At 41.4% G+C, this 1,153,433-nt stretch overlaps 7 protein-coding genes and 3 pseudogenes across 19 annotated transcripts in view; 6 read left to right on the top strand and 4 right to left on the bottom strand.

The window, feature by feature from the left end:
• Positions 1–131,782, bottom strand: part of Immp2l (inner mitochondrial membrane peptidase subunit 2) — an 854,797-nt gene extending 723,015 nt beyond the window's left edge. Inside the window, exons 1-4 of one of the 4 annotated variants that reach the window (XM_036206171.1) lie at positions 131,728–131,782; positions 131,241–131,313; positions 85,524–85,660; positions 54,495–54,598 (exon numbers count right to left, since the gene is read on the bottom strand). In XM_036206171.1, coding sequence (XP_036062064.1) covers positions 54,495–54,598; positions 85,524–85,658 — 239 coding nt within the window. In that variant the 5' untranslated portion in view covers positions 85,659–85,660; positions 131,241–131,313; positions 131,728–131,782. Of the gene's footprint in view, positions 1–54,494; positions 54,599–85,523; positions 85,661–131,236; positions 131,314–131,410; positions 131,527–131,727 lie in introns of those variants that run through there. The other 3 variants (XM_036206173.1, XM_036206174.1, XM_036206172.1) reach the window with 3 other exon arrangements.
• A 143,307-nt stretch (positions 131,783–275,089) lies between these two features.
• Positions 275,090–284,292, bottom strand: LOC118595650 (annotated as a pseudogene).
• Positions 284,293–285,680: 1,388 nt separating this feature from the next.
• LOC118595648 lies at positions 285,681–289,668 on the top strand (annotated as a pseudogene).
• A 42,025-nt stretch (positions 289,669–331,693) lies between these two features.
• On the bottom strand, positions 331,694–737,762 carry Dock4 (dedicator of cytokinesis 4). 4 transcript variants are annotated; one of them, XM_036206392.1, is made up of 53 exons: positions 737,383–737,762; positions 559,551–559,634; positions 557,195–557,235; positions 554,831–554,886; positions 549,872–549,968; positions 544,490–544,638; positions 539,491–539,575; positions 531,860–532,011; positions 520,575–520,656; positions 519,987–520,047; positions 516,950–517,082; positions 512,975–513,063; positions 496,495–496,620; positions 488,175–488,299; positions 487,019–487,181; positions 482,027–482,133; positions 470,929–471,085; positions 465,580–465,677; positions 465,400–465,483; positions 465,118–465,218; positions 463,598–463,679; positions 462,171–462,341; positions 455,597–455,789; positions 444,974–445,101; positions 442,742–442,876; positions 433,851–433,949; positions 421,620–421,714; positions 408,378–408,453; positions 406,223–406,323; positions 405,795–405,853; positions 394,841–394,989; positions 393,083–393,168; positions 388,814–388,840; positions 388,574–388,669; positions 387,696–387,756; positions 382,197–382,290; positions 374,303–374,451; positions 371,031–371,117; positions 369,129–369,233; positions 364,239–364,380; positions 362,812–362,978; positions 358,989–359,075; positions 350,665–350,841; positions 349,797–349,880; positions 346,990–347,109; positions 346,537–346,658; positions 346,097–346,217; positions 344,547–344,628; positions 344,270–344,379; positions 342,362–342,434; positions 340,482–340,595; positions 337,694–337,755; positions 331,694–334,309 (listed from the first exon to the last, which is right to left on the bottom strand). In XM_036206392.1, exons 1-53 carry the CDS (start codon positions 737,417–737,419, stop codon positions 333,848–333,850), a joined length of 5,943 nt encoding a protein of 1,980 aa, XP_036062285.1. In that variant the 5' UTR covers positions 737,420–737,762; the 3' UTR covers positions 331,694–333,847. The 4 variants fall into 4 exon arrangements, with proteins under 4 accessions (XP_036062285.1, XP_036062287.1, XP_036062288.1 ...); XM_036206394.1 differs by having other exon boundaries at positions 346,151–346,217; XM_036206395.1 differs by lacking the exon at positions 340,482–340,595.
• Positions 737,763–737,922: 160 nt separating this feature from the next.
• Positions 737,923–863,996, top strand: Znf277 (zinc finger protein 277). The gene is made up of 12 exons (XM_036206409.1): positions 737,923–738,110; positions 813,442–813,643; positions 819,564–819,652; positions 820,324–820,406; positions 843,686–843,777; positions 849,329–849,439; positions 850,145–850,277; positions 857,044–857,111; positions 859,057–859,153; positions 860,950–860,992; positions 862,272–862,446; positions 863,704–863,996. Exons 1-12 carry the CDS (start codon positions 738,020–738,022, stop codon positions 863,888–863,890), a joined length of 1,371 nt encoding a protein of 456 aa, XP_036062302.1. The 5' UTR covers positions 737,923–738,019; the 3' UTR covers positions 863,891–863,996.
• Positions 863,997–926,819: 62,823 nt separating this feature from the next.
• On the bottom strand, positions 926,820–927,267 carry LOC118595646 (annotated as a pseudogene).
• A 26,301-nt stretch (positions 927,268–953,568) lies between these two features.
• Positions 953,569–973,298, top strand: Ifrd1 (interferon related developmental regulator 1). Of its 3 annotated transcripts, none has more exons than XM_036206076.1 (12): positions 953,569–953,912; positions 959,212–959,316; positions 959,453–959,537; positions 960,552–960,676; positions 962,374–962,531; positions 963,219–963,269; positions 963,357–963,535; positions 964,068–964,176; positions 969,454–969,588; positions 972,045–972,173; positions 972,484–972,579; positions 972,968–973,298. In XM_036206076.1, the coding sequence occupies exons 1-12, from the start codon at positions 953,825–953,827 to the stop codon at positions 973,055–973,057; spliced, it is 1,350 nt and encodes a 449-aa protein (XP_036061969.1). In that variant the 5' UTR covers positions 953,569–953,824; the 3' UTR covers positions 973,058–973,298. The 3 variants fall into 3 exon arrangements, with proteins under 3 accessions (XP_036061969.1, XP_036061967.1, XP_036061970.1); XM_036206074.1 differs by having other exon boundaries at positions 953,575–953,912; positions 959,426–959,537; XM_036206077.1 differs by lacking the exon at positions 953,569–953,912 and adding an exon at positions 954,165–956,156 and having other exon boundaries at positions 959,426–959,537.
• Positions 973,299–984,631: 11,333 nt separating this feature from the next.
• Lsmem1 (leucine rich single-pass membrane protein 1) lies at positions 984,632–990,726 on the top strand. The gene is made up of 3 exons (XM_036205746.1): positions 984,632–984,758; positions 986,435–986,563; positions 990,596–990,726. Exons 1-3 carry the CDS (start codon positions 984,632–984,634, stop codon positions 990,724–990,726), a joined length of 387 nt encoding a protein of 128 aa, XP_036061639.1.
• Positions 990,727–1,045,724: 54,998 nt separating this feature from the next.
• Positions 1,045,725–1,126,384, top strand: Scin (scinderin). 2 transcript variants are annotated; one of them, XM_036206232.1, is made up of 16 exons: positions 1,045,725–1,045,923; positions 1,051,842–1,051,996; positions 1,059,422–1,059,583; positions 1,079,051–1,079,200; positions 1,098,968–1,099,060; positions 1,101,113–1,101,245; positions 1,101,765–1,101,853; positions 1,102,787–1,103,002; positions 1,104,908–1,105,029; positions 1,105,456–1,105,546; positions 1,108,796–1,108,966; positions 1,110,241–1,110,418; positions 1,110,654–1,110,775; positions 1,122,433–1,122,510; positions 1,125,526–1,125,586; positions 1,126,086–1,126,384. In XM_036206232.1, the coding sequence occupies exons 1-16, from the start codon at positions 1,045,725–1,045,727 to the stop codon at positions 1,126,211–1,126,213; spliced, it is 2,148 nt and encodes a 715-aa protein (XP_036062125.1). In that variant the 3' UTR covers positions 1,126,214–1,126,384. The 2 variants fall into 2 exon arrangements, with proteins under 2 accessions (XP_036062125.1, XP_036062126.1); XM_036206233.1 differs by lacking the exons at positions 1,110,241–1,110,418; positions 1,110,654–1,110,775.
• A 13,436-nt stretch (positions 1,126,385–1,139,820) lies between these two features.
• Positions 1,139,821–1,143,286, top strand: Arl4a (ADP ribosylation factor like GTPase 4A). Of its 4 annotated transcripts, none has more exons than XM_036206650.1 (2): positions 1,139,821–1,139,997; positions 1,140,997–1,143,286. In XM_036206650.1, the coding sequence occupies exon 2, from the start codon at positions 1,141,080–1,141,082 to the stop codon at positions 1,141,680–1,141,682; it is 603 nt and encodes a 200-aa protein (XP_036062543.1). In that variant the 5' UTR covers positions 1,139,821–1,139,997; positions 1,140,997–1,141,079; the 3' UTR covers positions 1,141,683–1,143,286. The 4 variants fall into 4 exon arrangements, with proteins under 4 accessions (XP_036062543.1, XP_036062541.1, XP_036062544.1 ...); XM_036206648.1 differs by having other exon boundaries at positions 1,140,994–1,143,286; XM_036206651.1 differs by lacking the exon at positions 1,139,821–1,139,997 and adding an exon at positions 1,140,432–1,140,556.
• The last annotated feature ends 10,147 nt before the right edge of the window (positions 1,143,287–1,153,433 follow it).

Below are 1,153,433 nucleotides of genomic sequence, written 5' to 3'. Positions count from 1 at the left end.
TAGGTCCCCCTAGGTAGCATATAATTATAAATAATCCTCATACTTCAGCATGTGTGGTGTGTGTGCATTCTCCAACACAGTGCATGTTGTGCCAACATACAGACAGAAAGATTAAGTTATCTAAATGGTATCTTAACTCTTCAGAAAACTTCAACTGCTTTTACTGGTATTTTTTTAAGACTCTGTGTAACATTAAATACTCTCAATGCCTCTATGTAAAGAATCTTTGAAAACTCTAAAAATAAAAACATATACTTGCTTCAAGATGTTTATGTAAATTCAACATTCAGAATTAAGAGTGATTACATTCATTACAATGAATTTAATCAGAAAAAAATAAAAATGTTGAACTTCTGAAGGATTGCCATTTCCATCCCGTACCATACTAGAGAAACGAGCAAAATATACACAGGCTTTTCAAATCCAAGACAAAAGGCAGGGAAGCCTGGTGGTTAGGAGAAGCTAACAAATCTATCGGTCCTCATGAATGCCTGTATTTCATCCTGAGTTTATGAAAGGATATGAAAAGAAATAAGGAAGGGGGTAAGGAAGGAAGGAATTTCATGGACTAAATAAGCTAAGAAGCAAACAAATGTAGGCCATAGAGTACAAAGGATAATTGTGACACAATGGAAATATATAATTATAAGAAAATTATGATATGTGAAATGTCCCAATAACATTTAGAAGCCCATTATGATGGGTTATTGTTATATATTGCAAACCCTGGAACAACATACAAAAAAAGGAAGTATACCCAGTAATGGATATTAAATATATTCAATTACAGTTGGTTCCTCATATCTATAGGTTCCAAATCCATAAATTCAAATCCCATAAACTGAAAATGTTTTTAAATATTTGAACTGAATACATTTGGACTATTTCCCTTGTAATTATCACATAAATAACACAGCACAGCAAGTCCTTACATGATATTAGCCATTGCACGTACTCTGGGAGAGGTTCAAGTACATAGGATGAAAAAGTAGACTTCATTCACAGTAGCAAGTTCCAGCACTTGACAAGGGTGAAAGGATTTTGCAGGCCTAATTAGGGTTATAAGGTTCCAGACTTTGAGTTTGTTATAACTGAAATTTCTCTTGGCTAATTAAGTGATTTTTCCTTCTTACAGGAGAGATTTTACCTAAGTGTCCTGAATGTAGAACTTGGTGACAACCAAGCAGGAACCTGAGGGTAGACACTCTAGAGAGTGAGTCATGTCTGCACAAGAGATGACGTGAAAATGGAGACAGCCGAAAAAATTGGAGAGTGCCAATAACTTGATTTTTAAAAGTTCATCTGGAGCCAAGTATGGTTGAGCACACCTACACTCCCTCACCCAGCTGGTGAAGGTCCAGACCCTTCTGGGCGACAGAGTGAAACCACATGAGGTGGTGAGAGTCAAGAGGACAGGTAATGATGGTATGCTGAATCTGAGTTCCATAGATGGAAGCACAGGTTGGTGGTCATTGCAGGTATGGTTAAAAACTGCAGTCAGCCCCAGCATTGGACTGCCCTCTGGAATCACTGTCTTTCCGTTGTGCTAACTCACCTGCAGACATATGAACAAGGACAACTAGAGCTAAGTATCTAGTGAGTTCTGAGAAACAAAGTTTGAACTATACGCTGCTGAGAGCTAATCTTGGAATCCAGCCGAGGAACGTGAACTAGTACAAGCAGATGAAGCCTTTGGAATCACAAGTCTGTACTTACTAGGACCATAGTTGAAAATGTATATTCAACTACAGGTGCACCATAATATTGTTTCAGGTTTCCCTTTTTTTTTTTATGTAGAACTTCTCAGAACCCAGTGTTTATAGATCATAAATCTGAATCAATTTCACCAGTGCTAAGGATGCCTGTGTGAAGGTGTGTCTTTCACATCTTTCAGTCATCAATAATTAAAACAAAATTTTATCCACTTACGTACAAGAAAGACTACCATTCAAGTAAGTCTCTGTGTAGAAAGTTTTCTTACAAATCACTGATACATGTAGAAGTATCCAAGCACTAGACATCCCATAGATGGGGATAGCAGCTTGAAACTGTCATCAGCACCTTTAATATACAATTTCTAAATACTGTGATGACCTTATAATCACACACTGAAGTTTAACAGCAGTTGTGAGCCCACTTTTCACTCTCAATACACATTAATGCTTAATTTTGACCTTGCGATGCTTTCTTAAACAAGACTCCTCCTAAAATGGTCTAAGTTTCAAGGCTCCAAGTCTGTGATCGTTTTTCTCAGGTTGGCAAATTGTGCCTTGGTTAAAATATATGTGTATTAATTAGTCACCTTTGCATTTTCATGTCTTCGCACTATGCACGCACTGAATGTGGGAGCATAAAAGGATTGATGTGAGACACAAGCCTTCCGCTTCCTCTGGACGAACCTGGGACCTTTGCAGCTTCCAGCGCCCAGAAGCCCTGTCTCACCAACAGTAACACAAACGTCGCTCTGGTAACTGGATCACACCAAGAGCCTTCTCTGCTTTGTACTACTGACACCAGTGAAGCTCTTAATAGAGTTACAGTGATGGTTATTCAGACCGTGAAGGCTTTCCCTGCAATACAAATATTGAGCAAAGTGCTGGCTTGACGATGCCAATTTATTTGAGAAAATAGACCAAAAATTCTGTCATCTAGTTACATTATAGAGAATGTTCTAAATGATATCAACCTTTGTAAAACCACCTTTCTGGGTTATAAAAATTCACAGACAACATAAATATAAAAAAAATACAGTAGCTAAATGTCACTTATATAAATATTCTCTGAGTTACCTGTTATTTATATTTCATTTCATACCCTTTACACTTCATTAAACCACACTTCAGTAACGTAATTTCTCATTATTGTATTGCAGGAATATTCCTAGCCTGAAATTACATCAAATAAATTGTAAATCAAATTTATGAAAGCCATAGGTAGAAATCAAATGAAGTGCCTAATTTCACATAAATGGCTGAAACTTCCAATGGATTACATTTATTTAATTGCCTAGGCACACTTCTGAAATGCTTTCCCTTGCTGCCTCCTGTAGCCGTAGAAGAATGTTATCCGGATACATGAGCAACACACTGGCAGTCAAGGAAAAAGTCAACTAATGCAAAATTAAATTACACCAAATGAATTAAAGATCCAAATTTTAGACCTAGGATATGCATATTCCATTTCTTTGATTATGTCCTAATGCAGTTACTAAAGACAAAGATGAACAGGAAAATAGTTCTGTATTTTATGGGAGCGAAGCTATCTTCCGACCTTCATTCGAAAACCACTGTAGGATTCACGGGAGAGAAAATGGAACAGTGTCAGCGGATGGCCACTGTCCAACAGGTACGAGATTTCCAAGGAGGAAAATGAAAGGCTTTGTAAATAACGATTATGGTTGCACAACAAGCAATGTAACTAACTGCAGAGTTAGAGACTTAGAGATGGTCTGAATGGTACCATGGTCTGCGGCTGGGTTGGACTGTTTTATTGTTGTTGGTGGTGGTACTGATGACTGAACTCAGGCGCCATTCACACTAGGCAAGCTGTCCTAGAATAACCACATTTGTATATTTACATTTATTCTTTCTGGAATTTGGCTCCCTTCATAAATAATGGAAATCTAATACTTATAGCCCTTCAAAAATCACAGCTAATAAAATGCAGAGAAGAAACAATCTTTCCAGATACATGGCTCATGCATACTTTTCTCTACTACTTTGCAAATTGAGAAAAAAACATAAAAATTCCCAAAACTCATGGGCCAGGAGCAGCTATTATAGAACAAATTTAAAATGGTCTACAGGATTTGAAGGACAAGTGAATGTTTTGTGGGGGTTGGTGGGGGGCGCACAGGACAGGGTGCCTTACTTAGGGTTTCTCTTGCTGTGAAGAGACATCATGACCATAGAAACTCTTACAAAGGAAAAACATTTAATTGGGGTAGCTTACATTTTCAGAGGTTTAGTCCATTATCATTTTGGTGCAACATGGGCAGAAGTCATGTTGGAGAAGGAGCTGAGAATTGTACATTTTCACCAACAGGAAACAGAAAATGGTCTGAGACACGGGCATGGCCTGAGCATCTATAAGACCTCAAAGCCCATGTCCACAATGACACACTTCCTCCACCAAGGCCATACCTATTCCAACAAATCCACTCCCTATGACCTTATGAGGGCCAATTACATTCAAACTACCATACAGGGTCTCACTCTGTAGGCTTGGCTGGCCATGAACTTACCATGTAATATGGGCTAGTCTTGAAATTATAGCAATCCTAATGCCTCACCTTCCTGAGTTTTGGGAATATAGGCATGAGCTACTACATCCAGAACAAGTGAAAGATTTTTCAGAGTAAAGGATAGTTAACTGTACTCATAACTACACAGGGAATGACCTCTGATAGGTTAGGACAGTGGAAAACAATTAGTCCAGGCACTTCAGTTTAGATATGAATCAATAGATTAATATTTAGTTAACATTGAGTAATCTGTTATATGAGATACACCAGTGTATCCTGCTTTACACAACTCCTTTTCATATTCTATGGTACATATTTAAATTTTTCCACTATATAGATTCAGTGTGTGTGTGTGTGTGTGTGTGTGTGTGTGTGTGTGTGTGTGTGTGTTCCAAGAAATGATGTCTGTGCCACAGCATGCTGGTAGAGGTCAGAGAATCTTTTCCTTGCACAATGTGGGTTGCAAGGATGGAACTTAGGTCATCATAGTGGGCATCAAACTGCTGAGCCATCTTGCCAGCTCTAAGATGCTCATATGTAAAAGCAAGTACTGACTCAGTAGAAGCTAATGTTCAGACACCACACAGTATAAGTAGAACCTGAATTGCCATGCATCACAGGATTCCTAGTCTTTAGCACATGTTACAAAGAAGATATACACCTATTCTACCTGGCAGGGAGGAGAGGAACAAGGAGAGAACAGCACATGAAGGACAATGGCTGGTGGGTACTGAAGACTATTACACCATCTCCTAGCACTCCACTGCAGTGTACAGAGAAACCAGGCCAGAGATTTCAGGAGCTAATATAATAAGTTGCAAGGGACAGTGAATACTATACCCTAGGCAAGATGTCAGATGAGGAGGATCTATTTCTCTACCATGTAAAATATAAAACATAAATCTTACATGATGCATCACAAGGCCTGAGTGCCATGTGGGATTCACTGTATCTACATACCTGGGTCCAATAACCATGTATTCATGACATTTACCTACAGCATTAAAATCTCTGAATGCATGGTAATTTTATACATTCCAAAACATTTTTCTTATTTGCATTGGTTAGAATTACTTACATACTTTCAGTAGTTCATACAAAGTCATTTAAAAATAAATATTTGACAATTCTAGCAATAAAGCAAAACATCAGAAACAATCACCCTATTTTGAGTTTGTGACCTCTGAAAATTTTGTATTTATTTGGATGACAGATTTTAGTGACTTTTGCTAACAAATAGGCAAAATTTTTTAGCAAGTGTCTTCCAGGTTTATATATTCTAATGCCATTAAAGGCAATTACTGGGCTTAATGGAACACTAGCGACATGTGACACCCCTCCAAACCCATGTAAGGGTTATTTCATGAAGTCCTTTTGACTTTCGTTCAGCAGTTGCACTCCTGGGTCTCCTGATGGTCACTTCAGCTGTTTATCTGATGCACTAACCATGGGCAGGCAATAATGCGGGCAGAGAACTGCCTCCCAGGCATGATGCCCTTGGGTCAAACCCTACCACCACAAAAACAAACAACTACACTAATCCTCTGCCTTTCTGTTTTTCGCTTAAACATTTCCACACTGATTCCTTTAAAATGACATGGCAAAGTACAGCTAGAGAAAAAAAAAATCAAAACAGTGATGTCACACGGGCCATGGAGGCAGCAGCCATTCAGGAAAGAGATGGGACAATACTCCTGAGGTAATAGCATTGTTCCATAACAAGACAGAGAGAGGTTCACAGAGTGCAAGGCACATCTACCATATCTGGAAAATGATAAATTAAGATTTTTGCATACCACCGTATAAAAATGATGTCTAGAAAACACCTGTGAGACATTATTGGACTCTAGTTAATAACATACACAATTCAGGCAATCAGGGTGAAGCCCCTCACGCCTACTTTATCATATAATATAAGGAAATACAAGGCTCAGATGGAGTGATCACACATAAAATTTAAAAGTGTTTGGTCAAGTATAACTGATATTTACTGTGAAATTCTTTCAATTCTGTACTTACTATCTTTGATAATAAATTATATTTTCAAATTTTAAAAGACATTTCCTAAAAGGAGTTATAAGAAACTCCTTTAACTTTGAAGTTACCCACTGAAGTAACCCTAATACTTTTAATCATAACTGTGGCTACACCTTACTTGAATATTCCAAGTATTTAGAAATATTGATCAAAGTAGTTAAAAATTGTTAAAATCTTATAAATTAATTATGCCCTGTCTCAAAAAAACAAAAAAAGTAATTATGTATATAATTTACTTATCTACCCTTTCATTCCAGGAAAACTTGTCAAAACCTTTCTATGTAACAGATGTCTGTAACTGCTACAGAAAAAGAAATAACTGTAGCACTGTGATATATACATTAAGTGCCAGAGAAAACTGCCAGGCAAAGCTGCAGTGATAAGTTTCTCTGGTCCACCAAGCCCCACGGTCCTGCAGCCACTTATAATCCCTCAGAGGCTAGATATTATTTACAAGCTGTACGGCCTCTGGCAGCCTTCTTGCTAACTAGCTCTTCCATCTTAAATTAACCCATTCCTATTAATCTATGATTTCCCACAACCCATTTCTATTAATCTATGTTTTGCCACGTAGCTGTGGTGTTACCAGTCTGCTGGCATCTTGTTGCTCCCTGGGCAGCGAGCAGCTGTGCGTCTCCCTCATCCCACCCTTCTTCTCTCTGTCTCTCTACTTGGATTTCTGGCCTGGCTGTAAGTTTTCTTGCCATAGGCCAAAACAGCTTTATTTACCAACCAATGGGAACAGCATATATTCACAGCATATTGAAAGACATCCCACAGCACAAAGCGCTTTCTGGACAAGAAAGAGTGGGTAAGACTTGGCCAACTGAGATAAAGAGGACAGAAAGTAAATAGTAAATTGTGGGCATCCTGTAAGTAAGTCTGTGGTGTGTAAACCTGAATTCCTGGCTAAGAAAGCAGCATGTTTCTATGGTGGTTAATTTACAGATATAAATTCAGGTTCATCAGAAATCTCTTTTTGTTATACTACATATTACTAGAAAATTCTGCCATAATTTTATCATCACTATAATAGAAACATCTCTACTAGCTGCAGAAACATGGGTACATGTAAATAAATAAAAACATATCTTGCTTGATGTTATTACTTCTTGAGGTTTGTTTTCATTTTGTACTGTTTTGCCCAATGTACTTTGAGAAAGTTTACTGCAAAGTCTTAACAACTTAAGAGGGAATCCTCAGGCACTCCAAGGTCACCTAGGCTAGCCAGTAAACTAAAATGCAGTCTCACATGGCACCTTAGCTCAGTAGAAAAAACATCAAAGAATTGTCAAAATTATTTGACTAAGTTCTTAGACCTTTCAAATGTTTTATATCTCTTTTTTAAGAGTGTGGGTGGTCCATTGCCTTGGAATAGTTTTTCTTTCTAAACACCTTAAACTTTTAGTGTGTGTGAGTTCATGGAAACATAACTTTCTTATTATGTGTGTTGGTTTAAATGGAATGTAATTATTAGGCATATGAATACTTGGTTTCCAATTGACAGTATTGTTTGTGAGATGTAGGAGGTGTGGTCTTGTTACAGGTATATTACTGGAGGCAGACTTTGAGGGTGTAAAGACTTGTGACATTTTGTGTTAGTTCTCTCTGCTAACAGTGTCCACAGTTCAAAATGTGAGCCCTCAGCTTCCTGTTCCAGCCTCCATGCCTGCTGCTCAATGCCACACTTCTCCACTACGATCCTCCTAATGTTCTGGAAGCATAGCCCAAACAAACTCCTCCTTCTCTAAGCTGCCTTGGCTGTGCTGTTTTCTCACACAGCTATAGAAAAGTAGGAGTATTGCTAAGCATTCCTTCCTCTTCCTGTACAGGCTACATGAGACTAAACAAAGACAAACAGCACTCAGTGTTTGGCATTTAATAAAAACTGTAATGATGATCTAAATAGGTGCCACACACGTATCCATGCGATCACACAGAGGTGCTTTTGGTCTGGGCTGAGAGCAGAGGTAAGAGAGCTCATCTCAGCTTTTGAAAGTATTCGTGAAGTCCTATTTCTCAGTTCCATTGTATTACGGATCACTTAGGTGACCAGATAGTTTACCATGACCTTCTTTTCAAATCCAAGTGTCCTTCTTCACTGTTCATCTCGACTGCCGCTCTTCCCCATGTTCACTAGCAAATTCCTCAGAACCCTTCCGTCGTTTCTCTATCAGGAGCTAGGAGAGGAATATCGCTGGACCTTCAACTCAAAAAACCCTTTGAAAACAATACCCAGTGATTGTGTTGGGTCAGAGGTTCATACTCAAAAAGGTTTTAAATTTATTTCAAACCATTTCTGCTGGTAATTTCACATAATCCCCAAATTGAATGAGATATTTTGTTCTTAAAGACATGGGGATGGCAGAGAGGTAGGAGAAGTAATATTCAGATACTTCTCAAGACTGGTAATATATTAAAAACATAAATAATACTCAAATATCTGACCAAAAAGTAACTGAAGATTTCCAGCAGGGGGGGAAAAAAGCCATACAAGTGTATGATGGTTTGAAAGAAAATAGCCTCCAAAGGGAGTGGCACTATTAGGAGGTGTGGCCTTGTTGGAGGAAATGTGTCACTGTGAGGTTAGGCTTTGGATCTCTTTTGCTCAAGCTTCCCTCAATGTGACACCGAGACCACTTCCTATTGCCTGAAAGATGTAGGACTCTCAGCTCCTTCTCCAGCACCACATGCCACCATGTCCCACCAAGATGATAATGGACTGAACTTCTGAACTATAAGTGAGCTATCCAATTCAATGTTTTCTTTATAAGATGTCATGGTCATGGTGTCTCTTTACAGCAATAGATGTCCAAACTAAGACATGATGTCAGGACACAGTCCAAAAATGGAGTCATGCAAGAACATTTTTAAGTGCTTGTGAGAAAGCTCCAAGAAAACAAGACACAACTCTTATGACCTCAGTTTCTTCAGAAACAACAATTGTTCTTGGAATGTGTTTTGGTGCTTCTCCCAGGTGTGTGGATAGGAGTGAGTGTACTTCCGCTGTCAATATTCCTACAGAAAAGCCTGCTTTTCCCACATGCAGTTTGTCCTTGCGATTGACTGTAGACAGCTTGAACTCATGAAAATTTCCCTCAGGTGACCTTCCTTAACCTTCAGGGTATAAACTGTCTGCCACTCTGAATAATGTTGGCTACTATATGAGAGTTTGTTTCAGTCCACCTCATTCTTAGGCCTCGCTCTCCCAGGTTCACACCACCACCGAGAATGGTAAACAGTACAACACTGGGGCTGGAGAGGGACCCCAGATCTGTTCCCAGCCCCCACATCCAGCAGCTGACACTCTCCTGTAACTCCAGTTCCTGACACCTTTTATTGGACTGGCCTCGACAGGCAGGCATGCACACACACAGCATACATGCACACAGACACTCACACATACACATGAATAAAATTTTGTTTAAAAGATAGAGACCACCTGATTTCATTTCTCAGTGCACATGACTGGTACTGCTTCGCAGAAAACTTTATTGCTGTATGAAGATACAAAGAAGTGAGAAATCGAAGCTGACGTCGACATGCCATTAAGTCATTCTACTGAATAAATTACAAGCAGGAAGGAGCACTGCTGCCTAGTGCTGGCAAGGTCTGTATATTCAGGATATCTGATACATGCTATTCACTGTTACCACCTTATGAATCCCCATGCTGTGCGGGCATCACACAAAATGTTAACCATTGTTGTTAATTATAAATGGAGCCCCACATCTCAAAATAAGTAAAAACAAGGAGCTCTTCGTGTGTGTGCTAAGAGCAAATACGGAGCATAGGGCTCAGTTTCCTAATTACCTAGCATAGCACTGGCATGTCTTGCCAGGAAACATGTTACATGTTGGATATAGACACATATCTTGTTTTAAAGAGATGCTAATGGCATCTATTTAAAAATCTGAGTGCTGTTAATACTGACATTAGCCTTTTGGTCTTCATGGCATGCTCTTCTTCAAAGGCAGTCTGTACAGCAGCAAGGCACACCTACATACCACACAGGCTCAGTCCTATAGCATACTGTGCATCTGACCCTTCATGACACCTTTGTTTATTTGTTGACAATATTCTAAAAGAGTAATTTTCTTTATTGTTCCCTTATCTCGTATATCAATCATGGAGAAAATGATAGGGCAATTAGAACCTTATTTCACAAGTGAGTCATTCTGCCTTACTTGTCAGAAACAAAGTAGATTTTCTGTCTCATATCTGATAAGGACAGAGGCCATAGAAAATGAATACTGAAAATGTCAAAAGAAATAGAGGTTTCTATAGTAATTTAAAAAAAAAAAACTGAAAGACAAAGAAAAAACAATTTGATATAAAAAATATGAATGACTAAAAATACCTGGGTGAATATCTACAGTCCTAAAACACCTCTATAAGATGTTTATTATGTAAAATAAATCTGTCACTAAGAAAAGAAATGAGAAACTTCTGGTAAAAGGAATACAATTTGCATTTAAATTTTTATTTATTTATTTATTTTAGTATTTTGATAGAGTACCTCTCTAAAGAGATAGCCGTTTACCTAACAATTTTATTTTCACCCCAGAAAATCTCTTTCTGTCTTCCTGAGAATCAGTATTGGTTTAGAAGTAGAATAGTGTAAAAAGTACAAAGAAAGACATTGCAAGCTGCAAACCAAGCAATATGACTATCCACTCTGTCAAATCTGTAAATGCTTTAAAATACATTATTATACATCCACACACAAACACACACATGTGCGCACACACACACAATCTTAAGCATATAGGGATAGATGGATAAATGCATGTCTTTATGCACACATTGCAGGTGAATGAGTACATGCTTGAAAATTAACGGATGAATACTATATTTTCAGGAAGCATACAATCTTTTTTATTTCCTCCTTGAGCTTTATGGGAGGAATACATGAATCCCAAAGGACTCCAGGGAAATGAATGCATGTTAACACAACTGAAAACATGTTGTATGGGCTGAGAAGAGGCTGTACGTGTGAGCAGGCAGACGTTCGTTCATGTACTCATTTCCGAAGAGGTGATAAACACCTAGCTATCATCTAACTAGGGAAAGGGAGGCCAACAACTATAGAGTGTCTTTCAAGTGTTTTCCATGCTCAATTCCCATGGTGAAGGAATAATAGCTTCTAAAAGCAGGAGAGCCACGCTAATAATGTCAAGAAGGTATACAATCAACCTGAACTCAGGATACTGGATTCACCACAAAGCTTTTAGCTCCACCCTAAACAAGTTCAGAATCCCACTGTGTGACTAGATTCATGCAATCTTGATATGAAATTAATAACCCGAGTGGGCATTGCCAGGTCTCCAAGTTTACGTTTAATAACACTGCAATCAGAGACACCAAGAGTTCTCAAGTAACTGTGGTGTTACCTTCTGATTTTATCTTATAAATCATAAAATCTTGTTTGAGGCCCTGATTTTAATTAGGGGGGGCAATAATTGAGTAATACAGAAAATAAGAATATTGGGAATTAATAATATGGTAAGGAAAAGCACTTATTACTTCTCCAATATGTCCCCTGGATTGGCGTCTACAAATCACGGGGATGAAATTTAAAATAACGAAGACTACAATGTTATTCTTTCTTTCTTTCTGATAAGGGGAAATAAAAGTACAATTTATAAACTTTTCTTAATATTTATTTACTTATGTATTTATTTACGGGCGTTTTATCTGCATGTATTTCTTCGTAGCATAGCCCGATTTAATTAACACAGGAAATCTTAAAATAAGATGCAGAAACCTAGAACGGCCTCTCTACTAAAGAGCACACACAACAGGATCCTCTTCTCTGGGCATCTGAGACAATGAACTGACTCCTGAAGAACCCATCGCCGGTCTTTCTCCTGTCCTCAGAAAAGCACGGCCTGGGAGAAGAGCAGGAGGCTGGTCTAGATTGGCAGCAACCTGACCCAGCAAGCTTCCCACTTTCAGGCTGGGAACTGCCCAGCACTTGCAAACAAGCAGCGGGGGGGCCAGTCAAGGCACCTGATGTGAGCAGCAGGATCATACCTGCCCACCACGAAATAAAGGCAATGAAAGCTGGCTGGAAAAAAAAAAAAAAAGCATCATCCCTGATTTCATATTTATGAAAGAATGAAAGAGCATCCTTCCACAATATGAAAAGAATTAAGTGAAGGGTTTAAAGATTCACACCTCATTGAACTCCAACCCAGCTGCAACTGTCGGCGTTTCTTAAATTGAGACTCCAACTGCTAAATGTTGCTTTCAAAAGGTGATGGAATTTCACAGATGATACCTTCCTGGGGATCCCTCGGAGCTTTTCACAAGCATTTATCATGGTGGCAAAATAATTTCATGAGCTTCTTTATTGTACACATCAGTTTGCACTTTGAGGAAGGCAGATTCAAAAAACAAAAAAACAAAAAACAAAAACAATACAGAGCAGAAGGGTGAACACAGGACCCGAATCAAAAAGGCTTAGGTCAAAGCTGAAACAAAGTACAAAGCTGTGCACACCTGGGCGACAATGGTGACAGTGCCCTTGCTGCTCAGGGGCCACCTCCATGAACATGCAAAAGATAAGCAGGTGCACTATCTGGGGAAGACACTGCATTTCTTGCCCATCTAATTTCACCTTATTATAAATTATAAAGTCTTATTTGAAGCCCTAATTTTAATTGGGAGGAGCAAAATAATTGAGTAATAGGAAAAATGAGAATATTGGGAATTAACAATAAGGTAAGGAAAAGCACTTAATATTTCTTCTACTTCTGCAATATGTTCCCTGGATAAGCTAAATGGTTTACATCCACAATTCACAGAGAAATAAAAGTGTAATTTATAAACTTTTCTTAATATTTATTTACTCATATGTATGGGTGTCTCATTTGCATGTACATCAGCATACCACATGTGTGTGTGCCTGGTGCCAAGGGGGGCCAGAAGAAGGAATTAGACTGTGAGCCTCCATGTGGGTACTGGATATCAAACCCGGATCCTCTGGAAGAACAGCCAAATGCTCTTTACCACTGAGCTATCTTTACAGTCCTAATTTATAAACTCTTATGAAAAGAAACTATATCATCAAACATGCCCTCTCCCCCCACCCCCACTTCTCTTTTCAAAGTCTGGGCTTATACAAATCTGTAATTCTCAGGCTGCGTTTGGTTACTAACTTAAAAAGAAGCAAACTAATTGCTTGTAAAATTATTCTCTACACAAAACTTATGCACTTTGCCACACACTTCACTCTTCAGCCAAACTTATACCATAGACAAAGGGTTTCCTACACATTAAAAATTATAGTTACTTTTTAAATAACTTGCTATTTCCTTTTTGCACAAACAACGTGTGGTGGTTTGAACAGGTAGGGCCTCCATAGTCTCATGCTTGGCCCATAGGAAGTGGCACTATGAGGAGGTATGTCCTTGTTGGAGTAGGTGTGGCCTCGTTGGAGGAAATGTGTCACTGTGGAGGCAGGCTTTGTGGTCTCATATATGCTCAAGCTACACTGAGTATGGCAGTTCATTTCCAGTTGCCTGCAGATCAAGATGTAGAACTCCCAGCTTCTTCTCCAGCACCATGTCTACCTGCATGCCGCCATGCTTTCCATCATGATGACAATGGACTAAACCTCTGAAATTGTAAGCCAGCCCCAGTTAAATGTTTCCCTTTATAAGGGTTTTTGTGGTCATGGTGTCTCTGCACAGCAAGAGAAACCCTGACTGAGACACCAGGGGTCTGAGGTGGACTAGCCACAGCGGTCGGCAGTCTCTGCCCTCATTTGCAAACATGACCTGTTTATAGCAGGCCTGACAATCCTCCAGAGAACAGAAGCTCCAGCTTTGTTCCCTTGGAAGTCTAATTTAACATAAATCATCTCCTCTGCATGTGACTGTTCTATTCACAGAAAGCTGTGTTACAAGACATGCTAATGGAAGGTAAAACCTCTCTCTTGGACTGCCATTTCCTATCCAACAAAGCTGAACGTCAAGCAGGGGTACTAAGGCCAAAGCACGGAACTTCAGATGAATCATTCTCCTTCTAGGAAGACTGGTAAAAAAAAAAAAAAAAAAAAAAAACCAACCTGTCAGCTGAACAGCAGTCCCCCTTTCCCTTCCAACCCTACATACACCCTTAGAATAGAAATAGCAGCCCCTCTATCTCCCTAGGTATCTGCAATTTAAACACACCGGCCTCCAGAGATATGTACTGGATTCAACAAACATTAATTCTCTACTCTGGGCCAGACACTAAGACAACAAGCAGAAGTCAGAAGTATTCCCTACTCCCAGAGGAACTGCTGGCTCAGGAGTCTATCACTTGCCAAAGGAAGAGAAGGGATACAAAGCAAGCGGCAGCAGGCAGTGGGATTGGCCCTCCTGTTCCTAGACCAGGAACAGAGGAAGTTCGGCATTCCCACACCGTAGCTCAGTATCGCTGCATCGGCTAGCAGTGTACCCCCACCCTGAATCCTAACACCTGGCTAATTGTCCACCCCTGCACTGGATCACCAATGCCCTCCCTCTGCTTTCCCTTCCTCTTGTTCTGCTGCAGCTCACGAATGACTTGTTTCAGGCACTTTCTCCCCCTCCATGAAGGTTCTCACATCTCAAAAATGCCCACCCACTCCTGATGGCTCATGGAAGAAAGCTCAGGAATACTGGAAACTGAAGGTGATAACGCAGTGTGAAACCCTGGTGCCCTGCAGGTAATGGACTCTCAACTATTTTTCACAGAACCATCAGAATCAATGCCTGTTAAGTGTACCAGGCCCAGCAAGGGGATTCCTTCCTAGGAGCCACCTGACCATGTTCCACGCATCTGCAACCACAATCTTGGTGTATTTCTCTACAGACAATCATAGCCAACATTATTATCTGATGTCCAAAACTGGTTTCAGTCACTGAGGGTAGCTTAGAGATAGGATTCCAGCCACTTCATCATTTGCAGTTGACTGATTCTCTGGACTTTCTACTATTGGATTTACTTCTTCTGTGACCCTCTGCTCCCAATATAAACTTTCATCAGTGCTGGGATATTGCAGAGAATAACCCTGAAACCACCCATCAGATCAAGAGTGGCTACAAGGTATATGTCTAACCTTCAGTAATGGTCCCTGCTAATGAGAGGACATGTTCCCTGAAAAATCTGTGTGGTGCTATCTCAAATGCTCACCAGCTACCAACACAAATTCAATCTGGTAGAAACTAAGGCTGGCGGCAGCTTAAAAAGCATGTACTTTCTGTAACAAACATAAATACTAGCATAAGTTCCCAAGGATCCCAAGGTCCTTGAGATCACAGGTAGACAGGATTGTAACTTCAGAGTTCCCATATAGTCAGCTCATGCTGTACAAGTTAAATCAAGTGAACTAAAAATCAGAGCAATCCGGCTCAGACATCAGCATAATTATCACATACACAAAACCGAACAAAATCCCCTGTGTTGAAAGGGATCGGGGTGATTGTGGGCCTCAGAACCTTCCAGAAACCCTGGGTTTCATGTGTGCTTTAGCTATACTGAGGAGTCATACATATGTACATATGTAAATACATACATTCACTTTTCACATATAGCACAAACCTCTTAAATCAGTTAGTGAAGTATGCATAAGAGACAGTTTGGTTTTATTTCTTTCAAGACACCGTTTAAGTGTTCTTATCCACTCTCTTGACTTTAAAGAAAAGAAAATTGGAGCCCATAGAGGAGATTCTTGTGGGCCCTAGCAATGGACTGGAAACAAAATGTCTGGAAACTGTCTGGCATTGGATGCCCCACCTGATTTTCAGCTAGATTAAAATGCTTTCAGACTACCGTGGCTTTGAGCATACTTTTAGGTCAATCCAGGGAGGGAAAGACCCTCAGTAGGTGAGGTCAAACCATGACCTCTCTGATTCAGAAGGAGCTGAGTTCCCAAGACACCTGGCAAGCATGCTGGTCCGAGTACGGCCAGGTACACAGAGCACAAATATGTCTCAAGTCTTCTTGAACAGATCTCAACAGAGAACACATTAGTGTTCTGTTTTATATTCTCTCCCAGTCCAAGCTTCATGGAACAGAATGCTGCTCAAAATATCCCAGGGAAATATAGGTTTACACATATTCTGACACAACCTAGAAAAGGTTAAAGTTACTAAAATGTCAAGTTACTATGCTCCACTAAACTACATATGGCTACTCCCATTCTTATGCCTTTTTATTATTGTTTTTAGAGTTTTGGTTTTGGTTTTGTTTTGTTTTGTTTTTCAAGACAGGGTTTCTCTGTGAAACAGTCCTGGCTGTCCTGGAACTTGCTTTGCAGACTAGGCTGGCCTTGAACTCACTGAGATTCACCTGTCTCTGCCTTCCAAGTGCTGGAATTAAAGGTGTGTGCTACCACTGCCTGCTCTGCCTTCTATTTTTCAATGTAGATATCAATGTAAATATTCTGAGAGTGTGTTTAATTGTTTCTATTCAGCCACAATGAAAAGAGGTGTGTGTGTGGCGGGGGTAGGGGGAGGGGGGTGGGGTGTTGGGGCTGGTATCTGGTTTCTCTGGAGTGTAAAGAGGAGAAAACTCCACTGCATTGTAGATAGGAAAGCAGAACTGTAAGAATGCAGTGTGTGCACATTTTGTCGTATCACTTTTTAAAAGACAAAGAAGTTTCAATGGGTGTTTAATTGATACTCTCTTCGCTTCAGAGAAATATAATTGCTACTGTCATTAATATTTTAAATTTATGCTTTTGCTTATTAATTATAGCATACATTCCCTTATGTTTTAAAATATTCTGTTGATATACATTATGCTGAAGCTCAGCTAATGCACTCTAAGTATGTACATGTATGTGGTTATGTGTTTTTAAACACACAAATGCACATGATCAGAAAGATGGGACAGCAGATCATCTACTTGGATTATCTTAAAAGTAGCAAGTTACCTTGCTAGTCCTATAAAATATTCTATTGCATACTATTAGGAAGATGGGATATTACTTACTGTCTGTTGTTTTCAATGAGATGACAACAGTTTCCACCTCTAAGGGTCTAACTATGACAAAACAAACACTGAACACTTGGGAGTCATTAGGATAGTGTCTGGCATTGCTGTGTCTCTGAGTAGTGCTAACTTTTAAAATCTTTTTTTAAGGTTGTTTTGTTTTTTTGTTTTTTGTTTTTTCTGTTTTGTTTTGTTTTGAGACAGGGTCTCTCTATTATGTAGCTCTGGCTGTCCTGAAACTTGCTACGTAGTATATAGACCATGCTTGCCTGGAACTCACAGAGATCCACCTGCCTTTGCCTCCAGGAGTGCTGGAATTAAAGGCAAGCACCACCAAACCCAGCTTTAAATCAGTTTTAATTTGCCCTTTTTTGTTAAATTGCCTATAACTCCAGCTCCAAGGGATCTGATGCTCTCTTTGGGTCTCCATTGGTACATACAGCATACACTCACACTGACACACATGCACACATAAATAAAAATAAATCTTAAAAATAAAGGAAATCCTGGCTGGTGAGGTGGCTCAGAGGTTAAGAGCACTGGCTGCTCTTCCAGAGGTCCTGAGTTCAATTCCCAGCAACCACATGGTGGCTCACAGCCATCTGTAATGAGATCTGGCACCCTCCTCTGGCCTGCAGGCAATATGCAGGAGGAATATTATATAGATAATAAATAAATAAATCTTTTAAAAAAATTAAAAAATTAAAAATAATGAAGGAAATCTTTCAATCATTATCCAACAAGGGCCACAAACTGTCATTACACAATCCATCACTGAGATGTTATAAAGACAAATGTCCAATTATGGATTAGTCAGTACAGAAACATTTTGTATGCACACGGCATGAGTAGCGTAAGTAGGAAATGAATACAGTGAAGTATTATAAAGCAGGCATAAGCAGACTGCAAGACAAGACATACAAGTCTAGATAACGGAAGCCAATGGTGTCTTCACACAGATTTAAGTAGCTCTAGCTGTGAAAGGGCAGGGTTACTGGGAGAACTACCTTCAGAGGACCCTGTTAGCACTCAGTGACACCTGGAACACTTTCATCTTACCTGTTGATGGCAACCTTTATATATAAATCAAGATTTAGGTCTTTAAAGTTCCTATAAGCACCCACCAGTAAAACATACCTAACTATACAGACAGATCAGGTTTAGTGAGATAATCTATATTACAGTCTGAATATTTGAAATTGAAAGTCAGGAGCTATTATTTTACAAGCTGTCAAGATGTGCACACTTTTGCCAAAGTAGCTATGTTTATATAGTCTTTTGAAAAATAGATAAAACGTAGAATTCCCAAAGCAAGACAGGGTTATGTAAAATTGCCATAAAATTCCTAAGGAGAATATGACCCAAATGCAGCCAAAATCCTTGGTAAGTAAAATTTATTTCCAATCTATCTTCTCTGGCTAGGAACACTAATAACTTGCTGCCTAGTTTCCGACAACATGCTTTATTGTTTTCCATTGCTGGACAGAGAAGGACAAGAAAGGAATATCACAGGAAAAAGTGTCTGAATTTTATTTCAGTCTTGAAAAAGCATGTCTGCGCACTTCCTATTCCTCTGCCGGGATCTCTCTCAGCAAAACCAACTTCAGGTTCTCCAAAACTTTAAGAGAAAAGAAAGAAACCTAAACAGGAAGTTGCTGTGATGCTCCAACCCAACACCCCATCTTTGCCACATTTTACACAGCAATCCCTCCCCAGGTCCTGAGCAACATCATGACCCCTCACACACATGTACCAGCACTTACCTCCTCCTCATATTACGGAACTTACATATCTAAGTAGTATCTGTTTCTTCTTGCTAGAAGTAAGCTTCAAGCAAGCTTACAAGAACTAGAACACATGGTAGATGCTCAGTAGCCCACTGGATGATCAGCTCCTACTTTCCTGTCCCAATTTCCCCTACCAAGGTAGCACTATCTAAATAACTTCTCCAGTCTTACTTCATTTGCATGAGCTTCTTCTCTGCTCTGTGTTATCAATATGAATAAGAGTCCATTGCTATAACATCAAAGATGACATAAAGCAGTTCCCTGTGGGATGACTCATCCCTAACAGGCTTGAGGGCCAGCTGGCCCAAACCAGTAAAAGGATAATTTCTGAGAGCCAACCTGGGTCTGTCTAAGGGCCATAGCAACAGTAGCTGAAACATTATGTAGAGATGACCTGAACCAATGAGAGGCAGCCATGTCACACCATCAGGCCTTCTCCCGGGGTGGGGTGGAGGGTCTATAAGGCTTGCCTCTTCCTGAATAACTGAGCTTGTTGTTTCGACAATCTCCTGAAGTCTGTGTCATTGATTCTGCGCCTACTTGGCCCCGCCCCCAAAGGAAACAACAGCACAGGACCCTGATACAGTACCCCTCCCCAATCTGAGTTTCATTCCCAAGGTTTCACTTACCTACAGTCAACTGAGGAGCACACAGGAAACTACTCATTCAAATTCCACAAAAACTGAAATCATGTACCATTCTTAGGAATCATCTTGTCCTGGGTAGCTGCAGTGGCTGGTGTAGCCACACTGCATATGTGACCTTCCTGTCCAGGGCACCCATGCTGCCTGTTATACACTTGAAAACCACCTAGTCCATCAGGACAAATGTCACAGTGTCACACAGCTACGTGTGGGCCCAAACTACACAAGAGTGCTAACACTGGCATTTCATATTTGCCAAAAGGAAGCCATGAGGTGCTCTTTTTAATGAAGCTTCTCTTTGTGAAATAATGAAAGGAAAGGTGCACACTAGCTTTGCTGATGCACCTCAGCATATAAACTGTCCAGGTACAGCACTTGGCAAACACCTAGCTACAACGGGAGAAGCATTCACTCAGAGTTCTGTTCTATCCTGAGTTTCAACACTACTGGGTGTCTTCAAACATAACCTCAGAGATAATGGGGCCCACCATATGCACCATCCATCCAGCATTTACTAAAGTATTAATGGTGTATTACTCTTAGCTAGATTTCTTTTAATTGAATTGAAATTTTTAAAGTTTTCATAAAAGATTTATATTGTACATCAACTATGTCCACCATGCTTCCCACCTCACTCTCATCCCTCCTCCTCCTCCATGTTCCCACCTCACTCTCATCCCTCCTCCATGTTCCCACCTCACTCTCATCCCTCCTCCTCCTCCATGTTCCCACCTCACTCTCATCCCTCCTCCTCCATGTTCCCACCTCACTCTCATCCCTCCTCCATGTTCCCACCTCACTCTCATCCCTCCTCCTCCTCCATGTTCCCACCTCACTCTCATCCCTCCTCCTCCATGTTCCCACCTCACTCTCATCCCTCCTCCTCCTCCATGTTCCCACCTCACTCTCATCCCTCCTCCTCCTCCTCCATGTTCCCACCTCACTCTCATCCCTCCTCCTCCATGTTCCCACCTCACTCTCATCCCTCCTCCTCCATGTTCCCACCTCACTCTCATCCCTCCTCCTCCTCCATGTTCCCACCTCACTCTCATCCCTCCTCCTCCATGTTCCCACCTCACTCTCATCCCTCCTCCTCCTCCTCCATTTCATCCCTCCTCCTCCCATTAGTCCCCCTTATTCCTTAAGCAGCTTCACTTTGTCTGTATGTCATATATACATGCATGGCTTTATCCATCTATATGTTAATCTTCTTTTATGGCCACAAAAATCTCAACACAACCCTTTGTACAGTGTGTTTCTTCTCCCACTGTACCACATCTACGCAGTCTCCTGACATGGACACCGGTCCTATCAGTTTAGTACGTGAGTTCATCGGAGGCTGTCTCTCCTTTCCTACAGATTATCATGTCTGATTTTCCTGATCAACAAGATCCCATGCTACCTCCAACAAAGCATGCTAGAAACAGAACACATAAACATTTATGAATCTACTAAAGTGTGCTAGCCATGTATTTAAGTGCATAGCCAGAACTTCATACATTTGTGTATTTCACACATCACCAAACCTTGTGAGACAGTTTCATAACAGTGAATTGAAACTGCATAAACACTGGTGATTTGAATCATAAAATTCTCAAGTGACATTTTATTCTCAGCTATCTAAAGAAAAAGTGAGTTTCTGTTTTCAAATAGATAAAGCACAGAAATAAGAAAATTAATATTCATTTAGTCTCAATTTTAATGTTTTGTTTTTAATAATTTCATAATTTCATTACTAAAAACTTCAAACAAATGACACCAACACACACCAAAATTAATCAGACCCCAAACCTATACAACTAAATGTACTTCTACACAGTTTAATAGACATTTGGATCAGAAGCTATGCAGCCTGACACTAAATTTTACAATTAATTATTGAATATATTTTAACTGGTAGATATCTTATTTTAGTACCATTTCTAGGGTCGTGATGGCTTAGCTTTATGTCAGCTTGACACAAGCTAAAGTCATCTGAGAGGAGGAAACCTCAATTAAGAAAATGCCTCCATAAGATAGAGCTGTAGGCAACCCTGGAAGGCACTTTCTTAATCAGTGACTGATTGGAGAGGGCCTAGACCATTGTGGGTGGTGTCATCTCTGAGCAGTACTGGGTTCTATAAGAAAGCAAGCAGAGATAACCATGAGGAGTGAACCAGTATGAACCAGTAAGCAGCACCCCTTTATGACCTCTGCATCAGCTCCTGCCTCCAGGTTCCTACTGTGTTTGAGTTCCTGTCCAACTTCCTTCATTGATGACCAGTGATGTGGAAGTATAAGCCAAATAAACCCTTTCCCACCAAGTTGCTTTAGTCATGGTGTTTTATCACAGCAACAATAACCCTGACTAAGACAAGGGCTGTATGATTTTTACTTTTCTGTACCCCTTTATGGAAGATCAATCCTCATATACAAAGTTCACATTGGACAAGAGTAATCTAATAGCTCTTCCAGTAATTAGCTACTACTTTGATCACAAGGCTGTGGCCACAGCTGATTTTAGATATCATCACATGAAACACAAGCTCCAGAGTCATTACTAGTCTTTCCTCACTCCTCTCCTGCCTCCGCCTTTTTAATATTTATTCCCTAACAATAATGACCAGCTCCTTGACCGCCATCTCCCCATTCACTCCTCTTCCCTCTGGTGACTTGCATCCTACCTTGCACACCTTGAGATGAACTGATTCAGTGCACATATGAAAGAGATGCAGGGCATTTCCCTCTGTGCCCCATTTGTTTCTTCACCACACTTCATCTACTCATCTGTGAACAGACACTTCACCCAATCCACCACGACTACTGAGAACAGTGCAGACGTCTCTTCAAACTACTGATTCCATGATTTTATATAGACCTAACAATGAGACTGGTAAATCATATGCCAGTTCCTTTTATTTAAATAGACTACACACTCTCTTCAGTAATGGCATTCTAAATTCCCATTCCCACTGACCTAAATTCATATGGAATTGCAAGTATTATCAAATACTCAAAGCAATTTAGAGCAAAGTGAACGAAATTGGAAACATCAAACTACCTCAAATGAATCACAAAGCTACCATATCCAAACTGTATGGTGCTGGTACAATGACAAACTGACTAATGGAAGAATATGGAGCCCAAATATAATTTATACAATTGATTTCCACAAAGGTGCCAAGCCCACACTGAAAAAAAGGACAAGTCTTCTACATGCAGAAAAAAGGAAACACATCCTTCCCTCTCACTGTCCAAACTCAAAACAAACCAAAGATTTCAATAAAAGGCCTCAAAGCACTAAAGTCCTAGTTTAAAAAATAATAATAATAATAATAATAATAATAATAAAAAACTGGGGAAAAGGCTTCGAATTCAGTTTATTTTCCACTTTCCCATAACCATATTAAAAGGGACATGTTTCACTCTCAGCTAATTAAAGGAAGCATAAAGGGTGCTAAATTCAAGGACCTGTATTCAAATATACTTAACACCATAAAGAGGTCTGTTATTTATGTTGATTGATACTTCAGGGACCAGTTGAGATGGCTCAGTGGGTAAAGACACTTGACTCCAAGCCTTAAGACCTGAATTCAATCCTGGGACCTCTATCACAGAAAGTGAGAACTGACTACCACAGATGCTCTCTGACCTCTACACACATGCCATCCACACAAATAGATTATACAGATGATGAGGGAGTGAGGGAGGGAGGGAGGGAAGGAAGGAAGGAAGGAAGGAAGGAAGGAAGGAAGGAAGGAAAGGAGCGAGGAGGGTGGGAGGGAGGGAGGAAGGAAAGGAGGGAGGGAGGAAGGAAAGGAGGGAGGGAGGAAGGAAAGGAGGGAGGGAGGAAGGAAAGGAGGGAGGGAGGAAGGAAGGAAGCAAGGAAATTTTTTCAATTAGTACTATTAGGCTATGAATTAGTTCTTCCCTGGACATCCTAAAACTCACTCTGTAGATCAGGCTGGACTCATACACCTGCCTGCCTCGGCATCCTCAGTGCTGGGGTTAAAAGAACATCTCACCGAGCTTGGCTTTAAGGGCAACTCTTAAGATAAATCACTTAGTTAGTTTCAATTTTCTAAAGTATGTGATCAATAAATGTTTCTGGGCTCTTGATTTTTCATTTCCTACAAAACTCATAATCCGGGTTTAATTTAATTTACTAGCCATGTGTGGCTCATAACAATAACACTCTAGAATAGCTAAGTGGAGGCAGGTGAGACAGCTTAGTGGGTAAAGGGTGCTTGCTGTGAAAGTTTGGCAACCTGAGTTTGCTCCCTGAACTCACAGAAAAGTGCAAGGAGAGAAGCCACCCTGCAAAGCTGTCCTCTGACATCCACAAGAGTACAGGGCACACAATCCAGACACACACACACACACACACACACACACACACACACACACACACACACACACAGCTAATTGGAACGATAAGAAAGGAGGCAAGAGGGTCTGTCCGAATGAAATCCTTCTGATAAAATGTAAATAAAGTTTGTTCAAAGTCTGTTGACAAATCTAAACTCTAAGATTTGTCAGAAAAAAATGTGAAAAAATAAAATCTATAAGAACACTTGATATATTTACTTAAAGAGGATTTGAACACCTTGCCCTAACTGCTTCAACCTGGCAGATTATGGGACTCCACAGGGATGGAACCTCTCACCATCTTTCAGCTACTTTACAAGTCTTCATTTGTAAGACATATAAAAACAACAGCCAACCATACAGAAATACAAAGGAATTCCACCTAGTGGAATGGAGTAGATATTGCTTTACTAATTGGCCTGCATCTGTTGCAAGTGCATTACAACATGCATGACTGTATTCATTTCCGTGTGCTCACAATACAACTCTGAAGAGATCATGCCATCTTAGCAGTCCCTTGTGAACTAATGAGCTAACTACAGCCTTTGAAACTAGTTCATTTTACATTTGAATAAAGGCCAAGATTAACCTTTCTTTGTAACTTCCCCTTCACGAAAAATAATTGAAAATGACTTCTGAAATAACGGTCACCTTTCATGAACACATTTTCTAAAACTCCCACGGTGTGATGCCATCCCATTTCAATTACTCAAAGTAAAATATGTTTCATGCGTCAATGAAGCCAAAGGGTTATCACTGTGCTGGACTTCCTGTGTTTATATTCACCAGAAAACCTAAAGCAGAAAAACAAACAAACAAACAACCCAGCCAATCAAATAGTAACACCATGTTTCCTTATCACTTACATTTCTTGAGCCTTTTGTGTATCATCATCACATATCCCACTGGTCTCTTATACCAGTATATACACTGGTAGAAACATATCTTTTAGATATATGCAACTTTTTTGTTTGTTTGTTTGTTTGTTTTGAGACAGAGTTTCTCTGTGTAGCTTTGCGCCTTTCCTGAAACTCACTCTGTAGCCCAGGCTGTAGCCCAGGCTGGCCTTGAACTCATAAAGACCCGCCTGCCTCTGCCTCCCGAGTGGTGGGATTAAAGGCGTGTGCCACCAAAGCCCGGCTAACATGCAACTTATACCAGTTGTTAAACCACAGGACTTAGCAATTACTGTTGTTCCTAAAATGCACATAACTCAAAATGTTGACTTTATAACTGTTGTTGGTTGGTTTTTGTTTTTGTTTTTGTTTTTTGGCTCTTCTTTGGGGGGCCCACCACCCAGCTCCCAAATAAATCACACATGGAGCTTATTCCTAATTATGAATGCCCAGCCTTATTTTGGCTTGTTGCTCGCCAGCTTTCCTTAACTTATCTCATCTACCTTTCACCTCTGGGCTTTTCCGGTTTTCTTACTTCTGAAAATCTTACTTTTACTCTCACGCTGTGGCCTGCTGTGTAGCTGAGTGGCTGGGTAGCCAGTCCCTGGAGTCCTCCTCCTTCTCTCGCTCTTTCCTTTTTCTCCTCCCAGATTTCTCCTTCTATGTGTTCTCTCTGTCTGCCAGCCACGCCTCTCCTTTCTCCTGCCTTGCTATTGGCCATTCAGCACTTTATTAGACCATCAGGTGTTTTAGACAGGCACAGTAACACAGCTTCACAGAGTCAAACAAATGCAATGTAAACAAAAGTAACACCTTAAAATAACATTCTACAACATACAACATATAATTATATGTATGCATGCAAAACAGTAACAAACTACAGCACACCCAGCGCCTGAGGCCTGGAGGTCCATTTCAGCAGCTCAGCAAGTACTTGAGGCCATGTAAAGCCCAGGATACAATCCTCAGAGCCAAATAATTTAGAAATTAAAGAGGTATTCTATTTCTAATTAGAGACTCGTTGAAAAAGAACAATCTGTAATCTTAACAAGGCGACACTGTTATAAATGACAAAAATATACATGACTACAATGTCAATTTGCTTACAGTCAGAAACTGATCACTGGCCATCATCATTTCCATACACACTGGAGCCAGGATTCACACTGTAGACTGATAGGAAGTGGTCAGTCTTAAAACAGAACACTAAAATTTTAGTGAAGCTAAATAATCCTTCAAGACAGCAAACAACAACTGAACCCAGGCTATCTGATCTGTTCTCTACAGGAGTAGTAATGGTAACTTAGTCTCTCAGGCAAGAAAGACTGCCCAGTATAATAGTGCTGCCTTAAAGGACAATTAATACCTGAGAATCCAGCACCTCGCAGGTCATGCGGGGTCACAGCTCCTGGGGTGCTGGCTCTCCTTTCCTCTTCTCAATTCTAGATTCTTTAGAACAACAGTCTCAGCCAGGCTCCCACGGAGCCTTTTGCCTTCAGAATTCAAAGGACACAGAAGTCTCTTTTTGGGGACTAGAGACCTTTCAAATTAAACAACCAATATTCTAAAAATCTTATCAGTACAGAAATTACACTTAATGCTAAATAGTAATTCTTAATTCGGGGGCCTTTCATAATATGCTGCATAAGTTTCATTGTTTAGCGCTGATCTCTTCAACACTACCGAGCATACAGTGGCGTCAGCAAATGCTGGTGAATTAGAACCTGACTCTCATGCTTGCTGGACTCTCTCAAGTGGCCTAAGAGGTGTAAGCAAAGTAACAGTCGTTATGTTTATAATATACATGAAGAAACTGAACCTGCAGTCTTTAGGGCTTTGTCAAAAGTCACATCGTTAATACAATTGTCAAAACTGAGTCCCACATCTATGACTCTAAGTCATAACAATCCTTACAGGGGACACCTATGACCACGCTCCTCTATCCCTGTCTCTTCCTAACCTACCAAGTGGTATCTGTCCTGGACACTGTGCTTGCTGAGTTGCTGAAACCATATCAACAGTGAGTGAGTTGTTGAAAGGAAGGTAACATCCACATTTGAGCAAGTAGGTAAGATTCAACACGGCAGAAATGACTGAAAACGTCGGAGAGCCAGCTTCTAGTGGGAGCAGGAAATTTAATCTTCCTCTCTCTCAAACCCCTCACTTGTAAAAGCAGCGTAAGTATACCTGATCTCTAAGGTTTGTTTGGGGGTTCTGTTGTTGATGTTCTGCATTATTAACCCAATGTTCTCAAAAGTTAGCAGTCATCAGTCAGATCGCCCACTAAATTTTGCTGCTTAATTATTTTCATAATGTATTGAAATAAAAAGAAGAAACCGTAGATAGAAACACGAGCCTCTACATTACAGAGTCAACCAGGCTCTGTACTAGAGAAGTGCATTAGAGAGTGCAAGTGTACCCCAGCGGCAGTCTCACGAGTGTGCTGGCTCTACCAGTTTCACGCCTCAAGGCTGTGAGGATAACAGGATCTGTGCGGACACACTTCCTCCACAGTCCCTGCAGGGAGTGCAGGCAGGCACTGGCCTGTTGCACTGGCCTGTAACATACTTCTTTTGTATACAGCCGAACCACACTGTTCTCATTACAAATGCCCTAGTTCTCTCCACAGAGTTACCGTGAAATCTCCCAATGTCACTAATTTGTCCCTTAAAGCAAACATATAAACTACTGTGTGACACGTAAGAAATGGTCACCAGGTCCTTTCCTTGCTTCGAGACACAGAACATAAATCACTGAGTTTCTAAAAGGAACCATACAGCCTACATATTTTTTTCCAAGAGATTTAAACATGAATTTTCCACTTTACCCTGCCTGCAAAGCATTTAAACTGCTTATCATTTTTCAATCTCCAAGATATGAATTAGTCAATAAGTAAATAAATGAAATTAGTCTTCTGACTCCTTAGCATACATCCTTTCTTTATAAAAACAAACACTTTGTATTCAATTCTATTGAATACACAAATTATTTCCACTTACTTTTCAATAATCAAAATCTGCCCACTTTTACATGTAGGTGTTATGTGTGTATTTGAACACATGCATGTGCCATGGTGCACATGTGGAGGCCAGAGAACAGCTTACAGAAGCCCATTCTCTCCTTCCACCATGTTCCAGGGTTCCAGAGATGAAACTCAGGATATCAGACTTGGTGACAAGTACCTGCAGGCCCGGTGTTTAAGATTATTAGTGTTCCTCCAGTAATAACTGTGCCAAGCTTTCTATTTTCAACTCAATATGATGGTATCCTAAATCATAAAGGAAACTATGCTAAATTAGCGATAAAACTATCCTCCACTCTCTTATTCTTTGCTTCTCTGCTCTATTTCCCCTCAAAGAAACAATTTGCTCAGCAATTTTCCCAAACAGCAACTATTCCTGGTACTTCCAGCCTTTCAGAACTGAAAATCTTCAATTTCCTCCAAATCTCCTTGTATATCAATGTATATTTGGGGGGCATCTAATTCCCCCACATTATTCTAACTTATCTGGAATCTTTATCATTTTATAGTCGTTAGGCCAGAATTATGCTTCCTATTTTACATCATTTAACGGATGAGTTTGTGTTATTCTTTTTGTTGTTGTTTTTTTGTTTTTGTTTTTGTTTTCTGTTTTTTGAGACAGGGTTTCTCTGTGTAGCTTTGCTCTATAGACCAGGCTGGCCTCAAACTCACAAAGATCTGCTTGCCTCTGCCTCCTGAGTGCTGGGATTAAAGGCGTGTGCCACCACCGCCCAGCAATAATTTATTTATTTTTATTTTATGTGCATTGGTGTTCTGCCTGTATGCATGTCTGTGTGAGGGTGTCAGATCTTGTAGTTACAGACAGCTGTTAACTGCCATGTGGGTACTGGGAACTGAACTCAGGACCTCTGGAAGAGCAGTCGGTGCTCTTAGCCGCTGAGCCATCGCTCCAGTCCCGAGTTCGTTATTCTACAAGTAACTAGAGTAAAGACTATTTCTCTACTGGACGGTGGTTTCTGATGTTTACCATACGAAAACAGCACTCATTACACACACTTTTTTCATAGTTAACTAATGTGTCCATAAATGGAATTATGAACTAAACGTCTGCATTGCTAAGGGTCCTGATTATAGCTGACAAGGTAGCTCCCCAAACAGCGCTGTCACAACGCTGGCCCCGTGGCACAGGATCTTGTTTCACCACTGTTCTCGATGCTGGTGAGCCACTGAGTGCTCACTTCATCAAGCAGCTGACCTAACCCACCCGTTGAAGCTGTGAAACACTCCTTCACACACCTTGTCATCGCTTGACGTGACCCCCCTCCCCCTTAACAGTAATGTACTGTTGCAATGTGAACAGGAGGCTAAGCCGACATCGAAATCCTTGTGTCATGTCCCTTTCCTGTCACAGCATCCAAAACGAGCAGGAAGCATGGCTAATGTTGTTATGTACGTTCATCAATTTCTTACCCTAAAATGTCTCTTTGGTTTAGTATATCCTTTTTAACTGAGCAGGAAAAAAAATCACAAGGATATCGTGTAAAAGGAACACAGGACATGTCCAGGTCTTGTTTGGGCAACCACTTGCTGAGATTTCATGGGTATAGTGTCCGCATCATTTCTAGGAAGCACAGTCTCACACAGACTTCCTGGTCCCCTGGCTCTTATTCCTGCTTCCTCTTCAGTGATGTGCCTTGAGCTTTATGTCACGGGTTGTGTTCAGATGTATCAGTTAGGACTGGGCACCACGCAGTCTCCTGTTCTCTGTAGTTTGATTGTTTGTGGTTTTCTACATGATCCCCATCTGTGGCAAAGACAAGTTTCTTTGATGAGGGGTAAAAGCCTCACTTCTCTGTGGCTCTAACAATAAACAAATAAAGAATTATAGGCAACTAAAGAAGGCTACTTCTCTAGAGAAGAGCCCTTCCAATTGGGTATCCAGTACCAAGTGGTCAGCCCTGAAGTCATGTACCTTCAAGTATACAAGTAACATGAGTTCTAGGACAACCAGGGCTACACAGAGAAACCCGGTCTCAAAAAAGGAAAAAAACAAAGTAACATTATATGAACTGAGCAGGTTATGTTTATATATTCAGAAAAATAATATAGATATGGTTATTAATTTGAAAATAAGGACGAGGATGAGGGAAGAAAAGGAAGGGGAAATGATATAATTTAATTTTAAAAAATAAAAAATTACTTTAAAAAGATTTGAACAAAAGGTTTTTTTTAAAAGAAAACACATGTACATATAAACACACACAAACCAATTTTTTAATTCAATAAAGAAACATGAAGCAAGTTTAAAGACAATTAAGTAATACTTTAAAAACTAAGGGGGAAAAGCAGTATTTTTTGATTACTGTTATGTTTCTATTAAAAAATAAAAGTAATTGTGCGATATTTAAAAATAAGTATTTTTCCCTCTCTTTAAATGGTAAGAGAAGAAAAATTAAGTGTGATCATTTGAAAATTTTCAATGAGGAAACACCTTTCAAAAACCTTTCGTTGATATCATTTCTCCTTGTCCATAAGCCCCATGCTTTATCATAAACATCAGAGTCAGGTAGCATGATATACAAAATTTTATATTCTTTAGTTTATCAAAATTCAATCTTATTGTCCTTTTTTCCATTATAAAACTAATTAATGGCTAACTAACATAGAAAATACAGAATATATAGAGATGATAAAGGGGGAAGAAAACCCCACCATAACTCATGTAAACCGCACATATAAATACATACATAGGAAAGGAGAAAGAAGAGGGAGTGAGGGGGAAGGGGGGCTGAGGCGGGGAAGCAAGCACACCACAGAGTAGGGTCCGATACTGACGACAGTGAGTTTTAAAGGCTGTTTTACATTTATGTATGTTTTAAAACACATGTATTTTACACAATTTAGTTTTCAAATAAACATCAAAATGCATAATTTTTATGTGCAAAGATAAATCTCAAAATAAAATGCATGTTATTTGATTTGCTCTCAGGCCTGATACTTCAGGCTGAGGCTGGCTCTGGCACTGGTCAAGGTCCTGTTCTCCCCTCTCCCCGGCTGCTCACGCTCCTGTACACCCTTTTAGAAAAGCCCCAGAAAGACAGTGTGTGGCCAAGTGTGCCACCACCTTCTTAGGCTGCATAAACCCAACAGAGTTACTTCACCTCTCCTCAGCTTTAGAAGATTTATAGCCAAAGACAAAGAGCTGAGGGGAGCTGTATTTACTAAATGTCTGTACTGCTGATACAGCTGTATTTACTATATGTACATAATTCTATGAGCAAATATTAATTAACAAATCAGAAATGCTATATCCCACAAACTGCAGAACTTAGAGATGAGACTAGTATCTCTGTGTAAAGAACAACAATATGGCTCACCAGGTAAGGGCTCTTGCTACCAAGCCTAATGACATGAATTCAAGCACCAGAACTCACATGGGAGAAGAAGAGAACAGGCTTCCTTCCATACATTGTCTCCAGACCTCTACATGTATGATATGACACAAGCTCTCTCTCTCTCTCTCCTCTCTCTCTCATGCATACACACACACACACACACACACACACACACACACACACACACCAAATGTTTAAAAATGGAGGAAGTATATAACAACAACAGAAGGTTCTAGCTAAACAAGGTGGCTATAAACCCAGAACTTTGGTAATGGAGTCAGGAGGGTGGCAAGTTCAAACCCAGACTGGATTACATAGTGAGACCCTGTCACAAAACAACAACAAAAGCTGTAGAAGCCTTTGGATTTTATTAGCATGAAACGGGACAGACTGACAGGCAAATTAAACTGTGGAGCACAGGAGCCCAGAGAGGAGGTGTTTGTGCCCATCCCACTCTTGCTCTTTGGAGTTACCGCTGGGAATATCTCTAGGTCCTTCCATTTCCTCTCTGTATAATAATAAGCCTTACCTCACAGGGTAATTGGGAAGATTAACCTAGGTAATATATGTAAAGTGGTTGGAACAATCCCAGACACACACTAAGCCTCCAAACTTTCCATTCTAAGATGTATACACATCTCAGAAACATATACAGCTCTACAATAGAAGACATTCATTTTTAAAGGGATAGTTTGCTGTAGTTAAATGTTTTTTTTTAACTTTTTCTGCTACTTTACTGATTTGTTGCTCATATTTAAGCACAATAAATGTTCAATGACATCTGATGCCTACACAAAGAACAATATGAGAGTTCACAATGGAGTCACAGAGACAGTAAGTCTACTAACCATGATGATTGGCCACTACCTTGTTTTCTTTCTGAGATCAGGGCAAATATTACTTATGCAAAATTATTTCTGTGAATAGTTTACTCACTGCTATGACTTATATTTCTCATTCCAATTAAGCAATTATATTTTAAACACTCAACAAGTAAAAGCAAGAATCATCTTCTCAGCATAGTTAGTACTTTTTAAAGTCTCCAAGAAGTAACAAACTCCAAATAATACTTATCCTCCTCCACTTTGATGGTGTCCAATGGAAGTCTGCTTACAGCTAAAGTACATGATAACAGCAGGATATGGCAGGGAGAAAAGCACTGCATTGTAAAGAACTAGGTAGGCTTGCACCAGGCAAAGTGGTGGTACATGCCCAGCATCCTCTCCTTGGAGGAGGCAGGAAAAGCAGTTCAAGGTCACCCCTACCTCACCTACATATATTCTGGGTTTGAGGCCAGCTGGGACTACATGAAATAGAGAAACAGAGAGAGAGCTAGCCAGATTCAGAAAGACAAAAGTACATGTTTTCTCTTATATGTAAAATTTAGATTTAAATATATAAATGTGATCATATGTAATAAATTTTATATAATATATGATTTCATATATATATATATATATATATATATATATATATATATGAAAATAAAGAGGGAAAGATGAAAGGGAAGGAAAGGCAGCCCAAAAAACAGAAATGGGAAAACCAGACAGGTTGATGGTATACATGGGTCATGAGCAGAAGAGGAAACAGAAAGCATGGGGGTGGAGAAAATGGGGGCTTGTTTGGGGAAGAATAAAAACAATGTACAGTGATACATATGGATGAAAATGACAAAAACCCATTTCTCCATCTATTAAATAAAGTATTTTTGAAAAAGGGTATCCTATCCAGTTGAAATGTGACATGGGTCCAGAGAATCAAGAGAGGAGAAAGTTAAAATAGTAAGAAACCGGTGGCAAAGTAAGTCTTGCTCCCCTCAGCAAGAGCTCCTACAGGGATGACTCTCTTTGCTTCCATCAGGGGATCTACTGTCTTCCTATTAAAGTCGGTTGAGCTGCACAGCTTAACCAAGCTGGTTCTCTATCTTAGCTTCAACGTATAGAAAGCATATCTTTAAGTACCAAGTACACCATTCATTGTTAGCGGAGGTTATCAACTCTGCCTTTCCAGGAACTAAAACTTCCGTACAAGAAATCCTTGCAGAAAAACAAGAGCTGCTTGCTAACCTAGTTACAGGTGTCATGTGAGCACTCCATTTAAACTATGTAGATGGAATTCTGCAGGCCGTGCTAACTACACTTGATACCTACTTCCCTCCAGGACCCATCAAGGAACCTAAAATCATACCATTGCAAATATTTTAGCTCGTATGGGCTTTTACAGAGGAGAGGAATATTAAAGAGGTGTTTGGAGTTAAAAATGTGACACTAAACTAGGATTTCAATGCAATGCAAGAAGAGGACAGAAACCCCAAGCAGGATTTGGATAAGGAATGAGGCTAAATGAAAGAACCATCAGTGTGGTACCTAAACCACAGTGCCACAATAAAGTGAAAAGACATGTTGTAGAACAAGCCCTCTAAGGCTACTAGGATGCAGATAGCAACAAAACTCCAGGAGTTAAAGGCAAAGCCTCTGACTTTGATTTCTGATTCAACATGATCATGGCAAGAATTGAGATCATAACCAGACAAGCACAGCCCCGGTGTGAGCGAGTGTGCTAGGGAGAGTTGGAGAAACCCACAGAGTTTCAGCAGACAAGTACATCAAGCAGACAGTGGGAAAATACAGACATGGGGGCTTGGGGGAAAGTCTAGAAGGTCAAGGTTACAGGCAAAGGCAAAAGTGACAGGTAAGAACTAGGCCCGCAGAGCAGGCAGAGCACGCGTGGAGCAGGGGCAAAGAAAATATAAACGAGAAACACTTCCAACATGAATTTCTGCTAAAGCAGCACAGTGCGTCATATCAGAGCCACTAGACTTATCAATAAGAAGGCCTGGGAATTATTCCAAGGAATGGCAGAGAAAATTAAAGACTGAAGAATGTGGATCTCACCAGGCAGGAGGCGTGAACAACTTCAGGAACTGAGAAGAACTCACAGACCACTCTTACCAGATGTTTAGAAATAAACATAAATTGAGTTTTAAATCAGGACACAAATTGCTGTGTTCCTAGACAGGAACAAGAGAGAAACCAAAGGTACCTCTGAAAATCTCTAAATCTGACTTGGTGGCATAGATACAAGGACACCAGAACTCTAGCCTCAAATCCAAATCAGGAACCCAAAGCCCCTTGAGGGACAGACCACTGCAGCATCCCAGCTGCTCTGTATGGGATCCACGGAAGATCCTAGGACTCAGCATTTCAAAGAAGAAATGTTTAGGAGTATGAGTATTTTAAAAATAAACTACATGTATAATGACTTTGGATATATTGTTTTAAACAAAGTTAGGTTTTGTTTCATTTTTACTTTATTGGTTTTTACTTTGTTAGTATAAATTATCTTGTGGATCTAGACAATTCACAACTACATAGATGGCTGGCTTTATAATAGGAAATAAATAGTGGACTGTAAGAAAAATTGTATCCAAAGAGTTCATCAGAGGCAGCCCTTATCTATCACATTAAAGGAGATGATTATGAGAAGGTCACCCAGGCAATTTAGTGATTTTATTATTTAATAATCTAATGTCTTACCTGGTCAAGCAGCTCACTCTGGTCACCTAGCTGGTGAGAAACAAACTGAAAACCAGAACATAGTCTATGGATTTTCCACCTGACTCTACCTCCAGAAAAGTCAGGAAAAAAAATAATAAGTTTCATCCTTAAAATCTAATATTATTTCATATCATATACAGCTTGGTCTGTGTCACATTTAATAAATTGACTTGCAAAAAGCATAACCCAAAACATCTTTAAATTAACTCAATTAACATAGTTCTTTTGTTTACCAATCTGCAACTAAACTCTGAGTGTTTTAAGGTATAGGAGCTCACAATTATTTTTTTTACTCGTGTGTGTGTGTGTGTGTGTGTGTGTGTGTGTGTGTGTGTGTGTGTGTGTGTGTGTGTTCTGAATTTTATTTCAACCCAACCCAATTCTACAATAACTTTAAAGATAATAATTATCCATACAAGCATTTACCTTTTTAAAAGGGAGTCATGGTAGCTTCCTGCCTGCTAACTAGCTTCCACAGTACTAGAAGGTACTATGTAAGATACTGGTAGAAAAATGTCAACTTTCTTACCCAGCTGTGAACACTGTGAACCACAGTAACAATGGTGTGGGATGGGAATGTGCCCACCATTATTACCATTGCACAAATGTTATCTGAGTATCAAACTGCTTTCTCATTGGTACAACACAGAAGCTAACAATTGATCAAAGTACATAGAATAACTTTGTGGCATGTGTAAGGATTCTGTCCTTAATTATGTCATCAGCCTGGGATGGCGGCCCAGCCTAAAAAGCAGGTGGCCGGCTGTGTGTCTCCTTTTTCTCTTTCCACTCTCTTCCCCCTGTGCAGTTTCTCTGTTTCTCTGGTCCTTTCTCTCTCACTCCCCACCCCCCCCCCCCTCTCCCCCTCTCTCCCCCTCTCTCCCAATAAAGCTCTAGAAAGGTAACCATGGCTCGTGACTTTCCTCCAGCACTCTCCTCCATCGGCATTGCCAGCCACGAGCGCTGCTGCCTTAACCAACATTTGGTGCCAAGATTCAGATAGACCTCTGAGGACCTGATGACTGCTGCCACTTGCCGCAGCCGCCGCCGCCCCACCCAACGAGACTACGCGTGTGTCCGTCGCCTCCGCTGGATCCCTATACAGCTACCCTGCTACCGTCATGATTCTTCACAGTGAGTCTGCCATTCTCAAGGCTGTAGTCTGAGCTATATTCTTTGTGACAGACACCCCTGGGGTTGTCCTCGAGCTGTGCTACCAACAGCAGGCACATTTTCGCTCTTGACGCTCAATGTTGTCTCAGGTCTACCAGGTGGACCAACTGCATCTCAGTCTCAGCCCTTCCCACCCCTTGAAGAAGAGGATGGTGAACTTGAGCTGATTCTTAGATCTCTCCACTCTCGGGGATGCCCAAGATTGGAGTCTGGTCCCAGTTTGTTATTTTAATTTTTTATTTTTCTCTCAGCTGCAGCCATGAGACAAAGGGGCGAATACCACCCACTTACATTGGCAGGAACTTCTGCTAGCAAATGGACAAAAGCCATAGAAAAAAGGGGCAGGTACCGGTAAATCAGCCGCATAACAGTCATGGTACCAGTAAATCTGGCTGCATAACACAGTCACGGGAACTTCTGCCAGAGAACAGGCAAATAAAGTTACTTTATCTCCAAGCTTTCTGCTAAAGCTCTAAACCCTTCTCCCTCCCCACTTCTGCATCTGCCTTGTACAATCTTTTCTGTCTGACTTCCACCGGCAGTGGGCGTGCTCAAATGGGCAGGCATGGGCAGTTTCTAAGACTCTCGCCCTAACTCACCTTAACTCCACCCACTCATTATCAAACTGCCTTGGGAGACACAGACAGGTCTGGTAGCAGCTAAGATCCATAAAAATAAGTTTCCAGTAGTCAGGATGGCTCCTAAGCCAAAAAATCAGCTTATAGCCTCAGACAAGTCTTCCAAAAGGATCCGTTTATAGTCTGCCTACTGGCAGATCTTCCAAAAACTGTCCTTAAGCCACCAATCATCAGGGGGGGAAAAAATCCAGGACATGGAGTAAAATCCATCTCTTGTTCCCCAGACCTCCCCAACTAAAACTTAAGCATTAGGAAGGTTTAGAATACCCAATTTGGCCGGCGGTGGTGGCACATGCCTTTAATCCCAGTACTTGGGAGGCAGAGGCAGGCGGATCTTTGTGAGTTCGAGGCCAGCCTGGGCTACTAAGTAAGTTCCAGGAAAGGCACAAAACTACACAGAGAAACCCTGTCTAGAAAAACGGAAAAAAAAAAAAAAGAATACCCAATATGCTATACCCAATAGCATATTGTGGTCAACACAAATTGGACTCAGTGAATTATGTAAAAAGGAGGGAGACCAGGAATTTGGAATGGGTGGAGAGGTTGGGAGTAGATTTGGGAGAAGTTGGCAGAGGAGTGGAGATGAATATGATCAAAACACATTGGCTGAAATTCTCAAGAAAAATAAAATATTAAGTAATAATAGTCATCTGAAAGTGATAATGAATTTGACTTTTGAATAAGGAGCATGAAATAATGAAAAATAATGCCAAAAAAGTAATACTGATGAATATAATAATCAAAGTACATAGTTTACATGTACCCAAGTGGCTAAGGAAACCTACTATCTTATTTTATTTTATTATTTTATTTATTTTTATTTTATTTTATTTTATTTTATTTTAGAAACTTAAGAGAATGGGCCAATGAAACCCCATATATTCATCTCCTACATGGCAAGGGCAAACAATGCCCATTTTGGATTAGTCTATACATTAAACCATTGCGCGCGCGCGCGCACACACATACACACACACACACACACACACACACACACACACAAATTGTGACTACTTTATCTGGAAAAATTCAAAGATTTACTCATCTTCTGTTACCATCTGCCTTTTGACAGTAACAACTAATACCTAACTGTAGCTTGGAGAGCTTCTCTCCAGGTGCCACCAAGCCCCCACAGTCCCACAACACATGTATAAAATAATCACTCAGATGCTTATATTACTTATAAACTGTATGGCCTTGTCAGGCTTCTTGGTATCTAGTTCTTATATCTTAAATTAATCCATTTCTGTTAGTCTGTAAGTTGCCACGTACCAGTACCTTACATCTTCCTTGTCAAGGCGGCGACTGGTAGTGTCTCTCCACCCAGCCTTCCACTTCCCACAATTCTCCTCCCCCTTGTCCCACCTACCCTATCCTTCCTGCCTGGCTACTGGCCAATAAGCACTTTATTTATTTTAAGCAATCAGAGCAACATATTTGACATACAGAACACCCCACAGCACTTAATAATGCTCATTAGATTGATATTCATGAAAAGATAAAATTTACAAAGTTAAAAGTAAAGCTACAATATATAAAATACTGTATTTCTAATTCTGGCAAGATTTAAAGTCCTACCCTACCCAAAGAAGCTTTGAAAGTCTCACTGGAATATTATGATGTACATCAACCACAGATCAGGACCACTCATAACAATAAGCAACTGAAATTTCTATCTACTGTAACTGACTAAAAATCTACTTATGCTTTCCACTTAAAAGAGTACAACTAGATGGGTGGTGGTGGTGGTGTATGCCTTTAATTCCAGCACTTGGAAGGCAGAGGCAGTGACAGGCAGATCTTTATGAGTTCAAGGCCAGTCTGATCTACAGATTAAATTCCAGGAGAGTCAAGGCTACACAGAGAAACCCTATCTCAAAACCAAAAAACAACAACAACAAAGCAAACAAAAAAAGCATAACTACCTAAAACACAAACAAGTAAATGAGGAAGTCAGGTATGGTGGTGCAACTTTCAGGAGGCTGTGACAAGAGTATCCCAGATTTCAATTCATGGCCATTCTGGGCTAGAGAGAGAGACACAGTCTCAAAAATAAATTAAGCAATCCATTAATAATAAATGAGTAACTAAGTTCTTTTCTTGCTAACTTCCCATATTAAGTTGAAAAAAAAAAAAAAAACACTATCTTAGCTTGTACAAACCAAAGTCTGTGAGGTAGATTAATAAGCTAATCATGAGAGTTATTTCTTTTCTAGAGCTACTGTTCCCAAGTACAGTGCTGATAAAATGAATAAAGGTTTTCTGATCAGATATCTTCATTTCTCTCTGCATATTGGTATTCCAAAATGGCAGTATTAATAGCAAAAAGAGTAATGCTGCTTTACACTTCTCAGGTATCTGTCACCATACCTACATCTTCACATGGATAAGAGGTTGGGCAGTTAGCGAATGGAGCCAGACACGTGTAGGGTGATCACTTTTCAAAGGGTTTGATCTGTTTTCCTTTGCCTTGCTCTCTGTAGTCCTTCACATCATTTGAGGGAATGTGTTTACCTATTCCAAAATCACTGCCCTCTGGTACTCTGGGCAGCCTATCCCCTACCCATTAGTACTTCCCTGAAATATAGTCAGGTAAGTCTTAGAGCTGAGTTTCACTCGGGGCTTGGGGTGTGTTTTCTCTTTCCCTACCTGGATTTGTCCTTCACAGCTTACCACAGAGCAGATGCTCAGCACTGTGTCCATACAGAATAAGGTGGCAGGAAGCTAAAGACAACTACTGTTCATGCTGTGCTGGCTGAGGGAGACATGGTGTTGACACATCAGCCTATTTCACGCTAAGGGCAACTGACAGTTAATGGTGATTAAACACACACACATGAATGGCAGATTCAATACCAATGTTCTAGGACATAGTTACCAAAAGTAACATTTGATGGGCCTTTAACTTGGTATAAAGCCTATAATTTGTTAGAAAGGGTTATTATTAATTCTGCATCACAAAGGGACAAAACTGAATTCAAACACAGTATTTCATTTTTACTACCAGTGAAAAATCTGACTGTGTTTGGATTTCTCTGGTACAAGCTTAGGACAAAAAGCTTAGATATCTGTCCAAGACCTACCAAACCATTCACCACTTTGTCTATGTGACTGTTCACTCTTGCCACAAGTTTGCACACTTGCCTTTTCTCTGTCTGTCTTGCTTCTTCTCTGGTGAAGTATGGATTATCCCTCTTTCAAATCCAGTTTCAACTCACACCTGCTTTCCTTTCAGCTCCTCTACTTCCAGTAACTCACTTATTGCAGTATTACACCAATAGTTTTTCAGCTAAGTTCATGTGTCAGGCTCTGCTCCACCTTGACTACATAACACACATGATTAGAGACAAGGCCGGGCACTCAGCTGACACCTGACATTACGCACTTTACACCATTAACCAGGTTGGCTTGAAGAGGTGGGAAGCTGGAGCATACTTCTGAGACAGAGGGCTTGACTAGCACTGGGGGAAGGCTATCTGTAGTGATTGCACATTATTAATCTGCATCATATAACTATTACCTTCATAGCTGATTTTAAATTAACCGGATCCAACTGTCTGTGGAATTGGGAAATGGTGCACGACACACTCTTTAGAGCCAGCCCTAGACACTGCAGCATGGCACTGCAGCATGTGGTGGATATATTGTGCACCCCAATAAACTTATCTGGGGGTCAGAGAACAGAACAGCCACTATATTAAACATAGGTTTAGGCAGTGGTAGCACACGCCTTTAATCCTAGCATTCAGGAGGCAGAGATCCATCTAGATCTCTGTTAAGTCAAGGCCACACTGAGAATAGAGCCAGGTGTGGTGGCACAGGCCTTTAATCCCAGCACTTGAGGTCCCTTGTCTTGCTTGGGAAAGACACACTCCTTTAATCCCAGGAAGTGATGGTAGGAAGCAGAAAGGTATATAAGGCATGAGGACCAGGAACTAGAGACTCTTTAAGCTTTTATATTTTAGCAGCAGTTCAGCTGAGATCCATTCTGATGAGGACTCAGAGGCTTTCAGTTCGAGGAAACAATATCAGCTGAGGAATGGGTGAAGTGAGGTTAGCTGTGGCTTGTTCTGTTTCTCTGATCTTTCAGCACTCACCCCAATACCTGGCTCCAGGTTTGTTTTTATTTAATAAGCACTTCTAACAATTCGTGCTACATCTCACCTAGTGAACATCAGACTTCTCTACTCACATGCCCACAGGCCACATCTGTGGCAAGGTTTTAAAAAAATGTCTATTTTAAATTTTATCTTATTCAACATACTCTAGCAGAATAGGAAGTTCCATGAACAGATACACTATGTCCATTTTCTTTACTGTTGTTAAGACAGTGGCCGATTGTGCACAAAACAAGCACATGGAAAATATTTGCTAGAATAACTGTCAGTATTTTTAAACACAATAAACCATTATACTGTATTATATATAGTATAATATATAAACTGGGATAGAACATAAAATAAATTTAACTTGTGTCTGTGACAACTTAAAATAATCAATGTAGAAAAAAAATATTTTCAAGTTAAAAGATACTATGGAAGTTAGCAGACACAATCCTTTTATTTCACTAACAATGACAGTTGGGGCTGGGATATAGTTCAGCCCTATAGTGCTTATGTAGTGTGAGCAAGGCCCTGGGTTCAACTCCCAGTACCAAAAAAAGAAAATTGATCTGCAGATGTTAACTGACAAGGTAATTAGCACATAAGCAAGTGAGCCTAGCACCTGATCTCTTGGCACCTGGTCCGATCATTCTGACTGCATAATGATGACTACCCCTTGAGTTATTACCTATTTGTCAATCTGGGCAGAGCTGCGAACATTCTGAAAAGGACTTTCACGTTTCCTTAGATGTTAATGTACAACACTGAACTGAGTTTGCTATAATGTGTAACAAAAGACAAGTAAAGCTAATTATAAGAATATCAGTGACAGAGGAAAGGTTACAATTAGAGGAACTATTTCTTTAGATATAAGATGACCTTTTCCTTAACACAGCATTATAAGCTAAGCCTACGTTCTTACTCACAACATCTTTAAATCTGGAATCATCTCTGAATTCAATTATTGTGATACTTTTCTTTCTAACTCGTCATTAGGACAGAGGTCATATAAAATAGTATCTGATATTGATTCTGGAAACAATTTCCAAAACCTTTCATAATACAAAGTTCATAGGAACATAAGGTTCAAACTGCAAAAAATAGCCAAAAATCTGTTGGCATGATTTTAGTATTGGAATAACCATATATATGTGGATTATTCAAATAACTACAGGGAAGAATGGAACCTTTCTTTGGTCACACTGTTTTAACCTAAGTGTTTTTAATTATGACATGTAGAGGAGCTCCAGTCTCCTAGTTCGAATCCTTAAGGACCCATCAAGCTGACAGCCCTGAGCAGTGATGCTACACCCAAACAGGACAGGAAAATGAACTCCCATTTAGGAGCTGATTGGCAGCAAAGGAATCCTAGGCAATTCTTTTCCTCCATTTCAGTGTTAGTTGCCAGTTTAAACTACAAGATGACAAATTATGCCAGAGAATGAGACCTCAAAAGCAAGAAACATCACCTTGCCCATTTCTAGAGCAAAAGTGAATATTCAGAGAGAATTTCAGGAGGGCGAGTTCATTAGCCAATGTTCCACTAACACCTAAGGCAAGTTTTCTGACTTTGTTCCAATAGGATCTTATTATTTCCTAATTATCCATATTGCTTTTCTCTTTTTTGTTAAACTGAAGTTCACCCAAGCAGTTTAACCTTCCATTTAGAAGCATTAAAACCCCTTCTCCTTTGCTGATAAGTGGCCTCTTTCTTTATTAACTGATTTCTCTCCTTGATTTATTACAAACCTTTGGCTGAATTTGGATCCATTCTGTGAAGAAGAGTCCTTCCCTTCCTTCACTCAGTTAGCATGCTATCACTGCAGCCACAGCTTCCCTAGCATTCCATTCTGACGGCTCTTTAAAGATCCTCTCCTAGAATAATGAATTTCTAATAAACCTGGAATGTTCTAATGATTCTTATTTAACTATATGGTGAGATGTATAGGAGACAGACTAGCCACACTAAATTGTTTCCTACTGAATGGTTGTGACTTTTCAGCCTGCCGAGTACACAAATCTTTGCCATACAACTTATGACCTCTAAAAGCACAGAAAGCTGAATTATAATTAGCATATCCATAGCCAAACCTAACCGAGCCAGCTTCTCCATCAGCAATTTTAACATCCATATGTGTTTTAATAAAGTGAAATGTACAGCTGTGCCATCCGTAAATACTAATGCAGCCTCTGAATATGAGTAAATCTGTCACTACATTATGCAAAAGAGAACAGTCCAGAATGCGGGTCACTGAAGCCTCTCATTAATGGAAATAAACATTTCTTAAAGGGATATTTCTCCACTTTGGAAGAGATATTTTCTCCTGAGCTCCAAAGCTCCTGTAACTTTGGTGTCTCTTGCTCTAAACCCTCCCTGTTTCTTATCAGCCACAGGCACATTTTCTAGCAACTGTCACCTCCACACAGCAAACACAAAGCTTTTTCCTAGAACAAGAAAACGAGAGGGTAACTACCGACCTTGGATCACATGAGTCTACGTGGAAAAGTAGATTTAAGATTCCCTCCACATTCGCAAGGTGTGACCCTTGGAACAAAGTGTGTACGGCGGCACCTCTCTTTTGTAAGAACAGGTGGACAGTGCGTTTGCTGGTGGGAAATGCCTCTCAAGTTGACAAGAAAGATAGTAATAACTATAAAACAGAAAAACCATAAAAACTCTGATGGTGTGGTCCCTAATGGGCCAACCACAAGCTAATGGGTGGCCCCATACCCATGAGTGTGTAGGCAGCACAAAACGGATTCTACGGTTTGGTTTGGTTTTTTAAAAAGGGACAGAGTTGGAAAGGGGTGCGAGCTAGAAAAATCCTCCCCACCATCCTTGAGTCTTAATGCTCTAAGGTTATCATCCTGAAATTCCTAACACTTGGACTTGCTTTGTAAATGAAGTCCAAAGGGACAACCCGGCCAGCACTGAGGGCTTCCTTGTCACTTTGAAGGATATTTCTAATATATTCAAACTTTGTTTGAAAGACTTTTTTTATTTTATTACTTTCAAGCAGCCATAAATTCTTGCCTGCCTTCTATGAGGTAAACCATCTGGTATTTTGTTTGCTTGTTTCAGTAATATATGCCACTTTTACCTTTTGAGATAGTTTTCTATTCAGTCATGTGACTAACATATACCATAAAAATGTGGTGTTAATAACTGTATCCTAGTGAAAATTTCTGTAATCTGTGAGTCGGATGTGTCTTTAGTTTTTTTACTCTATTCCTGTATTGCTGTTTCCACCCTCCTCTCCTCTTTCTGTGGGACTCCAACCAGGTGGAGGTCAGCTTTTTGACTATCATAGTAGCTAATGCACTCACTGTGCGTCCTTTCCTTCACCACTCCACACACCATACACACTTCCTAGTACACATCCCACCAGGTCTCGCCTCACGTGGCTCTAACCTTCTACCAAACCATTGTTCTAAAAGCCTTTGCAATGGTTTCCATGTGTAGAATCCTTCAATTCTCTTATAATAAAAGTATTCATTCTTTCATCATTTTAAATGTATTGATCATAATTATATGATAGCCCACATCTGACCACTACACAATATGGACTGCTAGAGACAGTCATCTACGTCCCTTATTCTTTGCTTCAGGTTTGTTTTTGTTTTTTCTGGGTCCTGCTCTGATATACAATATATTAAATGCCAGGTATTGCACTGAAAAAAAAAAAACTATATAAAAAACGCTGCATAACATTTGCTTTTTCTGGTAATGACAATTAAAGGCATATCACCTTAAAATTCATCAGAGATTGTATTTTAATTTTTTTATACTAGAGCTTTATTGGGAGAGAGAGAGGGTGAGAGAGAGAGAGGGAGAGAGAGGACAGAGAAGGAGAGAGAGAGAGGACAGACAGAAGGAGAGAGAGAGGACAGATGGAAGGAGAGAGAGAGGACAGGTGGAAGGAGAGAGAGAGAGGACAGACAGAAGGAGAGAGAGAGGACAGATGGAAGGAGAGAGAGTGGAAAAGGAAAAAAGTGTATTTTAATTTTTATAACTTAAAAGTCTCTTTAGTTTTCACTAACTGCTAAAATTCAACCAAAAATTTGGCTTATTTTGTCTGCTACCTCCAACTTCCTTTCTGAACTCCAATTTATGATTTTTCAGCATAATAAAACTGTCAAAAAATTGTTCCCAGAAACCAACCCAGTCACATAACCTTCAACCTACAATCTGTCCTGCCTATGGAATGTGCTTGGGTAAGGGTGGTCTAGAGATTAAGGAAATGGCCAACCAATGACTGGTCTAGCCTAAAACCCATGCCAGGAGAGTAAGTCCACTCCTAACACACTACCTAGAGTGCCAGGTCCCACAGGCTAGATGACCCAGAGACCTAGGAGAGAACCAAAAAAGCCAGAGGGGAAAAAATGTCAATGTAATGATCCCTAATGATATTCTGCTCTACTCATAGATTGGTGCCTAGCCCAGCTGTCTTCAGAGAGGCTTCACCCAGCAACTGATGGAAACAGATACAAACCCACAGCCAAGCATTAGTGGGAGCTTGGGGAATCCTGCAGAAGAGGGGGAGAAAGGATTGTACGAGCCAGAGGGGTCAAGGACACCACAAGAAAACCCAAAAAATCAACTAACCTGGATTCACAGGGGCTCACAGAGACTGAACCAACACCCTGGGAGCCTGCATGGGACTGACCTAGGCCCTCTGCATAGATGTTACAGTTGTGTAGCTTGGTCTTCTTGTGGGACTCCTCACAGTGGGAACCGGGGCTGTCTTGGACTCTTTTACTGGCTTTTGGGACCCAAGTCCTTATCCTGGGTCATCTTTTCCCAGCCTTAATAAATGGGAGGTGCTCAGTCTTACTGTAACTTGATATGCCATGCTTTGTTGATCTCCATGGGAGACCTGCTCTTTCTTGAACAGAAACTGAGGAGGAGTGGATTGGGGGATGAGAACAGAGGGGGACAGGGAAGAGAGACTGGGAGGAGAGGAGGGAGGAAAAACTGCAAATGGGATGGAAAATGAATAAATAAATTTTTAAAAACTGTTGCCAGCATCTAACTACTTTGGCTGTCACTCTTAGCTTGATAGCCTAAGATGTTTACCAACTGAGGGGACCAACGGGAAATGACCAAATATGGGGCTCACTTCAACAAGCGTTTCCTTCACTCTTGGATCTTTACCCAGGCTTTGTGAATATTCAAATGTTTTTTAAAAAGCCTACAAGGCAGTTTCTCGTTTTTCTAAAAATGGACTTAGTTTGAAATATACTAGTATCATAAGCCAGAAGTGGGAATCAGTTCTTTCCTGATCTTAGTGGCCTACCTTTAGCTATGGCTACATATCCTGCTAGTGACTTCCAAAGTACACAGGATAAGTTTGCATGCCTACACCACAGTTTATTTGGATTCTGCTATATTTTCTGCTTGATACATATACTTCTTACTGTTTGAAAACCATAATTAATTCTGTTCCTATACTTAAACTAATTCAAAATACTACTCCCCAGATTCAGGAAAGATGGCTGAGTGGTTAAGAACACTTGCTACTCTAAAGAGGACCTGAATTCAGTCCCCAGCACCAACACCAGGCAACTCACAGTCTCCTGTAACTCCATAATGTGTCTTGCACATAGCCTTTGTTTTCCTTTTTAAATCAAGTAACAATATTCTTGTAAACTGTACTACTGTGCCATGCAAACAGAAACAGTTATAAGGATGCAGTATCTCCTAGAATGCTGCCCATACAACTTCCTTTTGTGACAACTTCTATCCATCTCTCCTAAGCATAGTATTTATAAAGTGGGATGAACAAAGGTATGGATAGCTCCTATAGTTATGTTACCATAAAAATCTCCATAATTCAAAATTGAAATTTATGATCATTGAAGCATTTTGAAGCTATAATTTGTCTCTGAACTAAGAAAATGTTTTATTGCATAATTAACTGTACAAGCATTGTGTAGGCAGTTTATCCTGCTCAAGGAAACAAATTGCTATTAAGGTTTGCTTTACAGACAGCAATTCTGTATGCACATGAACAGTTTTTTTAAAAAATCAGTTAAATCTATGCCAAATAACAGCAACAATGCTGCACCTCACTTTATTTTTCCATAAAATTATCATTTGCAAATACACTTAGTAATGAAAATAAATGACTATGGGTAATGTAAAATGCCATGAACTGAATCTCTTCAAAATCAAGTGAGATACTGGATTCCATTCCACAGCATTTTACTGTCAATTACCAATAAAAAGCTAGAAACTTGGGCCCTTCACCCTAATAGTCCTGCTCTGCAAGCTGTAGCCTTTCAGTGTGGGCAAAATTACCTTCAAACTCAAAAAAAAAAAAAAAAAATTCAGAACGAGCACCAACAGGTAGACCAATAAGTATATGAAGTTATATTTTCCAAGCTCTACCAACAACTGGCTTTTAATACAATTATAGGTCATTAGTTAGGCCTATCATTGCTCTGGGCATTTGTTTAAAAGTATGACTTTCCTTTTTTAGCAAGCTCCAATTAATTTCCCTTGGTAGGTCAAGGGACCTTTAAAGATTTACAAGAACTTAAGACATAAGAAAATGAAAACCTATCTTTTTTTTCCTTCCCCTACAGGCTCTACTCTATGTCACTTGTTTCTCCGGCTCAGATCTCCGTAAAACTGCTCATAGGAACTGCAGGAAATGTCATCACCACCTTGGCCATCTGTCAGAAAGTGGCAATGTTTAACACGTCACAAGCCAGCTGTTGCAGTTATTTCCACAAATTTCCTCTGAGCTCATAATAAAGAGACTACATTTTAAGAATCATCATATAGGAATTTTGCTTCAGAAATAGGAATAAAGAAAGATATGTATACACACCAGTGACTTTGCCAAGAATTGGTAAGTTTCTCAGCTCCACCATTACAACACATACACAGAGGCATCATAATGCTTAAATATGATACTTAAGTGGACGGCTTTGGTGCAGCACACTGCCAACCATTGGCCTGCTACTTACTTACTCTGTCTTTAAACAAACAACTTATGCCCTGTAGACCTCGGTGTTCTTGTCTACAAACTGGATATAATACTATCACCCTCTTGTGTTTTTTTTTAACAAGGACTGTTATAGTTTGAATGTGAAACAGCTCCTCTCAAGCTTGTTTTGGAACACCTGGCTGTTGTTTGGGGAAACTTCACTTTTGACACCTAGAAGGGAAGTGTGTATTGGTGGAAGTATTAAGGCCACCCACGTAGTTAAAAGGGAGGTTTATTTTGTGGGGTAACTTACAAGTTAGGGGATAGGTTACAGGGTCTGGGAAAGGTATAGTGCAATCCTTGTGTTCCCTAGAGAACTCTGCCCGGTCTACCTCCAGCATCCAGGATCCAGCAACCAAGAGAGCCAGCACATCCGGGTCTCAGGTCTTAAGAGCTCCTGTCTTGGCCCCTCCTCATAGGTGTGACAGTTACCAGAAGCCTCAGTGAGGGTAATACTTCCAGGTCAAAGCTGGAACAGCTACCCGCTACATCTCCCCATTTTGTCTAAATAAGAAAGTCCCAACCTAATACAAAACTATATACAATAGGAATGATTATCAAATATTGTCCAGGAGGAATAGGGGATAATGACCTAAACAAGATGGAACTACAACCAATGCGAACAATGTCAAACAAGAGACACATACTAAAATCCAGAGAAGTCTGGAGCATGAGTAGATGGCATGTTACAAAGATCATTCCAAAAGGTGTCCTATCCTAAAGAACCTAAATCTAATACTTAATATGTTCTAGCTAAGACAGAAGATTGTAACTGTAACTGTTGAGTCTTCCATCCCATCAAAGAACTGAGAAGGAGAGACAGATCCTGAGGTTTACAGACCAGCCTTATCTCTAGTCTGTTTTCTGCTTCCTGATCCACACAAATCAGAGATGAGAACGCTCATACTCCCTGATCCCAAGTTCTAGCTGTCAATTTTCCCTTCTGTAAGGTATCTTCACAAATCTGGAGCCAAATTAAATCCTTCCTCCCTAAGGCTGCTTCTTCAGGCCTTCATCACAGCAATGAGAAATAAAACTAATGCAATAAAATGAAGACAGAATGCTTAATTCAATGACTGAAAATAATAAGCAGACAAAACTAAAATGATATGGCTTATGATTGGACCTGATCACGCCAACATTTTCCCCAAGGCCTGAGGTTTACCTATTGTGGCACCAGCCTTTGCTATACAGCATTAACCTTCCTAGCTTCCACCTCAGACTTAAGGTACCATATGAAGTTGCCTGAGACATACTCCAGGGAAAAACATTACCTTGTATGGCAAAGGTTTAAACGTGGCTTTGTCCAAACAGAGATAGAATGAATATCAGAGGAAATTTAAAATTCTCGACATTTAAAAAGAAAAATAAACAAATGGGATGAAAAATACATTGACTTGGCAAGAAGTATCCAAACTGTTATTATTTACACAAATGGCAGCAGTCCCACTGAACATTCCATGCTACAAGGACCTAGATATCAAACAGTACAGGTCCGTATCATGTGAAACCAGAGTCAAATCTCACTTTGTTCTTCATTTTCCATATGCTTACTCTGAATTACATAATGCTAAAAGCAACTACCTTTAGATAGTGGTATGAGAACAAAACGAAAGTCAAAGCACTTAGCACAATGTCTAGAGAGATAAGAAGACTGATGGTAGCATGTGAGAAGTCCCTCACACCAACCTTCTACTACAGTACTTTACACCAACATCTGTGTAGTAGTTGGAATGCAATTGGCCCCCATAAGCTCATAGGGACTGGCACTATTAGGAGGTGTGGCATTGTTGGAGGAAGTGTGTCACTGTGGAGGTAGACTTTGAGTTTTCCGATGCTCAAGCTACACCCAGTGTCTCAGACCACTTCCTATTGACTGCAGGTCAAGATGTAGGACTCTCAGCTCCTTCGGCAACACCATGTCTGCTTGCATGCCATCATATTGCTCCATAATGATAATGGACTAAAACTCTGAAAATGTAAGCCACCCCCTTTTTTTTTCTTTCTAAGAGTTGCCGTGGTCATGATGTCTCTTCACAGCAATAGAAAACCCAATCTGAAACCCAGCCCTTCTTCCTTCCTGTCTACCTCTGCTACACCCTTCAGCCGTTTCCCCAAACTGCATAGCTCCCACACCTTGTTTCCTAGCAATGTAGATTTAGCTTATTTCTAGAAGCTATGGACCCCTTTAGTCACTATCCAAGCTTATAGGACCAAAAATATCAAAAGGACTTATTTAAAAAACTGATCCTCTAATCAGTCAGTTCCCCTCCTTTTAACCTCTCCCACTGGCCATGCTGCCTTCTCTGTCTGAGTCTCCATGTCACTCAGCTGTCACTGCTGTGGCTTCCTCAGTAACTCCCATCCCCATTCAAAAGCAGAATGGCCTTGAAAATTCTAATGGTAAAGCATTATTCCCAAAAAATAACTAGTCAAAGCTGTTAAGTTCATAAAAGACAAAAGTCACCAAAGAACTGTCACAGACTAGAGAAGAGCAAAGAGAAATGAAAAATAAAATGAAATACAAGATACTTTGGCCCAGGGAAATCTAAAAGATTATTAGTTAAAAGGCTGGTGAATGGCTAAGGTATATAGTTAAAAATATTAATATTATTCCCTACTGTGAGATTTTATATGAATGGAGAGGTGGGAGAGAACTCTCTGTACTATTTCACAAGCTTTCTTTAGGTCTAATGTTATTTCAGAATAAAAACACTTAAACATAAATGTGTTTATTCAAGATGTATTGCAAAGCATCTCTATCCCATTGGACTTGCCAGGCACTATATTCATCCTGAGAAACTGTGAGTCTTATGTTAAGCCTGTTGCAGTAAGGCCACCACACAGGTTAATAAAAAGTCAATTCCAAGGTATAGAAAATCCACCTTAAGCACTACTATTAGACTGCAAATCCATTAAGAGAGTACAGTGCCACCTACACACATTCAGTAATTCTGAGGACTTAATGACAGCAAGTGATACTGTGCCTAGCCTTTCACGGGACTGAGTAAATATTCCTCTTGAATTAGCATAACTGAATAATATGCTTAAACAATAACTCCACTAGGACCAACTATTCGAAAAGAAAAAGACAGGAAAAGACAAAGAGGTGTAAGGAGACATATTCCAGTGCATACCTCCTCCCTCCTCAGACCTGCCTTTGAATCTTTAAGAAGCTTGGTCAACAAGCTCTCAATAAAACCTCATGCAATAGAAGGCAGTCTGTTCTACTAAATCATTTATCTCTGTGATATGAATTGGCTCTCACACATGGGAAATGGAGAAAGTATTTCATTCTGATGCAGACGGTACATTTATTCACATGTGATTTGTATGCCCACATCATTAAAGTTTTCCTCATTAATAACAGCAACAGAAGGCCAAGTACAAGCAAGCTCAGGAGTCAAGGTCATACAATTGACCCTTCTCTGAGAAGCAGTTATCACAGAGGTAACATTGTTCTTTGTACACACACACACACACACACACACACACACACACACACGAATACTCGAATACTATTGGTACATTTTGTACAAAATTTACCAACTTTCTCTACCTGCAACTTGTAATAGTTAACATCTTCCATACTGTGCCCTTTCCTTTATTATCTACATGCAGTCTACACCTTTACCTTTTGGCCTTTAGGCATCAACCCACATTCACTGTACTGTATTTATTAGAAATTCTACATCTTTTAAGTTGCACTATAAGAATTGTTATTGTTCTCACTAAATTTCAAGCTATATAAATGCTGCCAGTTTAAGCATGAGTTGGCAGCTAACTATTTTCCAGGGCCTGACAGAGGGTGAAGTTGGTAGAGTGCCCACCACACAAGCATGAAGGTCTGAGTTCAATCTCCAGTGAAGGCATAAAAACTGAGCATGGTGACGAATGTACCAGATCCCAGGACTGCAGACATGGAGGCACAAGGATCACTGAGGCTTGCTAGGCAGCCCCTGGCCACTGAAACATAGATCCCCAGATTCAGTGAAAGTCGATGTCTCAAAACTAAGGTGAATGAAGAAAGATGGCTCAGCAATTAAGAACACTAACTGCTCTTGCAAAGGCCCCGAGGGCTGTCCCCAGCACTCACATGCTGGTTCATAACTATCTACAATTCCAGTTCCAGGAGTTCTGATGAACTGCACACAGTAAACATACATACATAAAAGCAGAACACTTACACATATAAAACAATAATAGTTTTTTAAATATTTGGTAATAGAAAAAAATTAAGGAAGACAACCAACATTGACCTCTGGCTTTCACATACATGGGCACACATATGCATACAATCACATCCATACACAAATGAACATGTACACACATATCCATACAGACAAAACAAATCTCCAGAAATGCAAATGTAGTATAGTTACAATGTTATACTCCACACATTCTGAATACATGAAAGACTATCTCATGATTTTTTAAAATAAAATATACTTCTTTATCATCAGATTATTTCTGTAATCTATTAACAACAATTTATAAGTAAAATGACAAAGTACATTTTATATTCCTTTTAAAATAAACAGGTAAATATTCATTTCCAAATTTATTACACATTTCTTGAAAAGAGAGCAAGTTCTGATGTTAAAAACCATAGTGGTGCTTTTTGTAAGGAAGTAAATATTCAATGTGCTTGGCATCGTTTAAACATATAGGTGAAAGTTTATCACACCAACATCAACCTTTTCAAATGAAGCAGTCTATAAATTGTACAAAAATATAAGGACATATGTGTAGAAAGCACTTTGCTCATGAAACAAGACCGAAAAATGTCATAATATAGCTTTTAAAATACAACCTCAAGCTAAAGAATTGACTATCAAACTCAGTTTCTTTCTCAAACACAGACAACAGCATTGCTTAATAATTATTTGTTGTTCAATAACGTAATTCCAACACTAAGCATTCTTTTACGTAAACAAGGCCTGCCAGTGACGAAGCTTATGAAATGAAGTTATGTCGTTTCTACATAACAAAGATACAGCACATAACTGACTCATTAAAAATGCACTTCACCAGCTTGGCGTGGTGGCACACGCCTTTAATCTAGAACTTGGGAGGCCAAGGCAGGTGGATCTCAGTGAGTTCGAGGCCAGCCTGGTCTACAAGCGAGTTCCAGGACAGCCAGGGCTTGTCTCAAAAAAGAAACAAAAAAAGTACTTCACCTGCAGTAGCTATTATTTAACAATCCCAATTTGAATATAAATGTTCATTTAAATTAATTTGTATAATAAATATCAATCATTATAGCAATTACCTAAAAGAGCTGTGTTTTCCTTTAGAAATAAATCATGATATGTCAGAGTATTTTTATGGACTCACAACCCTGAATTTCAAGGAGCCATCTCATGGTTTTCAATTACCTATTCAAATTTGCCTGCTTAGAGATAGTCAGTATGTTTTCCTAGGGGGAGAAAAACGCACAGCTGTCCACTTGTTACGTGACTTCTTTCTTTTGGGGTGGGTATCCTCTTCATCAAGAACTAAGTGAGAATGTAAACTTGTCAGACCAAAGGCAAAAGAACCATGTGTACATGATAGGCTTATTTCAGGTGGTCAGGCTTATCAGGAGGGAGCAAAACCAGTGTGCTGAATGACAAAGTAAAAGTACACTCCAAAATGCAGACTAACATTAAAGAAAATACTTGAAACCTCAGATGCATTTCAATCCCACCCCTGGCTGCCTGCCATCAACTTCCACTCAAATGTATTTCATTATCAATTTACCAGACATAGGGAATGTGTTTTCAAATGAACCCTGTTAAGAGCAGCCTTGAAGGAGACACATTTACAGAATATCTATGTCCAGCAGCAAAATTATCTACAGGTAAAGGTGAGCAAGTTGATACTGGATTATTCTACCTATTAACATTATCATGCGACATGAAAAATCACCTTCTAGCTCATGGAAAAGGAGTAACTGGGAAATAGAAAGCTTCTCACTCAATAGTAGGTTTTACTGTCACGAAAATATGCAACAATAATCCTCCTACATCAATTGCTGCTTCATGCACTGACTTCCATAACAGGGCATCATATTAGAACAGTTTTTATAAACAGTTGCAGCCAGAATAAATTAAGCAAGGTCTGCTGCAGGCTGTTAGGTGTGGATTTATTTTTTAAGACAAACAAAAGTTTAGAATCTGAACCACTCAAGTACATGCAGAGTGTACACTGTGTCACTGAGTCGGTTATGTACATTTTGACATTCCTTTTTTATAACACTTGGGATACAATTTGTATTCCCACCCAGTCACAATATTTTACAGAGAAACAGCGCCATCTTTTGATGCAAACAAAAGCCAATAATACTAGTTTTTCAAATTTTTTTTTCCAGGTAATTTCACAACATACACAAATGCCATTGAATTTCACATCATAATTATCATTTACTAAGAATGTTTTCTTTCCAAAAGTAGTAAAACAAAGCACAAAACTTTGCTTACCAAGATGCAAAATTGTAAAATATTGCAAAATAATATCAAAAGCATATTTTCTGGTCAGTATTTCATTACACAAAATTTACTAATTACGTCATTCAACTGATATATATCAAATAAAAAAAACCTTTCTAGCATTGCTATATGTCAATATGGATTATATTTAAGATGCACTCATTAATTTCATAAGTGCCCGAATGTTATCAGCAGTGACTTATAAGTTGAATCCAGATAAACACAAATACAAATACAGTGAGTTTCTGAATTACTCACACCAACGACACGATGTCACCACGCTGTACTTCAAAATTCCTCACTTTCCAGTGGTTCAAAAGCACCACATCTGAAGACTGGCTTCCCCCGGGATTCAAGGAAGGCTACAAAATAAAAAGAGATACATCTATCACCTGTAATTTTTTGCAGTCTTTATGTTACAGTGTACTTCATAGCTTGAGCAGAATTCAATTTTTAAAAAATCCGACTATTGTACCTTTCAAACTAATTGCAATTCTGAAGTAAGAACAAATGAGTTTTCAGACAGGCTAACTAGGATTTTTCTGAAAAGAAACAGAACAAATACATAAATAATAAATTACTAATACTTATTTCTACCTAGGAGGTACAAAAAAGTTTTATAAAGAGTGAAAACACATACAAAGAGGGACAAGTTCCCCAGGATAATATTCTGGTGGTACCTACGCCCACATCATCATTCCCTGTGGAAAAAGAGGAAATAATCTAATGTCAACCAGTGAGACACCTATCTGAAGAACCACCAAGAGTAGAAGAGACAAAGATGGAAAAATCACTAAAATACATATTTCCACCCTTCCCATCCCTCTTCATCCAAGAGCACGTACCCAAGGTCCTGGTCTCGGTCTGAGGTGAGTAAACGGCCTTCCTCCTAGAATTCAGACAACACTGGCTGTGCCAGAGGTTGGATGAAGCAGTGACGGAGAAGCACTCAGTTCACCTAGCCACAAAAGTTTCACCCATGAGCTATGCTATTTGGATGGGGCAACAACACAGTCAAAGGCTAACAAGTCCAAGATGGAATCGGGGGGAACAAAGAATGAGGGTGGTAGAGTGTTTCTGACAGAAAATGTGAACTAACAGGAGAAGCGGCAGCTGCTGTGATGCCAGAAAGGGTTCCCAGGAGCTGAGGCTGTTGGTTTCTCTGCAAGGCTGATGATGCCAGCCAGAGGAAACACACCCGAGACATGGGCAAGGGCACACAGGAAGGGCCAGGCAGCGGTGCCCAGAAACAACAGTGACAAACTCTTTAAGGCTCCTTGGAATCGAGGGCTGTGGAGATGGCTCCTGGGTTAAGTACTTGCTACATATGCCAAAGGACCAGAATTCGGAACCCCAACATGCACATGAAAGACACAATTACATCTACTGTAACCCCAGCTCCTGGGAGATAAAGCAGTAGACCCCTGGGACTCACTGGCCAGCCACCTCTGCCAATTCAGTGAGCTCCAGGTTCGCTGAGAGATCCAGCCTCAGAAAACTGAGGTAGATAAAGAGCCATCCATGGGAGTGTGGTTGACCTAGTAGGGGCCACATTCTGAAAGAAGACTCTCCCTCTTTAACAGCTATCAATTGCCAATGATTCCTCAGCTAGGGATGGGACTTAATGCCCATCTGCCCTCTCCATGGAATGTTTGTTGTCTGGCTTTACTTTGAGCAGGTATGTGAACAGCCCAAACTAGACTTGATAGATAGTTTTTTTAAAGGACACAAATTGAGTGGGTGGAGAGGAAGGGATGGATCTAGAAGACGTCGCCGTAGGGGTCGCTATAATAAAAATACATTCTCTAAAACTGTAGGAGGCACCGCTTGGAGAAAGCATTGGAGGAACCAGAACTGTTAAACATGCAGACCTATCTTCTTCAAGGGAAGGAAAGGATGCCTTTTCACCCAGCAGACCAGAGTGCACGTTCTCTAACAACCTGGTGATCTTTTTGCTATTCAGTGGAACCACCATTCATCTGAAATCCCCTAAACCCTGAGCATTGTTTAGGCCCTAATCCTGAACTTTGTCTCTCAGTGAATAGGACTCCTCCTTAGGAAAGAGCCCCAGGTACCTTGCATCTTCCACCAACAGAACCTATTCTTACACTGATTACAAATCCTTCCTCCTGAGGCGTTTGCCCTGAGCACTGCTGATCAGTCAACAGAACTCATTCTTAAGGTTGAAGGTCACAGGTGCTTTGCTCTAGAGCAGTGTTTTGCAAGGGAGTTTAAGATGAGCCATCCCTAAAGCTTTGTTGTGGTAACAGTCACATGGAGACATTTTTACAGTCTTACTGTGTTTACTGTGTGAGAAAAATAAACCACAAGGTCAGACTCGGAAAGTTTTTGACCCAGCACTGCTAAAGTGGTGCTGACCCAAGTTTCATCCTTCACCTCATGCCAAATGTTTCCCTGTCAGCCTTGAGGCTTTCAGGGCCCCAGGACACAACATTTTCAAAAACCTAATTTTAGAAGTCAGAGGAAAAGTTTAGAAAATAAAATAAAATGGCAATTTAAATAAATGGCCAGGTGCAGTGACACACAAGTTTAATTACAGCATTTGAAAGGCAACCAACATGGATCTCTGTATTTAAAGCTGATCTATATAATGAGTTCAGGTCAGCAAGGTTTTTAAAAAAAAAAAAAAAGTGGTGGAGAATAATTGAGGAAGATACCAGCGTCCATCTCTGGTCTCCATACACACACACACACACACACACACACACACACACACACACACACACGCATGCATGCCGTAAGCATATACAAATACCACACAGATGCAAAAAAATATAAAACAGATTCCTAAAATTGCTACTAGGTTTCCTTTAAAGTGTGTGTGGGCAAAGATATAGTAATTTTATACAGAGATTTTAGCATAATTTTATTTTTAACTCTCCAGGTTTGTGTAGAGGGAAGAAACCACACTTTATCACCACTGGCAACTTTAAACACTTCCAGCTGAGTCGATCCCAATCACTTGTATGTGAGTAACTAACTCCTAACCACCCTCCTTAGGTTTGAATTCCTTGCTAGCCACCTCACTTGACTATGTGACACCAAGTCACAAGGTGACTAAAACAGAACTTGTCATCTCTACCAAACACAATGTTTTCTTCCTTATGTTCTTCTGAACCATTTATTGCTTCTACAGTCAATCAGCTTGTGAGTTTGGTGATTTCTTTATTTCTAATCACCAAGCTACATGGTGCTTCTCTTTTGTCTCCTCTTAATGGTTTTCACATATGATACATCTTCACATTTCAATCACAGTCACCATTTAACTCATAAAACAACTACACTAACCAGTATCTCACCTTCAACCCCAAAGGATTCCATTGCTTTCCAGCTATGTGATTGTGAGCAAGTTACTCAACAACTTCATCATGCCTTCCTATACTAGTAAAATGATGGCGATTAATAACTAGTCCCTAATTAATAAGCAATGGTGATCAGTACCTGCTAAGCATTCACCATGCATTGTTCTCTGAGACAGCCAGTCATTCTGATGAGCTTTAAAAAGACTCTCATCTAGTGAGATCACGCTCTTCTTTCCTTCATTCTCACTATGCAGCCCTGGCTGGCCTGGAACTCAAGATCTGCCTGCCTCTGCCTCTGCCTCTGCCTCTGCCTCTGCCTCTGCCCCTCTGCCCCTCCTCTGCCCCTCCTCTGCCCCTCCTCTGCCCCTCCTCTGCCTCTCCTCTGCCTCTCCTCTGCCTCTCCTCTGCCTCTCCTCTGCCTCTCCTCTGCCTCTCCTCTGCCTCTCCGCCTCTCCTCTGCCTCTCCGCCTCTCCTCTGCCTCTCCGCCTCTCCTCTGCCTCTCTGCCTCTCCTCTGCCCCTCTGCCCCTCTGCCCCTCTGCCCCTCTGCCCCTCTGCCCCTCTGCCCCTCTGCCCCTCTGCCCCTCTGCCTCTCTGCCTCTGCCTCTGCCTCTGCCTCTGCCTCTGCCTCCTTGGTATGTAGGAATTAAAGGTGTGCATCACCATGCTGAGATGATTCTTTAAAGTGTTTGTATCAGATCCTGGCCCATAGTTATCATCTCAATAACCTCTATTATTGATATTCTACATGACAATCTTAATTATGGGTTTGTATGTATGCTTTTCCCAGTTCCCTCTTTGCTCTAACCCCTAAACAAGAACAGAGTTTACACAGTAGGAAAAATCTCCAGAGCCTGACTTGAACACAGAGATAAGGAAAAGAGCACTTGTCCTTCCAATAGGTTAAGAGTTCAGAGCTGGGGAGAAGCTTCAGGGGTAAAGTCCTGGCTCTGTGAAGCCCAGCGTTCAGATCTCCATAATGCATGGAAAGCAGGGTGGGTGTGGCTCCCACCTGCAATTCTGCAGTTCAAAACCAGAGGAAGGGGAGCTCTGAGGCCAACAGCCTAGCTAGAAGAGCAGGAATCAGTGAGCTCTGGGTTCAGGGAGAGACCTTGCCTACATACAGGAACATCACTGATACATTCAGCAACAGATACCACCTATGTGCTGTGAGAGCTGAACAAAGACTCAAGTCACTTTCTCCTCCTCCATGATGAATCCAAAGTGCATCATACTACGACACTCAGCACACTAACGATGACATAATTTTTGTTGTCCTTGTTGGTCTTTGCAAATAAACAGCATTGTCTTTTATTGTAAGCCCCTAATTAAATTTAAACTCCAAAACTAGCAACATTTTTTTGAGCTCCAAGTATATGGTGGTTTGAATAAGGATGATCCCCCATATGTTCACAGATTTGAATGCTTGATCACCAGGCAATGGCACTATTTGAAAGGATTAGGAGGTGTGGCCTTGTTGGAAGAAGTATGTCACTGGGAGTGGGCTTTGATGTTTCAGATGCCCAAGCCAGGCTCAATGGCCCTCCCTCTCTCTTCCCGCTCCTTCTCTAGCACCATGTCTGCTGTATGCCACCATGCTTCCCACCATGATGACAATGAACTAAACCTCTAAACTGTAAGTCAGCCCCAAATAAATGCTTTCCTTTACACCAGTTGTGGTGGTCATGGGTCTCCTCACAGCAATAGAACACCAAGAAAAAAAAACGCTTATTTCCAACTAGTAGCTGAACATCTCCCCCACCACATCCTCCTCCTACTGAAAACCTTTATCAGCCTCCCTCTTCCTTTACTTCAGTACAAAATTCAAGGTCTACTGATTTCTATAGTCCCTCATACCCTTAATAGTTCTCACACAACACCATAGATGAGGCCATTTTTCACAACTAGAAGGGGTTGTATAACATCTATTGCGGCTTGAAATGTTTTGCCCTCTCCAACTATCCTGCCACTCTAGATGATTCACATATGGCTAACGGTAAAGAACTTGGATGCCACAAAACCATTTCCCAGGCCTTCTTTCCAAATGCTGCTGCCCTTATTCCCATCCTCAGTAACAAGTAAGCAAATATCCCAAGATGTCCTTGACACCCTTTAAGGATCTCTATCATAGGATATTTAAACATATAGCACAAGTGTTCCTTTATCTTTTTTCCAAAGAGCCTACAAACATCCTGAAACAGATTTTTTTTTTCCTTCTCTATTCTTGGGGAGTTTGAGCATGATTAGTAATTTTAGTAAAAAGAACTAATAATTAGTGAAATTCCCATAGTCTCCCTAAATTAATATGCCCAAAGCAAGATCATATGCCACCCCTCCAGCCCCCAAATATACTTCTCTTTCCTCTCTCTGGTTAACAGTAATCCATTTATGTTATTCCCACACATTGCAAGATCCTTCTAACCCTCTCTTTGAGAGCCCATTATCGGACTTCCATTCCGCCCAGAATCCCTTTTCTCATCTGTAAAATTCTACATACCTTTGAAAGGCTAACGTGGGGTCAGTCACTCCTGCATGATGGGGGAAGAAGGCAACAACAAAACCTAAGAAATTACACCCTGGTGTTCTAAGGCTTGGGGACATTTAAATCCTCCTTTCCCTTACATAACTGCTCATCTTCCCAATTTCTCTGAGCTTAATTGTTAGAAACAAAAAGTAGGGCAGTGTAAACAACAAATACATGTAGAGGACAAAGAAAATCCCACAAGACAGTGACGATTCAATCTCTCACAATGTAAGAATGGACTCTACAGCTACCACCAGGAAAACGTTGCTTGAGTTCATAAACGAAGCCATGGAACTCTCTCTTACTATCCCTCTCCTCCTCAAGGTTAAATTAATTATTCCCCAATCTGTACTCCCATAGCAATTTAGGTAAACTTCAACGATAGCATTTAATAGTTATCTTCATACAGATATGATTGTCTGACTCGGGTACAAGTTTTTCATATCTTACCAACCTCCTATACTTAATCTTAAAAGAGTAATGAAGAAATATTATAACTATAATAGACAGTTTAAAAGATTAAGAGACTTCAAACATAGTTAAGCAAGATGGTTCCCAAACAATGCCCATTATGTACACAACAATGTATATATCTCTTTCACTGGAAGTATTTTAGATGCCTGAGTAAGAAATTTCTTGTGTCTTATCAAGTTGGACACTATCATCGTTGGGAATAAAGTTCAACATGCTTTGCTATTACCCACAATAGAATAATGGCAACCATAACAGAATAAAGTAACCATACTGTTCATTTAGGAACCGAAGTAACACTTATAAAAACAGATCAAGAGGATACCATTAAGAATTCCTTTCCTGAATTGAAAAATTGTTCCTATTGTGTTAAAAACCATAAAGTTCATTATACTCAAATGAAAAAAAAATATATTACTTAGGAAAGGCTTTCTGACTTCTCAAAATCTACTTTTAAAAATAATAATTCACTAACTTCAAAATGAAGATTTTACATGGGAAGTTAAGAATATCTAAATTGGTTGACACTATTTTACAAAAATTAGTAAACCATGTTATTACTTAGAAATTTGACATTTGCTTTCCTTATGGGAATGGCACTGTGTGCTTCAGACAGAACAAGCAATCATTCCTAATCAAAAAAGTTATAAAAAGAAAATCTAAATTAAGTCATAAACTTTGATTATTTGATTTGACAAGGCAATCTACATTTTCTTGTCATATTGATAACATTTTAAATCCTATATTTCTAAAAACTATCGCAAAATTATGAACAATTTCAAATAAAGTTTTTAAAGCAAAACAAAGCAACAAAAAACTTCAAGGATTATGGGTGTGTCTATCCATATCTCATATGTATGTCTACAACATTCCTGCCAGCACTGGAGAGTCCTGGGAATCAGGGCAAAGGTAACGGTAATCACTAGGTTTACTACAGAAGGACCCCAGGACCTGCTCTGTCTATCTTCTCTTCATAAACCTGCTTTCTCACTTTATCCCACTGTCCTACCCTGAACACTAAGGTTAAAGACCACACTTGGTGTGGCAAAGAGCATATAGTTCAGTCAAAGAGCACATGCCTGACACGTTCCAGACCCTGAGGTCAGTATCTAATATCACCAGTAGGCCATGCACTAAACAGAGAAAGCTGTTTTTTGAACTGTTGGCTCCATTTCCATACTAGCCATATCCAGTAAATTATTCAACTGTTTTCAGCCTCATTTCTTCATATAAAAAATGAAGGATGCATGAGAAAGAGGCAATCCACAAAACCTTCTTAACACAGCACATGATACAGTGTAGTAGCCAATAGGTCACGTGATAATGGGGCTGAACAGAATAAGGCAAATCGAGTACCATATTCCACAAGAGTCAAGACAAAACTAAGCCTTACATATCACTTTGCACATTTTTATGTTAAAGACTAAATTCAAAGTCTTATGGCAGATAATTTTAAAATTCATTTCTAAATTGTTGGTGGATGTCTCTTCACTTTGTTTAAGCAGGAAAATGTCAGCATCCTTTTATTTGGAGCCTTATTTGTTCAATTTGGAATTAATCTAAGCATGTTTAAGATGCACAAAGTGATAAATATGTACAAAAATGTCCGCAGGCTCAGGAAGATGGACCAGCAGCTAAAGGGTTTGCAGCACCAACTAGAGGAGCAGAGTGATGCTCGGAACAACGTTCAGGTTGAATGTTCTGAGCCCCTGTGATTCTACCCTCTGAAGGTACGGGGAGGGAACAACTGGAGCAAGACAGTCAGGAAGACCAGCCTTATCCCAGGACTGAGTTCACCTGAGAGGTCCTGCCTCAAGAAATCAGTCAGACAGAAGAGCGACTAAAGAAGATTCCCAACATCAAGCGCTCTCTCGCTCTCGCTCTCTCTCTCTCTCTCTCTCTCTCTCTCTCTCTCTCTCTCTCACACACACACACACACACACACACACACACACACATACACACACATACACACATACATACACACATACACACATGCAAAAAATAAGAAGTAAGAAAGTATGAATAGCTAATAACTCATTAGTCAAGAAGTATTCTAAACTTAGGTTTTTAAGTTTTCATTTTTTTAAATTTTACACACACAAAAGTATATACACCAATACTCTAATGTATGGTTGGCAGTGGGTATGGTGGTATACGCTTGTCATCAGGAAGCTAGCATATACAGAATCTTATTTTTTTTAAGAAAGTATAATACAGTAATTAGAATTTCATGCTTATCTCTGATCAAAAACTATGTTGAAGGATATTTACTCCTTCAACAAATAAATATTATTGGTAAAGTAACTTGAATCCTCAGCTTGTGTCCAAGTTTAAGTCATGACTACTTTGAGTAAATATGTTTGTTTAATGAAAATAAAATTCCCCTATGGAATTTAAGTCATGATAGATTTCTTGCCTTGTAATAAGCTATTCATCAACAACTGATTCAAGTCTACCTTTTTATAATCTATTTTACTTACCTTTTGATATTAAAAAAACAATTCCAGGCTATAATCCATTGCCTGCTGTCTACCAACAAAGCCTGGCTGCAACTTCCTTGACATAGAAGCTATTAACGTACCCCCACACCAGCTGTTTATACTCTACAAGGCTTAAATATAAGGTTTTGTACATTTAAAGGAGACAGTTTCTAATAGCATATATGGAACCAATAGCAGTCCTTGGTCATTCTTGGAGAATCGTGATTTCAAGTAGATTATCAGGTAAAAAATACAGCAATACAACAATGAAGGAACTAAAACACTACTATTTGCTCAAAACTTTTAAGGTTGCAATATTAACCAGGAAGTATGAAGTACAACTATATTAAAATATTGGCAGCTCCAAGGTAAGACAGTGAGCACACATGTACATGTATGACTGGTCAAACAGCTCTGTAGGGGAAGCCACTTGCTTTGAGGCCTAGTGACCTAAGTCAGACCCAGAAAGCCACAGTGAAAGAAGTGACTGACTCCCAAAGTTGTCCTCTGACCTCTACATGAATGCTATGGCACATGCACACCAATATGTACATGCACACATACATATGTACACACAATAATAATAAGTAAAATTTAAAATAAATACCAAAAAATAATATAACCAGGCCAGGTGGTGATGGCACACACCTTTATTCCCAGCATTTTGGAGGCAGGGGCAGACAGATCTCTGTGAGTTCCAGGCCAGCCTGGTCTACAGAAGAGGTTTCAGGACATCCAGGGCTACACAGAGAAACCCTTAAAAAAACAAAACAAACAAAGAAACAAGAACAAAACAAATAAAGCAAAAGAATAACACAAGCAAGGAGCTGAAAAACTTCAGGAATGAAAACTGAAACACAAAAGAGAGAAGTTTAAAATGACACTAGAAGATAGAAATAAATGTCTCCTGTGCACACAGAGTGGCAGGATTAACACTGTGAAAATGTCCACATTACCAAAAGTAACCCACAAATTCAGTACAGTTCCCACCAAAAGCCCAATGATGTTTTCCCCCCAGATGGAAAGAAGAAGTAAACAACCAACCAAACAAACCTCAAACAGTCAAGGTAATTCTAGTCAGAAAGAGTAATGATTTCGGAATCATACCTCATTTCAATATGTACTATCCATCCGCAGTAACAAGCAGTGTGGCACACACACACACACACACACACACACACACACACACACACACACACACTCACACCTCAATAAAACAGAACAGAGAACACAGAAAGAAACTCACAGAGCTATAAATACCTCACTTTGGGCAAAGGTACTGTGAACACAGGATAGCAAAAAGGAACTTTGAGAGACTAAAAAGATGTCTCAGCCTTTCTTGCAGAGAACAAGAGGTCAGTCCCCAGATCCCAATGTCTAACTACAGCTCCAGGGGACCTAAGCCTCCCACTGTGTACCCACATACACATACACCCACATACAGAGAGAGACACATAGAATTTAAACAAAATAACTATTTTTAAACAAAGGGATTTTTTAATGAATAATGTTGAGAGAAGTGACAGCCATAAGTGGAAGACAGAAACTAGAACCCTAACTCTCACTCTGGGCAAAAATGAGTTCAAAACTGATCAAGATCTTAATGTAAAACCTGTAACGTTAGCTGCTACATGTAACATACACTTCAAGATTGAGTGATAGGCAATTGACGTTCCAAATGGGACTCTCGCAGTTCAGAAAATAATAGCAAGAATTGACAAAGGGGACTGCATAAAATTAAAAAGCTCTGTACAGCAAGTGAAATAATTACCAGTAAAAAGAGATGGCTTACAAAAAAACTTTTCCCAGCTCTTTTATTACAACAGATTAATATTCAGAACACAGAAATGATTCTAAAAAGTAAACACAAAAGTAATAAATAATCTATTCAATAAATGGGCAAACAAACTGAATGTTCTTCAAATGAAGAACAATGGCCAATAAATAAACAAACATATAAATAAGTAAATAATAACATCTTCCTCCATCACAGAAATGCTTATCAAAACTATAATTATATTTTTCTTATTCCAGTCAAACAGTTATTTTCAAATAACAATGGTGAGGATGAAGGGATAAAGGAAACTTTATATACTTAGTTGGAATGTAAATTGGTCCAGCTACTATGAAAAGTAGCAAGGAAGTAACACACACACACACACACACACACACACACACACACACACACCCCTATATGACCCAGTCCTACCAGTCCTGGCTATATACCTGAGGGAATCATAGTCATCATACAGACATGCCTACACATTCTCATTAGTCACAGCACTAATCAGGACAGTCAAAATAAGTAATCAGCCTAATGCCCATTAATAGATGAACAGATAAAGAAAATTGAGCATTATATAACAATCAGGAAGATTGAAATCATTTGCAGGGATGAGAATGGAGAGTATTATATTTGGTGAAAGAATTGAGGAAAATATTGCAAGCTTTCTCTCTTAGGTGGTCATCTTCTAAAAGAGATACTATTTGGTATTTAGAAAGAGGAAGCTGGTGGAGGCAGGGGACTGCAAGAGAGGTACCAGAGTGGTGTGAAAGAGAATGTATCACAGGCTCACACATTTGAACTCTTGCTCACCAGCTGCAGGCGATGTTTTGGGAGGCGTAGGCAGAACGGACTTGGCGGCAGAAGTTATCACTGGGTAGGTCTTTAAGATTAAATGCCTCACACAACTTGCAGTTCATTCACGCTCTCTTCATGTTTCCATTAAAGCTATGTATGTGTAGCTTCCTGTCCCTGCCACCGTGCCTGCCACTTGCTGCCATGCCTCCCCACCATGATGGACTCTCCCCTCTGGAACCCTCGGCCCAAACAAACTGTTCCTTCTGTAAGTTTCCTTGGTCAGGGTGTTTTATCACATCAATAAGGGGGATAATATGGTTAAAGTACATGGTACATACATAGGGTGTCACAAAGCAATCTACTGTCTTTAAAAGTAATGTGTGGTAATAAAAACGTTACATGTATGTTCTGTTTATATGATCATTTTGTTTGGATGCAGCCTTTGTAAAAAAGTTGGACAAAATTTAGAATATGGAAAAATCCCCTTGTTTTTCAGAGGTCTCTATCATTCGCATGCCTCTTAGAGTTCTCAGATCCATCTGACTGGAAATACATAATAAAATGAGCTATAAATTTACCCAGATCTTAACAAAACTTGAAAAAAATCAAGCATTCTTCTCACATAAAACACACTTATGACTAATACCCCTTAACACTTGACCACCTACAGTGACCAGCCATCTAATTCAAAATCAGATTCAGGGTCGGAGAGATGACTCAGTAGTCAGGAGAACTTACTGCTCTTGCAAAGGACATGGGTTAGGTTCACAGTGTCCACATGAGGTAGCTCACAACTACCTATAATTCCAGTTCCCAAAGATCTGGTACCCTTTCCAGCCTCTGTGGGCCTTGCACGCAGGTGGTACATCCACACAAACAGCAAGTAAAACATCCATACACGTAAAAAAAAAAAAATTGTTTTTCAAATACATTCAAACATTTTATGTTATGGCTCTTAGCCCAGCAAAATGATAAAAAAATAAAAATAAACTTGAAGTCACACATACATTCCACTGAAATACAAAAAGGAAGAAATCCAAGTAACAATCACAAGGAATGTATACTTATTAAGTGCTGGCTCTTCACACATCCTCAAGCTTCTGAAAGCCAACACCAATGAAGCATCTGGTGGGAAGACAAGCTCCTGCCCAAGTCCTTCATGCCTGACTCGTCACTCCCCACTGAGCAGACAGGCCTCCCGACCTCTCCCTGCTCCCGCACAAGGTGAATGGGCTACAGAAAACCTGCTGCCTTTGTGGAGTCTGGGAAACAACACAAATCAATTCAGGCAGTCTTTCACTCACTCCCATTCAGTCACCTGAGAAAACAAGCCATTGCAGGCGTTTCCAGGTACTGTGCTCAGGAAATGATTCAAATGTATATCTAATATCATTTTGATCAGAAAGAGGCCTAAGAGTCTCTTATAAAAATACATTTGTTGTCTGCTAGGTTTAATGATACCTGTCTTTAAGCCCAACACTCAGAAGGAGGAGGCAAGCAGATCTCTGTGGTTTCAAGTCCAGTCTGGTCTACAAGGTGAGTTCTAGGCCAGTTAGGGCTACATAATGATATTCCGTCTCAGGTGGAGGGTCAGAGAACTTTGTTAATATCACTTTCACTTATTAACTTATTCACCTGTGGTTCCTCAAGATTCTCCACTAAAAACCAGAGTGTTGATATGGTGGGACCAGTAAGATTGGCCCCTATTAGGCTCTCATAGATTTGAATACTTAGTCACCATGGAATGGCACCATGGAAAGGATTAGGAGGTGTGGCCTTGTTGGAGGAAGTGTGCCCCTGGGGGTGGGCTTTGAGGTTCCAAAAAGCCATTCCAAACCCAGAGTCTTTCTCTCTCTTCCTTCTATCTGTGGATATGGATGTAGACCTCTCTGTGTGCTGTCATGCTCCCTGACATCTTGATGATGGACTAAACCTCAGAAACTATAAGCAAGCCCCAACTGTAAGAGTCCTTTATAAGAGTTGGCATGGTCATGGTGTCTCTTAACAGCAAGAGAACACTGACTAAGACAGATGATTTTCCTCCTTAAAATAGTGCATGAAATCTCATTCACATTAAAGTAACTAATTTTTAATCATTATTTCTTGATTTTACTTTTAATAGGATTGGAGGGACATCAGGATGGCTCAATGCATAAGGGCACCTTTTGCCAACCTGATGCCAACCTGACAAGCTGAGTATGATCACTGGCATCTACATGGTGGAAGGAGGGAACCAATGCTGGCAAGTTCTCCTCTGACCTCCACATGACTATATAGCATGAGTGCAAGCGTGCACACACAGACGTACACGCATGCATATACACCAATAAATAAATGTAAAAAAATTATTTTAAAAGAAAATACTGGAATCTAGTAAATACATATAGTAAAGGTAAACCTATTTCGCATTACTTTAATTTAGAAAAATACTGAGTTGTTAATTTTTCCTTCTCCTGATCTTAATTGTATATTCTATTATAGAGAGAAAAAAGAATTTTTGCAAACTATATGAAAAGTGATCTGCTAAAATGTGTGTAAAGCCTAATCTTATCCTTAGACCTAGGAATGTCATATTTAGCAAGTTGTCCCCAGAAATGCATCAAAGGGTTCATCATACATTCTTTATTAGAGTCTATCCCAACTTCAGTAGTGTAGTACACATTACTACAAGGAATTCATCCCAAGTCCCTCAGAGACGCTGGAACTTTGGATAATACCAAACTACATCTCTCTACACACACATTAAGATCTTCCCTACACATGCATCTCTATGACAGCCTGATTTATAAACCAGGCACAATGAAGGTTAACCATAATAAAAACAGAACAATTATAATAACAGAATGTAATAAAAGTTATATGAAGGCTGTATCTCATAATGTGTCAGTGACTACACTTTCCCTTTTTGCCATGATGATATGAAATGGAACAAGCCTATGTGACAAAAAAATGAGGTAAGTAGCAAGAGGAAGCATTACACAGTAGCATTAGGCCTCTGTTAATATTGTAGCGATAGACCAGAGGAAGGAGAATGGAGACAGACATGCTGCTGCCTGCCAGCTGATTAAACTATAATTTAACAATGATTAAATTATGTGGCATATGGATACAAAAAAACTAATTAGCAATCACATTGCAGAAAAGTAGAGTATTCAGCAAATAAAAAGTAAAACTGTGATTAAAAAAGCAAATTGGTATGATCCAACTTAGAAAAAAGGAGGATGGGGACCTGAGGGGAGGGTAGAAGAGAAAGGAAAGGTACGGCAAAACGTGTGGCAGTGGAGAGAGCAAAGGGGCAGAGAGAGGACTGTGCAGACAAGTGAAAACTTGACAACAGTTCAGAAAGGCAAGTTCTGAAATCTGAAGCATCAGCCTCAATCTGTTCCTGTGTCTCCATCTGTAAAATGATACCTTTATCACAGAGCTGAAGATAGTAAGCTAAATATATAAATTACCACCATATTGAAGTGGCTAGAATACTGTTGCCAATCAGTGCTTTTAACTATTACTAAGTAGAATAACAAATCAAAAGAGCTATTTCTGGAGGGTAGACTTTTGGAGTGTATGTTTTTTCTACATTTCTGAGTTTTCGCAAATCCATATACAATTATTTATGACAAACAAGCAATGAGTTGTTTTTAAGGGGTGAACCAATGGATTTTATATTCTTGTCTTATATACTTCTAGAGTTTATCTGCTGTGGAATAGCCCTTCTGTAAACGGTGAAAATGTTTTGCTCTCATTGTTACTAAAAAACTGATTGACTGATAGCCAACCAGGATTGTCAGGACAGAGAGAATGCTGGGAAGAAGGGGCAGAGTCTGGGGAGTCACAAGCCGGACGTGGAAGAAGCCACGTGGGAAGTTCACAGATGAGGTAAACAAGCCTCAGGGCAGCACACAGATGAATAGAAACGGGTTAATTTAGTTGTAAGAGCTGGCTGGAGACAAGCCTAAGCTACTGAACGAGCATTTATAATTAATAAGTCTCTGGGTGGTTATTTGGGAGTGGCTTTCCTTTTTAACAATCTTTTACTGTTTAGATATCTCCTTGATACTCATCCCTGCAACTTGAATGCAAGAATTCAACTAAGGCCTGGTACATGGTTTAATAACTATAAAACTCTATGTATGGGGCTGGAGAAATGGCTCAGTGGTTAAGAAAAGTCAGCACCCAGCTCAGGCAGCTCAAAACTGCCTGTAACTCCAGTTCCAAGGAAAGCTAATGCCTCTACTCTCCTTGGGCAGTTGCACTCACATGCACATAACCCCAACATACAAATATATATAATTTAAAAATAATTTTAAAAATCCATTAGTTATTTAAATACATGTGTGTTATTTCATAGTTAAAATCACAGAATCCAAGGTAAATATTCTGGTTTATAGTTCAACTTGTGACAAGTAATAGATTATGTGAAATTAGTGAAATGTAAAATTTATATAAATAAATACTTTACACATTAACAAGATATATAATATTTTGTGTGTAATAAAATCCAAACACAACAAAAGACTTCTTCTTCCATGGAAAATTCTTCTTGCCAAGAAGAAACTACTTTCTCTACCACTCATACTCCTTCATAAAATGTAAGTGTTCACAGTAAGATGTGCGGTAACAAAAAAGGAATGATTTTAAATAATAAGGTTTTAGAAAGGCCTTTTTTTTAATGTGCATGGGTATTTTGCCAGCATGTGTTATCTGTGCACCATGTGCATGCCTGGTGCTTGTTGTGAAAGCCGGAAGGAGTCGAACTGCCTGGAAGTAGAATTATAGATGTTGAGAGGTGACACGTGGATACTGGGAATCAAACCCCGGCCTTCTGGAAGAGCAACTGGTGCTCTTACGCACTGAGCCGTCTATCTCACCAGCCCCTGGAAAGGCTCTCTAGATGACTCTGCCAGAAGTCAACCACTACAAAATGGCCAGTTCCCCAATGTGTACAATGGCGTGACAATCTATTCATAAGGTTACCTGTAAGTGGTAGACATTTCATAGCTTTCTAGAAACTTTGTGTCCCTATGGTACCAAAGCAAAAATAAAGAAAATGAAAGTGTGGGTCAAAAAAAGAAAGAAATATGTAAGAGAAGGCAACAGATTTTTAAACCCTTTACTTCCTTTTGTTGAATTTGATGCTGCATTATATAAATGTAACATTTTTAAATCTAGCATTCAATAGAAATTTTGGTTTGTGGTTCCCTAACTGCACAGAGCCAACCTATCAGAACTAAGAGGTTCAACTGTGCTGGAAACAAACTGCTTATTAAAATAAATTGTTAAGCACTGCGTCAGATGAAAAAGCACAAAAGAACTACAGGCCTTGTATTACTCATCTAATGGCTACAAAACAAAGCACTCCAAAACACAAAAGGAAAATCATTGGCCCACGACTCTGCAATCTCATCTGTGCTGGCCTGGCTGGGTGACTCAGATGGCTGCAGGAGAACCCATTGGCTAGTCTACCTGCTTAAAGGAGATCAATTGGCCAAGCCAAGAAAAAGTGTGGCAGAGACTACACAGAGATTGGGTACCAAGGAAAAGGGATGGATGGCAACCTAACAATCTACAACACTCTGCTCTCTGTCCCTGATGAATCATAGCCCTCACATACAACAGTCCCAAAGAACCCCCAAGTCTCAGTCTTTGACAGAAGAGCAAATAAACACCAGGGTAAAGTAAATGTGATGATTCCTGGGTATGGCTTGGGTTCCATTAATCTAGAAACTGAGACTTGTGACATAAAAACACAAATGGCTTCAAAGGCAATGCAAGAAACAGAGAAGTCATTTGTTCACAAAATCCAGCACTATACAAACATAGGCCTTCTATCCAAAGAATGTTCCATTAGGGCCTTTTCCTCTTTGCCTGGATGACTGTCCATGGTATGTGCCTGGGCTTTTGGCTAGGAGACCAGATTCTTTTTAAAAAGAAATGCTCTGTCACAGTATGTTGGACACTCATAGGCCCCTTTTTAAACTGATTGTTCCTTTTAATGAAAGTTAATTTAAAACCCTTAAAACTTTCATAGATTTCCTATTAACTGCGTTTTGTATCAATCATCCAAAACTATATCAATAATTTTTCAAAACAGACTTATCTCTCTTTTGGAAGGGCTGGGAATTGGTGGCCCAAATGTCTTAGAAGTCTTAGACTCTCTCGTATCAAATGAAAAGAATTTACGTAGTACCACTCCACTCCTTTGGAGACCTTGAAGCATGTAATAGTTTGGAAGTTCTTTCTACCCCAAACCTCTTCTTACTCTGAGACACTTTCGCCTGCTTAGAACATAGAAATCAACCACAGTTTAATTTCCTAATCCATAAAGTCTTGGGCACCCTGTGTTTCCTTTCATTTGTAATTCCCTTAATTCCATTTCTCCCTTTGCATACTTTAGGCAAAAATGCAGAAAAATAACCGACAGTTTCAACTCTCTTCCCAGAAGCCTTCTCTGGGATATGTAAGTTTGTTAGGTGTACACATCTTCTTTTTCAAAGTTCCTGAAGATGACAATGTAAGTTGTTTGCATAACATGAACAAGGGGAATCTGCCTTCCAGTCTCTAATAACAGCTCCTTCCACGCCTTCCTGGATTCCATTAATAGTTACCTGCCATTTGACAAACTCTTCCCAAAATTCTTTCATTTCTCCAACCCCCAAAAGGCACAGAGCCCCAGAACTGATGCTGCTTGTCTGAGGATTTACTTGTAACAGCACCTCACTAGTAAGCGCAGGACTTTGCTCAGTGATCTATTGCTTTAGAGCAGATCACTGTCAAATGGTGTCCGAAAAGGACAGCTAAGGTCAGTGTCGGCAATTCTGCATCTGGGGTCCCACTTAGTGGGAAGATCCTATACAGGCATTTCTTGAGGTCACCCATTTGGATGTGATCATCTGAGGGCAAATACAGGTGGAGAACCCAAACTGGCCTCATGGAAACATCAGGCTCCAACTGAGGCTTGCTGGCCAGGATCTCAACAATGCTCCACTGCCTCCTTCAGCAAGGCAGCCTGAGTTCTTACATGTTTCCCATTCAGAATACTCAGTAACCAGGCATCTATTTAGTAATCTCTGCTGATGTCTCATCAGTCAAAGCAAGTCACTCATCAGTAAAAAATGGTGGGGGTTGGAGGGAGAAGCACTATACTAATCAATGAGATCTGCCACTGCTATTAAAATCAACATGTCTCCCATGCTGAGGGAATGGTTCAAGCACTCAGTGACATTTGTGGTCATGCTTCCTGCTCATCATCAACTATTATAGAAACAACTGGGAATACAGCTCAGTGGTAGAACGTTTGTCTGGCATATGTGAAGCCCTAGGGTCATTCCCAGCGCCACCAGAAAAGGAAAGGAGTTACAGAAAAGACAGCCTACTTTCTAAACAAAGAAAAAAATATTTGCTGTCAAAAATAAAAGATAGCTGTTAAAAAACTATGATATAAAGTGTAAAGTGTTTTCTTTTAAAAGAAAGTGAAAACGAAAAGCAGGACAGAAGAAATAAAGTGAACAGAAAGCGAAAAACAAAACAGAAGGAAAAAAAATGAAGTTCTTAAACTAGTGAGAAAAATTTCAGAGGATATATTTATAAACTGGCATGAGTATATGAAAGATTAAAACACACTAAAAACTGGCACAAATATGTACTAAACAAGAGAATGGCGTGGGGGACGGAGAAACAGCTCACTGGTTCAGAGCAGCTGTTGCTCATGCAGAGGACTCAAGTTCGGTTCCCAGCAGCCACACAGTGGCTCTTAACCATCAGTCCAGTTCCAGGTGGTTCGGTGCCCTCTTCTGCTGCAAATACATACACAGAAAATATAATAAACAAATCGAAAAATACTGTTTTAAAGAGAAAGGAGGTCAAAATTGACATATCCTTGTAGGTCCAAGAGTAAGAAGCCAAATGTTAACAACGATACTTAGAACCTGTCATATAAAGGCAATTAGTGAGTCTAGCAAAGCGCTAACAATTTGCATTCACCCAAACTTGGAACTCTCCATAAGGAAACAATTCTCAAATGCTAAGATTTACAAAAATAGTCACAATACATATCCCAAACTACTCAGAAAATGATTCTAATTTCACAGGTCTGGGATGGGGCTCATGAATCATAATTAATAAATATGTCAGGTAACGTTAACAGAAAAAGGCCCAAGGACAACATTGACTACCAAAGGAATTGTTTAAATCAAGAACAGATGATGGGCATCCAGATCCTTCACATTGTCTAAATCCCTGTGACAAGTCCACACTTAAAATTGTATAATCAAAGGCAAACATAATCCACTCCCGTACTTCCAGCTCAATTGGAGCTACTTCTTCCTGTCAGGCCCCCCTCCAGCCATAAAGCAGCATTTTTCAACTACAGGTCATGCCCAGTGAGTGAGTCACAGAAACCATTTAGTGGGTTGCAAACGCACCTGAAAATAGCAGAGGGCACTGCACATAATGACGATAATTATCTTCTAAGGATCGTTCCATAAAGCTTTTGTTTCAGTTGCGCATAGGTGTGTACAGCACAAAAAGATGTAACTTAGTATGAGTCATGGGCAAAAAGGGCTGAACACTTCTGCCATAAAAACATGACAAGTTCATCGTGGAGCAAAAAAAGTTTTCAGAATAGTGAAGAAACACCCTCAAAGTCTAAGAAAAAAAAATGATTAATGAATATTTAGCACATTTCTGTAGTTTAATTATTCAAGCACTTTAATGCTTCAAAGAACACATTTAATATGCATTTATTCAGTATCCCTGTGAATGGGTAGATGAGAAGAAAATAGTCTCTTTCTTTGAGAAGCTTATAAAGTACGGTTAGTAATAATCTATGAGATAACTAGAGGGTAACAGAAAAGAATTTCTAATCATGGGGGAAAGACAGATAACTGGAAGTTGGGGTTAATTTAAAGAGGACCGTGACAAAAAGCAAGAAGGTACTGAGTCCTGTTATAGAGTCAAATTCAGTTAACTACTTTTGGAGAGAACCCCAAAATCTCAGTGGCTACCACAGCAATGAGTTGATTCCCTAGTCATGCAGAAGCATATGTATCTAGTAGCCCCTATGGCCACAGTCTCTGAGTGTGCTTGCCTGCTGTGCCATATATTCAAACAGATATTTAGACTAAAATCACCCCACTTAGAATTTCTCTAGTGCGTGTCAGTGTGAACACTATAAGCATTCCATAGAAACTCTATTTTGGATCCCGAATGTTGATCTTTTCCTGAACTAGTGATCCGTGGTACGACACTTCCTACAAACTGGGAGGTTGCCAGCAGCTGCAGTTCTAATCACCAAATGGATCACAAGGGCGAGGAGAAGGTGTCTGCAGGTTTTCTCATGCAGGAAAGTCCCATCAGGACTACTGCACCACAGACAGCAAAAGCTAAGCCCAAAGCATGCCTCTGATCTGCAGGCTCAGCCAAAGCTATTTATTCCCTCTTCTGCCAGGCCAGTAGAGTTTAAGATAGTTCCCTGAGCCATAATCACTCTGAGGCCCGCTACCAGGCCTTCCAGGCAACTGGAGACCACTTCTCCAAAACTATGCAGATTAGCTGGTCCTAACCTGTTCACCTGCTCTTGCTGGTCTTTCCATAGGAGCACATAGCTTTGATGCCTTCCCCTTGTTCCTGTCTTCTGCCTTCTGACCCTCTGACCTCTGGAAGGGTGTCCTTCCACTGAGGCTCTAGGAGCGGGCCTTGCCCCTTGCCTCCAGATATGTCAGCACAACCCTTTTTGGTCACAACTACCCATTTAGTTCCTAACAGAATACAAACATTTGTAGCCATCCGGAAAACTAAAAGAGCACCAGGCAGCAGAATGTCACAAGGTTTTCACAGGCCTGAGCCTGATTCCCAGTCAATTTTCATTGGCCAGAGTTCAGTCATATGATGGCTATGGGTTCTCTACTAAGGCACATCCATTTTTATTATGTCTGATACGAGACAGTCATACAGGACTGCTAGGGAAGGTAGAAGTATTTATAGCCTTAGGCCAAAACAGAGTATTGATACTCACTAGAGCTCTCTCTAGAATAAAAAAATGCCCAGACATCATGTAATAAAGAAATACAGGAAGAATGCAGGTGGGAAGCTGACAGACTTGGAGCCTGAGGACCTGGGAAATAAAACCACGGTGACATCCTGGGTTTTGTTGCTGTTGTTATTTACTCATATGTAAGATGACGCAGTGGAGAAGCTTGTGTCCAGAGTCTATGCCCTATTAAAGGACCAGAAAAAGAATGACAAGCAGAACCAATGTCATTTGGATAGTCATCACCTAATCCAGTGAAACTAAGCCCATTCCAGCTCTATAGGGTCCACAGAGCTCAGCAATGAGGCAGGCCAAGCTGGTCCTTCAGGAAGCCCCATACAGCAGGGAGGCAGGATAAGGAGACAAGACAACTAGTCAGCAGACCACTTTCTGAGAGGGAGAGACTGTCCACAAGGGCACACTTGGTACTTGTTAGTTCCTTAAAGAGTGAGCATTAATATGCCATTCTATTACCAGCACAGAAGAACTAAGTGTGAAAGGGACATTACTTATACAACCTACCAAAATGTTTAATAACGTGAGCAATAGCAATGGTTGTGTGTGTGTGTGTGTGTGTGTGTGTGTGTGTGTGTGTGTATACATATGCACACAAACATATATACACATACAAATAACAAAAGAGTAAAGGCTGTATGTCTGAGTAGAGCGCATGGCAGTTTCTCCACTACAATTGTGTGGACATCTTTAATCACTCCAATAGTTTTTTCAAGATAGGAGAGTTTCAATCCTTCTGCCTTATCTTCCCTAGTATTGCAACTATAACCTTGTACCGTCATACTCAGTTTAGTTCAGTTTTCTAAAAGCATAATAACCTTTGTGTTAAGAAGCCATAAACCCAGCTGCACAACACAGAAGCATTGTTATTCTCTCGTGGGAAAAAGTGAGGGGGAAAATCCGCAAAGGAACATTACAGAGTTATCATTAGCCAACTGCTCCAGGATCACACGTCTGTTGCTATAAATACAAACTCTTTGAATTCTCTGTTAATGACAGGTTACAGAACTACAAAAAAAAATCTCTGTAACATCCTAAGATAAAACCTTCAGGTGAGATTTCTGTGCCAAAGGTAATTTGGGAAGAAAGCACACAAGCCAACCCCATAAAATATTTGAACATTAAATCCTGGCTTCCTTGGCTATCAGCTTCAGCTGACCTGGGGGAGGGGATGTCAGAACCCAGAGGAGTGGAGTTTGCACAAAAGGAACTGTGCCAAGTGTTTCCCAGCATCTCAGAAGTGCAAACTCAGCAGGAAGTCTAAAGCCCAAACTCCACCAGAAACGCTGGCGTGTAAATCACAGTGTATCTCATTCCTTCAGAGTCAGTATCCAGCCTCTCCGAATATCAGATTCACGGTTATTAATACAACCACAATGATTACTGAGTCTTAGCAAGTCCTCTGTATGTTTAAAATTTTTTAAGTAGGAATTTGAGAGAAAGAAAGGTCCTCTTTGCTTGCTTTTCTGACAGCACGTTCAATTTTCACTCAGCAGGAAATAGGCTAATGACTAGAGAGCTAGGTGGGAGCCGAAGGGGTTCACTACAAGGTGGTTTCTTGAGGTTGTACACAGGTAGCTAAAAGTCAAGACAATTTCAAACCAATGAACAGGTATTATTGATGAATAAAGACCTAGGTGCTGAGTAAACTCTATTTTCCCTCACACTGCCTAATTTTGAAATCTGGTTTGCAGATACGTCTCCATGAAGTCGGACTTGGAAAAATGGCAGAATGCAATGATAATTCCAAGTGTTTTCGCCTCTGGCAATGCAAAACAGGGAAAAGGGAATGGTTGCTACTTAAAAATTATGTGGCAATTGCAGCAAAAATAAGATGACACTACTCAAAAAGACTTCTCTCCCTTACTTTGCAAAGCCTTAACTCTTCAGTTGAAATGTGGAAAGCACACACCTTCTACCAGAGTCAGTGACCCTGCTGCAGGCATTCTTACCAAAACAATCTCAAACTTTGGTGTGAGGTCATTAAACTATTCCTAGGACACCCTTTTGCTCTAAAAGCCTTGGCAAGTCATTGAAGTTCTAATCTGAATAATTGCATTCCACCTACATAAATTCCCTCTGTAGTTTCAACTGTATGCAATATCAGTCTTCATTTTCTGAATTAAATTAATGTTGTGTAATATGGTGCTTCTGTAAGGAAAAAAAAAATGCATCTACTTTCATAGGTAACCTTTCAACAAGCCGTAGAAGTGATTCATGTGCACTACAGGGAATAACAGGTCAGCATGAATAATCATTAACCAGTCATTTGTGCCCACAATCATTATGTGCTGAGCATTGCAACGTCTCATCCAAATGACTGTATCTACAGAGCTATATTTTTAAAAAAATGTCATAAGCCGAATGCTGTGTCAATTGAACTAATCATTGTTTCATTAAATTTTTTAGTTTCATATATGACTTTCACCTAACCAGACTCTCTCCATTTGATAATCCTTATCCTTCTATTCATTTGGTTAAAGTTGCGAATTAATACCAGAAAACCTATGTTAAGAAAATAACTACCGGGGAGTGTTTTAAAAGTAAATAATTATTTTCCCAAGATAAACTCCTAAAAACAAGTTTCCCCACTACACTGCAGCCAATAAATGTTTGTGAAAGATATAAAGAGTTTTTATACCAAAATTTACTTCTCAGGGTGAATATCTGGTACTGCCATAACACTATCCCAGAAAGCCAAAAAGTAAGAATACAAGTCTCTTTAATTAGATTTCATGTTACAGCCTTTGGGTTTTCTTAAATAATGTATCTACAAGTTACAAAGTGACTTTAAGACCAGCCACACTAAGGTAGCAATACAATTGGTCTTGAGGTATCTGAAAACTAAAGATATTTAAAACACATCAGCTACTTCAGCTTCCATTCTTTTAAAATTTGTCGGCCTTGGTCTATATTAAAAAAAAAAATAAAAAAGAGGATCATTTCTTGGTAAGCACAAAGGAAAATAACTTTTTAAGTGACTTCTAAGACCAATCATGTATACCCATGGAGTGCCAGTGGCTACAGAAGATACAGAAATCGCCATCACAATTTTCCCTTCTCCCTTGGCTTCCCTGAAAGGGAGAAATCTGTGTCTCCTCATTGACTTTGGGCTTGGCAATGTGACTGGCTTTCAACAATACAAGCTGGTGGGTAGGGAGACGGATCAACAGTTAAGAGCACTTGTGGTGGATATATCGTGCACCCCAATAAACTTATCTGGGGGTCAGAGAACAGAACAGCCACAATATGAAACATAGAGGTTAGGCAGTGGCACACACACACACACACACACACACACACACACACACACACACACACCTTTAATCCTAGCATTGCAGAGACAGAGATCGGTCTGGATCTCTGTGAGTTCAAAGCCACACTGGAAACAGCTAGGCGTGGTTAACAAGAGCCTTTAATCCCAGGAAGTGATGGCAAAAAGCACAAAGGTATTTAAGGGGTGAGGACCAGCAACTAGGTTGGTTAAGCTTTTAGGCTTTTGAGCAGCAGTTCAGCTGAGATCTATCTGGATGAGGACTCAGAAGCTTCCAGTCTGAGGAAACAGGATCAGCTGAGGAACTAGCAAGGTGAGGTTGGCTGTGGCTTGTTCTGCTTCTCTGATCTTCCAGCGGTCACCTCAATACCTGGCTCCAGGTTTGTTTTTATTAATAAGAACTCTTAAGGCTCATGCTACAAGCGCTGGCTGATCTTCCTGAGGATCCAGCATTATTTCCAAACACCCATATGGTGGCTCACAACTGTCTGTAACTCCAGTTCCAGGGCATCCCTAGTCCTCTTCTGGCTCCTGTGAGCACAAGGCATGCATTCAGTATATATATATATGAAGTAGAATATGGATAAACAAATCAAAGTACTATGGCTTTTAAGGTTTCTAAGTTATTTCTTCTCTATCCCTTCATGTCTTGCTAGCAACCATAAGAAGAGCAGACAGCAAGTACACCATGGAGCAGAAGAACCAAACCCACACCCTATAGTGACTACCGTTAACTCGGAGACCCATGAGTGAGAGTCAAGGATGTTAGGTAAGTCAATGACATCTTGACACTAAAATATAGGAGCCAAAAATAAAATGGCTTAGGCCAGCATCCCATTATACTTCTCTGTTTCTGTGATAAAAAAACCTATGACCAGAAGCGACGTGAGTGGTAAAGGACTTACTTTACCTTATACTTCTTAATCATACTCCATCAAGGAGGGAAACTGGGGCAGGAACTAAAGCAGAGAACACAGAGGGAGACTGCTTACTAACTTACTCAACCTGCTTTCTTATACAACACAGAACCACATGTCCAGGGTGGTGCTATGAACAGTAGGCTGGGGCCTTCGGCATCAATCATTAATCAAGAAAACGCCCCCACAGACTTGCCCACAGGCCAATCTGCTGGAGGCATTTTCTCAGTTGTGGTTGCCTCTTCCCAGATGACTGTAGCACACATTGAGCTGACTAAAAGATGGCTCAGCAGGTAAAGCATTTGCTTCCAAGCCTCACAGCCTGACTTTGAGCCCAAGGACACCCATGGTGAAAGGAGAGAGCCAACTCTACTAAATTGTCCTTGGGCCTCTACAAGTACACTGTAGCACATATGCCCCTACACACACATGTGTGTGGTGGTATTGTGTTTCCCAAAATATTGTACACCCTAATAAACTTATCTGGAGTCAGAAAACAGAACAGCCACAATATTAAACATAGAAGTTGGGCAGTGGTAGCACACACCTTTAATCCTAGCATTTCAGAGGCAGAGATCTACCTGGATCTCTGTGTGTTCAAGGATACAGCCAAGCACGGTGACTCACGCCTTTAATCCCAGAAAGTGAGCCTTTAATCTCAGGGAGTGATGGCAGAAAGCAGAAAGGTACATAAGGCGTGAAGACCAGAAACTAGAAGCATTTAGCTAGTTAAGCTTTTAGGCTTTGAGCAGCACAGTTCAGCTGAGATTCATTCGGATGAGGTCAGAGAGACTTCCAGTCTGAGGAAACAGGATAAGCTGAGGAACTGGTGAGGTGAGGTGGCTGTGGCTTGTTCTGCGTCTCTGATCTTCCAGCATTCACCCCAATACCTGGCTCTGGGTTTGATTTTATTAATAAGACCATTTAAGATTCCTGCTACATATATGCATACACAGACACACACACAAATAAATAAAATAAATAAAAATAAGTAAATAAAAGGGCTTATGGTATGATTTTCAGGTACCTCTCAGATCCAAATTAAAATTTCCAAACTGATATGCTAAATCCAACAACTTTTAATGTAATTTCTGGATACAGTAAATAGTAACAAAGTATGTATCTGACAGATGGACACCTTCTACAGTAGCTGCATCTATCATGCTGTGTTAGTAAGTCTTGAACTTCTGCTATTAAAGTAAAAGCAACTCAAAGGCAGTCTGTGTCCCACTCATTATCACACATAGTATCTATTACAGTGCTCTGTACTTAAAAGCTATTTGACAAATGACTACATTCCAATACCATTACCAGTGCTTTTCAATATTGTCTCTATCCAAAAATACTTCCTGAGACAAAATTAATCATATATTTGAAAATATAGAAATGATTAAATGTTATAACTCTCACTTTTATATATAATGTCATTAGATATCACTAAATCATACTTAAAGAATTTCAGAGCATAAATTAAAATAATGAAACTTGGAGATTAATTAATAAGCCCTCTTCAAAACAAAACAACAAAGTACCTGTCTTATTTAGGGTATCTATTGCTGTGAAGAGGCAATATGACCGTGGTAACTCTTATAAAAGAATGCATTTAATTGGGGCTGGCTTACACTTTAGAAGTTCAGTCCATTCTCATCATGGCAGGAAAAATGGAGGCATGCAGGCAGACATGGTCCTGGACAGACAGCTGAGAGTTCTTCATCCAAATCCTCAGGCAGCAGGAAGTGAGACACTGGCACTGGCTTGAGCATCTGAGACCTCAAAGCCCACCCCAGTGACACACTTCCTACTCCAACAAGGCCACGCCTCCCAACAGTGCCACTGTGCAGGGGCCTGTGGGGGCCATTTTCATTCAGACCACCACAGCGCCTTATACCTGATTTCTGAAAGCAGTGATATCCACCATATGAATTCCAAATGACATGAATTTGTCAATGAACATCGCAACGCAGAATCAGTGCTTAGGTGAGCCTCCTCAGAACCGATGCACACAAACACGCAGCAGAGATGTGTCTGCGTCAAGGGAGGTCGCATTGAGACTCACCCGTCCTCGAGGGTAGCACATTTCTGTACTGAGTCTCTGTCACAGATCCTCTGCCCTGACCCATGCTCATGGCCCTACATCTCTAATTTCCTCCGTCATTCCCTCTCACCCAGATGACCCTCACATCTCTGTCATTTGTTTTCTTCTTCCTGTGTTTTTCTTTCCTGCCTCTTATTTCTCTGCCCTCCTTTCATAGTTTCCAGTCTTAGCACAAGAACACCTCACCACCAATCCAGAGTGCCCTTCTTCAGGGACCCAACCAAAGCCGTGGACCACAAAGAGCTGCAGACCTCAACCAAAACATTCCAGCGTGTTTCCTGTAGGAGGTGCTGAGACATCTAGAGATCCCCACCCCCAGAGAAAAGTAAAGGCACAAAAAAGTAAAGTTTATTCCCATCTCGACAAATCTGCTGAACTCCAGGGTCTAGACCTGCCCAGTCCCTCACAGCTGTGTCTAACAATGTCTTCAAACACAGTAAAGAGTTTCTATATAGTCAACAAATTTATTCAATGTAAATTTCTGCTCTTAAACAATTTTAGGTTTGACTCGGTGATATCTAATGTACCTGTAAATTAAATTATCTGTTAACTGGAGTTAGTCCAGAATTCAGAAGCTATAAGGACAGACGCATTTCTCCTGTCTTTCCAGGTCATCCATTCTAACTTCATCTGAAAACAGCATCCTGCCCACTAGGAAATGTCACCTGTACTTCACTCTCACAAATAATGTGACTTAAATAGGGGCTCTGACCAGTCGTGGTGGTACATGTCTTTAATATCAGCATCTGGGACACAAAGGCAGGCATGAGCGACATAGTGAGTTCCAGGCTAGCCAGGGCTACAGAGGTTCTGTCCATAAATAAATAAAAATAAAAAATAAAATACACACACACACACACACACACACACACACACACACACACAATTAAACTCTCACAGACCACTCAGTCTAGCCAAGGTGAGACTGTATACTTACCCAAAGCTAGATCAATCATAACGCTCACCCTGGTGGCCCAAGTTGGCGTATGTATATGTAAGAGCATTTGTTAGAACCTGAGTCAGTCACAGTCTCCCCTTGCCCCCAGCTTTTTCTAGCTGAAATTTCAAAGAAGAGTGATGTTTCTCAGGTGGTGACAGATGGAGCATTTTAAAGCCTGAGAGGGCCAGCACCCCACGTGTCCTGCCAGGGATGGTAGAAAAAGTTAGAGTGAACGAGCTAAGCAAAGATGTAGCCAGAAGCAGAACACAGCATCAGAGAGAAGGCTGAGCACGCGGCTCTGCTTGCCACTGGTCCCGGTTCTCCATGACAGCTGCCCAGCTGCTGCTCCTAGTGTGGCTGCATACTCCACCTTCCCATGCATTTGCAGACCTAGGAAAATTCCAGCTATGTTCCTAGAACCTGTAAGCAAGGGGATAAACTTGACTTGCTATGAGTAGAGCTGGGAATAATGCAGGAACTACTTACGCACCTGCAGACTCAAGTGTACCTATGTAAGGCTAAGAACAGTCACAGTCACGTGACTTAACACTTTCTCCCTTGTCTTCCTCTCTAGGAATAAACTTTCTTCTCCACAAACACTCAACGTCTTGTGAGCAAGAATCATACCTCATATATTGTAATGCATGCCTTTGGCACTCCCCACCATAGTCATGACTACATCTTTTCAGTAGGAACATGTTGAGCTAAAAGTTGAAGATTAGGATACTGTGATTGCCGCATAATTCTCTGAAATATCATTAGATCCAAAGTAAAGAGGTCTTGTATTCTAAAATAAAATAAAATAAAATAAAAAATTCCTTTCTGTAGACAGTGGTAATTGTGTAGCAAAAGAGTACTAAGGACACTGGAGAAAATCATTATTAATCTGATTTTACTAAAAGATCCTAGGGCTCCAAAAAGGATTTGGTTGGCTGTGGAGAAGCCAGCGTTAATCTGAAATGATAAATCTGACTCAAAAGCTCTACAAAGCAAATCTACCTTTCCTCCTGAGGATTAACTATAATGCAAAGCTGCTAGGAATTGAAAACTGAAGAGATAAAAAAAAAAAAAAAAAAAGACCAAGCCTTCTTAAATGTTTTAAACTGTATTTATAAACAAAGACATACACCTATAAATCATAGTCTTTGTATGTTGCTGTATGCCTTAAAATATTTCTTTCATCAAATTAATAGCCAAGTTTATACTGGACTGGTGTCCTGCTGTGGGAGGAACCAGAAATGCATGGTTTGAGGTCAAGACCATCTGACCAAGAGGAGGGCCTAAGGATCCCTGAGAGGCAAATGTAAATACAACCTAGCTTGAATATTAGCTTCCCACAGAGGCCATGACCTATGAGCCTGCTGATTTTCCTTATTTCACTGACTTCTGCACTTAGGAAGGGGTCTGTTTTTTAACACCATAATTATGATGAAGTACATTCATCCTTATTCCTTAAAACTAGAGTTTTAACTAGCTCCAAGTAAAACAAAAGGAAAAAACTAACTGGGTTACTCTGCATGGTTATAATCTCTTCAAAGTCTATATATTTACTTTATATATTTATTAAACAGAGTATTTGGCACAATGCATGACCTTAATACATGCTGATGAAAACCAAGAAAATCCTGTTACAAAATGCTCAGCTACATAAAACTTCCCATGAAGTAAGCTTCTAAACACCAGTTCCTCGATAAAACCTTCTGAGTTATTCCACAAAATTATCTGTACACAATTTTTGGAAGTCTCCACTCCAAAGTGCTTCCACTATAAACTGCGTTTTAATATTTTTAATCAATTTGGGCTAACAAGATGACTCAGCAGATAAAAATGTTTGCTGAGCTAGCCTGGCTCCAAGAATTCAATCCCTGGAACACAGACAAACTCATCCTCCATAAAATTATCTTCTGACCTCTACATATGCACTACAGCTCTGTCGCTATAGCATGCACATACCTGAACACACACACACAATAACAGTAGTTAATATAAATTTTTTAATGTAATTTTAATCAACAGCTCTCTTAAGTAGCATACTAGGATGCCTGGAATCAGTTACATGGACAGACTTTCCCACAAACTGAAACTATACATTAACGGAGTCACTGAATCTAACCTAAACAAGTCCTGCAACTGTACTATAATTTAATTTTGTTGTTGTTGTTGTTGTTCTTGTTGTTGTTTTGCAAGACAGAATTTCTCTGTGTAGCCCTGACTGTCCTGAAATTCTCAGTCTAGACCAGACTGGCCTCAAACTCGCAGAGATCTACCTGCCTCTGCCTGGGATTAAAGGTGTGAGCCACTACTGCCTGGCTAACTTAGTCTTAAAGAGATGTTTAAACATAGCCACAGTCACAGAAAATGATGCCAATTAGTAAATATTCTTTAAATCTCTATTTGTAAATCACAGAAAAACCGAAGTACACAGACCCAGAGACCTCCTTGGCTGTTAACTCTATTCACCTTGACTCTGATTACAATAGTCGTAGCCTTGTAAGGCAAGTTGGCAAGGAGAAAGTTTAGTTTCAGCAGGTTTGCAGCCCTCTCAGGCTCCAGCCCAGAGACACAGGGAGGGCTCCATTTCCAGTGCCTGGGAAAGACTGAAACAGGCTGTGCAGAATAAAGCCGAGTTCGTGTTCACCTGCATCGACGATCCTTCCACTCTAGCCACGCAGGCAACCCGGTCCAAGAAAGTGACTGCCACAGGCACGGCCACAAAAAAGCCTTTACACAGGGCCTTGAAGTATCTCCTCAGCCAGCCTTGTGACTGCGCCATGCCTAGGGATACAAAGACAACAGGTAGAAAATTAGCCGAAACAAAACTGGTAAAGCCATCAAAACCACGGAACTGGCTGTACTCCCGGGACTAGGTGACAGAGCATATACTTAGCATCCACAAGGCCCTAGGTTGGATCCTCAACAGCGCAAAAAAAAAAAAAAAAAAGAAAGAAAACTTAGAGAAGAGCAACCCTGTTCTGTTTCCTAGCACACTTCAGATCCACACCTAAAACTATTAGGTGAGTCTGCCTTGGGTCCCAAAGGGAAATGCATGAACTTGGGTTATGTCTTTTCAGCTTGTCTATTTGGAAATGTCAGTGAAAAAGTTAGGAAATCAACCTTTCCAAAAGTAAATCCTTTCTGCTGCTCTAACAGTAAAGAAACACAATCTTATTTCCGTAACAGAAGTGCAGAGAGACGTGTTTACCCAGCTAAAAGGCATTTCTGAGCCTCTCTTATTGGTCTGACCATGTGACTAGGTACGGTCAATGCCATCTGCGAGTATTTCAAATTCCCAGAGTGTACCCTCGAAAGCAGTATACCTTGCTCTCTCCTCACATTCTGAACATAAAGGCAACACCGTCCCTACCAGGCAATGTTTCTGTTCTCTATCCCCCTGATATATTACACCCTTTCCTACACCTTTAACCAAGCACACCCCTATGATAGTCCATGTACTAAGAATAACTGGTTCACATCATGTTGCAGTGGTGATTTTCTGTCAAAAACAAGATGTCAGACCCAGCAAAGCCAGGCCGGTTCAAACCGACTTGGCTACCTACTACCTTTCTAGCTAGCTGTCCCTTCACCTTTCTACTGTCATGCTCTAATTATGATACATTTCCAGAGCACATGACAATTTACAATTTTCACGACATCCTGGGAACCGCCAAACAAGGTCAGGTGGAAAGGGAACAGAACTCCCAGAGTGGAACCCTCCTGGAGAAGGTATAAACATTCTGCCCCCTTCATGAACATCTAACCCCTCACTTCTTTCACTGCTAGGACTCAGAGGTGGGAAATAGATCCCAGAATCTGACCTCCAGATCCTGCTATTCACTGGGCACTGGAAAAAAATAAAATAAAATAAATCCCATCTCTTCACTGCAGTGGGTAGCCATTCCAGCTTTGATCTGGAAGTTTCAACCCCCATTGAGGCTTTGGTAACTGTCATGCCTACAAGGTGGGGCTGAGAGAGGACGCTGAACACCCGGGTTCCAGATGCATGGGCTCTCTTAGTTCCTGGACCCTGGACGCTGGAGGTAGACTGAGCAGAGCTCTCCAGAGAACACCGCCGGACTGCAACATACCTTTCCCAGACCCTGCAACCTATCCCTTCATTGTAAGTTACCCCACAAAATAAACCTCCCTTTTAACTACGTGGAGTGGCCTTAATGATTTCACCAACACTTCCCTTAACCTGTGTGGTTCCTGGCTCAGCTTAAGACCTGAAGAAGCAAGATTTGGCTCTGCAAAAGTTGGTTAGTAGTAGAAACACAAACAGCCATCTCAAGCTATAAACGAAAACGGTCAGACTGCCGGGTACCAGAATAAAGAGGCCTAAGCCCCAACACCACGGAGGCAGCTCAATGTCTTGCACCGTTTCACCCATGAAATACGCCACTTTCTATCATTTTAAAACTGGGAAACGAGTCCTATTACAACAAGGAAGTCTATGATAGATCGGGTGGGAATTACTGCATGAGAATTCAATTCACAGACATACATCCCCTGGCCTATAATCATGTGATGAACAGATTTTCTAGGGTTCAGGAGATTCCCCACTACCACCTCAGACAATGAAAAAGCATAGTGAAGGACCTAGAGATGCCATCCTGCTAGGCCAAATGGAACCAGTCGTGCAAATAAAGAATGCCCCTGCATAGAAAAGATAAATCACATGGCTCACTATTGCATTTACATGAGCTCCAGAGACAACTCACCACCAGAAGGCACGGGCAAAGGAAGAAGATGGCAGCGTCACAGAGAACTCTTGAATTCTTTTCTTTTTAACAGAATCGTGAGGCTCCTTCAACCCTAAACCTACAAATCAGCTTGTTTCCCAGAAAAGTTAAAGTTTCTTCTCCTCCTGAGAGTGAGTCCAGAAGGGATGAGAAATGTAATTAGTCCAAGTGTCTGCAAGAAAAGGCACAGGCCAAGACTTAATTTTGGCTTTTCCTTCTTTTATTTATTTTTTTTTTTAAGCTGCCAAAAGCCACACACACGGCAAGGCTATGACAATATTCATGTCATAGAAATGGCAAGAAGCAAACACTAGTGAGAACCTAGAAGTGTCCTGGTATATGTGTAAACTGTACCCCAAAGTGAGAACCCTGGGAATGAATGTCCTGGTGTATGTATAAACTGTACCCCACAGTGAGAACCCTGAGAGTGTCCTGGTGTATGTATAAACTGTACCCCACAGTGAGAACCCTGAGAGTGTCCTGGTGTGTGTATAAACTGTACCCCACAGTGAGAACCCTGGGAATGTACTGGTGTATGTATAAACTGTACCCCACAGTGAGAACCCTGAGAGTGTCCTGGTGTATGTATAAACTGTACCCTACAGTGAGAACCCTGGGAATGTACTGGTGTATGTATAAACTGTACCCCACAGTGAGAACCCTGAGAGTGTCCTGGTGTATGTGTAAACTGTACCCCACAGTGAGAACCCTGAGAGTGTCCTGGTGTATGTATAAACTGTACCCCACAGTGAGAACCCTGAGAGTGTCCTGGTGTATGTGTAAACTGTACCCCACAGTGAGAACCCTGAGAGTGTCCTGGTGTGTATATAAACCATACCCCACAGTGAGAACCCTGGGGATGTCTGGTGTGTGTATAAACTGTACCCCACAGGACCATGTTTTAGGTGACTGGGGCTGTCTGGAGGAGGCTATAGAGAAAGAAGTCACTCTGTCAGCTGTCTCATGCCTGTCCTCTCTCTCCACTCTGCTTCCTCTGCCCCATGTCAAGAGCTGCTCCACCTATCAACCCACAATGAAACTGGAATCAGAACAAACTTTTCAGCCCTTGAGCTGTTTAATGTCAGGTATCGGCCATGACACTAACATGAGAACAAAAAAGGACCTGAGGAATTCTTGATGACAAAAAAGATGGAAAAAGGTGAAATTAGTATTTAAGGGGTAAACGGGGACAAGAAAGGATAATGGGTGAAACGCATTATACACACACATCAAAATGTCTTGATGAAGCCCAATATCACATATTAATTAGTGTATACTAATAAAGAACATTTATAAACCATAAGAGTGACAGTCAAATTCTTTCCAGATACTTATTTCTCAGGACTTTCTTTAGTAAACTATATAAAGGAAAACTTGAAGATTTTATTTTTAAATTAATTGTATATTGAGAGAAGAGGGTGTGCACATACACGCAATGCCTATGAAACCAGAGGCATCCAAACCACTGAAGCTGGAGTTAGAGGTGGGAGTGAGCCACCTGCTATGAGTGCTGGGAACTGAACTCAGGTCCTCTGCAGGAGAAGTGGGTGCTCTTCCAGTGAGCCATCTCTCTCCAGTCCCTGAACCATGTAATTGATCCACGAACTTGGGGCAAGAAAGAGGAGCTTGTGAATAAAGAACGATAAAAACTGATGTACTTATGGGTCTGCCTGTTAAGTCTAGGAGATTGCCTCATTTCATCTTGAAGGAATTGTTCCCTTGTGAGATTACTAGAGACACGTGTGGGTTGACAGCCCATTGTTTTTTAGAATGTAACAGCCTGCATGTATGTATATGCTGGAGAGCTCTGCTGCTTAAGGTTGCAGTCACCATGTCGGGACAGTTCTCTGAGCTTGGTACCAATGGAGGACTCCCTTCCCCCAGCAGGGCTTCCTGTTCTCCGTCTGACCTTATGTGGAAGTGCTCCCAAAGTCTAGATGCCTGACTTATCTTAAGCAGGGCTTTGACATGGTTCCCCACAAATGCTCCGCTGCTGTCCATGTGGCGACTAGGTGTCATGCTCCAGCTGTACGGTAGGACCATGCTGCCAAATGCAAATTAGGTGATGCCCCAGCTGCCTTCCCCATCCTATACATTCCCTTCACCCTGAAATAAAGCTGGCTGTCTCTCATGAAGTTTGCAGGCAAATGGATGGATCTAGAAAAAAATCATCCTGAGTGAGGTAACCCAGATTCAGAAGGACAAACATGGTATGTATTCACTCATAGGAGGATACTAGATGTAAAACAAAGATGACTAGACTGCTACACAACTCCAGGGAGCCTACCTAGAAAACAGGACCCTAAGAAAGATACAGGGATCACCCAATGACAGAGAAATGGATGAGATCTTCATGAACAACCTGGATGACAGTGGGAGTAATGAAGGGCAAGGTTCGAGGGAAAGAGAGCTTAGGGGAGCAGGAGATCCCAGCTGGATCAAGAACAGAAAGGGAGAACGAGGAATAACAGACCATGATAAATGAAGACCACATGAGAACAGGAAGAAGCAAAGTGCTAGAGAGGCCCCCAGAAATCCACAATGATACATCCTCTGTAGACTACTGGCAATGGTCGAGAGAAAGCCCAAACTGACCTAGTCTGGTGACAAGATGGCCAAACACCCTAACTGTTGTGCTGGAACTCTCATCCAATAACTGATGGAAGTGGATGCAGAGATCCTCAGCCAGGCCCCAGGTGGAGCTCCAGGAGTCCACTTGGCGAGAAAGAGGAGGTATTGTATGAGCGAGAATTGTTGAGACCAAGATTGGAAAAAGCACAGGGACAAATAGCCAAACTAATGGAAACACATGAACTATGAACCAATAGCTGAGGAGCCCCCAACTGGATCAGGCCCTCGGGATAAGTGAGACAGTTGATTAGCTTGAACTGTTTGGGAGGCACCCAGGCAGTGGGACCTGGACCTGTCCTTAGTGCATGAGCTGGCTGTTTGGAACCTGGGGCTTACTCAGGGACACTTTGCTCAGCCTGGGAGGAGGGGACTGGACCTGCCTGGTCTGAATCTACCAGGTTGAGCTGAATCCCCAGGGGAGTCTTTGCCCTGGAGGAGATGGAGATGGGGGTGGGTTGGGGGGAAGGCAGGGGGGAGCGGGAGGGGGGTAGGACAGGGGAATCCATGGCTGATATGTAAAATTAAAGTAAATTATTAAATAAACAAACAAACAAACAAATAAATAAATAAATAAATAAAAATAGGGGGGAAAAAACAGGAAAAAAAAAAAAAAAGGCTGAGCTGTCTCACTGAGTCTCACTCCCAAGAAGCTATTCCCATTGTATTCATGGCTGTCTGAACCCTGCTTACAGCTTCTGCATCCTCCTCCCTCTTGGACCAGTGGCCAATGGACCAGGAGGAAAAGGGAGACCCCATATGTATATGTACCACTTGTGTGCCTGCTACTTAAGAAGGTCAGAAGAAAGCACTGAATCCCCAGAAATTGGAGCTATAGATAGTTGTGAGCCACCATGTGAGTGCTGGGAACCACACCCTGGTCCTCGCAAAGAGCAGTGAGTGTTCTAAACTGCTGGGCCATTTCTCCAGCCCCTTTAATTTTTGTTGTGGTTGTTTTTTGGTTTTTCTCTTTTTTTAAGACAGGGCTTCACTGTGTAGCACATAGCTAGCCTGGAATTCACTATGTAGACCAGGCTAGTCTAGTCACAGAGATCTACCTGCCTCTGCCCCCCAAGTGCTGGAAGACAGCCTTGGCATATTTATTAAACTGGTAACTTCAGATGCAACAGATGACTTTTCCTCAACTTTAGATTTCATTACCTCCATCTCTCTGAAAACACTTCTAGCTGAAGCTGCTTTCAGATCTTTACTGTCTTTAAAGGCTTTTACATGATTTTCACTGTGTGTTAGTCGGTCTCCTATTATTGTGAAAGAATATTCCCAAAGAAGTTTTAAGGAAGAAGGGCTGTCTTTGGCTCATTGTGCTGCTCACAGGACTGCCACGATCCTCTGCACAATAAAGTCAGAGCAAGAATTGTTCATCTAAGGGTTATCCAGAGCATGTGGCAGGCAAGACAACCCGATGGCCTCCAAATGCCACTTCTAGCCAAAGAGGAAGGAAAAAAAATAGATGCCACCTTGTGAACAAAGTGAGAGGTCAGTGTTTTCAGAGGCTCAGAAGGAAGGCTCAGTGCAGCCCTACCGTGTCTGATTTACATATACCTCATGATGATAAAATACTGATAAAAGACTGCAGCTCTGGCGGAAGGAACCACACACAGATGAAGAAAAGAACACTGCATTTCCATGGTAGGGCCTGCATGGCTTTGGGATTGACCTGATTGGGGAGCAACAAAAAGGACAGACCCACAGACACAGACATCCAGAAAAGCTGGGTCTGGACGGGTCACGCACATTGATGCAGACACATGAGCAGCCGCCCAGAACTCAGCAATAATTTTATACAACTGAATCTGAAAGCGGCTGGTTTATTGTCTACAGCAAAAAGGGGAGGCGGGTTTAATTAATTAACCTTTGCTGGTAGGAGTTCTCTATGGGGGAGCAGTCTCAGAAAGTAAACATCTGGGGAGAGAAAGCTCTGGTTGACACTTTCTGCACACTGTCAGCATCTGCCCAAGGACCAAGGGAAGGCCTTGCCTTCTCCCAGAGACTGACCCAGGAAGCCTTTGTCATTCCCAGGAGTCTGAAGCTCTGGGGTCCTGTACAAGGCAGTGTGCACGTCATCTGCTCTCCATACCCCCCCCCTTTTTTTTTCTTAAATGCTCCCATGCAGCTTGACTTCTAGTCCACTGGAAGCTCTGTGTAATCTACAGAACCCAACAGAAAGCTGCAGAAATGAGACACGGGACCTCTGGCCAGCACTACTCAGGTCATCACACTCAAAAACAAGGAAAACTGGAAAGTAGTAAGGTCCTCCGTCTGCCGTGTGCCTCTCTCAGGACTGCTTGAAAGAGCTGGACCCTGAAGTCTGGGTATAATTCTTCAGAGCCCTGGCAAATATTAGCAACAGTGGTTCCCCACACCACTTGAGAGGGCAATTCTCTCCATTCCCATAATAAATGACGTTAGTGTGTTGTTAAGTTTGCAAAGGATAATGTAACTGACTGCCAGTCCCTTCATAACCTAAGAGACAATATTTTGGAGGCTGGACTCCTCATGGATCTGATCTGGCAGAGCCTGCCCTTTTGTGAGGAAAAGCCTTGGATCTATGGAGTCACAAGTAAGATCCTGCAAACCAGAATAGGAAGGCATTCGGGTCACTTGGGCAATTCATCCATCTATCTACAATCTTCCCATTTCTTCCAAAGCAGCCAAACCCACTGCCCCTTCCTCTGGAAACCAAGGACATGTCCCCAAAACAGAGTCTAAATCCCAGTGAAGCTGCAATGTTCTCACCCCACCTCCAAGACTCCTCAAAATCTGTCCCAAAGCACCAACATATACTCCTAGCTCTAGATTCTGCCTGTCCCATGGTTCACACCTGAGGCATAGAATACACTCCCTTACCTTTACCTCATCACTTCTCATGGGAGCATTCCTTCACTTGACCGATGTCAATAGTCAAGTTCCCTATGCTGGTGCCACTTGTCATGACCTGCACTGCTTAGGGACTGACCTCACTGGGGGCACAGAGAATGAAGAAATGACAGACATGTGTTTAGAAGAGCTGGGGTCCAGCAGGCAATACACTGTAAAGGAGACACACCATCAGCAGCAACCAGAAACTCAGGCACTGGGGTCACTGGCATGGCCATGCTCAGGTCAACAACACATTCACTCCGAACTCCATCCATTCCTATACATTCCAAATCAAAATTTTAAAGTTCTATAGCATTGACAGTTAGGCAAAAATTATCATTCATTACCTTATCTATATGCATTGCCAGAGAATCATTCCAATAACATCTCTAGATTTTTGTTCATATTTTAAATGCTGAAAACTACAAAATTAATGCGTACCTACTACCAGCTTCCTCTCAAAATACATACTTTAAACAACAACAATATAGCACTAAAATAACACCACATAAAAAGGAAAATTGTTTTTCAGCTACCTCATTCCACTAGCAATGGATATAAGTGACGGAAATTCAAAGCTTTGCTCCTGAGAAAATTATTGCTTAAGAAGTAAGCACACCTGGTTCATTGCTGAAGTACTTAAACTGAGAATAATTTTAAATCAGCTTTCAGATTTAGGTGAAACTGTATTTACAGCTAGTATAGAGTACCTGTAAGTGAAGGCTTCTTGGTGATGCTGACCTCAGCCACAGAAGCACCCACCCTATCAATTCCTCCTCTGTAACAATTTGTTATGGTTTGATAATGCATAAATTCATCTAAAACAATTCTTGAGTCTACTTATATTTTGGCCTGTACAAAGTCACCATTCACTCGTCCATAGCAACAGGGGTAATAGATAGCTGTCGAGTCACCCCATAATAAACACTATAAAAGTTATGTGGAAAGTCTGATGGAAAGAGGGGAGCAATAAGCACCTTATATACAACCTAACTTATAATCTGATCATAGTCATAAGTCAACAGGAGGGAAGAAATATCCAAATAACAATATCAGACATATAATAGGAGGGATACAGAAATATCTGCCATTCAGTTCCCAAATCATTCAACACACACACACACACACACACACACACACACACACACACACACATCATATATACTGGTTACCACATTTGCATAAGAAAGATGACTAAAGACTGACTTTATGTGAACCAATGAAAGAGACAGAGTAAGAAAAAATAGACTATCTCCCAAAGAGCTCGAGAGCTTCGGGAACACACAAAGGAAGTAGAAGGTACAGGGGAAGGGCAGGCTATGCCAAAAAGGAAGCCGGGCTCAGCTGCTTGGTCCCCAGGGAAGTGAAGCAGAAAGTAAACCAGGTGTGAGCCAGGCAGTCCTTCCCTCAGAATAAACCTACACCCAGCCCAGCCTTAAATCCAGCTAGGGTTCTGGTAAAGCAGTCCTCTAACAGAGGGGAGAGTGGCGGAAAGAAACCCCACTCTGTCACTCCAGATGGCTGGGAGAGCAGCAACAGAGACTCCATGGTTAATAACTGGGCTACTCCGGGGACCTCGTGTAAGGGAGTATTTCGGGTCAAGAGGCCTCAGTTTAACCCAGCCACGGCTGAGGGAAGGTCCAGAAAGGCAACTGTGGAGAGCAAGAAGGCTGGACACCGACGCACCAAATGATGCAGGCTGCATGAGGCTCACTCAGATCAATCAGGGAAGTTCACAGAGAAAGGTCCTACCCTGAGAAGCCAGTGGCAGACCTCATCAACTGAGAACTCCCCAGGAGTGCAAAGCTGTCTTCCTCTCCTCATAAAGCCACCAGGATTCAATCATGGGTGACAGGTGACAAATGACACTATTGAAACTTACCCTCACCACCAAACACCAACAGTGTACCCACTTACACTCACAACAGGCACCGTCTGACTTTGGAAGCCTAAACCATGTTCAGACAATAACGTGCAGTGACCTGTGGTACAGTGACCTAGGAAAGAGCTCACTGACACCGTGTGTTAGCACACACAAGGTCCTGGCTTAACTACACAGCACTACAGGCAAAATGTTTTTGCTAACATACATAAATCAATAAAACAGATACTTTGTAATCTTTGGAACTTAAACCTCAGTCTCAGTTCCATACCTGTTTTGTCTGACATAGCATTTTTCACTTGAAAATTCTCAAATTGTATAAAAGTGTCATGAAAAAATGAGCAGTTAAGAAAAACAGCCAAAAATTAAAAAGAAATATGATAAAGTTAGCTATAAAACATGCTGCATTCTAGCAAAGAGACTCAATAAAGGTAAACCTTGGGAGGCTGACTAAATCGTCCTTTATCTTGACTTAACATTGTGTCTTTAATACGGAAAATTCTAAGTCTTTACAGTTAAACTGACATGTGTCTAGATACTAAGACAGTGACATACTCAATTTAAGTCAGAGGTGTTTAAAGCCAACTGTTTTCAAAGTCACACTTCAAAATAACGGGCAAAGAAAGAAAATACTGCCAGGAAGCAACTAGAATGTAGAAATGCACAAAGGCTTCCTGAGTCGGGGCTAAGGGCAGCCTCAACTTGGCCACACAGCTCCCCAACGCCAGTGAAAGTGCAAGTCCCACCCTGCCTAGGTGGGTCTAGAGGCCTGCAGGCCCTGCCCTGCCTGTGTTTGTGGAAGCAGCCTCAGCAAAGGACACGGAAGTGCTGGTGTTCAGACCATGGCTCACTTGTAACAGGGAACATGTCTTATGATGTGAACACTTGCCTAGCAAGCAGGAGGCCCAGCATCTCTCCCTCAACAAAACAAGAAACAAAAATGAAGACAGATCATGACTTCAGACAAATCATCTCACTGATCCAACTGTCTTTACTGATGAAAATCCATGGGATTTGAGGAGATTAAAAGCATTCATGCCAGGTGTGGTGGTGCACGCCTTTAATCCCAGCACTCCAGAAGCAGAGGATCTCTGTTTGAGGCTAACCTGGTCTAGGTAGCAAGTTCTGGGACAGCCAAGGCTACATAGAGAGATAAAGAAGGGGGGGGGGGGTAACTATTCATATCCATTTTAAGTAAAAACACCACACGCATTAACTAATAGTCTCTTTTCCAAGGTCCGGGAAAAATCTATCAACCAGCTGAGAATCTGTTCTTAAGGTCGGTGAATCAATCTACGCACGCAAAGTTCTTCGGTCCATTCGCTTTAATTCTCCCCTTGGTCTCTTGCTTTACAGTTATATAGATCCCCAAAAATCACAATCCTCCCCTCCACCCAGGACCCCCAGCCTGAAATTCCTCAGGCAGTGATTGTCCGCTTTCAGGATCAAATGGAGGGGTGATAAGAATCACAAAGAGGGGCAATAGTTGTTAATTACCATTTGCAACCCAGAGGGGAAGTGACTAATGAATCAACTAAAGGCTAAATTCGAGTAATATCTAAGAAGAGGAATCTTACGTGCACAACTATAATCTTAAATGTGTTTGGTGGAAAATGTTAAAGATCTAAATATTCCTAGAAGTGGTTAGGTAAGGAGTTAGAGGTCTAAAGTTGGTAAGGCAGTAAGAAGGGAGGGTCCGAGCTAAACTGTATAAAGCTATTACTTAATGTCCACCTGACCTAGGCGGTGTCCCCTTGTGGAATTTACCTTAAGGCAGGAGACTTTCATGTGGGCTGTTATCATTGTTAGTCCTCGGAAGTTGGGCACCCACCTGGGCCGTGTTTCCTGTAGTCCTTGAAAGTGGCTAAGGGAGATATCTGATTCCAGAGAAAGCCTTTCCTGAGACTGTTCTCCAAATTCCTGGAATGTGTATGTCCAGAGAGTGATCAGTCCACACTGTTAGCCCTTCTTAGGGAAAAGTCAATTGGGAAAACACTTGATTTTTGTAACAGAAGACAGCTAATATATAACAAGCCAAGAAACACCAAAAACTCCTTGGGATTTGGCTTCCTCTGGAGGAATTCCCTGATTCTTCCAGGTAGTGACTTTGCCATAACCAGCTGAGTTCTTATGATATATTCCTGCGGCCTGCAGCAACGCATAAACGTGGAAGTCAGAGTGATCGTTATAAAATTTTTACAACTCTTCTATACCTTTAACTCTTTCATTGAAATGTTAGAAATAACAAAAATAAATTACATCTGGTAAATCTTTTGGACAAGAAAACATATTTATTAAAAAAAATTGAGGTAGTGAGAACAGTGGATGGCAGGCCTTTTAGAAACCATATAAAACAAAATCTCCAAGACTTCACTAGGTCTTCTGAGAACTGGCTCAAACTAGTCTTATCCTGTGATTCCCTATAAATATCATTTGACATGTTTATAACAAAAGCTCCAACTGCAATTTCACCAACTAGAATGTTATAGATTCTGAAAAAAAAATTTTATCTTAAAAATTAATAGGGCTGTGGGTAGCTTTTTAGAGAATGAAAAAATCTGATTAAATGATAACCATTAGCAAAGAGAAGCTTGGTAAACTTTAAATTTCAATAACCCACAAATTTGAATTTCAATCATGTGCTATCTTTTTCTAATTTCATATGGAAAGCACAACCACGGTCACTAGCAGAAGTGAACGTCAATGTGGATTTTAACCCAACAATGTGGCAACCTAGTACAGTGAGTGGGACCAGCCAGGTATTCACCCACAGGCCAAAAACAGCAACTGGAGGGTTTTGAACTAACTCCATTATAAATAGATTTATTCACAAAGATAGATAGATAGATAGATAGATAGATAGATAGATAGATAGATATCGATATAGATATAGTTTTTTTTTTTCCTGATACAGGGTTTCTCTGTGTAGCTTTGCACCTTTCCTGGATCTCACTCTGTAGACCAGGTTGGCCTCGAACTCACAGAGATCTGCCTGCCTCTGCCTCCCAGGTGCTGGGATTAAAGGCGTGCGACACCGCCACCCGGCTATATTTTTTAATCAGTAGAGAATATCACTTTAGATGGTTAGGAATACTTACAAATAACCTAAGAAAATATTGCATTATTTATAATTTGGGTGATATGTAAAATGGGCTTTGTGAAAATAAAATAAAGTTTATAATGGAAAAACTCCCTCATCCTAATTAAACACACACACACACACTAAGAAAGAAGGCTAGCAAGACAGCTCAGTGGACAGAAGAGCTAGCTGCCAACCTGATGACCTGAGTTCAATCCCCAGGAGCCCACACACGGAAGGAGAGAATACACTCCCTACAAATTGTACTGACCTATCTCCTGTGCTATGGTACATGGCCCTCCACACACACAAATAAATGGGTGGAGAAAATGTAATTTTTAAAATGAAAGAAGTGAGAGGGGAAATAAGATAATAGTCAGAACCTAGAGGTTAGACGCAGAATAACAAGATCAGGCAGGAGCGCAATGGGAACACAGCAGGAGAAAGGGAGACACAAGGGCTAGAAATGACACCTCTGAAGGGAGCTTTTCTCCTTTCCTGCCTGGCTTGCCATGTGAGGGCCACGCTCTGACACTCCTTCTCACTCAGGCCTCTTGGACATTTGTCACTGTCCAACTTAGTAGTTGTCCGAGGGGCTCATTAGGGCTCAGCAGTGAGGACAGCCTTTCTTTCGTGTTTGTGTTTTGCTTTGTTTTTTAAGGTTGTGTCTCTTGGGCTGGGGACATGGCAAGTAAAATCTTGCCATACAAAGAGCAAGGCCAGAGTTGAGATCCAAAGACCCCATGTGGAAGCCCAGTGGGCCTGGCAGCCTTGGCATGATCTCAAAGGGCAGGAGGCAGGAAAGGGCTCTCTGGAGCAAACTGCTTCCCCAGATTGGCGGGGACAACGAGCCCTGGGCTCATCAAACGACCCTACACGAGGTAAATAGAAAACAAGTACGACATCCTCTGTCAACCATGGGCCTACACACCAGGTACACACATGTCCAACTGCCCACCCACCTGTGCATACACAAGTGAGCACATGGCCACCACACACACAAAACATGGTTCCAGGTTCTCGTGATAATCCTGTACCCACCTCTACTCTTGATGCTTCTAAAATGTTGCTTGCTTTATGGACTAAAACTGCCTCCAGAGAATATAATGTGTCATTCGAGTTCTTAGAAGAGATGAGATGAGGTTTGGTCAGGGTTTTTGAGTGGGGTAGGAAGGTTTCTCAGATCCCAGACCACAGACACACATGAGAAGAAGTGGTCCCCCCCCCCCAAAAAAAAAAGAGGGACTGAAAAAATGTCATGAAATCAGCAAAGTTATGCAGCCCAAGGACTGACAGGACTCTTCATAAAATGAGGAATATGAAAGTTAGAAACACAAACTCCTGCAGCAGGGAAGGCCATTAGGGCTCTGATTAGTCTGTCAAAAACAAAACCTATCCAAAACATAGTCGGAAGATTTGGAAAGGTGCCCACAGCCCATCTATGGCAGCTGCAGGTCTGTGGGGAGCTCAGCCAGCAGTGGCCAGGCTCAGTACTGGATAAGGATGCAAGCCAGAGAAAAAGATTTATGCAATTTAAGGCAAAAGCAAAACAATAACAATAATAATAATAAAAACAAAAACCCTCCTTTGTTGTATGACTGCGATGGCTGTGAACTTAAAAGCATGAGTGCTGAATGCTCGCACCTGTGGACACCTGTGAAGACAAGACAAAGGCCAAGGTGGAAATGTAAGTCAAATAAACAGGTAAACAAATACAGCCAAGAGACCACAGTACAAAGACACTCATGCAGTGAAGCCTAGAAATCCAGGCAGATGGAACACAGCACTACCCAGACTCCAGTGTCTGCTGCACAGAAAGGCCAAGGATTATGAGCCTCTGATGGTACCGGGGCATATGGGGCTGGGACGCTAGTGAGACTACTCCCCGCATGAATGCTGAGCCTCTGATGGGTACCGGGCATATGAGGCTGGGACGCTCCCCACATGAATGCCTTCTGATTGTTTCATACTTGCTCATACAGTAGAGGATGCTGTTCAAGATACCTGAGAAACTGTTTTCAAAACCTGTGAAATTCTAAACATGCAATGCCCTTAAGTTATTATATCTATGTATCTGTCCATCAAAATACTCAGAATTACTTGTGAAAGCATCAAACAGTTTAAAACGAATTTTAAGAATGCTTTAAAGAGCATCCACGATGAAACACAACCATCCCAACTATGTAATACCAAAAAGTCTGAGATAGAGACAATGTATCACCAGATTATCAATATTATTTTCCATACAGTTTTTTAGATACTTGACCACTGAGATACAATGTGTTTTCAAAACAGTAGAGTATAACAAGATGAGGCAGTCTACCAGCGTGATGAGATTTTTAATATAAGGGGCTGGAGTATAGGGGCTGGAGAGATGGCTCAGCTTCTAAGAGCACTGGCTGTTCTTTCAGAGGACCGAGGTTCAATTCCCAGCACCCACATGGTGGCTCATAAACATCTTAACTCCAGTTCCAGGGAATCTGATGTCTACTTCTTGTCTCCATGGGTACCAGGCAAGCACATGCAGGCAAAACACTAATACACATTGTGGTGATAGTTTGTTCCCCAATATATCATGCACCCTAATAAATTTATCTGGAGTCAGAGAACAGAACAGCCACTAGACAGACATAGAGGCCAGAAAATGGTGGCACTCACATCTTTAATCCTAGCATTCCAGAGGCAGAAATCCACCTGGACCTCTGTGAGTTCAAGGCCACACTGGAAACAGCCAGGCGTGGTAACAAGAGCCTTTAATCCCAGGGAGTGATGGCAGAAAGCAGAAAGGTATATAAGGCCTGAAGACCAGAAACTAGAAGCTTTTGAGCAACAGCTCAGCAGAGATTCATTCTGGATGAGGACTCAGAGGCTTCCAGTTTTAGGAAATGAGATCAGCTAAGGAATTGGCAAGGTGAGGTGGCTGTGGCCTGTTCTGCTTCTCTGGTCTTCCAACACTCACCCCAATAACTAGGCTTGGGTTTATTTTTATTAACAAGACTCTTTAAGATTCATGCTACATCAATAATTTTTTAAAGTCACTATTATAAAACTTGTGATTAATACAGTATGTGTATGTGAGAGAGACAGAGAGAAAGAGAGAGGGAGAGAGAGACAGAGAGACAAACAGACAGAAGCTGTGGTGGTTTTTGAATGTCTGAGTTCTTTAACAGGTAACTTATTCAAAAGGTGAAACCTAATACCCATCCCCTTAACAGTGAATTAGACTTAGCTGCCTTCTTCTAGGAAAAAAATGCAAATGCACTGTGCATTCTGACACTAGTCATGCGAAGGATCGCTTCTTCCAGGCACTCCTGCTTTTGGCTCATTCCTCATGTGCAAGCCTATTACAGGCCATCTTCCTTTGAAGAGGAACTGAGACCTCCCTCCATCCACCAACAGCCAGCACCTACTAAGCAACCACGTTGTGAGAGCAGCCATGTCCCAGGCAGGCCTGAGGACTATGATGGCTTGGCCCACCGCTTCAAGCTTAAGAGAGATCCTGCCCCAGACCTGCAGAGCCCAGCTGCTCTCAGATTTCTGACCCACAGAAACTATAGGAGGTAATAAACACTCTACCAGTACTTTGGGGCAACTTGTTTTGGCAGGTTTAACTAGTACAGAACAAATCTAGAAAAAAAAAATAGTTAACAAATGATTAATGACAGTTTGGAGGGACAGGGATCAAAAGTAGGTATTTAAGTCTACATATGAACATCAATTCCAGATAACTGAAAAATTAATAAATAAAAATATTAAGCAATCACTTTAAGGGTAAAACGAGTCCTTTCTGAACATTTTACAAAAACTGGAAAACATAAAAAGAAAAACTTTAAAACATGAGCTGGGGCTACAGTTCTGTGGTATTCTTGTTTAGCATGGGCAAGGCACAGGGTTCAGTTCTCAGCACCACAAAAAATACTTTTTAAACACAACAAGAAGATTAAAAGGCAACTGGCATAAGATATTGTAACACATGGTCATAAAAAGATGTCTCAGTGAGTAAAGTGTTTGATCATGCCAGCATGAGGACCTGAGTTCAATCCTCAACACCAGTGTAGAAGAAACAAGGTCTCATGGCCCACTTGAAACCTACCACTGTGTAACCTGAGACAGGCAGATTCCTGGGGCTTATTGACAAGCCAGCCTAGCCTAATTGGTGAGTTCCAGGTCAATGAGTGAACCTGTCTCAAAAACCAATATGGACAGTTTGTAATCATAAGTATGTGTAGGGTATGTGTGAGCATATGCACACGCCTGTAAAAGCTAGCAGAATCAGATGCCCCTGGAGCTTCAGTTACAAGCAGTTGTGGGCCACCCGCATGGGTTCTGGGAATTGAACTAGGTCTTCAAGGACAGTATGTGTGTGCTCTTATCCAGTGAGTTGTCTCCCCAGCCTGAAACCGCAGCACAGATTAATAACACAAGTCAACATCTTTAAATTACACACTTCTTCTAAAGAGTAAGTAAAGGACTAAATGCAGATATTGACCTTCTGTTATTAATATATGACTCATGTGAATCATTACTCTGCCAACTGTGGCATTTGTGGGAACCCCCCCCCAACTAAAGAGAGACATATATAAAAAACATTCCACTGAGACAAAAATAGGAAGTTGGTAAAAATAAAAAGATTTTGAACTGTGCTAATAATAAAATAAGGACAAATAAAAACAAAGTCTCACCTTTTATAGCCTAACCTACTAACAAAAAAATAAGAGAATGTCACTACTCAGTAAAGGGGACTAGACTCCCAGGCCTACCTAGTACTGTAACAGGGTACAACCGTTACTGAACAAAACATGACAATTTATGCTAAAATCTTACAAGAACAAAACTTCTGCTCAGAACTCACATTGAGAAATTTTAGAGGTGCAAAAATAAGATCAAAGATTTTTAACACACTATTATTTACAACACTAAAAACCTTAAAGTTTAGATATCCAACAATATGACAAAGAAGTCATGGTGTGCATGCAGTAAATCATGCCAAAAGATGTTGTATTAAAATGTTCAACATGCTGTTTTGAAAATGAGTTGGAACTATGCATGCCTACTGTGGAGGTGTGAACAAAAATGGTCCCCATAGGCTCCTAGGTAGTGGCACTATTCGAAGGTGTGGCCTTGTTGGAGTAGGTGTGGTCTTTTTGGAGGAAGTGTGTCACTGGGTTTTCAGGTTTCAAAAAGCACACTCCAAGCGCAGAATCTCTCTCTTCCTGCTGCCTGCAGATATGGATGTAGAACTCTCAGCTGCTTCTCCAGCCTGTGTGCCACCAGGCTTCCTGACGTGGGTGATAATTAACTAAACCTATGAACTGTAAGCTGGCCCCAATTAAAGGGTTTCCTTTATAAGAATTTCTGTGGTCACTGTGTCTCTTCACAGCAATAAAATCTTAACTAACACCTCTATGAACCCATTTATGTGAAATTTTAGACACACTCATCATCAAAAACGTTCCTGAGGGGTTAGAGAGATGGCTCAGTAGTTAAGAACATTTGCTACACATTCAGAAGACCAAGTTTAGTTCCCAGAGGGCAGCTCACAAACCACCTATAACTCCAGCTCTGGGAGATCAGACATCTTCTGGCCAACGAGTTCCCACATATGTGACAAACACACACACACACACACACACCCACACACACACACACACACACACACACATCAAGAGAATCTTTTTAAAAGATAATCAATGAAGACAATGACTCACATTAACAGTATAATTTTCAGGCAAAGAATTTTACCTTCTATTTTTCTATGTTACTTGGATTTCTAATAATGGGTATATAAATATTTTACATACTAAAGCAAAATTAACATTACATTTTTTTGTTACAACAGATATTACTTTCATGCAAACTCACTCATATTCAAGAAAACAATGTTGGTGTAACATGGAAATCAAGTTGGTTTCAATACAGTCTCCCAGCACATGAAGGTTTGAATACCATCCAGGACAGGCTTCCTCACATTACAGGGAATGTCTCTTTTAGTGACTCCAGGATTTTCTACTATTCACCTACTGAGACAGCTGACAAATGCAAATGAAGAAAGGCAAAGACTCAGCCCTGTCCTCAAAATAAAGTAAAACTGATACAGCAACAGCCTGGGATAGATTTTTTTTTTTAGATGTACAGTGTATTTTTCATAATTTTTAATTCTGTCTGTCTGTCTCACGTGTGTGTGTGTGTGTGTGTGTGTGTGTGTGTGTGTGTGTGCATTCGCACAAGCATCTATCAAATCCCCGTGGAGCTACAGTTAGAGGTGATTGTGAGTTGTCCTCTGGGGGTGCTGGGAACTCAATTCAGGTCCTTTGCAAGAGCCTACCAAGGCAGTGAGTGCCCTTAACCACTGAGCTATCTCTCCAACCTCAATCTGGAGCTGATTTCTGAGTTGAATGAAATTGGTCTGTATTAAAAGCAGATGACTTTACAACCTATAACTCAATACAACCAGGGTTTAATACCAAGACCTAGGTGACGTTAAGGATAAATATCTATAGAACAGGGTAGTCTTTTGCTTAGTTTTTCCTATTTTAACCTGTTTTGTTAGGTCTGTTTATAGAAATTCTACCAATTTCTAATTATCTGTCCAAGCTCTATTTTCCTTATGAGCCCTATAATTTGAACAATATGATTTTCAAGGACTGGGGATTTTCAGGAATTCACATAAGGCATTAGTAGTAGATATTCTTTTATTGTTCTGAGTAAAGATAATGGAAAGAAAGATTTCTAGGGGAGAGAGACCAGAGACAAAAGAGACTTTCACATCATTTAGCTTCACTGAGAAATTATAGTAAAAACTACCAAATGCAGGGCAAAACATTCTCACTAATATTAGTTCACACCACACAGTTCAGTATCCACAATGCATATATAAGAAATGCCAATTTACACACTTCAATCCTAATCAAGTAAGAGAATAAACAGCCAGCAACTGTGGAAGTAAAGGACTAATCCAATTGAGTTTGGATTACAGTACCAGATAGGATTCCAGAGAAGAGAAATGCACACAATGAAGAAAATCATTCTGAAAATCTTTTACATACACTGCAGTGTAGAAGTATCAGTTGGGAGCCAGAGTGCTCACTGTGAATAAAAAGGACATGGGGAAGTCAAAGAAGCATGGTGGGGGGGAGGGGATATCTCAGACACAGCCCCTGGGCTTTACTACCTATCCTCAATAGCCACTGAATGTAGCAGAGGGACATGAAGGAATAACATGAGCCTTGAATATCACAGTCTGCAGCCAACAAAAGGGTGTCCCAAGAAAAAGACGGAAACACCTGAAACAAGCCCAGGCTCCTGCTTGAAGGTGTTCCCGCTGGACAAGCACAGCAAAATCTGGTGACCTACTGCAGTGCATCAGCACAGACAACTGAGATTGAATTACCTTAATTTCGGGGCTTGCCACTATTGAAGACAGGGATGAGCAGCTTCAAATGGTAAACTAGATAATATTAGTTTAATTTAAGTAATCTGTGGTCAAAAATGTATTCTAAGCCATGTTGGGAAGAAGGCTTTCAAAGGGAAAAGGGAGGGATGATAGAGGATAATAAGGGGTGGTAAATAGCCAAAATTCCTCATATGTATGTGTGAAATGTCAGAAATTATTAAAAATATAACCTAAGTAAAATGACACTGAAAACATACAGAGATCTCACCTTTGTGATCATGCTCACATAAAGATCCCTTTGTAGTTTCAAAAAAAAAAAAAAAACCTCTTCAATTCATAAATCGTGCTTCTACACTAATTTCTAAAGAGTAACGGCAGAGCTGAGTTAGTTTTTAATTGCTCTGCACCTCTCCATATCCAACTGGAATGAACTGAAGACCAGTAATAAAACAGAAAGCCCACAGATTTGAAGACGGTATGAAAAAAACGTACATTGTCATACTGGAAAAGTCGGGGAACCTGGTTAGAAGATGAGTCAACCTGCCTCCCATCCCTCAGCACCTGCTTCTTTCACATCAATAAACATCTATGGGTACCTGACAGATACCAGTCATCACACCATGCTGGAAGAATGGACGCATGTCTGGCTATCCATACAGACACACAACTGTAGGCACAGTGCCTCTGAAACATTCCAGCCTCGTGATTAGGTAGGAGGGCCATAAAAATAAAATGAAGAACAAATGTATAAAGAAGACTGTCGATCAAATACCTCGGAAAGCGAACTCCACCTATTCTGGGCTCTTCTATATCCTTTGACCCTCACAGAATGACGAAATCATCCGAACAGCTGTCAACATGCTAGTGAGCCACAGTGGCCTCCTGAAAAGACACAAATCCTGCAGACTACCTCCTGACTTCGATTCTTCAACTCCCTGTTCCTATAGAATGAAGACCACCTGATCGGGCTACCAGTGATCAGATCTGGTCGCATCTGTCTGCTCTTTCAGGACCACACTGTCCACCCAACAAGATGTTTTCTTCATCTTGGCTCTTCTGCATCCTGCAAGTCAGCTCAGATGGCCGTGGACCCAGCACTCACTCCAGTCTGATTCTGAAGTCTGAGTTAGATGCCCTCCTCTGTGCTCCTGCAAAAGCCTGTAACTCCTCCAGCATGGTATTTATCACATCTTATTTCCTCATCTTCATCTTCCATCAACTACACACTCTGTGAGAGCAAAGACTCCATTCACTGTGATACTTCAGTTCCTTGTCCTTAAATGTCTGATGGTAACTACATTCTGTTGAAGGAATGAAATACTTCCTACACGGCCAGGCAGTGTGGTACACGCCTTTAATCCCAGCACTGGGGAGGCAGAGGCAGGTGGGTCTCTGAGTTCAAGGTTTACCTGGTCTACAGAATGAGTTGTTAGACAGCCAGGGCTACACGGAGAAACTCTGTCTTGGAAAAAAAAAGAAAAGAAATACTTCCTACAATTATTTTACTACTACTTTTTTAATTACTTTATTATGCTGACTTCATAATTTCTTGTTGCTATAAACTATCAAATATCATATTTTGAATGTGATAGCCTTATATATACATCATGGAAAAAAGCGTTGCCCAAGTAGGTACTTAGTTGAATTTTCTTTAATGATGGAGGTTTTTGTTTTTGTATTTGGGGTTTCATTTTGTTTGGGCTTTGGCTTGGGTATCCTCTTGAGATAAGATCACGTTATGTAGCTTACTTGGGTTTCCTGTAACAGTTTTTTCTTAATGTTTTCTTTTACTTTGGTTCTATTTTTTAAAGTATTTTTATGCTTGTGTGTATATGGTTTCTGCTGTCTGCCTTTGTGAATATGTGTAACTATGGGGGGGGGTGCCCACAGAGGCCAGAGGAGGGGCAGGAGTTACAGGCAGCTGAGTTCCTCTCCTGCACCCCGACACAGGTTCCGGGAACAGGACTCGGGTCCTCCACTAGCGCCGGAAGCTCTCTTACTAGAACCGGAAGCTCTCCTACCTAACCTCAGAGGCATCTCTCTAAGCTCTGGTTTGGGTTTTAATTCCTTGGTTGATTTTGTTTTTAGAAGGGGTTCCACTATGTGGCCCAGGCTAGCCTTAAACTCACTAGTAACCCTAGCTGGTCTCAAATTCACAAAGATCCTCCTGCCATGGCCTCCTGCAAGCTGGGATAAAGGGAACGCACCACCACACCTGGGAAGAAAAGGTAATGATTTTTAACCCGAACTCTGAGGTACCCAAAGAGTCCCTGACATGCAAGGCTGAAGCGAACAGGCACAACATGGTAGATACAGCCAGGAGCCCACTGCCAGCCTTCAACACAGCTACTCTGCTTTTATCTGTCAGCTTCTTTATTTTTAGAGAATGGAATCCTAAGAAAGATTTTCTTTGTGAGAAATTCAATATATAAGACTAGGAAAGGGAAAAAAGGAAGTTAAAGTCCCTGCCTTCAAAGAATCGGGGTGGATGGAGGTTTGTAAGTGTAATTCAAGTACTAATGTCTTCCATATTTCTTCATTACACTAAATTCATCTCTGTCAGGTTTATGGGTCTGTATTTGTGATAAAACGAGAAATACCATTAGGATGTAGAAATAGCCCAGCAGAGGGAAAAGAACTTAGGTTCTGAGGAACGTATTTATGCTCTGATGCAGCTATTTCTAAATGTACTTATCTTACTATACTTAATGGCATTGTTTATATACAAATCTTCAAGTTAATGAGTCATAATATATAACGCCAAAATAATCTAATTGGGCAACCGAACAGCCCACTGTAAATGCCAGCTGCAAACTGTTTTATATATTGCAGACAAATAGCCCATCTCACTTAGTAAAAAGATCACCTTACATGGAAAAAGGTCCACCAAACTCACATCCACTGGGAAGTTTCGGCTACTTGGCAATCAAGAAACACCAAGGGAACAGGCAAGTGAAACCAGGAGTGCTTCATCATTCAACCCTCAGGAAACCATGGGGGAATCAGTGTGCTGGGGAGAACTGAAGAATAATAACAGGGATGGAATCCCCACCCACAGCAGCCTTTGCCACCCTGTGCACAGCAGTGTTGGGGAATGGAAGTCATGTAAACACCTGCAAGCAAGCTGGAGCTCTACAATGGAACAGTTAGGTGGGTCTGAAACCTCTGGAGCTGAACACACATAATTATGAGATCTGCTGAGCTGGGGAGCCACCAACCTAATTTTCTCATCTCTTCTGGGAAATCTCCTGAGGCTTCTCACAGGCACTGCCCTCTTCCTTCCCTGGCTCCCCTGGCACTCTCTAACTATACCTGTGTCTGACAAACAGCAAGGTCAATTGTCATTTTATAGGGATACCCACTCCCTCATACCCCTGCAACTCACTCCATTGTCTACATCCTAACGTTCTTAGGATTTTCCTAAGCACTTTCAAGCTCTAAAATTTATAAAATATAAATGTATCTTGACTGCTTATTTAATTGTAGACAAGATTTTTATTACTACCCATTTACAGTATCGATAAAAAGCCAGCTTGGTATGATTGTGCTGTAAATGGCAGACATTCCTTTCAATGACAGCCTGGAGAATATGGAAGAAAGTGAATGAACAGATTATGTCACAATGCAAGTCAACAACCTGTCTGATAACTGTAAGGCTTGCATGTGTCACTTCTAAAGAAGCACTCCTAGGTTGCGCCTTTTCCTTCTTCACACACTCAGCACAGAATTAGAAGTAAAAAGACTTAGATAAGTCTCAGCTATGCCAAGGAGTAGGCAATTAACCTTATCTTGCTCAGATGTAACCCCCGCCAGGTAAGAAGAGCCCTCCCTCAGGACTAAGTCACCTCTTACTATGTCTCAGATTCATCACTTCTGATGTCTGCTGCAAGGATGTTCCATACATCCATACTTCTAATAATGATACTGCTACATTTTTTGGTCTGATTTTTACTTATTACCCATAATGATTTAGTAAAAACACACACATCAAGTGTCTGACTGGATACTGTGGGAGCGAGGAAACCTCCACTCCCTGTCAGTCAGTCTCCAGCCCCTCACCACCACCACATGCCTCCATGTCATCGAGGAAAGTGAAAAAGACAGTCAACTCTGTGAACACAAATGTTCAAGTGTGCTCAAGTGGGAGAGCATTAACACAGAAATCTAACCATAGCATCAGTTAACAGAGGAATGTACTTTGGGTTGTCTGTGGACTTGGGAAGTGCAGAAGGCCCTAGCCATGCTGTCCTTCCTTTTCATCTTCCCAATGACCTTCTAGAATTTGAAATTTCCGTCTGAAACAAAAGAAGGCCAAAAGACATGTGCACTCCAAAGCACTGTGCCCTTTTGCAATTTCCCTTTTCCGTTTATTACCTGGATCTTTAAGCACTCAAGCAGGAGCCTGAAAGACTCAACAATATGTACAAAATATAAAATTATAAGTGCCAGAAAATCAACGTGACCTTTCAAGTACCACATTTCCTGTAATCATTTAGTTAATACTGGAAAAACATCTTACAGTGTTCAAAGCATAATCTTCATGTACAATATTTTCAGCAAATATAAAAGTAAATACAGAGCAAAGCACTTGAAAATCAACCCTCCTTTTGAATTCAAACTGCAATTAAGTTTAAACTACTTCTGCTTCTGCAGTACTTCACCTACTAAACATTCAAAACTACATTAATATGCTCTACTTTTCAAATACAATGTCAAATACCCTGTCATCTACTGCAACTGGCGGGTCCTACTTAAATTGATGTTCAACTTGGTCACATTAATTTGAGAACAAAAATAAATATTGTTAGCCTAGGCATATTACCTGGTGATAGAGTACTTGCTTGCCTAGCCTGCAGGAAACAAAAAACAAAAAACATAACAACAACAACAACAACAACAACAACAACACACACACACACACACACACACACACACACACACACACACCAGATAAACAAAATAACCATTTTGGTGTATGTTGAGCCAAGTGCTGACTTACCCTCTCTGGAATTAAGACCACTCCTAATCTCAAGGCACTAGTCCTAAACAGCAAATTCTCTAAGCAGTCAGACCTTCAGTCAAAAACACTCCGAACATGTGCTCATGAGAAGGCTCAGCAGAGAAGTGCACTTCTCACCAAGCCTGATACCCAAAACTGACATGGCAGGATGAGAAACCACTGAGTTGTCCTCTGAGCTCTGTAAGCAAGTCATAACACACAGGGCGCACACAGAAATAAATAAATGTAAATGTTTAAAAATACTCCAAACAATAATAAAAAGTTAAGTTGTCAATGATGTTACCATGAAGTTAAATTTTTATGAACGTGTGTCCTATTTTTCTTTCTACTGCCGTGATGAAACATTGATGAAAACCATCTTGGAGAGGGAAGAATTTATTTGGTTTACATGTCCTGAACACTGAGGGAATGTGGTGCAGAAATTCAAGCAGAAGAGGCAGAAACCAAGGAGGGATGCTGCTCCTTGCTTGCTCTCAATGGCTTGCTCAACCTGCCCTGGACCACTTGGTGACATTCTACACAGTGGGCTAGGCCCAACAACATCAATCATTAATCAAGAAAATGCTCCATAGACATGCTTTATTTTCATATCTAAATCATACATTTCTAAATAACTTCATATCTAAATCATACATCTAAATCATCATAAATGCAGAAAGTGCTAATAGATGTCAAATGTTGGCCAAGACTGATTCCACTCCAAATAAACCAACACTTCTAAGCTTTCTGTTGCATAAACAGATAGCAATACTTGAGAATGTAGCTTTCTTTCCCCTTTGACTGCATTAAGTATTTCTAATAGATGCTGATTAGCCATGAACAAAGCAAGATTTATCAGACTATCCCTTCGTGGTGGTTTAAACGAAAATGCCCCCAGAGGAAGTGGCACTATTAGGAGGTGTGGCTTTGTTGGAGTAGGTGTGGCCTTGGTGGAGGAAGCTGTCACTGTAGAGGCAGGCTTTGAGGTTTCATATATGCACTAACCACACCCAGTGTCTCAGACCACTTCCTGTTGCCTGCAAGATATAAAACTCTCAGCTACCTCTCCAGCACCATGTCTGCCTATACACTGACATGTCCCACCATGATGAAAATGGACTGGAACTGAACTGTAAGCCACCCCAATTTGTCATTCTCCTTTATAAGAGCTGCTGTGGTCAAGGTGTCTCTTCACAGCAACAGAAACCCTAACTAAGACAACCTTTCCCAGCAGGAGACAAAAATTGAACAACACAAATTAATTCAGAATCCTTCCCCCCACCCTCCGCCATCCTACCTCCCTCCCTAAGTGGGAAGCATATTTTACAATATTAAGAGAAAACCAAACAAATAGCTATGAGTACTGGGAATTCTGTCCACAAACACTAACAAGTTCTCAGGGTGGTCATCCTCATGAGTGAGAGATAATCTCACTCACTAACAATTAGTAACTGCCCTAGTTTGGTTTCTGTTAATGTGATTAAGACTATGAGCCAAAAAGCAACTTGAAAAGGAAAATGTTAATTTGATTTCTGTATGTCAGGTCACAGTCCACAGAGAGAAACCAAAGCAAGACCCTGAAGGCAGGAACCGAAGAAGCCATGAGGTGAACTGTAGAAATATTTTGGGTTGTTTTTGTTTGTTTGTTTTGCTTTGAGACAGGATCTCCAAGTTGGCCTGGAACTTGATGTGTAAACCAGGCTGACTAAATTTATATATGTTATGGATACTAATCTTATCAGACATGTAAACCTGGGTTCTTTTATAATTTATTTCCCTACACCCCAATTTTCTCAAAATTGGCTATATGTAGCACAGATATCCATTTGGAGTTGAATGTTTCCCTCTATTTTTTTTTTAAATAAATGTTATGCTTTGGGTCTGAAATTGCCTCCCAAGGACTATGATGCTAAAAGCATGGCTCATTGGCTGTACAAGCATGAGAGCCTAAAACCAGAACCCACAGAAAAGGAAGTTGATGCAAGTGAGTAACAGTACTGGGGGTTAGAGGCAGAGGGTCCCCAGCTGTGAGCCAGGGCTGCCAAGGAAAAGAGCCACCAGCTCAGAAGACATCCTGTTCAAAAAAAAAAAAAAAAAAAAAAATCAGGTGGAGTGACAGAGTTAACCTCTGTCCTCCAGAGGTACAGACACCAGAAAGCTCACCCACACGATGCACACCCACACATTTTAAACAAATTATCACAGAATATGGTGCCATTCAGGAAAACTGCAACCTTTAAAGGATGGGCACCAGTTGGAGGAAGTAGGTCACTGTAAGTATGCTTTTCTGTGGGGTGGATGGGTTGGTTGGTTGGTTGGTTGATTGGTTGGAAACAGGTCTCATCATGTAACCCTGGTTGTCCTAGAACTCTCTATGTAGACCAGGCTACCCTTAAACTCAAAGATCCACCTGCCTCTGCCTCTGCCTCTACCTCTGCCTTCTGCCTCCTGCCTCCTGCCTCCTGCCTCCTGCCTCCTGCCTCTGCCTCTCCTGCCGCCTGCCATCTGCCGCCTGCCGCCTCCACCTCTGCCTCCCAAGTGCTGAGATCAAAGTTGTGCACCACTACTTCGGGCTCTGTTTTACCTCCTACCAAGTATCACATAAGCATCCTCCTCTACCATGTGGCTCCCACTTACACAACATTCTGCCTCACCTCAGTCCTAAAAGCAATTCATTCCGAACTAAAACCTCTAAAATTGTGAGCCCAGACCTTTCATCATTTTAAAGTTTTCTCTGGTTATTCTGCTATATTGAAGAAAGACGAACACAGAGAGAAATTCGTAATATCGAGATGCGCAATGGAAATGAAACTCTTCATCCTATCCTTCTTCTCTTGTTAACAAGTTTTTGGTCCCACAGATGTTTTCCATGTTCTTACAATTCCCTTAAGAATGACAGGTGTGGTAGCACATGCCTTTAATCCTAGTACTCAGGAGGCCGAGGCAAGTGGCTCTCTAAGGGCAAGGCCGGTCTAAAGAGCAACTTCCAGGACAGCCAGGGCTACACAGAGAAACCCTGTCTCAAAAAACCAAAAGAACAAAAGAAAGAAACAATGAATGAAAGAAAAAGAAATATCTTAGACATATACAGGAAAATACTCTTAATTTAGTCTTCTCCAAAATAGTAACCTGGTATCCATTATGTACATTATCTTTTTTTTTTTACTTAAAAAAAAAAAATCTAATCCTTCATTTAACAATTATTGTGTATGCCACTGTATCTACTATAGCTTATTGACCAACTTTGCTAAACATGGAGATGTTTCCAATTGATATTAAGACTAATAGGGGGTTGGGGATTTAGCTCAGTGATAGAGCACTTGCCTAGCAAGCACAAGGCCCTGGGTTCGATCCTCAGCTCAAAAAAAAAAAAGACTAATAGGACAGAAAAGGTGACTCAGCAGTTAAGAGCACTGGGTGTTCTTACAGAAAACCCCGGTTTGGTTCCCAGCACCCTCATGGTGGCTCACAACCATATGCAACTCTAGTTCCAAAGGATTTGCTGCCCTTATCTGGCCCACACCCACACTGCATGCATGTGGTGCACAGACAAGCATGCTGGCAAACACATATACACATCAAATAAAATTAAATAAGAACACCCATATATATATATATATATATATATATATATATATATATATATATATAAAATTTCATATAAATGGAAGATATTTAGGATATATTCTAGTACAGGACCAAACAGTACATGTGTTTTGTTGTCTTAATTTTTCAACTAAGAAAATAACACAAATCCACATGCGTCATTAGCAATGATGGCATAGCCTATATTCCTAAACCCCTGAAAAAATACTATATATTCTAGAAATCTGTTTCTTTGCAAATTAGCTTTCCAAAAGTAGTCTAACTGACATTGTAGTTTGAAGTTCTCTTATTTTAAGCTGTTATATTTGTCCCACCTTCAAACAATTTCCTATATAATCATCGGGGTTTTTCTCCTAGTGACTTGTTACTTTCATATGGTAATAAAACTGGGCTTTCTTATTCTCTCAATGCAGCATCTTTATACAGTAAGGTTTTAATTTCCTTTACTGGTTTCTGAACACCTATCACTTTCTAACCCAGTCACCACAGTGACATGAATCCCTACTTTGCTAGTAGTTTCTTAAATGGTACACTTTCATCAACCCCTCCATGTTCCACCTGATGCTTTACACTTTTCAGATTAATCATCCTAAAATACTATTGGCCACATGGGTCTCTAGTCAAAAATTCTCCAAAAGTCCTTCAATTACTCCTTCCCTAGTGCTTATAGTCTCCTAAGGCTACATTATTTACCAGCAACTGGCTGACATTTACATTATCTCCATGTCTCAAAACTTCTCAACACAAACAGAAAGCTTACTCCCTGATCAGGCACTCCCCTGTATCTTTGTTCAAACAATTTTGAATGTTTCTTCTTTTTTCCAAAAGTTAAGCTAAGTTGATATCTCTGCCATCTTCCCCGTGGCTCAAGATCACCCTTGATTCAACAAGACCTAGTGAGGCCATACAACATCCTAGTTATAAAATTAAATGCATACAAACATATTCTATGCTACAGGAGCACATGGCAAGAAGAATGGATAGACATGTCTAAACTCGTAGACTGTATATGAAAATTGAGACGTTTTGACTCCAGTTTAAAAAATGAAACAAAGACCAGAGTAAACAAGACTACGTTGCCTTTAAGTTAGTCTGGCTGAAATACAGAGTATAGACACTAAAGTGAGAGGAGAAAAGGTCAGAAGTCAAGACAGGGAGGGGGAGGAGGCCAGTCTGCCCAATGGAAGCAGCAGAACCACAGCCAGCAGGGGGTGAGCTGGTTGGAAGGATTCAGGAACGTCAATGACCACAGTCCTAAGCTTAAGCAGCACACTAATGTCCAGACTTCAAACCCAATCATAGATCACATCTGTTCTTGCCTATCTAACAAGTCATTTTAAACCACTACAGAAAAAGGTGTTGCACACTGGCAGAAGAGAGCAATGTCTTTTTCTACTTCTTTAGCTCAGGGCATGAAATGGTAAGTTTCCATTCAACTTAATATTTTTATTTTTTTTATTCATTTTATGTGTATGAGTGTTTTGTCTGCATGTATGTCTGTGTACCACATGCATGTCTGGTGGCCATAGAGGCCAGGAAATGGCACTGGATCGATCCCCTGGGACTGGAGTTAGAGATGGTTATGACCACCATGTGGGTGCCGACATTTGAACCCGGATCCTCTGGGAAAGCAGCCAGTGCTCTTAACTGCCAAGTCACCTCTCAAGACCTCCATTCAACTTTAAACAAACAGATTGACTTAAAGACTACTAACAATATAAAAATCATAGCTGACTCTCATTTTTTTATTCTTGTAAAATCCAAGATGAGCCAGAGACAGAGGCAGGTGGATCTCTATGAGTCTGAGGTCAGCCTGGTTTGCACATCAAGTTCTTGGCCAGCCAGAGCTAAACAGACTGTAAAAACAAACGAACGAACGAACAAAAATCCAAGATGATATATAAGCCTTCAGCTGGCATCATTTAATTAACAATTTTACTCTGACTTCCCCATTTCATGTAAAAGAATCAGATCCCTTTTTATACTATCTTAAGTTCTGGTATTAAACATCCATGAAGCGTTCATAAAATATTAGCATCACTGTTTTTCTTCAAACTTAGCCAGAGAACCCAACTGCAGGGATGGAATATTATTTCTTTCAGCTCCTACTTCCTTCTCTACAGTGATTTTCTGGCTGCTACAAAGGAAAATGTATCAAAGAAATGTGTCCAAAAAGTGGAAAGTTGCTCAACCATGTGCTTCTCTAGACACTCATCAAATTGACTTCTCCCCATCCTCGGCATGATGCCACCTAACACCTTTAGAAGTTGTTTGCATTCTTTCTTGTGTGCTGGTGACACTTCCTCCTGGATTGCCAATACCTAGCCTAAGGGGTAGCAATGAAGCATTATGACACCTTCCACCACAGGCAGTTCCGTCATACCCTCTTTGAACCTGTGCTGTATTTTCAAAGTAATAGAAACAAAACTTCAAATTACTAGACTTGCACAAGCTGAGAGTCAATATAATGAAAATGCCGATGGGATTGACAACAGATGGGACTTACATTAGCTGGAACTGCTGCGCCTTCTCAGACGGAAAGAATAAAGTTTTGTCTAACGTCATACATGCTGTCACTGACCAGCCTAAACATCTGAAGGCAGAGGAACATTTGGATTGAAACTACAACTGTACTTCCTGTTTCCTGCCCGCGGATCTGAACTTCCCAGGGTCGCTTTTCCCCGTCCCCAGAACCTCTCACTTGACTGCCTGCTGATTTTGACTTCATGGAGCCTGGTCATAAGGACTTTGGGAGCCAGCTTTTCCTTCCATAAACAGAAAATGATGTGTCTCTGAGTCCATACAGAATGCAGCAATATATTTCATGTTCTTGAAAGGACAGCTAACATCTCAAGCTGACAAGCAGGTAATAAATATGATTAGGAGCCAAGCACACAGGCAAACATCCCAAAGCCTTTCACAAGGAGACACAAGCAGGTTTAATCAGTGAGACATACCCAAGAATAAATACATTCATTTTTCTTCTCACGTACAGTCAAATATATCCATCTTTGGGGGCATTTTTTTTTTTATCAGTTATCTATAAAACTAAAGAAAATTTTTATTTATTTATTTTTAAAGGATGTATTTATTCTATGTGTATGGGTCTTTTGTCTACATATGTCTGCACACCGGAAAAAGGAATCGTATCCCATGGGACTACAGTTATAGATATTTTTGAGCCACCATGTGGATTCTGGAAATTTAACTCAGGACCTCTGGAAGAGCAGCCAGTGCTCTTAACCTCTGAGCCATCTCTCCAGCACCAAGAAAATATTTCTAAAGTTAACTTAAAATAACCAACTATGACTCATTAACCAAATAACTCTGCACATTATTCTTTAAAGATCTATTTTCATTTTATATATATGAACGTTCTGCCTAGATGTATATATGTGCACCATGTACATTCCTGGTGCCCACGGCGGCCAGAAGAGGGCATCAGCACCCTGGAAATGGACTGAGAGCTGGAAGGCACCGTGCAGATGCTGGATACAGGTCCTCTGCTCTGCACTCGACCACTGAGCCATCTCTCTGGCCCCAACTCCTCAGATTTCCTTATAAAGAATTAAAACCCGACAAAGAGTTCCAGTGGTTCTTTATCATAATCTCTAATGTGTGTGCCATCTCCATGTTCCCAAACGGAAAGAGAAGTTCAGAGAGAAACAGTGACGTGTTCATGTTTGCACTGCATATGGCAGAGCCTGAGGAAATTTTATTACCCAATCCACATTCTGGGTCCCGAGCACTACAATAAAAATAATAACAAAAGTATATTTAATGTCTGTCTTTAAGTTTTATTTTAAAATTTTATTTAAAGAATGTTTACAGTATTAACATCAGACAGTCATATATATCAGAGACCTCCTAATAACCCACAGTACTGTTGAGATACAGGACTTCTCTTACACAAGAGGAATAGACTGATTAAGAAGAAAACATTTGGGCCAGCAAGATGGCTCATTGAGTAAAGGTACTTTCTGCTACCTGATGAGTTCAGTTTGAGTCCTATGACCCACACACAGTACAAGGAAAAAATTGATTCCTGCAAATTATTCTTTCTCTTCCACATATCAATGCATGGTACACATACAATGTGTAAAATAATGCCAAAACTAGATAAAATAAAGATATAAACCTCTGGGTGGCCTAAAAATCAGAAGAGAATTTAATATATGATGAGGTCTCCTCCTTCAGTGAGATCACCAAAGGTTGTATTTAAATTTCAGTCAGTTAAAAATTTGAGTGGGTAAGATGGGTAATGCATGTGTACATGAGGGTGCCCACAGATACTCACAAACACAAACAAAATGAATGTTTTAAAAGTTTTACATTGTAAGGTGCTTCAACTTGCCCTGATAGAACAACAATGCTAAATTATTTTTTAAAAAATTAAATAATCATTCACTGTTTGAATTTGACAGTAATCAAACTCTTATTAAAGCATCTGTTTAAACAAATATGCTCCTTAGAAAACATCAAGATGTTCCATAAACAATCTGCCGCACCAAAAAGTCAAGTGAACAGGCTGCCCATTGCAGGATTCCTACTCTGATGTTCTTGAAAGTGAAAAACTAAAGACTCTCAAATGACCAGATGTTTTAGGGCACAGGGTGTTATGGCGACATACAAATGTTATTGGTCTAAGCCCACAGAATGCATCCCACCATAAGAGCATCTTAAACAATGTAGTCTGAGTGATACTAAAGTATAATTGGGTTCATCAGCTGTCCCCCCACACTACTCCGGGGGGCTTATTAATAGTGGAGTAGGCTGGGTACATGGAAGAGAGGGAAAATTCTGCACATTCTATTAATTTATCTGTGACCTAAGACAATTCTGAAAAAAATAAAATGTTTCTTTAAAAAAAACTAAAGCATGAACTGGAAAGATGGCTCAGCAGTTAAGAATATTTCTCACTCTCATAAAAGACCATCGTTCAGTTCCCAGTACCTATTATCGTGGCTCACAACCATCCATAACTCCAAGGGTTCCAGGCATGCACATGGTACAAAGACATACATGTAGGCAAAATACCCATAAACAGAAAATAACATAATTTTATTTTTAAAAGCAACAATGGCACTCTTTTTCTTTTAACTTATTTTTCCTTCTCTGGCCCTCTACTACCATTTGGCAAAAGATGGACAACCTGGCCACCTATTCTACCCTTCAGGGGAACCCCTCTGTGTTCCTTCATGCCTAAGCGGTGCCTCTAGGCTTCTCACCCTCCAAAGACAGGGAAGAGGCTGAGCATAGAGATGCTGAAGACAGATTGGATATGGCTAAGGAAGAAAAGGATTCCTAGGGCAGGAAATCAAGAAAATCTGCCAGAGTAAAGCAGAGAAAGAATCCCAAATAGCTGTGAATTTGTTTGTTGCTGCACAAGGTAGAAAAATCCCAGAGTAAAATTATAAACACTTCCATCTTTGGAAAGACATCTTTGCTGTACACAGTGACAAACCGCATTTCAAGGGTGACTGTCTTTACAATGTGTCCTCAAGCTACAAAGCAAAACTATTTTTCCAAAGGTGACCATAACTGTTACATTTTTCAAAAGAAAGATATTTGTGTCAAAATGCCACTACAAAGACCTATTTCAGAAAGAAATTGGGAGAAAATTGCAAAAATTAAAATTTTTATGATTTATTCCATAGAAGAAAGTTGTAAATTTTTAGCATCTGGTTATTCTGTGTTGAAAACATCAAGCTATGCCATGATTTCAGTATGAGCACAGAAGCAGAGAATCTCAAAGTCATATAAGAATGACTGTTGGGGGACATGGGTTTGCTAGTTGACTGTTGGGGTACATGGGTTTGCTTGTTGACTGTACAAGTACATGGGTTTGCTTGTTTGTTTACTTGCTTTGATTAGTGAGGAGGTTAGGCTATGCAGTCTAAAGCTCTGAGTTACTCAAGAGAGGTAAAGGCTCCATTGGCAATTCAGGGACCTATGAAAGACAAGCTTGACGATAAATCTGGCTGAAGCCACCACCACTGTGGCAATATGAATGTAATCAGCCCCCATAAGCTCATAGGGAGCAGAACTATTAGGAAGTGTGGCTCTGTTGGCATAGGTATGGCCTTGTTGGAAGAAGTCACTATAGGACAGGCTTTGAGGTTTCCTATGCTCATGATACCACCCAGTGTCTGAGTTCACTTCCTGTTGCCTTCTGATCAAGATGTAGCTGGCACCATGTCTATCTGCAAGCCGCCATACTTCCAGACACCATGCTTCCCACCATGATCATAATGGACTAAACTTCAGAACTGTGAGCTGCCACTTCAATTAAATAGTTTCCTCTGTAAGAATTGCCTTGGTCATGGTGTGTCTTCACAGCAACAGAAACCATAACTAAGGCAACCACCATCACCTCCAGCCGAGCAAAATACCTTTCTCTTTATCTGAAATTTCAGTGGAGTTGCATAGAGCAGCATTATACAGTTGTTCAGTGAATATTGCTTAGACATAAAAGAAGTCCAAAGCACTAGGTTAAACACTGAGAGAGAGTAAGATGTCTCCCCACTTTAAGGAGTCTCCAGTCTATGGAACTGGAGATGTGGCTCAGATGGAAGAATGTTTGCCTCAAAGCCTGAATCCCTAGCACCATAGAAGCCCAACAATGGAGAGGTAGAGGTATGAGGAATGAAAGAAGATTCAAGGTCACCAGATCTATAAGAAATCTTGTCTGTAAATTTAGTTTTTGAGAAATGTTTTTGGTCTAAAAACAAACATAATCTTTAAAGAGAGAGAGAGAGAGAGAATGCTAAATGGGAGGCACAAAAAGTAAGACACCAAGAGTCTTCAAGGAGATATACTGTATAGGATAAAATTTAGGTTAAAACTCAGGTGACCGGGCTGGAGAGATGGCTCAGTGGTTAAGAGAACCGACTGCTCTTCCAAAGGTCCTGAGTTCAATTCCCAGCACCTACATGGTGGCTCACAACCACCTGTAATGAGATCTGGCGCCCTCTTCTGGCTTGCAGGGATACACGCAGGCAGAATACTGTATACATAATAAATAAATAAATCTTAAAAAAAAAAAAAAAACTCGGGTAACCAACAGGTCCCCGCTACCACCACTGCTGTCACTTCCGGTTTTCTCCAATTCAATATATTATTTTACACCCAACAGACAAGAAAAAAATTGCTTAAAAACATTTTGTTCTTAATTTATCATTAAAGGGAGGGATTGCTTGACAATAAACTAATATAGAAGATAATGATAGGATATAAAATAATTGGAGGAGGAGAAGCAGAGATTGGAAGAGGAGCAAGAGGAGGCAGAAGAAGGGGAAGAAAGGAAAAGCCAACCAGGCTTTGTGTTTAACATGACACAAAGCAAAATAATGTAACTTCCATTCTGCCTATAACTTAGTGGTCCAAGGGAAGAGTATCACTCTGTCACATTTACATGCTATTTTTAATGACTCACAAAGGACTCTCATGTAAATTCTTACCTGAGCCTAAATGCAATCCTATGCCAGGTTAAGGCTGTTAACCTCTTAGACGGCCAAACCCCACAAAATGATCTCCAACAAGCCTTGTCTCATTCCCATGTGTAGTTTCCCTTTCATGCTGAAGCACAGCTAGTCTATGAGGCCAACAGAATATCTAAAAATGAAGAATCAACAATAAAAAGAACTACCCTTTCCATGATGGTATCCTGGCTTTTGCTCTAGAGGAAGCTGGTTCCCATGATATGAGGTCAACTCCATGGAACTTGCCAAAACTAACTGGACAGCCATATGAGCCCATATGACCAGGTCACCCTGGAATTGACTATTTTAGGCTCAGCCATGCTCCAATAATTTTAGCTCCAGCTGGTATCTGACAGCAATTCCAAGAGACACTGAGAGAGAGCCCCCTCAATTAGTGACTTACAACTATGACAAAAACATGACTACTGTTTCCAGTTAAGTTTCTTATATGTTATAAAGCAATAGAAAACAAATGCATCACCTAAAGAAGAATCAAACTGCAACTAAGCTAGACTCTCCTTCCCTACTAACAAGCTTTCACAGGACCAGAAGGTGCTATGCGGGATGCTAGGAAAGACAGCACATCAATGGCCTTTCCCAGCCACGAGCCTATGAAGTACAATATCAACCTACAGGTAAGATCAGTGCAGTAGTGGCACAATTTGTAGTGGGGGTAAACAACCATTCTTGGACTAGCCCTGAAGCCCAATCCACAGGGGGCACTATCTGCCTAATACTATAAATCTGGTCCAAAACCCAAGGCTGGAGAGGTCACAGGCCTGGAGGGAAACTCACTATTGTTGCTTAGTTAAATTGAGATGGGACCAAACTATTTCCTAAATACTTATATTTATACCCATATACATATTCTGCTCTCACTTTTTTTGTTTGTTTGTTTGCTTTTTTCAAGACAGGGTTTCTCTGTGTAGCCCTGACTGTCCTGGAACTCACTCTGTAGAACAGATTGGCATCAAACTGAGATGCATCTACCTCTGCTGTGGAATAATTCTCTTATACACTGTAAAGACTTGTCACTCGAATTGGTTTAATAAAATAATGACAGGCTGGAAGTGCAGGTGGTGTGTCCAAACTAAGAATGCTGGGAAGGAGAAGGATGAAGTCAGGAGTCATCAGCCAGATGCAGAGGAAGCAAGATGAGAATGCCATATTGAGAAAAGGTACCAAGCCACGTGATTAAACATACATAAGAATAATGGGTTAATTTAGTGTAAGAGCTAGTCAGCAATAAACCTGAGCTACTGGCTGAGCATTTATAAGTAATATTAAGCCTTGGTGTCAATTATTTAAGTAGCAGCTGCTGGGTATCTGGGAACAGACAGGCAGGAGAGAAACTTCTGCCTACATGACTTTGATTCCCAAGTGCTACTTGGATGCCCCACACCTAGCTGCTACTCTCATCCTTGATCAGAGAAGCATTTCTTTGCAGTAGACTGTGTTAAAATCAGTAAAAATATAAGTGTAAGAAAGGGACATGTAGGGAAGAGGAGGGGATGGCAGGAGTGGGAGTCAGTCTAATAAAAACTGATAGCTTAATGTAGCGAATGCTTAGTATGGAATAGTCATAAATGAAGAGGATACATTCACCACCAATGTCTACATGAAAGATACATGATGTCTGGTATTTGTGTAGGCTAATTTATGACAACTCTATACAAACTGCAGTCATCAGCGAAGAGGAAACCCTGATTGAGAAAATGCCTTCATAAGATCAGGCTGTGGACATGCCTATTAAAGCATTTTCTTAGTGACTGATGGGAGAGGGTCCAGCTCATTGTGGGTGGTACCATTGCTGGCTAGTAGTCCTGGGTTCTATAAAGCAGACTAAGCAAGCCATGTGGAGCAAGCCAGTAAGCAACACCCCTCCATGGCCTCTGCATCGGCTCCTACCTCCATGATCCTGCCCTGTTGAGTTCATGTCCTGACTTCATCAATGATGAACAGTGTTATATAAGCTAAATAAACCCTTTAATCCCAGGGTTTTTTCATCATGGTGTTTGATCACAACAATAGCAACCCTAACTAATACAGTATTTAAGGTAGATTTCTTAAAATGTTCTTAATGAGCAAATTACGGAGTTCAAATAACACAAGACATAAAATTTTGATTACTACTTTTGACTTGTTATAATGAATGGATAAATAATATTCAAACTAAAAAAGAAAAAGAAAACTAAAGCATCCCATTTTTACATATGCTCAGGAAGTCCAACTTCCTGTCATGGAGGTACAAGCAGAGGATGAGAAGGAAGAAGGGAAGGGGAAAAAGGAGGAAGAGAGGAGGAGGAGGAAGAGTGAAGAAGGAGACAGAAGAGGAGGAGGAGACAGAAGATGAAGAATCAGGTGTTCTCTCTAAACCAGGAAAGAAGGCAAACAAAAACACAAGCTGGTTTGCATTCACAAGAAAGCATGATGCCCAGAATGCATGCAGGCTACTGTGATTCAGCCCTAGCTCTCTATGGGCTCCCTCCTCTTGGCATAACACTGGCTTAATCTTGACAGGTAGTGCAGCCAGCATCCTTACAAGATGGTAATTTCATCTCTTTGGTTGCATACCCTGAGGAAGGGCTGCTGGTTTCAAATTCCTTCTATTTTTAATTTCTTTAGAACCTCATGTTGTTTCAAAGATGGCTGTCCAGTGCTCCCCTGTTTCCACACATTGGCCAACACTGTTATCTAACATATGTGAACATATAGAAACAACCTAAGCATTTGCTAACATGGAAATGGATAAAGGAAGTGTGGTATAAATATACAATGAAATATTATATTATTCTGTGTTTTTTTTAGAAGAGAAGGAGAGAGAGGGATACTAAATAGAATACACCTATAACCCCAGCACTTGTGAGGCTGAGGCAAAAGGATCAAGACTTTAAAGCTTAGGCTACATAGCAAGACCCTTTCTCAAAAACAGAAAATGAAACTCCTGTCATTTGCCATAATATGGTTGAATCTGGGTTAAGTGAAATAAGACAGAAACAGAAAAGAATTATTCCTTAATGCATGATCTCATTTACATGTGGAATCATCAAAATCCAGAGAGACACAAAGCAATGTTAACAGAGGAGCAGGACACAAATGGGGAAGTGATGTCAAAAAATAAAATGCAGCAAATAACTAACATAAACAAGTCTAGACATCCAATGTTCAACCTAAGCACCATCAGTTTCCCAGTGATATGCCCACAAGCCCTTTAACCACAATACTCTAAAAGTGTAACTCTTCATTCATTCCTCTTCTCTTCCCTCTCTAACCACAACCTAGGGAGCATTCTGTATCACATGCCCTCTCCCCTTCCTTCTACATTCAATCCCAAATGCTAGGCAATTCTCCTGCTTCCCGGGTATTTTTATAAACATTCTCACTTCTCTAGCCAGACTACTATCTCCCACTGGCCCAGTCTTCTCAATCCCCAGCCTCCACCTCCTAGCACCCTGCTTTCACAGCGACCTTTTGTGGACTTCACAGTTCTTTGGTGACTCGAGTAGATGTGGACACAAAACCTGAAATTAACTAGTCTCATCTGTCTTCACATCTGCCCTTGTCCTTCATTTGCTACCATGGCTGACCAACACAGAGCTCCCAGGCCATTCGATGACCACATAACCACTCATGCTGTTGCTTCTGGTAATGAATGCTCTCTGTTCCCATCAGGCTGCCTCAGCTTCTTTCCTTTGAGGCGGGAGGGGAAAGGGAGAGCTATCTGTTTGAGACAAGGTCTCTCTACATAGTCTTAACTGTGCTGGAACTCATTCTATAGACCAGGCTGGCCTCAAACTCAGAGATATACCTGCCTCTGCCTCCAGAGTGCTGGGATTAAAGGTATGTACCACCACACCAGACTTGTTTCAGCTTTCAAGTCTGGGCCCAAAGACAACCATTCCTGAAACCACTCCTTGTCATTCTAGTCAGGGACACAGAGCTCTTGTTGGGTCCCTCTGGACATGTCCAAGCTCTGTTATATAACAAACAGCATACTGTCTAAACTGTACAGAGACACCCAGAGTCTTACTGTCCTATAGGCTCCTTGGATAAAGCGTCTATTCTCATCTTTCCATTAGCAGCACTAATTTGACATGTACAGCATGTAACTAAAGGAGAGAAGCAGGGGGAGGCTTAAATGATAATAGGTCAACAGGTTGTAAGAAAATCAATTGAACTTAACACATAAAAGCCTACGTACAAGCAGCTATTTCTAATTCCATTTAATTATAAAGAAATAGAAAAATATGGTTATTCAAATATTACCAATGTAACAAAAAAAACTTATTATTTAAATAAACAGGAAATAAAGATCTAAGAATTCCCAATATGGCTGGGCATGGTGGTGCATGCCTTTTATCCCAGCACTTAGGAGGAAGAGGCAGGTAGATCTCTGTGAGTTCAAGGCCAGTGTGGTCTACAGAATGAGTTCCATGATAGCTAGATCTACATAGTGAGACATCCCCCCCCCCAAAAAAAGGTCCCAATAAAACCAATCGCAAAAGAGGCTAGCAAAAACATGGCTCTTCTGTGACTCCCACCCACCTCCTAAAAAACAAACCATCTCATTAAGCCGTGCCCTTGGACTGAACTAAAGACTGGTTCCTTCTCTATCAGCTCTCCATTGCGCCCCTCTGTCGATATTCTGCGTACCCTTTCTCAGCTCCCGCTACCAAACCCAGATCTATGGGAAGCTCCTCTTACTGGAACTGCAAGTCCCGGCTCTCAGGTGAGTCTGGATGTAAGCAGGGAGAGCACTCAAGACCGGGAAGAAAAAGAAGCTCCTATTGACCAACAACCTATTTTCTAGCAGTCACTGTACTTTACAATCACAGAATCTCACAGCAACCGTGAGTAACACCCCATCTTTCAGATGAGGAACTGTCCCCAAGATCACACAGCCCACTCTCAAATCCAAAAGGACAGGCCTCCAGCATTTATCAATGACCCTCAACATCCATGTAAAAAAGGAAGTTTCAGCCACGCTGAATTATCAGAATACAATCTTCTGCAATACTACTGTGCATTTCAGTTAGACCAGCCTTTTAAATGGGGATTACAACCCCAGAGTTATATATATATATATATATATATATATATATATATATATAGAGAGAGAGAGAGAGAGAGAGAGAGAGAGAGAGCTGAGGAATAAAACACCATGGGTCAGGACAGCTCACAGAAAAAAATAAAAACAAATGCAAAACCTTAGTAGCAATAAAAGGTTTCTGAGTGCCTAATGACCAAAGGTTAATTCAGAATCTGAAGTTTCTTGAAGTGCCGGCCAATGCTGTGTCATGAGACTCCACTTTGCACCGAATGTGGGTTCACACTATGTAACATAGAATGCTGATGAACACCTCAGCTTACATTTGAAACGACTGTAAATTATAAACTTCAGTGGTTTTCCTGTACATGCAAAGGGTTCTGCTCTTACAGAAACATAACAGCTTTTTTTTTGTTGTTGGGTTTTTGTTGTTGTTGTTGTTGTTGTTGTTTCTCAAGACAGGGTTTCTCTGTGTAGCCCTAGCCCTGACTATCTTAGAACTCGCTCCATGAGACCAGGCTATCCTCCATGCCCAGCTCTAGAACAGTTGATTTCAAAAATTACTGTTTGAGTTGCTGACTTGAATTCCATCCAAAGTAATTAAACTTAAAGAAAATATTGGCTTGGGGTTGGAATAGAATGTCCAACAGTTTCTGAGGTGGTCCTAAGCACATTTCTGTCATTTTTTTACTACATATTTATATGAAGCAACATTCTTGGAACTGAAGATTATAACATCAGAATATATACCCTCTGTGAAAAATGCTGAAGATGTTCTAAGTCCTGAAGTATCTGGTCTCCAGGCAGGATTTAATTCTGTATGCAAATAAATGAGAACACCTATTTCATTACCATGCAAATTTCTCCTCTGTAATAAATGGTGAAGGCATTCATATATCAAACAACTATTTTTAAATGAATTGCTTCATGACTTATTGTAAGCACATGTTTGATTTATATACCTACTTTACATACCCTACATGCCATGAGTTGTTTAAAAATGTGTTAGACAAAAGGGAATGTAAGTGGAAAAGTTTAAAACCTCTGGAAGTACACAACATTTCTAATAGCATGTGATAGTTTAAAAGGCTTTAAAAGTACTGTAACCTGGAAAACCAAAGGCCACTGGTTCTTCTTTTTCTGTAAGTTCATTTGTTAACATGAAAGAAAACAGACCTGAAAACGGACTTTTTAACTCAGAAGCTAGACGTAGGTGGATTCCTGAGTTCCAGGCCAGCCTGATCTACAGAGCAAGTTCCAGGACAGCCAGGGAAACCTAAGAAACCCTGTCTCAAAAAAGAAAGTTGGGGTGGGGGAGGAAAATCACTTTTAAAAATATATCAGGTTCCTTTTTTAAATTAAAAAAAAAAAAAAAGATCTTATTTAGACAAGGCTAGCCTAGAACTCAAAATTAGCCCACCCGTGCCTCCTTAGTGCTGAGGTTCATGTCCAGACATGAACCAGGACACTCAGCTCAACAGGTTCAAGACTGAGGTTTTGCTTTTAAGACAATTTTCCTTCTACAAAAACTTAGTGTAAAAACTTGCCAAGAATAGGAACTACTTCCCCTTGTTAGGTTGTAAGAACACCTGTGGAAAATGTGCTTCTATGACCAGGTGCTGTCATTTGAATAAAACATCACACTGGGCCTGGAGACCAGTGCTCATAATAGAAATACCACAGACTGCAGCTGATGCGCCTATAATCTACTGACAGAGTGTACTCCTCAGCAAAGCGAAACCAGATGTCTGGTGTGAAGTCAGATGTCTGTGGACTTGTCCTTCTCAGCTACAAACACAGTATTAGATACACTAAATGCACAGCTTAGCTGTATATCAGACCCATAACTTGGCAAAATCATGACAGTTTGGACAAGAAGCATCAGCATTTTTATTATAATGCTTTAAACCAAAGATATTTCTGAAATAGAAATCCTAACTTAGAGCACTCAGATAAATGTGGTAGCCTACCTGTCTCGCTTTGGGAATGGTGTCAGAGCTCTGTTACACACATGATAGAAACCCTTTCTCTTGTTCTCAAGCTGACACTCCTTAGGCAGGACTGTGGAGTGAGCTGATAAAGGAAAATCAAGCCACACGGGGGTTTTTGTTTCAGAAGCTCTGGGATCGGGTGCGGGAGACACATGTCACCTGCATTATGAAAATGCATAAATCAAGGAGACCTAGCAGTTATGGGAAAACGGTTCTAGGCTGCCTGGCTCTGTGCAAAGGAAGGTCGTAAGCAAATGATAGGTAGGGCTGGAAAGTTGGCTCAGCAGTTAAGAGGACCTGGGTTCAGTTCCCAAGGTTGCAGCTCACATCTGTCTATAATTCCAGTTCCAGGTGATCCAAAACCTGCATAAGACACACATGCAGGCAAAACACCAATGCACACAAAGTAAAAATAAATTAATAAAGAAAAAAAAAGAGAAAATGTTGGACGATCAGATGGAGAAACGGGACAGTGAGCACATGCATGCCAGGTACTGCTCTGTCCAGTCTTCATTTTTAGGTCTGCGTTGTTTTATCTAGATAGCATCAAATCCAGCAGCACAAAAGCTGTAACCAGTCCCAAGTGACAGAGCAAAGAAAACAAAGACTAGGATTCAAGGCTGCATCGAAGATTACAGAAACTATGCCAGACATGGTGGCACACTCCTGGAATCCCAGCACTGAAACAGGAAGATTTCCAGTTCAAGGCCAGCCTGAGATGCACAGTGAGACAGTGTGGAGGATGGGCGGAGGCTGTGTGGGAGAGTAACTGGCTGAGCAGGGGCAGGGCCTGGGTTTGACTTCCATCACCTCAGAAAAACAAAAGATTATATAATGGATGACTCTTCTACATGAGGATTTTAGAGAGCGCCTGGACTAGTGGCAAACAGCCAAAAGAATAGGAGAAAAGGGAAAATGCAGTTTCACCAAGTAATGGTAACATATATATGATATGTACATGACATTGTATATGGTTAACACAGATAAATGCCTCAGCTGTATGCCTAATTAACATGTAGCTGTGAACTTAATACATGGTACAAAACCTTGAAAAGGTAAATACCAAAATATTAAAAAAAAATCTGAGGTAGATTTATATTAGACTCCAGTTTTTCTTTCATACTCCTATAAGAGTTAACCTTAAGTAACTTAATTTTGACCTTAACCTATTCTCAGGCCAATAAAGAAATGGGTTAAATGTACAGAACCCCATGGCAGGTGTGTTCAGTATTACTCTCTTAAGTACATCACCCTTAGCTGTCTCCCTGTTTCTAAAATCCTTCTTAGAGAACAACTCAAAGCCTTACACTCATCCAGTCACTGTGCCTGAACAATGCGTCCACTGCCCCAGAAAATGACTAGAACACTAGGCATTATGGAAAACAAATCTCCATGGCTCGTCACCCCTGAAAATTTACTTCTGACTCTACCGAGAAATGGAACAATATAGCACGTTTCCCACACAATACTGCAGAGCTGTAAGCCACTAAGATGGCCTCAGAGGGAAGTTCTTGCACATTTACACATAATTATTCAAAACTTCCACAGAAACCTGAGAAAGGCCCAGCCCCCAAAAAGGCCATCTCCCACAGTCTCATTCTCCACATCCTGTTTTGTTTATGGGATTTCATTTGTTTTATCTTTGAGACCAGGTCTGTGTGTCCCTGGCTGGCCTGGAAGTACCTATATAAACCAGGCTGTCTCTGTTAGGACCAGAGATGAGAGCCATCCCCACCAGCTCTGCAGATCCCATTTCAATCAGCGTTCATTCAACACAGGGTGAAAGGACATCAGAAGTAGAGCCCCTCATTAAGAAACAACCATGTCCTAGTTTTTCATGAATGGTGTGAGCCTCCACAACTTAACAAGGAAGCCAGGTTCATATGTGGCCTGTGCCAGGATGGCCTCTGAGGGTGAGTCCAGCTTTCTTAAGTATACACACATGTAGTTTACTATCCTTGCTTATAGCTAACCTGCATTTTAGGTAAATGTTACCAGTGACATATATAATCCTGGGGGGTTCCAACCTGAGAGAAGCTATGTCACCACACAGAGACTAGAGAAGCAGTGTACTGGAGAAAGAATTGAGATCTCAGGGAAGAACCACCGGAAAGAGATGACTGAAAATCTCGGCAAACTTCCTAGGACTTCAACATAACTTTTCAGAAAAGCATAGACTGCTTGAGGACAGATTCTTTCTTCTATAATTCTGAAAGGTCACAGAAGAATTCCAAGTATATGAAATTGCTATTGTCTTTATGGGGTCCTGTGTGCTTCTTCCTCCAGGTGGTAGGTTTTAAAATGTAAAGATTCCTTGAGGGGTAATTACCAAGCTCGATTACCTAACACCCTACTGGTGAATGCTACCTCAAGACAATGTGCCAGGTTAAAGAGGTTCTGAAAGGAAGTGAGTTTTCTGTCAGGTGACTTAAAAAGCTGTTTAAACTTCCAGCAGACTATTCAGACTTCAGAAACCTAAAGGAAGGCTTGGGCTTGGGGCCAGTGACCTTTGAAGGTGGGTCTCCAGTTTCTGATAACAAGTGGAATTTGGACCCAGGTTCTCAGGGGCAGAGTTTCCCCTCTCGAAGAATAGTCTTGGCTCCTTCCGCCCCTAAGCGATACTTACTTACCCTTTCTCCCGCTCTTCCTCGGTGAGAAGGGGTAAGTGGTAATATTGTACCCTCGCCCAATTTGGCCAAAATCCTAAAAGTAAAAACGACAGAGACAGGTCCTTTAAAATCCTGTGACTCGAGCCTGAGCAGCTCCCACCAGCTGCCCACTACTCCAGGAACAGCGCTACCTCCCGGCCGCTCTGCGGGCACCCCTGACCAGCGAGGAGAGGTCGTCTACTTGCCCCGATCGGGGCTCGGGTTCCCTAACTGAGAGAGACAGAAGGACAGACGGAGAGGACAGCCGCGCGGCCTCGCTGGAACACGCGCACGCACGCATGCTCGCCAGGGTCGCACGAGTAGCGGCCGAGCGGCTCCCCGCCTCCCAGCAACGCCCCCTGTCCGAGGCCGACCCTGGGATAAGAGACCCCGCCCGGAACACCGAGGGTCTGCCCAAGCCCACCCGCACGCCTCGCCGCCCCGACCCGGCACCCCATTCCCCGCGCACCCGCTGCGCAGCTCAGCCCAGGGGAAGTCCCTGCGGCTCGCCCCGCCCACCCCGCGCGGCTCGCCCCGCCCACCCCGCGCGGCTCGCCCCGCCCACCCCGCGCGGTCCGCCCCGCCCACCTCCGCGGCTCGCCCCCGTCTAGGCGGCAGCGGGAGGCTCCGCCCCTTACGGAAATCCCGCCCCCGGATCGCGGCTCTGTTGACCCGGAGCCCGGAGTTGGTTTACAACAGATGGGCGGCTGTGGTGAGCCCGCAGGCTGGCGGTTACTGGTGGTATTAGGAGCTTGAAGTCTAAGCCCGGCGTCGTGTTCATGGCTAAAAGGGCAAGAAAAAGCAGCAAACCACCGGAAACTCCCATTTTGCTTCCTCTAGCAAGCCAAAAGAGAAATCCAGAACAATTTTTTTTTTACAGAAACTAAGGGTTTTTATTTTATAATTAAGCTTTTGCAGGCTAATTGTACAAAATCTTAACTGTGTTATACAACCTACAAAAACAGTGTAACAGAAAACTAAGCAGACAACAACATTGGTTCTCTTTTTTTTTTTTACTCCAGCCCAATTGTACCTTTCTCTTCTAGCTTTATGCTTCTAGATGAACTATTATTCTCCTTTTATCATTTTATCATTCTTGCCATGCTTTGCTAGGCAAGCGCTCTACCTCTGAGCTAAATCCCCACCCCCTAACTATCATTCTTAAGTGCCCTGACACTCAGCATTCAAAATTAATTCTAAAGATGGGAGAATGTAAGAGACTTAAATGGAGCCAGGCGGAGGTCGCACATGTCTCTAATTCCAGCACTCAGGAGGCAGAGGAAGGCAGGTCTCTTGAGTTCGAGGCCAGCCTGATTTACAGGGAGAGTTCCAGGACAGCCAGGGCTACAGGGAGAAAGCTGGTCTGGAAAAACCAAAAAGAGAGAGAGAGTCGTCAATAGGCTGACTGAGAATTACAGAAGTCTACCAAAGAGAACAAGGTTACTGTGATAGGATGTGGGTGCAGTTATTCTTAACAGTAGCTTAAATAATTTCTGCAAGGTCGGTTTGATCCAGCTTCATGACTTAATTTAGAGAGCATATCTTGGGGGCCACTTCTGATGACAGGGCCTATTGACAAATTGGATTAGGCCCTAGTAGTAGAGAAACTCCAAATTAAACAAAAGGTTGGTCCAGTGAGGACCCTATGGGATGGGGTGGAATTAACATAGATAAACAAAGACAGGGGAGGGGCTTATTGTACTGGAAAATAAGTCTACAAAAAGAGTGGCTAAGTGGCTTTGTCACTAAGATTCATCGAAGATATTTAAGAAGTCAAAGTAACCGAAAAAGCTTATATCCCCTATTTTTCCCAAATGTAAGTCATTCTGGAAATGGCAAAAATCTCAAGTCAGAGCCAAGAGTACTTTTAGGACATTGATACTATTCTGTATGATACTGTATTATATGTCATTATATATTTGTTAGACCCACAGATGTACAACAAAACTAGTGAGCACTAATCTCTGACTTTGATGATAATGATATGACAAGGTACATTCATCAATTTTAACCAGTATGCTTTCAGGATGTTAATAGGAAGGTTGTACATGCATGGAGGTGACCTAGAATATGGGGATTCTGTCCATTCTGTTCAGTTTTGCTCTCTACCTAAAACTTCTTTTTAAAAATAAAATTTTATTTTTAAAAAGGAATTAAGATAAAGTCTCTGAACATCTTTTATTCTTCAAAGTCATTACATTTAAAGCTCAAATATTTGACATCAGTGCCACCAGAGGAAACTGAATCATACATTCCTAACTAAGATAGAAATTTACATTATGGTTACACATCATATTTAATATTCAACAGGCTAAACTGAATCAAAGTGAGCCATAAGTAATTAGGCTTATATAAAATGTGGGTGGAAGAGGGGTAAAGAAGTTTCAGCTGCTTAGGGTACAGTGGGAATGAGGCCAGGAAATGGAGACTCAGGGATGGTCCTGAGACCAGAAGATCTGGACTTATTGTCCATGTGCCACAAAGGGTTAGGGTTAGGATAGGGTTCACTTTGTGCTACATTTTGCTGACCAGAACAGACCATGAAGTAAACGTCCTGATGGTACAACACCTGTATGGTGATATTTTATTTGTACTGAAATGTGATTTTATTTGTATGTTAATAAATAAAGTTGCCTGGGGGTCAGAGCTAATAGCAAGCCATAACAGAAGCTGAGTGGTAGTGGTACATGTCTTTAATCCCAGCACTTGGGAGGCAGAGCTAGGCAGATCTCTGTGTGTTCAAGGATACAGCCAGCATAGAGACACAGCTTTTAATCTCAATACCAACCATAGAAGACCTGGAGGTCTGTACAGACAGGCAGTGACAAGGAGGTCATGTGCTTAGGTTTACAACCAATGAGAAGGCAGAACAGAAAGTCAATAAAAGGACAGACACACAGGAAGTAGGCCTCTTGCTGAGGGGAAGGACAGCAGCAACAGTGAAGGGTAAGAAAGGGTTTTTAGCTCTTAGCTATTGCTCTGACCTCTTGGCTTTTAACCAGGCATTTGGCTCTGTGTTTCTTATTTTAAAAGGACTGTTACATCTACAGACCTGAGTAAATCCAAAAAGGCTCAAGGACAGATTTTCAAAAACTAGTAGAGCAAGAAGACATCTACTTGTATGGATTAAATATATCACAGTAACAGAGCCATAGTGGTATATGCCTTTAATCCCAGCACCAGAGAGGCAGAGGTGCTGTGGATATCGCTCTGTGTAAATAAAGTTCTGATTGGCCAGTGGCCAGGCAGGAACTATAGGTGGGACAAGAAAGAAGAGAATTCTGGGAAGTAGAAGGCTGGAGAGAGACACCGCCAGCCACTGCCATGAAAAGCAACATGTAAAGACACTGGTAAGCCACAAGCCATGTGGCAAAGTATAGACTAACAGAAATGGGTTAATTTAAGATAGAAAAAGTAGATAAGAAGAAGCCTGCCACAGCCATACAGTTTCTAAACAATGTAAGTTTCTGTGTGCTTTCTTGGTTGGGTCTGAGTGACTGTGGGACTGGCGGGTAAGACAGATTTGTCCACACAGAGGTAGGTGGATCTCTGAATTCAAGGCTAATATGCTACCAAGCAAGTTCTGGGAATCCAGGAATACACAGAGAAACCCTGTCTTTTAAAAAAAAAAGTAAAGAAGTCTAAAAAGTGCCTGAAGTCAATGATGAAAGTTACCATCAAATCATGGTATGAAATAGATTTTTTTTCCCAAAGAGAACTGATTTCCAATGCTTAGAGAAGATGCTTTATCAAAGGTAAGGCTAATATCATTAAGTAATGAAAATTCACTTTCTGGGAATGAAGAACTCTTAGTCAAAATTAAGTGAATGCAGGAGAAAAACCTACTGCACATTACAGACCAAAGAAGAATTGTTTAAAAACATTAGTATGACCAGGATAGCCAGAACTACAAACATGACACAGAGAAATCCTGTCTCAAATTTGAGACCCACAAGTTTTTAAACAAAATGACAAAGACTCAGGAAGATGACGGGTCAACTTCTAAATTGATTGGCCAACTTTGTGTCTGTCTACCTCAAGAAGGTAAATAGTACACAAAGTGAATGACAAATAAGACAGAACAATAGCCACCACATTTCCAGAACTGGGCTCAGTGAGTTTTCTGTAATTGCTGACCCAAGATGAAACTCCCTAGGACAGGGAACAATTGGCCATGGTTTAAAAAGAGGAGCATTGTATTACCCTGAACTGGCTTCAGATAAAAATCACTTTAGACTGCATTCTCCGTTGATCAGCTTTGTGTTTACATACCCAACAGCAAAAGTCAAACTGTTGGCAAGCCTGCGAAGTCTCAAAGACGAAGTTAAACTAGAATATTAGTTCTCAACCTTCCTAATGCTGTTGCCCTTTAATGCAGCTCCTCATGTTGTGGTGACCCCAGAGCACAAAATTATTTCCATTGCTACTTCATAACTCTAATTTTGCTACTGTTATGAATCATAATGTAAATATCTGTGTTTTCCAATGGCCTCAGATGACCCCTGAGAAATGGTCATTCAATCCCTCAAGGGGTTTTGACCCACAGATTGAGAACCACTACACAAGAGACAGAAGAAAAGAAACGAACTACGAAAACTGAAAACCGTTGTGTATTAGTGACTCTCCTTCCTTCTGTGATCAAACACCCGGCAGAGGCTACCGAAGAAGGGAGGGTTTGTTCTCACCCACAGTTAGAGGGAATCATTCACCATGGAGGGGATGGCATGGAAGCAGGACAGGAAGTAGGTGGCCACATTGTGTCTCCAGCCCATGGAATGACCCCAGCCACGTTCCAAATGGTTCTTTCCAGTTAAGCCCTTCTGGAAACAACCACATACACACACCCCAAGGTGTAATTCCCTAGTGATTCTAAAATCTATCAAGTTGACAATGAATTACAGATTTGGAATTTATGAATGATATCAAGCAATATGACAGAAGAAAATGAACACAAAGCTTGCTACAAATCATTTTCAAAGGAAAGTGATGACCCCGTGGCTTGTATCTACTTTACTGCCAAGGGGTAGTTACCTTTAAATCAATTTGTATTTTATTTGTATCCATGCCTGTACCATATAAATTATTTGAGGAATAAGGTACCAAGAAAAGCACTGGCATTAAGCTGTATATTCACTGAGTATTCATCACAGACCACTTCCATGATGTGCCTGAGGACTTGGATGATGTCCTCTTGAATGTTTTCTATAAGACTCTTCAGCAACATAAACTGCTTAAGGTCTCCAGGAAGAAGTTTGCCCATCAAATTCTGGACACAATCAAGGAGATTGCCAATAAGACATACCATGTTCACTTTTGGAAAGAAATTGGCACCAACATCTAGTTTGGTATAAAGAAAGACAGCTTGTAAATAGAGTTCCAATCTCCAAATCATTCAGCTAGAATTAGAAGTCTAGAGCAAAGTGGAGAAAAAATGATAGGAAAATGATGTCTACTTCATGGCTTAGCTCAGAAGACAAGAGGCCAAATCTCTGCTTGTTGAGTAGCTTCTGGAACGGGCTTTGCCTCACAAAGATCAAGCTTTTTCTGAGCTTGATATGAAAGGTTCTAGAGCATTGCAGAAGAAGGAGTGAAGTGTGAAGAAAGTGGAAAAAACCAAGGGAAGTCAGGAAGACACTGAGAAGTAATTTGAGCCACTGCTCAGGTGGATGAGAGATAAGGCCCTTAAACTGAGGACAAGTCTGAAAGGGCTGTGAGGTATCCCTGTGCTATTGTGGCCAACATGGGGGATGGTCTAACAACATGGACAGAACACAAAAGAAAAATACACCAAACAGTCCAGGACATCTGTACAAATTATTTTGCCAAGCCAGAGAAAGCATTTGAAATTAATTCCACACACATTCACTAATCAGAGACATGCTTCTACAAATTCAGGAAAATGAAAATGGTGTAACAGCCTTACATCATACTGGAGTTTTGTTTGAAATGTCAACCATTCAGCCAGGTTATCTTCTATCACACACCAAAGCAAATGGGAATAGAACAGAAGGAATAACGTAAACACTGAGCCTGAAGAACTGAAAGAGGAACTGGAAGATGCTGAAGACAGAGCCCACAGCAAAAGACTTTAGTCACCATGAAGAAATGATGGACTAGGCAGTGGTGGTGCACTCCTTTAATCCCAGCACTCAAGGGGCAGAGGTAGGCAGAACTCTGTGAGTTCAAGGCCAGCCTGGTCTACAGAGTGAGTTCCAGGACAGCCAAGTCTGTTTACACAGAGAAACCCTGTCTTGGAAAAAAAAAAGCGGGGAGGGGGGGATGATGATCATGAATCACCATGAAAAGATAATGAGCATGTAGACAAAAAAAGAACAACAAAGAAAACCACAGCAGCAAAAGATTAATTGTGAATCACACTCTGAACTTGGATCCTGTGTAGAGAGGAAGTGTGAAATTGTTAAGTCATTTCTTTTGTGAGAAACTTGTTTTGGATTTTTAGCACTCCAGCCTCCTTCACCCTGAATTGTCAAATATTGGAGTTGCCGATCAGGAGGCAAGTTAAGTTTTCAGTTGAAAATTGTTTTAGTATTCACCGTATATGTAAACTTGTACCATTTAACCATTCTTAGTATAAAATCTTTTGGGTTCTATAGATCTGAAAAGAATTAACCCCCAAGTACAGTAAACTTACATGCATATCTAAATATACATATATATGATGGACTGCTAAACGGTCTTATTAATAAAAAAAATCTGGAGCCAGATATTGGAGTGAAAAGCTGAAAGCAGAAAAATCAAAAAGCAGAAAGAAGCCAGCCACATTCTTACCACTTAGAGATCCTCCACCAAAGAGACCTACTTCCTGTATACCCATGCCTATATGCCTTTCTGTTCTGCCATCTCATTTCCTCTCTATGCCCAGCTACATCATTTCCTCTTCCTGTCCAGTTCTGTCACTTCCTGTCTGTCTGTACAGACCTTCAGACATTTATGGTTAACTAGTGTTGGAATTAAAGTTATGTACCACCACGCCTGGCTCTGTTCCTAGTGTGGCCTTGAACTCACAGAGATCCAGATGGATCCCTGCCTCCCGAGTGATAGGATTAAAAGTGTGTGTCACCATTGCCTGACTTCTATGTTTAATATAGTGGCTGGCTTTTTCTTCTGATCCTCAAACTTCATTGGGGGACACAGTTAAAATATCACCACATGTGTGTACACACACAATGCACATTCTTATCTATACATATTGGCCAATGGTAAGCAAATACTGCAAAATAATATAGAATAACTATTCTCAAATGTTTTGTTCTCAAAATCTTTTTTTTAATTAACAATGTTTATTCCTTGACACTCATATATATGTAATGCACTCTGGTTGCTCCCCTCCCCCTATTTTACCTCTTCTTATATTTGCTAGTGTTTGTTTTGTGTAGTGTCTCACAGTTTTACTAGGGCCATTTTGGAACAGACCTTCAGAGACTGGTAGGCTCACCAGCCACTATTCAGTTGAATACTGTGCATCTCTGTCTCCAGGAATGTGTTATAGGATCTGTTGGTGGCCAATAGGTGAGAAGTAGTAGGGTCCTCCAAGGCCCCTCCCCTTTCATAGCAGACAGACTTAGCAATGTCCAATTTACACGGGCCCCAGCAGGCACAGCTACTGTGAGGTCACGATTGTTATGTCCATGCCAGGCTTTGAAGAGGGCATTTGCAGCCCTCCTCTCTATCTTCTGGCTCTTAGAGTCTTTCTGCCTCCTCTTCTGCAATGATCTCTGCCTTAAGTGTGTAGTGTGTATGTTTGTTTAGGGCTCATCCCTCAACTGCCCTCAATTTGCTTCTTGCACAGCCATGTGTCTCTATATTCACCTTCATTCGCTCCAAGGAAATGCTTCCTGGTTTAAGGCTGACAGTAGCCTTTGTCTTTGGGTAATTCTAGTCCTGGGTTATCTGACTCTCTCTACTGACCTCTATGGGCACTGCTCTCATGAACAGTGAAACACACTCACACACACACAGTGTCAAACAATGCCAATCTGACAGGCAAAATGTAATACCTATGTCATTATTGCACCAATGGGCCCAGTTTCAAATGGACTGCCAGACATGGGTGCTCTTCTCCAAAAGCAGTATGTACTCTTAACCACTGAGCCAGCCGCCATAAAAACACTGATGCCTTTACCTCTCCTGCCAACCCCCAACAGCCAGCATATCACACTCTGACGCTGAGAGCTAGTCAATAGGGAGGGATTTTCCTGCTGTTACCAAGTTGATTTCTCTAATATCTTGGGACGTGTGTGTGTGTGTGTGTGTGTGTGTGTGTGTGTGTGTGTGTGTGTGTGTGTCTGTCTGTCTGTCTGTCTGTCTGTCTGCCTGTCTCTATCTCTATCTCTGTCTTTGTCTCTCTGTCTCTATCACACACATACACACACAACACCCCCCACCCCCAAATCTTTGTTAGGAGAGAAGGTGAAGGCATCCGTGGTCTTCTCAGTTACTCTTAGCTCCTCAGACCTCCATTGAGAATTTATCCAAATACCATTTTTGCATTTCATTTTTTGAATGTCTTGGGAAAACACACAATGGTTTGCTAACATCTGAGATTATAGTCATTCACCAACTCCAAGATACAGCGGAAACTTACAGGCTCAAATCCAATCACATTTCTAAAGTTTCTCAGAGCTTTTACTATAGCAGCTCTGAGGAAACTGATATGCTTGTGTGAACCAACATGAAAACAAGATTTTAATTTATATTCTTTATTTCAAAATTTGAAGTTTTCTAATTTGAATTATATTATCTGAAAAAAAAAATGAAATATTGGTATATAGTCATCAACCAAACTTTAGACAACATCAATGGTCTGCATTTTCATAAATATATAAAAGTGAGCTTAAAATTAAATCAGGGGCTGGAAAGATGGCTCAGCAGTTAAGAGTACTGGTTGCTCTTCCAGAGGTCTTGAGTGCCCAGCCATCTGTAATGAGATCTAGTGCCCTCTTCTGGCATAAAGGCATACATGCAATTAGAACACTTCTGTAAAATAAATACATAAGGGGGAGGGAACAGGAAAGAGGAAGGAGGGGAAACTGCCATATGTAAAATAAATTAAAAATTAATTAATAAAAAATTAAAATCAGAAATTAGAGTTTTGTTTATTACCCAAATTAACTTTTTCTAATGTTACTAATGTTTCTAACATTACTCTGGAAAAAATAGATAAACTTTTGTTATACTATAAATAACATCTTATAAACCATCCATTTGGATTTTTCTTTTAATGCTAGTTTCAAATAATAGAAGCCAGGGCTGAGAAAAGGAACATCTCATTTCAAGTTCTGACACACGATGTACACAATGTAAGCTGGGGACATCATATCACAAACACAGGCTCTGTTCACAAGAGTAAGTGTAAAGAACACAGAAACTTAGTTCCTTCAGCCAAAAATACAAAATTTAAACATTTTTAAAAAGTTAATGAATGGAGTTATTTGAAACCAAATATAGTAAAATTCATTGAAAAATGATGCTCCAAAGAGGAAAGGCAGAACTGGATGGAGGGAGAGGAATAGGGTGTGGAGGAAGGAGAAAGGAAGGATTGATTACTGAGTACAAACTCCTGCAAGCTTTGGTTGGAGCCTAAGAGCTGGAATTTATATTGGCTTGCCTTTCTCAATGGACTTGAATTTCTAGAGACCAAATAGTTGTTCAGGGAAAGTTGTTCTTATAGAGTATGGAGGGGGGCAGAGAAGCTCCCTAGTAAGGCCTTAATTGAGGTCAGAAAGTCTGAGCTTGCTTTGCCAAGCACGGCTGTATATTAGGATGATTTGGTCAAAGGTGTGGTTACCAGGTGTTTTGAAGGGTCTACACTTGTTGGTACCTTATACCACAACCTTGAAAGGGGGAGGTCTTTTGCCCCTCCCCTTGCTGATCTATAAAAATCCCCTCATGAATAAATTTGGGGCTGCTAGGCATTGACCCTGGGCCCTCCTGAAGCTATCCTGTGTCTTTTTTTCTATACCTATATTTCTATCATTTCTCAATTCCTCACTCCCCTCTTCAAGGGACCCTTCGATAGGTTAGGGCTGGGCCCCAACAATAGTGAATATAAAAGGAATAATACAACCAGGAAGCCATCGTCTAGCAATCTGCATGTAACATAATAACGGCTTAGGAAACTATCATGAAAGTGTAAAAGTATCAGGTGAATGATTGACGAGGGGCTTTATATGCAGTCATCAGTCACAGTCTAAGCACTGGGACAAGTGGGATTCCAGATTGTCTTTCCTGATCTAATGTCATATGAAGTATCCCAAACACCAGTAGAGTATTCTTGCCAAAACAAAAAGGAGAATGAAAGCAGAATCTAATTAAGACTTAAAACTGACTTCCCATGCCAGGCTTACGGGAAACAATGAGGCTAGAGGACCAAGTGGCATAACCTTTCAAGGAGAAAATGAATCCAGCTAGAACACGGGGCAGGACCAGAGGCCTGAGCTCCTCAATGCAGAATGTTAATACCAGGACAAGATGGAGGAAGCAGTCAGTAGAGGCTTCTCATTCAAACCTGAGCTCAAGCACCACAACTTAGAAAGACATAGGTGACAGTCGTGGATATTTGACTATGGACAGTGTTAGACTGTGCCCAAGATTACGGAAATTTTATTAGCTGTAAAAATGGCTTTTCGGGTTGGGGATTTAGCTCAGCAGTAGAGCACTTACCTAGCAAGCGCAAGGCCCTGGGTTTGATCCTCAGCTCAAAAAAAATGGCTTTTCTCACATATATATATATATATATATATATATATATATATATATATGTATATGTATATGTATATATATGTACATGTATATATATATAAAGTCTATCATTTTTGGAGAAAAATTCTGAAATATATTGAGGTTAAAGGACATATTCTCTAGTATTTCTTGAAAATTCTTCAAGGGAAAGAAATAAAAGGAAAGAGAAGAAAAGGGACAATGTGTCAAGAATGTAACAGTGAATAATTATGATGCAGGAAATCTTTGTCCTTTCCCTGAATTTGTATGTTAGAAATGTTTAATGAACATTACCAAACAAATGTCTGTTTTATCCCACATTTCCTAGAAAATAGAGCCTGAGACAGGTGTTCAGGCTAGATGTTTATTACAGGGAGAGTCATCTCATCTCAGGAAACAATAATGTGGAGGAAAGGAAGAGAGGAACTAATCAGTAAAAGAGAAACATGATGTATGCTACCAGAGTGGATCCTGCCTTCTTCCCGAGTCCCACTTGTCAATATTCGCCCATAAAGAAAGACAACATGGAGAAAAACACAGGGAGCAGCTGGGTAGGAAGAGAGTCTCACAAAATGACTGAGATATATTGATTTATTTGTTTTGGTTTTTTGAGACAAGGTTTCTCAGTGTAGCTCTGGCTGTCCTGGAGCTCACTCTGTAGACAAGGCTGACCTTGAACTTACAGAGATCTGCTTGCCTCTGCCTCCTGAGTGACGGGATTAAAAGTGTGAGCAACCACTGCCCTACTAAAGGGATTTATTAATTTTTACCATGTCATATTTTAATATGCTCTGTATTTTTGAGATTGTATAAAGTCACCATTTCCCTCTTCCCTGTCCACCCTCCAAGCCCTCCCACATACCCCTCCTGATCCTCGCTCTCTTTCAAGTTCATGGCCTCATTTTCTTTAATTGTTGTTGTTGTTGTTGTTGTTGTGTGTGTGTATATGCAACTTGCTCAGACCCGATACTCTTTCTTGTATGTATATGTTTTCAGGGCTGACCATTTGTAATTAGCTAAGTAGTTGGTGTGCTCTTCCCTGGGGAAGACTATTTTTCCCACTCTCAGCACTTCTTAGTTATATATCATATTTTAATCAGTCAGTGACTTCCAGACTTAGTGAAAACATCTATTCATTTATTCATTTAATCTCCTTTGACTGGAGTAATCACTATGCTTGATCATGATTTCCTCTAGAATAATTTATGCACAGTCACTACACTATATCTGTGTATGTATTAAAATATACCACATACCATAAATATGCACAATTAGTATGTTAATTAAAAATTACAAACAATAGGCATTGGATATAGCTCAGGTGATTATTGACTTTCACCAACCTGTGCAGATCTTGTCTGCTGGATCTGGGATCTGAGGACCTGAAAGAATGGGGCAGACTACAGTCTAATGCTGTGGACAACCTTATTTCAGTTTCAGTGTGCTTTTATACAATAATGTAACAGGGAAAACAATGATCCAAGGAAGGCTGTTTGAGTTCAGAAAAGCATGTAAATAACAAAAAAAAAAAAAACAATAACAAATAAACAAAGCAAAAATCCAGGTGATGATGGCACATATCCTTAATCCCAACACTTGAGAAGCAGAGGAGGCAGATCTCTGTGAGTTTGAGGCCAGTTTGTGGTCAACAAAGCTAGTTCCAGGACTTCCAGGACTGTTAGACAGAGAAATTCTGTCTCAAACAAACAAACAAAAACAAAAAACGAAGAGAGAGAGACGGAGACAGAGAAAAACAAGTAAATAAATGTCAGTAATCACATACTAAATATTAGCATAGAAGCCCTTTCTCAGAGCTTTCTTAGGATAGACCATTTTAGACATAATTGCCTGCCACAAACTATAGACTATATCTGAGAAAGCATGAGAGCAAGGCAGAGGGCAATATCCAGGTTCAGGGTACACTGACCAGATTGGGTTCTGTGATGGTTTGAAAGAAAATGCCCCCCAAAGGAAGTGGCACCATTAGGAGCTGTGGCTTTGTTGGAGTGAGTGTGGCCCTGTTAGAGGAAGTGTGTCACTCTGAGGGCAGGCTTTGAGGTTTCCTATGCTCAGCCTACTGCCCAGTGTCTCAGACCACTTCCTGTTGCCTTCTGATCAAGATGTACCAGCACCATGTCTGCCTGCATGCCGACCTGCTCCCCATCATGATGATGATGGGCTGAACCTCTGCACTGTAATCGAGCCACCTCAGTTAAGTGTTTGCTTTATAAGAGTTGCTGTGGTCACGGTGTCTTTTTACAGCAAAAGAAACCCTAACTGAGTCAGGTTCTATAGCTATGTCCTAACATCCAACATGAATAAACATGTCTAATAAATTGAATATAAATCTCTGTCACAGAAGGCACAAAATCATCTGAAGAGAAGTAAAAAGAAGGAAAAGGAAATATAAGCATTTTGTGTTAAAACTCAGAAAAGTGAGCAAGCTCAGCAGAAAAGATCTGCAAAACACTTCATGGAGGGAGGGGCTTCCGGGATATGGAAGTACATAATGTCATTTAATATTACTGGAATAACTGTTCCTCTCATCTCCTCAGCATGCCTTCAGGCAAGTCGGTTTTCCTAAGGGTGGTTTGTCAGCTGGGAGCCTGATAGGCCGGTCTGGATTAACGTTTAGGGAAGGAGACAATAGTATGCAATGTTCTAGTTTGGGGGCAGATCAGAGTGTGTCCATCCAGGTCCTAAAGTAGAATTCAGATCCCATTATATGAGAATCTTTACCAAAAAGAAAAATCCAGAAAAAAACATCAAATTAATTTCTTAGATTCTGCATTGTCAAATTCTTCAAAGAGGGCTATTAATCAATCTACACAAGACCAAATGGGAACTGGGGAGGGAAGTGTGAATACACAAATTTTTTTCATTCATCTGCCAAAAATTGTATGTAAGAGTGAATTGTGTGTCAGGCAACAGTGGCACACACCTTTAATCCCAGCACTCAGGAGGCAGAGCCAAGTGGATCTCTGCAAGTTTGAGGCCTGCCTGGTCTACTGAGTGAGAGCCAAGACAGGCACCAAAACTACACAGAGAAACCCTGTCTTAAAAAAAAAAAAAGAGAGTGAATTGTGTAACTAATGACATTTTGGATTTTGTATGTTCAAATGTTTGCTAACAGTCTAAAGAAAATATTTTCCTAAGCTTATACACACATGATCAGTGTTAGCAAGTGTACTGGCTATTCTTGGTTGTCAACTAGACTATATCTGGAATGAACTACAATCGAGAACTGGAGGGCACACCTGTGAGAGGTTTTCTGTTTGGTTTGAAGTGGGTGAATCCACTTCTTGTCCTGACATTTGAGGTAGGAAGACACATACCTTTAATCCAGATCTTGAGGTAGGAAGGCTCACCTTTAATTTGGGACATGTTTTGTGGTGACAGCCTATATAAGGACATGGAAGAAGGAAGCTTTTGCTCTTTGCCTGCTTGCGCTCACCTTGCTAGCACATCCACTCCTTCACTGTCATTGGAACTAACTTCTTAGGATTCCAGCACATACTGAAGACCAGTGGTGTCACTCACCCTTGTGGAGTAAGCAGCTACTAGATTCTTGGACCTTCCAACAACTAGCCATTGTTGGATTGGTTGGATTGCAGCCTATAAGTTGTTCCAATAAATTCTACATATAGGGACTATATAATATATTATATATATTATGGAATATATATTTTTCATAAGTTCTGTGACTCTAGAAAACCCTGACTAATATGGTGATATTTTAGAATTGACAAAGAAAATATAACTAAGGATAATAAGCACATAAAAGGTAAACCTAAACCACAACAGCTAACACTTCATATATACCAAGAGGACTATTAATGTTTTTAAAAGAAAAATAATAACTGTTGATGAGGATGTAGAGGAATTGGAACCATTGTGAAATGATGTAAAGCAATATAATGGTCACTCAATGTATTAAAGACAGGATTAAGTACATCATCCAGCAATGCCATTTTTTAGGTACATAACAAAAAAACTGTAACACAAATGATCCTACAGATACCTGCACACCAACATTTCACAGCTCTCCTCCCCATCTGCCTCCTCTTACATTCTTTCTGTCTCTCTCTTCTGTCAAGTGAACCATGGATGGAGGGCAGTTGATACAGTTGATATAGATGACTCACCTACAGCCTTGCATTCAGTGTGTGTGTGTGTGTGTGTGTGTGTGTGTGTATGTGTATGTATGTGTGTGTGTGTGTGTACATATACTTCATAATCAAAATTTTCACCCCTGAAACTCCATCTTTTTTAAACCAGGATGGCTTCAAACTCACAGAGAGCCAGCCACTCATCTTTGCCTCCTGAAAACTGGACTAAAGGGATGCGTCCTCCACACCTTGCTCCATCTGACTTAAATAGTTTGAATATTTTTCTTCCTTCTTGGATGATTTTTGAATCACACAGAATAAAATACAGTCTCTTACTCAAGGCAGTTCTTAAAGTTTATCAAGACAGCTATCCGATTCTCATCCAAGCCCTCTCTCCTCTAAATGGAACATTAGCACTCTGTTTAAGCACAACCCATGATTCCTTTGTGTTACTGCGTCTAGAATGACCAAGTAAAGTTGGACATACAAGCTAGAAAGGACTTGACTAACGCTTAATCATTGTATTAATTGCATTGTTCTTGCTCTGAAAAACACTCGGTAACAACAAATTAAGGAAGGGTTTACTCTGGCTCAGTTTGAGGTTATAGTGAACTATGGTGGAGGAGGCATGGGGACAGCTGGTCACAATCTACCGAGAGTTAGAAAACTGAGACAGATGAATTTGGATGTTTAACTCATTTTCTTATTTTTATTCAGTCTAAGACCCCCCTGCCCTATAGTCAGGGCAGTGTTCCCACTTCAGTTAGCTAATGCCCAAATGTTTGTTCTCTAAGTAATTCTGGGTCATGTCAACTTAGCAATGTTAGTTATTAATAATAGTTTTTAAGAGTCTATTGACAAAACATTACTAGACAAATTAGTTCCAGCATTCACATTTTATACTGTATTTAATTGTCTAAAAGATATCTTCAGAATAAGATAAAAATAAGATAATATGTCTTTAGGTAAAAAATATAGGAATTACCAAATCATATGTTTGTTTGTTTGATTTGGGAGTTTGGTATTACTTGTTTTTCAGCAATTATGAGAGACTATAATAACAAGTGGTGAACACTTTTTTTTGGAGCTGAGGATCAAACCCTTTTTTGGGGGGGGATGTGAACACTTTTTTGATGATTAAGGTTACACTAAATATTTGAGAAGTCTTTCTGTAAAGATACAATGCTAAATGCAATAACATGTAACTCTCCAAGTTTCAACAAGGATGGGCAGGAGGCCAACGTTCTACTGCCTCACATAAAGAAGGCATTCTGATCTCCCACAGAGGTGTATTGGCTCACCAGGAAGCAGCTGATTTAGTTCTTGCTCTGATCACCCCCCACTGCTGTCCCTGCAAAGAGACAGAAAAGTAGGTGGATTGCAATACTCATTCCCAGTGTGTTTTAATTCCTCTCTGTCTTGGTTACAGCTCTATTGCTGTGAAGAGACACCATGACCAAAGCAATTCTTATAAAAGAAAACATTTAATTAGAGGGTTGCTTACACTTTCGGAGAGTTGGTCTATTATCATCTTGGCAGGATTCATGGAGACAGGCAGGCAGACACTGGAGCAGTAGCTGAGAGCTTCCTCCTGATCCACAGGCCAGGAGAAAGAGACTGCGCTTGGCATGGGTTTTTAAAACCTCAAAGACCACTCTTAGTGACATACTTCCTCCACAAGGCCATACCTTTTAATCCATTTAATTCTTTCAAGTAATTGCACTCAAATATAGGAGCCTATGGGGGCCATTCTTATTCACTCTCTTACCTTCCTATCTGAGCCAGGGTCAAGGGAACCCAGTGGGAGCCTAGTCTCCACTCCCACCAGCCATCAACAAGCTTACAAGGATACTGTCCTAGCTCACTTCTCTGTTGCTGTGATAAACAGCATGGCTAAAAGCAGCTCAGGGAGGAAAGGGTTCATCTTCCATCTCCAGGTTGTAATATATCACTGAGGAAAGTCAGGGCAAGAGATCAATGCAGTCACCAGAGGCAGGAACAAAAGCAGACATGGAGGATGCTGGTTATTGACTCACTCTCTATGATTTGTTCAACTTGCTTTCTTATATAACTCAGGAGCACCTTCGCGGGTGGCATCTCCTATGGTGAGCCAGGGCCTTCCATGTGATTCATTGGTCCAGACCTATCCTGTAGACATGCCAACTGGCCAATCTGATGGAGAAGTTCCAAACAGTTGTGCCAAACTGACAATCAAGATTAACCATTGCAGGCATGCTACTCAAGTCTAGACAGCTTCTACTTACCTGCATCCCTGAGTTGGCAGGACTCACTAAGTTGTTGGGCCTCTATGTCTACTGAGCATAGTGAGACAGAATGAGGTGGTATGAACCAGGTCAGTTGGCACCCAGAGTCACTATTACCTCCCTCTCCTGATATCAAGGAGGCTCAGCAGAGAGCTGAGAGCTGAACTCCATCCCAATACTGCTACAACCAAATGCCATAAAGCAATTGTCTCCCTCTCTCTCTTTGGCCATTACTTCAATTCTAGAAGTGTTGATGTGAAACAAGGGTGCTTCCATTCACTGTTGGCTCTTTGCCACTTTATTTATACCCTTATGAAATAACAGAGAATTCCTGACTTGTTATATCAACTACAAAAGGCAAAATTGTAATCAATCAACAGTATTTTTAATCATGCCATGTATCAAAGATAGAGGTCACTCACATGTGTGACAGTGAAGTAGAGCAACTATGCTTGCCCTTTGATGAGTCTTACTTTAGGAGTTTCCAAATGTTTGATAGTCAGTGTGAATAATGTCTAATCATGAGTACAAACAAAGGGCCTCTACTAAAATCTCTTGTGCTGGGGCTATGGTAGCCTGGTATAGAGCATTTGGCATGTGTCTAGTTTTGGGAATTTCTCCCTCCAGTCCCCCAACTCTTCCCAAAAATCCTATGGTTGGTCTTTCTCTTTTAGGAATTCTGAATCCTTTTTTTTTTATTATTAATTTTCAGTGTATATAGTCACTGTACATAGCATTGTGTTACACAAAGCAATTTTCAGAGAAGCATATTTTGTAACTGAGCATATCCCCATAACCCCATAGTCTCCTACCCTCCTCTTTCTCACCCACATTTGAACCTTGAATCCTGGCCTGATTTATTTTGGGAGGATGGGTAGAATCATGCCATGTATCCCAAGCTGGCCTAGAACTTGTGATCTTCCTGCCCTAGTCCTCTTATCCCTAAAGGCTGAGCTCATATACCTGAATCACCATGTCCAGCTTTGATCTGGTGTTTTAGATTCTGTCAACTATTTTGAAGGGGAGACAGCAGGAAAGTGTCTTGAGATTATGATCCAAAATCATTCTACAGCACTTCTGTTTCTGAATTGTGAATCTTTCCTATCTTTTGAGGAGTGTGGCAGTTTGAAAGAAAATGGCCCACAAAGGAAATGGAACTATTAGGAGTTGTGGCCTTGTTGGAGCAAGTGTGTCACTGTGGAGGTGGGCTTTGAGGTCTTCTTTGCTCAAGCTACACCCAGTGAAACAGACCACTTCCTGTTGCCCAAGGTCAAGATGGAGAACTCTCAGCTCCTTCACCAGCACCATGTCTACCTGTGTACTACTATACCATACCATGCCATGATGATAATGGACTAAACCTCAGAAGTATAAGCCAGCCACAATTAAATGTTTTTCTTTATAAGAGTTGCCATGATCACGGTGTTTCTTCACAGCCATATCAACCAAACCCTAAACAAAACATTCACAATATGGAAACCCTGACTTCTTGGGCGACAGTGTGGTACAGACCATTGTTTATGTGTGCAGGCTCATAATGCAGTGAGTTAATAAACTTGGAAAAGCTTGGTTTCTTCCTTTGTAGATAGTGATAGTATCTGCCTTGTAGTCAGCATAGTCTGCCATATAGTAAGTCTTCAGCAACTTAAAAATACCATTATTATTTTACTTGTTGCTCAGGAACAATGAAGATCACACATGTCACATGAGCACAGTCCAGATGATATCTGCTAGTCCCCAACTAATATGCACAGTTGAGGAAAAATAAATACTGGTTTAAGCCACTGAGTTTTGGAGTGGTTTGTTATATAGCAATAGCTGACCAATGCATCATGGTTCCTCTCAGTTCTAACATTCTTTATGAGTAAAAAGAGAAATAAAAAGGAATGAAACATGACAGGTGCTGGGTATGGAAAAGAAAGTTTATTATAGATATGTGGGGGAACATAGCCAGAGGCAAAGGCATCTGGAGTATATAAGGAAGAGCCTCTGGGGGAAGGGCAGTCCTGGACTGGAGAGTTCAGGACAGAGGTCAGAGCATGCCAGCCATACCCCATAACAGGTAGGGACTGGGAGATGGTGCTGGGAGAACCTGGCAGCCAAGTCTGCTTTGATACATTAAATAGGCACCTTAGCCATTTGTCCCAGGTTTTAAAATCAATATGCCAGGCCTTTTGTTGATATTAAATAAATGATAAGGGCCGACATAATCTTGTATAAATACTTCTGACATTGGACATCATTGTTGGGGAGTCAAAAACCTAGAATGTTGGCTAAGTATGGGAAGATCAAGCTGTTTCGCTTGTTGTCCAGGCTCTGCAGGACCATCTGGGCTAGGGACATGCAGACAGCAGTCGCAGTCCCTCACGGATTGGATATCTGCTGGAACAGATATATATTAGGGACTTCTATAAAGTTAAGGAGTGTAGGCAATTTTCTTTCCTTAGGGATAGATTTAAAACTTTTATGCCCATGGTCCTGATAGTTGGAGGAGGGAGACCCAAGACCAGGGAAAGGGGGAGAGATAGTTCACCCTCAGAAATAGACAGGTGGGGAACAGGCTGTTGATTGTCAGTGCTTATCTGGAGTCTGTTTGACCCAGGAAGAGATGGATCTAAAGTTGTTGAGGTTTTTTGTTGTTGTTGTTTTTAAGTTTACAAAAATGTTTTAGGCTAGGCAGTGGTGGCTCATGCCTTTAATCCCAGCACTTGGGAGGCAGAGCCAGGCGGATCTCTGTGAGTTTGAGGCCAGCCTGGGCTACCAAGTGAGTCCCAGGAAAGGTGCAAAGCTACACAGAGAAACCCTGTCTCAAAACAAACAAACAAACAAACAAAAAGTTTTAGATTTCTTAGCATTACCACTATTTTTAATCTTCACTAAAATCCACATTGCAGAAAAGGCAATAGACTCATGCCTTTGAGTCATAATAAAAGCTCAAGGACTCCAAAATGATTTTGGTTAAAAGGTAATTCAGTCTATGGGATCTCTACAGAATAGGACGCCCTTGCCCTCTCTGTTACCTAAAGAATGACCTATTATAGTTATTGTCTTAAAAGACTGTTACTTTACTATACCTCTACAAGAAAAGGATAGAGAAAAAATTGCCTTCACAAAACCTACTTATACTAATTCTCAGTTGGTCAAGAGATATCAATGGAAGGTTTTCCCATGCAATATTAAATAGCCCCACCCTGTGTCAATATTTCTAATATTTGGAAATAATGTGTGCCAATAGTTGGAAATAATTTGTGTACAATTTCCACAATCTATAATTTACCATTATATGGATGATATCTTATTAGCAGATTCAAAGATAGATACTTTAGAAAGCATGTTCAAAGAAGTAAAGAAAGTTTGCCTTGCTAGAGATTACAAATTATTCCTGAAAAATACAAAGGGGAGATTCCATTAATTACTTAGGATATAAGATAGATGTACAAAAAATTAGACCCCAAAAGATACAAATCACGAGAGATTGGTTGCAAACTCTCAATGACTTTCAAAGAGTTACATTCCAAAGTTACATTGAAACATTTTCAACTTACAGACCACTATTAGGAATCCTAGAGATGAACTAGTACATTTGTCCAGAAGGGGCAAGGACTTAAATAGTCCAAGAGAATTATCAGCTGAAGCTTAGAAGGAAGTGGTTTTTGTAGAAAAGAAATATGAGAGGCACATGTGGATCATGTGAATCCAGAACTTAATTGCATTCTGGTCATATTACCCTTTAGGCTATCTCCTGCAGGGATTTTGTTGCAGAGGGAAGATATTATATTAGAATCAATATTTCCACCACATAAACTGAATAAGAAATTAAAGACATATGTGGAAAAGATTTCTGATTAGATTTTAAAAGGAAAATTAAGACTTTGTCAATTGACAGGAATGGATCCAACAGAAATTGTAGTACCTTTAACTAATGAGGAAATCTGCTCTTTATGGAAAGATATCTAATATTGACAAAGTGCTTGCAGTGATTTTTTAGGAGATATTAACAACTGTTATCCCAAAAGCACGAGAGTAGAATTTATAAAGTGAACTGAATGAGTTCTTCCTCACATTGTACGAAAAAAACAATCTCCCGAGTCCGCACATTCTATACTGATGCAAATAAATCAGGAAAGGCAGGATATTAATCAGGAGATTTATGTAAAGTGGTTTAAGGCTCTTACAATTCTGTACAAAAGTCAGAATTGTATGTCATTCTTATGGTACTAATGAACTTCACATTACCTTTCAATATGCAAGAAAGAGTTGTTTTAAATATTGAAACTGCTGAATTTAATCCTGACAATACAGAATTAACTTCACTCCATACAATTACAGGAAATCATCAGAAATAGGGAACATCCTATATATATATAACACACATCAGATCCCATACGGGTCTGCCAAGTCCTCTAGCACAAGGTAATGATGAGATTGATCAGTTATTAATAGGAAATGTGCTGGAGGCCTCAGAATTTCATAGGAAGCACCATGGAAATAGAACTTTTCTATCACTTGGCAACAAGCCAAGGAAATTGTAAAAGGATGTCCTATTTGTTCCTTTCATAATCAAACTCCATTAGCTGCAGAAAGTAATCCTACAGGCAAACAAAGAAATAAAATTTGGCAATGGGTGTGTTTCATTTTGAAGAATTTGGAAAATTAAAATATGTACATCATACCATTGATACCGACTCAGGATTTCAAGGGGCAACTGCTTTGAGTTCTGAAAAGACTGATTCTGTAATTACACATCTATTAGAAGTTATGGTCATCATGGGAACACTTGTACAAATTAAAACTACAAATGATCCAGCATATGTCTCAAATAAAATGAAACAGTTTTTTTGCTTATTACAATATAAAGCATATTAAAGGTATACCATACAATGCTACAGGGCAGGCAGTTATAGAAAGAGCTAATCAAACTTTAAAAGACATGCTAAATAAACAAAAATGGGTAATAATGATGCTTAGATATAGATTACTGCTGTGGATATCACTCTGTGTAAATAAAGTTCTGATTGGCCAGTGGCCAGGCAGGAAGTATAGGTGGGACAAGAGAGAAGAAGATTCTGGGAAGTAGAAGGCTGGAGAGAGACACTGCCAGCCGCCGCCATGAGAAGCAACATGGTAAGCCACAAGCCATGTGGCAAAGTATAGATAAGCAGAAATGGGTTAATTTAAGATAAAAAAGCAGATAACAAGAAGCCTGCCATGGCCATACAGTTTGTAAACAATGTAAGTTTCTGTGTGCTTTCTTGGTTGGGTCTAAGCGACTGTGGGACTGGCGGGTAAGAGAGATTTGTCCTGACTGGGCCACGCAGGAAAACTCTAACTACAAATGGTGCCCCAACGTGTTGGCAAGAATTTCCACCTAAAACCTGAGAACAAAGATTCTAAAACAGAGCTAAAAAGAACTTCCTAGTTGTCTCTCTCAAGTTAGCGGCAGCCTGCCAGTTTGAGCTACTGTGGCGGGTTTCTGGCGTGTGCGTCTGACCTGCAGTGTGGTGGGAATGAGGAATCTATAAGCGACACTTTACTCTGCTGTGTGATGGATTTAGCCTTTGCTATTTAAAAAAAAAAAAAAAAAAAAGGTTTCTTGTCTATGCGCTGCTTTAATAGAACTGCTTCTGATAGTTGATGGTACACATGGCTCCAGACACAGAGTTGGTGGTAAACTGAACCACCGCCATGTTGGGAAGCTGAGGTGGGAGGAGCCAGCAGCCACAGCAGTGTTTCAATCTTACAAAGATGAATATTACACAGAGAATCTGGTTTATGTTGTCTTTGGGATTTTTAACTACAGAAAAAGATTTGATCATAAAAGCTGTTGAGTTAAACAAATACGTAAATTTTAAAGGTACCTTGACTTCAAAATTTGGATACAAGGATATGTTGCTTTGGAAAAGAGTCTCTGCTTTTGTTTCCACAGAAAGCCAGAGGCTGTGGATTTGTTCCAGATTAAGATACATCAGGTTTGATCAGTCAAGACCACCTGAAAGGTCTCCAATGACACCATGGCCCTGATGATCCGACATCCAGAATGGTTTCAAGGCAACTGGCTCAGAGGTTCACCTTAATGGACTACTCCATAATCCTAAAATTTTCTTTGTGTTCCCATAAGATACAGCGCCCCCCTCCAGCAGGAAGTAGTAAGAGAAACTATGCCCACATTCCCAAAATTATCAAGCTGGATTTGGAGATGGAATTGGCTCACTCCTTCTCTAAACCCAGACATATTGCTTAAAAAAAGGTTAAGAGCTTCTTGTGTCCCAAATCAGAAGAGCCCTCTGGTGTGGGACAGAGAAAAACCACTATTTTATTTAAAACAGGTTGATTATAAATGCAATCTTTTTCTAAAGATAAAAAGGGGATATGATATAGATATGATAGGATGACAGGGTAGATTAGGGAACTTACTTCTAAAGAACAACAACTCATTTAAAATGTTTTACATTGGTATAGATTTTAGTCTATTGATGCAAACTTAAAGTTAATTTTGTTATACTGTGTGTATATTTCTACTCGTGTTTAAGGTATTATGTTTGTATAGCTCATTTTAAATTGTAGTGAATAATTAAAAATAGATTAATAATTAATCATCTAGGATAATCATACTTGTAGCCATGTTAGTTAAGTCTTCTAGGTATACACAGAGATATTTCAGATAGATAGGTAATCTTCAAATACTTCAAAGACCTTCAGAATATGGCATTTAAAATATTTTTAAAATTTAGCCTTTCTGGACAATGAGACATGTCTGCACCTGGCAGCACCAATTTACTTCAGAGAGAAAAATGGGCATTGAAGACACTTCATATCTTATCTTCACCTTGGCAAAAATAGCCATTTGGGCAAGAAACTGTTCTTGCCTGGACTGCTCGATCAACTGGACATGCAGGACCCATAGAAAGGTGACCACTGAACTTTGCTTGACAAAATGGTCCTTCAGGTTCCTGCTTCGCAGAGAAAACTGCCAGACATTCTACAGGACACTGAGAAAAGTGACCAAGAGACTCTAGCCCTGTGGGCTGAAGACAAATGCCCCAACTTTACAAAGGAACATTAGGTGACTGTCCAAGCTGCCAGCTGTCTCTGTCTACCCTGCAAGACTCCCGAAAGTTGTTTGCATCCTTCTCCCGGTTCTCAGGTTATATTATATCCTTCTGAGGTCTTTGATGTGGTTGAAGACTAGATAGTTATAATTTCCTCAGTTATGATAAAAGATGAGTTAGATATAAAACCTTGGACTCACAAATATAAGATAGATAGAATACCTTCTTTCATATTGTAACTATAATTCTTGCTTGATAATTGTTTTGTTATATGTAATTGTACTATGTAAAAGTTAAAACCTTCCTTAAAAAAAAAGAAAAGGGGAAGTGCTGTGGATATCGCTCTGTGTAAATAAAGTTCTAATTGGCCAGTGGCCAGGCAGGAAGTATAGGTGGGACAAGAGAGAAGAGGATTCTGGGAAGTAGAAGGCTGGAGAGAGACACTGCCAGCCGCCGCCATGAGAAGCAACATGGTAAGCCACAAGCCATGTGGCAAAGTATAGATAAGCAGAAATGGGTTAATTTAAGATAAAAAAGCAGATAACAAGAAGCCTGCCACAGCCATACAGTTTGTAAGCAATGTAAGTTTCTGTGTGCTTTCTTGGTTGGGTCTAAGCGACTGTGGGACTGGCGGGTAAGAGAGATTTGTCCTGACTGGGCCAGGCAGGAAAACTCTAACTACAGATTACATAGTGCTTTATTGACCTTGAAATTTCTTAATGCTAATGAGAAAGGAACAACAGCTATGGAGAAACATGGGATAACAGAAAAAACTCCTGAGCTAAATCAACCGACACTTCAAAGATGTGTTGACCTCCGAATGAAAACCAGGATATGTGCTATGTTGGGGAAGGGGTTTTGCTTTTGTTTCTACAGGAGAAGAAAAGCTATGGATACCAACAAAATTAATAAAAATTCAATTCGAGCAGGAGAAACCACTTGATGAGAAGTGATAGCTCATCCACTAATGTGACAATTCTACAAGGCATAAGAAAAACTCAGCAAACAAGGGTTGGGGCAGGGTTTTGTTTTTGTCTTTACAGGAAAATAAAAATACCTATCATCAAGAAGTCAAAAGATCTTGGATACCTAGATGTCTAAGGCAGAAAGGAAGGCTATGTAGAAAAAATTTACAAGCAAAAATATAGAACCTATTGGTATCAATATACTCTACAGGGTAATGTCTCACTGCCTAACATCAATATCTCTTTACCTCCAGGAAAGTTATGGTTCAACTCAATCATAAATCAAGCTGGCTTTAGAGTTGGGATGTGCATGCTCTAGTTCTCTAAACCAAAGCATATTGCTAAAAGAAAAAATTTAGAGACCCTGTCTTATATAAGAACAGTCAACTGGTATGGGACAGAAGAAAGCCAATAATCTGGGGACTATTTTTGTCAAGATTCTATATTCCCAATGCTTATTCTTGATTTCTTAGAACCCTTCTTTACATATCATATCATCTTAAAATACAAACTTTGCATTTTGGTATTAATAATGTTCAAGTTTTCCACAGTGAAAAAATAAATCTTTCCAATAACAATCTCTAAAGTCTCCAGAAGGAAGGTGGGGCTCCACAATGACTCTACCCAGTCCATAATGATGCCATTGGGCTGATAAATACCAGTGAATGATCACCTTTAGACTGCTAACTTTTCAGGACAGTTCCGAGATGAAATAGTCCCTCATATTACACTTCTAGACAGAACTTCAGATAAACATTACTCTGAGACTGGCTACTAATGTTATAGCTAGTCCTTATGAGACCTAATCATTATTTCATCGTTCTTACAGGATCCCACAGAGATACCATCACCCCCTAGACAGCAGGAAACGATTTTAAGAAAACAATGTCTCCTCTCCCAAAAGGTTTTGTTTTCTTGGGGTTATGGATAATTGTCATCTGTTAGGGGTTAGTTTTAAATTGTAATAGGGTTGAAAGTGGAACAATAAAGTTTAGACTCAGGATTCTCTTTTGGAAAAGAAAAAAGGGAATAGGATAAATAGATAGGAAAGGATAATAAGGTAGATTATTATATCTACTTGGGAACTAAATTAGTAACTATCAGCTTCAGATAATTTGTATTAGTATGAATTCTTGTATATTGAGACAAATGTAAAATTATTTTTCAATTTCTGCTTGAGATAATTTGTATATTGATACAAATACAAAGCTATATTTATCATATTGTACATATGTTCCTACTCCTGTTTGAAATATTTTGTATATTGATAAAATGTAAAATTATATTTGTTATACTGTATGTATGTTCTACTTCTGTTTAGGATATTTTTTATATTGATACATATTAAGGATATTGTTGCCATATTGCACTATACATTTCTACTTCTGATTAAGGTATTTTGTATATTGTCACCAATTAGAGGTCATTGCCCTTATACTGTACATCTGTTTACAGATTGTTTACTCATATAATATGAAGCCTTAGTCTTTAAGTTATTTAGGTTGATCAGATTTACAGGTAAATAGTCACCCATACTTGTCATATCTACAGTCATGTTTGTTAGGTTTTCTCGATATACAGAAATATATATTGGATGGATAAGTAATTTTCAAACACTAGATAGACCTAGAGGATATGGCATTTAAATCTTCTAATAACTTAGAATTCTGCTGATGAGAGACATGATTGCTCCTGGTAGCATCAGCTCCCGAGAGGATGTTGGGCATTGAGGACACTCTGTATGGAGTTTGTCTTCTTCTTGGCAAAAATAAAAATAGCCTACTGGGCGAAGAACTGCTGACAGTAAGCACACTGTCCAATCTGGATGAGCAGGACTAAGGATAAGTGACTGCTGAAACTTGCCAAGACAGGGTAAGATGGTCTTTTGAAATTCCTGCTTCTGAAAATGGTCTGTCAGATATTCTAGGCCTATAGACAAAAAAAATCAATGCCCTAACATTGCAGAAAAACTTTGGGTGACTGTCCAGGTTGCCAGCTATCTCTGTCATTTCTTGCAATTTTTGCTCTCTTGCACTTCTGGTTTACTCAGCACTCTTATTTTCCTTCTAGGTCTTTGATGGGGTTGAAGACTAGATAATTATAGTTATAATCTTCTCATATCCTAATTGAGAACCTATTAGCTACTGGACTTAGATTCCTCATGATAGGCTAGGTATTGGAGTAATCTCTGTAATTTGCCATTTACCTATAGTCTGGACATTTCTGGACATTTAGCATGTGTTTCTTACTTGATGTTATTCTTGTTGGTTGAATTTCCACTTTTGTTGATGTTATTAACTTTTCCTTCTCCTGGACAATACTTGATAATCATTCTTATTGTATATAGTTTTGCATTAGGGTTAGAACTTTCTTATTTAGACAAAAAACCTTGGGGTACCACCCTCTAGGGCATGGCATCTTGGCTATCTTAAGACCTGAGAAGCAAGTACATGGGCCCCCTTTTCTATCTCATGTTCTTGGATGGTAGAGACTGACTCAGGTTGTGAGAAGCAATGTGGGACCGGCTCTTAGCTTTCTAGGATCTATAATGGATTTGCCTTATCCTGTGTTAGTGAGTTGTTCTCCTCAATATAATTCCTTAATAAATAGCTCCTCTATCAGTAATCTGTGGACTTTCTGCAATATTCCCAGGTCAATGGTTGGGAATATCACAATGCAGGAAATTCAGACCCTGCTCATTGCGACTATGGACAGGATGCTAGAAAAACTAACTGAGGGGATAGACAACTTGGCTGGGATCAATACAATGTCAGTCAAAATTATTTTCAGCCTGATAATTCATATTTTATCTTTAAAATGGTTTGATAACTATGCCAAGTGTGAGAAATTGATTGATAAGATGATAACCTTAGGAAAGTCTGCTACTGATGATATATAAACTATAGAAAAATTTACTATCCAAAAAATACAAGCCTTAGAAAAGGCTATTACTGATAATATGCAAGCCTTACAAATAATTACTAAGAAGAATAATATAATTTTGACTGACAAGATAAAGGCTTTAGAAATATTTACTGACAAAGAGAGTAAAAAGGTGATTGGTAATATGCAAACCTTAGAAAGTTGTACTATTCAAAATATATAAGCCTTAGAAAACATCACTACTGATAAATTACAAGCCTTAGAAAATTTTATTAAAACAGATAATAAAAGCATTCAAACACAGGCAGAAGAATTCAGAGGAGAGCCAACCTCACTTACATTATGAAATTATAGAGGAGTGGCCCAAGGTTATTTAAAAAACAACAACAATCTTAATTTATCCAATTACCATTCAAGAAAGACCAGCAGATGGCAGGTATCTCCAAGGCAGAAGTTAAATGGGATTCTATAGAAATGTTAGATTTAAGATTTGAGGAAACAGCCAGGCGTTGGTGGCACATACCTTTAACCCCAGCAGCCGGGAGGCAGAGCCAGGTGGATCTCTGTGAGTTCAAGGCCAGCCTGGGCTACCAAGTGAGTTCTAGGAAAGGCACACAGCTACACAGAGAAACCCTGTCTTGAAAAACAAAACAGAACAAAAACAAACAAAAAAAGATTTGAGGAAGCAATAGTCTCAATGGCATGCTTTCACCTTTTGTGAGTCAGATGTTGAATTCATGGTCCCCTTGAAAATAATTTACTCCAAAAGACTGGAAAGATTCAGTTACAGCACTATTGGAATATGGTCCTCAGTGATAGTGGCACAGTTGGTTGAGAGAAGAAGCTAATGGGCCCTCAAACAGCAAAATAAAGTTAGAGGTTATCAGATTTCCATAGATCAAATCCTTGGTGAGGGCCATTTTGCTGATGTGGAAAGTCAGGCTACATTTGATGATCATACCTTGTCCCTATGCCATAGAGCAGCCTTGAATGCTTGGGTATCAGAATTTTCCCAGGGGCCTGCCCTGAATAGATTACTCCCAGAGTTGTGGGGAAGATACTATAGTCGGCATCAGGGGGGTATCTGAGGGAAAGAAATCTATGTACACTATCCTCTTTCATCCATCCATTTTAGTTCTCTAAGACAAAATTCTATGTACCCAGCTTCAGTTTTGTTATGATACTCAGTTCCTCTCTGTCCCTTCTTTTCCTGTCCTCTCATAGCCCTAACTAAGTTCTTCTGCTATCAGTATCATCTTCATCCTCCATTTCCCCATCCATACTCATTTCTTCCTTTCCTCCTCTCCTGACCTGAACCAATCCATACTATCTACAAAAGCTCTGCCTTATTCCTTCTTCTCTGGTCATGTGACTCTGCCACTAACCCAGAGTCAGGAAAACTGTCTCAGACTTTACTACACCTGGTTATGCAAAAAAACAAAAAAAAACAAAAACAAAAAAACAAACAAAACAAAACAAAACAAAAAAACAAAAAACAAAAACAAAACAAAACAAAAACCTTTAGTTCTGAGTCAATCACTCTGGGATCTCATTTCACCTGTCAGAAGAAGGAGGATCTGAGCTTGATTGGCACCTAGGAGACAGGCACTTGGCTTAGGAGATAAGGAGAGGTGTCTCTAAAAGGCTGTTTTACCTTAAATCAGAGAGAGGCCTTAGGTGCTTACCAGGCAGTCCAGCCAGGTTACTTGTCCTTGGATGCTTTTTTTTTGGGGGGGGGGGGAACTGGCCCTATCCTTGGATGTAGCTAAAGGGGAAATTTGCAGAATGTAGATATCCAATTCAAATGATAAAAAGGGAGCAGGGAGCCTGGAGGCAGAAAGCCTTGCCTATGTGACCTTATCCATATATGCCCAAAGAATGGTCCATATATACTGTTCTTGGGGAAATTATGAATACAACAAATTCATAGTAAGAAACAGCTGAATAGTAAAAGCTCAATAACACCAAATATTCCCTGATATATGGCATCCCTTTAGAATGATTCCTTGATCTTCCTAGGTATAACTTTATTATATACAGCTGAATCTCAATTACATATCGAGGCTTGCAGCACTTAGGACAAGATTCAAAAATCAGAAAGAGGACTGTGCCATTTACTAAAGTTATATAAGGCCCAAAAGAAGCCTTCACTGAATTTTGCAAAGATTGACTTCAGCTGTAAATAGAACAATATCAAATCCAGAAGATAGATGAATATTAATTGAGTCTTTGGCTTTTGAAAATGCTAATTCATAATGCAAAATGGTAATTGAGCCTTTCAAGATAAGACCAGCACCCATAGAGGAATGGATCTAACACATAATCAATATTGAATCTCATAAGCATGGTGATGCTTGGATAAGAGAGTTGATTTCCAAAGAATTGAAGAAAAATCAAAATGTCAAATGTTTTAATTGTGGTAAACAAGGCCAACTAAAAAGGAATTGTAGGCAGGGTGTTCCTAGAAACAATGCTTTTTATAAAGATAATCTGAACAGAAGGCCCCAATCTTAAGGATTATGCAGAAGATGCAGCAAAGGCTGCCATTGGACCAATGAAGGCAGATCAACAAGGGATAGACAAGGTAACCCTTACCATTGGGTGGCCTCTCACAGGCCCCCATGTCAAATTCGATTCAGTCATTCCCTGTCACCATGGAGGGAACTCCTCCACAGAGCAATCAAAGAACCTAATACTTATTGTAAAAAAACAATAGTACTCTGGATGATAGGATGATTTTAGAAGACAAAACAAATTTTTCAGGAAGAGCCATACAACAAATATTTTGGCAACTTCAGCAAATGATCAAAGACCAATGTTAACAACACAGATAAATGGCATCAAAGTTGAGGGTCTCCTAGACACAGGGACAGATGAAACTATAGCTGTGCCAAAATCTAGGCATCCAAATTGGCCTCTTCAGAAGGTAAATGTTCAGATTCTAGGTATTTGAATTTTATCTCAAATGAAACAAAGTACAAGATGGGTCAAATCTATAGAGCTTGAAAGAGAGAAAGGAAAATTAAAACCATATGTGTTCGACATAGCAATAATCTTATGGGAATTTGATTTATTACAACAGTGGAAAACACAGATCAATATTCTTCCAATCAGAAACAGACCATAAAATAGATACTACTTCAGAGAAAAATATCAAAAGGTATTATCAAGAGTGATCACAGACTGTTCAAGTTATACATAAACAGGATCCAACAGTTGGTGATCTCTCAAAGGTACCAGCAGCCCTGCCTATAAAATGGCTAACTGATAATCCTGTCTGGGTAAAACAATGGCCTTTGACATCAGAAAAATTACAGGCATTAGAACAGCTGGCACAGGAGCAGCTAAATGCTCAACATATTGAAGAATCAACCAGTCCCTGGAATTCTCCTATATTTTTCATTAAAAAGAAATCTGGAGAATGGAGAATGTTAACAGGTTTGAGAGCCATAAATAAATTCATCTGATGGGCCTTCTATTACCTGGAATTTCCCTGCCCTGACTATTACCTAAAGGATGGTCTATTGTAGTGATTAACTTAAAGAACTATTTCGTTGCTATACCTTTACAAGAACAGGATAGAGAAAATTTTGCCTTCGTGGTGCCTACTTATAATTCTCAGCCCATTAAGAGGTATCAGTGAAAAGTTTTATCTAAAAGGATGTTAGACAGCCCCACCCTGCGCCAATATTTTGTACAACAGTCATTAGAAATAATTCATAAACAATTTCCTCAATAGATAATTTATCATTATATGGATGATATATTACTAGCTCATCTAAATATAGACAACTTAGAAGAATGTTTGAGGAAGTAAAGAAAATATTACCTTCCTAGGGATTACAAATTACTCCTGAAAGAAAATGAAGAGAAGATTCTATTAACTATCTAGGATATAAAATTGGTTTACAAAAAATTTAATCACAAAAGGTACAAATTGGGGGAGATCAATTGCAGACTCTTAATGTCTTTCAAAAATTACTGGGAGACATTAACTGACTATGGCCCATAATTGGATTAACAACTCAAGAACTAAGTAATTTATTTCAAATCTTAGAAGATAACAAGGACTTAAATAGTCCACAAAGAATAGCTGAAGCCGAAAAAGAATGGGCTCTAGTAGAAAAAGAAATTACAGGATGCTCATGTGGATTGCTTGGATCTAGAGCTTGATTGTATCCTAGGTATTCGACCTTCTACCCATTCTCCTACTCGAATCCTTTTTTTAGACATGGTTTCTCTGTGTAGCTTTAAAGCCTATCCTGGATCTGGCTCTATAGGCCAGGCTGGCCTCAAACTCTTAGAGATCCACCTGCCTCTGTATCCCGAGTGCTGGGATTAAAGGCATACGCCACCACTGTCTGGCTCCTACTGGAGTTCTTATGCAGAGAGAAGATAACATTCTGGAACAGATATTTTTGCCACAGAGTGGAAAAAAATTAAATACCTATGTGGAAAAGTTTTCAGAATTGATTTAAAAAGGAAAATTGAAACTTCATCAATTGACAGGAATGGACCCAACAGAATTTGTAGTGCCTTTTACTAATGCTAAAATTTCCTTGTTATGGACAGAAAATGAACACTGGCAAAGAGTCTGAAGTAATTTTTTTTTTTTGAGAGATTAGCAACAAATATCCCAAAAGCAAGAGACTTCAATTGATAAATAAAACCAATTGTGTCCTTATTCACATTGTACAGGGAACACCAATATCTGGAGCCTCTACATTCTGTACTGATGCAAATAAATCAGGAAGGCAGGTAATAGAACAGGAAATTTAAGTGGCTCAAAGCCCTTATGATTCTGTTCAAAAGTCAGAATTATATGCTATGTTTTCATTGTATTAATGGACTTTACAGAAACTTTTAATATAATCACTGACTCTCAATATGCAGAAAGAGTTGTTTTACATATTGAAACCACTGAACTTATCCCTGATGATTCAGAATTAACATTGTTATTTAACCAATTATAGGAAATGGTAAGAAATAGGAATCATCCCATATGTATAAAACACATATCAGATCCTATGTGGGTCTGCCAGACCCTCTGGCACAAGGTAATGTTTAAATTGATCAGTTATTAGTAGGAAATGTGCTGGAATCCACAGAACTTCATAAGAAACACCATATTAATAGCAAAGGTTTGGAAAAGGAATTTTTTATCCCAAGGAAATTATAAGGAAATGTCCTACTTGTTCTTTGTTTAACCACACTCCACTACCTGCAGGGATTAACCCAAAGGGTATTCAAAGAAATGAAATTTGGCAAATGGATGTATTTCATTTTGCAGAGTTTGAAAAATTAAAATATGTACATCATACCATAGATTCCTATTCAGGATTGGAATAGACAACTGCTTTGAATTCTGAAAAGGCTGATTCTGTAATTACACATCTATTAGAAGCTATGGTCATCATGGGAATACTTGTACATATTAAGACTGACAATGTTCCAGCATATGTCTCTAGTAAAATGAAGCAATTTCCCAGTTTTTTTGCATATTATAACATAAAGCATATTACGGTTATATGACACAATCCCACAGGTCAATAGAAAGAGATAATTGCACTTTAAGAGAAATGCTCAATAAACACAAAGGAGTAATAATGACCCCTAGAGATAGATTGCATAATGCTTTATTGACTTTAAATTTTCTAGATGCTAATGAAAAGGTAACAACAGCTGCAGAGAGACATTGGATAACAGAAAAAAGCACTGAATTAAACTAGCCAGTACATTTTAAAGATGTGTTGACCTTAGAATGGAAGCCAGAATATATGTTATGTTGGAGAAGGGGTTTTGCTTTTGTTTCTACAGAAGAAAAGCTATGGATATCATCAAAATTAATAAAGCTTCGATTTGAACAGGAGAGCCCTCTTGATGAGAAGAGGTGATAGTTCATTAACCAATATGGTGATTCAACCTGTTAAAAGGAAGAACTCACCAAATTAAAGTCTGTTTTTGTCTTTTCAGGAAAATAAAAACATCCATCTTGAGGAATTTAAAGATATTTGGACAGCTGGGCAGTGGTGGCGCATGCCTTTAATCCCAGCACTCAGGAGGCAGATCTCTGTGAGTTCGAGGCCAGCCTGGTCTCCAAAGTGAGAAACCCTGTCTCGAAAAACAAAAAAACAAAACAAAACAAAATAAAGACCTTCGGACAAATAAGCATCTAACGAAGAAGGAAGAACTATCCAGAGAATAAGTTTACCACGTAAAGGAGTGATCTGACCTAATGGTATATGTACTTTCAACAGGACAAAATTTCATAAACCTTTCAAAATGTTTGTTTCTGCTGGTCTCTGTTGTCATATTAAACAAGTGGTCTTTATGTAGTCCTGACTCAATTAAAAAACCAAAGCTGGCTTTGGATTTAGTGGATGGTTCTCACCTTCTCTAAACCTAAGCATGTTATTGTAGATGTATCCTGCTTGTTAAATAAGAAACACAGAGCCAGTTGAAGAGTTAAAAACCACGAGGTCAGAGCCAAAGCAGAAAACCTTACCCTTCACTGCTTCTGCGGTTCCTCCTCTCCGCAAGAGACCTACTTCTGTGCGTCCTGTCTATTTAAAGACTTTCTGTTCTCCTCCCTCATTGGTTGTAACCCAGCCACATGACCTCCTCGTCACTGCCTGTTTGTACAGACCTCCAGGTCTTCTATGGTTGGTATTGAAATTAAAGGCGTGTGTCTGCTATGCTGGCTGTGTCCTTGAACACACAGAGATCCGCCTAGCTCTGCCTCCCAAGTGCTGGGATTAAGGGCGTGCCCCACTACTGCTTGGCTTCTGCTCTGGCTTGCTCTGACCTCAAGGCAACTTTATTGACATACAAATAAAATCACATTTCAATACAAATAAAATATCACTATATTTCCCCTTTTCTATTTTAATAAAAAGAAAAAAAGGAAAAAGTTATAACTAATATAAGAAAAACTATATACAAAAGTACAATAACTATATATACCATATATACAAACAATAAATACCTAAACAATGTCTAGTCCATTTGTAATTGACAAATTCAGAGAAAATAATTCCATTATCTATCCTATTTTGGTAAGTCCAGAATGTACCTGATTCACTTTTTATCCTAACTTATATAGCTAACGGAACTGTCTTATAACGTCTTTCAAATTTATACACTTACAGCTCTTAGTGAGTTTTTCTGAAATCCTTAACAAAGATAATTATAACTATAACTAACTGATCTTCAACTCCCTCAGAGACCCAAGAAGGAAATAATACTACCTAATAAAAAATAAAAACAAGAAGTACATGCAAGCAGCTTCAAAAAAAAATGTGAGTTGACAGAAACAGCCAGCTACCTGGACAGTCACCTGAGGTTTCTCCACAGTGTTGGGGCATCATCTTCAGCCTACAGGCTTAGCGTTTCTGACAGACTCTTTTGTGAACTAAGATGTATACAAGGTCAACAGTTTGACCTCACATTTGGTGAGAGCAGTCCATGTACCAGAAACACCTGAATTCCATTAGTGTCATGTCATGATTCAGGATTTTAAATTCTGGAAATTATTGATGTCTTTTCAATTCAGCTGTCCATTTTTCTTGGCTGTGTATATGTGGCTTCATCTTGGCATCCTGTTCTTCTCCACATCTCTCTATTAAACGCCAGTTCTACTATTGAGAGAGGTGAGCTTAGTTATTCCTCAAGAATAACTGTTTCATCTGCTGTTCCATTGCACATCAGAAGCCATTGGCCCACTCCCTGTTCAGCTGCCTTCAAAGAAAAGGACATGGTACCTTTTACAGATTGCAAAGGTCATTCACTTCAGGGATGGTGCCATATTGTCCTGGCTTCAGAAGATGCATTTTGTTAAAGCCACAACCACACTTGTTTTGGCAAGAATTGGTAGTCCTTGGTTTCATGTCCTGTCTGTCCTGTTTGTCAGCAGTTGATTCAAGGATACTTTGTTGTCCAGTGGCTGACTTTTGCAACAATGAAAGTTAGTTCCATATGCAGTTTCTTCAATGCCCATATTTTCTCTGAAGTAGATTGGTACTGCCAGGAGCCATCATGTCTCATAGTCATAGCAAAAAAGAAAAATTCTTAAGTTATTAAAACATTTTAAATGCCATACTCTGTAGATCTCTGAAGGGTTTGAAGATGACCTGTCTATCTAAAATATATCTGTTTGATCTTGACAACACACCTAATATGACTACAAGTTCAATTGTAATGTCTAACCACTAATTTTCATTTCTATATATCCTAATAGTTGGTAATACTAACATTCAAGGATTAGCAAATTACAATTACATTGTTAAATGAATGGTATAAATACAATATCTCGAACAAGATTAGAAATACGTATATGGTATATTCTAACAATCTCAATCTCAATAATAATAATTTGTATACAATATAAAACAATCCAATTGAATGTAAAATATTTAAAACTAGTAATTGTCTTTTTTTTTTTTTTTTTTTAACAAGCACCTTTTGCCTAGCCCTTTACCTAACCCTTAACAACAACTTGTAACCAACCCTCCTAAACAATGAAAACTATCCCAGACCCAATACCCATAAAAAGACCAAAAAACCACCCACCCCACACCACCCCTTTGGGAATGTGGGCGTCGAATTCTTAAAATTGCTTCCTGCTGGGTATGGGCGAAGTTATCTTTATTCTGAAAAGAAAAATTTTGGGTTAATTGACAAATTCTAGGAAAGATAACTATATTCTTTGTTATCCATAATGCCAAAGTTCAGGGTTTATCTCAAGTCCTTGTTCAAGCAGTCTTTGAAACTGGATCATCTCAGCTAGCCATCTCAGAATTGCTCTAAGCACTTTGTAGTCCAAAGCTGATCTGTAGATGATGTTTGTCAGCTTAGTGATATTATTTTCCACGTGGAATTGTCGTTGTGGGGCCCCATCTTCTTCCTGGAGATTTCATTTGATGTTAGGCCTGGCCGTGATTTCCTGCAGAAAACTGAAAAGAGACTCGAACACAAAGACATGTATAGGCAGCTAATCGAAGCCTTTTCTCTAAATTAATTAGTACTCATATGACCATTATTATCTCAACAAAGTTTAAAATATATATATATATATATATATATATATATATATATATATATATATATATATATATATCTTGTGAATTCTGATATAAAATTCATACTTTAAGAAAAGTTTAAAGAATCAGAATAGAGTCAAAGAATTGAGATTAGTAATAGAATAGTCCCTTAATTAATTTGGTTTTTCTCCTGTCCCATGTCAGAAGATGGCTCTTTCTTCTGGTATGATACAGGGAGTTTTCATTTTCTTTTTAACAACATGCTTGAGTTTAAAGGAGGAGAGAGCCATTCTCCAACTCCAAAATCAGCTTGAAGCTTTAATTGAACTGGGACTACAAGAAGACTAAGAGTATTAATTTTTTAGAGAAGAGCAGAAACAAACATTTAGAAAGATTTATGAAATTTTGTAGATGATATACCAATAGGCCATTTTACTCTTTTTCCTGGGACAGATGATTTGTCCTTTTTCTTCAGTTGTCTCATTTGTCCAGTGTTCTTCAGATTCCTTAGCCTTCATTCTCCTAAAAGACAAAAACAAAAACCCTTCCCCAAGACTAATTTTGGGGAGGTCCCCTTTTGGCAAGTTACATCTGATTAAATGAAAAGGCATGTATTAATGGTATAAGTGAGTTTAAACTGGATGGTCATGTTGGTTGATGAACTATCACCTCTTCTAATTAAGAGGTCTCTCTTGTTCAAATCGAAACTTTATCAGTTTTGATGGTACCCACAGCTTATCTTCTCCTGCAGAAACAAAAGCAAAACCTCGTCCCCAATGTAACACATGCCCTGGTTTCCATTCTGAGGTCAGTACATCCTTGAAGTATATAGGCTGATTTAATTCTGTTGTTTTTTCTATTAACCAATGTCTCTCTGCAGCTGTTGTTCCTTTCTCATTAGCATTGAGAAAATTCAAAGTTAATAGAGCATTGTGCAGTCTATTTCTGGGGATTTTTGTTACCCCTTTTTGTTTATTTATCATGTCCTTTAGAGTTCTGTTGGATCTTTCTATAACTGCTTGGCCTGTAGGATTATGTGGTATACCTGTAATATGCTTTATATTATAATAAGCAAAAAACTGTTTCATTTTAATAGAGACATATGCTGGAGCATTGTCAGTTTTAATTTGTGCAGGTATACCCATGATGGCCATAACTTCTAGCAAATGAGTGATTACAGAATCAGCTTTTTCAGAACTCAAAGCAGTTGCCCATTGAAATCCTGAATAAGTATCAATAGTATGGTGTACATATTTCAATTTTCCAAATTCTGCAAAGTGAAACACATCCATCTGCCAGATTTCATTCCTCTGAGTACCCTTTGGGTTACATCCTGCTGGTAATGGTGTCTGATTGTAGAAGGAACAAGTAGGACATTTCTTTACAATTTCCTTGGCTTGTTGCCAGGTTATGGAAAAATCCTTTTTTAAACCTTTACTATTGACATGATGTTTCTTATGAAATTCTGAGGCCTCCAGCACATTTCCTATCAATAATTTATCAATCTCATCATTACCTTGTGCTAGAGGGCCTGGCAGACCTGTATGGGATCGGATGTGAGTTATATATAAAGGATGACTCCTTTCCCTGATTGTATCTTGTAATTGAATAAATAGTGAAGTTAATTCTGAAGCATCAGGGATAAATTCTGCAGTCTCAATATGTAATACCACTCTTTCAGCATACTGAGAGTCAGTAACTAACTATATTGAGAGGCTCTGAAAAATCCATTAATACCAACAGAATAGCATACAATTCTGATTTTTGAACTGAATTATAAGGACTTTGAACCACTTTACTTAAATTTTCTGATTTGTAACCTGCCTTTCCTTGCTTGTTGGCATCTGTATAAAATGTCCGAACTCCAGATATGGGTTTTTCACGTACAATTCGAGGCAAGATCCAATCAGCTCTCTTTATAAGATCAATTCTATTGCTTTTAGGATATTTGCTGTTAATTTCTCCCAAAAACTTACTGCAAGCTCTTTGCCAAGGTTCACTTTCTGTCCATAATTTTTCAATGTCCTCTTTAGTTAAAGGTACAACAATTTCTGCTGGGTCTATTCCTGCTAATTGACGAAGTCTCAATTTTCCTTTCAAAATTAAGTCAGAGATTTTTTCCACATAAGTTTTTAATTTTTTATTTGGTTTATTTGGTAAAAATATCCATTCTAATATAATATCTTCTCTCTGCATTAATATTCCTGTAGGAGAATGCCTAGAAGGTAAAATAACCAAAATGCAATCCAGCTTTGGATCAATACGATCTACATGTCCTTCATGTACTTTTTTTTCTACCAAGGCCAATTCTTTCTCAGCTTCAGGTGATAATTCTCTTGGACTATTTAAGTCCTTGTCACCTTCTAAGGTTTTGAACAAATTATTCAGTTCATCATTTTTTACCCCAACAATACTTCGTAGATGAGAAATGTCCCCAAATAATCTTTGAAAGTCATTAAGAGTCTGTAGGCGATCTCTCCTAATTTGTACCTTTTGAGGTCTAATTTTTTGTAGCTCTATTTTATATCCTAAATAATTAATAGAATCTCCTCTTTGTATCTTTTCAGGAGCAATTTGTAATCCCCAGCCAGGCAATATTTTCTTTACTTCTTCAAACATTCTTTCTAAAGTATCTGCACTTGAGTCAGCTAGTAAAATATCATCCATATAATGATAAATTATAGATTTAGGAAATTTTTTACGTATCACTTCTAAGGGCTGTTGTACAAAATATTGGCACAGGGTTGGACTATTCAACATTCCCTGTGGGAGGACTCTCCATTGAAATCTTCTAACCGGTTGAGAATTATTGTAAGTAGGCACTGTGAAAGCAAATCTTTCTCTGTCTTTTTCTTGTAGGGGTATTGAAAAGAAACAGTCTTTTAAATCAATAACTATGAGAGGCCATCCTTTAGGTAACAGAGTAGGCAAAGGAATTCCAGATTGTAGAGAGCCCATTGGCTGAATTACTTTGTTAATTGCTCTAAGGTCTGTTACCATTCTCCATTTACCAGATTTCTTTTTAATAACAAATACAGGAGAATTCCATGGGCTAGTAGATTCTTCAATATGCTGAGCATTTAACTGTTCTTCTACCAGCTCTTCTAAAGCCTGGAGTTTCTCTGTTGTTAAAGGCCATTGATGAACCCATACAGGCTTGTCTGTTAACCATTTTAAAGGTAGAGCTGTTGGTGCCTTTGGAAGATCATCAGTTTTTCTGCCCTGTTCTCGTATAATATGGATGGCTGGTGACCAGTCATTAGAATACCTTCTAATATTTCTCTCAGAAACATGTGCTAGTTTATTATTTATTTCTGAGGTTGGAGGGATGTTAATCTGAGTATTCCATTGTTGTAACAGGTCTCGACCCCACAGGTTCATAGCTATGTTAGCCACATATGGTTTTAATCTGCCTCTCTGTCCTTCTGGGCCTATACATTCGAGCCATCTTGCACTCTGTTTAACTTGAGATAATGTTCCAATTCCTAACAGTTGAACATTTACCTCCTGAAGAGGCCAAGATGGATGCCAAAATTCTGGTGCAATTATGGTAACATCAGCACCTGTGTCTACCAGACCAGACAACAAAACACCATTTATTTTTATTGTTAATTGTGGTCTTTGTTCATTTATAGAAGTTTGCCAAAAAATTTTCTTTATGGTCTCTCCTGAATTTTCTGTTCTCTCTGTCTCAGTTGTTCCATTACTCTGAGTAGCCTGGTTTATTCCAATAGGCATTTGGTCATTTAACTGCTCTGAGTAGGGGCCTCCTCTACGATTGCAGGAAAAGTCTGAACTGGATTCACTGTAGGGGCCTGCCTGAGGCCCCTCTGGGAGTTTCCCAAAGACTGAGGCAAAGTATTACCTTGTCTGTCCCTTGTTGATCTACATTCATTGGTCCAATGTCTTCCCTTACCACACCTTCTACATACTCCTGAAGGAAGGGGCATTCTGTTGCCATTGTTCCTTGAAGAAACATTGTTTCTAGAAGTGCCCTGTTTACAGTCCCTTTTCAAATGTCCTTGCTTTCCACATCCAAAACATCTAACATTCCTCAAACCTCTTGAAATTGCTTCTCCTACCCACATATTATCATGATCATGAGCCTCACCATTAACCGTGTCCCTAATCCAATCTTCCAGGGGTGCAGATCTCGCCTTTAACGGCCTGATTATTCTCTTGCATGCTTCATTTGCATTCTCAAAAGCCAAAGATTCAATTATTATCTGGCTAGCTTCTGAATTTGGGACCATTCTCTTTACTGCTGAAGTCAATCTTTGTAAGAAATCTGTGAAAGATTCTTTTGGGCCCTGTATAACCTTTGTAAATGACTCAGTTTTCTTCCCTGGTTCCTCAACTCTGTCCCATGCATTCATGGCTGCCATTCGACATAGAATTAGAGTTTGCATATCATATAAACATTGTGTTTGTACTGCAGCATATTGGCCTTCTCCAACAAGCTGATCCTGGAAGATTTGTATACCTCTATCACTACATTGTTTTGCTATGGTTTTAGCTTCCTGTTTGAACCACATTTGCCACTGGAGCTGCTGTCCGGGTTCTAGAACCGCCTGTGCCAGCTCCCGCCAGTCCTGTGGTATAATTCTATTATAAGTCGACCAGGAGTTTAACATTTGTTTTACATATGGAGAATGCATGCCATAAGATACTATTGCCTCCTTAAACCTTCGTAAGTCTAACATTTCAACTGGAGTCCAAATATTTTGTGTAGTCATTTGACCAGGCTGCTGTTGTATGGTTACCGGATAAATTAAGGGTGATTGTGTGAAAATAGGCTTTCTTTCTGTAACCTTATAATCCAATCCTGAAACAACTTCACTGTTAATTTCTTCTGTCTGAATCTGAATTTCTCTATAATTCATTTTAACAGGTTTAACAAGTTTTTCTAAAATTTTTATCCTGGCACTTAAATTGACTGTCTTTTTAAATTGTAAAATAAGGATAAGAAGAATAATAATGTACATAATTCGATCAACATTAATCTTCTCATATAGTTGTTCCATTACCATACTGCCTAAAATTTCAAACAAAGCCCAATTTTCTTCCAATGTACACATAAAACCCATTTTTTTTTAATGTGGAAAAAAAATCTCTTTTAAATAGTTTCCTTTAAAATATCTGATATAAATGACTTACCAATTCTGCGCAGAACAGTAGAAATCCGAGGGAATTTCCAAACAGCTACCTAGCGTCCGAGGTGGGAATCCAGAGAGAGAGAGAGAAAGCAAGAAAGCGTAGCCACGTTCTGGCTAAAATCTTGAATCCAGCCGCTTCAATGTTCCGGTCTGAGCGGAGTCGAGCCTGGGCTCTGGCTTCCTTAAGCTCCGACCGACCACGTGCGCTGGCGTTTCAGCCAAAAGCAGCCTATCTGCAGTTGCGTGTAGCTACTGCAATTAGCGGTAGCTCCCGCAGGCCTGAGTTGTTTGTAGCACCGGCTTTTTAAGCAAGTAACTCCAGCTGTGGCGCCTGAGTCCTAAGCTGAGCTAGGCCTGGGTTAGACCGGGGCTAAGCCGGAGCTAGGGAGGCAGGCCCGCCCAGGCGGGAAGCCGGACCCACTGCCAAGGCAAGCGGTTTTTTAATGAATTCTTGCCACGTTGGGCGCCAATTGTAGATGTATCCTGCTTGTTAAATAAGAAACACAGAGCCAGTTGAAGAGTTAAAAACCACGAGGTCAGAGCCAAAGCAGAAAACCTTACCCTTCACTGCTTCTGCGGTTCCTCCTCTCCGCAAGAGACCTACTTCTGTGCGTCCTGTCTATTTAAAGACTTTCTGTTCTCCTCCCTCATTGGTTGTAACCCAGCCACATGACCTCCTCGTCACTGCCTGTTTGTACAGACCTCCAGGTCTTCTATGGTTGGTATTGAAATTAAAGGCGTGTGTCTGCTATGCTGGCTGTGTCCTTGAACACACAGAGATCCGCCTAGCTCTGCCTCCCAAGTGCTGGGATTAAGGGCGTGCCCCACTACTGCTTGGCTTCTGCTCTGGCTTGCTCTGACCTCAAGGCAACTTTATTGACATACAAATAAAATCACATTTCAATACAAATAAAATATCACTATATGTTGTTAAAAGAAAATTCAGTTTCTGTCTCATATCAGAAGAGCCATCTGGTATGAGACAGAAGAAAAGCAAAATCCAGGGAATATTATATTGTCACTAATTTCATTCCCTGTAACACAAATTGCTAAACAGTCTTATTAATAAAACAAAAACAAAAACAAAAACAGAGCCAGATATTGGGGTAAAAGCTGAAAGATCAGAGAGGCAGAACAGCAAGCCACTAGTTCTTAGCCCTATGAAATCCTCAGCCTCAAGAGAGCTACTTCCTGTTTCCTCACACTATATATATATATATATATCATGTGCCCTGCCATGTTACTTCCTGGGATCAAAAGCATGTATCCTTCCCAAGCAAAGACATGAGTTCTCAAATGCTCGAATTAAAGGCATGTGCCACCACACCTGGCTGTATTCCCAATGTGGCCTTGATGGATCTCTGCCTCCCGAATGCTAAGATTAAAAGCATGTGCTACCACTGCCTGTCCTCTGTGTCTACTTTGGTGACTGGCTCTGTCCTCTGATCCCCAGATAAGTTTTTTAGGGTACACAATATATCAACACAATTCCCCTTGAATTTACTGTGACTCTTTGGGAAAAAAATTAGGTGTAAGTATTTTCTCAAAATTTATATTTTCTGTTTTGCTATTGATGATATTATAAGTACTAACCAATTCTAACCTTAGCCCCCATGTAGCTTCCTATATGTGATTTAAGGATTGAGTTTAAATAGATATTTAGGAATTAAGCCTGAATATCCTGGATGTATTTGCTGTGGATATCACTCTGTATAAATAAAATACTGATTGGCCAATAGCCAGGCAGGAAGTATAGGTGGGACAAGAGAGAAGAGAATTCTCGGAGGTGGAAGGCTGGGGATGACAGAGCTGTCAGCCACCACCATGACAAGCAAGATGTAAGGTACAGGTAAGCCACAAGCCACGTGGCAAGTTATAGATTAATAGAATGGGTTAATTTAAGATAGAAGAAGTAGATAACAAGAAGCATGCCAAGGCCATACAGTTTATAAATAATATAAGCGTCAGAGTGATTATTTTATACGTGGGTTGTGGGACTGTTTGGTGGCACCTGGAGAGAAGCTTTTCAGCTACAAATGGTGCCCAACAGCTCGAATTTCCACCTTAAAACTGAGAATATTTAACAACCAATTCAAAATGGAGCTAATAACAACTTCCTAGTTGTCTCCCTTAAGTTGGGGGGTTCCTGAGGTGTGCGTTTGACCAGCCATGTGTCAGAAATGAGGCACCTGCAAGCAGCACATTGGGCTGCGTGGTGGATTTAGCCTTTGCTAGTACAAAAAAAAAAAAAAAAAAAAGAGGTTTCTGGGCTACACACTGCTTTGATAAAACCATAGAACCACTGTTTCTAAGAGTTGATGGTGGCTCCCAGAGCTGGCGGTAAACATACCACCACCATGTTGGGAAGCTGAGGTGGGCGGAGCCAGCAGCCAAAGCTGCTATTTTAGCCCTAGTAATGCTGCAGTTTAAAACAATAGATTCACAGTAAAACAGACTCAGATGAAACTAGACTTTAAATGCTTTACAATGTGTGTAAAAATGTACGTAGGCATGGAAGAGAGAAAAGAAGAAATACATACAGTTATATAAACAAATAGATAGTTTTTAAAAATAAAGTCTTTAAAGAGACAGTAAAGGTAATATAAAAAATAAGCCACACAAAGATGGATATTACACAGAGAATCTGGATTGTGTTGTCTTTGGGATTTTTAACTAAAGAGAGATATTTGATTATAAACCAATATGTATATTGTAAAGATACCTTAACTTCAAAATTTGGATCTAAGGATATGTTGCTTTGAAAAGGAGGCTCTGCTTTTGTTTCCACAGAAAGCCAGAGGCTATAGATTTGTTCCAAATTAAAATACATCAGGTTTGACCAGCCAAGACCCCCTGAAAGGTCTCCAATGACACCATGGCTCAGATGATCCAATATCCAGAATGGTTTCAAGGCAACTGGCTCAAAAGATATACCCTCACGGACTACTCCATAATCCTAAAATTTTCTTTATGCCCCCATAAGATACAGTGCCCCCCTCCAGCAGGAAGTAGTAAGAGAAACTATGCCCAAATTCCCAAATATATCAAGCTGTCTTTGGAGATGGAATTGGCTCACTCCTTCTCTAAACCCAGGCATATTGATTAAAAAAAAAAAAAAAAAAAAAAAAAAAGAAAAGGATAAGAGATTCTTGTGTCCCAAATCAGAAGAGCCTCTGGTGTGGGACAGAAAAAAATCAATATTTTTATTTAAATCAGGTTGATTATAAATGTGATCTCTTTCTAAAGAAAAAAGGGGGTATGATATGGATATAATAGGATGAAAGGGTAGATTAATGAACTTACTTTTTTAAAGAGCAACAACTTGTTTAAAATGTTTTACATTGGTATAGATTTTAGTTTATTGATACAAACTTAAAGTTAATTTTGTTATATTGTGTGTATATTTCTACTCTGTTTAGGGTATTATGTTTGTACATCTCATTTAATATTGTAATGGATAATTAAAAAATAGATTAATAATTAGTCATCTATGATAATCCTACTTGTAGCCATGTTAGTTAAGTCTTCTAGGTATACGTAGATATATTTCAGATAGATAGGTAATCTTCAAATACTTCAAAGACCTACAGAATATGGCATTTAAAATATTTTTAAAAAATTTAGACTTTCTGGACAGTGAGACATGTCTGCTCCTGGCAGCACCAATTTACTTCAGAGAGGAGGATGGGCATTGAACACACTCTGTATAGAGTTTATCTTCACCTTGGCAAAAATAGCCATTTGGGCAAGAATCTGTTCCTGCCTGGACTGCTTGATCAACTGTACATGCAGGACCCATAGGAAGGTGACCACTGAACTTTGCTTGGCAAAATGGTCCTTCAGGTACCTGCTTTGCAGAGGAAACTGTCAGACATTCTACAGGACAGAGAGAGAAATGACTGAGAGACTCTAGCCCTGTGCCCCAACTTTACAAAGGAACATTGGATGAATGTCCAGGCTGCCAGCTGTCTCTGTCTATTGTCACAAGACTCCTGAAAGTTGCTTGCGTCTATCTCCCATTTCTCAGGTAATATTATATCCTTCTGAGGTCTTTGATATAGTTGAAGCTAGATAGTTATAGTTTTCCTTAGTTATGATAAAAGATAAGTTAGAAATAAAACCTTAGACTCACAAATATAAGATAGATACGATATCTTCTTTAATTTTGTCAAATAGACTAGTTATTATAAATAGACTAGATATTATAACTGTGATTCTTGCTTGATAATTGTTTTGTTATCTGTAATTTTACTATGTGAAAGTTAACCTTACTTTAGAAAAAAAAAAAGAAAAGGGGAAGTGCTATGGATATTGCTCTGTATAAATAAAATACTGATTGGCCAGTTGCCAGGCAGGAAGTATAGGTGGGACAAGTAGAGAAGAGAATTCTGGGAAGTAGAAGGCAGAGGAGAGAGACCTGCCAGCGGCCACCAGGACAAGGAAGATGTAAGGTACCAGTAAGCCACAGGCCACATGGCAAAGTATAGATTAATGAAAATGAGTGGACAATGACAGGCCTGAGCTAATGGCCAAGCAGTTTAAATAATATAGGTGTCTGTGTGTTTATTTTATAAGTGGGCTGTTGGACTAACAGAGGCTTGGTGGCACCTGGAAAGAAAAGCTCTCCAGCTACATGTATTCAATAGATCATGATCCTTTAACCTCCCTAAAATTTACAGCGTATGTCATTTAATGTGTTTAAGTTTTCTACAATGAATGATAAACTTCCCTAACAGCAATCTCTGAAGTCTTCTAAAAGATGGTGAGCTCCCACAATGATGATTCTACCTGGATTGTTGATTCAGGGATCTCATTCAGAACAGAAAAAGTAAACAAATCAGGGAGCTCCCTAGTGATACTTACTCAGAACAGGAGATGCAAGTAGAGCAGGTAGAGGAGAAACAGCTAGAGGGGTGTGTCTTAGTAATAGAGTTGCCCACATGGTGGGTGCCCCAAAAGGGCCTAGCATGGAGAGAGGACGCTTACTGAGTAGGTGAGGAGAGACGGATGGTTCATAAGGTGGAGGGAAGAAGTGCCTGAAGAGGTACACTCTAGAATCAAATTCAGTGCATGACAAAAGCTAGCAGAATCAAATCATTCATGCATATCTTAGAAGAGTCAGAGGTGCAGCTTATTCCTGAGCAACTGAGTTCCTTGGGGGTGGAACTTATTTACATCACTAGGCACCAGATGAATGAAAAAAGAAATAAAAAAGAAAGGAACATAACTGTTCCCAGGTATGGTGGAGGAGAAGGATTATTACAGGTATGTGGGGGAGCATAGCCAGGGGCAGAGACATCTGGCAGAGTTCAGAGTGAACCTGACCAGACTGAGCTAGGTCATGTGGGGAGTAAGGAGAGAAAAGGGCCAGGTACAGCAGCCAAGAGGGCAAAGCTACAGAAAGGGCAGACAACCAAAATGTCCTGATTATACAGGGAAGAGCCTCTGTGGGGAGGGCAGCCCAGCCCCTGGGGTGGAGAGTTGAGAGTAGAAAGCAGGGTATGCCAGCCATACCCAGACATAGGTGGAGACTGAGAGATTCTGGGAGAACCTGGAGGCCAGGTCTGCTTTGAGATGTTAAATAGGCTCCTGGGTTTGAAGTTTAACACTTTAGTTCCATGATGTATACTGAACCTGTTGCTTCTCTTGTTTGGAATCACAGGTTCTTCTCGACTGTGAAATAGAAAGTAAAACATATCCATTCTCATCACTGCTGCTTGGCTGAGTGTTCATTTACCACACAGATGCTGTCTTAAGTCAAGCATGATTATCGATCGTCTTTCTCATTATTTTATAGTTCTTTTACAGTTCACAGGCTGTTTCAGAAGGATAGATATTGTCTTGCTTATTATCAGAAAGAAAAAGAAAAAACAAAACAAGACAATATAGAGTACACTGCAAGGAGTTTTCAATTAACTTAAAAAGAACTGCTTGATGTTTTTACATGTCACTGAAACAAATAGTCTTAAGAATTTAAACATTAACTCCTAATGCGTTATTCCGTGCCGTCATAATGGAAGTTGGGTAGAAACTTTATGGAATCATAGTTGTCTTCAAGAGTCTAGGAATCTTTGGTCTATTTAAAATCTTACTTCATCTTGGTTACTCATGCTTTAGGAGCTTTATATTGGCATACCACATGCTATTTATTTTGTGGTTTCTTTTTTGGGAATAATGGCTAGGGATGGAACTGAGAGCAAGTCAAATGCTGAGCTAGTGCTTTATGATGAGGTACATGCGCGCGCGCGCGCGCGCGTGTGTGTGTGCGTGTGTGTGTGTGTGTGTGTGTGTGTGTGTGTGTGTGTGTGTGTGTGTGTGTGTGTGTGTGTGTGTGTGTTTCTCAGCATGATGATGCTGTATGTGTGTGGGTGCCCACAGAGGAAAGAAGAAGGTGTTGGATTCCCTGGAGCTGGAGCTACATACAGAAATTGTGAGCTGCCCGATGTGGAGCTGACAACCAACCGTGGGTCCTAGACCAGCGAGTGCCCTTAGCTGACCATCTCTCCATCCCCTACTTTGAATTTTTTTAATCTGTGTTATAAACAAGTAAAATCTGAATAATTCCTGTTTATCTAGGGTTAATTATCTAAATTTTGCTTTAGCTTTATGGTTTTTTTTAATCTGAAAGATTATCTCCTCTACAGAAATAGAACAGAGCAATGAAAAAAGACAAACCTCAGTCACTCAATTTCTTTCTGTGTTATGAAAATCCTCAATCAACATATCCTAAATTTTAAATCCCCTATGAGTTTTATTGGGAGGTCATTCCTTGGTATGATGTTATCATAGTAGCATATGTTTAGGACATATTTAAAACTTTAAATTAGTAGTAAAATTGAGTTGAGTAGCTGACATTTTCTAAGAACTAGGATACCTAACTAAATTCCGCTTTCTCTTTTTCTAAATTGATTTTTAAATTTAACAGGCAGCCATGGCTGTCCTGGAACTCACTCTGTAGAAAAGCTTGGCCTTGAATTCATAGAGATCCACCTGCCTGTACCTCCTGAGTGCTAGGATTAAAGGTATACACCATCACTGCTATCTTCATAAATTATTAATCCACATTCTGGTATGGTGGTGGATACCACTCATCCCATCACTTGGAATGCAGAAGGAGGAGGATGTCTGTGAGTTCAAGTCCAACCTGGTTTACATTGTGAGTTCCAGAACAGCTAGAACTACATAGTGAGACCTTGTCTCAAAAAAACCAAAATAAGTAAGTAAATTATTAGTTCACAAATTAAAATTAATCTTAGAGACAAAATAATAAGCCAACAATGATTGGTGAAATACATAGCTATTTCTGATACTTATTATATAATACATCAGTACATTAATTATGCTAATTATTATTAGATACAAACAATTCTGAAATAAATCACCTATACTGCCTTAGGAAAGATGTTACATAGTAGTGCCAACACAGTAATTGAGATATCTGACATCTTGGTCTTCCTATTTGTTGGAGTGGACTAGTGAAAACCAGAGTTCTACATGGGTCTGACCTACTGTAGCTGATGGGAATGTAAGTTCCTAATTGGAAACTTAAAAGACTCTGGTATAGTTAAGAAAAACAACTATTGGCAAAACTTAAGACTGCTTAGATAATGAATGAGAAGTGTTGAGGAATTGATTTGGATGAAAACATTAGCAATAATCAAAAGAAGCCATATCTAGGACAGCCAAATTCAGACTGCAGAAAGATCCAGTTAGGATTAGGTTGCTGTCTGTAATGGACACCTGTCAATCTTTACACATAACTTATTTTTGCATAGGTTAGTCCTGATTACTTTATAACTGACAAAGAATCCTTAACTGTGCTTCAGATTTCATTATTTTGTCTTTCATAAATGCCCTGTGTACCTCATTGAGAAAATACAATGTGAAAATTAGAAAGAGCCATGAACTCTTTTTTTAATCTTCTATTTTTAAGTATTTTTATTCTTTGAAAGTTTCATACATATAAAATTATATATATTTATCATATTCATCTACTACTCCCTCCCTTCTCTCATAGTCTCTCTAGTTGCCTCCTACTTTATGTCATTTTAAAATTGTTATCAATAAACCCTAAGTCTAATTAGTGCTACCCATATTCACATGGGTGTATGACCAACCACAGGGCATGGACACCCTACCAACAGCAATATCCCTAAATAAAAGTGACTCTTCTTCCTTTAGCAGACATCAACTGCCAGGAGTTCTGTCAGGGACCAAGATGTCAGGAACCAAACATGAACCATGGAAAGTACTAGCTAGGCCAGAGAACAAGTCATAAGGCCACCGCCCCATCCCAGAGCAGTAACACCCATTTACTAACCAGAGGCCCCCAAAGATAAGAAGACATTCCACAGTCAGGTACCATGACAACTGAATGCAAAGAGCATTCCATGGTCAGATAGCCTAGCAACAGAATAAATAGCCCCTGACCAGTGACCTTAGCCGACATCTCACAGTTGCACGATCTGTCTCACATGTCTTGCACCCTTTTTCCCCTTCCCTCCTTCCTGCTCCCTCCTCTCCTGTGCGATATAAGCCTTGCTGAGGAAAATAAAATCTGCAGCTTGATCAGAATCCTGTCTTGCTGTTGTCTTTTGTGTCCCCTGTTTCTTTCATTCGCTCCCACAGGTGGGTCGCCCCTGTTGAAACCCTGCTGGCCGGGGCAGAGTTCCTCTGATAGAGGTGGAACATTGGGAGCCTGTCCTTCATCCAAACTGGAATTTTGACTGTTTGAACTTGGGCAGGTTTTGCACATATTGTCACAGCTACTGTGAACCAAATTCAGGACATGTTATGATTTTACTATGGAGTGCTACTCACAAGTGCATGCATTCACTCTTTGGTTCCCCAGATGGTGGTGCTAGTTTGGTATGGGTGGAGGTGGGGTCTAACTGGAAAAAATGAGCCATTGGGGTTATGTCTTTGAAGGTTATACCTGGTTCACAGTTGTAGTGGTCTCCTTTCTTCTTGTTCCTCCTCCTCATCTTCGTCCTCCTCATTCCAGTCCATGTAACCATCATGAAATAGTCAAGAAGTGGATAGCAGCAGAGCAATGAGGACTAAATCTGGCATCAAATCCCACAAATTTAACCTCCTTCTTTGGAGTCATCATTTACTCATGATATCACCTAAAACAGACATTGATACGGGTTTTCTGAGAGCAGCTGAGTCTGTATTTGTGGTGAGCTTAACTCAGGGTGCTAAGATCCTCCTGGACAATCGATAGCCAGCCACACCACCCTAAGCTAATGGTTTCCAAGTTCTTTGTCTCATGCCTAAGAAGAAAAAGACAACATGATAAATAAATAAGCAGAGAAAACACAGATTTGTTGAGGAAAAGTAAGAAAAAGTCTCCGAGAGTAAGAGAAGCTCCAGGAGAGGAATATCGCCATGATGTCTTGATCTGGTTGGTTTTTGTGGATCTCATGGCAGGAACTGGATAGAAGTAGAGGTAGTCTTTATTGAAATTAGTTAACTTTCTTGTTATCTCTTCTACTTTATTTACTGTGACCATCTCACCAATATGAGGAAATAGAGAAATAATAATTACACTCATTCACATTACTATAGAAACTGATGTTCAATTTTTCCTTTCTCCCTAACCCCCTTTTTTATGGTCTTAGTCTAATTATTTTCTCAATAATATTTGAACACAAGCCAGTCAAGACTCCACATGTGTTACCCACGTTCCCTTGTCCTAATCAGAAAGTTACTAACCCATTTAGGAGTGGTTAAGAAGTGGAGGCAGCCGTGAGTGAGTCAAGTCTTGAGTAAATGTGTATTTTGACATGGGAATGGCCATCTTGAGGACCCATGGGAAATTGGCAAAGCCGTTACCCAGTTGAGCCAGACTCAAGAGAAAGGGTGAAACTCTCCTCTAGAGTCCAAATGGAGTGTTTGTGAACAATTGATGGGAACCAGCAAATATGCTTCCTCTTCCCAGATGGCCACAGCCTGAGACTGCTGTCTGCAGAGACCTCCTACCACGACCAGCTAACCCCCTTCCTGTGCTGTCCTTAGTGAATACTCTGAGGGGCCAGGTTGCTAGGAGTGCTCATAGAACCCCACCCAAACTCAACTTCACGGTATATTGTCTGTGTCTGTCCTTTCTCAATCCTTCCTGGCCCTAGCCAGGGTACAGGGACCCATACTGTGAGGGCCACACGCTACATGACTAGCTCATGATCCACCGTGGGCTGTCCTTAATGCCTAAGGGGAACTATCTGCTCTGTCAGTATTATGTGTGTGCTTTCTTTACTCTGTGGTTTATCTTTTTCCCTTTATCATGTAACTCTCATTGGACTGGTCCTCACTATGCAGGTCCATTGACCTCAGAATTCATGAGAGTTTCACTTAGCTATCAGGAACTATAGACACATACAACTGACATTGTTAATTTTGTTAATCTGTCATTTGTTATAATAGCCTCAGCCATGAACCTGGTATTAATCCCACAGATTCTAGGAGAAAGATCACCGACCCAAACCACCATGGCCAAATTAATTAAAGCAAGCAATTAATTAGAGAAAATTTTTTAAAAAGTTCATGTACAAGGGCTGTCTCTCCCTAAAGTTGAGGTTCCAGAAATCATGTTCAATGTGACATGGTAAGATACGGGCTTTTTAGAGCTCAGAATACAGAGTTTCAAGATGGGGGATTTGGCAGGCAAAGGCAGGGTTACAGAAGCACGACAAGCTGGTCATAACAACCTCCTGAAACAAAGACATGGTTGCAATAACAAGGTAGTCATAACAAGGCAGTATAACAAGATGGTCAAAGCAATAAAGGTTCATAATGACCTTCTGAAACAAAGGCACAATTGCCATTTCCTGCAACAGGCAGAACAGAATCATTTGTAGTTAAGGTTACAGGTAGAGGACAGCCCAACTCTTGAGAAACAGATGTAATCATAGACAGGAATTAATCTAGTTTGTCTTTACTATAAAACATCTTTCAATCCTAAAACGGAGTCAGGCTGTGTTATCACTGGTATGTGTAAGGAAAAATTACTTCTCATAACAGCCAAAAAGTAGAAACAACTTATATGTATGAGGGACCAAGATTTCAGGAACCAAATGTGAACCATGGAAAAGTACTAGCTAGGCCAGAGAACAAGTCATAAGACCATTGCCTTTCCCCAGAGCAGTAACACCTGTTTACTAACTGGAGGCTCCCAAAGATAAGACATTTCACAGTCAGGTGCCATGACAACCGAATGTTAAGAGCATTCCATGGTCAGGTAGCCTAGCAACAAAACAAATGGCCCCTGACCAGTGACCTTAGCCAACATCTTGCAGTTGCACGACCTGCACGTCTCCCACATTCTGCACCCCTTCCACGTCTCTTCCCCTTCCCTCCTTCCTGCCCCCTCCCCTCCTATGCTATATAAGCCTTGCAGAGGAAAGTAAAAATTGCAGCTTGATCAGAATCTTGTCTTGCTGTGGTCTCTCATGTCCCCTGTCTCTTTCATTCGCTCCCACAGGTGGATCGCCCCTGTTGAAACCCTGCTGGCCAGGGCATATGTATAGCAACAACAACAACAAAAAAAACAAAATAGATTAAACAAAATGTGGGGTGTGTGTGTGTGTGTGTGTGTGTGTGTGTGTGTGTGTGTACAGTGAGAATACTATTATTAATGAGAATGGAGAAAAGTCAGGCAGTTTGGAGACATGTACTTTGTTTCTTTCCTCTGGCCAGAAGTAAGACATGTCCTTGGCCCTGTCCTGGCTGGAGGCTAGAAGAGAGGCTCAGGTTCCTGATTATCTTTCTTCTCCTTTTTACATGACTCAAATGAGCACCATTGCCTGTGAGTACAAGCCTACAGGAGGATGTGATAGAAACTGAATACCTCATGGGTCGACCAATTAGCCTGACTGGTCCCACCCCCTCATACTTCAACTTAAAAGCACCATATTCACCCCCTCATGAGGATCCTTGGTCATAGCATGTCTCTGGGGCCCACTCCTGCTGTTCAGTAGCATCACTCACTGTGTTTCTGTTAATGTCCCACCTATGAACCTAGAATAATTTCTTGTATAAAAACTCACACACCCCATGGTTCAGGAAATTCATCCTTCAGATTCACAAGAAACAAGAACCTGGAGCCACTAATTCAGTGGAAGGTTTGCGTGACCAATAGCATCTTACATCCTAACTGCCCAGTTACTGGGAAGAGAAAACTTCCATGATTCTCAAGGACCTCCTACTATGGACTTGCTTTATTCACAATCCTTTGAAAATAATGTAATTCTTCTGAGTGTGGTGGCACATGCCTTTAATCTCAGAACTGGGGAAGCAGAGGCAAGTGGGTTTCTGTGAGTTCCAGGTCAGCTGAGGCTACATTATGAGACCCTGCCTTTAAAATAAATAAATATCTGGGTGATAGTGGTGCACTCCTTTAATCCCAGCACTCGGGAGGCAGAGCCAGGCAGATCTCTATGAGTTTGAGGCCAGCCTGGTCTACCAAGTGAGTTCCAGGAAAGGCGCAAAGCTACACTGAGAAACCCTGTCTCGGAAAGGAAAAAAAAAAAACAAAAACAATAAATAACAGTTCTTAGTCTGGGTTGGGGAGATGTCTCAGCACTTAGGAGCACTTGCTCTTGCAGAGGACCCAGGGTCAATTACCAACACACATATGGTGGCTCACAGACATCCATAGCCCTAGCTCTAGGAGGTCCAATAGGCATGCACACTGTGTGCATACATGTAGGCAAGTAAGACTTTTATATATGTAAATGTAAAATGAATAAATCTAAAAATAAGTTTAAAAAATAAAATCATACAATTCTGACATATGCTACCAAAGAAAAGAGCCTTTAAAAACAGTATGCAAAATGGAATAAGGCAGAAAAAAATAACTATCATATGTTTCTACTTATACAAGATACACCAAACCCCCAAGTTCATAGAGCCCCAAAAAGAAAAGGCTTCAAGGGGAGTTACTGTGAAGGCAACACAGACCCCATCTTAGGGTAGGGCTACCATCTTAGACCACCTGCTGTCCTCAGTTCCAGGAAGAACCTTAGGACTGTGCCATGACAACTCAAACAGATACAGAGCAGTATCCTCCTGCAAACATTCTGTCTGTGGTTTATGGCCCTTGAAGATTATCTAGATAATCCAGCTGAATAGTCCAGATAATCCTGCTCAGCAAGTTGTGGTTCCCTGCCAGCCAAAAAGTCTAACCCTATGGTTTCAAATGCGGTTTCCCTGCCCAAAGTCTAGACCAATAGTTTCAAAAGATCACCTTGCCCCATAGCCCTTCTACCCAATTCCAAATTGCCAAAGTATGCAATTTCCAGCTTGCAGTTTTTCCCTCTAAAAACTCTCTCTCTACACCTGGGATTGTGGCCACCACCACATTTCCCTTCATCTGCCTGGCAGTGGCCCAGGTTGAACCTAACAATAAAAGGACCCTTGGTTTCTCAAAATGGGTACAACATACTGAGTGAACCCAGTGGTTTTGTTTTGGTAATGAAAAGCTCTAGGAGTGGAAAAAGAATATTGTTCAACCATATGAATGTATGGGATGTCTTAACACTTACACAATTCAAAATGTCGCATGTATTTTACTACAATTTTAAAATCTCATTGGTTGGGAATCAAATAGAATGTGAAATTCTTTCTCAGATATAGATAATTCAAGTTGGCTCTCATCTTAAAATGCTCTCAGCTGTCAGTTTTGGCGCACGCTTTTGATCCCAGCACTTGGGAGGCAGAGGTAGGTGGATCTCTGTAAATTTGGGACCAACCTGGCCTACAGAGCTAGTCCCAGGACAGCCAGGGCTACACAAAGAAACCCTGTCTAAAAATCCAAAGCAAATAAATAATGAAATAAAATTCTCTCATTAGATCAATTAATTAATCACATTTTTGAAAATTTTCCTACTGAACTCAAAAGCAAGCAAGGCAGAAAATTCAAAATAATAAGGCAACTTTCCCCAAATCCTTCATTTAGTCCTTTCTAATGCAAGATAAAAGGAAAATTATTTAATTTTTATATGATTTTATTTTCTTTTGTTGGGAAGAAGTTGTTAAAGGTGTGCTAGGGGAAAGAAATTCTTCCTCATTACAAGTAAATGCATGTTTTATCTTTGAACAAAGATAAATAGATTTAAAAAAAAAAAAAACTGTGGGTTTTCATGGTTTTTAATATGCTAATGTGCATTTTGGATCTCCACAACAGGATTTAGTAAGTGACATTCCTAAGCTCATTTGATGAAGAATTCTTTGTTCTCCTGGAGCCCAATTAATTAACATCTGCCTTTGTACTGTGCCCACATAAGTTGTGCTTCAGACCTGCAAGCTATGTGGGGGTTCTCTTTACACAGGCTAAGCATACTATGTAAGCTGTAATTACGGTTTATTTTATCACAGACTGTTCTAGAATACGTACATGACTTCTTAAACATTTTTAAAATTTAAAGTAATGTAGATTAAACAAATAAGGACAAAAGAAGCAATTTTGAAAGTAGTTTGTTTTCCCCCCTCAATTTACAGTTGCTGTTTTTTAACCATAAGGAAGAGTCAGTAGAGGGCATTTTAAAAATATTTATTTATTTGCTATGCATACAGTCTTCTGCCTGCACTCCAGAAGAGGGCATCAGATCTCATTACAGATGGTTGTGAGCCATCGTGGGTTGCTAGGAATTGAACTCAGGACCTCTGGAAGAGGAGTCAGTGCTCTTAACCTCTGAGCCATATCTCCAGCCCCAATTTTCAGTTCTTTATTTTCTTAGATAGCATTTAATATTCTGGAACAAAACACTTGTCAATGGAGATAATTCAGAAAACTGTGATGTTGACCTTGTGATACACAATGGCTAAACACTCTTTTCTAAATTTTTTGTTGTTGTTGTTTTGTTTTGCTTTTGTTTTTTGAGACAAGGTTTCTCTGTGTAGCTTTGTGCCTTTCCAGGAACTCACTCTGTAGCCCAGGCTGGGCTCGAACTCACAGAGACCTGTCTGGCTCTGGCTTGTGAGTGCTGGGATTAAAGGTGTGCACCACCACCACCCGGCTAAACACTCTTTTCTTTTTCTTTCGTTTTTTTTCTGCTTTTTTTTTTTTCTTTTGTTGTTTTTTGAGATAGGGTTTCTTTGTGTTGCCCTGGCATTCCTGGAACTCCCTCAGGAGACTTGGCTGGCCTCGCCTCTGCTAGGCTCTCTTGTTTTCTTGATAAAAGAGTTCTTATCAAATTGTATCCAATCAGTACTTTTAAAGACCACGATATTTTTTTGTCTTTGAGTAATGTCTGGTTGCTCAAGAAATTCCTTTTCCCAAGGTCGGACATTTAGACAAAAGCTATCACTCCCTTGGGGGCTTGAAGGAAGTTCCTATTTGCATTAAAAAAAAAAAACAAAAAAACGAGGGGGGTCATTCTCCCTATCTCTGGCAAGAGGAGCCGCACCCTAACTCCCCAGCCCCTTTCTCCCACATCTTTCCCTTGTTTTCCCAGTGGCAGCTGTGGCAGTGTGGAATAACCTTTTCCCTTTCACCCACAGAGTGGCAATTTTGGTTTCTTTACTGTGCCCATTTTCATTCAGGTAACTGTGCTTTGTTTCCACCCCGGCTGACTTTCTTTCTTTACCCCTTTTCCTTTCCCTAACACTGTTAAGAAACAGAAACTCCCAGGCCCAAGTTACCTCCCTCCCTTAGCCAGCCTTCAGGCTGAGGCCACAGGTACATCATACCACAAGCACCTTGAAGCTGATTGTTATTGCTCTCTCTCTCTCTCTCTCTCTAATGCACATGAGTGTTTTGGCTAAATGTGTATCTGTGCCACATGTGTGCCTGGTGACTGTGGAAGCTGGAAGAGGGTGTCAGATACCCTGGAATGAAGTTACAGATGGTTTAAACCACCACCTGATTGTTAGGAATACTACGTGGGCCTCCTGGATGAGAAGCCAGTGCTCTTAACAGCTGAGCCATTTTCCCAATCCTATTACGTAATTTTTTGGGTTTTTGTTTGTTTGTTTGGTTTGGTTTGGTTTTGGGTTTTTTTTTTTGAGACAGAGTTTCTCTGTGTAGCTTTGCGCCTTCTTCACAATTAAGTACAAGAACAATCCAGAGCACAAATTTAATACTGGTATAAGTTTTTTTCATCAGGAAAACAATATTCATATGTGTAAAATATCAAGAATAAAATGCATTTGAATATTTCAATGTCCTATACACATATATATGCATATATTTTAGTCAGCTTTTTTTCTTTATATGAAAGTTCAAGGTTAATGTTAAGTTTTAAACCCAGGACAAATGGCTGAGGTACCTATTTAACATATCAAAGCAGACCTGACCTCCAGGTTCTCCCAGCACCCCACAGTCTCTGCCTGTTACAGCTTATGGCTGGCATGCCCCGCCCTCTACCCCAAACTCTCCACCCCGGGGCTGGGCTGCCCTCCCTCAGATAATCCAGACATTTTGGTTGCCTGCCCTTTTTGCACCTTTACCCTCTTGGCTGCTGAATCTTAACCCCCTTTCCCCACAGCTCAGTGTGGTCAGGTCCACTCGGGACTCTCCCAGATGTCTCTACCTCTGGCTATGCTCCCCCAAGCATCCGCAGCAAACCTTCTCCTCTGCCACACGTGGGAGCAGTCATGTCCTTCCCTTTCTTTCTTTGTTTCTTTTTTCCCATTCCATTAATACCCCTGGGAACTTGCAAAGCCTTCCTGGAAGAGGTCACAAGGGGTCAAGCTTCTTGGAGATAAACAGGATTACCACAAAATTTCAGACTGATCAGACATGCTGAGATGGGAAAGTACAGATGGGCTTCGAAGACATTCTATATGGAATTGACCTTCTTGTTGGCAAAAACAGACATTTGGGTAAGAAACTGTTCTTGCCCGGACTGCTTGATCGACTGGACATGCAGGACCTGTAGGAAGGTGGCCACTGAACTTTGCTTGGCAAAATGGTCCTTCAGGTTCCTGCTTTGCAGAGGAAACTGCCAGACATTCTACAGGACACTGAGAAAAGTGACTGGGAGACTCTGGGCCTGTGGGCTGAAGACAAATGCCCCAACTTTACAAAGGAACATTAGGTGACTGTCCAGGCTGCCAGCTGTCTCTGTCTACTCTCACAAGACTATCGAAAGTTGCTTGCGTCCGTCTCCCGGTTCTCAGGTAATATTATATCCTTCTGAGGACTCTGATGTGGTTGAAGACTAGATAGTTATAATTTCCTCAGTTATGATAAAAGATAAGCTAAATATAAAACCTTAGACTCACAAATATAGGATAGATAGGATATCTTCTTTAATATTGTAACTGTAATTCTTGCTTGATAATTGTTTTGTTATATGTAATTTTACTATGTGAAAGTTAAAACTTTCCTAAAAAAAAAAAAAAAAAAGAAAAGAAAAGAAAAGAGGAAGTGCTGTGGATATCACTCTATATAAATAAAATGTTGATTGGCCAGTAGCCAGACAGGAAGTATAGGCAGGACAAGCAGAGAAGAGAATTCTGGGAAGTAGAAGCCTGAGGTAGAGAGACGCTGCCAGCCGCCATAATGAGAAGCAGATGTTAAGATACTGGTAAGCCACGAGCCACGTGCCAACTTACAGATTAATAGAAATGAGTTGATTTAAGATACAAGAATAGTTAGCAAGAAGCCTGTCATTGCCATACAGTTTATAAGTAATATAAGTCTCTGTGTGTTTACTTGGTTGGGTCGGAGTGGCTGTTTGACTGGCAGATGAGAGAGATTTTTCCTGACTGTGGGCCAGGCAGGACTGGAGAAAACTCCAGCTACATTCATCCTTCTTCTGTTTATGAAAGTCATTCTTCAAGTTTTGAGCCAAAGGACACTACAGTACTAGCTTGGGGTAGCTGCGGCCCTTGATTTGCCTGGCACCTTAGCTGTGCAAAGCATGCGTACCTGCATGTAGGAAACCTCCACCATACCCAAGAACTCTCTTTTCTCCCATTTCATAATTTTGTGGTGCAAAGTATAGAATACATGAGGGACATAAAAATAAATGAGACCAGAAAAAATAAATCGAGGCCAGCTCATTAGTACTAACAAGTTTAGATTTTCTTCTTGAAGTAATTGGGAACCGAGGAGAGCTGTTGAGCAGAGGGCATGAACTGTGTTTCAGAACAATTACTCTGGTGGGCCCATGGGGAATAGATGAGGCCAGAATGAAGCAGGGAGGCTAATTAGAATGTTTTAATTGTCTAGTGAGAAATGATGGATACTTGATCGAACAGAACAGAAGCCATAAATAGGAAATGCTTTTCAAAAAAGGAAAAGGTAACTGAACTTGGTGAGTGGATCGATCAGAGAAGCATTTGGATGTATGAAGGAGAATTTCTGCTGAAAGGGCCTTAACAGACAGATGCTCAGGGCTCCTGTCTGTTCAAAGCTTACCTTTACCAGCCACAATATTTCTCGGTTCTCTGGGCTTTTCTCTCTTACAGGTGAATGACCTCCTCCAGAGCCTGTTTTAGATATGATTGGCCAGAACTGGGTCACATGGCAGTCCTTTACAGCAGTAGAGGCTGATAAAGAGGGCACAAGAAGTGTCTCTAAGATGTGCAAGCATAGGGGAATGTTGAGAATCCATTTGGATTGGGTTATGCACACCTCCCTTTTATAATATGCATTTGGCAGCTTAACACCTTTACCTGCAGGTTCTATGAACTCTTTATCAAATAATGTACCTAGAGACCTCAGAACCCCCTCAAACACCCACCTGCTGCTACATGTACTGTACTCCTAACTTTGAGTAATGTAGATGTCTCCATCCTTAGTAACAATGAAAGACAGACAGTTTCTACTCAAGGGTACCTGGGTATGAAGAATAGAAGTGTTGAACAGGCCTAAACTGGTTTGGGTTACAGTAGGACAAAACTATATCCTCAATCAAACTTTTAGAGAGATTTGCCTATATGGTAATGTATAATTGGACATGCGTATGAACAAAATCAAATGCACTATGGGAAAGGATATGCACAGTAGAAAAAATTACATGATATAATCTATTCATTAAAATTGAGAATTTCCTATGTTACACTTCAAATTTCTCTTTCTCTCAAACACCATAAAAAGAAGCCCCAAATAATTATTGAAGCCCTTGAGCATTCCCAGTTGTGTGGCTCACTGACAGCCCCCAAATAAAGCTACCTTATTACCTTTGCAAATCTGTGTGAGCCCTTATCTTCAGTTCTTTGGAACTGAACCTAGAGACACCTAGCCCCGACTCTAATGATCGGTAACATTTCCCTTACCTTAGACTCACCATGGCCCACAGCTCCGGAGACGATTCACATTGTCCTGGGAAAACAATTATTATCAAGTAATACATAGACACTGGCCATTCAGTGGGTAATCAATAGAGCTTGCTGCAGTAACTAATTGGATAATGATTGCAATGGATTGAAGATCATTCTTCCAAACCTCCTGTCCATTAAATGAGGAAGGGAAGTGTTTGTTCACTATTGAGAAGAGCTGAGATAAATTTCAGGTAATCAACTTCTTTATTAATTCTGGTCACTCAGAGCTGGGGAAGCCAGAATGGGAGATCCAACAGCAACTCAAAGAAGAAAGGAAGTTTCTTACATTTATAGATGTTAGAGGTGAAAAGTCTCCGAGTTTAGACAGGAGAGGTCTCTGAGTTTAGAGTGGAGGGCTCTCTGAGTTTACAGTATTAGGGGAGGGAATAGGTAAGATATAAGGCCTTAATGTACAAAGCTAATTCTATTATCCGGTCTTACCATGGTGCTGGTACATGCTAGGAGTTAAGAAACTTAGAGAAGATGCTATATAAGATATAGGGTGTGGCTGATCCCTTCTAGTGGGTCAGCCTCTGTGATCTAAAACTGGATATCCAGACTATTAAAACAGGTTCCAGGCTGGGGCAATGGCTCCAGGAGTAAAGTGTTCATCAAATAAGAATGGAGACTTGGGTTTGGGTCCCCAACACACAGGTGAAAGCTGGGTACTGCTGTGGATATCGCTCTGTGTAAATAAAGTTCTGATTGGCCAGTGGCCAGGCAGGAAGTATAGGCGGGACAAGAGAGAAGAGAATTCTGGGAAGTAGAAGGCTGGGGGGAGACACCGCCAGCCGCCACCAGGAGAAGCAACATGTAAAGACACTGGTAAGCCACAAGCCATGTGGCAAATTATAGACTAACAGAAATGGGTTAATTTAAGATAGAAGAAGCAGATAACAAGAAGCCTGCCAGAGCCATACAGTTTCTAAACAATGTAAGTTTCTGTGTGCTTTCTTGGTTGGGTCTGAGCGACTGTGGGACTGGCGGGTGAGAGAGATTTGTCCTGACTGGGCCAGGCAGGAAAACTCCAACTACAGGGTACAATGGCACATCTGTAACCAAAGCATTGTGGGGAGGGAAGGCTGACCCAGGCTGATCCTAGGGACTTTCTGGATAGCAAGTTTAGATAAAACTGTGAGCTCCAGGTTCATTGAGAGACCCTGTCTAAAAGAGAAAAAAAAGCATGTGGTGGAGAATGATAAAAAGAAGACACTTATCATTGACCTCTGGCCTCACATGTGCATCCACAGGCAAGTGCTCCTACACACTTGTACATGATCCCCACCCCCACTATAACAATGTCCATCAGTACCTTGGTGGAAGAACTGAGGTCAACAGCAAATTGGAAATATTCTGACATACCGATAGTCAAGTGCATTGTTGTGGACAACAGTGCTGTGGTAAAAAACGTTATCTGCAGACATTTTAAAAACAAACACATTTCCATCTAAATAGATGTCTCCTGTTTGTGTCTTGTTTTGCATGCTGTTGGTAAACCCAGGACCTTGTACATTCTAAACGCAGGCTCTACCTCAGAGGTACACTCTCTAGCCCTACTGCCTGTTTTTGCCAAGAAAGATTTGACGGGGGGCACAATTAAGTTTCAGCTTGTTTCATTGGCAAGTAGTGTCCCCTTTGAAGTGGAACAAATGGATTCAGTTCATGTATTAGAAAAGGAAAACTGTATCTAGATAAATTAGGATTATGATTGTTGTCAGGTACGAAGTATCAGAGCCTGAGCTGTGACATCTTCAATAAGCTACATTTGGCCACCCTCCTTAATAAGCCAATAAATACACCAGTTATACTGAAATGCAGATTGATTCACTGTGACCACAGCAGATTGGAAAGAGGAACAAAGAGATCTACAATCCCTCCAACTCCATGTTCAGTGCCCTAACCTAAGCGTAATGTGAAAGAGAAGGCAAGAGAGATGCACAGATCAGCAGCTCCATTCGTGCTGTGGCCCCACTCGTATTGCCTACCTCCAGGGTCTCCTGCAAGATGGTCTGACAAGTTATCAGTGCCGTGGCAAAGTCCTTCACTCTTTTTTACTGAGAAACAAGTTCCCCTTCTGGCTTGTACCAAGCTTCAGCTTTTTGTTATCCCAACATGAAATTCTTAGGGGGAAATTCTAATTCTTGAGGTGTCTTGTTTTGATAGTCCAGGTTGTCATAGGAAGGATGCAAGTGTCTCTTTTGACAGCCTCATTCTTTCCAGACATGCAGGCTACAGGATGAAGTCATACTGAATTAGAATGAATCCTAACCCAAGGAGTGTCCTTACAAGTGTCAAACATGAACAAACCCAGAACTAGTTTGCTGTGGGATGTCTTTCTATATGCTGTGAATATGTGTGGCTCCCATTGGATAATAAATAAAGCTGTTTTGGGCTATAGCAAGAAAGCTTACAGCCAGGTGGGAAATCCAAGCAGAGATATACAGAGAAGAAGGGAGGAGTCAGGAGAGATGGCAGCCCACTGCCAAAGGAGCAACAAGATGCCAGCAGACTGGTAACACCACAGCCTTGTGGCAACATATAGATTGATAGGAATGGGTTAATTTAAGATGAAAGAGCTAGCTAACAAAAAGCTTGAGCCATAGGCCATATTGTTTGTAATTAATATAAATGCTAAGTGATTACTTTATAAGCAGCTGTAGGTCAGATGGGATCGAGAAACTGGCTACAGTAGAGAATGAGTTGGTGGGATTGGTTCATCTGAACTTTCTAACTGGCCCTAGTCAAAGGTAGCTTCCTACCTTCCAACACAGACTGGGATTATAGGGCCTCATTCTCAGATGTCAGCTGAAACAAATAAGAGTATTCTTTTAACAGTTGTTCACTCTCAAGACAGAAAAGGAGATGGAAGTCATCATGATACCTGGAGTTGCTGAGACTCAGCTGTTCTCTCAGTCTTTTAACAAGGGTGGAGGAGAGGGAAGAGGGCATAATTCATCTGTGCTGAAAGTCCCCTGGTGTCTTTATAGACTAAGTGTGAAGCCTAGCTCTGAAAAAAGCTCAGAGAAGCCCAGTTGGAGTTTGGGTAAGGAAAATGTCTTTGCTGTAATAGACAGACATAGAGTTAAAAGGCCATGTACACATGGAGGTAGAGATTGAGGATGCTTTACCACAAACCAAAGAATTAGCTAAAAACCCAAGGAAGGAGCCTCCCGTGGGAATGGGAATGAACGTGGCTCTTCTAATGCTGATTTCTCTTTTTCTTTTTTCACTACATTTTTATTCACTGTGTGTTTGTACGTGTGCACACAAGCTCTCAAGTATCATGCACATGGAAATCAAAGGACAATTTGTAGGAGTGAGTTTTCTCCTTCTACCAGTTGGGTTTGGAGGATTGAACTCAGCTCACCAGGCTTGGCATAGGCACTTTTACCCCAGAGGGCCATCTCACTGGCCTGTGATTTCCTTTACTTTTTCTTTTTCCAAGCTGGTGTGGTGGGAGAGAGCAATTAACATATGAACGAAGCCACTTGCCAGAGGAAGGCTGGCAACCCCTACCACCAGAGGTAGATGCCTCATCTGAGAAGGTCAATGCTACATAAATGACCTTAAAAGGTCAAGATGCTGCCCCCTACTTCTGCCCCCCCCCAACACACAGTGGCTCTTCAGAGGCAGCCCTGTCCCAGTTCTCTGGCCCATTACCATTCAGCTGCAGTACTCTTGATGTTATTACACCTTCCCATGATATTGAAACAATGGGTTGAATGTGTTGACTGTGTGTGAGACATGAGGTTGGGGTGCTGAGCAAAAATGAGAATAAAGAATTTAGAATTGAGAAATGGAAGGAAGAGTAAAGACATCAAAGGGAGGGGGAGGCAGATTTCATCAATAACTAATAACAGAGTTTAATTATAGGTTTAGTTGACCAGTTCAACACATTCATTTCCTTTACAAAACTGAGGTTCTATTCCCATTTGGAAACAATAGAAGAAAAGTTAACATCATTGAGGGCTAATGAAGTTAGTCTACAAGGGCCAATGAATGTCCAGAGACTAAGTTAGAAAAGAGTCATTAGCAGCACTTTGATTTCCCATTTGCCTCAGTAGCAAATTTAGTAACACTTTCTAAACTGCACTGTGGATTACTGTCTCTATTAGTGTTTGTTTTTAATAAGAAAACAATAAGCCCAAAGTACAGTGTTGCTGTTTTCTTGGTGCCCCTAATATAATTTTTTCATATTGGTCTCACATTTATCCCACTGCATTATCATTATCCTTTGGTCTCCCCCTCCAAATTGTGAGGTCCTTAATGTTATTTTCATATCAACCATCTAGCATGACAGTCAGCAGTTAATTAATTTATATGACAGTTGTCTGATGCATTGCAGTAACAATAGTGGTTAAGAGCACAGACTCTAGTGCTAGGATACCTTGGAGAAATCCCAGTTATACTTTCTATGAGCTTTGTGGCCATAGGCAAATTGGTAAACCTGTCTGTGACCATGACTCTGTTCCCTTATTATAATGTAGAATATAATAATCCTCTTGCCTCATTCAAGTCAGAATAATATTATGAGTGGCTAAGACAACAAACATCTATTTCTCATAGCTCTGAAGACCTTAAAGTGTCCAAGGTCATGCTGGCCACAGAGTCAGTGTTATCCAGCTTTAGAGGCAACCTCCTTCTTGCTACATCTTTGCATACAGGGATTTTTGTCTCTCTGGTGCCTCCTGTTTACAACTAATCTCACTCATGTGGATTCCACCCTCAAAACACACGCCTTTAGTCCCAGTACTCATGAGACAGAAGCAGGTAGATCTCTGTAATTTCAAGGTCTTCCTGGTCTTCATAATGAGTTCCTAAACAGCCAGGACTATAGAAAGACTCTGTCTCAAACAAACAAACAAACAAACAAACAAAACAAAAAACCTTGTCTGTGGCAAATGAATCATATCAGGGCAAGAGACCTGTCCATTGAGTTCTCTTTCACCTCATGCTCTATACAGCTGTGGGAAAATGCTTTTGTGCACTGGTTTAATAAAACACTGATTGGCCAGTAGCCAGGCAGGAAGTATAGGTGGGATAAGCAGACAAGGAGAATTCTGGGAAGAGGAAGGCTGAGTCAGGAGATGCCAGCCCACTGTCTAGGGAGCAGCATGTAATGGCACACAGGTGAAGCCACAGAAAATGTGGTGACATACAGATTAACAGAAATGGACTGAGTTTAAGTGTAGATGTAATCAGTTGGAAGCCTAAGTTAATGGCTGAGCAATTTTAATTAATATAAGCCTCTGTGTGTTTACTTGGGTCTGAGTGGCTGCAGACCATGTAGGACACAGGAAAACTTCAGCTACTATATACACTAGAGACTAGTAACAAACTAGTAAAAGGAATAAGTTGATGAGTGATCTATTTTACTTCTTAAAGTTCAGCTGAAGTCTTTCTCATGTACCTACCATTGAAATTTCTAGTTCAAAGTTAAAGAAAGCTAAGACATAGTAACAATAGATTTTTCAGGCAAACGCAGGAAATAATGGGTCCCTGTCATTCCTGGGGCTAAATCCTCAAGCATAAGCTAATACCTCTGCTCCTGGGGCCTTCTGTTTCTATGGTATGGAGGGAGCAATTCTAACTGCACACCTTCTGTTCTGACTTTGATTTCCTGTATTTCCTGCTTTTGAGGGCAACTGTGACATGGGAATAACTAATAGTAATATGTCCTTAGGGAAAGATGGATCCACTCATCATGGGACAAGGTTATCTCAGATGAATTTTTCTTGTGTACAGTTCATGTCACTGAAGAGTCAATGTTGAAGACTTGACTATTTTGAAATCAATCTCTGTATTGGGATACTACAAAGCTTTATGGAGTTTCATAGCATTGCATTTCAAACTAGGGCTGGAGACATGGCTCAGTGCTTAAAAGTATGCACTGCTGTTACTGAGGATCTGAGTTTGACTCTTAGACCCTCAGCAGGCAGTTCAAAACTGCCTGTAACTCTAGTTCCAAGAGGTCCAATATCTTCTGGACTCCTCGGGCACATGCACCCACACTTATACACACAATGAAAACAAATCTTGTGAGAAAAGTTTCAAAACTAAAATGAAAACCTCTGTGTTTAGCATAAACACAACATCTACCCTGCTTTTCTCCTATCATCCTTCTGTGTATTTGCCCAAAAGGGACAGGATCCCAGGAAAAGTACGTATCCATCTTAATCATTTCTAACTTGTCATCTGTGACAGTTCGCAGAGCTGCAGTCAGAAAGGATGGGATCACTTTTCTATTTCCTTAAGGTCACCAAGGACAGACAAGCTCAGGACATCCTGTATTTGTCAGAACCAGAAAGGATGGCTGGTGCGGGAGCGGTGACAGATCTGCTCCAGGCTCAGCTCATTTGACTGAAGAATGTGTGTCCCCTTCTGACATTTATCAAAAGAAATTCGATTTCATAAAAAGAAGGATGTCAAATAATGGTCCATTGCTTACACTCATTCTGCTACTGGGAAAAGGGCTGATGGGGGGCAAAAAAGGCGAATGGGGAGATGGCAGAGAAACTATGCTGGTGAGAAACAAGGTGGAAGGTCAGGGTGCTGTACAGAGGCTTGAATACCTTCAGGATTAAATCACCTGGTTTTGGAGACTCATTCGAGTGGTCTATCCTTTGGAACACCCGTTTCCACGGTCTCCAGATGCAAGGAATGACAGAGTGGGCTTTTCGCTGTCACTGGGCTGCACTTTGACTGTATCAGGGAGGAAAGCTAACGGAACCTGGCCAACCCCCAAAGCACCAGGAACAGTGGCATGTACCCTGCGGGCCAGCAATCAATAGTTCTTACAGTGATGATGAGATTTTTTTCCTCTGGCAGAAAAGGGCATTCTGGGTCAGAAAAGTAAACAAATAAAAGCAAAGTTATAAAAGAAGCATTAGAGAAAAAGAAGTCAGATCAAATCAAAGGAGGAATTCTAAAAAGGAACAATAAGGAGGCCAACAAAATGCTGTGGCAAGTGACGATGCTTGACCAGACTCCATGAAAACACGGGGGGATTAAGTAACAAATTAAATCCCTTTCTTGGTGAGGGGTTTCTGCAGGACATCAGCAATTAGGCTGCCTTCTAGAAAGGACAGGAAACCTGGTTAACAGATCCACAAAACCAGGGTAGGTAAGATAGGTTTAACCCTGGGAGGTGAGATGCCAACTGTTACGCAAATCGACTTTTCCCAGAATGCTGGATAATTTCAATCAAGAACTGGAATATGTTTTGATTTTTTCCCATGATGTTCTCAGGCCTTGCCACCTCCACCCCTGCCCCCCACCCCCCACCCTCCACCCCCCACCCCCCACCCGGGTTTGGCAGTAAGAGCCAGAGAAGGTTCTTCTTATGGAAATGCTATCCATGTTTATATTCCGGTCAGTGTCTGCTGAGGAAGTCTGGAGATGCTACCCAAAATATGGCCAGAAACACGATTTGCTTCATTGCTACAGTCTTCAAGTGTCTAGAAGTGTTTATAGTAAGGGGGACTGACTGGCAGCGTGTGGGACCGAAGAGGTGTGCAGGAAATACCTACAACAGGGTTGGCATTTGACCCCTACTGAATCCTGTAGTCTACAATTCAAAACAAGCTCATTTAAGAATAGGGACTCTGAAGAACCTGCTAAAAGGCAGATTTCTGTGAGTTACAGGCCAACTGAGGCTGTATTGTGAGACTCTGTCTCAAAAAACCCCAAACGATGACAACAAATCTGCTAATATTAGTTAGAAAAAAAATGAAAAATACCCAGTGCATTTCCCCACAAGGACTGCACTGTGTTCAAAGCTAGGAAACCAGGAATTCAACAAAAGTCTTATTAAATTCAGCACCCAAGCTTCTGCTTACTCTGAGCTTTTCAAATTCAAGGTCCTAAAAATTTATGCAGACTATTCAGACATTTGTGTTATCCAGGTCTGGCATTGTGAGAGCTAAAGTTATGTTTTAAGTTTAACTACTGTGCCTAAGAGAGCCATAAAACAAAAATACCTCTAAAATGTAAACCCCTTGCCCAAGGACAGATAGTTACTGAAATGCTGAAGGCTATTGTTCATGTAAGGTAACAAGCCACATGTTTTTGCTCCTGTAAACAGGTGGGAGGTCCGCAGGCAGGAAATGCATCAGGATGTATGCTTGCCCCTGATTGGATGTAGGCAGGAGGTTCATATGCTTGCTCCTGATTGGACCTAACGGGAAATACATATTCTTATGGATTTGTCCTTAAAACCTTCTGCAAAATATGGCTCACCATTTTTCTGGGCAAACTCCAGAATGGCCCTGGCCAGAGCCCATCACCTTGGCCAGTATTTAATTAAAGCTTGCTTCAAATTTGGCTTCAAACTGTGGGAGTGGTCTTATTCTCAACCAGTGGAATTAGCAGCATCTTTTCCTGTGTAAATCCGACAGTCCCATTCCCTTGTGAAGTCTCTCTGCCCCAGGGAGATGCTAAGAACTGCCTTCTCATCAGTTGTCTGGGTGGCATTCTTGAGTCATCTTCACAACTAGTCAAACTTTGAAGATTAGCACTGGGCTGCCCAGAAACATTTGCATGAATTCTTTTGAATACAGTTTGCTGAATAAATAGAGAAAAAGAGACAAAACAGACTAATACACAAGTTTTTAACACTTGAAATGAGATGAGAGCCAGATGGGAAGTTGAACTTCATACTTCACAGACTCCTCTCACAAGTTCTGAACTCTGCTGCTAAGCACAAAAGCAGACACAATGCAGACAAATGGGCTTGGGCATGGGCCGTCAAAGGATCCTTTATAGGAGATATCAACCTTCAGCATTCAGGTCACAATGTGTGCACCCTGATTCATTTCCTTTTTCTTTTCTTTTTATCCATTCCTTTCCAAAGTCTGAGCACTACTCCAGTGCAGCAAAGCCGTGGCTGAGGCCGACATGCAAAGACTGCAAGGGAACGTAACATCAGATAGAAGTCTCCTCTAAGTCACTAGTGAGATACATACTGGGAAGCGTGGATGACAGGAATCTGGTCCCCACTCGCTGCCTGAATGAGGTTTCTCAAATGGAGGTTTGATCACAGAACTCTCTAGCTTAAAATGTTTCTCGAAGTTCTAAAGCACAGTTCTACACTTGTGACAATGGGCTCATCTGCGCTCGACCCTGCTCTCTTCATCTTCTTTATTTGTGTTAGTATAAAACAATGGGTTTCATTGTGACAATTCAAATACACATGTGACAGATTTTGATCATATTTGTCCAGTTACCATCACCGTTTCCTCCGGTCCCCATCTTCCCTAGGATCCCTTTCTCACATTTTTAAAAAAAGATTTTAGATGTGTGAGAGAAAATATATGACATTTGGGGTTTTTGTTTGTTTGTTTGTTTGTTTAATGGGATTAATCTATGGAGTCTATTTAATGATCAAAGGAATTTATTTGGGGGTAAACTCACAACCATAGGAGATTTATTGTAGTGTCCACGAAAGCTGAGCTGTGTCCCATGCTGAATGGCTTGGTCCATGATTTCAGCATCCAAGACCATGAGGTAGCCAAGAGAGAGGGTCTTAAGGGTCCTGGTGGCCATGTCCCAGGGCAGGTACCTCAAGGTCATAGGCAGGAGTAACAGCTACAGCTGCCTCGCTAGGGGCAGTGCTTCAGGGAGTGGCACAAACAGCTACCCACCACATTTGTTTGGTTGGTTTGGTTTGGGTTTTTTGCATCTGGCTTATTTCAGTTAACAATGATTTCCATCTGAATGTGGGTGACAGTGGTGTGGCTTGGGCAGTATGTGGGCCCACCAGCAGTGGGACCAGGATTTATCCCTGGTGCATGAGCTGGCTTTTTGGAGCCCATTCCCTAAGGAGTGATACCTTGCTCAGCCTTGATACAGGGGGGAGGGGCTTGGTCCTGCCTCAACTTGATATGCCAGACTTTGTTGACACCCCATGGGAGGCCTTACCCTCTCTGAGGAGTAGATGGGGTGGGGGATGGGTTTGGAAGGAGGAGGAGGGGAAGGAGGGAGAACTGTGATTGGTTTGTAAAATGGGGGAAAAAAACCTACACTATTAATTAAATAAATAAAAAAAAAAACAACAATGATTTCCACTTGCAGTCTTTTCCTGCAATGGCATAATTTCATTCTTTTCTTTTCATTTTAACTTATTCTTCTCTCATATATTACATCCCAACCTCAGTTTCCATTCCCCCCTTTCCTCCCAGTCCCTCCCTCCTTGACCTTCCCTCTTGCCCAAATTCACTCTTCCTCCATTTCCTTTCAGAAAAGAGCAGCCCTGCCAGGGGTAACAACCAAACATGGCGTGTCAGGCTGCAATAAGAGAACGGGCACCTCCCATCATATTAAGGCTGGACAAGGTAACTCAGTAGGAGGAAAACAGTGCCCAAAGCAGGCAACAGAGTCAAAGACAGCCCCGCTCCCACTGTTAGGAGACCCACAAGAAGACCAAGCTACACAACATAACATATACGCAGAGGGCCTAAGTCAGACCCATTCAGACTCCCTGGTTGTTGATTCAGTCTTTGGAAGTCTCTATGAGCCCATGTTAGTTGAAATGACCCCCAATTCCAATCGTCTCTCTCAGTACTCTCTCCTTCCATCCTCCCCCCACCTGATTCCTTCTGCTCCCATCCTCGTGTGACCCCAGACAACTTGAGATATCTATTCTATTTCCCCTGAAGGCCAGGGAGATTCATACATCCCCCCTTGAGCCTTCCTTCTTACTTAGCCTCTCTGAGTCTGTGGATTGGAGCATGATTATCCTTAACAGCTGATATCCATGGTCACTATGGCTGAATAGTACTCTGACACACACACACACACACACACACACACACACACACACACACACCCCACATTTTATTTATCCATTCATCTGCTGATTGTGACTAGGAGTATGATAAACATGTGCATGCAAGTGTCTCTATTCTACAAGGACTTTGACTCCCTCCCAGTACGTGTGCAGTACTGGCATTGTCCCATCAGACAATAAATAGGTCCCCTTGCCGGGAACTTCCATGCTGGTTTCCACGGTGGTAGACTAGTCAGCTTTCCCATCAGTGCTATACCCCTCCTTATCTCTTGCCATCGCTTCTCATGTTGTATGACCCAACCACAGAGAAGACTTGATATTTCCAAAATAATACCCCTTCCCTCATCTTTCAACCCATCTGTTGACTGCTCAGTGCCTGAAATACTTTCTAGAAGCATCCCTGTCCTTGCTAGCAATCAAGTGTGGTGATATTTTATGTGTCCCCCAATAAAGTTTATCCGAGGCTCAGAGGAAAAAGCCAGTCACTATAGTAAATGTAGAAGTCAGGCAATGGTAGCACATACCTTTAATCCTATCATTTGGGAGGCAGGCATCTGTCTGGCTCTCTGTAAGTTCAAGGCCACACTGGGAACAGAGCCAGGCATGGTGGCACAAGCCTTAAATTCCAACACTAGTTAACCAGAGAGGTCTGGAGGTCTGTACAGACAGACAGGAAGTGACAGAGCTGGGCAGGAAGAGGAAGTGATGTAGCTGGACAAAGAGAGCAAATGAGATAGCAGAATAGAAAGGCTTATAGGCGTGGGTAAACAGGAAGTAGGTCTTTTTGGAAGCTGAGGGTCAGTGAGGTGAGGTTGGCTTATGGCTTTTCCTATTCCTCTGATCTCTCAGGTTTTAACCCCAATATCTGGCTCTAGGGTTTTTATTTAATAAGACCATTTAGCAATTCGTCTACAATCAAGGGCTGAAGTTGGGTGTTTTATGTGACTTCATCTTCCACATCAAGGCTGTAAGGCACTTTCTGCATACCTGCATTCTCCCTGGTATCTATGAGTGATTACTGCTCAGGGTAAGTAGAAAATTCTTAAAAGTTAAAACTGCATTTACTTAAAGCATAGTTCCTGACATGTTGAAAATATTCCATGTGTGATTGCTAAGTGAATCAGTTAATTATTGAAAGAATGGATTCAAATGGCCTTTGGTCCCTTCCACTGTTTCTATAACTTCAGTTGCCCCTTAGCTATTGAGTCCCCCCCACAAAGATACACTCTAAGGTCCAGAAAGATGGCTCAGTAGCTAAGAGCATTTGCTGCTCTTGCAGAGGTTCAGTTCCCAGCATCCACATGGCAGCTTATAGCCAGGTGTTGTTCCAGTTCCAGGGGGTCTGACATCATCTTTATCCTCTATGGGCAACCAGGCATATACATTGTACATGTATATATATGTAAACAAAACACTCATATACATAAAAAGCCAAAAACAGATATTTTAAAAACCAAATACACATGCACACACACATATATACTGTACTTTATTGTTTGACCATTGCATGCATTTATATAATGAATTTTAGCTGTTTTTATCTCCATTACCTTCTCTTATTCCCTTTCTCTCCAGTTAGAACTCTTCTTCTTGGCAAGTCTTCCTCTTCCTTTTGGCGTGATCCACTGAGTTTAATTAGAGTGTCTTGCCTTAGCAGGGGTGGGAAGTTATTTACCGGAGCAAGGGCAACTTACCAGTTACTAAAGAAAATGACATCCATCCGACTGTTAATTGCCAATAGTTCCCCAGGAAGTGGGATGGGCTTCACAGGCTTCCTAAATCTGTGGTGAAGTGTTGATGGGCCAGTCTTCAGCCAGTCTTGTGCATTTAACTACATACAGCAGTACTGAGGTTTTTGTTGTTTTTTTGTACAGGGTCTCTCTTCACAGGCCTGGCTGTCCTAGAACTCACTAGTCTGTATACATAGACTAGGCTAGTTTGAACTCACAGATATCTGCCTGCCTCTGCCTCCCACGGGATTAAAGCTGTGTGCCACCAGGCCTGCTTGCACTGAGTTCTTGAGTGCACTGGGCAATTAGATTTTGGTCTTTCATAACCTTTGCACCTTGTGTATGCTGATATGAATCAGGCTCCTAATTCTGCTCTTTGAAAGGGACCTACTCTCAGTTTCTATACTTGGCCCCCATAAGGCCATTTTAGTAAGAATTTTGTTAAGTCAGTTTAGCAACAATCCAACGCTTTATAACTGATCATCCTCAATAGCTCTTCAAATTCCTTTCCTCTGGCCTCACAGACCCAGTCACCCTGGTCTGCCTTCAGAGAGCTCTTCTAGTGGGTCTTAAAAGCGTGCCCTAATCTTCCTGTTTCCTCTAACTAATTTTCCCTTCTCTGAACCCCACTCTGAGCACTGGGTATAACTCCCATCTTTCCTTGTATTTGGGATAGAATTACGTTCCATGTTGAGGTCTTTTTCCCCTCGATGGTAATAGCTTCTCAACAAAAACTGCTGTTTGTGCTTTCGCTACTGTCTGCCTCTGGTATTTGACGACAAGAAACATGCAGTCTCTTATCTAGCAGACTGAACTGACTTCTCACCCCCTGTGGAAAACATCACTTTGCAGTTCAGTTCCTTTTTTAATGGAGAAAGGTGTGCCTTTTTTACTTTTCTGTTAATACCATTATATGAATGAATAAATTAAACACTTGGACACAAGATCACTTTTAGTTTTCATGAGAGTCGTGTTTTATCCACTTCATGTACCAGAGGTCCCATGAAAATACCCAACAGATTCACTGAGCAGAGCCAGGCAACCTTCAGTGACAGACAGTGCATTGCATTGGCAATTTGAATGCAAGGGAATTTTTTATTAGTTCACAGAATCAAAGCCAAAGTGTCCACTAAACTTGGACTCTTTATTTTCTTCATTCTGACTACACACACACACACACACACACACACACACACACACACACACACACCATTCTAATTTCATGTTTTGTTTTGTTTTGGATTCTGGTTCATTTACAGCTAAAACGTTTTTCCTTGTTGGAAAACAGTGATTTGTAATTTGGTTTTACAACCCAATTATTTGATGACTACTGTCAATGAACTAATAGTTTACAGAGCCTTCTGCCAGGTGAGAAATGATGGAGAATCTTGTACACCAGTCTTTAAATTTGTCTTATTTTCCATTTTGAGCTTTTGTGAAAACCGATTTAGAAGTGTTTAAGAATCAGGTTCAGGAGGAGATGGCTCAGTGGATAAAGTCCTCACACACAAGCGGGAGGACCAGAAGCCACACACGAGTGTGAGGACTGGAATTCACATCCCTGGTGCCAACATAAAAGCCAGGCAAGCACGGTGGCCTTTCTGTCATGCCACGGTCTGAAAAGCAGACACCCGGATTCTGCCCAGAGAAACCACTTGCTAGACTAGCTGACTCAGCAAGCCCTGGGTCTAGTGAGAGACCCTTCTTCAGCAAATGGAGTGGAGAATGATTGAGGGAGATGCCACACATCATCTCCTGCTTCCACATACATGTGTACACATATGTACCCATATACATGCATGTACTTACACCACACATAGTCAAATAAATAAATGAAAAACTTGGCAAGAACCAAGGCTGGTCCTGGTGGTACACGTCTGTGATCTCAGAACTCAGGAAGCAAAGAGGACTTTGAATTCAAGACTGGCCTGGGCTGCTAGTGAGACCCGTCTCAAACTAAAAATGATCAAAATCATAGAATTCAGTTAAAATTTTAGCAAATAAGAAACATTTAATAGTATTGGAATTTAGAATCCTTGGCTATTGGTTTTAAACTTGAAAAGTTTTGAGGAAGCTTATTGACACCCTATGCATAACTGTCTCTAAAGGGTTGTATTGCATAATGAAAACACATTTAAATAAAACAAGGGTCTGAATCAAGCAATCATTTTAGAAAATAAAATAAAACCTTGAATTGGTACTCAGTTGATTTAATTAATGGGCATTTATTATCTAAACAGTATAGAAATACTGATTACTAATCTTCCTTAATTAAAAAAAAAAAAAAAAACAAAAACCTCATGTATATAAGTGTTTTGCCTGTGAGAATGTATGTGCACCATCTGATTTGTTGTCTCTGGAGCTGGAGTTCCAGATGGTTGTGAGTTGCCATGTGGGTGCTTGGAACTAAACCCAGGTCCTCTGCAAGAGCAGCATGTGTTCTTAACCACTGAGCCACCCCTCCAGCCTTCCTGGTCACTTAGCTTCATACTACATCAGACTCTTACGCCCTCAATTTTACGAGGCACTTTGGGTCTGCAATGAATATGCTCATTTCTGCCTCTTTGAGAAGGGCGGATGAATGATGTGGCAGCTGAGGAAAGCTGTGCTATGTGTCTTTACCAGTTCTCCTAGTACACTGCAAAATGCCGAGGACTGACAGGGCACAATTACGCACACTGCAGTTTTCTCTGTGAAATGCAAGTTAGCTTAAAAGTTATAATGAACATGGTGCTTATACTATATTTAGGAGCCACAGTTTCAGAGAAATACAGCTGTGTATTTCTATTTTTTGAGGAAAATTGGAAATAATTTTGGTCTCCAAATCCCTTTGTGCTCTTCAAGTATACCGAGACCTGAAGGACTAGAACCGCCGTTGAGATTTCCCAGAGGCACCTACGAAGTTAGAGCTGGTCTTCCTCTTGTGAGAAGAAAGCTGCTAGACAGGGTTTGTTGGATGTGCTACTGTTGAAGAGATGGAGAGGAGTTGCCAAGTCAGAAGAGGTGCCTAGTCTTCTCTAGGTGGGGTGTGTTTGAGAGACTGAAGTCTCTGCCGGAAGTTCTCCCTTGCCCATGATCATTCCTAGTGATCCAGTGTAGCTCTGCTCTGGCTGATATCAGACAGTAGTATCCTGTCCTCAGTTAGGAGTTCAGTCATTTTGTATCACTTATTGAGATAGAATTCACACACCATGCCAGGAAACTTAGCCATTTAAGGTATACAATCAGTGGTTCTTGTTCCTTAATTTAAAAATTTAGCTTCATTTGTTTTATGTGTATGAGTGTTTTGCCTGCATATGTGTCTGTGTACCGATAGTATGCCTAGTGCATGTGGAGGTGAAAAGAGGGCGTGGGATCCCCTGGGAGTGGAGTGGGTGATGGGAACAAACCTCGGCAATAACAAGTGTTCTTAACCACTGAGCCATCTTGCTGGCCCTCAAGTATGGGTCACAGGACACTCACACTGAGAGACAGCTATCACTCACTGCCTTCAATTTGGGGGGCATACTCATCATCTGATAATGAAATACTGTATCCATTAGAAATCACTCAAGTCAGATTTGCCAACATTCCATCTCCTCTAAATGGAATGTTGGCATTTGTGATCTTTTGTTACTGACTTCTCTTCCTAAGCATATAACATTTGGGGCTTCCATGGTGTACTACATATCAGTACTTCATTCTTTGTTATTGTCAATCATTACTCAGTTGTATGCAAAGAACATATTTTATTTCTTTATCAGTTAATTTATTTTGTTTTCTCCTTTTAGCTACTATGGATACTGCTGTGATATAAATTTATTTACAAATTTCCTATTTTTTTTTTTTTTTTTGAGCTGAGGATCGAACCCAGGGCCTTGTGCTTGCTAGGCAAGCGCTCTACCACTGAGCTAAATCCCCAACCCCCAAATTTCCTATTTTTATTTATTTATTTTGGTTTTTCGAGACAGGGTTTCTCTGTGTAACAGCACTGGCTGTCTTGGAATTTACTCTGTAGACCAGCCTGGCTTTGAACTCACAGAGATCTGCCTGCTTCTGCCTCTGCCTCCTGAGTGCTGGGATTAAAGAGATGTGCCACCACTGCCCAGCCTGTTTAACAAGTTTTCATGAGTATTTTTTTCATTTCTCTTAGGTATATCCTAAGAAACAAAATTGCTAGGTCATATGGTAAATTTCTGCTTAATATTTTCATAGCAATCCTACATTTCAATGCGGACTACTTACCCAAGTGGCTGCACTGGTTTTGTATTCTCATCATCAGAGTGTGATGTTTTCAATTGCTCCATGCTTTTTTGATTATAAATCATCCTAACTAATGATGTTAAATATTTTTCAGTGTGTCTATTGACTGTTTCTGTATCTTTTTTGAATAACTTTTATGCAAACTCAATGACTACTTTTTTTTTACAAAGTTATATGTTACCTTTATAATTAGATTGTAAGATTTTTATATATTCTAGACACAAATTAATCAGATGTAGGAATTACAAATATTTTCCCCATTCTATTTTATTGTGTGTCTTTTTCTTTGTGTGTGAGCATACTGCATCAGAAACACAGATGAACACTTTGTGGTTTTCCATAATGTCAGAACTTACTGACAAAAAATGCACAAGAGGTGATGGTTTTATTAGCAGCATTTCCTTACTAAGCAATTCCACTTTCTTTGATAGTCTTAGCCAGTGTAGACACAGGTTCTTTTTTGTCTAATCATAGTTACTAATATTAATACTCAAATGACACACTACACATCAGAAGCACATCTGTCTAAACATGTAGAGATCTAGGTTATAGAATGGCCGCCAAGGGTTCAGGAGGGTCAGCAGTGACCAACATCAGGGACCAAACCAAGCTGAAGTCCCTGGGCTAGTTAGAAAATCTCAGCATGTCAGTTCCTTGACAAACAAACCAAGAGGTCAGATGACAAATTGGTGGCACTGTCAGTGTCACAGTGTTGTGTGCTCCTCTTTATGTGGTCCAGAGGAGAGAGAGATGCACTCTTTCCTCGGTCTGATGTGTCCAGTAAGTTCTGGGGCCAGGTTTTCCTAAGCTTATTTTAACACATCCATGCCCTCCTCCACAGTCCTGATCTACTTTGACAGGTTTATAGAGCAGCCGACTTTCTACTTTCAGAGACTGTTCATCAACCCGCCCTGTCTTTTCCAGGATGTCCTTCATGCATCCACCTGAATGTGGCCATCCGCCATCCCCAAAATGGAATCTCTCAGGGCAAGGCATAGACCGAAAAACAACTGGTTATACAGTGTGGAGTATTTATAGTAACGACAAAGCCTGGTATCTTTTTTCCCTGTCTGTCTGTCCATCTGTCTGTTTTGAGACAGGACCTCCTAGCTCAGGCTGGCCTCAAACTGGATCAGGAGCCACAGCTGCCTGTGAACCCCTGATTGTCTTTGCTCCACTTCCCAGGCCCGCACCACATATTTATTTGTTTTGTTTTGTTTCATTTTCTTTATCTTTTCTCTTATTTCTTTCTTTATTTTTTTCAAGACAGGGTGTGTCTGTTTAGCCCTGGCTGTCTGGAACTTACCCAGTAGACCAGGTTGGCCTTGAACTCAGAGATCTGCCTCTCTCTGTCTCCTGAATGCTGGGACTAAAGGTATGCACCACCATTTCCAGCCCCACTTTCTTTAAAGTTTTAAAAAGTTATTATTATCGTGTGTGTGTGTGTGTGTGTGTGTGTGTGTGTGTGTGTGTGTGTGAGAGAGAGAGAGAGAGAGAGAGAGAGAGAGAGAGAGAGAGAGGGGGTGGGAGTCAGAGGGGTATCAGATCACCTAGAGCCAGATTTACAGGCAGTTATGAGCTGCCAGATGTGGGTGGTGCTGGGAACTGAACTGCATTGGAATGGCTGGGTCCTTTATGAGAACAGCACGTGCTTTTTTAACCACTGAGCCAACACTGCAGCCCCTTGTTCTCATTTTCTTGATAGTGTCTTCTGAAGCACATTGTGATAAAGAGTATCTTTTTAGTTTTATCGGTTTTTCGAGACAGGGTTTCCCTGTATTTCCTTGGCTGTCCTGGAACACATGCTGTAGATCAGGCTGGCTTGGAACTCACAGATCTGCCTACCTCTGCCTCCCAAGTGCTGGGTGTTGTATTTTAGAAAGGGCGCATAGTGGCCTTGGTGGGTGGAGCCAAGAGGCACAGTGGAAAGTCACTCACACCACGAAGACAGCACCCATGTAGAAAGTTTTTATTAAAGGGAGGAAGGGAAGGGGGGGGGGGGGGGGGGGGCAGGAGGAGGGAGGTGGAGAGAGAAGAGGTGTGCATGCCCTAGTGGTGAGAGAGAAGGGGAGGAGTTTCCCCTCAAAGAGGACTTTAGGTAAGATGACTTTGTCAGGGCGCTGGGCGGGACCCCAAGGGGAGTCTGAATGCTAACACTGGGATTAAAGGCACCACCACGAAGAGCAGATTCTCTTTAAGTTTTCTTTGGTTACTTGTGTTTTGAGCTTCATACCCGAGCAAGCTTGGCCTCACCCAAGCTCACAAAGATTCACTGCTCACTTTTGTCATGAGACTTGTTAACTGTTAACTTCTATATTCAAGACTTCTTTCACCCATTTTTTGTTTGTTTGTTCGTTTTTCGAGACAGGGTTTCTCTGTGTAGTTTTGCGCCTTTCCTGGATCTAACTCTGTAGTTTATGCTGGCCTCAAACTCACAGAGATCCGCCTGCCTCTGCCTCCCAAGTGCTGGGATTAAAGGCATGCACCACCGCCCGGCCATCATCTATTTTTTGACTGGTTATTTTAATATGGTCTGAGGAAGGCGTCCAATTTTATTCTCTTACATGTGGTTCTATAGTTGCTATATTTGAGAATAATGTTCATTTTATCAAATATGACCACATCTTTGTGAAGTTTTAAACTTCATACATCTAATGCTTACAAAATCCCGTTGGGTAAACTGGTCTGGTACCTGGATTATAGGATTTCTAGATTTTCAGATTAGTATGGAAGGTCATTTCCTGGCAGACTCAAAATCTTAGAATATTTAGGGAACTTAGAAAAGAAAAATATTACCCACGTTTACAGGAATTGGAGGTGAATATGGTAATAAGTTTCTTCTTTGGTTGCCTAGCCTTGAAATAACAAATCAAACTTCAAAGATCCATTTTAGTATACTTCATAAAACCCTCCAACAATGCAGATTTCAGAAACATTATATGGAAAATGAATATTCTTCATTTACAATATCCTTTGTAAATAATCATGATAAATCTGTTAATATTAATTTTATTTGATGATCATGAATAATCTTGATTATAAAAAGGGGAGACCCCTAAAAATTACAAAGAAAATATGTTTCAATGGATAGTTACACACTGCATACAGAACCTCTGTATTACAAGATTTCGTAGCTACAGGGACAGTTAGACATGCACATCCTGTCTTGTCTGGTTGATTTCAATTTAGTTACTTTCTCACTTATAGAAATGAAACATTTTTGTATCATGTTAAAAATTCCATCCCTGAGGCTAGACAATGGCTCAGAGGTTACTTGTGCTTGCTGTTTCTGGTGAGGACTTGAGTTCAGTTTTCAGCACTTATGTGGGGCAACACACAACTGTCAGTTCAGTTCCAAAGCATCTGATCCCTTCTTCTGATCTACATGGGCATGCACGCACACATGCAATGAAAACACATCTTTTATAAAGAAATCTATGCCTAGCTGGACAGTGGTGGCCCGTGCCTTTAATCCCAGCACTCAGGAGGCACAGGCAGGCAGATCTCTGTGAGTTCAAGGACAGCCTGGTCTACAGAGCTTCAGGATAGCCAGGGCTACACAGAGAAACCCTATCTCAAAAACCAACAAAATAACAAAAGAAAAGAAAAGAGTAAGAAAGAAGAAGTACATTCCTTTGCCCAAATTTTACATTTGGAATATAAAATATGCTGAAAACTGAACCTTCTTTTCCATCTAGAGGGAAGTCATGTTTTACTCCCGCCCCTAAACATTCTCCGACACACTGGAGACCACATTAGATGAGAAAGACTTGAAAGTCCACAGGTTTTAGATGTGCTTCCTTTGACTATCTTAAGACTACAGGACAGTCTCAGAGGTTGCCTGGTCCAAAGTGACAGGAGCAGGAGTCAGGACCGAAATAAAGTGACCTAAAGACAACAGACAGAACTGCACCCCTCCCCCCCCAGCAAATAAAGGGTTAATCTTTGATAGCTTCAGATTCCGAAATTTAAGACACAAACAAGGGTGATTTTTTTTTCTTATCTGTCCAGCACAAGCCAGAAGGCAGGCACACCCCTGCTTGATTTAGATACAGGTATCCTTTAACTGCATAGTTTTTCTTCTAGACATTCATTGAGTTGTACATTTGGAAAATGCAGGCTTCAAGATATTTATTTTCAGAATTTCTATAGCAGAAATCTTGAGGGCATCCTAAATTTACCAACAGTATAAGGCTTTTTCACAATAGTATATATAAATGATTCATTTAAAAAAAGTCTTTGTTTACATACTTATACATGCACACATACCTATGTAGTCACTATATATTCATACATACCTACACACACACACACACACACATGTGGGTATATATGTATATAGGTGGAGAGGTGAAAATATGGAAGTCTTCTACTCCAGATTTTTATCTTTCATTGTTATGCTAATTCTGTAACATACAAAATATATTAGTAGAATTAATTATATCCATAAGAGAATCCAGCATTCCTAACTTGATACAGTATCTTTCCAGATATTATACTAGACCAGTATTGTGTGGATGAACTCTTGCTTTCAATGCACAAAGGCAGCTGGTCAATGGAGGTAGGAAATGTGGAACAGCATCTCATTTGACCCATGCAAGATAGAAAGTTTTCTTTATTTATTAATCACTAAAAAGATTTTTTTTAATGAATTTTTGCTAGAGAGATGGTTCAGGGGTTAAGAACACTGGCTATACTTACAGAGGACCAGGGTTTGACTTCCACACACACATAATGGTTCACAGCTGTCTGTAACTACAGTTTTAGAGGATCCAATGTCATCGTCTGGCATCTGTGGGTATTACATATATGTGGCACAGACATAAATGCAAGGTAAAACACCCATATACCTAAGATGATATATATTATATCCTATATAGTATCATATAAAATTAAATATATATTAAAAATTAAATAATACATTTATATAATATATAGGATTATATGTATATAATTTATTTTAAAAGACTCTCTATGGATGGACAATATTAAGACAAGGATTTAATAACACACACACACACACACACACACACACACACACACACACAAAATGTTAATTATACCACTTGTCTAACTAGCTAGCTAAAGGAAATCTTTGGGTAAATAACAGCGAGACAATGGGTGTGTAGGTGTGCATTTATAGATTATTTTGTTTTCTGTTTCACCCTTTGCTCAGTAGCATTGCTATATGTTAATAGCACAGTATCTAAAAAAAAAAAAAAGAAATCAATAAACCAATCTCTAACAATGGTTATAAAAATATAGTAGTTATATGTAGCTAGAGTTTTCCTGGTCCTGCCTGGCCCACAGTCAGGACAAATCTCTCTCACCTGCCAGTCCTGCAGCCGCTCAGACCCAACTAAGTAAACATGCAGAGACTTATATTGTTTACAAACTGTATGGCTGTGGCAGGCTTCTTGTTATCTAGTTCTTCTATCTTAAATTAACCCATTTCTATAAATCTATACCTTGCCACATGGCTCATGGCTTACCAGTACCTTACATGTTGGTACTCATGGTGGCAGCTGGCAGCATCTCTCTGACTTAGCCTTCCTGTTCCCAGAATTCTCTTCTCTGTTTGTCCCACCTATACTTCCTGCCTGGCTACTGGCCAATCAGCATATTTATTCAGAGCGATATCCACAGCAGTTATAAATAAATATAAAGAGGTGAAAGATCCCTGCAATTAAAATTCTAAAACCTTAATGAAAGACATTAAGAAGATGTAAACATATTTTTTTGAGGTGGAATTTTGGGTCTTGCTATGCTGCCCAGCTGGCCTCAAGCTTCTGGGCTCAGGTCATGTTCCTGTCTTAGCCTTCCAAGTAGCTAAGATTACAGGTGTATGTCACTACTACTACATATTTCTTTAGAAGCGACTAGATATATCTTTTGATTAAGTATTGACTGAGCAGCTACTAGATGGTGAACTAATGCTAAACACATTAATGCAGAGTACATAAATTATCACTTACATCTTAGTCACTCTATTTTATTCCTGTGAAGAGACACCATGACCCAGGCAATGCTTATAAAAGAAAGCATTTAACTGGGACTGGCTTACAGTTTCAGAGGTTTAGTTCATTATCATCATGGCAGAGAAGCATGGCAGCAGGGATGGCAGGCATGGTGCTGGAGAAGTAGAGAGCTACATCCTACCTCTGTAGGCAGAGAGAGACTGGGCCTGGCACAGGCTTTTGAAACCTCAAAGCCTACCTCCAGTGGCATATTTCCCCCAACAAAGCCACACCTCCTCATCCTTCTAATCCTGCCGAACAGTTCCACTTGCCCATGACTCAGCATTCAAATGTATGAGGCAGCAGGGTCCACTCTTATTTAAACCACCCCAATTTGTAAGTGAATAGAACTCAAGTAGAATTTATAATTCAAATGGAATTTGTGTAGTTTATCAATTAATATATTATTGTGGAGTTAAGTGATTTCAAATGACATGCACTTTCATTTTGAAAACAGAATAATTTGCAGCAGAGGTTTTGGTAGATGTACAACATAATATTTTTAAAACTTTGATCTCAATCTACCCTACCCCTGGCTTAGTGCACTAAAATTGATTCTGTCAGTCATGCTTCCAAGCAAGCCAGTGAGGTAATGACTGCCCAGGTCTAAGCAAGGGGGGGGTAGTCTATAGCACTGAGAAAGTGGCTGACGGCAACTCACCCAGGGGGTCAGCCAGTATGCAGACTGATAGCTTAGAGAACATTTTCATAAAACTTTCAGGATTTAAAATCTATACTTTGGAGACTTTTATATATTCAAAATAATCCCACAGAAACAAAATGTGTAAATCCATATTCACATCCATGTAAACCTGTTCAGGCTGATATAGCTGAAATCCCATATGCTGTGACTGAAGCAGGAAAATACCCCCCCCCTCCTATTTTTCTGAGTCATGTTTGTCAGGTGGCACCTTCTTCGGTGGTGAATTCCCTCAGGTCTTCTTAAATTTAAGATTTTTAAAATTATTTGTACGTGTGTGAGTGTGGGAGGTAGATAGATGTGCATGGGTACATGTGGAGGTCAGAGACCTCAGATCCCCCTGGAGCTGGAGTTATATGCTGTTGTGAGCCCCACAACATGGGTTCAAGGAACATAACAAGCTGAGCCATCTCTCCAGCCCAATGTCTGTTTTGTGAAGACACCAATCTCTTTCCTAAGGGCTCCACCCTCATGACCTCCTCAAAGTCCCACCTCCTCACACCCTCACATAAAATGGGCTTGGGATTTTAGCATCTAAATTTTGAGGCAGATGCAAATATTTGGTTCCTAATGAAATCTCTCATAGAAACATAACAGTTATTGAGTCTGAAATTAACTTGCTGTTTAATACACATCATTTCCAGCAGCTTTCCATTTAGCCAGTGGAAATATACTACCGATCAAACAACATCAACAAAAACAAAAACAAAAATGCACAAGGAGTTTGTTCTAACTTCCCATGGCAGTGGTGCTCAGCTTTGTCCTGTAAACTGCTTAGAGTTAGATCCAGCACATAAACTCAACCTGTGGATATAAGCCAGAGACTGGGAACACTGGAATGGATCACTAAAGGCTATTGGAGATTCTGCCTCCCAGGGCTTCCTCAACAAATATTTATCTGCCTGGAGTGAATCACTGATGCAGACATCCTTGAGGCCAGGGTAATAATAGTTGGTACTTTGTAAATGAATCCTTTCTGAGAAAATATTTTCCCATCTTCTTCGTTGATCATAACATCTAAATAGTTAAATGCCACCCCTGCTGACATCCTACTTGTCTGCTCCCCTCCCTTTTAGAGAAACTGCTTTCTGAATAATTTCTCTTGTACATGCATTTTAAAGGTGTGTAATTAACCGGTAACAGGTTGTTAGGTAGCTGATGAGGTGTGAACCAGCCTCTAATTTGTTTTCTTTATTTACAACTTGCCTTGCACTTGAAGATGACAGTGTGGTGTTTTTCATTCCCTGCTTCCTTCACCAGATTAAAAAGTGATTTGTGAAGCCATTTTTAATCCCTCAAATTCCATTAAAAAGGAATATCCAGGGGAGTCTTAATCAAGACATAATAGGCTCTAAGATGTGATCCCACACCAGCACTTCTACTGTGGTCCTATTTCAGCTGTTTGCCTCCAGTTAATTGAACTCAGCCCCAACAATGACCTGCAGCTTCTGAAATAACCTCCATGTTGGTACCAGCTTTGTTGCAAATGTTTACAGCTAATGTACTTTATTGCTTTAGAATTTATCATATAATCCAAAGCATAATTAATTATAAAATTATTGTTATTTTATTATTAGTAAAACGGCATGCCTTACCTTCTATTTAATAAATTAAAAATAATCAGTTGGAGAAGAAATTAAAATAGTTATGATGGAATGAGAATTTCTACTCCTCCCCCTTCCCCTCCAAAACCCCACAAGGCTAGAATTCTGAAGATGTCACCGAAACAAAAATGGCTATATGTAGATTCTATATACAACCAGGAGAAGGAACTGGGAACCAAGGAACATTTTGAATTATTGGATGAGTTTGAAATGACAAATGAAAATAGAAACTGTCCCTGCATTTTAAAAACCTATAACTAAAAGTTAAGCTACAGGATATGTAAAAATGTTGTGTTCAGAACTTCCCACAACCCTAGTATAGACAGCTACCATGCAGCAAAGCTCAGTGTTAGTGACATTTGATTTCCAATTTATCAAAGGCTATACATCCATCTACAACTACATAGGAGCTGGGATAGTTAACTTTTGTTTAACTTTAGGTGTCTGTGGGTCTGTGGTCTTTGTCTGTGTGTATGTATGTGCACCACATGTGTGTTTGTACCCTCAGAAATCAGAAGAGGGCATTGGATCCCCTGGAACTGAGGTTACAGATGGCTGTGTGCTTCCATTTAGCAGCTGGAAATTGAGCCCGGGTCCCCTACAGGAGTATCAAGTCCCATAACTGCAGAGCCATCTCTCCAGCCCCCAGGATACTATTTTGGGGGTATAGATACATTTCTCTCTCTCTCTCTTTCTCTCTTTTGGTTTTTCGAGACAGGGTTTCTCTGTAGCTTTGGAGCCTGTCCTGGACTAGCTCTGTAGACCAGGCTGGCCTCAAACTCACAGAGATCCACCTGCCTCTGCCTCCCGAGTGCTGGGATTACAGGCATGTGCCACCACCGCCCGGCACATTTTTCTCTATGAGCATGTTTAATGACACTATTCCTGGGTGGCTGTGAACAAACATCTGCCCACCCCAGAAAGGGAACCAATGACAGTCCAAAGTAAGGATACCACCAAAGTCTTTCTTGATGAACCACTGAGTTGATTAAGTTAATTTATAGGAAGTGTAGGTAAGGTGTTACTCACTGGATCAGAGACAGCTCAGGCAGCTGGATCACCAAGAGTTCATGCCAGCATGGGTGATGGCTTATGAAATCTGGAACCCTGGACTGCACTTCATGACTTATAGGCAGCTCCCTGGGTCTGAGCTTCTTCCATGTAGCTCAGCTTACTGAGAATGTCTCTTAGCAGACCTCATTACTTATATAAGCTTGGTGAGTGAGGGGGCCTAGTACATTTGGTCAATTTCAGGGAGTTCCTGAAACTTCTGAGTTGCTTACTTCCTGAATCTTAAGGAGCCTCTCTTTAGAACATTCTGAGTCTTAATGAGATTTCCTCAGAGATGGAACATTTTATCTCCAAGGAAATTGCTATCCAATAGAGCATTAGAACTAGAAATTGTGATCATTTTTGTGTGATAATAACAACAGTGCCTACTGAGTTCTTCACACAAATTATGCATTGTTTTAGGTCCTTTGTTTTGTTAGCTTGGAGAATTTTCACAGTGAGTTTATGAACAGTATTATTAGGCTTCTTATTTTATAGACAAAGCCAATGATGCTTCGTTTCACAGTTAAAAGTAACTTGCCCAAAATTACCCACTGCTGCAGAAACTAAAAACAAAATTGCCTGCCAGCAGAAAATGTCTCCTCCAGATAGGAGGTAAAGAAAATAGTTTTATTATTGAATACCCACTAAGCCAGAATGTAGGCAACCTACCAAGCATTTCCAAAGACAGAAAGAAACCTTATCCTTTTATAGATGAATTTCTAAACAGTCTTATTAAATAAAAAACACAGAGCCAAATACAGGGGTGAAAAGCCATAGAGATCAGAGAAATAGGAATAGCCACCAGATAACCTTAGCTCACCACGAGAACCCAGCTTCTTCCTGTCTAACCTGCGCCTTTATTGCCTTGCTGTTCTGCCTTCTCATTGGCTGTTAGCCCAGCTACCTCACTTCCTTGTCACTGTCTGGCTGTACAGACCTCCAGTCTCTGTGGTTGGTACTGGGATTAAAGGTGTGTGTCACCACGCTTGGCTGTGTCCTTGAACACACAGAGACTCTGCCTGCCATGTGATCGGATTAAGGGCGTGTGCTACCACTGCCTGACTTTTGTTTATGGCTGGCTATGTCCTCTGATCTCCAGACAAACTTTATTTATTAACATACATAAAAATATCACCACATCCTTTTATATAAGCAAGCAGATAAAGCACATTACAGATAGGTTTTCAAGATGAATAATTGTAGTCTTCAAGTAAAAGGACTTAATAGCAATACTTGTCACACACAGGGTTCATCCTAACTTCATGTGGTAATACAGTGATAGTTTACTGGCTTTATTCAAAGGCTGAAACCTCTCATCTTTATAAGAAGTAGTTTTAGTTCTTGGTGCAAGATGCTGACCAAAGCGATGTCCAGACCTTCCAACAGAAACTTCCAGATAGACTTCCTACTTCAGGTCAATGGCTCCCAGGCATCTAGAGGCAGGCATTCCTGGGCCTTAAAGCTGACAAAGGTTTGTCTAGTTTCCAAAAAGATTTACATACATTTTAAAGAAAGAGAACTTCTTAACTATCAAAAGTTTTCTAAGGAAAAGGCCTGGAGGGAAATTCTCTGCCTTATCTTTAACAGGGAGGATTAGATAAAATAGGCCTTTTGTTTTTATTTTAATGTACCTCTTCTTTTACTTTTGTTGTTCTAGGTTGAACGTTGGAATCAAAAGCCATGCGGATGCTCTACCATTAGATGCCAGAACTCCTTTTGTGGTTTTGTTAATTTTGTTAACATACCAACTATGCTTTAAGGAAATAAGGAAACAGTTCATTTTGAGTCAAATATGATGATCTGAGACATCATGACTGATTCAAGTTACCCTGAATTATCATTCACATCTCACTCTGCAGGATGACATGAGTCAATGTGTTTAAGAAATACCCTGGTTAGGTGGAACAGGGAAATCCCTTCTATAGAGTTTGTTTACAGCAGTTTCAGCTTGGGAGTTGATGGAGACTAGATTTGCCATTGCAGCAATTTCATCTAAAAGTCATCAGGACGTTAAGTGAGCTGTGCAGACTGGGAGTAATGACTGTTAAAGGTTAGGACTAAAGAAGTGACTCAGAGCTGCCTATGACTCAGAGCATTTGCTGCTCTTCCAAGGGACTTGAGTCCCCAGCATTCACATCAGGTGACTCACAGCTGCCTATAACTCCAGCTCAGGGCATCCAGTGCCTTTACAGGTACATGCATCTCACACACACACACACACACACACACACACACACACACACACACACACACACGATCTTCTGAAAAATTAGGAAGAGGGCTGTTCATTTACAATACTCTTCACAAGCAGGTGTTTTATTCTGCCTTATCTAGCACTCCGCAGTGTCCTTAATACACAGCAGATTCTTCAGAGGACTTCATTTACAATTTGTGTATGCTTTTCCAATAGTTAATCAATGGAACAATTAGGATTTAAGTCCAGATAGTGTTTTTTAAATTTTTTTAATAAAAAAATCATATAGCATACTTCCTCTGGAAAGAATCTTACCTGGCTTAGCAAAAGGAGATGAGCTGAAGGAGTTCATAAAGTCGACAAATATTCACTGACTATACAATGTACCAAATATCTTCTAGGCTTTAATGATACAATTATGACAAAAGCAGAGCATCTAGGTTGATAGCCCTGTGCTGGCTGTTGGCCTCTGGATCGCCCCATGGGAACCCACCCTGTGTCCTGATTTAAAGTCCCCTTTAAAAAGAAAATCCCTTCTCCCCCTCCCTCTCTCTTTCTCTCTGCACCCATGAGGTGTGCACCCTTTCTCTCTCTCTCTCTCCTTTCTCCTTCCCTCCATTCCCTCTCCCTCCCCTGCCCCCCAAAAAACGAACTCTCCACGTGTATCAGGATTTTCCCAGGGGCCTGCCCTGAGAAGATTCCTCCCAGGGTCCTGGGGAAGATGCTACAGCTGGTGTGGGTGGGGGTATCTGAGGGAAAAGAATCTAAGTACACTGGGCTTTTTTTGTCCGTCCACTTTATTTTTCTAAGACAAAATTCTATCTACCCAGCTTCCATTCTGTTCTCATACTCAGTTCCTCTCTGACAGAAAAAGAAGGGCAGATCAGTAGTAGGTCTGAGAAGCTTATACTCTTTGCTGTTAAGGCCTAGTAGTATGTGAACACACAAAAAATACATAGCAGAAGACAGCTGATATATTAAAAACCGAATGACATCAAATATTCCTTGATATCTGAACTTTTTCTGGAAGAATGCCTTGGCCCTTCCAGGCATAACTTTATCATCTACAGCTGAATCTCTGTTCCATATTCTTGTGGTCCATGGAACATGTGGGCATGTGTCTGCATGGCGTGAGTAACTTTCCACCACGTCTGCATGGCATGTCTCCCTCACCCACTGGGGCACCCTGGCCCAACCTGCTAAGGCCTCCCCCATGCCATGTCATTACACTGACAAAACAAAATTTCAAATTTATCAAAATGTAGATTGAGAGCAATGAAGAGCATGGGATATTTTGAGAAGATATTGCAGAGAGAATCTGAGTTAGTTTATGTGGTCTTCAAGACTACTTAGATTAAAAATGGGAGTTCTGCTGGACAGGCCTTGAGGGGCTGGAGAGATGGCATAGAGGACCTAAGTTTGGTTTGCAGTACTTACATCAGGCAACTCACTAACACTTATAACCAGTTCTGGGGTCACTGTGTAACGCCTCTGGATTCCAAGGGCACTAGCATTCACAAATACCTACTTACACACAGACACACACACAGAGACTCACATGTTGTTATTGGTATTTTACTCTTTTGGGGGGGGCCTGCCACCCAGCTCCCAAATAAATCACACATGAAGGTTTATTCTTAATTATGAATGCCTGGCTTTAGCTTGGTTTAGTTTCTAGCCAGCTTTTCTTAACTTATCCCATCTCCCTTTTGCCTCTGTTCTCTTACTTCTGTACATCTTACTCTTACTCCATGGCTTGCTGTGTAGCTGGGTGGCTGACCCCTGATTCCCTCCTCCTTCTCTGGCTCCTAGATCCCCCCTCTCCCAGATTTCTTCTTCTATGTATTCTCTCTGTCTGCCAGCCCCACCTCTCCTTTCTCCTGCCTTGCTACTGGCTGTTCAGGTCATTATTAGACCATCAGGTGTTTTAGACAAGCACAGTAACACAGCTTCATGGAGTTAAACAAATGCAACATAAACGAAAGTAACACACCTTAAAATAATATTCTATAACACTGATAGACACAGGCTCATACACATACACACACCAAGACTCACCCACAGCACAGACACACACACACACACACACACACACACACACACACACACACACACACACACGCTATTAAAAAGTTATAATGAGTTTTAGTCTACTTAAAGAGATTGGAGCAATGAGGTAAGAAGGTATGCATGTCGCAGTCTTGGATAACTTTCCATTGACACCTGTACAGATTTAATACATTTCATTGTCATTTAGCTGCTGAGAATCTAAAGGGACAGCAGAGAACCATTTGTGGTCCTGTAAAAACAGGTGATTCTTTTCCATAAAAATGCAAATAAATTTTATCTGAGAGAATCAAAATTGATTGCTACCTTTTAGAAAAATCAATTCTAAAATACTAGATTGTACTGGCTTATAGAATATTAACTGGCTGGGTGGTGGGGGCATGCGCCTTTAATCCCAGTACTTGGGAGGCAGAGCCAGGCCTATCTCAGGGAGTTCCAGGAAAGGCGCAAAGCTACACAGAGAAACCCTGTCTCCAAAAACCAAAAAACAACGACAACAACAACAAAAAGATTAACTGGTATACTTCTATTTCATTCTGTCATTTTTAACAACTTTTATGTTTTTCATTTTTTCAACTTGTTTTAATGTTTTAGTGCCTTAATAATTAATGAATGAATTAGAGGGAATACTTTATGTTTCAATTTATATTTGGTAAAAGTCACAAATAGACCTTCTAGCCACTAGCTGGACGCCTACAGGGGCACACTCCTACAATTAAGAGAAAGGCCACCCCATTTGAGGGACTATTAATATATGGTCAAATTGGTTTGCTATTGGTTACATTTTTGTTGTTGTTGTCCCAAGACAGGGTTCTATGTGTAGTTTTGGTACCTGTCCTGGATCTCACTCTGTAGCCCAGGCTGGCCTCAAACTCACAGAGATCTACCTGGCTCTGCCTCCCGAGTGCTGGGATTAAAGGCGTGAGCCGCCACCACTACCTGGCTGGTCATGTTTGTTTTAGCTTCAACACGACTTGTGAGAAACAAGCTAAGTGCACGGAGTAAGTTGCTCTGACATTCTTCTTAGGCTTCATAAGCACACTTTGCTGAAGGCTCTGCCAGTGACATCAGCCTCCACGTGGCCTGTGATTATGAACTCAAACTGAGCATGCTCAGGAATACATCTACTCCTACATGTGCGGATGAATCTTTCCTAAAATGGATATTTACAAACTCTCCACTTAAATTTCTTTGTCTTTTGCTTGGAACACTACTTTGGTAACTATATTTTTTCTTCCCTTGCTCTAAATAATAAGCCTCTCCCCATCCATTTCCTGGTTTTGCACTCTTAAAGAGATGAAATAATTTCATTAAGTTATATGACTCCTTTGGAAACCCTAGCTTAGGAAGTGTGCCGTAAACTATGGCATCAACTATGCAGGCTAGGGCTCTCTTGCTCTGACAATAATACAAAGCACACCCACGAACATGTTTCCATTACCCTCATGTATACAGTTGTCACGTGAGATAACCATCAGTCCTTCAAATTCTCACTCCAAAATCTGTCTCAAAGAAGTTTTCTTAAACTTATTTTAAGCTTAATTCAAATTTTAAAAATATTTATTTATTTACTGTGTATACAGTGTTCTGCCTACATATCCGCCTGTACTGCAGGCCGGAAGAGGGCATCAAAACACATCGTAGATGGTCATGAGCCAAAGTATGGTTGCTGAGAACTGAACTCAGGACCTCTGGAAGAGCAGTCGGTGCTCTTAACCACTGAGTCATCTCTCCAGCCCCAGAAATTTAAAATTTAACAAGATTTAAGGGAAAGAAACAAGCCAAAAAGAAATTAAAAAAAAAAAAAAAAACTATCTTTTGAAACCCATAAAGTAAGCACAGAGAAAGAGTTTTAAATTTACAGTCAAATTTTTAGGTAGCTTTGAAAATATTAGTTTATCTCACTCAGAGCCCTTATTTCCTCTTCCTCTGGAGTAGGAACCAGGATGCTTCCCCTGACTTAAAATTTACTCTGAAGCAGTGCCTTATGTGACCTGCTCTCCACTCTCCTCATTCTGCTGTTCCAGAGTCTCATGAGTTTGTGAGTCACACTGCACTCTTATTTATTCCCACCGGTGTTGAAACAAAATAAGGCAAACTCTGAAAGAATACAGATAGCCCAGCCCAACTCCTCCAGTGCTAATATGTTGATATTTGAAAGCAAAGTTGTCTCCATTTGTTGGTTAATGTTGCTTGGTAAACTGTGTTCTTTTCTAGAAAACATTTGGGTGTTTGGCTGTTATAAAACATTGCAACTTCAGTTAAATCACAATGAAGTTCAGAAATGGAAGAACCAAAGTAAGATAAAATATGTAATTATTATCTTAATTCCTGAAAGGATGTTCCAGGGACAGTGGAAACTCTCTCATCCTATATCCCTTCCTTATTTTTCAATGACATAAATTGACCATTCTTCTCATCCGATCAGAAAAGAGAGGAATTGGTCTTCCCCCTAGATCTTTAAATCATTACCAGCGGCAACTCTTCCTAAGCTCCTCCCCTCCTGGGACTGGTATATGACCTTCTGCCATGGCGCTCAACTGACACTAGGAAATCTAAAGGAAAATCTGCCCCATTGCATGTGACCAGAGCCTGAAGTCAGTAATGCAAATGCACCCAAGGCATGGTCACAGAACTTGTCATGGTCACTGCACCCAAGGCATGGTCACAAAACTTGTCATGGTTACTGCAATTGCACATACGGGTTAATCAAAGGATCTGACTTCCTCTTCCTCAACAACTTTGAGTTCACAGAAGTACTGAGACAACTACCCCAGAGCAGTTCTCCCTCCCCAGGCCCTCTGTGCTTCTCCCCAGTGTGTATGCTTTCGCTTTCTCAAACACTTTCTCCTCCAAATAAAATTTACTTGTATATCCATCTAAATGCTTTTATTGACAAGAACACAGATCAAAGGGCCTGAACTTCTCAGTAGACAGCCCTAGGGATACCTCCAAGCAACTTTTATATAAAGATGCTGACTTTTTTTTTTTTTTTTAAATAAACAACAAAGTTATTTCTTACAGTTCATAGAAACCTCTCTTTCCATTGTGGCCTTATACGGTAGGAGGGCTACAGGATCCTCGTGGGCATCTTTTATAAAGGTACTAAACCTCTTGCTGCAGGATTTGTCCTCAGGAACTCATCTTTAAAAGGCCCTGTGTCTCCTAATTCCATTCCCTTGTGTGCAATAGGGTTGGGGACGAGGGGACAAACATTAAATTCTCAACAACTGTGAATGATCTTCAATGAATAAAGAAACAAACATTACAGGACTAGCAGAAAAATAATGAGTAAGAATGCTAAAATATTTGACTAATTAGCAGTGCTTAACCTTAGCAGCTCCTTTAGCAGAGATCAGAATGTTAAATACTGTATTAATTAACGTGATATAGATTCAGAGGTTGGGATGTAGCTCGCTGGTGGAGCGTTTGCCTACCATATGCAAAGTATTGGGTTTGATCCCCAATTCCTCAATACTGATTTCTCCCCCAAATTAAGTTTAATATGATCTCTGCAGTTTAAAGTTCTTCACATAATTTCCTGCATTGCTATGCATGTGGATCAATTTTTAATTGAGTTAGCCTATGTTTTTGTTGTTGTTTGGTTTTTCAAGACAGGAATTCTTTGTGTAACAATCCTAGCTGTCCTGGAACTCACTCTGTAGACCAGGCTGCCCTCGAACTCAGAGATCCACCTGTCTCTGCCTCACGAGTGCTGGGATTAAAGGTGTGCTTCACCACCACCTGGCAAGGTAGGCTGTCTTTAGAGCTTCATTTTTTTACCCATTGTCCAGGCTAATTTAGTTGAGGCAAGGACACATGCAGAGGAGAGCAAAAGACCAGTTAATAGAAATGGCATCACCTCCTTGGCCTTCCCCCCATCTCCTCCTAGGACAGCAATGAAATTGGCTAAGCACAGCTGGATGCAATGGTGCATACCTTTAATCCCTGAGGCTTTGGTGTTGCTCACGCCTTTAATCCCAGCATTCCGGAGGCAGAGACAAGGCAGATCTCTGAGTTTGAGACCAACCTGGTCAACAGAGTGAGATCCAGGACATCCAGGGCTACACAGGGAACCCTTATTTCAGCTAAGCTCTGTACATACCCAGACATAAACTCCTTAGGCAACAAAGTGCATAAACTGATCTTCAGGAATAGCTTCTAGAATCCACTAGTGGCTGTTTTGAAACTGAATCTTCAAGAGTGAATATGTGCTAAGTATGTGTTTGTTCTCTTCTACCAACCTTTTTCTTCTTTTCCTTCCCTTCTTTCCTTTTCTTCCCTTTCCTTCCCTTCCCTTTCCTTTTCTTCCTTCCTTCCTTCCTTCCTTCCTTCCTTCCTTCCTTCCTTCCTTCCTTCCTTTCTTCCTCCTTTATTCCCCCCCCCCCAGACATAGTTTCTTTGTATATGCCTGGCTAACTTACTTGGAACTCACTCTTTAGATCAGGCTAGCTTCAAACTCATAGATCCACCTGTTTTTGCCTCCTGAGTGCTGGGATTAAAGGTATGCACCACAATAGTCCTGGCAAAAATTCACTACCTTTTTTGTTTGGTTGGTTTTGGTTTTTGAGACATGGTCTCTGCAGTCTTGGTTATCCTAGAACTTGCTTTGAAGACCAGACTGGCCTTGAACTCACAGATTTTCTTGCCTCTGCCTCCCAAGTGCTGGGATTAAAGGCATGTACCATCATGCCTGGCTTCCTACCAAACTTTTTATTTCACAAATTCTAACTCTTCCCTGACAAATGATAGTTCCCTCCTGTACCCTAAAGAAACAAACACCATTCATGAAGAGGCGTGATGACATTCTCTCTGTGCAAAAGAACCCTAAAATGTACCCTTCTAACCATCCACAGAGGGCAGATCCTGCCTTCTCCATTCCTGAAAATCCCTTGATGAGACTGTCTCCAGCTTTTATTTCACCCTGTCTTCCTGATGGTTGGTCCATAACAAAAAGCCTTTTCTTCTTGTAAAAACCTAGTGAGGACTATAGAACCAGCAGCAATGTGCACCTGGCAGTAAGTTCCTGCTCAGTGTCAGCATGCAAAAGACTGGGGGAAAAGATGTTGGCTAGAACTTCCCAAAGGACACCTCTATGGTAGAATTAGGAAAGAAAAATCTACTTCTGTATTAGTTAGGGTTTCTGTTGCTGTGAAGAGACATTATGACCATGGCAACTCTTTAAAACAAAACAAAACAAAACAAAACAAAACAAAACAAAACAAAACATTTAACTGTGGTGGCTCTCTTACAGTTCAGGAGTTTAGTCTATTATCATCATGGCAGGACATGGCAGTGTATAGGCGGACATGGTACTGGAAAGATGCTACATGTTAATAGGCAGGCAACAGGAAGTAGGCTGAAACTTGGAGCAGCTTGAGCAAAGGAGACCTCGAAGCCCATCCCCACAGTGGCACACTTCCTCCAACAGGGTCACACCTACTCCAACAAAGCCACACCTCCTAATAGGGCCTCTCCCTTTGCTGTGGGATGTCTTTCTGTATGCTGTGAAAATGTGTTGCTACTATTGGTTAATAAAGAAGCTGCTCTGGTCTATAGTAAGACAGGATAAGAGCCAGGCAGGAAATCCAAGGGAGATACAAGGAGAAGAGGGAGAAGTCAGAGTAGATGCCAGCCTACTGCCCAAAGAGCATCATGTCAACAGACTTGTAACACCACAGCCACGTGGTGATACATAGATTAATAGGAATGGGTTAATTTAAGATGAAAGAACTAGCTAACAAGAAGCCTGAGCCATAGACTAAAAAGTTTGTAATTGATATAAGCCTCTGTGTGTTTACTTAGGACCAAGAGGCTGTGGGACACAGGAAACCTTCCAGATATATTCCTTTGGGGATCATTTCCTTTCAAACCACCACATTCCACTCTTTGGCTCCCAAAAGTTTGTAGCCATATTATAATGCAAAAATGCTTTCAGTACAACTTCAAAAGTCCCCATAATAGTCTCAAAATTATTTAAAAGTCTAAAGGTCAAAGTCTCTTCTGAGATTCATGAAATCTCTTAACTGTAATCCCCCTATAAAAATAAAAATAATCATCTTTGTTTTACATCTAGTATCCTCCTATGAGTGAGTACATACCCTGTTTGTCCTTTTGAGTCTGGGTTATCTCACTCAGGATGATTTTTTTTTTCTAGATCTATCCATTTGCCTGCAAACCTCATAATGTCATTGATTTTCTCTGCTGAGTAGTACTCCATTGTGTATATGTACCACATTTTCTTTATCCATTCTTCAGTCGAAGGGCATCTAGCTTGTTTCCAGGTTCTGGCTATTACAAACAATGCTGATATGAACATAGCTGAGCAAATGCCCTTGTGGTATGATCAAGCATTCCTTGGGTATATGCCCAAGAGTGCTAATAGCTGGGTCTTGGGGGGAGATGGATTCCCAATTTTCTATGGAAGCACTATATTGATTTCTAAAGTGGCTGTACAAGCTTGCATTGCCACCAACAGTGGAGGAGAGTTTCCCTTGCTCCACATCCTCTCCAGCATAAACTGTCTTTTGTGTTTTTGATCTTAGCCATTCTGACAGGTGTAAGGTGGTATCTCAGAGTCGTTTTGATTTGCATTTCCCGGATAATTAGGGATGTTGAGCAGTTCCTTAAGATGTAAAACAAAGATGACTAGATTGCTACTCACAACTCCAGGGAGGCTACCTAGAAAACAGGACCCTAAGAAAGACACAGGGATCGCCCAATGACAGAGAAATGGATGAGAGCTACATGAACAACCTGGACATGAGTGGGGGTAATGAAGGGAAAGAGCTTAGGGGAGCAGGAGATCCCAGCAGAATCAAGAACAGAAAGGGAGAACAAGGAATAACAGACCATGATAAATGAAGACTACATGAGAACAGGAAGAAGCAAAATGTTAGAGAGGCCCCAGAAATCCACAATGACACCTCCACTGTAGACTACTGGCAATGGTCGAGAGAAAGCCCAAACTGACCTAGTCTGGTGATCAGATGGCCAAACACCCTAACTGTCATGCTAGAACTTTCATCCAAAAACTGATAGAAGTGGATGCAGAGATCCTCGGCCAGGCCCCAGATGAAGCTCCAGGAGTCCAATTGGCAAGAAAGGGGAGGGATTGTAAGAGTGTGAATTGTTGAGGCCAAGATTGGAAAAGGCACAGGGACAAATAGCCAAACTAATGGAAGCAATTGAATTATGAACCAAAAGCTGTGGAGCCCCCAACTGGATAAGTCAGGCCTTCTGGATAAGTGAGACAATTGAATAGCTTGAACTATTTGGGAGACACCCAGGCAGTGGGACCTGGACCTGTCCTTAGTGCATGAGCTGGCTGTTTGGAACCTGGGGCTTATGTGGGGACACTTTGCTCAGCCTGGCAGGAGGGGACTGGACTTGCCTGTACTGAATCTACCAGGTTGAGCTGAATCCCCAGGGGAGTCCTGGCCCTGGAGGAGATGGGAATGGGGGAGAGGGGCTGGGAGGAAGGCAGGGGTGGGGGCAGGAGTGAGGAGGACAGGGGAACCCATGGCTGATATGTAAAATTGAAACACAATTAAAAAAATTAAATATATTAAAAAAATAAAATTTGAAATAAAAAATAAATAAAAAATAAAAAAACAGATTTATATACTTCCAACATATAATGGCACAAGATATGCATTACCAGTCCAAAATGTAGGGAAGGGAGCATAGTGAGGAAATTCTGGACTAAAGCAAAACTGAAAACCAGCTGGGCAAAAATCCAAACTCTACATTTCCATATCTGATGTCAAAATGCTCTTCAAGTCTCCAATTCCTTTCAGCTTTGTTGACTGCAGCACACTTCTTTCTTTTGGGCTTGCTCCTTGTCAGCAGCTTTCCTTGGTATCACATACCCTGGCATCTCCAACATCTCGGGGGCTTCAAGGCAATCCAGGCTTCAACTTCACAGTGTCACAAAATGGCCTCTCTACAAGGCCTCCATTCAGGGACACTCCAGACACATGCCTGGCCTCTTTTGCTGTCTTTAGGTGCAGAGGCAGCTTCCATAACCACTTTCTTCTATCCTTAACTCTAGAGCCACATGGCTGAAGCTGTCAAGTTCTGCTACTTACTGAGACTGAAACATGGCCCCCTTGTTCAACTATATCTTTACCAGCTTTCTGTTTTGGTTGGTTAGCCCAGGCTGGCCTCAAACTTAGAGACTCAGCAACCTCTGCCTTCCAAGTGCTGGGATTAAAGGCATGCACCACCACACTGGGCTCTAAGCTTTTCTTTAATTCTTTTTCACAAGTTTGAAATTTAGCTGGCGGGGGGCGGGGGGAATCTTGCCCTGAAGCCACCACTCCCTTTGTTCCATTTCTTAATCTGTTTACCTCCTTGAACACAGTACTTAACTCCATTCCACTTTAACTCCATTCTTCTTCTCCTCAAATTTTATATTTTCTTACTCCTTTTCATTATAATTCTTCATTAGAGCTACCGCAAATAAACACATGACAGAGTCTATACTAGGCTGTTTTGAAATTTCCTCTATCAATGGAATTAATCCAAATCACTTTAGCCTTAAGTAGACTCTTCATCACATTCTTCATCAAAATATCACAAGAATGATATCTAGGCAACATATTAAAATTCTTCTCCTCTGAAACCTCTTGAGGTAGCTCCCCACAGTCATCAGATCACACTCAGTATCACTATCTTCCATGTTCCTACTAGTATGGCCCATTAAACAGTGCTTAAAGCATTCCACTGCTTTCCAAAGCACCACAGTCCATATTACTCCAAATAAAATTATGATCTGGACTATTACAGCAGTACTCTAATCCCACTACCAACTTCTGTCTTAAGATTTCTATTGCTGTGAAGAGATACCATGACTATGGCAACTCCTATAAAGAAAAACATTTAATTGTGGTGGCTTACTAACAGTTCAGAGGTTCAGTCTATTATCATTATGGTGGGACTTGGCTGCATGCAGGCAGACATGGTGCTGGAGAGGTAACTACTACATATTGATATACAGGCAACAGGAAATAGACTGAACACTCAGAATAGCTTGAGCAAATAAGACCTTAAAGCCATACTACTGCCTCTGGGATAATGCTTTTGTACACAGGTTTAATAAAATGCTGATTGGCCAGTTGCCAGGCAGGAAGTATAGGCGGGATAAGCAGACAAGGAGAATTCTGGGTAGAGGATGGCTAAGTCAGGAGTCACCAGCCAGACACAGAGGAAGCAAGATGACAAGGCAGAACTGAAAAAGGTACCAAGTCATGTGACTAAACATAGATAAGAATTATGGGTTGATTTAAGTGTAAGAACTAGTTAATAATAAGCCTGAGTTAATGGCCATACAGTTATAACTAATATAAGCCTCTATGTGCTTACTTGGGGGACGTGAGTGGGAGAGATTTGTCCTGATGGCTGGCCAAGACACAGGAAAACTTCCAGCTACATACTATCATTATGTCAGCCCCATTTCTGTGGCATCTTGGCTATGGGTCAAGGAAACTTTTTTTCTTTAAGGAATCTAGACAATTGTATGGCTATATCCATAGCCAATGTGGGAATTCATAGATCTGGGTTTATGTGAGAAAGTGGACATTTGACTATGTTTTCTTCCTTCCCTCCCCTCCAACCCCATGTCTATGCTGGGATTGCTAAGCATGCACTGTGCCACTGCAGTCCCAGCCTGCCTCTCACTGCTTGGAAAGAGTTCTGCAAAGTGTTGCATAAGGTGTCCTAATTCTTAGCTTCGAAAGCTCATTTTCAAAGATGATCTTGCTTCTTTTAAACAATCTGAAATCATATTGTACATAAGAAAATGCATTGATTAATCAACAAAATTACCCCATTAATTTCATGAAGCCATAGGGAGGGCCTTGTTTCCACTTTCCACCTTAGTCCTCCTCCACATGGACCCAGTGTTCACTCTGCTCATTAACTGTCAGGAGGAGCAAGGGGTGGGATCCCAGTCTACTGCCCCTGTGCCCATTCCCATAGAGAAATATTATATGCAGCGTGTGCGTGTGTGTTTGTGTGTGTGTGTGTGTGTGTGTGTGTGTGTGTGTGTATGATGACAATTTCTAAAACTCTTATCTCTCTAATCTAGTAATGCTTTACTGGGAAAGGAATCCCACTCTGAAGAGTCTCTAATCTAGTGTTGCAAAGATAGTTCAGTTAGTATAATGCTTGCCACACAAGTATGAGGACCTAAGAATTCATGTGAAAAGCTAGGTGTGGTAATCCCAGTGCTGTGGAAACAGGGACATGTAGGTCTCTGAGCTTGAAGGCCAGGCAGCCCAGGCTCAGACCAGTAGAAATCCTGAGTCAAAAAGCAAGGTGAATGGCTCCTGAGGAAGTTGACCTCTGGTCTCCACATGTATGGATACACACATGCATTTCACAGACACACAATCACACATACAGCCACACATACATACTTAAGCCCATACAAACATGCACATACAAACATACACACACACACACACACACACACACACACACACACACACACGGACAGACAGACAGACAGACAGACAGACACATACACGGACAGACACACACAGCTCTTTTAATCTATAAAAACAAAACTTCAGAGCTGGTGATATTAAACTAGAGGGTGTGTGGAGTTTGGCAAGAATGGATATAAAGGGCTGAAAGATAGGATATTGTTCTGAGGCATTAACCTGGGTAGTTCATCAAAACAAAGTGTGTGATGAGCACACGAATCTAGAGAAGAAGCAGTTGGAGAGAAGAAACTCAGAGCACTCAAGATAAGCTTTGTTCATTTTTCTCTTTTAAGCAGAGCCAAGTATATTCTGAGCCTGAAAGGCAGGTTCAGTGAGCATAGGTAAAACCCTCACCTCACTTTGACAGGATGGCCACAGTCTCTTCCACAGTGCTGAGCTGGAGAGAAGGCTCCAGGTGAAAGGGCTTGCTCTGCACACACGAGTCTGGATTTCCTGTCCCCATGTAGAAGTCAGGCATGGCAGGGTGTGCCTGTAACCTGTTTTAGGGAAGAGAAGGAGAGAGAGGCGAGCATCCTGAGGACTGGCTGGCAGCCATTTCTAGCCTAAACAACAAGCTTAGATTCACTGGGAGATGTTGTTTCAAAAACCAAAAGATAAAACTATTACAGAGAGTAATAGAGGAAAAGATGCAAACTGACCTTTGGCCCCCACATGTGTGCGCACACACACACACACACATACACATACACACACACACACACACACACACACACACACACACACACAATCTGTGAGAGTGCCATTTTCTCATTGTTATGTACTTTTGATTCATTTTATTCATTTTGTTAACAAAGTCCCCTCCCCTCCCAATTTTACTCTTCCAGAAAATCTTTTCTATCCTTATGGCTCTCTGATACCGTCCTCACGTGCACTTTTGAAAACTCTGTTGTGGTCTGCATGGGTTTTCAACAACTGGACAGACTACCAGGACAAGAAATACATGGACTAAGTTCAGCTAACGACGTGCGTGGTCGATGCACTGAGAGCACTTATGGTGCATTAATGCCTGCAGAATATTTTATCAAAACAGCCACCTGCTTTTCACCAAGTGCCAGAGAAGAAAGAGAAAGGAAAGATGGAGGCATTAGAAATATGATGGTGTGCTCTGCTCCTGTCATTTATCTCAGGCAGCTGAAGACCAACTCCAATTCATCTTCTCCCAGGCAAGCATGTTTGTAAATTGCCTCCGAATGATTCTGGACTATCAGGAAGGCTGGTCTCCCTGGACCGCTGGTGGCAGCTAGCACAGCTCTCATTTGTAATGTCATGTTGGTTTCCTATCATTTAATATGTCAGCCAAAGGGAGAATGACTAGAAAACAGGGCTGCCAGCCGTGTGCGATCACATCTTGCCTCAAATGAGGGATTTTGTAAAGGGAAATGATTACCATGAAGTGCCTGATTAGGAATGAGAGGTATGCATTTATCACCAAGAGCTCTTCCTGTGTGTTTGGGTAACATCTGTTCTGTTTTGATTTCTGGGTCTGTGTTTTTGTGGGGTTTTTATGTTTCTTGACTTTTATTGTTGTTATTTTGTTTTTATTTTTGTTTCTTGTTTTTTGAGAGAAAGAATATGAAGCTGGGTAGATGGGGAGGATGTGGGAGGAGCCAAAGGGGGAAAACATTATCAAAGTATATTATATGAAAAACTGTTTAATTAAAAATGTCTGCTAGCCATGTCTTCGAGATGTCCCACTCCATACTATTCTGGTTGTGCACTTGCAGATTTAAAGGAAGTATAGTCAAAACATTTTAATGATTTCAGAGAAAATTTAAATTCTATTCCCTGTGTAGTTTAGAAAAAAAAAAAATCTGTTCTCTGCAAGACCTTCCACACTCTACCAAGAGAGTTCAGGAAGGAAGAACACAGCTTCCATTCACTCTTCAGCAGACAGGAGGCCGTTCACTTATTTTGTTGTCCAATATAAAAAATGTATAAGCCAGGCCAAAAATATCAATGTAAAACACCTTCCATTCTAAATTATTTATATCTTCATATTAATTAAGAATATATTCCAAGACATAAAATCTTACTAGAGGATATAATAAATCTCCATTACTCAAGTCCTTTATTCTATTGTTATTTTAGCTTTATTTGTTGGCAGGTACCTAAATTTGAAGAAAGTTTAAGATTTTTTAAAAAGATTTGTTTATTATATTATTATTTTTATTTTTTTATGACAGGGTTTCTCCACGTAGCCTTGGCTGTCCTGGAACTCACTCTGTAGACCAGGCTGACCTTGAACTCACAGAGATCCACCTGCCTCTGCCTTCCAAGTACTGGGAAGGATTAAAAGTGTCCACTTCCACTCCTGGCCAGACTTGTTGATTTGTTTTTATTTTGTGTGTATGGGGGTGTTTTGTCTGCATATACATACATGTGCACATGTATGTGTATCACATGCATACCTAGTACCTGAAGGGGCAAAAGAAGATGTCTGATACCCTGGAACTGGAGTTAGGGATGGTTGCAAGTTGCCCCCGATGTGAACAATGAAAGCCATACTTAGGTCCTCTGCAAGAGTAGCCAGTGCTGGTAATCTCTGAGTCACCTCTCCAGCCCCTTTTCTTTTCTTTTAATTTTTTAGCTGTATTTTATATGTATGCGTGCTTTGCCTGCAGCTTTGCCTGTCTGTGCGCCACGTGCATACCTGGTTTTCATGGAGGCTAAGAGAGGGGGTAAGACTCGCTAGAACTGGAGTTACAGATGGGTGTGAGGCACCATACAGGTGCTGGGAACCAGACTTGGTTCTTCTGCAAGAGCAGCCAGTGCTCTTAACCACCGAGCCATCTCTCCATCTTCAAGTTTAAGATGTTTAAACAAATGGGTTCAGGACATAGCTCAGTGGTAGAGTGCTTGCTGCCTATGTGAGATCCTAGGTTTGATTCACCAACGTGTGTGTGTTAGTTATTTAGCGGCGCTCTTACCCTGTGAGGAACACGTCCCGAACACGACAAATCCACACAAAGAGCTGTTTATTAATATAGGGTAGAGGATAGAGACGTGACAGGCCTGTGTGATGCACACACGTGAGTGAGGAGAGGAGAGAAGAGGGGGAGAGGAGAGAAGAGAAGAGGAGACCTGTGCAAAATGGCGCCGACTTTTTAAAGAGTGAGCCGCGCATGTGTACAGGACCACATGTGGCTACTCCACGCATGTGTGTAGATTACATGGCCGCGCACTTTACACAACAATGTAAAGCCATGGAGTCCTAGTCACGTGAGATGTTCTGACCTGGAAATGGCTATTTTGAACCGGAAATAACTAGGCAGTCCGCCGGGAAAGCTCAACTGTGTGGACATGTTGTGATTTCCTATCAGTGTGTGTGTGTGTGTGTGTGTGTGTGTGTGTGTGTGTGTGTGTGTGAGTGAGAGAGAGAGAGAGAGAGAGAGAGAGAGAGAGAGAGAGAGAGGGAATTAACTTATTTAAAACACATAGATAAGGCAATACAATTTCTCTTCTCTAGCATGGTATTAAGTACTTCTTGCTAAGAGAAAGCTATTTTTAAAAGATCATCTTTTTCTTTTTCTTCTTCTTGCCTTTGTTGGTTAGTTTGTTTGTTCTGAGACGGAGTCTCACTATGTAGCTCTGGCTGTCCTGGATTTCACTGTGTAGACCAGGCTGGCCTTAAACTCACAGAGAGCCTCCTGTCCCCGCCTCCTGAGTGCTGGGTTCAAAGTGGTGCCCCACTATAGGCAGCTACATCATCTTTTTAGACAGGCTTTCATAGAGCCCTAGAACAGAGGTTAGTGGCATTTCAGAGAATAAAAGGGAACACTGACATTCAGGACTAGAAATGTAAAACTTTTTCAAGAAAGCACTCACCAGTGACCAAGCTATGGTGTTCTAGTTCAGCCAAAGCCTTCCAATGAGAAGGCAGTAGACTGCTCTTTTCAGAAGGGTGTGGCTTTCTTCTAGGACCATCTGATATGCTCTATCAAATTACTTTGTTTAAAAAAAACCAAAGTAGAACTCAGATAATGTTCCCCTGAACAACCCTTCAGCAGCACAGCTTTGTGTCAGGCTTTATTCATAGGGAAAAGAGTGACGGAAATATTGCAGTTTGGGGGTTTACTTGGATGAAGCGGGTGGAGTTAAGAGCTCCCCAGGAGAGAACAGTAGTTGCCACTTTCAATTAATTAAGTAGGCTGGGCATCATGATAGAACTGAGCAACTCTGAGGTATATTCACAACTCAGACTTAGACTTTTAGGCAGGAGGTTGAGGAGATCAGTGATAAAGCTTGAGTTCAGGATGATTGCCTTTGTCAGGGCTAGCCCCCCAGCTCAACAAGAGAGCCCCAGGAAGCAATGGGACTGAATGACCCAGCAGGCGCTCCATTGAGAAGCTGACCCGCCTCCCTTCCATCTCCAGAAACTTTCTGTTACTGGGGGAAGTGTTTACCGAGGTCAGTGAGACTCTCCACAATGAAGAAAAGGCAAGAAGATCTTATTCATCATAGTGCTTTCATCTCTAGACTTTAAACTTAAAAACACTTTTTTTCTTTAGGGGGAGACTGAGTTTTGAATATAAAATAATGTTTTTGAATGTACACTTTACTTTTTACAAAATCACCTCTTTGCTACCAACTTTAAACAAGTCAGAAGATAAGCCTGACATTTCCATAGTAGCTAAAAGTTTAGATTAAGGCAACAAGCATCTTGTTCCAATATAATTCAACTAGCAGTGTTTTCAGAGATCCAGCTTATCAGATGGGTTCAAATCCCTGGAAGGGTTATCGTTTCCTGAGTGAACCAAGCTCCCCACCCCACATGGGAGAGGCTGGCTTGAGAGAAGTGTGGAGCCCACAGTGAGTCCAGCTTGCAGCTTGATTCCATCTTGACTTAAGGTCAGAGAGTTCAAGCTTGTCTTTGCTCCTTAACGCTGAATTACCAGATGTTTGGCCAAAGGCATGGTTGCTAGATGTTTTGAGAATTAAGGAGGTGTTTACGCTTGTTTGTTCCTTGAACCATGATAAGGAAGTCTTTTCCACCTTGCTTTGGGTATAAAAAGGCTATGAGAAATAAATTCCGGGCTGCTGCAGTATTCACTGAGAGCCCTCCTGATTCTGTCTTCTATTTTCCTTTTCAATCCTCACTCCCCTATTCAGGTACTGTTTGACAGGTCACAGGTCGGCCGGTTCCCACAGGGAAGGCACCAATAGGGTGGATCCCAGGTTTCTGTGGTTTAAGGTGGAGAGCCTCCCAAAAGGGTTTGCCCAGTCTCTCCTTCCTCTGTCCTGTCTGTGGAATGCTATAGAGGATGAATGAGGTTAAATATGGCCGGCTTTTGCATTTTTCCCTGGGGGCTCCACAATGTTGTCTGAAGGACTTGGAGCTGGCTGATCTAGGGGACAAGGAGCAACAACTAATTAATGCTGTTGCATGGGTCTCAGGGTGTCAGCTTTCCTGCAGTTTTGCAGCATGCAGGGAGCACTATCTCTGCTACTGTGTTTTTTGTTTTCCTTTTGACCACAGACTTAGGCAATAACAGCAAACCTTACCATGAACTGGTTCCGCAGGTAAAGGTGCTTGCCACCAAGACTGGGGACCCAAGTTTGATCTCCAGAATATATAAGTTGTCCTCTGACCTCCCCCCATACAAACAGTAAATAATAAAATAGTAAAACAAATAAAACATTTAAATGTAGAAATATTTTAAACCCTCTCAGACAGAAACTGGTAAATATAATCCACATCATAAAGTCAAAAGTCAACTACAGATTCTTATAATTCTTACATGTCCTACTTTATATACATATAAAATAGCACATCTTGAAAAGTTTAAAGAAAACCACACTATTTTAAATCAAATGATGTTCTGCCATTGATTTAGTTTTTAATGTAATCTGTGCACGTGCAGCACTATACCCTGACATGCCCTGACTTCAAAATATCGAATATCTACATAATCACCAGAAAGATAAGACCTCGTGATAAAATACCAGCATCGAGAAATGAAATGTGTTTGGAATGTCATTGTCATATTGGATGAAAAAGTGACTATTAAGGAGAAATAGAAAAGGGCATAGAATGTTTCAAGAAACCTAAGTAAACAGTTTTGGTAGTGTGCATTCTCTTGTCCCCCTTTTTAAGTGATTGGTTTCTCTCAAGGAATCTTTACACTAAAACTTGAATTGACTAACCATCCCAATTAAAAACATGTAACTGTGAGTAATGAGGAGTAGAAGTGGGAGGAGACAGGAGATGAGTAGGATTAAAATACATTGCATATGTACATGAAAGTCTCAAAAAAATTAATGAAAACATCATGTTAAAAACAAAGCAAACTCCATGATAGCTGGCCCTAATTGAGAGAGCCCTGAGATTAATAGAGCTTACTTCTAAGCGTGCCTGTGGGGTCTTTTCCAGAGAGGATCAACAAGAGGTGTGAGAGGCAATCTGAATGTGGCAGCATCACCATCCCACGGGCTATGGGTCCAGGTGGAAGAGGCCAAGGGGGCAGCCCACTGGCATAGGTTACCGTCCCTGCCTCCCAGCTTCCATTAAGAGCAGTTCCAACTCTTCCCGGATGCCCTTCCCTCAAAGGCCCAGAAACAACAGAGCTAGTCAATCATAGCCTACAGCCTCCAAAACGCCGGACCCTTCCTTTCTTTAAACGACGTCTTTTGGGTGTTTCTTATTGCGATGAAAAACTAACACAGTCTCCACCACCTACAGACCATGTTCTTGCTCTATGCTGAGATCCTGGAAGATTATCCAAATTAATCCTATGATGTCATACTGTCATCCCAACACTGTCATCCTTGCTGCTACAGAGCACCAGACATGTGGACATCAGGGCTACTTCTCATGGTCTGTTGTTCAGATCATTTATACAGAGAATTGTCTGAGACCCTTGTTAAAAATTCATGTTCTAGTGCCCCTAACAGATAGGCATTCTAATGCATAGGCTTGAGATAGGAACTTGGGATTTACTTTTTAAAATTTGTAGGTATGAGCCAGCTATGATGATATATGTGTATAAATGTCAGGATAAACCTCATTATTTTATACACTAAAATCAATAAAAAGACATGCCCCTTTCCCATACATGCAAAGTGCTTCAGGTGATTCTGGTGTACAAAGAAGTCTGAAAAATATTTGTGGGTGTTCATTTCTAACATACATTTTATACCTGGTTTCAAGTAGAAATAAAATGGCCCATGAATCCATTCTTGGCATAGAAATGGAAATGTGCAATAGGCAATTCAAGCAAAACAGAAAGAAGTAAAAGCCAACCACCTTGCCACACACTCCATTACCAGTACACACTGGTGTGCACACACACATAAAAACTTTCTGGTCCCTGAATGGCTGCTGTTACATTCCCTGCTGTCCCTCAAAGAATGTCAGCATTTATATGCCTATACTTGGTTCTTTTCACAGAAAACACATACTACTGTGCTCTTCCTTTTAAACAAAAATATAATTCTAGATCTCTCTACATGGGCAATATAAGGTTCTATCTTGTTCTTTCATACGGTGTGCAGTAATTCATTAAAGGTATGCTCTAAGGCTTATTTACTACCTTCAACTGTTTACCATCAACAGTTTATAATAACAATAAACAGGAGTGCCGTGGGCATTCTCGTGTGTCTGTTGTGGCTATGCTTCCTCTTTCAGAGCCCAAGTCAGGTATTCCAATTACTCAGGTAGAGATATGTACACTTTTCTGACAGCCAGAGTTCTCTCTTAATTGATTTCTATGACAATGGAAAGGGAAATCTGCAGTAAGGATGGTTGGCATGCAAGAGCTCATTACTATATCCTTTGAACTAAGCATAGAAACACAAAGCCTATCACTTACAGACTTAGACAGAGATAAACAAAACCCGATAAAGTAAATAAAACAAGGCAGAACTAATTTAGTAAGAGTGTAGGAAAGCAGAATTAGAAAATATGAACCCCAAATGTCACTGATTAGCACCTTAGCAGGTGAGGAGACTGGATGGGACAGTGAATGGAGTACAATGATGATTTCACACATATCGAAGTTCCTTGCTATAGGGTGGATTCAGTCACTCATTTACTAACTGTTGCTAGGTATTGAATGGGTCAGATTAGAGGATCTAAGGAAGACGAAGTTTTTACCCTTACTGAGCTTATTGTCCATGGACCTATAGGCATAAAATAATCTATTTCTTTTAAAAAATAAACATGGCAAAATGCTATTCCTGAAAACCTCTGGGGTGTTTTAATGAAAAGGTATCCAGGACAGAAGGGCATGCACCAAATCACTAAGGAACAGAAAACGCTGTGGGTGAGAGGCCAGTGTAAGAGCAGGTGCCCACTCTGTGCAGGGCCCTGGGTTTGGTCCCTGGCCCCACAGCAAGTTAAGTCGCACAGGATTTGGATATAACTAGTGAGGCCTAACCAGATCAGCCCTTCCTTGTTCATTTTCAAAGAAAGAAAGCAATGCTGGACATACTACTTCAGTAAAAAAAATGCAAAGTGGGAACAAGAGGAAATGGGATTCTCAGGAGATGATGCTAGAAACCAGGATGCAGGGCCACATCCTCAGAGGCTGTCCTGGAAGCAGTCTGGAGAAGCCCAGAGGGTTTTTGTCTGTCTGTCTGTTTTTGTTTTTCGAGACAAGGTTTCTCGGTGTAGCTTTGCACCTTTCCTGGAACTCACTCTGTACCCCAGGCTGGCCTCAAACTCACAGAGCTCCGCCTGCCTCTGTCTCCCAAGTGCTGAGATTAAAGGCATGCGCCACCACTGTCCGACAAAGCCCACGGTTTTGAATGGGAATATAAGCATTTCGGATTCGAACTTGGAAAACATCCTGAGTTATGTGGCTCTGCTGCACAGTAGGATGACTACAGCTAGCTATGTACATTGTATGCTTCAGACAGCTAGAAGAGATGGTATTCGGAATATTCTCAGAACACAACTGGTAATATTTAAGTTGAAAGGTGTACTAATTACCTTCATTTGGTCCTTACTCATGTACATGTGTATTGAAAGATCAGTTGTACCCCATAAATATGTTCTAGCATTTTGTGTCAATAATTTTTTTTAAATCTTCTCAGTAGGTAGGTAGAGTGTTTGCTTTGTATAGACAAGGCCCTGGGTTCAATCCACCGCACCTCCCTACTTACCCTCCCACTTTGTGAAGTTGAGTGGGGTCATCCCAGATGGCAAGACCCTAGGGAACCACAGCAACTGTGGTCCTAGATGAAAGGATCTCCAGAGGTAGAAGGCCAGGTCCTAGCAATTGATTCTGAAGAAGAAAGGCGGGGCCGGGGTGTGGGACTGATGCTGGTATCAGAATGACTGACAGGGGCAATTGGAGAAGGGCTATTTCCAGACTCTCTTTTTAATATTCCCTACCACCATATCAATACATGCTTTGGGGGTGGGCCAGGGCTGAGGAATGAATCTGGAACTTTGAATATACTGAGCACACACTCCACCACTAAGCTGCATCCCCAGCTGCCCCCCAATATTATTATTTTCACACACACACACACACACACACACACACACACACAGAGAGAGAGAGAGAGAGACAGACAGACAGACAGACAGAGAGGAGGGAAGGGGAAATAGAATATGAATTATAGCATTCACTTGGCTATTTTGAAAAACATTGTAAGTATAACTAACCCCTTTCCCTATATAATTTAAAACTGAAATGCTATGGCTCAGTACTAAAATAAAATACAAATAATAGGAAAAAAATTGAGCTGAGTGTGGAAACACATGCCTAAATTCAGAACTCTGATAGTGGAGTCATCAGGGTCAGGAGTTTAGGTCATCCTTGATCACATAGGGAATTCAAGGTTAGCTTGGGGTGCATAAGACCTTGTCTCAAAAACAGACAAGCAAACAAATAAATAGGAAAACTAAGGATAAAATTTCTATATCCAACATGAATGCTTAGGCATGACTACATAATGAAGCAATCAGATGCTTCTGCCTAAATGGAAATCTTTGCTAGTGTCTCAATGACACATGTAGGCAGCACACTGCCAGAAGGTAAGGCCACATTTTGAAAGAGAGTTCTGCTTGGCTGCAGTACCAGTGAAGACTCCATATTAACTATGTCAGCTTAGCTTTTTCTAAAAAAAAAAAAAAAAAAAAATTAATATACTTATGTATTTATTTATTTATTTGTGTGTGTGTGTGTGTGTGTGTGTGTGTGTGTACATGTGTCACAGTGCTGGTGTGGAGGTCAGAGTGCCTTTGCAAGGTTCCATACACTTCTTTCATTATCTGGGTCCCAAGGATCAAACTGAGGTCATCCGGCTTGGTGGCAAGCACCTTTACCTGCTGAGTTGTCTTGCTAGCTTTTAGCTTGACTTTTTTAATCAAGGAACAGAGTTTTGGAAGACAGACTAAAGGGAAAAGGGGAGGAGCTCACAAGACAATGGACATAGAGAAAGGAAAGGCAGCTAGAGTGACCTTGGTTTTTGACTGTGGCTGATCGGAGCTGGTGTGGGAAGCTGGAGTAGTGTGCTCCGGCTGGTGTGGGTCATCCTGAAACTTTACCAGAGTTTGGAGGTAATTATCCCAGAGAAACATTAGCTCCCCTTGGATTTTATTCCCATTAGTCATTATGAGCAATCTTGTTTTCCTATAAACATTGGCAGGATCACTTTTAGACTGGCCAGGTCCAAATTATCTAAAATTCCAAAGCAATGACAAAAAACGTAATAAGATTTTATAAAGTTGCATTGAAAAGAACTTTAAGGTAATGAATAGATATAAAAATAGGATTCTAAAAATTTACTTTCATGTAATGCTGGGGTTGAAACAATCAGATGCATCATTTAAATCACAGATTTTCTTCCTTCTTAAATTACAAAAATATATTATCTAATAATATTTAGCAGTCAGAGGTTTGCTAATCATCATTGCTGTAAGAGAAGTGATCTATTTAAGTAATATTCTTCAAATAAAACTTCCTCTCCCTCTGTCTCTTCCTCTCTATTTTACCCCAAAGTGTCCCCTTAGGTTTTCAAAGCCATATCCACCAACTCTTCAATTGTCCATTTGGCTAAAGAGCCAACTCCCAGGAATCAGAACCAGAAGAGCATACATTACTTCCACACATTCAGAATCTCATAAATGTCTGAGATGAAGTTGATGGTTGCTAGGCTGCCGCTGAATTCCCTTTCATCCTATGCCATTATATTATAATTTGGGCATGTAGGGTTGTTGACATTTTCCCCCTCTTTTTATTCCTAGGGGAAACACTTCGATAACTGAACTGTGGTGTTTAACGGCACCAGTTCTAAGGCAACGACTCTCAGGTAATTCATGCCATTTCTTTTCATATCGTCAAACAAAAGCATGGATAGGATTCCCAGGCCAGCCATACCACTGACAAAGTTAAAAAGAATGAAAATGACTGAGGCCTGAAAGCTGCTTTCTTTGATCCCAATGTGACTTAACTTCAAGACACCTGGAGGAGAGGGCACCACACTAAATCAATTCAACTGGTAGGCATCTACACCAGGTAAGGCAAGAGTCAACACAGAAGCATTGTAGCACTGTGTTCTTCAGCCTAAGATTATCCTGAAAGCTCCATCTTGCCATGATAACAACTCTGACCATGGGTATCAGGAGTAAGGATCTGAAACCCACAGACTGCAGGTAAATGATAGACTATAGCCCAGAGGCCACATCCAGCCAGACCTGTTCTGTAAATAAGTTACACTGGAACAGAGTCAGGGCTCACCATTCTGTGTTATTTATTAGTGATTTCACCCTATAGTGAATTGAGAAGGTATAACACAGACCATGAGAAAAGCCAAAATACTGCTTGGCCTTTTAGAGTAAGTAATTGCTCACTCTTGTTCTAGAATATTATGTTGGGAAGCCCCATCTAGTCTCAGAAGATGAGAATATGTCCCTCTGAGTTTATGTCTGTCCAATACCTGGAGAAGAAGAACAGCATGGTGGAAAAGATGTGAGAGAGAAGATTCTGCATAAAACAGCCGCCTAACACTCTTCCCAAGCCTTGGGAGGGCATAGAGTAAGCAGCAGCTCAGAAGCTGGTACCAAGGATGAAGGAAATGATGTCAGAGAGAAGAGATGGTGTACTCACATACACATATCACACCATACATGAACACACACACACACACACACACACACACACACACACCCTAAACATATAATAAATTAAGGAGGCAGGAGAGATGGACCCGAGGAGTTTGGTTCCCAGCACCCATGCATGACCGGCAACTTACAACCTCCTGTAACTCCAGTTCCAGGTGCATCTGATGCATCTGGTCTCTAGGGGTACCCCCACACAAATATGCATACCTATTGTCTTAGTTACTGTTCTATTGTTGTGAAGAGACACTATGACCAAGACAATTCTTACAAAAGAAAGCATTTAACTGGGGGGCTTGCTCATAGTTTCAGACAGTCCATTATCATCACGGCAGGAGACAGACATGGCTCCGGAGCAGTAGCTGTGAGCTTTACATCCTGATCTATAAGCAGCAGGCAAGAAAACAGGCTCTGGGCCTGGCATGGGCTTTTGAAACCTCAAAGCCCACTCCCAGTGCCATACCTCCTCCAGCAGGGCCACACCTCCTCCAGCAGGGCCACACTTCCTAATCCTTCCAGAGTAGTAGTTCTCAACCTTCCTAATGTTTGCGACCCTTTAATACAGCTCCTTATGTTGTAGTGACCCCCAACTATAAAAGTATTTTTCGTTGCTTCTTGATAACTGTACTTTTGCTACTGTTATGAATCTTAATGTAAACGTGTTTTCTGATGGTCTTAGGCGACCCCTCTGAAAGGCTGTTCCACCCCCCAAAGGGATCGTGACTCACAGGTTGAGAACCACTGTTTCAAACAGTTCACCAACTGGGGACTAGACATTCTACTATGTAAGCCTATTGGGGCCAGTCTCAAATGGCCAAACCAACACACACACACACACACACACACACACACCACACACACCACACACACCCCACACACAGATCTACACACAAATAATGACATAAATCTTTAAAATTAATACATTTTTAAAATTTTTAAGGAATAAACTATGACTAGGGATGATTTAAAAAGCTTTAAGAATCAAAGATAAATTCAAGAAACTTCTTTTTCTATTGTGTCAATTGATTCCTATACATTGGGAATATAGAAAATATTTGAAGAAAACTCTTTTTTTAAACATAATTTCTTTATTGATTCTTGGGGAATTTCACATCATGCGCTCTAATTCCACTCACCTTCCAGCCCTCCCCCATACCCTCCCCTCACGCCTGCAGCACCCCCCCCAACTCAAAGAAATTTTTTTTAAAGTCAAACCAAAACAAAATAAAGCAAACAAACAAAAATAAGAACAAAATAAAACCCAAAAAATTCCTCCATCTTTCCTGCCTCTCCAACACCTCTTCATTCATCCTGGTGGCAATGGGAATGGTGCGTCACACAGTACACCCCTTTGTCCAACCGGCTTTACTAGGTTCGTTGCAATGAGTCATTGGTTTGGTTCAAGACCTCTGGTTTCTGGTACACCATCCTCACTAGATCCTCCTCTGGGATATCCCGAGGCTGCCCTGAGTCATGAAGACAGGCTACTGGGGCCCTGCCTACCTCAGGCAATGGGGCAGAGCCAGTTCCACTACAGCCATGCCATCAGGGTCAATTCTCCCTTGCTTGTGGTGAGGGGTGGGGCCCTCTCTCCTGAGGGTCCAGCTCTCTTGTACAGTGTCCAGTGAGAGGAAGGGCCATCTTTTCCAGGGCCAGCGAAGGGTGGGGCCGGCTCAGCATGGCCCTGTGATTTCATTATGCATGGTTCCCATGGCCCCCTGAGGTGACACGGGACCCAGACATCAGCACAGACCCAAGCTGCAGCTGGACCACAGACCCAGACATGGCCCTTGGCAGCAGCTGGGTCTGGATTTCACCATTGCTCCAGGTGGCGGTGAAGAACACTCAGATTGGCATGGTCCCAGCCACAATGTGGTCCTCAGATACAAACATGGCCCTAAACCTCGTGCATCCCACTCAGATCTGTATGGTCCTGGCTGTAGCATGGCCCTCGGACACCAACACGGACTCAGGTGGCTGACCTGACCCTGGGCATCCACATGGCCCTCGATGGCAATGGGAACCATGGAAATCAACCCAGATCCTAGCTGCTATAGGGCCACAGACCCAGACATGATCCTTGGCAGCAGCCCGATGGCCCTGAGTGGTAGCACAGGCCACCCAGATATGTACAGCCCCAGCTGCAGCATGGCCTCCAGATTCCAACAAGGCCACACAGGTTGTGGCCCAGACCTCAGGCCTCAGCGTGGGCCCTGGTTGCTACTTGGGCCACTGACTTCAACATAGACCCTGACTGTGGTAGGACCACGGACGCAGACCTGGTCCTCAGCAGCAGCCTGGGTCTGGATGATGAAGGAAAACTCTTTTATGAATTTATTAAAGTTCAGGAAGCAAGACATTGATCCCATGTTTGGTTGATGTCCCTGGGAGGCTTTCTCTTTTTTGAGGGGAGGGGGAGGCAAGTTGGATTTGTGGGAGAGGGGAGCGGGGAAACAGCGGTCAAGATGTAATATATGAGAAAAAAATTTTTTTAAAAAAGTCACCTTCCTTGAGAAAGAGCTTCATGTCTGCATTTTCCACATGCATAAACACTCATTCGCTCACACTCCTCCTATCATGCAGAGCTTCCGTTCTGGGAATAATGATACTTTTTTGGATGCAGATCCTGGAGTCAGACCATTTTTATCTAGTAGTCAGCAGTAATGTCTTTCAAGTGAGATTAAATGCAGCACTTGAACACAGGTGAAGAGAATATTTTTACTATTCCCTGGCTGCTAAGGGCATATTTCTACCTTACAGACTCAGGATAGAACCTTGTTAAAAAAGGAGGGGGGGAGGCAACTCCAAAATGTCTAAAAATTCTGAGAATATGGCATTAGAAATACTTTGATTGGCTAAATTTAAAAATCTGAAATTATGAGAAGACATAAATGGCGAACAAATTAACAAATAAGGTCTGTGAGTGGTGGAGTGGTCACCAGGATCCTTGAAAATGAAAAGCCAGTCAAGTGAGCCTGGCTTCCTTCCTTGCCGCACTCATGAAGGAGAAGCAATAAGTGCAATCTATCCAGACTTCAGGACACATCTGCTAGCATTTTTCATGACATTTCTTCTCCGTGGGTGGGAACACCCAGCCTGGATCATGGCGCTGTCAAGTGGCTGAGAGGTGGCAATCAAAGAGCAGCTATCAGTGACTTCTGGTCATCCTGGGGACATTCATCAAGTGGTGTCCATCCAGAAGGGCTGGTTATGGACCGGAGTTCTCCAAAGGGTGATGGAAGTGAGAGCAAGTTCAATGAATTTGCTGATAACACCAATCTGAGCAGCTGCGTACACCTGGCATGGCAGGAGTGGCTTTCAATGACCTTGACTAAGCTGGGCGGGTAGTGAGAGACATTCTCGGAGCCAGGATGCCCCGCCAAGACACAGTGGGCAGACTTTATAGGAAGGGAGGCTTAGGTATGTTGCAGCCAAATTCAGCAGTGTTTTATCTTCAACATTTTCTGAAGCACTATAATTAATTAACAGCCCTCCATGATGCCAAGTGGTTTGCAGCTACTTTATTATACTAGTTTATGGATTTGCTAAATGGAGACTCAAAGATCTGTCTCACAACATTCTGAAATTCAAATAACCTTGGAAAGTATTTGATAGATACAAGTGTTGAGCATCTGAAGCCCCCTCCTCTCTGTTTGCCCGCCCTTGTGGACTGAGAAACGAAAGTCCTGATAATGATGCAGAAATTCAAACGGAAGGAAAAAACAAAAATTCTCTAGAAAGGGAAAATATTGGCCGTAAGCCTTCAAACCCCTTCTGATGAATCACACATTAGTTCTTAATTAATATTTCAGCCATCAATTAGGAGGCTGCTGAAAGGATGCTTCCAAATTACACCAGTGGCTATAATTTTAAGAAATCCACCTTCAGCAATTATAGAAGGCAGAGAATGCCTTCTGCTTTCATTTGTTGATCCTACAGAGGATGAACCTCCTGTGGTGGCTGCTCAGTAGCTGCCGGTCTTATTTGCCTTGTGAGTTTTCAGAAGCAATGAATGTAATTCCTTACACTTCAGGGTAAGTGTTCCGGATCCCTTTGTGGGTAAGGCATTCCTCTGGGAACTATGGAGTGAGCAGCCGGGCACAACACCTGGAACACAGACTGGCTCTGAAATCCCCCTCTGAGTCTAGACTGGGCAAGTCAGGAGAGGTCCTAAGTTGGATCCTCTTGGTAACCGAAGCTGACAGATCCTGAAACTTGGGGCAGTGGGCTGTCTGGCTGAGTAATGAGAAGTCCAGCTGGTGTCCTTGCACAATCTCTTTCAAAAGTCGATGAAAGTATGTCCTGAAAGGCAGATTCCCTGGTGAACAAAGATGAGGTGGAAATGTTTCTTCTCCAAATTCCTTAAATCCAACTGCAGTAAACAAAGACCCAGAGTGTGGAATACCTCTTCCCTCACTCACACTCAGCCCATTGCTTTGTTTGTGTTGTTGTTGATAGTAATTGGTGCTGGTTACAGAGACTGAACACACAGAGAGAGGGGTGGAGGTCCACGTCCAGCTTTTCAAGGTACAGGTTGTGTGACCACGTAGTTGCCAGTGCCTGCTGATGACATAAGATGTAATCCACAAGACCCCAAGCTGCACATGTACAGGATTTTAACAGTTGTTGTTTTATTATTTTTTATTTTTGAGACTGGTCTCACTGGAATTCACTGTCTAGGTCAGGCTGGTCTCAAACTCACAGAGATCTGCCCGCCTCTGCCTCTAAGGGCTCACCGTATGATGCCTGGCCACAGCTCATTGTGACTTGGATAATAAGTGACTTGGATAGGGGTTTACCTAGTGTCTTCGTTAGGACTTCTAACGCTGTGAAGAGACACCATGACTCTGGCAGCTCTTATAAAGGAAACCATTTAACTGAGGTGGTGGCTGACAGTTTCAGAGGTTCAGTCTATTGTCATCAAGGCAAGGAGCATGGCGGTGTGCAGGCAGACATAGTGCTGGTTGCATCTTGATAAGAAGGCCACAGGAAGAGGACTGACACTGGGCATAGCTTGAATATAGGAGACTGTAGCTAGAGTTTTCCTGCCTGGCCCACAGTCAGGACAAATCTCTCTCACCCGCCAGGCCCATAGATGCTCAGACCCAACCAAGTAAACACACAGAAACTTACATTGTTTACAAACTGTATGGCCGTGGCAGGCTTCTTGTTATCTACTTCTTCTATCTTAAATTAACCCATTTCTGTTAGTCTATACTTTGCCACATGGCTTGTGGCTTACCAGTACCTTATGTCTTTTCTGTCATGGCAGTGGCTGGCAGCGTCTCCTCCCGCAGCTTCCCACTTCCCAGAATTCTCTTCTCTCTTGTCCTGCCTATACTTCCTGCATGGCCACTTGGCCAAACAGCATTTTATTTATATAGAGCGATATCCACAGCAGGAGACCTGAAAGCCCATGCCCACAGTGACACACTTCCTCCAACAAGGTCACACCTCCTAACAGTGCCATTCCCTTTGGGGGCCATTTTCTTTCTAACCATCATACCTCGCATGCAAGAGGCCTTGAGTTTGATTCACAGCATTACCCAAACAGAATAAAAGAAGACAGGAAAGAAACAGACTACACACACACACACACACACACACACACACACACACACACACCCCTTCAGAATAGACTAAAGGAGCCTATGGAAGCTTGAAATAAATTATATAATATAAAGCTTCTGCTCAAAATGCTATTTTATTTCCATCTAGTCCAGATGAAAATCTTGTCCTTGCCCTGACCCTCAAGGCCCTCTGTGGTCTAGCCTGTGAGCTTCTCTGGCCCTACACACCTACGCTCTGCTCTCTTACTTTCCCCTAACCTCCAACAATTACCCTCAGAGACCCCATCCTCATGACAGTCACTTCACAGTAAGTCTCCCCACAAGTGACACTGTAAGCACTGTGTATGAAATTGCATAAACCCACCTCATCTTATCATTCTGCATCCAAAGAAAGGCGATCGCTTTGAGTCAACTCGGCACAAGTTACCCTTTGATTAGGATATTTTGGGGGACGGTGATCTATTTTATTTGCTGCTTTATCCTCAGTGGTTTGTACAAAAGAATTTAAAAAAATTTTTTTTTAAAAAAATAATAATGGGAGTTCAGCAGAAAGTAGTATTGGGAACTTGCCAGAAACAGGGTAGCTTATTTTATTTTATTTCAGGGTCCTGTGTCTCCCACACTGGTCTTGAATTCATTATGTAGCTATAGCCAAGGATGACCTTGAAGTGATCTCTCCAACCCACCAAGTGCTAAGAATACAGACCAGGGCTGCACAACTGTGCCTGATTTACTCAGTGCTGGAGTTCCAGCACAGACCTCCCTTCAGACGAGGTAAGCACTCTCCCAATTAGTCACATCCTCATCCTTCAAAAAATAGGTGTTGCTTGAGAACTCTCCATTGCATGTGCTAAAGGCTGCAAACTTTGCTTCAGTAGATTGAGCTGCAATTAGAATTACTTGAAGTACTTTAAAAATCAGCCTACAGAGGGCTGGAGAGATTGTTCAGCATTGAAGAACTCTGGCTGCTCTTCCAGAGAACCCAGAGCACCCACATAGAGGCTCATAACTGTCTGTAATTCTAATTTGGGGGAATCTGACACCCTCTTCTGGCCTCTACAGCACCTGGCATGTACATGGTGCAGACATGCATGAGAATATTCCAGAAAAATATATGACATTAAATGGGAATTATTGGTGAATAGTCCTACCCAACCCCTGAACCTAGGCATCTTATGCACATTAGCACATTATCTATTACTGTGCCACATCCCCAGGTTCTTCACCATGAGTTTTGGCTGTTGTGGTTTGAATAGGAATGACCTCCATAGACTCATAGATTTCAATGGTTGGTCACCAGGGAGTGGCATTATTAGGAAGTTGGCCTTGTTGGAGGAAGTGTGTCACTGGGAGTGTTCAGAAAATGAAGACATACCCAGTGTCTCCTTTCTGCCTGGTACCTCAGAACAGGAAATAGAATTCTTAGCTACTCTCCAGCACCATGTCTACCTGAATGCCGCCATGCTTCCCACCATGTTGACAATGGACTAAACCTCTGATCTGTAAGCAAACCTAGTGAAATGTTTTCTTTTATAAGAGTTGCCATGATCATGGTGTCCCTTCCCAGCAATGGAAACCCTAAGACAGCTGTTATTTCTAGAATATAAAAATAGCTGCAGTGATTTATTAGTTTAGAGGAAGTATATACCAAGTATATAACCAAGAGGAAGTATATATATGGAGATTTACTTTATGAAATGGATTGTCATGGTTATAGAGGCTATAGAGACCCACAGAGGTTTCCTAGTGAGAACTCACTCAGGGTCCGAGCTTGCTTTACCCAGCAGGGCTGTGTAAGGAAATGATTTGGTCATGGGCATGATTACCAGGTGTTTGGAAGGGTCTACACTTGGCTGTGCAGTGTGCCTTGATCTAGCAAGGGGGAGGTCTTTTGCCTGCCCCTTGGCATTGTTATAAAAAGCCCTTTTGAAGAGGCAGAAGAGGCTGTTGGGTGTTGACCCAGGCCCTCCTGAAGCTATCCTGTGTTTCTGTCTGTCTCCTCTCTGTTATCTTTCTATCTAAAAGTTTCTTATTCCTCTCTCCCCATAGGAACCCTTTAAATAGTGGAAGCTGGCCTCCCACAAGAGGCACGATGGTACAGTGTAGTTTGATGGGCTATGGGGTTCAAGGAAGAGGTATAGTCTATTTTCCTAAGATCTTCAACTGATTAGATAAGATTCTCCCACATCATGTATAGTAGCCAAGCTACTCAAAGTTCACTAATTTAAATCTCCTGCAAAATGCATCTTTACAGAAATAACAAGAACAGTGTTTGACCAAATGTCTGGTCACTAAGGCTCAGACAAGTTGACACATAAAATTAGCTGTCACATGAAGCCCCCCCCCTCTCTCCATATATATATAAATTTTCCTGTGTTATTTCTTTATTTACTTTAGGAGCCCTGAGATGAGAGGTTGCAGGAAAGGTGGTGACTGATAAATGAGTGACTTGTTTTATATAATAAGGCCATAGGGACATGATGAATGACAGTCAAAATTACTCTGACCATTAAAGGATTTTGTTCTGTTGGAGAAACAATGCTGAATACCTCAGCCAGTTAAGTAAAATAATTTGTATCTATTTGCATGCTTTAAAATATTGTCCTGATTACGAAAGGTCTTGTAACACGAACACTTCTCTCTCTCTCTTTCATATTTATTTATTTTTGTTTTATATGTATGGGTGTTTTACCTGCATGTATTTATGTGCACTATTTGTGTGTCTAGTGCTGTTGGAGGCCAGGAGAGGGCACTGGATTCACTGGAACTGGGGTGACAAATGGTTAAGAAAGAACTACCACGTGGGTGCTCTGAACCAAACCCAGGTTTTCTGCAAGTACTCTTAACCTCTCAGACATCTCTCCTATTATCAACATTTCTGATGGAGGAGATCTAAAAAATATGGGCTCTGATTGGTAAGCACAAAGAACATCAATGCTGTACATGGCTTTTCTGAACTTAGAGAAATGTATGAAACTATAAGCATTAGGCAATATCTCAAGGCTCATAAAAAGGTCCACAAAGAGGCTTGCAATCCCAGAACTGGTCAAGACAAGCTATGTAGAACTGGAAATTACTATAAAATAATGTTAATTCTTACAGCAAGAAGTACACAATATATATGGGGTGTGTGCTTGTGTGTATGTGTCTGGTGAGCAGAAATTGATATGTATGGTATGTATACATTGTAAGCATTTGCTTTCTATCTTATCAAAAGCACCAAGCTCTGTGCTGTATAGTATTTTGTAGGTCATTGTTAATCCCACTGGCCGAGAATAAGACTATTACCACAATTTAAAGCCAAATTTGAAGCAAGCTTTTATTAAATACTGACCAGGTGGGTGGTCTCTGGCCAAGTCCATCTCCAGGTTTCCAGAAAATGGCCCCAGGCATGATTTACAGCTTGAGTATTTCCCATCAGATCCAATCAGGGACAAGTAAACATCCTGACATGCCTCCAGCCTACATCCAATCAGAGCAAGTGTAACATCCTGATGTATTTCTTGCCTGTGAACCTCCCGCCCACATGTAATCAAGCACATCCAGTGCAGTTGGGGTCAAACAAACTTGTTGAGGGGAGTGCAAACATGTGGCTTATTATGTCCCATAAACAATAGCCTCCAGCATTTTAGGAACTATCTGTCCTCAGGCAAGAGGCTTACAGATCAGAGGCAGTTTTGTTTCATGGATCTCTAAGGCATAGTAATTAAATCTTAAAATGTAACTTTGGCTCTCACATCATATCTAAAAGACGTTGCATTGTGGGATAAGACGTATCACCATTTAATGTGTCAGCATAGATTTGGAAGTCCATAAAGGCCTGATAATAAATGTTACAACTAGTATACCTAATGCCACGACCTGCATTTTCCCAGCACTTGGGACCATGTTCAACAAAGCTTCTCTTTTATCAAGGAATAAAAAGAGTAACCTTTTAATCGATTTGATACTGAATATTCTCTTTCTAGCATCGCTTCAGAAAGAATTATCAAAATAGAAGGTTAGGAAAACACCAGCAAGAACAAAGTTAGCCCATCAGAACAACACTTGCAGCTCTAATCTTACATTTCTGCTTTTTCCTCAGATCCCTGATGCATTATAATTCACATGTGAACTGAGGTCATCCTGCCCTTTCAGACTAAAATAAAGCTGGAATCCGTCCCCGTCATCTCTCCTGTGGGAAGCATAATGCTCTATGCTTTCACAGAATTCTTAGAGCTCACGTTCCTGTGGACAAATGTGTTCAAGGTTCCTGCTTCTAACAGCCTCCTGATTCATTTCGTCTGACCCTCTGTAATAGCCAGAACAGAACCAACTGGATGGATGGATGGATGGATGGATGGATGGATGGATGGGCAGACAGACAGACAAATGAGAGGGCACTGACTCACAGTTGTGGAGATTGAAAAGCTCCCTCCTATACCACATGCAAGCTGTAGTACTTGGGATACCATTAAGAGCGGCTTAGGTCAAATCTGGTCGCCTTAGAAACAGGTCCTGAGGCAGCACCATCTGAGGAAAAAGGCCTGAGAGCCCAGATCTCTGCATTTCCTGTGTATCTCAGGCAATGACTGTGCCTGCTCCCATGGGGCCAGCACTGGGGATCTCCTTACTCAGTCCACTCATTCAAGTGTTAATCCCTCCCAGAAACACCCTGGGAGACGTACCTAGAATGCCTGCTTCCCCTGCTAATGTGGGTGTCTCTTAGTCCAGTCAAAGTGACACCTGAAATGAACCACCACAACTCAGATTCTCCCTTCCGTTCTCTGCTTTGCTGAGCACTGCCCCAGATGTTAACTGTCGTCTCTTTCATTTTTGAGAAAATACACAGATAAGGAATTGGGGTGTGTAGTAGATTTCTATTGAAGACCAAAGGAAGCAGAATGGTTAGAGCATAGCAAATGGACAACTTCTAAACACATGTATGAGTGTAGCGCCGTGTGTGTGTGTGTGTGTGTGTGTGTGTGTGTGTGTGTGTGTGTGTGTGTGTGTGGATCTGGCTCTGGTCACTTGTCCTGGCTTCATTTCCCTTGGTATCCTCCACCTGTGCCTTCCCTCCCCTTCTCCACCTCATTGCCACATTTCTGTTATTTCTCTTCGAGATGGTCCAGTCTCATTGCAGGTAACACCCTCAGGGCCCCATCTTCACTCAAAAAAGGATCTGTCAAAGTGTGTCTAAGTCAGTGGTAAGGCTGCAGCTTTTAAAATAGATTTCTTACCTGGTACCTGAAAAGGTGACATTGGGAGTCCTGATTCCTACTCACTCTGTGCTTCTGTCACCCTCTTCTCAATGCAGATCTTCATGGGCCAAACTACGGAAAAAAAACTACCCAAACTTCCCACAGTACTTTGTAATTTCATCTTTTTCTGGACTCTCCGAGCATTTTCTTCTAAAGAGTGAACGTCTTCTTTAAAATCCTGCCATGAAATTCTTATCCCTCCAGGAGATTGCTGTGTAAACTTTGTGTAATAAGAAGCAATTAAAATGTCTGTGTAGATTTATAGATAGACTTTTATTTCCAAAAATATTACTGCTTCTATGGTGAAAAGTTCTCTGCTTGTGATATTGAAATTAGTCTATATCTAGGAAACTAGAAAGCCAAGTCTGTATCATATTAGAAAGTGGCAGAGACGCTAAAGTATGGAAGAAAGATGCTTGAATGTGAGCACCTCTCCCTAGATCAGGACTATTTGGATACTTTCATCTGCAACCACTAACAATTAGTTGTGGGTACATCCAAAAACCTTCATTTAATAAGTATCTCAAAATAGCCCCTTTTCTTTGGAATAGAAAGCACATTTTAGGAAATAACTTGGTGGAACATTTTATCCAGATGGAGCTATCAGTTTTCAGAGATTTCATTTCCTTTATTTTAAGGGGTGGGGGGGGGGATCCCTTTTAAGGGTTTACTGCATACTATCATTAAAATATGCACCCTCTGAGGTAGCCATCTTTCCCTCTATTGCACTTATGAGAATACTGAGGCTTAAAGAAATTGACTCACTCATCCATGATCAAAAGGTGCTGTTGGCACACTCAAGTTTGTGAGATAGGACCCTGGCAAGAAGTGCTTGGCACATCACAACCCGGCAGCTGGGAGAGCTTAATGAAGGGGTGTTTCTTTATTAAGATGAGGGCAGGATTAGCAGCATCAGCAAGGGGCAGGAAAGCACACAGGGCTAAGAACAGTGGCAGCCATATCCCCTAAAGACCTTGAGGACGAAGGGAGGAGGAACACTCACTGGACCAGGAAGACCTGTACTCATGGAAGGAGCCATATGTACAGAGGCTGGAGTTTTGGGTAGAGGAGAGAAGGTGCTGCCAACCTACTGCCCAAGGGAGCAGAGAGTGACAGAATAAATTGTTTGAGCAATTTGTCTTATTGTCTGATTTCCTACAAATACCTCCCATTGACACAACCCTGAAGGCAATGGACAGAAAACTTGGTTGACAGTCTAAAAATATGAGTCTCCTTGGGCAAAGGATGGGCTAGGCAAGATGAAAGAGGGTCTATAGAAGATGTCAGGACTGTTCAGCACTCCAGGTATTTTTGCAGAGCCTGAGTCCTTGAGCATCATAACCTGCCTTACAGGTAAACTGATGCTTCCCAGAAGAGGGCTTCCTCTGTATAAATATGATGGAAGGGGTAGGAGAGCAGAAGTTAGCAATGTCACACACCAGCAATTATGTAAAATGGCTGACACAGAGTCTAAGCCCCCTTCCCTCTGGATTGTTTACCACAAGCCTTCCAAAAACTGACATGGACTCTTATGCTGTAACATGGAGTCAAAGTATACAACCCTAAAGCAAAGGGGCTTCCCTTAGACTGTGCATCATTTAGAATGGTAGAATCTAAACAATGACAGCTGGTAAGCAAGACAAGTGTCAGCAACCCATTGTTTGTTTTCTGGTAAAACAGAAACACTAGGAGAGCACAATGTGATATTTATGGAGTCTGGTTTCATAGATGACCTCCCAAGGTCGTGAGAGGTGAATGACAACCCCAGCAGATGCTTAGATCTTAACTGATGGGATCCACAGAGATGCTACCTTGAATGGCTGAACAGATTTTGCTGACACCGTTAAGATTTTATTTACTTTTTTTTTTTTGTTTACATAGTTATGTATTTGTTTGTTTTTGAGATAAGGTCTATCATTGACCTAGAACCTACCAAGTAGGCTAAACTATCTGGACAGTAAGCCTCAGGAATCTGTTACTCCTACAGGTACAAGGAGGAAGACCACTGACCTAAATCATCATAGCTAAATTAATTAAAACAAGGCTTTTATTCATGTACATAGGCTGAGTCCCCCTAAGGTAGGGTTCAAGGGGTCAGCATTGGACATGAGGAAGACAAGGTTTTTATAGTTCAGGGGTAGGGCTTTCCAAATAGCAGATTTGGTGGCCAATATAGGTGAGATTACAGAAGCAGAACATAAGCATAAATTGGTCATAACAACCTTTTGAAAGAAAGACATGATTGAAAGGTGATCATAACAACAGGTAGTCATAATAACCTTTTGAAACAAAGGCATGGTTGCCATTTCCTGGAACAGGCAGAGTAGAATCATTTGTAGGTAAGGTTATAGGTGGAGCATAGTGTGGTTGATATATTGTGTACCCCAATAAACTTATCTGGGGGTCAGAGAACAGAATAGCCACTATATTAAACATAGGTTTAGGCGGTGGTTGCACATGCCTTTAATCCTAGCATTTAGGAGGCAGAGATCCATTTGGATCTCTGTGAGTTCAAGGTCACACTGGAAACAGCCAGGCCTGGTGACACACACACCTTTAATACCAAGAAGTGATGGCAGGAAGCAGAAAGGTATATAAGGCCTGAGGACCAGGAACTAGAGTCTGTTAAGCTTTTAAGCTTTTGAGCAGCACATCAGCTGAGATCCATTCAGATGAGGACACAGGAGGTTTCCAGTTTGAGGAAACAAGATCAGCTGAGGAACTGGCGAGGTGAGGTTAGCTGTGGTTTATTCTGCTTCTCTGACCTTTCAGAATTCACCCCAATACCTGGCTCCAGTTATTTCATTTATAAGACCATTTAGCAATTCGTCCTGGGTTTGTTTTTATTAATAAGACCTTCTAACAATTTGTGCTACAGCATAGCCCAATCATTGTGAACAGATTTAATTATAAACAGGAATGAACCTAGTTTGTCTTTATTATAAGAGAGCTTTCAAACCCAAGATGGAGGCAGGCTGGTTCATCAGGATCCACATGCCTCTGCCTCTGCCTCTACCTGGGCTCTAGGGATCAAACTCAGGTCCTTATGCTTATGTGGCAAGGATTAATTCACCAGGCTATCTCCAAAGACTTACTTGAAAATGTCTTTAAAAGGAGGAAACTATTAGCCCCAGAAAACCAGAAAAAAAGATATGATAGAGTGTGGTTGTAATCTCAGAACACTGTGAGCTCAAGACCAGTATGTTACATCACGAGTTCCAGGCCAGTCTGAGGTACATAGTCCTCCAAACTCCAAAACAAAAACCAGAGACTAGGCGTAATGAATGGGATGCATGTGTCTGATAATGGTTCAGAGAGAGAGAGGAGGGGGGTCATCAGGTAGAAGGTGAGGACACTCCACACTAGACCCCTCAAAAAGGAATGTACCCCCAATTTTAACCAGTGGCACCCATGTCAGGCTTGTGATCTACATAGCTGTAGAATAGATCTTTGTGCTGTAAACTGTTTGGCATAGACCACATGACTATTGCTGCTTTACGAAGTTTCAGCGTTTTGACATTGCAGTTCACAATTCTCCAGCACATTTTTACTTTCATTTTTAATGATTCTCACTATGTGCTATGGAAGTTCCCTTATGCTTTTTCCTCTGAGAAATTTGTGTGGGCTTCAGTGGAGGATGAGGAAGTATACAATGGCTGCCTCTTTAAACAAAATAATTATTTGGAAAAACTCCCCACTGTGTTACAACTCAGAAGAAAAAGGGGTCCTGGTACTCAGAAGTCAAGGCATACCTGTAAGTGTTACATCTCTGAAGGGAAAGGTATCCTGGCAGTTGGAAACCAAGGAATACCTACAGCTCTGAAGGGAAAGGTATCCTAACAGAGGTGTTACAGCTCTGTTCAGGTGGGGACAGTTTCTATAGCAAAATGTTACAGCCCTGCTCCAGGAATGGTTTCCCTACTTCAAGTGTAGCAACTTTGCTGCAGCAGGGAGGATTTCCCCTGGGAGGTTGTTACAGCTCTGCTCTGCTCTGCTCAGGAGAAATCTTACAGCTCTGCTCAGCTTTCCCAGAGTGTAACAATTCTGCTCCTGCAAGGGGAAGTTTCCCCAGCCAAAGTGTTAGAGTTCTGCTCTGCTCCAGCTCCATTCCATTCCACTCTGGGGAGAGCCATTACAGCCCTGCCCTGCTCCAGCTAAAGAAAGTCATTATGTGATTTATTGGGAGAGAGAAATCTGAGAGAGTGGCTGCCTCTGTCAGGGTGAAAAAAGGCAAACCCAAAGTATATAGTACTTATATAGGGTTTCTTAGGGATAGAGTTTTCTTTTCTTCTTCTTCTTTTTTTTTTTTTTTTTTTTTTTGGTTTTTTGAGACAGGGTTTCTCTGTGTAGTTTTGCTCCTTTCCTGGAACTCACTCTGTAGACCAGGCTGGCCTCAAACTCACAGAGATCTGCCTGGCTCTGCCTCCTGAGTTCTGGGATTAAAGGCGTGTGCTACCACCACCACCACCACCACCACCCAGCCTTGGCAGGGGCAGAGCTTTCCAGGGTGAAGATTTTCAGGCTGGGGATTGTAAGATCTCAATTCCTGAGCTTGGGACAAGCTCAGAGATTGGTTGAATTTTGTGCTCAGGGATTGGTTGGTTTTTATGTCTGTCAGAGATTGGTTGGTTTTCATACCTGTCAGGGATTGGCTGGTTTTCAAGACCTGGGTTGATTAGGGGCAGGGTGTATTTCCTTGGCTCTGGTCTCAGGACCAGGGTATGTTGCTGAAATTATTAAAGCCATTCCACGTAGTTCAAAGGGAGGTTTATTTTGTGGGATAATTTACAAATGAAGGGATAGGTTGCAGAGTCTGGGAAAGGGATGGCACAGTCCGGCAGTATTCTCTGGAGAACTCTGCTTGGTCCACCTCTAGTGCCCAGGGTCCAGGAACCAAGAGAGCCCGTGCATCTGGAACTCGGTCTTCAGCATCCTCTGTCAGCCCTGCCTTGTAGACATGACCATTACCGAAGCCTCAATGGGAGTTGGAACTTCCAGGCCAAGGCTGGAATGGCTACCCACTACACAGCAGAGCTACAGTACTGGACTAGGCCCTCTGCATAAGCGAGACAGTTTTGCAGCTTGATCTTTCACTGGCCCCTTTTACCCTACACCTACCATCGTGGAAACATATAGATTGATAACTCTGTCTACTCTCATACAAGTTAACAAGCTGCTAGAAAATTTAGATACATAATGTATGCTTGATAAATAAGGTGTATTTGATAATCAAGATTTATAAATTCCTAAGGTCTTCACAGGTTTGCAGTAATATTTGTCTAACTTTATCTTTGCTCATTTTAAACTTTAGCTATTTGGATAAACGAAGCCATACAAAAGCCAGATATTCTATAATGAACTGTCTGGTCCCCCAAGAAAGTAAGTCCTTTTCCCAAGGTCAGGCATTTAAACAAAAGCCACCATTTCCTCAAGGGCTTGAAGAAAGTTCCTGCTTGCTACAAAGGGAGTCATTCTCCTTATCTCTGGCAAGAGTAACTTGTGGTCCTTTCATTAACATATGATTGTGATGCAATTAATTTGTCAGGGTCAAAGCTAGCTTCCTCAGTCCCTGCTCACAAGCCCCACCCCTGCTCTTAGGCCCCCTTCCTCCCATTATCATATAATCCTTTGTTCAATTATAGAGTGTAGCCCTTTTCTTCAATAAAGCAGCAACAATCCTGATTCACCCTCAGATCCTGTCGGTCTCTTCCTTCCCCTCACCAAATCCACATATCCTCTTTGGGACCTGAACCCTGCTGGAGCTGGTCTCAACTGCTCGACTTGCGGTAGTTTGTTGGTAGTTTGTTGGTTGTGGCATTGACAGAAAACTAGTACAAGGTTGGTCATCTCTTTGCTTCAAGGTAACAATTTCTCCATCTATAGATTTCTGGGTCTAAATTACTGACATTAAAGAGCTCAACAGGTCTCAGAGTCTCTAAGTCTTGGGACTCTGGAGGTTCTAGGGAGAAGCTGTCTTTATTAACTTTAATGGGGCTACTTTAGTGTAGATTGGTGCCTCACACTACTGTTTTTGTTTGTTTATTATCTTTGACTCATCCCTATAAAGTTCTGCTTTGGGCAGTAATGTGACAGGGAAAAACAGTACAGAGGTTCCTCCATCTTGTAATCTTGCTGAGGCTATTTCAGGTTTAACTAAAATTTGATCTCCTTGATGGAGAATCCCATTGGAAATTACCCAGTCTATTCTAGGGACCCAAGATCAAGATGCCCCAACTAACTTATCTTGGCCTCTGTAAACTGCCTGCTTGTGCAAACCTCCCTCTCCAGCTAATTGCTTATCTTAGCTTCTGTTAAACTGCCTACTTGTGCAAACCATCCTCTCCAACTGACTACTTATCTTAGTTCCAGTTAAACTGCTTGCTTATGCAAGGGTCCTCCCGGAAGCTGCTAAGAGAAATGCCAGGATGTGGTTTCTGCCTTCAAAAACCTGTGCTCTGGACACTTGGTGTTAGTTACTCTTAGGTCCAAAGACCCAAGTGTCATCCAAGCTGGCTGGAATAGACTTTCTGCGTCTGAGTGGTCATCTCTGGTGAGCTCCCCTTAACAGTAATTAAACAGTAGCCCTTGAAACCTGGTCCTAGGAATAGTAGACTAACTCCCAGCCATGTATAAGTAGAAGAATCAAAACTTAAAAACAAAAAACAACAATAAAAACCTAGAACACATACACACACACCCCTTACAAATCATCTTCAATCCAACCATGGAGATATCACTGTTTAGCCATCCCCAAAACCCCTGACATTTCCTTTTTAAAGACAAACTCTCTAGTCCATACTGGCATCGAACTTGCTTTGTATCCAAGGATGACCTTGAACTTTAGTTCATTCTACCCCCTCTCCTGAGTGCTGGGATTAGAGGTATTCACCACTATGGCCCATTTCGAGGGATTGAACCTAGGACTGCATGGATCCCAAGGAAGCATGCTACCAAATGAGCCACATCCAAAGCCGCTTCCTCCCTCTTTTGAAATGGCGTCTCAATCTGTAGACAAGGTTGACTTTGAACTCACTGTGTTCCTCCTGCCTCAGCCTCCTGAATGTTGAGATTATAGGCATGAACCATTCATTACTCCTGGCTTCAGTATACATTTCTACACCCGTATGATTGTTCTAGTTGTGAACTTTCAGATGTATGGGATTTTCGATCAATTAGGATTCACCAGGAGGTTATAAAATGTTGCTGGTCCTTAAACCCCAAATACAGCTTGGAGCAGCAACAAGTGATGGGTAACCTGAGTAGGTTATTTAAGCCTTAGTCTCCTGTACCTGAAGAAGGCAGATAATTACCGTGAAGGGAGTGTAGGGAGACATAAGTCATCCATGCATTTGCATAAATTCCCCTTTCATAGTGCATATGCAAAGCAGCCCTCACCCCTGAGGGTGTTGCAGAGTAATGGCCACAGAAGGGCATTTCGGTGCATCGGTGCATCGGCAACTGCAGACTCTTCAAAGCACAATTTCCCCCACAGAAGAAAGCTCATTTCCAGATCCTCTCCTGTGCCACCTGCGGAGGATGGGACTCTGGCTTTGTAGTAAGCTTCCTTTGTTATTTTGCTTCAGAAATGATTTCTGAGTTTGAAGTCTCAGGGTTTAGATGAGAAGAATTTTGGAGTTAGTTAAGGGATGACTACGTGAGAATGCCTGCTTCCTATCGTACATAGTCGCCACCTGCTGGGTGGCTGATTAGACAAAGGCCTTGGAAAGAGGCCTAGAGAACCAGCCACCTGGGGTGGGGATTTGGCTTCACCACATTCACATCTATTTATTTCTTATTTGTAGGGACTTTCCTGAGGTAGGAGAGGGAAGTGTGTCACCCTGCTGGAGGAACAGAGCAAGGAAAGCTGTAGGTGACTGCTGATTTTCTCTAAAGGTTGGGAAATTTGTATGTCATTTCTCTTGGAAATTGAAGACTCAAAGCTAATGCTTAAGGCCAGTGTTTTAGCTCTATTGGCCTAAGAATAGCCTTTGTTGTTAACCACCACAGACAGACAGGTCAGCCCCTGCTAATTTTCTCACACTCTTGTCATAGACACTTCTTGATTTAATTTGATGTCGAATGCCACAAAACCTTGACATTTTAAAACTTTAATTACTACCAAAGCTCTGTTTCATTTAAAGCCAGGCATATCAATTAGGCTGCAAGCCTCAGAATTCTTGAAGTGGTTGAGAGAAGGCACAACAGCTCTCTTTCTTCCAAGGAGCTGGAGGGAAGTGACTCCAGGTTGGTGGAGAGCTTGGTGCAGGCCTTCAAGCTCCTTTCTACCCTTCCGCTCCACCTCCTTTACACAGTAGCTTTCCAAGTGCTCTGGGTGTCGCTTCCTCACACAACCAAGTCCCCTCTGTATGACTTCCCCTTCTTAGAGAAAGGAAACTACTTCCCAGATGGTCCCAGCAGAGATGCCTCTTTCTAAATCTTTTGCCAAGAACCGTGTCCCCAAGCTAACCTCAGGGGAAGAAGCTGGAATGACCTTGTTGAGTTGACTGCTCCAGGCTGAGTTCCAGTTGTCTAGAGCATCTCATCCTCAGCATCAAAGCCATAGAATCAGGGTGCCACTCAGAGGACTGCAAAGAGAAAGGCTGTTGTGTAAACAGGCAATGACCTGCATCACAGGATAAGACATATTTCAAGCATTAGACAAGCATAGGGTATCGACAAGTAGATTACAGAGGTCGGTGATCCTGACTCTAGATGGGGCTCAGTGACCTCTGTTTTTCCTGTTTTCTTCCCCTGTCAGCTTCCCTACCCTCTCTTTATTTCTCTTTCTCTTTGCAGTGCCAAAGACCGAAAGGGTCCTGCACACTTTAGGGAAGAGCTGCACCACTGAGCTAGAGTGTACATTGTAACAGCTCCTACAATGAGTGAGAATGGATGAATTTGCTAACCTCAGTTTGAGATACTGCTAGAAGGATATGGCAATAGGGATTTCTGAGAAAAATAACTTTTAAATTCTTCTGGCAATCCATTGATAATTATCAGCATTGGGCTGGAGATATAGCTCAATAGTAGAGTATTGGCTGAGCATGTACAAGGCCTTGTGTGAAATCCCCAGCAGGTGCGCATACACACACACACAAAACACACACACACACACACACACACACACCATTCTTTTAAAAATTATTTTAGCCGGGCGGTGGTGGCGCACACCTGTAATCCCAGCACTTGGGAGGCAGAGCCAGGCGGATCTCTGTGAGTTCGAGGCCAGCCTGGGCTACCAAGTGAGTTCCAGGAAAGGAGCAAAGCTACACAGAGAAACCCTGTCTAGAAAAACCAAAATAAATAAATAAATAAATAAAAATTATTTTAATATTTTATATGTATGTATGCTTTGCCTGCATGTATATATGCACCACATATGTGATTGGTGCCCACAGAGGCCAGAAGAGGGCATTAGATCCCCTGGAACTGGGGTTAAAAAAAGTTATGAGCTGCCATAAGGGTGCTGGGACTTGAACTTGGATCCTCTGGAAGAGCAGGCAGTGTTCTAAGCCACTTAGCCATTTCTCCAGCCCAAGTACCACTCTTACCAAGTGGATATTACAGCTGATAGACATATGTACGTCTACTATAAATAAATATTCGTAAGAAAACCAGAGGAAGACTGCCTAAACATGGTTGTCAGAGTCACATTCAAATGCACTTATAACTCCTTACAAAGGTCAGGCAGGCATTTGTCTAGTGTTCTGGCTTCCATGTTTGGATCCAGTGTCCCTCATTTAGTACCCATGTGAGTCTGGACTCCTTAAATGCCAGTCTCATTAGGTACAGTACAGATAATAAAACAATCAGAATAACGCCTGCCTCAGAGGTAGCCAGAAGGACATGAGATGATGTGCGAGGGTGGGGGGTTAGGGGGGTGGCCAGATGATCTTTTCATCTCTCCAACACTAGATCTTTCCATGGTTGTCTACAGTCTCATATTTAGGTCTCTGAAGTATTGATTCCACAGAGAGAAATGTATGTGAAACGATGCTACACATTTCCTTATTTCTTAGCAGTCTTTCTCAAAGAGCAATTGCCCTGTCAATCAAGACACTATTGCTTGGTGTTGGGGTCTAGGAACACTTCTTGATTTAAATTACTAGATTTCTGGGATGGGGAGATGACGTAAGTGTGTGTGAATGTGTGTGTGTGTGAGTGTGTATGTGTGTGTGTGTGTGTGTGTGTGTGCTGCTGAGAATTAGATCAGGGTCTTTGTACATGTTAAGCATGTAATATATCATTTAGCTACATTCCAAACCAGTGTTATAAGTACAAAATGCATTACATATGTATCAGTTTGCTTCTCTGATGTGAGATAAAATGCTGACCAAAACCAACTTAAGGTAGGAAAGGGTTTATTTAATCTTATAAATCCCAGGATATAATCCTTTCTTAGGGGAAGAGTTCAAGGCAGGATTAGAAGCAAAGACCATGAAGGAATGTTTTCTTATATGGCCCAAACCCAAGTCCACAAGGATGGCACCTCCCACAGTGGGCCAGTCCCTTGAACACCAATCAGCAGTCAGATGCCACCTCAGACTTGCTCACAGAACTCTAATGGAGGCAGTTCCTCAGCTGAGCATCCTTTCCTAGGTGCTCCTAGTTTGTGTCAAGTGAACAACAACAACAACAACAACACAGTGTGTGTGTGTGTGTGTGTGTGTGTGTGTGTGTGCGCGTGCAAATGCTCATGCAGATGCTCATACAGGTGTATGTGTCTAATTGGTAATTGAATTCAGCCTTTATAAATGTTAGGCAAACACTTTCTCACTGAGTTACAGCAAGGTTTCTATGCAAGATATTTATCCTTGTAGATATCATCTTAATTTCTATATGCAATTAAATTAATTATGATAAAATCTATCAAAACATGATTGCTTTTATTGAACAGTTTGATGTGGGAAATTGTAGTCAATGTGAATATAGTGCGTTCAGGAAAAACTAAAGGCCACTGTATATTCAGGTAACCCTTCCCATTGTTAACTTGCTAGTTCAAGGTATGACTTTGAAAACTGAATGTGGTTGTTAGATTAGCCAGACTGACTGGCCGTTGCTATAAAGTTGTTGTTAGTTATTTATTTAGCGCTCTTACCCTGCAAGGAACACGTCCCGAACACGACAAATCCACAGAAGAGTTTTTATTAAAGAGGATAGAGGATAGAGGTGACAGACCTGTGTGAAGCTCACACGTGAGTGAGGAGACGAGAGAGAGAAGAGAAGAGAGGAGAGGAGAGGAGAAGAGAAGAGAAGAGAAGAGAAGAGAAGAGAAGAGAAGAGAAGAGAAGAGAAGAGAAGAGAAGAGAAAAGACAAGAGAGACCTGTGCAAAATGGCGCCGGCTTTTTAAAGAGTGAGCTGTGCATGCGTACAGGACCGCATGTGGCTACTCCACGCATGCTTGTAGATTACATGGCCGTGCGCTTTACACAACCATGTAAAGCCACAGAGTCCTAGTCATGCGAGATGTTCTGACCTGGAAATGGCTATTTTGAACCAGAAATAATTAGGTGGTCTGCCGGGAAAGCCCAACTGTGTGGGCATGTTGTGATTTCCTATCAGTTTTAATTTCATTCACAAATGGAAAAGGCACCTATAGAATAATTAGTAGAAGGGAGCTTCAAATGTTTTAATGTGAATTTCTTCAGGAAGGAGCTAAATATGTTGAGACTTTGAGTTCTAAACCAGTGCTACGTAATACCTTTCTACAATGATCAACAAATCCTATATTCTTGCTTTTTTTCTATTATTAGTTAATAAATATGCATGGCAAACAGGCACTCGAAATGTGACTAGGATGACTCAGAAACTGAAATTTTAGTTTATTTTAGTATAAGGAGCCACGTGTACTTAATTGCTCCATGCTGGGTAGTAATATTCTCATCCACAGAGTTTTTTAGCAGATGGACAAAATGTATAGCAGCCGATTTCCAGAGCTTTACATTTTAAAAAATGAATTATTCAACTATCTCTTTATGTTATTTTTTGAGACAGAATTTCTTTGTGTTGCTTTGGAGCCTTTCCTGGATCTCGCTCTGTAGACCAGGCTGGCCTCGAACTCACAGAGATCCAGATCTGCCTGCCTCTGCCTCCAGAGTACTGGGATTAAAGGCGTGCGCCACCACCACCCAGCTCTCCAACCATTCCCTTATTCCTTTTTTCTCCAATTTCCTCCTTTGAGTCCATCCCACAGTCAGTGGACTGTTAGCTCCTGGCTCCCAACCCTCTCTGCTCTAGTGATGAAAAAGTAGCCTCTCACAGACATTAGAGAGAGAGTCCATAGCCCCGATGTGAATTTTGTCTGCAAGAGAAAACAAAAGGGGGCACTGCAAAACAAGAGACCTCCTGGATTTGTCCCCCAGTGACTTAACATGTGCAGTGCTTCTTAAGACAGCAAATCTATTGAGCCTGTGCCAAGCGAAGGAGGAACACAGAGAGGGATAAACTGACCCTTGTAATAAGGCTGCAGGGGTGGGTGGAGAGGGTAAGACTTGCAAGCGGGGAGGGGGAGGCGGGTAACATGGAAAGAGTGAGTGACATCTAAGCTGGCACCTCAAAGTCTAGGGGCAAGAAGAGGAAGAGAACTGGGGAGAGATGGCAGGTTTGTGCTAGGAAGACATGAGTCTGCCACTTGAAAGCCTTTTACAGGGATTATTTTGAGCTAAAGGCAACTGAGAAGCAAATACCAGAATGGTTTCCTGCTCGCTCCTCATTCCAGAAGCAGAGCCAAAGACAGCTTCAGGCCTTGTTTACACAGAAGCTGCCCAGGGGAACATCTACAGACCAGTCCACTTCTCCACCTTTCCACAAGCTGCAATCCTGTTCTTTCCTGTGTCTTTAAAACTGTGCTGTCCCTCCCTGAGACTTTTGGAGAGTTACACATCCTGAGCATCCCCTAGCATGTATGACGAACACATTTCCACACGCTTCTGTTTGTGTCTCTTGTATTAATCTGTCTTCGTCATAGGGATCTGTCCTGGCCATACATGTGAAGAATAAAGAGAAAATTACTTTTCCTCCCCTGAAGTACCAAAGTCCCCGTGGCAAGAAAGAATTTTTTTGTCAGTGGACTGCACACAGTGTAGCTGGAGAACATGGCTGGAGGAAAAGCTGGGGTGGGATCAAGCTGCAGGGTGAGCTCCTGAGCACCTGTTAGGTAACAGACCAAGGGGTCCCACCAGACCAGACTTACTCTGAGAATGTAGACCATATCAACAGACAGGAGCCAAAACAGTGTGAAGTCAAAATAGTGGTCCCTGCTGGAATCCACAGAGGGAAATTTTACTTACCCCCAAATACTATAAAAACAAATTAAAATTCCCTCCAAGTGGGATTTTTAAAGTGATCATTAAATGAATGAGAAAAATGTAACCTTCAGTCCTTAACCCGGCTGATAGCTGCTGCTGGTCAACTGCACAGACCCTCTGGAAAGCAGTTAGTAAGTTTATATCACATGCTCTCAAAGATGCTTACATTGACTGGTTTATTTCTGGATTCACATTTTAAAGAAATAATACAAAACATGAAAAAGAATGTATGTCTGAAGTTGTTCATTCCAATATTAATATATTTGTTATATTGTGAAATAATTAAACTGAGAGCTAGGACTTCTAAGTATCATGAAGAAATATTTATGATGCTCATTGTATTTGCAACCATATGAAGATCCGTTAATCATGGGGAAAATCAGACAAATTCAATTTGATGGATATTTTTAACACAACTGCATGAAATCTCCAAAGTATCAAGGTAAAGAAACCCGAAGGATCGATTCACATTGGAGTGACGTCATCACGAGCTCCAATGTGTGATCATTGATTGTATCCCTGACTGGAAGAGATGCTATGAAGGACATTGTTGAGATAGTTGAGTAAACTAGTATGGTCTTTAGATTAGATAACAGATTTGTATTGATGGTGAACTTCTTGCATCTAATCATGCTGTGCTTGTTTCTAAGTAATACATTGAGATGTTTATAAAAAACGAAATGCGAACAATGAAACCCACTGTCAAGAAAGCAAAGTTGTTTAATGAGATGAAAAAAGAATGGAAATGACAAGACATATACACTCATCTTGCAACTTCACAAACACCCATAATGATGGGGTTAAGTACTACCATTACCAAGGCAATGAGGGTTTGTAGTATGGGGTTCATAACAATTTCCCCTTTTGCCCAATTTTCTGACAGTAGTTATATTTATTATTTATTGTGATGTTTTAAATCATTTCTGTTGGACATGTTTAGTATGGAAGTATCATCTAAATGAGCTGCCCATTAATCATTACTTGAACTTTCTATCAGCACCACAGGAGAGTAAGATGGTACCAGTCTACATAAATGACCATGATGGAATTACTCAAACTATAAGTGGACAAGATAAGAATGAAGCAGATTTAGTTCATCGAACTTATCTAACTGAATGGCTCTTTACCTCTAGTAAACCTACTTTAACTGTATTAATCATTATTGGTGTATGGTGTCTGATAGTGTGTGGATGCAGGTGTATGTGTGCTCTACTATATGTGTGCAGGTCAGAGAATAGCTTTTGGGAGTTAATTCTCTCCTTCCACCATAGGACCTGGGGATTGGACACTGGTTTTTGGGCCCACATGGTGAGCATTTACTCACGGAGACCTCTTGCCAGCCCTAGGGAACCTATTTGAGGTGTTTTTGTTTTTCTTGGGCAGATTTTGTTCAGGTAACCATTTGAGGCCTGAGCATTCGACAGTCACTTATTTCCAGCACTTAGACCAAATGCAGGTCTGCAATAGTTGGTCCCTGCCAACAAGAGGAGCTTCTCCCACAAAGCGGCGGTCTGCTTCACAAAACAGCAGCTTCCCCACCAGGCCGGTGATGTCACCAGTGGCTTTTAACCGGGTTTACTGTTACAAATTCCCTGTCCTTCAGTGGGCTGCAAATGCAATCATGGAGCAGCTGGTTACTCCCAAACAACCCTGCCACTACTGCACAAGTGGGCACATCATGTCTCCATGCTAAAGGGGACTGTTGGTGAGAATTCTCCCTGGCCGTGTGCATAGCATCTTCTGGCACCACTGAAAGCTAGCCAACAGGAAGGAAGGAAGCTTCCAGCCCAGTCCCAGTTTGATTTCTCAATGTGCCGCAACCAAACTCTAGGGTATCTTCAGCAACAGGGTCTTACCATCCAACAGCAGAGACAATTTCCCATCTTGTCTCAGGGGCTCACAGGGACATAGCTGATCTCAGGCACTGGGGTTCTCATTTAAAAACCTATGCCTTCTGGGAGTGGATTTATTACCTGTGCAAGGTACTACTGTCCAAAGTACTTCTTTTTAATTTTTAGAGTTTTCATGCATGTATGGGTTGTATGTCGAACATTGTGCTGGCTAGTTTATTGTCATCTTGACACAAGCTGGAGCCATTTGGGAAGAGGGAATTTAATTGAGAAAATATTTCCAGGGATTGGACTGCAAGCAAGTCTTGCATTTTCTTAATTAGTGATTGATATGGGAAGCTCCAGCCTATTGTGGGTGAGACCATCTCTGGGCTAGTGGTTCTAGATGCTATAAGAAAGCAGCTGAGCAAGCCACTAGGAGCAAACCAGTAAGCAGCACTCCTCCATGATCTCTGCATCAGCTCCTGCCTCCAGGTTCCTGCCTTAAGTTCCTACTCTGACTTCCCTGGAAGATGGACTAAAAGGGATTGGCTGAAATAAACCTTTTCCCCACAAATTTCTTTTGGTCTGGATGTTTATCACAGCAGTAGATACTCTAACTAAGACTAATATATTTCCCTTCATGTCTCCTTAACCAGCCCTTTCCTTCTTCTCTCTCCCCAACAACATGCCTCAACCTGTACATTGGCCATGTGGGTACAAAGCAGATAAGGTCCAACCAGCCTTGTTAGCTGATGGGCTGTTCATCTTCAGAAAGCCTATTTTAAAGGTGGTTTTTAAAAATTCCAGTGTGATTAGTAGAAGCAAGTGGAAGTTTTTCTAGGTAACCCATGTGGTTAAATTGGACATTCTTAAGGGCTTCCATCTGAAAACAGATTAGGGACGTATGTGCATAATAAATCAAAGGGCATTTAGATTTAAAATACAGATTATTTGAGGTTGGGGTGTTGCTCATTAGCAGAGAACTTGACTAGTAAGCATGGGGCTCCTGTGTTTGCTCCCAGAACTGAAATACATACATCAATTACTTATAGGTACTACAATGTTACATGCTTCTCATGCCTGTTAATTGTGAGGCTGAGGCAGGAGGAGCGCTTGGAGCCTAGAAATTGGAGACCAGTTTGTCTCTTAAACAAAATGTTCACTACTTAATAGTTTTAAAGATGTTCTTCTGCTCACCTTTTAAAAAGATGGATATATTTTTAGGTAAAGTAGTATGTCCCCTTTAGAATATTTGTTACCTGTATGTATTTCCTGCTGTATTATTGCTTTACATCACATTGTATTTTCTTTCCTTTTTGGTTTCTCTGTGTAGTCTTGACTTGCCTTGAACTCAGAGATATGCCTACCTTTGCCTCCCAAGTACTGGAATTAAAGGTGTGTACTACCACCACCCGGCACATTGTATTTTCTTAAGCAAATGTAATTATAAGGAAGCTTTAAATCACTAATACAAATTGAAGAACATTAGCCATGAATAAAAGATATGGCATAAATAAATACAAGTGAAGACTAAGCTTATCTTTAAATTCTAGCTGCTAAAATTGGCCTCCTCATTCTTTATTAAAAGGAGATATTGTCAAGTTCCAGGAAGATGGCTAAGACCTACAACAAACAGAGATATTTATCTTGGTATAATCAGAAGGATTCAAAGGGAACAAGAACAAAGTAAAGTAGTTTTTTCATTGTGATTCAATATGTACTTAGTGTAGTTTCTGTGGCACTGTCTAAAGATATCAGGATATCAAGCCTGGCTGACGCACAACTTTACCCCTTCCCAAACAATTAATATTGTGCCTCTTCCTCTCTTAAATCCATGCTGAAAAATCTGTCTCTTCAAAAGATTTAGCTAGGGGGTAGGAATGAAAAATGAAATGTCTTCCTTTGCTAAATGCTAACCTAGGTTCCATCTGTGGGGAATTCCCAGCTGGCCTATTTTATAATATTTCTGCAAGCTATTTTTACAGATTTCTTGATCCACTGGCCTATATATCTGCACATATAAATATATATTAGGCTTCTGCTCCTTGAAACTAGATTCATTGATTCCCCTCTGCAATTTTTCACCTTGGCCTCTCAGGGCCAAGCCTGCAATATCATCATGGAATGTGGCATCTGGAATGAGATAGGTACTAGAGCCAAGGACAATACTCCTGCAGAACACCCATTGGCCTTGAGTATGAAAACAGGCTTAGCCGGTCCCTCCCCATTTCTGGCAAATGTTTCAAGCCAGCAATCAGCTCCTTATTACATGACAAAGATAGGTATCATTGATGGGATACGGGCAATGAGAGCATCTTCTGGGCAGTGTGAGCATCTTCTGGGTTTGGGCTGAGGACCTGACTTAGAATCGATGGCCCCATAGACATTATTTGGCCAGGAAGGCTGACTTTGACTCCAGAGAAGTTACACAGTTCCCCACCCCTGGGGGGCTATGGGTGAATATCACCCAGGGATACTTAACATTCCCACAAGCACCTCATTCCCAAAGACATTTACTATTTACTTATTTGTTTTAAGGTGTCTGTATCTACCTGTTTCCCAGGATGGCTTTGAACTGACTTCAAGTGATTCCTTTGTGTAAACCTTATGAAGAATTTGCACCAAAGTTTAATGCTCAACTGCATCAACATTCCTCAAATGGTTATGGGGTACAGTCATAGTTGAGAACCAAGAAATCATACATAGTACCCCGACTTGAGCTTTATGGGCAGGGCTAGAGTTCTAAACACAATATTAATTGCAAGCATCAGTGGCCCAAACTGTATTGGGGGCTTGGGCACATTGGCTCTCCCGTCAGAACGCTGTAAGGCAGTCTGTGCTGCTGACCCATAAATGGAATAAGTTATAGGCTAGTGCTTGAAAGAAGATTACTTTTAAAAAAATTCCTCACAAATTTTTAGCTGGCTTAACAGAACATGTGTTTATTTGTTAAACATCTTGATCTCTCTGGTTTATCTGCTAAACATCTTGATTTCCCTGGCCCATATCTACAGGGCTGTTTCCCTCTCTTCATTCCTCCATTTCCCTGTGCTCTTTAAGCCGAAGTGTTATTTCTACATCTAAAAGGTAGGATATGGTCCATGTGTGTGTAGAAGTGAGCACCTCTCCAATTCTTCCATCCATGATCATTTCTCATTTTCAAGTGCCTTAGCTACACAGAACTTAATGCTGTTGCTAAAGCAATATTTATGTAGAGGTTAGACAGAACACTGAATTCAAATGGATGTCAAAATGTTATTGTAATAAAACTCACATCAGTTATTCAGAGTTAAACTTAAAAATGCCTTTGCATTCTCTGTAAGAGAGCAAGTAAATTCACAGGAGAAGTCACCCCACCTCCCTTAAAGCGAGCAGAGGCATCCTGGTGTCATTTGCAATTCTGGCAGAATCAACTCACCCTCTCCTCCCACAGGTTAAAGCTCTGAGTGCGGACTCTGAGTGACAGGAACAAATGTTCTTCCAACCGCCGTCACAGCATGCAGACGACTCCTGGCAAGAAAGCTGGCCTTCTCCCTTGCTGGGGTATTGCAGAGTTTAATTAATGTTTGCAAAACTCTTGAAGGACCTGCTATGGAAATCAGTATGTAATTACAAAAGATCACCGAGAATGAAAACGGTAGTAATAATTTCTGGGAGAAAAAGCGGGATGCAATTGGTGAACCTTAGGATTTACCTTGAATAGTATATCGGGCTTTGGGAGTGCTGGAGGAAAAAGGGGTTATCTTAAGCAGAACAATCTAGAAATTCAAGGTATTATAAAGTTTCATGGCTCAGTTTAATTTTGTTTAAATTCATACTAATGGTGCCGACTGGCTGCCTGCACTAAAGCCAATTGTTACAGAGATTAAAATCTGTTATTTGCTATCTATCCCCTGAAAGAGCTTCAGGGTATTAGAAGCCTTATTTTTCTATGAAGTTCAACCAGAAAATACATCCGGGCCACAGTATGGTAAGTGGATTTACTTGGGGTCTTTCTTCCTCCACAGAGCTTTTGGGTGCCTTGGCGGAGAAGCACATTTCCTTTGTTGGGTGATTTCTTGAGAAACTTCAGCAATATCGGTTATGTTTTGCATTTTATTAGTTTTTATGTTTTTCTGAAGCAAGAACATCTGAACTGAGCTTGTTTATCTGATAGCATAATTTTATAACCATGTAATTTGTCGGCATATTTCTCCCTAGTACATCTTTTGGTACAATGTTAAACATATTCATCTCATCTCAGGGCTAATGGATTCAAATTATTATTCTAAGTAATTCACTGAAGCCATTGTTTTCGTATTCTGACTCTAGTTAACCTTAGCAGTTACTATGTGGCTCTAGGCTTCAACACCCAGGAGTTGAGCAATTCAACTATGAACAGAGCTTGCTGCTTCTCCTACAGGCCTAACCTACAGGCCTTTCTACCTCCCATACATACATACATACACACATACATACATGGGAAAATTAGATGGAATACTATTAAAGAAGATGACATAACCTCAGACTTCCATACTTGTACCTATAAACACATGCTCCATACACAAACATGTAAATACACCACACACATGCATACATACACATACCTTACGTACACATATGCACACATCTGGCCTCTGGGAAGCAGTGGGCTAGATCCCTCCAGTGAGGGTCTATCTGGAAAGAGAGAAGGGAAAGATTGACTTCTCTCAATTCTATGGCTGTTTTTGAGGAGAAACATTCAGTTTCTCTCACCCACCTGGAGGAAGATGAATTCTGGTTTCTATAGCATACTTTAGGTGAGTGCTGTGTGTTAAATACATGATTTATTTACATATACATATACATATACATATACATATATATATATACATACACACACACACACACACACACACACACACACACATATATATATATATATATATATATATATATATATATATATAAATACATAAGTCATGAACACAGCCCTTTATTAGGAAGGGTCATGTGCTACACTGCATGCGTGTTGTACTTGTATATGACTGCCAGCATCACGTAGACAGAAGCGCATGGATAATGTGGTGGTTTGGATGAAAATGGCCCCCATAGGCTCATAGGGAGTGGTATTATTTGGATAGGGAGTGGTATTATTTGGTAAGATTAGGACTTGAGGCCTTTTTGGAGTAGGTGTGGCCTTGTTAGAGGAAACATGTTTCTGGGGGAGGGCTTTGAGGTTTCAAATGCTCAAGCCAGGCCCAGTGGCTCACTCTCTTCCTGCTGCCTATGAAAGGGAAAAATCGGTAGCCCTCTTGAGAGATACTACCCCCACCCCTTCAAAGATATTTACATGACCAGCAGTTTTAGAGCTGACTGGAGATTAAACTGGTGTGAAGATAAGGCTGAAACAATAAATCTATGTATCCTGGACTTGGTAAAACAGGATATAGGGAGTAATGGACTCAACTGACCAGAAATTGAACTTATGGGAAAATAGGACTGGAACAATAAATCTGAATGTATATATGCTGGGTTCAACAAAAGCAGGACATATGAAGTAAAAAAAAATTATGTCTCTATAGATACTGCATCCTCTTAGCCATTAGTAACCTCATGCTTATAGTTCAGCCAGTAACTTTAAAGAACTACCTCACCCCTGGCCCCCTTGTCCAATCCTGAGATATGTAACCCTCTGCACATAAACTTTTCCTACATAAACCCCTTGAAGTGAGTGCTCGGGGCCATCCTCCTCCACCCACTGTGTTGAGTGTTGGACACAGACCAAGCCCAGGCTTGCTTTGCTATTCATAAACCCCTGTGTGCTTGCATCAGATATCACTCTGTGGTGGTCTTGCTCGAGACTAGGGGTGGGGGGAGTCTTGTGACATGGTCACAATACCTGCTGATCCAGATCTTGGCTACCTCTCTAGCACCAAGGCTGCCTGCATGCTGCTATGCTTCCCACCATGACAATAATGGACTGAACCTCTGATCTGTAAGCCCTAATTAAATGTTTTCCTTTGTAAGAGCTGCTGTGGTCATGGTGTCTCTCCACAGCTATAGAAACCCTAACTAAGACAACGCCTCACACTGGCAAAGTGGTAGCAGCTACATCACTAGGTGTCAGGAATCTTTCTGCTCTGTTAAGTCTTGTCCAGGGGCCCATCACTTGCCAATGATGTTAGTGGCTCAAGACTGTACAGTTTTCCCTGAGCCTCTGTGTCATTTTTAAAGGCTTCCATTTCACATAAAACTTTGAATGAAAAAACATGCTATGTTTTTCTATACTAATCTATCTTATATTCTAGGAATATTCCACTAGGACCATTGAAATGGGTGAAGAGGAATATGTGATTTTCCCCCACAACATTGTTTATAACTTCTTCCCCATGTACTTACCTTAAAAGAGGGACTGCCCTGCTCGATTCTGAGCTGCATGATGTGTAGTAGGCAAGTAGTTAGCAAATATTAGCTGAAAAGAAACTCCTGCTTGGTAATGGTTATAGATTTAGAGTGGACCATCTATGGGAGGACCCACCTCTGTGCTGTTTCCATGGAAATCCACATTGCTGCTATTCCAATTTGATTGATAGGACTTACCCTTTACAGATAGGAAGCACTAATTAAATATCAAAGGGACTAAATTGTGAAGAGTGAATTGTTTCTTAATTAAAGGGATTGAGCAATTGAATGGACAAATTAAGTGGTCTGGTAATTGTTGAGAATGATCATGCTGAATCCTCTGAATCCTTACACTCTTGTTTCCCCGTCTTGCTCCTTGCCTGGGCTCTGGAATGAGAAGACACCTGCATTTTCTTTCACCCTTCACTATTTACCGTCCTCCTTCCTGTTTTCACTTTACAGTCCAGGTCTTCCCCTGCTTTCACCTCACACAATATTTTTAATAACTTTTGCCATTATGTATGTCTCACTACTATCCCATCTACATTGTATTTTATTTCGTTAATGTACACAAAACACAAAATTTATATTACTATTCTTAGGTTGGGATTGATCAAGAGTATATGGAAACAAAAGAAAGAACAAACTGGCCTCTCTAGAAATAGATAGCCCTTTAATCAGAACAGTGAGGGATACCAGAATCTTTGAGGGAACAGAGATTGCATGGACATGGCCCAGGGGGCTTGGGAGGGCAGAAGAAGGAAGAGTCCATGTGCAGGTCAGTTCTCCCACAGTCTCAAAGTGGTACCTATCAATCTGTTGGTTTGCTGCTCTTATCAGAGGTTTTCCGGTTCCTGACAGTCCACAGGTGTCACCAGTCACTTCAGCTCCTGTCTGAAGTTTCTCATTCCACCAGAGGCATTTACGCCATTAACCCTTCAATTACCTAAACCAATCTCCAGTATCTGTCATGACCCAAAGTTCACTTTAAAAATAAAGAAGACGTTCTGGGTCTCTAAGCTGCTTTATCTGTGCAGAGCAGAAGTCTTGGGCCCTGGCTGCCTCCAACTATCCCTCCTGTTAGATCACAGATATGTGCCTTTAAGACATCTCTAATAAACCAAATCTCACAGCCTGAGGAAATCAAGCCGTATCCCTACCCTTACGCCCACCCTTTCTCCTTGCAGCTCTCTCCTTGGGATACAGACTAAGAAGCTGTTCTGTGCTATGGCTTTTACAGATCCTAATTTAAGCTACTACCCAGTATCTGGCTCCTCCATTTTCCTTGCCACTAGACTATTTCAGACTAAATCACATGGTGTATTATTTACTGTTCTATTGCTATGAAGAGAAAACATAACCAAGGAAGCTTATGAAAGAAAGCATTTAGCTTAGAGTTTCAAAGGGGGTGTCCATGATCATCATGGCAGGGAACATGGCAGCAGACAGGTAGGCATAGGGCTGGAGCAGTAGCTGAGAGCTGTAGCCTGATTTGTAGGCACAGAGAGGGAGAGTAAGAGAGAAACAATGGGCTTTTGAAACCTCCAAGCCCACCACCAATGACATACTTCCTCCAACAACACCACAGCTCCTGATCCTTCTGATCCTACCAGCTCCTCTCCCTGGTGAGGAGGCATTCAAATGTACGAGCCTGTGGGGGGCCATCCTAAAATTTAAACCGCCACCCAAAGGAAGCATCTCTCTCTCTCTCTCTCTCTCTCTCTCTCTCTCTCTCTCTCTCTCTCTCTCTCTTTTTTAAGGTCTTAGGTTGTTTTTTTTTTAACATCCTTTCTAATGGCCTTCCACCTCCAGGCCCTTTCTCCTAGTAAAGCATCCCCCATTCTCTTGGTGACCACCTTTGGTGAGTTGAAAGTCTCTGTCCCATTGAAGGAGGTGCTGATATGTGTCAGGGTGAAAACTAGGAATTGTCACTGCACTTTGTGTTGTCTTTCAAAACTTGGTAACTTTTTTTGAGACAAATCTTGTTTTGTAGCCCAGGCTGGCCGAGTACTCATTATGTATGTAGACCATGCTGGCCTCGAACTTGCAGCGGTTCTCTTACCTCTGTCTTGTGAGCGCGTGGATTTCAGGCATGTGTGTCACCAGGCTAGGCTTCTTTGGTGTTGTTTTGTCCTGTTTTGCCCTAGGATGACTGGGTTGTTACTTTGTCGGTCACTTTGTCAAACGGGAGTTCACAGTTTTTCACTTACCTGCAGCAAGTAATGTTTTTCTATCTTATTTTTCAGCTCTTCTTCTAGTCACCTACAAGCTCTTGCGTCTCCAGCTGCCTCTAAAAGTCACGTGACCGGGATCTGGACCCAACAGAGAGCAGTCGCCTCTTTCTAAGTATTTTACATGCTCTGTCTCCATTAATCTTCGTAACAACCTTGAGAAACAGTTACTACAATCCCTATCTGGTGGATGTAAAATCTTGGATATTATAGCCATGGAGACTCCGTCACCCCGTCACTCATCCCTACTCAGCACTGCCTCTGGGAGCCTGCTGGAATTTTCTCAGTAGTTTGCATCATGGCTCAGTATCAGGGCAGCTTTGCTTTGAAATTCCTATTTGCTGCCCATCCTGTGAAAAAAAAAAATCACATTAGCTGTGCCCAGGCTTCGTTTTCAGTGTTGGCTCACTAAGGCCATTTCACTGGAGACGGCAGATAGGTTTCATCTGCAGCCAGTGCCAAACAGTAAGCAGCCGCTGCATGGAGCTCAGCACTGGAGGATGCTCAGGGACCTGGCAGGAGAGGGTGATTAATTAGAAATGGCTCCCCTGGGCCCTGGAGCAGGAAGTCTTTCCCTTGCCTGATGCGAGCTTTTCTGGAATCACTTATTTTCCAGTCAGCATTCACATGCCCTGGATTGCCCCTTTTTATTCATGGCTTTGGTTTTAGGGTTTTGGGGGGGGGGGAAATTTAGGGGTCATATTATTTTTTTGGCTAGCCAGGCTTTAAATTTTGAATCCAGTTGTGTGAACATGGTGGACACCTTGATTTCCCTTGTTTATGAAATCCAGAATTATCCATACACCCAAGGTACAGTCACATAAACTAATGCAAGATTGCACACACACACACCTCCACACACAAATACTAGTAGGGCTATATGACTTAAATTATTAGATCTTATAATCTATTAAAAAACAAATTTTATAAACATATAATAACATTTCATCATTTTTGTGCCTATAATTGCTAATTTCAAAAATTTCTGCCTCTTACCAGTTTCTATCAACTGCACAACCCATTTTTAGTTTGGTAAAATTCCCAAGTTTGAAGGATTAAAAACCACAACAAATAAAAGCAACAACAAAACCCGACTCAGATTGTTTGCTCAATAATCTCATTGTTTAACTCATGGGCTACAGTTTAATAGGAGTGATTTTCGGATGGACCCATGGCTTTTAAATTTTTCTTCCTTCATAAAATAAAGGCTCCAGGTATAGTTTACAGAGGATATAAACTGCTATGAGAAAATCTTATTTTTCTAGTAGCCTACAAAGAAAACATTGGAAATTCTCCCTGAAATGAAATTTTAAAAAGATAAGTACTAGTTATATTTGCTTTTTTAAAAAGTGAAAATATGTAATAGTAAAATTACAATTAAAATTCTTAACAGCAGGTTTTTTTTTTTCCCAACTCCAGAGTCTTAAATGCAATTTAAGAGAAGAAAGTTTTGTGACCTTTTTCATCCACAGGAGGCACTTAGATCTAGAATATTCCATGCTTATAATTTGCATACTGACTCTTGGTTAGAAAAAAAAAAGTGGATTCTGGCAATCAAAATTTATCTGGTCCAAATTATAGACAGTGCTCTGAGAGTTTTGCTTTGCTCAAGAACCTCACATGAGAGAGCGCAAGTCACATGGCAGCCTCAAGAGAATCATCATTTTAATTGCATTGATCTTACTTCATAAGGTTAAATACAATTGTTCCCCAAGTAATAGATCATTTTTATTGAGGTTAATGTTGAGTCAAGACGTAATTTCAGCAGCTTCTTAAAGGTATGTGATCTGTTTCCCTAGCCACAGGATGACACTTATTGTTCACTTGAAATTCCAAACCACTGTCTTACTCTACTTATTATAGTCAAATAGACTTTAAATAAACATTGTGATTCAGATATGTGCTATTTAAGTAAAGAAAGTTTGGAAGGCTACCATTTCTCAATATGGCAAGTTGATAATGAGAAATTGTGTGGGCCTCACACTTTCTGATACCGTTCTCATTGAGAGTTGAACTCTAACTTTTTCCTCAACTGTGAGCAGGTTTTGAAAGCTTTGACACCAGAGCTCAGCAGAAGTGACACAAAATGGCCTCTGACACTAGGACATGAGAGACACACAACCTGCTTGCTGGGATGTTTGTTCTCAGAGGCTGGAGCTACCAGGCAGAAGCTCCGCCCAATAGAGGTCTCCATGCTGGAAAGACCCACTGCAGATACTCCCAGTCAAGACCAGCTCCCAAACAGCCCACAGAGAAAGGTAGTTATAAATACCTTTTATTGTGAAGTATGTCTTCAATCCCAGCGCTTTAGAAGTAGAAGCAGATGGAGCTCTGTAAATTCAAGATCTGCCTGGTCTACATGGGGAGTTCCAGGACAGCCAGGGCTACACAATGAGACCTTGTCTCAAAAACAAACAAACAAACAAATAAACAAACAGACAAACAAGGAACCAGCTAAGGCCATGTGACCAGTTGCAGAATTGAAGATTGTAACTGACATGAGCTTCCCATCCTATAATAAATCTAATCAGTTCTATTCTTTTAGAGAACCTTGACTAATATAACCCCTTACCTATAACTATGGCAAAATCCAAATAATGAGTTAATAAGTGCAGCTAGAATGTGAAGCATTTGGAACACTGAAATCCTATGTGTGGGACTGAAATCAATGCTTTCTGTTGCACAGAAATGTTATTATCTGTAATAAATTTGAAGATGTGGCTACTAACATTTAGCAGTCATGGGACTGAAGAGATGTCTCAGTGGTTAACAACACTTGCTGCTTTTTGCAGTGGATCTGGGTTTGGTTCCTAGCACCCACGTGGTGCCTCATAACCATATGGAACTTTAGTTCCAAGAGATCCAACACCCTCTCTGGCTTCTGAGGGAATTTCTCTCTTGTGGTTCTCTAAATACAAGCAAACAAAGTACACACACACACACACACACACACACACACACACACACACACACCACGGTTACAGGGTGACATTTATTGTAAAAGCACGTGGGGTTAGACTGGGGCCAGTTGGCATAGGTTCTGTACAGGCAGAGTCATAGGCCACTGAGCTGTCTTTGACATCTGTCTCTCACTGACCTTGCTGAAGTTCTTGCTGTCCCACCACTATCCTCAGCAGCCAGGCCCTTCTCCTCACAACAGGTCTCTCCCAAGCCGCATTGCCTTCTACCTTGTTCTCCATGGCCGCCAGCACAGTCTGCCTGCCCATCTCCTTTCGCTCCTGGTGCTCTCTCAGCTGCTGCCCAGAGGCCGGGGGAAGCACCTGGAAATATACATGCCAACAGGAGGCATGAAGAGCCAGGTTCTGGGGCTGCCTTATCAGCATCTGCATGAGGTACCACTTCATTGCCTATGCATCATCCCTATCTGCATAGTATCTAGGCTCCACTTCACTGATCTGAAAGTTGAGGATGTGGGAATAGAGATGCGGGGCAGCCCAGTTATTCTTCTCTTGTAGGGAGACATAGTTGGCCGTGAAGATCTCTATCACGGCTCGAGAAGCCTGGTCCATCAGCTTCTGAACCAGGCCAAGGCACAGGTGGAATGCTTCACAGCCAGAGAGGTGATATGGCCATGGGGTACATTGTCTAGATCTTCTGTTTTGGCCAGATCTTCCCATTCTCACCCTCAGCTACGTAAGAGAGCTGGCGTCAGGAGAGGCTGTGATAGAAACGGTGCTTCATCTGGTAGTTCTGGGGTAGGCAGAGCAGGTTACGGTGCTGGTCCTCTGATGTACACAGCGGTTAGTGAACGGGTGCCTGCTCTCAGCTGCTGCTTGGGAGCAGGACAGGAATGATAGGGATGTACATATATTTTTAAAAGGATTTATCAACATAAGAACTAAATACAGCTGATAAAATCTTTCACAGTTGCCACCTATGTACAAAGAATTTGGAAAACAGAATGCTTATTGCACCATTGTGAATGGAAGAAAATTCAAGGTTGGTCAAGAGGAAAGTAGGTAAACTTGGTATTTTCTTCAATGGAATGCTATTCAGTACTTACGTGAAGACACTGCATGCATTATGATACCATGTATCAGATCAATATCGAAGAGAAGGGACTGAGCAAATGAACAAGTTGTAGCTACAAGGTAATGTCATTTCTTTAAAAAATTCAAACAGAAAATAGTGCTATGACTTCTTTACAGATATATTCATATGTTGCAAAGAGTAGAAAATATTCAAGGATGTGACGAGTGTAAAATTCAGCACGGTGGTGACTTTTGGAGGGTAATGTGTCAGAGAGGGGAATACAGGTCATTACACTACAAACTTTGTTTTATTCCTTATAAAAATATCTGATACTAGGGTCTGAAAAAGCTGGATAGTCAGTATGTGATATTTGTTGTTTAGTCTATATATTTTCTGCAGATTGAAAGATTTCATAACAAAATGGAAAACTGGTTTGAGGCAATATTCTACCTTTGTTATTACAAAAAAAAAAATCTGACCTCTAACAATTGTATACTTCTAATATGTAAGGGTTTCCCTTTTCCTCTAGGATTGCACAGCAGTGCAAACATCAATAGATACATCATGGTTATGAAATACTGATAACGGGAGTAGCAGGTCTCCCACACAACAGGTCTCCCCTTTTCTGTTTGTGAAAGCAAAGGTCCAAATGGTTTTCATTTATTCATCAAACCCTTAGAGACTGCCTACTGAGACAGCTACTGTGATAAATAAGACATGGCCCTGACTTTAGGTACCTGACTGACCAGCATCATGCTTATATAGACAATGATTACACACCTGTGACCAATGCTCATGGAGGCTTGTGCAAGGCTCTTGGGGAATGGAGAGTCGAGTAATCCAGCCACAGGGAGAGGACAGATTATCTGGAAGGCTTTGAGGAAAAATTCGCATGAGTCCTGAGCAATAAGCAAGAGAGAGAGGCAGGCAGGGAGGTGTCAGTGCAGCCTGATACAAGGTCCTGAAAGAAAGAAGAGCAGCTGAGGCTTCTTGGAGACTGGGGTCAGGACCCCAAGACTCTAGACAGATGGAAATGAAGAATTCAGGCTCAGATCTCACATGGATAACATGTAACCCCCAGGAGCTTGGACACTACACAGAGAGCTTAGGAAGGGCCAGTGAACGATCCATTAGGAAGGAGTGGAGTAGTAACAATTTTTGAGCATTTTCCAAGAAATCTTCATGTGTAGATGGTCTACTCAAATAGCAGAAGAGATCTCTTCAGTCAACCTGATCTGATGAAAACCTACTTCTGCCCTAAGTGAATATTTCAGCAGGTTTACAGCCTCCTTGGTCACTCTGAAATGATAAAACTTCTGTTTGTCATGAAATCCTAAAACTCCAGATCTAAAAGCTCTTCTCCATTTCCTAATTTAAACAACCTGTAGAGGAGGAGGGGAGGGTTTTCTCAGCCACTTCTTTCTCAATCACTAGGACCATGTTGAACCCTTCCAAGGGTATAAAGGAGTTAGCTGAAGTGAAGTCTTACTTGAATGATGCAGTCAGGGTGTGAAGCTAGGATTCCTCCCACACAGCAGGAGTCCAGAGCCGGCCAGATATCTGTGTGTAGTCCTCTAAGATCCTACACTAAGGCTGGAAGGTGACCTTTCTCCTGTCATACATAGTGCCTTCCAGTCAGTTGCTCACTTCTCCCATTAGGAAAGGTCACAGCCCCAGGTTGTTGCTGGGGTCTACTGCACATTTAATGGTCCTCCTGGCGGAGTCTCAGTTTGGATGAGCCAGGCGATCTGACTTCAGTACTAATTTGAGTCCACTGGGAACAAAGACCTTTACCCACTAGAATTGGAAGCACAGTGAGGATCTCCCTACTGCCTCTCACTCAGATCAGACACAATCTCTTATCTTTAAACTCAGACATGAGTCATCCTGAGTCATTTCCACATTCTCTGGGTTCCAGAGAACAGTTGCCAAGCTATTTGAAATCCCTTGAGCTCCTGGTATTCTGCCTGCAGTGAGAAGTACTCCACCCCAGTCTGGTGGCGGTAAACGCTCCCACAAACACATCAGCACAGCACAGCAGACCCAAAGCCCTCTCTATGCCCTTCCTGGTTCACTCATTTCTTCTTTATCCTCTGGGAAGATGGTGGGTCAGTGCTGACAAAACTAGTTCTACATTTTTCTCAGCTTGACGTACTCACATGAATAGTCTGAAAAGGGAAATGTTAAACTATGGACCTCAGGGCAAATCTGGCCTACCACCTGTTTGGGTAAATAAAATGGTACTGAGTAAGGAAACAGTCATTCATTTACATATTACTGTGGCTCCTTTGAAGCTACAGTGGCTAGTTGCAACAGAGACAGTATGGCCTGCATGCCTAAATACTAATCATCTGGTTTTTTATAGAAAAAGGTTCCTGGCCCCTGTTTCAGAAATGTATTGCTCAATATGATGGCAACTGACAATATGTGTATTTAAATTTAAATTAAGTTAAAAATGTAGTTTTTTCCAGCTGTGGTAGTTGAATGGAAAAATTAAAAAAGGTGGCCATGACTGCTCCTAGGTATGGCAGAGGAAGAGGTTTACTGTAGATGTGACGAGAGCACAGCCAGAGGCAGGGACATCTGGGAGAGTCCAGAGTGGACATGACCCTGAGCTGGGCCATGTGAGGAGAACGGGAAGGGAAGATGGGAGAGTCAGGAGACCAGGAGAACAGGAGGTCAGGAGGGAAAGGGTAAAAAAGGGCCCATAGCCAGTAGCCAAAACATCCGGATTATCTAGGGAAAAGCCACAGCAGAAGGATGTTCCAGCCCCTGGGCTAGAGAGTTCAGGGTAGAGGATAGGTATGCCAGCCACGCCCTTGTAACAGGTGGATGCTGGGAGAATCTGTCGGCCAGGCCCATTTTGATACGTTAAATAGGCACCTCAGTTTACCTTAGTCCTGGGTTTGAGACCTAACAGTGGTCATCCCTGCAATACCAGCAATGAAGAGACAGGAGCAGAGGCAAAGGCAGGATCATGGAATAGATGAGTTCATCAGGCTGAAGAGATGGAGTGCTTACTGCTCTTGCAGAGAACCAGAGGTCAGTTCTCAGCACCCATGCCAGGGGACCATCCATAACTCCACCTCCAGTGGACCTGATGGCCTCTGCCAGCATCTGCACAAACCCACACACAGATCCACCATATACACATAATTAAAAATACAAGAAATTTTTGTTTTGTTTTGTTTTTTAAGTATCAGGTCAGCATGGGCTACATAGCAAGATACTTGCTCAATAACCTAAACACAAACACAAATAAAACACAAATGTAGTACCTGAGTGCTGTGGGATAATGCTTTTGTACACTGGTTTTTCTGTTTGGTGTTGCTTAAGATGGGGCTATTTGAGCTTATTTAGATGCTAGAGGGAGAGTTAGCAGAGCTGGGTGGGATGATTCTGTAACAAATGAGGATTGATGATGTAGCAAACTGAAAAGAAATGAAGGGTTGAGAGTACAGATTCTGATGGAAGGAGAGACACGTTTTCCCAATGAGACAGGGGGAGCCAGACAGTGCACAGTGGGAAATGTAGGAGGATGGGGCAGACATTTAATGACGTTCTTATCTGCTGGTTTTTAGTTGCCTGTCATATATAAGGGAAGGTCATCAATAACCACGGTCTTAAAGAGTTCTAAGAAATACTCTTCTTTGTGTGAGTGGTAGATTCTTTAATACTATATCCTTTGAGATTAACATTTTTTATTATCAATCATGAAAGCACAAAAGAGTATATAAATCATTTTGGCATGATCCTGAAATTCATTACCCAGGTTGTTTCTCTCCAAGAGATTTGCTTCTCTCCTTTGGATGACTATTTGAATTACTATTATTATTACTGCTCATGTTAGATATAGCGGACTCAGCTGAGAAAGGTTCAGCTGGCAATTGTCACCTGCAGGTTGGATCTTCGCCGGGAGTCTCGTCATTTCATCATTGTTTCTCACAAATGATTTCATTGCCATCAGATAACTTAATGATCTGTCCCCACTAGAGACTTTTAGAAAAATTGGCTCTGTCTTGCTCCAAACCTTTACCACCAAGTGAGATGGAGAAGTTAAAAGTTACAGGTTTGCTAATATAAAAGATAATACAATTATGACCTAAAATATACTGTGGTACCGGTCTTAAAGTGGAGGCAAAACCACAGCCTGGCCTCTCCTAGCCTGACGCCAGCTGTCACTGCCATCTCAAGGAGAAGGGGATGACCCAAAGGAACCAGATCAGTTGAGGAAGTGGTTTATCGGTGAACTGAGCTTCAAAACCGCAGAGGATAGCTTAAGAGAACATTTTGAGAAATGGGGCACACCTGAAGAGTGTGTGGTAATGAGAGAGTGCTAAGCAAACTGTGCCAGGGGCTTTGCTTTTGCGACCTACCCTTGTGTTAAAGAGGTGGGTGCTGCAATGCATGCTGGGCCACACAAGGTTGATGGGTGTGTGGTGGAACCAAAGAGAGCTGTTTCTGGAGAGAGTCCTATAAGGTATGGTGCCCATTTAACAGTAAAGAAAATTTTTGTTGGTAGTATTAAAGAAAATACAGAAGAATATAATCTGAGAGACTACTTCAAAAAATATAGCATGATAGAAGTTATGATAGGCAGAGTGGAAAAAAAGCGAGGGTTTGCTTTTGTAACTGTTGATGATCATGACACAGTTGATAACATTGTTGTTCAGGAATACCACACTATTAACGGGCATAACTGTTAAGTTAGAAGGACCCTTTCTAAACAAGAGATGCAGTCTGCTGGATCACAGCGAGGTTGCGGAGGTGGACCTGGCAACTTTATGGGTGATGGAGGAAACTTTGGAGGTGGTAGAGACAATGTTGGTCATGGTGGAGATTCTGGTGGAAGAGCAGGCTATGGAGGTGGAGGTGGTGGCAGCAGAGGTAGAGGTGGAGGTAGTGATGGTGGATATAATGGATTTGGAGGGGGCAGTGGTAACTATGATGGTGGACCTGGCTACAGTAGCAGAGGAGGCTGTGGTGGTGGTGGACAGGGGTGTGGAAACCAAGATGGTGGATACAGTGGTGAAAGAGGAGGATTGGGTGGTTACAATGGAGGGGTGGAGGTAACTATGGTGGTGGTGGGAAGTATAATAATTTTGGAAATTATAGTGGACAACGGCAACCAAATGTATGGGCCCATGAAGAGGGGCTGTATAGGTGGAGGAAGCTCAGGCAGCCCCTGTGGTGGTGGCTGTGGATCTGGTGGTAGGAATGGCAGACGTGGCAACAGAAGGTTTGAAAAGGAGCAGAAAAGGGCTACAGTTCCTGGCAGGAGAAGGAGGAGTTCTCAGGGAAGTTCCCGTTACCCTGAGACAGTCGGTGCAAATGCATCAGAGGAGCTGGGACAATCTGCTGGAGAAGGAACGATGACCCGTGGTCAGGAAAGCCACTGCAGCCGGGACAGGAAGCCCTTCCTCTGAGGACTTTCACAGCCAGCCTGCAAAGGTGCAGCCACTGGTTGCAGCCACGGGTGTCACTTAGATGCACACTCCTGAGGCCCCTCGTCTGCTGCAGCCTTTTCCTTTTCTTCTCATTACATCAGGTATTCTGCCCTGTAAGTTGTGGTAGTGGTACCAGGAATAAAAACTTAAGGAAGTTTTAACATTTCATGATTGTCATAGTTCAGTTTTTCTATATTTAGCAAAGGAACTTTAACAAAATATAGTTTTGAAGGTAATTCCTTGTGAGTTAACAAGTAAAGATGATCATTGTTAATTTCTATTTCGTGTGAATTTTGCTAAAGTTATCTGTAAGGAAATACCTACTGACCTGCAATTTAAGGGGAATCTATTCTCCCCATTTCCAAAACCATTATGAATGGGTGCTGACATGTGGAGAGAATAGATATTTGTATGTTTTCAATGTGTGTTTTAGATAATCAGGAGTGGGTAAAAATTAGCATATTTGTGAATTTAATAGCATTAAGATTACCTTCAAATAATCTCAAAAGTTACACACACACCACACACACACACACACACACACACACACACACACACACACACATTGTGGTAAAGTAATAGTCAAAATAAACAAATGGAATTTCAAACAGATGGTTCTGAAGACCTGCATCCATTGCCAGAAGAATGAATGCCTTTTATGCTTTACAACAAGTCAGAAGGTACTTAGCTGTGGTACTGGATACAAAATTTATAAAACTATTCAACACAGCAAGGTGTTGGTGGAGAGAGACAGTTCAATGGAATAGAACTGATCATGGAAATTAATCTATTTAAATATGAGACTGTGATATCATAGTCTTCTCTTATCCCTGGAGAATGTGTCCTAAATGATAGATGGTAACAACCCATTGCATATCATGTTTTCTTCTACTAACTCATACTTACGATAAAGTTCAATTTTTAAGCTAGACTCAGTAAGATATTAACAGTGATAACTGATAATATGAACAGATGTGGTAGCACATGCCTATAACCCAGCACTCAGGAGGCTGAGGTAGGAGAATGGCCATGAGTTCAAGAGTTTGGGCTATGTAGCAAGTACTGCACTGTTCAGGGCTACATGAGATCTTGTTGCAAACAATGCTAAACTCAAATTATTAACAAACTAGAACAATTATAATAGCTATAACAAAAGATGTTTAACTATGGTCTGTCAAAAGAACAGTATTGCATAGCACTCACTTCCCTTCTTGGAATAATGTCCATGTAATGAAAGGAAGTGAGGTGACTGGAGTGGACACTATGACAGCATTTGACTACTACATCGGAGCTACTTAAACACCAGCACCACAATGTGATCTGGCTCCTAAGTGAGAGTCAGGCTAGTTATCTAGGTAGGTATGCTAGACAGGGGGAAGAGTTACTTTTTGAGCAGATGGGTTAGGACAGCAAACTACTTAGAATCACACATAATGTAAAATTGTTCCTTTTGGAGGCTTTCCATTTAATATTTTTAACCACAGTTGACTGGGTAAATGAAGCCCCATAAAGCAACACCATGGATAAGGAAAACTATTGTCTCTGACTGAACTGATGCTACACATGAACAAGCAATGGAAGGAGTCTTCAGGGGCTGGACAAATTGCTTCATCAGGAAAGTATTTGTGAAACTCAAGTTTGGACCTCCAGAACCCATATAAATGCCAGGAGGACACGACAGCCACCTGCAATCCTAGTGATCAGAAGTAAAAACAGAAGTTAGGGGCTAGTTGGCTAAGCTAGACTAACTGAAGAGTTCAGGTTCAAATGAGAGACCCTGTCTCAACAAATAGGAAAGGAGCTGTAGCAGGCTTTTTTCTTTTGGGCCACCAACCAGCTCCCAAATCATGACATGGAGACTTCTTTTTGGTTATGAATGCCTGACCTAGCTTAGACTTGTTTCTGGCTCACTCACTTAAATTAACCTGTTTCTCTTTCCTACCTTTTGCCTCAGGGCTTTTTACCTTTCTTACTTTCTGTCTGTCTGTCTTACTTTCCTGCTGTCTCTATGTCTGGCTGCCTGGTGGTTGCCTGGCTTCTGGTCCCAGGTGTGCCTCTCTTTCTTCTTGCTCTCTTCTGTCCTCTTCTTCTTGTTCTTCTCGAGCCTAGATTTCTCCTCCTATTTATTCTTCCTGCCAGCCCCACCTACTCCTCTCCTGCCTAGCTATTGGCCGTTCAGCTTTTTATTAGACCAATCAGGTGCCTTAGGCAGGCAATATGAAACAAATGCAGCATGTCATTACATAATTTAGAAATGCAGCATAAACAAATGTAACACATCTTTACATAGTTAAATATTCCACAATAAGTAACCAAGGAAGATATTTGATGTCAACCTATGTCTCCACAGGCATGTGTGCATGCACGAGTGAACACACACACACACACACACACACACACCAAAAAGGAGAGAAAAAAAAAGAAGAAAGGAGTCTTCAATGAATGAGACCATTGGATAGAACATGGAATGATATCTCACCTCAACCACATATAAAAATCCAGATGAATCAAATATTCCACCATCTGTGGGAGGCCAGCTCCCACCTTTTAAAAGGGTTCCTATGAGGAGAAGAAAGGGATAAGAAACTTTTAGATAGGAAGATAGTGAAGAGGAGAAAGACAAAAACACAGGATAGCTTCAGGAGGACCTGGATCAAAACCCAACAGTTCCTTCTGCCTCTTCAAAAGGGCTTTTTATAACAATGCCAAGGGGCAGGCAAAAGACCTCCCCCTTGCTAGATCAAAGCACACCGCACAGCTGTGTGTAGACCCTTCCGAACACCTGGTAACCACGCCTGTGGTCCAATCATCATCCCCTTATGCAGCCCTGCTGGGTAAAGCAAACTCAGATTCTTGGACCCTGAGTGAGTTCTCACTAGGAAACATCTGTGGGTCTCTACAGCTCCCCCTTCTTAATATATTAAAGGGTCCCTCAGGTCCCTCAGATAGACTATGCCTGCCTTAACCATGAAAGGGGGGTTGAATTGTTTTGAACACTATAAAGGGGAAGCTCTGCACCCAAGATTGAGGAAGATTTCCTAAAACAAACAAAATAAAACAAATCTCCCTGTGAACCATTATGAAAAAGTGTCAGATTTGACTACACCAAAATGAAAAACATAATTATCAAAAGCATCCTAAAGAGACTGGAAAACACAAGTTACAAACTACAAGAAATATGTACTACATTAATGTGACAAGTTAATATCTAAAATATGTAAATTAATGTTATAATCAATAAGAAAAAATTTTTCAACTCAATAGAAAAAAAGGCTTAGAGGCATCTCACAGGGAAGATATAAGAACAACCAATAACCAAACAAAATGATGCTTAGCCTCATTAGTAATGAAGAAAAAACAAATTAATATCACAGTAAGGTACCATTTTATTCCCATTAGATTGAAAAAACCAATTAGTCTTACTGTTAAGCGCAGTAAGAATGTGGAACTACAGACTTTTACCCTCTGCTGACGAGCATACATACTGGTAAAATGACAGTGGAAAACAAATTTATGGTTTTCAGCAAAGATGAATACCTGCAGATTCCCTGACTCTCTAGATACATGTATCCGAGAAATGTGTAGAGTTGTGTGGAAGAGACAGGTACAAGAATCTTCACGACAAATTTTAAGGGCACACAATAGAGGCAACACCAGATACATCCTGTCAAGGATATGGATAAATAATGCCATGTCAAGGAATAACTATAGTAACATTCAGGATTATGATCAATATTTAAAACAGTGTGGAGTGAAAAAGATAAGCTGGAGGAAATGATAACGAGTATGACTCGCCGGGCAGTGGTGGCGCACGCCTTTAATCCCAGCACTTGGGAGGCAGAGGCAGGTGGATCTCTGTGAGTTCGAGGCTAGCCTGGTCTACTGAGAGACATCCAGGAAAGGCACAAAACTACACAGAGAAACCCTGTCTCAAAAAAACAAAAAAAAAAAAAAAAAAAAGAAGAGCATGACTCTATTTATGTAATTTATAATACTATATAATATCATTATATATGTTAGGCCAATGATGAAAGCAAAATTGTGATCACCAGAGTTGATGTAGTCAGCAAGTGACACACAGTTGGCACAAAGGCTTTAGAAATGTCCTGTTTTTTAGCATGGTTAATGAGGATTCCAGTGTACAATTATTTGTTTATTTTGATTATTACATAATGGTACACATACATGCCATAGACATGTCAGTAGATGTATTTTAGAGTCTAAAATATAAGTAAGCAAAAAGTATGCTTGTACATGTAGGTTATAGCCCACAATTCTAAAAAGTCCAACTTTGTGGTATTTGTCTTTTCTGTGGCTGGATTCTTTGTTAGCCACAATGTCTTCGAGGTCCACTCACATTGCGCTGTATGACAGAAGTTCCTTCCTTCCTATAGCTGAACTCTAAACTTACCACACAGTAACCCCTGTTTGACATAAAACATTAAAATAGAAGTAATATATATTAGTCAGACAGTGGTAGCACATGCCTTTAAACCCAGCACTCGGGAGGCAGAGACAGGTGGATCTCTGTGAGTTCCAGGCCAGTCTGGTCTACAGATCTAGTTCCAGGACAGCAAGAGCTATTCAAAAGATCCTATCTCAAACTACCTCCCCCCCACAAAAAAAAAAAATCTATCAATGCAATTGCTGAGCGATATTTCACCATATACACACTGTGTGCCACATGAGTGATATTTCACCATATATACACCGGGTGCCACGTGAGCAATATTTCACCATATACACACTGTGTGCCACATGAGCAATATTTCACCATATACACACTGTGTGCCATGTGACTCCATTTATATGATGCAATTGGAGTTAAACTTAATTGAAACAGGAAGCAGAACAGCTGGAAAGGGGAGATGCTGTTCAGTGAGGTAAGAGTTTCAGCCATGAGAGATGAAGATTTTTAGACAATTGTGGGACAGCACTGTGCTTAACAACAATGATAATGCTGTACCATGCATACCAAAGTTTGTTGAGAGGGTAGATTTTAGATTGTTTTCACATCATAAAAGCAAATAGTTAATAAAATCAGTTTACAAAAAAATGGGTTAGGGAGGCCAATGAGATGACTCAGTGCGCAACGGCACTTGCTGCCAAGTTTAAGGACCTGAGTTTGACCTCTGGGTTCTACATGGTGGAGGAAGACAACTTCTTGAAAGTTGCCCTTTGACCTTCACATGCATGCCATGGCACATGTGCCCACTTATGTGCACACACAATAAATAAATGCAATTTGAAAAAAGCTTTAAAGAAAAACAGTAAGGGCATTATAACTAAATATGTCTAGAGCTCTAATCCCTGCAAATGATGCCCTTTCTCTAAATATGCTCAGGGGGTGGGGGGGGTGTATGAGCACATTGTGGCAGAGAATGGTGGCTGGAGCCTACTTCAGGTAGTGAGGACTCCTGGGTCAGCACATATAGGATGTTAGAGGAAATGTTCAGCCTGAAGAAATCAGGTGAGGCCCTCCTCAAATAAGTGAAGAACTATCTCTAGGATGGGAGGGCAAGGTACCAAGGATGCCAATGGCTCCCCGAAAGTGTCCCAAGGGCCTTAGAGAAAGAATTCCATGTCCCATGGGGGAAAGTGGTCATCTGGTAGGATCACTTGAGAAAGCCCTTCCAGTCCTGAGACACCCTGTCTCCATGACAGCCCATCAGTTACAATGACAAATCCTCCTACCTTAAGCCCTGGAATGCCAAGAAGACACCTTCCACCTCACTCTCTGCTCTGTGAGAGATATTTGCTCTGACTTAGAGCTAAGGAAAAGGTTTTTACCTTCTTAGAATGCAGTGAAAGTCAGCCTGGTACCCTGGTATGCTGGCTCTCTGGCCTCTGCAACTCTAGCTGGAAAAATGAGGCTCCTATCTGTGTGAGTCAGAGAAATCTGCTTCACACCAGTGTCAGAAACAAAACAGCAATGGCATTTATCTCAGGCTTTCACACAGCCATGTCACAAGATTAAGGGCTCTCAGCAGAGTCAATAGTGGGAAAATGATTGGTTGCTTGCAACTGCTTTCTCACCTCTTTGTCGCTGAATCTTTTTGTATTTTTATGATCTTCATATGTATGCACACATGAACATGAGGATGCCAGAGAACAACATCAGTATCCTCCTCAATGGCTTTCCATTTTCTTTAAAAAATGTAGCATTGATTGGGATGGGGGCACTGTGCACCCTTGTCACAGTGAGCATGTGAAGGTCAGAGAATGACTTACCAGTCAGCTCTCTCCTTCTATTGTGTAGATTCCAGGGATTGAATTTGGGTTAGCAGCCTTGGCTGTAAGCACCCTTTCCCTGCTGACAGTCTGTATGCTGTCTCCACACTATTAATTTATTATTATTTTATTATTATTAGTATTAGTAGTAGTAGTAGTAGTAGTAGTAGTAGTAGTAGTATTTTGAGACAGAGTTTCTCTTTGTAGCTGTCCTGGAACTCAGTCTGTGTATTAAGCTGACCTTGAACTCACAGCCATCTGCCTTCTGAGTGCTGGGATTAAAGCCATGAGCCACCACCACCACCACCACCACCACATTATTTCTTGGGCTAGGGTCTCTTGATAAATCTGGAGTTTACTAATTGGCTAGACTAGCTGGTCAGCAATCCCCAGCAAATCCTCCTGTCTCCACTGGGATCATACATGTGCCACTGAGCCCCATCTATCACATGTATGCTGAGGTTCTAAATTCACGTCACTATGCTTGCATAACAATCACTTTATGAACTGAGCTGTCTCCCCAGCTTTTAATTTTTTTTTTTTTTTTAGATTTCTTTATTTTATGCACATGAGTGTTTTGCTCTCCTGTATGTTTGTGCACAGCCTGCCTGCCTGCCTGGTGCCTGCCTGCCTGCCTGGTGCCTGCCTGGTGCCTGTCTGGTGCCTGCCTGGTTCCTGCCTGCCTGCCTGTCTGGTGCCTGCCTGGTGCCTGCCTGCCTGGTGCCTGTGGACATTGGTAGACAGTGTTGGAGCCCCTGGAATCACAACTGGACAGACACTTGTGAGGCACCGTGTGGTGCGTGAATTGACCTGGGTCCTCTGCAAGAGCAACAAGTGCTCTAAACCACTGAGCCACCTCTCTGGCCCCATTAAAATGTGTAGCTCAGGCTGGCCTCCAATGCATGACTCCCCTGCCTCCGCCTCCTCAGAGTCTCCTACTGCTGTGCACCACCACAACCAGCCCTTTCTTATGTTCCCAAGGAGTCTGTGGCTTCATTCTTTTCTTAGCAGATGAACTGTCCTTCTTTCCTCCCTCCCTCCTTCCCTCCCTCCTTCCCTCCCTCCCTCCCTCCCTCCTTCCCTCCCTTCCTCCTTCCCTCCCATCCTTCCTTTCTTTCCTTCTAACTTTTCCACATGCAGTGCTATCTTATGTGTGGAAAGTCTTAATTGGCTGAGTCTGGATCAGGGGTCCATGCCTTGGCTGGTGGTCAAAGTGTGAAGTCATGTTTGTGTAGACACTAGAGGAATGGAGCAGCAAAAGAACTGGGCTATAAATGTAACTGAAGAAACACAGAGCCAAATGCAGAGTTAAAAGCCCAAAAGGTCAGAGCAATAGCTAAGAGATGAGACTTTCTTACCCTTGATTGCCACTGCTATTCTTCCCCTCAGAAAGAGACCTACTTCCTGTGTGTCTGTCTTTTTATTGACTTTCTGTTCTGCCTTCTCATTGGTTGTAAACCCAACCACATGACCTCCTTGTCACTGCCTGTCTATACAGACCTCTAGGTCTCTGTGATTGATATTGAGATTAAAGGTGTGTGTCTCCATGCTAGCTGTATCCTTGAACACACAGAGATCTGCCTGTCATGTAATCTGGATTAAAGGTGTATGCCACCACCACCTGGCTTCTGCTATGGCTTGCTATTAGCTCTGATCCTCAGGCAACTTTATTTATTAACATACAAATAAAATCACACTTCAGTACAAACAAAATATCACCATACTTGGCAAAGACCCTTAATGTTGTCAACCAAATCTTTAATTCAAAGCATTGTAAGAGGGCCAAACACTGTGATACTTGGAGCACATAGCTTGGAGACATGACGTTAATGTAGCCGCGTGTCATCTCTCTCGTTTCTAAGCCTCAGGAGGTTTTTTTTGTTTGTTTTTGTTGTTTTTTTTTTTATGTGATCTAAAATTTGTACCTTTACTCCTTTGATGTTTTTGTGAAAGATAATAGTTTAAAGAACTCTATAGATCTTGAAATGTATTAGTTGCAGCTGTACTTGAGTAAGCCAGTGATCACAAGCACAGATTGCTGGAGCCTGCCTTACCTGTGTAGATCTGTTTAGTTCCTGGTGTCTTGTTAAGGTTACTATTGATGTGAGAAAACACCACAACCAAAAGCAAGATGGGGAGGAAAGGGTTTATGTGACTTATACTTGCACATCAGTATTCGTCATTGAAGTCAAGACAAGAACTCAAACAGGACAGGAACCTGGAGACAGGAGTAGATGCAGAGGCCATGGAGAGGTGCTTCTTACTGGCTTGCTCATCATCCTGCTTTCTTACAGAACACAGGACCATCAGCCCAGAGATGGTACCACTCATAATAGGCTGGGCCCTCCCATATCAATCACTAATTCAAATGCCCTACAGCCTTGCCTACAGCCCTATCTTATGGGGGTATTTTCTCAATTGATGTTCCCATCTCTCAAATTACTATGGCCTGCATCAAGTTGACATAAAACTAGCCAGCACACTGGGCACTATAGACATGCAGCCTGCCTTCTCACTAACCAAGCCTTAGTACAAGAAATGACTTATTTTCAGTTCTGAATCTCTAAAACTTGGGTTTTTTTTAGCCACTTTTCTTTGCTCTTTTGTAAAGAGTAACATCAATGGGCACAGTGGAAGTTCAGCTGTATGTTAGGTATGGCCAAATATACTTGGGCTGCCCTTTTGGGCTCTCTCATTCTCATCGGCTACCAGCTGACCAGCCAGCGATCACATCAGCACATTGTTTTGCTTTTTCAGCTGCTGGAATGACAAGATTGGGCAGCAGTGTACTCATAAGTCATGTCTAATTTACCTGTTATTCTATAGGTCCACAGAGATGGAATGGTTAATTCAGCTGAGTCAGACATAGTCCCTGATCACCTCCTTAGGAAGTGCAGCTCAGCTTATACAATGTACACTAGCTTGTTATTGAAGATGGAGGCCCACATGTTGCCTACTAGGCCTTCAACCCAACAAAAACACTAAAAAAAAGCCAGGCAGGTCACATAACTTTTTTTTTGTAGGTACTATCACCACTGTTGATTGATTGATTGATTGATTGATTGATTCATTCATTCATTCAGTTAGTTATTCATTTCTATGCGTTTTTCACATCATGTTTTTTAATCCCATACACTCCTCATCCCTTCTCCCATCTGCCCTCTGCCCCTGCAACCCTCCCCTGAATAAAACAAAATGCAAGACAAAAAAGGGGAAGAAAATGAAAGAGAAAAATTTTTTAAAGGGAAGGAATTAAAAATCTCATCATGTAAGCTGCAGTGCGACCCCACAATTCATGCCGTACACCCTTTCGGCACATATCTTAAACCCCGGCATTTGAGAGGCAGAGCCAGGCACTGTGAGTTCAAGGCCATCCCAGTGTACACAGTGAGTTCCAGGCCAGCCAGAATTACAAGGTGACTCTCTCTCTTAAAAAAGGTAAAAGCTGAGTAAATTAAAATCAAGATGATAGTAGACATAACTTCCTGGCACAGCATAGTTTTGTAACTTTTTCCTTGTATGTGTAATTTTTAGTGTGATAAAACAAGCGACATTTTCCTAGCTAGTTTAAGCATATATTAATATATATGTTAATTGTATTAATATTGTCTATATTTGGATTAGCCAAGTTCAGTGGCACATTTACATGGTTTTATATATTATATATATTAATTGTATTAATATAGTCTATATTTGGGTTAACCAAGTTCAGCGGCACATTTACATGGTTATATATATATATATATTATATGTTAATTGTATTAATATAGTCTATATTTGGGTTAACCAAGTTCAGCGGCACATTTACATGGTAATATATATATAATATATTAACTGTATTAATATAGTTTATATTTGGATTAACCAAGTTCAGTGGCACATTTACACAGTTATATAGATGCCACCACTATTTGCCTCCAGGGATTTATCACCTCAAATGCTGTTCTCAATCTATAAGCACACATTTAGAACTACTTTTGTATCACCATTGTTAGAAATGAGGTATATTCCTTATGAGTTTCCCTGAAAATTTGCAATTCCTCTTTCATGCCATGAAAAGAAAGGGACAATGGGGGAGATTTTCAGAATGGCAGTATTTCCAGGAATATCACAATAAAATTTTACAGCTAAACTAAACTAAACATAGTACTCCCTCGGCGTTTGTCAAGACTCTTCCCAAGGACTCTGCCTGCTCACAAAATCAAATCTGTGGGAATGTTTGCACAGATGCCTGGCTTCCTTGTGGGTCACATTTCCCACACAGTTTAACTTTCATTAAAGTTTTACTTTTACTGTTGTGGTTAATGCAGGAACATGTTTTTAGCACCGTGGGTTTTGAGTGTGATGTGAGTTTGGTGTGGTGTTGGCCTGCAAACTCTGCCATGTGTGCCAAAATAAACCTTTCCTGTTTGTTCGTGAGTTGCCTTGGGTATTATTTTGTGATAGGAAGCTAAAATAGGAGTTGTAGCAAATCTTACCTCAAGGCCATACAGAGAGGATAAGTGATCAAAAGTTATATAATGGTACTTGGCACAGAGTAACTGTCAAATAAATGTTAGATTTCAACTAATTGCAGTTATAAAGAACAAAAAGATGTTGAACTGATATCTGCGTTTCTCATTGTGGACTCTCATATTAGAGAAGCAACAGGAAGCCAGTAGAATTCAAGTGGCCTGACAAGGCTCTAATTTATATCTCAGATTTCTAAGGTCACTATTAGTAAGTTGACATTACGATTTTTCAATTCAGTAATGTGAGATCTGTGAGAATTACATTTCTCTTCTAATCATTATCACTATGAGAAATAAAGAAGAGAGGACAGAGAGAGGAATGAAAATAAAAAGACAATATTCATCCAAGCTGTAATATTAATCTGTGCTTACTTAGCTGAGTCACTGAGGCATTTCAAATTGTTCCTACACAGTGATCAGAAAAATAAGTTTTGAGAGCAACAAGAATTGTTTAACATGTTACCTCTTTGAAGTCTTATCTAGAAAACCTTAGGTAAACTTTGATGTTTTACTTAAGCATCTTCCTCTTCTTAGGCAAGGCTTCTCTGGGAATATCCAGACCATCCCAATAGGTTCAAAGTGGTCCCAAGGCTGAGAGATTGGTTTCATGAGAAAATATAATCTTGAGAGCTCTAAGGTCTAAGTTGATTTCATATGACAAAGCCAATTACAGGCAGAGCTGCTCTCTGCTTCTGAGCCCTGTTTTTAAACTAGCATCATTCCATATCATCTCTCTTGGGAACGAAATCCTTTGCTTCTTGGGTAAGTAAAATGCTTTCTTGACTTCAAAGGGATTTTTTCCTATCTTAGAAATGGGCACTTATTTCTAAATGTTTCCCTTACATTATCTGTCTTTCTCTGTTCTCCTTAATTCCTTCACATCTAAAAATTCTGCATAGGTGTAAAAAAATTAGTGGATAGGTGTAACTTCAATGCTGGAATGCATTAATCCCCCCTCCCCTGCTTAGACTCACGCGACTAAGACATTTAAGAAAAGTTGATTGTTGTGCTTCTGAAATTATTTTATAATGTATTGATATGAACTAAAAAAAAACATCAGGAGATGTGTTACATAACAATGTCTAGTTTAAGGCATTAGCAGGATGAACACACGGATTCTGTTTTTGCTCTATTACCTCACTAGTGTGCCTTTTAAATGCATGTATGAGGCATGTGGAAAGGTAGAGAAGATGAATCAAAGAGCTTCAGCCATTATCTGGTATCTCTAAAAAATGAACTGTAGCCAGTTGGTGCTTCCAACCTGTTCCGAAGCTGGACCAGCTTTACTCACTCCTCGAAAGAAGGAGCAGGAACCAGGCTTGTCTCTTGGTAACTCAAAACTAACTTCACTCGGTGGATGCAGGCAAATTGATATGTCAGAAGATCCCTCAGTAAAGGTCAAGGAAATGCCCAAACTAGATTTGGTCTCAAAGGGCAAACTGGAACTCCAGAGTCATTTGTTTCTATCAGTTTGCTCTACTGAAAATACACAGGCCACACAGATGGCCGGCCATAGCTCTTATCTTAGTGAGGCTTTCTATTGCTGTGATAAAACACCATGACCAAAAGCAACCTGGAAAGGAAAGAGTTGTTTTCATGTTGCACTTTTCGGGTAATCATCTATTGCTGTGGGAAGTCATGGCAGGAACCTGGAGTCAGGAACAGAAGCAGGGGCTGTGGAGGAGCATTGATTACTGGCTTTCTCTGGCTTGCTCAGTTTATTTTCTTATACACCCCACAATCACCTAACAAGAAGTGACACTACCCCATAGTGGGGTGGGCTGGCTCTTCCTACATCAATTATTAATCAAAAAAAAAAAAAAAAAAAAGCCCCACAGACCCATCTTATAGAGGCATTTTCTCAGTTGAGGCTTCCTGCTGTCAAATGACTCTAGCTCGTGTCAAGCTGACAAAAATAAATTAAATGAATGAATAAGTTAAAAAAAAAAAAAAAACACCCGAAAAACAAAACCAAGAACGACTTCCTATTTGAGGTCATGTCTGCTTCTACAATCAACCCAGCAAATTCACTCAGTGTTTCCCTTTGCTGTCAGTCATGATCCCATTCTAGCTGGCAAAGCAATGCTAGGCTCAGTTATGTGAGCCATATTTTTGAAGTTTGTTGAGATTATGGGATCAGAGCCAGGATTTTGGAAGCAGTGGCCAGAACAGACCTATTGATGATGATCAATTATGACCAGGTGGGCTTCCTGACAGCTGATTTTCTCCTGACAATGTATGTAAAAAGCTTTAATTAGATAAATAGAGCCAACAGGCTAACCTCCCATCTGTCCTCATTTCTCTTCCTGGGGTGAGCAGTTCATTCACTGCACATGAAATGCCAGCCCTCAGCAGGGCCAGGCCTGCTGTTGTAGATCCTGCAGAGAATGTCCACTTCACTAGTCAGTCCAGCCAGTGGTGGGGGCCCATTGGCAGCCCGCTGTAGCTCTAGCTCTATGACTTAAAATCAGTTTTCAAAGGCCAGTTGGTAAGGACCTAACAATTCTATTCTTACTTGAAAGGGAGAAAGGAGCTTCCTTTCTCCCTTGTCCAGTCAGTAATAACATCCTGTCATGGAGTTCAGAGGCCAGAAGTTCTTGCTTTGCTAGGATGGTTGGTGACAACTCTTGGGCCACGGTGTGGGGCTGTGTGCCTGACTCAGGTGCCCTCCAGGACGAGGGTAGAGTGGACTCGTGGCAACTGGCCCACTGATGTGTCTGTACTCCTGATCCTCAGGGACTGCCCTTAGCCAAATGAAGCTTCCTCAGTAGAGGTCACATTACCCCTGCTCCTTTTCCACCAGCAGCTGCTAACCAACCACTGCTCTTTGCATGGTAAAAAGACCTACCCCTCATCCAAAGGGAAATCCCTGGAAAGAACACCCCCCCCCCCCCCCGCAGGCTCTATGTGGGATTAACTGGGGCTTCTCCAGCAAGAAATTCTCAGTCTGGCTTCTCTGTCCCCTTGCTTCCTTCCCCACTCACAGTCTGTTCCTGAGGTCCTCAGTCAATAAATGGCACATAAACCGCTTTCTCAAAATGATTTTCTGGATAGGAGAGCTGTAATAGTCAGCCCTGTCACAAGAGCTTAACTGTAAACAAATGTTGGACCTCACCCCGTCTGATTCACATTTCCACGGTAAGAGATATGTACAATATAGTGAATGAGGGCTATGTCTTGCCTGTGGTTGTCATTCTCTTCCTACCTACATTTATTCTATTAGATACACACGAAACACAGCCAGTCAAGGATTTCATGTGCTAATTGACCTTAGGATGCTTCCTATTCACATCTTGGTGAAGACTCTGTCCCAGTTCTGGCTAGCTGTCGGGGAGCCCACAGAGGTTTCCTAGTGCGATCTGAGCTTGCTTTACCAGCAGGGCTGCATAAAAGGATGACTGGACCACAGGCCCAAGTATCAGTTGTTTGGAAGGGTCTACACTTGGATGTATCTAGCAGGGAGAGGTCTTTTAGCCTCGCCCCTTGGCATTGTTACAAAAAGCCCTTTGGAATACAGTTCCGGGTCATTGGGTATTGACTCAGGTTCTCCCGAGGCTGTCCTGTGTTTCTGTCTTTCCTCTCGTCATCGTCTAGGTATCTCTTTCTATCTAAATATTCCCCACTCCCCCCTGCTCAAGAGTACCCTGGTCATAAAAGTGGGGCTGGTCTCCTACAGCTAGTCTTGACACAAACTACAGTTACTTGAAAGGAAGAACCTCAATTGAGAAAGATCTGGCTATAAGGCATTTTCTTAATTAATGATTGATTGGGAGGGCCCACTCTCTTGAAGGTGGTGCCATCCCTGGGCTGGTGGTCCTGGGTTCTATAAGAAAGCAGGTTGAGCAAGCCTTGGGGAGCAAACCAGTAACCAGCATCCCTCCATGGCATCTGTGTCAGGTTCTTGCCTATTTGAGTTCCTGTCCTGACTTCCTTCAGTGATGAACAGCAATATGGAAGTGTAAGCCAAATAAACCCTTTTCTCTCCAAGTTGCTTTTTGGTCATGGTGTTTCATTACAGCCATAGAAATTCTAGCTAAAACAGCCCCCAACCATATTATCCAGAATGGAGGCATTCCTCAGATGACAATGTGAGGCTGTGTCTGTGGCCAGCAGAGTAACAATTCTTGCTAGGCAAGAAGGTAGCTTGGTTCCACATGACTTAGCCACTATTGGTTCAAACTTTGGGAGTCTGACACTGAGTAGTTTATTTCAGGCATATTTAAGCACAGCCCAATTTGGTGAAAACTTTCCTGGTGATAATTAACTCAGTCCCATGTGCACAAAAGCTTTGAAACTCTTTGCAAAGTAAATGTGACATCTTTCATAAAGATGTGTTCTATAGATTGACTACATGTGACATCTTCTATAAAAGTAAGTTTTATAAATTGAAAAGCTCACAATAAGGGTCTCAAAGGAGGATCTGGTATGGTTTTGGCCACACAGATATGGCAAGATCACTAGGCTATTAACCATGTCCATTCCTAACCTTCTGGATGGGTAATAGCTTATACATCTCTCTGTATGAAGGGATAACCCTGTGTGTTTAACATTTCTGGTTCTTCTAGTGCTTATCTGTGAGCACAAGGACCTCTGTGCCTCCTATAATAACAGAAACTAGATTCTGAATAATATAATTATAAAAATATCAGCTGCACATAACATAAAATTTTGTGTCTAACTTAAAAGAGTATTTCAGGTAAAATCCTCTGGACTAGGTGACAAAGACTCAATGTCAAGTCAAATGTGCATATCTGATTTGCTGTCACTCTTAAATGTGTGTTTGGTCTGCATGGTGGGAGATGAGTTAGATCAATCTGAATTTTGAAGGGAAGAGAGGGAGAGAGAGAGAGAGAGAGAGAGAGAGAGAGAGAGAGAGAGAGAGAGAGAGAACTCTTGAAAATAGCCTCTCATGTATATGTAAGAATATGACAAGTGACAAGTATCTGCTTTGATTTATCCTCTTTTGCCTGCAATTGCTTACCATTTTTTTCCAGCACAAAAATCCATCAGGAGGTCTTTGCAAGCAGGATCTAATTTTACTGACAAAACTAGCTCTGGTTCTCTAGTGGATAGTGCACATGTAGGTACTGTGGACTGAATCTGATAGAGCCTTTTCCATATACATAGGCTAACACAAAGGTTCTGTGGCGGGTAGTTGGCCCTGCTCCATGACATATGTAACATCCCTCTCTTGTCCTAAGGTCACTGCTATAGTAAGGGAGAAAGGCTGCAATTCAGGGAATGCCTTTATATGAAGTGCCCCAGAGTTGTCATACATTACTCATAACCACACACCATTGGCCTGTGTCTAGTCACATGACTATTTCTAATTTAAAAAGAGGCTGGAAGATGTAGACTTCACAATGAATCCAACTAAACTCAAGGAAGAGTGAAAGGAATGGAGGCCAATGGTTTAGCCCCCTCTGCTCAGTCAGGGTCAGCTGATGTGGAAAACATCACCAGCTTTTTTCACGATTAACAAGCCACCATTTCAATGATGTACAAATGATGTTCACTGAACAAGCATTATTTTTGTGTCCATTCCTTACATATAAAACAAGCATCAAACATTCAGGTCAAGAGTATGAAAATTACCAGGGTGTATAATCCAAATTTTTGTATTTAGAGGTCTGTGACTTAGAGTAAATGACTTAACCTTGTTTATTAAGTTGATTAGGATGAAAGTGGTTGGAATGGTATATATGTTAAAATGATTACTTTGTATATGTGTGTGGAACCACTAAGGGTAAATTTGTTGTCACCATACAGCAAGGGACAGACATCAGGTAGCAGTGCTGGGTGCAGAGATCTACTGGTACCAAATGAGAACTTGGAGGAAGCTTTTGCTTTTACTTATAAAATGTTGAAGACACTGTTGACGAGGAAAAAATTCTGATATTTGTTAACATAATAAAAAAATGTGTGTTCAACAGTAGTGTTGTGTTCAGAACTGTCTCCATAAGGGCATGAGATCAGATCTGAAGACATTAAAAACCATCAGGGATGTTCAACCAAACAGAAGAGTAAGGGGACAAGAGAATGGAAAATAAAGAGGAGACATGAAGACCGAGGGTGTTATATTGGCAACGAGAGAAGACAGGCCAGGCGGTCAGACATTGTGCCCTCAATGTACCTTAGATGTGGAAGCTATGACACAAGCTATTTCCTCCTCCTCCTCCTGATTCGTTTTTATGCATAATCTTTTGCATCTTTGTCTCAGGCCAAGGCTTCCTTGTGAGTGGTAGGTGTTCCAACTGGTCTCATCTTGTTCCTGTCCTGACTCCCCAGGGCAACCTGCTGGGAGCTCCCTACTGATCCCAGCTGCAATGCTGGCACCCTGCTTTCTTTGGAAATATTTCACAGACTCAGCTGGATCAGTCACCTGAACCTCCATTGGTCCACTGACACCCACTCCCCAGCTTCCCTTCCCTACTTATGTGGATCCTTTAAGTGAAGGCACAGTAAAACCACTGAACTAGAGCATCCTGAGGGTAGAAAGAAAGTTTATTGGGATATCTACTGTCTTCTAGAGTCAGGGGAGAGAGAACAGCAGAACACCAGGAAAAGCCCTGCCAGTTTTGGGGGACAGGTAGTGGTTGGATGGGGGTGGCATGTACAAGTCAGAGTAGCATGGGAGTTAAGAGTAGTGGGCCAAAGCTGCCTGGAAACTAGTGTGGGAACTTTGATCTGTCACAGGCTTATTTTAGTTCATCGGAAACTAGACACTATTGTCAAAGGTAGTATGTTGTCATTTAGGACATTTTCAGTGGCACTGCCAGTTTGGGGGCCACTTTGTGCCTAACAGACCCCAACCTTCTCACCCAGAGTTCACAACATGGATAAACTATGTTTTAGCACAGAGATGCCTGTAAGAAGGGAATTTCTGCCATTCTTCATCCTGATGACACCGTTACAGCTAATCAATCACTCTGCAGCAGGGCTAACTTAATGGGAGGTTTCAGTTCTACTTGTCTGTTCTCATTGCAAAAAACCTGTATGGGGTTGGGGATTCAGCTCAGTGGTAGAGCACTTGCCTAGCAAGCACAAGGCCCTGGGTTGGATCCTCAGCTCCAAAAAAGATAAAAGAAAATGCAAAAAACCTGTCACTTCTGAGCCATAAATGCTTGGATGCCTTAATGATAATTCTAGTTACCTGGGCTTTGTAATGTGACCTTTTAACAGTGCTACCAAAATCCCTGAGGACCAGTGGGCTCTCTTTCATAAGTTTTAAAAGTGAACTCAGCAAGGGTATTTATGAGGGTATAACAGGCTTGTGATAATTGTTGAATGACAGGCTATTGAGTCACAGAAGCTGGGAACCTATAGGCAAGAATAACAACAATGTTTCTTTCTTTTCACACCGTCTTCTGAGCAGCTTGGAGGAGTGTGGCCTGGCTGTAATTGATAAGGAAACGGGGAGGTTAATCCCCACCTCTGCCATCTTGTTGATGAGCACTAGACTAATAGTCATGAGTTACGTGGGAAAAAAAAAAATCTCAGCACGGAAGCTAGCTCTAAATGTGACATCAACAACCTGGGCGCCACTCATGGTAGAAATATAAATGGGGATTAATGTACGCACGCAGACTTCATGGCTTCTGTGGCCACCTCTGCTGCTCAGCACTCACCACGCCTGATGAGCTCCATGCTCTGGTTTTCTCCCACAGGTCTGGTTTGATGGCATTTTCAAGGTTGTGAGACTAAGCTTCTCTAGCTTTTTTTTTTTTTTAATCTAGAGAGAGGAAAGAGGCATTTTCATCCTCTCATTATAGTATTTAATGAGACATCAATACTTTTTCCCTTGCTATAAGTGAAGTGCTGGTTATTCTGTGGAAAGGTGCTGGAGTGTGTAGAAAGGATAAATGAGATGGTGGCCAGGAAATGAATAACTAGATAAATAAACAGAGGGGCAATTAAGGAGGAAAGGTCTCTGAGGTTTTCCCTCAATGGCTTGAATCAATGACTGCTTATCTCATTGATGGTCAGTTCTCTGGTGATAGAAATAATAGAAGATTTAGCTACTTTCTGTTGCTCAGGGAGTTTATCAAAGTGACTTGCAATCCAAGACTCATAGGGTGAAATCTACTGAGGAATCAAAGGAAAGCCTTCTCTAGTAGGCTTGGGGTCTGCAGAAGGCTACTAGGCAGCAGGGGCAGTGAGCAAACCAGGAGACTCTACCTCACCTCTTTTTCTGATTTTCTCTAGATTCTAACCTCACAGATAAATAAGACAGTAGTGTATTTAGTGGCAAAAAGTGTACTTTTTCAAATAATAATAATAGAGCTAAAATGATACTGTCGAGGTGAAGGCGTGAAAGGCCACTGTGGAAATGGACAGTGCAGCACATATTGTGGTCACTTACTGCCTGTGCTTCGATGCCTGCCTTCATCACCAGTGAACCTCAGCCCTTCCCTTCCACAGTACTCTCAAGTGGTCATCACCCGAAACTGCTCTAACACGCTCATGTGCAATAGCCCACCCTTGGCCCTCAGTTCCTCCTTCTGGTTCTCACTCCTTCTTCATGCCCCTGGTTTATTTAAGCCTTCAGCCTTCTGCCATTCTTCCATCTCAGAGTGCACCACGGATTTTAACCAAGATGTTGACCACCTTCATCTGCCTTCCATGACCGATAAGCACTTCTTAGAGAAGTCACAGCATGACCAATTGGAGCCATTAAAAATTCATAATCTTCACTCTCAGCTGCTCTCTGGACCTTCCAGAAGTCTTATATGTGCTTAGAAATTATGAGTTCTAATACATTTGACGCAAACTTCACACCTCTCCTACGACCTCCTTCCCTAGCTCACTGTCAGCTCACTCAGCAGATCATTCTCCTGCCACACGAATAACAGAAGGCCTCTAGGAGTGGCTTGCTTACACCCCCTCCATATCTCTAAGAGATTCTGCAGGACTCAGCACTGAGTCCCCCAAAGGAAGAAGCATATGGCTTTCCTTTTTCAAGAACAAACCAGATCCTGTCCCCTGAACCTGTTCTCACCTCTAGGAGCATTTTTCATCCCCTTCACAAGCCAACTTGTGTCTCCCAGACACATCTTATTATTCTAGAGCCTGCTTGTCTGTAGCTGGAGAGCTTCTCTCCAGGTGCCACCAAGCCCCACAGTCTCACAACCCACATATAAAATAATCACTCAGACATTTATATTACTTATAAACTGTATGGCCGTGGCAGGCTTCTTGTTATCTACTTCTTCTATCTTAAGTTAACCCATTTTTATTAATCTATACTTTGCCACTTGGCTTGTAGCTTACCGGTACATCTTGCTTGTCATGGCAATGGCTGGCAGCATCTCTCTGCCTCAGCCTTCCACCTCCCAGGATTCTCTTCTCTCTTGTCCCGCCTATACTTCCTGCCTGGCCACTGACCAAACAGCATTTTATTTATACAGAGTGATATCCACAGCACTTGTCAGACTCTAAATACTACTCATTTCCAGGGATGGAATGGGATGTTTCTTCCCTATTTTGTCATTTCTGATTGTTCCTCAAATCTTGGATAAAAGACGTTACCATCTCCATGATGCCTTTTCTGGCCCACATCACCCTATTACACCTCACTTTAGGTTCACAGTCTTAGCATTATCACAGTATCCTCTGTAGGATTTTCTAATTCTTATTATTTATTCACCTGCTTAGTATTTATTTCTTTATACAAATTAATATAGACAAATTGAAACTCCAGAGAGAATGCCAATTGTAGATGTAACCATCTTATTAAAATAGAAACACAGAGCCAAATGTAGAGTTGAGAGCCAAAGAGGTCAGGGATATTCTGTATGTGAAATGTGTTGCTCTGATTGGTTAATTAAAAAAAAAAAACTGATTGGCCAGTAGCCAGGCAGGAAGTATAGGTGAGATAAGCAGAGAAGAGAATTCTGGGAAGTGGAAGGCTGAGGCAGAGAGACTCTGCCAGCCACCACCATGACAAGCGAGATGTAAGATACTGGTAAGCCATGAGCCACATGGCAAAGTATAGATTAATAAAAATGGGTTAATTTAAGATAAAAAAGTAGATACCAAGAAGCCTGCCACGGCCATACAATTTGTAAGCAATATAAGTCTCTGTGTGTTTACTTGGTTGGGTCTGAGCAGCTGTGGGACTGGCAGGTGAGAGAGATTTGTCCTGACTGTGGGCCAGGCAGGACCCAAAAAAACTCCAGCTACAGTCAACCTGTAATATTCTTTCTTTCTTTTTTTCTTTCTTTCTTTTTTTCTTGAGACAGGGTTTCTCTGTGTAGCTTTGTGCCTTTCCTGGTACTCACTTGGTAACCCAGGCTGGCTTTGAAATCACAGAGATCTGCTTGCTTCTGCCTCCCAAGTGCTGGGATTAAAGGTGTGTGCCACCTCTGCCCAGCTCCTGTAATATTCTTATACTGGTTTAATCATTACTATCTTTTGGCATATTCTAATATATATTTTTAAGAATGTATATATAAATAATTTTGTTAATGTGTTTATATTGCTGTTTTATACCATAAAATATTTCAAAGTGTTGTCTTTCCACATTTACAAATATGCTGAAACAGAAAAATTTTAATAATTATTGAGTATCATATTGTACAGATATTTTGTAAAAACTATTCCTGACTGTTAATCAGTTAAGATGTTTCAATTTCTTTTATGATCAATGTTACAATGATTATTCATAGATATCTGTGCACATTTCTTATAAAGACAATTTATTACAATATATTCGTAGCCATATTGCTGGGTTGAGGAGAATGCTAGATAGTGCTTGGTAGATATTTTGCCCAAGGCCTCACTCTACTAGTGTTTGTAGCCTTTGAAAGAACAGATTGGAGAATTAGCTGCTTTCGTGGTGAGCCCTCAGCATACTCATAACGTTTAGTGTTTCTCTGTTCAGTATTACTCACAGGGCATCCAGCTGGGCTGCAGCAGCCAGTGGGCGTTCTTAGAAGTTCCTAGAGAGCCAAAGGTCATTCCAGCCCCTCTTGTAAATGCCTGCTGCTCTTGCCCAGCCCCCACTTCTCATGCTCTCAGTTCCTCTGAGCACTATGCTCCTAGTATTTGAGGCACCCTGACTTGAACAAATTTTCTGAATGACCCGTAGTACCTGTGAACTTTAAAGACTCTTGGGCTTTTTCTATAAACGCCAATGATAGGAATATGGGAGAAAAAGAAATTGGCGTCTGGCAGACATTACCAACTCACCAGGGTTGCTCAAGTATTTTTGACTTGAATTCTGCAGCAATCAAGCACTCAAAGTTCAAGAGGAACTCCAGGCTTTCAGCCTAAAACGCCTAGAATCACATTGACCGAGATAGGAGTGGAGGACTAAAACTGGGTGGACACTTACCAAGTAATGGGCATTGCTAAGAGTCGGGAACTGTATCCTGCTAAACACCGGAGACCACAGCAATCACTACTCTTTTCTGTAAAAGTTCTTTCTTTTTAAATGACTGTTTCTTTCAGCTTTTGAGATTATGATATAATTATATCATTTCCCCCTTCCCTTCCTCCAAACATGGCTCCTTTCTCTCTCTCAAATTCATGGCCCCCTTTTCTGTACTAATTATGAACTGTGTAAGTACAACCTGCGCAGCTGTATAAGGTTACATGTATGTATGTTTTCAGGAATGACTATGTGGTATTGGACAAGCGATTCGTGTACCTTTCTTCCTTAGTTGCCTGTAGTTCCCAATACTATTATGTCACCAATAGTAACAGATGCCGGGGACCTCACCACACTCCGCATCATTCAGAGTTAGATTTCTTCCTCTCTGTTTCCCAGCTGTGGAGTTTTCCTGAAGCCTACAATGGAAAAGGCCAGAGAAAGTCACAGGGGAGTTCCAGTTGCACCAGTAAAGATGTTACTGGGGGCTCCCCCCAGTATTTTACCAAGAGTTGAAAAGCAGAGGACATTGTAGCATCCAAGAAAGACAACAAAGAGAAGATTCTCCCAGGTAAGGACCATCCCACACTGAAGACGATATACATGTCCACATTATTCTTATTTTTCTCATCTCAAGAAGAATGTGTTGGAAGCTAATGGGAAATACTGACACACCACACAGGTGCCCCTCCCCCACAGCCGGAAGCACTCTCTTTCTGCTCTGTTGTCCTGCCACAAGCCTCTCTCTTCCCTCGCCAAGTGCTTAGCCTCCCGTGCCTATCATCACCCACCCACCCCAAGCCCCTGTCCTTTTCATTGGACTCCGAGGGACATCATGGCCCAATAGCTCGTTTTCTGACCACTTCTCTTTTAAACACCAGTTCTTGGTGCTTCAGTGAGGAAAAAGGGGAAATGGGAAGAACTGGCCACCTTGTCACTTCTGCAAATACCTGAGGAGATTGTCAAATGGACCCCAGGTCTGGCCATTACTGGTGCTTGTCAAATCCATTCCTCCTTTTCCCCAAAAGGGATTTCCTGCTTTTCAAAAACCCTTTGACTTGTCTGTGCCTTGGCCTTTTTGTCTTTGCATTTCTGTTTCAACTTTAAGAAATATAATGAAAGAAATGTCACTGTGAGATTATATACTCAAAGAACATGATGCTTGGTCCATGTTGGCAAACTGTTTCAAAATGATTGTCCTGCTTTAGTGCCAGGAGCGCGATCAAAGACTGCGGCTTTCACTGTGTCTGTCTACAATTCTCTGCTGTCATCTTACACGGTTAGCTACTGTGATAAACAACAAATGTGTGAATCTTGGTTGTCAACCGCCTGGATTTGGAATCAACTGACTGTTAGGTACACCCGCCAGAGGTTTTCTTGATCGGTTTAATGGAAGAAGGGAAGGCCCTCCCTAAGTGTGGCCATACCTTTGAGTAGCAGCTCCAGCAAAAGGAAGTCCACGAAAGCCAACCTTTTGCCTTTGTGTTGGCCCTCACACCACACTGGTGTGTTATCTGCCTGGGTGGCACCTTGCTGCTGCTGCCACCTCCACCACCGTCCTACACTGGCTCTAGAACCCACCTCTTCAGTCTTCAGGACGAATTGAGGAGGGTGGTTCTCCAGGAATCTTCCAGGTCTTCAGCCCAGGCCAGTGCATTGGGAAGTTTCTGGGGCCACACAGACTGAATTGTGCACGCCAGTCTAATAAATCTCCTTTTACTATACATTCCTTCTATCAGCCCTTTTCCTCTGGAGATACCTAATAAAGAATGTTGCTTCACTGGTGTTTTGTTTTTCTCTGAATAAAATAACTATTTTTCCATGTAAATTTATGACCCGTCTTTTTTTAAACTTTCTGCTTATTTATCTAGTGACATTTTCTCCCTTTCTTTCCAAAATTTCTCAGATTCATAGTATCCTAATTATTTTTAGATCAACTTTGGTGCATTTTACAAATAAAGACATTGACATCATCGTATTGAGACAGTATCGAGGGCATAGAAACTTAATTAGGGATACAGGAAGGGAGAGGAACATTCACTCTGGAGTCTATGTGAAGTCTGACTACTGAGAAGAATTCAGAATTCCAGCACAATTGACAATCGCTCTAAAGGTTGCAGAAATAGAGTCAATCTGCTTTCTTATATAGTTTATGATATAATAAAAAAGGCCCAGGCTTAAAGCCTGAACACATATACAACCTTGGGGAGAGCCTTATTCCTGAGAATTTCAAACAGGACTGTTAACTTTATTTACAATAAAGATAGCCCACACTGGGTGATGGTGGTACACGCTTGTAATCCCAGCACTCGGGAGGCAGAGGCAGGTGTATCTCTGTGAGTTCGAGGCCAGCATGGTCTACAAAGCGAGTTCCAGGACAGCCTCCAAAACTACAGAGAAACCCTGTCTCAAAAAACCAAAAAAAAAAAAAAAAAGATAGCCCACTTTCCTTTCATTCTGAGATCTCCACTTTAGCCTTCTCATTGTAATTCTGCCAGGTACGCTCAGGAGCCACTGTCATTTCATTTTGGTTTCTTGCCAATCCTTTGATGATAATAGCTTCAAACTCAACCCAAATCCTCTATATGGCTGTTGTAGAGACAATGAAATGTGCTCTTTGGTGCTCTTCTTTCCTTCTGTGAGCACCTCTCTCATTACCTCCCTTCCATCCCTTGCTCTGTCCCCTCTGTGTACACTTGCTTGAGCACCCATGTAGAGTCCAGAGTGCTGTGGATATTGCTCTGTATAAATAAAATGCTGATTGGCCAGTAGCCAGGCAGGAAGTATAGGCGGGACAAGAGAGAAGAGAATTCTGGAAACAGGAAGGCTGAGTCAGAGAAACGCTGCCAGCCACTGCCATGAAATGCGAGATGTAAGGTACTAATAAGCCACGAGCCATGTGACAACTTACAGACTAATTTAACTGGGTTAATTTAAGATATAAGAACTAGATAACAAGAAGCCTGCTGCAGCCATACAGTTTGTAAGAAATATGAGTCTCTGTGTGCTTACTTGGTTGGGTCTAAGCAACTGTGGGACTGGCAGGTGAGAGAGATTTGTCCTGACCGTGGGCCAGGCAGGACTGGAGAAAACTCCAACTACACCGAAAGTAGACTTTGAATATCTTCCTTTATCACACTCCACTTTATTTTTTTGAGACAAGGTCTCTCATTGAAACAGAAGCTTGCCATTTTGACTAGACTGACTGGCACGTTTTGGGGATCCACCTGTTTTTGCATCCACCCCACCCTGACCCAGTACTTAGGTTAAAGGCACATGATGTCACACCTGGCTTTCTACAATGTGTGCTATGGATATGAACTCAGGTGTGGTGATATTTTATTTGTGTCCCCTAAAAAAATTTGAAAGACATCATAAGGTAGTTTTCTGTTGGAAATGCAATATAGGATAGAAAGTGAATTAGGTACATTTTGGACTCACCAAAATAGGATAGATAAAGGAATATTTTCACTGAATTTGTCAAATGCAAATGGACTAGACATTGTTGATGTATTTAATGCTTGTATATATAGTATATAGTTATTGTACTTATTGTATATAGTTTTTCTTAATTAGTTATAACTTTTTCAGTATTTTTTATTAGACAAAAAAAGGGGAAATGTGGTGATATTTTATCTGTGTCCCAAATAAAATTTATCTGAGGATCAGAGGAAAAAGCCAGCCACTATATTAAATATAGAAGTCAGAAATGGTAGCACACACCTTTAATTGTGTCACTTGGGAGGCAGAGATCTCTCTGGATTTCTGTGAGTTCAAGGCCATACGGGGAACAGAGCCAGGCATGGTGGCACATGCCTTAAATTCCATTACTAGTTAACCATAGAGGTCTGGAGGTCTGTACAGACAGACAGGAAGAAACAGAGCTGGGCAGGAAGAGTAAGTGATGTAGCTGGATGCAGAGAGCAAATGATAGAACAGAACAGAAAGGTATATAGGCATGGGTATACAGGAAGCAGATCTTTTTGGAGACTGAGGTGTCAGTGAGGTAAAGTTAGCTTTTGGCTTTTCCTATTTCTTTGGTCTCTCAGATTATCACCCTATATCTGACTCCGGGTTTTTATTTAATAAGACCTTTAAGATTTGTGTTACACTCAAGTATTCATGCTTTGCCTCAAGCACATTACTATGGGAGTCCACAGGGGTTTCCTAGTGAGATCTGAGCTTGCTTTATCCAGCATGATTGCATAAGGGGATCGACTGGCCATGGGCATGGTTACCAGGTGTTTGGAAGGGTCTGCACTTGGCTGTGCCAGGGGCCAGGCCTTTGGCTCTGCCCCTTGACAGTCCTATAAAAAGCCCTTTAGAAGAGACAGAGGGGCCAGTGGATTAGGACCTAGACCAGCCCGAGGCTATCCTGTATTTCTGTCTCTCTGTCTGTCTCTCCCCTCTATATTTCTATCTAAATCTCTTATCCCTCACTCCTCAAGAGTACCCTGGGGAAAAAATGGGGGCAGGTCCCCCACAAATGGTACCCAAACAAGGACCTGGGGACTTGGCAAAAGGAGAGAGGGGGCATCACAGGTGTAAGGCTTGCCAATAAGGAATTGATAAAGGCAAAAGCCAGGCAGTGGTGGCACATGCCTTTTATCCCAGCACTGGGGAGGCAGAGGAAGGTGAATCTCCGTGAGTTTGAGGCCAGCCTGAATTCCAGAAAACGTGCAAAGCTACACAGAGAAAACCTGTCTCAAAAACAAAACAAAACAAAACAAAACAAAACAAAACAAGGAAAGAAAGAAAGAGAGAGAGAGAAAAGGAATGGATAAAGGCAATGGAATTTTATTCTTGGGAGTTGTTAGGTGGTGGAATGCCAAAGTTGGAAAGTGAGGCCTCGGCGTATATTTCTATCTAGGTTTCTTTCTTTTTCTCTCTCTTAACTTCTATCTATAGGAATATAGTGTAGGAAGAAATTTAGAGTAAGGGAGAACGTATAAATAATTGGTTAGGAATGTAGTTTAAGAAAAAATTAGATAAACAACAAAACAGAGGAACTATGTCCTTGATTTCCAACTGTGGGGCTATGAACACAAAATCCTGGGGATCTATCCAAGGTAAGAAAAAATAGGCAGAAAAAGATTCCCATGGAAGCTTTTGGCCTGTAGAAAGCTTAAAATGAAACCCTGAGAGAGGAAAGATTTTTCCCTGAGGCAGAGTCAGGAGAGACAAAACCCTCTGCTCCACCAGCAGTGCCTGAGAACACTTTTACAACATCATTCAAACAGGGTCTTTTTTCTCTTGACCAGGAAGTCAAAGTTTAGAGAACAGAATTGGGAAAGACTTAGTAAAATCTCTCTCTAAAAAACTAAAAGATTTTCAGACTTTCCTTTCTTAGATTTTTTTCTCTTTTTGTAAGAACAAAAATTTAACTTACCTGGAAATAACATCTCTCAGTATGGGAAAAATCACCTGTGATTGCTCTAAGAAAAAAAAACAAAAAACCTCTAGGAATATGGCAAACTTCTCTCGGCTAGACTTGTCTCCCCTTCAAGTCAGTATTTTTAAAAAGCAGCTAGAGGCAGAACATTTGCAGCGGTGCAGAGGAGGCATGGCTGTTGCAGAATACTTGGTTGAGCCAGACTGCAGGAGGAGAGCATGGGTCCTGGTCTGCAGCAGTGGCATCAGGGACTCTGCATCTTGGGGGAGGGGACAAGGAGGGACAAAAGAGATCTATCTATTGGAGAGAAAATCTTTCTGAAGAAGTTGTTGTTTCAAGAACTTTCATTTTCTTTAACTAACCTGGTAAGGAGGAAGAGCAAGCCCCAAGGGGTTTCTGCTTCTGGCACCAAAATGCCCATCTGAATGAATGAGAGCAAGTAGGCATAATCCAGGGACAATGTGAGGTGAAGGAAATACATCAATCAATGCCAGCTCAAGGAGAATGGAAATCTCTCATGATAAAGGAGCAAAAACTTAACTTAAAAACCTCCCATGAAAACAAACCATGTAAAGGCATCCTGGGAAGTGTAGTTTGAAAAGCAGCTTGGGAAATGTAGTAATAGCATGATGCTATAGAGAAAGGCAGTCTGGGAAATGCAGGTTTTTTTTTTTTTTTTTCAGTTCAAAATGGAAGTATTGCCCAGAAACTCTGTTTTTTCAGTTTCAAATACAATTTCTATTCCAAGCAATGTTAGAAACCCAAATCTTACCCCCTGAAAACTAAGAACATGTGAACAGCTTGCCTCTAAAGAATAAAGAGCTGATACCATTTATCAACAAGCTACTTTGAAATCTTTTAGAAAACAAGGGAAAATGGTCCTTACACTGAGAAATTGCTTCTGATGTGAAAAAAACTTACAGGATAGAGTTGTGCTTAAGGTACAAGAGAGAAACATTGGCATCATTCAAAGAACTCATAGTAATCTTAAAAAAGCAGCTTTGAAAAATTAAGAAGGGGGAAAATAGTCACCAAATGAAGCTTGCTGGCCACCCACAGGAGTCTCCTATCAAAGCTGACCATGAACTCCAAACTTAGAAATAAAGCAGTGTTGGAGTTCACTTAGAATTTTTACTATGGTAACTTATGATTTGTGTACTCTCTATCTTGTTGAAAGAAAATAAGTTAGTTCTTTTAAGAGATTCTTTTTAGTGTAAGTTAGTTCTGTTAAAGGTAGTTTTGTTAAGAGATTCTTTCTAGATGTCTATAAAAACAGTTTCCTTATGAATAAAAGTTTGTAAAATATTCCTATAGATTTTACTTTTGAATATAAGTTCGTAAGAAGTATAAGTAAGTATATGTTGAACATGAGTTTGTGAAAAGTGTAATGTTGAATTTAAGTCTAAATGTTTAATGTAAGTGTAAATATGTATAGTGATAATAGTTCAGTTAAGAGATCTCTTCTAGATGTTTGCTAAGGTTTATAAAGTAGTCCTGTAGAATGTGAGTTTGTAAAAAGTCACACTAGTGGTAAATATGTATAGTAATATTCATGCTAGAATCATGTTTTTTTTTTTTTTTTTTTTTTGGTTTGTTTGTTTTTTTTGTTTTTGGAGACAGGGTTTTTCTGTGTAGCTTTGCACCTTTCCTGGAACCCACAGGCTCTGCCTCCCAATTGCTGGGATTAAAGGCGTGTGCCACCACCGCCCGGCTAGAATCATGTTGATATTAAGTTTGCTGCAATTTATTTGAAGCAATTTGCATCAAGAGTTTGATTTTTAAAAGCACTTGGTACCGCTAAGACTGTTACAAACATCTTAAGACCCATTCAAAAAAGAACATTCCATCTTGGTCAGCCTCTACTCCTTTCCTGGGGTGTGTGGCAGTCTATTGATTTCTGGGTTGTTCAAACTACTTGCAAGCTCCCAAGTCAGAGTTGAGTTAAGCTCTGTACCCCCTCCTGCCAGACGCTGGTGGTCAGAGACAGGCAACTTTCTTCTTGATAGCTTCCAACCTAAGCCAGAGTATGCTTGATGGAAAGCATATCTCCATGACAGTAATGGAAGAATAATCAAGGAAGATGACCTAAGATAGACCCAGTCTATCTGAGGGACCTGAGGTGCTCTTTAAAAAATTAACACGAGGGACCTGTGGGAGCCCATAGAGGTTTCCTAGTGCGATCAGAGATCACTTTACCCAGCATGGCTGCATAAGGGAATGGATTGACCATATGTGTGGTTATCAGGTGTTTGGAAGGGTCTGCACTTGGCAGTGCTAGGGGGAGTTCTTTGGCTCCACCCCTTGGCATTCTTATAAAAAGCCCTTTAGAAGAGACAGGAGGGGCTGGTAGATTATGATCTAGGCCCTCCCGAGGCTATCCTGTGTTTTTATCTGTCTCTCTCTCCCTTCTATATTTCTATCTAAATCTCTTATACTTCACTCTTCAAAAGTACCATAGCTCTAAAATATCTTTAAATGAAAAAAAGTTTACTTATATGTGTATGATCATTTTGCCTACATGTGCATAAGGGTACTTCGTGCATGCCTAGTGCCAAAGAAGGTAGAAGAGGGTGCTGGATCCCCTGGGCTGGAATTACAGGGGTTTGTAAGCCACCATGTGGATGCTGGGATGTGAATCCCAGTCTCTGCAAGAGGAGCAAGTGCTCTTAACTGCTGAGTTATTCAACCCCAAAATGTCTCCAATAAAAAACCCTAACCCTGCTTGGTAGTGGGTCACTCTGAAATTCCTTTCTTCTTAGAAGCCACCAATCCCAGTTTGGCTTTAGTGGGGGTTCTTCAAAGATTAGGGGAACTCCTTTGGCTGCTGTAGGTCCCAGACAAGCCGGGGACTGAACCTAGGGCCTCATGCATGCTAGGTGAGTACACTGAACTGTACAATGACCCCAGCCCCTTCAATTTTTTTTTCTTTTTAACAAGGAGAAAGAGGAATTAACTTTTTGAAAAAAAGATTTCCTTTTTATTTATGTGAATGTGTGTCTCTGTGTGTACATGTGCCTGTGCAGGTGCCCATGGAGGCTAGAAAGGGGTGTTGGCTCCTTTGAAGCTAGAGTTACAGGTATTTGTGAGACATTTGATGCCTGGGATCTGATCTGTAGACCACTGGTGGAATAAGGCCTCTTAACTATGAGTCATCTTTCCAGCCCCCTTCATATTTCTTTCTTAGATGCTGTTAGTTACCATGCACTTATTAATTATTTTCCTCTCTTGGAGAAAAATGACCTGGCACTGTAAACAGTTGTTCTGAAACACAGCAAGACCAGTGTGTGCTTTTATCAGAGTGAGAAAATTCATATTGTTGACATAAACAGAACTCACAAACTTATAATACCCGTGGAGGCATTGTAGAGCTCTCTAAAAGTGGTTTCTTGGTGCTGCCTGTAAAGAACAAGCCAGCCTGTTTGCTAAGCCATCACAAAGCACTTCCTGGGATTAAAATTGGCTGCATCCACTTTGTACCACATTGGCTGCAACACAGGTTTCTTTTGGATGACGAAACTCCTCTCTGCCCCTCCTCTTACCTGCCACTCACATTCTCTCCAGTAAGACTTGGTTGTAGATTCTGTCTGTTCTTCTCAGAAAGGTTGAGATCTAGATTTGCCAGTATATAGCGGAAGAAAAAGTAAGTAGAGTGGTAAACCCAGTTATGTGGGACCTGGCGGCCACACCATTAAAAATGTGCAGTTTCTTAAAATATATCGGTCACTTATACATATAATTCTATAAAGCCTGTAAGAAAAACAGGAGTCTCTCACACCTTACCCCCACCCCTACCACTTGTATTACCTAGGAGGCAATTTTTTTCTTTTTTTTCTTTTTGTCCATTAAAAATGTGTGCATGTGCATGTTATGTCTCTTTGTGTGTTTGTGTGTGTTATGTCTCTCTGTGTGTATGTGTACATGAGTGCAGGTGTCTGCAGAGGTCAGAGGTATCAATCTTCCTGAAGATGAAGTTACAGGTGGCTGTAAATTATCTGTTGTGGGTGTTAGGAACTTCTGCATGGGCAGTATGAATTCAACTGCTAAGTCATCTCTACATCAGCAATTATTTTCAATCAAGCTTCTCCCTCCCCCCCTCCCCCCTCCCTCCCTCCCCCCTCCCCCCTCCCCCCTCCCTCCCTCCCTCCCTCCTTCCCTCCCTCCCCCCCTCCCTCCCTCCCCTCCCCCTTCCCCCCCTCCCCCCCTCCCACCCTCCCTCCCTCCTTCCTCTTCTTCATAGGAAAATGCAGTCTTTGAATGAGGAACATGGCTATCCCTCTGGTTGTGAATTGCAGGGCAATGCTGGTCATGAACTACTGAGTCAGTTTAGGGGCTCACTCCTAGGATAAGCCAATTAAATTGAGAGAAAAAATCCTAAGTAAAAGAAGGCAATGAGAAAGTTAGTCCTGTCATAGAGTCCCTGGTGTGGAGGCAAGCTCAAGGGCAAAAGGCTTTCATGGAGAGGAAAAGAAGATACAGAAAGACGATGGCCCCTGCAAGGCCAGGCTCTTTTCTTTTTCTAGGGTCTAGAACATGGCTATGAATGTCTACCTCCAGTGCATTTTAACTAAAGAGTAAGGGCAAAGGCCAATGGATGATCTGGGATTTCTGAATCCAAAGATACAGCAGTGGATATCTCAACTAGTTAAGTGAGGCCTCTCTTTAGAATCTAGAATGCTGGATGAAAGAGAGGTGGGGTTAGAAGATCAGGGAAGAGTAGCTCTGCCAAGGGCATGAGAATCCCCTCAAAGCTGCCCTGTTTCAAAGTCCAGTGGTTTGTGGGTACAGTACTTCATAATTGTCTAGTGGATTCTGCATGAACAGAGGGACCGCAGAGTCTTCCCAGAAATCCCTTCTGTGGAATAAACTATTTCTCAAAATGTCATCCTAAGTTTTAAGTCTATTACTTTTCATCTTCCCTGTCACTTCCTTTTATCAGGCTATCATTTTCTTTAGCACAAGATTCTGTAATAGACTTAATCGATTTATTAACACTTCTCAAAGTTTAGGAAATAACAGCAATTTTTTCTTCCTACATATTAGCAAAAACACCCCTAGAAGCAGTATATCATATTAACATTTAATCTTTAAGAAAAGAAACAAGAATATACAGATGGTAGGAGGACAGGCTCACTAGCATGGGGAAAAGGCACTGCTTGGTAGTGATATGAGAATATTCAGGTGACTTTGAGAACAGAACCTTTCTCTTCTTGGGGAGCCAGAGCTCTTGTCTTAGTTAGGATTACTGTTGCTGTGATGAAACACCATGATCAAAAGCAAACTGGGGAGAAAAGGGTTTATTTCAGTCACACAGTTCCATGTAACAGTTCATCATCAAAGGTAGTGAGAACAGAAACTTAAGCAGGGCAAGAATATGGAGGCAGAAGCTGTTGCAGAAGCCATGAAAGAGTGCTGCTTACTGGCTTATTCCTCATGGCTTGCTCAGCCTGCTTTCCTATAGAGCCCAGGACCACCATCCCAGAGACAGAACCACCCACAATGGGATGGGGCCTTTCCCACCAATCACTAATTTAAAAATGTGCTATAGTTAGAACTCAACAAGGCATTTTTCTCAACTGAGGTTCCTTCCTTTCAGATAACACTAGCTTGTGCCAAGCTGATATAAAACTAGCTAGCATAGTTCTGAAAAACTTAATAGCCACCAAAGCCACCCAGAAGTTGTGGCTTTCAGGGTCTTATCTCAAAAAGTCAAAGAACGAAATTCACAGACCACAGAAGGTGAGTTTTAGAAAGAAGTTTACTATGAATTCATAGACGGGAGCTTAAGATGGGGAGAGAGGAAGAGAAAGGGAGAGAAAGAAATAGTGAGCACAGAGATCCTGTATGGATGGGATATCCCAGAAAATAGCATGCTATTGAGCTGCTAGTCCAGGGCCTTTTTAAAGAATGTATGGCAAAACTGGGGTGAGGGGTAGAAGGGGATGAGCAGGTCCAGTTGACTAACACAGTGTCCAGGTCCTCTTCTCAGCTTCAGCCAGGAGCACACAGTTTTTAGGACAAGTCAGAAGGCAGGAACTAGAACTCCCATTGGCATCTCAGACCTCCAGTCAGTACATTCTGGGCATGGCTTTGGGGTTCCTATTCTTCTTGACCAGTTTCTGCCTCCTGTTCTCACCAATGTGATTGAAGAGCTGACTTACAGCAGGACATCATATGACACTTTGTATACTCCCTAAACTGGCTGGATCTCATCATGCCTCGAACACCTTGACATATTCACCTGGTAAATCCCTTATATGGATTGAAAAGGGAAATATTCCAGGAATATCCCCAGCCATTCCTAGACTTTCCTGTGTCTATCTGGACCTCTGATATGCCATAAACCTTAACTCCTGAATATTCCTGACATCTGCTAAGTTTGCTCATGGAGAGTTATCTAAAATCCCAATGATATGACTCTTGAGAAGCGTGTACCCACTCCTTGTGTGTATCTGGTTTTTCCTTAATAAATTCCAACTTTGCTTCCTACTGCCTTGTCCTGCAGTCTAACTCAAGATCCTAATTGCAAATGAATAGAGGTCTCCATGGACAACTTCTCAGGCTATTTGTAAGCAGCATGGGCTTTATCTCCCATTGCTAGTGACAGCGGTACTAAAATGGGTACAATACTTTGGGGAATGAATTTATCAGCATTCACATATAGGACACCACAATACGCCACCCTAAAATATTTTGAAGCCCTTTGAAGACCAGAATATAACATTCCACTGTGTTGGCATAAGGCTTATTTTGAAAAACAGCAAATATTGAAAAATATCTGAAAACAGTAAAGTTATATTTTTGTAAGAGAAATTTATATTTCTAAAGGAAATTTCCAGTTGTAAGGGTATCTCCATGTCAGTTCCAGGAAGGTCTATGTCACAAACAACTCTTACCACTGGAAGGCAAAGAATTCAATCTGCTAAGGATTCCATGTTTGCTTTTTATTTTTGGCTGTACTGGGGGGAAACCCAAGGCTTCATGAACTCTATGCAAACTCTCTACCATTGAGTTCTGTTCTGTAGCCCCTTGTTCTTGTTTAATGTACTTTTTTGGTTATCTCACCTCTCCTCCGCCCCTTTTTTATGTTTACTTGAAGATTTTTTTTGGTTTTAGTTTTGGTTTTTTGATACAGGGTTTCTCTGTGTAGTTTTGGTGCCTGTCCTGGATCTTGCTCTGTAGACCAGGCTGGCCTTGAACTCACAGAGATCCAAGTGGCTCTGCCTCCCAAGTACTGGGATTAAAGACATGTGCCACCATTGCCCAGCACTTGAAGATACTTAAGGCTGATGTCTAAACCATTTCTTGAGATCTGTGAGAAGCCAGGTCTCACCTTTTCAAGGGTTCCTATGAGGAGGAGAGAGGGATAAGAAACTTTTAGATAGAAAGACAGCGGAGAGGAGACAGATGGAAACACAGGATAGCGTTGGGAAGATCTGGATCAAAATCCACCAGCCCCATCTATCTCTTCAAAAGAGCTTTTTATAACAATGCCAAGGGGTAGGCCTAAAAACCTCCTGCTTGCTAGACCAAAGTATACTGCACAGCCAAGTACAGACCCTTCCAAATACCTGGTAACCATGCCCATGGTCCAGTTATCCCCCTTATGCAGCCCTGCTGGATAAAGCAAGCTCAGATTCTCAGACCCTGAATAAGTTCTCACTAGGAAACCTTGGTAAGTCACTACAGTTCCCTCTTCTTAATATAATAAAGGGCCTGTAAGATCCCTCAGACTGTGCCTGCCTTAGGTCATTCTTCTTACCTAGTCAACCTTACCCATCCTTGAGATACACATTCCATCAAGCATACTCTGTCTTAGGTTAGAAGCTAGCAAGAAGAACATTGCCAATACCTGACTGCCAGCCTCTGGCAGGGGGAAGTACAGAGCTTAACTTAGCTCGGACTCAGGTCCCTACAAAGAGCTTGCAAGTAGTTGGAACAACCCCAGCAATCCCTAGGGCTGCCACACAACCCAATAAAGGAGTAGAAGATGAGATAGAATGTCTTTTTTGAATAGGTCTAAGATATCTATAACAGCCTTAGCTGTGCCAAGCCCTTTTTTAAATCAATAAACTCTTGATGCAAATGCATCAAACAAATCAATAAACCCCTGATGAAACTGCATCAAACTTAAAGACTCCCATAGCTTCACCAAACTATGGTTCATTAATATCAAGAGATTAACATAATTCTAGTATGAATATTACTATACATATTTATAATTCTTACATTCAAAAGAAAACTCCCTATATGACTACTTTACAAACTTTAGCAAACATCTAAAAGAGATCTCTTAACAGAACTATTTACATTTTCTTTTCAAAGGGTACATGAATTGTGAGTCACCATAGTGAAAATTGTAGGTGAACTCAAAACTGCTTCATTTTTGAAGTTTGCAAAAGCTCAGAAAAGTCAGTTCTAATAACAGTCTTATAGTTCCTCTAAAAGTTTGAAACCAGAGCCTAATTCGTCAGCAGTCTTTGTATCTAGCTCCCTTGACCTCTGGATTCAGTTAGTACCATTGTTAGGGGGCTGCAACCCTTGGGAAGACACTGTTCCCCCTGAGCCACCTTTCCCACAGGTCTTCCTAGCCATTCCAGAACTGGTGCGCCCAGCAGTGGACAGGCGATGGCCAAGGGCCAGTCCTTTTATCCAAATTCATTGCAGTTTACCTGAATGCAACCATTCAAACATTGCTGAAACTTCACTCCTAGCTAGCTACAGCAGCATTTTATGACAGTCTTTCCCCAGGAACCTTGTCTGAGAAAAAAGGTAGTTGCCATTGTAACTGAGCTGCTACAGAGCTCCTTTCAGAAAACTTCCTGCTTAGCCAGCAAACAGAAACTGCATGACTTTGGCTGCTGACTCCATTTAGCTTTTTTACTGCCCCAGTCTGTCTATACCTCCTATATCTGGGCCTGCCCACCTAGAGACTCCAGCATCCTGAAGCCCTGAGAGCTCTCTCATGCCTGGTGCTGCATGACTGAATGCTGCCCCTCTGCTATAAGCTATGGTGTCATCAGAGTTGATATTCCTCTGTGCAACACACTGAACCAAGCACTCAGCAACCCAAGCTTCATTTGGTGACCAAGGGTATAATTTCCTCCTCTTAATTTTTGAAGTTGCATCTTAAGACTGCCATGAGCTCTTTCACTGATGCCTTGTCCTTGGTAGACTATTATCAACACAATGTCTCTCCCTCTTTTGCAGCTCAGACACAACCCAGGTTCCTTATTTGCCCTTAAACTTTTTCCACACCCAAAGCAACTTCCGGTGTACCTAGAGCTCTCCCTTGCCATGAGCCCTAACTTCTAAAGGGTTTCAAAGTGGCCTGACAAGCGGCATTAGCATTTTAATTGCCTCCTGAGAGGCAAGCTTTGCAGTCCCAGGGAGGTAAGGCTTCTAAGCTTTCTAACAAAGCTTTTGGAAAGAGCAGACTTTGAGGTTTTGGGCTGGACCAGCAGCAAGCCATTTTCACAGTCTATATTCATACTGAAAATCAAGACCAAGTGAGCTTTTGCCCTTGTGCTCCACAGGAGGTTTCTGTCCTCCCCAAGTTCATTTTAGGACACCTGTGCCACCTGTGTTTGACAGGTGTTCCACCCAGTTAAACTCCCTACCTGCACTGTCTGATGAGAATCCCTGAAGCAAGAGCCTTTTCAGAGAGATCTCCTCCCAACTGATCCCCTTTGTCCCTGCTTGTACCCTCTCCCAAGATGCAGCCTCCCTGATGCCACCACCACAGTCCTCTGCTAGCCGCTTCTTTAATTCTGGCTTGAAAGGGAAACACAGGATTATTGGTGAGGGTTTATCATGTTCCAGGAGGCTTTTGTGCCAGGGCAATTATGGGCAGCTTTTCCATATTGATAGGTGACACCCCCCCCCCCCGTGAGTCTAATTCTGCCAATGCAGAAGGAAGAGGACCCTGAGAAGGAGAGACCTGAATAGCTTCCAATTGTTGAGAAAGAGAAATTACTAATCAAGCCCTTTAGTTCCTTATTTGTCTTATCTCAAGTCTTCTGTTCCTTAAACTCAGCTTCATGGCCAAGAAGGAACTGAACCTGAAACAATGTTGTAAAAGCGTTCTCATCTAGCAGCAGTTCCAGCAGAACGGAAGGTTTTGCTCTGTCCATGTCCACCTCAGGGAAGATTCCCCTCTACCACTCAGGGCTTAGATCTAAACTGTCCCAAATTAATGCTCACAGGCCAAAAGCTTCCTTAGGGATCTTTTCCAGCTCATATTCCTCATAATATTTTTGCATTTTGGCTCTGATTCTCTCCCAGGAGTCTGCATCCAGAGTCCCATAGTTGGAGAACCAAGGACACAGTTCCTCTATGAACTCCAAGAACCTCAGTACTTGTTATGGTTCTACCTTAACTCCCTATTTTCAAGCTTTCTACAAGTGAATATTCAAACATCTGCTTACTAATTCCCTGCCCCATAGGGGCTTTTCTTTCTCAGACTGCTACATCCTCAGTGGCTGCTTGTTCCTGGATGCTGTTTTCAGTTCTGACACTAGGGAAATTCTACTTTTACCTTAAGTTTCTTCCTACACAACATTCCTATACCTAAACCCTATATTTTTTTCCTAATTTAATAGAAATTAAGAAAGAGAGAAACCTAGACAGAGAGAGCTACTTGCTGCAGTCTAATTTGTCTACATTCAGTTTTTTGCTCCCAAAGAATAAAATACCACTGCCTAACCTTTTCATAATTCATAACCAGACATTTCCAATTGCTTCCACAGGGTTTCCCTACTCTCACTTACTTCCTCTTCACCTAAGTAAGTCCCTAGTTCCGGCACCATCTGTGGGAGGCCAGCTCCCACCTTTTAAGGAGGAGAGAGGAAAAGGAACTTTTTGATAGAAAGAGAGTGTAGAGGAGACAGACAGAAACACAGGATAGTTTCAGGAGGTTCTGGATCAAAATCCACTAGCCCCTTCTGTCCCTTCAAAAGGGCTTTTTATAAAAATGCCAAGGGGTGGGGTAAAAGACCTCCCCCTTGCTACATCAACGTATACCGGACAGCCAAGTGCAGATCCTTCCAAACACCTGGTAACCATGCCCATGGTTCAATCATCTCCTTATGCAGCCCTGCTGGGTAAAGCAAGCTCAGATTCTCAGACCCCGAGTAAGTTCTCACTAGGAAACCTCTATGGGTCTTTATAGAGATCACTCATTTTTCCCTGGATAGCTACCATGTGAAGATGAGGGATATATGTAAGTAGCCTTCAGTTTGTTGCTCATTAAACTATCTTTTCTTGTGGCAGTTATTATTGTCTAAGCAATTCCTCTGCAAAGCTTGTTAAGACCCAGGAGGTCTGTTATGACTAAATAATCTTAAAAGTAGACGTTCCTTAATATGGGAAATTCTAAAGGGAGGCTCAAGACCCAAAGTAAACAACTCAGGACTCAGGATGTTCCTGAAACTCACCAGATGCACAAGGTCCCTCCTTCCCCAAGGTTATATAAGCAGTAAGGTCTTCTGAGGAGGCACAAAACAGCTGAGTTGTCTAAAAAGGTCTAGAAATTTTTAGGCTGTTTATAAATCATGCAGTGAAGTCTAGGGCTATAACTTTCCTGAGTTATGAGCATGTTGGTATGGGCTTTTGGTAATGCGATATTGCCTTGTTATTCCTGTTCCTCTAAATGACCCCTTACCCATAAGGAACCCCATTAACTCACTGGTTTACCAAGCTAGATTTTGGTGGTGTCCTTACTGGTTCACTATCAGGGGTGAGCAAGTGTTTGTTCCTGTCTCCTCAGGAATAGTGTCACATAATAGTCCCTGCTGAGAACCATGTAGAGTACAGGAAACATTATGCTTTCCTCTTTTACAGAAGAAAATTACATACAAAATCCAGGCTTCCTTTGCCCTTGTGTTCGAGTCAGAAAACCACTGTGTGTGTGTGTGTGTGTGTGTGTGTGTGTGTGTGTGTGTGTGTGTAATTTACTATTATGAAATAGTGCAAAACATGGGGCATGCTCTGTGTAAGAAAAGTGTTTCAGTGGTGTTATTTGTAGAGCCAAATATTAGAAACAAAATATGGTCTGTTAATAGAGAAATGGCTACATAAGTAGAATATATTCTTTGCCCTACACATGCATGATACAATATAAAAAATAAATCCTATTAACATTGAATAAAAAATAAGGGTGTACTTTGAGGTCTACTGTGATTATAACCATGCTTAAAATATCTGTTCAAAAAAGAAAGCATCAATCCCGTAGCTTATACCTCACAAACATGACTTCACATTCCTTGTTCACTAGCATTAGTCTACTCTCCCAGGAATTTCTTGTCCAGAAATATAACTATTATTCATAAAAGGAACATTTCAACAGACCTATAAACTCAACAGAAAGCACCAGCTCAAAGTTTAAGAGTCTTTGAAACTCTTTGCTCAGAATGGACCACAGTAGCTTCGCCGGGAAGTTCTACATTAATTTTTGTTTCCCACACTCTTTGCCTTTCTGCAAGGCTTGTTCCTAACTTTTTGTTGTCTGAGTTTTTGAGATAGAGCTTGTGGAACCTGGGCTGGCCTGGAACTTATTATGTAGCCCAGGCTGGCATCAAACTTTCAGCAATCAAGTAGTTTAAGATGTCAACTGCTAAATTCTTTTTAGATTTACAGGAGCCAGAATGGTTCACCTCCGTAACTCCCCCTACCCTTGAGGCTTTAGTTCAATTCACCAACTAACAAAATGTAAATTCACATTAGGGCTAACTTGCAGAAAAGTAGCATTTCTGTAAAAATAGAACTGTAGGAACCAATCCCAGGATGCGTCCACTGAAATGTCCCAGAGAAGGTAGAGTCCCGCTGTGGAAGGGCCCTTTAGCACACACTCCTCCCCGCTGCCCCACCATTTCTTCTCACCTCTTGAGCTCTCTGTGTTTTTTACCTTCCTAAGATAGAGCTCTGAGATCAACAGTCTGCTACTCTCTTTAGATGCTAGCCCTTGACTAAACCCAATTCTTCCTTACCAATCGTCGCCACCACACTGGAACTCAGGTTGTGAACAGTGCTGACCTAATTTTACCGACAAACTCCCAGGTTTGCTGTACACCAATCCGGAACCTGGCTAAGTGTGATCTTTAGTTATTCTTTATCAAGGCCTTCAACAAAACTCCAGAATGCAAATGAAACTGTGTTCCTGCTCCCCTGAGAATTGTCAAGATAGGACTCACCTCTTTGGGACAGTGAGCAGTAAACATGGTCCTGCATCAGTCTGGGGAGCAAGTTCTCCACAGTGTACAGCAAACTGTGTCCTTTATGTAAACCCCACTTACCATCTTATGCTTATGCATAATTGGGTGTGCATGATTAAAATGAGATACATTAGGGAAGGGAATGGTTATTTAACTTAATCTGTCAATAAAAACAGAACTCCCTCACCACACCCATTTTCTTTAACTCCATAAAAGGAAGCTCCAAACAATAATTGGGGCCCTTGAGTAACCTCAAGGTACTTATGGCTTGTTCATGTGGCTTGTTATCATACTTTACTTTGATAAAGTTTCCTTGCTACTTTTGCAAATTTTTCTGAGACTATTTTAACCTTTTGAGTAAGAGGCCAAGAATTTGGGAATACCCAGCCTAGAGTTGAACCATTGGTTAAAAAAATAAAACAAACAAAAAACAAAAAAAAACCTCTCTATTGTTTTCTTATAGAATTAAGGCATGTTTCAGTACTCATACATTTTGATATAAACCACTCAGTAATGTGTAAAGATAAAATGAGACAGTGCAACTTGTTATTCTCATTGTTGTCTTCTGTGGAACAATCAATAACAAACCAGAGAGAAACCTACTTAGGCAGGAATCTGAGCTATTCATATTGTAATTATGCACAGAGAGTTGAAATACTTGCAGGCTTAATTATAATGAAGATGCCTATAAGATCTTGTTAATATTGAGAAGTACTTGGGATACTGACAATGGCCTTCAAATGGGTTTTGATGTTTAACAGAAGAGCAGTTTATCATTAACTTACACAAATGTAAACCTATCACAGTATGGATGCATCTTGTAAAGTTAAAAGACAGATTACAGTTGACAGAAATTTTGCAGTCAGGGGATTTTCAGTGATCATTTTGTCAAAGGCAGAACAAAGAGGTGACCTGCAGACAGAACATGGCACAGCTGGCGAAGGCACATTCAACCGTTGCCTTGTCCACCTGGCAGTTAACTGGTTTGTGTCAAGTTTTCTAAGCAGACCAACTTTGATAGCTTGATTTGCTAACTTGGCTCTGGTTAAACTAGTTCGTGTCCAGCTGCCCAGGTAAATGTTATCTTCTCCACAGGATGGCAACTGACACCATTAACTTTTTAACTTTTGTTCTCTATGGCAGAAATGATCTGTGTCCAGAGTCAAAGAGCAATAGAAATAGGGTCTATCTACAAAGAAGACTACAGGTCTCATGATGATAGGAGTGAGGGATTTATGCAGCTGCCATTCTAAGTAAAGCCACACTGAGGGTTGGAATGAAGGCAGAAACATTAAGATTAATCTGATAACTTTATTTAATATTTACCATTCAGCAGCAATCAACATGAACATCTGAACTAACAGAATCTCTTGAAATGTTCTGCTATATAGCTGCTTTAGAAATACACTCACATGATAAAGTCAACTATTCACTGCCAAAAAAAAAAGGCTTCAAGAGCAAATAACACTGATTTATTCTGTGCCCAAGCACTAGTCAAGAAATCTACTAAATTACACAGGAAAAGGAAATCAAAGAGGCTTTGTTATCTTATGCATGTCATCTTACTTAAGGGAAAGATTTTACTTGTTTAAAACAACAGAAACACGGAGTTTCCTACATACATGTATATGTGTATGTATATGCAGATTTTAGGATGTGATTACAAACACAAAGTGTTATTATCAAATGCAAACGCCAGTTCAAGAAATTTCTAACTGCAAAACCTGCAAGATACAAAGCTAAAATTCTTGTTCCTTTTCTCAATTATGAATACTTTCACTAAACATAAATATTTTTACATATATTAATTTTCTGACATTCAAAATTGTAAAGTCAATATGGCAGAATTATTGTTAAAAGCATATATGTACAAATATTTTCCATACATAAAGTATTTGGCATAATTATAACAATCATACTGCATCCACAACTGTTTGCTTTTATTTTTACTTTTTTTTTTTACACATAATGGTATCTCTTATTAAAATTAACCAGTTATGTACAAAAATACTTGAACATTTATTATAGAAAACCTCTATAACCAGCCTCAACAGCATATACCTGCTGAATGGTTTCATTAAGAGAATATAAAAAAGTGGTCACTGCCTTTCAGGTAAGCTAGCAACAAAAACAAACACAGCTAAACTAAGATGAGCTTCCCAACAAAAGAGGGAAATATCTAACAGCATGATTTAAAATACAGTTCATATCTATTATCAATCGAGTGTTATAAACAGTCAGTAAAAGAAAAAAACAAAGATAAAACATACATTATTACATACAAGGTGCTTGCTCACACTCCTACACCTGCCGCATCAGCGTGTCTACTCTATTTCCAGCTAAGATGCTACTTTGTCATATCCATGCTAGAATGGTCCACAATCCTCCACTTCCAACAAAAGGACTGTGGGATGAGCTGAGAAGCTAAACTATCCTGGTAAGAATGGAGAGTTGGACGAATCCTTTATTTTATGCAGGATTGAACGTTAATGCCCTCACCTTCTCCAAGTCCTTTTAGCATTCAATCATGTTAATATATTTTCACAAAGGTTTTTGTCTTCCTTTACACTATTGATTTAATACTGTCTTGTATTGATTCCCAAATCCTTGTTAATGGGACACAGTAATTTGCGTCTATTTAATCCTTGAACATCTGCTCTTCATCACTGACACGTTTTATATAGGAAATCATCAAGTAAGGAAGCACAAAATTCAAGTAAACACTTCTCCTTGGGTCTTTTGCTTAATCTAGCTGATTGGAACTCTGAAAGCAATTTGCACCTTGAAAAGTAATACAGTAGATAGCATGGTGTCAGGGCACTTAAAGATTTAGCAACCGATTCACAAAACAGAGTTAAAGAATGTAGACAGCTGTCAGAAGTCAAAACAACTTCCCGTCCCAATTCTTGCAACCCTGAAGTATCTCATCCAACCGGCCTGCTTTTACCCTTTAATTCTGAGGATGTGCCCTCAACATCCTGTTCAAGGGGAGAGCCAAACCCATCACCTTAATTACTAGAGTCTCTTAAGGAAGGGCTGTTGTGTTAGGATGTGCAGACACGATCAGCTTTCTCAGAGCATCAAGTATTCAGAAAAAACGTATACAACATCATCACGCATGGTATTGCTTGACAATGTTGTATTGGTTTTAAGATTAAACTACATTTAAAAAAAGTGAACATAAGAAGGTACAAAAGGAGTCTTTTTCACGACTTACCACTTTCAAATGAGAAACATTTTAATGAGACTCAGCCATACTTCATGTAACATCTGGCGTTTTAGATCAGTAACTTTTAATATTGTGCAACATTATATTAATAAGCAAATTTAATTCCATTCATTTAAAGAAAGGTCTGAGTAAGATATTAAAGTGCCTACACTAAATGTCTTCTCATCGGACTTTGTAAACGGCAAAGAATTCATCGCGGGTACATAGAAAAGTGATTTAGAGCTGAGACACCTTGCGGGGCAGGGGCCTGGGCCTTGGGCCGGGCTCAGTCCTTCGGGTCCCATTCTCCAGGTGGCTGGATCGAGCAGCCAAGGGCTTGGGGGGCAGGGCGGGTGGCTCGGAGGTGACAGGGATGGAGAGGCTGTGAGGTAGCGGGACAGGGCGCCGCAGAGTCCGCTCGTAGACGCTGTAGGGGGGCGGGGTTTTGCTCTCCTTGCGTACTGGCTCCTCCGACCCGCTGAAGCTGGGCATGGGCATGGGCACGGGCATGGGCATGGGTACAGGCCCTGGCACCGACTGTTCATTTGCCTGGTTTTCAAAGCCTGAGGTTTCCGACGTGCTACACCGGCTAAGTGACGAGATCCCACTGCTGTAGCTGCCCGACAAGACCGGGGAGTTTGAGCTCAGTCCTGGGGAGCTGTACTCCACTGGAGATGGGGTGAAGGACTGTACCGAGCCCTGCTCCCACCAGAGGCGGGGGAATGTGAGAAGAGACAGCTGTTAGAGATGCTTCCCCAAACCCGTCTGATGAAGCCCTAGCCTCCAGTGCCCACTGGCTGGCTATACTTGGAGACTAAAGGAAGCGACCATGACCCTAATCCAACTTGACTGACCAGTTTCTTTATATAGACCTTGGATTTTCAGGGAAATCTGTAATCCAGGCACACAGAGCAAAGACCACGTGAACCCACAGAGAGCAAGTGCCCATCAGCAAGCCCTGAAGAGGAGACGTAGACAAACGAAACCAACACCTCTCGCCTCCAGAACCCAGGGAAAACATATCATCTACACCACGCAGCCTGTGGTAGTTTATGATAGTCTAAACTAGGAAATGCCAGATTTAAATTTAAGTCTCACCCAGTTCATCTCACTGCCTGCTAGATAGATAAGAAGAGGCTGAGAATAATTGGCAAGAGGATTTGAAGGTGTACATCAGTCTTGTCTGAACCAGGGGGAAAAGAGCTTTGAGGGCGTGGCTTGCCCATGTGTCATGACAGCCAGTCAGGGTACTTGAGGCCAGGGGACTGGGGCATTTTGAGTCTTCTGTGAGGTCCCAGACACGGGAGCAAAAGCCGCAAACCGGTAGCATTTGGACTTTTGCCTGAGATATTAGTTGTTTCATCTGCCATGTTCTTAAAAAGCCCAATTTAGTTGCTAATTTTTAAAAATAGGACATTTTCCACATAAAGCTGAGATTTATGGCATTTCATAAGGAACTAGACATCTGCCGCAACATCCCACTTTTTCTTGTGGAGATAGGATGAAGCTGAGGAGGGTTGTTTCCTTCAGGTGGGGGTACGGGTACTGAACATACTGTAGCCTATTCCTTCACATGGCGACCCAGCCAGCCTCCTTCATCTAGTGTTAGCTCTCTGGCCATATTAGCATCTGAGCCTCCTCACCTCCCTCTCCCCATGTCCTAAGGACTTGTAAAGAATCCTAGTGAGTAGGTCCTACTGGGAAATGCTGGCTGTGACATACTCTTTGGATATTTAAGCCCTATTAACATGTTAAAAAACAAAACCTCAATACATTGTTTAGCCAGTGTTTTCTAAACATATGTGATAACAGATCTTTCTTTTTCTTACTTACCACCTAAAGTCTTTAATGATCTATAGAACACATTTTGCTATCCTAGGCTAACTTAACCTTGGTGTGTGTGTGTGTGTAAAAGACTATCTATGGATATGTGTGTGTGTGTGTGTGTGTGAGAGAGAGAGAGAATCTATGGGTGTGTGTGTGTGTGTGTGTGTGTGTGTGTGTGTGTGTGTGTGTGTGTGTATGCAGGTGGATATGGAAGTCAGAGGTCGCTGGGTGTTGTTCCTCAGGAGTCATCCACCTTGTTTTCCTAAGACAGTGTTTCTCCCTGGCCTGAAACTTGTCAAGCAGGCGAGGCTGGTGGCCAGGGAGCACTAAGGATCCTGACTCCATCTCCCGGCACTGGGACAGGCAGTGCACACCACCACAGCTGCTTTCTACATCAGTGCTACTCAGGTCCTCGTGCTTTCAAGGCAAGCGCTTTACTGACCGAGTTACTTCTCCAGCCCCAGCCTCTCTTTTAAAAAGAAATATGCAGTAGGCACAACTCCTTCCATTGAATAGGAGCATTAATATATATAATTAAGCCTGGTGAATTATGAGATCCAAATTCACCGGTATTTTTTCCAAAAAGAGATCTCAAATTCAAAATAAGACAGGTAAGTTCAGTCATCTGTAAAGGGTCAATCCTAATGCTTTGGGGGTGGGGAACCACCCTAAATTCTATCAGATAAGATGTTTAAGTTCATTTTAGTCATAAAAAAGCTTGAAACTTGGGAGTAGTGTGCCCTCTAAAGTAACCTGGGAGTTACAGCACAATGATCTCCCTCTCCCTCTCCCTCTTATGTTCTTCAAGCTCCATTTAAAAAGACATGTTTGCGAGGACTGCCTCTGGCCAGTAGGACTACATCCAGATGCGTCCTAGGACAGGACAGACCAGCTTGCTAACTGGAGCTATTTAACAGGTGTGTGAGCATTTTGTAGCAAGGCTTCCTGTTTCCTTAAGAATTTAATCTCTCCATTCCTTATTGTCTTATTTGTACTCTATAAAGTGACTTGAAGAACACAGACGGTAATTCCATCACAATGTGTGGGAGTGCTTTGAGGATTTATAGACACAAAGACATGGAAGAGCCACGCCGCTTTCCCTCCCTCACATCAGGGTGATGACAAGTGGTGGCTTCCAAAGCAAACGCTGTCACGGGGACTTCATGATAACAGCCACACTGCAGAGCAACAGCAAAACCAGAAAATAATTTGTACTTCCCAGAAAACTTTCACATCACGAATTTTGGCAACAAAAATCAAGCCATATTTCCTAGAATTTTTCTCCCTTTTTTGGTGGTATTTCTCTGTTTCCAGCAGTGACTGTCTTGAGCAGCATGGATGCCCGGGGTCATAACCTGTCCTAAAGTGTGGAGACTAATTTGTCTTTTCATCTCAGCAGCACTGTCTTATCAGCACAAGGGACACAGGTGTGGAAAAACCACCCATTCAACACTCACTCCACACTCTTGTTTGCTTCTGGGGTTGTGTTCTGAACACTACTCTTCTCTGTGTGCTGAGAGCCTTGTGGCCAGTCCACCTGAATCTGCATAGAGGCTAAATATTATTTGTCTTCAAGAGGGATGTGTATGCTTGGAGGTGTTAAACACCCTGTATTTATATACCATCTGACCCTTAAAGCTTCTGGTTTGTTCTCCACAACTTTTTTTTTTCTTTCCATTTTTTACCATCATGTATTTCATGTTCAAGTATGAGTTTGTAATGTGAGTCATTTTTAGTGCAAAGTGTTAAGAGGACAAGTTGAATTTGGCTTTGCCAAAATGGATGAGGCTCATGATAAAACCCAGAAAGTTACAGAAGAGAACTTAGTAGACCTCGATTACTGGTGTTGTTCAACCTAATTGTATACACATATGTGTTTGATGTGTTTCTAATCAAAAGTCTAAGTCAAAATATCCTAGGGGTTTCTTTTCTTTTCAACAGATTTGCAGACTATGGTTTGTTAAGTTCTAATTGCCACTATTTGGAGAACTAAACTGCTACTATTACTACTAATAATAAAAAATAAAACAAATCATTGAAAACAACAGCAACAACCACCAAAGAGGACTGCATTCTTGGGCGAAGCTCTCTAAGGGGAAGAACAGGCTGCCCTCTTGTCCATTTTCCTTCCTTTCTGAGATAGATCCTTGTCTTGAATGTAGGGATGAAAGCACCTTTTGATGTACTTGGGGTAAGATTTCAAGGAAAAAGGAACCAGGGCTAATCTTTGGACCCAGTCTAAGGACAGGCTTGTACCTTCAAAGGAGACCGTCCAGCAGGTGATGGGGATACTGATGTTGTGTGTCTTGCTGGTGAAGCTGTAGATGGAGAGAGAATATTTTAATTAAGAAAAACCAGAGAGCTTCACATGCCCTCTGTAAGTACAAACCCAGGCAGATGAGTTAGTGTATCAGGATCTCCTCAGCAAGGGAAGAGGAAAACTTGAGAGGAGAAACCACGTGATGCCTGTCTAGAATAGATTCCTCACAGAGGATGGTGCCACTAAGACACAGGCCAGTTAGTAAAAAGCTACGCATGCACACACGATGCGCTGACTAGAATGGTATGGCCCCACACTGCTTCATTGGCCTTTCCTTTTCCTTGTTTGCTGACAAGGTTTTATGTAATCCAAGCTAGTTTTGAACTCCATATGTATCTGTGGATAACACTGAACTCCTTATTCTCTTGACTCTACCTCCTGAGTGCTTAGGTTATGGGTTTGTGCTACCACACTTGGCTCTAATATCCTTCTTATGTCCCCCAAGTCCAGATGCTTTTCATCATTCAATCTCTTTATCTCATAAAATGCTTCTGGTATGAGGTGCCAGGAGTCCTTGGGAGATGGGTGCTGTCTTTGACCTGAGCAGCAATGGGAATATTAAGGCTACCCAGGCAGCCTAGAACAGGCCCATAGAGATACTCAGAAAGCCTTCTTTCACCCCACCTCCCAACATTCCCAATGCAGACGGAAAGCGTGTCCATGTCAACACAAAAAGTGAGCAGCTTTCCATTGTTCCTCTAACATCTGTCTGGAGGCCTTTCCTCGGTCCCCTGACTTTCAGGTCTCACCATCACGGCAAAGAAGAGGGACCCCTGCTTCTCCTGGGTTCCCACGTCTGATATCTGGGTCCCAGCATGGGAGGCCGTGCTGCTCTATGTGTTCTTTTGGACCAGCTCTTGCTCTCTAGAGTGTAGCTGCACAGCACAAAAACAGCTTGCCGACAGTCAATAGGGTGAGGGTACACAGCGACTTTGGCAAGTGTGAGCTGTGGTCCTCTGTGATTACCTGCCACTCTTCCAGCCATCACACTGAGCTTGGGAACTCATAACAACCTACAGAAAAGCTGCAAGAAAGAACGACAGACAGTTGCCCAGCCCCACAACACGGACCACAGACGATGACATCGGGACAGACCATGAAAGCAATCAGTACAGAAGGGAGAGCAGCCCTGCCAATCAATCTACTTGGAAGGAGAAGGGTCATCGGGTTGTACTGGGTCCATTATCACACTGCAGGGTTGGGTAGCCTCAGCCCTGCATGCCAGCTCCTAACATCAGTGCTGGTTCTCCAGTCCCACGTGTTGTGAGTGCCGAGTAGGAAGAAAATCATGTATGTACAGAGAAACCAGCCCTGGTGTGGGCTCCACATCTGCCGCTACTGTAGCAGAGGTCAGGGCCTCCTGTTGTTTTTGACTCAGTCTGAGACAATAGCACAGTCCTGGCACTTGTTGCTCATTCTCAGAGCTACATGCCTAAAAAAGATCCGTCAGCACCACAGTTGTCGAATTGGAACTGTCCCAGGAGCCCAGATAGCATTGATAATATTCATTCCTTAGTAAGAACTATCAATCTTATTGTTCCTTAAAAATGCCTTTCGAGTTCCCATATTCAGGGGGGTACAGCCAGGCCTTTAAACTAGAGACTGCCTGAATGTACGAGTGTCACCAATGAAATACAAATGATTTGGCTAATGAGTCCTCATTCCCACAGTCAGACTGATACACTAATACAGATGATTAATAAAATCTAAGTTATTCCTCGTTCTGTGGAAGCCTCTCATGTGCCTTCCAGAAACTGTCTAAAGGATGAGCAGCTACAATATAGCAAGTGAAACATGAATGCCCAGTCTAGAAAAATCCGTCAAGGAAACAGCATCATACTCCCTTCGGTTTTTAGGCCAGCTATGCCTGTAAAGCTCCAGCAGACCCAGGCAAGTGCCGACAAGATCTGGTTACTGGAAAAAGCTGTCAGTTAGGAGTGGGAGGTCTCTCTTCAAACTGCCTCCCATGGAGGTCACCAAGCCAGTGGTGTGTTCAGACGGAAAGCTGGCCTTTTCCCACTAGAAACTCCGAAGAGTTAGCTCTGCCTCTGTTTCTCCTGAGACCCAGGGCCAGGCTGGAAGTTCTCCAACCATTTTCAGCACTCAGATGCTAGTGAGTAGGAGACTCCCAGGAATGGCTTGGTAAAATGCTGGCTCAGCCTCATGTCAGGAACATAATCTTCGGGCTCAGAAGACCTCAGGTTGGCTTGAGGATGGACTTCATGAACCACAGCTCCAAGAGATGCAGGTTCACGCATCAGCCCTTTGAGTCATACCACCGCTGGATACAAAGCTCTCCGAGCAGCAGACAACTTAGAATGTCAGAAGCCACCCAAAGCCACTGTGAGGTGGTTCTTATTTGGGTCAGCTGACACACTGATGTCATTGTTGAAGATTCAAGAAAGCAGTTGCATTAGCAGAGACTGGTGCAAGCAAGGTTCAAAGGGAGTGTGAGTGGCCCACAAGCAAGGAGGGTTGTGTGTGGTAATGGCGAAGAGGGCATGCTCAAAGCCTACCTGAGGGGCTTATTAGGAACGGACCTTGTCAGACTGTGTGGCGGAAGTGCAGGGAATGGAGGCGAGCACTAGAAGTGAGAATTGTTGCTAGCAGGAGTTTTACCTCAGAAACCACATGCCTTCCTTTCTCTGAGGCATTCAGGACAAGCTGAAATACTCATCATACTTATTTTATGAAAGTGATTGTTCAAACGCTTCAGATACCCACCAGTCTGTGTGGGCCTTGGAGGGACAGGGGGAGAAATAAGTCTCCCACCGTCCGACAGGGTCTTGGCTTCCTTCCCACTGTCCAGGCTCCAGCTGCTAGGGGTGGGATTCACAGCTGGAAGGGAATAACAAAGCTAAAAACACAAGATCCAGCTTTGCCTTTCAAATGTTTGAGATTTTAGGAGAAAGTCAGAATTATCCAGAATGAATATATATATATATATATCAACTGGATTTCAAAAAACCCACAAAACCTTAAGCCCCAAACAAGTAGGAGACTTCCTGATTACTAAACCTCTCTAACTGGTTACCTAACAGAGTTGACATTTAACTGGGTGACAGTGTGTCTCTTTATTTCCCTCAAGCTGTCAAACAGGGCTACAATTCTCTCTGCCAGAGAGTATCAACCTGCTGAGAATTACAGATGACTTTAGATGCTGAAAAACAGATGGAAAATGGAGTCATCAGTCTATTTGTAGAGGTTTCTGGACAAGCGGCATCTAGAGGAGGCAGGGAGGCAAATGGCACTCTCATATTTCAGCTGTGTGGCACAAATGCCAAAGACTGGTCTGAGGGTGCCACACCATCTCTCTGCCCAGTGCCACTCAGAAAGGACTCTTCCCAAATCAAGAGATTACACTAAATAATTCCTGAGAAAAGAACTCGGGCTGCTGATACCATCGTTCTGATTCTGCAATCCATCTGCTCCATGCATCAAGATGTAGGGATACGGAGATCCCTGCTAGGAAGCAGGCAGGACACACAGGGTTATGAACAGACAGACACTCTGCAGTGAAGTTTCTAATAGTCAACTAGCGTTCCGGCTTGCTTCCTGGGCAGACACTGCCATCTGCTGAAGCCAGTGAGGATTGCCACAGTTTATGCCTCCAAATTACTGCTTTGATTTAATGGGGGTAGAGTTATTTTAAATGTAATTTTTTCTCTATTCTTTTTATATTTGCTCTGTGGTTTTCTTTAGTAAAGTGGGCAAAAATAACAGCACATTCCTAGTTTCTCCTGGTAAAGATCAATGCTCGATTTAAAACATTAAAGTTAATTCCATACTTTAAAATAATTTTGGCTAGGTCCTCACTAATTTTCATCTCCCTTTGGGAAGTTTTAATGTTAATGTATCAGTGTAGCAAAATGGTAATAGAGCCTAGTTCTTAATGGGGGGCAATTAAAGTGCACTTTCCTGGGACATTTCATTAGCGAGTTTGACTCATTGGCCCGGGAGACTGCTATTTTTGAGCCTGACCCTGAGATAGGCAAATGGGTGATTTACTACAAATCCCCACATCCACTGTTTCAGGGGTGACATTCAATCTGCCCTTCTTCTTCTTCTGCATGTTGCTAATTGGCTACTTACCACTATGTATGCATTTGGTTATTTGTGTCTGTGTGACCTTGAGGCAGGGTACACTCCATTATGCACTGGATTGCAAGGCTTACACAGTATTTAATTGTACAAGAACCTATCTGAGTCACTACAAACAACAGATGAGCTGCCTGAATGAGCTCTGTAAAGGAGACAATGGATGGGGACTGTGGAACCAATCTGAGGAGAAGCTACTTTGATTATGTGAACTGGTGGCCTAATTGGCAACTCTGCTTCAAGAAGAGTAGGGCTTTGTCTGGGCTCACTGAACAACAGAAAGTCACTACACAAAGGGGTTCCCAAATTGCTCAGATTCTGCCCTTAACAGTTGATGGGGAGTGGATCACGAATAAATCTTTCCCTAATTCCCTAAAGAGCACATTCATCCTGATCACTAGTGATAGGGGCCCTCCCTGCCACACGGCACATGAAAGACTAGAGAAAATGAGGACACAACAAACCCTGACACATTCTAGGACCCCGGGGGGTTGGATGGTACCCACCTTTCTCAGGTGCAGAAAGATTGGGGTCACTGCGTGGCAAGGCCCCATCTCCAATATGATTAAACAGCGTTCTCTGAAAAGGGAGAAGATTCATGTTTATGATGTCATATGCTGAGACATGATGCCTTTTAGAAAATGATATGGTTATCTCCTTATGAAACTTTTTGCTCAAAGTATTTTCTATATGGTGTAATGAGCCTAGAACCAAAGAATTAAACTATATATTTTTTTTAGGAGAAATGGGGAACAGAGACTTCAGTTTTCTGAAAGAAACATAATGTTGTGTTTCATATTAAATATAAATGCTAAATACTTATAATTAATTATATAATGCTTCATAATAAATGTAGGGAAAATGAACAGTAAATACCAGCTAGGTATGCTGTTCTTTAAGTATATACCGCTTAGACTGGCAATTTGACACGTGAATAGGAATTAGAAGGGAAACATCAGTTCAAACACCTACTCCATCATGGTTTAAATTCTACAGTAGGTAAAAACATGAACTGATGAATGTCCTGTAATTTCTAACCTACAGAAATACCATTTTTACATGGCTCTACCTAATTCATGAAAAGAAAACGTGGACACCTACAGCATTGTACATCATTGCAGTTTTGTTTCAAATTTTACCCAAGGCAGATGACTTGGGGCTAATCAAGGACGCCCTTCTGAGTTTCCCATGCTGGCACATGTTCTCTTAGAGCAGATGAAACAAACTGTGAAATCCCCTTGTAATGCCAGTGACAATGGGAAATAAAACTGGTTAGCTGGTTCAGCCAAACGCACTCAGAAATCATTTCTGCAAGACATCAGTGCTGCGCAGAGGAGGGATCCTGGGCCTTTCAGGAAGTTCACACAATCAGCAAAGATAAACCAATCAAGCCAAATCCCACTCGCTCTCATCCATTTCCAGATGCAGCTACAGACTTCTGCCAGGATGGTGTAGAAAAACAGAGAAATTAGCTGGAGCAGAAATAAATAGTTTTCTCTGCTCTTAAAATTAGTCCCAAGTAAACGGTAAAACTCAGGCATACAACATAAATCTTCAATTTTGTACCCACCCTTCAATGCACATAGTTGCCTCTAGGCTGAGTCTGTGGCCCTGTGCTCACTCAGGTTGAGAGGAATCATTTTAAAGGGAAGTTTGAGTGACAGGCGGAACCACATTCCCTAGCTCCTATGAGGGGTTCAGGGACATCTCCAGGACACAGCTGCTTCCCTGGTAATGCATGGAAGAATGGCAAAGACAAACAGATTGCTCCTGCACTCTTGGGGAACAGAATCAGCTGGAGCTATCCTCCACAGCTACAGGGCAAACAGGAAGTTGTGGGCAGAAGCAGTAGTCTTCTGCTAACTTAAGGTTCCTCCCTCCCCAGACTTCTGCTCCATACACATGCAAACACACACACAGATGGTTCATTCATTAGCTTCCCCTTGGGATGTTGCTGTAGCAGCAATGAGATGAAGGAGGACATTCCCTCTCAGCTTCACTGTTCGACCTGTAACCCAGATATAAGTCTAGAACAGTGGTTCTCAATCTGTGGGTCCAGACCATACTGGGAGTCGAATCAGATATCCTGCATATTAAATATTTATGTTACCATCCATAGCAGGAGCAAAATACAGCTATGAAGTAGCAAGGAAATAATTTTATGGTTGGGGGGGTCACCATAACATGAGGAACTGTATTAACAGTTTGCAGCATCAGGAACGCGGAGAACCACTGGTCTAGAGTGATGAATCAGATGGCATCCCAACAGTGGCAGAGACCGGAGATGGACTGACTCTTCACCCAGCTGGCCTTGACCCTGGTTGCTTTTGGTGGCTACTGTGTGCTTCTGCAGAGACTCACAAACAATCCCACACGCTCCTGTTTTCTAGCTTCTGATTCCCCCACAGGAGTACCTGGGAAGGCTCCACAGGTGTTGGGTAAATGGCACTGCATGGTCTATCTCTTGGGGACAGGCAAGAGTTTTCTCTGGAATGTTTGTGTTTGTCGGACAACAGAGGAGAAGCTGGGAAGAGAAGCAGAGAAATCATCAGTGTGGTAGCCAAGTGCGGTCTGTTATCAGAAAACCCAGTCTTGTGGCAGTTGCCAACACTATGGACCACCAAAGCCACAGTTCCTAGGCCTGGAAGATTCTTTGGGTGCCAGTTACCACATTCCCCGCTCTGCACTAACCTCGGGCACTCGATGGAGCAGAACTCGTCACGTTAGGTGAAGCAGAATGAGTGGAACTCAGGCTTGAGGTAGATGGGCTGGGCTAGAAACACAGGGAGCTACTGTCATGCATGGTTAGAAGCTTTGGTTCACAGTGACATTTGAAACAAAACACCAACATTGATCTTTTCAATTAGCAAAAAACAAAACCCAAACCCCCAAAGGCCATTTAGAAGCACAGTGAAGTCTTATTAGTTCAGATGGACAAGGACGCTCGCCTGGATTAACCAGGCACCTGAGATTTCCACTGCCGCTGGAGGAAGGAACACACGGGTATTAGCTTCAGCTCTAGTCCCCAACTCTGCATCTGTCAGCAGACCTCTCTGCCGGGAGTATAAAGACCAGCAGTTCTCATCTTGGGCATAGAAATAGGGAGTGTTTCTAATTTTACATTTATTGACTGATGGATTGTACATGTTTGCTTGCCTCCTATGTGAGTGTGCACAGGCCATGATGTGTGTGGTACCCATTTGCACCTCTCCCATCAGAGTGTACATGTGCCATGACATGTATGTGGTATACATGTGTTCCTCTGCTATGTGAGTGTGTATGAGCCATGGTGTGTGTGGTGCATGTGTGATCCTCTTCTGTGTGAGTGTGCATGTGCTGTGGTGTGTGTGTGTGTGTGTGTGTGTGTGTGTGTCACGTGTGTTCCTCTCCTGTGTGAGTGTGTATGTGCCATGGCATGTGTATACATGTGTTCCTCTCCTGTGTGAGTGTGCATGTGCCATGGCATGTGTATACATGTGTTCCTCTCCTGTGTGAGTGTGCATGTGCCATGGTATGTGTGTGGAGATCAGAGGACAACAGTCCTCTCCTTCCACTCTGTGGTCATCATGCTTGGCAGCAAATGCTTTGCTCACTAAGTCCTCTAGCTGGCCCGTGTGAGTGTTTCTAAAAGGCACACAATCTGCCTTCTACTTATCTTCAAAATCGTGTGCTCAAAGCATACAATGGGAATCGCATTGTGGCCATTTCCTAAGGCAGTGATAGGAAATTCAGCTTTATTTTACTATCCTAAAACAAAATGCTTTAAGACTCCCGGGAGCTCCGAAATACCTTAAAAATATGTACGTTCTTCTATTTTTATTACTGAAAATTTTCTTATATAGTATGCAAATTTTATAATGGGGCCTCAAGCCACAGGGAACTGTAAAGAACACTTTGGAACACTATGAGGCAGTTAGTGCATCATCAACATGTTCCAAGAACCTAGGACCCAGGAAGCAAAGAGCCACCAAGGTCAATCTGAAAGCTAAGCTTGGACAGCTTGCCCCGGCTTTTCTGTGGCTTGCTTATATTTTCTTAAAGTGATGGGCAGTTTGGAGAGGAACATCTTTGTGGATTCCAAAGGCCAACAAAACACCACTGAGGTTTTTTTTTAAAAGGTTGGTCCTTAGGTTAAGTTCTTGCTTGAAGGTCTGTTCATGAGCCCCGCAGAATGGACAGACACTCTCACGATGCAGACAGAAAAGGAATAAACGCGAGCAGACAAAAAGCTAATAAAGTACCTGCATGTTAAAGACTTCGTCAGAGCTTTCTGATTGCCCTGTAATATTGCTTACTTCAGCAGAGGCTTGGGAGGACAGCGAGGACGAGGAATACCGGTTGGCAGCTGGGTAACTTAATGGGCTGTGCAGGGGGGAAAACAGTCGTTAACTCAGTCCTGGAACTGTTTTATCACACACTGGCACGGCATAACACCAAAGGGAAAAAGACACAGCACATTTTGTTGTCTCCTCTTTGCCTCACTATAATCGAATGTTTGAGTTTATTTATTTCTCAGGCTGTTGCTGTTTTACCAGTGGCAGATGTCTGCATCTGCCTTGTGGCTTAATTATTTCATTAAGAAATAGTGAATTTGACAAATTGTACCATAAAGAATGAGAGAACCATTCCAGATCATCTTGTGGGACTGGCAAATTGTAAGGTAATTCAGAATATGACTTACCTGCGTCTAGGAATTACCCTGGTACCATCTGGACTCATCGAGGCAGGGGCTGAGTTTCTACACACACGAGGGCTTCCATTAGGAAAATGAACAGGACTGGCCTGAATACAAGCAGGGAACTCCTGAAAAGGAGGTGAAGAACACATTTTATTAAAGCAACTGATGTATGAGGTACTGCAATCTACTCAATATATATCCTCAGCATCTTTGCATAGGGACCAATTATAAATGCCAGTATTAGTGAGCCTTCTGACATCGACTTTTTTGTTTTTTTTTCATAAAGGGTAAATATGGCAAACATCAGGAATGTGATTGAAATATTAAAAGCGCCAATGGAAAATGCTGCAATGTGGTAGAAGAACCAAAAGATGTCACTATTGGACTTTTCATCCATCAACTCACAGAAAGCAGCAGCAGTGGTTAGATGCCCCACCAAGGCCCTTCAGCACACACCTGAATCCCAAAGCTCGATTTCATCACAAAGAACTGGTCCACCAGTTTTTTGTGAAGGGGTCTCATATCTTGAGGTACAAACTTCTCATGCACGGCCAGACCGAACTCCAGAATCTGTGCCTTGATAAAAACACAAGGAAAAGCTCCCATCAGTGACTTGTTCTCATGGGTGCTTGCTGTGAACCATGCATTACTGTAGACCTTCTACATCTGACCAATGGGAACAATAAATAGTAGCTCTACAGGTGAGGAAGCAGGATCCAAAAAGTCATTTATGTAGTAAGTAACAGACGGGGGTTTGGATTTGGGTCTGTCGGACTCCCCAAAAGGGACTTTCCTACTTCACTTTCCCCAAGCTCCTCCCCTGTGTACCTCATATCTTTAATGATAATCTTCTCTAGTGCTATGGGCCCCTGGCCTTCTGCTCCCCTTCCTAGGATGGGCAGGGAACAGGGTAGAAGCTGTTTCCTGTTTGGAAGGTCAAGCAAATCTTTCTTTCAGGATGCTACCCTCTCTCCTACATTGGCCTCCCACCCTCAAAGAGACTCTCAAATGTTTCTAGGGGAGAAAAGAAAAAAATGATCAGGAACCCTGTAGCAGTTGCTATGCCTTTTGTTCTTCTTTATAAATATTATTCTTGTTTACTTGCTATAATATAGCCAAGGATCCTGCCTTAAAGACAAGTTTGCCACTAGGACCCAAAAGGAAATGAATATACACATGCAACTTTCTTTTGTTCAACTCTCAACAGCATGTGATCTTTTGGGTTTGAACAGCAGCTATCTTCTGCATTTCAGTAAACTCTAGTCTGTGAGGCAAGCAAGCTGTGCAAGACCACAGCTGCTTGCAGCTTTGCATCTGTGAAGAGTCTACATAGAAACTCAAGGTCAGACCGGTCTGACCTTCACAGGCTAGAGCACCCAGCACCTTCTCTATGAGATGGGGCTGTGGCAGCTTCTACTCTGGATGCCCACCTCTGCCAGCATCTTTCCAAAGAGAAAAGCACCCTGAAATGAACATGAAAGATACATTGGAGTGTATCTGATACACAGAGGGAGAAACTGGCCTGTGGGATGAAGAGATGGGGGGGGGGACCCCCAAGAGTTTTGACTAACTATAGCAGCTGCTAGCCTTCTCCATTTAAAAAAGCTGTTGGGTCACCTTTCTTTTGCTCAGATAATGACACTTGGGTCCTCAGGGAATAGATTCCAGCATGGGGATTAGGAAGCTCATTGTGGGGAGTCTGGGTTTCCTGCCTGTGGCTCAAGCAAAGTAGGAGTCTACAGAGAAAGATGTGCTATGTAGCAGGCTGGTCAACTCTGTCAAGCCCAGGGCCTCTGTGGAACTTTTTTAGGCTTTCAAGGTTGTTCTGTGTTGGATCCAAATGACCAGGCTTTACACTTTCCCCTCAGTCTTAGAAACGGGTCATTGAGAAGACAATGACCATGGGCCAAGTGGCTCTCCACAACTGAGGGAACTCCTACAGGATCAGGCAGCTGGATGTATCTGTTGAAGATATCCCCTGTCAGCCAGACAGAGGTACAGGAAGGATGATGGCCTGTCCAGTCTGAACTCCTAACTGATGGTCCAACAGAAATGATGTGTCATCCAAGGTTACATGATACACTTTTATTTCAATTGTTAAATAGCAGAGACCTCACAATTTCCTGGCCACAGCACTTTCCATAGGATCTCATGAACAATGCCAGGCATGACACAGTAAAGTCTAACTGTATTTTCTTGAAAAGCTTCTTAACTCCAAGCTGCTGTTTTAATTCTGGGGAAAGAACTCATTCAGGCTGAACACAGAAGACAGAATCTGAAGGAGACTGCTTATGGGAGGTGATGCTCAGGTAAAATGCAGAGATTATAAAAAAAAATCAACCACATTAAGGTCTTTATGCAATCCTGCAACTGTATCCTTCCCACAACCACACTGGGAGCTTATCTACTTCTTGATTTTCCTTTGTAGGGTAAAGTCTCGTTTCCCTGAACTAGGCCACTTGCACTCATCCATGGCCCTGTCTCTCCCCAGGTCACCATCTTATGGATACTATCTAGAGAGCATAAATGGACTAAATTCCACCACAACCCTCTAAAAACATGCTGTATTTACTAATTTCATATTCTCAAGTAGGAAGAGATGCTTTTGTCCCATTGTCATATATACTCTACTTTTCATGGGAACAAAACTATTTCCTGTTTAAACCAGACTTCCAACTACGTCTCCCATCTCAGAGGTTTGCAAACCCTTTTCAGGTAGCTATCGACAGGGCACAGCAAGCGACAGAACACTTGCTCCAGCTCTTAGTCCTCAATGGCACCAAATAAATAAAAGTACACTGTTCTTTAAAGTAGAAAATGATGAGCATCCTGGTTTGTCCTCACAATAAAACCTCTGGGCTTTATCTGCAAAACACAATACTGCCGCAGAGCAAATCCCACTGCCTGCCTGCTCCTTACTATGGCGCTTACGTAACAGTCTCATTCACTCATGTATTTATCCACGATCTTGAGGCAGCCTGAATCTGAGTATAAAATTCTGAGGGACAAGTTAACAACAAGCCAGCAGTAAGTCTTAGGGAGGGACATAAAGGAGGCCACGTGAGATGTTACTTATAGGGGATGACTTGTTAAGTTTGTTCTTGCATCTGAGTGGGAGGAAAGAGTAGAAACTAGCCAGTTGGGATATACTACATACAGGTGGATCTGCCCACTTATGGACCCCTCAGCTAGGCTGTTCACGCAAATGCCTGCAGGTGGGTGTTTTGTCACAACACACAGAGCCGGATAGAATTTCGCCCTACCTGCTCAAGCATCAGTTCTCTTAACCGTGCTATCTTCTCCCCATCTTCAGGATGACTTAAAATATAGTCCTTGACAAAGAATGCCTAGGAAGAAAAGGGAAAGTCAGAACAGGCTGGGAGAGTCACCGTGGAAGTGAAAGACACACTTCTTACTTTTCTAAGGCTTGGCTATGTAGAGAAATAGTGTGATTATGAAACATGTTTGGGGACAGATGGAGAGATTCCTATCTGTGGGCAGCTGGTCACAGGCAACATTCAGAAAGCCAGAGCTTGTACACTAAGCATCTCTGGCAAAAAAAAAAAAAAAAAAAGCAGACCCAAGTCAATAAACTATAATAATAAATTATAAACTAAAATAAATTGTCTTAAGATTCAATGTGGCCAAGATGGTCTTCCAGGCTACAGAATGAGTACCAGAAAAGGGGCAAAGCTACAGAGAAACCCTGTTTCGGAAAAACAAAAAACAAACAAACAAACAACAACAAAATGATGAAAAGTCTACCTAAACCATCATCAACAACAAACAACCACAAGACTACACCCATGAACCTCCTTGACTAGGCAAATTATTTCAGGTAGATATTCGTTAAACATTTCTGACCTTCTCACTACATTTTTTCATCCCAACACAAGCACACAGACTTGAAGTACCTCATCATGAAGACAGAATACATGGACCACACAAATGGCTGGCTATACATTTGTTCTGTTTTACAAACATCTGTGCCGATTGCAGCCATCTGTCACTGAGAATGGGCCCAACAAAAAGATTTCTCTTTTTTCTTTTTCTTTTTTTGCACAAAAAGATTCACAAAACCCCAAGGCATCACCACTGACCAGTTCTTCTCCAGCAATCCTCAGTCCTCACCTCTTGGTACCTGGAAACTCCACCATTTACTGCGGCATCTATGACTCCATTGAGGCACATGGTCAAGGGGTTGATGTTCTGCATCTGCCTCGTCTGACACTGGCTGATCAGAGCCTTCAGCTGCTGATTCTTATTTTCTAACACTTCAATGGCATTTTCCAGGGGACTCATTTCTACCTGAAAAGCAAATGAGTGTAAATATCTATTGACTTTTATGACATTCAAAGCTAAAGATATGTGTGTGTGTGTGTGTGTGTGTGTGTGTGTGTGTGTGTGTGTGTGAGAGAGAGAGAGAGAGAGAGAGAGAGAGAGAGAGAGAGAGAGAGAGTATCCAGCTTTTGAATCACCTCTGGTTCTTAGCTCCCATCAACATCTCTTCCGGGAGTCATCCCATAGCACAGAAAAGGATGTGGAAGTCAAGGTACCCATTCATCAGGAAGGAGTGAGAACAGCAGGTGACTATATCCATTGGTGGAAGTGTGCTTTGGGTAACCAGAAACTGTCCATTTTCTAATAGCATGGCAATAAGCTCCCCATGTTTTTTATGTTCTTTTGGATGGACCCCAAATAACGAATGCTTCACCCCTTTAGGTGCTTATTGGATACAGAGCAGCATGGGAAATGCAGAGATACATTAGCAGATCTTCCGGTGTCAAAGAGCTTTCAGCCCCATTGCAGAGAGGGGACATATGCCCATACAGACCCCCATATGCATTTATAATAGCACCATATGGTGGCACAGGATGACACACAGTTGGGAGTTACAGAAAACAAGATAATCATGTACATGCCAGGATCTATTTCTTGGCACAGAGCCAAATAGAATCATAATGACTTACTGGGTTGGTACAGGGGACCTAATTGTGAGTGTGATCAAAGTGTTTTTCCAATAGAAGGCATTGTGCTGTTAATGTTACTACATTCTCTCTGAAGAGAAGGTCTGCCAAACTCTGAGTAATGAGGCAATTTGGGCATACAGAAAGCACACTTATGCTCTTCTTCTTTCAGTTAGAGACACAAATGAGATAAAAGGCCTCTTAGACTGTCTTAAAGCAACGCTGAGAAGTCTTAGAATAACTCAAGTGTATGGAAGTTAAGAATAAACATTTATCAAAGGTAATAAAAAGGGAAGGGAGTACAAGCCACAATACATGACCAATGATTTTAATGTGCATAGTCAGCAAAGAACCCATTCACAGAATGTACAAGACTTCAAAACCAGTAAGACAAAGGTAAACGAAACCAAGAAAAACTGGGCAAAAGATTGAAACATCAATTTCACAGAGGAATCAATTCAAAATGGCCAGTAAATGTCTACAAAATGGCCAGGAAACAAATGAAGAATCATACCATAGTGATGTCATATAAAACACCCCATAGAATGGTAAAAATAAGTGTGGCCACAGCAAACAAGAGTGTAAATGTGGACACCAGCTCCTCTCCTGCTGCTGGACGTTCAAGCTGCTGCATCGACCGGAAAACGGTTGAAGGACCATCGCCCATCTACTGTGCAAATTTCATAGATATGATTTTTACTTTTCATTATCTCATGGTCTAGAGAGTCTATTCACAGGCATACACCTGAAAAAAAGTCGGAGCTGGACATGTATGTACATGTGCAGCTGGAACCGTGTATAAAAATGTTTGTAACTGTTGCCCCAAATTACTGTTTATCAACAAGAGAATTTGTAATATACTGTGGTCTGTTTATGCAGTGGAATAATTATAGTCATGGGAAGCATTCATGGGAAGCATTCTTGTCATCCTTAATTGGAAAAATGTCACAAGTAACACTAGGAGGGTGGAACAAGTCTGGGCAGAGTACACAGTTACATGAAACTAAGTGGACTGGTTTAGAAAAGTGTAAATCAGTGAAAATGAAGCAAAAAAAAAAAAAATACATACTAGAGCCAAGACAGGGAAGTGGGACTGTAATTTGGAGCTGTGCTCAAGGGCCCCTGCAATGTTACTAGCAGCACTGGCTACTGTGATATTAAACTTTCGTTTCCTATGTTCAAACGCCAAAGCAGAAAGCAGAGTCTGAGTCTAAATCACTGCAAGCTAAAAAGTGAAACACTTTGGAACACAGGGCAGAATGGGGCTGTGGCTCTCACCCTTCCTGATGCTGTAGCCCTTTAACACGGTTCCCCATGTTGGGGTGACCCCCAACCGTTAAATCATTTTCGTTGCTACACTGTAACTGTAATTTTGCTATTGTTATGAATCATAGTGCAAAGATGATTCTGTGTTTTCCAATGCTCTTAGGTGACCCCTGTGAAAAGGTCAATTGAACCCCAAAGGGGTCAGGGCCCACAGGTTGAGAACTGCTGCTTAGGAGCTGTGGGTGGGGAGGAGAGGCTGTTGAAAGGACACAGACTTTCAGTTCACAAGGGGAAGAACTTGAAGAGATCAATCATTCACCAGCTGCAAACAACCAGCCCCGTTACTACACACTTAAAAATGGTTACGAGAAATTTTATGAGTTGTTTTTACTATAATAAAATACAAGAATCCATCTTCACGTTTACAAACTCTAATACTATTAATTTATAATTTTGTGAAGATCACATAAGATATAATAAAATACAAGAACTTCAGAGACTATTTCCAGTATGTACTTGAGACAAAGTATAAATAGTTCATAATGCTGGAGAAAACCGGACACAGGGAAGGAGTGTACCAGTCGCAAAAGAACCAGAATGAGTAAATAAATATACGACAGCAAATCTCACAGCTCTGAGTAAATACAAGTGAGCAATACACAAGCTGCCATATTTTCCTTATCAGGTCAGAAAGCAAAGAAGGAGTCTGGGAGAAAGACAGTAGGCAGCTGTCCACTCTCCTTCCCAAGAAAGTCCTTTGGGGGAACTGAGAAGGAGACAGGTGGCCAGGTCATTTCCTCTAGCTGACCAAACCTTCACGTAATAGGAGGAAGAGCCCATGGAGGCTTGTAGTAGGAAGTTAGAAGACTTCTTAAGTAGACAAGGCCAGACTCCAGGAGAATGTCCCTGAGAAGTTTAGAGCTAAACCCTCTGGAGTATGATGTGCAGTGTCTCCTAATGTACACTTCAAAGTGGGGAGCCCTGGGAATCCCACTTACAGATTTCATCTGTTGTTCTAAATTGTAACATTGCTGTGAGATACAAAGGTATGGTGAACGATGCTTCGGTCACCTTGAATTACTAAGAAAGCTTGTCACTGGGAAGGGACAAGGAGTTGTGTCTGATTGGCTCAAAGGTGACGTCTCTGTGGATAAGTAAGAAATGACTCAGAAGAGAATTTGAACAGGCGTCAAAGTGCAATCATAAAGCAATTGAAACTAAATAATAAAATTAAGAGGAATAATTTAATAACAATAGCTGCTAGGTATTAACACAGAACAAATACACTTAAATCTATGACCTAGTAACAATAGTAAAACCCAAATCAAGTGAAACCAAAGTAACCTTCTTGTTACTCTCACAGGGCAATAAGGAATGAACTCATTTTGAATGGAACATTTTATCTCTTTTCCTAGATCTCATAGCAATAAACTATTTGATGATGGATATTATTATTTTATAGGAATATTGCAATGAATAAAGATAGATGATGAAATATCAAAAGATAAAATACATTTATTTATCATGAGTGTGCACATGGAGGTTAGAAAACAAACTCAAGCAGCTGGCTCTTTCCGATAACCATTTGGGTCCTGGGGGTTGACCAAAGTTTTCAGACTTTGCGGCAAGCACCTTTACCTACTGAGCTAATATCATATCTTAATCCCTGAAAGACCAAAGGGTCTGGGCAATGATGAACAATATCTGATGATCATTTATTCTTGCTAACATCAGAAGAAAAGAGAAGGGGGGCGGGAAGGGAGTCAGAGAGAGCACAAAGTACCTATGAAGTAGTCCTGCAATTAATCTAGCAATTTACAAGAAAGGGAGGCCACAGAGAAACATGATAAATGACCCCACATGGGTCAAGACTTAAGGAAACATTTCAAGGCAAACCAATGTGATTCTTCAACAAAAATTATTTTTAAAAAAATGATGCCGGGGAGCATCTAGACTAAAAAGGATTTAGGAGACACTATACACAATGGCAATGGACATCCAGAGTCAACAAAGAATGAAAAAGAAATCAAAGAGACTCCTGGTGAGGCTTACTGGAACACTGGACCATTTATAGTCAATACATAGTATTATCATTTATATATAATATGATACGGTCGTTTAGAAATACACATAATGAGACGGTGCTGGATGAAACTGTATGATGTCACACTTGTCACAAAATTATCTGGTGTGAGGAGTGGTTAGAAGGGCAGATGAAATAAAATTGGTCCTTTTTCTGGCTGCTGAAGATGACAAGTTAGGATTGCTACACATTTTTCTCTATTTTTGTGTGACATAACTAAGTTTCAAGGAGTCACTGGCTCCCATCTATGAACTATGAAGCAGAGGCTCCTTACATGCAGGCTCCCCTGGAGGGCAGGGCAGTAACGAAGCACTAGATGGCGCTGTTAGCAAGGCTGGGGGAGGCTCCTGCGTTTCTGTGATCCATATGTACATCTTTGATTATGTTAGTTCTCTGACAGTTTTATACATGTATAAAGTATAATTTGGTAGGTACTAATACAACCCTTTTAAATCTCCCTCACACCCTATTATTCCATCCTCTCTATGAGTGCCCTTCCCACATCTTTGTTTTGTTTTGTTACTGTTTGGAGACCCACTGAGTTTATCCAGGATCATCTGTGTAACCATGGGTTTGGACTCACCCACTGGGTCTAGTGGGCTCCTCAGTGGGTACTCAAATGAAGACTAACGACTGCTTCCCTAGCATCCATCACTAGCCAGTAGTTCGGGGGGGGGGGGAGGGACGGACGGACGGGCGGACGGGCGGACGGGGGGGCGGGGGACACAAAGCCCTCCCTGATCTGTAGATTGACTGTTGATAGAACCTGCCCTGCACAGGTTCATGACAGGAGGCTGTTATGAGGTTCTAAGTCCACTGGCTGCACCAGCTCCAGCAGACAGGATTCCACAGCCCTTCTTCCTAGCTAACATTCTTCGGCCACACACCCCAAAGTGGGGTGGTATAAATGTCCTGTTCAGGGGTCAGGTCCAGCTGTTACAGTCAGCACTGTGAGCAGCCATGGGTTTCTGCATTCACCACTATTTACTGTGAACAGGCTTCTCTGAATAAGGCTGGAAGAAGGAAGCCCTTGTGTGTAGATATAATCATAAATATTTAGAAGGCAGATTGGCATCACGACAATTTAGCTAAATAGGAATAAGTTCAGCCCTAGGAACTAAAAATCTCCTCAGGAGTTTTCTTGTTTGTTTGTTTGTTTTTGGGGGAGGGGCAGGTAAACTGCACTGGGTATGACGAGGGGCATCCAGTCTACACTGAGATTCCATCTCCCCAGAGTCAAGATGGCGGTCATTAAGAAATCCAATAACAACAAATACAGGTGAGGGCAGAGGAGGCCTTATTCACTGTTGGTGGAGCAGACTGCTGCGGCCCTGTGGAGATCAGTGTGGAGGGTCTCAAAACAGCTAGAAACAGAACTACCATCGGACCCACTCTTGACCAAATATCCAGTGGAATCCACCTCATGCTATCCAGAGATATCTCATGCTTGAGATAGCGACTCAACCATGCTCAGTGCTGCGCTGTTCACGATAGCTGAGAAATGGAATCAGTCTTGATGGCCATCACCTGACGACTGAATAGTGAAGTGGGATATGTGTACACGCTGTGTTTTATTCAGCCATGGAGAAAAGTGCCATTAGGAAGTCTGCAGGCAAATGGATGAAACCGAGGGTAGGGAGGGGGGGGCAGACTGAGACTCAGAAATAGAAACACTTTCACGTCTTTCTCATTTATGCAGCCTAGCTTCAAACCTTCACGTTTGCGTAATTAATCTGGAGTACCTGAAGAAGTAAGCAAGGGCTATTGGAGTGGAAAACGCCTTAAGGGGGCGGAGAGAGCAACGCACAGGTGATAAAAAGTCAGGGAGCTGTGAGGGAAAAGTGTAAGAAAGGATGGGTGTGGCCGGAGAGAGGAGACAAGAAGCGAAGGAGGAAGGTAACCAGAACTGAGAGTGGACAGAAACGCCACATGGACACTTACTACCCCGTTAAGCCAATTTAAAACAGAAGTTTAGGAAGATTTAGAAGGGCACTATCCCGGATGTTTGGAGAGTGCTGCTGTGAGCCAGTGTTACTAAACAAGACCATAGTGCCAGGTCTGATATACTTCCTTACGGATTGTCAGCCAAAGAGGCTCTGGAGGTCTTTAAAACAATCCCGGCGCTCACCATTCCTCTGGACCCCAGAACTAGCTGATTAGACCTTACTGCTAAAGACACCACACATCTTGTAGGGAGTGGAGGAATCAAGGTAGAACTAAGCTGGCAGCTTCGTCCCGTGTCTAGTGTTCCTAGTGTGGATGGTGTCTGACAGGCAGCTGAGCAAACACACCAGTGGTCTTTCTTTACCGTGAACTCTAGGATCAAATGAATTTGAAGCCAAACTTTGAATGTCTTTTTCTTTCAGATTCTGGCATTGCAGACAAGAAATCTCAACTCATTTTCTGTGTTTATTGAGTATGTACTGTGTTCCTGAAGACCTGTGTTGGACAGCAAGAGCCAAACCAGTAAGCTAATGGATCATGGAGCATTCCAGGTAGGTGGAACAGGAGAACCACATGGAGGCTGCCGAGCGTGGGCTGTACTCAAGGGAACAAAGTAGACCAGTGTGACTTGTTCTCTTAGAACATGAGATTACATAGTCTAAGAAGGTAGGCAGCTGATGTTTCAAAGGCTATGTTTAGTAGTTCTCTATCATTAGCAGCATGCTACTTTTCATGAGGGGTGTGTGTGTGTGTGTGTGTGTGTGTGTGTGTGTGTGTGTGTGTATGAGTGTCTGTTGTTTCCTGGGCTAGGACCATTGGTGAATCTTCACAAGATTTAACATTCTGGGCTGCATGGATCTGCAAAGGCTCCTTGAACCATTAATGCAGCGTGGAGGATTAAGAACTCTGCTGTGGGTTGGGCTTCTGCCACTCTGTAAGAAGCATAATAACAAGACTTTGTGAGCACAGTGTTTGGCTGCCTCCCCTCTTCCTTGAAAGGCACTAAAGTATGCCACACCAGCAAGCAGCTCTAGGGGACCTCTAACTCAGATTGCATGCAGAACAACTGGGCTGACATGATTTCCTGAATTGGGTTTCATTTGCTTAGGGTGCTCTATTAATATTTTGACACTGAGAAATGAAAAACTCATCCAACTCTTAGCTTCGAACATGATCAGTGGGTCTTCACGGCTGAGAGACTTTGCAGGAGAAGCCTCTGGAGAGACATTCTGGGTGGGAGCTACTCTCATTTGCTTATTGACAGAGCAGGCTGCTACTTAACTGAGGTACTGTTTGAATGATAGATTTACCATTGATGTGTTTTATTTCAAACAGGGTACTAGGCTGAATCAATACAGGGGTCCTACAGCTGTCACGCTGAAATGCAGTAGGGACAGACACCAGTGTGCAGTCCCAGCCCTGTTGCCTTCAGCTGCTCTCTCCAGTTTCTCTTTACTGGGGATGGAAGCTGGGGAGATGCCTGGCAACCAGAGAATCCTCAAGAGCTGTGGTCACCAGGTTCTATAATGTCATCCACTGATCTCTAGCTGAGGCTCCAGCCAGGCCTGCTCAGCTCCTCACACAATTCCTCCCACCGCAGACCAAAACAGCACAGGCTCCATGTGTGGACAGACGTCACATAAGCTTTATATGAAGGGGCTTCATATTAGTTTCACTTTGCCAACAGGAAAACCAAGTCTTGAAGAGAACAATAGATTTTGGAATCATTAAAAAATCTGTTTGAGTCTACACTCTTTCAACATCTTGATGATGATGATCTTTATCAAAGGCTTCTAACTTCTTGGTAAAAATTTTGAAAACTGGAACAGAATACCTATTGCATAACTCCAGCGTGATGACTACATAATAGACTGCCTTCTTGGCTCTGGACTGCCACATCGCAGGCAATGAAGATCACAGATCTGGCACCATTAGGAGACTTGGCATTCTGGTTGCCACTCAAGAACCCCAACAGCTTTTTGTTGTTTTTACATGCTGCAACCATAATTGCTTTAAAGAATTTTTCTGGTTGGATGAACCAGGACAATATCAACATTCACTTTCAATGCCTTGGGTAATAGCAGTCAGTATTTTGAGGGACCCCAGGGAATGCAAAAGCATAGGCAATCAGTAATGGGCTCAGTCCGAGGGGAGCAGCTGGGCTGTGGATGTGGGGAAGATGCTCCACTCCTTACCACTTCACGCCTTTCCACTTCGAACCAGCGGGAGATGCCCGGTAAACTCTGCACCAAGTAGAGTGATGTTCTCTCCACCCAGAGACTCTGCAAAACACAACACAAAGTCACTCTCATGTTGCCCCACTTTCTAAGCCCTGAGCTGCGACAAGTCTGACCAGGTGCTGCTCATTCCTGCAGCCCTCCTTTAGTCCTCACTGGAACACTTGTGAAACAGTACGATGCATTTAAAACGCATGTAGGTACTTCTGCAGACTGCCTGAAACCTCTGCAGAGCAAGCGAGGACCTGCTCAGAAAGCAGGGGCCAGAACACAACAGCAAGTTGTATGCAGTCTCCTCCACTGTTTCTCCAAAATGGGACTTTAACCCTTTTACTCATCAAGGTTTAGCCATTTTCATCTCCAAGAGGCAATAACATGAGCTATCAAGACAAGATCAGAGTCACAGCCATCTGAAGGGAGAAGGGACTCTAGGGTCACTAGTTGCAGAGAGATTCTTGAGCCACTCAAAAGCCACATTCTAATTACCAGAAGGGCTGGCATTGACACACACAGACACACGGGCACACACACACAGACACACACACACACACAGACAGACACAGACACAGACACACACACACACACACACACACACACACAGACACAGACAGACAGACACAGACACAGACAGACAGACAGACACACACACAGAGACAGACAGACACACAGACACACACACAGACACACACACAGACACACACACACACACACACACACACACACACACACACACACACACACAGACAGACACACACACACAGACAGACACAGACAGACAGACAGAGACAGACAGACACACACACACACAGACAGACACACACACACACACACACACAGACAGACAGACACACACAGACACACACAGACACACAGACAGACACAGACACAGACACACACACACACACACACACACAGAGACACAGACAGACAGACACAGACACAGACAGACAGACAGACACACACACACACACACACACACACACACACACACACACAGACACAGACAGACAGACAGACACACACACACACAGACAGACACAGACAGACAGACAGACACACACACAGACAGACACAGACAGACAGACAGAGACAGACAGACAGACACACACACAGACAGACACACACACACACACACAGACACACACACACACAGACAGACAGACACAGACACAGACAGACAGACACACACACACAGACAGACAGACAGACAGACAGACACACAGAGACAGACACAGACAGACAGACACACACAGACAGACAGACACACACACACACACACACACACACACACACACAGACACAGACACAGACAGACACACACACACAGACAGACAGACAGACAGACACACAGAGACAGACACAGACAGACAGACAGACAGACACACACACACACACACACACACACACACACACACACACGGAGCCTCATCTCTTCTCCATTGCCACATGCGTGAGGCTATAATTCCGGTGATAAGCTGAGCTGCTGTAACTCAGGGACACCTGTGTGCTCCAAGCTGGACTCCTGACCAGGAACCAGCTCCTCCAGGAGACATGAAACACAGCTGCTTTGGACATGAGCCACTGTACATGACAAGGTTTTCTTTTATCAACAAGTTTTGGAATTTATACTTTATCATTGTTATTTAGTGAGCTCCCAAGAGGGACAGGAACTTGACAAAATTCCTGGAATTGCACCATTTATTCAGCCCACAGAGGGGCTAAAAAGAGGATGTTTTCCTCCTGTTTTTTTTTTTTTTGTTTGTTTTTGTTTTTGTTTTTTTACCAGTGAAGAGCTACTGAGATGACTATGGAAGAGTCCCCGTGGGAAGAGCTGGAGGGATCTGGAGGGATCTGGAGGGATCTGGAGGGATCTGCTTATGATAGGGAGCCAAGCAGATAAGGAGCTCAGAGGGAGGAAAGGGATGTTCACGGTGTGCATAGGATGCAGGTGTTCATACCATTGTAGGGATGAGGACGGCAGCCTTCTGAGAAGACAAATGAGCTGGATTCTCACAGAGTGAAGAGTTCATGGGGAGGAGAGTGGGGGCTGCTGTGCAGGCAGAAGGCTGCCCACACAGCCCTCTAACTGCTTGTGAAAGGGTATGGCAACCAATGGAGAGAGAAGGTGGGTGTCGCTGGAGTCAAGAGGGAGGGTGGGTAGGCAGACTGTGGAGAGGACAGGCTTGGGGGCAATTCGGTACAATCTGGAGCCAGATTCTGAAGGCCATAAGTACAGGGAGAGGGAGCCTGATTTAACCTTATCCATCCCAGTGAGGTAGCTGTATCACTGATCATTTAATTGCTGGCCAGGTGGAGGTATGGTACAGCAGGAAAAGCAAAAGAAAGGGAGTTGGAAGACGTGGGTTCCAGGGCGAGACTAACGGTCATGGGCATGCGACTGTGCAAGCCAACCAGATGACTCTAGTGCATCCGGGACAGAGGACTGGAAGTGAGTGCAAGGAAAAAGAATGGCATCACATTCTAATTAGATCTAATTAGATCTAATTAGCTGACTCTGGAGGAGGAAGAGAGAATTTGAACGATGCAGAAAGGTCTAGAACATGATTGTGGGTCTTTGCAGCAATCCCTCAGTGGTGTTTTCCAATGGGCCTGTTACTGTTCAATCCACAGGGAGAAGGATGACCTCAAGAAGAGGCCAGCAGGGCAGCTTGCTGGTGCTGCTGCAGTTGGTTGGTTCTAGCCTGTCTTTTGTTCTTTTATCATGAGAACATTTTGTGATTAGATTTCTGAAGGGATCCACAGTGAATGCACATCAAACCTTTCACAAAAGCCCCTCTTTTTTTTTTTTTTTTTTTTTTAATTCAGTCTCTGTAGAACTCTGCAAGGCTACCACCACCACCCTCTTGCCTCTTGGCTGGGAATAACCCCTGTAATTAACTACTGGCAGCTCTGGGAACTGATAGGCAAGACTGTGTGGGTCAACAGTAGGCAGGAGAAAGTGTTAGGAGATGCCTCCTGGCTTAGGAAGGGAGCATTTTCTGTGAGAGATGCTAAGCCAACCCTCACAGATAAGGTCATTTGACAGTTTGTTGATGTGCAGATGCTGAGTCACTTGGCTCATCCTAGGCTTGCCACATCACTGTTTTCAAGGAAAGGGATGGGCACAAATGGTTTCTGAACATCTGCCTCCTTTCCCCATTGGGGCCGTAAGAACTCTTTCTGGCTGGGAGCATGCAGAACTAGCAAGGCCTATTGGGCATGGTGAGGACAGACACCCCAGGCCAGGCAGAGGCCAAGATGTGCATGCATGCTGGTCCGCATGTAGGAAACCTAACCACACTGCTGTCAGGAAGACTGTAACAAAGGACAGAGCAGTGAGTGTCTCCTCTGCACCAGCCGTCTGCCCACGTGGCCTTTTCTCAGTTCCCCCTCGCCTCTGCCTTGGTTTCTCTTTACTCTGGGCTTCTTTGATGTTGGAATGTACTCACTACTCCCACAATGGCTCACCATGAATGGACAACAGGACTGGGTTTGGAGAGGATTTTAAACGCGGGTCTCAGGAGCACTGCCCTTTGTCAGGATGTCAGGAACTCCTCCCAGATCTGCTCAGATTTTCCTGGCAGGGGACCCAAAATCTTCTTGCCTGGAAAGTGTTCCCCATCACGTGGCTACACTGTAGAGCTGGGGAGCTACTAGTATGAAAGATTTCTAGACCCTTTGTTCCAGTCACGTGACAGTAGCCTCAGTTCCTATTTTCCAAGACTCAGGGAAGCACACAGGAGGCAGCATGTGACAGAGATGTGACAGGCAGGCAGGGTACCTTGAATTCATTCTCCTTGTCTTTTGTGCCTTTGTGGAATGGTCTGTCATAGCGGAACTTCCAGATGTGATTCACTTTATAGAAGCTTTTGATGTTGTCGGGAACCCCCTCTCTCTGCAGGACCTCCTGGCTCTCCGGAATGGGAGTCACAGCATATATCTGCAAATCTAGGAGGAAAGAGTCAAGGAAGGAACCTGACTTGGCAAACAGCAAGGCATTCTGGGTAGCCATCTGGTGTTTCCATTTCAGCTGAAAGCATTTTAAAAAAATTGCCCAGGAGATATGAACAACACACTTCATGAAGCATGCCTCAAGCTTCAGGCCTTGACTGGGTCCTAAGTATGCGGTTCTGACAGTACATATGTGTGGCATTTCCATAACCTGTGAGTGGGGGTGGGGAGGAACAGGTGGGCTTGAGGATTCAGTATCAGAATAACCTAGCTCTTGTAATGAGCTTTGATCTTTAGTCTGCTCACGGCTCCCCAAATTTATTTATAATGATAATCCCATAATGGAAATCCTCCTAAGACTATGATCAAAGGCAGTGACCAGAACACCAGCAAGGACTTGCTCTTACCAAGAGCTGCTGTGACCTCAGCCTTCTATAACTGGGTATCCGTTCTCCAAAACCAAGTACAGAGAAGCAAAGTGGTTGGCTGGAGCTCACATTTTATTTACTAGTTTGCTTACCTAATTACTTACTTCCCAGAGAAACAAAGATAAGTATTTTTTTCTTAAACAATTTTTTGTTTCTCTTGCATATTTAGGTTTCTGCTTTGAAAGTACATCCGTAATAGATACTAGGAGCTTCCCAGTCTTCTTTAAAACCATGGGTTTCAGATGGATTTAGAGAGAACTGATGGGTGAATTGCACTGTGTCGAAAGCCAAAGTACTTCCATTTGAGCTGTCTCTGTTTAGATGCTGGGACTGTGAATTTTATGCTATGATTAAGTCAGAGTCCAGAATATCATAGTAAGAGCCCCCCCAAAGATACTGGAGGTGCTTCTTTTTCTTCCTTTCCTCACTCCATAATTAAAGTATGGGGGAGAGGAGGGTGGAGGATGTGCAGTAGTGAACACAAGGCTTCCACTTCCTTGAACTAAAGCAGTTTCCACAGAGTCAGAGGAAAATTCTTCTATGGGAAATCCAGTTAGAAAGAGCTTCAGAAGCAGAGCTGGATCTGTGTGCCAATCAGGAGGGAGAGGGGTCCTTACCAGCTGTTTAAGGGATTTCTTCTCAACTGATCCTGTGATAACCATTCGAATAATTACATTCTGTTGAGAAGGTACTAAGATGATAGGGACTGGGAAGGGTAAGAGTGTGGCCACTGAAAAGGGAACAGTGGCTGTAACACTTAATAGGACATTGCCTTGGAGCTAATGGCAGGTGCCACCCCACTGGAGCCTAGCCCACCAGGAATGGATACACTGAGCCTCCGCCTGGAAGATGGTTTCGTCAGGCTGGTTGGCATGCTGCATGGCGATGGCATGGGGGAACTCGTTCAGCATTCTCTGTTGGAAGGCCTCCAGTCTTTCATAGTCATGCCCTCGACATACGAACTCCTTATTCTGGGGTGCAACCAAGAAAATTAGGATTATACAACAAAGACAAGGCAAAAATCATGACAGTGGCAATAAGTGACCATCTGCCCCCACTGCAACATGACATTACAACATTAATAAACCAGAACTATCTGAAAAATATGCCCATCAATTAAACATGCTGGACAAAGGGCAAGAGCCTCACGTGTTATTGACCTTCACCAGACCCAACAGCATGCTCTGAATTCCAGGTTAATTTGCATGGGGGATGCAGTGGGCCCGATACTGAGCATCAAAGACAAGAACCAAGCAATATTTCCTAAAATGTTGACAGACATATGTTGGAGATGATTTTTATAAAATCAAACTCATATACATAAATTTCTAATTTCTAAGAGAACAAACCAATGTAATAACTAAAATTCCTTCTTACTGGATTGTCTTTCTGAAAGTCTCTGAACCAGCCCTATACTTCTATTAGGAGGTCAGGCAGGCGGCCCATCTCGACTATAGCCTTCAGGAGGACAGAGGGGCCAAAGGCACAGTGACTTCGATGCCATAACCACCTTAGCTCAGCTTGCTGGAGCTAGAAATCCTTAGTGAGTTTTAGAGCCTTGCTAAATGTCTGCTTGTTTTGTTTTTCCGTATCATGCTATATTCTATTAATTTATTCTAGAGGTTAGGGCTCTCTCATTCAGGTAAGGATGCTGGAGATTAGGGCCAGAAAATTGGCTCACAGGATAAAAATGCTTGCCATGCCTGATGACCTGAGTTCAGTATCTGGTACCCAGATGGGGAAAAGAGAGAACTGACTCCTGCAAGTTCTCTTCTGACCTCCATACATGCACCATGCAGCTCGTGTCCCAACACACACATAAAGTATTTTTAAAATGCCAAGAGTTATTTGAGCTAGTCCAGAGAGCCGCAAAGGTGGGAACGTTTTCAAAAAGTATCCTAATAGCTGGCTAGATCTGAGGAACACGCTTGGCTAGTTTAATGACCCACCCATCACATTATGACTGACTCACTGGTTTCACTTGTCTCCACCTCCTGAGTGCTGAGAAGGCAGATGCACACCACTCACGTCTTGCTTAAGCAGCGCCGGGAATCAAACTGAGGGCCTGTAAGCTGGGCAGACCCTTTACCAGCTAAAGCCACCTCCTAGGCACCTGGCTTCAATGAGCATCCACCAAAGTTCTCTAGCTTGTGGTAGGTACATATACTTCTCTGGTTTTTTTGATGTGTAGTATATATTACATTTGGCCTGTACATCCATCACCCGATAGATAGTTGATTTTTTTTCTACTTTTTAGATGATGTGAACAGTGCTTCAGATACACATTTTCAGAGTTCTTTTTCAATGACGTACAAGCAGACCTGCCCAGTTATAAGGGTCCAAAGTTTCCCATTTAGGGAGAAATAACTACTTAGATTATACAACTGTTTCACTGTATTTGAGTTTTTAAATGTATCCTGAAATTAATCAAACAACAAATGGACATTTTTAATCTTGCTATTTGTTTATTTTTAATTTGGAATAAAAAAGGGAGGGCAGCCTGGTCTACAGAGTTCCAGGAAAGGGGCCAAAGCTACACAGAGAAAGCCCCCTCTGGAAAAACCAAAAAGAAAAAAGAGGCAGCGTTCCTTTGGATTCTGAAGTCTGCAGTATTCTTTAGACACCAAGAGAGGGCAACCCTTCCATTTCATTTTGAAGTAAATGCCGATTACATAGAAAAAGGGTGTTTTTCAAATGACTGACGATAGACACATCATTTATTCTAATTGTCTACTAAACAAAATTTGGTCTATTTGGTCAATGTAGTTCTGGAGTTTGCTAAATTTTCTTTATAATTTGAGCTTCTAAACTACTTCTGATTTTTAAAAACATTATTTTTAAAGATTGATTTTTTTTTTAAAGTTATGTGTATGTGTGTATCTGTGTGAGTGTATGCTGCATGTAACACAGGTGCCCGCAGAGGCCAGAAGAGGATGTTGGAGCCCCAGGGCTGTTGGTAAGGCAGTTGTGAGCTGCTTGGCATGGGTGCTGGGAACCCTACTGGGGTCCTTCTGGAAGAGCAGCAGGTGCTCTTCACCTGACTCACTTTTCTAGCCCTAACCTTTAACTTACAGTAATTTATATAATAGATAGGCATCTAGGATGGCTCGCTGTATGCTTCAAATAAAGTCAGATTTTAGTCAGCGCTACATGGCTGCTTTGTGTCCCTTCAGCACATTTATCAGCATGGGCCTCTTCCTCCATGAAGATATAAAAAGGTGTATCAGATTACCAGTTTATTAGAGATAAACATCAATATAGACATTTATCAATACATGAGATATAACTTATAGAATATTGTTACATTTCCTTTAACCTAAAAGTTACTTTGTTTTCTTCTGACAGTTAAAAGAAATCAAAACCTTTTTGGGTCCCTAAAACTTTTGTGGTCTCCAAACACCATACCTACAATGCACACTGGATTAGCCAACTCTAGGCATGATACGGAAGAAAATGTAGTCTTTCATATTGTACAATTTTGTATCAACAAAGGAAGAGACTTACAGCAGAGTCACGCTTTGCCCCACTCTGAGGGTCTCTAGGCCCCTCGGCTGTTCACTGTTCTAGAAGGACACCACTCCACTGAGAGCCAGGTCCCCGACCCCTGTGTTCCTTAGGGACACTGACACCAGACCAGGACTGGCCTGTCTCCCCATCTCAAGTGCAGCCTTTTCAATTAGGAGCATTTGCCATTGTTTTTGACCGGGAACTGATCTGTATCTTCAGGCAGACCCACCCGCCAATGTCTTGTGCAGGTTTTTTAAGTGCAACAAGGGGATTTTATATAATGCCTGTCTGTGTTGCACCCCAGTACTTGGTCATTTTAATCAATGAAAGAAAATGTCAGCTCACTGTCCGAGCACCTTTTCCTATTGTGATAAAACACCCTGACAAAGGCAACTCAAGGAATGTCTGTTTACTCTGGCTCATGGTTCCAGGGTATAGTCCTTCGTGGTGGGGAAGTCAGGTTGTAAGCAGCAGGCCACAGGGTGCCAGTCCACAGTCAGGAAGAAATGAGTGCTCAAAGTTCCTGCTAAGCTAGTTTCCTCTGTGTCACTCCGCACCACCACCACATTCCTGAGGGTAATTTATTCTAAATATCCCTCACAGAAATGCCTGGAGGCTTGTCTCCCAATGAGTCCAGAACCTATAAGTTAACATCCAACACTAACCACCACACTATAACCATCAGCTGAATGTTTCATGTGATTCTAAACATAAATATCTAAACATAAATATAGTCTTTGGATGTTTTGAGGGTCAATCTATCAACCAATCATCAATCTGCTTCATCTAGAAGGTAGATAAGTTAAAGATTAAACAATAAATGAAGTCTTTCTCCTCTCCCTTCTCTGAGTATGGCCACTTTGCCTTTTCTCATGGATGCTTACAGTTCAGGCAGGATTTAGATCAACAGAAATACTTTCACATTGAGATTTAAAGTTCTAATGCACTCAATTTGGTGTGTGTGTGTATGTGTGTGTGTGTGTGTGTGTGTGTGTGTGTGTTTTATTTTGAGACAAGATCTGGCTGGCCTTGGATTCTTGATCATCTGGCCTCTACCTCTTGAGTGCTGGAATTATAGTCACTATGAACGGCTCTGTTTGTTTTTTAAGATAGAATCTCACCCCTGAAGCCCAGGCTGGCCTAGAATTCACCACAAGGCAAAAGCTGGTTGTAAAGTTGTGGCAATTCTCCTGCCTCAGCATCTGAAGTGTTGGTATTAGATGATTTAGGTCCCTACTTGGCTCACAAATGGATTCAGTTTTATCAGGTATGTAGGGAACTTCTCTACAGTCCCCGAGTGAGTAAATGAACTCTTTTAACCAGTGTTTTAATACATGGAGGATGTTATAAATGGAGGTGTCTAATGAACACATACATATATAAAATATTACATGGCCAAGTGTATCTACCACACAATGTCCGGAAATTCCCCTTTGCAGAAACAGTTTGTACTCGCAATAAATTAGATGTCTCTGCTAGATGATATTTACCTTCTTACAAAGTCATCAAAAAGGTCAAACAACACTTCCCCGTGGTGCTGGAAGTAAGATTTCTACTTGAACTGACTATTACTTCCTACAGTCTACACCTCCAAGCCCTCTTACTGCCTTCCTCCATATTTTCTAATGCTAATTATGGAGCTTGCACAGAGAACACAACAGTGAATGCCACACAAGGGAAGCCACAATCACTGTTCTAACGTAAACTCAGGAAGGGGTAGATTGTTAGATCTTCAGAAACTGTTCAAGACAAAAATCCTAGGTTAATAGTTTCACAGGTTAAAAGGGTAAAAATGTCATTGCCTCCTTGTTACTTGTCATAAAATGTCATTAATTCCTTAGTTTCCTTGATTGGAGGATCTGAGTAGGAAGGATTAAAGCCAATTTGTAGTGGGTAGCCATCCCAGCATTGGCCTGGAAGTTCCAACCCCCACTGAGGCTTTGGTAATGGTCACGCCCACAAGGCGGGGCAGAGGAGGAAGCGGAAGACGAAGGATCGGGAAGGACTCACTCTCTTGGTTCCCGGACTCTGGACGCTGGAGGTAGACCGAGCAGAGTTCTCCAGAGAACAACGCCGGATTGTGCTATACCCTTGCCAGACCCTGTAACCTACCCCCTCATTTGTAAGTACCCCACAAAATAAACCTCCCTTTTAACTACGTGGAGTGGCCTTAATAATTTCACCAATACCAATTAAGAAGTGCATTACTTACTCTTAAGAAAAATGGGAATTTTTTCCCATAAAATCCAACTCTGAAGAACTCAGGTTCCAGACGCTGCTGGTCCATGATTTTGTCATACAAAGAGGCTTCCATCATCTAGGAAAGTATAGAGGAAGTTCTGTGAATTCCATCTCACATTTCAGTCATACCAGTATAAGAACATGCTTCTATATACAGGTGAGACAGTTTAATTCATGCAGAAAAGGGCTCTGATTCTCTTTTAAGTGTTTCCAGGAGAAGATCTGCAAACCAACTTTGTAAATACATACTGAGTAAACATTTCAGACTTTGTGGGCTACATGGTCTCCTTGACACGTCTCAACTCACCAGGACACAAGCTATAGTTTACGAACCCATCAAAAGATCCAGGGTTTTACTACATGTTGCTACCTGAGCAGAAGATTTCTATAAGTCTATCAAGGAAATGTTTACTTCATCATAGATACAGAGAAAGTAGAAATTAACATGAAAAATTAGAAACCACGCCTTTTGGGATAAGTTTTGTGCCAGGTGTTCTAACCTGTGGATTTGCTTCCCCCTTGCACACAGTAGTTCAGGACATAAGGAAGGTGCAGCCTCCCCAGGTAGGATGGGGGTAAATCACCAACCTGAGCCAAGGGAGGTGTGCAGCACAAAGTGCTGTCTAGGCTAAAAGCTCTTAAGTGTGGCTTTGACAATGTTTAGACTAGGTAGCAAACATAGCTATGGCTCCCCTTTTGTGGTATTATCATCCCTGGGGCTTCCAGGGAAAGACTAATATTGTACTTGAATGCCTCCCCTCCCCCAGTAACAGCGCCCCAGGGAGCAGTTGGTATGAAGTGTAATGCTCTGGGTTTATAAAAATCTTAGTGACTATGGGACCCAAGGGCTCTCACTGGTAAACACTGTAACCTCTCCTCTGTTGCAGGGATAGGATTCCAAGAGAAGTTGAATAGCAATATTTTTATATAAAGCTGTGGGTCCTGCCAGCATCAGCATGATGAACTGAAGCTAAAATGGGATGATTTTTTTCCTTTAGTTTTCAAGCTTGGAGAACTCTCAATGACCTACTGTCATGAAGTCCTATGACAAAAGCAGAGGGTAAGTTCCCAGCAGGTGAATAAGGTGCTGGTGGTGGTGCAAGGGGGCTTTGCAAGCTGTTGAAGATTTGTGTACTCTTGTTTCCAATGACAACCTCAAAATTGGAATATCATTATCACCTTAATATGTAAAGGCAAAAGATTTTGTCTTAGAAAGCTAGATGACCTCAGCACTCATCAGGACCTTGACTATACACCATGACACAAAATGCTTGTCACTCCCAAGAATAAGGACTTGTTTCAACTTATAAGCACGGAGATACAAACCAATGACTCAGGACTACAGAATATTAACATCCCTGAGTACCTTGTACTAAAAACCTCAGTTTAGTGAGAACATATTTCTGAAGGTACAGAAAGAGTTCATGCAGGATTTGTTCCTAATTTATTTTTAACATGAGAGCCACCCTACCATTTTGTTTTGCAGATTGTAGTAGTAAGAAATGTATATTGTCAGATTTCTGTGTGTAACTGGGAAGCTCTTCAATGCAGAGGTTTTCCACAAAAAAAAAAAAAAAAAAAAAAAAACCTTAAAATATTAATCCTTGATTAGATTGTGTATTTCAGATGTGGGACTTCAGAAACAGATCAAGGGCTCCTTCTTGGTATATTAAATAAAAAAAAAAAACCACACAGACCAATTTGTTATTTCTCCTCATAAGTAGCTGAGTATGCTTCATGGAAAATGACTTATCTTAGAAAAAGTTTCTGCAAGGTGTATAAAGATGGTCACAACGTTGATTTCCTATAGCCCCGCTGGGAAGTTAATCAAAAAGCATACCACGCCTGATTCATAATCACCCAGGTACTTTACCCTCATCTTGCTCAGGTTCCTGTAGTCATAGTAACTCTCATACTGCTCTGCAATCTTCCGGCACAAGATAATGCCATTCTCCCAACACTACAGACAGACAGACAGTAACACAAAAGTAAGCATTCATTGAATTTATACATCTCTATCCAAAGGTCAGGATATGGATGCTTTTGGATCATAAAGCCTTACTCTCTAAGACTTTACAACTAACTAAAGTAGCAATATTGCCATTTTAACCATGAAAATGACATGCAATTAACATATAACTTGTTAAAAATCTTCAGAAAGTTGGAAATGACAACTCCTCATTACATTCACTAACACATGGTGGAAAAACAATATTTTCTTGTGTTATATCACAATCACGCTCTGGAAACAACTATAGTTTCACAACAGCCACATACATGGGTGCACACAGACTCTCAGTGCTCAAAAGGGAATTATCATTGATTCCTACAGCCCAATAACTCAAGTGTGGCACCCTGGACTCTTTGCTTGGCTAGCATGTACTTACAAATCGTGAGGGCCATTAGATTCTGGTTAGGTCAGTGTGTTATTTTTGGAAGACATGTTTAAATTTGGTCATCTAGCATACTATCAACAAAATTTTTCTTCAGAAGCCTAGACTGTCAGTATTTGTGGCTTTAGGGGCATATAACCTTTGCCACACTTATTCAATTCATCCATTGTTGTCTGAAATCAGTATAGTTATAAGTGAGAATGGCTATGTTCAACAACTTAATAGGTAAAAGCTATTTATAGCCTGTAGGTGTAGGACTGTGAGGTGATCCTGACCTATAGCACAGACTTCTGGGATGGGCCAATTCATGAGATTTTAAAATTACACACTGATGAATCAATCCTGGTGATCAATGTGGTGACAGATGTCACATCCATCACCCACAGGGACCCACAGCCACATAATATGTAGAGAGTGAAAGACCTTGGAACACTCAGCCCTAAATGGATGTCTCCATCAAGTCCCTCCCCTCAGGGTTCAGGGAGCCATGCAGCAGAGGAGGCAGAAAGAGCATAAGAACCAGAGGGATGGAGGACACAAGGGAACAGGGCCTTCTAAACACAGCAGGGCAGATGCGCATATGAACTCACAGAGACTGAGGCAGTATGCACCGGGCCTGCCTGGATCTATACCAGATGGGTTTCTAGAGCTGACAGAAGTGAACACAAGGACCCACTCTAACCCAAAAGCTATCTCCAATTGACAACCGCTTGCAAATGAAAATTTAGTTTTCTCCAAGGAAGTCTCACTGGGGAAACAAACAAGTCTTAAGGGTAGGCCCCATGCTCAGCAGTAGATAGCCTACAGAAAACAAACTCAGTGAGATCTTTGGAGGTTCCTTGTCTTGTAATGCTGTGTGAGGGCTTCCCACTCCCTATTGTGAAATATTACTTTAACTATGTAAAGATGTGTTGCATTTGTTTAACTAGGCAAAGATGTGTTACATTTATTTATGTTTCAGAATGTTACTTTAACCATACAAAGGTGTGTTGCATTTGTTTATGTTGCATTTGTTTAACTATGTATAGATACATTTGTTTGTAGTAGAATATTATTTTAAGGTGTGATACTTTTGTTTATGTTGTATTTGTTTAACTCTGTGAAGCTGTGTTACTGTGCCTGTCTAAAACACCTGATGGTCTAATAAAGAACTGAACGGCCAATAGCAAGGCAGGAGAAAGGTTAAGTGGGGCTGGCAGGCAGAGAGAATAAATAGAAGGAGAAATCTGGGAGGGGAAAGAAGAAAGGAGCCAGAGGAGGACTGCAGGGGCCAGTCACCCAGCTACACAGCAACCCAGAGAGTAAGAAACAAAGAAAGGTATACAGGAATAGAAAGGAAAAGCCCAGAGGCAAAAGATAGATGGGATAATTTAAAGTTAAGAAAAGCTGGCAAGAAACTAAGCCAAGCTAAGGCTGGGCATTCATAAATAAGAAAAAGCCTCTGAGTGTGGTTCGATTGGGAGCTGGGTGACGGCCCCCCAAAAGACCAAAATAGCAATAACATTTGTTTATGCTATGGAATATTACTTTAATGATGTAAAGATGGGTTACATTTGTTTATGTTGCATTTGTTGAAGTATGTAAAGATGTGTTGCTGTTTTACCTTGTCTGCTAAGGCACCTGATTGGTCTCATAAAAAGCTGAACATCCAATAGCTAGGCTGGAGAGGGATAGGCAGGACTTGTGGGCAGAGAGAATAAGTAGGAGAAGGAATCCAAAGAGAGAATGAGGGAGGAAGAGAGGAAGATGCCCAGGGCTGGCAAGCCAGCCAAGCAGCTGCCAGACATGGAGGAAGCACGAAAGCAGGACAGACAGAATGAGAGGAAGGTAAAAAGCCCTGAGGCAAAACACAGATGAAGAGAAACAGGTTAAATACATTATAGGAGCTAGTGGGACAAGCCTAAAGTAAGGCCAAGCATTCATGATTAATAATAAGTCTCTGTGTCATGATTTGAGGCTGGTGGTCCAAAAAACCCTGCTATACTCTTTTCTTTCTTCTTTAAATTTTTTTAACTTTATGTTTTAATTTTATTCTCATTCTCTCTCTTTCTCTCTAGCCTTCAAGTCCTTTGTGTATATATTATGCCTTCCAGTTTGTGTTTTTATAGGATTCTTGAGTATGTCTCTGTATCTCTTTCTTGTGCCTTTTCTTGGGTTTTCTTAGCATATTATATTATATTTATTATATTATATTATAATTATATTCCCTTAGAAACTTGTTTGTTTTCTAATGAGATACAGAAAGGGGTGTGTCTGGAGGGTAGAGGAAGTGGGGAGGAACCAGGAGGAGTAGAGGGAAAAGAAACCATAGTGTGTGTGTGTGTGTGTGTGTGTGTGTGTGTGTGTGTGTGTGCGCGCGCGCGCGCTTGCCAGAGTCTGTTTTTCCCTTCTTCCATGTGATTCATGGGGATTGGACTCCAGCCCTCAGGCTTATCAGCAGGTGCCCTTACTAAATGAGCTCCTAGTCTATATATTTTGGTGTAGTAGCTAGAGTGGACTAAGACAGCATCACTACCTCAGGATCAGTGTTAGTCAAAGGGTGATAAAGAGCTTGGGCACATGGGAATATCCCAGAGGCCTCATTAAGACCATGGATTCCCCAGGCCTATGACAGAACTACTTAATCAGAAGATCTGGTCCCGGAAACATCCTGTGAAGAAGCTCCTGGTGCTTCTATCTACAGACTCTCTAGGGCGAGGCCCCTGCCGGGGAAGAAACGCACACCACAAGCTCGCGCTGGCAGGCCACGTACTTTGCCTCTGTCGAAGTTCTGGATGATGGTGAGGTGCAGATGCTCCTTGCGCTGCCATTCTGTCTGCATGGGGTAGGTCAGGAACTCCCTGAGGGGCCGGTCAGACCACTCCAGCAGCTCATCATACAGCAGGAGGGTGTAGGCAGCTTCTGCAGCCAAGGAGGAGCACAGCGAGTCAGTCAGGCTCAAATCGCTTCCTTGCCATTGGGATTGGTTTCCCAAACTCAATACTTGTTTCTGAATTTCATAGTATAGCAGAAAAATAAAACGTCAGGAATACAGGAAACGAGGCAGTGAATGGTGACTCCCCTTGCTGACAGTCATCAGGGACCTGAAGTGAATCTTTGGGTTTCTATTATTTTTTTGTCTCACTCTTGTTTTTTAGTTTTCCTCGCTATAACATTCACATGCTTTGGGCACAATTAACCTGTTCGAGGAAGTCATGTTATAGGCAATTCAAAGATGTAGTGTGGACATGCCATTGTTTACAGGGACAATTCGTAAGTATGTCTCTTGGAGACTAGAAGACTTCAAAAGCAAGCTAACTAACTACAACTAACTAACTACTAACTGTGCTGGCCAGTTAATTATATGTCAACACGAAACCCCAACTCAGAAAATCCTCCCACCAGATTGGCCTGTGGGCAAGTCTCTGGAGCATTTGCTTGATTGATAATTTGATGCAGGAGGGCCCAACCCACTGTGGGCAGTACCACCCTTGGGTGGAGGTGGTTGGGCCTGGTATAAAAAAGCAGACTGAGCAAGCCATGGGGAGCAGGCCAGTCAGCAGCACCCCTCCACGGCCTCTGCATCGGCTCTTGCTTCTTTAGTTCCTTGTCCTGACTTCCTTAGAGGACGGGCTGTGAGGTGAGCATAAAGGAAATTCAAAAGCAGCTTGGCGAGGAAAGGTCATTATTCCTGCAAGAGAAACCCTAACTACGAAGGTAACTAAGTAGCTAATTAAGGGCTGCATGAGCACAGGGAGATGATGATTCAAAGTGCAGTCAGAGTTTAGAAGGGGCCATAAAAGCCAGAGAAAGCCGAATGAAAACAAAAAGCAAAACCTAAGCAAACACCTGCATCAGCATCGGGATCGGTGGTTGATGAAGTGCATGTATGGGGCAGGTAAATGCTACATGGACTATGTGATAAGACCCTCCTGGATGAACCCACAGGTCTCCCTATGTATCCTTGGCTGGCCCAGAACTTGCTATGTAGACCAGGCTGGCCTCAAACTCAGAGATCCACCTGCCTCTGCCTCCTGAGTACTGGGATTAAAGGCGTGCACCACCATGACCAGCTCCTGGACCCACAAATTTTAATAAAGCCACTGAAGCCACTATGTGTTTGGCCTGACTGGATTTACTGCAGACACAGGTCCAGTGATTTCTCATATGCACAAGGGTAAATGGCATGCACACTTGACAGACAGGAGCATATTTAATGTACTATTTGCCGTTTTGTAGGTTGCTTCTTTTCCTGAATAAAATGCATAACCAAATAGCAATAATAGTAAGAACCAGAATTCATGGTCATAGATAAAAGGCTAGAATAATTTTTTTCAAGAACTATAACAGCCAACTCATTTTCTTCCTTGAAGGGAAATGCCCAACCCTTATGTTACTACTCCATTTAACTACCATAGCTCACGTCTCTGCAACGATGTAACAGTAGCTTTAAGTGCAATATAAATGTATGGTGAGTTATTTTTCCCTTCACTTATTGGACTTAAGGCAACTACACACCAAGTTCTACTCTAATTCTTTGCCTTTGCCTCTTACACACAGATGACCCGAGACAAAGCCTCTAGCCTTTATTCTCGCCAATGACCTTGGTGAATACCAGCAATTTCCTGGCTTTATTTTTTTTTGTGGCAGTTTTTGTAACTCAGCACCACTCTCTTACCTTCCTCCTGTAGTATGTGCCCTGCTACTAGTATGGCCTTTGCTCAGTGCATGTGACTAAGCTGCTCTCCCAAAATACATGCAGCTAAAATGATGCATTTAGGTTATTTAGGGTGAGGGGAGTGCTGCTAACTTTCTGTTTGCTACCACCATCTCCCTCCATGTATTTCAAGTAAAAAGGACTCAGCCATTGTGGCGTTTAAGAAGCTTTGGTAGCTGTGGGGCTTCCAGCCTTCAGAGTTGAAGCCTTTGAGGAAGAAAGTGAGATGTGTCTTGGTCCAGGAAGAGCCAGGCACAAAGAAGCTGTTCTCAGTGGACTTGTGTGGGTACATGCTGGCCGCCTTCTCGTGGGATTAAATGTGAGATGGACAGAATTTTCACCAAGGGTGAAAATGGGTGGACACAGACAGCTGAAACGACAGAGGCTGCCATTGCAGTCTACGCTGGCTGTGCAGGAATCCTCAGCTCATTTTAGGGACTGTGCTGTACTCAGAAGTGTCTAGCCAACTGTGTTCCCTTCTTGGACCATGAGGATCTACACCAACTGGTCCTCCAGTCTGTTCCTTCAAGCCTGAGCAACGCCCATGTTCCATTAATGACCTACTTTGGGGGCATTTCCCTTGTTTCTCCCAGCCCTGGAGAACTGGGAAGTTCCCCCAGAGAATAACTGAGCTAGTCTCTGCATTAAGAGGCTAGAGGCAAGCCCTTCTCAAAGATGCCCATGGAATGAGACAAAGGGACCCTGAGAGTCAGATTCATAGAAAGAGTAGGAGGAATGGAGACTTAGTGTTTAACAGGCCAAGTTTTTCAGTCAGGGAAGCTGAGGAAAGTTCTAGAACTCAGAGGTGAGGTGCATAAACTGCACACTTAAAAATGGTTATGGTGGCCGGTCGGTGGTGGCGCACACACACTTTTAATCCCAGCACTTGGGAAGCAGAGGCAGGTGGATCTCTGTGAGTTTGAGGCCACCCTGTGAATTCACAGAGTGAATTCCAGGACAGCCAAAGAAAGCTACACAGATAAAAAACCCTGTCTCAAAAAAAGGGGGGGAGGGGAGGTTTATGGTGGAAAATCACAAGTGACACATGACACATTTCCCCAAAATTAAAGACAAAAGTTTCTAGCCCTTCTCCTACTTCCCAGACACAGCATCTTAGCATCTCTAGAAGGCCAGGTACCAGACATAGCATCTTAGCATCTCCAGAAGTCCTGGTACCAGACATAGAATTTTAGCATCTTTACAAGGCCAGGTACCAGACATAGCATCTTAGCATCTCCAGGAGGCTAAGTATAGGTGAGTGACACCTGGAAAATCTGAGAAAGTAGAGATGCTGACAGGTGGACAGAGGTTGCTGAGAAACAAATGCCTGCGGGCCAGACACTGTGGAGAAGTCAAATCACAACTGCATTAGAATGTGGTTGGGAAAGTGAGGATACACAGCTGAGGGAGGGATGCATGTTGAGAGCATTGCTGATACTGATGAAGGGAAAGCATGCATACTTTCTGATGTGACCCACATGACACCCTTCGAGACTGATCTTGAACAACTTAAAGTTACCAGTGTTTCAGTGTGCACGCTGTTCTATGTTCACCTTTCTGTTCTTCGGGAGCTGATATGTACTGAAGAGGCATGGATCCCAAGGGACAGTCTTTCAAAGAGTTTAAAATTCTCAACAGAAGGTACCACTGCATGGTTAACTACAGGCCATTCCGTTATTCTGACAAGTGTACAGATAGGAAAGCATTATGCAAGAGGAAGTAACACAGAGGAATGGAGATGAATTAGGAATGCAAGGCAGCATTTCAGAAGGCTGCAGAAAGGTTAAATCATTCCTACAGGAAGGAAGGTTTCCCCAGCAACTTCAAGTGAGGACACAGGAGAGAAGGAACTATTAAGGACAGTGAGGTGCCTCAGAAGGTAAAGGTCGTAACATGCAGGCCTGGTGACCTGAGTGTGATTCCTGTAACCTTCATAAAGGTAGGAGAGGGAACTGACTCCAGAGAGTCTTCCTCTGACCCCCACATCAGCATGGGATGCACGCCCATACACACACACACACACACACACACACACACACACACACACACACACAATGCATGAAATAAACCATCATATGGGAAAAGCACACATTACTTCTGCTTTGGGGAATGCGGAACTCTGAGTAAAGGAAAAGCACCCATCTCTGGCATCTAGGACAAATTAGGACTTTTTTGCGGGGAACTCAAACACTTCTGTGCAGATGTGGAATAACTGTCCTCAGCTCACTCTATCAATTCTTATTCCATCAATTTTAAAACAGTCTATCATGCTGCACTGTCCACTTCATGATTAAGGAGTTATAAGCACTGAAGTAAAATCTTCATAGCAGGAGTTAAAATTGAATTGATGAGTGCATTCATCAGCAATGTATTTAGAATTTATTTAGGTCTCGTATTCGTAAGCTCTCTTCTAAGAGCTGACTATGGACAAGAAACCATCATTTCTGTCCTCAAAGGACTCATCCTTAACTGGGAATTACCTATCTATCTATCTATCTATCTATCTATCTATCTATCTATCTATCTGTATCTGTACAATCACATATATACATGCACATAATGTGAAATATAATTAATAATAAAAACAATGTGATAAGTACTTTAAAATAGAGAATATGGATCTAAAAAGATGGCTAGCTCAGTGGTTAAGAGTGCTTTCTGCTCTTCCAAAGGACCTTACTTTGAGTTCCAGCACAGACATAAGGTAGCTCACAGTTTCTTGTAACGCCAACTCCAGAGACTCCAATACCCTATTCTGGCCTCCTTGAACACCCATACACATATGGCATACACAAACACACATGCACACACTCCTGAAAATAAAGCAAAGAGAATGGGGAAAGAGACAAAAAAGCTCAGTCCAGCCCATGGATAAAGGATGGTAGGTATGGAGTTGGTGAGGGAACTTGAAGGAAGAGAACCTCAGAACAGGGACAGACTGCCTCAAGGAAGAACCCATACACCTCAGGAATCAACTTGAGGGAGATTAGAAAGAGCCCTGGGTGGCATCCATGTTTCTAGACTATAAACAGAAGTGCTACAGAGATGGTCAGACCAGCTAGAGGCACTAGAGGCCCATTAAAATTCTAGAACTGTTACCAAAGCATTTCTTCACTTGGAAACCAAGGAAGGGCCAAAGTTCAGGAACTCCCTAGAAGAAAAGTGGGGCAAAGCCCTCAATTTGTCATCTCAAACCCATGGAAAGGATTCTGGTTAAGTGGAACAAGCACCTTCCACTCTATCTTTACTAGTAAGTACAATAAAACACTCAATAGAATATATAAGACAATTCTTGGAGGATTTTGAAAAGCAATTAAGAGCAAGGAAAAGGCACACTTGAAGATCATAATGTGTTCATTTGTCTACTTTTAATTTCTGCCTTTTATGTCGCCTATCTTAGACTTTCTGCAAATGGGATCACACAATCACAGCTCCAAGAAGAGCTTTTCTCTTACAGGGCTGGGAAAGGACTCCTGTGGCATGAGCTCTTACACTCTCTGTCTTCCTCCTCCTCTTCTTCCAACCTCAGTTCCATAGCCAGAATCCTAAGAACTGGGAGCGCCCAGGCCATGGGAAGAGTGGGGAACCAATGGAGAAAAAAGGATCTCAAGAAAGATCTCTTCATTTTGTATGTGTCATTTTGGGCTGATCTCCACGTGCATATTTGTAGAGCAGACCATGACTGACACAGGTAATGCACCATGGTACAGATCACAGCCAAGGAGCCAAGACCCATGTTGGGTGGTGCACATGCACAGAGCTGGAGTGGCAGCATGGAGGCCTTAAAAATCAGACGTTAGAGTCATAACCCCAGAAAGTGGTGCAGGACCTGAGGTTTCAGCCTAACTGGACTGACTGCCAAAATTAAAAATACCAATTTTGACAGAATGCTGAATCTTGTAACATAATGTTCAGAAGGTCCAGGATGTAATCTAAAATTACTTGGCATTCAAGAAACCCGAGAACTAAATAACTATCCGAGGGAAAAAGCAATTAGCAGATGCCATCCCCAAGATGACTCACAGTTTGGAACCTTAGACTATGAAGCCGCTTTTGAGACCAGGCCCCACGTAGTAAACGGGAACACTCTTGAACAACGGAGAAGATGGGTTCTCTGTATAGAAACTGAAGCTTTGGGAAGAAAACGGCAGACTGGGGATTTTAGAATGGACGCATAGAGCAACAAAATCAACATTTCATTGGAAAGGCTCAGGAGCTGGACAGAGATGAGAGAAGGGGATTGGTGGCCTTGACATAAAGCAAAATTAACATCTGGCCTAAAGCACAGGCAAAAGTAAAGTTGGGGTGGGGGGATGGCAGAGTCCTAGGACTTGTGGGACAGTCACCAGAGGCCAAGTACTCATTTTACTGCAGTCCCAAAAGAAAAGACTGGTATGTAAAACATATTTTGAGAAAATAATGCCTAACCCTTTTTCAAATTTGGTGAAGGGAAAACATTTATAGCTCAGAAGAGCTAGCAAACCTAAACATGTTAAAGAAAACCATGCCATGTATGCCATAATCAAACCACCAAAGGCCAAATACAAATTCTCAAAAGCAACCAGAAAACACTCCACAGTAGGTCATTAAAATAACTACATATGTGTCTCACCAAAAGCAGGGCGGCCAGGAGACAATGACAACACTTTTGAAGCATAAAAATAAGAGAACTATTCACTTAGAATTCTGACTCCAGCAAATGTGTCCTTCAGGGGTGAAGGTATGCTATGGTTGGATCTAGAAATGTCCATCAAAGCCTCATATGTTAAAGCTTGGTCCTGGGTTCGAGAGATAGCTCAAGAGTTAGGAGTTTTAGCTGCTCTTCCAGTGAACCTGAGTCTACTTCTAGCACTCATGTCAGCTGCTCTCAGCCACCTGTAATTCCAGCTACAAGGGAGGTGACACCTTTTCTTGCTTCAGAGGGTACCTGTCCATGTATGGCCTTCACTCATGCATACAAATACACATAAAAAAATCTTAAAAGAGGAAGCTTGGTCCTTACATCATTGTTATGGAGAGATGGCTGGGAACAGTGAGAGGTGGGGCTTGGTGGAAAGGTTTAGGTTATGAGAGTCATGCATGAAGAGAATCATGGGGTGGCTTGGAAAGGTTTAGGTTATGAGAGTCATGCATGAAGAGAATCATGGGGCTTCTTCTTTGGGTCATAACCACACCATGAGGGGCTACACTTCGCCATACATTCTCCCTGCCATCTCCCCCCTACTTTGCTCCAAGTCCACAGGCAACAGAGCCAACTAACAATGTACCAAAGCTTCCAAAACTCCAAACCCAACAAACCTTTCTTCTTTCTAAGTTGATTAGTGTAGATATTAGGTCTCGATAACAGAAAGGTGACTAGTAACAAGAGGCAATAAAAATATTCTTAGATGAAGAAAAACTTGAGAACTCTTCACTATTCAGTCTCTTAAAGGCAATGAAATTCTTTGGGATAAATAAAAATGGTAAAAAAACTGAGAACTTAAGAATGGAGAGTCATCCAAGTAGCCAGTATCTTAGTAAACATAGTATACCTTCTAAAAATTGGTATCCCATGAAAAGCAAAGATCATCATCAGTATCTGATGGAATTTTCAGTGAAGACAGATTCAACACACATGAAAGCAGAGCACAGAGTAGGGCAGATCCAGGGATCCTCCTGGCTACAAAGATCCCATGTTTAAATTAACACAGCAAAGAGTTAGGTATCTACTTCATAATCCCTCGGGCGACCTCCAAAAGATCACGTAAAGACAGAGTCAAAAATACAGTACTGAAAAACATACATATAATTAAAACGCATTTTGATTTTAAAAGAGAAGTGCCTGAGTCTTCATCTCTAATTACGAAAAGCAGAGGAGTTATCATGTTGAATGCATCATAGCTCGCTCACCCGCCCTCTCCCTCCTCCCAACCCCACTCCCCACCCCCATCTAAGCCCCAAGCAGAATTACCTGTGAAGTTCTGCGCCTTGAGGTGCAGGTCGTAGAGTTTGTGGATGTAGCGGATGTACATCTCCTCCTTATTCAGTTCAGTTTTATAGAAGTTCTGTGAAAAAGAGCACAGGCCTGATGTTTCCTCAGCATTGAGGCTGACAAATATTTCCGTTTACTTTGTTAAAGTTCTGTGTCTTCAGGAGAACTGATGTGTATTTTTCCCTTGTAAAGTATCTTTTTAATAATAAAATGAGGAGACTGAATTACAGTAACTGATCTTCAGTCTGACCCTGTGTTCAACATTATCTGGCAATTATTGGCTAAGATGGTAATTCTTGGGTTGTAATCAATGATTTGAATTCTTCTTTCACTTTCTTTTTCATTTCTTTTTCTTTTAAGACAGGGTTTTGTATGTAGCCCATCCTGGCCTAGAACTCACAACATGATACTCCTGCCATAGACTCCAAGAGCCAGGATGACCACGTACCCAATGATGGTCTCTTGTTTTCTTGTTACTTTCCATTATTTGTTCTCAATTTTGCCGTCAATTGGGCAGTCAGCCTATTCAACTAAAATATTAAAAAGATATAATAAACTACCTGTATATTCAATATGCTGATTGGCAGCAGGGATATTTTTGATTTCACATATACTTGGCTTTTTAAAGAAAGAAGTCTTTAGGACATAAAGTAAGGATGTGTAAACAAGGTAAAGGAGCTTTTCTTGCAAAGCATAGTGGCACATGCCTTTAATCCCAGCAGAAAGCAGAGAGAGAGGGGTCTCTGAGTTTGAGGTCAATCTGGGCTACATAATGAGTTCCTGGCCAGTCAGGGCTACATAGAGAGACACTGGCTCAAAAACACAAACAAAATTCATTTTTTTTCTTCCCTGGAAAATTATGTTAAAAGAACAGATGAAGTTGCTTCTCATTGTTAAGTCACGTTTCTAAGTTGTGTTAATTTCTTTTTCTTTTCTTTTTTCTTTCTTTCTTTTTTTTAGACAGGGTCTTACTATGTAGCCCTGGCTATCCTGAAACTCATTAAATAGATCATGTTGGCCTCACACTCCCAGAGATCCACCTGCCTCTGCCTCCCCAGTGCTTGGATTAAAGTATGCCTAGCAGTCATATTAAGTTTTAATGCTCTTAGTTTATGTTTAAAACATAAAGGTATCAAGCTAGAACCCTCATCCAGTGACTGATGGAAGCAGATGCAGAGATTCATGGCCAGGCCCCAGGCGGAGCTCCAGGAGTCCAATCGATAAGAGAGGAGGGATTATATGAGCAAGAGATATCGAGACCATGATTGGAAAAAGTACAGAGACAACTAGCCAAACTAGTGGAAACACATGAACTGTGAACCAATAGCTGAGAAATCTCCATGGAGCTGGATAAGGGAGACAGTTGATGAGCTTGAACTATTTAAGAGACCCCAGGCAGTGGGACCGGGACCTGTCCCTAGTGCATGAGCTGGCTTTTTGGAACCTAGAGCCAATGCTGGGACTCTTTGCTCAGCCCTGGTGCAGGGAGGAGGGGCTTAGACTTGTCTCAATTGAATGTACCAGGCTCTGCTGATTCCCCAGGGGAGACCTTGCCTTGGAGGAGGAGGGAATAGGGGGTGGCTTGGGGAGGAGGTCTAGGGGGTGGGAGGAGGGAGGACAGGGGAATCTGTGGTTGATATGTAAAACAAATAGAAAAATCTCTTAATAAAAAGAAAAAAAACCCTTAAAGATACCAAGAATTTTATTTCTGCTTATTATTATGGAATGTGCTTATTGAAACCATTAAGATAAATAACTAATTTTGTTTTACAAATCTGAATTTCATTAAACTTCTCTAAAATATTTTACCAAGTTTTATCAAAAATTCAGTTTTTACTTAGCTGGCTATATGAGTTGCAGGTACATTATGAAATCCCTGCTTCAAACACACAATCTCAAGTAGTACTTATCGTTGTTTGGCCTGATGCTACTTGGTATATGCAAGACACTGGCTGGTGCTGGGAAGGAAAGCTATTTACTTGAAAGAGTGCCAGGTTTCTGAAACAGAAAATGCCAGGAATTCTATAGGTTTCTATAGCTGCTGAGCCAGTCAGGGACCGAAGGATCCACTCTACTGTCTGTCCATTACCTGACTGGTGTCCATTCTTGAGCCCAAGGACTCTTTGGACTATGAGGACACTGAGGTTGGATTGAATGCATTATTACTTCCAAACCCACGCCATCTGCTCTCCTTGCCTTTCCTCTCCTGTGGATCCTGGCATTCTTTAAAGAGCCAAGTAAGCAATGCTACTCAAACCTCCCTCATTATCACCAAAATCATCTTAATTAGCAAGAATTGTACCATAAACACATCTAACAGCCCCACAGCAGGTTTTACATTATTAAAGGATGATTTGCTCTAATAGCTTTCTGCTAAGGAGCTGCATTCTTTGAGAACAAAAATAAGTGATCACTCTATAAATGAATATTCCTCCTTAAGAGAAAAACCAAAGCTAACATCTCCCCAGCCGGCAGATGACAATCTCTCACATATGTCTGCTAAGAATTGTGATACAGAGAACAAAATAATAATTAAAGTTCCTCCTGTCAGTCATGTCAAATATTCTGCACTGTTACCAAGTGCACACTAGAGTTAAGCTCAGATCCCATACCTGCCGTCAGAGGTCTCCTGAAGAGGGTCTGCTGCTGACCTCACAGGAAGGGGAACTGAGGAGAACCATACTGCTAGAAAACATCAAAAACTTTCCATATGGAGTAGGAGCTAGAGAGATTAGCTTCAAAGTGATACATGTGCGTACTTAATAAGAATTCTTGTACTGGTTCAAAACTGGAACAGCTTTCAAAATGCGTGTGTTCTCTGCTCTTTGTTACACCAAAGCTCTCAGCATCGGTGTCAAGCGATTATTACATGGCCACTGATTTATGAGGCATCTGTGTTATTTCTATGAGGAGACAGGAAGGAATACAGAGCAAAGCACTCATTCTTTTACAAAGGAAAGGGCTTCTCCTGGTGGTCAAGTTGAGGAGATGAACTTAAGGGCTACGTTCATGGGCTCACAACCAAAGAGAAGGCATCTGGAAAAAAGGTGAGGATGGCAGAAGAGCATTCCTTAGGGAACAGGTAAACATTCTGCTTTGACGTTATTTATGAGCCTTTGTGCCTGGAGCTGGGAGGATAGCCTGGGCTGAGGATTCAAATCGAAGCTCACAGAGCACAAGCAAGGTCATGGAAAAGGCTTAGGTCCCTGACTGTGACTGAAAATACACAAAGCGGTGAGAAAATGGGAGGGAAGGACTGTGTCAAGCTGAGAATGGACTGCGAGAAGAGAGGTAAATGACTAGCGCAGTGGATGGGCTGAGGGTCTAAGGAGGAAGATTATATAAGTACACGAGTGTGAATGTGACACACCCTCGGGAGCATGCTTAGGTCTCCCTATTTTTAGGGCCTGGCAATTGAAAGAAGCATGTAAAAATTAATTATAAATGAGAAGGAAGAGGTGGGTGTAGTAAAGGAAGAGGATGTCATGAGCTCAGAAGAGCAGTGTAGCAAAAAACTGGGACAACAGAAAGTTGGTCAAGTGAAAGTTCAGATATGTGAAAGGCGACTGAGAGGAATGAGTAAAACATAAAAAAGAGCCCAGTGGGCTGAATGGAGGACAAGACACAACAAAAGAGCCCAGTGGGCTGAATGGAGGACAAGACACAACAAAAGAGCCCAGTGGGCTGAATGGAGGACAAGACACAACAAAAGAGCCCAGTGGGCTGAATGGAGGACAAGACACAACAAAAGAGCCCAGTGGGCTGAATGGAGGACAAGACACAACAAAAGAGCCCAGTGGGCTGAATGGAGGACAAGATACAATAAAAAATCCAGTGGGCTGAATGGAGGACAAGACACAATAAAAGAGCCCAGTGGGCTGAATGGAGGACAAGACACAACAAAAGAACCCAGTGGGCTGAATGGAGGACAAGACACAACAAAAGAGCCCAGTGGGCTGAATGGAGGGAAAACACAATAAAAGAGCCCAGTGGGCTGAATGGAGGACAAGACACAACAAAAGAACCCAGTGGGCTGAATGGAGGACAAAGACACAACAAAAGAGCCCAGTGGGCTGAATGGAGGACAAGACACAACAAAAGAGCCCAGTGGGCTGAATGGAGGGAAAACACAATAAAAGAGCCCAGTGGGCTGAATGGAGGACAAAACACAATAAGAGAACCCAGTGGGCTGAATGGAGGACAAAACACAACAAAAGAGCCCAGTGGGCTGAATGGAGGACAAGATACAATAAAAAATCCAGTGGATTGAATGGAGGACAAAACACAATAAAAGAGCCCAGTGGGCTGAATGGAGGGAAAACACAATAAAAGAGCCCAGTGGACTGAATGGAGGGAAAACACAATAAAAGAACCCAGTGGGCTGAATGGAGGGAAAACACAATAAAAGAGCCCAGTGGGCTGAATGGAGGACAAGATACAATAAAAAATCCAGTGGGCTGAATGGAGGGAAAACACAATTTCAAGGTGCAGGCAAAGACATTTGCAAAGGTTTCAGGGTGTCAGGGCCGGAATGCCAAGGACAGCACAAGTGTTCAGAACAGACAATGAAGTTTCATGTGTTCTCAGAAAGACAAGGAAAAGAAACCGGCATTTACAGTAGAAGTCATTCTTCTTCAATTCCAAATGAGATGAAGGAAAATTATCAAAAGCATTAGTTTACCACATAGTGAAATACCAAAATTAATGTCCAATGTATGATTATTCTTTTGTGGTGAGATACCATTCTATTTAATAATGAGGTTGGTGACACCTTTTATACATTTTGGTTGGCCCAGAGTTGTTTGTGGTTTAGACTGATATATATATATATATATATATATATATATATATATATATATATATATATATATATATATTGCTTAATTATACTCTAAAGAAGTATTTTCCTGCATGATAAATTATATGGTCATCTGGTTGTAACGTAACTCTTGGCAACAGCACAATCATGAACTCAGTCTACAAAGAGGTTAGTGAGTGAAACTTAAGTATATTAAATGGAAAACTTTCATTAGTTAGAGAAGAGCTCAGTAATGGCTATTAAAATGTAGAGGAGCTCTGTGAGGATGAGAAAGCAGAGAGGGAGTGGTCAACAGAGAAATAAGGGGACCTCCATTTGGCTACTGTGCTTTTCCTAGGAAAGTAACTAGACTGAGTTGGGTAAGCAATTCAGCAGGGGAGGACAGCACCCTCAGTCCCTCTGGGATGCCTCTGAGGACTGTCTGCAGCCACCAGCCCAGCGCACAGCAGGAGCATTCTGCAATGGTCCAAGCTGTGGATTGCTTTTCTGGGCTTCAGCCAACCTCAAGTTCACTATCTTCCTTTTAAAGAAAACATTTGTACATTTTGGTAAGAAACATCCTAGAAAAGAGCACATATTCAAGATCAAACAAAAATTAGTATTTCTGTGAAGAACAGCAAAGGTTAGGAGGAAAGGAGAAAACAGGCCAGGTTACTAACCAGAAGGCTAACTGTGCAGCCAATCTTTTTGCCATCCACTTCTCCCATTTTCATGCAGTCCCTAAAAACAGAAAGTAAGAGTCACACTTGGAACGTCCTTTCACGGGGAGAGCATAGGGTGTCCTTTGGTGTCTGGTGTGGGGTAGGGGAGGTGCTGTCAGAGATGAGACTGTGTAGATTCAGGGGAAGGTACTGGGGCTGAAGGTCTCGGACAGGACTGGGAGCAGAGACTGCCCCCAGGGCTGCAGTGTCTGCTGAGGACTTCACCTGCATGTCAAGGACTTTTACATCTATCCGAGGTGTAAAAGCAGCTGGTCAGTCTGACCAGAAACTATGAGGAGAGTGTTCTTAAAATAAGAGAGAACCACATGAACTGGGACAGCCTGCTCTAAAGGCAGGATGAATGAAAATAAAAATAAATTGTATCCGGGAAAGGTAACTGTGATCAGTGCCCCCCCCCCCCAAAAAAAAAGCACACAGCACATTAGTACAATTTCCTGTTCCTGTCTTCACTCTAAACACGAAGTCTAGATCTTCACCCTAAAGTGTTTGGACCACTGACAATTTTTGAGTGGGCGAGTCTAATTACCCCAAGATTTTTCTTTTCTTTTCCTTCTTTCTATTTTTGAGGACGGTCAAGGACACTGAGAACTCTTTCAACTCAACCAGACTTTGAAAGAATTATCAAAAACAGAACTAAACAAACAAGGAAACAAACACCAAAGCCAGATTCCAAACCCTGGACAAGCTGGTTTGAAGTCCAAGCGCTGATTAGCAAGTCTTTGAATGATTAACTCAAGTGGAATGCTAATTAGAGTTCAGCTGTTTGAGCTTTTAACTAGAATGGAGCCTATCTGCAATCTTAAGCGGCAGCTTACCTGTAATCTAACAACCTCTCCATCAGCCGAGTGACAGTGGCAATTAATGAAACGCCACTTTCCCTCCATGTTTCCCGCTCAATTTTCTTTAGTAGACTGGAAAAGAAAGAAGCCAGGGCATTTTCAACATTTATTTTTATCAGTCACCATGACAACCATTTTACTTTCATCAGTACCTTAAATGCCTTAGCAACCACAGCAACATCTCACAAGTAGCACAATTTGCAAACAATATCTTACCTAGGGTAGGGACCAAATAGTGGAATTCTAATCCAGGAAGCATTGACAAAGCAAATCGATTTTTCAGATTATCCAAGTCATAAAATATGAACACATGCACGTAATCATGCTTTCAAATACACACAAGCACCTCACAGCTCAAAGACATTTTCCCCTGGCTTCTCTGTCATGCTGATGGAGACTGGTGCTTTGCCACACTAAATAACAGCGCGGAAGCAGACACAGGAGTCCCTCCAAGTTTACTTCTAAGCAAAGAGCTTGTTTTAGTCCCATAAAAATGTTTTCCTACCTCTCAGTGGAATGCATCTTCACCCAAGCAATTTTGCTGAAACGCAACCGCTACAGGAAAATCCTTGCACAGACGGTGTGACGCTTTGCGTTTTCTCCCTTCCCTTAACATTTGCCCACTCGATACATAGTGTACTATCTGTGCACTCACTCAACGGTTTCATTCACTTTGTCATTAATCAGAGGGTTTTCTAAGTGGTTGTTGCAGCAGATTGATGACGAGCGCCCGAGCCACCGAGCCACCTCTCTCCTCCTACATTTCTCCTAATCCTAAACACCTTGGAGCAGAGGCACTATGTCAACACAATGACAGTCATCATAATGAAGTCCTGATTCGCTTGCGCTCCTCTCTGCAAATTAACGCTGTACTTGGTAAAGGCTTCCTGACTGAACTTCCCCCAAAGCTAAAAGAACATAAATGTGGGGGTATCTGCACATTTCCTCACCCCTCCTATTTCAATGATCATCATTTCTGTCCAAAATCTTTTTTCTCTTGCATTTTGATTTAAAAAACAAACAAACCAGGAGCAGTGTCTCTGTGTGTGCTGTGTGTGTGAACGTTTCTCATATGTACAATGTAAGTATATTATATCTGCACTTAGTTGAAACAAAAACAGGAAAGGGGAAACTACTTTGGTAAAGGTTTATTTTGTCTGTGGCTCTACCCTCTTCCCACCCCACTTCTTTCTCTTGCTATTGTCAACCAAGTACCCACTGTTCTGTCTTTTCTCCATGTCTGTTGTGGTCTGTTACATGGTATGTTTTCCTGAGTGATTTTAAAATGTTATCTAGATTAAGAGTAGGTTGTTCCAAGAAAGACTACACATGGAAAGTGTGGGGTTTGCCCTGACTGATCCCCTAGGAGAGGCCTCTTAGTTTGTTTAAATGTGTTTTCACTTAGAACCTCTCAGCAGCACCTGTTTAGAGTAGACGTGGCAAACTGGTATTGAACCATGTTCTCATATCCTGCCAAATCTTGCAGGATGCTACAGACATTTCTCCAAGTGACAGCCCACACGTCACATACTCAGAGGCTAAAAAACAAGTAACTCATGTGAAGTAATAATTCTAAAAATACACAGAGGCTTCATTTCTGACTTGCATTAGTTTGCAGCTTCCTGATGTAGTCGGAAATCAGAGCTACACCATCTTGCAGAAGAGGCACTGCTCTGCACACCCTGCTCCCTTCAGTGACTCAGGACTAAATGTCTAGAACCTTGTTCATCTGCATCCTTGGCCAGGCTTACTGCTTCATTTGAGAATCCTTCCACCTTCCAGCTCAACTGATACAACCCGAGGAGGCTGTCAGCATGCAAAGAGTCTTTCCAGATAATTGGTGAAACTGGGCTTTGTTCTCCTGGTTCTTGTGCTGGTCTCCTGATCTGCAGTCATGCTCTTGGGCTAGGAGTGTTCAGAGACCTCATCTCATAAGTAAGGGGCAGTTCATCTCAAAGCTTTTCTGGGTTTTGCAATGGGACTCTTCCATCAGGTCAGACCATAGAGAAGCTTGGTAACTTTGTTCACCATGAAGGAAATGGGGCTGGACAGTGGTTTGATTTTCAATCTGTCTTTCTATACCATATGAGGATAGGCTGAGAGGATTGTTCTGACATATACACTCTTCTTGAACAATGCAAACAGCAGATTTAGATACTTGAGGCATGGTGTTAAAGAACCAGTCTCCTAAATCCAAGCAGTGATGGAACACACAATCATTGGTTAAGGTCTTTGGAATAATCTGGAGTTCTGTTGGATTGGATAGAAGCAGCGAGCATCTTCCAGAATTTCATCTCTTCAACTAATTTTATGAAGTTTTAGTCATAAATTCAGAGCAAATGATAATCTGTTCCATAACAGCATGCCTTCCTAATTCATAGTGTGTGTAGCAACTCACTGTGATTACACTAACTCACTGTGATTACACTAACTCACTGTGATTACACTAACTCACTGTGATTACACTAACTCACTGTGATTACACTAACTCACTGTGATTACACTAACTCACTGTGATTACACTAACTCACTGTGATTACACTAACTCACTGTGATTACACTAACTCACTGTGATTACACTAACTCACTGTGATTGTTAGTGCAAAACATAAAAGGACTTTATTATTTCTTGAAATGCTCTTACATTTTCACTTTCTTTTCTGGGACCAGGTGGTAAGGCTATTTAATTGTCACATTAATTTACTTTATTCCCAATGTGCTGACTATAAAAGCATTAAAGAAAAATATTTACAGCCTTTAAATTTTTTAATTTATTTTTGTTATTATTTATTTATATATTCTAGTATTATGTTAAAAAGGAACAAAAGAATAAAAATTTTCATTGAATGAATCAGGTTCCTTAAATAGCCCTAATTATAGAGGCTTAATATCTTAATTATTACTTTGATTCTAATGTCAAGGTGCATCTTCTAGCTCAAAGTCCTATTTATATAAAAGCAATCCAGATTGCAAGCTATCAGGCTCTTACTAAAGTAGATAAGAGGCATTAAAGAAAGAGAGCATGGATTTATTAATGTTATGAATTCATCATAAATAATTAATCACAAGTCTCAAGGGGGTCATTCCATTGAGTGCTTTCGTATTTTAGCTCTTTGTTCTAACCAAAGACCAGTGCTGAAATGAAAGCATCTTTCAAAGGCAATTTATTATGTTGGATGAGTTTTTAACCAGAATTCTTGCTAAACTCCAGCCGTCATGAAAGACAGACACTTTGTGCACAAGAACGAATGAGGGCTTGGTGAATAATTAGTAAAAGCTTTGGTTTAATTACAATATCAAAAGAAAATGGTATTCACGGTTCAGAACGTATTTCATCATTCACCAACACCATATGAAATTGCTATAGCCCTTCCTGGATTTTCCTTTCTATATAGTTTTTCTGAAAGCTTCAAGAATGATTCTAAATCAGGCCAGCTAAAAACTACCCAACCTATCAATCACAGATAGCATTCTTAAAACCTGTACATCTGTATTTCCACTGTTGCTGATCCACCATCCTAAAATGAACCTGAATCTTGCATTTGGTTATCAGTACCACTTAGGTGATGGTTGGGCATAAATAAAAACACAGGTGTATTTCATGAGGGAAATGTATTATTTTTGCATTTTTGAAAGAAATGCAAACTTTTCCCAAGCTCAGCAAGCTAATTTTCTTCCTTAAAAGAAAAATGCTTTATAAAAATACTAGTTTTGAAAATGACTAAGATCTATAAGATCATAAAGAAAACAAATGTCAGCTGGGAATACCTAAAGCACTGAGACATCCTCCTGCCTCCACTCTGGCTGCTCGGACACAGTGAGTTGATGCATAATCCAAGCAATCTATCCTGTGACTGTGATCATAGTGGAGCAGTTGGGACAATCTCAAAGCCCCTTCATAGAATTTCATTCTTTTCCCTCTATTCTTGCAAATTCCAAACACCAAACTTACTAGAAATGACTTGCTTTGGTGACCTTCTAATAAGGGGCATCTAGGAAGCATTTAACAACCCTGAGCAAATGGCCAGCCAGCATCTATGGGGTAAAGCAGGTGCTGAAAATCACAAACTAAGTTAATTGCTCAAACAGTCAATCAGCTGGTGTCATGCTTTGGAAAACAGTGTATACAAATGTTATAATCACACCCTTTTCTCCCTCTCCCACTCATAATGCTCTTGAAAATCATTATCTTGTAACAATGGCCTTATTTTCCCTTAAAATAATCAAGCATGAAAAGAGTGAGCTTTGTTACATAACACAGATGACCTGTCCTAATCTGAGGTTAAAATAAGGAGATGTGTCCAATCATCAACATAATAAGATCCACTTGCTTGAGTTAGGCGATTATCCTTTACTTCACACTCCATGAAGACAAAGCTCTCCTATGAGACCCAAGCTGTCTCTGTAGTTCTCATCTACCATGGTGCAGAACGGTTTAGGACTGACCAGATGTCCTGGACAGCTGGAGAGAAGGACATTACTCACATACTGTTGAAGAGCTCACGGTAGGTTTCATCACCTTTGCCCTCTGACATCAGGCTATCCAGTTTGTCAATTAGCTTGGCTTCCACCTGAAACACACCCAAATATTACTCTCTCCTCCCACTTCACAGGTGAGATTTTAAGGCAAACTGGTATGTATGTTTCTATGCCAAGAGAAAGCTATAGTACACTTCGTGAAAGTGACATTGTCAGCCATGGTTAATAGCCAGCCTCCCTTTGGGATTCTAGGGGGCTGATTTAGACGCAGTTAACATGACTTCATACTCCGGGCTGGCTAGCTTTCCCTGCTGCCAAAGACAGCATCTATCTCTCTGTGATCCTGACATAAATGTTAGCAGCTCAATTTAAACATTTCAATTCTGTTTTTAGAGACTATAAAAACTGGCAAGTCCTATTTCTTTTTTCTTTATATCACTATATCTGAGAACATCAGCAAACTAGCATGCCCGAATACATTAATTTAAATCTTTAATGTGTTTTCTATCTGTTTTCTTTCCTATAACAGTTGGAGGTTGCACTAAATCTTCGCTGAAGTTGAGAACTCATCCCAGCCACATACAGATGGTAGACCCACAGAAATATTCTAAGTCAGCAGTAAGCAGCAAGAGACAGAGAGGACACAGTTCCTGAAAACTATAGTCAAAACATTTATATTTGCAAGGATGTAAATCCTTTATGACTTGAATATCAGGAAGAGAACAATTTCTCTTCATCTACATGAGGCAAGGGGAGGGAGAAAATGACAACCTTTAGCCAGAGTCAAAGCAAATAGGGCGTCAAAGGACTGAGCCCAATTACTCCTTTAAACCATCTGTCAATCAAGAGATAAAGATAAGGGGGAGGAAAAGTGGGCTCCCCTACCAAGCACAGTTTGTTCATAGCCTTTTGCTCACCCATTAGCTTTCTTGAAAATAAATGTATATATGAATACAAGTGAAATGCCCACACTTTTGGCAATAGGAAAAATCTATGCATGCAATCAAATTGCTTCTACAGTTGGCAAGCACTTTTCTGGGGTTTGAAGACGGCTTCATGCAGAGAATGTGAAGGAGGGCTACATCCTGTGGGCAAGTAAGTTTGTGCAGTCACTATGGGAGTGCATGGTTTGCCTGCTTCCCCCAATAGCCGTGGACCAGCAAAAGTGGCTGATTCTTTACAGATCTGGTTCTGCAATAAGGATGTCTGTCTTCCCCAAATGGGAGCAGTGCTGTCAGCAAGAAACCATAGGTTCATCCCCTTGGAATTTCCTTTGTGAGATTTTCCACTGCTTTCTCCTTCAAATTAATTTTCAATGCTCCAAGCTAAGAGCAATAAAACATACTGTGAGTCAAATGCTCAAAGCCAAGTCATTCACCAAACACAATGTGTAGACCACTGAGAGCTCAATGGCTTAAAGAATCATTAGCCTTCAGATTCCTCTGAGCCGTGTCCAGCTGGGAGCAGACAGCCCTCTGTAAATTCTTAAGTATAGAGTTGGTAAGTCAAAGAATTTTTCAGCTGAAAGGAATGAAATGGACTTTCAGGGTTTCCCTGGAGGCTCAGCAGAACAAGAAGCCAGAGAGATGTATCTAAGGCTGCATGGGTGAGCAGGGGTGGGTGGGTGGTGGGTGGGTAGGGCATGGGTTCACCTGGTTCTGAGTTCTCTGGACTCAGTGTTCACGTCCCTACTTAGGGCTGAAGTGGGGAGATGTGGAGACACCCACCGAGGGGTCTCTAGAAGTGATGAGTGCCACCGCCTACCTGTTTAAAGTTGCCAGTCCTCCTCTGTTCCCAGTCCATCATATCGTGGAAAATAGGAATCATGACATTCCGGAGATCTGGCTGGGGTATCAAGGTCACTTCTAGGAAGGGACCAATCAGGGCAGGGATAAAATGAAGTTTGTGTTCTCCTAAATTAAGCAAAATATTTGAGCTTCAGTATATTTAGTCTTAATACAGTTTTGAAAAGATTACCATTTTAAAATTTAGTTAAAACAGTTACCAGAAAATATTCAGCTATAATTATCTCCCCAGATAAGAAAATAACCCATAGCATACAATTAAAATGACAGAAATCAGAATATTTTGCTACTGTACCTTCTTGTAAAAAATTAGATGCTGTTATTAAAAGTGAGGCTGAAGAACAACACAATTGAACTTTCCCAATATAATTAAGTGAGTGAAAGACAAGGTATGACTATATGGGAACATTTCACTTAAGATTACATAAGAGTCTGGAAAGCCGGTTCAGTAGCACGAGAAGCCATATGGTGGCTCACAACCTTCTGTAACTGTAGTCTGAAAAGATCTGATACCATCTTCTGGCCTTTGTGGGCACTAGGTGCACACAAGGTACATAAAAATAAAGGTAAGCAATACCCTTACCCAACACACACACACACACACACACACACACACACACACACACACACACACACCTAGAAGATATCTCTAAGGTAACCACAGCTGTTATCTCTGGGTGGTAAAACTGCAAATTATTTTTATATAAGGAAAACTGGATTCTGTTTGTATTTTAAAGAAAAAATAAACAACACACAGCCTAAGGAAAAGTTGAAATGCCACCCCCTCAAAACTTTCAGCTATTCTTCCAAAAAGATTAGAACATAACAAAATTGAACTTCTACTGGTCTGCAACCCGATACTAAGAGTCATGGTAGTCATGATTCAGAGCAAAGGCAGGCACGCAGCTGCAGGGACACAGGTGACTTTATGTATGCAGTAGACCTGAAGTCCATGAGTCTATGTTAACCTTCACAGAGAAGTTTCTATGTTGATAGTAAAAAAACCTATGTGTGATGGATGATGCACTCTTTTTCAGTATCTTCCCTATATATCCCGTGATCCATAGAGGCCATGAAACACTTGAGGTCTTTACCTTTCTGGATAAGACACTATCTCAGCAAAATCAGAGCTCTGAGTTTTCAGTTCATTACATGATTATAAACAAAAAAGAAGAGAAAAGTTGATGAGTACCTCTTTCCAGAATATGTTTGGGCAGGTGACAAATTATGAGTTTAGTTGAGAGCCTAGAAATTGGGGAGTCATAAGACAATAAAAACATACTTTCTTTTAGTACGGATGTGTATTTTAGATTTGTTTCACTAATTCAGTCATTCATCTATTTTATTCAAGGGATCAATAGATAGGAATGCTTGTATAAGTTGGACAATCTATTGCTTGCAAACATAAAACATAAAAAACAGAGGCTACCGCAGAGATGCATATCTATAATCAAAGAGCATCAAGGATGGTACAGCTCACTTGACCCAGGGAAACTGAGGAAAGTTGCTTGAACAGGTGTTGTAGAATATTAGTATAATTGTGTATAAGTGTGTTATATTTGTTTAACTATGTAAAGATGTGTTGTTGTTTCACCTTGACTGCCTAAGGCATCTGACTAGTCTCAGAAAGAGATGAATGGCCAATAGCTAGGCAGAGAAAGGATAGGCAGGGCTGGTGAGCAGAGAGAATAAATAGGGTGAGGAATCTAGGCTGGAAGTGAGGAGAGAGGAGAAAGAGAAGCCAGGGGCTAGCCAGGGAGGAAGCAGGAAAGTAAGACATAGAGAAGAAAGGAAAGAAAGATAAAAAGCCCTGAGGCAAAACATAGATGAAGAGAAAAAGGTTAAATTAAGTCAGAAAAGCTGGCTAGAAACAAGCTAAGCTAAGGCCAGGTATTCATAACTAGTAAGTCTCCATGTCATGATTTGGGAATGGTTGGTGCTCCCCTCCAAAAAAAAAAAAAAAGCCTGCTATAGACAGGTTATTTCACTGGACTGGAGAATAAGCAGCAGATGGCCTAATATATGAACAGAAGATGCTCCTGGAAACAGCAGGGTCAGTATGTCATATCTGGAAGTGTGGCAGAGGTCAGGGAGAAATCAGCAATAGTCGCCTGGGTTACGTACCATGTTGGATAGGAAAGGGGGTGTAACTCTTCAACTGTGTGTATGTGTGGGTGCATATTACCATTTTATTTTGCAGAAACATCACTTTGAGGACATGGGAAAGATGTGCTATACTGGGAAAACTGATGGTAGCTAGGTTATAGTAGGTTTTGGTCCCAAAGCACCAGTCATGGTAATTGGGATAGGAGGCCAGATTAGAAGGTAAGCCCAGCTATGAATTAAAGGGTAGAAAGTAAACGCTGAGGAGGCAAGTATTGCCAACTTATCCTCTTGAAGCTGAAATTGCCAGAGGGCAAGGCCAAATCAAAGACAAGACCCACTAAACTCAATTAAAAATCTCTGGAGAAAAGAATAAGCAAACGTTTTTCTTTTCACTGAGATAGTACCCAGACATGCTTGCTCTCTGGCCAGCATCCTATCTTCTGGAAGAGTTCTTTATCCATCATTCCACATAGTTAGGTATAACAACCTTCTATTCTGGCCTCAGGACAAGCAAGTATAATTTTAGTCTTGTCCAAACCAGCTTCATATTGTGAGACTAATATGTAGCCATTAAGGACTTTTCTAGATGGGCCTTTAAGAAACAAATTATTTTTCAAGTCTTCAGAAACCATTTTACTACTGAATGGAGACTAATAGTAAGCACTCAGAGCAAAGGATAGCTAAGACATAGTGAGCCTGGATGTTCTCTTTAAGAAACCCATGCTTAAAGCCAGGTCTACCAGCAGGCCTCCTAGCTATACAAGAGACTATGCATTTCTTAATTAATGCATAGTTAATCCTTAGATTAACTCTGGGAGTTTGTGCTTTGTCAAACACAACCTGTAGATTTCTGATGCACCAGTTAGAGTGTGGATGTCTGTTCCCTCAAAGACCTCAAGAGCAGTATCTTGCCTCCCCATTAGAGACCAGAATCACAATAGGAGGAGACAAGAAGATGGTAACATCTTGAATTCTGTCAGGATTTCCACTTACCTCAGTGATTTCCTAGACAGAGGCCACTGATTTGAATTACCTACTATCTTGGGATACTTAAAGGCTTCATATCACGAACTTTTCTAATGGCAGCAATAATGTGTTTGAGGCTTCTCTAATACCTGCCTCATCTTTGGCTAGATGTCCTTACCCTTTCATGTGTCTGGAGGTCCCTACAGGACAGAGATCCTCATGCTCGCCACTGTCACCACACAGAATCCTGGGGCATTTGCCAGACCCTTTTTTGGAGATCGAGAACCCTACATGGACCTCACATGGTCAGGGAGTTGACCTTCATCATAACTGGGGTCATGTTGATTCTGCCTTGTGTTTAGTTTCAATGTGAATTAAAGGGCTTAACCAGGGGCTGGAGGGATGGTGCAGCAGTTATGAGACTTGTTCTTATAGAAGATGTGCTCAATTCCCAGCACATACATGGTGGCTCACAGCATCTGTAACTCCAGCTCCTGGGTGACCGATGCCTTCTTCTGAACTCCAGAGCATCAGGCTTAGATGTGGAATATGTACATACATGCAGAGAAATGTACATACACAAAATGAAACAAATGAATCTAAAATAAATTGATCAAGTGCTTTAGAAAAGGGCTTTGGGAATAGAAACCCAGTCCTGGCTACAATCCTTAGGCCCCTATCCTTATGAAACTCACTTTTAATATCACTGAAGTCACAACACAGCCCCATCTTCTCTCACTGAGATTTCATCAATGGTAACTGGTTTTCACCATCTTTATTTTGTTATTAAATTTATTAATTTGGGTGTATGTACCCACCACATGTGGAGGTCAGAGGCCAACTCTCAAGAGCCTGTTCTCCCCTTCTAAGTCCAGGTCATAGGACTCAGGCTCTCAGGCTTGGTGGCATGGGCCTTTCCCTGCTGAGCCATCTCCCTGGGTATCCTAAATCTTATCCATGCCCACAATGCACAAGGAAGGAACTTGTAAGTTCTCATGTATTCCTACCTGTATTTCTGACCCAGATAATCCTCTGTCTTTCCCAAAAGACTGTTTTGTATTCCTCAATACAGCAAGAATATCTCAAGAGAAACTTCCTGATTGAAGTAAATTTGTATATTTTCCTCAAAAACATGAGTCTCCTAAGATAGAATGCCTGCACTGGTTTTCCTTTTTCTTCTCTATTCTTCTGACATCCACATTTCAGGCAGGTACCAGCAGCTAGAGTTTACAATTCCTTTTCTCGGTTATTTCTGTCAAGGCAGAAAGGAGACTCTGAAGCAAACACTCTTACTGTCGAAATTCACTGTTTTTTCCAGCTGTCCTGGCAAGAGAAAGACATAGAGGAAATGGAGGGGAATCCAATGTGTGCATGATTGGAGAGGCTGGAGCGCCCTGAGGTTTAATGTGTGATGCCTGACCGAGAGCCTGCCCTAGGACCAGGCTGTAGGGCCAAGGCCCAGCTACTCAAAGCCATCACACAAAAGCCATCCTACTGGCTGAGTAATTCGGATAAGCTCTGTGCTACCTCCACACTATATAGACACCAAATGGATGCACAGCTTCTGAGTATGTGAGGGAAGGGCAATAAGCCAGAGAGAGAACACAACTAAACTCAGATTTCAACCTGCCCAGGTAGTTCTCTCAGGGTGAGTTAGGAGGAGATTGACAGCCATCGCGGTGTCAATTTCATTTTTTATTTATTTATTTTTTTCTTCATGTTTTAAAACAATGTATTTATTTGTTGACTTATTTTGTTGTGTTGCTAGAAATTAAATCCAGGGCCCTATAGATGTTAAGCAAACATTGTGCCAATTGAGCTACGAGCTCTGGCCTAAACACAGGCCTATTTGTATGGTTTCCTTGACTTTCTGCCTTGCATTTATTCAGATATTAGATAAGTATTGAGCTATCTTAGCCCTGTATGTTCTGCAAACTTCATTCTTACCCATCCTTGAGCCTGGCATTCATTGACCTCATAGTGGAGATCACCCCTAGTGCATACTGACTTATCACTATCTGAGTCACCTTTAAAAATATCTCTAGGGACTGGAGAGATGGGTCAGAGGTTAAGAGCACTGAATGCTCTTCCAGAGGTCTTGAGTTCAATTCCCAGCACCCACATGGTGGCTCATAACCATCTGCAATGAGATCTGGCACCCTCTTCTGTATATATAATAAATAAATAAATCTTTAAAAAGTCTCTACCATTTATGGATATTTTATAACCTAGTTTTCTTCTTTTTAAAAAATTTCAATACACTCACAAGAGAGAGACAAATATATCAAACCTCACATGAACACCATCCACAGTCCACATTCCATCAAACCCCACATTAACCCTGTCCATAGTCCACATTCCCTCATACTCACATGAGCACAGTCCAGCTTCCATCAAACCCCACATGAACACGGTCCACAGTCCACATTTCATCAAACCCCACATGAACACCATCCACAGTCCAGCTTCCACCAAACCCCACATGAACACTGTCCACAGTCCACATTCCCTCAAATCTCACATGAGCATCATCCACAGTCCACATTCCCTCAAACCCCACATGAACACTATCCACAGCCCACATTCCATCAAACCCCACATGAACACCATCCACAATCCATCAAATCCCACATGAACATCATTCAGCTTCCATCATAATTCGAATTTTCACCAATTTGTTTTACTAACATCATGCATAAAGTTTTTATCTAGAGAATTTTAAAGCAAGTCTGAGACATAACATTCTACTACTGCACCATCAGAAAGCATCTTTAGTAGACATGACACTTTATGAATATAGAGTCACAATGCCTTTATCATGATAATACATTCAAACAAACATTCATTTCTTAAATCAATTAAAAACACAAGCAATTTTAAAACTTTCCTATGGTCCTGAAGCATGCAAGTTATAGCTTCCATTTCAGCTACAATTCATACAAAGCCCACAGACTACATTCTATAGCTGTATCTTTCTTCAGACCATGGAGGAGTCAGAGAAGAGCCACTCTTTGGGTCTTGATTATGCAGGAAGGCTTTAAGGCAGCCTTATTGCTAAAAGCATACTTTGGGAGTGCAGAGCATATGCAAACCCAGTCAAGTCCCCAAGCATTGAAAAATCCAACCCCTACTGAATCAGCAATGCAAAATTTGGAGCCATGTATAGGAGCAGCAACTTTACTTCACTTAAATGATTTCCTGTAAACTGGAGGGTTTGTGTATGTTCCCACACCTAGCTGTCAGCCACATGGTCTTATTTTAGGTATCTGGGGTACCTGATACCTGGGCTGTGAGAGTTTTATACTTATGTATTGATTGTTCTACAGTGGTTCCAAGATGCTGTGTTTGCAAATATGGAACACAGCACACGTTATGTTTAGTAAGACTGTGAAGTCATCTAAAAATAGAAAGTGAAAACTTTGCAGCAAAATGAAGGCCAGATGTGCAGCCAGCTGGCAAGGATAACCTCCTCACAGACCACCCTACTCTTTCAAGGGCACACGTAAGTGGACAAAATTTAGAGGGTAATATATAACTTACCCCTTCTATTGACAGAATGATACTTTATTTTTTTAGTTTAGGAAATAAAAATATTGGGGTATAACACATTTAAGAAGAGGTGTTCACTCATCACCAGTTAGTCCTTATTCTTCTAAAATAAGCTATCAAAACCATAATGCGATGTCACTGCACATCCACTAGAAATGTAGAAACTGGACCCTTGTGCTCTGTTGATGGTGACACGGGACAGGACAAAATGATGTAAACAGCATGTCAGTTCTTCAAAAAGTGAAAAATACAATTAGGACAAGATCTGGCAATTCTGCTTCTGAGCATCTACGCATGAGAAGAGAAAGTAGGACCTCAAGAGGCCCCCCAGACACCATGTTCACAAAACTATAACTCATAATAGCCCAAGGTGGGAGCAGTCCACGTATCTGCGGACAGCACAGTTGCAGCAGTGGAAAACCATTGACCCTCAAAGGGAAGGAAGCCGACTCCTCCACATCACAAGGACGAAGCTCAAGGTCATTCTCCTAAAAGAAGTCAGTGGCAGCAAGACACAGGCTGAACTATCTAGCATGTGTGTGGCATAGTGAGGGTAGAAAACTCAGAAAGTTGACACCAGAGGTTGAGGGTAATGGAAGTTTTTGTTTACTGGTTATGTTTTTTTATTAGCCTACAAAGAGTTAGCTTTCATTATTGTATTTTTTTAAAAGATTTATTCATTTATTATGTATACAGCATGTATGACCTGAAGAGGGTACCAGATCTCATTACAGATGGTTGTGAGCCACCATGTGGTTGCTGGGACTTGAACTCAGGACCTCTGGAAGAGCAGTCAGTGCTCTTAACCTCTGAGCCATCTCTCCAGCCCCTCATTATTGTATTTTTCAAACAAAATTTGTTTTTGTTGTGAACCCACCCTCCTGCCACTTCCTTCTCCTCTTCCTTCCCTTACGCCCTTCCCTCCCCAGGGTCTCCTTTCCTGCAGTAACTCAGTTTTCCAAGATAGGAGCTCTGGAGATGGATGGTGGAGGTTAAGGTTGACTGGCAATGTGAACATACTTAATATTCTTCAACACTGAGAAACAGTTAAGACTGCAATTTCATGAGTATTTTACCACAACTGAAAATACCTACAAACACATATTAGATTTTAATGAAGTCCTAAGGACACTGCATCCAGTGGGCCACAAATACCAGGGACAGTATCACAAACTCAAGAGTTCAGTGGCAGAGCCTGACACTGCTCTGTTGGGGACCACTGCTCTATGTTCCTTGTTCACTTGCTGAGTCTACAGACAACAAAACCTGGTTTTGCTCCCCTGTTCCCAGTTAGACTCCGCCATTCCTGGATCTGAAGCATAAATTGGCAAAGCCACTGCGCTGCTCTTGTTAAGGTGAAAATCACCATTTTATGACCCCTCTTAAGAGCCCAAACGCTCCAAAACAGAGACTAAAGGAAGAGAAATCTGAATACATTGTGGGTTTAACATACACTAAAGTATCCAAATATCTACATAGTTAATAAAAAAAGCTTCAACTTTCTCTATGTAAATGTCATTAGAAAGCACATTTAATAGTGTAAATTTTATACAACTTTAGAATGATAAAAGTGTTTTATAAACACACAACTGACTGTCTACTTGTCTGAAAGCTATGGTGGAAAGTAACTGGGGAGCAGGACATGGTGGCACACACCTATAATTCCAACACTCAGGTAACTGAGGCAGGACCATTGTGATTCCAGCCTAGCCTGGGTTACAGACTGAGACTTTCTTAAACACAAAGAAACCAGAGCCCAGGGAAATGTGGTGATTAATCTTGATTGTTAACTCGATTAAACTGAGAGATGCCTATGACATGATTGGCAAAGCACACGTCTGGGGACATCTTTTTCTAGAGAAGACTATCAGGGAAAGACTGTTGTGGGAGTGGGCAGCATCATCCCCTAGGTCAAGGATACCCCTGAGTTAAGTAGCGTCTCCCTCCTTTGCTGTCCTAGCCCAGAAGACTGTCTCTAGCACTGTTTGGAATCATTCACTATTCTCAACATACAAATCCCCATTGTTATGTGATAAAGGGGGGTACAGGGGGAAGGGTATGCTAGCACAGGTATTCCCTCTTTTCTGTTTCTTGGCTCCCATGAAGCGAGCAGCTTTTCTCTACCATACCCTTCCAGTATGATGTTCTCTCTTGCCTTAGTTCTGAAATATTGAAGTTAGCCAGTGCTGGAGGGCAGCCTCTGAAAAGAGAGCTAAAACATGCCCATTCTCCTGTAAGTTATTTCTGCCAGGTATTTGCTAGACATGAAGTCTAAGCTGTTCTAAAGGTGAAACACTGCTCACACACAAAACTAGGGACATAATGGCTGGGTCTGCAACATTAGGTTTATGTTTAGCAGCCTGATTACAAAGTTACAGGTTTTTTTGAAATCAAATCCCCCCACCCCCTATCTCACAGCAGAATGGAAAAACCTGCAAAATTCATGCAATGTTTTGGTAAAAAGTCAAGACTTCCCTGTAGAAAAGAATGGTTGAAGTGAAGCTTTAGACTCCAAACTTAAGCTACATACATCACGATGGGGACTTGTGTGTTGAAAATAACCAATGGTCCTGACAGATCCAGATTATGGTAGAGATAGTCTTGAGGGCTAGGACAGCAAAGGAGGAAGAGAGTGCTGCTTAAGGCAGCATTTTTCCATCTTTGGTCAAGTGCTTAAGAAGCTCCTGGAACCGTGCTATCCTCCATCCCAGAGACTTCAGGGTCTATAGGGGAAACAGAGTTTGCATCTCTCACAAGGTTCCATGTGAGGCAGACACTACCTGGAATTCCACTTCCAATCCCACTGTTCTAACGAATGTTATTATGGAATACATGTCCTGCAAAGATTTCCTAAAATGTCTTAATTTCTGAAGAAAACAGAAGTAATTTAACATCCATTGAGGAGAGGGAGAAGTACGTACTTTTACTTGGTTGTAAGGATTAGAACAGAGCAGCTTATGAAATATGCCTATTTCATTAAGTAGACTGAGACACTCGAGCCTAAAAGGACGGCTACCCAGGCCTGAGTGAAGTAATGCACACAGCGGTGCTCAGAGAAAACCACGGCGCCCACTACTCTAGTAACCCAACCATGTATGGCATGATTTCCAAATAGGCTCTGTGAAGAAGTTCACCAGCCACGATGCTTGGGAAAGCATGTCAGTACAGAACTCAGGAGGAAATGCAATGCTAAATTAATGCCACATGTAACCAGGACACCACAAGGCTCAGCAGAAGGGCTTTAGGGAAAACAAGACAGACTCAGCAAAGCGTGGACACTAAGACAGTGACTCTCCAGCCAAGACATCTCATGCTGTTTTTCAGCTTGGCCTAGAGACAGATCATGAGTCGTTCTAGCTGGCCTTTCATCATTGGATCTTATTTTTCAGATGCTAACTCATTTTATTTTCCTGAGACAACCAGCAAGCATTTATGAATAACAAAGCTCTCCAAATTTCAGTGCAAATTTGAGGGACATATGACTCCTGGACAGAAATCATTCTGGAACAAGAAAACAATTCCTGCAATTTCTGAGTTGTGCTTCAGTGAGGCCAAAAAGGAAGGAACTCTCAGATCATTACACAGTCAAATGTCAACCACTTGAATAAATTGCAAGGGATTCAAACGCAGTAATAGTTAATGATACAAAAACCTTGCAAAAGTAATATGCCAAATTAAATGTTATGGATCTCTAGAAAGAGATCCTATGCCACTGAAATTTTGAACAGTTTATTTTCTAAATATTACTCTTTTTGTGCAGGCAGATCTAGGCTGTCAATTTGCTGGGATAATATGCTTTCTACACTGAGGGAGAGTAACACAATTGGATCTAATGGTCTCTTAGCAATTGCAGATGCTTTATAGGCCTTTAGTGAGACTCCATATGATGCAGGTCAATGCAGGAAAGGTGTTTCGGATGATGATGCTTAAGGCAATCTCTCACAAAGTTTAATCCAAATTTATGATGATTTATAGCTTCCTTTCAGAGTTCTAAAAGTTTTGCATTGCTATAGTTTCAAATTCTGAAAGGTTAGTTCATTGCTAGTTCAACATTGTGATACCAGATCTCAGAACTTATCACTAATAAGGAAAGACACAAAGGTATTGTGATGTTTTTCAACTAGACACCAATATGAAGAATAAACCTCATTCAGCACCACGAGGTCAGTTTCTCATGGTTGATTTACACATTTGCTCTCAAATGCTGTCATTGGTCAGCCACTCATCTATGTATGTGTAAAGGTCAGGAGACGAGCTGGACCATGGAGGGGGTGTCACTGTTCATCACTCACCTAGGTTTTGCCACATGCTAAAAATTTCACAACCCATGGTGACCCGCATATCACCATACCTGAAATGGAAAAAAAAGAATCAAAACTGATATATTTCCAGAACGAAGTACTTGTGTTTCTTTAGCATATAATGTATCCTTCTGAATTAAAGGCAAGACATTTGAATTATAAACATCTAGTCACTATGTCTTGGTGACCCCAAAGAAAATATTCACATACACTCATAACTTTTGGTTTTACTAATAATTTTGAATCCTGAAGACCCCTCAATAAAAGGTATTAATAAGTCCAAAAATACTGAAATTTCCCTGGAAGCCCTGTTCTCAAGATTGCTTCACCACCTGTCATGTCCAGACACGGCATTCTGATGCACGAGTGATTGGGAGGAAGCATCTTCAAAAGGCCACACTTCCCTCATCGGTACTTACTTTTCTAGTACCTTCTTCTTCTTGGAAGGTGTGAACATCTCCAGTTGCAGACACAACTGGTTTATAAAAATGACAGCAAGGTAAAAGTAGGAATCCCAGATCTAAAACAAGAACAAGACGTTTAAATACTAGTGTGCTGGGAGCCATCACACATAAGTAGGTGCAACAGCTGATGTTTGCTTCAGAAGCAGGAAAGGGATGGGAGTGAAGGTGGAGTAGACTCTGTTCCAGTCACTGCTAGCTATGAATGCATGGTGTTTGTGTGTAGTCATTATGCCACAGTCACTGCTATTATATAACACACAGTTGACAATTTCTATGATGAAGCCATAAAATTAAAGAAATACTCTCTCTTCAGATACTGCTTAAAATCGGAACCCTGGAGCATGAGGTCTCTGATGTAGCCAAAGGATAGATGCTTTGTTTTGCAGACACTACTCTGAGCATCTCCATGCAGCCTTAGGTACTTCATTCCTGTGTGGATCAATTTTTGGAGCTTCTTGTGATAGAGAACTTAAAAAGAAATGCATCTGTATCTGTATCTCTGGAAATGCTAATTGCTTTAAATTCACATTGTATTTTAAAATTCTCTATCCAGACAAATTTTGACTCACAAATTTTCTTATGCCAAATAAAGAATCAGAAAGACATTAGAATAAAATTTCCAGAAATAAACAGCAAAAACCATGTAGGACATATGGGATGAAACTATGTCTCCAGTGATGTCATATCAAAGGAAAGCTAACTAACTATAAGAAATAGGACAATGTCATATGTATAGAGCTCTCACAAATGACACAGGGGAGTGACAGAACCCCTAAAACAAAAATATTCCACTAAAACCATTTTTAAAGGGGAGTTGGATTTCCCTGGCCACTAAAGGTAGAGGCCACCTGACATGGGTGCTGGGAATTGAACTTGGTTCAAGCAAGCACTCTTAACTGCTGTAATCTCTCCAGCCCCCTCCGCTAATAATACGTATTTGAAGAACTATAGGCGTATGGCAATTTTAATTTTGCAAGAATGTATATTTAAAGGGTAATTTACAAGGAGAAAGTAGTGAAGGAAATAAATACCAAAAATCCGACAGCTGAAGATGTTGTTTTTAGTTTCATTTTATCAAACAGCAAGTGACACTGGGTAGAGGAAGACACCCGCTAAGCCACACCAACATGGTCAACTGTGTTGACTTTTCATAGTCAGGCTTCGACTGTTCTTTAGATGATTTGATTGTTTGTTTGTTTGATCAAACCAAGGTTTACTTCATGCATGCCAGGCAAGAGTTCTTACAATTTTTGTTGTATTTGTGTTTCCTGTATTTTCTAGTTGTCAAATAATAAGTTCTTATTAAATGTTTAATGTTAAACATGTTATTAAAAAAAAAAAAACAGGGAACAAAGGTAACAATACAGAACCATTATTGAGAAAGGAAGCCAGAGCAGGCACTTTAGTTTATACACTGTCATTGTGGGTAGGGAGGTAGTCTAGAATAGGGGACACGCAGGAGTATCACCAGTCACATAACTGAGGGACCAAGAATTCTTTTTTTTTTTTTTTAAATTTATTTATTATGTATACAGTGCTCTGTCTGCATATGTCCCTGCAGGCCAGAAGAAGGCACCAGATCTCATTACAGTTGGTCGTGAGCCACCAAGTGGGTGCTGGGAATTGAACTCAGGACCTCTGGAAGAACAGCCAATGCTCTTAACCTCTGAGCCATCTCTCCAGCCCAGGACCAAGAATTCTGCCTCAAAGAATCATACTAAGGTTTTATCGTTATCATGAATTCACTCCAAAGATTCAAAGCTAGGGAAATATTAATTTTGTAATTTTTTTCTTTATAAACTCTAAAAAATAAAAATCTAAAACACTAAAATAAGGCCTAAAAATTACTTAAAAACATGTATTAAATCATCTTTGTTCTACACCAGAACTATACAAAGAAGTACAATAATTAAAATTTATGGTAACAGGTATGGTTGATTCCTATCAGGCTGATAAACATTACAATAACTCTAACTTCTTTGCAAATATAATAAAAAGTCTAATATTATACACAGTTGGAACTAATATTCTCCTGAACACAAATGAAGTACTCTAAAACACAGTGTAGATCTTATAGACTCAGCCAGACAGTCATGGACTGGATACTGACCTTATAATCAAAGTTTTCATTTAAGAAGTTCTTTCGGAGTGCATCTGAGAGGTACAGAACTGTTGTAATGATAACACTAGTGATTAAAAAAAAGAACACATTTGAGCTGAAATTTCACATTACTGAAAATCAGGTAGTAGATAAGAATAAAAGGTATCTAAAAGAAATGTCCTTCAGTAAGCATGTTAATTCAAAAATAAAATAAAACAGAAAAAAAACTATTAGTTTCTTCATAAAATGACACATAGAAAGATTTACAAGCTCAAATAATTCAGACATAAATATATATATACTGTTGTTTTATGACACTTTAAAATTAATTTCCAAACAGAGCAAAATGACTTAATGTAAACATAACATTGTTAATTTGATTATCATGAATGACAGAGAGCCTAAAGATGTAATGGACAGAGGAGGAGACAGAATGTATTGTCCCTTTATGAGCCGCCTTCACTCCGTTCTTCCCCATGTAAGGTGTTGGAGGGCACAGAAGGACTATGGAAGCAGAGTCACACAGGAGGCCAGACTAATACTAAGGAGATAATTCCTGTCAAAGTGTCTATAACCCCTATAGAACAGAGAGTCACAGCAATTCCAAGGAAGAGGCATCTCCCTAGGGCAGAACATAGGTACAGCCCTATGTTCTTAGCTAAGCATACTACACTTAAACTCAAATATATTTATCTTGCTCAGGAGATGAAGAAAGAATTATTTGGTGAGTATTCTTGCCTAGTTCTAAACAGAGTTCTGTAATTCACTCCAAATCTACTCATTTTGATAACTAGGAGAGTATATATTTAAATTTGAAGCTTTTAGTAATTGGTAATGTTGAGACAAACCACCACTTTAACTATTATAAAGCAAACACCAGTGTACAAATGGTTGATTTCTAAAACTGTTTGGTCTTTTCTTGGATGAATATGCAATGCTGCACTAGGCTGTGATGAGGTCTTAGCTCTCATCACGAGAGTCAGAATTGAAGAGATAAAGGGTGAAGTAAGGTAAAATATACCACCAAACTCACTCCATGGTTATGCTACTGGAAAACTATAGATCAGAAGAATACTTTTTCATTATTAACTAGAATAATATTTATGGTCTCTGAAGGATATGATGCTTCATTACTGCTCCCACCTGGAAAGCTCACTCTGCATCTTTCTTGCCATACATGGAAACATTAACAAGGCCAGGGGCTGGATGGCTGAATGTAGACATTGTAAAGAAAAGCAAACCACCATGTACCACGAGTACCCAAGGGGCCCTGTTTATGCAAATGTACACACATTTTTGTATAAGTCATGGTACTTTTCAAAGAGTTTTGCTACCAAAGTTAAGGATAAGATAAACCTGTAAGACAAAATTGCTGTGGTTTTTCTCAGATTCCTATGGCAGACATCATAAGCCAATTCCACACTAGAGAGACCTCAGATGATGGTAGGAGAGAGGTTGTGTGCATAGATCATCCCAAAAAATGATGATAAATGAAGAAATTATTGAGGTTCCCTGAAAGATTTTACCCCATGAATGTAAATCTTTACTATCAGAAGAGGAATTGCTACTGAGTTAAGAAGTGGTTCTTTACCCATCATGTAGATCACTGGGGTTCTAGGTTTATTGAGGGGAGTTTGGGAGGCATAGAGGTGCAACTTAGTTGCAGAATGTGCACTTAGCATTCACAAGGGCCTAGGTTCAATCAATCAGTCAGTCAAACAGGCAAACAAATGAACTCCAAAAATCCAACCAGCCAAAGTGAGTAAAATGTGTACTTGTGTGCACATATCCATCCATCTGTGTATGTGCAGGGGTCAGAGTCAGATGCCAGCTCTTTTATCTATCACTTTCATCCTTATTCCCTTGAGAGAAGGCCCCTCCCTGAACTTGGAGATTGCTGATTTTTAGCTAGGCTTCTGGCTAGCAAGTTCCAGATATTGTTTTATCTCTGTTTTCTCCACATCCAGCAATGTAGGTCATAGGGCTGCATGGCCACTCACATCTCAGGTCCCCATGCTAGTGTAGCAAGTACTGTTATTCACTGAGTCATCTCTCTGCCTGAAATTTTTTATTAATAGATAAGCACAAACTTTGTGCTTGATGTCCAATGGAAAAATCCATAGTCCTGTTATACCTGTGCTTTTACATAGAAATCCACCTTCTGGCCCGAGTCTAGCTTGGATTATTACTTGTAAGTAAGAACCTCTACTATTAATTCAGCCTATTTGATATTTTAACAACTGAGCCTAAGGTCCTGGAAGAGTCTCACTAACTAAAATTTCCAGTTTGAAAAGCAATCCATAGAATAAAAGACTTACCAAATAGTTTACATGCTAGGTGTGGCAGTTTGAATGTAATTGGCCCCCATAATCTCATACGGAGTGGCACTATTAGGAGGTGTGGCTTTGTTGGAGTGGCAGTGGCCTTGTTGGAGGAAGTGTGTCACTGTGGGGATGGGCTTTGAGGTTTCCTACACTCAGGATACCACCCAGTGTCTGAGTTGATTTCCTGTTGCCTGTAAGATGTAAGACTCTCAGCTCCAGCACCACGTCTGCCTGCATGCTGCCATGCTCCCTGCCATGATGATAATGGACTGAACATCTGAAACTGTAAGTGAGCCACCCCAATTAAATGTTTCCCTTTATAAGAGTTTCTGTGGGCCAGGTGGTGGTGGTGGTGGTGGTGGCGGCGGCGGCGGCGGCGGCAGCGGCGGTGGATGCCTTTAATCCCAGCACTAGAGAAGCAGAGCCAGATGGATCTCTGTGAGTTCGAGGCCGGCCTGGGCTACCAAGTGAGTTCCAGGAAAGGCGAGTTTCTGTGGTCAGTGTCTCTTCACAGCAATAAAAACTTTAAGACAGAAGTTGGTACCAAGGACTAAGGGAATTATTGTGATAGGCCTGACCCATGTGTTTGTTTGGAGGAATTTGGACTTCGGTACTTTGGGTTAGGAAAGCAGTGGAATGCTTTAAGCAGTGCTTAAAGCATGGAAGACAGAGGTGCTGAGTTATTTTAACTGTCAAGGGACTCAAAAGGTTTCAGAGAATTTTAGTATGTCACCTAGAGATGGTTCTTGTGATACTTTGGTGAAGAAAGTGGTTGCCTTTCGCCCTTGTCTAAAGAGTTTGCCTGAGTTTTGGATTAAATTCCCTTGGAGAAGAAATCTTAAAACAGCCTAGTATAGACTGTTTTGGGTGGATATTAGTGGTAATTCTAATGAAGATTTATAATGAAAAGGAGTGAGCTGAGCAGGGTAAATTACAAGAAGTAAATTTTGAGGGAATAAGCACCAGGACGCGGAATGGAGCTAAATCCCGTGTTCAAGGAGATAAACAGATTAAGAAATGGAATACGGGAGTGGTGACTTCAGGGCGAGGTCGATCCAACCCAGCTAAGTTTCCAACATGTGAAAAGGAACTAAAGGAAAACTTAGATCCAGGTGTGTGCCTTTAATCCCAGCACTTCAGAGGCACAGACAGGCAGATATCACCACTAAATTTCCAACTTGTGAAGGGAATTTAAGAAAAGCTTTGAGCCGTGTGTGGTGGTGCATGCCTTTAATCCAAGCACTTAAAGGCAGAGGCTGGTGGATCTCTGAGTTTGAGGCCAGGATGGTCTAAAGATCAAGTTCAAGGACAGCCAAGCTCACACAGTGAAGAAAACCAGAAGGTTGGTGAAGATGTAATTAAACAAAGGTGCCATGTTCCAGCCCCAGTAAGCAGCAGAACTTGGCAGCTTCAGCCACGTGGTTCTGGCTTTAGAGTTAAGGATAGAAGGAGAAATGGGTTATAGAAGTTCCCTCTCTGTGCCTAAGGACAGCTGCTGAGGTCAGGCTGTTAATATTCTGATCTGCCCCTTGAAATCCCACCTCTTGGCCCCACCCTGCATCCTGATGTAAAAGCCTCATTCTCAGGAACAACTCTTCCCCTTCCTCTCTCTTTCTTCTGTTTTTCTTTCCACCAGGTGCACACCCTTAACTTCTCTCTCTCTCCATCTCTCTCTTCTTCTCTCTCTTTCCTATCTTTGTCTTCATCTCTCTATTATAATAAACTCTCCATGTGAATGCAGAGTCCGGGTTGTGAACTCCTCCCTCCCCCACCCCCACCCCCACAATAATTCATAACACAGGCATGTGTCAGGGTGTCCATGAATGAAGGGCCATTTCGTGAAGTTGTGAAATTGAAGCCTGGATTGTCTTGGAGAACCCAAGATGTTAGAGATGCTAGAGTTGTGGGTTACCTGCAGAGGATTGCTGCTAACCGAAAGTGGAACCAGCCCAAGAGAAAGAAGTGTGTTGCAGTCAACAAAGCTGAACAGAGTTGGAGATCTGAAGAGTGTTTTGATGCAGTTTGGAGTTTGCCCAACTGTTTTATGGTCTTGCTTTGGCCAAGTATTTCCTTGTTATGCTTCCCTATGTTTTGAATGGTGATATATATCCTGTGCTGTTATATGTGGGAAATATGTGATCTGTGTTTTGATTTTATAGGGGACTACAGTTAAGGGATTGCATAAATCTCAGAAGAGACTTTGAACTATGGACTTTAAAACATTGTTGAGACTGTAAAAGACTATGGAGACTTTTGAAGTTGAAACTAAATGAATCTTGCATTATGACATTGTTAAAAGCTTATGGAGGCCAGGTCATGGAATGTGGTAGTTTGAATGTAATTGTTCCCCATAATTATAGGGAGTGACATTATTAGGAGGTGTGGCTTTGTTGGAACAGGTGTGGCCTTGTTGGAGGAAGTGTGTCACTGTGGGAGTGGGCTTTGGGGTTTCCTATGCTCAGGATACCACTTAGTGTGTTAGTCAACTTCCTGTTGGCTGTAAGATGTAGGACTCTCAGCTCCAGTACCATGTCTGCCTGCATACCACCATGCTCCCCACCATGATAATAGACAGAACCTCTAAAACTGTAAGCGAGCCACCCCAATTAAATGTTTTCCTTTATAAGAGTTGCTGTGGTCATGGTGTCTCTTCACAGCAATAAAAACCTTAGCTAAGGCACTAGGTCATAAAGACAGATAACATTCATGTGGCTTAAGCTGTATGCACTGATAATTAACATGGAACCTCTGTGGTCTTAGTATTACAACCATTGGCATGTTAAAAATCACAGAGAGCTGGGGCTTCCCTCTCGAGATTATACTGTGTATAGAACACCTGGCTTTGCAGAGCTCCCAGGGTAGTTTTTGTGCACCTAGAGTAGAGAGCCACTGTTCTAGACCAGCGCTGTGCTTTTCATACTTCACTGAGTACCTGGTAACCTAATTAACATTCAGAGAATGAGTCAGGCAGGCTGGAGTAGTTCTTGGAAGTCTGTATCTCTAACAACCTCCAAGTGATGGCAATGCTCTTGTCTGTAAAGCATCCTGTGAAGAACAAGGTTCTAGGGTAGTGGTTCTCAACCTTCCTAATGCTGTAACCCTTTAATTAATATTTCATATTGCTACTGTTATGAACTGTATATATCTGATATGCAGGATATCTGAAATGCAAGTCTGGAAGGGGCTGAAACCCTCAGGTTGGGAACCACTGCTCTAGAGAATCCTGAGTTGGAAAAACATCCCAACAAATTCTGCTCTGCAGGCTCCTGACTTTGGGATTTCAGCAGTCTTAGAGTCTGTTGTGCAGCATGTAGTCTTGATGCTAGACTGATGACCTTGACCCCTTATCTGATCTGCCTGCTCTCCTGGTACAGAGGCACAGGGTGCATGCTGTTCAGTGAGTCTGAAAAACACTAAAAGGCTGAGAAATGTTACACTGACAAATTAAAACTATAAAATAAGAACCAAGATATGATCAATTACATGCTCACGGGATCTAACTTCATTAATTATTCAATTTAATATTTATACAATTTTTACTAACTTAAAAATGAGGGGTAACTGTCTTAAGAAGTTAGAGTTTTTATTGCTGTGAGGAGATACCACGACCATGGTAATTCTTATAAAGTTGAACATTTAATTGGGTGTGTTACATTTTCAGAGGTTTAGTCAATTAATATGGTGGCATGCAGGCAGACATGGTGCTGGAGATGGAGCTGAGATTCCTACATCTTGACTTGTGGACAACAAGAAGTGGTCTGTCTCACAGGGTGTAGCTTGAGCAAAGGAGAGCTCAAAGCCCACCCCACAGAGACATAATTCTTCCAACAAGGACACATTTACTCCAATAAAGCCACTGCTCCTCATAGTGCCCCCCCTATGAGCTTGTGGGTGCCAATACATTCAAACGACTACAGTTTGAATGTATCGGCACCTTTGCAAGAATTCCCAATAAGTTCAAATGCTGATAAATAGATTTTTTTTTTCCTCAGTGAAGGTATCTAATATGGCATACGGATCTGTTTAGTGTTTTTAATATGGTGGAGAGTAGGAACCCAAAGCAGGACTTCTCAAGGCTGGGAAGCTCTTAGAAAGACTCTACTTCATATGCTTGCCATTTACACTTCCCAGCTTATCTCAGGGGCTTGAACTCGGCATTGAGCCATAGCTTCCCAGCACAAGGTCCCTAAGCCAGCTAAAGAGATTCACATTTCATTGTTCTATTATGCCGAATATTTGGAGGTGAAGGAATTTCTTCACTTGTTCCCAGTTATTTAAAACCACATGGCTCCTCTGGCTTCATTCTGTTCTTCAATTTTGGAACGTGAAACTATTTCTGATCTCAAACGATCCAACCTCAATAGTTGAGAAAAGTTTGCAATTTGCTACTGAAATGGCCAGATTACTGACTCTGCCAGATAATGTGCGCACAAGGATTGCTCTGACAATGACAATCTCCACAGGCATAGAATGATGAGATCTAGTCAAGAAAGAGGAACTGGGGCACAGGGACTAGGATTTACTGCCTTGGGTGTTCCAGCTATCCCCTCATTCCATAATAAAAAAATTATCCTCAATCAACTCTCTTCCCTCCTCTCTTGCTTTCTCACTCCATAGAAAACTTCAGTCCTGGAATTTGTTCTTCCAAAAGTGACTAAAACTGGGATCTGCTCAAGCATAAGCCCATGTCCAGTAATCACACGAAGACTAAGAGAAACACCTTGTAGACTCTACAGTGTAGAGTAACTTGATTACCAACAATGTTGATTTCTTTATTTTTCTCATTGCTGCTCCACTTTTTGAGGCAGGGCCCCACTAGGTAGTCCTGGCTGGCCTGGAACTATGACTTACCTTGAACTCATAGAGATCTGAATACCTCTGCCTCCCAAGTGCTGGGATTAAAGGTGTGCACCACCATGTCCAGCTAATGTTGTTGCTTATACATTGAAAAACTTAACAAAACAAACCTGGAATGTAACTTCCCTCTAACTTGGAGCATTAATTGGGGAAAGCATAAATCAGCAGGAAGATGCTTAGGGCAGATGAAAATCATGAATAGTTATCAGGGGAATTAAAACTATTTGATCTACATGGGAAATTCTGAAACTCCAGCATACATGAGACTGACCTCAAGGACAAACAGATACCAGCCTTCATCAGCACCTGTGGCCTGGCGAGTATGTACAGGGTTAGAAGTTGAGTTCAGCAACAGTAGGGACTTTGGTCCCATCTGCATGAAGGGACTGTAGCCTTATCACTGTGTTCAAACCATGCTGTGTAATAATTATAGAGGAGACTGAGATGAGTCAGCAGGGCTGACATAGGTGGAGGGGTTACAACCACATCAGGACCAGGAAAAGAAGTGACCTTCCTTCACAATGTAGCACACAGAGTGGGAGAGGCAAAGGGAAGCAGGAAGCTCCCTTGATTTCTCCCCTCAAGGAACTACAGCATCAATCAGTCTTAGGGTGATCTATATTTTAACCTCATTGGCCCAAACCTTAACAGACCATTTCCTTCAAGTACCTGTTTTCCCTACCAACTGCTCACAACTCACCAAGACATGCTCACCAGTATGCAAGCAGCTCTTGCATAAATATTTGCAGTAACATTTAATCTGGCACACACCACAGTAACGCATAGCTTTGGTGAAAATCAGTGTCTTAGTCCTCTCTCTCACCAATGATATTTTAAGGATAACCACACTTAATAAAAACAGCAATACTAGTTGTGCTAGTGAATGCTCGGTGGACTCCCTGAACTTTCCAGGGCACCCCCTAACTCTGCCTTCCTTTCTGACTGTGGACAGGCTGCCAGTGCTCCACTTGGATTCAGTCAGCACTCTTCTAAGTGTGGTCAGCTTCCTTCATCTTAGGAACATCTTCATACAAAATAGTGTGCATTGACCTCAGCGGTACACTTTCAGGGTGGGCTGATTTCTCAGGTGTAAGGTTGTTACAGTCAGGTATAGAGGGGTCAGGAATGGTATACCCAGCAATAATGCACCCAGTATTACATCCATTTTCATACTCATGAACACTGTTCCTTTAACTAGCTGTTTTCCTTAATATCATTAACATTTATGTATTTACTACGGGCATTCCTATTAGTGAATCCACATGCTAGATTATTCTAAATTTTAAAACAAATCCTTACCCTCTCAACTCCTCCCAGAGACATCAGTATTTTTTGGTTCCCACTTACAGCAAAACTCTTCAAAAGATCTGCCTGTAATTACTGTTTTCCATTCCTCCACCGGGCTCTGCTCTTGAATTCTCCCTCATCAGACTTTTATCTCTACCACTCCAGGGAGACAGCCCTTCTCAAGGTCACTGGTAACAGCAGCAATGCAGCTCCCAGAGTTAATTGCTGGTCCACAGTTCGACCTACTCTTCCTTGAAGTATTTCCTTCCCAGGGTGTCAGGCCCCTGGCCGTCATCTTGCCTCGGTGGCTTCCTGGCATTGGCTCCCTGCCTGGCCTCTGAATGATGGCATGCCCAGGCACAGTCCCAAGGTTTTCAGTGCACACATTTTCTTCTCATTCCATCCCCCAGCCTCAGCTCCTAACCAAGGCTTTACTGCCATAGAGGGACCGCTCTAGCCCCAACTTCTTCCCTTTGGTCAGCTACTTCCTTGTGTTCATTTCCACTTGGATATCTAACAGCATCTTGCTTGTTTTCTGAGACAGGGTTTTGCTCTGTTCCTCCGGTTTCCCTGGAATTCACTATGTAGTTCAGGCCTTTCTTGCACTTGAGGCTACTCTCCTGTCTCAGCATCCTAAGGACTAGAGTGAAACATCAACCTGGACACTAACAGTACTTAAACTTCCATGCTCTCACTCATCGAATGCCTCCTCTCCATCTTTTCCACTGAAGTGACTGGTATCCCAACTGGTCCTTTTGCTCAGGTCCTAAGCCTGAGGACCATCATCAATCATTTCTCCTCTCTTCCACTCACATCCAGTCACCGGCAGGCCTCATCACCCTTATCTTCAATCAATCTGTATATTACCTTCATTGCTACCCACTGGTCCAAGCCATTCAAAGGAGCATCCTTCCTCCTTTCTCGTCTTTCTCTTTTGTCTCTCTATCCACACCCAGCAATAGTGGATCCAGTAAAAAGTCCACTTCCGGATCCACGAACACTGTTCCTTTAATTCACTGTTTTCCTTAATATCATCAGCATTTATGGATTTACTGAGGGCCTTCCTATCAGTCCACCCACACACTAGACGATTCCACATTTTAAAACATTTGGGCCCTGTGGTCACCTTCTAACTAACTTGCTTCCCCTTGACAGTGCCACATTCCCTCTGATCACAAGGCCTTCTGTATAAGTTATCTCTACTGGCAGCAATAATTTTTGTTTATTGTTTGCCCGTGATCACTTATATTAGCTCAAGTTTTAATCTTTAATGAAAGTCTCTTAGTTTAGTCCACAACAAAGGTCCCTTCAAAATTATCCCTACACATCTGGGCTCTTTGTATTTTTAGCACTAGAAAAAATCTGCTGTATAAATGGGTTAGTGAATGGAGTATTCTAAGGATCTCTGTTTAAATGAATTAGTTACTTGTACCCCCTTGCTGACAGCGAGCAAATGAGCCAGATTCACACACACACACACACACACACACACACAGAGAGAGAGAGAGAGAGAGAGAGAGAGAGAGAGAGAGATTTGTATCAGTATCACTCATTTGAAATTTAAGTTGATTATTATATGTTGTGTCTGAAGTCAACATATACATAAGACACACCAAACACGGACGTGAGATTTCAAGTGAAGAGGCCAACTTCCCTCAACAGACAAGTGTGATATCAGATTATCTCCTAGAAACAATGCATAAAACTGTGGCTCTATTTTTGTACTTTATTCACAATGTGTATGGGAAGGAGGTGGAGAGAAACTTCTCTCGGTGTGTCCTGTATTTTTGGTTCTTAGTTTTCATCATCCTTATGTTCCTTCTTCCTCGGCTGGAGGAACACACTAGAAACATCTACCAGGGACTTACAATGGGCACAGGGTAGCTGTGTAAGATGGAGGGTGAATTTCCTGTCCTAGTGGAACTGAGACCTGGTATATCAACTGTATTTCAAGAACAGTGCAGATGGGTAAAACCCATACAAGGAAGCTGGCATCTGGACACAGCTTGTGGAGAATGCCATATAAAACAGAAAAGTGACAGGACCAAGACAACACAGCTAAGGGTGAAAGTTAGAGGCGCCTGATTCACTTGGAAACAGGAACGATGAACACGTGAAAGACTATTGCTTTTGAGGGGTAGGCTCCTTTGGTTGTGATCTAGGGTAGGGCAATGGTGACTTTTCAGCTGGGGCTAACGAGAGGGGAGTATGAGTTAAAATGACCCTTTGAGAGGCCTGGATCAAATGTTTGTCTAAGAAAGTTAGCAGCATGAAAGACAGGTAGTGAACTTTGAAGACAGAGGTATTCTTATAACCCAATGTAATGGTTAGCAAAGTACAACGTTTTCTTTCAGCATACACACTTTAAAATATTTTAAGTATGTTTGGGAGTCACCCAGGCAGTGGGACCTGGACCTGTCCTTAGTGCATGAGCTGGCTGTTTGGAACCTTGGGCTTACACAGGGACACTTTGCTCAGCCTGGAAGGAGGGGACTGGACCTGCCTGTACTGAATCCACCAGGTTGAATTGAATCCCTAGGGAAGTCTTGGCCCTGGAGGAGATGGGAATGGAGGGGAGGGGCTGGGGGGAAGGTGCAGGTGGGGGCGGGAGGGGGGAGGACAGGGGAACCCATGGCTGATGTATAAAATTAAAACACAAATATAATAAATAAAAAAGGAGAAAAAAAATCTAAACAAACAAAACAAAACAAAATATATTTTAAATAAATTTAGTATCTTTCAGAAGGCCTCCTTGCTTGCTTCCTTCCTTCCATCCCTCCCTCCCAGCAGAATTTTACTTTGCAGCCCACAGTGACCACAAACTCACAATCTCATCTTGCCTTTAGCTCCTGGGTGCTAGGATTAGAGGTCCATATCAGAACTATACTTTCCTATCAATGTTATTTAGTTTAAGATTAAATAAAAATAATCTAGGGCAAATTTATGGACTGAATTATATTTATAAAGCAAGGCACATCACATATGGTCTCCTAATTTGAATAGGAAGTGGCTCCTGTGATTAAGAGGAACACGGGGGGGGGGGGGGATAGGGGGGGGACAGAAGCAAGCACAAAGAAGTCATCTGTCCATTAGTGAGGCTGGGTCTGTAGCCATCAGCCATTGCTATGGAAAAGCAGGTCCAGTCTGCTACCAGCACTAGCCTGGGTGACAACAAGACATCACTGTGTTTAGCAAGGGCTTGGGTTTACTATGGGAGAAATCTTCATTTTAAATATATTACATATATCTCATCTCTAACCAAAATTGTTCTTGCTTGGTTAACACTGTCCATGCAAATCTTGAACATTGTGTTTACACAAAAGTAGACTGTGTACTTCTTAGTCTGATGCCCACTGATGTGGCCATGAAAGCCTCTGAATGGAGAAGGGGTCCGGAGGTGGGATGGACAGACAGTATTAATATCAAAAGCCACACTGTTGTCACGGTTTCCAGCATGCTGAAGCACAAAGCCTGTGCACCTAAGAAGAAAACATTAGATTTATCTTCAGCTTGATGGTCGGCCACCGAAGCTTCTCATGGAAGCCAAATGTTACTCTGCACACGGGGCGAGCAGAGTGACCCGAGGCTGGCGTTTTGTGATGCTGCTGCTCCTGCTGTGGGCAGCCTGGACTGCTTCCTGTCTGGCTCCCCAGATCTTTCATTCTCCTTTCCAGGCATCTTGAACCTTTGGGAATTTAGGGCAAATACAGCAGCAACAGCTCCAACCTAAACCTGAAGCATCCAGACATCCAGAGAAGCAGACACTCGATTCCTTCACAGATATCAAAATACATATGCTGAATCTGAAAGAGTGATTTCACTAGTCTCAATTAGTCTTCAAAGTAGAGAAGCTGCTCAGTGCTTATGTAAAATAGAATATGCCACATGACACTATTTGTTACTTTGCAAGTTTTTACCACATCATTTTAACACCTCCAAGTCTATAAATGCTCCCTGAAGCAGAAGCCATGCTAAGCATAACTAATCAAAATTGAATCCTGTGTTCCTGGAACTCTCATGATGGTTGTACCTGCATGTCTGGGGGGACAGATGGTGACCTTGGCCTGGGATAGATGTGCAGAGAATCTCACCTTCACCCTAAGCATGTGGGTATTGGCATTTGGAGAATGGCAGATGGCAAGAGAATGCTAACAAAATGAGAGTGAAGACTGAGACCCTACTCTAGAGTTCCCTTCTTCCTTCTGAGACGGGGGCTACAGGAAGCTGAGAGAACAGACAGGTCCAGGGCCTTGAACTTGATGGGAGCAGATGATGCTGCCATTCTGGGTCCAAATCTGTCTTGGCTCTTGTCCTTCTCAAATGCTACGATTACAGGTGTGAACCACCACGCTGTTATATCGTTTGGTTCTCTCTCTCTCTCTCTCTCTCTCTCTCTCTCTCTCTCTCTCTCTCTCTCTCTTTTTCAAGACAGGGTTTTTCTGTGTAACAAGCCCTGGCTGTCCTGGAACTCGCTCTACAGACCATACTAACTTGAACTCACAGAGAACTAACTGCCTCTGCCTCCCAGATACTGGGACTAAAGATGTATGCTAACATGCCCGGCTATAATGTTTAATTCTTAAAAGACATTAATAAAGTCATATTAAATAACAGTTCAAGACAATTAGTAACAGTTTTAAAAAGGCAGAAAAGTTGATTTGGAGGTAAAGAAAATGAAACTTAGAACATAGAGGTTTCAATCTGTGTTGATACTGCAAAGAACATTCTAGATTATCCTTTTCCTTTGCAGGTTGAGATGCAGTTATTAACTGAAAAGTCTTACTTGTTAGCTACCAGACGCATGACGGTCCAGTCCTTGGGGAACATCTCTGGGCGTATCAATATTCGGAACACAGTAAATATCTGCAGTAGGAAATCCTGGGATAAGAAGGAAGAGATGGTTTGTTGATTTATCATAATTGTCAGCATCCACACAGAGAGCAGCTCAGCTGCCGTTCTCAAAGCATCCTCACAGAAAGGAGTCCACGGCAGATCCAGCAGCAGATGGGACCTTGCTTTCTTTCCATCCTGCTCCACTGCCCAGCCTAACTGCTCCTCATCTTTCTCATTCTCAGGAACAAGGGAAATCATTTTTCACTCACCTTCACACGCTCTACAAATGTAGGTTCTGGAGACAAAACTGTTCCAGAAGATAGACAGCCAAGCCTTTCCTTTTCTCCCAGCACAGTGTCTTAAATATTAGAACTTCTCAACCCAGGAGCATGATAAACAGTCTTAGCTCAGCTAAATGGTTGTTGATATTTGGAAGGTTATTGTCACAGAAGGATCTTACGAAAAAAGCTGTGTTCTTTTAGAGGGCATAGTTGAGGTGCAGAACTAAGAGGAGGGCTGTGGGTTTAGGAAATCTGAGTAAGCCTTCCTTCATGTATCACACAGAATTCCGTGCTGAGGTGGACCAGTGAGAAGTGCTGACCAGCTCCAAGAGCATCAAGACACTCCCTGCAGAGGCGCCAGGCCAGAGGGCTGCAGCCGAGAGGTCCTCTTGCTTCTGTTTCCCCATGCTTTTATTTACTGTAGCTTAAAAGCGTCTTGTTTAGGGCTAGAGAAGTGACTTGGCAATCAAATATTGCTCTCGAGGAGGACTTGAGCTCAGTCCCAGCATACATATTGTGTGGCTCACAATTGCCTATAACTCCAACTCTGGGGATCTTATATTGTCCTCTGGCCACACACACACACACACACACACACACACACACACACACACACACACATTTTAAAGATTTTTGTTTGAAATTGACAGAATCACCTGTTTTTACTAAGCACATGCTATTGGCAATACATATACATTTTGGAATAGCTAGATCCAGTTCATTAGCAAATGCTTTGCCTTATACAGTTATGTTTTTGGTGAGAATACTTGCATTTTTGACAAGAATCTGTTGTTAGGTTTGGAAATATCAATCACCAGACATGGAATTAGCACTTCTTTAAGCATAACAAGAGAGATAAGACCTAAAATACTTACAGGAAAGATGGGGGGACAGACCACATGTTATGAAAGAGCTGAAACTTTCTACAATAAGTCTAGCTTCAATTTATCAACTGGCAAACTTAAAAGCTTTATTCTCTGTAACCTAAAGTGATTCTAGGAAAATAAACTTCTCTAACAATCTAATAGAAGGCAAAGGTGTGATAATTCTGGAATAAAAGCAACTCCAAACACAAAGTTTATATTAGCAAATCTAACAACACATCATGTTAAACATGGAAGCTGCCTGAATAAAAGATTATGACTGTCACTCAAAACAACAGAAGACTGTTAAAAATCGAGAACCATGTGGTAGCTTTCCAGTGTGCGTGTGCGTGTGCGTGTGTGTGTTTCTTTTTACACATTCTAACAGCTTCAATCAAGCCCACAAATATTTTGACAAGAATTATTTCAGCATCTTTAGCATCAACACACATTAGTATATAGTATGCAGTACATGGAAACAGTCCCCGGAGACCACCTGTCCTTGAATGGTCTTGCAGATCCTGTTCATGTTTGCAGGGTCACTAAAAGCACACATTTCCCCTAAGGTATTTACTGCAGGCCAGATCATTTGGAGAGCTGGGAATGTGTCTCAGTGGCAGGGCAAGGACTGAATGGCACTTAGTGCTAGCCCTGGTTTTACATGGTAGGTCATTAGCATAGTAAAACGGGAAGGTGTTCTTTTCAAAGCACTTCTAAATATTATCCTAATGGTTTTCCAGTTAATTCTTTTGGGTTTCTGAGACTTGAATACACATTATCCTTGAAAGATGATTTTGCACTTATGTTTCACAGGTTTCCTACTTTATGAAGCAAAATCATGCAAGTGGGGAGTTCATCTGGGTTTCCTAGTCCACAATTAAGAGTTTAAAAAGTTCTGAACTTTCATCTTCTAACCATACAACTTCTGCCAGCATTGGAAACCAGAGGCAGCCCAGTTGGCGGCATCTGGCAGGTGTGTGGAGGGGGTGGTGTGAGCCCTGGCTGCTGGCTGCAAGACTGAATGGTGGCTGAAGTGGGCGAGCTTCTACCTTAAGGGCTAGCAGCTCCAATGTTTATTTTTCAGTGCTGTGGTCCAAGGGAAGGTTCTTCCAGATACAGGAGCTGGCGGTATGGAAACTGGCTCGGAGTCTTCCCATTTACCCATGCATCTCACAATTTAAAAGCAAAAGCAGCTGGTGACATTGTACTCAATGTATCGATGTAAGTCTTTATCCCCCCCACCCTGCCCGCGAGAAACTTTTTAGCTCTTCAAGTAGCTTTGTACCATAACCCAAGCTACTTAACATTTACATTTGTGGAACTAGACACATTTTTTAAAAAAATTTATTTAAAGGAAAAAATTAAGGAGAATCAGAAAAGTCTAGATTTTAATTCTGGCTCAACAATTAAATAAATAGCTCGATGGCTTTGGAAATTTATTCAGTCTTTGAGGAGTTGAGCTCTCACACTTGGAAAACCCGAGGGCTTGGGGCATCCTGTAGTTAGAGGAGTTCTGAAAAACATGGATATATCTTTTCACCTATTCATACAGTAGCCTGCTGTTTTTGTTTCTTTTTTCTAAACTGTAGCCTCATGCTTCCTTTGAGCACAGGGCTTAACCAGAGCACACTCCACCAGGGTCCTGGGACACACCCTAGTTCAGCCAGTATTTGCCTACTGCCTTGTGAGAGATGATAGTTCATAATCAGCTCCAGTATTCTCAAGTGCAGGAGCCAAGTGCTGGCATTCCTGCGTCTTCCTGCTTCCTGTCTGTAGGGCACTGTTGATTCCTCGTGTGTCCTCTAACTACTTCTCAGCTCCAGCCCTTTCTCTACATGTGTGCTTTTGGAGGTAGACACCAATATTCTGCACATGTAACTTTCAGATTCCTTTTTATACTATTAAAAAGAACATTTCTGTGTCCAATAATCCTCATTTGGGTAACACCAGAACAAGGGTTTCACACGGCACCATTTAAAAAAATCAGCATCCTGGCAGAAGTCTTCTTGTGTGTATGATGGGTCATGTAATGCACACAACATGGGAAGCATGCCACTGCCATGCTTCAGACCAGGGTTCAAAACAAAAAGGAAATTGAGAAGTGCTGTGGTGGGAAGTTAGTTTTTTCTGTAGCACAAGTGGTTCAGGCAAGAAAGTCTTTTAAGAAAAATCTTCAAATAACAAGAAAAGGCCCATGTTCAAACAAAAAGGAAGGCAGGAAAGGCTGCTATGATCTGGGAAACTCTCTCCATTTGCTCACTTACAAATTTGGATTCTTTTTTTTTTTTTTTAAAGATTTATTTATTTATTATATATACAGAAGAGGGTGCCAGATCTCTTTACAGATGGTTGTGAGCCACCATGTGGGTGCTGGGAATTGAACTCAGGACCTCTGGAAGAACAGCCAGTGCTCTTAACCGCTGAGCCATCTCTCCAGCCCCCAAATTTGGATTCTTTACTGCCTGCCGGTACTGTCTTAGATGCTAGTACTCACGGTACGCTAAGACACACACTGCAACAGAAGGGATTTAAGGAGTACCTGTGTGTGGTAATGTTTTAATTGTGCTGAAATGTGATTTTATTTGTATGTTAATAAAGTTTGCCTAGAGATCAGAGGTTATATAGCCATAAGCAGGAGTCAGGCAGTGGTAGCACACGCCCTTAATCTGATCACATGGCAGGCAGAGTCTCTGTGTGGTCAAGGACACAGCCAAGTATGGTGACACACGTCTTTAATCCCAGTATCAACCATAGAGACCTAGAGGTCTGTATAGACAGGCAGTAATGAGGAAGTCATGTGGTTGGTCTTAGAGCCAAAGGGAAGGCAGAACAGGAAGGCAATAAAAACACAAATTAAACAGAAGAAGCTCTCTCTGGGGAAGCGATGGTGGTGAGGAGGTAAGATAAGGTAGTCGTGGCTCTTCGCCAGTTCTCTGGTCTCTTTGGCTATTACCTCTGTATTTGGCTCTGTGTTTCTTATTCAATAAGATTGTTTAGAAATTCATCTACACCTGCGACTTGGCATCACAAGGCACTTAAGAACAACACTTTCTTGTGGCAATGGCTTGTAAAATATCTCTTACATTTTAAGAGACTGGAACTGTTGCTGGACTTCATGGACAGAATTAATAACACACCTTGAGGTCACTTAAGACTGCTATTCTACTGTGTATGCAGCCTGCTTGTTCAAACTGCCTTTAAGAGAACAGCGTAACAATAACGTTACTTGCCTTGGATTTACCATGTAATCAACTTTTACAACCTAAGCTAATGCATAGCTGTAATCTTAAATTATGTGCTCTTTCATGCCTCTGACACGTGAGTAATATATATGTGTATGTATGCTATGGTCATTATTTGCTGAAGACAGCAAATAGGATGAAAGAGACCTTATAAAAACAAATATCCACCATAAATGCTGGATGTAACATATGAATATTTTCTGATAGTATTTTGTTTGTAATATGGTCAGTTGGAGTCAGTGACTTAATCTCTTGTAAAACTATTAAAGATTTCTGTAAAGTGTCACTCATTCCTTCCCCATGTGATGCTTTCTGTGTTGTCCAATAAAAGAGAGAGCAAAGCCCATTGTTAGGGACAGACACACAGACTCAGACCTGGACACAGACTTACAAGATACCTACTTCAGACAGGCACAGATTCAGACTCATACAACAGACAGACAGGAACTGCAAGAAGACACAGGAAGCGTGAAATGGAGAATTCAAATCTGGGCTAGATCTTGGCCAAATGAAACCCAGGGCAAGTGCTTTACTGACTTTTATCTGAACGTGACACTGATGAATGGTTGGTGACTCTGAGTTTACTAGTAATGTGTTCAAACTGACACACTTTCTCTGTTTTCATGGAACTCATGGACCAGTGGTATAAATACATGTTAACCTAATAACCATGTGGATGTGTGCATGCTCTATGAACTAGGAGAACATGGAGGGCCAGGCATGTCATACAGAGGGAACACATGCTAGAAGCAACATGGGGTATTGGGACTGTAAGGGGTAGTGGCAAAATACAGGTATAAAAGCGAAATAGGGATAAATTAAAGATGTAAATTGGGATAGAGAACACATAAATAAAAGCTAAGTGAATAGGGATTAAAAAAAGGAGAGAAACTATTCTCCTGCCTTTCCCATGGTAAGGAGTTTGGAATTCATCCTAAGGGCAACGTGGACGCATTGGCAGGCTCTGTGTACAGAGGATTAAATTTGTGATTTAGGAAACTTTTCTGCATCATATACAGAGCACTTTGTGTTTAAAGATGATAGTGTATTAGGATGGCTCCATACAGAAACTGACTCACAAAGCCATCCTGGAAAAGGATTATGAACACAGAGATATCCCACAAAGCATCACGGGGCAGGTAGATGACTGAACACCAGACAGGGCACCACTGCTAAGAACACGTTTCTGTCACTTAGGCCATTTGCAGTCAGATGGTACTGTACAAACTTGCTACAACTTTTAAATGCATAACAGCCTTGATACCAGCTTTGAATTCAATGCAGGGGCATTAGTAACATTTAGCATGCTAAAATTTATACTCTCAAAATGGAATCTTGAAACATGACATGCAAAATGTTTTCCAAATACTCTTCAGTCACTGAGAGTGGTAGAAGAATTGTTCTGTAATCAATATATGCAAATAAAGAGAAGTCAAAACAATTGTATGGGAGAACTCGCTAATGAAGGCAGAGTCTAGGTAAGAACACCCATTTACTAGACACAGACGTTACAGGTTCTGTCAGTAGGACACAATGACATGATCACAATTCAAGGGGCCAACAGACACTGAAGATACAAAACCAGTGAACAGCGCATAAGACAGGGTGGATGTCTCCTGTGAAGACTGAACCACAGAGTAGCCATGTTAGATAGAAAGAAAACAACAAAACTGAAACAACACGGAGGAAGTAGCAATGATATACATGAACTGCTAGGAATAAGCAATTTAAATGTCTGGACATGGGTGGGCGATACGGTTGGAAGGAGGACAGAAGACAGCGATGCCGTGATAAAGACACTGGTCTAGTCAGCAATGGGAAGCGCTGAGATGCTTAAACTGGAATTAAGGGCAGCTGTGGTGGTACACTCACCTAGGATCTCAATACTGAGGAGGCTTTGGAAAGAGGACCATAAGATTAATATTAATACCTAGCAAGTTCCAGGTCAATCTGAGCTAAGTAGTAAATTCTAGACCAGCCTTGGCCACATGACAAGCTCCTGGCACAAGAAACAACCTGGATTAGACAGAGGTCAGAGCTATTCGATTTTAAAAGCTAATATGTAGACAATGGATAGTTCCAGAATAGGTATAATCTCATGCCTACATCAAGATCCCTGTGGCTCATTATCAAAGGTCATAATCAACAAAACGCAGGAGTTTCAATGCTGTATATGAAATATCAAGGATATGGACAAAACTTCAGGCCCCAGTACAAGGTGGGTGTACAATAAAACACTACTGATTGCTGAGAGAGAGAAAAATAATCGCTACCTAGTGACTGCTTTTGTTCGTTTTTAAAAAAATGTAATATTCTGCTGAAGGAAAAAAAGATTACGCAGTATAGGCTACCGACCCTTAGGTCTTTGCTCCCTCCCACACACTTGTGCTCTGACACCGTGACTCACGCCACTCACACACAAGTACCTGAGGACCAAGAAGAAATGGCATCTGTTCAGAAAGCTAGGAGTCACTTCAACAGTAAGCCTACAGGCACCCAGCATCTTTAAGCCCAAATAGAGCTAAAAACCATTAGTCCCAGTAGTTACTTGAGAACTGCCTACTTCTGAAATTCAGTTTGATTTGGAGAACCATTTGGGAAAAGCTGGCAAGAAAAAAAGAAAGGCCACCAGGAATCAAGAACTGCAACAATATCCATTAAAATCTAAGCACATGATTTGTCATTATCAGTTTCAAGTGTGTATATCCTAAGACTCAGCAATATGACTTCCAGTTCCATGAAGCAAAATAAACAGCTTCCTCAATTATCCAGTCTCGGGCATTGTGTTACAGCAACGTAAGATGGTTTATGTCAGGAAGCTGGCTTCTGCTTACCCCTTTTGAAAACTGTAGAATTACTTGGCTCTTTCAGTATGCAATCCAACTCTGGTATACTTTTTCATCAATTAGCACTATGTTAATTTGACATTTGCCTTATAGCTACTTTGTTGAATTTCAAGCCTAAATGTAGAACCAGGAATATCCAATAATCCTCTGTTTACTAATTTGGCTTGAGACATTTCCACTCTGGGACCAGAAATGTTTAGTATGTTTAACGAGGTGACAAATGAAATTTGCAGTAACTTGAGAGCAAAGACTGGTTTACTGACATTTAGGGAAGCACTGTGCTTGTCTGAGCAAGGAGCTGAGGACATTCATGAGATTCCTAGCGTTCCCAATTAACTGGGAATAATGGCACCAATCAACCTTTAAAGATGCAGAGAATGAAATACAACAGCTCAAGAGGGCTCAGCCACATGCCTGGCTCAAGGATGGAGAGTGGGAGCTATTCCCTAACTATTGGCCATTATTGTTGATAGGAACTACATTAATTGGGTAAAAGGTAAAAGGTTCATGTGCTTGGAAGAGAAGCCCAAGTATTCACATTCATTTATAATAATAGTGTGTGTGTGTGTGTGTGTGTGTGTGTGTGTGTGTGCGTGTATGTTCAATAAAACTTTATTGTAAAAGTAAACAGTAGGCTACGTTTGGCCATGAACTAAATTTGCCAGTCCCTAGGAACATCTAAACTTCCCAAGGTTGAATCTGGCTCATTGTTAAACCTTTTTCAGCAGTGATTATCAAAGGTGTAACAGTGATCTACCTACTCCCAATACAAGATTATTTGATTATCTTTCATATCCCTACAACCAACATACTCAGTATATATTTACTGAATCAAATAATTGATATCTGTAATACAATAACTGGTCCTACCTCATGGGTTCTTTTTGAGAAGCAAATGAACTAATATTAATCACACAAATGCTGACTACTTCATATTTAAGTCTAAACACAGTGTTTATTATTAGATATCTTTAGGTCTTTATTGTGATATCAAAAAATCTAAAAGGGCTCTAAAATGTGTTATAAGCCAGTTGGCAGCAAAAATCTCACCTGAATTATTTCTCTAGAGGAAATGTTGCATTCTACTGAAGATCTTACTGGAGGGCTATAGTATAACAGAGATTTATGCACCATATCAGCTTTCTGAAAGTTATGAAACTCTGATTTCCAAAAGACATACTAAGGACTTTAGATAAGGGTTCATGGACCAATGTTATCACCTTTGGAAAATACTGCAAGATAGTTTTGAGGGGCATAACTAAGGCTCCCTTAGTTTGGCACCAAATTGAGCACTGGGAAGCAGATCTATTAAATGATGATACCAGAATTTTTAATATGCATATTATAATCAGATAATTATACTTTAGCAAATCAAATCAATGACCTTTGATTTGCATTTTCCCAGTTACTTCGTTTCTACTCTGACACCTGGAAAGGTGACTTTCCCACACTCTTTTCCCATCTGGTAACTTCTCAGAACATCTTGTGGGCTAGCACCTCATTTCTGTATCTTTAGCATTGATGTCTCCCACTGCTAATTGTTAAACATCTTTCTGTCTGCATCTATAAATATTCCCCTGACATCCAACTTCCCTTTCAGTAGCCACTTGCTTATTCTTGAAAACCGCAAAGCTCTATCGCATTACCTTTTCCCCCATTCTTCAATACATGACACCCAGGCTCCCATTCACATCTACAATGGAATTGCTCATCTGGTTCCCCAGCATCAGTGGGTCTTTACATGATTCACTATTCTTTGTTCCTTAATATTTATGATTCTAGCAGACCCTTTTAACTCCACACACTCCTTAGGTGTTCACATTTACTTCTGGAAAATCAGTTACTTACAGGATGACAGTTCCTATATCTGTACCTGCAGTCTTGCTGTCTTTCTTGAAAATTAGACACTATCCACTAAGCATCTCCTTTAATTTCTTCCTTCCTTCCTTCCTTCCTTTCCTTCCTTCCTTCCTTCCTTCCTTCCTTCCTTTCTTTCTTTCTTTCTTTCTTTCTTTCTTTCTTTCTTTCTTTCTTTTTTTGTTTTTTGAGACAGGCAGGGTTTCTCTGTGTAGCTTTGGAGGCTGTCCTGGATCTTGCTCTGTAGACCAGCTGGCCTGGAACTCACAGAGATCCGCCTGGCTCTGCCTCCCAAGTGCTGGGATTAAAGGCGTGCACCACCACCAACTGGCAGCATTTCCTTTTCAATATCCCTTAAGTAACTAAACTCAGGCTAAACAGACCTGCATACCTACTCCCTTTATATCCCTATTTGGTGAAGGGCGCCAACAACCATCCAGTGCTTCCAATACTTGGAGAGAGTCATCTCCTCCACCACTTCACTTTTTTAACTAACAAAAAATTAAGATTTGAAAATTTTTATTCATGTGTATTTTCATGTGTGTATGTGTGATACGTGTGTGTGTGTGTGTGTGTGTGTGTGTGTGTGTGTATGGGGGCGGTTCCCATTTAGACCAGAAGAGGGAATCAGAACCTTGAGCTGGAGTTACAGGCAGTTGTGAGCAGATGGGAACCAAACTCAAGCCCCTTGGAGGAGCTGTAGACGCTCTTAACATCTGAGCCTTTTCTCTAGCCCCCTCCTTTACTTTAAAAAGTTTGAAGGACTGGAGAGATCTCAGAAAAGTTTGTTGAGGGGTCATCAAGTCCTGTCAACTCAAGTTTCCCACTTATTAGGACCCCGACTCTGTGACTGTCTCTGTTTCAGCTGCCCTAGTCTGCTTTCTGTTGCTGAGGTAAATACTACTGCCAGAAGGAACTTGGAGAGGAAAGGGCTTATTTTAGTTTACATGTTATAGTCTATCATCCAGGAAAACCAAGACAGGAACTCAAGGTAGGAAGTGGAAGCAGAAACCAACAGAGAAACACTGCTTTCTGGCTTCCTTCCTCTGGCTTACTCACTCACCTTTCTTAGACAGCCCAGGTCTACCTGCCTAGGGATAGCACTACTCACCATGGGCTGGGCCCTCTTACACCAATTAAAAACTTTAAAAATGCCTCACAGCCATTGACCACAGGGGAGGATGATCCAGCCACTTCCTCAACTGAGGCTCCCCCTTCCTAGACGACTCTGGGTTGTATCAAGTTGACAGCTAAGGCTAACTCTGACACATGTCAGAGTCATTTCTAGCTTAGATTACTATATTGAATTCTTTACATGGTTCTGTCTCCTATTTGGACCTTGGCTAATCCATTTTCAGTTGTGCAACCAGACAAATGTGATCTCATTTCTCCCTTCTTAAAACCATCCATGCCCTCAAAATAAAGTCCATATCCTCTCCCAGACTTTTATGTTTTATGATGCTGTTTCTAGGGGCTTTATGTTCCATCAAGTAGTGAACATATAGTGCTTGAATGCCTATAGATATGACCTCAGCACAATGAACCAACCAGAGCTTTAAATATCAAGTAATTTAAAACCCAGTGGCTGGAGGCTGGGGCAGTCACATAAACAAACAAACAATTCCAGGTTCCAATGCATATTAAAAAGCTACAGTAAGGAGGTATGTGCTGTGTCAGGGCATTGAAGTGATAGTTCATTCATTTATTCATTCATTTTACAGTGCTGGGCAATGGACCTAGTCCCATCTGAATGTTGGGCAAGCTGTATCTGTGGGCCAAACTGAAGTTTAATTATGAGCATAGTTCTAACTAATCTATTTTCATCCAACACCTCCCTTGGAAAGTTTTCCTGTTGGCTGGAGTCTGGGTTGACAGCAAGTCCTACTTGTTATATAGTATTATGTGTGTTTGCCCTATATGGTCACCATTCAGTGTTCATAACGAATGCCAATGGTCCCCTGGAACAACAAGACATCTTGTGCCTGGTCACATCTCCAGTGCCAGGGTGAGGGCTTCCTATGTATGAAGTTCTCAGTCTATATTTCCTGAACAACAGATTAAGAATTAGTATCCTTAAATATTTCTCCTGGTTTGAAGGTCAGGCCATTTTGCAGAGGAAACTATATGTTCTTTGAAATACGATGCCACTTTACAGAAGGAAAACTGACAAGAAACATTTCACCCATGATTTCCATTTGCTTTGTGGTCGATATGAACAGTAAGGCATTAAATATAAACTGAACTAAACTAATAATGTCTTCTGATCTGTGCTTCTATATTTTTGAATTCCCAGGCCATATTAAAAAATGTAGGCTTCTTTTGGGAAAATTGGAGACATGAAACCACAGACTTCTCATGCAAAATATACTATTCTTTCAATTATCTTGGGTAGTCAAATTTTGATGAAAGTCAGTTAGACCACTATCTTCCTTTTGATTCACAGATTTTCCCACCTCGAGCAGGTAAGTTCTCAGACCTTCTGTGTGCTTGTAATTCTAAACGATTCTGTTCCTCTAGTCAGAAAGGCGCAGCTAAAATTTCTCATTCTTACAGGAGGAAACCAGGCAATCTGTTTAGCTCTTCCCTCTTGTCTGCTACTAGGACAGCATTTCCAGTCCACATGCAAGAGGCAGTTCATTCACCTGCCTTCCTAGTTCTATTAATGTTTCTAGTTTACATACCTTGATGAGATGGGATTAAGATCTGACGTCTTTCTCCAAAATAATGGCTAGTAGCTTTGTTTAACTAAGTAAAAGAAATCCCAGGCTGGGCGGTGGTGGCGCACGCCTTTAATCCCAGCACTCGAGAGGCAGAGCCAGGCGGATCTCTGTGAGTTTGAGGCCAGCCTGGTCTACAGAAAGAGTTCCAGAACTACACAGAGAAACCCTGTCTCAAAAAAAAAGAAAGGAAAGAAAGAAAGGAAAAGAAAGAAAGAAATCTCAACAGCCAATACAGAAACGAAGATCTGTTAGCACAACTGAGAAAAACCAGAACTTAATGGAAAGAGGCAAAGCAACTGCCAGAGAAGCATTCTGAGCAGCGAAGAGTAAGGACAAGAGAAAGTAAAAGGAGGAAATGTAAACATCACTTACCCGCAGTTCTTCCTTTGTACTGAAACTATTCAGAAGTTGTTGATAATGTCTATCCGTCATTTGTCGTAACAGGGAAAGGAGACAGGCAACAAATTCCCCCTACGGGAAAAAAAATCCCATATTTTAAAGGAAGGACATTCAAGACCATCAGTAACTTAGTATGAATTACTCTCAAAGGAAATGCTTTACAAACTTGCTATGATCCCAAATTTACCCTACGATATCTTCCGATCTAAATCACCCTTATTGTAGTCAAAATTTTCCATGTGATGACCACTATCTACTTGGTATGTATGAAAAACAATTTTTTGTGTGCTGAGGATTGAACCCAGGGCTTGCTAGGCAAGCGCTCTACCACTGAGCTACATCCCCAACCAGAAATTTTTTATTTTAAGATTCATATCAGTGCTATGTGGTAGAGGGTGAACACTTAAGAAAAGTCAAAACATATGTTCAACATGGCATAAAGTGCTGTGTGTGGTGGTGGGTACCTGTGTTTGGCTGGCTGAATGAAACAGGAGTTTCATGAGTTTGAGGCCAGCCTGGAAATGTGAGAACTTGTCTCAAACGAACAAACAAACAAACAACAAACTAAATGAAACCAGAAACTCTAAAACAAGCAAACGAAAAAAACACAGACCAAAACACACTAAAAGAGAGTTAAATAGTACGGCCTAAGACAGAGCTAGGCGTTGGCAGAGCTAGAGTCCTCCCCAGGACTTTTTACTCCAAATCTCTTCTAATTCCACATTCCTTTTCTGAACTTACCAGAACTTACCCACTTGAACTCATCAGAACACGGGTCTTGTGACTCACTGGGTAAAAGAACCCACACAATGCCTAATGGTGGCTTCAATCTCCCTTTAGAAATGGTTTTAAGTTAATAGCCACTCTGTGTTTGAGCTCTATGTAACGGACTCCTGTGAAGTGCAATGCTTAAAAATGAAAAAGGCAAGTGCACACATCATCCTTAGATTTGAAGAGTGACAGAAATTGCTATAACTTGCATTTTCTAATAGACTTCCAACTTGAAACTATTGTTTTTAATGTAACCACTTTTGCTCAACAAAGAACTGATCTACTTCTAGACAGGGAAACATAAAAGCATGCAGCCAGAAGAGGAGAGGCCACTGCTGGCTAACTGGATGCACACAGAAGCTCACTTTAATTGGGAGACAGGTTTGAGTGCACATGGAAAAGACTATAGTATCAAGTTAGAACTGGAGACTAGAAGCCCTGACAAGTAGATTTTACAGCTCAGGCAGCTGGGCTAGCTCAGGCAAATGTCTTCCTACCAGTTTCCACAAGAACCCATAGAATACAACTTAATGGTTCTGTCAGAGATTTCTTTGCATGCAGACAGTCACTTGTGACACACAGATATGACAAACAGTTGCCCTTGGACATTAGAGTAAATCTTCAAAAGTCTGCCATACGGGTCATGGTACAGTTCGGATCTGAATTGCCCCCATAGGCTATTTACAGAGTACTTGTGCCAAGGTTAGCCTACTTTAGGAGGCTACGGAACCATTGGGAACAGGGTCTGGCTGGTAGGAACAAGTTACTAGGGGCAAGCCTTCGTAGGCTCTGGCCTGGACCCTGGTTCCAGTTCTGCTCTCTGTTTCCTAATTCAGCATGATGGGGGCAGCCACCAATGCAAGCTCCAGCTGCTATGGACGGAGCCCCCTTGGCACACCTCCATTTTGATAACTGCTTTGCTCTGAAATCCTGAACTCAAGTCTTTCTTCCCATAAACTGTTAGGTACTCTGTCACAATGACACAAAGTAACTAATGCAGTCTAGCAGGATTATCTCCCAAACCCACCATACTCTCCTGTCAACGTGTAACAGAATTCTGAATACTTCACACGAGACAGAAAATATAAGCAACAGGCTACTGCTTTTTTTTACTGCAAACATGGTTTTGATATCACAAGCTTCGGAGAACTTCAGGTGATATTATGACCATTTTTACCTAAGCCAGGGAGCAAGCACTTTCTCTGGTAGCCTAGCACAGGGATCGCAGGGATTTGTGGAAAAAAAAAAAAAAAAATTGTGTAAACACAGACTTCATGTCTTGAGACATTTGCTGTGATTAGTGCAAACATCCTGTCTCTGGCTAGCTAGGTGGATTGTTTAGTTCATCTTATAAGCCAGCCAGAAAACAATTTCTCTCCCTGTCTCCTCTGATGTTAGAATATCAGGTCAAATAAAAGAGTTACCAAGTTGTCTACTCTCACCCACTTGTAGTTGAGCATGCCTAACTATTAACACGAAGAAAGAACAAGCAGGCAGTGGAGTGTTAGTGCCTCCAAACAGCAGGTCTTTGCAGGGGACTAGCCAGTATGCTGAGCGTCAGAAAGAGCAAAGCATCTGGTTGCATGACAGAGGCATAGCGGAGGGGGAGCTGGCATGCTGAGCCGCAAAAGCTGCAGGGCGGCCCACTAGGACAGCTACAAAAGGAGGAAGAACCTCAAGGCATGCAGTTTCGAGGGCAGCAGCAGTATCAGTGGTAGCACCAGCACAGGCTGGCTGTAGCTGCCCTGTGAGAGACCACAGCTGTGGCAGTGGCTGGCCCGGTAAGAAAGAGCTGTAGAAGTCAAGAATGTGGCCCAGGCAGGCAAAGGACAGTGGGAGCAGAGAGAAGGGGAGAAAGAGTGGAATGCTGAGGCTGATGAAGAACAGAAGGCTACTGAGAGCCAAGAAGAGAAACAGTAGGCTGAGGTTGCTGAAAAGGTTCCAGAGGCTTGTCAAGTCTTTAAAGCAGAGGGTCTCAGCCACTCCAAGGCCAGAAGCTGTAACACTGGACTGACAAGGGCTCAGGAATCCCGACTCCCTAGGCATGCGTAAGAGATACATAGGGCATGCGTAAGAGATACACAGGGCTAAGAGTCCTGCTGCCTGGGACTTGCACAGAATTGTAACCCTCCAGGGAGCCATCTGCTACTGCTCCCACCCCTTGCCGCTTTTCATCCAATGCTGAGGATACAATGTTGCCAAAGACCAGCATTTGAAGATCTTCTCCCTCGGTAACCATGGTTTCTAATTAGGCAAAGCAAAATGATCCCAGCCAGCTAAATAATAAAAGGGGATGGAGAGGGTCCACTAGTCAATTTTTGTGTGATACGTTCATTATCTTATTTATTGTAATGTTTCCTAAGTAAACACAATATATCAAGTTACATTTTTAAAAATATAAAATTCATTCTTTTTCAAATTTATTTTATTTACAATAAAAATCTTTCCAGAAGGCATTGCTAACACTATGATTCATGGAAAGATACTATGTATATGTCACTTATACTTTGCATTGTCAAGTTCATTCTTATTAGAGTTGGGTAGACACTATCAAACATAATAATCTGGGTTCACAGCTAGCAAACGGCAAAGCATGAATGTGAAGGTAGGTGGCTTCGGTTCTAGAAGGCTGTACTCAGTGGCTTCTTTTCATGTAGGAAACACACCTGAATTTAGGGGGCATGGCTCAAACATATATAAATACATAAGAATCTATCTATGGCTAATACTGCTTAATCTATTATGGTCTTTCTTAGAATGCAAATTAGTTGATAGAGGTTCAATCAGTTTTTCTTCTTAGTTTTTGATATTGTATGCAAACTATTCTAACTCATGTTACTACATTATTAATATATTTAAACACTAATTCAATACATCTATAAATACTAAAATACTTTTAAGTTTGAAAATTACATATCCTAGATCATAATTTTAATACCAAGACAAAAAATAGCAAATAGACCTTCAGTAGCTTATTATAATCTATGTACATTGATGAACTCTTTGAATCCAAGCTATTAACTCTGTCTGTTGTGTCTGGGCTAGACCCATTGTAAATAACTTATAATTATGGCATCTAATCTCTGGCCCATTTATGAAATACTATCAATGTTAATACTTTCAATTCACTGTCATTTACTCACATAATCTGTTTTGGAACCTCAAGTCCTTGTTCCAGGAGATTAGATGTCTAATATTTTACTTCTATCTTTTTCTACTATTATGTAATTTTCTTTACTTTTAAGATACTTTAATAACATGTTCATGTGAATTCTCATAATTTGTTAAAAATAATAAAGATAAATCATTGGCCAAGATTCACTTACTTGACAAGTTGCCTCTAAAATTCAATAATTTTCCGTGGCTTTAATCCATTTTTATGTACAGAAAACAATGGGTATTTTGATATTTTATTTGTGCTGAAATGTGGTATTTTATTTGTGCTTTAATAAAGTTTGCCTGGAGATCAGAGGAAATAGCAAGTCATTTTAAGTAAACAAAGAAGTCAGTCACATGCCCTTAATCCTATCACTTAGCAGGCAGGATCTCTGTGTGTTCAAGGCCACACTAGGGAACAGAGCCAAGCGTGGTGACACACACCTTTAATTCCAGTATCAACCATAGAGGCCTGGAGGTCTGTACAGACAGACAGAAAGTGACAGAGCAGTATAGGAAGAGGAAGTGAGGTAGCTGGGCTAAGAGAGCCAATGAGAGGGCAAAACATCAAGGCAATAAACACGTGGGTAGACAGGTAGTAACTCACATTTGGAAGCTGCTGAGTTGGTGAGGTGGGTTAGCTGATCTTTCTCTAAGGTTTTCACCCCTATATTTGGCTCTATGTTTTTTATTTTATAAGACCATTTATAAATTTGTCAACAGTATTTCTATCAATAACTGCCAGAATTTTTTTTTTTTTTTGAGCTGAGGATCAAACCCAGAGCCTTGCGCTTGCTAGGCAAACGCTCTACCACTGAGCTAAATCCCCAACATTTTTTAAAAAGATTTATTTATTTATTAATGTATACAGTGTTCTGTCTGCCTATATGTCTGCAGGCCAGAAGATGGCACCAGATCTCATTCCAGATGGTTGTGAGCCACCATGCAGTTGCCAGGAATTGAACTCAGGACCTCTGGAAGAATAGTCAGTGCTCTTAACCTCTGAGCCATCTCTCCAGCCCCAGAATATTTTAAGACTACATCAAAAGTCTTCAAGAAAGCTTTTCTTAAACATATGCCTGTTTTTTCCAGGTATTTCCTAGACAATGCTACCCTTGTCTTCTCTAATCACAAACTAAAAACAGTACCTGAGACTTTAGATAGGCATGTCAGAGCATCTTAGACAGGGCCAATAGTGAGTGGTCACCCACTACACAGAGCATTTAACGCAGTCATGTGCAAAGAAACGTTTACGCACTGTAGGAAACTCTGGTGGTCAATTAGTTGAGGGTGCGAGAAAAATGGTCATTTACATTGCTTCATAAAACCTGCTATGCACAATTAGATGTTTCAATTACAATGGTGCACTTTTTTTCCTAGCCAGATAAAGTATTTTAAAGTTTAAAGAATAGTTGTTAGAAGAACAAGAAGTACAATTTTTCTAAATAGTAAAAATAAAACTACTGCTACATTGTTAGCACATGCAGTCTTCATGCTGGGGTTGCCAGGAGGCAGGGCAGCAACATGGCTGTTATGGAGCCCTGGAAAATGCCGTTGTGACACTTGCAGAAACCAACTTTCCTTACAGCATGTTCATTTAGCAGGGGCATTTAGTGATGAACGCGCCTGCAAGAACTGCAAGATGTTCACTGTATAAACGCCATGTAGAAACTCCCTGTACCTAGAGCCTATTCTTTATGGAAAATGAGAAGGTGCCACCTAGCTCTTCATGTGCAGAGTGAACCTGATTTGTGAATGATCAAGGTATTTCTCATGTCAGTCATCAGGGAAATGGAAATTAAACTCTCAGTGAGAGGGTTATACAACCTTCAGAATACTCTTAACCCTGACACACAGATAGACAGACATACAGACACACACACACACACACACAGGAAAAGGTGACCACATCACATGGTGATGAATGTGTTGAGAAGTTAGATCACTCATATTATGGACATGGGGAAATGTAAAATGACATTGCCACTGGGGAGAGAAGTTGGGCAGTGCCTTAGCAAACTGAGCATGTAGCTACCCTCTGATGCAGCAGCCAAATGCCTGGCAATTTCTAGTAAAAAGTGGAGAATCATGCTCACATAAAACCTAAATGCACATGTTTAGCATTCGGCTTTAGCAATGCATGTGGATTTAGAAAAAATTCAGAATTAGTACCAGGGCCTCTGATTCCAGTGGCTGTTCCCCTATTTTTTGTTCTTTAGGCAATTTGGGGAATGAAAGATCACCAAGTTGACTGGGGATATAAAACCATAGACTAATTTAAATTTAGAAGAAAAAGAAACTAATATCAACACTACACTTTCTTAATACTACACAAACTCTGGAAATAACCTTACAGACCTTAAGGGTGAATGGTTAAACATATTGTGATATATTTGTGCCATGGAATAATACTCAGTAATTAAAAGGGAAGCAGGTTATACCCAGCAGCCTAGATGAATATTCACAGACTATGCTGTTTTTTTTTTTAAGCCAATCACAAAAAGTCCCATGCTATGAGATTCTACTCATATGACATCCTTGAAATGACAGAGCTGCACAATCGGAGAGGAGACTGGTGGTCGCCTGGGTTACAGAGGTGGCAGAGGTGAAGGAGAGTAGGTCGGGCTGTGATACCACAACATGAGGAATGACTGGGGTGGTGGGAACATTTGGGATCTTCATCATATCAACATTCATGTCTTGTTATAGAATTCCACAAGAGGCTACCATTTATGGAACTGGATAAAAGATACATGATATGTTTTTATAGTGTTTCTTATACCTGCATGTGATTTTATATTATTACAAAATAAAAAATTTAACCTAAAGAGTAAAAAAATGATAATTAAAACAAAATGAAACAAAAACCAGCCAATCACTCAAGCCTTCAACCCTATAATTGAAGTCCAGCGGCTTAAAGCAACATGCTGTGAGCATCACCACACACAGGAAGTGCATGATGCAAACCTGAGGGTGTGGGTGCCATTTCCCAGAACAGGCTTCGTTAGGCCACAAGAAACTGTGATTTACCCTTCTTTATTTTAAATAAGATTGTACAGCTATTACATACATTAGGATTTTTTAAAAATGTATGTGTATGAGCGTTTTGCCTGCATATATATCCTTGCACTCATGGGTGCCTGGTGTGCATGGAGGCCAGGAGAGGGCATCAGATCCTCTGGGACTTGAGCTACAGGTGGCTGTGAGCTGCCATGTAAGTGTTGGGGATGGAACTTGGGTCAATGGAGCAACAACCAGTGCTTGTAACCATGGAGCCATCTCTCCAGTTCTGTGATGTGTGTGTGTGTGTGTGTGTGTGTGTGTGTGTGTGTACGTACATATACACACACCACCATTTTAAACCTTAGTTTATGAAGATAGTTTAACTTTACTTGTGGTTTGGATGAAAAATGTACCCCATAGGTTCATAGATTTGAGTACTTGTCCCCAGCAGGTGGCACTGTTTGGGGAGGCTAAAAAACCTTTTAGGAGGTAGAGTCTGAGTGGAATTAGTCCACCACTGAGGATGGGCTTGAGGAGTTTACAGCCTTGCCTCACTTCTAGTTTGCTCTCCTCACACAGGAAACAGAGAGAAGCCATAATATATACACACAGGACCTGTAATGTTAGAAGAAAATGCCCTGACACAACACTGTGAGACAAAGGACCTCCAAAGACACCACTGAGTTTCTTTTGTGTTGGCCTTCTACAGCCTGGCATGGGACCTACCCTTTCGCTTCACTAGTGAGACTCTGTTGAAGAAAACTAATTTTTCATTTGCAACTGTTTATCATTTGGAGATGGCTTCTGGGTTTGAGATGGGGGCATGTGTCCACTTCTCCTTTTAGCCCTAGGACCCCATCCAGTGCAGACCCATGCAGGCCCTGTGCATGCTGCCTCAGTCTCTGTGAGTTCACATGTGCAGCCCCTCTGTTGAAAGCCTTGATTCCTTGGTACTCTCGCCCCCTCTGGCTCTTCAGCTCTTTCTGCCTCCTCTTCCACAGAGTTCCCTAACCATCTCAGACTTCTTAATTTTTAAATAAAAGTGAAAATTATTTGCAACTAGACCTTAACATTCTCATGCACAATTTGTGAAGCCAATAGCAAGCGTTTAATTAACGCTTGTGTACATAATTTATTGATGAATATTAGAGCATCAACCACCACAGCTACAAACGATACCTCTTGTTTAGGAGAACATTGCCTAATCTATAAACATTTTAAAAGTCAACCTCATGTGAGTTTTAAAATAGAAATTCCTGTGTTGATAACTTGATGGTAGAGTACTTGCTTACCATCCATGAAGCCCTGGGTTTGCTTTTCAACACTGCCATGAATAAACTGCATATGTATACACATACAGCATATACGGAAACATATGTATAAAATATCTGATACATTATTTCCTAATACTTTGCCTGAATCATGTTATGTTAGCATCCTATGACAGGGGAGTTTGAAAGCCCCTTAGAATTTACCAAGTTAAACCTTCTCATTTAACACTATCAAATTGAAGACTAAGAAAGTTAAGATCTTGATGAGTCATGGTGAAAAATTCAGAATTAGCACCCAAGGCCTCTGAATCCAGTGGCTGTTCCCCTGTTCTTTGTTCTTTAGGCAATTTGGGGAATGAAAAGTCACCAAGTTGACTGGGGATATAAAACCACAGACGAATTTAAATTTAGAGAAGGAAGAGTGAATATCAAAGTCATCTTTCTGAAATTCAGACCTGCTTATTATAGCATCTGTACCTCCAGGCTTCCTGGCTTAGTTTTTGCATAGTGGAGGCAACCCCCTGTGCACTAGCTATGTTCACAGTTCATCCCAGGGACCAGGTTTCCCATAGTCAGACTACAACTCATAGCCAAAAGGACTGGAGTGTTAAGAAGCACAACCAGGACCTGTATGTGTGCCACATGCCATATGATCGATCTTACAGTGACGTCCTGGAACTGCAGCCGCATGGCAGAGCTGGAGGCTTGAGGCCGACTGGTGATCTCCAAGATGGTCCTGAGCAGGATATCCAGCAAGCTGGCCACTATCACGTCTATTTCCTCCAACACGGACTTTTCCTTAGGAGGAAAAAAAAGTAGCGCTCAGGAGACCGACTTTGCATGTACCAAATCTCTTTTTATGGGCAAAGGGAGTCGTCCATCCCCAAATCTAGACTTAAAGACTCAGAGAACTCGAGATAACAAAAGATGCAGACCTCAACTGGAAAAAATAAATGGCCTTGCAGAAAACAAACCTTCAGAGAGTAAAGGCTCACCCCCAAAGCATCCCATTTGGCTATGCAATGTAAAGCTGAGATTAAAAACAAAAAGGGTACAGAGATGTAAAACATACTAATTCTGAGGCCAGCCATACTCCTGTGGAACCTGAACTAGCCTCTCTGGGTGGGAGTCTGTTCTCTCAGTATGATTCTCTAAAGTCCTAATTGTGCTTACACTGAGTCTTCTCAGCTGGACAGTCACACAGATCATGTTCCAAGACTGGTTTATGCACAAATGACTATTCCCATAGAAGTGTTTTATTTTAAAGCATACATATAAACATAAGGGACTGGAGAGCAGTCAAGATGCATATCCTTGGTTACAAAGAGCCCTGAGGTTAGTAGCCATGGGAGGGAGGGATTTACTGAAATGGTTAATACTATCCATACTTCAAGACTTCAGAGAGAATATCTACACTGCATAGAAGACATAGGCTCTTAACATATCTCCATGAGAAAACCTTCTGGGCAAACTGGCTCTTGGCAAAAGATAGTTTTAGAAAGTGTACTTTGAAGGAGCTATTGGATATATATGTATATATACATACATACATATGGATATATATTAAATACATGTATATTTAATGATAAACTTTTTAATGCTTACATGAAAACTTCCAGTTTTCCCGAGTGAATTGGTTTCAGCTCTAGATCTTTATAACCTTAGTCTAAAGCCTGACTGCAATTTTCCAATTTAAATAGAGGAGAAATGGAAAGAAATCATCTCTACTATAGTTATTTGCTCCTAGTCTGTCTAGTGACCTGGCTAGCTATTACTCATGGTGACTGTGACCTGGAAAAACCTTCTCGTCAGGCATGGCTTGGCTCTTTGTGGTCAAATGGTCAGCGGGAGTTTTAAAGCCAGGCATTTCCCCACTGTACTCTCCATCTCATTCCCGGCATCCCTGGCTTTGGGTGGCCCAACAGTGGATGCCGCCTTGCCGTGTATGCTCTGCACATCACACTTGCAGATGCAGAACTCATAGCTCCTCTAACATGTCACCTCTGGGTCCCTGCCAGTGGAGTACTCTCTCCACCCCTCCCCTGGGCTCTTCTGAAGTAGATCAGAAACACTGAAAGAATGGGGAAAGCAGCCCAGACTTCGATGGAGAATAGGGCAAACTGGAGGTCCAGCATCCACTTTCCAACCTCTCTACCACCTGCGGCCGACAAGCCCAGCATGTAACTGACAGCTGCAGACTGGTGGGAAGAGAACAGGACTTCCTCCCTGTTCAGATTTCAGAGCAGACTCCTGAGCTGAACATAAGTCCCAGACATTGTTCCATTTATAAGAATACAGGCCATTTTTCTCAGTTTGTGCTGTACTCTTAACTCACAGTAATCATACTGTGTCAAGAGTCAAGCAAAACAGGAACCCTAGAAGCTGTAACAAAAAGACTACTATTGGGGTTGGGCAATGGTTGTACTGCAAGGTACAACCTCCTGGGGGCTGTCCTTTGCTTCTGTAATTTCTACAGGACTAGGCCCAAGGGCCATGGCCAACTTTTGAGCATCATCACGTGGCCTTCCCGGATCAGACCCAAATCACCATACCCTGCAAGCAGTAATTTATTTTTGCCACAGAGCTTTCATCCCATCAAGATTAAAGACACATGTGGGAGACTTTGAAATTTCTAATTTTTTTCTTATTTGGTATTCAGTTCTTCCTTGAAACGCAACTTTGGGAAGCCAGGTTATTCAAGGTTACTCTAATACTATAATTTTTTTTTTTTTTAAATTCCTTCTGAAGAAACCCAAGAAGTCCAGCCTGGCTGAAAATGGAAAGTGAGTCTCTGGGTGCTTCTCTGTGGTGTGACTTCTTTGAGGACATTTCAGCTCTTACTTATTTGTAGAAGCCATTTGATGGGAACCACACACTATGCCCTGCAGTACTCACGGAGCTGTTTTTCTTGATGAGACAGAACACGTTGCTAAGGATACGGGCGCACATGATCAAGTCCTTCTGCTCTTGCAGGTGGATGTGGAGGTGATGCAGTACAACAGGCAGGAGAATGTACCTCGAGTCTGTGAGAGAGGGACCATTAGTGTCACAGCTGCTGGAGTCCCACACAAGCCTCAGCCGCATCCGGACCAACTTTTTAATTCCATTTTGATTGTTAAACTATCAGCACATGGTGGTACAAAGCACTAGCTCTACGAGTTTTATATTAAAAAAGGAACACTTTCCCCTGGCGCATGATTGCTATAGTCAAGAGGCCTCTCTTATAACTCCAGTTTCTCTCCTGCCTTTTGCCCCATCCTGAGAGTGTTGTACCTCTACGTTTCTAAATCAACTGCTTCTCTTGCTGTTCCCTGCAGAGCATCTGCAACATCTCACCGTGGTAGAGGACTCAGCTTTCTTCCTCCTGCCCTGATGCTTGACTTCTCAGGAGTTACAGCACAGTTTCTGGTGAATATGGCAATTATGCTCTCAATGCCACCTTGTGACCTCCAGTCCTCAGTACAAGACTATTTGTCACTGCTTTGTTTTTTTTCTTTTCACTTTCTAAGTTATTGAGGAATTACTGTTATCCGTGGTATTTATATTTAATACTACGTGCCTTGCCTTGGCCCTTTCAACCTGTAAAGCAGTGGTTCTCAACCTGTGGGTCGAACAACCTTTTGAAAGGGGTTGCCTAAGACCACTGGAAAACACAGATATTTACATTACAATTCATAACTGCAGGAAAAGTACAGTTATGAAGTAGCAATGAAAATTATTGTGTGGTTGGGGTCAGCACAACACTAGGAACTGTACTGAAGGGTTGCAGCATTGGGAAGGTTGAGAACCACTGCTGTAAAGTGTCCTTCACTGGGGGAAGCTGCCCTGATTTCCTTGTGTCTGGCACTTCAAATACTTTCCCAGTGTGACTCTATTGACCTTGCCTTCCATATTTCCCCATGTCGGTGTCCCATTTTTCTGGTGATTTCTGTACTCTCTCATCTACACTTTCTGCCATCTTGCAGCTCGTTTCTTTGCCCAGGTGCAGCGTCATGGGCCTGGAACCTCTTCAGTCTCACGCCCTCCAGTACTTGCCCCCCTGAGGCAGCCCACATCACTCTGGGAACTGAGGGGACACTCTCGGCATTATCTTTTTCTTTCAAATGATTTATTTCTGTTTTCATTACGGCCTTTGACTTTCACATTGGAAATTTCCCTGGCACCTGGTGCTTCATCTTTATAAGCAAAGAACAAAAGGGGAAAACAAACAAACCAATGTGTGTGACACAGGAATCGGGCCTAGAGACTCCGGTTCCTTTTGATGTCTGCCTCGGCACCACCAGTGCAAGAATATCTGGCCTTAGGTTGGAAGGAAGGAAGGAAGGGAGGGAGGGAGGGAGGGAGGGAGGGAGAGAGAGAGAGAGAGAGAGAGAGAGAGAGAGAGAGAGAGAGAAGAAAAGAAAGAAAGACAGACAGAAAGAGAAAGAAACAAAGAAAGGAAAATTTACACAGAATACTAGAATGAAACCTGTAGAACAATTCAGTGCAGGCCGTTTGTAAGCAGTATACCCCAACAGGAACTTTACTTATTTACAAAGCAATTATTTGACAAAAAGAACCAGGAAAAGAACCTGGAAACTGAAAACCAGAAAGCACTATGTAGTAATGTTTAATTAGGAGGGAAGGCAAGGTTCATCTGATAGTCTCCAGCAGCAGTGGGATCTGGTTTCTAAAGACTCAATTTGCAGCCAGCTGTTAAAATATCTATGAGCCAGGGGTGGAGCAAGGGAGACGGATGGTTCACCTGTGTTGTGTAAAAACAGAAGCCTTGCAATGCCAGCCATACAAAAGACAGGATTAGGAGGTCAAGGCCAAACAGTCTGAGTGGCTCAAATTCTAATTCTTACCCCAACAGGCCAGATACTCTCATAAAACTAAAAGTTAAAACCAAGCCAGATCCCCTCCAGGTGAAGATAAACTGACTTCATACATTTAACACTAGTGTCTGCTATGTAGATTCCATCCTTGAAAGGGACACTGCTGTCACATTCCAGGTCTCAGACAAAACTCACAGAACACAGGTGTCCATGGCTGTAGAAAGGATGGCCTTTTGTTTGATTTCATGTGTACCCACTGGAGTGGATAAACCTAGCTGTTAGGAATTTCCTACGGCGTAGACTAGGAAGATGGTGGGCAACCAAGAATCCTTGGTACATTCCTCCTTTAGCTGAATTTTGAAAACAGTGTATCTTAGTTCCCTCTAGATATCTAGAGCTCTAGATAAGGATCCTTGGTGTTAGAATTTGCCCACAAGGAGTGAAGTTTGCCAGTCTCAGACTGCTAATCACTTTCTACAAACTGGAGCCCAACACGGACTGGACATCAGCAAGGCACCAAAGTAGCCTCTTGAACGGGAGCTGAGTGTGAAAGGACATAACTACTCTCTACCCAAAGCATGGTACTTAACAAAGTTTCTGTCTGTAGAGAATCTCTAGAACTGGGAGTGCCTGAAAGTAGATGAAAGCCACCAGGAACTGAGTCATAGATGTGCAAACCCGGAAAGACATCTTTTAGCTACTAGGGTATAGACAGCACACACATGGAGTAGAAAGCACCACAGATTTAGATAACGTCAGGATTTAAAAAAACAAACAAACAATAGTGCAGTGCCAAGGATGCTCTCTGTGTAAAGCTTATACAATGCACTTAAGTGGCCTAAAATCCATGAGGATGCAACATGGATGCCATACGTTTTCCAATCTTGCTCCCGACTGGCCCCAAAGTCCTACCCACTTCCACTGTTCTGATGTTATTTTCATGCTCACCCTTAGATCACAAGTTGCCCTCCCTATAAGACTAAAGAAAAAATACACATGACTTCAGTAGCTTTACTATTATATACCAATTCCCATCCCATGACTCAGTGCTTACTCATGAAATACCTGTTTAGCACCTACACACATTGGACAATATTATGGAAGCAAGAGACAGATTTGCCTCTGAGATACTTAGAAAACCCTGCTCTCTGGAGCTTTCTGTGGAGGTGGGAGTGAATGGGCATTGAACTGGATATTTAATTATAAATCTAGAGTTGTGCTTGCTGACCCAAGAAGGAAAACACAATAAACTATGGAACCAGTAATGGGATAACTAGGGTGGGAAGGAAATTTTTGCAAAGAGGAAAGTTAAACTGTACCCTGGAGAATACGTGAAGATGAAATTCAGGAGTTGGAGAAAGTGGCTTGCAGAGAGATGGGGCAGAGCAGATAGGCAGAGCCAGGTTACTAGCCTAGAAGACCAATTCTGATGTGTACCCCCAAAATGAACAAGGGGGATATGACTGGGGGTGGAGTAACATTGTATGCGGTTTCCAAGGGTGATGCTGGCCACAGAGTAGACAGGAGGAAGCAGAAGCGGAAACCAAAGGAAGGAAGGTCTCAGATGTGGCAACAAGGCTGAGGAATGGGCTGTGTTGGGGAGTGTTGGGGCATACAGGAACCACGTGATGAGTGGAGATGAAGGGTAAAAGTGAGAAGGAACTTTCACGCATGACTGAGTTTTCCCGTTGGATGTGTTTGCTATCTTCAGGTAAGGAGGAGACCACTCACAGAGAAGAACACTGTAACTTCATAGCAGACAAGATGAGTGTAGGAGCCTGGGAGATGGCTACATGCGGAGCTGGAAAGAAGAGCTGTTTCTGTAGGCTTGGAGCTCAGGGTAAGATCTCACCTTGAAACATAAACTTGATGTTGTATCAGTATACATGGAACACTGAGAGACTTTGAGTAGGATTGATCTCAAGCCTCCCTCAGATGTCACATGATGCCCTGCAAAGTCCCCTCAGCATTAATTCTGCCACATCTTACCACAGAATCATTTGTTCAACATCTGCTGTGTGCTAGATTAAAAGAAGACCAAGGGCAGAGACTGTTTAACCTGCTGCAATATTTCTGATAATATTTCATGTACAACTATAGGGGCTGCTGGGAGAGGGAAAGGTCATGTTTGGGGTGTGTAAGCTGCTGGTGGGTTGCTCCTTTGCAGCACTAACAGGATTCAGCGGGCTGTTTAAACAAAGAAGAGATGAGCCCTTCATGGTGGTTTATGTCTTCAGTCCCAGCACTGGGGAGGCAGAGGCTGGTGGATCTCCTAGTTCAGGCCAGCCTGGTCCACAGAGTGAGCTCCAAGACAGCCAGGACTACACAGAGAAACCTTATCTCAAAAATCAAACAAAATGAAGCAAAGAGGGAGGACAGGAAAGGGCAGGTATTGGGGTGATTTTAGAGAGTAGGAAGGATTTAGGTTGGACATGATCAAGATCCATTGGATATAGAGGAAATTTTCAAATAATAAATAAAATATTAAATAAACATACAATACAAAGTTAAAAAATACTATAGGGGTTCTTCCCAGTATAAATATTTACTGGATAAATGACTGAGTTTTGTGATGAGTTCTGTTAGATATTAAGGCAATGAAAACAGGGTCCGGTACGTCTGTCTTCACTGAACACAGCTCACATGGGATGAGAGCAGGAGGCACCTGATCAATCTGCTGTGCCCACCCTGAGCTGCAGCAGTAGGACGAGGCTATCCTGTGACAATGGGAGCCGCAGCAGTGCCTGTGGCACTTACCCTGCCCCCATTCTCCATTCCACTGAAAATCTGTGCAAATGGGAGTGAGTGACATGTAGAGACTTTTCTCCCAGTGATGCAGTGGCTACCGCAGGTCAGCACTAAAAACCCCAGAACTATTGCAAGAAAGCAAAGTGGAGACTGAATCCTGAGTAGCCCAACATGAAGTTACAGCTCACAGATTCCTAAGTGTAGCTGCAAATTATCACAGGTGGTATATCTTCGATAACATTCGGAACAGAGTATGAACAACTTGTGGAAATGGTTGAGTAAGATTCTGTGATGTGGAGGGTATGTGGAAAAGCCTCTGCTCTGAGTCTTCCCCTGGGATAAGACTGGAAAAGGAAGCTGAAGAACACAGATAGGGGAGGATTGGGGTGGGGCCAAAGTATCCAGAGCAAAGAACACCAGTGGTCCTGAGGTCCTGAGTAATTTTTTTCTTCTTTCTTTTTTATTTTTATTCTTTTGTTGGTTTGTTTAACCAAATTTTACTGTCTCATTTCTCTCCTGGATAATTGTTTTTATAATGTATTTTTATAGTACATAACCAACAAGAGATCACCATTAAAAAATAAAACAACCCCTAAGACCTGTATGCTTTTTTGACACATGGATGCAGGTCTAAGAAGCAAGTGTTAATGGGCACTTATCAAGTATAGTAAGATCTTTATTCTTGAAGTTGCCAAATTAACAGAGAAACCTAATCAAACATCCTTCCTAATTTTATGCCATTAATTCCTAGAATATGCTTTAAAAATACCATTATATTCTATCTTCCTCTCATTTTTTAAATTTTCTTTTTAAAAAGATTTACTTTTTATTTACATGTGTGTCTCTGTACTTGTGTGCGTGTCTGCCATGTGTGTGCTGGTGCACTTAGAGGCCGGAAGAGGGCATCGGATCCCCTGAGGCTGCAGTTACTGGCACTTGAGTAACTGAACTTGGGTTCTCTAGAAATTAGTAAGCACTCTTAACTGCTGACTGACTGCCCCAGCCCCAGCTGTTTCTTATTTTCTATTACAGCCTTGCACCAGTCCACAAAACTACAGATGCAACTGGGCAGCCATAAAAAGAAATTCCTTCTGATTACTTGCATACAGAATTCCCACCATAAACTATTTGATTATTCTGTTTCTAGGTGAAAGTAGGCTGGCAGCTTGTCTCCCGAAGCTGAGAACCGACAGCATGTCACCTAGAGTGGAGGACATGGCTGACACAGGGGAGCACAGCAGTTGGTTCTCGGTGTCTAAACAAACTTATTTAAGGAATTAAACAGTGGCATCTCATCCCCTGCCCCTCCCCCCTGTCTGGTCCAGGGACAGAGTCAAGGCTGATGCTCACAGCTCCTGCAGACTCTGATCTGCAGTACAGAACTGGCTACCACCACCCTGAACTCCCCCTCCTGACTCCCAGCCTCCACACCTTCCTCCCACGCTCTACTCACCAACTCCTTTCTAGTCATTGCCAGAACTGCCTGATCTAAGATGCAAGCCTTCTCTACTCGATTTCTCTGGAGAATATGCCCAGTATACGCTTCTAGCAAACTTTAACTTCTAGAGCACTCTAGCACTTTTGGTGGGCTTATCCTGCTAGGTCAAATTCTCCAAAATTAAATTTGATTTTCTTAACATGTGGACCAGCTGACACTAGCGCCCTAGAAAGACTGTCCACTGTTAGATTCTTCCTACTTCTGTATCATGAACCAAATCTCTGCTCATAGAAATCAACCTAATAAATTAATAAATTACAAATAGCAACTGCCTTGGTGGTACTCTATGTTGGGAGATGTGGAGTTATCATTAAGAGAAAGTCAAGATTCAGTCCATTGTTTTTAGCTGAGTATTATAGCTTAGAACATGCTCACCTCTATTGGTGAAATTATTAAGGCCACTCCACATAGTTAAAAGGGAGGTTTATTTTGTGGGGTAACTTACAAATGAAGGGGTAGGTTGCAGGATCTGGGAAAGGTATGGTGCAGTCTGGTGGTGTTCTCTGGAGAACTCTGCTCGGTCTACCTCCAGCGTCCCGGGGTCCCGGAACCAAAAAAGACCTCTCCTCTCCATCCTGGGTCTTCAGTTTCCTCCCTCAGCCCCTCCTTGTGGGCGTGACCATTACCGAAGCCTCAATGGGGGTTGGAACTTCCAGGCCAAGGCTGGGATGGCTACCCACTACACACCTCCACTCATCTTACCATCATCTCTGGGGTATAACTTTAGTTATGAAAGATCACGTTGTGATTTCTAGTCCTTAGTACAAGACCCTATTTTTGCATTGCTTTGTTTTCACTTTTAGCTTTCAGGTATTGAGGAATTAATGTTATCTCTAGTATATTTAATACTCTCTGCCTTGCCTCAGCCCTTCCAACCTGTGAAGTGGTGGTTCTCAACTGGTGTGCCAAGTATTGTCCTTTATCTGCTACATTGAGTGTTCTACTACTGGGACCTTTTGTGTTGTGGTTTTTTTCTTACCCTACCATGCTCCTAGTTACAATTTTATATTGTCCCTCTTCTAACCACAACCTAATTGTTTTACCATTTGTGAGCTCAGGCATTCACATTATTCATTTGGTTTTCCTTCTAATATCTTTTCATTCAGTAGGATACCACAGACCTACCTGCTTATCTCTTGAGTTAACAGTGAGAGAGTTTGAATGCTATGGTCACTTAGAACTCTCTCCAGGTTTCCCTACTATGGGGAGTGTCATGTGATGTAAACAAGGATGTTTCAATCTTGAAAGACTCCCAGGGACACTTCCTATTTTTCTCTGTGAAGACAGGCTTCTTCTGGGTATGCTGTATCCTATCGTTTACATGTGACAGTCTTTGTTTTCTTCAATGATGAGTCAGTGAATGTCAAGCCAGCAGTCACTGGGGCAGTGAGAGAAGCCTTTTCAATTATGTTGATTGTGAGTGGTGTCTGCTTCTCCATAGTCCTTGGAGGGGAATGGGCCCATGGCAAGGGCACACAGGGTTCCTAGGTCTTCTACCTTCTCCATGCTATGTGGCACAACTATCCACTTCCTGATCCTGACGCTGAGCCTCTCTTTGAGGGCCCTGGCACAGACCCTGCAGAACATCTCCAGAGTTACCTTAGCAAACATCCTCACCCACTTACACAGAGACCTGATTATCTTAACTTCTGGATTGTGTTGGCTTCTTTTCTTAAAAAGCTCTCTGATCTTGCCTTTTCTGTTTTGTTCATTGAAGGTTAGGAATCCAAAGGAACTGGGTCTGTGGAATGAATAAAATCCTCTCAAATAATTTCTTTACCACTGGAAATCTATTTTGATGACCTTAGCTGACTTTTTAGTGTAGCACTTTAACTAATGAAGAATCATCTGGTCAGTATATGAGCATATGGCAGAAATCACAATCCTATGAGACAGGAGTCAACCTTCCTCAGTTTGGGGAAAACAGAGATGATGCATGAAATGAACTAGGGACTTGGTTGACCCCTGTCCATTCCACACCTCTGCTGCTAACCCTAAAAGAGTCCCCAACTGCAGAAATATAACCCTCCAGTTCTAAGAAACAGAGTTTGGAAGCTACCTGAAAGAAATACCTTTTCTCTAAGATCAGTGGTTCTCAACCTTCCTAACACCATTACCCTTTACTACAGTTCCTCATGTTGTGGTGATCCCCAACCATACAATTATTTTGTTGCTACCTCATGACTTGTAATTTTGCTATGTTAATGAATTGTAATGTAAATATCTATGTTTTCTGATGGTCTTAGGCAACCCCTATGAAAGGGTCATTTGACCTCAAAAGGGTCATGACCTACAGGTTGAGAACCATTGCTCTAGGATGATATGATTTTGTTTCTTTTAATCAAGAGAAATCAAAAGATGGAAGTTTCTTTTATATTGATTGAAGCATTACTGATTTCAGCAAAAGGAAAAATAGAAGACATTAAAAACAAGTCTTCTTCAACAGGAGAATAAAATGAATGATAAAATATTAAGCTAGTAAACTATTATTATATAAAAGTAAAATGTATGGACTCAGGCTATATCTCAGCATGGAATAACATAAAAATATCATATCAGTTCAAAAATTAATTGAAAGAGTGGCAAGTACCATGCTATGTAAAGATGAAAGGAAATGAAATTGTGTGTGTGTGTGTGGGGGGTCACACAGCCAATCTTATAGTAAAGGACCAGAAAATGGTACCCAGAATCTGATATTCTGGAAGTTTCTATAAAAAAATATAATATGAAAGCGATGAATTTCTTTCCTTTCATTTTTTTCCTTCTCTCTCTCTCTCTCTCTCTCTCTCTCTCTCTCTCTCTCTCTCTGTCTCTGTCTGTCTGTCTCTGTCTCTCTCTCTTTTTAAAGACATGCCAGGTGGTGATGGCACACGCCTTTAATCCCAGCACTTGGAGGCAGGGCCAGGCAGATCTCTGTGAGTTTGAGGCCAGCCTGGTCTGCAGAGCAAGATCCAGGAAAGGCACAAAGCTACACAGAGAAACCCTGTCTCGAAAAACAAAACAAAACAACAACAACAACAAAAAGACAGGGTTTCTCTGTGTAGCCTTGGCTGTCTTGGAACTTCCTCTGTAGAGCAGGCTGACTTTGAACTTAGAGATCCTCCTGCCTCTGCCTCCTGAGTCCTGGGATTAAAGGTGTGCACCACCATACCCAGCTATGAAAATGTAAAAGTGATGAACTTCTTAATAAAAGACCTAAAGTAAATACTTGATGTTAAGTTTTGTTTATGATTTACTTATATGCTTTATTTTTATCTGTATGCTTAAAATGTTTTATGATAAAATGATGCATTTTTCAGTATTTTTGATATTATATACTTGTATAACATTAAAATAGAAAAATAACTCCATATAGAATCTATCTTAAAAACTTTACTTGGTGAATCTGATGGAAACTTCTTCAAGTTAATTTTAAAATAAAATGAATACTTCATTATTTCTTCAGGGAAAAAAAACAAGAAGCAACATAATTTACTGATACCTAGTATAGCAAAATCCATCTGGTAACTGATCGCTTGGTATTGGCATAACATAAAAAAACAAGAATACAAAGAACTTCTGTACACTTTCAGAACACAAACTACAGTTGTTTGGATGAGAATGGATCTTGTAGGCTCATCTATTTGAATGTCTGGTTCCCAGTTGGACTGTTTAGGAAGGATTAGGAATGTTGCCTTGTTGGAGGAGGTATGTCACTGGGAGTATACTGTGAGGATTCAAAAGCCCACACCAGGCCCAGTCTCACTCGCTCACTGAGCCTAAGATGCATACTCTCACCTACAGTCATGCTTGCCTGCCTCCCACCATGCTTCCCACCGTGATGATCATGGACTCCAAACCCTATGAAACTGTAAGCAAGACCCCAGTTAAAGGTACTTACAAAAAATAAGTTGACTGCATTGTGGTGTCTCTTCACAGCAACAGAACAGTGACTAAGTCACAAAGTGGTGGGAAATGTTGCAAAAACTACACAAACAGGATCATATGAGGTACCCTATAGGAATCTCAGAAGGAACAGCTTGCTTTTCTCTTGATCATATAACAGGAAATCTACAACAAGGTGTGCAGGGGAGCCATGCCCATGCTACCACTAACTGTGATTACAATCAATAATTTACTCAGTGCCCTCCCCATTCCCTTCTTTCTTTTGTCCTTGGGTCTTTCTGCATGTACTTCACTTAGGCTATTCCTCAACTTCTGGATCCGCCCACTTCAGCCTCCTAAGTAGCTAGAACTACAGTAGTTGTGAGCTACTGTGCTTGGCCTATTCGGTCTAAAGATGACATTTTGTTAGCCACACTTTTATATCTAACTGATACCTACATTTCTCATGCAAATTACCATGCTTTGGGGAAAGTACTTTTCATTTTTAATTGCTTCTTTGACCATTGGCCACAAAATATGAAGAATGGCTTTCTAGACACAGCTTTTTACTCTAGAGAATCACCACCATACCTGGGTTGGTGTACAGCTGGCTCTCCACGGTTTTGCCAATGCACTGGAGCTTAATTGCCTGTAGGGAATCATCCACATGCATGATGGTCGGCAGGCTGCCCAGAGTGTCCTGTACCAAGTTGGCCACTTCTCGGACATCAAAGAGCTTCAACAGTTCTGAGTACACAGCTGGGAAGGAGCTCAGGAACACAGCCTTAAACCAAATGGGGAGTTTAAATGAATTATAGATGCCAAAAAAAGAAAAAGAAAAAAAAAAGAGATGAAACATGTCACCAAGTTTAGGAATTGTCACAATATTCTTTTAATTAAGAATTTTTTAATTCATTTTATATACATACCTTCAGTAAGGGCAGGTCCAAGCCCCTCCCCCAGCATCAAGGCTGTGCAAGGTATCCCACCATAGGTAGTGGGCTCCAAAATGCCAGCTTATTCACCAAGGATGGATCCTGATCCTACTGCCAGGGGGCCCCTTAAGCAGATCAAGCTATACAACTATCTCCTTATGCAGAGGGCCTAGCCCAGTCCCATGCAGGCTCCACAGCTGTTGATCTAAATTTTGTGAGTTCCCTAGTTTGGTTTGGTTGTCTCTGTAGGTTTCTTCATCATGATCTTGATGTCCCTTGCTCATAGAATGCCCCTTCTCTCTCTTCAACCGGACTCCTGGAGCTCGGCCGGGTGTTTGGCTGTGGATCTCTGCATCTGCCTCCATCAGTTACTCTGATGACAGTTAGGGTCTTCACTGATCTGATTACTGGGGTAGGCCAGCTCAGGTACTCTCTCCACTATTGCTAGTAGCCTAAGCTGGGGTCATCCTTTCGGATACCTAGGAACCAGCACCCAGTTTCTCCCTATCACCATGAAGTCTCGCTCTATCATGGTATCTTTTTTGTTTTTGTTTTTTCGAGACAGAGTTTCTCTGTGTAGCTTTGCGTCTTTCCTGGATCTTGCTCTGTAGACCAGACTGGCCTCAAACTCACAAAGATCTGCCTGGCTCTGCCTCCTGAGAGCTGGGATTAAAGGCGTGTGCCACCACAGCCCAGCTTCTATCATGGTATCTTAAGGAGAACGAAAATGAGCATCAGCTCTGTCACCTAAAGCTAATGAGCAAAAATTTAAACCAAAACAAAAGTGTGTGACAGAGTAGGAAAGATTTTAGGAAGAACACAATAAAGACTGAAGACCTTGTGGAAAGTCACTGACATTAGCAAGATAACTGGTCTACCCCACAGAATCAGGAACACACAGCATGATTGAACATGCACAGCTGAGGCCGGAGCTCTGGTTCCCGAGATTACATTTCTTTTTGGAGGAATTTTCTGAACTACTCATTTAAATCTCATTTCCCTTTAAGAAGCCAGACACAGCAATTCCCTGAGGCGTTTTGTTTGTGATTTAGGTATAGTGGTATTTTATTTGTATTGAAATGTGATTTTATTTGTATGTCAATAAAGTTGCCTTGAGGTCAGAGCAAGCCAGAGCAGAAGCCAAGCAGTAGTGGGGCACGCCTTTAATCCCAGCACTTGAGAGGCAGAGCTAGGAGGATCTCTGTGTGTTCAAGGACACAGCCAGCATGGCAGACACACGCCTTTAATCTCAATACCAACCATAGACGACCTGGAGGTCTGTACAAACAGGCAGTGACAAGGAGGTCATGTGGCTGGATTTACAACCAATGAGAAAACAGAACAGAAAGTCTTTAAATAGACAGGACGCACAGAAGTAGGTCTCTTGCGGAGAGGAAGAACCGAGAAGCAGTGAAGGGTAAGGTTTTCCGCTTTTGCTCTGACCTCGTGGTTTTTAACTCTGCAATCGGTTCTGTGTTTCTTATTTAACAAGCTGGTTACATCTACATTTAGGAGGAAATCCTGGCCAGAACAAGAAAATTTGGCTATATGCAGCAGCCTTGCTTCTAATCAGCACTGTGACTTTGGGAAGCCATTTTGTCCTGTAAGCTTTTCAAGGCTGTAATAAACAGATCACTAGACGAGTTCCTCATATTGCTCCAAGTATTTAAAGACCACAAACAATTTTTAATGAAAACAAATACATTTGTCATTTTTTAGAGAAAAAAAAATCAATGTGATCATCAAATGCCAAGAGGCATAACCTAAAGGGAAAAAAACAAAAACAAAAACCCAAACCAACTGGGCTAAGATCAGACATCACAGGGAAGCCTGTGCAAAGCCCAGAGACAGGAGGCAATGGAGTCATCAAGCAACCTTACATCTGCCCATGGAGGGAGGGCCACACATTCTGATATGCCAGGATGGCCTGTCACTGTGTGCTGGAGTGAACACGTTCTGATGATGCAAACGTAGAGCCAAATTTAAGCCTCTTAAGTTTAGTGTTCAGACAATGCAGTAAAAAGTATCCACAAGAGCCTAAACTCTGTTCTTAATGCTAAAGCTATCAATAAGATAGAAAAGTTATACAAGATATAAAAGTTAGGATTCTTTACTCTTAAAGATTATAGATTTAACATACAGGACTGAATGCATTTACAGAAACCATATAGTGTATATCAGTATCCAGAAATTAATAAAAATATATATTTTTAAAATAATTTTAACTTTTTAATATTTTTTTAAAGCAGGACATTATGCAGGCTGGGGTATTCTCAAACTTATGTAGGCAAAAATGACCTTGAATTCCTCTGATCCTCCTGCCTCCTCTTCTAAGCGCTGGGATAACAGTTGTGTACCTCTACACCTGTTCTTACTGGTCCTGAGGGTAAAGCCTAGCTTTGTAGTGCAAGCCTGACAAGCAGTCTTCCAAACTGGGCTACAGCCATAGCCCCTCTTATTCTCAAATGCATTTTATTGTGATTTATTTCTCTTTCTAAATAAAAATGTCATGCTTGCTCCTCAAAAACTATTCATTGGCTTGAATATTCTTAAAATGAGTACCTTGGTATCCCCTGCTAAAGACTATATAATCTTCAGTGTACTCTGCAAAGAACTGAGTCACAAAAATGGAGTACAATCAATAAAAGTAAAATAAAAAAGTCAACTAGTCTATCTTTCTAATTATCTACTTTCGGTATTCTTAATATATTCCTGAATTCTTTATTATAATTCTTTACTTCAAAAAACAGTCTGAATGTGCCTGAAATGTAAGGTACCTTTATCATATGACCACTAAGAAGCATACAGCAAAAGGAGTTTATGGTGAGGGCAGGAAGCCAGCTGCAATGGGACAAGCTAAAAGCTATTACTGAAAATAAAAATAAAAGTACATTTTGGTTTTGACCTTCCTGTGCCCTGAGACAAATAGAGAAAAATAATTACAAGGAATTTGCAGCAAGGTTTTGGGCCTTTATTCCTTTTGCCCTTCCTTTTTTTTCCAGGAGATTCTGGGGCAGGAGTCAGTGAACAGAATGGGAAATAGATACCAATGACAACACCAGCTGAGTTGGTTCTAGGTACTGACTGTCCAAGGGAGGGCTGTCCAAGAAAGTCAAGCTGGGCTTTGGCTAGGAAGAATAAATGAATCTTCCTACCAGGCCTAAGATGAGTAGACCCATTGAATAGCAATCTCTTGGCCCACTGATGAGCAGACCCCTTGAGTAGCAATCCCTTGGCCCACTGATGAGCAGACCCATTGGGTAGCAATCCCTTGGCCCACTGATGAGCAGACCCATTGAATAGCAATCCCTTGGCCTGCTTGATGAATGCTGAGAAGCTGTCTTTGCCTCCAGCAAATCAGGGTGTGCCTTGGGTTGAAAGTCATATGAGAAAGACTCCCACAACGTCAAGCCAGTAAAATAAGTTTCTCCTTTTAACAGTCTAGAAACTTGGGGCAGTGGGATCCTTGGCTCTGGATGAGGTAGATACAATTCTAAGATGACTGACCATGCAAAATGAAGGATGCTTCTTATCTGATTTTTAAATACAGAGATAATACAGGTGGGCCTGACCTAAGCACAAACCTTTAGGTTCTTCTTGTTGTCTTTGTTTTTTTTGTTGTTTTTTGTTTTTTGTTTTTGGCATTTGTTGTTGTTGTTGGTTTTTCATTTAGTTGCAGAAGTCCTAGAGAGATTCTGAGCATAGAAACAGCACAGCATATGGCTGCTGGATTTGAAGCAACCATATGTGAAAAACATTCAGAATGGCCTCCAAAAGACAGAGCACCTCCCATCCCTCCAGCCTTCATTGGCAGCCTTCAAATTTTTGCCAACAGTCTGAAAGGTCCTATTCTTTTCCAAAGGCTTCAGGAAGCAATCAAGTTCTGATTTTGACTTTGGAAAACTCTTAAAAAAAATCAACCAAGCCTGTGTAGACTCCTGACCAAGAAAACTGGAACCCAATAAATAAATTGTTTAAAGTCATCAAGCTAAGGTATGTCAATGTCAACAGAAAATTAGCATGCCACACCAACCAAATTACTGCCATCTTACTTTTCTGAAGAGCAGTGTGGGGTCAACAGTGAACTTGGTATGGGAAGAAACGTGTTAGTAACCTTACTGCCAAAATATTGGGGGAACCAGTGCTCCTTTTGTTTATTAAAGGAAACCAATCTCTCATAATCTTAAACTCTGACTTTGCATCAAACTAAAAATAAAACCATCACAGTAACATATATAAATAAACAGCAAACAAAGTAGAGAATGACTTGAGAAGGATTGTTAGCACATTCAGAAACTTTATATACTTAAAGAGTAACAGTCCAAGTAGTCTTTAAAGCTTGACTGTGGAAGAGAACTCTGAAAACCAAGAGCAACGGAACTCAAAATGTTGTAGAAACAGTAAGGCTGCAGCCCCCTGCAGAACCATAGCAATTAAAGGTACCTGGTTTCTGCGATTAAAAATGGCTAAGAGATGTTTCAGGGTAAAACCCTAATCACAAAGACTTTTGTAGATTCTGAGAACTCTAAGGAATATGTGGTGAGCCTACTGCATTATTCTTCTTAAATTATTAACTGCTGCAAGTCAGGTCTGGCAAGGTAGATCTTTGCTTTTGAGGTCTCTGGCAAGTTCTCTGATACTGATTGTACTGTTAACTCTAGAGTACAGAATGACATTTAAAAGAGCTTGTGTTATATGCTGGCCCAGATGGAAAATGAGTCCATATCTGTAAGGAAGAAAATGACAAGACTAGCTGCCTAAACTGTCAGGAAAAGCACAGAGCTGTAATCAGGGGAATGTGACTTCTGGTCCTGGGACACTGTATGGGAGGCCTTCCACATGCCACGTGACTCGAAATTACATCAACACTGGAACACAGTTTGGTCTCATCTTCAATTTTAAGCTCTAGTTATCAAAGCTTTTAAGTTTCCAGGGGATGGTGGGAGGCTGCTTCTCTATTTGGCAGGTTTTAAGCAAGCCATCAGAATTAAAAATATATAAGAAGAATTGAGAAATTATGGAGAGACATACTAAGAATTGTCTCTTAGAATGCATTAAAGGCGATGCTATTTCGAATGTATATGGATCCTGAACTTAAAACACAATAATAAAGGACCAAAAACAAATACAAAAAGAAAATCAGAGCCAGGCATGCTAATGCAAATCTGCCATCCCAGCCCTTGAAAGGTGGGGGCCAGACTAGGTCACATGACACCCTGTCTCAAAAGAAAACAGCTAACAACATATTGGTGCAGGTGCGCATCCCAAGCACACACACGATAGGCTTCTGCCAGTCACAGAATTTGGCAGCATGGAATTGACGTTGGTCTTAGACCATCAGTCCCAAGAAGATCACAGTAAGTAAGATAAAAGAAAGCAACATGGAATTCAGCAGAGTCCAAAGAATGATTCTCAAGTTGATAGAAAAAAAAAGCAGTGTAAGGCTGAAGGAAAAGAACCAGGACAGATTGGCTTTAGTGAAATTCTAGTCCCCTAGTTGAGGATATGTGTTCTGTTAAAGAGAAGCATTGTAGTGATATTGTGTTACCAAATATATTGTGCACCATAATAAACTTATCTGGGGTCAGAGAACAGAACAGTCACTAGATATAGAAGCCAAAAAATGGTGGCACTCAAGTCTTTAATCATAGCATTCCTAAGGCAGACATCCATTTGGATCTCTGTGAGCTCAAAGCCACACTGGAAACAGCCAGGCATGGTGACACATGCCTTTAATCCCAGGAAGTGATGGCACGAAGCAGAAAGGTATACAAGGCATAAGGACCAGGAATTAGAGCTTGATTAAGCTTTTAGGCTTTTAGCAGCAGTTCAACTGAGATTCATTCCCCATGAGGACTTAGAGGCTTCTAGTTTGAGGAAACAGGTTGAGAAGTTGTCGAAGTGAGGTTAGCTGTGGCCTGTTCTGTCTCTCTGATCTTTCAGTGTTCACCCCAATACCTGGCCCCAGGATTGTTTTTATTAATAAGACCTTTTAAGATTCATATTATAAAGCATGGCTGATGCAAGTTGCCTCTACCCTAGTGTGGGACCTGGGGATGGAGCTGCTTCTGTTTGGCTGGTGCTTAGAGTCCCAGGATCTTCAATGTCTAACCTGGTGATGGGGAAGCTACAGGGGAAAGGCAGCCAGGCTACACACGGAGCTGGTGTGTGGAACCAAACACACTGCAGCTGCAGTTTCCTTCCAGTCTGCAGAGACGGAAAACAATTACCTGTGACTGAGATAGCGCTCCAGTGCCTTTGCTCTCTTGGGAAAGAAAGAAGCGGACAGACATAAGGAGCTCCTGGATGCAGCAGCGGAATTCCTCTTCATTCTGCCCACCCGTGGCAAGGGAAAACAACCTTCGGGATTGAACTATGTACTTAAAAATGTATTCTTGTGCCTTGGAAAAAAGGTTAGAAAGTTAGCTTCAAAGACTCTGAGAGTATTTATGTCACAATGACATAGCATAAAAAAAAATCACAGAACAGTGTTAGACTTTTAAATAATTCATCCAAAAACTGGAGGCGCAGTGAGATTTTTGAATGATATGCACTTAGAGGGGAAAAGCCATTCTCCTTTGATGCCAAAGAAGCAAAACATGTTAAAAATTCTTTATAATTCTGAAGTTAGAAACATTGAATATTTTTGATCTTCAAATAGCTATTTTTTTTAAATTTAGCTGATGACTACTTTCAAAAGTGATTTGCCACTTAGCATTTTATTTTCAAGCAGACCAAGAGAATAAATTGATAATGAAAGAAAATGCCTGTTTTTTATATATGCATAAAACTTTATGTATGCATTATCTATTTATCTACTGACACCACATAGAGTAGTCTCAATATGAATCAGGGGACAGCTAGGGCTTTACCCCTTTAAGAATGTATTTTTTTCTCTGTGGCAGTATTGGGGATGAACCCAGGGCCTCATGCTTGTTAGGCAAGCACATACTACTGAACTAAATCCTTTGCCCCAAATCTGTGTTCTTTACTTAAGAGAGTTATACATGAAGGTTGAGAGTTTGAGTCTCTCCTGGGCTACTTAATGAGACCCGATGCCATAGAGAGAGAGGGAGAGGGAAGGAAGGGGTAGGAAGGAAAGGAAAGGAATTTGGGAGCTGGGAAATTTGTTTTCTTCAACATGCTGGAAGGTTATGTTAACATGACTGTTGGCTCAGTACCCTGGGTCCAGAGATGTGGGACTTACTAAATTATGAGACCCGGTAAAGCCTCAGGTGTCTTCATTTTGATCCCTATTGGGTGACCCTATTGTCTCTTAAAACTTGAGATAAAGGGTTCTCAGAGCTCTGTCAGGTGTATGAAGCAGGCAGAAATTTTCAAATTTAATTAGTTGCTCATCTGCAGTCTTTTCTCATGTCCCCACTTCTCTTGTCCATCCTGGATGTCATCTCCAGTGACAGGAACCCAGAGGAACAAGGATTCAATCCCCAGCATGTTCCAGTGGACAGGTCTGGCAAAGTCCCTTTCAAATTTCATCAGCTCTGGAGCAGCCATGAACTGATTAAGATCCTTGAATTGGAATGTCAGTAATATATCATCGCCAATTACTGTCTGTGCAGAAGAAAGCAATTAGTCTGCAATCACCATGCACCAGCTTTGTAGACTCTGTTATCGGCTTTCAACAGTGTGTTATTACCTTCAGCACCTCCTGGATATGTTCTTGCCGCTCCGCTTCTGTTATCCTGTCCACGTACCACTTGAGCACTTTGATGAGATCTCTAAAGCACAAGGAGAAATGTGCAGATTGCAGAACAGGTAATTCTCAATTAAATGACAATAAACGTGACATGCACGTGTATCAAGAAGACACTTTCTTCTCTGTAAGGTCTTACTCTCCTGCCAGGCTGCTCCGAGATAACTTTATTGAAATTGCAGGTCAGCATCACTAACTGCTTTGAAACTTAAGACAGAAGCACACTCTGTCCACCCAGATTGCCCTCAGTCTGGAGGTGTCCTGTTGCCCCCAGGATTAGAGCTGTCATGAGCTATCTCGGACAACTGCTCATTGGGATTCCTTCTTTCCCAACCCCCTGACCACTGCAAGGGTGACTGTTTAGCTGCAGGTAAGAGGTGGGAGGGGCATGAAGGCAAACTGGTCCACTACAAGCCACACCCCTGCATTTATCAGGCCAACCTTCTCACCATGAAAAGAACAAGGCTGAAAGTCAGAGCATGCCCATGAAGGGGCCACTCCAGAAGAGAAAGTTGGTCTCTTGTTACTGGTTTATTGTACCTTATTTTAAGAATCAAAACTAAAAATAAACAACAACTCACAACTTTTAAGATTACAGACTCACTGAAATAAATGCTGGCTAGTTCCTAATTTCTAGGAAACAGTTCAGTAGTAGTTTTCTTCTTCTTCTTCTTCTTCTTCTTCTTCTTCTTCTTCTTCTTCTTCTTCTTCTTCTTCTTTTAATGGTGGAAAGACCAACAAACAAACACAAACCCTATGCATGGAAAGTTAGCTGGCTGGACTCCATTTAGATAATCCCAATTCCACTGGTCAGGGAACAAGTCTTCAGATCAATGTATAAAGCCTGGTGTGCAGCTGCCTTGGGGCAATTATTAACAAGGCTTTCTGAAGGCAGGCAAAGCTGAAGGAGGACGTTACTCATCGCCCTTTGCTCTACTTATAGAACCCAAGCTGTCGAGGCAGCTACTATCTAATGGTAGACTTCAATGACAAAATGGCTTGAGGCCAGGGACCAGGTCTGTCCATTAGAGCACCAAAGGCACTCTGTAAACATTAATAGCTGAATAAACAACCTGGAACAGGGATGAAGGCAAAGGTTGCTTTCCATTCATAATTGTCTAAGCCATCTCTAAGGTGGTGCAATATAAAAATAGAACTCATACAGGCAAAACCGAGAAGAACCTTGACATCTTAGACCAAAGTACGTCTGGTGAAATGGAGATGAGCAGAAAGGCACGCAGTTAAGGAACAGACTTCAGGAAGTTCTTCTTTTTTCCCTTTTAATCAAAATAAGTTACAGCCATTGGGCAGGGGGGCGTGAGGAGGGAGGACAGGGTTTGGTAGCTGAGTAGTTTCCTGTCTGCCTCTCTTCCTTTATAGTTATGTCTTCCTATGCCGCTGCTCAGGCTTTTGCGCAAGTGTAAAAGGCAGTTTCGAAGCCAGTAACAAGCTAAAGGGCCTACCTGTACGCAAGTGCCCCAGCAAAGTGACTCTCGATGTAAGTGTCCATGACAGGCTTAAAATGATGGAACTTGCTATCTTGCAGCAAATTTATTATGTGGACCTAAGAATAAAATTGAGTTTTACAAAACCAAATGCCAGTCATTTCTTTGTCTGTTAAAAATAAACAAGTAAATCAACTCTTCCATTATCAAGTGGTCATTTCTGAAACAGCTTTCCTAAAGTCAAGATTGCAAGGCACAATTTTTTTTTTTTGTAATATTATTAAGAAAATGTAGACTTACCAAAGAATCAAACACTTTAGAGCCATATTTTTGGGAATTTTCATCTAATATTCCAAATAGTGTATCCAGTGTGTCTTGTAGAAACTGTGGATTAAAGAAATAAAAGAAGGCCCATGAGTAGGCCACACTGCCCTCTTCCCAGTGCTCTTGAGTTTCCAAGTGTAAGGAAGCAGAGTCTACCTTTACGATCTCTGAGCCATCGATTTCTTTTAACTTAGAGAGACAGCCTGTGATCTTGTCTGGGTGGGTTCTCCATTTCAAAAGATCAAGCATATCACCTTTTCAAACAGAAAAAGAAGATTAGTTGCTTTTATAGAGAACAGCCCCTCTCATGAACACACTGGTAAAAGCGACTTCTTAAATGCACTGCCTACCCCAACCCCACACTGGGCAAGCCTCTGTGCTCTGGGAGGGTATTTACTTAAGGGTATGTTAATTATCCCCAGGGTCCCTGCTTGCTGCTCATTTCTCCTTGGAGGAGGTGTTGTCCTGTAAGGTTCCCCATCCCTTCCACATGCTCCTGCCTCACAGAAGCACTTAGCTTTAGCCTGAAGTTTTCTATGCCCCAACTTGACTGTAAACTCCAAAAAATAGAGCTGAGCATGGCCCAATTGTATCCTCAGTACTTAGAACAGTGTAAGCAGCCACCAGATATGTGCTGTAACTTTTTCTGTCATCGCCTAGTAAGAGTTTTCCAGTAGGTAAAAACCAGCTTGATTCATGCTTAGACACCTAAAAAAACAAACACTCTTCCTAGCAACCGATGCTAACCAGCAATGAAGGTCTTCTTGATTGTTAAGACTGTTAAGTAAAACCTCAGGCCCACACATTGGCAGTTACTGTGACTACAAGCCCAATGTGCTAGCAGACCAGTCAGTGAATCTTGGGACTTAAGAGTGCCTGTTTCTGGCCTTCCAGGCCATCTTCTACCACAGCGTATGAACAAGCAGATAGTCAGCTGTACCTCTTCCAGTTGTCTTCTGAAACTGACAGGTGGATTCATGTTTCAATCTGCCTTTCAAGGCTAGAAGGGGCAAATTCTGCCCCCATCTTTCTTGGACAGAATTTAAACTATCTCAGGGAGGTGGCATTATGGCCTAAGCTTCCTTAGTCTCCAAAGAATCAGGGGTGATGGCATCTGGGGGTCAATAAGGACAGTAAGAACTTCCAAGCTAGGGAAGGCATGGGGCAGAGGAACCTGCCAGGGCTAGTGTTTGTGCTCAGAAGCCAAGAGATGGGCCAGAGAGGATTTTCCGTATTGAACAGCAAAATATTCGCTTCAAAGCTCTGCTTTCAAGATGAACCTACATGGGGCTTGGTGAAAGACAGAAGGACCAACAAGGAAACCAGGACAACAAGCAATGATTCCAAACTCTGTGAAACCAAGGAAGTGGTTAAGGTAAGAAGGGCAGAAAAGAAGAGAGTCTACCAAAGCCATATTCTAGAGGAAAACTGCAAAGAAGGACCTCAGAGCGAAAATTCCATTGCAAATCAAGGATGCTTAATATGAAAAGCAAAACTCTGAAACGCTCTAAACTCCAGAACCATATATATTATCACTGTCCTCCCACAATGGAGCAGCCAAAATGCCGGCACAGAGAACGTATATAAAACTTTCTTTCAGGCTATGTACATAGGGTGCACATGAGACAGGAGCGAATCCTGTGTTTAGACTTGGGTTTCATCCTCCAAATAATTCACATATATTCAAATATCACCTAGTCCAAAACTTCCTGCTCACTACACACTGAACCTTGTACCAAATAGGGATGTTTATCCACAATAAACAGAGAGAAAGAGGATTTGAAATGAAAACACTGAGAAAATTTTAAGGAACTGACTTCAAAATACAAATTTATAATGAGTTCATTAAAGAAACCCGTAAATTGTTTAACATTCATAATAACTCAAACACCCTGCAACATAAGTGAACCCTTTTGAAAACTGACTGGTTATATTTCAGAATCAACTCCACAAAGGCCCCACAGGGTTCTGCTATTCTCCTGAGTCGCTTGCCTTTCTTTCTCTCCTTCTTCTGGCATCGAATTTGCGGGTGCCATCCTTCCCTAGCATCTTCTCTTCTGAAGTCTCCCAGTGCATTTTTTCCTGCTGTCTCCCCTTGATTCCCATTCTACCCCCATCCCAGCTCTTCTCCCTTGTCCTGGCTCTTCCTTCCATTTGTTTAAAGTAGGGACAACTGAAGGCAGCAGAACCTAGAGCCATGTGGAGAGGAAAGAGCGCTTCCCAGGTTGTAGTGGGAATTGGGTATAAGACCTCATGAACAGAGCCAGAAAACTGACTGCAGGATTCCAGACATTGCCATCTTTCCTGAAGCAGGCTAATGAATCTCGATGTTCATCCTGCAGTGAACTATAGATCAAACAAGGTCTGTCTGTCTGTGGGATCATCCTCACGGAAACGGAGGTGCCCTAAAGACACACTTGTATCATCTCCTCAGCTATCAGAAGACTGAAACAATGGCCCCAGTGACACTGGCATTTCCCTAGAAGTCCCATCCTGGGAGAAAGAAAATCCTGGAAGTCTGGTGCCACCCAGAGGAGAAACTTGCCTCCCAGGAAGAGATTCCTCACAGTTCTGACAACTTGTTGTAACATCTTGTAAGGGAGACTAGAGCAGAAACGATGATGATGGAAAGGACCTTGACTGGGATTACTCAATTAAGTATATTCCGTGCTCATTCCTTAAACCCAAGCCTCACGTCAGCACCCTAACGTCAGACTTGGGAGCTCACTAGATCTTTAATTTGTTCCTATCCCCGATGTGGCTGCATTGAATAAATCTCCTTTCTACTATTAATTTTTCTGTATAATGGGTTACTGGAAACAGGTGGTCAAGCCAATTTGTTAGGATTATCAGGGTCCAGGCTCTGACCTTAACAGCTGTAATCAATTGTGTGCATATAGTATTCAGAGTTAAGGCAAAACTGTCTTCCCCTAGGTCTGCTTCAGTCATCTGAAAATATGCTAGATGGATATCAGGAGAAATGCTCTACCATTGAAATGATTAATTTTCTACATTCTATTCAAGGAGTACATATTAAGTATACTTTTGCATCTGGCCTACTAAGTATAAATGAAGATGTAATTACTCCTCATTAATTGTGTGTGTGTGTGTGTGTGTGTGTGTGTGTGTGTGTGTGTGTGTGTGTATCTGTGTATTTGAGACATGGTCTCATGTAGCCTAGGCTGTCCTAGAACTCATTATGTAGGCAAGGAATCCCTTGAACTCTTGATCCTCCTGCTTTTGCCTTCCAAGTGCTGGGATTAGACGTGTACCACCACCTCTAGTGGGATTACAGGCATGTACCACCGCCCCTAGTCCCCTATTCCTGTAAAGAAGTTTGAAGAATCTATTTGATCTGTCCATGGGAAACATTTGCAGAGTGGTCTGGATTTGGAGCACTAGCCATGAACAATGCTGGATTCCCCACAGCAAGAAGAGGCAGACCTACCATGAATCCTGAGTGCAGATCTGCTCTGAGACTACTCCTTGAGACCACATCATTTGCTAAGTGTCCAATTATAAGGGACATATAATTTGTGGTTTTTCCAAGTCTGGTAAAATGAATGCACACCAATTTAATTCCACTTTGGAACTGGAATTAATTCTAATTTGCTTCTACATAGAGATGTATACCTAGGATGCAAATCTCAGAAAGATAGATTGACCTCTAACCCCTTCCTATCTTTTGAAATACACTATTCATTTCTTGGCTCATTCTGAGCTAACTTACATTGACAAGGTTAATCAACATCAATATAGTCATGAAGCATGTTTCAGTAGCCTCATCGAGTCAGGAACCCCTCAAAATACTGACCCCATCTTCATACAGTCAGACATTTAATATAAGGTTTCATGAATAGTTAATTTTTGCTATTTACATGAAATTTTCTCTTTGTTTTATAAGGAAGCAGTTTTGAGTCTTTAGGACCTGGTTTCTCCTATCTTATGTTTATAATTCTAACACTTTAAGCAAATTCTGGCAATTTTATCAGTTTACCTAAGTGGTAGGCAGGATAACAACCTTCAAATATGTCTATATCCTAATTCCTAGAAATGGTATGTTTACCTTATATTGACAAAGAAACATTGTAATATGCTCAAATTTCTGATAACAGAGAGAGATGGCTGGGTTTTCCAAGAAATCACAAGAGACCTTAAAAACTTGTAGAGTCAGAATTAGAGAAATTTAAAGATGTTGCCCTGGCAGCTTCTGAAGAAAAAGGGGGCCATAATCCTAGCAATACAGATTACTTCTAGAAACTAGAAAAGATGAGGAAAAAAAAAAGACTTTCCCCTACAACCTCCAGAAGAGATGCAGCAACATTGCCATGAAAGGGATTTACACCTGACTCCTGAGCCATAGGAAATTTCTGTCATTTCAAGCCAGAAAGTTTGTGCTGATTGTTGTAGCAACAATATCCAATAAACACAACCCTGAAACATCCCAGTTAGGACATTTAATTAACAGGAAGAGCTACATAGGAACACAAAAACCCTATGTAGGATGACTAAATTTTGTATGGCAAGCCAAGTGATTTTATTATCTTCATGGGGCAAACACTTGAGGTTTGGTAAATGCTTTATTTATAGGTCATTGAGTCAAGTTAGGAGGTCAGATTTGCTAAACCATTAAACACTGGATATTATTAAAGTCTAGGAAAGCTGAACTGAACTTTGTGTCTTAGGTAAATATGGTAGTCTTGTAACTGAGACAGAATTAAAAGGGGGTGACTACTATAGTGCTATGTTTTGCTGCCTTTTTGACACTACATTTTGAAACAACTATTTCTTTCCACACATTGTTCCATAATACAAGAAAAAAAAAAACTTAGATATAGGAGCTGCATGAAATACAATGCCTTGTAATGAAGTGATTCCTCTCAATATATTGCATCTAATTTATTAATACAGTACTCAGGGTGCTAGCCAGTAGCTGTATATGGCAAGTATAAAAAATTAAAAAATGTTTAATTTACTTCTTTCATTACAAACACAGTTTTTACAACAATTTGCCAGGGAGGTGCACTTGCTTTATTAATCATAACTTGCTAAACAATCAATGACATAAAAAGCAATGCTACCCAGAAAAGCAATATCCATCTAATTAAACAACAACAACAAACAAGCTTTATCCTAAAGCCTGCAATTAGCACTGTTTATGGGGCTATAAAACAAGAGATTTAAAGTGGTGGCACTTCCATCTTTTCTTGTGTTAAGTGAGCTTGGCTTTTAATGGGTTATTTGAAGAGTTAGTTGACACTTAACTTTCAACACTGGGCTAACTCTTAAGTCATTAAATTGCATGCATGGGGTCACTACTGTTTTTACTTGATCAGAAATCCTAAATGAAAGAATCAATAACTTTCCTAGTGCAAAGTTCTTAAATGCATTAATCCTTGCCAAATATGCTTACCAAAATACATACAGTTCATACATGCCCTTGGGTGGGGGGTTGTCAAGTAAAATGGTATCATACATCCCTTATGTGGGGCTTTCATGCATTACCATTTTGGGTGAGTTTTGTAGAGCAGAGAAATGATGTTATCCAAAAGGATTCCTTTGTGGCCTTCATGGTTTGATTATTGTTCCCAAGAAAGATGACCTTGGAAAATGGAAGCTTGAGGTAGCGGGTAGTATCCTGAAGGTTTGTGTTTTCTTCACACTGTGAAAAAAAACATTAAGAATGGTAGGCTTGATCTCAGAAGAATTATTGAGCATAATTTCCTCTTCTACATTTATGAACTGGAAACATTCCCGAATGGCATTATAAACAGAATTTGGCTTTTCAGGGAAATCCACCAAAAATGTGTAAAATAATTAAGTATGGATTTTGGTCTCTGATCAATTTGAGTTGAGTTCCAAGCTTTGTCACTCCAAATGTGAATCATCCTGTCAAGATATTGAACCACTCAGGATTCCTGTTGTCCTTGCCTAAAACCTCATTGTCTTGTTAGAAGACTTAGATTTTATAAATAGGCTTCAACCAGGTCTGGGAGACGCTAGAAATGCCAAAGAAACCCATTTGACAATGGTCAGAAGACTTTTTTCAAAAGATGCTTCTACTTCTCCAACATGCCATATAAGAGCTGTTGAACTGTCATCACCTTGAAAACCACCAGTTTTAGGTAATCTAACTGTCCCATGGAATGAGGAAAAGCTCTATTTCAAAGAAAATGTTAGTGTTGTCCCCCAGACAATTCCCCAGCTCCTTGGCAGAACACCTGTGGCAGCTTTCCCAACCTTTTTTTGTTCCCGTCTCTTGGGGATCCTACAGACCTTCCCCTTCTAAGGTCCTTCCTCCCATGTGTGCCTTTGTCTCAGCCATCAACCACAGCGGGCACGCCCTACTCACTCAAGAGCCATCCTCCTAGGGCAGCAAGTAGGCTGACTGTGGATCCATACCTCCCCCATATCCAAACCCCTACAGATTAAAGGCAGATATCAACAACAACAAAAACAACAGAAACCTTACAAACTCATGAAAATCCAACAACTCTCTACTGAATGAAAAATAGGTCAAGACAGAAAAAAAGGAAGAAATTAAAGATTTTCTAGAACAAAATGAAAATGAATACATATCATAATCAAACTTATGGGAAACATTGAGAGTAGTTCTCTGAGTCAAGTTCATAGCACTAAGTGCCTACCTAAAAAACCTAAAAAAACTGGAAAGGTTGCAGGCAGTGATTATGGGTGGTGGTGGCGGCCTTTGATCTCAGTACTAGGGAAGCAGAGGCAGGTGGATCTCTGTGAGTTTGAGGCCAGCATGGTCTACACAGAGAGTTCTACGACAGCCAAGGCTACACAGAGAAACCCTGTCTCAAAAAAACAAGAAAAACAAGTAACAATAAAATGACTTCTAATGATATTTTGTAATACTCAGATCGGTGCCTTATTCAGCCATCATGACAGAGGCTTCCCACTGCAGCAGGTGGGAACAAATACAGAGACCCACAGCCAGACATCACCAGAGAAAGAGACCTTGGAATACACATCTCTAAATGAGGTGTCTCTATCAAATCCTTCCCCTCAATGCTCAGAGAACCCCACAGAAGAGGCAGAAGGAAATGGGGGAGACAGAGGAGACCCAGAGAACAAGGCCCTCTAAACCAACTGAGCAGGGCTCATATGAGCTCACAGAGACTGAAGCAGCAAGCACAGGGCCTGCATGGGTCTGTACCAGGTCCTTGCAGTTAGCACTTTAATGAGACTCCTGATCAGTATACAAGTGGGTCTGTTATTCTTGTGCCTTCTCTCGGGACTCTTTTATTTTTCTGTTTGCTTCTCTTGTCCAACTTCAAGTATGATGATTTTTCATTTTATCTTAATTTTATTTTGCTATATTTTGTTATCTCCTAGAAGCCTGTTCTTTTTTAATGAGAGACAGAAATGGAGTGGACCTGGATGGGAGAGGAGGTGGAGATGAACTGGAAGGAGTAGAAGGAGGGGAAACTATATGTAGCTTACAGTGCTTGTGAAAAGAATCTACGCTTAATAAAAGAGAAAGATAAACAAATAAGACAAATGTTTAAAAGCAAAATGTTAGTTAGCAAATATAAAAGGAATTATAGGTTTAGAAACTATAACTTCATGCCCCTACTGTAACTATTTATCTGGTGAAAGAGTGTCATTTAATGCTGAAATGAGCAGGAGGACTGTTGATCAGAAACTGGGTGTTCATAGAGTGCCACACAGAAGCATTAAGATCTCTTGCCACTGTCAAAGGGATAAGCATGGGTGCACATGAGGGAGACGGGTGTCATCACAGCAATGCAGGGAACTTGAAGACATATGTGATGACTACAATGTCCTCTTACCAATGGTCTCCCACTTGTGCATTTTAAGAAATACTTACATTGGACAATGTGTTTAAAGAGTGTGGAGGGGAAACAATGAGACCACTCCAGTATGTGGTGCCTTCTGAAGGATGCACAGCCTCATCTCTTAAGTCAGCATTGTCTAAAAATGGACTGTTTTAGTTTAAGCAACAATCAGGAGCTAGAAAGCCGATATCATCTTGGATTTGGACAAGACTGACCTGTCCAAATATTGTTCGAGAATTGTATATTGATTAATTTCTAGACAAAGATTTAAAGCAGAAAGAAGAAAGTTTCTAGAGGAAGCAGGAAAAAAATGAGAAGAAACAGACAGTGAACAAAATCAAAATACATTATAGACGTGTATGAGATTGTCAAAGAATAAGTAAAAAATAATCCTGTGACTGGAAAAATCTTTAACCGCAAAAGTAAGATTTAAAATAAATACATATCACCTATTAGTATTTGTTTAACAAATTCATACAGCAAAACATCTAAATGAATATATGCTAAGAGGCTAGCAGATGGTGACATAGCATTATGCTGTTTTTGTTTTATTTGATTTGCATATTACTTTTGTAGTGACAATGGTGATCTTAAATTAAAATATTGTGAAATATTGTAAAAGATACAGAATGGGTACAATTTATCTCATTTGGGGTATAAAATTCAAACTAGAGATACAGCTCAGTATGCAAAGGCACTTGCTATACAAGCCTGAAAATGTGAACTTCCCTTGGAAGTTCACAGACCAGCTAGCCTGAAATGCAGTGACCAAGGGAGGACCAGCCTCCAACACGATGGAGGTTGTTCTCTGACCTCCACATGTGTAACATGGCTCACATGCATTCTCACATGCAAACATCATACACATACACACACAAATAAATAAATATATTAAAAATTAGGGGCTGGGGAGATGGCTCAGGGTTTGAGTACTTCCTACTGTTCCAGAGGACAAGTTGGGTTCCCAGAACCCATATCAGGTATGCCACAACTACCTGTAACTCCAGCTCCAGGAAATCTGATACCCTCTTCTTGCCTCTGTCAGTCTCCACACACACACACACACACACACACACACACACACACTCTCTCTCTCTCTCTCTCTCTCTCTCTATATATATATATATATATATATATATATATATAGTTAATTAAAAGATTTTTAAAAAATGATACTCATCTGAACTACACTCTATATTTGCTCAAATATTTCTAATGCTAGTGTCTTGGTAACAGACAATAGTTTAACCACAGAATCCCTCTTGTACTTGAGACCATTTAATGTGGTAATATATATTAATATAATATTAATAATATATATGCATTTTTAATAAGTCCTTAGGAAAGACCTCTCTAGTGAGTTGAAACAGAGTCAGAATATTACAAGATGTTCTTGCCATCAAAATTGCCCTGAAACACAAGTACTGGTATTAATATAATAAACAGTTCACCATTCTCTTCTGCTGTCACAGTTCCAAATGGTTTCTTTTATTTTTCAAGATATATTATAGAGACTGAAGACTCCAGAAAATATATGCAGTTTAAAGAAAAATTATAAAGTAAATACTTCAAATATCTTCTTTAGGAAACTGTTTAGGCAAGGGGATATTCCGGATTCCTGCACATCTGCTTCCCACCTGTTCCTTCTCAGGACCTGGAACACATCAGCTGTGTACCCAAACATCCCATTCTTAATTGCACCTGGGCTATAGGTTGGCACATGCTCTGGTCTCCCATCTCAGCTTGACCTGTGCTTTGTACATCTATGGAATGACTGCCAAACCCAGCCCTGGTATCCACTGAAGCTATTCCCAGGCTTCTTTCTGAAGTTATTCTAGACCCTATAGAACCATCTCTTACCACAGCTCACTTCTCTAATTGGCTCTTGGCTTCTTCTGGCAGCATCTTGGGGTTCCTGCTTATCTCCACAGTTAAGGCATTGAACACTTGGTGAGGCCAGATGGCTGAGCTCTGGGTCTGCCGGGTGCCATGGGGTGTCTACTTGTTGGCTATCCTGGTTAGTTCCACTAATCCTGGTTGGCTTCACCTGCCCACCAGCCCAGGGCACTAAAACCTTAGCATCCAAAGTACAAGACATGACACCTCAATAGCTTCCTGTAGCTAAACTCTATCACGCTCAAGTATAAAGCATCACCATCAATAGGAAGAACACTGTGAACACAAAAGGTATTTTAAGATATTCTTCCAAGAATAGGGAAGAGAAAGAGAGACAGACAGACAGATAAGAGACAGACAGAGACAGTATATTTTGTCCATCAACTAAGTAAAGAAAAGCATGTAACTACTCTCAGTAGCAATTTTAACCCATTTCTAAAAATTTTAATAAAATACAAAGAAATTCTTATCACTTATCTTTCATTGTTCTTCAAGGCTTTCAGCATGCATTATTAATACATAATATAGACACTGCACATTTGAAAACCAATGTAGGCAACTTAAACAACTTATAAGTATTTGCCAGGCATGGCTAGGCACTTCATACATACATTTTCTTTCATAACAATCTTATAATGTAACATATCATGACTGAGGTGCTTATATGATTTGCCTAATGTTGCAGTATTACTTAGTGTCAGCATCAGGATGGGAACATAGCTTGTATTCAGAACAATCAAGAGACACTGCCTTTCTCCACTATTCTTTTAACTCAGCTTTTAATTTTGAAAGTGAACTTTGTGTTGCTTTATTGATAAATATGGAATGTCAGGTTAGAAAGAAAAAAGCCACTTTCTCCTAACTTTTCCCAGACACTATGGCAGAGGGCTCCAAAAGCAGTGTGTAACTAAAATGATCTCATGAGAAATAAGATTTGAGTCTTACAGTGAAATTGCTAATCTAAATCTCAAAACATGGGGTACAGGAGGGATTTTGAGACCTGGCTCTTAGGTAGGAGAAGCAGACAAGAGCAGAGGGAGCACGACACATGGGCCTGGTAGCAAAACAAAAGGCTTTCATTTGGTGGCAGGGACTTCAGGAAAGAAACAGGATTTGGTGGTAGAGAAAAATTGAAAAAAAATGTGCTAGAAGGTAGGCTGTAGGATAGGAGCAGAGGACAGTAAGGTTTGTAGCCAGAAAGGCTACATACTGTCCTACTAGGAAATGTGGAGCTCAGAGCTCACTCACCAGGGAGTGAGAACAGTAAGGGGTGAGCTCTCTTCTGGACTGCGTGAAATGCACGGAGGAGAAGGGACTATCCTGAGAGCATTGTCTACCCAAGTATGGACAAAAGAGAGCAAACAGGAAGCCCCACTGACCCCTCTAGAAAAGGCTAAGGGTAAGTGGGATATAAAGTGTGCTCAGCACTGCCAGTTATTGAACTAACAAGTACATCGGAGTCATAACTGCGTGTTTCCTTGGCTGCAAATATGGAGCAGAGTCAGGGGGCTAGATTGTTGCTATGGTAACCTTTAGCTGTACTTTCAAACTACATGTGGTAGTAAAGTGTGGGTTGTTTGCATTCTGGGAAATATACATACCCCAACTCTGGGCTTTGGCAGAAGTAATGTCTTCCTCATCAAACCCAGTGTAGGAACAGAGCAAGACACTGTCCTCATCAGAGAACATGTGCTGTTGTGGGACACACAGACACAGCAGAAGTACTTTCAGTATTCTGATAGACAGCTGGGAGTAGATCTATTAGGGGAGAATTCACTCCACTGCCCTTTTAGAAATAAAGCTCCTTGAGTCTGCTACTGAATTGGGGGAACAAAAGCATGTTGCTGGCATAGTAAAGTATCATTTCCTTTAACAGCTTGCAATCCACAAAGGTCATCTTAAAACATGTTTATTTATTACAAACTAGAGATGAGGGCTAGTGTTTGGACCATATTTGGGTCTGAAGTCAGATCTTATGAGAGAGATGGGCTCCTTCATACTCTTACAGAAATATTTGAAGTAGCATGAGTAGCCTCTATCTTTGAGACTATACATCTTGCTTATAGTCATTGAATATCAGTTGCTATGTGTGGTAGTTTGAATGCAATTGGCCCTCATAATCTCACAAGCAATGGTACCATTGGGAGGTGTGGCTTTGTTGGAGGAAGTATGTCACTATGGGGGCGGGCTTTGAGGTTTCTTATGCTCAGGATACCTCCCAGTGATTCGGTCAGCTTCCTGTTGCCTGCAAGATATAGGATTCTCAGGTCCAACACCATGTCTGCCTGCAACTGACATACTCCCTGTCATGATGATAACGGACTGAACCTCTGAAACCACTGTAAGTGAGCCATCCAAATTAAATGTTTTATTTATGAGAGTTGCCATGGTCATGGTGTCTATTCATAGCAATAGAAACCTTAACTAAAACAGAAGTTGGTACCAGAGATTGAGGTATTGTTGTGATAGGGCTGACCATGTGTTTGTTTGGAAGAATTTGGACTTTGGTACTTTGGTTATGAAAGTAGTGGAATGTTTTGAGCACTACTTAATGGGCCATACTAGTAGGAGCATGGAAGGCAAAGGTGCTAATAATTATTTGAACTGTCAGGGGCTCACTCAAGAGGTTTCAGAGGAGAAAAAAATTAGTATGTTGCCTAAAGATCATTCTTGAAGTGAAGAAAGTAGCTGCCTTTTGCCCTTGTCTCAAGAGTCTGCCTGAGTCTGAAGTGAAGAATTCTGGATTAATTCCATTGGCCAAGGAAATCTCAGAACAGCATAGTATAGACTCTGTAATGTAGTTTTTAGTGGTAACTCTAATCAAAATTTATAACAAAAAGGATCAAGTTGAGCAGCGTAAATTACAAAATGAAAATTTTTGAGGAGAAAAAGAGTACCAGGAAATTGAACAGAGCTAAATTCAGTATTCAAGGAGATAAACAGATCAGGAAATGAAATAAAGGGAGTGGTGACCTCAGGGCAAGATTCTCACCTAGCTAAGTTTCCAACTTGTGAAAAGGAACTAAAGAAAACCTTAAAGCTGGGTGTGGTGGGGGCACACCTTTAATCCCAGCACTGGGAAGGCAGAGGCTGGCAGATCTCTGAGTTTGAGGCCAGCCTGGTCAACATAGCAAGTTTCAGAACAGCCAAGCTAGGGCAGTGAAGGACAGAAAGCTGGTAAAGATATAATTGAATGAGGGGGCCATGTTTCAGCCCCAGCAAGCAGCAGAACTTGGCAGCTTTGGGCATGTGGTTTTGGGTTTAGAGTTAAGGATAGAAGAAAGGGGTTATGGAATAAAGCCACTGAGGCCAGGAATATGTCAGGGGTGTCCCTGCTTGGAGGCCTAGTGGTCACTGAGTGAAGCTGTAAAGTTGAAGCCTGGATTGATTGCCTTGGTGAACCCAAAATGTTGGAGATGCCAGAGTCATGGGATACCTGCTGAGGAGAGCTGGTAACAGGAGGTGGAAATGCCCTAGAAGAAGAAGTATGTTGCAGTCAGCAAAGCTGAAGAGAGTTGGAGATCGGAAGAGTGTTTCAACACAGAGTTTGGAGTTTGCCCAGCTGGTTTTTGGTCTTGTTTTGGTCCAGCATTTTTTTTGCTATGCTTTCTTCCCTTTGTTTTGGGATGGTAATGTATTTCCTGTGCCATTATATATTGGAAGTATGTGATCTGTGTTTTAATTTTGATTTTATATGGGATTATAATTTAGAGATTGAATGAATCTCAGAAGAGACTTCGAACTATGGACTTTAAAATATTGTTGAGACTGTGAAAGCCTATGGGGACTTTTGAAGCTGGACTAAATGAATTTTGCATTATGACATTGTTATAAGCTTATGGGAGACAGGTAGTGGGATGTGGTAGTTTGAATGTAATTGGCCCCCATAATCTCATAGGAAGCGGCACTATTGGGAGGCGTGGCTTTGTTAGAGTGGGTTTGGCCTTGTTTGAGGAAGTGGGTCACTGTGAGGGTGGGCTTTGAGGTTCCCTGTGCTCAGAATACCACCCAGTGAGTCATTCACTTCCTGTTGCCTACAAAACATAAGAATCTCAGCTCCAGCATTATGTCTGCCTGCATGCCACCATGCTCCCCACCATGATAATGGACTGAACATCTGAAACTGTAACTGAGCCACCCCAATTAAATGTTTTATTTATGAGAGTTGCCGTGGTCACGGTGTCTCTTCACAGCAATAGAAACCCAAAGTAAGACAGGATGCTCTTGTAAACGGGCAGCATGTCCTGGGCTACCTGCCGGCCACGGCCTAAGATACGTGAGAATCACAGGGTCAGTTGTGAGTCTTCCAGAAAGGCAGTTTTGCAAGGATGCAAGATTTGTGATGGGGAGATCAGCATTATAATTTATTTAGAAAAAATTACTACAGTGAGTTCCCAGTATGTTAGTCAAATTAAGGGCCTACAGCTTAGGAGTGTAGAGAATTGAATTGAACCTACAAAAAGTGAAAGAGTTTACTTGAAATTCTATAATTCCAGCTAATAAAAAACAGATTCAAATAATTTTTAGTGACAAAACATCTTGTGGGGTCTTTTTCAACAGGAACAGTCACTGCTAATATTACTACATATCTATTAAATTCCAAATATTTGTCCATATTGCAATTAGGTATTAAAAATGCAATCAGGTCCTATTTTGAAGGCCTCACACGCCAGACCACTGCACCCATGTGATTTCAAAGCTGTGATAAAGACCACTGGATACCAGGTCTGCTGGGAGAGGGGGTATTTAAACTCAATCATAACACAGAAGAGGGTTCCCAAGCAGGCAAGAAAAGAAAGAAACAATGCAGAAGAGAGAAAGAGTCGGTGGTGGGGAAGCACGTGACTGAGTCAGCAGCAGACAACGAAATGCCACGTGGGTTCTGGAGTAGAGCCAGGAACAGCCAAGTGGAATAAGTGGAAACTTACTAAGAAACTTTCTGTCTCACAGAAACTTACAAAAAACCTTTCTGTTAACAGTATTTTATTACCTGTATAGGTTTACTGCTAATAGGTTATTGTTTATGTAAAAGGACATAATATAATAAGACTTGGGTGAAGAGTATGTATGTGGTTATATTACAGCTTTTCTGTGAACCTAAAACAACTGCTAAAACCCACAAGTATGTGCATTATAGTATGCCTGGACCATGAGGATTTTCAACATGAAAAAGTCTTAGGACCATCCCAGACACCTTAAATAAGAAAACCTCAGTAGCTAAGCAGAGTTGAACACATCTGTGGTATTTGCTACTTGAGAGGCTGAGGCAAGAAGACTGTACTTTGAGGCCAATGTAAGGCAACTTATCAAGACCCTTTCCAAATATAAAAGGGGAAGGCTAGGGATATAGCTCGCTGGTACCGTGATTGCTCAGACATAAGGTCTGTAGTCCCTGGGTAAGCAAGTGATGCAGTGGCAGTTCATGTGAACAGTGGAAACAGGTGTCTCGGAGAACTGCTGGGTCAGAGGACTGGGGGCAGTGAGTGAAGACCCATTCCATGAACTGGGACGGGAAGAGGAAACGTGTGCCTATTACAGAAAGAAGCAGAGTGCTGCCCTACGTTTACATCCTGAATAAATGGCACTAGACAGGAAACAGTTACAGATGCAGGGGAAGAGAGGACATGAGAAGAAAGTCTTGAGGGGTGGAGGTAGAACTGGCTGTGGAGGGAAGGCATCTTTCCTCCTTCCCTGAGACAGGAAGCAGGAAGAAAGACAATAGTACAGATAAGGGTTCAGGTGGCTGGGGGAGGGCACAGGAAGTGAGCAATGTTCCTGTCCTGTTTTCCCAAGTAGGCAGAAAGGAATCCTGGGGTCAGGCCATGGTAGACCCTCCCCAGCAGGAGGAGTATTTTGGAGGAAATTGCATGCATGCTAAAACACATTTTTAACCTGTAGTTCACTTTATGAGTATACTCAGATAATTTCTGGGCAGTTCCTGCTTTCTGAATTTTCACATAAATGCCTACAATAGCATTCAATGTTCCAATAATTTTTTTTTTTTTTGAGAATCGTGACTTAAATAAAAGTTATCATAACAAGGAATAGATAAATTTTTTAAAAGTAAGGTTTAACTTAATAAACTATCCTCTGAGGATAAAGACTTATAAGACTGTATGTATCACCACTACTTATAAAACTTTCTAAAGTTTATTCAATCCCATCATAACAATAAAAAGGACTTTGAGATTAACACCCCAATTCATGCAAATAAATTTATTCCTAAAGTAAGATAAAAACATAAGTCATTTAAAAAAATATATTTCAGGTTTGAGGAGCTCAGTAGTTCATTTGACACTTGCCTAACATGTACCTAACTTGTAAGGAATAAATTTATCTCCAATATAAGAATATATGCAAATATATATATATATGTGTGTGTGTGTGTGTGTGTGTGTGTGTGTGTGTGTCTGTGTCTGTGTGTATATGTATAGGTGTCTGTGTGTGTGTCTGTGTATATGTATAGGTGTCTGTGTGTATATGTATAGGTGTATGTGTCTGTGTATATATGTATAGGTGTGTGTGTGTGTGTGTGTGTGTGTGTGTGTGTCTATGTAATGTACCATAGAAAACAGAGAATTTAAAAATAATACTTTCAGAAAGATGCTGGATGCTGTTCTTGTTTACATTTTTTTTTTTTTTATTAAATACAAGGTCTCACTATGTAGACCAGACTGACCTTGAATCCAGAGATCTGCTTGTATTTGCCTTCTGAGTGCTGGAATTAAAGGTGTGTACCTCCATGCCTGGTCTACAACTTTATTTTTAAGAGTTGAAAATAAATCATTTTAGTCCTTCCCCCTCTTTTCTAAGGTTATCAGACACACAGCCAGTAACTGTACCCCTGCTTTTGACAGGCTGTCATCAACAGGGATTATTGGTACCTTATGCACTATGAGCTCATGTGTGCCGTCTGGAAGAGTCCTCCCATCTTCTTGCATCAGGGGAACAAAAGAGAAACCAAACAACTTCTTCTCTCCTTTCTCCTTTGCTGTAAAGGAGAATAATGATTTGCTTATTGAAGAACATGTTTATACAAATGACATCTTCTATAAAAAGCACGAGCATCAATGACTAGTCCTGCCCCCTGCACACGCCAGGTCCTCCACACAGTGGAGAGCTTTTGTAGTAGGACACTTATCTGAACCCTGTACTCATGCATCCTAAAGGTTAGGTTTCTACCCAATTGTTTTCACAGGACTCAACATCTGAAATTATGTTCTAAAAAAATGTCTGGACTGCTGGGCGGTGGTGGCACACGCCTTTAATTCCAGCACTCAGGAGGCAGAGCCAGGCAAATCTCTGTGAGTTTGAGGTCAGCCTGGGCTACCAAATGAGTTCCAAGAGAGGTGCAAAGCTACACAGAAAAACCCTGTCTTGAAAAACCAAAGGGAGGGGAAAAAAAGAAAGAAAGAAAGAAAAATGTCTGGACTGGTTTATTTGTTTGTTTGTTTGTTTATTTATTTATTTATTTATTTATTTATTTATTTATTTATTTTAACATCACATCTACCCCAGCTCCTCAATACTAAGGTCCATTGGGATAGAATTGTCCCCTCTTTATTCCTTTCAAACAGTATCTGGGACATTGTAGGATCTCAGCAAATAATGTGTAATGAAGGAAAGTGGCTGTGAGGAGCAATGCTTTGTCTATGGCCCTCTGAAGGAGAACTTTGAAGGTCTCTCCTGGTCCATGTGTGAGGACAGCAACCTCCTTAAAGCTGCTTCCCTGGCTATTGCCAAGGCTCCCGAGAAGAAACTACAAATTGTAAGCTGCCATTTACTGTGGGTCGGCTGTAGTGTTCTGCAAGCTGGCCATGACATAGGGACTTTCTAGACACCCAATTAGGACAACCTTGATGCCAAGGATTCTAGCTGTTACTTACAGGAAAGAGAATGGAAATCAAGGACATTTGGCTGCTTGCTCTAGATCTTTCAAGCCATTCCAGTCCTTCTATCAAGCTGCTTTTCTCCAAAAGACAGAGCAAGTGCTAAAAAGCTTTTAGTTCAACTGCATTCCCCCTGGTATGTGAGTATGTGAGCAGTAGGTGAAGCTCCGGGCAGGAGCCTGTGATTGCTGAAGGGTTTCTTTCCACTATGAGTGTAGCAGGGGATCATCATACAGCAGAACAGCTCAGCTTTGGGACACAGTGAGACCTGAGCTGAGGAGTTAGATATCCAGAGAATCTCAAACATCATATGCAAGAGCTTTACCCACCTGCTCTTCCCTAACTACTGCCCCACCACTCGATGAAGGGGGTATGCAACCCTTAACAGGAGGGCATCCCTGGGTATGTGAACTCATTAAATGTGTGCTTCAAAAGAAGACTTCCTTTCTTATTAATTAATTTCAGCGCTAGAGAGAAAGTGGGAAAAGACTGATGTTTCTAAAAGCTACTCAAAATGACAGCAGAAGTACCTTAGGGCGAGGTTTCCCTTAACAACAGTTCAGCAGCTCATGATCCAGGAGACTTGTGCAGAAAGAATTCTTGAATCTTGTTGACTATCTTTTTTATGTAGTTTGTAATGTTCAATTAAAAAAACAAAGAATCAAGATTCTGTAGCTAGTAAAATTAGTAAAGATAAGAAACAAAACAAGAGTCTTCTCCAATTAGCCTTGTGTTATAAAATAAGACACTGATGTCTAAGACCATGGCCACTTGTCCTAGGCTATTCAGTCGGCATCAGTGAGTTGAATGGGCTGTACAGATGTTTGTCGAGTATGACATCCTTTTACTAGCAAAAGACCCTAAGTTCATGGACTGTTCCTCCTACGTGTCCAGATCATTCTTCTTAGTAGTATACTCCAATAATTCTTCCTCCTGGAGCTCATTCATGTATCTTCCCCTCCTCTCTCTTCTCTCTCCATTTCCTATTTCCATATCCACCATTCATACTGCCTTCTAAATCTTTTGTTTCCCTATTTCCATTGTAACTCTATCCTGGTTAAATAAAACTTCCAATTCATTCCATGCAAGCCAGACTACTCACTTGAATTACTGCAGCCTTCTCCATTTCCCTAACCTAGTTTCTCATTTTCTAGCTCTACACCACAGAAACCACTGAAACCACTGAGCGTTTCATGATCTCCCTACTTTTCCATACTGTTGTACACCTGTAATCATACAGTATGTGGCCTCTTCAGATTGGCTTTGTTCACTTTGTGGTATTCATTTAAGGCTCCTTCACATACTTGCACATTTCTTGTACATGCACAGATTGATAGCCTGCCAACTTTTATTTTTTGAAACTAAAATATAATTATATATTTTTTCTTTTCCTACCCTTACTTGTCACCCCTCCCACATACTTGGTATTAGATAACCAATTGGGGGCTGTTCCCTTGAGAAGACGCTCCTGCTCTCAGCATTTGTTAGTTGCCTGTAGTTCTTTAGGGTTGGCCCTATGAGATTTCCCTCTCCCATGTTACGTCCATTGCTGTGGTCCTTTTCCAGGTCTTGTTTAGGTAGCCATATTGATAACACTTTATAACATTCCATAAAGTTGTATCAGTGCTTAAAAGTTGGAAAAATACCATGGAAATTATCAAATGTTACAGAGCAGAGATAGCCCTGCCCCAAGTACTGCTTATTAAATATTCATAACAGACCACTAAATAATGTTCTTATTTCCTAGTTTAAGTTTTCATCCCAGACCTCATTCATTTCCCATTGACACCTTGGATGCCTAGTGGATGTCAAATGTCTAAGCTGCAAAGTTTGATTTTGGCCACCCACCCCCAAACAGATGGTTCTTGTTATCTTCCCACTTCATTCAATGAATATATGAAATGTACAATTTTCCAGATACATATGGACCTATGGTAATCATTGAACAGAGACATAGATGTTATCAACTTCCACGTGTGATGTTTTTCTTACTAAGATAAGAATTTCTACCCTTTTTTTTTTTCACATAAAAGAAGTAACTTATTGACACATATGAGCACCAGCATCACTATTCTTATATTTAAGGATCATCAGTAAATAAAATAAAGGTCAACTGAACATAAGCACTGTGATATCTCAGTAGCTGCTGGGATAACTGAGACAGCTTAATGACTAACGGGCAGGTATTGTCCACAGCACAAATACATGGGACAAAGACATGATTTATAACTCAGGTTGGACAGAATGGGACGGTGTAAGACTTCTCCAGGCTATTCAAAAAGGTATGCAATTTACCACTTTGGAGTGGTTTATTCTGGAATTTTCTATTTAATATTTGACCAGAGTGAACTGAAAGCATGGGAATCAAGCCTGCAGATAAGGGATGCCCACAGTCTCATGCATTTATCGGCCATCTGTCTGCCCTCCCTCTCCGAGTAAAAGGTCTGTAAGAGAAGGAACCTTGCTGTGTTCGGGGATGTATTCTAGCACTTGGGGGTTGGCACACAGTAGGTGTTCAATTTTATGAATAAATAATTCACTTTTATGGATAAATAGTATTATTGAGAGCATGCACATACACATAGGAATATCTGGTGCTGGTGTGATAAAATTATTTCACTGGGCATTTGCAGTCTGTGGGATTATGGGTTTTTTTTTCTTTTTTCTGGAACTAGTTCTTCTGAATTAAAACAACAACAATAACGAAACTGAGCCATGTTTTAAGTGCCAGGCTGAGAGGGCGGAAATGGAACAGATCTGACCAAACACAGTGCTTGCTCTGCTTTCCAAGCCGTGCAAACAATGTTGACAGCGCTCTCGGAATGGTTTCTCACCTTCTCCTGCATGTCCCTCAGTCTGGAACTCAACGCAAATGACAGGTCCAGTGTGGGACAGTCTGGCAGACAGAGTGGCACAGCAGCAGCACCCCAAGTCTGTCCCCCCTTGAGTCCTTTCCTGGGGCTCCCCCGGGAATTCAGAACTTAAGAACTCGCTTCTCATCTCCCTGCATTTTCACACACCCTCATAAGCCCAATTTACAGAGACTTCTGGGCCAATTCTGAAAAACACATCACAGCTCTGCTGACAGGCCCAGGCCCTGTGCCTGAAGGTCGGGTGAAGTGCAGGACCATTCGGATGAGGTCATCGAGTATGTCTTGGTGATGCCCTCCTTCCCTGTGGACTGAAGAAGACCCCACTGCATCTCCAATGATGTGATCCTCCTGTGTCTCTTGCTTGTTATTCCCAAAGCAGGATTCGCTAGAACCTTTCCAATCCGGTAGTGCACACCCTTCTGAGACATAGGACGCGTCAGAAGACCCCTGCTCTAGAGCTGGGGAGGCACGAAAATGGGCTTGAGAAGCTAGTGAAGAGCAAAAGGACTGAACTAGCACTGAAGATGTGACCAACAATGTCCTCAAGGACAAGCCAGCTCATTTCTGTCCAGCTGTTTACATCTGTAAAATGAGATAACTTTTATTTTATCTGCAAACCCTCTCCCTGCTGACATTAGCTCACTGTCATTTCAACATCATCCAGAACTGCACAGTGATGCAGACAGACACAAATCAACACAAACCTGAACTTCACCAACTCTTTCCTAGTAGCTTCACAGGCCCAGAAAAATCCCAATGGGGCTTCTGGGAACTCAGTCAGCTTCCTGAAGGTTAGGGTTGCCCAAGCCCACCGGACAGCGTAGTTTTTCTAATGCCATGTCTCCCCCTTCTGTTCACATTTTCTAGGTTGTACATGATAAACTGGATTTTTAATGAGAACAATCAAATTACAGAGAATCCCTGGGCTTCCTGTGTTTTTAAACTTGTTTCCTTCTTTTCTGTTTCCATGGTTTCTCCAGGAGTCAGCCCCTCACTTCCAGAACTCGCACTGCTTGCCTTCTCCCCTCCTCCTCCTTTCTGTAGATCTGCCCTCAGCAAGCACAGGACCCAGCCCCCAAGCCCACGAGGCTGCTGGGCCCACTCACACACTTACTGGAACAATGTCGGAACTCAAAGCGGATGTGGGAGCCCCGGAACTTGTCCACAGGAATAGGAAGTTTCAGCAGCTCCGACCACCTGGGGCTGTTGTTGTGATAAAGCACAAAGGAGTGGTACTCACTGGCAGGTGGCTCTCCAGAGCCAAAGGAGATGAAATCCTAATAAAGAAACGTGTAAGTTAAAGTCGGCTTCATTTAGACTCCTCTGCAGGAGGCAGAGCATTCGCTGCTGACTGTCTGCTCCCCAAAAAGCATTCCACTGGACTTTTCCTCCCTATCTTTGTGTGTTGTTTCTGCATTTGCTCTACCTAGTGAGGTGACCTGTTTGATTCTGAGCCTGTTGTCCAAGGCCTATGGTGCCAAGGGTGGGCCCTGATGATGTGAGAATTCAACTCTAGGAAACCAAGTTCGGAGCCCAATGAAGTTAAGAGTCTCTTCTATGATCCACTGGGTGGTTGTGATTGCCCAGTGCAGCCTTTAGAACAGTGGTTTTCAACCTATGTATGAGTCACGACCCTTTCACAGAGGTTGCCTAAGATTGATCGGAAAACACAGATATTTACATTATGATTCATAACAGCAGCAAAATTACAGCTACAAAGTAGCAACAGACGTACTTTTATGGCTGGAGTCACTACCACATGAGGAACTGCATTAAGGGGTGGCAGCATTAAAAAGGTGGAGAACCACTGCTTTAGAAGAACAGGAAAACATACTTCTCCACCAAGCTGCGTTCACAGAAAACATTTCTTCCAAGAGTGGCTCTACCATTACTTCCACAACAAACAAATAGTACCAAACTCCACTTTGACTAAAAAAAATCATAGAACTAAACATTGTAGCTTTTTTTCTCCAATTGCCAGAGCGGAAAAAAAAAAAAGAAAGAAAGAAAGAATTAAACTGTATTAAAATACTGTTATTTAAGGAATGACTGCTATAATAAAATCATTGATACACATAGTCAGCAAAATGGAAACACATTTTGGTTTTCTAAATTCTTTTATGTGAAGGGTTTTACTGAACTTTAAACAAGGAAAGGAAAACTATTACAGAGTTGGAGAAACACAATGTAGCTCAGGAGCTAAATGATCACAATTAGAGATGAAGCCAAAGCAAGTGTTAATTGTCATACCAAATCTAGAATGAACATACCTTTAAGGACTGCCCATTACTATCTACAATGAACATTGTAACTTCCACGTTTCTGGCCACACTCTTCCCTCCTTTCTCAAATTCTCCCCTTTCTACGGTGATATATAAATCGTTCCTCATTTCACCTGTTAAAAAGTAAAAACATGTCACAGACATTAGGACATGTAAAACTCTACCAAGAGAAACTTTAGTTTATAAAAAATACATGGCTATGGTTATATTATGGATATAAAAGTCTCAGAGCATTCACACTTTTATAACAGGGTCTCTACCCTCATTGCCAATGCTAGAGGAGGACCCAAGCTAGCCTCCATGGATCCAGTGCTGCAGTGCAGCAAATGTGCATTTGGGATTCAAATGGGGTGGCTGAGTGAAAGGGAGCTGTCTTCTCACCATTTCCCAATATTTCTTTCATTTCATTTATGAGGTGTGACTGCAAACTGACAGCCCAGCAGAAGAAGTTCCCAGAGCCTGTATTATTATTTTATAGCCACACAGCTCTTTAGAGAGAAGAAATGTCTACATGGAATGAAAGGGCAAGACCTGCAAAGAGCACAATTAAATAAATCTTTTCCAAAGTTCAAGGACAAAATTATCTCACTGTTGAAAGAATCCAGATTATTGCTTTGTGAACAGATGTAGAATAGCTCAGCCACATACATAAACCCAACTTAGCATTTCATACCATCAAACTTTAAAACAAATGAGAAAGAGCCTAGATTCAAACTCTCTCAAGATATACAAAATCATCTGCATTTTTACCATTAGCAATTCATACAATGGGGGTGTCTGTTAATATTATCCTTTCTTATTGCTCCAAGAACAGAAACTGAAGCCAGCTAGCAAACTCAGAAGGAAGGACTGAGAGTGAGTCAGTTGGCAAAACAATGTTACTGGAGACTAGGATGGGCAGGGCTGGTGTCTCAGTTTACTTAACGGAACTTTCAAACATTTGATAAGTAAAATGTAATATTATTTTTTAAGTAAAAAAAAAAAATCTTCCGCTGGGCAGTGGTGGCACACACCTTTAATCCCAGCACTCGGGAGGCAGAGCCAGGCAGATCTCTGTGACTTCAAGACCAGCCTGGGCTACAGAGTGAGTTCCAGGAAAGGCACCAAAGCTACACAGAGAAACCCTATCTTTAAAAAAAAAAAAAAAAAAAAAAAAGCTGCTCTAGCTTTCCAGTACTGGGGGCAGGTAAGATGTCTAGTCATTTTTCTCTACAAAGATGATTCTTATGCTAGTAGTCCCTTGCTGACTTGGACACAGACAGGCATAAAGTAGATAAACCATGTAAGGTCTAAGAGACATTAAATCTTAACCACCCTTTAACAGAGTACACAAAACATCCATTAGTGGAACAGTTGGTAGACAGGTCTCATGATTTTTAGAATGTTCACACAGCTTATAAAACTCAGCTTCAGAAAACAATGAATTTCCAAATACTGGAGAAAAGCAACATATTTGAACATATTAGCCAGGTGTGCTGGTGCACACCTTTAATTGGAGCACTTGAGATGCAGACACAGGTAGCTCTCTGTGAGTTTAAGACTAGCCTGGTCTATATAGTGAGACCTTGCCACCGCCCCCCATTCCCAAAAATATTCTTTCAAAGTTTTTTGTTTTAACTGCTTCCATGCTTTTCAATTTCTTGTCAGGGGCTCAAAAAGTTCACAAGTTTGCTAGCTCTTTTATAACTGATCTCATCACAATGAAGATACGCCTTAGTATGGATGGAAGGCCAGGGATGTGCTGCCAGTGTCACACAATTCGCTTTCCACTATTCACAAAGCATTGTGAGCACTTCCTATATACAGATACATTATTCTAGACCCAGTACATGCCACAGCAAACACAGTAGGAGTTCCATATTTAGTGAGTTAAGTTTACATGTATGTGCATGTTGTATGTGGCAAATTCACGTGTGCACCTGTGTGTGCATGCTTGGCAGTTAGGCATTGGTAGTAGGTGTCTTCCCCTATTATGCTCCATCTTATTTTTGAGATCAGGTGTCCCACTGAACCCAGAGCTGGTGCCTTAGCTGCCATGACTGCCCAGCATGTCCTCCTGTCTCCATATCCCCCAGTGCTGGGATTATACATGCCTGTCACCAAGCCTGGCTTTTATGTGGGTGCTGGGGATCTGAATTCCTTAGACTTGTGCAGCAAGAATTTGGCTTACAGAGTCATCTCGCTAGCCCCAGTGAGTTAGATCTTTAATAATAAGTCAAATGTGAAGCATATTTACCAATGGTTAGTGTTGTGGATTAACAGAAAGATGAAAAAGAGAGGTAAATAGTACTCACTGAGGACAGAGGGAGTGAGAATTTAAACAGGTCAGTAGGAGAACAAAGCAGAGTGGTATATTTCAACAAAGGAGCAAAGTAATGAAAGACGATAGATCCTCAAGTCAATTCCCAAAACTGACTGAATTCATGATATATGGATTCTTCTATCCCTTTACGACTAAAGAAATGCTGAATCCAAGTACATCGAATGCCTTTAGGGTCCTAAGACAATCAGAACAAGGGGATCGAGGCTCTAGTCCTCTTTCTGTCACTGCTATTCTGCAAACTAAGTCTAAATAGGACAATAAAAACTGTTGGGACTCAGTTTTCTGTGTTATGAAAGACAGGTAGAGATGAAGAGAAGAAAGTGTTTGACAGAAAACTTTAAAAACATCATCATCATCATCATCATCAGGGTGGGGGCATGCCATCCTGAACACATGGAGTTCAGAGGACAGCCTATTTGGATGAGTTCTCTACTTCTACCTTTAATGGATTCTAAGGATGGAGTTCAGGTCATTGACCTTCATATAAGCACTTTTCCCTCTGAGCCATCTTGCTGGTCCCTATGATGTCTTTGTTATAATGCTGTTTCTGTGACTTCTAAAAGAACTGCAATAGAGTACATTCATACTTTAGCAGACCAAACCAGTCACCATTCCAGCATGGATGGAGGCTTCTCCCTGTTGCACTGGAGGGGCTGTCAGCAGTTGATGGCTGCTGAGGGAGGGAATGTCACTTTCCTTTGGGGCTGCGGCTCCTGGTAGGGTGCTCTTGCCCCAGTGGATGACCCTACACTCATGTGTATATGGGCAGCATGAACTGGATTCATGAGCTTATTAATTAAAAAATGCAAAGTAAAACAGAACATGAAGTCGGGAGGGAACAAGGTAGGGACACTGGAGGGAGTAAGAGGAAAGTAGTAGTAGATGGAGTGACCCAAACACATTATATAAGTGTTGGACACTTTTAATGAACAAAAAATACTGCTCAAATGGAGGAAACCTTATTCACAGGCCTTATTATTCTGCTCCTCAGCTATTACCATTCCTGTGACACTCTGCCCATCTTGTGCAGATCCTTTAGATGAAACAAGATTCCTTTGCAAAGAGAACACAGGATGAGAAGAGCATTTCTTCTGGTGGCATCCTACATATGCCTCTCCCCAGGAATTTTATAGCTTGCTATGTTCCAATACCACAAGGTGCTACATTTTGCCAAAATATGCAGAAGGAGAAGGCTGAAATGAGTGCCAATTAAAATCAATGTATTTGAGGACTCTGGAGAAAACTGATAAGCCCAGCTGGTGTTAGGAAGGCATCTTGGGTAATTATGGGACAAACCATAAAGCACGAAGTGGAGTCACAGTGCCAGTGTCAGGAGCTAGTTTTGCGACAATGTTTATTAACACCGCTCATGACTCAGGTTCATTACCCTGCAAATTTGATGTGTATGACACTCTCCTCATTAGCAGGCCTACTGGCTAGGAAGCCTGCATAAACCTAAAGATTTCTCAAAATATTGTAGGCAAGATGAAGATAAAGTCATATTGGTGGGGACAAAGCAAAAGCACTTCGGTGGATGCAGTCAATGGGATGATGGATGATGTGACCTGAATGAGCAAGGATAGTCTCTGTCATAAGATACACCCCTGGATCCTTGACGCTGCCCTATGATTGCTCTGAACATAGGCACAAAATGCATGAGGACCCAGTCATGTACCCATTGTACAGAGTCATAGCAGGGCCATTCCAGCTCTTCCTCTGTGCATTTAAAGTTTACGGAATTAGAGAAAAACTACCCCTCAGTGAAGAAGAGAAAATATGAAGTGACAGGATTTTCTATGCACTTAGATAACTGATGCTGGTGACTAGACAGGGTTAGGGGCACAGCCCACCAATGCCTGGCACACTCCAGATTCCCACTGTAGGGATGCAAAATTTATAAATCTCATATAGAATTTTCTTTGTTTCTTTCCCATTTGTTTGAGACAGGGTCTCACTATGTAAGCTCTGGCTGGCCTGCCACTCACTACGTAGACCAGGCTGGCCTCAAACTCACAGAGATTTGCCTGCTTCTGCCTCCTCCCAAGCACTGGTTTAATAAAGGCATGTGCCACCATGTCCTATGGAAAAATTTCAAAATTCCAAAACACCTCTGAAGTCTCCAACACTGCTGGTCTTGATAGTTTTAGACAGGGGGTAATCCACTACAGTAGTATTCTCAGCAATCTGAGTGGCAACAGTTCACTTTACTGAATGCCTGCTATGAGTTGGGTTCTTCACAAAGTATTTAAATGTCTGGTTAGATCTCCTGCATTTATAGGAAGGTACTCTCCATTCCATTTTATAGATGAAACTGAAGTGTAGAAATTACGATGTATGTGTAAGGCATTATCGATAACTCAACAGAGAATTCAGCCATTGTCATAAGGGACTCGCAAGAAAGGTATTCATTACATGCCATTCTGCATTGGTCAGACTAGTCTTGAAATACTGTTAGTTCTGTGAACCATCCCCATGTCTAGTCTGATCTGAGGCTGGAAGGAAGTCCCATATCTCCCTCTACTCACTGGCATCCTCTTATCGAAAGCATACCATCTCTCCATGTGACCAGGGGGCAGATCTAAGATAAGTGATGGCTCCTGTGTGATGCACAATCACTGCAAAGCTTAGGGAACTTTAAATTTAGAAAATATTTTGATGAGATTAGGCAGGCCCTGAATTTGCAATCTTCCTTCCTCGGGCTTCACGTAGCTGGGCTTAGAGGCAAGACGGATCTTGACCAAGTAGGCTATATTTTTAAGGAAGATTAAATCATATCATACTGGCTATAATCTACTTTCTCCAAAATGAGGATTTTGCTGGATTAATTCCATCTGTTGCCTGTGCTTCTTTACCAGTAAGTAATATAATAACACAGAATACCTATATTTAAAGGAATGAAATTCCTTTAAAAAAACATGAGGGAAACATATATATTATATCCTTATCCCAGACCTATAAATCACCAAGGTATTTGCAAAATAAATTTTAAAAAATCAAATTCAGTATCAAATTAGTCTCCAGATCTCAGTTCTGGGCTCCTCCTATCACCCTGGCAACTCACCTTAATTCTTTTTAGGGATAGAAGCCTTAAAGATTTATGAAAAGCTTTAGAAAGTATTGATTATGGGTTCCCCAACAAAAGGTAAGTTTAACCAATTACTCCATGGGAGCACATCTTCAGGGACAGGCCTAGGCTGGGAAGATGGTATAGCGGGAACATGATGGAGACAAAGAAAGATCTTCCCAGAAAATTAACCTAGAGTAAGAATGAGAGCTTAAGGGGTGTGGGGAGTAGATCAGTCTTTCATGACCTTCGAGACACATCATTCAACTGTGTTCCAAGATGTCTGGTGGGACTCAGACCTTCCTTGTACTCAGAATGGCCTGGGCCTGGTTTGCATGGAGTCTGTTAAGACATTTAGGGGTAGGCTGTCCAATACAGTAACTGCTGCCATGTGGCAACTGAGCAGTTGAAATGTGACTTGGCTATAGATAGATGTGCTGTGAATGCCCAATACTCAGCAGCTTCCAAGGACTGAAATTGGAAAACAGTGTGAATAACTCATTAGACAAACTTTATATGGATTACCTATCAAGGTAATATTTTGGGATGCACTGAGTTAAATAACATATGCTGCTAAAATTAATTTAACCACGTATTTCTTTTTAAACAGTGGCTACTCATTACTTGAACTTACATTTGGGCTTGCTCTACATTTCAGTGGGAGAGCAGGGATTTAAATATTTTACTGTCCTCCTTCAGAGATCACAGCATGAAAGTCCTCTCAGAGACAGTATTTGGTTGTATGCCACAGTGATAACACATCTTAGAAAATGACTTTTTGTAGCTGGAAATTAGCATACTAAAATAAATGACGGTAATCATAATACTTATAAAAAAAAAACCAATAAGCAATGAATAACTGACCCACAGGCTTGAAAGCACAAAGGCAGACTCCACCTTCTCCTTAATACCAGTGATAAATGATTCCCTTGCATAACAGCAAGGCCAAGGGAAGAATTTCTGCTTCCAGGTTTTCCAGTTTCAAAAAGAGGTACTGATTATATCCTGAGGACCTGGAAAAGAGTTCTATGTCTGTTTCTGTCTGCGTCAAGGGTACAGGCCAGCCATTTTACAGAGGGCGACTGTGTTAATGAACCTGGTCCTCTTGGTAGGAGATGTGCCTCACCTATCCTGAACACCTATCACCCCATCAGAACACTAGATGCAAATGAACTTTGAAGGACAGTCTAGAAAATGAGGCAGGGGCCGTGCATGCAGACTGTCTAGAGGACTCCATGATCAGAAATGTTGTTCATAAATATTTTCTCACTGGAGCATTCAACTCAAGGTCTCACCAATGAACTGGTTATTCTGAAAACAACCAAGGGCAGTGGAGCAATGACTCTGTTTCTCACTGTAACAATTCAAGGAAGGCTGAAAGCTTTTTCTGATGTTGAAGTGCATACATATATCTCTTTTTATCTCTATCTTGTTTGGAAAATTAAGAAGTCAATGAAGACAAGGGGGAAAAAAAGAAATAATGAAGTGCTTTTTGAAAAGTTTTCTGGTAGCCTGATGCCATGCAGATCTGTGTGTGTCTGGAGGGACTCTTTTCTTGGACACTATGAAGCATACATCACAGACTACTGGCAAAGAGGGACAGAAGCCTCATTCCTCAGCTCCTTCCATTATTAAAACCAGACCAAAGCCATATGAGCACAGAACCACCCAGACAATTCTTCAGCCGAAGAAGTGCCACCCTGCTGTCCAGTTTTCCATTTCTCAGTGATACTGCCCAGGGACCAAGACGAGGAATTCTCCTAGGAGCTGGCCACACTCTGCTCTACATATGCTTTTTATATTAGATTTGCCCATCAAATTGCTTCCCGGTGGGATGAATGTTTTTCTTTTTTGTTAAAGAGGAAATACCAGTTATTTATAGCAACTACAGGAAATAATGAGTGGTTACAAGAGTCACTGAATAGCATGTCACCAAGTAAACAGATCTATAAACAGTCATTTTCCACAACAGTCCTGCAACATGCTTAGGCTGACTGGGCCAGGTCACTTCAGAAAGCCTTCCAAGTTGCTCTCCAGCCTTCCCTGCAGCATTGCATTTTAATCAAGAGATGACTAATGACGCACTGGGCAATGCAGAGCATCACGGGTCTTTTCTAAGCTATTCCACCACCGGGTCTCAGAGCTGGGCCGTGGAGTTGACCCTCAGAGTTGCAGCAGGTGCTAATTATCATCACTGAGGAGAGCAAGAACTTGGGAAAGGGGTAGAATCATTAGCTCTGAAGACCCTACTGTATGAATAATAAAAAAGAGAAAATATATAAAGTAAAAAATCCACTCAGTAGATAATATATTCTTAAGCTATATTAAAATAAAAGTTTTAATTTTTAAAGGGGTACCAAAAATAATCTCTTTGGGGGAAGAAATCAAATGTTACAGCTTGATTATCACATCCTCTGATCATCACCTCCTTTACTGCTCGGATGTGCATATCTCTGTCCACACATTTTTAAACTCCTTTATAAGACTGTAGGTATGCACAGAAACAAGTTGGCCTTCACTGAGAATGATTTTTCAGACATAATTCTAATAACATTTTGATCATCTATATATAAGTCATCATGTTTTGTGATAATATATTGTTCTCTATGTTAAAAAAAAACCAACCAAACAAAAGCCCTATGAGGACATCACTTAACATGGCCTACACTTCTCCACAAATGGATAAAACAATTGGATGCTATCTCAGCTTTTGTTATTATAGTCATTGGTGAAATGCAGCCATGGCCACCAGAGTTACTTCATTTCAGATAGTAATTTTTAATTTGCTCTTTATCATATATCTCAGTTTTCGTACATGGCCCATGGACCATGTGAACTCTTCAAAGCTGACAATCCCTCAAATGTCAAAACCAGAGAATATATGCATACTTCAGCATTTTGGTGCATACCAAATCACCTACCAGGCATGATAATGTTAGAGAAACCCAGCTTCCGTGTTATGGACACTCCATGAGAGAAAACTGAGGAGTACTCTCTTCTGATCTGTTCAATGTCTCCATGTAGCAGCTGAAGGGAAACTGCTAATCCTGAAACAAAGGAGAGGCACTGGTTACGGTAAGAGGAAAAGTAACCACGTTACCTAAGAAGCGAACTGATCTCCAACTAACACTTTTCCAACATTAACATAGAGTTTAGAGTTGGAGAATCAGTGGGAGAGAACTACTGGCTAGACGCAGGCTTCTAGCCATGGCGCCCTGTCCTCAAGCCCTGGCTCCCTGAAACACACCACTCCACCAATAGTCTTGAAAGAGACAATGAGCAGTGAGATCAAAGCAGAACTTGATCCTTTTTCAACTTTACAAGGCCTATAGATAATGACCTACCAAATATTAGAAGCCTGAAAAACAAATTTTAAGATACAGGCATTCAAGGATTTTTAAACATAATGATTTTTCTTGAAATTAAAGCAACAAAGGTGATTGTAATAAAGTCAAGGTTATGTTCTTACTATGATATAATACAGAAACTCAAGATGGCATTATTTTCTGAGAATTTGTCAGGATACAGGACACTTTGACAAATGAAAAGGAATCTAGTAAGTAACAGAATTAGGATTTTCTTTTTTCCCTCAATTACAGTGACATTATCACAGCAGGATATGCAAAAGACAATGTTTATTTCATATATAATTTCTCAATTCTTGGGCAAGAACTACAAAAAGGAAACTAATGTGAAAATGCTAGTGTGTACACTTCAAAGACACAACATCTCTTTCAATCCCTTCCTTCTTTCTTCTTTCAACATTATAAAACAAGACAAACACAAAGGCACCTCCCCTGGATCAGTCATAGAAAATGGAACCTCCCAAAGTGACTTAATTGTAAAAAACAGTGACTCAATTTTTTAAAAACTTGGACTCAGTCTCAAAGTGAGTTTGGATTGTGGGGTGAAAAAGGATAATAAATCCATTCCCGATGATCTTTAATCTATATCATCATTTGTCACCTCCCTTTCCTGAATAACCCACTGTCATCAATTTACACTACTATAGTGCCCTCCAAAGACAATGATATGCAAATGACTTCAATCACACTATGATGGAAAAGCTGCAAACTTATCCACAGTGCAGCCACATGAGGACCTTCCTTTTATTCTCCCCTAAATAGTATGAGAAACACACACCAGTGAGAGGTATTGTTGACTTGTTTGCTCTAAGAGAGAGGCGGTCACAAAGAAAAGAACCAGAAAGGACGCCACCACAGGCTCGTCTAATAGAATGTCTGTCTCAGAGAAGGGCTGTGAGAGTGACACCTGGCAGGTTTCAGGACTTTGAACTTGTTCTCTATTTCTAGGTAACTCGCCCTTATTGACCCCACCTACCCCGTTCACTTTGAACTGGGTGCCTGAGAGCAGGAGAAAAGGAGGAGGACCTGCCCTTCCATAGCCATGTGGAATGAAGTCTGGAAGGGCCAGCCATCCAGACAAGTGGAAGGAGTGAAACCCTCAGTGCAGGCAGCCTCAGGACACTGCATGGGGCACTACTGATTCCTTTCCAAACTCAGAGGCTGGGGCACAAAAGACAGGCAGCACGTGCTCTAATCCATCTGTCCTAGCAGCTATTCTCGATGACTCGTGATCCCCGCTGCCCCCACCTCATCACAGCCTCTGCTCTCTTCCTACTACTGTCTTCCTGCCTTCAACACCTACACCATCACCATTAACATCACCAGGAGCTGGGATTTGTAGAAGACCCATGTGCACCACACAGTTTCACAAAACAGTTCTTCCCGTTGGGGAGGGCACTGTTCAAAAATTGCGGAATTCTTAGAGAATAAGATGCACTGACACAATTCTTGAGGTTGTGTTCTATTTTTCAAATGAAAATCATTTTACTGGGGCCTCTGTGGAAAGATCTGATGGGGATACTTGTAACACTATGCGATAAATAAAAGGCGCGTGGGGGAGGGGGATTCTCAACAATAATGAAAAAACAGAGATCATGCCCTTCAGGATAGGAGCAGGACCATGTAAAGCTGACGAGGATTTTCATTTTGCTCAATGGGTGCTGCATTTATTTAGCCTGCAGTCTTCTCCTTCCCTCCCACCCCTTCCTCTTCCTCTTCCCTCCCACCCTTTCCTCTTTCCTCCTTCCCTCCCTTTCTAAAAACAAAAAGGGGAATTCATTCTAGAGAATTGGATAATGAAAAAAGCATTTAGCCATAGATAATGGCATCCTGGAGAAATTAAAGAAGATATGAAAAGGAGAAAACATACTCTCAGGATGGAGGAAGAGCCATGATGAACAGGGAAATGCATCAATTCAATGTCTAGACAGCAAGTGCCATAGAGAGGAGAGGGCAAAGGATTGAAAGGATATTAAGGAGGCAGCTGACAGAGGGCAGCTAGCTAAGAAATGTAGGAAGGAAATACCAAAGTGATGGGGAAAAATAGATTCAAAAAATAGATAAAAAAGTGTGGGTAAAAGAAAAATTACTTGAAGAGTTGGATGCATTCTAGAATTATATATATATATATATATACATATATATATATATGGCCATAGATGTGGTTAATTTCTTTATCCTAGTGATAATAATTGGTGTTATGAGCAATTGCCATTCACAGTTGACCCAGGTTCTCCAGAATGCAGAATTCACAGTGAAGAAGTAGAAAGGTCAATTGACTGGCAAGACAATATACATGCTACATATACTGGCTACAATATACATGCTCTGCCCCAAACATCTAGGCTTTCCCCACAACCTACAACTCTCCACAAAAGAAAAGACAGTGTATAATTTCAGTAAAACAAAACAAAACAAGAAAACAGCATGAGGTACCAGCAGCTGCCCATGAGGAGCAGCTCCACAGAAACATAACAGCATTTCTATTTATTTTCCCACTGTAGAAATTATTGACGTTATTTTTATAGTGGCCCTTAGTTATCATGACCTTACAACCACAAGGCTAAAGAATGAGTTAACAGAACAATAACAACACATTGGGTAAAAGATTACTCATCACTACAAAGGAGAATTGACAAATATTCACATACTGATGTGAAAACAGCTCAACTCCAGAGTGGAGTGATGATTGGCTGAGAGGGGACGGGCACATGAGCAGATTTGTTTAAGGGATATAAAGTTCCAATTAGATAGATCTTGAAAGTTCTAGCTACAAAAATACAAGTATGTGAGATGACATAAAATTAATTACCTTCACTTATTCATTTCACAATGTATGCATGAATCAAAGTCTCACATTGTACAATGTAATCCCATAAAAATTTTGTCAATTATATTTAAAGAACACAAGGGACAAAAGAAAATTCCTTAAGCGTTCTAGATACTTGAAGACTAGCTTAACATTTCAGGTTGAGTCATTTATGACTCAGGGCAGGCTCACAGAACAGGAATTGTCTTTCTATCCCCATCCTTGCCACCCTACTTTACCGTCTAGGCATCCTACCACTTCTCAGAGGTGACCACCTCCAAAGCCTGATACGCACACTTTCCTGGATTCCTATTATTCTTTGAAATGACCAGTAGCTTATGGTATGAGAAGAAGACAGAAGAGGGAATACAAGGATATATACCATAGAATTTCTGTTTCTAAGGAACTGACAATTCAAGATACAGATGAGTAAATAAAGGAGAATGGGCAAAGTATATGAAAGGAAAATATAGAAAATTATTACTGAAAGGATTTTCAAGTTGAGAGAAAAATTTTAAAGAGCATTATGATAACCTATAAAGCTAGCTGAAGAACTAGGCTACTATTTTAATTTTAGAAAATATATAAATAATGTTTTACAGCCTTTCTTTCCCAGCCCTTGATGATTAACATTCACTGTCAACTTGACTAGATTCAGAGTCACTTAGGAGACACACATCTCTGAGGGTGGTTCCAGAGAGATCACCTAAAGAAGGGAAGAACCACCCTGACTGTGAATTGCACCTTCTGCAAACCAGTGGGCTGATGTCTTGGACTGAATAAAGACAGCAAAGAGAGACAGCATGCTTAACATCCATATTCATCTCTGTTCCTGACTGAGGAATCAAATGTACTCAGTGGCCTCCTGTTTCTGATGTCACGCCATGATGGATCATATCCACTCTAAGATTACGAGCCAAAATAAATCCTCATTCTTTTCAGTTGCTCCTGTCAGGGATTTTATCACAGCCACAGGAACAGTAACCCAAACTAAGTATCCCAAATGAGCTGGCTCTGGGAAGAATCTTCCTTTATTTGAAGAAACGTCATCATTAAACTGAGCTTTCACATTGGCCTTGACATTTGAGCTCCAATTAGAAAGACCTGGTATGTAATTTTAAGCAAAAGCATAGTCATTAATTAATCTGGAGTCTGGGAAAGAAAAACACAAAACAGCCCTGAAAGTGCATTATTCATTATCATGCCCAGAGCACAGCAGCAGTGTGAAGAAGAAAGGCTTAGGGTCTGTGGACTATTTGGTGGCTCTCATTTTATGGGGATTAGAGCTCACTCATTTTAGAAGATGGCTCTTTTTAAATTCATGAAATCCTGCATTTTTATCTTAAAAGTGGCAAGCACAGCATGATTATAAGTATTATAATTTTTAGTAACACCAGCCATTTTGTCACTAATGAGCCAAATAACATACATCTATGAATATACAGCAATGCAAAATGGAAAATCATGACAAATACATTTGCTAAATATATGTGTTATTGAGTGTGCCATTTAAGAAGTACACAATACAGCTGCAGGGCACTGTCTCAGTGTGGAGTTCTCTGTGCTCTGGTTCCCATTTCCAAAACATACAGACAGTGACATCAACTCTACAAAATTCTCTAGGGAAGGCCTGGCAGAAAGTGATGCTGCAACTGTGGTTGAACTGTTAGATACTGAACTGTTCCTTATCTCTCCCCTTTTCCAATAAACTAGGTTGCCCTCCAAGTTCCACAAGTTTCACAACAGCCACATACTAAGAAAAACACTCCTTACATCCAGGCTTGGTGGTCCATTCCTGCAAGCCTAGCACTCAGGGGGTGGAGGCAGGAAAATGACAAGGTTGTTCTCAGCTACAAAGCAAGTTCAAAGCTAGCCTTGGCTACATGAGACCCTGTATGTGTGGGGGAAATGTAACAAATAGCAATCGGTAAAAGTAAAACCAAATTTTTAAAATTACTTTAGGAAGTAATAAAATAAAAAGGAAGGAGGAAAACATTTACTAGATCTGTCTTACCACTAGAGAGAGCCCAGGGTTTTCTGGGTACATAGCTGTGTGGAGGGTTCTAAGACAAAACTGTCTATCAACATCACAGTTCTAACACAGAAGACGAGACAAGATGTAACTGGGACACACGGTGAGCAATGCACACAGAGAGATGGGAAAGTGGAAAACTCCCCTCTCGAGGTTCCATGTGTTACAGCCAGATAGAAGCTGAAAGTGGAACAAGTCAGAGATTTGAGCCCCTGAGATCTTCAGCCAGCCATTGGGTAAGCAGGTCCATGTCATCCCTACTGCCTTCCTGTGTTTTTCAATTAGTTTGTCTTTGTTTCACCTTTTTCCTTCATTTCTAATGAACCAAATAACACACGGCTGTGAACATGTAGCAATGTAAAACTGACTTTAAAAAAACTGGGTTGGGTTTTCTTATTTTACCTGTTTTTATTCTGCTATTCTGGAAATCATATATTCTATTTCTACTTTTAAACATTTTAACACAAATAATGGACTTAAAGTCTGTACTTAATCAGTTGTTTACATGTCACCCTACAATGGGGAAGGGAGCGTGGCAGGTCTCGGCACCTCTGAAGAGGACATCATTTAGCATGCGGTAAATGAGTCGGTGCTTGGGTGGCTTTCCTGCCATGTTGCTACTTTCCTGGCACACTCTTGTGTCTCACGTTGTTTTCCTGCTGGACTCCACCCATTCTTACTTTTCCCTCACGGACACTCCCACGACTTCTTTCGGTGAAAGTGGAGGGTAGGTTTCCCATGACTTAATTTGACATTGGAATGATTTAATCCCCACTTTGAAGTTACAATGTGGCAAACACAGAGCGTAAAGTTGGCCTTTTTCCTATGGCAATTCTGAGACACTCCACGACGTTCAGACCTTTCTCACTGCTGAAACTACTTTTGGGAGAAGAAAGGTAATCCAAATTTTCCTCCTAGGTTTGGGTTTGGGCTTCAGTGTTCTGTGGTTTCACAACTTACCTAGATACAACTTTAACTGTATCTACCCTCTTTATAACTTCTGTTTTTAAAACAATCTGAGCATTTCCATTTCTCAGATTCCTAGCATTCAAATATTGCAGCTTTTTCCTTTACTTCCAGCACCTTCTGGAAGCCCCATTAGACACACACTGGTCTTTCCATTCATTTCTCTCTGTCTTTTAAGTGTTTACTCAGATTTTTTCTACCTCATTATCCCTTTGTGCAGAATTCTGACTGAACTAAACTTTAATTTCAGCGTATCGATTCATTTTTTTAATTGTTCTCATTCCCTAGATAAGCAGTCTTATTATTATTTCAGTGACATGAGAAAACAATTTTCATTGCATTTGGTTCTCTAGGACCATTAGAATCTCAGCACCAACATGATACAGATTTTGCTTTTTTAAATGTGATATGCTAGTATGCAGAGTAATGTTAGCAGAATACATACTCAGTCAACATCTTTTATACACTAGTTTTAAAATCTTGTTACTTTATATTATGACTGTCCAGCATTACACTGTAGTCTTTTCTTCATGATTTCTTGTCTAAAATTCTAGGATGTTGTGATTCTCGTTGGCTACATCTGCTTCCTCTTATTGGCAACCGAATCCTGTCAACACTATCATGACTCATTTTGGGTGAATGTTTCCCCCACAGGAGTTCCACCCATGTGAGTGTGGAAATGACAATGTACAATGGTCATATAGTTACTTTTTTAAAGACTACTCAGCTGGGATTAGTTTTATTTTACACACAAAATTTAAATTATATAAGTATGAATTTTTGCAAACTATTACATTAATGTAAATCCAGACGAAGGGCATAAAGGTCAATGTACTGAGGAAGAACCATTCTGCCCATTAGCCCTTTAAAGCATACAACAGCTCTCCAAGGCACAGTACCAAGGGACTTCTGGGCACTGCTTATTTGGTCCTAGGCCTTAACATTCTTGGATCAGTTCAACTTAAGCACTCCCTGCCCCTTGTCAGAGCCCTCATCTTACCAGACAAATTGAATATTATTCTAGATTTGAGCTTCATCTTTATATAGAAGGGCAAGATTTCTCTTTCTATGAACTTTATTTCTCCATTTCTTATCACATCTATACCTTCTGCCCTAACTCCATACTGGATTAAAACTAGGGTTTTGTACATACCAAGTAAGTGTGGTCACTGACCACACTGTATAGTCCTTGAACACACGCTCATGTCTGAAGCAGAAGAATGGGTTACACAGTTGACTGTATCAGGCTTTGGAAAATCAATTTGTTTTAAAACTCTTGGCATCTCTTCCAATAACACAGCAGTCCATGAAGAAAGTGTAACAGAATGCCTCCAGTGGGCAACTGAATTAGAATCGTAAATCAACAAATCAAATAACCAATCAAAAATATTCTAACTATGTAGCGTTTAAGGGACACCAACATTATCCACGCGTTGTTCAAAAGATAACCCCTTCCTCCAAACTTTCAATAATGTACCAAGTTAAAGCGAAAATAACATTGATATTGATGAAACTTTGACCTAAGACATATAAACCAATTAAAGACTAAGATTGTACTTTTTCCTTTTTTTCCTCCCCCAAATAAAGTCTCATTATGCAGTTCTGGCTGGCCTGGAACTTCCTATGTAGACCATACCGGCCTCAAATTCACAGAGATCCACCTGCCTCTGCCTCCACATGCTGGGATTAACGACATGCCCAGCTGCACTGTTGCTTTTTATTTTCTATTTTGAGTTTCTACAAAAGTTTGAAAGAAAGATTATAACATATTAAAATACATGATCTATAAATAATGATGCTAAAATATTTGAGTTAAGAATAGATGTGCTAATCATGTAATGCGATTTTCACATACAAGTTAAAGGGCATATTACAATCCAGAAATAGTTTTAAATGAATCCCCAAACTGAACTATTGGGATATGAAAGGAAGAATATAGTTGGTGTATCTATAATAATCCTCATTTGTTTTATTTTCTTAAATAGAAGTTTCATGAATTTTGATCACTCAACTCTAATGATCCCTCTTTTTCATAAAAGTCAGCATTTAAAAATATGAATAAGCTAAGAAAAGGTTCCAGACTCTTTCATTTAACTTTTTTTCCCCAAAATAAACAAATTCAACAGTGAGGCTGGAATTAGGCTTTTCATTTGAACTTAGCCATGATATTAAAAAAAAAAAGCTCATACACATTTTAAAATATTCTTAGTTGAACAAAGATCTGCTATTGGCACAGGACAGGAGCAGGCAGGACACTCATTATGTGTAATTTTAATGGTGTAGGTGAAAAGGAGTGAGGGATTAAACTTAATATCACAAACTGTTGTAGAAGATGAGAAGACTGTGGGAGTAAACACATAAGGCAGGGCAGGACCTTCAACCCAGTCCCCAGCTACTCCCCCTTCTCCTTTTATTAATTAGCATAACAATCCCCAGACCTCAGGCTTTGTATCTTTTCTCTAGGCTATATTTATTTTTCTTCCAAATTGGAAATCTAAACTTTTTAATTTTTAGAATTTGTGCAAAAAAATTCAAAGAACTCATATTCTTCATGAACTACTGCATGTCTAAGGCATTACGCTAAGGTCGTATTCTAAAGCCCACAGAAGGTCCTCACATTGTGAGCAGAATATGAGAAGGCACTTTAAGAGTCATTTAAAAAGGATTCAGAAAGCACCTTAGGGGCTCAGTCCTCAAAGCCAGGGAAATGATAAAGCTCCTAACAGCTGCAGTTTACTGTTTTCCTCTGATTTGGCACCGGGAGACAACAAAACAAGCCTCAGCTATGTATCTTAGAACTGACAGCATGAATCTTTCACTTTTTATTTTATTACTCACAAAATGAATACTTTTCAAGTGCTTACTAGTCATTAAACACAGGACATTTCAAATTTTATTATTAAAACTATAGTTGAATATGTATTATTAAGTAGTTCAAACTACCAGATCCCACTCTAAGAAAAAATGTGTTCATCTACTTAATTTCCTGCATACCATTTCTGGTGTGTTCTACTGGAAATTTCCTTCATTTTAACTGTAATTGTTAGAAAATAAACCAGATAACTGTGGTTATTAAGAAAATTTGCTACAGAAGTCAGTTGTGAGAAGGCAGCGTTCAAACTTTAAAAGAGAAAATACAGAAAGGTGGAAAATGGAGAAACAATTCTCCATGAAGACAGACAGTATCGTGTGTAAAAGCCCCGGATGGAAAGTATCCTGCTAGGCCCTTTTTGCCACTGCCAGACCCTTACTCTACTAGAAATGTTGTGAAGTGTGTAAGTTTCACAGTATTGTGATTGAGTTTAAATGAAAAGCCTGATTCCCACTCAACCATATCCACACTTGATAGAGGAAGGGTAAGACTTTGGAGGTCTTTTTCACATGGGTACTATAAAGCCAGTGACAAGAGCATCTTCCTCTCAACCACTCACAATCCAGTTATCCCAGAGGTCCCTCCTCCTACTGCTACTATATTGGGTGCAGCACTCTCAGAGGCCAGAAGAGGACATTGGAGCCCTTGGAACTTGCTCAGAGCAAGAGAGAAGTAAGTTTCAGAGGTGCATTCCAGCTACCAAATAGCAAACTCTGGACTAGATCTTGTGAGGTGTTTGCTCTGGGAAGTCACAGGAGACCAATCTACTGAAACACTACCAACGGCCCATGTACTAGAAGTTGAGTGTCCTTGAATATTGCCATCTTGGACAGCCACAGATTTATATCATTAATATTGATACTACTCAAATATGGGTGGAACTGGAGAATGTATCAGTGCTGATATGCTGGAGAAACAGCATGGTAGATGAACGTTCCAGTGAGAAGGAACACCAGTGAGAAGGAACACTTAGAATCCTTACTACCTTTTTTTATCTGAGCTGCCACAGGAGAGGCACCATCTACATTTAACATAGGTCTTCCCGAGTCAAATAATCTGATTAAAAAAGTTCCTCACAGGAGTGTATAAGCAGCTTGCCTTTCAGTTGGTTCTAATCCTGCCAAGTTGACCATCAAAGTTAATCATCATGCTTCCTGGGATCTGGCAAGAGGTTAGTCCTACCTGATGGGCTCTTCTAACATGCAGAAGGACCGAGAAAGGCATGAGCACTGTTTGCTGATTATAACTGTTGGTCCACCACTAAACGATCTCCTCCACTAAATTTCAAAATTTGGAAAATGCTGTGTTTTCTCCAAGGAAGTAGTTAGCCAATGGCTAAAAATTATAGAGAAAATAGGACAGGACTGACCCATAAGTCAATGAATGTCAAGTGAAGGAACAGTAAAGACATCCACCATTATTTACTTTCACAGAGTCTTATCCAGAAAGTAAATTTACCAGCTAGAGCTGAGAGCCAGAGAAAAACCCACGCTCACCAGAGGAGGATGACACCATCAGAAGATTTCAATAGTTTCTCTTGACTGCTGTCTTCCACTTTAAATTTCCATTCTTTATTCTGATTCAGGATAACAACATTTTCATGGCACATACAGGTTTATGTCAAAGTTTTGGTTTTCATCTATTAGTTTAGGGGCTTTATGTATTTGTTCATTTTTATGTAAATATTACTACCTATTTTTATTTTTTTCATAACACCAAGCACGTAAGAATCTACTGGCTCAAAGCCATTTCTTAAATACATTATTGCATAGTGATGGTGCTCAGAATATGCTACCCCAAAAGAAGGAATTTTAATGGACAATTTTGGAAGAAACAATGTGCTAGTAGGTCATTCTGATCTGCTTGTCTTCCATGAAATGGGTCAAAAATATGTCTCTTCATGCCCAAGGAGAACATACAGACGTATGTTCACACACACAAAAGGGAAGTTGTAGCAACACTTAAACAACTAGGCTTTGCTAAGACCCCAGTTCATTGCCGTGAGATCAGGAACTCTGCTGTGTTTTTCTGACTCTCTACTCTCCATTCAACCTGCTGTAAAAGCACTAAGGCTTGTCCACTTCCTCAGCACTGCTACTGCAGATTTCTACAACAGAGCATACCGACCAAGTCTGCAATATTTTCCTTTGTCAATCTGTCTTAATTATAGAAGGATCAGTCAAGAAGTTAGGATGGGTGAAGAACAGCTACTTTTCCTACACCCTACAGTAGTATTCAGGACTGTTAAGTACATTCAACATGTGTAAAATAGCAGATCTTCCACACAGCAATCCTAGTGCAGTGGTTTGCATAAAAATGGCCCCCATAGGCCCATAAGGAGTGACACTATTAGGAGGTGTGGCCTTGTTGGAGTAGGTGGGGTCTTATTGGAGGAAGTGTGTCACTGGGGCTGGGCTTTGAGGTTTCAGATGCTCACGCCAGGCCAGTATCTCACTTTCTTCTCTTGCTGCCTGCAAATCCAGATGTAGAACTCTCAGCTGCCTCTCCAACACTATGTCTGCCTGCATGCTGCCATGCTTCCTGCCATGATGATAATGTACTAAACCTCTGAACTGTAAGCCAGCCCCAATTAAATGTTCTCCTTTCTAAGAGTCGCCATGATCATGGTGTCTTTTCACAGCAATAGAAAGCACCCTAACTAAGACACCTAGTGATCATATAAAAGTTAGAGAAATGTAACTACTATACATAATAACATTAAACTCTAATCACTATTTCTATTAGCTTCTAATTAGCAGTTAGTTTTTTGCTTGTTTGTTTTGTTTTCAATACTGCACATACCCTTAAAAATAGGAGGTCACAGAGTCTAGACTGACAGCCAGAGAGCCTGCATGGGAACAACCTAGGCCCTCTACATACATGTGAAGTTGCGTAGCTTGGTCCACTTGTGGGACCCACTAACAGTGGAAGCAAGGCCTGTTCTTAATGCTTTGGCTGGCTTTTGGGAACTATTCCTCATACTGGATTGCCTTGCCTGGAGTTAATACAAGGGAAGGAGCTTAGTCCTACCACAACTTGATATTTCATGCTTTATTGACACCCATAAGAGACCTGCCTCTTTCTGAGCAGAAACAGAGGAGTGGAATGTGGTAGGGGAGTTAGGAGGAGGATGGGAGGGAATGGGAGGGGAGGAGGGAGGGGAAACTGGTTGGGATGTATAATAAATGATAAGTTTAATTAATAAAAATATCTTAGAGTGTATTTTAATATATTTAAAAAAATTTAAATATATATGAGTGATCTTTGGCCTGCATATATGTATATGTACCATATGTATGCCTGGTGTCTACTGAAGCCAGAAGAGGGCACTAGATCCCTTGGAATTGGGGTTACAGGGTTGTGAGCTGCCATGTGCGCTAGGAGGTAAACCTGGGACAGCAGTGAGCGCTCTTAACCATTAAACCACCTCTCCAGCCTCGTTAGTATTATATTTTGGAGTATATAAAGCAAAACTAAAAGGAAAAAGGGAACAGAAGGGATATGACAACCACACATGACATAGCCTGTGTTTTCTTGTATTACAGAGGACATTGAGAACATTGTCAAACATTTAATAAGGTCTACATATTAGAAATATTATTATAACAATGTTGATTGAGTTCTTGATTTTGATATTGTATACTGGATTGGTGGTTTGGGGTAGAGAAGAACTGAGTCAGCAGTTTGTTCTTAGGTAGTTAGAAAGAATTACATATATGCATGTAAAATACACAGTGTATATATCTATACAAATGTGTGTGTGTATAGGTGCCGAGACATACATATGTACAAACGTACAGAAGTCAGGAGCAAAGAGGCCAATGTTAATTCCAGCCACTTAAGTAATACGGAGTCAAATGACTGTGTGCACATGCACACATACTGAAATTTGGGGAATATAGATAAAGAGAATATAGCAAAATGTAGTAAAAAAAAAAATCCTATGGGAAATAAGGAAGTATTTGCATGACTCATTACTTTTTTTTTTTTTTTTTTTCCAGAGCTGAGGACCGAATCCAGGACCTTGCACTTGCTAGGCAAGTGCTCTACCACTGAGCTAAATCCCCAACCCCAACTCATTACTTTTTAATTGAAGAGAATTAACTGACCACAAAATAAACTTCAAAAACATAAACGAGACAACATGGGCTTCTAATTAGGGAATTCTAAAAATAAACAAGAACAGTACCACACTATCTTTCTAGTCAATAGGTGGTGCCATAAGGTGCTACTTCTTTCTTAGCATTTTGAGAAAGCAGTTTATAAACTCAACTTCCAACAGCCAGGGGCACTGATAAATCCTTGGGTACCAGGTCACTTGCAAGATACTAAAATAAATGACTACACTGGTGTCCATAGATAGGACTCTCAACACAGAAACACAATCTAATACTACAGAGGTCTCTTTGCAACTACAACTAAGGAATACTGTAAAAGCCTGCATAGAGCCAAACTGCTCTCTCTTTATGTAGGAGGCTCCTTATGTGGCCATTCCTGTGAAATCTCATGGGAATTAAAATGAACAGTTGGAGGAGTATGATGGTACACACTCATCTTACTAAGGCAAAAGTGCAGATTCTAGAAACTTACCTAATTAGCAAATAGGATTTCTTTAGTTTATAAGCCATATGTGTAAACTAGAATATATCATACATACACAGATGATATGAAAACATTTTGAATTTTCTGTTAATATATACTGAACAACACTCAGTGAGTTTCACATTTCTCTCTCTCTCTCTCTCTCTCTCTCTCTCTGTGTGTGTGTGTTGTGTGTAGACATGTGCACACATGTAGCAGTCACAGGACAACTTACAGGGGTTATTCTTTCCTTCCACTATGTGGGCTTTGAGGCTCTAACTCCGACCATCAGGCTTAGCAGCACGTTTTTCCATGTCTCACCAGTCCTACCAGTGATTTTTTTTTAAAATAGACTTAGGTCTTACCATTGAATTTGCCTAAGTAAATAACATTGGCTCAATCTAATTCTACATTCCTAGAATTCAGCTGCCATCTACCTGAAATGATGTTTATAATAATCATTTTTGCTCAACAAACTCAAATGTGGCTTATTTTTAATGCATATTTTTAGAATTTCAAATGTTTTCAATGGTCCTTCTATTAACACATTTAAAAAGTCCCATGTAACATAATTATTAAAATTTCAAATTACTTAGCCTAATTACAGAGTTATATTAATTCAGTGTTGTTGTTTTTTTATCTTTAAAAGTTAAATGGATCACTCACTATTTTCTCCCAATTTCTAAATGCAACAGACATAGTGGTGAATCTTCCTTTCAGCAAGTTCTTAAGTTAGAGGGAAAATGCCAGTTTTCTAGATTTATCCCTTTCCCTGTTATACAGACAAGATCACAGACCCACCATCCAGGAGGGCATCTGTGGAACCAAAGGCCTGCAATTAGCTGGTAGAATTATTTCAAAAGCAAATTAAAATAAGTCCCCCCTTTTTTTCCCAGTACCAATGACCAAGGAAAAGAAGGGGTGATAACAGGAAAAATGCCAGCCTTTCATAGAATGAGCTCAGTTTCTCCTGAAGTCATTTGGTGGCAGTGGTCCATGGAGAAAACAGTAGAAGGCAGCACATGTAACCACTGTGACAGCTTGACACACCACACCCCACTCTCCACTTTGATGTCTTGTACTCTTGTTTCCTTCACTATTTTTAAGTATGTCACTAGAGGGTCTCCTATTCAGTAATGAAGTTGAATGAAGGCCGAATGCCTTCCTGGGCTTCTAACTCCCTCTCCTCAGGGAGAAGACACAGATGAATGTGACAGGAATGATGACTCATCAAAACTGAAGGGAAGTACTAGGCAGGAAAGTGTGAAGGTCTTTGTTTTAGAAGGTGTGTTGTGAACTTTTACTCTGTACTGCACATTGATGAGGCTTGGAGCTGGGCGGGTCTTGGGTTGAAAGAGCTAGACGGGATCAGGCAGTGATGAGAGGCATCCAAAGCATCCAGACACTGGCAGTGTAGGACCTGGACGGAATGCAGACTTGAAAGAGAAGCATGGGAAGTTGGATGTCTTAAGGACAGGAGAGTCAGCAGGGCTTTACAGCAGAAACTAGGCACAACCAGCATGAGCCCAGATGCAAAGGAACTCATGGGTCCTAGTGGACAACCAAGTGAGATGGCTCTCGCCACAGGGATAAGGCCTTTGTACAAGGTAGTATGTTATCATGGAGCCTTTCATTTTTCATAAAGGTGGTAGCAACTATGGTGTTTTGCTTGTTTTATGGTACAGTAGTTATTAATAGAAAAGGGAAGGCTCAGGACTAAGTTGGTTTGTGTCGCATTTTCTGGTAGAATCTCATTTAAGATCCTGGAAGACGAAGCAATTGGGTCAGTCAGTAACGTTGATAAAGGACATGAAACACACGGAGCTCTGACCCAGCAGGTCAAGTGTGCAGCCCTTCCTTCTGGAATTAACAGATGTAGTCACAAGGGCTACAACAATTAAATGTAATCAAAAAGAGGTGTTAGCTAGCAAATCAACAGAGAAAGGATGGAAGAAATGAAGTGTAGGAGAGGTGGAGTACTTCTCAAAGACCTAACCTATCAGTAAGACAACAGTATTAATACAAAGAACAAACAATAAAATACCCAGCCTCTTTAGGAGTTCAATAAGGATCTGTGTTTAAACAAATGGAACCAGGTAACTTAGAAGTAAAGTCTAGAGTATAATAGGAAGTGGCTTCCAAGGGACCAACCAATGATTAACCTGTATTACCAATATATAGCCATAACCTATAAGATAGGATACAGTCTATGACACATTGCTACTCAGCTAAGACTATGCACCATATAATCATGGTGGCATCTAATGACTGCAGTCTGTAATAAGCATGCATACATTTTCTCTATGTGACATTACAGCCATCATCACTCTCCTCTGCATCCTACCTCAGTGTGAAACTGTATGCTTCCTGCCCCATACGATGACATTGTTGTTCATTGACAGACAGTGATGAGTGTTTTCTATTGCACTATACTGTCAGGTTTCCACTAACAATCAAAAACTCAACCATGTTTATTGCTTAATTTTTACTTTACAGTAAAAACTTGAAGGCCTCAAGACCCGGCAGTACAGGACAAATTCAGGTGCTCTACTGTTTCAAGTGAGAGTGGAAAAAATGTTTTATATAAGGAATTTTATATGTGCAAGCCTACTACCATCTAGAGAAATGCTGAGCAATGTACTGAGTGTTTTTAAACAGCAAAGAACAAAAACAAACAAATCCCACCAAGAGCTGACCATGTTCGTCTAACACACAGGAATAGAAGAGGGTCTGATGTGAAAAGTGGAGGGCAGGACAGCCAGCTGTACACACCCACCTGCATTGGAACCCGTCAGATTGTAGCGGGCATTCAGCTTTTTGATGATGTTCTCGTGGATTTGATACCACTCACTCTCTGTATTACACCTAAGAAAACACAACCATTTGGTTAGTCACTAACACACAAGTCCCAGGTGTGGCAGCATACTCCTCTCTATTAAACTTGTGTAACTAACGTATTAGAATATTAAATAAACATGGGCTTAAGTACTGCTTGACATACAGTAGATGCTCAATAAAGGTTCTCATTAGAAAATTTCTGCCTTCTGTAACTAAAGTCAAAATGAAACCAATTAAGTGAAATACAAAATCAATGCTAATGAAACTTTCACCAGTGAAAGCCTGCCAAGATTTATCACAGGGCAATACAAAGTACTTTTAGATTTTTCATGTCTCAAAGACATCACTCTGTCATTTTACCTTCAGACCTCTACCTCTTCGCTTTTGTTTTTTGGGGTTTTTTTTTTTGTTTTTTCTTTTTGTTTTTTCTTTTTCTTTTTCTTTTTGTCAGTGCTGGAAGTGAACCCAGAGCCTCATATATGCTAGCCAAGTGTTCCACCACCATGCTATATAGTTCTAGCCCATGATTTTATTTCTTGTTACTCATTAGCTCATGCTACTTTTACATGGTGGACGATCAGAGTTGTTAAGGACTGGATATATGATGATTGTTATCTGAGTACCATTGAATACTTTGAACATAGTAAAGCCTTAAAAGTACCAGTTGCCATAGATGGATGAAAGCACGGATGGATGGATGGATGGATGGATGGATGGATGGATGGATGGTGGTTGGTTGTCTCACTGGCTAGTGTAACTTGTAATGTCTAACAAACATTTGTGTCTGCTAGTCATCTGTATCGCAACAACTGCTCTAATGAGGTTAAAGACAACTTCCCCATCCAAATGTATTTATAATTATATTATCTTTTGTGAGCTACAAATGCTCCCTTCTTGGCCTTGGTTATCAAGACTTTATATACTATCAACCCAACTCTAATGTTCCACAGCATCAATCATCTTTGTAATGTGTATGTCTGAGGTATATAATTCACCATTATTAGTTTACATATGTACATATCATCATGGGTCTTCCAAGATAAATATGATGAGGGTTATTCTCAGGACAGCTAACAGTGGACTACCAAACTGAGCCTTGGCTCTCAGAAGACTATAAAATCTAGATGGAGAACCATTCTGCCCACCTAGCTATGACCAATACAATTCTATTTAGTCCATTTCAACTCCAATTTTCTTATTTCTGCTCAGGGGGGAAGAAAGGAAGATTGTTTGCTTCCTGATAGTCCCTGGAAATCAGATTCTGACCTAAAAAATCCCCAAGTAACATCAAAAGTCCTAAAGCAAGTGGCTGGAATATCTTCTAGCTTCAGACAAGGTATTTGGTACTTTTTTTGAATCCCAGATGCAGGTAAGGATTCGGTCACTTGAACAAACAGAATTTCTTCCAAATGGATTCCAATGACTATTTTCTTCAAGCGATACCAAGGCTGCTTCCTGCTGCCAGAGACAGTGTTCAGTGGTTAGTATTATTCTCTTGGAACTGTTTCATAGTTGGATGAGTTGACAGTAGAAAGAATAACCAAGAACATAATTTGATTCTTAAGAAAAAGAAGACAATAAGAAAACTACAGTTTATTTTTATAATGGTCTTTTTCAGCTGGTTGCATAATCAGGGGTGACTCCTGTCATTGTCAGCCCTTCAGTCTTCCCAGTGGTGAGATAAACACACTTGTCACCATACCTGGAAAGACTATGCTAAGAAACAATGAGATTATGTTTGCAAAGAGTTTTGGCTTTCTTCAGTAGCATGTGTTCTATCATGCTCACATTACTAGACAGTGGTGTGAAATAACATCCAAGGAAAAAGAAGTGGATGAACTGAGAGCTCCAGCCACAGAGTCAGACATATTTTGATTCCCTTCCTTAGTACCTGGGTGATAAGGTACTTAACTCTGTTCCTTCTGTGTGAACTGATCTAACAGCATCTGCTTCATGGGTTTGCTGTGAGGATGTAAATGCTGAACAGAGTCCTGTGCACAGGGTATATGAAATGGATTGAATGGGAATGGCCCCCATAGACTCATGTGTTTGAATGCTTGGCTCATAGGGAGTGGCACTATTAGGAGGTATGGCCTTGTTAGAGTAGGTGTGGACTTGTTGGAGGAAGTGTGTCACTGTGAGGATGGGCTTTGAGGTCTCCTGTGCTATACCCAGTGTGACACAGTCTCTCCTCCTGCTGCCTATGAATCAAGATGTAGACTTTCATCTCCTTCTCCAGTACCATGTTTCTCTGCACACTTCCACAGTTTCTGCCATGATGATAATGGATTAAACCTCTGAACGGTAGCTAGCCTCAATGAAATGTTCTCCTTTGTAGGAGTTGCCATGGTCATGGCCTCCCTTTGCAGCAACAGAATCCTGACTAGGACAGTCTACAACCCAAGGGAAGAGGGCTGTCATTAGTCACAGTGGTCTCAACTAAGTTATATTTTATGACTATGAGTAGCATTTAGGAAAAATATCACAATGGATTTAATCACAACCATTAATAATGAGGGCTGCCATGAGAAAAAAAGAATAACAAATTCTATTACCCATCATTTTCAAGATGTTTTCAAGTTTAAAATGAAGGTCAGAGGTTTAACCCACTTATAAAGAGAAAAAAATATCTCTGGTACAAAACCAGAGGCTACAGATAACCTAATCTGATTGTCAACTAATTACTGAATGTCCTGTGGAGGCCCCACAGGGTAGAAAAGTAGATAAATCCATGAAACCCTGCAGCTGTGACCACAAAGCAATTTCGTGACCAAACACTGGCAAAGGGCCAGTTGTACTATCCCTCCCTGCCCCCCCAAAACAAACTCCATTCCACACAAAGAAAACACCTACTGTTAGATGCTATAAGTAGTATCACAAATTTGGTCATGAAACTGGCCCACAATGTAGTCTGTGAACCCCAAAGTGGATGCTCTACTGTGTCTACCTGGTCATGACACTGTCCATCAGATCTTATCTGTCAAGCCTGTATGGAGGTGTCAGGGTTGGCTGATGTAAACACATGTTCACATTATCAACTTAGACATCATTTAACTTAAAATCTGGACTAGACTACATGATCTTCTTAGGAGTATTAGAGGTTTAAATAAACTGAGACCCACTCCAATGCAACATTGAAATCTTAAACCCCAGGATCTTGGAATGTGACCTTATTTGGGAAGAGGTAATCAAGTCATAATGAGGTCACTGGGGTAAGCTTCAATCCAATATGACTATGTCCTTACAAAGAGAAATAGACACAAAGATTGTGCACCCAGGGAATGTGTCATATGAAGATGAAGGAAGAGGTCAGAATGATGTCTCAAGAGGTATCAATGCCAGGAGAGAGGCATAGAACAGATATCTGCACAGTCCCTACCCTGAAGGAAGTAAACTCACCATACCTTGACCTCAATGCCTATCCTCCAGAACTAACTGGAAGATGATAAACTCTGCTGCAAAAGCCAAGCTCCTCAGGGTCTGTTACTGAAGCAGTTCCAGTCCACTAACACACAAAGCAGGAGGGCAACCACCCATGCTCCCTCTCTTGATTTTAATTTCCTTATATTTCAAAACAGTAGATTTTCACTTTTGAAGAACAAATTAATTGTGTAGAGGTAAGGAATGCTGCTATGTTGTTTATGAACTAAAGGAAATATCTATCTGAGTAGATGGTCTACCTGAACCAATAACTGCATTCATTGATATATTTCACTTTATAGTTCCCCCAACTGGCAGTGATTGACTCCTGGATTCATTTGCAGCAGATCCACAGATTATAAAGGTTTTTGACAAATAACTCAAACCCATCTTTTCTCCTATTGTTCAATTATCCATCAACAGTACACCCACCAAAGCAGGATTCTTAGGCACCCAGTGATCATGCCAGCCCCACCACATGCATGTTTCTTACATGTATACTTTGAGGACAAGGTCATCCTTTGTCTCTCCTGTTAGGAGGTCTGCGATGCTAAGAACTGCACAGCCAAAAGGTCGCCGATACTGAACACTGCAGGCATTCTTTTTTTCTCCAGCTCCCATCCGACCTGTCCAGGTAATAAGCAATCATGACCCATGAAGACATGCGATTAAATGCAAGCTGGATACAGACACAGGTACAAGACAGGCCATATGCAATGGAACAAGGTGCTGGCAAGCAAATGCCCTTCAGGGCAATAGCAGACTTCACGTCAAATAAGGACTCTTGTCTAATCACCTAGTTGTCTGACCTTGAGCAAGAGGCTTAAACTCTGAGCATGAACAGAACACGAGAAACATGTAAAAACACAAAGATTGGGAAGCATTTTGCTTTGATGACTCATGAAAACATCCCATAAGGTATAAATCATTAAGGATAGTCATCGTACCCATTTCATGTTCTACCTTAAAAATAGTATATTTAAAAAACTATTTCAAAAATTTCAACCTTTGTCAGCTGTCCTGGGACATGACTGTAACCTCAGCATCTGAAGGGCTGAGACAAACTTCTGAGAGTAATGCCACCTTGGACTGTCCAGCAAGATCCTTTCTCAAAATCAAAAAACATAAAGATTCACATCAGGAAGGAGTCAGATCAGAGACTCTGAACTTAGCATGTTCAAATGATCAAATGCATATGTCCCTGCCTTGGGACAGAAGTGCTTTCCAACTCAGTCCTGTTCCAATATTCCTGGGGTGGTTCTGACAGTTATAAAGTTTTATTCACTTAAAATTTTCAAGTTCTTTTTGAAATTTTATTTAGGCATGTGGGTGTTTTGCTGGCATGCCTCCCTGTGCACTGCATGGGTGCAGTGCTCTCAGAGGCCAGAAGAGGGCATTGGATCTCTTGGAACTGGAGTTATAAACAGCTCTGAGCTATCATGTGAATGCTGGGAATCAAACCCAGGATTCTCTGGAAGTTAAATCTAGACTACTGAGTCACCTCTCCAGCCCTTGTTGAGTGCCTTAATTCAAGCTATGGGCATATTGCTTCTTACTGGTATTTAACTAGCAATCATTATTTTTGTAGAATATAAATAGAGAGCATGCTCGAGCTGAAATAGTGTGAGTTAACATAGATGGAAATTGGTAAATTCAACCAACAGGTCCATATTTTATTTACCATCTGAGCAGCACTCTACAGTGTATCAGGATGTATCTGGGACTCTCTAGTGTAATATTAAATGGGAAAAAAGATGGCACTATCCAATTTGGTGTTAATCAGTCGGTCTTTCTTTTTTACTATCCGTCTTCCTCTAGTATATGAACTACAAAATATGAAGCAAACGCTGTGGAGGAGGGAGACTGAGGAGCCCTACTCTCACTTGGGAAGACCCTGCATGGATTCCCCAATTTGCTCCAGATGGCCTCGCCTCTCTAGTCCTTGGACACAGTTTGAGGTTCTCTTTTCTGGCTTTGTGGGCACACAGAGCTTTGGTGCAATCACAATACCAGAAAGATTTGATGCCAGTCTTGGTGATCTCAACTGTAAGACTGATGATAACAATTCAGTTCTGGCTGGTTTCCAGAGAAATCCTCTAAATTGGAAGGAAGCGTGAAGGAAGATAAAATCCTGAGCAACCAGCAAAGCACCAGAAAGGAAGCAGAGACGTTGGTAGAACCTAGTATTCTGGAATGAGCAGAAGTTCAAAAACTAACTCCTCTTTTCACTCCCCTCCTCTTCTTTCCAAATCAAGGACCTGGCCACAAATTCCCAGAACTGAGGTGTTAATGCTTTTGCTTTTGGCAGCCAGTGAGGGTCACTGTGCCCTTTTCCTAGTAAAGCAGGTACAAGTGACATTCTATAAAAAGCAAGAAGCGTCTGTCCTTGACAGATAATAATCTTCTCCTTAATTTCCCTGCATCAAGAACACAGGCAGATAAGTCTTAACCCTTCTTGAGTGTTTTACTTTAGTTTCATTTCTGATCAGTTTCTAACTATGGAACCAACAACTACTATTTTGCAAGGATTTATTTGACCGATGAGGAGTAGGAATAGGTAGTAGTTCCTACTTCAACATTTATTTTGATGACTTGTGATCGTGAAAATATTCTGAGGGGGGAAAAAAGACAATCATTAACAAAATACTCTGTATTTGAAAGGCCGCCCAAGGATATTACAGTACCAAGGAGGGTGGTGTCCTTTACAATGACTCTGTAAGTGACAACCATGCACCACAGGGACTCATGCTTTGATGATTGTTATCCTACCACACCAAACTGGCATGTACTGTCTAGAATGTTCTTAGAGCAAGAAAGCTGGGGACAGATTCCTGGTATCAGGGAGGTGGCATTAATAGAAAAGCTATGCCATTTACACCACTCGCTTCATGAGGTGCTATGCTGGGAAATGCCTGCTTTTAGAAGAATTTCATGTAGAAAAATGAAGGAGAGTATCCCCTCTCTAAAAATATTGTTCTGTAAGATATGCATAAATATATTATCTAAATGTTTTCATGATCAGATCAAATCTGAGAAAGTAAGAGTTGACACTGTTAGAGAGGCATATTCATTTCTCCCTGTTGGGTTTCTCAGATCCTTGAATAAGCTGATGATATTACATGAACTGAAAAACATACAGTCTCTACTGTCTCAAAACCCCTTTCTCATATAATATTCCGTAACAACATTCCATAGTGCTCTGTGGTTTAGATGATGCTAGTTTCCACACAGATTTCATAAGCTTGGAGGGAACTTAGATCCTAACAGGTGATTTTTCTAGTATTACAGACTAGGATTGAAAGAAAAATACATGTTTCAATTAAATATTGGGGGGCAATAAAACACAATAAAGTATTCAACAATTTGTATTGAAAAAAATAGAAATTCTATTTGGTGGGAAGGTGAGATCAAGGAAGCCAGAGAGTAATTCCCAACTTCTTAACTTCTTGGATTAAAATTCAGTTCTAGACATAAAGCCACATAGAGACCCCTTGGGTATTGCTCCCAACAATCACAAGTGTTCAACTTACCAATTCGGATAATATGCACAGTGATATAGATGTCCTTCCTGAGGTCACTGCTACCTAAATCCTAGTGAGAAACAAAAGCTGGTTATTTTAGAATTCTATTCTGTGCAGCAATACTCAAAGATCTTTGTGTGTTCTCTTGAAAACAAGGATGAAGATACACATAAACATCTATAATGGAATGCTTAGGGCAGAATGGCATTGTTCAAACACAGGTCTAAATATGTCCCTACTGCTGATTAGCTCATGTAAAAGAAACACTTGCTTATAAAGACCACTGTTAGAGCATTGTTGATCAAGTCTCATACTCATTCATTCTTGAAGCACTTAAGAAGCATGGATCGACAGCCAGTTCCATGCTAGGCCCAGTCACCACTGTGCTTTTGCAAGAGTCTCCCCAAGTCACCAGTACTCTAAAAGGTGTGTTAAACAGAGAAAAACACAGTAAAGGAAGCAAATCAACTGTGATTGATGACAATCGGAATTACAGCTATTGCACTCTGTGAGTTATTTAAGACGTTTAAGCAGAGTTTATAATTTTGACTTTCAATAACTTAATTCTCCTAAGCAATAAACACAAGGTGCACTTACCACAAAGAGAGAGCAGTGCCGTTCGGGCTTATCCGGAGCTTTGGGAAGCCCATTTCTATTCAGTCTCAAGAAAAATCTCTCACTACAAGGGAAAGATAGTTGAATACTTAGAAAACTACTTCATATTTATCTTTTTCTAACTGTTCTTCATCTGAGAGCTCAACATTGGAGAGCACCGTATACGGCAAACATTTGCTTCATTTCTGGTGGAATAGCAAAGCAGTAACAGTATAAATGCATATGCAAAACAGGAAGTTTTCCAGTGGTAGGCTATTTCCCTGTCAGTACTATCACTGCTGTTATTCCAAACAGTAGAAGACGATGCATGACGAGAGACAGCCTAATCCTTCCGTGTTTAGATCTGAGATGCTTTAGTGATATACATCATATTGCTTAATTTAAATTAAGGACACAATGGCTTTGTAGTTCACGGTCTTCTATGTCTATTCTTCAAAACACAAATGGAAGTTTCAATTCATGAAACTTGAATTAACTTTGATCTACAAACAGCACTTATATTTGATAATACACTGTCACCTAGATTTATAGCAAACACAAATGACTCACTCTGTAACTCAGCCAGTAATTTAAGACCATAAGTGTTTGTGGATGCCATATATATTACAGGTTATGTATGATAATTTATTTATGGCCAAAAATTAAAATGATTATCTACCCAAGAAATATTAATACATCCACTATCTCCAGTTTTAAATCCCCCACTGAATTTCAAAATCTGATGGAAAAATCAAATAACTCGCTGCCCCAGGCAGAGAACACAAAACCAATATCCACTGAATGGGAAATGATCACATGATGTGGCCTTGGCTACTGCATATTTAGCTTAGCAAAGAAGCATGGAAACGGGTGCTTAACATTAGCACAAGGCTTATAGCCTATCAGATTTGCACATTACATTCATCACCGTATCCTTGCCATAAATAATGGCTCTACTATCCAAAAACTACAAGGGGGAAATGAGAACCATAAACAGATCTCTAAGGGAGGAAATGGGTTTCAATTTACAAAGGTTTTGCAACACTTCTATTCTCTTTTGTGATATATATCTAGATGGATACATTTAACAAATTCAACTGCCTGGCTAACCTCATCATTTTCTTATATTATGCCTATCCTTGACCTTACGTATGAGAAAGGGCAACCAGTACACATTTCCATGGGGCCATTTCCATGCCTCTTAGTCAAGCTTCTTCTAAGAGCAGGTGGTCGACACAGTGTGAATGGGGAGATGATAAATTGCTGCAAGGTTCTTCAACTGAAATGACAGTTGCCATGTGAGTCTGAAATGCAGGCTGGGAAGAACAAATACAACTGATGATGCAAAGTGAAATAAGTCTTGTCCAATGCTCATCCACTATATACATACACGTATGTGTCTGTACGTTTATATATGGGTATGTATATATAAAGGCTATAAGCTCTCTTAATAATGAAAGAAAATTCATTGTTATTTCAAACTTAAGATATGATCAAAGCAAGTACATACAGATTCATTTCACAACAAGGGAACTACACTTAAATCGTCATATTAATGGTCACTCCTTTGAGGAAGTCATCATTTAACAAGCACTCTGCAGATATCTTTGTATGGACTAACTCATCTTATACACCTCCTGCCTTCAAGAAGGATGTACTAGCATGCTGCCTACTTAACTGATGGGCACACTAAGAAAAAAGTTTTGTCCAATATCAAACAACTAATGTGACTAAGAGCCCTATCTGCTGTTTTTGTTGAGAATATTCACTCCTCATTTGAAAGCCAGAGTTAAATTATTTTTCTATTCTATACAAATATTGGGAAAGTATTTCATTAATATGGAAAAAATAAACAATTATGGTGGTGAGCACTTGTGAGACTGAGGCCAGAGGATCGCCATTTTCAATGGAAAATATGACCCAAGACATTCTAGTAAACATAGACAAAACTTGCCAAAGATTAAAGAATATGATTTTATTGAGTCAAAACTGCTAAGGTTTAAGCAGTCTTAAGGTTTAAATGATGGTGTTGCTTAGCTTCTTTTTGATCTATCACTAATGTGCAGTTAGTTACTAGTTATACCTTAGCAAGCAACACAAGCAGTGTGAGTACACTGGTCCATGTCGTAGACAATGTGCCCTAGGTCATAGTGTGAACGGGCTTCAGTGTGAGGCTCCTTCTTCTCTTCACTGAAACACTTGAGAAAATTTTGCACTATATTATGATTTATCTTCTGAAGATGTTGTATATCAATAAATCTAATATGCAAAAAAACTATCAGACATTTTACATATTAACACCTCAACTTTAACACTGTTAAAAACTATTCATTATCTGAAAGTTTCATCAATATTTGGATAAAAATGTCTTCTAAAGAAGTCTGTTTCAGAAAGAGAACCTTTCTGCTCTGTCACTATTTTAATTTTACTCGTCTAGACAGAATCCTGATTATGCAAATATTATACTATATCATATCCTGTTCCAGAAAGAACATCAACACATACTAAGCCAGCAATGTATCCTTTAGCTTAAGCATGCCTTAGAGGGGAAGATAAAAATAGGTTCAAAATGGGTACTATGAAGCAGTAAGTCATTTGCAATTTATTAAAAACCAGACAGAAAATCTCCATGTCCAATAAAAAACAGTCTATTCATTGGGTGACATGGTATTGGGTTTACAAAACCAGTTCCTTTCAGCTTTAGGGATACCACAACTCCTTATTCAGCAAATCGTTTTAGAAAACCTATGGCCTCCAGCAATGCACTTCAGAATCTTTGAACTATAATTCTCTACTCTCACATTTATAGACTATCCTAACATATGTTTTCTGAGCCAGGAGAGAAACCAAACAAGCCAAAGCTCATTCATTTAGCACATCTGGCAGTCAGGACAGGTGCATGTAAAGGCTAGTGGCCACACAAATGTGTTTCTGACCTATTTTAGTGGTGTTTTTGCTGCAATCCTCTAGTAAGTGTAATAGAGAAATAATTAGTATTTTATAAACTTACAAGAGTTTTATTAGAAGATGTGCATGACTCATTATGTAATTTCTACTCCTTTCTGTTTCACAAGTTTGTGGGTCTGTCTTATACTATGAGCAAGTAGAATATAGGTTTGTAATTGGCAACATTGACATCTTCAGCTTCTACCAAAGACTTGGCAGTCCTTGACTAGACTAAACAATCTTTTGAGGGAAAACAAAACTAGAAACAAAGAATTTTAAATATCTGGAACGCTTCAAAACCCTCTCAACATTCCCTTTCCCCATGAGGCCTGAAAAGTAAGTTTACCCTGGAAAACATACAGAATTTCCCAGCAACTTTTCAATCAATGGTGTGCTGGGGATGCTGTGAATGTGTTGCTCTGATTGATAAATAAAATGCTGATTGGCCAATAGCCAGGCAGGAAGTATAGTGTAAGAGATATAAGCAGAGAGGAGAATTCTGGGAAGAAGGCTGAGTCAGGAGACGCTGCCAGCCACCACAAGGAGAAGCATGATGTAAGATACCGGTAAGCCACGAGCCATGTGGCAAGGTAGAGATTTATAGAAATGGGTTAATTTAAGATATAAGAACAGAAAGCAAGAAGCCTGCCATGGCCATAACAGTTTATAAGTAATATAAGTCTCTGTGTGTTTACTTGGGGGACACTAGTGGGAGAGATTTGTCCCGACTACTGGCCAACCGGAACACAGGAAAACTTGAGCTACAATGGTGCCTCACCTGATGAGCACATGGTAGCTCTGAATTATAGATCATTTCACCTTCCCCTCCTACATTTTACATCTTCATTACATGAAACAGGAGAACTAAAATGCACTGGGGTACAGTATTTAAAAAGTAAACATAATGTAAAAAAAAAAAAATCAGTAGCAAGAAAACCTGCAGGGACATGATGTTTTCTAATGCATTCTTCTTACAGATTAAACAAAGGAGTCTGTCAGGAACATTGGGAAATAAGAGTTGATATATTATCAGTAGGGAAAAAAAATCATTATTTGACTTCCTTTTCTACTGCCATGTTCTAGAAGAACTAGGAAAATTTAGAATCACCTGAGTTCTATATGTGAGCCATTATAAATCACAACTATAAATTCTCCTGACTAATTCTCTTTGGAAATAAAGAACAAATCATAATTATTATTTATAACCTACCTTCATCTAACAATGTTATGAGGGAAAAAAAGACAATGAAAAAAGAATATAAATAAGCATCCATGGCAGGGTGCCTGGGTAAAAGTAATGAAGGAAAGTATGTACTTTGTGCCAGACTCTATAATTTAAGCTTTCAAAGATCTCATTTAATTCCCACCACTGCACTACTGGGTAGGAACTGTTATCATCCCCATCTGATACATGAGAGAGCTGGGGCTTGAGGTATCAGGCAAGTTGCCCAAAGGTGTACGAGTAGTCAAGGATGGAGCCATCCTATCAATATCCAGAATCTGACTGGAGAGGCTTGGCTCATACACATAGTGGTAGCCCATCCTTGACAAAACAGAGAAATTAAAAAATGGACAAAGAAGAGTAAGACCATGTTACAGGAAATAAATGTTTTTAAGAAAACATTTTAAAATGTTTATTTTAAAAAGTTTAAATAAAATTTAAAAACACTTGAAAATGAGTGAACCTAAAAAAAAATTAGTAACTTGTGTTTGTGAAGGTTATGTCTATGATTGCCTGCTCAGGCGAGCTACTGCATTCTGAGGTCCCTAAGTGGAACTCTACAAATGAAAAGTACATTTCCACAGTCAGTTAGTACAGGTGTGCTTACAGCGACACAAAATGCCTGGAGGAGAACCTTAAGAACTTGAAGTGACTATGACACCTTTTTCTCTCCCAGCAGGATGCTTCTGCCCCCCACTCTTTAAACCTAAGCAGACTATGAGATTTGGGAGGACATGGATTTTATATGCTTTCCCTAGATGAGCATTTGGCCTTAAGGAGGAAACTACTTGCTGGCTGACTAAATGCATGAATGATCAAACTTTAATAATTGCATAGTAGTGCTGTGAAATGCACATGCCTAACTGGCATAAAGTAAACACGCAGTGCTTACCTTGTAATCCAAACCTTCCAAGAGCTTCGGGGAGAATGCCCGGCTTTTATCTGATGATTTTTATACTTTTGAGCATGACAGTGTTTGCAAATGATGGCCCCCGAGAGACAGGTCTGAGAGCACAGCGTAACATGAAACAACTCTCCAGATAGCTCAACACACTGGCTCTCTCTTAGCAAGGAGCACATCCCCCGTGGAGGGGAAGGATGATAGCCAAGATTAAGGTACTAATGCATGATCTTTTAATGCTTTGTAGCAACAGCAGGGCAACACTTAAAAGCTTCCTTTAACTGTATCGTACCCTCCACATACACTTGCCCTGGGTAAGTACGCCGCAAGGTGCTGCATGAGGATGATGAGAGGGTAGAGTCACGCCATTAATAATTCCTTTGTCAATGTCAAATCCTCCTGCAACATAAATGGCACTGCATACCAAAGAAGCCCTTGTGAAGTGGCTACTCTATGTGATGATGGCTTATCCTGCAGAGAACTTGGGAAAACTAAATTATTCTGAATTCTCAACAAGAAGTAACAAGGGAGTAAGTGAAGAAAGACAGAGATGGTCATAATACTGGCCGGTATTCCACTGTCACAAAACTAATCTGCTTGTGATTTAAAGCACATGAACAGGGGTAAAAGGGCCTTCTGGTCACACTGAAAAAATACTCCGTGACTTAAGAGATGCAAGCTGTCTGCCTGAGTGTTTATAGCCAAAGAAAAGAAGCCAAATCAAGTCTGTGAACTCTGTGAGCTTCTGGTTTTCCTGCAACACAGGTATTTCTAGCCATTCACTAAAGTTAAATAATCAATATTATATTCGTATCAAAAAATGCTACAGAGAAGAGTGGTTCAGTTATATCCTGTGTGTTCTAGATCTGCCTAAACCATTACCTCGCTGACTTTCTTTGAGTTTGGGTCTCCCCCAACCGCTTCCTTAAAATCGCTACCAATAAAGGTAAGCAGTATTTGTAGAGCCCTCATCATTGTCTTTTAACGTGTGACACAAGAGTGAACTAATGGGCCATAAAGCACCGATCTCATTAACTCAGAAGTGAGAACAATCCCCATCCCCATGTACCTGCTGGGACGATCAAACTATGGAGCAAAGGGAGAGAGGGAAACAGTTGTGCTTCTCAACAACAGGCTCTAGGGAAGGTCCCCGTGGGTCACGACTGGACAGACACCCACAGTGGATCTGTGCCAACATGTCTAGACACAGCAGGAAATGCCCTGGGCCAGATGGGATGGTTGATACACTATTCAAAAAGGGTCCCCAAATGCCTCCTCTATCTATTTTTATTCTGTGCACTGTGCCCCTTGATAGTCTGGCTGGGCACTTCCCCTACACTGTTTCTTTATTTTGGAAACTTTGTAATACCAAAACTCAGCCTACAATCTATCAAAGTCAAAGCACTAAATATTCCTGATTTATGTAAAAATGCAGACGTTGAACTTGTGTGATCAGACCACAGTAAGCTTCAAATGATCTATCAAGTGAGCCACAGGGCACAGGGAATGAAAACCCGTAAAGGATCTACTAGCCTTTTATAGACTACCACACACACACAAGTAGTATCCCTTTCTCCTAGGCTGAGCCAGATAAGCTCTTACATATGTCAGCCTCCGAAAGGAATTATTGGAAGCTATGAAAGCAACTTCATAGACTCTCCCCACCTGGATACAGGACTCCCAACTTTCTTCTTCTGGTCCCCACTGTGGTGTTTCAGGATGCAAACCTACCTCAGACTTCTGATCACATTTTCTTGAGCACTCCTGGCTAAGGTAATATGGGCTCCATATTAGCCATTTGCTAGCAGGTCTCTCTAAACTTTAACTAACTGCAATACCACAAGCAAGGCATCCCCAGTTTCCTGGAATGTGTGATTTCCCCAGGAATGCATGGGCAGCCACCACACAGTTCTAGCTAGGATAATGCATACTTCCTGTTTGGGTTTAATAATCCTCCTCATCACAGCCAGGGGCCGCTGATAAACTACTGGGTACTAAGCAACAGCCTATGAATTTAACATTCAAGAAATCCCATCAGGAAAACACTATTGTCGTCATGAAGTCCAACTAGTTAACAGCTATAAGAGATGTAAAATTACATGACCAGACTGATACAGCACAGCCAGGATTTCCACTCAGATCATCTAAGCTCAGAGTCTAGCCATTTACCAACAAAGAAAGGGTGTACAAGACACAGGTGATGTGTGTCTCACCAACAGAGAGGTTCATAGCCATTTTACAGTTCAGTATGAATCTGAATTTTTAAAAATCCTGTGCTTTACCAATTGTATTCAGTACTTCCTCTCCCTTAGATGACAGAATTGGACTGAATAAAGCATAATTGTAGGCAAAAGAAAGCATCTATGGAAATGAAACCTTTCAAGAAAAATGAGTTTAACTGCATGATAGTGGGGAAAAATAATCTAACTTCAGAAAAGTATGTGAAAAGGAATCAGCAGAAAATAAACTTCATCTATGCAATTGCTAGAATTAAGCATACCCTGCTGCTAAATTCTCAGCTAATAGCCCATGCCAGCAGCTGGTATGTATGAGCAGCCTTCAGTGGCTAGGGACCAACTGGTGGTACTCAGGCCTTGTTAAATGCATTCTCTGATAAGACTAAAATAAAGGAATGTATTAGTCCCAAGACAAAATTCCAATGGTAATTAATGAAGGCTTAGAATACAGCAGTAAACAAAATAATTCAAGCTTCAAGCCAACCACTAAACTATGTCACGTTTACCGGCTGGGATTATTTACACACTGATGCAGATGAAGCAGCATGCATGAAAGCAAGGGAAGTATTAATGTACAGTTGCACAGCCTACATAAATCACCACACTATGACTCTTTGTATTCCACTCGGTGCAAGAGCCAATTTTTACGTGCCAGCTAAAGGAGATCATATAGCATGTACTGCCAGCCCTCTGTGAACAGCTACAATTCCTATGCCTAATCCTAAGGCTCAGATTCTCCCATTCTCCACTCTCCTTTCTCAGGGCTAATCTCTCATCTGCAAAGTCAAGTCTGTTTCCTGATGCCCTTCTCCCCAGAAGCCTGCAGACATCAATGACTTCCCCTCTCTCTGTGTGTGACCTCTTCATCATTAAAGGATCCTTCCTGTCCAGTCTTTACAAGCTCAAGCTTCTACCATTCAAGTTCTTTAAAGAATGAGCCCTACACTGAACTCTTGACAATCAATGGTATTCACAACTTGACTGGGGCAGGGAGAGGGGGGGACAGCACATTAGGAATACTGAGGGATGGAAAATATTGATTCCTATACAGTCTACCCTGTTAAAGTACCAGCTTCACTTGACTTTGGGCAAGGACTATAGGCTGCATCATTTACAAACAAAGATATATTCCTCATAGGGCTAAGGCAGGGAATATTTTTAAATGAACTGAGAACAGTGTTTGGCATATGAAAAACATTATATAGGCATTTGCCACATGAATACAATAAAATAAGATACCAAAGATGCAGAGAGTAGACCCTCTCCTTGCCTTCCCCAGCCATACCTTGTGGAATGAGGAAGCCAAACTTCCAGCCAGATAAATGCTCCCTAAAAATATTTTGTAACAATGTGGCAAACCTATTTTTTAAACAAATAATTCTCAATAGAAAGAATTTGTGTGTAGGTTATATTGGTCTTAAATGAATACTAGTCTGTAATTTTCAATGATCACTAGGTTCTGTGGACTGGTGTGCTATCCAAGTAAGCCAGAATGATGAGGTGTAACATAGGCACATGATAGCCAGATGCTGTCAGAACATGCCTGCATCCTTACTGGTGACCATAACATGATCAGAGGCCCAATCTTCTGGGCAGTCCTCAGGAAGATTCAATAACTGTTTAAATCAGGTTTTGTAAACAAAGCTGTAGTCAAATGATGATTGATGGAAGCTTGAAAACATCTGCCTTTGCTGGTACTTGGGAGATGTTACACACTTCACAGTTTTGCTGAATGAGACAGGAAGGTGATATCACATGTTGGCCTCCTTTGTACTGGACGCCTATAAGGACAGAATCTGAGCTTTTGGCCCCTGGCAGGGGATTAGCAGCTGACACTAATTCACTGTCTTAAGGTACCATGAGAAGGCTACCTAACCTTCTGAGGTTGTTCAGAGGTGAAAGCACTTGCTGCTCAAACCTAGTGACCCGGATGTGATCCCTGAAAGGAATGTGGATGGAAGGATGCTGTGGGATATTTGTACAGCGGGTGAAGATGTGTTGCTGTGATTGGTGTAATAAAAAGCTGAATGGCCAATAGCTAGGTAGGAGATACAGGCAGGACTTGCAGGCAGAGAAAGAGAAATCTGGGAAGAAAAAAAAGGAGGAATCATCAGTCAGACACGGAGAAAGCAGGATGGGCAGTGCGGAGAAAGGTAACAACACATGGCAGAATGTAAATGAATACAAATGGGTTAATCTACGTTATAAGAACTACGTTGAGAACAAGCCTAAGCTAGAGGCCATGCTTTCATAATTAATAATAAGTTTCCATGTCATTATCCACAGGCTGGTGGTCCCAATGAAAAGTACTACTACAGAAGTACACAGCTAATTCCACAAAGCTGCCTTCTGACTTGCACATGTGTGTCATGACATGTGTACAACCCCCACATATCATGCAGAAACAAATACAATAACAAATTCTTTGGGCTGGCTGAGTACTCAGAGGAAAACCCGCTGCTAAGCTCAAAAATCTGATTCTCTTCCAGGGACTCACATGGTGTAAGCAGAGAATGGAAGAGAGGAAAAACTTGACAAGTTGTTTCCTGACTTCCTGTGTGCCATAGCATGCCCCCATGAATAAAAAAATGGTAAAATGTTTTGAAAGAATCTCCTGAAAGGACTCGACTTCAGAAACCAACTTCTGTAGCATCGACTAGTTCTGGAGCCTTATGCTAGTTTCAGAATTAGTATTATCAGTGATAACATTAAAATGCCATGTGAAAAGAAACTCAGGGTGCTGACTGATTTTGTCAACTTGACACAAACTAGAGTCACCTGGGAAAAGCTCAACTGAGGAACTGTCTCCATCAGACTGACCTGTGGGCGAGTCTCTAAGGCATTTTCTTAATTGCTAATTGATATAGGAGTTCTATATATATTGTGCCATCCCAAGGCAGGTGGCCTGGCCATTTGTAAAAGTAGCTGAGCAGACAGAGGAAAGCAAGCCAGAGATCAGCTGGTCTCTGCTTCAGTTCCTGCCACCAGATTCCTGTTTGAGCCCATGCTTCGGCTTCCTTTGATAAAGGACTATAACCTCTAAGCCAAAGAAGCCCTTTCTACCCCGAGTTTCTTTGGGTCCTGCTGTTTATCACAGCAACAGAGATCAAACTAGGATTCCCACAATGCCCTAAAAGCACAGTTTACTTATGTAGTTCTTTCTTCTGAAACAGTGCAACAATAGAGCGAAGAACTGGTACATTAAAAACTAATCAGTAAGTTACCCATCATGTTTGTGGTTATAAGTACATTAAAAATAAACTCCACACACATTTCCTCAAAAAAAAAAATACAATTCTCATAATGTCTCAGTAAGAGATGAAATGTTTGGCTGGGTACACAAAATATAACATTTACTCTAATTTGTTTCCAAAACTTTAAAATCTGGGCTATGGGTCTCACTTAGCATGCACAAGGTCTGAGATATGATTCCTCGCACCTCAGAAAAATCAAAACTTCTAGTGAAAAGCTTGTCATAGGGAAGCACAACAGGGAAGAGTGAGCCCCGAGGATGACAAAAAGCACAAACTTTTCACAGCTCTGATACTTCAACTGGAGCATCTGCAAAAATGTGAAGTTCTTCCTTGATATCATAAATCCAGACACAGGAAGAGCAACATTAGTATTTACTGACAAACTGACAAAATATAAAACGTGCTGACTTCGATAAGTAAACATTATCCTATAAGAACTTCTATCTTCTTGGCATTATCAACACAAAGTGACTAGAACAAAACTGGCTTGGCACTGGGCATCTTATTTAAACCTACTTAGGACTCTATAGACCTTTTGATTTCCCAGGAATTCTCAAATCTATCCAAGCTTAACAGAAATATCTAGAGGACAGGGAAATCAGAAACTCAGAGCTCTATAAATGAACTGAGGTGGTAGACAAAAAAAAAATGTATCTGAAAGCATGCCAATTGTAAACATCTGCCACAGTGACATCAAGAAACTCAAGCACTGTGTCACATGCCATTACCTGATTGGGCGATTCTCTTTACTGTCAAAGAGTGAGAAGGTGACCTCCAGCTCCTCTCCCAGGTTGGAACACATGAGGCTCTTCATCTGGACAAAGAGGTGGTGACTGCTGGCCTGCACTGGGGTGTCTTTCTTCCGATGTCGATGCTCCATCTGAATGATACCCACCCCAGGAAAAACACGATCAGAGCAGACTGAAGAAAGTAACGGCACAAAGCTGTGGTGTGATGGGGACTGAGGAGGAAAATTTCTTCCCATGCTAGCTTCAGTATCTAATCTAAATTTCAATTTTCTTCTCGCATCTGTGTTAAGATGATCAAGGGCTCTTGCTTTAAGATTTCCTTTAAATTTTAACCTTAAGATGATATCAACTCGGGGCATAGATCTGGGAGGGAGGAAGTTCAAAGAATTTCTGCTGATACTAATCAGCTTACAGGATGAGAACAAACCTGTTACCCTAAAGAACAGACAAGAGAGCTGGCCTGGTGGTGCAGTTTGTAATCCCAGCTGCTTAGGAGGAGGAGGCAGGGAGATTTCAAGTTTAAGACCAACCTGTCCACAAAGTGAGTACAAAGCCGGACTGGGCAACACTTGCTGAGACACACCCCCATCACCTTCTCTCTCTCTCTCTCTGTCTCTCTCTCTGTCTCTGTCTCTCTCTCTGTCTCTCTCTCTCTCTCTCTCTCTCTCTCTCTCTATATATATATATATGTCTGTGTGTCTCTGTACACACCAGTTTTGCTAGTGTCTGTCTAATCCCCTCGTGGGTACCATCTCCATGAAGCATGAACTGTTTCTATGTTTACTCACTGTTGTGTTCCCAGGGCTTGGCATGCAGTAGACACCTAACAGATATTTATTGACTGATTGCTTGTCCCCATGGTCCCCCACCTATAGCCTTACAGGTAATTTCTTTCCTTCTTCAGCATCTGTGAATGTTGGTTCTGGTCCTACGTCACATTTGACAGGATCTGACCACAGTGAGGACAAGATGAGAAGGGAATACACTAGTGTTCCTTCCTAGTTTTAGCTTCCTCATGGGCTCCTTGACCATCTCTCCACAGCTCCATAATAAGTTAGAATCATTTTCTTGCTTTAGTAATATAATAAGACTTGCCACAGCCCCATTCAGAAACTACCAAAGCTTTGCAGTTTAATATAGTTTCAAAAATAATGTTAAAGCATGAGAAACGAGAAGTCAGAAATATTCTTCAGCTTCTGTTTCTCAAATGATCCATAACTGGAATCTGAAGGGTTTTGTTTGTTTAGGAGGAGTTTAATGTTTTATTGCTTTTTTTTTTCTTGGGTATTAAACCTAAAGCCTTGTATATGCTGTGCTAAGCAAGTACTTTATGACTGGGCTACATCCCTGGCATGTATACAAACACCTCTCTCTCTCTCTCTCTCTCTCTCTCTCTCTCTCTCTCTCTCTCTCTCTCTCACTCACTCTCTCTCTCTCTCCCCCGCCCCCCGAAGAGTAATGAAAGGGGAAACACTATATTGTCAGAGAGCCCCCTAAAATAATTTGATTGGAGCCTGGGAAGGCCAGAGACTCCTTGGAAAACTGTCCCAAGCAAAGTACTAGGGAAGGAGCAAGAATTCTGGTCTCTCTACTAGGACAGGACTTCCCGATTTGATTGTAGTTGGAAGTAATAGTTCAGGTTATTTCCTCTTGTAATCCTTTGGAGACTGATAGGTAAATACTTCCAGAAAAAACAAACAAACAAAAAACACAAAGACAGTGAGAATACCATGGCACTGTAAAAGTTTGCACAAGCTTCTAATTCTCTATTGCCATGCACATATTGGCCCAGCTGCCAACTGCTGCCAGTCTACTCAGCCCTTGGATCTCTACTTGAGAAGCAGTGATGCAGGAGAAGAGGGCCAGGAAAGGACCTAGAGGTCCTGGGCACTAACAGAATGGGAAGTGGTGAATTAAGGACTGTATTTTCACTTTCACATCATTGACTGCCAACTGTTACCCCATCTGAGATTCGTGGTGAAGAAAAGATTCATTTTAACACTAGGCATTTGAACTCAAGGGATTTGAACTTATGGCCATGGGCAGTTGTTAGTGGTGAAGGCACACAACCACATTTCTATGTCAGCCACCTTTTAAGGCTGGTAAATAGAGTTTAATATTACCAAATGGTTGGCTAACTTCCAGGACAAATGTCATTTTTTTTTTTACAATTGACAGTTGTTAAGTGCAATTGTATAACATCATCAGAAAGTTCATGCACTTCCTTTATTCTGAACTATCTAAAAGCAAAAGATCACAACCAAGTAACCCACCAAACAGATCTTCAGTCACCTCATACTCACCAGGCACCCTGGACACCTCTCTGTGAAAGTGGAGACACACACACACACACACACACACACACACACACACACACACACACATGAAAGTGGACCTCATTAGCCATAACTATTAGAAAACAATTCTTGAAGAAAAATTAACTACAGAGGGTAAGGAAGCCAAATTTCCCCCCTTTTCTGTGAGGCTTGCTCTAGTTTGTGCTTTCAAAATTCTTGCACTGTGGCAAAAGACACATCACATGCTCATAAAATTCAATCCTTTAATTCAAAAGGAAGTCCTTTCCCCTGAGAATTGCTACTCACTTGCTGAGTTACTTAGAAACCTCTGCATATGTATAGTCAAGAAAAAGCACAGGGACAAATAGCCAAACTAATGGAAACACATGAACTATGAACCAATAGCTGAGGAGCCCTCAGCTGGATCAGGCCCTCGGGATAAATGAGACAGTTGAGTAGCTTGAACTGTTTGGGAGGCCCCCAGGCAGTGGGACCCGGACCTGTCCTTAGTGCATGAGCTGGCTGTTTGGAACCTTGGGCTTACACAGGGTCACTTTGCTCAGCCTGGAAAGAGGGGACTGGACCTGCCTGTACTGAATCCACCAGGTTTAAATGAATCCCCAGGGGAGTCTTGGCCCTGGAGGAGATGGGAATGGGGGAACCCATGGCTGATGTGTAAAATTAAAACACAAATATAATAATAAAAAAGGAGAAAAAAAAGTGGAACACAGCACAAGCTACTCCAAAGACATAAATGGCTACCAAAGGCCAGAGTGGGAGCCAGACACAAATGTCCCCTGTAAAGAGCTGACCTCCAGGTGGTGTCTGCTTTTGACCTCACAGAGTGCAAAGCTTCTAGCATCAATCATGGAGTTCAGTATGAATCAACAGGAAAAAAATCAACTCCCTTACTCATGCAAATAGTGGGGGTTCTCAACCTTGACCGCACTTCAGAGTCACCAAGAGAGCTTTTAACAAATACTTATGCCCAGGTCCTGTCCCAGAACAATTAACTGGGAATTTCCAGGGGGCGGGGGCTTCTCAGGAGTGGTAGTTTTAAAGGCTCCCTGGGTGGCTCTAATGGGCAATGAGGGTTGAGAGTTATTGATGGAGATCATATGTGGAGAGCTGCGAATCACAGCAGACCCAAAAAAGGATTGCTGCATCTGACAGGTAATTAATTACTGTCCTGGAACCGACCTTGCATGCTAAGAATAAGATTCTGTGCTACATGCCCATAGCACACACCCTTTTGTCTAGCACTCCTTAGCACACAGTCTCCACTCACCCACCATTCTTCCAGATCTGGGATGGATTTGGATTTTAAAGGGTTACAGTTACTTGCTTATCTCTTGGTAGTTCACTATTTTTGAGGAGTGCTAAAAATATCTTGGTGAAAAGAGCATCTCAGTAATGAATTAAAAGGCATGCTAATACTTCAGAAGCTGTAACCTGATGGTAACAACACAGACAACACCCTTCGTAAAATAATGTACAGCTGCCCATGTACCTGAAGCTGTACAGCATCCACTGACACCTCGTATTTTAACTGTACCATTTATTCAGAGAAGAAACAGATTCACTCCAAAGATTTCAGTAACTCAAGCTGGTATTCCTCGTATGCTACATTAATTCCTGGATGAGTGGGCTATGTCCAGGTTTCTCAATCTTGGTGGAGGGAGTTGTGATGGGCTTTGTTGTGTATGGCAACCCCTCAATGGACTCTCTCTGCTGCCACCCCTTGTTGTGACAACCAAATTCTGTCCTCAGGTCAGCCCATGTCAAATGTCCCCTGGGGTTGGGGGGAGTAAAACTCCTTTGAGAACCCTTGTTTTCTATTTGGCCATCACTGCTCTAGACCACTAAGAACTGCAAATAAGACACCAGGGGACCCTACAAACATAAAATGTCCCTGAAAAGATACTCTGCCGGCCCAAATAAGCAGAGATTCTGGCCAGTAAGCTTTTCTTCATAGCAGAGCTCAGATGTGGCCTTTGGCAATTCAACCTTTGTAGGTAGATATGTGTTATCAAGGTAAGGTTTAGACTTTCCCACCTCAGATGGGCCTAACTGGGTGAGAACGATCTGTGAACAGGGCTGGCAAAAAACAAAACCAGGACCTTTCTCCCCAAGGTACAGTATCAATCTGGAGCTTCTGTTTCAAGTGTGATACTAAAAAAAAAGAAGAAGAAGAAGAAGAAACAAAACATTTTTTTCTGGGGACGTTTACCTTCACCCCAAAGTCCAAAATGATAATACTCTGTCAACCTCCACGGTCCTTGATCTAAAATGATAATACACTGCCAGACAAAGGCCAGGAACTGGTGATGGAGCCCCAACTCCTCACCCTGGTAAAATCAGAGGCAGGCAGTTGCTGGCAGGTTGCACAAGGGCAGAGCAGAGTGGCAGGGTGCCAGATGGAGAGAGGACACAAGAGGCTGAGAAGAGAAGAAAAAGAGTGGCGACACCCAACGAACGTGAACTTCGGACACTCATAAACACCAGTTTTCTTCGGGGCTAGCATCCTTATTTAAAAACAGGAGCATGGAATTGTTATTGAGGAGACATGGTGTGTGTGTGTGTGTGTGTGTGTGTGTGTGTGTGTGTGTGTGCAAAAATTACTATGTTTTATGTTTCTTGTCTGTAAAAAGATGACTTCGGACCAGAATCTGAGCTATAAAATACCAAATCACCCCCTTATTGTCTTTCCCAGAAATGGAAGACATTGCTAATCAATCAGGGCCTACATGAGATCCTAGACTCTCAGCATCATTGCCGTTTAGGCCACCACCATCAATAAAGTATGTTAAAAGAGGTGAAATCAATTTGACACCACATACAATGCTAAAAGGAATGACAGAGGCAGAGTTATATATAGAAATCCAAACTAGGGAAAATGTATTGATGGCAGGTCATCAAATATTTCATATCTGTAGCTAATTCTCCAGGTCCAACTATTCTCTGCCAGGGACGGAGAAAGGCAAGTGTTGTGTGGAACTTCCCTGGAGACTTAAAGTAGCTTCGTCAACTGCAATGAACCTTTGTCCTTGCAACTCTGCAGAGAATAGACATAAAGGGTACAACTTCTGCAGCTCTACTGTACTTTGAGATGCCCTTGCTGGTCAATGTAAAGTACTACATGGCAAAAAATACATCTGTAGCTCTGTGCACATAATTTAGCCACAACCCAATTGAAAATTTTCTGCTTCTACATCATTGGAAAATTACATTTGTGTCAGGTCTAGGATGCTATTATCCATGTCATTAAACGCAGAGAAACCTAATGCCTGGGATTAGCACGTATGATATCAATTATTTTTGCCATGTTGCCTCTCTAATGAAGAAGAACTGAAGGTGAGAAGGAATGAAGCCTGCCTGCATGCTTAGGTGTTCTTCAAATACGTTCCCAGGAAAGGCAATCATAATCAACACGAAAGAAGTACTTTGTCACTTAGCACATGAGGAAACACAAAGAGATTAAGTACTAAGCCTGTCAGTGCTGAATGGATAGAGGTTGGCCATGAGGTTGCTTGGAGCTACAATCCAGAGTGTGCTCACAATATCAAATGACCTCAGAATCGCGTACTTGGTGTTTATATGAAGGAAAGCACCGTGCTAGATTATGAAGAGCACAGGCCAGGGAAGAGTCGGCAGTACGGCCTCAGGATCTAACACGGAGGATTTTAAATGGGAAAACAGAACCTCAGTAGGTAAAATCAACAGTAAAGACATGGCATTCGATTTGACTGATTTAAGTAGGTAAGAAGCCATGACCAACAAATAAAGAACACAGATTACATTTGTTTTAAGAGTAGTGAGTAAACCTGGGGCATGCTCACTGTGTTCTTCCCACCTTCTCGTTCTCCTTCCAATCACCTTCCCAAACTTTTTAAAGAAAATGTCTCATGTAGCCTAGGATGGCCCTAATTCCATGTAGCCACAGATAATCTTGACCTTTTGATCCTTCTGCCTCCAACTTCCAAGGCTATTATGCAGAGTCATGTGACATCCCTCCTAATTTATGACGTGCTGAGTATAGAACTCAGAGGTTTTGTCCATATTAGGCAAGTACTCTACTGAGTTACACCCTAGCACCCCTCCAACCACTTTTAGCTCTTTCCCTAAGACAGGCCAGATATTCTGTTTAAATGCAGCTGTAAGAAAGGCCCATAGTATGCAAAACTGAATGTCAAAAGCTCAGTGTAGAAAAAAGGAACCCTCTTAAAAAATCAGAAAGCATTCCAATTCACAGCATGAAATACAGATATCCTGAACAGAAAGGTGACAAGGAAGAAAGTGGAGGCACTCTTATTAACTGAGACTGACTCCTCATGGGTCACATGATGGAACTGATGGCTTTTCCCAACAGTTTATTATACATGTATAATAATCAATTAAGAATTACTCATTGTGCTGGGCGGTAGTGGCACACGCCTTTAATCCCAGCACTCGGGAGGCAGAGACAGGTGGATCTTTGTGAGTTCAAGGCCAGCCTGGTCTACAGAGTGAGATCCAGGAAAGGCACAATGCTACACAGAGAAACTCTGTCTCGAAAAACAAAACAACAACAACAAAAACAAAAACAAAAAAAGAATTACCCATTGCTCTCACAAAAGTACCTTAAACATGGAAAACCATAGCAAATGCAGCAAAACTGTTAAAATCGAGTCTGTTTCTGGAGGGCCTTCCTTCTAGGAACATTATAGCATGGTATAGTCATCATTGAGATCACAGTAAAGTTAGGCATAAGGCAACATCCTTTGAAAACCCTTTCTAACCTAGACCTTCTCTAATTTGGGGTTGGAGAAAGCTTACTTACTATCAAGAAATTCCACACAGGAATTTAGAAGCACAGGCTAAATTCAAGGACAGACTAGATTATGTTAAAACATCTAAGCCAAACAGTAGACTACCAGGCAACTAGGGAAAGAAAATGGCATCCTAGGTGACCCTGTGATGGGGACAGCACCTTGGTGAATATTTTATTATCCAGAAATATATTAGGTGAAGAAGTGTGACTTGTAATCCTTTCAATGAACAAAGGCAAAAGAAAAAAAAAAGGGGCTTGTAAAGGTCATGGATTTTCTTCCTAGAACTTTACTTCCAGTTGAGGGCTATGTGGAGAACTTCAGTGTTCTGAGCCAGGGAAAGAGCCTTGGTACTGTTAGGACACGGTCACCTCAGCTTGCAAGTCTCTTTACTCTCTTCAAATTAAACCTGGAACACCCAGTTCTTAAAACATCTAGTACAAAGAATGCCATGGGAACCAAAGAATTAGCAGTGAGTCGGTGAGCAAACCGTCTGTGCACCTACCAGTCGGTACAGCTCAGTGATGCTGATGTCCTCAGGGTCCACCATTGCGTACTCCTTCCTAGGCACCAGGTCTAGTCCCAGTTGTCTAGAAAACAAATTTCAAACATTTGGGAGAAAAGTCACCTTTATGGAATGTACTAAGAATGTTTTCACTACAGTGTCTGGAGACGTAATCAAACCTGATGAGCCACATTGCACCCCTGCCCCGACACACACCCCTCATTTGTGTCTAGCATAACTTGTTTCTGCACTTGTAGTGGACATAGCAGAAAGTCATGTGAAACGGGGAAACAGAATACGACAGAGGCAAATCATGGCAGGATGCATTAGTGCTCTCAATGAACAATCCTGCCATTTGATACTATGTGGCGGAGACTCTTCAACAACCCACAAACCAGTGACAGAGAAACCCTTCTAAACTGGAGTACATTGGAAACTAGAGTTAGTCATAATTTGGCTTTAGAAAAAGGAGCGCAAAGAGAGAAGTCTGGCCTTTCGGGTTCGATCTAGGCTACCAGGAGTCAATACGTGCCCTGTGTTTCTCGTTCATGGCAAGCTCTGGCGTCAGACTGCAAAGGCATGGGGCAGAGAGGAAGCCCAGCTCAGGACTGTCTATGGCGGTGAAGTGGTTTTGTGTTGGGTGTTAGTGTGGCCAATATGTGGTTAAAGTTGAGGCTCTAGCAACTATACAGGCTTTGATCTGACTCTCAGTTTGGAATGTCTTACCACAGACAGGAGAACGGGAGTGTCACCCTTTCCCTGACAGTTTCCCTCCAGTGATACTCTTAGCAAGCTCCTGTCCAGGTCAACTGCTGTGCAACACTGATACCATTTACCTCCTTAGGCCTCCGTAGTCACTCCAAAAGGCTCCCCAGGCTTTTCCCTGTCAACCACACTCTCCTCTTATTCCCACTCCTGTTTCCATGCTTAATTTGTTGAGAATAATTGACTCTGCAGCCCTCTCCTAGCATCTCTCTCCAAGATAGAAGCCTTCTGGCACTGTACTTCTAATTACAGAACTACAGCTTTCTTAACTGCTGTATTAAAAATAACAGGGAATCCTGAAATTCTATGCTCCAAAATATCATTAAAGTTGCATCATTAAAATGATTAATTCAGTACCTACTTCGAGCCAAGCACTGGCCGGCCACTCTGAAAACTATGAGTGTTAAACTGGGAAGGCTGTCAGTTGACACTAAACTCCTTTCCTTATTTTATTAAATGATGTTCAGATACTCAAAGAAACCACACATCTATTCTTTGAGTTGAATTTTCAGATCATAATAATTACAGCTGTTTATTCTCAAAGTGGTCACATCCTCCCATGCTATCCCACTCTAGGGACTCTGACAGGGTCAGTTCCCATTCTCTGTCTCCTCCCAGGAGTCACTGAACTTGGTTGTGAGGTATTATTTGACACCAGGTTTGCCTTGTGTTACAGGGTCCAGAATACACAATCACCTAAGAATCAGCACCTGTCTTAGTCAAAGTCTCTTCTAAGACAGGGTGCCTGAGCTCCATTCTGTCCCAGGAGAGGTGAGAGTAGAGGGTATTCATGTGACTGTCTCTTCAGGCAGGCCCTCGTGTGGGCACCTCACATCTGTGGAGACAATCCACAGCTGGCCAACAGTCAGAGAGGCTGGCATAAAATGCTCAGCCCAAACAGGCGTAATAGCATAACTATGGGTTGTTAAAGTTACTCCTTCTTTGTGGATCTGAACCTGAGAATGCAGATCCATGATTAGAAAGAAAAGATCTAGGAATGGCCACACATCTCTAGCACTACAAAAACAAGTCAAGATCAGCTCCAGCTGTGAGCCTCAGGCCTTTCCTGAACTTCTCCTGGAAGAAGTAGCTTTCAAAGTTTCCATTCTCTGAACGGTCCGGTTCTCAGTTGTGCTAGCTTCCTGACATCAGAACTGTGAGAAACACATCTTACCTGTGGCCGTTCATTTTCTGTCAGTCAACAGGTACTGTCTAAGGGAGAACAAGCCACGGTTTGGGGTTTCTTAGCTCACAGAATAGAATCAGAGCAATGTTTTACAAAGAAAATGGAAAGATCAGGCAAGGCCTAGAGAAAACAGGTGGAGTGAGACCATCCAGGATAGAGAAAGCCAGGGCTGGGCAGGAAGGGACACATTTTCTATCAACCCAGCCACTAAAATACTCTGGGACACCAGGAAGAGGGATGAAGCTCCCCTTCTGTGTACTCTCCACAGCACTTCAGAGGCTGCTATGGACTCTACGTGAGACAGAAATCTGTACCCCCACTTCAATTCTGCCTGGGGGTTTTGGGGGAGAACCACCTTCTACTGATTCTGTTAGGGACCGAGAAGGATCATTTCTTACTTCATCTAAGCTTCCCAAACCCAGAGGATTCTTCTTCACTGCTCTTCACCAGTCTGATAGGCAACGCGACACTGAACACACTCTTAATTTATGTTCAGTAAGAGATTTATGTGCTGACAGATCATTTTCCAGGACAATATGACCTAGTTTAATAGGCAAAGAAATGATGTTAATTTGCTTTCCACTTAGCACTCTTTAATAAGGAACTGAATATATCCTTAAAGGAATATGGCAAATGTATAATCCCTATGTTGATGATTCTTAAATAAATTGTCAATAAAATTTAAAGAAAATAGAATAAGGGCATGAGAAAATGTGTCAGTTTAAGAATGATTTAAATCATACTATTCAATTTCATGGATTATTTATTAACTTGTTATAAATAGTAAGTTTAAAAACTTACTATAGAACTGCCAAAAGCACAAACAAGAACTCATGTAAGTCAAAACCTTAGCCTCACCATAGTCCTAATTCAAAATTTTTCTCTGCTTCCCCTTGTCAAACTGAAAAAGGATTGGTTGGTTTGTTTGCCTGTTCCACATTTTCTTGTGATTTTTGATAATCTAACTCCATCCAACATTCTTATTAACAAACTAGTTCTCATTTAAATGAGGACCAGCATAGTGACCAATAACCAACTATAACTAAGTAAAAAGTCAAAGGATTTTAAAAATAAGAAGGACCAAGTGAGCTGGGCATGGTGGCACACACCTTTAATCCCAGCACTTGGGAGGCCGAGGGAGAAGGATCTCTGTTTGAGGCCAGCCTGGTCTACAGAGTGAGTTCCAGAACAACTAGGGCTGCATAGAGGAACCTTGTCTTGAAGAAAAAAAAGGAGGAGGAGGAAAAGAGAAGAGAAGAGAAGAGAAGAGAAGAGAAGAGAAGAGAAGAGAAGAGAAGAGGAGAAGAGAAGGAGGAGGAGAGGAAGAAGAGAAGGAGAAGAAGAGGAGGAGGAGGAGGAGAAGAAGAGGAGCAGGAGGAGGAGGAACAGGAGGAGGAGGAGCAGGAGGAGGAGGAGCAGGAGAAGGAGGAAGAGGAGGAGGAGGAGGAGGAGGGAGCAGCAGCAGCAGCAGCAGCAGCAGCAGCAGCAGCAGGGAAAGATCAACCAAACAAAAAAAATAAGCACCAATGAGGCCAGGCACAAAGGAGAAACTCAACACTAAGGTTGCAAATCAAACCCAGCAGGAGACACAGCATGTTTTCTGTCCAATCATCTGGAGCTGAAAGGGCCTTTGTACCTCCAGGTCAGTTCTCTGTATGACAGAGAAGGTTTCAGAAATTTGTTCCCAGTCTTTAAAAGTGATCTGGGCAAGTGCGATGGCCCAGGGAATAAATGCTCTTGCCACCAATCCTGAGGCCCTGAGTTCACTCTCCAGGACCTACCTGGTGGAAGGAGAGAGCCAACTCCTGCAAGCTGTCCTGGAATCACCACGTGCACACACACATACACACAAAGAAACAAATAAAGGAAAAGTACAGAAAACTAGAGAGTCCCTAGTTCACAGTTCTTCCTGACATTACACACCTGTTTTCTTGCTTTTATGTCTGAATGTTTTCTTGCTTTTATGTTTTATGAATGAATCCTCTAGGCATATGTAAGTTGAATATTTTATTGTCTGTAAAAAGCTGAGTAGCCTATCATATGCAATAAGATATGACAAGTACTGTGGGTGAGAGGGAGGGTCTGTGTATTCCCCCAACATTTTGACAGAAATCAAGTGTGGCTTCGGAGAAAGCCACTTCCTATCCTTAGGGGAAGCAACTTTCTACTTCCAGATGGGTTTTCCCAGATCCAGAAAGTCATAAATTACTCATGGTTTCCTTCCTGGTGTTTCCTCTTTTTATGTTCTATATTCACTCCGATTCTCCACACCCTCCCTACATGCTGTACTAAGATCCACTAAGGGTCAAACAGTCAATTAAGGAAGGTAAGGGTGTGGCCTTGCAGGATGGGAAGGAAGCCCATCATCGTCTTAGTCTTAGGCCATGCACAAACTAAGAGCATGACCAAAGGGGGCTCATTCTATGCTGTCACTCCTATGTTAATATTCATACCGAGTAGAGCCTCAGCTTTGGTCAGAGTTTCCAGTAGTTAGATTTACTACTTAAGTGCTTAGCTGTTATTTTAAATAAGTCCCCCACATTTTTATTTAAAAGTAAATCTCAGTCAATGACAGCCTTTACCTGAGCTCTCCTAAGCAGCTCTGCAGTGTGGCTACATGCCTGCATAGGACTTAACACAGCTGTGCACATTGCCATAAGCCTGGTAAGATCAGTGTTTCCTTCTGTACCACACTGTCGATCTATGCCATGATATAGAAGAGGTATACAATAAAAGAAAATGCATGCACCAAACCGAAATACCATAGGATGAAAACACCCATTTTAGTCAGAAACCACATTGAATTGATAATCTCCTCTTGTGACCACCTGTCCACTGTCACACTATCAGGCATTAGAAAGTAAAATATCTTAGTGCTCACACCATACCCACAAGATGTGGCTTTTGGCTCCATCATTGATGGTCCACACAAAGCCTGAAATGGGAAGAATGGGGAACCCGTGTGTGAATCCTCCTTGTGGTAGTAGTGTATCCTGGCTTAACTTACTTCTATGCTCCTTCCAGCACTCGGTAATCATCAGTACTCACTCATTTCCCCAGTCCAGTCGGGCAGTAATGTGGCGCTTCACATCCTTCATCCTGTCGTGGGTAAGATGGCCGACTAGCACCTGCCGTCGCAGATCTAGGATTTCATTCATGATATGCCACAGGCGGTGGAAGAGATCACCTTCATTTCTCTAAAGAATATGTAAACACAGACATCTGGCAGTCAGTCCTCTTACTGGAATGGAAGGTAACCAAAGGGAGTTGGGGACCAAGTGCTTGCCATGGTGTAGACAGCTTCTCCATTGATAAATCTTTCCCACTTCCTTGTCCTCAGAGAGACATGCAGTTCTATGTATTTTCACTCAAGTCTCACAACACTGCTCTCCTGTCCAAGCCAAATGTGACTTGTCAGCTCCCTAACACAGATGCTATGTTGCTCACTCAGGCTTGGTCTAGTCGCTGCTTGAGTACACAGCCTAGCTTTCCTCTCTAAGAGCTTCTTCCTTAGCCCTATCCAAACTCTATTATGCTTTAAGATGTGGTCTGACTTCTACCCTGGACTACTCAGGTTTTCGTCTGAGCCTTAGGCTGCATGCAACTAAAACCAATGATATAGGAAACATTGTCACCCACTTATTTCCTGAAGGTTGGCCCTAATTCTCCATCAATTAAGCCATGAATTTGTACACACAAGGAGATTTCAGACTCAAACATTGATCAGTATTCAATCATTATCTGGTCAGTACTCAGACTCATTAAAAAATGGTGCTTTCTTATTTACTTAAAAAGATCAGGGTTGGGGATTTAGCTCAGTGGTAGAGCGCTTGCCTAGCAAGTGCAAGGCCCTGGGTTCGATCCTCAGCTCAAAAAAAAAAAAAAAAAAAAGATTGCATGGCTTCAGTATAATCTCTGTCGAAGTCACTAATCACCATGGTTTGTTGGAAGAAAGATGGGTGAGACCTTGGGTCAAAAAGCCTTGATAATGAGTTCAGTCATCAGTGAAACTGGACAGTAATGTTTTTCTGCAAAGGTATTTTATATATGTTACCAAATATGTGATGATGGCACAAGGTGAAGAACACTGCCTTAGGAGTTGGATGATCATCACCTGATTTCCATCTGTATCATTTCTAGAGTAAAACACTCTAGCAATTCAGTAATCTCTTTGCGTTTTCTCATCTGTAAAGAGTACCACAGTATCCACCACAGGGAGTTACTGTGAAGACACAGGAGCTAGCATACAGAGTGTGAAGAAAAATGCCCATCCCAGAGTAAGAAACATGTCCCTAGTCCTGTTAGGATTCAGCATGGTTCACAAGAAGTCCTTGACCAATACTGTTTCTTTGCCAACACTGAAAAATATACAGCTTACACAGAGATATTGGGTATCTCTCCTGCATCTTTCTTAGCCTTTATAAGATATGCTTCTACTGTCTACAAAAATCATCAACAGTCTATATTATTGGTTCTCAACCTTCCTAATGCTGTGACCCTTTTAAATACAGTTCCTCATGTTGTGGTGACTCCCCAACCATAAAATTATTTCATTGCCATTTCATGACTGTAATTGTGCTGCTAGTGTTATGAATTATAAGGTAAATACCTGATATGTAGGGTATCCAATGTGCAACCACAAAGGGGTTGTAACCCACAGGTTGAGAACCACTAGTGTATATGACTAGTGATGTGAATTTATAGGTTGTTATCTACCAAAAGCTCTCTAGAGCTACAAGACACAAAAAAGTGATCAAGTTCCAGTGCTAGGTAAAGATAAATATAAAATTTGAAATGTAGTGATGCATTTGCTCCTGTGTTAATGCTTGATGTTTTAAGGACCCATCGGGTACTGCGCAGGTCTGACAAATACGCTAGATGGATGGGAAGCTTTCTCTAGGAAACCAGTTCTGTATCCTCCAAGCCATAAATAATCTCCTTTTCTTCTCAACTCCTAACTCACTCTATTGGGCCTGCTTTCTATTACTGTCTTCTGTTACTGCCTGCTCTTTTTCTCATGTCTTACACTCTCTTACAACCCATTACAAGGGCGCTGCAACACAATCTTCTTGTAATTAACTGCTCAGGGTCTGTCCCCATCTACAGCAGCTGTGCCTGAGCTCCCAGAGGTGGAAATGAATGAACACATTGGTTTATAGGTGTTACTTCTTGCACACCTCCAGAAGCAGTTCCTGTTTAAGTCATACATATGAATAAGCAGAAGACCAAGAAACATTGGAGGATATCAGTGGTAGGAAGGAAAAATCCACCAAGTGAAAATAAATTACATAAGAGAGCTATGAAAGGTCAGGACTCATGTAGACAAGTAGAGAGATCACATCCTCACCATCACAGGGGCAAAGGCATGTGCCTGCTCATGTGGTTTAGTAGGGTGAACTTGATCATATCTTCTGACATGGGGATGCTGACGTGAGAAGGTAGCAAAAATTGTTCATAAAAATGAAAACTGGCTGGTCAGCTCCCTCTCAGGGAAGAGACTCTAACTGTGAAAGGGACAGTCCGACCACACAATGGGCCTACCCGTCAAATGTTGCACACTACTTTAAGAAAAAGAGCTGGGCATGGGGCTATAATACCTTTAATACTGGCTGCAGGGGGAATACCATGATTCCATCCCAGCCTGGGCTTTTCAAACAAACTTATCACACAAACAGGAAAGCACACAAACAAAACAAAAATAATGAAAAATATAAATATATGATCTGGTCACTCAATTATATTTTGTAAAAACTGAATTTGAGAAAAGTGGAGAGCTCTGAAGTGTCCTAAGGAATATTTAAAAACTCTATTCCATTTGGTAGTAAGTGAAAAGAATACATTACAATACTAAACGACTGGATTAAAGCAATACCCAGAAATCCTCACAGTATATTGGACTTGCATCCAAAAGTAAACTGTAGTTTCCTATTTTAGAGAGTGGCTGAGGTGTGATTTGGTTTAAAATGAAAAGAGAACAGGTTTCAGTGGCAGCAGACCTAGGTTGACTCTGGCTTTACTGCTTAGTGTGGGACTGCAGATAAATCATCTTTGGTGAGACTCAAGAATAAAAGTACCTGGAAGAAGCCCCAGGGAAGACGAGAGATGTAAAACATAGCTCAGGGCCTGCTTTCCTCTTCAACGCTATTCCTGCTTACACTGCCGAATTTATTAAGACGTGTTTTGAAGGTTACTATAAGCCCTTATTTAATTATTTAAACACTATTTAAAAGAACTAGAATTTCTCAAGCAGTTACCATTCTTTTATATGCTTTTAAATGTCTACATACATCGTTGGGAGGCCCTGCTGGTCAGAGGTTGCAGTCTACCACAGCCTGGCAGCTTTCTCTAAGCTCCACAACATGGAGGACCCCCTCCCCCACAGCGAGGCTTCCTGCTTTCTACCTGCTCATATCTGGAGAATGGTTCTGGGCCCAGAAGACTGACCTTATCCGAAAGCTGTCTCTAGGCCTAGATGCCTGATTTATCTCTAGCATGGTCCTTGGCACAGTCTCCTGCTAGAAGCCTCCACTGCTGCCCATATGGTAACTAAGACTTGTACTCGGAGCTGTGCTATAGGACCCTGCTGCCACATACAAAGCCTTATGATAGGACTGTGCCACTTAATGAAATTAGAGTTTGTCCCCAGGCTCCCCAATCCTATATATTCCTATTCCCTGGAATAAAGCTGAGCTGATTTACTGAAGTCATCTCCTGGAAGGCTATCTCTGTTGTACCCACAGCCATCTGAACCCTGTTCCCTGCTTCTGCTCCCTCCACCCTCGTGGCCCAGTGAAGCCACTGATCCTGAGGAAGAAGCAGAAGCACAATCCATTACCTCATAATACTATTGGCAAACTATAAAACTTATTGCTTTCGTCAAACATAGGTGCTAGCTGGGAATAGCAGCACACTCCTTTAATGCCAGCACTTGGGAGGCAGAGACAGGCAGGTCTCTGAGTTCAAGATCAGCCTCATTTACAGAGTGAGTTCCAGGACAGCCAGGGCTACACAGAGAAACTCAATCTCAAAAAAACAAAACAAAAATAAAAGGTTAGATGCTTTGTTTTAAAACTGCTGAAGAGAGTATGGCAAGTGTCCAAGATACACAAATGTACAATTAACCAAAGCATTTATGCAACCAAGAAAAGAGAAAACAGAAAGCCCAACACTATCATGCCATCCTTGTTTCAAAAGTCAATCTATCTCTGGACTGAAATTCGTATTTGTTCCTCAAATAAAAGACTAGTATTCCAGTATCAGACAATGTTAGATAATTAATCCCTTTCCCATTACTCAGAACAGTAGCTTGTAGATTTTACTATGTACAGATCTTTAAATTAAACAAGTCTATCTCCAGAGTAGATGCCCAGAGTGGTTATGACATCAAAAGCATGTAGAAATAGCTAAACAATACAAAGTCAACTTTGGTCCTCACTAGCAGTCATATCAAAGAAAAAAAGTAAATACCCTTGTTCAACTACAATAGGACATGGGCTTAAGCATACACACATGTGCATACACACACACACACACACACACACACACACACACACACATACAGAGAGAGAGAGAGAGAGAGAGAGAGAGAGAGAGAGAGAGAGAGAGAGAGAGAAACAGAGAGACAGAGATATTATAAATCTAGAACACTCAGTGTTTTAAAGATGTACTAGTTCAAATACTTTACAAAATTACTTTCAATGCAATAATAGTTGTATTTTATGACCTTCTTAATTAAAATTAAAAATCTAATAGCCAAATCTGCATTCTCTTGACTCTGTCTCAGCACAAAGCTTTGGAGTAGTACAATCTGAGTGTTTACCAAGACTACACTTTAAAAATTCACCTAAGATCTAAACGATCATGTGGATTTTTCTAGTGAGTTCTAAAGCCATCAGCTCTCACAGGCAACTCCAGAACAAATAATGTTATTAGTTATAAGCAAATCAATACACATACATAACTCTAACCCTTTTTTACAAAATTGCCTTTCTTTCCTTAGTATATTTAGAATACTTTCTCTAACTCTTAAGTTTTCATTTATGATATACCCAAGTTACTCATAGAAGTAGGATGTGCTGAAATACACCACCATTAAAACTGCATGGAGAGTGGCTTCATCTTTGAAATAGAAAATATTTAGGAAATCTGAAACTAGGTCCACATAAACACTCATATTTGGTTAGATGTTAAAAGACCTATCTTTTATATTCTTGTGATAGTGAAATACAATGCATAAAACAAATGTTCCATGGGAAAGAAGAGATTATAATATAAAATAATTATGACTAAGTAAGATCTACATCCCTGACTTCCCAAGAAGACCCAGTGACTTAAAGCAAGCTCTCACATATTAGTTGATGGTTACTCATGGTCACACATTTCTTAAGACAATTATCTAACTAAAAATCTCACCCTTAAAAAGTTACTTACAACATAGAGTTGTTTCCACATGGTTCCCCAGTCTCTTAATGTTGATGTCATCTCTGTGATAACAGAATCTTCAGTGGGAATAACCATTTCAAATTGTCTGTGAAATTGAAGAAGATAATATATATATATATAAATACCAAAGGCAACACTTTCTTTTAAATACTCAAGAAGATCAACTAGGAAAGAAATCCACTTGCAGTATGGCAGACAGCAACCAAGACATAATTATGAGCTGGTATGAGGAATGTTATAAGTGAGGGTAATACAATGCCCAAGGGAGCAGCCACTTAAACTTGGTCAAGACTAAATGTTCTACTCCCGTGACAGCTTGGCCAATGGACCACTCTTTTAATCTTCAATCTCAACAGTTTCATCTGCCACACAAGATCACCAGACTACATCAACTATGAGGTGACTGCTATCATCTAAGTGCTTTGACCAGAGTTCTTAACAGCAGTAAAAGAAGTAATGTTCAGCCATCTGGATGCATGGCATGTGAACTTGTAACTAACCCATAACAAGGGCATTCACTCAGCATTCATTTGAGCTCACTAACCCCTACATTGTATTATTTGAAACAGGCCAATAAAAACTATGTATTACTAATATTGTTACCATGAAACACAGCCAAGGCTTACAATGTCATAGATAGTATGATATTCATTCCAGAATGTTCCTCTCTGTGTTTCAGATGATAGAGTCTTTTTGTTTCTTCTTTTAAAGTCAGAAACAAGGATTAGTCAGGTGTGTATGGCTGTCCTGAAGAGCAGTATCACCCTGGGAGGGGGGCTTTAGTTTGCCCTTTGGTCCTGCCTTTAGCATAGAAGATTCTTTTTCATCTCTAGTTTCTTTTGTCAAATTCTTTCTGGTTTTGTGCAGGTTCAAGAGGTTACATGGTCATTATCATTACTGCCTCTCAGAAGAATGCAATCAGCAATATCAATGGAGACTATTTCCTTTATTTCAGTTTATTTTTCCAAAGGCCAATATTTCATATGGAAAAGGAGACAGCTTATTAAATTCCAAGGGAGATTCCTTCTTAGCATGAGGCTAACTGTTCTGCAGCTCCTTTATGATGTCATGTCCAAGTGTAGACAGCTGTCTTTGGAGAAATCTTTCTAACGGAAACACAGAAACTAAAATCTTGCCTTGATTCTTCCCCTAATTGAGCTCCATCTCTTCGTGTCTCATTATTGCTGTCCTGTGAATATTTCCCATATTTCTAGGGCATAAATGAAGCTGAAAATGTAAAACTGGATTTGAAACTTAGAAAAAAAGTAAACAGTAATGTAAACCCTGTGGAGGATGCAGTACCGTTCAGAGTCTTCACATGACACTTCCCAAAGGTAGAACATTTACTCTGCTTTGGAAGCAGCTGTTGCAATTTAAATGATGAATATTTGGATTCAGAGATTATAAAATGATCCTCTACAAAGCCCAAGAGGAAACAAAAAGTATCCACAAATCCTTCCCACTGCACTCAACACCCTAAAAGTGAGGTCTTAGCAGAATTAAACAATGCAGAAGTGGCTCCTCTAACTCACAAACTCCCATTTAAAGACCTTCATTGTAGACCCTACTTGGCTCTGAAGACCTAGGAAAGAACCTCAGACAATTCAATATGTGGAAAGTTCATTTGGAGTTATTCAAACAAAATGTAAAACTCTAACACAAAATACCATGTAGACAAGGCAGTTCTTTTGTATTAATTACATAAACTCCTAAATTAGTGTTGAAATTATCTTAAGTAACTGCCCTGAAATATATTCTGTTCAGTTATTCTGGGACAAACTTTACATCAGCTTCATCCTAGTAGTCGGTCCATCAGGTTAAAAAATCTGCTTAAAATAAGTTGGGTGATACTAACATCCTGACGATCTTTCTCTCAGGAACAACAAGCAGCCAACATTCTGTGTCCTTGAACATTTTCAGGACAAAGTTTTTCTTCTAGAGTCCTAGAACCATGGATCTACATCGACTGCAGTAACTACTTTTTAGAAAAGAGTCTATCTACCCTAAATTCCCATTGCCCTATGATACCCATCAGGCCCAGTGATGGCCTAGAACCTGTAAATCTTCAACTCATACAACCAAATTCTGGGACACCTTTATCCACCTTTACAGTTTCTTGGGGCTCATGGAGTGGGGAGAAATAGACACCAGAAGACCAGGAACAACAATGAAAATATAGGGCTAAAGATATGGCTTAGCAGTTAAGAGCTCTGGCTGCAATTACACAGGACACAGGATCTAGTCTCAGCACCCACATGGTGACTCACAACCACCCATAAATTCAGGATCTGAGCATCCAACCCCCTCTTCAGGCATCTGAGGGCACCAGGCACACATATGGTGCACAGACATGCGTGAAGTCAAATGCTCATACACATAAGATAAATTAAATTTTAAAAATTAAAGAAAGGGAAGAAAGATACTGTATTTATTTTAAAATTATGTCTCATGTCACCTGTCATGCCTTAGTTAATTGCCAGCAGGACAGCACCTAGAATCACCTGAGACATGAGTCTCAATGAGGGACAGTCAATTAGATCAGCCTGTGGCAAGTCTGTGAGGAGGGGTTGTCTTTATTATGTTAATTGATGTGACAACATCCAATATAGAAAGGGGCAACACCATTCCCTCAGTTTGTGTCCTAGACAGTATTTAAAAATTCAAAAGCTAGGCACAAGAGGGCCTGTTTTAATCAACTGTTCTCTGCTTTTGGCTGCACATATAACGGGACTAGCTGTTTAAAGTTCCCAATGCTTGACTTCTCCACAAGGATGGAGTGTAACTTGGAACTGGGAACTAAAAATAAACCCTTTCTCCCTTAAATTGCTTTGGTCGGGGAGTTTTATCACAGCAACAAGGAATGAAGCTAAGAAAGTGCCAGAGCCTTTGAACTCTTTCCTTCCTTGAACACAGTGTAGGGTGGAGTCATCGCACTAAAGATGAGGGGCATCAGGGTGGCTTGGATAAAGGCAGCAGCCAGGGAAGTGTGTGCACTTGATCAGGTGGACACCTTGAGGGCTGGGGCAGACCAAGACAACGGGCCTCCTCCGGAAAACAGCAACCTACCATGTCAGGTCCTGGGAAAGAACTTAGTCAAAGTGCAAGACAGGGACTCAGAACAACAGCTGTGAGTATGTTCAAGGATCTCAGTCAGGATATGAATAAAGACCTTAACAAAGACTGGGACAATGCAAACAGTCGAATGAAAACAATTCAGGGCACAAAAAGAGAGTTTAACAATGACACAGAATCACTGAAGAAAGCTAACACTGAAATAAAACTGGAAACCAGGAACTCAGGATGTCAAACAAAGCCTCAGGGGTAAGTCTCACTAACAGATGAAAACTATTCCTGGAATCCACTATCTTGAAAAACTACCACAGTTGCTTAAAGTACTGGCATATGTGACAAGCAGCGTACTCTACCCAGGTGCTTTAACGTTTATCCCAATAGGGAACCTCAGTGTATCTGTACCAGAGATTCTCAACGACTTGCCCATGTTAGTTCACCGATCTAAAATCAAGTACCACAGCTTTATAGAGGGTGAATGTAAAATCATCCATTTTGATAACATCTCTAGAAATTTTTGGTGAAATTAAAATTTATATATACTATGCTTTCAGAGTCCAAAGAAAAAGTTACTATTTATTGCTATTTGCATAAATATATAACTTCTATCACTGAGTTTGTGTATTTTAGTAATAAAATAAAAATTACACTATAATTCACAGATGATTCCTTATGATATTGGCACCAAATATATGTGTCAAAAATCCACCTTACAACAAATTATTTACTTGCGTTAACTACTCAACACCAGGCATATTTTGTAGGACTTCGTTTGATTGATATTATTCTGACAGCTGCTTCCAGTCAGTTTAGAAGGGGACTGGAAAATATTGTTAAATACATAAGAAGTCCTCAGTGATCAGTGAAATCCGTCCAATAAAACATAGCATTCAGGCATATCAGATGATTTGTTTTGTGATAAGTTGTTATTCAAATTACATGCTGAAGAAGTATGCAAAGTTCTTTTTCTCTTTTAAATGCATAGATTCTAAGTGAGTTTGTGTTTTTGTGTTGGGCCACATATGGGGCAATCTGTGACTGGATGCAATCCATAGATCAAAAGCAGAATAATGTATGAAGTCACACAGGATATGGTATTATACTCATGTGGGTGAAGAGATCGACTTTGCTTTTCTTGTTCTTATGCTTATGAAACAAGGCCTTACCATGTGGCCCTCGCTGGCCTGGAACTCACTGTGTAGACAAGGCTATCCTCAAACTCACAGAGACCTGCCTGTCTCTGTTTCTTGAGTCCTGAGATTAAAGGTGAACCATGCACAGCTTTGTTTTTAACTTTTTATCTGGTATTACTGGATGTATATGATGTATATGAGGTCAGGCATATGCTATGGCACACGTGGGGGTCAGGGGACACTTCTGTGGAATGAGTTCTCTTCTTCGACCTTTGTGTGGTTTTTGGGGATCAAACTCAGGTTGTCAGGTTTCCACATCAAGCATTCTACTTACTCAGCACCCCACTGGTCCCAGGCTTCACTTTTCTCTAACTAGTGGTAAATCAAGGAGGTTCCTGGGCATTGAGACTACATGGCTCACCATGTTAGGGCCTCTGTCTGGCATGTTTCCCTAAACATCAGGAAACTAAGAAGAACCAATTTCTCTGTTTAAGGCTAAACAAGTTCCATGGTCGATGGACAATGAGAAATGGCAATAACCCAGGATGCCCCTGCAGCTAAGCACTCAGAAATGGGTTCTTTAATTATCTCTATCTGCTGCTGCCTTAGTAGCTCCTATCAAACAACAGAGACTGTGGTTTGATCTTCTGTAGTTCTTTCTGCAATACAATTACTGAGGCTTTCGTTTCCAAGGTAGTCAGCAGCTGTGGGCAATCTTTCAACTCTGAATACAACGCATCCTTACCCTTTGTTCTTTACACAGGCATTTTTCAAGTGAACATAGCTGGAAGGAAATATACCCTGGAAGAGAAAACATGAAGGTTACAGTCTAGCTGTCTCTTCAGGTCAGTTGTTCATAAGCAGCTATGTCTGAAACAGTTAACAACCATGACGACGATATGAGGAAAAGCAAAACACCAGCACACTCTATGGGCTAAAACGCAATGTGGCACAAATTGTTATTTTCTAATATCTATTCCAACTTCACACATTTAGAGGTTTTCTAAATATAATTGAAAAAAAATTCAAATCTCACTCAGTAAATACATTCTTTTTCTTTCCGTTACTTATTTTTTGCAACAGATTCTTGCAGTGTAGCCTTGTCTAAACTGGAATTTATTCCCTTGACCAGGCTGGCCTTAAACTTGTGGCAATCCTCCAGCTGGGCTTCCGTGATGCTGACTGGTGGCTATGGGTTGCTACTTTGTCCAGCTAAACAGGTATATTCTCCACAAATAGAAAATAAAAAGCATTCAATACTTCTATATAAAAACTGTGGTTTTTAAAAAAAGAAAAAAATACCTATGATGATGTTATTCGGCAACTGGTTTATGAGACATGGTCTGTCACTCTAGGACAACCAACAAGGGACTCTCACTACATAGTCCAAGCTGTCCTCAAACTCAGCAATCTTTCTGCCTTAGCCCTCCATGTGCTGGGACTACAGACATGGAACATCAGACCAGGCTGAGAATTACGTTACAATGAATAATTTTAGCTTACTACAGATCTCTGTAAGAGAACACTTGCCTGTTTTACATGAGGCCATGGGTTTAATTCCTTATATTACCAAACAAACAAACAACCAAACAAAATTTGGGCTGGTTAGATGGCTCAGTGTTTAGCTCAATTTTATATATATATTCTACAGCAATGAATAGGAAGACATTGTTTTGAAACTATTTTTATAAGATTTATTTCAACATGACAGAATTAACAAATAAACAACCTTAAAAAAGAAAAGTTAAAATCAAAATTTATGACATGAGACAAAAGTGACAGAGAAATCATAATAATTTTTCAGAAATGTGTGCTAGATGAATAATTAAATATCAAAGCTACATTTGCATGTGCCCTGCAGATTTCAAAAAACAAAACAAAACAAAACTTTAAATGGGGGCTAAAGTATCAAGAAATTAAATTTATAAGCTCATTTATCCGTTAGGCTTTCCTTGGGACTAATCTAAAATAATGAAATGAAGTAATTAAACACAGTTGGATGTTCTTGCAGAAGCTATGTTTAAGCAAAGAGACAGGCAAAGGAATTTAGATTGTATTTGAAAATGACAAATGAAGCGTGGTGGTGCACGCCTGTAATCCCAGCACTCGGGAGGTAGAGGCAGGTGGATCTCTGTGAGTTCAATGCCAGCCTGGTCTACAGAGCTAGTCCAGGACAGGCTCCAAAGATACAGAGAAACCCTGTCTCAAAAAACCAAAAAAAAAAAAAAAAAAGAGAGAGAGAGAAAGAGAGAGAAATGATATGATTTCTCATCCACAATTTTAACAAAGCTCAAGTTAAACCAAAAATATGAATGTACTAGAGGCACCACAAGATGGGCATTTGCTGTATGACTGGCAACCTGAGTTCGATCCCTGGGAAGAGCGTGGTAAGGAGAGAACCACCTATGTGCCTTGTATGTGGGCATGTGCACACACACACCAATAAAGTAAATGAAGTAGGAGACTATGGAAACATTCAAAAGCTATAGATGATTAGAATAAAGCATATAGTAAAAATTACTATAAAAAGTCACAAACTATCCAAATGAAAGATAAAATGAAGGTCACACTACACCTAAGAGTCTAATATAAATATAGATAATGACTCCACAGAACTCCCTAGAATAAATAACAAGATGAGCACTTACAAGTACTGTGTTCCTGGTTCAGCCCCCATCACCCGAGGAACCCTTAACAAGACTCTAAAACATGCTTGTTCTTTGCACACCAGCGAATTACAAACAATACCACGGGAAGTTTAAAGATTAAATATTACCATTCAATATTTCTTTTGGAATATATTTCCCCTGCCTGTATTTTAATTTACCTCTCTGGGAAACTAACACTTCAAAAAGATTTTGTTTATATCTAATGAGCTTAAGCACTTCTCGGTATAATTTTTGAGGGCTATAGAGAATTATGACTTCAGGATCTTACCTTAACTTTAATCTCAGTTCAAAGGAATTCCCAAAATTATGAAAATCTGTATTATCATTTTTGGAGCCTGATTAAGATTCCAACTTTAATTTCAATTGTATAGCCAAATAATTTAAATGGTCATCTTCAATAAAAATATCCTATAATTACAGTTAGAAATAGCAGTTTTTACCTTGACATTTGGGTTTTTTAAGGCAAATCCTCTGTACCAGCCTGTGGAGAAATAATCATTATTACATTTTTAATACATAAACCATGATAATATTTAAAGATAATAAATGACATGTTCTTTGATGTTAGAATTTTAATCTTCACATGACTATTCTATGCATAAATACTGTGGTTCTAGGATTAGGTTAGGTCACAGATCAATTGACCCCAAGTTTAAGCATTTCATTAATACACTGCTTTACTAAAATTGTACCAGAAATTTGGATGAATGGAAATAAAGGCTTGGATCACAGCACTAGACGTAGATAAAGAAACTGACTGCAACTTACTAGCTAGGTTTTGCTTTTTGGTTTATTTATTTATTTATTTGTTTTGTTATTTATTTTTTTGCAATAGGGTCTATGCAGCCTAAGATGGCCTTGAACTCAGACTTTTCCATTCTTAGCCTCCAGGTTTGTGCCACCAAGCCCAGCCTATTCTTTAATTTGGGGGACATCACTTTACCTCTCAGAATATCACTTCTCCCTATTTTATTAAAGGCCATACCATGTCTAAGGGAAATGCAAGAAGTCTATGCAAGATTTAAGGCCAGGAAAAAAAAAAAAAAGATTTAAGGCCACTCTAAATTCTGCCTCAGGTTTGATTCCCAAGTAACAGAGCCTGGCCAGCAGTGATGTAAAAGATGTGCGTATACATACGTAAGTCCACCACCTATAATAGTGCCTGGCCAGCAGTGATGTAACAGATGTGTGCATACACAAGTCTACCACCTGTATCAGTGCCTGGCCAGCAATGATATAACAGATGTGTATATACATTATATCAGTCCCAAGCCCTAAGAGCCATTACCCAAATGAGCTTATATACTTATATCACCATAATATTTGATCAATGTAATTTGCCACAGTATCTATTGTACTTAGGTTCTGAATAACCTAGAAACAGTGTTATAGTACTATTCTTGAGGGAGGCATCTCTTTTTTGTCAGTTTAAACAACGTAGTATATTTTTTTGTAAGTGCAGATGCTATTTTTCTTAATGACAGGAAATTATGTGCTATGTAGAAATGTTCTCTCTAATTTAACTTTTTTGTAGTTGAATTTTTGAAATAAAATGATTGAGTTGTATATTACATTTGTTTTGGTTCCTCACAATATTTTCTTAGAAAGATATACAATTTAAAAAAAAGAATTATGTCTAATGTCTTAACAGCAGCTCAAGCAATGAAGCCTGATCTTGAAGTCAGAATGTCTACATCACAGAGTTTATTAATGTCTCATAAGACCAGATGCAAGATGTGTATTGATTTGTAACAATTATTCTAACAGAATTGAAAACCTTGACTATTTCAGAAATGCTAGAAAGGTCTTTGCATAATTTTATAATAAGGAAAAAGGTTTGATTACTAAATTCCATTAAAAGCATACCCTGTTTCTATGCACCAATTTAAGAAGCATTTTATATTTATATACTAAGGAGAAACAGACAGAATGCATTCAGTAATGACATAGGAAACCTTATATTTGTAATTTTTCTATTACAGTGGACAGAATAAATACTCACTTATCAATAGCATTTAAAGCCAGATTCCAGCCAAATGTAGTAGTTTCGTTTGTCTAAACACAATTGAATGCCTGATGAAACTTTGTATGATAGAACACAATCATATAATAAATCCCTTAGGAAGAAAATGGGTATTCTTTTATATATTCATGACATTCTAAAATCTAGTCATTTTGTTAACAAGAAATGTAGTCAGTTTATCTGAGATCCTTTCAGGGACTAGACTTCCAGGGTAGATCCTAGAATAAGAATGGAGACATCTAAGAACAGATCAAGTGTTTCTAGTGAGTTACCTGCTACACAAATTAATAATAACACATAGATTCATACAATGTAGTCTACTAATGTTTCAAATTCATTGGATACTTTTATCCCTTATTTGGAGAAGAGAGAGACTACAAGGCCAGCTCTCCTGGGTTTCGTGCTCCTCAACTTCAAATGCCCCATCTTTTGAGCCTTAGCCTCAGGTGCACCAGGGTTACAGGAAAACCTTTGAAGCTGAGAGTTAGTCATGAACTCCTACCGACAACATGTTCCAGTGTTTTCTACATCTCATGTAAGGACTAAAAAAGGGACAATAAGTTAGGAAAAAGTACAATCAACTAAAGAGTAACACTTAATTCCTTTCCCATCATCGCACATTAAATATGTAAGGAACAAGTTTTGTCAAAAATAGTTTGCTGTGACTGTGAAGAAAGGTTCTGAAATGAACAAACACATTTTGAAGTGTCATGCACAGTTGTGGGATAAGAAGCTCTTCATCCAACTTAAGCCATAAGTATGAGGCCACTCACCATCACACTTCTCCAGGATCTGAACAGTATCTCCGATTTCCAGTGACAAGCCAAATGGGATGGTGCCGCGAAAACTGGCAATAACTGTAAGAAATGATATAGAAAATAAGGCAATTATGTTAGAGGCAGCTATACTGCTACAATTAAACATTATTGCATAGGAAAATGAATGGGAACCTGCTGTCATTTTCCTTTTATATATTTTAAAAGAAAATCATTAAGCTCATATATTTTGCCAACGTCTTGGTCAAATAAACACTATGAATGTACTTGGAAACTATGTGGAATACTCCCTAGGTAGTATATAAAATACCAAGACTACTGCCAGCAACATATAAAGGCAATGATACTGCTTATCGATCCTTGAGGGACTGTGTGCTTCAAACCCCACTGGGTCTACTCCCGCCCTTCAGGTGCCTGGCTCTGGCCATTAATAAACAGACATTACTAATAAATGAAGAACACATCTTGTACTCAGTACTAATATTGGTTTGCCTGGATTTTACACTGTTAGATTCTTTCTCTGAGACAGTAAACTTCAAAAGAGAAGGTCTTGTGTCTATTTGCTCATTCTCATCCCTACAATCACGCCAAGTTCATGGCGGACCAGCAGTCTCTCTTGCAGTGAAGTCAATGTTGACATTTCTTTCACAATGACTCAGCAAGCCATTTTTAGAGCTAAACACTCGACCACAATCCCCATGTGCCTTAGCACTCTCAACACTAATTGATCCATGCTTTTGATAAGCTTGTTTCAGAAACACTGTGTAGAGTAAGGCAGACCAGGATGTACCCCTATAGAAAGATGTGCATCTAGATTAGTCATCCAGGCTTCTCTAGGAATAATAGTGAGGATGAATCTCAGAGATGTAGAAAGAAAGGAAACAAATCAAAACACACACAGAAAAGGTCACCACCCCTCACCCACCCACCCATCCACCCCCACATGAAAAGCCACACACTCTGAAGCCAATTTGCAATTTATGTCAGGTTAAAAATAATTTTAAAAGGTGAAAGTTTTAATCTGGTTTTTAATTTTGTTTCAGGTAATGAGGTTCAGATACAGCCCTAATCACCAAACCAAGTTTCTGTTACTTTGGGGAAATATCTTTGAAAAGCTTGAAGAAATACATGAATCTGTCAAAAAAAGAAATCAAAACACACTAATAAGTTAATGGGCTTTTAGAGATGTCTCAAGCCCTTTTGTGATCTCAAAACAAAATTAACACTAGAAATCAAAATATAGGACAGAAAACACAACGCAAAGTGCCACAAGAAAGATAAAAATAACAACATGGGGACAAATTTAAAACATTTTATAACTGTAGACAAACACTAGTTTATGATGTCATTTTTTAAACTATAACAAAAAATACCATGTTTATGTTCATAAATATATTTGCTTTTGAAAATCCAGAGTTCATGCACCTTGAAAGATGACTTCATATAACTTACAGATACTTTTTACGAGACTGACCACTGAATATATAATAGATTAATTCTTAGAGAAATCTTAAACAAACCTGTACCTGGTTAGACTTTCTGTCCTTACTAGGTTAACGATATTCGTCAGGGTAGCCTTCTGTGACTTGCCCACCTTGCATATACAATAGCACCAGGACAGGTCATTCTCATCATTTACGTTTTCAAGTATTTGGACAGTGCATTCTGAAAAGCTGCATGAACATGAGGTTGTGTTGGGTTGAGCTCCTAATTGTTTCTCAGTTCAAACAGGCTGAGCTTAGCATGTGATCACTGAGGGAATGAAAGAGATCATGGCCATTATTATAAAATGTTTTGCTCTGAAACAGTCATGTTGTTTCATTGTTGATATTTTATTTATTTATTTATTTAAATTAATTAATTTATTTATTTTTATTTTTATTTTCAGGACAGGGTTTCTCTGTGTAGCTTTGGAGCCTTTCCTGGAACTTACTTTGTAGACTGGGCTGGCCTCGAACTCACAGAGATCCATCTGCTTGCCTCTGCCTCCTTTAATCCTCTGTTGGGATTAAAGGCATGTGCCACCACCACCCAGCTTCATTGTTCATATTTTAAAAATACTCAAATTCCCAAGAATTAACTTCTGTTACCTGTGAAAATTCATTCTCTCAAGGAAGCTATTTAAACTGGTTTTCTGGGTTATATTACCTCACTTTTTATCTAATCTCCCCCTCCCCAATCATAGTTCCCTGGAAACTACAAGGGAGTTAAATCTTCACCCGACTGGCTTTCTCTTTCATTGGCACAACATGGCGTCAATTCCTTCATCTGAGTTCCTAGAGCATACTGACTACATGAATGTCTGAGCCATAAATGGAGGATGAATAAACAGATGGAATCCATGGGCAGAAGGAAGAATGAAACCACTTAGAGATGTTTCTAATGGACACACACAACTTCAGGGACACCTGCCCTAGCAGCTAACCAGTAAGTAGTCAAGTATAGACTATATCGAAGAAGAACACTTTCAGGAGATAGCTCAAGGCACGGCTTTGACCTTGCATTATGAAATGGCAATCCACTCTCAATTTCTGAATACACATTGCTGAACACTAATCAATGTTTTCACTTAGGCTTCAGATTATGAAAGAGAATGCCGAGAGAATAAACCAAAGGCAAGAAAGAGAGGATTTGAAAACATGACTATTTCACATCTATCATCAGTAGCACATATTCTATTACAAACTAACAAAGCTCCAAAGGAATACCCATTGATGAAGGCGCTGCTTGCATTTCCATAGGATAGTCCTAAAACATGAATTTTTAAATTTTGCTTTGGCAAAAACCTTTCAACTAATCTGCATGAACTTTAACCAAGTGTTGTTGAAAGAAACAAGTCTATAGTTGAAAAGTAACTTTGTTAGCAGGTATTGTACAGTAGCTACATCTTTATATAAAACTATACTCATTGTATGCTTCTTAGAGGCCATTTTCTCCCCAATCATGCTGAAATTTACTAAACATGATACAATGCATTTGGTCCCTTGATTTCACTTACTTGTTTATCTTCTTATGAACTTAACAGCTACAGAATAATTCACAAAGAGCTTGGGCAGGTAGAAATCAAAGGCTCAGAACTACTGTTCCAGCACTGAGAATAGAGTTTGAGATTCACTGTATGGATGGCATTTATTTTCCCCATTTAGAATGTCCAAACATAAAAATCCCTATGCTTGCCTTTAGAGAAAAATAATGAAATAAGGTAATTAATTATTTAGAATAATAAATATGTGCATAAACTTCATTTATATCCATGTCCCTAAAATATATATGAAAGGCCAAAGCACCAAATTGTGGTGGTGTTGTGTTCCCAACAATATTGTGCACCCTAATAAACTTATCTGAGGTCAGAGAACAGACAGCCACTAAAACAGAGCCACAAATGGTGGCTAGAAAATGGGTCAGAGCAAGCCATAGCAGAAGTTGAGTGGTGGTGGTGCATGCCTTTAATCCCAGAAACCCAGCCTTTAATCCCAGGGAGTGATAGCAGAAAGCAGAAAGGTATATAAGGCCTGAGGACCAGGAACTGAGTTAGTTAAGCATTGGGCTGGTTTAGCATTCAGGCTTTGGAGCAGCACAGTTCAGCTGAGAGCCATTGGGATGAGGACACAGAAGCTGGCAGTCTGAGGAAACAAGATCAGCTGAGGAACTGGCGAGGTGAGGAAGCTGTGGCTTGTTCTGCTTCTCTGATCTTCCAACATTTACCCCAATAACTGGCCTCGGGTTTGAGTTAATTAATAAGACCTTTTAAGATTCCAACTACACTAAATATATAATGTCATTATCCTGACAAAAATGTCTCAATCATCATCATATTGTCACAAACACTGTGTTTCCTTTACATAATGACATTAGGTCAGTGCAGACTATGATTTTATTAAGATCTAAATATCTGTAAGAAATATTCTCAGATACAACTACTAAGTATTTTATAAGTCAGAGGCAAAGAAAAGTTAAATAGTGCTATGCAATAGGGACTCATGCTCAGGTTCAATGACACCATTTGCTTACATAAAGAACAAAAATATTTCAAGCTTTTAAGATGGGTGCAGAGAAATTCAATCTCAGAGTTCTAGGACTTTTAAAAACCCAAACTCAAAAGTTCTATAAGTCAACCATGTAGCTGCAAATTGCAGATGATAGCACATTATTCACCAGCACTCTCAGAGTAGTATTTACAATGACTCCAGGTGCCACAATTCAATTTGAGCACCACAAACGCTGGTCTTTGCCCTTTACAAGCTGACAGTGTAAGATGAACAGAACATGGAGCAGGAAAGCATAATGAAAATGCTTTGTCCCTGGAGACACAAAGAAAGGATCTCATCTAAGACAGGATTCTGGCTTCATCTTCCTGGTCAAAAGATCTGCAACTCAACAAGTTGTGGTCTGAAAGGTCACTTAGGAACTGACTACTTGCAACACAGAATCCGGTGCTCCTAGTCTCAGGTTCTGATGTCATTTCACATTCAATTTAGTACCAAAATGAAACTCATGCTTTGTTGTTTCTCAACAAAACAGACACATGCCTGTTGTGGAATACTTGTTTAACTATGTAAAGATGTGTTGTATCTGTTTAATTATGTAAAGATGTGTTCCTGTTTTACCTGGACTGCTTGATAAAAAGCTTACCAGCCAATAGTGAGGGAAGAGGTATTGGCAGGACTTCTGGGCAGGGAGAGTAAGTAGGAGGAGGAATTTAGCCTAGAGGGAAGAAAGAAAAAGAGACACCAGGGAGATGCCAGGGGCCAGACAGACAGATGCAGAAGAAGTAGGATTGTAGGGCACACAGAATGAAAGAAAGGTAAAAGGCCCCAAGACAAAATGTAGATGAATAGAAATGGGTTAAATTAAGTTAAAAGAACGAGTGAGACAAGCCCAAGCTACGGCTGAGCATTCATAATTAATAAGTTTCTGTGTTTTTATTTGGGAGCTGGTTGGCAGCTCAAAGAAAATTCCAACTACATGTGCCCTCAAAATTAAACAACCAACTTTAAAGGAGATCACTGTGGAATCTTCAATGCTGGCTCAGAAGCACTGCAGTGCCAGCCTGCAGACGGGGTGAGGCAGGCGCTGGCTGTGGAGGATCTATAGACTGTGGAGGATCTACAGACTTTAGGACTCCGTAGAGCACAGCAAACCCTGGCCTTTTCCCTCACTGATCATCTGCCTCTGTTCTCGTGAATTTATCTGCATGTAGGTTTCTTATCTCATATGGGGATCCTAAGGCAGCAGCCCAAAGGGGAGACAGGGGTAGAATTCTTGAGGAGCTTAAATAGGAGCAGGGTAGGGAAACGGAAGAAAGGGAGAAAGGCATGATGAGACCTAATCCCTGCCTGCCTGCCTGCCTGTGAATGGTGAACTGTGGGGAAAAGGAAGAGGTGTCATCTCCTCTGCACATCCATGAATTCCCTGGAGGAAACTTGTGCAGAGCTGAGTAGTAGTCTCATCAAATGTGCGCCTGTGTCTCTAAGTTTCTGGGGCAGGACTTGCTAGACAAGAGAATGGGAGTCAGTGGAGATGTATATTGGCACCTCTCCTGTGGAAGGGCAGCACAGAATTGTTCATTCCCTTTATTCTATTTTTTCCACTCCATGATGCAATTAGAAGCACAGCTGTCCTGGCTGGCTTGAACTGTCCACTTAACACTGCCTAGAGTCATCTGAGAGGAACTGCCGACGTCAGAGTAGTCGGCGGGCCTATCTGTGGGGGATTATCTTGGTTATTAATTGATCCAGGAAGGGTCAGTCCTGGGTGGGTGGCACAATCCTCGGCAAGTAGTTCTGGGCTGTATAAGAAAGCTAGCTAACTATGAGCCTGAGGGCAAGCACGCATCGTTCCTTAACTCTAGGATCTTGTTGCCCTGACTTCCCTCAGGGATGGACTGTGATCCAGATGTGTAAGATGAAAAACAAACAAACAACAACAACAACAAACCCTTTTCTCCCCTCGATTGCTTTTGGTCAGTGTTTTATCACAACAGCTGAAACTGAAACAGATGTCATCACTAACATGAAAGGTGTGCAGCACAGGCATCATTACTAACATGTGTGAAGGGTGTGCAGCTAGCTGGCTGTCAGCATGACAGCTTGACAATGGGGTGCATGGTCTACAGAGGTGGGGAGAAAGCACAGAAATGTACAAAGAGGTGGAGTGTTATTTTGTGGACACTTGATGCTCAAATGAATGCAGGAACGATGGATGAATGCTGTGTTCTAACTTTCATCGTCCAGCCTGGCCCATGTCTGCAGCTGCCTTCTTTATGCCATTGGGAGTCACTGGGATCTGCACATCTTGCAGGGAGGCCTGAGAAATACAGACATCCATACACTGTCAAATATGATCCCCCTCTCATGCCCCAGTATCCAAGGTCAACCTTTTGAGATGTTTCATACAACTCTATTCCAAGTTGAGTGACCTTGAAACAACAGAAATGGACTAAATAAAGCTCATTTCTGACATCTCACAAGAATCTTGTGATCTTCAGGCTATTATGAGGCTAATTCTACCATGGATTTCAGTCCGTCTGTTTGTGTTGCCAGGCTCAGAAGACTAGACAATGGGAAGTGCAGCTTTGGGCACTGTGATGACCACTAGGAAGATCTGACAAGGCGTGGGAGTCTCTTGTGGCAGGGGTACTGAGGCACATGGTAACTGGCTGCCAGCCCCTTCTAGGGCAGCCTCAGGTGAAGGCAGATGCTTCCCTCAAGTTAGACGTCCTAGCCACAGCAGCTGCCTGCCAATGACAGATCTCTGAACTATAATGTCGCAACTCTGAAGGGCCATCCAAGCTCAGGTGGTGGACTGTCACTAGGTCTGCACAGCAGTCATCTCAGCACAGACTGCTTGCTTCCTTTCCTCTTCCACAGGGTGAACCCTAAAAATCCCTTGTGATAAATACCACAGAAGGGTCAGCTTAAGTGTTCATTCTGCCTTGATTTCAGAGACTGAAGAAAAAGAATCAGAAACAGGAAAAGAGGGTCCTGAAGTAACAGTTATCAGGAGGGAATGACTGAAATGTGCTGACACTGTCACGTGGTAAGAAATGAATTCTCTGTGTTCCCCACAGGGTGCTAGCACATTTACCATGGTTTTCATGCTACAGATGCAAGGGCATTCTCCTGCCTAGCTCCGGAGCAAGTTAAGGTCACAACAAAAACTTTAATTTCTGTAGCTACCAATTGGTACTTTTAGAAACAACTCAAAATGACCAAAAAAAAAAAAAAAAAAAAAAAAAAAGTTATGGTTTGGGCTCATGGCCAGCCATGCAGGGCATCTTAGAAGAGAGTTTAAATAATCATCTAAAAGCATCCTAGCACACTAGAAAGGGGCAAGATTTTAAACAGAGAGCAGGAGACCTGGTACTCCACTACTTAGGAACCACAGGGTTCTCAGCACCACCACTGCTCCTTCATGCTGCCCATCACCTGCTCGTCTATCATCAGAGAGATACCCTGAGAGTCCAGCAGACTCAGAAGAACTTCGCTCAGTAGCCTGGAAGTATATGTTATGGGTTTTTTTCCCACTAGAATTAATAGCTAGAAATTTGGAGACTGGATCTCAATCCAAATGCCAAAATAAGGCTAATAAAAAACTTTCTTGCTTGGTATTTTAGTTTCTTGGAAATCATTACCATCAAGTTATGTTCAGATGCTGATTTTAGCCAGTGGAAAGGTAAAATGGACTGAAAGGTAAAAAACAAAAACAACAGCAACAACCACAAAACACAAACCTTGCCTCAGGAGTGTGCTTTGGAAAATAATGAGTTAAAAGACATTTTCCTGGGCTGGAGAGATGGCTCAGAGGTTAAGAGCACTAGCTGCTCTTCCAGAGGTCCTGAGTTCAATTCCCAGCAACCACATCGTGGCTCACAACTATCTGTAATGAGATCTGGTGCCCTCTTCTGATGTGCAGGCATATATGCAGGCATATATGCAGGCAGAATACTGTATACATAAATAAGTAAATCATAAAAAGACATTTTTCTAATTCTAAGATAGAGACAAGTCCAAGCATTGGGCTTTCTGCATTCATTCCATGGCAACAGTGTATTATTTATCCAGTGGACAAGAAAGCCTTCACAACACAAAGCAGAAGTTACAGGAAATGATAATTGTTTTTCACATTGTTCATGTGAAACTTTTATTAGTAAATAAGATGTCATTTTCCCATTAAGTGTACTAAACCCAATACCAACTATGGGCAAGTACACATTGAGAGAGAGAGAGAGAGAGAGAGAGAGAGAGAGAGAGAGAGAGAGAGAGAGAGGGAGGTAGATATTGGTCTAACAAGCAAGAAATAGCTGTCTTTCTCTAAGGTTAGATGGTGAATATGTGGAGAGTATTATATAGAAAAATTCCTTGAAATGCAGAATTGATCCACTTCCTTGGCGTCATTTTAAGTTTTTGGTTTGTTTTTGCTACAATGAAGGGGGGAAAGCCATTATATGCTTTCCTGTCCCCCCTTTTCTGGTGTCTGTCCTCAAGTACTAGACACACTCAGAGAAACTGCATCCAGCAGAGTGCCAGCTTTCCGGGGCACAGGCAGAGGCCCAGCTCCCCACCCATCAGCTCTTACCATCTTGGATGGTAAGAGGTTTCAGTCAAAATTGGGATATTGGGATCCTTTCCCTGTCAAGTTCCTGTAAGTTTCCCCTGTAGTGGATAGCCATCTCAGCCTTGGCCTGGAAGTTCAAACCCCCACTGAGGCTTCGGTAATGGTCACGCCCACAAGCTGGGGCTGAGGGAGGAAGCTGAAGACCCAGGATCAAAAGGAGAGGCTTCTCTTGGTTCCAGAACCCTGGACACTGGAGGTAGACCAAGCAGAGTTCTCCAGAGAACATCGCCGGACTGTGCCATACCTTTCCCAGACCCTGCAACCTATCCCTTCATTTGTAAGTTACCCCACAAAATAAACCTCCCTTTTAACTACATGGAGCGGCCTTAATAATTTCACCAATATCTGGTGACCAATGTGGGGCACGAACCCACGACCCTGAGATTAAGAGTCTCATGCTCTACCAACTGAGCTAGCCGGGCAATTCTTCTCTGAACCAGCAGCGGTAAACCTTTTGTCCCAGGTAACAGCATCACCACAGTCACCAACACAATGAGAAGCAGCCAGCAACTCAGAGCAGCAGCCACTGCCTCCATGGTTCCACCAGTGCTCTGTGTAAATACAATTCTGATTGGCCAGTGGCTGGGCAGGAAGTATAGGTGGGACAAGAGAGAAGAGAATTCTGGGAATAGGAAGGCTGAGGGAGAGACACGGCGAGCCACTGCCATGACAAGGAAGATGTAAGGTAATGGTAAGTCACGAGCCACATGGCAAAGTATAGATTAATAGAAATGGGTTAATTTAAGATAGAAGAAGTAGATAACAAGAGGCCTGCCACAGCCATACAGTTTGTAAACAATATAAGTTTCTGTGTGTTTACTTGGTTGGTTCTGAGCATCTATGGGCCTGGCGGGTGAGAGAGATTTGTCCTGACTGTGGGCCAGGCAGGAAAACTCTACATCCCCCATCTTTCGATCCTGCCTCAGGAGCACTTAAGTGTATACCATAACTGTAACCCTACCCTGCACACAGACCTGACTCAAATGCAGAGTGCAGGTCCTTGCTCCTTCTTGTGCTCCCTAGCCTAATATACAGACCTCTCTCACCTAGAGCAGCCATTATCCCCATCACACAAGTAGGTGCTCACTTTTCCGATTTGCTTCCATGGACAGTTTTCTCCCGTGTTGGAACTGTGACTCCCATTCCCAATGCTGACTTCTTGGGAGGGCAGCATGGATACGACGTTGCATATTACATAAACCACATTAATATACCATCTGAAGACATGGAACCCTGAGTTCCCAGCATTACTCCACCTTCTGTGCTGAGGAGCCGCACAGCACAGCATGCCAAAGGAGGAAGAGAGGAACCATGTCCTGCCTTCCCCCTCTGTCTGTGTGCTCTTTCCAACCTATCCCTCTGCACAAGCCCTTTCAGCCACTGTTTCCTCACTTGGGACCTCCTGAAGAAGTCCCTCTCCCCATCACACTGCTCTCATTTGTACCCTCCAGCACTTACTATGTACTACAATCCAAGTTTGGGGCTCTTTCATGCTCCCAACGCCAAGCACAAAGCCTGACACCCAGTAGGTCTTCAATAAATATCAGATACAGAAAGAATAAAATTACCATCTCTCAATATTTTAGTTTAGTCATGTTCTCAAATCAATGAATGTTCTCAGGCCTTAGGACATAATGGAGAGGATAACCTTCTGTTGTAGAATATTATTTTAAGGTGTGTTACATTTGTTTATGCTGTGGAACATTTGTTCAATGATGCAAAGGCGTGTTGCATTCTTTTAAGTTGCATTTGTTTAACTCTGTGAAGCTATGTTACTGTGCCTTTCTAAAACACCTGATTGGTCTAATAAAAAGCTGAACAGCCAATAGCTGGACAGGAGAGAGAGATAAGCTAACTGTCAGGCAGGGAGAGTTAAGTATGGAAGGAGAAAAAGAGGAAGAGAAGAAAGAGCAAGAGGACATCAGGGGCCAGCCACCCACCCAGCCACCAAGTTACAAAGCCAGACACGAAGTAAGAAGGAAAGAAAAGGAATACAGAAACAGAGAAAGAAAAAAGCCCAGAGGCAAAAGATAGACAGGGATAATTTACTAAGCCAGGATGTGGTGGCACACACCCTTGATCCCAACACCCGGGAGGCAGAGCCAGGAGGATCTCTGTGAGTTCAAGGCCAGCCTGGTCTACACAGTGAGATCCAGGACAGGCTCCAAAACTACACAGAGAGACCCTGTCTTGAAAAATCAGGAAAAAAAAAAAAAAAAAGATGAGCTGGCTACAAACAAGCCAAGCTAAGGCAGAGCATTTATATTAAGAATAAGCCTCCGTGTGTGGTTTGTTTGGGAACTGGGTGGTGGGTCCCCAAAAGACCAAAGAGCAAAAACAACCACCACCAACCCTCTGCACCTGACCTGTCAAGTCTAAGTCATGAAAAGGAAGTCTCCTACCTCATTTGTGCCGACAATGGTAGCTAGAAGGAGCACCTCCCTTTTGCTGCTTGGACTTTTGTCATTTAATTTGGCCCTTCCCTTGTTCATTTAAACTGTTGTTCAGAAACCAGTTTGTCATTTTTCGTATCTGCAGGAGTCTTGTTCCCCCAAACTCAATGTATTTTCAGGGCTGGAAGTAGTACTTTATCAAGGAGCGCATAGAGAAATGAGGAACAATTAGTTGTTCAGTATACCCTTCCAGGTACCTGGGAGCCGGGATCCAGCCCATCATATAGCATCATCAAGTGTGACCTCTCTATCAGAAGGCAACCCCAAGCCATGGTTCCCACAAGTGCTGAGATCTGTTAGATGTGATTACTGTTACTAACAAACTAATCACCATTTATAGCTTTTCCCTTGCAAAGATCAGCTATCCCATGGGAACTCACTATGAGAATATGCAAATAGACCCTTTCTCATCAACTTTCACAGGCTGCTGTGCTAGCTCTTGCTTCCAACCATAGCCATTTCCAATTCCGATTTTCCCCACACAGGATTATTCTGACACATCTGGACTATTCTACTTGGAAGCAAAAACTGCAATGAGTCCTTTTTAAAGTAAGCAGAACACAGTGAGTTTACTCTTTATTTTTAAATAAAAAGCATAAATTAACAATACTACCATAGGCATTCTTCATATGAACTATTCAACATGTATACAATTTCATTTGATTAGAAATGAAAATTATGCAATTCTTTTCAGAAAATTAAAGAAATAATAATTTAAAAACATTCTGTCTAAGGCTGGGGAGACAGCTATTGGGTAAAGTACTTGGCATGGATATATTACAAACTACATTCAGACCTCAGCAGCCACATAAAAAAGCCAGGTACAGTGGTGTGCACTATAATCCCAGTGCTAGAGCTGTAGACACGAGGATTCCTGGACTTCCTAGCCAGCAGCCAAGCTTAACCAGGGAGCTTCAGGTCAGCAAGGGACACTATCTCAAAACCCCAAAGTGGATGGTTCCTCAGAAGCAACAAACCTCCGGACTCCATATGTCCAGACATGAATACATATTCACAAACATAAAACTATGAGCTTGTACCCACATATACATTCACAAACACATACAAAAATTTCAGTCAAGTTACTACCACACAACATGAATTCATTAGACACTACTTCCTTAAACACATAATCTGTGGATGTGTGTTTGGCAAAAGACAGCCAATATTTTCAAGGAAAACTGGATGGGTCTTGTCATCAACCACAATTATCCCAGCTTCAACTGAAGCTTTCTATCTTTGCTACCATTAGTGATTAATGATGGAATTTTATTAAAGATCTACGTTTCTTGTGGTTCTTGGTAATAACCTAGCACTCATCATTTTGCACAATAATGTTTGCCTTCACCAAGGACTTAATTAAGGGCTTAAGCCTTAATGATGTTTACAGCAAAGCTTTAAACTGTTGGAACTGACCGCTGAAAGTCCTTAAGATACTAACTCTACAGTGAGTCCCACCTTAGAAGAGATGGATGCTTCAGAGATTTTATGAAGTTTCTAAAGCCCCCTGATTAGACCGTATCTAACTGTAAGTAGTTAAAGTGCAGTGAAAAGTGGTGGTGTTTGCAGCCAGAGAGTGACCACGTGGAACTCCACCTGCACGTGGAGAAAGAATGGGACAGGCTTGCTCTAACTGCTCCCCAGCACTGTGTGTCCTCCATGTCTGGCCCCAGCAAAGGCCGACACACCTCAGTTGTACCGTCTATACAGCTCAGAGACAACGACACAGATGTTTGTGGATGTGCCCTATTCTTTGCTGTCATTTCATCACTCCCAAAGGAACAAACACAGCTGTGCTAGGAGCACTGATCTTTTCCCACTACACTCCAGCCCCAATCTGCAGGATTTTCACAGCGGCCACTGACTAAGGGGACCGAGGGTAAGAACCATCTGGTCTTCGGGGATCTCGAGCAAGCTGGGACCGCTCAGGAAACTTGCACAGTTTCGAGACTATAAAGGCCACACTGTACATGTGATGCTTGCCAACCTGGTATTTACCTGACTTACATTATCCAGGAGATTAGTAGAATTCTGTTATTTCCATGTAATAAGTTCTCTACGAAACCTTTCTGCTTCCTCTCAATTATTATTTAAATGAAAAGTTACTAAAGAATGAAATGTTGCCAGTTTGTCTTAGAGACTTTAATGACAATTTGAGGCAAAACTCACAAAATTGTAATATCTAAATTAGGGAACCAGAATAAAAATGAACATTACCAACTCAGCATTCATCAATGATAAATGAACTTTTAAATCCTCCCTCAGGGTTTTTAGAGGGCACCAAGTTCCCCTGGGATCCTGCTCTGTCCTTCCCCTCCTCCAACTGTGTGAACCAGTGCCTTCACACGCCATTTTTCTCAAACATCTCAGCTAACTATCGCAGTCCAGGGTGTCAGCTTTCTAAAGAGCTGCACTATTTAAAAGAGAATTGTTAAAAATCACCCCCATGCCTGCTCCCCTTTTCCTCCCCCCACCTCACTGGCATCAAAATTAACACCTATAAATATTTATCCTTTGTCCTCTTTATGAAGCAAATTAGATAAGTTTTGCAAATATACTTAAAAGCAGACAATAGGGCCGGTGTTGGGGCTGAAAACAGTCCCTTTTTCACAATATGTTAATTAGGAACAATCCATCTACTGTAGTTCTTGGTTCAGAAGACAATTTGCATTTGTTTTTATTTTTCTGACCATCAATTGAGGTACTTCCTCTCTCTGTGAACTGAATTTGACAGCATGAAAACCCTTGGGGCTTTGTGTACAAAATAAGAATTTTCTATATTCTAATTAGTGAGGACAAGTGGCCAAATATTAATAGGATTTTATAATATAAATTTCCCAATACAATGTACAACATTGAAAATGAAGGTGGGATGTATTCTCCTGTAGTGTATGGGAATTTACAGGAATTTACAGTAGTTCCCTTAACAAGACAATAGCAAGCTTGAGCTCCTGAGCATAGCTGAAGGTCAGGGACGTAAGACATGATGATATATATATATATATATATATATATATATATATATATATATATATATATCACAACTTGCCTGGAAGAAAATCTTCAATTAATGACTTTAGCTAAAAGTATGCTATAACCTCCAGCATCAGTTAAATGTTAGTTATGCTTTAGAACACATTAATAGCTTAATAGAGAAGTTCATAGTTTCACGATTGATAATACAGGTCAATATAGCAAGTTCTGAAAATTAAAACTCAGCCACTATATATAATGGATATATTAGGCATTTCTAGATATAAATGAATAAGTCTAAACACTGGGTAGGAGCTATCAAGGATTTCCAAAAGAAAGACCTTTGAAATTCAGAAGTTTCCATTTGCTTATAAAATATAAATAAGTGAAATATTAATTAACAATGAGGGTGTATCTTTTTATTTAGTTTACTATCTGTGTGTGTGAGCATGCATATGGAAGTCAGAGGACAACTCTTAGAAGTAATTTCTTTCCTTCCATCCCAGTTCCAGGAATACAACTCACATCAGGGCTTTGCAACAAGCATACAACTTGCTGAACCATCTCCTCGGCACAGATGTCCTTCCTTAAAACTGATCAAGTTTTAAGATCATTCTAGCATATAAATAACTGTACACTTAAAAAATCTTTTTCATGAACCTGGAAGAATAAGCTTGCCTACTAAAGAGTGCAGCTTTAAAATGTAGTGTGTGTTCTGCATTCCCTTTAAACCATGGACAGCAGAAAGGCCATTCAGTTTATTTTCCTAAGTGATAAACCATAACTACGTCGATTTATGAAGGAAACTCCTATTTCAAATTGGAGATGATGAGATGAAAATACCAAACACTGAAGGGAAAGACTTTCCTAGGCTGTTATATGTTAGGTCTCAAACATGGAACAAATGGCTAAGTCAGGTGCCTATTGAACATAGTAAAGCTGACCTGGCCGCCAGGTTCTCCCAGCATCCCTCAGTCCCGACCTGTTACAGGGTATGGCTGACATGCCACTCCCCTCACCCTAAACGTCTCCAACAAGGACTGGGCTGCCCTTCCCTCAGCTGCTCTTCCCAATATAATCTAGCCAGTTTGGCTACACTCCTCCCTTTTTTATCCTTTTCCCCTTTCCCCTCCTGGCCTCTTGGTCTCCTGGTCTCCTGGGTTCCCATCTCCCTTCCCCCTTCTCCTCACATGGCCCAGATCAATGTCATGTCCACTCTGGACTCTCCCAGACATCCATGCCTCTGGTTATGTTCTCTCTCACATCTATAGCAAACCTTCTCCTCCACTATACCTAGGAGTAGTCATGTCCTCTGTTTTTATTTAGTTATTTTTTCATTCGGTATCTGAAGCTCCTTCTAGAAGTAATAAGTCTTCTCATAGTCTCCTGCCCTGAACTAACTCCATTTCTCACAAACCCAGGACACAAAAAGGACAACTTGACGAAGAGCTCAACACAAAACATGGAGTAAAAGCTAATATTTCTAATATTAAATGTTAGTATTGCTGTGAGATCGAACTTTCTCTACTTCCTGAGGTCAGCCCAGAGACAGACTCTTGTTGGCTTTCCAAAGACTGTGTGTCCTGTAACATACGTCCGGCTCCTCAGTGTATCTTGGCCTTGAGTGCCCACAGTGAATAAAATCAGCTCTACTGGATCCAGTCGTTGGAGCAGGTCCTTTTGTTCTTTACAGCAAAGCAATGCAACCATCTCGGCAGGAACCCTGGTGCCTCCTCCTGTCTCAGCTTCACACACATCCCCAATTTCATGTCTTTGGAAAATGGGCAAACAGCAATCATTTCTTGAAGACTAATCTGCCTTATATGAGCATCCCTTAAAACCTTCAACCCAAAGAGTATAAGATCATCAGACCAGACTTGATTTTGCTTTCTATGTTGCAGGGTAATTGAGGCCCCACAGGCCAAAGACATTTAAAGGTCTGGTTCCTTTGAGGTACAATGACTTGACTTTCTGTCACAGAAACGTGGTATAAAAAACAAACCAAGATATCCTAAGTAACATTTGTGATTTCTTAAAATATCTCCTTAAGCCTTCTCTCTCCTTCCTTACTTCCTTAAGTATTTGTACTTTATTAAAGTGGAAAAGTTGTAAGAACATCATCTCCATAGATTAGCTGCTTGAGGCTTTAGGATCTCTGTAAAGCAAACTTCTAATAAGTCAGAACTGTCTTATCTAATCAAAAAGCACATCTGTCCCTCTGTAGTCCCACTACCCTCTCGATTGCACACATCCAGGGTAAAGTTCAACATCAGGAAATAAGGGAGTAGACTGCTTATCACATCTGCTTCTGCAGCTGGGCAGCGTATGGACATTTTATCATTTCTAGTTCTCTCTGGGGCCTCCACTGACGAGACAGCAGCAAAGCACAGGAGACAACCCTTGTTTTCACTTCCTAAACAGGCTTGCCCACTTTCCAGCAGAGAGTTGTAAAAGTGAAGGCTTTCATTAGCGAGACCGTGGGGACATGTATGTTGTTAAATCCTAAGGCTTCCTACTAATAGAAGAATTAGAAGCTGAAGAGTTTTATTATAGGCAATTGAGCTTGAAAGACACAGAAGCTTTCCCCATTGGTTGGTGAAAAGCTCCTCCAGTGTAGACAAGAAAGAGGAGGGAGGGTAGAAAGGAGAGAGGAGATGGAGAGAAGAGAATAATGAGGTAGAGAGGCAGGTGAGGAAGAAAGAGGTATGCCCTAGAGTGGGGCCCCGCTTCATGTCCCACTGGGTCAAGTTCTAGCAGTGGGAGCACAGGCTCTGAGAGACGTCTAGGTTCTAGGAACTTCACACCAAAGAGGTGTGTGTGTGTGTGTGTACTCTGCTTTGCCATACTCTGGGAGGTGCTGTGAGGATAGCTGCCTCAAGATGGAGTGAAAAGAGCAGCCTGATCTTTAAGCTGAGTCTCCTCCCCACAGACACAGTCTTCCTCCTGAGAAGGGAGTAGAGGGCGCTCTGAACACAGAACCACCTTCCACACCAGCCCTGGGCGGGATGGAAAATAAGGCTGGGTTCTGGAGTGTGGACAACCCCAACACAGCTTAGTGGAAGGTCAAATGAGAAAGAAAGATGGTTTTAGCCATGTCCACATCAGAAAGCACACAGTGGCAAAGGCTGGTATGACTCAAAGCCAATTACAGCTTTTCTCTTCTAAATTACTTTGCTCTATAAACCAACCCTCTGCCTTTAAACATTAAAAAAGAATAAACTGCTACCAATGCATATCATGAGGTCTAATACACAAACTTCTGCTAAGCTCTGGTTTGTCTGAATTCTACTTGCTAGTTAGGGCTGTTCAACACAGAGAGTATCAGAGATATAAAACAGTATGTGTGTGTGTGTGTGTGTGTGTGTGTGTGTGTGTGTGTGTGTGTATGTGTGTGGTATGTGTATATGAGTGTATGTGTGTGTGTGTGTTAGACTAGGTACCTGTTCTCAAAGGGCCTATTCTTCACTTAAAGAAAAGGTATAGGTATAAATTTTTAAAAAGGTAAAAATCAATACCTGTGTACCCTTTGACTAATCTGAAGAAGAAAGTGGTGAGTGCATGTGTTCCACACAGCTCTTGCTATGAAGAATAAACACTCCCAGGACTTTGTGTGGAGCAGAGAAATGCAAAAGCAGGCATTTCCCATTATCCACAGGGAAGCCCCTCATTTCTGCAATGACCCCAGCATCCACTCTGCTAGCTAGCACTTCCTGTCTTTCCAGAGTTTCCTGGTGTATTTCCTCAGAAGATCCAAGCCGTTCCCACTTGTCAAACAGGACTATAGACAAAACAGGCCTGTCTACAGGTGTCTTCAGAGCCCTCTGTTCACTCCTCCCATTTTGGTAAAGCTCCCGTCCCCACCCTGGCAACCCCTGGTGCCATACTAAAGGCAACACCAGACTAAAGGCAAACATACTAAATGCCATTTTTAAAACAAAATACATATTTGCAACAGGTGCGGTGGCACAAGCCTTTAATCCCAGCACTCAGGAGACAGAGGCAGACAGATCTCTATGAGTTCAAGGACAGCCTGGTCTACAGAGTGAGTTCCAGGACAGCTAGAGCTACACAGAGAAACCCTGCCTCAAAATGCTGCAATAAAAGAAAAAAAGAAATAACATTGCTTATAACTAATGTTCAATTATAATCCGCTGGGACCCACTTTACTTGCTACTATTTGTGTCCTGACGGTGTGATAAGCACTCCCAACTGAGCTTACCTTTCTCTCTTTACATACATCTCTTCCAAAGCAGGAGATAGGATGGATATATTTAAAACATTGCAGTTACTCAATAAGTCTGTATTAGACATTTGCCATAGACCTATTAACTATCGTATTAAGTACTACTCTACATAGTATCAAACACTAGTGTATGTATATACTCAGCCAGAAGCACCCACAAATGTACTGCTATTGTGCTCACAGTGACTCTACACCATAAATTACCTATATATTACAGGTGAGGAAATCTGAGCTCAGACAAAGTATTTTACCTAAGTAACAAAGCTGGAAAGTAGCCTATAGGAAGGCCCAAGCCTTACTTAGCTGACAGATGTCCCAGCTGTAATTACTACTCCTTGACAGGTGAGTAAGCACTGGGGAGGAGAGGTGGGCCAAATACCATCCTGTATCTCATAAACTATGTGATTCCAACCAGTTATTTACCTTGCTGTGCCTTGGTTTACTTGAACTCTGAGACTGACATCAAAGTAGTCATGTGTCTTCAGGGCAATGTGGAAATCAATGGGGTACACTAGAGGTTATGGAAAATGTGCAGTGAAGTGACTATTACTCCTCAGTACCCAGGCTGTCCTCATCCTAGTAAAATAACCAGAAGTGAGGCCTCCAACACAAATACTAATCACCCCGACTTGACAATATACATTGTATATATGTTTTAAATTGTCACAGTGAACCCCATAAATATGTAGATACTATGCATCAATTAAAAAGAAAAAAAAGAAGTATTTCCCAATGAATTTTTTTTAAATCATTTTCCATTCTGTCATTTATTGGTGCAATTTCCTGCCCAGCACTCGAGACTTCAGGTCTGCAAGGAATCTGAGTATAACTTCTATCACAGAATAGCTTCATGGAGAGATGTGGACAGTTGGTCCAAAGGCTGAAGGAAACACATGTGAGCCACAGCCGTGAAGGCGTAGCAGAACCAGGTGATGGGTTGATGTAGAGAGCTTTGGTGGAGACTCGTCTTCCCCTTAGGGTTCAGTGTTTATTCCCACTCCAGTTGCAGAGAGTGGCCAAGGAAGCCTGGCTGGTGGCAGGGCAAGACTGCACTCTCCCTCACCAAGACACATACATCATCTACTTCTGCAGCAAAGCCTTTGGCAGCCAACACAAGCTCAGATGACATTGTGCCTCTGGTTAGAGACTAAAGGTCTGAGGTTATTATCCTGTCTCCTGTGCTTCCAAACAGTAATAATGGAGGGTGGTTTACTTGCACTTTGTCCTTGGAACCAATCACAGCAATACTAATGACAGAAGGGTAGGCATTCTGTACTCCATTGCCTCAGTGCTGGCAATACATAATGTGTACAGCATTTCTATAACTTGAAACTACAAAAAGAAAAAAAATCCTGAACGGATCAAGTCATGGTACAACAACCATCGAGTCATGATACATCTCAGAGGAAAACAAAAACAAAAGTGAGTGTCAAGATCAGATTTACCCTTTAGCCTGTACCATACCTTTTCTGTCATAAATCTCTACGATTTCATGCTGTGAACTGCTACCCATGCCCATACCCAGTATCTATACTAAATGAGAGTATAGACATGTCTCCTTCCCTTGATGTGTCACACATGAGAGCCAAGAGCTGTCCCCCCAAAGTTGCTTTGTTCAGGCTTTGGGTGGAAGACACGGCTTATCATGCCTGTGAGTTCTGCTCTTCTCTGATTTGCTATGAGAGAAAGGCTCCGTAGGTCTGCATCTGTAAAAGACATGATCTAGGATGCAGTGCTTTCAATTTTCCAATAAAATGACTTCATAAGAGAATCAATTTGCCCTAAAAACTCAATAATTCAATAGTTTATGTGTCACAGGGGACCTTTGGGTTTTTTCAGTCCTGGCTTTAAATGTCATCTGAATGCTGAGAGTCATAACTGGTATTTCTGGTTAAGATCTTCCCCTTGTTCTCCAGATTAGTGTGTCTGGTACAGTTGGCTTTTCATTTCATACTGTTATTAAACTGAATGCCTCAAGTCTCCCCACATCTTAACCACACCAGAGTATACTCCATAGTCACCCTTCCATCTCGGCAGACGAGGGATGCACCTTTCCGCATGCTCAGCCACAAGCAGTTGCTCTTGCCTCCTATTTCTCCCAGCTTTTAGCCAACCTGCAGATCCTATTCTCTACTTGTCCATTATATCTAGATTCTGGACACTTCTCCTTGCAAAAACACCCACTAGTCACTCCATCACCATTACAAGTCCAGGTAATTTGAACCAAACTCCTACCCTGGAAATCATACTTCTGATTTTCCACATGTTGGCCAGAATGATTCTTCTAAACTCTAAGTAGATACCATTACATGCCTGCTCCAAATTACACAATTTCTTCCTCGGCGGCACACCCAGAATCACTGGTTATGTTCATCTTTGGCATTTTCATGAATTAAACAACGCTGTATGTAGTTCTTAGAGTTACACAGTGTATAATTAGCAATCTAATACAAAACCTCTCTGGATAGAATGCCTTACTTTTTTGTTACAAGCTTAAATACTTCCCAGGAAAGGACAACTCTGTTCTCATTACTATGCTACTGAGTTTACTTATAAATAGTCACATTTCCAAGTGGAGAAACTGGGCTTGCATAACACAGCTGGTCACTTCGAAAGCACTAATCAACAGAAATGGTGAAGAGAAACCTAAAGTCTTTAGTGATGATGATGATGATAGTACAGATGTCTTTCAAATGCAGATGGAGCCAAATGTTCTACACACTCAGCACCTACCATATGCCACCACTATGCCGGTGTTAGGGGCTAGTGATGGACCCTCTGAAAAGCTGCCACTTCTACCTCATATCACTCTGCTTTCATGGAGCTTATATTTAAACATGTGAGGTTTCTGTGAGCTCAGAGTCACCTTGAATGAAGACAAGAAATAAGCTGGATCTAGCTTCTGGTCTCCACATGGCTATAGCAACAGAACATACCACATGAGCGGTTTTCACAAAGAGACCTAAGTGATGTGTGTGTAGGCTTTCAGTCTCCCTTCAAATTGATCAGTCATCAAATTAGCCAATGAGAGGCCAGGCCACTCTTTCAGTATGACAAACCCATTCGTTCTTTTAGCTTCCCAAGAGATGGCTCCTGCCTCAGCCTGATTCCTCCTCACTTCAGCCTACATCATGCTCTGCCTCAAATGAAGCCAATTATATAGCCCTAAAATAAACCCATCAATAATTCCTCATGATTACTAAGGTAGAGTCCTAGTCCTCTGTGGCCTGGCCCAGCTGCCTGCCTTACCCCTCAGCATCTTTTGCTTTGCAAAGGACACACTAGATCCTTGTAGCTCTCTTCCTCACAAGGCTGGTTTTAAACCCCTAACGTTTTTTGGGTGTGTGGTGGTATTGTGTTCCCTGAAATATTGTGTGTTCCCCGAAATAAACATATCTGGGGTCAGAGAACAGACAGCTACTAGAACAAAGCCAAAAATGGTGGCTAGAAAATGGGAAGAGTAAGCCAAAACAGAAGTTGGGTGGTGGTGGTGCACGCCTTTAATCCCAGCACTTGGGAGGCAGAGCCAGGTGGATCTCTGTGTTCAAGGTCACTTTAGAAACAGCTAAACATTGTGACCCATGCCTTTAATCCCAGAAACCCAACCTTTAATCCCAGGGAGTGGGAGCAGAAAGAGAAAGATATATAAGGCTTGAGGACCAGGAACTAAGGAAAAAAAGCATGTAGTTAGTCAAGTATTTTGGCTGGATAAGCATTCAGGTTTTGGAGCAGCACAGTTCAGCTGAGATCTGCTGAGATGAGGACACAGAAGCTTGCAGTCTGAGGAAATAAGACCAGCTGAGGCACTGGCGAGGTGAGGAAACTGTGGCTTGTTCTGCTTCTCTGATCTTCCAGCATTTACCCCAATAACTGGCCTCAGGTTTGATTTCATTAATAAGAACCTTTTAAGATTCCTGTTACATGGGTGTCCTACTGGAGGAGCCTTCAGACCCATTTATTACTACCTCATTTATTTTAGTCAACTACCAGGAATATTAGCACCTCCAGATGCCTTCTCTAGCTACTTTTACACAAACATACAGTTATCTTCCCAACTCTAGAGCATAGTTAAGTGCCAATATTTAGTACCCACCAAATATTCAGTGCAAAGTTGTCTCATTACATCACTTCTGCATGTTAGAAACTCTTCACCAAACCATAAGCCCCCGGGACTTTATTTTCCTGCATATTATCTAACAGGAAAAGCCCAAAGAACAAGGGCCTTATAAATGCTGGGATGTTCATCTCTTTGAACTGAGATCAGCAGGCAACAGTTGTCCACCAACTAACTATATCCAACATACCCCTGTTTTCATAAGGCCTGTGATCTGGTCTGTTTGGGATTTTGTGAAACAGCGTCTTTCTATCTATCTATCTATCTATCTATCTATCTATCTATCTATCTATCTATCAGGCTGTCCTTAACTCACAATCCTCTTGCCTCATCTTCTTGAATGTTGAGGGTAAGGCATGCACACCACCATTATGGGCTCAAGAAAGTTCCTAATATTTGTAAATGCTTTTATAAAACTCAAACTGAAGAGTTTAGTGCCATGTGAACATTACATTAAATTTAAATTTCACTTCCCCAAAATGACATTTTCTGGAGGAACTCCTTTGGTTTTTTAAGGTTTGTTCCTTGATTTATTTCTCACCCGATTATAGTTCCTGTTCCTCTAATCTTCCTCCCTTCTCCCCAACCTCTCCCATCTGGATTCATCCCCTTTCTGTCTCATATTAGAAAACAAAGAGGCTTCCAAGGGATAATAATATAATATATTATGATATAATATGATATATTAAAATAAAATAAAAACTAACATACCAGAATAGGATAAAATAAACAGAAAGAAAAGAACCCAAGAGAAGGCACAAGAAACAGAGACCCACTCGTTCACATACTCAGGAATCACATAAAAACACTAAACAGGAAGCCATAATATATATGCAAAAGGCCTGGGAGGGGGGTGAAAAAGGGTAAAGAATAAAATACAAATAAAATACAAAATAACAAAATGAGATAAAAAAAAGAAAGAAAGAAAAGCTCTGACATGATATTATGAGACAAGAAACCACCAAAGATGCCATTGAGTCCATTTTCTGTTGGACATCTACAGCTGGGTGTATACACTTGATAACAAGACCACTCCATGGTATAGTTAAGGAGGAAGGCTTATTATTGTAGATATGAAAATATGAGAGAGAGAGAACAGCCAAAGGCATCTGGAAGAGTCCAGTACACAGAGAGAAAGAAGTAGGTTGAACATGGCCAGGAGACTGCACCAGGCTGTGTGTGTGTGTGTGTGTGTGTGTGTGGCCATTTGTCCCTCTGCCAGTAACAAGGAAATGTCTCCTTTGGGTAGATGAGAGCCCGGTTTCACAAGTTCCTAAGGAATTCTGGCTTTTATCTAACTCCCAGAAATTCTCCTCTAGTCCATGTTGAGCTCATGTCTGGATAACTGGACTGCCTTTTGGAGTCTGGGGAAATGGAGTTTCCTTTGGATCTGACACTGGGCATGCAGCCTGCTCTTCAGAGTCATTCATTTCCCTACTGAAATTACCTTGAAGGAAACTAAATTTTCATTTACAAGTGGTTATCCATTGGAGATTGCTTCTGGGTTAGAGAGGAAGGCTTGTGTTCACTTCTCCTTTCAGCTCCAGGACCCCATCTAGTACAGACCTGTACAGGCCCTGTGCATACCGTCACAGCCTCCATGAGTTCATCTTGTTGATTTAGAGGGCCTTGTTTTCTTGGTGTCCTCCATCCCTTTGGGCTTTTATATTTCTTTGCCTCCTCTTCCACGGGTTGCTTTAGCCCTGAGGGGAGGGTTTCTTTACTCATTTACATGCTGACAGTGCCTGCAGCTTTCTGTACTAGCTAAGCAGCTAGACTATGTGTTTTCCAAGCCATTTATAGAAAGAGTTCCCCAGCCTCCTCCTATGTGACTTCAGTTCACCTACCACTGTCCTACTCATTTAGAACTTGTATACGAGAAGCCACAGAAACTCAAATTAAGGAACTTCAGCAGTGACTGGCTCTCTCAGCTGCAAATGTCAATGCTGCCCTGATACACCTGTAGCCAGGCCAGCTGCAGATATCATCAGCTTGGATGAACTTGTTTGCTACTTCCAGGCACTTTATAATTTGGGGGCAACTATAAAAAGTAAAAATAATATCATAATTCGGTATCAAAAGTGAAAAAATTTCATGCCATATCAGTCTTAAATTTGAGACAAAAGGGCTACAAGGGAGAAAGGAAAGAAGCAGCGAGTCATTTAGGAAGAAACAAGGGGTTAAACACACAAGGCTATGAGTGCAGAATCCACAGTGGGAAGAGAAGGCAGTGTAGGTAGTGAATTAACTTTTAAAACCATGAACTTGAAGAAGGCTTCAATGAAGGAATGGGGTCAAGCCCAAGTCTTGAGGAATGAGGACCAAACAGATAACTGCAAACAGCAGAGGGCCCCAATCTCTTCCTAAACCTTTATGAAACATTCCAACTCCAAGAGAAAAAGCACTGGCAGGGTAGAGGCCAGAGCTGGCATCCAAGTAGACATGTCTTAAGGTGTTATCAGGTGATTACAATCCAGCCAATTACTTGCGGTGATAACCTTCAGTGCTGAGCTTATACTCTGTCTGGGGAAAATGGAACAGTGGTTTTTCTAACAAATGTTGGCTGGTCCCTAGAAACCTGGGGACTCTTGGTTTGTGGGGGCTCATATTTTGCATGTATGTTCCCTGCTGTTGTAACTACTTTGAGAGTCCATGGAACTTTTACCAGACGGGGCTAACTGATGGGAAGTGGCCAATAGGGGTTCGCCTTTGAAAGTTGTATCTGGCTCCCCGATTCCTGTTGCATTCTTTACTTCCATAATCAACTATACTGTGAGCAGTCTATAGATCAGTGGTTCTCAACTGTGGGTTGCAATCCCTTTGGGATTCATGCATCAGAAATCCTGCATATCAGATACTTACATTACTATTGATAACAGTATCAAAACCACAGTTATGAAGTAGCAATGAAATAACTTTATGGTTGGTGGTAACCACAACATGAAAAACTGTATTAAAGGGCCACAGCCTTAGGAAGGTTGAGAACTACTGCTACAGATTATAGCACATGATTCTGCCCCCACAAGCTGCTCTGCTCCCCTTCATCATTGGATCCAAAACACAATGGTTAAGCTGCATGGTCAAGTTCCCCTAGGAGACACACCTCTGGGTCTGTCTGTGAAGGTACATCCTGAGAGGTTTAACTGGGGAAGAAAGACCCACCCTTACTATGGGGTGCACGGTCTCACTGGCTGGGTTCCTAGTCTGACACAAAAGCGAAGAAGTAGAAAGAAGTTGAGCAAGCATTTATCCCTCAGCTATCTCATGCTCCGACCAGTGTCTTTTTCAACACAGTGGACTGAATCTTTTTAAACAGTGAGCCAAAATAAACTGTAAGTGCCCATCAGAAATTTTATCCCAGCAATGAGAAAATAACTAACACAACATACCAGATAAGGTCAACATCTTACACATACAGTAACAGCTTCAATGCCACTCTAGACCATCTGAGCCACTTGACCATAAGAGAAAGGAGCACTGGCCCCCAAATAGCTGGGTAGACACAAGCTACTAAAGCCAGGAAGAATATATACATACATATATAGATATAGATAGATATATAGATATATATATATATATATATATATTGTTTGTTTGTTTGTTTTTTGAGACAGGGTTTCTCTGTGTAGCTTTGTGCCTTTTTCCTGGAACTCACTAGGTAGCCGAGGCTGGCCTCGAACTCACAGAGATCCGCCTGGCTCTGCCTCCCAAGTGCTGGAATTAAAAGTGTGTGCCACCTCTGCCTGGCCAGGAAGAATATTTTGAACTTCTCAAATTATATAACAGAGAATCACTTCTTTTCACAGACAGGTCCTGGATAGGAGCTGTTTTGTAGAAATGAAAATCATCAACAGCTTTGAGAGATAAAAATAAACGGGGAAAAATAACTCCCAACATGCCACTAGTCATTCTGAGCCTAGGACCAACAAGTAACTGGTTTGCAACATCGTTTGCTAAGTCAAACTAGCATTGGGATAAGAACTGCTATTGACCATTAAATATCCATGCTAATTTGCATGACAGAACTTGTCACTTTGGTTAGATAATCTGAAATGTCAGCCAGCAGTCACTCTTGAACTTACAGGAAAATGCATTAGTTCCAACAGACAGCTGTGTTAATGGAGAGATAATTGCACTCACTGGGTGGTTTGCTTGTGTTGACAGAGGCGATCTTAATGTGAACCAGTCTGATCCCACTTAATCCTTAGAAATATAAGAATAAACTACTGATGCCTCCCAGAGAGAAATTAATCAGAAAATATGGCTGAAATGAAACTGTATCATGATTTATTATTTTTAAAAACTCAGAACAATTAAATAGCTATAATACTTCAAAAGAGATTGGAATATCCAAGTCATTGCAAATATTACTTTCTGGTTCAAAAGGACTTGAATTCTCTTAATACATGCAAAGTAGTTAAGTGAAACATTTTATCTGCAGAAAGCTCTTACTTGTGTCCAGAACTAGAGCTAAGCCTGCTGGCACATGCCTAGAATCCAAGCTGCGGGGAGGCAGAGGCAGCAAGACTGCAAGTTCAACACCTCTCTGGGCTAGAGTGAGTTTAAGGCCAACCTGGGCAACATAGGAAGCTACTGTCTTAAAACTACCAATTTTTGTCAAAGGCTAAAGATGAAGCTGAGTGATGCAATGCTTGCATAGCATGCAGAGGCCTTGCGTTTCATCCCTTGTACCCAAACCAAGAACAGTAGCAAAGAACACAATAAATAAACAAAACTGCTTCTGGTATGCCTATCTCCGATTCAAATGCTGGCTTTGGCTGCAATAAGCACACCTGTGGAAACAACTTGCCATTCACTGGCTGCAGTTTGAGAAACACACTCTTACACTTTATACCATTCTCCAGCTGGGCAAATGAGCAAAGTTGAAATGGATTATTCCCTGAAACTTTATGCAGACTGATGAGGAAAGATATTCTGCATTCTAAGACTTTGAACTCTCAGACAAAGGAAAAATCTAGACATACCCAGACAGCACTAGCTGGGGAGGAAGTAAGCTCTGGGGGTAGAGTGAACCCCTGATTCAACAATAGCAGTAAAGAGTCAGCTTTGTGAATTTCTACTTAATGAATTTTTTTAACAGCTAGATTGAATTTGGGTGTCTGCCATTTGTGACGCATTGAACATACTGCATGCAAAAACTCAGAGATGCCACGGGGGACAGGGGATGGAGCCCTTTATTTTTTTTCAGGTGCTGGGATTTGAACCTAGGGACTCTGCATGCTAGTCTAGTGCTCTAATACAGAGCTTCACTCCCAGCCCTTGTAAAGCCTGCTAAGACAGAAGTCTCCCAGCTGTATTCTCCTACAGCTTATGAATGCATGCCCCCAGACACTCTGCATCTAGTCCCACTATTGTGGAGAGAAGGAGGAAACAGCAGGGACATTTTATTAACAGTAGGACCAGTATGAAAACATGGCCATCACCAACCAATAACTAAGTGAAAGAATTGGAACATTAGCAACCATGGAAGCAAAGAGGAAGGACACTAGATCTGAGGCTGCGGAAGTAGGTGACATCCAGATCCTCCGCAGTGAGGGTGGCCTCTATCACAGTCCATTACTGATTTGGCTGAGACATCCTTCACTTCATCATAGTGAAGTACCATGTTGTACCATGCTGAGCCTTGGGGCTGGGCAGCACTTGCTCACATATCTAAGATGAAAGACCACTGTGCTTTTGTCTTTACTGAGGAAATTTATTTCTGCGGGCTTTCTTACTGTTTACAATGCTTTACTTCCTTTTCCTTTCTTCCTTCCTTCTTTCCTGCCTCCCTCCTTCCCTCCCTTTCTGTCTTCCTTTCTTCCTTCTCTCCCTCTTAGCACTCTCTCCTTCTTCATCTTTCCACCCTTCCTAACAAAAACTTGATACTGATAGAGTCACATCAACATCCCAGAAAGGACAGCAAGCCCAGGCTGCCCAAGCCCTCGGGATGTGCCAGGCTTCCTGGCCTTCATGCAGCAGGAACTGCTTCCCTCCTGTTCACATGAATTATGGGCTGCCATTTATGAACTGACTTCTTTCAAAGAGAATTTGCTATGTGTGTTTCATCACTTCCAGCCTCTTCAAATGAATCTCATTGCTATAGGATGATTGCTGGCTCCACTCAAGAACATTCTTAAAACTATTCAATTAACGCCTGAGAAATACAGATTTGTGAGGGAAATGCTGACAAACCAGAATTAAAGTCAGGTGAACATGCCATTAAAATCTATCCTGCCAAAATGCCCAAAGATACACACAGTGCTTTACAAAATCAAATCTCCCAAGTCAAAGATATTGCTTCCTGACAGTTAAATTAAAAAGCATGTCTACCCCCCAAAAAAGAAGCCAGTAGGTTTACATGACGAGACTGGCCATTATCTCCGTAGGAACAGGGCTGGAAAACGGAAGTACAAATTCTGGAGACGCAGAAATCTGCAACACAGAATTCACCAGAGTTTTTAACCTTGGCAGGAGATTCCTAAGTAGGTCATAGCAAGCTCTGAAAGATTTGACAGCATGAAAAGTGAGATGGGTGACAGTGTGCATGCCAGCTTCAGAGCAGAAAGGCAGTATTTTCTTTTTCTGACCAAACATCAGCTGCATTAAAATCATGAAATATTTAGGCAGAGAGTGCACAGAAATACCCCTGTGAACAGAGAACTGAAAGAGGGCATGCCATCTTGGAGTGAGGGCGGGTGCTGCCTGCCGGCAAGTGGGAAGTGCTCAGAGAGTGGTTGAGGCTCTGCAGAGAATTACCAAATTATTTGTGTAAACAAGCCGATTGAATGAAAGCCAGCCTCTCTCTCCTAACACCACCTTGGCTTCCCCCTCTGGCGCTGCCTGCCTTAGTTTTCCTGGGAGCTTGTTGGTGCTTGGGAGGCGGCGCAGAGGAACTGTGTTCCTCTGAATATTTCTCTCCTTGCTGCTCAGCGCTGCAGTCTGGTCCTTGTGCCTCATGCGAACACCATATAAACCAGAGGAAAGGACGCTGCTGAAAGAGGAGGCTGCGTGGTGCGGAGCTTCTCCCAGCCCCTGGTTTGCTGGCTGATTTTCCCCAGTGCCAGCCACTCAGCCACAAAGAGCAGGGAAGGTGAAGCTAAGTGTGTCGTACCGTTCACAGTTAGGCATCGATTGAGTGATTTTCCCAAACACATTTCCTTTCAATGAGGAAAAAAAAGCTCTGATAGTGAGGTAGGGGAAAAGAACACCAAACAAATTTCCCAGTATTCTAGACAGAGGTACAGAAGTTTCCTTCCCATCATTCACAGATACCAAGAAAATAAAAGTCACTGTAACCACTCTGCATTGCTAAATTTGCCTACTGTTTTAAAAGTAAGTCTGAGCAAACGACTCCATGAGACACATTTTAAATTTTCTCCCATTTGCATAATATACATACTTGCAGAAAAATCACCACAAAGCAAATAACTCCAAAGGAGATAACAACATGTAGCCAGACAGACGCACCATAAATGCAAAGTTAGGCTAAGTTCCTTTATTCTGAACTCAAGAAAATAGGCTAACTGAGACAAATAAGAGAATGATCATTTCTCTCGTTATCTACTGCTTGAGGCTCAAGGAAGAGAAAATTGGGAGGAAATAATAAAATTTCAAATGGTTACAAGGATTTTTGACTACTCTCAACCCCATCCCTGAAAACAAAAGAAATTATTTAAAAATGTCCTTTTAGAGAGGGTAGCACTAAACACCCATGATTCTGGTGGTGCACACTGCATTTTGCTAATGGACTCAGCAAAGTCCTTGGACTTACTCACTACCTCACCCCCACCCCCGTTCTAAGTGTACACCACCACATCCAGCTCATCCTGACATTCCTGTGTGATGATTTGCGCCTCCCGGCAAACCTCAAAGCTCGCCCTTCTCACTGCGTTCCCGCCCTGTCTGTGAGGCTGCGCTTTTCTTTCCTGAAAGTCAGGTCACGGCTGCTTGATGCGCTTTTGTCACAAAGTCATGAAAACAGCTCTGCTAAGGACAAGGATGAGGAGAGCCGATCACTTTTCCAGTGCTCAGTTCTGCTAAGGACAAGGATGAGGAGAGCCGATCACTTTTCCAGTGCTTATAGTTGCTGCCCCAAGTAATACAGTTCTTTGAAGTCTAAGCCATCATGTCCCTGCTGAAAAATCACAAGTCTTCATTCTTTTGGGGGGAGAAAGTGGGGGATTCAAGACAGGGTTTCTCTGTATAACAGCCCTGGCTATCCTGGAACTTGCTTTGTAGCCCAGGTTGGTCTCAAACTCACTGAGATCCACCTGCCTCTGTCTCCCAAATGTTGGGATTAAAGGTGTGTGCCACCACTGCCTGCACCGCCTTCATTCTTAAAGAGAAAGAGACAGACAGACAGACAGACACTGACTGACCTAACGATCTAGAAAGCTTATAGTCAGTCCTCAGCAATCAATGCTGTGGAATATGGTGCTCAGCCTTGGAGAAAATCTAGATAGAAGTCTTAAACAACATCACATTTACTTTCGCATCCTACAAGACATGCCTGCTGTCAGTTCCTGAGCTCTGCTATCGCATTTATGATTGGATACCAAGTCTAGGCTTCTTCTCAAATCTCCATCTTAAATTAAGAGGTTTAATATTTTCATGTGCACACACATATTTGTTATTTGGGACGAAAGGTGGGAAAATACTGAGAAGATATAAAAAGATTCACCATCTAACTAACTGAAAGAAAGTGCTGTGAGCATGGGCATCAGAACAGTGGAATCAAACAATTTCTGAATCTATTTCCTCAGATGACTAATTGAAAAATTCTCAACTAGGGGCTGAAATCTGGTGAGAAGATGGCTCACTTGGTGAAAGGACCCAGTCTGAACCACAGAACCCAGGTGAAAAAGCCAAGCATACTATCACTCATATGTAATCCCAGTACCGGGAAGGCAGACAGGTGGATATTTGGAGCTGGTTGGCTAGAGGGCCTAGCCTACAAGACTCTGTCTCAAAGAAAAGAATAGACAGCCTGTGAAGAAGGGTTCTCAAGATTGTCCTTGGGCCTTCACATCCACGTGACACAGGCACCCACAGACACATCACCCCCCCTCGACACCCCTATACTATATTCCAAAGGAATTAAAAAGGAAAAGAAAAGAACTGTACATCATCTTAAACAAATGGACAGGTTAGGATTAAAATTCTTGCACAGCTCAGAGTCCAGTACATGGGCTCTGCACAACCCACGGTGCTGAGGAAAAGGGAGACTGGTTGAACCTGAGATGCTCTCATTTAAACTGCTGAACTATAGAGAAGCTGAACTGGAGGCTCTAGAGTGCAGGTAGCCCCTCTGAGACCACATAGAGAAAGTGACATGTGCAGGAAGAAAAATAACCCAATGTCAAGATATTCTTGAACCAACACACACATGTGCATGAACATGGGTATGAGTAACCATATACATGCACAAACTAGAGGTGGGGAATGAAAAGAAAGGGTCATGTTTTTCAAATGATATTGAAAATTATAATTCTTTTTATAAATGGAAGAACTGAAGTTGCATATCAAAACAATACACTGGAGGCAGTAGAGAACACTTAGACACGATTAAAAAGAAATAAAGCTCTGCTTGATTAAGCTGTCGAGTATAAGAATGGAAAGGTCTTGAGGCATCTGGCATAAGAAGCAAAGTCATCTGCTAGATGAAGAATGATTTAAAACAAATTTAGGCCGACTGGAGGAATCTTGACAATAATATTCAATGTCACAAGGCAGGGGCCATCCATGTCTTTAGAATAAAAAACAAATGTGACCCAAGAATACTAAATCTAGCTACATAACACTTCAGTATAAAAGCAAAGGCAAGCATTTGTCAATGTTTAACAATGCAGGAAAGAGAATTCATGAGTCTTCCTGGAGAATAAACAATCCCAAAAAAGCACTTGACAATAAAATCTGGATAAACAGAGAGAAGTCAGAATAAATAACTCCAACATGGAAAAACTGTGGCAAAAAATCTATGGTAAGCACAGGACTTAATTAAATACAAAAGTAACTAACAACCAGATGGCTGTGATTGCAGATAGAGCATGAATGTTGTGAAATTTGAAAGAGGACTAACTCACACAAGCTCCGTGGGGAGAGCATAAGTATGTGGACCCTCTTGTTTCATTACCAGGAGATACTGTACAATGCAATATCTACTATATACATTTAATGTGTCTTCAAGTTTTTAGACTGATACACAGTTTATATATATTAATGTACACAGATCATAAATGTACAGTTGAATGTTGTTGACAAACATATGTACTATCACTTAACTCTTCCAGCATCAAGAGTTCAAATGTAGCTGTCGTAATTCCAGAAAGGTACCTGTTGCCCCTTTTAGGCAAGCTTTCCTTCCATCACCACAGAGGGAGGCACATACTGATTGCTATCACCACAAGTAAATTTGCCTGTTCATGCACACCAGGTGAGTGGACTCTACAGCATGCACAGCCATCTTAGTATCGATGATCAATTCATTCTGGGACCTATCAGATGTCATATTGAAGGATGGTCATGTTCCTGATAAAAATTGACACAATGTTTATATTTAACCATTGCACAATCTTGTTCACTTTCAAGCATCTCCGGATTATGAGACCTAGTTCTATATAATTTCCATGCTGTCTTATGTTGCCTATAGGCCAATAGCAAGAAAGAAAAGTCTGCACATTCTTTTTATATATGAGATTTCTTGGCTGGTATTTTCTGTCTGTGGTTGGCTGAATTTACGAGTATGGAAGATTCAGATACAAAAGTCTATTTGTCTCCTTCTATGCAATGTAATGATGTGAAACTCATCTCTTGTCATGCATTAACAATCTCTTTTCTATTGCTAGATATGATTCCAGTTTGTATGTTTATATAGAGTGCTTCTAAGTATTTCTGGTTAGATTATATCTGAAGTAAACAGTTTTTACTATAATTTAATTTGGCTTCTGAAAACAATGTCTTGCTATGTAGACCAGGCTGGGCTTAAGATAACAGTCCTTCTGTCTTAGGTTCTAACATGTTGGGCCTATACATATGTACCACCCTACCTGCCCCGAAGTTTAAACATCTTGCACAAATTTTGTTTGTATACATGACCTCTAATTATTTTGGGTAAATGTGAGCAAAACACTGGGTCATCAGGCAAGAAATGTTTCCCATGAGTCCATAGAGTACCAGATGTTCCACATTCTCATATAAGCCACGTATTTTTAGTATTTTTAATTTCAGATATTAAAATATATGTGGTAGTAATATCACAATGGCTCCAACATTTTCATAATTCCAGTTATTAACTAATTTTCTTTTCCTTCAAGAAACCATCTTGGAAATGAATAGCCTCACGGGCCAGGGATAAAGCTCCCTAGTTAAGTGCTTGCCTAGCACGTATCAGACCCTTGCTTCAGTCTTCAGCAGAAGACGGAAAGAAAAAGGAAAGTGAGGAAAAAGAAAGAAAAGCTAAAATGGCTTAATAATGAGTCTTTATCAAAAGTCCCCCTTCCTTTCTATTAAATTCAGTGTTTCCTGTGTTCTCGATGCTTTACCACTATTTATGCCTCTTTACAGACTCATTGATCTTTCCTCCCATCTCTGTATATGAAGAGATTGACATTCTCCAAATAATAACATTTTATTTGGAGTAGGTAAGATTCTGAGGTTATTTGCGTCTTCTATGTACGTTTCTATATTCCTATCATTTTAAACATATTTCACATTTTAGAAAAGTTTATGAATCCATGTATTGCTGGGTGGGCATGAGAAGTCATTATAAATCATGCATTCATAAAAAGTGTGATGGTAATTTAAAGGGCATTTGAAAAACTAGTTAGTAGGCATATTGATGAGTCATTTCTATTTTGGGGACATTGACTTCTCAAATATTTTACAGGCAGCAACAGTGGAAGAGTCTGAGAGAGAACAAATATTATTGTTCTCTTACCATGGAACTGCTCCAGGCTAGCCGCAGAACCATCATACATATTAATTGTGTACTTCAAATACATTCCAAGTCTAAGCGTGACTGATGTCCAGAAACATTTCCAAATCTCATTATTTCAGTGGAAAGACGTTAGCGGGTTACTGATAGTGGAGGAGACTCCGCCAAATTCTAACAGATAATGCTGAAATACCGGGAACATCTGTGTTCCATAGAAAACTGAAGTTTTCAACCAAGATTTAACGTAGGCTCCTTGGAAATCCACAAATGTAGTTAAAGATGATTATTCTTCCTTTTCTTCTCATTAAACAATTTGTCACATGAACTCTTCTGATTTTTACACATTATACCTATTTTTAAAGAGACACTGCATGGATGAACGTCTGAGAAGACTTCCTTTCCCACAAGACTTTATGGTTCCCAAATTGCTATCCCTTTTGTCCTGGGATTTCTATATCTAGGCTTAGACTAGATCTATATAGAGCTTTTGGACCAGCACTACATTCTTTAATAATTATAGTTATTGCTAATATTAATGAGTAAGGAGTCTTTCCACAAATACATTTAACTTTACTTTTTACAGAAAAAGTAGTTATTCTAGGTTTTTATTTCCCATGTTGAAAACTTTCAAGTTAAATTAGTAACTAATGAATTTGATATAGAATAGTCTTCAAGTCTGGAGACACAGCTCAGAGGTAAACTATTGCCTAGTATGTGCAAAGTCTTGCATGAGATTCCCCAGCATCAAAAGAACACACACACACACACACACACACACACACACACACACACACACACACTAAAGAATAATTTTCACGTATCCCAATTACTTAAACCCAGTCCTTTGCAATCATACTTGATATCAGTTAGTATTTGAATGTGTGATCCCTAACAAGTATAATGTAAATTCCATTCCAACTACAGTATACTGCTGTTGTCATGAATAAAATGTGAGGAATTTGAGACACAGACTAGATGATTTAACTTGCATGTAATTCACTACTTAGAAAAAATAGTATCAATGCAGGCTTACCCAGTGTTATGTGAGGTCAGATTGCTTGAACAAGAAAATTTAATGGCAACAGCAAAAACAAAAAGTGATTATTTAAAAAGAAATTCTCCAGTCCGAGTTTCAAGCAACAGACATTAAAATTTCAGTTTCTCTACTACCAAGTTTTCTTATGCACTAATTACAGTTCTATGTGGACAGCTCATCATAATTGAGTGATCAAAATACAGTAAGTTGTATACAACATAGTCTCCGAACTTCTGTTTTTTAATGTCAAATAATAAGAATTTAATAGGAAATTGAGGCAACATTAAGAAAAAGGTTATAGAAGAATATTTTACCACATGATCAAGATGTATCATCAAGTAAAAGGAGATCCTAAAAAGTGAGAATAATGTTACTCTTTTAAAAATACTGATTTACTTTGGCACTTACATATTAAGTACATAACATACATACTAAAGTACATACACATGCCTTTAAAAGACAAAATACTTCAGGACCTATCATTGTTACCTCAACTCGGAAGCAGTTACTGTCTTTCTCCTTTCACAGTTTTCCTTTTTATTGAAAAGAGGTTTTTTCACATAATATATTTTGATTACCATGTCCCCTCCCTCTACTCCTCCCAGTTCCTCCCCTCTCCCCTCCTGTCTGGATCCACTTTCTTTCTGGCTTTCATTTGAAAATAACAGGCATCTAAGGGATACTAATAAAATAAAACATGATAAAACAAAAGCTAATATATCAGAATAAGACAAAAACGAAACAAAACAAAACAAAGGAGTCTAGGAAAAGGTACAAGAAACAGATAACGATGGGAGAGAAAGAAAAAATAAACATAACCCCATCCCTAACTCAGAAGCAATCTGCAATTGATAACCACTTGCAAATGAAAATTGAGTTTTCTCCACTGGAGTCTCACTGGGAAAGCAAACTACTTTTTAGGGTAGGCTGCACTCCAAGCAGTAGATGGCCTGTAGAAAGGAACTCAAGGACAACTTTGGAGGTTGCTTGTCCCATAATGTCACGTCAGAGTTTTCCTTTTCACATTTTAACAATGACTAAATATACTTTTTGATAAGACAACAAATACTCTGTCTGCTTGGACTGAGATGCAGCCTCTACTCGAAACCACCCATTGAAACATCTTACAAACTATTGTGCTTGGGTTCAACAGAGAACCATTGAAGAGTCTGCTGAAGCAATCCTTCCAGAATCTCCAGTGCCCATCTATTGTTGACAGGAAAGTCACAGGATGCCCAATTATGATAATACTTTCCAGAAGAGGTAAGACCCTGAGGTGCAGCTGTCAGAGTAGATAAGAATATACAATATAAAAGTTAAAACATATGTTTCCTCTGACCTCAAGGATACTGGGAAGAGAAGAAAAGGGGGTCATCATAGATTTATATATTAGCTGACACTTTTAGTCATTCTTAAGCCTATTTTAAGTATCAAAATACATTGTAATTCAATTTGTCAATTTCAGATGAAGGCAGGTTCTTTGACAAATCGACCATTCTACAGATAAAGGACAATTCCAAAAATGATAATAGGTTATTATCCCAAATTACATAGCTACCATGTCAAATTAAACCAGGACATAAAATTCATGTCTCCTGATGGGAAAACTAATTCTGTTTCTAACCTATTGCCCATTTTTGTTCCACTTCACCAGGGGATAAAGCAGGAATGAAAGGCTTTTTAGCTAGACCTTTTAGTTTCTGTTTGGCTGTTAACTTCCAGTTAAGCAGACACTTCCCATTTCTGAGTTTCTTTTCCTCATCTATAAAAAGACCAGGCCTACAAGATTTCTACAACCTTCCCACTCATAAATGATTGTCTAAAAACAAGAAAAGAACCCTGACTCCAGAGCCTGGCTTTAGGTGACCCCAGCTTACCTCATTCTCTGAAACAATGAAAATAACAGCCAGGTACAAAATGATAAAGTTACAGTCTCTGGGGATGCTTAGACATCATTCCAGTGACCCCTGTTCCACTTCCTGATCAGGCAGAAGTCCTCAGAACCACTAACTCAGAAATGGAGGTGCTTTGCTACCAGCATATGCCTTGCTGTTTTGAATGGAAAGATCATATCAAACGTTTGAACAATACTATTTCATCACAGACAATGACAGAGTCAAGAATCTACCAAATAATGGCTAAAATCCACAGCAAACACAATAAACAACAATGATGAAACCTTACCATTATATGGGGGAAAGGCTAGAAACTAGTATGTGCTGAATGGAAATTCTATAAACCCATGTGGCAAAAAAGTGAGTCAACACCCAGGGGAACAGATGTGATGATGCACACCAGATACACAGAACTTACTCCACTGTCTGAGCTACGCACTGCTTTGATAGAACTGCTTCTGATAGTTGATGGTACACAAGGCTCCAGACCCAGAGCTGGTGGTAAACTGTACCACCGCCACGTTGGGAAGCTGAGGTGGGCAGAGCCAGCAGCCACAGAGGCGGTTTCAGTCTTAGAAATGCTACAATTTAAAGCAATAGGTTCAACAATAAGATAGATTCAGATGGAATAAGACTTTAAATGCTTTACAATGTATGTAAAATGTACATAGGCTTGAAAGAGAGAAAAAGGAATATATGCAGTAATATAAACAAATAGTTTTTAAAAATAAAGTCTTTAAAGAGACAGTAAAGGTAGTATAAAAAATAAGCCACGTAAAGGTGGATATTACACAGAGAATCTAGATTGTGTTGTCTTTGGGATTTTTAACTGAAGAGAGATATTTGATTGTAAAAGCTGTTAAGTCAATATGTATATTTTAAAGGTATGTTGACTTCAAAATTTGGATGTAAGGATATGTTGCTTTGGAAAGGAGGCTCTGCTTTTGTTTCCACAGAAAACCAGAGACTGGATTTGTTCTAGATTAAGATACATCAGGTTTGATCAGCCAAGACCACCTGAAAGGTCTCTGATGACACCATGGCCCAGATGATCCAATATCCAGAACATTTTCAAGGCAACTGGCTCAGACGATACACACTCACAGACTAACCCATAATTCTAAAATTTTCTTTGTGTCCACATAAGATACAGTGCCCCCCTCCAGCAGAAAGTAGTAAGAGAAGCTACGCCCAAATTCCCAAATATACCAAGCTGACTTTGGAGATGGAATGGGCTCACTCCTTCTCTAAACCCAGGCATATTGCTAAAAAAAAAGGTTAAGAGATTCTTATGTCCAAAATCAGAAGAGCCCTCTGGTGTGGGACAGAAAAAAAACACTACTTTTATTTAAAATAGGTTGATTATAAATGCATTCTCTTTCTAAAGAAGAAAAGGGGATATGATATAGATATAATAGGATAAAAGGGTAAATTCCTGAACCTACTTTTAAAGAGCAACAACTTGTTTAAAATGTTTTACATTGCTATGGATTTTTGTTTATTGATACAAATTTAAAGTTAATTTTGTTATATTGTATGTGTATTTTTTACTCTTGTTTAAGGTATTATGTTTATACAACTCATTTAAATTGTAATGGAACAATTAGTCTTGTATGATAGTCAAACTTATAGTCATGTTAAGTTTTCTAGGTATATATAGATATATTTCAGATAGATAGGTAATCTTCAAATACTTCAAAGACCTACAGAATATAGCATTTAAAATAAAATGTCTTTAAAAATGTCGACTTTCTGAACAGTGAGACACATCTGCTCCTGGCAGCACTGACTTACTTTAGAGAGCATCGAAGACACTCTACATGGAGTTTATCTTCGCCTTGGCAAAAATAGCCATTAGGGCAAGAAACTGTTCTTGCCTGGACTGCTTGATCAACTGGACATGCAGAAACTATAGGAAGGTGACCACTGAACTTTGCTTGGCAAAATGGTCCTTCAGGTTCCTGTTTAACAGAGGAAACTGTCAGACATTCTACAGGACACAGAGAAAAGTGACTGAGAGACTCGAGGCCTGTGGGCTGAAGACAGATGCCCCAATTTTACAGAGGAACTTTGGATGACTGACTGACCAAGCTGCCAGCTGTCTCTGTCTACTCTTGCAAGACTGCCGAAAGTTGCTTGCATCCTTCTCCTGGTTCTTAGGTAATATTATATCCTTCTGAGGTTTTTGATGTAGTTAAAGACTAGAGATAGTTATAATTTTCCTTAGTTATGATAAAAGATAAGTTAGACATGAAACCTTAGACTCACAAATATAAGATAGATAGGATATCTTCTTTAATTTTGCCAAATAGACTAGTTATTATAAATAGACTAGATATTATAACTGTAATTCTTGCTTGATAATTGTTTTGTTATCTGTAATTTTACTATGTAAAAGTTAAAACCTTCCTTTTTGAAAAAAAGAAAAGGGGAAGTGTCGTGGGATGTTCTGTATGTCAAATGTGTTGCCCTGACTGTTTAATAAATAAAACACTGATTGGCCAGTAGCCAGGCAGGAAGTATAGGTGGGACAAGCAGAGAAGAGAATTCTGGGAAGTGGAAGGCTGAGGAGAAAGACACTGCCAGCCTCCACCATGACAAGCAAGATGTAAGGTACCGGTAAGCCCCGAACCACATGGTTACTTACAGATTAATAGAAATGGGTTAATTTAAGATATAAGAACAGTTAACAAGAAGCCTGAGCCATTAGGCTAAACAGTTTAAATAATATAAGCATCTGTGTGTTTATTTTATAAGTGTCGGACTGCCGGGGCTTGGCAGGACCTGGAGAGAAAACTCTCTAGCTACAGTGAACTCTGTGTAACCAATCAGCACTGGAGAAGAATGTCTACCTGACTTAAATCGAGGTTTGCAGAGCATGTTAGGCAGAAAGAGGGAAATCCCTCCAACTACTTCCCCTGGCTCACTGTATCCACTTTTTCAGTTACAGCAAGCATAATTTCCTTTTTTAAATGTGCCTCTGTGGGAAACACTCCTTCTACATGATGGCTTGTCCTCTTAAGTTTAAGTTCTCAGGGTTCCCCACTAGCAAAAAGGGAAACCTCCACATTCACAGGGCATTAGAGAAAGAAGGGACTTTTGAGGCAAATGCTACTCTGCCGTGAGGAACAAAACTTAATAGAAAGCCCAAAGGGATCAAACTGCTTAACCTCCTCTTAGTAGGAAGTTACAGATACTTAAAGAAATTCAAATATGCATCCTTGAAAACATCCCCTGGCATGCAATAAAGAATCCCAGATATGCAAATTCACAGAAAACAATGTAGAGGAAATCAACTACCTTAAGTGATTCAGAACTAATACAGAATAGCACCAACCCTAGGGAGCCTCAGACAGGTTGATTCTTAGGGTAACTTGGATAGGAAACAACAGTTGAGGTTGTTCTCTGGCCTCTACGTATGTTCACATACATACATATACATGAACATCTGCACACAGGTACATGCACATCCTCCCAACACACTCCTGTGAACACATGAACACATACAGAAATAAATGTTGGAACAGCAGTTTTATTCTATTTGTTCAAGAAGTTAAGGAGAAATATTACATAATAAAACCAGATAGGGGCTGGAGAGATGGCTCAGAGGTTAAGAGCACCGACTGCTCTTTCAGAGGTCCTGAGTTCAATTCCCAGCACCCACATGGTGGCTGTAATGAGATCTGGCGCCCTCTTCTGTATACATAATAAATAAATAAATCTTTTTAAAAAAACAGATAGACTTAAACCAAATTTCAAGATATGAAAATAAGCTGTGAGAATATAATGGCTCAGTGTGTAAATCCCTTGCCATGCAAAATTGAAAACCTAAGTTCAAACCTCTAGAACCCATATAATATTGAACAGGTTGAGGTTATTCTTTAACCTCAAATATTTATACCAGGTCACACATGTACTCATGTACATAAGTATGTACACACACAGAGAGAGGGGGGGCGAAGAGAGAGAGAGAGAGAGAAAGAGAGAGAGAGATGTGGGGGTCACAGCAGATGGAAAAACCTAACTGAAATGTCTCAGTGGGTAAGGGCACTTGCCCAAACTGACAACCTGAGTTGGATCCTTGGGATCCACACGGCATAAGGAAAGAATCAACTCCTGTAAATTGTCCTCTGACCACCACTCATACACCAATGGTAAGTCTTTGTGCACATGCATGCACACATACACACACAAACAAATGTAAAAAAAAAACTTTAATATAATCATTGATAATCATATTATATGGAAATGAGTCTACAGACCACAATTAAAGCCAGGAATTGGCATACTGATATAAAATGAAAAGCCCAAATATATGCTCTCTATAAGAAATGTATATTGCATATGAAAGACAAGTGAATTTAACATGGTAATATTAACCAAAAGAAAGCATTATTAATATCAGTAAAGCAAATTTTAGACAACCAACTACCAGTATGGGCAAAGATCATTACATAATAATAAATAGTCAGTCAAGAAGACCTAACAATCCCAAGCATTTTTATATCAAGTAACAGCTCTAAAATCTGTCTAATTACAGCTATATTGGATCTGTGTGCTGGTGGAAAGGGTGCTGGAAGTATAATGGGGTGGAGTTGGCTCAGTGGTAGAAGGTGTTTTTATCAGGCGGATGGCTCTGATACACACCCTGGAAAAGCCTGTCTTAGTTATTTTTCTATTGCTGGGGTAAAACACTGTGAACAGAGGAAGCTTAGGGAGGAGGTGGTTATTTATCCAGGGGAACTCAGTCTGTCATGGTGCAGAGGCATGGTAGCAAAGGTGTGGTGGGAGGAGCAGGAAGCACCTATCTCAATGCAAGCAGGAAGTAAAGAGAGGGATTTGGAAGAGGTATAGGCTCCTCATCTTAAAGCTAGCCCCTCAGAGACAATTTCCTTCAGCAAGGCTGCACCACCTAGACCTCCCCGAATATCACCGCTGCCTGGGAAACAAGTGTTCAGAAGCCTGAGGCTCTGGCTGATTTTCTCATTCAAACAATCACAGGTTCATTACTAATTTTATAGCCAGGTCCCATGAGAAAATCCCTCAAGGCCTCGTTTCTTAGCTCATACTACAGGTACAACCAAGCTAGGTAGCAAAGATGGAGATGTAAGAGGCTCTGCTTCAACACCTGGCCTATTGACAGTACGAAGCAGACACTGACAACTCGCATGTCCCTCCCCTCCCCATGTCTCTGGAGAGAGTCTCTCTGAAACAAGGAATTCAGCATCACAGACAATGTGGAGAGCTTCCCCCAGAATTTAAAGATGCCTCTGCCAGAAGACTTTAAAACACTGGTCTAGCTTCATTTGGAGAGAGGCCTTTCACTCAGATAAAAGAAACCTTCCTGTAGGCTGTAGTGAAAGTTACATTTTTATTCCATCTAAGGTCTCTGCACTCATTCTCTTGATTTCAAACGAGCTCCTAAGTATGGTATTTGTTCACCCAACAACCTTTGCAGTACCTGCCTAATCCATTTACATTAAATGAACACTGTACTAATCAAGAAATACTTCAGGGATTTGATCTCAGTTAGCCCTTTATACTGTCAAACAATGATCTACATAGAAAGATTAAAGGTAGTCATTGGCACAAATGTCTCAACAGAAGTCCTAATAACATATCTTTAATTTTTACAACTTTATCAGTGTTTATGTGCATGGGTGGTTGTCTTGCATGCATGTCTGTATTCCACGTACATGCATGGTTCCTGTGAAGGCCAGGTAAGAGCATCAAAAACCCAAGAACATGAGTTAAGGAATTTGTGAGCAGCCATGTGAGTACTGGGAATTGAACCTGGGTCCTCTGGAAGAGCATCCAGTGCTCTTAACCACTAAGCCACCTCCCTAATCTCCCAGTCATATATGTGTTGGAATTCAGGGGACAGTCAGTGGAAAGGAAGAACTCTAGCTGCCAAACCACATCTAGCTGCCAAACCACATCCTCAATCTTCAGCATTAAGAAAGTTGCTGATTTTGGGTTTTGCTATTTTTGTGGGTCTAAAAGTATACAGCATGTTTTATGCTGTGAAATTGTCTAGTTTAACATTTTAACATTGGCAGTTTTAAATGATCATTTTATATGGACTAATCAATGAATTATGCAATTATTTTGTGATCTGGCAATACAGCCTATCAGGCACATAGTCCTAAAAGTGAGCACAATCATAAAAAAAAAAAAAAAAATGGGTAAATCACTCATAACTATCCCATCAACCCATGTACCATTATTGACCAATACAAGGATTTGCTCACATGGAGAGTGGGTGGGACACTAAAGAAACAAAGTCCCATGGCAGGTACATTAGTGGCTGAGTGTTATGAAAAGCCTTCACATATCTACACAGTTTTTAGTCAAAGATTTATTGATGACACTAAATTACAGGTTCCTTTCAAATGCCTTTATTGATGAGAAGAAAAGCAAGCCAGACTGAAGGGTGTAGGTGATACTCCAGTGCTAATTTCTGCAATGAGATATCTAAAAATGATTACAGTCATTTCAGAGAAGCCATTAATAGGTCAAAAAGAGATCAGAGGAAAGAATGACATTTTCTAATAATGAAAAATGTAATTCGCTCTTGACTGCAAATATTTTTTCTATAAAAGCTCATGAACATGGGGAAAAGAATCTTTGTAGTTACTCAAATGACACAATATTACAATACAAGATGATCTTATATGACTATGAAAAATATTCTAGCATTTAAAAAAAAAACCACAAGGGAAAATACTCTTAAATCTTCCCAAGACTATTCTAATTTATTTCCTAGAAAATTTATATTTAAGTAAAAGCTTTCTAAAAAGACTAAAATAAATAGCTAGTTAGGTAGCTACCTGGTTTTATAGATCTATGTTTCTAGGTATTTATATATTGAGATATACATAACTAGTTATGCACATGTATACATGCAAACATATGCATACAGACAGACAGACAGACACACACACACACACACACACACACACACACACACACACACAATCTTTTAATAACTGAATCCTAAAACTCTTACAGAAAGCCATATAAAATACAAGTAACATTGTATCTGGTAAAATTCCAGGCCTTCATTCAACATTCCTTTCTGTTTCCTCTTCTTTCAGGCAAATAATATATCACAGATGTCTAGTGTTGGGTTTCTTGCAGACTCACACACTTGGGCTAGTTCAGGAAGGGATGCCCAGGCCTTTGCTGAGTCGGACTGCTTCCTGAACACCCATGTGCCACCTGGATCTCCACGTTCTTTTATAATGCCACTGACACAGCCCTGAACTGTAATCCAGAAATCTCTGCGGCTTCCTCCTTACACACCCATCTACCCACAGGAAAGCTGGAAGCAGATGGGCTTGTGTATCCCGCCCTCACCTACCACCCTTCTTTGATATGTTCCTGCATTTAACCACATCCCTCCCCAGTATAATCATTATATTGCCCTCAATTCCTCTTTTCAACATTCTCATTTTAGCTTTACAAGAAAATTTGTATAATTCACATCAAATACAAAGTTAATTTGTTTTGAAATTGACAGAACACTCATATGCTTTCATTTTTAGTTCTGCTTCTAATTTATCAAACTCACAAGATTTTAAAAAATGGGAAGTCAGTTAAATGTTGTATTTCGCTCTACCCAGTATTTATTCATTTTAATTATTATTACTTCAAAGAGCTCAAATACAATGTGGCTCAATTCTCTTAACTAATAAAAGCACTTACTCTTTCTGTCCAGGCATCACTCAGGAAAGGTTATGGCAGGTCATAAAGCTTACTAATTATAGTACAATATTTGGCCACATGCAAGACCCCAGGGTGCTGTTTATATCCTGCTCCTCAGATCAGGTTCAAAGGTTTGAAGTTCAGGGGAAGGACAGGAAGGTAGCACAGCCTTCGGGGCAGCAGACCATGCCACAACACTAAACCACACGCAAGCAAAAGCCACCTATGCCAACCATACTTCATGGCTCACTGGTATGCGCATCTCTACCAAGACTTTTTTATTAAAACAAAACAAAACAAAAAAGCCATGTCACTCACCCCTACCTTCTGATTGTTGTTTCTATGGAGTTTTAGATGTAAATCTGTTCCTTCTCTGAAAGCAAAGTATCAGCAACTCTTCATAACCCCATGAAGGTGTCATCCAGCTTAGTTATAAAGTGTTACAAAGCATAGTGATAATAATATAATAATTAAGGAAACAAGTAAATGTAAATAGATATTTGCAAATATCTGTCAATGTTCAACATCAATAAGACTTGAGATTTTTTTTTTTTTGAAAGGTACTTGCAATAGTGCTTGCTTTCCTACCCAGTGGACCACATGGTATTATCAGATCTACAAAACTGGCCCAAATATCAGCACCTGCAGAGGAGTCATCCTTATCAATGTCGCCACCCTCACCCAGTGAGCCCAGCAGAGGTCTAACTCAATCCTACAGGAAATGGCAGAGGCATGAGCTGCCAAATGCAGATGAAAACTGACATGCTCGGAGAGACTCGGACATGTACGGGTGGTCCTCGGGTCTCAGGTCCCATTGTGTGACGTCTCTGTGTGTGTCTGACCTAGGCAGCACTTGGCAGAGGCAGAGAGAACACATATCCCACTGCAGAACTGGCTCACAAAACAATGACTTATTCAGCAGTGCGCTTGGAACTAGAAAGCCATGTTTTCTTGGATAAAAGTTTCTTAATAGTGCTTTTCAGGTGAGATTTAGCATCATATACCTCTGTGAATTTCTATGTATCATTACCATGACTGACACCAAATTTTGGAGAAAATAACCTCCCTTCCCCATAGATCCCATCATTAAAATCCTGACCATAGGGCTAAAATCAATTTCAAATCATGACTGTATTAACTGACTTTGACTTAGAATCAGAAGTCCTGATGTTTCTTTTCTAAATGAAGCTCCAGAGCGGAAATTGCTAACCCCTCAAACCTACAACATAATGAAATATAATTATGGGTTTTTCAGTTCTGATGGGGAGAAATAACGGTTTTTCATTAACACTAAATTTATTAACCTCTAGTCTCAAATCCTTGTAATTAAGGGTAAGTCATTCACTAACTTATTAACTTATTTTTCATTTATTTCTAGAAAACCATATTAATTTATGAATGATAATAAAACATATCAGGCTCTATTTTTAAAGACCTTGTACTCATTCCAAAAATAATTCATTTAAGATACATTTAATATAGGAAATTAAGTTTAACATTTTTAATTTAAAAAGGAAATAACAATTAAAGGAATATGAAGCAAAGCACATACACATAAAAGTCAGTGGAGCTAAAGAAGGCCTGGAGTAACAAATACATTCTATGCATTTCTACATATTGCAAACAGAGACAGATCTGCCTTTAAATATTTGCTAAAGAACGGAATTGAGAGAAATACGGGCATTGATCAGCATTCCATGGCCCAAAGATAAGCTAAGGGCTACTGGGGGACAAGTAGAATGCCCTTGATCCCAAGCTCAGAGCACAATTTTCCCTCCCTAGAATCAAACCGCCCTCTTAGCCATGCTTGAAAGAACAGGATGTACAGGAGGAGTGGGCCAGGGCAGGGAAGAACAAGCCAGTGGCTGCTCCTCCACTGCTCTTCTGGATGAGCAGGCACCCTAGGGTTTACATAAACAACCTCTCGAGGAAATATTGCACAGGAAAACATGTGGCTTTCTTACTGCTCTATTTCCTGTCTTCCTTCCTTCTTGTCTCTCTTCCCTCCTTCCCTTCCTATCTACTCATTCATTTTTGAAGTGATCAAACTCAGTTTGATCAACCACTGAACTACACCATCAGTAACAATGTGACCATCACTGATAGAATTATATCCATAGAATGAGTCTCAGAGGTATAAGAAAAACACTAGAATTTCTCTGTATAAAGAACTATATACTTACGAATGTGAAATACCCATAATTGTAAATAAATATTTCAGGTATTCAAAGTATCTTTACCAGGTGCAGAGGTAAAGGCCTTTACTGCCAAGTCTAATGCCAAGTCTGACCCCCAAGATCCACAGTGGGAAAAGAGACAACTGACTTTTGTGTGCTGTCCTTTGACCTCCACACGCCCACCATGGCAAAGTCATGCACACACACACATAGACACAAACACACATAAATAATTGTTTAAAAAAAACATTTAATATATTAAGTCTAAAAATATTTTTTTCTCTCTCAACTGTTTACTGTATAAATTCTCCCCTGTATATGGCTTTCATTGCATGCTATGTCAATGTGAAGGACTCAGAGAAGGGCAGAGTCAATCACCCAGGGAAGAGAGTTCACCCACAGCACACCTGGAAGAAGAGTTCACCCACAGCACACCTGGAAGAGGAGTTCACCCACAGCACACCTGGAAGAGGAGTTCTCCCACAGCACACCTGGAAGAGTTCACCCACAGCACACCTGGAAGAGTTCATCCACAGCACACCTGGAAGAGTTCACCCACAGCACACGGGGCTTAGCTGCATGGATTTCCAAACAAGGTTATCTCCATTAACTAAACTCATTTACAAAACAGGGCAAAGACTTTAAAAACTCCCCAGCAGGAAATGTGGACCCCAGATAACATCAATATGTAAGCATACACAAACAAGATCGTAAATGTGACACTCAGATGTTTTTAGCACCCATATGTTATTGGTAAAAGCTGAGCACTTAATCAGATATAAAAGAGAGACAACATAATAAATTATGTAGAAGAAAAATGATCAAGATTATTTGAAATATCTATTATAATTGATGAAGAATCCAGTTCTAACCATGTCATGTGTGCTAGATATCAACTGTTAGATATCAGCTGATATCATTTGAAAAATCAAAATGATCTAAGTTAAAAGTCAAATTTCATACTTTAAAATTGTTCTGACTTATGTATACAAATGATAATAACAATGAAGCCAAATATAAGGTCATTGGAACGGAACTGTTGGATCTATCTCAAAGACGTTTGCTTAGGTTTAAATTATTAAGCATATTTAATCAACATTGCTTATTTGATTAGAAGTTTTATGTCACTAATAAAAAGTTAAGTGAATTCATTTTGATTTACCTCATTCTATGATACAGATTTTGAATAAAATACATAAACTGAAAAAGCATATTTCCATTTTCTGGCAATGGAATTTTGCTGGTTTTAGGAATTGTACAAAGGAGATGTTTGGAAAATTCTCACATACATACTTGGACAGAACACAATCTCATAAAGATGATGGGCACCTTACTTAGCTCTGTTCTTCTCTCTCTCCCTAATACTTCTGTACCTTTTCTCTGCCAAGGTAAATGAGTCTTATGACGCACAGATCTTGATAAGTATATAATCTCATAAACCTTTAAAACATCTGCTATAAGGGACAGCAAATATCACCCTTTTTACTCCAAGAAAGACTCAAAAGCACTACAAAGCAATGGCATAAGATAATGTGCCTAAATTTTTTAATGTGAATTACTTTTGCATAATTCACATTAAATTTAATTTGTGACCTTTCATCTAAATCACCTTGTTTGATGAGAATCCCTGATATCTTCTCAGTTCTTTCCAATGCCCACTCTCCTGCAAGCAGTTTCTATAGACTAAATTTGTCACCTGCTCCCTGTTTTATTAACTCAGCCATGAATGTATTAACTATTGAGTCCCTGGAGCAAAGGCCACATGGAGCCAATTGTCAGTGCCTCATTGAGACCAAAGCCTTAACTGTGGTTTAGCTGTTGGTCAGGGCCAGATGATCAGTCAGGAGACAATGAAGTGAGGGGGGGGGGGAGCAGATAGAAGAGATTAACAGGGAAAACAAACAAGAAAAAACAAAAACAAAAAACTGAGGGTGGGTTTAATGGGACTCTAAAGAACACAAAATAAAGTAAACCAAAGCCTACTTCTTCTTCCCACATCTCTACCATTACACTGCCCCAGAATTTGGTCTTTTACAAACCAGAAAGTGAGGGCAGAGAGACATAGTTCATGGAATTTAGGGGGAGGAGGGAGCTCTTCCCAGGTCATAGGTCAATACTGGAGAAGAAACTGATTTAAGTGAACTGTTCAACTCCCCTCAAAGGACATCTGGGGCTTCCTACTCTGATCCAGCCTAAATTTCAGAAAACTTTAGGAGTCCCATTGTGTTTAGCCACCCAAGACATCCAAAGGCAAACAAAAGCACAACACACAACCCTTTTAGACCCCATGTAATATTTTCATATTTATAAAATCAGACTATTTGAGAATTTTTTAATGCAATGAATATAAAATCACGATTGCAGAAATTCACAAGTCTACACTTTCTCATCTATTGAAGGTATGATAATTTTCTTACGTTTTTTTCACTTAATTACAAGTATCTCAGCAACCCATGTTATAATAATTTATGAAGTCTAGACAAACAGCCCTTACTATCAAAATCTGTGTCTTTAACAATTCTCAATTGACTACTTCAATAATCTTTTTAGTAATAAAAAATTGATTTATGACTTCAGACAATCATATCAAAAGGAAAAACAGAAGGAAAGCCACGGAGTATTCATAAACCTTTACAGAAGCATTTTCCAATGGTTTTGCTTATTTGAGAATTCTTCCTTTCCAAGCAGCATGCATTCATTAACCATTCTCATTATGCACATACAAAAAAAACAACTATTTTTCTCAAAATCCATACCAAATGTATTAGGCAATTTCAGACAAAAACACCTTAAGAAAAGAAAACTTATTCCACTTCACAGATTTGGAGGCGTTCAGTTCATCACAGTGGGGAGCGGCTCCATCCTTAGTGGAAGGGACATGAGACAGAAGCTATTCACGTCAAGATGGACTAGGGAAAAGGGGAAATGGGCCCCACACGGGGTGGGGGTGGGGGGACAATCCTCACTCACCCTCCTACTTCTGCCTGCTAGGCCCCGCCTGCCCAGACAGCACCACCCTCCAGGGAACAGCATTCAGAACAGGAGCCTGCAAAGGACACTTCAGATTCAAACCAGGACAGGAATTCCAAAGATGCTACATGTAAAAGACAACAAAAAACATTTAAAACAAATTTACAAGAAAAATTGAGAGAACTTTAGTATCTCAGTAACAATTAAGAACATATCCAAGATGGTACCTAGAAGAACAGGCATGTTCAGAGCAGGAACATCACAAGCTTGACAATTTACATAGGGACTGTACAGTTAGGCAAAGAAAAAGCTCATTCCACAAAGGGCTGCTAAATCCTTCAGAGAGCAACTAACTCCACCCAGCACCTTGAAGAGAAAAAGAATGGATGTACATTCATTCCAGTTTTTTAAGCCTTTTTAAGGTCAAAGGGAAAAAAATCTAAGAAAAAAAATGGCAGAGTTTAGCATTTTAGGAAAATGCTAACCAGTGTGGCAATGGGACATCATCCCACCTCCATTAAGACAGTTAGTACCCCAAAGGCAACAAATACTAGTCAGGATATGGGAGGTGAACTATTGATGGGATGCTGAAATTATACAAACTGCCATGGAAAGGAACGTGGCAGCACCTTGAAATTTTGAAAAATAAAATCACCATGTAGTCCAGCAGTTCCATTTAGGAATTGAAAGCAGAGTTTCAAAGAGATCAGTGTACACCCATGCTCACAGCACCATTATGCAAGGTTGTCTATCAACAGATGAATGGATAAGCAAAATGTCATCCACACACCCAAGGGAATTATTATTCAGCCTTTAAAAAGAAAAATTCTGACATGTACACCATGTAGGAAAGTTATGGAAATAAGCCCTTCAGACTGTATGAGTCGACTTACACAAGGGGGGTGGGGTAGTCAAATCCTCAGAGACAAAAAGTCAAAGAGCAGCTGTGGTGATATATTGTGTACCCTAATAAAATCTGCCTGAAGATCAGAGGACAGAACAAGCCACTAGATTAAACACAGAGGTCAGGCAGTGGTGGCACACATCTTTAACCCTAGCACTCGGGAGGCAGAATTCCATCTGGATCTCTGTGAGTTCGAAGCCACCCTGGACTACAGGACATTGACTTAGTCTAGGAGAGAAACAGAGCCAGGCAGTGGTGGCACACACCTTTAATCCCAGTACTGGGAAGCACACATGCCTTTAATTCCAGGAAGTGATACCTGGGCTGAGAAAGGTATATAAGGCATGAAGAGACAGGAACTGAAGGCTTTTTAGGCTGAGGAGTCCTAGAGGTGAGAGGTGGCTTGTCTCTCTGATCTTTCAGCATTTATCCAATATCTGGTTCCGGGATTTTTATGAAAAGACCGATTAAAGATTCAAGCAACCAATGGCTGCCTGGTCAGAGGGCAGAAGAGCAGGAAGTTATTTAACTGGTAAGAATTGTCACTTTTGCAAGAGGAGAAAACCTGGATGGTGGGGACATCTGAATTTAACACCACTGAATCGTACACTTCAAAATGGTTCAGATGTCACACTGCATGTTAGTTTGCAAAATACCAAACAAAGAAAACTGTAAGGAATAACTGTTAATTCCTGGTGTCCTATTTTATCCCTTTTCACTTTTGTGGGTGCGTGGTGTGTGTGTGTGTGTGTGTGTGTGTGTGTGTGTGTGTGTATGTGTGTGTGTGCACATGTGTACATGCATGTATGTATATACATGTGCACAAGTCTGCTTTTCACTTTTTACATTTCTTTATTTCACATGATGTGTATTTCTTAACATAAAGTGGAAACGATGGAATTGAAAAACTCTTCTCTCCATCTTCAAGTGCCTTTCCCACAAAGAGACAATGATTGCACATGTAAATCTGCATTTGTAGTAATGGACACTTTGGTTGAACTCTGGACTCAACACACTGAAGGCCAGTATTTGAATGCAAATACTCTGGAAAACTGCTGTCTTCTGCCCCAGAGGCCTGCCTAGCTCTGAAGGACATCACAGGTGGGCACATCAGAAAGCAGTCCTCATGAATTCAATACACTAATATACACAATCAGCAGGAGAAGAGCCACATTGGAAAAGTACCAGCTCCCATTCACAAGGAACTAGGACATGCCCAGGGATATTACCTCATGAAAGCCTTCCTGCTGTCTCCTACACAAGCCTTCCATCTAACACAGAATAAGGGTTAGCACACACAGCAATTGCTTTATAAGGTGTCTCAGGCAGTCTTAAAAAAAAAAAATCAATTGGTTTCCTTTGAAAAGAATTATAATTGTAACTGATTCATACCAGCCTTTCCCGAATTCTATTTCGTGGAATCACATTCTGGGAAGTTGTTAATAATGTTCCACACAAGCAAGAAGGTGTACGTGATTATTTTAAATGTCAACAGGTTTCTTCTCTGGAGAAGTTCCCAGAGTGTTTGTTATGTTAATCTACACTGGGACTCTCTCAGGTAGGAGTAAAGTGACAATGGTAGTGGCGCTGGAGAGCTTTAGTGATAACAAACTCAAGCCAGGTCAGCATTCTGTCGTCCTTAGAGCACACATTATCTTATTTCATTCTCAACAGAACCATGCAGTAGGTGCAATTATACAGCATACACAGAGGAAGGTTGTGTAATGGGGCACAAACTCCAAGGTGTTTTTGTCGCCCATCCATCCTTCCCACCATCCCATTCACCCATCACCATTCCCTCCCTCCCTCCCTCCCTCCCTCCATCCATCCATCCTTCCCACCATCCCATTCACCCATCACCATTCCCTCCCTCCCTCCCTCCCTCCCTCCCTCCCCTCCATCCATCCATCCATCTATCCATCCATCCTTCCCACCATCCCATTCACTCATCACCATTCCCTCCCTCCCTCCCTCCCTCCCTCCCTCCATCCATCTATCCATCCTTCCCACCATCCCATTCACCCATCACCATTCCATCCATCCATCCATCCATCCATCCATCCATCCATCCATCCTTCCCACCATCCCATTCACCCATCACCATTCACTCCCTCCCTCCCTCCCTCCCTCCCTCCCTCCATCCATCCATCTATCCATCCTTCCCACCATCCCATTCACCCATCACCATTCCCTCCCTCCCTCCCTCCCTCCCTCCCTCCATCCATCCATCCATCCTTCCCACCATCCCATTCACCCATCACCATTCCCTCCCTCCCTCCATCCATCCATCCTTCCCACCATCCCATTCACCCATCACCATTCCCTCCATCCATCCATCCATCCATCCATCCATCCATCCATCCTTCCCACCATCCCATTCACCCATCACCATTCCCTCCCTCCCTCCATCCATCCATCCTTCCCACCATCCCATTCACCCATCACCATTCCCTCCCTCCCTCCCTCCCTCCATCCATCCATCCATCCATCCTTCCCACCATCCCATTCACCCATCACCATTCACTCCCTCCCCTCCCTCCCTCCCCCTCTATCCATCCATCCATCCATCCTTCCCACCATCCCATTCACCCATCACCATTCCCTCCCTCCCTCCCTCCCTCCATCCATCCATCCATCCATCCATCCATTCTCCCTTCAATCCATCCTTCCTTCAGTCAATCCTCCCTTCAATCCAGTGAATTAATAAACACTTCTAGAAGACGTGCTCCAACCATCATTATTATATCCTGGTAATAACACTGATAATCACAACCATCTTTTCTTTCACCAAGTGTGTATTTTTTTAAGTGTCAGATTTACATGAGTAAAAAGAGGAACATAACAAATAGCTCTCCTTCCCATCCAACTTCACTTTGTGTAAATCCAAATAGGTTTTAAAAGAGAAAACTGTATTCCAAGTTATGGAGAAAAAGAACTCTAAATTTTCATCAATTTGAGGCGATAGTTTCATCTTAAGTTATAAAATAATAATAATTTCTTAATTTTTGCTTTGTTTTTCATGACAAGGTTTTTATGTGCAACAGCTCTGGCTGTCCAGGAACTCGATTTGTAGATCAGGGTGGCCTCAAATTCACAGAGATCCGCCTGCCTCTGCCTCTTCAGTGCTGGGATTAAAGGCATGCACTATCACCTCCCAGTTAATTTCTTAAATTGTATAACCCAAAGGGAAGATAGTTGTCCAAGTTAATCCATTCAGCTGGTGTTTTATACAGTATCTCTTGTTGAATATACAGTAATGAATGGCCAACAAGATGTGCTAATAATGTTGGTCCTGATATTTTCCCAGCACCAAAAGAGTAATAAAACAAGAGAACTCAGCTGAGAGATAACTAAACAATTTTATCTACAAATTCATGCATAATAGAACTATACAGCCTGATTTTTCTATGTCTCTCTTGATAGCACAAAAGTTTTTCATTTCCTGTACTTCATCAAGTGATTCATCAATGCGTATACTCCTACACATAGCTCCTCACTCCCAAAAGACAGAGGAGTCCACCTTAAGACACAAGCACACAGAATGCCCCCAGCTTAAAATAACCACAGTGGAAAAGATAGCTACAGAATCTTCCAGTCTGACCAACCAAACAGGAAAAGACTAGTTCAAGAGGAGCTTCAAGACAGGAGCCCCGGAGATCAGGAAGAAGACACAGTTGTACTTTGTACACACCACACCGTCCCTTCTTTCACAGCCTTCTACCATGCTTTGCTCATACAGTACACCACAATAAAGTGGCGGGGCATCTACTGATGGGTTGCATAGATTTCTCAGTGTCTCATCTTGATCTCTGCATCTTAGCACCTTCTCAGACATGACACTGAAAAGAGACCCCATTTTTTTTTTGACAAGGTAGGCCTGGCCGATAGAAAAGGTTGAGAGTATCTTGAACATCCCTCATGTGACACTGGCGGGTACTGCAAATCTTTGTTTTTCTTTTTGTTAGAGGTAGAAACTGTCTGTGGCAGCTCTGCCAATCCTTTCCAGCCTTCCCTTGCAGCTACTGTGCAGCCTGGCACATTTGGATTTGACCTCGTGGAACCTGGGCATCTACATTGCAAACATAGGTGATGGCAGGGACATGGATCTGGGAGACAGAGTGTGGAAACTGCTGCACAGCTGGTAGGAAGGCCCTGTGGCTGGGGGGGGGGGGGGGGTTGGTAGCAGCTGCGGTGGTGGCGGCAGCAGCAGCAACTCTCTTGTCAGGCTAATCCTGTGGGGGTGGTTCTAGGAAATGTTCATGGAAAACCTAGCCTACAGCATGTTTCTGCAACCTTTCAAAGACACTATAAACCAGCTAATGTCTCACAATAAATCCCACTTAAGCTGGCAAGGGTGGAACCTATTGTCTGCACTAGAGAACCCTAGTTCTCACACGGGACTCTAGGAAAGAAAGCTGCTAAAAAGCCTGATCAGCGGAGCAAGCCTTCCCAAAGCCAGCTCCTCCCCTCATTGGCACTGGAATCTATGAAGACCATACCACTCTGTGTTTAGGGTTGCTCTAATAATAATAATTTATGTACTCGAGTTTTCCACTTGGCCACAAGAACAAGTAAACAATACAGGCTTTGTCTTGTTAGACTAGAAACTATAATGAGTGGGAAGAAGTATGAGAAGAACGATATTAGATCTAAAATGTATACCATTAAATACATATCTTGAAGTCTAAATCCCCCAGAACCTCAGAATGTAACATTTGATGGTAAAGCCTTTACACACCCAATTAATTTAAAATGAGGCTACTAAGGTGGACCCACAGTAAACCTCACTGGCCTCCTTATACAAAGAGTAAATTTGGAAACAAAGAGACACAATTTACTATTATGTAAAAATGGTGGACTGTCAGAGAACACAGAAAAAATACTGCCATCTGGAAATGTATTAGAAAGTGGTGATACACACTATTACTCCCAGCAGAGGCAGATGACTGTGAATTTGAGGCCAGCCTGGTCTAAATAGAGAGTTCCAGGACAGCCAGAGCTAAACAGCTGTCCCCAAAAACCCAAACCAAACCAAACAAAACCAACAAAGCAAAAAACCAGGTGTCTTTAGAAGTGTGGAAAAGTCCTTTCTCCTGCACTTTTCTCCATGCTGTCTCCTTTAGCACCCTGGCACAGCAGCACAGAGGGCATTCTTTGGGTTGTCCGGACTGGCTCTGCCACCCCCAGCGGGGCCGCTTAGAGAACTCTTACCTCATCTGAATTTCTCTGTGCACTCTGACCTTCCCAGCCACACTGCAGACACTGGCAGCTCAAATCATGACTCATGCCATGCTTGGCGCGTTAGGGTATCTGTGTGTGTCATTCTGCCTGACCCCTTCCCTGTGCTGTGACAGTTCATCTTGACTTTCAACTTGGTGGGATTTAGAGTCACCATTGGAAACATGTGTATGATGTCGTTTATAGAAAGATTTATTTGTAAAGAGAATCCACCCAGAATTCCGACATGGCATCCGGTCCTTGACTAAATGAAAAGGTAAAGATGATCTGAGCACAGCATTCATTTCTCTCTGCTTCCTGGCTCAGGATGCAATGTGACCGGCTGCCTCAAGCTCATACTGCCATGTCTTCCCAGAAGCCAAAACAAACGCCTTCCTCCTGAAGTCTTCTTAGTAGGTATTTACTATAGCAACATGAAATTAACTGATAGATGTATTCTTCATGGGCTTGGCCCTCTCACACTAAACATTGTGAGACTGTCTTTCTATGAGAGGCTAAAGTTATTTTCCCTCAGTGCTATTCATTCAAACCAATGATGTCAATTTTCATTATTATTTCTAAAAACACAAATATTAGTTCTTTGTTGTTGGGTTTTGTCTGTTTTTTAAAATTATTATTATTATTATTATTATTATTATTATTATTATTATTATTTGAAGTGCTAAGACACAACCCCAGAGCTCTGGGCATGACAGACAAGTACAGTACTATTGAGTGTTCTACCCCCTTTCGCCATAATTACTTTTGTTTACTTGAAATTTCTTGCTTAGTAATACATGAACTTCATGAGTCAGGATAACAGGTCATCCCTGGACTGCCAAAATATAGCTTGGTGTCTGGTTCATTGAGCATCCAATAAATAACGGATCAGTCAAACTGGCCCTGAAAGTCTGTGCTACTAAATGTTTCTCCACTGACTAGAGAGATGCCCTAGGGAGCTTCAGTCATGGGCTCCAGGCCAAAGACTAACAATTAGCCTAGTATGACAGTAGTCAAGCATACAGGAGGATTTAATCCCAGTACACTTGATGATTGGCAAAGTTCATTTAAAAACTAGTAGTTCATCTAGCCCAATTGGTGAGCTCTAGGTTCAATATAAGAGTCTATCTCAAAAAACAAGGTGAAGGAAGACACCGACACCACCCTCTGCACTCCACACTCATGGAAACACACTTGCAAGCACACCAACATATACATACACTTGTGTGTGGTTCTGTCCCTATGGAGAACCTTCACTCATCTCTTTGTAGTTAACAAGCTGCTATCTCCATTCAGTGGATTAATACATGACTTCAGAACACTTCTTTTACCTCTTTTACAACCATCAGCCAGTGAACATTATTACAATGATAATCAAAGATCAGTCACATTTACCTGGCCAAACTAAATTAAATAAATAAATTGCTACTCCTAGATTTCAACTGGGAACTATCATGATACCACCCAACTCCCAACATCCTAATGTTAAAGAATTAGTCAGGAGCCCTCAAAGTCAAGACTCCTTTTGACATTGTTGACCAAAGCGATTGAAGACACCTGGGACTTGGGATGGTAGGTGACTGGAGTGTGGGAATTAGCCCGCAGGAAAGGTGTTCCCAGAGTTGTACCATCAGCTAAGTCTTGATGGATCTCAAAATATATCGAGAGAGAAAAGAAAGTCTTCTATATTCTCACTGGGTACTGAGAGGAAGGAAAAAATGTACAATATAAATGACATGGCAGAATGCTAGGCCTGTCGCCTGTTTCAAGACAGCAGGACTTGTAGGACACGGGCAGAAACGAGTTTGCTGCCGGCTCTTCTAGAACTGATAGCTTTCACTTGCATCAGTTCCTCTGGGAAAGAAAAACTCCTCAGGGCAGGGATGTACAAAACATGCCTGGAAAAGCTACCACTGAAATCCCCTGGGAACTCTCTAGTGCTTATCATGTCGCTGCCATGGAAAAGGACAGCGGCCACCTATGAGGACGAACTCGGGCTGCCTATTGTCACTTGCGATGTAACTGTTAGTGATTTGTGGTGAGCGATACTGAACAACTTAGATTGCTTTGCAAGTACACCAGGGTGGTGTCCCATTCAGCCCTGCACTCTCACGGTGCTCATACTGCAGCACAACTAATGGTCCCAAGATCTTTCTTGTGAATTCCAGAGCTCAGATGGAAACAAATATGCTTCATTTATCTACAAGTGATTCACCAGGGAATTGTTGCTTTGATGAATTAACACAAAAAATAAGCAGCTGAAACAGTGAAATACAACCTCAAAGAGACATGCTAATGAATAATATCATTAGGATGATTTCCCAACTTCTATTTTCTAATTCCTCCCCAAATGTCCCCTCTTCAGAGCAGTGAACTGCCTGACATTTAAAACATATTGCAGTAGCTTCAGTAACAGGGACTGGCTGTGCCAAGCACTTGACATTATTAGTACTGCCAGACAATGAATGAAGCAAAGTTTTACCGTCAGATGAATGATGCTCAATATGTTTATTCTGAGAATGAGTTATCTTTGGCTGCGTAAGCTGGATTGACGATGTAAACTAAATACATTATAAAATCCCCAGCTTCAGTCCACTTCAAGTGCATGAGCACTTTAAGCTCATGCAACTATAATTAAACATGGAATTTTTGTCTGCAAGGGATACTCAGCCTCCTGAGAGAAGTCACACGGTGCCGTAATTAAAAGGCAGGGCTTTACAGTAAGAGTGATTTCACTGACTGTCAATTCTAACTCTTGTGCGAGGCTTTAGGGAAAACTGTTCTCACCTTTCCTTGTGTATAAATGGGAGGGAAGGGCAGCTGCCTGTCTCACAGACTTGCCGTGCAGACTAAAGGGAGTGACAAAATTCTTTGTAGGTGGTCTCCCTTCTGCTGTGGTTGTCAATGGTGCTTGTGAGAAGACAGAATGTACACTGAACCCAGAGCACAGACTAAGAAAAGCCAGTTCAAGCCAGTTCCGTGCTGTATAGCAGAGAATGGATACCCACCTAGAAACTCTTGATGGAAACGGAAGACAGAACAGAGCTGAGGGTAACTAAGGAAGAAGGCTTTCTCTGGAAGGGGTTTCTATCTGGTTGGATGGTTGTTCTCTTTGTGTTTGGTTTTCTTTTGGAGACAGTATCTCACTATGTGGCCCTGGAGGACCAGGAACTCACTATATAGACCAGGCTGGCCTGAAACTCAGAGACCTGCCTGGCTCTGCCTCCTAAGTGCTGGGATCAAAGGTGTGTGCCACCACACCCAGCTTTTGAGGGGAGTTTTGATCTTTCTTGCAGTACTGGTGATCCACGGAAGGATCTGAAGCAACTAAGTGAGAACAAGTTCACTGTAAAGGCAGTGTGGAAGGTGGGCTGGATGAGGAAGAAATGAAGATTCCGCAGGGAGCCGTAACACTGAAAATCCTCCAGTGGCAATCTCAGGAAGTGGATTTGAGCACTCTAGAAACCAGTACAAGAGGAGAACAAAGATGTGCAGAGATCCCAGCATCACAAAAGTAAGTGAGCAGATGAGTGCTGACATCGGTGACTGACAGTTAACAGGAAGTGATGCACTCTTGAGGGAAAAGACTAAGAGTCACATTGAATTTTAGAACCTAGGGAAGCAGGCAATATCCAAGCAGCCGAATGTACGGATTCCTCAGACAAAGACTGGAAGACTACCTGAAGCCATGGACTGTCTTAAGAGTTTTATTAAAATGAACAACTAAAAGTTCACATCAAGATCTGGTGCCCTAGTTTACACTAGGAAATGAACACAAAGAAATACTCCCAAACAGTGTCAGGATGGAAAGTCAATGTCTTGGGCTTTGTTACCCAGCCTGTGTGCCTTCCGGCTACGAGTCCCTGGAGACCTATGAATTCGTTTAGTTGACAATGTAAGAATTAACCCGTGTCTCATAGATGACTGGGCTAAAGGAATATAAGGGAAGCAATAACCCACGAAGTGCCCAAAGCCCTGGACCGCTGCATTTTCTTCCTCTTTGAAGGCAAGAAAAGCCTTCAGGCAAAGGCTGATGGGAACAGTGGGCAGAAAAAAATTTCACCAAACAGCTTTCCTCATAACCATACAGCAGAAGGGAAAAACGATGTGTTCTAGGTAACTTTTTTGTTGTTGTTTTTTCAAACAGTGCTGGTGGCAATATGATTTTGCCTTACCCACAGTCCACAGGAGAGCTTTGTTCCAAATACATTTAGCACACCCATCCATCTCCAGTGCTGACAATGTGCCAACTACTACACAGCAATTTTCTACTGTTCCAAACAATCATTTCATTTGCCCTCTGTCTTCCTCCTGGCTAGCAGTTTCCAGTATTTCCAGATCAGGGACATCTTCCTCGTGTACTTGCACTAAACATTCCAAAACACCCAGTAAGTGTTGAATGAAGAAGACCAAAAATGAGGGAAAGAAACAGGGAGAAAGAGAAGGGAAGGAAGGAAGCAGAGGAGAGGGGTTTACCATGCCCATCCCATGATTCTTGATCTCTCATTTCAATGGGAATGACCCACACATGTAAGCATGACACCTCACACAGTCCTCAATCTTTTCGAAGGGACTGCAGAACAATCCTCTCAGACATCTTCTAACTTTTGAGTTTATTTTTTCCTACAAATCCATACCTTCTTGCTTGTATGTCATGACCTTAGGAGAGAAAACTACAAGGAAAGCAGCTTTGGAATGATGTGCTGGATGGTCGGTCCACTGTTAGTGAGTTACATTTGTCTCTTGTCTAAGGTACATAGAAGCTCATCTCTTCAATTAGTTAAATGGATCAGGACAATTAAATCTCAGATAGCATCCTCCCTGCCCTGTCTCTCTCTGTGTCTGTCTGCTCCTCCCACCCCACCCCGAAATAGGGTCTCATGTGGCCCATTGTTGGCCCTAAACACACACTATGTAGCCGATGATGATCTTGAACTTCTGATCCTCTGGGTACAATTTTACAAGAATGTCATGACTGTCATAGGTTGAAAAGCAATACATGGATCTTCACCATGATAAATTGGCTTTACTATAAACCAATATGAAAATTAAAGCTTGAATCATCCTTGGCTCCAGTACCATGCAAACATCTTCTGTTTCCTTTCTCAGAAGCTCAATAAAATGGTTCCAACTTCCTTTTCCAGAGTTCTAAAAAAGAAAAATGTAGTACCATGTGACTATAAAGAGCTGACTTTAGAAATTCTCCCATGGGTTTGGGGAAACCTACCTTGTAAAATAGTATAGCAACGTGGAAAGAGAGCCAACAATGTATTTTTATCTCATAGACCCTTTACTACATACTATACATTATGCCAGATTCTTGGCATCTATGATCCCTTCTTATTGGATATGTATTGAGTAATTCAGAATTTTTCCAGGTTTTGCAAAGTAATTTAAGCTAAATACCATGTGTTTCTAACCTTCTCAGGCTTACATGGTCAATATTCAGCCACCATTTATGCATCTATTGGTTAGATTTTTGTAAAAATGAGACATACAAAGATAAAAATGTTAGACACAGATTTAGGGATGACAAATAAGTTACAATTCCTTCATATCCTTTTAGTTAGTCCTTCAGCCATTGTCTGTCAATCAGCTTTAAATCCACCCTCCCCTGCAATGCTGGGTAAGCAGCCTGCAAACCCTATTCCAGCTTTGCCAACTGCAGTTCTCTCTAGAGCCTTCTGCTCAATAGAAGGGAGTCTGTCCATTGTCCTGTAGGTCTGGGACTTCATTGTCTCCAACCACTCAGGTAATGCTTGTTACCTGGGCGTCAGCACTCCCTCCAGATGCACTTGAATCTAGTTGGCTAGTTTTCCCATTCATAACAGCAGCCAAACTGTACCCTAAGCTGCCATTCTGAAATCTTGGCACGAGGGTGCAGGCCCATCCTTCTTCAACGGCCTGGATCCCAAGCGTCCAGTGACCCGAATTCAGCTACAGTAGCATCATGGAGTAGCACCTACTGCCCAGAAGCCAATTCCAGGAAGTCTATGTGATGTTTTAGAGAATTCTTCTAGCCTCACCTGCTTCCTAGGTATCACTTTTCTATCCAGTTAAACAGATACCTATATTAATTCCCTGTGAAAATAACTGGAAAAGACTTGGCTCCACCTAGTACACTAAATATAATATGGCATAGTGAATATGAGCACACAGATTAAGTAGTAAAATTATACTAGCAGAAGCAGAGGAAGCTTTGAAAGAGCCAGTAGCTGAACCATCTCCTTACGTGTTAGAATGGACTGACCCAGAAGAAAATGGGAGAATGTCGTTCTATCAGAAAACAGAAACACTGCTGATTGAAATGGAGAGTCGGGTCATAAAAGGGGCTTTTGCAGGGGAGGGGAAGCAGGGCTAGAAGCAGATTCTCGAAAGCTGACGAGGTTTTAGAGAAGAGAGACCGAGGGAGTGTAGAGAACTGCAAGTGGAGCAAAGGCATGGCTCAGATCTGGAAGCTTAAGGCTAACACCAAGTTCCATCTCCGACAGCTGAGATGACCCAGAGGGGCGTGCACACACACTTCACTAGATACTGTGCAGTCAAATACACATCAGTCCCCACTCTTTGGGTCATGCTTGCTGAAAGTATGATGGAATTTTAGTTCACCTCACAAAATGATACAACACCATCAATATCTGAAGCGAAGGTTTTTCATAATAAAAGACTTCTACGCAGACATAACCACCCCCCCACACAGGAAAACATCTCACACACCCACAAAACATGTCATAGTGCAAACATAAGCGGGACTGAATTCTGTTCTTACCGAAACAAACAAAACAGTTCCCCAGGGAGATGACAGAGGAGGAACACACTCCAGCCCTAAGGAACTGCCAGAGCAAGGCAGTCACCGCTCATTCTCAACTCCACTGCCTTGGGCTGTAGTAGTCCCTAAGGTTTTAGTACAAGTATCCCTCCCATGTGTCCTTGCATCGGTTTTTATCTACTCTCTTAAAATAGACCATAAAACATTACTTTGACAAAGGGAAAAGTTTGACACTTCTATATTCCCCTAGATTCTCTTGCAGTGGATAAAAGCTCGATCATAAAAGCTTCAGATATCCACACAAGGAATGCTGTAATTGATTCTACATACACTTACAGCATTTATAAGAACTGTTCTTGGTAACTTATCAGTGAAGAGTGAAATTTTACTTTTAACTTGAATAGAAACAGGTACAGTGCTTTGTTTACAGTGGATCTCCAGTAAATAACAGCTGATTTGACCGAGAAAGAAAACTGAGGGTCTTTATAACATTTTAGAATATTACTTATTAACTCTGGATCTAGACAATCAGAGTTAATTAAAACAAATTGGATTTGGCAAAAGGGTTAAATGTTTTTTAATCTATTTTCATATTAAATGGCCAATTTAAGAACAGCTGAGAAGAGCTCAGGACACCCTGGCACATGTCCACAGATTATCTGGTGATCAAAGGCATCTGGCTTTTCTTGATTATTTGTGGAATTCCACTTGGTATTTTCAAAACAATTTTGCAATATTTGGACATTCTCCAAGCAGCTTATTCAATTCACATTTCTCCCAACATTCATCTGATTTAGAAGTCTGGTTATTTTCTCCTTTATGGTTTTCACATGAATACTAAGTTCTCTATAAAGTAAGTTCAGGATTTTATCAAACAAAATGAGATTAAAGAAAAAAATTTCACAACTCAAAATTCATGATAAATCAAAATTTAGCTAAGAATTTTTCAATTTGTGGTGCCTCGAGTTCTGAACATAAATAATGTAGCTGAGCACTAAACGTGGCACAGGATGAGACTTTTCAGGAAGCACTGTTACATTCAGTCAAGAGACATCTAAACACACTTCACCATGAGGGTGGGAAGTGTCAGGATTCTTTCTCACAGCGGGAAATAGCCATGGTATCTGGAAAGTCTCTGCACCAAGAGGGACTTTAAGAATGAATGCCAAGTCATGTGGCAAACAGGGTTGGCTTGCTTGGTTTTATTCAGTAAGAGCTAAAATTGAAAAAAGGGATCTAAGAATCAGAGGAGTAGAGGGAGGCTGAACATTCATGAATAAAGTTCAAAGTTGCCAGTAACCAGAAGTTCAAACCCCTGAAACAGTAAACATTTCCAGTGAAAATAATTTTTAGGATAAATCTATCTCCACCTTTATATAAAGAACTCCATAGTAAATGATCAAAACAGAAAAGAAATATGCTACAAAAATTAGTCAAATGCCATACTAATAGCAATAGCCTACTTGTGCTCTTTCTGAATAATAAGAAAAATAACAAATAGTAATTACATAATTTATAGGAAAGACCAATCACATGAAAGGAAGCTGAAATGACACATTTTTTCATTTTCTATTTCTTATACTATAACATTATTTCAAATATTTGTGGAAACTAGAATACATTTTAAATATATGTTGCTTATAAAACAAGATTATGAATTGGTTCTCCTGTGTTCTTAAGAGTGATGGAATGGGTATTAAGAAAAGATCTTTCACTCATAAGCACTCCCCAATGAGCCATAGCACCATGCAATTTAGAATCCTAAGTGATTAGAGTTTTAAATGCTAGCACTTTAGTTGCACCTTCAAGGGGACTTACCATTTATGGATATGTGTGTGTTTTAACATGCCACTTATTTATCTGCAGTATCAAAGTAACAGTCTATGATGATATAAAAAAAGGTTTGAATAATACTTATAATTTTTTTGCTTAATGCACTCCATTACTTTAAAAAATGCTATTCATTTGGATATCTTTGGGGTAAAAGAGAGTTAATGAGCAAATTTAAAGTATAATAATATGTTTATTTGAATGAAATACTGACAAAGCAACAGCTATAAGAAGGGCACATGTGCACGCGCGCGCGCGCGCGCGCGCACACACACACACACACACACACACACACACACACACAATGATACTTAGGAATAGTAAATAAGACTCAGTAGAATTGTTGAGAATTAGCAAAAGAAAGGAATTTAACAGGTTATCAGGAAGAAATTGCCTTAACAAAGCTGCAAACTTCCTTCCCCCAAACTAGCTAATGAAGCAGTGTGTCCACACTGTTACAGGAAGCCCATCATCAGCTAGCTGGAGGAAGCAGAGGCAGGGGAATACCACCCAGTTATCGATGCAGAGGGAGGTTGCTCATGCACTCATCCATGCACCTGCCCACTGAGCCTGAGTGTCACTCTCAACATAGATTATTGCTATCGATGAATTGGAAAAATTATAAAATATGGTGTGAAGGCAATACAGACCCCATCTTAGGATAGGGCCACCATCTCAGACCACCTGCTGTCCTCAGTTCCAGGAAGGACCTCAGGAATGTGCCACGACAATTCCTGCGGACATTCTATCTGGGGTTTATGGCCCTTGAAGATATCTAGATAATCCTGCTGAGCAGTCCAGATAATCCTGTTCAGCAGATTGTGGTTACCACCTAAAGTCTAGAGCAATAGTTTCAAAAATCACCTTGCCCCATATCCCTTCTACCCAATCTCAAGCATGTAATTCCTGGCTTGTGGGTTTTCCCTATAAAAACTCTCTACACCTGGGCTCATGGCCACTGCCACATTTCCTTCCATCTGCCATGTGGTGGCCAAGGTTGAATCTGACAATAAAAGGACCCTTGTGGTCACTGGGGGTTTTGAGAAACGGGTACAAAAATGGTACGTGGTAAAATGAGGCAAAACAGAATAAGTTCTAATACTTAAAGAGTATAACTGAATTCCCTGATAGCTGTTTTGCAACTATTGAATATGCATAAATTAAAAGAGTCTTAACAACATGTGTATAATATAGATAAAAATAAGTTTTAACCTGGCTAAAAGTACAATTAAAAAACAACAACAAACAAACCCCAACAACAACAAAATACTGAACAAAACAACAACAACCTAATCCAATTAAAAATGGGCAAAGAGCCAGAATAGACATCTCTCAACAAAGGATATACAAAAGTCCCAAGTTCTTTCAACTAATCACTGATTGTCCAGGAAATGAACATCTAGCCCACACTGAGATAATGTCTCACCACAAGTAGAATAGCTCTGATATATAAGACAAAACCCATGGTACATGGTGGTGCATGCCTGTGGTCACAGTTCTAGGGAGGCTCGGGGAGGAAACCTGTAGGTTTTAGACAGTCTCAAACACAAATATAACAAAAACAATTAATGCTGGGAAGGATGCTTAAGTAAAGGGGACTCTCTTACACTATTTGGTAGGGATGTAACTTTATACAACCACCATGAAAAGCAATATAAAGATTCCTCAAAAAACTTCATGTTGCTTCTGAGTATATATGCAAAAGAGGGAAATCAGTCTGTCAAAGAGATATCTCATCCATGTTTTCTGCAGTGCTACTCATAACAGCTAATCTAGGCATCAATCTAGATGGGCACCAATGAATGAATGATAAAGAAAATGTGCTCTCTCTCTCTACACACACACACACACACACACACACACACACACACACACAAGAATAGCACCTGGTCATAAAAATGAATTTTCATCATTGGAAGCAACATGGATGGAACATTAGGATAATGAAATTTCAGGCATAGATTGGTGGCTTATGCCTACATTCGAAATACTGAGGAGGCAGAAGCAGAATTATTGTCAGGAGTTTGAGACCAGCCTAGGCTAAAGATACTGACTCAAAATATAATAAAGTAAAATCTCATTATAAACCAACTGTGTAAAGTATATTATTCCCATGGAAAACAAAACAAAACCCACATATAATATACCAAGTACAATGGCCATTAAAAATCCTGCACTGAGCTTAGCAGGGTGGTATGTGCTTGTATAAAAAACAGCCACTCAGGAAGCTAATTAAGAACAGACTGAGTCTGAAGCCAGCCTAATTTGCAAAACATAAATCATATACTCACCTATCAAACCTCTTATGGCTACTGTGAGAAGGAAAAACTAAGAACAAATAGTTGACCCATTCATATAACTGGCTTCAACCAGCACTGACTACTAATAACATCAACAGGATTATTTCCCATAGTCTCTAGAGGGCACACTTAGGAGCCAAGAGTAGAATGGGGAGAAAAGGCCATCTGGTCAACAGTAACTAACTATAAACCCTTCTTCCTCATTTCCAAGATCAGTCTTCACTTTTGATATAGCATACCTGTGGTCATACTAGTCTTTAATTCATATCCTTCCTTATTAAATAAGTTTCTAACAGGGGAACCAATATAAAGGCAAAATTTTAGAACATTACTTGTTTGAAGAAAAAGAATCAGTACTCTAATTTATCATTAGGGAAACAAAGATTTATAGACTTCCTGAAAAGTAAGATTGCCAGAAAAACCACGTGGTATTCAACTAAATACAGATTTCAAATGAAATCCCCAGTATATTCCCAACTTTATGTGGGCTATACTTATACTAAGAAGTGATTTGTTGCTTACCTGAAATTAAGTTGCAATGGTATCACACAATTTTCTTTGCTAAATCTAGCAACTCTAGCAGGGTAAATTCAACATCATGAAAAATGTTTTTCTGTAAGTAAATTTTTGAGCTTCTCTTTCATTTTGATTGTTTTCCTGCATTGATAGAAAAACATTATGACTATGCCAACTTTTGTTTAAACATTTCAGAAATTATTCCCTGACACATAATTCAGTAATGTCTCAATTTCCTGTGCCTGATGAAGTTGCTCAAGAAGAGGTCATATGCAGTTATGTACTTGTGGCAACATGAAGGAACACCACTTCCCTTTGGCTACAGGCAGACAGACCTCCTGGTACATTTTTGTCTTCACCTCCAGTAGGAACAGATGACACAGTTCATCTGTTCAGAGAACCATTACACAACAGCTCTATACAAATCTGCAAGATGATGATTGTCACGGAGGCCAATTATGTCATTTTTTCTCAGGCTCTCTAGTCACAGTCACCATGACTAGAATACAGTGATCTGGCACTTGGGTAGAGACAGCAAAGTACTTTACTGTTTTCCAAAATACTTACATTTGTATCACTAAAACTTTGCGAGGTGTAAAGAATAAGAATAAATAAGAGTAAGGGTTCCCGCTGTTCAACATCATACAAGAATGCTTTGGGGCATGGATGACTGCAGACATTCACTTCTAGAATGTTCCTCCAGTAGCCCACAGCCAACAGACAATCAATGACAAAGGGCAAAGCTTGTGACAAAAACACTGGGACACCAGCAGAGGGAAGCCACCAAAGAGGAGCTGAAATGGGAAGAAGCACCCTGCTCCAGGGACGGTGAGTCATGTGGACGACGGCTGAAGGAAGTAGCGAGGCTCAAGAACCACACAGGATGGAATTGAGCTGCATTACATGACTCAGTCTTCACGAGACAACTTCTTAGGGCTAATCATAGTATATAACCCGAAACACAGTGATTCATGTAAATACCCTGAACACTACAGAATTCCCCAGAGCATCTGATTATCCTGATCATGAACCAGGGTGGCTAGAATCCAGGGCTCCAGGGATAGCACCGGATCCCCTAGGGAAATTCAAAATGCCAAGTGCAGATGGCTCTATTCTGTCTGGTTGAACAGACCAGCTCCACAAACCCAAAAGAACCGCCCTCAAGTAGGACTCTAAACCATTTAAGGGAACTTACTATGTCTTAGCTTCCCTACCACCACAACCACCACTTTCTTTTTATTTATTCTATGCATCTTTTACATCATGTACCTGGATCCCACTCATTTCATTTTGGGGTTCTTTGGAACTTACTTTTTATCCCTTTCTAACCATATTAGCTACTTCCATATTTTTCTTCTTTTTTCCTGTCTTGTCTTGTCTTTCTCTTTTTCTTCTTCTTGTTTTTGTTTTTTGTTTTGTTTTGCTTTGGTTCAGGGTCTTGCTACTGTATAACCCAGCTTGACCTGGAACACTCTACATTCTAGTCTTCAGAGACCTGCCTCCCTCTGTCTCCCAAGTGCTGAGATTAAAGGCGTGAGCTACCATGACTGGCCTACTTCAAAAGTTTTATGGTTATTAGTAAGAATAAACTATTGTTAGCAATTCTAGTCCCTAACACAATATCCCTTACAAAGTTAATATTTAACAAATAATGCAGTGATGTTTTCTTTAGGAGACCAAAAAGTATGGTAATTAAGTATGGGGCTCAAGAATGAAAAAGGCAATCTACTCAAGGATCATAATACACAAAGACTAAGAGTTGAGGATGACAGAACAGTGGGGCAATGCAAACCAACTAACATCACTAAACGACCCTACACCAACCTGGAGTGAAATCTCTGTTAATGGAACCACACTGAGTGAGATCTCAAACACCTAAGACTAGACCTGGAAATATGCACAAAGCATGGTGCTGCCAGTGGGTAAAATACCAGCCACTGCTATGATCCATTTGTGGATCTGAGTGTTTGATGGGGGCTAGGCAGCGATGGGGTAAGCCCCAAGAAAGCCCAGGAGAGAAAAAAGTAGAGGTAGGGTATCTGTGGTTCAATTAGACTTTCCATCCCCTGGGGCTTCAGGAAGAAAATAGGATTGGAAAGCCCTAGGCAGGCTGGGGTTTCCCATCAAATCAAACAACGTAATTGTTGCTCATCACAAAATTCGTTTTCCTTCCTGTATGAAACTCAGGGAAGGCATTATTAAATTAAGGCCTTGACCAATGGAGAGGAGGAGGCACTTATGGGCAGTGATGACCTCACTTTCTGCTCTCACATTACATTACGTTTAATGCATCTCAGCTTATAGATTGCTAACTGAAAAAGGAGACAGGAGAGAAAAATACTAACTACCACAGCACTTGGCGAGACATTTCATACCCAAAGCAGCCACACAAAATCACTAGTGTTTTTCATTCATCAACAACCAAAAATATCATTTTTATAAACATGGTAAAATCTGATCTATGTGATTTAGTTAGAAATACAATTTGAATTAATATTACTTATTGTGGAATATATTAAAATAAAAAATCCACTTTGTCACTTTTGATTTATTGTAGACTTGGTCAAGTTAAAGAACACTGGGCCTGTGTTAAAACAGAGTAAGTATACAAAAAATTAGCATTAATTATCTCCAAAATAAATGTTCTCATTTTCCAATGTACTTTTTTCAATGAGTTCATAACACTAATAATATTAATGATGGCTCTCCTTCCGTCATTTACACTGAGGTAAAGTAAATTTCAATGCAGCTTAGGTGGAGTGATTACATTAGGAATTATAGCATTTATATTTACATGACATTGCTATAGCTGAAAGTGATTTATTCTATATGTGAATGCCAGCACAATCCCCTAGGCTCTCAAATATATCATCCCATTTGTTTTATTTGCAAGCACCCAGAGATAGGGCAATTTCTTCCTGACACTTCTGGGAGCTGCTTGTGAATGGAAAGTTAAGGCTCTAAAATCTAGAACTTATAGTAAATTACATAAGTTGGTTATAATAACAAAAGGAATTAACCTCCAAAGTTTACCTTTACATATTAAGAGACTCCTAACTTCCCAAATTCATGGCAACATCACTCACTTTCTGGAGGGAAAAAAAAAACCATTAAATAGAGAAAAGTACAGAGAAAGGCTAGCAAGCATTTACAACAGCCATGAAAAGAACTTCACTCTGCAGGAGAAAGCCTTAAGTCTTACATGGAACTTACGCAGCCTCATTGGAACACAAATCCCACCCATTTACGGCATAAATCGAGCCAGGAAAAAGGGAGAGTTGACTGTGGGGGCACTAAAGCTCGGAATAACATAAAAACCTAGTTAGGTGATCATAGCAACCATGGCAGATCAAAGCACTGTTTGGTAAACGGTCACATTTTTCCTACCCCTGCCCCTTGATGTTAGGCTTGGTACTGACTGGCATTGACAGAAGGAGCAGAATTAGACAGCACTAAATGGATATTTAGCATGTGCTTGTACCCTGTCAATACCATTAGAAAGTTTTTTCCAGTCTTTGTCCTTCCCTATCAGGTTGCAGAATAAATATCTGTCAACTGAACCAAAACCCAATCCATCTGGTGTAAAGACACAAACCCAGCTTAACGTGCAACATGGAGCTCTGTCATGCAGCCAGGGCCAGCTTAGAGCACCCCAGGGGACCTGCAGTGGGCAGAGTGATGGTGAACCCAAAGTACTTTATGCTACTAAATTATGGGTTTGTTTGTGACATAGCAATAGCTAACTGATACAGTCAAGAAGGGGGAAGAGGTTAAAAGACTTATAATTTTGGTAAAATTTCTATCAGAGGTTATTAAATATTAAAGTGTAACATTTGAAGGAGGGAAGTTTCAGGTGAACAGAAGATTCATGTATATGGAAAGCATTCCAAAACCACTACCTAAAGAGTGTGGCACATGGTTCTTATGAGCTCTGCCACAAGACAGAGAGAACCAGCACTCTCCTTAAGTAAAATTGCCTTAGCCTTGCAGGACAGTTGCACCAGACCAGGAGTTAACAGGCTTCCATAGACGGTTTCACACTGCTGACCAGCAAGAAGAAACTGCCACGTGGGGCTGTGGGCTGAGAAAATGTTTACTTCACTTCCCACAAAGAAGCCTGTTCTTTCAGGAAATGTCAAGACCTGTATAATGAAAATGAAAGAAAAATCCTTGTTTCCTGGCAAAAATCTCCTCTTGTGATTGCAAAGTGGCTTAACAGGATATTACATGATATAACTGCACACCATGAAAGTGAATGCTACAGTATAGGCAGTAGACCTTGTTTTGTGCTGGATGTTTCACTTCTGTTACACAGCCAGCCACCCTAACAGGTATCACCACCACCTGCCCTTTGGAAAATGAAGACACTATTATGTGAAGAATATCAAGGAGCGGGGTGTATAGCTTGGAAGCTATTAAGCAGGGGTCCATATACTATATATTACTCTCTGAACATAACAAACACTTACAGATATCTCATCACAAGCCACATTCTCAGCTTTTCTCCTCAAAGTGAGGAAGACATCTAACATGGAGTATTTGGAGAAAAGTACAGGTTGCTCCTCCCCCCAAATATTTCCTTGAAGCAGATCTTCAGGGGTTTCAAAAAAGAATTTCAAATAATTATCCATAGAATTGACCTACATAGCTGATCAAATCTTGATGGAACTATATTAAAAAGACATAGAGGTCAAAGTGGCCTACCATACCATAACTGAAGCAAAAAGAATAATGATGGCAATAGATTGAATATATGAATCCAATATATGAAAATTCATGAGTTCATGATGATGATTATGGGATTTTTAATTCTCCTTACTGAAGGATACTGGGACATAGGTTTATTGCTCCCAAAAGTTATAAATCAGAAACAAGAAGCAAAGAGCACCATCTCACCTGCACAAACAATACTTTACTATAACCAGGCAGCAGACAGACAGAGGGTCTTTGTTATAGATCTTACAAATAACTGTAGGGAAAACATCACAGCTTTCTAATTCCTGAGAGAAATGACAGACCTTTCCATGATCATCAATGGGTACAAAATCAGTTAGGGGAGAACTTAGTAACAGATCCAGCTGAGAGCACTTAATGTTGGTACCTCCAGTCAATCACTGAATGAGGGAAAACAGGTAATCATTCATTAACAAAGGGAGGCCAAAGGACACATAGACACATACTTCAAAAGAAGAAAACACCACAGTCATTAGATCCAATATCCAACTCACAAGAAACAGGACATAGAAAAACAAATAAAAGCCAAGTCCACAATATAGCCTGGTCGTTTCTACACCAGAGTCCCATTTCATCAGCAGAGCAATGATTTGGAGGAGGGAACCCAGAACACCAGAAAGATGGGCAGTAATATAACAAAAGAGTTAAGAAATCCAGATAACCAATATAAAGTTTACAATGGGAACAGCTTCAAAAACACATTCCAGAAAAAAATAACAAGAGTATTTTAGATGGTCTGACAACTCTAAGATATTAATTCTTGAAATGGTTCATAATGTTTGGTGTGATAATAGTGTGGTAATTAGATTTATAAGATAATTCTGACATCTGCTTGTGAACTAATGACAACTAGGATTTTCCCACAAGGACTCCACTAGAAGGAAAATAGACATGAGTGGAGCTGAGTAATATAGCTTCATCCCTGCATCCCAAAAATATCCATGGAGAAACTTTATGCTACTTCTGTGTATATTTATGAACAATTTCACATTAAAGTAAAAAGGGAAAATGAGAATACTACTCCAGAACAGCCAAACAAGAGACAGACTCCTACATGTCTACCTGAGTTTGCTTTTCCTGTTACAGTGATTTTAAAAAAAAAAAAAAAAAAAAAGTCCAAAAACAACTGGGGAGGAAATACTTTATTTTAGCTGACAACTCCCAGTAACAGTCAATAGGCAGAAATCTGGATGTAGGAACTGAGCAGAGCCCATGGAAGAAGCCTGTTTACGAAGTTGCTCTCCTGTATGTACCTGAGGACCCCCAGAAGCAGCACAGAAAACAGAGGGCGGGATTCTCCCACACCAATCAGTAATCAAGAAATGCCCTACAGATTTTCCCACAGGCCAATCTAATGGAAGAAATTCCTCAATGTAGGCTCCCTCTTCCCAGGTGACTATAGTTTGTTTCAAATTGACAAAAACTAAGCAGCACATGTGTCTACGGACCTCCAGTATTGTTTCCACGCCAGCCTTCCTCTCCTTGTTCCCTCTCTCTTTAGAATTAGTGCTGTGGAAAGAGCAAAGCTTGAGAGAGGTTGTTTTCTATAACAAGAATCAATGAGAGCACAACTTTAAACTATTAAAACTGACGGCACCAAAATTCATGAATTACTTGTGGAACCCCTACATTTTCCTCACCCATGAAATGCAAGGCTGTGCACATAACACAGGTCCTTCCTGCTTCAAGTGTTGGCTTAAAAACCCTGACAAATGTAAGGCTCCCATAACAGAGATAAGAATGTAGTAACAGAGACTATTTTACAAATCAAGCCTGGCATGCGAAATGTCAATAAAATCAGCTATAAAGGCACCGCTAATTGACCCTGACAGAGCTTGTGCTGAGCCCAGGCCCTCTTGCCCAAGCACGCTAACTGTGGACTGTTAAGCACACATGCAGCAGGATTACAGCAACCAGAGATTAGAAAGGGGTTTTGCCACAGCCCAGCCCTTTGTTAGTCCCACGGAGAGGAAGCCAAAGAACACCAGAATAGCCAAGCAGCAATGCCAGACTCCACCACAGGAAGGAAGAAGGAAGAGAAGGCAAGCAGGGATGGGACAGAGTAGGATGAAGATGTTAGCCACCAACATTGTATGCTGAACCCCAGGTGAAGAGTGGGAAAAGTCAGAAAAACCATGACAGCCCTCCGGGTTCTGGCCCTGCCTTCTATGGTGTAGACATGGAGGCAATCCACACTGGGGCTGTGGTCAACTATTTCATTTCTACTGTTTTAAATGCTGTTTAAAAGTGATGGGCAAGAAGTTGGTTTTGGAAGGAAGTTCTAATATATGGTTACTCTTCAAATACAGACATTTAGGAAAAACTAGCAGGCACAGGCAATTCTCGGTAATACAAATTACAAAACATTTTAAAATGTAAGTTATGGTTCTGAAATATCCCTTTATGATCTTTTAAAAGGTTAGATGCTTATAGACTAAAAGAAAATGTGTCTACTCAAAGTCTTTCTTTTGAAAAACATACAGGGTGCTTATTTGCATATGTAATACATACATTAATGTAAATTACCATGTTCTTGGTGGAAAATCCCCAAACTTATGTCATATTAGTCTGTTTTCTGTTTCTATAGTGTAGTATCTTAGGCTAGATACTTATAAAGAACTTGTTTCATTTACCTCATACTTCTGGAGGTTCACGGGCTAAACATGGCCTTGGGTCTGGTAGCAAACTATGCCCGATGACAACACAAGTCTGGAATAGGAAAAGATCACATGGCTGGGGACTGGGTCCTACTACACACAACTCAGTCTTTCCCAAGCGCCTACCTCCCCCCAAACCTAATGATCTCTTACACATCCCCCGATCCCTTCACCTCGCCATGCTAAGAACTAGTCTTCCAGCACATTCATTCTTAGGATAAGTGCTAATCACATCTAAACATCAGTGTGATAGTGCATGTCTGTAATGCCAACACTATGGAGACAGAGGCAGGAGGGTTGCCCTAAGATCAAGGCCAACCTGGGCTATAACAAAGCAAGATCCTGTACAAAAAAAAAAAGAGGCAAAACGAAGTAAGTGGAAAAGCTAAACCATAGCATATACATTTCACAGTTAAAAAGATTCACAGTACCATGATTGAAGCAGTTACTATTTGCTCTCAACTTTTCTATGCATATTCTATGTGAAGAATAAAACTCCAATATGAGTTTACATAGATTTTTAAGTTCTCTGTCAATTTCCTACTCATTTAATTTCCTATCCATGGGACTGTCTGACTGAGGTGGGGAAGCCTGCTGGTTAACAAGAATTCTGAATGGGACAGCTGGAGACTGCTTCCTCACTCACCAATGATGCTCTCTGACCTTAAGGCTGTGGGGGGTGGGGGGGGGGGGGTGGGGTAGGTGCAGCCATGCAATTGTCAAGGCATGTATGTGCAGGTCAGAGAACACTTCAGGTCCTCACCTTGCCATCTTGTTGAGGTCAGGGTCCAGGGTCTCCTCACTGGGTAAGCCAGACTAGCTAGGTCAAAAGCTTCTGGAAAGATGCCCTTATCTACCTGCCATCTTCCAGCATTGGTGTAGTGAAATTACAGATGTGTGAATTGCGTGTGCCATCTTCAGGCTCGTGCCACAGATTTTCATCCATTGAACCACCTCCTTAGCCCCTTAAGAAGGTTCTTCTACCTCTATGTATGTCAGTTTCCTTGACTCTAAAATGCAAATGGTATACCACACAAAGGGTTTTTCAGTCTGAACCTGTTTTCCTGTGCACCTCTAGTGTTCTCTGACCTTGAGAGCCAAATTTAAACTGCTTAGCAGCACCTAGGCTCTCTGCAATATGGCTCTGATGGCTGGCTCCATCACCCTCCCCTGGGGTCCATGAGAGCCAAGTCTTAAGCCCCTAGACCTGGCTGAGAGCTGTGTTTAACTGGGAGCTGAGCTGAACAGAGAGCTGCATTTAAACACCTCAGCTCTAGGAAGTTGGTGCCCACACTGTGGCAGGCATTTTACTTAGCTTGCATTTCTACTTAGCGTGCTGAATGCTCAAGTGCTCTGCTGCACAGCAGTACCTCTTAAAGGAGCCATATCTGGTTTTTCTCTCTCTTTTTTTCTCTCCTTTCTGTCTCTCTCTGTGTTTATCTCTATATATATCTGTCTCTCTCTGTTCTCTCTCTCTCTCTCTCTCTCTCTCTCTCTCTCTCTCTCTCTCTCCAGCTTTCTCAGGTCCTATGTGGAAATTTGAAATATAGGAAGAGAAAAGCCACTTTGGTCTCTTTAAAGTTTAAACCAGTTCTACAAACTGCATCTAAAGCAGATGGGTTAGGTTTTAAAGTGAAGGTTAACTATACATGCTGATTTGGAATGATTAGGCAGATTATTTTTCATGGAAAAAAGTAAATAACATATTTTGATTCCAGAAACTCTATTTGAATCAACTATAAACATGGTGCCCGGAGCAGAGCAGTCATCACCATGCCATGAGGGTCGGCTACACTATGACCACTAAGAAGGATTTCAGCGCTCCATCATCCGCTCATTTAAGTCCTTGTTTCATCGATAAAGCAACAGAAGCCCAGTGGCTCAAAGAGCTCAGAGTGACATGGTGTCAGCACTGTCTCCAGACTCCTACCCAGGACTCCCCAGGACAGCAGGCAAAAACTCACCAAACACCATCATCCAAGAACCTGGGGCTAGACTGCCAACTGCAGGCTCAAGAATCCTTACTCAGGTAGAGCTCTCCATGATAAAGGAAAGGGAGTTGGTTTTAGATTTTAAAAAGGACAGCTAGGTGTGGAGGTACACACCTGTAACCCAGCACTAAAGCTGCCGAGGCCGAAGGGTCACAAGATCAAGGTCAGTCTGGGCTATATAATGAGACTTCATCAAAAAAAAAAAAAAAAAAAAAAAAAAAAAAAGGAAGAAGGGAAACATAGGATGGGGGAAAATAAGAAAGAAAAATGCAAAACCCACCAGGCAATTTTCAATTAGTTATTCACATGGCTTCACAGATTTAATACGGAGCCCAAAGTTCCAGCCAACTAATTTGTGGAATAGTTAAGATACAACAAATTATAAAGGTCCCAACACACTCTCAGAAAATAAAAATGGCTCCAAGTGACTTTATCTTTTCATTTTACATCTACTAGATAAAGGAGCTCTGGAACATTAAGCCTTAAACCAGAGTTCCAACATGCATGTGTGCGCGCGCGCGCACACACACACACACACACACACACACACACCACACCACACACACACACACACACACACACACCACACTCACACACACACACACACACACACACACACACCACACTCACACACACACCACTGACACACTCACACACACACACGCACACACAATATTTTAAAATCAGTCACTAAAAAAATTATCATAGATTGGGGAAACAAAAAGAGATGTCTAGGTAGGCCTTCTGTACTCTGGGGACTACTATCTCATTCTTAGGGCCTGTCTGAATTCCAGAAACAGGTACAGTGCACCTATATTCCTGAACTGAAAGGCTTCTACTCTACTCAAAGCTCCCCTAAAATAAATGTTCTTGCTGCATGGCCATTGCCAAGTGAGACTGAAACACTGATGAATGGTTACAACTTCCCACACCATCAGTGTCGTATCTCCATGCTGAAACAGCATGCAAGAATCTATCTGAAAAAAAAAAAATTCTAGACACTCCACAGTTCTACAACACAGAAAGAGCAAAGGATATTCTCATGGCATTGCTAAGGTCTCTGTTCACTTGGAGAAGCAAATTCTAATCCATCAGAGCTACTCGTTAAGAATGACTGTGTTCCTGAAATTTTAAACTAATGCTAAGCCATTATCTCTGCATATTGTGGAAACATTAAGAACCAAAAAGCAACCAACACATGAATCATATTTCAGAATCTTCCTGTCTGTTGCTGATCATCAGAAGCCAGACTCAGCCTTGTGTTCACCTTCTTCTGACTATGTTTGCAGGTCACCCTGCTTTCTGTATGAGATGGTCTCACTGTCTCACAATTATATATTGCTTCCCAAATATACACAGGTGTGTTCTCTTCAAAATGCTAAAAGGAGATTTAAATGCCGTGTGTTCATGGGTCTAGGACCACATTCAGCCTTATTCCCAATATCCTTCACCCTATACCAAAGGTGGTTGTCCTAACTTTGTTTAATTTATGAAGATGCAAGAACTCTCAGGAACTATTCCTTGGCCTGTTGCCACACTGCAAATATTCATGGCCTGCCAACTATTCATTTGCCATAAAGCACTGTTACCACACTGGCTTGTCATCTGCCAAGAAATAAATCAGTTCCTACCAAGGAGTAAGCCCTAATTTAAAGGTGTTCACATTAAATTTTTTAATGCCCTCAACAACCCCATGAAATATTTTTAACCAATATTTTATAGCATATAAAAGTGTTAGTGTTGATTATATGCTCATAAAACAGCTTCCCACAGAGTTGGCATGTGCATTACATCACATGATGTCAAGCAATGAAGAACTCTAGCCAACTAAGGGATAGCCTCTGCCTAACCACAAAGAATAGGTTTCTGGGTTTGACCTTGGACCTTTGTGATGACTTTGGGTCTGAACCATCATGTCTCTTCAAAACACTGTTTAAAAGAACTCAAGTGAAAACCAGTTTCTCCAAAGGCTATTACAGTGTGAACCAGCTAGAGATGACCCTGTTTCAACGGGGAGGCGATGTGCATTAAACTCCTCTTCCTTTCTCTTTAACATGCCCAACAGGCAGCGGTAGATCTGAAAGCCATAATCACAATTCCAGTTTTGAAATTACACTGTCCTTCTTCCCAGGGAGGTGGAATGAAAAGCACAGGCAGCAGGCCCCGGGCACCAGTAAATTACACCTCTGCACACCTCAGGATGTCAGGGAGGCTATGTGTTGCTCTCAGTGGGCATCCAGGAGAAGGAGTGACGGTTTCCATATGCCTATACACTGTATGTGGTGGGGAATCCAAATGCCCTTTATCAACACAGGATTTGCCTTCCTTTGTCTCACATAGTGGAAGATTTGGAAGCATGTGGAGATAATGACATCAGGAGATAGAACAGAAAGCCAAACAAGGCAGAGATGTGTTGCTGCATTCTTAAAAGGCAGATAATCATACTGTTGCTTGAAAGGATAGGCGTGGGGACAGTATTACTCAGAAATGGTGTCATGGTCTCCTGGCCACAAGTAAACATTAAGTGGCATCTATTACTTGCGTCTTCTCCCAATGCCCCCTCCACCTCTCATTCCCCACAAATCATTATCCTTGTTAATATCACAATTAATTCTCTCCGGACAATTAACTTTTTAAAAGTATCATTTAAGCTGGCAAAGAAATCATCATTAATAAAGTCCTCATGAAAAGGATCTACTCTTTAATAGCATTGATTAAATTTACCATCATCCAATGTGTAAAGGGAAGAAAGCCTTCTGTTGCTGCCAGCACACTGATGTCTAATGGTTGCCTCACAAGCAAACCAAAGAGACAAATTTCAACAGGAAGGTTTTCAAGCATGCCTGCAGTAGAGCTGGCAGCCAGCAAAGATGCCAGTTTAATTGAGAAAGGCTCTACCAGTCAAACTACCTTTCAATAAGGACATTGCTACTGTAATATACCAACTCAAAACAAGCAGCCCTTTAAAATTTAGCCATTTCCATTCCAAGCCTTAGGAACAGAATGTGTTGTTCCCATCTAAAATAAATACAACTCTATAATAAAGTATTATTTTTAAACTCCTATTGAAATTTATAGTAAGAAATTGATCTACTGGATCTTTATATTCTAATTTTTTAAAAGTATGGCTCTCTGACATATAAGAGAAAACAAAAGAAACTAAAATGATTATGTGTTAAATTTTAAAAAAATCAGTAAGTGCAGTTCTCAACTTAGGAAAGTACACTGAGCCTGGGCAGTCTAAGGCTAATAACATGGTCTTAACCACAAGAAGCAGAAAAATGTGGTGAAGTAGCTGAGACAGACTGGCACATGGCTGTGTTGGCAACATGTCAACAGCTTCTTTCATCCATCGTGTATGGTCTTTACCTTAGAATAACTTGTCACCCAATCGATCTCTCCCTCCAAAAAACAACCCTGTCTTCAGTAGCAGAAGTACTGGTCTGCAATACTGTGAAACATTAGTCATTACCCAGAAAGCAGTGCAGTGTAATCAGATCATGGATGTGCTCCAGGGAGTTTCATTTCTGACATAGTGGCAAGCCTTCCGGTATAGACCAAAGGTTCTGGAATATGAGAAACAGAACTGAATTTTGGCAAACCTCCTCCTTCTCAATGGACAATTTTTATCAGATGGAGATAATCTTAGGCTAAAACATTTCCCAACAACTGAGTTTATACCTTAGGAATCTCTAGGTGCTATCAGTACTGCAAGTTAGGGAAGGATGTTTTTTGAATCAGACTACCTTAGCTATAGCTAACTTGAAAGACAAAATCATAACAACTGTGTAATAAAATAGGATACATACTTAAGGGATAAAGACATTTTATCCTATGTATGGTGATATCTTATTTGTGCTGAAATGTGTTGATATTTTATTTGTGCTTTAATAAATAAAGCTTGCTTTGAGATCAGAGGAGAACGCCAGCCATTGTAAGTAAACACAAAAGTCATGCAATGTTAGCACACTATTTTAATCCTAACACTTGGCAGGCAGGGATCTGTCTGGATCTCTGTGAGTTCAAGGCCACACTGGAAACAGTCAGGTGTGGTGCACATGCCTTAAATTCCAATACTAGTTAACCTTGGAGGTTTGAAGGTCTGTACAGACAGACAGGAAGTAATAGAGCTGGACAGAGAGAGTAAATCAGAAGGCAGAATAGCAAGGCCTATAGGTATGGGTAGATAGGAAGTCACTGGAATTTGGAAGCTGTGGAGTTGGTGAGGTAAGGTTAGCTGTGGCTTTCCTCATTTCCCCAATCTGTCAGGCTTTTCACCCCTATATCTGGCACTGTGGTTTTTTTTTTTTTTATTTTATTTAATAAGACCATTTAGAAATTCATCTATACCCGTGTGATGAAAAATGACAAGCTTGGCAACAGAAAGATGTTCTGAAGCAGAAAACTGACCAAGGGGTAAGAGTTCATTTTGATTCCACACTAGGAGCCTCTACAGAGCAATAGTAGTGAGCAGCCTTGAAAAGTGCTCTGTCATGTGTGATTAGTCAGTCTTTTCAATGCCTGAGCTTCTTTATTCCATATGGAGTCAGAGCATACTAGAGCCAACAGCAGGCAACCCCACAGTGCTGAGACCCTCACCTTTAAATCATTGAGGAGAAATATCCACTGTTATCTAAAGGAAAAATAGCAGACAGAAGGCTTTCAGTTTCTACAAGAAATATTTCGATTTACTTTGAAATAAAAGAAGAAATTCTAAGCAGGATATACAGAGGTTTAGAACCTCAACATTTTAATCAAGAGACAGAATATTTAGCTAACTGGCCCTTGATATTTCCCAGCATTATCTGACTGGGTGCTATGCACAGAGAAGGCAGCAAAGGCTGACAGAAGGTTCCTGGTCTTGGTAAGAGTGATGACTAACACATGGCTTCTTCTTCACCAGCCCATGACGCTAACTTCGGATACCTTCCTCAAGTTCCATCATGTGAGGTAAGACAAAAATCAAAGCAAGGACTTTTTGAAAAACGTGAAACAACATTTCCCCAAATTCCCTTAAGAAAACAGAAATTAGGTGTTCCCAATAATTAAAGAGAAAACTGTGGGAATAAGGTCTCTCTGAAGGAAGTTCTTCAACTGGACAGAACTGTGTGTAGAATATTTTAGGTCACTGCTATCCCATCTTCCATCGTGTACTAATTTCACTGTGCTGTGTGGTCCTGGAGTCAGGATCAAGTTTCATTCACCTTTGTGTCAGAATACAAAGTATTACTTCATGCCATAGCTGGTGCTGGATCAATGCCTAACACCTTACACTCTACCCACTAGCCAAGGGAGTGCTAAAGTCAATGACATGCTACAAAATAAATGAGATTTGGCATTGGACAGACATAAAGCCAAAACCATTACAGATTAGCAAAGATCCAAACAAGGCTATTAGGGAGGTTACAGTCCAGGAGAGCACGGAGGGGCAACTGAAGACCAGCAGCAGACCAGGCACTCTCCATGCGTCATCTGCTGAGAAAGAAGCATCAGGTCTGCTTCAGAGTCTCACAGGCAGGGCTCCAAGGCTGTGCTGCAGTCTGGGAAATGTGGCAGGGAGACAAGGATGGTGAGAGGGACCATCTACAGCAAACAGGGCTCCAGTGTGGAACAAACAAAACTTACAGATCACACAGAGACGTGGCTCGGGAACGGAGCACAAGACCTGGTTACCACCAAAGCACCAAGTTGACCCAGGGGAAAGAAGAACCTAAACAGCAAACTGGAGGAATCGTGGAAGGTACCAGGCCTCAAGCCATCAAATGATTCATAAACTTCCTTGACTACAAAAAGGATTGCTTCCTCAGGGAAGAGCTGAACACAGAAAGCCTTTAGAACAGTGATTCTCAGCCTTCCTAATGCTGCAACCCTTTAATACAGTTCCTCATGTTGTGGTGACCCTCAACCTTAAAACTATTTCATTGCTACTTCATAACTATAATTTTGTAGTTGAATTGTAAGGTAAATATTTGATATGTGAGATATCGGATATGAGATTCCGGAATGGGTTGTGACCCACTGGTTAAGAATCACTGCTTTAAAGGATCTATGTAAAAGGATGAGAAGAATCTGGACTAATCTGTTGGCTGTTGATATTCCCTGTGCACATCAAACAGGTTTTGAATAACATGTTTTAGCAACATGCTTACTGGTGAATCCTTTTGCTATTCTGATCAACATTGTTCACAATGATCGCACAAGTGTATATATGCATAGAAGTTTCCAAAGGTCACTTCCAGGCCCTTGAGAACAGCACATTACAACCTCCCTGTTACTGGGTTGGTGTCATAGGTTACAAGGGCAGAGGTTTGACATGGGAAGCTGAAATTTCTTGGTGAAATTACAGGTATTCTGTTGTGTATTTTAGCATCAAAAACTGCCATACAACCAGGACTCTAAAATGTGACATATAAGGTAGTCTTACAGGAAACTTGTTGCTTTTCCTTATGCCTGCTATCTCAAATGTTTCCATACTGCACAATTATTGCAGAGTGTGAGGATGGGCAAGCATCAAAGGCAAAGTCATAAGCACAAGAAATGCAAATATAATCTCTACCCCTTTACTCCAAGTCTACAAAAAATAAACTACTTGCTTTTAGAGTAAAATAGGTATTTTTGCAATAATACATACATATATAATTGTATTAAAATATCCTTAAGTAGTGATATATATATATATGATAGAGCGCAACTTGAGAAAAGTACTGGGTTTCAGTTCTCATATGCTGAATTTTAAACAATCTAAGAAGTATTTTATAACACTAAAAAAGAAAATGTAAGAGAAATCCACATTATTAATGCATGGTACCTTTGTGTACAGCCTAGAAGAGCAAATCAATGAGCCCACAGAAATACCAGCAGAGGCAAGCCCTGATAAACTCTGGGCTCCCCACATCTAAGTAGGACGACCACTTGCTGTCCCCTCTTTAATAGTGACTCCTTATTCTAAGAGGGGAAAATAGTTTATTTGTGTGCCTGAACACAATTGATAATTATGCATTTATTTGTTTACTCAATGAACGTCTGTCCCTAGTACTACATTGTAAAGCCTCATAAGGTCAGAGAAGGTAAAGTTGTGTCTCCCACTCAGTAGCTCTCATTGCATATAGTAGGCATTCAGTAGGTTGGTAGATTGATTGACTGAGATCATAAAGAAATTGAGTTTTCTTTTAGGTTCCCAGGCCTTATTACACACAAACATCATTCAAAAAAAAATTCCTTTCAGTAAACCAAATATACCATGAAAAGAACGAAAAAGGAGAAAAAATTACAAATCCCTAAAAAACAAAACAAAATAAGCAACTAAATAAACAATAAGTTGGTCCAGAAACTCTATAATATACATATCTAAGGAAAAATTGATATGATAGGATAACTAGCTAAAATGGACATGCCATGAGAAACAATTAGCCACTCTCACATTTATAAATGCATTTGTTGACATTTGACTCTACTAACATATAACTAATGACAAACTGTAGGAAAAGTTTTTTTTTAATATATGGAGAAATAATGAATAGGTTTTGTTTTTGTGGAATGACTGCATAAAGAAAATTCTAATATATCTTTAAAAACGAGGATTTATAAATAGTACTTTATTCTTTTAAAGTTCAAAGTTATAATTTTATAATTATCTTTATTTTTAGACTGAAGTGCTTTAACAAAAATAAATGCTAGCAATAAAAATGAGCTGAGATTCCAATTTACATATGCCAACTATCAGGTCTCCTCCTAACTACGTATGAGGAATACTAAGCCTGGGAAGCATTCTGTATTCTTGCTAGCTGCCATTCAGGTGCTAGAAACCACAAGACACGACAGCAGAAATTAAAGAACCCCAAGGGAAGTTAATTTGAGATCTGCTCTTTTGAGATCTCTGGTCCTCCCCTGAGATTCAGTGGAGACTAGATGCTCATTTTTACGATGAATTAATACAACCAACAGTGTGTCCATTCCCTTTGGGAAGAAGACAGAACATGTGTGGACAAGTGATTCATTTGCCAGCAGAGAGAAGTTCCTATGGAAGCTTCCAGTTTCCTCCTCCCTCCCACACCGGCCTGGAGAACTGCAACTTGCCCTCATTCGGGGGCCTCGGGGCCCATCCCACACCTAGAGGGAAGCTTTCTCCAATTTCCCACAAACTAGACTGTCGTAGCTTAGTTGACACTCAACACCTAGGACTGTATGAACCAAAATTCTCTGTTCCCCTCTATCTCCACCACTACTCAAAGGATTCCAGAACCTTACCATATCACCCCCACATCTTCTAATGGCTACCAAGGGCAACAGAAGAAGTCAGAAACTATGAATAATAAAATCATGGAAGCAGCACGATGGCTGAGAGCTTTCCACCAGGCCTGACGACCTGAGTTTGGTTCCTAGAATCCACACAGCAGAAGAAATGAACTGACTCCCACAAGTTGTTCTCTGCCCTCCACATGTGCAACATGGCATAGATGCAACCCCGCATGAAAACATAACGTTTTTTAAAATAAATAAGTAAATTTCAAAGATTTAATGTGTTTATGTGTATGGGTGTTTTGCCTGCATTATGTCTATCTATGTACCACATGCACGCTTGGTACCCGCAAAGGCCACAAGAGGGTATTGGATTCACTGAGACTGGAGTTATAGGTAGTTGTGAGCTGCCATGTAGGTGCTGGGAATCAAACCAGGTCCTCTAAAAGAGAAGCCAGAGTTCTTAACAGCTGAGCCATCTCTCCAGCTCCTAAATAAATAAAACAAAAATAAATAAAAGCAGTATTTCTCTGCATTGCTACATATCTGGATAAACAAATAGATAGGGCTGGAAGAATGCCTCTGTAGGTAAAGCACTCACTGTGCAAGCATGGGGGCCTGAGTTTAGATCTCAGAACTCTAAAACCCAGGTATGGTAGCATGAGTATGTAATCTAAGACTGGAGAAAAAGAGACCAGCCAGCCTAGCTGAATCAGTGAGTTCTGGATTCAGTGAGAGACTCTGTCTCAAAAAATAAGGTGGAGAGCAGTCAAAATATCGAGAGCAATCAAAAAGGGCCAACTAATATCTATCTCCAACCTCCACACATATACACACATGCACATGTACACACGTAAGTGAGCACACTGACCCATCATACAAACTAAAAGAAGCTCCCAGAACAAATTCCTCCATAAAGAACGGCTTGAATCCCACACTCTTAACTGGTGAACACAGACTTTGGCAACCACGTGCGCAGACAGCATGAGAAGTTCCAAGGGACGAGGCAGCCATCTATTGTCAGAGGAGTCCAGGAACTGAATTTTGGAAGGATACATGGAAGGATGAGAGAAGACACGCAGAGTGGAAAGAAGTCCACTTTGAGCATCACTTTAGTTTATTTAATTTTAATTGAAAAAGAATCCCACCCATATAAGGCATAATGGTCATTAATTCCTGATCCTCTGCATCCTCCTCCCAAGGCCTAAGGTCACAGACACATGCCACAGAACTCATTTTATAAGGACCACTTCTAAAGATGAGAATGATTATGGTGAACAATACACACACACACACACTCACACACACAAGTCATTTACTCAGAATTAAAAGGCCATTTTATCACAGGTAGACAGAACAGTGATATAAATTTTGCTGCATTATAATACTAGCGTGCAATGATAGTGATTTACTATACATTTCACATGCTAGTTAAGAAATTCATCCATGATATACCATTCAAAATGTTTTCGAATCAAAGCAACAGTGACCCAGCCTATGCCATAGCTCCAGTCTCAGAGAGTGAGATATACACAATAAAAAAAAAAAAGGCTTGATTTTACACATGATGGCTTAGCATCAAGCACTTCTATGTCAAAAGACAAATAGGACTAATAAAAGGGCTTATTACAAAGGCTACCAAGAGACCAAAGACAAAAACAAAACAAAACAAAAACAAAAACAAAAACAACAAAAAACACGACCCAGTGCCAACTTCCCAAAGCAATTCTCTCAGTTTAATTTGATATCTATTGTTTTTTTTTTTTTATGAATTTTCACTGATGAAATCCTTCAGAATACTCCCTTTTGGCATTTTAAAACTCCAGAACAGTACTTTTTTCAACCATAACTGCTTTACCTTTTTTTTTTTTTTTTTTTTTTTTTACAACAGCAAAAACATTCATCTTCCTCTGGTCCTAAAATATATCTGCCACTTATTCCAAAACTTTCTGCTCTATACTTGATGACCAACTGTCCTTACTGGCCTCTACAAGCCATCCTTTGATGACCATGCCCTGGGGCTTGCCTGAGATTCAGTAGCCCTGTCTGCCTACAGATCTCTGCTCTGTTACTCACTCCTCTGAGGCTTTCTTGTCACTTTGTGGACAGCCTGTGTGTCTGTGGGCAGGTGACTGAGAGCCCGATGAACAGTTGAAGAAGGGACTAGGAAACACCACAAATGTTGGAAGCCAGAAGCAGACAGCACAACCATTAGGAAGTAAGAGGCCAGAGAAAACTGCCAGGATTCAAGTCCTCGTCCCCCACTGTCTAGCCTGGTAGCCTTGGGAAAGGTACTGTAACAGAGAGAAGGTTAGTGTCTCCTCAAAATGTGCATGGTGAATTGCATGCCTTGGTAATGTCGCTGTGATTCCAGATGAAATGTTTTGTCAACTTGACACAAACTATAGTTATCTGGAAAGAGAAACCTCAATTGAGAAAATGACTCCATCCTGTTGCCTAAAGGCAAATCTGGATGGCATTTTGTTGATTAATGATTGATGGGGGACAGCCCAGCCTAATGGAGTTGTGGCATCCATGGGCAGGTAGGCCTAGGCGTATTAGAAAGCAGGCAGAGCACACCATTAGGAGCAAGCCAATATGCATCATTCCTCCATGGCTTCTGCTCCAGTTCCTGCCTCAAGGTCCTACCTTGAGTTCCTGCCCTGATGTCCCTTCATGATGATTCACAACTATGAGCTAAAATAAAAATTTTCTTCCCAAGTTGCTTTTGGTCATGGTTTTTATTGCGGCAATAGAAAGAAAACTAAGACATAGTGTATTTGCAGGAGAGTAGTCTTCATGAATAGGAACCAAGAAGTTGAGTCTCACCAGACTCTAAATTTCCCAGCACCTTTTCTGTGTTTCAGAAATACTCACTGCTTAAGCTATGTAGACTATGGAATTTTTGCTAGAGCAACATGGATGAACTATCACGGGTCATAAGGAATAACTGAGCTAATATATGCCCAAACACTTAGAAAGATGCCTTTAAACATGCCAAGCATTCTCAAAGACAGAAATTAACATTTATGAATGGATTAGTCCTTTAAAACTCACAATTCACAGTAATGAAAATTTTCAGTTATTAGTAAAATATGAAGATTAAAAATATTTTAGAATTTCCCACAAACCCACACATATGCCCATGCTCCTGTCTCTAGTTACAGTGACTTAGGAACACATCTGAATATATCTAGAACTCCATATAATCCACTTAAAAGGCCTTCAAATTCATAGTAGACAGGCAGCTCAGTGGCTTCAGGTACCTGCTGTCAAGCCTGACCACCCGAGTTCGGTCCCCAAGACGTTTGTGGTAAAGGAGAGAGCTAACTCCCACAAGCTACCGTCAGACGTCCACATGCATGCAGAGACACACACACAAACAAAATAAATAAGTTATAACAAAATTTGTAAAATCTACAAAACTACTCAAATACATGAAACTTTTCTTTTGAATTTTATGAATTCTATTTTTTCTGCTATAAGTAACAGGAAAGTAGCATGTTACATTTAATTTTATTCTGAATTCTCAAATTATAATCTCCAAACTTGGAGAGAAAATGAAAAATTAGAACAAGACTGATTTTAAAAAACCAAACAAACAAAAAACCAAGGTTCAGAAGCACTGGAAAGTGAACTGGAACTTGAGCCCACAGGAGAAATCCTAACCACCAGTGAGTCCCCTCCCCCTTTCTGGCTGAACCCCAGGCTCCTAAGAGCCAGTGGAAACCACAGTCTGGTTTCCTGGCCTGGGCAGAAGCCTGCCTCTTCAGAGGAACCAGAGCTACAGTATATTTTATCTGTCCATAAGAAGGTTCAGACTTGAGGTAGTGTGGGCTGGGCAAAGATGGTACACATAGAAAGTTTCAGGGTTACATGTCACACTTGGGACATCAGAGTTAGGTAGAAAAGATAGACAGACAGACACATGGACAAAGAGCCAGAAATGAGTGGTCTGGACTCTTGTCCAGAGAAGCTGCCCAAAGCACCCTCTAAAGCTCAGGGTGGTTTTATATAGAGCTGAACAGGGAGGCCGGGTTGTTGCATACAGCTGAACAAGGAGGCGGGGTTATTACATTCAGATAAACATGGAGGCGGAGTTTATGGCGTCTAGATCAAGGTGACAAGTCTAAGGATCTCCACAGGAGCAGTCTCTGTAGGAGAGCAGTCTGCAGCAGTAAATACGGGAGAGCTAAGGTGACATATTCTGCAAATGCTGTCAACACTCACACTTGGTCCCTAGAGAAGGCTTCCCCGTATCCCTCTGAGCCTCATAGGGGGCAAGGGGAGGTTTTGCCCTTCCTTCATGGGTCTGAGGCTCTGGGGTCCTTGAAATGGCTATGACCATGTCAACAGCACACATTTTTTCAGGACTGATTCCTCTGCTTCCTATAGTCACAAAACAACAAGTATTCCTCAAGAGCATTCTTGAACCATCTTTTCTTTTCTGTGAGACCCACGACCCTGTCCTGTCCATCAGCATAAGATGGAGGACTACCTTGTGGAAGGCCATCTTGCCATCAACAGAACTTCATCCAAAAATGACCCCCAGCAACTCTCTAGTCCCCGGCCTCATTCCCCACTCTTTTCTCCCTTCTGAGAACTGTGTGTTACAGGCTCTGCAAGAAATTCATTCTGGTTTTTTCTATAGTAGTGGTCATTAGTAAACAGGGTAGGTTAACACTTCTTCTATCTTCCAATAGAACTTCTACAGCAGATGTGCCTCTGCTACTGTGTGTTCTGGCATTATCATTGAATTCCTTTTAAGTTCACCACCAAAAGAAAATGCCTCATTCAGTAGCCATGACCTGTACATTAGCAATGTTATCCTTAGAGTAGGCACCTCTACAGCAAGGGGGCAAAAAGAGAAACAAAATAAAAACCAAAAACTCAACAAAACCAACCTCAAACCTTTACAGCTTCTCTGAGTGTAACTACAAGCCTCAGCTGGTACAAACTTAGCTCTCTGCAAGGAAGTCATCAAAACTGAAGATTAACCTTGGCAGCTTTCAGGTTCTGAGAATCAGAATTGGGAATCTCTGCTCCCCACTCACTATTCCCCCTGTGGTGGGCAAATAGCATAGTTTGAATGCACAAGTATACAATATTTCTTATTAGAAGGAAAACACCCAGATGACCTACTGTGTTTTAAATTTGTGGTAAGGAATATAGGAATGGAAAAAAATAAGAGAGGCAGAATTTTCAAAATGTTACCATCTAAGTGGGAAGACTACATTATGCAGAATAGTGTAGAATTCACCCACTGCTCAGAGGTGAAATCTTGATCATAAGCAACAAATGGGCTCAACCCAATGAGATGAGTAACACTGGGGGATGGCAAGTGCAATGATCACTGTTCTGACCAGAAAGAAATCTATATGCATCACTTTACATTATCCCCAAAGACTATCAGCATAGGATGACATTGGGAATCATCAGAAAATATATGGAAATATCAGCCATTATCAGAAGCACACCAGCAACTATAATGAGAGATTATATCAACTAGCCCAACTCTTAAGTCACTATCACCTTGAGAGGTGATCTGAGATGTGTTCAGATTAATTAACAGGTTATGAAATACTAAGTATGTGTCCCCAGTAACTAGCTTTTATTCACTTTCAGTCTTCCCCTAAATAAAATTAAGGAAAATAACAATAAGAAACCCACTGGAATACTTACAGAAAAATAAAGGTGAAAAGCAATAAAAATTTAACATTCTCTCAAAACAAAAATTAGACACATGACAGAAAGATGGGGAACAAGACCCCTATCTGTGATTTTAACAATATTTCAGTCATCTGCAACCATTTTTAATTTAAAGCAAATTTAATAATCATGGAGGCAAAAATCAAAATGCAAGCAAAGCTACTGACTGGGTTTCAAATTGGGTTCTCTGCTTCCTTGAAGCTGAGGCCAGAAGCCACCAACTTCTGAAGGAAACTTCTTACCAGAGGTTCTATTCTCATCTGAAGTATGGGGCACACATGGCATATGCAATGAGCTTTACAGAGGGCCATGCCTGGCAGGTTCTTGTGTAGCTGTTCCAGCTAAAGAGAGTCCAATATTCAAACAGGGAAATGGGAGGTTCCAGGCAATCAAAATAACGACATACATCCAGGTTTGAATGAAGGCAGGTCCTTCTAGCGGACTACAATAAATGCCTCCCTGTCTTTGGCCAGGTTTCTGATAAATCTGTTGGCCAAAAGTTAAGCAGAGCCTCAAATCTTCCTTCAACAACTAGTCTTAACTGCTATGAGGAAAACTCTGAAGACAACCGCCACTTGGGAGCACAGAACCTCGTTGGTGAGGTTGAGACAACCAACCAGATTTTTTTTTTTTGGGGGGGGAGAGAATAAAATACATGCTCATGTTAAACATGTTTAAATAAAACAGTGGCATTCAGAGAGAGCTAGGTAATGTCAGGAATTCTTTATATAACACCCAAGATTCATGACAAGACAGAGGTGATTTGCAGGGGGAGGGGTGTAAGAGATAGAGCAACTGGGAGTCTATGCAATTGCTGGGTTGTGGACTTCAGAATGGGAGTGACAAAGTTCTTAACCTAGTCAGTGTCAGCTTCATATCTCCAAGGAACATCCAGTTTGGAGCAGCACATCTTCATGATGATGTCTCTGATGTCACCACCCCAGAGAGCATAAAGAATTGGCTAGTGACCCCCAGGCATTGCTCAGCATTTGCCAGCTGAATGCAGAAACGAATCCTGAGCAGATTTAGAAGAACACTTTAAGTTCTGCTCTGGCTTTCTTTCCCTATGAGTTCAAAAGAATGAGAGAAGATGTAGACAGACAGATAGACACAGATACACAGACATACACAAACACACAGACACAGACATACACAAACACACACACACACACACACACACACACACACACACACGGTAAAATAAGCATTACTCAAGTCTGAAGGAAAAGCATATTCTGGCAAGGTTTTGTTTAATAAACTACTTGGCAATGTTTGATCCAATCTATAAAGTAATTTTAAGCACCATGTTTGCCCATAGATCATCCCCGTAAAAGACTAATAACTACACTAAATTATTAAGTAATTGATTTAATTGAAATTAGATTCAACAGATACTTAGTGATTATTTATTATGAAGCACTACACTAGTACCTCACAGGCCCATTTGTACATCACCCTGCCTTCAAATACTCAGTCTAATACAGGATAGGAAAAGGAGAGGCTTGAAAAATATAAAATAGCCATTGTCTGGGACCCAGCTGTACCAACCCTTCCAGTATCTCACACTGGACCCCTAACATCTTTGACTATGACTGTCTTGAGACATAACCTCTCAAAGGATAATTAGGGTCAAATAAGGTTACATAAGTGGGCACTGATCCAGCCTGATGAGTGTCCTTCTAAGAGAACAGACAGCAAGAAACATCTGCACAGGGAAAGCCATGTGAGCACCCAGGAGGGCTGCTGTCTTCAATCAAAGCTAGGTCTCAGGCAACAACAAGCCTATTGGTTTTGAACTCCCAGTTTCCAGGACAGCAAGAAAATACATTTCTGTTGTCTAAGCCTCCCAATCCACTCTAATTTGTCACAACTCCTTTAGTATACAGCTACTGCCACTCTGAAAAGAGCACCCAGTGATATGTTCCAGGGTAGAAGTGGTTATGTGAGCTTTCATAGTCACAGAAAAGGCAATCATAAATCAATATAGTTACCAAATACACTGATGGGGATGTCAGGTAAGTGACTTAGAACAAAGTGAAGAAAATTCTGCCACAGGTTTCAGATGTTTTCTGATGAGCAATAAATGTATTTTGTTTGTGTGGCGGGTGTGGCGGAGGAAGAGTCTGCATGCTCTTGTGTGTGTGTGTGTGTGCTTGGGGAGGCGAGAGATCACTGTCAGGCATCTCCCTCAGTAATGTCCCCTTCTCAAATTTTCTGAGGCAGGGCTTCTCACTGACCACGGAGCTCACTGATCTGGCTACTCTAGCCAGCCAGGTTGCCCCAGGGATCCTGTCTCTACTTCCAAGGAGCTGGCATTATAGGCACTTGGCCACATCTGCCTAGCATTTTTATGTGGGTGCTCAGGAGCTGAACTCCACAGTCCTCACATTTGTTTGGTTCTCTCTCCAGCTCCAATGAATGGTTACTAAGGAGACTAAAGATGGTTAAGATGAGATAGCTAGCAAGTGAAGATGCTTACTGCTCAAGCCTAAAACCTGAGTTTAAACCTGGAACCACATTGAAAAGCTGGAGGGGTGGTGTTCACATGTGGAAGCCCAGCCCTCTCTGGTCAGGTAAAAGGTAGAGAAGGAGCAAGCTCTAAAGCTCAACGGACAGTTGGCCTAGAGTACTCAGAGATAACAGAGATGGCAGAAAGAACAGGAGCGACCCTGCCTCAAGCCACTAGAAGGAGAGAGTTGACTTCAGAACGTTGTCCTCCAAACTACCCACATGTGCTGAGACTAACATACACACACAATTAAACGAAGATCACCCAAGATAACTTGACTCTCAGTCTGCCATATTCCAACCCTCCACAATCATAAAGTACTAGAACTTTCTGAACTCAGAAACTTCAACTTTGTTATTGCTTTTTCAGGGAACTTCAGATCATGTAACAATTCATATTGAAAAGGGAAAATGGTGCTTTATTTAATTAGAAGGATCAGGAGAGATTACATATTGGGCCAGGGAGAATGGATGAGAATTCCTACCAACACATATGAGGAACAAACAGCAGAGAGGGTAAAAGCATTCCAGGCATGAGTCAAGATTCCAGGGTAATGATGACTCAGGAATTTAGAAAGTTAATAAGCAAGAAAATGGGACTATTGAAGCTAACTCGTCAAGATTTATAATCTGTTAAGATGAGTACAACATAAACCCTTTTTGAGGTTACATACTCAGTATACATTGAAAGATATTCCACTGCTTCCTAGTCTCACCCTGAAAAAGCTTAGAAAAACAAATGTCAGCTTCAAAAAGAGATACCCGCTCTAATTCTAAATTCACGTTCATTACATACCATTAGGTGTCATTAGCAATTTCAATGACTATAGCCTTCTAAAAAGCCTCCTTTTCAGTCTGTTACACCCCACCCTACAAGTCCAGGAGACATTCACTCAGCCTCAGAATTGAAATCTCCACCTCAATTAATAAACAAGACAGCGTAATATACCATTAATGACACCATTTATTATTAGGCCATTGAGGATACTGTTAGAAAACCCTCCTGGCAACCAGGCATTTATTTATATTGCTTTAATTTGCAGACTTCACTGAAACTTAGATAATTAAAAGGGTTTTTAAAACTTGGATCATTAACAGAACATTGTCCTAACACAATGTTTCCACAGACGTCAAAATAAACTAAAACCCCATTTCAGGATTTGACCTTTAATTACTTCCTTTGTATTTATCAAGGACAAATGTCAGAACACCCACATGACTGCTTCTCCGGGCCACTGGAAAGCGAACAACTGCTAACAACCATGAAAAATGGATGTAATCTGTCTCCTCCTCCGGATATAATCTGGTAGAACGTAGAGGATTTTAATTTGCAGTAAACAAATCCAGACTCTTTCCTGAGTTCTTTAGCAAACAGGAATATAAAATGAGCAAACACTTGCAGCGTTTTGCTCAGTTGTATTTGTCGGGGAGAGAGGGCAACAGCTAAATAAGAAAGAAGAGGGAGAGAAATGTCCTGGCCAGCCAATCTCAAAGGACTGGTGGAGGAGAGGAGGGCCTTGTCTCTCTTACAGGACTTCTATTGCATGAACTTCCTTTCTGCAGGAGTAGGAGACTGGCTTCCTGGCCACAGGGTGATATCCCAATGGGAGGCCTGGAGGTCACGGTTTCCCCAAAGTAGCAGAAGTGTTTGGTCTCCAGCCTCTTCCTGATGTGAAGAGTCATCTGCAACAAGAACCATCCCAACAAGAAGAAAGGCCTTGCTGACCACGCCTTTCCCATCACTAAAGACTCCAGATGAGGCAGTGTGAGAGTCAGAGGGAACAAAAGCCAACCCAACCTCTGTAGGCCCCTAATGGGACACAGAGAAGGAAGAAAATACACAAAAAGCTTAAAATTAAAAAAAAGCAAAACTATTCCTTTGAAGAAAATACTATATATAGTCAGGCAATACACCTCTCACATAAATGCAACTAGCTTTCATGATAGTGAGTCTTGGGCCACCTGCTCTCTCAAGGCAAAACCACTGAACTAAAAATAAGAATGTATTGATTTTCTAAGAGTATTGTACCTCCACAGAAAAGCAAGGGCCCCAGGTTTTAGGACAGGTTGCAGGGAGGGAGTCATTGAACCAAAGTTACACGTTTGTGAGTGACTTGGCTGCATTTCTAAACACAGCACTACTTTTGCTGTTAAGCTGCAGGAAAATGATCCAGGAACAAAAGCACTGTGTTCAAAAGCAAAGGCATCGGTGAGTGCCCTCCTAGGGAAGCCACAGGACTGCTCGGCATGAACAGGAGCCTGTTTTTGTTCATTAAAAGTTATTACTGTGACATATAACTTTCCAATAAAGTTGAAAATTTTCACACTCTGGACAATCTTCTCTTCAAACATTAACGCTTGCAGAATTCAGTTATGATTAAAGTAAAAATTCAAGGAAATAAATATGTCATATAGACATGCATACCAGCATGCATATAACCAATGGCATTCTTTACTCAGTGGATTGAGTTTTGCATGACATATTTATAGGTATACTACGTGCTCATCCATTTTGGAGCCTTTTTCCTCAAAGACATGCTTGGATATGCCAAGAAATAAAACTAAACAGGATAAATCACGCATAAGTTATTATCCTTGCATCGGTACCACCCCAGGCTTGTAGAGGGAGGGGCCACATGCTGAACAGGAACTTCAAGCCATAATCATCAGGTTGAAAAAGAATAAAGGCCAAATGTGCCAAGCCCCGTGCATAGTAGTGGGATGGGGCACATTCAGCAAACTCTGTGCCAAGGTAATGGTGGTCTTGTTTGCAGAGAGGACATCTTTGCTTAGGGTGTCTTCCTGCCTGCAGTCCTTTCAGATCAAAGGCTCTTTGTGTCCATCAAGACTGTCCTAAAAATTCTGTCTCACACACTTCTTGACTCAGATCCCGGACTGGAAGGGTTGGAAGGGTGGAAAAGTCACCTATATACTGGCAGAAGGGCAAGTACACAGGAACATTGCAGCTCACCTCCCAGCTATGGAATGTGTGTGTGTGCGCGCACACACACACACACACACACACACACACACACACACACTACATACTTCTGCAACAACAACTTCTTCCATCTTCCTTTTTTCAACTCCATCTACCAATCCACATTCAGCATTCCCAGGAGTGGCTTCTCTAGCTCATTGCCCACTGTACCCTTAGTCAACTTTTTAAGGAGTTTTACTTTTTCCTCTTCAAAAAAATTATATTCCCTGCCAGTTGGTCCTCAAGTCTTATGGTCCTCACCTAGCAGTTTACACTGTCTTCAAGCACAGGTTGTGTCGTCTCTTCCAGAGAGATGATTTAGTGCCCAACAAACAGATTTCCACAGGTAGAACTCCTAGACAGCCACATAGATACCGAAACTTAAGAAAATTATACCACTGTGTATTTCATAAAAATAGACATATAAATAAAAAACCACCAGGAAATGAGGGCAAAGGGTATGGTAAAAGGAGCCATTATTAGAGAATTCTCAGGGAAAAGTAGGGTTTGGCCATTCTAGCAACTTCAAGGCCCAAAAGGTGGATCTCTTCCTGAGTTCCCAAATACCAAACCAATATCTAGGATGAACGAACAGCCTCCAGCACGTAAGAATGAGAACTAAGAGCCTAGGAAACAGCTGGAACGAGGAAAAGGAGGGGCCTTGGTGTTGGAAACCCGAGCACGCCCTTATTAGCCCTGTGAATGGTAAAAATGTCAATTACAGTTGTTCTAGGGGTATATATTTGTTGTTTGTTTGTTGTTTTGAGACAAGGTCTCACTGTGTTTCTGAGGCTGGCCCAGGATTCACTATAGAGCCAAGGCTCGCCTTAACTTATGACAGTCCTCCTAGCCTAGCCTCCTGAATGGTAGGATGACAATGGTGAGCTCCCACACCCCCACTTCAAACTGTAACAGAAAATGAGACCATCGTCTTGGAAAATCAGTTTCTCTAAATCTTGCCCCAGAATCAAGATTAATTTCTTTTCAGAGGATTTTATAAAGATCTAAAAGTAAATGTCATATGAGGAAATAAAGCATCATTTTCTTTGGCACCTACCCTGTCCCAGACAGCTAGCTCGCTCACTTACACTCTTCCTTTCAAGCCATGCTGCTTTCTAACTCCATCTGCCTGAAAAGGAAACCTGCACTCTTAGCTTTTCACCCAACTTGGCCCAATAGGGACTCAGTCCTGAAATCTCCACCTGCTCCTTGGGTCTCACTGCATGAGAAGATAAACAAAAGAGCCATCACACTTCAGGAGCAGCCTGGAACGTGCCAGGCCCTCACACCCACACCCAGTGACTAATAGTAGACAGCACTGTATCACCTGGCACTAAGATATAAAAGCTGATGTGTTTTACTATACATAATGAGAACATCACAAAGTCTCACCAGGAACCTTCTGAAGTATGGGTGTCCTGACAGGTTTGCAGAGGCAGATACAAATTTTTCAAAATTCCTATTTTTGCCTAAAAGTCCAAATTTTATCATTGGCAATGAATGCTGTCAGTTCTTTACATTGAAGTTACAGGCTCCTCCTGCACATTTCTAAAACAATGTCTTCCAAGCATGCACATCTGAATCGTAGTACGTGTGGCCTTCATCTTTCCAGTAAAAGGTGCTCCAGTGAGTAAGTGGGTGTTCATTTTTCCCACTCAAACATTTTCAGAAGTGTTTTAGGGTAAACTAACCAGCACTCTTCAGTTTTCAGTGGAAGTGTTTACTGCATGCTTGCCACATTCTCACAGCACAGTATCACAAAACTTTGAACCCAGGGTTGAAATTTTTCTTGTCTCATCAAAAACATTCTGAAGTCAAACTATTTATCTGTCTGCCAGTACACAGGAATAAAAGACATAATGACTGTGTTTGGTGTCCATAGTCCCAGTGGATAAAACACCAGAAGTTATACCTATACCATCAATACACATCAGGTTTTTTACAAGGTAAATAATACCTTAAGATTATCATGAAGATAATTTTGTTCTTCAGACCTGTCCACAGACCACCAGAAAGGGGTCTCACAGACTTCTGAACTATATTTTGAGAGGTCCAATATATTTATGACTCTTACAACTGACTTCTAGGCCATTTCCTGTCTCCAATCCATTTACTCTGGTGTTTCTATGACAAAATGTTACCAGATTTACCTACAAAAGCAAAAGTTCAGATTTTGAAACCTCATTCACCCAGGAAAATCTTGTTGATCTTCCCCATTGCCAACAAAGCTCAACCTACACCTTCTGTTAGCATGGTCTACCTGCCTTTCATGGTTGGCCTTCCCATCTCATTCACTCAGGCCCCACTGTCCGGTCATAGACAGCTTTGTTCTCCTAATGGGGCATTATTACTGTAATCAGCCTAGATGCCCCTAAACATCGACTCTCTGCTTACAGCAGTGGCTGCACATGAGAACAAGCTCCTCCTCTAGAGTTGATTACATCTGAATGGAGCCAGGCACAGGAACTGGAATTTTCCAGTATTCCCTAGGCAACACTCAGCTGAGACAAAATGAGTCTAATGTGCATGTGCCTTCAGGAAAGCCTTCTGGAAGATTCCAGAAGCACAGGAGTGGGCCTTTTCCTGAAACCTGCCCCCCATGGCTCTCACATCTTCTGTGCCTCACCTCATTTCTGCTTTGTGCTGTTGGTCTTTTCCCTTAGACAGCAGCAAAGTCCTCAAATGCCACATGGACTCCCTTTCACCCTACATTCACTAAGTACAGTGTTCTATCAAGGAAACATAGTCAACACAAGCTCTTGATTCTTCAGTTGCAGCAGAGTATCTCAGAAATGTGAACATTTTAAATTTATCTATAATTTGATATGTGAGTACCTACGTGTATGTATGTATGCATAGCACATGGGTGGTAGTACATACAGAGGCCAGAAGAGTGTGTCTGATGTCCCGAAACTGGAGTGACAGGGAGTTATACATTGCCAATGGAATGTTGTAAACTGACCCAGGTCATTTGCAGGAGCAACAAATACTCTTAACCACTGGACCATCGCTCTGGTAGAGTTATACATTTTAAAGTGTACAACTCAATGACTCTAAGTATACCTGTGCTGTTGTAGAACAGACAACAAATCCCGTTTTCCTCTGTGCATTTATTTATTTATTTGTGTGGGATCACATAACATGTGACCTTCTATGTCTGGTTCATGGTTACCGTTCTCAAGGTTTATTCAAGTTATTATAATATGTGTCATTACTTTTTTTGCATACATGTATGGATCTAGGAATGAAAGCTAAGCCCTGTGCAGCCTTGTGCATGCTAGCCAACTACTCAAGTTACATTTCCAAACATAGCACCTAATTCTATTCCCACCCAAAATCAAAGTCTCCATATTCTACTGAATGGAAAGATATACTCATCTATTCATCCTTCTTAAAATAGGTTATTTTTGTTCAAAATGTCTGTCTTATCACCAGAACCAATCTCAGAAGAGAAGCACCTATTTGCCCAACCCACTTTTGCAAAGAAAATGTGCCCCATGGAGACAAAGAGATGAGAAAGCTTAGATGTGCAAATGACTATAAACATTGCATTGTACCTGGCACTGAGAATAAACCCAGACTTCAATTCAGTCTCTAATGGATTCACAGCTATAGCAATGATGAGCCTACTCTTTAGACCAATTAAATGATTTCCATTTATATTTTTAAACACCAAAGAGAACAAACAAAATCAAAACAGTTTATTGTACAGTTAGTTTTCTATAATGCTTGTTTTAAAAACACAATTTTGTTCCAATGGAACTGATATCAAAGGAAATGATTTGTGCATAACACAAATTTCATGTTTGTTTAGCATGGCTTCCTTTGAAAGAACCACACACTCAACTGAATCAAACCTTGAAAATCACAACACATACATTCACACACTTGAAAGCAGTGACTGACATCTCTGTTCACTGCCTGTACTCGAAGCCACCCCAACGCAAGGTGTCAACAGCCCTCCTCAGAGTAAACTGTATATTTACTGTAGCATCTATATGTACTTCTTGGCCATTTAATGTGTGTAAAATGATGCCATCATCTTGACTAGGTTCCTGTGTTTGTTAAGTTCTTGAATGTGTAAGTCTCTACCTCCATTTTCTTCTTAAGCACTAAATTTTGTACAGCACAGTGATTTTGAGAAATTTAGAAGTTATCCTTTAGCAAAACTGACTTGGCTCTTATTTCCAAATAGAAGCTTAAGCCCAAGTCCACACTTCATGCCCTGAATCTTTTTCTGTTGGGTCATTCTGAGACATCAATACATTCTTTCAGCTTCCCACCCTTCAACTCTCATGCAAACTTTTCTTCGTTGCTATTGCATGAGGAAACTCAAAATGCTTACCCAGCCCTCCCCACTGTCCACAAAATCTCTGATCTGCTCACATATCTCCTATTTATATCACAACAGAACCACTGAAACCAGACAGAAGGACTCATTTCTCTAAAAACCCCTAGAGCTTACTTAGGCTATATTCAGTTTCCTCTTCCTTACATCTTACAGAATTTATAGGAAGCACTAAGTAATTTATTGTCACACTTAATTGGACTGCTTCAAATGATAATCAATTGAAAGGGGGCAAGACGATTAATGTAAGGAAGGGAGGTTTCACATTAATTTAGGAAGATGGTATGCATTGTGGTCAAAACTACCAGCAAACTAAAACTCATGTTTCCTAAGCAACACACTGACAACTATCCAAAGGTATGACCACCACTAAGAATTCTCTACTTACTGTAGACCCCCCTTCATAGCTTGTCCCCTATGCAGTGCATAGTGCTAAGAACATCTTCCTTTGAACTCCTAAACCTTTCATCCAGGACCTGACAACAATCCATGAATAAGGCAGCTTTGTCCACCATGACAAGGGAAGAAGAAAGGAAGAGCAACTACCATATTAGCCCTCTAGCCACCATGCTACCACATCCCAAACACTCCATCTCTTCTCCATAAAGCCCCTGCCCAGGTTCTGCAACTACCCATTACCCTTACATGGTTCCCTAGAAATCTGAATGTTTGGTTGCCTACAAATAGCTGTTAGCATCTTCCTCTTTTCCTAAAGAAACTGCATCAGTGTGCAAAGGGGGAGAGGGAACCAGAGTCAGTCACTTCAGCTTCATTTCCAAACTCTACTGGCAATGAAATCACCCTTAGACAATAGCTAAGAAATTATGTAATTCCACAAAGGAACTGAAGCAGGAATATGATATTCTTAGAAAAACAGAAACAAAAGCCATCAGCTGTGAGATGTAGAAGATAGAGAAGTGCATGGATGGAGGGAAGAGACAGAGGGAAAAGGGGAATTTGATTAACTGTAGTTTTTGAGGCTTGGCTAGAGTCCACTCACCTGATCCAGCCCAGTCAGTGGCGAGGCCCCAATTGTCGCTGCTTTGTGGCAGTGTAACAGCCCAGGCAAGAGTGGAAGAAGGCAGCAGGAAGGAGTGAAAACACACTAGGACAGCACTGGAAGACAGAGGAGAAGCTGGCTTTCCCAAATTAAAATCTCAACACTCTCTTAGGGTCCTTCAATAAGAGCATCCACAATACTACTGGTACCCAAAGGCCTTAGACACATGAAAGATTATCTGAAAACCTTGCATTTATTAGGCTGTATGATACAGCAACAAGCAACTGTATCCTGAATGCACTTTGGAACTAGCTCTTCATAGTGAAGCAGAAAGGAAGCCTCGGTTGAATGTTAGATAACCCAGACAGATCCCTTTGTGGCCCTGGGGAAGTCCTTGATGTTCCTGAGTCTCCATTTCCTTATTTATAAAAGGGCCATCATGCTAACACCCATTTCATGGAGCTGCTACAAGGATAGGAAGGGTCAGATGCTCAGAGCCGGCATATAAATTGTTAGGTTAACCACTTTTATTAGCTTTATCTAGACCATGTCCTAAAGCCTATGCTGTTGTTATTTGTTTTTGCTCTTTTTGGGAGGCCCACCACCCAGCTCCCAAATAAATCATGTGGAGACAAATTATTACTTATGAATGTCCAGCCCTCTCTTTGTTGGTTTCTAGCCAGCTTTCCTTAACTTATCGCATCTACTTTTTGCCTCTGGGCTTTTTCTGTTCTCTTTCTTCTGTAAATCTTACTCCATTGCTGGTTGTGTAGCTGGGTGGATGGCCCCTGATGTCCTCCTCCTTCTCTGGCTCCTCCTTTTCAATTCTCCCTTCCCAGATTTCTCCTTCTATTTATACTCTCTGCCTGTCAGCCCCACCTACCCTTTCTCCTGCCTATCTATTGGCCATTCAACTTTTTATTAGACTATCAGGTGTTTTAGACAGGCACATTAACATAGCTTCACCGAATTAAACAAATGCAACATAAACAAAAGTAACACACCTTAAAATAACATTCTACTACACTATGCTATCACAATAAGAGGAGAAGTTAAAATAAAATTCAACCAATTTGGGTCCAGAAGATCATGAGTCCTCTGTTGAAGTTCAGGGGTAAAATTATTTAGCAGTGATATTTTAAATTTAGGTTGTAATACCAGAAAAGAGAACCTGACCCCACATTTCATAAGGTTTTAGTGAGGCTGTATTAGTAATGTAGACAAAAGGGAAAAATATTTTTAATGTTTATATGCACAAAATAAGGACATATTCTGTGGTCCTGTATAAATTAAATAATGCTGATATGTCAAATTCTAACTATTTACACTCATGAAACTGACAGTTCAAACTTCTTCAAAAGCACATATATAAATATATGAATATGCTTCTATGGGTGGCAGGCATTAGCAGGAGTAGAAAGTATAATTGTGTTAGATAATTACTGTGGCTGTTCAAATGCAGTACATCTACAGAATGAGGTCTGGAAAGCCAGATCTCATGACCTTAAAGAGTTCTTTAATTTTTTGTTTTGTTTTGTTTTGTTTTGCTAATTTAAAATAATTATCTATTTTAGTATTATAAACTTTGAAATGTTTTTATCTTATTAGTGGATAGTTTTGAAGTTATAAAGCTGCATTTCTCTGATTGTGAAGAACAAGATAAACTTAGTGCTCTCATATGCAGAGATAAGGTGTTCAGTACTTGTCACGAAAGAGTAACAGGAAGGGATGGCTGACCTTCTTTGGGCCCAAAGTCAAAACAAGAGAAAAGTTAGTTGATGGCCATTCTCATCAGTCATTTATGGAATTCAAGAAACAGTATCTGAAGTTTGAGGGTCAAGTCAAGAAATATCTTCCTACTACATGAAAAAGAAATAATTTTCCAAAATGATTCTCTGTAGCACATCAACTAGTTCCTCAAAAACTTTCCACTATCCATCCATGGAATACCTATAGTGATGACCTATAGTGAATTGTGTGTATGTGTGTGTATATAGTGAATTCCATATGCCCTCCATCTTCTTTTCCTCTCTACTACATCTTACAGTTAGAAATCAAGAAAGAAAAACAAATATAAGGAAGGAAAGCTTAAAAAAAACCTGAATCTTCACAGAGGGACTCTAGATAGAAGATGTCTAACTAGAGGTAACAGAAAGGCCATCTACTTTACATGGCTCTTCCACTAATCTGCTCTGTTACTAACTATAACCAGAAGGTTATTGTGACATGGTATTGTTTTCCTGATTTTGAAGAGAATATGTGTCTTAGTTAGGGTTTCTATTGCTGGGATGAAACACCATGACCAAAAGGCAAATTGGGAGGACAGGGTTTAATTGGCTACACTTCAGCATTGCTGTTCATCACTGAAGGAAGTCAGGACAGGAGCTCAAACAGGGCAGGATTCCAGAGGCAGGAGCTGATGCAGAGTCCATGGAGAGGAGCTACTTACTGGCTTGCTTCCCATGTTTTGCACAGATTGCTCAACCCACCTTATTGTAGAGCCCAAGACCAGGGAGCCAAGGATGGCACCACCCACCATGGGCTGGGCCCTCCCTCATTGATCACTAAATGAGAAAATGCCTTACAGCTGGATCTCAAGGAGGCTTTTCCTCGGCTGAAGCTCCTTCCTCTGATGATGATATAGCTTGTGTCAAATTGACACACAAAACACCCAGTATAATATGTTAAGTGATATCATAAACCAACACTCTAAAACACACTGGGGAAAAGATGGGAATGCAGAGGTCAACCTCATTCTGCAGAAACCATCCACTTTGTTTTTTTGAACAGGGTCTCTCACTGGGACCTGAACTTCACCAAGTAGGCTAGGCTGACTAACCAGTGAGCCCCATGGACCCTTTGTCTCTACCTACCCAGCACGGGGAGTACAAGTGAGCACTACCATGCCTCACTTCTCTGTGGGTGCTGAGGATTGAACTCAGATCTTCAAGCTTAACAACTGACTACCTCCCTAACACACCTATAAATTATTCTTATATATAGGAACAAATATAATATATGAAAAATGCTTAGCATGGACTAAACATAAATCTTATTTTTAACTTAATTTTGTGAAGATCACTAAGTGATGTTTTATTATTCCCTCATCCTGCAAATGAATAAATAAATGTTTTAAAAATGGCACACTGGGTTAAATGTCTTTTTTATTTAAAAAAAAAAAAAACCCACAGTCATTAAAGAGACAAATTTACTAACACATTTTGTGTATAATTTGGTCTTTGTTTTCTCTACCATTTTCCTAACTATAATTTTCTTCAGGTTTTAAACATAGGCTGTCCATGAATTAGTGTGCTGAGAAGTGATAAAAGACATATCATAGACTTCAGTGAGACAGTCATGTCAAAAATGAATTTGCATTTCTGAACATTGACGACCCTATCAAGAAGGAAGATTTGCATGTCAGAAGGTGCCCTGAAGGACTGCAAATCACTGAGTTAACTTAGGACACACTAGGAAAAACAAACAACATAAAAATCCACAGTTTCATCCAATTGGAAATTACAAACAATGCTGAATTTTATCCTTCAACAGTAATGTCACCGTGAAGGGACATGCCAGTTCACTTCAGGTAACTGAAATATTGAATACTTCCTACAATATCTTCACATTTTAAATTATAGGAGACAGAGAAAATCATATGTTCTAGAGACAATTCTCTCCCCACCAGGATGATCCAAAACCATCTCCATCATGTCATTTACAGTAATTATCCTGCCTCTCAAAAATCCAACCAGCTATTTAAAAAAATACCAATGAAGTCAGTCTTGCTTTGGGAAACACAAGGTCATTTTGCTTGACTGGTTGTTTCCAGGGGCCTCTAGATAAAGTTTTGTTGTACTTCCTTGCAGGCCGGCCCCCAGGGCATGAGCAAAGACTTCTGAGGGGCCTAGTGTAGAGCCCTTGACATCATTTGTATCACACAGGAACTGCATTCCAAGGCAATCTATACCCTAAGGAGAAGGCACCAGTGTATGACTGAACAGAAGGACTGTCTGAGTTAGAATTCTAGCTCCTCGGGACATGTGTGTGGCCTCCACTGACCTAACCAAGTCTCTGGGCTTTGGTTCCCATTCTACAGAACAACGGGCACTAGAAGGGTATTTAACAGGTCTGTTGTGAAGTTTCCATGGTACAGACACTTCACTGTACTTAGTATGTTCTCAGTTAGTGTCAGCCTCATCATCATGGTTCTTACAGAATATCAATGGTATTTTCTCTTTCCTGCAAAATGAATGGAAGTATAAGCTATGTCTAATCAATATCAAAACTCATTTAAAAAGATAACTGAGATCTTTGAGGACAGACGATCTCTAAGTTCTATCCGTAACCCAGGACATGCTATTTACATTACTGAGTCTCACAAAAGCCCAGAGAATTCAGCATTATCCTCTCTACATTAGAAAGTAAACAAAAGTCCAAATAAATACCCACAGCTAAAATGGCTAGCTTCTCCTTACTTCCCATTTTCCACCTTACACTAGATTGCGTTCTGGATGTCTGATATTAGCAGTCTCTCATTCAATGTCTACTCACACAAATACTGAACAAGAGGGAGGAAGGAAGGCTTGGTAGTTAAGGGTGTCTTCTGCTCTTGACAAGCATCCATGTTAGTCCCAGCAACTCATTCACTACTACCTGTTAACTCTAGCTCCAGGGGCATCCCAAGTCTTTGGCCTCCATGGGCACCTACACTCATGTGCACATATTTACACACACACACACACACACACACACACACACACACACTTAAAAGTAAACCTTTAAGAAATAAATACTGAACAATAACAACAACAAATAAACTCAGTATTACCACGCCAATGAGTATGTGTGCAGTCTTTGCACTGAAAGCCTAAGCTTATGGCTCATCTATTTAAAGCATTGTTGTTAGGCAAACAGTACAGCATACATATAATTAAGAAACTTCCTTGATAGCACTTTGCAATGGAGTATTCCAGCACTGCCCTTCCTCAGTCCTAGAAAATTCTGAATGCTGCCCCCAGATGGACCCTCCCAATAGAACCAAATGCTGCCCCCTTAACCACTCACTCATCTCCTTCATGCATTGCTAGTAAAAGAGTGACATGCAGAGTCGTTGAAGAAAGTAGGTTGGTGGTTTCTTACAAAACTGAATATGTAATTTTGACCTAGAAATACAGCTGTGGGCCTTTCTCTCTGAGAATTAAAACTTACATGCCACAATAATCTGACCATAAACCTTTGTAACACTTTTTACTTCTAATAATCCCAAACTACAAGCAACATACATGTTCTTCAGTAAAGGAAAGGTTAACTAAACTCTGCCACACTTATAGTATAGAGTACCCAGCATATAAAGAATTGAACTATCTTTAGCAGCTTGAATGAATTCAAGGCATTATTGTTACTAGGAAGCAGGAGCTAATCTCCAAAGGTTAGATATAGTATAGACCATTAACATGACATTCATAAAATGACAAAATTTATAGAAATGGAGAATGGGCCAATTCATTCATCAGGAGTCAGGAACCAATAGAGGGATGGGGTATCTACAAAGGGGTAGTTTGAGAGGTCTTCTGTGGCAGTCAAAATAATTCTATATTCTGATTATTGTGATGGTCTCAGGAATCTATGCACAGGATGTAAGTGGTCATACAAACAGACAAAAACTGAACAAATAGCCTACTTTACCAGTAACGCACCAACACTGATGTCCTGATTTGATATTCTACTACAATTACAAGATCTCCCCACCTGGAGAACTGGCCAAAGGACACATGAGACTCCTAATGCCTGAGGAAGCCTCTATTCATGTATAATTATGCCAAAAGAAAGGAAAGAGTGGGAGGGGAAGGAGCAGAAAGGGGAAGGACTTCCCATGCAACTTTTTAGCTCATCTAAAAAACTACAGGGACAAATTCTTCTTCTGATGAGGTTGGGATTTCCACTAGTTTATTCAAACTACAAACTGGAGGAGAACCCATGTTACAGACCTCGCAGGTGAACAGACGAAAATGCATTCACACACCTGCAGCTCAGGCTTTCAGGAAAGTCATTCTCTCAGTGTCAAGTCCTTGGAACTCTTTATCTGAAGTTAGAAGACTTTGACTATATCCACACTTCAAAGCTCTTAATTCTCCCTGGAAAGGTCAGGAGAGGCTTTATCCACCGAGGGAAATCTGAGTGGAGTTTGAAGGCTGAGTAGGAGGTCACCTGGCAGAGCTGGAAAGAAACAGCCAGCCAAGAAAGCAGAGGAACGGATAGCACCCAGGTCCAGACTGCTCAGGAGCTGAGCAGGAAGTGCAGAGACAAGACAACATATCTGACGGTGGTGAGGCTGGGAAAGGAGAAAGGTCTTGATGTCTCCAGAGCGAGACTACAGGAGACGAGCCTTAAAGCTGAAGCAAAGGCATGCCCTTGCTCATTCCACAAATGACAGAAAGTCTCAGCATTTCTCTTTTTATTTTATATATTTCTCTTCATCACAGGAATGTGTTTTGGTTGTTAATATAAATAGGACATAATGGTTCTAATATGCAAGAACAATACCATGGTGTTCTGTTTTCTGCCAAAGCAAAGCAGGTGGATTCTTTGGAATAGTGGAAGCAATGAAGTGATGAATTGTGTCACTAGCCTAAGTCAGATAGAAATGCTGAAATAATCTCATAAAGCATATTCCCCAAATATATCTGTTTTTTTTTTTATTCAGTCTTCCTTTTCTCAAAGAATCACAAAATAAATTTAAGCTATGTTTTTAATTTGGCAAGTATGGAAAAACAGCTAAATGTTCAGGATGTGTGTAAAAATATGTGTCCTACCAAAAGGAACCAATAATTCTTGATTTAAATTTAACAGCCTTATTCACAGTAGCCATAAAATATTAATGGCACTGCAAAGCTGAACTTACTCAGGCAGTAATTCACAGTATCTGAAATAGTCTTTTATTTTATGTCAAGTCATTACATCAGGAAAAGTTATCAAAAATAAATCCATTTGACTCCCAGCATTTTAGACAATAAATTGAGCATTTCTCCAGGCACCAAGTTAGCTTTGACATACCTGGGCTTGTCATGGTGAAACCTCCCCACTATCAAGGAAACGGCAAGCTATCTGCCATAAATATGACTTAAAACTAACAAATAGAATCCTGTCCCTTGTGTTCGAGACATCTTTTGCTCTTCGAGATAATCTAAAGCTCTCAGTGTGAGGTGAATGCTCCATGCTGGACAAGATCAATTCTCCTTCACAATTCAAGGTTGTTTTAAAAGGTGCTGAGGCCCATGACTAATCAGTGTGAGCTGCACAAACAAAACACCCAAGTGTATGCAACTGAGTGACCCCCTGGCAACCTGGGTAGGGCAACAGAGGAGTCGGGGGTGTCAATGCAGCAGACAAGGTTCATTCTCCGGAACAAGGTACCCATGGCTTTCTTAGACAAAGAAGAAATCAACCATATTCACCTATTATAAGGTGCGGACTTCCTAAAGGCAGAAACCATGTTTTATTCCTTCTTAGCATCTTCAACCCCTAGCACAATAATTTTTAATAAATTTTTTGACTAAGTGAATAATTGGTAGAATGAATGCATGCAAGCAAGACACAACATAAGAATTTGCTAATATAATATAGTGCTATTTATTGACTTGTATTTATTGCAGGATTTATTAGGTACCTAAAATGAGCCGAGTGTGGTGCCAACTGATGGAAAGACAAAAATAATAATAATAAAATTTTTAAAAAGAAAGGTTACATGCCATAATCCTTACTCTTAAACATGTAACAGGGTAGCTATAAAACCATAAGACACAGGAGAACAGGGAGGAAAAGAACAAAGAAACGCTCTAACAACCTTCATGGTTTCAACCGATCTACTCTTTAGGGGTGAAAAGATATAAATCCCATCAATGGAAAGAGGCCAGTGTCCCTACGGGAAAGCATGCAGGATCCAGAGGGAAAAGGCCACGGTAGACAAAAGACCCTTCATATGATCATTATCAGAAGAGGCCTGAGACACTGTCAGCATCTCATTTCAGAAGGATTTATTAATATCTGTGTCGAGGGCTAAGATGAAAGGGTAGGAGGCAGGGAGGGTGGCGGTTCTCAGACCATCAGCAAAGTGGTAGACTGCCCCAGCAGCCTGTGACTTTGACGGGATCTCTTAAATCCCTGTAAACTGGCTCCCTGTGAGAGGGCTGGAGGTCATTTTCTCTATGGTCGCTTAGTAACTACTGAGAATCCTGAGGAGACTTCTGCTGCAGGGTTGCAAAGGCAGAGAGCAGCTTGAACTCAGGCCCAATACAGTTACAGGAGCACAGACCACCATCCCCAAAGGCTTTCTAGGCATCATGAACAAAAGAATGGAATTTAACCAGGAAGAGCCAGAGAGATACACAGGACATTTGGCCATCCTGGCTTGTGACAGCTCTCACAGAGGATGTGATGTTAAAAACAGAATCAGTAAACACTCATGCAGAGATGGGGTCTGGAAACAGCACAAAGATGGATGGCGTCCTTGCCCTGAAAACACCTTCCTGGAAGAAGCTAGCAAGAGCAGGCATGGATCCCGCACATGGCAAGGCAGAGCCACTGTATGGACTGGAGAGAAAAGGCCTTCATTCTTGCTAGTTCACCTGTCTTTAATGCCCTTGCTGATAAACCAGAAGAACAGGACCCAGGCAGAAAGATCTCTGAAGAAAGGACAAAATCTTCATTGGCCTTAGGGCCTGTAACATATGATTTTTTCCTCTTAAATACCTGGCTCACAGTTGGACATACCCACCCTCCCTGCAGTATCCACTAAGCAAGGAGGTCCATATGCCAGCCCTTCTTCTGTAGGCACTTACTAACTTTACTCCTGAGTTGCACTTGATCATAGATGGAAGCAAAAAATTAGAGATTAGGCGCTCAGATACCTTAGACTACAGAATCCCAAATTCCAGGATCATGACCAACCAATAAATCCTAGAAGAATTCCATATTCCCCTAATATATCAGCCTTCCTGGGACAGTCAGCCCTCTAGCAGCCTAAATCCAAGAATTTTTGGATAAGGTAACAAAGGTGCTCAGGTATTCTGAAGGAAGTGAAAGACTGCATTGACGGTGGTCCTGTATGTGCCTGCGGGAACCATGCCGTCTCTCATAAGCTGAGCTATTCTCTGATATTGTTCTTTTCAGGAAAATGGGAACCAAAATAGAATCCAGAACTGAGGACGCTGTTTCTCTCTGTCTCCATTCTGTAAATTTGTTCATCGGGAGCCTTCAAAGAATTCTAAAAACAAATAAGCTGCACATTCTTATACTGATACTCTCATGTTTCCTATCTCCTTGTTTAAATGATAAAGAATACAGCATAAAAGGGCTCTTTATGGCCAGGGAGATGCTTCAGTGTAAAACAAACAAACAAACAGCAAACACAAAAACACTGGTCACACAAGCCAGAGAAACAAACTTCAGATCCCCAGCACCCACATAGATGTCAAAAGGACATGGGTCCCCAGAACAAGCAAACTAGTAAGATGAGACCTATTGGTGAACACTAAGGCTCAGTTGAGAGACTCAATGAATAAGATACAAAGAAATCAAGAGTGATTCCCAGTATCAACTTTAGGCCTCCACATACATGCTCACACATGCATGTGCACCTGCAGTCACACATACACTTACATACATATGTCAACACAGAAATACACTCACTCACATATGCCGCCCGCGCACACGCGCGCGCACACACACACACACACACACACACACACACACATGCGCGCGCGTGCGCGAAAAACAAATTTAAAGCGGGGGAAGCTGCTTGTGTGAAAGAGGAATGCATTTATTTTATGCCAGGAGGCTGTTAAGTGAATCAGTGTTTTCAACCGTGAGCCACCAATATTAGTAATGCTTCTTAAAACGGCTAGTGAAAACATGCAATGAAATATGATAGCGTGACATGGGAGCAGGATGAACAGAGCAGAGTGGACTAGAACACAACAGAAAGACAGTACTCTAGTGACCTCACATTGTCAACACAATTATTTGGTCAACTTGCACCGTGGTGAGAGGCCAGGGTGGTGTTAAAATGACATTTTGAAGAGGCAAATGCACCTTTCTTTCAGATCATTTTAGTTGTAATTAGATCAAGCCCCAGAGACTCTGAAATTTACACTTAGGTGAACAATGACAGAGCCGAGGAGACACAACATGGATATATGCATCTTAGTGGATTTCTGTGTTTTGGGTATGTGTTTGCTTGTTTGGAGTTTTATGACTGTTTGTTTTGAGTCTCATTGTGTAGTCCTGGCTGCCCTAGAACTCACCAGGTTGTCCTCAAAACTGGGACACTCCTCCTGCCTCTGCCTCCCAAGTGCTGGAATTATAGTAATAAGCCACCATGCTTGGCAATCCTACATCTTTTTTTTTTTTTTTTTTTTTTTTTTTGTGGAGCTGAGGATTGAACCCAGGGCCTTGCGCTTGCTAGGCTAGTACTCTACCACTGAGCTAAATCCCCAACCCCCCTACATCTTTTAAAATAATCTATTCCATAGACATTAGAATACCACATGGTAACTTGGCCCTATGAACTGCAAAATAAGTGTGAGTTTACTAACATGTTTAATAATTTCAACAGTTATAAGAGATAAAATATCTTTAAAAAACTAATGAAGTAACTTCTAAATAACCAAAGAGTTTCAATATTCTCATGTGTGTTATCCTACTCAATAGGAAAATGCTCTGACTCAATAAAGCTCACTTCATTTCCCAGAGCAGAAGTAACGTTATGATTAAATTGGTATTCATCCTTGATTGGCACAAAAATAACCTCAATCTTAAAACACATGTACAAAACAAATAAATATTTTTTATTCTTTGATTAATCAATGAAGTCCTCTGTGTATAATTTATTCTTTCTATATCTCTGATCACTTCAATTTTGCCTTAATTAAGAAACATTTTTTTTCTAATTAGGACATAACTGTTCCAATTGAGGCTCTTTAAATTAATTGTTTTACAACACTAAGTTAAAAGTGGCCTGACCTTTTCATAAGTATATGATTCAAATTTATTGACAAAAAGTGACTGAATTGTAAGTCATTTCAAAACAATGGAAGTAAAAAGCTTTTAACAAGATATTCAAGCTTGCTTCTTTCTTAACCTATTGTGAGCACTAGCATATCTACCTACCTATAAAGATACAGATATTTCTTTATACTTCCCTGCCACAGAATCACATATATGGTAGGTACTTGAACTGCATAAGACACACTCAATTTATTCAAGTGTCTAATTATAGTCTAATCTGTTAAATATTATTCCCTAAAGCAAATTCTTATTACCTATGTAACCCTTCTCCTTTAATCAACAGAAAGCTATCAGTTCACTATTTCAGCATCCCACCACTCCCCTGTCCCCATGCTGCACTGACTGAGCAGCCTGCAGAAGACTACATAAGAAATGAAAAAGCACCAAGAACAGGGACTGGACCATCTGAGCTGGTTTTTCTAAAGTCCAAGCCTGCTAACTGTCACTATCAGTGTTTGAAGGATAACAAAGTATACTAACCATTATCTTTACCAAAAAAAATAAATAAATAAATGAAATTATCCAAATTAACCAAAATCCAATGAGAAAAATGTGGGGTTTCCCCCCCCCTTACTTTTCCCCATCATATCTAAAGGCCAACAGTGTAGAAAATCATGACAATAAATAGGCATTGTTGTTAATTCCCTCCTACAATCTTCCTGATTCCAGGACACTGCCTCAAATTAAGAATCAAGGTTCTCAGCTCAAAGAAGGCTGGGTGCCAGGCAACACCACAAATCATCAGATTTTTCTCCTGTGGCTCAGATCACAGCATACATCCAAAGGGGAAGTCTGTAGGCTGATTTCCAAAGATGTCAGTAGAAACCCAACAACTACAGAGCCAGGTTTCTCCTTCACTGTGTTTGAGAACTCTAGTCAATAGCTTGCAAAACTTCAGAGCTCTGAAAAATTTTCAGAAAAAAAAAAAAGAATGAAACTTGTTTTACCTTATTCCTAAATAAAATAAAGGAAGGAAGGAAGGAAGGAAGGAAGGAAGGAAGGAAGGAAGGAAGGAAGGAAGGAAGGAAGGAAGGGAGAAAAAAGAAAAAGAAAAAAAGATTTTTTTTTTTAACAAAAAGAAATGCCAAAAACCCCATTGTCTGCTGGTACAGTTCTCCCTCTGTGGTCTCAGAGACCACAGCTGCGATTCGAAGCTGGCTTGTCAACCACTCAGCCTAAAATCATGCCACAATTCCCAGTGACACAGACAAGTGTAATGAATTTAGAGAGCAAAAAGCAATTGTTATTAGCTCAATCTGCACACTCAGAAAAAGGACAAGTAGGTTACAAACTGCCATAATTCACTCACTGGCTCTGCAAGTCCCCTGTGGTAAACCCTTTGCAGAAACATCAGGAGGCATGACTCTTCCCAGCCACAGAGCTAGAAGTAGGTAAGAATGGAGCGCTAGGAATCCCAGAGCTTATAATCTGGTGAAAGACAAAGAGTGACGGAGTTCAAAGTCAGATGTAAATATCATCAATATGGTCAAAGGAAAACAGTAGTCTCAGGTTACCTCTAGTGTATGTGACCAGGCTAGGTGTAGTTTTTTTTGTTTTCTTAAGGAGATCACATTTAAGTTGGGTCTTGAAGGATGAGAAGCATTTTTAAAAGCAGAGGAGGATGAACAAGTTGCTAAGTGAAATGAGTGCAAGTGTTGGCATTTCCCAGAAGGCTAGTGTGCCTGTCAGCCCTGCTGGGAGCTGGTATGCATGGTACCAGTCAACAGGACTCAGCCATGGTATGTGCCAGAAGAGCAAAAAGACAGGAAAATGGGCTAGGTGAAAAGGTAGTGGGGCCCCTGAGACGAAGCCCCCCAATCTGGATTTTACCTGAGACAAAATGAAATATTATCAATGGTATTTCTGGACAAGAAGAAAAACCAGAGAAGGAAGAGGAGAAAAGAGAGGGAGAGAGAAGACAGCCAGAATGACATCTATTACATCAGGCACATGACAATGGAAAATTAATAGACATGACTACCAAGAACTTGAAAACTTGGTCATCACTTGCCAGGAATGGTGTACTAAACTCCATAACAAATGTTAAGATTTGGTGGGCTGAAAGGATGGCTGAACCGTTAAAGGCTAGGCTCACAACCAAAAATATAAGATTTGGAAGACTGCTTAATGCTATTTATTTCACCTTCTACTCAGTTCAATAAACCAGATCACCTCAGTCTCACCACTTCCACAACAGAACACAGCCTGCAAGCCTTGCTAGGACAAGCCCTTTGAAGGGGACAAGCCCTCTGCAGGGGACAAGCCCTCTGCAGGGGACTGCACGTTTCTTGGCTCCTTGAGAGGTTGAGAAGCATTTCTTTGAGTTAAATCTCCTTTATTGTTTGGGCTTTGGGTACCAAATGTGGGTGAACACCAAACATCTTTAACCTATTTTAATTAATACATGTCTTCTTTGTGTTTTACCTACTGTAAAGTCGCAGGGGAGACCTCATAATTGATTGTGTGCTATATTGGCAGCCATTTTTCATAGAGGCAAATAAAACAGTGATGCATTTCACAACCAATCAGTGGTGGTTTAGATGCAATAAAACAGAATAATATACTACTTTATGCAAGCTTGGCCAAATACCTCTGCAATACTAATCTGTTGGCTAGTTCGGCAAATGCCCTCAAAGGGAGAAGTACTGAGTACTGGTCCTGGAGGCAGATCCCAAGGGTCAACAGCAGCACCCTCCCATTTACAAGCTGTTGTGTGCCCTGAACCAGGTCATGTTTCTCTGCATTTCAGTTCCCTCATCTGAAAATGAGGCTAACAGTATCTGCCTCCCAAGCTGCCTGTCTATCACATGAGACAGTATGCACACAGTCCTTTGTACAATATCTGACGTACAACCAACATTCCCCAAAGTGCTAACCACCACCACCCGTAGCAGTGGCAACCCACATATTAAATAATTCACCCTTCTTAATCACCTTTCGCATGCCATCATTTCTTAACCTACTTCTGGATCATTCTGATTTGTCAACATCTCCCTAAAAGACACTATGTCCAGAAATGAATACACTGTTACCTAAATGTTTTGGCCTGAATCTAGTACAGGAGGGAAGATATTTATTTCCCTTACTCTTGACAGTGACTGCAGAACATGAGTCATAGTCTCTTAGGTAAAAATAAAGTAGAATAACTAAACAAAAAACAATAACAAAGCAGTATTTGAGGAGTTGAAGAGGTGGGTCAGTGGTTAAGAAAATTGCTGTGCAATCATGAAGACTAGGGTTGGAATTCCAGCACCCACATAACAAGCCAAGCATCCCAGAAATACATGCAACTTCAGCTCCAAAGTATCCAGTGCCCTCTTCTGGCCTCCACACTCACAGGCATACACACACACTCACACACTCACATACACTCAAGCACTCACATACACTTATACAGACACACACATATGTAAAAATAAATTTTAAAGCAGGACTTACAGAAAAAAAAAAGGCAAATTATATGCTCAGATATCACATGCAAAGACTAAGTATGAATACTAGGATTGTAAAATATTATCCAGGAAGAAGAAGCCAAGAGTTTCTCCTGATGCCAAATAGATAAGAAAAGTCCCTAATATGTCCAGAAGAAACCACTCGCAGATGCTCTGTGCAAGCCCAGCTCTGCAGCTGCCCTCTCCCATGTGTTACACTAGGTGTCTGGAACTCTCAAAACTTATATGATGAAGTCCTTTCCCCCAAGAGCAATGGTTTTTGAGATGAGGCCATGTTGGTAGAAGAGTAGTCTGAGATGGGGCCAAGAGAGTGGGACCCTGAGGATGGCTTGGTGCCTTAGAGTGATCTCCATCCACATGCAAGCACAGCAAAACCCTTAGGATCTCTCAGTCAACTAGTGGCTGTCTACAAGCCAGTCAGCAGGCCCACCCACAAACCAAATCTGCAGGTTCCTTGATCTTGGGATTCCAGTTTCTTAGACAGTGCGAAAAACAAATGTTTATTGTTTAAACCACCCAGTCTTGTTATCACAACCTTGGGCAACTGAGATAATCATTGGTATCAAGAGACAGGAAGCAGGAAGTTCTACAACCAACTTTCGAACATTAAACAGTCCGTGAGTGCTAAAAAGACACTGCTAATGGTATAGGCACTGGCTGCCTAAACCTACCAAACAGCTAGCTACCCATGCCTAGCAAGCAGAAAATGCAAAAATATCCCCCAAACAGTTGATTCCTTTGATCAAAAACAGCAATCCCTAAAGCAAGGCAGCCACAGGAAAAAGAAGGGTGTAGAGCCAGGCCCTATCAATCACAACATTAACTCTAATCACATATTAGAAAACATTTCACCAACAGTATTCTTTTTACCATGTAAGGACACCTCGTGGACTACTCCCAGTTGAGAAGAGGAGTGAGATTGAAGCCCATTAGAAACTGGGAGGACAGAGACTAGGGAGGCAGTGTAATGAGACAACTCCTGCCCGGCATATACAAGGCCCAAAGGACTAAGGGAAAAGGGGAGAAAAGAACTGCATTTTTTTTTTTTTTAGCCTAAAATGAGAGAGAGAACAGGAAGTGTAGGTAGCAAATTAACAAATTCAGCGATGGCCTCATACTTTTGTAGCCGCCTGTGACAAAACAGTGTTGTAAAGATTAACAGTGATAATAAAATAGTTCCTGGAAAAAACGTGTGTGTGTGTGTGTGTGTGTGTGTGTGTGTGTGTGTGTGTGTGTGTGTGTGTGTGTGTGTGTGTGTGTACACATATATACAAATGGGGGGGGTGGTGTGTGATTGTTTTTCCCAAGGCCACATGATGAAAGGACACATTAGAGCCCTGGGGAGATGGCGCACACGCATGCACAGGCCTGCATGAACAAAGCGGTGCTGGGAAAGGCAGAGGAAGACCCAGGGGACTGTAGAAACTACGAGTGCTTATGAGACTTTGGTTTACAAAGACGATAAAATGCAGTACCTGTTAAAACTTGGTTACCAAACCAGCTCCACTCCGTGGCTGTGGGGATGAGGAAAACAGAGGCTTCCTGAGGTTGCAAAGCCCCGGCCATGGCAAAGTGGGAAATCCTTCCAAATCCATAGCCTCTGCTCCTCTCTCCCAAGTCTGTGATCTACTCCCAGAATGAACACTTTCACAGCTAAGATGCCTCCTAGAAGGACAAAGGGCTACTCCACACAGTACTAGAAAAGGAAGAAGTAGACCACGTAGGCCTTACACTTCCCCCAGAACAGGTAGTTGGAGAGTAGTAATGTTGGGGTTCCACCCCATCTGGAACATGTCAGTCACCTCACTCCATTGCTAAGATGACCAGACCACACCTACAGCCAGTGCAGGGTTGCTGGACCATGGAACTGTTCTATTTTAATTTGGTGAGGTAGCATTACACTGCTTCCAAGATGGTGACTCCAACCCACATTCCCACCAACAACGGGAAGAGGCCTCTTTCAACACAGCCTCACCAGCACTTTTGTTTTTAGAAACTTTTATAATAATTATTATTATTATTTTATTTCATGTGCACTGGTGTTTTGCCTGCATAGATGTCTGTGTGCACATGTCTGATCCCCTGGAACCAGAGTTATAGGCAGTTGTGAGCTGCCATGTGGGTGCTGGGAACTGAACCTGGGTCCTCTGGAAGAGCAGCCAGTGCTCTTACTCACTGGCCTACCTCGCCAGCCCCCCACCAGCACTTCTTAGACTTTCTGTCTTTTTCACACTAGTCATTGTTACTGGGTAAGGACATGTCTCTCAATGTGGTTTATATTGCATTTTCCTGATCATTACTGGTACTGAGAAATTTTTCTGTCTGTTCCATTTGTACGTATCTTTTTGAAAAGTGTCTATCTGAACCTATTGCCTATCTCATTGAACTGGCTTTGCTACTAAATTCCTTGAGTTCCTTCTACACTTTCATTCTTGGCCACGGATCAGACAGAGTGTGCAAATCTTTTCTTACTCTGCAGGATCTTACTGCTTTACAGTTTGATCAAATCCCATTTGCTTATTCTCACTTTTGGTTTCTGTTCTTGGGGAATCTAATAAAAGGAAAACCCTGGCCCACCCGAATCCAGAGGTGTTTCCCACACAGATCCACTGTTTGAGATTCAGACATGGAGGCCGAGTGGCTGAGCTGCAGGTGTCAATCCTTAAGATTAATATTCTTGGATTCTCTTGCCAGTCCATTGTTTCATAGAAACAAACAAAACACATTCAACATTTTAAACTGTAGAGAAGTCTCAGAAGACACATGGAAATGAAGTTTTGAAGTTTTATTCAGGCCTCTATTCCTCCAGTTTCCTAGAAACAAATAGACACTAAGAAAAAAAGTCATCTTACTTGATATATTTTTAAAAAGAGAGAAACAAACACTCATGAAAAATGTTTTTCTTTCTTTCTTTTTTTTTTTCTGCTTTGCTTTTCTACCTCTCTATGGCAGTACTACACAAATCTCTGAGAAACAAAGGCAGCTTTGGGAGAATCCCTTTTAAGCCTTGTTGGCAACCTTCCAAAGCTCAGAGCCACAGGAGGGGAGGCTAACGGTGGAGATGTGTTTTCAGAAGCAGCTTGAAAACCTGACCTTGAGCAAACACAGTGCACACTTGTACATCTGGTTAGCGCAGGCTGTACAGCACAATGCACACCTGCACACCTGGTTAGCGCAGGCTGTACAGCACAATGCTCACCTGCACACCTGGTTAGTGCAGTCTATATAACTGGTGATGAAATTTCATTTCTTCCTAAATGTTTTCTTTCTCTAAGTCTACATATGTTCACTCCCAACTCTAAATGTATAGCCAGACTACCAAGTTCTCTTGGCTACCTTGTCCTCAGAGAAAGCACCCTGTACCATCCATCACCAGCATACTGGCCTAGATTTCAAACACTCAGACCCAGCAGCTCTATGTGAAAGGCTCAAAATTCTCAGATCTTTGTAAATTAAACTCCTTTGGGCGGGGGGAGCCTCAATCTTACTACAATACTCCACCATAAGGAAGCAAAATGTGGGAACCCATAGATGCCACTAGATATTATAAGATTGGTCAAAAGATTGTCATCTATGATGGCTGGCTTCATGTGTCAATTTGGCTGGGCTATGGGACCCAATTATTCAAGCTCTGGATTGCTGTAAAGCACTTTGCATAGGCAGTAGCTTACTTTGAACAAAAGCATTCATTCTGGATAATGTATCAAAGCTCACCCTCAGTGTCGCACTTCCTCAGCTAAGATTCCACTGCCCAGTAGTTTCATGATTTCCTCTACCAGGACCACCCACCAGGGACCAGGTGCTCACATGCACGCACCTAGGAGGACACTTCTCTTCCAAACCATCCAAATTCCCATCCCCATTGAAAGCATCTATTGCTGCCACTCACTCTATAGAGACTCAAAGAAATCAGCGTGGGAGCCAGATGGGAGGAGAGGGGAAAAGTTGAGCGTGTGTATCACGAGGGCGCTAACTCACACAGCCCTCACAGGTCTCTATGAGATATTCTTCCTCTGCGCCCTAGGCTGACATGACGTAGAAATGCTGAACACTCTGGCAAAGTCACAGAGTTAGAAAGGGGAGATATCCAGACACCAAACTTTGTGAGCATAGGATGATACACCTTTGTCTAATGTCCTTTTATTGAAGAAATTGAACCTCTTAATGTTGATATTTATTTAATATATTTAAATAAGTTTGAAGTGGCCATGGAACACTTACAGGTTGAAAAAAAAAAAAAAGATTTGACAGAGGAAATTATCAGCATTATGGTAAAGCTGTAGCCATGTAAAAGATACAGTAATTGAACTAAAACAAATTCCAATTTTAGGGCAAAAATTCTGGCTGCAGCTTGCTTAAAGGACTAGTCTTGACTTAGTTAATGCATGTATAGGGATGAATAGATACAGGGATCCAGTGACCCAAGTCCATCTTTAAGGCACTCACACAAGCTTTAGACTTAAACAGAAAAAGAGCAGGAGAGCAGGAGACACACATAACTAAGTAGCCCTGGCTGAGGTGTGGGTCTGGATGATCTCTATTTCAGTTCTTCAAGATGGTCCAAAGAAATCCTTGCTATTTTAACAGACAATCTGGTAGTTTCTAGACACTGATTCCTCTTGCTCCAGGTACAGCTCTGCAAGTACAGACACTTGCCTTCCTTGATGCTGGGTTCTGTCCTGTGATGTGTTGCTTTCTGGCATCCAAGGTGACAGATTAAAGCAGTGGTTCTCAACCTTTCTAACAATGAGACCCTTTAATACAGTTCCTCATGTGGTGACCCCCCCCCCCAACCATACAATTATTTTGGTGCTACCTCATAACTGTCATTTGCTACTGTTATGAAATGTAATGTAAATATCTGATATGCGGAATATCTGATATGTGATACCAAAGGGGTTGAGACCCACAGGTTGAGAACTGCTGGACTAGAGGCTTAGGACAATGACTAAAGAATTTTAGGTGCCTTGGGAGGGTCTGGAAAAGGCTGACAGCAAGATGATTTCCTCACTCTTACCTTCGAGCCTTCAGCCTTGATTGGGAATGAGATGCGTTAGGTATCCCAACTGTGTTAGCCAAAGTCTTTTTGTTGCTATGGCTAAAAGCAATTTAAAGAAGAAACCGTCTATTTTGGCTTACAGTTCTAGACGAAAAGTCCACAGTGGTGGAGAAGAATAGGGACAGAAGCAGAAATCTCAGAAAGCATGTCTCAACAGGAAGGAGGGGGAGAACAGGAAGTAAGGGGAGGCTACAAACTCTTGAAGCCTGTCCCCAGTGAGGCACTTCTGCCAGTAAAGCTTTTCTTCCTGAAAGTTCCAGAACCTCCCTGAACAGTGCTAAGAACTGGACACCAAGTTTTTAAACACATGAGTAGAGGGGGCACATTTCTCAGTTAAACTGCAACACCAGGCTCTACACAGGCACGCCTTACTTGATTAGCGTGTCCATGTCAAGGTAAGCATCCCAGCCAAAGAAACGGGGACAAAGGTCAAGTGGAGGTGGCAGAATTTCACCCTGCGTTTATTTACAACATGGACCCAAGTTCAGAGTCAATGCTTTTTAGCAAAAGCCATCATAAGTACCTGCTGTAAAAACTCCCCACTCCGGCCTTTCAATCCAGGTGTGCTCCTGTCTGAGAAAAGCTAATCACTAACGCATTTCTAATGAATGGCCTCACACAAACACACAAAATCTATTCATATTATTTACTATTTTAAAATGTAACATTTCAGTGGTTGAAAATGTTCTGAAAATAATAAGCCATCTCTCAGAGAACTTGTCATTTAGTCTTAAAGCTAAAATATTATAAGTGCCATAGAAAACTCACCTACATCCTTTATGACTATGGAAGTAACCAGCATCCTGAATTTAATGTCTGCTCTGACATGCATATGGAAGTGTTTATACGTACATATCACATGAACATTCCAGCACCCAGGACTGTTCTGTATGTACTTCTGCCGCATGATTTGTTTCCTCAACATTAATGAATTTGATATCTATGCTTACTGCTGCGTGGGACTCTGAAAGATCAGAACAGTTACTGATGCTAGTAGGCTGCATTCCCCAGATGTCACGAGTATGTTCATATATGTGTCTTTGGGCAGATAAGGATAATGCTTTTTAATATGTGTATATAAGAAGGGAGTTAGGGTTTGGGGATTTAGCTGAGTGGTAGAGTGCTTGCCTAGCAAGCAAGCATGAGGCCCTGAGTTCGATCCTCTGCTAAAAAAAAAGAAGGGAGTTAGTGAAACCAAAGTTACTGTGAGGGAGAAAACCGCTAACGTTGTGGGAAATGGACTAAATTTACAATATCAAGATTATTTCCAACTTTTTGGTAACTCTGAAATTAAAGATAAAGTTGAAAAGGAGAATGGAGGTGGATAAAATCTCCCTTTGGGATACTCAGCACAGTTCTCCACAAGACTGCAAAGCTTTGGACTAACTCCTAGGTGCAGATGCAACTTCCACAGCACTGGAAAGGGCAAAGGGCTCACTCTAGGACTCCCAGTCCCAAGTGTCACAGCATGAATGTGAGAGGAAGCTGATGGGAAGACCTCAAATAGCTGAGCTTACATATATAGGTCAAGCATGGTTTCAGCAAAACCCAAGCGATTCTTTGAATGCTTATCAACCACAACAGGATGAAGTTATTTAAACTAGAAAAAAAATCAATGATTCATTAGAATCCAAGTCTCTCAAGCTATAGCACTTAGAATCCACATGAAATGGCATTTGAAAGACTCAAACTGAACCTAATACTCTTTTTAAACTCTATGTATTCTAAAGCGCACTAAAGTCTGAGGCACTCTCCTGCCTCCCCTCACCCCCAACTATGAAGAAACCTCTTCGAATCCATACATATTTTCTCTGTCCCCCATTCCTTCGAACCAGCTAGAGTCCCCAGGCCAGAAGAAATGTGTGTTTATGTGAAGTCCCCAGAAGGCCTAAGAAGCGTGACATGGGCCAAAGCCACGCCCAGCCATCTCCTCTAGGAAGCCAGCCAGGGCTAACCTCATCTGAACCACACCACTCATCATCTCCTCCCTTCTCTTCAGACTTAAGCACCCCCTCTGACTCAATCACTTCGCACTTGTGGATGTTTTGATTGGGATCATCTTAAGTCCCTGATCTGTTTTCTCTTCACACAGAGACTGTAAACTTCTCAGCGTGCCATGTCAATCCATCACGAAGCACAGTTGCCAGAATGTCACACAAAGGAGCGGAAACAGAAAGGAACATGAGGTTTGGCTCCGGAATTTTGTTTGGGTGACCAGAGCCCAAGGGTTACACTCTTTTCAGAAACTATTTTGAGTCCCTGCTACTGATCCACACCACGAGTGTGCAAGCACACTTGTGTCTCTCACAATACAGGTAGACCACTATCAGCTAAGCCCTATTCAACAAATAACAGTTCAAGTAACAAGGTGATGAGCCAGCAGCTGGACAGCTTCAGCAGACTCTGTCTCTGAAGTGTGCCTTCTCTACCCAGCCTCCTCAACAGTGGCCCACACTCAGGAACAGTTTGACATTTTAGCACCATATGGCTCACCGAGGATCCAAAGGCCACACTGAGAACTGCCAGGCCATTTGGCATTTCCTGTACTTGCCCAGGCAGATGGCACTAGGAGCCCAGCTCCCAGCTGCAGCCTGGGTCAGGTCCAAGAGGACCAGGGTTTCTCCAGGATGCCAGGTCAGCAGGGAGTCAGGGCAGTGGCAACAGGGCCTTGTGGTTTGAAACCTTGATGCCAAAGCTAATAATCTGGTCCTCACTCACAGAGACTTCTAGCACAGCTGAGAAAATACACGGTGGTTTTGCAAACAACTGTCTTTCCATCAGAGGCATGGGTAGTCACTCTCTCCACCGAAAGGCCAAGCCCATAAAACACACTGGCTCCTTCTCTCTGCATAATACATGTGAAATTCCCAAGGGATCTACCAAGACTGTAGAGAGGTGTGAATAGAGGTTTCATCCTAAGAGGTCACATGGATTTCATCACTAGTCTTTTCCCCCCCTACTAGGCTATAAAACACATCAGGGCTGATAAAATTGAGCCTCGCTGAGAGCAGTTCTCTGTGTGAGGAAGCAAAATCTCCACTGCGAAAAGGACTTAAGACCTGGACAAGAGTCGAGGCTTCTGATGCCAGAGAAAAAAAGAGATCACAGGCAAGCTTGGCAGAAAGGCAAGGCGAGTACAACCTTGGAGAATGGGCCTGGGATCAGGAGAGTTCAGACAGACGCACTTGCCACTCAACACATACCCCTAAGCAATGCTCGGTTTTTTAACTGTCCATGTCTCATTACTCAAGACAATAAAATCTCTTAACATATGAACATGCACACACTAACAAACTTCCATACTGCACATAGATTGGTTCAGGGCGACATGCAAGCATCTGCTGTTCAGGGAAGGGGCCTGAGGGCTTGCACCACTATGATGTTCTATATTCAGAGATATTCTCTGTTTATAGTGCCAGAACTACCTCTTTAGGGGATGAGAAATCCAGAAGGGCAGACCATTCCTCTCCTAGCAACAGTTAATCTGTATAAAAACCTAACAGGATCATTAAACAGGGTTTTTATATTTCCTTCAGGCTCACCTAATTTTATCCTCACCATAGTAAGCTCTGCTCTGTGTACCCCTGACAGACATGTATTTAGAGGAGGATTTTAGAAACCAGATATGCATAGAAATGATCATTTTGTCTGACTTCTCTCAACTCCGGGCCACAGTACTCAAGTCACAGAACTTTGCTACCGAGAAGACTGATTAAATAAACTGACTCAGGGCTGGAGAGTTGATTCTAGTTCAGAGCACCTACTGTTCCTGCAGAGACCCCGAGCTCAGGCATCTCACAACCTCCAGTTCTGGGGATCTGAGACTTCCTTCTGGCTTATGTGGGCAACTGCATGCACATGGTGCACATAAATTCATACAGGTGCACACGTGTATGAATTTGCACACACACACACACACACACACACACACACACACACACACACACGATGGAGAGCAATCAAGGAAGATACCTAAATCTCTGGCCTCCAAACACACACATGTGACTGTACTCACATGAATACATACACACAACCACACATACATACAAAATAAATCAATAATAAGAGAATAATCTCTCTTAAAAGATCAATGCACCTACCAACAAATAATATATAATGCGAATAAGTTTACTTAATAAAACAGAACTCTTACTGATATAGTAAGCAACACATTTGGTTATTAAAGTGTAAAGATAGTTCCTTCTTGTTTAATAATGCTTATTTGCACAGTTGTATCCCTAATTTAGATTACCCTCAACTTGAATCCCATGTTATCATTAGAAACACACATGGGATTTTAGCAGTACATTTTAGTCAGGTTTGGGTTTTGGTTTTTGAAGGCAGAACTTCATGTAGCCCAGGCTGGCTTCAAATCTGTCACTACCTCCTGGGGTTGCTATTATAATAAGCATGTACCACAATACTAGACACCATTTTAGTCTTTAAAGGACTGTAATTCAGGGCCGGAGAGATGGCTCCTCAGGGAAGTGCTGCTGCCAAGCCTGAAGGCCTGTACTCCATTGCCAGGACAGCGTGGAAGAGAAGAAGCCACTCCCACAGCTCTTTCCTGACTGCCGAATTATTCATTAAAGCTACCTTTTCCAAACTGCTATCAGATACATTCACAGAGATCCAATCTAGGTTCTTTTTACTAGTACTAAAGTAACCCCCCACACACATTTTAAAATAAATAAATAAATAAAACCCCTTTAGAATTGCATTATGAGCACAGATTCTTCAGACACAGAAGCACATGCTTACCAGCTTCCATTCTCCCTGGATCCACTTTTTCTATAACATTTTCCCTGGGCTTTAGGGATCAACATTCTACTGTTAGGAGACATTTTCCTAAAAATACTTCAACTTGAAATATTTTTCCTTTTGCTCAATACCTCCAAATACCCTCAAATATACCCTCACCTTATAGTGACCGTAAGGATATAAAGTCTAGTCATACTACATTGAAGGTTCTGTCTATGACTCTAATGAAGACAAGGGAGTTATCCAGGAGACAAGCCCTGAGTGCCAAAAATTCTGTGCTGAATTCAAGTAATTGAAGACACGAGTGAAAACACCTTCCTTAGCGACACAGGAACAGTTCCCAGGAGCAAAAGCAGCTTCTGATAAACAGAAGCCTCCAGACAGAGGAGGCTTGAAAGCCTCAACTTAATTACTTCTCCATCCTCTTCTCATGCTGCCTGACTCGATACTTCCCTTCTAGTTTCACAGCATCAACAGCTCTCCCCTCGGGCCGCACATTATCCCTCAGCACATGCTCAGCTAACCCTCTGCAACACACTTCCAGAGACTGAGTTCTCTGCTTTCTGTGTCTTAGTCTCTCACAGCATCGTGCTTTCTAGTAAACTGTGTCTGAATCAACATCCTTCACTGGAAGTCTGTCTAAAACAGTGTTGTACTGGAGCCATAGAAAAGCTAACGATCTTTAAGACTTGTAAACCACAGACAAAAATAGCCAAGGCAATTTCATTTCTGTAGTCAAGAGTATAGCCCAGATTCTGTCTCAAAATGATGAAGGGCCATACGAAAACACACCTCAGCTCTCAGGGAGAGCAGGGTAGAGAGGTTACCAGATGTATAGCTAAGACACAGGACTAAACCGAGCAAATTAACAGATAAGGTCCTTAATGCTTGATTTTGTCCTCTCCCTCTTCAGCAATCTGCTGAGGTCTCAATGTTTTTTAAAGCATAAAAGCCATAGGATCATAAAAGAAAAGAATAAAAATAAAACACACTTTCAAAGTATTAAGAAAAATATGAAATAGTTATGTTTTAATTTCTCTGTTGACTCTGCACACTGAATGACAGGACTTACCAGGACTATAATTTCAAATGCTAAAGACTATCATGATTTGCTGTCATCATTCATAACTAGAGAAAGTTAAATTTCAGGGAGTGCTTAGTGACAATGAATCATTTTTTTCCACTACCAAAATTTGGAGATCCTGGCTTTCCAACTGCAGACTTCTTGATTAAGTGGTAGTATACTTGCCATGGTTATTCTTCCCAGATTCTAAAATTATTCAGCTTTCTTCAACTATCACCTCCACATTCACCATCATTACAAATACAGCGTTAGATCCAATTTGGTGATATGGACCACACATTTCCTCCCTTGTTCTGTAGATACAACAAACCACTGTAGCCCCCAAACCTGATCCTTTGGAACTTTGAAAATAAGTGGTTTCACATTGCTATACATACATAGATATTGTGTTAAATCCAAAAAAGTTTACTAAGTCAAGTGCCATGGCTATTAGCCACAGTTCATGGGTTTCCACTAGTGTGGTTGGTCATCTCTGCACATCTTCCCATCATGATCTTGACATCCCCTGCCCATAGACTCTCTCTCATTGATTAGATTCTGGGAGCTCAGCCTGGTGCCAGGCAGGGGGATTGGGATCCGTCCTTGTTGCATGGGCAGGCTTTTTGGAGCCCAGTGCCTATGGTGTGACACCTTGCACAGCTTTGGAGCAGTGGGGAGGGGCTTGGACTAGCCTCAGCTGAGTGTGCCAGGCTCTGCTGACTCCCCATGGGAGACCTTGATTTGGAAATTGTGGGGATGGGGAGGGTGGCTTGGGAAGGAAGGCGGGGGAAGGGGGGGGAAGAGGTGGGATTTGTGGTTGGTATGTAAAGTGAATAGAAAATTTCTTAATTAAAAAAAAAGTCAAATGCCATATAAAGGGAACATGGTAACAAAATATTCATAGACTTTGTGCATTAATAGAATCTACCAAGTAATTTCTTTAGCCAATGTACTTTAATTACTTTAATCTTGCACATATCCCAACAACCAGTTAGCTCAGCAAATGGCCCATTACTAACCATTTTCAGTATATATTTGACAAATGTTTCTATAGTGCTGAGGATCTAAAACAACTGCAAATATTAATTTAGTACTTCAAGACCAGACTCTGAGACAGTAGCTTATATTTGCATTTTGCAGATCTGAGGAAACTGAGGCATACAGAGCTAAGTGGCTTAGTCAAGGTCACAAAGTAGCTAAATCACAAAGCTTGGTTCAATGCGGACAGTTTGCTTACAGGATCGAGGTTTCAACCGTGCTCATTTGCTTTGTCCTATGCTGCTGCACATCTCTTTCTGGCATGTGGATTTATAGAAACTCTCCATGGAGATTTTTCATGTCAAAATAGGACCTTATGATTCATTAGTGTCTGGATTAAAAGGCGGTGCAGCTGCAGGAACATGCCAGGCCCTGGAAGAGAGTGTCACTGCTGGCTCTCTGTGGTAAATGTTTCTTGGCTCCCTACTTTAATATAACAGTATGTCTTTGCTCAAACTAAGAGTCCATCAGTTGGAATAAGTCAGCACTAAAGGAGGGGCATACAAAACAATCATGATTTCAGCAACTGAGCCTCGCAGAGGACAGATTCAGAAGGCACGTGGGAACTTTTCTGATACTATGCCAACATGGGTCTGTTAACTCCTCTGTGTATGAGAATACAGAACCTTCTTAAAGTCTCTACAGGAAAGAAAGAAACAACTTAGAAAATGAAGAGAGAACATTATTAAGGCATAATATTCTCCCCTTTGCAGAAAATAAAAGAATACTAGCCACTACTAGTCATGGAGAACAGAAGATAAGTTTGCATGTGTTGTGAAAAGAAAACTCAGATATTACTTCTTCTGTGGCTACTTCCTAGACTCTGTAGAGCTGGAAATACAGACTTACAGAAATTAAGGTCTTACTTAAAATAACAAAATTACATACAACCATGCCAGATTTGAAACTAGGCCGGATTCCACAGCTCATGCTTTAAAATGTGTTTATGCCCGAGGAATTTCTCCTCTTGAGACCCTAACTACCCAGTAACCAAATCATCTCCGCAGAACTCCAGTGTATATGCAGCAGAAAACAAATATTGTTTTACTAAGGCAGCAGAAAAAGCAAGGTCAAAAGTGCCAATATTTAGGGTGACCTAGGTCATCCATCCCAAACCGGAAGTTGCTCTTAGTAGCTGCACCTCATCATTGGCAATGGCTTTGTCTCATCTTGCCATATTACCACACATAGTCCTGCACAATTATTAGTCATATTTCCTTTATGACCTGAAGTAGAGCCCAGTAGCAGATCCATAAAATGTCACTGGCCTGCTGAAGTGAGCTTGTCCAGCATTCTAGTTCCCACTCACAGATCTCTATCAGGTAACTTTTCAGCACTTATTCATCTAACCTACCTTCCATCTCTTCCTCCTCACTGGTAAAATAATACCACATCATCCACTCAGGAAATCCTACCAGCACCCAACTTCAAAGTAACTTAACAAACACCACCCTTAACCTCCCCTGGACCTGTGGGTCCCCATATGTAACCACTGACTCTTTTTAGGACTTCCAGGCATTTCATACCTTCTCTCTTAGAAATACTAGTGAGACCAAGTCCCCACAGTTTAATTACAAGGCACTTGATGGGCTGAACCAGACTAGGGATCTGGAATTCTTAGAAAGGTTTGCATGTTGACTCCTAACAAATACAAAGGTGGAGTGACAGCAGCACTTCCTGATCTCCACTAGGCGCACCAACCCGTGTCAGTGACTCAAAGGAGGAGGTAACTACTTCTTCTACGGGCTTTCATTACACCCTGAAGCAAATTCCAAGGCAATATGATGAAATATACATGTCTGTAGAAGTTTACAACAGGGAAGATAGACATCTGCAGCTAGGTAGTTTAGTTGCTAAAGGCTAGAGCTCTGAACTCTGACTCTAAGTTAGTGACTCAACTGTTTACACTACATGGAAAACAGTAGTAATACATTACCAAATCATATAACTGTTAGAAGGGAAGAAAACAATACATTAAATATCTCCCCTAGCACCTAAAGAGACTGAGAATCTGGTAGCAATTATTTAATAGCAAAAAGGAAAGTAACTTAAAGATATACATACACAGGACCACAATTGCCACACATCTAGAGGAAGACAGACAGCAGCAGGAGGACCATGTTCACTCCAGTGTGAAGGCTGGCACGTTGCAAAGACATCACTGGATCTGGAGCCAGTCACCAGCATGCTTCTGAGTTGTGCATTGCAGCAGAGCATCCTGCACACATCCACGCTAATGTGGAGATAAAATCCAGCAAACATGGACTTTTATACTCATGTGTCTCTGATAAATGTTTTTCTTACAGAAAGCTCTGTGATTTTCCCTTTATTCAAACAAGTCTTTCAGCAATGTGTAAAGTTTAACGAGAAATAGGTATATAGGGAGAAATGTATCTTTTGACATGAAGATTCCTAGAATACAACCTTCTATAGAACCTGTTTATTAGATCTAATCATGTTTAAGACGTCTATGTCTGACATAGGGTTCAGTATGATGGGGAGGAATATCAATCACTCACAAATGCAGACCAGAACACAGGACGCTGTATCTTTAAGTAAAGCATCAAATTGTGAGTGATTTCAAAAGCAAAATTGAATGGCAATAACAATGTTTGGCTGCTTTTGAGACACAGAAAAGCTAAGAAATGAAATCCATCATAGACACAAATGAATAATGAATGCTGGGTTCTCAAGTGTTCAGTTTATAAAAGAATTTTCACAGAAAGCCACATGTTCAGCTTTAATTCTAGAAAAACATCTCTTCCATCTTCTATGTAACAAGCTCAGAAAACAGACAATGAGGCCATTGCATGACAAAGTGTCAACATTTAACTCTTCTACAAATATAAGTGACAAATGTTTCATCACAACTGGCTACCGAGGACTTCAGTATTAACTCATGAACTTCATTGTCTTAATTTACTGCAGAGTTCCCATCAAATGGCATGACCATGGGTCCACAGCTTCCCTGCTGTGATGGGAACCCATAACATAGTCCTACAGGCTGACAATGTTCTTGGGGTTATTAGCTTGCAGTACTGAGATCCTATTTCCCCAAATCAACCAAAAATGCACACACGGGGCACATGCAAGTCAAATGTCCCTCTTATAGACACATAATTAAACTTATTTACCATTCAAAACATAACCAGCCTAATGTTTAAGAGTATATTTATAGTTTATATACACCACGCTAAAGCACAGACACATCATCATCTTGAATAGTAAAAATAAGGGAGTGTCAACATTTCTTTAAACTAAGATGCTATAAGGGTAAGCAAGGCCTACTATACCATAAGAATGTTACTGTATTTTTATATTCAGTCATTTCAAAAACATGTAACAAATAGAATAAGCAATAGCCCAGTATCCAATATCACTTTCCACAGTACTTTAAAGACTACAGAGCTTTGGATGGCAGATGGGAAATAGTAAATTACAGCTTTTATATGTCATTATTATTTGAAAAAAATCTATTTGCCTTTTTAGGCTGTAGCACAATAAAGATTTAGGCTTATGCTTTTGTTACCACCATGAACTAACTGTAATTAATTCTCTTCACAACAAAGGAAAACAATAAATTAATCATAGAAGACCATTTAAAAAACATATTTAATTAAAAGAAAAAACAAAAAGGCGCAGTGCAGATTTTTAAAAGTCAGCACAACTTTTGCAAATAAGCAGACAAAATTAAACTTAGCTCACTTTCTATCAGTTGCTAAATGTTCATTGGTTTACATTGGTTTAGTGTTAAAGTTGTTATGAAGAGGAAGTTTACACACTGAGAAATAAGAAATATCTTAAAATTTAATAAATTTGATAGTTATCTGGGATTTACACTACAAAAAAAAAAAATCACTCTCCACTCACTTATCAACTCGAGAGGTTGTTTGTATAAAATTTCACTAAGTCCTTTTTGTGAGAACATCCTCTAGCAAGTATGCATCTCCATCGACTCAGCCACATTATGGGTTAATCTGGGGACCTTGCTGGAGACCAATTTATTATCTGTAATATTACTCTAAATAGGAAAGTAATTGCTGGTTCCAACATGGAACGTGGGATGTGTGTGAAGGACACAGTGTCCTAGCCAAACGGAAGCCTCACCCTCCGATTCCCAGCAAGCTTTCTCATTGGAAGAAGCGAGCACTGTCATAGGCATCATACTAGGCACTCTGGAAGGTGGAAAGCAGCCATGTTGCAGCAATTCAGCCACTTAGTTTAAAATCAGAATTAACAAAAGTAGAGCACAGGACGGAGATGGCAAGCTTCCTGCAGAAGTTACTGAACACTCTAGAAAACATTTAGCGTTTTAGGTGAAAAGAATACCTGTTAGGCAAAATTGCCTAACAAAGGTGCAGATTTAAGGACTCTGATGGTAGCAGTCAGGAGATCACCACCTTCAATTAAGAGCAGCACATCCACACTTCTTAGGGGCTGTTTGAAAGAACTGGTTTCTGAAACACTCATTAATGTGGAATTCTACAAAGATCTGTATCTGGCAAAACTCTCTATTAAGTCTTCATTAGTAAGTACTTGCTAGTTCCCTTTGCATCAAATGCAGATGGCAGCTGATGCATGAAGTATTGTCCATACTACATCCAGACAACAGTGCTACTATCTAACATAAACATGGAGATGCATTCCTCCAAAAGACAAGGACTCCTCCAGAAACACTGACTTGGGGTGAGCCAGATTAGAAAGGGCAGCTAGCTCACCCAGTCATGGCTCTAGGACTCCTTGGTCTCAAAGTATGTTCCCTAAGGCTAATAACTCACTGTGGACCTGAAGACCCTTCACTGCAGCTTCCTGCAAGAACAGAGCAGTGGAGCAGCAGGGAGCACACTTGAGGGCAGTTGAATTTAACATAATCCCATGCTGTTCTTCAGACTTAAGACAGAGAAAAGAGGGTCAGTGAGGGGACACCATGGCATCCACACAGCACCCGAAGTTTGATAAACACTTCCATATACAGGTGAGTATCCCTTTCCTGATATGCTTTGAAGCCAAAATGTTGGAGCTTTTCAGATTTCAGAGTATTGACGTGGACCCTAATCTAAACATCAGAAACCCCAAATTCTCTCAAATTTCTAATTTCTTCACTAACTTTCCTATAACTCTGATAAACAAGGTAGATGTTATTGTTTCAATTTATCACTGAGTCTTAAACTAGGAACAACAGGAAGTTAGCTATAAGGTCTTTCCCAGAGGCAGTCTCTACTCCAGACCAGCCCTGTCCTCTGCCTGCATTTTCAATAGTGCTAGCTGCTACCTACCTGTGACGAGTGAGAATTCACAATGTCTACAGTGTAATTTAATTTTGATTGTACTCGGATTTGATTGATTGAAATGTAGATGTGAAGCGCTACATGCACACAGTGAAATTCTAAATTAGAAAATCAGCCACCAGGACTCCACGCTCAGCCAGGCTGCTTTTCTCAAGGCTCATAGACGCTGAAGTTCCTACATGAAGGAAGAGCATGGCTGTGGGGCTGAAAAACTAGGGTCTCTTACCTAAGGACCTCAGCTTACCCCCTGAAGCCTGGCCTCCTTCACCTCCATATTGGGACCCTCGGAGCCAATGTCTTATGATAGATAACTAGGCATCCTCTCATCTATGTATAGCCCAGATGACATTAAGCAGGAGAGACCCCCTCCATCCTCTCCCATCTTTCTTACTCCAAAAGAACTGCACATTTGAAACTTAGCAAGTCAAGTCCATGGCACTCTACATAAACAGTTGTGTTCCTCAGAAGAAATGAAAACTCACATCTAAACTAGTATTTTGGTTAAAAAATTTTTTCAGCAATATTTCATGTTTGGAGCCCTAGCTCTTCAGGGGATCCACGCAGGAAGTTTGTTGTGGCTTTGGGCTAGCTTGAGCTACATAGGGAGTTCTGGTTCCCTGTCTAAGAAGAAAAAAGTATTCTGATTGTATAAATAACATTCTTTTTAAAAGGGAATGACTAATGACAACTATACTGTACCAATGAGCCAGAAAACTAAACACTCTTCTCTCAGATCACAAAGCATAACACTGCATAATAGAGGCCATAAAAGCAGCTAAGGATGCTAAGTGTAGCTTTACATGATGTCTTCACATCTTGTACAAGGATGAACTACTAAGCATTGTGATGGTGCTCAATAAATGTTTGATTAATTAAAAAAAAAACAGATGAAGTTTAAGGGCAATCACTGACAACCTTAATCATATGCCTAGCTTCAGAGACTATTAAAAGAGAAGGGGGCTGAAGAGCTGTCTCCATAGGTAAGAGCACTTGCTGCTCTTGCAAAGGACCCAGGTTCAGTTCCCAGCACCTACACAGTAATGAATGGTTCAAAACCAACTTTAGCTCCAGTTCCAGGGGATCCACCATCCTCCTCCATAGGCACCAGGCATATGTGTGATAAGCATGCAGGCAAAACACCACACATAAAAGAAAAATTTAAATCTATTTTTTGTGTGTTTGTTTTGAAGACAGGGTTTCTTTGTATAGTTTTAACTGACCTAGAACCAACTCTGTAGGCCAGGCTGGCCTCAAACTCATAGAGATCCTCCTGCCTCTGCCTCCTGAGTGCTGGGATTAAAGGTGTGTGCTGCCACCACCTGGCAAAATCTATTTCTAAAAGACTATATGCACACACATAAATTATTTAACATAGTCAACAGAGTTTTATTTACAAAGAAAGGAAACAATCACCTTCCAGTCCATTGTATTTTATGCACATCAGTCAAGACATATTGCTAGAATACATACTTAAACCCAAAAGTTGCCGGGCAGTGATGGCGCACGCCTTTAATCCCAGAACTCGGGAGGCAAAGGTAGGTGGATTTCTGTGAGTTCGAGGCCAACCTGGGTTACAGAGTGAGTTCCAGGACAGGCTCCAAAGCTACACAGAGAAGCCCTGTCTCAAAAAAACAAAAATTAATTAATTAATTAATTTATAAAAAAAGTTGGGGATTTAGCTCAGTGGTAGAGCGCTTGCCTAGCAAGTGCAAGGCCCTGGGTTCGATCCTCATCTCAAAAAAACAAAAACAAAACAAAACAAAACAAACAAAACAAAAAACCAAAAGTGTACAGTTTAATAGAATATATGATTCTGTATAGTTTGCTTCTGATAATGACGGTTAAAAGTATGTGTGGAACTTTTGAAAAGGAACCTACTTTCATTATGATAGACTAGCATGTAGTTCTTGCCGTCATACTGTATCCTGGTTCACAGCCTGAGTGCTGACTCACCAATAGGACTCAGATGAGGAGGGGAAGTTAAATGTCTTGCAACATTATTTACTGTGTTAAGACCCAGCAACCTTTGCTTCCTACCACCCAAGAGCTGCTCATGGTTTATGGGAAGACAAGATCTCACTCTACAACTCTATCAATATGTTTTGTCTCCCATAGCCTGGCAACCAGGTAACCAGGGAAGGCAGAGTGCTCACCTGACACCTAACTATGTGGTGGTCCCCAGAGACTTCACCTTTTCCTTCCCACCCTGGATGGCAGCACATGGACTATCATGTTCTCTCCACCAGATGTGTGCTTGCCCCAGGTATGAACATATCAGTAGAGGGACCCTCTTCTAGTCACCATATGCCTAGTAATCCTAACAAATAATTCTTATTCGATACCATAGACTTACAAAATATGAGATCTATGCCTAACACTCCTATATAAAAACAATCTTTAATAAATTTGTTAGTATCAAAATCAGAAATCTTTTAAAAAATCAGTTTTATACTGTGCTCAGCAAAAACCCAAAGGATTGTTCAATAAACATCTGTAGTAAACCTTTGATAATAAATGGCAGAAAACTAAACTAGCTTTTTATAAATGGATAATTCTCATCTCTAGATAGTGCTTAAAAGTCATGTTTCCATAAATACTGTGTTTCTTATTGGTCCTCACTGTTACTACAGTGTACATCTGCACTTAGAGGAGGATCCAGCTTCACAAAAGTTACCAACAACCAGCCGAGAGGATCTCATTGCCGACATCAACACATGTCTGTAAAGTGGCCTATTCTGTGCAGGCCATTACAAAGGATAACAGAAGCCAAAGAGTTTGCCACAGTTTACCCCTGTTAATGCCGTTGACTCCCTTTAGCATATTAGCTCTCACGGTGCTGCTTGCTATACATATGCCCTCTAGAAACATCTTACCTTCTCTTGGCTCTACAAATTAAGCACCTTCATTACCATCCCATCCCTTGACTGGACCAGTTCTTTTTTCCACCATAACATCCTCCATGTTTAAAATTCTTCCTCCTCACTCTCCTATATCTGTTCAAATGCCCACCAGGTGCATGTGACAGCCCTGAATGCTTCCTCCCATTTCCGGTTCCTCTCCACAACATTCCCACTACCACCTAATCACAGCACCCCTCACTCAAATGCACTGGGACCTCACCCAAACCCCCAGTCTGGCAGTAACAGACCACTCGCTCATCGCCTGACTCCAGTCCAAATTTCTGAGCAGTTTCTTGCCTGCTTCACTAAGCAAATTCCTCAGCAGCATAAAAACTGCTCCTTCTGCTTACTAAAGCTTGGCTGTGACTATCATTATACCCCACTGCCCATGACAATGATATCCTGCATTAGTCTGTCTTCCCTGCATTAGGATCTAACACACAGAGACAGCCCTCTGTGCCTATAGGTTCTATACCCATGAATTCAATCAACCGCAGGCAGAAAACATTGGGGAAAACTTAGTGCATGAACTCAACGTGTACAGAATTCTTAGTTTGACATTGTTCCATAAATAATATAATATATGCACTATCTGTACAACATTTACTTCATATCATGCATTTAAAGAAGTCTAGGCAGGACTTAACATATACAGGGTATGTATAGATCATAGGCAGATACTATACACTGCTTTACATATGGTATTTAGTAACGTATTTTCACGAGTGAGGTCCTAAACCAATCCTACTTAGAAGACAAGAGATGACTATACATGACCCTCCTCACTAGCCTTCCCTAGCCCAGCAATAATCCCCTCTTCCCACTCTGCACAAAATAAATGGCCTCAACTTGGAGCACTCGTGCACAACTCCCCTCTTGGGCCAGATTGTGCGTTCCTGCACAACAAGGGCTGTGTACTGCACTTACTACACTCATCTGCCCACCTCAGCAAACTGCAGTCAGAACAAATGCTCCATACATATTCCACCTTGTGACTCGGCTCATCTGCAAGCCGAGGCTCCCACTGTACCTCTCCCAAAGGGCTCTTGTGACTAGCAAGTGAGATAATAAAATTTTTCTCTGCAAAACATCCCACAATTGAATTGGAAGGCTAATATAATTGGGAAAGCAAATGAACGCTCACACACTTCCGGAGAAGCAAACACGAAGGTACAGAAGCAAGCTCTAGGGGTGTGAAAATGCAGAAAGGGTTACCCCAGGTTTCAGATTGTGAGTTACATTATTCCTGGGGAGGAGGATTGCAGGAAAACTTGGGGAAAAGCATCTAGGACCAAAAACAAACCAACAAACCAAAACCCTCATGCCTGCTCATTCTCTCTGAAAAGTATCTTCATCTCTTTATGAAGCCAAGAATCTGCCTGTGGAAGTCAGAGGTTACATAGAAATCCTCTGACAAGACTGGGTGGTCTCCTTCATCAGACACCCCATTTCCTCAGTCAGAGGCCAGTGGCCAAAGCAAGAAAGAAAACAGAATGTTCCTTCAGTAGAGAACAACAATTAATTTGCTAAACTTTAGCCTGTGTGCCCTCATCTTCTGAAGGACATCTATGCATTGATTACAGCCTCTATTAAAGGTCTTACCGTTGTTTCCATCATTGTAGATATCACACACACACACACACACACACACACACACACACACACACACACACACACACAGGCTTAGCAAGTACTTTCCCCAGCTAATAGGAACACTGGCCTGACTTACGGCAACTGACAGGATACCCTGATGGCTCCTGTATTTTTGTACTCGGGGAGAGACATTTAACTCATGTTTGTGGGTAGAAAGAATTAATGACTCTAATGAATCTCAATTGTTAATAACTGAATTACTGGGAAACCAGACAGGCACGGACAAGGATACTGAGCAGCAAACATCCTTCTGTTTCCTCTCCTATGGTGAAACATGGCAAATAGCCTTCAACAACGTCAGTGCACAGACATTTCGAAAACGCCTAATGCAGTGTTATTACTACAGACAACAATACAAATGACGGACTTGAGGAAAAACAGTTCTGAGGACTTGCAAATGTGCCGTGCTTGTTTTTAAAATGGAATGGGGCAGATGTGGAACTCAAGGATGGAAATTCCATGCGCTCTATCACAGAACTACAAGAAACAAGCCAGCTAGGCCCAGGAAACAGGAAGGAAGGATAAATCCATCCTTCATGTCTGGCATGGAAAACCTAATAGAAGGCTGTATTTCCTATAAATTCTAATTGGACTTCAAAAGACAATCGGAGGACATTTCTTTGATCCTGAGACCTGTGTCTGCAGCATTAACTTAGGAGCCAAAGAGCGGCTTAGTAGTTCCGCATCCCAGTTTCAGGCAAGTCTTTTAATTTTTTTTAGTTATGTAGTTGGCCTTATCTGTCTTAATTTCTTTTTCTCTTTCTTTCTATCTTAATTTAACCCTAACCTCAAACCTCAAGAGGCAAATTCTTTTAGGGTTAAAAAGTAAATTTTAAATGCAGTTCATACAGACTATCTAAAGCAGGTCAGGCTCATTTTCAAAACACTTTATTTAGAAGAAAGCTGGTTAAGCTTTTGCTGGGATAATAGGAGCCCTGGGGCCGTCTCCCTGGACCACTTCGGAGATCTCAACAGTTCACTTATGACATTTACACAACTTGGTTAATGTGGCACAAATCAGAAGAGGATCTTTATGCCTAAGAAAAGGCCACTATGACTAAGAGGAAAACTAGTCTGAACGCATATCAGCATTCCCCATCCAGACTGCTTCAACTCTCCAAGATCTTAAGATCTGAGGGGAAATAGTGGTACGCTATTATTGTTCTGGTTCCTAAAATGCCAAAGGAAAAGGGACAAGTGGCCTTCAAATATATTATTGCATAGACATTTCTAAATGGAGGGAGAGAGAGAGAGGAGGAGGAAGGGAGGGAGGGAGGGAGGGAGGGAGGGAGGGAGGGAGGGAGGGAGGGAGGTTTTCCTTACAGGTTACAGACAAAAATTCTCATTAAAATACAATGTAGGATTTTTTTTTTTTAAACATGTCACAATTTTATTTTGCATGCTTTCAGGGAGAATAAGTAATTTCAGGGAGTGTGAAAGCTCATTTATCTGGCACAGAGCAAGCAGAACTCTGGAGGAGTGGTTTCCTGAATAGCAAGCACTCTCTGCCTTTCATTTGCCTGGAGTGGAAGTGTGGGCTCTGCCTGCCAGCACCCCTCCCCCACCACCACCGCCTCCTGGACTCTCTGGGTTCAGGAAGCCAGAGCAGTCAGGCACCCCAGACTCTAGCCTAAGAGAAAATACAGGAGCCAGACTGGACCAATCTCAGCCATCATTCCCTGCATAGAGAGGTAGACATAGGAACCAAAGCAAACTTATTTCTTCCACTTCTTTGGGGTATAAGGTTTGAGAGGTGACAGTTTCTTTGCTTATTTTATTTTTCAATCCCAAAGCCCCAAACCTGTAGGCTTAACACAAATGCAAACCTCAGAGATTCCATTTAGCCCCCTTAGCTCTGAGCACATACCCAAAGGCTATGTGCGCATGCTGTCCCTAAATTCCTGGTTTCACAAGTCCACTATTTTCAAGGTAAGTTTTTAACACTATCAGCAGAAAGAATACTGATTCGTACATTGTCCCAAGTTCACCTGCCAAAATTTGCCCAGTTTTAAAGGAAACTCTCCCAAAATAAATTGCCTGCATCTACCTTAATTTAAAGAGAGAGAAAGCATCACAGCAAAGCAGTGTTTAACCTTTTCCTATTGATCTTGTGACTTAAGAGTACAGCTTAGGATGTCTCAAGCTCGATGGAATTATCCAAGGCTTTGTAACAGATGTCTGTTATATTGTCAGCGGCCAAAAGTCGCCTGGGCATGGCTGGCCAGACTTCACTTTGTCCTCCCTTACAGCCGCCGTTACCTCCTCTGTGGGCCACATCAAACAAACAAACAAAAAAACCATTTACCAAAGAGGCACAAAGTAAGACACGCCAAACAAGTTGTTGTGAACGACTAATCACACCATGTTCTCTGTCTCCCAAGGAACAGAACTTTACTACACACACACACACACACACACACACACACACACACACACCTCCTACTCTTTGTCTCCTCCACAGGCTCAGCTCTCATCACTGTCCTGGCCAGTTAGTGGATCTCTCCTTATTCACTGGGCTGTGAATCCTGCTCTTACAGCTACCTGACTTAGTTTCCCACTTCCGTAATAGCGCTTCCTGAAGAGGAATAGAACCTGGCTTTTCTTTTTAAGCTAAATCAATAATCATGCCCATATCAGTGGATGGAGAGATACCTCTACATGCCCACTACTAGCACAGTCAGTGACATCCTGGAAAGAGGCTTACTTATGTATTTATTATTTATTTAGCAAATACTTCCATGAAGCGTAAACATTTACAGAACTCAGCATAAGTAAGGCAGATGTTTTCCTGAGAGTGTTACAAATACTCATTGATTTAATATGCATGATAAATCAATGGACTGGATCTAATAATTACTCCATTCAAATCATATCACCCTACACATCTTTATTGATTATATGCCACATTTAGAACTCTTCAAATACATAACATGTGCCACTGTTTTAAAGTTAATATATGACATTTTAATAAAGTACATATTTTGTAGAGTTTTGAAAGCTTAATAAAATGTATCATAGTTGTTATTTGTAATCTTGTCTGGATCACTAATTCTATGTTAGGAGCTACATCAACACTAAACACATACAAACACATACACACACACACACACACACACACACACACACACACACACACACACACACACATATACACACTAAATTTTAACAATTATTCATCTCTCCGAAAAACCTTTGAACTTGCCAGAGAGCATGTCTATTGCTCAATAGTTACATTAAAATAAAAAAAAAAAATACAAATAGTTTTCTCATGGATTAAATGTCCTGGACATGGTGTTCAATGCATTGCATATTTGATACACTGCCATCCTGATATGGGTGCTATTATCCCATTGGACAAAAGAGAGGCAAAGGCTCAAACACTTAATGACAACAGGAGACTGCAAATTGTGTTCTTTCCAAATTCCACTATATCACTGAGTGAAAGACGTGTTTCTTCAACCTCTTGGGATACAGAAAGAACAATTTATTCAAGTTATTTTTCCTTCAAAGTAATAACATCAACAGACATTGAGGAAAGACAAAGGAAAATAAGTGAAATGGTTTCTATTCTCTAATACCCATCTGTGGTAGTTTGAACGAAATTGGCACCCATAATCTCATAGGGAGTGACACTATTAAAAGGTGTGGGTGTGGCTTTGTTGGAGGAAGTGTATCACTGCAGGGGTGGGCTTCGAAGTTTCCTGTTCTCAGGATACAGTGAGTCAGTTGATTTCCTGTTGCCTACCAGATAGAGCAGTCTCAGCTCCAGCACCACCTCTGCCTGCAGGCCTCCATACTCCCTGCCATGATGACAATAAACTGAACCTCGGAAACTGTAAGTGAGCCACCCCAATTAAGTGTTTTCCTATAATAAGAGTTGCCGTGGTCATGGTGTCTCTTCACAATAATAGAAACACTATAAGAAACTATAAACATAAGTGCAATAGTCTTCAATTTGCTAATGCATTCATCATAAAAATCCCACACCTTATAGCTGGACCAACATCTCAGGACCTCAATTAAAGACATTATTCTTTATAGAACAAAATATAACACAACAATTAACCATGTCCCGCCTCCACCTTCAGAGTCATTGTAGAGAATTTTTCAACTGATGTTGACACCAACAGAAGAACTTACACCCTCCATTTATTTGAAAGTGGAACAGAAAATAAGAAGTAGAAGTCAAATGACTCAGTGGGAAATCCTGGCCAGCAGCTGGATGACTGAAGTCATCAGTGACTTCCAATGCACAGCTAAAGGGAAGACAGTCCCACCTTGACAGGAAAGGCTTGTGAAGGCAAGAAGTGGGATGGCATGTAAAGAATCACTCTGGCAGTCTGTGAATCCTACATGAACATTAGGAAGCCAGCCCATTTGCTTAAAATGCTCACAGCAAGGGCAGGAGCAGGAAAGACCCACAGATACTACTGGGTGGAGATAGGATTGAGATATTTCAGGAATTTATTTTAAGGTATACAATAAAACCTGCCAATCCACATTCTTAATGACCATCCTTTCCAGTTTCTCTTCAATGTTTTATACCATTTCCTTAATTGCTAGTTTGAATCCAACCTGAGTATTTAATCCACCACTCTGCTTTCAACTGTATGGAGGAGGAAGGAGAAGTACTATACTGAGCATTCTCTTAAGATCCTTGCAATCATTTTCATTTTATTGTTATAAACTTGCTCCTGAGGTTTTTCCTATACCAGCAGACATCCCACAAGCCCCTTCTCACTCTCCATACCTCTAAATAACAATTGATCTACAAAGCAAAATTTATTAATTTGGATGTATTGATACAGTAATGATTATATTATCTAAATCTAAATTTGAAAAACCCCTTCCCTTTTTTTTTTTTTTTTTTTTGAATCACTGAATCACCACATGTGACTTGGACTATTTAAAATATTCTCTCAGTTGGGACTAAAATTTGTTTGTAATTTAACTATTATAAATTAAATATCAACTGAGGTTTAAACTACCTTTAAATCTTTCATCTTGTTGCAAACAATTTAAAAGTGGGTTTTGAAAAGCTTTTTATGTTCATTAATTCAAAGAGTCTTTCATTTGGATTACACTGAATGTAACTAAATGTTCTTAATTTTAAGCCATCAATCACCCATTCTGGTATTTGTACTTTCATCTAGATATAGTAAGTCTCCAAGATACTTGCTCTCTGAATGACCACCTGCTCTTGTATATGAAGTTCCTTTAAGAATGTGATTAAAGAGATCCTTTAATCCTAGCACTCCGGAGGCAGAGGCAAGTGGATCTCTGTGAGTTTGAGGGAATTACTGGCCTGATAAAACACTGGGTGAGGTTCAAAACACTCCATATCGGCCTGCGGTTGAGCAACTCACACATATATAACAGGTCCCATCAACTCACATATATACAACAGGTCCCATCAAGGCCATCACCAGCTCTTCCTGGCAGCTTATCAGGCCTCAGGCATAACCCTCTGAAGTCCCATTTCTATCCTCGATTGCCGTGAGCAAAGCTCAGAAGGATGACAAAAAGTAGGCAGGGAAGAAAAAAAAAAAAAAAAAACAACTGATGATTTGAAAACTAACACAAGAAGGTGAAAAAGACAAAGAAAAGAAGCATTGGAAATCTGCACAGGTTTATTTACTGCAGGAAAAACCTTGCTGAATTATTCCACAGACATCATGACACTAACAGTGCCTGGAAAATGGGGATGCTGGTTAGTATAGTTACACAAAAGATCAAGCCACAAAGTATACTAAGAAAGAAATGCCACTTGGGCTGGTGACATGGCTCCGTGGATAAGGCACTTGCCACCAAACCTCATGACCTGAATTCAATCCTGGAATCCATAATAGGGAAGGAGAGAATCAAATCAGATAAGCTGCCCTCTGCCCTCCACACACAAGCTGACACTTGAGCCCACACACGTACACCCCACCCCTAACACCACCCCAACCACACACACACACAAAGAATGTAAAAACCAAACTTAAGCTATTTAATATATTTAAATACTTTCATTTAAGATTCTTAAAAGAAATTGAAATCTCCAGAAAACCTGATAAAGCACAGAAATGATCTAAGAAATTACAAAGCCAAAATGTTCCTCACAAATATTTATTAAACTATTGATATAAGGAAGCATTATCAGCTAGGTCAGTCATTCTCAATCCTCCTAACACTGTGACCCTTTAATACAGTTCCTTATGTTGCGGTGACCACTAACCATAACACTATTTTCATTGCTACTTCATACTATAACTTTGATACTGTTATGAATCATAATGTAAATATCACAGGGGTCGCTAATGGTCTTGGGTAACCCCTGTGAAAGGGATGTTTGATGCATAAGGGGTCAGGACCCACAAGTAGAGAACCACTGAACTATGGTTTCTATATGCAGAAATACTACCCTATGTGCTTAAAAGAAAGAAAGAAAGCAAGAAAGAAAGAAAGAAAGAAAGCAAGAAAGAAAGAAAGAAAGAAAGAAAGAAAGAAAGAAAGAAAGAAAGAAAGAAAGAAAGAAAGAATGCTTTTCAAGCATGATGATCCAGTCAGACATTCTGCCTTTAAAAAAAAAAAAAAGAAAAAAGAATGTTGTGCATTCCCAGTGTGAATTAGCAGCATGAAAACCCTCTCCCATTGGATCAGCAGAAGAAAACAAAGTGTGTTAGTGGTTTAGCGGTGAACACAGACAGCTGCTTCCCAAAAGAAAAGGAAAACTGCCGTGAACAGTGGGTCAAACCCACTTCCACCAACACCACAAGTAACTCTGGAAGGCATAGTAAATATTGTCAGTTCTAAGGATTAGAAAAACCTTTCACAGAAGTTCTGTCTCACCCCCCACATCCCCACACCCCTATACCCCCACAGCCCCCAACACACACACCACCCCAACTGAAAGCACAGATATTACAGAATCACATTCAAGGGCTTAAAAGTGCATTTTCATACCACATTAGGAAGGTGGAGCAGCTCACTTCTCATATTAATTTCCCCCTTAAATTGAAAAATGATTAGCCTGCTTTTCCATAAAGAAATAACTAATGAATGCAATTACAATCTGGATCACAGAAGAGAGTAGCTACTGAAAAGAAAATACGAATGTGAATAGAAATAAGAACTTTGATATTTTATTTTACTTCAGTAAATCTACTTTGTTTCATTAACATAACATTGCATCCATGGAAAAACTGCATAAAGTTGGATAGACAGAGTTTTAAGTTATAAAGCACAGCACTGTAGAACCCACTGGACGAACCACAGCATCCAAGAGCAGGTACGACGTAAGCAGTTAGTATACTCTGTGAGTATGCTACAGCTAGGTCTCTTCTTCCCCATTCCCATCCTTCTTCCCCTTGACACACTCTACTCATATAGACACTGCAAACATCTCTAAACAATTAGAGCTCATAAACTACCAATTTTTTCTAATGATTACTCTAGATGACCTGTTAGTTTTCCAAGGCTGGGCTAATAAATTGCCACAGGCTGGACAGCTTAAACAACAAGAGTTCATCTTGTGGTGATAGAGACCTCTATATTCAATCCAAGTGTCTGGATACACAAGGCCAAGGTCAAGCAGCAGTGGTTTCCACTGGGTCCTCTCCCTTTGATTAGCAGATGACTCTTGGCCGTCCTCACTTGGCCTGTCCTCTGTACACACTCCATTATCTGTACACAGGCTCCACATCTGTACACATGCTCAATTATCTGTACACATGCTCCATCTCTGTACTCACACTCCACATCTGTACTCACACTCCATCTCTGTACACACACTCCATCTCTCTACACACACTCCATCTCTCTACACACACTCCATCTCTGTACACACACTCCATCTCTGTACACACATTCCATCTCTGTATATACACTCCATCTCTGTATATACACTTCATCTCTGTATACACACTCCATCTCTGTACACACACTCCATCTCTGTACTGTGGTGATATTTTATTTGGGCTCTAACAAATAAAACTTCTCTGGGGATCAGAGGACAGAGCCAGCCACTAGATAAGACAGAGGCCAGACAATGGTGGCACACACCCTTAATCCTATCACTTTGGAGGCAGAGATCTGTCTGGATCTCTTCAAGTTCAAGGCCACACTGGAAACAAAGCCAAGCAGTGGTGGCACACACCTTTAATCCCAGGACTTGAGATCTCATGTCTTTTGCTTGGGAAGGACAAACACCTTTAATCCCAGGAAGTGATGGCAGGAAGCAGAAAGGTATATAAGACGTGAGGACCAGGAACTAGAAGCCTTTTAGCAGCAGTTCAACTGAGACCCACCGGTGAGGTCTCGAGGCTTTCAGTGGATCTGCTGAGGAGTTGGCACGGTGAGGTTGGCTGGCTTATTCTGGCTCTCTGATCTTTCAGCTTCTACCCTAATATCTGGCTCCAGGTTTTTTATTATAAGACCATTTGTAAGATTCATGTTGCACTATACGCATGCTCTGCATCTCTCTCTCTCTCTGTCCAATTTCCTCTTCATATAAAGGACACACAATGACTGGGGGTATCAAACTTAAATGCTTCATTTTTCCTTCATTGCTTGCTTAGAGACCCTATCTCCAAATACAGTCACATTCTGAGTTAAGACTTCAACATATAGACAGTATGTTGGGGTGGGGAAAGGTGGGGTACAGCTTAGAAAATAACACTGTTCAAAAGAAATATAAAGCAACTGTTAAATTTCCTGCACCCTGCATTTTGAAATTCTCCAGAGCAACTCAAGGAAATATCGTCACCTAGAAGGCTAATACCCATGTGACCAAACAGAGAGACACCTGCAAAAACAACTCCACTTCCCGAAGAGAACACGCCAGAAGCTTGAAGGCGCCAGCTTCTCTTCTGGGTTTCTGAACTATCTCCTTAGAAAGGAGGATTCAGCCCAATTTCTCAGAGTTTACTCTCCACCACTGCTGGAAAACGAGCCATCTGAAGCACTGAAGTGGGGCCAGGTCATCCTCATTCCCTCTGTCTGAAGAAAACCAGTGAGTTTTAGCTACTCACTGCCAATGTCAGAAGTAGGGGAAAAGCAGGGTAATTGTTACCTCCCAAGACAGCGCTACTACTTAAAATGGCATGACATCAGTTAGATTAGTTTAGATTAGTATTTATCTTCTTCAAGACAAAGAATTTATTCGGTTTATCACTTAAATGTAAAAATATAATGCTAAGTGGTAACTAGTATGTGAGTCTAAAATTGTATTAAACACATCAATAAAATATATAAAGGTAGTAAGAACATGAGGCTTACTGGTAGATTGTAGTACTTTCTCTTTACATTTTTTTTATACTTCCAATTTTTCAACATAAAGCATAAAATCGTATTTTCAGCTACACAGATGCACAGAGAAATATGAAAGTCAGTTGTGGAGAAAGACCTTCCTGACCAGAACAGAAGGACACAGCCTCAGATCTGAGCAAATTAAGCGACAAGCTTCATTGTCTGAGCCTTCATGACAACCAGTCTGGTCACAAGGACATTTTTAACTTTACTGATACAACAGAAATCCGAAAGGCCAACCAATGATTACCCACAAGCCAATGTAATCCCTCTGACATTTTATACATTTGCCTGATTCGGGTCAGATGTTACAGACACTCTCACAAGAAGGAAACCAAGTGCTGCAAAACCTGCTCTCCCTCATGCACGGTTTGAACAAAGAAATAACAAATTGGATGACTCTGCACCCCTCCCCAATTTATAATTGCATTTCCACGTTTCCATGCAACTGCCTCAACTCAGGGGACAGGGAAATGTCCCTTCTGGACAACAGGCTCTGTTGTAGTAGGTTGTCTTCCATTGTCTCTGCCTGAAGACTTAGGGACAGGCAGCTGTTGTAGAGGCAGCAGGCCCTCAAATCCTGTGTCCCAAAGGAATCATTTCCTAAAGAGATTAATAACAGAGCCACCCAGAAGTGACTCTGAAGTCTGCATGGCTCTTTTAAAGGCAGGCAGTAGCAAATTCTAAAGGGTCCCACTGGGAGCTAGTCTGGTTTCGCAAACACTTGCTAGCTGGACAATACTTAGGAAGTCAGCTGCTCCCAAAGGCTAACACGTATTCTGAACACACCACCCAGTTCTTCTGGAGACTCTGGTCATATCTGTGCCAGCGAGGGAAAAGCTGGCACATGCCCAAGGCCAGGGGCTGATCCAGCAAACCCCACAGCCAGACAACTTTATTGGTTACTCTAAGAGGAAAATGGTCTCTGAAATGGGCATTGTTTTACCCAGCAATGCACTGGCCAAGCTGGATTAAGTCAAGGGAACCAGCAAGATATTTTGTACAGCCTGAAATCAGAGAGGTACTGATAGGGCTGCAGAGGGAAGAGAGAAAAGCAAAGCTCTTGCACCAGCCCCTGACAGGTGGCCCTCAGGAAGCCTTACTATACAGGCATTCCTTCCTCTGCATCACTTCCCTCCAGATACCCAGGAGCACAAGCTCTGGCCTGCCAGCTAGGGTGTGAACTACAGCCACAGCATCTACTCACTCCTACCCTTGACTGGCTGAAAGCCTTCAGCTTTCCTGTTGACTAACCCATCAGACAACAGTAGACAACCCGAGATGACCTCTATCTCTAAAAAAATGAAGTTGTTCAATCAACCAACATGGGGAGGACTGCCCTTACCCTGAAAACACTGCTTTTCCTGGTGTGAACTCTCTGCTCCCAAGGACTCTCATGATTCAGATTTTCATCTAATGCAACATTCAATGTAAGGGTCAGTTAGCTCTATCACAAGAAGCTGTGTGAGTACCATCTTGCCACCAAAAAAAAAAAAAAAAAGAAGAAGAAGAAAAGAAAAAAACAAACAAAAAACCACACATACAAGCTCGTTTAATTTGATCCTTATCTAGCAAAAGGACTAAAAACCCTTTATCATCACACTAGAACAACCAGAAGACATACACGTGTTCACACATGTGTACGAGTGCACAAACATGTACACACACCTGCCAAATATATAGGGGATAAGAGTGAGGTTTTAAATAATTACTATTTTTATTCTTTGTATGTGTTTGTCCGAGTGGGGGAATGTATCTAGTATACATGTATGTGTTTGTATGGGTGTGTGCACATGTGAACATATATGCATGTGTACAGGAATACACATGTGTGGGGAAGCAAGAACTCAAGGTTAGGTGTCCTCTTGGATCACTCTCCTCCTAATTTTTTGACTCAGGATCTCTCACTGGACCTGAAGGTCAGCAATTGACCTTGACAGGCTGGCCAATGAACTGGGATGCCTGCCTCTGCCTCCACAGTGCTGGCATCACAAGCCAGCACCACTGAACTATGTGGGTAGCAGGAACTCGGGTCCTACTGTTTGCACAGCAAACACGTTACAACTGAGCCCCCTGCGTACCCTCAGTAATTTTTATTTTATAGGATAGTGTGTGGTGCTTCCCCAAACACCCTCATTTATTTGTACCACAAGTGGAGCCAGAAAATTGTAATACCACCCAATTTTGCATCCTATAGCCTCCCCTCCCCACAACTAGGTGTTGCTTTAACTCAATGCCTTCTAAAATGTTCCTGCCTGCATGCTTACTAAAAGTAATATTGCAACTATGTTTCCCTGGGTACTTTTAAATGGACATCTTAATGATGTTTTACATCTCAAATTTAAATAGCGGAAAAAAGATCAACATTTCCAGAGTGTCAAATAATAATGCTTGAAAAACAAACAATAACATACTAAGATTTACTGAATGAAATCAAAACACCATGCTGAGTGCTATTTACCATCATATATGAAAAAAATCAATCCAAATCTGAGAAGGTGATGTGTAAAAGAAACAGCGTTCTGGCTTGCTTATATTCCTCTATTTCTTGCTTCCATTCCCCGATTCCCACTGAATTTTACTTTCATAGAAAATACTGTTTGAAGGTTTGAGTCACCATTTGATCACAGAACGATGTAGAGAATACCCAACATGACCATAACTTACTGAAAACTGCTACATACATGTAAATAGCATCTGATCACAGAAAACAAAAATATGTATGTACCTTATGGTCCCAGGAAGTTTTTAAAATTTATATCCATGAAAACACAAATGTGACTTGGGAGTTGAGGAAATAGCTCGGTCTGTAAAGCGCTGGCATTACAAACACAAAGACATGAGTTCAATCCTCGGAACCCCTGTGGGAACAGGGGGGACTGGGTGTAGAGGCACAGGGCAGTAATCCCAGACCTGGGGAGGGACACAGGAAGATCCCTGGGGCTCACTGACTGGCTAAACGCCAGCCTGGCCTGTTTGGTGAGCTTCAGTTTAATAAATAATGCCCTCTCAAAAAAAGTGAGTCAGAGCACCCGTTCGTGCAGAGGCCCTAGGTTTGATTCCCAGCACCCACATGGCAGCTCAAGACCACCCAATAACTGCAGTTCCAGGAGATCAAATGCCCTCTTCTGACCCCCTCTGGCACCAGGCACCGCACATGTAAGCAAAATAGCCACACACATAAATAAAATAAATCTTTTAAAGGGAGGCTTAACTGAAGGAGGACACCTAGATTGTACCTGCACACCTGTGCACAAGTACAGACAAATACACACATACGCTTACACTTACTCATACACACACCAATGTGACTTTTAGCACTTTCTTATAACCAGAAGGCTCCTTAGTTAGTTTTTTATTTGAATTGATTTCGATTTATTACTAGTTACAGATAATGAATAACCATATATAACATATCTTACAAAGGATTAAAAATGAAAACAATGTTAGGGGTCGTGGTGCACACCTATGATTCCAATACGTAAGAGGCTGGTGCAGGAAGATCATGAGTTTAAGGCTAGCCTGGACTACATAGCAAGGTCCTGCGTTAAAGAAAAAAATTTTAAAGACTAGAAATGCAGCTGTTAATGAGACAAATGGAGTGCTTTCTTCATTTAAAATGCACACGGAGTAGGGAAATATTTCCAAACTGAGCATTCATTTGAGCCCTCCTCTTTTCTAATCTAAAAGCTGAGAAAAATGTGTTCACACAAACAACTACATGGAAATTGAAGTGGGCTATAATAATTTTCCTCAATAATTTGAATTACTTCTGGGGCATATGCCAAAAAAATCTCAGAGTGATCTATCACCAAAATTATTTTTAATGATCAGCTGACAACTCAATTAGTCCTCTTTCAGCTCTGGGAAATAAAGAATTAGATGTCACCTGAATTGTAACAGTATTTGTTACCCTGTCTTTACAGTCATTAATTTTCATCAACAAAAGGAGCATGATTTCAATCATTCTTTTGTTTGGAGCCCAGGTGTTTCTCTACCCTGAGGGTCTAAAAAGCATCTTAGTAAGATTAGTGAGGAGGGAGAGCCTGACCTTTCTCTTGTCAAGAAGAAAGGGCCTACTGGGAAAGGATGGCACAGGACAGCCACCAATCTGAAACAGAAGCCTTAAATCCACTCACTGCCCCCAGCACATCCCCCATCAGACCCTCTCTTGAGTGGAGGCAATCCACAGATTTCATCGGATCCTGGGATGTTCCCTGCAGTCAAACTCTAGAGCAAACACAGGCCTGGGAGCGTTGTCTTCGCTCTTACAGAAATGCTTTCCTCCTGCCTTCTCTCATTAGCTCTGCCCCATTATTGAGAACAATGCAAATATTTTTAATGGTTCAATTTTTTTGGCATAGAAAATGATATAGGAAAAAAAAAGTCTTATGCATACAATGCCTTTATTTGGCTTCTTTGGAATCAAAACAGAAAATCCTGTATTTTGCACAAACCTGCCAATTACTTCATTTTAATTACAGTGATTTTTACCCCCTAGAGTCTACTAACCACCAAATCCTGCTCAGTAACAATATGGGAACTGACTCATTACAGTAAGCTGTCTCTTGAGTACTTAACTTCTCTTTCTACCAAAAGTGTCTGCTCTATGAACACTGTATTTGGTGATGAAGCTGCTCACAGACAAAAACAAGTTTGTCACTGTTTTTGAAAGAAATCACAGCACAGATACCGGTCATTAAGTTGTGAACAGCCTCAAGAGCTTGGCTGTGGTCCTTTTCTGACCTAGACTGCTTTAGGTTACAGGGATAGTGAGGTGATAACAGGAGAGGACACAATTCTGCTAACCAAGTTCTAATTCGAGGTGTCATTGTGCCACACTCAGGCTGTCGGGGAACCCATTCACAGCCAGACCAGGTAGCAAGGGAGAGCAGGTAGAATGCATACAATCTGTCTAGTTGTCAGTCAAGACAAGGAATGGGGTAGAAGAGCGAGTGATCAGCAGTCAGACAGCCCTGGGCTGTCATACCACCCCATGCTAAACCTGTGTCCTTGGGCATGTGAACTCTCCGAAGAGACTGAGCATGTTCAAGGTGGTATAGCCACAGACTAAAGAACCTTTCTGTATCACAGAGGTTGTTCTGAAATCCAGGGATGGGAAGAACAGCACCTGCCTCATGAGGGTAGCTGATAATGCATTTGAAGCATTCACCTAGGGCCTGGCAAAGAGAGCCAGCCATTCATCGACAGGAGCTGTTCATACAATATCTTTACATATTTGCCCATCAGTAGCTTGGAAATCAATTCATAGACATCAAATTCAATAAGAAAGATAGACTGTATTTTTTGCACAAAAATTTAAAATATACCCCTTTATGTAAATGGATATTTTAAAAACTTAAGCTATCCAGATCTTTATTGACTTGGTGGCACTGTCGCTGGAAAGAAAGGACACCTGCTCAGAAGACATACTGTTCTTTTTTCATGCTACACATACACCAGCCCACAACTGCTTGGCACACAGCTCTGTCTGTCTGTGCTCGTTCCCTAGGACTTTCATGGCCACTGACTACAGGACCTGATCAATCTATACATACTGTACTAAACACCTAGCATCCAGACGCAGGGAATCTCAGCTTCTTGCTGACACCAACAGCACTCTCTCATTGCACAAACTCTGTCTGAAGGCTACCTTCAGTCTCGTTCTCTCCCATCCCCGTGGTAGATGAAATGCAATTTCTAGTACTACTGCTGACATGCTCGGAGGTATGGGGTGCCTGCTCCCCCAGCATGAGGAAGAGTTAGGCCACATCACTCATTTTACACTTTTGAAGCATGGCTTATGGCATGCCTTTCTTCGTGTTCAATTTTTCATTTCCTTAGTCATTATAGAATTCAAATGAATGAAGAAGTCTACCAGAAGAGAGTCAGAGAGGGGGTGGGGACCAAGCATGATGGCATTCTCTTGCAGTCCTAGCATGGGGGAAGGTATCAAGTTTGAGGATGCTTTCTGCCACATAATGAATTCAGGACAGCCTGGGCCAACAGTGAGACCTTGCCTTAAAAGAAAGAAAGAGGATTTGGGTAGAGAGGTGGAGAAGTATGAGACATAAAAGTGGTCAGAGCTTGACTATGCTACAGTGCTGGCCTAACACGCATGGGGACCTGGTTTTGATACCCAGTACCACACAGGATAAAGGAGACAGAAGGAAATGACCAGTCATATAGTACATCCTCCAGTCAGACTGGCACAGCAGATTCACTTTGTAAAATGCTCTACCATCTTCAAAGCCCTGCCCCTTACCACACAGCCAGGAACAGAAATACCCACCAGGAAAGGGCTGCAGAGCTGAGCAGCCACAAACCAACTGTTTCCTCACATCTCACATAGCAGACACACACTCAGTTCCAGTCTGACAAAGAGGCCACCTATACCAGGGTGGCAGGACATTACTTGGCTTCTGGGAGTAGCTAGTCATATGGAAATGACTTGGCTGGTATCTAGCCTCTTTTTAAAGGTGATTTTTCCTTTCCTCAGCCATCTCAATTCCTTCATCCCAATCTTTTCCATCTAGTAAGAATCACAGAAGAGCTTAAACCGTGCACCTGAAAGAAGCTGCCAAAGCATACACTTTTGTGCAGATCCCAATGCACTAAACAATGCACAAGGAAACGGAACACCATCTCCCACCAAGGTCATGTGAGAGACAGAGCAACTTCAGACACAAAATGCAGGGCCCACAATGAAAGGCAATGCAACTTTTAAAACATGTCTGACTCACGCCAACTCCTCAGAGGTTGTTCTAAACCGTCTTTGCCAACTAGGATGTTTATGTAAAACACTTCTCTGTTTACTAAAATGGAGGGAAAATTCCTAAGAGAACCTCATAAGCATGGTTACCAAGTCAGAGTGTGAATATATTATTATTTGTTGGGGAATATCAGTGAGGCACCCGGTACAAGGAAGTTTCTTAAGACCTAGATATGTGAACACAAACACACCAGAATGAAATTAAGCATGCTTGGCATTCAAAGAACCTCTTCAAGGAGAACAGGGCCACTTCACATGGAAGCTGTTCTAGAATCACACCATTTTTTAAATTTATTAATTTTTTTTTTCATTTTATATACCAACCCCAGTCTCCCCTCCCTCCCCTTCTTCTGCCTCCTCACCTCCCTCCCACTCTACCCCCATCCACTCCTCAGAGTGGGTAAGGCCTCCCATGGTAGTCCACAAAGTCTGGCATACCAAGTTGAAGGAGAGCCTAGCCCCTCCCCATTGTATCAAGGCTGAGCAAGGTATCCCACCACAGGGAATGGGTTCCAAAAAGTCAGTTCATGCACCTAGGATAAGTCCTGGTCCTACTGCCAGGGACCCCACAAACAGATCAAGCCACCCAACTGTCACCCACATTCAGCGGGCCTAATTCAGTCCCAAGCAGGTTCCTGAGTCCAGAGTCAGTGAGCTCCAACGAGCACCGGTCAGCTGTCTCTGTGGGTTTTTGACACACAAGGTCATCACAAAAATCTTTTCTTCTATCCCTGCAAAAACCCAGCTTAATTGGAAATATGGAAATCAAGATAGGAGTGAGTTCTGTCACGATTTAGGAGATGATAGCTTTATTTAAAACCTCTCAAAACCAAGAATTCACCCATGAAACGGTGTCTCAAAGGTGTGATGGATGTTAAACGTGAGCTCCTATCATTGTAGCGTGAACACCTCTCAAATTAGAGCCTTAATATATTATGTGACTGCTGACACGTTGTTCGTAAACTGACAGGCTGCCAATCCAGTTTCTAAAGGAGGTGGCCCAGGGAAGGGGTTGCTCGGAACATAGGTTTCCTGACTCGCAGTCATTCCAAAAGTCTGAATGAGAACATGCCTGGAAAATGAAATTCCAAAGGAAAAAACTGAGAAAAAAGTGAAAAAAAAAAAACCGAGAGCTCCAAAGTCAGCCACAGAGCAGGTGGCAGTGTCCGTACTGATAATGGCTTTTTCTTCAGAAACCTCATCCAGGAAAGGAGGTGATGCCTGCTGTGCACACACTTAGCTAGCTGCAGAACCCAGGACAAGAAAAAGGGCAGTTACCCAGAGCTGGCACTACTCCAGGCTTCAAACCCCTGAATAAAGGGAATCCTGAATGCCCAAAGCATGCTACACACTCAGAGACGTGAGACCCCAGGAAAGCAGAAGCACAGCACCCACAGGACATAAAAAACACCTTCCTCCTTCTGGCAAGCCACCTTCTCACCACAGGCTCACACACACTGAAACGCTGCTCTTCTCAGCAGGGAGGGATGTGTGAGCTGATGCCATGGAGTCAAGGACCCCACGAGGGAATCCACTCTTTCCTTCGGAACTCATCACAGAGTCAAACAGAAAACCACATCTGACTCTGTATGGAGTGTTGTCATTTGTACAATGGCACCATGGGCTTCTTGTCTGCATGCAGGAGACACTGCCAACACAAGTCCCCATGTCAGCTTCCTCCTCTTGAGTGGTTGGGGTCCCACAGTTCCACCAAGAACTTCATGACCAAGCATTGCTCTCTCAACTCAGCAGGAAGGTTGGCTAAGGAGAATGGTTCCTGTGTTAAAGTACACAAAGTGTCTGCCTAATTCATGACTCCTTGTTCCCTAAGACACGTCCTCAAGTCAATGACACAGTGGTCATGTTCCTTAAGTTAATAAAATGCTCAACGTAGCCACATTTCTGAAAGAAAAGCATGTTTTCTTAATTTACACAAAAAGAAAAGAATGCTGGCAGAATGGCTCCATTGGACTTTTGCTTTTAGTAAATAGAGAAATTTGACCAACTAAAAGACTGCTAATTTCAAATGTTGATTTTACTCATTTAGTATACTGACATCACTTTACAAACTAATAAAATACTGGAAATAATACCTAAGGTTGACATGAGTTAGACAAAAAGCACACCAGTGGAAGTAAAAAAAAAAAAAAAAAAAAAAAAAAAAAGTTACAATCCTTTGGAAAGATAGTGTGTAATGATCTACAAAATTTTTAAAGAAGCATTTCATTTGGCTCCAAATTTCCACATTAAAGACTATTGTCGGGCTGGAGAGATGGCTCAGAGGTTAAGAGCACTGACTGCTCTTCTAGAGGTCCTGAGTTCAATTCCCAGCAACCATATGGTGGCTCACAACCATCTGTAATGAGATCTGGTGCCTTCTTCTGGCCTGCAGGCATACATGCTGTATACATAATAAATAATAAATCTTAAAAAAAAAAAAAAGACTATTGTCGTCACAGACTCTCTCCTGTGCAACTGTAATATAGACGCAAATGTCTTTGAGGAAGCATTGCTTAGAACAGCATAATTCTGGAAAGCAGGAGGGAAGTGTTGAAATTCTGACGTATGTCTTCTGTGGAGTAGTATCTAACTATTAAAAAGAAAGGGTAATAGGAGGCAGGATCAGGGGGTTGAAACAGAAAAGCAGTTGTACTAGTAGCAGCACAGGGAGCACAGAAAATACCTTTTCTTGCATATATATATAACTTCCTGAACGTTCTGTCCACAGAGGAACACGAGGAGTCACAATTAAGTGACAGAGGGCTGCCTCTTGTGCAAGAATTTGAGACAGTGGGCGCGGACCCACAGAACACTTTTTTAAAACTTTGTGCTATAGGCTGTCAAATAGAGCATTGACGAGTGTACATCCTGGAACCATGCCATCTGTCTTCAAGCACCAATCTTATGCACTTGCCCAAGTGCATCTCGGCATCTTGAACTGAAAAATGGTATCAACACTGCTGTTCTAGAGAGCTGTCACGATACATGTGAAAGAATTGGAACAGTGCCCAGCACACAGTCATCCTCAGGTTTAAGCACTATAGTTATTACTGTTCTAGATACAGTTTTTCAAGTAAATCAATTTTTACTATTTAAGACAAAAGTGCATTTATAATGGACTTGCACAGAAAGGTTTCCCCATGACACACTGTTTTAAATAAACAAGTAACAAAATATGAAAAAAGTGATCTCATATTAAAACACTCTAATAGACTAGAAAAGGCTCCACCCCAAAGCATCAGTGATGATCAATCACTGACTACAAAATATAAAAATTTTATAGATCATTATACATTCATAAAAGAAGGTAAAGGAAGACTCCAGTTACATTCTCCTACACCCTCTGAACTAACCACAAACATGAATGAACTGTGTATAAGAGAGACAAAATTCAGAATTCACAGAGACTTGTGAATCATTTCATTGTAGAAACTAGTAAAGTACTAAATAATTCCCCTTTCACCCACTGGGGACATTTAACTGAAATATCAGCTCTACAAACTGTCAACTCCAAGATCGGGGGACATAGCTCAGTGGGTAGAGCATTTGTCTAATGTGTGGGGAATCCTGGGCTCTGTTCCCAGTACTGTACAAGCCTGGTATGGTGGCACACACCTGTAATCCCAACACTTGAGAGGCAGGGGCAGGCTGATCATAAGCATACAGTGATCCTCACATACATCCTGTGCTACGTAGACCTTGTTTCAAAAAAGGAGAGAGCTAAAGAGATGGATCAAAAGTTAAAAGTGCATACTTGCAGAGGACCCAGGTTCCACCCACATCATCCATATGGTGGCATATAGCCACTTGTAACTGCATTTACAAGGTATAAGAAGCCTCTGGCTTCATATGCATAAACACACACACAAATTTACAGTAAAATAGATCTTAGAAAAGAGAAAAGAAAATACAAAAACCATATTCAAAGACTATGCTAGGTGTTTAAACATTTGTTCAGTATCAAGGCACAGCATAAAAGACCTAGAACCCTTAAGCAATACATTGGGAAGACAATGGTGCATTCTGGAGTCATGTAACAGGACTATATAATGTCCCTGTTCAAATAAGCAAAAGGAGCTGTGTGGGCCCTGTCACAGCTGGCTGGACTCAGTGGAGCTCTGGCTGGCTTCCAGCTGCCACTTGCTCCCTTCATACAGTACACAAACCACATCACTGTCCACAAGGCCTGGCTAACAACCCCCTACACTATATCTCAGTCATAAATACACAGGCTTCACACTATCACAACCTTACCAATCAGAATGCAGCCTCTCTGTCGAGGGCAGATCTCCTAATAAAGGTCGGAGCCAGGCCAGGGCCATCCAATCTTTCAAACTCACTAGTTGATTGTCAATATGTGAACAGAAAGGGAAGTAAGGGGAGGAGACAGTACCTGAGTGTTTATTTAATGGAGTGTCCTCCACTTGGGAAGAAGTACTAGCTCTTAAGAAAGATGCTATCAAGAGAAGTTATTACCTAGAATTTTATAAAGCAGGGTATCAATAAAACATGGAAACCAGAAAGTGCAAAAAAATTCAAACAGCTATACATGGGAAAGCACTTGAGCATCTACTGACATCTTAAGAGCCACATGACCTTGGACCTTATCACATGATGGAAACTCTGTAGCAGGCTTGTGGGATGGGGGCAGTTCTGCCTGGAGAAGGCCACAAAGCACCCTTAGTTATGTGCAATAAATAGGAGTGTTTCTGAGCGATTGTAAGACGACACTTTTCCAAACACCTTGTGTGTGTGTTGGGGTTGGAGGGGGGTGTTCAACCACACTGAGAACACCAATTTAACTGAAGAAAGGTACTACATCAGCCACACAGGGCAGTACTGAAATGTTGGAAATGTGTATGGCCACACAGACCTCCCCAGCCTTTTGTGTGTAGCTTTAGGCTGTTCCTTTATCCAAACTCAGCTCTCTCTTTTCCTTCAACTCAATGGTTCCCACAACAACTTCTTAACCTGACCGAGTTATCCTTCACCTTCTCTGCATGCCAGTGGGTACCTTCTAGAGGTACAGCTTGAAGTAACTGACTTAGCAAGAGTCCCCACCTCATCCTCACACCAACTCAAACTAATCTGAGGTTTAAGAGTGCACATCATTCACTTTTTACACATTTGCCTATTTGAACAGAAGCCAGCAGTCACTATTTATTATTCTTTTGGCTAGCTTCAAACAACATGGCATTGACCTTCCCTGAAGGCCCCTAGAAGCCAGGTGCTGACTCCCTCCTGATTGTGGGTCTCTGTTTCTATGGTCATATGCCCTGAACACAGGCTCCCAGAAATATAATCAGGTCTTCCTGGGCCTAAGAAGGCTTCCAGCGTTTAGTCTCCAGCAAGGGCACACAATGTGACCTGTCTACCCACAGAGCTTGCCGGGGGGATTCTAGAAAAGGTCATAGATTATCTTATAACTAATTAACTGTTGCCAATGTCTATCTTGAACTCGAGAGCCTCCACAGTAATTCTTCAGGCCTGTAAAGCCCTTGATCATTTTCATGGCCTTGTAAAGATGATCTCACTTGATCATGACAAGTGAAATATAGTCAGCAAGAATTCCTGTTATCGGACAGGAAAGTAATGCTTAGGAGCCTTCACGCGCGCACACACACACACACACACACACACACACACACACACACACACAAACAAGACATGGGCTCAAAAAATGATGTGGAGTCCATTGGAAACCAGTAAAGTGCCTGGTACACATTGTTCTGACAATGTGGAGGACTTCAGACTGCAACATTCAAAAGTGTGGGTTATTCACAATTGCTCTTCCCAGAAGGTGGAAGCTGCCAAGCAGAATGATCTACCATTTGATGTTGATATACGTGGGTACACTGATGTGTTACATGGCCAACTTGTTCCAATATGAAAAGAAAGTACTCAGTCCTAAATGAGATGTCATCATCAAACTCTCCCCTCAAGGCTCAGGGGCAGAAAGACTGTAAGAGCCAGAAGTGATGAGTGGCCCCAAGGAAACAGTGCCCTCCAGACACAACAAGACTTATGCACACAGGAACTCACAGAGATGGTAGCAGTATGCACAGGTCCTGCATGGGTTCAAGCCAGACAGAGTCCCAGCACTAAGAGTGTGAAGTAGACCTGGATTCCCACCCCTAACCAAGATGCTATCTATAAATGGTACACAGTTGCAAAGGAAAAATGAGTCTTCTCCAACGAAGTCTCACTGAGCATATTAACCACACTTCAATTATGTCCCCTGGCCAGAAGACAGCCAACACCCAATTGATGCAATGGTATCTGTGTAGAGATTTTTGTCTCATATTGCTTTGCTTGGGAATGTGTGGTCATAGTGGTCTTTTGCTTGTATATTATGGTTTCTGATTTTGTGTTTTTGTGGTGTAGAAGGATTGTGGGTGTGGGGGATGTTTCTTGGAGTTTTGTTTTTTTAAAGGAGGGAAAGAAATGGCATGGAGTTTGGTGGGGAGGAAGGATGGATCTAAAAGGAGTTAAGGAAGGCAAAAGGCAAAATCAGAATATATTGTGTGAAAAAAAATATTCTTTCAATAAAGAAAACAAAGGCAAAGGAAGAAAAAAAGAAAGAAAAGGACTCCTAACAAGTGAGATGGTGCTTCAGCCCGCAGGGCTGGGCTGTCTTGGCCTGTTACATTCCATCTGCACTCCAGCAGTCGTCGGTTCATTCTCTGTGCGTAAACTGTCATCACTGAAAAAGGAGCAACTTATTCCATCCACCTCATGGAGGTGAAAAGGATCACACAGGACAAGTGAGAAAGCATCGCAAACAGTAAAACATCCCACACAAAGGAACAGTTTTATCACTACACACAGGAAGAGTGATGATGTAAGCATTCAAGTCCTATTTTGTCTAGCAGGCCTGACAACCTCACAAGGGAAGTCAGAATGTGTGTCACCAACAGTAAACCATCTAGGACAAAGGTCACTTGAAATAAAAGACGGAGCCTGGCCATAACACTACAACTGTTAGCTGTCCTTTGTGTTGTGGCAGCTCCATCCCTAAAGAACAGACAGGTTTTCCTCTGCTTCTCTGGGCTCTGTTTTCAGGCAGCTCCCATCCACATTAAAATGCAGTCTGAAACTACCTAATGGGTAGTTTCCTAATAGGAATCCTGTCTTTTTGCAGATCACCTGACAAATAATGGACTATTTTAAGATGGAAAGGCATCTGCCATCCCTGGCTGTAGTGCAGAGACCTCTCAGCTACACACTGAGGACAGGTGGCTCAAGGCCCAGTCTCTTGGTAGCACATTCTGCTCTCTGAGTCTCAGCCCGTACTCCCTTCTAATGAGCCCTGCTACAGTGCCAAGGCTGGGACACCATTAGGTTCTCAATGGTTTAGCTTGGCCCAGGGTTTTCAGAACCATAGGCTTCCCAGCCAGTCAGATCGGCACCCTGACACTGCTGCATCCCAATGCTGATAAACAGTCTCAGAAGAGGTCACGCTGCTACAACATGCAACATGAATTCTGTCAATCACTTCATTTTACATTACTGGACACTCTCAACTCCTGCACAACCACCAATGGATCAAAACAAAACAAAGGAGCAATAAAAATGTGACCAGAAGATACCATAATGGTGCTCGAGGCACTGGACTTAGGATCCAACTACAATCACAGCTTCACCACTCATTTACATTGGTGATCTTTGAGAGAGTAGACAAAATCTCTATGCTTCAGTTTCTCCTTGGTAAATGAGAATAGGAATAAGTATACACACCATGCAATTCTTGTGGGTACTGAATGAAAAGATGCACTCGCAGCCTTGGTATAACATTCAGCACAAGTTCCAATAAATGCTCACTACTATTATAAAACAAGTCACCGCCCACTGTGGTTTATATCATTACAAAACATAGTGACCTGAACAGTTTGACACCTTTCCTCGGTGCTTAAGGAGATGCCTAAGAAAAAGTGTAGTGTTTCAACCTACATTCACTAGACATGACACAGTAGTTTTCCTTCTTGGAAATAACACACACACACACACACACACACACACACACATATGCATGCACACCAGCTTCTGTTGAGAATACTAACAGAACTCTAATGTTGAAGGGTGGCAACATTTCAGTGACATATTATAAGAGGCTGTTTGTTTACTAAACTAAAGCAAACCAGCAAATATTCCATGACCTTCAGAAAAAGATATTAAAGGAAGAAGAGACTCTCTAAACATTGCTGTACACATACTTATTTTTGTTTCTTGTTTTTAAAAAGATGTTCAATAATGACACCTGGAGAAAAAAAATTATTTTAAAAAGCTAAGCATGACATGGGCTAGCATTTATTAATTTTATTTTTCTTTTAATTCTGCCTAAAATGTGAAGCAGTCCAGATCAATTCTAAGTATGCCAAAACAGTAAGAAGTGATAAAACTCAATACCAAAATAATTCCTGTGTTCCAATCATGATTGATTTTATCATTAGAAAATTATGACCCTCTTAAGAAAATCCCGGTAAATTGCTTTAAACATTTTTTTTTTTCCTTTTAGATTGAATTGGAGAGGTTGAAAACTCAAGGTCCTGTCATTCTGAGGTCCCCATACCCAAAAAGACTTTATCTCCATCAGTTGCCCACATACAAATCATTCCAAAGTCTTTGTGCAATAGCTACGTTTCCTCAGCTTCTCAGCTCTGGCCTCTCCACGTTTTCATTTTCACAGCTATTGCTGTGGAATAAAAATGAAGGAATGCTTTCCTCCTGTGCTTCTGCCTCCTCCCAGCTCCCTGGCTTTGCAAGCCTTTGTCTGATCTACTCCGAAGAACCATAGCCAGGAAGGAAATGGCGAGGGACAGGCAACAACAGAGAATGATTTTACTCTTGGAAGCTAGCATTTCTCAGGTGGAAAATAAGAATGTCATGCCATGATGACATTTTGCTTTGTGTCACAATGATTAATAGTCCTAATTTTTTCCAATTAGAGGAGTAAGTGCACCCAGTCAGTGAAATCTGACCAACCTTGCACAATGTGGCTGGTGAGTGCTATAATTTGGATGTGGAATGAGATCTACCGTGATTCTTTGTTTCTTGACAGTTAACTAATATATTTCATTCCTGGGCTCTTCTCCAATAATAAGAAAACCTTTCAGAAAAAAAGAAACTAAATTATTTTCAAACTGACCCCATTAACCAATATTTTTTTTTCAAACATGTCTCACAAACAGAATCTAAGGCTTATCACTTGAGTAAATTGACCACACTGGCAATGTCTAAGTAGGGAGAGGAAGAATTGATAGGGAGAAATGGAGTCTATATAGTACGTATCGAATCCTAAAACTCACTGGTCCAAATTCTCTAGGATTTCCTCAGAGGTCAGGGAAGCACCATCATGGCAAATGTAGCAATTCTCAGGTAGAGAGACTGGCAGAAGCCAAGTGATACACACAGCTCATCCATTGTGCCCCCCATCCCTGAACACAAAACCCTTGCATATAGACTATTCCAGACATTCCACTGACATCTTGTCAGCCTGCCCCTAGCATCTGAGGGGAACATAGAAATCATCTCATTCAACTCTCTCATTTTCTGGCTGAGGCTCTACAAAGATAAATGCTTTGCTTGAGTTCACACTGTTATCATAAAAGAACCAAAATGAGAGCCCCAGACTCTTCCTTTCATAGAAGAAACTTCCACTAACCTCTGCAAATAGAAACTATATAGAATGAGATAACTATATAGAGTTTTAGTACTCCATGATGCCCATTATGCCACATGTTATGTGTTCAAGGAAATACATAAATTCCATGACAATGCACACCCCCAAACCAAAAGATTTCTCTACAACCTCTTCAGGTCACTTCAGGAGAAACAGGGTTATTTCAAAGCTTACCAGGACAGAATTTAAGATTTTTATCTGTAATACTCAATTGTTGTTTCAAAATATTCTGACAAAGTCAGTGATCTTCAAACTTTGATTTCTACAGGAAACTATTTGCTGTTGTTTGAATAAACTCTTCTATAGAATCTTAAAACACAAAGCCCACAAAACATCACTCACTCCTAGAAAAGTCACACTTTTACACTGACTTGATGTTCACCAACTGTTCACAGTGACAGCATTCGTGCAAGCAGTATCACACTACTCCACACACCTGAAAGCTGTCCCTGCTGCCCAGTCTGTCCTCAAATTCAGCCCACGATGGCATTCATATTGTGTGACAGACCATATGGGAATAATTCAATGTTCCACTGAATACAGCTGTCCTAATGAGAAAATTTAAAAACCAGAAGCTATAAATAATTGTGGTGGTTTTGTTGTTGTTTTAGTTTATTTTCTTTGTTTGTTTGTTCATTTGTTTGTTTGTTTTAGCACACCATATATTTCTGTATTTGGGTTTGGTCATTCAGTAGAGTAAAAACACTCTTCTCATGATGACTAGCCAATAAGCGTTTTCTGTTTCTGTCTTAATAAAGACAGTAAGCCTGAGATACTCTTGAGCAAAAGCTTAGGAAAATACTCTCAAATTGCAGGAAGCATGAAGAATGCCAGAGATTTAGGATCTGCAGGAGATTGTGTGAGTTACAGTTACATGATGGCTAGAGATCGTGACAACCAGATGTGAGGGAGCATCACTCAAATCAAATCTTTTTACACTTTTCTTAATTAACCAAAAAATGACAACTTACACAACAAAGATTATGCTCAGAATAGAAGGAAATGAAATTATAATCCGGTCCTGTCTCTGAAGCTCCATGGTTAACAACATGTTTCTGTTGTTACCAGTGGCCCTGGTAGCCTTGTCTTCATTTTCTATGTGGATTGTTTCCCATACGGTAATTTTACACAGATTCATGAGGAAGAGACTCATATGTTGGATTTTATGCACCTCTCTGACAAGCACCTGTCTTCCTCAGGATCAACCAACACTTTGGGGTGTGGGAGCATTACTGCCCTGGGCAGTCAGTCCTAATCTGTTCAAAGCATGGTTTGTATACTCTTGGCAGGCTGGGAAAGAGCCACACAAATATCCACCACACATTGAGCTTAAAGCTTTCTCCCTCTACATCCAAAGAATCAATTCGTTGATCCAACCAACATGCAGTACACATGTCATGGGTTAGCTCTGTGTTCCCCTCAAGAGATCAGAGCCAAACAACAGCCCACGAGCGCTAGCCTCAGGGGGTCACTAGACTATGGCAAAAGTAAACTGTTCAAAGACAGAAAAACAAGGGCCAGGCAGAAGCAGCTGCAGGACACAGATGTGGAGCAGAGGAGGGAAGTCAGTACAGAAAATGTCTCAAAGAGACTTCGCAGTTCCATTTGCCAGGTAAAGACTCAGAAGAGAGATGTCCAAGCAGAATTCCAGTAAACACAGAGGTCTTGAGTCCTTTGGCAGGGCTGTACCTCTGAGGAGCCCAGGATGGATAGAGGACAGAATGAAGAAGTGCTCAACTGGACACTTCTAATTTAGGAAGCACCCCATAGCCACAAAAGATGACATGGGACTCTAAATCTTCACTGGGAAGGAAACACTAAAGCCCCCACCACAAAGACTCACTTCATCAAATCTGCTTCTTAAAAGGGTCAGGTGGCTTACTTGGAGAGCAGGTACTAGACAGACATAAGTGTAGGAAGGAGACAAATTAGGAGGCTACAGCAGTAATTTAGCTAAAAGGGGTGTCTCTCTGGTATATCAGTTCCTTGGCCACACAGAACGAGGCTCCTTGGGTGGGCACAGGGCAGAGTGAGAGGCCCCAGGTCTGAGGTGAGCAAGGGCTGCCAACACAGAAGCATAAGCCTCAGAGCTCAGGGATTCTGAGACTCATCCAGTCATATGACCCTCCTTCCCTCCTTCCTCTGCTCTTTACAGTTACCCTGAATCACTGAAGGCTTGGTCCTTATGCCAGGGTCCATCCCAATCTTTTCAAACATGCTTTGATTTCCTCAGGTCACTAGGCACTGTTTGATGCTTGGTTCTTATTTGTCCCTAAGCACCCCCCTCTCTCTCACACACCCCCCCACCTACCCCCACACACATACCCCTAACCACCCACCCACCCACCCACCATGCCCACCTTCATTTACTGATCTGGCTAGAGGCCTCTCCAGCACCACTGTGCACATACCTGAGAACAGGATGACCTAGACCATCCAAGTCTAATGAGAGAGCAAAAGACAAGGTGGAATGCCATTACCATTGCCAGTGTGGCAAGTAAAAAGGGAAGTATGGTTGACAACTTCTTCACCACTGTGCACAAAAACTCAAAGACCTAGTTAGGGCTGTGTCTCCAGATCCTAGCCCCAGGTCTCCTGAGCAAGAGAGGGCTCTGATTTGGGGCTCATCTGCTTTTCTAAATCTCAGCCTTTCCCAGCTGCATCCCCTTGAGCAAATGGCTTGCTGCAGGGCTCGAATGCATGCATGATACCAACCCAGCAGGCCTAACTGCTTGAAATTTTCATCTTCAGTTCATTTTCTTTTTCTCTGCCTGCCCATTACCTAGTTTTCTGAAATTTAAACATATACTAGAGGCTTTATTTGCAGTACAAAAATCTCTTGAAGGAGAACCAATACTAAATCCTGTTTTCTTCCTCTGCTGAGGGTTAGATAGAAACCAAAAAAAAAAAAAAAAAAAAAAGACAAGCCATTGTCAAAGATAGGTCAGGTGACAGGAATGGGGGGTGGGGTGGAAGTCACCCTGAAGGAAGAGGAACAAGATTCCAGCTATTTAAAGTACCATCCACTCAGGTGTTTACACTGGACAATTACAGCTGGTGACTCATGCCTACAGGAGGAATATTTTCAAAGGAGGACTCCCATTCTCTTGCACAAGTTCAAAGTGCTTCAGGAAATGAGACACTCCCTCCACAGGGCTGTTTCCTCAGGAACAAATGGGAATAGCATCACCATCCCAAGTCCTGATTTTTCATTTTAAAGTTTGAAGGACTTGCCTTAATCTTCATGCCGACTTTTCTGTGTTCCTGTAATACTGCTATAGTATGTGAGCACTGAAATATAAATGCAGGTGACAGCCACTTTGAGGAGATGTTACATAAACTTCTTAGGACCTTCACTTGCCCAGGGATCCAGTGCTATGCCTCTGAGGAGACCCATCAAGCAGTACTTGAGTTATTGACAGTAGGTATATGACATCGATAATCAAGTTCTTCTCTACTAATGTGTCATAAAGTTTACCTTCATACTCGTCACTCAGAGTAAAAAAAAAAAAATGCAACAGTTCAACCTATAGAAGGTGATATTAACTCCACTCAGGAACTCACACTTAAGAATAGCAAAGTGGAAGAACAAAAATCTCCCAAAGATTGCTCTCTTCAGGGTCTTACATTCTACAGCCAGGTTTTTCCAGCACAAGGTGCATCTGACATGATGCTCCAACCCCAATTCTTCATTGTGAAACTGTCTACCAGTCTTAATGCCAACCTAGATGGTTAAGCCCGTCGTCCTGTTTTTTATTATGCAGCATAAAAAGTGGAACGTTTGAAGACTGTCTTCTGTTGTGCTCTGAGTGGGACTTCAAGTGACATAACTCAAGACTGTAACCAACTCTGCATTGCAATTAAACATAAAGCTACCTAACATTAGTCGACACATAATCTAAGAGCAGAGTTATCAGGGGCAGGCATCTTCAAAGAGCCTGACTCCAGTAAGTCGGTTCGTGGGGCAGAGTCAGGGGAATTGGGTTTCCGACCCTGGAAAGTTCTGTGTAGATGACACCAAGGCCAGGAATGCTGCTTCTGCTTTCTTTGTCCCCATCCTGTGATGCCTAAAATCATCTAATGTTCTGTCTTATCTTCAGCTGCCGTAACAGAAAAGCACAGGCATGGTGGTCCTCATGTTTCCTGTGCTAGAGGAACAATGTCTCTCTCAGGCAAGACCCAGCAAGGCTGGCTCCTGGTGAGAGCATGCTTTCTGGCTTGCACAATGCCACCTCCTCCCTGTGTGCTCTGGTGATTTTTCCTGAGTATGCAGAGACCCAGAGAGCTCTCTTGAGGCTTGAACCCTATGCTTAGGACTTCATTTAATCTAGATTACTTCCATTCTCATGGGGAGTCAGGACTTCAACACATGAATTTGGAGGGAACACATTGAGTCCATAATACTCATGCATAAGCAATTATTCCCTACAAATGCTAAGTGAAACCTCTCCAAGTTGTTGACTCTATGCTGAAAGGCTTCTCTTGCATAAATTATCCAGGGCCCACAGTCTCACAGGACAGTTACAGAGTGATGCCTAAGGAGTGGGGCCACTAACGTCAGACTTCTGAGCAAACACTCCAAGCAGAGGGTAGCATTTTTAGTTCGGGTAAATTCATTTGAAGCCATTTTTCAAAAATGAGCTATTTCTTTCTTTCTTTTTCTTTTGCCCCTCAAAGTCTTATGCCCCAAGGCCACCTGGAAGCAAAGCTTCACTGTAGCTACTGGGACATGAACAGGGCAGTAACATCCTACCATGCATTAACCTACACAGCCAGGAAAGCCACTTTCTAACCTCTAACCCTGAACGGAAATCCTATCCATGAAACAGTGCTTCGTTCATTAGAGGGTTTGTATAATTGTTTTTTCATTATAAAAGGAATTCATGTTAATTTTGGAAGTTATTAAAAAGAAGGGAGTTCCCTTAAATCTATGTCACTTGTAGCTATTGGTTACAACAATACTAGCATTCCAATTTTTTTCTTAAATATTCCCTCTTTTGAAATTTATGAGATATATACAGATATATAGATATAGCTATGTGATGATACACACGTACACACACACAATGTCCCTGCTTTCCTAAGGTCGAAAACATGCATATGTAGTGTCTGAACCACTTTCTATACACCACTGACAGAAGAACTAAATGTACGGTTTTGTAGCAGTTTCCCTCATACTGTTCTCAGTATTTTTCACACAGATCTCTGCAAGAAACTTCGGCCTTCTCTTCCACATCTTGACAGAACTTTTTTTTCAGGTTTTAAGTTTCTCTATTTCTTCAAGAGCCTGGCTGATCCCTAAGTCAAGGAGGCTCACAAACCTCTCCACTAATTCTGGCTCTCAGAAAAAGGAAGAACAGACAGACACTTCCTCCCCAGGTGGAGGGCACTGTTTGGTCCAAGCTATTTTTAGTTGCCTGCCCATACATGCATGCCCATGCTCCCAAACCTGCCTGCTTTTTGTTGCCAGTGACAGGCAAGATTCTTTCATTAGAAAGAAATAAAGACATGGAACCAATCACTGTCTCTCTGCCAGGTTTCCAGTAGATATTTTTAGGTCAATGTCCAGTTGTAATCAAGTAAAAATGAACAATAAGCAACTTGGTTTACAAAAATGTTTCACAACTTTGGAAGATATGATTGTCAAACTCACATGGGTAAGTGTTCAAATTTCGTATCCTGGAGGGTTCTTGCAAACCACCCTCCCTCCCTGCCACTTTTCCTCTTTGCATATTCATGGGAGATGGGAAATGCTCAAAAGGAACAAATACACATGCATCAGAAGTCTTCAAAAGCTCTGTGTAAATGTCATGCTCTCCTCTCTCCCTCACCAGCTGAGAAAAAGCCATGTTTTCATTCACTCCTTTGTGTCAGATACCTGGTTCCAGACTTAGCGGCTTTCCCTCTTCAAGCTTAAGGATGCAAACATGATCAAGTAGCATCCTCTGCAGACTGCTTTCATCTACCCCCCCCCCAAAACGCGCGCGCACGCACACACACACACGCGCGCGCACACACACACACACACACACACACACACACACACACACACACCTTCCTATCCCAGTCCTTATGCAGACTGCTTTCATCTACCCCCCCCCCCAATTCACCTTTCTATCCCAGTACTTTCTGGAAGTGGTCATATCTCGGAGGTCAAAAAACAGGGTGGAAAGAGAAGAACCGTGAATGCCACAGACAGAAAAGGGCACCTCTGAGTTGAATATGTCTATTCTACCTCAAAAACTGAGGACTGGGAAGCAGACTGGGTCCTCCTGTAGCTCTCCCAGTCACGTGAGTCTTTGAAACCACCCTGCTTCTCTGGTTTCCTCTGAGTTTCACGATGATGTAGTTTGCAAGTGCAAGTTGCACATATTTTAAATTATTATTATTTTTGTTTTAGTTTTGCCTGCATGTATGTCTGTGCACCATTATGTGCGCCTGGTGCCAGCAAGGCCAGAAGAGGGGATGTTTTGCAGGTATCTCAACCTCAGGGTGGCCAAACAGAACCTTTACATTGACACTACAAGCTTGTTCTACCTAGGCAAAAAAGTCTCATTTACTGACCAGGAGACACTTATTCATCAGGGTATCCTAGCAGAAAGCAGGACGTCTATGGGCTACGTGTTTGTAATCCTCAAGTTAACATACAGAGATGCCAATCCTGAAGGCGATAGCATTTGAAGATGAAGACTTGGAGTGACAAGGAAGTCACTGGGTTGAGCCTTCACAGTGGCACTGTTACCCTTGTAAAAAGAGGAAAGAGAGCGCTTGCTTTGGTCAGCTTCATGAGGATCACTACAAGTGGCCACCGGCAAGCAAAAACTGAGTTAGCTAGGACCTTGTTCTTGGACTTTCCAATCTCCAGCCAAGTGAGAAATAACTTTCTATTGTTAAACCACCTGTCTTTGGTATTCTTGCTATAATAGCCTCAGCTCACTAGGACAACATGCTAAGCTTTCTCCAACTCCTCATGTTCAATTATGAAGCACTATTGCTTTTATTTCCTAACTAGCTCTCAGATTCCATCCACATTTTGTTTGTTGGCTAGTTAATTCGTTTCTTGATCTTTTTTTTTTTTTTTTTTTTTTTTTAAGAAAAAGTCTCCCTATGAGTTCCTGCCTGGCCTCAAAGTTTTGATCTTCCTCCTCCACCTTCTGAATGCCCTTCCTGGGCTTAAAGAGTTGTGCTCCCACACTGTTCCATCCACACCTTGCCAAGCTGAGAATTGGTAATTGGTCCAGGTACTTATAACTTGCCAATTATGGTAGTAATTCTTTACTCACTTTTATGCTGCTCTTCATAAGAGAAGATAGATAGATAGATAGATAGATAGATAGATAGATAGATAGATAGATAGATATGAAAGAGAGAGAGAGAGAGATAGATAGATAGAGAATAGATAATGAGCTCCAAGCTCCCACAGGAACTCATAGGTCACTTAGTAGAGGTGTTTTCTCAGTTGATGTACCCTAGTCACAGGTGACTCCTGTTTGTGTCAACTTATAAATTAGCCAGCACACTACCACTGGCAGTGTGCCTCAGTCGATGTGTGCTGTAAGTATCTGCTATGCAGGGAGGAGAGAATAGTGACAAAAGAATGATGGGAAGAGTGCCACACTTTGACATCAACTGCATTAAAAAGACCTGGGCAGAGAGGCACACGAAGACTACTCAAAATACTATTGGTTACTCCCACGGATCTTGGTTGCCTACCATAGCATGAAAACAAGAACCTATTGCTAAAGACACCACATACTTCAGCCATAGGACTTGGAAAAATCAAGCTAGCCTGACCTGGAAGCCTCCTCCGTGACAGCTAGTTCTCAAGTTATTGGAAGGTGCAGCTGCAAAGAGAGCTGCAAACCCTGAAACCACAAGGACAGTACTGGGAAGACACCCTCAGTGGTACAATGGTGGCATCTGTATTTCTGGGGCAACTAAGAGTTATCTATTTGGACCTAATGTCTGTTGACTGGAGGGAACTCAGGCCTGATGCTGTAAAACTGGCCAAGAACCTGTGGCTAGAGATCATAGGCCCTATAGGAGAACCTATTACTACCATATTACTAAAGTAATATTGTTCCCAACTGCATTCTAAACATGTGTCCCTACATCCATAGTTGAGTACAGCTCTCACATCTCACCAAAGAAACTTCTTTCAAAGGTGCTGGAAACTATTAGGGAGATTCACAACAGGTCAAAATGGACAGTGTAAGTGACTATAGGGTCCTCAGTCTCAAATAGAATGTCTATAAAACAACCTCTATACCTAATGCTTAAGAAATATCAAGGGCCGGGTGGTGGTGGCACACGCCTTTAATCCCACCACTTGGGAGGCAGAGGCAGGGGGATCTCTGTGAGTTTGAGGACAGTCTGGTCTACAGAGTGAGTTCCAGGACAGGCTCCAAAGCTACACAGAGAAACCCTGTCTTGAAAAACCAAAAGGCGGGGGGGGAGAGTTGGGGATTTAGCTCAGTGGTAGAGTGCTTGCCTAGCAAGCGCAAGGCCCTGGGTTCGGTCCTCAGCTCTGGACAAAAAAAAAAAAGAAATATCAAGGAAGAGGGCTTGAAAAGTTTGCAAGAGTCAGAGGACTGGGACAACTGCAATGTGATAATGTCTTCTAGACTATCATAGGATATTGCTTCTATGAGCTCTTAGCAATAAGGCTAACTACAAAAAATCTGCAAAGATCATGCCAGTCCACATGTCCATGTATGGAGAAAATTTCACAAGGCCACGACCTTAAATAAAGAGCCGCAATCAATGGCTGTAGAGAGAGTGAGAACCAGCTGTCATAAGATTGGTTGTTTGTTTGTTTTTAGGGATGAGACTCCAATCCTAAGGCTCAATCCTAAACATAATAGCAAGTAAGGGCAACACTAATTGGGCTCAGTCAGTTACCACACACACACACACACACACACACATTAGAGAAGAAGAGGTCATTAACTCAAGAGGAGTTGGTTAGGAGGATTTGGGAGGAGTTGGAGATGGGAGAAGGGGAATATTCCCAATATCAATTTTGGGCTTCCAGTTGAGCATGGTAAGTGTGCCCACACAGAGAAAACGTGCAAACACATACATGCACACACAGGAAAATGGAAAAAGAACAAAATATAAAAACTCCCTGCCGACACCACATAAAGAACTTGACAGAAAGGTCTTAGTTCTAATACAATCAGTCTCATACATGGGGCATTGCAGCAGGGTTTTTCAAACTGTGGGTCTGGAGCCATTAATAAGTCATGGAGTCAATTTAATGACCAGCTTTAATGAAAAAGACTAGATGACATGGAATGTGAGCAAATGTGGTTTTCCTTGTGTGTGTGGAGTGTGGTTCTAGAGGGAGCTTAGTATACAACAGGGCAGGAAATTCATTATTTCTATTAGGATGATAGTACAGAATTAAAAGATTTTCAGCTAGAATAAATGATATTATTTCCTCACCTCTGAAGTGTAAATTATTGCTCTGCTCCAAAGGGAAGGCTCACATAAAACATTTTCACATTTTTTCAAATAAGAAATGTTGTGTTAGGAGGCTATTCTACTAGCATGCTTTTTTCTTTAGTTAAATGTTGTTGGTTTTTTTTTATATATGTGCTCACAACATAAAGCCAGCATGGGAAAAACTTGGACATACATTGTTAACGACAATTCTGAAAGTGTTATGGTAATGAATACAGCTCAAAACAAGAAAAGTCTGTGTTTCTTGAAATTTTATAATCTTTATGGTGCTACTATAATAGCTTTTAAAGTGAATCAAAACTGGAAGGGAAGGACAGCATCTCTGTTACCATGGGGACCTTATGAAAGAATCATCACATAGGACAATGACAAAAGCAGGGAACCATTTTTTTACCGCCTATTGCCGCAGGAGGCTAGATCAAGAGCATCAGCTCCATCGTTGGCACAGCCCTTCTAATTATTCTTTTCTTCCCACTTGCAGTACAGCGCCTGCACCAGGCCCAACAATCCCAAACTACTTAGCTCTACCTATTATCTGTCCACAATACAGTAGCACATACAGGAATCATTTTAGGAAACGGCCATGAAACTGATACAAGCCAAGAGGAAAGGTCCCCCCCTGCCGACTCTCACACGAGCTACCATCCTTCTGAAACAAGAAAGGGAAGGCGCCTTGTCCTCCGGATTTGAACATGATTAAGGAACATGATTCCCACTCCAATGTGTTCTAAAAGCACTTCCAGAGAAACATAGAACAAGAATATTTATGAGGTTAGGTGAAATCAGGACTGTAATACTTTATTTTTAAAATGACATTCAGGACCTTCTAAACAGCTTGCTTGGGGTTTTGTTTTTTGTAAGGCTCACTGGGGCTTTTCTTTCTTTCTTCCTTCCTTCCTTCCTTCCTCCCTCTCTCCCTCCCTCCCTCCCTCCCCTTCCCTTCCTTCCTTCCTTCCTTTCTTCCTTCCCTTCTTTTTTTGTTTGGTTTGGTAGCCCATATTCTCTGGCTAACTTAACCAGGCTCACAAAGGCAAAACAGCTACCTAAGTTGAGAGGGAGGGGCCTGAGGCTCAGAAGATCAATCGACTCTCCTGAGACTGCTGTGCACCAACAGTGAACAAGTGAGCATCAACAGTGGCTTTAGCTCTCCTTCCAGGCAGTGCACACCACTGTATGAAGCATAAGAACAGAGGAGGGCATGCAGGAGACGCAGAGAGGTCCGGAGGGCATTTATAAGTGGGTGATCAAGAATACTTGAGTCACTGCCCATGGAACTCATCCCAGAGACACAGAATCAAACAGATTGAGAAAGAGAGCAGCAAACACCTGGATTCTGGCAGCCTTCCGCGAGGCATTCGCTAACTTCAGATTTTAGTTTCAAACCATGTGGGATACATCACAACAAAAGAATCTCTCTCGTAAGCACTCGCTACCCTTGATGATGTTTTGTAACAAAAGACACCTTTGATTGGAAGAACTCTGCAGAAGTCGTACTGGGAAAGACCTTGGGTAGCACTTACCCCAGAGACCAGGCTCGAAAGGGTTAGACCATGTACCTCCAGTAACAGAGTGGACGGCAGTGTGTCGATGAGAGCAGGAGGTCATTACTTTTACCTAAGACAAATGTGCCTATCATCATACCCCATCTCTCACGCTGGACCACTCACTGAGCCTCATCCTCAACCTTGACCTTTTTTCTCTTGGCAATATTGGGGACTGAATCTACAGGCTCATGCTTGCTAGGGAAGTGCTTCAACTCAGCTTATTTCCAGTCATTTATGAATGATTGTATGCACGTGTGTATATGTTTGTACTAGGTCTTGCTAACTTGATCACGCTAGCCTATAGTATACTCTGTAGCACAGGCAGACCCTAAACTTGAATATCTGCTTCCTGAGTCTTCTAAGTAGCTAAGGTTATAAGCAGGTCTATATCACCAAGCTCAGTTACTAATAGATTTTTTTTAAAGGCAAGGTTCTTTATCTCTGAGGACTAAATCCTCACTAGTAAACGTCCAGAAAATCAGAGAGTAAGTGTAGATTGTGTTATGCTTACTCATCAATTCAATATTAAAATAATTCCTATGTGCCTGACTTGAATTTCTACCCTGACACATCTTACAAGTACAAAATGTAAGTATTTTATCCATTATATTACTGTGTATATAATCATAAGTTATACAGACATTTATATACATGACCATACTTAAGAAGCATCACTGCAAAAATACAAACTATACACTGAAACTTTGGGTACAGGAATAAAGAAATTGACTTACTTCTATACCTGCTATGAGGCAAATATAATGTACATTCCCCTTAATAACAGAGAACTGTAACTCAGATTTTTAAAATGTCTAAGGACTTTGCAATGTAAGCAGCTCCCAATACTGCTCACCATGGTGAGAAACACAAGTCCACATGTAAGTATCCTAGCAAAATTTTAAACACACACCCGCCTAACAGATGGGTTCTCAAAACCAGCTAAGCATTCCACAAGCCAAATGCTCAAACTTAATAATAAAAGATGATTAACAGTCTTGAGTATACGGCATTGCATAAATGAGCACCTCAGCAATAATTTGGGGCAGATACTCCCTCTGAGCTCTCACCTCTCATCTTCTTAACACCTCCCTTCCCCAAACATGCACACTCTCTTACTTCCTCCTCTACTCGGCTTCCCAAGTCTATGTGTCTGCAGAAAGCCCCAAACACTTGACTGATCCTATCCAGTTGCCATTCCAGGAAATCCCAGAGTGGTTCTTAAGCCTCTGCCCACAGCTTGTAAAGAAAGGCGAGAGGAAAACTAATCGATATCAGCACCCCAGCTGTGACCTGGCACATAAGGAAATCTAGAAAAATAAATGTCATCCATAATCTGTATAATTTAACACTTGCAAGAAAACAACCTCTGGGATCGACTCCAAGCGGGACAGTGTTGCCTGGATGGGTCTGAGATGCCTGCACCTGGTGTCAGGATGGTTTGGGAGGCAATGCCCTCTGGTTCCTCATTAGCTTAGACAAGGAAATGCTTTCTCCTTTGAAGGGTTATCTGACCCCCAAAAGGAGGAGGGAAAGGAGAGAGAACAACCACTGTCTACACCTCTCTGGGAGAACCCTTTGCAAGGGCTCACCTTACAGTCAGAAGCTGGAAACCCTTCTCAAAGGTGGGTACACCACAAAACTATTGTCTTGATAACCAGTCACTGCACAGGACCGAAGCTCATGTAAAATATGACTTTGTTTAATCATAGAGTCCCTTCAGTAGATGAGTCCCATCCCTGGGCGAAGTGGGGGGGTGGGAGGATCTCTTGTGATTAGGACTCCCTTGAAAGGTTTTCCAGATTTTTTAAATTACAGGAGAATGAATTCAGAACACAAACACATCTCTGTATCATCTAAATCAATAGGTCCGTCCACAATAAAAACAAGAATGCCAATCGGCAGGACGGGGCATTAAAGGAAATGAAGATTGTCAGTAAAATCTATAATGCTTTCTTTCTATTAGACCTTCTGGGAGGTTATAATTGCATTTGGCCGCTTCAGGCTTGTCAGTGAGCCTCGCTTCTTAATAGTCTCAACCCTAAAAGGAGTGACTGTCGAGGGGGGGACCCAGCTGAAATCAAACAACAAAAAACGGGAACTGTAATCCTCCCGAAAAGGGAGGAGGGAAGGGAAGGGAGCCTCCTGTATTCATCAGTCAACATTAATGTCCTTTGTTGTTCACCTTTGCAAATAACAGTGAACGCTATCTGGTTCCTTTTTCTCCCAAATCAGTGCCAGGGTAGTCCTCTCCTAAAAGCTGCCTCCCAGCATCCAAGAAGCAGGCTTTCTGACCCTCCTCTCCCTCATCACTTTCCAGTCGGCCTCCGCGACGCCCACTGCGCTCATTCCCTGGTGGAAAAGGTGTCCAGAAGTAAAAACGCTGCCGAAATCTCGGTTCCCTTCCCAGGACCAAAGAGCACAGCAGCACAGATGTTGAAATTTACCAACCCCCGCCGGCAACACACACACCAGACACCAAGGAGGCCAGGGAGGAAGGAGGCTGCCTCCGGGCTCCCTCTGTCACAGGGGCTGCCGGTGCAACATTCCGCACTCTGGGAATGCCGACCCCAGCCGCAGGGACTTCGCGCCTCCCTACTGTTTGGGAGTGTTCTCGCTGCGGGATCGTGGTCTCCCTCAGCACCCCAGGAAATCCATGCAGCCCACTGCTGCCTCTCTGCCGCTGTGGGCCAGCATGGGTTGGACCGAGAGAAACCCTGTTGGCCTCCCAGTCCAACTTGACACGCAACACGCCCCGCGGCCGCTCCAAACTCCGCCAGCGGAGCCCGGGGCTGCTGTCCCAACATTCTGGGACCTGGTTCGAGCCGTGTTGACTGCGCGGTGGGGAGCGAGACCCCAGCGCGCGTCCCTGGGCTGCCAAGCCCGGGTCCCGCTGCGCTATGCCAAGACCTGGCATTTGCAGCCTGGAGCGGGGCAAGCTGCGTGGGGACAAGATAAAAGTTCGCCCGCGAGCACTCACCCACGCCGTATTTCTCGTGCTCCGTAGGTATCCACATGGCTGTAAAGGGCGCTGAGGGGCTCCGGGCTATGCAATCCCTGCGCCCCTCCAGTAGCTCACAACAATGCAAGGCTCCCGAAGAGCAGCTGCGGCGCTGGAGCGCGGCGGATCGCGCGGGCTGCGGCTCTGGGCAGGGGCAGCGCCCGGGGCTCCGGAGCGGGCACTGACACTACACGGCCGAGGCTGCGCCGCCCGCCGCTTTGCTGGCCGCGGCTGCTCACAGCCCTGCGACGCGCTCGCGGGGACCCGGCGGCGCAGTCATTGTTCTGATTCACTGAACTAAGCGAACACGCTGGGGCACTCGCGGGCGCACCCCCGCCCGTCAGCGGCTCATCCAGCGCTGCCTCTCCACCGCCCACGCAGCATGCCGGGAGTTGTAGTTCTTGGTCTCCGGGCGCCGGAAGGGGGCGAGGCTTCAGCAGTTAGGGGCGGGGCAACCAGTTAGGCTCACCGCATCTTATTGGTCCAGAATGTGACGGCTCGGCATAGGCGTGTAGGAAATCACTCAGTGGGTCGGAATCCGACCCCAGACGCGTTTCTTTTGGTGAATACTCTCTCCACTCCGCCCACGGCCCGCCCCTTTCTGCTGGACCAGGTAATGGCTGCTGCAGAGGCCCAGGGGCTCTGTGAGGACCGGCGGGAGGACGCTGCAGGGGTCCGCGGTGGAGTCGGGTACGTGGATCATGAAGGTGAGTGCGCTGTCCCTTGGGTGCGGGTGATCTGTCTACATTTTCCCCGTGCTCGGGGTGCATCCGGCTCCCGCTCGGGAGCGGGTCAACTCTGAGACCACCTTGGTGCCGGGGAGGGAGCCACCGGAGGGACCCGAAGAGATGGGTGGGGCGGACAGTTGCCTGGCTGAGAGTGTCCTGGTCTGGAGGAGAAATGGGAAGACCTGCCTTCCCGGCCACTGGGAAAGCTCCTTTTGCTGTCTTCCGGGTTGGCATTCCGTGTTTTGCACATGCCACCGAGTGGGTGTGCGTCTGGTCTGGGTCGCACGTGTGTGATTGTACTGCTGGGATTACCAGCTATTTCCTAGCCAATCCCATTCGCCATGCTCGGTTTGCTGAGTTTGGCTTTGGAAAGGTGTTTTATTTAGTTTGGGACAGGTTTCCGAGTTGGAGACTGGCCATGGCTCTCCAAAACTTACTTGCCGGTTGCTGGTTGGAGTTCTCCAGGGAAAGGGTGTGTGCATCTCAGGTATCCTTTGGCCCTCCAAAGGATAGACTCCCCAGAGTTGAATGTGGAGCCTGGGAGATCTTAAGTCCTAAATTCTCAGAGAAAGAATAAAGAGAATTAAATGCACTCCTGCTTTCACTGAATATTTAAAAGGTGGTTTTGAAAGTCATCACAGCTACTTTGTATCTACCTGACTTTGATGTTATCTTCAGTTCCACTGTAGAGATCAAAAATCAGATTTTGAAAGCCACACATAGACCGCCTTTTTCTTTTGGTCTTGCTCCACTTCCCACCGGACCCCCTTTTGCTTAAGTGTATTATTTAGCACACCAAGTTCTCTTTCCTTAATGGATATGATTTGGGGGTTGGTTTTGGTTGTTGATCCTTGTTGGTGCTTTTTCCTTTCACCTTCACAGCTAAATTGAGATTTAGTACGAAGGGTTTTTTTTGTTTTTGCTTTTTGTTTTTTTATCTTAGAGCAGAAAAATGAAGTGCAATTTTTTCCCACTTCCCGGGAGTGAAATTCCCATCATATAAGCAACCTATCATTGGGTTAGCTGTATACTCCGTTCTTATATAACAGACTTACGTTTTTTCCAAATTATCAAAGTTCCAGAGGGCTACCATTTTAAGATATAAAGTTGGAAGCATTGATAACTTTCTCACAGATTAATTTATTTTAAAATTTTTCAAATAAAAGTTATGAGTTACCTTACAATTCATTAAAAATATTTCAAACGGTTCATTCAGAGGCATCATTTAGATTTTTAAAAAATAGTAAAACCCCTCCACTAAACAAATGCTCTTATCAACTTTGGTACATATTTTTACTAACATATTTCTTTATAATATACATTGTTGTGGAATATTATTTTAAGATATGTTACGTTTGTTTATGCTGTGGAACATTTGTTTTAATGATGTAAAAGATGTGTTGCATTCTTTTATGTTGCATTTGTTGAACTCTGTGAAGCTATGATACTTTGCCTGTCTAAACACCTGATTGGTCTAATAAAGAGCTGAATGGCCAATAGCTGGGCTGAGAAAAGAGAGGAAGGCCTGGCAGAGAATGAATGGGAGGAGAAATCTGGGAGAGGGAGGAGATCAAGGAGCAAGAAAAGGAGAGGAGGATGAAAGGGGCCAGACACCCAGCTACACAGCAAGCCACTGAGTAAGAAGTAAAGAAAGGTATACAGGATTGAGAGAGATAAAAGCCCAGAGGCTTTTAGATGGGATAACTTAAGAAAAGCTGGCTAGATATGAGCCAAGCTAAGGATGGGCATTCATTAGTAATAATAAGACTATGTGTGATTTATTTGGGAGCTGGGTGGCTGGCCCCCCAAAAGAGCAAAGAATAAAAAACAACCAACAACAATATGTGGTATAGTTCATTTTTTAATAAAAAGGATAATTCTAGGAAACTCAAAGATCTACAACTTTCTTCTTGTTCATCAAAGGTATTCCATATCAGAACATTTGTTTTATTTATTTATTTATTTATTTATTTATTTATTTATTTATTTGGTGACACATACCCTATAGAACAGATATTTCATCAAAGGTATTCCATATCAGAACATTTGTTTTATTTATTTATTTATTTATTTATTTATTTATTTATTTATTTATTTGGTGACACATACCCTATAGAACAGATATTCCATACTTCAGCCAATCTCCTATGTAAATTTTACATAGATGTTAGTTTTCTGTCTTAAAAAATATCATCATTCATATTCCCCAGTAATATCCAAGTGTCCTTTATCCAATACTTGATCAACTATGAGGAAATTACTAATCCAGGACCAGTATTGAAATATGGTAGGACTGAATTAGGTGACTAATGAAAGCTTAATTTTAGGCTCCAACGTATTTTCAGCAAAAGTATGTAAGCGGTGTTTGTAACAGAAGTGTCCCTTTCCCTGTTTCAGAACTGCCCAATATTATCATTGATTTGTAGTAGTGACTGGGAGAGCTTAATGGTTGATTTTTATGTCATTTTTAGTAAGTAAATTTTTTCATTTAAAATTCCCCTTTAATAATATATCATTTCATGACTTTATCAGAATTCTTTTTAAACCCTGCAAAATGAGACCCATATTTTAGATGGGAATAATTGCATCAGGAGTATATTTCTTCTTAGGCGGACACTTAAGTTTCAAGCATGTCTTTCTTTGTAAAAATCACACACCTTTTTAATTTCTGGTACACTGCATCTTTTCAGAGGTTCCCTCTAGTTCTAATTAAAATGTCAGTCTGTGTGTTTACTATTCCGAGACAGAAGGGCCTGAGGAGTCATTTAATGGAAATCTTTGCAGTTCTCTAAAGTCTCTGCTGGGAGGAGCCACTAAGCAGGTATACACAGCTCCCTGCTGACATTACTGTGCCCTTCTTTTGGTCTGGCCCCTTCCTCCCCAGTCCCTGCACTGGTTGGCTCTCAACAAAACTGTCTGACTTTTTGTTACCCCTCAGGTGTTGAGACAAACTCCAGATGCTGTTGCTAAGGGCCTGGAACTGAGCTGAGAGCTATGGATGTCTGCTGAGGCTCATGCGGAGAGGAAATTAAATGACAGGGTCAGGCCAAGACTTGAACATCCCTGCTTGCCATTCATTTGAACAGAAACTAGTTTGTCATATTGTTTCCAAAAATTAAAAACAAAAATTAGGGTTTGGGTAGATGGTTTACTGATTAAGAGCACTTGCTATGAAAGCATGAGAACCTGAGTTCACATCCCCAGCACCCACCTACATAGGAGCCAAATGTGGTCCCTTGTGGTAGTAACCCTAGCTTTGTGGGGTGGAACAGGTAGGTGGGTCCCAGATGCTCTTTGGCCAGCCTGTCTAGCAAAAACAGTGCAGTTCAGGTTCAGTGAGAGTCTGAGGCAAATAAGGTACAGTATGAAAAAGGAAGATCTCTCATGACTTCCTCTGGCCTTCCCATTCAGGTGTATAGGTGCTCACACCATACACACACACACACACACACACACACACACACACGCCCCAGATAGCAGAAAAATTCAGCATCTCAAATACTTGACTGCTGTATATTGCTGTTTATTCTAAACTGGTTTTTAGTAAGAAATCCATTAGATCATGATCTATGTAGTTTAGCAATTGACATTTATAGGATGATTTTGTGACTGAGGTGATTTCTTCTGACAATGTTTACCTGTATTGTAAGATTCTGGCAATCACTTTGATTGTTTTCTCCAAATGAATACATAGTAGATGATGATGGTAGTGTCTGGATCTATGACATTATAGTGTCTGTAGAAGAAGTGGGGGAGGGTAGCAAGTGTATTCCTTGCTCTTGTGTTTCATAATCTGGTAAATAGCCTCAAGTCTAAGCTAGAAACCTGGGCAGCATCTTAGAGTGCCGCCTTGACCACAGGCCCTGAATTTGATCACTTACCAAGTCCTACTTCTCTGTTCCTGGGATGTCAGTGGAATCTGCCCTTCTGTTCATTTCTGTAACCAATATTCTGATTCTATTTCCAGCCCTCACCATCACTACTGGTTACTTATTTGTATCGTGCACCTCTAAGTCTGAGCTCTAGATGGAAAACCAAGTCCTTGTTGGACTTGCTCTTGTCTCTCTGATGTGGCAGAGTGTTGATATTTAATAAATGTCTGACCTGAACAGTATTCCAACCTCCCCACCTGGAAAGCCTTCCTCTTGACCTCACTGACACTTGATTTTACCCTTCTAGCCTACCTTTGAAAACAAATCTATTTTAGAGGTCTCCACTGGAAATCATTGTAACTATGCTATATGTGTAAGTAGGTCCAGCTTCTCTAGGTACTATTTCCTGTCTTTTCAGCCTCATCTTCAACCCTTTTCCATGCCCATCTCTTCATCATCTCCTTCTCTTTTCAGACTACAGTTACTTGTTGGCATCTTCACATACTAAAGCCAAGCCTTACTTTATATCCATCGACTGTCAGAGCCCCATGCATTAAGGGGTAACAGTTTAAATGCTTAGAATATTTGTGAAACTTACTAAAAGTGTTTAGCATTGCTGCCTCTTCAAGTGGAAGAATTGAAATGGGATTTAAAAAAAGAACAAGGGAATGATTTATGTTTGTAAAAAGTATACATACGAACTAGCAGTGCAAAGTATTATCAGAAGGTATTTTGTCAGAACTAATCATGGTTTGCATTTGATGTTGTTTTTCTGCCCTTGTAAAAAATGATCTTCTAATATTGTTTAGATAATGATTAATTTTTTAGAGCATGCTTTAGGTCTGGTCTTTAATCTGGATTCTGTGAATGAATGACCTGCCACGTGAACCTTGACTTGTGCCTCCCATCATCTGTATGGCTGGTAGCCAGTTTCCTACAGGCTCTCCCCTAAGTTCCTAGCATTCATTCCCTCTAGTCTCTCGTGGCTATGGAAAGAGGCTTAGACTCTATTTGAGAAAAGCTCTATTTCAGTTTTAATTCTGGCATCAAATAGCTATTTAACAGAGGTTTGCTGTATGCTCCACATCAGTGAAAACATAAACAAATACCAGCCTTGCAAAATTCCTTTGAGTTACATATTTATGAAAGCCCTGTACATATTTGTGCTATAAAGTTAGACTTCGGTAAATATCAGTTGCTCTTATTATGGAGATATACCCAACTGAACAATAAAACTGCCTGGCCTCTGATACTGGATCTAGGTAAGAGGTGATCTAAGCTATGGTGTAACCCAGGGGAAGCTTGGGAATGCGCCCATGATAACTGCTTATGCCTGCAATACCCTTCTGGAATGTGGGGGCTGCCACAGTATCTGTCAGAGAGCTATGTGCTCACATTGTAACTGTGTGCTCTGAAAGCCCTTTACATAACTGTCTATACTGCTTCACCCTACACAGTACCACCTTCCCATGCCACACATCCTCCAGGACTCTTCTGTCAGCAGGGATGACTTTGCAAGGAATGGGCCCGAGGGTGTCATGGGAAAAAAGAATTAATAGAAATATGGTCTTTGTATATCTTGTTTGGTACAAGGACTTTCTCTGAGCATCTTTATTTTCCTATAATACAGGAGACCCCACTTCTGGCTTCAGAGAGGAGCCATTATAAAAGGGACTGTTATAGTAATGGTGGTGGTGATGATGGCTTACGTCTGTGAAGTGCTATGTCATGTACTTACTGTTTCCAACCACTTACGGAATTCATCTTGTTTCATCCCTTTTATTTATAAATGAGGAAAATGACTTTTAAAAGTGGTGTGTGCAAGGTCACATGCTACCTGGAAGAGGGCTTTTATCCACTGCATAAGTATAACTGTTTGACATGGTAATGAGATTCTATTAGCTGAAGTCTGAAGCGACATCCTAAAACACAGATACATTCTAATCGAGTGTTTCTAGAGCTGGGTAGAATGGTGCAGTGAAGAAGGGAAGATCAGACCAACTGAGGTTGGAATCCTGGTTACTTACTGGCTTCAGGCCAACCAAACTGACCCTCCTTCTGCATCAGAGCAATATAACTGTCCTGCTGCAATACCTGTGGTTTCAGTGTAAGAATATGTATGTGGCTTCAGTCATCCTGGTGGACACTTTTGCAGTACCATAGTGAATTTGTATGCAACTCTCTTAGTACTCATGTAGTTCTGCCATTCACGTAAAACAGTAATGTTCTTCCCAACACACATTCAGGTCTCCATTTTGAAAACAAGATGTTTATCAGAGTCACATAACAGAAATCATGCTTCTAAATGTTGATGAGGGTATATAGAACTACTGCAACAGCTGGATACATAAAGGCTTTTTTTTTTTTTTTTTGAGACAGGGTTTCTCTGTATAGCCCTGGCTGTCCTGGAACTCACTCTGAGACCTGGCTGGTCTCGAACTCACAGAGATCTACCTTCCTCCTGGGTGCTGGGATTTAAAGCTTGCACCACCACTGCCAGCTCATAAAGGTTTTTATTAGCTGTTCCTGACTAATGTCCCAGAAATAGATTCAATGTTGTCTCAGCATTTCCACTGCTGTGATGAACAGACACCATGACCAAGATCAACTTGGGAAGGAAAAGGTTCATTTCATCTTGTAGCCCATCATCCAGGGAAGTCAAGGCAAGAACTGGTGCAGAGGCCATGGAGGAGTGCAGCTCACTGTCTTGCCCCTTCCCTCATGGCTTGCTTAGCTTGATTTCTTATAGCACCATGACCACCAGCCCAGGGGTGACCCTGCCCACAGTGGTCTGTGCCCTCCCAAATCAGTCACTAAGAAAATGTGCCATAGATTTGCCTACAGGTCAATTTTTATGGCGGCATTTTCTCAATTGAGGTTCCTCTTCCCAAGTGGCGCTACCTTGTGTCAGGTTGACATAAAACTAACCAGCATTGCTGCGGTTGATCTAATGGACACATCAGACTACAGAACTGGCATGTCTCTCACAGTTCCTTGTAGGCTTGTCACCTTGTACTGAAACCAGCATGCTCTACTGACCTTGACCCCCATGGAGCAGGGTGGCATTTTTCAGCAGTGATGATGATGATCTCAGTGATGCATCTTCTGCTTTTCTTTCCACCAATCCCGTCTTTCTGAGACTAGCGCCATTTGTTTGCAAAGTGTCTAGTGGAGGTCAGATACGATCTTCAGCCACAGAAACCCCAAAGTGTTTTTTGAAGCTGAACAGGACTTAATCTTTTCTTTCTTTAGTATGGGAATCATCAAATGACAAGCAGAATACTTTAAGACCATCTGGCACCGGGCGGTGGTGGTGCATGTCTTTAATCCCAGCACTTGGGGGGGGGGGGGACAGAGGCAGGTGGATCTCTGTGAGTTTGAGGCCAGCTTGGTCTCCAAAGCAAGTTCCAGGAAAGGCGCAAAGCTACACAGAGAAACCCTGTCTCGAAAAAAAAAAAAAAAAAAATTTAAAATTAAAAAAAAAAAAAACCATCTGGCATATAGTTAGGCTTTCTCCATGTTTAGCATCTCTTAAATAATAAATATATTGAATAAATATGAATATATGAATAAATAAAATACATGGAAGGAAATGTATAGAATAATAGTCAAGACTGGATTCTAATGTTGAATATTCTACTTTGTAACAGAATAAACTTAAGAAAACCTTTTTATCCTCAGAACCTTAATTTCATCAGAAAAAAGTGGTACTGCTAGTATTGTTAAACACGTGGGTGGTATATGTGAAAGTCCTCTGAAACCCTTGAGAGAACAGAAATCCAGGCTAAGTGCCAGCCGAAAAGGCAACAGTGGGCACCAACCTGGGAATTGGACAGACTGGACAGTTAAAACTGTGTGACCTCGAGCAAATCAAGGGATCTCCTTTCCATTGTTACAAATGAAATGTGGACAGCAGAGGAATGGGGTGTCACATTTATAATTCAGATCCTGTACAACAAAAAAGAGCTGGGGCGGGGGGGCTCTTCTTAAGACACAGGACAAGATTTCTTTGAAAATGCCGTCCTCTTGACTGGTAGAAAATGACCAGAATGGATCACTCCAGGAAGATGGGGGAAGGCCCACTCCCTCCACTGATTTGGGGCTTCCCTCCCACGTACCTCTTGTGGAAAGCCTCTTGAAACTTTCCTCAAAGGTTTGCTCTCCTGCTTTCTTTCTGTAGTCACAGAGATCAAAGAGGCCCACATCTGGTCGCATCTGCTGCTGCTGCTGCTGCTGCTGCTGCTGCTGCTGCTATAAAACTCCAACTGTACCTTTACTTTATTAGGTGTTTTTGTTTTGAGACAGAGTCTCACTGTGTAGCCAGGCTAGCCTGGAACCTGGTATGTGGACCTGTCAGCCTGGCATTTGGACACTGCCTCCCCAGCACTGGGGACTGCCAGTCTGTTTGTGTTGCAGTGTGATGTCTGAACCCAGAGAATCCTGCATATTAGGCAAGCACTCTGCCACTTACACAGCCCACTCTGGGACATAACGTCAAAGCAACTACAGACTATAAGAAAATGGCAGTTCCGCAAAGTTCTACTAAGACAAGTCCCTGGATGTTAAAGAAAAAAAAAAAATTTAAGCCCCTAAGTCCAGGGACTATCACATAATTTCTTTTGCCTTTAGTCTCAGGGAGAGTATCATGCTGTGAGTGGTGTCTTAGTTAGGGTTTCTATTGCCAGGATGAAACACCGTGAACAAAAAGCAAGTTGGGGAGGAAATGGTTTATTCAGCCAACACTTCCACATTGCTGTTCATCACCAAAGGAAGTCAGGGCAGGAACTCAAACAGGGCAGGATCCTGGAGGCAGGAGCTGAGGCGGAAGCCATGGAGGGGTGCTGATTACTGGCTTGGTCAGCCCGCTTTCTTACTGGATCCAGGACCACCAGCCCAGGGATGGTAACTCCCCGATTGTCACTAATGGGGAAAATGCCTTAAACAGCTAGGTCTCTTGGAGACGTTTCCTCAGCTGAGGCTCCTTCCTCTCTGATGACTCTAGCTTGTGTCAACTTGATACACAAACCCAGCTAGTACAAGTGATGACTGGAGACCAGCTTCTTGCTTCTTGGTGTATGGACAAAAATGAAGAGAACTCTTGGGCCTTGTCCATGGAGTCTCAGTTCTATGCAGTCAGGCTCTGCCTCTCTTTCTCAGCAGAACTCATGGTCCTTTATGTTTCCTTGTTGCTCCTGGAAAAAAAGTGGACACACTTAAACCGTGGTGTGTATTGACTTGGGAACTTACTAAAGTTTGTAAGTGGCTTTATTTGTAAAAGGAAGGAATTGTTTCACGTCTGGATTTCTCCAACACTGTCCTCATTTCTTAGCAGAAAGATGGCCCTTCCCTTTCCCATCTCATCCCTAATTAATGCTTTTATCTAAATACATAGAGATACTTGATTTTTTCCCCAGTAAGGACCTGAGAATTGTAATTGTGGTTATTTATTTAGCACAGTCTTCTGTTGTATAACAGACTGCTCTTCACCAGTAATAGCCAATTAGAAAAGAAAATATCTTGTACACAGCTGATCATAATTACCATTAGAAAGCAATTATTAGCAGGAGCTGTTGTTGGCCTGTAGCATAGCATCAATCAGTCTGTCTTTTCTAAATCGCCATGTAACTAATTTCCTCAAAGAGAAGAGAGAACAAGAAAAGAAGGTGAGAGCTGGAGCCCCTTAGAATTTCTCACAGACCAGTTTATGAATGGCTTTTGAAAGCTTTTCCCGTGTGCAGCCATTGATGAGAGGAAGTATTGCAGATAACTGACCGGGACCCTCACCGAGTTATTCTTCCAGCAGCAAAGGGAAAATACATAGAAAATAGAGTAAGTGAAGAGTTCACTAGACAAGGACTCAGAAGACCAGAGTCTGGATCCCACTTCTGCCTCTGACTGATCTCTCAGAAGTCGTTTGTACTACTGGCCAACATTTCCTGGGTGTAAACGAGAGAGTGAGATTGTATCAGAGTTCTTTCAAGTGCACCTACCAAATACCACTTTAAAAAAGCAGTGGGTTGCCAACATTTCCTGGGGTCTGTAAAGAGTGGGGGACATCATAGTATTTCCTCAAGGATTAATTCCACATTTAATCAGTTGTGTCAGGTTAGAACCATGGCCAAGAATTGACTTCTGGAGTCCCTCACTGCAAGACAACATAGAAAGATTGTTAGACTGCATCTAATCCCACTCATTCAGAATGAGCAGTGCAGATCTGAAAGAGTGATTGATGGAACTGTGTAGTTAGAGTTTTCCTGGCTGGCCCACAGTCAGGACAAATCTCTCTTACCCGCCAGTCCCACAGTCACTCAGACCCAACCAAGTAAGCACACAGAAACTTCCATTGTTTAGAATCTGTATGGCTGTGGCAGGCTTCTTGTTATCCACTTCTTCTATCTTAAATTAACCCATTTCTGTTAGTCTACACTTTGCCACATGGCTCGTGGCTTACCAGTGTCTTTACATGTTGCTTTTCATGGTGGCGGCTGGCGGTGTCTCTCCCCAGCCTTCCACTTCCCAGAATTCTCTTCTCTCTTGTCCTGCCTATACTTCCTGCCTGGCCACTGGCCAGTCAGAACTTTATTTATACAGAGCGATATCCACAGCAGAACTGAGTCCTCATTCAGCCTCCTTTATTAAGCACCTGCTATGTGGAAGTTTCTATATTGTAGACACCATAGACTACAAAAGTGAAAACAGTATTGGTCTTGCTGTTCAAGGTCTTAGCACCTACTAGGAAAAATGTAAGAGCCCTAAATAAATCACAGAGTAGGAGGTTCTGGAGAGTATCAGAAGGATGGGGGATTGAGCAAGAAAGATTGTTTCTAGCAAATGGACCTAGCTCCTCAGCATGAGTAAAACTGGACATGTACAGACAAGAAAAGAGCATCACAGTCCTAAAGAGCAGTGAGAAACTAGTGGCAGATGCAGCAAGTGTCACATGGCTTTATTCTGCTTAGAGAAAATGGAAGAAGCAGGAACAGTGGAAGCCAGGACTTATTGTTCCTGATGTTGCAACTTAATTCTGTAGAATGTAAAGCTTAAAAGTCCCAGGGAAATAAATGACAAGATCAAAGATTAGCCAGGTAATGGAAACTGGAAAGGGAAGTTGAGTCAGGAGTTAGCCAAAAAAGAGATAATGAATAACCACATTAGACTTTAAAAGTATGCACTGTTTTTTCTGTTTGGTTTGTGTTTGTTTTGAGTTTTGTTGTTAGGATTTTTTTATAATTGACAAAGTTACATATATTTATGTAAAACACAGTGTTTTATATCATGTAAACATTGGAATGGCTATATCAAGCTAGTTAAATCTCCATTTCTTCCCATAATTATTTTATGGCAAGAATATTTAAAATGTCTTTGTAGTTTTCCAGTACACTGTATAGCACATTGCTATTGTTAATGACAGTCACCATGTTGCACATGAACTCACCCCTTCTGTCTGACTGAAATTATGTGCTCTTCACCAACATCCCCCCAGTGCAAACTGGCAACTCCAGCACTTGGTAAACACGGCATTCTGTCTGCTTCTACAAATCAGTCTTTTTCACATCTCACATGGATGGCATGGAGATTTCACCTTTTGACCCACTTTATTTTACTTAGCATGTCCTGAAGGTTCTCACCCACCTTATTTTACTTAGCATGCCCTGAAGGTTAGCCCTACTGCTACAAATGGGAGGATTTCCTTTGTTCCTTTAAGGCCACACTTGTTTGTCTATTCATCATCTGCTGATGAGCATTTACGATAGTTGCCTATGTTGACTACTATGAATACAGCCACAGTGAACATAGATAAATAGTTCTTGGTCTAACACACTGATCCTCACTTCAGAATCGGGGAGTCTCCATCTATTTTCCAAAACAGCTGTATCATCAACAGCCTACCACATCCCTTCTGACATGTGTTACTTTTTATCTTTTTTATAATAGCCATCCTAACAGATTTACAGATTTGAATAGTATTTCTTTGTGAGTAGTTTTCATTTTCATTTACCTGTTGGTTAGTTCCCATGTCACTAATAACAAACTGTTCAAACGCCTTTGCCTAGACCATTATCCTGAGTGTTTATCGTTTACCATTCTAGTTGGCCATGTGAATCTGGGGGAGTGAATGGGCCTAGAAATGAGGCGGACTAAAGTCTCATGCAGTAGCCAACTTTATTCAAAGCATCGGACATTTATACTCGAGGGTTAAGAGTCACCTGAGTAAAGTTTACAATCACAAGGACAAGCTGCATGTGGCAGAAAACGTGTTTTTCCATAAAAGCCTTTGAATGTCGACAGCTGAAATACACTCACTCCTATCCACTGCACCAGGGAGGAGCATGACAACACATTCCAAGAACAATTCGGAGTTTGGAAGAAACTGAGGACACAAGATTCTCATCATGTTTTCTCATAAGCACTCAGAATTCCCCTCACATGACTCCATTCTTGGACTGTGTTTCTGTATTTGTATTTATCCTCCCCACCCATGTGCGCACACTTTCTCTCTTCTCGTCTCACCCTGCACCTCCCTCTCTCTCTTTTTCTATCTTCAGGTGTTGTTTTTTCTTTGTGTGATGTGTGTGTGTGTGAACTGGAGGGCCCACATACCACAGCACAGGTGTGGAGCTCAGAGGGCAGCTTCCAAGAGCCCGTGCCTCCTTCCACCATAGGTTCTGGTAGTCAAATCCCAATCAGCAAAGGCTTTACCTGCTAAGCCATCCCACCAGCCCAGGGGTTCCATCTGGGTTGTTTGCTTGCTTGTTTGTTTGTTTGTTTGTTTGTTTGTTTGTTTTGGGTGGGGGATAAGATTCTAGTGTCTTTCTTTGGCTGCATATCTAATTTCCCTGACGTTGTTTATTGGAAAGACTGTCTGAAAAGCTCTCTAACAGGCCCAAGCATTGCACACATGGAGACAGCAGATTTTGACTTATTCCCTCCCCTCTCCTTACTAAGCAGTTAGATTACATCCCTAGAGGTCCATTCCCTTATTTGTACACTGACATTCCTGAGACTAAACACCAAGGTCCAACAATCAAAATTCATTATTTGCCTACACTGGCTGCCTGTCCAATCAGAACTTACCAGCTCACCCTAGCACAGACTTCCCCCTTTCCTCCTTAAAAACCACTTCTGCAGAAACACCTGCTGTCTGTCTTTGTCCATCCAGAGGCAGTGTTGCCACCCCCCACCACACCCCCATTCCTCTAGGGTAATAAATCTCCTTTGTGCTAAGAATTTGGTGTCTGGGTATTCTGTACTCACTCGGGGGTGGGGGGGGTGCCCCCCACTGCCCATTCTCTATTGTATTGTTCTTGGCGCCTCTGCTCTATTTCATTCCATTGTTTCTGTGACTAGAGTTTCATGTGAGTTTTGAGATCCAATGGAGTGAAACCTGCAGTTTTATTCTTTTTGCTCAAGATTGCTTTGGCTAGTCTTTACTGGTTCCATATCAATTTGGGGATTGTTTATTCCACTTCTATGGGGAAAAAAACCTATAGAATTTGATTAGGGGATTGGGGTTGAATCTATAGATCTCTTTACACAGCAGGACATTGTAACGAGATCAGTTCATCCGATTTGTGAATGTGAGATCTCTTTCCATTTATGTGTCTTCATCACTTTCCCTTAGCAGTGTTTTGCCTAGAGCCTCTCACATGTCCATGAGCACTCTGTGTGAGGTATTTCCACAGCTCTTTTTTTTTTTTTTTTTTCATTCTTTTGAGATAGGGTCTTGCTAAATTGATCAGGATGACCTTGAATTTGCTCTGTAGCTCAAGCAGGCCTTGACCTTGTGATCCTTCGCCCTGGAGAAGTGGGCAAAGGGCCCTTTCAGAGCCATTGCCTTCCTGCCCTGGAACTGAGGGCGGCGGGCCTCTGGAGGGCACTAAGGTGGTCAGATCTCCCTCTTAGCCTTCGTAAGTGAGACTGGTTTAAGACCTCAGCTGTGAGGCCTGCATCCAAGTTAGAGAGTGTTTTCAGGGTCCACAGCCAAGACTGAGGTAAGCAGGCCTGCCTCCCAGGGTGACTCCTTCTGAGCCCCTGGCTGATAGTTTGGGTATAAACCTGGAACCAAACACAGCTCTAACCAAACCCATTAGGGCCCAAGACTTTCCAGGTCAGGACCCAAAGAGACATTGGCCTCCCAGGTCTTGGCTTCACGGGAATTTCACAGATTCCTGCCTAAATTCCAGCACACTCACAAAACCACTTTTATTCAGGGACAGCAGTGAGATTGTGTTTGCTGTGTGGTGGGCTTATGAGCATTTAGGAGAAGTTTCCTTCCCCTGCAGTCTTGGTGGCCTGGAACTCCCTGGCTGGAATTTTAAAACTAGAAATCAGAGATGACCTTCCCTGTAAGAGTCTTTCAAAAACAATTGGTGTTAGTCTTCTCAAAAATCAAACAACTCAGTCCTGTAAAGAAATTCTTGAAATTAGATAGATGTGTTGGCAGAGCTGACTGTTCATGAAGATTCCATTTCAGTAGGCTGGCTTCTGCTTCACCTCTGTCCCAAGGAATGCTCAGCCAGCTCAGGCAGAGCACATCAGAATATGAGAGACTCATCAATTACACGTTCAAGAATGCTTGCCTGTTGTAATGAGACAAAAGAGACGTCCATGTAGAACTGTGCTCAACTTCAAATACAAGGGAAAAAAGATTGAGGATGTTCAAGGGTTGGGATATAGAAATTTCTGAGAGAATGCAGAGAGGTAAAGGGAAATTCTTGCTGAAAGCTGACCAGGGTGATCAGGTACACTCCAGAGCTGGTAGAAGGATGGAGAATTTGATCAGATATGGAGGATGATAAGATACTGAGAATTTCTGTAAATTGACCTAACTGGATTCCAGCTAAAACTTAGAGATGTGGGCCGGCAAGGGCCAGGCTTTCTTAAGGAAGGGTTGCTGGGGAGGAGGTGGGGGCTTTGTCCATAGTAAGGACACAAGCAACATGTTAAGGGACAGGAGTCAAGTTATTACAGGCCATGTAGGAGCAGGTTTAGGAGACCGTGGATTCTGGGTAAAGTATCAAGTCAGTTAAGTTATAGATTGGGTCAACAGATGAAGGGTTCAGTTACTGGAAAAGGAATACAAGTTGAGATTTGATATCAAGAAACTGGCTGTGTGCCAGTAGCTAGCATTCCAGACCTCCATAAAGATGAGGCCAGTAGACTGAGGTGACACAGAGCTTAAGAGAACATAGCCGCAGTGATGGTGGGACTGAGGGAACAGAGGAGGGGACATGTACATTAGTGGTACTTTCAAGGGGCTTAGCACCAGACAGGTCATCACAAATGGTCACGTGGCCACTGAGCACCTCACCCTGAGCTGAGTCAGCCAGCCAAGTGTAACATAACTCTGCAGTATACAGTGATAGCAGCCTTCTTTTTCATGATCCCTGAAGTGTAAGGAATTTGATGCTGAGGCCGAACATTCCTGTTGCCGTCATTTCCCTTGTGAAATGTCTTTGTTTATTAACAGAACAGATAGATGATGTTCATAACTTCCTAGGTTCATGAGCTGTGTTTTGGTACCAGCAGTTATAACTGTTCTCTTAAAAAGAGTACAGTCTCGTTTTCTGTTTGCTTTGTCACATTTTGTTTTTACAAACCTAATGTCTCATGCATAGAAGGTATCACTGAGCTACACATCCAGACCTGTTTTCCTTCCAGTATTTGAAAGGCAGAGTACACCAGCCATGCAAATTTACATTTTGTTGTTGTTGTTGTTTATTTTTTGAGACAGGGTTTCTCTCTGTAGACCAGGCTGGCCTGGAACTCCCAATGTAGACCAGGCTGGCCTCAAACTCACATAGGTCGTTCCTCTGCTTTGTAAGTGCTAGAATTAAAGACATGCGCCACTGTTCCCAGCAAAGTTCACATAAGATATAAGCTAGAGATGAACTAACCCCTGGAATTAAAGACATGTGAGACCATGCCCAGCAAAATGGACTAAACCCTTTTTAAATAGTGGGATAAAAAGAAATTCAGTTCTATGCTGTCATGCTAAGATGTTTTCATACAAATTTATTTTTTTATTCATTGTCTAATTGAATTAGAAAGAGCCAACATTAAGTTAATATGCTATTTATCCTTATAGGGACAATACTCTGATTCCATAGAATTGTGAGACAAAAAAGTATTATCTTTTTACCTGTATAGAATTTCATGAGTAAATAATTACAAATATAAGGTATGTAGCTTTCTTCCAGAATTTATTCTAATTTTGTGGCTGTTCTGGAGGTAAATATTTTGTTTAATTTTCCAAACATTTAACTACCATTACCATTTTATGAATAATACCTACTCAAATTTCATGGATGTTAGTGTGCCATGGGATTTAATTTAGGAAACACTAGTCAGGGTCATCTCCCTGTTATTTATTAAGAATTTAGACATTCTGAAAAATTCTCCTTAGAAGAGGCAACCCAGTGTCTGTGGTCGGATCTCTAAGTGGTCCCTTCACAGCATTCCTGTTTGACTTTGTGCCTTTAAGGGGAGAATAAATGGAGGCTGCTAAACACAGTTCAACACAGGAAACACACTTTTTGTCTGTTGAATGATATAGCATCTCTTAGCAGTATTTCTCCCACTGTATCTAGGAACCTTTAAAAGATACGCATAGGACTAAAACCTACCATTTTAGCTCAAGATGAGAACATTTGCTCTTCCAGTCAGCGTCTTTTCTTGCTCTTCTTCCTTCCTCTTTTGTTTCTACATCCTCACCTGCTTAGCGTGTGCTCTACTGCGAACCTATACCTGCATTCCTATTTATTTAATTTTAGTATCACCACTTACTACATTTGAATTAAGACTTAACTATTGAGTATAGGAAAGTTTTCTCAGTAGCCAGTTGTTGACCCCATAGTTTGGGGTATTCAATCCGGTGTTTATTATATTAAGTCAGGTAACCATAGTTATTTAATACATTATTTAAGTTTATAAAAAATTTAACCCACATTCTTCTATCAGCTTTCAAAGACTTCAAGAATGTGAGTCCTTTTTTTTTTTTTTTTTTAACTTATTTGTGCATGACTTCAGTGTCAGTTGAGTCAGTAGAACTTTGCCACTTATGAATTGGATGGTAAATTCAGGCACTCTTTGGTGTACAAACCACAGCTTGCAGAGGAATTGTTGGTGAAAGGTCGTTTCAAACAGCTTGAACGTGATTCATGGTACTTGTTACTCACTTGTGAGATCCAGCTGGCAACTCACCAACCTTCAGGACTCCCACTCCACTGCACATGGTCTCCTTGTAGACAGACTTGGGCAGCATTTGTGAGTGTGCTGGCCGGCTCCCTTTGGCTTGTTGCTTTTTCTGAAGTCATGATTGCTGTATAGTTTGTGGCAGTGAATCAGAGTCAGACTCTGAGCACATCGTCCTCACAGTCATCGAGACAAGTAAAACTCTATTATTGGTGAAATTATTAAGGCCACTCCATGTAGTTAAAAAGGAGGTTTATTTTGTGGGGTAACTTACAAATGAAGGGATAGGTAACAGGGTCTGGCAAAGGTATGGCGCAGTCCAGAGGTGTTCTCTGGAGAACTCTGCTCGGTCTACCTCCAGCGTCCAGGTTCCTGGAACCAAGAGAGACCTCTCCTCTCCATCCTGGGTCTTCAGCGTCCTCTCTCAGCCCTGCCTTGTGGGTGTGACCATTACCGAAGCCTCAATGGGGGTTGGAACTTCCAGGCCAAGGCTGGGATGGCTATCCACTACACTCTATCAGTATTACTTATCTGTGGGAGTTCAAATACATTCCCATTTGCTTGTGGGCTGATTTGTCGTTTTGTATCCAACCTAAATTGTACTCCATAACGTTATGTTTCATCTTTTCCTCTTTCTTTTCTTTCTTTCTCTGTTCTACATGTGTGTAGGTGTTGTGTCTACTTGTATGTGTGTACCACATTCATGCCCGGCGCCCAGTTAGGTCACCTGGGACTAGAGTCACAGGAGTTTGTGGGTGCTGACAGTCAAGTCAGGGCTCTCTAGAAGAGCAGCCATCTCCCCAGCTGCAAGTGTCCCTTTCAATGTGACGTCTTTCCTTAACCCATGGCTGAAGTCACTACATAGGCTCCTCGTATACTTACAGTTTTCTAGGAGAATCTAGAACTACTTATAGAGAAATGGATTTAATGTTAGTCATTCAGGTTGTTACTGAATTTCCTGAGGTTTCTTCTAAATTCCCACAAACTGTGTGTCTTAAAACATTGAAATGTGCTCATGCACAATTCTGAAGGCCTAGAGTTCAAAGTGAAGTTCTCAGCATGGCCACTCTATTTCTGAAGATTCCAAAAGAAGGACACCCCTGCCTCTTCCAGTTTCTGGTGGCAGCGTAACTCAGGTGGCCCGTCTCTATCTCTCTGTGCTCCCCTCTCCTGTTTGCGTTTCTTCTCCTTTCCTGTCTCTAAGGAGGACATCTGTCACTACATTGGGGGTTCATCCTGATCCGCTCTGATTGATGGATTTTCGAGATTTTAAAACATCTGTTTTAAAGTAAGAGTGCATCCTGAAGTGTAGTTAATACACACTTTGTCACCATTCAAGCAGCTGCATTTACTGAACACAGTGCCCTTATTTCCAGATAGTCATTGTCCTGTTCTGACCAAGCAGTCAGTATGTGCACAGGTAGCATGATTTTTTTTAAACTCTCTACAGAAGTTGGTGCCTGGTGCATGACTTCATAGACTTGGAACTTAAGATCTAACCTCACTGTGTCAATTAATATTGAGCCCTTATTACCAAATATATACTTGATGTCCTGGTTTTGAGTGTCAGCCAATGTTTACCAAGCACTAATTATGTGCTGGCAGGCACCAAAAAAGGCAAAGACCAAACTCCTGTCTCAAAGGAGCCATTTTGTTTCTATAATAGGGATCCATGCAGAAGTGCAGGGGGTCACAGAAGCTGAGAGCCATGCAGAAGTGCAGGGGGTCACAGAAGCTGAGAGCCATGCAGAAGTGCAGGGGGTCACAGGAGCTGAGAGCCATGCAGAAGTGCAGGGGGTCACAGGAGCTGAGAGCCATGCAGAAGTGCAGGGGGTCACAGGAGCTGAGAGCCATGCAGAAGTGCAGGGGGTCACAGGAGCTGAGAGCCATGCAGAAGTGCAAGGGGTCACAGAAGCTGAGAGCCATGCAGAAGTGCAGGGGGTCACAGGAACTGAGAGCCATGTAGAGTCACGGGAGCTGAGAGCCATGCAGAAGTGCAGGGGGTCACAGGAGCTGAGAGCCATGCAGAAGTGCAGGGGGTCACAGGAGCTGAGAGCCATGCAGAGTCACAGGAGCTGAGAGTCATGCAGAGTCACATGAAATCACAGGGGCTCCGGCTTCTGCTTCCGACGGTGCAGGGGTCCAGAGACAGGTGGTCTTTGGACAGGACTCTGTCAGGTGACCAAGGGCAAGTAGGCCTCTCCTCTAGAGGAGTCTGTATCTGGGCTAAGGAACCCTCTACCAGAAAGCCTGAACAAGTAACAGTAGCGGGAGGGTAGAGAAGGCAATAAGGATTTCGTGGAGAAGACCTATGGGCCATGCAGAACAAAGTGGACTTTTCCCTATGTGCTGAAGAATGGCTCAGAGAGGACACTGTGAATCAGCTTGTTAGAAAGACACTGCCTGTCCTAGCCTGGGAATGCATGCAGAGGCAGGGCAGGGGATCTTGCTAATAAAACATATTGTTTCTGAAGTGTCAACTGACGCCAAGATGAGTTCCCTAAAACGTGTGCGCTTTCTAACCCAGAACCAGCCAGCAATGAAGGGCCATGACACTCAGGAACCCCTGCAGCGGCCCTTGGGAACCCCTGCACTGACTCTTAGGAACCCCTGACTTGTGACCATTACCCAGGTGTGAATTCCATGTTAGAAGTTTAATCCTAGGGCTAAGACCACACAGTGAGGTCGTGTGTGAGTGTGCATTTCATATAGTAATGTTGAAATCTGTACTTTTAATTTTTCTTTATTTTCCAGATAAGGAAACTTTTTTAAACCTAAGCTTTTCTTACTGTGGGGAGCTCACAGCAGACACTGTCCCTGTGATTAAATTCCCCACAGTTCTCCACTGCTGTCTGTTTTGTTTTGACCCACAGTAAGTTTTCCAGATTGTTCTGAGTATTAGAATTTTCACACGAGACCTCATGTCCCTTGGGATTAGCCATAAGGAAGCATGTATGTCTTGATGCACATGTATATTAATTTTAAAACAACCTTTGAAAATGCTGATAGTTGGAGTCTAGTTCAATTGGAGGAAGGGCAATGCTTGTCATTACCCTCATTAAAATGTCCCTAACAGATCTGCAGCTCCCCTTTCTGGTCCAGCCGGATTGGCAAGGACAAGCTACCCCTACCCACATTCCCGAGATAGTCAGGCCCTCCCAAGTGCTTCTCCTTGAGGACTGGCTGAGTGCTGTGAGTTATCTCTGACAGCTCAGATGAATACCATCTGGTCCTGATGCTAGATTGCAACTTTACAGATTTCTTTTCTTTCGGTATTTTTTTTTCTACTTCTATATTCCCCTTCTTTTTCTCCCCCATTTTGGTAATATGTTTGGATACGTCCCTTCATGGCCTGCAACTGTTTTTACTGCTTTTCTTCAACATGGTATCCCCTTTAGTTTCTGAAGCAAGGAAGTGGTTCCTCCCTACCAGCCACTCCCCTCCCAACGCCCCCCCCCAGTAGAAAACAACAAAAACATGTAATCTATTAATTCAACAAATAAACAAATGGTAGCTTCCATCTCATTAAGAAGTGGTTGCTGCTGGTGGTAGCACACACCTTTAATCACAGCACTCAGGAGGCAGAGGCACGCAGGTCTTTTGAGTTCAAGAACAGCCTGGTCTACAAAGGGAGTTTCAGGACAGCCGGGCTACACAGAGAAACCCTGTCTTGGAAAGCCTAAAGACAAAGGGAAGGGAAGAGAGGGGAGAGGAGGGGAGGGAGTGTTATAAGTTTAAAGTTGTCTGCTCTCTCCAGGTGAAAACCCCAGGAGCATTTGGGATCTGTCACCAAATATTGATTAATTAACTAATTTGTTAGTAGCCCCTCCCCCACTGAGAGTGATTCTAAAGCCTTTGTGTAATAGTTTAAAAGACTAGTCTAAATGTGTTTAGCCAAGGCGAGACCTAGGGAATTAAAAGGTAGGATCTGAGAGTAAGTATCTGGATCAAAGTTTCAGGGGCAAACAAAAGGTCAATTGTAGGAAAAGAGAATGGATGTATCCAGTCAGAAACAAAAGAAAGGTAGTGAGCCGAACTAAAATGTGTCTGGAGAAGTAAAACGAAGTGCCCTCCCTGCCTGTAGTCATGGAAGATTAATGCTTCAAGCAGGAAGGTGTATTCTGCAGCATCTGCTCCTGAGTCCATTTGCCTGCTCTGTGTCACTGTGAGATCCGGCGTGCACATGAGTCCCAAGAGCTGATAACTAACAGGAACCTAGGGCAAGGGCTGAACCTGCTCTCTGGACCACGTGGAGCCTTGAATCGAGATGGCTTTTCACGGAAATGTGTTGTTAGAGCAGCTTGGTGATAAATATTGGCAAAAATGTCCAAGTCAGGAGTGTGCTTCTACAGCTTTCCTGGCGTGCCATTGGCAAACACTCCACGAATGTCCTTAGTACAGTGCCTTCTGTTCTTCAGTGACATCTACAGGTTCTGAGCCCAAGGCTACCCTAGTGTACACTACCATTACTTCAGCACATTTTCACAGAGTTTGTTATCAACCCAGTCCACTAGCCCTCTTCCATGTTGTGTCTTCCTGGTGTCTTTTCCTTGCTTGTTTCCTTCATAAATTCTTACTTTCCTTGAGACTTGGTTTAGATTTCACTTCACCTTTTCTAGAAAGTGTTTTTCCTTACTTCTTGTCTCTCTCCAACTGTGACCCTCTATCTGTTCTCTTCCTTCCACGATCGGTTTCTGAGTTCAGTTCCCTGTTAGAGTTCTGACTGTCATACTCTTTGTCTTTTACTTGGGCCCAGATGCCCTGTAGGTGATGTGAGTGTCACTCTTGTCTTGGTACCCAGCCCTAAGATAGGATTGACACTTACCTGCTGTATGTTCAGGGATGCCGCCATCTTTTCCCTGTCTAGTGTGTTCTGTGCTGTGTATATGATGGTGTGGATGTGTATGGTGTATGTGCTTGTTAGTGTGGGTGTACACGTGTATCCAGAGTCATGTGCATCTGTGTGTAAGTACACATGGAGACCAGAGGTCAATGCTGAAGTCTTCCTCAATCACTCTCTACTTTTATTTTTTGAGACTGAACCTACAGGTCACCCATTTGGCTAGGCTGGCCAGCCAGTGAAATTCAGGATTCTTTTATCTCCTGCCAAAACCTCTACAGGCTGACAGTGCTGGCTGGCGTTACTGCGTACCTCCAAGCCCTTTGTGTGTGTGTGTGTGTGTGTGTGTGTGTGTGTGTGTGTGTGTGTATGTTTGTGTGTGTGTACCAGGTGTTGATGCTTGTGTGGCAGGCACTTACTGACTGACCATCTCCCAAGTTCCCTAGATACTCTCCATGAAGACCTTCCTCCAGCACCCCACGCTGTTAAAAGGGAGAGTTTCAGAAGTACTATCCCTAGCTTTATCCTGTGACTGCCTTTAGGACATGAGCAGTTTAGCAGCAGCCTTGGAGGTCATGGGAGTTTCCTCGTGGCCTTGTCAGTGCAGGTCCCAGTCTGCAAGCATCTCAGTGCAGTGTACCACCTCCTTCCTCATAGCCATGCTGTGAGTCAGCAGGGGCATCAGAGGAGTCGCAGGCATTGTTGCTTCTGGAATTGTCACACTGATGACTATATTGTGACAGTTTCAAGCATGGAATAAACCGAGGCTTCATCTCTAAGTATTAAACCACCATTTCCAGTTGTCATATTTGAAAAAAAAAAAAAAATGTTGCTTTTTACAGTTGTGTTCTGTTTGTAACATTCTGTGTCGGAGTTCCCATATAAAACTGTGAATACAATTCTTGGTGCTTACATGGCTGCATCTTTCTGATTGGACTAACTGCTCCTTTCCCTTTTTTGATTATTCAGGTAATCTTAACTTCCCAGGGCACAAGGGTTTTTGTTGTTGCTCAGAGTCACCTGGTGCTAGTCTGAACTACTTAATCTTTCTGGTTTATAGGTGGCTCCTTCTGTTTCTGATACAGCAGAAGGGATGAGGAAGCTAAGTCACCACTCCATTCACAAATGCACTACCTCGTGAAGCATCAACTGGTGATTGAGTTTCAAAGTATACATTCTAGAAGAACACAAGCGTTCAGACCACAGCCATGGCCAAATTTCCATTTTTCATAAATCAGCTATCATTCACTGTCAGTAATATGGGCCTAGTCTTCTCTATGAATAAAGTACATCCTCAAACTTGGTTTGGTTTTGTTTGGTTTGGAAGCAGAGCTTTCTTGGAAAGCCCAGGCTAGCTCTTCAGCAGCAGTAGGGTGTGAGCCCAAGGCATAGTTCTGTGTTCTGTTCCAGAGCCTCTATTCTGTGAAGCTGAGATTTTTTTTTTACTTGATTAAAGAAAAAAGTTTCTGGAGAAGTCTATGAAGCAGAGTTGAGGTTTACTATGAGGTGATTTAAGATAGATTTAAGTATGGGAACTAATAGAATAGTGCCCTGTGCCTACCAAGCTGGGTGTAGGCTTTTAGAGAGAGGCACACTCAAGAGTCTTCACAGTAGCTATGTACAATTTTAATGGCCTCTCGGGTGACATCTCAAAGAGTTGCTAGGAGACTGCCCTCCCTCAGCTCCTGCCACACACATCTCACTTTTCCTCTTTTTTGGAAAATGAGATCGCAGGCTGGCTCCTGACGGGTCTTGATAGGATTACAGTCTGAGAAGGTACGGCAGCCCTGGCTGACAAACCTGCAGAAGCTGGTAAGACGTCTCTTCGTGGATGTGGAATTTCTAGTCTTCCTCGTGAAATGACAGTGAGAGTGGACTGGAGCTGCATTGTCACTGCGACATGACTTCTTACTTGAAATACATTTCTATAGGAAGGCTAATGGCAATATTCACAGCAGATGTTAATTGTACTGGAAATCTTGACCCCATTTATTTACCTCATCTGTATTTCAAGTAGTATTTCACTATTCACTTAAAATTTTGTATATGATATGTATATATTCACACTTGCATACAACTATACCAAATTCCAGGTTTTAGTGTTGTGAATAAGCATCATTTGTACATTAAACATTTGTGTTTTTATTGCAAGTGTTGTTATTAATTATTCACATTCATCAATTACATTATGAAATAGCCATACATGTTTATATTATACTTTGATGGTATCTACACTCAACTTCCATCTCTTGTCCTTCTTCCTTCCCCCAATACTTGGTTGCCTTCATCTTCCTAATAGTCACCCTGATATTTGTGAAGCATTTGTTTGTTTCTATGGATGCAAGAAAGCATATGATGCTTGAACTTTCTGTATCTGGCTTATTTTACATAATGTGATAATCAATGTCTGTGTGTTTTCCTAAAAATGACCTTTTGTGTGCACCTAGATTCCATATCCTCATGTTTGCACATATATGGCTATTAGTATATGAAGTCTTCTCTTGCATAGTGACATAATTTCCTTCTAGTATATGTCAAGGAGTAGCATGCTCATCCAATAATTCTATTTCGTTTTTAGGGTACAATTCTGTTTTCTGTATTCAGTACTAAAGTACATTTTCACCAACTGTACGAGGGCTCCTCTTTCCCCACATCTTTGCTAGCATTTGTTTAGATTGCAAAGGGGGAATAAGTTCTTTAATTGTCATTCTGAATGGAATGTGGTGGAATTACAGTGTTGTTTTTATTTGGATTTTCCTGGTAACTAAGAATGATGATCATCATCTTTCTGTGTTTAATGGCCATTTGCACTGTTTCTGAGAAGTGTCTTTTAAGAGTATTTGTCCTTTTATTGGTGGATGTTTTCACCAGGTGTTTTGTCACAGGAGTGAAAAACTAGAACAGAAACATGGCATCAGAGAAGTGGGCTCATTCCTGTGAGAACTTCAACCTGTGATTCAGAGGCAGCCTGAAAAACCCTGGCTGCTATAAGCAGATTCTAGCAGATGATTCCAGTAGGGACTGACAAGACTGGAATACCAATAGAATGAAATCTTGTGATTTCAGGTGGTAATGAAGACTTGACCAAGGAGCAGAAGCCATGCGTGTTACCTTCTAGCAAAGCACTGTTAATCCCACTAGACAAGAATAAAACCCACTAGCACCATTTCTGAGCCAAATTTAAAGCATGCTTTACTAAATACTAGCCATTATGACATTTTGTGGGAGAGTAAGGTGGAGGAAATTTGAGGCAGCCTGTCATTCAGACTGAAGCATGGTTTCTGCCAGCTCCTTTTACCTACATTTATAATGCAAATTATGAGCAAAAAGCAGAACAAAATGAAAAATATGTAGTTTGGTCAGAAAAGCTTTTGTAAATTTAAAACTAAAGGCATGATTTCTGAAGATACCACCATTAAAAAGAAACAAAGTACTTTGTACCACATAATATGAAAAATTCCTGGAGGACATCTCAGGAAGCTGCATCCATCACAGGCTCAAGTACTTCTGTTATTGATGGCTAGTAATTTTTTTGCTATAAGATTTTTTTTCTGAATTGTAACTAAGACACTTAAGTTCTGTCCCTAGCCCTTCTCCTCTGTAGCTGAAGTTTTCTCCAGTCCCACCCAGGCCCAAAGCTGCTCAGACCCAAGTAAACACATAGAGGCTTATATTAATTAAAACTGCTCAGCCATTAGTTCAGGCCTACCACTGACTAGCTCTTACATTTAAACTTAGCCCATTTCTGTTAATCTATATGTTGCCATGTGTTCTGTGGCTTTACCTGTTACATGCTGCTCCCTGGATGGCAGGGCTGGCGTCCCCTGACTCTGCCTTCCTCTTCCCAGAATTCTCCTTTTTTATCTATCCCACCCATACCTCCTACCTGGCTACTGGCCATTAAACCAGTGTACAAAAGCATTATTACACAGCACACCTCCTTTTCCTTTTTTTTTTCTTTTTCCTTTTGAGTGTGTGAGTGTGTAATTTATCGATTTTGTATATGCTGCTATATTTTATGACATAATAAGAAAAAATAATTCTAGGTCAATTTATTGTTTTAATTCCTACATGTTTTCCTACTGTGCCCATTTTTATGCTTAGATATTTATTTGGATCTTTGTTCTGCCTGAAATTTACTTAGGAGATAATGGTAGTATCAATAAGAAGCCTGTTTTAATTTTCATAGATCTCATACATTTCCCTTGCCATTAATTACTAATTAATGCTTTTTTTCTTGCTAATAAAAGGCTCCTTTTGTCTTTTATCACATAAAAAATTCCAGTACACTATAAGTTCTCTTTCTGGTGTATTGTTGGAACACAGTTCATGAACGAAGCTGTGAGGGGATTTCTAAGTTTGTGAGAAAACTCCACAAAACAAGACAAAAGTCTGTAACCTCAGTTCCTTCATAACATGGATTTCTCTGGGGTGTGCTTCTATGCCCCTCCCAGGAGAGGGATATAGAAATGGCTTTGCTTCAGATTACATGCTGTGGCTTGCTTTTGCTATTCAAAACTGTTTACAAGCATGGTTGTCCTCATGACTGTATACAGCCTAAACTCATGGGACCCTTTTTATGAATTATTGCTGGGGGGTTTATCCCGCCAGTGCACGGAAACATCTTAGGCAGATGCATGCCGTGTGGGCATGGTAGTGGTGGTGGCAGCCAGTAGTTCACAACCCCGACACTGCGTTCATGTGGAGAATTTCTTATAGTAGAGAAATGAAGAGGAAGATAGGAAAGAGAGAGGGATGCAGAGGAGAAGAAGAGAGAGAGAGGGGTTGGGGTGCACTCCTCATGGGAGGAAAAGTGGAAGACAGAGAGAGGAAGGGAGGAGCTTTTCCTTAGAAGAGGCTTTTACACAGATCGCAGGGCGGAGCCAAAGGGTGGGATTTCAAGGGACGGATCAGAATGTTAACAACCCTGCCTAACCCTGAGAACACCCTCAGCGTATAAGTTGTCTGGTCTTTTGAACAAAGCTGGCTATTGCTTGAGACTTTAGCCAACCCAGGATCCGGGCAAGCTTGCAAGTTCTTACGGCCGACTACAGCGTTAACACTCTGTCTCTTTTTATGTTTCTGTCACTTATAGATGTTTCAATTCTGAACATCTGATATGAATGCAATCTTGTAATTTGTGGTCTTTTGTTTGACCTATTTTCTTATTTGTTTTGTTTAGTTTTGTTCTGTTATTCAGACAGGATTTCTCTGTCCTGGAACTGGCATTTTAGACCAGGCTGGCCTTGAACTCACAGAGATCCACCTGCCTGGGATTAAAGCCATGTACCACCACTACCTAGCTTCAAGACCTATTTTTATCTAACAATGTTTTCTCTTTTTTCCCCCAGCTTACTCTTTTTAATAATTATTTGGGAATTGAAATTCAACCAGATCACACTTACTCCCCATTTCTCTCACCCTTGTCCCCTCCCACCCACAAAATCAAAAGCCACCAAGTCCAACTCATGTTGCCCATATACTCATTGAAGTGTGGTCAAACTCAGTGACAAGTCCCTTAAAGAAAACTGGGTCGTCTTTAGCATTCCATAGCTTCAATGTCTTTCATAAATGTCTCTCATTCTCAGTTATGAGTCTACAGCCATTGACACCACTGCAAAAGCTTCCCTGCCCATGGCAGCCAGCGGCAGCATGGATCATGGGAGTCCTTCAAGGAGTCGTAATTCAGAAAATGAATCATACTTCATCTTGCGTAGTTTGTAGATTACAGTCGAGGTGATGGTGTGGTTGGCCACCCTGTCCACCGTTGTATTTACAGCCCATAGCCAGAGACATGACCAGTGCTCTCCATCCTCCAGCAAGGCGAGCAGCATGATCGGTGGCAGCAGCAGCAGTAGTGGTGACTCCAGGCCGTGGGCCAGGCCTGTGGCCCAGCAGCGTCAGGGTCCTAGCAGGCAGCAATGGGGTGACAGGGCCTGTGATGGCCTAAGGAATGCCTCTACTTGGAAACAGCATGCTGTCGCCACAGCCGCTGCCCATGCACCTCTAGTTCCATCCCTCTCTGCCTTGTTTGCTGCTCTGTTCCACCATCTTTTTTCCAATTTTAACAGTGTTGTCAAGGTACGCCTTGAAGCATCTATCAGAGCTTTTTTTTTTTTCAATTTTATGTGTATTCTGCCTTGCCTACATGTTTGCAGGCACACCACATGCACATACCTGGTATCTGTTGAAGCCAAAAGACCCCCTATAACTGTAGTTACAGTGTGATTCATCATATGGGTGATGGGAACTGAATCCCAGTCCTTTGCAAGAGCAGCAAGAACTCCTAAACAAAGAGCTATCTCTCCATCCTCAAAACATAATTTTTATCACTAAATATTACAACATTGTATGGAAATACCATATTTTATTTTTCCATCATTAGTTGATGAATATCTGGTGAGGTCTTTTGATTTGTTTTTTAGTTACATCCACTTTATCTCCTTCCTCTTATCACTGAAGGCTAGGAGACTCTGCCATGACCTCAAGTCATTAAGTGTTATAGGCATTCTGTGATGTTACTCATCTTTCTTATAGGCTTCTCACCTCTTATGAGTTACTTTTTTTGCACATTTATGTGACCCAACCATTCTCACACATGTAGAAACATAGTTTCAGAACCACTTCCTAAAAGAAACTTATCTATTTGTCATGATCTAATTTTCTTGTCATTTTTTTCAAAATCAGTATATGACGTCTGGGGAGGCAGCTCAGTGGTAGAAGACCTTCTAAAAGTGCAAGGATCCAGGGTTCAGTCCCAGACACTGAAAAGCAAAAGGGGGGGAAAATGATCAGTCTCCAACAGAGTTTAATCTAGATGCAGCGTTCTCTGCTGTTGTCTGTGTGTTCCACTCTAAGTTGTTTGTTTGTTTGTTCATCTTTTTAATGCTCAAATCAGCTAAAGTGAGACCTCCAGTTTGTCCTTTCTCAGTATATATTTGGTTTACTGATTTTTCTAACAGCACACAACATCAAAAGAAGTACACACAGCAATAGCACTTTGGCTTAATATTTATATAAGAAATATTCACCTGAAATATTTTATAGTGCCTATTTTAGGGTACTCTTCCTTGACTACCCATTAAGGTCTAATTGGAAGAGGTCCTATCTGAAGCCTCCCAGGCTTTCATTTGGGAGTGTTGTTAGATGCTGACTTTTTGACAACCTTATGATAACTTCCAAAAATTTGACCTTAATAATCCTTTATTTCTTCCTACTGTGGTTGAATATATAAGTAAAATATAAGGAAGGAACAATTTCCTGGTGAGTTAAGGATTAATGAAGCACTTGGAGTAAGCTTAGCAGGGAAAGCAAATTGTTGGGGGTCTTTGGACCCTAAACCCTCCTTTCCTGGCAGCTATTCAAGGTCTGTGATAGAAGGTAAGTAAATGAGAACAATTTTAGAAATGTCTACAACGCAAAGAAGTCTCTATGCAAATGGGATGTGTCTTCTACATCAGTAAGGAAGATGGATGCTCACCTTTCTGAATGTTATACCCCCACTTCTTGTTACAAGCAGTTATCTCCTCTAGTAGCTCAGCTTGTGAAATGCATTGACAATGAAGCCCTCTCCCCTGCTGCCCTTTTAAACCGTAATAGACTCCTGTTCAGCACTATCTACCCGTTGACATTCTGTTCTACCAGTGATGTTTGCTTCTTTACAATTAAAACAGAGAATTTAAATATACAGAGTATGAACATAATTGATGTATTTTCCCAAAACCAGTTTGTTTTCAAACCTGATTTGCATTTACAGTTTCCTTGTTCTTTTCTTTTTAATTCTATTAGCTGCCATAGTTCTCTATGAAGCAACTTATTACATAACTTTATTAAAATACCTAGATGAATATTTCTGATCATATTATTGTTTGTATGCTTCCTTTCTCTTTTTTCTTTTTATTTAGTTTCATTTTGTGCTAGTGACCAACCTGAGGCTATGTGGATGTAAGCATATCCCCTACCAACTGAGCTGTTCTGTATCCTATAATTTCTATTTATAATCCAAATAGGTGTATTTAACCTGATTTTTTTATAATTTGCTAATTGAAAGCATCATAATATGTGATTGTTTATGTGACTAAACAGTTACAGTTTTCAAAAATGAAATGTATTTTGCCCTCTGTGAACAGTAGCACAAATTCTGTTTATGTTATGACCACTTTGAATACCTGTCACAGAAGAACTCAAATTATGCATCTTTTGAAAAAAAGTTTATTTACACAATGTGGTAGTTTGAATGTAATTGGCTCCCTAAAAGCTCATAGGGAGTGGCACTATTAGGAAGTGTTGCTTTGGAATAGATGTAGCCTTACTAGAGGAAGTGTGTCACTGTTAGGGCAGTCTTTGAGATCTCCTATGCTCAAGCTATGTGCAGTGTAGAGACAGTTTACTACCTGTTGCCTGCAGATCAAGATGTAGGACTCTCAGCTCCTTATCCAGCACCATGTCCACCTGTACGCCACTATGTGCCACTGTGTTGATAAACCTCTGAAACTATAAGCCAGCCCCAATTAAATGTTTTCCTTTATAAGAATCACCATGGTATTGGTGAAATTATTAAGGCCACTCCACATAGTTAAAAGGGAAGCTTATTTTGTGGGGTAACTTACAAATGAAGGGATAGGTAGGTTGTAGGGTCTGGCAAAGGAATGGTACAGTCTGGTGGTGTTCTTCTGGGCCCCTCTGCCATAGTTGTTGAAAGTGCTTAGTGTGTTAGGACTGCTGTAGCACGGTACCAGAACTGGTCCCTGAAGCAACAGATTTGTTGTCATGTGTGTGTGTGTGTGTGTGTGTGTGTGTGTGTGTTTGTGTGTGTGTGTGTGTGTGTGTGTCCCTTTTTGTATGGATACTGGGTGGATTATCACCTCTTATGAGCATTTTAACAGATTGCCTCTGTGAAGACCCTATTTTCTGATAAGATCACATTTTGTGATGTGATAGGTTTTCTACCTTTTTAAAAGAACTTCAACCCATAGCCTTGGACATTTTATTAGTGTTAGAGCATCTAAAACTGTCTGTTGTTGACAAGATGTTCCCACAAAATAATGCCTAGGTGGCTCTTAAATATATACTAGACCTTGGACTTCATTGTTATTGTAAGATCAATAATACATGGCAATGCCTGACTCTAAAGGAAGGCAAGTCAAAAAAAAAAAGAGGATAAAAAGAAAGACCTTTGAGGACCCAAGAGAGCCATAGCCAACTCTGAAGGAGGCAGGAGTGTGGCCTCATTTGAGATTAGATGATGCATAAAAACAAAAAGACATTAAAAATGAGAAAGGTGTGTGGTAAAAACAGCTTGATGACTGTCTAGAAAAGAGTCCAGCATCTATAGGGAGCATTAGCTTCCTTTGGAAGAGAACATTTCGGTCTATGGTCTGTAGAGCATCAGTCAGTTCATTAAGAGTAGAAGAAGCAGTCTGCTGTGTGCAGAGCATCAGTCCATGTGGAGGACATAGGCAGTGAAGACTCTGGAGCAGAGTATATGACTGCAAGACCTCTGTCCCTCTTCCTATGTTACCCTCATGCCATCATATGCTTGACGTACAGCCTACACAGAGCAAATGTCAATTTGGTTGATTTGATGAGTGACTTAGAAAAGCATGACAATGTATGTTGGTGGAATGAGTGTAAAACAAGTACAGAAAAGTTTGAGCTTGATGAAGTACTCAGGAGACTGACATGAGCAAATTAGGGAATATTAGTTAGTCTTAAGGGAGCATACAGACAGGCAAATTCAAGCTGAGAGCAGAAGTCTAGGAAATAAACTAAGCAGCCTTACAAGTAATGTTGGCATGAGGCAATGCAGGCCTGAAGTTGGAAGTAGAAGAGAGACAGACCTAGAAGATACCTATTGACTCCAATAATTTGTCACACTGTATGGCTTTACCAAAGTTTCTTTTTAAGTTATTATAATTTAGAATTTCTCTTTTTAAATAATTTATTTATTTTTCTTTTCTGTGCATTGGTGTTTTGCCTGCATGTATGTCTGTGTGAAGGTGTCAGACCCGCTGGAACAGGGATTAGAGACCGTTGTGAGCTGCCATGTGAGTGCTGGGAATTGAACTCAGTTTCTCCGGAAGAGCAGCCAGTTCTCTTAACCTCTAGGCCAACTCTCCAGACCCCAGAATTAGATTTTTTTTTTTTAACCTTTCTAGAGCTTTATTGAGAAAGAGAGGGAGAGGGAGAGGGAGAGAGGGAAGAAATTTGCAGAGGTGGGTATGGAAGGCAGAATTCTTTATTCATACGTAAAACTTGAGCAAGATCAAAGCAGCCAAAATCCCAGCATAGATAGGGGAGGGGCTCATAAGTTCAACCCCTAAGACCATCATTGACCATTAATGACTGCAGTGAGGGAGAGTCAGTTTTCTTCAAGAATGTCAGCTCTGAGAGGCTGTCTGCTCCAGGCAATAGTCCAACATCCAAGCACATACAGAAAGCATCAAATAGTCTGTGGATGTTGTGGAGTGAGAGAGAGGGAGAGAGGAAGAGAAAGCATGAGCAAGTGCACATGGGGAGAGATAAGGGATTAAGTGGAAGATGAATTTGATTAAAATGCATTATATACATGTATGGATATTTGTTGTTGAATATTATTTTAAGATATGTTACTTTTGTTTATGTTGCATTTGTTTAACTCCATGAAGCTGTGTTACTGTGCCTGTCTAAAATACCTGATGGTCTGATAAGGAGCTGAACAGCCAATAGTGAGGCAGGAGAGAGAAGCAGGTGGGGCTGGCAGGCAGAGAGAATAAATAGAAGGAGACAACTGAGAGGAAAAAGAAGGAGCTAGAGAAGGAGGATGATTCTAGGGGCCAGCCACCCAGCTACACAGCTAGCCACGGAGTAAGAGTGAAAGTAAGATTTATAGAAGTAAGAGAAAGGTAAAAGCCCAGAGGCAGAAGGTAGATGGAATAATTTAAAGTTAAGAAACACTAGCTCGAAGCTAAGACCAGGAATTTATATTTAAAAATAAGCCTCCGTATATGGTTTGTTTGGGAGCTGGGTGGTGGATCCCCCAAAAGAGTAAAGAGCCAAAGACTAAAGAGAAAGAAAACAAACTACAACAGATATTTATTTATTTATAATTAGGATTCTTTGAGATTATAATATATCGAGACTTGGTGAGACCTAGGTTAGGAGCATCAAACTGTACCTTTACTTTCTGAGTGCTCACTTGCTGTTTGTGGACAAATGATGAAGGTCAAGGCTATGTAAAACTCGTTTCCAGCTAAGAGGACGGTGATGGTTTGCTGTCTGTGAAGTGTGAGGCTGAGCGGCTGTGCTCCTGCTTATGAGGGAATGTAGTTGTGTTTGAGATTGTTGCATTTCAGAAACTTTTGAGGTCCAGCCTCTTGAGTTTCCTTCCCAGGGGGCCAGAAGAGACACTACTAGCGGCGGGAGTATTGAGCAGAAAAATAATCCAAGTACACCAAGCTCTTTCATCCATCTACTTTATTCCTCTGGGATAAAATCCTGTCTACACAGCTTCAGTTCTGTCCTCATGCCTAGCTCCTTTCTTGCCTGATTTCTCTGCTATCCCCTCTATACTCCATCTTGGTCTTTCTCATCTCATTCTTACCCAATTTGTTTTTCCCCATCAGGCTCTTGCTCATCTTCCATCTCATTCTTCTAGTTCTCCAGTCAAAATCCCCTCTAAGTCTCTGAGGTTTACAGTTATATACCCATGCAATAGCAGTGCTCTAGCTAAAAGCAAGGTCACCAGGCTTGAATTCTTACAAGGGTCATAAAGGCAGACAAGAGTTTTCCTCGGGCAGTGACCAATAGGCTTTCTTTTACAACCCCAAAGGGGAGTGATAAAGGACAAGGTCAACTAAGAATTAAAACAGTTAATATGTCAGAAAAAGGGAATTTATATACTCAAACTACATTCCTAAAGGTGGTTAGGTAATTGTTAGGAGTCTATAATGTTAGCATAAATACCTCTAAGACTGTATAAGAAAGAAGAATCTGAGCTTAATTTACCTTAATTCAGGAGATCATTTGGCCTTGATGCTTGATAGGTATTTCAGATAAAATACACTGTTAGGAGTTCCTAGAAGCATACATAACATACTAGAAAATCATTGCAGGAATCAGCTAATATATATACAAAAGCTAACATGTGACCAAGACATCTCAAGCCATGGCTTGACCTTTGGAAAAGACCTTTCCAAGTGGTAGCTTTTGTGACAGTAGCTGGATTCCATTCCATTTTCCTGCAGCTTACAGCAGTTGCAGTACATGCAGGCAGTCTGGGGGTCTGCCTCTTGGTCATGACTGCAAGTTGAGATTGACCTATCAGCTACTGTGAGGCAGAAGAATGTATGTTACTCAGAAGAAGTGGGTGGGACTTTATGGTTGATTGGCTCATTTTTTTTTTCCATTATGATCAATACAGAAGAACCAAAAGGCTGAGGAATTTTACATAGTTGAAAATCTTAAGAAGGAGCAATGGTAACAATGGGAGCAGAATTAGTGTACTGATGAAATATCCTTTTCCTAGTTATAATAATGAATTTCTATGAGCAACATAATGAATAAAATTATATAATTCCAGAAAATATAAGGAAAGGGGGAAGAAGATCATTCTAAGTCTACTATTTAGAGATAACCATTATTAATGAGCTTTTTTAAATTAAATATTTTTAATTCATTGAGTATTTCATACAATATCTTTTGATCATATTTCCTTCCGCTTCTCCACCTGTCTCCTCCCAGGTCCACCCATCCCACCTCCCTACCTCCATGAACTCTGTTCGTTTTTTTATTTTTTCCCCAAATAACCCACTGTTTCCAATTTGTGCTGCCCATGTACTCCTGGGTGTGGGGCCTGCCTGTGGAGTATGGTATACCTACCAGGACCCACCCTCAAAGAAAACTACTTTCTTTTCTGCAGAACTGTCCATAACTCCTCAAGGGTGGGAGCTTGTACTGGCTTAACTATTAATACTTTAATGTCTCTCCTTCCGGACTTTTCTATGCATGTATATAAATGTATATGTATGGTTATATACATATGTGTACACACACACACACACACACACACACACACACACACACACACGTTGTATATTCAAAACCTATAATAATTGTGGTGACTGGTATTCCCTAGATTTTCCCATCTCTCACATGGATCACTACCTTCTTTTTGCTTTCCAATGCCTAACTGTCCATCTCAGAAGAAATTTTTCCTATAAAATATAATCCCAAGTGACATGTCATTTCTTACAGTGTTGTTTGATGATCCAGACTTTACTGTTTACTCACATTCTGTTGTATAATATTATTTTTAAATGTGTTGCATTTGTCTGTGCTATGGAACATTTGATTATTGATACACAGATGTGTTGCATTCTTTTTATGTTGTATTTGTTTAACTGTGGAGCTGTGATACTTTGCCTGTCTAAAACCTGAAGGTCTAATAAAGAGCTGAACAGCCAATAGTGAGGCAGGAGAGAGGATAGGCAGGGCTGACAGGCAGAGAGAATAAACAGGAGGAGAAATCTGGGAGGAGAAAGGAAGGAATGAGAGAACAAGGAGAGGACACCAGGGGCCAGCCACACAGCCACACAGCCACACAACCACAGAGCCACACAGCCACACAGCCACAGCCACACAGCCACACAGCCACACACACAGCCACACAGCCACACAGCCAGCCATGGAGGAAGACTGAAAGTAAGATATACAGAAGTAAAAAAAGGAAAAAGCCCAGAGGCAAAAGGTAAATGGAATAATTAAAGTTAAAAGAAGCTGGCAAGAAACAAGCCAAGCTAAGACATTTATAAGTAATAATAAGACTCCGTGTGTGTGTGTGTGTGTGTGTGTGTGTGTGTGTGTGTGTGTGTGTGATTTCTTTGGGAGCCCCCCAAAAGAGTAAAAAACAACCAACAACTCTGTGACCTAGACTATCAACCCCATGTTATGCCTGTCTAGACTTTGCTTCACATTGTTTCTCACTCATAGGTAATGTTTCTGTAGTACAAAAACAGAAAAGAAAAGTTGTCCTACTAACATTTAGAGACCAAACACCAACTGATCTGAGCTGCTGTGTCCTTCCAGCTAGAGCCTTGGTGTGGCCACAGTTTATTCTGTTAAAAGGATAAAGTGAAGCAAGGAGAATGCCCAGTTTCTGATAGCTCTCATTTTGAGTTTTCTCCAACAAATACATAGATCTAATGAACTAATTAACAAAATATTGATTTTAATCCTCAAAATTGGGTACTCATATTCCATTGGCAAATGTAATTCTATGTTTAAAGGGCTCCATTAGCTGTTAATTTGAGAAATTGGCTGAAATTTGGGACATGGAGGTAACCTCTCAAGGCCATTCATGTATTTTGGACTTATATAATTTTTGTACAGTAGTGTATAGCTACATGAATTGGTACATTTTGTACATTGATACATGAACTATGTACAAAGCAAAACTCAGTGTTTTCCTTGCCTCACTCGTAAATAAATAGCTGATGAGAGACTCGTTGTTGTGTCTAACTTCTTACAGCACACGTGAGGTGTAAATGGTAAAAGAAGGCCAAAGATTAGAAAACTGAACACAGAACGAGTGCCTTTGTCCCCTTGAAGCCCTGATGTCCTTTAGACATCTCCGTAAGATGAGTGAGTGGACACAGTATGATAGCATAGTCATGTTGCTGTGGTTGATGCAGGGATGGAGGATGTGGTTTTCTTGAGCTACTGGAAAGAAAAAGGAAAAAATTAATTTCTTTCCTGGCAGAAAGGTATATTATACATGCATGCTCATATTCTCCAGGATAAAAGCAACTTTATCCAGCTTCTAAAATCTATTAGGGTGAGTGAGAAAAGAGAATCTGAAGACCTGCAGTGTTCACCAAGATGTCCTTTGACCCCAGTAAAGCATCAGAGAGCACCCTGCTTCTGTCTCCTCTCCTGAATACTTCCGAAGAGCACCCCTCAAACGGCAGAATCGTTAGGCCTCACTGCTGAAGAACAGTGACAAAATATGACCCAAGTTCTGACTGAGAGATCCAGAAAAAGACACTAGAGACTACAGTGTGGGATTTGTAAAAGTCAGTAAGAGATTAACAGAGAAACAAATGAGCAAAGAACGTATCTACATTGGAGTGGTGTCTCAGGACAGGCTACCCACCAGAGGGGGAACTGGGAATAAAACATGGTTTTCATCCTTGCAGAAGTTATAAAGAAGCATATCAACAGAAAATTCACAGTGTGCTTTAATAAATGGTGTCATGTGAGTAGAGGAGATAGAAATTACACATGACAAAGAACCATGGACCAGGTGAAGATGGGGCTGAACCAAGGAGCTTTGAAAGAGTTATTGTAATTGATGTTTCAAGGCTCTCCACATCAAGTTTCAGTTATAAAAAGTTTTGGTTCTCTGTTGCATCAATAAATGTAATTTAAGAATTTTGCTCTTACAGTGGTAAAACTTGAAGTAAAAAGTAGAAAATTCCTTAGAAGTTATAGCATTCTTTGTTTACTAAAATTGGATCTAAAATTGCAGTACAGGCCTCCTTCTAAGCCATAAGCAAACACCGGATGTAGCAGCTAACACTTGTTCACTGAGTACTTGGGAGGCTGAGGCTGAGAATTACCCAGTTCAAATCTAACCTGTTGTTCTACATAGTCCAGGGCAACCAGGACTACCAAGCAAGACTGTCTCAAAAAACAAATAAAAACACACCATGAACAAACTATGACACACATACAGTGATGTGCAGCCAAGGGAGATTGCAAATAATCCTGACTCCTCCACTGATTTAAAATCTACTTCTCAAGGCATTCCTTCCTCTCACCTCTCGGAGGAGAGCTTAAAAAGCTGTGTCTGTTTGGAGAAGAGTCTCTGCTGCTGACTCATCCCTTCTCTTCTTTGGGTAACATTTTCTTTCCCTGTGACTTTAGTTCATCTTCATCCTTGAAGAAACTAAGAGCAAGCCTATTCCTGCCCTTGTCAGTGAAGAGCTGTGCTTCACACTCACCCCAGAATAAGCAAAATGCACCCAGATGCCTGACAGCTCATTCTTTTCCAGTGGCCCAGCCTTGGAACTAAGGCTAACTACTTCATCCTACCTAACTGCTCCACACAGCAGTATGGTTACTGCCTTTACCTTCTGATCCTTTTAGAAGATTTTGATTTTGTTTTTCTGCCATGAACTTTGAAGGTAGGCAATCTCTTTGTGGCTCTACCTTATTCTGAAGGGAAGATTCAAATGAATATCAGAAGGTGGACAGTGTGACTTCGCTTTAGCTTTCCCTGTTGCTGTTGCTGTTGTTGTTGTCCTCTTTCTTTTGCTGTGCACTGAAGGTTCTTGCCAGTTGGTCCCCATAGCAACACTGAGATGCTAATGAAACTGCAGCATCTTAAGCTCACCCACATGGAGAATCTCTGTGAAAATTGCTGTGAAACACAGTTGCATTTCTTTTCTTTCCTTCCCTTAAAAGAGGTTGGCATTTGGAATCTTTGCTGTGATCAAGACCTAACTTCCTAAACTTTCTGATTAGATTTGGAATCTCTAATTTAGAGCAGCTTTTCAGAAGGTGACAGGCCACAGCTGGGACACACTCTTCCTCCACGTTCACACTCCAGGTTGGTATACAGCAGTAGTTCTCTAAATACAGTTTCCAGCAGCTTCAGCATCACCTGGGAGCTTGTTAGGAGCTAACTCATATGCCACACCCCAAATTAGTGGAAACAGCACTTTATGTCCTACAGGCGATTGCAGTTCCAAGAGGAGCTGGTATCCAGGAGAGGCATGCTGTAGGAGGCTGTTAGTGTGTCCTTGCTCGTGCTAACGTGATTGGAAATTATTTTACTGTTTGGTTTTATATCCTTTAAGTGTATTTAAATTATGAAGACTGGCCGGATACCAATTTGTATACAGTAAAATATAGTGTTGTAGAATGCATAATTGATTTGGCTACCGAACTGTTTCCCAGCCCTGATTTGTCATTAACAAACATAAGAAAAGGCCAGCCAAGTTATTGCTAGTACACCTAGTCTTTGTTAATAGTAATGACTCAGCCAGTGTATAAAAGCCTATAGGTGTTTAAGCTTTTTTTCCCCAACCTTTTTTTAAGGGGAAAAGCTAATTTTTTGATTTGTAGAATCAAAGAAGTCTTCCAAATAGTGTTTTGTCTGATTAAGATTAGTAATTCAACTGTTTTAATCTTAAAACACATCAGAAGCATACATTGAAAACAAGGATTTTTTTAGCACCTATGACTTAAGAGAATAAAAATAAGAAGCAGATATACTAGAAAAGTGTAAAAGGGATAAGTTAACCTTGTCTCCTGAGCAGTTTGAATAGGCAGGTAGGCCTCAAAAAAGGTCCAGGCAGGAACTTTAGCTGGAGACAGTGTGTGTTCCTCAGACTTTCCTCACTTGGACAAAGTAGAATACCCTAAGAGGACAGCTTAGAGAGGATTTGTTTTACCTCAGGATTTCAGAGCTTCAGTCCATGGTTTCATTGCTCAGGCCCTTGGCAACGCAAAAGCATGATGGAGAAAGGAAGGGTATGGCGTACAAACACTGTTCACTTCATGCCAGCCAGGAGGGGCCAGAGCCAAGATCCTTCCTTCAAAGGCACACCTCCAGCAATTCACTACCACCACCCTAACTTCTCCAGTTCCTCGGCCTTCCAAAAGTTGGTTTTGAATCCACCAGTGAATTAAACCATTATAGACTAGAACCCCTGTAGTCTAATGGCTCCTGAAGCCTCCTGGCAGAGACACTAGAAGTGTGCTTTAGTAGTCTCCTAGACACTTTCCGGTGCATCCTCGTCTGTAAAAGATTTCTGAGTACTGGTCCTCCCCACAGCTGAACCATGTACATGCTGGTGAGTTAGAACAGAGCCCAAGGAATTTGCGTTGGTGGTCTGGCTGGACCTGAATGGCACTGGCTGCCAATGTGGCAAGGCCTTGATAAAATTCATCATCTGAGTACAGTGCTGCAGGCGGCACTCACCTATAATCCCAGCAACTCAAGCTAACATGGAAGGATTACTGTGAGTTCAAGATGGGTTTGAACTGCCTAAAGAGCTAAGACAGTGTGGGGTCAGATGGTCCAGGGAAAGAGTAGCAGCTGTTCTTGGACTTGGTTTTTCTCCTAAACATTGTATGCATACAAAAATAACAAATATCTTTGCTACCAGACATGGAAAGAAGACTCCCTTGTGATCCTCAGGAAGAGTGTGTTAGCCATTTGAGGACATTTCAAAGGGAGTCTAGTAAGGGTTAAAGCAGGGAAATGGGATAGATCATCTCTGTACTGGTTTGAGCAATTTAGTTCTATGGTTTTTTGGAATGAATTATTCAGCCACATAAGAAAATTTTCCCTCCCTTTTTACATTTCTACACCTATCCAAAACTCAAAATTGGGAGGAGGGAGGGACTACGAGTGTATAAGAATTGGGAAATGTGAAATAACAATTCTGAGTTCCTTCAGAGAACTAATAGGTTATAATGACCTTTAATTTGTCTGGCAGCATCTCAGAAAACAACACCGTGTCCTGTGCCAGGAGCTTATCGGCTTTCTGATGATTATGATGTTGAATACTTATTTTTCAAAGAGATTACATGTTTTGCTCACTGAAAACCACATGTTTTGATGACTGTTGAGATAATCAACACATTTTTACTGACTGACTCCATCCCACTTGTTCCTAAATTGCTTTTCTCTTTTGGTTTTTGTTGTCATAGTTATTTTTGATTCTCTTTGTCTGGTGACCCATTCATTTATCAAGCAAATATTTACTGTGGGTTTCCAGTGTGCTGGGCTCTGTGCTGGTGCTAGAACGAGGAGAATCAAATGGAAAGAGCCAGACTTACTGTCTTGAAGACCAACAGGAGAGATGGACTTCCACATTTCAGTGTCTCTGCTCTCATTTACGGTGGAGCAAAAGAGGCATGGAATAGAGATGATGGAACCAGGGCAGCGATTTGGGACCTGTAAGGGGTTCTCCTGGCAAAAGCCAGGAGGGAGGGAGGATGTAAAATGAGGGTCATCTGATGACAGACATGTTGAACTAATACTTTTTCAGCTTGAGGATGGGATAACGGAGTGGTAAGGGTAGTGCTAAACAGAACCAACCACCTAAATCCTGATCGGGTCGCATCAGCAAGGGCTAATGGGTCACCGCTCTCTTTAGCACTTGCAGTACTTTTGAAGTAGGTGGGGGCTAGGTCTGGGGGTGTACTTCAGTGTCAGAGTGCTTACCCAGTGTGCCCAGACCCAGGGCTCAATCTTACTGAAGAAAATTATTCTATAGCCTGAACTAATGTCTGTTCTGTTTTAATGTTGAGAGCTAATCAAAACTAAAAGACTGTACGTTTGGCTAAGTTCTGCAGTGTTATAGGCTCTAGAAGAAGCTGGCCCTTATGTGCTCAGTATTTGATTTTATAACAGTTAATTTCAATACATAGAAGACTATGTATTTTCTTCTGAATTAGGACCAGCTTTGGGTAATGGAAATAAAAGTGAGTCCCAGTTTTATTTGAATTTCAGGTGAACAGTGAATAATTGTTTTTACTGCACACAGTGTTTATACTATGCAGTGCCAGGCAGTATTTAGAATATAATTTTTAATTTAATTTACTCTTCTCTTATAATTCATCCAAACCTCAACCTCCCCTCCCTCCCTGTACTCCCCCCTCCTCCTCTTCCCCTCCTCCTCCCTTTCTCTTCAGAAAATAGCAGGCATCCCAGTGATATCAACCAAACTATGCATAAAGTTGCAATAAGACCAGCTATATACCCTCATATCAAGGCTGGACAAGGCAATCCATTAGGAGGAAGCAGTTCCTACCAGCAGGCAAGAGAGCCAGAGGCTTACCCACTCCCAGTATTAGAAGTACAACAAAAACCCCTAGCTAAAAATACACAACATGTATGCAGAGGACCTGGTCTAGATCCATGCAGGCTCCATGATTGCTCTGTGAGCCCTATGGGTCCTGCTTACTTGATCCTGTGGCCTGTGTTATTTTGGTGTCCTCCACCCCTCTGGCTCCTACAGTCCTTCCTCTCCACTCTTGTGCAGGGTTCCCCAAGGTCCACCTAATGTTTGGCTGTGGGGTCTCTGTATCTGCTCCTATCAGGTGCTGAAGGAAGCCTCTCCTATAACGATTGGGCTTGGCATCAATCCTATGAGTATAGCAGAGTATCATTAGGAATCATTATATATATATATATATAGTCATGTTTGGTTGTACCCTAGGTCTCTGAGCCATCCAGATTCTGGACTTCCATCTAGATCCTGACTAGGCAGTATCTGGCATGGGCTTCCTCTTGTGGTATGTGCCTGTGGTTAAACCAGTCATTGGTTGGGCAAAAGCCAGACCATGTCTTTAAAGGGAAGAGTGGATCTTTTGTTTCCTGATTGATCTTCCCACCATTGCCCCAGTACATCTTGCAGGCAGGGCAGGTTGTGGGTCACAGATTCTGTGGCTGGGTCCATGTCCCAGTCCCACCACTGGAAAAGATGGCCAGTTCAGGCTCCATATCTTCCATTACTAGGAGTTCTCTCTAGGGGCAACCTCATAAGTTCTAAGAAGTTTCCACCACACTAGGTTTCCATATCATCCCCTAAATGCCTACCTATTTCAGTCATCTCTCCCTCTGTCCCTCCTTCCCCTCCTCCATCCTGTTCCCATCCCCACCCACCCCAGTCCATCCACAAAATCTATTTCCCCTTCAAATGAAAATCCATGTGACCCCCAGATTCCACCTCTTTATCGAACTTGTCTGGATTGTAGTACAATTGCCCTTAGCAGCTAATATGCACCTAGAAGTAAGTATATGTCATGTTTGTCTTTCTGGGTTCTAGGTTGTCTCACTCAGGATCCTTTTTTTTTTTTCTAATTCTATCCATTTGCCTGCAAATTTCATGTTGTCTTTTTTTTTTTCTAACCATTGAGTAATACTCCATTGTGTAAATATAAATCATTTTCTTTATTCATTCTTCAGTCAAGGGGCATCTAGATTGTTTCCAGTTTCTGGCTATTATGAATAAAGCCACTGTGAACATAGTTGAGCAAGTGTCCTTGTGGTAGGATGGTGTATCTTTTGGGTATATACCCAAGAGTGGTATAGCTGGATCTTTTTTCATGCTGTAGGCTGCCATTTTGTCCTATGATGAATCTTTTTGCCTTACAGAATCTTTAAAGTTTATGCATCCCATTTTATTAATTGTTGATCTTAGTGCCTGTGCTATCATATCAGTGTTCTTTAGGAAATTGCCTTCTGTGCCAATGTATTCAAGGCTGTTCTCTACTTTCTCTTCTGTCAGGTTCAGTGTATCTGGTTTTATGTTGAGATCTTTGACCCATTTGGACTTGAGTTTTGTGCAGGTGATAGATATGAATCTATTTGCATTTTTCTACATGCAGACATCCAGTTAGACCAGCACCATTGGTTAAAGATATCTCCTTTTTCCCATTATGTATTTCCGGCTTCTTCATCAAAAACAGGTGTCCGTAGGTGTGTGAATTTATATCTGGGTCTTCAATTTGATTCCGTTGATCAACCTATCTGTTTTTATGCCAATACCAAGCAGTTGTTGTTACTATAACTTTCTATTATAGCTTGAAGTAAGGGATAGTGATACCTCCCAAATCTTTTATCGTTCAGGATTGACTTAGCTATCTTAGATTTTTTGTTTTTCCATATGAAATTGAGTACTCTCCTTTCAAGGTCTGTAAATAATTGTGTTGGAATTTTTCCTGGTAATTGTGTTGAATCTGTAGCTTGCTTTTGGTAGGATGGTCATTTTTACTGTTAATTCTACTGATCCATGAGCATGGGAGGTATTTCCTTCTTCTGATATCTTTTTCAAAGTCTTGAAATTTTTATCATGTAAATCTTTCAATGGCTTGGTTATGGTTACACCAAGATGTTTTATGTTATTTGTGGCTATTGTAAAGGTGTTGTTTGACTGATTTCTTTCTCAGCCCATTTATCATTTGTATGTAGGAGGGCTACTGATTTTTTTTTTTTTTTTAGTTAATCTTGTATCCAGCCACTTCACTGAAGGTGTTTATCAGCTGTATCAGTTCCCTGGTAGAATTTTTAGGGTCACTTAGGTATACTATCATATCATCTGCAAATTGTGATACTTTAACTTCTTCCTTTCAAACTTGTATCCCCTTGCTCTCCTTCAGTTGTTTTATTGCTGTAGCTAGAACTTTAAGTGCTGTATTGAATAGATGTGGAGAGTGGACAGCCTTATCTTGTTTCTGAATCTAGTGGAGCTGCTTTGCATTTCTCTCCATGTAACTTTATTTTAGCCATCTGCTTGCTGTAAATTACCTTTATCATGTTTAGATATATCCCTTGTATCACTGCTCTCTCCAAGGCTTTTATCATGAAGAGGTATTTGATTTTTGTCAGAGTCTTTTTCAGAAATGAGAGGATCATGTGGTTTTGTTTTTTCAGTTTGTTTATATACTGGATTACTTTGACTGATTTTTGTATGTTGAACCATCCCTCCATCTCTGGGATGAAGCCTATTTGATCATGGTACATAATGTTTTTGATGTGTTCTTGGATTCCATTTGCAAATATTGAGTATTTTTGCATCCATGTTCATAAGAGAAATTGGTCTGTAGTTCTCTTTCTTTGGGGAATCTTTGTGTGGTTTGGATATCAGAGTGATTGTGGCTTCATAAAATGAGTTTGGCAGTATTCCTTCTGTTTCTAGTTTGTGGAATAATTTGAGGAGTATTGACATTAACTCTTCTTTAAAAGCTGGTAGAATTCTGTGCTAGAACCTCTGTCCCTGAGCTTTTTTTATATATGAGACTTTTGATCACTGCTTCTATTTCCTTGGGGATTATAGGCCTAAGTAAGTTGTTTATCTCTTACCTTAACATTGGTAAGGGCTACCTATCACAAAAAATAATCCATTTCTTTTAGATTATCCAGTTTTGTGGAGTACAGGTTTTTAAAGTATGACCTTATGATTATTTGCATTTCCTCTGTATCTGTTCTTATATCTCCTTTTCATTTCTGATTTTGTTAATTTGAATAAGGGTTTGTCTGTTTTGTTGATTTTCTCAAAAAGCCAACTTTGTTTCATTGATTCTTTGTATTGTTTCCTTTGTTTCTATTTTAATGATTATTTCCTGCCTTCTGCTCCTCTTGGTTGTGCCTGGTTTTTGTTGTTGTTGTTTGTTTGTTTATTTGTTTTGCTCTAGAGCTTTTAGGTATGCTATTAAGTTGTTGGTATGAGATTTCTCCAATTTTTTATGTAGGCATTTAGTGCTATGAACTTTCCTCTTAGTACCAGTTTCATTGAGTCCCATAGGTTTAAGTATGCTGTGCAATCATTTTCATTGTATTATAGGAAGTCTTTAATTTCTTTATTTCTATCTTGACCCATTTTTCATTTAGTAGAGAGTTGTTCAGTTTCCATGAGTTTGGAGGCTTTCTGTTGTTTCTGTTGTTGAAATACAGCTTTAATCCATGGTGGATTTCAACTTTACTGTGTCTGTTGAGATTTGCATTGTGACCAAATATGTGGTTAATTTTGGAGAAAGATCTGTGAGGTGCTAAAAAGAAGGTATATTATTTTGTGTTTGAGTGAAATGTTATGTTCATTTAAGTCATGCTAAAATGTTCTTATATTTTATAATTGTGGCACTAAAGTTTTCCTGTCTCTGCGGTTCAAATGAAGTTTTAAACTAGGTTCAAATGAAGTTTTAAACTACATTTGTCTGTCTGTCTGTCTGTCTGTCTGTCTCCCCCCACACACACAGCTGTGAGCATTTGTCCTCTTCATCCACCATGTAGGTCCTGGGGATTAGACTCAGGTCATCAGTCTCGGTGTCAAGTGCCTTTGTCCATTGAGCCATCTCAGTGACCCCCAAATAAACATTCTGATTTACATCTTTATCCCTGTATTACCAACTTGCCTTTATATTTATTACTTATTTACTGCGAGGAAGGGCACATGCATGTGGAGGTCAGAGGATATGCAGGAGTTATTGCAGGTCCTCAGGCTCCACCATAAGTGCCTTTAGGTTTCCTTGTTGTTTTAAGCGGATTTACAAAGTATCGTTAAAGCCAGAGTAAGGAGTGCACATCGTGTGGGCATAGGATAATTTCCACAGGTTATGTTGACAGTAAGTCTAAAATTGCTCATTTACTTTTCCTAAACAGTTAAGGAGCTCTGAAAGCTCAGACAGCCATGCCTTCTCTGGCTCATTCATTCTGTCTGGAGGAGAAACACTGAGAATATCACTAGCTCCCTCTAAGAAGCAATTCTTACATGTTTGACTGCTCCATGTGTACATATAAAATATAAGTATATTCACCTCCCTCTGTTTCCACCCCTTTCTCTCCCTCCAAATGCCTTCTTCCCAGCTAGTCCCCAGTGACCTCAACATTGAAGAAAATGTCACACCCCATCCAGCAGCAGCAGTAACTCCTCAGGAAAAGGTCCGTTTTCTTTGAAAATCTAAATCTAAGTAGTTTGTCTTGAATACTACTCTCTGAGGCCCATGTCACTTTGCATTTTTTTATATTATTTGAGTTTCTCTTTTTCTTCACTTCCAAATATAGTAATCATTCTACTAATGTTAAAAAAAGAGGATTTTGGCCAATGGATTGGTTGGTTGGTTGGTTGGTTGGTTGGTTGTCTGGTTAGTTGGTTGGCTAGCTGGCTGGCTGGCTGGCTGGTTGCTAGATTTAATTGTAAAGATATTCAATGTGCCAACAGTTCTGCTTTTGTCTCATTGTTCCCAGATATAATAAAATACAATGAATTTTTATATTTTAGCAAAGTAAATCTAAGATTTATTAATCCATGTAAAAGACTAATTGCTGGGCCCTTATTTTTAATATATTCCCTATTTTAGAAATTTCCTCTTTGAATATTCCCTAATTGATGTAAGAGTTGAGTTTTGGAACAGAGGATCTGAGCAGAGAATGGTCTGACAGGAAGCCACAAATGCATCCCAATGTTTTTATTTTTTTTTCCAATACTTTTATAAGGAATGTGCTTTCTAAATTTATTAACCACTAACAAAGTTACTTCAAGAATTGTTAATTCCAATGAAACTACCTAATGACTTTGTTTTTATAATTGCTTGCTTTCATGGTTTTGCTTATAGTATCCAAAGAGATTTTTATTTACTGAAGGGGGGGAGACAAACTTTTAGAAGATAATTTTAATTTAATGTCTGAGGCTTTGTTAGAGACTTTGGGAAAGTTATAAATATTCTGATGCATGCACAACAGTACCTGTATACAAACTGAGCTGTCTTTCTCCTGAACAAGCAGCCTCCAGAGTGCCCACTCCTTACTGCAGTGTCCTAACTACCAAAGTAATGGAAACATGCATAAAACAATATCTGAATCTTCTCAAGTACATTAGAAAAAGAACTACATCCCAAAAAATTACCAAAATTATTTACTTAACAATAGAGATGATTTTCTAAAAATGACTCCATATAATTTTTTCATTGCATAGTATGATCTGATATAGTTGATTTATGTAATTCATTTAATCTGTCAGCTATTCTGATATTGGATCATTCTGATTTTTTTTCTGGCATCAATACATATTCATGAATAAAGCCCTCAGTCTTACTTTTTTAAGATAGTGATTTCTGTGAAAGGGTCGATCTTAGTTACTAGTTAAACAAATTACATCTCAAAACATAAGGAACTTCCGAATTTCCTAAAAGGAGAAAGAGTGAGAGCAGGCAGGGAGGCTGGGCTCACAGCTCTGGTGATGGAGACAGTGTTAGACTTCCAGGGAAGCTGGGCTCACAGCTCTGGTGATGGAGACAGTGTTGAACCTCCAGGGAAGCTGGGCTCACAGCTCTGGTGATGGAGACAGTGTTGAACCTCCAGGGAAGCTGGGCTCACAGCTCTGGTGATGGAGACAGTGTTGAACCTCCAGGGAGGCTGGGCTCACAGCTCTGGTGATGGAGACAGTGTTGAACCTCCAGGGAAGCTGGGCTCACAGCACTGGTGATGGAGACAGTGTTGAACCCCCAGGGAAGCTGGGCTCACAGCTCTGGTGATGGAGACAGTGTTAGACTTCCAGGGAAGCTGGGCTCACAGCTCTGGTGATGGAGACAGTGTTGAACCTCTAGGGAAGCTGGGCTCACAGCTCTGGTGATGGAGACAGTGTTGAACCTCCAGGGAAGCTGGGCTCACAGCACTGGTGATGGAGACTTAGACCTACACTGGCCTGAAGGACAGAGTTACTTACAGAGACTTCGGCATTTCTCAACTCAGGTTCAGATTTTACAAGTTTGAAACACTTTTTTTTTCTTTTAATCTTAACATTTATTTCTGGATTTGTATAACTGTTAAAATAATTCAAAACAGAGATGTGCATGAGAAAGAGTGGTTGGAACTTGTTGTGACAGTTAATGTTGCCCCTTAATTAGTGTGTAGTGCCTTGTGCATGGGCAGTCTGCAGCACCTTGGAAGTGCAGCCATCACTAACCCCTTAGAGAAGAGATTTATCACAGGCCTCTGAGCTGCTCTCTTGGTTCCCTTTGAGATACTGTGGCTTATTTGCATCATATGCTTCCACAAATCCTTGAGTAAAACTCCTATAAAGTTTCAATGTTGGCACTTTCTTTGAAAACTAGTAATAGCATATCCAGGGACCATCTATGCTTCCTTTAACCTTTTGCAAACTTATTTGACCTAACAAAAAGTTTGGAGGTTTTGCATGTAATAACATGAAAATGAAAAAATAAATTTGCTGTAGTCCATAAAGAGCTAACAAATGGCATTTCATATGCCCAGCCATATCTGCTTTCTTTTGGAGGAGATTGATAAAAAGCCGCATTAAGCTTTTTATAGGCTCTGGACATTGAAATTCAGGTCCTTATATTCTCACGTGTAGCTTATCCTATATAGTGGTTACAGCTATGTATCTGCTTTATTCTAGGTAATGACAGCTGCTGGTGGTGGGGGGTCAATTTTTTAGTATTACTCTTTAGCCTGATGATTGTCATCCACCTGGTGTGGCTAGTACCCTGTATAACATTTCACCCCAGCTCCTATTCTTTAACCTTCGTGGATTGTGGCTGGTTTTTGTGAATTTACACATAATTTTGTCTCCATTAACAGACGCCCAATCTCATTTGTTTAATCCTTTCGAACACCAACACCTCAAGTCAAAGCTCTTCAAGCTGTTTGCTCTCGTTTTGATCTTTTGTAATAGAAAACTTTTTGAAAGCAAGGTGACCTGAATGTCCATTTGTTCCATATAAAGTCATTACTATGTTTTCAGTAGCATCCTTTGCTGATAGGACAGCAGCAAGAGCTTAGGATCGTTTCACTTTTAAAGCACTGTGCCAGTTTAGAGCATTATCCTTTGCTGAACTTTTTCTTCTACTCAGTGTGTTTAGCATATGACTACCAAGGGCAGGCTCAGTTTCCTTAGAAACTGGCATTCTCTAACTCATTGCTTTATGTCTCTTCAATGAGTCCACACTATTCTCAGCCTGTGGCCTTTAAGAGCCCTTCTCCCTTCTGCAATCTGCCCTCTAGTTTTGCAGCCTCAATAAAGTTCATCTCTCTTCATGTCCTGTCTACCAAATTGCTGAGACACTTTCATGTGTAATTTAAGAAGAAAGGATTCTTGAACCATGTGTTTAGACTGCCTGCCCAGATTTATGACACAGAATTACCAAGCTACTGACCAGAAATGTTCAGCTTTATATTAAAGCTCAGAACAAAAGCCAAAGAAGGTGCATTGTAGGGACTATCATCATCTCAAAGAGAACTTCAGACCTTAAATTCCCATGGAAAATAATGTTTTTTCTTTCAATGCAGGGGAAGAATTGTCTATTGCCTTTTTTTCTTTTTTAATGAAAAAAAGTACTATAGGTCTGGGGAGGTGGACTGGTCAGAAAAAAATAAGAAATAAAGAACCACTTTCCCTATGAACAAGAGGTTCTGAGCTCAGATCCCTAGCACCCATGGAGAAGCTGAATGAGGCATGCACCTGTTGTCCAGGTGCTGGGGAGGGAAAAGGGGAAGGTCTCCAGAGATTGCTGCTGTTGCTAATTAATATATGGGCTTTGGATGCAGTGAGAGATACTGTCTCAAAAGGTAAGGTGGCGAGCCACTGAGGAAGATGCTCAGTATTGACCTCTGACTGGTGTGCGCACGCACAATTATACCTGATTTATTTTCTGTGTCTGTATATTTAAAAGCTAGTAAGTTTATAATATCACTAAAGAAAATTTAATGTTAAAAATTTGTTCTATAGGTTGTATCTCAGAATATTGTATAAATAACACGCTGTAGATATTTGTTCTTGTGTGTAGACATGTCTGTACACATGCCCATGCAAGCATGTGCACAAGCCAGAGGAGAACACCAGCCATCCTCTGCTGCTTTCTACCTTACACCCTTAAGACAGGGTGTCTATCTCATTGGAGCTGTAGCTCACAGGGTGTTTTTGGTGTGATAGTGGCCACTGAGCACCAGCGAGCCTGCTGTCTCCACTCTCCTTCCAGTGCTGGGTAGCAGGTACATGATGCCAGTCAGCTTCTTGTGCCAGTTCTAGGGATCTGAATTCAGTGCCTCATTTTTGTGCAGCAAGTGCTGTTACTCACTAAGCCGTCCCCCTGACCTCCAATGGCTTGTATGTTTCTCAATAAAAATATTCTTTTAATAGTATAAAAGTACACTGACATTCATATTTACAATCCTCAAGTTATATTATAAATTGTTTCAATTAAAAATATGGATTATGGGGGCTTGAAAGATGGCCTCACAGTTAAAAGTGCATACTACTGTTGCAGAGGACCAAGTTCAGTTCCTAGTACCCATATTGGGTAGCTCGCAACTGCCTAGTAACTCCAACAAATCCCTTCTGGACACTGCAGGCACCTGCACTCATGTCCACATATCCACGTGCTCATGTACACACACACACACACACACACACACACACACACACACACACACAAGTAAAATATATTTTCAAATATATAGATATATGAATATGAACTAGCGGATGGCTAGGTAAAGGTACTTTCCACCAAGCCTTGATGGCCTGTTTGATCCCTGGGACCCGCATGGTGGAAAGATAGAACTCACTCCTACAAATTGTCCTCTGACTTGTACACGCATACACACATAAATAGATATAGAGGAAATCCTTTTTAAATGTGGGTACTTTTGATTGTAAAGTTAATAAATGATATTGCCTGCATCACAGGGACTTCGTCTTCACTGTGACAATTAAAAACTAAGAAAGGTAGAACAGCAATGACAATTGCTCAAGTATTGTCATTAAATGATGACATTCCTACTGCCAAGGAAAGAACAGAGAGATGAAACAAAGGTTCTCTATCAGAATCCAAGTATTTATGTACTTTATCTGTGTCCTAGGAATCCTGTGTCTTGGAATCAGATTTCCTGAGTTCCAGCCCTCTCTGTACTTGGAAAAGGCTACTTTAGAATTTAATGCTGTGTTTATTGTTGCTAGGTTAAGGCGTAGCCTTTCTTAATAAAAGCAGACTACTGGCTTTATTTAGGGTGTGAGAAATTGTAGTGGCCGATGAATTTGCTGAAGTGGGTCTGTGTGGGAACTAACAGACCTTCCAGAGTAGTCACTCAATGAGGCTGTTGCCAAGTGACCAGCTTTTCAGAAATTTGGACATAGAGTAGACATTAAAACTGTTCATGATTTTTGCCACTTACGAGTAGCACAACTACCAATAATTATATGGAGACTTCTAGCATGATGCCTCAGAAACAAGCTGTCCTCTTCAGTCTGTCTCTGAGCAGAGGACCACCTTGAGTCTGAGAGCCTCAGCTGTTGACGTCCCTGGTTGTCAAGCTGGGCCGTGCCAGCTCTCCAGTGTGTCTCCCCCACACCTGTGATACATAGTACATGCCATTTGTGTGTGTGTGCATGTGTGTATTGCTGAACACACAGCTGAACAGTGCCAGAACAGTGTATGTGTGATATTTATCTTCAATTTTATGTAGCTGTCATTGGCTTCCTAGAAGAGGGCTTTTTGTATGTGGATTTTCTGAGTTTTTAGAAACCATCACAAAACTACTAGAGAAGCCAAAGGAAACGGAACACTTTGCCCCAGAAGAATGTATTGTGCATATTTACATTTTTGGGTAGGGAATTGTTTTGAGACAGGGTTTCTCTGTGTAGTCCAGGCTGTCCAAGAACTCAGAGATCCACCTACCTCTGCCTCCAGCGTGATGGGATTACAGGTGGGTAACACCATCTCCTAGCTTCATGCATACATTTTTGATACACCTTCTTTTGTTCTCAGACTCTCAAGAAGTTTCTGCTCCTATTCCTCAGGACACAAAACAAGGTCCTCTGAAGCTTCCCCACTGGAACCACAGGCTTCCCTGCAGTACATTGAATAACACCAGGAAGAACAGCTATTTAAGACAGAAACTGTAAAGTGTTTCTTGGGCTAGACATGATCTGTATACCTGTGATCCTAGCCCTGGAGAGGTAGAAGCAGAAAGTTTAAGAGTTCAAGGCCCGCCTGGGCCTGTCTTAAAACACAAACACACACACACACACACACACACACACACACACACACACACACAATACATACATACATACATACATACATACATACTGTTTTGAGACAGTGATTCAAATAGATTGGGCAGGAAGGTGCCAGCTGTGTGGGCCTGCATAATGAGGTTTGGCTATCTTGCAGATGTTTCACTCTTGAGTTCTAGCCCCACATTTTTTAAATTAGGTCTGAGACTAGAAAACTGGTCTTAACCACCATGAGGTCATTTTGATACCAGATGCTCTCCTGATCAGCCCCTGTTGGTCTCATTTTTGGCAACTGCCTCTCTTGAACTTCACAAATCCAGTGAAAGTTTATTTCTCAAGATGTTATAGTATAAAGAATATTTTTAAATATTTATTTTTTATTTTATATTTATGAGTATTTTTCCTTTGTGTATTTCTGCACACCATATGCATAGAGTATCTTTCCACAGAGGTCAGAAGAGCGCATTGGCCTCCCTGGAACTGGAATTATAGATGGTTGTGAGCTACCATATGGGTGCTGGGACTCAAACCCAGGTCCTCTAGAAAAGCAACCAGAGAGTTCCAGGACAGTCAGTGCTACATACAAAATAGCCTTGGCTACTTATAATTCTGGATTTACTCTTACAGTTATTTTTACACAGTCTGACATTTTAAAGAAATCATTTTTTAAGTTTTTAAATAATCCATCCTCTAGTGCACCAAAACTATTGTTCTCTTTTAGTAGCTGTTAGAATCATCTGACATTCAGACCTTTTCTCTTCGGAGTGACAGCTCTTTAATCCCATTGCTTGCCCTGGAAGAGTGGGGCAGAGCTCCTTAAATCCGTGTACCAGCTTCTTCACTCGGTTGTCAACCATGTTCAGAGCTGACAGGGAGGTGCAACGCAAGAGACCTTTCTGCTCTGAAACATTCTTTGACCACTGCTGTGGCCTTTTAGTACAGTCTCGGTATATTAGATGTGTTGAATTGAATTACTAATTGATTATTTTATGCAACTCAGCTCAGTTTTTGTTTTGTTTTGTTCTTTAGTGGTTATCGTACATGATCAGTAGTAATCAGTTATCAGGGTGTTAGGCTTTGGGTGCTATGTGATGGCATTCTTAGCTTTGGTGTGGGAGAAGCCAGTGTCTGTAAATCAGTTCCCACAGGTCCTACATGGTAATCAGAACAGAGAGGTCACACAGAGGTGAATGATACTAAGGGGCTGAAAAACAGCCCAAGATTGTTTGGTCAAGATCTGCACGTTTCAGCTCTACACAGCCTCAGACATTCCAACCAGTCGGCCTAACACAGTACAGCTTCTTTTCTGGAGACAGAGTTCTGGTGCTAGGAACGGAACCTGGGGCCTTGTGTGTAAGAGGCAAGAACACTGCAGCTAAGCTACATTCCCAAGCCCTTCAGAGCTGATGGTAATCTAATCTTTGACAGGAATTCTTTTTTCAGTTTTGTCAAATATTTCCCTCATGTGCTCTGATTTTAGCATCTTTTGGAAAATAAGCACATTCTGTTGGAAAGCTTACTTCTTAAACATATTAAGCTTTGTTGAATCTGTTGAGAGTGAAGAGACTGGGGTATAAAGAAGGAAGAAAAAATGAACAGTCTGTCTGTTAGCAGCTAACCTTTGGCGGGCATTTGCTGGCCTTTTTTTTTTTTTTTTTTCTTTTTCTGTCTTCTGAAACTTCTCTTCATTTTTCCCCATCCACTTTTCAGTTCTTATGTTAACATCTCCCGTTACTAGGAAATAGAGTCCTGGAAGATGACCAGGAGGCTGGAGGCACCAAACTGAGAAACAGAGAGAGAAGGCAAACTCCCTGTTATTGGCACTTCTCCACCCCACAGGTTCTCTGAGAGCCTGTCCCCTCAGAGTCACTCAGCCCGGAAGACCTTCCCATGGCTGACTGAAGTTCTTCTCAGTGCAGGAGCTCAGCTTTTCCTCTGCTGAGGACAGTTAAGTACTGAACTCTGACCTAGTCTAAGACCCATGTAAATGAGCACAGAGATTTTCAAATGTTCTTTCTGGGGATTCAAATGTACTTCATGATAATTTGTTAAGTTGTTGCATTTAATTTTCCTGTAAATCATAGTCATCAAGGAAGGTACCACTCATTAAAGGCACAGCCTTTCCTACTGACCAGAGAAATGAGCTGTGTGTGAAAACATAAAAGTAGAAAAGAATGAAAGCTGAATTTCAAAGAAGAAAGCTCATTTCCCAAGAAGGAAAACATATATCCCACATGTCTTTGCATGTACTGTTTAGTTGCTGAGTGTTTTGAGATTTTTTTTCCAATTCAACATGAAAAGGACTCACTAAGGTTTACATTTTGCATGTGACCTTTTTTGTTGTTGTTGTTTTGGTTTGGTTTGGTTTTTCAAGACAGGATTTCTCTGTAGCTTTGGAGCCTGTCCTGGACTAGCTCTATAGACCAGGCTGGCCTCAAACTCATGGAGATCCACCTGCCTCTGCCTCCAAGTGCTGGGATTACAGGCGTGTGCTACCACCGCCCAGCTGCATGTGACCTTGAAGCCCTTAGCCACGGCCTTCTTCCCAGTAACCAGGACTATAGGAATGGCCTCCCTGCCTGACTCCAGTATGTTGTTTCTCTTGTCTTTCCATTTGTTTGTCCAACAATGTGATGGTTAGGGAACACTGCAGACTAGACTTTGCTTTAGAACTTAAGAGTGAAGGAAATCTGCTTTCAGACTAGTCTTTCTCAGTTTCTTCTCTATATACTAAATGAAAGTCTATACTAGAAGGAAAATCACAATAAGTACCTTAAAAAAGGTCTCTACAGTGAAACGTACCAAAACCATAGTTTACTGTATTTTATCAGTGCAAACAGTCTTTCCTTTGCTTATTTATTTTTATTCTTCCTGGTTTTCTTTCAGAGTCTATCTTGTATTGTGTTGTTTATGTAACTATCTGACTGAATTTCACTGATTGCCACTTAGTAAATTCAAATAACAATCACATGCATCTTTGTAAAAAGTAGAATCTCCTCTGGGTAGAGCTCTGCCCTTGTCTCCTCTTTTAAGGGTTAATCCATTGGGACGGGTCAGGGATCTGGCCAGCTGACCACCCCTAGGAAAGAGGAAGGCATGTTCACCTTCTTAGAATGGCTGCTCTTTAGTGGGCCACCATGGGTCCAGCTGGTCTAGCTGCCTTTCTGGGTAAGTATTCCTTTTTCTTTGTTGTCTTTTTATTTCTGATGCTAGCCAGAGACTAAGTGTGCTTTTACACTATCTAATGCTTTGGGCATCACTATTTCTAAAGCCCACTCCCACATCCCTCCACGTAGCTGCCTGCTGACCTGTGGCTGACTTCCATGCCCTTCATTCTCCTCCTCCTCCAGCAGCTGTGAGAATTACAGTTTGCCTGCCTTGGGGTTCTCCTTTTAAACTCTCATAAGTTGTCCCAAAGCTTCCCTTTAAGTCCATCATCAAGCTTCCATCTGTGGTCAGTCTTAAATTCTTTTGTTAACAAGACAAAGAACCCCAAGAGGGGACCCTGATTTCCCTAATATCATATGATGGCTCTACTGAGATTCTCCAAGATTTCTGGTGATGCTTTTTTCCTGCTCTTTAATTCATTAATTGGCAAAGAAAACAAACCTGTTGCTCCATGCTTGGCTGGCATCATCCTGTCTACTCTAGATTTTCAGGGGATTTTCTCACTTTTAGAATTGGTTCTCTTTGGTATCTGTATTTTCCTGAGTCAGCACCTCCAAGACCTGGTGAATCTTGAATGAAATTGCATTCTCTTCATATAGTTGGTATTTTTGTTCTCTGTATGGTAGTTATATACCTGGATTAGGGAGGGGTAAATCATTGCAGTGAAGTTAGTTATAAAGTGTGTTTTAGTATCCAAACACCATTTTTGTCATGGTGTAACTGAAAAGAACTGGAAATGTGTGGGAGGGGCAAAGCAACATGAAGTGGGCCAGTCCTTAGGCATAGTGACATGGGCACACACAGCAAGGGGTGTCAGACACTCCCCCAAGGAAGAAAAAGTTTCTGGAACATAATTTTCTTATTCCTAAGGTGGGGTTTTGATTTTCCCTTCCCCGTCACTAACAGTCCAAAGTCATGCTTCTAATATATGGCAGAGCCCTGTTCCTAATCCCACCCTCTCTCAGAATCAAAGGTTTTCTGTAGTCTAACAGCTGAGTTATGCTGCCAAAAGTTCCCAATCGATACCTTGTCCATCCCAGTGTGTCCTACCCTAAAAATGCTTTGTCAGATCCAGGTGTTCTAGCATATGCATTTTTGGGGAACTTTGCATTCTGAAAAATTACACACTAAAATAACAGCCCCTCTGAAGGAAATAGGATAAATGACAGAGCACTAAAAACCAGTGGCCCTCTGTGACAGAGCAATCCTAATAAAAAGTAGACAGTTAAAACCATGTTGCATGTACATCCAGATGAGTTTTTACATCCTCGGATTTTTGGCTTCATATTCCCATCTTCAGAGCATAGCTCTTTGGGGGCATTGCTTTTCATGAAGACCAGTTTTATCAAAATTAAGTATCTGGCCCAAAGAGTATAGATGTCACTCAGTCAGGTATGCTTTAAACACAGGAAAGTGATGGCCTTCCCACGTACAGCAACACACTCAGCTTCCATAGGTAGCTTAATTATAGAAGAGGACAACAGTTACTGAGGCTCCACCTTGCCTTAAGGAAAGACTCCCTGGAATTTACCACATTTTCTCAAAGATCTCTTGTGTATCTGGTATATACAAAGCCGACTTACATTGAAGGAGCAAGATCAATAAGGGACAATTTATTTACATTCTATAAAATCTTCTTTTAGTCAGTTTACCTTCTGTAAGATACAATTTTATTCATCTCAAAATATCGTTTCTAATATAAAATGCATTTTCTCCCAAAAGAAGACTATTTTTTACTGTTATCCAAAAGGTTTATCTTCTTATGCTAACTTATAAAGTCACATAATTGATCATAATAAGTTTTTATTAGAATAGTGGTTTTTAGCTTCACATAAAACATGTCCCTGCTACCCTAGAGAAACTGCATTAGAATCTCTGCATGAAAAAAATCAGCTTGTTTTGAAAGCTCCAGAGCTGATTCCTGTGGACCATCATAAAATCCAAATGACTAAAGGTATTCATTAGAGTGTCATTTTTAGTAAGGTTGCATTTAGACATTGTTACCAAAGTCAGCGCTAGTCAGATTAACTGCTGACAAAATTCAGTGCTTATTGTCATATGAGTCATTTACAGAATGTGCCGTGTAGGCTGGCTGAAACACCTATTCTTCAGAAATAAGATTCACATCATATTTTGGGTTCATTTTTGTAATGTTGGCTATAAAATATAGGAAAGGGAGCCCACTGAAATGGCAAGGCTGAAATCTGTTACGTGTTGCTTATACTGTCCAGCATTATTTTCCTCCTCCAATTCTTGTTGTCTTTCTTATTTTTAGACAGGGTCTCTTCTATCCCAGGCTGATCTGGAAATCCCTGTGTGGTCTATTGGGGTTGATGTATAGTGCACCACAATAAACTTATCTGGGGTCAGAGAACAGAACAGCCACTAGATATAGAGGCCAGAAAGTGGTGGCACACACACCTTTAATCCTAGCATTCCAGAGGCAGAGATCCACCTGGATCTCTGTGAGTTCAAGGCCACACTGGAAACAGCCAGACATGGTAACAAGAGCCTTTAATCCCAAGAAGCGATGGCAGAAAGCAGAAAGGAGAAAGGTATATAAAGCGTGAGGACCAGGAACTAGAGCTGGTTAAGCTTTTAGGCTTTTGAGCAGCACAGTTCAGCTGAGAGGCATCCAGTCTGAGGAAACAGGATCAGCTGAGGAATTGGCAAAGTGAGGTGGCTTGTTCTGCTTCTCTGATCTTCCAGCATTTACCCCCAAAACCCAGCTACAGGTTTGTTTTTATTAATAATAAGACTCTTTAAGATTCATGCTACAGTCTATGGTCACCTTGAATGCCTTATCTTTCTGCTTCCATTTCCAAAGTGCTTAGATTACTGGCATGCATCCTCGGTGCCTAGTTAATGGAGTGCTGAAGTTCAAATACAGGACCTGGTGCATCCTACACAAGAGCTCTACCATGTGAACTGCATCCCTAGGTCCTCAAGGGGTCTTTCTGATAAGTCAGATATACAGTTATGTTGTCATGGTTATATAGAATTTGTGATGTCAAACTTCTAGAAGATCGTGTGTCACAGAGATAGGATTTATGGTACTGAACTTCACTGGAAACACATGATAGTTGTCAATTGATGAATAAATTGAAGAAAAACGTTTTTATGCTCTGAAATGACTGACTCTTAACTATTTAGGAAAGTTTTAAAAGACTGCACAGAACTAACTCTATCTGTGTAAAATCAGCACAAATCCTAACAGGTCTAAGTAACTTGAAGAAAAGGGATTTGTTTAAAATGTCATAAAGTAAGACCAGAACACTTGCACAGCAGGAAGCTCATTTGCTGGGCTATGCCTAACTTGTTCTAACTTTAGTGCTTTTGACTCTTTAAGGCCATGAGCCTTCTGGGAAACATGGAGCCTTAGATGACAGTCCAGCTCTAATACTTCCTTTGCTCCTTAGGGTCTAGCATAGCCTTTGCCTGAAAGTATTGTTTTTGAGAGAAACATTTGGGGTCGGGGATTTAGCTCAGTTGGTAGAGTGCTTGCCAAGCAAGCGCAAGGCCCTGGGTTGGGTCCTCAGCACTGAGAAAAAGAAGAGAGAGAGAGAGAGAGAGAGAGAGAGAGAGAGAGAGAGAGAGAGAAACATTTATTACATTGCATATCAACTATAACTTGAACTTGAAACTTCAAAATACCAAGACTAAGAGATAATTTATTTTTTGTTGTGGATGCCTTTAGAGTCTTTGGCTTATAAAGGTGATTTAATATGAAGGCTGTTATCATGAGGCCTGTTTAAACAATTAAAACCTTTAGAGCAGACCATCAGCAGATGTAGCCATTGTGGACTAGGCCAGCAAACATGTTCATGGTTCAGCCCTGCTATGGTGGTTACAGGCTGTCTTCTAAAGAAGTGAGGCTCAATTAGTCCTTGCTAACTTTAACCTCTCAATAACAGGCCAAAAAGAACTGGTATACATTTTCTTAATTTAAAACTGGTATGGCATTTGCTGAATAAGATGATAAAAAATGCTTGCCTAAAGAGTAGAGAATATAGCCTATGTTTTTTCTCTAAATGAAAAATATACTCAACATAGATATTGATTTGAAAGCAGAACTTGCCCTAATTCTAAATTATGAATGTATTTAGGACAAGCCAGAGAAATGCACAGTCAGCAACAAAACGAAGTATCTTCTCCTTGGTTGAAAGAAAAAAATAATAATTCTCCTGAGGAGCTAATGCAACGTTTCTGTAGCAAGATATATAGAGATTGAATTTCCCAGATGTTGGCCAACAACTTAAATAAGTAATATGCAGAACTTTTGAAATTCTATTAATTATTAATGTTGGGGTTTTTTTAATGCCTGGAAGTTAATCCTTAACTGTTTTTTTTTCATAAAAATAACTCATTGTACAGAGAGTTATTCATATTAATGAATCAAGACACCAGCACTGAAATAAAAATGTGACTTGATCATTTAATTTTGCAAATAGAGATATATTAGTCCCACAACTCAGAAATTTATGATTCTATCAAAACCACTGATTATACTTAAAAGAGAGTATTAGATAGGTAATTTCCAATTTTCTAGCTGCCAGCCAATTTCATTAAAATATTGGCTAGACTACTAATTCTAAAGTAATTTCCTGTCAAGTTAAATCAGTTGAATTATGCTAGCCATGCCCTCTGTGAATGTATATGAAGTTTCTGCTAAGGACTGTGCTTGCTTAGAAAGCATGAATAAGGTGGGCAAGTAAACCAATCAAATTTTTCTGACTCGGGCTTCGCCCTTCCTTTTCATCCCTTTTCTTGTTAGAGCTGAAAATATAAGAGCAGTCACCGTGTTTTGCTTTGGTTTTTTTCCATTCTTGTCCCAAAGCCTTTGCTTTTCAGTGTCTTCTGTTACATTAATCCTCTAGAATAGCTGGCCATAAGTTTTTATGATTAATGAAATATAACTAGTTAAGTTTAAGATTTTAGTGTCAAACTTCTTATTGTTTATATACAGTTTTACCATTGAAAAACCATTCTGCAGTCTACTAATGAAGGGGAGAGTTGAGAGAGAGAGAGAGAGAGAGAGAGAGAGAACACAAAGTAAAAAAAAACAGTCATTGTAGCTCAGGCCTAGCACTTTAGAAGTGAAAGCAGGAGGATTATTAGTTGAAGGCCAGCCTAGACTAAATGAAATCTGTTTAAAAATAAACAAACAAACTAATTAATTAATTAATTAATTAATAAAAGCAGAAGTAAAGTAAGGTAATAGCTAAGAACTAAGTACCCATAATGTCTTAAAATGTACCACACATCTAGCCTTGAATTCCTTTTAGTGCCTCAGCATTGCTGTTGTTGGCCCTATTAAAGTAAGAATGGTATTCTTAATTTAAATGCTGGGAAGTATTTTTAAAAGTGTAGAGTAGGAGCAGCAGAGGAAATATCTTAGATGTGAAAGAATATTTAATGTAATTTTATAATGCATAGTATGATTTTTTATCCACTTTTAAATTGAAAATCTCTTATTGACAATAAGCTTTCTAGTAGGAAAATGTATTTCTAGGAAAATGAATATACTTTTTCATGTATATATTTTAAATACATTTTAGCAGTAGGAATAGTATGTGACTTACATGCTTACCATATTAGAAGGGAGGTTTTGTTTTTAGCCTTCTCTTCCTAGGGTTTATCTCCTTTGAAATGTCATGGGTTTGTATGGTTTCCAAGTTTGTACTGCTTTCATATTCTTGTATTGATACTGTAGGCAGCACTCATTCCCTGTCTTAGATTAGGTTTTTACTCAGTGAAGAGACACCATGAACACAGCAACTCTTATAAAGGAAAACATTAATTGAGGGTGGCTCACTTACAGTTTTAGAGGTTCAGTCCATTATCATCATGGTAGGAATCATGGCAGCACCCAGGTAGACATGATACTAGAGCTGAGGGTCCTACATCTTGCAAGCTACAGGAAGTCAACTGAGACACTTGGCAGTATCCTGAGCTCAAAGCTCGCCCCCACAGTGACACACTTCCTCCAATAAGGCCATACCACTCCAACAAAGCCACACTTAATAATAGTGCTATGTCCTAAGAGATTATGGGGGCCAATTACATTCAGACTACCACATTCCATTCCCTGGCCCTCAAAGGTACATAGTCATATCATAATGCAAAATGCATGTAGTCCAACTTCAAAAGTCCCCAAATCTATCAGTCTCAACAATTTTAAAGTTCAAAGTCTCTTCTGAGATTCATGCAATCTCTTAACTATAATCACCTATAAAAAGAAAAATCAAAAAGCAGATCACATACTCCCAACATACAGAGACACAGAATATACATTACTATTCCAAAACACAGGGAAGGGAGCAGAGCAAGGAAATACTGGACCAAATCAAGACAGAAAAACACCTGGGCAAACTCCAAACTCTGCATCTCCATGTCTGATGTCAAAATGCTCCTCAGATCTCTAACTCTGTTCAGTTTTGTTGACTGCCACACACTTGTTTCTCTTGGGCTGGTTCCACTCCCTGTTAACAGCTCTCCTCAGCAGGTAACCTCAGCAGGTAATTTTGGAATCTCTAACATGTTGGGAACTCTCCAAGGCAATTCAGGCTTCAATTTCACAGCTTCATGAAATGGCCTCTCTGCTGGGCCTCCATTCAGGGACACCACGATACATGTCTGGCCTCATCTGCTTTCTTTAGGCATTGAGGCAAATTCCATAGCCGGTTTCTTCTATTCTTAACTCTAAAGTCAGAACCATATGGCTGAAGCTGCCAAGTTCTGCTGCTGGAACATGACCCCTTGTTCAATTACATCTTTACCAACTTTCTGTCCTTTATTGCCTAAGTTTGGGCGTCCTGAAACTTGCTCTATACACCAGGCTGACCTCAGAGATCCACCAGCCTCTGCCTTCCCAGTGCTGGGATTAAAGGTGTGCCCCACCACACACTGCTCTAAGCTCTTCTTTAGTTCCTTTACACAAGCTAGAAATTTAGCTGGGTGGGATCCTGCCCTGAGGTCACTACTCCCATTTCATAATCCATTTGTCTCCTTGAACATAGGTCTTAGTTCCATCCTACTTCCTGGTGCTCTTTTTTGCCTCATATTTACTTTCTGTAATGTAGCCTGCTCAGCTCATTCCTTTTCATTATAAATCTTTCTTAGAGTTACCACTAATATCCACACAACAGAGTCTATTATACTAGGCTGTTTTGAGATTTCTTCTGGGGTTGGGGATTTAGCTCAGTGGTAGAGCGCTTGCCTAGCAAGTGCAAGGCCCTGAGTTCAGTCCTCAGCTCTGGCAGAGAGAGAGAGAGAGAGAGAGAGAGAGAGAGAGAGAGAGAGAGAGAGAGATTTCTTCTGCCAACAGAATTAATCCAAAACTCATCATTTAAGCCTTAGACTCTTCAGAAAAGGGGCAAAAAGCAGCCACTTCCTTCACCAAATACCACACAAGACCAGACTTTAGGCCACATACTAACATTCTCCTCTGAAACCTCTTGATCCCCACAGTACATCAAATCACATTCAGCACCACTGTCTTCCATGCTCCTACTAGTATGTCCCATTAAGCAATGCTTAAAACATTCTACTGCTTTCCTAACCAAAAGTACCAAAGTCCATCTTACTCCAGACAAACACATGGTTAGGCCTATCACAGCAATATCCCCAGTCCCTGGTAATAGGGTTTCTTTCTCCCCATAATAGGTTCCTTGGCTGATGCAGTAAACCAAATCAAGCCAAACTGAAAATGTGTAAGAGCAAGTTTATTTGAGTAAAGCAACTCCCGGGTGGGTTCTCCAGTGCCCAGAGATCTAGGCCAGAGAAGCTACGACCATGAAAGAGAGGAGACTTCATAGGTATTAGGTGAGGGGTGATGACATGTCTGCCACAAGCTTGATTTGTGTCCAAGTTTAGTCAAAATCTGATCACTTTAGCCGGGTACTAGGTCAGTTGGCAGCTTCAGGGGAGGAGCTGCAGTAGCCACCGAGAATGTAGACCTGGGCTTTTTGGTACCTTTCCCTTGTTTGGAGACTCTTTGAGTGGGCAGGGCTTATAGAGACAGGAATGAGGCTTTTCGGATCATGCAGGTGCCAACTTCTGTCTTAGTTAGGGTTTTTGTTGCTGTGAATAGGTACCATGACCTCTTGTAAAGGAAAACATTTCACTGGGGCTGGTTTGCAGTTTCAAAGGTTCAGTCCATTATCATCAAGGTGAGGAACATGGAGACATGCAGGCAGACATCGTGCTGGAGCTCAGAGTCCTACATCTTGTGAGCAACAGGGAGCCGATTGAGGCACTGGGCAGTATCTTGAGCTTAGGAAACCTCAAAGCTCCCACAGTGACACACTTTCTCTAACAAGGCTATACCCACTCCAACATAGCCACACCTCCTAATAATGCCACTCCCTCTGAGGTTGTGGGTACCAATTACATTCAAACTGCCACATTCCCCTTCTGGAGTAGATCACGGTAAGAAGTTCTGTGTTACCCAGAAACACAGATAATTCATAGCTACAGTCATTACTTGTAATTGACAGGAAGCAACTTGAGGGGGGAGATTTGTTTTTCTCACAGTTTGAGGGTGCAGTCGATCATGGTGGCAGGACTGGCTGGGTCTGTGCAGCCAGGATGTGAGTCTGCTCACTTCCTCACATCTGTATGGCTCAGGAAGCAGAGGGAAAGGAGACTAGCAGTGCCCAGTTGTCTTTCTCCTATTCATTCCTGGTTTTTGGTGTTTTGTTTGGTTTGGTTTGGTTTCCCAAAACAGGGTTTCTCTGTGTAGCTTTGCACCTTTCCTGGATCTCGCTCAGTAGCTCAGGCTGGCCTCGAACTCACAGAGACCCGCCTGCCTCTGCCTCCCAAGTGCTGGGATTACAGGCGTGCACCACCGCCCGGCCTCGTCCCTGGTTTTGTCGTTCTGGACTTCAGCCCATGGAATGGTGCCACTCACACGCAGACTGAGCCTCCCCTGCAGTTAATCCTCTCTAGAAACAGCTCTTAGACACACCCACAAGTGTGTTTCCATATTACCCCAGGCATTTTTTTTCCTTTTAAAATCCTACTTCATTTTTTTTATGTGTATGTTTATGTGTCTGTGTGTGTATGCGTTATGTGCACATGCATCCAGGTGCCTACAAAAGCCAGAAGAAAGTCTCAGATACCCCAGACTTTAGATTCAGGCAGTTGTAAGATGCCTGGTTTAGATTCCGGGAACCAAACCCTGGTCCTCTGGAAGAAGAGTAAGTTCACTTAACTGCCAAGTACTTGTTGTTCTGTGTCTGTGGCCTTTAGGCATTTCTTCATCCAATAAAATTGACAAGCAAAATTAGCCATTAGGATAACCAAGAAATGAAACCAACATCAATTTTAGTTTCTTACTTGTTTTTAACCATAGTTGCCTGAGGGGAAAAATCTTAGTCACTATATTTTCACCCTTAGGTAGTTTTGAAACTAAAAAATGTAGCACAGAAGAGAATCAAGAGACAGAATTTAGGGCTGGGATTCTGTGTTACTTTGGTAATATAATAATGAAGAGGACCTGTTAAGATCAATCCATGGCTGAGCAGCAGTGGCGCATGCCTTTAATTCCAGCACTCAGGAGGCAGAGCCAGATGGATCTCTGTGGGTTTGAAGCCAACCTGGTCTACAGAGGGAGATCCAGGACAGGCTCCAAAACTACATGGAGAAACCCCATCTCAAAACAACCAAAACCAAAAAAGATCAATCCACATGAGTATTTAATAAGTAATTGGGAGCTAGGCTGGAGAGATGGCTCAGCAGTTTAGAGCACATAGTTTAGAGGATCATTGTTCAATTCTCAGCACCCACATGGCAGCTCAAAACTGTGTGTAACTCCACTTCCCAGGGACCCAATGCACATAAAATAAAGTTGAATTTAAAAATATATATATATATATATATATATATACACACACACACACACACACACACACACATACATATATAAATTGGGGAAATACATTCATGAATACAGAACTGAGTAAATGGCTGAAGTCATCCTCTGTTCTGTCCGGGAGCAAATGCACCTGTGTCTGATCCATCCATCCAGTGTCCATTCATGCCAAGAACATGACCCCTCTCTCTTTCCTTTTAGAAGTCAGGTATGAAGGCAAGAAGCACCACCTCTTTCGGGCCGTATAGCCCAAGGCTATGGTTGGAGCAAATACAAAAGGACTTTGGTCAGTGTCATCTAAGGTACCCTATAGTCCAGTCAGAATGTGAGTGGAAATGAGGTCCTCCATACTCTACTAGTTTGTAAATAGACCATTTTTAGTAGCATCTAAACATGATGATAGCTTTCTAGATAAAAAAGAATAAATCTACAAATAACCAACCTCCCAGCCCATCCTAGCTGAATTTGGTAACATGGACAGTGCTTTGTGACCATATATGAAAGAAACGGGATATTTCTAAAATGGTTGGCCGTGTTGGTAGCTTTGATGTTAAGATAGGATTGTTGCCACGTGTTTTCTTGCAGCTCCTTCATGACATGTGCAAAGCTAGCTGCTTCTAGTCTCTGCCGCCTCGGCTCCCCTGAATGATGGACTGTAACCTGGAATTATAATCCAGATAACCCTTTCCTCAGGGCTGCTCTTACCTGAGTAGTTTCATCGCAGCCTTAAGAAACAAAGTTAAAGGGCCAGTATCCATTAGCCTCCAAAGTAACTCTGTGTTGCTAGCCAACACCAATGTTCATTTGCACATTATAAATAAAAATGGCAATAAAGTGCTAACATAACACTGTTCACATACATTTACAAATAAAAATAGTAGAACAAGTAAAGGAAAATATAGTGAAGAAACAGGATTAATGATTATTCAACTTTTTGTAGTTCCCCACAAACATTTAAGAATCAAACGGCCTTCTTGGGAGAAAATTTCACATGTACATAATCTTCAATACAGTTTCACATTGAACTCATAAACCCCAGAGAATATAAATCACTTGTGTGCCTATTAAACCTGAATTCTGAACTAGTATGTGAAATCTGATTTGACTCAGTGGTTATATATGGGGATTTAAATTAATTAAATTCACTAGGAACTCAATACCCCACTTCTCTGTCTGCATGTTAGAGCTTAGTTGTCAATGTGTGATGGCCTCCATTTTGGATAAGCAGATAAAGAGCCCTTTGTAACTCTGTGGCTGTAACTGAGATGACTCCAGCTAGGCCCTCAGGACTGTTTTATAATCATTTAGATTTTATCTTGTGTCTTAGTAAATTCTCCATAATGATAGTATTAAATATTTTCCACATTCCTTCAAGGCCAGAGTTTAAGATGAGTGGAGCTTATCTCATGTCAGCCTCACCTTATGAGGCTAGCTTATAAATCTTTCAACTTTTCTTCTATCAACAGTCAATATATTGTGGATTTCCCCTTATTTCTTATTATAATGTGCTATGGAAATATCAGAGGTATACAATCACTAACTGTATCATCATGACTTAAATAGTAGGAAAGTGGGTTTGTTTTGTTCTAGGAACCTTGGATCACTGTTGTTTAGATCTGTGGTGAGGAATTCACATCTTTAATTTCTTTAGCCCACAGGGATTTCTAGTATATTCGTCAGTGCAAACAGTGCCTACCTCACTCCATCTCAGACATAGCCATGCTCACTGTCAGTAGAAATAAGAATAGTTAAACTTTTGAATGGTTCCTTTTTGAGACCCCTTCCTGTTATAAGGATCTATAATTCTATGTAATGGCTAATCTTTTTTGTCAACTGGATACAGCAGAGTCATCTGGAAAGACAGAACCTCAACAGGGAAAATGACTGTTAAACTGTCAGCAAGTTTGTGTAATATTAGTGATTGATGTGGGAGGACCCAGCCTAATGTGGGCTGTGCCAACCCAGGGCAAGTATCCCTGGGTTGTATAAGAAAGCAGGCTGAGCAAGCCATGAGGAACAAGTCAGTAAGCAGCATTCTTCCATGCCCTTTGCTCTGTTCCTGCCTTGAGTTCCTGCCCTAACTTCACTTCATGATGGATTATGATTAGGGCATATGAGCCAGAATAAACTCTCTCATCCGCAGATTGATTTTGCTCATTGTCTTTATCACAGCTATCCAACACTCTGCCTCCTGATAAAACTTTGCTTGCTTGTCTTTCAGACAGGAGATTCGACTTTTATTGAGTTTGTATGTATGGCATCCATGTCTTTTGCTTTCCATTAATTTCCTCATTTAAGCTTATGACAGTTTTTCCAGGGGAGTAGTAACAATAATGGGAGGGTTGGGGATTTAGCTCAGTGGTAGAGTGCTTGCCTAGCAAGCACAAGGCCCTGGGTTCGATCCTCAGCTCCACCAAAAAAAAAAAAAAAAAAAAAAAGTGTAAGGAATAATGGGAATGGGCTTGGAGATGAAGTAACTTGGTCATTGTGAGTTAATAGAGTTAATTAATGGCCCACATGCTCCGGTCTTTACTTCAGTTACTTGACTTTTTTTCTTTAACTTGCTTTTAAAATTCATGACATAAAATCTACCCACACAACAAAATTTAAACTCACATTACTGCTAACTTTATCTACATTGTTGTGCAGCACATATCCCCAGCATTTGCATCTACATCTTAGACCCACTGAAACTGAACTCCACTTCCCCGCTCCTCAGTCCCTTGCCACCAGTCAGTCTGTGTGCTTCTGTGAGTGTGTCTACACCATATGTAAGTAGAATCATGTAGTTTTTAATCTTTCTATTCCAGGTTTATTTCACTTATGCTGTTCCAGGTTTATCCTCCATGTTGTAGCATGATGAGATTTCTTCCCTTTTCATTATGTGTGTGTAGGGGGGGGGGTGCCACTGTTCAGAAGACATTTTGTGGGAGTTGGTTTTCTCCTTCCATGATGTGGGCCCCAAGGGACAAACTCAGGTTATGAGGCTTGGTAGCAGTACCCTTACCTTCTAAGCAATCTCAGAGGCCCCGAAGTAACTCCTATTTTTAAGGCTGAATAGTGTTCACTGAATTTATCCGTCCCTCCCTAAGTCATTTCTACCTCCTTGTTTATGTTTCACACAACAGCAAGCAGCGAGCATAGGAAGAGGACAGATTTGGGATCCTGTCTTCACTTTTTTGGGACAAATAAGTATAAGCAGAAATTGCTGAAGGTCTCATAATGAAGGTCCCAAGCCAGATCTTGGGGTCAATGCTGAAAGACCAGAGAGACAAAGGAACAAGCCACTGCCACGTCTCACCTCTAGGACTCCTCAGCCTGAAAAGCCTTTAGTTCCTGTCTCCTCACACCTTATAACAGCCATGGAATTAAAGGCGTGCGTGCTTCCCAAGCAAAGGCATGAGCTCTCAAGTGCTGGGATTAAAGGTGTGTGCCACCACTGCCTGGCATCTATATTTAATCTAGTGGCTTGTTCTGTTCTCTGATCTTCAGGCAAATTAATTTTATTAGGGTACACAATATATCACCACACCCTAACAATATTGAGCCCCTCTTCATAGACCTGTTGGCTATTTATTGATCTTCTTTGGAAAAGAGTCAGCTCAAGTCCCTTGACTGGCTTTTTAATCTGGTTTTGCTCTGTTTTGTTTTTTGGTTGAGGGGCTTCTTACGTGTGTCAGATATTGACCCCTAGTTGTAGACTTTTGCCTTATTGCAAATGGTATTTCAGAGTATAGCACGTGAATGTCTCTTGTGGCAGCAGGAGAATTGAATGGCACATTTCCTTGGCTGCCATAGCTCCTGAAACCGACTGTTTTAATGGAATCACGAGGTGGCCCACATGCATGTTCACCTGAAAAAACACTACCAGAGAGTATTCATCTGACATTTCGGGGACCTTGGCCTAGAATCATTAAAACTATCAATATGTCTCCTCAGAATTCAACTTCTATGAGATGGAGGTTTTGGTTTTGTATTTTTCATAAAGTTCATCTGAACAGTAATTCTCAGCATGAGAACTAGAGCAGATAGCTTGTTAATTTGCACCATACATGTGAAGTAAATTTGGGGCCAAAGCAGAATCTTGAAGCTGCTTTTGGCTGATAGAAACTGGATTTGCAGCTCTTCTGTTTTAGGATTCAAAGCCACTACATTGCTGTATCTGTTGCCTTTTACCAAGCTGTAAAATGTAGGTCTAATACTCATTACAGCTGGAAATAAACATGTTAGACATTGTAAGGGAGTGGCATCTACTGACCGAGCACTTAGTATCTTATTGCACTCTCTAGGGAAAAAATAGACTATCTTTTAGCTTGCTGCCTAGTTTGTATCCTTTTCAGGTGTTGAGGATGCCCACAGGTGCTCCTGAGCTCAAGGTATGCACATTGCTAATGCTCCGAGTTGTTGGTTTCCAGGGAGCAGTGTAAGGACTACTACTTACTAAGACTTCATTTCCTCTGTGTAAACTCAGGACTTGAAATCAGTATTTTTAAAAAGATCTCCAACACACAAGGCCCTGGGTTTGACTCTCAGCACCAAAGAGAAAAAGACATCTATAGGAAATGACACTCACTCATTTAGAAGCATTTGCTCTAAACGGAAGCATGTAGTCAAGACCCAGGTCTATTCCATATAAACTTGCTTTATGGAGTGGTTAATTTACTATGCATTCCAAATACCACTGTTCTTTGCTGTGAAGTATCCTTCCTTCCATGAAGACTGTCTAAAAGTTAAATTCCAATAAAATGTAACACTAGGCAAGGGTTGAGGTCAGTCTGAGCCACATTAGGAGACTCTGTTTCAACAAAAAGACCAAGTTAAAACAGAGAAATTATAACTGTTACACTGACTAATGTTCATTTCTAGCTAGAATTCATTTCAATTTTTAATTATTACTGCCACTGTGCCTGTTGTGTGAAGGCCCCAGTACTAAATAAAGATCAAGCTGTAAATACAGCTGGTCTACCCTTAATTCCAGGCAGGAAAAGTTCCACTAAAGACAGGCACAGGTGTTTCCTAAAATGGGACTTTCCTAGAAACTTAACATTAGAACTCTAGTTCAAAGGACCTCTGGCCTGTTGTTCATTCTTTCATGTCTTCATTTAACAAACATTTGTCAAATACCAACTTTGTTCCAGCCACTGAAGTCTACACAAGACATATAAAAATAAGCCCTTGACCTTGAGTTCACAGACAAACATAGTAGAGATACATGTGTAAATAATTAACTTATGTCGGTGATACATGAAGAGATGGGGTAGGTCAAGCCCAGAAGAGAACCTTGGAGAGCAGAGGCTGGCAAACTGGGCAGTTCAAATCCATCTCATGGAGTACCAGTTTCTGCTTCGTGTCTACCAACCAGAAGAGGAACGTGTAACTGCTGAGATCATACTACCCACCCTACTCTAACAACCAAACCTTTTTCTCTCTTTGTGTTAGAATCCAAAATCATTGACTAGAACTCCTGTTCATACAGGCCCCTTATCTTACTTAGGGTTTCTATTGCTGCAATGAAACACTATGGCCAAAAGCAAGCTGGGGAGGAAAGGGTTTATTTGGCTTACACTTCCACGTTGTAATCCATCATTGTGAAGGAAGTCAGGACAGGAACTCAAACAGGGCAGGAACCTGGAGACAGGAGGTGATCCAGAGGCCATGGAGGGTGCTGTTTGCAGGCTTTCTCCCCAATGGCTTGCTCAGCCTCCTTTATTATAGAACCCAAGGCCAGCAGCCTAGGAGTGGACCCACCCACAATGCACTGGGTTCTTCCCCATTGATGACTGGTTAAGGAAATGCCTTACAGCTGGCTCTTGAGGAGGCATTTCCTCAGTTGAGCTTCCTGCTCTCTGATGACTCTAGTTTATGTTAGTTGAATCAAACTAGCCAGTGCATTCCTTCCTATTCTCTTTTTCCTTCACGCTCGGTGGCCAGTCAGGAACAGGAACTGCTAGGTTCTGTCCACTGCTAATGTTGCTGCCCCACAAGCTCTCACACTTAGACATCTGCACTGCTCTTCCAGGTTAGTCTCCCCATCTTGAGACGTGCCTCTTCCCAACTGACTCTTATCACTTTACAACATCAAAGTGGGATGGGGGATGGAGGGTGACCATGAACAAAGTGAAATGGCAGGTATGAAAATGCGATGGTAAATCCATCTGTTACCATGTTAAGTTAAAAGTTAAAGTAATAAATAAGTAATGATGTGTGGATGTGGCCCAGCTTCTTCAAGGAAAGCTCTTACTTTGTTGTGTCACATAAAGGTTGGTGTGCTCAAGCTCCAGCCAGAGTGTGGGTCTAGAGCCTCTCTCTCCCAAGGAGCAGCTGTCAGCACTAGCTCAAATCACCTCTCAGTTCTGTTTTTATAAGATAGGACCAAAATGGAAGCCCCTTAGAGTTATTGTAAGGATTGATGAAGTTAATGTTTATGAGTAAAGTACTTAACATTTGACAGGAAGTCACACACGATGGCAGTGTTAGTCAAGTGGACATCAGCTCTGTTTGGTGTCAAGGACTTCCCTTGACACCCAGGATAAACCCGTGTGAAAGGACAAAGAGTGGGCAAGTAGGTAAATGAATTATTCCAGATGACGACGGTGCTGTCACATCAGCAAGGCATTAAGTGGCTAGAGAGTCAGAGAGAGAAAAATCATTTAAAAGATCTGTTGAATCTATATTCCCTGAAATATATAGTAACTCCAGTTCCCATATTCAATAATCCCTAAACCACAGGTTCCTCAGACATAGGATTTTCACATCTATGATTTTACTTCATTCCTTTACCATGTTTCAGTACATGTGAGTTTTGTGTCTGTTTACTCGGGAATAACTTGAGGAAAAGAAAAGTTGGGCATTAGCTTTATAAAGGGAAGAAAACAAACCACAGAAGTCCAGAGTTTACAGGAAATCTTTGGGGGAAAAAAATAAGAACAATCATGGAAGAAAATGTAGGATACTGAGCATGGTACAAAAACTGCCAGGAGAGGTGGTATCAGGACACTCGGCAATGCACAGAAATTCAAAGTGGCTTATAAATACCTACAAATTCAAAACAGCACTGGGTGTAGGTGTTAAAGAAGAATTCAAGTTGGAAAGTGCCTTTGGATACTGGGAGCAGAGTAATGTCGTACTTGAGTTCAGATTTAATCGTGCAATATTACTTTCAACTTTTCCTGTCTCTATTCTGTCCTGTGGAGAATGGGATTATGATAACTAGGAAATGACTTGGTAGGATTGAGGAAGTGCCCTAGGGCATGGCTGTTGATTTACCAGTGGGAATTCCCATTCCACTCCTGCTGGTGGTGATGGCTGCTATTACCATATACTTGTTTTCCCTGGTCAGACAAAGGAATTTGCAAAAATTCAATCAAATATTGGGAGAAGAATATAAACAGGGCTCATTGTTATGTATTTGTCAGGTGATGTTTATAACATTACTTTTATTTAAGATAGCTGTAAGAATCTGTTATCCTTTGACAGTTCCTTGCATGTATGCAATATATTTTGATCATATTCACCCCTAACTCTTCTTCCACTCCCCACATCCACTCCCCACATGGCTCTCAACTTCATGTCCTCCTCCTCCTCTTTTTTTAACTAACCCACTAACTAAGTCCCATTAGTGCTGCCCTAGTAAATATGAGACCATCCACCAGCAGCCACACCCCTGAAGAAGACTGATTGCCCTCCCACCAACGGCTCCTTAACTAGGGGTGGGCCTTGTGAGCCCTCATCCATGCTGGGCCTTTCGTGTCCAGAAGACAGTGTTCCTCAGGACTCTGCCTCATCCTCTAGCTCTTGAGTCCATTTTGGCCCTCTCCCTTGATGTCCCCCGAGCATTGAGATGGGGTGATATGCATGTCTTCTCTAAGGCTATGTGCTGATCAACAGTTCTTACCCTCAGCACTTGGCCAGTATCTGCATTAACAGGTACCCACTGGACATGCTGCCTTTGTTGTCCTTGGCTGGCAGAGGATTGCTAACAGCAGTTTCATTAATAGTACTGCTAAAGTCTTTGCATGTCTTAAGTACTCATCTAGTGATGTGTTTGCTCAATATCCCCTTTAGTGCTAATACAGATTTTATGAACATACAAACAATTTGACTTGGGAGATTTTAATATAACTAGAGTGTGTGAGAGTGGTACACTAAAAATCTCCTATGGAACACTTCCCTCTCTGTCTGATCTGTGAGCCCTCCTGCTTCTGCCTTTCACTGAATGTCCTCTGTCACTTTCTTTTTATCCTATTAACTTCTCTGTGCCTACTAACAAACTGAGCCCTCAGATAAGACTCATAGCATGCAATACTGCACAGAAGACTTGCAGTCGTAGATACCCAGTTGGTGTTTGTTAAGAGGTGAATGAAGGCTGGAGAACTGGCTCAGCAGTTAAGAGCACTGACTGCTCTTCCAGAGGACCCGGGTTCAATTCCCAGCACCCACATGGCGGCTCACAACTGTCTGTAACTCCAGCTTCCAGGGTAGCTGACACCTTCACAACAATGCACATAAAATATAAAGTTAAATTTTAAAAAAAAGTGAATGAATGCTTCTATCTATGTGACTTAGCTGATTCTTGGGCCGTGCTCAACAGTGTTTCAGTGACTGGTCTAATATTACTCGATTAAGAATGCTTAAATAGGGAGGCAGAGGCAGGCAGATCTTTGTGAGTTCGAGGCCAGCCTGGGCTACCAAGTGAGTTCCAGGAAAGGCACAAAACTACACATTGAAACCCTATCTCAGAAAAAAATAAAGTAAATAAAATATACCAGAAAAATATTGGTATTAACCTAACTCCAAAATTCATCTGTAGAATAGCTCTTTCTTTTTTTTAAATCCTGGGGATTGACAGCAGTGCTCACATATGTTAAGCAAGATCTCTATCACCAAACTGTATCTCTGGCCCTCATTTTCCCTTTTATTTTAAGGTAGGAGCTCATTAGGTTGCCCAGGCTGGCCTTGAACTTACCCTGGAGTCCCAACAAGATTTGAGATCCTCCTGCCTATGCCTCCCAACTAGCCCAACAGGCCCAGCATTTATCTCTCTCTGAAGAAAGTTCCTTTCCTTCTGGAAAGGCAAAGGCTGAACCCTAGTTTTCATTCCGTTACTGCCTACTTAAGAACTGGAAGGAGATGGCAAGTGCAGGGTTCCACCATGGCAGACTACAGAGAGGTCCTGACACGGCTGCCTCAGGTTGATGCCCTGAAATCGGAGACATAGAGACACTAAAGCACTTGAAGACACTGTGAGTGATGTAAGAAAAAGGACTCATTCAGGCAAGGAAAATGTTGACTGTGTATATCCCAAGTGTCTAACGCTCGGCTCATAAAAGCCTCACTTGTGATACATAACTTCTCAATGAGCAAGTAGCACACAGAGCATAGAGATTGCTACCTCGGCCACTTAGCACATGCTGTTTCAAGCCAGTGTAAGAAATGTGTTCTTTGTACATGGCATGTGATTAGAAATAAGAAAGTTTTCAGATACGTTAGAAAGAGCCTGGCATGAGCTGTGTGGTGGCTTACTAAGTCCCGTGGTCACTTAGGACTCTAACCCAGTTGTGGCTGTTTCCACTTGCTAGTACTCTGAGCTGCAGTCACTGGCCAGGAGGACCCAAGAAGAAAACTTCAAACAAATGGGTTTCCCTGTTGAAGCAGAGAGCAGAGCTGCGGTCTTTCACAGCAGGATGGTAGCTGTGTTTAAAATGACCAGTGCTGTGGTTTGGGATTTTAAATTTGTAAATGCCTTCAGACTCTTTTCAATGCCGGTGGTGAAAAATCATCCCTCTGAGAGCCAGGGTTGGTTTCACTTTTCTCTCTTCTTCTTTTGTGCCTCTCCCAGACAGGAAAGATTGTATCCTGGAACCCCTTTCCCTGCCAGAGAGTCCAGGGGGCTCCACCGCTTTCGAAGGGCCTCCATGTGTGCCTTGTATTTTCTGTGAAGAACATTTTCCTGTGGCTGAGCAAGACAGACTGTTGAAGCACATGATTATTGAACATAAGATTGTCATAGCTGATGTGAAGCTGGTTGCAGATTTCCCAAGGTAAATTTTGGTTTTGTCTATAAAAGTTAAATTCGTTCTTGACTGAAGGATGGTCTGTCCTATACAGAAAGCAATTTCTACCCAGATATGGAAGGTCATGCTCAGGGGGTTTTCCTCAGATTTTTTTTATTTCAATCTTTTATTAATAAGCATATAAATAATGACAAGTTAAAACAGGCTATATATTTTCTACTGAGGAGATCTCATCGTAGTTACTGACTTGGGTAATTACCAAGAACATAAAACCTGAAGAATATGAAAAGGCTCCATTTCATTGGAAAGTAACAAGTCGCCTCAACATTATAATACCAGTACAGATTATCTCTCAGGCCACCACTGTCCCTGCCAGGAATAAATCTCATTCTTGTCACAGGTCTTCTAAGCAGCAGGCTGCATTATTAGCAGTGGAGAAGTCTATGGCAACAGGCCAGCCTAGACTGGAATTGGGGCCTGGGAACCTCTTAGCCTTGTGGCGTGGAGCAGGCCGGTTACTCTGAGTGCTGGTCTCCTGTTGGTCAAGTGGGACAGCATTTACCTGTGTCGTGCTGCATGTCTGATACATGAGAGCCAAACTTGGTCTTTTGATCAGTGGTGAAACTGCAGTCTTACAGCTGTAGCTTCAGTTTTCAGTGGGTCTTTACACTAGTCTGAAAACCTGATTATCATTTATTTATAAGATCCAGTTTTCAAGAAAATTTCATACAAGTTTCCACTTTATCTAGATTTTTAGAAAGACAGTTTATTTAAAGTTGGAATAACCACCATCCCTGTGGGGGTAATCCAGCTGTTCTGGTTTCTGATATCCTTCCCAACACAGAATAGATGCAGCATGCCTTCTGTGTATACATGGATCCTATATCCACCCCGTATGGTTATTTTTTACTAGACTTTGATGTTCCTAGTCATAGAACAGAGCAAGGAAATGTGAATAATGTGTGTCACCAACTGCCAGACTAATTTCTTACATATTTTCAGGACCAACACATTGTACCTCTCCTTCTCTTTGTTATTCTTTATTTTTGAATTAGAGAGAAATGGTCAGGGTAGTTGTTTTTAGAATATTATGGGAGCACTGCTAAACATAATACTTTTTCCGAGATATATTCAAATCTTTTCATTTAAGACACTTAAGCTAGACATCTTCCAACTCTTTTCTTCTCCAAGTAACTGTAACAGGACTATTTAATGGGTGTGTCTTATTTTACTCATCTTTTCTTTGTTATAAAATGATTTCTTTACTGTTATACATATAAACAAAAATTACTCCTTGTGAACTGCAGGACAATGTAGCCATCTATCAGTGGTAACTGAAAGGTGTTACGACTTTCTTTTCTCTTCTGCCCTTAAAATCCGAGGAATGTTTAGATCAAAATGTGTCTTTTCTCTTTTGTGTTTATTTATAATAAAATGATAGTATTTCTAGTTATTAATTTCTTATTATTAGCATTAATCTTATTGTCCATATATGGGTAGAACAATCAAGTTACTCAGCTGGGTCTCAGGGCTTAGGAATCAATAAGTAAATGTTGAGAACAATCACTTATTAAATGTAGCTAAGCAGTAAAGTGCATGCTTGTTAATTAAAGAAAAAGGTACATAACAAATGTAAATACTTTTTAAAATGTATAATAAAGTTGTATTTTAAATGTAGAATTTTAGTTCTTTCTTCCAAATGCCCCCCTATGTTGTGGAATATTATTTTAAGGTATATTACATTTGTTTTTGATGTGGAACATTTATTTGAATGATGTAAAGATGTGTTCTATTCCTTTATGTTGCATTTGTTTAATTCTGTGAAGCTGTGTTACTTTGCCTGTCTAAAATACCTGATTGGTCTAATAAAGAGCTGAATGGCCAATAGCAAGGCAGGAGAAAGGTTAGGAGGGCCTGGCAGGCAGAGAGAATAAATAGAAGGAGAAAATTGAGGAGAGGAAGATCTAGGAACGAGAGAACAAGAAGAGGAGGACTCCAGGGACCAGCCACTCAGGTACACAGCAAGCCACAGAGTAAGAAGTAAGGAAAGGTATACAGGAATAGAAAAGGAAAAGCCCAGAAGCAAAAGGTAGACAAGATAATTTAAGTTAGAAAAGCTGGCTAGAAACAAGCCAAGCTAAGGCTGGGCATTCATAAGAAAAACTAACACACTGTGGTTATTTGGGAGCTGAGTGGTGGGTCCCCCAAAGAGTAAAGAACAAAGAACCAAAGAGAAAATTAAAACAACCAACAACACCCCTAATTAAATAAAATCTTCACTCTCAGGAAGTAAAAATGAGATTAATTTGGAATAACCAAGAACAAATCTGAGTAAACTCTTGTTTCTTTAAAGATCATTTTTAATATATCCAGTCTTCTGTGAATAACCTCATATAATTTAATGGAACTAAAAGTTCTTCTCCAAAACAGTCATTGACTGTGATCAGTTAAGTTAGAATCTTGTCAACACAGTGTGACTTACTCCAACCTTCAGAAAAGAAACCATAGAGAGTTCTGGAGGAGACAGCAGTGAAGAGCTTTGGTTAACATGGATGGGTTCAGTCTTCTCAGAGAAAATCTGATCCTTCTAAGCATGTTATAAAGATTTTAAATAATAGAAATGGGATGAGCTTACTTTACTTACTTACTTTTTTCAATGAGGGTCTTGCTGTGTAGCCTAGGCTGGCCTCAAGCTCACATTCCTCTACCTTGGGCTTTTAAGTGCTAGGGCTACAGAGCCACACCACTACTCCAGCCTGTGTTATAAGAAGTAAGACATATTAAACATATTTGACATTCTTTATTGAAACAAAGTAAGTAAAAAAAAACTTCCTAGGGCAAAGAAAATAAAGCAAATCTGAAAATCTCCCTTCAAAGCCACTTAACAGTTATTTTGAGTGAGCAATTTTCTGGCTTTCTTTGGTAGATAAAATTGTACCAGAAGATAAATGGTAACTCTGTCATTTTCTACATTCCATTCATTCGGTGCTACTTGGATAGCAACCATATTTCAACCCTTCATACCTCTATCAGTGTGTGTACAAACTACAGTGTAGGCCACAGCAGGAGGAGGCTGCTACAAAGATTTTCTTAGATGTGAGAAGGAGCTCCATGGAATACGATTTGAAATTCCTTTAAACAAAGTATCTGTGGATTACTCACCATTTACTTTCATGGCTTAATCAAGTGTTGACATGCTGTCATTTGACTCTCATCTCAGTAGCTGTAACTTAACTTTGGATAAACTAGAAAGGCAGGGAAAATGAAGACAAGAATACTTATATAACTCTGAAAATTATGTTCTAATTGGGACCAGGGCCACAGAAGTGTGTCTTGAAGACCTGCTATCATAAGCTGTTTGTCAATTGAATACAATTTTTCTGAGTACCTGTAATAACAACAAGAAAATATATAAGTGGATACCCCTTAGTTCTGGTTAAAAATTACAAAGATACTACTATGTGTTTATGATATTTCTAAACTCAAATGTAAGTTTAGACTAAAATATATGTAGCAATTAAAGTTGTATTTTCTTAATTTGCTACAGTATGATATGAAGCATGCCTTTAAGTTGTATGGTGATTTGTGGCTGTCTCTTGAAAAGTCAGTTATCTCAGGCACCTGGTCCTGCCATAGGTGGATTTGTATATTCATGAGCACAAATATCCGTATATTTCAGTTTAGGTAAAAAACAATTTTTGCCTTATTCTAAGCAGAACATTCCCCAGCCTCTTCCCTGTGAGGGTTTGTGTCTGCCTTTGTGTCTATGTGTTAGGTACTTGTTTGTGTTCAAGTTTGTCTCTACCACTGGTCTCCACCTCATTTTTTGAGACAGGGTCTCTCAGTGAACATGGAGCTCATTGATTCAGCTAGGCTGGCTGGTCAGTAAGCTCCAGGTATCTGTCTATGTCCATGCACCCACCACCACCTCTAGCACCGAGGTGTACAGATTCAAGTGCACAGCTCTTACATGAGTGGTAGTTATGTAAGCTCAGATCTATGTGACAAATATTTTACTGACTGCTCCAACCCAGCTCTGAGCTTCTTTCTTTTCTTTTCCCTCTCTCCCACCCTCTCCTTTCCAGGACAGGATAATTAACTAACAGAGAGAACAGGAGTGGCTGTGTAGAATAATACCAAGGAATGTAAAGTGCTGAAACTGGCCAAGAAAATAATGCTTTATTTTTTTGTGGACACATTCCTCTTACTGTCTACTTTGGGAGCTATGCTGTCCCTGCTGCATCTGAGGCATGTGAAGGCCAGTGAGTTAGCTACATGTGTAGTCTTTGTGATTCAAGCTGAGCTATAGCTTCACATTGTCATTTTCTGATCTGTAGATAAAGTCAGAATTAATCTGCAAGGAATGCCTTTCCTCCTTCGCTTCAAGATTACCAGGGTAGTTAGATATGACGAGCAAGAACTAAATCAGTGGTTCTAGCTTACTGTTATTCATTGGCTGCTTGTCCTTGTGTGTCCTAGTCTTCCTATTGTTGTCCATTTTTATTTATTTGGCAGCTCATATCATGGTTCTCTCTTTTTCTCAGATCTCTCTTAACAGGCTCTTTTCTAATCCATTAATCCCCTGTCTCCAGAACACCATGATGGAGACAGATATGCTCAAAGAAGAGTAAAAGGAACCCAGGTACAGGGAGTCGATGGCTAGACTCGCCCACATTCCTGCAGCATTGACTCTGGCAGACCACTGCTAGATGCTGTATCAAGCCATTTTAAATGTCCAAATCCCTACCCTTTCTATGTTCATCCAGTGTTTCAGTAAGTTCCATCTTTCTTTTTATGAAGCTTTGGTTCTTTGGTGTAACTTGCTTTCTGTAATTCCAGTAAGCTGTCAACTACAGGGTTGACCTTCCCATTTCCTTTCTCCTCATGAAGAAGACCACATTCTCCTGTTGGTGCCCTTTGGTCTATGAGGTAGCATTATAATTCATCTTCTTATAATAAATGCATTGAAGGAGGAGCAGCGTGGTTGAACCATGTCATTTTACTTTGTATTTCAGTTTATGTACAGGGCTGGGTTCTGATTTGCTCTTAGCTTAGCCAATATGCTGCTTCCAGCTCTGCTCATTAAATATAAAGTGGTAGCTCAGCTGTTTTTCCAGAGGCCACGTTCCACTTGTTTTAGCACAGTGTGGGCATTGAGGCGTTCTGTCTAATTGTGCAGATGTTGACTGTGCTGTTTTCTCACTTTGCTAAAGATGACCACTCAGTCTTCTCTTCATCATCTCAGTGTCACAAGCCTATTCAATTCTCGCATTTTTTAAGATTTATTTATTTTTAATTTTTATGTATGGATGTTTTACCTATGTGTGTGTCTGTGTACCCAAAGCATGTCTGGTGCCTACAGGAGAGAGCATCAGATCCCATGACTGGAGTTACAGGTATGTGTGAGCCACCATGTCTGTCCTGGGACTCAAACCAGGATCCTAAAACAGTGTTCTAAACTGCTCTAACCTCCTAATTCTTACATTTTAAATACGTATAAATTATAAAGTTATTTTAGAAAACTTCATTATGACAATAAAATTATTCACTTGCCTGTAATCCAAGAATTTAGAAGGTAAAGACCCAAGGATCAGGCATTCAAGTCTAGCCTAAATAACATAGTGTGTTCAAGGCTATCCTGGGCTATATGAGAGCCTGTCTCAAACAAACAAACAAAAGAAACTCTTTTTAACTGTCTTACATTGCTGTTTACTGAATTTCAAAGTTGTAAGGTTTAACCATTCCCTTGCCTTTGTAGGGTGGCTTAATTTATTAAATATATATCTCACATCTGCAACACCTCAGTGCCTTTCTCTTCACATATTCTCGAGCAGTTTCAGTCAACATCTGCTTTTTAGTGTGGGGGTAATTAGACATTCTTGTATGATCCTGTCATTTAAAGAGCTGTATATTGAGTCTCATCATCCTTTTGAATATCATTCCTTAGGTACATTTTATATTGGAGGAAAAGGTTCACTGAACAGCCAGTCACAGATTTTTGCAGTGTGATAAGAATCAATTCCACAGCTCCATTTGGTAAGTGCATGTCTTGACTATCCACCTAAATCAAAAATTCACACAAATAATCTCACTCTCTTAAATTACACTTGCTCTCACTTATATGATAGCTGAAATTAAACTGATGTTTTTATTTTACTTTCCTTAAATAAATCTACATCAGAACTCTATACCAGATACTAATGGACATGTACACACCACACACACACACACACACACCCCACACACACCACACACACACACCACACCACCACCACCCACCCACACACACACACACACACACACACACACACACCACACCACCACCACCCACACACATACACACACACACACACCACACACACACACCACACACACACACACACACACACACACACACACACACATACACCACACACACACACACACAGTGTAAGCTACAAGGTGACGCTGGCCTCTACCCCTCTTTGCCTTATTTCTTGAGGCGGTCTTTCCCTGAGCCTGTAGCCCATCAGTCATCAGTTGGCATAAGTAGCTGGCCCAACCCCAGGGGTCCAGCACCCTGGGCTTTTATGTGAGTCGTGAGGCCCCAGACCAGGTCCTCATGCTGGCACAGCTTTTCACGGACTGAGCCATTTCTACTGCTATAAAGAAGTCACTACTCCCGAAAAAAATTCTGTTTCCCACTTACCGTCCTCATCTCTCAACAGAAGAACAAGACAACTATTTTTTGCTGTGTGATGTGTTACCAGAAGATAGAATCCTCAGAGAAGAGCTTCAAAAACAGAGACTGGTAAGAATTTTAAAGTATGAATAGTGTGTTAGAAGTACATACAAAAATCATTCTCGTTATTTTCTTTTTTCACTTTTATTTAAGGAAATTTTCAAAGATACACAAAAACGCCTATAATCCCAGCACTCGGGAGGCAGAGGCAGGTGGATCTCTGTGAGTTCGAGGCCAGCCTGGTCTACAGAGCTAGTCCAGGACAGGCTCCAAAGCTACAGAGAAACCCTGTCTCGAAAAACCAAAAAAAAAAAAAAGAGTCTGTATAACCTTCATGTAATTCTAAATGTTTAACACACACTGAGGTTCAACAGTCAGGGAGAAGTGCCCTCAGCTAATCCAAATCAGATTGATTAACCTTTTCTTTTTCTTCTCCTTTTCACTGGAATGTGCTATGTAGTAGCATTTCCTTTATTCTCTGTAGGAATTAAGTACATGACTCAATAAACATAATAGTCTCTCTTATTTTGTTTTATCTATAAGCAAGCAAATCTGAAAACCTTAGCATCTTTATTCCTTATAAAAGATAACAGCACATAAAAAGCATAAAACTTTCATTTTGTTAAGTTAGTCATGTATTGTAAGATGTTAATTTTATTTAAAAACACTGTTTCCTTTTTGTGACTTGATCTTGACTGTTATTTGCAATTGGCTTTTCCTTTAGCAACTTCTTGTAAGTCTTTCTTTTATCTTTAGATCTAATTAAATATATTATGAGGAGATTGTGAATTTAATTATCTATACTACATTCTTGAGAAACCTAGAATGAAAATACATCCTGTAATACCTAGTTAGAGCATTGGAGAAAAAAACCTGAAACATATTTGATTTGTAAACATCCCTAATAATTATTTTTACTAGTAGTAAAAGAGAGGTGATATTGTTGGATTTGGGTATGCATATATGAAAAATGCCTCTCCTGTACCGTAAACCCAGTGAAGAAATAGGACTTCCTAAGTCTCCTTAATCTCCCACAACAGTGTTTGTACATTGCCAGGCAGGGTAACTTACTGTCTTGTTGAATGAATTTCATAATTATTAGTATCTGGAAATTTTCTCGCGTTTTGCTTACTGTGGCCTTGGTCAAGAATGATCAAGCTTTACATTTCTTTATATAAATTCAAACCCTGCCACTTAAGCCATTGCTGTCCCTCCGTGGGAAGAACCTTTACTGTGTGTCTACAGATAGACTCAGGCCCCGAAAGAGACCCACACAGTATAGATGGACTCTTACATTACTGTACAGTCTGAGAGAGTGATGGGTTTGGGGAAAGTAAGCGTCACAGCAGCTTAAAAGGACCAAATGCAAAGGAAAACGTGAACTACTGTCATGTGTAGAATCCCTGCTCTACACAATAGTCATGCAAAGAATCCAAAGGGATAGCTCATATCGTGAGAGTGAGATAAGAAGCCACATGTATGTTCATAGTAACAGATAATATAGAATGGCTTACAGAGTTTTGAAGATTAAGTGAAGCAATTCAGACAGTACTCTTAGAATAATAGTCAGCATGTGGAAGCACTTGGAAAGCACTAGCCGTAACAAGACTAACAATGTAGCGTCTTAAGCATTAGGATGTAGGAAGATGGCAAGTTGTAAAGACATGAAGAAATGTGTTCAAGGTGTGTCTGAGAAGCAGAATGACTGGGTTTTTCTGAACTGGGAGCAGCATGAGGCAAACTGATAAAGGTAAATGGTGCCAAACTGTAGAGACTTTGGTGCCAGGAACATTGGCTGCATGATGGTAAAGATCCATTTATGTGTACTTAGAAGATAGTGAAGGTAGTAAAGGTGTTTTAAAGCTGTCCAATTCTAGGAAAGAGCAAACCAACTTGGAGATACAGAAAGATGCTAAAATTCCTGAGCGCCAGCTAGTGCCAAGCCTTTCGGTAGGTCTGCCAGCACTGTGAGGTCATCCTGGCGGTGAGGAAAGATGAAGTTGCTCAGATTCACAGAATGGATGAAAAATGGAGCTCTTGCTTTCCACGTGCCTTTCCGACGTAGTCCTTTGCTCAGCATCCCACACACCGTGTACTGTTTATTCTGGGCTTTTGGAATCACTGTCTGGGATGTTCCTGGTGTGATAGTACTGCATAAGGAGAAGGTTCAGTCTTGAATTGGAGATTGAAAATGCAGAGGTTTACAATGTCCATCCAAAGGAAATCATGTTCAGAGCATCAGTACAAAGTAAGAGAGACTGGCCAAGAAGCAGGAAGAGAGGTTGAATTTGCAATCACCCCATTTTCTACTTCATTGTGTGGAAGCTCCAAGTTAGTGTGACTGGTCCTTCTTAGAGAGGTGGCAGTGGTCACAAGATATCTCTTATATATAAAATGATGTTTTAATCATCAGCACACATTTCTGGGGGGAAAAAAGTCCAAAGAAGTCATATGAGACGATATTCAGCAAAATATAATACACTACTTTTTCTGAAAAATTAATAGATTTTAAAAATAATACTAAATAATTGCCCAAACAATAAAATAAAGGCACGTTTTCATCATATACTGCACTTCTTAATAGCATTTATGCCCTTGGTACATAAGAACATCCTGGGCCGATGATGGCCATCACCTTTAATCCCACTGCTTGGGAAACAGAGGCAGGAGGATCTCTGTGAGTTCAAGGACATCCCGGTCTACAGAGTGATTTCCAGGACAGCCAAAGCTACACAGAGAACCCTGTCTTGGGGGTGGGAGGAGACCCCTGAGAGACTGATACCCTCAGGGTCAGCCCTCACTCTGCCACAGCTTCCTTGCTTTCCCCTTATATTGCTATCAGTTCTGTGTTACTAAGTCCCCTTCATTAGTCAGAGCTTCACTGTAGTTTCCAGAAAATGTACTGTAAGCCCACCAATGTGCTTTGCTGTATGGCACATGGAGTTTGGTCCATGTGAGTAAATTCAGCTTAGTGTCAGCTCAGGTCCATGAGAAGAAGGCCCAGAATCACCAGTGTTGAGTTGGTGCCGCTGAGCCGCATTAGTGACTGCCTGCATGCACACTGTTCCTTAGTGTTTATTCTCCCCTGAAACTCCAAGGAAAGCATTGAGTTTTCATGCCATCTTGTCGTTTGCCCTTAGTTCAAAATGACTCTGTTCATGTTTGTATGTTTGCTTATTGTGTGTTTGGGTTTTTTAATTGTTGTTTATTTTGCTTTTAAGATGGGGTCTTACTATGTACTGTAGCCCGATATCAAATGTAAACCCTTATTAGCCACCTGAGTGGTAACCACCATTCAATGTTACCTTCTGGTCTCTTTCAAGCAAAGAACTAATCTTGTATTGAAATGTCCTTCCACAGTCCTCTCTCCGCTTGATGAAAATATGAGTACTTTGGGATTTATAGACTCTTAGTGAGGTAAAGTCTCAACAGCAGTAGATTTAAGGTTGGGACAATTGATCCTTGTATACTTTATTCGAAAATCTCCCCACCCCGATTTCTTGCCATTTGTGAAATTTGCAAACTCCCAGATGTCTGTGTGCAAGAGTTTGATTCCTATTTGACACTTTTTTTGAAATTGTTTTTAGCTGTATGCTGAAGGAACTACCAAGTTGGAAAAGGTTCCAGAGGATCTGAATTAGCCTACATACCTCCCTTAGCTTCCTGGTAAAAGGCTTTTCCCTTCTTCTTCTTCTTCTTTCATTATTCTGTCTCTCATCTGTCCAAGTTGATGTCTTCTGATAATTGTTTTACCTCTTTCATTTGGAATAGTTCTCAACCCTTCGTTCAGTGTATGCACCTCCATGATGACCTCCACTATGCTGAAGGCCTGACTGTGGTGCTGATGGACAGTAGGCAGAGTAAATAGCCACCAATTCATCCTGCTCTTCTGAACCCAGCTCTGAATTTCCCTGTATCAGATGTTTCTATGTTGATTTATCATCAGCATCTTAATTTGATATGCTTAAAAATAGAATTTTCCTTTCCCTGAACCAAAGCTTCCTGTTTACTTGCTCCTCTTTTCTTTCAACCACCATTCTTCTGGTCCTCAGCTTGGAGATTTCTAGAATTGTTCTAACTCATTTGTTTCTTCACCACCATACTGACCTGTCAAGTCCTGTGAGTTGCAGGTAAACCCCATATCCTTCCTTACAATCCTTGTACTTTTTCTTTGCCTTTTCTGTAGACCAACTTCCACACCAGCCAGGATTGCTTCCAGACATACTAGTAAAATTAAACATGTCACTCCACTTTCTTCTTCAATCTCTATGGTATTCTTTATCAATTATGTATTCTGGAACTTTGGGGCTCAGACTGAATTTCCAGTGCCCTTTTTCCTCTTTCTTTCAGCTACTGTATCTAGATCATTTAACCAACACAGAGTTATCTTCTGTCAAGCCACATTCTATCTACCAGCATAGCAAAGTATGAAAACAGAAGCAGCAGTCCCGCCACGTGGGGCTTTTGCTCAAGTGAAATTGTACATGTTTGTCTCACTCTTACTAAGTATATTGGTTCCTTTCAGGACTCTTACTTCATCAACCAGGAACAGCAGCCCACCTCACTTGGATGTATCTTGGATGGCATTATTTGAATGCATACTTTCCGAATATTTTCCCTGGTGCCACCTGTCAAAATTGATTACCTCTTCTAACCTCTAATAGAACACACTCACTTTTTTTGGTTTTTCAAGATAGGGTTTCTCTGTGTAGCTTTGCGCCCTTTCCTGGAACTCACTCTGTAGCCCGGGCTGGCCTCGAACTCACAGAGCTCTGCCTGGCTCTCTGCCCCCTGAGTGCTGGGATTAAAGGCGTTCGCTGCCGCCGCCCCTGCCACTGCCACCACCACCACCACCACCACCACCCCATCCCATCCCCCCGCCCCGGCCACACTCACTATTTTTTTTTTTTTTCCGGCTTTTCAATTACAGTTAGTTGCTTAAAAATCTGTGCCTTCTTGTGGCTGGGTGTGGTGTCACACGCCTTTAATTCCAACATTTGGCAGGCAGAGGCAGGCAGATCTCTGAGTTCAAGGCCAGCCTGTCTTGAGCAACCAGTGTCTCTGTCTCTGTCTCTGTCTCTCTGTACCCCCTCCCTGTGTGTGTGTGTGTGTGTGTGTGTGTGTGTGTGTGTATGTGTGTGCAAGCACTAACACATGTACCTTCCTTGATAGGTCAGGTGCTTCTGAAGGGTTAGGACTGTCGGTCACTTCTCCATGTTCTCTAAGCCTAAAGGTGTTAGCTTGTTAGTTCTGTATAAAGCCATATGGTCAAATGTACCTGAATTTAAAGAAAATAGCAAAGAGCCAAGGCAGACATAATCAGTGAAATATATTTTTTTCACTTAAAGGTAAAAAACAAATCTCCTTTCCCTTTGCGTCCAGGAGAAAATATGTGGGATTCATGAGCACTCAGTAGGAGGACATAGCTCACTCCACTGGGAGGAGGGGGTGCCCACGAAATGTAGAGAAAGAGTCTTCGTATACCTTTGATTGTGAGCCTTGTCTTAATGACTGAGCCATCTCCTTAGCCCAGAGAAGCCGGGCTTGTGACAACGTTCATGACAACTATAAATAATTCATGAAAATTTTAACCTGCATAGAAATTTGATCCTCTGGAGAGAAAGTGTGCTTTGTTTTTCGTCCTATTTCATGTCTCACCTCACTCCACAATAAAGCAACAAAATGAAATTACATGTCTCCCACCAAGCAGACTTTTCCTCCCCATGCCACTTTTCCATATAGATTTTACAGAAGATAATGTTATTGTATGTCAGTCTCCTCAAATTAAAATATAAATACACTTCTATAGCTTTCTCATACAATGCCTGGCTTTGTAGAACATTGTAAGTTCTAGAACTTCATCTAAAATAAATCTTCCCTAAATAAGCACAGAATGACATTTCCTGGTGAATAGAACCAGCAGAGATCGAGGTAGCATGAATGGCCTTTGAATGATTTTAACCTTGGCATTAATTATGAGTTCAGAGCCTGAAAATATTTATCTGCATCCCAAAGTTTACCATTTTGAACTTTCCAAGTCATTTTCACATGTACATTCTTTATGTGGACTTAGGAAGGCAGTGTTATTGTTGCTTTGGATGGACAGACAAGGTCAGAGGTTAGGAGATGTGTGCAGTCGTGGCTCTTAGTGAACCTATAGGAAAGGAAGCAACTTGAACTGTTTCTAACCCCAAGCATCCTCATCAAATCTGGTCTCCCTTCCTAAGCAAATGGTTCGTTTTTAAATTGGGTTTGTTAGAAAAGAACATAAATACATATGCAAGGAAATAAAAAATGTGTTGTCATTGGAAATTTTTAAAAGAAAATCTGACTTATTATCTTCGATCAGCAGTATGTAGGAATTTTATTCCCTTGGAACTAAGCTTCTTCTATTTTCTTTCAAAATGTGAAGACTATGTTTTCAGAGTTTCTCTATCCATTAGAAAAACATGGAGCTGTGGCTGAACCGGTGCTGACTCAGCCAGTCCCCTCTCAGGCAGCTCACACTATCCTGAGACACGCCATGCTGGTAACTCTCTTTCATCTGTGGTCAGAAAGATGGACATTTTACAGTGAATCAATGCTGCCTATTCAGTTTCTAAATTCTCTCTATTTTTACCTAAGCTAGATTATTTTGTATGTTTATTAAAGGCAGGGTACTGGCTTTTTTAACTTTCTCATATCTTTAACTCTTCGATTTTTCATATTATCCTACACATCTATCTTTTAATGGTGATTATCTGTTTTCTGTGAATGGTTAATCCTTTTTTTATATTTCAGTTCTTAGCTAGGCTGGCAGGGGTGAGATATCTTGCTGTAGACTACATCATGCTCACAGGTTCCCTTCGCGCACCTGTCCTGTACTGATTATAGGCGCACACCACTCTGGATCTGTCCATTTTTAAAGACACTCTGTCTGCTGTGCCTTCCTCCCTCTTCAAAGCTCTGCCTGATGAGACTCGCCGTCCCGTGTGGCAAGCAGATGGTTATTGACACTCGCTGTAGCTTCAGAAGGGTGGGAGGTACTGATGTCTGCTAAGAAGGTGAAATATTAGTCAGATGCAATCTCGTGGATTTGGGGGAGTGAAACATCATCCAGTAAGTTTCCCTCTGAGGAGTGTGGGCATATCTCAGAGTTACAGTGCTTGTCTAGCATGTGTGAAAACTTGGGCTTAATCCCCAGCCCTGCAAAATGTGAGGGGGGGGGGGGACTCTCTCTGCCTTTTCTGTTGACTTGTTTTGCTCACTGACATGGACGGTCGTTTTGTTTTTTTTTTTTTATTGAGATGCTTTGATTTTGTAACAAAGGTGACTTTCCACTTCTGTCACAAAATGATGAGGTTTTATTATTTTTACAAAAGCTTATGATGCCATTAATAATCTTTGATAGTCATTCCCGTCTCTGCTGTGCTCTACATATATTAAATACCTTTTGTGAGAAATGCTACTCATGTCAAAAATTCTTTTTTTCTTCTTTCTTTTTTTTGGGGGGGGGGTTGTTTTGTTTTGTTTTGGTTTTGGTTTTGGGGGTTTTTTTTTGTTTTTTTGGTTTTTCAAGACAGAATTTTTCTGTGTAGCTTTGGAGTCTGTCCTGGAACTCACTCTGTAGACCATGCTGGCCTTGAACTCACAAAGATCCACCTGCCTCTGCCTCCCAAGTGCTGGAATTAAAGGCGTGCACCACCACTGCCTCTCTTCAGGTTTTCCTTATCCTAACAGAATTGAAGCACTGCCCACCCTGACTGATTGATTGATCAGGCACTGCCCACCCTGACTGATTGATTGATTAGGCACTGCCCTCCATGACTGATTGATTGATCAGGCACTGTCCTCCATGACTGATTGATTGATCAGGCACTGCCCTCCATGACTGATTGATCAGGCACTGCCCTCCATGACTGACTGATTGATCAGGCACTGTCCTCCATGACTGACTGATTGATCAGGCACTGTCCTCCATGGCTGGTTGATCAGGCACTGTCCTGCATGACTGATTGATTGATCAGGCACTATCCTCCATGACTGATTGATTGATCAGGCACTGCCCTCCATGACTGATTGATCAGGCACTGCCCTCCATGACTGACTGATTGATCAGGCACTGTCCTCCATGACTGATTGATCAGGCACTGTCCTCCATGACTGGATTGGTTGATCAGGCACTGTCCTCCATGACTGGATTGGTTGATCAGGCACTGTCCTCCATGACTGATTGATCAGGCACTGTCCTCCATGACTGGATTGGTTGATCAGGCACTGTCCTGCATGACTGATTGGTAGCCATGACTTTAGTACCACTCTGGGTGAGGTAGATGCTTTTTTTCCTTTCAGAGAGTTGAAACATACAGAAAGATACACAAACACTTGTATTGTTCTGCTAGATGAATAAGGTAATAAAGTATAGCTCGAGGAGCCCTTTTCTCTGCTGTGGGCATTAGAGATGCATTTGGGGTTTTTTTTGGTCCAAGTGTAGATTCAGGTAAATGAACATAGAGCTAAGTCTGGAAGGGCAATAGAAAAGGCACCACTTCCTTCAGTTTATTTGAGGAGGTAGGCAGAACTTTTATATGAGGAGGTAGGCAGAATTCTTTGGTAGTCTCCCGTCTGGTGGTGGAATGGAGACAATGGCAGCTGGTTGAGAATAACCCTGGCCAGTCCAAGGACTCCAGAGGAGGAGAGTCAAGGCTCTTTTCAGTTTCTTCTCCAGGCCCACACCCAGCTTGAGTGGTGTCTTCTCAAAGCTGATGTGAATGGTGCAGCATCGTCTCTTCAGGAATGTGAGCTGAGACACACCATGACTCTAGTCCTGCCAAACTACCTGTATTAAAGAGACAACTAACCCCACCAACTTGTCAAAAATAGATTCTAGAACTATTATTATTGGTTGATTCTTTTATTTGCTTTTTAACCATCTTATCAATAAATTTCTAATTTAATTGCCTCTATTGCACTTTGCCAGAAGTTTGTCTTTGCAGCACTCTGCAAAGGTACTTTTGTGATACCATCCAATCCAAGCTAGGCATCTTACTGAAAATGTGACCCATGTTTGAAATTGTGAGTGTGGTATATAAAGTACAATTCTGAAGGCCAGTAGTTGGTATTGAGAGGGACTTAGAAATTATTGTGTTTAGTATACTCCTTTGGTAAGTAGCTATCCTTCTTCCTCCTTGCTCTTGTTAGGAGTATGTAACAAAGCAAAAACATTTCAGGGAACAAAAAGGATAAGAGTCCTGTCCAGCATGATCAGATTCTGGTTCAGTCCCCAGTGTTGCATGGGGAGTAGGAGAGATTAGGGCCCCAACGTTTCCTTCTAGACCTCCAGTGACCTGAAAACCTCCTTCTGGGTGCTACGATGTAGTTTACACCAACCTCAACAGTAACAGCCTGGGCACCAGCCCTGTAACAAGTGAGCCTTTGGCAGAAACTATAATCTAATCCTCAGTGTCACATAACCATCTCTAGGGTCATCGCCAAGACCCCCCAAAACAAAGTACAGTTTAGTAAGAGAAAAGCATAGAGTGTATGAAAGATAAGCTTCACTTGACAGGAAAGCCTTCATACGAAGTGCAGATCCAAAGAAGAAGCTAGTCAGAGTTCTCTAGAGAAACAGAACCAATGGAATGACTGTACATTGAAGGGGCTTTGTTAGACTTGGCTTACAAGTGTGTCAGAGTTGTCAAACAGTGGTTGGCTGGCACGCCAGAGTCTGGGGTACAGCAGCTTAGCCAGTGTGTTCCATAGTGTTCTTTTAATAGATCATTATATATCTGCAATAACTTCCCACACCAGCTTACCCAGGTTAGGTCAGACTCGTCAGTTAGGGACAGCCCTCCCCTTCTGATACCAGCTACAATTCAGAGGTACCCAGTCTTTCAGAGTCAATGATTTGCTTTAGCAATTCCCAGAGCTCAGAAAAACACTTGTAGCTGGAGTTTTCCTGTGTCCACCTGGCTCCTGGGCTGCTAAGACTCAAATAAATACAAAGACTTATATTAATTATAAACTGTATGGCCGTGGCAAGCTTCTTGTTATCTAGTTCTTATATCCTAAATTAACCCATTTCTATAAATCTATACCTTGCCACGTGGCTTGTGGCTTACCGGTGTCTTTACATCTTCTTTTCATTGCGGCAGCCATTGGCAGCGTCTCCTGACTCCACCTTCCACTTGCCAGAATTCTCCTCTCTGCTTATCCCACCTAGACTATACTTCCTGCCTGGCTACTGGCCAATCAGCATTTTATTTATCAATCAGTCCGAGCAACACATTTCACAGCAAACAGAAGGACATCCCCAGCAAACACTGTTTTAGGATTCTTGTCATTACAGCAGTAGAATAAAAAGCAGAACAGGCCAAGCAGACTCCAAGGGCAAGGCTAGGAGAGTCCCTGTTCAGAGCTCTCACTATCCCTTGAGAGGTAGTACCCTCCTCCCAGCACATCTGTGTGTGTCAATACTGGCTGTCTCTGACCAGGAAATCTTCCTCCAGGATTGGTTTCCAAGCTTTTACTGAGACATCTTCAATGGTTGATTAAATAACCACACCCAGGGATCATGTGGCTCAGAGCCTAACCTACTAAAATCACCTGGCTGGTGTTTTGCTTAGCTGACCATCATCCTGAGTTATCTGTATAGCATAAGTAATCAACTATAATAAGGGGGTCCACCTAGTAACAGAGTAACACAGTCTGGGAAAATTCAAAGTGTTTATAAATTACCTCCCAAGAACAGAGACAATGACCAATCAAATTCTCCACTGTACAAACCCCCTACCTGGTCTGTTTTCCTTTTCTAAGAAAGCTGAGAACCAAATGTGGCTCACCTATGAGGGAGGTGGTACGTTCTTTTCATTTTTATTTTCAGTGGATATGCCCATTTATCTACTTTTTCATCTGTTTTTCTCACAACTGTGCTTCCTTGTCTTACATCAGCTGCCCAACACTTATTAGAATAGCTGTAGGCATTAAAGGACCAAACAGCTCAGAGACGATCCATGGCTCTGGGAATGGCAAGCTAGAGGAACAGGAAGTTCTGTTGCTGACCTGTAGGCCCTGAGACCACTGCCATAATTGTGCTGGAAAGATGGTCTCTACTAGAGAATTGCCTAGGGTTCCCTGACCAAGACATCCTAGCAGACTCTTCTGGACTGTCCTTGTTTTGAGTTTGTTTTGTTAATATAGCTATTTCTTTTAGATTCATCATTTTAAACATTAGGGTTGTTGGTTTTTGTTTTTTGTTTTTCTGCTAAAATGTTTTCCAAATGCTTCTCTCCTACACTTACTGTTTTTATTCCTAACCTTTTCAGCCAAGTTCCCATTTTCCTTTTCTACCTCTCTGTCACTCCCCTGTGACACTGCACCTGCAGCTTTGTTGGGCTTTCCTATGCGTCCTGCTTATGAATAAGATGAAAGACTCTGCACTGACCCTTTGGCTGCTCTGTCCCTGTGAGACAAACGTACAGCTTGTTACTGTGACTCATTGCCTGATGCATAAGCTGACCTTGTATTCTTACCACTATGGTTCCCATGCAAGCCAATTTTATAATGAAAACTCCATCTCATTATACTAACTGCTTTGAGAAACTCAAACATTTAACATCTGTGACATTCACTCCATCTCTCTTCTCTGAAATCCCACAAATAAAACCTAATTTATAGCCCAGCACGAAATTTCTTAGAAAAATAGAACCACAAAGCTAATGAGCTTTGATTTGCACATCTTTATCTTTTTGTTCATAAATGACTCTAAACATATGCTAGCTGCTAAGATGTACAAAGAGAAATGTGAAGAATGAGAAGAAAAGAAATGGGGGGAGGGATGTACTTTCTTGATAGCCCAAGTAGCCCAGGCTGTTTCTGGGCAGCTCAGGCTGACCAGTGTGCCGGGTCAGCACCAGGCTGCATGTAAGTTATGGAAGAAGCAAAGAGGTTAAAGCTTAGTTTGGGTTTGCGTTGTTTGGTTTCAGTCCTTGTGGGCTTAGGGTGGGGTTGGTTTGACTTGATTGTTTTGCATTCAGAGTAAACAGCAATAAGAGTGCAGATGTTAGGGCACAGAGACCACAGGTCTCTTCTACCTTGACTCTTTCTCACTAAAGGATCTGAGCAAGCTGAGGCCAACTCCACTCAACAGACATTCGTACTCTATGTAGATGCACACTGGGTCTGCATGGCTGAATGAGAACAGTTCAGCCCTTCATGAGCTTGTCTGATAAAAAAAAAAAAAAAAAAAACATTTCGAGATATCTACAGTATCGAGGCTTTCCTGGCCGCCATCTATTTACTCTAATGTTATTGACTTCAGAAATTTTCACTTTTCCATATAACAGAACCGAGTCACTGTTGAATTAGTTTGTGGTTTCAGATTTGAGGCAGGTTATCTACAACCTAGGGTGGTCTAGATTTAGTGAAGAATATTCAAATAAATTATTGGGACAATTGAAGACATCTACCTGTTACATAGCTGCTACTTAGTTTCTGTATTTTCTTAGGAGTAATAATGATAGTGTCATGGTTGTGATTAGGAGGATGACCTTACTTTTAACAGAAAGCACTTTGAATCATATACAAGGTAAGTGCCGTGATATCTGCTAGTTATTTCTAAATAATTCAGCTAAGAAAATAAGAAATGCATAAGGATGTAATTTGTGTGTGGAATTGGGGGAGGACAGGTGGCAAGTGGTCACAGCTGACAGACATTAGGGATAGGCATTTCACTGTACTGTTCTTCTCAGTTCTCTGTTGAAAAGAGCAATTTTGTTATAAAAACTGGGAGATGAGGTAAAATAGTAACTAAGTTAAGGGAAAGCTGCTTCTAGTAAATAGATTCCCACCTACTAGCTCATACAGCGTGGCATATCTCCATGTCTTCTTAATTTACTAAATTGATGACAATAGATAAAACTGTTATAGACAAAACAGCATTGTGATTTAAATATTCATATGTTTTATTTTACATATTAGCTACTATTTGACCAAAAGAATTAGCACTCCCAAGAGTAAAGCCTTGTAGAGAAGATGCAGACAAACCTTGATACAAGGCTTTTTATCTAGTGCTGGGATCGAACCCAGGGCTTTATAGATACTAGGAAAGCACTCTGTCACTAACCTACAGTCCCAACTCACTTTAATAACTTAAAAAAGTAAAACAAATTTGAAAAAAAAATGAAAAATAAGTAACTTTGCTGTGAAAGTACATTTGTCTTGCTTAATGATTAGAATTGATAGCTACCACTCCACTTCATTTCCTCATCTTGACTTATACCCCCCGTTTTGCTCAAAAAGCCATCTTAGGAGTGTATTCTTATGCATTTAAGATTCATACTTATTAAAATTATGTATGTTATAGTCAAAATTAAACTGGTAATTTTAAGCAATACCTATCCCTGAAGCAATGTAAAATTATCTGTGTATCTCTTTAGACTGCATAAATTATCTATTATATGTTTGAAGAGAACAAAAAAGAAACTTTCGGACTTTAAAAATCATAACCAACAACCCATTCCTTTTCTCAGAATGGTTTCCTATGCAGTAGGTTCTTCTCTTGAGACAATTACCAGCTTACTGTGAGTTCCTCACTACACGTTCTCTGCACCAAACACAACTCTCCTCAAAGGGAACAAACATAGATCATTAAAGAGTCAAATCTGAGTGACTGTGGCCCTGGAACACAGACATTCCGTGTGCAGATAGTCTCGTGAGCATTTTGTAGTTGTGGAATGAAAGAAAGTCCTCAGTCGAGGCAGTTTTCAAGTACATTAGAGCAAACTGGCAGACGGGCTGCAGCAAAGCCGGGGAAGCTCTGTCTTCCGACAGTGTCAGGTGCTGTCTGGCAGCATTCTTAGCTTTGGGGTTGATGGCAGCTAGGAGTCTGTTAATATATCCCAAAAGGTCTTACCTGGTAGTCACAGCGGCATTAGATCAGACACAGAAGTAGGCAATAAATGGCTCTTGTGAGGCCTAAAAATAGCACGAAACCATTTGACTAAGGCCTGCAATGTCCCAGGCTGCTACAATCACAGGAGTTCTAATCAATCAACCTTGTGAATCTGTAAACACAAGTTCTGAGTTTTCCTGGGATCTTCACATCATGATGCTAGAAATGGAACCCAAGACCTTGTGTGTGTTTGGCAAGCATTATCACTGAAGTGTTCTAGCTCTGCACAATCACAGTGTAGACACCTTCCCGCAGGTGTGGGATTGTTCTGAGAACATCCTTTTACACACAAACTATCCACAGTAAATAGGAGCCCTATTTCAGTAAGGGATCCACAGGGCATTAATCCTTTGAGAAGCCAATTTGATCTTCAGCAGAGCATGCAAATTTGTAGTGTGTATATAGTTGCAGCTCATTTTCCATTAGTATTGATGGTTAGTACAGCTTCCTGAAGAAGCAGTGTATGTGCCTGGCCAATTTAACTGGCAAAAGGAAGTGCCACACGATGGTCTCGGATAGCAACTTTAATTTTTGGCAAGATGTTTTCATGGGAAATTAGACATCAGCAGAAACTGGGCCTTAGGAAGGAGTGTGTCCAGTGTCTCCTGGTGCACTTGTTAGTTGGAGAGTTGAAAGAATGCAGAACTCCTGAGTCACTGTTGGCTTTCCGTTCCACTCAGAGAGGTAGCATTTGGACTAAGGTTTGAGGGGTTCAGGCAGAGGGCAGAAAACTCCCACTGGGCAAAAGATGAAGCTGTTTCCCAGGCCTTTGGCTGGTTAAAGAAATCAAAATGAGTCCTTGATACCTGCTAGTTGCAATGCTATACAAATTGTTTTCTTGCTTTACCTGTAACAGTTACATGAAGAAACAACATAATAGGAAACTTTGAAGATCTTCAATTAGAATCAAGTGTTATGGAGCAGTACTAAAAATTATGCATTTTATTCAGGAGAAAACTAGAAGCCAGCTGGGCTGTGGTGGCAATGACTTAAATTCCAGCACCCAGGAGGCAGAGGCAGGCCAATCTCTGATTGTGAGACAAACCCGCTCTACAGAGAGAGTTCCAGGACAGCCAGGGCTACACAGAGAAACCCCGTCTCAACCCCCACCCACCCACCTCAAAAATAAAAACAGAAAGAAAGAAAAAGAAAACTGGGAGCCTATCATATGCTCCTTGGGGTTTATTACATACAAGTTTTCATGGTTTCACTTCTGATGTGGCACACTAGATATATTTTTACAACCTCTTCCTCCCTCCTTCCATCCCTCTGTCTGTCTCCCTCCCTCCCATTGTCCCTGCATCAGATGATCATATTTTAAATAAGCATACAGAGTTTATTTCTCTGGCAAAATCATCTCTCTGGTACTTAATAACCTCAGCAGATGGAAATCTCAGAGAACCCATAAGAGAGAAGGCCTTCTCAGCAGGAGGTAGTAATGCTGGCTAGGAGAGCCTGCCTCCAGGCCAGCACAGGGTTTGAGAGGAATCCACTACCTTGGTGTAAACTAGGACTCTTCTGTCTGAGGGGTTAGGGAAAATGAGGATGCTCACGAATTTTCCTGATGGATTCTCTCTATTCTCACATGTTGTTCTCATCATGCCATTCTCTCTCATGTTGTCTCTCATGCTGCTCACCTTTCATGTCTTTTTACAGCTTATATATCCCAGTTAACTTTCAGGCAAAAGGTCACATACCATTTCTCAAGTGAATATAGATAAAAAAAAAAAAAAACAAAAACAAAAACAAAAACAAAAAAAACCCCATGTCCCAGGCAAGGGAAAAGCAAATCAAACTAACCCATTACTATGTAAACATTTTGAACTAACACTTTGTAATTAGAAGTCGTAAAATCCCAATTCTTCTAGATTTCAGAGTTGCCTGGTGAGTGCTGGGTTTTGGAAAAAAGATGCTAGGGGTGTCATAGATTCTCTAGTTCAGGCTCAGGTACCATATATCTTTTAGTATCAGCTCAGCCAGCACTTTCCATGACACTTTAAATCTCAAAATGTACTTTCTGCTCTGTGTGTAACTCCTGAATATCAAGAAATACCCGTAACCCTATTTTGGGGCTGTAGGGTTAAATTATTTTCTATAGCCCTGACTAATAAGAATTATATTCACAAATTGAAGTCAGGAATTGGTGCAAGGAATTAATCATTTGCCAGCTAGGAGTAATTGGTCTATTTTGTATTTATGGCCTAGCCAGACAGTTCAGTATGTCCTTGTGAAGTAAAGATTGATCTTCTGGGAATGTTTATCTTAAAGACCATTATTAAGACCGTGGTGCACAAAAAACCTGTGACTGCAATTCTCAGCATCAAGGTGAGAGGATTTGAGCTATTCTGGCTCCCAGTAATCTTTAATTTGAGGTGTGATCAGAAGCAGTTCCTTAGGGGGTATAGGGCCTTGGCTCCCCAATTTGAGTAGCTGCCGCCTTGCTTACTGACCTTGACCTTGATGTCCTCCCTATGCTGATTCCCTGCCGGTCTCCACCCTCCTGAATGCTTAAGGGAAGTTCCTTGTTTGTGTGTCCTGTGTTTGGGCCTTAACAGCTTAAATGTAAGAAACATCAGTATCGAAATTCTGCCCTCCAGGGGTTCTCCCATTGTGCTGTAAACCTGTATTTACGGTTTCTTCCCTCCTTCACTAAATGGCATTCTGCTGACATGAATGAACCGCTGTCTTTTTGTCTCTGTCTTTGTCTCGCTGTGATGCTTGGACGTGGTGAATGGGTGGTGTTAGCGTGGGTGCTACTGCAACTGGGGGAAACTCATGGGCCCTGACCGTGTAGCATATCCTTGTATTCATTTTTATTGATCAAAATTATACATCTTAAGGAAGAATCATCTTCTTGACAATCCACAGATAAAAATGCAAGTAGATCTGCATGTTTTCAGGAGATAAACACACTATAATATAGGCAGTAGGTGACTCCCCACATCCTTATACATCATAAAGGATACCAGAGAAAAGATTGTAGCAATAACATGTGAGAGCACTCCAGAAGACATTTCAGAGTCTGTCATCTCATGTCCTTGCCTAAATAAGATTGATCCATGAGAGAGTTTCCTCCTGATGGACTGACACCTTGAACCTCAATTGCCACCTGCTACACCCCCCCCCCCCACCCACCCACCACCCACCCCCACCCGTGGCTACCGGCAAAGCAGTAACTATCATATCCCCACAAAGGCAGACAGTAGGTGTTGCTCATTCTTGGATGCCAACATATTTGACTTAGTTATGTTCTTAGTATTTGATGGCCTCTGTTTCTTCAGCTCATTTTTGAAACTCCAGTAGTTTAGTTCCAGGCTCAGACAATAAGCCAAGTGTCTAACAAATTAGAATAAGTGGAAATCAGATGTAGCTGGGTGTTGGATGCAGAAGTAAACCCACTAACAGTGAAAAGAAGCTCTGTGACTAGGTGAACATAGATGGCTGTAGAAGAGAGTAAATGCAAATAACGTAAACCCAACAGCTTCATCATTTGTAGAGGCAAGAAGATCCTAAAAGTCAAATAAATTTGTGTTACATTACAGTATAATAGTAATTGTTTCTAGCCAGAATTCTGCATTGTAAGCAAGTCAAATTGCCTCTTGTATTTGGAACACAGAGAAAAGCATGGAAAGCCATCTCCAAAACCATCCTGTGCACAATTAAGCCATTGCATACCAGACTTAAATTCCAATGACCTAGAAAATGAATTTGTGTAGAGTACTTCCTTTTCTAATTACATCAAGAGTAAGGCATAATTGTTTTGTGTATTTTGTTACTCCTATTGTGTTAGTGTCCTCTAAACCTCCAACTGTTGAGAAATCCTCCCATCTGATTCTTTTCAGTGATGCTTGTATGGGTGCTTTGTAGGAAAATATTAGTGCTTCTCTGCCTCTCTAGATCTCTGTCTGAACTCTTTTTTGTTTATTTGTTTTGTTTTGTTGAGGCAGGATTTCTCTGTGTATCTTTGACTGTCCTAGAACTCACTCTGTTGACAGGCTGGCCTTGAACTCACAGAGATCTGCCTGCCTCTGCCTCCCAAGTTCTGTGATTAAAGATGTGTGCCACCACTACCACCCAGCTGACCATTGCAAGTCTTATAAAGGAAACATTTAATTGGGTTGGTTTACAGTTTCAGAGGTTTAGTCTGTTATCATCATGGTAGGACATGACAGTGTGCAGGCAGACATGGTCCTGGAGAAGGAGCTAAGAGTTCTAGATCTTGATCCACAAACAACAGGAAGTAAACTGTGTGCTGGGTGTAACTTGAGCAGAGGAGATCTCAAAGGCCACTCCCACAGTGACACACTTCCTCCGACAAAGCCACACCTTCTAATAATGCCACTCCCTATGTGGGGCAATTTCTTTCAAACCAACACACACACACACACACACACACACACACACACACACACACACAGTCTAAATTGGACTTCCACATATGGGGCAATAATTCAGTACTTGTTTCCCCAAATCTTATCTATTTTACTTAACATAATGATCTCTAGTTTCATAATTTCATGTCTCTTTATAGCTGAATAAAATTCCTTTGTGTCTATGCACCATGTTTTCTAGATCCCTTCTTTTGATAGACAGCCAGGCAGTCCTCATGTCCTGACTGTTGTAAACAATGTATCAACAAACATAGATGTCCAGGGATCTTAGTGTCAGTTGGCTTTGGGTGAATAACCAGGCCGATACACCTGAGTCATATAGTAACTCCATTTTGAAGCTTTTAGGAATCTTCCATATTTGTTCCCATGCAGGCAAGCAAGCGTACATCCCACCAGAAGTGTACCCTCACCATTGTTTGTTATCATTTGTGTTCTTGATGGTAGGTCCCATGTTCGGGAGGAGACAGAATGTCAGAGTGCGCCCCGGCCAGCGGGGTTTCAACGAGGGTGACCCACCTGTGGGAGAGAATGAAAGGGAAGGGCGACACGAAAAGACAGACAGCAAGACAGTATTCTGATCAAGCCGCCAAACTTTATTTTCCTCCACATGGCTTGTATAGCATAAGAGGGGAAGGGGCAGGAAGGAGGGAAAGGGAAAAGGGGCATGTAGAACATGGAAGGGGTGCAAGACGTGTGAGGCAGATAGTGCAACTGCGAGATGTCGGCTAAGGTCACTGGTCAGGGGCAGTTTATTCTGTTGCTAGGCTACCTGACCCTGGAATGCTCTTTACGTTTGGTTGTCATGGCACCTGACTGTGGGATGTTCTCTTATCTTTGGAGGCCTCTGGTTACTGCTCTGGGAAGGGACTTATGACTTGTTCTTTGGTCTAGCTAGTACTTTCCATGGTTCATGTTTGGTTCCTGACATCTTGGTCCCTAACAAGAGTGGATGTAATTTACATATCCCTAATGGCTAAATATGTTGGACACTTTTCAAGTATTTGTTGATTGATTATTTTATTTTACTTGCTTTTGAGAAAAATCTGTTCAGTTCATTATTGGTTGGGTGATTTAGAGGTTTGGTATTTAATTTCTGCATTTCTTTATATATTATATTCCCCTCTGATGTAGAGTTGGCCAAGATTTTTCTCTTTACTCTGGTGACCTTTCCCTTGCTGAACAGAAGCTTTTTATGTTTCAAGCAGTCCTGATTGTCAGTTCTTGCAGTTACTTTGTGCATAGTTGGTGTCCTTTTCAGAAGTGCTCATCTGTGCTATTTGCTCCAGCAGCTCCAGAGTTGCTGGGTCTGATCCATATTGAGTTGATGGTTGTGGTTAAAGACAGTTCATTCTTCTACATGAAGAAGTCTGGTTTTCCCAACACCATTTGTTAAGTGTGTTTTTCCAATATATGTTTTTGACAGATTTGTCAAAAATTAGGTGGCTATAAATATGTGAGTTCATTTCTGTGTCCTCCATTCTATTCCATTGGACTACATGATTATTTTTGTGCCAGTATCAGATCATTTTTGTTACTATGGCACTGTAATGTCATTTGACATTAGGTATTATGATGGTTCCAGCTATTTCTGCTAACGGTTGCTTTAACTGTTTGGAAGTTTTCATGCTTTCATATGAATTTTCAGATTTTTTTCTAGCTTTATTAACAATATTATAGGAATTTTGATTGGGGTTATATTGAATTTGTAGATTGCTTTTGGTGTTCTTACCATAATAATTCTGACAATCCATGAGCATGGGGAGTCTTTTGAAGGGTTGGTGGTTTTGTTTTTTTATTTGTGTACGTGCACACACATGAATGTGGGAGCTCTTGGAGGCCAAGGGCATTGGATCCCCTAGAGCTATAGTTGTAGAAGTTTGTGAGCCTCCCTGTGCCTGGGTTCATGGAACAAAATTCATTCAGATCCTTTGTAAAAACAATATAAGCTCTTTAATCCCTGAGCCATCTCTCTAGCTTTTTAGGAAGGATATTGCAAAGAATTTGGGCAAAGCCAGGCATGGCAGCATTCATCTATAGGGAAAAGAATGATCAGTTGAGCCCAGGAGTTCAAGGGCCAGATATTAGAAGAATCCCAATAAGTGTCTCTTGGGCCCCTTCTCCACATCATTAGTTCTTAATGTTTGTCCAAGTTCTATCTGCCTTAGTATCCTGAGATCTTTTTTTTTCTAATCAGCTATCCTGTTAAAAATATCCTGAAAAAAAAATATCCCCTAGCAGAAAATAACTGATGTGTTAATTTTGTTTGTTTGTTTTTGTTGTTGTTGTTTTTGTTTGTTTGTTTGTTTGTTTTTTTAATCAGGGTTTCTCTGTGTAGCTTTGCACTTTTTCCTGGATCTCATAGACCAGGCTGGCCTGGAACTCAAAGATCTGCCTGGCTCTGCCTCCCAAGTGCTGGGATTAAAGGTGTGCGCCACCACTGCCTGGCTAATGTGTTAATTTTTTTCTCTCAAAGATCACAGCTTTGACTGTTATCCAATGCCTGAAAATACAGAAAATATATACAGAAATTGGTTTTATTGTAGTTTCTCATGAAAGGGTAGGTTTAGTGTCCATTATCCCATTGTGGCAGAAGCTAGAGCTTACTGACTTGATTTTCATTAAGATGGCTTCTTAAAGCGGAGCAGGAGCTCAGCCACTGAAGTCTAAGGCTCCCTAAAGGCTCACTCACCCAAGTGACAGAGCTCGGCTGCCAAGATGGCTTCTCGGTTTGTTTTGTTTTCTCGGATGAATATTTCTAGATGTTTGATGATTATTTCCAAAAATACTATATGGTGGGCTGGAGAGATGGCTCAGCAGTTAAGAGCACTGACTGCTCCTCCAGAGGTCCTGAGTTCAATTTCTAGCAACCACATGGTGGCTCACAACCATCTGTAATGAGATCTGGGGCCCTCTTCTGGCCTGCAGGCATACATGAAGACAGAACACTGTGTACATAGTAAATAAATAAATCTTAAAAAACATATATTATATGGTATACCTTAAGATTCAAGATTCCAGGGATTGGGGATTTAGCTCAGTGGTAGAGTGCTCGCCTAGCAAGCGCAAGGCCCTGGGTTCGATCCCCAGCTCAAAAAAAAAAAAAAAGATTCAAGATTCCAGCTCATCATATGCTAGTCTTTTAAGTTTTTGTAGAATGAAATGACTTCTGTGAAGTTCTGTTTGGAGTCCCATATTAGAAGAAAATGTAGAGAGAAGTCTGTAAATACAATGCAAGAACACATCATGACTGTTTTCAAACTTCAAAGATTTCATTTCTTTCAGAAGGTAAAACAGGCAACAGTTACCAGAGATGATGGGAATTATGATGAGAACTGATGTGATCTAAATAACATTAAAATTCATCATTTAGTGATGAATGTACAGTTTAAACACTTACATAAATTATCTGATCTTTATTTGTTTGTTTGTTTATCTATTTATTTTGAGATAGCCTCTCACTATGTATTTCTGACTGACCTGGAATTCACTATGTAGACTACTCTGGCTTTAAACTCAGAGAGATTCATCTGTCTCTACCCTAAGAGTGCTAGGGTTGAAGGCAAGCACCATCATGCCCAGCTAAATTCTTTGATTTAATCTTGTCAACAGTAATGTGAGGCAATATTTTCTGTGTGCTTTTAATATTTTGGTTTTCTGTTTGGATTTGTTGTTGTTTTGTTTTATTTTGTTTGTGAGAATGAATCTGAACTGTATAGCCAAAGCTGGTCTGAACCTCTTTGGGTAGCCCAGTGGGTCTCCAACTTGTGATCCTCCTGCCTCAGCCTCCTGAGTGCTGAGATTACAGGCATGCACCACCAAGAGATGGCATTTTTATTTGTGCCTTAAAGTAGATCTTATGGAGAAAAGTAAAATATTGACTATAGGTGGAATTCAAATTTCCAATCCAGATCATCCCAGGCCTTCCACGTGCTGTTGTATTGAAGTAAGAAATCAGAGTCACACTGGATCTGATAACAGCTAATGGTTTGTAAAAGTAAAAATCAAAAGTGTAAATGCACCTCCCAGAAAGACAATGTGTAGGGCCACCCTGATTAGAGCAGAACATTTTAAAATAATTTCAGTTGCTGTGCAACACAGTAATCGCACATAAAAGCACTTTTTAGTAAACGGCTTTCTCCCTTTGATGGAAGTCAATGAGAGAACGATTGCTGTCATGGTGACTCTGATGCTTATTTATAGTAATTTCATGATAATTTAATAAAACCTGGACTAGGGGAAATGGCATTGGAGATAGTGGGGGAAATTATCAGAACTTGATTACAAACTGAATGGAGATTTTGAGGATAAGATCAAAGACCCTGGCGTATTCTGGAAAAGATGGACCCAGACCAAAGGAAGGTTCAGGAAGATGATAAGGCCAACTCTGAGTTTCACTCATTCCTGTCCTACTGGAGTGGTCTACTGCTGTGTACATACTTAGCTCTTCTTTTTTTTTTCTTTATTGAAAACAGATTCTTTTTCATACAATATATTCTGATTACAGTTTTCTCTCCCCCAACTCCTCTCAGATCCTCCCCACTTCCCCACTCACCCAATCCATAAGCTTTCTCTCTCTTATTAGAATATAAACAAGCATCTAAAAAACTAATAAACAAACATGGGGGGAGGGTCAAAGAAAAAGCACATAAAATACATCCAGATGCTGAGAAATACACATTCACAAACACAGAAAACCCATAAAACAAAATCATAAACCATAACAAGTAAGCAAAAGATCTATAAGGTTTAAAAAAATGTCCATACAAAGCATTGTGAGACAAAAAAATAATAACTTTCAAAATACCCCAAGTTCATTTTGTGTTAGCCACCTCCTGCTGAGCAGGGGCCTGCTCTTCTTGAGTGAGGTTTGTAGTTCCCTGGAGAGAACTGATAGAGACTTAGAGTTCAGTGTCAAGACAAGAACAAGAGATTTGAAGTCTGAGCAGCTTTCATACGTGACCTTTGTACTCTTAGGCTCTCGTTCAGGATATTGAAGGTAACCTCATAAATCTTTTTATAATTTACAGAGAGAAATTCTGGATCAGCAGCAGCGAGAGCGAAATGACACGGGCTTCCATGGTGTGTGCATGTTTTGCAGTGAGGAATTCCACGGAAACAGGTTTTCCATTCTACAACTCTCTTCAATGCTTTGAGCCAATATGTCATCTCGGACATTTATTAAAGGATTTTTCTACTTGGATTGGAGCAAAACTCAACCCTACATTGAATCATAGCTCATCTTAGCCTCCATTTTGTGGTCTTCTTGGATCTTTTCTGGGTCTTCATACAGCCTTAGATTTGAGTCTGGTCTTCTAAAACTCCCAGATATATCATAACTTCTCAAAAGGCTTCATGATATCTCACTCCCCAGATTGCCTGGTGTGTTTTATCTGGTATAGCCTTTGCCACAATTGATAGTTTCCTCAAGCAGCTGCAGTATTTAAAAGAAAAACAAGTCATTGGTTATTTGGGACAAATGCTCAGGTGGTGAGATTTTGTTCTAAGTCAGCTGAGAACTTTGGGATAAGAGCGTGGGCAGCGTCTATCAGGCGGGGTTGGTGGTGACACTCTTTAGGGACATCCACTCCCATGCTGCCCCTCTAGCAGCTGTGAGGCTGCTGGTGTAAAGGTTAGAGAGGATCTGCAGAGGGAAATGGAGAAGGCTGGTGAAGACACAGCGAAGAAGCGTACAGCGAAGAAGCGTACAGCGAAGAAGCGTACAGCGAAGAAGCGTACAGCGAAGAAGCGTACAGCGAAGAAGCGTACAGCGAAGAAGCGTACAGCTCCTGCAGTAGTCCGGTCATCTTTCTTAAAGAAGTACACTTTGAATTATTATGAATTCTAGTTTGATGGAATTAAGTTGTTTTGTCCTTAATGCTGTCAGGGACGAGCCGCTGCACAGGGCTCATGCCATCTTTCCATGGGGGCCTCTCACACAGCCTTGACCTAATCCCGTTTGTCCAAACCACAGAACTGTAAAAAATGATCTTATAATGTCTGATGTGAACTAGGAAGGAAAATAAGACAGGAGAAAGAGACAGAAAACTTTGTTTCTAAAGTATACTGAGGAAAAATTGAGAAGAAAAAAATGTTTGAAATAATATTTTAAGTAAAACTTCAATTCTATCTAGAATGTTTTAATTATATAGTCATAATTATTGCATGCCCTTAAGGACCATTTAGAATATTGAAAAAATATAATAATCATGAAAACCAGAAGTTTCTCCATTGCATCTTGAAGTAAAGCTGTGTGGTTAATGATAAAATTAACATTATAAAGAAGGTAGAAGTTGAAATACTAGTTAAAATTGTTCTGCATGTAATTTCCTGGAAATGAAAGTTAATTGATGAGAAACTAATTTAAAGTAACAATTTTAGTGAATCATCTTGGCTGGTCTTAAAGAACCTCAAAATCTGGGAGATAAAGCAGATGGTGCCATATTCAGCCAGCCAGCAGAGACTCCCCTGCCCTCGCCAGCTCCCTGGTGTGGCTAGAAAAATGAGTGCAGTGCATCCTGGCCTGCCCTGGCATTCCTGTCTTAGGCATAGGTTGAATCACCCAACTTTGAATTAGCTAGTAAACCACTTAGGTACCAAAAACATACATAAGAGAATATGACTATGGGTCTGGGTTCATACAATTAGGAGGAGGCTGAAAGCTCCACAAATACACCTATTGCAATCTTGGGTTCTGAGAGAATTAATGGCAAATTTAGTCCCAACCTGAAGGCTCGGGAACCCCAAGGACCAGCAATAGTGACATCTCAGGGTCTTAAGGACAGGAGAAGATAAACAGATGTCCATCTCATTCTCAAAGTTCTTAATAGGTTATCCTGCTTGCTCTGGTGTAGTTGGAAGATTTCCTGTGTCCCACCTGGCCCATAGTTCGGGACAAATCTCTCACCCACAGTCCTGCAGCCTTTTATAAAATAATCACACAGAGGCTTAATATTATTTATAATGCTTGGCCATTAGCTCAGGCTTATTACTGACTAGCTCTTTAGTTAACTACACTTAAATTAACCCATAATTCTTATCTGGGTTTAGCCATGTGGCTTGGTACCTTTTCTCAGTTCTGCCTTGTCATCTTGCTTCCTCTGTGTCTGGCTGGTGACTCCTGTCTCTGCTCTTCCTCTTCCCAGCATTCCTTCAGTCTGCTTGCCCCACCTATACTTCCTGCCTGGCTACTGGCCAATCAGTATTTTATTAAACCAGTGTACAAAAACATTATTCAGCACTCTGGTCAGGGTTCTTGTCTTTATTTGGTATTCTTCTGTATGGACCAGTCCCTTCCAGAAACATTCTCACAAATACACCCACAAATAATGCTTTACTAGCTGCATGGCCTTTCCTTAACCAGGCAAGCTGACACATAAATTAGCCATCACGGTAAAGGAGAGCCAAGCCCTTTCTTGATAGCTCTGCCTATACCTAGTGCCCTTTCAGTGCTTGAATGTCAAGTGTGGAACCCCCAGGAACTCCTGGTCAAGTTGGGCCATTTCTAGGTAACTCAATAAAAACCAAAAGGGCATCAACCTGATCACCAGCCTAGAGCTTGGGATTACATGGAGACTGTTAGCTCCATAATAACATCTCTTCAGAATGTCTGCAGCTACTCAACCTCTCCCAGGTCCCAGGTGGACATGGAAACTTTGGGGTGATAGGAGGGTGGCAAGGCAGGAAACTCTTTGAATTTCCTGAGCCTTCATAGTAGAACTCACACTGTGTGCCCACCTTCATGCCCTCACTCTCAATATCTAGATGCCTTTCTGGCAGGCCCCAGAAAGGTACGGGAGGACTAGGCCTCTAGAGCATTCAGGGTGAACAGCAAAGGCTGAAGCCCTGGGAAGCCAACTACTAGATATGTGTCCATTTCAAAGCTTGTATGTTAGTCTAAACACCATGGGCAGATCTGACTCAGGCCTGCTACTCCTAGAAAAGACCTTAGAGTCAGATGGCATGGGGCTTGGTCCAGTGGAACCTATAAACTGGTCCTAAGAACAGTGGTATCCCAACTCCTCTGAGTCAACTCTGAGACTCCAGATGCCACTGTTCACAGTGACTTAGGATACCTCCTCTTCCTCCTCTTCCTCCTCTTCTTCCTCCTCTTCTTCTTCTTCTTCTTCTTCTTCTCCTCCTCCTCCTCCTCCTCCTCCTCCTCCTCCTCCTCCTCTCCTCCTCCTCCTCCTCCTCCTCCTCCTCCTCTCCTCCTCCTCCTCCTCCTCCTCCTCCTCCTCCTCCTCCTCCTCCTCCTCCTCCTCCTCCTTCTTCTTTTTTTAGCTGAGGATCGAACCCAGGGCCTTACACTTGCTAGGCAAGTGCTCTACCACTGAACTAAATCCCCAACCCCTTGGGATACCTCTTATCTCACACAATCCCTGAACCAGCAATTGGTTTCGGTCTCATCTCCTGATTTTTAGACCTTAGACTCGAGGACTTTAATCTGGAGAAGATGAGGGAGGACTGTGCTCCCATGAGACACTCAGTACAATTCCTAACAGTCAGGGGTCTTAGGTCCATAATTGGAGTAGTGGAAAAGCTGCTAACTTACCCACCCTTGAGCCAGCTGCCATTTCTGACTCCATCTAGGAATAGCTGGTATCTCATCCTAGAAGTCCTAGGCATGTATAGCTGTGTTTGGGCCCTTCTCCTTGGATCCTAAGGACTCTGCCCTGCCCTAGTGAGGGTGTGGTGTACAGAAAGTTTCCTGACTCAGTGCACCATTCCACTGCCACTCATCTACCCACCCCATTTCCTATAAGAAGTTCCCAGTCTCTTTCTAGCTGGAATCTTCTACAGCATGGGCTCTGCCCTGTAACCCTTGGGTAGGATGTCCTGGGAGAACTCTGAGGGTCTGACCAGCACTGTAAAGTACTCAACAAATATTTTTAGTTGAAGTTATAGGTTATGTCATTAGACAGTTAGACAACACAGCTTGTTAAACACAGATTAATAAATGCGTCTCCCCATATCATGAACAGAAAAAGTTAATCATAGAGAGATGTTTGCTTTGCTTTAAAAAAATCCAGAAGACACTTTGGAAGAATAAAGTAAGGTATATAAAATAAACTATGCATACTCTGATACTGATACATTCCCCAAAATTCTCACCTTCATTTATGATAAAGTCCTGTTTTATATAATATGCCTCTTGTTATTTAAGTTGTAGGAATTAAGATTTTCATGTGATACATATATGCCATAGAATGCTATTAACTCCTTAAAAAGTTGAATCACATTAGCAGGGATGGAGATATGACTATACAATATCTATTTATCAAAATGCCATATGGTAATCAGTGAATAAAATAAATTTAAATTTAGAAATCAAGTTTCTTTCTGTGCAGAAGCTAATCTAGAAGCTGATAATTGTGCTTCCGGGTTATCATGACCCTTGCAGGTAACATCTGTTAACAGTGGGTTCATAATCTCTGTCTGATGCTGTACTGGGTAATCGTCCATGATCTCATGTCACAGAAAAGGCCATCTAGCTATGAACCAGTTGCCTCTTTTCTTCTCTGTTGTATTAATGGAGGTTTTCCACAGAACAGAGCCAGTGTGTGTGTGATAAGGGAATGCATGAGAAGATTACTAATGGAACAGCCTCATGCAGTTGTAGAGGCTGAGCACTCCCACAATTGTAGCCAACTTTCTTGTCAGACTATCTTTCGATCTGCAGCCCCCAAATATCAACATGGAGACCTCTGATTAATTATGAAAGCGTGGACCTTAGCTTAGTCTTGTCCCACTAGCTCTTGTAGCTTAAATTAACCTTTTTAATCTACATTCTGCCACGTGGCTAAGTTACCTCTACTCTGTACCATATGTCCGACCTCTTCAGTGTCTCCCTTGCATCTCGCTGGCATAATCCCTGCCTCTTTTCTTCCCAGAGTTCTCTCTGTCCCTGGAAATCCTGCCTATTCTCTCCTGCCTAGCTATTGGCCATTCAACTCTTTTAAAACAATCACAGTGACACATCTTCACACTGTGTAAACAATTGAATAAATAAATAAAGCACAGTGTACCATCTAACAGTTAGAGACAGAAGTACTCCATGCAGATCCACAGGGCCCAAAGCCAGAATTCAGAGTGTAACTCATTTCAAGGCCTAAGGCCTGAGAGTTCTGGGACTACTGATGTAAGCTGGAGTCCCAAGGCCAAAGAGCCTGGAGTTCCAGTGTCTGAGAGAGAGAAATTAATAGTGTCTTAATCCCAGGAGACAGAGACCAAGAGAATAGCATCTGCCCACTGAGGGTAGGCTTCCTGCTTCTACATTCAGATGCACACCAGTCTTCTGTGAAAACACCCTCACCACCACACACACAAATGCTTTCCTGGTTCTCTAGTGTTCCTTATCCCAGTAAAGTTAATGTCTAAAATTGACCATCATTCTCATAATGAGTTGGAGAAGCAGAGGCAACATCATTTATTTACTAGATCAAATAATAGGACCTGATTCTCCTACCAAGTCTAATCCTTGCAATGTTGGAAAACAGACATGTGCATTCACATATTGTGTAGCATACCCATTTTAACAAGGCTTAGTGTTTATGTCAATATTTAGTACTTGCTTATCCTTTGATCAATTGTTATTATACAAATGCTATTTCTAGCCTGATTTGCTCTGACATTATTTATAAATAATAGAGATTGTTCATATTCCTTCACAGATCTGTTCTGTTGAACCACATGGCCAGAGAGCATGCTTTCAATATTGGTTTGCCAGACAACATTGTAAACTGCACTGAATTCCTATGCACACTACAGAAGAAACTGGATAAGTAGGTGCTCTTTCAAGAAATATAGCCTATACCTAACTTAATCTCAGACATTTCTAAATTTTTTTAAAATTATTTTAATAAATTAATTTAATTTAGAATTAAAGAAATGAAAGTTACTTGTTTCTTACATTGTGGAAATTTACATTTTTGGGTATTATGTCTAGATTATATTGCCTTCTAATGAGTTTTTAACTTTTTGCATTAAAATACATGATTTATGCCAAGCACCATGTGAGTTATATCATGAAAAATATACTCACCAGTATATTACTTACTTTTCTCATTGCTGTGACCAGATACCTGGTAAGTCACAAGTGATTTGGCATGTAGTTCCCAGGGTTGACAGCCATCATGGCAGGGAAGGTGTGGCTCCAGTGACAGGAGGCCACTGCCACATCGTTTGCAGTGGTCACAGTCTGGAAACAGAACAATCCCTGCCACAGTCACAACCCAACTGCCAAGTTTAGACTACTACAAAGGAAATCATACCATGCATTCTACAAAGTCAACTGGATGGATGGAGGGATGGAGGGAAGGAAGGAGGGAGGGAGGGAGGGAAGGAGGGAGGGAGAGAGGGATGCATGGAAGGACCATATTATCCTCGTTTGTTTTGTGGAACTCAAACCAATAAATGTTAAATTAAAAAGAGGGTTCTTGCAGCAACTGTCTGAGATGTGTTTAGCAATGCCTGTGTGTTTCTTTTAGTTTACAGTGTTTGTACTGTGAGAAGACCTTCAGAGACAAAAGCACACTTAAAGATCACATGAGGAAGAAACAACATCGTAGGATCAACCCGAAGAACAGAGACTACGACCGATTTTATGTCATCAATTACTTGGTAAGTCATGCTTTTTATAGTTTAAAATTTGGTTACAGTATTGTAAACAAAATCTACCTACAGGCCAACTAATGTGTGAATAATGAATGAATCAATACAGAGGTCAAAAGGTAATGAGAGGCATTATCAAGAAGGCATTAGCAGTGGTTTACAAAGCAAATTTGGTGGCTTGACTTTGGTTTGACAGATGGGTCTACAGCAGAGATGACTTCTCTCTCGAATGCAGTGTGATAGCAGCTAGAACCATTTCCCATTTGTACTAGCTGGTAGCTTGCGGCCAGAGATTTGTGTATTCTGTTTTTAAAAGCATTTATTGAGTATTTGATGTGCAGGGTGCTGCACAAGACAATTCTTTAAAAGCAGTTTCTTTACTGTTCTCCCAGCTCTCCACTCATCCTCAAAATAAAATGTGTGTCTGTATCATTGTCTGTGTCAGCTTCTTTTAAGGGAAGTCCCAGGAAAACTGTTCCATTTTACTATGCAAACAATGTTTTTATTTGTTTGGTGGCCCATGCCAAGGGTGTTAAATGCCTTAAAATCCCAAGTCTCCATCCTGTGTGCTGCCCACTGTAGATTAGTTCTTTGGACAAGAAGAGATCTTCAGTTAGAGACGAAGTCACTGGGGTTTTAAAATTCTGTGAGGAGATTTGGGACTAACATAATGACTGGAGAATGCTACCAGGCTTGCCCTCAATCCTCCATCTTTTTAATTGTATGTAATGAAGTGTACTACCCATAGGAAAGGATTAGGTAACTCTACAGAAAGATGGAAGATGAGTTTTGATGGTGATATTTTCTGAAGCAGGGTTATTTTGGGTTGTTGTTGTTTGTCTGTTTTCCTTCTTAGTTAAGTACACTAAAAACCAAACCTGTTGATTTGGGAAGGCTGGTTGAATATTACCCGCCACTCCATGTGTTGAATAGAAAGCGGTATACAGGATTTGTGTTTGAGATCTGTGCTCTAATGTGCACTTTTTGTGTGTTTTAACTTAGTCAGATGGTGTTCAACTGAAATTCTCCTCAAGAAGTGAGCTTAGCATGTACTTAAAGATTGACTCTGGGAACCTGCCAAGATTTACTACCAAATGTTTTACAACCAGCCAAAGGCAAAGGCACCCCGAGTCCTTCAGTCCTCTCTTAAAAGCATTCAGTCATGACTTCATAGAGCAAAGCTGCTTCGGGGCCCAGCCCACTCCAGTGGGGAGTGTGCTGCAGCACTGCTGGAGTGAGTATGCAGCACTGCTGGAGTGAGTATGCAGCACTGCTGGAGTATGCAGCCATGAGTATGCGGCCACTGCAGCAAGCCAAGAAAGCAACTTAATAGTTCTTCCCTCTGGGGCCCTTTGAAGCAAAGATGCAAGAACTGCAATTTAGCAGGACACTGTGTAGCTGGAGTCTTTACCTTGGAGGGAGACTTCAGAGGATCCACACTCACATTCTGTTGGCATTTTAGAAAAGTATGATACTTCAATCCCTGAGCATCAAGTAGTGTGGCTGACTGATTGTCCAGCTGAAATTGTTTATGAGTGTGCCAGCTGTCCCTGGGGGAACATGATGGATTGTACTAACCACAGAATTGTTGTAGCAACTCATGGCTCAAGAGAATACAATGGTCTTAGTAAGTATGAAATGAAAATGAAATCACAACTTGAGGGTGATACTGACATAAATCCCATTTTTAAAATAACAGCAGCTGACAGAGATCTTTCAGTGGGCCACACACTATCACAGGTGTTTATACACTAGTCATTTAAGCACATCCCCAGGACACAGGCATTATATGAAGGCCACCCTCTAGATAAGGAGACTGGGGCAGAGTGAGGCTCAGTCATTTCCACAGGTTCACACCACCAGTGTAAAGCAGTTATCTGCTGCATCCGTTTTCTTTCTTCTGGTGGTTGAGATAATGTTGGTACCTTCATTGTATTCTTCAGAAGTGTTGTGATCGTGATGGCTTGTTCACCCTTGCCTGTTCTCTTGAAACAAACTCATGGAAAGTAAAGCTGGCTTTAACCTCTGCCTTGTGATTCTCACCTACAACCATAGCTGTTTCAGCCCAAGTATTGAAGTAAATGGTTAATAAATATGAAAATGATTAGGGAGAATTAAAATGTATTCTGCTGCATTCGAATTTTAAAAACGGTACAAACACCTTTGAAAAGGACAAAAGAAAGCAATAAAGTCCCTGAGATGTGTGACTGCTCTGAAGTAGAGGAGTGCTCACAGAAACCTCAGCCTTAACAACATCCTAGGGATGTTTAAAGAGTCTTGTTATAAGTAAAAAAGCATAATAATATTTAGGATATGCATATAAGAGAATGTTCTAAATAGTATTAGTATGTCATTAGAGAAAAATTAGAGCCAGCAGTTTCTCAGAATCATTATAGTCTTATTTTAGACATGTTAATGAACACTATTTAATGTGAAGAACAAGTTGTTAGCATGAAGAATAAATTCTCTAAAATTTTGCCTAAGTGATGAGTAATGATAAAACCTTATTTTTAAAAAAATAAAGCAGAATAATGAGAGACTTTCATGGCATGTTCCACAGGGGACATGGGCAAATGACAGCTGTATTTGTAGTCTGCAGTGTGTCCCTTCTGTCCATTTCATACACTCGTGGACTTTCAAGTGCTTCCAAACACCAGACTGGGACAGAAGGAAGCATTTTGTAGGCAGGGCGGCTGATTAGATCGCCACTCTCAGAGTTCAGAGGCTGGAATCGGAGGCTGGTGTGAGCACATCCAATGGGCATCTTGTCCGAAGTCAGCATTTGACCTCTTCTGTGGGGTGTATGAGTAGTAATCTGACCATTGACCATGGAGCTACTTATTCGTTTCAAACACTTTTAGCATCTCCAGAACATCCCAGATATCTGGCAAGATGCTCCCCAGTACCCTCAAGGTAGAGGAACAAGGACAAAGAAGCTGTTCTCTGCCCCCTCTGAACTGAGCAAATTTGACAAGTGTGTTTCTTCTTGGGTGAGGTCATTTACATTAGTTTTTTAATGTAACAGACTTGCAAACACATTGACTCTCCTTTGCATGGTCTGGATCATTTACCTCAAATCGTGCTTTGCTTCTTCATCAAATAGAGTTTAATGAATAGTAGTAATTGTTAAGAGACAAGACCTCCCTTAGCTTCACAAGTCAGATACTCCAGCTTGGACAACAAGCCGCTTGACATCAGTGGGCTCCAGCCTCACGTTCCTGCGGCACTCAGGCATCAAGCCCAGAGTTTTCTAAAGGAAACTGTTTCTGTTGTGGTTTTATCATGTAGACTGTTTTATTTTATTTTATTTAATCTTAAAGTATATGAAGCTGCCTAAAACAGATGTAGGTTCCTAGCCTGAAGAGTTTTGTTATAGTATTCTAAATCCTTCACATTTAAAAGATATGTCTCTTCCTCTGTCTCTGTCGGGGAGGGGAGAGAAAGAGACAAAGACAAAGAGGGACAGAGAGATTGGGGATCAAAGTAGATGGAGGGGTCCTGTTTGAAGGAGATCTTTTTCCTCCACCCTCTCATTGCTCACAGGCCATCTGATGCAGAGGTTTGAGGGGGTGTTTTGAACATCTTTCCAGACATGCCTTCCAAACTTTGTTTTTCTTGTGTTCTTAGCTTTCCTGACATGATTCGTTAGCACAGTGTCTTAAGTGGAAAATCATGTGCCTTGTTTTTTTCCATGTTTTCCCCTTTAGCTCCTGTCCCTAAGCAGAGTACTTTAGGAAGGGTAGACCTCTGTCAAGTGCAAATTGCTTGTTTCCCACTAGACTAACAAAAATAGATTTTCCTCTTTTTTCAAGTTTGGTAAATTTTAAAAGTTGTATTATGAAGATAAATTGCTACAGGTTATAGTAAACACTAAGAAAGTTCAAAATTATGCCTGAGTTACCAAGTCTGACAATGGGAAAAAAAATTGGTTTTTCCTTTGACTCAAAACATTCCTTGATAAGCATCATTTCCTCATTTCACTTGGTAACATCACAGATGGCCTCTCCTTGAATGCCTTGTAGCAATAAAATTATGACCATAAATCCTAGTCCAGAGAGACCAAGTACAGCATGAAAATGTTAATGTATTACCAAAAATTCTTGCAGAGATCCTGTTAACAGTGTTGAAACCATTCTTGATGCCCTATAATGAGGTTCTAACAGTTTATGATGACTCTACAAAATATATTATAGCGTTCAAATTAACTCTGTCTCTAATGATGGTATGGTAGATCTCAGCATGTCTGAGTTTATGCATCGTTTGGCTGATAAATAATGACAGCTTCAAAGCCTCTCATTAAGTTGGTGAATGATAGATTTTCTTGCTCCCTCTAAAGTATAATGGTGCACATAGTTCTTTGTTTTAGCTAAATGAATACCTTTATTTTAGGGGGAAAGCATGTCCACAACTGAGAAAATCCTGGGTACAGGATTCCAAAAGAAAGCCATTGAATGAGAAGGGTGTCTGTGCTCAGAGCTGCCCAGCTGGGCTTGACCAAATAAATCTGTGTCAGCCCTGGAAAAGATGTCTAGTAACAGGCCTTCATCAGCTTTCGTATACAGATTTGGTTGAGGAAAGACAGGTCATAAAGAGGGAAGAACAGTTCAAAGGAGAAAATAGAAATGAGTGGGCTATCCTAATCATCCTTCTGTGGGGTTTTGCTGACACTGCCACACAGAGGCCCCAGAAAGTGGAACTTATGTACTAACTGTAAAGAATAAAAGGATTTAACAGATATTGAGTACCTATTCATACCCCACATGTGCATTGTAGACACTGTTTAATTACCTCACAAAATCCTTTTAAAGTAATATCTAAATTGACGACCTCAAATTGTCATTTATTTTCAGTTACAATAAAAAAAATTGTAGTATCCCCTATGGACAGAATCACAAAATGTAACCAGGAACAGAGGTCATGTCTCCTTAAACATTCAAAGGAGGGAATGAATAGCAAATAAAAAGACACTCCTATACATACAACAGTGCTTGGATACCTCCAAGACATGGAGGAATAGAAAGGAGCTTGGAGCTTGGAACGGGAGTGTTGTTATTTTTTGCTTTTCATTGTTTGAGTTTCATACATTTATATAATGAATTTCAGTCATTTTCACACATAATCCATTCTTCTCTCACCTCTGCTCTCTCCCCACTGTACCTGTCCTTCTTGTCAAATCTCCCTACCCCATACTTTCATGTCTTCTTTTTCTGCATGACCAATGAGTTTAGAGTGTCTTGCCTGAGCATGGGTGGGAGGTTATTTGCTGGAGCAAGGGCAACTTACCAGTGGCTACACCAATAAAGAAATTCACAGCGCTTCCTCCAACAATAGTTAATTGCCAGTAGACACTAAGTAGGGGTGGGGCTAATGGGCCCCTCCAGCATCCATGATGAAATGTTGAGGGTCTCAGTAGCATGCTAAGTCTTGTACATATAACCACAGGTACAGTGGGTTCACAGATGCAATCAATGGCCATGCCGTGCCTAGAGACATCTTTCTTATTGGAAGAGTTTTATTTTAGACAAGTCAGAGGAAGACTTGAGTGGTTATATTCAAGCTAAGATATAGAAGATCAGCATTTCAGGCAGAACATTCAGGAGAGAAAGCAGCTGGTAGAAGCAAGTGTGCTGTGTTAGGTCCAGCAGGAATACCAGCCTGGCTGGACCATCCTAAGGAAGAAACAGGGCAGCAGGAAGTTAGAGTTCAGACGGAGCCAGGGGAGGCCATGGGGTACACAGACCATGGTAGGAGCTCTGAACTGTGTTCTAACTGATGGGAGCCAGGAGAGGGTTTCTATATACAAAGAACTGTCCTTTAGGGTGATCACTGTGGCTGCTGTCTGAGGACGAGACTACAAGAGAACAAGAATAGAAGCCATCCATACAAGCATATCAAGCCTTAGCCAAGGGTAGCTATGAAAGCAGCCCTATACAAAACATGAGATTGGGGGGAGGGGGGGGGCGGAGGGAGGGGGCAGTTTGATTTGGGGGATTTTTTTATATGTGTATAATGTGCATGAGGGCTCTTGTGCACATACATGCAGGGGCCTGAATTTGATGCTGAATATCTTCCTCTATCACTCCACTTTATTTAAACTCTTTCTCCCTAAACCCAGCATTCACCAATTACAGCTAGTCTTGCTAGTCAGCTGGCCCCAGGGATCCCCTGTCTGGGCTTCCTAAGCATGGGGATTACAGGTGACCATAATACCGTACCGGCGTGATGTGGGTTCTGGGGTCACTCTTGTGCAGCAAGCACGTTGTCCACTGAGCCATTTCCTCAGCATCAGTCAAGTGCTGACCAACCAAGCGGGGTTAATGTCTTTGTGGGGATTGCACCTTGATTGTGTAGTTCTCAGGAGTGAGCTCAGTAGATAACATCATTTTGCAGTGTCAGAGGCTTGGACACACAACTAGGAGGCATTTCAGTGTACTTGGTGGTTTTCTTTAAAAAATAAAATAAAATAAAGTGATTCTAATATATATATCCAGGCTTGAAAACTCGTGATTTAAAATGAAGTGGGTGGGGGGGGCATGATTAAAAGGCTATTGCTTTTCCTCCAAAAACAAAGAAATATTTTTGCTGTTTAAGTTTTTAGTGTTTTAGGATTTACCCATCTCCATCCCGGCAGTGAACTTTTAACTATACTTGTGCTACTTCAAAACCGTTGGAGTGAGTTTGCTCTCATGGTGCTGGTGCTTAAGTTCCATGCCTCGTTTCTCATGGTTTCCACCTCTTCTCCTCACTCTCTCTCAACTCTGCTGCTCCTGCAAAGGAACTCGGGAAGTCATGGGAAGAGGTGCAGTTGGAAGATGACCGAGAGTTGCTGGACCTTCCGGAAGAGTAAGGCCTGTCCCTGCTGCTTAATCACAGTGTTGAAGAATTGGAAGACAGTTCTTTAATTTGATCGATAATTGCCATTCTAAAGAGAGAGCCATGCATCCTTTCATGAAATAGCAAGATTTTTAAATTAAAATAATTTTCACATAAAAATCACTAAAAATACTTTTGAGAGAGTTTGGTTTGGGTTTGGGTTTGTTTTTTACTTTCTACTTTTTTATACAGAGAGCAGAACATATAAACACAGTGATTATGTTAGGAACACAGATATATATTGTCAGCATCTTAGACAGAAACCTGCTGAAGACATGATAACAGTGAAGCCAGAAATCTGATTAAGGCCTTCTGATTTCTTCATATTCTTTTCTACTGTGCATTAAAATATCATCAAAGGGAATGCTGTAGTCATGGAAGTAATGGCTTCCACAGCCCTTACTGCAGCTAGATGTGGCCACATAAATGCACTTTGACTGCAGACATGAGTATGTGAAAGTACATTGCACGGGCCGGAACAATGTTGCAGCGCTGTAATATGCATAGCCTCCTCCTTAAGTCACTTGCCTCGTCATTACAACCGTGAGTACCTGACAGGAGGCAGGAAGAGAAGGGTTGGTTTCGTGGCAGGGCAGTCGTGGAAGCTGGGGCTCCATCACTGCTGATGGGGGCTTACAACATCTTCAGATGAGCACACAGAGACCTGGGGCCAGAACCTGCCTCCACTCCCTGCTTCTATGGCCCTAAATCGGCCAGCTAGGCCCCATGTCTAAATGGTCCTACAACTCCCAAAACAGCCCCACCACTGAGGTTATGAGCTGCCCACCGTGGGTGCTGGGGACCGGTCTCAAGTCTCTGTAAAGATAGTGCTTGCTCTAACCACAGAGCCATCTCGGCACAATATTTACTAGTTTTCAGTCAAAAATTGAGTTGATCTTCTAAGTTATAGCCGTGCTAGATTCTTAATGTTCCATAAAAGTCCCCCTTATTCCAATTTAAATGTGTATCCTGATCGTCACAATTCTTCCCTGCTGGCCGTTTTTCTGGTTGGAGAACGACAAGAAGTTGGGAATGTTTCAAGAAATAAATGCATAGGATTAGAGAAAATAGTAAAAGGACCCTGTCAGTGTTTTTAGAGGTTGACTTATTTATGTGTGTGCATGCACTTGTGTTTGTGGGTATGTGCACCTACGCATGTGCTCAGAGGCCAGAATAGGGCACTGGGTCTATTACTCATGGAGATCTCTCCCTGAACTGGGGCTCATGTTTTCTAGGCTAGACTGAAAGCCAGCAAGCTCAAGTGATCCTCCTATCGATCCCTCCCTCAAAGGTGGAGTTCTGGGTGTATGTGAGATCCGTTTGTTACATGGGTCCTGGGATCTCAACTCTAGTCCACATGATTGTGAATCAAGCATTCAACCTCTGAGCCACCTCTCCATCCCCATGTACCCTTTAAGTCACCATTCTACTATGATGTGGAACATTGGCCCATTTAAAATAGTCAGTGATTCCCTTCTGAGACACGTGTAGCCTCTGTGAGAATACACCATCCATCATATTGAAGCCCAACACCAGCATCTCGGCTAACATCTTGTGCATTTAGCACTTTTGGCTAATGAGAGAGCATCCCATCTCTAGATAGGTGTCCTTTTTAATTAAAGTGTGTTGACTCTGGAAAATACCACACTCTTCCATTCTCAAATCACTGCTCAGAAGAGTGGTAAATGGAGAAAACGGGCAGCACCTGCTGGCTCTTCCTAGCCAGCTCATGATCCTGTGTAGAGTGTCAGATGCTATATCTGAGAGTGAGGAAGGTATGTGACAGTCATTACCAAAATGTCAGACTCAAGACTGGTGGCATATGCTAGGAACAAGACACACTAATACAATTCATTGTGTGGAGCACCTCCAGTGAACAAATCACCATGTTTTCTGTCTTCTGTTTTTAACCCAGTGACTGGTCTGATTGGCAAGAATACCCTGTGTGTGCTGTCTGTCTATTTTGTGAAAAACAAGAAGAAACAATAGATGAATTGTATGTGCACATGAAGGTGAGATGCTTTTGTCTCCTTGATCTTGTTTCATTCGGACAGGGTGAAGGTGATGATCATTGGACCTTTATTTACTCAGTGTGGTGGTTTATATTGATTGTCAAGTTGACTGGACCTAGAATCTCCTAGAAGGAGCCTTTGGCCATGTTTGAGGACTTTCCTTGATCAGGTTCATCTCCTGGGACTGGGGCTCAGCCTCAGGAGGAAGACACCTGAGCTGCAGTACTCATCCTCTCTGCTTTGTCCTTCCTCCAGGAAGGTGTTTGTGGTTTTGTTTTTGTCAAGGGATGTCAGTCTCAGCACACATCCTCCAATCATTATTCCATTCCTGAAGTGCACTGGACAACGGAAGAGACAGGCCAGGTCCGTCCAGGACAAGCATGGGGCAGTATATAGGATGAGCAGTGGGATCTGGGTGGCCATGAGTATAGGCTGCCACCTTCGAGTGCTCACCTTCTAGCTCAGAAGTTGAGATCTGCAGCCACAATTGCAATACCCAAATATAGTGGCTTCTGGGGTCTTTTTTCTGGCTTTATGTCCTGTTGAGTAGGATAGAAAGAACAGAGGACTTGCTACTCACAAAAAACAAGGTGGAAATGGACATAATTTGGGTGTAAAGCCACATCAGGGACCGGGAATTAGAAAGAAGGAATCTAGGTGCATTTCTGGTCTGCTTCCCCTCTGGGTATCATGTTTATATTAAGGTGAAGCTTGACACTAGTAATTCTGAACCTCTGTTACCTCAGTATACCCAAAAGTAAAGTTTGTTACTGTGACCCTTGGCTGAATGCTGGAGTAACGAAGAGAGTATATCATGGTGTATGGCAGAATCACAACAACTTGGGAATAATAACAATAGGATATGTCTGAAGAGTTCTGACATTCTCTCCCTGTCTTCTCAGCTGCGTCTGTCTGTGGTTGATGCCTCTTTTTCACTCACCTTGGCTCCTCCTCCTCATTCAGAAATACTGTTCTTAGTTGAGCAAAATAAGGACCTGGACAAAACTAGAAAGATTATGGGCATATATCCTTACGAATCTATGTGTCTGTAATAGGTTATGAGTTATAATAGTTATAATACCACTAGGGTGGAGATATGTAGATCTAAAGATATATTACTGTGTGGGAGTGACCTTTTTGGTATCCCCACAGGCGTCATTGATCCTATTCAGTCACTCTTGGTGGTAGCATGTCATGAATTCCTGAGCATTCTGCATCCAGTGGTACTGTACAAAGTGCTGCCACAGTGAGCTCGATTTTTTTTTTCTATGAGCTTGTAAGTTTTAACATTGACACAGATAGCTGGAGAGAGGGGACAGGCATAATACAGTGAGTCTCTGTGCCGCAGCAGCCCTACGAAAGCATGTTTGGTAAGAAGATGGGCGTGAAGAGAAACCTTGACACAAAAAAAATAAAGCATGAAACCTCACTTGCCCGTGGTTCTTTAATACCTGGTTCTAGAATTATGGTTCAGATGCCCTGCGTACTACAAGCACAACTTACCACACACATTTATCAGACTAGACATTTCAGACATGGTAAACTAAAAACTGCACCAACAAGCTGTGACTAATTAAAAATATTTTAACTGATTGATGTGCCTTCTTTGGATCACGCTTTAAAGAACTGCGGACTATGGGGGAAGTAGATAGAATTAGATTTCAAAAGCAGAAGACGATGAACTCAGACTGCTTCTAACATACTCAAGGCCCTGTGAATCAGCTGTCTGTTTATAACTTCAGCCTGAAAGATTAAATAATTCATATGCTTACAAATATCTCCCATCCCTTTTTTAGGACACACATGAGTTTGATCTCCTCAGAATAAAGTCAGAGCTGGGTAAGTTTGGTTGGGAAGTTGTTTTCTGTGACACTGCACCTTTACGAACTGTCCTATAAATGACACCCGTGTCTGTTGCAGTGACTGGGGAGCTACAGTCACAACATCTGTCTCTGTGCAGACACTCTCACAAGAACTCACTGAAGCAGTGATTCTCAGCCATCTCAAAGTCTTATCTTCAGAGATTTATTTTTAATTTCACGTCCTTTCTTCCGCTCTCTTACATATATGAGTGCTTTAATGAAATGCAAGAAGAAGCTAGCAGAAAGAGCACAAGTTTATAGGGGCTTGGTTTCTTTTTGTTGTTGTTGTTTTAATTTTTTTGTTTTGTTTTGTTTTTCAAGAGAGGGTTTCTCTGTGTAGCTTTGTGCCTTTTCCCTGGAACTCACTTGGTAGCCCAGGCTGGCCTCGAACTCACAGAGATCTGCCTGGCTCTGCCTCCCGAGTGCTGGGGTTAAAGGCCACCACTACCCCACGAGCTCAGATTCTTAAAGTCAGACTACAGTAGTGTTCTGACTCCTGCACTTACAGTGTATATAACCCTAGGGCAGAAAATAGTGAACTGTATGTACAAAATCCACACAGCAGTGCTTGTCAGAATAGCTACTCTTAGTCATTACAGATGTGAACGATTATATTGCTCTCAGGGTGACTGCCATGGAAGGATTAGATGGTGAGACATGAATTACTGGTTTCCTGTTGGGTCTAATATATTGAAAAGCTCACATCCCTTCCAGCACACTGGCTACTTTGCTGAGCTCCTGGGCATGTGCCTTTGCTTTGTTGCTATTGTAGACATATGTGTAACATATATGTTACACACACCATTAGTCAAGACAACCACCCAGCTGGTGTCTGACTGTGGCTCCACCATGTCCCAGCTGCAAAATCTGAACAGCTTCCTAATGAGTAACGTTGATGTAATGAGTGCACCATGTGATGATAGCTTGGATGTTTGAATGTATGGATAGTGGTTAGCTTAGAGCACAGCATATAAGCCCTATATTGGGATCCATTATTGTATTATAATTGCTCCATCTTTTCAGGCTAGGTAATGAGGATAAGTGTCTCCTGTAAGAAATTATGACAAAAAGTTTTAATGTTTTCTACATAAAAATGGTAAATATTGTCGAATGTGTAGTAGAACTTAAGGCATCACATGATATCCCATGAATATTTAAGCTTTATGTATCTGTTTAAAATAAATTTAGTTTTTTTTAGAGGAACTGAATTGATGACAATGAGGAAATAATGCTGACGGTTGTCTAATGATTTTCAGGATTAAACTTCTATCAACAAGTGAAGCTGGTCAATTTCATTCGAAGGCAAGTTCACCAGGGCAGATGCTATGGTTGCCACATGAAGTTCAAATCCAAAACAGATTTAAGGACTCACATGGAAGAAGCTAAGCACACCTCACTACTTCCTGACAGAAAGACGTGGGATCAACTGGAGTAAGTTGCTGAAGTGGACGTGGACCTCTGTGCCCCATCCTCCTTACTGTGTCCCTTTATTCAACTTCTTTAAACTTAGAAACACATCTGAAGCCAACTGGAAGTTAGGAGTTTATAAAGTTTATGTAACTTATGAACACATGAAACCAATATTTTGAAATCTGAGTTGGGTAGTCATGTATAACTATAGTTCAATATAAAAGTAGATACAGACTTTTTAATTATATTTTATTAACAAAATATTCCAAGCATCCTTCTCTATCTGATGCCCATCTGTCCATCTTTTTAATGGCTGCCAGATGTTCCTTTGAATAGTATGCCCTAACTTGTTAGGTTATTTCTTACCTTTTGCTATTATAAGTAGTGATAAAATAAATAGCTGTATGCCTGTATTTGTATACTTATCTAATTATATCACTTCGATAAAGATTACCATGTCAATGACATGCCCATCATGGAACTCTTGGTGTACATTTTCCATATTGGCACTGTAAAAACATTAAGCCCTTGTTTTCTGATATGAACCTATTGAAATGAGTGCTGTCAAATTTCCCAAGGATCATTTGCCAGTCTAATCCTCCTGTGATGGTTCTCACATTCTTGTTAATGTCAATGGAGGGAGTGGGATACTAGCTACCTAAACAGTTCACTATCCTCAGAGAATATTAAACTAGGCCTCCACAGAACTCTAACCAAATCACTCCAGCTTTGTTTGTTTGGAAAACCTCCAATTTATGAGGGCCAAAGTGAGCCGTCTATTGAACTGGTGCACTGTCCTTGGTTCTTATACAGATTAGAGGTGAAGGAGCTAGTAATCATTATGCCCTTGTTGGGTATTTGAAAATTTTACTTTTGAAAAAAAAATAGCCATTTTTAGCTTGGTTAGTGTTTGGGAAGGGCCAGGACTTTGAGTAAATGAATGCTGTTTTTAGCTGTCACAGAGCTGCCCAGTACTGGAGCAGGTTGCCTGTCCTGATGGTGTTTCTTATCATCAGAGATTCTGAGCTGAGAGGTCCGTAGCTGGCTCGTGTCAGACAGGAAGGGTTGGGGGAGAGCATCAGGGCTGTCTCCCAGCGCAGCCTTTGCAGCTGTGAAAGTGTCAGTAAGGGGGCGTGGCTAAGCTGGCTGTGTGTGTGTGTGTGTGTGTGTGTGTGTGTGTGTGTGTGTGTGTGCGCGCGCGCGCGCGTGCTCAGCTGCATGCACTCTTCCTGGGAACTTTACTCATTTGTTATTCGTTGTCTCTGTGGTTGCTTTCAGGTATTACTTTCCGACCTATGAGAATGACACCCTCCTGTGCACACTGTCTGACAGTGAAAGTGACCTAACAGCTCAAGAGCACCATGAAAATGTCCCTGTCATCAGTGAAGACACATCCAGACTGTGTGCTTTGAAACAAAGCAGTGTTTTGAACCAGTTGCTGCTCCAGGAATGCCTAGAAAACTAGGAAAGAAGAGCTCAGATCTGGCTTTTCATTGATGAAATCGTGCTTGCTCTTAAGGAAGCCTTTTTCAAGAAATGAAGGAAAATAAAATGTGGCATTTTTATATTTAGACTGGGAAATTTTATTATGTTATCTTAAATGATTTTATTTCATAAACTCATGGTTATCTACAGTAAGGAAAACATGGAACTCACAAATAAACCTTCAAATGTATAAACCTGATTTGAACCACAGGCCTAACAAGTCACACATTTCAGTGTGATTTCTGTAGTAAATTGGTAACCTATGGATATAATGATTCAAAGAAGTCCCAAAGAAGCAAAGAAAGATGATCAAAGATCTAGATAATGCACAAATTTGACTATTTAAGAAATAATCCAAACTGATGGTATTACAGTGTTACTGTTTTCCTGGGTTACAACCCCATAGAAATGGACACAGTGTAATTAAGCTCACTCTTTCCCCAAAATATATATGTACTTAAGTATGTATATCCCTACTATATATTATGATAGCAATAGGAACAAAGATAATTCCATTGTCTAAGAATGTAATTGCAGTAGCATTACAGCACTTAGTAAAGTTAAAAGGAACTTTTCATTTTTAATTTTCCCAAGTGGTTTCAAAAATGTCTCCTCAAAATAGTACCAACCAGCTGTGAGGCAAGTAATATGACCTCTACTAAGATGCACTCAAGAAAACAAAAATCACTTTTGTAGATTTCTACCAGAAACGAATAGCCCAGATAACCTAGATAAAATAAAGAAACACCAGTCAAACCTAAGTTAAGTGATAGTCTGCAAAATAATTGGTCTTTGCTCTTACAAAAATGCCAAGGTCAGGCTGGAGAGATGGCTCAGAGGATAAGAACACAGGCTGTTCTTCCAGAGGTCCTGAGTTCAATTCCTAGCACCCATGTGGTGGCTCACAACCATCTGTAATAAGATCTGGCTCCCTCTTCTGGCCTGCAGGGATACGTGCAGACAGAATACTATATACACAATAAATAAATAAATCTTTAAAAAAAAATGCCAAGATCATAAAGAACAAAAACTAAAATACTATTCCACATTAAGGAGGGTTAAAGATAGAGTGATGGATGGATTGGATGCAGGAACAGAAAATAAGTGTCTGACTTTCCATGAAAGGAAACCATTGGAAATACTTGACAGGCTGCGAACAGTACAGTATTTGCTTTAGTTACTTTTCTTGCTGGGATGGAAAGCCTGACAAGGAGCTACCTAAGGAAAAGAAGACTTATTTGGGTGCCCCGTCTGAGCCCAGGAGGCATAGCAGGCAGGGCAGCAAAGGTAGGAAGTGACTGGCTGTGTTGCAGCTGGCAAGGCATGCTTTCTCCTTTTTCTTTAATCCGGGACTCCAGCCCATGTAGGGTGTCACACACCCACTTAGAGTGGGTTCTCCTACCTCAGTCAAGTCTAGAAACTCCCTCACAGGTACCCAGAGGTGTAGTTAGAGTTTTCCTACCTGGCCCAGAGTCAGGACAAATCTCTCTCACCCACCAGGCCCATAGACGCTCAGAACCAACCAAGTAAACACACAGAAACTTACATTTACAAACTGTATGGCCGTGGCAGGCTTCTTGTTATCTACTTTTTCTCTCTTAAATTAACCCATTTCTGTTAGTCTATACTTTGCCACATGGCTTGTGGCTTACCAGTGTCTTTACATGTTGCTTCTCATGGCAGCGGCTGGTGGTGTCTCTCCAGCCTTCTCCTTCCCAGAATCCTCTTCTCTCTTGTCCCGCCTATACTTCCTGCCTGGCCACTGGCCAATCAGAACTTTATTTACACAGATCGATATCCACAGCACAGAGGTTTATCTCCTAAGGACTCTAGATCTATCAAGTTGACAGTATTACCCATCACAACATTGCTATTAATTTACAGATTTTATGATAGTACTGTCATCTTTGATTAGGAGATCCTCCCAAAATATTTAAGGATGAAGAAGCAATTTGTTTGCATCTTATGCTCAGAAAATTTACTTTTGTATAGAAAGAAAATGATAAAATACATGTGTGTAGGATATTACAATGTGAAGAATTTATGGAAATTCTTGGTACTGTGTCAACTCCTCTAAGTCTGAAATTAAAAGGTTTTAAAATAGCATTTTACATTAGGTTTGCTTAATCAGGCCCCAGGTGAAACTAATAAATTGCATTTGTTTGCTGTGATTCCGCAGATCCCTTAAGGGCCTTATATTCCACAGCAATTCACATTTCCTCGGGGGAGGGGGAGGGGAATGTGTGGAAGTACATGTGTAGTCTACAGCTAAAGCCTGAGGGTATCAAACTCCAGTGGGACCTGGGGCTCACCAGTTCTTCTCAGCTGATGGCTAGCAAGCTTTAGGAGTCCTCTTGTGTCCACCTCCTCATGGATGGGATTACAAACATGTGCCACCATGCCTGACTGGCTGTGTGTATCATGAGGGTAAAGTCAGATCTTTACACATGCATAGCAAGTACGTCACCAACCGAGCTATCTCCCTATCCCTACATTGCCTCTGTTTAAATGCCACTGTTTATTAAACTGGACCCTTTGCCTCATTTTCTGAATGGAGTCACTTTAAACTGTGGGATTTAACATATTCTATCACTTATTTGTCCTACTAGTCGTTAGATCTGTCATTAAATCTGGATCCAAAAAGGTTTTGCAAGACTACTTAATAGGAAGTCTTGAGTGCCTCCTGTTTTACAGCGGGCACATAATGTCCAGTGTGCCATTAGTAGAGAAGTCAAAGTTGTTCAGTGATAATGTGATGAATGTACCAACTCAGGAGGCTGAGACCAGCCTGGGCACATAGTGAAACCACATTCCACTCCTCCCTCATCAAAAAGAAAAAAAAAATCTGATACATCATACAGTTCCCCTTCTAATTTTCATCTATCCTTTGTAGTATCCTTAGTAATTTTTGCTAAATATGTTCTTTAAAGGTAATGCAGAAGTCTTCTAATTCTGTTCTTTCTTTATTATTGAGACCTATACATACCATGTATGCTATACAACACTGGGCTCTGAGGTTCGAGGCTTCCCTGGTTAATGCCAGCCTGTGTGGTAATATGTTGTCTGGATTTGTAATCACATCTGCTCTGACTATATCTTTAGATGTCCACACATCAAGCTCTGCAGATAGATACCCATGTAGGCTTTCATTGAGAACTGAGCAAACAAAGAATAATTTGTAGGCTACAGCTAAAGCCTGAGGGTATCATCCCTCAGTGGGACCAGGAACTCACCAGTTCTTCTCAGCTGATGGCTAGCAAGCGTCAGGGATCCTCCTGTGTCCACCGCCTCATGGATGGGATTACAAACATGGCTGGCTCTCTGTGTGGATCGTGGGGATAAACTCAGATCCTTACACATACATAGCAGGTACATAATAAGGGTGCCCTTACTATGAAATGCCTAAGTAAAAGACAAGTTAAGAGCTGGGTGTGGTGGTGCACGCCTTTAATCCCAGCACTGGGAGGCAGAGCCAGGTCGATCTCCACAAGTTCAAGGCCAGCCTGGGCTACCAAGTGAGTTCCAGGAAAGGCACAAAGAAACCCTGTCTCGAGAGAAAAAAAAACAAAAGACAAGTTAAACTGTTCTAAAACAAAGGTTAAAAAGACAAGTGTTCTCCTGATCCTAGAACACTGTCTCCAGCAAACAGATTTGTTGGGGAAATCTAAGTGCCTGGAGTGTTCTCTAGACTGTTCTTTGGCTTAGAACAGAAGCAAGTGGATGTAAGTTAAAAAACTGAACCAAGAATAGCAAGCTTAAGAAGGAGAAAGCTTTGGGAGGAAAGAAAATGATGCCTTGGAAATCCAATCAGGTGTGAGAGGGAAAGGGAAACTTCAGGAAAGGCGGCAGCTAAATGGGGAAGAGGTGCTTGGGGTTGAACTAAGAGACATTACTTGGGGGTAAATGGGTCTATTTAAGGATCAAAGGAGTAATTTAGACCCAATCAAATCTAATCATAGAAACAAAGTCCCAGAAAATCACAGTGACTCTGAGGGACCAAGAATGCAGGTGAATACTGGCCAAGGCCTCCCAGAGATGCAAAGACGCCTTGCCAAGTACCATTGGAGAACTTTGTAGAAAAGGACAGATGGCTGGGTGTGGAGGCACACCTACAATCCCAACACTTGGGAGGCTGAGGTAGGAGGATCACAAATTCAAGGAGAGCCTGGAGAAGAGAGGTAAGTAAAATTCAAAAGCCAAAGACACTGAAGAGATGGTTCCGCAGTTAAGAGCACTTGCTGCTCTTGGGAAGGACCCAAATTATGTCCCCAGCACAGTTGGCAGGTGTCACTCCAATTAAAAATAGACATGGGTGCTGCTGTGCCCATTGGAAACATACCTGAGAAAGTTCTGGAACTAAGACTCAAAAGGAAGACAACAAGAAAGGAAATAAATAACAAAAAGAAGCCAGGCAGGACAGTGGTGAAAGCTGATCCTAGACTGGAACACACAGAGAGGAGACCCAATTCGTGTCGGAGTATGGGAAGGGTGAACTGTTAGCAAAGCAGTGCTGTCCTGGTACAATGACCTCTTGCTTGGAAAGATGGCCTCACCCACGTGCAGCATTGAAATTAATGGTTAAGCCTAATGCACAGATAGCAAAGATGAAGATTGTTGTAAAGAAGGCTAGAAATTCCTTTGAATGAGAAAGAGAACCCCATTACTTAACATGGTTGCTTTATCTGCCCTTTTCTTACTCCTACAAGGGAGACAGATGCATTTTCTAACTGTGAACTTGGAGACCAGAAACCAGGTACCTGTGCCTTAGCCCCTTTCCATCTACTCCTGTGGCCTGCCTTTCTACAAAGAGAACACACCCCATTCTGCACCTGCATTCAGCAAATTATAGAGTGTAGGCTTTTCCTAACATTGTAATTTTGTACAAGATCAGAGAAAATGGTAGGTCCAACATGAGGAACTTCATTTGCTATAAGCCATTTTCTTCAGTATTGTCTTAATTTGCAATAAATGTAGTATTTCATCTCCCTCTTCTTGACCATATCAGCAGACCCTTCCAAAAGGAACACAGGTTATATGGGATGATGGATATGGCCAGCATTATTAAGAAATCACTTCTTGGACAATTACTATTAAACCTAGTCAGCCGGTCTAAAGCATCATAAGTTTAGTTCCACACTACACTAAGGCTGGGCAATGAAGCCATATCATTGGTGGCTGGGACATCATTGGTGAGCTAAATGAACATAAATACTTGGAAAGAATAACAGCACTGGTCTTAGGTTAATTTTATCAGAAGCTGACCTTAAAATAAAAATCTATGTACCAGCTCTTTATATAAGAGACAACCAAAGGAAATGCCCATTTAGGAGGTAAAGAACTGGGAAATGAAAGAGATTACTGCTGTGGGAACTGGTGTTCCTCCTTTTTGAGGAGCTGAGGGAGAATGACTACTGTTTATATTTGCCCTACCACCCACTGCCATCACCAAACAGCAAAAAGTACTACCACCAATTCACTAATCTTCAGTCTAGGATTACTGCATCTCCAGTACCTCTAATGGGCCTTGCATATGGTTTAATACCTTGTAGATACTATAGGAAGTCCCTTTACAGACAGAAAGCTATAATGAAGAAAAAAAAAGATGTAGATAGAACCAGACCTAACCACGGATGTTGCATTACTATGAAGAAGGACTAAGCCTTCCCATCATTTTCATGTTACCTCATTTGTCAGCTTGAAACACAATATTGTGAGACATATAAGAAGAGACTCTGTATGTTCACCTACACACATATGTGTGTGCTTGTCCATGTGTGCATGTACATGTGCACATAAATGTGAGTGGATGTGCCTACAGAAACCAGAGTAGAACATCAAGTATCTTTCTCTATCACCCTCCACCATGCTGCCTTGAGGCAGGGTCTCTCAGTGAACCTAGAGCTAGCTGGCATCCAGAAAAACCCAGTGACCCTATTGCTTCCCCTTCTACACAGTGCTGGGATCACAGGTGCAGGAGGGTTTTCACATGGTTGTTGTGATTCAAATTAAGGTCATCATACTTGCATGGCAAGCACTCTTACCCATTAAGCCCTCTCTCCAGGGCTCTAAGGAGGGATTCTTTCTTCGCTTTGTGCCTTTTTCCTGGAACTCACTTGGTAGCCCAGGCTGACCTTGAACTCACAGAGATCCGCCTGGCTCTGCCTCCCAAGTGCTGGGATAAAAGGCGTGCACCACCACCCTCCAGAAAGGAGGGATTCTTAACCTCATCAATGATAGAATTAGATAAATGAAGACTTGCTCAGAAGAAAAAAGTACAAAAACAAAAACAAAATTAAAAAAAGTAATGCATGGGAATTTAGAATGAGACAAAAACTAAGACCTGAGAATTTTAAATGAGTGGGAGAAACCTATTTTTTAAGGAGAATGTGTAACTTAAAGCAAAAACAAGATTCTTTTTAATGTAAGTGCTTTGCTGAATTTTTATACAGAAGTAATAAACCAGTCCACTTTCATCAAAGGCATCAAATTTTAGCTATTGTTGCTTAAACTGCAAAAATAGGTGTCCAATATCCTAGGAGCTTAATTCAGCTCTTTCAATGAGCTTTAGATGATAGATAACTAGAAAATTAACCATGGGCTGCCATTGAACTTTTATGCATAATTGATATTTTGAAAAACTAAAACTAAATGTTCAGTCCCTGATTTGGGTAAATTTTCAAGATTGAATGGAATGGCAAGCCTATTAATTCAATCTAAAAACATTTCATAAAATTTATAATTTCAGAATGGTCTAAAACTCAGGTGAAACTGTGTCCTTTGAGGAATTAGAATTAGATGGTACAAAGAGAATTTTGAAAATAGTCTCAATTAATTTGGATGAAGAGTGAAAAGTAGATAAAATTGTCTTCATTTGAAAAAAATTAAAACAGCAGACAGCTGTGTGTTCCATGAAAGGTAAAGTATCCCTGTTTTCTGAGAAACTGCCACACTGACTTCCAAAGTGGCTGTACTAGTTTGCATTCCCACCAGCAATGGAGGAGAGTTCCCCTTGCTCCACATCCTCTCCAACATGAGATATCATCAGTGGTTTTGATCTTAGCCATTCTGACAGGTGTAAGATGGAATCTCAGAGTCATTTTGATTTGCATTTTCCTAATAGCTGAGGATGTTGAAAATCTTCTAAAGTGTTTCTCTGCCATTTGAAATTCTTCTGTTGAAAATTCTGTTTAGATCTGTACCCCATTTTTTAATTGAATTACTTAGGTTTTTGATGTTTAGTTTCTTGAGTTTTTTATATATTTCAGAAATCAGCCCTCTGTAGGATGTGGGGTTGGTGAAGATCTTTTCCCATTCTGTAAGCTGTCATTTTGTCCTATTGATGGTGTCCTTTGCCTTACATGAGGTTCCATTTATTAATTGTTAGTCTGAGTGACTGTGATATTGGTGTTCTGTTCAGGAAGTTGTCTTTTGTGCCAATGCCTTCAAAGTTATTTCCACTTTCTCTTCTATCAGGTTCAGTATATCTGGCTTATGTTGAGGTCTTTGGTCCACTTGGACTTGTGTTTTGTACATGGTGATAAATATGGATCTATTTGCATTCTTTTGCATGACAATCTAGTTAAATAAGCAAATTTGTTGATGATGCTTTATTTTTTCCCATTGTATGATTCTGGCTTCTTCACTAAAAATCATAGGCATCCATACAGTGTTTGATGTCTGAGGACATCTGGACAGCTAATGGATTTAGGGGAGTTAATTAGCATGGATGTTTGGCAATAATTTGGGCAGAAGAAAAGTAGGAGTATGAGAAGACAGATGGTATTTGTAGGGAATAGGTGATCATGAGGGAACTGGAACTGGAGGATGTGGATAAATGTTGATAATGTAGGGATCAGTCTGATGTGGCCATCAGGAAGGAGCTACCATCCATATAAAAAGTATAGGCAAAAGTATAGGACCCTCTTGTGTATGAGAGGGATGGAGGAAGAGGTTTGAGAATTTTCTGGACAGGAATGAAGAGGATGTTGAGACAAAGGGATAAGTATGGATGGCTTGAAGGGAGGACAGATAAGAATTGTGTGTGATGAATTTTTGATAAGAGAAGTTTGGAGGGACAGATTACAAGACAGTGGAAGAGATTCAGGAGTTGAAGGAGATATTGGTGGAAATAGATTGTGAGAGGAGATCCCAAGGTTTGCTGGATTTAGAGGTGATCAGAGAGGTTACAGCTAGAGCTAATAGACAGGGAGGTCAGCTGGGAATGGTGTTGCATAGAATTTTAGAGAGGTAGGCAATGGGGGCAAAGGTCAGTCTTAGGAAGTGTTTATGTGTTTTGGAAGTAAAAGGATAGAAAGGACTTTGTACAGATATGGGAGGCAGAGGGCTGGAGCAGAAAGGAGACTATGTTAAGCCTAAGGAATTGTTTGTTAATGGGAGGAAGCAGGAGGTCCAGAAGCAGCTCGGTATAGGAAATGTATCAGGAAGCCATGAGTGGAGGAAATTGACCATGAAGGCAGAGATAAGCAGCAGAGAGATGGGCAAGATGATTTAAAATGAGGTGTCTATGGGTTGGCATGAGAAAGAATTTAAGATAGGTGACTTAGAAGACAGTTGAGCTATGGAAGGTGAGAGCAGGTCACTTCTGGAGCTGAGAAAATTGAGAAGTGAAGTGATCTTGGATTAACTATCAGAGAGGGAAGAACTGCAAAGGGGGAGGTTGTCTACATACTGAAGCAGGTGGAAAAGAAAAGGGAGAAACAGGCCAAGTCTATAGTGAATGTCTGGCCAAAATGGTGAGGATGGTCTCTAAATCCCTGGGGAAGGACAGTCCAGCTCAGTTGCTGGAATAGTTGAGTATCAAGATCCTTCTATGTGAATGCAAAAAGGTTTTGGGAGTGGACATCCAGGAGTATTGAGAAGAAAGCATCTTTTAAGATTTAAGACTGAAAAGTGAGTGGTGTTGTCAGGGATAATGGAAAGAGGTTAGCCTAAGGGTTAGAGACTTAAGGGTGTAAAGGGACAGTAGTTAATGGATCAAAGGTCCTGGACTAGGTGCAAGGCTCCATTAGGTGTTTTTGGACCTGGTTGACCATCTTCCAACATAGAGAAAAACTGTCCCAAAGGACTCCCAGAGAGGATTTCTGATGCAGAAGTATGAATGAATCATCTAAAGACAGACCTACTATGGACTTTTGGTTGCTCAGGACAATAAAGCCCCTTTATTGCTTAGTGCCTTTAAATAGGATCTCTAGACCATGAAGTAGATACTTCAAGGCTAATGTAAAAGTCTCCCAGTGAACATGGAAAGATTCACAAGCCTCTGAGGCACCACAATGTCTATCTTGTCCTATTTATCTGAGTGCCCACACTTACCAAGCAACCAATATTTCTGTTTAAGAGATGTAACCTCACTTCCCCTACTTTAATGTTTTCACATGTATACATTAACATCAGCTTGTCTCCCATGCATCAACTGGCCCAGTCCACTGTGTATCACTATGTGAATTTGTTTCCAGCCAGGGCAGTTTCAAATTCACAGCTCAGTGAAAAACAAAAAGAGGAAGGTCAGGATATCTGCTGGAAATATTCTTAGATGCCACAAGTAAATGTTGCCTATGGCCCTTTCCCACTCTCTCTTCTGAGAGGTAAACACACACTCAAGGTGAGTCCTAGGGTTCCTCTTACTTGTGAAGTTCAGAGGCACTGATGAAATTGCATTTTGTCTCTCCACATTACTACCCTACAGGCAAAGAATGCTCTGACAACCCAGCTTGTTAATTTGTTATAAAGCTTTCATGTTCTCACACACTTCTTTTCCTTATAAAGTGACAACATACTTATTTTAAATCTCCCTTGAAACTACTAGCAACGTCAGTCATGGTTGAAAAAGGCCTTGGTCAGTGAAATTCCTTCCTTTTCTAAGTATATCTTTATCACCAGGCACTAAAATAACTTGGGTTAACTTATTAAAATAAACTGCCATGCTGATGGATGCAAACTCATGGTTTATAATAAAGATGACTTCGGTAAAATTCCTTTATTTGGAAAATTTGGAGCCTTAAAAATGGCAAATTTGTATGTGTCAAACTAAGATGATTAATTTTAAAAGACAAAATTATGTAGTAGCACACAATAGCCATAATGAAGGTGATCTTCATGCAAGTTTAGAATTAGAAATCTTAAACTTGAGGCAGTGGATCCAACATAAAGGCCTGAAATGACACCAGCTGGGTAATATCAGAGAGAGGTAGCTGAGGCTGGGAGCCTGTATACCCCTCCCCAAGGGACTCACTGCTCACTTCTAATCCATTTCCCCAAAGCAGTCCCTTCCAATATACCAGAAACTCAGGCTTTAGGCAATTTTGTTTCAAGAGAAGACAGAAACCTGCATTTTTATGTGAGATCTTCTGACTTTTCATTACTCTCTGAGAACTTATTCCAGTTTGAATCCTGATATTTGTGACACAATAACACAGAATTTGAAATTTCAAATAGGAAGTCAAACATGTCTTTCAATGGGAGACTACTTACTTAATATGCACAAGGGCCTGGATTCAACCTCCAACACCACTGAGTAAATAAAAGTCAAGTAGTTTTTACAGTAAACCACTATTCTCAAAGGTAAAATGAATTTTATGCTCCAGAGGCATCTTGAAACTTTTATTTGTTTGCATTATAATATACATAGTATATTAGAATAGTAGCATGTATATATTAAAATACAGCAAGAATAAAAAGAATTAAGAACAGATACAAAAATATAAAGAATACATGCACAGAATTCCCTCTATATTTTTTCCTAGGACCCTGATCTGGTTAGCTTTAAATGTAACTCAGTTTCTTAATTAGAGTTTCTATTGCTGGGAAGAAATACCTTGATCAAAGAAACTTGGGAAGGAAAGGGTTTATTTGGCTTACTCTGAAGGAAGTCAGTACAGGAACTCAAACCAGGCAGGAACCTGAAAACAGGAACTGAGGCAGAGGTCATGGAGGAGTGCTGCTCACTGGCTTGCTTTCAATGCCTTCCTTGCTCAACACACTTTCTTATAGAAACCAGAAACACCAGTCCATGGATGGCCCCACCGACAATGGGCTAAGCCCTCTGACATCAATCCCTAATTACATCAATCACTGTAAATGACTCATAGCAGGATCATCTAGAGGCATTTTCTCTATTGAGGTTCCATCCTTTCAGATAAATCTAGTTTGTGTGTCAAGTTGAAATGACTAGCCAGACACTCAACATAGCCTAAGTCACATGAGAAGAGAGTCTTAACTGAGGGATTTTCCAGATCAGGCTGGCCTGTGAGCATGTCTTTGGGAAACTGTCTTGATTATTAAATGATGTAGGAAGGGCCTGCCCATTGCAGGTGGCACCATTGCCTGCACAGGTGGTCCTGGATTTATAGGAAATCTAGTTAAGCTGTAACAAGAAAGCAGGGCATCAGCCAGCTAGCAAGGAGAGGTCATCTTGGTTTCTATTTAAAGTTCCTGCTTGAATTTCTGCCCTGACTTCCCTTGATAATGGACTGTGACCTGGAAGTAAAAGCCAAACAAACCCTTTCCTCCCTGAGGTTGTTTTTGGTCCAGTGTCTACCATAGCAACAAAATTAGACTGGAGCAGACATCACAAGGTTGTCCGAATCTGTGGCTCCCTGGTCCCTCTGGGAAGTAGGGCAGCATACAGTCGTCATGACTGCACACTTTGTGTCATCTCTCCATTGTCTGTGGTCACTAATACACGGTAAGTAGGCATCAATACTGCGTTGCTTGGAGGATAATGAATGACAGTAAGATGCATTTAAAAAATGTTTTTCCATCCTTTGTTGATTAAACCTGACCCTGCAGAACCCACACAGGCTCAAGTACCACTGTAATTTGGAGAGAAAATGAGAGACTGCATTTACAAATATTTCACAGATAAAGAGTTAGAAAAAGAAAAAGTCCAGAGAATATCCAGTAGAAACTACATGCCTGGAGCAAATAGCATGGCAAAAGGCTTCTCAAAGGCCACAGGACTTTAAAACATTGTTTTGAATATCCCTAGACCTCACTCCTTGGTGTTCTGATACACACAATCAAGAATGAGAGCAAAAAATCTGTCCTTCTACCTACAGTGCTAACTCCTTTTGACCTAAAAAGTCCATGAACTAAACTGGACAACTACATACTCTTTTATTTGTTTTATGTTTTGTTGTTTTTGAGACAGGGTCTCACTATGTAGTTCTGGCTGTCCTGGAACTCACTCTGTAGACCAGGCTGGCCTTGAATTCACAGAGATCCTCCTGCCTCTGCCTAGTGCTAGGATTAAAAGTGTGTGCCACTATGCCCAGCTTCAGATTCATTATTGATAACAGACTTTTGAGTCAAATAGTCTTGTATTCAACACTGAGTTCTGCCACATAGCTGTTACCAGCCATGGAACTTTGAGAACATTGGACTTTTTAAATCCTCAGCTTTCTCATCTACAGAATGGAATGACAATAATGGCCATCTTGTAAGTTTATAAAACACTGCTCAGCACATAGTAAGTAACCAATGAACAATAACTATTTTAATTGATGAATTTATTCTTAGATCTTGCAAGTGATCTCAGGGGTACTCCCAGAGCAAAGTAAGCTGTCATTCTTGACACCTATCATCTAAAACACCTTTATCTGAACCCCATCCCTCCTGTTTCTCGCACCCTTCTTTATTCCTTTTAGAATTCTTTTCTCTTCAAAGGTGCCCTTGTCCATTGTAACTTGGTTTCATCTATGTAAATGTGTTCCTGTATGCAAGTGTCGCAGCTCTGAAGGGAAAGGCATCGTGCTCGTCAGAAGCCGAGGGATACCACAAAGTCACACTGCACAGCAAACCTCACACGTGAGATTTGTTGGGAAAGACACAAGATGGTGACTGCCTCTGCTTGGGTGAGAAGCAGCGAACAGACAGGCTTTGCATGGCTTCCATGGGGGGGCAGAGTTTTACAGGGAGGGGATTGGTGGGATTTCAAGTCTTGATCTTGGGAAAAGCTCAGGGATTGGTGGGATTTTGAGCTCAGGGATTGGTGGGATTTTGAGCTCAGGGATTGGTGGGATTTTAAGCTCAGGGATTGGTGGGATTTTGAGCTCAGGGATTGGTGGGATTTTGAGCTCAGGGATTGGTGGGATTTTGAGCTCAGGGATTGGTGGGTTTTCAAAACCTAAAAGTGAACTTGGACTTTTTTTTTTTTTTTACCCTACAATGGATACTCATCATACTACTCTACTTAAGAATATGTTTAAAAAGTTGCATGATGAAAAAGTTCTAAAAAGTCTGTATTCACAGGCACTGCTCCACATGCACCCTTCCTGGGCAAGGCTCTGAAGCATGATCCTAATCAGTCTTATCAATGAAAACCAGGAGTCTGATATCGAAGAAAAACTGAAAGATCAGAGAAGCAGAGTAGCAGCCACCAGAGTTCTTAGCTGTCTCAATCCTTGGACCAAAAGGGGGCTGAGATCCTTCCTCCACCTGCCTTATATTCCTGTCTCCACTTGCAGATTGTGCTGGATTAAAGGTGTGAGCCTCCCAAGTGCTGGGACTATAGGTGTGCAGCACCCCCTGGCCTCTGTGGTTAACTGGTGGCTAGCCTCTCCCTCTGATCTCCAGGCAAGCTGTATTTGTCAGAACACAAACAAAATATCACACAGCAAGGCTGTTTGACATCCAGTGGCATTTTCATCTGACCAATAACTCAAATAGCAAAACAACAGTCTTGAAAACGAAAACATTAGGAATCTCACAATTAGCTGACTTCAAAGCACATCACATAGCAACAACCTCTACAGCCAGGTAGTGCTGGCACCAAGACGGCACACACCAATGGACTGGAACAGACAAAACGCCAAGGTCCTACAATCAAAATTCATGATTTGGCTACACTGGCTACTTGTCTAATCAGGACTTACCAACTCACCCTAGCACAGACTTCCTCCTTAAAAACACATTCTTGCAGAAACATCTGCTGCTGCTGCTTCATGTCTGCCTTTGCCCCCATCCACACACACACACACACACACACACACACACACACACACACACACACACATTGCTTGCCCCTCTCTGGCAATACAAGTCCTTTGTGCTAAGAACTTGGTGTGTGGGTATGTCTGCACAGACTCTGAGGGGGCCAACCTCCCTTACAGCTACCATGTAAATATAGTAAGTGATAATGGCTGTTAGAGTCCCTCTTCTCTTCTGTTTCCACCACTCCCAAGAGGGTTTGGTGACTCCTTCCCCAGAGCTGCATACTGCAAGGAGGAGCTGTCATTTTGAGAACTCAGTTTCTCCTGGAATTTGGTATGACTTGTGCCACTGTGGACACCTAGATACTTGTATGGCTCCCTCACTCCGTCCAGGGAGTTTTGGGATGCTTTACACTTAGGTCAGTAAATAGGCATCAGTTGTTGATACAAGCAATTTAACTTCAGGGAACATCAGTCCCAAAACCCTTAGAAAAGCTTGACAAACAAGAGCCGGGGTCTATGTTCCAGTATCAATTAGGACACTTGGGTGTCTGGACTCCCTCTCCAGGGGCCTACATTAACTACAATGAGAAAATATGCTGAAAAGCAACATAAGGGAGAAAAAAGGTTTATCTTATCATCATCGCTACAGGAACTTGAGGCAACAGGTCATGTACCCACAATCAGGAAACAGAGAGATGAATGCTGGCGTTCAGCTAGCTTCCTCCTTTTTAAGCAGTCCAGGACTGAACCCAGAGAATGGGGCTACCACATTTAGTGGAAGTCTCCCTAACCTAATTAAATTAATCAAGATGAGCCCTCACAGGCATGGCCAGAGGCTAGCCTAATCTACATAATCCATAAGCCTTGCCTCCCCGTGGACTCCAGATCCTGTCAAATTGACAACAGACACCAACAACATTGGACCCAAGAGTCCGTGGCTACAAACAGGGAGAAAATTGCATCTTTATTTTCACGGACTAAAATTTAGCATTTCCTTCCTCTATGAATATAGCGATTTGATGATAGGATTAGCAGTGCCCTTGATAACAGGAGCCGCAGACACATTAGTATCACAGTCAGCTGTTTCAGGCCTCTCAAAATATCATTGCCGTCATCACCACTCCCAAATTCACTGCGCACAGCCCAACTTTGATGAAGGCATTACAGATACTCACGTGTGATACTGAGTTTGCAGTGTTTTGTAAACTTTTATACTTGTACTTAGTTTATCTCCTCTGTATTTACATTTATTTCATTTTTAAAAAATATTGTTCTGTAAAGGTCTGATGGGTCAGATCTTTTCCTATTATTACTTTTTCGGTTCGGGTACAAAGTGAAGGTTTCATCATGCTGTCTTCATGCATGTGTCTTTACATTGGTTCTCAGTCATCCCCATACCACGTGGTGTGAATCTTAACTGTCCTTTACAGGCTTTACAGGCCATGGGTGACAGGCTTGACCACCACCGGCACTGTTACTGCTGTTAGAGGAAACAAGATCCGGCCCAGTGAAGAGCCCTGGAGGGGATAGTGGGACCCTAACCCATTTTTATTCTTTCTTTGAATCCTGGCCACCAAAGGGTGAGTAGTTTTACTTCATTGCTTCTTTTACTACTTCACTTACGCCTTGCCATTGATGTTCTACTGGTCTGTGGTCCCAAAACGACAGAGCCAGTCAGCCATGGACTGAATGCTCTGGAACGGACACCTACTTTAGATAGATTTGTCAGAGTGACAGAAACATGATGTCCACGGTCATCACCAGATGACAACAAATGAAACATCTTCCAAATGTAACATCACTTGGTCCAGAGGAAAGAGTCCATTTTTGCTCTGATCCTAGGGATCCTCCCACACACTAGGTAAAATGACATAACTTTAAACCCCTTTTGATACAGTACATCAGCCAGCCACCACAATCAACTGGAATTGCTCTGAGATGAAACTTATTTACCATCTCTGGGCAGTTTCCAAGGAACTTAGATATGATGAGTCATTTCCTGACCCCAGAAGGCTCAGGTCTCTTGAGTTAAGACAGAGTCCTGGATGAGATCTGACCTGAGATGCTTCTGAACTTGGGCTGAGTGTTTGCAGCAAGTCCTTAGGGATACGGAAGTTCTTTTGACTCCAGTGACTCAGGTCCTCATGCTTGAGAAGCAAGCACTTTCCCAATTGTGGTAGTTAATATTGATTGTCAATTTACAATATCTAGAATAGGAAAGGACACAAGCCTACAGGTGTGACCATGAGGAATTTTCTGAATTGGGTTGATTGAGATATATGGTAGTTAGCTTCAGTTGTCAACTTGGTATAAGCCAGTGTCACTTGGGAAGAGAGCCCCACATGATGAATTTCTAAGACCAAATGGATATATGGCATGTCTGTGAGGCATTTTCTTAATTGCTAATTGATATAGGAGAACTCAGCTTACTGTGAGCAGTGCCATCCCTAGGCAAGGGGGCCTGGATTGTTAAGAAAGGTATCTGAGCAACCCAGAGGAGTAAGCCAGTCAGCAGAATTCCCATGTAGCTTTCTGCTTCAAGTTCCTCCCTTGAGTTCCTGACTTGGCTTCCCTCTATGATGGACTGTAACCTATAAGGTAAAATAACCCCTTTCCATCCCTTGGTTTTTCTGGTCATGGTGTTTATCATGGCAACAGAAAGTGAGCTAGAGCAAAACAGGAAGATCCACCTTAATTTCTAGACTAAATGAAAAGGAGAAACTTCTCTGGGCAGTGACATTCCTTGCTCTCTGCTTCCTGAATGCTGTTGACACCTGATTACGTTTCTGCTGCCACGACTTCCCCACCATGGGGATTTCCTCTCAAATGGCAACCCCAAAACAAACTCCTCCTTTCTCAAGCTGCTTTAGTTGTATATTCTGCCACAGCAACAAGAAAAGTACAGAAAATTGGTACCAGACAAAAGCAGGGCTGTGGCTGCAATAAGGCACTGAAACTGTTCACCAGATGAAAGAGTTTGGAACTTCAGGCTAGAAAATTTGAAGGATGCTGTAACTAGATCTTAATGAGTCATTCTGATGAGCATTTGGAAGACTGCCAGAGACAGCAGAGGTCCATCTCACATGGTTTCAGAGAACCACGACTCTATTGGAAATGAGGCTAAAGGACATTATTGCTACATTATGGCAGTGAATCTGGCCGAATTCTACTCACATCTGAGGACCTGTGAGGCTGAATTGAAAAGTATTGGGTTAATTTATCAGAGAAAATTTGAAGGCAACATAGCATTCAGGTTATGGCGTGGCTACTGCCCAGTGCTCTAACTAACATCTAGAGAAGGTGGGCGGTAGGTGCATTTTAGGAAAGTGACAAGATCAAACAGATTTAAATTTACAACCAAGATGTTAGAAAAGAGATTGTACTGTTAAAGCGGATCTTCCTGCCCTACAGGACAATAGGACAGGTGCCCCATGATGAGACCAAGCCAACAAAGGCTCTAACTTGTGGAAATGCAAATTATTTTGAAGGAGAGAATCTAGACTTCTCTGCTCTAGGAAAGTGTTTCCCCAAGGCCAGCACATAGAGGAGGCTGCAGTGACGGTGGTCCAAGGCTGACAAGAGTTTACACTCCGGATCTTGTTCCATAGGTGGAAAGATGAGAGATAGGGGTGTCGTGGGATCTTGCTTTATGCTTTCCAGAGAGCCCCTGATCTGTGGCAGTATCCGAGTTCCTGCAAGGAAGGCCTAGGAGGCTGTTTTATGAAGCTGTGAAGATGAACCCTAAGTTGTGATGGAGACCCCAAGGTGTTGGTGATGTTACTCACCAAGAAAAGCTACAGGCATGAAGTAGAATAAACCTAAAAGAGAGATTATGGTGCTGCAGGTACCATAGCTGGAAAGCTGAGGCTAACTAAGGTTTAGAGTCCAGACAATTCCTTGGTGAACCTCAGATGCCTAAAGAGGAGCTGCAGGGTGGGTGTTTTCTGTGCTAGCTTTCAGCCTTGCTTCAGTCTGATCCCTGATCTCCTCTTTGGGAAGGAGTATGTTCATGAGCTCCCAGTTAAGCAATGGCTTTGAGTCTCAAAAGAGACTTTGGGTTTGGGGCTTTAGAACAGTGTTGGGGCTGTTAAAGTCTACAGGGAATTTTAGAGACCACTAAGTGTATTGTGAGTTATAAGGTGGTTGTGAGCCTTTGGAGACAGGAGGCAGAACATTACAGCTTCAAAGTGACATGTTTGCATGTCAGGCTAACGGGGGCAGATTTGTGATACATCGTACTGATCATTGGTTTGGCAGGGTCTGTAATCACCAAGGAGACACATCCTTGGGATGTCAGAGAGGGGTTTTCTGGATTGGCTTGGTTTGGGTGGGCAAATCCACTGTAACCTCCAGACTGAGTGAAAAGGAGACATGGAGCTGACCATTGGTATTCACTGCTCTCTTTGTCCTGAACAGCAAAGCAGCCTCATACTCCTGAATGATAATGTCGCCAACATATGGACAGTGTCACTTATACTGCAACCCAAAACTAACTTCTCCTTCCCTGATCAAGTATTTCATCACAGCAACAAGAATAGTAGCTAACTATCTCCACAATTCCCAAATTGTAATGTGTGAGCATGGTATGTAAATTTTATGGTTTATTCCCAGTCTAAATGTTGCTTTGAGAAATCAATGGCAATTGTAGTTGGTTTTGCCTCAGCAGAGCAATTCCTTCTGACTGAAACTAATTAAGAAAAGAATCCTAAAATTTTAATTACTCAAGAAATATCGTCTAATATAAAATTACTATTGGTAGGACTCAATGATGTGAAAACTTTGAATATAACAACAGTCATGTAAAGTGAAGGCAAGAAACAGAAATACACAGAGCAAATGCACCACTTTCCAAGTGACATGTCTTCATGGTATTATTTGTTGTCACACATCAACAAACCACCCAGTCACACACAATTCTATCAGCTTTGAAGTTTTACCAATTATCACATTTTATAGTTTTCTATTTTGTAATTAAGAAAATTTCTCAAACTAAGAGAAGAAATTAGTTTACTATCCTGATTTACAACTTTTAAATGCTTAGACCTGTGGATTGGCCTCAGTTTCCACAAATGTGTGAGGGAGACCTACTTCAATGCCTCAGGCATTTCTTTTCTTTGTCTTTTTTCAGAGTATCATGTTAACATGACTCTAAACATTTTTAAACACATAGAAAAAGTCAAAAGATGAAAAGTTAATTGCTACAATAACTCCATCCACTCCATTCTCAATCTTATCTGAAAACTACTTTCTAGGTAATCATATTTATTAAATCATTTTAAAAATTATTTTCCTTTTTTAATTAAAATGTTAGCATTCTTAGTATTGCTTTTACCATTAACATATTTTGGTAATTTTTTTTCACATTAGGATATGAGTGGGTATACTATAAATAATTATTTTAACTAATCCCATGTTAAGAAGGCTATTTGGATTATTTTTATTCTGTTACTATCACAAACACAGCTGGATTGGGGGCTAGAGATATGACTTAGTGGTCAAGAGTATGTACAGCTCTTGCAGAGATCCCAAGCTGCCAGCACCACATCAACTGTCTCACAACAACTTCAGGTAATCCAGTGCCTCTAGCCTCTGAAGAGAGCAACAAACTGATGCATGAATGCTCTTGCTCAACTTAACGCCTTTTCATTAAGCCCAGGTGCCAGCCCATGAAATGCTACCATTTACAATCAGGGGGCTCTTCCCACCTTAATCACTCTAATTAAAAAATCCCAGGCCAGAGCACGCCAGCAAAGATTCGACTAAGAGCCTTCATCCAGTAACAGATAGAAGCAGATGCAGAGACCCACAGCCAAATACCAGGCTGAGTTCCAGGAGTCCAGTCGAAGACAGAGAAGAGGGATTCTATGAGCAAAGGGCATCAACACACACATACACACACACACACACACACACACACACACACACACACACACACACACTAAATGTAAGAAAAATTCCTCACTGGCAATCCCACGGGGTGACCTAACAAGACAATTTCTCCTTGAGCCACCCCCTTCCCAGGTGATTCTACATCGTGCTAAGCCAACAATCAAAACCAACCATGACCATGTGTCACCACCACAGGGTATGCCTTCCATCGCCATTTTCAGGTTCTATTTCTTGGCTTCAGGAAAAGATGATGCTCTGACATTGAAGGAATCTTTGTGTCTAGGTAACTGTAAGGGACTCAGCCAGGTTTGCATCTTTCTCTATTCAATTTTTTTTTTAAATTGACCTCTGAAAACTACTGTTCTTGGTGTGTGGTAAGCATACACAGGGACACTTAGTACAACGTACTCCCTTGCCCAAGGGCCCTGGTACACAGCACACGAGGTTCCCACCATGCCCTGGTACACGGCACACGAGGTTCCCACCATGCCCTGGTACACGGCACACGAGGTTCCTACCACTGGGGGAAGAACACTTTGGGAACACATGTCAGGCATTTTGTCAGGTGTCATGTAAAAGACAATTCCCTGAGGTGGCATTCCAAGGGAAGGCTTGCGAACATTTTGCCAACCCTGTTCAATTTATGTGTGTAATAAAAGGGCAAGGACCTCTTATTCCAAGCACTAATGAAATGAACAGAAAGGTAGCAACAGTAGTTCCTGGCATTAATATCAATGTGAGCTGTGAGGCTTCGCTGGGACATTTTAAAATCCTTGCGGTCCTGAGCTAGACACCTAGAATTTTGTCTCTGAGTATTTCTCTTTCATAGAGGGGTGTGTGTGTGTGTGTGTGTGTGTGTGTGTGTGTGTGTGTGTGTGAATTCTTGCCAATTGACAGTACATTTGCTAACTTTATCAATGAGACTGCTTTACTTTGTAGTATTTAACTATTATCTATTATTACAAATTAATTCAAGCACATATTGCTATAATACTTTCTAAAGCATTCTTAGACTATGATGTACGTTCATTTTCTCAATGGGGCTTGGTCATTTCTTAACATTACTGTATCCATTGACATAATTCACTAGCCCATTGTTGTAGAAAATATAACCCATATTATAATTAGAGCAGCGGATTGGGGCTAGAGAGATGGCTCAGCAATTAAGAGCACTGGCTGCTCTTCCAGGGGACGTAGGTTCAATTCCCAGCACCCACCCGGTAGTTCACAGTTGTCTGTAGCTCCAGTTCCAGAGCATCTGAGCAGCAGACTGAACATTTCATGAAATATATAGCACAGCAATCTCATGCATAGATAGTACTGATTATAATTCAACAGAATTAACTCTTTAGCTCACTCGTTATGAATTAGTTGAAAAGAAAGCATATTCTGAGGATTTGGGCTTTCTGCCTGGGCATTTTGGAGTGGATGATAAAGAGATGGCAAACTGGGCAGTACAATGTAAGCACATGTATATATGCACACACATTTAAGTCCTTTTGACAGACTTCCTCCCTGTGTAAAGCAAATGTTCTACCTTATCAATTAAATCTTGTAAGCGAAACTGCTCATTTGAGTAGGGGAATCATGAAGAACATGTAATGCCCTGAGGTTTAATAAGCAGGTTCTGGGATCTTGCTGGAGTGCTGTGATGTAACTGTTACCCAAGGCTGTGATTATTTTATTAGCTTTCTGTGGAAAAGACGACCAAGAGTTCACCATCGCTGTCTGTCTGTGCTTAACCATTTCCCTCCTTCCTGAAGGGGAGTAGCAGAGGTTCTGGGGAGTCCACCTAGGGAGTGAGCCATCCTGGGCACTCAGGAAACACCCCAGGTGTGGTTAACAACCATTTCCACTAGTCCAGAATGAATTTCCCAACCTAATCATGGAAAAGAAAATGTGATTTTTTTTTTCCCTACTTAATGATCTCAAAAACAATTGACTGCGTGGAAGTATACTGAATTTCTTGAATGGCTAGAACCCTAGTTTAAAAACTGCTTTTGGCATTATAGCTCTGTCATTACATGCAACCCCTTTCAGGGTCTCTTTTGCCTCTGACCCAGCCAGCCACAGACACACCTGAAGTGCAAAGCAGGGGGTAAGTGGGAAGAAGCCACTGGATAATTAAGTGAAGGTAAAAATGAAAACTGCAGCTTGGAGACGGAGCAGAGGTTTGGGTTTTTTGTTTGTTTTAAGACATAACATTTCCAAGCAGGGAGATGGTTCAGAGGGAGAAGCGCCTGTTGGTCAGCTAACATGATGACCTGAGTTTGGATACCGATCACTAATATAAGACCTGGACACAGTAGCTGTGTAACTCCAGCACTGGGGAGGGTGGGGAGTATGTGAAGGAGTCAGGGGGATCCTGGAGGCTTACAGGTCAGCTCCAAGTTCAGTGGGAGCCTGTCTCAAAAAGTAAAATGGAGGAAGACAGCCAATGTCAACCTCTGGCCTCCTCTTCACAAAAAATCATGTGCAGCTGCACATATACATGCACACATATGCATACACTACAACACACCACACACACACACACACACACACACACACACACACACACACACACACACACCATGTATACATAAAAAGAATAGCTCTTCTTCTTTCTTTGCCGTCATGCGCCATTCACCTGACTCAGCTTCTCACCATGTCTGCTCACAAGACTCTCAGAATCAAGTAATTCCTGGCCAAGAAACAAAAGCAAAATTATCCTGTCACCAATGGGTTCAGATGAAAACCAGTAACAAATTCAGAAGACGCTGTAGGAGACTGAAGCTGGGTCTTTGAGGAGCCACACAAGGGTGTGACTGAGGGGTATGCTGAACCAAGGTTGTTAGATTTGGAGTGCAGAATCAGAGACAAAAATCAGGAAAGCAGCCAGAGTCCGACCGTAACAGATGAGACTGCACTTATTAACACACAAGCAAGGGGTAAACTTCCTCATGTGGGACTGATGGGGTCTGTAGAGGGGAAAAGCTAGGAATGGTCTTTTATAATGGAGGGTGGGAGGTTTGCTGGTGAGAAGGAATGTACTCCAGGGAGGGCTGTGCAGATCACAATCGCTCCGCCTCCTGGAGAGGCTTTACTCCAGCAGCTGTCTATCCTGGGAAACAGGCTGTCTCTGCAAACAGTCCTCCCTGCATTGAGGTTGACCAATAACGGTTGAGCAAGGTCAGCGATACTCTCACTGGAATCCTGTTCTGACAACCCACACACTCTGTCAACCATCATCCATCAGCCCTTCCAGATGGAGATGAACGTTTTTCACCTCTGAAGAGTTGGTCATGCTCAAATTGAGGATCTGATTTGCCCTTATCTGTTATATATGAGATGACTGGTTTGTCCAGTGATAAAATATGTAAAACCTTAAAAAAAAAAAAGAAAGAAAGAAAAGAAAAGAATATGGGTTTGGAGAGCTAGCTCAATGGTTAGGAGCTCATAGTGTTCTTGCAGAGGACACAAGTTCAGTTCCCAGCACCCACATCAGGAGGCTCACAACCACCTGGAACTTCAGCTCTGGGGATCCAGTTACCTCCTCACTACCTCTCTATCCTCTACAGGCACTGTCTTCACATCAGCACAGCCACAGAATTTAAAATTAAAAAAAAAAAAATTTAAAGAAAGAATATTTATTTTGAATTGTTTTAATTATATAAATGAAATACCAAAGATTATTTGGAAAGTGCATAAAGAGCAAAGAAGCCTTAAAGATTTAGTCATTCATAATTTTATAAGTACCTTTAACATTAATACTGTGGTGAACATCCTTGTGAATTGATTCTGAGTACTTCTTTGTTTTCTTTAGATAAATTCTGAGCTGAAATAATTGGGCTCAAGGCTTCTGAAACTTAGTACCTAAGCTGTGCTGCCTTTACAAGTGCTGTAGAGGAGACCCAAAGCTGCTGAGCCACCCGACAAATGCAGGGACACGAGTGGTACCCATCCACATCATTGTATCACAGCCGGTGAACCATGCCACTGTTTTCTCAGAGTCTTACGGAGCAGCTATTTAGGGGGATTCTGTAGTTGAATAACACACTACACAGAATGTCCTTCTTTGGAAATCCTTAGGATTCCTGTTGTTTTGAGTTGTTTTGAGTTGTTTTTATTTGTTCTTAGTTTGATTTAATTTTCTTCAACCTGTCCTAGGATGCCTACTTAAAAAGAAAGGAAGGAAGGAAGGAAAGAAGGAAGGAAGGAAGGAAGGAAGGAAGAAAGGAAGGAAGGAAGGAAGGAAGGAAGGAAGAAAGGAAGAAAGAAAGAAAGGAAAAGAACTACAGATAATCAGAAGTGTGGATGAGAATGGAAAGATGGGAACCTTCATGCATTAATAATGGGGTGTAAGTAAGATGGCGCTGCCACTCTGAGAAGCAGCTGACTAGCACCTCAAAAAGTTAAACTCTCAGTTTGCACATAGCCTGGCAGTCTGTTCCGAGAGTGACACCCAAGGGAACTGAGAATTTAAAACACAGATCTAAGGGGAAGCTCATACACTCACAACAGCATGGTTCATATCAGTTACTGCCGAATAGGATGGTGCATGTCTGCACGCTAGTACTCAGGAGACAGAGACCGTCTGAGGCCTGACTGTTCTACATAACAATTCTGGCTTTGTTTAGGGCAAGACACTGTCAAACAAAACAAAAAAAACACCCCCAAAGCCAAACCAAAACTGAAAGAAGGTCTTTAGCACTAGAAGAGTATAGTCACACAGTACATAATAAATCTTGAACTAAATAATGCTGAACGAAGTGAGTCGGTCACAAAAGGCCGCAGTGCTTGGTTTCTTTCATTCCCCCATAAGGACAAGGACAAGAAGGATATCAAGAAAATTTACCAGGACCGGAAATGTCCCTAATAGGGAACTGAATGGAAACAGAAAGTGGCTTAGTGGTTGCCAGGGGAAGGAAGAAGGCAAACAGGGAGTGCTTGCTAATGGGGATGGGATTTCTTTTTGGAATGACAGAAATGCTCTGGATTTAGATGGTGGCGATAGTCAGAGGATTCTATAACCATTCAAAGAGCTACTGAAGTAATTATATACTTAAACATCTCTATTTGACAAAAATGAAAACACGGCCATGCACAGACATGCACGTGGCTGTTTATAGAAGTGCTGTTCATAATAGCCTCTGGCCAGTTACAACCCAAATAAATGTCCATCAAGGAATGAGGGGATGAACAGCTCGTACACACTGTGAAATTCTGTTCAGCAATAAAATAAGTAAGCACAGATATCCATTACAACATGAATAAACTCAAAAGAATGAGGCTGAGGGAAAGAAGCCACATGCTTCATGAGTCCATTCTCACAAGATGTCCAGAAATGACAAATTTATAGGCCTGGAAATACATCTGCATTTGCCTGGAGCAGAGGATGGGAGTGGGGGGCATTGTGGGTGAGGAAAGCATCTCCCAGCTGCACTTTGGTGATGGTGTACAACCCAGATATTCATCAGATATTATTGAGTGTACGTTCAGATGAGTGAGCTTTATGGTATATTAACTAGACCTCAACAAAACTACTCAAGATAAAAAGTTCATCAGCCCTTTTGGCTACATATGGTACTTTGACACCTCAGAGTCCTTGCTGGACTGCCATCAGGTCCAAGAGTTACCAAATGACCCCAGTGATGTGCACATCTGCAGTGTAATACTCCTTCTGTACAGTGTGTGAATATACGTCACTATGACTGGTTTAATAAACAAGCTGACTGGCCAATAGCTGAGCAGGATAAAGTTGGGCGAGAAAACCAAACTGAGAATGAGGGGATAAGGAAGGCAGAGTCTGGAGTTGCCAGCCAGACACAGAGGGAGCACAAGATGAAACTGCTATGCTGCTAAAGGTACTGCCACTTGGTAGAGCATAAATAAGGAATATTAGTTAACTTAAAAATGTAAGAACTAGTTAGTAATAAGCCCGAGCTATTGGCCAACCATTTATAATTTATATATAAATTATATAATAATCACTATGCCTGAGTGATTAGCAGTCAGGACAGGAAAACTCCTACACAGAACCTCAGTGTTCTTGTGAATAAACTGGTTTGAAGAAAACAGTCCTCGTTCAGGTTTCTCAGTACTGGTGGGTTTCTGATCCAGTCAGATCCCTACTTCCTAATGCCTGGTATATGGTTCTAAAAGCTCTTGGGAGCCTGGGAGTGTCAAAGAACAACACAACCAGAGGAAATAAGATATTTTCTGAGTCAAAGAAACAACCACATCTTCAATTTCATAAGGAAGTTTCTCCTAATTAGACATGATTGTACAACAGAGACTTCATCAGACTATCCTAATAGCCTAATATCAATAATATGTTCTGAATTACCAGGAAAGAACATCTCCCTTAGCAAGTGCAAGGCTCTGGGTTCGATCCTCAGCTAAAAAAAGAAAAAGAAAAAGAACACCTCCCACTGCCCAACACACACACACACACACACACACACACACACACACACACACACTACCTCTTTGTATTTCTTAAATTCATCTAACCATGGGCAGTCATATGAAATGGAGAGTAAGATGGTATACCACACTGCATGAGGTGGCATGCTTACCCCTCCACTTACAAGCTGTACAAACCAGCAAGGCTCTTTGTGCCTCAGTTTCCTCTTTTGTAAAGTGTGGATGATATAGGACTCAGTCTGGATTAAATGCACAAATGTCATGGCACAGATATGTGGGTTCACAAGGGACTGCACAGTTGAATGGAGACCCGGAGGCAGCCTAAGAATGGGTCTAGTCTTTCTGGACTGCAGTGGGGATTCCAGCCTCTAAGGACTGAAGCACTTTCCATTCACCCAGGGCATTTTTATTTTTATTTTTCTCAATATTTACACTTTAGCCAGTTGATTTCCATATGTTCAAAACAACATGAAGGAAGCTCCCCAAATACAATGCCAAGTGCAAATTCCTCGATTCATCAGGTACCATGGTTTGCGGGGTGGGGGGCGTGTTCCTGAGACAAGATTCACAGAGGGCTACAAACAAGAGAAACCAAAGGTGTCTGCTAAGCAAAAGATGGATTAGGGTTAGGTGCTACTCTCTGGAGCCAGGTCAAGTGCAGCCTAGCGGGAATGTGGGTGTGTCTAAAATATGACCAGGTTCATAATAACCTCATCGTGTGTATACACCATACAAATGTCTTGATTCCAACAGATCCTTTTTAAAATTTTATTTGTACTATTTTAATTAGCATACAAGATATTAGATACCGTGGTGGTTTGGATGATTGGCTCCTGCGGGCTCATACAGTTGCTTGCTTAGTAGTCCCCTGGTGAATTGTTTGGGAAGGATCAGAAGATGTGACCTTCTTGGAGGAGGTGTGTCACTGGGAGTGGGCTTTGAGGCTTCAAAAGCCCATGCCAGGCTCAGGCTCAGTCCTCGATCTCTCTCTCTCTCTCTCTCTCTCTCTCTCTCTCTCTCCCCCTGCAGATCACGATATAAAGCTTTCATCACCATGCTTGCTTGCCTGCCTGCTGCTGTTATGCCCAGATCATGGAGATCCCCAAAAGACCACCATGGAGACCGGATCCCATATGTAAAAGCAAAGAGCCTTTGTTTTCAAGTTCAGACCTTGGACTTTCCAATGCAGCAGTGAGAGCGAAGAGCCCTGGCAGGGTGGGGGTTTGGAGTGAGGGCATTTCCAGCTTCAGGACCCTGAGTGGCTGACATTTGCCTAGGGGTATAGGGTATAGGGAATGTTTGGAAGGTATTCCCTTTTCCTGGGTCCAGGTGTTGCCTGCCGGTGTCTGGGCTTCTAAACCTGTCATAGCAGCTGTGTGGTCAAGCTCTTTTGGGCCCCCACACACTGCCACGATGATAATGGAGTAATCCTCCAAACATGTAAGCAGACCCCCAGTTAGATGCTTTCTCCTATAAGCTGACTCCATCCTCGTGTCTCTTCTCAGCGATAGAACAGTAAGGAAGACAGAGACTATGTGGCATTTCTAACAAAGTCATTGAGGAGACTCTCCTGCCTCCACTCTCATTTCCCCACCCTCCCTCCACTGTAAGCCAGCCCCAGCAGGCACTCTTCTTTTGACCTGGGAGTTCATTTTCTCTCTCTGACCTCAACGTGGTTACATGTAACTGCTCTGCTCGGTTCTCTGGCTTAATAGGGTCTTACAAGGTGTGTCATGAGTCCAGCACAGCAGTCCCCCAAGCGAGCCTCTGGCCTCTTAATCTCAAGTTCCTGTGAGTCAGCTGGAGGCCCAGCGGTTCTCACATTTCCTTCAGTGGCTGGTGACCACTTTGTGCACCTCTTTCCAGCCACTTCAAGTTACAGCTTAGACATCACTTCATTCTCTAGGAGAACTCCTTGACTTCCCCAGTCTCAGTATTCATGTCAGGCAGCCTGCACATCCTCCTACTCAGGCTGACCAACTTCCTGCTGCTACCACATACATCTTGCCAATATTGTCTGCTTCTCTGATTTTTGAGCTCCTTGAAGACATAGACTACTCTGTCTTGCACACCTTTGTGTCCTTAGCACTTACCACAAGGCCTAGTATATGGTACAGGTGCTGGGAACCAAGTCCTGAGAGCAGGCAGTACGCTTAACCTCTGAACCATCTCTCAGCCCCAACTCCTTTTTTAAGGGAAGGGATTTCACTAAGTTGGACCCTCCACAGTTTGCCTTCGAGCCTTGGCATGAGATACCTCAGTAACTGACTGAAAGAGTAAAGAAATCAATGGGTGAGTTAACTGTGATTAAGGCAGCATGAGGACTTGTGGGGTTTTGTTTTGTTTTGTTTCGAGACAGGGTTTCTCTGTAGCTTTGGAGCCTGTCTTGGACTAGCTCTGTAGACCAGGCTGGTCTCGAACTCACAGAGATCCACCTGCCTCTGCCTCCCGAGTGTTGGGATTACACCACTGCCCAACCGGACTTGTGGGTTTTTAATTATCTTGTTAATATTTATGTTGCAATTTTTAAAAAACTTAAATATAATTTTTTGTGATGATATATTGTAAAACCTAATAAACTTGCCTGAGGACCAGAGGACACTAGATTAGACATAGAGGTCAGGCCACACCTTTCATCCCAGCACTTGGGATCTCAGGCCTTTGCTTAACAAGCACACACACCTTTAATCCCAGGAAGTAATATGGCAGGGCAGAGGAAGGTATATAAGGCTTGAGGAAACAGGAACTCACTCTCTTTAGGCTGAGGATTTTGTAGAGGTAAGAACTAGTGGCTGACTGTTCTGCTTCTCTGATCTTTCAGCTTTCACCCTGGTATCTGGCCCTGGGGTTTTTTTGTTTGTTTTGTTTTGTTTTTTATTAAAAGACCATCTAAGATTGAACAACAACTTTTCTTCCTGTTTCATGTCTCAAAGGTAGTATTAATCCAGAATCAGCTAAACTTCACTCTAGTTTTGCACATAAGACATTCTCAATTCACAACAGCTGTGAAATGCAGCTGTGTTTATTATTGGTCATAGATGGCACATAATGAAGGTATAATATGTTATCCAAACAGTCTGTGTGAAGGATAAACAAGATGGTAATAAATTCTTCAATTCTTCTTCCAGCTATTAACTTGCACATCTACTCTTAAGGTGGCAAAAGTGTAAATCTATCAATATTGATATTTTGGTACATGGTTTAAAACTGTCAAGGCAAGAATCCTGGGATCATGTCTTAGATGCTTTTGTTCTGTATAGATTGGAATGTCTGTCTCTGTGCACAGTTAATACGTTATGCTGTTCAAGGTCAAGTTTTTAATCTTCTTCTGTTGCTTTTCCTGGTTTCTGGGGTGAGGTGGGGATGGAAGTTGAATGTAGGTGGCCACACAGAAAGGTGTTTCAAGGATGAAAGCTGCCTTTCACTCATCTGAATACCCAGGACATGCATAGTAAGTACTTGGTACTTGTTTAGTGAATAATGACATTGCCTACTACATGGCTTTGTGTGTGTGTGTGTATGTGTGTGTGTGTGTGTGTGTGTGAGAGAGAGAGAGAGAGAGAGAGAGAGAGAGAGAGAGAAAGATTGAAAGAGCCAATATCTTTTAATATTTTGGTATATGATGTGAGACCTTCCTTATTGTTATTTTAGCATTGATACATGATTATTAAACTTATTTTTTAAAGTAGTATCTACTTACTGTGAAAAATCTAGTTACAAGAGTGATGTGATGTCACTCACACAATTTGAAAACGTGGGACGAAAGCCTGAAAGAAGAAAGTATGTGACCCTTCAGCATGCCCCAGAAACACACTGTCATGCGGGCCTGGCTGCGGTTAGGTCGTGTGTAGCAGTGCCTTGCATGTTTAAATTAATAACATTATCTCTCATTGCCTCATTTTTGGAGAAGATATCTTTAAAATACAGATGTTTCCATAGGTTGTGAAGGCGCATGCTTAAGGAGTGAAAGTACATTTTCAGTCACCTTTCTAGTTGACATCTTATTTTACTCGTTTACAAGCAGCAAAGACTAACTTTCACTAACTGAGGCAAAGGAGGCTTTACCGCCAGACCCCAGGAGCCCCTGCTCATGGACTGAAGGAGGGCTGAAGAATAGGGACCCGCAACAGTCAGGGGACACCACAGGGAAGATGACAGCTACTGCCCTTGATGGCCCTATGCTCAAGAACTCAAACACTGGAAGATAGTGGTTTGAATCTTTGTGCTCTTGAGCTCAGACAGCACAGCACTCTCTGACTGTGCTGCAGCTGATGTAGGTGGAGAGAGGCAGACAGTTCAGGAATCCTTCCATGCCTCTTCTCTTTGTAGAAGCCAGTTAGCAAATGGGCCACTTCCTACATTTGGGAACAACAGAAGAGAGTGGTGTGGGCAAGTGTGGGGATGGTGACATGAAAGGTTTGATATGGGGCGTGCTGAGTTTGAAAGGGCATGATGCTTCGAAATGTGTTTACTAGGCCTCTGGGTGCCCAGGTCCCATGCACAGTCTCTGCTTCAGCCAGCAGACTCTTCCATGCCCCTGCCCCGGGCCCGTGAGATCAGTGGAGGGGTGCTGGGTATCCATTTCCCTGGCTGCCTCCTTGCAGCGCGGCTAAGGGCTGCTGAATGCTTCAGCCAGGGCTCAGAGGACTTGTTTTCTTCCTGTGTACCACCTCCTTCTCCCTCTCTTCCCCCTTCTCAAATTCTGACTAGGCTCTTGCTTGTTCTAGAATTCGACCAAACACCATGTGACTTCCCAACGTTCTGTCCACCCTCCCACTGGAATCCCAGTGCATCACCAGTTTCTGCCAGGATCCTGAAAAACTCCTGAGCTTTGAGCAGAAGCTGAGCTGGGACCTGAGCTTCATGGGCCATCTGCTTACGGATGGAGCAAATGCTAAAGGGATCAGTGAGTTTCGTCATGAAGATTCCACAAGAAGAGGGGGTTGAAAACCGTTAGGAAACTCACTGCCTTTCGCTGGAGCAGTAGGGGTCAACAGGGACTCAATGAAAGAGACCTCCGGAACCCCTCGATTCGACCAGGAAGAGAATGGATATTTGGACTGCTCATCTAAGGACGTTAGCGTGTCAATGAGAGAGGCAGCTTCCTACACAGAAATCACAGTGAAAGAGCGGAGGCTGGGTGGCTGGCTCACTGCATACAAACAGCTTACATGGCTAAGTAATTTTATTAAAGTGGGATAAAGACAGAATCTTCATTTATGATAAAATTCAAAATAGTGGTGATATGAAAGAGCAGTTGATTTATTTATTTTGTCATGGGAATGAAAAGGAGATAATTAGGAACCACTCTGTGGTGTGGAACCAACTGGACAGCAGGTGACTGGCGAGCACAAGTAGCTGGCCTGGGCACGGGTACTGATTTGGGGCGGTTCCTTGTGCTCCAACCATCTTCTCTGTCTTCAGCTCAGCAGGGCCCTTCCCAGACATTACATACAGCACAGCTCTTTGTCCAGGACTTAGATGAGTGGCCGGAAAAATACCTTTGTTTCTGATGACTGTTTGTCCATGCTAAAAATCAAAAGTTGAAATATGAAGGAAATAAAGGATAATAGAAATCTTGTCACTTCTCCCAAAACATGTCACTTTGTAACACGCTTTGTTTTCTGTTTGAGTATTTCCTTTAAAAAAAAAAAAAGTGTGTGTGTGTGTGTGTGTGTGTGTGTGTGTGTGTGTCAGTGTGTAGAGAACACACAGGTAGAGGACAGAAGAGACCACTAGATCCCCTGGAGCTAGAGTTACAGGCGTTTGTGGGATGCCTAGCTTGTTTGTAGTGTTTGCTGTACACACAGCTGGCTTGTTATGTGGGTGCTGAGATCTGAACTCTGATCCTCATGATTTTACAGCAAGTTCTCTTAACTACTGAGCCACCTCTCCAGCTCCTTCAAGTATTTCCTTTTTAAAGGAGAGGAGTTTTGATGACTCCTTGCTGGTCATAGGTACCCTACAGTATTTTTTAGGGCCCTTAGTCCAGAGCACCAGTGAAAAATATTGAAGGATACCAATAACCCAACCCCAGGTTGACACATCTTGGGAGATCCCCCAAACCAACCCAGGTGGGCCATGAATCCCATAGCCAGAAGCACCGGCAAAGAACTTCTGACCCGGGAAATGAAGGAGCAACAGATGGAGGCATTTATCCGAGCGAAGGGCAGCCTCGCTGCAGAAACATGCCTCCTGCTCCAGGTCCCAACTGCGGTGATTTCAAACTGCCAAAGCGTGTTTGATTCATGGGCACACTTCATGTCTTGCTTCAGGTGTGAACATGCACACGTGACCCCTGGCTACACATCACCTTCCAGATAGAAATAAACCGTGGACTGTTTCTTTCTGGAAGCTTGTTTCTGCTGTGGTGAATGGGGCCAAACACTTCCGTGGGAGACGAAAATTCTACAGTAGGTCTTCATTACAATGTCGTCAGAGTGCTTCTTCCTCCAGCAAATATGTTTCTGGGGCCAGTAGGAAAGGTAACCTTTCTCTCAGAGAATTTGGCTCATTGAGCAAGACCAAAACATCCGAAATAAAAAGTCTCCAGAATCTGAAATAGAAACAATTTCAAAGTCCAGCAAGGGTAGGTTGGGTGAGGAGAGCAATAGGATTTTCCTCGCTGAAGGAATGCTGCCATTTAGAGGACCAACTGCTACTCTTTCTGGAGAATAGCTCTTGGATTCTGGAGCCATCAAAACCCTTTTCTGGATATGAAGAAGGGAGCATGGTGAACGGGTTATAATAAAAACAGCATCTAGCACATGAGATGTTTGGTAAGAAACAAATATGACTATGAATGACAGATAATGTACTACATTTTAAATTGTTCTACCAATGTTATTTAAATCATTATCTTCTCTGTCCCAGCCCTGGAACAGATGTAATTATCTGGCTAGCAGGAGTTATATGTATTCTTCTGTTATAATTATTAGGTCCCAGAGAGCCCTAGGTTATTAGCCACAGAGTTGCTGTCTTAGCCAGATGGCCTGAGAGTTGTGCACAGCGCTGCTGAGTGGGAGAACTGGTGAGTCACCGTGTGATTGTACCCATTTGTGTGGGTAGAGAATTGCTTAACTTGAACCTAACAAAGGCAATTAAAGAGACCGCTCTGGAAACTCAACAGAACCGGTAGTTCTCTAAGACTAGAAAATGGTCACAAGAGTTGGATTATGAAAGCGTTCATTTGGTTCTTGGTAAACTCTGCCCTCTGGAGTGTACCCCTCACTGGTGACAATGGTTAAATTAATTCATGCTGATAAATTCTGAATGTCTGTGAGCCATAGCAGGAGGCCACAGGAAAACAGCATACTTCTTGGCCATTTTTTCCTCTAGAAGGAATTCTGAGGGTCTCACCTTCATGTCTAGTAAAAATCGTAGCTTTTTGTGTTATAAAACATTTAATAAGATTTAGTGAGGTTTGGGGATTTAGCTCAGTGGTAGAGTGCTTGCCTAGCAAGCACAAGGCCCTGGGTTCGATCCTCAGCTCCAGAAAAAAAAAAAAAAAGAAAGAAAGAAAGAAAAAAAGAAAGAAAGAAAAGATTTAGTAATAGTTTCAAATAGAAAGTAAAAAACAAACTTTGTTTATAATTTGTTTATAGTATGTAAAATATAAATTTAAACCAACTTGATTTAAAATTTCGATACTCATTCTATAATATGGACGGACCTTGAGAACATCATTCTAAGTGAAATAAGTCACAACAACAGCAATTACTATAGTATTAGGTTAATTTTTATAAGTGTGTGTGTGTGTGTGTGTGTGTGTGTGTGTGTGTGCAAGCACTCACACCACAGTGCCTGTGGGGAGCTCGGAGGACAACTTTTGGGAGTGGGTGCTCTCCTTCGAGCATGGATCCAGAGAGTGAACTTGGGTCTTTGACGAACAGCACTTTGACCTGCTGAGCCATCTCCCTGGCTATGTTCCATTTGTGTGGTTTGTAAGGTGGCTGAACTCTTAGAAAGGGGGGTAGAGGTGGTCGCTGGAGGCTGCAGAGGAGTAGGGGAACGGACTCAGAGCTTCAGCTTTGTAACCTGGAGGAGTTCCAGGGAGCTTATTACAGAGAAGGCACACACAGTTACCCCACTTTAGCATATTCTTTAAAAGGTCTGAGATAGTAAGTCTGATGTTTTTACTGTAATATATTTTTATAATCATAGATTTTTATTTATTTATTTACTTATTTGTTTACTTATTTATTTACTTATTTATTTATTTGTTTGTTTGTTTGTTTATATTTTTTTGAGACAGGGTTTCTCTGTATAGTTTTGGTTCCTGTCCTGGATCTCACTCTGTAGACCAGGCTGGCCTCAAACTCACAGAGATCCGCCTGGCTCTGCCTCCCAAGTGCTGGGATTAAGGGCATGTGCCACTGCCGCCCGGATTTCCCTTTTAATTTTAATAGAATATTTTAAAACAATCGCCAGCATTGAAAAGAAGAAAAAAAGAGTACTCATGATCTGTCTGGCTTTGGAATAGACAGCTAATCTCTCTGTGTTAAGAATTCCTACTGTTGTTAAGGAGTGGAGGATGCAAGTTCTTATCTCAGTAAACTTCCCTGGCGTTAATATGCAATCATGTTTGTGTATAACTGGGGTATGGCGTGCCCTAAGAATCCAACAGATATTTTTTACAATAATCTTTTTCCTTTTTTTTTTTTGAGACAGGGTTTCTCTGTGTAGCCCTGGCTGTCCTGGAACTCACTCTGTAGACTACACTGGCCTCAGACTCAGTGATCCTCCTGCCTCTGCCTCCTGAGTGTTGGGATTAAAGGTCTGCACCACCACCACCCAGCCAATGATCATTTCTTTATCCACATGAACGTGATCTCCTCTGAAGTTTATTATACTTCCAAGCTTAGCTGGATGCCTTGCAAAATGTGTTCATTATGAATGTGTTCAATAGATCCATTTAAACTTATCATTGATGCCAATGAAAAATCAACTAGTTCAAAGATCATGTACTGACAGTGGGAAATCACTCTTGCGGCTTAAGAGAGTTGGGATGGCTCGTGTGTTTTGTGTTGGGGCTATATATACCTCTCCCATGCAGCTTTCGAAACGATTCTTCTAAAGGGCATGAATGGAGTTTATTCTTCATGCCTACTCTTGAAATATGCTGCAGATGCTCTGAGGAAATAAGAACAAGAAGGTGGGAGGCAATGTTCTTAGATGAATGTGAGATTTATGATCTTATTTCGCAGCGAAATCACCAGAGTTTTGTGCTGGTATTCTTGCATTATAAAACCTGTTGCCCCAGGTCTCAGCATTAATGTTCTGAAGATCATTCCATGGTTGGTGAAAAAGGAAATTATTCTTGTCTGATACCTTAAGCATCCTGTTTTGATTTTCATGATTATTTGCCTACAGAGGTCAAGAAGACACGAGACCCGAAACCCACATATCCCTTTGGAGTGCAAGTTTGGTTTTATCAACAGGGTTAAGTTTGGGATACTATAATAAATAACAGAAAAATCAATTTAAAGGGATTAAAGTCTGGGCTGGGGACAGTCAGTGATAGAGCACTTGCTGGATGCCCTGATTTCAACCCCGCAGGCCCCCCCCCCCCGTATTTGGGGCGGTGGGGAGGTTGTTTTGGCTTGGGATTTTAGATGTTTTGTGTCTGTATACCAAAGTAAGGGTGTGTAGCAGGGCGTGTGCCTTGTGGTAGCCAGACAGCAAAAGGACAGCAAGAAGCCAGAGCCCCAATATTTCCTTCAGGGGCATGCCCCCCACAGCAACCTAATTCCTTTTCATGCAGTCCCACTTAAAAAAAAGTCTCCAGCATTTCCAGGTGATAGCAGAACCTGGGATTAAACCTTCAACATTTGGGCCTTCAGGAAACATTTGAGATCCAAACTATAACAAATGAAATGTGGGAACCCAGGAGCCTTGAGTAAGGGCTAAAATGATGAGACAGAATTCTGCATTGTCTGTTTAGATTTGCTAAACTTTATGCTTTCTCTCTGGCAAGTTTTACCAGGTGCTGAATGTCACGTTCCTACTGTTCATTTCTGCATTTCTGTTCCTTCAGCTGTACACCTAGGAAAGCAAAGCTGTAAGACATACAATGACAGTCTGCTTTCTCCTCCACCGTCTGTGAGCTCTAGTTTCATAACTGAGAAACCATCCATTCCCTGGCACTGGACATTTCTAGAGAGAACATCCCCACCCCAGATGAGAGGGATTTTCCCCATTGAGCCACCTAGTAACCATCCACATTAAAATATAGCTGGAAATCCCTTGGAAACAAAGGAACCTAATGCAACATCCTCTAATGCTCATAATAGTACTGCTACCAACAAGTCACGGCTCTCAAAACAGATCCCCAAGCCTCTTTCAGACTCAGCAGCATCCCCACCCATGTTCTTTCCTCAGGATTCTGAATCTTTGCCCTTTTGCAAATTTTGTATTTCTTTTGGGGCATGTGCTTCTAAGGGTGATGCCCCTAGAATGAAATGCAAGCATCATGTGACACAGCTGGGAAAGAAGTGGTGATTAATGAGGCAGACAATCCTACCCAAGATGCTTCTGGAGGGAACTGAACCTAGATTATATACAATACCTGCCCATCTCTGGATGATTAGGATGTCCAAGCTGTCATTTTAATCTTTCTTGCTTTGAAGTTTCAGGGAGAACTTGATAGCACCCTGCTCTAACCCTATGATTTTAATTTAAAAGCTCATCTCTCTCACCCAAACTCCTACTCAAGAGTCAAACTGTTCCCAGGCCAGAAATCAACATTGTGATCGCCAACAGGCATATTTACATAGGCTGAGCATATTCAAAGTGATGTAGCTGCTTATGAAATGAGCAGCTTCGGACACATCATATGGGGCTCCCTTCTCTTGCCCTGTGACCATGCTTAGCACATAACATCTCTTTCTGGTCCCTTTCTGTCGTTACAGCTAATTCCACCTCTGCTTTGCACCCAACTCAAGCCTGACCTCATGTCACCAGATCAGCAGTAGGGAGGGGATTTTGATGATCTAGATGGACTGTCAACTCGATGGGCTCTAGAATCACCCTGGAAACAAATATCTGGGCACGGCTGTGCAGACTTTTCTAGACCAGGCTAATTCAAGTAGGAAAACCTGCTCTAAATATGGATGGCATCACACTATAGGCTAGGCCCCAGCCTGTGTAAGGAGGAGGAAGCTAGCTGAGCCCCAGTGCTCTCCTCTTTCTGCTTGCCAAACTTGGATGCAGTTAGATGATGGGCTTCCTGCTGCTGTATCTCAACTGTGAGCCAACACAGGCCCTTCCTTCACTAAGTTTCTTGTCAGAACATCTAAGAAACTGATTACCAAGAAGTGGGGTCATTGCCCTGATCAACCTGACCGTGTGGTTGTGAGAGCTTTGGAACTTCTGTGTGGGAGGAATGTGGAAGAGTTTGGAACTGGGGGCTGGACAAACCCTTGCATATGTAAGCTGAGCTAATGGACCACAACCATGGGAGCCTAGAAGGTAAAATTCTGAGAGAAACAGAGGAGGTCTAGTGGAAGAAGGACCTGAGTTGTTTAATCTCACGTTCCTAGAAATGGGGAAGGGGAGGCTGAACCTCAAAGAGCAAGTGCAGCCCCTCTCTCTCTGTGTTCTAGCTTCTACCAAAAAAGTAACTTAGAAATAATCAGCCTGCTGTGTGTTCTGCTTTCTTTCTCCACATAAATGCCTCTGTCCAGCTGTTTGAATCATTGCATTTTACAGAACAAGCGAGTGTCCACAGTCACAGGTACTATACGGACATGTGTCAAGCTCTTAGCACTCCCTCCATGCCACTTTCCACCTAGAACATTCCACTGTTTTCTAGTGGAGTCCTCTTTGATCAATCTGTTTGGTAGTGTTTCTTCATTGAGCTATACGCACTGTATTCTCTCATTGTGTGTGTGTGTGTGTGTGTGTGTGTGTGTGTGTGTGTGTGTGTACATGTGCCCCCTTGTGTGTGTCTAGACCAGAAGACTCAGGTGTCCTTGATTGCTCTCAACCATACTTATTGATGCGGTATCTCTCATTCAATCCGGAACTCACTAATTTGGTTAGATCGGCTGGCCAGGAAATGCCAGGGTTCTTCCTGTCTCTTCTCCTCCTGTGCTGGGATTATACCTCAGCACCCTCTCCAGCTTTTTACATGGGTGGTTGGGGATCCAAATGCAGACCTATCCCGGCTGAAACACACCCTCAGCTGCTAACATTTTTTTTTTTCTGTATGTATGCTAACCTCAAATACAGATGCTTATTTAAACCCCTTCAAATAAATGTTCCATGAATAGGACCACCTCCTCTCAGCTTTAAGTTGCTTTACCATAGCTGACAAGTTGAGGAACACATGCACATTAGGGACCCTCTCTATCTACCCAGGACAAAACACAGAGTACAAAGGAGAGGCTGATTCTGTATGTGCTGGGGAGCCAACTGGAACAGGCCCTTCTCAAGCTGAGTGGAAAGGACTCCAGTGGATATGAGCCTGGAGCTTTGACTGTGCACGACATTTATTTCTGTTTTGTAGTTTTAGATTTGTTGAGAGTTAGAGACAGAGATGGACTTTTATGGAAGTCGAGAAGAGAACACCAGATGATATGGAGCCACCCTAGTTTTTACCTTGTCTGCATCCTTAAATACTGTGTTTAGGGTGGTGACATGTGCCTTAGACTTTTGGGATCTTTCTGTTCACCAAATGCTCCCTCTTAGAATGTGTCTTAGCTCAATAGAAGCCAAACATACTTCAAAGGAACTTCTAAGTTTCTTACTTGTGCTTTAGGAACTGGTTTTGAAACCCTGCAGCTCCGGCTCCCATAATTCTGGGCACCAACAGGTTACCTATGCCTTGGTTGAAAATCCCCCGCCTAACCTGGAGAAACCTTCGTTGTCTCATTGCTAGCTGGGAAAGCCAAGCGCTATCCTCTATTGTGTTTGGGGGTGTTCATTTCAATGGCTGAGAAGGCTGTGAGAGAAGGTCACCTTCTGATGCCTCTCTCCCCATCTAACATGAGGCGTAACAGCTGTGCTCTGTGAAATAAGCAACTTCCCGAACAACGGCTCTTACTCATTAAGAGTTTCACAGGGAGGTTTAAAATAAAAAGCATTCCCTTTATAGTTAAAAATGGGTTAACCAAATCTGCAGATCATCCATTTTGGCATATGGTATTATTATATAATCCAAAAGGTAGGAAGGCACAGCCTAATGACTTAGAGAGAAGATAATAAGAATTTCCTCACAGGTTGAAGATTTTGTAATGAGTTACAAAATGAATTTCGCTCACCGCGGCAAACCTGTCTCATAATCCTGAACGCATTGTCTTAAAAGTTTTTTTTTTTTTTAAGCCCAGTTACTTCGTGCGCAATAGTTTTGACATTTTATCGGCATGCAATTAAAGATCCTTTGTCTAAAGTTCTACTCTAAAGTCTTGAGCAGGTAGAAGCTCAGAAAGAACCATGTTAAGCTTTTCAGAAAGGAATTCCCGTGACAACTGCGGCCGCCCACGCAGCAGAGGCGAGCGGTGCGGTGCTGCCCTCTGTTGGGCTAGTGCAGAAACGCACGCGTGCAAAGCTGGCCCGGGAGAAGTCTCCAAGGGCGTCCCTGGGAATGATCTGGGTCTGTTAAAGCGGGGACTTCTTTTCACAGAAGAGCAAGCGAAACACAACAGGCGAAGCACTAGGGGAAAGGTGGAGATTAAATTTGCTGAGACACATTTTGTGATGCCATAGACCGAATAACTATGTGTGCCCAAGACTTGTGTCCCGGAAGTGATGACGTTTCAAAGTGGAGCTGAGGGATCGAATTAGGTTGTGAAACGGGAGCCTTAATCAGGCACAGGATTAGTGTCCCAATAAGAAGAGGCGAAAAGAAAACCCTTCCAGAGCCCTTTGGACAGTACCTCCAGAGCTATGAGAAATAAATGTCTACTGTTTAGGTACCAACACTGTGGCATTTTAGTGTAGTAACCCCAACTGATAAATCTGATGAAGAAGAAACAAAAAAGTGGGAGAATCATACATTAAAAACAAAAACAAGGGCTGGAGAGATGGCTCAGCGGTTAAAAGCATTGGCTATTCTTACAGAGGTCCCGAGTTCAATTCCCAGCGACCACATGGTGGTTCCCAACCCTCTGTAATGAGATCTGGCGCCCTCTTCTGGCATGCAGGCAGAAAGCTGTATAATAATAAATAAATCTTTGGGGTGGGGGGGGAAGTATTTAAAAATAAATAAATAAACAAGCCAGGCAGTGGTAACGCACGCCTTTAATCCCAGCACTCGGGAGGCAGAGCCAGGCGGATCTCTGTGAGTTCGAGGCCAGCCTGGGCTACAGAATGAGTTCCAGGAAAGGCGCAAAGCTACACAGAGAAACCCTGTCTGGAAAAACCAAACCAAAACAAACAAACAACGCCCCCCACTCAAAAACCAAACAAACAAACAAAAACTCAACCATACAAACAACAGACAAATGTCCTATCTGCGACTCTGCAGCTGCGGGGACATAAGAACGGAAGGCTGTGTTGTTCCGTTGGCTCGATGGAGATGAGGTAAGCGGAAAGTCGGCGCTTTCTCCCCGGCACGACATGCGCCTCGGCTTGCCGTTAGACGAGTCGCCTGCATTGGAGCTTTCCTTTGGGACCAGGCCGACCTGTGCACTTTCATCTTCCAGGCGTGGGGCTAAAGAGATGGCTCGGTAATTAAAAGCACGTGTTGCTCTTGCCGAGGACCGGGTTCAGTTCCCAGCACGCTCGCCAGGAAGTTCACAACCACTTGGAACTCTGAGTCCAAACTGTCTGATGCCCTCTTCTGGTTTCCATGGGTACTGCACCCATGGGGCGCACAGAGAAAATAGGTGCACTCACATATGCATGGAGACAAATAAAAAATAAGTTTTAATCTTAAAGATTTTCATTTAATTAGAGAACTATACAAAATAGGAAAGGAAGAAAAAACATGCTTCAAAAAAGGATCGATTCATTTATTTGATTATACTGAGATATCTTTAAACATCCCTGCTGTGGATATTTGGTAGATTATCTGGTACATGTGCTATTGCGTCTCTGCTGTTTGTGTTGCCACTAGATAGACAGGAGTGTGGAGAACACCTGGCTTTGGAACACAGTGATGAAATTGGCCTCAAGAGGCTCATGTGGTTGACCCTGGTTTCCAGGCCACTGGTTTTTTTTTTTTTTTTTTTTTTTTTTTTTTTTTTTTAAGATCAATTTATTATGTATACAGTGTTGTGTCTACATGTATGCCTGTGTGTCAGAAGAGGGCACCAGATCTCATTACAGATGGCTGTGAGCCATGATGTGGGTGCTGGGAATTGAACTCAGAACCTCTGGAAGAGCAGCCAGTGCTCTTAACCTGTGAGCCATCTCTCCAGTCTGCTACCATTGTTCTTTATTTGACTGGTTATACATTATCCTTAAATGATCTTTTTCTCCCAGCTTCAAAGACTCCTACATTATAGAATGGTGTTGGAGAAATAGTCTTGGGGAAGTGCTTGACTTCCTGATTTTAGTATGGAAACCTCATGACTTGGGTCATAGAGCAGCCCAGAGCCCAGCTGTTCCACGTTGATTGTTACTGTTGTTCTTATTGCTAGAAACTCAGTTCACCTCTCCTGTACAAACAGCAGTAAGTAGTAGCGAACCAATGACTAGTCACAAAGCCCTGTCTCATAAAGGATCAGAAAATGCACTAGAGAAATCCATGACCTCCTATGCAAAGAATTCAGATGACTTCATCTTAGTTGACTTCAAGTCAATGATACGGAAAAAGAGTACTGATCATCTACTCTACCAACAGCTGTGTTTCATTATTGATTTATTTTTAATTTTCCCTCTGTGTGCCACAGCTGGGGTTAGGCCTGGTCAATGTTTTGGTTTAGCAGAGAAACACTGTTCTTACTCATTTATGTGAGAACATTTGGAAGACAAGACTGGCCACTGAAAATACTTTCCTTCATTTCCGTATAGCAGTGTGAGGACACCTCTGCACCGCTAGATTGGAAGCATGACTGAGCTAAATCGGGCCAAGACTTCTCTCTCTCTCTCTTATGCTTAAGAAGAAAGTTCTGAGTACCCACTCATCACTTTCTGTTTACCCGGACTGCCCGTCCATCCCTTTCTGCTTACCCAGGGCTTCCTGCTTTCCTGAGGGGCTGCCAACATCTGGCGGTCACTCTACAGTCATGTGCTCCTAGTCTGCCAATGGTGACTGCTTCGCGGTGACCACTTCTGGAAAGGCCTCATTCTAAACGTTTTGCTCCTTTGAGTGGAGGAAGAAGTGTTGGAATTTGGCCATCCTGTCTTTTTTCTGAGAAGCCCCAAGCATTCCAGCCCAAAGCAGGTTGAAGGGTACACAAACCGTCTGCCTGAAATAAATAGAAGAAAATTAACTTCCTCATGTTTTCAAGTCAGAAATTCCCACTGAAGAGACCCATTAGAGTCCTTTCCTAAAGGACCTGTTTTTGGGTGAAAGACTAGCTTCTTTTCTTCTATGAGCTCATGTGTTAACTGACATAGGGACCGTTAAGATGGGGACAAAGGGATCTGGGAGTAGGTGGGAACCAGGGATCATCTAGTAGCAAACCTTCATTTTACACTTGAAAATGTGGGCTGGAGGTGTAGCTGAGGGGTTCAGTACTTGCCTAGCACACACAAGGCTCTAGGTACAGGCCTAGCACACACAAGGTTCTAGGTACAGGCCTAGCCACACAAGGCTCTAGTACAGGCCTAGCACACACAAGGCTCTAGGTACAGGTCTAGCCACACAAGGCTCTAGGTACAGGCCTAGCACACACAAGGCTCTAGGTACAGGTCTAGCACATACAGGCTCTAGGTACAGTTCTAGAACACACAAGGCTCTAGTACATGCCTAGCACACACAAGGCTCTAGGTACAGGTCTAGCCACACAAGGCTCTAGGTACAGGCCTAGCCCAACAAACAAACAAAAACCAAACAGAGGCTGAAGATGTTATCCATATCATGGCTATGTTAGAGCTAGAATCCCAGGCCTTTTGTCCAGCTGATTTCCCACTCTGTTGCTACTTCAAATTAATTACAGTATTAATCCTCTTCCAGTGGTTCCCGGGATCACACACAGGCTCATGTATGCTATGTTAGGCAAGGGCCCTACACTAAGCTACATCCGCCCAAACAGCACATTTTCAGCACGTGGAGGAGCAGGGCCGCAGCTCCTCCAGCCAGGCCTGTGGTCTGTGGGCTTGAAGCCCCATCAGATCATCAAGTACTCATCCAGCCATGGTGGTGGAGGACAGGGAAACTTGTGTCTCAATAGGAAGACCCGACACAGTGGAGGGAGCAGACACCTGGCCACTGGCTTCAGGGGTTCCCTGAGGTCTACTCCTACCCTGTCCTCCATCTACCGAAGGACACTTCCTCTCTCCTTCCCACCTGCCTTGACATGTGTTTGTTTTGAACATTAGCCTCTTCAGTGGATGTCACTGCATGCTTCTCATTCTTTAAGGAATCTTAGTTTTGAGATTTATATGATAAGTCACCGCTACAGAGGTTTATTATTTCTATAGAATCTTCAAATAAATGTGTTTCTCAAAATATCGGGTTTCATTATTCTGAAATAGCCCTATCCTTTTGTCAAGGATTTAAGGATCTATAAAGAAATATGTGCACCATTTAGAGAAGATTTTTTTAAATAAAAATTATCTGTTGCAATGCCAATGGGGATTCATTTCTGATTTAGATGTATAGTTTCTAAATACATTTTTTTCAGAGGCACACATTCGTATTGGTTATGTAACTTGTTTTTGCAAAGACACCTACACAACCCTATTACAAACATGTCCAAGGCCACAGTTCTTGGACTGGTAGATATTCTCTTGCCCTCTACTGGCTAAAGTGGAACCTCTCTGAGAACAAAGACATCCATGTGGATCTCAGATCTATCCCCTCCATCCTGTTTGGGGGTCCATTTAGCAAATGCCTCTTTGTCAATGTATATACTGGAAATGAAAACCTATCTGTAGACCCCCTCTCAAGACGTCTATAGGTCAGCGGCTCTAGTTCATTAACAAAGTTGTCAGCAAGTACACCAGGAGTGTCCTTCTGCCTGGGTTGTTAACTGCACTGTGCTGTCAGCTCTACGGTCTTGCATTCAGCACCGTATCTGACTACAAAGGAGACCACAGCCAGAGGAAGCTCTGCCAAAACTGCTTCTCTTGGAATTTGATTTCTCCACTTACAGCTCAAATGAATTCTGTACAGTTGACCCTTTGTGTCCAAAGGTTCAAGATCCTCAGATTGAGCCAATTGTGGAAAAAAAAGTATTCTAAAAACAACTACATGTATGCTGACATATGCAGATGTTTTTCTTGTTGCAATACACTATTTACATTATATTAGGAATTACAGATAATACAAAGATGATTCAAAACAGCTGAGAAGTCATGCAGGTTGTCTACAAATTTTTACCATTTTACATGAGGGAATTGAGCACTCAAAACGTTTAATGTTCTCTGGGGCCCTGGAATCAATCCACAGTGGATTTGTATTAATGATGTTTTGTTGTTGTTGTTGTTGTTGTTTGTTTGTTTGTTTGTTTTTGAAACAGGGTTTCTCTGTGTAGTTTTGGTGCCTGTCTTGGATCTCTCTCTCTGTAGACCAGGCTGACCTTGAACTCACCACCTGCCTCTGCCTCCTGAGTGCTGGGATTAAAGGCGTGTGGCACCACTGCCGGGCCATGATGTATTATTCTATCTCCTACTTATGCTAACGATACATGTCTTATTTACTTTTTTTTGGTTTCTGTCTTTGGTGGTCTTTTTTGTAATTTTTCCAGAGGGTGGGCATTTTGGAGAGGTTTCAGTTTAGGTGGTTGTAATTATTATTGTAGGGGAAACAGCAGGTGTTGTGCTGAATTTCTAGTTTCTTTGTTCTGCCTGAGGAGCTGGAGACAGCACAATGCATAGTGACCCTAAGGCATGACGTGAGGTTTGTGGAATAAGATTAAAGTCAGACTAGTCATCCTGATGGTGCGCTTTCCTCTGGCTGCATCCAGCTGCATCCAGCTGCGGTTCAGCTAAAAGAGAACAGGAAAGAGTACAAACAGATAGAAAGAGGAGTCTGCTTCCCGCGGGAACACACGGGATAGGCTGTGTGACTAAACACAGGGTTGCTGTACATACAGATCTAATTATACACGAGAATGTTCGGGAACTCCCTGAAAAAGCAGTGTAAAGGACCAAAGACATGAACTAGTTGTTCAGAGAAGAAAAACACAATTTAAAAGGTGGCTCTAGCCAGGTGTGGTGGTGCACTCCTTTACTCCCAGCCCTGGTGGACAGATCTTTGAGTTCAAGGCTAACTTGGTCTACAGAGGAAGTTCTGGGACAGCCAGGGCTCCAAAGAGAAACTCTATCTCCAGAAACAATGACCCTTAAATATCTGAAAAGCTAGTTAATCCTGATTATGTTTGAAGAAAAGTAAATTAAGAGCAGTCTTAAACGTTTCTAGTAGGCAGAACTCAAATGTTTGCTAATGCTCTGCATTGGGGGTTGGGGGGAGGGGAGGGGACAGGACGACAAGCATGCTGTCATCACTGCTGGTCAGTGAACCAAAGGCACAATCTCGGTGAGTTCAGTCAGAACTCAATAACAGAATCATGTTTGCATGTACCTACTGACTTAACATTTCCACTGCTGCCCATCTTTACAAATGTGAAATAATCTGAGCAGGAAGGTGTTCATTGTGCCTCCTGTGTGCTGGGACTAAAGGCCTGCTCTGCTGGGTTCCCTGGCTTTTCTGTTGCTCTGCTAAAACGCCACAACCAGTGCGGGCTATAAAAGAGAGGGCTGGGGGGGTTGTTTGGTTTTTAGGGTTGTTGGTTTTTTCTTTTTTCTTCTTCCTTCCTTCCTTCCTTCCTTCCTTCCTTCCTTCCTTCCTTTCTTTCTTAAGAAAAAGTTTATTTTGACTCATGGATCCAGAAGGAAAGAATCCTATGAAATCGAAGCGGTGGCCTGAAATACACCAGGCACAGTGGCTGGAGCAGAAAGCTGAGGGAGTTCACACGGGACCTGTAAGCATGAAGCAGAGAGAGGAGCTGCAGGAGGCATGAATCTTTAAACTCTCAAAGCCCACCTCCAGTGACATACTTCCTCCAAAAAGGCCACACCTGCTAAACGAGCACCACCAGCTGTGGACCAGATGTTCAGACACTGGAGGCTGTTTCTCATTCACCTGGGGACCAGATGCTCAGATGTGGGAGGCTGTTTTTCATTCAAACCACCAACACCATGCCTGGAAGATAGCAAATGATTATAAGCTTCCCAGATATCTATCCAAAGAGGATTAGTTAAATAAGCTGTGTGGAATTCACAAATGAGAGTGTGGAGCAGCTGTGAAAAAGAGAAAAATAATAGTTCTTAAAAAAACTAAGATTCAGAGCAAGATATTAGATGGATCGTTAGATAGACGTACAACATATAGATTAGAGGTGTGTATTGATTAGAGGTGTGCATAGATTAGAGGTGTGCATAGATTAGAGGTGTGCATAGATTAGAGGTGTGCATAGATTAGAGGTGTGTACAGATTAGAGGTGTGCATAGATTAGAGGTGTGCATAGATTAGAGGTGTGCATAGATTAGAAGTGTGCATAGATTAGAAGTGTGTATAGATTAGAGGTGTGCATAGATTAGAAGTGTGTACAGATTAGAGGTGTGCATAGATTAGAGGTGTGTATAGATTAGAGGTGTGCATAGATTAGAGGTGTGCATAGATTAGAGGTGTGCATAGATTAGAGGTGTGTATAGATTAGAGGTGTGCATAGATTAGAGGTGTGTACAGATTAGAGGTGTGCATAGATTAGAGGTGTGTATAGATTAGAGGTGTGCATAGATTAGAGGTGTGTACAGATTAGAGGTGTGCATAGATTAGAGGTGTGCATAGATTAGAGGTGTGTATAGATTAGAGGTGTGCATAGATTAGAGGTGTGTATAGATTAGAGGTGTGTATAGATTAGAGGTGTGCATAGATTAGAGGTGTGCGCAGATATAGAGGTGTGTATAGATATGAGTGTCAAAGCACAGTATTGCACACCTCCTGTTACTGACCCTTCACCGTGTGTTTCCACTGTAAGGCCCCTCTCCACACCCTAGCCACATGAGGGTATGGAATAGGCACAACTCATTCAATTACATATATTGTCTCTTGTGTGTCTTCTCCCAGTAAACAGCTCCACAAGGCATGGTTCTTTGTTTTGTTCATGGAGCTGTCCATGCAGCCAACACAATGACATAGGTACTCAGAAAATCTGTGCCGAGGGAAGAAAACTCCTGTGAGCAACGAGCTGTCCTTTAGGTATTCACTGGAATGATTAAGCTGGCCTGAGATGAATACAGAGACAGCCTGATATGTTTTTATCTGAGCCCAGATGTTTAGTGGAATACAGCTGGATCTCTGTCCTTCTTGACAGTTATTCACACCTGGACAACAGCCCTGGCCCTGTTGTGTGACTTTATCTGCAGCTGGCTGTCCCCAGCAGGCCAGACATTACCCAGGCCCAGGCTGTGTGTAAAGTGGCCAAAAGGGCCAAGGATTTATTTACTCTCCTCTCTCCTTGGTGGGTTTCCAGCCAGGCTGCTCTGTGGAGTTTCAGAGGAATCTCTCCCTTACCCTCTAGTCAGCTTCTGTATTTTGAATGCCTGGAGAAATAAATCTCTTTTCAAAAAAAAAAAAAAAAAGTCTGAACACAAAGAACTTTCTTTCTGTAGCTTTCATGGCAGCCTAGGGAGATCTGAGTCACTAAGAGCAGTGTCTACCTTCCAACCATGCTTTCGCCATTTCCTCTCTCAGCACGAAAATTCTTAGAACTTTGTACTCTGGGAATGAGACAGGGATGGGGTTGGGATTCCTCTTGGAAGAGTAATGAACTCACCAACTCACCTTCCAGGGACTCAGTTTACTTAATCTTAGTAACACTTATTTTTTAAATTGTAAAAAAAAAAAAAAAAAAAAAAAAAAATTACACTTACTCTGTGTGTGTGTGTGTGTGTGTGTGTGTGTGTGTGTGTGTGTACAATGTGTGTATGTATAGAGTTCAAAGAACAACTTTTGTAAGTCTGTTCCCTCTTTTCATCATGTGGGGTTCTGTTGTGGAATATTTTTTTAAGATGTGTTACAATTGTTTATGCTGTGGAACATTTGTTTAATGATGCAGAGATGTGTTGCATTCTTTTACGTTGCATCTGTTTAACTCTGTGAAGCTGTGTTACTTTGCCTGTCTAAAACACCTGCTTGGTCTAATAAAGAGCCAAACAGCCAATAGCAAGGCAAAAGAAAGGATAGGCAGGGCTGGCAGGCAGAGAGAATAAATAGGAGAAATCTGGGAGAAGATTCAGGAGTGAGAAAGAGGAGGAGAGGAAGACTCCAGGGACAAGCCACTGAGCTACACAGCCAGCCGCAAAGAAAGAAGTCAAAAAGGTATACAGAAAAAGAGAAAGATAAAAGCTCAGAGGCAAAGGATAGATGGACTAATTTAAGAAAAGCTAGCTAGAAACAAGCCATGCTAAGGTCGGGCATTTACAAGTAAGAATAAACCTCCATGTGTGATTTATTTGGGAGCTGCGTGGTGGCCCCCCAAAGAACCAAAGAGTAAAAACAAACAAACAAACAGACAGCTACAGGTCCTGGGGGCCAAACTCAGGCATGAGAATCACCTTTACCTGCTGAGCCATCTTCCTGGTCCAGAACACCTATCCTTCTACACTGGAAATACTATGAATCTATATACTATAGCTCTATGACAATGCCCATCTTTTACTAAATGGAGCTTTCATTTATTTTTTTAAATGGCTATTCCTATTACCACTTGTAGAGAAGTAAGATCAGTGGGAACATGTGGACAATTACTACCATCGGATGGGGAGATTTTTGTGCTTTTTATTGTTGATGATTAAACGTTCCTGGATTTTTGTATCTAGTAAAATGACTTTATAGTCTATAGACTATAAAGTCATTTTATAATCAGAATTGTTAGTTAAAGAATGTTTTCAATCCTCAGCTCAAAAAAAAAAAAAAAAAGCATGTTTTATACACTTTTATAGTTAAACATTTCTCAATTCTTCTTTCATGAGTCTGTCTGGCTTCCCAATAATAAAAACAACAGAAATAAAACTAAATCAAGGAAATAGTATCCATTCATTTCATTGGCAGGCAGAGGAACCCATGACTACCTGGGCATGGCAGCCTACAGACAAAAGAACTCAAACTGAGGAGTGGATCTTAGCACAAAGGTCAAAGGTAGAACTTTTAAGACCTTGTGGGCAGCTGGCAAGCCTTTGAAAGTATGGAGCAAGAAAAGGAATCTCACTGTCAGGGAATGGGGTAACAGAGTGCCCCCCCACTCTGTGCTGGGAAAGTGTTCTTCAAAGGAACTGGACAGACAGGCTTGAAGCAGGGAAACACTCACTGTGTCACCCTCCGTGATCAGCATGGAGAAAGCCTGTGGGGAGGCAGGACAGGGTGTCCCTATCTCATCTGCACCGTCACTGGGGGGACTGGGAGCTCCCCCAGGTTTAAGAGTATAATCTCAGAGATCGGTACCCAAGGCGAAAAGGAAGTGGCTGAGGAGGTGGTTGCTGTTTTCTCAACCACTTCACAGGCTGTGGCCAAGGTTGCAAGAAAAGTGGGGACAGAGGAGGAGGCCTTCTGACAGTATGGTCCTCACACCTGAGACATCTAACCACTCTATTTCACAAATGAGGAAGCAGGAAGTGGAGTTAAAAGGAAACAGGGCTGGGAGTGGTCAATTTAACACAGGCAGGATTCTTTACAAATGCAGGTTCTCCGGCTACTGTAGATGCCAAAAATCATTTCACTGTCATTTCTGATAGCATCAACCATCTCTGTCAACTCATGACATCTGAGTCTACTGGAGAGCTGTGCAGACAAGCCATGTCATAGTTGCAAGTGTATGGAGCAAGGGCCAATTAACAACTAAAATTAGTCCTTACTATAGAGATAACCTATAGCAGAGGAGAGACAGAAAGACGTCCTTAGAGCCCTGGCACCTCCCCGAGGGCAGAGATGGTGGTGGCATTAACAAAGCAGTGAGTTCCATCCTCTAGAGCACACACCTCCTGCCCTTCCCTTCACTGGCATCCATTTCCATTTCCTGCAGGACTTGCTCACTCCTCACCCCTCTCGTTTACCAGTTCTAAGAACCCAAGCAGGGTTCTTAGCAAAAAGGTTGGCACTTCTTCCTGCCCAGGGCCTCCTCTAATGTGAAGGTGAAAATTCCCAGTTGTCTGTTGGGGCACCTGCCTGTTGAGCTCTGTGCTTAGAGCAGGAAAATAACCAGTTGGATCAGTGGGTGAGAGACTGAGCAGAACCAGGGCTGAGACAAAGAGAAGGTCAGCCTTAAGTGGGTCAGGAGACCCGAGTGGATGGAGTGGGCCTGGACAGATCGCTGGGAGGCCTGCCACCGCCCCTCCCTCTCCAGGGGCAGGGTGACTCAGCACTTCCTATTATTATGAAGGCCAAACCCAGGAGGCCCTGTCAAGGCTGACTGCTGTAAAATTACACTGTTCTCCTTCTGGTTCCTGGGACATTTTCTGTCTTTACAGTAAAGGGTTGTTCCAGAAGGGATGTGTGCAACTCATCCGGGCATTTGATGGTACTTTTCTTTTCCTTGAGCCAACAGCTGGGGTTGGCTAGGCTTTGGGCTGATGTTGGCGTCTTCTCTCAGTATTGTCCCATAATAACTACCATTTATTGGTGATCCCTAGGTGTAAATATTACGTGAACAACTTTACAAGGACATTTTGTGTACATCTCAGAAGCTGACAATAAGGTAAGAATGACCATGCCTATTTGCAAATGAGAAGCTGGAGGCTTAGTGGTGATATTGTGTTATGGGGTACTTGAAAAGAAAAACTCCCCAGAGGCCTGAATAAGTCGAGTGGGGTCTTTAGTAACCACTCACGGGATTGTCCCAAGAAGAAGAGTGGGAAGCACCCCTGACCTCTGCGGCTGTGACATATACAGAAAGGCAGCTTTAGCTATCTGCAGCAAGCCAGCATGGTTACAGAAGTGGATGGAGAGCAGTTAAAGGGCCAGTCAACCTTCAGCTCAGGATAGTGTTATGTAGGAATTTAGGGCTGGTCTAGACACCAGTTTTACCCAAGGCAGTTTTGGCACTTAAAGTACTCTTAGGAATTCTTTCATGAGATGGCATAACAATGGTTCAGGAGCCTACTATAGATAAATTGTCCAAGGACTAAGAGTCTAACTCAGGCCTTTTGATTCTTAAGAGTATTACATATATTTGTGTGTGTGCACATGCCTACCTTTGTGAGTGTGGTGAGTTCTCTATCTAGGTCCAGGAGCTTGAACACCTAGAGGAAAAGGAATGTTTACTTTCTTTATCTCTCTTTATGATGGATGTGTTTTGTTACCTCCATTATTCATGTATGGATTCTGTAGGTCTATTATCTGGGTCCACATTCTTCCAGCCACTAAGACAGGAAGGTATTCAATGTGACTAGAGAGGTGTCTAGCATACTGTGTGCCCTGCCTCTTACTCTCTGAAATTACACTTTTACAGTACCTGGGTGAAAGGCTGATAAATGGTGCTGGTGGCGGTGCTGGTGGCGGTGCTGATTACTGGTGGAAAAGTCACAAGCCACAGCCATAACTACCAGAGTTACAGAGAGCTTTATTGGGAGGAAGGGGAGAGAGGGGAGCAGAGCTGAGAGAGAGAAAGATGGTGGGGTGGGGGGAGAGGGGAGCAGAGCTGAGAGAGCAGAGGGAGTGTGGGGTGTATATCCGGCTTTTAAGGTGCAGACTGTGTGACCACACCATGCATACGTAGTCACCAGCACCCACTGACGACATAAGACACAAAACCCTGAACTGCGCATGTGCAGTCATATAGCTGGGCAGAATTCTAACATCCCATACTTTTTGTTTATTATAAAAAAGCAAGTGAATAAGAATAGGGGTGTCATTTCTCCCAGAAAAACTGCTTCTAGCTGACTTGGTGGGCATTGGTTGACTCTTGGGGGGGATAGGGAAGGGAGCTTCTGAAGTAGATTTGACCTTTCCAGATGGATTTAGGCTGTTTCTGGAGCTTGGGAAAAATTTTGAACATGTTAAGCAGCAGCTATGAGAAAATTAGTGACCATGGTAGCATTTAGTACTCTGCTTATATTGGTTAGTGTTAATGAGAGAGACAGAGAGATTGGAACATGTTTTTAACTTTTATAACCTGAGATAAGCTTTATCAGAGACAGATTATTTTAAGGCACCTGTTAGCATCCAGGAGACACAGGTGATCAATTGTTGAGAGCATTTAACAGTAATAGAGGGTTATATTAAAGACTGTTTTTGTAGCGCCCAGACACTTTTGGGTCTGGGGAGTGTAAATACCTTTTATCTGTTACAGTCTCCTACTTGATGATCTCTGGACTCCAGTTCTGTGGTGGCCCTGTAACCATTAGCTGAACAGATAATTAGAAGAGGGAACCAGGAAGAGAAAGGCTGTGCAGTAAGAACTCATCTTTTGGAATTAGGGACAAGGCAGCAGAGATCAGGGCCCTGTCTGTGTCCCTGTGCATGAGCAGGAGAATCACTGCTGACAGGCTGGAGTGAGGCACATGCGGGGAGCAAATGAAATGAAAGCTCCTACCTTAGCTGGAAAGTCTCTTCCCATTAGGTACCCCTGAAAGTAAATTAAGTCTGGTGAGGTGGGTAAGGCTGTCCTCCCTACCTGATAATATGTTAACAAGAAGTGAGACTCCAGAACTCCCGGGACTGGGTTAGTGACTCTGGTGTCCAGAAGGAAGGAAATGGATCGCTTCCATGCTGCGTTTTGGGTTCCCTGCGAACGAGCCTGTGGGCAAGCCTAGGTCTGCTGGAGGTCTTAGCTTGATGCTCCCTTGCCCCTTGGTGCCTGGGTGGAGTCAGCCAACCAGTGGTCTTTCTAGTCAGCACTTTGAACAAGGCTCACTTGATGGCCGGGCAAGGCACTCACTAGCCTGCGTGACCTTTTTTTTTTTTTTTTTTTTTTTCCTCTGCACTTAAAACAGGGACCCAGAGGCTTTTGGGAGCCAGCCGGACCCTCCAGCTTTTTCTCTCTCTCCCCTGGTACACCTTAAATGCCACAGATGAAACGTCTGCCTGTGGGGTCAGAAGCCTTGCTCTCCAGATGCTTAAGTTTTAGTCCTTATGGGAGGCAAGAGACAGGTTTTATTCTGCGTCTTGAATTTTTTTTTCAATTTTTTTTTCAATTTTTTTTTTAATCTGCTGGCTTGAGGACAGCTTTAGGAAGACCCTCCAGGAGGAAGGGTGTGAACTGATCTCTGGCTAAAGAGCCGTCCTGATTACTGTGATCCCCATGTAGGTCCTGATCATAAACTTATTTGCGTGTATCCTAGCCTGCTTTCAGACCGTCTGTGCTGCTCAGGACAGCTTGAGGATGAGTGGGAGGAGTTAAGTTGCAAGTCCTCTCAGCCCCGGACACAGAGTGAGCGGAATTTCCTGTCCGAGTGCTGGTGTGCAGCACTGGTGGTGGCACTGGTTACCATGTGGAAAGGTCATGGTCACAAAAGAACCCAGTGTTTTCAGAGCTTTATTAGGAGGGAAACAGGGGGAGGGGAGAGAGGAGAGCCAGGCCTGGAGAGAGAGAAAGATGGTGGGGTGGGGGGAGAGGGGAGCAGAGCAGAGAGAGCAGAGGGAGCATGGGGTCTGCATCCAGCTTTTAAGGTGCTGATTGTGTGACCACGCCATGCATATGTGGACCCCAGTGCCCACTGATGACGTAAGATGCAAGACCCCGAACTGTACATGTGTAGTCATGTAGCTGGGCAGAATTCTAGCACTGGGTACATCGGCAGAGGTAGGGCATTGCTTTCCAAGAGTTATTGGCTCTACGTTGTCCTCAGACTCAAAGTCATTACAGCAAAGGCTTGCTGTTACTTGTTTCCTTATCCTTAGCTGTAGGCTTGTAGGAAGTGACCTTTATGTACTGGGTTAGGAGTGTGTAAATAAAGAGGTGAGGGTGAGTGACACAGTCTCCCTTGAAGACTGATATTCTTTCTTATATAACTGATTTTTTGTACGTTGTTGTCTGGAGAGTAGGAAGGAATGGTTCGTAGATGATAACACAGGCTGGGGGTGTAGTCAGGTCCCAGTGGAAAACTTCGGTGCTTGGGCCCCTAGTACAGGGTCCTGGAAAGCTGGTGGGTACCACACTTCCCACCCTGCTTTCTTTCTCCTTCAATGTCTCTAAATTGCCTTCTCCTTTCTTCCAACTAAGTAAGGAGAAGTATTCTGGATTTAAGATTAAAATCCCCAGGTTTAAGTGTTGAACTTTAAAAAAATCTTTCTCTGTTGATATTAAACAAACTAGATATTCTTCCTTCAGGAAAAAACATCAAAAGCAAAACATTTTGCGATTCTAAACTTGTTCGTACTCAACTATTCTTATCTCATTTCTTCCATTTATTTATTTATTTTTTATTTTGGGGATAGTGCTAAGGATGGAACCAGACTTGCTAAGCAAGTTCTCTACCACTGAGCTACATCCCAGCCCTAGTTTAGGCTTAACTAGATGGAGGATTTGCCTGTCTTAATCTTCATGTGTTCTCCAATAACTTTCATGAAACTTGGCTTCTGATTCTGATTCTGCTGCATTACTGTCTCCCCACCTTTTACATTAGCCACATGGTTGTACTTTCTTCCTTTTGTAAGTGTAACTCCTCTAAGCTTCACTTGGCTGTCTGGATGCACGTGTAGAGACATCATCATACCCTTGAGCCTAGGTGTGTGCATCTGTCTGGAAGTTGGGGCAACTCTGGCTTCCCTAGAACTCTTTTCCTCTCCTTCCTCTTGTTTTCACTGCTGTTAGAAGTCAGTGCTGGGCACTGCTGGCAAGGCAGCAGAGCTGGCGTGTTGAGGCTGGCAGGGCCAGTCTTCAAGCCCTATACAGCAGTGGGACCCCTCCATTACAGCAGCATAGCAAGGATCCTACTAAGTGCCTGCATTCTAAAAGCAGTTTTCAGCCATTCCAGAAATGTAACTTGCAGATGAAATCAAAGATGACAATACAATTATTATGTATCTTCCTACTTTTCTGGTAATAATTCTCAACAATCTGCATTCTACCTGCCTACATGCTTGGGTATACCCCAGGACTAATTTTCTGCTTTTCATCCCTCTGTGTTTTGTCACAGAGGATGACTTATGTGTGACTGGTTTGGTCATTCATTTGTTTATTCATGCAAAACAACCTGGTGAGGACCTATATTCTGCTAAGTTCTGGGAATAAAAAATGAAAATGAATCAGATGTGGTTCCCAGGCGCAAGGGTCCACAGGTGAGATAGGAGAGGGAAAGCAGATATTCAAAAGGACTTTTAACGTGGCCTCTTAGTTAGGGTTCCTACTGCTGTGAAGAGACACCATGACCACGGCAACTCTTCTAAAGGAAAACTTCTAATTGAAGTGGCGGCTTATAGTTTCAGAGGTTTGCTCCATTATCATCATGGTGGGAAATGGTGGCATGCAGGCAGACATGGTGCTGAGCTGAGAGCGCTACATCTTGATCAGCAGGTAACAGGAAGTGGTCTAGGACATTGGCTGTGGCCTAAGCATATATGAGACCTCAAAGCCTACCCCCACAATGACACACTTCCTCCAACAAGGCCATACCTATGCAACAAATTGCAACAAGGCCACACCTCCTAATAGTGCCACTCCCTTTGGGGGCCATTTTCTTTCAAACCACCACATTTCACTTTGTGGCTCCCAAAGGCTTGTAACCACATCATAATGCAAAAAAATACATTCTGTCCAATTTCAAAAGTCCCCATAGTCTTATGTTGTACTTGTTTCGAGAAACCCCCAGACACCACTAAGGAGCCGGTTTCTGATACAAGCTTAAAAGGGTCAAACTGGGCTACCACCCAGCAGATGGGAGGAAATGTGGCAGTGGCCACACACCCAGGTGTAGAGGGTTTTTATAGGGAAAAACTATAAGCCCGGAATTTACAACTTGGGACTGGGTAGAAGGCATATGGGGCAAGGTGATTTTTTGAAACTTTTGGTCTAGACTTTGGGCGCAAAACCACATTTGAAAACATTGGGTTAGACTTTTGGTGGGGAACCACAACCCAATGAACAGGATTGTTTGGAATGCTCAGCAGGATTATCTAGATATCTCCAAGGGCCATAAACCACAGACAGGATCTTGTTAAGCTTTCCTTTCCTGTATAAACAGCAGAGAGGATGTCTACAGGAGTATCTGGATCCTGTGTTTGTGCAGGTTATCATGGCATATTTCTGAGGTCCTTCCTAGAACTGAGTACAGCAGGTGGTCAGAGATGGTGGTTCTTTCCCTAAAATGGAGCCTGTAAAGTCAAGTCTAGGCCTTCACACTATCATAGTCTCAACAATGTTTAAAAGTCCAAAGTTCACAAAAAAAAAAAAAAATCATTAGCTGGGTGGTGGTGGCACACGCCTTTAATCCCAGAACTTGGGAGGCAGAGGCAGGCAGATCTTTGTGAATTCAAGGCCAGCCTGGTCTACAGAGCGAGATCCAAAGGTGCAAAGCTACACAGAGAAACCCTGTCTCGAAAAAAAAAGTCCAAAGTTCAAAGTCTCTTCTGAGATTCATGCAATCTCTTAACTGTAATCCCCTGTAAAAGAAAAATTAAAAACAAAAAACAAAACAGATCACATACTTCCAACATATAATGACACAGGATATACATTACTGTTCCAAAATGTAGGGACGGGAGCATAGTGAAGAAATATGGGAATAAAGCAAGACTGAAAATCAGCCAGGCAAACTCCAAACTCTGCATTTCCAACGCCTTTCAGCTTTGCCGACTGCAACTCACTCTTCTCTTGGTCTCGTTCCACTCCCTGTGAGCAGCTCTCTTCTCCCATGGCTCTGGCATCTCTAACATCTTTGGGTCTCCAAGGCAATCCAGGCTTCAACTTCACAGCTTCACACAATGGTCTCTCTAGGCCTCCCTTCAGGAACACCTCTAACATATGACTGGCCTCAGAGACTTCCCTTAGTCATGAAGGCAAATTCCTTAGCCCCTTTCTTCTGCCATTAACTCTGTGGCCAAAGCTGCCTAGGTCAGCTGTTTGCTGGGGCTGGAACATGCCCTCCCCCCACCCCCCATTCAATTACATCTTCACCAGTTTTCTTTTTGCCATGATTTTCTTCACTGCCAAAGCTTGGCTGTCCTTGAACTTGCTCTGTAGACCAGAATGGCCTCAAACTCAGAGCTCTGCCAGCCTCTGCCTTCTCAGTGATGGGATTAAAGGTGTACACCACTACACACAGCTCTAAGATTTTCTTTCTCTCTTTCTTCCTTCTGTTTTTAGATTTTAACAATCTGTTTATTATTTATTTAGCCCTTCACAGCTCACTCCATGCACAGAAAAGGTAATTTGTAGTGGGTCACTCATTTTGTAGCTTATGTGGGGGAATGGTTTGAGAAGAATAGATGTCAGCCACTGGTACTGCAGAGCAAAGTGGGACCTAGGCATGCCTGTCAAAGTGACCACACTCACAAGGGCTGAATGGCAGGCTGGAAGAAAAAGTCCCTCTCCCAACAAAGGTACTTTTTTTTCTTTATGGTTTTTTGAGACAGGATTTCTCTGTGTAGTTTTGGTTCCTGTCCTGGAATTCACTCTGTAGACCAGGCTGTCCTCGAACTCACAGAGATTCACCTGCCTCTGCCTCCCAGGTGCTGGGATTAAAGGCATGTGCTACCACTGCCCAGCCTTTTTCTTCTTCTTCTTCCAACAAAGGTACTTTTTCAGAGGATGTAGCTCAGCAGAGAGTACTTGCTAGTATGCAGATGGAGCTAGGTGTTGTAAAAAACGGCAGCAGCCTTGGCGGTTTGTGCCAAGGTGAAAAGACAGCCACACCATGCAGATGTGGCAGTGGTGGCCAGGCTCAGTGGAAAGTTACACCATGCAGATGTGGCATCCATGTGGAAAGTTGTATTGTGAAAGGGGAAGAGGGGAGAGAGAGAGAGAGAGAGAGAGAGAGAGAGAGAGAGAGAGGCAGAGGTGTGCTCAGCCTCATGGAGGGAGGGAGGAAGGAAGAGGGAGGAGGGGGAGGGTTTTTCCCTCTTAAAGGGGGATTTATATCAGGACACTGAGTGGGTCCCTAAGGGGTGGGGCAGAATGCCAACATTCCTCCATTTCTTTATTATTATAAAAAGGTGAGTTATGGATAGCAAGTGTGGGGGAGAATGAGGGCTCTGATTCTCGAGACTGCTTCCTGGTGATTTGGGGATGAAGTGGGGAGGGGGAAATTGGGAGTCACACACGGCAGAAGGTGTGAGTAAAGAAACATTGCTAGGAAAAAATAGATTGTTATCATTGGCCTCATGGAGGGGCAGGGCGGGAGGGGGTTAGCCGTGGGAAGAGTGATCACTGCCAAAGAATGGAGTGGAGAAGTGCCCTGGTTGTACAGAAGAGCAAGGGTGGATGAGCCAGACGAAAGAACAGATATGCCCTTGAGTCTGGAGTGGTGGTACTAGCAGTGATGTTCCAGGAGCTTGGGAGATGGCACACCAAATCAGGAGTTCAGGAGCCATCACATCTGCTGTTCTCTGAAAGTGGGAAATGCCCTCATCCATCCTGTAAAAGTGTCAACAAGGGCTGGAGAGATGGCTCAGAGGTTAAGAGCACCGACTGTTCTTCCAGAGGTCCTGAGTTCAATTCCCAGCAACCACATGGTGGCTTACAACCATCTGTAATGAGATCTGGCGCCCTCTTCTGTATATATAATAAATAAATAAATCTTGAAAAAAAAAGTGTCAACGAATCAGGAGATAAGGGAGTTTTTATGAGTGGGCATGTGGGTGAAGCCAACCTGCCAATATTCACCAGGCTAATGTCTTCGGTTGGTGCAGCAGCTGGTGGCGTATTTGGAGGGCCTTTGAGGGTCTGGCCTTGGCATGAATCTGGCAGGAGGGGAGAACTGTGCAGGAACCTGCAAGTGTCTGTAAAACAACTGGAACAGCCCCATATCTTGGTGTCATAGCAAAGCCCATGGCTTTGGGTTAAAAGGTGAAACATACTGAATAGAGGTGGTTGAGTGGGTGAAGAAGGAGGAGGGAGGCTTCCCTGAACATCATCAGAGCTGAGAAGGATAAATGAGTGAACAGAAACAAGACAGCTTTGCTATCTTCACATACACAAGCTGTAAAGCTGCTTCTTTATCTAACTCACCAGGCAAGACTGAGAGCAGTATTGGCTCTAGGAGAGTGAGGCCTGAGGATGACACAGAGAACTGGGAAGGCAGCTGGAGCCTGGGCTGCTGCTGTTGAACTGTCAAAGCCTGGTCATCAAATGACATCAGAGAAGGACAAATTTTACCTGAGTTAGTGACTGAAAGTGACAGAGACTTACCTGCTGGCTACCTAGACAGCCACCCCAGGGTCCTCCATGGTTGTGGAGGGCAGAGGTCTCAGGGCAACAACATGCAGGCCTAGGCCTGCCAGGCCTCAGAAGATCCACCAGTTATGGGATAGGAACCTGTGGGACGGAGCGGACTACCTTGTCTAGGCAGAAGTGAGGCCGTGGGTTCCCAGAGTCCTGTTGTCAGTGGTCTGATCTGACGAAGGCCCTGGCAGCAGCCGAGGTGAAAGGCAGTAGTTGGGGTGAATGGCAGTGTTTGCTCAGTGGCTGGTGCTGCCACTGTGCCACAAGTTCGGGACCAGCCATCTTCTTGGGAGGAAATAAAGTGGTGCTTCCAGGAGCCAGCATGTCTCTCTGCCATGAAAAACTTTTTAATTAAACATTTTAAATGCCACATTCTGCAGATCTCTGAGTATTTAAAGACTGTCTGTCTGTCCATTAGGTATGAATGAATACTGTCCAACTAGTATTCCCTAAGACCCCAACATGTTAGCAGTTTCATAGGACTAGGACTTCTGTCTCCAGAGAAGGCAAAGGAGAGTGACAGGGGAAGGTCCCAGGGCCGAATGGGAGCAGGAGAAAGGGGACTTGTGAGTTTGGACATGGCCCAACTCTGAGAAAAGGACCCTCTTGGGGGAGCAGAAACTCCATCACAGAATATGTATCTTGTTTATCAAATACCTTACTTATTAAATCTATGTCATCATTCATTTACATTCTCTAGACACTTGGTGTTGAATTATTTGGCAAAGATATTAAGTGTAAATCTCTAAGTTAGCTTTTGTTAATCTGAATAGATCTTCATAAATTTAAATTTCTATTGTCATATAGAGTATACTATAAACCAGTGTTGAATCAAATATAGCTTTATATTAAGTAACATATTCTCAGATCTCTAAAGGTGTTTGAGGACCAGGGGAACAAAATCTATTGGGTGTATCTATATTAGACACATGTCTAGGCTTAACTTTGAGAGCATATATAAGTTAAATCTGGATATAGAGTTTTCCTAATTAGTTACAGTTTACCAATGGTAGCAAAAGCAAGAAGTTTCAGTCTGTAGTTTTCAGCTGTGATTCTAAGATATATAAGGTAAAATCAAATTTTAACATTGCAAACAATTTAGTTTTAATATCAATGGGCCTATTTTATGGGTCATAAAGTCTAGCTCCCAAGAAGATTCATCCCTGTACATGGATACAGAAGTCCAACTTTAATATCTCAGTAAACCAGCATGGCGCCTGCTCACGTGGTCATCCTCAGCATGGCAGACCATGTGGTGTTTCCCAGAGCAGTTCTAATCTGGAGTTACAAGTTTATAGATTTCATTACATCAGATTCAGCAAAGCCCAGAGGCAAATCCCAAGCCTGGGCAGCTAGCTGTAGTAATCAGCTGAGCTATAACAAAGACACACAGAACATAAATCCAAACATCCAAGACAAGTTAAAACAAGCATGCAGTGGCCATATATTCATATGTCTCCATCCACACATAGAAAGTATACAGGATTTTTAATGAACAAAACTTTTAACAGAAAGTTGTAGGAACTTTTCCTGGGAAACCATGTCAGATAACCAACTTAAATAAAAAACATTTCCTGGCCAAAGCATGCTCCTATCATCAGGTCGGGCGGCCGCTGCCTGGAGAGGGTACTGCGGCTACCAACCATTTGGCCATCTACATCATGATGAGGTCACCAGCCAAGATGGAGGAGAGTCATGTGGTTGCTGCTCAAAACATTATTTTTTTCTAAATAGGTAAATCTAAGTCATATGTATATACATACAGAGATATATTAAACAGAAGTTGAGTAAATAAGAAGGAAAGGACTAGGAAGAAAGTAGAGAGTTTTTTTCTTGGTTCTCCAACTGAGGCCAGTCTCACATCCAGGGGATGGTCAGAGGCGGGATCCCCGCCAGAGATCCAAGTGGTGGTATTGAATGGAATACTGGTGAATGAGAAAGCAGACGTGTTACAGGCAGGAGGGAGCAGATCTGCAGTGGGTGGAGGCAAGTGAGTGCATACCTTTGGCAGGCCCTGTCAAGGTATGCCACCAAGCAAACACACCACATGTAGCAGAGTTAGTGGAAGAGGTTTGAAGGATGAGGAAAGGAAGAAATGGCTGAAAGACATTTAAAGAAATACTCAACATCCTTAATCATCAGAGAAATGCAAATCAAAACGACTCTGAGATACCACCTTACACCTGTCAGAATGGCTGTGATCAAAACCACTAATGACAGTCAATGTTGGAGAGGATGCGGAGCAAAGGGAACACTACTCCACTGTTGGTGGGAATGCAAACTTGTACAACCACTGTGGAAGTCAGTATGGCGGTTTCTCAGAAAATTGGGAATTGAACTACCTCAGGACACAGCCATAGCACTCTTGGGCATATACCCAAGGAATGCTCAACCGTACCACAAAGATACATGCTCAACTATGTTCATAGCAGCATTATTTGTAATAGCCAGAACCTGGAAACAACCTAGATGCCCTTCAACTGAAGAATGGATTAGGAAAATGTGGTACATATACACCATGGAGTACTACTCAGCAGAGAAAAACAATGACAGCATGAAATTTGCAGTTAAATGGGTGGAACTAGAAAAAATCATCCTGAGTGAGGTAACTCAAACCCAGAAGGACAAACATGGTATGTACTCACTCATAAGTGGATTCTAGATATAAAGCAAAGAACAATCAGACTGCAACCCACAGAACCATGCAGACTATATATACAGCATGGGGGGACCCTAGGATGGCTGTTGCTTATAATAAGTTTTGGTTTTACTCAATTACTGAGCAAGCCTCAATGAAACAATTCACTATTAAGATAAGAATTTATAAGCCAGGTGGTGGTGGTGGTGGCGGCGGCGGCGGCGGCCCACACCTGTAATCCCAGCACTTGGGAGGCAGAGGCAGGTGGATCTCTGTGAGTTCGAGGCCAGCCTCGTCTACAGAGCTAGTCCAGGACAGGCTCTAAAAGCTACAGAGAAACCCTGTCTCGGGGAAGAAAAAAAAAAAAAAGATAAGAATTTATATTGTATCAAGCTGATAATAGAAAAATAAACAAATTAATTTAAAAAAATAAAATAATAATTCAAATAATTAAAAAAATAAAACAAGGTCTCACTGTGTAGCCCAGGCTGGCCTTGAACTCACAGAGATCCATGTGCCTCTGCCTCCTGAATGCTGGGTTTAAAGGCATGTGCCACCACACCCACCAAGAGGAAGTTTCTGAGGGAGGAGCTATTTGCAGGGAGCAGAGGCAGATGAGGGGTCAGTAGGGGCTGTGTGTCTTTGATGCCTTAGAGAGAGAGTGGGGTAGGCATCACAGCCAAAGGGCAATGTAGCAAACATGCCCAGTACCCCCGCAGCTATTTTGGAGCCATCTTTTCCTTCTAGGAGGACAGCAATGGAGGTGATCAGATAGCGGATGGCTCAGAAGTCAGTTCACGGCCAGCTGATGAATGATGTCTGGAGTGCAGGTCACGTGTGTAGAAGACACACAGAACAGCAGCAAAGATCATCTCAGTCACCGACAGGGAAGAGTATACTGACTTCAAAGTGCTGAAGCCAATTAATGTCACCAGGCACAGCACAGTCTCAGCAGAGGGGAAAGTCCCTTTTTAGTGTGTGAGAAGGTGTTGTGGGCTAACCAGCAGCTAGGGGCTCAGAGATGCTCAGAGTCTGCCATGGTGTGTGCTGGAGTCCCTGGGATGCAGGTGGTTTTCTGGCTCATGAGTTCCAGGTCACTGCATACCCAGCCATCTCACCATCTGGCTAGGATGGCGCCAGGCTTTTCTCTAATTCCTTTTCACAAGTTGGAAGCTTAGCTGGGTGGGATCTTGCCCTGAAGTCACCACTCTTTTTATTTCATTTTTTTGTTTGTTTGTTTGTTTTTGGTTTTTCGAGACAGGGTTTCTCTCTGTAGCTTTGGAGGCTGTCCTGGAACTCATTTTGTAGACCAGGCTGGCCTCGAACTCACAGAGATCCACCTGCCTCTGCCTCCCAAGTGCTGGGATTATAGGCATGCGCCGCCGCTGCCGCCGCCACCACCACCACCACAGGGCTTATTTCATTTCTTAATCTGTTTATCTCCTTGAACACAGGACTTAGCTCCATTCCACTTCCTGGTGCTCCTTTTCTCCTCAAATTGTACAATTTCTGTTTTCCTTGCTGAGCTTGCTCCTTTTCATCATAGATTTTTTTTTTTTTTTATGTGTGAACACTGGTAACCTCATGTCAGTCTATCCTAGACTGTTTTGAGATTTCCTCTGCCAACAGAATTAATCCAAATCTTTTTACTTTAGCCTCGGGCAGACTCCGGACAAGGGCAAAAAGCAGCCACATTCTTCACCAAAGTATCACAAGAAAGATCTCTGGAACATTAAATTCTTCTCCTTGGGAACCTCTCGAGCCAGCCCCCCACAGTTCAGATCGCTCTCAGCACCACTGTCTTCCATGCTCCTGCTAGTGTGGCCCACTAAGCAGCACTTGAAATGTACAACTGCTTCCCTAACCCTCACTCCCAAAGTCCAAATTCCTCCAAATAAAAGCATGGTCAGGCCTATCACATGAATACCCTATTCCTGGCACCAACTTTTGTCTTAGTTAGGATTTCTATTGCTGTGAAGAGACACCATGACCATGATACCTCATATAAAGGAAAACATTTCATTGGAGCTGGCTTAAAGTTTCAGAGGTTTAGTCCATTATCATCGTAATGGGACATAGTGGTGTGCAGGCAGACATGGTGCTGGAGCTGAGAGTACTACATCTTGATTGGCAAGCAATGGGAAGTGGTCTAGGACACTGGCTGTGGCTTGAGCATATATGAGACCTTAAAGCTCACCCCTACAGTGACACAATCCCTATCCATTGCACAAAGCCACACCTTCTAATAGTGCCACTATTAGTTGGAGGCCATTTTCTTTCAAACCCCCACACATGGTACATTGAGTGCCTCAGTGGAGCATTGCCTGTGTGGTTACAGAGGAAGCACTAGCTTGAGGGTAGAGAAGGGTTCCAGTTTTATGGGTCTGAAGTTGTTCAGAGATCCACCAGTCTGACCATTAATAAATTTTAACAAAGAAAATGCTTTTATTCATATCCTGGCCCCAGGTCTACACCTGGGACTTGGGATTCTGGAATTCAGAGCCCAGCCACCTCAGTCAGGGGTTTATAGAGGCAAAGAATGCCAAAGTTACAATTTGTTCTTGTGCAAACAGAAGGTCATCTTATGCAAAGCAAGCTTGTTTACAGAGGCAGAAACAGCTGTGAAAAAAAAAAAAATGTAACCCTTAACAGCCCTTAACATTTGGAGGTCTAATTTTGCTTTTTTTTTTTTTTTTTAACTACTCTTAAGCACAGAGATTTTAAACTTTTAAACATAAAGTTATCCATTAACATAAAGTTAGCCACCACATCAGAAAAGGTGAGCATACATAGGGAGCTGGAGAAGAGGGTAGCTTCAGTGAAAGGAGAATAATTTCAAGCCAGGAACGAGAAACTTAGATGTGAGAACTTTTAAAGAATGAACAAAGGACTCAGCAGTGTGCAAAAGCAGTGTGCTGGGTCCTAAGAACTACAGGTGTGAGGTACAAAGAGGTGAGGTCACAGGGCCCTTGGGGCCCTGAGGAGGTTTCCTTATGGGGAGTAACCGAGAGTCAGGTCTACCTGCAGAATAAGTATTCTGAGCATTATAATGAATAACACAATTCTAAGAAGCCAAGAGGGGAAAACACACCAGTTTGGAGGGTTTTTGGAACAGTCAGTAAGAGGCAGAGATGGTCAGGTCTCCGGTACCAGCAGAAAGAAAGGAGAAAGACGTGAGTTTGAGGAATGCTTAGGAAATAAAATGACTTGGTGGCTAACAGAAAATAAGAGGAAAGATCAAGGACCACTCCTGGGATTCTGGGCTGGTGCCAGCTCGTGAGGGTAGCAGTCTTGGTGGTTTTGCTGAGATTACTGGAATGTTTAATCTTCATTGTCAAATTGACTGGATTCTGAATCATCTTGGAGACATAGCGCTAGGTGAGTTAAATCTCACCTAGATTAATTGATTTAACTGATGAGGAAGGTTCATCCTGAATATAGGTGGCACCAACCCATGGGCTGGGTGCCCAGACAATTAATAAACAAGAAAAAAGTACAAAGTAAACTGAGTACCCCGCCTACTCTCTGATTCCTGACCGTGGACATGATGTATCTAGTTTTCTCACATTCCCCCTGTCACGGATGCCTTCTAAACCACCTGAAAATCCTCCTTCCTGAAGTTGTCCTTCTCAAGCATGTTGTCATACTGAATGAATGAAAAGAAGCAATAAAAAGAAAGGAACTTGATTAATCCTAGTTGTGGTGGAGGAAAAGGTTTATTGTAGATATGTGGGTCAGCATAGGTAGAGGCAGGGAACATCTGGGAGAGTCTAGAGTGGACAAGTACCATGCCCAAAATCCAGACCCCCAAAAGACCACTAAGAGACCAAAGTCAACACAAAAAACACAGTCTTTAATGTGAGTTAACTCGGGCCACTCTCTCTCCAACCTATGCAGCAGCAGAATGGGAAAGATCTCAAGCAGCACAGGAAGAGAGTGATAAACACCCTCTTGATAGACAAGGGGGGTTTGGGAGATTCCAAGACTGCCTACTTACAGACCTGGGATTGGCTCAAGCCCTGGTTAGGGGTATCTGGACTGAGCTAGTTGGCTCTCTTGGGTCTAGGAAATTGCAACATTTTAGTCTCAGCAGAAGGACACCTGGCATTATTTGTCTGCTTCTGATTGTCCCTTTTGTGTGGGGAGGTATTCATGGCTCTCTCTGTAACTAAGGTAAAGGTTAGGGGCAGTCAGGATTGGGGGCATCCTGCTCAGGCCTTTTTGCTATGGCTGCACTTTTGCTGAGGCCTGGGTTTCTCACATGACTAGAATGAGATGGGCCATGAGGGAGAGGGGCAAGAGAAGAGGGAGAGAAAGGAAACCAGGTGCAGCAACCAGGAAGGCCAAAGGTACAAAGAGAGTGGGTAATCCAAACGGTTGGATTATATAGCTAAGATTATACATGCTGGGGAGTTCAGGATAGTAGGTGGGATATGCCAGCCAGAAGGGCCTTGAAACTGACAAGGACTGAGGGATGGGTGGAACCTGGCTGCTAGGTTAAATAGACACCCCAGCAATTTGTCCCAGGTTTGGAACCTAATAATAATGTGTCCATGAGGTGGTTCATGAGGAAGGCTAAGAATCTTAATGCTGGGCTGCAGAGATGGCTCAGAGGTTAAGAGCACTGACTGCTCTTCCAGAGGACCCAAGTTCAATTCCCAGCACCCACATGGCAGTACACAACTGTCTGTAATTCTACTTCCACGGAATCTGACACCCTCATACAGACATACATTAAATAAATACAAAATATCTATAAAACCTGAATCCACTCCCGACGAATCCCCTCCCCATTCATCCATTACTAGCACCTGATCATCTCCCCCAGACAGCTGCCATTGTGCCAGCCCCGGACTCAACACCTTTGTCATCATTCCAGTGGCTTTTACCAACTTGACAGTCCAACCTAGGAGTTGTCCCTTGCCTCCTGTCCTAGTCAGGGCCTCTATTGCTGTGAAGAGACACCATGACCATGGCAACTCTTATAAAGAAAACATTTAATTGAGGGGGCTAACTTACAGTTTCAGAAAGCTTAGTCCATTATCATTGTAGGGAGGAACATGGCAGCATGCAGGCAGATGTGGTGCAACAGGAATCAACTGAGGGCAACAGGAATCAACTGAGACACTAGGTGGTATCCTAAACTCAGGATATCTCAAAGCCTACCTCCCCCCTACAGTGACACGCTTCCTCCAACAAGGCCACACCCACTCCAACAAAGCCACACCTCCTAATAGTGCCACTCCCTATGAGCTTATGGCGGACAATGACATTGAAACTGCCACACCTCCTTTGTCCAAAATTAATTTCCCAGCAATGCTTACAGTTTCGGTAAGATAACTTTGACTGTCTGTCAGTCCTCAGAGACCGATGGCAGCAGAGTGCTTTCATGTGACCTTTGAACTCTCTTGTTGGCTGGGCATTTCCCATGGAATCCCCAGCAGTCACTCAGCAATGGCTGTGGTTTCAGCCATCTTCTCCCTGCAGAAGCCATCGGATGCTGGCAAACATCACCCTTAATTGTGGCCAGGGGTACATTGAGCACGCCGTCACACTTCGGAATTCCCTGTTTGATGATAGTCAAAGACAATTTGCATTTGAGACTATTAACCGTTGACCATTCATTATTTCATAGTCCCTGTATCTGGAACGGAGCTGGTTGTCACCTGTCATCCCAGGCTGGTCTGACCCAGCCTCATCATCAGTGTCACCTGATAAATGACTTCTGAGAGTTCTCCTGTTATCGGAGCAGCTGCTGTGCCGGGGATGAAAAATCTAATTTCACTTTCTAAGCTTTTCCTCCTCATAACACCCCATCTGTTTCAATAGTCTCTCATTCAGACACTTTAAAATGGGACTCATTGTATCAATTTATTATCTCAGTATTGGCAATAAACAAGACACTCTCTCTATGTTCCTATTTTAGGGCTGAGGCAGGCATCATTCTGAAGAAGAACATGCTGTTCAGCCTCATGTTAGAAAAGTGGAAGCCCTCTTAATCTCTTGGTTGCTATCCTTCAGTTTTCTATTGAGTGGGTACTGTCACGGGGAAATTTCTACAGAAGTAAGTGAAGTTAAGGTGTGTTCCCCTGCAAGATGCTTCTGAGTCACATCATGTGGTGGTGATGGCTCATACCAGATTTTTCCTAGGGCTCTTCTTCACACTTTCATGCCTGTAACATGTCATTTAGTAGAAATCAGAGGTTCAGTGACGCTGGTGGTACCAGCCAAACCCCAGGGACTTAGCCTGATTAAAGAGCTCAGGGGAATGACCATCATCATTCCTCATAAAAGAAAAAGTCATTTCCAAATAGGCCCCATGTCACATGTCAGCCACATATCCCCAGTAACTGGGAGTTGGAGGCAGGGGATCAAGAGTTCAAAGATATCGTCATGTGACAGTTCAAGGCCAGCTTAGGCTACATGAGACCCAATTTCATAAGCAAACGACAGAAAAACAAAAAGTCCGAACATAAAAAAGGCATTTTCACAGGGAAAGCAGGAAGATTTTGGTCCTCAGCAACACTGAACAGGTGCAGCAGAGAGTGGGGGAGGGGGGTGCACGTGTGTGTGTGTGTGTGTGTGTGTGTGTGTGTGTGTGTGTGTGTGTGCTCGCATGGATGTCCCCATTTCTTTTTTGAGAAAGTACTGTTTTCTTTGATTTCATCCCTACTCTGTGCCACGTCTTTTGGTGTCTTTGTTGCTATGGAGGTTACAGGGATGCCATGCCTTAGAGGCTGGAGTAAGGTATGAATAGAAGCCTGGCAGAGCCTGGGGAAGGTGGGTCGGAGAGAGTTGGGTGCCTGTAAGGCCTGAGCAGGTGTGGACTACATGCCTCCATGCTAGGGTTGAAGTGTACAGTGCTTGCGCAGTCCTTGATTTTCAGAAGCAGGCAGGAAGAAGAACTTAGTGGAACACCAAGCTTCCTTTCAGGCACATGAACTCTGACCTTTACTCCCCTAAGAAAACTACAGAGAATAGCAAAATTATATACTATCTGGTCAATCCAGAGCCAGCACTAATGAGCCCGATACACAAACAAGGCCAAAGCCTGTGTATTATATACACATTCACACCTAGCCACGTTCATCCTCCCTCCCTCCCTCCCTCCCTCCCTTCCTCCTTTCTTTTCTTTTCCTTTTTTTCTTTTTTGTCTCTGTTCTGTCGGTGGTTAACTAAGTGGGAAGGGACCAAGGAGAAGGTATTTTACATAAAGGGAACTAGAAAGCTATCAAAGACCTGCAAACTATTTTCAGCAGATTTTACTGCTTCCCTCTTCTCCCCACACCAGCCCCAGCTGCGCACACAGTACAGTGCCTGAATAAGACGCTCCCAGCTTCTGATCTAGTCAAGAGCTGCAGGCAATGACTGCTGACAGTGAATCAGTTTTCTCCAGTGGTGTGCCCACTGATAGGTTTCCCAATCCTAAGTAGTCAGCCCTAAACGTATGTACATACTGCTAAAGCCAGTGTGTGTGTTTAGGCTCAAAGGAAACTCCAATTCTCCTGACTTCAAAAGACAGTCCAATGAGCTCAGCCTGGACTATGGGAGGATTTATGGTGTTTAGATAAAAGTCAGCATTCCTCAGGGACTTGAGAAACCGGATTTTCGCCTAGCCAAAGGAGGCATTTCCCTCAGCCCTGGCAGAAGGCACACACAGCTACCTGTGGTGCCTATTAGCATATCCCAGCTCTTGCTGGCCTCCAGACTCCTTCAGTATCACAGTTTGAAGTCATGCTAACATCTTGGCCCTTCTTACCTCCTCCCCACCCTAAACTCTTTCTAGCTCATACTCACTCGCCACAGCTACTCATTCCCATACTTGCTTCTGTCTGTCTGTCTCTGTTCTGCTTTTGCTTCTCTCAGTATGTGTTCTCACCCCTCTCGTCTACAGTCCTGGCTGTCTGCTGACCATGGTCAGAGTGTTTCTTCTTTCTCTACTCTGGGTGCTTCCAGATGCCTCTGGCTGTTCTCTCCTATCTACAATAAAAACCTTACCCCTGACCATACCATGGAGTGGTTATAGCATCAGTTTATGTGTGTGTGCCTGAGTGTAACAAAAGTGCTCATAGAAGAAGTCATGAATTTGAGTCAGGGTGGTGGTGGGAAAGGGGAGGAGCTGAAAGGGAGAGGGGGTGGAAATTACAAAAATACACTCTATTCATGCATGAAATTCTCAAAACATTAAAGTTAAAAGAGATTTTCCCAGCATCTGGCTTTTATTGAGGTCCTTACTCAGCTCTTCTGCCAATTGCTACGGCTGCTCCTCAAAGGCCGGGGGGTGGGGGGTGGGGGGGGGGGTGGTGGTGGTGGGGGGGGAGGCCCACTCCTCAGCTGGTTCAGTTCAGCATTTGGCATCCTGAGTCCTTGAGGTGGGTAAGATTGTTAGATTCTTCTTTCTGTCCTGACACTGTCCCTTCTCACCCTTCTTTGTCCTGCTTGCCCGTTTCTTTTCTGTGTCCTTGAGTCCAATACCTTTTCTGCTCATTATTTTTCAAGCTGTGTTGCTATTTTTCTCCCAGTGTCTTCTGTTCCGTGTTGTGGCCAGCAATCTGTTTCCATCATTAGTGGCTCGGGGGACAGGAAGGGAGCTGAACAAGCATAAGGCTTGGCTTTGTGGTGACCACTAAACTTCCCTGGCTAGAGATCATGAGAGGAAGCTGCGGAGCAGTGTCATAACTATTGTCCTGTTATCTACTTTGAATCTAGATTGATTGATCTCAGCATATAAATGTATGGCGATGAGATAGATTCAAGTCGCTAACTCAGCAAAGCAGGTCTGAGCCCTTCCTCTTAGATGACTAATGGGGTTCCAGTGCTACTCATGGGACTATTACCCCAAGGGTGGAGAGCAGGAAGGACACACAGCCACTGAGCGTGTTGGACGTGAGATCTATCTAGGTTAGGAAAGAGGTGCAATCATTTCTTGCTGGGCTGCAGACCGCGGCCTGCCCCTCCTTACCTGTGTGGCCTCTGTGTCATCCCTCTTTCCGTGGGTTGTAATAATGGGAGGAAAGTATCCAGGGCAATAGGCAACTCCCTTGTCCTGACCTCCATAACCTGTTTGCTTTATTAATTCTAATTTATTTTTAGAGCTAATACAGAAAAACAAAAATCATGCACATTTGTGAGGTGGCCTGTGACGTTTCCATATATGCACACTCCGTGAAATGTTCACAGCGGGGCCAACAACCCACTCTCCCCACAGAGTATACTTCTGTGCCATCTGTGTTGGTAGCAGAGGGGACTGACCACTCTGCCTCAATGGGAGCGTCAGAAAAGTCACAGCTCTGAAAGACACAGAAGAGGAAAGGCGGCCGCATGTGCCGCCTGCTACCACCGTCCCTTGTGTGAAAACTCCAGTCATCTGAGGCTGTGAGCCTTGTAAAAGAGCATCCCATGGTCTGTACCTCACGAGATGCTTGTGTTCACAAGTATTTTATCTATTCTGGAACCGCCTCCATCCTAAGCACTCCATAAATATTTACTAAACCTACAAGTGACTCTTGTTGCCTATAATAGTAGTGTTGGGAGCAGGAGCAGTTTAATACCAGAAGATGTTAGTCATGAGGGCACCCACCAGCCATGCCCTCTGTTGCCTTCTGTAATCACAGAAGAATGGATGCCATGAGCCTTTTTACATTTTACTTTGTTGCATCCATTTATTTTGTCCATCAAAAATCTCTCTCACACACACACACACCACTATTGTTGTGTAGTAGGCATTGTAACTGTAAGTCATTCTTTGTCTTTTTTTCTTTTAACTCTTGCAATAGTGCTATAAGGAATTGTGTTTGTGTTTTGATTCATTCAACAATTATCAGTCACATGGTGGGCTGTGTTAGATATGTTAGATTCACAACAGCGAATAAGACACATCTTCATGGCTCTTAGAAGCTGAGCCTTGGAGAAAGTTAGGATTCCAAAATGAATGTTCCTTCTGAAAAACAGTGACAGTTGTTTATAAGGAAACTGCATCTTGCCAATCCTTTCCACCATGGCTCATTTAAATGCTTAACACAAATCCCATGCACTCAGCATTATTATCTCCAATTTATAAATACAGAAATCAGACCAACAGAAAGGTTAAATAGCTCCGCCAAGATCACAGAGCTAGTCGCTGGCAAGGCTAAGATCTGTATGCCTGTCCACTTAGCTGCAGGTCCCACGTGGCTGCTCTTTGATTCCTGCTGCCTGGGATGGTGGATAGGAGGAATTGTCCATGGGGCCTTGTACTGCAGGACCTCATGGCCAGCAGGCAAGTACAACTGAATAAAGTATTAAGCAGAACAGCCTGAGGCTGCCCAGAGAGAATAAACAATCTGTCTGGGGGTCAAGGAGGGATTTAGTATGAGAAGTCCTTGAAAACTGAGGCCAAAGGAAAGGGCTTTATTGAGTAGATCCACAGGGTATCGCTTTCAAGTAGAAAATGACTTATTATCCAGTGGAAACACAATAGATGGAGGTTAAGATTATCTTACTCCTTAATCTTATTGTTGTTGCTGTTGTTTTGTTCAATAAATATATTCGTTTATATAATATTTACTGAGTGGGATAATGGATAGCACACTGTGATGTATTTTAATTTCGGAAATGTTAGACTGTTTTAGTATATGGATCGGTGACAGCGTTTTCCTGTTTTTGATTAGTGAAAATACTAGAGAGTCAGACCATAGTCTCATGTTCACTTTATTCAAGAAACTATAATATCACTGTTATTTAAGTAAAAATGATCTAGTGTGATCTGGAATAAAATAAAATAGCAAACACTTAACTACACAATATTTTTACTTATACATTCAGTGACTTCATATACCATCTAAATTTCATCTGTGGATTGTCTTGGTCAGTGTTCTATTGCTGTGAAGAGACACCATGACTGCGGAAACTCATAAAAGAAAACATTTAATTGGGGCTTGCTTATAGTTTCAGAGGTTTAGTCCATCATTATCATGGCGGGGGAGCATGGCAGCATGCAGGCAGACATGGTGCTGGAGAAGTAGCTGAGAGTTCTACGTCTGGACCCACAGGCAGCAGGAAGACAGGGACACTGTGACTGGCTTGGGGTCTTGAAGACTTACCACCATGTCACACTTCCTCCAGTAGGGCCACGCCTTCTCTAACAAGGCCACGCCTCGTAGTCCCTCTAAAGCAGTGCCACTCCTTGAAGATCAAGCTTGGGGGGGCTATTCTCATTCAAACCACCTCAGGGGGGTTTGGGATCTAGATTAAGTCCCCCACTATGTTACAGAACGGTTGAAATAATCAAAATACTTATCAAAAACAAAAACCTACCATTGTCCATATAGCTAGATAGTGAAGCGGTTACTCAAACTGGCCCAGACATGAGACTTAAAGCATAATGAGTACAGGCTGAAAATCCCCAAGCCTCAAATCCCAAATCCTTAGACTCTGGAACAATATACATTTCAGATCGTTCAAGCAATAAAATCTGTGCAAACATTTCCAAATCTGAAAACGCTGCTATCTGAAATACTACTAGTCCCAAGTGTTTGGGATGATGGACAGATAACCTGCAACACACCATGGCAGTCTTTCTTTTTGATTCATCCTGTTTTATTTAACAGCTTCTGAGGAGTTACCCGTGCCAACTTGACCTGGCTCCTCTGAGATGCTGTTGTGCTCACATTACAAGATGCTTTGGGTAGGCTGGGTTAATGATGGGCACACAAATACCTTATTGGCAATAATTCACTATGGATTTTAGTAAGTGGTAGCAGCAGCACTATCTTTCCACAGAGCGTCCTCAAAATCAGATCCAGCATGTCACCTCCCGCCAATCCAGAGCACCTCTGTGTTTTCATTGTTCTCACACTGACCGTCAAGTTACGAGCTACTCCAGTGCTTATGCTCATAGAAAGTGGACTTTCCCAGAACAGTGTGTCATTACTAAAGCAGAGAGAGTCTGGATGTTGTTCCCTCATTAAACCAGCCAGTGTTCCTCTGTAAAATATGGGTCTGACAACGTGGTTATCATCATTAGCTGGAGGCTGTCTGCAGGTTCACAGAATATGTCATGAAACTGTCATGTTACACATCTATTTTCTTCTGGCTGAATATCATCTTTAAGGAACAATATTTTACTGGACAATTCACCGAGAGCAAACTGAGTTGGAATTTAACAATACAAAACTGAGACAGAAGAAACGTGTGTGTGTGTGTGTGTGTGTATGTGTGTGTGTGTGTGTATGTGTTTAAAATGGGAGTGTCTGATCAAAGATGTTCTTATGATGAATAAAAGCTTAACACAGCAAACACATTATGTGATCACCAAGCCACATGACTATTTCTCTTCACCATCCAGAGACCAGGGTTGAGCGTGGTTGTACAGGGAAGATTTGTGTGTTGGGAATATTCACAATTGACCCTAAATGGATGGCAGTGTCTTTTACCTTATGCAGTGATAACTGAAAAATATTTATTGACAATGTATTCATTGACCAAATGCTTGTTGAATTACTTGACTTTGCTAGTCACTGGGTCTGGTGGTTGAGATAAAGCTCCATAAGGCAGAACAGTGGTTCTGTTCCAGATAACCAGTGCTTCATAGAAGAGGCAACAGGTAGGAAGGCGGTTCTAGCTACAAAGTAGCCACAAGGTCTGGAAAAGCAGACTAAAGGATACTATTGTCTCCTGTGTTGTAGCATATTGCCAGCAAAGTATTCCTTATGTATTATGCATTTCTAGACTGGGTGACTGTCTTAGTCAGTGTTCTATTGCAGTGAAGAGACACCATGGTCCTGACAACTCTTACAAAGGAAAGTATTTGACTGGGTTTGCTTACAACTTCGGACGTTTAGCTCATTCGCATCATGTTGGGAAGCATGGTAGTACATAGGCAGACACGGTGGTATGGAGGGAGGTAGCTGGGAGTTCTACATCCAGATCCTGAGACAGCAGGGAGGAGAGAGACCCCGAGCTTGGCTTAGAACCTTGCAAACCTCAAGGGCCACTCCCAATGACACACTTCCTCCAGTAAGGCCACACCCATCCCAACAAGACCACATCTCCTAATCCACCTTAAGTAGTGTCACTCCCTGATGGCTAAGCATTCAAATATATTAGCCTATGGGGGCCGTTCTTATTCAGCCACCACAGTGACTGCCTATAAAAGGGTCAATAAAGACTTTAAATGAGAAGAAACTTGATTGGGGTCTGTTTTATCAAGTGATACGTGGCTGGTTAGTTTTTTGTCAACTTGACATAAATTAGAGTCACTTGGGCAGAGGGACCCTCAATTGAGGAACTGCCTCCTTCAGATTTGCCTGTGGATGTGTCTGCAAGGTATTTGTTTTTGATTAATGGCTGAAGTTGAAGGACCCAGCCCAATGTAGGCAGTGCCTCCTGTGGGCAAATGATGCTGAGCTGTCTAAGAAAGCAAACTGAGCAAGCCATGGAGAACAAGTCAGTAAGCAGTGTTCCTCCATAGTCTCTGCTTCAGTTTCTGCCTCCAGGTTCCTGTCCTGCTTGAGTTCCTGGCTTGGTTTCCCTTGATAATGGGCTGCAACCTGCAAGCCAAAGAAACCCCTTCCTCCCCAAGTTACTTTCAGTCAGTGTTTCTCACATCAACAGGGAAGCAAACTACAAAAGATGCTTAACTAGGTTTGGGAAAGAGGCTTGGGTAGGCCTTCCTTGCTCAAGGCGATGTCTGCTTGGGAACTTCAAGTGACCTTGCTCAGGTGGAGTATAAGAAAGGAGAAAGATGAGTAATTGCATAAAAGCCAGAATTCAGTGGCTTTGTAAGTGATGCTGAAGGGTATGAATTTTATTCTACAGGTGTCTTAGTCAATTCTGTTGCCGTGAAGAGACACCATGACCATGGCGACTGTTACAAAGGAAAACATTTAATTGGGGCTGGCTGGCTTATACTTTCAGGGGTTTAGCTCATTATTGTTATGGTGGGAAGCACAGCAGCATGCAGCATGGTGTTGGAGAGGTAGCTGGGAGTTCTACATCTAGATCAGCAGAAAAGGCGGGGGGAAGGGAGAGAGAGAGAGAGAGAGAGAGAGAGAGAGAGAGAGAGAGAGAGAGAGAAAGGATGATGAACCTATGGGAGATTTCTATTTGAACTACCACAATAGAAGTTAAGAAACCAGGGAAGGGTTACCAGCCAAGTAATAACCTGAACATTCGATGAAAACATGTGTATGGTGTGTCTGCTACTTTTTAGCTTAGTGCTGAAATCTTACAAAATAAGATTCAGTCCAAAGAACCCAAAACCTAATAATAAAAATAAGTTAGTAAAAGTTACAAAATTTTCAATAATAATAGGAAAAGATGTTACACACTTGTGGTTGGGGAGATGGATCAGTAGTTAAAGCTCCTGTAAGCATGAAAACTTAAGTTCAGATACACACAACCCACATAGGAGAGTGTGGCAGTCTGTGTGTAATTCCAATTCTGGGAAAAGCAGGGAGAAGGGAATGGAATGAGTGGGTTACCCAGGCTAGCTACATTAGCAAGTTACATGTTCAATTAATTGTGAGACCCTGCCTCAGTAAATAAGGTAGAAAGTGATTGAGGGAGACTCCCAATGTCAATCTTAGGCTCACATACATGTGCACATATGTGCACCCATGCATGAGAACATTTATGCACACACACACACCATACATAGAGAGATGAAGAGAAAAGTACTTTTTAAGTATTCATCTTATGCTGTTCATGCATTTGTTAAATGTTGGATTAGTTATTTTTCTTATGGCTGTGACAAAACACCCAACTGAAGCCACTTAAGGAAGGGAGGGCCTGTTTTGGCTCACCATTCCAGGATACAGCCCAGTATGGTGGAGGATGTCATGGCAACAAGAGCCTGAGGCTGTTGGTCAAGATTGTGTCTACAGTCAGGAAGTAACAATCAGAAAATCTTCATGCTCATCTTTCTCCTTTTTATTCAGTCCAGGACCCCAGCTCGTGGAATGATGAAGTCCATAGCACAGAATTAGGGTGAGTCTTTCTCATCCAATTAATATAGTTAAGTATCACTTCACAGGTCCAGAGCCTTAGCTCTGTGATTCAAGATCCTATCAAGTTGACAATATGGTGATAACAACTCCAGTCTTTGTCAGTTGGACATCTAAACACATCACTTTGAAGCTGTATCTTCCCACCCCTTATCTTTGTAGGTTCAGGACCATCTTACAATGCAAAATACATTCTGTCTGACTGCACAAGTATTCATAGTCTTTGACAATTTCAACAAGATTTAAAGGTCCAAAATCTCTCTGAGACTAAGGCAACTGTGAGCCCCTATGAAATAGAAAAACAAATAAAAAAACAATGTTCAGTGTCTAATATCACAGAATAAACACTAGAAGAAAAAGATCGGGCTAAAGAACTGAACCTTGCAGCTCTCTGGCGTCACCTCCAGATAAAAATCATTTGGGTCCAAAAGGGCTTGGGTAGCCCCTACACTCGCTCTGTCATCTGTGTACAGGCTCTCTCTTGAGCCATAACCACTCCTGCATTCTGCTTTCCACAGGAGATGCTGCATGGTTCTTGTATCCCTGACATCCCAGGATCTGCATAGCCAGTCTGCAGGACTCTGGTCTTGAAATATATCACCAGGCCTCATCAGCACTCTGGAACTGTGGTGCAAGACTTCATGGCCTCCTCAACCTTGCATGCTTCATGCTTGCAAATCCCCTATCACGTGGACATATTGCCAAGTTTGGATGCTGGTTTGAGACCATAGTTGCATTAGTCTTTGTGTGCTGACCCTGGGGAACACTTTCCTAGGCAGTTACTTTCTAGAATGAGGGAATCTCTCAGTGGCATTCTCCACTTAGGCTCTCTTCCTTCATGAATTTACATTTTCAAAAGTTGGAGCCTTTGAATGATTGGCCATGTTTTCCATGGCCCCACTGCCGACCAGGTTTCTCTTTAACAACTTCTTTTCAATGAGTGCTTTGGCTGAAACTTTGGCCTTTCTAGAGCTGGTTTCTTTGCTAAGAACCTAAACATATTTTTAAATATCTTTAGGCCCCACCTGTTGGCTTTTTTTCACTGTAGACCTGGCTAAGAATAGTGAGCATTAACAATTCCACAGCCTGCATGCTATCCTGCTTTAAAATTTCTCCACCAAACATATTAGTTAATTTAAACTTTAATCTCACTAAGTTCTCAGGGCAGATAACAGCCAGATTCTTTGTTAAGTGGAACTGGATTGGCCTCCAGTCAGTTCCTAGTAGAGTCCTTCTTCCGCTTTGAAACGGAACCTTCACTACTGGCTTTCGCTCCACATTCTCATCTTTTCACCCCATCAGAATAGCCCATGTAATTATGCTTCTGGTAATCAAGGGCTTTTCGATACTGAAGTTCCAACTCTTCCATATTCTTCCAAAGGTCTGAGAACCACGTGGTAAGGTTTATCACAGTGAAGCCCCACTTACCAGTGTGAGTTCTCTGTACTTTTCTCACGACTGTCACAAAGTGTCTGACCACAGCCACTTAAGGAAGGAAAAGTTGATTTCGGTTTCACAGTCATCCAGAGCAGGGAGGTCACAGAGGCTGGATCTTGAGGGAGCTAGTCACACTATGTTCATAGTCAGGAAGCAGAGTCAGAAATACTCCTGTTCAGCTTACTTATTCCTTTTTATTTGGTCCAGGACTCCAAACCATGGAATGGGGTGGCTCCCAACCCACAGTTAAAAGGGGGATTACCTCAATGAACCTAATCTAGATAGCAATGCCAAGAGGCGGATCTAGATTTTAGACCTGGTCAAGTTGGCAACCAAGATTAATCATCAAAGGTGTTAACATCTACTAGCTGATTTAATTATACTGTCACCTCTGAGACAGACCCTAGGTTAGTACCAGTTTATAGGAGAGAAACTGGAGGCATGGTGACTTGGTAACTTACCCACTGGTAAGTGGTAGAACAAGTTTAGTTCCTGTCTTACTCCAGAAGTGTATCTTTCCTAAAGGCTACATATTTCCTCGGGACAGAAATCTCTCTAAGGCACGAGGACCACACCAGAGGGCAATATATCTTGAAGAAACAGGAACTGGAAAGTCATGGAGATGGTAATGGCATCTGTGTCGGGAAAGTCATTTTTGTGGCTTGGCTTGGGGCAGGAAGTAGAAAATAGGAATGTAAGCTAAGCCTGGGCTATGCTGTGCTTTATAATTTCAGTGGACATGGAAGAAGAGGGTAGAATCTAGACATAGTTCACATGAGAAATAGTTTGGTGTTGAGGTGAATAGTGAACTCACTAACACTATTAATAGAGCAGGAGTAGGGGTGACTGAATTTTCCAGTGGTGGAATTTAGGGAATTGGTGAGATGTAAGTAAATATTGGATCATAGGTTTTGGAACTTGGGGCTACTATCAAAACTAAAAATTGTATTATATCATATCTGAAGAATTTCAAACTAATACATTAGTTAATTGTTTGTATCTCACTAATGTGTCAAAATGCAACTAATGATTCCATCTTAAAATGAGGCCAAATGTAAGAAATAAATAACACCACAAGAGAAGAAAACAGGGAAGCTGGCAAAGTATATATACTATTTTATTTATAAAAGCAAACATGTAGGCAGGTGTCTTAATTTATATGGTGTGAAAATGGTATCGAAGTACTATTTATACTTCTGGGGGTGGGAAAGGATGGATTAAGGTAAAGATGTAGAACTTGGGAGAACAAGGGTAAGAAGATATTGCCATGAGCATGTAAGGAAACAGTATGAAAGTTGCTGACTTACTATTTAGAGTTACTTCATATGCCTAAGGCTTCTTAAATGTATTGTAAGAAGCAGAATGAAGAGACAAAGGCAAATTTGTTTGGATACATGCATAGGGCTAGAAGATACTTCCTACATCCCTACAAGGAAGAATAGCTATAAAAATAAAGGGAATAGAGAAACAGCTTTCAAAGAAATGTTATGACCTTATTAAGTATGGTCGTGAGAGTGGAATACATTTCATTTTCTCAGTGTTTGGAATATAGAGAAGGTACCATTGCTTACTCATTGTGACAAATCTGATTTAGAAAGAAACATAACCATTCATGAATCATAATCAAAGTTAGCCATCTGGGATACCAAGGACAGAAAAATAGATTTCTCTCATTGGAAGATGTTTCAGTTAAGAAAAATAAAAGTATGTTGCCAATTAGTAACAACAAACAGTAAGGAAGAGTCTTATTAGGACCATGAAGGGAAAGGGAAACTGTTAATTAGTAATACTAAGGATGGAGGAAAAAAGAGAAGAGGATAGAAAAAAAATCCCTCAAAACCAGTCATCCATGATACAGTGGGCGTGGATGGAAGGAAATTCTCCAAATAGAGAGTTTTAACAGGGTGTCCTTGGACAGAAATCTGTGGAGGCGGCATCAAGTGGGCAGTAGCCCTATGTTGGTACATTCTACATACCAAACAGCAGATGACAGGAGTGAGGAATTCAAAGACATTTTCTTTCTTGAAACATATGGGACTTTTAAGGGAGGTAAAGGAAGAGTTGAGTGATTATTTTTACTCCACTCATTTCTGTAGACAGTGAGAACGCCAGACATTGCCAAATGTTATCATCATTTAAAAGAGATGGCTAGATATAACATAATTGGTTGGGATGTTTTCAGTCCCAAGTCATAGAAATGAAATAACACTGAAATATTTGGTTAAATATTTGGAGTATTTACCACTCATGTGTAAGTGTCTAGAGGTAGTGTGTAGTGTCAGCTAAGTGACTACAGAACCTCATCCAGGTTCTTTTGCTGTTTTCTTTTGCCATTATCTGTTGGGTTTGCTTGTCCTATGGTTGCAAGTGACAACATCCAAAGGCATGACTATCTTTTCATTTGTATTTTTCTTGAGGACAATTGCTTTCCCTACACCTCTCCACTCTAACACCCCACTGGCTACAATTGTGTTGTGAATCCAATATTAACCAACCATTTGTAGGAGGGATTAGTCATGGAATCACTCATACCCCAACTCCAGGGAAGTACTTGGCTCTTCAAGGGAAGTTGGCAATCAGAACATTAGAATTCTGAGAATGAATATGGGCGATAATATGGGTCTGGGGTGGGCAATCACCAATGTTTGCCCAGCCCACAGCAGGCTGCACTATTCCCTAGGCAGGAGGTTCCGGGTTGTATAAGAAAACCAAAGGCTATCTAAGCATGAGCCTCTGAGGGAGCCAGCATTCTTCCATGGTTTCTTCTTCAAGTTCCTGTTTGAGCTCCTGCCTTGGCTTCTTCCCAAGATGGGCTGTAACCCGTAAGCTGACATAAACTTTCCTCCCCTGAGGTAGTTTTGGTCAATACTTTATCACAGCCACAGAAGTGAAACTAGCACTGAATGTTTCAGTGGGACAAATACGATAGTTGTTTGACGTAAGTCTGTGGTATCTTTAGAATCCTCTTGACTGGATTCCTTCACAATAAATATTGCTAAAGTTCAAATTTGGCAGCTCACTCATTTTCATTGCCAAATTGCCTCCAAATCACTGCCAATCTGTTTCTACTTCCTTCTGCCTTTCAGCTGAGAGTAAAAGACAGGCTTTGTTAAGTCCTACCTGAGAGTGACTGGGTAGTTTTGTGGGAGATTAGATCAAGAAAATGAGAATGCTTAAAAGACACTGGCTTCTATTCTAGCTTACAAGAAAGACTGACATGACCTGACTTATGCATGAAGGAAGAGCTTTAGAAGCTTAAACGTGTCCTTTGACCCTCACGGCAAGGTCATGTGGAATCTGGCAGCTCTGCCACCTGGGAGAGGACTGTAGGTATCTGGGCCCTCCCTCGGGATCTCTCTCTTGCAGCAACCCTGCTGTTGTATTCTTCCAGAATGCTTCAGAGAGAATCTGATTTACAAAGGAGAGAACAGAGATCCTGAACTGGTAACTGAGATAAAGACTTTTGAATCTAGATTCATCTAGATCCCCAATCTGTAGCTCCCAATGAGCTTTGCAGGAGTGATGCTGGCTGCCTTGCTGCCTCAGTTTAGTCTTGTCCTTGTAAGTAAATCTGATCAGAGGGCTTGGTAAATTCTCTTATCAACTCTCAACCAAAAGATCTTCCTTTGCTTACCAAAATCTAAAATTCTCCCATTAGGAGAATCATTTCTTTCTTTAGTTTAAAACAGATTAGCCCATCAGCATAGAGTACTTGACAGGTTACAAAGACATTAATGATCTCATTTTTTTTTTCTATGATAATCTAGTGATAACAGGGCAGGGATTACTGGCTCTCACTTTTCACATAAGGCAATGGAGGCACTTGGGGGTAAGGTGACCTGATCAGAACAAAAATATCTCCGATGTAGATGAAGGTCCTCTTTGGTCCTGTCCTGAGAAGAACAAAGTGGTGTGGGCTGGTTAGGAAACAAAAAGGAGTATGACCTCCAAGTGGGCTCAGAGGGAAGGCCTGTACGGTGCCTCACACTGTGCCCATTGTTGGGGCTACATGAGGTCTAACACCCAGGTCCCTTCATCTATTTGATCTTAAGTCTAGCATAGTACTAGAACTTTTGTTCTGTTTTGGAGACAGGGTTTCTCTATGCAGCCCTCACTCTCCTCCTGGGATACATTCTAGACCAGGCTGGCTTTGAACTCAGAGATCCTCTGCCTCCTGAGTGATGGGGCTAAAGTTGTGTGCCACCACCTGGCTAATGACTATGGTACCAGCTAGATCAGAACTATGTTGTCAGAGTGTTTCCTGGAGGAGGAATCTGAAGTAGATTAACTCTCCAATCTTTTTCAACTTCCATTTTCTCCTGGCTTGGCCATGCTGGCTTCATCATGCTGGTGAAGAGAAATGGTTGAAGGAAAGATGGAGAAGTCAGTAAAGACCAAGTTGGTTTTCATTATGTTTGGTATGAAGCGTCAGAGGTTAGCTAAATGATAAAGCCCAATGACATTCTTTGTTAAAGAAAGGATAATTCACGTGTGTGTTGTTACCATAGAAAAGCTCTTCCAACACGATGTCATGAGTATTGATTTGCTGTACAGTACTAATGGCTCACAGTACTCTTCATACACAGCCTCCTTGTATTATTGACAATACTGCAACTGTGTGAGATAAACATTCCTGTCTTAAAGGGGACTTGAACATTGCTCTTATTTAAGTCTTTTGTTGGAAATTTTATTAGAGAAAGTATGCAACTTCAAAACTAAAGCCATGCCCAAAGTTTCCTACACTATATTAAGAATAAAGAGAAACAATACATTCCAAGGCTAAATCTGTCATTGTGTCCATTTTTAAGGTAACAGGGATCTCATATTTAGCATACTGCATTATCACCATTCTTGGCAATAAGACAAAAATTGCAAACACATTAAGAAAACCAAGCAACCTAAATGATTACAGGTGGCAGTCCACTTAAAAATTGTTTGATTGAATAATATTTTAGTTTTCAAGACAGGGTTTCTCCCTGGCTTTCCTGGAACTTGCTTTGTAGACCAGGTTGGCCTCAAATGCAGAGATCTGCCTGCTTCTGCCTCCTGAGTGCTAGGACTAAAGTTGTGTGCCACCACAGCCTGGCTTGAATACTATTATTTTATAATAAAGTTCTGCTACAGTCTTCTGAGATAATTTGAATAATCTGCCATGAAATCATCAGACAGCCATGAACAGAGGCTGCAGAATAGCATTGGAGGTCAAAGACCTAAGCAAAAGGACGTACAAGGGAAGATTTGGGCAATGACTCTTAAACTGGCAGTCAGGTTCCTATGTGGCAAAGCTTGGGCCAGGCACACACAGCCTAGGAAACACATGGGCCTGGGTGTTGGTCACAGCCTCACTATTTCCAGTGACACCCATGACCTCAGTGAAGTTGGGAAACCCCTTTGAGCCCATTTCTTCATCGATAAATAGTAAAACTAATCATTCTTATATATGGTTGTTGTAAGAATCACATGTGTTGATGGGTGGTGGTGGCGGCACATGTTGGTAATCCCAGCACTCGGGAGGCAGAGGCAGGTGGATCTCTGTGAGTTCAAGGCCAGCCTGGTCTACAGAGCTCGTCCAGGACAGGCTCCAAAGCTACAGGGAAACCCTGTCTTAGAAAAAAAAAAAATCACATGTGTTAAAAACTTTGTGTACACACACATAAAAGCCAGAAAACAACTTTGGATGCCATTCCTCAGGACCCACACATCTGTTTTGTTTTTGAAACAAGGTGTTTTACTGGACTCAAACCTGTCAAGTTAGGATTGGTTGGCCAGTGAGCCCCATGGATCCACCTATCTCTGCCTTTCCAGCCCTGAGATTAGCAGGGCATCACATCTGACTTTTTTTTTTTTTTTTTTTCATTAAAATGTGAGTTCTGAGAAACAAATTCAGGGCCATGTATTAGTACGGCAGCACTCTTCTTTGTTTGAACCATCTCCTCAGCCCAACAGTGTGGACCTATGATGCCTATTAAGTTTCATGCCCACCTGTTTCTTTGCTTTTGAGTGCTGTTGTTTGTTTTTATTCTTTTGTCTTTTTACTCCTTTGGGAGCCCCACCACCCAGATCCCAAATACATCCATACATGGAGGCTTATTCTGAATTATGCCTGCTCTTAGCTTGACGTGTTTCTAGCCAGCTTTTCTTAAATGATCCCATCTACCTGTTGCCTCAGGGCTTCTTCCTTTTCTTTCTTCTGGAACCACACTTTCACTCTTACTCCATGGCTGGCTGTGTAGCTGGGTGGCTGGCCCCGAAGTCCTCCTCCTTCTCTGGCTCCTTCCTTGATCTCTTCCCAGATTTCTTCTTCTATTTATCCTCTCCGCTGGCCAGCACCTCCTACCCTTTCTCCTGCCTCACTATTGGCCATTTAGCTCTTTATTAGACCATCAGATGTTTTAGACAGGCACAGTAACACAGCTTCACAGAGTTAAACAAATGCAACATAAAAGTAACACACCTTAAAATAATATTCTATAACATTTGAGGAAATCACTCTAATACATGGTACATTCACTTAGGTATTCATCGTAAGCACATACACTATGATCATCCCCCTTTCCTTGATGAAGAGTTCAGCAGGAGAGAAAACCCAGCCAACTCCCAATCTTCAAGTCTGCCATCTTCTTCTTCTAACTCACACAAAGGTGCTATCTGTATCTGTAAAGACCTGGTGCATGCTACAGAAATTATCACCTTGGCCTTATACATATGGACCTTATCTCTGATGGGGAAATAGAAAATAAAAATATTATACTATATATAATTAACAATGTTCTACAGCAGACAGTGTGAGGACACTGAAGAGAGACATTTAATCAGACAAGTTGGGATGGGGACAATGTCTATGACAACAGATGATGGAGAGACTGTGGGTGATGTTCTAGGCAGCAGAGTGACATTCAATTATTTCTCTATTCAGTCAGATTTATTGAATATGAACTAAGTCTCAGTACTGAATAAAATAAGCTCTCTTAAGGTGAATGCCCTAAGTCCAGTATTTGGGAGCAGAGTTATAAGTATGGTGAATCTGAGTTACTTGGCAAATTTTAAGCCTTCCTGGGCTGCAAAGCAAGACTCTGTGTTAAATAACAACAATAAAACTATCGTTTCTATAATTTTAACAATCTAGTAAGTGGAGGGAGAAAACTGAAGTGAGAGGTAGGTACTGAGAGGCACTTTGGGAGATTGTTAGGCGGGGAGTGGGGGTGTGGAGTAATGCTGCTACTTTAGAAGGTAGAGTGGGATGGCTTCTTCAGGGAGGTGTCGTTTAAGCTGAGATCTGAATGGCAACTGTGGGAAGCTCAAGATATCACAGCAGGCAGACAGGAGCTATTGCAGAAGGCTTAAGCAAGGATTCAACTCTGTGGTTTTGAGTTGGTAAAGATGACTGATATGGCTGGATTAGAGTAGGTCAAAGAGGTAAGGAATTATATGCCAAACATGAGGCCCAAATCATGAACCCTGTGCGCTTGGAGATCTCTTAGCAGAAGGAAAGAGTCTGGATTAGGTGGTGATAAGCAATGTGGGAAATATAAGCCAGAGCTGGATTCTGGGGCTGGAGAGTTGGCTTGGTGTTTGAGAATGCTTAGTGTTCTTGCAGAGGACCAAAGTTCAGTTCCTAGCACCCACGTCAGGAGGCTTATAACGGCCTGTAACTTCAGGGAATCTGCCCTCCTCTGGCCTCCTCAGGCACTCACATACATGTGACATACACTCACACACATACATAGGGATAAAAAAATAAAATCTTTTTTTTTTTTTTTAAAGAACTAGAGCCTACCAAACACTATATGGAGGACCAAGGAGATGTTTAATTCTACTTAATACTATGCAGAGAATCTCAAGGAGCTATGACTAAAGTCATTCAAAGAAAACCTCATGTTTATGCCCTCAAGGAATATACGTGTTACATTCTTAAGGCAAAGTGCCCAACATAGAGACTCCATGACAGCTGAGAATTCTTTTTTAAGTATGAATAATTCTAACATAACCCCTATTTTTGCAGCATTTGAGTAGACTTACCGCTATGGCATTATCTATCAGATGGAATGTTTTGTGAGAGTCTACGTTACCATGACTAAGAGTTAAGAGGCGGTGCATAATGTCTAGATGGCAAAGGATGTCACATAGTAGAACATGGCAGAACTTTGCCTCATGGTATATAAGATAGATGTTGCTAAGTTGACTTCCTCATGGGTTTTATTTACACCCTTACTTTGATTACCAAAGAGCAGAGCACAAACATTTATCTTCTAACTTCCTGCAACTAGAGGTTATAATATTTCACAATATGAAATGTAGGTAGAAGTGGCTGGGATGGATGTTCTTTCCTAGATAAAAAAGTAAAGCAAGCCTGGAGCTCTTGTGAGAGCTGGGCTTCTTTTTAAGCCAGCATGCTTTAAGTACAAACCCATGTCCAGCTTGAGATGCCAAGACTATCATGTCCAATTCTAGACTAGTTTGAGTTGGGCATCTCACAGGCACTACTCTAGTTAGAGATGAACTCTGACCCCAAGGCAGAGCTGTGGGATCTCAACATCATGGTACCTAAGCCAATTAAAGTTGGAAGTGGTTGGAAAAATCTTAATTTTTGTTCCAGCAACTCTACTGAAATCTTTCCAGAAAACATAAATATGTCTAGTGTGTGAATTGGAGAAAATGCTCAGTGGGAAGCATGCAGTTTCAGAGGAGAAATTCTGCCAAACTAACTTAAAAAAAAAAAAAAAAAAAAAAAAAAAGCTACAGGGGAAATCAGCAGAAGCTGCCCCCTGCTGGCTGAGTGAGCAGTCCTTCGCACGGGGGTCCTTTGTGACCGGAGACATTGATGGTAGCCAGCTCAATAAGGTTCACTGGGTCAAAGTTCAGCTGGATAAGGTGGAGCACAAGGTCGGTTCTTCTGCTGTCCCTAAAAAGCTCATGCACAGGGTGTTAACTTTTAATTTTGAGAGCTTTAGTTGTAAACAAAAATGGTGAAATTTTGTTTGTTTGTTTGCTTTTGTTTTTAGAGATAGGGTTTCTCTGTGTAGCCCTAGATGTCCTGGAACCCATTCTGTAGACCCGGCTGGCCTTGAACTCAGAAATCCACCTGCCTCCGCCTCTTGAGTGTTGGAATCAAAGGTGTGCATCGCTACTGCCTGGCAAGATTTTTTTTTTTAAAGGAAAAAAGAAAAGGTAAAGCTTGGAAATGTACTACAGATTAGCAGCTCATGGGTCCAGCACATGATTAACTTGCACAAAGCCCTGGGTTTAAGGCAGGCCCATAACATCTGGCTCAGAGCATGCTCTTTTGCCTTCACGGGAGCCAAGGCCTTTGGATTTCAGGTGTGCCTGTATAGACACAAGAGACTCAATGGGGCCTGCGTCCACTCCTGCATCCTTGTTTGGTATCCACGCTCTGTGAAGTTAGTTTACTTGTTCTTCAGAAGTACACAAAGTAAAGCAACCCTTCAATGTTTCTCTTCAAATCGAATCTTTGTGATCAGTAGGGACAGGGGGCGCTGGCAGAGCATTACAAAGTTAAAGACCTGTGAGGAGGAAGCCTCATGAAGGTGATGGCATCTGGGCTGGTCTGGATAGACAGCTATAACTCTTAAGATGAAGATGGGGGGTTAGGGCACTCATTGTAAGAACAGGAAACAATGAATGCTGAATTCGAAGTTAAAAAAAGAGCTGTGTACCAGAAATGAAAACCAGTTTGGTTCTGGAGAAGAACAACATATATGGAAAGCAGTGAGAGAGAGACAGGGCCAAGTTAAGAGGGTTGGCATTTAGCATATCTGTAAAGTTTTGGAACAGCTGTTTACACAGGTGTATAAGTCAAACAAAGGACACATGAGTAAATAATTAGCCTTACTGGGCATAAAACATGACGTGGGTACCTGGCATGAACTGAGGCCACGTGTACCTAGAGATAAAGCTGTGAACTTGGGTTTCATTTCATTAGTGTCTGGGGGGACACTAAAAGGAACTGTGAATAAATTAGAATTGTGTAAGCTGAACACGGGAAGATAGTAATACATTGAATATTCAAAATACGACAGAAAAAAAGAGGAAGAGGAAAAAGACTTTTAAAGTTGGATTAAGGTCCAAGAGGGACTTTTAGGTGGTGACGTTAGAGGTGGATTTCTGATTGAGTCACTGGCACGAGTCAAATCAGTGAGTTTGGTTTGTCATAAGGACAGTATAGGAACCTACAAGACCCATGTTGTGACGGGGGAAAACAAATCTATGGAGCACCTTGAGAAAACAAACCCCGTTGTGATTACTGATTATATATACATCAGCTGCTAACTTCTCAGAAACTCTTAATCCATATTGACCTAACTGGCAGGTGGAATCAAGGTCACATTTCTGTAAGGAAATCTGAGACTGAATCACCAGTCTAGTTCTTTGACATTCTAGTCCAGACTATAAGACCCGCGAACAATACAACCAAAGTAGCTGAAAGCAGCTGAAAGCACACCTTTTTTGGAGGGTGGGGAAGCACACGTCCCTAAACCCAGAGGACGGGTATGGTTGGGCTTGGGCAGAAAGAAGCCCCATGTTAGCAGGAGAAAGGTTATGACACGCAATCTTCCAGGCTGACGCTCGCTAGTCACGCTGCATAGTTGCCGCATGGCTCATCGTGGTGACTACTCGGGTGAGTCCCCGGGCGGGCGCCTGGCAGGGACGGGGGTCACGACGCAATCGGACTGGGAGGAGAGAGGAGAAGGCCGCGCCCTCTTGCCTACTACATCTCCCAAAGCTCCGCGCGGCCCCAAGGCCTAGCAGCCCCGGTGCGGGGCGCAGATTGGAGTTCTGGGAATGGGAGTCCGAATGCAGGCGCCGCCCCAGTGGACGCCGGTGGGGAGATCTGCAGCGATTGGCCAGCGGGCGATGCAGGCCCGCCCACGCATGGTGACGACAAGCAGCCGTCTGGCTACTTAAGGCGTCGTGGTCTGGCCCACCCCGCCTTCGCTCCCGCGCTAGAGAGAAACATGTATCGTTTCCGCTCGCAGCTCTTCACGGGGATTTCTGCTGCCGCCGCCGCCGCCTCTCACCCGCGCCGCTCCTCGCCTCTCTTGTTAGCCCGAGACTCGCCTCTCAGCCGCCCGCCGCACAGACGCACGAGTAGACAGTGCAGCTCCATCGGCTGATCCTCGCTGAGCTCCAAGTGTAGGCGGCACCGGGCGGCCCACGATGCCGAAGAACAAGAAGCGGAACGCTCCCCACCGCGGTGGCGGGGGTGGCGGCGGCTCCGGGGCAGCAACGGCGGCGGCCACGGCAGGTGAGGGGCGTCCCCGCGCCGAGAGCCGGCGGGCTGGCCGGCTGGGAGGCTCCGGCCTGGGGCGCGGCGGGACTTGTAGTCCGGTCTTCCGCTTGGGACGCCCGCCGCTGCATAGCGCGTGGTGCGGCTGAACTGCACTTCCCGTCATGCCCCGGGCGGCGCGCTTGCGCGGTTTGGGCTGGCACGCGGGAGCGGCGCTAGGGCACCGGCCTTGGGGGCGGGGAGGAGTGGGACCTAAGGCCGGAGGCAGAGTTTCGAGAAGGGTGACCAGGACTTGGAGCTAGCTCATCCTTGAAGCTCTTGCTTCCTGTCCGGACTGGAGATGGGGCGGAGCGCCCGGGGCTTTCCGCTGTTGCCCGCTGCCTGTGACTCTCCAAACATGGAGTTCTCGGGAGTGCCAAACGTCCGGCGGGTTTGGACCGGCTTTTGTGTCACGCGGCCTGGGCTTTGCGCGCTGCGGCCGGGGTGACGCACAGGCGCGAGTGGCTTCCATCCCGCTGCCTCCCTGCGCGTCCCGCGTCTTCCCTAGGCGGGGTGGAGGCGTCGGAAGCCGGGGCCGGCGCCCCACCCCAAGCGGGGCTCCCACGCCTAACCCTGTCCCTGCCGGAACCAGGAGCCCCCACAGCCCTTGTGCCACCAGCCTAGGCGACCGCGTTCTCCTTTGTGCTGCATTCTTTAGGTTCCATGCAGTGGCAGAGATGGTGAGAAGCCGAGGTTTGCAGTTGGCGGAAAGTTAGGGATAGTGTTGTTTCGTTTTTTTGTTTGTTTTCTTCCATGCCAAATGGAAGCTCTTCCTGGAGGGATAATTGTTGAACTGAATGCATAATTCTCTACTTACTTAACATATGGTTAAGAGAGAAAAACAGGTGACTGCAGCCGAAGGTCCCTTCTACAAGTCTGCACACAACGCCAGTAGAGTAATATTAAACCGGGTAGTTATCTCATTAAGTAATTGGTTAAGATTATAGAGTTGAATATTGGAATATCCCCAGACGGTGTTTGGTGACAGTTGCTACTTTCTGATCACTCGAATGTTATACATTTGTTCATTTGAAAAGTAAATGACCAGTTTTCTTGTTAAATATTGGAAACTGGCATCGTGGAACAGGGCTTGGAGAAGCCAGATCATGCGTTAAACCCTGACTGAGGATAGATTATTACAAATTCAAACTTTTCTTTAGATAATTTTTTCCCCCTGAATGCACGGTGAAATTCATTCTGAAGTTAGCAAACACTGTTCATTTCGTCTAGTTGTGGTTGAATCGAGGATACTGCTTACCTCTGGTTAAGCTTTCCCTCCTGAATAAAATCTTGAGTTCTTTCTGGGAGAGTCTTACTACTTTTGTTAAAGTTTACTTTTTTGAAAAATGAAATAATGGAGAAACACTGACATTTTGGAAATGGGAGTAGTGTTAAAAGTGGCCTCTGCCGCATAGAAGCCCTTGCTTTCTGTGCTTTCCTGCCAAGCCTTCTTCCTTTCCTAGGACACGTTTTTCCCTGAGGCTTATTTGACCTGTCTCAGACTTCATCGCTGCTGTCTTTTAAACTCCTTAATGGAAAAGATAGATTTAAACACTGGATGCTAGCATATCTAGTACAAGCACTAAAAATTGATTTTTTTAAGCATCTATAAACAAATGGAAAGTAATTGACTTGTTTGTAAAAAAAAAACTGTAAGCTTTGACATTGTTAACATAAAAGTTACCTCTGAAAGTTATAAAAGTGGAACTTCATGAGAATGCTTTCCTGTAATTTTTTATTATTTAGTCACATGTGTATATCTTACTTAATAAATAGTTGGCTCAGAGAAAGGGAATTATCAAAAGTTTTTCTTAGAAACCACTTCTATTGATGTGTAGATGACAGAGCAGGTGCATCTCCTGTACAACCAACGAGGGAGCCAACTCTTCAGTTAGTTTAATTGGTTTTTATGTATAGTCCCCTTTTTCAGTAAATGGGGAGGGAGTTCTAGGAAGCTGAGAAAATTGCTCTCATAGGTCTGTATTTACACAGTAAGCACTAGCCTGGCCTGGGATTCAGTGTAGCCTGAGCTGGTTTCAAACTAAGGCATCCTCCTGCCTTAGCCTTCTGATTGCAGGGATTGCAGATGTAAAGCCACCAGATTTAACATGAAAGACAGGGTTTTTAAGTAAAAAAGTTTGGATAGTAAGCCTTTGAGAAATGAGGACTTCAAATGTCTAGCATGCCAGCTCAGTATTGACACCTGGATTACAAGATTACAAGGTAAGTTTGACCTAGATGTCAGGCATTTTTACAAGATGAATTTCCATGCTTTAGAAAATGCATGTATTTATTTGTGTGTGTTAACACACCAAGATACTGATGTGGAGGCATTTTTCTCTGTGGGTCTCAGGGATTGATAAACTCAAGTGAATAGGCTTGGTAGCTGTCACCTTTTCTCCTGAGCCATCTTGCCAGCTTGCTTTTTTAATCTTCTTCAATCATGAAACTTAAACTAGTTAGTTAAGAGACAGGACCTTAAAGCTGTGTAAGAATACTCATAAAAACAGGACAAATACGAAGTTTTAAAATGACATTGGCTTGTATGTAAATATGGTAAGATTATTCAGAATATACTCAGCTGTTAGCATAATTTGTCATGAGGAAGATCCAGAAATAGGCTGGTGTTTATTTTTCTCCTAAGCACTGTGGTTAAGAACTTTTGGCATCTTTGCTTCACCTATTCTCTGCTTTCTTATTTGATTCAAGTTGCTTTGGCATCAGGCAAGCAGATTTCAAGGTCACTTGTTCATTTACAATTTTGCTAACTTCTCTGCATTGGTTTCAAAAAAGGCAACCCTTATTTAAAAGCAAATTAGCCCAACTCTTTAACAGGCTTAAAATTTTAGAGGATTTAAAAAATAAACTTAACACCCATTAATCCTAGAATTTGAGAGGCTGGGATGGTAGGAATATTGGCAGGAGTTGAAGGCTAACCTGGGTTATATGGTGATTGGCTTGCAAAATCAGACTGGCTGACCAAAAACTGAAACCAGTAAATAAAAGTAAAGTAACAAATAGTAGATATTTTAAAGAAAAAGGAACTTGATTTTTCTTTATGAGGAATTTATTTATTCACATCTAAGGTTAAGTATTAATAATGATTATGTGTATATAGAAGTGTTAATAGGCCAGGTGGTGGTGGTGCATGCAGAGATAGGCAGATCTCAGAGTTCATTGCCAGCCTGGTCTACAGAGTGAGTTCCAGGATAGCCAGTATGGTTACACAGAAGAATCCCTGTCTCCAAAAAAAAAAAAAAAAAGAGTACTAATAATTATATGTTAAAATGTTTCAGAAAAATTGCAGTTCTACAGATAAGCAATCAAATGTAATGCCCACTGATCTATATTTGCTTACAGCTTGTCATAATGATATAATTAATAACCAAATATACTTATTATGGACTTTTGATACTTTCCCTTTTCCTCCAGTCTTTGTTGGGAATTGATTGGCAAAAAAAGATTATATACATCTAGAGAATAGACTTACATCAGTGTATCATACATAGTAAGATGATTGCATAATCACGATACTTCATGACATGTTACTTGCTACATTCCTGAGTGATATGATTGTGTTGTGTTACGCTTAGTATTGAAATATATTTCTGTAAGGTTGCAAATAGATGTACATTAATTTGTTTACATAAAAGTAAGTAGGAAAAATATGTGCATAATAGGTATCAAAAGAGGTTAGGTGAGTTGGAGAGTGAGTGAAAAGACCCTCTGTTTCTAGTTTCTGTTCATTTTTCTGTGCTCTGCCTAGGTGTAATCCTAGCAGTTCTCTTGTGGAGTGCATGCACTCTTATTTATTTAAAAACACCAGTATTACAGGAACTTCATATTTGATGTTGTCTTTGATTTTACTAATACAACAAGGAAATTGGATTCAGGTAAATCAGGCTACTCTGCAAACTTGATGGTCAGGGTTTGAGACACATTTTAACTCAGGACTCAGAGTAATTAAAAAATTCAGGATTTCATAATTTTTAAGTTAATGGGAGAACCCTAAATTATGATTTTTTTTCTTTGATGAAGTTTAAAATAATGTTTGTTAAATTTCTTTTTTCTTTTCCTTGGTAGTAGCATTGGTATTTTTAAACTTTTGGATATGGTTGAAATCTTTTATTTGTGCTTTGAGACAGGATCTTACTATATAACCCTGGCTAGCCTGGAACTATCCGTATGTAGACCAGGCTAGCCTCAGACTCAGAGACCTTTGCTTCTTCCTTTGTCTTCCAAGTAATAGAATTAAAAGTGTATGCAGCCACAGCTTTTGTTTCTTTCTTTTAGTTAACTTATTTAATAGGCAAATAGGTTGGTGGGTAAACAACTTTGGAGACATGAGATTTGAGTTCAAATCCTTGAGCCCTTGTAAAGCCAGGATGGTAGTACATATCTGTAATCTTAGTGCTCCTATGGAGAGATGGAGGTTGGAGAATTCACCAGAAGCTTGTAGTCCAGCAAACCTGCTGTACATGCTGTCAAATCGTCAAAATTGAGACCCTGTCTCAAACAAGGTGTAATCCAAGGATGGACAGCCAAGACTGATCTACAGTTTACATAACACACAACACATGCCTTCTTCCCCACCATGTAATTTTACCTTAATTATGCATCATTCTTATGCCAGTAATCCCAGCACTCAGGAGGCTGAAGTGGAAGGATTGCTGTGAATTTAAGGCCAGCTTTGCCTGTATAGTGAGCTCCAAGGCAGCCCAGGCTACACAGAGTGGGACCCTGACTTAAAGGGGGGAGGGAACGTGGTGGGTTTTTTTTTTTTTTTGGGTAACATATCAAATCAGAAACTTCTGCTGCTTCTCTCTCGTTACCTTTAAAACTGCCTCTTTTCAACTGTACTTGTCTTTAAGATATCTCTGAACAAGAAGACATTTACTTTACAGTTAATGTTTACTAAAACTAGTTATTCTTATTGGGAAATATAACTGCTGTATGATACTCTGTTTTCACTTTGTTCATGATTTGAAGTTAGTTTGGGAAGTAATTTTCATCTTACCAGATTTTGTTAGATGATAACATTTCTAAAGTTGCTTCACAATATGAAGCAACTTTAAAATAAGCTGGCCTTCTGAAGTATAGATTAGGTGAATTGGTGTGTTTTAGGAACATTACGTATATTCTTTTACTAAAAGTTTTACTTTATTACTGGATAGCTCTTAAGTAAGCTTCAGAATTCCCAAGTCAAATATTTGCATATATAGCAAAGAAAAAAAAAAGATGGAAAAAAATGGTCTGTCTCTTTCCTCTTCCCTAATAGGTGGCCCGCATCGGACAGTCCAGCCTTTCAGTGATGAAGACGCGTCCATCGAGACCATGAGTCACTGCAGTGGCTGCAGCGACCCTTCCAGTTTCGCCGAGGATGGTAGGAAGGAGTTCCAATGTAACTTGGGACTTGCCGCACAGAGATGGTGTAGGTGGGGGATGTGTGAGCTGTGGTGTCCCTCTTGCCAATCTGCTCTTTTCCTTCTTAGGTCACAGTGTTGGTTTCTATTCTGTAGGACCAGAAGTCCTCGATGAGGAAGGAACTCAAGAAGACTTAGAGTACAAATTGAAGGGATTAATTGACCTAACTCTTGATAAGAGGTAAGAGATGTTAAAGCTTTCCATTCTGGGTGATTCTAATCAGTTACTTTAGTTTGTGTATCTCTCTGACACAGCAGTATGTTTTTCTGAAGCTTGATTTGTTTCCTTTGGATGATGTGACATGGCTTTGGCCTTTTAGTGTGGTGGTATGATTGTTCTAATAGTGTGTGTGTGTGTATAATATATATATATATATATAATGTATATATTATATATATAAAATTGAAATTGATTTGTTGTATTTAAAAGTTGATCTTTAAAAAAGACAAATTGCAGCCAGGTGGTGGTGGCGCACACCTTTAATCCCAACACTCGGGAGGCAGAGGCAGGCGGATCTTTGTGAGTTCGAGGCCAGCCTGGTCTCCAAAGTGGGTTCCAGGAAAGGCGCAAAGCTACACAGAGAGACCCTGTCTCAAAAAACAAAAACAAAATGACAAATTGCTTTAAGTTGCTTGTCTACTAAACTTGTTACGGGCGTGAAAACTGTCATGGTAAATTTTCTTGATGGTGTCTTTAGATGGCAATAGGAAGCCTAGAAGATGTAGGTCTGAGTACTAGACTAATACAGTGTTTAAAAAATTATGAATTTATTTGTGAATGGTGGTTTGTGTCTCTGATCCCAGATACTTGAGTGGAGGCTGACATGTGAGTCATTCATTTGGGCTCAGGAGTTGGAGACTGGCTGGACAGATAACAAGAGCTTGGCTTAAAGGGGTAGAGTGGACTATAATAGCGTGAGTTTACTAAAATATGTAAATAGCATGTCTCACTCATTGAAACTACAGGCTAGTGCAAAGTCATGTATAGCTGTGGTTGCCAACAAAGGGAAGTGCTGTGGGAGAGAGCACAGCGCCTAAAAGCTTGTCATTTGAGATGACAGTGGGTGACAGGCATGTTATTGAAAGATAGTTGGAGCCTGGTGACTGGAGGATAGAGCTAATGTCTTCAAAAGCCATTGGTTTGTTAGCACCCTCCTAACCAGATCTTCCTTCTTTTCAATTGTGTTTTAAACAGTGCAAAGACAAGACAGGCAGCTCTTGAAGGTGTTAAAAATGCACTGTCTTCCAAAGTGCTGTATGAGTTTGTTCTGGAGAGAAGAATGACTTTAACTGATAGCATTGAGCGCTGTCTGAAAAAAGGTAATTCCAGACCTGTGCAGAGTGAATTAGGAGTTGGCTCTCTTCTTGCAGTCACATTTGCTAATAAACAAATTGAAAGTAGAAACGGCTAGATTGTTATTCTTTGTTATCCCAGAAGAGGTAACTGCCATTCTCAGGTTGCATAGGAGGGAATGAAAGCCTCAGATTGTAACTGGGAAGTGTGATTTCAAAAGACATCTTCATTTTTCTAAACATGGGCAAGTATAAGAATCCAGCTCAGTTTTCCCCTTGCACTTAAAATAACAGTTGTACACTAAAATGACACCATTTTTAGGATATCCCTGGCATATTTAGTTATATAACTGTATATTAGGAATTCAGGAATTCCTGTTGTAAAAGATGACATTTCTAAGAATAAAGAGAAAGGGCTGCAGAAATACTAGGTAAAATGTATGAATGAGGACCTGAGTTCATCCTAAGAATCCTTTTAAAAGTAAGCTCCAGGCCAGGAGAGACCTTGTCTCACAAAAACAAGGTGGAGGCCTGGGGAGGTAGCTCTGTAGTAAAGTGATTGCTGTAGAAATCCTAGTGACCCAAATTTGTTCCTGGCACCCTCGTAAAACTGGGTGCAACACTCAAATCTACTTTGAGCATTGCTGTGATGGAAGACAGAATGGGAGTATATGTGAGCAGCTCAATAACAAAACTGAAAGCCTCTGTCTCAAAATATGGTTGAAACAATCACCCCTCCAAATTGTTCCCTGACCTTCACATGTGTGTCTTGGTGCCAGCCCCCTTCCTCCCATAGTAACAATAAATCAGACCACATTGGTTGGCTCCTCAGGAACAGATTTTAGTCTCATTTTGCCTTGGTGAAAACAAGCTTGCTTATCAATGCAGCTCTTTATCAGCTCTCTCCCATTGAACAAGGACATGGCTAGGAAGTCAGGTAGCTCTAGTTCTGTATGACTGCTATAGTTGAAAGCGGAACCAATTGTGTTTGGGATAGCAGTTTCTTTTTAAAGTGTATAAATTATGTTGATACCCTCTCCCATAGTGGTAGCTAGATAAAGTGGCTTTAAAAACCCCATTTCAATATACATATTTTATAAGTTTCTTAGATAATAACTTTATTTCAGGCCAGCCAAGGTGGTGTAGATCTTTAATCCTAGCAGAGACAACAGGAGGTTCTCTGAGTTTGAGGCAGGCCTGGTCTACATAGCAAGTTATAGACCAGCCAGAACTACATAGTGAAACCCTGTCTCAAAAATAAAAGTATTTACCCAAACGTAGTACATATGCTTCTTTAAAAGATGATCAGCATTTATCTGTATGTAGAAAGAACCTTTTACTTGGTCCCTTATTTTGTTAAAATAATCAGAAGTGTGGGACCTTGCACATGCCCATAAATAAGCAATGCTTAGGTCAAGCTAAGGGCTGCTTATGCTGTGCGAGTGATGAAGCACAGGCCTTTGCCAGTCAATACAACACTCCCTTAAGATGGATGCCGGTCTATCTATAGAAATCTGTCTGGAGAACTGGGGTAGTTAAGTAAAGGACTAGTAAGTGTTGATCTAGGATTTGAGTGAGGCCTGTCTCTTTCTAGCATAAGCCTGAAGCACAGTATGGGTTTCATGAATATAGATGCTACCTTATAATTGAAATTTTTGTAAGACTACTGTCTTGATGAAGCTACTGAAATAAACTGTCTTGCTTGTATCCCTGCTCCTCTCCAGGAAAGAGTGACGAGCAGCGTGCAGCTGCATCCCTGGCATCTGTTCTTTGTGTTCAGTTGGGCCCTGGATTTGAGAGTGAAGAGATTTTAAAGACTCTTGGACCAGTCCTAAAAAAAATCATTTGTGATGGGACAGCTAGTATCCAGGCTAGGCAAACTGTAAGTATGTAAAATTTACAGATCTATCCAGACATGACAACCAGCTATAAGTAATAGGATTTAATTAATATCTTACTCTCATTTGTCTTAAACTGAGCAGTTTATGACATTTTCTTTCATGCTTGAGTGTTCCATTTGAGCAATTGCTTTACCTTACTGTACACACATATTAGATATTGGATTACTGGGACAGTAATGGAGTGACTGACTAGAGCTTAAACAGTAGTTTAGACACTAATGTGTGCTAGGTTATGTCCTTAGGAAAAGCTACATTTGGGTAAATACAGACCTCTGTGGAGTCTGGCCTGTGAAGTACTTAGTCTGTCTTGGGGTTGAGCATGCCCTTCAATTCTCTAGTTGTGAGAATTACTTGAACTTGACTAGATTTCTGCTTTGTGCTTCGTGGAAGCTGATCTGTGTGCATTGTTCCCTCTAGTTTTATGAATTGGTAAAGGAGGAAGACCCAAGAGGAACAGTCACTTTCCTAAAGTCTTGCAAAGTTGATAGCAGAGCTTGGACTAAATCCCTCTTGTCCCGACTCTAGTCCACTCTTCTTTCTTTGCCAGTCTCCTGCTGTGTGTGGGACCTAGTGCAGGGAAGTAGTAGAGAAAAGTTCACATTGAGTTTTAAAAACGGGTGTATTCATGTAACAGTCATTAATGTCTATTTTCCTTTTTTATTTCCCAGTGTGCAACTTGCTTTGGGGTTTGCTGTTTTATTGCCACAGATGACATCACTGTAAGCAGAGTAATCTTCAATTCCAGTTAATGCTGTTATCTTTGATTGAAGAGAGTTCTAGTCTTACTTCACATTCTTCTCTGTTAGGAGCTGTATTCAACTTTGGAATGCTTGGAAGCTATTTTCACCAAGTCCTATCTTAAAGAGAAAGATGCTAATGTTATCTGCAGCAGCCCTAATATAGGGCTCCACATCAGCTCCCTTCTTGCATGGACCTTATTACTGACCATATGCCCAATCAGTGAAGTGAAGAAAAAGCTGGAACTGTATGTATTTTTATTTTCTTTTTCTTTTAAAATTATTTTACGTGTATGGGTGTCTGCATGTATGTCTGTATACCACGTGAGTGCAGTCTCCCTGGAGGCCAGAAGAGGGCTTCGGGTCCCTAGAACTGGAGATGGTTGAGTGTCGTCATGTGGGTGCATGGGATGAACCTGGGTCCCCTGGAAGAGCAGCCAGTGCTGTGAACACTCTACAACCCTAGTGGCATGTTTAAAAAAGATTCATGTATGTGGGCTCGTGTGTGTATGTTAATCATCTGAGTACCGGTGTCCACAGAGGCCAGCAGAGGCTTGTCAGATGCCCTGGAACTGGAGTTAAAATCAGTTGTGAGTTGCCTGAAGTGTGTGCTGGGACCCAAATTTGAGTCCTCTGCAAAAATAGCAGCAAGTGCTCTTCAGTGACTGAACCAGTTTTCCAACCACCTTTTAGTTTCTTTTTTTTTTTTTCTGTTAAAAACAAACAAGCCATTTAAGTGACATAACTGGTTGTACTCATAAAGTAATGACTATTTTCTAGGCATTTCCATAAACTTCCAAGCCTCCTTTCTTGTGATGATGTAAACATGAGAATTGCTGCTGGCGAATCTTTGGCACTTCTGTTTGAGTTGGCCAGAGGAATGGATAGTGTGAGTATCTAATGGGCAGGAGGAATGCACAAGGACCATTCCTCCATTGGCACTGTCACAACTGGGAATTGGATAATAAATTTATAGGCTGGTCACCTGAGAACTTGTGACTGATTGGCTTTGAGAGTATAACCTGAGGGTTGGTAGAAACTTACTTGCTGTCTGTAAAACTGAAATTAGGGAATGGTGTGCTCTTCACAAATACTTGATATTTTAACAGTACTCCTGGCATGTGATGCTTTATAATAAAAGACAAATGGGTGAAATACCAGTCAACCTAGATCTGGGCTGAGATAGAGTTTGTTATTGTTACCTGTGTCCTGCCTACAGTCCGCATGCAGATGTTAATTTCTGTGGCTGGATCCTCTAGGATATTTATATGTGAAATAGATGACTAGCTGTCCCAGTTGGCCTTGAGACTGGTACTGTGTTAGACTTTGCCCCAGAAAGTCCCATGTTGCAGAAGCCCTTTTTCTTGGCTTTCTGAGATAATTTGATAACCCTAGTTCATAATCTGTATTGCCACTGCAAAGGTGAGTTTGTCCCTAGATATTAATTCACGTAATGTGCTGGCATTCCAAGTTGAGGGACAGGCTGGAGGGATGGCTTCAGAGGTCAAGAGTACTTCTTTCAGAGGATCTGAGTTTGATTCCCAGCACCTGTATACTACCTTCTGTTACTCCAGTCTTAGGGAATCCATGTGCTCTTCTGACACCTGTGGCCACCAGGCACACGTGATGCACAACATATAACAAACACTCATACACATAAAAGTAAAGGAAAAAAGTTGAAATAAAATAAAATTGAGGAACAGCTTTTAGCCTATCACAATCTGTAGGTATTTATTGTCATAACAATAAATGAAAAGAAATTCAGTAAGGAAACTCAAATTTGTGGGAAATTAGTAGCTAAACAGATGTTATTTCTAACCTTGAGTTACTTAATAGATGCCTTTAAAAATATTTATTTTTGTAATTACAGTTACAACATTTCTTCCTTCCCTTTCCTCCCTCCTAGTCCTCTCATGTATTCCTTTTTTCTCCTTCAAATTCATGACCTTGAGCCAGGCATAACGGCACACAACCTTTGATACCAGCACTAGGGAGGCAGAGGCAGGTGGGTCTCTTCATTGCCATCCAGGGCTACACAGAGAAATCCTGTCTCAAAGCCTCCTTTTTTCACTGATTGTTACTGAACGCACATGGTGGTAGCCCATCCCTTTCGTTAGGAAGGTAGCAGGTAGGAATGAAAGTAAACTAAACCTAGAAGCAGCCCAGGATTTTGCTTATGTGAGAAACTGAACTCAGATTGAGCAGTTTCAGTTTACTGAATTATAATTATAATTAACCAGGCGCATCCCTCTACTGGCTAGAAATGGGAGTGTCCTTAACTCCCTCTGAAATGCACCTTAAAAGTGAAGGGTTAGAGGCTGGAGAGGTGGCTCAGTGGTTAAGAGCACTGACTGCTCTTCCAGAGGTCCTGAGTTCAATTCCCAGCAACCAACCACATGGTGGCTCACAACCACCTGTAATGAGATCTAATGCCCTCTTCTGGCCTGCTGGGACACATGCAGGCAGAATACTGTATACATAATAAATAAATCTTAAAAAAAAAAAGTGAAGGGATAATGCAGCTAAAGTTTCGATTATATGTTACTTGTTTACATTTTATAAATGTCATGTACCACCGAGGTCTGACTTGTCCTCTGACTGGATGTGTTTGGTATGATATAAGTACTTGTCAGTGGACAAGGAAATTTAATAAGCTTTTTTACATATGGGTAGTTACAGTGTTTTTAAAGTTAATTAAATCAAGGCTATGGGCACAGCTTTGTGGTATAGCAATTACTTAGTGTGAGCAAGGTCCCAGTACTGCAAAAAAAAAGTTAGTTAAAAACAGGTTGATAAGTTGCATAGGCAGAGTTAAAATAATTCTTAGAGCAGAGCAAATGGGTAGAATTTAATTATTCAGAACCTTTTGCTAACATAATTGTTCTATGGTATTATTCATGTGGAAATGATGCAGTGATGATGATGCTTGAACCGTGGAAACAGGTTCTAAGGAACTGGCTTCACCAGATATTGAAGAATGAGTTGGTTAGATATTGGTGATGGTTTAAAAGTTGAAATTAGGAATTATTCGTCCTTTGAGTACTCTCCCATCTTACTGTGTGCTTGCTCTATGTCTGTGTGGGTAGCGTGGACTCTGGAGCCATGCTGCTAGGGCACACCTTTCTACCACCCTTGCTAGTTGATGTTGGATAGCTTCTGTTCCTCAGTGTCCTCATCTTTAAATGGAAAAAGTTGAGTATGTCATACAGTTGTGTAAGTGGTTCAGGGTAAATGGTAAGTAGCCTTTAGTGTAAAATGTTGATTGGATTGTGATTGGTTTCTTTCCAGCAGCATCTACTTACTAGTAGCCTTAAGAACTAGGGTAACAAACCAGCAGAGGCGTGTGATGTTCTGGTCAAAACATACAGCAGGGAAGTAGGTCAGCTTGTAGGACTCTCCAGTTCTCCCTGCTCATTTCCATCTGACCTGACAGTGGAGATGGTACCATTCGGAATGAGACTGAAGGTTAAACCAGTGACTAAAAGCTCCTTGGGGTCAAGTCTGATACCTTAGGCACTCTCCTTGGGAAAGAGCAGCTCACTCTTCCTTGCCTTTGTAGGTAGGAGTCTGACCGTTATTCCTTGACAAAAGTGTTCTGCCTCGGTGGGGGTTAAAGTAGTACAGTCTTTGTGCTCCAGTCGAGCCGGGCAAAACCATTCTAGATATCATGCTTAGCTCTTGGGAGAGTTGAGGAGGGATCAAATTCTGTTTTAATGTAGGCTTCCTGCATGATCTTCCCTGTGGTATAAGGGGTCAAGCCCAGGGCCCTGTGCATGCTAGACAGGTGTTTGCCATTAAACTATACCAGGCAATTTTTTTATTCAGGCAGCTGTCTCGGGCCTAGGCTGGCTTCATTTTTACAGTCAGTGTTGATGTGATTTCTATACCAAAACACTAGTTACTGGTAGTAAACTTTTGCCCTATGCCTACTCTCTTCAAGAAGTTCTTATTATTTCATTTTGCCCTAATTCCATTTGCCTTTTGAAATACAGTATTTTATGATAGCTGTTAATTGGCCACTTTTTGTATTCAGATTATGTTAAGACTAAGCAGGCTATTTAATAATAGAAAGGGCCATTACAGATTAATAGGTATATTTGCACATAGTACTTTAATTTTTATACGTCTCTCAAATGTGAGTGGTTTTAACTGCTTCCATTTTTTCTTTTTAACCAAATGTGAATTCTATATAAATCCCTCTAAAGCTAGAATATTGATATGTAATAATTCGTGCTTCAGAATTTATTGGGCAGTGTTTGTTAGAACCATGTATAGATGTATTTATTTATTTATTAGAAGTTAGGGTACAGATAAAACACTTGCAGTTCTGATGAGGACTGTTGTATAGATGATGACTGACTTGTTTGTATCTCCAGAGTTCATTTTGTGTCTATTCAGGGTGTACAGTTTATTATATCCTGAGCTAGAAGAAGTAGCTTTTGATGCTGTTGATTGGATGCCTTTGGGGCATGTATTGCATTTTCTTTTTTTAATGCTCACACTGGAGATTTTCGTGTTAGGCGTTTGTATTTCCAAAGTTTAGTTGTGTCTTGAGCTTAGTGACTGACCAGCTGTCCTTAGATTGAGTTTTTCCCATTGCACAGATTGTACTAGGGTGTTTTAGCTTCAGCACTGCTGGTGATAAGAGCTGATAAGGTTTGTGATGTGTGCACTAAAGGCTTCTAGTGTGCTGTGGGGTATTCAGTGATATCTAATGTTAAAACCCAACTATCTGCAGACAAAACCAGTGTCCCTTGGAGGTGTAGTCTTCACAGTTGAAAATCACCGGCAATGACTTGCAGTTCTTGGATTCAATTAAGATAATGTATTGGATTCCTTAAATTTTTGGTTTGTCTGTATAGATTTGAAAAATCTCCATACATTCTTTAAAAAGTAAGAGAACAAGATGGTAAAATATTGGGTGGAAAATTAGAAGTCCTTGAACTATACCCTTCTTAGAAGTAAATTGGTATCGCCTTAGGATACAATCACATTTCTTGGGATTTAAATATAAAGGTAGTATAACTTTGGTCTGACTTAGTTATGTATATTTTACAGGTGGGTGTGGTATGTAAGAGGCATAAGTTCATTGGAGTATTGGAAATTTGTCGGCAGAGTTAAATAAAGATAATTTGAAATACCAGCACTAAAATCAGATTGACAGATTAAAAGATTAAAAGTGAGACTATCACATTGATTTCCAGTTTGTTTCTACCAGTAGCATATCATTTTACATTTTAGACAGTAAAAGAAATCACACTTAAACTCTGAGATTCAATGATTTTGTATGTGTATATGTGTGTGTGGTGTGTGTGTGTGCGTGTGCGTGTGCGTGTGCGTGTGTGTGTGTGTGTGTGTGTATCCAGAATCAGAACTGCTTATTTTAATAGGTTAAATATTTAAATGATTGCATCTGTTGGAAACATAAATAACAGAACAACTAGAACTTGTGGTTGCTCACCTGACCTTATTTTTATAATAACTGCCTGCTCAAGTCTTGGTACTCAATGAGTTGAATCATCTTGTAAATGTTTCTAATGTGATTGTAAAATGGAGTGCAGGAATGAAAACACCCCAAATAAAGAGACATCATAAATGTATCCTCAGGTTAGCAAAGAAGCTCTTAACTTCCCCTCAGTCCAACCAACCCCCAAGGGATTAAAGTAGCTTCTTGCTTTAAATTTAATTATTGAACCATGTTTCTTGCTGTGTCTTACTGCTTATTTGAGACAATGGCCGTGAATAGAAATGACATCTTCTGAAAAATGGCTGCTGCCTAACTGTACCTCTGAACTAAAGGTGGTTGTATTTTGGAGAGGCGGTTGTCTGTGACCATCTAGTCAGAACAGATGCTGTTGGCACTCAAATCTATATTGCTGAACTTTGAAAGCCCAGGTCCTGTGCACAGCCCAGCATGTGCTTCTCTAAGGCAGCTGGTTTATACGTGGGAGGAAAATGCTGTTTTGCAGTAGTATGTCTTGGAGTTGAATTTTTATGTAATATCTGCCTGTTTATATGTGCAGATATTAAAATTAGTCTGCACATATACAAATCTCCATGAATAGCAAAATCGTTGCTTTATAACTTATGTTTCAGAGGTAGGCTATTTGTTAATTCTAGAAGATGTTGTAAAAGAGAAATTAATGAAATCTCTTTCCTTGATCAGGACTTTTTTTATGAAGACATGGAGTCTTTGACCCAGATGCTCCGGGCTCTGGCTACAGATGGCAATAAGCACCGTGCCAAAGTGGACAAGAGGAAGCAGCGGTCCGTCTTCAGAGACGTCCTGCGGGCCGTGGAGGTAGGCTTCTGCGGTGCCAGGACAGTCAGCCGCTCACTCAGATGAGGCTGTTTTGAGCTGAACTTGACATCTGCATCATTTGGTTGCTTTGTTTTCACTTTTGCTCAGAAGAATTTCCTCATTGAAACCCCAGAGCAGGGTTTAACAGTGTAAGGGAAGGATTCTTAGAAAGCAAAAGCACTTTATGTAGGTTTGAAGAGGGCTGAGGACAGTGTTTGCTAGAGTCCGTCCTTAACATATGTGAAGGTCTGAGTAGCATACCACCACACTGGAGAAAAGAAGACAACTGTGGTGGTGAAGGTGGCATTTTACTTTCCACCTCACACCAGACAGTGAGTTCTGTGAACGTTCTGTGCTTTTTGAGGTTCTGCGATCTCTGGAAAGACCGGGTGCTAGAAATCCAATGTAATAAAACCTAGGTTCTTCCTGGGGTCACTAAATCACACAGCGGTCAGCTGATCTAGAAACCTCTAGGGTTAGTGTGCTAGACTGAAATGAGCTAGGATGGATGAGGGTAGTCTCTTGGAGAAGGCCATTTTGGTTGATGAGTAAGAGGTTTTTCTTGTTAAAAGTCTCAGGTTATTATCTGTAGGGCTGGTGTTTTGAGAACAGATACATATTCAAGAGTCAACCAACTTGATATGTATATGAGAAATATAAGCTAGACCAAGAAGCACTGGGAGGAAAGCCAGGTCAGAGTGGCTTGGAAGGTGAGGGGTGAATAAGAGATGTGTCCCCAATATCTTGAACAGGCATGGCTACAGTGGAAAGGCAGGCAGAGTTGGCAGCTGGAGTGGTGTGAACAGCTTGTAACTTTGTTTTGTGTTGTAGCTACTAGTGAAAATGTGGGAGTGGGAACCATGAGAATAGCTAGTAAAAATAAAAATGAGGGTTGGTGCAATGGCTTAGTGGGTACAAGCATCTGCTGTGATGTAATTGTGAGGACCTGAGGTCCTGCATTTGAATCCTCAAAACCCATGTAGCAAATGCCTGTGTGTGGTCCCAGTGCTCCTACAGTGAGACAGGAGAATCCCTGGAAGCTCGTGGGCCAGCCAGTCTGCTTTATGCAGTGGCATACAACAAATGAGTAATCCTAATCTCAAGCAAGGTGGGAGGTGAGGTGAGGACTTACATTGGTGCCCTTTGGCCTCTGTATACACACTGGTGCATGTGTGTACACACAAACAGAGGAGATGAGGGAAAGGAGAAAGGGAAGGAAGGATTGGAATTGTATGAAGCAGAGGAGCTCAGCTATTGTTAGGAAGGAGAAGAGCCTAAGGTCAGGGATAAGTAAACGCTGATATCTTAACAGATTATAAAGAATAGTGTCCCTATTTTTTAAAAAATATTTATTTATTTATATGTACACAGAAAAAGGCACCAGATCTCATTACAGATAGTTGTGAGCCACCATGTGGGTGCTGGGAATTGAGCTCAGGGCCTCTGAAAGTGTAGTCCGTGCTCTTAACCTCTGAGCCGTCACTCCAGCCCTAGTGTCGCTATTTTTGATTTCCAGGGTGTCACTTCATAGACATGCTTTCTCTTACACCTATAAAGACTGACTTACAGGTGGCTTCATTTTGTAGGTCACAAAATAGATTCTAAGCGGCTAATTGCTAAAATGACAAGTCATGTAAGTCCAGATAGAATTCATGTTCTTCCTCCAGTTTCCTTTGACACACACATTCTCTCTCCTTCCCTCCCTCTTCCCTTTTCTCCTCTCCTTCCTTACATCTTATCCAGGATGCAACTGAGCTCCAGGTCTTCTTGCCTCAGCCTTCCTGGGACTCTAGGTGTGCATTGCTGCACCTGGCTTCATTTTCTTAACAAACCCAGCTGAGCTGAGGTTTCTTGGAACTCCTGATTGTGTCTTCTCTCCTCTGGGATCTGTTAACCTGTTCTAGCTGCCCATCAGTTCACTCCTTACCTTGTGCCATTTCTTTCTGTTTGGCAACCTCTCCTCCCATCCTAGACCAGTACAAAACATTTGACCTTTTAACATTTTGTAAGTGCTTTTGAAGTTTTAAGATACTCAAACTGTGTTACTCTGTTACTAATATATTAGTCGTCATCAAGTTTATACAATTCCAAGGGTTCCCATTCACTTGCACTTGGGACAGTAGTTACTAGCCTGACCACATCTTAAGTACCAGTTCCAAATACTGTTCCCTTTACCTCAGTATTTTTTTAACATAGAAATTGTGGGGCCGGAGAGATGGCTTAGCGGTTAAGAGCACTGGCTGTTCTTCCAGAGGTCCTGAGTTCAATTCCCAGCAGCCACATGGTGGCTCACAACCATCCATAGTGAAATCTGGTGCCCTCTTCTGGCCTGCAAGCATGCGTATAGGCAGAACACTGTATACATAATAAATAAATAAATCTTCCCCCCCCAAAAGAAGAAATTGTGTTTGGGCCATTTTAGGGTGTGTGGTAATTTTGGCTCTTCTGTTGTATAGGAACGGGATTTTCCAACAGAAACTGTTAAGTTTGGTCCTGAACGCATGTATATTGATAGCTGGGTCAAAAAACATACCTATGACACCTTTAAGGAGGTTCTTGGATCAGGGATGCAGTACCACTTGCAGGTGAGTGAAATCCTTGCTTTTAATTGAGGATCTGGGTGGAGTCACAGGACTGGCCTAACTTTTGAAGTTAGTTGAATATCCGGGATGCATGCATGTATTAGAAAGCAGAAAAGTCTGCTGGAACATAACTGGTGCTTTCTGAAAGCACACGGCTTCATGTTGTTTCCTAGGGTTTAGGGTATTAGAAAACACTTTACTTTCATACTGAGAAAACAGACCACTCCACTTCTTATCATAACCTCTGTAGTCAATTCACTGTTATACAGTAAAATAGATACTTGGACTTTACCTCTTTCTCTGTTTATTCTAGACAAATGAATTCCTTCGCAATGTATTTGAACTTGGACCCCCTGTGATGCTTGATGCTGCAACACTTAAGACCATGAAGATTTCTCGTTTTGAAAGGGTGGGTTTTTTGTTTTTTAATAGAACTAAATGTGCAGCTACTCTGGTTTCTCTTCGGGTCATAGAGTTCTTTTGCTTTTGAAGAGGAATGGAATCAAAGCCCTTACTCTGTCTGGTTGACAGGAACATTTGTGTGTTTCTGTTGTACTGAGCAATAACTTAATAAAATCCAAGGCTCATTTTGTAGAAGAGTGTGTAGCATGAAATGATTGGCATCATTTCCTTTTTACCATTTCAGAAGTTGTTAAGTGTAGTTTGGGTTTTATTGAGGTGAGATTTCTGTAACAGAATTAATGTATTTAGGATTTTTATCTCTTACCCCTGGTTTGTTTCTTTGTTTCTAAGAATATCTTAATTGATCCATGTATATTTTTCTTTTTTCATTTCAGCATTTATATAACTCTGCAGCTTTCAAAGCTCGAACAAAAGCTCGAAGCAAATGCCGAGATAAGAGAGCAGATGTTGGAGAATTCTTCTAGATGTCTGCATTTGATGACTGTTTTCTAGTTTCTTCCTTTATTATTATTTTTGCTACTTATAATGTATATAAACTTTTAGAGAGTTTTTTTATCTTGAGGTCAACTTAGATAATTTTTGATGTAGGGGTGGATTATATTTTAATTTAATGTACAGTGTTACAAATTAATGAATTCTGTTTATTAAATATTCTCTGTAAAAATAACTGGTAGCCACAAATAAAGTATTTATGATGATTGGTCATATTTTGTGTAGTGAGCAGAAGATGGTATTTTCAATAAGAAAATTAGCAGCCAAGGGTTAACTTGTTTACATTCTGTTCATCAGAAGTACTGACGGATTATAATGATGCATACATGCAGGGTATTTCACTTGACAAGTAGATACAGTTTTGGGGAATGAGTTCCTCTGGAAAGCCACTATATTAAGTTTAAATGGAAGGTGGTCGGTGTAGATAGAAGTTTTCCTGTGTCCCACCTGGTCCTGCAGCCACTCAAACCTAAGTAAACACAGAGGCTTATGTTAATTATGAACTGGATGGCCTATGGTTTGAGCTTCCTGCTTTCTATTCATTTTTTTTTTTTTTTTTTTTTTTTTTTTTTTTGGTCACGTGTTCCGTGGCTTTACTGATCTGCTGACATGTTGTTCCATGGGCGGCAGGCTGGCATCTCCTCCTTTCTTTTTCCATCTATCTGCTTGGATTTCCATCTGCCTCTAAGCTGCCTTGTCATAGGCCAATGGCTTTATTTATCAACCAATCAGAGCAACACATTGACAACAAACAGAAAGACATCCCACAGCAGGTTGGTATTTTACTTGTGTCGATGGGCTCATCAAAAGCCATTCCATACTGCACTCAAGCACTTGTGTTCAGACCTTGGGAATTCGTGTTATAATTAACTTATGCCAAAAAGTCTGCCAGCCTTTGTCCCTAAGACCCAACAGCAGGACATGCTGTGTGAAACCTATGGTTTTCTCTGGGGAATAAAGGTCTTTTCCAACTGAAAGTGCTTCTTTCTTAATAGAAGAAACACTGTTTATGACTGACATTCTATAGAATGAGTCAAGCCAAGCAGGGAGTGAGAAGCTCTCTGTATATTTGGAAACAAAACGAGACAAAGCTTAGAGTACTCAGACATTGAGATGAATTCATATATAACCAGGACTTAGGTTAGCCGACTTAAAAAATGCTGCCCTGTTGCCCCTACCTGGCATCTTAGGCATTTCGAGTGCATAAAACATAAATATTAATCTACATGGCTTCAGTGCATGTATGGACTTGTTTTCTTGATGCTGAGGATAGAGCTAAGAAGCGTGTCATTTAAGATCTTTTCTCCCAAATAACTGTTCTGTGTCCCCAACAAACTGGAAGGTCTGATACTCTGGCTCATGGCTCATTTCAACTCAGATACAGCATAGTGGGAACCCTGGAGTCTAGAGCATGGTGGTGTGTGTATCATCACTTTCATTCCTAATAGGCTAGAGTCATGGGAGACATTGTCGATAGAATTTCTTTCCTTACATTTTCACTCAGATGTGTGTTTTATTTGGCCTTCCACATTTGTGTACACAATTGTTATTCCTCAGGATTCATCTGTCTTTTCCTGGAAATGGATTCTGCCTCTACCTCTCTGCTACTGAGACTGGCCAGTTGGATATGTGGGTTCTGAGTATCAAAATTAAGACTTGTGCTTTCCAGACAAGCTTTTTACCACTAGTCCTGTACATATGCTTTAATGGGTCTTTAATCACGGTAAAACATAGTTTACTTCAAGGCTTATCATAAAGCCCACTTTCTCTCTTCCTGTAATCTGTCAGTCCCTTCTCAGGAGCAGTCTCTTCTAAAGTGCTTTTTAAAGAAATGCTAACCCCCCCCCCCCCCCCCAGCACGGCCAAGTGCAGACCCAAACACCTGGTAACCACACTTGTGTTCAGCCCATCCCCTTACGCAGCCCTGCTGGGTAGAGCAAGCTCAGGTCTCACTAGGAAAACGTGTGGGCCTACACAGTTCCCCCTTCCTGATGCAAAAAAGACCCCCACGCCCCTCAGACTGCCTGTCTTAAGTCCTTGATTGATCTTATCTGTCATGGAGAGTACTTTCCATCAAGCGTGCTCTGGTACAGAGCTTAATTCAGCTCTGGCCTGGGTCCCTACGGAGCTTGCAAACATCCACATCAATCTCCATAGCTGCCACACCTCCCCGCAGAGGATAATAAAGATGGAATATCCTTTTTGGAATCTAAGGTGATTCCAGCAGTCTCAGCTGCACCAAGCCCTTTTTCCTGGATCAAAACTCTCCTAACAGATATTCAATAAAACTTTCAAGAGACTTGATTCCCAGGAGAAAACAGTCATTTCAAATCATTTCAAAGTATCCATTCAAGTAAACAAATCCCATGCTAATTGTAAAGACACTTTTACAAACTTGATTGTGGAAGGCTTATTCCTTTGTGGGAGGCCTACCCATTTCTAAACAAACAGGAGTGGAAATTTATAGAAGACAGAAAAGCTGTTTTTAAGATAACCATGGCGGGGCGGCCTGTAATCCCAGCACTCAGGAGGCAGAGTCAGGCGGATCTCTGTGAGTTCGAGGTCAGCCTGGGCTACCAAGTGAGTTCCAGGAGAGGTGCAAAGCTACACAGAAAAACCCTGTCTCCAAAAAAAAAAACAAAAAAAAAAAAAAAAAAAAAATTACCATGAGTTTTAATGATGCCAATTTTTCTTGAGAGTTTGAAGTCAGAGCCTAATCTAAGCTTGACTGAGTAAAATGCCCTCTTCTTAATTTTTTAAAGGTGCTTTTTAAGATTACCGTGAGTTCTTTTAATGATGCCAATGTTTCCTTCTTCTGTCTTAAGCACAACTCAATCCAATAGGTTTTTTTCCACATCAGAAGCAATTTTAATTATCTTTGTAGAGGCAAGCTGTTCACCTGTGTTTAATACTCAGTAGGTAAGCCTACGCTTTCTAATATTGTTTGGAAAAGAAACTGCATTTTGAGCTGAAAAGCTACATTTCCCATACTGACTGTATTGTTCTATTGTAATGTTATATACTACATTTCCCAGACTGCCTTTCAGGTCTGGGAGAAAACTTACGTTAACATGGTCTGTATTCATGCTTTTGCTTTTACCACGAGAGGTTTTTGAGTCAAGATTTTACTCTTTTACCATAGGAGATTTCTGTTCTCCCTGAGCTGGCATTGATAGGTGGATTTCCTTCACCTGGCACTTCTCCTGGAGTGGACCATGCCCATTCGCCCACGTGCATTTGGACAGGCGTTTTTGATGCCAGAAGCAAAAACCCCTCGGGGCTTGGTCCCCTGCCTTTCTGGGTCAGTGAAAGAAAATGGAAGTACTTAGAAGTCTTTTCAGAGAGATTTTTTGGGAACTCAAGCCCCGCCTCCCTCATTGTAGGGAAAATTTTAAAGCCTCCACTGTTTGCTCCACGCCAGCAGCCCCTCCCCTGTTCCCACACTGCCTCTGTTGCAGCTGCAACTTGGAGGAAGCTACCCTCGCTTCTGCTTTCTGCCTGCACTTTCTTGCTAGGCTCTAGCCAGAAGCAAAAACCCCTCAGGGCTTGCTCCTCCACCTTACCAGGTCATCGAAAGAAAATGAAGGTACTTGGACTAAAAGTTTTTTCAGAAAGGCCTTCCCTACCCCCACCCCCCACCCCACCCAGAAAAGAAGTGGAAATACAGCGGGGCAGTGGTGGCACACGCCTTTAATCCCAGCACTCGGGAGGCAGAGGCAGGTGTGAGTTTGAGGCCAGCCTGGTCTCCAAAGTGAGTTCCAGGAAAGGCACAAAGGTACACAGAGAAACCCTGTCTCGGAAGAAAAAAAAAAAAAGTGGAGATACAATGCTAACAGTAAGAATCAGCAATGCTTCAGTTTTTTTTTTTTTTTTTTTTTTTTTCCTACACTAGAGCACTTATGAGTGATTCTCCCATTCTGATAGATGTTTCTTCCAAGTGAATTTAATTTTTCGCCCCTACCAAAAGAGAAAAAAATCTGAGAAAAAGCCGGGCGGTGGTGGCACACACCTGTAATCCCAGCACTCGGGAGGCAGAGGCAGGTGGATCTCTGTGAGTTCGAGGCCAGCCTGGTCTACAGAGCTAGTCCAGGACAGGTTCCAAAGCTGCAGAGAAACCCTGTCTTGAAAAACAAACAAACAAACAAACAAAACAAAAACAAGAACAAAAATACAAAAAATTCTGAGAAAGAAAAGGTCTGAAAAGATTTTAGATCTCTAGAGAGGAATATTGCTAAGTTTTCCCCCAAGAAAGCTTTTCAGTTTCTGGGGAAAGATTATTAAGTTTTCCCCAAAATTTGTGTTCTCTAAATTTTTGACTTCATGGCCAAATGGAGACTAGTTCTGGTGGTACGATGTTCTCATACAGTGGCAGCATCAGCAGAGTGAAAAGTTTGATTTCAACAACATCTGTCTCAGGGAAAATTTTTTCCTCTGCTTCTCAGGGCTTGATTCTAAGCTGTCCCCAGGCCAAAAGCTTCCATAAGAATCTTTTTCTGCCCGTTTTTCCCCCCCTCATCTTTGATTTTTCTGATCATCCCCCAGGATTTTACATTCATAGCCCTGTAGTTAGAAATCAAGGACATAGTTCCTCTGTCTTGTTGCTTATCTTATTCAAATTTTTTTTTTTTTTTTTTTTGGAGCTGAGGATCGAACCCAGGGCCTTGCGCTTGCTATGCAAGTGCTCTACCACTGAGCTAAATCCCCACCCACCCCCAAATATTTTCTTAAACTATATTCCTACATTCTACTCTTACTCTAAATTTATTCCTACACCATATTCCTATATTCTACTTTACATTTTTTCTTTCTTACCCTAATTTTTTTCTAATTTTTATAGATAGAAATTAAGAGAGAGAAAAAGAAAGAAACCTAGACAAAGAGAGATATATTCTCTGCAGCCTCGTTTTTCACTTGGGCATCTTTCAGCCACTTTACTTTCACCCCTGAAAATAGAATATTCCCGTCTTCATTATACTACAAAACTGGACATGTCCAACTGCTTCCTGCGGGCCCTCTCCCCGCTTCACCAAGCTCCTGGTCCCTGTTTAGGCGCCATCTGTGGGAGGACTTCTCCCACTTTTACACAAGGGTACTCTTGAGGAGCGAGAAGTGAGAGATATTTAGATAGAAAGACAGGGGGAAAGAGACAGAAACACAGGATAGCTCAGGAGGGCCTGGATCGATATCCACCAACCCTTCTGTCTCCTCTAAAGGGCTTTTTAAAGGAATGTCAAGGGGTGGAGCAAAAGACCTCTCCCTAGCACTGCCAAGTGCAGACCCTTTCAAACACCTGGTGACCGTGCATGTGGTCAAGCAACCCTCTAGTGCAACTCTGCTGGGTAAAGCATGTTCAGATCTCACTAGGAAGCCTCCACATCTCTTCCCCAAGTGCACAGCTGTTTTCAAAACATTGAGATTATTTGGATTTGTTTCCAAGTCAGAGTCTACACAGACCTGTCTTCCCTGATGGCATTCTTGGAGAGGTGTATCTTCTGTAGTTTTTTAGGGATGAATACGAAAGTGGTCAGTTATTTTAAGGTCTCATCTGAAAGCTAGTTTGACTTGTCAATTTCTGTGTAGAAAATCAAGTTCGGAATTAGACTTCGGACAGCTCAGTTTTGAAAGGTTTGCTCTGTTCTGATGCATAAAATGTTGAGATTTGAAATGAGTTTTTTGTCTTTTGCACTTAAAAATCTGTTACATGGTAGATATCATGGTTAGAGGGCTGGGCAATCTGGAAGTAAGTTTTTCATTTTGTTGGAGCTACTGAAATGGCTGTGGGCCTTCTTCGTTTTCTAGTTTCTTCCTTTGGAGACATTTCCTTAACACTTTGAGTCTTACTCCATCTTGTCTGTGGCTCACATTAATTGACTTGTCTTGGTTAGTTCCTGCTCACGTCTTCCATCCCAGCTCTGAGCCTGTCCTAATCTTCAGCGATGGTAGGTTTGTAAGACTCCACTAGGCAAACCCAGGCACCTCAGTCCCCCCATTATGTTCTCGTTGATTGATCTCTAGTGTTCTCCCGTTTTCATCTTGTGACTTTTATTCCTCTGCTGCCTTTTTTTTTTTTTTTTTTTTTTTTAAACTAGGGCTTGGGGAATAAGAAATAAGAATACTTAACCCACACTTGAGTTTACAAAGATGGAAACTTCCAGAAATCATTGAGAAATTTCTGCTGGTAAAGATTTCTGGGAACCTGGTATGAAAGATGAGTTGAAAGCAGTGAAGTGCTGTGGCTCAAGAATTATTTTTAAAGGAATCAACAATGGGTGATGGTGGCATTTACTGGATTTTCTGGGAATTGAATCTGAAAGACATAGCAAGGAATCCTTGAAAATGTCTTCAGAATAGATCATTTATATGACCGTATTTTCTTCTGATTTAAAATATTTAAGTCGCCTTTCAGATATTCAAGAAGCTGTCATGTTCTGGTCAAGTCATTTTCTAGGATTCTGACTACAACCTTCAGACAGGTGTGATGGGATGCCACTTGTTCCTAGGCTCTGTATTTCCATTTCTGGAAGATTAATAGTTGAGGATTAGAAAGAGAAGAGGGGGAAACAGGGATCAAGAAATGAAACAGGGCTTATGCAAACAATAGGGGATCTGGGACAAATTGGATAATTAGGAAGGTTTTGTCTCATCAAGACAAGCTGATGAGAACATCTTCATCTTTTTTTGAGCTTAGTTTAAAATGTATGATACTTCTGATAAAAATGACCAATTACGTAGTCCTCTTAGTTCTCAAAATGAGAATTCCTGTTCCCCAGAAGTTTAATGATGTCCCTAAAGGAAACAGTGTGAGGAAACTGGAGCTCACACTTCCAACGGTTTTGGAGCTGGGTAATGAGCAGGCCGTTGTGGCAAGGCAAGGCAGGTCACAAACAACTGCAAGTCTGTTTCCAGCCTAACCGAGCAGCCCGAGGGCAGTGCTTCTCCTCCTACCGGCCTTTTGTGTACACCAGAGGGCAGAGCTGCTTGACGTGGATGGAAGGGAAATGGCTGGTTTTCCCAAGAGGCAGATATGTGCCTAAGCTTAGAAGAAATCATCTTGGAAGGAATGATGAGATGTGTGATCTTTGCACTCACACTTTTTGTAGTTAACTGGAGGCCCAGGAGTCTCTGGACCCTCTGCTTGAGATCTTTAAAAGTCTCCCTAAAATAAAATATTGAAGGCTTGCTTAGTCTCCGGCCTGTGGTACCACTGGGATATATATATATATGGTGGAGCTTTAGGTATGGGGCTTGGTGGGAGGCGGATCCGCTAGGGTCATGCTCTTGAAGGGCATAGTAGGACCTGGCCCCTTCCTTTCCTCTGCTTCTTGGCTGCCATGGGACAAAGCCACTTGTTTCTGCTGTGCCCACTACATGTTTTCTCTTGCTGCAAGCCTGGGCCAGACTTAGTGGACTAGTATAAAAACTTCACTCTTTACAGCAGCGGACTCATTTGGGATACTTTGATAACAGGAATGGAAAGTGAACAAACCAGCCATCATGCTAGCTGTGTTATCACAATTATTCTTCCTGTTTACTACAGCCCTCTGGTTGGCCTGGGGTCCCTGCACACCAGCTGTCACCGTGGTAGCACCTGCCTGAGGCAGGGTACTTATACACAGGAGTAAACCACAGCAGAAGTGCTGGGAATGTGCTGTCAGCTGACTCAGCCCAGCCACTTCCCCCCGAGTAAGGACTCTGACTTCAATTTCATAAGAACCTCATTAGTTACCACCTGAAACAAGGCTTGGTGGTTTGCTGTTTTAAAGCAAAAGTTTCAGTAATGCAGGTCTAAAACTCTCAGACATTATGGTGGAATCTTGAATTGTGTGGCTAAATCAACACTAAATATAGACTACCAATTATGTGCTGGGTTTATGGGCCTCGTGGGAGCACTTGTGAGCAGCAGGAAGATCAAGAACCAACTGCAGAATTGGTAGAAAGTTTGGCTGTTGTTGCTCCCGAATAGTTGTCTTTCCCAGGTAACTGAGCAGTCAGAGCTCCCATTTTTGTAAATAATTTGCATGAGACTGAGGAACAGTTCTTGAGTCCTTGGGGTTTCCATTGCATGTGCTCTGTGCTTTGCCACTTCTCATAGAAAAGATGTAGACTTGATTTTAAAAATTGCTTCCTGACTCTGCAGAGTGGACTGGAGAGTGCCATTAACAAGCGGCTATGACTCACTCAACAGAGCGTCTAACAAGCTTTGAATTCAGTCTTAACTGTAAACAGTTCAGAGTTTGTAGCATGCAACGTGGTGTGAGTTATTTTTCTGTTTTGATACCAACACATGCAGGGGGAAAAGTACAGAGATTCTTTTTTTCAGAGACAATTTTTATTTGTCAAAATATCTATTGGTATAAAATCAAGCAATGATTAAATGCTAAAAGGTTCAGCTGTTTGTAGTGTTAGCATAGGAAAATGAAATTACTTACGCGTCTCAGCTCCAGGATTAGAAAGGGCTCCATTAAAGGGATGCTGCTCTGGCTATTGGTGAGTCAGCAGGTCTGCACAGTGGAGTGGGGCAAGAGAGCCGAGGTGGTGTGACATGGATTGGGTAACAACACTCAAGCACCAGCCTTGTTGGTTGCTCCCAAATGCCCTCATTTCGGGTGCCAAACATAGCAACCTCTGATGTCAACAGCTGTGGGTTCTGGTTTTCAAGACGTGTGACCTTGTATCCACTTACTAGCAGAGTCCCTCACGGGCCGCCTGCAGGCTCTCAGGAGCCATGAGTCACCAAACTCTGTTTTCTTTACCAGTTTATCTTTCTTCTTACATGTAGCAATACTGAAAAGGTATACTGAACTACACCTACTGACATTGTGAGCTCACTGCAAAGATTTGCTTTCAGAGTGCTCCATTACTTACTTGGGTTATCTTAGATTAAAAAAAATCCTTAACAAATTTTATTACAGATTTTAAATGATGTGCGTGTTGGGGGAGGGGCATGCCCATGCCACAGTGCTTATGTGGATGGAGGTCAGAGGACAACTCTGCAAACCTGCAGGAGTTGTTCCTCATTGAACTAAGTGAAGGAGATCGACTTCAGGCTGCCAGGCTGAATGCCATCCCTCTATCCCTTACATTTCTTGGCATCACTTTCTTAGGCTAGTAAATTTTATTAGCTGGACTATTACTCTAAAAATAGCACTTTTTAGCAATGATTTTTCTAGCTAGTCCTCTACGTTGTAAACAGGTTTTTTTTTTCTTTTTTTGCAACAGCAATGACATTCCTGAGGGTGAAATGGGAGCTTGAGGGTGTTAAATCAGATTCAGAAATGCACTGTGTCTCCGTTACTATGCCCGAAATAGAAGCTATGTTTGCAACAATGATCCCACCACCTGACACCACAGCTTTTTTTTTTTTTTTCCTGGTCCAAAAAGGGGGGGAAAAAAAAGAGTTTGGGATAATAAAGTATGCAGAGACAGAAAGCGGTTTAGAAGGATGGTAGGGAGCCGGGCGCCCAAGCAGTCATCAACACACACGGAGGGCAAGGCTCGTGCTGAGGGTGAGCTTTGCTCTCTGAAGCACTTTCTCTCACTGCTGCTGCTGCCTTCCATCCCCTCAGGACCGCTCCATGGAATATACTTGAAATTCAGTGATTTCATTAGTTGACATGCTTTGGAATGTCTCAATACATGCAGTGCATTGTGCATTTTTTCCCAATTAAAAATTCAGGAAAATGGAAACAGTTTGAATTCATGAAAAAAAGAAAAAAACAAAACAAAACAAAAAAACCAAACTAGTGCATGACTTTCTGAGTGTAGAGTGTTTCTTAGCTTGAGATCTACAAATATGTACCACTCAATGGTAAGTGCCACTGGGAAATAACTGGACTTTTATTATTTTAAAGACTTATTTTTATTATTGTGTGTGTGATGTGATGTGGTCAGTTTCAGGTGTCTTCCTCTATCACTCTCCACGTTATATCTGAGACAGTCTCTCACTGAACTGGAGCTCACTGTTTTGGCTAGACTGGCTGGCCAATGAACCCCTGTGATTCGTTTGTCTCCACCATCACCCATCACTAGGGCTACAAATGGGCACCACTGCACCCAGTTTTCATGTGCTGGAGATGTGAAGTCAGGACCTCACGCTTTGTGGCAAGCACTTTGCACACCAAGACACCTTTCCAGCTGTGCATTTAAAGACACACTAGTGCGGACTTGCCTAATCTACTCAGGCTTGTCAGTGAGGAAATTGTGCTGTTGTGAGAGAATGTTACCTTATGTGTAAACCTCAGCTTAAAAAGTGGTTGTTACATAAGTGATCTCAGTTTCTTAGAAGCCAGATGGGAGAGATCTGGTCCCAGAACTATCAAGATTCCTCTCACGCCTTCAATCCCAGCACTCGAGAGGCAGAGGCAAGAGGATCTCCGTGAGTTCAAGGCCAGCCTGATCTACAGAGAGAACTCCAGAATAGCCAAGGCTACATAGACAAGCCCTGTCTTGAAAAACCAAAAAGAAAAAAACAAAAAATTCCTCACTTTAAGGGCTGGAGAGATGTCTCAGCAGTTAGAGCACTTCCTGCTCTTGCAGAGGACCTAGGTTCAGATCCAACCAGCCACCACATGGTAGTTTACAACTATCCTAACTCCAGTTCCAGGAAATCTGTCTTTTCAGGCTTCCTTGGGCACCAGGCATGCATGTGGTACACGTACATACATGCAAGCAAATAAAAAAAAAAGAAGATAAAAATAATAATCGTATCTGTGTAGCTCTGGCTGAGTGCTGGGATTAAAGGCATGTGCTACCATGCTTGGCCTGGCAATAGAACCTTTCTTTAGTGCCTCTATTTGCTAAGGTTTTGTCCTGGGAAGCCACAGCCAGTACCTAATGGCTAAAGGATGTATCTGAGGGCAAGGACTCATGCCAAACTGAAGAAAATACAAAAACACAATTAGTATTTTTACATTATTTGCCGAGTGTAGGTGGGAGTCATGCGTGAGTGCCATGGCGTGCGTGTGGAGTTCAGAGGACCAGTTGTGGTGTTCTGTTCTTTCATTCCACCACGGGGATTTCTGAGCTGGATGTCAGGTGATCAGGCTTGGTGGCAAGTACTGAGCTATCTTGCCAGGCCCCAAGATTGCAATTTTGTGTTAAATTAGGAAGGTAGGAGGGCTCATGGTTATCTCTTGGTCTGTCTGCCTGTCTTTATGATCATTTGTTGGCTAGCTTATTTTGTATATATAAGTAGTAGTTTTGCACAAAAGACTTAAAGCATGTCGAAATGGGACTCATCTAATAAGAGGAAATTATGAAATAAAAATCAGACCCAGGGAAAATAAAATGGAAGTGGGAAGCTGAGGAGGAGGAAAGAACATTGAGGATAAACATGTAAGAGCTGCTGGATGCTAGTCACACATTTGAGTCTGGCAAGCAGAGGCCAAAGAATAGCCACTATGGTGGCCAACCAAGGACACACTTCCTTCTAGACACAGCCTTTCTAGACCCTGGCAGAGCCTAGCCGCCTGCCCATCTTCCTGCTGCTCTGACCTGTGCAGTTCCTCCAATGCTTCTTCCTAATGGTGACGTTTTCTTTCAGGACAATGACTCATCCCTCCCAGGATGCTGGACCTCATGGCATCCATGAAGAAGGGAAACTCTATGTTGTGGATTCCATAAATGACTTAAACAAATTCAATCTCTGTCCGACAGAATCGCAACATCTATTCCGTATGTATGGTCCTGAAGTGTTTCATGGCTTTGGGACTTCCAGAAAACATTAAGGGCATGGTGGATGTGTTTCCTGTGGTGGGGGCAGGGTGGGCATCGGCAGTTACTGGGCACTAGAAATGTTATTCATCATTAAGCAGTTTTTGTTTTATGCCCTCAGTCTTTAAGGGATTATTGACTTCCTTGGCAAGATCTGAACACTTCAAAATTCCTGACAGAAGCCAGGCATATTGGCTCATGCTTGTAATTCCAACACTTGGAAGGGTGAGGCAGGAGAATCACAAATTGAAGGTCAGCCTGGGCTGTAATAGGTAGTTCCTGGTAGCCTGACTGCGCCTGACTGCATAGGAAAAGCTCTCTTCATGTCCCATTTTCCCCTTTATAACTCCTGGGGAAGAACCATACACGTTTGTCACTGGACAGGGCGGAGCCTAGTGCTGGCTTCCCAGCTTGCTCAGTCCCTTTTGGCTGTTGTGCCTCTTGGTGACCATGGTTAGGTTCGTTACATTCTCTGCCTCCTAGGGGTCTTGTTTTAATCGGAGATTGCTGAGAAAAATGTTCATCATATTTACTAGTTTATAAAAAAAATCATTAAAATTCTGTTGTGCAAAAAGTCAACTTCATTTTCTACTTACAAATTGTCCATTTAAAGTGTTAGAAGGGACATTGAGAACAAAATGAAATCTCATGAACACAAAATGTATCTTGCACCCCAAGTGTTAGAAACCCGGCCTCTCAGCCCCCAGGCCCCAACTTGTCTAGCTTAACTGATGAGTATTCGAACTCGAGTGTTGGTGTCCCCTTGCTATTTGTCCCCATGCACGCTCTAGACTTACTGTCCAGTTTATACCCCCCATTCTGCTTCTCGTCGTCTTTGAGTTCTCCCTTCGTCGTTTTAATAGGTTCTGACGCTCGTTCTCTTACTACAGCAGGCGTTGGTGCCGCCTGTGGTGTGGCTTTGATGAGAAGGCTTGAGAGGGTGGGACATGGGGCGTACTTGATTAGATAATCAAGCGGTACAATGTGTGGGACCAATTCAGAGAGGAGGAGAAAATAGAATGTAATCCAGCTGTCTCCCTACCCCAGGGGCTCACACCGATCCTAGTCAACTTTATCTGAGCGTTTAGTTGACACCTAAGAGTTACAAAGTAGCTAATGAGAGGCAATTCCCAGCACCAAGTTCTGAGAAGAGCCTCACTCCTAGAGCAAATCTATCCTGGAAATAGCTTTAAGGAACCAAAATACCACAGTGGCTTTTTTGTCCAATGGATATATAGACCTAAGTGATTATTCTGATACTAAAAGCAGTTTCCTGAAAGATGCCACATGGTGTTAGGTCTTCCACACAGGGACAGCATCACTTACCTAGCTCCACTTAGACCACTTAGGAGATGGGCGTAGAGCTCCATCAATTTTCTGTTTCTTCTCCAAAGAATAATTCATGCCCCTCTACTCCATAGTTAACAGTTTTCAAAGAACCTTTCAAACTGGTCCAAGGACATAGCTCAAGCCTCCTCATTCTTTGAATTCTAATAGAAAGGTAAACAGATCCAAAACTGCTCTTCCAAAAGCATCCCTAATGCAGAAGACATTTTCCAGACTGTCCAGGGAAAAAGAGTAGGCCGGTCACATCTCTCTGGGTGGTTCTGAGATTCTGTTGCTTTGTCTTCTATTAGCTTTAGAGGAGAAAATACCAAACACTGGGACAAATGCAGGAAATGGAAACCGTGGTCTGTATTTTGTGGGGCTGCTCCTGGTGCTGATGGTCAGCCTAGCTCTGGTGTTCTTCGCCATCTTCCTAATAAGTAAGTATTTCAGGCAGGCTTGTCTCTATTTGTGTGTGCATCCTTCATAGCTGACTTCATAGCTGTTGCTTCTGGGGCTAGCTAGCCCTTTTTGGCCATCAATTTCCAGCAAAAGCCTGGGGGAGACCCTGTGTCTTAAGGGTACCTTGTTGCTCCTGGATAGGGTCCTTGGACACAAGTCCACAACATGCTTCCCCAATGGACAGGTCACATTTATGTTTAATATTTATATAAGCTTTTAATTTGTCACTCGGAGCCCCTGCTGCCAAATTGTACACAATTTATCCTATCATTTTTTTTACTTGATGCATAGATTGTTTCATTACATTAAGACATAACATGGCAAGGGAGCAGGCTAATGGCCCGGGTCAGTGCTTGGGGATGTGAGGGTGGGTTACTCCTTCCCTGTTTGGTGCGAGCTCCTGTCCTGTCTGCTCTTGGCCTGTGAGATACATGTCATACTCTTAACTGGTGACATGGAGGCTTTCCCACATCTGCTCCTCAGCACAGAGACCCCTCAGCCGATTCATGTCAGCCTCCTGCCTGCTTTGAGTAGCAGGAGAGAAGCTGCCTCCCTGCAGTGTGTGTGTGTGTGTGTGTGTGTGTGTGTGTGTGTGTGTGTGTGTGCTCCTCCCTCAGAGCCAACATGGTTCTCTCCCAGATGAATTGGAGCTGTGGTGAGGATCTAAACCCTCAGTGCCCACCCCTGTTATGGAATATTTCTTTACACTGTGTGAAGATGTGTCACTGTGACTGGTTTAATAAAGAGCTGAATGGCCAATAGCCAGGCAGGAAGAGGTTAGGTGGGACTTCTGGGGACAGAGGAGACTCAGAGAGGAAGAAAGGGGGGTCTGGAGTCAGACTTGGAGGAAGCAGCATGATCAGTACAGAGAGATGAGGTAATGAACCACGTGACAGAATGCAGATTAAAATAAATGGGCTAATTTACATATATGAGCTAGTTAGGAACAAGGCTAAGATATAGACTGAGCTTTAATAATTAATAAGAAGTCTCCATGTTGCTATTTGGGAGCTGGTGGGACAGAGAAAGACACATTACACACCAGCAGTGACGTATCACCTCTAATAAGGCTCTACCATCTAAACATCTCCAAACGGTCCACCAATGGACCCAGTGTTGGAACGCATGAGCCAAACCTGAGTACCTCCGAGGCAGTTTGCAGCACCAGGAAGCCCACTCCAGCACAGGTGTGGCTTCTTGAAAAAGCTGCATCCTTGGAACTTCCTATATAACTTGCAGGAAGCTCTTCCAGACACTCTCCTTTTCCCAGAAGTTGTTCACTGGTTTTTCCTCAGAGAGGAATCCTGTAGTCTGCTGAGTTTCCTGAGCCTTGAATGTTATAAGCCTTCCTCCTCCATCCAGACAGGAATGTTCCAATTTGGAGGAAATAGGTAGAGGACACTCCACCTCTTCCTCTGGCCCTCCTCCTCTTCTCCTGACCATGGCTGTCACTGCTCCTCCTTTAAAAATACAAAGCTTTCTTTTCTTTTTATTTTATTCATGTACATGTGTGTGCAGATGACCTTGGAGGGTAGAAGTGACCAATTAAGTTCCCTGAAGTGGTAGTTACAGGTGGTACAACGTGAGTGCTGGGAACGAAACTGATCTCCTGCTCAAGCAGCAACCACTGAGCCATCTCTCCAGTCCCCTTCCAGTCCCCAAGCTCTTGCTTCTTTACACCCCCTCTTCTGTGATGTTCTATGTGCCTTGGAGGGGATAAAAGGGTATTTCATTCACGTCTTCCCAGGAGAAGCTATACAACAAGGATGGTGTTTAAACCCACCTCTCCAGCTTATGTCCTTTCCCACTAAGAAACAGGTGAAATATCCTTGTGATAATGTAACCTTGTAGCTAGCTATTGACACGGGGAGGGTCAGCAATTGAACCCAGAGGGCCAAAAGAGATTTTATATATATATATATATTTTGGTTTTTTTGAGACAGGGTTTCTCTGTGTTGTTTTGGTGCCTGTCCTGGCTCTAGCTCTGTATCCCAGGCTGGCCTTCAACCCACAGAGATCCACCTGGCTCTGCCTCCTGAGTGCTGGGATTAAAGGCATGCACCACCACTGCCCAGCTGAGATAATATATTCTTATTCTGAAATGTTAGCCTGACATAAATGAGAGATCTGCCTATTGTCTTGCTGTACCTAACTGCAGATAACAACCCAGTTAAACTAGCCAGATATTTTAGATATGTCTACAACCAAGCAACCCAAAGGAAAAATTCTCATCTATAGGATAGGTGGAAGAACAAGAGAAATAACAAGTGTTACAGATGAGGTATGCAGTGCTAGGTACCATGCACTGAATACTTGAGGGCTGTCTGTCAAATACATTCCAACAACCGTGTAGTCCAGAATCTAAAAAACATGTTTTAAAAGAATACTGAGGAGTGAACCTAGTAGAGCTTTGTGCATTTAAGGCAACTTTTCTACTGCAAAACTGGATTGCTCACACCCTCTCTGCTTTTCATTTTGAGACATGCTAGATTGCCTTAAACTCACTGAGTAGCCCAGTTAGGTTGATGAACTTGCGATCCTCCTGCCTCAACCTTCTGAGTAGTTGGATTTACAGGATGACATTACCATGCCCGGCTAGGTCCCATCATTATCTCTAGTTTACTGTTGATAAAACTGAAGCCTCATATGCTCAAGTTGATGGAACTGTTCAGGACCTAGAGACACTGATGTAAAATATAAGGCAGGATGTGAATGTCACTGTGTCTAGTTTTTAAAAGACTTATTTAATATTTTATGTGGATGAATGTCTTGCATGCGTGTATGAATGTGTACCATGTGCATGCCTGGTGTTGGCAGAGGTCAGAAGTCTTCCTGGCCTGGAATTATAGATGGTTGTGAGCTACAGTAGGAAGTGAACTTGGGATGCCTGCAAGAGCAGTAAGTGCTCTGAACTGCTAAGCCACCTCTCCAGCCTCCTTAAAGGAGGACTTGTTTCAGGGACACATGTGGTAAGGCTTCAGCATGTGGGAGTTAGTGGTAGAAAGATCAGGAGCTCAAGATTGTTCTTGGCTATACAGTGAGTTCAAGGCCAGTCTGGGCTACGTGAGACTTCGTCTCAAAAAATAAATAGGTGCTGGAGAACACAGGATGCAGGTTCATTTCCCAGTAGGTCTTAACTGTTTGTAACTGCAGTTCCAGAGGATCTGATGTCCTCTTCCAGTCTCTACAGGCATACACATGGTGCACAGACATTCAGGCTCAGGCACATGAAATAAAACAAATCTAAAAAAAAAAAAAAACCTTTAAAAATAAATAGATAAAACAAAAAGGAATTATTTGGCATTTGCCTCAAATATTTGTTTTTACTTTGCTTTTGGTTTTGACTTTAAGACAAGTCTCACTGTGGGCCACTACGCTCTGCTCAAGTGTTCCATATGGAGGCCAGGACCATATTGAGTAAGAAAAGGAAAAGGGAGGTGAGGAAAAAAGAAGGCCTTTGCACTGGCTGGGATGGCATACACTTGTAATCCCAAAGCTTGGTAGACAGAGACAGGGGAACATGAGTTCAAGACCAATCTGAGCCCTTGTATGAGAAAAAAAAAATGTATATTTTTTTTGTACAACTAAGCATCTTGGGCCAGAGATATTAATCTCATTATCTTTTATGTGCATATGTATGTGTGTGTATGTCTGTTCATGTGTATGGAGGCAGAGGTAGATGTTAGGACCCAGAGAATGTCATTTTCCAGATAAGAGAGAAAGCCATTTCTGAGAAAGGGTCTGGAAATGAGACAATGTGACAATCACTCCGAGGAAGTAACCAGACACACTGGCAGCCCCTGGCACATCCGTCTCAGCCACAATCTTACAGAGTTGTCAGGAGTGGTCTAGCCTGGCACCAGTAGGTCATAAGTAGAGTTTACGAGCTGGGCAATTTTTCGGTACTCTGGGTTTCCTGGATGCATGGCGGTTTGCAGATGATGCCTCTCAGTTGAGCTCTGCACAGGGCTCCCTCTGCTGACTGTAACAGTCTGTTTTCCGTTTTGAAGTTCAAACCGGAAGCCAGATGGAGGACGTGTCCAGAAGACTGACAGCTGAGGGGAAGGACATAGATGATCTTAAGAAAATCAACAGCATGATCGTAAAGCGGCTCAACCAACTGGACTCGGAACAGAACTAAAGGGATTTTTTTTCCTCAAGAGTGGGCATGGATACTTGGAGCTTCTCTCACTTGCCTCGATGTACGTAGGTCAAGGACTGAGCAAGTGGACTTCTTCAGGCAGCATATCTGATCTGTTACACAGGCTGGCTCAAGGATGGGGATCGCTCCTAAGCAAGGTGTTTAGAGATGGCAGCCGGGAAGGGGTGAACTTGATTCAGGCTCATTTCCTGCTAATCGGTTTCTTCAGCTTTGGTGGGGTTAGGGTGGTGGGTGGCTAGCACTGAGAAGAAGCAACAGCAAGAACTCTTTACATGCTACTACTTATAGAAAATGAGCTTGGTTTAGAAGACCGCCAGTGTTCTAGCGAGGTCTGTGATGCCTCCAGCACTGGTAGAGATTCGGGCATCGGCCTGCGCTGAACCAGGCGGTCCCTCTTGTCAGCTGCACACTGACAACAGCTTTCGAGCGCCTTTGTCTGCAGATCGCTGGAGAAAACATGGGTAGAGATGTGTGTGTGTGGTGATGCTGAGGGGCCTAGACTGTTGTCTGAGCTTCTGCTTTGTGAAAATCATCTGACTCTAGAGACACTCCCATGCACACTAGGGAAAGGCAGCCGTGTCTATTTATGTATAATTTATAGCTTTGTCATGGAAAAAAAATCCCTTGGCACTTTGCTCATGGCTTTGGAAGAAACTGGCTAGGTTTGTGGTCTTTGCTAAATTAAAGTAGAAAATTGTGAATTTGGAAGCATGCTGTACATGACAAAATGGGGCAAAATAAGTGAGTTTGAAAGCATGAGTTTTTATTTAATTAAAATACACTGTTGTGAGTCAGTTGAGGAAGGTATTATAATTTTTTTTGCCATTTTGGTTTATTCAAACATTTGAGTTTACTCAAAAATGAAGCAGATGCAAAAACACATTTTGAATAATTTTGCACTAAAATATTTATATTGCATACTTTTTCTTAAAATTGATTAATATTATGCAGAACATTAAAAATATAAAATTTTGAGGTGGGAGGTGGTGGCACATGCCTTTAATCCCAGCACTTAGAAGGCAGAGGCAGGTGGATCTCTGTTTCTAGGCTAGCCTGGTCTACAGAGAGAGATCCAGGACAGCCAGGGATACACAGAGAAACCCTGTCTCAAAAAAAATACACACACACACACACACACACACACACACACACACACACACAATTTGTGTTTACTGGAATTTTTTTGGTTTTATTTTGTTTTTTCCAAGACAGCGTTTCTCTGTGTAGCTTTGGTGGCTTTCCTGGAACTCACTCTGTAGCTCAGGCTGGCCTTGAACTCACGAGATCCACCTGCCTCTGCCTCCCGTGTACTAGGATTAAAGGCGTGTACCACCATCAATTGGCTTTACTGGAAAATTCTTATTGACCTATTATAGCAAAGTCTCTTGTCATAAGGATTTATTGTAAAGTTGTTTCAGAAACCAGAAGATCTGATGCAGCAGTTCGAGAATGCTCACTTCTTCCTGCTTGCTCTTGTGCCTTTTCCTTTCTACTCACACAGTGGACATTTTTATGCTCAGTAAGAAACAATCTTTATTCCAAAACATTGCACACTTTATAATGTAAAGCATTTAAAAATCTTAATAAAAACACATAGGTTCTGGGGGTCAAACTCATGCTCACAAGGAAAGCACTTTACTGACTGAGCCATATCTCCAGGCCCCGAAAATCATTTTATTCTTCTTTTTAGTCCTGCATGTATTGTTTGGATGGAAGCATGGTGACCCCTCCGGCATTCACAGTCTGGAAAATATCACAGCTTGTAGCACTGTGCTCACAAATCAAGAACTTCTATTGACCTATTAAAAGTTTTGGTGGGCGGTGAGGTGGCTCATCAGGTAAAGTCACTGGCCAAACCGGATGACCTGAATTCAATCCCCAGAACTCAAGTGATGGAGAGACAGAGAACTGACTCCTACAAGTTGCCCTCTGACTTCCATGGGCTCATGTGTGCATGCATGGACAGACAGACAGACAGACAGACAGATAGACATGCATGTGCACACACACACACACTATAACTTTAAAAAGATGTATCGGCTAGTCACATGGAGTCTGACTGTAGCAGAACCCAGCAGGTGAGCTGGCCGTAATAAGGACACAGGGCTGGCGATCTAACTCACTGATTCAAACCCTGGTGTCACTACTGACTGTGACTTTGGGAAAGCAACCAGCAAAATTGGATGCCTATACAGCTTATTTCATAGTATTATCGTGAGGCTTAAGAGAGGTGACAGATGTGGAAGAATTAAAAGTGTCTGAAACAGCGGAAGCACTCAACAAATGCCAGTTTGTGTGGCAGCTATTATTGTTGAAGTAATGGGCATGGCATTGTGGAAAGAAACTGGTGTGTTTAATGTCTGTTGGTAAAGACCTAAGAATGCTATTTAAGATCATAGCATCATACATCAGATGTAGGGTGCAAGGGACTATTCCAGGGGCTGACTGCTCCGGGAGGCTTTCTTGTTTCTCTAGCTAGTTAGTCTGGAGAACGTTAGGGTCTGTGGTGGCCTGCCTGAGGTGGACTGAAGACCTGTTCCCACTGGACTCATAGATGACTTGACCACAGCTGTGGTGGGAGGGGGAGCCAGAATACTGAAGGCAGAAGAGCAGAAGAACAATAGAAGGGACTGGTGGCAGGTCTTGATGGGAAAAGAAGGGGAATTTTAATATCCTTCCATGCTGCCATGTTTCCTTCTGATGTCCTTTTCCAGCTGTGATCGGAAGATGGCACGTGTCTTCTGACACCAGCTCCTGTGATATGCACTTTATCTTTGGCCATGAGGACCCTGTAGGGCCCTCTTTCAGACCTTGCCACGACAACAGTAAGCCTGGCCCGGCCCAGGCTCACCATGATCTATGTGACACCTGGAGACCACTGGGGTGTGGGGCTACCTCTAACTAGGAGGGCTATGTAGCCAGAACTGTTGGTGGTGGTCGCCAGTCTCCAAAGCATCTTTTATTAAGACAGATGAGAGGGCCAGGAAAATACCATGACAGCCTGCCCTAATGACTTAGTTAAGAACTAGACCTTGGTCCCTGCTTTTGGGAACAGAGCAAGCAGTTTCTAAGGAAGAGCCACAAACAAACAAAGGACAATCAGTTTCCAACACCCCTGACAGCAAGGAAGAGGAGGTATGGTGGACTAAGCCATAAACAGCTCAAGGTGATAACCAAATAAGGACAAAGCCTGGAACTTGTGCAGGCCTGTCCCAAAATAGAAAACTATATTCCTGACCAGCTCCTGACTACCCCTGGCCAATTAGAACATGTTAACACCTAGGCACCTGTGCTAGCCTGCCCTTAGGGTCCTAACAGGATGTAGTCTCAGCTGCAGCTGCTAAGAGCACCCCCTGTGCACTTTCCCTAAGTTTCCTTATAAAAGGCGGGCCTTGCTCACCTCCCCTCTCTTTGTCTTTCTCTTCCTTTACTCTCATCCCCAGGGACTGGTCTCTGCCTCCTTCTCTGCTCCTTTTCTCCCCTCCCCTCAATATACCTCCCATCTGGGCCCTCTTGCATGGAGCGACTCCTCCCCACTGTTTTTAAAATGCAACATAACACACTAATATGATCGCCACTCACTTGAGCCAATCATATCCAAAATGACCTGACTGCCTTAGGACCTCCCCTTGGCTGTGCTCACACATCCCTCTGGGGTCTTCGCCATCTTGCCTTCATATGGGATGGAGAGCCCCAGTATATTGAACTAATAAACACTCTTGCTGATGATTGCTTACATGGCTGATCATCTTTTATGGGACTTTTCCAGGACCCTAACATAAACAAATGAACAAACAAAAAACAACAATAACAAAGATAAGCAGGTATAAAAGGATCACAAATCTTGTGCTGGAGCAATGGCTCAGCAGTTAAGAGCACTGACTGTTCTTCTAGAGGACCAACGTTTGATTCCCAGCACCCATATGGAGGCTCACAACCATCTGTAACTCCAACCCAGGAGATCTGATACCCTCTTCTGGCTTCTGCAGGCACAGCACACACATGGTACATAGATCGACATGCAGGAAAAATACCCACATACATAAAATAAAAAGAAATCATTTTAAAAGAAATATGATCACAATATAAAAGTGGTAATTGGTTAACTGAAGCCAGTAATAGCCATACATTGTGACTTGAGGCAAGGAAGCATTCAAGTTGAAAAAACAAAAACAAAACCCAATATATTGAAAATAGTAAAGAAGGGCTGGGTAGTTATAAAGGGCAACTTAAGAGTAGAGACTGTCTTGCATTCAGTTCAGTTGTTTTTCTTTTCTTTTTAGTATGTATGTATGTATGAGTATTCATATGTTTGCATTTCTGTATGTGTGTCTGTAGAATGGAAGTGAACCTCAGGTGTTCACTTCTGCCTACCCTGCTCTGCCCAGCTCACCACACCCAGAGGCTACCTGTAGACTCTGCCTACCTAGGGTCTCTCAATAGTCTGGAGCTCACTAAGTAGGCTTGGCTGATGGGCCAGTGAGTTCCAAGGATCTTTCTGTATCTCCATCCACAGTACTAGGATTACAGGTATGCCATGTGCCCAGGTTGTTTGCATAGGTTCTTGTTTTTGAGCTCAAGGCCGTATGTTTGCATGACAAAGAGATAGTTTCTCAGTCCTTTACTCAGTTTTCTAAAATAGTTTTTTAAAATGTCTAGGGACCTTTCTGTAGACCTGCTTTTTGGTTAGCTGTATGAAGAGGAGGATGAAGGCAAATAAGGGTAGAGAAAGCAGCTGTGTCACAGAATATAGAGCCGACCTGTAAGTATTTGGTATCTTTCAAGGAGGAGGAAGACAGAACTATTTCATGTATGAAGAATGAGTGGGGCTATGTCTTAGTTACTGTTCTATCACCGTGAGGAGATACCATGGGCAAAGATATACAAGAAAGCATTTAATTGATGGCTTACTTACAGTTTTAGAGTGAGTCCATGGTCATCATGGTGCTGAGCAGTCCAGCATGGTGCTGGAGCAGTAGCTGAGCATTTCACATCCTGATCCACAGGCAGCAGGAAGAGACAAACATGGGTCTGGCATGGGCTTTTGAAAGCCCATCCCAGTGTCACTCTTCCACTAAGGCCACGCCTACTCCAGCAAGGCCACATCTACTCCAGCAAGGCCACACCCACTCCAGCAAGGCCACACCCACTCCAGCAAGGCCACACCTACTCCAGCAAGGCCACACCTCCTAACCTTTCTAACCTTTCTCAAATACTTCCATGCATGGCAGATAAAGGTTTAAATGTATGAGCCTATGGGGCCATTTCTCATTCAAATCACACAGGCTGCCAGGAGCACAGGATTGAATTTAGAGGATGGAAGTTGTGGTCCTCATTCTTCTTTATGTCATGAACTATTCATGCATGAATCCTCAAGGAAATGGATTGTGTAAGTTTATCCCAACAGGACCATTCTTTCTGAATGCGATGCATCACTTCTGCAGGGCAATTATTGTCTGATGAGCAGACAGAGGTGGCCAAAAATTGAAAAAAAGAAAAGATTAATTATGACTCCTCAATTGTTAAAAATGTCAAACTTTTCATGCTCTAAATTATTTTTAAAATATTACTAGAAACAGACTAAATTAATTTGATACTGATACATTGGGGTCAATTTCTGAATTACCGTCCATCTGTCTAGGGGCTCAGAAATAGTTTTTTACATACTCAGGAAAAAATGATGGAAATGACATAGGCATCCTTTGATGTATATTCAAGGAACTTTGTGTGTGCATGTGTGCTTGTGCATGTGTGTGTGTGTGTGTGTGTGTGTGTCTGTTTCTACCTTCCAGTGCTGAAATTACAGATGCATGCCACCATGCCTGACTCTTTACATGGTGCTGTATCTGAATTCATGTTCTCATGCCCTTCCAGCATATGTTTTACCCACTGAAAATGTTTCCCTATCCCCTAGGACTCTCTTTAAATGTTTGCGGAGTCCAGATGACAGAAAACCTTAGGTGTTTCCATAGTAATTGCTGAAGTTACAAAGGAGTTTTCTTTTCCTGTGAATGTGTGTGTGCATGTTCATGTATGTGCAGGTAGACATGCACATATATGTACACATGCACATGCATGTGTGTAGAGGTCAGAGGATAACCTCAGTTGATATCCTGAGGAATATCACATACCTCTATTGAGACAGAGTTTCTCACTGGTTTAGAGCTTGCCAAGTAGACTTGATTGACTGTCCAGTGAACCCTAGGGATCCTTCTATCTTATCCCCCAGTGCTGGGATTATAAGCACATGCTATCACTCTCTTGTATTTTTTACATGGATTTTGGAGATCAAACCCAGGTCTTCATGCTTGTAAGTCAAGCCAGCACTTGACCAAAGGAGCTGCTCCCCCAGTCTCACGAAAGATGGTTTTGCTTTTTATCTATCTATCTATCTATCTATCTATCTATCTATCTATCTATCTATCTATCTATCTATGTATCTATCTATGTATCTATCTATGTATCTATCTATCTTATCTATCTATCTGTCTGTTTATTATGTATACAGTGTTCTGCCTGCCAGAAGAGGGCACCAGATCTCATTTTAGATGGTTGTGAGCCACCATGTGGTTGCTGGGAATTGAACTCAGGACCTTTGGAAGAACAGCCAGTGCTCTTAACGGCTGAGCCATCTCTCCAGCCCTATTTTTGCTTTTTTTAAATCGTTGTTTCTCTCATCATTGAAATATTCTCCTCTTCCTGTGAAATACAATTTTATCTCAACCTCTCAATTTTGCCTTGAAACTTGGAATTTGTCTCTTCTTGGCATCCCCAGAGTGTGGCACATAGGTTGACACTGTGTGTTTGCTTAAATGGGTTGGTTAGGAAGTTTCCTTCAGGCTGCCTCCATGGACTCTGATTTGAAACAAGAACAAAATTGTGCTCACTGAGAGTGGGGAGGGACCCCTGGTGGCAACTGATTATTTCAGGGAGAAGTCAATCAGAAAGAAAGAAAGAAAGAAAGAAAGGAAGGAAGGAAGGAAGGAAGAAAGAAAGGAAGGAAGGAAAGAAGGAAGGAAGGAAGGAAAGAGGCAAGAGAGAAGACACAGCTTTTCGGGCTCACTGAAGGAGAGCAAACCGCTGCATCAGACAGAACAGCTACCGGAAGGCTGCACGGACAGCTTGAAGACCAACGACTTTGGAGTTGAGGGACTTGTGTTCGCCCGTTGTCCCGTCCAGTCACTTTTTCTTCCTCTTTTCCCGCCTTCACTCTGTAGAATGGTAGATAGTTACACTCATGCCTCCAACTGTTCAACTTCCCATCCATTCCTCAACCCCTGCTGCAATCTGACATTCACTCACCCTCAGCTGAAACTGTCCTTGCTACGCTTTCTTTGTATATATCATATTAACACATATTAATGTACATAGCAAAGGAATTCCAAATGTGCAAAGAGCATGAGTTGATGATATGACCCCCAGTCACTCCACACAGACCCCAGTAGTCTCCACTTCTGTGTCTTTTTATTATTGTTGTTTAGTTTCCTCATATGAGAGAGAGCATACCGTACTTGTATTGGCATTTCACTTAACGTGATGTCCTGTTCTAGACATTTTGTTGTAAATGACATGGTTTCATACTTCTTTTCAGATGAATAAGACACACACACTCTCTATTTTATATATATATATATATATATATATATAAAATTTCTCATATCTTTTCATCTATTCATCTGTTGGTGGCCATCCAGGTTGATTTCATAGTGTAGCTATTGCAAGTGACATTACAGCGAGTTCACGCATGCAGGTTTCTGTTTTGTATGCTGACTTCTGACACTAACCTAAGGAACATACGTAGTTTTTGTTAGTTTCTTTTTTTCTAAGTTTTAAAATTAAAGCCAATTTAAAATGTCATTTATTATAATAGTGTGTGTGTGTGTGTGTGTGTGTGTGTGTGTGTGTGTGTGTGTGTGTGTGTGTGTGATGTTTGGAGGTACAGAGGTGTTCCAGTACATGCATGGAGGTCAGAGGACCACTTTTGGGAGTCAGTTCTTTCCTTCCACTGTGAATTCCTGGGCTCACAGTCAGACCATCTGGCCTGTGCAGAAAGTGCTTTTACCCACTAAGTCATCTTGACTGTGAGCATTATCCCAAGGGCTTATCCTTTGACTGTAGGCCTTCATTGTGCTGAGATGGGTTCCCCCATTTCTAGTCTTTCTCTCTGTCTCTCTCTATATATATTCAAATATGGAGGAAGTCATTTGTCCATATGTAGGAAATCAGGAAGTTGGCCTCCTTTCATTGGAAGGGAATGTACACAGTGCGAACGTCTGAGTCTTGGAAATTTATTATTTCTAACTTGGGATATAGTTACTTTGTGGCACTATATTTATTTCAATCGGAGTGTGGTGGTGTACAGGTGTAATCCCAGAACTTGGTAGGTAGAGCTATGAGGATCACATATTCAAGGCCAACCTGAGCTGTGCAAAACATTCCAGGTCAGCCGAGGCTACATAATGAGACAAATAAAAACCAAAACCAGCTGGGCAGTGGTGGCGCACGCCTTTAATCCCAGCACTCAGGAGGCAGAGGCAGGTGGGTCTCTGTGAGTTCGAGGCCAGCCTGGGCTACCAAGTGAGTTCCAGGAAAGCCGCCAAAGCTACACAGAAAAACCCTGTCTCGAAAAACCAAAAAACAAACAAACAAAAAACAAACAAACCAAACAAAACCAAACCAAACAAAAAACAAAAACAAAAAAAAAAACTACCCCCCCCCAAAAAAAAACAAAACCCAAACCAACCAACCAGATAGTCAACATAGCTGGTACTATTGTGCTATGTAATCTTTGATTCAATCTAGAATGATGCGGAAGGAAAGTCTTAATGAGGAACTGTCTAGATTAGGCTGGTCTGAGGGCGTGTCTTCGGGGTTTACCTTGATATGCTAATTGATGTGGGAAGACCCAGGCAGAATGTGATGGGTATCATTCCTTAGTTTTGGGTTCTGAGTTGTATACGATTCAAGAAAAGTGAGCTGAGCAATGAGCATACATGCATTCTTTCTCTTTTTGCCCTTGTCCGGGGATGTGACTAGCTGCTTCAGCTTCCTGTTTTGACTTCCCTGCCATGATGGAATTATAAGGTATTTCATCACAGTGATGTAATGTAAATAACAATGCAAATAATGTAATAAGGCATGCACTGAGGAAGTGTGGTGATGGGTGGTCCGTGGGCCATGGGGGGCAGGAATGCCCTCAGATAGGCTACTTCATTTAGTGTTTGGAAAATAATTCATCAATTTATCCTACAAAATACTAATTTTAAAAGTTGACCCTATTAATACATCTTCAAAATAGTTTTTCTTCAATTTTGACTTTATTTGAATATTAACAGAATTTCAAAGATCCTCAATTTCTTTCTCTTTTTTGAGAAAGGGTCTTTATGCTGTAACCCCAAATGGCCTCAAACTCAAAATCTGCCTGCCTCTGCCTCTCCAGTACTGGGATTAAGGGCTTGTGCTACCATCCCCACCTAAAGATGCTCTGTTTAGATGTGAGTATGAAACAACATAAAATTCCAGCACAGGACAAGGAAAATGACTTAAAGGTGTGTTGTATTGGGCTGAAACCAGGCTCTAAGAAAAATGTTCAACCTTTTAACCCAAAGCCAGCCTTTGCTATGACACCAAGATGTAAATCTGTTCCAGTTGTTTTACAGACATCTGAAGGATCCTACACAACTCCACTCCTCTCCTCATGCCAAGGCCAACCCGCAGGGGCCATCCAGATATGCTAGCCCCTGCACCAGCTCTGAGGTCACCAACTAGGCGAATACTGACAGATTGATTTCACCCACATGCTCACTCACAAGAAGTGCCACTATCTCCTAACCCTTGTTGAGACTTTTTCAGGTTGGATAGAGGAATTTCCCACTTCTGGAGAAAGCAGGTGTGATGGGGTCAGGTACTCCTACACACATCATTCCCCGATTTGACGAGCCATCCCCTCAAGCTCCCAGAACATCAGTGCTGGTACCACCTTTCCAGACTCAAGGGCATATCTGCTCTTTCATCTGGCTCATTCATCTGTGCCTCTTCTGTACAACCAAGGCACGTCTCCATTCCATTCTTTTCCTGACAGCTAGCCTGTTCATAGGGCCAGTGTTAATAATCTATCTTTTCTCCTAGCAAACTGCCTTCTCTGCCTCCTCAAGCAACAGGTTCCTGAGGTCTCCAGGATGGCAGCTAACCAGATGCTCTTCACCCACACCTCCCACTGAGCGTGACCCCACTTACTTCTCCCTCCCCATGTTTGTCCCTTGCCAGCAGGAAGTAGCCAGACTTGAACTGGTGTTCATATGTACCCAAAAAGGTTGGGATGTTGGGGTCTCCCCTGGAGCTGCCCTCTCCAGACCCTACCCTCAGAAAGCTTGCTGAGGGTCAGTCCTTTCCTGGGGCTGCTCAAGACCATGCCTACAGGGTATTTAAGATCTGATCACCAGACCTGCCGTGTGCTCTCCTTCCTGCCTTCCCGAGAGTCACCTGGGAGTGGCTTCGCTCTGTTTATTAAACCTGGACTTATTAATTCAGCTTGATTGGTTTATTGCATTGGTGGAGGATATCCAATAACCAGGGCTCTAATACTTATCACTTTGCAGTATCCCTCACAAGCTGTCAACTCTCAACAGGTGAAAAATATCCTATAAACGTGACAGCCTAAATGAAAGTTAACCCATGGGAAATAAAGCCTGCTGACCCTTCAGCTTTTAGAAAACTCCCAAGGACTGTTAAACGAGAAAAATGGAGACTTCCCAGAAACAAAGCTTTGCCTGCTCAGCCTCAGCAGCTGTTCCAGGAAGCCTGTCTCCTAAGTCTGCAACTCCACGTCTGGATTCACACAAAGTGAAGTTAACGTTTTCTGGAGATTGGAAAATACACCTGAGCAGTGAGTACTGTGACCTAGAACTATATAATGTAGGCAGTTACGAAAGAATGCTTGCTTCTCAGCAACTTTAAACGAATCAGGGAGACATGCACTTTCACCTTTTGCTTAGTTAGGACAGTTGCTGTGTAACCAAGCTGTGTGTATGTTGTGTGTGTTCATTCTGATGACTGATCATTTAATGTATAGGCAAGAATTGGGTTTATAATTGAACAGGGTGTCAGAAAATGCAGAAGTAGAAATGAGGGTAAACACAATTCTATCACAATATGAATATATTCTATATGAATATTTATAATTTCAGCATATAAATATGACTTTTCCTAAGCAAAGAGAAAACCAAGAGGACAGAAAATGCACAAACGTGAGAAAAATAATGAATTTCTACTTGTAGTGTAGCTGGTAAGAGCATTAAGAATATTTCTCTTTTCATATTCTGTAAGAGTCATGCATAAACTATGAAGCCTCTTTCCTAATTTATAAATGGGATATCAGTACACATTCTAAATACTGATGTGGGTAAAGTGCTTACAGCTGGGTTTGGATCATTTAAATATTCAATGAATGTCAACCTTATGAAACCTTTTGTACCTGTTAGTGTAAATGTTGAGAAACCACGGGCAATAACTGCCCTGTTCAGGGCATCAAAGCTCTTCCTTTAGTAAATGAAACACATTACTGTTGGAGTTAGGGATCAATGAAACATGGCTTTTCATTTGAGAGTGGTTATCAGTTGGACATAACTTCTGGGGCTTATTCAAATATTTCACAAATCCTAGTTGGAACTCTAAGATGTACCAAGTTCAAGCAATGAAGGACATTTTTACTTAGTTTTTATGAGTGAACGGGAAGCATAGTGTTATAACTAGTATCACCACCAGGTGGCAGTACTGTTATAGGTTGATTCCAATGTGACGTTCCATTCTGTTTGGACTACAGTAGCCTTTGGAAAGGTCAGCGCTCCCTATGTTACAGTGTTACTATTCTGGTTTGTTTTGTTTTATTTTATTTTATTATTGTTCTCTAGATGCCTATTTATTTCCTACTGAGAGACAGAGAGGGTGTAGATACTGATGGGAGAGAAGTTAGGGTGGACTCTTGGAGAAGTTTTGGGGGGGGGGACCATAATCAGAATATATGAAAAAAATGTTTTCAATAAAAGAAAGAAAATATGATTAAGTTGCCAAACTTTGAGTACATTTTAAATTTAGTGATGCTTAACATACTGTTTATGGCTGGGCGGTGGTGGCACACACCTGTAATCCCAGCACTCGGGAGGCAGAGCCGGGTGGATCTCTGTGAGTTTGAAGCCAGCCTGGTCTACAGAGCGAGATCCAGGACAGGCACCAAAACTACACAGAGAAACCCTGTCTTGAAAAACCAAAAACCAAAACAAACAAAAAAAGACACTATTTGTGATTTATTCATGCAAAGATAATTGAAGTCATCACCAACATAATATGATTTCTATGTAGCAGTTAAATCAGATTATTTTTTCAAATTTTCACCTATTTTAAGCTCTAATGCAAATACTCAAAGTTACATTTTGTCAACGAACTGTCTAACGTTGGGAGAAATTCAATTGTAATTTAAAGCATTATCAGTATTAATGTAATCCTGTCCTTTATGCACATTTAGTACCAATCTTGTTTAACAAACTTTATAAAGGACAATTTTTTATTTTGTGAACATTTTATTTAATGATGTTTCAAACATAACATATTCAATAATTATAATTCATTTTTTTCTATTTTATTATACTCTTTTGAAGTGAAAATGTTACTCTTTTCATTTTTTTCTTTATATTTTGACATTATAATATGTCTTTTCTCCCTTCCCTTTCCTCCTGACAAACTCTCCTATGACATTCTGCCTTATTCCCTTTCAAATTCAGGGTCTCTTTTTTCATTAGCTGTTGTTTTACACACACACACACATACACACACACACACATACACACACACACACACACACATTCCTAATATATATTCCATATATGTATTCCTCATTGTAACATACTCAGTCTGTAAAATGTTACTCACATGTATGTTTTCAGAGCTGATCATTCGGTATTGGATGAACAATTGGGGTGCTCTTCCCTGAAGAAGACTGTTTCTCCCACTCTCAACATTCCTCGTTGCCTGTAGTTCTTTGTGTAGGGTTGAGGCCTGCTGGGCTTTTCCAGTCCACTTTGACATTTCTATCATTGCCATCCTTGCTCAGCTCATGTTTGGGCAGTCATGTTGGTGAGACTTTGTGGGTGTAGCTTTTGGCATGCCTAGGAGATACAGTCTCCCAGCAAACTCCCCGATCTTCCTGTTCTTACAATCTTTCTACCCTGTCTTGGGGCTGGGCTCCACAACTCTGCATTTTCTATAATGGCCTCCATCTGTTGTAAAGAGAAGTCCCCTTGACAAGGGATGAGGACCACCCTTATCTGTGGGTACAAGGACAAATGTTTAGACTGTAGTTAGGGACTACACTGATGAGTGGTGGTGGCAGGCACGCGTTTGTACATGCATGCCAGGGTGCACATGTGAAAGTTAAATAGTAACTCTGGGAGCCAGTTATCTCCTTCCACCGTGGATTCTGGGATTGAGCTCAGGTCACCAGGCTTGTTTGACAAATGCTGAGATGTATTACTAGTCTGAGTTCTCCTCTCTCTCTCTCTGTCTCTCTGTCTCTGTCTCTCTGTCTCTGTCTCTGTCTCTCTCTTTAAGTCAGGTCTCCAGTGTCCTGTCTGTCATTAAATTCTTTATGTAGCAAAGGGTAACTTGGAACTTCTTTAATATATTTTATTATTCCTGAATGTATGTGCATGTTCATGTGTGTGTAGGTAGATACATGTATGTATGGGTGTGAAGACCAGAGGCTAGTCTCCAGCATCCTTCCTCAGGAGCAAGTCAGTTTACTTTGGAGATAGGCCATCTCACTTGCTCTGGTACTCCCAGTGACCCCAGGCACCTGCCTGTTTCTGCATTCCCAAGGCTGGGGTTATAATGGCACATGGTGTCACATCCAGCATTTTTATGTGGTGATCTAAGAATTGAACTCAGGTTCTCATGCTTTTGAATCAAACATTTTAGCTAATGAGTAATCTCTCTAGCACTATTTATTTGTTTTTGTCTCATTATGTAGTTCTGGCTGTCTTGAATTTAGAATCCTTCTATACTAGCCCGCTGATTCCTGAGATTATAGGCATATGTCCCCATGCCTAGCATAATTATTGTTATTACTATGATAACATTTGTTGAGTTCATTCACATTGTACAACACTCCTTATTTATGTGAACATTGCATATATATTTAGTTATTGTGATCATATCTAAAAATAGACAGTAAAATATTATATTTCTATAATGGAATACTCAAGGGTGGATATTTAGAAAAAAAAAGAGGTTTTTATATTCCACCTTTTGGGAGGATGAAAGCCCAAGAGCATATGGCTCCATCACTGGACCTCAGATGGTGACCCTGTCAGGACATGGTAGATGACATCATGGTGGGAGTCCTAGGAAAAGGAAGAGATCACATGGCAAGCCAGGAAGCCAGAGAGTTTCTAGGGTGAGGCTTGCTCTTATGCCATAATCCACTCTGTGGAATGGGCTGAGATCCCGAGGAAGCTGTATGAATCCTCGTGAGTGTACATCTCAGTGCCTTGACTACTTCTTTCCAGGCTGCATCTTTTAAGGTGTACTATGTTGGCACCACCACACTATGTCCCGTGCTTTCAGGATGTGAATTCTTGGAGGACACACTCAAACCCCAGTGGCTGTCCCTGGGTGATAGGATAGCAGTTAGATTTTCTTCTTTTCAAAATGAGAAGCAAATAATTTTATAATTGTAAAATTGCAGTAATTTATAATGCACACATTTTAAAATGGATAGCTTTTATGTAGATGTGTAGTTGAAATGAAACACATCAACTTCCTTGCATGTGATTGCTGTCTATACCTCATTATGAGAGAAAATGCCAAGGATGCTTTTTGCGGCTCTGACCTTGAGAACCTTGAAAGTAAAATAGAAAACAGTATGCAAAATATGCAATCCACATTACAAAGTCCTTGGAGGAGATGCTTTAGAAAGAGACTTCCAAAAAAGTAAAGGGTGGGCTTGGAGCTGGGCTTTGAAGAGCAAGATTAATTTCAGCAGACTGGTGAAGTGATAAGTAAATCTAGCAGTTTGTCTTTCCTGGTCCTAATCACCAAAGCAGTGACCTAGCCAGAGGCATCCTGAACAAAACAGGTGTTACAGCAACTTTCTTGTTCTGTTTTTGTGTGTCTGTTACATGTGTGTGGTCACTGAAACAACAGTACACAGGACAGAAAGACTTGTCATCTTCAAGACTCAAGAAAACACTTCAATTCAAAACTAATTTACCAAATGTTCACAGGTTTTCTTTTTTCTTTTCTTTCTTTCTTTCTTTCTTCCTTCCTTCCTTCCTTCCTTCCTTCCTTCCTTCCTTCCTTCCTTCCTTCCTTTCTTTCTTTCTTTCTTTCTTTCTTTCTTTCTTTCTTTCTTTCTTTTTTTTTTTTGAGAGGGAGAGGGTTTCTCTTTGTAGCCCTGACTGTCCTGGAACTTGATACTTAGACCAGGCTGGCCTTGAACTCACAGAAATCCAACTGTTTCTGCCTCCCAAGTTCTGGGATTAAAGGTGTGCGCTATCACATCTGGATTTTTTTTTAATGTGTATGAATGTTTGCCTGCATATGTATGGGCATGTATGGTGCCCCAGAGGCAGAAGACAACATTGGATCTACTAGAACTGGAGTTATCCACAGCTGTGAGCTGCTTGTGTGGGTGTGGGGAGCTGAACCCAGGTCCTCTGCAAGAGTAGCAAGTGCTCTTATCCTCTGAGCCATCTCTCCAGCTTCACGGAGTTTAAATACACATAGCGATTTTGGCTTTTTCTGTACAGGCTTGGGACTGTGTCCAGCACTATTGCTCACAGAACATTGGAACAGGGGTTTTTCACTATCTGTGAGAAGTATCTTTAAGAAGAAATCGAACAGAGAACCCCAACTTTCTCTTGAAATGTGTGTTGTGAGTGATATTTCCCAAATTTCCCCTTACTGGGAACCCATGGACACTCAGTTTAGTGAATTTAAATATTACATTCGAAGAAGAAGTTCTGAACAAAGTCCTGTGCATGCACTCTCTCTCTCTCTCTCTCTCTCCTTCCTTCTCCCTCTTCCTCCTTTCCTCCCTCAATCTCTCTTTCTCCCTCTCCCTCCCCTCTCATACATACACACTTGAGAAAACATACTTTTACAATGGTTTAAAGTCTACCCTAAGCAAATAAGTCTGCTCTGCAATTTCTGAGGTCTAGATGTTCACTTGGTGTACGGCTGAGCATTCGAAGCACACCCTCCCAATCATTGGAGATAGGACCTCCTTGTGTAGACAGGCTGGTCCAGAAAGCATTATATAACCTGGAATTGCCACCCCCATCTCAGCTTCCTGAGTGCAGGATTAGAGGGTGTGTTTGACCATGCCTGGCTCTAAAGCAAAGATTCATAGCTACCAATTTAGAAAACAGAAATGCCTATTAAAGTTAATGCATGTTTGCGTTCGCCGACTCCCTCTGCATCATCTTCCATCAGACACACAGCGGGCAGCAGGTAATGTGTACAGTGCATTTATGGATTGTGTGGAAAAAGATGTAGACACACCTGAGAGGGTGAGCCAAGAATTCAGGATTTGTTGCTAAATGCTTATACTAACTCTTTAGAATATCTATTCAGGTACCCTTTTAACTGAAATATACTGTAGCCTAGAGAAGCCGTCACAGTAACGTTGAACGAAGCATTTGATGCTTACAGCGTTTTAAATGGAGATCAAAAGACCCACTAATTATTATGCTCCCAGGTTCTAATGAATTTTTAAAACTACCAATAGACTGTCGCCATTTAAGATTTCTCAAAAGTGTTCCAAGTCCCCCCCGTGTTTATCCTCCCAATGTTTATGACTGGAGACACTTTTGCCAGACTTCCACTGGGCAGTGTTTGTGTATCCTTGCCTGAGGCTTTGTCTGGAAGCTAGGGCTGCTCACAGCAGGTCAGGAGAGCCAGAGATTGCCAGTAGTGTCCATCCAACAATCACTAAAGCTGTGTCTTGACACCATTCCCCAGAATTCCCCAGGGGGTCAAGTTCAATTTGCACCTCACTGGCTTCCCTGTCTCACTGCCCACACTCTCTCTTTTCTTTTGAGAGTGCCTCTATTTTACCAGAGTCTGGACTCTGTCTCTTTCCGAGAAACCCGAAGCAGACCCAGCGAAGCAGGGGAGTGGTGGGGAAGGAGGAAGCCTGGGCAGATCCCACCTTGCATGTGGTCCTGGGCACGTCACTCACACAGACTCTTTTTCAGGCCTTTACCTCTGAAATGACAATCACATCTTCTGACTTTAGATGGAGACCTGAGTCTGAGAGGCCTTGTGCCTTCTCACTTCACCCATCTCTCTCTGCAGTGTGCATGCAGTCTGTGGGAAGGGATCAATGGTCGACTCGGATAGGGCACGAGTTGACCTGTCATTATGTGATACTGAATTATTTACTAAAAATTTGAATCTATTTTCTCAGGCTTTAGATTGTTGTAAAATATGACATATATGAACTGTGGACACAGCCACTGATATCACTTTGATTCAATTATTTATTATGATTATTGATAATAATATAGTCATTTGTGTTGCTTAACAGTAGAGAGGTACTGAGAAGTGAACTGCTGGATCACTTTATTGACATGTGGGCATCACAGAGTAGAGTGTTTTTACACAGACCTAGATGGTATAGCTTGCTGGGTACTCGGGCTCTGTGATACACGGCTTATTACTTCTGGGACTAAGGCAGGATAAAGACACGGGGGAGTATAAGGACATGGGGAGGGAAGGAGCCCTTCATACTGGGATCCAGTTGATATTTCCTGCTGGTCGAGAGTTGGAGACAGTAGCAGGACTGATGCAGTCACCTAGACAGATAATGTTATTTTTTCTAAAGGCATCGCAAGCAATCGAGTTCAAAACAGCAGCCAGAATGTCTGTGGTCTGGAGGGACTTTTTCCTTGATAAATAAAACAAGGATAGAAATCTTTTGTATTTACTTATTTTTATTCAAAGTAACCAATTCTGTTGATGCAAAACAAAAGTGATCAAAAACCCAACAACTTTTTCAATATTTGCAAAATGGATATAATATCAAACTTAAATTCCCTTATAATGCACATATATATGTATATATATACATATAATTTTTTTTTTTTCGAGACAGAGTTTCTCTGTGTAGCTTTGCGCCTTTCCTGGATCTCGCCTGGTAGACCAGGCTGGCCTCAAACTCACAAAGATCCGCCTGGCTCTGCCTCCCGAGTGCTGGGATTAAAGGTGTGCACCACCACCGCCCTGCGCAGCTATATTTTTATACTAGTAACAAAAAATCCAAGACCAAGATTACATATGTATATACGTGGACATGAATATATAATGGATGCGACTGTTATGCCTCATCTTCTGGACTTCATCACAGGCAACTGGAACTTGATGCCTGTCTCAGTCAGTGTTCTATTGCTGTGAAGAGACACCCTGACCACAGCAACTCTTATAGAGAAAAGCATTAACTGGGGTTGGCTTATAGTTTCAGGGGTTTAGTCCATTGTCATCATGGTGGGAAGCATAGCAACATACAGGTAGACATGCTGGGAAGTAGCTAAGAGTTCTACATCTGGGAGAGAGAGAGAGAGAGAGAGAGAGAGAGAGAGAGAGAGAGAGAGAGAGAAGCCTAATCTTGGATCAGCATATGACTGTCTGTCCACTGGGTCTCCTTGGGGCAAGGTGCCCTTGGAAACGATTGTCCCTTGGCCAGGGCTGGTAGAGCACGGGGCAGTGCAGGTCTCTGCTGAATTCATGCAGCTTGCAGGCTCTTTCCTCTCCCATTCGGCTGGTGATTCTTCGGACAGATTTTAGTTTCACTTTTCAGTCACACATGCAATAGCTTTCATTTTCCCTAGAAATTCTGTTCTTTTTCAAAAGTTTTCTCCTAAGATGCAGCAGGGGGCTAATGTTTGTTAAATTCCTTATCTGTTAAATTTCCTATCTGGAATTACTAACTGCAACTCCTAACCCTGGGAACTTTTCTGACTCAACAGAGACAGTTAAAATTAATGGGTCTTGCTTTCATAATTGTTCTAAGGGAAAGGTAGAAAGAACCACCTTGTGGAGAAGGAGACTCAGCAGTGGCAGGAAGTGATAGGTACATACGAGAAAACAACACTTGGAACATTAACCATGCCTCACAGTTCTGGAAAGGGGAGTAAGGCGTGCATACACAGATTCAGGAAGAAGCCTTAGGAGTACACATAGTGCCAACTGTTGAGAGTAAGTTCCCCGGACCCCAGGCGTATAGAATCAATGATAGGATCTAGTATGATTCAATGGGAAAAACACAATGTAAAATATGGGATGGATAGATCCACCTTTACCATACACAGGAGCTTATATTGTTGGAAGAAGGATAGTTCAGTGGTATGGGAAAAGAGTGCCTTATCAAAGTCTGCCTTTGGTAGAGAGATTGAGATGAGTAGGACCTTCTTGTAGGCCAGGGAACTATAGAGAAGCATATCTTACAGACATGAAAGAATTGTTTGGGTTTGAATATTGTCCTTGAAGCATTGTGAGCATGTCTATTACTTTTTAACTTTGTAACCACTAGTAGCTGCAGGCTGACTTAAGTTCTGCAAGAACAGAGTGTGTCTGGCTCGATATTTAGATAAGCCTGAAAAATGCCGAACTCTGTGTCTAGATTAAGGTTATGTAGGGGTGGGAAAGTGTATTTGGGAACGCATAAAGGAGAACAATGGGGGCTTTTATAGTGACTGATTTATTTCTTAAAGGTCAAAACCAGGAGCCACTATTAAAACGCTCATCTAAGCCTGGTAGAAAAACTCTGTTAATGTATAAGTAAAGATGGCTTGAGCTGTCGGGGCCACTTGAGTGCAATCCCCTGGTAGTCAGATATCTTCCTTGTGTGGACTCCACTTCCCTGTCTCAGGACCCTGACAGCCAAGGCAGGACCCAGGCAAGTCCCTCCCCCACCCCCAGTGACACGCTTCCTCCTAATCCTTTTTAACAGTACTTCTCTCTGGTGACCATAACGCTTCATCTTTGCCTGCCTGCCAGCACCAGACCCATCTGCTCCAAACCCTTCCATTTTATGGGAAACATCAGCGCCCCCTGCTGTCTGCAGCATCGATCACTCCTCCAGGATGGAGACCTCAGCCATTGCCAGCAGCAACTCTTCTCTTCTTTAATCATCTATCATTAGATTCACTGTCGGATAAAGCTTCTCTTTTTCATTAGCAGCTCTTTGAGAAGAAAGACATGCTTTCATTAACCCTGGAACACCTATAATGTCTTCTGGTCTCCAGACATTGTCAGCGTCTGTGAATACTCCACCCTCCGACTCACTGTGCATTGCTCTGGAACATTTTCCATCACTTTCTAACTCTGTGCATTCTGTTTCTTCACCATTTGTTGTGACATTGTTTTATTGAAGGCTGTCACTTCAGCAGACTCGAAGAGCTGTTATCTGCTGTTTCCAGTGCTTTGGGTTGTAGATCCTCCAGCATGTCCAGCCTGCATGCCTCTGCTCCAGTCACATCCCAGGGGGTGACCTGGAGTTAAACCATGTTAGTACTTCTCTATCATCCTTCAACCTGAACTGTGAACCTCCTAAAATAACCTTACAATTTTTTTTGCAAAAAAACCCCAAAAAAAACACCAACAAAAAACCTCTTTAAGATAAGATAAATAAGTAAGCTAGCTATTTTAAGTAATGTATATGTATACATATATATTTTACTTAATTCACATATATATTTCACTTAATTCAAAAAGAGGTTAATCTCTAAACTTGGTTGTAAATTACATTCTCTGGACTTCAAAAGCCACAAGATGATAGTGATTTTTTAAAGACACATAGGGGCGACTTTGTCCCTTGAGAGGCCTGCACAGTCACCTTGGATGTGTGCCAACTCCCTTTTCCTGTTTTCTCTCTCTCTCTCCCTCCCTACCCCCAATGGTTGCAGTTAAATCAGAAGCAGGGACTGTCTTTTATTTCTGTTTAATAAACTTTGCTTCATTCTTACTTCTCCTGGAATAAAAAGCCCATGATCCAGCTTTAGTAGCATAGGTCCCCAAGAGTGGATCTCACCAGGCTACTGGAAGCAGTTCTGGGCTGTGTCTCCCTGCCACTGTGGACAAGGTCATTATGTACAGAACAACACAAGAAGAACAGCAGCCATCATATACGGGAAGGTTGAGAATGTCATCAGACAACATCTGAAATCAATAGCAGAGCTTTTCCTGCCTGCTATAGCCCACCTACTCCAAGTCCCCAAAAGCATGTTTGGTAAAATGCCTTGATCTATGATTTTTTTTTTTTTCAATCCTGGGACTGTTCACGTTCATGGAACTGCTACCACCTCGGAACATGTCTTTCATGTGAATTCATACTCCTGGACAAAATAGACTTCGCATTTTCTGTGTTGCAGCCAACATGTATCAAGAGTGCACCTACTGCTTTCCTCAACTGTTTAATAATAGACCTAACAAAACAACAATACAAAACAAACAAGTGAACAAAAAATAGCAGTGCAAGAATGCACTCTAAAATAACAACAGAAAGTACAGTATGAAGTCGAGTGAAGTGGCATGTGCTCACAATTCCTGAGCTAGCCTGGACCACACAGAGAGACTGCCAAAGAAAAAAGCATACAAATACATAAACGGTAACCTAGGCATTTGGCATTTGTATCAAGTATGGCATACTGTGTGACATGTATATACAATTGTGAGTGACCCCTCTGTAGGACCAGCAGTACAGCAGGTTTGTTAGCATCACAAGTCATGTGAGAGATGCATTGCACGAGCCCTGTGAGGGCTGCAGGGACACTAGGGAAGAAGAAGTTTTAGCTTAGTTGGAACCACTATCATATCAATCTGTCATATGGTACATGACTCCACAGAGATAAGACCTTGTGGGATTGTGGGTAACTTTCTCACCGCCTGGCATGGTTTTCTCATCTGCAGGATTTTTGTAGGATTATTATGAAATAACTCAATTTGATTGCTCTGAACAGTTGGTTCATAAGACATTTGGAGCAGAGCATGAGGTATTTATTGCTATACACATGTTTATGAGTAAACACTTAAAAATCTATGCATTTTAAATTTATAAAGTAAAAATACATGTTATAAATAAGACTGTTGAAACCTCTTCAGAATGAAGAGAGGGTGATGTTCTGTACGATCAGAATAGTTATAATTCATTACTTATTCAGAAAATTTAATCTACGAGTCCACAGTGTGAGGGGTGCATAGAGTAGCAGTCATCGATGACTGTCTCCTAGAGACTCAGATGAACAAATAAAGAGTGGGTTGTCTGCCAGAAAGCTGTCTTCAGATGGGCGAGAACTCATTGGTATTTGTGAATGGTGGTATGGAGTCAACAATGAAAGGAATAGGCACAAAATCTAACAGCGTAAAAGGAATTTCAAAGTGTTTAGGTAAATAACATGAGATATCAAAATATACTCACCTTTATCAGGGAAACTCCATCAGATGCACACTGATGGCTGCACTACTCTCGACCCCCAGGGCTGAAATGGAAAAGTCAAATACTGTGAAGGACTGGCTGGGGTGTGGCATGACTAGACTCCTGTATACTGCTTAGAGGTTCAAAGAATGTATTTTGGAAAATTATTTACTAAATAGGCTAATGCTGAATATGTATATATAATTTATGATGCAGTATTTCATTGTAGTTATATTTAGCTGATATATAGATAGATGACATGCTCATACACATATATACAATAAAATTATTGTGGTAACCTTTAAAGCAGGATCAAGTCCAGTGTCAATGAATAACAGAATGGATAAAGTGTGTTATAGTTATACAATGGGTTAGATATAATATGGAAAGTAAACAAATTGTTGCTATAAGAACAACATGGATGGCTTCCACAAACATATCAATGAAATTGGAAAAAAATCAGCCAGGCATGGTGGTAAATGCGTTTAATTCCAGCACATGGGAGGCAGAGGAAGGCAGATCTCTGTGAGTTTGAGGCCAGCCTGGTCTACATAGTGAACTCCGGGCCAGGCAGAACTACATAATGAGACCCTGTCTCAAACAAAACAAAACAAAAGGTCAGATGCATTATCTCATATACAGAAGATTCTATTTACATGCAGGAAAATATCTGTCTATACTCAGGAAATCAGGAAGTTGGCCTCCTTTCATCTGAAGGGAGTGTACTCAGTGAGAACCTTCTGAGTCTTGGAAATGTATTATTTTTGACTTGGGACATACTTACTTTGTGGGCATCGTATTTGTTTTAAGCTGGGTGTGGTGGGTACAGGTGTAATCCCAGCACTTGGGAAGCAGAGCCAACCTGAGTTTGCATGGTATTTGAGGTCAGCTTGGGTCACATAATGGAGCCAGTCAAAACCAAACCCAAATGAACCGTCTGTCTATGTGGTTACTATTCTATATAGAAGACTTTAATAAATCTTTGAATCAGAAGTGCTGCTGTAATTGTGTTAAATTTCAAAAAGAAAGAAGGCCTCATCCATTTTAAGGTAACCTTTGGATCTCACACTCAGTTCACAAGTCCTCACTGTCCTCAGCAGAAGACAGTTCTGCAGCTTGGGGATGGAAAGGGGAAGCTGTCATTTTCTTCTCGGCAACGTCTTCCTGTCACTCACCCTTGCTTCTTTTCTCCAAGCCGTTGGTGACTGGGAGAGAGAGGAGAAACATCTCAGGGAACAGATACTAGTGTAATTAGCCACCGACACCTCTATGTTGCTGCCGTCTAAGCAGCAACTGGCTTCAGAAGGGCATTTTTGCTCGTTTTTTTCTCTGTTCTGGGCAGCAACTTCAATCTTTACAGTCATCTGAGGAAGGCTGACTACAGAGTTCACCCTGAGCCCCTGCCTCCAGAGTTCACCCTGAGCCCCTGCTTGAGCCCCTGTCTCCAGAGTTCACCCTGAGCCCCTGTCTCCAGAGTTCACCCTGAGCCCCTGCCTCCAGAGTTCACCCTGAGCCCCTGTCTCCAGAGTTCACCCTGAGCCCCTGTCTCCAGAGTTCACCCTGAGCCCCTGCCTCCAGAGTTCGCCCTGAGCCCCTGCCTCCAGAGTTCACCCTGAGCTCCTGCCTCCAGAGTTCGCCCTGAGCCCCTGTCTCCAGAGTTCACCCTGAGCCCCTGTCTCCAGAGTTCACCCTGAGCCCCTGCCTCCAGAGTTCACCCTGAGCCCCTGCTTGAGCCCCTGCCTCCAGAGTTCACCCTGAGCCCCTGCCTCCAGAGTTCACCCTGAGCCCCTGCCTCCAGAGTTCACCCTGAGCCCCTGCCTCCAGAGTTCACCCTGAGCCCCTGCCTCCAGAGTTCACCCTGAGCCCCTGATTGAGCCCCTGTCTCTAGAGTTCACCCTGAGTCCATCCTTGACCTGCCTGCTGCTTCTTGCTGGCACCTTCAGAGGCCCTGGCCAGTAGCCCTTTTGGTTGAACCACCCATGAGACTACTGGAGCCCAGTTGTTCATTAAATTCCTATGTTCATAGGATGCTCCATGCAGGCTGACAATGAAAGGGCGCAAATGGCCCCACCCCTTGCTTCTCCCTTTTCTGACAGTGAGTCACTTGTCTTTAATCTCTAGGCCAGCAGAGATTAAAGATTAAAGCAGAGAAAGACCTCCTGAGAATGTTTACAAACCATTCCTCCACTGGAGCTTCCACACCACACTGAATAGTCTCTGCAAATCCTGCAGTGCAGCAAGCATGTATCCAGAATGTGGCCACAGCAAGCATGTGTCCAGAATGTGGCCACAGCAAGCATGTATCCAGAATGTGGCTGCAGCAAGCATGTATCCAGAATGTGGCTGCAGCAAGCATGTATCCAGAATGTAACTGCAGCAAGCATGTATCCAGAATGTGGATGCAGCAAGCATGTATTCAGAATGTAACTGCAGCAAGCATGTATCCAGAATGTGGATGCAGCAAGCATGTATCCAGAATGTAACTGCAGCAAGCATGTATCCAGAATGTGGCTGCAGCAAGCATGTATCCAGAATGTAACTGCAGCAAGCATGTATCCAGAATGTAACTGCAGCAAGCATGTGTCCAGAATGTAACTGCAGCAAGCATGTGTCCAGAATGTAACTGCAGCAAGCATGTGTCCAGAATGTGGCTGCAGCAAGCATGTATCCAGAATGTGGCTGCAGCAAGCATGTATCCAGAATGTGGCTGCAGCAAGCATGTATCCAGAATGTGGCTGCAGCAAGCATGTAACCAGAATGTGGCTGCAGCAAGCATGTAACCAGAATGTGGCTGCAGCAAGCATGTAACCAGAATGTGACTGCAGCAAGCATGTAACCAGTATATGACTGCAGCAAGCGTATATCCAGAATGTGGTTGCTCCCTTCTTCATCTACAGATTATTACAGTCTTCACAAATATTTCTACTAAACACTCATGGATTTGATTTCTAGAAATCAGAATGGTCTTTCCCAGAGCTTTCCTCCAGGGATAATAGTGCCTACAAAAAAAGAACCCAAACATTTTCAGAATTTCAATTGTCAATTTAGATAGAACAGACTTGAGTAGACACTCTGGCCAAATTCATCTTTTAGACAGCCCTATGGGGTTATGCATTCTGGTAGCTTCTCTATGAAACACAAGCACTTATCTCCTCGTCTGAGCTTTGGGGTTTACACTGGTCGGTTTTCTGTCAAATTGACACAAGCTGAGAAAAGGTAACCACAGTTGAGGAAATGTCTCCCTGAGACTGGCCTGTGAACAAGCCTGGGGGTCATTTTCTTAATTAATGATTCATGAAGGAGAGCCCAGCTCAGTGGGTGGAGTCACGCCACTGCAAGTGGTCATGGGGTATACAATATGAAAAATAAAATGAGCAAGCCAGTAAGAAGCATGCTTCCATAACATCTGCTTTTCCTGCCTCCAGTTTCCTGCTGGAGTTCCTGCCCTGACTTCCCTTCATGATGGACAAAATTGTGAGCTGAAATAAACTCTTTCTTCCCCAGGATGCTTTTGGTCATGGTGTTTATCACAGCAGTAGAAACCCTAACTGTTGGGAGGCATGTGACTTCTTTGGGGGACAAAGCCTGAGAATATCATGAACAAATTCTCCTTGTGGCAAGGCCATGGAGAATCTGACCCATTTTGACAAGGCTGATGGATAGTTTGCTGCATAATTCTGGGCATGACTCCAGGAGCATATGTGCTACCTGTCTCCTTGCTTTCTTTATACAAACCATATTGCTGGCTGCCTCTAGTTTCACTTTCTCAGAGTTACAGATACAACAGCCATTACAAAAGGAAAACTTCCCCCTGATGACTCTCCTCTGGATGAGCTAGAAGGGATATTGTTAAAAATATACAGTGAACCTGATTCAGCCCCTAAAGCCATTGATGTTTCAAGTGTGACCATGAATTCAGGCTTCTTAAAAACAGAATGTTGCCTTTCCAATACACCTTGTGACTAGCCTGAAAGAGTCACAGCAGTTCATGATTATATTACAAATTTGTATAACTGTTCTGGAGAGAATGATTTTTAACAACAAGAGTCTAGGAGAAATACAAATAAGTAGATGATATCAGGAGTTAGTGGGAACAATCTAGCAACAGGGAATGAAGCAGAATCATAGAAATCCACAATGCCCTAATTTCTAACAGCTGTGCCAACACTGGAGGAACTTGAGAGGAAGGAGACATAAGAACAAGGGATAAGCAGTGCCAACTATTAACAGTAAGTTTCCAGAAATATCACCCTTTACAATAGCCACAAATAATATAAAATACCTTGGGGTTACTCTAACTAAGCAAGTGAAAGACATGTATGACAAGAACTTTAAGTCCCTGAAGAAACTGAAGAAGTCAGAAAATGGAAAGATCTCCAATGCTCATGGATAGGCAGGATTAACATAGTAAAAATGGCAATCTTACCAAAAGCAAGCTACAGATTCAATGCAATCTCCATCAAAATACCAACACAATTCTTCACAGACCTGGAAAGAACAATACTCGACTTCATATAGAAAAGCAAAAAAACCCCGGAGAGCTAAAATAATCTTGTACAATAAAGCCACCTCTGGAGGCATCACCATCCCTGACCTCAAGCTCTACTATAAAGCTATAGTAATAAAAACAATCATACCACAAGGACACATGCTCAACTATGGTCATGGCAGCATTATTCATAAAACCCAGAACCTGGAAACAACCTAGATACCTCTCAACCAAAGAATGGATGAAGAAAATGTGGTACATATACACAATGGAGTACTACTAAGCAATAAAAAACAATGATATCATGAAATTTGCTGGCAAATGGATGGAACTAGAAAATATCATCCTGAGTGAGGTAACCCAGACTCAGAAGGACAAACATGGTATGTACTCACTCATAAGTGGATATTAGATTAAAGTAAAGAATAATCAGACTGCAACCCACAGCTCCAGAGAAGCTAGCTCACAAAGAGGACCCTAAGAGGGATGCATGGATTGCCCTGGGAAGTGGAAATAGATGAGATCTCCATGAGTAAACTGGGGTGAGAGGTGGGCAATGGAGGGTAGGGGATAGGGGATGAGAACATAAGAGAACAGGATGGTTGAGCTGGAGCAGGGATGGAGTGGGAGAGCAATGAAAGAGATACCATGATGGAGGGAGATATCATGGGGATAGAGAAACCCAGTGCTAGGGAAGTTCCCAGGAATCCACAAGGATAATCCCAGATTAGACTACTAGCAATAGTACAGAGGGTGCCTGAACTGGCTTACCCCAGTAATCATATTGGTGAGTACCCTAACTGCCATCTTAGAGCCTTTCTCCAGTAACTGGTGGAAGCAGATGCAGAGGTCCACAGCCAAACACCAGGCCAAACTCTGGGAGTCCAGTTGAAGATGGATACTATGAGCAAGGAGCATCAAGATTATGATGAGAAAACCTACAGAGACAACCAGACCAAACTAAACTAGTGGGAACTCATGACATTTAGATCAAAAGCTGTGGAGCCTGCATGGGACCAGACTAGGCCCTCCACATAGTGAGACAGCTGTGTAGCTTGATCTGCTTAAGGGGGCCCCTGGCAGTAGGATCGGAATCCATCCCTGGTTCAGGACCCACTTCTATGATGGGACACTTCGCACAGCCTTGAGGCGGGGGGGAGGGATTGGACCTGCCTCTACTAAATGTACCTGCTGAAGGGAGGCCTTACCTTCTTGTAGGAGGGGATGGGAGGTGGGTTGGGAGGAGGAGACTGGAATGGCAGGAGAAGGAAAGAGGGGATTTTTAATTAGTATGTAAAATGAATAAAACATTTTCTTAATAAAAAAATAACAAAAAAAAAAGAGAGTAAGTTTCCAAGTCATGTTGCCTATAGGATAAATGAGAAAACCCGGAAGAGATAGAGTAGTACCGAATGAAGAATGAATTGATCCAGCTTTGGCTGGTGAGTTGGTTGTGAGAACTCAGACCCTACCAGATGTAAATATTAACCACTAGAGGCAAGACTGTCTTTCACATTGCGTGACACTGCAGCCACAAATGCTGCCAACTGGGCACACTATAGGTGTGCCTCGTTAGAAAGTTCCTTTGTCATTTGCAACACCGCTTATGCTTCTAACGTTAGTTCCATGAATCCAGTAGGTAACGGGTACTGATGGGAAAGTGGGGGGACGGAAGGGGAAAGAAGCAAAGGAACACCTGGTGATTATTGTAACCATTATTAGAAACTTACAGGGATAAATCTGATTGTAAAACTGTTCGTACAAACCATTGAAATTGTATAAATAAAAACAGCCCAGGCTATCGAGGTGGGGGGCACTTGTTTGAAACAGGTGGTCATAGTTTATTCCTTGTGCTGACTTTACACATCCATCCCAGGTGGTTGGACCAGTTTGGAGCAATGCTCCCTACACCTGACTAATACAGGCTAAACAAATCTTTTGAAGGATCTAAAGATATTCCATGCCTCCATCTTTTTAACACTCACGTATCTTGGCTAAGGGGACCTTCTTTCATCTCCTCTCCTGAGAAACCTCATGGTAACACTTCTGTGTTCTCTCAACCCCACCCTGGATGGAGAAGAGAGTGTCTTTTAAGTGTGTGAATCAGGATGTATTTAGGACTCTTTGATGCTAGGGTTGTTTAATGGACTTCTGCATATCGTCACTTTTGTATGACTTTCCTTAATCTCTTTAGACCACATGATGAGATATCACTACCACCACCTTTGTTATAATTTCATAGACTAGGAAACTAAATGTCCCATTAGAAACTTAGTGTAAGAATGTTTTTTAAAGACCTGGGCTAGTGAGAAGACATTCATGGCCTGTCTGATGCCATTTGGCTCAGGCAGCAGCAAGCCACCCATAGGCCTGCCTGGGTCCTCAAGGAAGACATCCATGGGCCCACTTGGTGCCTTGTGGTGCCAAGTGGGTAAGTCCCATTATGATGAGCAACTACGTGATGGAGAAACGGAAGAGAAAGAGAAGCTGAGTTGTTCACGTGCTGTGCAAAGAGGTGGAATGGAAGAAGTGAAGGCTGATGTGGGAGGCCTGCTTGCCACCCGGGGCCATGGTGACATTCAGGTCCTAGGCTGCTGCCAAAGGACAGGCTGGGTCCATGGTCCTACCAGGGCAGGGTCTGTGTGGCCATCCATGGCCTATGTTGCCACCAAAGGCCACAAAGATGTCAGTGTTTGGGCTGCCACTGGTGGTCATGTAGGTGTCCAAGAGCTATGCCACAGCTAGAGCCATGCTGATCTGGGTGGCCTGTGCTGCCACTTGGGACTATAGTGTTGTCTAGGCCCGATCTGCTGCTGAGGACCATGTCTGGATTTGTGGCCCTACAGCAACTAGGGTATGAGTTGATGTCTGTTGCAACTGAGGGCTGTGTGGTTGCCCTGGGTCTGACCATGCTACATCTGGGCCATAAAGATCTAAGGGCCATGGTGATGTCCTGGCCAGGGCTGCCACTGGGGGCCATGTCTGGGTCTACAGCCCTACTACAGTCAGGGTCTGTGTTGATGTCCATGGCTCCTGTTGCCATGAGGCCTATTGTAGTGGGTAGCCATTCCAGCTTTGATCTGGAAGTTCCAAGCCCCACTGAGGCTTCGGTAACTGTCATGCCTACAAGGCTGGGCTGAGAGAGGATGCTGAAGACCCGAGATCCGGATGGGCCAACTCTCTTGGTTCCTGGACCCTGGACGCTGGAGGTAGACTGAGCAGAGTTCTCCAGAGAACACCACTGGACTGCACCACACCTTTCCTAGACCCTATTACCTATCCCTTCACTTGTAAATTACCCCACAAAATAAACCTCCCTTTTAACCATGTGTAGTGGCCTTAATAATTTCACCAGTAGCCTATGTGGATTAATGAGGTCTGGGTCACCACCTGGGGCCATGTTGGTGTCCTAGGGCTATGCTGCTGCTGGGGCCATGCCCACCTGGGTGGCCTGTACCACTACCTGGTGCCATGGTGACATCCAGGTTCCAGGCTGCTGCCAAAGGATGTGGCTGGGTCTGTGGTCCTGTAGCAGCCAGGATCTGTGTTGAAGTCTGTGGCCCATGTTGCCACTGAGGGTCATGCAGATGCCTGGGGTTAGGTCTGTAGCTGGACTTTTCCTGTGTCCACCCTGCAGCTACTCAGACCCAAGTAAACACACAGAGACTTATACTACTTGTAAAATGTACAACTGTGGCAGGCTTCTTGTTATCTAGTTCTCATATCTTAAATTAACCCATTTTTATAAATCTATACCTTGCCACATGGCTCATGGCTTACTGGTATCTTTACATCTTACTTCTCATGGCAGTGGTGGCTGGCAGCATCTCCTGACTCAGCCTTCCACTTCCCAGAATTCTCCTCTCTCCTTATCCTGCTTATACTATACTTTCTGCCTGGCCAATCAGCATTTTATTTATCAATCAATCAGAGCAACACATTCACAGCATACAAAAAGACATCCCCAGCATAGGTCAGCCACCTGAGCCCATGTTGGTGTCTGAGGGCCAGAGCTGCAGCTGAGGCCCATGTCTGGGTCTGCATTGATGTCTGAGGTGCCTGTTACCATCAGAGGCCATGTGGATGCCTAAGATCTGGGGCCATCTTGGTGTCTGAGGGCCACACTGCTGCTGGGGCCATGCCCATCCGGAGTTTGTACTCATCTCTCTTTGCTATTTCTCTGGAAAGCTGGTGGAGAAAAACAATGGAAGATGTCCTGAAATCCTCCCAGATGGTCTGAGCTCCAAATGAGAGTGGTAATGAATTGTGGCACCAGCCTGGATTCCAGAGAAATCTGCATTCTCCCAGAGACACGAGAAACTTCTAAGACAATACATGTTTTCAGGCAGAGTTGTGAAATTTGAAATTCCCTTTTGCAATGTGGATGGGATTATTGTCACAGGGTTTTGATTTCATTTGTGAAGTTTGGATCTTGTGACTATGAATAAGCGTCAACAGAAGTTTTAATTTTTGTGCTTCTCAGAGTTAAGAAGATGCTCCAGGTTGGGGTTAAACTAAGAAGAAGCAAATAAGGAAAAAGAAAAGCTTACTAATTTGACTACTCAGCTTCTCTATGGCAGGTACTGTAATTTAATGTCCGCATCCTTCAATGAAGAAATGGTCTATGTATCACACACAGTCTCTTTAAGGATGACTACACCACTGTCTGTAGAAGAATAACTATTGGGTATACACACAAGAGTTTTATTTAAATAAATAGATAACAATGTGTCAGCCAGAGCTGAAGCTGATCAGAATCAAGTGGGTACTTTCCTAGTGGGACTATCAAATGAGAAAGGGTGAGAAGGCAAACAATTGTTTCTAGAAACATGTTAGTTTGAGAATTGGAGGATGACAGTTTGTAATAGTGCTTATTTCTAAGGGGAAAAATGAGTGACATGTCTGAGTACTCTATACACACTGAGGGGCACAGGGGCTGGAACAAACCTTCCTTGCGGTTTTTATGACATGTTCAAATCAACAGCTGAATCTTTCCTTTTAAATTATTTTCTTTAATACATTAGTCTGGGCCTCTCAAATACATTGAAAAGGAGAAGATATCCCAGAACAAGGCATTAAATGTCCATCTTGAAGAACATCAGGCTTGCAGTTTCAAGAGGCTGGAAAATTACTCTTTTCACATTGGAACCATTTCCCAAAAGTCTGTTTAGAAACATTGGGAAAAAAACAGTGGCTTGACGGTGCTTTTTTGTTTCTTATCAAGGTCTGATAATCATTTCACAGAGGAGAAGAAGAGAGGTCAAATTGGTTATCTTACCTTCTTCTGGGTTCACTGACTATGAAAAGGTCAAATGGGTCTTAGTATCCCTGTTTACATAAGCATTAGTTTCTGGAAAGATGAGGCAATAAATTCTACCATTTAATAAAGGATTCTCTGCACAGTTCAGGTTCCCTGGAATTTTAATGGCAATCCATGAAAAGGACTATAGTCTTTAGAAAAACAAATGTAGAAATGTAGCAAATGTTGGTTTCAATACATTCCTATGGTGAATTTACTCAGAAAATGTGAGTGGAGAGGTTGGAATCTTAGGACTTGGCCTCACGTCTTTCTTACCTACGCACATGTCCTAGGCAATCCCACCCATTCTTACTGCTGCCAAGTTTATATTCTTGATTATGATTTTCTATGTACATATTTTACCCCGGTGTTTCTCCTAAACTCAGATTCTTGGACTCTTGTGGATGACAGCCTATTTGAAACCTCTCTACAAAATCCAATAATCCTTAGCTCCTTGTAGTTAAAACTCATCCCTTATATCACTCTCAGGCCTAACGTGGGCTTCTCATCTTAGCATGTAGCAATTGCTTTCTTCAACAAGCTCAGGCAAAACCCCAAAATAATGTGGAGCTCATCTGCTCTCTTTTATTTCACACTTTATAAGCCATTGTATCACAAGCCTAAGTACTTTTCAAAGCCTCTAGTAAATACACTAGTCTATATCCCATTCTCTTTGGTCTGAATTATTGACGTGGCCTCCCGTCTAGTCTCAAAACAACAGTGGTTGTTTGATTATTTTGAAATGCAGTTCCCATCATGTCCTTCCTTTCCTCAAAACCCTTCAGTGTCTACGTCATATGTGAATGTCCTTCAGTGGGCCATGGAGACATGTGAATGTCCTTCAGTAGGCCATAGTGACATGTAAATGTCCTTTGGTGGGTCATGATGATGTGAGAATGTTCTTTAGTGGGCCATAGTGACATATGAATGTCCTTCAGTGGGCCATGGAGACATGTGAATGTCCTTCAGTGGGCTATACTGACATGTAAATGTCCTTTGGTGGGTAATGATGATGTGAGAATGTTCTTTAGTGGGCCATAGTGACATATGAATGTCCTTCAGTGGGCCATGGAGACATGTGAATGTCCTTCAGTGGGCTATACTGACATGTAAATGTCCTTCAGTGGACCATGGAGTCATGTGAATGTCCTTCAGTGGGCTATACTGACATGTAAATGTCCTTCAGTGGACCATGGAGTCATGTGAATGTCCTTCAGTGGGCTATACTGACATGTAAATGTCCTTCAGTGGGCCATGGTCCTTTGAGTCTGGTTACTTCTCTATGCTCATGTCCACTTCCTCCAATCATCGTGTCTTCTTCCTACTAGAGGTACTTCATGAATCCTGGGAGTTTTGGCACGTGTTCTCTGTGGTATCCCTGTGCCAAATAAAGCATCAAATACTGGAGAAATGGCGCTTCAGTGAATGACTCCACTGAGAAGCTGAGTGCCTCATAGAGCAAAGGTGCCTATGATGAGCAAAGTTGATTAGTTTCTCCAGTTAGGGAGCATGTTAGCATTTTAAGGTTCCTCCTGTTCCTCCTCTCCTTTTGCTTACAGCTTGATCTCTTTTTCTTTTTCCAAGAACAAGGTGATGAATTTAAATCTCTTGAGTCAACTTGGACTCTAAATGACTACCCATGCAGGATCAGATGGAGAGAGGGTGACTTAAAAACATCAAGATCCTACTAGATAAGAAATGCAGAAAATTTGGAGAAAATATTGACAGAAGCAGCTTAAAAAAACAGGTTCCCAATGATACTGATTTAATTTGGGCTTTCTAAAGCTATTCATAATGAAGAAATTGAAGACATGAGGAAAATGACCTACATTTACATTACCTTGAACAACCATGATGACCTAAGGATGACTGGACTCATAGACATTGTCAAGCAGTTGAGTTTCCACAGATGTTCTTGACTGCAGCTGTGGTTCCCTTTGGAACATTCTGAGAAAATGAAACACTGAACATGTTTTTTGACAAGGACTATCTAAAAAGTGAAGTCATTGTCAAGGTTATATGGGAATTATCAAGTGTTTCTTTTAGAGAGGGAAAAGAGACTTATGATTTACAAAGGTGGAATCAGCCAAATGCAGGTTAGAATGTCAAAGAAATAGTTTTCCAACCAGACAATGATAGTTCCTAGTGGTTTGGGGACAATTTTCACGTGCATAGCTGTAGGCTGCATTTCTGTCAGTGACTGCATAAAAAAATATGGAAATCCAAAACAATTGTTGTACCAAACATACATACTCATTGCTATCTGTTATAAATTAATATGAACATTATCCCAGGGTAAGTAAGAATAACCAATTCTTAGTGAGCACCTTATGTAAATATTATAGTTATTTGTTTTATTATGCAAAATATAACCTGTGCACACACAGTTTCACCATCCTCATCTTACAGAAGGGTGTCTGTGAAGGAAGTTACTAAGTTTCCAGTGGCCAGAGAGCTGTATAAACAGAATGGTTAGAAATGAAATTTGTGTAGAATTTTTTTTTTATTGCAGTGCCCAGTTTCTGAATCACTCACTCTGCTCAGGGCCTTCAGAACAGGTAAAGTAAAGAAATGGGTTTCAGGGATTATTTTCATCCCCAGTTTTTCCACTGAAAACTGACTTCACTGAAGTCTGCCTCCCTAACTCACTACTACACATATATGTCCATCTGCCTACGGGTTGTGATGCAAAGTGAGAAAGGTATATTATTTTTAAGTTGAAGAATTCTTTTTTTATAGCTTTGAAAAAATGAGTTAATTGCCATTTTCTTAATAAATAAAAAGCATTGTAGTTTGTGACTGGATACAAATATTAAAATATTTGCATACAAAATTAAACTGAATAGTTTCAAGTAACTTGCCTGTCATTGAAATGTCACTGTACGCTTTTTTATTTTATTTGATTTGGTTTTGTTTTTTTCTTGTATAATATTAAAAGGACCAGCCTTAATATTATACTTCCCTGGTGCTCAGGAGAATAAACTACAAACAGTGAGGACTATTTTTGGGAAATAGAATCTCAGCGCACCAAGCTCTTAGTCCAATCATTTATTCTTCCAAATCTTCTTCTCCTCCCGTGCACTGGGAGTCCCAGTATATATACACTAACAAGCAGTAATCCCTTGGCAATGCAAAGCCAGGCTTCCAGGGTCAAATGGAGGGGGTGATAAGAATCACAAAGAGTAATTGTTAATTATCATTTGCAACCCAAAAGGGAAGTGACTAATGGGGATATTAATTAACTAAAGACTAAATTCTGGTAATATCTAAGAAAAGGGATCTTATGTACTCAACTATAATCTTAAACATGATTGATAGAAAATGTTAAGAATCTGTGAGTTGCTAGGTCAATGGGAGAAAATAAAACTGCCTTCTTTTTTCCTGTGGCCCCTATCTGTCCAAGCTATCTGCCAGTTTTCTGCAGGGTGGGGGAAGTGTGCTCAGTCATTAGGCAACCTGTGTATAGCTAGATGCCTCTGGTGATAGTTAAAGGGAGATCTGGAACTACAGGTAAGATTTGGGAAAGGAGGAAGGAAGTTAAGCTTGATTAGAACATCCGCCAGGCCTTCTCAAACAGGTAGTCTGGACGCTAGGGTCTGTTCTTAGAGAGTACAGAGGTGTCTCTGATAAGGTACTTTCCTCCATCTGGGGATGGACCTGGCCGGATGCTGCCAATGACGATAATTACAGGGAGGCTTGAGCTGGGGTTCTGGCTGTGCATAGCTGTCAGCACAGAAGGTTATCTAAATATTCCTAGAAGTGGTTAGGTAAAGGGTTAGAGGTTTATAAAGTTAGTAAGGCTGTAAGGAAAGGAGTATACAAGCCAAATTGTGTGAAACTATTACTTAAGGTCTACCTGACCTAAGTGGTGTCTCTATGTGGAATTTACCTTAATTCGGGAGACTTATTGTGTGGTGGTCTGGACTGTTATTTCTGTTAGTCCTTGAATGTGGCTAAGGGAGAATGTGGCTGAAAGGGGAGAAACAGACAGTCTGAGGGGAAGGAAGCCTTTTCTGAAGCTGTTCTCCAAATACCTGGAATGTGTATGTCTAGAGAGTGATCAGTCCACACTGTTAGCCCTTCTTAGGGAAAAGTCAATTGGGAAAACTATGAAGGCACACATGATTTTCATAACAGAATACAGCTGGTATATAACAAGCCAAAACCACCAAAAGCTCCTTGGGATTTGGCTTCCTCTGGAGGAATTCCCTGATCCCTCCAGGTAGTGACTTGGCCATAGCCAGCTGAGTTCTTATGATATATCCTGTGGACCACAGCAGTTTTCTTCTTCACTTCATGCACAAAAATTCTCTTTTTTTTTTTTTTTGTTTGTAGTGCTGGCGCATCTTGGTAGGTAATTTCTCTACCACTGGACCCTCATTTGTGGAACTTTTAAACTTCTTAAAAATGGACAGAATTGGTTTTTTGTAGAAAGACACCATCATTAATTGCATAATCTTAAGAGGAAGAATTAAAGGCTGTTTTATTTGAATTGAGAATTTCTGGGTCATTTAAATAAAGCTTTAAAAAAATCCCAAGCTCCCTAAAGAGCTGCTGAATATACTACCCTCCCCTAAAAACTGGGATTATTTTACTTTACTCATTTTATATGACCAGAGAAAGAGGATAAAGAGGTACATTGTCTTACTTAAAGCCTGAAGGGAAAGGCCTCCTTTATAAAGAATATTACTCTAAGATGTGTTAGATTTGTTTATGTTGTGGAACATTTGTTTAGTGATGTGAAATGTGTTACATTTGTTTAACTCTGTGAAACTGTGTTACTCTGTCTGTCTAAAACAACTGTGTGGTCTAATAAAAAGCTGAACAGCCATTAGCAAGGCAGGAGAAAGGACAGGCAAGGCAAGCAGGCAGAGAGAATAAATAGGAGGAGAAATCTGGGAGAAGGAAAAGGAATAAGAGATCAAGGAGCAAGAGAAAAAGGGGCCAGCCACCCAGCTACCCAGCCACATAGCCACCCAGACACCCAGCCACACAGCCACACAGCCACACAGCCACACAGCCACACAGCCACACAGCCACACAGCCACACAGTCACATAGCCACACAGCCACATAGCCACCCAGACACCCAGCCACACAGCCACACAGCCACACAGTCACACAGCCACACAGCCACACAGCCAGCCATGGAGTAGGAAAGAAAGTAAGATATACAGAAGTAAGAAAAGGAAAAAGCACAGAGGCAGAAGGTAGATGGGGTAATTTAAGTTAATAAAAGCTGGCAAGTGAAAAGCCAAGCTAAGGCCAGGCATTTATAAGTAAGAATAAGACTGTGTGTGTGTCTGTGTGTGTGTGTGTGTGATTTATTTGGGAGTGGAGTAGTGGATCTCCCAAAAGAATAAAGAGTAAAAAGAGTGAAAAACAACCAACAACATTTTGGCATGCCAACGTGACACCTGAATATTTAAATGAAGTTTCTGTTCTGTCAACAACTCCCAAATATTCAGCATTTGCTTTCCAAATTACCACACAGAGGCTTATATTAATTATAAGTGCTCAGCTGGTAGCTCAGGCTTATTACTAACTAATTCTTACATTTAAATTAACTCATTATTCTTATCTGTGTTCAGCCATGTGGCTTGGTTCCTTTTCTCAGCACAGCATTCTCATCTTGCTTCCTCTGCATCTGACTGGTGACTCCCAATTCCATCCTTCCTCCTCCCAGCATTCTTAGTTTGGATGCCCCGCCTATGTTTCTTGCCTGGCTATTGGCCAATCAGAGTTTTATTAAACCCATTCGAGTGACAAATCTTTACAGTGTACAGGAGGATAGCAAGCCTGAGAAAGCTGGAAAGAATAATAATAAAAACAAAAAGGACATGGCTGCTTTAAGAAACCCTGTTACAGCAGAGCACTTAAACAGCCTTTTTCAAGCTAAATAGAAATAAAATAACTAAGTCAAAAATGCCTGCCACAGTGTAGGACACTGGCATTCCATAGCTGGGGGTTTGACTATGGTTCCAGATCAAACAAACCTCCAATGGGGCTGCAAGCTTAAGGCTTGGCCTTCACAACCCAAGAAGCTTAGCAGTCTAAAGTTTGCTTGTGCAGTTAAAAAAGGCTAAAATATATGCAGTAAAAGAGGTCCAGATGAAAAACTTTTAAACAGTTTCTAGAGTGTTTTACAATGTGTGTAGGCTTAAAAAAAGAAAGGAAAAGGGTATGGACAGTCATAGAAAGAAATAAATAGTTTAAAAATAATAAAGTCATTAAAGAGAGAGGTAAAATAAAAAACAAAAAAAGAATAAGCCACTTAGAGATGGGAACTACACAGGGAGTCTGAATCCTGTATGTTATTGTATTGATTTTGAATTTTTTTGACAAGCAAACAACAGCTGCTAAGAGACATGGGATTGTGAACTGGACTGATAAATTGAACCAATCTAGATACTTTAGGAATGCCTTAGCTTTAAAAAAGAAGTCAAAAAGTATATTTGTCAATTGGAAATAAAAAAATGCTTTTTTGTTTTGTTTCCACAGGAGACAAGAGGTTGTGGATTCCTTCAGGAATAACATAGACCAGGTTTGATTAAGGGAGACCTCCTGAACCTTTACAGGTAGTATCTATCAACAAAGGTTATAGATGGTCTTCTTAGGACTGGGTCATTATCTCAAATTTTCTCAGGGACCCTAAGATACTTTGTCCAGAGACAGCAGGAAGCAGTTTGGAGAACACAATGCCCACATGCCCAAGAGGAGTGTGGGAGGCTTTTGGTTATTTGGTGCATCATGGATGTTTGTTATTATTTAGGGGAACATAAGAATATAGGATAAAAAGACAACTATTAATCTCAGCTACTGAGCATTGGCATGGATTTTGGTACATTGATACAAATTTAAAGTTAATTTTGTTACACATATATATATGTTTCTATTCTAGTTTGGGGTATTGTGCTTATGGAGTTCATTTAAAAAATGCAATGTATAAATAAGAAATGAGGTTTGTAGTTAATGTATAATAATTAAACTTGTAGTCAACATTAGTTATGTTTTCAAGGTTATATAGGTATGTTTTAGATTACATGGTCTTCAAACAATTCAACCCTATAGAATATGGCATTTTAATCCCAGCACTTGGGAGGCAGAGCCAGGCAGATCTTTGTGAGTTTGAGGCCAGCCTGGTCTACAGAGCGAGATCCAGGAAAGGCGCAAAGCTACACAGGGTTTTGAGAAACCCTGTCTCAAAAAGCCAAAAACAAATAAATAAATAAATACATAAAAATAAATAAAATAAAATGTTTTGTTAACTTAGGGCTTTTCATGACAGTGAGTCAGTCACATGTGCTCCTGGCAACACCAGTTTACTTCATAAAAGGATGATGGCATTGAAGAAACTCCATAGGAGCTTGCTTTCATTGTGGCAAGATTAGCCATTTGGGCAAGAAATTGCTTTTGTCTTGACTATTTACAATGTGTTGTGCAGACTGGACAAGCAGGAACCACAGGAAAATGACTGCTGACCTTTGCCAAAACAAGGCAGGACAGTCCTTCAAACTTCCTGTTTCACAGAAGAGTCTGCCAGATATTCTGCAGGACACAGAGGATAGTGACTGATGAACTTTTCCAATACAAGCCAGGGCAATCCTTCAAATTTCCTGCTTCACTGAAGATGGATGCCCCAACATTGCGGAGGAACTTTGGGTGACTGTCCAGGCAGTCAAATGTCTCTGTTGTTAGATAACATCACATCCATCTGGGTCTTTGATAGAGTTGAAGACTAGAGAGTGACAGTTCCAGTTTTCCTTAACTATGATAGAAACTAAATTGGGTACAAAACTTTAGATTTATTAAGATACAAGATAGTACATTATTTTCTCTGAGTATACTAACTACAAATGGACAGAATATTATAAATGTAATTCATACTTGTTAAATGTTTTTGTTGTGTATAGTTTTACTATGTTAAAGTTAAAACTTTTTATTTAGACAAAATGGGGAATATTGTAGAATGTTATTTTAAGATATGTTACAATTGTTTATGCTGTGGAACACTTGTTTAATGATGCAAAGATGTCTTGCATTCTTTTCTGTTGCATTTGTTTAACTCTGTGAAGCTGTATTTCTTTGCCTGTCTAAAACACCTGATGGTCTAATAAAGAGTTGAACAGTCAATAGCAAGGCAAGAGAAAGGATAGGCAGGGCTGGCAGGTGGAGAGAATAAATAGGAGGAGAAATCTGGGAGGAGAAGAAGAAGAAGGAAAAGGAATGAGAGATCAAGGAGCGAGAAAAGAAGGGGCCAGCCACCCAGCCACCCAGCCAGCCAGCCATGGAGTAGGAAAGAAATAAGTATACAGAAGAATGAAAAGGAAAAGGCCCAGTGGCAAAAGGTAGATGGGATAATTTAAGTTAAGAAAAGCTGGCAAGTAAAAAGCCAAGCTAAGGCCAGGCATTTATAAGTAAGAATAAGTCTCTCTCTGTGTGTGATTTATTTGGGAGCTGGGTGGCTGGCTCCCCAAAAGAGTAAAGAGTAAAAAAGAGTAAGAAACAACCAACAACCAATAACACCTATCTATTAACATGCTCTTTCTAATTTTTATCAGCTAAAATGTTTAAATTATCATGAAATGTCATAAACAATGTGGATCTAAAAGAGTCTCTCTAAAATGAGTTAGTCATTAGTTTAAACATCTCAGCAAGACTAGGTGATTTTAGGTTATTGCCTTTTATGTAATTGTTCTTTGTGCTATCTTAAAAAAAAGACAAAATAGCTAGGAAATGAAATCAGCCTAGATGTCCACCAACTGACAAATGGATAGTGGTAATGTGGTTCATATATTCATATACACATGGAATTTATTCAGCTGTAAAGAAAAATTATATTGTGAAAATTTCAAGAAAATGGATAGACCTGGAAAATACACTAAGTGAGATAATCCAATACAAAAAGACAATTTAACACATTTTCTCTCCCTCTCCTCCCTATTTCCCTCCATGCCATTACCCCACCATCACTCAGTTTTGTGAGACAGGGTCTCACTATACTGCCTTGGCTGGCCTAGAACTCACTATATAGAACAGGATAGATCCAAACTCATGGAGATCTGCCTGTCTCTGGCTCCCACTTGCTGAGATTAAAGGCACACACCTCTACACCCAGCTCCCATGTGTTCTCTTTCATCTGTGTGTCCTAGCTTTGAATCCAGAAGCACTCTATTTGCTTAATTTGGAATGTATGTAGAGATCTGGAAGTGAGGGAGGCATGATGGTGTCAGAGGGGAGGTTAACAGGGGTTGGGAATGGTGTAATAGAACACATGAGATATGAAAATAGAGGTGGGAAATACCGGAGGTGATCAAGTTTAAATGGGAATGAGGTGGGGGATGGGAAAGAAAAGGAATTTGGGGGAGGAGTAACTAAAACTAAATCAGTCATATGAAAATCTACTATCATATATGCTAATTACCAATACAATTTGAAAGAGTTTGAACCAAGGTATTCTGCATGCATTCCAGAGGTCATGGGGTAGTGCACAAAAATTCCAGTGTCAGATGTAGAATACCTCTGTGGTGGTTGGGATGGACACCATAGACTCACAGGAAAGTGTGGTCTTGTTGGAGTAGGTGTGGCCTTGTTGGAGGAAGTGTGTCACTAGGGCACGCTTTGAGGTTTCAGAAGCTCAAGCCAGACCCAGTGTTGCCCTCTTCCTGCTGCCTGCTGATCCAGACATAGAACTCTTATCTCCTCCCTAGCACCACGTCTGCCTGCTTGCTACCATGTTCCCCTCCATGCTGATAATGGACTAAACCTCTGAATCTGTAAGCAACCCTAATTAAATGTTTTCCTTTATAAGAGTTGCTGTGGTCATGGTATCTCTTCACAGCAACAGAACCCTAATTAAGACAACCTGCCTAGGAGTTCTTGGCCAGGAAGGCCCCAAAAGTCTCCAAAGCACTAGAGGTTATTGCCAGTCCAGAATGAGATGGTAAGACTCCATTGATGAAGACAACACACAATTCCATTGTAAAACACAAAGAAATCACGACAGAACTGAACTACTAGCTTTCTCTCGGCTAGTTAGCTTTCACACTGCTGGAAGTGTCCGTGTAGGCCGCTGCGGGAGAAAAATCAGCAACTGTCTATCCACACTTTGGATTTTGCATGGTACATTACAGATGTGTGAGGCAAGAGATGCCAACTAGTGCACAAATTGTACAGAGACAACCAACTGATTTATGATTGGATCCACGGGGCCTTCCAATGCTAGCTCCAGATAAGATAAGCCTCTGGACCACCAACATTTCAACCCTCCATACCACTCCAGTTCAATTCCAGACATTGTCATTTAGAAAACATTGGTTCAGAATCAGGACCATAGACTCCTACAAATACTGCTAGCTATATCACCCTAATGCAAAAGTATTTCAAGGGGGCAATTACAGTTTGATGATTTTTAAAACTATATGATGTCCAAGTTTATCCTTTACTACATAGTCAAGACTTTTAAATACTACAGAAGTAACAGGATTATGAACCGTATCTGCCAATCACTCAGCACAATAATTATTATCACTCAGGTAATTCCATCTCACTTGCCCTTTTAGAATTCATTCTTGGAATACAGCATTTTCACTTTATCTCTAAACGTGAATGAAAAGCTTGTCTCATTTTTACCTGTTATTTTTTAGTGAATGTTCATGTATCAATATTTCATTGCTGTTATTTAATCCAATGTTGAAATCACAATAAAAATGTCACTGCAGAGGGGAAAAGCTCCTGAGGCTTCAGGCCTCCACAAAGAGCTACAGGCAACTGAGGATCCCTGAGAGCGGGAGGGATAGTCTCCCCAGGGAAGGGCACACTCATTGGTTATTCACTACCATGTGGTCAGCCCTGAAAACATAAACATACAAGTAACATTGTACAGACTGAGCAGGTAGTATTCAATTTGAGAAAGGGGTATATACAGGAAGAGCTAAAGAGAAGAAAAGAAAGGGAGAAGTGATGTAATTATATTATGATCTCAAAAGATTGAAAAATGTATAAAAAATCCAGAAAAACATCCATGCAAGATGATAGAGGTTGAGACCACTGAGCGCAGCAAAGAGGGAAGGAATGTTTTTCTCTGTTTGCTTGCTTTTACTCTAAATTCTCAGCAACGTTTGTGTTGTGCACCTATCTCAATAAGTAAGTTTGTTCCATGGCCTGTACAATATTTGTGACTAGATAAAACTCCCAAATCCATGCTATATGAAGCATACTATTCTTAAGTATTTGAATGTTTTCATGGTAGGCTGTAAAAAATATCTAGGTCATAATGCAAGTATTCTCTGCACATTCTTAAACCAGATGGTAATAAAATAGTCAATGAGTAACTCAGGTTTCCAGTTCATGTGAAGCATTTCCTGAATTAGGTTTTTTGTTTTTTCTCACTGGAGCTAAAAATATACTGAGGAAATAGGGAGCCGGGATCACTATCTTAACTGCCAATGTTTGAGCCCTTGGGCTGTCTCTAAGTCCCTAAGTAGTTTTCTTTTTTATTATGACAACTGTAAAATTGGCACACAGATATACAAACATTTAAAACTCTGTCATTAAAATATAGATATAAGATGTAAAAGCTTCCATTTGCTCATTGAGATAGGGTCTTCCTATGTAGCCTTATTCAATCTGGGACTTTCTATCCTTCTGCCATGGCCTTGTCCGGGCAGGGGTCACAGGTGAGCACCATCTTGCCTGACATGTTCTAAAATCTTTCCTACTCTTTTATTTTGTGTTGTCTTATGATTTTGGATCTCAGATCCACAGAACAGAATTGGAAGTATTCTTTGGTTTGTGGCTTTTTATTGGTGTTATTTTGATTTTCTTCCTAAGGATTGAACCTAGGCCCTCATGCATGCTGGCCAACTACTCTACCAGATATCTTTTTTTTTTATTTTGAAGCAAGGTTTCTGTAAGTTGCCAGGGCTGGACTTGAACTCACTCTGTAGCTTAGACTGGTCTTGAACTTTTGACCTTCCCTGGCATCATAAGCCCCTGGGTTCACAGGTCTTCTGAGTCATCAGTTCCACCACTTCAGCACGGCTCACATTATTATTGACCTGTGCTTCTTCCTGCTCTTAGGTTTTATTGCATGGGTACTTCATTTATTCCTCCAGTACCAGTCCACTCCTACCCTTACCAAGCTCCCACTCACATTCAGTCCATGTACATTTTTCCATGCTACATTTCAAATGTTTTACAGACATTTGCAAACATGTCAGTCCACGACATTCATTTTTATTAATGTAAGCATGTTTTTTTTCATTGCATAAATTCATTGCTCTATTTTATCTGACTTTTTAGTTTTGGAACCTGCCTAGGCTGCCGTTCCTTCCATGATATTCTTGCCTCTGCCTTTGCCTATTTTAATTCTCACAAGCATCCAGCCCAACACTGCAACCAAACCCTTCCTTATTCTCCTTGGTTCCATTCAACTTCTGGTTTGTTCATCTGTCTTTGAGGGGCAAGGTCCCACCTAGCTTTGAGTTAGACTCTAACTCATGATGTAATTAAAGATCACCTTGAACTTCTGCTCCTGATGCTTCCACCTCCCAAGTGCTAGAAGGAGGTCTGTACCACCACACCATGGTTGTGAAGTGCTGGGGACTGAACCCAGGATTTCATTCTACCAGATGAGCTACACCCCAGCTCTGCTTTAACTTTCTTCCTACCACAAATATATTCTGGTAGGTTTTATTGTCCATGTCTCCTGATGTATCTAGGAAGAGCTTCTGGGAAGCACTCCTACACAAACAGAATTTGGAAGCACAAGTGTCAGTTAAAGTATTAGTACATGCCTGCAGTTTTCACCAAATGTTGCCAGACTACTTCCCAAATTGCCCCATCATGCCAGATCTGCCCCACCTGCTTCCTTTCCTCACATTCTCACTGGACTCTGATGTTCTAGAACTGGAATCTTTCCAGCTGTAAATAAACTGATAGTTATAAAATAGGGTCACAAAGGTGGAACGCTCCTAGCAGTTGCACTACTGGGGCCTGGGCTTAAGCAATCTGTTGGGGTTCAGGTTCCAGGTTTACATCTAGTGTTTGTGCAGTTTTGCTCCTGTTTTGTGTCTGTAACAGACAAATGCACAACTCAGAGCTGCTGTAAGGAACAGAACATGTTTAAAAGGGCTTAGAGTGATCCTGCTAATATCAAGCACATGAATATTGCCTGTCACATCCCTCCTTTCATTAATGACTATTTTTTTTTTTGTTTGTTTTCAAACAAGGTCTCACTATATATAGCCTTGGCTATCCTGGAACTTGCTATCTAGACCAGCCTTGCATCAGACTCACAGAGATCCACCTGCCTCTGCCTCCCAAGTGCTGCAATTTAAGGCATGTGTAGTTATTTGTTTATGTATGATGTTCAATTACAGTGCTTAAGTTTTTTAAATCTGAAATATGATTTGCAGCTGTATATTAATTTGTGAACAAATGCAGAGATAATGCCACATCTCAGTGGGGCAGATGATATCAATGATAAAATTTGGTCTTCAATTCAGTTTCCTGTGGAAAAATCAATGAGCATTACTAAGCTTCATAAAACAAAACAAAAAAACAAAACTAAACAACAACAACAACAAAAACAATGAGAATGTGCCAGATCAAAGGGAGACATAGCAGTTTACATTGAAAGTTACAGAGTAATAATTTTATGTGTGAAAAATACTATGCTTCAACTCAGTATCTATACAAAGATTATTAAAATGTCGTACTGAGGAATGTGACTATCAGTTTGGTCAAAGATTAAATTGCTATATGACATGATAGCACAAATATATTTCACATGGGTCAAAAGTGCAAGAAGGAAAAAAGATCTGCCATTTTTGTAACAAGAGCAGATGGGAATGCTCTTGAACATGAGCTCAGGATGGCTTCTTAGGGAAAATAAATGACACATTTGCAAGCCACACGGACGGAAAACTGAATTTCATCATATATAACTATAGTGAGCATACTTAGTTTAGAAAACACATATACAAATAGCATAACATTAAATTTCCAGGAGAAGTAAGTCGGTAACAAACCCATAGATTGATGATGTATTTCACTAGCAATCATAGATATCCAACTTCTCAAAGATGAGTAGATTTTTTTTATGCATCAAACTGGAAAAGATTTTTTTCAAATGAAAGTCACTTAGAATTTAGTAAATCAGGTATGGAAAAATGGCCATCATTATATTGATTTGGAGAATGTAACTTGATAATATCTTAAAACACTAGCCAAGCTCATGCCTAGTGTTCCACACTCAGGAGACAGAGACAGGAGGGTCAGTTGCTGGGGTCTCTCTTAGTCTCATAGTGAGTCTGAGGCCATCCAGGATGGCAAGAGATCGTGTCTCAAAAAAACTCCAAAGAATCCCAAAACTTTTTTTTAAACATAGGAGTAGAATGCTTATAATCAGTATTGGAGAAGCGGAGGCAGGAGGGTCAGGAATTGAAGACCAGCTACATAGCAGGGCCCTGATTCAAGTAACAACCAAACAATTAAAAGTCATTTGTCCTAATAATTCTATTTTTAGAAGTCTACTTTATAGAAATAGTATTGTACACATGCAAAGAACATCATGTATGGAAATTTATTTCTTGAGATATTGTTAAAGGAGATGCATTTTGAGGCGGTTAGAAGTACACAAATAAGGAAATATAACGAGCCTATGACGTCATTATTTTCAGTGAAGCACACATTTACGTACACGCCTAGAAGGAGCTTCATAATTAAATGACATTCCCGTCTTTTCATGTCTAGTGGAAGCTATATGCCAACATGCACTTCCTTTTGATTCAAATGCCTGTGGGTCGATGTGGAGATTCATGTTAACGTGAACAACATAAAGGTATTGAGAACCATATTTGTTGGCAAGACCAAATTTAAGAACTTAATCTGCACACATTTAATTCCTGTAACAATCCCATCACTTTACTTTTAGTTTAGATCCCAGAACATCAAGTTTCAGAGTCAGTTTCTGGCAGCAGCTCGGCTGGAGCTGGCACACTGTGAATTCAGAGAAGCCACGACTGGACCAGGCAAACAGGGAGCCAGGGTAGCCGCCACCAAAACCCGCACGTCAGCCACTGACACAGTGAAAGGAGGATGTGCGAGCAGGGGGACAGGTGGGCAGACAGCTAGTGCCTGGTCACATCTGAATCACAACTTTACAAAAGTAAGTATCAGTTTGTTGAGAAAATATATCGAATTTTTAATGATGCAATCTCTTAGACATAGAATTCCGTTAACCAAAGAGAGGCACTTGCTTTTTATAAAATACTTTTGCTGAAATAAAAAATAATGAGAGAGATATGATTATAGACAACACAGTCATAAAGGATTAAGTTTTTTAATGTTTACATATTATATATACTACATGTATAATATTTTATATTATATATAGTATTTCTAAGTATATATATATATATAAATGTTTTGCAATTTGGTTTAAATAGAGTCCTCTTTGGCTCTCAAATCACACAGAATCATTTATGTATACTGTCAGACTTTTTAAAAACAAAGGTAAGTTTAAAAAGAAAAAAACCTTATTGTTTTCAGCCCCACTCACCGCTCCAAAAGGTCCAGATGTTACAGGCCATGAAATTACCAATCAACATATACAGGGTCATCTTAAGGCCTCAATTAAAAAAAAAAATGTTGTCAGTGTTTATCCCAGGCTGTGTGTTCATTACCTTGATCTTATCTGTATTTGGTAATTTCAAATTCGACTCCAAATAAACATGTGTGCATTAGTTATTTTTCCTGTGACAAAATGCCCTACAAAGGCACTTAAGAAATGAAAGTATTATTTTGGTTCACAGATCAAGGGTACAGCTCGTCATGGTGGAAAGCATTCCTGTCATGGCAGAAAGCATGGCCGCAGCGGCTTAGACAGCTGCTTGCATCGAATCTGCAATCAGGAACAGAAAGGGATGAACACTGGTGCTCGGCCTGCTTTCTCTTTTTCCTTCAGTCCAGGACCCCAGCCCGTGGAATAATGCCACCCCTGTTCAGGATATGTCTTTCCACCTCCATTAATGAAGTCTAGCCCTTCATAGACATGTCCGGAAATTCCTCTCCAATCTTATTGTAGACCATCAATTTGACAATATTAACCACCAAAATGTGTAACTACTGTAATAGTTAAAAATGCACAATAAAAATTGCACAGAAAGTTAAAATAAAAAGTTCTTACTCATCTATAAAAGCAGAGCCAGGTGGATCTCTGTGAAGCCAGCCTGGTCTACAGAGCGAGATCCAGGACAGGCACCAAAACTACGCAGAGAAACCCTATCTCAGAACAAACAAACAAACAAACAAACAAACAAAAAACTGTCCCAGTATCCCAGTGACACAGAGCTCCTTTGGCAAAGTTTCCTGCCCTATTTTGAGTGTGGGGTATCCAGGAGGGTTGTTGAGGGACAGTGTAGACACAGAGGAGGTCCGGGTTCTCTTCAATAGAAGTCCAAGTTTACAGAAGTCCTGTGATTTCTGAGAAGTCTCAAGATGCCAAGATAAGGGGAAGCAAAGAGTGACTGGAGTGTCAGTTGTATTGCTCAGTGTAGACTCATCTGAAGACGTGCAGATGGGGAGGAAGAAGGACACTTTCTAAAGGAAGTGAGTGACCTTGGGCTAACAAGAGTAAACCAAGCAACTTTGAAAAACAGCCTTTGCTTTCCTTTAGTGAATCAATTCACCTTATTTTGTAAGTATCTTAGGAAGAAAATGTTTGTCTGGTCATGTTTGTTCTCTATCCTTTGACACAATCACACCCCTGGCATTTATGTTGTTGACAGTTTCCTTGAAAATCTGAAGTGGTTTCTTATGAGCCGGTTAAGCTGGGGCTACAACCAGACATGGCATGTTAACTGTGACCACCCATAAAGAGGCACAGCTGGAAAAGTCATACAAGGGAGAACCAGAGGCTGCCACAGTGTCCAGCAGCTGAAGCTCAACTTTATCCGTTACAAAAACTTTCGCTTAAGGGATAAAGATGAGTGTTTTAAATTGTAAATCTCTGTGAAGATGAAACCGGTTCTGGTTCTCAACCTTTATTACCGTCACCAGCACCCTGGGAGAGGTAAACCTCGCACATCACTAGGATGTCTTCTCTCGGGGGGCCAGGAGCTGACTGAAGGGTAGTCATAAAGTACTTGACAAAATTTAGATGCAACCACCAAACAATCGTGATCTTCTGTGCTAGGTTGCTTTTAAAAACATCATCAATACAAAAGGTTGAGCTGAATAGAAATAAAGATTCATGATGCTGCTAATGAATAAAAAAGGAATATCTGGGTTGGGGATTTAGCTCAGTGGTAGTGCCTAGAAAGCACAAGGCCCTGGGTTCGATCCTCAGCTCCAAAAAAAGAAAAAAGGGAATATCACGACAGCATGCCTTCGGCACCAACAGAACCTCCACCTCAGTACTGAGCCAAGAACCATGCTACCATTGTATCAGTATTGTATTAATGTTAAAGTATCCTGCTCACAAGGGGCAGCACTCAAGACCTTTATTGAAGCTTAAAAACAGAAACCAAACCAAAACAAAACAAAGGAACCCAAAAGAAAATGCCCTTCTAGAGCCAGAAAGATGGCCCAGCAGGCAAAGGTGCTTGCCACCTGGAGTGACAAGCTTGATAATGTGGGCGGGATCCTGGGGCCCCGGAAAGGTGGAAAGAGAAAGTGACTCCAGAGAACTGTCTTCTGACCCCCACATGTGTACTGTAGTACTCATGTCCTGCCTCTGAGTAACCACAACAACCATGATAATAATAATATTTCCCCTGCTGAAACTTTTAATTTGCCTCTTTGGGCTGGCTGGATAAAATACCCTCCCCTAGAGTGCATTTCCACTTGAATCTCCAAGCTTTACAAAGGGATTTTGCTAATTATTAACAGTGTTTATTGATGGTGTGCTTGGGTTTGCCATGCATAATCTTTGAATCTTCACAACCCTCAAGTATCCTGACCCAGGCTCCATGTTTATGCCTGCAAACAGTTTGGTTAATATAACATGAATCATTAAAGTTTAGCCAAAGGGCCAGTAAAAGAAATGTATTTTAATTGTATTCATTTTATAATTTATAATAAAAGGAAAGTCATAAGTAACATATGTGAAGCATTCTCCCCGCCCCGCCCCAGTGTACTTCCTGTCATTCACTTGTGTTTGGTTTCAACAACTGTGGCTGCTACGCAGTGACTAGAAATATGGGGACTGTTTCCACACAGCAACTATCAAAGCAGCCATACATGTGTGCTGTAAAGATGTTCAAACTGTTAAGAAAAGGTAAGACAGTGGGGACTCAGTGTCTCATTTTCAAGTGACAATTTTTGCTCAAAATTATTTTGTAACTCAGGAGCAGCTATTAGCACAGTTCTGAGGTTTAATAGGAGATTAAAACATTCTTAGAAGAGGAAATACATGAGGAGAGACCAATGAATATACTTTCAGTAGTTGATTAGACTTTTGTGAGTGGATGTAATGAAATATAATATTGAGATTTCATTGTATGATTAAAAGGGGAATTATTAAATCTCTCAGGTCTTTCTTCCTTCCCTCCTTCCTTCCTTTCTCCTCCCCCACCCCCCCAGATAGAGTTTCTCTGTGTAGCCCTGGCTGTCTTGGAACTCATATTTTAGACCAGGCTGGCCTTGAACTCAGAGATCTGTCTGCCTCTGCCTCCCAAGTGCTGGGGTTAAAGGTGAGAGCCACCACTGCCCCACTCACGTCTTACTTTCTATGTGTCCATTTCTGTCTGTGTGAGTGTATGCCACCTGTGTGCAGGTGCTGGCCATCAGAAGAGGCTGACCTGTCTCTGGGAGCTGGAGTTACAAGCAGTTGTGAGCCAACCAGTGAAGGTCCTGGGAATTGAACTTGAATCCTCTGAACCAGCAGCAAGTTCTCTTAATCGATGAGTCATCCCCCCCCCCCAGCCTCCTCTGTTAGGTTTTTTACATAATGGACAAATCAAGAAGAAAACCTTTACACAGTCTAGCTGTTTTTTTTTTTTTTTTTTTTTTTTTTTCTTTTTTTTTTCCTTCTGGTGCTGCTGACCTGCAAGAGAATATACTTTGTGTATGCAGGTGAATGATTTGCATTTTCTATACTTTTTTATTTCTACATTAATTTTTTAAGGTGTGGAGACAGGTATAGTTGGCACACATTTTTAATCCCAGTACTTGGGAGGGAGTGGCAGCTAGATCTTTATGAGTTTGAGGCCAGTCATGTCTACATGGTGAGTTCCAGGCCAACCAGGGCCATATAAGAAGACCCTGTCTCAAAAAATTAAAAGAAGAAAAATAAGAAAAGAAAAACAAAAAAGAAATACCTTTTAAAATCACATCCTGTGCTTGAGGAATGACAAGCACTTAAGCCAGTTTTTAAATTTTTATTATTATTTTATGTGTGGGTGTTTTGTGTATATGCGTGCCTGTGCTCCACATGCCTGATGTCTGAAGAACAGGGGCATTGGGTGTAGCAGTAATCTTAAAGAGTCTTATTAATGAAATCAAACCTGAGACCTGTTATTGGGGTGTATGCTGGAAGATCAGAGAGACAGAACAAGCCACAGTTTCCTCACCTCTCCAGTTCTTCAGCTGGTCTTGTTTCCTCAGACTGGAAGCTTCTGTGTCCTCATCCCAATGGCTCTCAGCTGAACTGCTGCTCCAAAGCCTAAAAGCTTAACCAGCCAAATGCTTCTAGTTTCTGGTCTTCACGCCTTATGTATCTTTTCTGGTTTCTGCCTTCACTCCCTGGGATTAAAGGCTCACTTTCTGGGATTAAAGGTGTGAGTCACCATGCCTGGCTGTTTCCAATGTGGCCTTGAACTCACAGAAATCTGCCTGGCTCTACCTCCCAAGTGCTGGGATTAAAGGCGTGTGCTACCACTGCCTAACCTCTATGTTTAATATTGTGGCTGTCCTGTTCTCTGACCCCAGATAAGCTTATTAACGTGCACAATATTTCGGGGAACACAATACCACCACAATTGGGTCTCTTGGAACTAGAGTTACAGATGGTTGTAAGTGTGTCATGTGGCTGCTGGAAGTTGAACCCAGGGCCTGTAGAAGAGCAGCCAGTGCCCTTAACCATTGAGCAATCTCTTGGTTCAAGGTCTGTGACTGCTGGAAGGGGAGAGCAGGGAATGGGAACACAGGGAGGGTGCTGATTCACTGGGTCCAGTGAGGTAACGCAGCAACGTGGGAACCTCCCTCTCATTAGATCATAAAAAGCTGAAAATTTGGGGTTGGGGATTTAGCTCAGTGGTAGAGTGGGCCCGAGGTTCCATCCTCAGCTCCAAAATGGAAAAAAAAAAAAAGCTGAAAATTTTGAATACATACACAGGAACACACAGAGAGAGAAAGAGAGACAGAGACAGAGAGAGAGAGTCAGACATGCAGAAAGAGACAGAGACAGAGATGATAGAGACAGAGACAGAGAGACAGACATGCAGAAAGAGACAGAGAGGGAGATGATGGAGACAGAGACAGAGACAGAGAGGGAGAGGGAGATGATAGAGACAGACCATAGTTGTCTTTCACTGTTCTGGTTAAAGGGGGAAGCAGCTAATAATGGTTGCTGATGAATAGCTGAACTTACAACCAAGGATGCCATCAGAATAGGACAATTCCCGTGTCTTAGGAGTCTCCCACTCTCCAAAGAAGGTGTACATAGAAACAGAGGGGCGGAGAGAGAGAGTGGTGGCTGCAGATCAGAATAAACAGTTCTTAGGTTGTTTCTGTCAGGGGTTTGGTCACAGCCATCATCAGCAAGCTAACTAATACAAACAGCATCAGAGCCTGTGCTAGCATGCATGATAAAGCTTGTTTAAAAAGTCTCACAGTATTATTAGCAAAATCTAGACACAATTTAAATGCCTGTGAACTTCGACAGACCAAATACAGTCATTTATTAGATAGAATACTATACAATCTATAGAAGAGGCAGCTCTATGAACATGGAGTGTTGATATTCTCTTTCTCCCACCCCTGTGTGTGTGTGCATACGTGTGTGTGTGTGTGTGTGTGTGTGTGTGTGTGTGTGTGTGTGTGTTCCTGCTGTTGCCAGGAAAAGTGTTATCAGGAGACACACATCCCTGGAGTACTTCCAGGAGGCTTTACACTTTTCTCCTCAGCTTAAGCTACACATACACACACAAAGGGCTGGGATGTGGCTCAGTTAGTCCAGCACGAGTGAAGCCCCAGGTTTGACACCCCCACCAAATAAGCTTGGGGTGTGATAGCACATACTTGTAAGTCATCATCTGAGAGGAAGAAGACCAGAAGTCCTAGCCCATCCTTGGCTACATATTGAGTTCAAGGTGAGCATGTGCTATCTGTGTTATATGAGAACCAGTCTAAAACAAACAAACAAACAAAAAAATCTCAAAACAAGCAAACAAATCTCACAACAAACAATAACAAATCTCCACAAAATACACACATGTAGTACAGGGACAGATTCAGAACAGTGTTACTGTTTCTGTTAAAAATTTAAAATAGCGATTTTATGCATGTTCTTGAGGGATCTCACAATGTAACCCTGGCTGACCTAGAACCCTCAACCATCCTCCTTCCTCAGTCTCCTGAGTCCTGCACATGGGCGAGTGAACAGACTTTGTGCTACTTAATTTTTAACACTTCGTGTATTACTTATTTTAAAGTGCTCATTAAAAAGAAAATCTAATTGTGCCTTTACTATTAACTACCTTCCAGGAAGTTCTGCAATTTGAGAAACAGTAAAACAATTACATGAATTAAAAACAATCAACTCTCTAATCTTTTATGTAGTTTCTGGTTTGCATTTTCAATAACAGGATTTTTTACTACATTAGTTTTTGAATGCAATAAAATGGATGCAAATTATTCTTTAGTGAGCAAAACCCAGAAGTGTCGGTGAAACAAGAAATGAGTGCCCTGAAGTCAGGTAACAGGTAATTCAAAAAGCAGGTCGGGCTTAAAATTAGTCCTGAGCAGCCCAGCGCAGAGTATCCCGAGAGGGCTGCTGATGTGTTTTGCATCCCAGGCAGGTGGCACGTTACCACAGTTCCGGGACGCCAAGGGATTAGCTGAGCTTTGACGCCAGTATAACGGATACTTTGTCAGATTTTTATCTTTTCTAGAAAACCTGATTGATGTACTATTGTACATGGAGTTTACAAAGCTATCCAAAGAAAAGTTTCCAAACCTATCCGGGCCACCAGGAGTCTCAGAGAGGCTGTCCAGCGCGAATCAAAGGACCCCGCAGTACAATTCTTCGCGCTTGCCAAAATGACACAGTCATTCCAACCCCTAATGGTACGCGTTGTGGTTCTCATAGCTGGACCTGTTTTGCGAGTGGATGACTCCTCCTAAACCCCCCCATCCGGGGAGGTCATCACAGGGCAAACCCGACCAGCGAAGGAACTGGAACTGCGGGTCCAGTGTGCACCGGCCTGGGGGCTGCGGGAAGAAGCCACCTATTGCCAGGTAAAGTGCCTTTTACAGTATTTATTTACTTACTTACTTGAGGAGGGAGGCAGTTCCTAGAGGTTTAGTCAGCCAGGTCCAAGCTGAGATGCAAGTTCCCGCCTGGGGTCGGGCGTGGTCATCGTTGGCTGCCCTCTGGGCTCCGCCTCCGGTCCGGGAGAGCTCCATAAAAGCCGGACCAGCAGGTTCGCTCACAACCGGCGCTGCTTTGGGCTCAGGACGCAATCTGAGTCCTCCGGCTCTGCCAGCATCGCGGGTACCATGGCGCAGGAGCTGCAGCACCCCGAGTTCGCGCGCGCGGGCAAGCAGGCGGGGCTGCAGGTGTGGAGGGTCGAGAAGCTGGAACTGGTGCCGGTGCCCCAGGGTGCCTATGGTGACTTCTATGTCGGAGACGCCTACCTGGTGCTGCACACGTCCACGGGCAGCAGAGGCTTCTCCTACCGCTTGCACTTCTGGCTGGGTAAGCAGTGAGCAGCCCAAGGCAGCCCAGGGTTCCATCGTTTGGGCGGGATGGGTGACACTCAGCTAGCACCCTCTCCTAGCCCCAGTTTAACTCCTGGAGGGCTGCAAACCAGGTGAGGTGAGTCACCCAGGAGGCTCACCCACTGGCCTTGACTAAGCCCCTTTTGGGGTTTCATGCTCATTCCTCTGGCTTTTTTCCCTTTAACCCAAACCCCACTCTATTCCTGGGCGGCTGCCTGAGAGAAACCCGGGTGCTGGCCAAGTACTGAGCACCTCAGGCAAGCGCAGTCCTGGTTTCCCAGGCAGGGTGGAGGCGAAGTCAAACATGTTTGTGGACATTTGTTGCATCTGGAGAGAAAACTCCACACTCAGCTCCAAACTTTTATAAACTTTTATTTGTTGCCTTGGGGCATGCATGGGCTTAGATTTTTCTGCTCATTGAGACTGATTGTGTCACCCCAAACCAAGATTCTCCCTGCACAACACTGCTTGCGTGTTTGGGGAATGATACAGCCATGATCTATTTTTACAAAATGCCCTATATAGCTGGTGTATTTCTTTAGATAGGCTGCTTCGGTTAAAGTTATTCATTCATTATTCATCTGTTTTAACAAGGACACAGTGTGGACCAGAACAGCTCCTTTAGAGGTCGTAATTATTTTGAGCTTCCTTGGTGCCAGGTTTTCGGAACACTGGCCGTGTGTTTCACTTTCTCTACCTTCTACTTTATCCCGTAAACATCCTGAATGTTCAGCCTCTCCCTGTGACGTCTGGTGCCAGTAGGCACACCCTGCCTGACCACGTGCGGATAATCTGAGCCTTCTTTTCAAACTAGCTTGCCTCCTTATACTAGTGTTTCTTTCGGTATATTTATTCTTGAGCTCAGAGGGAAAAACACACAAAACCACCGTTTCACTTTAATGTCTAACATCTGAGAAATTTAAGAAACAAGTAAAAACATTTAGAAGTGATTTCCTACACATTAACAGACGCTCAGATCGGGCATCTGAGACAGGAAACACATAGGGGAAGGTATTTGCAGTGTTGGGTGCTTGCTTGGGGTGTCTGAGTTGCTTCAACTTGGAATGCCACTCCAGGCATCAGACATAATACACTACACGGTGATCTATGCTCTATTCGTCAAACAGTGACGGGGTAGAATATCCTTCCCTCTCTGAACTTGAGTCTGGAGTGGATGTTTGTCTGAAGGGTCAGCGGAGTGAGTTTCAATGGGAGAAAACTCGATTGCTGTTCACGAGCTGTGTTTGGCTTCATCGGAAGACAGCTCAAGGAAGGCTCAGAGGCTAATTCTTTAATTCAGTAAACTTCTTCTTACCCAATAGGCGCCTTACGTATTGTGCTCCACCGGGCTCAAAGATTCATTTGAGCTGTTTCTGTGTGTTTGTCTGAGACAGGGCCTTATAGCCAGGATGGCCCAGAACTCTCTGGAACTTAAATGTAGTCCCCATTGGCCTCTTGTGCTCTGTCTTCCTGCTTCCATATCCTGAGTGCTTGGTTCTCTTATATTCTTAATTATCCATTTAGTGCAAACCAATCTCACATGTAGGACATAGTTTGGGCAGAAACAGTTTAAAAAACGGAAGCTAATAGTACATTAATTACAATCTAATTCATCTATAAATTCAGGCTTCCCAGGAGCCTACAAGTCACTTGCAATACATAGTTTATGAAGCTTTCCAAAGAATTTATAACCCCAAAGGTGCAATAAGGAAAAAAAAAAAGAGAGAGAAAACACTGGTAGCATGTGATTAGTGACATGAAGGGGGTCTACAGGCTCTGTGTGATAGGGACAAGTGGCCTTGACGGACACAGGAGAGGTAAGTGGGGAGGTTCCGGTGCCAAGACCATAACCATCAAAGGAGGAGGAGTCAGGACACCTGCAGCCTTCCCAGCAGCCTTTCCTATTCCATTCTCCATGCAGGGGAAGTTCCATCTGAAAGAGTTTGTTCTGAGATCCGAATAGGGAAGAGTTCACGAGGATTAGTGAGAGAATGATTGGAACAAGTTCAGGGGAAAGAAGGCTTGACTTCATGAAGGAAGGGAGGGTGTCAGCTGGGAGAAGTTAAAAGAGGCTGCGTGAGGGAGACCCCAGTGTGCAAAGAAGGGGTAGACCCTACAGGAGGAAACAAGCAAAGTGTGTCGGGGGTGGGGGGGCACGGAGTAAGATGAAGGAAAATGCACAGTCTTCCTTCTAGTCTACACACTCAGTTTCCACGACACCAGGGCGTGTCTCAGATAACTGTGCCAATACTGTATGTCCAGATGCAGTCAAAGAAGTGGTTGCCTGTGGCTCAAAATGTTTTATATTGCTATTTGTATTTGTATCTAGCAGTTAAACTGCACCCAGCTTTTGCCTCTGGTTCCTCCCAAGCAGCCAGTCTGTAGGCAGTGACTGGTTTAAAGTTGCTATTTTGCCTGCCATCTTTTTCCAAACACCTTCCTTCACCCTTTCTCCTTGCCAGCTTTAGATGTTACTTTAATCTATTTTAAAACAGCATTCATTGATGTTATAGTGTGTGTGTGTGTGTGTGTGTGTGTGTGTGTGTGTGTGTGTGGCTTTACACAGGGCACTGGAACACAAAAGGACTAGATTACAATATAGAGCACATCATACACAAGGGGCTAGCGACAATGCCAAGGAACTGACTGGTGGGCCAACAAGATGGATCAGCGAGTAAAGGTGCTTGCTGCTAAGGCCAAGCTTGACTACCCAGGTTCCATCCCTGGAACTTATATGGTGGAAGGAGAGAAGCAACTCCTGACAGTTGCTGTGCTGTGGCACAAACATCTTTGCCTAAGTTAAGTAAATGTATGTAGAAAAAAAAATGAAGAAAGTGACTTTGTCTTCTTGGCAATGGAGATCTTTAGAGACATGAGGGTCTTCTTGGTGATGGAGCCCTTTAGAGACATGAGGGTCTTCTTGGCGATGGAGCCCTTTAGAGACATGAGGGCCTTCTTGGCGATGGAGTTCTTTAGTATCGGGACTCTGAAGGCAGACATGTTCGTTAGCACATGTGGTAAAGCTGCACAGAGCTGACTTCACATGAGCACATCCATAGGAACAAACAACACTGGGAAGTACAAATAAGGCTGACCACACCCCTGTGGGCATGTCAGTAGTGATCCCCGTGAAAGCCTGCGCTCCCTTAAACTTTAGTGTATTACATGATGCTGCACCGCACTCAAGTTTTTAAAAAACTGCTGTTAGATTCCACGTGTTTCCATTAGATGCTACTCACCATCTTGAGTAGTCCTAATCTCTTCTAGTCCTAATGTGGCCAGATCTTTAAAATAAGGAATGAGAGCTAGGTAGGTCCAATGTGAGACCTCTCTTTAAATCTGTGTTTTGTTTATAAAATTGTCACATGTCCCAGTTTTAGGAGTTTCTCACTACACATACAAGTGCAACATACATACGCATATAAAATATAAAGTGAGACAGCACAACGCAGGGTGGCAGGCATCAGTAGACAAGTTTAGGAAAACAAGGGATGAGGTCACAAACAGAATTCACCTGGGACGTCAAATGAAGTCATAACCAGAATTCATACACAGACATTTTTGAGTACCTGCTGGAATTTCATCATGATTCAATAGACTTTGACTCAGTTCTACACATTAAAAAGGTTGATATTGGCTTCTTTAAGTCTTTTCAAACTTTGGAGGCCAGGGCTTTGGTTTATTCATTCTGATATTCTCTGACCCTGCACAGTACATAAACATCAACAGATGAGAGCATGACCTAATTAACGTCTTTCCATCTCATTTATTAACTTCCTGCCTTCCATTCATACCTACTTCAAAAGAGTCATGTATCAAATCTTCAGATAGCAATGTTTCTGTCAATTCCATTATCCTTAATATCTTTGATATGAACCTTGGCTTAAGCATCTTTCTTAAAGTGTCTCTGAGTGAAATTTACACCAAGATCTGCTATCATGAGAGCTGGAAAAATGGGCAAAGAATGGCACTAGCATTTTTCTCGGATTGCAGAATTGCATGCAGATATTTAAGGTGTACGTTAAAATACATTTAACAGGAAGTTTACAAAGCTGTTACCATATAAGTACTGTTCTGGCTGCTGAAATTTAAAAAGATCCTTGCTATATAGGTCACCTGTGAACACGGAAGGAGAACTGTGAAGGCACTTGAGTTTTCCTAATATATGCAACTGGTTTCCGTTCCTCAATTTTGGTGAATTTCAATTGGTATTATTCAGGGAAATACTGTTACTGCTTCTAAGCTTATGGCTCATTGGGGAAAGTCACATATTGTGATCACCAAAGAATTTACTACTACTAAGAATTGTAATAAATGAATTCATGTACGGCTGGAGAGATAGCTCAGTGGTTGGGAGTGCTTACTGCTCTTGCAGAGGACATGAGTTTTGTTCCCAGCACCCACACTTGGTGGCTCACACTGCCTGTAACTTCAGCTTGAAGGGGTCCAATGCCTTCTTCTGGCCTCTTTGAGTACCTGCACTCACATGCACATACCACACACAAAGAAACATATAAATAATTTTTTAAAATCTTCTTTAAAACACATGTATTACCTTTCCTAAGAGTTTGCCCTTTAGAATTCTATAAACCTGTTTTGAAAGTTTTTTATAATTTCAAGAATTACTCAGCCTCCCCAGTGTCAGTGACTTCCACAGTACTAGGGTGTAAACCAGGTCTTTTTCATGGGGAGACTTAAATGTCATTCATTTAAACACTAGCACTCTGTGCCCCATAGCAAGAGTACTATAAATGTGTTTGTATTTGCATTATTACTAATTACAATTTTCATTCAGCTCAGATGTAGCAAGGGTTCTGAAGGTTTAGGGTTGTGGATTTTATTTTATTTTTTAATGAACTGTGAGTCTTCCTCAAGACTGTCTTGGTTCTGAATGTCACATACCCTGTAGACATTGATGCTTAGGAATCTGACTTCAGTAAAGATGTCTGGGGGGGGGTTGTATTTCATGACTGTGAAAGCTAAGTGTGTACTGTCTTACATTCTATCTGATACATAGCACTGAAGAGACACCGCATGTCAGTTCCTTTCCTGTCTCTCCATCAGTGGTTATTCCATACAGCAAAAGTAAAGAGATAGTGAAGTGGGGAAACAGGCTGAAAAACAGGGGATGGGCGAAGTTTCATTCACTTTCCTATCTTAAAAATCACCAAGTTACTTAATTATGGCCTATAAAGTGTTTCTCAATGACATACTGTAAGCCTGAAGTGTGATGACAAAGCAGTTCCTAAGTGTTTCCTGGCAGCATCTTATTAACTATATGAAGTGAGTGCTTTCCCGAGTCTTGCTAGCATATATTGATTTTCCCCGCCAAGCAGATCTGTGTAGTAGTGTTTCTTTTAAGAATTTTTAAAAAGCAGGAACATGAAAAATGTTTAGTTATGATCCAAATAACATATCACATGTTCTCCTGATAAGGAACCTTTCTGCAACAGACTACTGTCTTGAAATGTAATGGAAACAAAATCTTCCCCATGTTAACATGTCCTTTGATATTGCCATTGTTTCGCCGAGAAAGGGGGAATTAGCCTTTCTTAGGAATGAGCTCCCTAATTAATTACCCCGTACAAACTGGTTAGCCCTGAGACCACATACACACAAACAACAAAAATGGACTCGGCAGGCTGTATCAATGTATCTGTGCATATCTATGTTTGTATTCAAAGAAAAAGAGGTATTAACTCGAGAAGGGGAATGGGAGGAATTGGAGAAAAAGGGAAATGGTGAAGTAGTATGATTATATTTCAATGAAAATGTATAAATAACAAATAACAAACAAACAAATAAACAAATAAATAAAGAGAGCTCTGGTGTCCTCTTGGCAACTCTTCTGCCTCCTCACTTTTCCTCCAGTGACTGAGAGCTGTGTTGTTTCAGGAAAGGAATGCTCCCAGGATGAAAGCACAGCAGCGGCCATCTTCACGGTCCAGATGGATGACTATCTGGGTGGCAAGCCAGTCCAGAGCAGAGAGCTTCAAGGCTACGAGTCTACTGATTTTGTGGGCTATTTCAAAGGTGGTCTGAAGTACAAGGTAAGCCCTTCTCTATGACACTTTCCATTGTGACATTTTCAAACAGTTTCTCTTTCTGATGGTCCACACTTCATGGATCACAGCTTCCTGGAGGGCATGGGTTTGGTTTTTGTTTTGTCTTAGAATTCCCCCCCCCCCCCCCCCTCTCTCTCTCTGTGTGTGTGTGTGTGTGTGTGTGTGTGTGTGTGTGTGTGTGTGTGTGATTTATCCTCATATTTGTCAGACATACAGTAGGTACTCAGTAAATTCTGTAAATGAAACCCAGTTTCAGGATGTATGGTGTGATGTGAACTATTATGACTTAATTTAATTACATGGGCAATTTTTTTTGAGACACTATCTCTTGAAGGCTTAGGCCAGCCTCAAACTCATTATGTAGTTAAAGATGATCTTTGCTCCTGATCCTTCAGCCTCTACCTCACAAGTGCTGAGATTAGAGGTGTGTGCAGCCATAACTGGTTTATGCTGTATTTGAGATGGAGCCCAGAGATTTCCAAATGCTGAGAAGGCATTCTACCAACTGAGATACATTCTCAGCTTCTTGATAATTTAAAGCAAGGTGTATGTATTAATAGTTAAATAGGCCTACCTCTTAGACAAAGCATAGTAAAGGGTAGACCCTGCCTCCTTCACTCTGATTCTCCCAGTGAGCTTTGCAGTTGGATCATCCTTCCCTAGTCCTTCCCTCCCTGCCCACAAATTCAGTTAACACATGAGGAATAGCCTCCCCAGATAGACATCTATTGTTTGTTTTTGCTTTTTTGGGGGGTGCACCACCCAGCTCCCAAATAAATCACACAATGAGGATTATTCTTAATTATAAATGCCGAGCCTTAGCTTGCCTTGTTGCTAGCCAGCTTTACTTAATTATCCCATCTAGCTTTTGCCTTTGGTCTTTTACCTCTCTCTATCCCTGTATATCTTTCATTATTTCTTACTCTGTGGCTTGCTGTGTAGCTGGGTGGATGAACCCTGATGTTCTTCTCCTCTGGCTACTCCTTCCTTGATCTTTCTTTCTCTCCTCCAAGATTTCTCCTTGTATTAATTCTCCCTGCCTGCCAGCCCCTCCTATCCTTTATCTTGCCTTGCTATTGGCTGTTCATCTCTTTATTAGACCATCAGGTGTTTTAGACTGGCACACAGCTTCACAGAGTTAAACAAATGCAACATAAAGAAAAGTAACACACCTTAAAATAATATTCCCCCCTTTTTTCTAAATAAATATTAAAGGTTTTAACTTTAACATAGTAAGACTGTATATAGTACAAACAATTATCAAGTAAAGATTACATTCACAATGTACTGAATTCCAATTCATTTGTGTCTGGTAAATTTAAAGAAAATACCCTATAATCTATCCTATCTCAGTAAATCCAACATTTTGTTCCTAATACGTTCTATCATAACTAAGGAAAACTGCAACTATAACTATCTAGTCTTCAACTCCATCAAAGACCCCCAAAAAATACAATATTATTTAAGTAAAAATAAAGTGCATTGTAAACAACTTCCAAAAACTCTAGAAATGACAGAGACAGCTGACTGCCTGGACAGTCATCAAATTTCCTCTGCAATGTTGGGGCATCCATCTTCTGTCTATAGGTCCATAGTATCTGGCAGACATTTTAATGAAGCAGGAAATCTGAAAAACTGTCCCACCTATGTTGGAAAAGTTTGCCAGTCACTTTCTTCAGTTTCTTCTGTGAAGCAGGAACCCTGAAGGACCATCTCGCCTTGTTTTGGCGAAGTTCAGTGGTCACTTTCCTGTGGGTCCTGAATGTCCAGTTTATACAACATACTGTCAAGCAGTCCAGGCAATAGCAGTTTCTTGCCCAAATGACTAGCCTTGCCACATTAAAAGCAAACTCTATAAGAAGTTTTTTTTTTTTTTTTTTGATGCCAATCATCTCTCAAATAAATTGGTGTTACCAGGAGCAGATGTGTCTCAATGTCATGAAAAACCTTACGTTAACAAAATATTTTAAATGCCATATTCTGTAGGTCTTTGAAAGGTTTGAAGACCATCTATCTATCTAAAATATACCTCTATATGATCTGGAAAGCATATCTAACATATCTGCAATTTTGATTGTTATAAATGACTAACCACTAACCTATGTTTCCTGATTATTCTATATATCTTATAATAATAGCTTTCAAAAACTAGCATTTCACCCTACATTTCCAAATTAACTGCAAAGGCACAATACCTCAAACAGAAATAGAAACATACATACAGTATGTTGTAACAAAAATAACCTTAAATTTTTACCAATATACAAAAATCCTTTAAATGAGAGTAGAAACATATATATTGTAACAAAATAACTTTAAATTTGTATCAATATTATATATTCCCCGAAATGATAAAAAACATACATAACCCACCAAATAACCAAAACCCACCCACACACCACAACTCTTGGGAATGTGGGCATAGTTATCTCTAAACTGCTTCCTGCTGGCTGTGGGCAAATGCATCTTTAGAGGTCTCTGAGAAAATTTTGAGACAATGACCAAGCCCTGTGAAGACCAGCAGTAACCTTTGCTCATGGAAATTACCTGTCAAGATTCAGGAGGCCTCCCTTGGTCACACCAGATCCATATTATTCCTGAAGGAATCCACAACTCCTCATTTCCTGTGGGAACAACACAAAGCATTTTTATTTCCATTTGAAAAATACATTTTTTGGCTTCTTTTTCTAAAGTTAAGAAAGCTCTAAAGTATCTAAGTTGGTTCAGTTTTGCAGTCCTTACCATCCCATGTCTCTTAGCAGCTGTTGTTTGCTTCTCAACATTCAAAAAGTTCAAAATCAACACAATAATATACATGATCTAGACTCCTTGTGTATTTCCCATCTTACGTGCCTTTTTCTTTTATATTACTTTTACTTTTGATAGATTTTACTTTATTATTTCTAAACTATTTCTTTCTATGACTGTCTATATTCCCTTTCTTTCTTTCTTAAGCCTATGCACATTGTAAAACACACTGGAACCTGTTTAAAGATTTTTTTCATCTGGACCTCCTTTACTGCATATCTTTTAGCCTTTATGACCATGTGAGCAAACCTTTAAACTGCTAACCTACATCTGGATTCTCCATATGGCTCTCTTGGCTGGCTCTACCTGCTTCTCCCGACATGAAAGGCAGACCTAAAGCTCATAGCTTGATTGGAGGTTCATGACCAATAATTGCATTACCCTCCCTAGAGCTCTAGAATACCAATGCTTGTGCTGTGTCAGGTGTCTTTACTTAGATTTTTTGTTCCTACTTAACATAATAGCTGCTCTTGGGCTCATTGTCTGGCAGAAATCCTTAAAGGAGTCATATCTTTTTTTTTTTTTTTTTTAGGCTTTCTCAGTCACTATGGAAATTCGAGCACCATGTTGGCACACCACAATGTTGTTGTTTTGCTCTTGGAGGGGCCCACCACCCAGTTCCCAAATAAATCACACACAGAGGCTTATTCTTAATTATAAATGCCCAACCTTAGCTTGGCTTGTTGCTAGCTAGTTTTACTTAACTTAAAATTATCCCATCTATTTTTGGCCTCTGGGCTTTTCCTTTTTTATTCCTGTATGCCTTTTTTTGTTTCTTACTCAGAGGCCTGCTGTGTAGCTGGGTGGCTGGACCCTTGGTCCTCCTCCTTCTCTGACTATTTCTTTCTTCCTCCCAGTTTTCTCCTTCTATATATGCTCTCTGCCTGCCAGCCTCCCCATCCTTTCTCCTGCCTTGCTATTGGCTGTTCAGTTCTTTATTAGACTATCAGGTGTTTTAGGCAGGTACAGTAACACAGCTTCACAGAGTTAGATAAATGCAACATAAACAAAAGTAGCACACCTTAAAATAATATTCTACAACAGACACCCCAGAAGCAAGCCCTCTCTAAGGAAGACATGGGCCAGCAGGTGTTCACCTGCTCCTTCGTTCCTGCTGAGTGCCTAGACCATAGAGCTAAACAGGACTTCTGAATATATGCTAATTTGCCTTTTAAAAATGGCAGATTTAGCTGGGCGGTGGTTGCGCATGCCTTTAATCCCAGCACTCGGGAGGTAGAGCCAGGCAGATCTTTGTGAGTTTGAGGCCAGCCTGGGCTACCAAGTGAGTTCCAGGAAAGGCGCAAAGCTATACAGAGAAACCCTGTCTTGAAAAACCAAAAATAAATAAATAAATAAATAAATAAATAAATAAATAAATAAATGGCAGATTTAAGTCAGACCTGGGGGTGCATATCTACATTGCCATCATTTGGGAGGGCTGAGGCATCAGGATCATGTGTTCAAGGCCAGCCTGAGCTATATAGTCACACTCTACATCAAAGTTGAAAACAAAACAAAACAAAAATAGCCAAACAATAAACCAATTAACCAACCAAATAAATGCAAAAACAATGACCAAAAGATGGCAGTTTTATGTCTATCTTTATCGGATTTTGTCCTTTGTTGAATACTTGCAATACCATGAGACCAGACAAAACAATTACAAGATTTGTTCTGTCTCTTGGAATCATTAATTCACACTAGGATGTAAACCACTTCAAACATGAGAGTTCCTGCAGTTTATGTCGAAAGATCCTGAAGTTTCTTCATTTCAATGAACCCAACAGTTTGAGGAACCGAGAACTTGCATTTGTTCAAAGCAGGAACAATCGAGTCACCTTGTCAGAGACCATGCCATCCAGACAAATGGCTTGCTTCAGGGAAGTGCAGGGAGAACACTCGCTTTTCCAGGATGAACAAAGTATTGTTTACTAGTTCCCCAAACAGACATTGCATGGGAATTGAGCTTTACAGTAAACAATAAAATTCCAACATACCACATACACAGGATGAACTTGGCTATGAACAGGACCTTGGAAACCAAATTCTAGGATACATATGCAAAAATGGACAATAAAAAAGTAACTTGGTGGTTGTTTGGGTAATTATCTTCTATGGACATTAAAGCGGCCATGAGTCAGCATTTTCAAAAAGGGGATGTTCATTTTCCAAAAGTGCAGATCACATAGGTCATCAGGATCAGCTGAATCTCTGATCAGCAGCATGATGCTGGTGTGGGTGGCTATAGGAACCACTGCTTGCTAGGATGTGTGGCTTCAGAGACAACTAGCCATGAGAGTGGCCGAGATGACCCCGAGATGACCATGTGACGCTGTTTCACCCCATTTTCACTTTCGAGTTTATAGATTATGCTAATCATGACATGCAAATTATCTTATTTAATATAAATCCCCAGTGGGTGTGTTTGCCATTGACTCTGCTCTATTCAGATAAATGAAGCAAGACTCAGAGATTCTATGCAACAGTCTCTGCTAGTGAGTGACCATGTGACTGTCTGACCCTGGTGCCTACGCTGGTAATCACCATTCTCTGCTTCTCTCCACATAAATAAATGATTCACATGTCAATACAGATATAATAGAAGAGTACCTGGAAGCAATGTAGTATCTGTTTGAGTGGGCAAACTTAACAGAGCCTGTCATTAACAAGTCTATAAAAATCATGCCGAGTTGCTGTCCACCATGTCAAGGTTCAGCTGGAATTGCTAGGATCATCTTCTTGTCTCAGGGTTTGCGTCCTTAGTCTTTGGGCATTTCCAAAGCCAGAAAAATGGTTACAAACATCCATTACCATTGCTCCTTGGCGTTACATTTCTGGCTAACATACTTTTCTTAAGCCGTGATTGTAGACAGTGACCAGCAAACATGTTTCACTCACACACCTGTGCTTCTGGTCCCATTGGCTGGAAAGGTCATCTGCTTAGTTGTGGCCCTTCCTAATGAAAGTAGAAAGGGTCTGGAAGCAGTGTTAATGGAAGAGCTACTTACTTACCAGTGCAGACATATGTATGGCGTGTCGTTTTGCTTTGCTTACTTTTATTATTATTATTATGTATCTGTATGATATGTATTGGGGGCAGGCTCATATATGCCACTGTGTGAGTGTGGAGGCCAGAGATATCTTTGTGAAGTCAATTCTCTTCTACCTTTATGTAGGTTCCTGGGATTCAACTCAGGCCAGCAGGCTTACCTGGCAAGGCTTCTACCCACTGAGCCACCTTGCCAGTCTGACAACATACAGCTTTTTTTGGGGGGGGTGGTATTTGTGACATTGAACACTAAAAAACAGGTGTGTGTGTGTGTGTGTGTGTGTGTGTGTGTGTGTGTGTGTGTGTGTGTGTGTGTGTGTGTATGTGTATGTTTATTCAAGACAGGGTTTGAATGTTTTATGTGTGTGGGAATCTGATTCCACATTTTAACCCTTTTTTCACACACAGTATCCTTTACTACTTATCCTACTTATTTTTAAAAAGCCGAATGTTCTTGGAAAGCTGAAGCAGGATGGTTATAAATTTGAGGCCATCCTGGGCAACTTAACAATACTGTTTTAAAAATGTGTGTGCATGTATGTATATATAGATATGTGTCTTATATATATTTGTAGTACAACCTCATAATTAGGCACATCATCTTCTTGCTGATTATGAAAGTAAAGATATCATTCCTAACATTTAATTAGAAAAAGAGAAAAATGTAAAAGATGATTGCAATACTACAAAATGAAGTGAATAACAGTTAATATTCTTTTTCTTCAGAAACTCTTATTCAATGCTTTTTGTTTTATTCTGTTTGGGAATAGAGAATCGTGATTCTGTATCTTCCTTAACATTAAGAATACTCAGCCTTGGGGTTTTTTTGTTTGTTTTTGTACTCTTCATAGGAACAGCCCACCCTTAGCCACATCTCCTGTTTCCTTCTCTGCTCTGTGATGGTGGGAAGGTTGGGAACCTCTTCTCTATGGTGATGGTGGGAAGGTTGGGAACCTCTTCTCCATGGTGACAGTGGGAAGGTTGGGAACCTCTTCTCTGTGGTGATGGTGGGAAGGTTGGGAACCTCTTCTTTATGGTGACAGTGGGAACCTCTTTTCTGGGTGACGGTGGGAAGGTTGGGAACCTCTTTTCTATGGTGATGGTGGGAATCCTCTTTTTCTGTGAGTGACAATGGAAAGGATGGGTACCTGTTCTGAGATACTGTAGTTGAGGCTCCTTATCTCCAATTTTCCCAGCTTCCTGTTGCTTTCTTGCCTACAATCTGTCTGCTCACTCATGAGTCATCTAGGAAAGAGCAAAGAAATCAATGTTGACTTTTTTATGAAGCAGGGTATTCTCACTGGGGGTCCTCAGTAAATATGTTAAATTTCATATTAAATTTTTAATGATGGGGGAAAAGAGCAAAGCAACCAGCTCACCTGTTGATTTTACCAATAATTCTCTTTCCTCATCTCTCTTTCCACTTGTTCTGCAGTGGTGTCTTGGTCCTGGCCTCGCCTGGGCATTCTTGCCTGGTGGCTTGTGCCTTGCTGTGTTTGGGTAGTGGTCTCACCTCTCTCTGTTTTGTGCTGTGTTTTCCTCCCCATGACCAGGCTGGAGGTGTGGCTTCTGGACTAAACCATGTTCTCACCAATGACCTGACAGCGGAGAGACTCCTGCATGTGAAGGGTCGGAGAGTGGTCAGGGCCACGGAAGTCCCTCTCAGTTGGCAGAGCTTCAACAAAGGCGACTGCTTCATCATTGACCTTGGCACTGTAAGTTTTGGAGGGCACAGAGACACATGTGGGAATTTGCTGAGTCAAATTAGATGCACAGACCTTTAAAGATAACCATTTTACATACTTGGTAATTACTTAAATGACACACAATGGCGGACTTCAAAGACTTTTTGTTCTCTGACAGGTTTACAGCAGAAAAAATGATTTGGTTCTTTCTACCACAGAACAGAAATTGAACAATTTTCAACATATTTCCCCATGACTCTGGACAGATTTCCACTGATTACTTTTGTCTTTGATTGTGTGTGAGAAAATGTGGCTTGGGCGAGAGGGAAATGATTTTCTAAGCAACCAAAGGTTCCAAAATTTAAGCTGGCCATATGATGAGTCTAAACAGCCTGAGGAACTAAGAAGAAAATATTTTAACATATGAACATACATAAATGTGTGTGTGTTTGTGTATGCATGTACCGCAATGATCATGTTAATATTGTGTCTTTTAGACTTTCAAAGCCATGTGCCATGGTATAAGCAGGCAGGGAAGATGAATCATCCTCTCTTTGGATGCAGTTCACTGTGTTCTGATAGTCATCCCTTGAACTGTGCAGAATGCCGCACACAGAGCCCATTGCTTCAGTTAGCATGCTGTTTGAATTGCCTAGACCCCATCAAGGTTGCATAGCCTGTCGATGGAGAAGCCAGAGCTGGACCCCAGGCTTGTCTGATTCTCCTCTAGACACTGTGTTTTCCTGTGTCTATCTGGGCCGTGTTTGAGATAAAGCAGCAGACAGTACATGCATGGAGAAGGAAGCAGTGAGGTTTCTAAAAGTGGAGTTACATGGTTAGCTCTGTGTGAACAGTATTAATTTGGCAACAACAGAGACATGACTTGTATTAAGGTTTGAAGAATAGTCCCAAAACATAGGCTTCAACCATCCCTCTAAGTTAGGGTGTGTCTATAGTTTCAGTACTGTTAGCCCATAATTTGATGGTTTTGGTTCACAGCAGCATGTGTGTAACTGAGATTCCAATAATACCAATTTCAAAATACAATTGCCAGTCCTGACTGGGTGTCTGTACAGGTGAATGGCTGTTCTCTTATTCTGAGTCTCACAGTCAGTTTCATGTAGTCGGAAGATTTCCTGTGTCCACCCGGCCCACGATCAGAACAAATCTCTCTCACCCATAGTCCCACAGACACTTATAAAATAAGTGGCTTAAAATTATTTACAAACTATATGGCCTATGGCTAAGACTTCTTGCTAGCTATCTCTTTCATCTTAAATTAACCCATTTATATTAATCTATGTATTGTCATGTGGCTGTGGCATTACCAGTCTGCTGGCATGTTGCTCCTTGGGTGGCGGGCTGGCATCTCCTCTGCCTTTCTTTTTCCTCTATCTCTCTTGGAGTTCCTGCCTGTCTATAACCTGACTCACCATAGGCCAGAGCAGCTTCTTTATTGACCAATTAGAGCAACACATATTCACAGTGTACAGAAAGACATCTCACAGCAAAATCCTTTCCAACTTCAAACCCCAATCTACTCCACTAACCATATTCGAGACCTGGCTTTTGTATCTTGGCACAAACCAGCTGCTAGACCTCTCCATCATTACCATGTACCAGAAATAAAGAAATATTTATTGGAAGTAAAAGACCAGAGACATCATTAAACCACACAGTTCCAAGCTGCAATTATCCCTCAAGGACTGTTTGTCTCAGCTTTTGTTTCATTATCTATCCATTTATTTTAATGATTATTTCCTTTCTTTGAAACATAACGAAACAAAATATAGTAAGACAAAAACCATCACACTGGCATTGGAAAGGGCAAATCAACAGAAGGAAAAGAGCCCAAGAGAAGACACAAGAATCAGGGACCCACTCATTGAAAAAGTCAGGAGTCCCATACAAATATAGCTTTTAGTTTAGTTGACATAAACTAGAAGCCATAATATATATGCAGAAGACCTGGTGCAGACCTGTGTAGGCATTGTTCTTTCTGCTTCAGTCTCTGTGAGTTCCTATGAACTTTTCATAGTTGATTTAGATGGTCTTGTTCTGGTGTCCTCCATTCCCTCCGGCTCTTACACTCTTTACGCCCCCTCTTCCGCAGGGTTTCCTGAGATCTGAGGAAAGGGATTGATGGAGACATCCCATTTAGCACACTGTGTGTTATAATGTCTGTCTGTCTGCCCCTCCCCATCCGTGTGTGTGTGTGTGTGTGTGTGTGTGTGTGTGTGTGTGTGTGTAAACTGTCTGGCTATGGGTCTCTACATTTGTTTCCAATTGTTGCAGGAGGAATCTTCTCTAATGGTGGCTGAATAAGACACTGATCTATAAATACAGATAATGTCATTAGGAGTCATTTTATCACTACTTTTGTTTTTTTAGTAGTATTTGGTTTTACCCTAGGTCTCTGGTCTATCTAGTCTCTGGTTCTTGGTCACCCAAGCAGTGTCAGTAATAGGTTCCATCTTGAGGGGTGGGCCTTAAGTCAAGTCAGATATTAGTTGGTTACTCCCACAAGCTTTGTGCTACCATTACCCTTGCATATTTTGCAGGCAGGACAGCAATGTAGATCAAAGGGTTTATGACTGAGTTGCTGTTTACCTTTCTTCTTTGGTAACTTGCAGAGTACCTTCCTGTACCAAAGATAATAGAAGCTAGGAATGAAGGTTCTATGTCGGCACCAGTTCAATATCTCCATGTTCTATGAATTGTGTGGGTATTATCTTCAGCAATGGGGCCTTGCTGTCAGTTTGTGGAGAACAACCTACTGTCTTGGCAACAGCCTGGGTTGTTTGGGGATTCTCATGGGACCCCCTTGTTCCATGACTCAGTTGGATGTAACCCAGGAAGCTTTGTTTGGTGACAAGCGATGGCCAGCTGGGGACTCTGTGTTCCTCATTATTTAGGGACTTCATTAGGATCACCTTCATATATTTTAGGAAGTTTTCACTGCACTAGGTTTCTATATCACCCCTCAAATTTCCCTCAATTCTAGGTGTCTCTCCTGCATTCCCTTCTTCAACCTCATCTCCCCTTCCCCTCTCCACCTGATTCTTCCATTTCTGCCCCCCTGCCCCCAGTCCACCCATAAAATCTATTATATTTCCCTTTCCTAGAGAGATACATATGCCCCCAGTCCCTTCCTCTATACATAACTTCTGTGGGTCTATGGATTATACCTTGGCTATCATTTATATATATCATATTACATACCATATTTATCTTTCTCAGTCTACATACCATATTTTTCTTTCTAGGTTTGGGTTACCTCACTCAGGATGATTATTTTTCTAGTTCCATCCACTTGCCTGCAAATTTCACAATGTCATTTTTTAAAAAAACAGTAGAATAATACTCTATGTACCACATTTTCTCTATCCATTCTCTTGCTGAGGGACATCTAGGTTGTTTCCAACATCTTGCTATTATGAACAAAGCAGCAATGAACGTGGTTCAGCAAGTGTTCTTGTGGTAAGATGGAGCCTTCTTTGGGTATATGCCCAAAAATGCTATAACTGGATCTTGAGGGAGATGAGTTCCTGTCTTTCTGAGGAACTACCATAATCTGTGGAACTTTTCATTCTCACCAGCAATGGAGGAGTGTCGCCTCTCTCCACATCCTCACTAGCATGAACTGTTGCTTGTGTCGTTTTTTGGTTTTGAGACAGGGTTTCTCTGTGTAGCTTTGCGCCTTTCCTGGAACTCACTTGGTAGCCCAGCCTGGCCTCGAACTCACAGAGATCCACCTGGCTCCGGCTCCCAAGTGCTGGGATTAAAGGCGTGCACCACCACCGCCCGGCTCGCTTGTGTTTTTTTTCTTGGCCATTCTGACAGGTATAAGATGGAATCTCAAAGTCATTTTGATTTGCATTTCCCTGATGGCTAAAGATGCTGAACATTTTTTTAAGTGTTTCTCAGCCATTTGAGTTTCCTTTATTGAGGATTCTTGTTTAGATCTGTACTTCATTTTTAAATAGATTATTTAGTTTTTTGGTACTTAGTTTCTTGAGTTCTTTATATAGTTTGGATATTAGTCCTTTGTTAGATGTGGAGTTAGTAAAAATCTTTTCCCATTCTGTAGGCTGCTGCTTTGTCTGAATAATGGTATCCTTTGCCTTACATAAGCTTTTTTGCTTAATGAGTCCCATTAATTAATTGTTGATCTTAGTGCCTATGCTAATAGTGTTCTGTCCAGAAAGTCTTCTCCTCTGTCAATGCATTTAAAACTATTTCCTACTTTCTCTTCCATCAAGTTCACTGTATCTGGTTTTATGTTGAGGTCTTTGATCCCCTTGCTTTATGCAGGGTGATAAGTGTAGATCTATTTGTATTCTTCTATATTTACACATCCAGTTAGACCAGCACCATTTGTTGAAGAGGCTGTCTTTTTTCCAGTATGTATTTCTGGTTACTTTATAAAAAAAAAATCAGGTGTCCATAGGTGTGTGGGTTTATGTCAGGGTCTTTAACTTAATTCCGTTAATCAATGCTTCTGTTTTTGTGCCAATACCATTCTGTTTTTATTACTATTGCTTGTACTACAACTTGAAATGGGAGAAGGTGATACCTCCAACAGTTCTTTCATTAATCAAGATTACTTTGGCTATTTTGTGTGTGTGTGTGGGGGTATGTGTGAGTATGTGTATATGAGTGAATGTGTGTGCTTTTCCATATGATGCTAAAATTCATCCTTTCAAGATTTGTGAAGAATTACGTTGGAATTTTGATGGAATATTGATATTCAATAATATACATTGAAGTTGTATATTATTTTGAGTAGGATGGCCATCCCTTCATTGCCACCAAAAATAGAAATATTTACTGGGAGTAAAATCCCCAAGACATCATTAAACCACACAGTTCTAAAAATCGCCTGCAATTTTCCCTCAAACCTATGCACTTTCAAGTGTTTGTCTTAGGTTTTATTTTTAATGCACATTTTGAAGTCCTTTACAAGTGTTTTGCATATGAAATGATATCATTTTCAAAGGTAAAGAAGACCTCAGTTCTAGTTCAGGTTATGATGGTCTCAGGTTCTCATCTGTGAAGGTAGGTATTTGATTGGGGCATCTCTGGAGAACTTAAATAAGAAGCACTTTCCAGTGACGTGATTCATCATGTTCACAAGTTTTTGCTTTTTGAATTTGATGTATTATGTAATTGTTGTACAATTGCCATGAACTATTTAATTATCATGAATGGCTTCCAATTCAGCTTTCTAACTATCTACTCTTTGACCTTGGGCAAATGATTAGCCTCTGGAACTTTGGTTTTCTCTTATTCCCATATCCTGATCTGGTTTCTGATGCCCCCTCTAGCCTTAGCTGACTATGATTCACTCTCAGCTAACACACTCACATGTGAGAGATAGCAGTCATCATTTTAGTTCTCTAAGGGAACAAAAGTCCTTGAAGGTGTGTGCAAGTGATTCATGTTGAGTGCTGCCCTCAGAGGGGACCTGAGGCTTCTACCTTTATATCACACTCTTATCACTGCACAATCACTTTTGTGGTGTGTGAGACAGCATGAGGCTGAATGTCTTGAAATATTTTAGAATCTGTTGAATTCAGAACTGACCATGCAAATCTACCTGGCTAGGATTCTACTTAAAGTTTTTTTCATGACATCATTATTTTGTGAAACAAATACTGAGTTCTACAATGGGCTAGGTAATTGGATGTGGTAGGCAGGTTGAGGTTCCATTGACCTGTGGCAATGCCAGCCTGTGGGTATGACCTATAAACACCTCAAAGTTTCAAGGTATGCATAACTCAAAGACATCTGTCTGTTTAACAATAATTTATCTTATTTTGAAGATTTATTGTTATTTTTAATTGTGTGTTTACATGTGTCTATGTGTGAGTACGGGCACATGTGCTGAGGAGGTCTGAAGAAGACATTGAATCCCCTGGAACTATAGTTATCGATGATTGTGGGCCACCCAGTGTGGGTGTTGGGAACAGAACTGGGGTCCTCTGCAAGAGAAGTACTCATTGTTAACTGCCGAACCATTTCTCCAGCTCTCAAACTAGCCTTATTCTATATAATCAGCTATCTTCAGCAAAGCCCAAGTTTTCCCTGCTTTCTGGCCTCATAGATGAGATGAAGAGGCAATATGTTCAGCTATCTCTTACAGCATGGAAGGGCTGTGGGACACACTCTTGTACACTGTAAAGATTTGTCACTCCAATTGGTTTAATAAAACACTGATTGGCTAGTAGCCAGGCAGGAAGTATAGGGGGGGTGACCAGAGTAGGAGAATTTTGGGAAGAGGAAGGGTGTAGTCGAGAGTCTCCAGCCAGATGCTGAGGAAGAAAGATTAGAATATCACATATATTAAGCCTCTCAGTCAATTACTTAAGAAGTGGCTGCCGGATCTTTGGAAACAGGCAGGCGGGAAAGGAACTTCCGTCTACAATGGAAGTTTCCTGAGCCCTGAAGGGATATCCAGGCAGGATCCTCCAGACTCTGAATTAAATGCCCAGGTGGTCTGTGTCGGAATCGTTAACCTTTAACCCATTGACTTGTTGCTAAGTGTTTCTAATGGTGATAAGATGTGATTATCGTGATAACTTTATTTTGGGGGTGTAGCACAGTGGATAAAGTTTATCTGAACCCTAATATTTCAATGGTGCCCTGGAGCTAATTATTCAGTGGCATTAGAGGGCACAGACTCAAAGCCATTGCAGTTTAAGTTTGTTTTCCTACCCAAATGTGGCAAGTGCAAGTTAAATGCCCAAAGCTGTCGCTGAACCAGAGCCAGCTGGAAAATACTTAGATCATAAGTCCAACTTAAATCCCATTTTAAATAATGCTTGAGAAATGTAGCTTTTGTGATAAACAGTCAGTATTACTAACATAATTCTCTGTGCCTCAGAAACATGCTCTTTCGTAGGATCTTAGGCTGTGAGGGCATTCCCTAGGCTTATAATGTGAAATGCTGAGCATGAGACATGAGAGTATAATATAATGAGTTTAATCAGTCAGTATCAAAGTAAATAGTGAATATTTTAGAGGATGATTTATGTATTTGTATTATGTCATTAGAAAATAATAGGGGATGTGGCTAGATCTAACACTTGAGTGGTAGAGGCAAGAAGGTCAGGAGTTCAGGGTCACCCTTGGTTACACAGTAAATTCAAGGTCAGTCTGAGCTACATGAGACCCTGTCTCAAAACCAAACAAACACCAATCACAGCAATGCACCAGTAACTACAGAACGGAACATGCTGGGCAGGGCCGTGTTCTCAAGGCCAACTTTCACAAATACCTGTGAGTCAGCCACAGTGGAGAAGGCCTCACCAGAGGGGGAATTCTGTTTCCCTGTTAACTCACCCGGTCAGCTTTGCCCTGCTCTGCTGCCTGAAACCTGTCACCCTCCCCCAGTGCCCAGCCACCTTGCTTTGGAAAAACAGTCCCTACTTCCTTCCTCACCAGGCACCAGTCCAAAGGGCTGATTCATTTTTGGTGATGATTTCTGTGGTGTCGTTGATGCCACATCCTTTGAACACTCTCCGACCCCTGGTCCCTGTCCCTCTGTCCACGCTGTGTGTCACTCCTTCCTGTCTTCAGCCTCACTCCTCTGCTGGCTGGCTCGCCTTCCTTTCCGGCCACCTTTTCTCATCTTTCTTTGCGTGATCTGTGTGCCATCCCCATCCCATCCCATCCCCTCCCCCGCCACCTAGCAGTTTTTTTGTTTTTTGTTTTTTGTTTTTTCGAGATGGGGTTTCTTTGTAGCTTTGGAGGCTGTCCTGGAGCTCGCTTTGGAGACCAGGCTGGCCTCAAACTCACAGAGATCCGCCTGGCTCTGCCTCCCGAGTGCTGGGATTACAGGCATGCGTCACCACTGCCTGGCTCACCTACCAGTTTTTTAAGTGACACCATTTTTAACTATTTTCTCGTTATCACACATTCTCTTGGACTCTCCCGTGGCAATTGAACTGTCACGCACTGGCAATTCTCAATTTCACAGTCTATCCCTGAGCTCAAATATGTTTGACTTGCCCAGACATTTCAATTTCAAAGTATATGTATCATGAGACCCTTAAACCGACCAAGTTCAAAAGCATCAAAATAAATAAATAAGAAAAGAAGGCCATCAACTTCACTTCCAACATTTCTCCTATTGCCCCATCTTGTAACAGAAGCACGGCTCACAGGCTCACCAGGGCTGGGGACTCCAAAGCCTGGAGTCATGCTGATAACATCTCCCAGGGTGCCCCTTGCAGTTAATCACTCTCTGAGTCTGTTCCAGACCCGTCCATTCTTTCGTCACTATTGCTGCTCAAGACAACTGTGTAGACACGTTCCCTCCAGAGACCTTGTCCTTACTTCTTCAGGTGACTTCCTTCGCCTGGAGTATTTCCTCTTCTGTGACACCTTTCTCCAGCAGACATCCCACAGCGTCACATCACAGATGCTGCCTTCTCTGCAGGGTGCCCTTTGACCCCCTTTTCTAGGTCCGTGGCCTACCTGTGATAGAAGGTCTCTCTGCTTATCCGCCTTTTTGTCATCAGGCAGGACTTGCCTCTCACGGCTTTTCTCACATTTCCCCTCCCTTCACTCACACTCAACCAGCTTTGCTCACTGGCTCTGTTCCTAGCACAAAGCCTGGACCTTACAGTCATTCAGCAGATACTGCTACAAGCGCACATCTATGCAGCAGAAAGCATGTGGGCACATGAGAGCTTGTGAAGAGAGATAATATTTCCATGTACAACTCAGTCTGACTCTATCCTCAAAGGCCTCTTTCCATGGGAGTGTCCAAAACGTAAATACACCCCCCCCACACACACACACACCTGGGGTAGGGGTGAGGTTGGGCGTGAAGTATGATTCTGACTGTCCTTAACTCACTTAGAAATTTCACTGTAGCAATGCAGTTCCATTTATTGTCTTGATTTCTTCTCCTCCTTCCTCTCCTCTCCTCTCTTCTCCTCTCCTCTCTTCTCCTCTCCTCTCCTCTCCTCTCCTCTCCTCTCCCCCCCCCTCTCTCTGTGTGTGTGTCCGTGTCCATTGTGTGTTTGTCTGTCTGTTTATCTCTTTATTTTTCAGTCATGTGCTCATTCTGTAGCTTCGGTTGGCTGGAATTCATCCGTGTAGCCCAGGTGCTAGGAAAAGTGTGGTTTCCTACTGTTTTTCAAAAGAAAGAAAAAGAAAAATCTTTTGAGACCTTATCGATGTCCTGAGGTCTGGCCAGCCTCTAAGGCAGCACTCCGGTCAGGGCTCAAGGGAAAATTCGCGGTGTGGCTAAGCTTCGACTTTTCTATCTGAGGGGCTAGGGCAGGAAGAAAAAGCTCGTGACTCTTTTCATGGTTTCTTTCTTTGTTCTCTCATGTTCTCTCTCGTGTTCTGTCTTCTCATGTCTTTTTACAGCTTGTATAGCCCAACAAAATCGTATTTCTTTTAATATCAGCTCAGCTGGCACTTTCCACAATACTCTGACCATAATGCTTAAAACTTAAAATGTACTTTCTGCCCTGTGTATAACTCCTGACTATCCACGAAAACATGTAGCCCTCAGTTTGGGGCTTCAGAGTCAAATTATTTTCACAATTTGAGGTCAGGAATGAGTGCAAGGAATTAATCATTTGCCAGATAGCCAAAATTGGGCTGTTTTTGTGTTTACAACCTAGCTAGCTAGCTCAGCTATGTGTCTTTGTGAACTAAAGATTGCTGATGTTTTTCTTTTCTTTCTTTTCTTTCTTTCTTTCTTTCTTCCTTCCTTCCTTCCTTCCTTCCTTCCTTCCTTCCTTCCTTCCTTCCTTCCTTTCTTCCTTCCTTTCTTTCTTTCTTTCTTTCTTTCTTTCTTTCTTTCTTTCTTTCTTTTTTGTCAGAGCTGAGGACTGAACCTACAACTGAGCTAAATCCCCAGCCTTGCAAATGTTTTTCTTAAAAACCATTAATAAGGCATCTGGTCTAATCTAAAGCTATTTTGAAACTTTGTATCAGCTAGTGGTTCTCAGCAATAAAATTAAAGGAATTTGATCCATTCTGGCTCTTGGGCTCAAATGTTTCCCTAAATCATAAATATAAGCTGTGATCTAAAGCAGCTCCTAAGTGTGACTCACAGGCCTTGTGAACAATAGGCCTTAGTTATGAAACATATCCTAGTATTTATTTTTATTCATCAAAACTCTGTGTCAATTAGATAATACAGCTTGAGGAGGAATTATCTTCCTGGCAATCCACAGAAATAAATGCCCAGTAGATGGGATGTATTCATGAGATAAACACACTATAGTACACACAGTGAGGGACTCCCAAATCCAAATACATCATAGCAGATACCAGAGAAAAGATTGTAGCAGCAACAATGTGAAGAATGCATAAGCAAAAGGCATTCTGGTGTCTGTATTCTTGTAAGACTTGCTTGAATGTGATATACCCATCTGAGAGTTTCTCTTCCAGTGGGCTCATGCCCTGAACCCCAGTTGCCTGCTATTCCTCTGACATGGTCTTAATGTAACCCACACTAGACTCAAACTCATTATGTAGCCAAGGTTAACCTTGAACTTCTGATCCTCTTGCCTCCACCTGCCAAGTACTGGGGTTATAGGTGTGCACCATTGTACCTAGCTGTGTTCATTCTTGAGCTTTGGGCTTTGGTCTCTGTTCTTTAGACTTTTGCTATGGGGTATTGCTGGGCTCAATGGGGTCTCCTGACATCATGCTCTCCTATCAGCTGTAAGACCTCTTCTGATCCCTTCGGTTGCTGTTTCATTCTTGACAGGGACACTGCTTAGTGACTTCCATGTGCTGACAGAGGGTTGAGCCAGTTTTTCCACATTCCACCAGTGGCCTGACTATCTGGACCATGCCCCACAGTCATTTCTGCTCTAATAATCAGGCTCAAGGATGACTATATGAGTGATAAATTTAGCCATCTTTGTGTGCCTTTAACAAAAGTACCTCAGATAATCAACTAGAGAAGAGTAAAGGGTTATTTTGGCTTGTGGTTTTAGTTCATGGTTGTTTGAGTCCATTGCTTTGGGGCCTGTCTGAGAATATATCATGGTGGGGGATGTCTTGTTAAGGAAATAACTTACCTCATGGCATCTGAAAAGCAAGATGGAGGAAGAGAGGGGGCTGGGATCTCAATATCTCCTTTCTCTCACCGCTAGACTCCTAGCTAGATCCCATCTCTTAAAGGCCCTGCTACTTCCTAATAGTGTCTGGGGCTGTGATGCTTATCCAAACCGTGCAGATGACAAATTCACTGAGGGCAAGTGTCCTGGGGTCACTGCTTCTGGTCCACTTTCCTACTTTTTCTACTTCCTTTATGTCATATTATATTCTTGCCTAAGAATTAGGAACTGTGAGCTGGGCAGTGGTAGCACACACCTTTAATCCCAGCACTTGGGAGGTAGAGGTAGGCAGATCTCTATGAGTTTGAGGTCAGCCTATACTACAGAGTGTTCAAAGACAGCCAGGGCTCAAAAAACAAAACAAAACAAAGAGGGTAGGGTAGGGGTGTGTTAGGAACTGTGGTTCCCGGTACTTTCTAGCACTTAAGAGCACGGCCATCTCTTGGTACACAAACTGTCTTCCTAGCCATCATTTCTCTCATTCTTTTACCAGAGGAAGGAATCTTTGAGTTGAGGTTGTGGCTCGGTGGTAGAGAGCTTGCCTCTTACATATGATGCCCTGGGTTCAACCCTTCTGCTGACAAAAAGGTGTCTTTTTCTGGCACAATCACATATTCATTCAGGCTTTTATCTTTTCTTTAGGTTAAAAAAGAAGTTAGTTTCAAAATTAAAAAAAAAAAAAAGGACAAGATAAACAAGTGTTCTTTGTTCTGAATAAATTTGTCCTTATTCCAAAGTAATTCGTAATAGCAGTTTCATAAGAGGAGAGCCTTGTGGGAAGAGGAAAAGATAAGAAGAAAGATAAACTCAACCTGGAATCCTTACACTGTACCCAGCAGCAAAAGCCAGGCCCAATGGCCTTGCCTGTGTGCTCAGTGAATGGTGGATAAGGGTGAAGAGAGGTAACTTTTGGCCTCCAGGTGGAGGCGCCGAGCGTGACAGGGTGGAAGGTAGGCATGCTGAAGGCAGTCTCACTATGGCTGATCAATAGATGAGGGCCCTAAAATGATAATGGTGATGGAGTTAGGATTTCTACTTTAATTCTCGCTTGTGCCTCCATGTTTGAATATTTTGGGAAGAAAATTTGAATGCTGAGCTTGTTATTTAATCCCAAAGGATGTGAATTTAAAGGTTGGGGTGACACTTGGGTATGGGTGATTTTTAAGCTCCTTTTCCCTAGGTTACTTATTCTCAGGTGGTGTGGATGTTGAGAACCCCTTCCAGGTGGTTCTGGACAGTTCAGAGCCACGGGCAAGAAGTGTGTCACTGAGTAGTTGTGTCACCAAGGCACAGGACTACTGGAAGTGGCTTTTGATAAGGTGTGACTGTGAGCCTTCTTTGAATTGCCAAACACTTTGCTAGTACAGAAAACACAGTGTCACCTACTCTGGTGCTGGGACAAGAAACCCGAAGTGGTTCACCTGGTGTCCGTGGGTGGCATTGCCATCAGCAGACAAGTCGAAATCGTCCGTGTTGTTTCCCCTTTCTCTGTCCCTCTATGTCAGTGGTTCTCCACCTTCCTAGTGCTGAGACCCTTTAATAGAGTTCCTCATGTATAAGACCCTCAACCATAAGATTAGTTTTGTTGCTCCTTCATAACTAATTTTGCTACTGTTATGAATTGTAATGTAAATATCTGTGTTTTCGGATGGCCTTAGGTGTTCCCTGTGAAAGAGTCCTTTGTGCTCACTCCAAATTGTGATCCACAGGTAGAACCGTTGCCCTCAGGCACTACTTAGAGTTACACTGTCCATCAGTCCTGCAGGTTTTACCCTTCCAAATGGCCTCGATTCTCCTGTTACTGCTGCTCTGCCCGAGTTAGGATGCAGTTACTTCCATTAAAGAACAGTGGGTTAAGTTGGTTATAGTATATAAATAAGAATCTCCTTATCCCCAAACCAAAGAAGTTAAATGATGATGTTAGATTTGTGGAGGTATCCCACAAATCATTATTTTAAGCTTAGAGAACTTCTGAACAAAAGGAATATCTTGATGAATGTCTGTGTTTAGCTTACTATGTCTAAGGAAAACTAAACACAGGAAAAACTGAAGTGAAGAAGAGAAGTCTGGGCCACCCTTCTTCCTTTGTAAATTAGAATAAATAACCTAGATAAGAACTCAGGGTAGCTCTGCCAGCTTCCCAGTGTTGTGAGTCAACACCACACAGGCTGTTTCCATGCCCCTCTCAACGAACTCCAAGGGCATCACTGAGCACTGGTTTATTTTTGCTTTATTTCCTGTCCCCCAGTGACGTTGGGCTGCCCTTTGATGTCTTGCTTATTAACTTTGACCACATAGTTGAGGGGAAAATTTTGAAATGCTGGTTGTGCAGACAAGTAATAAGCCTCCCCTTCTCAAATGTGCCTGTTTCTGTAATTGTCTTATGCTTGCTTCTATTTCTGGTTATGCATTGATCAGACTAATTGCCAATAATAGGTTCTGTCCTTATTTCTTCCTTTCCTGGTTATGTAGAGGAATTTGTTTTCCTTATCAGCTTGGATGGTAAAATTATGGATGGTTTTGTGAACTTCTAAGGAGGGTAAGCAGGGCAGTATATATATCAACAACTAAAAACATAATCAAGTTTCATTCTAAACTGTGTGGATGTGTCCATCTTTACATTTTTAATATTCTGTGTACAAAGAAATACCACATTTGGTATTTGATAAATGCCTTTGGTCTTAGAAGGCAAAACAGTTGCCTCTGCAACCATATTTACTTTACAATTTTCATGCCTATACTCAAGCTGATGGAAGTTTTTCAGTTAAATCCTATGGAAGTATTGTAAACAAAATGATGTAGATTATAACAGACTTTTTTGTTGTAACGGCATATATTAAACTAGCATGTCAATCTACACTTTGTTTTTCATTATAGCTCTACACAGAATTGCCTTTTGACACAAATCTAGAAAACAGATCAGGTTGAATAATCGGAGAGTTTAGTCAAACACGGTGCCAACCGACTACAAAGTCCCGACTACAAAGTCCCCAGTGTATAAAGCTAAGGAGTCTTACCATCCACCCCTGAACAGAATGAGTGTTGGGGCAGCGTAGTTTATTAGTAGCATGCCCACCCTGTTTCCACACAGCAAAGTCTCTGTTAAAAATGAAGTACCCCGGGCACAGCATCATACAGTGAAGTATAAACTGTTTAGTCATATGGTGAGGTCCAAACTGTTTAAATTGCTATAATTCTGTTTGCATTTTTATTTATTTTTATTTTTTTAAACTTTCTGTTTGTTTACTCTTTGTGTCTTTCACATCATGCATCTCTATCCCATTCGTTTTCTGTCCCTTTGTATCCAGCTTCTGCCTTTACAAACCCCCCCCAATAAAATAAAATAAAATGTAAGGGAAAAAAGGAAGAAGAAGAAGAAAAAGGAAAAATCTCATTATAGAAGCTGCAGTGTGACACAGTGAGTCGCACAGTGAACCCCTTTGTCCGCACATCTTTACTTGCAAGCCTCTAGTTTCTGCTACTGTATTGATGCTGGGCCCTCATTGGGACTCCTCTTGGATATCCTGTTGTTGTCCTGTGTCATGGAGATCCTGCAGCATTGTGTCTGCAGGACCAGCCCCTTCACATGCTCCCACAGATCATAGATGAGGTGGATGTTGGGGTGGGCCATCTCATAACCCTGGTTCTGGATATGGATAGTTGCAGGGTTGGTCAGCTCACTGGATCTTCTCTGTCCTCACCCCCAGGGTGAGCTCCAGCATTGCCCTGGTTAATTCACCCCTTGCAGCAACGAGCAAGGGGCAGGGCCAGTTCTCCTGCATTCAGGCCCTCAGCGTCTGCCCTTCCTCACCTGGACCATCAGGGCTAGCTCTACTGTGTTGCCCAGGTGAGGTGCAGGCACTGCTGCTGGTGAGGGGCAGGGATAGCTCTCCCACTCTTTTTTGTTTGTTTGTTTGTTTGTTTTTTCGAGACAGGGTTTCTCTGTGTAGTTTTGGTGCCTGTCCTGGATCTCGCTCTGTAGACCAGGCTGGTCTTGAACTCACAGAGATCTACCTGGCTCTGCCTCCTGAGTGCTGGGAATAAAGGCGTGTGCCACCGCTACCCGGCTAGCTCTCCCACTTTTATGACCCCCAGGGTCAGCATCCCTATCTCCCACAGGCAGCAAGGGTTGGGGTGGGGGGCATCTCCTCCACCTACACTACCATATGGCACATGAGAGGCAGGGCCAGATCTCCCACGTTCATGTTCTCAGGCTGGTTCACCAGTACCAGTACCCCTGTAAGCTGTCCCTGAGGGTGTGAGGGTGGGATAGCTGGCCACACCCACCTCGTCTGTCATGTGGTGGTCAGGGCACAGGAAAGGTTCTCCCACCCCCACCCCCCAGGACCCCCTTATCCCTGCCACCTGTGGTAGGTGAGGGAGCTGAATCTCCTCCTTACCAGCTTCAGTACTTGGAAACTGGGCCCTGCACCTGCCTGGGCAGCACAACAGAGCTGACCCTGCTGACACTTTGAAAGCAAGCTTGACTTGTTACTGCCCGAAGTCAGTCAGCTATTTGCTTATCAAATGTTGCTCTTCGAACTATTCTGACTTTTTTTTTACCATTGAAAACCAAGTCTAGCTGGGCAGTGGTGGTGCACGCCTTTAATCCTAGCACTCGGGAGGCAGAGCCAGGAGGATCTCTGTGAGTTCGAGGCCAGCCTGGTCTATGGAGTGAGACCTAGGACAGACTCCAAAACTACACAGAGAAACCCTGTCTCAGAAAACAAACGAAAACCAAGTCTAGTAAGAAAATATGTTACTTGCCTATAAATAATATATGATAAAAATAAGAATAGTAAGCATAACACAAATAATTCACTTTCATGCCAAACTAAGGCTGTTATTTTTTACAACAATTTTAGTTAGTGGGTTAGCCATTTTGAAGTTCAAAGGAAAACTTCACTTAAAACTCTTACTGTTTTAAATATGAGTAGTGCTTACTTCCCCCCTTAATTTGAACATAGAAACTAATTACTTTACACAATAGTGAGGAATATTTTATATAACTGATAATTGATTTCATTTGTAAATTGATATGCACATGAAAACTCCATCCAAAAATATAGATAACATTTTGGAATCCTTAGACAATTATACAATTTTATTATAAATAATAGTGTTCGTGGAATTACCATTACCTATTTTTTTTTAATAAGTTTCCATAAAGCTTTACAAATGGTACTATTTTGATTTTATATAAATCTGTGTAATAAAAAAGAGATCATTTATATAAAGGAGATAATGAGAATATAAACATAAGTTAGATGATTATGTAACTATGGAGACAATCTGTTATGAAAGTTACTAATTAATCTGAGAAACCTAGAACGTCCATTCTGATGCACTTTCTCTGTTTCATTGTATTATAAAATAACCATCACTCAAGCTCACTTTCTCACATCTACTGTGAAAGGAATTATTTGCAAACTCTCATCAACTGGGTTGTGGAAAGGACTCTGAGCTAAGACCCTGGGTGGCACTTGGCAGAACGGTGAGGTAGGCTCCATGTGTGTATTGTGTGCCCAAGGTGACCCACAATGGTTTTGATGCTAGTGAGTTCCGGAATCTCCCAGAGAACTTTCAATAAGTAGTTTCTCAGTGAGTCTCGCAGAGTAGGACTTTTTGTGAGGCTGTCTGGCAGCAGACCAAATAATTAAATTGCTTCTAATATCAGAAATCTCTATGTTTTATGCTACAGAAGGTTCAAATATGAACTGTGATAGCAAAAGAAACTCCCATCTCTGTGTATATCTCTGTGTTTTTAAAAATGCCCTTTCTGCTCCATTGATCTTAATTCTTAGTGACTAATAGTTCATCACTGGAAACCGTGTTTTCATGTATTGTAATTGCTCACCTAGGTGTGGAATTCAAATGGCTTTGCAAGTATGCCTCAAATTCCAATGTGCAGGCTTGGAAAAGGAGCTAGAGAGGAAATAATGGGAATGTACCACTCTATTGGAAATATGAAAGAGATGTAGCTGGATGATACTGAGTAATGAAATCATGTTCTAGAATAAATGAAACAGAAGACACAGTTCTTTGTATTTCTTATTGAAGTTCGAGTTGCTAATAGGTATGCTTTGCTCTTAAGGAGGACCAAGGATTAAGTCAGTCGGGAACATGATAAAGAGAAGGGTTAGAAGGACAGTCACAAGCCCGTGTTATTCAGACCTTGCCCCAGTACCCACAGGAAAGCTTGTCTTGTTTTAGTGCACTGCTTTTGAGTGACAAAATGACTCTGGAATGATGATGTCTTACAGTGTGAGTGTGCTTTCATTTTGTTGTTATTACTGCACACACACACACACACACACACACACACACACACACACACATAATTTGCAAACACACTGTCACATACCCACGAGTGGTTTTATTATGTGTATCCCTCTTTCTCCAGAATCGTCCTCACACAGAGCTCTGCATAAGTGAATGGGACAGTGGTGGTTTCTCCATAGCTAGTCATGCCTCCTTAAATACCTTCCTCTGTAGCCAATGCATCTTTTTGGCTCTGCTTCATTGTGGTCTTCTGTGGCTTCATTTTAGTCTTCATAGTTTACCTGAGTGATTTTCTCACCTCTTTAAAGTGCACCCCAGTGTCGGCCGGTGATGAGGGGTTTCCGCGTGTCCTGCAGGGCAGTTCCTTAGCAGTCCTCTACCAGAATGTTTCTGTTGCTGCTCATGTAGTGCACGGGCCTTTCTGTAGTACAGAACCCAGAACCCCCTGCTGTCAGAGGCAGATTTAGTGATCCTCTCTGCTGCTAGAGTACCCTCACAGGAAGCTCCCGTAGGTTTCCAGTGTGTGAGAACTCGGACCCCACTCCCAGGCTGGGTGCCTGGGAAGCAAGTAGCTTCTTTCATGTGCTAAGCCACATCTCGAGAAAATGTTTTCATCCTAGAGAGCAAGGACATATGGGAGGATTTAGAGGGAGGACAGGGAAGGGGAATGTGATGTAATTATTTTATCATCTCAAAAAATGAAACAATTTTCAGAAGTCTTTATTTTACAGTTGCTGCTGTGTGTACTATGACCACTGTCCTCAAACTTGAATCTGTAGTGTTGCAACCTGACACTGTAGCAAATGCCTTTTCCTATTTCTCTGCATTTCTGTGTTAAGTCATTTTAGTAGTTTAGCATCCAGCTCTTTCTGTGCATCTGAACTTAAACATCTTTTCCTGTTATGGAATATTTAATATCTTTATAATGCCTCACTAACATTACATAGTGGTTACAATTCTTGTGCAGGTAAGTTTTTCTTCTTTTGTGACTAATTATTAAAATGAATTATTACTGAGTCAAAGGTCATTAACTCTTTTCATGGCTCTTGATAAGAATTGTTGAGTGAATTTAGATATCTTAGTTTCTTAGATTTAGTCATTCAATAATATATACATATTTAAAGTTCCATGCTGTGTGGGATTTCATATATATATATATAAATTTATATTGACTAATTTAATGAATGAACAAAAGAATAAATTCTTTTACAAAACATTATTTACAACTAATGAGCATCAAAATTTAATACTTTAACAGATTTTGACTACCTTTCTGAAATAAGTTAGTTACAAATTTTAGTCTAAGTAATCTATGTAAATTTACTTTTATAAATTATAGTTAATAGATATTATACACAAAAGAGTGCTGATATAAATCCATAGTTTTCATTTAAATGATCTCTTTATAATGCCATCAAGTCAATAAGATGCAGATAAATACATAACATTGTACATAGCTTAATTCTAATTTTCTTCTTAAAAATATAACATTTATATGTATTATTTGAGAATTTCATACATGCACGCAACACATTTTCATCCTTCTCATTCTCCTCCCCCAACTCTTCCTGGGTCACTCCCGATGGTCCCCCCAACTTCATGTCTTTATATATATATTCCACTGAATCTCATTAGTGCCGCCCTTGTGCACACGGGTGTGGAACCATCCACCGGACACACCCCTAAAGAAAATGGACTTTCTCTCCAAGCGGCTCCCAACTGTCAGTGTCTCCTCAGCTAGGCATGGGGGCTGTGGATCCCTCTGAATCCAGGCTGGAACTCTGAGTATGTTTATCTCGTGCAGATCTTATGTAAGCAACACCCAGTTTTCCCTGACCCCTGGCTTTATACATTTTCCCACTCCCTTCCTCCTCTACGCTCTCTGAGCTGTTGTCAAAGAGTGTGTGACATTGGTGTTTGATTTACGGCTGAGCACTCTGCAGACACTTCTGCTCTGCGCTGTGACAGTTGTGAGTTTCTACTAACCACCATCCTTTGTTTATCTGTTATATAGAATATTATTATTACACCTCTGTATTTTTATTAAGCTATCTTTAGTAATCAGGTTGAAAGTCCTCTACATACATTTCAGCTCAAAAGATCGGCCTTTTTCTTGTAGGAAATTTACCAGTGGTGTGGTTCCTCATGCAACAAATATGAGCGTCTGAAAGCAAGCCAGGTTGCCATCGGCATTCGGGACAATGAAAGGAAGGGGCGATCTCAGCTCATCGTGGTGGAAGAAGGAAGTGAGCCATCAGAGCTCATGAAGGTACTGTGATTTGTCTGCTGAAAACCCTGAGCCATGTGTGTGTGTGCACGGGTGGTGTGCATGTGTGCATGCGAGCGTGCGTGTGACAGAGAGAGAGGCTAGGGGAAGGGGATGGGATCAAATATATTTTCAAATGGGAGTCTAGGCTAAAATTAGCTTTTTAAAAGCACCAAAGTTACATAAATTGTTTTAGTTAGGGTTTACTATGGCTGTGAAGAGACACCATGACCATGCAACTCTTAAAAAAGAAACGTTTAATTATGGTGGCTCACTTACAGTTCAGAGGTTCAGTCCCTCATGGCAGGGAGCATGGTGGCATGAAGGCAGGCATGGTGCTGGAGAAATAGCCGAGGGTCCTACCTCTGGCAGACAACAGGCAGTCGACTGACACACTGGGTATCCTGAGTATATGAAAGCTCAATGCCTGCCCCCACAGTGACATACTTCCTCCAATGCAGCAGTAATGCCCGCTACCACCACCCATTCACCATGTCTGAGGGAGGGGCTGTGGATCAAAAAACAGAGACAAGAGACAGCGGGTCATTTGCCTCAGCAGAATGCCAAATGCCGTTTATTGAAAGAGGGAGGAAACCTTAAATACAGGCTTACAATGGGAGAACCCTGGAGGGCAGAAGTTCGATACAGATGTTCTACATTCTTGCATCTAAGCTGTTAACACCCAATATGCAGGACACACACACAAGGAACCTTGGTGAGCATTCAGGAGGAAGGAAATCAGCAGGGAATCAGCATAGAGAGGACATCTGGTCAAGATCAGCAAGCAAGGCAACAGGTACCCAAAAAGGGGTCCAGGGCCCTGCACTCCAACAAGGCCATACCCACCCCAACAAAGCCACGCCCCCTAATAGTGCCACTCCCTCTGAGGTTATGGCATTATGGGATGATGGGGGCCAATTACATTCAAACTGCCACAGACGTCACGGTACAGTGAACACTCAGTCACACCTGCTTTCTCTCAGATCTCTTGACCCTGCTTATAGCTCTTTTTCCTTTTTTTCTGTCTTTTTGGTTTTTTTTCAGAGCTGAGAACCGAATCCAGGGCCTTGTGTTTGCTAGGCAAGTGCTCTACCACTGAGCTAAATCCCCAACCCTCTTTTTCCTTTTTTCAATATTGGTGCTTACACCTTTGGCCTTGAGTATGTTAGGCAAGTTGTCTACCACTGAACTCATCATCATATATGTTGAAGTCTATAATAGTTTAATCGTCTAGATTAATCACTTTTTTAAATGTACTAATTTTCTTTAAAGTAAATGTTAACAACTACTTCATTAAAGAATGAAAAATCAGGGGCTGGAAAACAGCTCAGCAGTTAAGAGCACTGGCTGCTCTTCCAGAGGACCCAGACTCGATTCTCAACACCCACATGATTAGGAATTGCAGCTCACACCATCTGTTAACTCCAGTTCCAGGGAATCTAATGCCTTCTTCTAGGCTCTCCAGGCACCAGGCATGCATATGGTACACAGATACACAGGCAGGCAAAACACTGACACACAAAAAATAATAAAATAAAAGTACGTTTTTAAAAGAATGGAAAATCTTTTATCAAAGTGCTAAATATACCAATATTTTATATATTTCAACTAAGTTAAGAATTTTGTCTTATAAATAGGATATTTGTGATTTTCTGTAGCTTTTAAATGAATCTGGAGGTCTCCACAGCTCTCCAGAACAAACTCTTCATGTGCTGACTGGTTTTTATGTCAACATGACATAAGTAAGCATCACTTGGGAAGAAGGGGCCTCAACTGAGACACGCCCCCACCAGTTTAGCCTATAGGCAAGCCTGCGCTGCATTTTCTTCATTGATGGTTGATGTGGGTGGGCTCATCCCACTGGGCAGGGTTGGTACCACACCTGGGTAAGTGGTCCTGGATGGAGTAAGAAAGCAGACCTTGTGGAGAAAGCCTGTAAGCAGTGATTGCCCACAGCCTTTGCTTCTGTTCCTGTCTCCATGTTCCTGTCTTGAGTCCCCCCGCCCCTTCATAATGGACTGTGATTGGAGCATGTGAGCGGAAATAAACCCTTCCCTCTCCAAGTTGCTTTTAGTGATGGGGTTTTATCAAGCAATAGAATCCCTAACTAACATACTTTACTATCACATTTACCTCTGACAGTTACTTGTGGCATGGTGGCATGCCTATGCATACTCATACTTGGGTGTTTATTGTGTTTCTTTCAAAAACTGGAAAAGAAAATTTAAGCATTCAATACATTGTGTTATACTGTTAAGATATAAATAATTTATAAATGCTAGTGGAAGGGATAAATCTAAAAATACAAATTTAACTTTGAAATACAGTAAAGAGTTCCAATTCCTAAGATGCTGTCTGCATTTCAGAGACTCCTTGTTTGGGTTTTCAGTTCCTAAAAATGCACGCACTATGTCTCTACTCAGTATGTTCAGGGTCTGCATTCTCTCTCACAGCCCCTCCTGGTGCAGTGAACAGAAGCAAATTTTCAGTAAGAGCCGTTCTTAGGTGAGAGGAAGCAGTCGGTGGGCTTTGCGTCGTGGATGCTCTGCAGCCCGACTGCAACAGGGATTGCTTGATGGACTAACTATGCACCTAGGGGAAACCAGTTTGTCTTCTAGAATTTTGAAGTTGGTAACTGTGATGATAGTATTCAAGACCTCAGCTTGGTTGGAAAAATTGCAACTTTATTTTCACACACTAGTGAGTGTGGTATTTCCTCGAATTGTGAGTATAACAAACCAGAGCAGCATGACTGTTCCTGTGACTATTTAGACCACAATTCAGTTACTATGGATAACCTCAAAATATCAGCTAGTTTCATCACAACTTGGTAGGTCTCCTGCTCCCCAAGACAGGGTTTCTCTGTATAGCCCTGGCTGTCCTGGAACTCACTCTGTAGACCAGATTGTCCTCAAACTCAAGAGATTCATCTGCCCTGCCTCCTGAGTGCTGGGATTAAAGGAGGAGTATGCTACCATTGCTCAGCACTAGTTATTTTTGATATTTGCTGTTCAGGAATATTGTTCAACAAGCTGATGAAGAATCCCCACTCTCCGCCCTGAGACAGGGTCTCTCTACCTAACCCTGGCTGCCCTGGTACCTGCTCTGTAGACCAGGCTGGCCTCGGACTCACAGAGATCCTTCTGCCTTTATCTTCCAAGTGATGGATTAAAAATGTGCTCCACTACACCTGGAAAAATCTCATATATTAACTAGCTTCTTAAAAATACATTTAAGACCTGGGAATGGCAAAGCAAATTGAATCCCTATACCCAGAAGTTGGTGGGAAGAGATCAAGAATTCAAGGGCATTCTTGGCTATGTGGCAAGTTCAAATCCATTCTGGGCTGCATGACAGCCTGTCTCAAAACAAAATGACAAATAGGTCAATGATAGATTTGTTCGTAGTTGTATTTCAATACAGTTGTTTTTCATTATAATCCTTTGTATTTTATTTTATGAACTTAAAAATATTTTTTCTCAGAGGGAGCCAAAGTTCTCTATAGCATGCAAGCACAGAAATGGTCCTGAGTCTTCTGTGTAAGATAAGGAAATGTCATTTTTCCCCCCTGAGATTGTACAGTGATGCTCTTCTTAGAGGGGCCTACAAATCTAAGCATCTTTCAGAATACCCTTCACATTCCACCCTTATTCCTTTGTGGGGAGGATGTTTTAAGTTACTTAAGTCTGAAAACTTCAATGTCTTTGTGAGAAAGAAAATAGAGGCTCAAAATCAAGGATTTTCGAATCACTAAAATGATCCAGTGGCCACGACTCTGTACTGAATGCTGAATGCTTGGGACGTGTTGAACCAGGCCACGGCCACTGGCTCATTTGTCTGTTGATCATTATTTTCACACAATTTGAATACGTCTTATCTCAGACCAAAGCACTTTGTGGAGTAAAATTACAGAGAAGACAGGACAAGGTAAGGACACACTAATAAGACTGTGGGGGCAGCAGGATGTGTGGTTACTCTGCTTTCTGCTGTGTGTTTACCAGATCCTGTGTCTAACTGTGAAAGCAATCCTGTGGTGAAGCCACTAAGCCTTAGCTAGTCACATTCTGCTCTGTTTTCTTTTTTCTTTCTTGAATATAAACGTATTTACTATGAAAGGCTGCACATAAATTATGCAAAGGTTTTCCCTGGTCTTTCTTCTTTTCATATTTAAAATAACCAGTGAACATGAAGGGAAATTAACTGTCTCACTAGCCCAAGGGAATGAAGTTTACTCATTGTCTGTAGTTTTCTTTAAACATTAGGAGGGAAACTGGAAGATGCCCCAAGGAGAAGGATAATTTTTCTGATTATGGACTTTGGTTTTTGTTTTGTTTGATTTTGTTTTTTTAAGACAGCATCTGGTAAGATGAGAGACTGAGATGGGGAAGGTTGTTTTCTAAGTCAGAAAGATTCCTTTTTAGTATAATGTAATGAATTTGACTATATAATCATTATAAATGCTGGTGGCAAATGCTAGCCATAAGAACTGTGCAGGAGATGCAGGTAGTTGCTGTGGGACTGAACTGGTTCCTTTCTTGTTTTTGTACAAACAACTGTAAGGTTCCTGCAAAGTCATATGTTCAAACATTGTTTCAGATTCTTGATAAAGAAAGAAAATTGGAAGGAAAATCAGAATATCACATTGTGTCTCACAGTGTTTATCAAGCATTTGGGTTGTGTCTTAGTCACTGTTACACCGCTGTGACACGACACCATGGCCAAGGCAACTTGTAAAAGGAAGCGTTTAACTGGAGTCTTGCTAACAGTTTCAGAGGGTTAGTCCATGGTCATCACAGTGGCAAGCAGGAGGCACAGTACTGAGGAAGTAGCTAAGATTCAATCTGAGTCTCAAGTTAGAGGTGGAGAAAGAGGAGTACTGGGCCTGACTTGGGCTTTTGAAACCTCAAAGCCCACCCCTAGCAACACACTTCCTCCAACAAAGCCACACCTCCTAGTCCTTCCTCAACAGTCCACCCACCTGGAACCAAACATTTAAATATATGGGCCTATGCGGGTATTTTCATTCAAACCATCACAGGTTTGTTGCCAGTAAAGATATAGTCTCAGCTTGTTCTACTGTCTAGCAGAGGAGCTAAGCTCTAGAAAAGGGGAAGAACGGCAATGGGTGCTGAGGGCCGCACACCTCACAGAGGAGGAGCGTTGTGTTTGTTGGAATCTTTCTTATGAAATTCATGTTTCAGGCTCTTTGATATTCACAGATAGTTTGGATTAACCTCTAAAGTCTCTCCCAGTCTTGAATTGGGGTGCTCTTGTTTTTCTCAGTCATAAATGATAATAATAAAATAATTTATCCAGTCTCTTTGCAAGTTGATTGGATATTTAATATGTGCAGATCTGGTAAGCAAAGAATAGAGTTGAGTAGTTTAGATGGCTCTTAAATCAACTTTTTAAAATCTTATTCAGGCAAAGAGCAGATTTTAGTATTTTCCCAAAGTATACTGTCACATAAAACCCGTATCTTATTGACGTCACTGCACAGTCCATGAGGTGAGACATTGCTTTCATATTTGTGTAGCTCTCATGGCTCTACTGCATTCATTGCTCATTAATGCTTAGAGAATGCAAAGCACATATACCAGAAAATGAGCCAACTTCCTATTCTTTCAAGGGCAAGATGACAGTGTTGGCAAATACATGAACGAAGCCACATTCCTAATCAAAATACATGGCAAGACCAACTACCTTTATATAGGAGTAACTAGCATTTAGATGAGAATAATTTATGTATTTGGCCAGTCTTTCTTGTTTTGGGAGCTGGTTACAGATAACTCCCTGGAGAATAACTGCCATGTTCTGAGATAATCATAATGACTGAAACAACCCCCACATTCCCAGGTGAAGTACTGAGCCCTGGAATGCATGCAGACACTGTCCCTTTGATACATAGTCACTCATCTGTAGAATTTTCCTTCCTAGGTCAGATCAGCTTCCTAGATACTGCCCAGCAGCCACCAAAATATTATCTTCCTCTCCCTGTAAGCCATACCACTGCTGCTCACTGGCCTTGGCCACTTGGCCTGGGCCAAGTATTGCTCCTTCAAGATCTGTTAGCACACTGCCTACCACTCTGACTTAAACTGGATGCTCCCAGAACTCTAAGGGTCAGTTTGTTTATTCAATCATCTAGCTTAGGTCTTTTTCTTCCTCCAACCAAACAGTGAAAGGCTATGCACATTTCTGGTGCTTCTGAAGGTCTCATGCAGCTTCAGTTTATAGAAATCGAATGATTTTGAACTTGATGACCTAAGTTTTGAGACACTCATATGTAGCGCCCATCCATACTGTGCATTTCAGCATGTAAGGCACTACAAAAGAAATCAGACTGGAAAAAGGAGATGTAGGATTTTGTCAAACCTGTCAAGTGTGCTGGGAACCAAACTCTGATCCTCTGCAAGAGCTGTGTACACTTAACCATGCACCCATCCTTCCAGCCCCGGGATTTGTGTTTTCGTCTTTTAACTGGAGCATAATTACACATTTAAGTCAGTCTGACAGGTTTTCAACTCTCCTCCATGGAAGGGATGGAGCACTATGTCCTAGGGATTATTAGATAAACCATTCTCCGTTTATCTTTGTAGAGTCAGAGTGAAGTCAACCCAAGAAGTGTAATAACAAAGCTGAGGTGCTGATGTGAAAATCTTTTGCAATCATTTAGGAGAATGTATACAATATTTTTAAAGGCTTTAAGGCTTCATGGGCAAATACTACTAATCAGAATAAAAGTCACCCTTGTCCCTTTCATCAGAGAACAAGTATGGAAGTGTTCTTTAAATATAGAGAACACCTAAGATTGTTCTGTGTCTATAATTCACATGTAAAAAATTCACCCCTTAAACTGTTTCTGTAACTATCTCATTCATTTCATTGTTAGTAAAAACTCTGCACTTTGTAAGAATGGAAATTTGAGTTGCCTGAGAAATTTACTTGGTCAATAGACATAGCAAACCCCTTAGCAGTGAGAAACAATAAGAAAGTTGCATAGAAAACTATGTTTGTCTTGGTGTGCTTTCCAAGTAGCATGGGGCTCGATGTTGACTCTTCCTCTGTTCTCCTGGACCTTTTGTAAGTTCTTGAGAAACTGAAGAGTGCCTTAAATATTGTGAAACCCTCATTCCTGGTGTCTAGTGTGAGGCAGATAGTCACCAGAGTTTATGATCTGATTGAAATTATATTATTATGAGAGCCAGGTGAGAGAGGACTTTCTTTCACAGTTTACTTTATAACTTAGTTAAAGGGATCAAATATTTGCCACTCTGTCTAGGTTACTCCTGGGGCTGTGTTACTTGTACAGAATAGATGGAGTATAGCAGTACCAGAGGGCAGGCTCCTTACCCTTCCTTTTCACTGTTATGTTGGGAGGAAATCTTTTCTTTCCTTTTCCTTTACAGCAATGATAGTCTGCATAACTGATAGCCAAGAAAGTACAGTGGCAAATATTACATTATAGTTGCTGCAGCTATTTCTATCTACTTTATAGCCAAGCACTGTCCAAAGCAGCATTCATTGAGTTGTTCTGTTTTTGTCAATATTTAGGACTGAACCCAGGGCCTTAAGCTAGGCCAGTGATCTACCCCTGAAGTACACCATTTTTCCTCTTTCTTCATTTTTATTTTGTGATAGGGCCCCATTAGGTTGCCCAGGCTGACCTTGACATCACTCTGCAGCCCAATCAGGCTTTGGACTTCGAATCCTCCTGTTTCAGTCTCCAAAGCATCTGGGATTACAGGTCTGCACCATCAGGTTTGACTCAGCCACTTAATTCAATGAATCTATTATCTCAATTTCTGTTATTTATTTAACTTCGATATGCATTTTGTCCCTTATCATATTCTTCTGATGGGAGGAGTTGGAATAGTCTGAACCAAGATAAGAACTGTGTAGATGCTAGCATAGTCAACCATATGCTGGAATAAAGTGACAAGATCTTAGATAATTGTTGTCTCATCGAAGTTCAACATGGCGACTTGTGACCTTACTGATAAGATACCACCTTGTTAGGATCAGCTTGACTGGATACCACGTGACAGTCATTTCTGAATGAATAACTTTTCTCACTTCCACAGAAGTGAGAGACCAGTGGCAGGGTCTGTAAATGGGATGATGCAATTCCAAGATAGTTGGACTTAGTGAGTGGCATAGGGAGCAGAAGAAACTTTGCCCTCAAAGTATACTTTTAAATCAATGAATTAATATAGTTAATATTAAATAGTAAACTAGATAAAACTGTTATAAAAACTAGATAAACTGCTATTAAAAACTGAACAAGAATCACAGGTTTCAGCTGTCATTATGTGCACCTCATGTTGACATAATATTGATTACATGTTATCAATATTAGCAAAGAGATAATGGTAAGACTGCATATTTCCGCCCTTTAAGGCCAATTTCCCTTTAATCTCTTGTACTAAAAGTTAACCCAGATATCAATGGCCAAATTTCTTATTTAATGGCCTCTGCTCCTTTGCACTTATTTTGACATAACTTTTCAGTCTAAAACAAAAATCAGCAACACTGTTTGTGTCACCTCCTGTTACATCTCATGCTAAGACATTTTTGAGCCTGGATATTAAAAGGGCTTCAAGACTTATCAGCTCACTCCCCAGCATTTATTTTACTATTAGCATTTGTTTAATGTCATGAAGAATCTGCATCTGTAGAATGAAGGTCTCCCTGAGGTGGAGACATCTGAACTACGTGTTAATACTGTTTGCCCAGAGCCAAGGATTCCAATGTGCCCTAGCTGGATTATGTTAACAGCATTTGTACAGATCAATGGGTCACATGGGTATCTAATGCACCATAATTTTGGAGTTACATTGTTTGAAAAAATATATATACACAACATATTAATAAAGATAGTTTTAAAATGACCTTGTAAGGAAACCATTGTTCAGGTAAATATAATATTCTGCCACTTACAAAGGGAGTGGAAGCCATTAGAAGAACTTTAGTTTTAGAGAGCCCATATTTTCTATTAATCATGAAAAAGATACTACTATATGACTAAAATGAAAATATGTTCATATCTGCATGCCACGGACTCTATGTAAATACACTACTAAATGAAATCCTAGGCTATGGGTACTCTAGAAATTAAATACTAGTGTTTTGTCACATTATGTAAACTAAAAATTTTATTTTTCATTCTTACCACTAATGAAAAATAAAACTTATTGAGAGAATGCATGTAGATGAGCTTAATGAGCTATTTAGAAACTGTCTGGGAGTGAGTACTGAGTGCACCGTGGATGACTTGGGATGCTCACTGTCTGCCCCGGAGCTCTGTGGCTGCACAACGGCTTGCTCACCATAGGATGAATTTTCTCTTTAGTCCCCACTCATTCTGGTTGCGATTTTCTTGTAACTTACAGCTTTTTATTAGTTTAGAGATTACATAGTCAGTTAGATGTCATTTGCCTTGAAGGAGGTAATACTGGCTACCATGGCAGCTCTTCACGTATGAGTGGCACCTTTCATGGACCGTATAGGAACAGCTGCTTCAGGAAGCAGTTCTATGGTATGGATACGTTGATTACCCCCTCCTTTGGGCTACGTCCCCACAAAACCTGACTCAGAGATAAGGGCTGTCATGATCCAGAAGACACTCTTGAGAGCACACGTAGGGGTCAAGTGTTACAACAACATGTTAGTGATTTATGGAGCAAGCCCAGGCCTTAGTCCCAGAGAGACCCTTCAGAAGCAGTGTGGAACACATTTGGGAACTGGCCCATGAAAGGCTGAGATGACCACAAGACTTAACCAGCAAGTCCACGCCTCACTGGTTCAGGGTCACTCCATGGAGGCTGCTTGCTCAGAACCCAGCAAGCTTGTCTGTGAATGTATACAGCACTGTAGCTGGGAACACTGTCTGGGAGAAGACAGGCTTTCACATTTCATACAGAATTTCCTGATGACCTCCGAGGCAGGGCAATGGTGGCCTGGTGGAACCACAGTAGCACCTGCTATGTGCCCTCCTTATTGACTAGAAAAATGAGTGACTTTTCTCTAGAAGAGGCTGAGCGACTAGCCTGTATGAGAATGAGAATAGACCACTGGGGGAACCTTCCAGAGTAAACATTCTTCTCAGTTTAAGTAGTTAACTAATTAATTTCTGATAAGACTTCAGGCTGACATATAACTCAGACTGGCCTCAAACTTGCAGCGATCCTCTTGCTTCCGTCTCTCAAATGCTGAGGAGACCTGAGACCCCACGCCCAGCTTAGGGCATACATTCTCAACTGTCCAGAACATCAGAAACCCTGGGGTGTTGTAGAACCCAAAACACTTTGGCCGACCTCTTTGCTAAGTTCACTTTATTTTGTATCTTCTCTGTTATCATTTGTAGTCTTGATAGTGGGAAGTTTGTCCTGGGTAGACCAGCTGGATCCTCTGTCTCAGATCTCTTGCTCTCACTGTCCAGCTGTTCCTTCTCCCTGGAGACATTAGATTCAGCATCATTGGGGTAGGCACCGTCTTAGAAAGAAATCACATTCTTTTAAGCCTAGTGTCAAATGTGTGAAGATAGTTTCAACCTATCCGAGTATATGGAAACCACTCCAAGTGTGCAGAATTAAATGTTGGTGCTTAGAATTTTTCTGGCTGTGTCAATATAGAAGGTCTTGTTGTTAAAGCTGATGCTGGCCTCATCTAGTTTAATGTTACTTGTAAGCTGGGTTCTTTACCTTCTTTTGTAGGGATGGATGCTAAAGCTACTTGCATACATGGGCATGAAAGCAAAGTAATATCAATGGAGGTGTCACTGGTGTTTTACCAGAGAGACACGTGTAGATTTTTTCTGCCTCATAGAGAGAAACTGGAGGGAAAAACAGTCTTCTGTTCTCTGGTCCTCCTCTTATGAAGCTTGAAGTTTCTCCCTGGTAACCCTCTCCAAGTTTACTGAAAACAAGAAAGTGGTTACTGGGGAAAGAGGCTCAGAGATGTCATGGTGCAGAAACAGCTTTGGGGACCAGATGTTCTTTAATCAATTCTCAGTCTGAGAGTCCACACGGTCTCTTTAGAATATATGGAGTTAAAAATAAGTCAAAGTGTTCATTCTTTTCTCCTATTTGCTCAAATGTGAAATAACTGCCTGACCATATTAATGTCTTTTCCTACAGACTCATCTAATAATCCCTGCCCACACTGGCACTCAGGAAGGCCCAGGGAAACCCACATATGTCCCTGCACTGAAAGCTAACTTGTTAAGGATTATAGTCCTCCGCTGTTGTCCATGGAACTCAGACACTCCCAGAGTAAATCTTGCCTAACTGATATCTCTTGCTTCACTAAAATAAAGTCCTATGTGCAAGACTGTGGGAGCAGATAAGGGTTAAGCATATGGGAGGAGAAGAGAATTTATTTTATAACTAAATTGAAGTGGCTTTATACACACCATAAATACAGAGATAACTCAAAGGGAAGAGATGACTTTCTGTTCCTTCTTCAGGGCATGGCCAACCACTGCCCTGATGATCACACAGGTTCTGTTTTCTTAGAGAGGGATAAATGGATCTGTCTTCACTTGGTACTTTTAAGTCTAAAGTATAAGATTTGATCTGGCAATGAGATGTGCCAAGTTGGTAGAGTGCTTTCCTGGCATTCAGGAAGCCCTGAGTATGATCCTAACATCATATAAACTGAACATTGTGGTGCACACCTGTAGTCCCAGCACTTGAGAGGTGGAAACAGGAGGAAAAGAAGTTCAAGGTCCCCTTCTGCTAAATAGTGAATTTGAGGTCACCGTGGGATACATGAGAGAGACCTTGTCTCTAATTAATTAAAAAATCAACAAAACATGTAGTCTGCTCAGTAAAATCATTAGACTAAGATGAAAAAACAACAAGAAAATATAAGTTCACAAGGAGATAGATGTTCATGGTGAAACCATTATGGGAAGGCTTTGAGGTGGGTGAGGTAACTGATCACAGTCCTTGCACACTGAGGCAGGCAGATCACTGCTCACTAGCCAGGGTTACGTGGCGAAGAGCCTTTCTTAAGAAAACACATTCAAGTAGGAAGATGCAGGGCCATTTAAGAGAAGGAGAGTGATGCTTTGACCAGGGTAAGAGTCCACATAGCCTTAGCTTTTGTTCTCACAATGTGCCAGTAATATCAATAATCACTTCACAAACATTTTTTGATTAATTACATTAATTACTAAGTGATATCCATCATCATACCATTTTAAGTGTAGGTAGCCTTACAAGTGTTCCATCTAGCTCAGTCTGCCTAATCCTATTGAATGAACAGTCATTCAAAAGGCAAGAGGGTAACACATAGAAAAGCCAAAGACAAATTTTGGCAGTATCCATTCAAGGACTGGACAGATAGAGATGTTCAAAGTGGATCTGAGGTCTTACAGCAGAATGTTTAGTCATGTCCAGAAAAGGTGGAAGGCCTCAAATCTTCCCCTGGTATTTGTGTTAGAGTAGCTTCCAGACCACGAGTGCTGCTTGCCCAGGGAGGGTGTGCAGGGTGGGCAAAGGGAACATCAGAATGCTTAGCTGAGCTGTCCTGGTGGTGGAGATGGATGGTATGCACTGATAACACTGATACCCCGAGTCCTTAGATCACATTATCAGATGAGCCAGCAGGGCTTAGGCTCTGCACAGACAGTGATGGAATAAGGCATTGGCTGGCTAATCTGCCTGCCAATTATTGACCTTTTCTTCTCTAACTGCCCAGATAGTTCCGATATGCAACTGGTGAAAACAATTGCTGGATTTCAATATGTTCTGATATTTTAATATTAATATTAAAATATTTTAATATTTTCTGATTGCAAAGAAAAAATCAAATGTTGGGGTTTTTTTTGTCTTATACATTTTAACAGTCTCTAAGTTCATTTTCCAGATTATAGTAGCTCCTGTATTAACTATCTGCATAGTAACTTCTGCTATCAATGACAGTGATGTATGAGTTAGCTTTCCTGGGAGTCTTGAAATCAAACCTCTCACTTATGGATTCTAGAACAATACTGAGTGCTAGACCAACATCTCAACTCCCCCAGGCATTTCTTAGACCTCCCAGAATCTCACAGCTTCTTCAAGATCTATGTCATTATTTAAGCTTAATTTAAACAAACTGAAACAAAACAGCGTTTTTAATTCAGTTAGTTACAGTAACCACACTCCGTGGGATCAGTAGCGACAAATGGCTGGTGACAGCCGTGTTCAGCAGCCCTGCTGTGGGGCAGGTCATCATTGCATCGAGTGCTAGTGGATAGCCCTGTGCTAGATGATTGCACAGATGCTCCAGTCACCCCATCCTTCTACCAGTCACTATGTGTCCCATAATCCCTACTCCAAAACCATTCTGTTCACACCCCAATGCAGCAAATACCCTGGTCTGACAAGGCAGTAAAGAAACAAGGGTATTCCAGAAGCTGCAAAGCTCAGAGCTGAGAGCAAGTGTTGGGATCTCATGTCCAGGGCAGAGGCAGCTGCCACAGGAGGCCACAGCCCTTCCTCAGAAGTCCTTATGTTTCATTGTCTCAGCATCTTCCCTATTATCAAATATTTGTCTTACCTACGGCACCAAATGTGCTGCAGCAAGTAAATACAATAGAGGAGCTACTTTTGCTTTTATTATTGATTTCTATGCTCTATGTGCTTACGGTCCTTCATTTAAGTGATACAAAATTACTGAGCATTAAAATGCTCCCTCATAAAGCCTTAGCCATTTCTCTGCTTATTGTGAAAACAGAAGGGAAGCCATGCATGCTAAAGTGATCAAGATACCAGTGGGAAGTCTCATTTTCCATGCAAGGAGCCTTCAGTGGTGATCATGGACTGGTAATGACAACCAGGAAGTTCTGAGGCAAGAGATTGTGTATCTGAAGCAGGGATGGTTTATTTGCTCCATTATTTAATGTAAAAATCTACTGACCTATTTAGAACTTAGCTCTTGCTGAAGACAGAGGAACAGCAGAAATGATGGTCAATTTAAATCTATATTTAAATAGATTTCCAACCTCTTGAACATAGAAAGAGAACCTTTGGTTGTAGATGTTTCCATTATTTTTATTGACAGAACTGAGAAGAAATGCAAGTCATTCCCACTTTCTGCTCAGATCATACCTTTTACAATAGTTATGGGGATCTCAGGAGCCATTTAATTCTTTCCTGAAGACTTGAGGCTGCCAGGATACTCAAGGTCACTTTTAAGTCTTTGAGTTAATGCTTCTTTGATACAATGATTCAGGACACTTAGCAACCCATTAAGAATACTTACGATGCTTTGATGATGTCCTAAGTGGCCTGAGGTGTCTATGGCAGATTGCAGTGAACAGGAGATGATAATTACTCCATGCGAAGTAAGAACATAGCTGTTTTGTTTGGAAGGGGAAAAAAAAACCATAACACAAAACAAGAAGTATTTTTTTTTACTGTTTTGTTTGTTAAACAAATAAATGTACTTATTATTAAAATTCTGTAAAATAGATATAAAAATTTTTAGAGAAAAATTCACACCAAGTACTATATTTGAAGGAAAAAACATTTTATTTACTTTTTAATATTTTCTATACATATTACTGTCTTATGAGTTCATATTGTTGATACTGCTTAGTAGCCTGATTTTTTACTTGAAATATGAATGTTTTCCTCCACATAAGATAATTTCTGGAGTTCTGGTGTCTTTGTTACTTTTCTATTGCTGTGATAAAATGCCGTAAGAAAGGCGACTTAGAAAAGAAAGCTTTTAACTTGGGGCTCGTAGTTCTCAACCTTGCTAATGCTGCAGCCCTTAATACAGTTCCTCAAGCTGTGGTGACCCCCACATGAAATTATTTCATTGTTACTTCATAACTGTAATTTTGCTACTGTTACGAGTCATAATATAAATATCTGGCCGGGCAGTGGTGGTGCACACCTGTAATCCCAGCACTCGGGAGGCAGAGGCAGGAGGATCTCTGTGAGTTCATGGCCAGCCTGGTCTACAAAGCTAGTCCAGGACAGGCTCCAAAGCTACAGAGATACCCTGTCTTGAAAAACCAAAAAAACAAACAAACAAACAAACAAAAAAACCCCAAAACAATAAATAAATAAATATCTAATGTGCAGAATATTTGGTATGTGACCCCCAAAGGGGTTGTGACCCACAGGTTGAGAACTGCTGTTCTAGAAGATTAGAGTCTGTGAGCGTTATGGCAGGGAGCAAGGAAAGGCAGGCATGGTGCAGGAGCAGCAGCTGAAATGTTGAGTCAACAACCATGAGAAAGCCAGAACGGCAACTGTAATGGCATGACCTTTGCAACCTCAAAGCCTGCCAGGACACACCTCCTCCAGCAAAGCCATGCCTCCTAGTCTTCCCCACACTGGTCCACTGACTGCGACCAATTATCCAGATAAGTGTGCCATTCTCATCAGACTAGCACAGACCGATGTCAAAGGTCTAACTCATTCCTTAATTAAAGAAGCAAAAAATGTATCATAACAAAAGAAGCTTCCAAATGATGGGCATGTGCATGGAGCAGTAGTGTGGAAGTGAATTTGCAAATTGATGCATGCCTCATGCATAGTGTAGAGGTGATTTTTATCTCTGCCAGACAAAATCCTGTGCTTCTCTGTGAACAAAAATCACTTGATGTCATTTATATTCTACAGGACTAGATCATAGATCAAAGGAAGGACACAGCAGACCCCTGTAACATCAGATTGCTGGAGGGGTCCCATGAACATGATCCGGGAATTGTCTATTTCAAAAACTTGAAATTCAGGGAAGTATGTAATCAATTATTTTGAGTTAACTAAGACATTACAAGAACAAAAGTAGGAATCTTAGCCTCAACGCTTATCAGCTAGCTTTATGAAATCCTGTCAGCTCTTTAAGTATCAACCCTTTTCTGTGGGGTTAGACTCATGGAGCTCTAGTGAGGATGGGATTACATGACTAAAGGTCCCAATGTGACTCAGAGCCAGTCAACGAGCAGGGCTATTATGAACTCAGTTATAGCTGACTGAACCAGCTCAGGAATAATCTTAGTTTTGCTTTTGCTGCACCCATCACCCCAGGTAGAAGCTACATCCAGCGAGAGGAAAAGCCCAGGGGAAGCATGGGACACTACTCCCACAGGGGACATGGAGGTCGTCACTCTGATTAGAGAAAGAAGGGGAGAGCACTGAGAGCACGGGGTGGGTAATGCCCCCGTCTGGAAGAGTTCTGGGATCCCCACCTCCTCGTCTGGCTTGACGGGATAGTGCTCAGCTCTGAACTGGCTGAGTACTAGGCCTCAGTACTCACCCTGTAGACTCAGCTGCTGGCTGTTGACAGCTTGTGTTTGTCAGGACTCAGATGCTGCTTGAGAACACTGAAGTTTAATAATAATTGCTACAGAATAGGTAAAAAGCTTTTTGTTTTTAATTTCCACCAGGTTTGGGGTGTGATTGATAATAATTACATATAATGAAGGTAGACAAAGTGATGTTTTGTTTTGGTGTTCATGTATATTTGTGAAGAAACTATCACAACCAAATAATTAAAGAGAGAGAGAGAGAGGGAGAGGGAGAGGGAGAAAGAAAAGGAGAGAGAGAGAGAGAGAGAGAGAGAGAGAGAGAGAGAGAGAGAGAGAGGGAGAGAGAGTAAAATCAGGACCCACTCTCTTGAAAAATTTTCTGTATGCAGTCCTTTAGTTACTGCTGTTCATTAGGTCTCTAGAACTTTTTCATCTTATAACTGAAATCTGGACCCCGTGACCAAAACATTGTTTCTTCCATGCACTGATATTTGAGATCCACAATCTAACCCTGCTCCCATGAGTTCAAACACTTCAGATTCCACATATGAATGCGTCAGCATGTTATATCTTTCCTCCTGTGTATGGCTTATTTCACTCAGCAGAATGTCCTACATATGTATATCCATGTAGGTGCATACATACTTCAAATGTCAGAATTTCCCTGATGAAATTATATATATATAGGTTTTTTGAGACAGGGTTCCTCTGTAGCTTTGGAGCCTGTCCTGGACTAGCTCTGTAAACCAGGCTGGTCTCGAACTCACAGAGATCCACCTGCCTCAGCCTCCCGAGTGCTGGGATTACAGGCGTACGCCACCACTGCCTGGCGAAATTGTATTCTTAAAGCATAGGGAAAGTATGACGTAAGTGTCAGCAGCTAGTGTGCTCGGCAGCTTACGATGAACAAATGAGGTGAGACTGGAAGGCTGGAGGCAGGAGGGAGTTGGCAGCGTAAGTGTAGCCCACAGCAGGAAAGATAGGACCTTCACTAGAGTCCATATGAAGGACCCCTTACCATGACTATAAAAGGGATCATTCAGTGACTCAGTGGAGAGTAGGCTTTAAACTCTGAGAAAAGGGGATTGGAGATACCCTGATGCAAACAGGGGAAGGAAAACAGATAGCTGGGAATTTGCTAGGTGATGGTGATATTTTAAAGGGATGCTTACTAGCAGGAGTGGGAAGACAAGCAAGCTCTAAGCTTGAGTGATAGGTCTGAATGTGAGGAACTCACAGCAACCATGTGAGTTTTTATGGAACAGATTCAAATAGAGCTCTTCTGTTTCCTTACTCCTTTCTTTATGCTGTCAGAACACACCATTCCACATACAAAGGACCAGATACAAAGGGCCAGATGCCAACAGTATGGAATTGAAAATGAAGACATTTTACGCTTATGTTCAATCTTGCCTGGAACCAAATGGAAAAGCAGCATGAGCAGTCTGCTGATAGAGTGATGTAACTTAATTACTTTGTTCTTTCTAGGCAGAGTTTAAAATCCTTAAGGGACAGGTAAGGTGTTTGGAAACTCACTTTCATTCCCCAGTGAGGTACTTGGTAAATGCTTAGTTGTTGAACTGAGGCTTAAGACGATCCTTAGGGATAAAGTAGCATATGCCACCTCTACCCCGGAGTTGGCCTGTTTTCAGCAAGTTGCATTGGTTCAATTCCCAACTGCGCTAGCATCCTTCAAAGGGCTAATTAAGATACCTGGCTAATGTGGGAATTGTCTGGAAATTAAAAGTTAAAATATACCCCAGTTCCCAGACTCAGTTGGCCCAATGGGAGACTTGCCAGGATTAGTTACTCCCTTAAGCAGAATTGCTTATCCCAACTGCTGCCTTGGTTGAGGTAGATTTACAGGGGCTTCCTGAGGAGACTGATTCTTCAATGTTACACTTGCTTTTGTCAATCTGCAAATGTCTTCAAAAGCAGATTTTGGTTTCAAGTGTTTAATTTGGGGTATGTTCCAACTTTCAGCAAAAAAGAAACTCTATTGCAGCCTTTCAGATTATATAACAATTAAAATGTTTTGTTACTCACCACATAAATAAAAGATGTCAAGTTCCCGGAACACAAGTCTCTAGGTGAATGTCTCAACTTGAGACTGTTCACATGCTCATGAAAGGCTTATGTACTCGTACTGTTTGACATTCAGTAATGGATATTTTCGCGCGGTATCCATGTCTTAGCTGCTTTTCTATGGCTGTGACAAATACCACAATCAAGGCAATGTATAGGAGAATGTGTTTAATTGAGTTTACGGATTCAGAAGGTTAGCATCCATGATGGTGGAGTACGGGATGGTGAGAGGAACAGCTAAGAGCTCACATCTTGTCGTTGACCATTTGTAGAATCTATATGAATACCTTTTGATCCTTTTCTGGGTTCAAATTTAACTTGATATTATAACAATTACATTATTTGGAGAAAGTTTACATTTTATGTCTGTCCTGGGTTATTTATGTCACTTAAGCTAATGAATTAAACTTCTTATATTTTGCAGCTTTAGTATAAATAGATGTAAAGCAGATTCAAATGAATAGTCTCCCAAATGATGTACTTGAACTTTTGGATTGTGTCACACATACAAAGCATTGATAAATGTATTTATCTATTCAGCTGATAAATACTTGTGGAGCATCAACCATGTCTCTGATTTTGTTGCCAAAGTAGGAAGTACAATGTAAAACAAAGCTTAATGGTGGTCCATGATACAACTAACTGCACTTGTGCTGTGAGTGTGGTGTGTACAATCCCAGTACCTTGACTAAATAACCTGACGAGACCCTCTTATGCAAGGAAGGATTGATTTTAGCTCACACTGTGAGCAGCACTCAGTCACGACAGGGAAGTCACACTGACAGACGTCACGGTGGTCATGGTTAGGAGGTGAAGAGTGACGAATGCTGATACTCAACAAGCCTTCTCTCTATACAGTTTTGGGACTCCAGCCTAGGGAGTGGCACCACCCACATATAGGGTCCATCTTCCCACCTCAACCTAACCAATATAATGCTTCACAGGCATGCCCAGAGTTTATTACCTAGGCAATTCTAGATCAAGTTGATGGTTGAGATTAACTAACCATCACAATATTTTACCCCCCAACAATAATTCAAGTAATGAATTAGAAGCTACAGTCTATAAGCAGAGGCCATGGAAGAAATTCTGTCTGCTGTGGAGTTAGTTTAAGAACTCATTTTACTTAATCCCTGTTAGTCTGAGGAAGCGGTGTGTGTGTGTGTGTGTGTGTGTGTGTGTGTGTGTGTGTGTGTGCGCACCTAAGTGTCACGTGGGCTTTCTTGAAAGCCCATGTCAGCAGCAGGTGCAGCGTTTGTTTACTTCATGCCACCTGCAGCTTTGACCCATGGGAAGAGACCTGCTTAAGAAATTCATGACTCGGGTATTTCAATTGCTTGTGTTTTATAATTGATGTCTTTACAGATAGAAGATGATTCATTGCTTTTAAGATTCTGCACTACTTTTTCCCCCTCTTCCCCCTCTCCCAGGTTTTAGGGAAAAAGCCTGCACTTCCAGATGGGGATAATGATGACGATGCCATGGCAGACATAAGTAACAGGAAGATGGCGAAACTGTACATGGTGAGTCTGCTGGGGTGGGATCTGAGTTCAGCACTGAGGAGACTTATATATGTATTACAATGTTCACTTCTGTAGCTTTTTGTTCTTTTCATTAATGATAACGAAATTACTGCTGTAACTTATACAATGGTTATATTTTGTTATGGTATAGCTGATAAACTATTTCCTTTGTGGAATAAAACATTTTGTAAGCTTTTTCTTCTAAATTCTTGGTAAGATTGTAAAACCTTCATCTTTAGAATATCCTTTCACTACAGAGTGTTTTCTTTGTTCCAGGAGGGTGACTCTACAGTCAGTCAGCGGGAGGGAGGCAGGGGGGAACCTGCCCTGAACCAGGCATTGGCTGACCTAGTGACTGGGCGGGATACAGTCATCTGAGTTTTCTAATATGAAAGGGAAGGGGAGAAGAAAGGAGGGGACAGGGGACAGGGGAGGAGAAGGGAGGAGGGAGGAGGAGGAGAGGAAAAGGAGAAAGTGGTTCTATTTGATGATTATTCAGGTGTCTTGCAACAATAGAATTTTGAATCTACTCTTTGTGAAATTGACAAAAGCCATAAAATACAGCAGTGAAGGAGACTGTGAGGACGGGACTCCTGTGGCCCACCCTTCTTACAACTTCCTAAGCAACTCATTTGGAGCAGGTGGGAATCTCCCTGCACAATTTTGTGATATTCTCCTTTTCAACAAGAAGAGAAAAATCCACTGGGTACTCTCTAAGGAACTTTCTTTCATTTTCTTTATTTGATTTTCTGAGACTGGGTCTCTCTGTGTAGTCCTGGGTGTCCTGGAATTCACTATGTAGACCAGGATGGCCTTGAACACATGGAGACTCACCTGTCTCAGCCTCCTGAGTGCTGGGATTTAAAGGCATGTGCTCTTCTAAGGAACTTTCTAGCTTACCAACTTCATAGTTCTGAATGAAGATGAATTACTAATTTATGTAGCATAACTTCCTTTTTATAATGGGGATGTGGCTTCTTCCTCGATGATAAAGGAAAATATGATTTGATAATCACATCTGCTAAGTACTGGTATTTTTAAAATGACCCACACGGACATTGTTAACTAAATTGTAACTTCATTACTCTTTTTATAGTCTAACGCATGTCATTTGTTCTCCACCATTGGTCAAAGCTTCCCTCTTGGGTTGCGTTATTACCAGTCAAACAGTTCAACAGAAGAAAGAATTCATCTTGAACCATGGCTCCCTCTAGTGGGCCTATTGTGTAAGCTGTGTCATCTTGGAAATCATTTGGGGCCAAATAAGACTGGCAAGCCAAATCCCTGTGCAAACTCTCCTTCTTGTTGTTGCAAAACTTGGTTGCTGCCTTCATATTTAACAAACATGCAGCTGATCATCCTGTGGCTCCCAAGCTGACAGGGAAAACCAGTGCATTGCGATGGTTTGTGAATAAATATCACCTTCGTACGACTACCTACAAAACCTCCTTAAAGGCTTTATCTCCACCTGTGACAGAAAACAATGTACCTTGATGGTTTTCTGAAGGCATGGTTAAATTTCAAGACTGGGATTAAAAGATCTACAGCCATAAACTCCACTCTATCAATGCTTTCTGTGCAGTGACTGCTGTCTAATAGGGATCCAGAGACTGAAGCCTAAACAAGTTTATACTCAGCTTTGTGTGCGCATACAATGAGTGAAGGATCATCAGCTCTTTAAAAGTTTGTTCTAAAATTTAGAATAAATGATCATGGAACAAAGGGGCCCAAGGAACTTAGCATACACTAGCACTGTGAGAGCCCTTACACAGTGCAATTATCATCATGGTTTTCTGATGTTTTAGAGAGAGTGTCAAAATGTAACTTTCTGTTAGTAGTTCTTCTGCCTCTAAGAATAATTTTACAGAAGTGTTTGGGATACAGTTGGTTGGGCTCAGGGATGCTCTGCCTCTTTGTCTTGAGGCAGTTTTGCTCGTAAGGCTTGTGTTCTCAAAAGTGTGCAGCCACAGAGGGAGTAACTATCACCATGGCACAGTTTTAGAATGCTTGTTTCTTCCCCAAATGAAATGGAGTTCATGGTTTTTCTGTTAGGTTTCAGATGCAAGCGGATCCATGAAAGTGACTTTGGTGGCTGAAGAAAACCCCTTCTCCATGGCAATGTTGCTTTCTGAAGAATGCTTCATCTTGGACCATGGTGCTGCAAAACAAATTTTCGTGTGGAAAGGTAAGAGATGCCATTGATATGGTTGCTGTATTTCATGCTCAGATGGATGCTTTCCTCCAAGAAGGGCAAAGAAAACATCCTAATTTTAAAGTAAAGCACCCCTCTTGAGATACAGTTTGTAAATATCTCACCTAAGATGCAGCTAGTGGCCAAACCTTGGGAACTACTCAGCAAAGATTAGGGAGCTAAGGGAAGCATTTGAGTAAGAGCAACATACATTATTAAATAAACTGTCAATTATTATGATATTAGATGTATTCAATGTAACAGGGAATTTTGTCATTCTCCTATTGCTATATTTAAGTTAAATTATAATTACATTTATTTTTGGTATGTAAATATTTCTTAATCATATAGTATGTTCCCATCCAAGGAGGAACCAGCTGGGCCCTGTGTGGATTCCGAGGTCAGATGAGATTGGGTGTGTTCAGGGTGATGTGGCCGTGTACAGTGCAGTATAGTAATTTTGTAATTTTATCTGTAATTTCTGTAATTTTATCTCTTTATTTTTCATTTTAGGTAAAAATGCTAACCCACAGGAGAGGAAGACTGCAATGAAGACAGCTGAGGAGTTTCTACAGAAAATGAATTATTCTACCAATACTCAAGTATGTATGAAAAGAAATCACTAAAAAAAACATTAAAACTTGAGAGTCATGACATCTTTACAAAGCTCATGAAAAATTTGTTTCAAAATTGTGTGTGTGTGTGTGTGTTTGTGTGTGTGTGTGTTTGTGTGTGTGTGTGTGTGTGTGTGTATGTGTGTGTGTGTAGCCATTCTCCAGTTGAGCATGGGCCACCTTGTGTCTTGTATCCCTAGTCTTTTTTTGAGGAACATTCTACTGAAAGTGGAGCTCAGACTATAGGGCTACACAGAGCTGGGGATGTGTTGGTAGAGTGTTTGCCCAGCATGCATGAAGCTCTGGACCCCATTTCTAGTACTACCTGAAACTGGATGTGCGGTGGTGCACACCTTTAATCCGAGCACTCAGCAGGTGCAAGCAGAGGGATCGGTTCAAGGCCACTCTCAGCAGCATAGAGAGTTTGAGGTCAGCCTGGGTTATATAAAAACCTATCTCAAAAACAACAACAACAACAACAACAACAACAAAAAACCAATAAAAACTTGCACAAAGACCTTAACCACTCCTCAGCCTATTGTGAAGACTTGGGTAACACCCTCATCATATTTGGTTGCCTCCAGATTGGTTCAGACATTGACTAGCTACTCTTTTTCTCCATGTACATCCTGGTACAAACAATTGAGTGGGATAATTTCTTCCTGCTCCCATCTCTTGTGAACCTAATGTGAACCAACATCGACACAGGAATCTTCCTCATCTTTGTCATCCACATTCAGCGGCAGTGGTGTTGGCCATGAGAAAAACCTAGGTTGGACGCCTGTAGTTGCTGCACAGATGTACGAAGTTGCAAATGCAGTCATAGAAACAAGAACAGTATTTTCATTACTTCATTCTTTCCCTACTGTAGATATTTTCTCTGTCTCTTATTTTCCCATTACTTATTATTTTGAATTGCAGATTCAGGTTCTCCCTGAAGGCGGTGAAACACCGATTTTCAAACAGTTCTTTAAGGACTGGAAGGATAAGGACCAGAGTGATGGCTTTGGGAAGGTCTACGTCACAGAGAAAGTGGCTTGCGTACAGCAGATCCCATTTGATGCATCCAAACTGCACAGTTCTCCCCAGATGGCAGCCCAGCACAACATGGTGGACGATGGCTCTGGCACGGTGGAGGTAGTTTTACATCTGTCTCTTTCTGTTGGTGTTTTTAATCAGGCCTCATTACAGCACTGTCTGGGAGGGGAGGGATATAGCTTTGGCAATCTTTGACCCCTTTTCAGAGGTGAATTTTACTTGGTAAGGAAGGTGACCCCAAACTAGACACTGAGTCCTGGGAGTTACAGCTGGAGAGCTGCTGCTCGGCTTCAGGGCCGTTTGCATATGTGCATGCTGACATTAAGGTGGCGGATGCAGCAGCATTTTCTATCTGAAAGTCTGTATCTGGGGTTCTACAGGTTGTACTCAGAATGTACCATCCACTTCTTCTTCCCCTACCTATTGGAAGCATTCATGAAACAATATGAGCTCAAAGCAGATCTTTTCTGAGCAGTCACCTTGCGTATTGAGTGTGACAGTTTAGATCAAAATTGCTAAAACTCTCCTAATTGTTTTAAACTCAAATCTCTTCAAACTCAGTCCTCTGCAATGATCTAACTTAATGAGGCCTGGATAATACAATCCCTCCTCTAAAGTGTCTTACTGGAGGCTTTCCTCCTTGCTGGGACTTTCAAGATTGGAACCTTGGTTTCCTCTGCCATCTGAAGCATCCGCACTCCTCACAAACTGTTGTCAGTCCATCCCTTCCCTAGCAACTCCGCCCAGTATCAGCTCCACCTCTCCTGAGGAGCCAGCCACTGGCACTGAAAATTCACAGAATTTGCCACATAAGTATCATAGAATTGCTATTTACTAACAAATTTCTCCTAGACCTCTCGTCAGTTTTTCTGAGGACAAGAGTTAAATACTTCATATTTACATTCCTAGGTCTTATCACAATGAACAAAGTATAGTTGATAAATGTAGAGATTCCCCCTCCTTCTTTACAAAGAACTAAAGTATGATGCTAAGCTGCATAGGTGTGTGTGTGTAGGGGAGTAGGAAATGACAAGATCATAAACATTCTGATGCCATCATCGAAGGGGATCAACTTCCTGTTTGCAGCTCGTCCTGCTTGGGTATCCTCTCTGGAGCTCAGCATAGGCAGCTTGGCTAGAATGCACTTGAGCAGACAGAGCTCCTCAGCACCCACTATGACTACAGTGCAGTCTTCAGCTCCAGCCACAGCTTCTCTGAGAAGGCCTCCTAAGCCACACTAGGGATGCTAACCCCTGGTGGCTCTGTTTAGGCTTGGGGTTGGTGAGGCTGTGTTGCTGAGCCCTCTGGTCTCTAGAGAGATGGCACTGGGATGCTTCCCCCTAGAAGCCCTGCACTGTTCCTCACAGTTGCTCACCCCACATTCCAAAGCCAGTGCTGCCCTGTTCCTCCCCCACACTCATGCAGGAGGAGTTGTGCCGCAAGTGCACAATGCCATGACTGGCGGCTTCTTCATCAATGGCCACTTCACAGAGGACAAAAAAACATTTTACTCTAAAGCTGAAGCATATTTTTGAGCTGAATTGTAGTTTTTATTTTAGTAGTGCTGTATTATGTTCATGAATTTAAAGAAACACACAGCCCCTCCCCCCCCAATCTCAGAACCACTGGACTTGGTAGGTCTTACCCATAATCTTAGCCCTTACCAGGTTAACACAGAAGAATCTTAAGTTCAAGATCAACCTGGGATACATAGTGAAATCCTGTCTCAAAACAGAATGACAATACAATTTAAAAACAAAACCATCAGCAACAAAATCCATAGAACTGACTCAGTATTGAGGAGGAAGCAAAAGAAATAGAAGCTTTTAACAGTCAAGAAATGGTCAGATTTGCTAATCTTCTTGCTTTTGCTTGGTTATAACCTGGTTAGAAAAATAACTTAAACATTGCTTGACAGTGAGCCACAAGTGGAAACTATGGTTTGTGAGTAGTAGTTGAGGTCAGTGAACTTGTACCGGTTTGTGTCTACTCGGTCTCTTTCAGATCTGGCGCGTGGAGAACAGTGGCAGGGTCCAGATCGACCCAAACTCCCATGGCGAGTTCTACGGTGGTGACTGCTACATTATCCTCTACACTTACCCCAGAGGGCAGATCATCTACACATGGTGAGTCCTGGCAGAGCCCACGTGCCGCAGGTCACGCTCTACATGACTGACCTCCATGGAGCATGAGGTAGAATCATCCCTTGATTACAGAAGGCAACTGTACTCAGATCATGTGCACTACACGGACGATGTCCCAAAATAACAGGCATAGACAGACTCGATTACTTAGCAAAGTCACATAAGGGGCTAAGGCTTGGTTTCTTTAAAATGGAGGTGTAGATATCCACTCTATATATTTCTAGAAGTCCACAGGGCAATCCAGAATTAGTACCCAACAAAACACCTGTAGCTTTGATTGCTCGGTTCATGCTGAACTGTTACTTCTTTTTGATATTTCACGGTATCTTAAGTCTCTTTTTGAAGTGGTTTCATGAGAGGGTGTTGAATGTCAACTCAAGCCAGTGTGATGTGCTTACATTCCTCTAGGCAAGGAGCAAAAGCTACAAGAGATGAGCTGACCATGTCTGCGTTCCTGACTGTTCAGTTGGATCGGTCCCTTGGAGGACAGGCTGTGCAGGTTGGTAGGCTTTACCTTCCCAACTCACACAATTCCAGATTTGTCTAGACCACTTCCTAATGAAAGCTCACTTCCCACATTCAAAGGGATTTTGAAAATTTTATGTCGACTTATTTTTATTTTGAAATTCAAACATTTCATAACACACTAGTTATCTCAGATTCTGGAGAAGAGAAAGTCACCAAAGGCAAAACGAAAACATCAGAAAACTAATAATTTCAGAGTATGAGAAGAAAGCAGAGGGACTCTTCTCTTTAGAATCCACCATATGTCACAGTCAGTTGACTTTTATGGCTATGAACAAAGAGTTATAATAGAAGAACTATGTGTTATGTGCACATCCTAACACTGAGGCCCTGTGAAAATGTTATGTTATAAAGCAGAGGAGGATTAAAACTGGAGACAAAATCATAATTGCTCATCATCTGGCCTCAAGTTAGGGAGATGATCCAGGATTCCTGCATGATGCAAAGCATTGATCAGGGTCCTCAGGAGTGAACCAGAGACAGGCAGAGAGAGAAGGATGTAGTGTGGTGAAGATTCCATGGCCAACTGCTGGCTTTGGGGGAGAAAGAGACCCAGAAAGGAATAACGCAACCGCTGGGAGCGGAAAAGGGCAAGGAAAAAACTTCCTAGAGTCCCTTCGTGTTTTAGTTACTGTTCTATTGCATAAAGAGACACCATGACCAAAGCAATTTATAAAAGGAAGCATTTGACAGGGGGCTGGTTTACAGGTTCAGAGGGTTAGTCTGTGATCATCATGCTGGGAGCATGGCAGCAGACAGCCAGTCACAGCGCTGGAGCAGGAGCTGAGAGTTTGCATCCTAGTCCACAGGCAGTAAGTAGTCTGAGAGAGCGAGACTGGACCTGGCATGAGCTTTTGAAATCTCAACGCCCACCCCCAGTGACACACCTCCTCCAGCAAGGCCACATTTCTTAATTCCTCCCAAACAGGTCTACTAATAGTGGATCAAGCATTCAAAGATAAAAGCTCATCGAGGCCATTCTCATTTGAATTACCATCCTACACTAGCCAGTTACTTGCCTAGTGACTAAACTCTTGTAGATTTTAACTCAGTGACTAAATTAGGGCAATAACTCGCTTCAAATTTCTAGGCTTTGGAAGTGTAAGATGATGAATTTATGTGTGATAAATTGCTACAGTAGCTACAGAAATAACACAACAGTACAGAGTAAGCACAACTGAATACTTGTCAGTTATCTATGAGTAAAAACATAGAACAATATTTTATATATTCTCAAGCAAAGGAATCTATAAATCATGGTTCGCACAGGCAAGCTGAAATCAACCTTGACAGATACATAGATCCATAGTTTTCCTCTTAGGAACCAGAATCTTGTTTGAAACAAAGTCTGTTGGCCAAAAATGAAGACAGCATCAGGGAGAGGAAAAGGACAGAAGTGGGAAGGGAGGGGGAGAACAGAGGAAAGAAGGAAAGGGGGGAAGGGAAAAGACGCAGAGGAAGAGAGGTGGTTCCAGGGAGGGGTGACATGGATCCTGCATTTGGTATTTCTGCAAATGAAAAACAAATTGTTGAGAATGACTGAACCCTGAGTCAAAATGACTGACGTGCGCGCGTGCACGCACACACACACACACCACACACACACCACACACACACACACACACACACACACACACACACACACACACACACACATGCTGTGTCTATGGGGGGACAACAGCTAACGTTTGACAGTAAGCAGACAGACAGTATCAGCACCTAGGGAGATTTCTCTGCCGTGTGTAAGAGGCTGTTTCCAGCGGGGTTTGGTCTTTTTCCAGTTCTGCTTTTCCTCTAATGCTGGAGTGTCTGCCCTGACTCAGGACCGCTGTCAGTGACCACAGGAGATGTGTGGTCTGTCTGTTTAGCTCCTACCTCTCTGCCTGCAGCGTTTCTGTCTATGCTTGTTATCTGCAGAGGCTCCTGCTTGTTCCTAGCTGGAGATCTCCGGAGATCTCTGTCTTTCTCTTCTGTTTCCTCTCTCTTTATAATCCAGTTGCTTACTCTACTGCCATTCTTGGGTAGGTTTTGATGCTGTTTGTTCCCATGTGCTGGGAAAAACATCTAGACGGTTCCATTGGCCTGTTTATGCTGGTTCTGATTCAGCATCGTGAAGTGTTCTCTTCAGAAGGCTGTGTCAGCTTAGCTACCTCATGTCTGATGTCAGATGAGCTCACGTTCTTTGTGGCATAAAAGGTGTTTTTTGGTTTTTTGTTTTGTTTTGTTTTCTCCAGAACAGATACAGGGATACACAGAGAAACCCTGTCACAAAAAGTGGAAAAAAAAAAAAAAAGGTTTTGTGTTTGTTTGCTTGCTTGTTTTTCAAACCTTTATAAATGTGTGGTTTGGTTTTCAAGTGTAGTAATTAAGCAGAGAGGTGATTTGGACACTTTAGAACGTAAGATGGGGATGTGGAGGCTGAACTTGGTCTTTAGCTGGTTTCTTTCCATCTTGGTAAGAATAAATAGATCTATAAAGCAAGCTGGCTCTGTGTGTAAAGGGCACATGAACCAAGTTTATAAAAAAAAAAAAAAACCCAATTAACAAAATTTTTGGATTTTTTAGGTACATGCTGCTCTATTCCTAATTAAATATTTCATTCATTGGAATATAATATTTATAGCTAGAAGAGATATCACCTGTCGTGTGGTTGAGCTTAAAGCTGTTTCCCATAAATGAATCAAATGTTTGCAGTATGGGATACACAATGAGTTCCCAGGAACTAGCCAGCTGAATCCTACAGTGGACGAAATACTAATTTCTTATGGAATTACTAGATGGCAGTGGTTCACAGTAATTACTTTTGAATAGCTGAAGTTCTGCATTGTTCTTGTATTTTTGGTGGAGTATCTTGGCAGTATTTAAGCAACTTATTACACAATTTAATCCACCTTTTCCCTCTCCAATTCCCTTCAGAGGAAAGCCTGGACCTTACTCAGTGCCCCTTCTTCCTGTGGGCAGTTGCTGTTTTTTAAAGGTTATGTGACACGTTAGTGGTTTTCAGTACCCCTCTGACACTTTCCAAACTGTGCGACCAACCAGAAGACGACGCTTCATAAGTAGCTGCTCACCCATTTGGATGTGTACTTGTTGAACCACATTTACGAAGTCAGTTATTTTCAGTACTCCCCAGGCCCCTGATTGGGCATGCCTCCGAATTTCCATTTGCCTGGCCTCTGGAAACTCTTATTCATACTTCTGTTCCTCTTCCCGGTGCACCCAGGTCCGTGTCTCTCAAGGCAAAGAGCCTGCTCACCTGCTGAGTTTGTTCAAAGACAAACCACTCATTATTTATAAGAATGGAACATCCAGGAAAGGGGGACAGACACCGGCTCCCCCTACTCGCCTCTTTCAAGTCCGGAGGAACCTGGCGTCTATTACCAGAATTGTGGAGGTATGGACAGGCTCTGGGTGTGGACTTTCCAACACACCCAGCCATTAGGCATACTAGCCTCTAAATCCTGGCAAGTAAATGCCCTTTACTTCAACAATGTGAGACACTAGATGAAGAGACACTGAATGAGAGGGCAGCCCAGGTTTTCAACTGCGCAGAACCTAAACGTGAGTTTTGGCGTTTCGTAGCCAGTGAAGCTGGCAAGGGGCAGGAAGCAGCTACAGCTCCATCTTGAAAGGTCTCGTGTAGGATTGTGAGGCATGGTTCCCCGATTTCTCTTCTGATTACGGCGCCCCCCGCCCACTTTCCCCACCAAAGCAGCCCCTCCCCTGTGGTCCCTCCCCCACAGCCCGCTTCTGCTGAGAAGCTGGTCCTTCCGTGTCACTGTGATGGCCTCAGCCATGGCCTCTGCCACTTTCATCCTGTCTGTTTTCTTCCAACAATCTACTGCACATCAATCAGTTCCTCTCTCTCAGAGAGAACATAAATGTAATCACACAGAGATCACCATAGCTGCTCTCCCACAATCTCACTAGCTACATCTGTACGTAGATACTGTCTTCTCTTCTGGTTTATGAAATAATTAAAATTTTTCTATTTGTATTTTTAAAATAATTCATATATTAGTAACATATAAAAGTGATGAGCTGTTTTATCAATTAATATCAATGTTACTCATAAACTATATATCTTACAGTGATTTGCTAAATTGATAAATACTTATTGCATGGAATAAAAAAGTGTGGCTCCTATCCAAAGCCAAATTGCTCCAGGCTTGTTCTACTACTCTGCTTATGATCCCCTCTCTGGTTTGCTTAGACTCTTCCTTTGATTTCGTATCCCCAAGTACACACTGTACTCGATCCTGACTCATGCAGAAGATCCCCATGCACATAGTATACTTGAGGTCCATTCTGACTGCAGGCAGCAGATCCCCACGCACATACTGTACTTGAGGTCCATCTGATTGCAGGCAGCAGACCCCATACAGTTCCTCTTGCAGTCCATCCTGACTGCAGGCATAATCTCCTTCCTTTTATCTATGACTAAGTTATTCTTGTGTCCTGCATCATTTACTTTGAAACCAGGAGATGCCTGAGGGCAGCTGAACATCATGGGGCATGGACCAAGGTGTCTGTACTCCAGTGTTTCAGGTGTCTATTGCATCTCTGTCTTGAATTAATTTCCTGGGATTAGGAAAAAGGTTCTAGACGGCTCTGCATATCCTCAGTAGTAAATCTGAATCATTGTGTTATTTTTCCCTCATGCTCTAGGTTGATGTTGATGCAAATTCATTGAATTCCAATGACACTTTTGTCCTAAAACTGCCACAAAACAATGGCTTCATCTGGAAAGGAAAAGGTGCTAGTCAGGAGGAGGAGAAAGGAGCAGAGTATGTGGCTGATGTTCTCAAGTGCAAAACTGCAAGGATTCAGGAAGGCCAAGAACCAGGTGTGTGCTGTGGGGCCAAGGTCATCACTTTCATTCAGTGTGCTTAATTGACTTCTTTCAATAATCTTTTTTTTCTCATCATTAGAGTTGTATAAGGATGCCTCCTTTAATTATAAAAGTGTTGATGGCATCTGGTATAATTAAGCTAGAATGAGATGATATTGCCATTAATGTAAAATCCTACAAAGCATGTTCTCCTGAATATGCATTGGCTAACTCACTGTGTGTTCCATAGAGGAGTTCTGGAACTCTCTTGGAGGGAGAGGAGACTACCAGACCTCACCATTGCTAGAAACACGGGCTGAAGACCACCCACCTCGACTTTATGGCTGCTCCAACAAAACCGGAAGATTCATTGTAAGTGTCTTAAATAGATCGAGCCTAATGTTAGGCATTCTGTGCTGGCCCCAAGAAATTCCAGATGTGTGACTGCTGTGAGTCCTAGGTTAGCTTCTCTGTAAACTTCGGGTGATAATCTTCACTCTGTACAGGATAGTTTAAGGCCCAATGATGTGAGAGATGCAGAAACATCTAGAAAATTCTAAAGTAATATATAAATCAAAATGCCCTTAAAAATAACTACTTCATACCTGTATCAGCATTTAGTTTCTCTTTGGGAACTGTGGGTGGCTGGTTCTGCTCAGTTAGTAATTAGATACTTTTGGGGAGGGCCATCATTTTTCAACTAAGTGAAAAATTTCCAGGTGGTTTCACAGAAGAATAGAAATTTTCTCCAGGTTGATTGGATGAAAAAAAGTCACAGAGAGCTTTATGGTCTCCTGAAAATTAACTGACATCAACAGGGATGTTTTGTTTTATACTCCTTTATAATTCAGGCAATGAAAAGTAAACTAAGAAGACTGGGAATGTCTATTGTGTGGCACCATTCTTAGGGGAATGAGAATCAACGACTACTCACCATAGATAGGGAACCAGTGACAGTCCAAAGTAAGGATACCACCAAAGTCCAACTTGGTAAACCACTGAGTTTTATTAGGTGTTACTCAAAGGAGCGGAAATTATTTAAAGTTAGCTACATCATCAAAAGTCAACTGCATGAACGATGGCTCATGGAAGCTGGAAACCTGGAGCACACTGTATGCCTGGCAGGCAGCTCAGTGGGTTGGAAAACGTCTCTTGCAAGCATCTTGGCTGGCCTAAGAGTGTCTCTCAGCAGTCCTTGCTACTTATATATGTTTTGGGAGGAAGGGGCCTAATGTATCTAATCAGTTTCCAGGACTTCCTGAAAATTTTCAGTTGTATACTTCCTTAGCTTATTAATGAAGGGTGGACTGTTTCACCTCCCTTTAGAACACCCTGAGTCATAATGAGCTTCCCTCCTAGATGGAGTGTTTCATCTGGGAGGAAACTGTGCACAACAGAGTCTTAGTAAGTTGTTTTAACACAAATGTGGTAGACTGGTATGTTTAAACAGTAAGCATGGCTTTCTCACATCCTGGAGCTTGGGAGGTCCAAACCAAGGCACCAGCATATCTGTTGTCTGGGAGAGCTCTCCTGGCATCATCACATGGCCAGTGAGCTGATTCTGTCTCTTCTTAGTACATTGTTCCTGTCTTCATGACCTCAGCTGAACCTAGTTACCTCACATCAGCCTCCACCTCCTGATACTGAACATAAACATGCAGTCCATAACCCTACATGGTTTTATATTGGGTTCTGAAATTTCATTCTGTGCTGTATCCGCTCACCTCCATTTAATCGGAAATATTTGACCATCTCTGACCTGCCAGACTTTTGTGTGAACTCAAAGGAGGGTTTCTTTTCATCCCAGTGAATACAAACTTAATTTTCACCACACATAATTTCCCAAGAGCTCACCAGATACATTACTAGAAATAGTGTGCTAAAGGAACTGTCCATTTATAAAACATACTTGGAGTTTACAAATGGTTTAACCTGAAAGTTTAAGATATAATAATGGCTAGTGATAAATATTCATTGGGAGCGCAGTTTACCACCTACTTTGTGGTGGAGCACCTGCAATGAGTGAGTAGAAAAGTACAGCATGGCCAGAATTATTGTTTGGCCGTTAACTCTGAGCCATGGGGTGGGGAACCCAGGATCCAAGTCCTGGGTTCAGGGACAAGCCAAGACAGGGTGATTTTCCACTAGGCTGCTACCCCACGGGGTCCTGGTCATCTGGCTTTTTGTAGTCTTTCTGCCCCTCTTCTGTGCTGTTCTCTGAGCCTTAAGTGTGGGAGTTGCATTATAGTCTGCCAGTTGTACTTGAGCACCCCACAGTCTCAGGAAGATGTAATTTACAAAAGTAGCTACTCTCGCTTCATTCTCAGTCAGATTTTATAACCATCTATTAGTCTCAACTAGTCTTGGATCTTCTTTTACCCCTTCTCCTCTTCCTCCTTCTTCCTGCTCATGCTCATATTAACCTTTATCAGAAATATTCATTTCTTCTGTATCTACTTGTTTTCTTATGTGATATTTGGAAACTTTCTTTATCCTTTCACAGTTTAAGGAAAAGGTTTATTACTGATATGTGCTTGATCTTACAACAACCATTGGGAAACAGATTTAAGTATACAGACTAGTACATGGCAGTAGAGCCCACTGTTTAAATCACAGCACTTAGAACCAATCTATGTATGTGATACCACCTACCTGATGGGTGACCTTAGGCAGTTTCTTTACTCCCTCTGTGCTCATGCTCTCATTCATTAAATGTCGAAAACCACAGCATTTAACTCATATGGTTGTTGTGTTAATGTCTGTGTAAAAAATTAATATACGGCCAAAAAGAGATATTTAAATTTTTGTTTTTTCTAAATTTTTTGTTAGCTTTTTTAAAAAAATTTATTTATTTATTATGTATACAGTGTTGTGTCTGCATGTAACCCTGCAGGCCAGAAGAGGGCGCCAGAACTCATTATAGATGGTTGTGAGCCACCATGTGGTTGCTGGGAATTGAATTCAGGACCTTTGGAAAAGCAGCCAGTGCTCTTAACCTCTGAGCCATCTCTCCAGTACCCTGTTTGCTTATCTTTTATTTTTCTCTCATATGTTACATCTGGACCTCCCCCTCTTCAGTCTCTCCACCTTCCCCTTAGATAAGAGCAAGCCTCCCAGGGACATCAACCAAACACAGCATACATAACATGCTACAATAAGACCAGGTACATACCATCACATCAAGGTTGGACAAATCAACCCAGTAAGAGGAAAAGGGTCTCACAAGAACACCAAACTAGGCAGAGGACTTAGGTCAGACCCCTAAAGGCTCCCTGATCTTTGCAAGCCTGGTTAGTTGATTCTTTGGGCCATGTTCTTGTGGTGTCTCTGTCCTCTCTGGTTCCTTTGCTTCTTCCTCATCTATTCCACAGAACTCCACAAGTTCTGCCTAATGTTTGGCTATGGAACTCTGCATCTGCTCCCATCCGTTGCTGGATGAAGTCTCTCTGGTCTGTTTGATAAACATTCTGTGAGGCTGTGGTCTCAGAACATTCTGCAGGTAGGACAGACAGTAGGTTGAAGGTTTTGTGGCTGGGTTGGTTTCCCAACCCTTCCATTTGAGGCCTTGCCTAGTTACAGAAGATGGCTGGATCAGGCTCCATGTCCATTACTAGGAGTCTTTGCTAGGGTTACTGTGATAGAATCCATGAAGTTTCCATTGCTGTAGGTTTCCACCTGAACCCAGAAATGTCCCCCAATTCCAGTCATTTCTCCCAATATTTTCTCCCTCCCTCCCCCAACACATGATCCCTCCTGTTCCCAACCCCTCTCTCCACCTGCAAAATCTATTCCATTTCCCCTTGCCAGGGAGATCCCTGAATCCCACCCTAAGCCCTCCTTGTTACTTTGACTTTCTAGGTCTGGAGATTATAGTATGATTATAATTTATGTAACAGCTAATATCCACTTATAAGTGAGTACATACCATGTTTGTCTTTCTGGGTCTGGGTTACCTCACTCAGGATGATTTGTTTCAAGTTCCATCTATTTGCCTGCAAATTTCATGATTTTGTTTTTAACAGTTGAGTAATATTCCATTGTGTAAATGGGCCACATTTTCTTTTATCCATTCTTCAGTTGAGGGACTTCTAGGCAGTTTCCATCCTCTGACTATTATGAATAAGGCTGCTATGAACAGAGTTGAGCAAGTGTCCTCATGGCAGAATGGGGCATCCTTTGGGTATATGGCCAGGAATGATATAGCTGGGTCTTGAGGAAGGTTTCCAATTTTCTGAGAAATCTCCATATTGATTTTCACAGTGGCTGTACCAGTTTGCACTCCCACCAGCAGTGGAGGAGTGTTCCCCTTTCTCCACATCCTTGCCAGATGAGCTGTCACTTGTGTTTTTGATTTTAGCCATTCTGATGGCTAAAGATGTTGAACATTTCTTTAAGTGTTTCACAGCCCTTTGAGATTCCTTTGTTGAGAATTCTGTGTTTAGATCTGAACCCAATTTTTTAATTGGATCATTTAGTTTGGTGATGTCCACTTTCTTGAGTTCTTTATATATTTTGGATATTTACCCTCTGTCAGATGTGGGGTTGGTAAATGCAGCAGGCCACAAGAGAATATATTAGAGATTCAGCTGTATATTAAAGCTATACCTAGGAAATTCAAGGCATTTTTCTAGAGGAAGCTATTTATCAAGGAATTTTTTGGTGTTTTTAATATATCAGCTGACTTCTGCTATGAAATTCTTGTGTGCCCTTATACTACTAGGCCATATGGCCATCAGTTAAGCTTCTCAGACCTGCTGCCACTAGGTAACACCCCTGCAGGGCCTAAGAGACCTGTGGGCTGTAGATGCATAGCTTTGTTTCTTATGCAAAAGAAGCTCAGACCTCCCTTCCCCAGACATGAAAAATGGTATTCCAGAGCAATTGATTCAGAACAAAGGAGATTTTTGCATATCCAGGTGGAGTGAAGGATGGGGCAGGATTCCTGGCCAGAGCAGAGTTGCAGGGCCAGGAGAGAAAGAACAAGGCAGTTTCTGTAGATGGTAGACAGATCTGTGAGGTCAGGGAGAAGAGAAGAAGGCAGAGTTTCTCAGGGCCAGGAGTAAGGAAGGAAAGATGGAGGACAAAGGAACAGAGGATGAAGATGAGGTAAAAAGCATAGGAGCTTACTAAAACTATAAGGAGAGGAAAAGTAGGTACAGAGAGGAGCTAAATGTGAGGATGGAGCTGAAGCTGTATAGATAGAATTTTGTCCTAGAGAAACAAAGTAGCAGATGAAAGAGTATGGTGTTCATAGATTCTTATCCCTCAGATAATCCCCCACTAGATGTAGTGCCTTCTCCAGGACCCTGGGAGGGATTTTCTCAGGGCAGGCCCTTGGGAAAATTCCAATTGGTGAAGATCTTTTTGAATTCTGTGGGCTGCCTTTTTGTCCAATTGACTGTATCCTTTGCCTTACAGAAGGTTTTCAGTTTCATGAGGTCCTATTTTTTAATTGTCATAATATGTGCACTATTGGTGTTCTGTTCAGAAAGTTGTCTTCTGTGAGAGTGTGTTCAAGGCTATTCCCCACTTTCTCTTCTGTCAGGTTCAGTGTATCTGGTTTTGTGTTGAGGTCTTTTATCCACTTGGACTTGAGTTTTATGCAAGGTGATATATATGGATCTATTTGGATTCTTCTACATGCTGACATCCAGTTATGCCATCACCATCTGTTGAAGATGCTTTTTTTCCCCATTGTATATTTCTGGCTCCTATATAAAAAATCAAGCCGGGCAGTGGTGTCTCACGCCTGTAATCCCAGCACTCAGGAGTCAGAGACAGGTGGATCTCTGTGAGTTCGAGGCCAGCCTGGACTACAGAGCTAGTCCAGGACAGGCTCCAAAGCTACAGAGAAACCCTGTCTCGAAAAAACTAATAATAATAATAATAATAATAATAATAATAATAATAATAATAAATCAAGTGTAGATTCATAGGTGTGTAGATTCATTCATTTCTGGGTCTTAGATTCCATTCCATTGATCAGCGTGTCCGTGTTTATGCCAATATTCTGTTTTTATTACTATAGCTCTGTAGTACATTTGGAAATCAGGAATGGTGAGACCTTTGGAAGTTCTATTATTGTACAGGATTGTTTTTAGCTAAGCTGGGTTTTTTCCATATGAGGTTGAGTATTGTTCAAGATGTGTAAAGAATTGTGTTGGAATTTTGATGGGTATTGCACTGAATCTGTAGATTGCTTTTGGTAAGATGGCCACTTTTACTATGTTCAACTGGCCAATTCATGGGCATGGGAGATCATTCCATCCTCTGCAACTTTTTTCTTCAAAGTCTTAAAGTTCTAGTTATACAGGTCTTTTACTTGCTTGGCTAGATATTTTATATTATTTGTGGCCATTGTGAAGGGTATTGTTCCCTTAATTTCTTTCTCAGCCTGTTTGTCATTTGTAGGAGGGCTACTGATTTTTTTCCCCTAGTTTATCTTATATCCAGTCACATTACTCAAGGTGTTTATCAGCTGTAGGAGTTTTCTGGTCAAAGTTTTGGGATCACTTATGTATACTATAATACCATCTGCAAATATACTTTGACTTCCTTTCCGATTTTTATCCACTTGATCTCCTTCAGTTTTCTTAATGCTCTAGATAAAAGTTCAAGCACTATATTGACTAGATATGGAGAGAGTGGACAGCCTTGTCTTGTCCCTGATTTCAGTGGAATTGCCTTAAGTTTCTCTCCATTTAATTTGATGTTTGCTACTGGCTTGCTGTATATTGCCTTTATTATGTTTCAGTATGTCCCTTATATTCCTGATCTCTCCAAGACTTTTATCATGAATGGGTGTTGGATTTTGTCAAAGATCTCTTTAGCATCTAAATAGATGATCATGTGGCTTTTTCCTTTCAGTTTATATGGTAGATTGCATTGATTGATTTTCATTTGTTGAACCATCCCTGCATCTCTAGGATGAAGCTTATTTGACCATGGTGGAAAATCTTTTTGATGTGTTCTTGGATTTAGTTTGCAAGTATTTTATTGAGTATTTCTGCATCAATGTTCATGAGGGAAATTGGTCTGTAATTCTCTTTTTTTTTAGTGTTTGTGTAGTTTGGATGTCAGGGTAACCATGACCTCATAAAATGAATTTGGGAATGTTCCTTCTGTTTTTATTTTGTGGAATAATTTGAGTAGTATTGATATTAGAACTTCATTGAAAGTCTTGTAGAATTCTGTGCTAAAAATGTCTGTCCTTGGGCCTTTTTTAATTGAGAGACTTTTAATGACTGCTTCTATTTCCTTAGGGGTCTATTTAAATTGTTTATCTGATCTTGACTTAACTTTGGTAAATAGCATCTATCAAGAAACTTTTCTATTTCTGTGGTGGTATTGTGTTCCTCAAAATATTGTGCACCCTAATAAACTTATCTGGTCTCAGAGAATAGAACAGCCTCTAGATACAGAGGGCAGAAAATGATGGCACTCATGCTTTCAATCCTAGCATTCCAGAGGCAGAATTCCCTCTGGATTTCTGTGAGTTCAAGGCCACACTGGAAAACAGCCAAGCATGGTGACTCACACCTTTAATCCCAGGGAGTGATGGCAGGAGGCAGAAAGGTATTATAAGGCATGAAAACCAGGAACTAGAGCTGGTTAAGCTTTTAGGCTTTGAGCAGCAGTTCAGCTGAGATCCATTTGGATGAGGACTCAAGAGGCTTCCAGTCTGAGGAAACAGGATCAGCTGGGGAACTGGTGAGGTGAGGTAGCTGTGGCTTGTTCTTCCTCTCTTATCTTCCAGCATTCACCCCCAATATCTGGCTCAGGTTTGATTTCATTAATAAGATTCTTTAAGATTCATGCTACACATTTCTTTTAGATTTCCAATTTTGTGGAGTATGATCTAATGATTCTTTGGATTTCCTCAGTGTCTGTTATGTCTCCCTTTTGGTTTCTGATTTTGTTAATTTGGATATTCTCTATGGTTTTTAGTTAGTTTAGATAAGGGTTTCTATCTTGGATATTTTCTCAAAGAACCAACTCTTTGTTTCTGTGTTATTGATTTAGGCCCTCAGTTGATTATTTCCTACCATCTACCCCTCTTGGATGTGTTTGCTTCTTCTTGTTAGAGAGTTTGTAGGTGTGCTATTAAGTTGCTAGGACAAGATCTCTCTAATTTCTTTATGAAGGCATTTCATAAAGTGCTATGAACTTCCTCTTAGTATTGCTTTCATTGTGTCCCATTAGTTTGGGTATTTTCATTTAATTCTAGGAAGTCTTTCTTATTTCTGCCTTAATCCAGTAGTCGTTCAGTAAGGAGTTGTTCAGATTTCATGACCTTGTAGGTTTTCTGTTGTTGATATCCATAGCTTTAACCTATGGTGATCTGATAGGATACAGGGAGTTATTTCAGTTTTCTTGTATCTGTTGAGACTTGCTTTGTGACTGAGTATGTGGTCAGTTTTGGAGAATGTTCCATGAGGTACTGAGAAGTTATATTGTTTTGTTATTAGGTGAAATGTTCTGCAGATGTCTGTTCGGTCCATTTGAGTCATAATGTCTAGTTCCATCATTTCTGTTTAAGTTCTGTCTGGATGACCTGTCCATTGGTGAGAGTGGGGTGTTGAATTCTCCTACTATAAGTGTACGAGGGTTGATGTGTGATTTAAGCTTTTGTAATGCTTCTTTTGCAAAAGTAGGTGGTCTTGCATTTGGGGTATATATGTTGAGAATTGACATGTCATCTTGGTGGATTTTTCCTTTGATGCATATGAAATGTCCTCCTCCATCTTTTGATTAATTTTGGTTTGAAGTTTGTTAGATATTAGAATAACTATACCAGCTTGCTTCTTAGGTCCATTTGCTTGGAAAATCCCTTTTAACCCTTTGCTCTGAAGTAATCTATCTTTGATATTAAGATGTGTTTCTTGTATGCAGCAGAAGAATGGATCAATTTTTGTATCCATTCTGTTAGCATGTGTCTTTTTATTTGGGAATTTAATCCATTAATATTGAGAGATTTAATGACCAATGATTGTTAATTCCTATTGTATTGTTGTTGATGAGTATGTGTGTTTCCCTTTGAGTTTTGCTGGTGTGAGATTATTATTGCCTATGTTTTTGTGGGTGTAGTGAACTTCCTTGAGTTTGAGTTTTTCTTCTAGAACCTTCTATAGGGCTAGATTTGTAGATAGTTTCAGTTTCACTTTGTCATGAAATATCTTGTTTACTCCATCTATGGCAATTGAAAGTTTTACTGTGTATCATAGTGTAGGCTGGAATCTGTGGTTGCTTAGAGTATGCAAGACATCTGTCCAGGCCCTTCTGGCTATTAGAGCTTCCATTGAGTAGTTGAGTGTAATTCTAGTAAGTCTGCCTTTATATGTTACTTGGCCTTTTCACCTTGAAGCTTTTAATATTTTTTCTTTGTTCTGTATGTTTAGTGTTGATTATTATGGGGCATGGGAGTTTATTCTCTGATACAATCTATTTGGTATTCTGTAAGCTTCTTGTACCTTTATAGGCATGTCCTTCTTTGGATTAGAAAATTTTTCTTCTATGATTTTTGTCAAATACATTTTCTGGGTTTTTGAGCTGGGATTCCTCTCCTTCTATTTCTATTATCTCTAGGTTTGGCCTTTTCACAGCATTCCAGGTTTCTTGGATGATTTGTGCTAGGAATTTTTCAGATTTAAGGTTTTCTTTGACCAATCAAACCATTTCTTCTATTAAATCTTCAACACCCAAGATTCTCTTTTCTATCTCTTGTATTCTATTGGTGATGCTTGTGTCTGTAGCTCCTGTTTGCTTACTCACATTTTCCATTTCCAGAATTCCCTCAGTTTATATTTTATTCAACTTTTAGGTCTTGAACAGTTTTTTTTAACCTGTTTGTTTTTTTCTTGGCATTCTTTAATAGATTTATTGATTTCCTCTTTTTTTTTTTTTTTGCCTTTTCCTTGATTTCTTTAAGGAATTTTTTTCTCATTTTCTCTTTAAGGACTTCTACCATCTTAATAAAGTTATTTTTAATATTAATTTGTTGTGTTTCAGGTGTCTTGGAATATTCAGGTCTTGCCATCATAGGATAGCTGGGCTCTAGTGGTGCTATATTGCCTGTTGTTGAGTGTATTCTTACACTGGCACCTAGGTGTCTGGGTTTGGGATGATTATAGGTCTAAATGCTGATTTCTCAGTTTGTATTTTTTGGATGGGTTTTTTATTACTTGGTTTCTATTTCTTCTTTGGTCTTCTGGTCTTTGGGTGGCCTGCATTGCCTCTGATCCAGAAGGGAGTCTCTGAGTTAGGGACTGACCTTCCAGTAACTAGCTTTGGTGCAGCAGGGGAGGGTATAAACAGAATTTTCTCCAGTCCTGCTTGGCCCCAAGGTCTGGACAAATCTGCCCCACCCATGGTCCCACAGCTGCTTATAAAATAATCACTCAGAGGCTTATATTAATTACAAACTGTATGGCCTATGGCTTCAGCTTCTTGTTAGCTAGACTTTTCATTTTATATTAGCCCATTTCTATAAATCTATATGTTGCCACATAGCTGTGGCATTAGTCTGCTGACATCCTGTTGCTCCTTTGGCAGAAGGCTCGTGTCTCTCCCAACTCTGCCCTTCTTCTCTCTGTATCTCTGCTTGGATTTCTCACCTAGCTGTAAGCTTCAAAAACAGCTTTATTTATTATCCAATGGGAGCCACACATATTCACAGCATACAGAAGAACATCCCACAGCAAGGGAGGGTCTCTGTTCTTCTGACTGGTGTGGCCTGAACCTGTTCTTCTGACTTGTGTAGCCTGCATCTGAGCAGAGGAAGTCAGATGGAGTTGGGAGCAGGGCACAGTTGTAGGACAGGTCATGAAGTAGGAGGAGTGGGCCATGCAATGGGTCTTTGGGAACAGAATCTAGGGAGTGAGGCAGTTCAGCTGGCAGGTCACTCACCTGTTTTTCTGACTCAAGTTTTTTGTTTTGTTTTTTTAATTATCAGATGATTGATAAACATTCTGTAAGAAGACAGTACAGGATGGGAGAGATGGCTCAGTGGTTAAAAGAACACACTGCACTTGTAGAGGACCCAAGTTCAGTTCTCAGCACTCTCATCAGTCAGCTCATAACCACTTATAACTCCAGTGCCAGAGAACCCAACACACCTCCTTTTGGCCATATGAAGCATTTATGTACAACACACACACACACACACACACACACACACACACACACACACACACACTTTCTGGTTTGTTTTGCTTTTGCTTTTTTGTTATTTTAAGGAGTTCAGAATCTCCTCAGGGCACAGTAAACATATTAGAAGGTAAGGCTGACTGGTTAGCTTGTTCTAGTTGAGTTCAGCCAGAGCTTCTGCCTATTTTCCTGTGGTAGAAGCACAGAAAAGTACTGCTAAGTCACATTTGCTCATATGAATGTGCAGAAGACAAAGGCAACTCGATCTGTGACTGCTCAGAGGAAAGGTGCAAGGAATTGGGGACCAAAATCTAAACTGCTAAACCTTCCTAAGAATCAGGGAGAATTGCGGAACTCTCCAAAACTTTGAACATCAGATTAACATGTGTCTACTCACATTGGTACTGCAATAACTTATTATCATTTAATGGTAGAAGACAAAATTTAATACATTAGAACTAAAAGCAATGAAAATTTGCATATATATTATGCTGCCTTATTAAATTTGCTGATTTATTAGAATAACTACTGACTCTTAACTAAAATAATCTTGACTTATAAAAGAAAGATAACTTCATACTCAAACATCAACAAATTTATTAAGGCTAAGCTGGCAATAAAATTTGTGACGACTTTGTCATGGGGAATTGCAAATATAGAGGAGCTGTGTTCACATTGACTGTACATGTTCATCCTAAAGGTGTTCAGATGCTGTGTATGGAACATATTGTAGCACCAGTTTGTGATACTTGATTACATAGATAAATCTGTTACCCTAAACTAAGAAAAATATGACTAATCAAGTGTTTCACTGTTACCCAAAATACAAAACAGCATTTGTCTCAAGTGTATGATTTGGTCATAAAGTTCTTCAAACATTTCAGATTGAAGAAGTTCCTGGAGAGTTCACCCAGGATGACTTAGCAGAAGATGATGTCATGCTACTCGACACATGGGAACAGGTAGGGCTACAGTTTGCTCCTAACAAGAGGCTGTATTTATGGTTGGGAACTGATAGTACTTGCTGTGAGAAATGGCAACTCAAATAATAAATGGGGGACTGGAGAGATGGCTCAGTGGTTAAGAGCACTGGCTGCTCTTCCAGAGTACCCAGGTTCAATTCCCAGCACCCACATGGCAGCTCACAGCTGTCTGTTATTTCAGTTCTGGGAACCCTAGGCCCTCACATATATGTAAGCAAAACACCAGTGCACATAAGATAAAAATAAACAAATAATAGGTCTGTGGACCTAGGCTGTACTCAATAGAAATGTCACAGAGTTTATTGATTTCTTACTCTGAAAATTATTCTATAGCTTTCACTTTTTACAGCTTTAGGAAAAAAACAAAGGAAAAACAAGCAAACAAAAAAACCAAAACAACAACAAAAAAAACCCTTCAACTTTTCACTTATTTGTAAACTATACTCACTACTCACAGTTATTTGTGTAGTCATTATATTATTAAGTACATGAACATGTACAATCCTGTGAGAGAAACCAAAATATTGAGAATTTCTCCTGAATTTTGACAAGATTTCCTAAGGAACCCATCCCTTAGGGGGGAAATCAGGCATAGGATAGGTTTGAATTGAAGCAGCAAAATATGTTACTATCTCGAAGATCTTACTTTAGGAGAAAATTAGTGGCGACTGGACAGCTATATACATATGGTGGTCTTTCAAAATCTCTATGTAAATTAACAACTGTGTAAAGGACAAACATATATGCTAAAAATCAAATTATAGCCAGGTGGTGGTGGCTCACACCATTAATCCCAGCACTTGGGAGACAGAGGCAGGTGGATTTCAGTGAGTTTCAGGACAGCTAGGACTGTTACACAGAAAAACCCTGTTTTGAAAAACAAAGGAAGAAATGTATCAAATTATACAGAACAAAATGTCAAACACTGAATTCGGAGTTTTAGAGTAAGGTACTTACTTGTTTTCAGTTGTTTTTCTTTTCTTTTTTTCCTTTCTTTTCTTTTCCAGAATTATTATTTTGGGCTGGAGAGTTGGCTCAGTGGTTAAGGGCACCAGTTGTTGTGAAAGACCCAGATTTGATTCCCAGCACCTACATGGAAGCTCACCACCTCCTTGGGCACCAAGCATACACGTAGTGCAAACACACATGTGGGCAAAACACTCTCACACACACACACACACACACACACACACACACACACACACACACACACACACACACACACATCTGAAAACAAAAAAATATTAAAAAAGAATTTATGTGTATGAGTGTTTTGCCTGCAGAGGTCATAAGAGGACATCAGATCCCCAGGAACTTAAGTTATGGATGGTTGTGAGCTACCAGGTGGGTGCTGGGAATCAAACTCAGATCCTTTGCAAGAACAAGTGCTCTTAACCACTAAGCCTTCAGATTGTTTTCTAGCAGCTAGTCCACTCAGTAAATCACACGTCAACCTTGGATCTTCAAGGACCATATCTGAATTGGGGATTTGCAGCAGGCTTTTTTTTTAGGCCACCAACCAACTCCCAAATCATGACATGAAGACTTCTTTTATTTTATTTTAATTAATTAGTTTAGTTATTTTTCTATTATCAGCTTGATACAGTATAAATTCTTGTCTTAATAGTGAAGTGTTTCATTGAGGCTTGCTCAGTAATTGAGTAAAACCAAAACTTACTATAAGCCACAGTCATTTTAGGGTCCCCCATGCTATATATATAGTCTCCATGGCTCTGTAGGCTGCAGTCTGATTGTTCTTTGCTTTATATCTAGAAAGACTTCTTTCTAGTTATGAACGCTTGGCCTCGCTTCAGCTTGTTTCTGGCTAGCTCTATTTAACTTAAACTAACCTGTTTCTCTTCATCTACCTTTTTCCTTGGGGCTTTCTACCCCTCTTCCCTTCTGTATGTCAGACTTTCTTGCTTCCTCTGTGTCTGTCTGTCTGGCGGCTGCCTGGCTTCTGGCCCCGGGCATGTACCTATCTTTTTCCCTTGTTCTCTTCTCCTTCTCTCTCAGGCCTAGATTTCTTCTCCTACTTCCTCTCTCTGCCCACCAGCCCTGCCTGTCCCTCTCTTACCTAGCTGTTGGCCATTCAGCTTTTAATTAGACCAATCAGATTCTTTAGGCAGGCAAGGTCAAACAGCAACACATCTTTACATAATTAAACAAATGCAACACATTTTACCTAGTTAAAATAATATTCCACAACAGGGATTCAACCCTATATCCTCACAGTACTACATTTCATTTCTTTATAAATTATCCCTTTTATCCAAGATACTGTACAGTCACAGTGTCTTGTGTGCATGAACACATTGAGTGTGAATTAGAACACAACAGAACCTTAATTTGACCAAAGTTGCTCTACCAAGTGACTGTAAGGTGACTTAAATGTAAAGTAATTTAGGAGACTGCTTCAGAATTAAAATAACTTGACAAAGGAATGGATATATACAGATTACATGTTCACATATTTATTTTACACAATTATATGTGTAATACTTTAAATAAAATTTAAACTCTTTATATTTAAGTACTGAACATTGTAACACTTAATTGAAGTTTTATATTGCACCCTACTATAAGAAAGCAATAGATGGAAGCCAGAGATTCCCGAGGACATTCAGAAACAAGCCCTGCCCTTACACACAATCCTTTGCTGCTTAGACCTACAGCTTGGGATGGAGATGACTGCCATGCAGGTCCAGTAGATGGATGCAAAACCAGGCAAGAGGCTGTTAATCTTGTCAAAGAAAGCAAGCCCACTTTATAACTAGAAGAGTTCACGCAAACACATTCAAATGTGAACTGTAGCCAGAGATGGATGTAAGTGCAAGGTTCTCCTGGGGATAGGAAGCCTTGAGAAAGCACAGGGCTTCCACAGGCCCTACCTTCACCTCCCTCCTGTGTGGGGTTCTTAAGGTGAAGTGGAGAGTGTGGGCAAAGCCCCAGGTCAGCACCCCTATCAGCACACGCTTTTATTCTGCTTTTCAGATCTTTATTTGGATTGGCAAAGATGCCAATGAAGTAGAGAAGAAGGAATCAGTGAAGTCTGGTAAGCTCTCCTGTGACAACTGTGGCAGTAACCCAGCATGGTTATCACAGCTGGCCTGCCCACCCTCTATTCTCCTGTCTTCCAAAATCACACAGCAAATCTGAGAATTCCAGCTGTCCATCAGAACTTGAGTAATACTATCTTTTAGAGTGAAAAAATTGCATGATACAAGAAAAGATTTTGTTGCCTAATTCAGACTATGATTCTTCTTGAAATTTAAAATATGATTATTTCTTAAAACCTTTTGTGTCCTTTTTAAACACAGTTTTCTATCTACTGAAGGATAAGCAGATAATCTCATAAATCTCATAAGTTTTTTCAGGCAACAGTGAGACTTTATAATGGCACTTTCCATGGCAGATGAGAGAAATGACTGGAGACTGTTCATATTAAGCTACTTGGGGGCAAGAAGAATTTCTTTATGTGAAAGAATTTTCATTGTATGTTTGTTTCAGTTTAACTGAAACTTAACTGAAATTTTCTCTTTAATTCTTTTTAGCCAAAACGTATCTTGAGACAGATCCTTCTGGAAGAGATAAGAGGACACCGATTGTCATCATAAAACAAGGCCATGAGCCGCCCACATTCACGGGCTGGTTCTTGGGCTGGGACTCCAGCAGGTGGTAAACTGAGTTCCAGAAAACCAGCTAACACTCTAGCTGCATTGTGGCAGCTGCCCCACTTTGTTGTTGGGGATTAGTTTACTTGTCATCATCTGGCTTCAGAAGAGAAACCTCTGCCAAAGGCTACTTTTTAAATGACTAGTATGAGCTCCTCCTCCGCCGCCGCCTCCTCCTCCACCTTTTCCTCCTCCTTCTCCTTGTTCTTCTTCCTTCTTCTTTTTCCTCCTCTTCCTTTTCCTCTTTTCTTTCTTTTTTTTTTTTATAAGGGAATTATTGTATGTTACTATACTGAAATAGCTTAAAGTAAACATTTGTTTTGGATCAACTTTGCTTTTTATATGACATGAAAGTAAAAGACTATAAAACTAGGGGAATTTCTGAGGAAGGAATTTTATAATTCAATGACCACGATTCCAGCTTGTCTTAATACACTAGATGAACGCCACAGGGCTGCTGAGTGTCCGCCCTCCTGATTATTCTGTTTGCAGTAGGTTTAGTTACTAGTTGGATGCCATTCACTCCCAAGTATCCTTTTCCAAGACAACTTCTTCAGCCTTTTTAGGAAACTGAAATCATAAGCCCTTCATGATAAAGCCAATCGTATTCCTATCAGTTTAACTTTATATATTTGATAGGACGTGCTTAATGTCATAAAAATATGTACTGAATGCTGTTTTTCATCATTAAAATACATCTTTTTGGAAAATGTTTCATGTTGTGACATTTTAGTCAAATTTGATGAGTTAATGATTATTAATTTTATAGCTTAATATACTTTTATGTATAAGTTGCTATGAATTTAATATTCCTTAAATTTTTATTTAGTAGTCAAATTACTTTTCTCTGGTTAGATTATTATAACATATTTTACATATCACAGACTATATAAAAATCACAGGCTCCAGAGGTCAGGAGTTGGGGAAGAGTCTAGAATTCCAATAACAGACAGCAGACAGCCCTTGGCAGAGAAGTGCTGGGTGCAGCCCTATAGTTTAAGAAGGCCCGGCTGGGCAGAAGGTATTTTATCAATAGAGGCTAGAGAGACAATCAAAGCCAAGTGGTTAGGCCCAGGCCGAGTGCCAGCACAAGGCTCTTGAAGAGGAAGCATATTGAAACCTTCTCAAATAGCAACAAACCATGGGTGGTTTGGGGATGAATACAGTCAGAGGTGGCAAATCAAGGCTGAGTCCAGAATGTTCCATCAACTAGAGGAGATCTCAGTGAGGCGGCAGGAAGAACAAGGGTGCCCTAGAGAATGTTTTCTGGAGATTGTTGACCTTCTCTACTCATGAATGTGGATTTTATAGAAAAACCCTATTTTGGGTGTTTTGATAATTTCCCCAGCAAAACAGCCAAATATCCCTGTGCATGCTAAAGGGGTTACCGCCAGATTGTGGGCAACAGAACAGTAGTTTTCACACAGAGCCAAGTTTGTTTCCCAGGGCACGGCTGGGAGGACCCTTTGAACATCTAATGCTGCTGGCATATAACAAGCAGAGCCTGAGGATGCTCTAAACATCCATTGATGTGCAGGATAATTGTCACCCACCCACAACAAAGAATTTTCTGGCCCCAAATGTTAACAGTGCCAAACCTGGGAATCTAAATGAGACCATGGTTCTTAAAATGTGGGTCACGAACCCATTAGGGGTTGCATATCAGATATTTACATTATGATTCATAACAGTAGCAAAATTACAGTTATAAAGTAGCAACAAAAGTAACTTTATGATTGGGAGTCACCACAACATGAGGAACTGTATTAAAAGGTTGCAGCATTGGGAAGATTGAGGACCAGTGCTATAGACTTTAAAATAAAAACACAGCATTCTGTTACTAGAGTAGACTTTTAAGAAAACAAGCTAAAAAGAAAGTGCTAGCAGTCTTCATGCTTAAAAACATAGTGTTTCACAAAAAGGACCAACAGAAACAGAGTTGGCTACATCTATCCTAGTCCATCCTCACGAAACAGACATCCTACCCAAGACCCAATATATTTAACAGATGCAATACATGTGGATAGAAGTATACACATTAGGTTACCTTTTAAATACTTTTTAAAAAAGACTTATTTGTTATATATACAGTGTTCTATCTGCATGCATGCCTACACGCCAGAAGAGGGCACCAGATCTCATTATAGATGGTTGTGAGCCACCATGTGGTTGCTAGAATTGAACTCAGGACCTATGGAAGAACAGGCAGTGCTTTTAACCTCTGAGCCATCTCTCCATACCCTTAAATACTTTCAAACACTATAAATTTGATGTTTCTATCTGTGGGATATTATTTATTAAATATTTATTTAAATTTCTAATTGAATCTCTTATTTTTCATTAAATTGTCTATTCTTCGAACGTTTCATAGATTTATGCAATGCATATTGATCATATCATCTACTACCTCCTTCCAATTTCCCTCAACTTCATGTCTTTGTTATTGTTAATAATAGCTCATTTTTGTTTTTATTAAAAACTCCGTAAGTCCAATTATTGCTACTCATATTAAATTTCCTTTCTAATGCTACTATAAAAACTACCATAATCTCAGTGACTGAAAACAATACACATAGATTGTCATATAGTTCTGAAATAGGTGGATAGAGATGCATTCTGGAGTTCTAGAGAAGAATCAATCCATTTCCTTTATTTTCCTGATTCTAGCGCCAATCTATATTCATTGGTTTGTGGATAATTTCTCTATCTTAGCAACTACTAAAATAATATCTTCAAAAATCTGTGCCCTCATCTAGCCTCTGTTACTGTTGGTCATATCTTTATTATTATTATTAAAATATAATTACATCATTTCCCTACATTGTTTTCTTTATCCAGCTCTTCCCGTGCCCTCTTTCATTTCCAGTCTCCTTTTCTTTATTATTGGTTATATCTTTTAAAAAATTGATTCTCCTGTTTTCCTCCTGTACTGATAGGGACCCTTGTAGCTGGAGAGTTTCTCTCCAGCTCCCGCCAAGCCACTGCAGTCCTGTAGCCCATTTATAAAATAATCACTTAGCTTACATTACTTATAAACTGTATGGCGGTGGCAAGCTTTTTGTTATCTGCTTTTATATCTTAAATTAACCCATTTCTATTAATCTATAGTTGCTACGTGGCTTGTGGCTTACCTGTATCTTAACATCTGTTTCTCATTGCAGCGGCTGGCAATGTTTCCTGACTCAGCCTTTCTGTTTCCAACATTCTCCTCTCTCTCTGTCCCACCTATACTTCCTGCCTGGCTACTGGCCAATCAGTACTTTATTTATTAACCAATCAGAGCAACACATTCACAGCATAGACAACATCCCACAGCAGACCCTTTTATTTATATTAGGTCCACTGGATTTATTGGGTCCTGGAGTGATCCAAGATAGTATTCTTATCTCAGAGTTATTAATCACCCTGCAAACTCCTTTTTGTTGTATGACATAACATAGAGAATCTGCATGTCTATCTTGGTTATGACATGTGGATTGCTTTAGGACACAAGGCTATTTATTAGTCAGCCTTGATAAAAATGTCTGTGAAACAGCTAGTATTCTAAGTTGTTGGCAGATTGAGTAAAAGCTGATACATTGAAAAGTTGGTAGATTTGCCTGTATTCTGTTAAAAACACCTTCTGCCTAAAGCTTTATTTCTAAAATAGAAAACGTGCTGAGATAATGTTTATTCTCTGTCCCAATCCCTGGAAAATGCTGTTCTTGTCCCAAAGTAGAAATTCACAAACTCTGGTTAAAAAAAAAAGTCTCACACTGGGTTCACATAACATCTACTGTTACCTGGACAATTATGGGGACACTACTGGAAAATCTGGAGCACAGGGAAGCATCTGTGGACACCAGAGAATTGGTAGGGCATTTCAGCTGTGTTTAACCAAGCCACAGATATTTTAAACTAATGATCTGATTTAATAAGGAAACGGTGACCCCCACCCCCCCCCCCCCATTTCCTCTTTGCTTTGGAGTAGCATTCTCCTACTCTTGACCACAAGCTATCTGTGGATTTGTACATCCAGTGAAGACATTGCCAGAATGATGCTATCAGCAGGTCCTCCGATATACAATGGTCCTCTAATGGTACAGGTTCAGTGTTCTATAGCTGTGAGGAGACACTATTACCATGGCAATTCATATAAAAGAAAGCATTGAATTGGAGTTTGCTTACTGTTTCAGAGGTTTAGTCTAGTATCTTCATGGCAAGGAGCATGGCAACGTGCAGACAGACATGAGTTCCTATCTAGATCGGAAGGCATTGGGAAGAGAGAGCCACTAGGCCTGACTTGGGCTTCTGAAACCTCAAAGTCTACTCCCAGTGACACATTTCCTACAAGACCACACCCACTCCAACAAGGCCACACCTCTTAATCCTAAGTAATTCCACTCCCCATGACTAAGCATTCAACTATATAAGCCTATAGGGGCCATTCCTATTCAAACCACCACATTCCAATCCCTGGCCCCCACAGGCTTGTAGCCATTTGATAAACTAAAACCCGCACTCAGCTCATCTTCAAAAGTCCCCAAGTCTATCACACTCTCAACACAGCTTAAAAGTCTTAACTATAACTTCCTGTAAAATCAAAATCAAAAAGCAGATCACATATTTCCAACATGCAATGACACAGGATATACATTACCATTCCAAAAGGGAGGAAAGGGAGCAGAGTGAGGAAACACTGGACCAAAGCAAGACCACAAACCAACTGAGCAAACTCCAGACTCCGCATCTCCATGTCTGATGTCAAAGCACTCTTCAGATCTCCAAGTTCTTTCAGTGTTGTTGAATGTAACACACTTCTTTCTCTTGGATTGTTTTCCACACCAGGTCTGCACCTTTCCTTGGCAGGTATCCCACAACTCTGACATCTCCAATACCTTGGGCAATCCAGGCTTCACCTTCACATCTTTACTTGATAAACTCTCCTGAATACTAGTCAAGCACTCTACGACCTTAGCTATACCTTCAGCCCCCATTCCCACTTTTTATATTTACCACAAATAATTCCTACTACCAGACACATTAGTAAGAAATTCAGGTTTTATGGAACACTTCAGGAAGTATGAGGTACAAATTTAGGGTATTCTCTGCAGAACTGAAAATACTCCCACAAGAAATTTCTATGATAAGGACAGTGGAGGAACAGAATGTACTGTAAAATTCCTACTGACTGCTAACTTAGTGATAAGCAGTCTGATTTTTTTAAAAAAATTGTATCTCCACTGAAAATATATAACTCTGTGAGTTACTTGGGAGCTAAAAACACTGTTTCCAAATGTGCTGGTTAGTTTTGTCAGCTTGACACAGCCAGGTTCATCTGAGAAGAGCAAATCTCAGCTAAGAAAACGCCTCCACCAGATTGGCCCATAGGCAACTCTGTGGGGCATTTTTTGATTAATAATTGATGTAGGAGGGCCCAGCCCATTGTGGGTGGTGTCTCCCCTGTGTATAAGTCCAGGTGGTCTAAGGAAATGGGCTGATTAACCCATCAGAAGAATGCCATTACTCCTTCACAGTCTCTGCTTCAGTTCCTGCCTCCAGGTTCCTTCCTTGCTCCCCACAGTGGACCTTGACTCAGGGCATTTAAACCAATAAACCCTTTCCTCCTCAAAGTGCTTTGGTTGTGGTCTTTATTGCAACAATAGAAAGCAAACTCAAACACTAAGTACACACGTTGTTTCCCCCAAAGTGATATGAAACCAAGAGAAGAAAACACATTGGGATGAGTTGGATATCTTCATTTTATATTCTATCTTGCCATTTAATATCAGAACCCTCACAGGCACGTATTTGTAGATCCCATCCTCTGAGCCTCTATCAGTCAAAAGTATGGTCACTTGACAGGTCTAGAAAATGTCATGCAAGCAGTTTTTGTTCCTGTTTTGAGCTAAGAGGACATGTTTCTTGACACTCTCTTCAAAAAGAAGCTCCCAGCGATCCACTCTTCTGTTTCCTTTCTTCAACAGCTGGGAAATGATGAGTACTTGGATACCCTTGTTGAGCCCAGGGACAGAAGCCAGTAGCAAAGGTAGAGTTCGTTTCCTGTGCGACAGGATCTGCTCATTTTAAGACAGGCAAACAGAAAGAAGAACCCTCTCTCTAAAGCGGATCTCCTTGCACTGTAATAGAAAAACTGGTGCTGAAAGAAGGGTTTGCTGTATGGTGTTTGGCCCTGTTTTAATGGAAGACATGCTGAGAAGTCTTAAACAAGCATCATAGGCTGGGAGTAAAGTTATTCCTTTTTAGCTTAAAAACATCAAGAAAAACTTCTACCAGCAGTAACTAAGAAGGCAGGTTATGTTCTCCCGGGAAAAGATGAGAAAAATTCAAGATGCTAATGAGAATGGACTGCGTTCAGTGGCATTCTCCAAACCAGGGATCAGTAGGGGTGGGGGGGGGGCAGGATTAAGAAGTTAAACAGAAATGAAAAGAGCTCTAGATTCTCAGCGTGGGGAATGCAGTCTGAATTGATTGAGGATTAGTAACTTGGAAAAGCCATCGGTATTGTAAACAAAACAACAGTAGATAAAGATGTCACTGAGACCTGGCTCAAGGGCTTTCCAGAAATGTGAGCCAAAGCAGATACAAAATCAGATAAGTGTGTTTTCATACTGAATGTAGCTGCTATTAGTGCAACAGAGAAAGGCTATTAACACTGTCAGGGCACTATTCAGACAAAGCCTCTGCCTGTGGCTTCTGTATATGCAACTCTCTGGAACCAAACAGACCAGAAGTCTCCTGTTTTGAACAAATTTATTTTGCCAAAAATTTGAATGCTTGGTCTACAAATGCCCACGTGGTCTATGATTATTTGACCACTAAACTCTTTTTGAGACCCCAGTTCTCTATCAGTTGAGAAAGTCATGCTGTAGTCACTGAAAACACATGATTCCTTGGCCACCCCTGACGTCTACAGCAGAACAGACAGATGCATCCAACACATGCTGGAGATGTGATCCAGGGCATTATGGGAAGGAAGAACTTCCCAAAGGGCAAAGTCAGGGGAGAGAAAGACAATGGGCAGGGGGTTTTCATGTGGAACAGAGTCAAATTCATCAATGAACTCACCAATTATCAGAGAAGGTACTGAAATTTTTGCCCTGAAAGTTTTCAATGGTTTGATAGACAAATGAGTATTTCTCATTGTTCTTTTCCAACTAGCAATTTGCATATAGTTCACAGAAAAGAATAAAGGGACCAAACAATAAAAATTTTGTTTCTCTAAGGTACTCATAATTAAATTTGTAACATAATAGAAGAATCTTTTTGTTTGTGAATAGGCAAACACTAAAATGTGCAAACATTAGAAGTCATGAAAGGGTGGATTCAGGTTTACCAGCACACTATTAAGGGTGCACAGAATAGTCAGGTTGTTTGGATCCATACACAGTGGTGTCTATTTAAAACACACACATAAAGCATCGAATTGTCAAACATAAGTAGTAATCTAAAACCAAGGGCATTAGAGCGACAAGCTGACACACTGGTGTTCTTTCCAAGTGATAAATATATCATATTTGTGCAATATTTGTACAATATTTGTGCAAGATTTAATATTTAGGAAGGGCAGAAAGGCCCAGAAGCTCACCATCAATTGGAGTCAGCCTCATCTTTGCTGGTTCCAAAGGACAATGCTTCACTCAGTCGGATGGAAATCTTGCAGTTAACTGTGTCTTGAAGAGCCTTTTAGAGACTCACTGCATTGAATCAACCACAAGCCTTGGTGATCCCATTTCCTGGCTCAACTATGTGATCAAATAATTTCCCCATTTATTTTTGCCATCATACTTCTATGTTATATGTTGAGCGTTAGTCTCGACTAATGGCTAGAGACTTTAAGTTAAAATGTCAAGGATCTGCATGTATATGTTTGACACCTGTGAATGCCAGGACCCTGGAACCTGGTCCGCCTGCGACAGCCCTGCTTTCCCACCTAACGGATTACTGAAACACTTCATCCAACACTTGGCATTATTGGTAAGCACCCCTCACCCACTTCTCCACCTCTGGCCACTTCCCACAAGTGAGGCTTCGTTTCTTGAGCACAGTCCTTGCCTTTTGGCTTTTCTCGAAGTTCTGGTACCATGCAACTGTGTCTCACTCAGGCTCTCAGCCTATTGGGCCCTGCTTTTTTTGTATGGTGGTGCACTGAGCAGCCTGTGGCTCCTTGTTGGTCCTTGCTGAATTTCTGGGATGCTAGAGATTCCAGCCCTTGGATCTTCTCTACCTCACTCACAGAAAATGCTCATACAACTCGACTTAAGGGCTAAACTTATCTGCCTTTACCCCAATACCCCTTAGATATCAATTCAAATGGCCACTTACCAGCTCCCCATATCCCAGTATTTCACGGGAGCTTTTCAACTTCTGCCTGCGATCCAATAGGTGGAAGGGGGTACCATTTTCAAGCTTTTCCCAAGCTTTCTCTCTGTTCTTTCTTCCTGTTCTCCTCAGCTCCTGCTAGCTGGGAAGCCTGCTGCTGTGCATCCCTGATAAGCTGAATTTCCCCTGCTCAGCCTCTGCCAAAGCAGTTATGTCATCGCCTGTCTCCAGGTCCTTTCCCATGGCATGGGCACCCTTTAAAAGTGCCGGCCAGACAGAGCTCATTCTCTTTGCCTTCCCCTCTCTTCTTTCCTTTTCTTCTCTTCCTCTTGTCTTCCTCTCTCAAGTTCCCACTCTGATGCAGCCTTTCACTCTTCGGTTCTCCCACTCCCAATAAACCTCTGTTGTGTGTGATGTGTTTGCTTAGTGGCATACCTTGGCAGAGCCCACCAAAGGTACCCACTTCATGCTAGAATCCCACCCGCCTACTCTACCTGCAACGACATGCTCTTTTTCACCTGCAACACATCTGCTTTCTCATTCACCCACAGCTTTGTCTTCCACAAATGTCAGCAATTGGGTGTCCAGTGGGGCTATCTGTCTCTCACCATTCCCCTGGATGTGAGACTGGCCTCAGTATTCCTTGGACCAGGCAGATGGGGAACTGAGAAAGAATTCTCCACTTTCTTTCTCTTTGCTCCAAGACCTGCTAGTGTCTAGGTCTGCTGCAACATGGCAGTCATAGATGGAGAAGCCGGTTTCATCTTGCTTAGCACACACCAGTTTTCCCTTTCTTTTATTCAATTCCTGGTGTGTGTGTGTGTGTGTGTGTGTGTGTGTGTGTGTGTGTGTGTGTGTAGAGAGAGAGAGAGAGACAGAGAGAGAGACAGACAGACAGACAGACAGACTTGGATTTAACCCTATATGTGTAAATGTAAGCTGGGTTCAATTCTGTGTGCATGTGTAAGTAACTTGGATTCAACTCTGTGTATGTGCGCATGTAACTATTGTTTAGAAAAACATTTTAAACAGCAACCACGTGGCTTGTCTCCATCTTGGATGGCAACCTCATCATGATGTAAGCAGTGGACTTTAGTATGTTGGTAGAAATGTAAAGTTATATTTGATTCAACTCTGGTTCAGAATATATTCTTTATGGTGATAAAAAAAATAAGGTTTTAAAGGTCTATTCAGATTAACAAAAGCTAACTTAGAGATTTATACCTAAGTACTTATGTCTTTGCTAAATGTTCTACACCAAGCTTCTAGAGAATTTAAATAAGTGGTGACATGATTGATAAGTAAGATATTTGATAAACAATATATATAATGGAGTTTCTGGTCCCCCAAGAGGGTCCTTTTCCCAAAGTTGGGCAGAGGCCTCCATGGCTTGTCCAGGGCAGTGCTGGCCTCTGTGTTCCCTCAGTCCTGCTCACAGCCCCTCCCTCGTCCCCATTTGGCCTGGTGATCTTTCCCGTCACTTTTCCTTGCTTTCTCAGGAGACAGCCTTGCCAGTTTGGTACAAACCTGTTCTCTTTTCGCCCATGGAATGGCTATTTTGGTTTATTTATCAGATCAGAAAAGAGATAAACTCACAGAATAGATTTCAATGTAACGTTTTACTACTGACTGCCCTCAGTAATCAACCACCTATGTCTCCTGGTAAATGGGATAGAGAGAGGGTGTCAAGGTGATGCTGTGGTGTGGAAAGGACCAGGTGCTTTAAGGTTTGTTTATGTGGAGATAGGAAAGCTTAAGTGCTGATAAGGAGCAAGTCATCTGAGACGTATACAAGAATAAAACATGTTCCAGATTTCTCTCTCTTGGTATGTTACTGCTCACAACCTTGACACTAATTGACGAAATTCTGATAAGCTATTCGTCTAGCTGTGGCAGAGTACTAAACACTACACTCTACCACTATAGCCACAAGTTCAGGATTTTAAATTCCCTTTGGTTGTGTTCTAATGTGTCTACAACTTAACTTTTTGTAAACTTAAAGTTCTTGTGAGCTCCAGGGAGTTGACTTGGATCCACCTTGAACAGCATCTTGCCAGGTCCAAGCAGCACTAGACAGTTCCACAGAGCCTAGACAGCACCCCAGCTTTCTCAGGTCCTGCAAAGATGACTGATGCCCCCCCACCCATGGTCAGCAGGAAGCACCCTCATCCCCGCCTCACCGGCTACCCCCTTTCTAACTCCTTGCCTTTGTGTTGTTTTATTTTTCGAGACAGGGTTTCTCTGTAGCTTTGGAGCCTGTCCTGGAACTCGCTCTGTAGACCAGACTGGCCTCCAACTCAGAGATCCACCTGCCTCTGCCTCCCGAGTGCTAGGATTAAAGATGTGCGCCTACCGTCTGGCCTCCTCATCTTTTTATAATAAACAAAAGGTGGGAATGTTAGCATTTAGGCACCTGTGCTGGCCTGCCCTTAGGGTCCTGACAGGATATAGCCTCAGCTGCAGCCACTGAGAGCACCCCTGTGCGCGTTCACTATGCTTCCTTATAAAAGGTGGGCCTTGCCCACCTCCCATCTCTTTCTTTCTTCATTCCCCTGCCTAGGGTCTAAACCTCCCACCTGAGCCCTGGTGTATGGTGTGACCCCTTCCAGTCATTTTAAAAATACAACACAACCCAAGTTGTGAAGAGTTCTCTTAATATCCAGCTAAAAATGGCATTTCTCTTTCTATCCATTTGTACAAGTATAGGGCTTGATGCTATTTCCAGTTCACAAGTCAGAAACCCTATTGAAAATCACAGTAATTACGCATTTGTGCCTCTAAGAGATCATTGACCTGTTCTTTCCACTTGGCGATTCCAATAAAAATGTATTAAACAAAAAGAGCAAAAACACGCCAAAGGTTAGGAAAGACATGCTACTTTCAGCATGCACTTTCAATATTATGTGGTGGGTGATGGGAGAGAAGCTGGGTACCACAAATATCAGAACTACTCTGAGGCCTGGGATGTGGCTAAAAAACAGAATTGCTCAAATGGCTTGTCATGAACTGACCAGAATACTTACTTGAAATACGATCATCAGTCTCTGGTCCTTCTTCTGGTGGTTCTGACTTGAGAGGTATTGAGCTGGATCTGGGAAATTGTGACCAAAAGTAGTTCTCAGTCCCTAGTGTCTGCCTAAACTTGTCAGGGTCTCAGGATGGTTTCAAACTGGCATTTATTTAGAGAGAGGCAAACAACTTAATAGCTGTAGTTACAAACACAGTCCAACAGATGTCAGTATTGCCCTCAAAAACTACAATCACCCACAGAACCCTCAAGTGTTCCCCGAGGCACCCCAGGTCATAGCAGTGCAGTTTTTGAACTACAGCCCAAAGGTAACATCTTCCTGGGATAGCAGATAAATAAAATACCTAAACAGGCTCTGTGCAGCAAAGTGAAAGTGAGTTTTAAAAACATTGTGGCTGCTGTTTTTATATGGCTATTATTACTGCCTATAGATTAAGCACAGCAAACATTTTTCTATGCAGAGGTGCAGGGCAAACCCGGTAAGCCTTGTGGGGCACAGATGGTCTATACTGCAGTCTTTCTTTCTGTTGGGGCTCTCTAAGAACGTGAAAACAGCTAATCTCTCAAATCCAACTAAGGCTGTAGTCTACTGAGGGCTGTTGCGGTCCAGAGCCAAACAGGGAGAGATTTCTGCAAGGCTGGAGTGTCAGCGTTAGCAGATGCATTTGCAGATCTCACCTGTTGACTGCAAAACGACGCCCAGCAAGGAATACCTGAAGGGGCCACGTGATCTCACAACTATTGTAAATGGTGGGATTTTACTTTACATTAAGAAGATTTGAGAACAATTCTAGCAAGAATTAAGGAATGCCTGTTAAAAATTCCCAAGGAGAGCAATTATTGCACTAAAGCTTTTCTCACTTTTTAGGCTAATGACTGTAAATGGCTAAAGAGATCCCATACTTATAACAATCTTGAGCTCAGATTACATTCAATAACGTGATAGAACGTCATTTGAGATTTCTAGCTTTTTCTTCCAAAATTAATGATGCTATATTAAAACTAAGCACTGTGCTTATTCCTTAGATTTTATATCAGCTACAAAACAAAACGAACCAGAAACATGCATTGGTGGCACAGTCCTTTAATCCCAGCACTCAGGAGGAAGAGGCAGGTAAATTTCTGCATTTGAGGCCAGCCAGATCCAAGGCTACACAAAGAAACCCTGCCACACAAAGAAACAAACTCTGCCTCGAAAAACCAAAACCAAACCAAATCAAACCAAAAACCCAACAGAAACAAGTCTATGTTATTCATAAAATAAATACCACTGGCAACACTGGTCTTGAGAAGACTAGAAAATTTCTTAGGGAAGCTACAATCTGTATTTTTATTTATTTTATGTTTGTTTGTTTTGAGTAGGAAGTCTCACCATGTAGCCTTGGCTGGCCTGTACCTCTATGTAGACAGGACTTGAAACATCCCCATCCACCTGCCTCTGCCTCTGCCTCTGCAGTATTTAGATTAAAGGCGTGTGTCACCAGGTCCGGCCAGAAATCATATTTTAAAGTACATTTTAAAAATGCACCATTAGTATAGTTCCCAAATAAAAATTTCCCATGGGCTCTACCAGGCGTTAATACCCCTTTGTTGTATTCTGAAAGGATTGCTGGTCGCATTCTGTAACTGGCTCATGGATCAACTTGGTTCATTCTGTCTTATAAAAAATGGAATATTAGCAAAGGGACAGTTTGCCTTCCGATGTCAAACACCGAGGAGGACACGACTACATTCGACATCCCATGGAGAGCTTGCTTCATCGCTACTTATAGCTCATCGGATGCAGCTTCATTACGTTTTTCTTGGGCCACTGGAAACATTCAACGTTTCAGAGTGCATTTTCTCCTCCGTGGTAGGGGCACTGGTTCCCGTCCCAGGGGTTCTGGGGTGCAGCTAGCGTTCCGCAGGAGGGAAGCTTGGCTTACAAAAGGCCGGGGGTTACCATCCCAGCCAGCCCAGGCTGGGGAGGCCGCCCCGTGACGTCAGGGGCCCGCGGGGCCAGTGTCCTCCAGCAGTCGGGACCCTGAGTCACCGCCGCCGTCCAGAGGTCGCCAGAGGGTGCCAGGGCAATACCGGCAACGCCCGCCCGCACCCAGCCTGCGGCGGCAGAAAGACCGAGGCGCGGCGGCCGAAGCCCCGCCCGTCTCCGCCGGGCCGCGGGCGCCGGCGAGGGTTGGAACGTGACCTTGTTTGGGCGTTGCTAGGAGACGCGGCTAGCAGGCGCGCACCCGCGCGCGCGACCCCCACGGGCGGGCAGGCGAGCAGGCAGGCGAGCGCGGCGCGAGGGGCGGAGCCGCGGCCGGTGGCGAGGCTGGCGAGCACCGTTAGCGGGGCTGGCGCGCGGCGTCGGCCGGGCCGCCGTCAGGCCTCGCCGCTGCCCGGGGACGGACTCCCCGGCGGCTGACAGTCGCGGAGACGGGACGACGGAGGACCGTCGGCCAGGTGAGTGGCGCGGGGTCACGGCCTGCGGAGCGGAGGGATGCGCCACTGCCCGAGCCGCTCGGCGTACCGAGGGGCGGGCGCGGCCCGGGCGAGCCCCGGCGCCATGGGCGAGCCCCGGCGCCATGGGCGAGCCCCGGCGCGGTTGCCGGCGGCTGCGGTGCCCGGTTGTGACAGCGTCGCTGCAGGTGCGCGGGGCGGGTCGACCGGCGTCCCGGCCCGGCCCCCTCCGAGACGCCTCGTTCCCGGCTCAGGGCAACAGGTGGTGCCGGAGGGCCGAGAGCGAGCCCGGTTCGGCCGCCCTGGGAGCGGCAGGCACCCTCGCCAATGAGGGCGCCGGGCCGGGAGTGGCAGGGCCGCCCCGACGCGCTGGCCAATGGGATCGCGGGCCCGGGGTGGGCCGTGGGGGTGGGCGTGGCCAGAGCCCGCGTCTGGGTTTCCCGGGGCCGCAGCCGCCAGAGCTGCGCCGAGGTCTGGGCGGACCGAGCCGCGGCCTGTTCCCCGCGCGGACAGAAACGCCGGCCCATGTTTCCCCGCTGGGATCCGGACTCCAGCCCGGGAGGTGAGACCGGTGGTACCGGGGAGGGGGGCCCGGAAAGTGATCCCGGCTCCGCGGTGAAACAGCCGGCTTAGATCTCCCAGATAGGGTTGCTTTTTTTTTTTTTTCTTTCTGTTTTCTGCCAAGAAAAGGCACTCCGGTGGATACGGTGACGTGCACCAGATACTGGTGGCTTGGGTTGTCTTCAGAATAAGCTTTTGAGGTTCGGGGATCGTGGAGAATAGAGACGAGTACACGTTACTGCAAGTCAGAGTGAATCGGAGCCTTTTGGTGATAATTATTCATCATTTGTTTTGGATTTCGTGCATTCCCAGGCTCATCTGGTGTGTTTACTTACAGCAAGTTTTATGAAGTTCCTCGCGGTGCTTATTTTTAGAGAAGGCAGAGAAAAACCCATTTCAGTGTGCTCACAGTAATAACATACTCGTTTCCTCCTCCAGCAGTCTCGTAGCGCGATCACCCAGGAAGAGACCTTGTGAGCAGATCAGGAGAAGGCGTCGGTTTGGGACACCACTCGCAGCTGGACATGGGGAATGGACTGTCAGAGCAGACTTCCATCCTGCCCAGCCTGCCGTCCTTCCAGGCCTTCCATATTGTCATTCTGGGTCTGGACTGCGCTGGGAAGACAACCGTTTTATACAGGCTGCAGTTCAACGAGTTTGTAAATACCGTGCCCACCAAGGGGTTTAACACGGAGAAGATTAAGGTAACCTTGGGCAAGTCCAAAACAGCCACTTTTCACTTCTGGGATGTAGGTGGTCAAGAGAAGTTAAGGCCACTGTGGAAGTCGTATACCCGGTGCACAGATGGCATTGTGTTTGTGGTGGACTCGGTCGATGTGGAGAGAATGGAAGAGGCCAAGACGGAACTTCATAAAATCACTAGGATATCAGAAAACCAAGGGGTGCCTGTGCTTATAGTGGCTAACAAACAAGACCTGAGGAACTCACTGTCACTCTCAGAGATTGAGAAATTGTTAGCCATGGGTGAACTGAGCTCATCGACCCCTTGGCATTTGCAGCCCACCTGTGCGATCATAGGAGATGGACTAAAGGAAGGACTTGAGAAACTACATGATATGATAATTAAAAGAAGAAAAATGTTGCGGCAACAGAAAAAGAAGAGATGAATGGCATCTTTTATATGGGTGTGGAATCAGTTTTCCTTGGGCTGATTTTGACAAGTTGAGTGTCTACAGCCTGGTTTGCCTGTCTGCCCTCCTGGATGCTGTTAAAGCTTTGTTTTGTTGAACAGTCAGATACACAACTCTGTTGCCTTGTGGAAGATGAGTAAATGCCGTGGTCTCTTCTCCCTGACCCACAATCTTTTGGTACTGCCGTTTTGGGAAGCCAAAAAAAAAAAAAAAAAAAAAAAAAGGCTAGTAATTGACCAGAAAACAATTTTGTGGAAATATTTGACCTGAAGTTAGTGAAATAAAACTTTGAAGAGTGTATATGCTTAATGTATTGTGCTTGTATCTTTTGGGGGGAAGCCTTTGCCAAGAAATTGCAAAACACTTGTAAGCAAAAAATGCTGATGAATGGAAATGTTAAGGTAGCTTATTGTACACACACACACTTAAATTGAACACACTGGGATAAGAAGGAAGTATTTTCTCTCTTGAGGTTTTGGCCAGGTGATTTTTAATGTTTTTCTGGAACCAATTTTAATGCTATCTCTTTAATTCTAGACAATGTTAATTTAGTTGGTCCAGCATCAGTAAAAATGTTTGTGGTATATTCAAGTGCATGGATTTGTTTTCCCGACAAGCATGTTTGGGTGTGTGATCTTTAGAAATAGCTGTGCATCTGTTTACACAGGGCTAACCAACTTTTTTGGGCCTTAGAGCTATTGTAGAAATAGTTCATTGTGAGAACTGTCACTTGAACCTAAAGATGACTCCCTAATATCGTAACAATGAGCATGTTGACTAAATTCATATGCTTGGACACATGAATGGATTTATGGAGAAAGTGGTGGTGAAAATTGGGTCAGAGGGAGTTACTGTAATACATAGTCTCTAAAATAAGAGATACTTGTTAAAGTTAACAAGATACAAGTTAAAAGATACTTACTGTTTTATTCCTATTTGCTGGCTGGAAACAGATTTTTTTCATATATTTTTGTAGCATATTGGGAAGGATGAAAGCTTTAATATCACCTGATGCTCTGTGGAATGAATATGTAAGATACCTTTTGATATGTGCTCTGAGCTTTAATTTTTTTGCTTATCAGCTGAACACTATTTCCATAGCTTTCTAGCTCTGATTGTAGGAAACAGTGGTACAGTGCTCCAGATAGGAATTAAGATTCTAGAAAAGGATGGAGAAAGTGGTAAAGCCATTGCAAGACAATTAACTGGTGCTGTTTCTACTGTAATAAAAACAAAATGAAATTACAAGGAGGAGAGACCTTTAATTCTTATCTCCAGGAAGAGACTTCTTTCCAGTAATCACATGTTAGCAAATCAGCATATTTCCTATGCTTGAAGCCAACAGCTGTTTGTTCTGAATTCACCGAAGGAAGTACACTTTAATAGCAGGTCTCATTCTGGTTTTGAGCTTTTATTTATTTTCCCAGTGACACAACTGAATTTTTGGAACCTGAATCCTTGTTACAAAATGAATTAGCTCCAAGTGGAGTTGTCATGTCAAATGTACCGGTGATGGTCACCTAGAATGTTTATAGAGCTGTGGATTATAATTACCAATAAATGACGAGGTTTTAGGAATAGTCTGGCTTTGGATTTCCACTTCTGCTGCAGTTTTTAATTATATATGTTAAAAGGACTTTTATCAGCTGGGCTATTTAGTTTTATAATAGTTTGGATTTTCTCTGATGAGGTTTTCACAGGCTATTTTCTGGGAGATTTTTTTTTTCCCTTTTACTTATACTGAATTATTCAGGATCCTTTCCCAAATCCTTCAGTCCAGGATGGGATAATAAAGCTTGTTTTCCTCAATTCTAAATCAGTTTAGATTTTCACAGCCTTCCCTTCTCTGTTCTTGCTATATAAAGTAGTTTAGACCAGGCATGGTACATGAATTTAATCGCACCATTTGGGAGGCAGAGGCAGGCGGATCTCTGAATTCAAGGCCAGTCTGGTTTGCAGAGTGAGTTCCAGGACAGCCAGGGCTATCAAGGCTCTATAGAGATACCAAAAAAAAAAAAAAAAAAAAAAAAAAAAGAAGAAGAAGAAGAAGAAAAAGTAGTTTGTGTTAACTAGCGCTTGTGTTAACCCTTCTTTTGTAGCTAAGAAGTGGACCAGCAAGTTCATATTTAGAGAACAGCAAACTGGGCATTGCATAAAATTGTATTTATATAAGCTATTTCAATAAAAAATTCACAGTTTGATAAATTCAAATTTTCTGTCACCTGTTAGAGTTATTAATCAAATAGGCTAATGAATTTCTAAATCTCAAGAGTTTAGGCATTGCTTTTGTATCTAAGTTTTTTATTTTAAGTTAAGGTACCCTTTTCCAAAGTGTATTTGTCCTTTTGAAGTGTCAGCGATCATACCCTGAGCCCCATGTCTATGAAGCAAGCATCCTGTCAATGAACTACATCTTTAGCACCTAAAGTAGATTTCTAAAATTGTTAACTGTATTTGAAATGAGTTGGTTTAATATAAACTATCAGTTGGGTTAAACATTCAAAATTAACTACTGTAGAAAAAAAAGTTAAAATATCCCTTGATATTGAAAGACTCTTGATATCCAAAGTTATGCTAAAACAGATTATAAATGTTATGTTTTAGCCTGGATAGATCATTAATAACCAAAAGATGAGGTACATGCTTACTGAAAGCTAAACTGTGCAGAGTTAGGATGTGTAGATGGAAATTGATCACCAGACTGGGTGGGTGAGTGGTGGCTTAAGAACAAGAGGGAACAGCACACAGAGTGCTTTTGTAGGAGTCAGGATTATGGGGTAGAGTAGGTGCTTGCCTATCAGGTGCAAGGCTCTGGGTTCGATTCCTAGCACTGCCAATGAAAAGCCATCACAGGAGAAGTTTGCTGAGAAGAGTTTCATTGTTCATAATGACCTGGAGAGAAATCTGCTATAATATTTCAGTGTTCTATTTAATGTAACAGTTTCATCATATAAATGATTTTAGCAGTAACAGATACAATAAATGTTTCTTAATAAATTAATTTCTATTTAATAAATTAATGTAACTTGGAATCTTGGGTTAGACTATCATTTGAAGTTCAATTTTCATTGCTGGTTTTGTGAAATAAGGTCTCACTATGTAGCCAAGCTCCTCAGCCTCCTGGGTGCTGGGATTATAAGCTTATACCACCATGCTTACATTGAGATTCTACATTCAAGTTTTAATTTTTGCAGAACATTCTGGAAATGGGCAGATAGTATTGATGTAAAATATTCAGATTCTTTTTCTTTTTTTAAACTTTCATATGAGCAAATAAAGGATACCAAAAATATCATAAATTAATATTAAAGTATTGAAGACTAAAGATATTCCCAATAGACCACAGCCAGAGAATGTTCCAATTCTATGCAAATTCAAAATATAGGAGTATCAAATGAATGGTTAGATTTGGGGAAGAATGATTATACTAGCTGAAAACAACATGAGGTTCAAAGTTTGTGTCCCAATCCTGGCATGTTTTTCAGACATACATGTAGCTCTTTGAGCAAATCCTTTGAAACTTGTGAATGTTCTGGTAACATGGAGACCCACCTAGCTTGAGATGGTTGAGGGCAATAATGTGTATAAACTATTCTTATGGAGTAGGAATTTGTTGAGATGCAGCATAGTATGATAATGGCCACACAAGCCCATGCTTGATAATGGAGCCTGCTTACTAGACTTATCTAGTTTAATATTGCTCTCTTGGTTTCTTCATTTGTAAGCCAAGGTCATGTCTACTGGTAGGGTTTGTTCATTGAATAAAAGGATTAAATGCACTAGTTGTGAGTGGACTTGGCTCATAGCAAGCATTGAGTAAATTAGTAGCTGGAACATTTTCTTGCATATGTATTTGAAAAAGAGACATTTGGAGTAGGAATAACAGAAGCTCACGGTATTTTATTTCTTAGGACCTGTGAGCCTTAGCATAAAATGGCAGCTTGGTAGAACTTAGGGAAATCTAAACATCCTCAGTTCTTTGAAATCTAGGTAATTTTCTTTTATTTCTATAGCATTTTGGTATAATAAAAGTCTTAACATTCCCCCAAGAAACAAAAGTTAAAAGTTTTGGTTATTTTCTAGGTAGTGGTAAAATACTACTCCACAGAAATTAAAAATCCAAAACTAGTGTAGATCTTAAATGCTTGTTACTTTTAAATTACTTTCAATTTGGGTTTTTTTTTACGACCCTCACCCCATACTGGAGATTGAGCCCAGAGCCCTGAGTGCTAGACAAATGTTCTTTTGGTCATGTTTTAAAATTTTTGTTTCTTTTATTGCAATTGATATTACAATTGGGGAGTGGGTCTTTACTCTGGTTGTATAATGAGGGAGAATTAAGGCATTGCTGAAATGATGGAGAAATTGTTTACCAGTTACACGCACACATTGCTCTTGCAAAGGACCAGAGTTCATTTCCCAGCACCCACTTTGGTGCTCACTGCTGCCTGTAATTCCCAATCCCAGGGACTGACGCCTGTGGCCTCCTTGGGTACCTGAACTCATGTGCATCTGCCCTCACACATACACATAATTAAAACTAGTAGAAAGTGATCTGTAAAGCATTGCTGAAACAATTATCTAGAGGACTGTCCCATACCGAATGCAGATGTGAATATACTACTGCATTACTGCTTCTAAATGACTGCATCTGGATTGAGGTAAGACAGTGATGGACTAGAAACATTAGTAGCTAGGAACTCAGGGAGGTACAAAACCCCAGCCTCCACTCCAGACCTAGGAACGTGAAACTCTAGGGTTGGGCCAAGCAGTCTTTGCGCTTACAGCATCTAGGTGATTCTGGTACTCTAATTAAAGTTAACCATTGCATTAACATAAAATCCAGTCATTTGTTACAGAAAACAAGAAAGCCTGGGAGATAGCTCAGTGGCAGAGTCTGTGTTTGAGGCCCTTCATTCTATCTCCAGTACTAGAAAGAAAACTGAAAGAAACTTTGTAATTAATACTATGTAATTCCGACCTTTGTATTTGGTTTTGGTTTTGAAGACAGTGTCTCAGCTGCCTAGGCTGGGCAGGAATTCACTATGTAGTCCAGGCTGGTCTTGAACTGTCAACCCTGCTTCACTTTACTGAGTAGTAGGATTCTAGGCATGAGCCTCTATAGTTCAGACCTTCTAAAAAGTGTTTTTACAGAAGCACAGTGCTTGCCTGAGGCAGGGTTTCACTGTAGCTTAGAGTGAGCTGGAACTCACTGTGTGATGGCTTTGAACCTAGGATGATCTCCTGCCTCAGCCTCCTGAGTACTAGGATTACAGATGGGAGGTGCCATCATGGCTATACAGTGGTTGCCTTATAATAAACATTCACCAAACTTGAGTGAATTTGAATCAGTACCAACAGAGACACTGTTTTGTTAAGTGTCAAATCCTATACATTAATTTTCATCCATACACACAAAAGGAGTTTTGCTTTTGAGCTGAGTGTCTTAAGATGGGCATAGCATTCTAAAATGGGTAGATGGTTCAAGCAGATTCATTTAAAACAAGCTGTTTTCAGATTTTATAAGTAAAATCATACATCAAATTTCAAACTTACTCAGAAGTTACACCAGCATGATCGTGTTGGTTGACTTTCCACTGTGGTGACAAAATACCTGGGATGACTGAAAGAGAGGAAAGGTTTGTTACTGGCCCACAATTTCAGAGTTTTTGGTCCATGATTCCTGTCTCTTTTGCACTGGGCAATAGATCATGCTAGGGACATGTGGAGGAGGTCTGCTCACCTTTGTTGTTGGGAAGTACAAAAGGGACTGGAGTGCTAGCATTTCTGTTAGGAGCATGCCCAAATGACTTAAATTCTTCTGGTGGCCCCCACCTCCTCACTGCCCTGCCTCCAAGTCTTTATTTCAAGTCTAAACCAAAGCAATTACCAACACTCAAAATAGCTCTCATTTTGTTTGAGTAACTCAGGACCAATCTGGTTTTCGCTGCTGGTTGTTTAGATTTCCCTGATGACAAAATTCATTTTTGAAACTTGGAAATCATGAGCCACTGAGATGGCTCAGCCTGTAAAGCTGCCTGCCTGAAGCCTCATAATGGAATGAAAGAACCAACTCTCCAGTAAGGTGTCCTTTGATCCCCGCAAGCTTGGTGTCTCGTGTGGACACACACTCATACACACACTCATACACACATACATACACACACACACACATACATGCATATTTACCAAATATTTTTAAAAATTGCAATCTTAGCATCAGGATCCTACTAGTTTTGGTCCATACATTGAGCTCCTTAGTTTTCCTTTTTTTTTTTTCCCCTGTGTAGCTTCCCTCCCTCTAGAGCAGTGGTTCTCAACCTGTGGGCCACAACCCTTTGGGGGGGGTCACAAATCAGTTATTACATTACTACTCATAAGGGTAGCAAAATTACAGTTAAGAAGTAGCAATGAAATAGTTTTATGGTTGGGGTCACCACAACATAAGGAACTGTATTAGTGGGCCCCAGCATTAGGAAGGTTGAGAACCACTGTTCTAGACCTTGTTGAACGCAGTTCAGTAGTTTTGTGTTTTAATAACATGTTTTTGTGTACTTTGATTTTCCTGTTGTTTCTCTTTTTGTAATGTCAATTATTGGTTGTTACCATTTTAGTGACATTAATGGAACTGTCTTGTGGAATATTGGTTTGAGAAGTGTTACACCCTGACAGCAAGCATTCTCAACCACTGAGCTATCGCTCTGGCCTCTTCTTAGCACTTTAAGTCATGTGACTCCATTGTCTTTTTGCTTCCATTGCTTTTGCTGGCAAGTGAGCTTCTAGAGGGATTTTTCTCTTGTGAAAGCAGCCGGTCTTTTGTCCTCTGGTCTCCTGGGATGCTCATCTTTATTTTTTTGGCAATTGATTGTGTGTCTAAGGTGCTTTTCTTTGTATTCTTTTGACAATATCTACTGAATTGTATGTATCAACATCCAACACAATAAATAAAAAATAAAATTTAAAAATTACTCTTGATTTTACCCCTTAGTCTAGGCCATAATATCTGCTGTTAACCCTTGTCTTCTTAAATTATGAAGTTCCATTTCAAATATACCTTAATTTTTTAATGTGATTTGAATGTACTTAGTAGGGTTTTTTTTTTTTTTTTTTTTTGGTCAGGTGTTGGTGATTGAGTTTAGAGGTTTGTCCATGGTAAGGAAATGCTCTTTCACTGAGCTACCTAATACATGTTCAGCAGTGAATTCGTTATGTCTACTGGAGTGATCATCTAGAATTCTAGATTTGAAATGCTGTACCTCGAGAGCTGCTAAACTGAATTGGAAAGAGTTGACAATGCACGTGTTGGCAATGACTTAGAAAACCTCTCAGGAGAGAGAAATTGCTAATTAATAAGACTTGGTTTCTCAAGCCAGACTGCCTGCTGAAAATGCTATTTGGTTATGATTGCCACCTCCCAGCTACTGTGAATAGGATACTAAACCTGTCTGCAGAATGGGATACGAATATACTGGCTTAAACTCAAAATGACAAGGATCAATAGATGCTGTTTCATATTCAAGTATTCTAGTATACATTCAGTGTGTCACTGTTAGCTTACAAATGCAATTTTATCTGAAGTACTATCTATAGACCCCGTGGGTTTGCATAGATTATCTGAAGCCCCTGGCATTCTTTCAAGTAACACCATTTTCAGAGTTTGTTCACAGTGCACATGAGCTATGGCTCTCTTTCACTGTGATATTGCTGGTATTGTTATTTCATAAAAGAAATTGTATTGTCATTTCCTTATGTAGCATCTGTGGTTAGAATGGTGATGGATAGAAAGAAGCAAATGCTTGTATCAAACCCATGGTTGGCAGAGGGAAGCACAGATGTTGGCCTAAAGACACATGGGGGAACTAAAGAGATTTCGAAGAAGAACATTAAATTTGTTTTCTTTGTAGAAAGAAGAATGTTCAGGGGTCTCTGATGTGAAGGGAGAAGCAGCAAGCTGATGACAGTTTTTCTCCAGTTTTGTCTTCATTGGACACCCCTGACCCCCGTTGTAATAGAGAGTCAGGACAGAGAGCTAGTGCGTCATCCATGGAGACACCAATATCCTCAGTCATAAGTATTATCACTTGATTGCACAGCCTTGGTGAAGTGTGAATGGCCTGGGGTTCCAAAGGTGTAGCCCGACACTTAATTGGCCATGCACAAACAGGATGTCATTCTCATTCCTCCCAAACTATGGAGCAGTCGTTTGTGGACACCTGGATCTGTGCCTCCTCTAACCTGAAATAAAAGGGAGAAGAATAATGCCAGTCTAGTTTTATTTCCTTATCTGTGTAAGCATAATGTTAGGATGTGTCTGATATATATGCTAGCTTTGGTTTTTTTGAAGGGTAACTCGAAGGAGCCATTACTTTTGGTTAATTATGAGTAACTATATGGTGCTGCATGACTGTTTAACATTAATAACAACTGGTAATTCTCTGGTGAGGCAGCACTTACTGTGTTTTCACAGTGACTAACTTGGTTCTCCAAATGGGCCACTTTTCTTGTGGACATTAGATGAGGGGGAGTCACGAAGATGGTGTTCTTAGTATGGACATCACTCACCGAGTAAGTCACAGAGGAACAGGTTGACATTGTGTTCTTCACTTTTGAGTTTGGAACAGTTTCAAATGTGGATAAGAGTTACAAACATAACACAAAAATATCTGCATCCTTTCACCCAGAGCAATCCTCCTGGCCAGTCGATTCAACAATGTCCTTCATGACACAGGGATGTGGTCTGGGCTCAGTGAGGCAGCTGGTGTCGTTTACTCTGGAACAATTCCTCCTTCCTTCCTTCTTTGACTCTCATGCCCTGTCGCTTATGAGGATTACAGGTCAGTTGTTGCAGAAATAGCCCCTGAGCTGAACTTGGGTTTATTTAATACTTTTCTGTTTTTTTTTTCCTTGATTTATCTTTTATTATTATTTTTTTGGTAGACAAGAGTTATTAACATATTGTAAGGGAACTAACATTGCTTAATAATTTGATCCAGGCAATCCGCCGTTTAACAAAATTTTCACAATTATGCTATTTTTCTTACATCCCATCACATGGCATGTGGTGTCAATGGTTTCCTCTTATTGGCAATGTCTGATTTAGTTATTTCAGTGAGATACTATTTGGGGCTAGGTATAGTGGCACAGACCCTTAGTCCCTCAGCTGGAGAAGCAGAGGCAGAAGGATCTCTGTGGGTTCAGAGCCTCTAAGGCTCAAAAAAAACAAACAAACAAAAACAGGTTATGTTTGTGAAGTTCCTCTATTAGAAGCAAACTATTTTGTTATAACTTGTAATTACTCTGTAAGAAATTTTGAGGCTAAAATACCCCTTACATTTGTCCATTAACCTACTTTTGCCTGAGTAAGTATTATATTGGTTTTAAAAGTTCTGATTTTTAGTGCCTTCATTCTTCTATATTGATTAATATTAAACTCCAACTTATTTGTGTTACTTTTGTCATTATAGATTCATTTATTTATTTGTTTGTTTATGTCATTGTGATTTCTTAAAATCTTGTATTACCTAGTGATCTCTAATTCAGTTTATCATGATTTATTTTGGTGATCAAATTGTCTGAGATTTGTGTAGTAGAAATGAGCGCTCTCAGGGTAGGCTGGGCTGGAACCCACTGTGTAGATGAAGTAACCTTGAGTGTTTTGATCATTCTGCTTTGACCTGCTGAGTGCTAGGCATTTTTGTCTGTTGAGACAGGTCTCTGTATGTAGCCTAGGCTGGCCTGGCACTTGACTTCCTCCTGCCTCAGCCCCTTGAGTACTGAGACTGTAGGCATGAGGCACCATGCCCAGCTTGACTTCTATGTCCCTTTGACATGTCCCTCGAATCCATTCAGCGCGTCCTCAGTTCCTGGCACAGTTGACGACTCAGGCTCACTTCCTTGTCCCTATACTAGAATCAGCCATTTCTCCAAGAAGCTGTTTCTTTGAGGCGAGTGGCAATTAGAAACCAGAACCTGGGGGTTGGATTGATTTGCTGATCCCAAGATGGAGCTGCCCCTAGGCATTTCTCAGGGAGAAACTAAGATTTGTACACACACTGCTCCTACATACATGCCCTCTCTATACATGCAAGTGTGTGTATCACCAAATACATTGTACATTTATGTACAACCATAAGTACTCATCTACACCTGTGGTTCCTACTTCCTCTCATTATGGCTTTTATTATAGTCTCACTCTTAGTCAAGAGGGCTCCCTTCCCTGACAGTAAGGAGGTAATGGCCACTGTTGTTTCATACATTAACTGCTCAGTTCCCCCTACTCATAGTCAGTCTGTCCGGCTTGCTAGACTGCCTTTGTACCCTCTCTCCAACTCTGCCCTTCTTCATCCCAGTTCTCAGTTTGATTGTCCTGCCTAACCTTATCCTGCCTTGCTATAGGCCCAACAGCTTTTTTGTTAGCCAATGAGAGTAATGCATATTCACAGTGTACAAAAGGATTATCCCACAGCAACTGTTAGTTCCCACTGAAACTCTTTGATTGTTGAATAAGAGATGTGGATACTGGGTCTCCTCTTGACAAGACTCTCAGGCCTAATGCAGGGTAGCTGGAGCTTAGGGCAGAGTCTGCATAAAAGGCCTGCTGTGATTGGACCTGGCACACTGACACTCTCCTGATGACTTATGAGCTCATCGGGTTCACAGGCAATTCACAGAAACTCAAATGTTCCAGTAGCCACATAAAAAGCTATTTGCACCTGGGGGACTTGTAGGTCTCAGGTCTGCTAAACATTTTGCTAAGTAGAAAGGCTGCCCCTGCCAGCCCCTTGGGTTCTTAAGTAGGTACAATTACCGCTCAGAACTTTGGACTAGATGTATCTTCACTAACACTTTAAGACTAGAAAGCACGGGTAGGGGTTCAACGCCCTGTTCAAAGGCTTTAGAGCTTTTCTCCTCTCGCTGTGGTCTCACTCATAATTCCAATTCAAAAGATAACTGACACATGAGTAGATGAGAATTTTTGAAAAACTGTTTTTGAAGATGCTAAAGAAGACAGTCCTCTGAGGCTTGTCTTCTGGGTTGTTCTAACAAGATGGTTGCCATGATATTTCTCCAATCATTTCACCAAACACAATATCTATTTTAAGGGTCTCAGAAAATAGGTGGTAAGTGGTACCTGATATTAGGGCTGGTGTGAGCAGTGCTTTAAATCATGGCTACGCTCTGCCTAAACTAGCCATTTGATAAACATGACTGAAAGTGTCTGAGACAGCAGTGACAGCAATTATAAGACAGTGATGGCCACGCCTCTAGTGCTATGACTCTTGTGTAAGAGGTAATTAACACGCCACCGAAACCACAGAGGAACATTTGTAACATGGTTTAGGAGACCTTTGTCCTCAGGTTTATTCATTAATGGATTCTCTAATGATTGGGCAGACAATTGAATCATTGTTTTTTTAAATGTTTGGAACTATATGGTAAAGCTATGAAGTCCCAAAGAGGACAAAGTTGGAGTCTTTCTTCTAAAATCTCCATATATTTTTATTGCCGGTAGGACACCTTGTGTGTCTGTCTCTTAGCAAATGACAAATGCCAGGAACAGACTTTTATTTTGAAACCCAGCAATTGCACAAACCTACTTACTGAAATAATGTTAATAATTGCTAAACTTTGCTGTCATAAATGCTGTGGAGAAGAAATAAGGTTATGGGTTGTTGGTAAGTCAATCAATTTTGTGATTTTGAAACACAAAAATCAAGAAGCATCAGA

Source organism: Onychomys torridus, chromosome 14, assembly GCF_903995425.1.
Source record: "Onychomys torridus chromosome 14, mOncTor1.1, whole genome shotgun sequence".
NCBI lineage: Eukaryota > Metazoa > Chordata > Mammalia > Rodentia > Cricetidae > Onychomys > Onychomys torridus.
Note: the sequence above shows the minus strand (reverse complement) of the source record. Positions and strands in the feature narration are given on the sequence as shown.

What these genes read in the sequence shown, in the direction of transcription:
- Dock4 (XM_036206392.1), bottom strand. Translation starts at nt 737,419, where the DNA reads ATGTGGATACCTACGGAGCACGAGAAATACGGCGTGG. An exon ending in CCAGCTGTACACCAACCCAG is followed by an intron (nt 445,102 to 455,596) that starts GTATGGTGGTGA and finishes CCTCTCTCACAG; the next exon opens with ACTCGAGGTACATTCTCCTG. An exon ending in TGCTCCATCGAGTGCCCGAG is followed by an intron (nt 344,380 to 344,546) that starts GTTAGTGCAGAG and finishes TTCTCTTCCCAG; the next exon opens with CTTCTCCTCTGTTGTCCGAC.
- Znf277 (XM_036206409.1), top strand. Translation starts at nt 738,020, where the DNA reads ATGGCTGCTGCAGAGGCCCAGGGGCTCTGTGAGGACCGGCGGGAGGAC. An exon ending in CTGGTTGCAGATTTCCCAAG is followed by an intron (nt 813,644 to 819,563) that starts GTAAATTTTGGT and finishes ATCATTCCTTAG; the next exon opens with GTACATTTTATATTGGAGGA. An exon ending in GAGGAATTCCACGGAAACAG is followed by an intron (nt 843,778 to 849,328) that starts GTTTTCCATTCT and finishes ATTCCTTCACAG; the next exon opens with ATCTGTTCTGTTGAACCACA.
- Ifrd1 (XM_036206074.1), top strand. Translation starts at nt 953,825, where the DNA reads ATGCCGAAGAACAAGAAGCGGAACGCTCCCCACCGCGGTGGCGGGGGT. An exon ending in TTCCAGTTTCGCCGAGGATG is followed by an intron (nt 959,317 to 959,425) that starts GTAGGAAGGAGT and finishes TTTCCTTCTTAG; the next exon opens with GTCACAGTGTTGGTTTCTAT. An exon ending in TGAGCGCTGTCTGAAAAAAG is followed by an intron (nt 960,677 to 962,373) that starts GTAATTCCAGAC and finishes GCTCCTCTCCAG; the next exon opens with GAAAGAGTGACGAGCAGCGT.
- Lsmem1 (XM_036205746.1), top strand. Translation starts at nt 984,632, where the DNA reads ATGACTCATCCCTCCCAGGATGCTGGACCTCATGGCATCCATGAAGAA. An exon ending in AGAATCGCAACATCTATTCC is followed by an intron (nt 984,759 to 986,434) that starts GTATGTATGGTC and finishes GTCTTCTATTAG; the next exon opens with CTTTAGAGGAGAAAATACCA. An exon ending in CTTCGCCATCTTCCTAATAA is followed by an intron (nt 986,564 to 990,595) that starts GTAAGTATTTCA and finishes TCCGTTTTGAAG; the next exon opens with TTCAAACCGGAAGCCAGATG.
- Scin (XM_036206232.1), top strand. Translation starts at nt 1,045,725, where the DNA reads ATGGCGCAGGAGCTGCAGCACCCCGAGTTCGCGCGCGCGGGCAAGCAG. An exon ending in AAGGTGGTCTGAAGTACAAG is followed by an intron (nt 1,051,997 to 1,059,421) that starts GTAAGCCCTTCT and finishes CCCCATGACCAG; the next exon opens with GCTGGAGGTGTGGCTTCTGG. An exon ending in TCATCATTGACCTTGGCACT is followed by an intron (nt 1,059,584 to 1,079,050) that starts GTAAGTTTTGGA and finishes TTTTTCTTGTAG; the next exon opens with GAAATTTACCAGTGGTGTGG.
- Arl4a (XM_036206650.1), top strand. Translation starts at nt 1,141,080, where the DNA reads ATGGGGAATGGACTGTCAGAGCAGACTTCCATCCTGCCCAGCCTGCCG.